The sequence below is a fragment of the Lepidochelys kempii genome, chromosome 9 (genome assembly GCF_965140285.1).
Source record: "Lepidochelys kempii isolate rLepKem1 chromosome 9, rLepKem1.hap1, whole genome shotgun sequence".
In the NCBI taxonomy this organism is placed as follows: domain Eukaryota; kingdom Metazoa; phylum Chordata; order Testudines; family Cheloniidae; genus Lepidochelys; species Lepidochelys kempii.
In genome coordinates, this window is record NC_136388.1 from 66,396,196 (window position 1) to 67,549,628 (window position 1,153,433).

The 1,153,433-nt window shown below is 40.2% G+C and overlaps 1 protein-coding gene, 1 non-coding gene and 1 pseudogene across 9 annotated transcripts; 1 reads left to right on the top strand and 2 right to left on the bottom strand.

The window, feature by feature from the left end:
- Positions 1 to 142,158: 142,158 nt before the first annotated feature.
- DIAPH2 (diaphanous related formin 2) lies at positions 142,159 to 949,662 on the bottom strand. 8 transcript variants are annotated; one of them, XM_073360856.2, is made up of 28 exons: positions 949,274 to 949,662; positions 925,581 to 925,613; positions 922,696 to 922,869; positions 903,089 to 903,193; positions 888,506 to 888,526; positions 843,681 to 843,820; positions 796,619 to 796,693; positions 796,464 to 796,533; positions 794,415 to 794,551; positions 792,243 to 792,351; positions 786,073 to 786,183; positions 768,817 to 768,935; positions 764,384 to 764,500; positions 759,603 to 759,721; positions 758,631 to 758,695; positions 755,543 to 755,647; positions 751,549 to 751,854; positions 743,363 to 743,477; positions 650,469 to 650,570; positions 640,523 to 640,617; positions 598,624 to 598,725; positions 583,960 to 584,199; positions 547,135 to 547,264; positions 430,323 to 430,448; positions 351,248 to 351,411; positions 322,124 to 322,259; positions 292,863 to 292,958; positions 142,159 to 147,302 (listed from the first exon to the last, which is right to left on the bottom strand). In XM_073360856.2, the coding sequence occupies exons 1-28, from the start codon at positions 949,631 to 949,633 to the stop codon at positions 147,238 to 147,240; spliced, it is 3,537 nt and encodes a 1,178-aa protein (XP_073216957.1). In that variant the 5' UTR covers positions 949,634 to 949,662; the 3' UTR covers positions 142,159 to 147,237. The 8 variants fall into 8 exon arrangements, 7 of the variants coding, with proteins under 7 accessions (XP_073216957.1, XP_073216954.1, XP_073216955.1 ...); XM_073360853.1 differs by lacking the exon at positions 142,159 to 147,302 and adding an exon at positions 226,226 to 226,394; XM_073360858.1 differs by lacking the exon at positions 142,159 to 147,302 and adding an exon at positions 279,048 to 279,278.
- An 85,947-nt stretch (positions 949,663 to 1,035,609) lies between these two features.
- LOC140917834 (U2 spliceosomal RNA) lies at positions 1,035,610 to 1,035,773 on the top strand (annotated as a pseudogene).
- A 60,905-nt stretch (positions 1,035,774 to 1,096,678) lies between these two features.
- LOC140917824 (U1 spliceosomal RNA) lies at positions 1,096,679 to 1,096,839 on the bottom strand. Its single transcript, XR_012161014.1, has one exon. It is a non-coding gene; the product is annotated as a U1 spliceosomal RNA (small nuclear RNA).
- Positions 1,096,840 to 1,153,433: the final 56,594 nt, after the last annotated feature.

Here is a 1,153,433-nt window from a genome sequence, read left to right on the forward strand (position 1 = left end):
GAGAAAGATCCACCATACCCCTGAGTAGCCAATAGCCCAGTGACAAGGACATTCCCTGAGGATGAGACACAGATTCAAGTCCCTGCTCCACCTGATTCAGACCAGGAATTTAAACCTGAATCTCCCACACCCCAGAGGAGTGCCCTAACCACCGGGCTATTGGCTGTTCTGGATGGGGGTCAGGATGTGTGTCTGGTTTTTTTTATTGGGGGTGGGGGAAGGATCTAAAAGGTCTGCTTCATCCCAATCAGGAATGGGACATTTTTCAAAATCTCAAAAGTTTTCACAGAATAGGAAAGCCATTTCCTGGCCAGCTCTATGCCTTTCCCAGACAGTCTGTATTTGGATATGTGGTGAGGTGTGGTGTCCATATGCTGTTCACCTTTTCAGGCCATTGAGGAAAAGATGGTCTCCGATTAGCTAGTGATGAGATGCTAACATAACTGACCTGTCACTTAAATTTCTATTTTTTCCTTTGTTATTGCAAACAGCTTGTATTAGAAATAGTGTAAGAGAAAAATCCGGTACTTTCCAACAGAGTAAGAGTTTTTGTTACCTCTAACTGAGGCAAATACAAATAGGCCTGGACAGCATGCTCCCTTACTCACATCTGGGAGACACCATGTGAATATTTGGCTTTATGCAAATAGGATAAAGCCATTGCAAGGACAGCCTGCACACCTCTGGATCAGATGTTGAAGAGGAGTGAATAGATGATCATAATGATCCTTCCTGCCAAGAGCTTCCTTAACCTTTAAGCCAGCTGTTAATCACAATATAATTTACATTATCTGTTCTCTGAATCTACAGATTCTTCACTACGTACAAATTTCTATTACAAAAGGCTTCCTTCCTGTTAGAAAATGTAATAAAGAGATTGATCTTTTTCTGCTTTGGGAAAGAAGAGACATTTGCATAACTACGTTATTGGATACAAAATTACCTCAGTCTTCAGATAGGCCTTGATAAACTCTCTTAGAGTATTGTGAAAGCTATTTCATTTTTATTTTAATTACAATGAAGTACCTGTTAAATGAAAAAAATCTCACACTAGGAGACTCGCAGACCAAGCTCTTTCCCTTCAGGAACCAGTTTATAGCCAATCCAATTTTATACAGCCCAAGCCCATTTTATTAGCATATTATCTGTGCAGGTTATTCAGTCAGTCAGCTGTGTATTTTTCAGAGATAAAGTGACATCATTTCTCCTGTTGTGGATGCTACACTGCTTCCATTTTTTGTATAGATAAAAGCAGGTCGGAGGGGAGGGATCATGAAGCTGTATTTTCATCTTTGACTATATTAATGTCACAAATTTAGATTCTTAAGATCTTTTATGGGATTTTCTGACAGTCTGGAATACGTTCTACATAAAGGCATAGAGCTGAGTTACCAAAAATGCATAAGTATTTGAAAAGATTTAGATACATGAATAAACTAACTGAACTAGAACTGCCGAGCATTTTATTACTACTTACAAAGAAAGCTTATGTTTATTATAAGGACTTCCTTTAATGTATGGCAGTTTAACTGTTTCATAAGATTTTCTAATTTAAAGCAAGCAAGACCAAAGTAACTTGTTGCCACAAATCTGAGTAAGCCACAGTATGCTGGAACCTATCAGACTTTGACAGGTGCACAAGAACATATTGCTGTGAAGCAGAGAATCCGAAAAAGTAAGTTGGCGTCACTGTTGTTCCCCTTCCTTTCACACACTGAAATAAAAAACTTAAATTTTAAGTTCTACCCTCTCACCCAAGGTCCTGAGGCATGAAACATGGTAAATATTGGATAGAATGATGCACAAACAAAAAATGCTTTTTAATCTTTTATATCCAAAATTACAGACTGTTGGAGACAATCTTGTTAAATGCTGGATGAGCGCGATTTCCCAATTTCAGCATTGCTTAGGACCACCTGTCACTGAACTGAAAACCAAGAACTAAAAATAGTAGCCAAACTAAAAGCTATTGGTCATACTCTTCTCCCTGCTGTGACCTCCCCTGAAAGTTGGTGTCCTAAATTGCTAGACATTTTTTTAAGACAAAATTACAACCCTTCCTTTGATAATGGCGTATGCTGCATCTAGCTCTGAAAACATCTTGCAATTGGCTATGTATTGTGTAACTTTTCTCCAACCATTCTTGTCAACGGGAAGTCAGTAATAAGGTGGATTGCTGTTGGAGATTGGCAAAGCCACTTGAATATCATCAGCATGGTCCAGACCTCTGGCTTAAACTCTAACTCTAAGCTAAAATTGTTATTCTATATGAAATTCACATTAGTTTTATTTTTGCACATCTTTCCACCCCCTTGTTTGGAAATAGAAATGCAAAATATACCATGAAAGGTTTCAGGAAGATTCAATACAATATTGTAGAGTTTGGAAGCTCAGATACTTCAATTTAGCGGTTTGCTGCTGCTTAATTGTGAAGCTCTGGAGGCTCACCCATCGATCAGTAGTGAGTAAACAAGTCTCAGCTACTCTGAGTTCTGAAGTTCTCTCTGTCCTTTGAGTTCTGAGGTTAGGTGGGATTTCTTGTACTGTGTTCAAACACACAGTTCTGATGTGTCCTCTCCAGCACCAGGTACTGGATATCTAACTAATCTGCTTCCCAACTCCTGCTAACTGCAGGTATTTGGTTCCCCTTTAATGACTGAGTTATTGGCAGCAATTATTTTACTACCTACTTAAAACATTTCTGATTCACCCAAAAAATACCACCGCTATTTTATCTATAAATACTATAAATGGCAGCCATGTTGAGATAGACTAGAGGTATTAATCCTTAGGCTGTCACGAATGTCTACAAAGTGCTTTCAATAATATTGATTTGGCTGTCAAAATGGGAAAAATGTCAACATCTCAAACTATCCAATTATAGTCTAGAAACCACACTACTTCTTGCAGGGGAAACAAAAGGTCTGTTTCTTACCAACTCTAACATAACTCACTGTTGTGTGCTGAAGTGAATACATTAGATAGAGATGCAGCTCAATCCAATGTCACCTGATTCAGGCAGGAAAAAAGTTCCTGGGGTAAGAAAATGCCAGTGTTGTTAAACACAACAGAAGGAATCCTCTCTGGCATCTTTGAAGTACATTCAAGCATTGCAACAGATTTTCCTTCAGAACAGTCTTTGAGAATATGTCTACACTGCATCTGGGAGGGAGCAGGAGCAGGGGTGAAAGTAATGGGGTACGGGCTGGTACGGTGTACCAGTAAAAAGTAGCGGCCAGGACCAGCCCATACCACTGAATTTAAAGCTGCCACTGATGGTGGGGGGGCAAAAGAAGTAGCTGCCCTGGGGCCACGATTTAAAAGGGCCCGGGGCTCTGGTCGCCTCTGCCGCTATCAAGGCTGTGCCGGCCAGAGCCCTGGGCCCTTTTAGTCACCGCTGGAGCCACGGGCGGCGTGGACCAGGGAGCACAGATAGACTGGCTGGGGGATGCTGACCCCCCCCCCCCCCCAGTCCCACCCCTTCTGTCTGAGGCCATGCCCCTTTGGGGGGGCCAGTGCGGCCCCATACTGGTAAAATCTGCGTTTTACTTTCACCCCTGAGCAGGAGGCTTGTGTTAGCAGGGCTCGCACTAGTGTGCTAAAAATAACTGTGTAGGTGCTATTTTGACATTGCATCTCCGGTTGGAGCTCAGGCTCCCAGGCATCCGGGAAGAGGAGGGGTGGGAAGTGAGCTAGCTCTACAACAATAGGCATTATGTTGCACTGCTAACAGTGACTGAAGTTTGAGTCTCAAGGTGAATCCTGAGCTTACAGTACTAAGAATGTAAATAGTATCTATGGTGGAGGACTGCTTAGCACTGATCTCTGATTGTCTGTCTGTTAAGGAAAGACAAAGCAGTATGACTAAGGTCCAGAGAAACTGCATACAGACCTCCATCATTAGGAAAGACCCTGTGATGGAAGAAAGGAGGATGGGGTGGTGGCAGTGGGGAAATGAGTTCTTTGCCTCTAATTTCCCCCACTACAAATGTGTTTTCATATATACATTTTTGTATTCCTTCTGACCTTCTCGGTCTATTGTATGGACAGGCAAACCTGAAGATATTTTGCTTCAGACTTTGCTGTTGACAAAAATGTTGTAAATGATGTCTACAATTTACAAAAAATTCAGCCAATGGAATATTAACATATCAAAGAAATGCATCCAAATCTCTCAAACCATGTTAGCCTCTGCCAAGCATGGCATAACCACTTAAATCACTTTAAATGAGGGCTATAAAAATTAGTCAATGCTTAATAAGTGTATTCAACCCATGTTAAGAAAAATAGCTACTTGAGTCTATTTACAAATATAATCCCATTTCAAGGTCTCTGTCATGGCCCTTGGATTTCTCCTTTAAAAGAGTCTACTCAAACCTATTTTGGTAACTAACTTGCCCCATATTTTCAGTCACTAACATTCTTTGGTCAGTTACTATGATGCATCTCCAGCAGTGTTCTAAATGACCACTTACTGTGATGGCTCTAGGGTGACCAGGCAGCAAATGTGAAAAATCGGGACAAGGGAGAGGGGCAATAGGAGCCTATATAAGAAAAAGATCCCAAAATTGGGACTGTCCCTATAAAATCAGGACATCTGGTCACCCTAGAGGGCTCAGGCAGGTGATAGTGCCTTTCATGTAAAGATCACTAGCTCACTTCTGCCCCTTCAGTAAAGGCTGAAAGTCATGGCTACCCAATAGCTGCTTCGTACTCTGTGAAATGAATTGATGGTTTCAATCCAGTTCCTAGTGGTTATATCCACATCACAAACCTTCAACAAAATTGGCATTGTTAAAGGCATTCTCAGAAGATGATTAAGGAATGAATTGGCACACCTAGAAATCAAGAGTGAGACTCGGTAGCAGGCTGATATGGAAAAACCTTGTCCTGATGTCCCTTTCCTGTATATGCTCTAAGAATACACTAGGAACAGTTTTCCAGGCCCATCAAACCAACACTTCTCAGCAGCACTACATTCTCTTCATTAATTTTAAAAATCCCATCTTTGTGAGATCTTCCTCCAGTAAGTAAAGATTCATCACTGGCACCTACAGGAGTTCCATAAAGAGGGGTGGGCGTGGGGGGGGATGCCTACCAGAATAGACAGCACTATTGATCATGCATCAGGAGTCTATCCGTGAACTGCCTGGCTTGCAATGAAAGTGTGTGACTGATTTGAATGGAGACTTATGCCAGAAAAACCTATAGTTGTGTCCCACAGGCTCGTCCACTGTGAGCTGCAGGGGGCCGGGCCGTGCCTGCGGACGGTCAACATAAACAAAATGTCTTGCAGCCCACAAGGATTACCCTGATGGGCCGCATGCTGAAGGTTGCTAACCCCTGCTCCAGCTGATGACACAATGCCTCTGCAGCAAAAAAAAATCTTTTTTCCTACTTCCACACCACACTAGAGAACTTTGTTCTCCATTGCCACTCCTCAGGTCTGAATCAGCATAACTCCTTTCTAAGAATCTGCCTCTCATTAACAGTCTGTGTTCTGAATTATTTTCTCCCTCAGTATCTGAGCTTATTTTCCCAAGCGGAATCTTTTATTACCTGACCATTTTTCTAAATCTTTTCTATTATTTCTGTGTATTCACTTGTATCTGCCACACTGTGAATTTAATTAATGTGCTGTTTACCTCTTCTTCCAGATCATTAATAAAGATGTTAAATAAGACTGGGGCTACTCTGATGTATCATGGAAGAAGGGGTGGACAACTTCCCCTTTTCAGCTTAATACATTGCCATTTATCATTACTTTGTTTATAGCTCTTCAGCCTGTTTTCTTTCCATGTGACAGTGTCTGCAAGAACTGCCCTCCTTGTCATGGTCACTAACAGATGATTCCTGAGTACTTGTTTCTTTGTCAGATTCTACAGCACTGTCACTGTGGCAAATGTAGCAGTCTCCCCTACAGGCAGCATTTACTGCAGCTCTTGCTTTTTTCTGCTACATGATGCTAGTTTGGAAGGCAGTTCCCTGACCAACTCCCTTCCCCCTCCTCCCCTCAATTATTTCTTTATTTCCTATGCTGAATATGGAATCTTCCACAAAGTCTTTTTATCTGGTCTCTCTCTGTCTAATACACAGAGCTTTGTGCATCTCCAGGAGATACTTCCACTTGGGAGGAAGCTAAACTGATTCTCCACACCACTTGCTAATGCCAAATTGAAACCCAAGTCAATTCCTTACAAAATTATAGCTGATTAAGAAAAAAAAGCCACAGAGTCCTCTATCCTCACTGAAGTGAGGGTAGTACCCTTTCACTACCACTTCTGGCATATCCTCTCATGAAGGCTACTTTCTATGTTGTTGTAGCTGTGTCAGATATTGGGAAGGGAAGTAATATCTTTTATTGGACAAACTTCTGTTGGTGAGAGAGACAAACTTTTAAGCTTTTCCTCAGATCTGGGAAAAGTACTTACTGTCACAACTAAATACTAAAGAAAACCCAAACAAAAAGTTTAGCATGACTACTTCCCAGGAAGCGTAAACCATTGAAAACCTAGGTTTCGTTGAGATGGGCTTGAATTTTCATCCAGCTCTCATCAGTTAAATTAAAAATGTAGTCCTATTAAAGTTGAGAAGACTATGTTGTAGGATGGAAAAGGGCCTGGTGACACCAACTCAGCGATCCATGATGGAATGTCTTTGGGAGCCTTTGCAGGTACCAGAGTCTTGTGTTGGCAGCTCCTCCAGGGTGGCAGATTTCAGAGTTAAGATATAGGGGATCGGTTCAAACCTCTTAAGATATTGTTTCAGGCTTGTGCACACAGGCAGTTGTACTCCGGTCACATTTTCAAACTTCCTTCTCAGCCATAAAGGATACAAACCATTTAAAAAAATAAAAGTTGAGATTGATTTAATAGAAGTTTGTCAATTTTGAGACGGTCTGAATTAATGATAGCCTTTGAGTGCTTTTAATATATCTTTATAAGTTTGTGCTAATGTATTTGTAGCAGACATAGTAGTCTTTTTATATTCAAATACTTACAGGCTCTGCAACAAGAACAGGATTAGTCTTCCATCTTTGCTCATAAAATGCCATCTACCTAGTGTAATATGTGAGTGAAGGTTTGAAGCCATTAGAAGGAAGTAATCTCAGAGGAGATCCCTAGTTTCTGCACTATACCCTTTTGGGAAAGATTGTCCATCTTTCTGCCTTGACAGTAGCACTAATTAAAGCATCATGGAAGTGAACTTTATGTTTAAGAAGGCATTTTTATTCTAACTTCCAGATTTACATGTTCAGTTTTTAAGAAGAATGAGCTCTTGGTTTGCAACATCTCTTACTGTGCTCTTTCAAAAATGTTGCAGCTGAAGTCCAGGGACTTAGAATACATAAGTCTCTCCAGCTGTTTTGTGTGAATAAAAAATAGTGTTTGCACGTTTAGAACCAAATGATGGTCCTATTTAAAAGCAGTGAACAGTTGATGACGGTGGGACTAGATATGTCCTGAGAAAGCTGTTCCTTTGCTTGTTTGTGCTCTAACTCAGATGTTCTTGTTCCGGAAGTTCTCACTGAGGACCATATGTTTTGCACATGTGTGAAAAGGATTGAGAAAGTTGATGGAAAGTGAATACAATTTAGGGATAAACTGGCTCTGCCACAATTCATGCATTTGAAGTGGCATAAAACTGTGCTTCCCCAGGAACAGCTCATATGTGGAATGTGTGCCTCTAAGCATATGTCTGTATAGCAGTCACAGGATGTGATTGCAGTTCAAGAAGAAGTATCTGAGCAAGCTATATCAAATCTAGCTGCAGTACCGGAGCAGTGAAGCCACAATAGTGCATGTTTCAAGGCAGGCAAGTCCACCTGGGACCCTCGGTACAGTCCATACTGAAGGCCGTGCTGCCACAGCTGCACTGCTCTTGTACCTGAGCTAGCAAGAGTAAAGCTAGCTCAGGTCTGTCTCCTCGAGCTGCAAATCACACCACATGACAGAAGTCTAGATATTCCCTTAGAGGTACTTAGAGGACCCTCTGATTCTCTCTTGCTCTTGGAGGGGATGCCTACACTCCCAGCAAATTATGCCCCCACCACCTCAGCTTCTTGCTCACCTGCTGTTTCCAGCATGATGATGGTGGCTAAGCCATGATCCTGTTCTCTGGGTAAAGGGTTAGCAATTCAATAGTGGGTGCACATGGCTCTCTTACTGCTATGGAACCAGCCACGAGTCCAAGTAGCCCATGCACAGGCACTGGTAGTTCTTACCCCACCTTATGCCCATTGTACAAACAATACAACAGTGATGCAGAATGCTGCCCACATCTCCATCAAGTTCAGGCCGTAACTGAGCTAGCTAGTACCTCAGCTGTGCAGCAAATCCTTCCAAACCTCTGGCTAATAAAAAATTAACCAAAATACAAACTACTTTATAAAAAAAAAAAACCAACCCACCCTCAAATGAGAGATTGTTTAAAGACACCCATATGACATTTAACACGTTCCCGCTATGAACTCGGAGTCCACCAAGAAAACACAATATCATCCAGAAAAGCCAACTCACCCCAACCCTACTCTTCCTCAGTCCTTGTGACGGTCTATGGGAATGAGGAGCTCTCCAGTCTTCCTAATTACCATCCGTCATGGGACAAATCAAGAGCAATCATGGACAGTGACTGGAGCCAGGCAGCAGGTCACAAGATGTCCACTAAAACCCTGTTTTCTCAGAGCCATTGTTAGCAGAGACCCTCCCCTCAGATGCTGGTCTCCAGCCCCCTTCCCCCCCACACACACACACACACACCAGTTTTCTCCAACTGCCATGGAATCTTGACTCCACACAACTGAGCATGCTTTCTGTATTGTGCAAGTTCATTCTGTCCCACTGTCTGTCCCTTTCCCTACAGCTCAGCAGGGGAAGGGGGTTTCGCAGATGTAAATCCAAGTTACAATCTAGTCATTACTCTGTGTATGTGTGGTATATTTTTCCTTCTCCAGTTAGGAGACATACTGTGATTTGTGGGAAGCAGGAGGAAACCAGGCACTGTCCCTTCCACCACTTTTTTTTTTTCCCTCCCCAGAGAGGCCTGCCACAGTTATCTCATACTAGTGCCCTCCAAGGTAGCTGAGGGAAAAAAGAAGTGCAGGATGTCCCTAGTCGCAGCAAAGTTAGACGGCAGAAGGAAGCTCATGCTGCATGTCTAATCTGCCACCAATTTAGGCCATAGATTGGGCCCCGAGTGATAGCTGTAAGTGTGCTGGGACTTGTGTAGCTTTAAGGCTATAGTGCTGTCGGGTTTATGCTGCATTCTACATTTTCTTACAGCAATCAGTCAACTTTGGTGCTGCCTTTACTGCTGCATAACTATCTAAAATGTATTAACATTTCAATCAGATTAATAAAAAATATTGTAGAGCTCTTCCCCACAGCTTACTGTAACCTATATGAAAGAGTTATTTAAATTGTTCATTGGTAATGGCAGAAATATTAAGATAAATGGACATACTAAAATGTCTAATCATGCTCTCTTTTATGGGCACTATGTTGATCTTGACAGTATCAATAAATGTCTCAATGGGTACAGTTGTTCCTAATGTTCAGCAGATACTTTTTTGGAAACAACTGGGAAAAAATCAAATCTACGAGCACAAAGAGGATGATTAAATGTAAGCGAAAACTAAGTTTTAGAAAATAGCATTGAATGTCTATAATTGAATGATTGATTGTAAACCACTAGTTTCTCAGTTCCTTCAGAGCCGGGATGGAATTGCACCTTTCAGAAATATTAGGAAGTTAACCAATCTGTTTGTTTGAAAAAAATACGGGATACATGAAAGCATTACTACATTATTTAAAATCTAATTTTAAAAGATAATTTATATGACAAGACCTGCTATTTGTTAATCAGATTCATTGTTGTGGAACTGCTTTAACACACTATATTTTTATATAATTTAGTTTTTTGTCTTAGAAGAATTCATTTCCTATCTCCAGATTACAAGTTTTTTTATTCGAGAGAGAAAGCTAGCTTTCTCCCTTTCAGAGGCTACCCAGAAATCTCTTGTAGAGGGAGGGTAGAAGGCAATTCTCCACATTGCCTTCTATTTGCATTTCCACTTCACGTATTCTTCTTCTCTGCATTATTCCAGTACCTGTTTTTGACACCTTTACAATGCAGTGAGATAAGTGCCAAAAGAAAAGAGGTGGAATGGAAAGTTTTTCCAGGCTGCTACCCATCCAATGTCTGTTTGTCAGAAAATTCTGCCAACCTACCCCAGTTTCCTACAAAGCAAATTCCCTTCTCATCACCAAGGAGAACTTAGGGCAGCACAAACAAGATATGCAACCGGGGCAGGGGGAGGGGATGATAGAGGGGAGACTGTGCAAACTAAACAATCATTTGTTGGTATCAATGCTTGACAGAATGAAATTGGGTGGATTAGCCAAGTCAAAGTTTATAGTTTTATGAATCAATTTAGGTGAAGATGAATGAGCCAGACCGCTTCATTGCAATCATTTCTTCTTAACGGGGATATTTTTCCTTCAGTCATCATAAAAATTCAGTCTTAATACTTATACCCAATCTTCTTCTTTGTGAAATTGTAGCAAGCAGGATTTTCAGTTGAGGAAAGGCTGAAAAAGTATGTAATTTAAATCCAGTAGCACTGTTCTCTTGCTATCACTGGCTATTTAGTCTCTAAATAAGAAAGACTGGGTATATTCCATTCTGCCAAACCAAATTATTTGACCCTGTATTTGTTTAGAATAGATTGTCTGTCTGTACAGATATTTACTGAACTGGGACAATTCAGTGTCATAATAAAATATTACTGCTAAGTGTCAGCCATTAGAGTGACAGAAAGGACACTGTTTAAATGAATTACTGCATTGTGTTTTTGTTTTATTTAAAAATACTATGTAAAGCTAGACGGGGGGCAAGCATTTTAAGAATAGGATTATGGATGCTACAGAATTGAAGCTATTTAATCATGTCATTCTAACATCTGGTAGCTGACATGGAGAGTGTTTGAAAAATCAGTGAGCTTGATATTAATTGATATGGATATTAGCAAAAACTTGGAGGATAACACTCTAGGCACTGACTTGATTTTATGTTCATGAATAGGTAAAGGGACTTACAGCTTTTGGTTCCATTCAGGTTTTCATTTAGATATTTTAACTGAAAAAGAATGCAAAAATCCAATAGCACATGTATATTGCAGATAGGGAAAAAATATCTTAGAGTTTAATACAGTTGCCCATCACTAATTATCTGAATGACTTCCACATAAAATCAGTGGTAGCAGGGAAGTCCCTCGTGGACTTATTGAAGTCTCTAGCACTTTTCCCCATTTTCAGAGTCAAGTCTCTGAGTGAAAGGATGAAACAGCCAGGAAAGGATTGAGAATTGCCCACCTATTCCAAGATTCACATGGGGACTTGAAAGGGGCTAGCCTTCTTAGCAGGATCTGAGAGAAGCAAGGGGCAAGGTGTCTGAGGATTGCAAACCAGTGTTGGTCAGGGAATTGCTTTGTTCTTGTGTAACTGAGTGTCTGAACAATAACGGATGCTGAGCATACACTTGATGTACACACTGGTGTGGTGCTGTCTCTTTCCTGGTCCGATGAGAGACGACACCACCACCCCCAGCTTACGCAGTCTGGTAGGTTTTTTAGGTGTTTTTTTAAATAAGAATCTTAAATTTCTGTTTCTGAGAGGGGCAGAAGGAGATGTTTGTGTGAAAAGTGTTGTTATGACAAGGCTTTGTTACAGTAGACAACCATCCTATACATTGGGAAACAAGGAACTTAAGCACTTCGTGAATGAAGAGTTCTATTAGAGGAGAGTTCCTGTGGAAAGTTTTGCCATTTTTCCTAAAGACAGTAAGACTCTGGATTCACCCAGTCTCTAGAAGTTTGTTTCATAGCCACATCTTCTCAACCGAGATGATATTAAAGCCCCTACTTCTGCCCCTCTGCATGTGCCCAGACTGCACAATTTGACCCAGAATGAATAGTATGAAAGTCATACCAAAATCAATATGCACAAGGTTCCAAAGACTAAAATCTGCTCAAATATTGTAAAATGACTAAGTTGAAGAAAGTAGCAATCTCTACAGAAAAGCCAAGATTGAATAGGCCATGATGACCCTTATGGAGACAGTCCTAAGGCAGTGGGAAGAAGTCTTCTTTGATAGCCAAAGCTTGGAACCAGAAGCAGCACTAATAATGTTTTGAGTGTATGATAGGAATGTCTGATAGCAGCAAGAGTCATTGGATAGGGGCAAAGGAAAGTGAAGGGCTGAAGAAACTGGCACCTTCCAAGGCAATTCTCACACTTGAAAATATTTTGAACACCAGCATTCCTCTCTCTCTCTCCACGTGAATGTGGCGTTCCTCCAGAGCTCCTCTAGATCAGTGTTCAAGTAAATCATGTTGTGGTTTTCCTCCGACACAAGGCATATCTTAATCACATAACTGATATCAATCCACATTAATAATTTCAGGATTCAGCAACATAAAGAAGGGAAGAAGCTCCATGAGAGAAAAGATAACCATTCAGGGACTCTCTCTAACATTCTGTATCTAAACTGGTTTCAGAGTAACAGCCGTGTTAGTCTGTATTCGCAAAAAGAAAAGGAGTACTTGTGGCACCTTAGAGACTAACCAATTTATTTGAGCATAAGCTTTCATGAGCAACAGCTCACTTCATCAGATGCATAAAGTAGAAAATAGTGAGGATGTTTTTATACACACAAACCATGAAAAAATGGGTGTTTATCACTACAAAAGGTTTTCTCTCCCTCCACCCCACTCTCCTGCTGGTACTAGCTTATCTAAAGTGATCACTCTCCTTACAATGCATAATGCATAATGATAATCAAGGTGATGGTGTCCCCGGAATAGATATCACAGTTGGCAACAGGCTTTGTTGCAAGGATAGGTTCCTGGGTTAGTGGTTCTGTTGTGTGGTATGTGGTTGCTGGTGAGTATTTGCTTCAGGTTGGGGGGCTGTCTGTAGGCAAGGACTGGCCTGTCTCCCAAGATTTGTGAGAGTGATGGGTCGTCCTTCAGGATAGGTTGTAGATCCTTGATGATGCGTTGGAGGGGTTTTAGTTGGGGGCTGAAGGTGACGGCTAGTGGCGTTCTGTTATTTTCTTTGTTAGGCCTGTCCTGTAGTAGGTGACTTCTGGGTACTCTTCTGGCACAGATTGACAGCATCACTTTTTGTAGTTACGCAGCAAAATACAGCACAACTGACAGGATGGTGTGGGACGTTTAAATTACCACAGCATAGACTACACCAATTTTTATGGATAACGAGAGGATTTCCACTCTCCAAAGCTGTCAGTCTTATACTTCAAGTGTTACATTCTCACACAATCTGCTATTGTCATTTAAATTTGTTGATCTGAAAATATAAAAAAGTAAAACATGTTAATGCAGATGTAGTAATGTAAACAGATGTAAACATTTTAATTGTTCCCATGTGTAAAAACAATCTACAGAAAATACAATTTTTAAGAAACTTTGGGATGCCTTACGCTATATAGTTTAAAGCCCGGACTGTGTTAGATGAGCAGGGATACCATCAAACCAGTATTATGTTCACAGCATATATACAGAAAAGGTAGAGCGTTTATCGTTTTTAAATCTTTCTGGAGGATTGTATATAACACTACTTTATTTCTTAGAATCTAGAACCCTTCCTAGTACACAAGAACCAAAACCAGAGAGACACAAAGCAGGCCACTTCCTAATGCAGACAGGCACTACTCATCCCAGCATACTCTACTCAGACATCTTGAAGACTGGCTCTTTGCAGACTGAGGACACAGATTGCACACTTTCCTCGGAGTCTACTAGCCTGCAACCAGGAAACCCCTAGGATTTTAAAGGGATAGCTGCTTGTTGTTTTAAACATGGGCTTCAGTAAACCACACAACTAGCAACAAATTCCAGATGAGGGGGAAATGGACTTTTCTGTTGATTAGCTAGTATAATACATGGAGAGGCAAAGTAGGCAATTTGAGATAACTAGGATCCAGTCTTTGTACAGCTTCAGATATCCAAGTCAAAGCCTTGCCTCGCATTCAGCAAGTCACCCTTTTGGCTAACCTTGCTCAACAGATGAGAAGCCACATTCTGCAACCTATACTGCATGTGATTATGCAGAATTAAAGAGATTTATTATCCATGATTCGGTTTTACACATTTATTTCCAGCACAGCCAATTCAATATGTCTATTGCTAGGTTACTGAGCTAGAACACAAATAATTGCATAGAGGTGAAAATATATATTTCTTGTCTCTATTTTCTGCTGCCCCACCTTCTCCCATGCAAATCAGGACTGATCGCTCTTGTTGGTTAGAGGATTTTAAGCATACGTGGCCTGTGACAACTGTGGAAGAGGCCCTGATCGGACTGCAGAGAACCAGTCATAATATTCCATCTCCCTTTCTGACAGCATCTCAGATCACCAGTGATTTTGATCTTGCCTCCCCTTGTTACCAGGTGCAAGTGTTTGCTGCTTCATGCAGAGCAACAGCAGCTAGGGCTGTAGTCTTACTAGCCGAGAGCCCAGAACTGGTTCCATGAAGTGAGGCAAGCTAGTACAGACATGTGTGATGCTCTCAGCTGAGAGGAGATGGGCCACAGAGGATGGATAGGGAACAGTTCTCATTCTGCACAACAGATTGTGTAGAGGAGGGAAGGACCTTTGATGGTTGGTAGGGGAGTGGGTGTTTGTACCAGGTACAGGAGGTACTGTTTCACATTGAGATGTATACAGAACAAGAGTTTATTCTTTTCACTCTTTAGAATTCCAAGAATTGATGTAACTGGAAAGTATATAACAGAACATGACATTACATGACCTTAGCACCCAGTATGCTATATTTGGATTGGAAATATGTGAAAGTACACATGATAGTTAGACTCTCTGGAGAAGAGTTTTTGGTAGATGCAGCAGTATTTGCCTATTTGTTATAAATATCCCCTGAGAATTGAATCTTATGCTTTCTAAGTTCATATCCTCATGGGCTATTGTCTCCAACAGATCTTGGATTTGGTGCTTAACGATGTAGGAAAAACATGATCCAGTTGTTCATACCTCATTATCTGCCACAAGGACCCCAGGAGGTCATCATACCAACAATGACAATATTTAAAATTTCACTGTTCTTGTCTTACACTGTCTCCATGTCATTTAGTTTCCTCCTAGAAGTTGAACAAAACAACAAATGCTTTTAAATACACATGTGTTAACATTTAGAAAGGAACTTGGGACCAAAAAAAAAAACCTTTAAAAACTAGAACTGTCCAAGCTACTTATGAAACTAGCCTGGGCAGAGGCTCAGAGCAGCACTGGGAACATAGCACCTATCCTTAACAGTTAAATGGGTTTTAATTGTACATTATTTAGGACACACTCATGATCGAGTTTCTGGTGATGTCATGATTTAGTATATTAAGCGTTCTCATCTATTTTTTTTTTTTTTGCATACTATCTCACACACTTTTTACTACTGCTATATTTTAGGATTCTATTCTGCGAGGAAGAAAGAGTCAGAGTTCAATAGTTTTTGGCTGTGGACTCTGGACAAGCTCCTATAGCTCACCTGACGTAAAGCCACACCCTAATTCAGGAGGAGTGGATAGCCCTTCCACACTATTCCTGTGGCACAGAGACTTTAGCTTTTGATAGAACCACGTAGACTAGTACAAAGTTGTACCTCTTCCACTCTATGCCTTTATACAGACAGCAGCCAACTTCTCAAATCAAGGGCACAACCTCAGTCTTGGGTGGTTTAGTTTCTCTGTTGCTGCAGTAGAAACAGTATTTTCCTACTGAATATATTGTAAGTTGTCCAAATTGCCAGCTGCACTACAACCAGCCTTTTTTGGCAGCCAAAAATTCTCTTGTTTTCCATGTCTTCCTTTTATCCACCATGAAGGGGCTCTTTTTGCTTTTTGGGCACACAAACAGGGGTACTCAATTGTTAAGAGGCATGAGTCACCAATGCTTCAAGTATGTCACTGAGAAGAGCATTCCAGCTGCAAATGATGCCACTTGCCTGATTATGCAGAGTGCCCATATAAAGCAGTTAGTGCTTGGCATCTTGACCAAAGTGAGATGATCCAACCAACTAATACACACAGTGCCAAACTAAGATGGACATGAGTGCAGGAAACCAGAGGGGCATGCATGAACATCAAGTATTTTTCTCATTTAAAGTCAGGTTTCCCAGCGAGAAGCAATCAACTTTTTGCCCTAAGCTGATGCACCTAGTAGTAAGGCATAGTGCTACTCTTGTATCTGTTTTCATAACTGGATGATGAAGCACAGTCACTTTCCAGAATGTCAAGATAAACAGTTGCAGAAAGCTTCACAGGATAAAGAGACATCATAAGAGCTTATTTCTATCTCCATTAACTTCCGTAAAACTAGGTAAAATAAGTTGGTCATGTTTCAGAATAACAGACTGTCAAGGTTCAGATCCAAAAGCCTAGTGGGCACTTTTAGTTGTGTGTGAGAAACATAAGGAGACTTGGGGGCGGGGTGGTGTAGTGAGATATGTTTGCCTTTTATTTCCTAGCTCAGGTCACAAATGGCAAGGTTTCAGTCACCTTCTCTAATACCCCATTTTGTGCTGTTAATAGTTTGCTTTTTAAGAACAGTAAATTTCATTCCAAATGTTTTAAAGGAAAATTCCATACAAATTGAATCTGCACAAAGATTTTTTTTTTCCAACCTCTTTTTTTTTTTGAGGGGAAAAGGGATCAGGAGAGCAAGTGGAGAAATCATTCCATTGCTACTAGTAAAACGGGCCAGACACACAGGAGGCCTATTTCTACTCTGTTACATTGATGTAAGAATAATTCCACTGAAGCCCAATACCTCTATCAGGATAAAGCCACTTCAGTGAGTTTTAACCCAGTAACCTAACTAGAGTTAATTAAAAATGCAAATTTGGAGGGGGGGGCAAAAATCCCTAGCTTTCTGCAAATGTTTTTGGTATGGTCAGTAAAGCTTTTTCACTGAAAAACAAAAACCAAAAAATGTACTTGCTTTTCTAGAACTGCCTTGGAAGAATTTTTAGTTTTTTGAAAACTAAAAAGGTAACCAAAGATGTCCAGTTTTCATTAGCAAAATAAAAAATTGATTTTTTCATTGTCAAAAAGCCAGTTTTAATTTAAGAGGCTTTCAATGAAAGATTCACCGGCTCAAACCATAGCACTCACTTGAAATGGTAAGTAGATACAGTAGCGTGCCCAAAACATGATAGGTGCTTGACACACAGGTATGAAGAGATGGTCCTGCTTCAAAGAACTTGCTCTCCAAGGGCTTCCTCACACAGACTTAATGCTCAGCAAGCTAGTATGTGAATGTACAGCACTCTAGCTTATTGCATGCTAAATTTGCCATGTGGACCATCCTCACTGCACATTAAGAGCTTCATATACACTGATATATTGCAGTTTGAAATAGCAATAAATCAAAGCATGCTACTGTAAGCAGAGTCCACATGATCAGTTAATGCATAGGAGGCAAGTGCCCTGTACATTCACACCACAGCTTGCTGAGCTAATCAGCAGTGTAGACAAGCTTAGTCCTGCTCCTGCAAAAACTTAAGGGACAATCCTTAGGTAGTGGAAATTGTCATTGGGCCATTTAATTCAGTGGGCCTATAACAATTTACACCAACTGAGGATCTTTCCCTTAAGCTTAAAGACATGCTTACAACCTGTAAGTAGCCCCATTGACTTCATTAGACCAGACTTTAGCATGTAGTTAAGTCCTTGCAGGATCTAGAACTAAATGCTGTAATATCTAGTTATAGCATGAAATAAACATGAAGATAAATATCAAATTCAAACACTCGTTAGCTACTGAAGGACACTTGCTTTTGAAAAGCAAACCTCAATAAACACAAAAAGAAAAGGAGGACTTGTGGCACCTTAGAGACTAACCAATTTATTTGAGCATAAGCTTTCGTGAGCTACAGCTCACTTCTTCTATACTTTCCACAGTATGCATCCGATGATCTTTTTATACACACAAAGCATGAAAAAATGGGTGTTTACCACTACAAAAGGTTTTCTCTCCCCCCACCCCACTCTGCTGCTGGTAATAGCTTATCTAAAGTGATCACTCTCCTTACAATGTGTATGATAATCAAGGTGGGCCATTTCCCGCACAAATCCAGGGTTTAAACACATTCTTTCTTCCTAACTCTGCTTGGTGGGTGGGTGGGTGTGTGTGTGAGAGAATTAAGAGAGTGAGAGAATTAAGATGACACTTTTCACTAGAAAAACAAGCAAACCATGTGTTGCTTCATGAAGTCTCCTGTGTTTTTGTACAGATGGGAGGCAGAATCTATTGTGTGTGAAGAGGCAACTGTTCAACTGGGGGGTGATAAAGTTCCCCAAAAAAAGGCTATATGCATGGAGTTGAGGCAAAATAACTTTTAATTCTGAAAGTGGTATCTAATTAAAGGTTATGGTGGCTGGGGGTGGTTGTTTGTTTTTTGTAATTACCTGTGAATACATCCAAGCAAGCTATTTAAATACTAATCTGTGGCAAGTACAAAGTTTATTCTATTCTACAGCACCATTAAAAAGCTGTCTTCCCAATCACAACACCTCTTGATGTGTGTTTCTTTTTAAAGGGGAAATTACATATGTTGTTTCAGTGAAGAAATTGGTTGCAGAGAGTCTGCTCTGGAAAACCAGATTATAGTCTAAACAAAAAAAAGTCAGGATTTATACCATTTTCTATCCTTGAAGATAGAGCGTTTTCAAATAGATTTTTCTCAGCATGTGAAAGATTGTTAGACACACGGTCTATGGGATACCAAATACAGACATGACAATACACTGAGTTACGAAAAAGTATTTTCATCTGTACTGTATTCTAGTATATACAAAGGTTTGTCAGTTATCAGTGGTATCACAAGTGGAAAACACCAATGCATTTTGCACTAATTGGCTGGCTGTCACAGCAGAAAAGCTAACAACTGAACAGGCATGGAAACTGACCTGCACTCTCCCACCTAGTAGTGACCCCTGTAAGACAAGACTAAGGCACATTTTCTTGTTCCTCACACTGTAGAGAGACTTCCAAACAACAGGTTTAGCACAGTCTTGTAAGTTTAATTGTACTCTGGTAGCATCTAGGGGCTGTAACCAAGGAACATGATGTCCTTTGTTCTATGCACTGTAAAAACATGTTGCAGGCAGACTGTCCGTGCCCCTAAAGAGCTCACAACTTCAGCTTAAGACAAGATCCAACTGTGGATGCCGTTGTGAGGAGTTAGGAGGAATTAGTGAGGAAAAATATAGCTTTGGTGCAATGTCACAGCTGATATTAAGCATGGCGAGCCCCTTCAACGCTCTTGTCCCATATTTGAACAGTGATAGTTCTTTACCTGCTTAAACATGTTTAAGGTCCATTCACCTGAAGCCACTGATGCAGGCAAACTGACAAAAATACACAATGCAATTGTGATATTAGGAAACACTCCAGAGAGTCCAAGTTCAAGTATTTCTTGAAGCAATTCCTTTGGCTTGCAATCCAATTTAAAGTTCATGGAATACATTTGTTTGAGGAAGATGACCTCATCATTGAGATCTTTTGAGATTTCTTTGTTGTACTGTTGCTGAAACTTTTCAGCTGCAGAAAGTAGATCTTCATTACTCAGTCTGTTGAACTGCCAAAGAAACCCAAAAAGGGTACAAATTAGTTGCAAGTGACTCAGATCAATGTGTAAGACCTGACTGAATAGAGTCAATGATGACAAGAAAAGGAGGACTTGTGGCACCTTAGAGACTAACCAATTTATTTGAGCATAAGCTTTCGTGAGCTACAGCTCACATCCGATGAAGTGAGCTGTAGCTCACGAAAGCTTATGCTCAAATAAATTGGTTAGTCTCTAAGGTGCTACAAGTCCTCCTTTTCTTTTTGTGGATACAGACTAACACGGCTGCTACTCTGAAACCTGTCATTATGCAATGATGACAAGGAAGACATTGACCCTATAATGCTGCTCGGCATTGGATTCAGTAGGTAAGTTGTGATTGGTGGAGAACTCAGATGAAATGCCAATATTCTGTGCTACTAATTTGGACTCAGTCAGGATCGCATCCCATTGTTCACAAATCTGTTGAATGTCATTGATAAAACTTTCAATGTTGTCCCTCTCTACATCAAGTGTAGAATTGTTGCTTCAATTACCAGATTAGTTTGGTGGATCATTGTAAGCAGCTTCATCCACAAAGATGACATCAGAATGCATTCAAATTTGGACATGTGCTTCTGAATAGACTGAACTCAGTTCGATCCTGTGCAGTGAGATTGAGAGATTAAAGCTCATTTAAAGCCTTTCTCACTGAATTCAAATGCTGAGCAACTGGTTGAACACCATCAATCCATGCAGACCATCTAGTTTTGGACATCCCATGCAGTGAAACAGGAAGATATTGCTTTAGAATTTCCCATCTTTGTGGACTGCTCCTGAAGAGATTGTACATTTGCTCAACAGCTCCAAAGTAAGTAGTTGCCTCCTTGCATGATTCAGCACAGTCAACACTTACAAGGTTTAGTGTGTGGTTTCCAAAGCTGGAGAAAATACAGTCTGAATTATGCTCAAGCAGAACTGCTTGTACACCTTTTGTACTTCCCAGCCATATTAGATCCATTGTCATAGGCTTGATCAATGCAGACTTGAAAATCTAACTTAAAACCTTCTAGAATTGCTAGTACTTGATCAGCAATTTCTTTTCCAGTTTTTCTCATGAAATTATCAAACAAAATAAACCTTTCTTCAATTGAAAATTTTGAGCTGCCTACAATCTTAACATATCAAATAACCATAGTAGTCTGTTCCTTGTGAGAACAATCTGGAATGGCATCAACAATTATTGAAAAATACTTGGCATTTCAAATCTCTTCAAGAATTGTTTGTACAAATGACCCACATAGCTCAATAAACTTGTTTTGTATGCGTGTGGAGAGATAATGGACTTGCATGCACTTTTGACTCTCTTGCAATTCTCAAACACATTTAACATGCTCCAATAAAAATGGGTCATATTTGCTGAGGAGCTCAGCTATGTCTAGAAAATTTCCATTTGCACGATCACCACTACATTGACTAGAACCAAAGAAAGCCAATCCTCACTCAGAAAGAAAAAGGATGACCGTAAGGCTGCGCTCAAGAAGTTTTTTCCAGTTAGTTCCTGTAGAGAGTTCAGTTAAGAGTAAATTCTCAGCTGAACTTTCAGCTGATGCTGCCCTACTGGCTGATTTTCCATGCAACATAGTTTTCTTTGTGTGATGCTGAGCTCTCGTGATGGCATTCAGTCTTTCAACTTCCTCCAACCTCTGTTGATACTCCATCCTGATTGATCAGAGAGAACTGATGCATTTTCAGCACTTTTTTGTTCAAAATGAAGCAGTGTGCACAGTACAGAGATTGTTTTTCCGTACTCCAGCTGTACGGGGAGACTTTGGCAAACCAGTAAAGTGCCTGAAACCACTATGGCTTATTGCAAAAAGCAGCCAAGTCAGCAGGCTTAACTTAACCAAGGCAGAAGGGGGTTCTGGGTGCCACAGAGAGGGCAGCTTAACCCCGCGTCCTTCCTGATAAGAATTGTGTTGAAGTTGCTGATATATGCATCTTAAAGAGCAGGATGTGCCCCAGGAATGTCTATTGGGGCCTCAAGGCTGCAAACTCTGGGAAAAACCCATACCTGGTTAATCAATCAGAAGGAACCTCTCACTTGACCATTGAAACTGCTTACTTAACAAGTTTGCTTTAAGGGACGTCATTCTGTTACTAATGTATAAATAAGGGGGAAAAGTTTGAGGTAGGGGGACTCTTCAGGACTGGACTCTCCCTCTGGATGCATCTTGGTTCCCCACTAGCAGACAGGCTGCCATTGTGCCACTCAAGAGCCACACTCAGCTTTGGTAATTCTCAAGGGTTGAGGGTGTCTTACTAACCTGTTGCAGACCTGTATATAAGTGCTTGAGACTAAGTAAAGTTTAGCTTTAAGTGAAAGCACTCTTGTGTTGTCCTGTTTGTGCCAGCCATCTATCTGTTGGATAGCCATGTCTACCCTGATTTATTTCCTGACACTGCCTTGCACAGAGTAAAAGTTACAAAGAGCTTTGGGTTGAAAGAACCACAGGTAACGCAGCATAACCAGTCTCTTGTGCAGGTCTCACGATTTGGAAGAGTTGTGTTTTTTTGTTTTTTGTCAGCAGACGAGTAGGGAAGGCATGATTATCAGCATCTCATGGAATGTTACTTGGAATTTCAAAACAACTAATTTGAAGAAAAGATTGCATTTGGGAAGCATTGCTCTTGTCAATAATTCCAATGTCCGTCACAGTCAAACCTGTAATATTCATGAATTGCTCTTGCTGTGTAAGATCTACATCTTCCTGTTGCTGTTGAGTTTCTTGATCATACACAGGATCTTCTGCTGCATCTAGAAAAGGAGGACTTGTGGCACCTTAGAGACTAACCAATTTATTAGAGCATAAGCTTTCGTGAGCTACAGCTCACTTCCTCAGATGCATATCGTGGAAACTGCAGCAGGCTTTATATATACACAGAGAATATGAAACAATACCTATTCCCACCCCACTGTCCTGCTGGTAATAGCTTATCTAAAGTGATTTCCAGCACAAATCCAGGTTTTCTCACCCTCCACCCCCCCACACAAATTCACTCTCCTGCTGGTGATAGCCCATCCAAAGTGACAACTCTTTACACAATGTGCATGACAATCAAGCTGGGCTATTTCCTGCACAAATCCAGGTTCTCACATCCCCCCCACCCCCATACACACACAAACTCACTCTCCTGCTGGTAATAGCTCATCCAAACTGACCACTCTTCAAGTTAAAATCCAAGTTAAACCAGAACATCTGGGGGGGGGGGTAGGAAAAAACAAGAGGAAACAGGCTACCTTGCATAATGACTTAGCCACTCCAAGTCTCTATTTAAGCCTAAATTAATAGTATCCAATTTGCAAATGAATTCCAATTCAGCAGTTTCTCGCTGGAGTCTGGATTTGAAGTTTTTTTGTTTTAAGATAGCGACCTTCATGTCTGTGATCGCGTGACCAGAGAGATTGAAGTGTTCTCCGACTGGTTTATGAATGTTATAATTCTTGACATCTGATTTGTGTCCATTTATTCTTTTACGTAGAGACTGTCCAGTTTGACCAATGTACATGGCAGAGGGGCATTGCTGGCACATGATGGCATATATCACATTGGTGGATGTGCAGGTGAACAAGCCTCTGATAGTGTGGCTGATGTTATTAGGCCCTGTGATGGTGTCCCCTGAATAGATATGTGGGCACAGTTGGCAACGGGCTTTGTTGCAAGGATAAGTTCCTGGGTTAGTGGTTCTGTTGTGTGGTATGTGGTTGTTGGTGAGTATTTGCTTCAGGTTGCGGGGCTGTCTGTAGGCAGATGTCTGCTGCATCTGTTACTGTTGGCACATCTCCTTCTTGACTACTATTCTCATGTTCAGGTATTGCCATTGAAATATCACCTGTTGTAGTTGCAGAGTTTTATCATTTATCTGTAGCATTGTTTGTTGGGTAAGGTATGTTTTCCAGTGTTTGAGAAATGAAGTTATTGGCTTTGAGCTCTTAGCTGCTGCTTCACTCAGTTTTTTTCGCTGTCTCTTGCTTGCACCACTTTCAAATCTCCCCTTCATAGTGATCTATCTGGTTAATATGTAGCCTACCCACACTTGAAATATTCTGCTGTAAATAAGTAGTTTATCTACACTTGAAATCTTCTACTGTAAACAGGTACACAAATGCTGAAAAGACTTAAAATGAAGGAATACTAAAGAACATAAAATGAAACAGTCAGACAGGTTATTTTCCTTATCACTGAATCAAAACTCAAGCCCACAAGGTATAATACAACTGGCTGAGCTGAAGACAAAGGAATTTGAGAGAGAGGGAAAGGGAGGGAAGATTAGAATGTATGAGTAAAAACACGGATACAGACCGAGGGATAATGTCCAAATATGCCAAATGTGTGTCCTCACAAAACTCACTGTACAAGATTATCCTCACAAATTTTCACCTTGAATCTGGGCCTATAGACTACTAAAGCCTGTGACAATGGCCAAGCTAGGGCCCAACCAACCAACGAACCAGTCACCTCTTTTAGCAACCATATGAAGATGATAATGAGGAATTCTCACACACAAATAATTCCTTAGTCAACTAGATGTAAAACGATAAAGACACTAAAATGTAACAATTCTCTATCTTTCAACACGCACTTGATCCAGCACCAGCCACTAGTAGTGGTTTGTTTATATAATCAGCCGATCTGAGAGGACATGTTCATCATGGTCTAAACTTGTGTCTTCAGAACAGATATATTTTTAGTAGTATGCATGAAAATTTTTAACTCTTTAATATGACAAAATCTATATCAGTTAACAAAAAAATTATCTTTTACCAAATCACATCTCTTATTTGCTGATAGGGATGTGCATAAAACCAAGTTGCAAAACTTATCAAATGCCAAAAAATTAACACGTGTCTAAATTTGAGGCCCCCTTTGAGCTTGATGCCCACACCAAATGGCTCTCCTGCCCTCCTCCTCCCCCAATTGGCCCTGCTAGGCAGTGGGGTTCAGGCTTGGGCTTCAGCCCTGGGCCCCAGAAAGTCTAACCCAGCCCAGGCGACCCCATTAAAATGGGGTTGTGACCAGTGGTGTAGCCAGGTGGAGAAAACGGGGAGCGGAGATTTAAAAAAAAAAAAAAAAAAAGGCGCCACTCACTAGTACTTACCTGGCAGTGCTCCAGGTCTTGGGCAGTAGGGCAGGCGGCGCTCTGGGTCTTCAGCAGTGCTTCGGCGTCGGGTCCTTCACTCGCTCCGGTCTTCGGCGGCACTGAAGGACCCGGCGCGCCACCGCCCCGGACCCAGCGTGCCACCAGGTGAGCAAAAATTTAAAAGGCACCAAAGAATTAAAAAGGTGCTACTTCTGCTCAGTGGAGGGGCGGCCGCTGCCCTGCTCACCCCTGTAGCTACGCTACTGGTTGTGATCCACTTTGGGGTCCCGACCCACAGTTTGAGAACTGCTGGATTAGAGCATTCACTCAGGATGTAAGAGACAAGGTTCAAATCCCTCCTCTCTATCCGATGCAAAGCAAGGAGTTGAAACCAGGTCTTCCACCTCCTAGGGGTGTGCCCTAACCACTGGGCTATGCAAGGGTATTTTAGGATGGCTCTCACACTCTCCTGCCAAAACTGTTTCACTTCATAGGAAATACTTCCATAATCACTGGCTCTGAGAGAGAATCACCCCATAATGCCGTGGCTAGGCTACTCACCTGGGAAGTCCCTGCTACAAAGTGGGCAGCAGAGGGATTTGGACCAAAAATGGGAGAAGCAGCACCTCCCTGCCCCCCCCTTTTTTTCTTGAGAAAGGGCTGACCTGGCTTCAGTGCCCAAGTTCAGGAGAAGATCCATAGCTGTGAATCTTGAGCAAGGATTGGGATCTGCCTCTAGTCCAGAGTTAGGCACCTAGCTTCCTTTTGAGGGGTAGTGCTAAGGTCACTTCCCTCTCAGCTGCAGTTCCAACTGACTAGCTTAAGTGATTCCCCTCTCACCATGCAGGCTCCTGTGAATCCCATCTTTAGGCATCTAACTCTCCCTATGCATTGTATAGGGACCTTGGATGCCTAGTGGAATTCACAATCCCAAGTTAGGCAGCATGCATCCAAAAGTTACACTTGGGTACCCTTTATGAATCTAGTATGGTGTGTCTGTGTATATTTACTCCTCCTCTGGGTCACTTGTATGCTGAAAATAACATTAAATATTAAACATTTCTAACAGAAATAAGTGGATTTTTTTTACTAGAATCAAATTCAAATGGCTTTGTGCCATATGATTTATTTTTTGATTAGTTTATTTAATGTTCTCTCTTCCTTGATGAATTATATAAAGAATTCCTCTTTTTGATTAGTTCTTGTCTCTTGTATTTGTGATGGTATCAAAGGAAAATTTGTGGGCTCGTACATAACAAAATGTTGTTAACAATAAAATAGCAGCAATTTACTGATCTTCTGTAAAACACTTTCAGAATGTTCTGATCATTTGATTGGCAGAAGATTTAAGTAACACTCAAATATGCTGGTCACACACACACATCCATGAATGAGCTAGCAATAGGGATTCTGTAGTCAGCCTGCTTCCAAACAAATAGGCATGAGCATCTAGTGCTTGTTAGGGATGACTACACAAGCAATTGTCTACAGCAGCAAAACATTTAGTGACTGTAGATTATCAGAAGGAGGACACTTTACTCTTTTGCTTAGGGCACGGGAAACCCGAGAGACAACTCTTGGTGGGCAACAGACTGCTTTCCCTTACAGGGACACTTACTAAATATGTGCAAATCTAGAGATCAACACACATGCAATCCCTACAGTCCACATCAGAAAGATTCACTTCCTGCTTATCAGTGCAGATCCTCTGTGTTTTAGGCCACAGGCCTCTTGCTATGGGAAGGTACTGCCATGCCATCCATTTCCCACCGCCTCCTCTCAGCTTGCTGATTAGGCAATACTCTTCTGAGCCCTCTAGCAGCACTTATGGAAAGCTCTACCAGCTCCTGGTAAACTCTCTTCTTCTACAGAGAGGAAAACATGACTCTTTCTTTCCACTGCCAATGATGTCCTCCAATAACACACTCTCTTCTTCTCCATCTTCTTCCCTTCAGATGTCCCCACCCCCCGCCTCTCTAACATACAGCTCCCGCCCCGCACCCAAAACCAGTTCACTCACGTTCTCACCTTTCTTCAGTGACTGCCACTGTAATTATTCTTCCCCAGTCCATGCATCATAGATGTGGTCAAGCTGCCCCCACTGAATTTTGTGTGGTTCTATACAGTCCGAACAGAATCCAGCCATCCTCTCTGGTCTCGCAGGCTCACTCCTGGGATACAGACTCCCTGTCTAGTACCTTTCGCAGAAGTGGGACCCCACTGTCTAGCTGCCTTGGTCCCTAAGATCAGGGATGAACTCCCCACCCTCCAGCTCTCTCCCCAGTAGCTTATCCAGAGCTCCACTCTCCTAGATACTGCAATTTACAGTGTTATGCTTTGGGGACACACAATACTTACTGTAAAGAACTCAAGAGACTTTTCAAAATAGCTTATTAATCACACAGTACACACTTCATTCACACACAAAGCCTAGACAATTGTGGATCCATGCAAAATAACAAAACCTGCATGCTACCTCCCTCCTACATCCCTGCTACTCCAAGAGCTCTTTGGATTGTTGGTCAGTCATTTCACGGTCCCAAGACTCTCTCCTCTTACTCAGCCTCAGGTTTTCTCTCCCTGCCCCTGCAATAAGATCCCTCTGGCTTGTTCAGGTCCAGTAGTGAAATGGTTCCTCTAGCTCAGAGACCATGGGTCTTTTTAATAGCAGCTTCTGATGCTGATTTCTCTGCTCTCCTTTTCTGATGAACTTCCATTTCTCCAAGCCCACATTCCTCCTCCCCTGCCACCTGCAAACAACCTTGGATAACCATCTTCCTTTAGCTTGGCCAATCTCTTTTTAGCATATTCATTTTCCCACTGAACAAAGTCATTCCATGTTAATGACTTCTTTGGTTGTCCTTTAGCTGCTTCCAGATGGGGCACAATTTGTGACATAGACCCTGAAACAATGCACAGAGTTAAACATAGAGTTAATAAAATTAATCAGAATTCATAAGTGGTACATGGACAGACTTCCCAAGCTATCAAGTTCTCCAACCCATCTCTGCCATTTGTCATCCTTCCTTCCACCAGTCACAGTCCCAGCATTGTTTCTCCCTGCCTTTTCATAATAAGGCACACATTCTTAACAGTGAGCTTTGGAGCAAACTACCAAGCGAAGTGGTGGATTCTCTACCTCTTGATGTCTGGATGCTTTTCTGGAAGATGCACTTTAGCCAAACACAAGGTACTGTGCTCAACTGGGTGAAATTATATGGCCTGTGATACCCAGGACATAAAAATAAATGACCTAATGGTTCCTTTTGCCCTTAAACACCCTGTATCTGTGTATTGGTTAATGCCCCAAATCCTGCCTGAAGCTCTTTCCTCCTACAAGGTGGTGTCTTCCACATGTGCCCAGAGACGATGAATATATAGAGAAAAATGAAGGGACCAGGCTATGAGAGAATGCATGATTTTGTGCGTGTGTGTGTGTGAGAGAGAGCTGCTATACGAGCTACTGGTTTGGGAGGATTGAGGCTGAGGGGCATAAAGAATTCACACAGTCATATTGGTCTTTGATAGTTGGTATTGGAGTACTGCACCAAGTGCACCTTGGCTAGAACTCAGAATAGGGCCTGTTATGTCTACATTGATGTAAAGTGCCAATTGTGCTATTTACCATATCCTTAGCTCAATGCAGGTATTCATTCGAATACAGTGAGACATTCCTATTCTTGAGCAAAGCAGGGGTCTGAATGTCCTCAAGTGCTGACCCTTCTTTGAAGGATGACTTCAACTATTGATATATTTGTTACACTAGGGGCACTGTGGCTCAACTGAATGTCTGGATATGAGAGGCCCTGTGTCAGATCCATTTCCCTAGAGGGTTGTCAAAGCAAAGACAACTGCTACCATCTCTTTGATTCATAGATTTTTAAGGCCAAGAGGGACTGTTGTGATTGTCTTGTCTGACCTTCTGCATAACACAGGCCATAAGAGTATGCTGTATTAATTCCTGCTTCAAGTCATAGCTGTACTTGAACTAGAGCCTATCTTTTATAAAAACACCCAATCTTGATTTTAAAATGTCCAGTGATAGAGAATCCACCACAACTCTTGGCAAATTGTTCCAATTGTTAGTTAACATTACTGTTAAAAATTTGCACCTTATTTCTAGTCTGAATTTGTTGAGTTTTAATTTCCAGACATTCCAGTTTTGACCAGATGGGAGAACAGATAACTTTCCCCAAACATGATGCACCACTTTTTACCAGTCATGCTTCCTGCCAGTCATAGAAAGTGAATTAGAAATACTCAAGGAAGGAGAGCTTTGAGAATGAAGAAGTATTGAAGCGCTCTCAAAGACTATCAAAATAGCCTTCTCCCAACCACTGGATTGCAGATGCAGCATCACAAAATGTCAAGGTGGACCTGGGCCTTAAAAGGAGAGACACATTTAGTATGTCATGCTAATTAATATTTACTTTTTGTAATCAGAGAATTTCCTATACATAGATTAGGAAATACAGCAGTACAGGAAGTGCTTTTAAAAACAAATTGATTAATGTAAATAGAACAGCACAAAGTGGGACTGACCTCTAGACCACAGGAATTTGGCTGCAAGACCGTCATTCTCCTTGCCAGTGTCATGTGACCCCTCTTCTATATTTTCTTTTGCTACATTTTTTTATGGAAAAACATTTTTACTGCATGAACTTTTGTCTCTTTATGGTGAAGGAGGGGGTGTTCAGAACTTTTCTAGCTTGTTCCAAAGTAGAAATGCTAATGTGCTGCTATGGTTTTGCATTACAATTTAAACTCTTTAGGTTAGGAAAAAATCTGCAATTTACTTTCTCTTTTAGTTTAAAAAAAAACAAACAAAAAAACCCCTGAAATTTAGGTCATAGCTTTCCAGACCTAAGTGGCTGCTATGTAGCTTTAGGAAGACCATTAAACTATTCAAGTATAAATAAAACACCAAACTTCAAGAGCTGGAAGGTGCAAAAACAGGTAGCGGTGGTCATAGTTTCTCCTAGTGGTGTTAGGTCTCCAGTAATTGCTGTTCTATTATGATCATTACACTTTGGAGAAACGCTACCGTCATATAGGCTATGTGCATTCCATGCTGTATCCCTAAACTTAATAAGCAGATTGACTCATTCGGGATACTGGCTTACAGAACTGAAGTGTGTTTGTTAGTTACTCTTCTCTCTGTGTTTATCAAGATGAGATTACTCTAGTTTCATCTTTAAGCTCTCACTATCCAGCAATTGCTTTATCGCATGTGGCATATTCTGCAGCATGGATCAGCAAACAATAAACAGCTGTACGTCACTGGCATGCAGCTGTTTTGATTTTCTATTGGCCAAGAGACACCAGATTTTGGGAGGAGGCCCAGGCTTGATGCTAGCAAATGGTCCATTATCACTAATCTCCAATCCCTGCTTTTGAGCAGAGCCAATATTCTCGATTTATATCTCACAGTCAAAGCTGTTGTCTGATTTTTCTATGGTTCTCTGCAACGATGTGCCTAGAATTAGATGAGTGCAGATGGTATCATAACATTTAGTCTCTACATGCACCTGCTGCAAGTTCTCTTCTTCTTATCAGATTCCTGGTCTCACCATTTTGTTCAGATGAGAAGGAAGTTGTAGCCCTTGTGTTTTTCTATCCAATTACTTGTTTCACACATTTGCAGCCTGCACTAGTGCTAATCCATACTTTAGAAGGTGTGTAGGTTTATTTTTTATGGTGTGAACTCTGACACTGGAAAGATTCCCAGCAGCTAATGCTGCTCTGATGTTTGACTGATAAGCCATAACCGCCTCTGAGAAATGGAATCATGAGTAGCTACAGCAACCGTCTTGAGACTTCCCCTCTTTCACTATGCAGTAGTTGTTGCTTTGTGTTTTTTTACACTTGAGCATTTTTTATGGAACTTAAGCCTATAGCACTGGGGTGGGGACATCAGATTCAAGTGAGATACACAATATATAAAACAAAATGTGTAGGAAACATTAAAATGACATAGTTGAGTAACTTGCCTATATAGTCAGGCCAGCTTGGTGGTTCAAGTATTGTAGCTCACTCTGTTTGTCCTATAGTCAAATGAAATCTGTAAGTATAACTAGACCGTACTCAAACAATAGAATAAATTGTATTTTCTTTAGTTTGAGTTATGGCTTCTTTGCTGGCAGTAAAGCTTGTCATGCTGTAGTAAAATGAACATGGATATATTCCCAGTGTTGCTAAAACATGAGGGTTAGGGTATTTCATTGGTAGGCATCAAACTTTGAACTACTTTAGTGTCTTTCATCAGGGACTATCAAAAGCATTTTTATGAACAAATCCAAGCTTCTCTATACCTCTTGGAGATAGTTAAGTATTATCTTCATATTCTAATCAGTAAAAAGACACAGAAGAAAAGGATCCTGACCAAAGCTAGTAAACAAGTCATTGGTTGATGTGGGGATAGAACATGAGCTCTGTTTTTCCAGGCCTGTAACTGTAGGACATAATCTTTTCTCCTAGGCAGACATGGTTAGTGGAAGCCCTTTGAGGTATCTAGTCAGAAACCTCAGTTACCCACTTGATAAGAGTATGTTTCAAATACTGGAAATGTGCATAGAATATGGGCTGATTGATACTTTTTGCATACGTTAAAATGAAATATGCTTAAAGGGCCAAGCCAAAACAAATTGCAATCTATATTCCTACATGAAGAAAACCCATAGCTTGTACAGATCTCTATCATATATTAAGGATATGATTTTTTCAAAGAGCAGTTGTGGCATGAGAACCAGCCTGCAGTCTTGTAGAACTCTCTGAAAAGTAAAAGGGTATTTGTGGCACCATGTCAAGGTTCTGTCCCCACTCTGAACTCTAGGGTACAGATGTGGGGACCTTCATGAAAGACCCCCTAAGCTTATTTTTACCAGCTTAGGTTAAAAACTTCCCTAAGGTACAAACTTTGCCTTGCCCTTGAACCATATGCTGCCACCACCAAGCGTGTTAAATAAAGAACAGGGAAAGAGCCCACTTGGAGAAGTCTTCCCCCAAGCCCTACACCCCCTTTTCTGGGGAAGGCTTTATAAAAGTCCTCACCAATTTGTACAGGTGAACACAGGCCCAAAGCCTTGGATCTTAACAACAGTGAAAAATCAATCAGGATCTTAGAAGAAGAATTTTAATTAAAGAAAAGGTAAAAGAATCACCTCTGTAAAATCAGGATGGTAAATACCTTACAGGGTAATCAGAGTCAAAACATAGAGAATCCCTCTAGGCAAAACCTAGAAAAGTGCTAGTCTGAAAAGTGTTAGTGCTTGCCAACAAGGAGAACTTCTGTAGGGGCCTACGGAGGGTGCTGTTTTCCTGAAGCCAGCAGAGCAATGCCAAGAGAGCCTCAGTCCCAGCTTAGTTGACAAAACTGGGAGGCAATAAAAAAGCTTGTGCTGGAAACCTGGAGGCGGCTCCCAGTTGTCCAAAGCATAGTAGTATAGATACAACAAATGATCCACATTCCTCTAATGGTTTAGAATTTCCCAATGTCTCCCTTAAATTAAGTATCCTAAAAGAAGAAAGGAAGCTTCTCATAAGGAAAAGACCTTTACAATTTAATAGTGATAAGCCCTCTAGATTTATATAGAAATTATTCTAGACACTTATAGAATTTGAAAAGGATCATCTTCTAATAAGGATTTTTTTTTTAAAATGTATCCTATATGGAAGATAAACTTTCAATAAGGAGAGCAATTACTTTATCTGTGCATTTAGCACTGGTACGACCATTCTGGAATACTGTGTCCAGTTCTAGTGTCAACAATTCCAGAAGGATGTTGAATGAATAAATCCCCTAATGAATCATGTGTCAGGCAGGTAGTCCTTTACCCTGTACTGGCAGTTTTATCTTCTCGCATTGGCCTTAGCAGGGGTTTCTCTTCTGCTTGTAAATTAAGTTTAATAAAGTTAGAAGAAAATAGGACAGTGGGAGAAGTTGTATAACTATTGAACCATAGACCCACACCAATCAAGTTTCTGAATGAAAGTGTTAAACTTTTTGGAGAAAGTTACTTTCATCTAACTAGTAGAAAGTCTGCTTTGCAGTGCTTTTTAGATCATTGTTTCAGAAAACTAACAAAAGATCTCACTAAGAGAAGAATATTAAATATTACTTCCACACATTGCTTGCAACACCACACACATATATTTTTGAAACTCAATAATAGCTCTGAGTGTTTATTACAATTTCAAATATAGCTGTTATGGCTAAGTCCATATTTCCTTATATGCCTTTTCCTGTAGAATGTTTCAGACTTCTTGTAACTAGGAGGTGAAAACAAAACCATTTAGTGTGAAACACAAATGAGTATTATGTTAAGTAAAGGGATATGGTGGGAGTAGCAAAAACATGTATAGCTTTAGATGTACCATACTGCTGTAAGAAAAGGAAAAGAAAATGTGCAAAAGAAATGTCAAAACAAACAAATGAAGGAAGCTGGGAAGGCCATAAGTGAGAGAGAAATCTGGGTTGCCTTGTTGTGCAATTCTAACACTTCATCACCCAACTAAATTATTGTTAGGGAAAAGATCCAAATCCCAACACATTCGTCTCACAGGAGGACAGGCCAGATTTCCAGGCAGGGACAAAGACTGTGTAAGTATGTCTGCATTTCGTGTCCCTTGTAGGAGCAGCAATAACCTCCAGGACAATTCAGGCACCCTACAATACGTATCCCAGCACAAGTCAACTTTGAATTTGGGGAACTGGAAAAGATGCTGGAGTAAAGCAGGAGAGTAACAACATACTGGACCCCACGAAGGGGAAGAGATTGAAAGTACAATAAAGGGATAGAGCGTTTTGGAACCCAAATTTATGATGTTTAACAAATGTTATAAAATATAGTATTTTGCATAGAGGATTACCAAAGAACTAATAAAGGTATCACAAGATCTTCTGTCTGGCTTTTAATAACCAGCAATGGATGAAAATTAGACTGAGTTAAGAAGTAGGAAATATGCTATACAGGACAATCTAACACTGGCAAAGAACTAAGGATTTCTATCATAGTCTGAATGTTATACTAGTTGAAGTGCATAGCGAAAGGTTTTCTTTAAAATAAATACCCATTTTGAAGTCAATGTATTGCTTCTGAAAGTTGCTGCACTGGCACCTTCTAGGTATGCACAGACCAGAGTAAGGGCAGTACACGTTTCCCAAAAGATTTCCTTAAGAAAACTGACAGGATTGAAGTATCTTCTCTCTGGCTTGCCTAATGTGCAGGCATTTTAGTCCTTCAATAAAGACTAGCACAAATCGCACGGGAAAGTACTCTAGACATGGACAGCCAAAAAAAGGAATAAGTGCCAACTAGTTTATGCTAAAATGGCTGTCAGACCAACAAAAACAGGACATGAGTGCACAAGGGCACTGACAATGGGCATGAGAACATGTTTTAACCTTCTGGGCAGTGGAGGTTTATGGAATACTCATGTCAGATCTTGAAACATCTAGGGGAAGTCACTCAGGGTGTAAGTAAAGAGTGAATAAATAGGTTCATATCTATCAAGTAACCGATTCACGAGACTCTTAAGAAATGTACTGTAAGTTGTAAACTGTAACTCATAAAAAATGCAGAGAATAAATCTAAGTCTGCTGTGGAGTGGAGGGGATTTTTAAAATGCACGGTAAGGCAATTTCAGTGCTTCTGAAAGTGAGGTACTAATAGCAAAAGTTTGGATTACCACTAGACGCCAGGACACTGAAGATCTTTAATCACTTCAAATCACTGTGTTGCCTTTCAAAAACAAGCCACCCTGTCACAGTTCCTCCCCCACTCTGAACTCTAGGGTACAGATGTGGGGACCTGCATGAAAACCCTCCTAAGCTTATCTTTACCAGCTTAGGTCAAAACTTCCCCAAGGTACAAAATATTACCCCCATTATCCTTGGACTGGCCGCTACCACCACCAAACTAATACTGGTTACTGGGGAAGAGCTGTTTGGACGCGTAGTTCCCCCCAAAATACTTCCCAAAACCTTGCACCCCACTTCCTGGACAAGGTTTGGTAAAAAGCCTCACCAATTTGCTTAGGTGACTACAGACCCAGACCCTTGGATCTTAAGAACAATGAACAATCCTCCCAACACTTGCACCCCCCCTTTCCTGGGAAATGTTGGATAAAAAGCCTCACCAATTTGCATAGGTGACCACAGACCCAAACCCTTGGATCTGAGAACAATGAAAAAGCATTCAGTGTTTTACAAGAAGACTTTTAATAAAAAATAGAAGTAAATAGAAATAAAGAAATCCCCCCTGTAAAATCAGGATGGTAGATATCTTACAGGGTAATTAGATTTAAAAACATAGAGAACCCCTCTAGGCAAAACCTTAAGTTACAAAAAAGATACACAGACAGAAATAGTTATTCTATTCAGCACAATTCTTTTCTCAGCCATTTAAAGAAATCATAATCTAACACATACCTAGCTAGATTACTTACTAAAAGTTCTAAGACTCCATTCCTGTTCTGTCCCCGGCCAAGACGACTACAGACAGACACAGACCCTTTGTTTCTCTCCCTCCTCCCAGCTTTTGAAAGTATCTTGTCTCCTCATTGGTCATTTTGGTCAGGTGCCAGCGAGGTTACCTTTAGCTTCTTAACCCTTTACAGGTGAGAGGAGCTTTCCCCTGGCCAGGAGGGATTTCAAAGGGGTTTACCCTTCCCTTTATATTTATGACACACCCCAATGTTGCTTTTGGATTTGTGACCCATAGGAATATAGAGATTTTACAATTTACAAAGTTCACCTGAAGCCCTTTGTCATTGCAAAGCTAAATGAATCCTTAGATAAATAAGTCTCTGACAGTTAATACCTACCAAGGTCAACCTTACCTTCTAGACGTGCAGCTACAGTGGATGTCAGACTCAAGGGGGCAGCAACATTTTGGAAAATAACTTTTCCAAAAACAAAAAAAAAAAATTTCTGGAGAGAAAGTGTAAATGCCAAAATGTTAAGTTAAATGCATAATAAAAATGTAAAGTGAATAAGGTAGAAGGGCAGGGGTACACAAACTGTAAGTCGCCTACGGCAAAAAAAATGCCAAGGCGTGGCCCTGAATGCCATGACACCAAAACACCACTTAGATCCCTGATTTCCTCCTTGTACAAAAGCCCAAGTCTGGCTTGTATTTTCTGACAAACTCTTATTTTTAATCCTTGACATATATCCCATCCCACAAATTGATGATGAGTGGCATTAAGCCCCTCTGGCTTCCCAGGGACTGGTTTTATTATGATTTCTTGTTGCCCTATATTTTTCTCACTTCTAAATTCTCCATTGACTTTAATTATTTTTTTCCTCAGGCACTCAAACCGGACAAGTGATTTTTATTTTAAAGTGACCTTGCTCATCTGGTGGGTTTTCTCAAGCTCTCGTGGCTTTCTTCTTTCTTAGTTTGCTTAAGAAAAGAATAGGGGTTAGAATGGACATTGAGTTTAGGTAGGAGAGCTGGCTGCTTGTCCTTTACTACTTTTTTAAATAGAGATTACAGAGAAATTAAAACAAGAATAAAAAACAGATACTACCCAGAGAGAGAGTGAGAGAGAGAGAGCATTCTTTCTTCTACTTTGACATGATATGTTCAAATACCTTAAGGATAAAGTATGTCAGTTTGCATTTCATAATGCAATGTGATGTGATGCAACATGACACACCAATTGTTTTATGACAGAAATACAAAGAAAAAAAATCCTTTTCTTTCTGCTGGTAAAGAAAGCATTTTAAGTAGCAAAACACCCAGACATAAGACCATAAGAATGGCCATACTGGGTCTGGCCAAAGGTCCATCTGTGCCAGTATCCTGTCTTCCAACAGTGGGCAATGTCAGGTGCCCAGAAGGAATGAACAGAACAGGTAATCATCAAGTGATCCATCCCCTGTCAGCCATTCTCAGCTTCTGGCAAACAGAGACTAGGGGCCCCATTCCTGCCCATCCTAGCTAATAGCCATTGATGGGCCTGTCCTCCATGAACTTATCTAGTTCTTTTTTGAACCCTGTTATAGTCCTGGCCTTCACAACATTTTCTGGCCAGGAGTTCCACAGGTTGACTGTGCACTGTGTGGGAAAAAAAATGCTTCCTTTTGTTTGTTTTAAACCTGCTGCCTATTAATTTCATTTGATGACCCCTAGTTCTTGTGTTATGAAAAGGAGTAAATAACACTTCCTTATTTACTTTCTCCACACCAGTCATGATTTTATAGACCTCTATGATATCCCTCTTTAGTTGTCTCTCTTCCGAGCTGAAAAGTCCCATTCTTATTAATCACTCCTCATACAGAAGCTGTTCCATACCCCTAATCATTTCTGTTGCCCTTTTCTGAACCTTTTCCAATTCCAATACATCTTCTTTGAGATGAGGCGACCACATCTGCACACAGTATTCAAGATGTGGGCGTACCATGGATTTATATAGAAGCAATATGATATTTTCTGTCATCTTATCTATCTTATCTATCTGTCATCTTATCTATCCCTTTCTTAATGATTCCCAACATTCTGGTCACTCTTTTGACTGCTGCTGCACAGTGAGTGGATGTTTTCAGAGAACTATCCACAATGACTCCAAGATCTCTTTCTTGAGTGGTAACAGCTAATTTAGACCCCACCATTTTATATGTATAGCTGGGATTAACTTTTCCAGTGTGCATTATTTCTAAATATTTGTGCGGCAAATTGAAAAGTATTCAATATTACAGGGAGTAATGCTATTTTGATTAACCTCTTCAGTACCACTGATTCTGTGCACTCAGGGAGTCATGCAGTTTTCCATGCTGTATTCTGTAGTATACAACATTTCTGAAGAATGTTGAACCATGTTTGTAGGGTCTTGGGGTGGGAGGATGGATTTTAATTCTAGGCATGCACTGTATGGGCAGACCAATTAAATAGCCATAAACATTCAAATTAGACTTCTAACAAATGGAAGCTTTCAATCTAATCATCTTGAATATTATAAAATAGTCTGCAAGGAACCTGATTTGATTGCAGTGGGGGGACAGGGGGAGGGAGAATGTAAGGTGGGGTTAATCCAATAGTTGAGTATTTTTAGGTAAGGGTTTATAAAAACTTACTATGAATAGGCATGTTTCAATAATTTATATATCTGTGTAAAGTGGGATTTTGCTATTGAACTGTGTGCAGAAACAAACCCCAAAACATTGTATAAGAAGAAGTGAATGAAGGAGACTAAACACAAACAAAACCAACCAGTCTACGTGGTCAAGATGAGTGAAAGGCAAAGAGTTAAAAAACAATTCTGCATCCCCAATTCAAAATTCACTTTACACTCTGGGCTACACTATTTGGTTGAGTGAAGTGAAGTCTTACACGCAACTTAATGGCATTTCTTTGTGGGCATGTGTAACCCACGTATCTTCTGGGTGTGGTGGTGTATCCCATCTAGGGGCACTGTCACGGTTCCTCCCCCACTCTGAACTCTAGGGTACAGATGTGGGGACCTGCATGAAAAACCTCCTAAGCTTATCTTTACCAGCTTAGGTCAAAACTTCCCCAAGGTACAAAATATTACCCCCGTTATCCTTGGACTGGCCGCTACCACCACCAAACTAATACTGGTTACTGGGGAAGAGTTGTTTGGACGCGTCCTTCCCCCCAAAATACTTCCCAAAACCTTGCACCCCACTTCCTGGACAAGGTTTGGTAAAAAGCCTCACCAATTTGCTTAGGTGACTACAGACCCAGACCCTTGGATCTTAAGAACAATGAACAATCCTCCCAACACTTGCACCCCCCCTTTCCTGGGAAATGTTGGATAAAAAGCCTCACCAATTTGCATAGGTGACCACAGACCCAAACCCTTGGATCTGAGAACAATGAAAAAGCATTCAGTGTTTTACAAGAAGACTTTTAATAAAAAATAGAAGTAAATAGAAATAAAGAAATCCCCCCTGTAAAATCAGGATGGTAGATATCTTACAGGGTAATTAGATTTAAAAACATAGAGAACCCCTCTAGGCAAAACCTTAAGTTACAAAAAAGATACACAGACAGAAATAGTTATTCTATTCAGCACAATTCTTTTCTCAGCCATTTAAAGAAATCATAATCTAACACATACCTAGCTAGATTACTTACTAAAAGTTCTAAGACTCCATTCCTGTTCTGTCCCCGGCCAAGACGACTACAGACAGACACAGACCTTTTGTTTCTCTCCCTCCTCCCAGCTTTTGAAAGTATCTTGTCTCCTCATTGGTCATTTTGGTCAGGTGCCAGCGAGGTTACCTTTAGCTTCTTAACCCTTTACAGGTGAGAGGAGCTTTCCCCTGGCCAGGAGGGATTTCAAAGGGGTTTACCCTTCCCTTTATATTTATGACAGGCACCAAGACCACTTAGAGAGAGATTAATGAGTCTGCTCTACAGCCTTCGCTAACAGCCATATGGCTTTTGGCTCATGCATTTAGCTCCAGAGGTCCTAGGTTCGATCCCGCCCACCAGGGTCTGTCAGTGTTACAAGAAGGGGCTTGTCCAGGATTTCAACTGGTAAGTCTTTGAAGCTCAGGACATGCTTCCTCAGCTAGGGGAGGTGTGTAACCTACACATTTTCTGGGTGTGGTGTTCTGTGCCATCTAGTGGCACGAGACCACTTAGAGATTAATGAGTTTGCTCTACAGCCTTAGCTAACAGCTGTATGGCATTTAGCTCATGCATTTATCTCCAGAGTTCCCAGGTTCGATCTCGCCAACCGGGGTCTGTCGGTGTTACACATGTCTTCACTGCAGAGTTAAACCAGGTTTTCCTACTATCCACACACACAAACCTTTTACCTGGGGTTTACATACGCTTTCAACCCAGACTTGCTTACCTGGCTGGATGAATAGGTTAGAGCCCAGGTTTTTCTTCAACACAAGCTCTAGCCCACCTACTTTGCAGTATGGATGTAGGCTCTGAGCCAGATTACAGAACATGAGTGCTGATAGTCCTCCAGTGATTTCCCACAGTCTCCTAAAGCCTGTATTTTTCTGCTTTTCTAACTACTCCCTTCTTCTGCACTGGAAATCACCTACCAGATTATCAAAAAGAAAAGGAGTACTTGTGGCACCTTAGAGACTAACCAATTTATTTGAGCATGAGCTTTCGTGAGCTACAGCTCACTTCATCGGATGCATACCGTGGAAACTGCAGAAGACATTATATACACAGACTAACACGGCTGGTACTCTGAAACCTACCAGATTATATAGATCTGGTCAATATTTAAACCCCACATTCCACATGATCTGCTCCATTTCTACATAGCACTCAGAGAGATGCCAACTAGAAGATCCTCATCTCAGTATGCTACTAGCTGATCAGAGGCTCACACCGGGGTCCTGGTGGATGTCTGGTGTGTGGTCAGTAAAGTCTACAATTTGGAAATCTATCACCGATAATCATCACTTGTATAAGGATCTATGATTCTAACTCTCCAAATGGCAGGCTGGCGGATAATTGGAATAAGTCGATGGTGATTCAGTATAGAAAAAGGAGGAAAAAAAAAAGAAGGCCATAAGCTGCAAGGCAGAAGACACCAAACAGCAAATTTTTAACTTACTGTGAACCTGATAAATTTGAGTAGGTGCTCAGCACTGTCCAAAGCACAGAGCCTAATGCCATGCATTCCCCACCCCATCACCTGCATTTGTTAAACTTTTGAATAACTTATTTGTAGCCCATTTCATGACTTTGCATGATTTACATACATGATATATCCCTGTCATATAATATGATAAATTTGCACGCTAGGATCTGTAAATCTGTGAGCCCAGCATGCCCCAAGCCTAGCAGCCCAGGTGGTTGCCTGGTCACCTACCCTTAAATTCAGCCCTAGATAAAGAGAGAGAATTAAGGCACACCCAGGAGATAAAAGTTACAACTTGTAGCCTTGCTGTGATGTAGAATATTAAAGGAGATACAATTTTCTTTTTCTCCCTAAACAACAAAGTAAGTATTTTTATTGCTTGTGCCAGGCTTTTCTACCTCATTTGGAGCAAGGCATCCACCCAGGCCTCTTGAGGAGAGGACTGTGAATCAGGGAAAAGGGACAGCAACAACTTGCTGTGGGACCTGTAAAAGGACTCTGGCCAGAAGTTGGACCAGCATGTAGAAATACAGAGGGAAATGCTGGAACAGGACAGAGAGAGGGAGGAGAGAATGGTGGTGGACTACACTGAGCACAGCAGGGCAACAAGGAACCAGGACTAAAAGCAGCAGAGTGAACTATTCGAGTGGCTACTTAGCCTGGTAACTAGGAGATAGCAGGCCCCTGCCCCTTCTCAGGCCACCCTGATGCAGCAATTTTCAATGAACATTGTTCCACGCTACCACATCCTGAAACAAGTGGACAGTTCTGGGTAGGAAATGGAAGTATGCATAGGAAGATGTACCTTGTTCACACTACCTCCATGGGGGCAGAACAGTACAGTGGCAATGTGCAATTCCATTACCAGTGCTATAACACTGATTAGCCTTGTTTTTTATTTCTGCAATGCACTTTTTCTTAACACTTGCACTGGGCTGCCTGTGGTGGTGATTTTGTTTAATTGTTGTTTTTTAAAAAAATTAAGTATTTGGTTGCACAATCCACTGGCATGTGAATGTTTGGGAAACAAAGGCAGGAAGTGTAAACAGAAGCTTTTAATAAAATCTCCCAATAACAGTAGATATCTATAGCACAGATAAATAACTACTCCACATCACACTTTCCTCTACAAACCAAGGATTTGGGCTCAACTGTTATTTAATAGTATGGACACTCATACCTGAGCTTGGCTAACCTGAGTTCCCATACCCAGGCAAACTCTGCAGTGAAAACATACCCTGTCAAGTTTCAGAGTAGCAGCCGTGCTAGTCTGTATTCACAAAAAGAAAAGGAGTACTTGTGGCACCTTAGAGACTAACAAATTTTTTTTAGCATAAGCTTTTGTGAGCTATGAAGTGAGCTGTAGCTCATGAAAGCTTATGCTCAGATAAATTTGTTAGTCTGTAAGGTGCCACAAATACCCTGTCAAGGTTCCTTCCCCACTCTGAACTCTAGGATACAGATGTGGGGACCTGCATGAAAAACCCCCTAAGCTTATTTTTACCAGCTTAGGTTAAAACTTCCCCACGGTACAAACTGTTATCTTTTGTCCCTGGACTTTATTGCTGCCACCACCAAGCTTCTAACAAATATAACAGGGAAAGAACACGCTTGGAAACGTCTTTCCCCCCAAAATCCCTTCAAGCCCTACACCCCCTTTCTTGGGGAAGGCTTTGCATATGAGCTATGTCATTTGCATATGAGCTATGTCATTCAGGGCTGTGAAAAATCCACACTCCTAAGCAACATAGTTAAGCTAACCTAACCCCCAGTTGACAGCGCTAGTTCAATGGAGGAGTTCTTCTGTCCACCTACCTACTGCCGCTTGGGGAAGTGGACTACCTACTCTGATGGGAGAACCTCCTGTCCGCATAGGTAGTATCTACACGGATGCACTACAGTTGCACAGCTGCCGTAGTATTTCAAATGAAGACAAGCTCTTCCCTTATGCAGCCATGCAGCGCAAGCCATGCTCTGGCCCTATGTTGACAACACAGGTAATGACTTTTTTCTTTAATTGACTATCTGGACAATGTCTCTTGACAGTCTCTCAGTGAGAAAACTGTAATGGTGCTATTCAAAAAAAAAATTGCATTGACTTGACACTTTTCTTTGGTGAGGCCATTAATCATTGTGGGTTAATACTGTGCTTATTATTCAAAATTCAGGGGAAAGGCTGATGCCACAATTATCAAGGGAAGAAACAACTCTTCTATGGATGCTGAATCTGGTTAAATGAAGCTTTAGGTGTGATCAAAGAGCATTACAAAATTGGTGCCCAGCTAGTGTCATTCTGCTGGTTAGTGTGTGTTTTTATTCTTTAAGATATTGTTTAAAATAATCAGAGGTCAAAATGGCATTCTTATAATCTGCCAACCTATTCAGCAAAGAGCTGCCTGGATACAAAATCTTGCCTATATTATGTTCTGTGGTCTCTTCCTCAAAGATGCATAAACATACACTGGGACGCCATGTTAGGTATGTGACTTACTCCATACCAACAACAAAAATAACTTCAGCTGACATGCTTTTATAGCAGTTTCACTGCACTGTTTGAAATAAACTGAGTGAGAGGTTACATTTTCTCTTATAATATACAGAAGTTTTAAGCCTTCAGTACCGACATTCATTATTATATTATCAGTGATTAACAAAATTTATATCCACAATTTTTGGTGACCCTGATTGTTCTCCCACCAGTGCTCCTTGCTATGTGGCTGTAAACAAAATTAATTAGGCATGCTGAAAAGCAGGAGGGGAGAACAGCATAACCTTACATGCGAGTGGAGGTTCAGGGTTAAATAAGGGATTTTTTTTGTGTACAATAATTGTAGGGGGAAAAAAATCACACACATTTTGCAACGTTGTGTCAACGACTTTGTTTTTGTCTCTTTCTCTGCCCTCCCTCCGTCCCTTTCAAGATTGCATAAAATTAGATTTAGATACACAGAATATGAAAGGTTTGCATGTTCCATTATGAACATTGATCTCTGTCCAAACATTAACTTGGAATATGGACATGTAAAGTATGAAAATTTATAAATCTACATTTATGCTTTAAAATAGAAAAACTAATTTTCACAGACCACACCATTTTCTCAAATAAGCAAAATGTGAGGTTTGAGGATTGGAATTGTATTGTAAGTATGTCAGAGTTTATGTGACACTTTTGCCTTGGACACACCCAGACTGTTGGAGGTATTATGCTCATTCTACCCTAACCCAATGCAGGAATTAAACTTTGGACTGAACAGAGTCATATAAACAAGGACACTAGAAAACAAAGGGGGAGGGAGACAAAAAGGGGGTGTTCATGGGGGTTAGGAGTGTTAGGTGAAAAGGAAAAATAGAACCAAAAAACATGCACTGTATTAAAATGCATCTTTTTCCCACCGAATAAGTGTGAATGACCACTGCATTGTCTTTTCTTATATGCTTAGTTTAAAAATAAATTAGTTCATCACACTTCTTTCAAGTTCAATGGTCTAAAAAGATACCAACTCAAAAGAGTAATACTCAGCTTTGTTGTCTCTGTAACAGACTGATGGCCTGACCTTGCCAAAATGAAATTGAATACGGATTAAACTCCAGTTGTTTGCAAACTAACTACTAAAACACAGGGTACATGCATTTGAAAGGGAATTTTGTTCCAGCACTATTGTTTTTCTTAATGTCATAAAAACACTTTACTAGAAATAGAGGAAAAAATAGGAGGTTATTACTGGAAAAAAACAGCAAGACCGGAGCAAAATATACAGCCTGTGTGCCTTTGGAGGTTTGTATGAAGCCTAACAGAGGTTTCCAAGTTCAAGTAATTAATTTGTCTTTGTTTATCCTTCTGCTACATTGTCATGCTTATGTATCAAGCTGATTTTATTAGACCACTCAGCAAATAATTTTAACGTATTTTTGCCAATTTGTCACGACATTTCATGTGAAGGTAAGATGTTTGATTTTAGACTCACTCCCAAATAGGTTTACTGTATTAAAAGGAACAGATTTTTTGTTCTATTAAGTGTAGTGCTAAACTCCAGTGAAACAACTTTAAGTTCATATAACGGGCTTGTCTAACGTCCTATGAACTATTAGCTTTTTAGTCCATATTTTAAAATATTACAGGACTAAGATGTTCAGATGAGGGTAAATACCTTTATCCCGGGATTTAGGAAAAGAAACAAAGTTTAGGGCTCTAGACTATACAGCTGCTGACTGTGGAAAGAGCCATAAGCATGAAAGTACATGTATAAGTCCTTTTTGAATATGGGCTGTAAGACAAAACACTGAGTTTGTTTTCAGTTTCAAAATGAGATGTACCAGAATCAAAATGGAACCACATTGGGCAGCTCAAGTCAATGAAGCAGTTTTACTCAGCTAATGAATGAGTTCATAGTTTCTTTGTACCTGTGGGCTGCATGCAGTAATCTTTTTGTAAAGATGTTACATAATAAACTAATAGAAGGGGTGATTAGTTGAGATATGCAAGGCTTTAGCGCTGGAAAACTAGAGGAGATTTTTTATTATTATTTCACTGTTACATTTCCTTCCCATAAACAAAAAATTCTAACTTACAGAGATTCATTCAAGTTTTCTTCCCATAGTAAATTTAATATACATCTCTTATAATTCAAAGCACAGAGATTTTAGTTTTGGCATAATAAAGATAATTTTAAAAAGTCAAATGATGAAAAGGAACAGGACAAGTGATCCATCTGCCGAGTTCAGAAATGAGCAAAGAACCAGGATGAGATGGATATTTTTCCTAAGGAGGATCCTGCCAGTTACTGAGACTAGTTAAATCCTCAGTTATAACACAATTTGCAGTAATGCTAATGAATAGAAACAGAATAGCAGCAGCATCTGCAATATATTGATAAAGATGGAAAATAAATTGGGGACAAGATATTTTTTTCCTCCAGTTCCATTTCGGTCAAAATAATGGCTAGACACAGGAATCTCCAGAATGAATATTGACCCCCATCTCCTTTAATGAAGACTGTGGAGACAATGTGAATACACTTCAATCTCATCAACTGATTCAGCTGTTCCTGTGAAATGAACTTTTAAACATATGGTCACACAAACCAATCTATATGCAGAACAATCCCTTGAACAGCATGAGAACAGTTTGGGATTACATGCTAGGGCTCACACAAGTGGATTTCTACAGATATAATACAAATGAATAAATTCTGTAGCCTGACACTTGCAGTAACAATAGTGAGGATGCCCAGCAAAAGTTTAAACTGTTCCACATAGTTCTGAATGTTATGATTATTCTTTTTCTAATGGAAGAGTAGGAACCTCTCTCTCAACTTCTTCGTGTCTTAAACAAACACAAACAAAGCCCAACATCATTGTTACCACATTGATTGTAAAACAACATTATAAAAAGCAAGCAACATTCAAAGTCCATCAATGCCTGCCCACATAACTACAGGCAATACCAGACAAACTTTAACCCATCATCCTTACCCTGAAATCTAGTTATTTTCTAGCCTTTTCCAAAATTGTACCCCAGTGATCCAATTTATGCTAGTGATTTCTGTTATTGGATTTGCCAGCTTGCGCCATAAGACAACCTGCTCTTAGATTGCCTAAATTTCTTAACGTCTTCCAAATACTGTAGTCAGTATGTCAAACAGCTTGTTGATAATCCCTTTTTAATAAAGGGGTGGGGGGGGAAGAGGAGTAATCGCTAATGCTCTACAACAGAGGAATTGCTTTTCAGAATCTTGTTCCCTTGCTCTGAAAAGTGATGGATGGATGCAGGTCCTTTCAACTATATAGAATGTTTGTACCTTAGTAGAATCTACTTTGACAAGAGGGTAGGCACTCTAGCCCTACTTCTTCTACCTGACAGCATTCTGAAGCTACTAAGTGTGTGTATGGAGGAAGGGTGGGTGGCTGTGTTCTGCTTACTTTTATAGTTAGTTTGAAACCATGGTCTCCTAGACCAGAAACCATATTAAAATGTCTGCTAAAGCAAAAGGTCAAGAAACTGTCTTGCCCTTATGGGAAGATATTAATAATGATTCTCTGTTTGCTTAGGCCCAGATCCTCAAAGGTAATTAGGCACCTAAATCCTCTTGAAATCAATTATCTGGGCCTTAGTTACTGATCCTGGAAGAAACTCTGGGCAGATGAACCCCACACCCACTCATAACCCCACTGAATTCAGTAGGGTTGTGTACACCACAGGGATATGCCCACATAGTCTCTTGCAGGATCAGGTGCTGCATGAGTAACATCCACCCGTTGGAAAGTTAGATGGTTGTTGGCAGGCTGAAGGTACAGGGTCATGGTAAGGAAATATGAATGGTTCAGTAACCCAAGTATCACAGAATTAGGAATACCACAAAATTCATTATTTGAGTTAAGAGGTCTTTTCTAAGAACATTAATATACATGTTAGAAACAAATGTAAATTGTTCCACCTTGGTTACTTCACTTCTTGCTCTCACCTTCGTGAGAAGCACTTGCATTTGTAGCCTGTGGTTTGAGGTTTTATTATTTTGCTGCAAAAGCATGAAGGACTATAAAAACCATGTTTCTTCAGCAACTCAAAGTCAAAAGAGTAGAAACCTGCTGAAATTAGACTAGGCTGTGAAGATAATTGTAGGTTAACAGTTGTGCCTATCTTTATTGCTTCCATTAGCATACACAATAAGGCCATCGTGGCACTTTCTGCTCACAGCACATAAATAAGCCATGTTGTATACTTGCTTTTAACAAATACTGTCTATGAAAAACATGGGTAGGAATGACCAGATGCTTCAACCATATGATACCAGTGTGGCAGGGTACAAAAAGAAACTGGGTATTTGTATAGTACACCTGGTGTTTAGGATGCCTTTGCAAATGTCATAGCTACAGCATCTGGTTTTGTGCTGGTATTTTTTCCTTTTTGGAAAACCACAATGCCAAGTCCTTTTTTTTTTTTTTTTTTTGACAGTGTAGACATACCCAAAGGAAGAAAAAGCAAAGATGTTGTCCCTGAGAGAATTTTCCTATAGGAACAAAGGGAAAAAAATAATGTAAAATATATTACAGAGAACAGAAAAGGAGAAAGGAGGACATTAAAGTTCACAAAGCCTTTGCCAGTAGGCAATCTCTGAAAAGGCATTTTCACAGTGGCATTCAGACAAAGAACATAAGGAGGATCTTATGACAATTTATTAAGAATCTTTTTTTTTACACAGCATTTCTTAGAGGCTCTGATTAAGATTTTGAATTCAGTGCTGTAGACCAATTAGTCAGCTATGCGCTGTGTTTGATCCAGCTTTTATTGCATTCAGTGATTTTAATCAACTTTTAAAGGGCAGACTCTGACTAACAGATTCTGTAGCAATTAGATCAGTCAATAGACATCTTTTCAAAGTTTTTATGGATTATCATCATTGGACACTGCAACACAGGCAAGTCAAGAGCAATTTACACATGGATCCTGCTCCCCTGCGCAAAATACTTACTTGGATCAGGCCACAGAAACAGGTTGTGATTTGGACTCAGAATTCTGATATGATTTGTTAGGGGAGTGGAGCTAGCATGGAGCAGTTTGTTTCAGTTAGCCAACTTTTATTCTGTAACACACACAGATTCATCTTATCGGATCAAGTCCCAGCAGATGGAGGAAAGAAAAATTGACCATTGGAGAAATTTGTGTTTTAGATTGGGCCGCATTTTAGTAATTAGTTTTTTTATTTTTTAGGAGTCCCTGACATAAGAATCTCAGATGAAAGGTGATATTTGTTGATTATATTTTTTTGTTTAGATAAAGCAAGGAAGTAGAGGAGCATACAGTTGATTAATGACAGCAAAAGGGATAACTGCTCTAGGACTGCCTCCCACAGAATAACTAAAAGTAGTGAAGATATCTGATCTCATGCTACTTGATTTCCCTACTTTGGTCTGTTTCTGAGGCTGGCCAGCTATTATGTACCTCTGCCATAAATATAAAGGGAAGGGTAACCACCTTTCTGTATACAGTGCTATAAAATCCCTCCTGGCCAGAGGCAAAATCCTTTCTCCTGTAAAGGGTTAAGAAGCTAAGGTAACCTCGCTGGCACCTGACCCAAAATGACCAATGAGGGGACAAGATACTTTCAAATCTGGATGAGGGGAAAAAAGCTTTTATCTGTCTGTGTGATACCTTTGCCAGGAACAGATCAAGGATGCAAGCCCTTCAACTCCTGTAAAGTTAGAAAGCAATCTAGCTAGAAAATGCATTGTGTTTTCTTTGTTTTGGCTTGTAAATTCGCTGTGCTGGAAGAAATTTGTATTCCTGTTTTTGTGTCTTTTTGTAACTTAAGGTTTTGCCTAGAGGGATTCTCTGTGTTTTGAATCTGACTGCCTGTAAGATTATCTTCCATTCTGATCTTACAGAGTTGTTCTCTTATCTTTTTTGTTTGTTTGTTTGTTTGTTTTTTTCTAATAAAGTTCTGATTTTTAAGAATCTGATTGGGTTTTTGGGGTCTTAATAATCCAAGGGGTTTGTGCTCATCTTGTTTATTCTCAAGCCTCCCCAGGAATGGGGGTGTAAGGGGTTGGGGAGATATTTTGGGAAAATAGGAACTCCAAGTGGTCCTTTCCCTGTTTTTTTGTCTAAAACACTTGGTGGTGGCAGTGTTTTACCTAATCCAAGGGCAAAGACTTTGTGCCTTGGGGAAGTTTTAACCTAAACTGGTAGAAATAAGCTTAGGGGGTCTTTCATGCGGGTCCCCACATCTGTACCCTAGAGTTCAGAGTGGGGAGGGAACCTTGACAACCTCTTTTTCTCTTTTGCCGATTTGTTTCCTCAGTTAAACTTAGGCTGGGTCTTCACAACCAACGTATGTTGGTATAACTACATGACTCAGTGGTGTGGACCTTTGAGCCAACTGGTCGGTCCTTTTAGTACTGGAAAGGGAGGATCTGAGTGTTGTGCCTGCTGTCACTCTGAAGTTCCAAGTGGCTCTGTTGTGCACCACAGCAACAACTATTCCAAAGATGGCTTCAGATTTGTTACACTATTGCTTTATTGACTTCCATGTATGTCTACACAGCAAAGAAAACCCCACAGCTGGCCCATGCCAGTCAACTTGGGCTCACGGGATTTGGGCTGTGGGGCTGTTTCATTCTGTGTAGGCTTCTGGGCTCAGGTGGAGCTCGGACTCTAGGACCCTGAGATCTACACAGCGATGAAACAGTCCCACAGCCCAAGCCCGACAAGCTCAAGTTGGCTGGCATGGGCCAGCTGCAGGTTTGTCTTTACTGTGTAGATACCCCCAGTTGCCCGTATAAGCTACAATGATGGCAGTGATATTCCATAATTTGCATCTGAATGAAAAACTGCTGAAATGTATCACTTATACCACACAGAAGCTGAGAACCAGGAGAGATGGTTCTTATATTTAGCACCGCAATTAGCAAGGCATCTTACACAATTTAAACTTACTGGGCTTAACACCCCCCACCCCCATATACTTGCCCTAAGTGAGAAACAGCTAATGATTTCAGTCATAGATACTCTGATTTATGATGAACCAAAGAAAAAGGATGCAAGATTTAAAAATGTAGGGGTAACTGTTACCTACAGAATGAGCTATTCACAGAATACAAAAGCAAACTGGTCATCTTTGCTTTTCTATAAAGGACATACAGGTATATAAATCTGGGCCTGTAGATATCCCCAAAGCACCAACTCTTCTAACTTGTCCAGAGACATCCATTTCCATAATATGGCTTGGATCCTGCAATAAGCTCTGCACAGGCAGACTCTGATATCCTCTTGGAGCCACATTGAAGCTAAAGGCATCCAGGGTCTGCCTGTGCAGAGCTCATTGCAAAATCAGGGGCCAAGGCAGTTTCCAGGAATTATGATGTGGAAAAGTAACACTGTAGTCCTGAGTATATAAAGAACTGGATAAAATGTGGGATCCAGAGTGCTGATCCTAGCTATGTGACAGTGTGTACTATACATTTGTAGAGATTGCACCTGAAATTTATAAAGGTATTAATGGCTTGTCATCTCAGACTCAGACTTTGTGGCCTTATAGGGTCTGTGAGGGCTTTATCTCCATTACAAAAGACCCAATTTGTTTTCTTGCTGTATATTTTGAAAGTTAATCCTTTTGAAATGTTTGACCTTCTTTGAAAGCATTAGCTGCTAAAGCTCTAAAAGTATGTATGCAGACTAATTGTTTAATTTAGTAGTTCATTATGTAAATAGTGCCAAAGGTTAAATAATGAATGTTTGTTTTGTCCATATATCATTATAAATAATGGTGTGCATTAAGGAAAACCTATAATTGTTTAGATCACCACTTTTTAAAAAAGAACAAAAATCCAAAGTGTATCTTTTTTCCCACAAGCAAACAGTTCAAAACTACTGTTGTATTTCCATCTTTCAGTAAAAGTCAGGTTTACGAAAGACCTGTTACTTCTATACTAGGATTTTCTTACATCAGCTTTGCTTTATATTTGATTTCTTTTCCCCAGCCAGTTGAGCAAAATTGATATTCAGAAAAGAGTTTTTAGCATGTGACAAGATACTTGGCTGCCTTTTTCTTTCCAAACACAGCAGACAGGAAACTGACATGACTAAGCAAGTTTTGTCTGTTCCTCCACAAATCTCTAATACTCAATATGTGAAGAATGTGAAAGGGATGAAAATCATTCCTGCAAAACTTTATAGAATTTGCTGAAAGCTTGAATGCATGAGTAAAATAAGCCCCTGGACAAGTATAGCTTTCTGACTCTCCCATTCTCTCTTTTCCTGGCTCAGGCCATGATCTTGCAAAGAGTTCTCTGTGCATTGTTTCCAGTAGGGATCTCTGTGGGCACAAGGGTCTGTCCATGTGCTGCTCCTTGCAAGATCCAAGGCCTTTTTGCATTTGGTGAATAAAATAACTTGAAATTTCCATCCCCCACCCTGCTTGTTTGATTTAGAAATTGAACTCTGTCTCCGTTTGTCTAACTGCATGGCTAGAGAAATGGCTTATGACATCAGAGAAGCCCTGTAAATTAATTCTGATGAACCATGTGAGAAGCAGTGGGCGGGGTTTATGCAGACAATTAACATTTCAATCGTTTTGTTGTTTTTTTTTATTCAAGCACTTGATAGAAAAGTTCTCTTTGTAAATGACTCAGCCTTCCCCCGCCCCCCTTCAAATAATGGCTAAGAAAACTCAAAATCTGCATCTCTAGGTCATCCAAAGAGCTCTCCAGCAAAAACATGAAAAATAAGAACAGTCATTACTCATACTTTTAAATGTATGTGAGATATATAATGAAATGAGGATTTTTAAAGAAGACGCCCTTTTGTGTTTACTTCTTCAGGTTCTGTAAACATATATAACTTTTATAGGGGTAAAAGAATTAAGAAGCAATAAAACAAAGTTATATTTCTTTCTACATGATCTCTACTTAGATAAGTGACAACCAAAATATTTTTTACAGGTGAATTTCTCTTAATCTCAGCAATACTTTAGACACACACTGGCTTTCCTCCAACATCACGCCTGATGTTTTTACCTCTCCCTTTCTTAGTGTACCTACAGCTTTTATTGTGTTTATAATATAACCGTTCTAATTTATAGTTAGTATTATAACATATAGTATTTAATGTGACTAATGTAAAAGGGCATTAGTATTTACTGCAGTTAAAGCAATGAATATTTTTCTCTTCCTTTAGAGTGTTTTGATTTTCTTAAAGTATTCCTAGCATTAGAATAGAGAATTTTGTTCCATACCTATGTCCTGTTTTGTTGAATCCCCATTAAGACTTCAGTGCCCTAGAGCACTTGGAAGTACGCACTGATCTTCTGCAACACTAGTTTCATCTCTTCAAGAGTGAAATTGATTTTCCTCATCTTGGCATGCAAAGGTACAGAGTGTACCCACTGATCCATAGCTCAAGTGTGTACAGTGGGTATCAGCAGCGGTGGATGAGGAGACAGTAACTTTGAAGGTTTTGCAAGCGACAATGCAAAAAGAAACAGACTATGGTGAGGAATTTATCTTGCAAAATGCCATGCAGTCAACTTATTCCGCTGCTACTGGAACCTATTGTCTATGTTGCTAAGTAAAGGGTAAAAATGGTTTTCTTTACTTGGAAAGAACATAGACACCATGGTAATAGATTCTTATAGTGCACTAACATAAATGGATAGATAAAACAGACTACTGAACTCAGTAGTGAGCACTGGCATAATTTGCTTCGTGCTACAGCCCACTACAAAAGCACTAAATCCTCCCTTTGCACACTAAAATCCTCCCTTTGAACAAGAGGGGAGAAAGGAACATATCTGTAGCTCCTTTCCACTATTGCATCATCACATCATCCCCTCTGTGGATCTGGGAGGGGAGAGTAGCTTAAGTCAAACTTTCAAACTCTCCCAACCTAACACCGTTTTACCACAGCTCTTGCTTCTGACTTCCTTTGCACATGCCCCATGCAATGTATATAAGCTGCAGAAGGACAACCCGGGGAATTACAGACCAGTCAGCTTAACTTCAGTACCCAGACAGATAATGGAGCAAATAATGAAGCAATCCATTCCCAAACACCTAGAAGATATGACGAGATAACTGGCTCTGTGGATGAGGGGAAAGCAGTGGATGTGTTATTCCTTGACTTTAACAAAGCTTTTGATACGGTCTCCCACAGTATTCTTGCCAGCAAGTTAAAGAAGTATGGGCTGGGTGAATGGACTATAAGGTGGATAGAAAGCTGGCTAGATCATCGGGCTCAACAGGTAGTGATCAATGGCTCCATGTCTAGTTGGCAGCGGTATCAAGCGGAGTACCCCAAGGGTCGGTCCTGGGGCCGGTTTTGTTCAATATCTTAATGATCTGGAGGATGGTGTGGATTGCACCCTCAGCAAGTTTGCAGATGACACTAAACTGGGAGGAGTGGTAGATAGGATACAGAGGGACCTAGACAAATTAGAGGATTGGGCCAAAAGAAATCTGATGAGATTCAACAAGGACAAGTGCGGAGTCCTGCACTTAGGACGGAAGAATCCCATGCACTGCTACAGACTAGGGACCAAGTGGCTAGGCAACAGTTCTGCAGAAAAGGATCTAGGGATTACAGTGGATGACAAGCTGGATATGAATCAAGAGTGTTTTGTTGCCAAGAAGGCTAACGGCATTTTGGGCTGTATAAGTAGGAGCATCGCCAGCAGATCCAGGGACGTGATCATTCCCCTCTATTTGGCATTGGTGAGGCCTCATCTGGAGTACTGTGTCCGGTTTTGGGCCCCACACTATAAGAAGGATGTGGAAAAATTGGAAAGCATCCAGCAGAGGGCAACAAAAAAATGATTAGGGGGCTGGAGCACATAACTTATGAGGAGAGGCAGAGGGAACTGGTCTGCAGAAGAGAAGAACGAGGGGGGATTTGATAGCTGCTTTCAACTACCTGAAAGGGGGTTCCAAAGAGGATGGATCTAGACTGTTCTCAGTGGTACCAGTTGACAGAATGAGGAGTAATGGTCTCAAACGGCAGTGGGGGAGGTTTAGGTTGGATATTAGGAAAAACTTTTTCACTAGGAGGGTGGTGAAGCCCTGGTATGGGTTATCTAGGGAGGTGGTGGAATCTCCTTCCTTAGAGGTTTTTAAGGTCAGGCTTGACAAGGCCCTGGCTGGGATGATTTAGTTGGGGATTGGTCCTGCTTTGAGCAGGGGGTTGGACTAGATGACCTCCTGAGGTCCCATCCAGCCCTGATATTCTATGATCCTAAGATAATAAGGTGATAAGTAACAGCATGGATTTGTCAAGAACAAATCATGTCAAACCAGCCTGATAGCTTTCTTTCACGGGGTAACAAGCCTTGTGGATAGAGGGCAGGTGGTAGATGTGGTATATCTTGTCTTTAGTAAGACTTTTGATACTCTCTTTCATGACTGTCTGTCTCATAAACAAACTAAGGTAATACAACTAGATGGAACTACTATAACATGGATGCATAACTGGTTGGAAACCTTTCCCAGAGAGTAGTTATCAGTAGTTCACAGCCAAGCTGGAAGGGTATAGTGAGTGGGGTCCCACAGGGATCAGGGTCTGGTACTGTTCAATATATTCAGCAATAATTTAGATAATGGCATAAAGAGTACACTTATAAATAGGGCCCTACCAAATTCATGGCCATGGAAAATGCATCATGGACCATGAAATATGATCTCCCTCCCTCCCCCCCGTGAAATATGACACCCTGACGGGGGCGCCTACCCTGCATACGGCTCCAGATGCTAGTCCCAGCTAGGGATTAAGACTTCCTCTTCCCCTGCAGGGCCCGCTCCCAGGGTGGGTCACACCCACCTCTAGGATATCCCCCAGCTACAGGAAGCTCGGCAGCTTGAGCTGTCACCACTACCACCTCGTGCAGAGAGGCTGCAGCTCAAGCTGTCACACACCCACCCCCACTGGGGCAGGAGACTGCTGAGCAAAACCAGACCTATGGGAACCCATCCCCACCCCATACCCTGTGACTCACATTGCTGAGCTGCTGCTAGTGGTGGTGCTGGCTTTAGAGCTGGATGCCCAGCAGCCTTCCTCTCTGGCTGGCCAGATCTGAAGGCAGTGCCCCTGACAGCAGCAGGACAGAAGCAAGGGTGGCAATCCCATGATCCCTGTACAATATCCTTGCAATCCCCCCAACCCTGACCGCATTTTGGATCAAGAACCCCATGGTTACAACACCCTGAAATTTCAGATGTAAACTTCTGAAAAGTGAAATTGATTGATTTTAAAATCCCCTGGCTGTGAAATTGACCAAAATGGACTGTGAATTTGGTAAAGCCCTACTTATAAAGTTTGTGGACGACACCAAGCTGGGAGAGGTTGCAAGTGCTTTGGAGGATAGGATTTAGATTAAAAATGATCTGGAGAAACTGGAGTAATGATCAGAAGCAAATAAAATGAAATTCAATGAAGACAAATGCATAATACTCTACTTAGGAAGGAACAATCAGTTGCACACCTACAAAATGGAAAATGATTGCCTAAGAAAGAGTACTGCAAAGAGGGATCTGAGGGTCATAATGGATTATAAACTAAATATGAGTCAACAGTGTAACACTGTTGCAAAAAAAGCAAACATTATTCTGAGATGTATTAGCAGGAGTGTTGTAAGCAAGACATGAAAAGTAATTCTTCTGCTCTACTCCACACTGATTAGACCTCAACTGGAATACTGTGTCCAGTTCTGGGTGCCATATTTCAGGAAAGATATGGACAAATTGGAGAAAGTCCAGAGAAGAGCAAGAAAAACTATTAAAGGTCAGAACATATGACCTATGAGGGAAGATTGAAAAAACTGGGTTTGTTTAGACTGGAGAAGAGAAGACTAAGACGGGAGATAACAGTTTTCAAGTACATAAAAGGTTATTACAAGTAGGAAGGAGAAAAAATGTTCTTGTTAACCTCTAAGGATAGGACAGGAAGCAATGGGCTTAAATTTCATTAAGGGCGGTTTAGGTTGAACATAATGAAAAACTTCCTGTCAAGGTAGTTAAGCACTGGAATAAATTGCCTAGGGAGGTTGTGGAATCTCTATCACTGGAGATTTTTAAGAGCGGGTTAGACAAATACCGGTCAGGGATGGTCTAGATAATTCTTAGTCTTGCTTTGAGTGCAGGGGCCTGGACTAGATGATCTCTCGAGGCCCCTTCCAGTCCTCTGATTCTATGATTCTATTCTGCTGAAATAAATACATATATTTATTCTCTCTATTTATTTATGTAACCCCTGAAATAAATATGTCTGTATTCTCTTTCTACTTGAAATCCACAATCGAGTATTATGGATGATTAAAACTGGTGCACATATTAGTATGTGAAGCATCCATGTGTTTAAGAGGTTCGCCTCTTATTTTGATAAGTGTGTCATGAACACACTTTTCTACACTGGCAAAGAACTTTCATAATAATACAGGTAAACAGATGAAATCTCGATGAATAATGCTTTTTGACTTTACAGTGGCTTGAATATGAAAGTATAGCCCCTGCAGCTGTGACTGAAAAGTCACCTCTCTACATTTTAAGTCACTACCTTGCTGAAGTGGATGTGAACTAACTTTCTAAAAGGTAAATGTGTGTTTTGTTGTTTTTTCCAATTGATGCATAAGAAATGTAAAATTTGTAAAGATGCTAACAAACACCTAGAACTCTAGTTGATGTCAACGGAACATTTGGGCGTTCAGCACCTCTGAAAATCAGGCTCATAAAGGTTAATATGTTTGAGATTTGTCTGTTACTGAATGAGTTCCCAGCATGCTTTGTATCAACAGGACACATATAAAATATTACTGTGGAGTTTATGCAGACACACTTATCTTATGAAAACCTAATGCTAGTTACGGATCATGTTTTCCAAAGTCATTAGCTACAAAGTTGTTGGCATCATGCTCTCTTGATTTTAATCAGTGTTCTTTCTAGCCCCAACTCTGTCATTTTAAAAACTTAGCTTCTTTCTTCATACTCAATAATGTACTGGTACTTAGCTATAGGATTTGACAAAACTGGTAAAGAACTTATTAGAGGAAATAGACGTCATGAAATGAGGAAGAATTGCCTATTCCAGCATGTATTCCCACTAGAATATAGGTGTAACCCTTATGCCGGGTATTGGGAGCAAAAAGAGTTGGTTCAGTTTTCTAGGGGTTTAAAGACTTAAACGAACACCTGCTTGAGCTTCACCTAGAAATCTAGGGAACTATATACACCACTCTGATGGGTAAGGAGAGCGGAAGGTGGGGTGGGAGCTAAGGGGAAGAAGCAGAATGAGGGCAGGGCCTTGGGGCAAAGTGTGAGCAGGGCCGTGGTGCCGATGCTGGTGCCCCCCCCCCACTTCTAGGGAGCTTCACTTCTAGCACTCGAAAGGCTGTGGGCTGGAATTGGCCCTCCTGCATGTCCAGCTCTTTTGGGGCAGGCTTAGCCTTCCCAAGCCTCTTATATGCACTGCCCATTCTCTAAGGCTTCAGACCAAAGGGCTTACATAAGAGTCAAGAACAAAGTTTGGATTAGTCAATTCCACAGCACAGTAGGTACCATTAAGCCAGTGAGGAGGAAGATGAGGGAGACAGTGAATAGATAATACAAGCTGTTAAATGGCATCTCTCAAGTGTTGACAGAGTTGCTCTAGACTGTACCCCTTGTTCCTAGATGAGCTGTTCTGAGGGTTAGCTCAGGAGACTTCATCCTTTAGGCATATCAAGGGCTCCAAAATCATGTGGCTAAGAATCCTTTAATGTGTTCAGAGGAGTTACACATGGAGTTCCAGATTGTTCCTACAGATCTGCTGATAGAGGAGACCTTCAATGCTCAAATATCCTCCACTCCTCACAGAGGGATGGTGGTCAGTAGGGCTGGACAGAAAACAAGAATTCTGTTTCACAGAAAAATCAAGGTTTTGACATGTGTTTCTGTTCTGCATCAAGATGAAACCAGGACCTTTGAGATTTTTCATGAAAAACACAGTGAGAACTAACAGGCTAGTGGTTAGGGAACTCACCTGGGATGTCGAGACACAAGTTCAAGTCCCTGCTAACAGATTCAGCTCTAGTCATTGGTCACTACCCCACCTTCACAAGATCTGCTAGATGCCTTTTGGGGATCTACTATCCACACGTGGAGGCGAGTACCCAGCAGGGACATACCTCCCTCCAGACCTCTGGTAGATTCTACAAAGTAGGTAATATTGTTGGCTGGTAGGCTGCTACAACTTTCTATGCAGAGATTCTATACTGGAGGACCCAGTCATTTTAAACTGGTGTGGAGCAGTGGCTGTCCTGAAGTCTCTAGCAATATGGGTATGTTGAGGATATGCTACCTGAAAGTCAATGGAAAAAGGGATCCTCAGAGATGGAACGGATGCAAATGGCCTCTGCAGAGAAGGTCCAGTACCTTCAAGATAATATTGAAGGGTTTGTGGTTTGTTTGCTCCTTTACTCAATAGGAAGGGCATTCAGATCCTGCCTTCTCAAAGAGAATAATTCTGAGGAAGGACAATGAGAGGAACCTTCAGAGTTTTCCTTCCCTGAGAGGGTGGGTGTGGCTTCAGTGAACTGGAACTGAACATTAGAAAAAAAGAGACGTCTCACCTGTGCTCAGTGAACCCAAGGAGTGTCCAAGCATGCATGGTGAAAGTTTTAAAAGTTAGTCTCCATTAGCAATTGTGAATTATACTGCCTGCTGTTAAAATACATAAGTCATTGGACTCTTATATTTATAAATAGTTAAGTGGGATTGATCTGAGCAAATCTTATGTCTGTTGTCCTCACATTTCCATTTCTATGAGGAATCTCTCACATCCAAGTGCACCAACTACTCCACACGCTGGTAATATGTTATAGTCATTAACCAAAGTTAACCAGATAGGCGTTTTGGTCATGTAATTATGTGGTTTGATACAGTGCAAATGTAAAATCACTGTGAACTGTGATGAAGTCAGTATGATTCCAAAGGGCATATGAAAACCATAAAAATCTAATACAACTTTGAAGATTGGGACTACTCAAGGAGCAATTATGTGCTGTCCTGGAAAAATAGTATAGAAAGGAAATGAATTTCAGTAAAACATGTGAGTGATTTTTCTCAGCATTTCTTCCTTTATAACCAAGATGCAGTTTTAACAAAACATAGCTTTTGGAGAAAAGACTGTGCCAATTATTTGTCTTGCTTGCAGTAACTTAGATACATTTTAAAATAATGTAGTTTTTGATAAACACAACTTCAACTTGACTCTTGGGGAAATAATCTTGATTGCTGATCCTGCTCTCCTAGTGCTTCAGGCTATAATGACCGGACAAAACAGTTTTTCCATTCCATGCATGAAGTGCGTGAGAGGACTAGATTTCAATGACTGGCAGATGCTTTGGCAGTAGTTAGTGTGTTAGAACAAATGCAACATGGAGTCAGACTAAGGTGTTAAGACAAAACAGTGATGAGGCTTGTTCAAGTACCTGGATAAACTTAAGAATGGGCTTTGTCACAGTTTCCTTGCAGAGGCAAACAGTTGTTTCATTGGGCCATCCTGACAGAATATGAGATGTCCCTTAAAGACAAAGGGCCTGTCACAACAGAAACATTTCTATGTGCTCTTTTGTAATGAAATTAATAGACTATTTCAGCTTTAATAAATACAGAGCTAGTAAAACAGACTTACTTTGAATTTATAACTTGTTAGACCTATTGCTTATAATGATTAATGACAAATCACTATCTAAGGCTTGGGTTATTCATCAGCAAAACAGTGTGCCCTTAAAACAGGTGCTGGGGGAATTTGAGAACTACATAATACAAACTTGTAAATTACCCATAATAGAGCTAACTGTGGGAATTCCCAAACCAACTGGAAATATTAAGACCTTGAAAATAGGAGTTAACTTTCCATACGCATATTTTTCCATACATATATTTCTCCATTCTTTCTTTTCTCCCAACCACCGTGGTGTTGTCTTTTATAAGATTCAAGTCTCAAATAAATGTAGACAACACAGAGAATCCCATCCTCAGGGAAAAAAAAAACGGGGATATTATCTGAAAAGCTAGAACATGAGAGTTCTTCTTCCAAAGTTTTGCCTTGGCTGTGGTTGAGAATGTCAGCTAGCAGAATAATGGAAGCCTGTCTTAAAGCCAGAAATTGGAAACTCTCTCTGGCAAAAAGACGTAAGACTAGAGGAGCAAAATGGTATATTAATCATAAAACTCATTAGCTGGTGGCCAACCAGGAGTCCACCAATGGCAGGTTTAGTACTGTAACAGTATAGCTAGCACGGCATCTATAATCTGACTAAGAGGTAGTCGTAATGCTCTCTCAGAAACAAAAAATAGCCTTAAAAGTGAAGATAGGAAGACGCCATAGAGACACTGTAAAGAGTATCTCTGGGGCGTCTCCAGTGCCGGGCTGGGACCCCTCACCACACCCAGCTTCCACCACAGGTTTGGCCTACTACAGGTCACAGAATCTTAGTCCTGGTAGCAGCCCCACTATCATGTACTGCTTATTTTGCTTCGGGGTGTGGGGGAGCAAAAGTTCAGGTCAGCACAAACCTAGTCCTTCCTGGGGTCAAGAGAAAGCTAAAAAAATCCAAGGCTCCACGTTACTTCAGGGATGCCTGTGTAACAGCTTTGTTGGAGTCCTTATGGCTGGGTAGCCAAGTCAGTCCCCCTATCAGGTCTTGCCCTGGGGTTCACGGACACCTTGCAGAGGTTTGTGGGGAGAGGATTCTGATGTGGCGGGCTACTCCTGCTATTTCAGGAGCCAATCTTCTCAGAGCTTCACCCCTTGCATACTCCAGCTTCCTCCTTTTAAAGTCCTCCTTCCTATAGCTATAGTGCATGATTAGCAAGGCCAGCGGGGCGGGCTACCTTACCACACACAACCCCCCAAACCCTTTCCTTGGCAGTGCAGGTTTTATAATACACCTCGTCACAGTTTTTCACTTTCTATAATGGTGGTAATAACATAAAGGGTGAAGGTAAAACTGTCACAAAGAGACAGTTACAGTTCAGCACCTGACAGGATTTGCCCTGCTCAACCCTCATTAAAGACAAATCAATTAATGTGTGCTCATCCCAGGTTACTAATGGTAGCACTCTCTGACCTGTGGTTGTCCACTAAATGAGATACAAATATTTCATTCCTTCCCCCCCTCCCATTAAAGCTTCCAGTCTTGTTTATAGATAAAACAAACACAATGTAACAAACCTGAAGTCAATGAAGGAGGTAAGCAGAATTTAGTCCAACAATAGCTTAAAATCATGCAAGAATACACAAGAATCTTTAGCATTTACAACTTCCATTAACATATTAGCCAAAGCACATTGCAGAGGTGACGCGTGGGAGTAGGGTTGCACAAAAGAGTGCAGGGGGGGAGGGATAGCTCAGTGGTTTGAGCATTGGCCTGCTAAACCCAGGGTTGTGAGTTCAATCCTTGAGGGGGCCATTTAGGGATCTGGGGCAAAAATTGGGGATTGGTCCTGCTTTGAGCAGGGGATTGGACTAGATGACCTCCTGAGGTCCCTTCCAACCCTGATAGTCTATGATTCTATGAAAATGGAACACCTTTGCCCCACCGCTCTCCAAGGCCCCACCCCCTGCTCACTCCATCTGCCCTCCCTCTGTTGCTCACTCTCCCCACCCTCACTCACTTGCTCATTTGCACCAGGCTGGAGTAGGGGGTTGGGTTCCAGTTGTTGGTGTGGAACTGGGACTGAGGGATTTGGGGTGCAGGATGGGGCTTCAGGCTGGGGCTGAGGGGTTCAGAGTGCGGGAGTGGGCTCTGGACTGTGGGTTGGGTTGTGTTGCAGGCTCTGGTTGGGGTACAGACCCTGGGGATCAGACTTTGGGGTGAAGGAAGGGTATCAGGGCTCAGGCAGGGGGTTGGGGTGTGGGAGGAGGTTGGGGTGCAGGCTCCAGGTGGCGCTTACCTCCAGCAGCTCCCGGATGCAGCAGGATGTCCCTGCTCTGGCCCCTGCACAGATGCCATCCCCGCAGCTCCCATTGGCTGTGGTTCCCAGCCAATGGGAGATGCAGAGCCAGCGCTTGAGCAGGGGCAGCATGCAGAGCCTACACATAAGCTGTTGTCCTCACACATAGGCTACCCCTACATGTAGGAGCCAGAGGAGGGACATGCCGATGCTTCCGGGAGCCACGCGGAGCCACGGCAGGCAGCGAACCTGCCTCAGCCCCACTGCGCGCCGACAGGACTTTTAACGGCCCAATCTGCAGTGCTGACTAGAGCCACCAGTGTTCCTTTTTGACTGGGCATTCCGGTTAAAAACCGGACACCTGACTAGTCTACATGGAAGGGGGCACACAGAGTCATATGCCCCCAAAGAGGTGCTGCTTGGCTTGGACTGAGCATGTTCACATGGACTGAGCATACTCAGTTACATCTGCTGAAGCTGCTGCTCTCACTCTGCCCCCTCCCCCCTTGCCCATCAGCTGGTACTGGTTTTCTCTGCTGCATTACTTTATTTGATAGCAGCAAATGATTAATGCCATCAGCCTATCATGTAAATGAATAAATTTCTATATAAATTGTGTTATGAGAGATGCAAAAAAGTGTCTCCTAAGGTTTCATAAATGAAGTGAGCTGGTGCAGGGAAATTCAACTTGTACTCCTTTCTGTACCCCCAGAGGGATTTCACCCTTGGGGAAAGCCAGGCAGTGCTTGTACTACTGCCACTTCCAGGGGATCTGTTAAAGAAAGGGGACTTTAAGACCCCTCAGTAGAACCTATCCTGGTCACACTCATACTCCTAAGAGAGAACCACCTATTTCTGGGCTGCACTGGGTGCAGCCCTGTGGCAAAGGCAGCATCGCGAACATCAACCTACAGGCAATAAGCCTATCAGTGCAAACCCTGCACGGAAGAAGTTGGGTACAAGGCACTCAATATTACTCTAGCTGGAATGAATTCTGATAATTGTATATTTCCATTTACAAGTTCTTAAACGTTTACTTTCTTAGATGTCATTAAAGACATGTAAAAACTGCCAATTCCTTCCCCTCCTCCCCCCACATTTTGAATTTTTTTGCCTTTTTGCAATTTTTTAGTTTTTTCACAATAAAACAATACCAAAATATTTTAGCTTTTAAGAACTGTTTTTAATAACAATTCAGCTTTTTGTTTAAAAAAAAAATTAAGACCATCCCCAGGCCTCCAACTCTTCCCAAGGAGCAGCCCTGGATCTTCCACCAGAATTCTGAATAATTTTCAAAAGATTCAGATATAGAACATAGCATTTCAGCTTTATGTGAAACAAAAAAAACCAACCCCTCTCTCTCATCAAATATGTAAGCAACCTGAATATTTAGAAGAAATTTCAAACCTCTTTCAATTGACACCATCTGTAGAGGAAAGGTCATGACCTTAAGTATATAATTTCAGACAATGAAAATAAATATTACTTTAAAATATTTTGTTTTCTTAAGTGGGCACATAATTTCTTTTGGATTTATGTTGATAATACTTAATGCCTCTCTTAAATGCCATATCTAATACATTGTCATTGCTTTAGGCAAATGAAGAGCTGCAACTTCTGCTTTTCTGCTTGATTCTATTCATTTTGTTACATCGCCCATCTCAAGCCACATGTTCTCTGTTGTCCTGCTCCTGCACCCTGACTCTCCTGTAGATTGTAAAGACTCTGGGGCAGAGACTGTTACATGTCTGTATAGTGCCTACAATGATGGGACCCTGATCCACAACTAGGGTTCCTAGGTGCTATGGGTTAGATAAATAATACTCCTACTTTGCAGTGATGGCTGATGACTTTTTTGACAGGTGAGGCACAAATCACAAAATAGTTATTTCCACGCCCATCCAACGTATGATGTAATAGCTATTAAAATCTTACCTTCTTTATAGTGAAGAAGCAGCAGGCAGACGTGGGAGCTGGAGCCACCACTGTTGGCTCCTCATGCGTACACACACAGCCCGCCCCATTAGGGAGGGGACCAGCGAGGCACAGGCCTTATCCTCTGCAAAACACCTGGAGCCAGGGCTTAACTGCTACAGTCCTGCTGTGGGCACACCAAGCTGTGGTTACCACAGAAAGGCCCTTGTAAAGTGACTCCTGGACGTGGTAAATTACCATGGTAACAAGGCAGCTTTGTGAGGCACTATTAACTATACCAAGATTTGAGCCTCACACTGCACTACATTCTTTGAACTTTCTGGTGTTGCAGTTCACTTCCTGAGAGAGTGGGTTGAGATATTTAAATCAAATCACAATTTATTCTTAAATCTATATATATTTATCAGTTTAAAAAGAATATGCACAATTTATTGTGTAGCTTTTGGGAATTCTTGGCTAGGCTGTGCCTTGCTTGCCTGGGCTGACAAGCCATCACTGCTACCTTGTTTATTTAAATGTATACTCCTTATCACCGAAGTGGAAGATAAATTGATAATTAAACACTATGTCAAGTTAGGGAAATGTCAGAGTGAAATTCTTGTTGGAAAAGTTATCTTCATTTCTTTTTTCTTAATTCTTTTCATTCAAAGCACTCTCTTCAGCTATCATCAGAGCAGCTTCCTGGCTTTTCCCTCAGAATCTGAGCATGTTTTTAAAAAACATCAGAAATGAGCTGGACTGGCTGTCGATGACAGGGCTGTGAATTATGCATTGCCTTGCAATCTAGGCCACAGTGGAAAAAAGGGCTGAATCTCGGGATTTAAAATCAGAGATATTACAAAATGTGGCCAAATGTGAATGATTTTCAGGGTGCCAGACCTGTCGGAACAGGGAATTACTGAGGAGTGTCTTCAGACCAGACAGCAATCTTCTCTCATATATACAAAAAGAAAAGGAGTACTTGTGGCACCTTAGAGACTAACCAATTTATTTGAGCATGAGCTTTCATGAGCTACAGCTCACTTCATCTGATGAAGTGAGCTGTAGCTCACGAAAGCTCATGCTCAAATAAATTGGTTAGTCTCTAAGGTGCCACAAGTACTCCTTTTCTTTTTGCGAATACAGACTAACACGGCTGTTACTCTGAAACCTCTCATATATGCAGGGACTGATGCAGTTGAACAAACTGTTCATGAGTCCTGTCTCACTATTGCATGAGAAACTGAAGAATATTATTAGGAGACGACTGTGCTGCAGATTCTTACCAGCGCAGTGGCTCCTAGTGATTATTACAAGCGATGCAAGTTAAAAGGGCTACTTTAACTTATGTCAAGACCCAATCTGGCCTCCAAACAGCTGCAGGATTGGAAGCAGGGGAAAGAAAGGTGACTTTGGACTTGCCCCACTCCTCACCCACACCAAGATATGCCCTGGTGCAGCTGAGGATCGAGCTCTAAGGGTTTAGCTCAGTCCAACCTGTAACATGAAGATATTTACCAGGAATATGTGTTTGAGTCTTAATTTATTAATACTTACAAAGTGCTTTGAGATCCTTGATGGAAGAACTTATAGCTGTAATAAGTGTAATCATGAATATTGTCTGCTATTTCTTCTCCTTCATTTCCATGCAAGGATATTTTGACTGCCAAGCTTTCTGACACAATAATCTCAGATAAGGAGAGTCCAAGGTCACAAATAATCAGATACTTAAATGACTAGAAATCACAGAATGAATAATATAGAAGTCTGGATCATGTGCTATATTTTACCAAATGAATTTCCTTAGATTTGGAGAGTTTCAAGATAGAGTCCCAAATGCTACAAAAGATTTGTGTTTAAAACATTTCACACAGAATTTTTTAAGTAATCTGGATGGATATGAAATTATTCATTGTATTTGGATCAGGGTTTCATTAGCCCACCAATAATCTTTAGTGCCACACATGGCTGGTCTAAGCTGTCATACTGAGCATAGTGGTTTAAAGTGGTATGAAGAAAGCATGTGACTACTAGAGAAGGGTGAAATTTTTCATGTAAAACCTTTTTTTAATAAAAGTTGTATATTTAAATCAGCTAGAACAATTTGCAAGTTCGGGTCTGAATGTTTTCATTTAAAAAAATGGGGGGAAATCCCTAAGAATCTAAACTTTTTTTTAAAAAATATTTTTACATAAAATGTTTGGGTTTTTTATTCAAAACTTTTTTCAAATTTTACTTTATTAACCTTCTAAAACATAAATTAAAGTTTTAAATTGTGTTGAACAAAATGTTTTGTTTAACCAGAAATACTAATTTTCAGCATTTTTGGTTCACAAAAAATGTTGCCAAAGTTTAGTTTTGGATAACCCTGAAACAATTTTTTAAAATTTTCTTATTTTAGCCACTGAACCAAAAAATTAGTTATTCAGACAACTGTGGTGACTATACCTGCACATAACCAAGATAACTCTCAAAATAGCAATCAGCTTTTTTTCCTCTTATTTTTCACATCTTTTTTTCCTTAAATTATTTCCAAACTATATTTCTCCCTAGATCTCTATCTTGCCCCATTTTTTCCTATGGAGCAGAAAATAACTCTTTTAAAAAAAATCTCTAGTTTAGAAATTTGCAACTTGTCCATTCTTTCTAATAGAAAATGCTGGCACATGCTTTCTGTATGTTGCTTTTACCCCTTTAAGAAATGCACCTATAGACATGAACATTTATCTTTGTATACACATTTGCCTTTGGATATTTTTCTCTTCTTTACAAGCCTACTGCAGTTTTCGAATAGATATTTTGCATAAGATGCAGAAAGTAGCCATGTATAACTGATGTCATACAACAATGGGACACTGATAATGTTCATGTTCCAGTCAGCTGAAGCAGTTGCTACTGGAATGGAAAGAGGATAGATTCTATTTTGAATGCCTCTTAGGTGAGCTCTAAGTACTAGGCTGTTTGGTTTGTTATACCCTTTTTTCAGTCAACTGAATCTTCCAATATTGACACTGCCAGTAATCTTCTAGGAATGAGAAGGGACTGGAGCTGTTTCAGAGGCAACTAGGATTCTAATGGAACCAAAGAGAAGTGGAATCAGAGTAAATAAACGTTAATTGAGTGGGCCAACTCCTTAGTTACACAATTCCTACCAATAAATGGTCACATGTGAAGCTGCATCATTCTTTCAGTGAAGTCCTGTTACTTGCTCAGTTTTGCAGGTTTATTGGCTGAGTGAACTCCAAGAAAACAGGAGCACAGAAGCTTCTTGCAGGTTCCCAGAGCCTTGTCATAATTTCTAGACCACAGAAACCAGAATCAGCACATTCTTGGTGCATATGATTGAAAAATAAATCACATCCAGTCAGTCCAAGTAACATTCGCACAATTCAGTATAAATAGCAAGAGTACCAAAAACAAACTCCAACAATAACATTGACAAACGGGTCACTGAGTTGCTAAAAATAAATAAATATAATAAAAGATCCTTTTCCCACTAGTAGTGGGTAGCATGTATTTTTCCACCTGCCTATTAGTAGCCATCCATCACTGTTTCTAGGTTATTGATATTATGTCCACCACAACATGGAACTGACTCAGACCCCTGTGATTGCTCATATGGAAGAACATACTTTAGAAATCAGTTTAATACAGAAGAAACTATTGTTAAACTGAACGTTCACAAAAATTTAGGACCTGACTTTCAAATACCTGGGCACACAGTCATGCATGCAAAACTTCAAGAGTAATTACCAAGAATGAGTTTGGGATTTTGCACATGAAAATGGCTACTTAGATTCATAACTGGGAATGGGCACTCCTAGCAGGAAAATGTGTTTTTCTCCCATTGTAGTTAAGGGCTGGCCGCTGTGTACTTTCCCTCACATTATTTGCACTGGTCCATTTATTATTACCATTTTAGATGTACTCAGGGATTTTGGATTTTTTCAAACCAAATACCTGTCCAGATTTTCATCCTATTTTATATTTCTGACTTATTGATTACAGTCTGCCTGTTCCTTTGACACTGCACAGGAAGTGTTGTGTAGAGAGCATTGCTTCTACATAATGTACATTGGTACTATGAAAGATATTCTTTGGGAAATAAAGTGGGCATGAATCATTTTTATGTCCCTATTTAAACCAAAAAAATAAGTAAATCAATTATTTTTAATGTACTTAATTATCTTTTAATGTGTCTCAAGTCACACAGCATATGTAATATAAAAAGGCACTTGGTATGGCCCTTTGAACATGTCATGTACATGCTAATGATGAGAGATGAGACCACTTGCTCTTGCCAAATTTAGAACCGGCTAGCAAAACACGTGCTAAATCGGAGTTTTACTGTCATTGTTAGAGGGTCGGGTTTTTTGGCTCTGGTAAAAAGTGAGTTTCTGAGCGGCCACATGGAGGCAGGAAACAAGAAGTGCACAGTATTTCCAGAATCAGGACAATTCCTTTCAAACAAGAATACTTATGTTTACAATTTGATTTTATTAATGGTTTATGGGGAAGATACATGTAAAAACCAAACTTTAAAAAAATTGTTAAACCCCAGAAGGTTTCTCATTGCTACCAATTATGCAAAAGAGTAAGACTATTTACTCCATGGTTTACTCCATGGATCCTACGGTTTGGTGGGTGTTGCATTCACTAAAGAAGATACAATTCCCTTTGGTAAGACGCTCACTAAATGAGTTTGAAAACCAACTGCACTATGATTAGCATTCTGTAAATCTGTTCATTTACACATACTAAAGGATTTGGGCCAGATTACCTCATGGCATAACTCTACTGACTTCAATGGATTTTCACCAGAAGGGAATTTGACCCCATATATTCATTAAAGCCTAGACTCTGTGCATGAGTAATTGTATATAGTTTTGCTTCTACATTAGTTGAGGTCTTTATTCTGAAAAGTTTGATGTAAGGATTTGTCAATTTTCTGTACTATGTACCTTTGACAGTGCATAAAAAAATCAAAGAAATGCTTAGAGCTACCAAATTGCTACAAAGGTATCAAAGAAATGAGCCCTTTAAAAGAGTGAATTCATCTACAGGTGGTGGTTGAAAGTGTTTGCACAGCTCAGCAAAGGAGCGTGTTAACGTTACTTGTCACATACATTCTGTCAGGCCCTCAAGAGTTCCAGAAAACAATGTTGGTAAAACTTCCTCAACCATCAGGGTGCACTTTTGCTACTGGTTCTGCAATAAAATTATAAGAATGCATTATACTCACAGGTTACTGTATTCAAATGATAATTTTTGCTTGCTTCTTGCTATTTACAAGGCAATAATCAGCTTCATGTGACTCATCACTTTGTGGGAGTTTAGTGCCAAGGCTGCTTGCACACAAAGGGAAATTACCTAATTATACTAAATTTTACAAATCAAAAAGTGTTCTTTTTAACTGTATACGTTTATTTTATATTCCATTAGCAGGGGATGTTTTCCTCTGTAGCCACTTAGCAGGAACATTTATGTAAAACCATTCATTTTAATTTCTGAAGGAATCAAAACTTAAACAGTTTGTTTCCAAATAAAATCTCTGTTTTTCCCCGCTCCCTACAATCTGATTAAGGAAACTGTCATTTACTTATCTAGTGTAAGCAGTGGTTCTGCGTTGCATCTTTTATTGAACAGCAGTGCTAATGGGCAAAAAAACCGTCAGGCACTGACTTATGTACTTAGACTTACACTGGACTACATTCAACTGAAGAAAAATATTTTAAAATTAATGAGAAGTAAAAGAACTTACTGAAACAAATTTAAATAGGATTAATTCCAACAGATTGATGGAAACAGACAGGGCTTTAAAATCAGCACTTCTTTGAGGAAAGGAGGGCCAGTGGCAAAACTTTGATAAAAATTAAAGTTTCTCTCTCTCCAACATTAATTTTTCAGGACCTTGTTGCAATCCAATGCAGACAATTCTGCACTAGGCAGATATTTCTGATGTAGTCCCTTCTAGCTGAACTGTAAACTGTCACCTTAATCTCTGGAGAATGTCATGCACAATAAAACTGAAGGACGGAAAGAAATCAAGAAAATCACTTCTAATTTCTGTGGTATCAATTCTGAACCTGATCAGAAGCACCACAAATTCACCCTTACTTCTGATAATGGCAGCAGACCCACAAGGTTGCCTGGCTTCTTGATCGACAGCACTGTCTGATTCTTGAAAATTCCATGGTTTCACTAAACAGGATTTCTAGATTGTGTGTAAGTGGGAGGAGATGATAAAGGTCTTTTCATAACTTAATAACCAGTCACAGAGTTCTGTTTAGTCAGCTTGAATGCTTCATAAAATTGGATTTTTATTAATTTTTTCATCTAAATTTCCTCTCTATGCATTTTTACAAAAGATTATGACATAAAACACTGGTTGAAAGCTAACACACACCTAGAGAAAGGCAGTCTGCATACTTTAAGATGATTTATGGGCTCTTGTGAACATTAGAGACAGTGTTTATACTAACCACCTACTAACAAAACAAGACAAAATAAATATATATTGTGAAACTCACTGATATTATTCACTCTGTATACCACTTTTCTCTGTATTTGTTTGAATATCCTGCAAAGCCACTGTGGTTTTTTTTAGGCCAAAAGCAGAATTTTTCTTTCCCTGTTTGCCTTGATACTGTGGGACCACGAGTAAGGAATTTAATTGTTGGCCTATCCAACATTGTGTCAGTGGAAAGACTGTCCTTTCCCCACTACTTTAGGGAAAACTATGAGGCAGGTTGTTTCATGACTGCTTGGCAGGTTCATAACTCCTTCGATGGTGTCCTGGCCAAATTCCAATCTCATAATTACATTCCACCTACCTAAAATTCCCCCAGCAGTTTAATTTGGACACTATATTATTCCCCTCCCCATTTCCTGAACTGTTGTGCAGCACTGCTGCTCTGTTCTGACTCAGACATGGGTGAAGTAACTTCTGTGAGTGTCTAAATTCTGTTCTATTTTCTTGCTTTTAAGCTCCCATTGACACTGCTTGTGTTAGAAAGGCAAGCAGGACTCAGCCCACTGGGCTAAGAGTGGTATACATCATTTGAAAGTTGTTCAGCAGAGCTGGTTGGAACTTTTGCTGAAACTGAATCAGTTTCTATTAAACTAGGGAGGGAAGGGGAGAAAGAGAGACTCTGTTGCTCGGTGGTTATGGAACTGACCTGGGATGTGGGAGAGACAGATTTGGAGTGATCTGAGATAAAAAACTCTGTTCTAGATCAGGCAGAGCAAGTACTTAAATTTGGATCTCTCCCATCTCTGGCCAGCACCCTGACACATACACACCACCCATGATATAAACACAAAGACACATACACACTTTCTTCTATTTTTGTGAAAATGTTTGACAGGTTTTGGTTTTGTTCCAATACTGATCAAAAACAAATTTGAAACCTCAAAAGTTGCCATGAAACAGCATTGTTATCCTCCGATCAGCTCGATTATTCAATTCTGTGTTCAGGAAGTTCACACTTGATGAGAGGTGACTTAAGTAGCTGCTCCAGTTTCTGTCTCCTTGAGTAGGACCTTCTATTCATTCAAATTTTAAAATGTACATGGAAATTGATACTAAGCAGTTGCAAAATAATAATTCTTGAGGGCTGAACCAGCGGGTAGACACAAAGAAAGAGTAATTTTTGTTTTGAGATTCTCATTTCAGACTGTGGAAGAGCTGTCATTTTCAAAGTTCCTTTTTGGAAGGTAAGAGTAGTTTACTACTAACTTCCACAAATATTGCAAACACCTATTTTCAAAAATCCCTTAGGGAATTAGGTGACCAATTCTCACCAAAATTCAATGGGAGTTGGTCACCAAACCACCTCAGGTGCTTAGAATGACCCTCCTAAAGCCATGGGGAAAAAGGCAATGAGGAAATGGACAAAACAAGACACCCTGGTATATTTAAGAGGAATGGATAACATCTACAAGCATGAGTTTGGAGAAATGGAGAATCAGAGAAGTGTGAAGGAGACAGAAAAATGATAAAAGGTAGAGAACAAAGCAGGAAAGGCAGGGAGAAGACAAGAAAAGAGGAAGAGAGGCTTAGGCACTGGAACTAGGGATTCTGGGCATGCTGCTGCACCCCCTGACTTGAAGTGGTTTTAATTATTTACAGTTTGGTTCAACAAAATCAGCACCCCCATAATAAAAATTGTTCCAGCACCCTGAAGAGGGGGTGAAAAATGGACTTTATGTCTTATTTAGAACTTCACTGACTCATTATTCTGGCCTTGTCTTGTGGTGACATCATTTATTCAGCAATTTCTATGTATTTCATTCCCTGAAGCAAAGCATGTGGTGGTGGTTGGATACATTGTAATAAGCTGAATGATAGATTTTGTGGATAAATAGTTTGGGTTGCTCAGTGATTGTCAGTCTGTTGTGATGTATATTCATAGAGAACATGTTTGTTTGCCTACTGAGGAGAGAGAATGGAAAGAATAGAGAAAATCAATTTGGGCTCAATGACCTGCATTGGTTATTTTAGTAAGTGACTTAATAGTTACTGTAAATTCTTGTGACACTCTCATGCCCCATTCAAAAGCATTTGATTGGCTTGATGGCAGTACACACCATACAGCCAAATTACACATTTTCCCTCTTCTGTTAGTGGCATCCTCCCAAGAAAGCAGTGTGACATGTGATGGGTGTTCATAGGGGCTAATAGCATGGGACTGGGAGACGAGAACTCCTGAGTCCTAATCCTGGTTCTACTCCATTGACTCATTTACCCTTGGAGATTGTCACCCAGCCTTTCTCAGGCTCTAATTCAACTCCAATATAAATCATTTGGAGTCTTTCCAAATCAGACACAATTACTTTATAGATCAAATAGGGACAATGTAGTGTGGATTAGTTAGTTTACCAATGCACTAAATGTGTAAACTGTCATATGTGCTAAATACTGTGTTGACTAATACATGCTAGCTAGCATGCATATATATATATATATATATATACACACACATATATATATATATAATGTGTATTATCCACACCATATATATTTATATAAATATTAGTGTACATTAAGCACCCCTAAAATTAAGAACAAATATTGTAACAGTAATAGAGCCTAAACTGGCCTATAGTGTACAATAATCCTGTTCATTTATGCTAAGTATCCCATAATTCCTTGCATTTGCTGAAGAAAGCATTTTGTATACACAGATAGGAAACTTGGCAAAATGAAGATATATTTCGTTCTATGTCTTCGTGTAACCTAGGGAAGTACTTTCATGGACCAATACCTAGAATACTAGTATCCAAAACTAAGATAAGGAAGAAAAGGAACAATGTGTTAGGGAACTGGGACAAACTAATGGGTTGGATTTTAGTGAAGTGTTGAGATCTGTAATTTGTAAAATCATCATATAAATACCAGCTGAAATGTAAAAAGAAAAGGAGTACTTGTGGCACCTTAGAGACTAACCAATTTATTTGAGCATGAGCTTTCGTGAGCTACAGCTCACTTCATCGGATGCATGCCCTGCTTCATCGATGAAGTGAGCTGTAGCTCACGAAAGCTCATGCTCAAATAAATTGGTTAGTCTCTAAGGTGCCACAAGTACTCCTTTTCTTTTTGCGAATACAGACTAACACAGCTGTTACAGCTGAAATGTGTAACTTTGGAGCACACCTGCATAAAGTGAATGTAACATCACTGCATAAGATGGTTTCCTGGAACCTGCTATTGCATAGAACTTTTTTTCCTGTACTATATTTTTATTGGCTTAGAGCAATAAACCTGACTGACACTGGTTATTTGGCTTCTTGAATATATTTCATAACAGCCCAATGTGTGCTCAAGCAATTGATTATACAATTTATCAATAAATTGGTGAGTTAGCCAGGAGCTATCTAGCCAAAAGATCAGTCCAAACAAGCAGTACAAGGTTGCTACCTTTGGTGGGGAATAATGGTCATTAAGTAGTGGGACACTAGTTTTTGTTAATTTAACTTACACTCGTGCAGATGGCCAGGCCAGGCTGTGGGGTCGGGGGTGAAGTTCTATAATAAGCAATACTATGGCAAAATGCCTTTTTTAAGTAACTCATTTTATAGATAGTGCATGATAAAGCACTTTAGGCAAAATGCCAATATGTTAGGAATTCCTAGGCAAAAAGCCACATTTTAAGTATACATAAGATTAAAGCACTTACTTTGGCTAAATGCCAGACATAAAATAAAAAGAGAGGAAAAGAATTCTATCTCGTGTAATCCATTTGGCATGCAGGCAAAAGGAAAAGGCACTGGGGGAACACATTCAGGTTTTGCAGGAGCGCTGCCCTCCCAGAGCCACACATCCTGATTTCCAGCTGCCTCCACCCCCAATGCTCTAACCCAAGGAACCCCACTCCCCTCTCAGAGCTAATAACATAACCTTCTTTCACAGATATTTTTCCATACATGTCAAGCATCTTATGCCCCTTTCACAAGCAGTATGATTGACTTGATGGCAGTTCATACCAGTTGGCAGTTTTTCAAAGAGACATTATTAAGGGCACAAGAGCAAACTATCCCACTGTGTAAGAAAGATAGGAAGTATGGCAAGAGACCACCCTGGCTTAACCAGGAGATCTTCAATGAGCTAAAACTCAAAAAAGAGTCCTACAAAAAGTGGAAACTCAGTCAATATAAAAAAATAACACCAGTATGTAGGGAGAAAATTAGAAAAGTCAAGGCACAAAACGAGATCAATCTAGCTAGGGACATAAAGGGAAACAAGAAAACATTCTACAAATACCTTAGAAGCAAGAGGAAGACCAAGGACAGAGTAGGCCCATTACTCAATGATGGGGGGGAAGACAATAACAGAAAATGTGGAAATGGCGGAGGTGCTTACTGACTTATTTGTTTTGGTTTTCACCAAGAAGGTTGGCCGCAATTGAACATCTAACAGTGAATGCCAGTGAAAATGAGGTAGGATCAGAGTCTAAAATACGGAAAGAACAAGTCAAAAATTACTTAGACAAGTTAGATGTCTTCAAATCACCAGGGCCTGATGAAATGCATGCTAGAATACTCCAGGAGCAGACTGAGCCGTTAGCAATTATCTTTGAAAAGTCATGGAAGACATTCCAGAAGACTGGAAAGGGGCAAATATAGTGCCCATCTATAAAACGGGAAATAAGGACAACCCAGGGCATTACAGACCAGTCAGCTTAACTTCTATACCCAGAAAGATAATGGAGCAAATAATTAGACAATCAATTTGCAAACACCTAGAAGATAATAAGGCGATAAATCACAGTCAGCATGAATTTGTCAAGAACAAATCATGTCAAACCAACCTGATAGCTTTCTTTGACAGGGTAACAAGCCTTGTGGATAGGGGAGACATGGTAGATGTGCTATATCTTGACTTTAGTAAGGCTTTTGATACAGTCTCGCATAACCTTCTCATAAACAAACTAGGGAAATACAACCTAGATGGAGATACTATAAGGTGGGTGCATAACTGGTTGGAAAATCCGTCCCAGAGAGTAGTTATCAGTGGTTCACAGTCATGTTGGAAAGGCATAACGTGTGGGGTCCCGCAGGGATCGGTTCTGGGTCTGGTTCTGTTCAATATCTTCATCAATGATTTAGATAATGGCATAGAGAGTACACTTATAAAGTTTGCGGATGATACCAAGCTGGGAGGGGTTGCAAGTGCTTTGGAGCATAGGATTAAAATTCAAAAGGATCTGGACAAACTGGAGAAATGGTCTGAAGTAAATAGGATGAAATTCAATGAGGACAAATGCAAAGTACTCCACTTAGAAAGGAACAATCAGTTGCACACATACAAACTGAGAAATGATTGCCTAGGAAGGAGTACTGCAGAAAGGGATCTGGGAGATCATAGTGGATCTCAAGCTAAATATGAGTATACAGTGTAACGCTGTTGCAAAAAAAGCAAACATCATTCTGGGATGTATTAGCAGGAGTATTGTAAGCAAGACAGGAGAAGTAATTCTTCTGCTCTACTCTGCACTGATTAGGCCTCAACTGGATTATTGTGTCCAGTTCTGGGTGCCACATTTCAGGAAATTGGAGAAAGTCCAGAAAAGAACTACAAAAATTATTAAAGGTCTAGAAAACATGACCTATGAGGGAAGATTGAAAAAATTGGGTTTGTTTAGTCTGGAGAAGAGAAGACTGAGAGGGGACATGATAATAGTTGTCAAGTACATAAAAGGTTGTTACATGGAGGAGGGAGAAAAATTGTTCTTCTTAACCTCTGAGGATAGGATAAGAAGCAATGGGCTTAAATTGCAGCCAGGGCGATTTAGGTTGGACATTAGGAAAAACTTGCTAACTGTCAGAGTGGTTAAGCACTAGAATAAATTGCCTAGGGAGGTTGTGGAATCTCCATCATTGGGGATTTTTAAGAGCAGGTTGGACAAACACCTGTCAGGGATGGCATAGATAATACTTAGTCCTGCCTTGAGTGCAAGGGACTGGACTAGATGACCTCTCGATATCTCTTCCAGTTCTATAATTCTATGATACAGACAAATTATATGTTTTCCCTCGTCTATTAGTGGTGTCCTCCCAAGTAAGGAGTGTGAAATGTGCTGAATGTTCATTAAATGAGACTTAGTGGCTAATAGCATAGGATTGGGAGCCAATAATTCCTGTGTCCTCATCCTGGTTCTTCTCCACTGATTCATGAGCCTTGGGGATAGTTAGCCTCTCTCAGGGTGTAATCCAACTCCAATGTAAGTCATTTGGAGTCCTTCCAAATCAGACACATTTAATTGATTGATCTCTATAAATATATCAGAGGGATAAATACCAAGGAGGGAGAGGAATTATTTAAGCTCAGTACCAATGTGGACACAAGAACAAATGGAAACAAACTGGCTATCAGGAAGTTTACACTTGAAATTAAATGAAGGTTTCTAACTATCGGAGGAGTGAAGTTCTGAACAGCCTTCCAAGGGAAGCAGTGGAGACAAAAGACCTATCTGGCTTCAAGACTAAGCTTGATAAGTTTATGGAGGGGATGGGATAGCCTAATTTTGGCAATTAATTGATCTTTGACTATTAGCGGTAAATATGCCCAATGGCCTGTGATGGGACGCTAGATAGGGTGGGATCTGAGTTACTTCAAAAAATTCATTCCTGGATTTCTGGCTGGTGAGTCTTTCCTACATGCTCAGGGTTTGGCTGATTGCCATATTTGGGGTTGAGAAGGAATTTTCCTCCAGGGCAGATTGGCAGAGGCCCTGGGGGGGTTTCGCTTTCCTCTGCAGCATGGGGCATGGGTCACTTGCTGGAGGATTCTTTGCACCTTGAAATCTTTAAACCACGATTTGAGGACTTCAGTAACTCAGACATAGGTCAGGGGTTTGTTACAGGAGTGGGTGGGTGAGATTCTGTGGCCTGCGTTGTGCAGGAGGTCAGATTAGATGATCATAATGGTCCCTTCTGACCTTAAAGTCTGTGATTCTACTTTATAGATCAAATAGGGATAATGTAGTGAGGATTAGTTAGTTTACCAATGTGCTAAAAGTGTAAACTGTCATATGTGCTAAATACTGTGTTGGCTAATATATGCTGGCTAGCATATTTATAGCTATATTAATAACTTTAACAAAGCCCTGGCTACCTAGGTTTTCACATACATCAGTACAATGAACATCCTGGCCATTTGACAGCCAGTGGGGAAACAGAAGTACTATTCTTCTCCAAAAGCGCAGGCCCCTCTAAAACCTGAGCTAAATCAATACAGGATTTGTGATACACTATTCAGATAATTACAGGAGTATTTAAATATTCAATTCTAGAACTCCCATCATTCATGGTATCTAGGCACAGTAGTTCACATGATTGAGTACTTAACATTAAATGTAAGAGGAACAAAACACAATGCTTCCCTGCTGCTTGCTGCATTTAGACACTGTGAATAAATTGAGTAACTGTCTTGTCAAGCTTGAACAAAATAGAAGTATTGCAAACGTTAGGCCTCAAACTTCCGTATGCTTTAAAATGCAAGCCTTGCAAAAGCAAAACTTAAGCTTGTGGCTTGTTGTCAGGACGCGCTGCAGCCAGACAATAATTTATGCTGACTCCTATGTATTTATCAACCCCAGATTACCCACATTCAAAATCTAATTGGCTACCGAAAATAAATAGGCCTCAATTATACGAACAACTAACAATTGGACATAAAAATTAAATATGCATCAATTATACAACTAGGGCAACCACATAAACAATGTGGCCCACCCTGATTGGTTGGTCTGTTCTAAAACACGGCCATCAGATCAGATAAAAAGAATGAAGGCACAGGTGTTTTCGGTACCCACACCCCCTGAACTGAAGGGACGTGCACTTCTCGACTGTCTGTACCTGGCCGGTGTGGAAAGCAGCTGATTGAAGGGTAACGTATTTTTGGACAAATGCAGGGTAAGTCTATGGAGTAAAGAAGTCTGGTCGCTCGAGCCAAATCGATCATAGCTTTATCGATACTGTAGTATAAAATCAATAGTAGCTGGCTGATGCATAATAGCTTTGCATGTATTAGTGCTTGTCTTTTAAGTAGTCCGAGCAAATGCATGTAGCGCTGTCGTTCATCAGCTTTATGTTGCCTTTGAAATAGTTTGTCACCAGGAATATAGAGCTGGTGAATAATAGCTTTACTTATGCTTGTCTTCAGGTCTTTTATTATGACCTGCCAGGACCAGCATATGTAGAGTCACTGTTCAGAAACTCGCAAATGGTCCACAATATTACATGTACTTGCACTTGTCTTCAATATAATCTGCCTTTTGTATTAATTCTTATTCAGTGCTCGTGTTTGGTTTTCCTTTTCTTGTTTTGTTTATGCTGTTACTATAGTCGAAAATCATTAAAAGCCTTTCTTGAGGAATAATTAGTAGTTCTTACTTATTTTATACGGACACCACTTAACCTCATTACATCTGTGTTGGGTGGTGGGAAGTAGCGAACACCCCGGGGTGAAATAGGACCCCGAGGCATGCCTCTTTCTTCCTTTATCTCCACAGATATATGACATATCTAGTCAGTTAGTGAAGGATAAAGGATTTCATAGCTTTAATCAGTTTGAAAAGCCAGGCAGAGAGATGGCCACGCTTTGAAAGATCCAAGTTTACCCAAGCATACTTAGAGTGGGAACAAGTTACTGAGATATGGAAATGCCCTGCCTTCAACTCCCACAAACTTCACACAAACAATGGAGTTGCAGTGTCCTGGATGAGCATAGATGGCACAGTGGGCTAGAGGTGGAGAGGACTTTTTTATCCTTGGTCTGTTCCATTTAGGATTTTCCATGTAGTTATCAGCACCAATAATTTCCCCTGGCAGCCAAGTAGCAGCCTGTGCAGAGAATAAAACACAGGTGTAATGTGTTTTCCTTGAAGAATAACCATTATCACCCACAACCAGGTTCTCAGCTGATGCTGTTAGTGAATGTCCTAAGACTCTGTTTGAGTTTCAAGTATGATATTCCAGTTGGCTTTGCTTGATCCTACTTTGAAATTCTCAGATGGAGAGCATTCTAGAAGTACAATGTATTCTTTACAAGCACCAGTGACTTAAGTCTGACATACCTCCTTTTGAGATAGGAATGTATTTTATGCTTACAGTTGAAAACTGAAGCACAGTGAGGTTAAGCACTTCCATAAAGTTACACAGGATGTCTGCAGGGAAAAGCAAGACTAGAACCCAGAACATTTAAGTCTCAGTTCTGTGTTCTTTAGATCACTCTTCCTGTCTAATATATCATCTCTAGCATTATCACACATAAGGATGGCTCTTCCAAAAAATAGCAACAATTCAAGGTAGATGGAATATATTGCCTAACAGTAGGCCTCAGGGTTTGTTCAGAGACATCTCTTCTTTACCAAACCAGTTTGGCCCATCACTTCTATTCATCCCTTCTGGCATACTGACAACCTGTTTATTGACCGTCCACTAAGTCTCCTGTTGTATATCTAGCACATATAAAATGAGCAAAGGCTTGTTGTTTGCAGTGTTGTTGTAGCCATGGTGGTCCCTGGATATTAGAGAGATGAGAAGGGTGACGTAATATCCTTTATTGGATCAACTTCTGTTGGTGAAAGAGACCAGCTTTAGAGCTTACACAGAGCTCTTCCTCAGGTCACATATTCTTCAGAGGCATATTATCTTTCTACATGTCCTTTATAAACCCTGTGCTAATCTGTCAAGATTCTTTTTCATTTACACAAGTAACTATAGAGATTAGGAGGTATTGGATTATTTTCTAGCAGTAGACAAACCTAAAAAAAAATATGGTTTTGACCAGATAGCTGCTCTCAAAACTCAGATGTATATCCAAACTATAGTGGTTACTTTGCAAGAATGGTTCTTTGGGGGAGATTTTCAGTACATCCAGCTTCTGGGTAGGCTGGAATGACTGCCAGTAGAACCTCCCTTGCTGTATTTTGGCACTTTCTCCACCAACCATTCCAGCAGGTGGAAAGGCAGAGACAAGTGAAAAATATTATTATTAGTTTAACTGAACTTTATTGAACTTCCTAAAATCTTTTGGTTCAGTTTCTCTTTGACTTACGCATTACATTTGGATCTGTTTTTATTTATCCAAATCTATTTGCCCAGCACTAACATTGCCTCTTTCCTTTTTGAATTATTGCAGATGCTTGCTAGTTACATCCACCCCACAGCTGCCTTTTATAACTAAGGATCTGTTTGAAAAGGCCTTGGGCATCACAAGGAAGTTTCACTAGCAGCAGATTTTCCTGGTCGTGATGAACACAAAACAGTAAGAAAACCTAATTTATTTTTTGTGAAAGTTGGGGAGTATGAGGAAGAAATATACCACTGAACCACTATTCCTATGCATTCAACTTTCCAAGTAAAACACACCACATGCAGTACTGTATAAAGAAAAACAACATAAATACTTAGTCCTGACTTGCATGAAAATTTAAAATGCATTGGTTCTAGTTAAAATTGATCTTTGAGAAAATAGATATTGGTTCCACCCAAAAGAAAATATTTAATAAATAAAATGCACTTCTCTGACCACTGTATATTAAGTGATAAATATACTGATGTAGGTGAGTGATCCAAGTGGTGGTTTCAATAAAATTGTTTATCATTGTTTCACTTAAAATGGGCACAGGCTGTAGAACAAATTGGCTGGCATTCATATGGATTGATTCTGAAAATATGTGATTCCTGCTTTTTCCAAGCTAACAACCTGTCTGGTCCCCAGAATTTTAGATTCACAGGTCCTATGGAGTGAGTACTAGGGAGAGAGGAGGGGGAAGATGTGGTCCCCCTATGGGGCCCCAGAAAAGGTTTAAGGTGGAACTGATCTTAATTTTTCCCTCTCAAAGTGAATTTTAGAGGGTTTGAAGAAAAGTGTTGGACTGATAACCTTGGAGACTGAAGTAAGTAATATATTCATGTAACAGGCATAGCACAGGCTATGGTGCTGCATATGTCCCCACCAACATGCACAAAGATCAAACAATCACCTACACTAAGATTCTCAAAAGTGAGTAGTGATTTTGAGTGCCCATTTTTAGACACCTCAGGGTGGCCTGATTTTCAAAAACTATATGGTGCCTGAATTTGGGAGACCAAAATCACTCGTCACTTTTGAAAATCTTATCCCTAGTCTAGATTCTTAACTGGTATTTTCATCAAGGGTTTCAGTGCCAGTGCATCCATTCCAATATTTGTAATGCTAGAAAGTCAAGCAACGTTAATAATTGTGGCTGGTTATCAGGGTATTTAAAGGGACCTCTCTGCAATATGTAGCAAGTAAATCCTGCATCTAATTATAATCTACGGCCAGTGTCTATGCCTATGTCTATTAAAGCATTTATTTATACTTAAAGAGGAGGAGCTGATTGTATTGATCTCTCTTACTTAAAATGGCTTGGGATGATCAATTTTGGGCTGTAAACCTTTGATGTTTTAAATGCATTAACTTAATACCCCCTTTAAGTATTACCAGTTGTCAACTTTGTTAACCTATGGTGTGAAGCTATTTCCACAAAATAAAATGGCAATGGATAGCACAAAGATGAGGAGGAGGATTTAATAATGTTAAGCAAAACAAATCTTCATCTTAGCCTGTAACCTCTTTCTCCAGGGCAATCTTGTGTATAAAGTAAAACTTCTGACTATGCATTTTTGTACATCATATAGCAGCAGAAGCCAAGTAAAAAACCTCTACCTTGACATAGCTCCCTCTGTTGTTTTATTTTCTAAAGCATCCATTGCCCAAAAAATGAGCTTCAGTACAAAATTAAAATAGTAGACTCAATAGACAAGAAATATAAGTCATTCAAGCAACATGGGCAGAGAAAATAATCTAAAACAACTAATGAACAGCAGAGGAGAAAAGGACAGAAATGAACTGATATGAACTGAAATGCCTTACTTGCAGAAAGCTTTGAATACAGCTGCAGACTTATTCATCAGACATGCATAGGAAGGGAGTTCCACAGAGATGGTTCCTGAACTGAAAAAACCCTGCCCTCAGGCAGCTTCAGATGGAGAAACAGAATCTCTGGTCAGAGGGCAAGGATATAGCCATACAATCACATCTGTCTTGGACCAGCATAAGGGGAGAGATGGGCACTCCAGTACCTTGGGTTTGGGTTATTTAACGTTAAAACAGTGACAGAACTGGTTGAAGGTTTGCTTTCAAAGTACTTTTAGTAGAAGATGTGAAGTATTGATGGTGCATCTGTGTGCTAAAATAGCAATGGTGAGGGATCAACACAAAAATGTGAGGCAATGGAAAGTGGAAAAAATTAAACTTACAGGGTTTGAATTAAAACAATGTCATGTGAAAGTTGGACACAATGTGGGGAAGGCGCATACTCTAGTCAAACATTAACCACTTGACTGCTGCAAACTTGCAGATAAGGTGCATCTGCTGTATTGCTGAACATACTGCACCATGTATGTCTGGAACCTGAACATTGCATTGATTGCAGCTGAATGCATCAACACAGCAGATGCAGTGCAGCAAAGGAGTTAAATATTGTAAGAGTCTTCACTCAAGAAAACCTATTGCTTATCCAGCTCCCATTTGAGTGTTTTTTTTCCTTCTTTGTATATCATGGAAGAGAGTGTATACTCTGGTGGTTAAGGCAGAGGGATGAAGGTCAGGATCCTTGTATTCTAATCCTGTCTCAGACACTAGCTCACTGTAGCTTTGGCCAAGTCACTCAAAATTCCTCTACCTTGATTTGTCTATCTTGGGTGTAGGAATAGTTAATGCTTTTAAAAAGCCTTATGAATTTTGGATGAAAATTATGTGCAAATTGTATTATGATCTGCTAGAAAACTGCATTTGCTTTAACCTAAAATCTTATATATTGCTTACTAATGTATGTATCTGCATATTGTTGAGTTATACCTTTTTTAGAATCTCTGTAGAGCTTCATTAACCAATCAAAATGACAGACATGACATATAATGAAATATTTATACATTCCATGTTTTGGGGGCCCTCTGGAGTCCAACTGTAAGATCCAGGATTCCCCATTTTCTTACCAAACTCTCCCACAAAGTCTCAGCAAGGGATCAAACATCCTTTGGCAGAGTTTGGATTTTTTCTTCCAACCTCCAAAACAGCTGCTTTTTTCACTGAAAAAATATCAAAACATTTCTGTAAGTTATTCACTTCATAATCATATGTATTCTTTAAACATGTAAAGGCACACATTGTCCAAAATGAAAATATGCTGTCCATAATAAGTCTGACTTGCACTTACACACATGCACAGGTACTCACCCTCCTAAATTTCTCAAAAGTGAATGAATTTGCCTACCATTCCACATTTCAGATCCTTGGTATACAAGGATAACATTTTCCTACAAAGTCTGGGGAAAATCGGACAAGAGGTATAGGAGGTATGGCCATCAAAGTTAAGTTAACAAGGAGTCCGGTGGCATGCATCTGAAGAAGTGGGTTTTTTATCCATGAAAGCTTATGCCCAAATAAACCTGTTAGTCTTTAAGCTGCCACCGGATTCCTTGTTGTTTTTGTGGATACAGACTAACACGGCTACCCCCTGAAAGTTAAGATAGGGTTTTATTTTGGGCAGAGTTTTCTGACTTCAAAATGACTTGGCCTAGATATGCCCAATTTACTTTACTCTAGCTGGAGTTGGTGAGTAGTGTCTCTTACTAATTTTAGAGAGGTATTGAGATAATTAGCTGTACTCCTATACATAAAGCACACCTGGCTAATGTGCACATAAAGCATGCATAGAATTCTGCATGTTCTGGTGTAGATTTCTTTTTTTAATTTCGGCCCCATGGTCTCATAAAGCAATATTGATCTGGAGATAGGAAGAGAGAAGCCACATGTGGAGGTGGGAGCCAAAATGAAAAAAAGAATGGGGTTCCTCTCTGCGCAGTTTGGGAGCTCTGCCTGAGTCCTTGTATGCATTTCACTTCTAAGGCCCGTCATTTCAACGTCCCAGGACCAGATCCTCAAAAGTATTTAGACGTCTAACTTCCATTGACTTCAGTGGCAATTAAGCACTTAAATACCTTTGAGTATCTGGATCCCAGTGCCTTGAAATTGCCGCTGGAGCATTTTTTAGAACCTATGTCTTTAAACCGCAGTTAAAGTTGAGTAGATGTAGCAGCAATATTTTGGGGAAAAGAAAAATGATCTTTTAAGAAATCACAGCTCAGGGTTTTGGGGACAGGTTTGTGATTTTTTTCTGTTTTAGAAATATGGAAATTCACTTTGGATCCACTAAATTAATTATATATATTTCCAAATACTCTATTTAGATATTACTTATTCATTTTCCTTTATATTGTAAAAGATAAGAGTCCTGATCAGTAGCTGTACACGTATTTGCAATATTTAAACATACAATGATTTATAACATCAATTACTACTACAGCTCCATCTTTGCCATGTGACATCCCTAATTAATGATGGCCAGGGAAAGAAAAAACATAAGAATTTGTCATCCCCAGTCCCCCAACCACTCACCAACGTCAAAATGCCACCCTCTCCTTCTAAAAGACAAAGAGAGAGGATGGATTTTGCCATGTGAAAATATACGATTAAGGTCATGCAAACAACCTTAGCATTGCCCCCATACAACTGCCAGTCTGCCATATTACACCTACCTTCCTTATTTTGTAAGATGTGGTCTTATGAGTACTTTCCTTGAATTAGTTCAGTTACATTTCCATAGGACTTTAAACTTCCATAGCTATGAAGGCGACATTTTACATTCAGAAAAAGCATGTATTTGTTCTATCGTGTATAGAAATAGTAAATCTGAACTACAAAACATTTTTGTACATCCCTTTGTCTCATATGGCATACGATCCTTAGTCACCACACTAACCTGTGCTTTTACCATATATATCCCTTAATTTAAGGATTTCAGACTTGGAGATTTGCATCTGTCGATGGACTAGCTATGGTGACATGTACTGTACCTTTTAGGGAGAGTGGGGACTGGCTTTCCTTAACATGCTTGATTTCATTGAGGAGATAAAATGCATTCATCTCTTTGGGGCTGTTGATAAATTATGTAACACATTGTGGGGGGTGGTCATTTTACATGACAGAGTGTTGGTTGGAGTATTATAAAGTGCTACAAGTGGGTGGGTGGGTCTTGAAAATCACCAAAAAGTGTGTTATGTAATTTATGGACAACCCTTTTCTGCGATCTGTGTATGCTCATAAAAAGGCAGGCAGAAGTCCTGGGAGTTGGTAATATATGCATGAATCAAATTTAGTTTAATAATATTATAGTGTGGAATTGTTATAAGATTCAGAGAGAGAGAGATGATAATTCTTGAGAATACTGATCATTTAATGCTGCATGACCTTGGTAATAAGGCTAATACAGAGAGGTTATTATTGGGGTAGGGGTACAGTTATAGGTATTTGGGTAAAAGTAATTGTGCATTTCCAACTTAAGGCTTCTGTGACCTTGGAATAATATATAGACATCTATTCATTTTGTAATTGGCCTATTACGATAGTACATAGGCACCATGAACACCCTAGCAGATGGAGCCCATAGGCCCATGCTTCCTCATTTGGGTGATGAGACAAAGACTGGGTCAGGTTTGTGTTCATTTTGGAAACATTTCACACTGCCTAAATCATTTCAGAGTCAAATGCTTGTGTTCTCTTAGGTTGCACTAATTGGTTCACCCTTGTTTGTAGCCAAAGCTCAAAGGTACACTCTTCAGGTCATCAATCTACTGGAGAACTGTGTCTGATCTACAGACATGAACAGAAATCTTTGTATTAAGCATTTTAATCTAGAGAGAGAACACAGGGTGTTGTAGCAAGCTTCGGATGTAGTACTGTGCATTATGGGACCAGTAGCGATGTACTGTGTTAAAACTGGAAACGAAAATACTGTAGTATGCCTTCAGCTGGAGTTCTCAACAATTTCTGGCTATAACAAGTGAGGAGAACTCCCCTCATCCCACCTCACTTTTGCTTTGCATCAATCTGATTTTAGATTGATATGTTCTCATGGCAAGAAAGTGTGTTGCTTTGATAAGGTGAGTAAACTGCCATCGTAAAAGTGCTATGCAAAATTACTTAGTGGCTCTTTAAAATACGAGCTTGAATTTAAGGGGGCCACTGCTTCTTACCTCACTTGGCATTAGAGACAATGGCATTGTTCTAGTTAATTACTTATGGCAGGGTTGGTTGGACTCATGTGATGGTGTTACGGGAAATATAAAATGGAAAATGACTTAGGGGACTTAAATAAGATGCTTTAAAGTACATAGCAGATCCCCTTATTCTGGGTGCCTTCTAAATTCGATCAGTGGTACATAATCTGCGATTGTGTAAAATTACATACAACCCTGTAACAAGTAAAGTAAAATTGTCTTTATGAAGTTTGCTTAGACTTCCTTGATTGTGATTATACAGCAGTATACTGTGATAGATTTTTGTTACCAATTTGCCTGAGGCATTAGTTGATCAGGCTGAGGCCACAGGATTGTTAAGGGAGGAGATGAAGTAACACACCAAGTGTTTAAATTTTAAAGCTTTATTGATAAAATAATAAAATAACAGCGAAGAGTGATGGGTGCTCCCCATGTCATTTAGAAGAAGGAAGAAAGCGTTAGTGTCCCCAGCCCTAACTCACTTTTATACTTACACACACTCTACCCGAGGCTGGCCAAGCCTGGGTGTAACATAAGAAGAAGAGGGGGAAGGGTGGATGGGAGTTCTGTTCTGGGCCCAGGTCGTCCGGGGTTTGCTGTGATTTCTGAATTGCTCCAGCTTTTAGAAGGGTTTTAAGTTCTGGTCTCCGTTGTGGGTATTTCATTCCATGACCTCTGTTCCTGGTGCTCTTTGTGCTAGTCTACACCAGTTTTCTGTGGTCTCCTTGACTTTTCCAAAACACACCAGTTAGACTTTGTTGTCCTCTTTGTTTTTCTCCATGTTGGCCTTCATTTTCCTCTCTTGTTATGGGCTGGCTCTGCGGGTTTGTTCAGTTGATCTCCCTTTCTCACAGCTTGCCGGTGGATTCTGGGGCCCCCTCTTTCTTGCAGGCAGCTGAGAATTAGATGTGTTGTGTGCCTTGAGCTGTCTGGAGTCAGCGTCTTATCTTTGGGCCTAGCAGAAGCGTGGAGTTAACCCATGTTTTGCTCTTTTCCGTCTCCCCCTCCAGCCCCCCCCCCCGCCCTCCCGCCTCTCGCGACCTGCAAAGGAATCCTCCATTTCACACTTACTTACACCTTTGACCCTTCCCAAAATATCCTGCAATGCTTGCAACAGTGTTAGCAATATACAATGCTAATCTGCCTTCCCCAGGGGATTCCTTGAGGGAGGGGGCCACTGGGGTGTGACAATATGCCTCAATGAATGGGGTGCTGGTGAATTAGAAAGATTGAACAGTTACTGATAAGATTCTTTCATCTTTGAAAGCACTAAACCCTTTCATGTTCATTACATTACCATACACATACAGACATGATATAGCAATGTTACAGATGTTCTTTTATTTTTTTTTAAAAATCCAACTTTTGAGCACCACAGAGCTCTTCTTTGGGACAGATCTGTGGAGCTCAAAAGCTTGTCTCTTTCATCAATGGAAGTTGGTCCAATTACTTCACTCACCTTGTCTCTCTCAGGGTTTCACTTTGTCAGGGGTAGATTTCACACATACCACACATAACAGCAAGAGGTGTCCTTTCTCTATAGAGGTTAGGGAAAGCTATGCCAGAAATTTTTTGCTGTATGGTTTCTTTTTCCTTTTGCCATTCCCTTTAATAGCCTCAGAAATAAGTTCCTGGCTGTACAGCAGGCCTGAGAAGCTAGATAGCTGAAAGGGGCTATTTCCCCCCCATTCTCATCTCTGCTCTGCTTTCACTCTTTGTCACTTGTTAATGCTTCTTACTGTTAAGGTACATTTTAGAAGTATGAGATTGCACTAGGGCAATAACAATGTAAAAGAAAGGCACTAAACAATGTTTTCCTTGAATGTTCACTATATTAGAATTAGGGTTTCTGTTTAGCTGTTGATGGATGCATGTCAGGAAGTCTTATAGTTCAGTTTTGATAAGAACCGAAAAGTGTGGATGCTTATTTGATCTGTAATAACTTGTAAAACTGATATAAGTTTCTTATGAGAGAATCTTGTGAGATTTCCAATACTCCTTTCTACTTGGGCCAGCAAACATGATTAACCCTCCTAGTGACGCATGGATCTCTCTGATTCTTGACCAAACTCAAGACAGCAGAGGAACAGAAGAAAAAAAGATATACATCTATATAGATATATTTAATTTTGTATCTCAAAGAAGACTTGCTGTGGTTCAGTTTGAGTTTTTAGTGAAGGTTTGGATCAATTTTTATTTTGTGCATACCTCCTATTCTTAGTTTATTTTGTCCTAAAAGTGATGAAGAAAAGAGGGGAAAGAAAACAAAAGGAAGATGGTGCATATTCAGATGAACTGGCTGCTACAATAGCTTGACACACAACTGCACAAGAACAGCTCATGTCGTTCTAATATGGGATTCATAACTAACTCTCAGATTTAAAAGAGGTCACATACCACATGGCAGATTTCTTGTAGAACAATCTTGATAATTTATTCATCAAGATGGTATCTATGAGGATCTGACAATGGGGAGGAGAAGTGGAGATGTACAGAGCAGAATGTGCAAAGGTGTAGTAGAATTATAATGTGTTGTACAGTACTTAGCGCAGAAAGTGTTAGAAAATGTAATTAGGAGACAGCTGAAGCTGAAAAAATGACACTCCAGAGAACATGTGAAATAGATTAACAGGGGAAAGCAATAGAATAATGTCATCTCTAGCGAAAGACAGTATTGTGGGTAAGTGTGGAGAGCAAAGAGGGGCCAAAAAGCATCAATCTATGGAGCCTGGAAAAGACAATTTTCAGAAAAGGAGCTAGAACATTATTATTGAGGGACCATACAGCAGTGTAACACAGGAAGGTGGGGAGAGGGTAATGTGCAGTTCAGGTGAAAAGTCAGGGGGCAAATATGTGTGGAGAAATTTGATAGTATAGATGCTGGAAGAGAAAGGACACTGTGACACACAAGTTTTATTGTAGAGTGAAAATACAGGAGGAGACAAACGGTGTGATCAAAAATAGAAATAAGATGGCAGGGGATGTTTGAAAATGGATTGAAGAATGCATAACCCTGTCGCACTGTCTGGACTGGCTCAGAACCAAGACTTCCAACCTCAGAGCAGCCACTCCAACTGGTGGTATGTTCTATAATTAGGTTTCACCAATCCACTAACAGATGTGGACTACCAAAGTACTACAATAGCCTTATAATGGAGTCACAGACAGTCCCCTTAGACACTCCAGTCTATCTTGCCACCCAGGCAAGCTGGACTATGTGATAAGTGGCCACTTACACCAAAAATCACAAAATATTCAGGTTACACCCAGTCCCAAGAGACCAGTCACACATCAGGTGGATTTGCAACCTACCTGTCTCACCAAAGACAATGCTGGTAGTGAATTCCATAGTAAACTAACTAAAGGTTTATTAGCTAAGAAAAAGAAATGAGAGCTATTGAGAGGTTAAAGCAGGTAAAAATATATGTACAGGTGAGTCACAGTCTATAATTTCAAAAGGTAGCAGAGGTGAAGTTATCTGGGAGTCTTCCAAAAAGTCTTTTAGGGCCATCCAGAGTAAATTTGGGGATCTCCATTTTCTTTTTTGGTTATTCTGCTCAGCTAGGCTCCACACAGTCCACAGATTAAGCATTTTTCCTTGTGTCTGTATTTATAGCTTCTTCTCACAGAAACTAAGCTGACCAGACAGTCCTCACGTCCTTTCTTTTATGGTGGGGAGAGAGGAATGCACTTGCAGACTTTGAACTTTGATCTCTTACACAACGACCATTAGCTTTCCATGTGCAGAAATCAGCACTTTCCTGTTAAAATTCTTCATTTGCATTACAAAAGGCTTCTTTCTTGTTTGATGGGTTACTTAGTTACAGGGGTATATACAATGCAAATGTTTGCTTTTACATTATAACAGGGTACAGATAAGTGAAAACAATGCCTCCAACATCCCACCAGTTTTTCATGGAGTTTAAACACTAAATACATTCTTATACATTTTAACATCTACTTTGAACTACACTAACACAAGTGAGCAGGTCTGGCTTCCACCTCTGTGTTTGTCAGCTCTTAGCTGATGCCTGTGGCCTTGACCAGAGCTGGCACTTGGCTTACCAGCATCACAAACCCGATTATTGCATTAGGGCCACAGGAAGATGGGCAATGAAATTCTGAGAGAAATGAGGATACAGATAGAAAGGAGGATGAGTTACAGGATATTGAAAAAAGCTGGTAAAATATTGGAGGAGACAATGTAGGAAGCACAACTGCTGAAAGAGGCACTGAAAATAACATGCTACTGCAGAAGCACTATAGGAAAATATCATAAGAGCCGGATAATGGTATTTTGGCTTTGTTGTACTTCTTTCAGTTTTAGAGGCGTAGCCGTGTTAGTCTGTATTCAGAAAAACAATGAGGAGTCCGGTGGCACCTTAAAGACTAACAGATTTATTTGGGCATAAGTTTTTGTGGGTAAAAAACCCACTTCTTCAGATGAGTGGAGTGAAAATTACAGATACAGGCATAAATAACTTAAATTTATTTTTTTATTTTTATTTTATTTTTATCTTTAACTTTCACTCCATGCATCTGAAGAAGTGGGTTTTTACCCATGAAAGCTTATGCCCAAATAAATCTATTCGTCTTTAAGGTGCCACCAGACTCTTCATTGTTTTTCTTCAGTTTGTATTTGTTTTTTACATTGTTCTAAAGACAAGGGGACTTCTTAAAAACAGGGCATGGGGGAAGAGGAAAAAGTGGCATGACAATAACAGCCAAGGGGTCAATCCTGCAACCCTTATGTGACAGGGGCTTGATCTCCTGTTGAAGTCTACAGGGATCTTTCATTGACTTTGATGAGAGCTGGATTAGATCATTCATCCTGACTCACCCAAGTAATTCCACTGCTGTTGGTGGGAGTATTGCATGCAGGATGAGGCATTCGTAGCTGGATTTTTCCCTCTGCAAAAACCAGGGACACTCAGTCTACAGGACCTTGAGGGGCAACTTATTTACTCACTCATTCTTTAGTCATTCATCAAACACAATACCCTCTGTTGGCAATTAGCTTGCAGGATGAGTGATTTTGGCAATACAGAACTGCACAGCTTACTCTCAAAGGAAACAGCAACAGATGTATTGTTAGAAAGTGCTCTCATGCCCACGTGTTGTGTGAGGTTTTTTAAATGAAACTGAAAACACTAGAAATGTATCCACTTTTCATTTTCAACTCAAAAATTGTTCTAGATTTTTCAAAAATGTACAAAATGCACAAAGTATTCCCTCAAAAGTGCGCTGTTTTCAATGAAGAACTATGCACTTTTAAGCCCAATAGTGGAAACTAGCCCCTTTCCATTAAACAGGATTTGTAACAAAAGTTGCAAAATTGTTTCCTATTTGATTTTCTTGGACCCAGGCTCAAGAGGGTGCAAACGGAAATAAGTCAGGGAAGTTCTTAGAGGAAATCCAAATGTCCAGTCAAGCAAGGATAATTTAAACATATCCTGGGTCCCTATGGCCCAAGTTGATTGTCCTCCTCCCACCTGTGAGGTAATGCTGGACTGGACTATGGAGTGCAGAAACTGACACAAGCATAGACATATTAATGAACAGCAGCATCCCCCATTTCTCGGGAGCACATTGCATCAAGGCTTCAGACTGCAGCGGCCAGGTATTGTTGGAGATACCAGCAGGGGGAGCAGTAGAATCCAGGCTACTGGTAAATCCAGATGAGGACAGTGATACTTCTGCAGGCTGATCCAAACATCATACCACACCAAGGAGGGAGATCCCTCAGCAGGCTATATGTCTAAATGCGAGCCGGTGGCCAGCTCCAGCTAATTCTTGCTGCCTAAAATAGTGGAAGTCAAGAGTCTCTTCAGTCCACAGCACAGTTATTTGCTTCCTACATGGTCCTTGATTATTTGCTCCTTACATGGTCTGGAGGAGGAGTGAGAAGCAAGCATGCTCATAATTATGCCTCCTGGTGGGGACCTCTCATCTCAAACTAGGAACCCTAACTCACAGTTTGTCAGGACCTACAGGGCTTTCCATCATTCAGCCTCTGCAGCAGCAGCAGTCTGCACAGATCCAGGTGACTTTTGTATAGGAACCGGGGAAAACACTATCAGGATTCCCAGTACTTCACACACCTGCATGGCTGCAGGCAGGCATAGAAATAGCCTCAGGTGTCAAACACAGAATGGGAAATCTTACAGCAGGAAGCTAAAAGAACTTTAGTGCCATGACAGCGGTGTCCAGGAATTGTGACACTTACCAGGGGCATCCAGAGTTACCACCTGCCCTTAGCATGGGGAAGCCTTATCTGTGCCTGCATAGGTCAGCTCCTGACTCCGCCAGCCACAGGCAACTGAAGCACTCTGCTCCTAGCCTATGCAGGGTCCACTCTCCCTCTGCAGGTTAGTGATAGGCATACTCCAACCCCAGAGCCCTATCATGTCCCCCTATAGTGTCCAGCCCCTCGTTTACTGGACAGTCACAGAATTCACAGATTTTAAGCTCCCAAAGCAACAGTACCCCACCCCAGCTTACCAATCACACCTTAGATCATAGCTACTCTTAACACATAGCACTTATATATGTTTATAGTGAAAACAAGAAAAGTTTATTTAGGAAAGCATAGAAATTCAAATGATAGCAAGTAGAAATATTGGAAACAAATGGTTATATATAAAATACAATCATAACTTGCATTCTAGATCCTAGACTTATTTAACTAGTTACTTTCATCTCTTGTATAGCAAAGCACACCCCGCAGTCCTTTCTGTGTTTTTCAGCCAGGCTTTGCTGTGATCTTCAATTCATGTGACAAGTCATGCTGTCATCTTGCCTCCTTGGTGAAAGATTCAGGGTGTCTCCCGGTACCCAAGTTATATCCCCAAAAATCATAGCTTTCACTCGTAAACAGGACACATACCCCACTTGTTACTTTTTCCTGGATGCCTCTTTCTTGTTGAGTTTACAATCTCTTGATTAGCATTTGGCTCAGACTGTAGGTAGGCCTCCACTGTGAAGGACTACAGTACACATAAGACCAGCCAAAGCAAGATAAGCATCTCTTCCCTACTGCCTGACAGGACCATGTTTATCAATTTCTGGTGACCTGCCTTAATTCACATACCTTAAGAACATAATGTTCAGTGAAGATACAAAATTCCTTCAGTATTATCCATCCATACATTCTGCAGTGATTTTGATGACCAGTGGGCTACTGGCTTTCTAGAGACCTCACGTACCACCTTTTGGTAAACTTAATATGCATACATCTGAATCAAAGGATCCCTCTAAAACTCTATGCACCCCTTGTGCCCTCTGCTGGTTCAGCTGGCAGCAAGAGTTTTCAGTGACATAGAGACAAACCAAGGTGAGCAAACACTCCCATTCCCCTAAATATTTTACTGCTTGGTGAGATAGATAGAGCAAGAGAGCAGGTTTGGGAGGAGCTCTCTGTAAATATCTGCAAAACTAACTTATTATCCGCCTTTACATCACTCAGTAAAGCTCTCCTTTGCTGTGATGCCTACAAACTTTGACAGGCTACTGGTGTGCTGAGATCACTGTCCATTATACTGACCAATATTGTCCTCTCCCATTGGTCTGTGTGAATCCCTCTGCTTTCTTTGTCTTATGCTTAGATTGTAAGCTCTTTGGGGCAAGGGCTGTCTTTTTGTTCTGTGTTTGTAAAGCGCCTAGCACAATTGGATCCTGATCCATGACTCTGTCTCCTAAGTGCTCCAGTAATAGTAGAAGAGTAATGAAACATGGTGGAGGCCACAAAAAAGCTTGGTCTATTCACTTGCTGAGCAAAGTTTATGAGCAATGTGCCCACTTGTGGACATGTACATCCAATTAGTATACAGAATATTCTGAAAGAACTATGGGCTAAATTCTGCTCAGTTATATTTGTATGCCAGAAGCAACTACAGTGTGATAGGTACTGTCCACACACACTCTCTCTCTCTCTGTCTGTCTGTCTGTCCTAGAAGAGATTATCTTGATGTAAAGACAAAGAAATTCCATTAACTTAACTTCAGTGGATTTCCCCAAGTTTTACACATAAATGTCCCATTGTTATGGGCAAGGCACTGAGCTTTAAAGCTTCTTGATCAAATGACAGGTACCTGTACAGTAGAACCTCAGAGTTACAAATAACTCTGGAATGGAGGTTGTTCATAACTCTGAAATGTTTGTAACTCTGAACAAAATGTTATGGTTGTTCTTTCAAAGGTTTACAACTGAATTGACATAATACAACTTTGAAACTTAACTATTGTGATAGACCCAGGCCAGTTGGGTACAACAGAGTAGTCCTATTGGGATCCAGGAAGTGGGCAGGTGAAGCCCGTCCACTGCTAAAGGATCCCCCCAGCCTAAGAGGGGGATCCACGGGACCTGGATACCAAATAAATCTGGGGGACAACTAATGATATAACAGGGACAGGAGTGCAGTCAAAGGGTCATACGAAGGGAACCGGAAGGGGAGACCAAGCAGAGAACCCCAGACAGTGCCCACTGCTCCTCAAAGGCGTCAAGGGAGTCAGTGGATACCACCCAGAGGAACTCTGCCCGGATACGTGAACGGACCGAGGATCGGAAATAGGCCCCACAGTCACAGGAGACTCCATCGGCCAACCTCCTCACTCTGATTTTATAGATGGCCATTTTAGCTAGGACCAGGAGGAGGTTTACCAGGAGATCCCGTGACTTTGTGGGGCTACAGATAGGAAGTGCATAAATAAGAAGGTGAGGGGAAAAGTGCAACCAAAAACATAATAAAATATTTGCGAGGAGCTGGAATAGGGGCTGCAGTCTGGCACACTCGAGATATATGTGTGCCAGGGTTTCCCTCACGCCGCAAAAGGGGCAGGTGTCTGGGATAGGGGTGAACCACGCCAAGAACATGCCCGTGCTCACGGCTCCGTGAAGGAGCCGCCAACTGATATCCCCGGCAGGCCTTGGGACCAAGGTGGAATATAGGCTGGCCCACCGGGGCTCCTCACCCTCCAAAGGTGGCAGGAGGTCCCACCATTTTGTATCGGGGTGGGACACAAGGGTGAGGGCGTGAAGGGTGTGGAGCACGAGCGTGTACAACAGAGTAGTCTTATTGGGATCCAGAAAGTGGGCAGGGGAAGCCCGTCCACTGCTAAAGGATCCCTCCCAGCCTAAGGGGGGGGTCCACAGGACCTGGAAAACCAAATAATTACGGGGGACAACTAATGAACAACAGGGACGGGAGTGCGGTCAGAGGGTCAAACGAAGGGAACCGGACGGGGACACCGAGCAGAGAACCCCGGACTACAACAGAGTAGTCCTATTGGGAATCCAGGACGTGGGCGGGCAGAGCTCGTCCACTACAAAAGGATCCCCCCACAGCCTAAGGGGGGGATCCACAGGGCCTGGAGAACCAACTAATTACGGGGGACAACTAATGAAAAACAGGGACGGGAGTGCGGTCAGAGGGTCAAACGAAGGGAACCGGACGGGGACACCGAGCAGAGAACCCCGGACTACAACAGAGTAGTAGAAGGCAGATATACTGGCCCCTGGATAAGCAGTTTTCTGTTCCCTGACTGACCAGAGCAGGCTTCCCTAGTCCAGGCTAGAGTGGACACATGACTCCAATTAGCCTGTAAAGAGTCAGTTGAAGCCATTAGGCTAATGAAAACACCTGGCTCCAATTAACTTGAAAAGAGTCAGGTGAGGCCATTAAGCTAATGTGAATACCTGACTCTAATTAAGGGCCCCTGATACTATAAAAGGTATATAGTCAGATCAAGGAGAGCCCGGGGAGAGAAAGTGTGGCTGAAGGGCTGAGTAATGAAGACATCCTCAAGCTACTGGAAAGGGAGCCCTAAGGTAAGGGGTGAGAGAAGAAGGTGTTGAGAGAGAGCTGTGGGGAAGTGGCACAGGGAAATGTAGCAACTCTGGCAGTGAAAGGTCGGTTGCCAACAGCTGATGGGCCAGAACCCAGAGTAGAGGGTGTGCCTGGGTTCCCCCCAACCTGCCACTACAGAAACACCTCCTGGGAGGGGAAGACAGGCCCCTGTCAGGACAGGAGGCTAAACTGTTCTGGAATAAGCCCATAGAGACTGAGGGAGTTCTCTCCCCAACCTCCTTGCTGGCTTATGATGAAAATGGCTCAATAGACTGTGACCCTTGACTCTAGAGGGAGAAGGGCTACATAGAGGGTCACAGTGAGCCTCTGAGGCTAGCGTAATCCGCCAGGAAGCGTGGGAGGCACTGAGACAAGGTCGAACCTCTGCCACACTATGCAGAAGAAAAATGCTGCTTTTAACCATCTTAATTTAAATTAAACAAGCACATAAAGTGTCCTTACCTTATCAAATCTTTTTTTTTGAAACTTTCCCTTTTTTTTTTTTCAGTAGTTTACATATGCATGCTTTTATTTATTTATGTATTTTTTGGTCTCCGCTTCTGCCTGATTGTGTACTTCCAGTTCCAAATGAGCTGTGTCGTTGACTGGTAAGTTCATAACTCTGGTATTTGTAACTCTGAGGTGCAAATGTACTTTGAAGTTGCAGCTCAGGCTGGAGCCCATCCCTGCCCTAGGCTTCTGGGCTAGTGCCCATTAACAACCGATAATACCCCATGGCTAATCCCATTAAAAACATTGTTTGGGGATGGGATAGATTCTGGATTTGAATCAATGTCAGATTCTTAAAGGAAATGTGAGAGTTACATTTTTTTATCATTCCGTCACCTCTTTCTAATGGAATCCACCAAAAACATGTAGTGAATTCCAGCAAGCTGTTCCTCTGCACACCCTGCTACTAAAACTCCACAAATCAGGTTTTTTATTATGAATAAACCCGGAGATGCTTGACTAATTTAAGTGCACCAGCCTTATAGAAACTCAGAGTTCATCAAATCCTGCTTTGTGTGTGTTGTTGCAGTATTGCCTGCAGTAAATATTTAGGAAAGTCAGTCAGGGTTCCCAGGCAAAACTGTAGGCGAAATCCAGTTCTGGGTCCACATGGTGTTCAATGTGCAGAGACACTTGATATAAAGCCATAGAGGCCCACAGCACAAAGGCTGCCAAGAGTAAATTCCAGGGGATCATCACAGCTCAAAAATTGATTGATGCCAAACCAGTAGGGGGCATGACTAAGACAGTTAAAGGGATGTGTTGATTCAACAAATCACTTTAGCAAGCTGCAACATCCATGATGATGGAAATTGAAAACTCTGAGAGAAGGGAGGCAACAACACTGATTGCCTCCCACAGAGTGAAATCCTCCCCTCTCCCACAACCCTGCCAACAATACAAGGGGAGACTGGCGCAAGGAAATGTAAAATAATCCTTTCTACACTAGTTTCAGTTAATCTGGGTGTGGAGCTGTAAGCAAGATGTGAAAATGAAGCTTGCAACATTCAAAATAACAGTCGACTTGGCCACTGTAAAATCATACTATCAGAAAAGTTTAAGGCAGACGCACTGTCAAGGTGTTTTCACAGTTCAAAAATTATTTTGGTTAATTTATTTTAAACTAAATATAACTACTCGGAATCTGGAATGAACTTCCTTTTCAAGGGAAATTTTAGGTTGCTGAATCATAATGAATCCACATCACTGCAAAATTTTCAGTGAAATAAAGCAATCCAATTTGATGCCCTCTGGCCAGACAGCCGGGCAGGCTGCCTGACCATCAGATAGCTGGACAACTGGGAAGCTGGTCAGCTGGTCAGCAGCAAGATAGCTAGGCAGCCAGGTGACCAGGCAGCAGGGTAACCTGCCTGCCAGCCAGCAAGCTGTTCAGGGAGCTGTCCAATGGCAAGCTAGCATCTTGCTATGTAGCCAGTGACCCAACAAGGAGGGCGGGAGGGAGCTGGAAAGCAGCAAACCAGTCAGGCAAGAGAGGAGAGGGCAGCAGGCCAGCTAGGTTACCTGCCTGTCCATCTGCAGGTGGGCAGCCTGGCAGATAAGCTGGCAGGAAACTAGGCAGACAGACCAGCCTTCTATGATTACACTGAAAGTGTTGACGGAATCCATATATTCCCTTTGCATCCATGCAATTCTGTCTACTCAGCATTTTCCAATGGAAAACTGTTCAACTGAAATTATTTACTAGCTCCAAATGTAAATGTCACTCCCTTGTTCCACCTACGTACCCTTGATCATGTCACCATTGTAAGCCTCCAAGTCTTGTATGAACACCACTGCATGTGAGATCATATCTTGACCAAAGATGCAAGTATATTTAGCATCCACACAGAGAACACAAAAATGGCTGGAGAGATTTTTCTGAAACACTGCAAAATTTCCCACCCCTGGACTAAGACCTAGCATACACAATTTCAACTAAAAAGGAATTTGTTACAAGCAATTAAAAAAAGGCATTTAAAATAGATACTGCATTTCAACTTAGCTGTAAATCAGTTGCTTCTGTTAAAATATTGGACTAGTTTTCAGTGGTATTTTTAACAGAAACTTGCCATTTTGTACGTACTTGTGTAGGATTCTTGACAGGAGTTCCATCTTTCCCTCGGAAAAGTTGGAAGATTTTTCTTGTATCTGATTTCTGAGGCCTCACAAATAGCCTTTAGAGTAGCAGCCGTGTTAGTCTGTATTCGCAAAAAGAAAAGGAGTACTTGTGGCACCTGAGAGACTAACCAATTTATTTGAGCATAAATTGGTTAGTCTCTAAGGTGCAACAAGTACTCCTTTTCTTTTTACAAATAGCCTTGTAAACTTTACTGGTGCCTTTTGATTCTCCATTAATTAGCCAGTATGTCTGTGGCAGATCCCTGAACTTACTTGCTATTTCCTCTAGTCATGAGGGGGTCTAATACACTGTTGAAGATGATGATGATGATGATGATTATAATAATATAATAAAGAAGTCAAAGCCAGTCATATGAATAATCAAGTGTCTAGCTTGTAACTTTGATGAGATGGTGATTTGTATTCTGTCTTTAAGCCCATCTTTTTACACATAGATCCAAAACAGCTTCTCCTTTTCTGTGCAGTAACTCTGTACTAATGGCCCCCTTTGGGGCTGTCTTAGTATAAAGAGGTTGATTTTACTCTATCAGTAATAATGTGGGATTCAGGAATGAAGCAGATGTAGTGATTAGAATTCACTACATGAGAATACACAAGTGATTGGAGGAGGGGGAAAGCATCTTAAGTGATTAAGCTCTGGACACCGGCATGTTTGCTACACATTTGGCTGCTCTCTCCTAAACCTGACCAATCAGATTATCTGGCTTCACTCTGTGTTCTGTGAGGTGTGTTCTTCACTGCAGCAAAGAGTCCAGCATCTTGCATTCCTTATCAGACTACTTATATTTCCAGGCATTCGTCTTTACAGTGTCTTCTCCATCATTAAATCTGAGGAACAAAGAAAATTGATCCAAAGATAATTCCTTTTCTATTCTACCAGATAGAATCTGTCACCCTACCCCCTGAATTGCTGATATTTAGCCACTGATATATTCTGCCTTTCTTTAGAAAAAAACAACAAACAACTGCAACCTGTGAGAAATCTGTCTTATATCTTTTAAAATTGTATACTCTTTATAGATAAACCAGTCCCTGACTTGACACAGCACCCAACAGCTTTCCGGTCTAAAGAACTCAAAATGCAGTGTGCTGTGAGATCAGTTGTCACTTCATGGTAACAACATTGATTATATGGAAAGGAATAAATCTACATCCTTCATTTGCTATAAAAATAAAAACCTCCCCTTGCTTTATAGAGAAATGTTTAGCTTTGCCTAGGAACTTCAGGTGTTTTGCGTTAGTGTCCAGTGACACATGAGAGGGCAATAGGTCATGGACCTATAAAACTCAAACAACTAAAGAGTTTATGTACTTTATGAGCTATCAGCTAGTTCCTATACTACCCACACACCCTTATTGTTGGTGTCAGGGTGCACAAGCACTAAGTGCACATTGTTAATAGCCTGCATGGAAAATGTTTCCATTTCTCATTAGGAGAAGTAAACTAGCTTATTTCAACTAAAATGAAGCTGAATGTTTAACTCTTCCACTAATACTTGTCAGCTCACAAGTATGATTTTTTTCCCCCCTAGCAAATACATAGCATTCAATAAATATTGATTCAGTTTTAACTTATTTGCCAGGCAGCATAAGCACCACCAGGGTCATAGAGTTCCCAAAGCTGTGTTTTCCACTTCAGATGTCAAATTATATGTTTTTCTTAAATCTTCACTTATTATTGATAGTGAATATTTTAAACTACAGAGGGTAGTAAAGGCTTAAATTCCAAACTCTGCTCCATATTTCTTCCTTCCAAAAATCTGTCAGTTTTAAAGCATGAGTGAGGGATCTGCTTGTCAATAGAAAAGCCAGACAAATTCTGGCCTGAGATATACAAATCTGCAAGCCTCGCTGTGAATGACACCCACTTAATGACACCTTATTAGCCCCTGTCAAGTGCACAAGAGGTTATGCCAAACTGACAGATCATACAGACTTATTCTAGAATGGGTGTAAATATAAATAGCCGTTGATCACACCTGTAATGTAATTAAACCACCAGATATTCTGGAAGCAAATAAAACAATATTGCCCAGTAAAACCATGTCACTCTTTTGAACTTGATAATGGCTATTCCTTCACAAAGCATTTATTGACGAGGATGCTATTAGGCTCAAATTATTATTATTTCAGCAATCTTCAATCTCCAGCAAAGGAAGAAAATGGAGAAAAGGATAAGTATCAGGGCTGACAAACTTGTGCCTTTTCAGTTGATTACTTTTCATCATAAACTGAAAGGATTACAGGGACCAACCATTTGAGAGTCTGTCCTGCTTCATTCCCCATGCCAGTTAAAATTAAACAAACCAGGTATTCAGCATTATTCTTTAGGGTTTCACTAGTTGGCAATGGGGAGAGGTAAAATGGGATTTTCAAAAGCACTCACCCTTAGCCTAACTCTGTTAACTGACTTCAGTCAGAGCAGAGCTAGGTTAATGGTGAAGGGTTTTGATCACCCCATCCATACTGTATATAATTCCTAGGGTTCTGCAGTGCAGACAAACATGGAATCAGTTATGATTATTGCCCACACCTAGGCTGATCGACAATTAACTAAGGAACCATAAAATGTAGAGCAGCCTGATCCAGACCAATGGAGTTTAATGCAAGTTTTGGGGGTTCAGCAGCTCTCAGGATCAGGTCCTTTGTGTACTACTTTTAATTTACATCATGAAAGTTGCAAATTTAAAAAAAAATGTAAATAGTGAATTTTCCCCCATTACTTTTTTCTCATTCCTGGGAACTGCTTCGGCAATACACTTCTCACCATGCCAGTTTCATATTGTGACTTGCTGTGCTACACATGAACATTTTGATTTGCAGTACTGCAGGTGAATCTGTTAGCAGCAGAAAGTAAAGTGTCTCTTGATACCATTACCTTTTACACCCAGACTATTCAATAACTGCGTGCTGCTTCTGCAAATCTAAGTAGTGTCCTTGCTACTCTAGTACAGCCAGATTCTTTTGTTCAGGTGCAAAGGGTGAAATAAACCCAAAATCTCATCTACTTCATGGCTTTAAACTACTGTAATTAAGTAAAAATATTCCTCCAGTCACTAGAACATGATGGGTCTCTGGCAACCTTCTAAAAATCTCAGTAAGAAACAAAGGTTTTTCTAGCAAGTGGGATTCTTGTGCCATTATTAACATTCTACAGCAGGTTCTATTTCTACTGCACCCATTGAAGCAAAAGAAAATGAACCATCTCTGTTTGCTTTTTTTCTCTTCCATGAAACAAAAACTAACTGAAAATATGTTGTCCATAATAAAGATCTAAGTAAAACACAATATTTTATTGATTATGTGAGTGACACCACAGTAACTAAATTGAAAAGTTTTGTTCATATTCTCTGACTTGTCAAAATACAAAAACTGATTAAAAAATCAATCACTCATATTTGTACCATCTAATAAAGCAAAATCTAATTTCAGTATTTCTCACATCTATACAAACTATTTTTATGGGCTACAATTTATATTGTAGTACAAACATTGATAAAGTAGGTAATAAATTTGCCTTACAAATATAAAATTACAAATCTCAAGTTAGTTTGTTTAAATCTGATTTTTTTTCTGTAATATTTTAATTTTGGACTTTTTTAAAGCAGCAAAATTACTAGCACTTCCCAGAAAACCACCGTAAAAGTCACACATCTTGTCAAATGACTTTGAGGTCTGTCATCCTTTCTCTTTTTTGCTGTGGATGAAAAGAGTGTCGAAAATCCACTCGGCCAAAGTTCTAGCAGCGGGAGCAACTGTGACTCCCCTCTAACTCCATACGATGTGTTTTCAGGCTTGTGGCTGGTCAAGGAGTGAGGAGAAGTTGGAGAAGAGCCATTCTCCACAGTAACAATCCAGGAGAATTTTCTCACTAGCCCTGCCACCCACTATGACTGTAAAAAAAATTCCCTCTCCATGCTGTAAAACCCCCACCTCTGGCAAAGGGGTTTTGGCCTAGAAGCCATTGGGAAGCTATGCCATTTTGGTATAGTCATGTCTCAAAAGAATGTTCAAAGATATATATTTTAAAATATTGTAGAATTTGGAACATCTGTGAAGTTCATAGATTCCAAGGTCAGAAGGGACCACTGTGATCATTTAGTCTGACTTTCTGTATATCACAGGCCATAGAATTTCCCCAAAATAATTCCTGTTTGAACTTGAGCATATCTTTTAGAAAAACAACCATTTTTTATTTTAAAATTTCCAGTCATGGAAAATCCTCCACCACCACCCTTGATAAATTGTTCCAGTTGTTGATTATCCTCATTGTTAGCAATCCGTGTCTTCAGTCTGAAAAGGGAAAGCCTGCCCTGACCAAGCTGGAATTGGAGGCTCATGCCCTGTGGCCAGTAGAAAGGAATGTCAACCTCCCTTCTGATGGGAGAATTCAGCAGAAAAGTTACTTTACTCAATCCCTCTTGCAGATTTTTTACAGGCAGATGTGATTTATTCCCTAGTCTCTGTGGCCACTTGATACTTTGTCAACAGGGAGAACTTTTTGGAATGCTACTTTTCCTTTTGCCAACAAAGTTAACTTTGGAAGTTGTCAGATAACTATACTTACTCTTTCAAAGTGATTTGATGATTTCTTCTTGAAGTAGTTTACTAATTATGCCTTTTAACTTTGCTCACTGAAGAGAAGATACTTAGCCAGTCAAAGAACTTACGTTGTGTCAAAAAGTACCTGCTTAGGTACCATTAGTAGGATTATATGGTAATTAGTTTCTATTGTTGATTGTCCAACAGTCTTGTCAGCTACCAATTCTTCAACCATCTGTTTGGAGATTTTTGTTTTTAGGAGAAGCTGAGTTAAGGATCTTACACATTTTCTGAACATCTTGGAGAAAGGTTCATCTTCTCTGTACTCTCCTCTCTTCCAAGGCTTGTGTGCTGCAGATCGTACTTTTTAAATTCCATCATGAATCAATAAGTAAAAGAGAACCAAGATTGGATTTGAGTGGTAGCAGGTACTATAATAAGCATAAAATGTGTTCAACATAGCAAAGGTTTAGGCAATTTTTTAAATTAACTGCTATGCTAAAACTTTCTCACAAGATTTACTCACTTCGGTGACTCACTGTCTCATGTTTTCTTCTCCTTTTATGTTTGCTTTCTGCATCAAACTGGTCATCCACTCTGTGCCATAATAAATCAGGCTGTGAAATAAGCTTGGTTGAGTAGCAAGAACATTATGATTTCTCATTTTGCAGCAGACAAATTGCCTTATGTTCAAATTCATGCCTCCCAGTAAGGCTCCCAAATACTTTCCAGACGGTGGTTTTTAATATCTGATCAGGAAAATGTGTCCTAGTGCTTAGTTCAGACTTGCCATCTCAAGCCATGAAAAGGATGTATTTACAATAGGCTGGATCCTGAAGATATATATTTTAGTGTTAAATCACTTTGTATTCTGGTAAAATTAATTGCAATCAACGGTAGTTTTATATGATTTGGCCCAATCATACCACTTGGCAGATCAATTTTCCAATCTCTATTTATACTTAGGCTATCTACAGTGACCAAATTCTCATCTCATTTACACTAACGAATCCTGAGTAACTCCACTGATTGCAGTGGGCTTGCTGGGAATGAATCTGATCATGTGTGAGATATAGAATGTCAGTGACATTGTCTGCTTACAATGGAATTTCCATACAAAACCAATGTCCTCACAAAGCTGCAACTTTAACAATATTCTATTCACCTTGACAAAATCCATGTCTTATCTTGATCTTAGAGTATTTTTTATCAAGTTGATTAAATGTATTTTAATTAGAAAGAGAAAGGGGAAAACCTGTTGGATTTAATGGCCTTTTTTGCTCCCATCAAAAGTCAGTTTCATTTTCAAGCTTGAAATCTGTCATGTTTTTATTCTGTGAGCAAGAGACATTTTGTCTAAAAAGAAAAACAAACTGCATACTGATAGATAAACCACCCTATCCACTAATAAAAAAAAAAATGAAACAACAAGCACAAGCAGGCTGATTGCAGAACAAAATTTCTGTTCCATGGGAAATTCTGACATTTTGAAATGATTCCATTCTGAATTGGAAAATAAAGTTGAAATGGCAAATTTTTTCGGTGAAATGGAAATTCTCAAATATTTTTATTCAGAAACTTTGTAATATTTTGTTTTGATAATGTCAAAATGGTTCATTTTGATAAGAGAAATGTTTTGTTTCAATAATGTAAAATATTGCTTAAAAATATTGTAAAATGAGAAACAATTTTTTACTTTAGTAAAATGAAATCTTACGACATTGAAAGAAAACAAGAAAGCTGAAACAATTCATTTTAACATTCTCCCATTGAAAATTTAGTAAAAATTGACATATTCCTGCAAAACATTTCAGTGAAATTATATATTCCAATAAAAAGCGGTTTCATCCAAAAATAAAAAAAGACCAGCTCTAGTCAACAGTTTTATAATAAATAATGCCTGATCATTATCCCATCGAAGTCAATGACAAAATTCCTATGGGAATAGGTTTGGGTCTCTAAAGTGTCTTTAAAATCTAGTTTCCATACCAATGTGCGCTTCCGTAACTAACATTCTCATAGTGGCTATTTTAATAACATTTAGACACTGTAGATCAAATCTGGTTCTTGCAAAGGGCATCAAACTACTTCTCTGGCACTGTATATGTATGTGAATGGAGGGAAACTGTGTACTCTGTACACATAAATGAATACTGAAAAGTGACTTTACACTTGATGAAAGGAGAAACCTTTAAACCATTCCAAAAGAATATACGCAATTCATAGTTTGGAAATCTTATTGGCAAACACTGTTCACCTTCATGCCCTGTTGCAATAATATCCTTAACTTTTCTGTCTCAAATTCTACTTCCACTGCCTTCACAGGGAGCAGGAATGGATTCTTCAACTGAGAACCCAAGCATAAAGTTAGTATTAAATAAACAGTGCATATATGCATTCTGGAAGTAACAAGTTTAAAAAACACCGCCATGATTGGCATGCATTTCATTCATAGCACTGAATAAGGAACATGAGCACTTAGAAATACCAAACTTCTGGAGACTTGAAAATAGCACATTGAGCATGTCTAAGACCTTAGTCTCTTTCCTCTAGAGACATATGGATGAGCATTTATTTTGACACCTTTGTGTGTTTGAACAACCAGTCATTCAAAAACAGAAGGGATGGAGGAGATGCAGAACTCTTAAGGCCATCAAAAAAGAAAATTTTGAACCACCTCAACAGTTCTGAACTTCCACTCAGGACTTCATGGGGCTTTGGATCAATCCCAGGGTGACAGTTTGGAGAACAAATAGTAAAATCAATTCAGCTAATGGTATAGCAGAGGAGTAAGGGTTCATTAGGATGAAGAAGCTACGGGAGCTGCATGCTATAATTTCAAGGACAATGACTGGATGCTTGGAGGAGGAAATCAGTAGTATTTAACTGGCAGTTAAAGCAAATTCTCCTTTAGCTCAGTAAGTTGCCTTAAATTTTTGGATGCAAGTGTCACTCATTAGGTTTCTTTATTAACAGGATTCTCATAAATAAGGATAATTTTTCAATCAATGTTTACTCACTCGGTTGCTTTCCTGTGTGTGCCCTGTTAACATTTGACATTACAATGTTGATGTATTCTTGCCAGAATGAGTTTGTGCATTAGTTTGTATTTATTTTTTAATTTAACCTTTATACATTAATAAACTCTTGTGTTGGTGTCAAGATGAACATTTAAGGCATTCCATTTAACTTTTAAAAAAAATGCTGCTTAACAACATGCCATGGGGAAAAATATACATATCAAGCCCCCTTTGTTTAGCTGTCATATTTTTCTATTTCCACAGAGTGAGGGGGGGTTCAATTACATCTGTCCTTTGTTTTTTACAATTTTTCTTTTAATACAATAAAATAACCTGACTGTTTGGTGCAAAAATTAACCTTAATGGAATGGGAAATGTGATACTGTAATTGCACTCCATTCTATCTATCCTACTTTATTCAGGTTCTTTATACAATGCCAATAACTATAGCATGTGAGCATCTTCCCGAGAGAGAGCATGCATGTGCGCATGAAGCAGTCAGGAGAATGACATTCAATAAATTATAGTTTTTAAAAACCACACATATGCACACAGACATCAGGACACTGTAGAGCAAGTTCCCACAGTATCTGTATCTCTACCTGCTATATGTATTGCAATTGGGTCTTGAATTAAAGAACACACACATCTATGCAGCAAAGAATAATGCTACATACATGTAGTTTCATCACTTATATAGTGCTGTATACTGCACATGCAACATGGGCAAGGGCTGAAGTTTATCACCTGGAACATAACATTGAAGGTCATGGCCATGGAGCAGCCCACATGCGCAAACTGCGGAAGAAAGAAAATAGCCAGTCCCTACAAGGAAGCAGTCAAGGGCAGAGCCACACATTACACTGCCATGTCTATTTGACTGTGAAGGAATAGGCTAAAATCAGGCGGCTAGTTGCATGAATAAAGCCACAACACATGGCATCAGTTAGATGGCCAGCTACCTGTAAGCAAGGAAGTGGCATCAGAGTCCAGGCATGTTTGGCAAATTCAAGAGAGTGCGCTCATCTGATGGTATTGCAGATATAGACTGTTTCTTTAAATTGTGTGGTACTGCATGCATTCTGCTGTCTCTATGAAACTCCTGTATTAACAGTCTTCCCTTTCAACCTTGCTAGCTAGCCACACACACCCCCAGTGGAAACTACTGTACTTCAAATATAAATTACACTTGTAGAACCACTGGATTCTACTTCTAATTTAAACACTCTAGAGTTCCTACTTTACAAGCTTCATCTTAAAACATTTGCTCACTCAGTTTTCAAGATTTTGCCCTAAAACTCAGTTTAGCTATCTGCAAAATGAAATCAGTTTTGAGTTAACTCGTAGCTCTTATAGCACAAGTTATTAATGCTTGTGAAGTGCTTTGAGATCCTCATATAAAAACGGCTGTAGAGTTACCAAAGTGTGTACAACCATGTTTCTATACAATCAGTAATTAACTATATTTGGTCGATGTAGCAAAATTTTATTAACTAGTACATAAAATACCTACTTAAATACTAATGTTATCTCCACACAGCCATAATGGAAAGGGGGAAAATATATCTGCTTTATTTTAAATATAAAATATTCACAATGTTTATAACAATATCTAACAAATAATTAAGATAAATACATTACCTTATCAGGATGAAAGAGATGAGAGAGTTTGTGAATTTTTAATCTGAAAAAAAAAATGACATAATGGCATATTAAATATTTAAATGTGTCCATTAAAATATTTCTATTTAATATTTATATACTTAAGTATCTTTATTCATAAAGCAGCAACAACAATTAGAATTTTGGTTTGTGTTAATTAACTTGCTCAAAATGAACTTTTCTGTGCTATCTTAAAGTTTGTATTTTCTCTGCAGGTAAATATTGCCACCACGGACACATTAGGGAAAAAATGACACAACTGTCCATTTCAGAGATGTACAATTAGACCCAGTTGGTGTTCATGGACTGTCACACAAAACAGGCATATGAAATTGTAACCAACCAGTTGTGTGCTAAGTAGCTAGCCTATATACTGATGAATTATTATTGATGTTACTCTTTTCCTTCTTTTTCTCTCCTACTTTTTGCTATTTTATTATACCTTAAATTAGATAGCAATCCCTTCAGGGTTTGGACATTGCCTCAACATATGGTTCTGATCCTGACTGGGGCTTCTTGGCCCTATTGTAATACAAATGTTTAACAAAAATAACTGCACACCCTGTTGCTTATTGGAGCACACACTGTTTTCGGCTAGTGAACCCTGGGGTGCTAGCCACCACAAATACAGTAGGCCAGTGGTTCTCAAACTTTTTTTTCCGCAGACCACTTAAATTGCTGAGGGGCTTGGCGGACCACTTAATGATCCTTCCAAATGTTGTTTGTACCATTAGCTAACTGTTGTAAAGCACTATATAAAAAAACCCTTAATTATTAACATTTTTTGTTCTACAAATAAAAGCACACAACTCATATTTTTAATATCAGTAGTCTTACCTTTCTAAAGCAATGGATGTGCCCTCTCTCCTTCGCCACAGCAGCCCCCCGAACTGAGGCTGGGAAGGAGGGGGGGTCTCACCGCAGCCCTGGAGCTGGGGAACGTTCTTTCTCTGGCCGTCGCAGCCCAGCATGTCCCAAATTCCCCCCCCATCCCCTCTTCTCACCCCACTACCCCCTCCCACCTACCCCCATTCCCCCCAAGGCCACCACCTCACCTTACATGTACATCTTCTCCAGGATTCAGGCACCTAATTAGTGAAGCCACACCTGTGCAGCTCCACTAATAAGGTGGGTGGCCCTTCATTCTTTTCGTGTGCAGCTGCCCAGGTGCACACCTTTAGAGGGAACTATCCATGGACCACCTGAAAGGAGCTTGCGGACCACTGGTAGGCCATGGACCACACTTTGAGAACCTCTGGGGTAGGCTGTATTGAAGAGGAGGTGGGACTATATTCTTGCCCACCTTCTGGATAGGCTAGGTGAACTGGCCAGCTACATAGGGGAGCATAACTTGTACCCCATTAAGAGTGAGAGGCATACACTTCCTAATAAGCTCTTGAGGTACAATGCTTTCTGTATGGGTAATGCACATAATCCAGGGCTATATATGGCCCACTGTATTCTTAAACTACATGTCTATCAAGTATTATGTCATGTTTCCAAATGTTATGCACTTATTTATATGAAAGATCATAAAACAGGATGCAATAAAAGGAGCTGAGGGTGCTCACTTCCTCATGGGATCAAGCCTATAACGCATAAGCACAAAGCAGTCCTATTAATTACCATGGGAACCTAAGATCTCTAACTCCTTGCTTTGTTTGGTATTTCAAGCCTGTAGTTACAGCAATGAGAAGACTTTTCCTACTTCTCTGAAATCATTGTCTTGATATCTAGCTCGATCTCTTAGATCAGCTAGCACTATGGGATCTCACAGGTGACTGTTGTGCTGGGTTTCTTCAGCTTCATTATAAAAAAGTCTGTTCACAAATATACATACTGACAAAAACATATGGAAACAGCAGCCCCCTTCTGTAAATTTGCATGTCTCTGATTCAGCAGGCTTTCATAAAATTCAGTACATTTGTTTCACTTAACTTGGTTAAGATAATTTTTAAGGAATCAGTTCTACCTGACCTTTAGCCTCAGCTTTTTAAGATTCAGCTGAAAATGGGAGCAGCTTGAACCCTTTTGTAGTCTCTGAACTGCTGACCAAACCTTAAAGCTCCTTGATCAGTTCAATACAGGGATGGATATCATACTCCTATTTCCTGAGAATGTGTTGGCAAAGGTCAATTTGCTGAAGTTCTTCATAAAAAAAAACCTTACAGTTGCAAGTGAAGACCTCTGCTCCTGTAGCAGTCCTCACTGATCATTGCAAAGAGAGGCACAGGATGAGCTTGGCAACTGCTGCTGAAAACCCCTAGATATGCTCAGTCTAACACAACCAGAAGATTTCTACTCTGTTTCACCAACTGTTCTCACTGGTACTTTATTCTTCAAGAAATCTATAGTGTCAGGAGCAGTCTTGGGCTGCAGGTTGTACACCACTAATCTAACAGCTCTCTTCCATCTCCAATTTCACTGATGCCCAGTCATGCTGGGTAAGCCCATTAGCTGGACATATCTGCCAAAATAACGCAGGTGGGCGATTTCATGTCTGATTTTGATGTCAATTCCTTGACTTTTGTAACTGAGTATAGAATCTTTCCCAATTATGTGTCGCTTGATGTCATTAGGCTTCAGAGGTAACATTCTGGTAAGATAATGGATCAGTTCACACCTTAGAAATATCATTTCAGACTGCCTTCTTCTATAAATTAAAGAAAATGCTGTACTGGGCCACATTCTGAAGAGTTTCTTCACATCAGGAGGGCTAGAAACATCACATGTTTAAAACGAAACCTTTTCTTCTGCAGAAACTTAAAGGGCCACTAGACAGCTGCAAGAGATACTGATGTTCTTATGTCTGGGGAGAGTGTTTTTTCATTTCCTGTTCTAAGATGTTGTGTATTTTCAAACAGCTGCTTTGTTCCCTCTCACAGGTAGCTGCATTTCAGTAGTGAGAAAGTAATTCCTATATATAATGGCCCATACGCTCCCTTTCCTTTAAAGTAACAGTGGAAATCAGACAAAAATCATGTGGAACTGTACTTCAAACTTCTACACATCTGCCATCAACCCTTTGGTATAATTCATGCAGCAAAGCCCCTATGCTGATAAAGAGGGTGGCATGGAGGAGGGAGGGGGAAAAGTTGAAAGACAGCTACTATATGTAATAAGTTCTACCCGGGGTAGCTAATTTTAATTTATTGCTGCTATTTGGTGTCAAACTCAATGGAGCTAGTCATGTGCTTCAAGTTAGGCACATAGTTAAATATCTTATTGAATCAGGGCCATAGTTAGGATGAGTGCATATGTCCAGATTTTCAATATGTTTTCAGATAAAGAGTGACAGAAAGCGAGAGCTTGGAATGAGAAATGGCTTTTTTCCTGTTTACATTTGGAATGCATTAAAAAACAGTAGCCCTAAGACTGAGAACAGCAAGCACGTCAGGAAATGGAGTCAGTAATCTTATCATTCTAAATTAAAAATCACCTTTTCAATCTGTTTTTCACTTGTGCTCTGCCACAAACACGGCAAGGCCATATTTATTTTTTCTGTGGACAAGTTAACCTAATAAGAAGTGAGAGCATTTTGTATCTGATCCCCCGGAGTTTCATCTCCTGCAGTGATTTGATCGGGTTTCTTGTATGACTCTTTTAACTCTTTGCCTGATTTGATTCCCTATTCAGAGGTCTGTCACTGTACAAAAAAGCAGGCTTTTCAGAGTGTGAGGATGCTGTATCAGACATGAGATCTGCTCAGTTTATGATGTGGGCAAAGGACATTTGTGCTTCAGAAATGATAGAGTTCAATCCTGTAGTAATAAATTAGGAGGTTTTATCTTAGTGCCCACTTGTACATGTCTCAAAACCAAATCACACTCTGGCATGAATGACAACCTCTGCTCAGCAAAGCTCCAGGACTGAAATCCTGGGAGCTGATACAGGTCAGGAGTGGGAGATGCTGACAGGGGGAAGTTTACATGCCCCTTGGCATTGGTGGAAACATTCACACATTAGGTATCACCTCTGGGATTATAACCGTCCCAAAGAGGGAGATTCTTATGGTCAGCTAAATGGCAACCTTTTTACTGCAGCCCATGCTCTGGAGATGAGGATCTCCACACTACTTCAAATCACTTCTCAGATGTATGATTTAATGCAGCAGACTCCCATTGTGGGCAGAAAGGTTGACAAGCCAGGGGCTGAGAATTCAGTGTAATTCCTAGTTTTACATGCAGTTGCTTTTCCAACAGACAGGTGGCTGCCTGTCCACAGAGCTCTTGTAAGGCCAGCAGTCTGCACGCACAGCATACCTGCCTGCTCCAATCTCCGCTCATACTATGGATAGTAGTCTCACAGATTCATGATCACAACATTCACTTATCTTTTCAAAACAAACCTCAGATTATAGGGAAAGGGAGAATGGAAGACCCAAAATTATAGACTGGTGGAAAGACGGTTCCAAAACTTAGTGAACTAACTCCTAACAGTGTGAGGGGCAGGAAGACATGAAGCACAGCTGACATTGCTTTCACTGAGAGATATACATTAATATTGAACATAAACCTGAATAATGCACACAAAGCAGCATGACTCTCCTACTTCCATAGTGTTTGTTGTCACTGGTAGCAGCAGACATCCGTACATATCTGCAGAGAACTCTATCCAACATATATGAAATCACACTTGAGGAATCTTTGTTTAGTTCTAACCATACTAAAATCTCACCATCAGACTCTCTATTCTCCTCTCCTCCATCATGTCAGATTTCTCCACCCCCCCTAAAAGCTCCTCCCATCTGCAAATACTGTTCTTCCCTCATAATATCCCTACCGTAATCCTCAGCAACTTCCAATTCCTTATTGATATGCAATCTGGCCCCTTCGCCTCCCAACTCCTTCAGTTCTTCATTTGACCACACCAGCTTCCCCACTCACAAAATTGGCCATCCACTCAACTTTGCTTTCACTAAACAATGCTCCTTCTTTGATCTCTCAATAGTGGAGTTCCATCTCTCAATCATCAACTCATCCCTTCAACCTCACTCGCCTGCTAGCCAATCCCTTCCTCTTTCTCCTCTGCTGACTTTCTCTTGTTGAAATCTTCTCCACTCTCTTCCTTCAGTTCCTATAGGCCAGGAATCCACCAAGGTCATTAAGAGAACCCTTGTTGATAGGTGAACTGAAGACTTTAGTTTCCACTTCTGTTAACCCCATACTTGCAATAACTTTTAAAAATACACGTTCCAGTAAATACAGGGAAGGAAATATTTGATCCAGTGTTTGTTTCAGCTCTGTCTTAACAACCTCACTTCAAAAGAAAGTGGAAAAAATAGGAAACTCAGGTTTACAGTGAAATGCCATTGTCACAGCCCCAATATTATGCTACTTTAACATGATCAGATAGGATGAGTAATTGGGCTATGTGCAGTTAAACCTTTTATCTAAACACATGTAGCTTTGGTAATTAGCAAATATGAAAATTAGTAATGGAAAACAAACAAAAAGTAAATGGATTTAATTTCTGAGTCTATGTTCTCCCAGGATAAAAATTTCTCCTTTAAAACTTGACAGCAGTTAAAGTCACGGTGGATCTTTAGATTTTTGTCTCTGAATTTACTAGGAGGTCTTCTCCTATTGTTAATGTTATAGTCACTTAAGTAGACTTTCACTATAGAAGAAGTTGCATTGGTCCTTTCTCCTGCTGGGTAGTTGTAAGAACAAGAGTTTTGTACTTCTCAGCTCTGATCAAGCCACAATTTAAAGGCAGAATTGCTGGAATAGAGGAAGTAGAAAATATAATACGATAGACCAGAATAAAACAGAATGTGATCATATAAAAACCCTTTCATACTCCAGATACTTCATCTGAAAGCCTTTGCACAAGTAATGAAGAGGTGTAGTATCATGAGTATAAAGAAAGCATGGACTTATGATTACTAGGCCAGATCCTGTACTCCACTGCTCAGTACTCAGATTCCCTTTTGTGTGAGTCCAGTTTAGCCAGTTCTGTGTCATCCCTGGTGAAAGGATGTAGTGGGAAGGAGGCATACAGAGAGCGCTATTGTACTCTGCTGATTTTGGCTGTTCTGATAGCCCTTTGGTGGCTGTTGCAGCCAGGTGTAAATTAGAATAGCCTTGAGGCTGCTCTAATTTGGGCTAGGGATGAAGTGGCTCAAGGTTCTGAGAAGAGATGCACAATGATATAGTCCACCCATCTCTGCTCCAGTCCTGCGCCAAGCACAGCTTGATCTGAACCAAAAATTGAGCTCAGTGTGTCTCTTGTTTGCCTCAGAGGTTGACCTTTCATATTGAAGCTATGAATTATATTTCTATCCATTTCCTTTGCAAAGACTGTAGCCAATGAAAACTAATGTGGTTTTCCCCTCTTTGCCTAACCTTGCAGAAAACTGTGTTCAGCAAAAGCAGGAGCATCAGGAAAAGTGTGAATTCTGTTCTTCACTATCTTAGCAACTGTTCTGTGAGATAAACAAGTAGAGCCAAGACACCTGACAAACAAGTAAGGCTCATCTCTACTGGCCAGGGACAAGGTATTAGCATCTTTCCATCAAGAACCATGATAAAGATCAGCTTGCTAGAAAGGTGCAAACACGTTTCCCTGGCCAGTGGAGGCAGAGCCTGACTTTATAGTCTCATTCTCCCTTCTCTCCTGTCAAATTGCCTGGCCTCTCTCTGAGCTGCATCTACCCTTTCCTGTTAGTACTCTGCTGTAGCAGAGCTTATGGTTCATCTTTAGTTGGAAATGTTCGTCATATAGGCCTTGTCCCCAGTACAGAATTTTGAACTGGTGGGATATTCTCAGTGTGAAGTATCAGCAATGCAGTGTCCACACTGGGCATACCATTTTTGCCGGAGGTTAGTTGTAGTTTACCCTGCATCCATGCTAGCACTGAACTACATTCTGTGACCATGTTACAGTCACTCTGGATATCTCTCCAACAGTTCCTGGGACAGATCCCTGAGGCAGTTTTTTTTTCTGGGATATTTTGGGAAGTTGTTGAAGTAGTTAAACAACCATGAGCCCCTGAGGCTTTTGACATTTCCTCATCCTTTCCTCAGAATGGAGACCAGGCTCTTGCTCCTTGCTTGGCCAAAAAGGTTTCTATTAGAGCTCTTGAAAAGTCACTGGGAGGCATAGCTATGTGGTATTCCAGCAGTATTTTCAGAGAGACATAGACCAAGAACAGCAACAAATGGGGGGTTTGCTGCAATGATTGTGCACCCCTATGCTCAGCTCAGAGTAGTCAGTTCCATGCAGTGCTTGAGGACGATGCTTATGAGGTACAGCATTGTCGGGAGGTCTAGATCATGACTTCACATTGGTAAGACCAAGTTGTTCTTCAGATCTTTGATAAGCAGCACATCAGCATATGGAAGGAGACCTTTCTCTACCTTCTTGATGAGCTAGCCCAAGCAATGTAATGCCAGGGTATTGAAATGAGAGCACCATTCCCCATGGAACAGAAGGTAATGACTGCCCTAAGGAAGCTGGCCACTTGGATAGTTCTTTGTCAGTTGGATACTTTAGCTGCCTTCAAAAGTTCTTCAGCACTTCTGGAGAACACAAGTGTCAACCAGTGCTTAATCCAGACAGTTTCTTTGTAATATGAAGTCATTGGGAGAAAAAAGAAAGTTTATTCAGGGCTTTAGCATCCTCTTTCACAAAGTAACCCATGAGGATCACTGAGTTTCCAGGAAACCACCCCTACCGAGTGGACGGCAGGGTGGGCAAGGAGTTCAAGAGGTTACAAAGTGGATAGGGTTTGGGGTTTTCCACCACTGCAGATCATGGGGATCCATGGGAAAGGCAATCCCCAGATAGGCAGGAGTAGGAGAGATGGCCACTTAGCGGGCCGATTGCTCCATGCTACTCGGCTAGTCTCCCTACTCATGGCAGCATGGCTTCTTACAGATGTACTGATACAACCTTTGGTTGAACTAATTGATTGTCAGATAATTCAAATTAGCTACCACAATTGTAAATTCTAGTGTAGACAATCACAGACATTTGTAAAAGCTAAGGGAGACACTTTAAAACCTCCTTGAACACATGTCTGTGGAGCATCAATGCTAGAATTTACAATTGTATTAGCGGTCTATTAGCTTGAGTTTCAACAGGACCAAAAGCTTGAGTGTATTTGTCTGAGAGTTGCTTGGAGTAGCATTAACGCCTGATTCCTTTGCGGATATCTGCAGGTTCAGCCAATGAGAGTTCAGCCATGAGAGCAGCAGCTCCTCTTCCTAACCATCCTGACCCTCAAACTTAGTAGAACCTGGTCCTTGCAAGGATGCAGCATGGGGCCTCTGTAGGTTCTCAGTGGGGGATGGGATGATTCCACAGAGATGACATATCTTATCAGTGCCCCCAGATCCATTCAACACACTCTCAATCCCCAATGCTCATAGAAGAGGAGGGTGATTTCTGAACTTGAGTCTTGTTGTTTTGTGCATAAATATTTGCATTTGTTCTTAAAACACAGTAGTTTGCAATAAATATTTTTAGATTTTAAATAAAATAGGAAACACGAGTAAATATGTTTTGATGGAGGTTCCTTAGCAATGCTTAATTACCAATAACAAGTAAAAATTAAGTAAGCAAATAATTTTTAATGATTGAAAAAATAGGCAATTTTTTCCTTATGAGTGATTAACTTTAAGAGGAGGAGTGGTACCCATCCGGTCTTGGTTTGACCCTGCATTAGCCAATGGGGGCAACATCTTTAACTCCCTTAGGCAGTAGTTACTTTACATGCCAGTGTATCAGATAGAGAGGACTCTGGTTTGTATTGCAGGTGATGAATGGTGATTATCAGCACTTTTTTATTCTGATATGAAACATTGTCTCAGAGTTGGGGACTAAATCTCTTTATACTTCAATGACAGCAGATTAGAGAGTGTAACCAAATCCCTCTCTGGTACACTAAACAGGGCAGAGACTTAGAGGTCATGCATTCAATTTTGGGCAATTACTGTCAGTTTAACTTTGAAGATGAAGGAAGATAGTGTATAATTAATCAAGCAGATAGGCATGCATAGCTTTAGCACAAAAGATTTAATGGAACAATAAACATGGAATTGGAAAACAGGAAGGGGGCAAAAGTTGTCATTTTGGAAGCGACAAATTATAAAGGGCTGTATCCTCTCCCTCACCCACCAACCCTCCCCATCCTTTTTCTAAATATGTCGTAATGAAAACCAGAAATGCAGAGGGGATAAGGAGCCAAAGAAAAGACTATGTCAGTTTCTACTATCCAGTTAGAAACTATAACTAGATTTCAGGTTTTATTCTCTCTAGTCAGCACTGAAAGGTGCCAGGTTGAAAGATCTAGAGCTAGAGCTTGATGTCATCCACAGAACCGGAGTAGCACTGGAATAAACAATGCAAGCTTCCTCCACACTAACCCTAACAAGGTATCACAACCATGATCGAAATCTATTTTAGGAACCCATATGCCCCCTGTCACCACTGTAACTGAATGGCTCAAAATCTCTAATGTATTTCTCCTTATAACATCCCCGTGGGCTAGAGCAGTTCTGTTGTCCCCATTTTACAGATGGGGAATTGAGGCCTACAGAGGCTGAGCCCTGGTCTACACTATGAGGTTAGGCTGAATTTAGCTGAGTTAGGTCAATTTTATAAGCAATGTGGCTACACAACCAACCCCGTTCCGTTGACCTAAAGGGCTCTTAACATCAACTGCTGTACTCCTCCTTGGTAAGGGGAGTAGCCCTAAAATCAACCTTGCTGGTTCAAATTTGGGGTAGTGCAGATTCAGCATTGTGCAATTCGACAGAATTGGCCTCCAGGAGCTATCCCAGAGCGCTCAATGTGACCGCTCTGGACAGATCATTCAACTCTGATGCACTAGCCAGGTACACAGGAAAAGCCCTGGGAACTTTTGAATTTCATTTCCTGTTTGGTCAGCATGGCGAGCTCAGCAGCACGGGTGACCATGCAGTCCCAGAATCGCAAACGAGCTCCAGCATGGATCGAATGGGAGACACTGGATCTGATTCCTGTATGGGGAGAAAAATCTGTGCAGGCAGAACTCTGATTAAAAAGAAGAAATGCTAAGATATATGCCAAAATCGCACAGGGCATGGTGGAGAGAGGCTACACCAGGGACACACAGCAGTGCCACCTGAAAGTTAAGGAGCTCAGGCAAGCCTACCAAAAGACAAAGGAGGCAAATGGTCAGAGCCCCAGTAATGCCACTTCTGTGATCAGCTGCATGCCATTTTTTTTGGGGGGGGGACCCTACCACTACCCCACCACTGTCTGTGGACACCTGCAAGGGGGGAGTCTCATACAACATGGAGGAGGATTTTGTGGATGAGGAAGAGGAGAAAGAGGAGGAGAATGCGCAGCAGGCAAGCAGAGAATCCGGCAGCCAGGAACTTTTCATCACCCTGGAGCAAATACCCTCCCAGGGCCTATTGTTCCCGGACCCTGAAGGCAGAGAAGGCACCTCTGGTGAGTGCACATTTGTAACTACACTACTGGGGTTAAAAGCAATTGTGTTTAATGTTTGATTTGCCCTGAAGAATTGGGATGCATTCACGGCCAGAGCAGCTACTGGAAAAGTCTCTTATTTGTCTGGGGGTGGAGCGGGAATCTCCATGAAGCTCTCCTAGAGGTACTCTGAAAGCCTTTGCCGAAGGTTTCTGGGGAGGGCTGCCTTATTTCGTCCACTATGGTAGGACACTACCATGCCAAGCCAATAGCAAGTAGTCTGGAATCATTGTAGCACAAAGCATGGCAGCAAATGGTCCTGGGTTGTGGTCATATTCATGCAACATTCAGTCTTTATCTTTCTGTGTTAGCCTCAGGAGAGTGATATCATTCATGGTCACCTGGTTGAAATAGGGGAATTTTTGTAAGGGAACAGCAAAAGGATCCCATTCATTCTGGGCTGTTTGCACTTGGCTAAAAGGTATCATCCCTGAGAATAGCCATGGAGTGTGGGGAGGGGTGAAGGGATCATCCCAGAGAATAGCCATGTGGTGGGGAGGGGTGTGCTGCAGGTCCACCCCAAAATTTTTAAATGGCAAACCCAACCGGCATTGTTTGCTATGGGGAAGGAGGGCGCTGAAGTTTGAAACCATTCCTACATATTATGAAGGCGGAAGAAGCCAACCCCATGTACCAAAAGGTTTACCATGGCTGCCTGGAAACCGAATTCTGTTGCCCAGACGTGTGTGTGATGTGTCACCATACCGGCAGGCACTCAATATAAAAGGCAAAATGAGACCTTGTACCTAAAGCACATGTGCTGTCTGCTGTGAATTGCTTGATTCACTGTGAAAGAGTCTCTCTCTTTTTTGTTCTCAGGAATGTATCTTCTTAAATTTTACTCTCCCTTTTTATCCCCCTTGCAGGTGCAAATGTTTCTATGCTCTCCCTAACATCTCTGTCCATGAGGTTATCACAGATTAGAAGGTGAAAAAAATGCACTCGCAATGCCATTTTTTTTTCAAGCTCATGCAATCCTCCCGCACTGATCGGGCACAGCTGAATGCATGGAGGCATTCAGTGGCAGAGGCCAGGAAAGCAGTCAGTGAACGTGATCAGAACACGCAGGAGGCTATGCTGAGGCTAATGGGGGAGCAAAAGGACAAGATCAGGTGTCTGGTGGAGCTGCAACAAGAGCACAGACCGCCGTTGTATCCACTGTATAACCGCCTGCCCTCCTCCCAGGTTCCATATCCTCCTCACCCAGACGCCCAAGAATGCAAAGGGGGAGGCTCCAGGAACCCAGCCACTCCACTCCAGAAGATGGCCCAAGCAACAGAAGACTGTCATTCAAACAGCTTTGATTTGTAGTGTGGCTATAATAAGCAATGTGGCCTTGTCCTTCCCACCTCCCCCACCCCACCTGAGCTACCTTGTCAGTGATCTCCCTTTATAAAAAAATAAATAAAGAATGCATGGATTCAAAACAATAGGGACTTTATTTCCTTTGCCAACTGTGGTCTAAGGGGAGGGGGAGACTGGCTTCCAGGGAAGTAAATTCAACAAAGGGAGCAACCGGTTCTTCATCAAGGAGAAACACACACAACTGTCACACCGTAGCCTGGCCAGTCATGAAACTGGGTTTCAAAGCCTCTCTGGTGTGCAGCACACCTACCTGTGTTCTTCTAATCGCCCTGGTGTCTGACTGCTCAAAATCGGCTGCCAGGCGATTTGCCTCAACCTCCCACCCTACCATAAACGTCTCCCGCTTACTCTCACAGATATTATGGAGCACACAGCAAGCAGCAATAACAATGGGAATGTTGGTTGAACTGAGGTCTAACCTAGTCAGCAAACACTGCCAGCGAGCTTTTAAATGACCAAAGGCCCATTATGCACTTGCTCAGCCTATAGTTGAACTGCTCCTTACTACTGTTCATGAAGCCGTACACAGGCAGCCTGGGCCATGGGAGCAACGGGTAGGCTGGGTCCCCAAGGATAACTATTGGCATTTCAACATTCCCAATGGTAATTTTCTGGTCTGGAAAGTAAGTCCTTTCTTGCAGCTGTTCGAACAGCCCAGAGTTCCTACAGATGCGAGCGTCATGTGCCTTTCTGGGCCATGCCACGCTGATGTTGGTGAAACGTCCCTTGTGATCCACCAGTTCTTGCAGCACCATTGAGAAATACCCCTTGCAGTTTATGTATTGGTGGCAAGGTGGTCTGGTGCCAAGATGGGGATATGGGTTCCATCTATCGCCCCACCACAGTCAGGGAACCCCATTGCAGCAAAGCCCTCTATTATGACCTGCACATTTCCCAGAGTCACTACCCTTGTTAGCAGAAAGTCAGTGATTGCACTGGCTACTTGGATCACAGCAGCCCTCACAGTAGATTTGCCCACTCCAAATTGATTCCCCACTGACCGGTAGCAGTCAGGTGTTGCAAGCTTCCACAGGGCTATCGCCACTCGCTTCTCAACTGTCAGGGCAGTGCTCATCTTGGTATTCCTGCACTTCAGGGCAGGGGAAAGCAACTCAAAAGTTCCAGGAAAGTGGCCTTAGGCATGCAAAATTTTTGCAGCCACTGGGAATCATCCCAGAGCCACAACAGTATGCAGTTGCACCAGTCTGTGCTTGTTTGCTGGGCCCAGAATCGGCGTTCCACTGTATCAACCAGCCCCACTGCCACCATGATGTCACAACTGACACTTCCTGTGCTTTCAGGAACGTCTGTGGCCATGTCCATCTCAAAATCGTCCTCATGCTGGTGTCTCCTAGCCAGGTTCTGCACATACTGTAGAATAATGCATGAGATGTTAACAATGCTCTCAGCAGCAGTGCTGAGCTGAGCAGTCTCCATGCTTGCCGTGCTATGGTGTCTGCATGGGTGACTCAGGAAAAAAGGCACAAAACGATCATTTACCATTGCTTTCATGGAGGGAGGGAGGCAGGCAGGGGAGACTGACGACATGTACAAAACCACCTGTGACAGTGTATTTGCCCCATCAGGCATTGGAAGCTTAACCCAGAATTCCAATGGGCTGCAGGGACTGTGGGATAGCTACCCACAGTGCACCACTCTGTGAGTTGATGCTAGCCACGGTATTGAGGACTTACTCCACCAACTTAATGCGCTTAGTGGGGACATACAATCGACTGTATAAAATCCCTTTCTAAAATTTGACTTCTATAAAATCGACCTAATTTCATAGTGTAAATATACCCTAAGTAACGTGCCCAAAGTCACAGGGGCAGAGGAGGTAAATGAACTCCTGAATGCCAGGCTGGTGCCCTAACTACTGGATCAGCCTTCCATCCAGCAACAGCCTGTGGGGAGCAGAAGCCAGTTAGGTACTCAGCTGAGCAACAGTAGTATTCAGGACAGAGTTGGGCTGCGACTACCCCTTCTATAGAATCTAGACCACTAACATGGCAATGACAAGTCTGAATTAGATTTGAATCCATGCCCTGGAAACATAAAGGACTCTGTCACTCTTTGCATAATCTCCTGAAATTTCAAGGGGATAGTCTTCTAATTACTTCTCACATCCAATTTGCCAAGGTAAGTAATAATTTCCCCTCTTCTATGAAATGTAGATGTAAGGAGCATGTCAAACAGCTTGCAGTAACTCAAGAGTATAGTGCTCCCCAGATGCTACACCTGTTTCTCATCTATCATTTTCTTTTTTAACATTTGTGTTTACTCTCCAGAAGCTTATGAATAACTAAGTTTTGCCATCAGGGAAAGTCAACGCTGAATGCTCCTTATTACTTTTTAAGATGTTTCTTTGTATTGTGTTAGTGCCCATAGGCTTCAGTGAGGATCCTACTGTGGTGGGTGCTGAAGAAATATGTATGTGGAACAGCCTTTGCCGTGCAATCTAAAAAAGGCAAACAGCTGAGGAGTGGGAGAAAGTGATACAAAACACAAGCACAGGGCCAGCTTAGTGGTGATGATGACAGCTGGCAACCATCACTCCGAGCTGAAGTGGGGAGAGGAATGTGGAAATAGGAGGCGAATGGGTGAAATAAGAGGGAGGAGGAAAAAAGGACGCCAAGTAAAAAGTTTGGGATGTGAGGGGTAGAAATTGTAGGAGAGGGGTGTGATGATGGGGGAACACAACCATTAGTAACACAGCAGATAAGATTCCAAACTGTCACTTTCACAGCTCTCTTGATGTCTGGGAGCCGTAAAGGCCTCTCCCAGATGCTGCAGTTTCTAATGAAGAAAAAGAGGAGGAGACTATTAGGCTCAGTGGCATTGGTTTGTATGAGGATGGAAGGTCATGGCTTACCCCGGGAACCCTCAGCTATAGTTCATGCTGGCTGTTTTGAAGAAGGAGCGCCCATCATTGTTTTAGCTGAAGTGCACTAATGGCTTTATATTTATGTATGTAGAAACAATGGGCTTGTTGTCAAAGTTAGTTTGCAAAAGTCTATATCAGAGATGGCTTGAGCCATGAATTATGGTTTTGGATTCAGACTTCCCCCCAAAAAAATTCAAAGGGCTTTAGATCTGGTGCTGACGTATGGAATCCCCTTCTACAGATGGAGTCAAGCCTCATGGTTCAGGAGCAGTATGGATTTGAAATCCCCCAAACTTCAAAGGTTTTTGGAGCCAATGTTCTAGTTCAAACCCGTTCAGAGCCTTATATACAAACACACCTATTGAAGTAGATATTTACTGTTGGATGCAGAATTCCAGGCATTTGGATCAATATTAGGCATCTGCTGCATCTGGACAGTACCTCCAAGAAGCACTGGGATTGAAATCCCATGTGAAACAGAGATAACTGAAGGCAAAAGATGAAGCGTTACAATGTAGTTTTTCTAAATGTCAAATAATTGTAAGATAAGTCTTAGCAAAATGTCTTACCATAGCCTTTCTATTTCTGAATGCAGTTCTTCACCTTCTGCCACAATGGCTCTGTTTACAAATGCAACACTAGTGGTTAAATATCTCTTGTCTGCAACATCTGTGTTAAGAACTGGTGGGGTTTCAAACTGTGAACTGTGAAACTCTGATAACAAGAGAGCATGCCTGGCCCAGTGACCCAAAACAAAGAAAGCAATGGAGGTAAAAGGGTAGAGCTGGGAGGAAGAGGGAAAGTTCAGAATTAACCTAGGATGATTATATGTTCTGACAGAATGAAGTAGCTGTTACACACTACACTGAAGATACATGGCGGGGGGTGGAGGGGGGTGAACCAAAAACAGATGTAGACTTTGTATGCAGTAGATAATATAATTTATGTTTTAATACTTGAATCAGTAGAGCTGCTGCAGTAGACTTTCTGTCAGCAGTGGCTAAACAATATGCAGACAGTTAGACATGTATGTTTAATTATGCCAAGATTTAAACAGCTCCTTATGGAGTCCCATGTGGTTTAACAGAAAATGATAAAGAATCATCTGTAAATTCTATAGAATGGGTATCTGCTATAGATTGCTCCAGAATGGTTGAAAGGGCCTCATTCTCTATTACATTTGATAGGTTTTCAGAATAATCTCTTTGGATCCCTGTTGGTGCCATAATTATTGAAATCCATGCAATGGCTCCATAAGAGATCCTTTGTCTTCTTGTGCCTCCATTTGCCCATCATGGTGAGACACCCTGACATACACAATTAAAGTACCATGTATTACCAAGTTTTGCTGGACCCAGAGCTCTGATTTTTCCCAGTTGGATGTCTGCTTTAAGACATTCTCTTCTGTTGCACTCCTCTGAGACCTGCTGACAGTAGAATAGGGTTATACAATATTAGTGACAGTAGTCGTAGCTCTACACTGTGCAAATAGCATGCAACTGTGCTCCAAGGTGTATGCAGCATGACTTGTGCAGTTAGGTGGATTGTGACCGACTTGACCGCTGTGCATTGGAGTACAAATGGAAACCCAATCAGGCCAGCTGAATAGTGCCCAGTGTGGGGTGGCAGTGCAAGAACAATCTGCACCCTTAGGGCTATTTCACCAGGCACTTATGTCCACATGAATACATCTCTGATGGAGAGTAGCATGTGGGAGGACCGTATTGTGGTCAGCCTTGCTTGATGCAAATCTAATACGGAAAGGATTGTAACACCTTAGCACTGTTAAGAGTACCCAGATGTGGAGTCAGATATGTGTTTCAGCATGCCAGGTGGACTGCATAGTGGTTGGTATGCCAAATATGCATCGTGTAGACAAGGTTCAGCTGGAGCCAACAAACTGTTTAAAATAGGTGTAATTTTAAACAACGCTTGGCTGACCCTATGTCCATTTAGTGGGACAACAGAGTTTAAGGCCAATTGAGACAAGTCTGGAGGAGCAGTATTATCAACAGGTGTCAAACACAACTAAGAAGTCTAGTAAAGACACAGCCAATAGGACTTGCAAATTCAAGCCTTGATCCTGCATTTTGTTCCACACAGGCAGACCTCTGCACCTGCACATGGCTTTGTGAGAACATAGTGTCTTGTCATGTGGAACAAATTGCAGCATCAGGGCCTTATTGCTAACACTAGGTGCTGAAAAATGGATACTATTGTAAACCTTGTGTATGCAGTGCTGAGACAAAACCTCTGTGCTCTCTCTACACTATCACTTACACCATTGCTAGCTCTCTGTAGCTTCATTTGTGCTGAAAAATAGGTACTAAATTTGCTGTTGTAGATTCATCGTGAGAGGGTGTGAATGTGTATGTATTTTCACACTAGTTTGCTGGTTAATGGCTCCAGCTTGCTGCTGCTGTCTGGTCTTTAAGGCTGGATTAACAGGCTAGCAGTTCATTTGGAGGGCCAAATGAAGACTAGAGCTTGATGTAGTTATTGTTTTCAAATGAAGGAATGGGAGGCTGTAGAAAATAGCAGACAAATTACAGGGAGAAACTAAACTTGTGGGATCTCTGCTTTTTTCCCTGACTAGATTTGCAATTTTCCACTGTCCATAGCAATTTGTTGTATATTGTGTTGTTTTTAAATAAAAGGACTTGTTCAAATCAGACAAGTAGGGTGGTGAGGAATGTTCATCATGCATAAAAGCACAGTGACCTGTACAAAGATTTATAAACATGATGCATGGTCTCTAAGGTTGTGCTCTCTCTTTCTCACAGGCAGACACTTTTGAAAACTAATATTGACCCATCAAAACCTATTCTGGGTTCTAATTTGAACTGAATCTTCTACAGAGTCAGTGTCCCTAGTCCTTATTGAAGCTCAGTCTAAATTGTAGATCAGCCTGTATATTTGAGAAAAGATTCATGATGCTCCTCTAGATGTAAATATTTGTAATGCTTTCTAGAATTATGTGGTTGCAATTTTGATCTCCAATATACATCCAGAAGAAAAGACAACTGAGGGTCTGATTCTGGTGGCTCAGAGCATGCCCACTAATGAGAACCTTGCAAGATCAGGCTCCAAGAGAGGATTTGGTAACTGTAGACAAACTACACTGGGAGAAAATAATGTAACAGGAAATATTTATTCAATGTGAACTACATCTATCATCTCAAAACTCCCTTATGTGCTGAAGTCTCCCTTCCAGCTAAAGGGGCATTCAATACGTTACTACCTTAAAAATATCCTCATTATTTTTCACAGTGATGCCCTAGAATGTTTCCTGCTGCCATGGAATTCCACAGAGCCTCTTGGCTTGTTGGAATTTGCCACCATGACTGTAGGGGGACCTGAAGGAAGTTGTAAAAAGGATTATCCTGATTCTGCTGTCATGTACACATATGTAAATCAGGAATAATTCCACTGTCAATAGAGTTATACAGCTTCAATACCTATGTGAGGAAAAGAACCAGCCTTTGGCTGGAGTGTGATTGACCCCCTCCAGCCCAAAAGGAACATCCCGCACATATTACTGATGTCAATGGAATCTTGAGGCTGACTTTGCAGCTCACCTTGCACCTTAAGCTAAATATGAAGAAATGTATCTTAGGGGAGTCTAGCGCTCATGGAAGGTGTCAGATTGACAGCTGCAGAAACAGAAGTCTGTTTTATATATAAAACAAGTTCAGAATGGGCTGCCCACCCCACCCCCACTGCAGCCCTGCTAATATGTCTGATCCTTAATCTGGAGGGACCACATCAGATGGTGATATGACAAATCAGACTTAAGGGCACACCTGATCCTTAAGCTCTCTACTGAAACTGACAACATCCTGAGGGTAATTTGGATTGCGGACATCTGTCTGCTAAGACCTGGAATCTGCCCACCCGTTCATGGCATATAAGCCACCAAAGGTATATTTGCTGTTGTTGAATTGCCCCAGTATCGAGCAGTATTTGCTGTTGTTGAATTGCCCCAGTCAGCTAAAGATAAAAGCTTGATAAGCCATTTGGGAGCGGATTAAGGTTAAATAAGACCTGAATCCATCAAATATTAGGATCCCCTTCTGTAGCTTCCCCCATAAGCAGAAAAAAGGCTCAGCAGCTGCAACATCATCTATGGGCTGAGCCTGCTGATCTAGTGTTCCATCCCCTAAGCCAGCTCTCTAATAGAGGTAGTGAGTTTAGCACTTAAGCAGACAGACTCATGTAATCAGATATTGCTCCCCCACTATGGATGAATGATCATTCAAACTATTTGCTTCATGTTGACAAATTTAGAAGCCATTTCCAAATTTGGGAGCTAGACCCTAGAACTCAAGGTATCCTGTCTTAATTTGCAAATAATGTTTTAACAATTTTCTAAGCAACCTATTTACCTTGGAAAACAATTTATAATTGTATGATAAGAATGGACAAACTTGCCTGGGGAGATTGAGAAGTCATCATCACTAGGGATCCTGAAGAGTGAAACAGTAAAGAGTTTCAAATCCCTGAGTCCTGTCTACCCTACAGCTTCCACTGTTGCTGTAACTGAACTTGAGAATTACAGCTCTGAATTCTTCCAGTGTAGATATATCTCATATAACTTAGGAGGTCCATTTAGATCAGTAGCTTTAGCAACATCTGCAATGGTTATGTGAAGCACAGCGTTCCTGTGTCTCTTGTAGTAATTGTGCAGCACGAGCTTTGTCTGAGCTTCACTATTTACACGTATTACACTGTTTAGAAAGGTAGTTCCTAGATTCATGAGTTTTGTGCACAAATGCTATTAGCATAATTAAAATAATTACAAAATGCCTTAAACCTTATATTTAAGAAGCTTATTAAAAGCAGGACCTAGGAGGAGAGAGATTCTTCCCTGATCCATTTATCGAGCTTGCTCCATTTCTCATTGTATCAGTGCTAAAGAAAAATAACACCCACACCTCAGTGTTTTCAGAATAAACTTCTATTTTTTCAGCTACTGCAATTTTGTCCTCATTGCCATCTTAAATTTGGCAATGCACATTTTCAGTCCAGAAGAGATGTTTTGCTTAACAAATTTAAAGGGAAAATCTGTTATGGTGTATTCCCGCTGGTGTAAATTTTGGACAAGTGGAAGGAGTCAGACAACATTGGATAGTCACGACTTCTGTTTATCCATAGAATTATTTCAACATAGGAAGTAGTAGTGCAAATTATCCCGCAACTGTAATTCACTCCTGAGCTAGAGATGTGATATGAAAGGACTGGTCAGTCTACCGCCTTAATATTTAGACTACTAATAAGAGGGTGAAGTAATGCCAATTCTGGTGGTAGTTTTTGCATTGTAGACAGATGTCCACTAAGAACTGGACCAACAACCCAAACCAATTGTACATACAATACATTGCCAAATTATCATCCAATAGAAATAACTTTTGGTCACTACCATCCTGGGCTAGATTAGAACCAGCAGCTTTGAGATGAAGGTCTCTGTGATTTCCAGGTATTTGTCCAGCTCTGGGAAAATTAGTCACAATAACTCTCAAATGTCAGAGAATGTAACCCCTTCACATGTTGCTGAATGGAAAGGAGTATTTCATAGACTTCTAGGCCAGAATGCATCACTGTGATCATCTAGTCTGACCTCTAGTATAGTACAGGTCCTCAAGTGGTTAGAGCACTTGATGTAGAGAACTCTGGGTTCAGTTTCTAACCCTAGTACTGTCTCTGTAAAACTTTGGGCAAGTAAGAAAGGCCGAAAATTTGAAAAAGTCCTCTAATTTATGTGCCTTCATGTTTGAGTGCCAAACGTGAAACACCTTGGACCTGATTTCCATAGGTGTGTGCTGCCTATGGCCCCCATGGACTTCAGTGGGAATTGTGTGTGCTGAGCTCCTCCAAAAATTGGGTCTTAAGTTCCTAAAATTGGGCACCAAAAATGTAGATGCCTAAAATTAAGTCACTTGGGAAAACTAAGGCAAAGAGGTGAAGGCCCACATTTTTCAATTTATGAAAGGGGAATAAATACTCACCTAAGCATTGTGAGGCTTTATTCATTAACATCCAGGAAATCCTATGTTGATATATTTCAGGTTTCAGAGTAGCAGCCGTGTTAGTCTGTATCCGCAAAAAGAAAAGGAGGACTTGTGGCAACTTAGAGACTAACAAATTTATTTGAGCATAAGCAACCGATGAAGTGAGCTGTAGCTCATGAAAGCTTATGGTCAGATAAATTTGTTAGTCTTTAAGGTGCCACACGTCCTCCTTTTCTTTATGTTGATGTAGAAGTAGAAAGCACTATTCATAGTAGCAATAATGCTTCCTCTGTACAGTTCGTTTGTGGTTAAATTGGTTTAGTTGCAACTAGAGAAATGCAAAAATTTTTCTTTGTTTTTCAGAATTTCATAGGGAAAGTTTTACAGTTTCATTGGATTTTCTCCTCCCTCCCCCCCTTTGTTTGGGCTTTATTTGCAGTTTTGATTAAATCAAATCAAAATACACATTTTTACATATTTTGGATGCAAAATCCTCTTTGCTTAAATGCTGTTGTTTGCTGTGATATGGGCCTGCTTTTGCTCAAGGAATTTGCCTATATTAGTGAAACTTCACAGTGTGTTACAAACTCAAAACACGTACGTTTGGAGATAAAAGCATAAGGCTTAAAAATACCAGTTTTAAAATAAAATACTGTTTTCAAATACAGCTCACATTGGTACGTTCAGGATGAGATTTGCTTCCTACTGTGAAGGCTTTCAGTGTAGGGAACTGAGCCAAAGAGGGACAGCCTTCTTCGAAGGGGAAAGAAAACCAGATTAATCACTGTTCTAATTCCACTGAAGTTGATGAAGTTATATCCGCTATTAATTCAGGCCAAAACATTTATTCATATAACACGCTATTGGATTGGTACATTTACATTGTGCCTGAGTAAGCAGCCCTTATGAGAAATATAAACACTTTGCTTCTTTAACCCTTTCATCATTCTCCACTGAGATACTACATACATATATACACTTACCCAATCCAGCTGTAGCTCTCTCCCTCCCGCAAAATGCAGTGAAAGTCCTCATTGTCTAGCACCCTGTCACCAAAACTCTCCACCAATGAACTGAGTACCTCACTTTCCCTGTTTTCACATGCTGATCCTCCTTACAGATGGTCATGGCCCCATGTTCATTCTTCCCAGCTATAGCTATGTCCCACCTCTGTCTTGCTGACTCCCAGCTTGACAATGTGGTTGAGAACCGGGGAAGGAAATACTCCAGGTCGGAGAAGCGTGGAGGCTCATGGTAAGGGAGGTACATGTAAGATGGGATTTCCATCACCCTAAACTCACCTACTCCCATGTTCCAGTGGCTGATCATAGAATCATATAATCATAGAATATCAGGGTTGGAAGGGACCCCAGAAGGTCATCTAGTCCAACCCCCTGCTCGAAGCAGGACCAATTCCCAGTTAAATCATCCCAGCCAGGGCTTTGTCAAGCCTGACCTTAAAAACCTCTAAGGAAGGAGATTCTACCACCTCCCTAGGTAACGCATTCCAGTGTTTCACCACCCTCTTAGTGAAAAAGTTTTTCCTAATATCCAATCTAAACCTCCCCCACTGGCCACCCAAATCTTGAAATCCGCCAGTAACCAGGTAACATCCACCTGAAAATCAGCTTGCTTCCAAAGCATCAGAGGGGCATGAAGTATGGTTGAAATGTTCATTTTCATCTAATTGGCTCTCTGGATGAGATCTTGTCTACATCTACTGTTAAAGACGGCACTTTTCTCTTAAGTTTTCTTCCGTAAATTCCTCCACAGTTACTGTTAGATATTGTGGTAGTCTTCGTTTCCTAGACTAAAATTTGTCTAGTGTTGCTGTGCACTGATAAACAGGGTCTATGTTCCACAGTTCTCAGGGCTGCGTGTTGGTTGAAATTATTCTGAGGTAGATACATTAGCACTTTTGTATAATATATTTCATGCAAGTTGACACCAATGTAAGTTGACACGAATGTAACATAAGATTCATTCTGAGTATGTTAAATTCATTTTGCATATCTTACAATTATCTGAGAATCAGAAAAATTGTCATAAATTCAACAAAATATTCCAGTGTTTGAATCAGGCAAAGCAGATCCTACCTGATCTTTTACTCCAGTATCTGTTTAGGCTTATTCACCTGTATCTGATTCTTGTTGATAGTAAATCAGTCAATGAAAACTCCCTCACAACAAATGAAAGAAGTTGTGACATGGCCTAACACAGTATCTCAGTTTCTGATAAAATCATGTAACTAGGTATAGTTCAATCAATTATACACCTCTAAACTGAAAATCATTAAATACTGAAAGAAGCTGACAAAAGGATAGGCCTGGTTTGGTGAAGTTTTACTTTTTTTTTTTTTTTTTTTTGGTTGTGTGGAACAATCCATTTTGTAATATCTGAGAAAAGTCTTGCTAGAAGACTTTTACCAGGTACTTTAATCATTTACATTAATGTGTCTTTACTTTGATGCAAAGAAAAAGCATCCCCTTAATACATGCTTTAACAGGTCAGCCTCACTCAACTCCATATTAAATTGTGTCAAAGCAGGATGCCTATGATTCCATATTTTACTTTTCTTTTTCTTTTTTAAGTCCTATATTATACTTTTTCCTCCACAGGAAATTAATTTTGGCCTATGAGTTAGATCCTATATAGTTCATAAATAAAGGACAACGAGTCTCAATCACTCGTTATCACCGGGATTGGTAAGGTTGAGAAAGATAGACTTGCTGGCAGTGTTATGTCCTTGCAAACAGAGCAGTTAAGGGCACTTGATATTTTGCAGGACAGAGATCTTTGGGTATGTCTAGGAGCAAGCCTCCCAGCCCAGATAGACAGACTAAAAATAGCAGTGTGGCGGTTGCGACTTGGGCTCTGAAGCCCACCCCACCTAGGCTTGAGTTGAGAGCCTGAGCACCAGCCAAAGCCACAACGTTCACATTTCTGTTTTTTGTGTACTAGCTAGAGTAACATTAGCACAAATCTGTCTACCTGGGCTGAGGGGCTTGTTTCCAGCTGCAGTGTTGACATACCCTTAGTGATGTCAGGCTAAATGAACAGGAAAAGAAGAAAACTGAAGAGGCTTTTGTCATAAATATAAAGGGAAGGGTAAACCCCTTTAAAATCCCTCCTGGCCAGAGGAAAAATCCTCTCACCTGTAAATGGTTAAGAAGCTAAAGGTAACCTGACCAAAATGACCAATGAGGAGACAAGATACTTTCAAAAGCTGGGAGGAGGGAGAGAAACAAAGGGTCTGTGTCTGTCGGTATGCTGCTTTTGCCGGGAATAGACCAGGAATGGAGTCTTAGAACTTTAGTAAGTAATCTAGCTAGGTATGTGTTAGATTATGATTTCTTTAAATGGATGAGAAAAGAACTGTGCTGAATAGAATGACTATTCCTGTCTGTGTGTCTTTTTTGTAATTTAAGGTTTTGCCTAGAGGGATTGTCTATGTTTTGAATCTAATTACCCTGTAAGGTATCTACCATCCTGATTTTACAGAGGTGATTTCTTTACTTCAATTAAAAGTCTTCTTGTAAGAAAACTGAATGCTTTTTCATTGTTCTCAGATCCAAGGGTTTGGGTCTGTGGTCACCTGTGGTCACAAGCAAATTGGTGAGGATTTTTACCAAACCTTCCCCAGGAAGTGAGGTGCAAGGGTTGGGAGGATTTTTGGGGGAAAGACGTGTCCAAACTACGTTTCCCAGTAAACCCAGTTAGAGTTTGGTGGTGGCAGTGGAGATCCAGGGACAAAGGATAAAATTAATTTGTACCTTGGGGAAGTTTTAACCTAAGCTGGTGAAAGTAAGTTTAGGAGGTTTTCATGCAGGTCCCCACATCTGTACCCTAGAGTTCAGGGTAGGGGAGGAACCTTGACAGCTTTCCTCACAAAGTTGGCTGAAAACCACTGAAATGGGGAATTTTATCCTTCTGAGTTCTTTTGTTATGTAACAGGGATTATACTTCCTATGATCTGGTATTCCTTTAGGTGGCGGCTGCTGTATAAATAATGCCTTAGAGGAGCGATGATGTGGGCAGGATGCGTGAGGGCAGACTCAAAGAGGTTGGAAAGCACCTGCATTTTTTTCAGATTCACTGAAGCACATCTCTTCTCTGACCCTTTCTGTAACTTGTGTCTACGCAAGTGTATGATTAATATTAGGGTTATGATATTTTGGAAGAATTCCAGTTTAAGAAAGGACTAAGTATTCCAATTAATTTTACCAGCTATCTCATTTCAACATGTCTAATACAACCATGATTTCAGATGCCTGACTTTAATCTATTCTAGGGTGGCAAAGTGGTTTCTTTTTTGCACCCTATTTTAAAAAAATGAGATCTTTATACACAATTAATATGTTAAAAAGATATTTCCTACTGAATGTATTTTAACATCGTTCTAATGGCATTGGCAAAAACCTTTTTCTAATCAGTCTTCGATGACAACATGCTCATGGCATTCTGATAGTATCTTCTGATGAATGTAACTCCCTCCTAGCAGGCATGGAGATAACTTTACATAGCTGGAGGCTTGCTCTCTCCATTGTTTGCATTTTCCCTCAGAAGTTTCTCTTTTTACTCCAAGACCAATTATTCTTTTCCAAACCCTTCATTCCCCTGGAGTCTGCCTTTCTTTTGGGCTTCTTCTCCCTTCACTAATTCCCCTCCTGCTCTCTTTCCGATATACTTTGTGCCAAATTTTGCTGTCACACCACTCTAAATCTGAAGTAACTCCTTAGGGGATTTATACTGGAATGACTGAAAGCAAAGATGGTCATATCACACTTCCACTTTTCTGTTTTATCTGTCCCTCATCATTAATATGGTTAGATAGAGATCTCCCAACTACTCCTCTTCTAAAATCTGCCTCTCTCTTCCCTCTACCACCTTCCCTCTCTGTCTTGCTCCTACATTGTCTTCTCTTTTCTCCCTCCTCCTCCTCTATATTTCTAATCCCTGCCCCTCCACTCTTCATTTTTCTTCAATAGCCTCCTTTTTCCTTCCTTGTCACTCAGCCAGCTATGGATATTACCTGCACTTCCAAATGACCTCCATTGTGGTGTGATGGACCTGGCACTCCAATCTGTGCTGTAGCTGGAAGTGATTCTGAACAGTACCGCTATACACAGATGTGGTCTAAATAGCAGCACTATACTTCTCCATATTGCCTTCAAAGTCCCTCCAACTTTCCCAAACCCATTAGCAGAGAGCATTGTTCCTGCCCATTTCTGTATACTGATGCCTTCTGTGATCCATAGAAAGGCCCATCAGCTACTGATGCCTTTGAAAGTGATAAATCAATGCTTTTTGTAGGAAAAATGGTTTAAATACTGTATGGAACTTTAACCAAACATTGAATTGCCTTAAAAGACCCATACAATTGCAATATTTGGGTTGTTGATTCTGCAGGGGAATATGTACATCTGAACAAAAACATTTTTATTGACATTTTAAAAAGAAAAAACACTTATTTCTATTATTATTAGGTATGCAAATTTTTAATTGATTTTTGTGCGAACCTAAATCAGACCTAAAGTATTGTCAGTGACTGTTCAATTTCTTGGTACTTGGTATTGATAAGAAAGATAATCAGGGTTCTTATACACGTATGAACCGCAAGAAAGATGCTGCTGGAATAGCTTCTGCATTCCAAATTGTTTAGAAAATACCCAGGTGGGGTAAGTATTCTGTAAGGCAGCACTTACAAAGTACAGTTAATAGCTGAGTACTACATAATGGGGCCATATGTTATCAAGAATAAGGTCAGCATTATTTTTTGCAAAGTGACTGTACTGAGCAAACTGTGTATGATTAAACTTCCGTCATCCCATGTGTTTGTACATTAGCTCATAGTACAAAAAAGGAAATTTGATAAGATGTATTAGATCATTGAATTCTTTTCCCTTTAAGGACTGGGTGAGTTCTGTGGTAGAGTATGAATCAAATATTACTAAACTGACAACATTTGAGTTTAGAAAAAAAATCCCAGAGCAGGGATATATAGATTTATCTGGACAGATTAATCACTAATGTGGTTTAATATTTCATTTAATAAAACCACTTAAATTCTAGGCTTTCACAGAAAAAAACCTCAGACAGTGATAAAAATGGCATTCTATAATTCAAATGTTTTAAAAAATAAAAAAATGCTCCAAGACTGAAAATCTAGTAAGAATTAGCATTTATATAAAACTTTTAATCTTCACAGACTGTCCAAACACAATGTAATTTATAGGGCTAGCAAAAAAAAAGATATTTTTTCTGCAGGAAAATTTTTAAAAAATCTTTCCCCCCCACATAATGTTCTGGGGTTTTTTTGTTTTTTTTTTTGTTAGCGGAAGGGGGTGGAGGGTGTCAGGGAATTTGATGAAAAAGCAAAACCTGAACTTTTTTGTTTGTTTTCTCAAGTTGACCCAAAACAAAAATTTTTATTTAAAATTAAACAAATAGTAATTTTGGTTTTGTTTCCTGGTGTTTAAAAACATATTTTTAAAAAAACAGAAACAAAAATTTGACAATTTTTTTTTTTAAAAAAACCTCTTTTGGTCAAAAATAATTTTCAGTGAAAAAACTGAACCAGCCCTGCTAATGAAATTTCATCACACTCCTGTGAAATAAGATGGAAAGTGCACAGAATGGCACAGTAGCCTTATTTATTCTAGCTTTTCTCTCCTAAGATTTTCCACTGTGGCAACTGCACTGGTGGGAGCACTGGTGTAGAGAAAACTCCGTAGATTTAGACACCTTTGTGGCTAAAACAATGATGGCACTGTCCCAGGAGTAGCAATGATAGACTACTTTAGGGTGGAAACAACTAGTTCAGACAGAGTCAGAGGTTAAATAACTTGATCAAGGCACTACAGTGGGTGGAACTGGCATCAGGACATAAGAATTCCTGATTCCCAGCCCCATAAGTTATTCCTTTAGCCCTTCAGCTGCTACACAAGTCTCTTATATCCACAAACATGACCACATAAATGCAGAGTAACCTGTTGAAAACAGCTACTCATAAGACCAATAAAAACCAGTTGCTTACCAGAGGTGACTTTCTAATAAAGCTGGAACAGAACTGCTCATCAGGATACTTTAGGGCAGTAAGTTGTCTAATAAAGTTGGGCACTAGTTAGGTTTTGTTGCTGTTGAAGAACTTGATTTATACTACAAGTGAGAGCTGTAACAAAGGTTATATAATATGCTGTTGTGGCATTATCCAAAGACCATTGAAGTCCATGGCATTGCTCCTGTTGACTTCAGTGAGCTTTGAATCAGGCACTGAGGAGATATTTAGTTTAAAAACATTAAAGTTGGGTTGTAATCTTGAAAATTTGAATATTTACCGGCTACACAGCAGCATCCAAGTGAACAATTGCAATAAGTATAGATCTTTCATTAGATAATTTGTCCAATAATTCTAAAATCAAGAGCCTTTTAGATGTCTGGCTTGGAATATTAACCAGACATTTAAGCCCCAGCTATAAACTAATTAAAGCTTTCCTATAAATTATATATCATCTACAGGATTTCCTTGCTTGTCAGTACCTAACAGAATTGGTGTGGTTTAGTGTCCACAAGTCTTTTAGCAGGCTATTGTTTCCCTTAACATCAGTTCTGTGTTTTGGCCTGAGGTATTGCTAAGACATAAGAGGCTATAAATTACCCTTATTACCTTAATCATTACAAGATTGCTGAATAAGCTTCATTCCATCATATAGGAATCACATTCCAGCAGCTGCTCCAGGCCTTTAAGATTTGCTGCTGCTTAGAAGGAATAAGGGTCTGAGTCAATCGATATACAAAGCATTATGATTGCACAGAGTATCATATGTGCAACAAAGACCCTTGCATATAATTAAGGCTGTGATTGTGTCTCTGAGGAATTTACACATCTAAAAAGTGAATTAATACAGTAATGGGATCCTTCAATGTATTTTTATTTCAAATAGCACATGGAAATCACAGCAATAAAGCATTTTTTTATATATTTCACCTGAATATATTTCTGTTTCCAGTATTTCACTCTCCATTTTACTTGAGCGTTTGGAATTGTGCTCAAATTGACAGTGTTGGAAAACTTGAAATAGTTTTGCAGACTGCCTAACTATGGAACTCTGCCAATATGTTACTTATGAGAGTGAGAACAAAAAGACCTTGGACTGCTACAACCAACCAGTCCAAAGAACAGTCTCTTTGCCAACCTCTTTGAACATGGAAACAAGCTGGTAATTATTGAGGTTGCAATTTTCAAGCTGATAGGCAGTTTTAACATGTTAGATTAATAGTTAATTTTGGTATGTTATACTCACCCCAGGACACTGCTGTCAATTAGTAATATAACTCAGTTAATCATAGCAGCATTCTGCGCACACACACATACAAAGCATGGATTTGGAAAGTGGAATCTGCTGGGATTGAGCAATTTCGGTGATAATGGTGATGCCATCTCTTCTTAGAAAGCAATCGGATACAATTTGAAATGACTCTCAGTTTGAGTTATGTTCTTTTAATTTTTTTAAAGATACAATTATTGAAGCAAGCATTTTGCCTTCAGGTCTGTCCTTGTGAGGCAGAAAATCCAATCAGCAATGCAGACATTCAACTACAATAGTTGATAAACACTAATTGTACAGTAACATTGGGTTGAGTGAAGGAGGACGTGTTACAGGGAGAACAGTGTATACATCACAGCACACTGGGACCAAATTCTTCAGCAATGATCCTTATATTGTACAGCAACATTAATCCATTCTGTCACAATTAAATATCCCTCGCCCCACACCAACCCAACTATGGTTCCTAGATGCAAATCACAGACAATTCATCATTGATTATTTTCAATATATATATATTTTTTTTGTTATGCTCTTCAGGCTGCCTAGTTCCAGCCCCCAGACCTTGATTCCCATAGTGTTGTTCAGGTGGCCCAGTTCAGAACCACCTTTCTCCAGTGTGTGGAAAAAAAGGGAGAGCTTGTAAGTGGCCACAGCCGCTAATATCCCAGGACCTCTGCTGCTACACTGTATGTCCCTGCAGCCCTACTCATCAGTCTATACTTCTGGGACCTGCGGCTGCCTGGCATGTGTTATAATCTGACCGATACCCTCTTGAAGGGAAAGTCAGAGAACAAGTGGCAGCTGTAGGCAGGTTCCCAGTAGGGCAGGGAGACAGGGGGTGGGAGAAAAGTAAATTCCCATGGCTTCCTGAAAAAATAAAGGCCAAACTCTGTGGCTGGGGAATCAGAGGGCCCTGACTGAGATGCATGGGGCTCTTCATCCCTCTGAGCTACTGTTTCAGGCTCTGCAGACTCAGACTCACTGCATCAGTTTACCCTCAGTTCAAATTTATGTTCTCTCTGCAACCATAAGAGCTACAACCAATTTTTAAAAAAACGTAAAAGAAAGAAAGCTAAGATTTTGGACTGAAGCTGTGCAGCAAGAGGCAAATTCTGATTGTAGGATATACATACACATAGTTACAGCACATGACTGGAACTGGTGATCTACAGGGTCTATTCCTAGTTCAGGCACTAACTTGGCTTGTGACCTCAGGCAAGTAATTTAAACTTTTTGCCTCAGTTTCCCCATTTGCAAAAAAAGGATTAATTATCCTAACTCATATGGGGCTGTTAGACTAATGTCATTAATGGTTGTAAAGTGCTTTCTGTTCTTTAGAGGAAGGGCACTATGCCTGTCTTTCTATTGCTAATGGACCCCTGATCACAGAATTATGTACAGAGCATCTGAGTTATGTAATGCAAATTATTTTGCTATTTTCACTACTTTCAAACCCGGCTGAGATTCATTCAGTCTTTCGCGCACAAGTGTCAAAGAGAAACATCCTAAATCTATAGACTTATTTCAGTTTCAAGTAATTTATAAAAATCTTTACATGCAAATGTCTGGATTTAAATTTCATTTTCTCTGGCATAATAGAATTTTGAAGCATTGCTGCAGGCAGGATTTTGCCCTGGCTATTCTACCTCATCAGCGATTTTCAAAATCCCAAACACAATCCTCACAGGTATATGGACAGCATTAAATTAATAAATTCAGATTCCAAGGACTATTGCTTAAGTGTATCACCAATATGTTGTTGGCAGATGTACCTCCCTGTAGGTTTGAATTAGTTTTAGGAATATTCCTTTACACATAATACAAGGTTTCTTTCCAGGTTCACAGTTCTTTTCCATCTTTCCGCCCACTCCCACTGAAGTCCGTGGTTAAATTCTCATTGACTTCCATGAGATCTGGATTGGGTCTGTCCATTTAGCTAAGAACGCTGCTACTCTTTGGGGAACTGATCGTGCACCATTTAGATCAAAGGCAGCTTTGCCATTCACTTCAATGGGTGCAGAATCAAGCCCTAGTACAGAATAATTGTATTTCTTCAATTTAAAACTTTCATTTTATCTTATTTACAATTATTTCTCCCCACACATCAGTTCTCCTGGGAAATTCTGCCTATTGCACTTAGTCGCATGTTGTTCTGGTCATCTTCTGGGTGCAGAGGGTGGAACACAGCTTACTTTAGACCACACCAACAGTGTCCCTGAGTTACTTGGAAATAGGATTGTGTTTCTTGCTGTGGTTGTAGGCATATCTGTTCAGTTTAATTTGTAGTATAACTATCTCCTCTTTTGTAATATGCTGAGCCAAATTCTTCCCTTATGTAACTGTTTTGAAGTCAAACAACTTAGAGCAGGACTAAGTTTGCCCATTTATTTTAAACACAGCCATAATACAAACCCACTAAACTCTGGATCTTTCAGCATGTTAAAGGATTTTCCACGTTCCTCGAAACTGCACCACATGATGAGAACTATGGCGCATATTAATTTCTTTAAGCTATTAGGAATATACTTACGATTCCTTATTACTATGAACTATGCATATAAATTATGTTTGAACTGCAGTAAGCATCTGGCTTAATGCTATGTATTGATCGAAACACTGATTTAGTGCACAGGCATGGAAATTGTTTCTGCCCATCATTGATTATGGGAATATTACATACCGTATCATATGGTGCCATCTTCTGTGCAGCAGAAACTATACTGTATATGTAAAATTATGTTGGAATTGTTTTATCTGGGTGGTTTTTCCATTCATTGCACAATCCAGCTAATTGGTTGACTGATCAGTTTCTTTCTTTTTTTTGCAATACAGTATATACTACACTAAGGGCAGTATTTGTTTAGCGTGTAGTACCAGATTACCCTCTGTTTTATATCAGTCCAAAGTAGCAATTCTCTTCCCATTTCAATATTACAACAGTTAAAGAATTTCTGAAATGTTTTGTCTGGTATTGTTTATTATAATCTTCTCCAGATAAAGTCTACTTTGCTTTATCAAGTACTTTTGAGGCCAATGAACTGAGCAAATTTTAAATTAAATTAGAGAGCCAACATAGTGACTCCATAGTTAAATTGTGCAAAGGGTACTTGAGGAGCAGTTTTGGGGAAGAGTGAAGGGAAAGAGGGCAAATTAAAGGCTACACAAAGGAAATGCACATGTAAGCTAATATCTGTAGGTGGAGGTAAAAAACCAAAACTGGTTGTGACACTACAGTTCTCACAGTGAGCTTCTTAACTGAGTACAGAGGAAAGTAACTGGAGTTGAGGAAGACAGTGTGGGGCTAGCGGTCTGAGACACAGATAGGCGCAGCCTCATTCTGAGACCAAGGCCAAAATATCTGCGAGTGACTGCAATTCGGACTTGTCTTGTGCTAGGAAGCGAAGAACCAATAGTGCAAAACTGAAACAACCCTAGACTTTAGACTTACAACAGGCATTGAGTTGTTTTCATTTAATGTGGTAAATCTCTAACCCAGTAAACTTGGGTAGTTTTTTCTCTTTTACAATAATTACAATTGCACTATAATAAAATAAAAGCCGGCAATTTATGCCATCAAATAAACCAGTGGCTTTAACCAGTGATAAGCTGCCAAAATCTTAACAACAGGTTCCCTCCTCACCCCATGAGGGGGTCACTGCCCACCCCTGCCCCCCAGGATTCCTGCCGCATCCAACCCCCACGCGTTTCTTGATCCCCCCACCCCCAAGGACCCCTGCCCCATCCACTCCCCTCTCCTGTCACCTGACTGCCCCCAGAACCGGGCAGGAGGGTCTTGTGGGCCACCGTAGTGGGTGCCCACCCCACCCTTAAGAGCCAGAGGCACCTGCCGGGGGGGCGAGGTGGGGAGTCCCGGCGGTGCTTACCTGGGGCAGCTCCCAGGAAGCATCCGGCAGGTCCCTCTGGCTCCTAGGAGTGGGGGAGCATAGCTGGGGGGGGAACAGGGGGAGCAGCCGCTCCCCCACTGATCATATCAAAAGTGGTGCCTTAGGCACCGACTCCCTGGGTGCTCCAGGGCTGGTACACCCACGGGGAAAATTGGTAGGTGCAGAGCACCCACCGGCAGCTCCCGTCCCACGCCCAGCTCCAGCTCGCGTCCACCTCCTCCCCTGAACACACCGCGCCCCTCCCGGCTTCCTGCGAATCAGCTGTTCGGCGGGAAGCCGGGGAGGGCTGAGAAGCAGGCGGCGGCTTCCCACTCAGGCCTAGGGTGGCGGAGATGAGCTGGGGTGAAGAACGGTTCCCCTGCGTGCGTCCCCCTGCCCCGGGTTACCTGCTGCGGCGTGGGCAGCCCTCCTGGCACCCCACCCTGCCCCAGCTCACCTCTGCCTCCCTGGACCTGAGCGGGAAGCCACCGCTTGCTTCTCAGCCTGCCCCGGCTTGCTGTGTAAACAGCTGATTTGCGGGAAGCCTGGGGGAAGGGGGAGGGCGGAGAAGCAGGGCAGGGTGGCGCATTCAGGGGAGGAGGCGGAGGTGAGCTGGGGCCGGGGATGGGGCGGGGAGCTGCCGGCGGGTGCTCTGCACCCACCTTGGGTGCTCCTCACAGAACAACCAGTTCTAAAACAGCTTCTACATTTAACAACCGGTTCTAGCAAACCAGTGCGAACCAGCTCCAGCTCACCACTGGCTTTAACTACCCCTCAGTATTTCTTTTCCCTACTATGGATGCAAAATTTACTAGGTTATTTTATGACTTATGTGAAATATCAGCAGGGCTGATCCTATTCATTCCTGCATATTTAGAAGCTGCAGCGAGATACTTGAGAAATTCAGGGCAATCTCCTCTCTTTAAGTCATTTCAGTCCACTATGGCAGTATAATTAAGTTGCATAATGCACAATAGACTATTTTTAATGTGAAAATCCTGTCAAGCTTCTATTCCAATATGGCCATTTTGTGATAGAGTGAAGTAAACGACTTGGAAAATACCAGCCATGGCTGGCTAGCTGATTTATAATATCTGTATCATGAAATGTCTCTGGTTGACTCAAGATATTTAATCTGTTTAATATGGACCCATTGTAATGTGTTCAATGATTGCATTTTATTGTTACTTTTTAACTAAAATGGCATCACCAATAAACAGTATACAATCTTTTTCAGCTGTATTTTTGAAGTCATCCATAAAAGAAGACATCATTCCCCATAATTCAAACAAACATACTTGACACCTCAGAGTAAAAAAAAACCCTTAAATAGGAAATAACTTTCATACCCCGTTATGTCACGTAATATAGATATGCTTCAGCTTGACATTGGTCAATTGGATTAAACAGGTAAACACTAGAGAATTTAACAAAATCATCTTAAACATATAAGTTTGCTACAGTGTTCAGAATGTATTCATTAAAAACCAGGCTCTGATTTCACCAAAAATATTTTAAAGATAATATACAAACACATAGTTGGGCATTATTCACTTAAAAAATACAAGTGCATGAGTTTTGGTTTATTTCTCATTTGTATTGTTTTGGCATCTGGAGAGACATTACCCTACATGTCTGACTCCAAACAGAAATCACACAGAGTGGTACATGGTAAGTGTGTGGAATTAAGGTAAATTGTAAAAGAATATGTTCATATTTTGTGCCCTATGTATAAAAGGGTACTAATGGAAGTTATGTGTATTGAGGGCCTGATCTCACTCCAATGAAGTCTTTCCATTGACTTCAGTGAGGACTGAGTTGCACCCAGAGAGACTCACTCTCTCAGTAGAATTTACCAGCAAGTATGTATAACACCGCTTTCTGTGCACAGAAGAATACAAGTTTTTGAGTATACAAACACAAAGCATTTTGGAGAAATTTGTTTTTTCATCTCACAGCAGAAGGAATGTGTGTGTAGTAGAAGAGATGTGGCTCAGAAACACTCATTTGAGTATGTAAGATGCACAAAAGCAATATGGCACACAAAAGGTGGGATTATATGTCTACTGCTTCCTTTCTTCAACAGTGATCCGATTTACTAACAGGTGATAGAATGCCTGAACTTTCAGAGGTTTAAACATGGAGAGAGCTAAGCACAATTCAAGCAAGTCCTTGTTTAATGTGCAAGATGCAGTGTCAAGTACGGTATTCCTTTCTCAAGAATAGAGTGAACAGCACAACATGTGCAAGTTCTGCCAGACTGTGGCCCTTAAAAGTTACACAGATCTGCATTTAGCAATTTAGGGTAAGGACAACTTTTGACCCTATTGTACCTACCACAGTTTTTTAAACGAGCAATTCTATTGGGGAAGTACCCAGTATAAGCTTGGTCCTTTGTGGCTGACAGCTGTACAAGTAGAGCTATACAAAACTTCCTTATGAAATTTGCAGCCAATCAAACCTTTGGATATCAACCTGAAATTTTGCAGCTTCTCTTCAAGTTTTGCAATCCTTCTTCAACTGTGGGATGAGTTTTAAGTAAGCCTGTGCTAAACAGTGGTCTGGATGGAAACCATGAAAAACTCAGTGGTTTCAGTGGATTTCACACATAGTACATATTAACATATACAGTGTGTGTATATCATATCAGGTGTGTGTCTGATAAAAGGGAACATATGGTAAAGTTTGCATTTTTAATTAAGAACAGGCAAATGTATGTAGATTGCTGCCATATGGGCCATTAATGTCCAAAACCAGACCAAACTTGTGCAACAGTATTTTTGGGAATGCTTCTTAATGACCTAGGAGCCATTATATTTGTTTTGGCTTGAGCACTAGTCAAAGGTGTGGTTAACATTCAAAACAAATGTCACTTATGTGCAGGAAAAGGACATTTGCAGAATCACAGACTTGATACATTACATGGTGTGTTGCACTTTTTTCTGACCTAACAGCGTAAACCTTGCGTAAATAATGCCGAGTGCTTTTATGAGTCTGACCCATACTGTCAGTAGTTTTAAGTAATAGATATGTGCATATATAAATTTTACTTTAATATTAAATTTCCATATCAACTTACAAATGTAGTTTCATTCATTTTAAAGTCACAAATAATTTCCTCTTTAAAAAAACCTCTAAGAAATGTAAACAGAATAATATCATAAAATGTTTTTTTCCTTTGTTACTTTTAAATTTTAAAATGTGAATGCAAACCAATGTGCTGTGATAGGTGTAATGTAATATCTTAAGGGACTTATAATAAAATATAATTAGTAGGAATTTTATGTCGTATTCCCTAAATGGTTTGTAATGTGTGCAAAAAGCTCTGGTGATTTATTTTCTGGGATTACTCTGAGTGCAAATATAATTTAACTGAAATATTTTTTTATTTTTATTTTTTAATATTAGAAAATAAGGCAAGTCCATTTCTGAAAAAGGTGCTGCACTTCTGGGCTAAACATACCTTCTAGGTCACTACATAAATGTGACAACTATGAAAATTATCAATAATAAAAACATTAAAAATAGCTGCAATTTCATATCGACTGAAAAGCTATCAAAAGACAAAGTGACCCAGCATTCATTTCAGAAAATATTTTTAGACTTCATAAATACAAGCACCCGGTATTTACATAAATTATCTTTTCAACTAGTTTTCCTTTGAAACACACTTTTGTTTCTAACAGATATGTCCGTTAAATTATAGAAATGTTTCAAACATGAAAAAAGGACTGTGTAGCAAAATAGAAATATCAGATCATGTTACTTTTTTGGATTTGCTTTTTGCTAGGATTTGGTTTTTAAATATCTGCAATCTGCTACTACAGAGCTTTTTCAAAAACACAATGCCAGGAAATGAAGAACTCTGTACTTGTAACAATTAGTGCTACAGTATAACGAATCCATTGTGGGTTTTAGGTTAAGTTCACATGTGTTCTAATGATTATTTTCAACATTTCTGCCTTTAAATCCTAGTAAATTGTTTATCTTACGTTTGAGCTTCAGTACATTGTTTCACGATGGTATAAATCAGAAATATAGCCATTACAGACCTAATTTCTTTACATTTTGACTATTTTACATTGAGCACCTTTTTACAACTGTGAATTTACTACTTTAAAATTTTAAAAAATTTAGACTCATCAATACAAAGCCAGTGTTTGCTTATGCAAAATGGAATGTAATTCTTACTGCCTCTTACTGAAACAGTGGAGACAATTATGTTTTATATTTTTTTCTAAAATACACACACAACTCTTTACTTTGTTACCAGAAGGAAACTAGACACAGTCGTATTATTTTTACAGCATACATTTCACTAGGTTTGCGTCATGTTTGTGTTGAGAAATGTAATGATGTGTAAAAATCCTGCTCCCTTTTAATTCTATGGGAATTTTCCCATTTGACTTCAATGAGAACCTAAAATAAAAGCCTGCAATTTATGCCATCAAATAAACCAGTGGCTTTAACTACCCCTCGGTATTTCTTTTCCCTACTATGGATGCAAAATTTACTAGGTTATTTTATGACTTATGTGAAATATCAGCAGGGCTGATCCTATTCATTCCTGCATATTTAGAAGCTCAATGCCTTTTCTTGTAATGAAATTCAATACTGTAAGAATTTAGCCCAGACCAGTCAGTAATCTTGAAAGTCTTTAAGCCAGCAAAGCATAAAGAAGCTACTGTATAAAGACTTTTGGTTCAAAAGAGTAGTGCAAAGTTATACTGCTTCCAAATATGACTGCTCCACTTTTTCTGTGATTAACAACTGGTGCACAGAAAATAGAGTGCCTACCCTACTTTTCAAACACTGTTTATAACATAGAAAAAAGGTGTCCAATATCCTCAGGGAATAATAATGTCCATAAAAATATAACCCACGTGGTGGCAAAACTGAATCAATTGCAGAGCATATCTCTACTTTTTTATACCATTTCCTGTTATGTGGAATGTCCACATTCCATGCTCACTTCCATTCATGATGACATAAAAACAATAACCCTTGAGTCCTTGGTAGAGGTTAAAGTCAACGCCCAGCAAGGCCGCATGTTCAGGTTCAGGCTGGGGAGGTAAGGGTAGTTGGACTGTAGTTTCCCATTAAATGGTAGAATGTAAGCAGTCTCAGCTACTAAGCTCACCTGAGGTGCTAAGTGTAGGGGCTTGTATTTAAATTAGAATGGGAGGCACCTCCTTGGAAGGTCAGGCTGCTACAATGATTGTGGTCACTGCTGCTTAGTGTTGAAGGGTAAAAAACAAAATTTTTTATCTGCTTACTCTCCAGCACGAAGATCCAACTGTAAAGGAGGGTATTTTACCTGAGAAACAAAGGGAAAACTTAGAAAGAGGCAGTCCTGAACAGCTGCATAATGTAGTTTGTCTCTAAAAGCTAAACAAAGGCATTTTAGAATAATTACAATATGATAATTATTTTTCCTTAAAAATATGTGCATAAAGTATATATTTTATAAGTGCATAATTAGAAAATACTTCTTTTAAATATAGTTAAAAACATATTATGCAATTGATACGGTTTAACATTGGTACAATCCCATGTTTTTATCAATAAGTAGTTTTATATCATCAAACCATGGAAACCTTAGATTTATGGTAAGTTTAACTGCAACCAAAGTAGCTAAATCCATCAAGCTTTAACTTGAGATAAGATTGTAAGTAACTTGATTGGGGCTATACACTGCTTTCTCATGCTTACAAAATAGGTCTCCTATGATGTGTGCAATATCAGCTCATATCTGAATTCATTAATATGCAAATTTTTGTTCATTTTTCCTTTAATGTCCAAATTGGAATCATGCCTCCCTTCTGTGACCTGATCTTGTTCGTTGCTGCATTTTTTCAGCAAGTTTCTATTTTCTAATTCTGCTCCTTATAGAATATTTTCCTAGAAGTCTCAACTCTCTTCAAGATAGTTGCTACCTTAAAAATGGCAAGTAACACATCAGATAACAAGATAACATAGATCCTTATAGTTTAACACTGTTTACAAATCCTGATAATTGTGTTACTAAAGTACAGTAAGTGGATTTTTTTTTTTTAGCTCTTAAAAGTACATAATGTGTATTTATCTTCTGGTCTGTTCTTCACTAGAATTCATTTAAATTTCATTTCTGATCATTGCCGGTGTCTGTATGTATAACTTTTTTCAATAGATCTGCATTTTAAAGTAAGTAAAACAATTCTCCAATTCTTTGGCTTCAGAGGAATCATATAGCTGTGATAGTTCCATTGTGGCGAGAACGTGACCTTTCCAAAGTTACTCGTCTGTTATCTGTAATAAAAAGAGAGAAAAAACAACACACCATAAGATTTGAAACATGGATATTGCAATGTCAAGAGGTTTTCAAACAGTCCTGAAAACTATTTCAAATAAATATGTAAATAAGTAACTAGAAAACTGGATCAGAGAGGTTTTACACTGCAGCTGCCAGGCTGAGTTCAAGAGTTCTGCAATCAGCAATAAATTACTTACTTGATCAGAGAAGCAGGGTGATAAAAGCATTGGAAGAATCCTGAAGCATACTCCCCTTGGAAATAGCAGATGACAACTAAAATGCTGGGTAAAAGTGTTATTCTACAAAGTGTCTATGTACAGTGACTTTGGAGGAAAGGCAATTCAAATTTCCACTGAGTGTTCAGTACAAATGTGGTGAAAATACACCTCTCGGACAGAACAAGATACACAAAAAATGTAAGGGTTGGAAGATGGTTCACTTGAATTGGGTACACATACTTATATAAATAGAACAGTTAAATCAGCCACTTCCTAAACATTTCCTGATTGTGTGGTGTTAACAACTTTCAGTATGAAATATTACAGAGTAATTATTGCAATGAATATATCCCCGTCACAGGAAGAAATAATCATGGGCTAAAGACAAATGCTTTCAAAGTTGTTTTAAAAGCCAGGAATGTGGCAGAAAACAGACTTTTCTTTTTCGAAACAAGAATGGATTTGTTTCTGTGGATTTCAGAGGCAGCTAGTCTGCTGCACAAAATGCAACTGATATGGATAAAATTCTTGTTTGACAAAGGTGTTCTATTGATTACTTAAGTCCTCAACCAACAAAGCCAGAAATTGGCTGACTGCCTAGATGAGGGAAAGTGTATGGTGTAGATCCCTTGTCCAATCCAATGGAAACTCCTCCACAGTATTTTTGTAGCTCTTGTTGGTGTTTTCGCAGCCTTCCCTTTCCCCGCTTCCATCCTTGCATGGTTAAGATAATGCATCTACACTACCCCTCTTGTGAGGGAATATACCTCACCTGCCAATGATAAGGTCAGCAGTTACTGGAAATTAAAGCTCAGTGCACTGCTGCCTAAGCAGGAAAAATCCAGGAAGGGGAGTATCGACTCAAACATGTGATGTGCTTCTAATACAACAGTAGCAGTAGGGAGAGGTGCCCAAGTACTGTCATCTGCTGAGCTATTTAGTTGATAGATTTTCCATATTACTAACTCTAAATGTGCAAAAAATCATGCGATTTACGAACGATAGTAAATGTTGGTTTCTTTTTATTTGCTTTATGGTTTTTGTCTCTTTAGAGTTCATGTTTTCTCAACAGTGAAGGTGGCAGGAAACTTTTTTTTCTCAAATGAAAGTTAAGATTCTCGTCTAATTATGTGAGTCCAGGAGCCGAGGCCTTAAGAAAAACATCAAACTTCCAGCAGTTGGCAACACTGGACTTTCCTTCCCAAGATGACCTCAAATCAAGCTAATTTAATTTCTAATCATTAGCAGTAACCTGAATTGGTTTTCTAAATTATTTGCAACTGTTAAGAAAGGATTTACATTTACTAAGGATGGCAAGCACACAGATCATAAGCTAGAGAGGTAGCTGGTGGCGGCGGCAGGGAGAAAGTTCTGGACAACTCCATCGGAGAGGGCAATGATCCAGTTATTCTCACTAAGACATGATATTAGCACTTAAAGAGATTTTTCTGCAGTAAATATGTAAATAAGTAACTAGAAAACTGGATCAGAGAGGTCGACAGTGCTCGACAAGAGAACTTTCTTGCAACTTTTACTGTTGGGAAGGGAAGCAGAATGCAAATTATATTCTGGTCTTACCTTTGTGCCACACTAAAAATAGCGATGGATTAGATTTAGCTGTTAGTAGCTATGTAAAACTGTTACTGTATTTTGAGATTGTATTAGTGTAGTCACCTGTTCCGCTGTGATCAAAATTTCCATTTGTGTTCGTAGGGTTTACAGAGGAAATGAAGTATTAGTGTATATATACACACCTTAATCTAAAACAAAGAGTTTCATATTAAGATCTTTATGGGGATAGACTTCATCTGAGAACCTCTTTTAGTGCAAATTAAAACTGGTTTATGCACTGTAATAATCAGACCTGCTGAAAATGTGATTAGGCCTTACCAATGATTCATAGTATGTCTATAGCTCTTTTTTATCCATAGATCTCACAGCCGTTGTAAAGGAAATGTTACATCCACTGAGCCAATTTTTAATCTCAATGATATTTATTTTGTAATTCTGTCTGTCAATTTGATTATCATTGTATGTTTTAGAACATATATGTTTCTGAAGAACATAAAATGTAGTGGTAGGAAAAGGCAAATAAGAGATACAAACACTGGATATAAGAATGAGGGTAACAAAAACAAGTTCACAGTTAATTGTTATGAAAACCTTGTATTACAAGAAGTTCCATAATATATACTAAGTTCAACCTCATCCTATTCTCGCACACAGCCAGATATATAGTCATCTGTGTGCAAATGTTTTATGGAAAAAAGGCTGCACAGTTCAGTACTAAAGTGGAGATTTGCACATGCAGTGTGAAAGTCTTTAGTTATCTAAGTAGGGTTGCCAATTTTGATTGGACATATTCCTGGAGCTTTCATCACATGACAATTATTAATTAAAGATTAATTTTTAATTCCTGGAGACTCCAGGAGAATCCTGGAGGGTTGGCAACCCTGTATCTAAGACACTATTTCTCAAATACAGTATCCTACAATTCCTTCTAAAACGTTTGTGAAACATGTTGTAGTACAGTGTATACCAGAATCAGTTACAGCCATTTATGACAGAATGTACACAGTAGATTTTACTGAGACAGTGAAGTACATAGTGTGGGACTTTTGCACCACAGGTGCTTTTGAAAACACAATCCATTTAGTTTTAAACAGGTTTCAGAGTAGCAGCCGTGTTAGTCTGTATTCGCAAAAAGAAAAGGAGAACTTGTGGCACCTTAGAGACTAACAAATTTATTTGAGCATAAGCTTTCGTGAGCTACAGCATCACTTCTCACTGTAGCTCACGAAAGCTTATGCTCAAATAAATTTGTTCGTCTCTAGGGTGCCACAAGTACTCCTTTTCTTTTTAGTTTTAAACAGTTTATGTTAAAATTTGCTGTCATATACAATACCATAGAAATGTAGGGCTGGAGGGGACTGCAAGAAGTAGGATTAAGTATACCTAAACCACCCCTGACAGGTGTCTGTCTAACCTGTTCTTAAAAACCTCCAGTCATGGAAAACAACTTCCCTCCAGTGCTTAACTATCCTTATAATTAGAAAGTTTTTCCTAATATTCAACCTAACTCTCCCTTGGCGCAAACTAAGCACATTACTTCTTGTCCTCCCCGTGGGTGATATAGAGAACAACTAATCACCATCTGTCAAGGTTCCTTCCCCACTGTCAGCTCTAGGGTACAGATGTGGGGACCTGCATGAAAACCTCCTAAGTTTACTTTTCCCAGCTTAGGTTAAAACTTCCCCAAGGTACAAACTATTTTACCTTTTGCCCTTGGACTTTCGCTGCCACCACCAAACATCTAACCGGTATTATTATTAGGAAAGAGTCTGTTTGGAAAAGTCTTTCCCCCACCCAAATCCTCCCAAACATTACCCCCCCCCCCCGCCTTTCTGGGGAAGGTTTAATAAAAATCCTCATCAATTTGCATAGGTGACCACAGACCCAAACCCTTGGATCTTAAGAACAATGAAAAAGCATTCAGTTTCTTAAAAGAAGAATTTTAATAGAAGAAAAAGTAAAAAGAATCACCTCTGTAAAATCAGGATGGTAAATACCTTACAGGGTAATTAGATTCAAAACATAGAGAATCCCTCTAGGCAAAACCTTAAGTTACAAAAAGACACAAAAACAGAATCTACACTCCATTCAGCACATCACACAGACTGAGAGAGCCTTTGTTTCTCCCCCCCTCCCACTTTTGAAAGTATCTTGTCTCCTCATTGGTCATTTTGGTCAGGTGCCAGCGAGATTATCCTAGCTTCTTAACCATTTCCAGGTGAAAGGGTTTTTCCTCTGGCCAGGAGGGATTTTAAAGGTGTTTACCCTTCCCTTTATATTTATGACACCATCCTTTTACATATCTGAAGACTTATGTCCCCCTTCAAGTTCTCTTCTCTGAACATGTCCAATCTTTCAACCTTTCCTCATAGGTCATGTTTCCGACATCTTATCAATTTTGTTGCTCTTTTCTGCACTTTGTTTGAAGCCTTCCCAGGGCTGAGTAACGTGAAACAGTTACACCTAACAAACTATTCTTTGACTACTATCTTTCAACCAGTTGTGCACCAACTTTATAGTAATTTAATCTAGACATTATTACCGTAATTTGCTTATGAGAATGTGAGACTGTGTCAAATGCCTTACTAAAGTCCAGTATGATCCACTTAATGACTGCCTCCCATCTTGATCAGCAGGGATAGGAAACAAGGGCATCATTGTCTCCTTGCTTCTGCAAACCTTAGAAAGGGGCAAATTGAAAGATAACCACACAGCCTTGCCTCAGTCCATGGACATAAGAAAATGTACCATATCCTCTCTACAATGCACACTGAATGACTTTAGTGAGAGCAGGCATTCAAAATTTAGTGTGAATTAACAGTATATGATTTTCAAAAGCCAATCAAAAGTTCTCTCTCACGCTTGGTACTCTCAAAGAAGTTAAGCATTTTTGCTCAATTTTTTAAGTGAATAAATAAGGGGCCGACACATCAAGAGAAGGAAGTTTTAGCTCTCTTCTCTCCAAAAAGTGACTGAAAATGGTAGTGGGGATGAGAATGGAACCATTCTGCAACCTTAAGTATTGTTGCTTCCATTCCCACAACAATGCTGGGAGATTAGGGGCAGAATGCATATAAAATTCTCCAGGGCAAAGAAATTCTCTTGATGGTTCTGCTAATTTGTACTGTCTTTAGGTCATATACCATGGGTACACAGCAGAACACTCACTGTCAGTAAACAAATATAGAACAAGCTCCTTAGAACAGACCTATCCAACAAATATAGTTTTATTTGTTTTAGCCAACAGCTGTTCAGAGTGGCTAAGCAGGGAAAAAGAGACAAGAAGCAAGCAGAAGGAGCAGAGTTTTTGTTTTTCTGTATATAGATTACAAGACCAGAAGGGAACACAGTGATCATCTAGTTTGACCTCCTATATAACAATGACCAGAGAACTTCCCCAAAATAATTCCTAATGCAGATCTTTTAGAAAAACATCTAATCTTGATTTAAAAATGGCCAGTGATGGAGAATTTACCACAATCCATGGTAAATTGTTCCAGTGGTTATTAACTCTGTTAAATATTTATGCCCTAGTTCCAGTCTGAATTTTTCTAGCTTCAACTTTCAGCCACTGGGTTGTGTTATAACTTTCTCTGCTAGATTGAAGAGCCAATTGTTCTCCAGTTAGGTACTATTAAACTGTAACACACCACAGATTGAGCTCATTGGAGTCTTTAACAATAAGGATTCTAAAGCATGTTTTCTAATCCTTTAATCATTGCTGTGGCTCTTCTCTGAAACCTCTCCAATTGCTTCTTGAACTGTTGACACTAGAACTGGACACAGTATTCCAGCAGCAGCTGCATCGGTACCAAATACAATAGTAAAATAACCTGACTCAAGATTCACCTGTTTATGCATCTAAGGATCACATTAACCTTTTTGGCCACAATGTCACACTGAGAACTCATGTAAAGGTGATTATCCACCAGGACCCCCAGATCTTTTTCAGGATCAGTGCTTCTCAGAGTCCCTCAGCCCGTATGCATGTCTTGCATTCTTTGTTCCTAGATGTACACATTTAAATGTAGCCATATTAAAATGCATATTTTTTGCTTGCACCCAGCTTATCAAATGATGTAAATCAGTGCTACTCAAAGTGGTGGTCCGCGGACCGGTGCCGGTCTGTGCACATATTGGAAAAAAAAATTGCTGGTCCCCCACATCAGATGGCTTGAGAAGCACTGATCTAGATCACTCTGAATCAGTGATCCGTCCTCTTCATTATTTTCCACTCCTCCAATTTTTGAGCCATCTGCAAACAGTGATGATTTTATTTTCTTCTATGTCATTGATAAAAATGTTAAACAGCATAGGGCCAAGAACCGATCTTTGAGGGACCACACTAGAAACGACCCCACTGGAAACATACCTGCTCAATGAGATTCCTCATTTACAATTATATACTAAGTTCTATCAGTTAGTCAGCTTCTAAATCCATTTAAGGTATGCCATGTTAATTTTATATAATTCGAGTTTTTTAATGAAAATGTGTGCGATATCAAGTCTAATGCCTTGCAGAAGTTTTACGTATATTACATCAACACTGTTACCTTTATCAATCAAAACTGTAATCTTGTCAAACCTATCAAGTTAGTTTGTCACAATGTATTTTCCATAAACCCATGCTGATTAACATTAATTATCTTACCTGCCTATAATTCTTTAGTAATCGAGTTCTGGACCAGCCACTCCATTATTTTGCCCAGTATTGATGACAGACTGACATGCCTGTGTAACCCAGGAAATCCCATGTATCCTTTTTGAATATTGGCACAACAACTGTTTTCTGGAACTTCCCCAGAGTTCCAAGACTTCTTGAAAATCAGCATTAGTGGTCCAGTAAGCTCCTCAGCCACCTCTTTTAAAACTCATAGACACAAATTATCTGGACCTGCTGATTTCAAAATGCCTCACTTTAATAGCTGCTGGTTAGCATCTTCCTGAGATACTAGTAGAGTAGAAATAGTGTTATATGATACAACTACCTCATCTGTTTTTTTCCCATATAAAGAAAAAAATACTTATTGAACACTTCTTTTTTGTGCATTATTATTGATAATTCTAGCACTTCCATCTACTAATGGACCAATACTATTGTTGGGGTTCTTTTTATTACTAATAGACTTAAACTCCTTATTGTCCTTAACATTGCTGACCAAAGATTTCCTTCTGTCCTTTCGATTCCCTTATCAATTTTCTGCAATTCCTAGATTTTGATTTATATTCATTACTATCAACTTCCTCTTTCTTTCATTTGTTATATATTTTTATGGCTATCTTCACTTTCCTTGTAAACCAGATCTGTGTTATGACCAATATGGTCTTATTCCTCAATTGTGGCTTTTGGTACATCTGGTATAGTTTTCTTAATGATTTGCAATTATCATTCACATTTTTCTGATTAAATTCTTCTTCCCCACTAATTTGGCTCATAATTGTTTTTAGTAATGTGACATTTTAAAGCACCAAATATATATATTACTGGTCTAGACGTTATCCTGTTTGCACATTATAAATGTGATCAAGTCATGACCACTTGTACCTAAGCTACCATTAATTTTTATTTCTGTGCTCCTCTTTATCTGTTAAGATGAGGTCTAAATAAATAATTCCACTGTATTGGCTTCAACACTTCTTGAGTTAGGAAATTGTCACTGTAATATTTAGAAATTCCAAGGATGTTTTATTATTAGCAGCACAAGATCTCCAGCAGATGTCACTGAAACTGAAGTCCCCCATGATCACCCAGCATTTTTCCTACACATTATATAGATAGGTGTGTAAGGAGCTGGTCATCCTGTTCCCTAGTGTGATTTGATGGTCTATAGCAGACAGCACCTCATCTTGTGCTTTATCTGTTAGTACATTGATCTATAAGCATTCAAGACCATTTCTTCCAAGTCATCAGTGACTTGAAAACAGGTAGTGCCATTTTTTGGCATAGAGTGCCACTCCCTCTCCCCTTTTGCCCATTCAATCCTTCCTAAATAGGTTGTAACATTCCAATCATGTGAATCATCCCACCAGATTTCAGGAACACCAACTAGATTGAGATTATGATCATAAGTAAGCAATTCTAATTCCTCTTGTTTGTTACCCAGGCTCCTAGCATTGGTGTATTAAGCAAATAAATATTTTCTTCTCTTCACATTTTTTGGTTCCTTGATTAATTTGGTTTTCAACACCTCAATTTTTGTGTTAACTGAATGCTCATATCTTTCCTCTTTTGTTATTAGTTTAATGCTCTCCTGACTACTCTGGTCTGCTAGTCCCTGAGAAGATTGGTTTCTTTTCTCCTGAGGTGCAGGCCCTCCAAACTATACAGTCTCCTCTCCCCATAGAAGGTGGATGAATGTTCCACAAAACCAGAATCATCCACTTATTGAGCCACTTCCAGAATCTACTGCATTCCATCTTCCTTCACCTGTGGGACAGGAAGGATCAGAAAAGATCACTTGGACATTCTGCTTCTTCCGCATGCTTCCGAGTTCCCTGAAGTGATCCATTATATGTGAGAGAGCCCACAAAACACTATCATTGGTGGCAATAAGAATCATCACCAATTGATCCTTTCACATTCACTTCAGAAACCTATCCAATTTTAGAGTGATGTCTTGTGTCTTGACTCTGGGATGGCAGCACATCATTCTGTTGTCTGCCTGCCACATGCAGAATGTCCTTTCAATTCTTCTGGTTATTTAATTCTCAACAAGGATCGTCTGTCTTCCTTGGATGGTTGAAGAACACTTTGTGGGCAATCCTGTCTTACAGGTTGGGCCAAGCTGCCATTGACAGGTGTGTCCTGTACAACTCTCTGTTCCTTTGGACTAGCTGGATCTTGACAATTATATTCCACAGTTCCCATGCTGAGGACGTGGTATCAACTGGAAACTTCTAGCTGTGTGGAATTTCTCCTGGTACTCTTCTCTCTGGTGGCCACAGCCTGCCCATTCTTGTCTATCTTGAGCTGTGTAGAACGTTGCCATGACTGCTTGTTTCTGGTGGTTACAAACTGCCATCCTTCTCTCTGGAGTCCTCTCTCTCTGTGTCTTCTTGGTGGCCAGCTCCTTTCTTTCTTGAATGTGGGGGACTGAAGTTTCCTGAACCTGGCTATCTAGGAACTCCACAGCTTCTCTAATTCTCAGTAACAGTTCTACTTGCCTTTCCAATCCAAGAATCTTTTCTTCCAGCAGTAATCAACTTGCACTTTATGCACAAGAAGCACCTTCTGGCTTCAGGCAGGAAAGCAAACATAGCACAGTTACTGTAGGTCATCACCACTGTTCTACTGCTGGCCATCTTGAAATCACATATAGAGCAGAACCAGGAATGAAAGCCATTCATGGTCCCTCTGAAACTTTCCTGTTAGCTGCCTCTGTTTGCAGTTCCTGAGTTTGTGTGGCAAGCAACTTTTTATTCCAAGTCTTGCTGCTTAGCTCAGGTCACCTCCACACCTCACCACCAGCCTCTAAGCAATTAACCACTCAGACTTCAAAAATGGGGCTGATCAATGCTCCTAGAATCAGAACCATGAGGCCCTTACTATGGCACTAACAAAGTCCTGTCTCAGGTGTTTACTCAGGGGCCCAGGGCCCAGCTACATAGTCCATACAAAAAGAACAAACAAAGTCCAACAATGAAACCATGGACCCCTCACCACTAGTCCCACTACCTCTGAGCTCTCCTATTAGCAGCCTCTGATCTCAGCTCACATAGAAATGGTAAGGCCAAAAACAAAGTTAATGCAATGATCTGCAGACAAAGAAACTTCCTCCAAAAGCCAGAAAACCAAATTATATATGAACCCCTAGTGGTATTTGGGCTGGAAGGGTGGATGGGCTTATAGATCAAGCAAGCAGTAAATAACCAAAACTCAATACAAACCCGCCATAGCCACAAATTCAAGTATTAAGAAATTTAAATGAAGGATACAGAATAGCTATTGCTATAGCGTAGAGTGATAAGCTTTATACAAAAGTATTCACTCCACATCCAGTCAGCAGACAAACGTGTCAAAGCTGGTTCAGCAGAGCATAAGCTTGAAGCTTTACAGCTCATCCAACATTGACTGACACAGCGCTAAAACAGGAGATTTCACAACGGAGGCTGCAATGTGGACCAAATCGATTAAATAAAGTGTGAGTAGCTCTAAAATGTCAAGTAAAATAATTACCTGAATGAAATAACTCCAGAGAAGTGTACCTTCAGCTATCCACAGTGGCTGTATTTTCTCTTTTGCTTTATCGGAGCCACATTGGGTAAAACAAGTTTTTTGTGTGTATGTAAAGCTATTATTGCAAAGAAATCCCACTCTCACCATTTAAATGAAGGGCAAATGTCCACAAAAAGCATGGGGAAAAAACAAAGATACAAGACTTTAGCTTTAACTTGATAGCATCCAACATTACAGTTGAAAGCAAATATCAAGAAGGCATAGATGTACACTGCAGGAGCAGGTAAAAATCATGGTGAATGATAAAATTTCTGTGGCCATTATTCATCCATCCCAGCATACATATCTAGCTGATGGACAAGATTTGTTTATATATGTGTAGTTTAGGTCTGCAGAAGGTGGTCAGTAATTACAACAAAATGTCTGTATTGTCAGGAGAACTACTGTAAAAATAAGCCACCCAGGAAGAGTGACAAGCTGTAATCACTTAGTGCAGAAGTGATGATCACTCTTGGACGTGTATATGTGAATTTTAAAATAGTCCCAAAGAACTTACTAGCTGCTTGTGGATTCCGTGTAGTAGTTCTTGATCCCACAACCAAGCTTGTCCTGTATCTGCTTAATTACTATAAGACTGACCATTAAATGCAGAACACAAGATGTTATTTGTTCGGTCTTTAGAAATAGCTAGACTTCACATACTTAATCAGTGCCTCAGTGTATCAGGCACAGTGTATCAGTGCCTCATGGCCAGATTTAGGAGCAGGTGACCCATGTGACGGTCTGGGGTGCCATTTTTGTTGTTAGTGACAAAAGGGAAAATAGAATGTTTGAAGTAAAATGTTTCCAGTATTTTGTATGTGGATTCATTTTCACTAACCTCCTAGAACGTTCTGGAGAATCTAGCGGAACCTTTCTGAGAACTACATTTTCCTTGAACCACCTAGAATCTTGTCAGCCATGCCCTCGCAGGTATATAAGGTGCGGGGCATCGACAGTGAGATATAAGAACCAAGTGAAGCGAGAGTCCAGCTGCGATATTGTGAACCTTGTTTTATTGTGTAATTTTGAAAGTGTACAATGCGCTTTAAGACTTGAAGTGTGTAAGTACCATGGAAACACAGCACTGGAGGAATGTGCTCAAGCATCTTATCTCAATTACCCTCTTTCTTGCAAAGAATAATTTGGCTTCCCGGGGCTTGTTGGATACGACGTTCACTGAACATAATGGTAATTTCCTGGGTTGGTAGAGCTCCTTGGGAAATATGGCAACGTCATGCATGAGCACCTACATGGAATAGTTTGTAAAGCAGCTATGAGCCATTACTGCAGCAAAACAATTCAAAATTAATTTATTGACCTTATGGAAAGGAAGGTGCTTCATAACACTGATGCGGTTCATCACAGCAAAGTAGTATGTTGTAATAATGGACTGCACTCCCTACATTAGTCACAGTGAAAAGATGTCATTTACAGTAAGACTTGTTGACAACGAGGATGGCTGTATCCAAGTAAAGGAACACTTTATCTGTTTCCAGTCTGTGGATGACTCTACTGGAAAAGGCTTAACACAACTGTTTATAAAAGATTTGAATGAGAATAAAATAAAGCTTCAGAACGGCCAAGGTTATAACAATGGCATGAACATGAAGGGAAGAAACGGTGACATCTAGGCAAGGATCCTTATGCTGAATCCAAGAGCTTCCTTCATGCCTTGTGGCTGCCATTCCCTCAACCTGATTGTGTCAGATGCAGCATCATCTTCTTTAGATTTAATATCTCTCTTTGGAGTACTGCAAATGATATATGTCCTGTTTTCAGCATCAACTATCAGGTGGAAGATCCTCATGGACAATGTTACAGATCTGACCGTGAAGGCAGTAAGTGATGTTCACTGGGAGAGCTGCATTGATAGCGAAAGGCCAGCAAGGTACCAAGTGACTGTGGTTTACAACTCCCTGATGGAACTGGCACAGTTGAGTAATGCCAAGGTCGGAATATGACATGAGGCAAAAAGCCTGGCAAACCAGATCACTGAATTCAAATTTCTGGTCTCAGTTGTGGTTTGGCACGATATCCTGTTCAAACTGAACTTTGTAAGCAAGGTATTGCAAACTCAATCGATGGACAGCATGACCACTACTACTTTGATGAGAAGCTGCCTTGATTTTGTTGTGGCCTGCAGACATAATGAATTTGAAGATGCCATCACTGCTGCCAAAGAAATGGAAAAATTTAGGAGTAAAGCCTGTATTAATCAGAAGAAGAGACAGTTTCTTTATGAGGGCAGAGATGAAGTGATGGGGAAGTTTGGAAGAAAAATTCAAGAGGGAGTTTTTTGCTCACTCATTAACTCTGCTTCAGTGTCTGTCGAAGAAAGGTTCAGACAAATGAAGCACCACGAAAAGACCTACCATACTGCTTCTTTATCATCTCAGTTTAGTTTTGTGATGGAAATAAATAATATTCAGTCAACTCTGCTGTGGATACATGCACCTATCTCTCGTTAACTGTAATGCAAAATTACCCACGTGTAAAGATGAAAAGAGATGCCCACCTGCCTGTCAGTTTTGTGCCATGAGATGAATGGGGGGAAAAGTTCTGAACAATTATTTCTTAGGCAAAATATTCTAATTATATCCTTTGACTTGATATGAAATTTCAAATGTATAATTTCGCCCTACATTCTTTATGTATGAGGAATTACAGATCCGGTAGGGGAAAAAACATCTGTGAAAGGTAGTCTCCTTTTCTTAGTGCTCAACAGTACTTATGTTATTAAAAAAAACCTCTCAATAGTTGCAATGGATTTATTAATTCAGTAGCTTGTTATCAGCATGAAACTCTGCTGTGTTAGAGGAAAAAACAAATGATATTTTACAGAACTGTAATCACTACTAAGATTAAATCACTTTTCTGTATTTCACTTTCTTACCCCCCCCCTTCCAGGTATTAAAAATCGGTGCTCTCTCTCTTATTACGAACCTCCCTTTTTGGAAACTATCATCTCTAGTAGCAATATAGAGGTTACATGATCAAATAAATTCAATTATAGCAACTTTGGTGAAACTGAAATACTTGATAGCAGAAAAATCCACAGTGTACTAACTATAGCTTCAAGGAACACAAAACTAAATCTGTATTATGCTATAATGGGTACAGAAGTGTTTACTTTGACATGTCTACCATTAAAACTACAAGTGTATAAAACCATTCTCTTAGGCTCTTAATGACTAATATTTACATACTTACTAAGCTGACTAATTCACTGGAGTAAAGTCAAATCTTATGAATCAGTCCAAGTATCAGTCAAAAAACAGTTATTCAGCTTAACATTGGAACTGCATAGAAACAGCACCAGTGATCTTCTGTGGGCAAAATGTCAAAGCTCATTAAAAAGACCTTTTTTGAAAAGGGTTACTGGGTGTGTGCATTTCAGTTTTTGTATAAGGCTTTCATTTGCTAATTGAGCTTCGATCTTAGTTATGTTCTATGACAAATATGGTATGCACTTACAAAGCTAAATTCAGATGCTGAGAGCCTATGTGAGACTAGACAATAAATTGAATGCACAAAAGCATCAATGAAAAAATGAATTCTATAAAGTGATAGCCCTTAAACAAACCAATTTAAGCTTACTGAAGATTATTCAATATCTACAGTATTCCTTTGTGCTTTCTTATACGTATCATAGGAAACAACCTCTATTTGCACATTCAAGGTATCCAATAAAAAAAATATAGTTAAGGCTATTGGCAAGTTAAGGTGCACATCTGTGATAGTATTTTTTATATTAAATTCTGTTAAATAACTCTACAGTTAAAAATATGGATAAGGCTCCAAAGTGTAAAGAACTCAAAAGTTAGGAAATGCTAAAATTATGGTTGTGCAGATAACCTTAGTTTGCATTGTAACTGGAACTGGGCAAAATGTTTAGACCAAATATATTTCAGCAAATATTGTAGACTCAAATCAACCAAACCATTTAGCAAATTCATATTGAATTTGCTGAATTGTCAAAGTTGAAAAAACAAAAATTGCCAAAATGTTCCATTTGAAAATCAAGGTTTTATTTTTAGGTTTCAAAACTACTTTTCATTTTGAAACTTTCTTTAATTTTCTGTAAAAATATTAAAACTAAACGCTTTGATCAATTTTTTTTTAAATTGGTTTGCCACATTTTTTTAAAAACAACACAAAACATTTTTTTTATTTCTCAAATCTGCCAGCAAATTGGAAAAAATCAATTTTTCGCATAGCTCTAACTGTGATACAGTCTTTAACATGACCATACATAGAATCATAGAATATCAGGGTTGGAAGGGACCCCAGAAGGTCATCTAGTCCAACCCCCTGCTCGAAGCAGGACCAATTCCCAGTTAAATCATCCCAGCCAGGGCTTTGTCAAGCCTGACCTTAAAAACCTCTAAGGAAGGAGATTCTACCACCTCCCTAGGTAACGCATTCCAGTGTTTCACCACCCTCTTAGTGAAAAAGTTTTTCCTAATATCCAATCTAAACCTCCCCCACTGCAACTTGAGACCATTACTCCTCGTTCTGTCATCTGCTACCATTGAGAACAGTCTAGAGCCATCCTCTTTGGAACCCCCTTTCAGGTAGTTGAAAGCAGCTATCAAATCCCCCCTCATTCTTCTCTTCTGCAGGCTAAACAATCCCAGCTCCCTCAGCCTCTCCTCATAACTCATGTGTTCCAGTCCCCTAATCATTTTTGTTGCCCTTCGCTGGACTCTCTCCAATTTATCCACATCCTTCTTGAAGTGTGGGGCCCAAAACTGGACACAGTACTCCAGATGAGGCCTCACCAATGTCGAATAGAGGGGAACGATCACGTCCCTCGATCTGCTCGCTATGCCCCTACTTATACATCCCAAAATGCCATTGGCCTTCTTGGCAACAAGGGCACACTGCTGACTCATATCCAGCTTCTCGTCCACTGTCACCCCTAGGTCCTTTTCCGCAGAACTGCTGCCTAGCCATTCGGTCCCTAGTTTGTAGCTGTGCATTGGGTTCTTCCGTCCTAAGTGCAGGACCCTGCACTTATCCTTATTGAACCTCATCAGATTTCTTTTGGCCCAATCCTCCAATTTGTCTAGGTCCTTCTGTATCCTATCCCTCCCCTCCAGCGTATCTACCACTCCTCCCAGTTTAGTATCATCCGCAAATTTGCTGAGAGTGCAATCCACACCATCCTCCAGATCATTTATGAAGATATTGAACAAAACCGGCCCCAGGACCGACCCTTGGGGTACTCCACTTGATACCGGCTGCCAACTAGACATGGAGCCATTGATCACTACCCGTTGAGCCCGACAATCTAGCCAGCTTTCTACCCACCTTATAGTGCATTTATCCAGCCCATACTTCCTTAACTTGCTGACAAGAATACTGTGGGAGACCGTGTCAAAAGCTTTGCTAAAGTCAAGAAACAATACATCCACTGCTTTCCCTTCATCCACAGAACCAGTAATCTCATCATAAAAGGCGATTAGATTAGTCAGGCATGACCTTCCCTTGGTGAATCAATGCTGGCTGTTCCTGATCACTTTCCTCTCATGCAAGTGCTTCAGGATTGATTCTTTGAGGACCTGCTCCATGATTTTTCCAGGGACTGAGGTGAGGCTGACTGGCCTGTAGTTCCCAGGATCCTCCTTCTTCCCTTTTTTAAAGATTGGCACTACATTAGCCTTTTTCCAGTCATCCGGGACTTCCCCGGTTCGCCACGAGTTTTCAAAGATAATGGCCAATGGCTCTGCAATCACAGCCGCCAATTCCTTCAGCACTCTCGGATGCAACTCTCGGATGCATACATATTTTTTTCCTCAGGACAGAGGCCACATTCCATGTACAGGATAGACAATGCTCAGTAAAATGAGACCCATTCAATATTTCTTAATCCTCCCCACAAACTGTGTGGCTCCAAGCCTTGTTTACTGTCCACCCTCCAGACACTTTACTAAGTGTGTGAAATCTTATTTCCTCATGAACTTTTCTACAGTGCTTATCAGCATAATAGCCAAATACCTCACAAACATGAATTAATTTATCTTCAAAACACCCCTGTGAGTCAGAAAAGCACTACTGCCTCCATTTTACAGATGAGGAACAGAGAAAAATTGAGTCTAAAGTGTCCACTAAATTGGATGCTTCAGTGATTGTCTATACTTACAAGTTTACAGCAGCACAGCTGCACTGATACAACTGTGTCACTGGAAGAACGCTGGTGTAGCCGCGTTATGCCGATGGGAGAGAGCTCTCCCGTTTTTGTTGAGCTGGTTTTATTACAAGCTGCGGTAGGTATGTCTGCGGGAGAGTGTCTCCTGCCAACACAGCGCTGGCAAAACTTATGTCACTCAGGGAGGTGTTTTTTCACAACCCTGAGTGACAAAAGTTTTGCTGACATAAGTGCTAGTGTAAAGTGCTAGCCTGAGTGCTCACCTTGAGATAATTAATTTTTCAGAGGTAGTGAGCACCTGCAGCTTCACTGAGTTCAGAGTTATGAATACTCAGTACTTCTGAAAATCAGGTCCACGTTATCTCATGCTGGTCACAGAGAAAGGGAAGAGCTCACATGCAGTCACCACTTGGAACGTTTTGATCTAACTTACATCACACAGAAAGTTTGTGGCTGAGACAAGGCTGGGTCCCAGTCCAGTACCTTAACTACAAGATCAAACTTTCTCTTCCTGCAACCCAATGCCTCATTCACTACACTCCTTCCACTATTTGTAATGAATGAGGAAGGAGTCATACAGATAAGCTCAGTGGTTTCACAACCTCTGTCATTTAACACCCACCCTTTGTACACAAATGCCTTTCTGCCCATCATTTTGCCAATAGCTTTGAATAAGATCCATGAGCACACGAGTATTTAATAGCATATGTATGGCTGACAGGAGCAGTAAAACCTTGTCTATAGCACGGGTGGGCAAACTATGGCCTGCGGGTCGGATCTGGCTCGTGAGCCATTTTAAGCTGGCAATATGAGCTCCAGCTGGGGAGCTGGGCTGGGGACTGCACCACATGGCTCGGCCCTGCTCCAGCACTCTGGCCGGGGCACTGGGTTGGGGGCCGTAGCAGCGGCTTGGCCCTGCTCTGGCCGGGGTGCTGGGTTGGGGGCTGCTCTAGCCAGGGCACAGGGTCGGGGGCTGCTCCACGCAGCTCCCAGAATCCGTAGCATGATCCCGCTCCAGCTCCTACACGCTCCAATGGGAGCTGCAAGGTTGGTGCCTGCAGATGGGGCAGTGTGCAGAGCCACCAGGCCTCACCTCCCCGTAGGAGCCGGAGAAGGGACCTGTCACTGCTTCCAGGAGCCGCTTGAGGTAAGCGCCGCTTGGAGCCTGCACCCCGAGCCTCTCCCCATGCCCCAGTACTGATCCCCCTTCCGCTCTCCAACCCCCTCAATCCCAGCCTGGAGCACCCTCCTGCACCCCAAACTCCTCATCCCTAGCCCCTCCCCAGAGCCTGCGCCCCCAGCCGGAACCTGCATCCCTTCCCCCACTCCTGCCCTAGCCGTGATCCTCCTCCTGCCCTCCGAACCCCTCGGTCCCAGCCCAGAGCACCCTGCTACACCCCAAACTCCTCATCCCCAACTCCACCCCAGAGCTCACACCCTCTCCCGCACCCCAACACCAATTTTGTGAGCATGTATGGCCTGCCATACAATTTCTATTCCCCGATGTGGCCCTTGGGCCAAAAAGTTTGCGCACCCCTGCTCTATAGTTACATGTGCATTCTAAAAACTTCTAGTTACTACAGTTATACCTTATGAATAAAAAATGATAACCTAACTTTACCTCTTTCACAGTAAAGAAACTTGTCTGATTTTAAATCCCAAGAGTTCAAAAGTGACAACTTTGTGTGACAAGGTAAAGAAATAATGAATGCTCAGAAAGAGGAAATTATTACCACTTGTACCTCGCAAAAAGAAAAGGAGTACTTGTGGCACCTTAGAGACTAACCAATTTATTTGAGCATGAGCTTTCGTGAGCTACAGCTCACTTCATCAGATGTTTACCGTGGAAACTGCAGCAGACTTTATATACACACAGAAGTCTGCTGCAGTTTCCACGGTAAACATCTGATGAAGTGAGCTGTAGCTCACGAAAGCTCATGCTCAAATAAATTGGTTAGTCTCTAAGGTGCCACAAGTACTCCTTTTCTTTTTGCGAATACAGACTAACACGGCTGTTCCTCTGACACTTGTACCTCGTTATTCAAACATAGAACAATTCCTCCAAGGAGAAATGGGGAAACAGTAGCTTCTAACATCTAGACAACAGGTTAAATATGACAATTGAAATTAAATCGTTGCAAATTTTGTTGTTCAACTAAACTAGTAACATGAGTTGCATATATCCCAGGTGTAGTTCTTGTGGTTTATAAACATTACTGTCTCCTTAATTTTCAGAACTGAATAGTTTAAAAAAATCCAATAATTCTCAAGTGGAAAATTATTCAGTTATTCAAATATGAAAATAGTGTCCTCGCTCTTCCCCCTGAAAAGAATTGTAGCTTAAACTTTCAGAAAAATGAGCAAACAACTGTGCAGTCAACTATGGCCACTGCATGTGTAATTACTTCAATTGTATTCATGCATAATTTGCAACATATTTCTGAAACCTGAGGTTTTTAAAGTCTCCAGAAAAGAGCACACAGCAGCAGATATGACAAATAGAATCTGGAATTTCATTTTAATTGTAAAATCAACTTAAAGCTCATTTCTATATTGTAATAAAATATAATGTAACTGCCTTCATTCATTTGCAAGATATGTCAGTGATGATTGTAGTTTTTCTTATAGTAGCCAACAGTCATCAAGACTAAAGGGTTCATCTCTATGTACTGGGTTTTATGCCTGTAAGGGAAAATTACTTACCTTGTAATTATACTTCTTTGAAGACATCATTCCCTCTCTTGGGTATCAAGCCTGCCACATGAATCTGGATTGAAATCCCAAAGCTACAGAGTTTTGGATGGCTACAGAATCCCTACATAGGAGTAGCTAGAAACATTCTGACCCAGTGCCCTGAACCTTCTGATCCTTTTTCAGGCAAAAGGATGAAATATTCACTTATAAGCAGCAGTAAAAGCAAAACCCTCAAATGCTATGGGGAAGTTGGTCGTGGGAGATGATATCTTCAGAGAAGCAACAGTACAAGGGGAATTATTTCCCCCTTGCCCCTGAAAAGTAATCCTGTGACCGTGCTTTCACAACTGAAGAGTAAAAGACCCATCTAATAAATGTTATGGCTGACAGGTCACAGTAGTATACTCGAGAACCAGTGTCAGCATGTTGCTGGTATGTAGGGCGAGGAGTGGTATTTGTGCTAAATGCTCTGGCTTGAGGAATTTGTAGCCAGGAAGTTTTGTGCAGGAGGCATGAGACCTAAGAGTGAGACGATGATGCTGGTATATTTAAAAAAATTAACATTATTAAGTTAAGTGTCCAAAGTCAATATGTCTTTTATTTTAAACTTCCCAAAAGTGAAAGAATGACCTTTTCCAGAGCAATCAAAATAAAACAGAGCAGTACTTCATGTTAAAAATATATCCTGGCTGAGTAAATTTGAAAATGACCACTCAAAAAAGGAACTAAGAGAACAATTTAGCAGTGGAAAGAACAAGAAAAGTTCCATTTTATCAGAGTAATTTTGGTTGAAGCATCACAGAAGATGGGGAAATGCACCCTCTATGGGCATTTGTAAGGCCTATGCCTTTGGAACGCAATGAAAGCATTTGCATCAAATATTCATTCATTCATTCATTCATTCATTTTCAATTTTTCTCCCTGGGAAAGCCATCTCATTTTCATAAGAGACCCAGGGGACAATATTCATATAATTCTAGTGTACTTTACTATAACATAAACAATAAACAATATAAAATGGCAGACTATAGTGAATTTCATTTGAAAATAATTCTTAAAACCAAAAATCTTGGATGTCTCTTTCTGTGGAAAACGTACAAATGCCTGCCAATAAAAAAAAGTCAACATTTGCCAGGTCTAAGTATAAAGGAAAACTTTTTAATGGCAACCATTGTAACGGTTTTCCACTGTTTGGGTCAGCAATTCCCAGTTAGTTTGGTCTCTGGGGACATTACAATCAATATTTGTTAAAACAAAACAAGCTCCTGTCCAGTAAACTACTACACAATCCTTCTAGCACTGTAAGGAATTAAACATTGAACTCTGCTTAGTATGACAGAGCTGATGAATTGTGAAGTGGTCTATCCTTTCAACCTCTTAATTACAATAAGTATTTAGAGTGATTGCACTAAAAATTAGTAAGCAGGCCACCACACTGTCTGCAGATGAAGAACCCTAAACCACTGCCACAATACTTAATTCCAATGAGCAAGTTGTGCAGCTGTGATGTTCATGTTAAGATTGAACATACCACCTGACCTCAATGAAAGAATGGAAGTTCCAGTAACTGCTTAGAACTGTTTTTTCTTTCACTGAAGCTGGATCATGGTGAATTTGGCTTGCTACATCCTGCACAGTCTCTGTCTGTAATGTTATCATGTCTTCAACAGACTGCATTGGGCCACCCATAGATAGGGAACATTAAAGCTAAGTTTCAATGCAGTTTGCTGTAACACAGCATATTGTCAGTAGCTGTAAACAGCAACTAAGGGTGACTATTAACCCACTTATTACTTTTCCCCATAGAACACTTGAACCTTCTTCCTTGGTAGGTTAAATTCCCTTGGTAATTGTTGGTGACATTGGAGAATGCAAAAGGCAGCCAGGAAGCCCATCATTGTCCAATCTTTTCTAAGTGCTAGTGGCTGGACACGATATTCTCTTTCAGGTATTGCCTACAGTTGTTCCTATGAGTGATTATGACAATTTATTCTAGTCAATAATGAGAACTAATTAAGAGCCTGACAACTCTTTCTAGTTTATAGAAACAAATCTTTCTAAGGAACAAAGTAAAATATATATTAAGGAAAGGGCAGTACTAGGAAAAATGGTGATATATTTGGGTTTGAATACATGGCCATCCTAACCCCACTGTTGTTACGACTCTGTGTTGAAACAAACAAATTAATCTTTCAAGGTGTGGGTGCATGTAAAAGCACAGCAAGGTGAGGATGTAGGTGTGTATGGTGGGATTGAATACTAACAGAATGGTGTATCCAACAGCTTACTTGGCACAGGGCTAGAATTGGCCTGAAATAAAGATCTTTCAGGAGATGGTACCACTACAGATAAATAAAGCAAGCTAACGAAACACAGACAGGGGTCTGCCATATCGTAATAGGTTGCACTAGTCCATCTACACGTTTGTGATAGCCACTGGTATTTAATTGTATTTTAGGTACTTAATAAATTAATCATGTCACACCCTTTGTTCTGTCAATGTTTTCTCTTGACTTCTTTTCACCCGCACTTCACAAACAAGGCAAGTCTGAAAAAAATTTCTGAACATCTTTTTGATTTTATCACCAAATATACTTTAAGATCTCACCTTCATATTCCAGCTTTTAAAATAACTACCCTTTGAGAAAGTCAGCAACAGATGCTTCTCTAAATTGGGGTCTAGTCAACTGGACTCATTGGCTAGTCTTAAAACAACCCATGTGTAAATTGAGCTCAGAAAGTACTCCACAACAGTGGTTTTCAACTTTTTTCATTTGCAAACCCCTAAAAAATTTCAAATGGAGGTGCAGACCCCTTTGGAAATCTTGGACAGGTTGAAAACCACTGCTCTAGGTCAAGTAATCCTTACTCCATCATTCGGATTAGCAACCACTTTTTTCTTTATCTCCTCTGATGTTGCAGATCAATACAACAGAACCCAGAGTTTAACCTGGCAGATTTATTAAATTTCTAACATCCTTTGATTCCGAAAACAGATTTTTGAATGCAGTTACCTTCTGTGTTATTGGAGGCTGAGTAGTTGGTATGTTTCATTTTGGTTAATTAATATTTTAAACTCAAACTTTTTAAAAGAGCGCTTCAATAGGCATCTTAAACATGCGTGGTGAAATAAATCTGAACTTGACCTTTCAGAACTAACTTAAGGTGACATTTTAAATGTATTGGGATTAGTCTTTTTTGTAACCTGAAACCAGAAAAGATAAAATGATACAGTGTCCCTGTATTCATTTGACTTCCAAGCCTCTGAGTCAAATCTTTGTCACTCAGCAAATCTAACTGACAATTAAAATGGCTATACTATGATCTATTTCAACTAGGGATGTCAATTAATTGCAGTTAACTCACAGAATTAACACAAAAAATTAATCATGATTAATCACACTGTTAAACAATAGAATACCAATTGAAATTTATTAAATATTTTGGATATTTTTCTACATTTTCAAATATATTGATTTCTATTACAACACAGAATACAAAGCGTACAGTGCTCACTTTATATTATTATTTTTATTACAAATATGTGCACTGTAAAAATTATAAACAAAAGAAATAGTATTTTTCAATTAATCTCATCCAAGCACTGTAGTGCAATTCCTTTATCATGACAGTGCAACTTACAAATGTGGATTTTTTTTTACATAACTGCTCTCAAAAACAAAACAATGTAAAACCATAGAGCCTACAAGTCCACTCAGTCCTACTTCTTGTTCAGTCAATCACTAAGACAAACAAGTTTGTTTACATTTACAGGAGATGCTGCTGCCTGCTTCTTATTTACAATGTCATCTGAAAGTGAGAACAGGCATTCACATAGCACTTTTTTAGCTGGTGTTGCAAGATATTTATGTGCCAGATACGTTGAACATTTGTATGCCCCTTCATGCTTTGGCCACCATTCCAGAGGACATGCTTCTATGCTGATGATGCTTGTTAAAAAATAATGTGTTAATTAAATTTGTGACTGAACTCCTTGGGGAGAACTGTATGTTTCCGGCTCTATTTTACCTGCATTCTTCCATATATTTCATGTTATAGCAGGCTCGGATGATGACCCAGCACATTTGTTTTAAGAACACTTTCACAGCAGATTTGACAAAACACAAAGAAGGTACCAATGACAGATTTCTAAAAATAGCTACAACACTCAACACAAGGTTTAAGAATCTGAAGTGTCTTCCAAAAACTGAGAGGGAGGAGGTGTGGAGCATGCTTTCAGAAGTCTTAAAAGAGCAACACTCAGATGCGGAAACTACAGAACCCAAACCACCAAAAAAGAAAATCAACCTTCTGCTGGTGGCATCTGACTCGAATGATGGAAAAGAACATGCATCGGTCCGCTCTGCTTTGGATCGTTATCGAGCAGAACCCATCACAAGCATGATTGCATATCCTCCGGAATGGTGGTTGAAGATGAAGGAACATAAGAGTTTTTAGTGCATCTGGCACGCACATATCTTGCGATGCCGGCTACAACAGTGCCATGCAAACACCTGTTCTCACTTTCAGGTGACACTGTAAACAAGAAGCGGGCAGCATTATCTCCTGCAAATTGTAACCAAGTTTGTTTGTCTGAGCAATTGGTTGAAGTAGGACAGAGTGGACTTGTAGGCTCCAAAGATTTACATTGTTTTATTTTTCAATGCAGTTATTTTTTGTACATAATTCTACATTTGTAAGTTCAACTTTCATGGTAAAGAGCTTGCACTAGGGCACTTATATTAAGTGAATTGAAAAATACTATTTCTTTTTTTACAGTGCAAATATTTGTAATAAAAATAAATATAAAGCGAGCACTGTACACTATGTATTCTGTGTTGTAATTGAAATTAATATATTTGAAAATGTAGAAAACATCCAAAATATTTAAATAAATGGCATCCCATTATTGTTTAACAATGCAATTCATCGTGATTAATTTTTTTAATCGCTTGACAGCCCTAATTTCAACCCTTTAGGAAAAGTGTGAGTTTTCAAGCAATTGACACAGCAGTAGATTCAAAAGTCATGTTTGGGGAAGTCACTTACTTATTTTACTGAAATCCTGAACCCCAGTGCACAAAATGCGTGAGGCCCAGCACTGTATAGAGGATATATGGGATATGGAGCAGAGGAGAAAAGAATCCTTTTCCCAGGCTGCAGAGCTCCTGCAGAGGAGAAAATGGCTAGTGCATGTCAATAGTTCTGGATTTCCCAGCTCAATCTTCTCCAGGGGACTGAAGCTCAGGGGTCACCTTTGGAACAGAGCCCTACTGAGCACCAGACAAAAACTGTCTGGGTGGGGTCCCCGCATTTTCCCCTCTTCTTTACTCTGCAACTAGGTTCTGAGTTGAGGGCCAAGCGTCCTACAGACTGAAGAGACAGGAGCACAATTTGGCCCACAGGAAGCACCGATAAATTATAGAAAACTTTGAAAAACCAAATAAGGATCAAACATAAGCTAAATAAATGAATCCTTTTGTAATTGTTGGATTGCAAAGTTTCTCTGAGTAAGTATGTATCTTTTAATGGGGCACACTTTTTAATTTTGACAGGTACAGGGACTGTCTCTTAGATCCTTGTGACAGTTTGCATTCCTATGTTCACCTTTTTTTTACAAGGCTGTGATGGATTTTGTATAAAGTATAGCTTGTGAGATATCATTTGTAAACTCAATTTGCTGATCATTACTGTCCTGGTAAAATATGTGTGGCAATATTGTACGGAAAGTCATAATATTCTACTCTATAATGCCACTGAGACATGCTCCAAGTTAGAAAAGCAGGCACAAACCAGTTCCTCACAGACAAAAGGCACACTGATGCCACAGCCAGGTGTCAACAAAATCAAAATCAAATAAACTATAATCTAGTTAAGCGGCCACTTTTTGGCAGGAAAAAAGGTGTGAGCGAGAAATCTACATTTTGGCAAGGAACCGCTGGAGTTTCCTGTCCCCATAGACCTTCTGTCTCCTGAACTCCAGCTGGAGATGGTTTTCAAAGAAAAAAGAGAACTATAGGAAAACAGGAACAGATGCCCCCAAATACTCCACTCTTTCTCTCTGCTCACCGCTTCAACAACACCTGAAAGACAAGGAAGTAACACTGAACTGGGGGAAGGGTCCTGGTTGAAAGGAATCCAGGCAGACTGCTCTAAGCATGTGGTGAAAGAAACCTTTGCTTTGAATTAATTTAGCTTCTTAAGCTAGATATTAGTGCGTTTTACTTTTTATTCTTTGTAACCAATTCTGACTTTTATGCCTCATTACTTGTAATCACTTAAAATCTTTCTGGAGTTAAAAAACTTGTTTTATTGTTTTATCTAAACTAGTATGCTTGGACTGAAGTGTTTGGGAAACTCCATTTGAGATAACAAGATTTGTGCATATCATTTTCTATTAATGAAATTATGGACTTTATATGCGCTTGTATTGTCCAGGAGAGTGCTGGGCAGTACAAGATGCACATTTCTAGGGGAAAATCTGGGACTGGGAATTTGCTGGTGTCACCCTACAATGTAATTCATGTGTGGCTGGCAATAGCACTCATACAATATAGCTGGGAGTGATTTACATGCTGAAGCAGACCAGGATTGGTGACTCTCAGTGATGCAGTGTAAGAGGTACTCCAGATTGGAGAATTGAGGGGACACAGCTGTCCATCTGTCCAGATTGTACGTTGGGCAATGTCACAATGCTGTTACACCATAACAGAGTTGGGTACATTACCCTGGGTCTCCTGAAAGTTATACAAAGACTGAACTGAGTAACTTGTGTGACTACTAATTGACCCACTGCATGTACTCCCTGTTCCCATCCCTTTTATAGGTTCATTATGTAATGGATTTGGATCTGTTCTGTAACATTGTACGATACTGTATGCTGACCTGGCTACTAGTAAGTTTACTGTATGACCATACTGGTTTAGTTTAATAGGGCCTGTCAGGAAGAACAAACTGGAAAGGAAAAAATGGCTCAACATAAGCTGCTTCTCAGCAACGACTTGAGAGTTGTTAAGAAAAAATGTCAGGACAGGGAAAGGCATGTGAACACAGGAGAGCAAAAGAACTGTGGCAGATTTCAAAACAAATACTCTCTCAAGAGACAGGGGTAGTTGATTGGTGGAACCAGACTGAGAGACAGGCACACACTGGGGTGTTTGAAGACATTAGGTTGCCATTAAGGCCTTTAGGTAAGACAGACATGTGAGTAGACTATTGGTTTTTAATCCCTTTTCTCTAAAAGCTTTGTTCCTACTGTTAGAATAAACAATTCATGGTTTTTAAGAAGGCTGACTTGACCACTATCTACCGTTGGTCACAGACTCCCTAAAGGAAGAACCCACTTGCATTTGATGGGTAAGAATGGTTGATATATAGGGTACTGCTGGGCCCGATCTAAGAATGTGGGAATTGTGGAATTCCACCCCCAAGATAAGTAAAGACAAAAGGCCTAAAACCTGACTGGAGAGGGGGGCATTCAGAGAGACCAGAAAGGGACAGAGGTGCAGCTAGCCCTGTAATTGTGACACATGATATTTTATGTTCTGTTAATTGCAGTCTTTGTCTGATTCATGAAAAAATGTGGCTCATAGTGACTGTTTATACTCTGTGTCTTATACACAAAAATGCTTTAAAAATGGATAATGTGCAAGTTAGAATGTTTAATGGTATGCGGGATGACATTTACTAGTGCACTGCAATCCAGCTGTGACCACATTCAATTCATGAGGAAAACATAAGTGTGTTTTTGTCACCAAAATCTGAGAGTCTATTTGTATCTTGATCCCATCCAGTAAAGAAATATTTTTCCTATCCTGAGCTCACAAAATCCAATCAATTTAAACAACATATAATATTAATTCAGGAAAAAGATAGGATTATTCTCAAGCCTTACATTCAATTTATTTAATTCAGACAGCTTTTTAGTAGTAAAAACAACAAGGAGTCCAGTGGCACCTTAAAGACTAACAGATTTATTTGGGCATGCTTTTTATTAGTAGTGACTCCAGTGATGTATACTGCCTCACATCTCTATGAAAGGAAAGTATCCATCAAGTTAAAATTCCTTTAACCTTTGAAATTTCTATTTAATATTTAAATTCCATTTTGCTTCCTTTGGTAACGCCAGCATCTGGGGAACACCTCAGTGAAAGAACTGAAAGCTCTTCCATGACTGGTGACTATAGAAAGCCTTATTTTGAAACAACACATGCCTGCCTCAAGGGTTACAAGACAAATCAATCTATTTTCTCCTTCCCTCCAAGGGTAACTGGCCTTTAAAAAACACACACGAAAATAGGCCTCTGTGCCAGTGCATGCAGAGCCATATACATCCATTCTGTCTCATTTGGAGATGGAATTCCCGGCTGAGGGGAGAGTGGAAAGAATAAAAGAAGGGTGAAGAAGAACTACTGCATCGGGTTGGAAAAAGAAGTACTCTGGGCATTATTTGGCTTTGGCGTTTAATAACAGCTACCTCCATTAGCTTTCATTTTCATACCCGTGGGAAGGAGGGAGCAGCGGGGGGAGGGAGAGTGTGTGTGTGCGTGTGAGAGAAAATAAAAAAAAAATCAATAATGTCATAACACTGCAGGGGTAAACTTTCACCCCATGAAGACCATGGAAGTTTTGCAACTGACTTCAGTGTTAGCAGGTTCAGGAACTACAAGTGGCCTTAGTAAAAGTTCACTAATCTATGCTGACTCCTTACTACCTCATCTATGTGCAGTTTCCTCTTCCAAACAGCGGTTGTGCCAGTGGGTAAGCTATCTCCCCCCTTCTACCATGTTGTATAAAATGGAGACAAACTGCTTTCAAATGCCCCACTTGAGTACAATAATCTCTGCTACTCACCACGCTAGTGCTTTGGGCCAAAACAACTGGTCTCCAGAAAGTGAAAACCTTGAAAACCACATGATATTCTTCACCTTTTTCTTAGCTCTTTATCTGGTCTGATATACAGATACTCCGAGCAACAAAGTCATCATGAAAATATTTTCCAAGCCGATAAATGAAGGCTGCATATTCAGCTAAAATACAACTGGCCATACAAAGGAAGTTGTTGAAAAATAACACTGTCTTTTAAAAACAGTATCAAGTCCCCTTGGAGCACAGTATTGAAACTGTTCTACTAAACCTTGAATGTGAATTTGCTCAATGGGACTGTGTATACAGGTGTAGAGCAATTATTAGATTTGATATCTGAATGAATTCAGGTTCCCATTAGAGCTTGAATGCTTCAATGACCCCATTATTTTCCTTCCACTGCTCCCAGACCTGATCAACTTAATTATTCTGACTAGTGAAACATTTAGGACATGAATTTCTGATTTGTTTTAAACCAAATGGGACAACTGAAAGTGCTTCATTAAAAAAAAATTACACAAAAGAAGGATGAATTCTATTATGTGTCAGAGCTTGGAAGCAGGTCAGATCCAAGATATATGCCTTATAGTATCATACAGATTCCATACTATACTGTATTTATATTCCTCTTCTGTTTACACTGGAACTTGCTCCAAAGCAAACCCCTAATGTGCAACCTTTCTGCTGGATCGTTGGGACTGAACTGCAGGGCTACCATTAGTGTTACTAGAAATCCCATGGCTGAATCCCATGCATAGTGCTAAACATTTATCCCTACATCTTCAGTTTCTTAACATGTCAAATATTCAAAAGTGCAAAAAGCATTTCAAAGAGCAAACAAATTACATGTCTGCTTTGGCAATGAAAAAAACAACAACACAGGGACAGAACTGTCTAGTAAACATCTTACCTTGTCCCTTCAGGGCTAACATGCAAAGCAAATACCCTTTTAGTGGCTGTACTAAAGTAAAATTATATTCACTAATAAAAAAGGTATCTTATGTCAGCTAGAACAAATGTGCTGATATAAAAATGTGTTTCACTAGTTTAACTGGCACCGAGACTTATTATTAAGGAAAACAGTACAGAATGTGGCGAAAAAAACAGAATGTGCACATTTTGAACAGACTTGATCTGATGCTAATAAATGACAATTCATAAACAATATAACTTAAAATGGCTTCCAATTTCTATTACTACTCCCAGCTCCCCATTCTCTCTCTCTTACTCTTTCAATTTGCATTAGCACTGAAAGTAAGTTTGACTTAAAGGCCAGAAAATAGGAAGAAAAAATAAAGGCAGTAATGGGTTCTGAACTTTAAGTAAACAAGTAGTCATAAAGTTAGTATCTTCCCATCTGAACGCATTTGTCCTTAAAAAGAATGAAGCTGACATCAAAGTGGTCCCCTTGCCCCTTGCCTCCTTTCACTAATGATATGTAACGGCTGCTGAGCCTGCAATAAACGTGTTTATGTCCAGTCAGATTGCCATCATTTTACAATCCAATCTGATTCTTTAAAAAAAGTAAGTCGCGGGAGACCAGCACCAGCTCACGCTTTGAGGCATTTCCTGACATCAGCCTTCACTTTGCACTTCAACTGAAAGCACTAGACTTGACAAAACACACAGAAAATCATGAGAGAAGGCTCTTCACCTCCTCTCCAAAACTGCCTGACAGGAGTCAATAGTGATTCCTTCACAAGGCTACAATCAAAAACTGCCAGATGAAAGTTCAAGGGGACGCTTTCTAGCTATTCCTTACAATATTTTATTAAAGAGGGGTGTAAGAATGCATTTGCCTCAGCGGGACATTTTTTCCCTCTTCTGGTTCAACTTAATCAGTTTTAGCAGTTGGCAGTTTAAATACCAGAAGTTACAGTCTTCCATGCACAGATGCTTTATTCTTTGCATACAATATGAAAGCAATGAATTCAAAGATGGGAAAGAAAGTGGAAAACTCTCTCTTTTCTGAAAAGAAATTCTTTTATAATGGGAGCTGGATAACATTCTTCTGAGCACTGAGACTTTCCTAGTGTTTCATATAAACTGGCTACCATAGTTTTCTTCCTAGCCCACAATTAGTGACAGTGCCTGTCAAAGGCAAACCACTTTCCCCCAAATCCTACAGTAGTCCTCCTCCTGTATTTTTAATGCAACAGCAACAAATTCGCTTTATAAAAAAAATAGTGACAACTCTGCAATAGCTTGTAGTCCACATGTAAAATGAGATATTTTAAATAATACAATAAAGGCAGCCTATCCAGAATTATTATTTTTAGATTAAATAAAATATCAACATTTTTAATTTATGCCTATGTTAACATTTGCAATTCACTAGTTTGCAATATTTAAATGGAATTGAATATGCTATGAAAAAAACTTAAAACTGCATCTTTCCTGTCTGAGTGGCTGGTGCAAGCAGTAATCATTAATGCTTGTCCACTGTCTTCATTATATAGCATTAAAGAAAAGCTCCTGTTCGAGCTTGGCAAGATGATCTCATTACTACCTGTTACTTCTCTAAGCCCACCCACTGTGAATTACTAAATATTTTATGTGTCTTTAACTATAAATTATTTGCAACAAAGGCATGTACGTGTTATGAAATGTGAAGCTACTCCTTATTAAAAGGATTTATACAAAAGGCAATTTAGAGCTCAAGAGAAACACATTTCAAATTGTGAGATGAAATATAAAAACAACCCTTATAGCCAAATTTCCCTCTTGGCTGAGCCCAAGCAGCTCCCATTGAATTCACAGGAGACCAAGTGTGTATTCAAGGGCAGAATTTAGCCCTTAATGCTGGTTCCTTTATGTATTATAGCTATATCTGATGGTGCACCCAGCAGCAGAATGACAGCTGTGTCAACGATATAGAATACCTTTGCCACTAAAATTCTCTACAGGTTTATAAAGCATCTGATCTTATTCCCACTGAAATCAATGAGAATTTTGCCAACAACTTCTGTGGGAGCAGGGTCAAACCGCTAAAGTGTAGCACAAATTGCACAGTTTTTGCTAGTAAAAATAAAAATTAAAAAAATCACTTTCGCCATTTAAAAATTATAAGAACAGTTAATGTTCTGAACATAGTCAATGTTCTGTTGTGTGTGTGTTTTGGAGTTCAGAACAGCTATAATTTAATGGTATTTGTGTGTAATGACAACATCCTTGAAGCCTAATGTGATACTAGGGTGACCAGATTTTTGGGTCTTTTTCTTATATAGGCTCCTACTACCTCCTACCTCCTGTCCCGATTTTTCACACTTGCTGTCTGGTCACCCTATGTGATACTCTTATGTGGATGATGCAGTACCAAAAATCAAATGTACTGGATTATTTGGAAACCAAATTTAGCAGATAATTAGTCCATAATTCACCTCTGCCATGTAAAAAATATAAATAAATGTAGGTCCAGATTCTCCACTCCAATAGAGGAATGGAGGGCAAAAGTGGCTTCTAAGCCAGCTTTGCACATTTCCTATTTTCTATCCTGGAAAGGGCCTGCCTGACTTCCAGAGTATAAATATCCAGCTGTAGCAACCCTTCCCACACCATCCTAAGCTAAAGCCCTGGGTGGGGGAAGAGAGGAGAGCAGCTCTATGCCATCTGAGGAACTCCTGTTTGGAGGGAGTATCAATTGCTGGCTGATTCCAGTGACTGTACAGCAGCATTGCACCACCAGAGTGGCAAAAAGAGCAGGGACAGAGGAGATAATAAGGATAACAATATTTAAACAAACCACAGGTTTATTTAAACTGAGCATTTTTGAGACATTTCACAAGTGATTTCCTCTTATATATACCAGCACATATACATTAGTTCCAAAAGAGCCAGTGTACGCTTTTGGGTGAATTATATGCATTTTGGACATTTTTAATATACCTATTTAGACAACTGTTCCAATTGTTCCAGAAACTTTTCTTTTTAGTCTTGTTTACATTATATATTACAATGAACTCTGTGCAGGGTCAGCCTTTTCTAAACTTCCCAAATGAATATTAGAACAATAAACCCTTATTGCTCTATGTAATGTATTGTGAATGCTGGGAGCCTATAGTCTGCATTATTAAAAGGCCTTATTTTTTAAATCTATCACCTGCACTAAATAAAAATCAAGAACAGATTTCAATAATAGACAGATGCCATAAAGACGTGCCATTTGGCAGAAAGACATACAGCCATAGAATCTGTCATGTCAATCTCACAGACTTTAATAAAGGACTTCTTTTTTCTCTTTGAAGCAAAAACAATCTACAGTTAAAATAAAAGAAAATAAATTACTTCCCAACTCCCTATATCTGAATACAACTATGACTGACAAAAAGTGACTGGAGCTAGGACATACTGTCCTTTGCTTGTCCCATGGTTCCTACCAAAGATATTGCTGGGGTTTCCAACTAATGCATGATACTGTATTACAAGCCATAAGTGTTGCAATGCCTAGGCAAAATGAGATGAACTGAGAACTCAGTGGCAGCCTTAAACCCCTTGATACCACAACTCCAGATTTCTGACACCGTAAACTCTTATAAAATGCATTACCTCTAATGGAAGGAGGGTCAGTGACAAGGTTAACTTTGACTGTCATAACCTGACAAAGGCAATGTCACAACTCTAACGTTATTTAAACATAGTTTTTGTTTTTTAATATTCTAGTGGATGCTTGCAATTTTTTTCACCCATCAACCTTGAATTTTAATTTAAGTTGATTTACAGTATAATACAATTCACAGCCAGGTGACAGATGAATGAGTTAAATGAGTTAAATTCACAATTTTTCATTTATTCTTTGACTCCGAATTAACTATGTATGCATGTCAACAGAGGCATTCAGAACATGAATAAAAAATACCTTCACCATATGCATGCTAATAAGGCTTAATATTGCTAACTATGCCATAAGATGTTAGCCATTCCTCCTTAACTTCAGTCCGTGATCTCTTTGCTTTTGAATTATGTACTCTCCCAAACAGTTTATTGGCATCTATGAGGTCCTTTCTCCTCAAAATCTCGTACGTCTCAGATCTCTCAGTTTTTTTTCCTCCATGCTAAACAGGCTAGTCTAGCTAGCTAATCTTGCTTTATGATTCATACCCTCAAAAACGTAACTTACCCTCCACTGCACCTTTTCAAACTCAACAATATTTTGCTATAGTACATTTGGGTGACCAGAGCTGTGCACTGTATTCCAAATGTGCTCTTAATAATGCTGAGTAAGTGCTAGAAACCATGTGCCAGTATTGACTACAGACCTTTCTATATGCTCTATACAATTATTGTCTTTTTTGTGTGTGTGGCTACTGCTGTTATATTGTTACCATTCTCACTCCCGTGCCTGTTTCCTTGTCTACATTTTACACTGTGCTATCTTGTAAACAATAGATTTCTTTGATAATTTTTGATCCTACGTTCATTATCATGCACATCTATCTCTACATTAAACAGCATGAAATAGTTATCAACTGAGAAGCTTAATTTTATCTAAATCAAATTAAAATGCAGACTAGATGGATTTTTCTTGAGCTTTGTATTGAATGAACAAACAAAAAAACACCATAAAACAAAACCCACACACAAATGCCCATACAAGCTACAGTAAAAATAGTGGAATCTAATCAGTCATAGTGGTGACACAAACTAATAGAAGCAAGAAGCTTCACAGTTAAAGCTGAAACCAAGGGATGAATCATTCTTCCAATATGGAGGCTCCTCAAAATCTAGTGGAGTGGGCATCCTTACCCCTCTGAGGTCAAGGATCTCTGGTGAAAACAAGCCCTACTCCCATGAATTCATGGCATCTTCATGGAGTGCCTCACCTTCTGTGTTTATCATCACACCATGTTAATTTGCCAGGACAGTTTGTCATGCAGTATGGCTGCTACACAACTTCACTCCCCTCCAGCCCATTGCAGGACCCAGGAACTTCCAACCATACTGTGCTCATAAAGGGCTCTTCACAAGGTTCATGTCACAGGGAAAACCTACTGCTCCCACCCTCCCAGGACTTCCACCACTTTTAATTCTCATGGGCTTGCTTTCACACTGCAGGGAGAAGAGCATTGCATAATTGTTTCCATGTATTGCAGTAGCTCACACCCTCTGTGCTCCTGGTCCCTATGTCAGTTTTTAATTTCTTTAATAACTTATCTTTCTACTCTTCTTCCCTGACACACTAACCCTATTTCATTTCAGGATAAAATTCTCCCCTCAGGTCACAACTGAGATATTGTGCTCCAGCTCCTCCAGTGACATCCATGGGTGAGCTGCATGTATACTGAAGAATAAGATCCACAATGTGGATTTGGGAAGAGAAAATTTTCTCAAATGTTGTTAATGCTTACATAAACAAGCCACTGAATACATCTGATGAAGTGAGCTGTAGCTCATGAAAGCTTATACTCAAATAAATTTGTTAGTCTCTAAGGTGCCACAAGTACTGCTTTTCTTTTTTCATAAACAAGAGACTACAGCACTGGGTAGTAGGGATAGCCAAAGAGAATCTTACATTTATAGATAGCACAGATATTTGTGCTAGTTGGCAAGATAACATTTGAGTAATATTCGTTGGCCTGATATTTGGGTCACCTGTCTCCACTGCCATTAGCAGTAGCCAGTGCAACGGAGATGGCAACAGCTAAACACATCCTTCCATCTGAGGACACATGGAGAGAAGAATCATCCTATGCTGGCCTCTTTAGAGATAAGGGAGGAGGGAGGCAGAGAGGAGATAGAGTACCTCAATCTCAGCCTGCTCCCCTGGGCTCCTCAATAGGGAATATTTAAAAAAAAAAAAAACCAATCTCATTTCCCCTCCTTCTAGTCACTACAGTGAGGCAGGGAAATAAAATACCTGAACCTCACCTCCCATTTCCTGGCCTTCTTACCACAGATGGGAAATGAAATACATCCACTATTCAGACTGCTCAGATTCTTTTGCAGGTCTCTTGGAAAGTCCTCTCCCACAAATGAGCCACCCCACTCCTGTCTTTAGCTTTTCTTTTTGCTGATGACCAATGACATTTTAACTCCATTCCTCTGTTGGTGTCTTCAGAGTGTGGCGAAATGGCTGGCCCCATGCATGCCACATCCTTCTGTGAAAAGCCAGGGCGAACTGTCCCCAAATCACCTGGGTATCTTGAGAGGAGTGGACAGTCGCTCTGCTCCTTTCATCTCCCCTGCAGCAGTGGGACCATCCAGCTCTCTCATCCAGCTTCACTGGTCCTTTAATTCAAAACTGAGAGATACTGCATAGTGCTTCAATGCCAATGTAGTAGAAACAGGTGTAGGCTGGGGAGCAGCAATGTCATCCCCAAACCCAAAGATACCTAGGAAGATTTTTGGGAAGATGAAGTCTTCTCTTCACAACTTCCCTCATGGCTGAAAATAAGGTAAGGGAGGGGAATGACAGGGCAAGAGCAAGCTGGCCACATGCTCCGAGCAGCAAGAAGGAAAAGGGTGTGGAACAGGCCACTGGTGAGAATACAAAAATAAGGAAACAATTCAGGGCTGGCAAGAGACCAGGGGTTGGGCTCTGCAGGTCGGGGAGAATCTAACTAGCAAAGAGGCTAGAGGAAGAGAACATGGAGAGTCTGAGACACCGTGTGATTTATAGTCACAGATCTAAAAATAAATGTAGAACATTCAGATTCAATTTCCCAGGCACAGCTGATATCCAAATATCAGCTGACGCACCCCAAAATAAAAGGGGATATATAAACTTTACCATGCGCTTTTGCTAGTGACATTACAGTCCTGATCCTCAGGTTCTCCTGAACACAGATATCTTGAGTTGGTAATGTGGTTCTCAGAGAACAGTCTGAGACCATTTCACTAAACAAAACTTCAGCCTAGAACTTCCAAGTCTAAGACTATGATGTTAACCACCTACCACTGACAACTCCTATAACATGCTTTCTACCCTTGTAAAATCAATTTGTTATATGCCACAGAACAACATACATTTTCCTGCAATTTAGATAAATGTCAGCTGTTCACTCACATTGCCCTTCTAATTCTCATTTTATGGATCTAGTTGTTTGAAAAATGTCTAAATTGACATTATAATCAAACCCTTCATCAGTTGTCTCCAGTGTCTTCCCAATTACCACAATGGAGATTAGGTTCTTGAATGTCTGAGTTTCCTGGAGTTCGTCTTTGATCCTGTTTTAAATCTGTGAACTACACTAGTCAGTCACCCTCTAAAACTGTCCTATTCCATCAGGATTCATATTTGCCCAAAGCTGCCTACTTCCTTTGGAATTTGAGGATGTGGTTAATCTCAGACTCCTGTTTTGTCAACTTTAAATATTTTTAACTGCATGATTCCTTAATCTTATTACGGAGAACGTTCTATATGAAAAAACGAATTCTGTCTTTTCAAGTATTAGGTCATAGCGACTAACAGTCTGTGCCTTTTTGAGACTGTCATAAGAGAGATTAGTTTCACGCTGATGACGTGTTGTTGCAATAGTAATCCTGCTCAGTATGAGATGAGCTACAGGTTCAGACTTTTGGGTGAGGAGCCAGTGGAATGAAGCTACCATCCATGGGATTATGACTGAATGCCTCTGTCAGGGTTCCTTTCCCACTCTGAACTCGAGGGTACAGATGTGGGGACCTGCATGAAAGACCCCCAAGCTTATTCTTACCAGCTTAGGTTAAAAACTTCCCCAAGTTACAAACTTTGCCTTGTCCTTGAACCCTATGCTGCCACCACCAAGTGTGTTAACAAAGAACAGAGAAAGAGCCCACTTGGAGATGTCTTCCCCCAAAATATCCCCCCAAGCCCTACACCCCCTTTCCTGGGGAAGGCTTGATAAAAATCCTCACCAATTTGTACAGGTGAACACAGACCTAAAGCCTTGGATCTTAAGAACAATGAAAAATCAATCAGGTTCTTAAAAGAAGAATTTTAATTAAAGAAAAGGTAAAAGAATCACCTCTGTAAAATCAGGATGGTAAATACCTTACAGGGTAATCAGATTCAAAACATAGAGTATTGCTCTAGGCAAAATCTTAAGTTACAAAAAGACACGAAAACAGGAATATACATTCCATTCAGCATAGCGTATTTTACCAGCCATTAAACAAAAGGAAATCTAACGCATTTCTAGCTAGATTACTTACTAACTTAACAGAGTTTCTGAGACTGTATTCCTGATCTGTTCCCGGCAAAAGCATCACAGAGACAGAGAGACCCTTTGTTCCCCCCCACCTCCAGCTTTGAAAATATCTTGTCTCCTCATTGGTCATTTTGGTCAGGTGTCAGCGAGGTTATCTTAACTTCTTAACCCTTTACAGGTGAAAGGGTTCTGCCTCTAGCAAGGAGGGATTTTATAGCATGGTATTCAGAAAGGTGGTTGCCCTTCCCTTTATTTTTATGACAGCCTCTAAATCAGAATCCCCCCTAAACATAACATTGTAGTGAGCTCTTGCTTGTCCTTGAGATGCTCTATGATCCTTAAACCACCATCCACGTGTGCATTTGGACATTCAGGCTAACTGCTAAATAAGGGCATCGTGCTTTGAACTCTTTTTTTGCTAAGACATCTGCCATAGAGTACTCTGTTGATGAACCTAAACCTCAGAAAATAGCTAATATCCTGCTTTCCCACTGTTCACCAGAATTACAATGTGTCAGGCTTAAGAGCACACAGTGCAAGGATTTTTTTATTCAGTCAGGCTTATGACTAAAAGAGATACTATTTTTGTTTCTATTCTGATTAATTGGATGTTTAAGGCCAGCAGTTTTCATGACAGGCAGGACTGTGAATTAGCGTTGATTGCTGAATGTTGTTAATAGTACTTGGTCAGTGTCTAGGTACTTCATTACATACACCAGGTCAGCCAGCAAATAGATAGATAGGTAATATACTCAAGAAAGCACATTTAATTTTCTTCTCTAGCACAGTGATAAAACATTTTCTACATCTCTTCCTCATTATTACAAAGAAAATGTAAACTGGGTTGCCACCTTTCATTTATTTGAAACACATATCCGTAAGGGACTAAGCAGCCCAGAGACCAGGGCCCAGAGTCAATTGTGATCACCACTAAGAATAATCACTTTAGATCATCTAACCCAGTGGTTCTCAAACTTTTTTTCCATGGACCACTTGAAAATTGCTGAGGGTCTCGGCAGACCACTTAATGATTTTTCCAAATGCTGTTTGTACTGTTAGCTAACTATTGTAAAGAGCTTTGGATAAAAGTACTATATATATAAAAATTAATATTTAACATTTTTTGTTCTACAAATAAAAGCACACAACTCATATTTTAATATCAGTAGTCTTACCTTACTAATGAGATGGATGTGCCCTCTCTCTCCCGTCACAGCAGCCACACAGCTGAGGCTGGGAAGGAGGGCTGTCTCTCCCCGGCAGCCGCAGCCCAGGAGCTGGGGAAAGTCACTTCTTTCTCTGGCCGCTGCAGCCCTGCGCAGCCCAAATTCCCCCATTCCCTCTTCTCACCCCACTGCCCCCCTCCCACCTACCCCCTATCCCCCCCAAGATCACTACCTCACCTTACATGTGCATCTTCTCCAGGGTCCAGGCACCTAATTAGTGGAGCTGTGGCTCCACTAATTAGGTGAGTGGCCCTTCATTTTTTCGTGTGTGGCAGCCCAGGCGTGCACCTTAGAGGGAACTATCCACGCACTATCTGAATGGAGCTCGCGGACCACAGTTTGAGAACCTCTGATCTAACCTAAATTTCCACTCCTGTCCCGCAGTGGCATATTTCTGCTATTTTGTTTGCTTCGTATTTCTTGCATGTTTAAATAATGTTAAAGTAAAAAACAGAAAGTGTTGGTAAATATTATCTGCTGCCTTATTAACTTTAATAATCTGTTATTTTTGTTTGTAAGGTAAATAAAATAGCTCTCTATTTCTTTCTAAGGCATTTCAATTATTTTGGGGGCTGCTTATTGGGGCTTATTTGGGGGCTTATTGGGGCTTATTTGGGGGCTGCTTACAAAAATCAATTAGCAGAATTATCATTTTCCCTCTGACCTAATATTTCAAAAGAAACCAACAACAAAAAACATCAACAAATAAAAATAATTAACTGTATTATCTGTAGAGAGGTTGAATTTTGGCACGATACACTTGACTTGCAACAGTAAACTATATTAACTTGACTTTGGTATGTTGCTTCTAAATGTAATACTTTTTTTGTCTGAAATTCAAGTCTATTACTTTAGCACGTCAGACTCAGTGAAAACAAAAAACAGTAAACTGCAGCTAAAGAATTTTCAAAAGTTGTCATACAGGATCTGTTACAGGACTTCTCTCATAAATTATGTAAATGACATCAGTTATATCCTATGTAGTCTACTGACTATGTAGCCTAAGAAATGATTTAAACTACAAGTTCGGAATATCAGTTATTTTCTTAGAAATGTAGAGTTGTAAAAGGATTGGAAATAGAATTTGCAGGACTATTAAAAAAGAGGAAAAAGCACACTCTAAAACCTCAAAAGCATTTCTCAACCTTTTATCATTTATTGCAATAAGAATATATTTAAACATTTCCCATATCTGCCTGCATACACACACAGTGCCAACAAAGAGTCAAAGTGCTAATTCTGACTTGATTCCTTTTGTTTGGTTTGAGTTATTCTATAAAAACAAGTCTCATGTACTTTAAATCTAACATATCAAATGACACTATCACGATTCAGAAGTGCCTGGAAAGTTCAATGGGGAGTCTTAGCAAATGTCATAGTACCTTCGAGGCACAGGAAATCCTTAAGACAGATAATGATTCAAGAGTTTAGTACCAAAGGTTCAGCAGGGTGCTTTGGAGAAAGCCTGCATGAGGGAGAAAGGTCAACTAACTTAAGTTTAATGATGAGAAACTAAAAGGTCACTTAGCATTGTATTCAGTTTACGTTCACTTGCAGCTGTTTGATGCAATGATACAATCATATAATAATCCAGCAAAGGAAATATGAAAATAGACTCTTTGAGCCATCCGTTGCTTCTCAAAAACAACTCTCTCTTTCTTTCTGTTTATACAAATATAAATATCTCTCTCATCTCCCTCCCTCTGTAGATTGTGTATTGACACAGGGCAACAGGAAGTAATTACTTTCACCAAGTGTGTTTATGGCTGGAATCCTCTAAACATCATCAAAGTTAAATAGAAAAAGTCATTCAGATTTAAAATACAAAGCGTATGTTGATATCCATGAAGGCTATTCCATCATGTAGTGGTGAAAATCAAAACAATGGGTTTAGATCCCTTTTGGTTCCAGTTATGTGGCAAAAGGAACATCTTGAAGGTGAAAGTATGAGACACAATAATTCACCATTTTCCCTGTCAGAAGTTGTATGAACATTATAGTGACTGCCAGAACAAAGGGGATAAAACTAACCGTATCTAACAGGGAAAGGCCTGCACAACTGAGGTTTCATGTTTTAAAAGTAATTGCTATATTATATAGCCACTGTCATCCCAAAGGTCTTTACAAGTACAAATCATACCATATGTAAAGACCACTCACCCACCACTGAAATGCAGCTACCGCTGGGGTGAAATATAAGTGGAGTACACAGTCAGCAGTTCAGGGGTCTAATTTTATAACACCAACTGCAGTCATAGAGAATCTTCCATTGAGTTCAGTGGGCTTCAGATCAGGCCCTAATGCAGAAAAGTGAAGAATACCAACTAAAACTACAGGGAGAATTTTAGGTAGATGTAATTTCCTGAGCTAGATGATGGCCAAGACTCAGGAGTTAAATCCCTTCTCTCACGCAAAGTACCATGGGAGGGAGTTTTCTAGTGATTAGTCCAAGACTCTGAGTCTCGGGTCTCCTAAATTTAATTTGCAATACTGATACCTACTATCTGTATAATCTCAGAAAATTCATTTAATTTTTCTATGCCTTAGGTTATCTGTCTATAAAATGGGTATTATTCTTATCACACCTAACAGATTTCACAGGTGGGTGCTGTTAGGATTAATTAATGTTTGTAAAGCACTGAGTTCCTCAGATGAAAGACTTAAGTGCAAATTATTATTGAACTGATATTGGTTTTATGCCTTCTCTGAAAGATGAAAACACTAGCAGTGCACTGTCCTCTTCAACAGCATGATGGGGCATGGTTCAATAGTAAAGCTGGGTGGGAAATGATTTTTCCATCCTATGAGAATTTGAGATTTTAAAAAATGATTGCTGTTCTGAATTGGGACAAAAAGTAGAAATCTCAAATTTTCACAAGCTGAAAATGAGAATTTTTTTTGTGTTGAGGTTAACTGAAATGTTTCATTTTGGTAATTTTGAAATATTTCATTTTTGTTGAAACTGACTCTTTCCTGCAAACAGTTTCAGTTTTTATTAATCAGAATTTTCTGACAAAAATGGTTAAAAAAAGCTTAGTTGAAAAATTCCCAACCAGTTCTATTCAGTATTAATGCTCCCACTTCAGATGTAAAAATGTTAATGAAACGCTGACGTCAGTGATTCACTAACACTTCTACCTCTGAAGTGAGAGAAATAACTTCTGAATAGTTATTATGTAATTTCTTGGATGTCCCTCACCCCAAGAACTGACTTTGCTCAAACACTAATTATGAGATCTGGCACAATCACAGTATAAGTTGCAATGGCAGAAGGGTTTTGAATGGATTTTTGTTTTCATTTGGCTTTGCTAGATCTCTCCTATACTTTTACAAGTGGTTACTAGCATTCTGAAATATTGTATAAATGCAACCAAAATTCTACCCAGACACTACTGATATTTTATTATGCTACTAGTTTCACTGTTAGGGTTGCCTCTGATCACATTATTATACTTTCATTTCCTGATTACAATACAATTGCCCACTTAGATAGTAAATTTCCAAAAGGTTAAATCTGTTCATAAGCTACAAATCCCCTTTCTTCTAAAGCAGAACAATGAGATGAGATTTGAAGCTTTAGAAATTTTACATAAGCAAAAATGTAATGACAGTTACCACCAGGGGGTTATCTGCTTATCAGGGGATACCTGATTGGATTTCAGTCTACAATTTTGCCAAGGGCCAATTGATAAAGCTAAATCTCAAATCTTGATAAAGCCAAACCTCAAAAAGACTTTTTCATAAGAAATTGTGTTATGCAAAAAACTTATTCCTGGGTAAGAATCCAATTCTCTGATGTCAGAGTACACTGCAAATTTTTGTTAGTTGGCAACATTTTCTGTTTGGTCACTCAAATTATATATTCAGTGGAATAACTTTACTTCATCAGAATGGAAGCCCTGTTACTACAAAGAAATGTATTATATTCAGCATTATGTGTCATATGAAACTATCTTCTCTAACAACAAAGTAAATTCCTCCAAAATGTAACATTTTGGATCACTGACAGATACATAAAAGTATTCTGCTTTTATAAATAAAGCTTTAGTTTATATGGGCATTAATTTAGAGAGGCGAAATAATATTTTGAAATCATCTGCACTCTACATTTCCAGCTATGCTATATATCAATACCATCTGTCCGTTCCAAACAAGGAAGGCAAACAGGTGTAAATTCATGTAAAAAAAATGGATGGGTGAAACATGCTGAGCTACAAGTGATCCCCAAAGCAGTGAGTATGAAGCACACTGATAATAAAGTAGAAAATTTCAGTTTATTTATCATGCCACCAAGACAAACAAAATAAGCAACACGACATAATGCACTATTTTGGGGGAAGAAAAGGGAGCTATATTGGTTTGTTTTCAGAAGTTGTTTTCAGAAGTTGGGGTGCATAGGGAAGCATCCTTTTGCCTCCTTGGTAAAGTACAGTGGTTGCCATTAAAAAGTCAATATTAACCAGCTGTTATAGTACCATAGTATCTGAGGAGCCACAGGTGAGAGTTTTCCTTATATAAGCACAGGAAAAAGTCTGTAGCATTTCTGATGCCACTGTGTGGTAAACTATTAGTACATGCTGATTTTTTTTAATGGTGACCGATGTACAATTGGGCAGCTGTGGTCTAGTGCCAGGAATTCAGGGCTGACAGTCAAGTGACCTGAGCTGTATTCCTGCTTTTTCCACTGGTTGGGATTCTGTCTATTGGGAGATCACTTTTGGTCTGATGTTTAGAAAGGCTAAGCACTAGAAACTCCCACTGGAATCAAGAGCAATTGCTGGTGCTCAGTGACGTTTCAAAATCAAACTATTATTTTCTCTGCACGTTAGTTTTCTCCTCAAATGAATAGAGCTCTCTAGCACTTGAAAAGTGCAAAATATTATAACAAACTTCTTTAATAACAAAACTGGTGCAGAATCTTTTTCAACAGCAGGAAGAGCCAACAACATCTAATTAAGCAAAAAGGCATGAGAGATGACATGCGTGATCAAAAGCCAGCAAAATACTTGTTTTTACTTCTTTTCTGTTTTGGTGGAAGGCGATGAATTAAAAAAAATAGTAGTATGGGGAGGAACATCAAGTGGTAAGGTAGTCCCTGAGCAGAAAGAGGAGGAGCAACAACAACATGGGGCCTAGTCAGCAGGAAAGTCAGGAATAACATGGGAGGGGAGTGATCTGCATCAAAATGGATCAAAAGCAAGAAGCTGGTAAGCATAATAGCAGTGTGGCAGAGGCAGGAGAAAATGCAGCCTGGAAAGCAAGGCAAAAAAGGAAGGAATAGGTGTGGCACACTTGACATGGGTTTGGAAGTCTATGCTCACTACTTTGGGGAAAGAATATTGTTTTATATCAGTCTGATTTTCCATAGCCAGCAATGCAACATCACGGAAAGAACGCAACACAGCAAACAGCAGCAGGTATATTAAGAACCTGATCTGGCACATACTTATGTGGGACTCCCAAATGGAGTTCTGTATATGCCGCCCCTGCAACCCTAAGTGCCAAGGGATTCAAAACATGCAGTGGGCAGAAAACCTGAACAAAGAGACCCTTGCTATAAAAATGCCTCTGATGTGTATCTGCCATGTCCATTTAGTGTGGTGCAATTTATGTACCATGCAGATATAGACAGTACTTGGTAAATTTGGAGCACTTTTCTGGTTTCTATATAATTACCATCCTGCACCTTTAAGTGGGGTGGGGGTGGGGGTGGGGTGGTGCTGGTGGTATTTGGCTGGCTGGCTGAATGAAGGGAACAGTGCTGGGGGTGGGGGAGGAAGAGAGGTGAAAACTGATGCAAAAGGGTCAGTGAGGTCGCTGACTCATCCCCTAGGAATGCAGGCTTTAAAGGGGGCAGCTCTGCGCCTGAAGCCTCAAGCAGGGCCCACCCTCCTTCCCCTTTAGTGGTAAAATACCAGGTTTGATCAAGGCCTGCTGTGGGCATTACGCTAGCCACCCCTTTTTGGGGGGGAGGTGCGGGGGTAGGAATTTTTCCCTTACCTCCATATAGGCTTGGGTGCAGTTGGGGTTTTTCCCGCCTTCCCCACAGCGGGTTCAGGAAGGGCTCTGTTCATGCATGGCATGAAGGGCGGTAGGTGAAATGTCGCAACTCATTATTTAAGTGTAGGGCGGATGTCCAGTGCAAGTACTCCACAGAAAAGGTATACAGTGACCCAGCAAATGGCTTGGAAAAGGACTTAAAAAGGTGTTTGTTAAAGGAATGAACTGGTTGGGCACTCCTATGATTGGTACGGCAGGGAGCCAACTCCCCATTCTTACAGCACACCTTAACCCTCCTACGGGGGTGTGTGGGGGGTGGATAGAAAGGTTCCAGCAATGGATTTGCTGCAGGGACCTGGATGGAAAAAGAGGGGGAGCTGGTAAAAGCACCCCAGGTAACCATGGAATAAACATGGGGTTACCTGCACTGTACACTTTTATCTGCCGGACAGTCCCAGACATCTGATAATAAGTTGCAGCCATCTCTCCTGTCCTTCTTTCGGTATAGCCAGGCATGCTGTGAACTCTTGTAGCATTGTAATATTTAACCTGTTTGAGAACGGCTTGAGATTGATGCTGCTGGCTGGTTGCTCAGGAGATATCTTGGCAGGATTATTTATGTCCTGAACCTCCAGCATGATTGGTCAAATTGGACTATGGTTTAATGGTTTATCTACAGGACAGCACCTTCTCCAGCTTTTTTCGTTCACCTGCACATCCACCAATGTGATATATGCCATCATGTGCCAGCAATGCCCCTCTGCCATTTACATTGGTCAGACTGGACAGTCTCTACGTAAAAGAATAAATGGACACAAATCAGATGTCAAGAATTATAACATTCATAAACCAGTCGGAGATCACTTCAGTCTCTCTGGTCACGCAATCACAGACATGAAGGTCGCAATATTACAACAAAAAAACTTCAAATCCAGACTCCAGCGAGAAACTGCTGAATTGGAATTCATTTGCAAATTGGATACTATTAATTTAGGCTTAAATAGAGACTGGGAGTGGCTAAGTCATTATGCAAGGTAGCCTATTTCCTCTTGTTTTTTTCTACCTCCCCACCCCACAGACGTTCTGGTTAAACTTGGATTTAAACTTGGAGAGTGGTCAGTTTGGATGAGCTATTGCCAGCAGGAGTGTGAGTTTGTGTCTGTGTGTGTGTGTCCCGGAAAAAAGGGGGGGGTGGGTGAGAAAGCCTGGATTTGTGCTGGACATGGCCCACCTTGATTACCATGCACATTGTAGGGAGAGTGGTCACTTTGGATGAGCTATTACCAGCAGGAGAGTGAGTTTGTATGTGTATGGGGGTTGGGGGGGGGTGAGAAAACCTGGATTTGTGCTGGAAATGGCCCACCTTGATTATCATGCACATTGTAGGGAGAGTGGTCGCTTTGGATAAGCTATTACCAGCAGGAGAGTGAGTTTTTGTGTGTGTGTTTTTTTGGGAAAAAAAAAAAGGGTGGGGGTGGGGGGGTGAGAAAACCTGGATTTGTGCTGGAAATGGCCCACCTTGATTATCATGCACATTGTAGGGAGAGTGGTCGCTTTGGATGAGCTATTACCAGCAGGATAGTGAGTTTGTGTGTGTGTGTGTGTTTTTGGAGGGGGATGAGGGGGTGAGAAAACCTGGATTTGTGGGAAATGGCTCACCTTGATTATCATGCACATTGTGTAGAGAGTTGTCACTTTGGATGGGCTATTACCAGCAGGAGAGTGAGTTTGTGTGTGAGGGGGTGAAGGGTGAGAAAACCTGGATTTGTGCTGGAAATGGCCCAACTTGATGATCACTTTAGATAAGCTATTACCAGCAGGACAGTGGGGTGGGAGGAGGTATTGTTTCATGATCTCTGTATGTATATAAAGTCTGCTGCAGTTTCCACGGTATGCATCCGATGAAGTGAGCTGTAGCTCACGAAAGCTCATGCTCAAATAAATTGGTTAGTCTCTAAGGTGCCACAAGTACTCCTTTTCTTTTTGCGCATACAGACTAACACGGCTGTTACTCTGAAATCTGTAAATACTGAAGTCTTTTATATAAATATGCACAAACACGGGTTCTATTGCTTAGAGTATTTCATTTTCTTGGGGATTTTTTGCTAATTCCTTCATTGTTTTTCCTAATCCTTATTGTTGTACCACAGATCTCTCCCCCACACTCTCCTGCTCTCAATTGTCTTAGTCTTTTTTCCACTTTCCTTATTTACCAGTGCATCCCATTAGACAACTGACTTGAGCAATGTCTTTCTTCTGAAATATCTCAACTCTCACCTTACCAGCTAACTGTATCTTTTTCTCTCTCCTCATCTCCATTTAAGAATTATAAAAACAAAAAACTTTTGAAAAAAGGAAGACTGGTTTTTCTAAAGGTTGCCATGACAGCTTCTTTTCTGATGAACGCAGCTCTCATTTGTAGCCAATGTGCATGTGACTATTTCTTTGTTGGTACTGAACTAATCCCCACAGAGAAGTAATAGCAGTCAGTGGCAACTGTTTGTCTTTCCCATAATGACAGGTTTGGGTCCAAAATGACACAGATGAGGGATGACAGGTTTAGATCCAAAGAGAGACAGAGATGAGATGAAGGCAAGAAATTGGGTGCATAGATTTGGCATAGGGAAAAGATTTGATTAATCATTTCTCTCTCTGGCCTGCTGCGTAGCTCATGTCATTTAACTTATATATATTATAAGAACAGAAAAGAGGAATAAGACTAAAACCACATATGTGTCTTGACTTGAATAGTATTTAAAGGATACACAATTTCAAAACATTTATTATTAGGCTTTGTATAAGTTTCAACATTTCTTACCTCATTTCTCAGAAATGTGCAGGTAGCTTTAGATTTTTGTGTGATCCTTATTTCATAATTAATATTAAAACTTTAAAATTCAAGAGGAGAAGAACAATGAAAGTTTGCTTAAATATCACAGTATGCTAACTTGTATCTAAACAATGGCAAATTCTATATATCAGGAGGCAGATTTCTGTCTTTAAACCAAAACATAAAAATTATATTATATATCTAATTGGCCAGATATGTAACATTATTGGAAGTCACCAGATGGTACTATTAGTGTTACAAATTTTGTTTACCTGAATGTATTGGAATTAGATTTTGGGAAAATGCTTATCGAGAGTTGTGATTCTTTTTTTCAGAGGATGACTATATCATCAGCATAAAACCCTCTATTCTGCCTTAGTTAGTCTCTGACTGAATTAGCTTTCCTTGGTGTACTGCTGCTGCCTACAAGTTATATACATACAAGCAAACAAAACATAAGTTCTGGTCTTAGTTACTACAATGCAAATATAACCAGGGTAACTTCATGCAAGCCTGACTAACATTTGGCTCAATATCCTCAGTTTAAAAAGGAAAGAATAACAATGGGGCCCTGGTTAATGACTAGAGTTCGTAGGTGTTATGGTAATACAAATAATAATGCCTGTTAGTAAAATTATTTTGTGCATAATTAATAATAAAAACTTCAAAGTTAACAGCAATAAATTGTACTTGCAGTGCATAAAAATCCTACTAGATTCATGTACTGTAAAAATCCTTGGCTTATTGGATGATGTGATATTTGAACAACATTAAGGATTCTTTGATACTTAACAATTAATAAAATTCGTATCTCTAAATTCTTATAACACTATGAAACTATTGTGAATACTTAATTATCTTAATTAAAATGTATTGTGAAGAAATACATTCCATATTCTTAATGCATTTTCATAAGCTCTTACATGCCTCTTCTAGGCAGGCATAAAACTTGGCTTTCTTTCAATCCACCCATTGTAATGTATGAAACCACCACAATACAGTAAGTAAAGATCTGTAAATACTACTTCTGATCATCTGACAGATGGATGCATAAAAGGCGTAACAAGAGGTTAATCCTCCATCCCCAAAACAAACATGCAGGAGCTGAGCAGAAGACTGGGTCTAGAATTTGAACCTGCCTGTATTTCTAGGCAAGTGTACTAGCTAAATGTATATATAAAATATTTGATTATAATATTATTTTACTTTTTGGCAAAACAGAAGTTTTTTTGTGATTTTATTTTCTTTGCTCCTTTATACACATATTATAAAAAGAGAATTAAAAAAAAAACAACCACCCTAACATCTTATGGACATGTGGAAGGTTTAATCAGCTGAACCATAATAGTCATGTGAGTATTACTTAGGACGACCTGTTGCACGACTGTATTTATAAAAATGAAACCTACAACCCACATATAGATATTGTTAGACATAATTTTTAAGAAAGTGGATCACACTGGTTCCTTGAAAGTCCCCAGACACTTTCTTCTGAAATAGTTTCATACTTCATATTACTCATTTTGTAGCACTTGTATAGTTTGAATGCAGAGATATGCGGCATGACTAGCCACCAACATTTTTCTTCTATTTCCTCCTTCCATCCCTGCCCAAAATACGCCCACATGCATACAACATCCACAAGCACCTGCAGAAGCTACTTAAATTAGTGGAATTTAGTGGAAGAAGGATCAAAGATTGCCGTGCTGTTTCAATCATAGGCCACTAAAGAAAAAAAAAAGAGCTATTGAATGGTTTTTTATTTTAAATATCAAAAGATCAAATCTATACCATGAACTAATAATTTATAGAACAACAGTGCTGATACTTAGGATACAAGAAATCCAAACAGAAGTATTTCATGTTAGCAAATAGCTGAAACAGGTCAATTGTAGATCTTAAAAATGGTGAAATATATTCTTGGTAAACATTTTAAGAAAATTTGCTACATAGTTTGTCTTGTGTGGGCCTCACTTTCTAATAGAGATTAGAAAAGATTAGACTCTTGCATGCTGGTACATAAGTGAACCTACTTTTGTGTGTGTACATGAAAATATCCATGCAAATCACCTCCTGATTTTTGCTTGTGCACGTGGTTGCATAGGTATCTTTCTAGGTAAGTGCAAAACTGGAGTTGTGATAGTGCACACACGTGAGTATGGACTGTGGTCCTCTAATATTTGAAATTGAGTCCTAGTTAAATTTTAGCCATGTTTTAGACAAGAGTATAACAACAACAACAACAGGAATGTAAATAATGGATAGAGTAGCAGAACTCAGACTATAGTACTAGGGACAATTTTAGGTTACTTTGCAACAGATTCAAATATGTGAATATATATCATGAGTGAAATCACACTTAACATTTTTATCTTGGATAATGAAGCATATGACTATACTGCATCACACCTCGTGCCCAGTCCTGTCACATATTTTTAATGCTTTATCTCCAAATTCTTACTGCATGCAGGGTGGACTTTTACAAGGCAGGTATAACAATACAAAGCTGCATCGCTACACTGAATCATGAAGTACAGAGAAAGTCTAAATTACATCTGACTGTCATAGATTTTTGGCTGGACAATAGAAACATTCATTTTTATATACACAAATGTATTTAAGAAAGTACACTAGTATGAAGAGGCCATTGCAGAATTGTAAGTATGTGCAAAGCAACCAGAAAGGAAGAATGAAAAAAATGTAAAAGCTCCTTTTTGTTCCAGGTTAAGTATCTGTTTTGATTCTGGAATTAGCAAAATAGTGACTAAGTCACTGTAACAACAATATAAAAAGACCATTTAAAACTAGGTCAAGTACATCAAATCTTTCTGTGTAATCTTCCTCTGTTTAAATATTGCTACTGAGGGGAAATACAACAATATGATTTTACAGTTGTCCATGTGCCTCTGTTGTATTTGGCTGTAAAAAAGTGTTGCTTTACAATGTAAATAAAAAATGTTGCAAAATTATTTTTATTCATCCTTTCTTTCTGAGTCAAAGGCCTCCAAATCATAAGTTCACCCTATCTTCAACATGCTCTGTCAGAAGACTTGCTAGATCGGGTCCTGAAGACTTCCAACCTCCTTTTTAGTAGTAACTACTTGTTTGGGTTTATTTCAGCTTCTAGCTCCCCCTTCTCTCCTTCCAACAGCTACAAACCTGGCACACATCAATATGAAGAACAACTTTGCCCCTTAAAATGAAAGCTATAACAATTTTGCACATCCAAATAATGTCAAATTAATACAAGTTATACTAAGGTATAAGGTAAATTGGTCATGAAACTGATGCCACTATTGGCATTGAAATCAATGGATTATAAGCAACGAGGTGCTTTTGAAAACCTCTGTCAGAAACTATCAGCTTCTTTAAGCACCTAAATATCTTCAAAAATTCGGTGCTATATGAACCTGGCCCAGGTTACAGAGGAAGTCTGCGGCAGCGCCAAAAATCAACCAGTAACTCCCAGTCCAGTACTTTAACCACAAGACCATCTTTTCTTGTTCTGTTCTGATACTGACTTCACAGTCAAGTCAGAGTCAAGTCAGTTTTGATCTATAAATATATCCATCTCTGCCTACTAGCTGACTGTGCAACTAAAATCAGGCTACATGCCCTATTCTGTTTATAGTAATAACCTATTTTGCTAGTATTGATCATACTCAAATTACAGCATATTCAAAATTGTTGAGACCCACAATTTATCTTCATTCAAATTCCTATGAAAATTAATTTCTTGCACAAATCCCACAAAATCTGATCCACGTTATATGCGCTCTACATCCTAACCGTACCTATTTCTGACAAAAAACAAAAAGAAATCTAACAAATGCCTCTGCTGTGTTCCCTAATGGGCCTGCCTGGTTTTTTCATTTAGACGTAAGCTATTTGGGGTAGGACCTGTCCTCAATTTCTGTCTCGTACAGTGGCAAATATATTGTCAATGCTTAACAACTACTTTTGGTTTGTCATTACTATCTGCATTCATACCATGTATGGTTCTAAATACTGGGATTTTTGGTCATGGTCTACTGTGGTGGGATTTTTTACTTTGCAAGATTTCTATTGTTGAGTCCTATATTCTATTCGCAGCTTAAAACTTAATTCTATAGTTACTGTTCTTAATTTACTTTGTTTCTGTAAGCCAGTGAAGATAAATTACCATTTATTTTTAACAAATAAGTTCTTTAGCTATTTATAATCGTGCGTCTTTACTCTGAAAGATTTATTAGAATAAAACAACAAAGGCAGTTTAGTTTCAGTGCTGCTACTGTGGATCTACATCATTATCGGAGAACTCAATGGCAGAAGAGATGTGTTAGAGCTAGGATTTCAGCAGTACTTTGGCAACTGGGCTCTTTACCCATAAAATAACAGTAAAAATAGGGAACAAAGTACCTGTAAAATGTTAATGTTCACATATTACAGACATAAATCTGCTTCAAGCTTTAGGACAGGCACTTAGGAGATGCTGCTATGGATATTGTGCAGGTATGATACATTAATGCAGTTTCCAACAGCCTTGTAGACGAAGAATAAACCCATTGGCTGATATTGAAGTAATGTTCAAAAGTTCTAGAGTAAATTGTCCTGCCATGTTTAGCTAAAAGGCGGATATGGAACCTCTGGGGAAGGGAGAGAGTAGGAAGTTGAGGGAAAGAGGAAGAACGCGGGAAACCGAGAAAGGTCAATTCTAACTGCTCTCTTATCTGACTATGCTAAGACTAGAACTAAGTTAAATTTTTCGGCCTAATTCCCCCCCCCCCCCCCCCCCGCCAAAATGCAGTTTCGGTAACACCAAATCAATTTACAAATTTGTGCCAGTTTTGCCAAATTGTTTTTGTAAAAAAGCAAAAAACCAAAAAGCTGCACTACCTTAAAAAAATTCTGAGAGTAACATTCAACATTTCAAAATGATATTTGGCTTAAAACAACTTTTTGTTTCAATGTTTCCTTCAATTTCATTTAAAAAATTAAAATAGTTTGTTGTAATTGAAACAAAAGCTTTTGATTTGTCAAAATGAAACAATTTGCTCAACCCAGATTGATTTTTTTTCAGCTTTTTGATGCATAAAAAATTTCAAACAATTTTAATTTGACCTGAAACAATTTTTATTTTTGATATATTAGGAATTGCTAGCAAACCGAAAAATCTGTTATTTGCACAGCTCTAGAAAACACACATGAAAAGACTACATCAAAAAGACACAGTAGTTGACTGACAGGTTTTGCTATATATGGTAAAGAATTAAACAAAATTAAGGAGGAAAACAAATACACAGTCATAGCATTGGCTGCCTAAAGGAACTAAGGAGAAAACGAGACTCTTGGCTTATTGTTGTGAATTTTGGAAGTACATCTTGGTATGGGCTTGGATAGTACAGTGATGGAGGGCATTATAAAGACCAGGATGGACAGAGAAACAGATACCCAAGGTGGCATGCTCAGAATTCAAGTATCATGTAGAAAACTTCAGGTTTATTTATGATCACTTTAGATAAGCTATTACCAGCAGGACAGTGGGGTGGGAGGAGGTATTGTTTCATGATCTCTGTGTGTATATAATGTCTGCTGCAGTTTCCCCGGTATGCATCCGATGAAGTGAGCTGTAGCTCACGAAAGCTCATGCTCAAATAAATTGGTTAGTCTCTAAGGTGCCACAAGTACTCCTTTTCTTTTTACTGGGGAATGTAATTGGTGACCATGTAAAAGACAACAGACCGTTGTAGCATTCATACAAGGTTCATACACTTGGCAACATTCAGGGCACACCCGGAGTGTTGTGTAGGAGCAGTGCACACACGGCTCCTCTCAAGGGCATGAGCCTTGGAATCTCGCCCAGATGACAGGAACCGTGGGAAGCCTCCCAGGACTGGGCTCAAGGCCCGAAAGCAAGGAATGTGGTAGATAGATATTGGTAAATAAGAATATTATACGAAGCCAGTGTATTCCTTTTATCTGTTGGAGTATGTAATGAGCGGGGGGAGAGAGAGAAATAAAAGAGAGGGTGAAAAGCTGACAGGCAGCAGCCCGTTGGCAGACCAGCCTGCTTGCTTGCTTAAAGCTTTGTGCTGTCTTTCATTTGGTCCGCAACAGACCGTGATTTTGAAGAGCTTTAGAGAAGGATCTACTTTAACCAAGCTACAATTGTCTTTGATATCTTTGGTGCCATTCATAATTGAGGTGTAACTGTTTGTGCTAGTTGCTGTATATATTTTTGCAAGGAAACAAATCTAAAGGAAATCCCTTTGATAAGGGAAGAGGACGTAATTAGATAGTGTTCATAGAAGGTGGGAGATTTCGCCAAATGAGAGAGCTGCAATTCAATTTCTAGTGCAGGATCCAGACATTTTTGCAAATTTCAAACCAGAGAAGGTGGCTATACAAGACTGAAAGAGGTGGGTGATGTTGTTTGTAAATCCTACAAACAATGGGCCAGTGCTGGTTACATCTGTTGAGTTTTTACACATCCAAACCTGGACTCTGGTAAAGAGAGACATTGCAGAGATGACAGAAGGAATATTATGGTGGCTTTAAATGTCAATCTGTGTATAATCATACAAATTAAACCTTAAATCATGGTGGCAAATAAAATTAATTGAAGCATGTGCAGAATGAAAGGAAAGGTTTTGATTAACAGCCCTGTGGGAGACCTGAGACAACCTGTTTAGTGGAGCAACCAATGGACAGGACATAAAGAGCGTCCGAGTGGACAGACTGGACCAAGAAAGAATTTTACTCAAGCTAACTAACAGGGCTTGAGAAAAGAGGTTTAGCTAAAATAAACTGTGCCAAAAGCAGTTCTTATGTCTCCTCGCACACATGCAAAATTTATGTAATCATATATGTACAGACACTTCTGAAGTTAAACAACAAAAACAGCTTGGTTTGCTGGTTTATTTGTCTGGCTCTATAGAGGTGATGTTATTATTAGTCACAATGCAATAGTGAATATCAGGTGGGGGCTATAGTTATTTGGAATTCATAGCCTCTTATTTAACACAAAGCCCATAAGACAGATGAGCTTTTGATGCCTCATCTGTTTTTGGTCTGATAAATGCTTTTTCTAGAATAGAAAATTAAACAATTCTCTTTAGTTTTTTTTCTAAATAAAGCAACTAATATGAATATGAAATTTATAAAAGAATAATCATGCAAACACAATGTGCAAAATGCTTTTTAAGGTACATTTAATGGTTTGGGATCAGTTGTATTTCAAGGGGCGTTTTTATGCCTCACAAAAACAATTCAAGAGGAAGCAAATATCAGACTGTGCCTTTGTGCAGAAAAAGATGGACGTTGCTCTTGCATGCACCATAAATCTTGTGAGATGAAGGAGCCATCCACATCTGGCTGGTTTTCCTAGTGGTAAATACTAAGTACTCAATCATAATTTTATCACTAAAAGATTATCCATGTGTTTTGCAAAAATTAAATAATGGAATTAATTTTGAATTAGTTTTACAATGCATGGTTAGGAATGTGGTGCAGTGCAATAATGCAATATATAAAGGGATAAAGTATGAGGCTCCATCTGAAGGGCAACAGCTTCCAGGACCTAAGAAAATCCTATGTCTTGTAAATAAACTTATACTATTACATGAATTATTTTAATTTGAATTTGGGATTTACTATCCTGGAATACAGTGTTCTTCATATAAAACATTTTAAAATAGGAAAAATCACTATAATACAGGAAAAATATCGCTTGATGAGCAACTTTTAGCAATAGAAATACTTCTACCTATATCATCCTTAAGATCTTTCCCCTACTACACAATACGTTCCCTGTTTGTTTTATATGCAGTCAAAATGAAGTGACTATGAACACACCTCAAATTTTAGGGCACTGGTAAAATCCTAAAAACATACTGCTTCCTTCACAAAAACTTTGCCATTTCTGTCTGCACTATGTCAACTTAGTATTCCCACTTCTGAAGCTGACACCACTTGGGATGCTTGCACCTTTCACAAATGCTGAAAATCTGGAAACATGGCATTTCCCCTCAACTGCATGCAGCTTTTAAAAAAAAAAAATTCCCCAAACTTGGCTAAGATGGAAAGCATTGCTATTCTGCAGCCCTGACATTGCTGAAAAGATCAGTGTTTCTTGGAGCATTTTCAAATTCCAGTGGTCTGCTGCTGAGACGGCACAGCTTATACTGAATTGCATGAAATCTTGTGAAAGTTTTATGTCCTTACAGAATTCTATTACCTGTAGAATATTATTATTCAAGTGAAGAAAAGTCAGAACTTGCCCTGCATCACTTTGAGTGGAGGAAGACAGCATTGCTAATGGATGCAAAGTAGCTGTGGAGCCTGGCTGCTACAGAGGTTAGGAGGGCTTCATGTTGAAGTAAAATGCCCAGATACATAGCTTATTGTACTCTCTGGTTTTACAAGCCACATATTTGCCCATTCTACTCCAATATGAAGCCTTCTTAACCTCCACCATGGCCAGATTTACTCATTTTGAAGATCCCTGTTGCAAAGGAAAGAGAACAGAAGGAGTATTGCTGCCTCCACATTATCATGCCTTGACCTTAAGTGGTCTGGAGTATGTGTTGAGGGAGGGGTGGAACAATGCTGGTGGGATTGTTCTCTTACCAATCTCAAGATTTGTGAAAAAAAATATTAATGCTGAGTTTATCATACTACCCATTTCCCCCCTCTGCCCTGTGGAACCCCGCCTTGCAGTAGGTTCTGGGTCCAACTGGAGCTGAGGAGGGCAGAGAGCCAACAAGGCTGCAAAGAGCCTATGTGTGTGGCTGGCCCTGTACCTTCATAAATCTTAGGTTTAGGGGGTAGAACCATCATTGGTTCCATTGGGAATGGGACAAACTCTGTTTCTCTGATGGAGGAATTCCAGGGAAGCTTCTCAAGTGGAAACTTGCTGAATTTTCCTGCCCTCACGGAGTAGCTGCCTGCCTACTGGGAAAATCTGTCACAGAAAATAGTACAAAATAAAGGAAAAGGACAAACCTCAAGGTTAAAAAATAGTTACCACAAAAAGCACTTCCCATAAGGGCAAAAAAGCCAGGCACTGTCAACGGGAAAGCAAACAAGCAATCAGATACATAAAGTAATTACTATAATAGGAAAAAATGTAACCGTTTAAGTCTTCTGACTGGATGCTATACAGTAACTCTGTACTGCTTCTTGAAAAAGATAATTCCCTACATCATCCATTGTCATTAGTTCTAGAATTTAAAGCATTTATTCTAACTGAACTGCAACAGTGTTTTGCCTGCAGCATATTGTTCTGCCTCAGAAATGAAAAAGTGATTTAGATTTCTTGAGCTGTGGGCCACTGAGAGCTGGATACTGTCCCCAAAGCTCAGCCTACCCATTGAAGGGCAAGATAAATGCCAACAAAATACAGGCAAGCAATTTTATTTATTTATTTATTTAAGGGACAGACGGGATGGCATATGGGTTCAAACTACTGTAGAGACTCCACGTCTAAAAATATCAAAAGAAGAAAATATGAACTTGGAGGAGGATTGGGAAACTGTGTCAATATACATGGGACTTGGGAAATCTGGTCAGAAATCTGTTACACAAGGAGGGGGAGAAATGAAGCTAAATAGTGAGGTCCTGAAAAGCACTGCAGCTCAGGATAGTGTAATATTTGCACAACTTCAGATTGGCCATGATATGGCAGCACATGTAAATAACATACACGAATTCATATAGCAAGGGAATAAAGCGAGGGGAAAATAAGCTCCATGACCCATATTTTGTTTCAGAAGTGCAGGCGAATGTAAACGTAATGCCACACTACATGGTGGATGAGCATACTGTGTCAACAAGAGCAGCCTGGCTTGTCACTGTTTGACAGCACAAGGTGTGGAGACATGATGGCTGTATCTTGGCTGATACAACACAGATTAGAAAAAGATAGATAGCATGTGAACCAGACTGTAAACATCTCCAAATCCTTAGCTGTTTTAATTGATTTTCTATCAAAGGACACTATAACTGAGATGAGCAAATGAAAATGAAGCAAACTAATAAAAACATAGCCGTTAAAAGTAAATATAATAAAGCAATAACAGGTAAAGACTTTAGAGCTTGTGTTCCTAGATATATAACTGGCAGTCTGCAGCGAAACAGTATTAGAAAATGAATAGTTTTTTAGCTTGATTTTGGAAGAAAGGTGATCAACTGTCCTACAAATCAATGTCTGTAGTATTCTGTTGAATTTACTTTGATTTCCTAAGGATCACATTATATACCATCTAGACATATAGTTCATCATTATTAGCTCTTATTCTTATTTGAGATGGTACTCTAAATGAATGAAAAGAGATTTTTTTGGTAAATTAAGAGAAGCTACTGTACATGTCCACTGTAACATAGTTATGGAAAAAGGCAAATATTAAAATGGAGATAAGGATATATGAACTTAATTTATTCCACACCCACCAGTTAAAACTAAGTTGAAAATTGAATAACCAATTTAACACTGAGATGGTATTCAAATATTTGAGCTCAATCCCTCATTGCTTCTAAATTCCCTCAAAAGCAAGATTATTAATTCCTCTTGATAGAAAATCAAGATTTAATGAACATCTGACAACCCTTAGGAATTACAAAGTAACTGTAGATGATAGTTCAGACAAAATAAAGTGCTTTTACATATATACGAAAAACATTATGAAGAATAATGAATGAATAGCAAATGTTAGTTTAGACATTTCCTTTGGCACGAGTGACAAATTTTTTTATCTGTAAATGCTGATGAAATGCAGGACAAAAAATGTGTTTCAAAATGTTCAGCAAAAAGAGGCTATAAACATGAAAGGGTTTATTCTGTTATTTGCTGAACCTTCTCCACTCCTTAGCAACCCCCCCAGAAAATAACAAAAAAACCCACCCCAAACAAACCACCTTTAAAGTGCTTCAGTAAGAAGAAAACATGAACATAATTTTTAACCCAATGAATCAGTCAAATGTATTAGAGCCCAGTTTAGGAGAACGTCACTGTTCAAGATCAGGCAGTCAGTCTGTACAGCAAGGTGCTCCTTGAACCAAAACAGTTAAAATAATGTCTTTTTGTAAATTTTACAGGAAAACTGACTTCTAGTCTGTAAAAGTGACATGGACTAAGTGATTTTTATATAAGTTTTTAGATAGGCTCCATAGGGAAATAACATAAAACTAAAATTGATGTGGAAAAATGAAGATGCAGAAACTCTACAAGTTGTGCACTGATTTATACCCCCCTTGCCTTCTCTCTGCTTGAAAAAATATTTTACAACGAACTAAGCAAGCCACTAGCAATGCATTTATATATTACATTGCTCATTTTGTTGCTTATAATACTATGTAATTTTAATACTGGCTATTTTATAAAACAGTTAAAAATAACAAGCATGTTCACAGCTGATTCTCTGGTTGTTGAAAATAGTATATATAACACAGTGATATTAGGGATGGAAACATTTCTCTGCTTCCCTCTCTGCTCCGCACCAGCACCTTGCACTTAGAATAGGAATTAACTTTGATATATCCGATACTGGGAAAAGCTGATTTTTGCAATGCAAACCACTGTATGGGATATTAATGTTGCTAGCTACGCTGCACAGTAAAGATAATAAGTGACAGAGACAGAGTGCAGCCTAGATATAACCCTAGCACTAGTAAGAGTATTTTTAAAGCCCCCATGTCAAAGACCCTCTACCCTTTCTTACAATCAGTTAAGTTGGACATTCCTTTAAGGAATCATGTTTCTGTCCCTTCCCAAAATCCCAAGGCCTGTTCTTGGTAGCATGAAGAAGACAGGAGTGAAACCTTTATACTTGCCTTAAAGTACCCTTTTCTTACTAGTGCTTTTGTGTCCTGTCACATATTTTATGTAAGTGGTAGTAATTTCCCATTTAAGTGAACGTTTGTTACTGACATTGACAAAGGGCCCATATATGTTACTATAATATTCTATGGTCACTTCTGTCAACTCCTATTTTCATTCATGCAGTTTATCGCTGCCTTTTCATTTTCTCTTGTAGTTCTCAGTTTGTGTGTTTCTCTGGTCTTAAGTGGATTGTGAAAGATGGATGGAAAGGGTTAAAGCTGGCTTTGTATCTCCTTCAGAGCTTCTTTGAGTTGTGCCCCTCCTCCCAGCTTTTTACAGTATTTCTCTGTGCGCCCTCATAACGATCCCACTAGCTTCTATAAAACCTATTTGATCACTATTTTAAATGTGTTAAATTTAAATGCCACAATGGAAAGTGCTGAGTATCCTAGGAAGTGTGTAAGCGGATTGGTACCCTCGTGGAAAGTAATTAACTCTCTTCCCTTTCTCTTGCCTTGATTCAGTATTTTTTCTTCTTTCTCCTGTTTCCAATGCAACATTACAAATTTGGCACTGAATACCTATCCTGAAGTGTCATGGACAATTAGGGAGTTATGTTAATAATAATTAAATATTAATCATATAATTTTACTTTTTGTATCAGTGACAAAAAAAAGGTGTTTTATTTTTCTCGTCTCAGCTGTTATAATTCCTGCAGCAACATTATGAGCTTGCTAGGTTTAGGGTATGTCTACACTATGAAATTAGGTCAAATTTATAGAAGTCGTTTTTTTAGAAATCGGTTTATATATTCGAGTGTGTGTGTCCCCACAGAAAATGCTCTAAGTGCATTAAGTGCATTAACTTGGCGGAGTGCTTCCACAGCGTCGACTTCCGGAGTGTTGCACTGTGGGTAGCTATCCCACAGTTCCCGCAGGCTCCGCTGCCCATTGGAATTCTGGGTTGAGATCCCAATGCCTGATGGGGCTAAAACATTGTCGCAGGTGGTTCTGGGTACATGTCGTCAGGCCACCCTCCCCTCCCTCCCTCCGTGAAAGCAAGGGCAGACAATCATTTTGCGCCTTTTTTCCTGGGTTACCTGTGCAGACGCCATACCACGGCAAGCATGAAGCCCGCTCAGCTCACCGTCACCGTATGTCTCCTGGGTGCTGGCAGACGTGGTACTGCATTGCTACACAGCAGCAGCAACCCATTGCCTTGTGGCAGCAGATGGTACAGTAGGACTGGTAGCCGTCATCGTCATGTCCGAGGTGCTCCTGGTTGCTTCTGTGAGGTCAATCAGGAGCGCCTGGGCAGACATGGGCGCAGGGACTAAATTTGGAGTGACTTGATCAGGTCATTCTCCTTAGTCCTGCAGCCAGTCCTATTGAACCTCTTATGGTGAGCAGGCAGGCGATACGGATTGCTAGCAGTCCTCTTGTAGCATTTTCTGCCGGGCAGGCAAGAGATGAGGATGGCTAGCAGTCCTATTGTACCATCTTCTGCCGAGCAGCCATGAGATGTGGATGGCATGCAGTCCTTCTGCACCGTCTGCTGCCATCCAAAGATGTAAAAGATAGATGGAGTGGATCAAAACAAGAAATAGACCAGATTTGTTTTGTACTTATTTGCAACCCACTGCCGCCGCCCCCCGTCTAAGGGACTCATTCCTCTAGGTCACACTGCAGTCACTCACAGAGAAGGTGCAGCGAGGTAAATCTAGCCATGTATCAATCAGAGTCCACACCAACCTACTTGTTCCAATAAGAACAATAACTTAGGTGCACCATTTCTTATTTCTTTCTCCGTGAAGTCCTGCCTGAAATACTCCTTGATGTAAAACCACCCCCTTTGTTGATTTTAACTCAGTGTAAGCCAACCCGGTAAGCCGTGTCGTCAGTCACCCCTCCCTGCGTCAGAGCAACGGCAGACAATCGTGCATCTGAGTTGAGAGTGCTGTCCAGAGCAGTCACAATGGAGCACTCTGGGATAGCTCCCGGAGGCCAATACTGTCGAATTGTGTCCACAGTACCCTAAATTCGACCTGGCAAGGCCGATTTAAGCACTAATCCACTTGTCGGGCTGGAGTAAGGAAATCGATTTTAAGAGCCCTTTAAGTCGAAATAAAGGGCTTCATCGTGTGGACGGGTGCAGGTTTACATCGATTTAACGCTGCTAAATTTGACCTAAAGTCCTAGTGTAGACCAGGTCTAAGAAAGAAACACTGACAGACATATTAACATAAGGTCAAAGTAATGATATGATCAGTTGGAAGAATTCATGAAAAAGGAAAAGAAAAGTTAAAACACCCCACGAAATTTAAAGGGTCTATAGCTGATGAATATCAAAGGCCCTATGAACAACACAACCTCTCCATTTCTGGAGGCAGTTCCCAATAAGGCTGTTAAAATCCATTGCATTGCTTATAGGCTGCCTTTATAGCTAACTATTATTAGTTAAGTACTTGCCTTTTGAGATGCTATTCTCAACTTTAAAGTTCTGTAATATGTGCAGTTTGAGACCCAGAGACATTGGTATTTTGTCCTTTCTTACACAGCTGTGTAATGGGGAATATTCCTATAGTTTTGTATTTCTTGCTGGTATTAAGTAGGTAAGAAGAATCTTTACTTTGTTTTTGACGTCCTTAAATGTAATGTGTTTATTCATTTGATTTTTATTCTAAAGAAAATACAGTTAAAAATTAGATAAACAAGCGGTCTAAAACTGTGATAAAGGCAACTGCTACCTCAGTTAACCTCAGCTGGGCATTAATTATCAGGGAATGTAACTGAAGATATTGTAAATCAACTAGAGCTATGGGTTAATCGCAGTTAACTCATGCGATTAACTCAAAAAAATTAATCACAGTTTTAATCACATTGTTAAACAATAGACCAATTGAAATGTATTAAATATTTTTGATGTTTTTCTACATTTTCAAATATATTGATTTCAATTACAACACAGAATACAAAGTATACACTACTTAATTTATATTATTTTTGATTAAATAATATAATCAATATCATTTTACACTGTAAAAATGATAAACAAAAGAAACAGTATTTTTCAATTCACCTTGTACAAGTACTATAGTGCAAGCTCTTTATCATAAAAGTGCAACTTACAAATGTAGACTTTTTTTTGTTATATAACTGCACTCAAAAACAAAACAATGCAAAACTTTAGAGCCTACAAGTCCACTCAGTTCTACTTCTTGTTCAGCCAATCGCTAAAACAAACAAATGTATTTACATTCATGGGAGATAATGCTGCCCACTTACTATTTACGTCACCAGAAAGTGAGAACAGGCGTTCACATGGGACATTTGTAGACAGCATTGCAAGGTATTTACGTGACAGATATGCTAAACATTCATATGCTCCTTCACACTTTGGCCACCATTCCAAAGGATATGCTTCCATGCTGATGATTCTTGTTAATTGAATTTGTTACTCAACTCCTTGGGGGGAGAATTGTATGTCTCCAGTTCTATTTTACTTGCATTCTACCATATATTTCATGTTATAATAGTCTCGATGATGACTCAGTACATGTTCATTTTAAGAGCACTTTTGCTGCAGATCTCACAAAATGCAAAGAAGGTACCAATGTGAGATTTCTAAAATAGCTTCAGCACTTGACCTAAGATTGAAGAATCTGAAGTGCCTTCCAAAATCTGAGAGGGACGAGGTGTGGAGCATGCTTTCAGAAGTCTTAAAAAAGCAACACTCCGATGTGGAAACTGTGGAACTCGAATCACCAAAAAAGAAAATCAACCTTCTGTTGATGGCATCTGACTCAGATGATGAAAATGAACATGCATCGGTCCTCTCTGCTTTGGACTTTTATCAAGCAGAACCTGTCATCTGTATGGATGCATGTCCTCTGGAATGGTGGCTGAAGCATAAAGGGACATATGAATCTTTAGCGCATCTGGCATGTAAATAACCTGCGATGCTGACGACAACTGTGCCATGAGAACACCTGTTCTCACTTTCAGGTGACATTGTAAAGAAGAAGTGGGCAGCAGTATCTCCTGCAAATGTAAACAAACTTGTTTGTCTGAGTGATTGGCTGACCAAGAAGTAGGACTGAGTGGACTTGTAGGCTCTCACGTTTTACATTGGTTTTTTTTTTAATGCAGTTATATTTTTGTACATAATTCTACATTTGTAAGTTCAACTTTCATGATAAAGAGATTATGCTACAGTACTTGTATTAGATTAATTGAAAAATACTATTTCTTTTGTTTTTTACAGTGCAAATATTTGTATACAAAAATAAATATAAAGTGAGCACTGTACACCTTGTATTCTGTGTTATAATTGAAATCAATGTATTTGAAAATGTAGAAAACATCCCAAAATATTAAATAAATGGTATTCTATTATTGTTTTACAATGTGATTAATTGCATGATTAATCACGATTAGTTTTTATAATTGCACAATTAATTTTTTTAATTGCTTGTCAGCCCTAAAATCAATACTAGGTAAAGGAAGAATATACAATTAAGAACCATTACAAATTTTCCAAGAATCGTGTAAAAGGATAAAGGATGTAGTTTTCTTGTCTCAGTGACTTGGTATTGGGAGGGGATTCTACTCCTGAACATTCCAACTTTGGTAGGACAGAAGGGAAAAAACTAAAACTGTCTTTAAAAAACAAAAAGCAAATAAATAACAAAGCAGCTACCTTACGAGATACTCTTAGCAATGTCTCAAAAGTGAATCATTATTGTAAAATCAGCCACACACTGGACAGATAACTCCTGGTTCTAGGAGTTAAGGAGTGACCTTGAAAATCCCAAACACATACCTGAAGTTCTAGAAAGCTCGTCAGATATGTAATTTCAACATGGTTGACCAAAATATCATTTATTTTAAGGTTCCAAAGAAACTGGTTAGAGTATCTCCCAGATACATATATCCAGTAGAAATCCCAGAATTTCTCAGTGATTGATTTAGTATTAACTTGTTAGACAAAAACACACTCTACATTAAAGCTGCAAAAGGTGACTATGTAATCCACAGTTACAGAGTGATTAATAACAAATGTATTGAAATTTCTTGCTTATTAAACAGGTAGAAATGGACGAACAGATGGCTCATCCTCTCTGGACCTTCACGAAGAATATGTGACCTGAAGTTCACTTGGCAAAATCCTAACCATGCAGCTCCACTGATGATAGTTTTGGAACAGGCTGCGAATTATACCACCCCAAGAGGAAGAAAAGTGCTGCTCTGGCAGCAATTTCCAGCAAGGGAAACTGAGGATAAAGGCAGTACAGGAGTAGAGTAACAGCCATAATCTACTAGAGAGGAGGTTGGGAGCTGTGATACTGTACACAAAGTATCAGTACAAAAGTTTACACTGAATATCAAATTAAACTCCTCCAAGAAAATATCTGAAACAGGATCTGCTATAAGATCAAACAGTAACCCAGTCTAGCTAAAGAAACGCATTATGTAAGAGTACAGATGTCCTAAACAGACATTCTTCTAAATTATGCTCTATCACTCTGAATTAAGGCCCCTGTGCAAGGGCATGTGCAGCTGGATTTATAAGAGCTGTAAAAGGGGTGTGTACCTCATTATGGTACCAAGCTCATCTTTATGGGGGCTCCCAGACTGTGGACAGGCTAAAGACAGGATCAGAAGAGCAAAAGGCGCACATGGCTTGAAAGCTTTTTGGGACAGAGATTTTGTCTCTTTGTTTGAAGACCAATTCATTTTTGGAATAACATACTACATATATTTAATAAGTCTAAACTGAAGCAACTCTACAGACCTAGGCATTGCGGGGGAGGGCATCTCCTCAGGATCCAGCCCAGCTTCTGTAGCTAGACAGTGGGATGAACATTTGGCCCTAAGAGAAATTAATGTTTCATTTAACAGGATGCCAAATTAAAGAATAAAAAAAAGAACAAAGAAAGAGAGCTCAATTACAAAGGGTTCCAAAAGGCAAAGTAGCCTACAGACTACACCTGAATAATGAACATTCTCCTAATGATCTCCTATAGAGTAGTTCTTCACTTAGGTTCATTTTGATTTGTGACTACTTCATGAATTTTTGCAGAGACCAAAATTGGTATATAATTTTTTATCTGAGTTGTCATTAATTGAGAACAGATCTTACATCATTTACACATCTCATATACTCAGATTAAACAACTAAATATTACTAAATTTAGTGGAATATAAATACTGTTCCTAAACAACCTGGACAGAGTATGGAACATTTGTTCCCTGTGAATTATGAACTTTAGCCTTATTAGTACAGATGAAGATGTCTCACTTGCCATCGATATGTAATGTCAGAATGAAACACCATAGCCCTCTGTGAAGTTAAAATTCTAATGAAATTTACAGGATTTTGGTTTTGTTCCTGTAGAAAATTGCAGAAAGTGTTCCTTTTTTTTTTATATTTGAAAGGCTTCTGATTTTTATATCATGCTAAAAAAAAAATATCTTTCAGAGAGTAGGCTTCTGTTAACACACCTATTGTATCAACTGTAGACCAAAATCCCACACCCCAAAGAAAAACACACAATGTATTAACACCATTCCTTTCTACAATTAAATCTGCACCAGGACGTGCATAAACAGTGGATTCTGAAACCTACGTAAATAGATTGAAAAGTGAGAAATCAAGCTGGACGATGCTTTAGGAAAAAAGTTGAAATATGAGCAACTTGTAATTTCATGTTTAGTTTTATGATTTTGCCTTGGAATGGTATAATCAGCGGTATAAGTTAGGGACTCTTTGGTTGCTTTGTATTTTTTGATATACACTCGAAGAAAAGTGTCTCAAAGGGGTGCTACTAAAAGGTAGTGCACATTAAGGGCAGGGTCAAAGCGTCCACCACTACATGGATCCTCCCAGCCACATGAGGCTGGGATGCTCATAGTTTACTTTGACCACAAGGCTGAAGTCGTCTCCACCAAGTGGCTCTGCTGCATCTCCATGAGCTTGTGGGGAGACAGCCCCAAACCCCATCACAGGCATTTACCTAGTTCTCACATTATCTATTCAGGCTGGGTGCTGGGTTGAGGATGTAAAGGAAGCTATGGCTGCATTGTTAGGAGGAGAAGACACTGAGAATGTTTGGAATTTATCCCACAGCCCTTTATCCACCACACCCTTATGTGCTGGGGAAACTGCACTTAAAGGATAACAACTGGAAAACCTTTGAGTTTCAGTCTGTCTCATATAAAGCAGCTGGGAGTGGACTTTATAACTGTCTGTTATAAATACTGCAGCTATTTAATTCTGTAATTGTTTTTTCTTTAACGCTATTACCCTTGTACAAAATACACCATGCAAAACTGTATGCAGTGTTGTTGGTCCCAAGATATTAAAGATAAAAGGTAGCGTTTTATTTGCATAGCGTGAGAAAGAGAAGCTTTCAAGCTTACACAGACCTGAAGAAGACTTGAAGAAGAGCTCTGTGTAAGCTTGAAAGCTTGTGTCTCTCACCAACGGAAGTTGGTCCAATAAATGATATTACATCATCCTCTTGTCATACTATGCAAAGTAAACTTGTATTGCATTACTGAGTATGTCTTGAATAAAATATGCCTCCCCATGGCACTCTGGGCACTGCTGAGTAAGATACAACTGTGTCTATAAACAGATTAAATGAAGGGAGGCTTTTATGACATGTTTTTATCTAACCAGGGGTTAACAACAGAACAAGAATGGAGGGAAGGAAGGAGAGGAGAAAAATACATAACTATGGCGCTAATATCTGAGAAAGATCATGTTTCACTTCTAATATAACTGGAATTCAGAAACCTTGCAACAGGGAGCACTTTTACTTCTTTTTCTCAGTGTACATTTGCTAAGTTACAGTGCAGTGATATGTGGGTTTCATTGAGAGAACAAAATTAAAGACTGGATGATTAAATGCAGCTTTTACAAGCAACAAGCAGATTTTAGGTGGTTATCAGGCAAATATCAAGGGAGGTTCAGGTCCAGCTTTCAAAACCAGCTCTGAATCAACTAATAGTGGGCAGCTTGCCTTGATAGATGGTTTATAGATGAATGCAGCGAGACAGAAATCAAACCACAAAGGGAAATTCAATTGTATTTATCTTTACTTTTGATTTTGAGAGAGGATTTCTGGCTATCACAGTGTCCTTCTCTATTTGTCTCTGTATAATGTACAGCAGATATACTTGATTAATGAACTGATTATCAAGTTCTTTAATTATTTTTCAGTAGTTTTGTTCATTATTGCAGCCACAAAGAATCCTTAAAGTAGTGATTCTCAACTCTGCGTCTTGGGAAGGAGACACACATTATGGAATTGATCTCTGCAATGAAGGGCTTAGATATTTAAAATAAAAATCTGACACAATGTAAGAGATATCCTAATCACCATATCTTCCAGCTCTACCTTTGGTAACTATATAAAGTTTCCTTACTATTAACAGTATTCATGAGTTATCAAAGGCAAAAAAACAAAAACAAACAAACAACACCCCCCCCAACAGTTTACGAGTAAACCACAGTAACCACAAAAAAGAGTCAATAACCAAAGTAATTAAGTTTTTTAGCTATAAATAACAATCCAAAATCACCAATAAGATTCCATCTTGGTATCCATTGATGCAAAAGTAGCAGTGAACTTGTTCTCCCTTTAGAAACCACCATTTGTCAAAGCTGTTTTTAATGTTGTAGAAGTATGGGGGTAACACTTGGGGGGAAAAAAGAGAAATACATTGTAACACATGTTCAGCAATTGCTGTTATGTCAAATGACACTAGGTTGGAGTGCAACGGGTGTAAGCAAAAGGAGAATCATGCCCTATGCGAATAGTGGAAAATATCATTAAATTCTAATATATATTTATTTACCTATTTGAGGTATAAGCACCAATCACTAGAGTTTTCCTTTAAGAAAAACTGAGCATCCTGAAATGGAGAATGGCATTTCAAGGGATACTGAAGAAAGAGGGAACCTCCCAAGGACACAGGTAAGATTTTTTCCATGGAATTCCTGCAAAAACTTTCATATCAAAGCACTAATCGCCAAACACAAAACATTTCAGTATGACAGTTTGACAAAGCCATTAAAAGAATATGCTGAAGGTAATCTTTTTAGAGGACTTTTGTGGGCATATGTATATGTACTCTAAAGATCAGTATCATCAATTGAGATAGCTGATTTCTTTCTTTTATCGTAACTTGGACACATCTGGGTCAGGGAAAATAAAGCTCACTTCTAAGTGAACTCTTGAAGAGAGTGCTTTTTCTTTCTCCACATAATACTAAAGTGTCAATGTTTGTGCCATATGATGGATTTTAGAAAAAGTAACTATAGTTTTTTTAGCCATGAAGTTGCTCGCTCAGATTGCCAAATATTTTAAGTTCTAGCTGCTCTTTCCTAAAATTTCTACAACTCTGGAATGTTTTGTTTGAACGTGATCTCCCATAGGTTGTTTGAGAGATTGGAATGCACATTCTACTAAGAGCTGTCTAGTACAGATCTCTTATCAGTTCCTGTTAAGGAAAATTTAACATTACATACAGAGGTTGAAATAACTGCTGGTTAAAGTTAACTTTTGTAATTCCACATTCAGGATGGGGAAAGGAAGAGGAAGGGGCATACAGATCCCCTGGCGAAATGTGGTTGCAGTCTCTTTGAAATTGAGGGAAATTGAGTTTGTGGGGCAGGAGTAAGGCAGAATGGAGGAACGCAGTGTGAAATGAGCTCAGCTTACAGAAGCAAGTAAGTGTGCAGCCTTTTTAAGTGTGGCTCATTGTTTTTTGTATCTTGAAACAGTGCTGTCAGATCTGGGTCACTGGAAAAACTACAGCAGATTTAAGATTCTGTTATTTTTTCATGTAATTTCTTACATTAACAGGACTGGCTTCTCTGATTTAAAAATATTTCTGCCTGATTTCAAATTCAATGCACACTTACGATACATTGTCCAACTCACCTAACTTCTCTTAAACTTGTCTGAAAGGTAATAGTAATAAGGTAGCTGGCACCTTAAATGTTCAGTCCAGGTGTGCCCTAGTTTAATGTAATTAGGACGGTGGGGCTGCCCCTGGGAATCATAAATGACAGACAGCCAAAGACAAGAGAAAGTTTAGAAATTAGAAGCCAGAGACAGAGAATCTAGAGGAAGCAGAGAGTTCACAACCCAGAGTTCAGGAGAAGAGCAAAGCTGGGCTGAAGGCTTCAGGAAGGGGATGCCCCTGAAGGAGGGAGCAGTGAGAGTTCCCTAGTTGAGCAACAAAGCCACATCAGGGTGGTGAAAGCAGAAGACAGTCAGAGGATCCTCTACAAACTTTTCCAGTCTAGAGAGGCGTAGCCAGACAGGTCTGAAGGCTGGCAGCAGCAGTGGGAGATGCCAACTGCTCTCTGAGCTGGAGAACTGAAGCCAGAGGGCTAGAAAAGACTGAGGAATGATAGAAGAGTAAGCCTGCTAATGTTTCTGGGTGATAGCTAGAACCAGACCTGAGGATGAAACGGGGCAGAGAAGTACTCCAGCTGGAGGGGCTGGAATGTGTGGAGAGAGATGCTGAAACTCCTCCAGAGAGCTGGGATGTGGTGACAGATGCTGGAGCCAAAAGGCGAAGCTGGGGTGTGGCAAGAGACCCTGGAGTGTACATGGTGAGCTGATGAACTGTTGGGACCTGAATGAGTGAAAGTATGGTTTGGACTGTGCTGGGAAACTCTAGATTTGGCACAAAAGGGAAAATTGAGGCAAATACACTGGTTGTTGCAGGCCTATCTCAGGAGGGCTCCCGATGCCCTGTCACAGTATAAAGAAACACATAGTGATGAATTTGCTCTGAGCCCTGCCTGCAACTCCATATCACTGAGCAGTAAGAGAAGATGATCGTTGTCAAGGCTTTTTTTCCTAAAAAATAAAACTTTTAATTTTTGATGGACGATACTGATGAGTAAGGATGCAGACAGCTGTTACTGTAAAAGGAGGTTTCCTTTTGTGAAATATTTTTCTAACAAAAAATAGATGTATTGAGCTTCTCTGCAAATAGTTTATAACAAAAAACTAAGTGTCTTGACATCTCTTACTGGGGAACATTAACTGGTCAAGTGGTACTTTTGAACACTCAAAATGAAGGACTAACTGTGACAAGGGAACAGGAAGTAAACAAGAGTTGAAAAATGAACAAGTAAAGAAAAAATAAGTATGCAGAGATGAAGAGAAGAAAGAAGCAAAGAAGAGAGTAGAAAAAGGGAGATAGCAAGTGAGAAATAGCGGGAAAGGATGAGAAAATATATAGGTCAGAAGGAGTAAAAGTGATGGGATAGAAAAATGTAAATATTTCCCTAAGAGGATGAAACATACTTTGTGATTCTATGGCAATGCTCAGGCATCACTTCTATGCACCAAGGACTCAAAATTTAGTATTCAGATATGGAAACAGAATTCTAATATTTCTTATTCAGTGATAGCAGGGCTTATTTTTCCTGTCGTGGATTAGACGGTAAAACACTAATTTAAATCTCTCTTGAAACACCAATCTTTCACTTTTAACTCTTTTAAAGTAAATATGACTGGACAGACTGTAAGGGGATGCACATTAAACTGAGTAAGCAGAGGAAAGAAAAATTCTTTTCAGCGTTTCTTTACAGTGGGAAGCAGTACTGGGTAAATAATATGTTAATCAACATAACGTTAAATGTGTTTTCTCTCTGCGCCGACAAAAACTATTGTATTTAAAGTTTTGTCATATAGTCATAGTCAGATGTTAAATGATTTCATAGATTCATAGACACTAAGGTCAGAAGGGACCATTATGATCATCTAGTCCGACCTCCTGCAAAACGCAGGCCACAGAAGCTCACCCACCCACTCCTGCGAAAAACCTCTCACCTATGTCTGAGCTATTGAAGTCCTCAAATCGTGGTTTAAAGAGACTCCTCCAGCAATTGATTTATTATAAAAAGCATTACATTTCAAGTTAGTATAGGTTAACCATGACCAATTGTCAGGATTTTAAACACAGCAGGTGATCTCTGGATCACCTGGTGGTCCCTTCTAGCTTCAAACTTTATGACAACAGTCCTTGTCTACAATGAGTGCTAATGTGTTTAATCTAATATTACTGAACACGTGACATTGTGTTAGAACACTTAGTGTAAAGAAGCCCTTATTGGTGAGTTCATATTAAAGGGTAAATTGGGAAAAGAAAGGGATTAATTAATTTTAGATTAAAAATATGTAGTTTTGGCTCAACAAGAAGCAACTTTGTCCTAACTGTTCTTGTGGAAATCCACACAATTTATGTGCATTGCTCCCACACTTTAATGATACCATTAAATTCTGATTGGCTGGGTAAGCATATAATTGGCTTGCTGGGTTTTTTTGGCTTTTTTTGTTTGACAACCATAGGACAGAAGATAAAATAAGGTTCTTTTAAGGATGAACCTTCAATAGGAAAAAGGTGTGTTCTTCTCTCAAAGCTAATTAACTCAAATTTACTAATGGAAGGTAAAATTCAAACACAGACACGGCAGTTCATAGTTTACATGTGAGTTAGTAGGTCAAGGTAAAATCTAGGGTCCCCCAAGTCTTTACCTTAACCTGCCAACTCATAAAACAAGGTCTAAACTAAGGGGTATGAGAACAGCCTATTCTATGTTGATTATCAATTCTAATCATAATCCCATTTTTGCACAAGTTATTCTCTATTTATTCATTTTACTATTCCAAATAGAAACCTGTGGTTTCACATAGTACATAGTGTGAGATGTCTAAACAATAAATTGTCAACCACCAAAAAGATATGCATTTACCAAATTCCTTTAAAAAAAAAAAGGAAAAATTAATACAAATTGAGAAAGAAAAAAAAAACTCAGACAAGTGGCTTTATGCATAAAGAAGTGCAATGTGCATATCTGGGACTTCAACTCAGTAGTTTTTCCAATGCTTAATGACATAGCTGTGCCATGCAGACATGCTATACTAAAACTGTTGGCTCTCATTAGCCTGTGTAATATGACTAAGTATATTTTTCTTTTAATTCTTAAAATGAATGTAGAAATAATCAAACCGACTAGGATGGAAAATAGTTAAGTCATAGAGATAACAGATCTCTCTCTACTTACTCATGAGAGCATATAACAGTTGTCAAATTCATGTACTTCCCACTCCCCCCCCCCAAAAAAAATACTTTGTTCACTGAAAGGTCAAGTTTCTGTAGTAAATTACCTAATCTTTATCTATCTGTCTTGTCCCCTATACCATAGTATTTGAATGCTTAACAATCTTTAATATATTTTTCCTCACAACACTTTTGTGGGGTAGGGAATTACTGCTATCCCCATTTTGGAGATGAGGGATTAAGGGATCAGACACATTATGGTAATTGCCCAGGGTTGCATAGGAAGTCTGTGGTAAGGCAAGGAATGGAACCCAGGACTCTAGAATCCCAGGATAGAACCCTAACCATTGAGCTATCCTTCCTCTCAAACAATAACAGTTACATAATTCAAATATTAAAACTATGAAAGTCACCATGTAAGGCAATTTACATAAGTATTCCTTTGTCTTATATCGCCTATGTTCAGTGATTTACAATATAAGCACACAAAACTTTGCTTGAAATGTATTCAGAAAAACTTATACTATGACCCAAAAAACATACTTTTGAACTACTTTAATATACAGAGAATTAATACGCATGTCTTCAACTATGGAAAATATGTTGTTAATATTTATGTTGAAAGACACATGGCTAAAATTTTGTTTCTTTAAACTGCTTGCATACGGTTTAATATTTACCATAACCATCTTAACTTTTAGCTAATGATTGTTTTTGCCCACAAATTGCCTATTTTAAAATGTGCAATATTATACAGTATTTGAAATGTAAAGAGACTTCATAAATATTGATGATATAAAATTTCATGTGGATAAAATGAACAATGTAAATACAGTTAATAAATATTGATATTATAAAACTTCATGTGAACTTCAGTGCATAAAGTATTCTGTGCACAGACCTATATGCTCTGGAAGGAAGCTAGATAGAAAACTTTATGTGAAAGGTGCCTAAAGTTTTCTATGGTTTTCCATCTTCTTAGGGTGTTTTCCATCTTCTTAGGCACAAGTCTTTATGCACTGTAACTTTTCTGTAGTGCCAAGCAGCTAGCATCTCATGTTCAGCCTATTAGAAGGTAAGCACACTCATTTTGTCTCTCAATTTTAATGCCAGAGTTATCACATGGAAAATTATAAACACTGGCATTTGATGAATTGTTTTATTTGCTGGCTTCGATGCGCCAGACAGAAGCATGAATAACAAATGATGCTAATAACTTTGTTCTTGTTTTTTTTAAAGACAGTGTATGCATGAGGTTTTCTTTAGCTCTACATCTACGTAAACTTTTTACACCAGAGTGGTCCAACCCCCCCCCCCGTCCCCGAATAACCCATGAGACACCAGTGCTAGGAATTTTTATTTAAAATGCTTAATTCCTTGCAACTCCAAAAGTATTTTAATGATTTACTTCTAACTTTCTAGAAATTAAATCTGTACCTCAAGGGTAGATGCTGTGATTCCGGTTAGCAAAACATATCTGTGTTCTTCTCTACCAAAAATCTTTATTTTTTTTGGGTTAACTAATCATGGGAAAGCATGGGTTGGCCCATGGATCTTTTGAAGAATTTCAGCTCTCATTGGGAGTCCATGGGTTTGATCCTTTATGTTACTCACAGCATTATCCCTGACCTCCTGCTCTCTATTAGCCTTCCATACTGCCTAGGGTTCAAATTGGTGCTCTCCGAGGCTTTCAGTTAAGTTTGTTCAGCTGTTTACTATTACAAAGCCAATCATACACCCACTCATGCACACACAAACATCCCAAAGTTTCAAATATCATAGCAAAAATCTCAATGTCAAAAGTCATTAATATTTAATAAAAATTAAAATTTTGGAATCTAATATTTCTCTGACAGCTATGACAAAACTTTAGCCTTAGGTACTGTTTATTCTTTCTATTTACAGCAGTGTAAGTATGCATGTATATGTAAAATTACATTTCACATTCTGCCAGACATGATCTAATTGGGTGGAAAGTTGATTTTATGTATATATCAATATTAAAGGTTGCTGAGCTGGCTTTTTCCCCTCAGAGTACAGTCATACACTTCATGTTTCCACTGACAAATTATATTTGACATTTAATTTAAAAACTAAGTTACCCTAATCTAAAGCTCTAGTACAACAACAGTGATAAAGCAATGAAGCTTTCTATGGGACAAAATGAATTTTTTTAGTTCAAGATAATTTTAGTAATTGAAAATGCAATTTAGAATTCATTACTTTGGATGGTTAATTACATCAGAACAGCCACAGTTTCAACGATGATGAACCAACAAAATATAATAATTTCCCCTCCAATAATTGTATTAGAATAAATAAAATGAAAAAAAAAAAAGTAAGGCAAGTGGAAATAAGTATTTGACCTACACTAAAAAGAACAAGTGTATATCAACATGTGATTCACTATCCACCCTAAGCTTTATATTTGCGTGTATGTTCTACCATTTCATAAATGATTGAACTCACCCAGGTACTGGAATTAAGATTTATGGAAGTTATAACAAGGCAACTCCTATATGACAAATATGTTTTCTTTCTTTATAATCTGTCATGATGGGGCAACAGGATTTCATTTAACCCTCACTGTACAGTGTGTCTATAACTCTTACTATAATACAGAGGGAAATTCAGTATTAAGAGCAAAATTCTTCTTTGAGAGCCTCATGATTAATTCCCCTGTTTCTTGCTTCCAATAGTATGAAATACATGGAAGCAGCACTGGGAGTTTCAGTGATGTAAGATTTCAAGCTCAATATCACCACTGTGCCCATCAGCTCAACCCATGTCTTCTCTTTGGGTCCTTAGACTTCTCCCATTTTGTATGCCAATTGTATCCTCATTGCCACAGAACTCACCAGGGGGAAAGAATCCTTGGTCTATGCCCTTGTGACCAAGACTAAGGGATTGCCTACAACAGGAAAGTTATACCAGCATAAGATAAGGTGGGGATAGAAACTGATATAGTTACACTGGCATTAAACCCCACGTGAACACACTCATTCTAATAAAATCCCCTCCCCTTTTTTATTTTCCTCAGTTTAACTTACGTTGCTTAGGAAAGGATTTAAGCCAAATTGGGGGGGAAAAACCCACTTTTACTGCAATAAGAATGTCCCCAGTGGGGTTTATATCAGTATAACTATATTAATTTACCTGTGCTCGTATATATGGTAAAAACAGAAACTGTGAGTGTTGTGTGCTAGGTTCATAACCTCTGATCACAAACAAGTAACCTTTTTAGCCTACAATGTCGCAAATAAGCAGAGATGGCCAACATTAGAAATACGAAAGATGTGCAAACCTGGGTTTATGAAAAATCCCTCACTCTCACAGATCTTGGGAGACAGACCAGTCCTTGCTTACAGACAGCCCCCCAACCTGGAGCAAATACTCACCAGCAACCACACAACAAAAACTCTAACCCAGGAACCTATCCTTGCAACAAAGCCCGATGCCAACTCTGTCCACATATTTATTCAAGTGACACCATCATAGGACTTAATCACATTAGCCACGCCATCAGGGGCTCGTTCACCTGCACATCTGCCAATGTGATATATGCCATCATGTACCAGTAATGCCCCTCTGCCATGTACATGGGCCAAACTGGACAGTCTCTATGCAAAAGAATAAATGGACACAAATCTGACATCAGGAATCATAACATTCAAAAACCGATAGGAGAACACTTCAACCTCTCTGGCCAATCAGTAAAAGACATAAAGGTGGCAATTCTGCAACAGAAAAGTTTCAAAAACAGACTCCAGTGAGAAACTGCTGAGCTTGAATTAATATGCAAACTAGATACTATTAACTTGGGTTTGAATAGAGACTGGGAGTGCCTGGGTCATTACACATATTGAATCTATTCACCCATGTTAAATATCCTCACACCTTCTTGTCAACTGTCTAAATGGGCCATCTTGATTATCACTACAAAAGTTTTTTAATAAATTAGCATTTTACAGTTTGTATGGCAACTTCCACCTTCTCTGTATGTATGTGTGTATATATATATCTTCTTACTATATGTTCCATTCTATGCATCCAATGAAGTGGGCTGTAGTATATGAAAGCTTATGCTCTAATAAATTTGTTAGACTCGAAGGTGCCACAAGTACTCCTGTTCTTTTTGTGGATTTATGCTGAAGACTCTTGAGAATAATTTGAATGCTTCAGCCAACAACAGAAGGAAATTTAAGGTACTTTTGGGAGATACACACATACGGATCATGTATTAGGAGCATACCTTTCTGAATCACAAATATTTTAAATTACTGGTTCCACAGCTAAAGATAAATTTCATCAGTTTTTGTTAATTCAAGGTGCCTCATTCCTATAATTTTCTTTCTTGATGGTACACTGATAATTCCTAACTAGGAATATCATTTTCTCAAGCACATTTATGTTTCTGCTAAAAGAGAAGAATCTCACCATATTTCTACTGTGGAGGAAAAATCCAGTAGGCCTAAACCTCCCAAGTAGGCCTAAAACTTTGGTCAAGCTAACTGTGTGTGTAAAAGCATAAGTAGAAGCTGACAAAAATTCCATTGTGGGGCAGTTGCAACAGAACAGCTTAAGAAATGTAACCCTAATAGTTAGAAATTAGGAAACACCTGTTAACCACAAAGAACAACCTGTCAACAGGAAAAGCTTGTTTTGCCATATCCAAAATAAGGAAAGCTACTGTTAGAACTTGCACTATATGCCAATTAAGGAAAAATGCTGTTAAAGGAAGTGTGCTGAACAAATTGTGGTTTTCAGCTATATAAACTCCTGTATTTTCTGCTTACACAGAACAGCTATGGCTGACTCTCCCTGCATACGTATGCTTGAATAAAGGCGGGTTCTGATTCAAACACAACACATGGTTAATTTTCCACCACACTACCTAGTCTGGATTGTAACATCACGCAGCAGGGGTTTCAGCAAGTGTTAGACACATATGTGGTTTTTGGCTATATGTGCTAAATTACCTACACCATATACCACCCTGATAGTTTATGGCAAGCAGCACTCACTATGTCACAATACCCTCCCCAAAAAATCTTGCATATAACATGTCTAATTTTCACTCACATGTGCTCCCCAAAATACTGTAATCCCTTACCAGATTCTGCATTCTGTAATCCCTTACCACATTCTGTAATTGGAATTTCCATTCCACTATGCTCACAACCATGGTACTTTAAAGCAACTAAAAGAAAAATGTAACGGTTTTGTTCATCCAATAAATCTGACAACAGTGATAAAATTAAATGAAATTAGATGTCAAGTGCGTCTTAATTTAGTCATACTTTGAGGTACTTCTTTCTTTAAGTTCTTAATAAATTCTAAGCAGCATTTTTCTTACTTTACCTGTCTGAACATTTCAGTTATTAGCAATGGAAATAGTTCGTCTGTTTTTGTGTGTACGGTGAAATCACATTTACCGTTTACCAATAAAAATCTAATTCTCCAAAGCATAATTATAACCAGACAACTCCCTTATCATACATTTGCAGATCTAGAAGTGCAAGGTAAGGCCAGTACTGCCTTAAAACAGAAATCCTCTTTTTCTCACAGTATAATCTAGTTTACTATTTTGGTTTGGATTTTAGGATTCTCCTATCACAAATGATGATGGGATTATCTGGAGATTCCTCACTTCTCTGCAGGCAGCCTCAGATCAGTCGTGCCTGAATTTTCACTACTGTTAAGCCTTTTAATGAAAGATTAATCACCAGTTATGGTAGTTCTTTGAGAGAATAGCCTCTGCATATTCACACTTGTGCAATGGGCACCCCGGCACAGCTGAGCTTTATGGAGTTTCTAGAAAGCAATATCCAATAGGCACTGTGTAAGCTCTTTCACAACACTGAGAATCAGGAGGTGAGGTTATAAAAAGGCTATGCTGTCCTCCTAAATGTGGCAGTTCCTTTCTGTAAACCCTAGAATTCTAAACGTAGAACCTGTAGTACGTAGAACTCTACATAGTTTCTGTTTGTGGAAATTGAGTAAGAAGCACAACCCTCATGTAAGGGAGCTGAGCAATTAGGATTACACATGGCTTGCAAGACAACCTTCACAGAGAGAGCATCAGATCTAGATGTTAAGGTCAAGAGACTAGTGTGTGAGAGTATAAACGAAGGACTTTAGATAGCCATCATAAAGATTTCTAGACTTATTTCCTGTAATAGTGATATTAGACAGCCAGTGGGTGGGAGTTGATATTCTCCTTACAAGAGCTACAAAAATTCTGCAGCCTGGACTACATTGAAAAGTTTTGCTAACATAGCTGTGTTGGTTAGGTGTATAAAAAACAAACAGTGATGCCACCACAACCTTCATGCCAGTGCAGCTTACTTTGTTCAAAGGTATAAATTATATTGTCAAAAGCACCCTTTTGCTGACATAAGGGGCAACTCCACTGGAAGAATTTGCTGCTATAGCTATACCATATACCTACTGAAGCTCTGGGAATGGGTGGGTGTAGGCCAACCCATTAATAAATGCCACCCACCCCTCAGCTTAAGTGGAGTCGTCACTGGACCCAGGCATCAACTGATCACGGGGGACAACAAATGAAAAAACAAGGATAGAAGTGACGGTCAGAGGGATGAAATCAGGGATCCAGTAGAGAACACCGAACAGAGGACCCCAGGGAGCCAGTGGATTCAGCCCAGGTGTGACTTCAGGAGGGATGGGAAATAGTCCCCTCAGTCGCAGAGCACCTGCCCCCTGTCCAGCTCCCTCCTCCTGGTATAGCTATACCATATAACTGAACTAGCAAACCCTTTTTAGTGTGGATAAAGCCTAAATAATTTTCTAAACATTTTCATCTTATGACATTATAAATTCTGGGCCTTTTGGCATCTAGGATATGGAATCTCTCTCCCTCTAGATTAAGGTTTCTGCTGTGCCAAAACAGGCAATGCTACATTCTGTCCAACAGCCGAGGTCTGGACATCAACTATTATATTAATACTATACTCCAGTAAAAGTTTGTTATCCACAATTTTGCTGTTTATCAGAAGTTAATATATTTGAATAACTAGTCAGCAAAATTTTGTGGAAATAAAATATTGAGGAAGGAGTATAAATCAGAAAAATATTAAAATATTGCAGGCTATTTTAATTGAATACACAGACCCTTCAGGTACTTAGAGAAAATAGGGTTTACCACCGTGAAAATCCATGCTATGCACAGATATGTGTTGCATGGTGACAACTCTTGTCTCTTTTATCTTGCCAATAATGGAATTGGAGCAGAAACTGAATTTTAAATGTTCTTCCATCCTTCAGTATGAAAGGTTCTATAGAAATATAAAATATTAGTATTAAACATCTTTATAAAGTTGTATGAAATTGAAACAAAATTATTTCCAAATGGTGATAAGAGCAATTTCTTTTAAAAGTGGTAAATTATTTTACAGGGGTAAAAATATACTTGTTCCCATGCATATTTACTGAATTCTTGTTAAGGATCCTGGTTGTGTGATAAAGATGTTTCCTATTGCTTGTAAAAAAAAAAAGGGGGGGGGAGGTGAACAATTGATATTAACTCACAGGGGGAAAGGCAAAGGTCTGATCACCTTGAAGGTGTTCCTTCAGCACATCCTCATCCAATCAGAGCAAATGTCTGATCCTCACTTATCACCTAGCACCTCACAAGAAAATTCAATCCTATCAACTAAAGTGCTGCTAACAGCAATCACTCAATATTATTGTTTTACCAGGCTGGCCTTAGAACATAGAGTAGAAGGGTCTGAGCCATTGCAGTTTCTACTTAACATCTGAATTGTTGTACACAGCAGTTCAGTTATGATTAGAACACAGTGGTTATGAACTGCAGGTAGACAGAGATACTTGGGGATGCGTTAGTCTTTGCTGTTGAAGGGCAGTGGGCAGTGAGACTAAGGCTATGTCTACACTACAAAGATAAGTTGACCTATGTTAGGTCGACTTACAGCTACTGCATTAATTACTGCGGTTGCTGATGTCCACACTACTCTCCTGTTGGTGGTGAGCATCCTCACCAGGAGCACTTCCACCAACTGAAGGTGGTCAGTATGGAGGACTGGGAGCCAGGGTTCACAGCTCCACACAGCTCCCTGGGGACTTCTCACCTCTGTGCTCCTAGCCAGGACGCAGGGGGAAGCCACCTGGGGCTTCTCACCTCCAGCTGGGTGATCCATGCCCGGAGTCTGGCTGGCTTCCATGTTCCTGGTGGGGAGCGGCAACCAGAACCCTGGGGGGGCAGCATCGTTCTCAGCGGGGCTCCTTGCTCGAGTGGAGCCGTGAAATTGACAAGAATGACAGTCAAAAGCAGACGTAAGGAACGCAGTGTCTACACCAACATAAGCTCTTTGCCTCTTCTTGAGGTGGTTTTATTATGTTGGCATAGCAGGGGAGTTACATCGGCAGGAGGAGCATTTCAGTATGTACACCCTCCACTGTTTTGTCGACAAAAGCTGACTTTTGTCAACAAAACTGCATAGTGTAGACAAGGCCTAAATAACAGTTCTTTTGTTCTGTGTACAATCCAATGATGTACAATGTTCAAAGGACAAAATGGGCTGAATCCAAATGCTTGCTGCCTAGAGATTCTGGGCATATTTCTTTTACTACAACCCTTGCAAAAGGCCTCTTAATCAACATATTGTGGCATCCAAGCTTCCTGTTCTCATGTATTTGATCATTTTTGACAATAAATAAAATTGCACATTTATTTTACCCTTTGTCAATCATTTTGAGTGCACACAGGGCTAGTGTATGTTGTACCTTTACAATGCTTCTCAATATGTGAACTTTCGAAACACTGCATTGGGTAAAAAGCGCACAGCTGTCTTAACCTCTTGCGTGCTAAGAATGTCCACTCAACCCAGAACCATTTGAATGAGGATGGGCATTTTATTTATTTATTTATTTTAAAGGAAAAGGAGAAGAAATAAGATGTGAAGTATGCATCCTCGGCCACTTTGCCGAGACTACACTGTAGGGGTCATTCAGAGAGTAAAAACATATTGCTGCTTTGACGGTGTTTAGAAGCAGGCTGCACAGCATTGAGAACTGAGTATTTACAAACACTTTGAAGTAATATCAAACTGTATTTTGATACCTTGGCGTGCTTAACTTAGGTAGAGTAACACATTTGATACCTATGTATTACAGGGGCTATTGAGCAAAAGAAGCTACTAAATACCAAAATAAACTTCAAAACAACATACATTCTATGTTTAAAACGACAAATGTGGATAAGGATTATGACACTGAACAATTTAAGTAAAAAAAAATCACAATTAAAGATGGAAAGAACCATGTGTATGACATCTAAAACAGGCCACTGAGAAACTTGTTAAGGGGAAAGAGAAGTAACTTTCGAGCTGCAGAAGGAAATCTACTGTAATTCACCATCTAACAAATCTGGCCCAAGGGACAAAATTTTACTGCAGTGATCCAACTATGGATTATAGTAACAGAGTTGCAAAATCCTGAAAACAAGGAGTTTATAGTGGAAATGTTGACAAAAACTACATTAGAGCACAGAAAACTCAAACCTGTAAATACCTCTGGGGGACTTCAGGCACAGCAGCTGAAATCTTGGAGCCATTTGAATTAATGGGAGTTTTGTGGTTCACTTTAAATGGGCCAGAATTTCACCCAGAATCATTAAGATACCACTAAGTTGGACAGAGCAACAAGGAAAGCAAGGAAAGACAGAAGCTTGGGAAAAGATACACATAAACAAAATGTCCTTGAAAATGCAACATCTGAGAAACACTTTGAAGCTGTAAAATTTTTACAGTTTCTGTTTTTTTAAGTCTCCAGATATATCAAAAATCCTTTTTATCTCAACAGCAAGGCTTTATATTTTTAATTCTTTTTTGAAAAGTCCAAGAATAGTAAAGATTAAAGTAATAAATTACATCACGCTGTCTTGACTGATTTCCACAGGCGGGGGGAGTTAAAGTTTCTGATTTAATGAATGAAATATGAACAGGCATAACATAGATTTTTTTAAAAATATTAAACAATTTGCAACAAAAAACTGTTTAAAATTAAAGCTGTAGGACAGAGACCAACAAAAAATGATATTGAACTATAAGCTGCCACTATTTCTTAAATCTTTCTACTGTGCTTAAGTATTGCAGATCATATAGGATGTAAGATCATGCTTCCTTCTATAGTACCTGCAATACCTATGCAGAATGGAATGAATTACAGATGAAACACCATTCTTAACAGTGAATTATCTTGCTCTTGTTGGTTTGCATCACAATCCTGACAGTACACACGTATTTTTGGTGTTCCTTTTCTAGTTTTCTTCATATGCAAAAATTCAACAGGACACGTTGATGGTGCTATGTCCATGGTGCCATAGAGGTACATACTGCTTTGCTAGATGTTCACTAAGCAACTATTGGGCAGTGAAGGGGTTAATTTTTTAAAAAGTTATAATACATTTTCTCTAACAAGTAAGAGTTGACATGAAAAACTGTCTAACTACCTCTAACATGCCATATTAATAAAAACTTTTAAAATGTAGATGACATAAATATGTATTTAGGGAGTTTTAAGAACCATTAGTCACTACTGTTTATTGGCACAATATTCATCTCCCCTCACAAAGGTGTTTTGGGGATAAATTATTTGTTAAAGTACTTCGAGATGCTCAGATGAAAACCATAATGGAACTGCAAGAGATAAGCCCTAACTAAATGTTCTTAACTTGGAAGTGGTTCAAATGTTCATCTCCCTCTCCAATTTTAAACATTAGTACTATTCTGCTCTATATTAGCCTGAGCTTTCTGGGCACTGCAGAGCTTAACTTCCTTCAAGGCTCTCAGTGAGGTTTGTTCAATGACTTATCCATCCACAATGACACATCCACCTACCTTTATAGCCATCTAAATTTCAAAAAGTCAGAAGTCTAAGGTAATTTTTAAAGTAATTAGAAATTAAGGAATCTGTGTGTGTTATGACAGAAGGCCAACTTTATCACAAGTGCATAAACTATAGGACTAGTTGTTATTATTGTTAAGTTATAAAATCCCTTGAAAAAAAAAATGTTGTTCACAACATCACTAGTGCAACCTTAACTATAGGGCCCAACATGTGTTTTCTACTTTAGTGTCCAAGCTTTGGTCTAGTAGAAGCAAAGAGCAGCAATGGACACCTGTTCCATTTACACTAATAATAACTTACATTTATATACAGTAAAAGCTGTTTTATCCAGCATGTTGGCAAAATGGGGGGTGCTGGTAAGTGAAAAATGCCGGTTAACTAAGAGGGAGGAAGTTTGGGTGTGGGAGGGGGTGAGGGCCACGGGCTCTGGGAGGGAGGTTGGATTGGGGCTGGATCCAGAGGGTACTCACCTTGGGTGGGTCCCTGCAAGTGGTGACATGTCCCGGCTTCTCCTAGGCAGAGGCGCGGTAAGTGGCTCTGCGCGCTGCCGCTGCCACTGCCCCTGCCCACCCTGAGGGCTGGCTCCTCAGCTCCCATTGGCCGGGAACAGCAGCTAATGGGACCTGTGAGGGCGGCTCCTGCGGGCGGAGGCAGTGTGTAGAGCCGCCTGTTACGTCTCTGCCTAGGACCAGCCGGGACAGGTTACGGCTTGCGGGGAACTGCCCAAGGTGAGAGCTGCCTGGATCCGGCACCCCACAACTCCTCTTGTGTCCCAAGCCCCGTCCCAAGCTCGTGCTCTTCACCCCCACCCCCCAATACCCTAACTCCCTGCCGGTCCTGCGTCAACTGGACTAGAAACTGGACTTAGATCCAGTTGTTCATGTGGGTAAATAATTAAATACAAGTCAAACCTGTGAACAATTTTATCCCTTCAAAAAATACTTACATATTAGGTTACACATTTTCATACATAAGTAAATTTAGCAGGGCACAAGAATCACAAGAGTTTAGAATGGAAAGTGAAGAATACATCATCTGACACCACAAGGGAATTCAGAAGGGCACCTAGGAGCAGTGACGGGATCTCCCACACATTTACCAAGACAGTCCTAACCGGCTAAACTTGTGAGATCTAACAACATGACAGCAAAAGTGCAGCAACTACAGTGAAGTGCATAGCAAAGTGGCAAACAAGATGCTCAACCCTGGAAGCTGCCTGCTTTTCACTCAATAAACTTTTTTTTTGTTATGAGTCTGAATATGCCCATTAAGACCAAAAGAAAGAGCATGTCTAAAGGATAAAGGAAATAGGGAGCTCAAAATTACAAAATCAAGCCAGCAGAAAATTGCTTCACAGCCAAATCTTAAAAAGTATCCCCCTGCCACCTGCATAACCAGCTATATTTAAGAATTTTTAGATATTAAAATGTGTCCAATAAGCAAACACAAATAAGAGAAACAGCCTTTCTTTGCATTTAAAAAGCTGACCAAAAGCACCGTTTCTTGAAGATTTATTTTGTTCTACTAAATATAAAATAGTCAGGGAAACAGCAGGGAAAAAAGGGTATCTGAACTGAAGTCAAATAATGATTGGTTGGGTGACTTTACTCAAAGAAATTTATCACTGATGTTGATTAGCTTGGAAAGTTCTAGAACACAAACCAGACTCTTTGCTAGGAAGAACCCATAAAAAAACCCCCAAAACCTTACTAAAAACTTCTTAAATAACAGACTAATAATAGCACAACTAAAAACCAACAACCAAACAAAAAAATCTATCATAAAGTGCTTGGTGCCTCTTCTCCCAGACAACATCTGATATGCAGATTTTTTCCCCATGTTGACACAGCTGCTGTATCCAAAGGTATTTGCTATCTTTGCAATATTAATAAGATTTGCAATATTTACACACACGCCCTCAGGTGTCGTCTAGAAACGGCATATCTGTAGTATATGCCCAGATCTGACTGACAATATGAGAAATTCAAGAGATACTACTAAATCATTATCCTTTCCCTTCTCCACTATATGAACAATTAAAAGACTCTTGCAGAACTACAAACTTCAGAACTTGTAGCCAAGTAGTAACTTCAGTGCCCACCTAAGTGTAGCCACAAATCTCTGCTCAATTCTCTGTTGTGGAAAAAGGCAAAAAACTTAAGAGTGAAGCCTGTCTTAAGCCAAAAGAATGACTATGGAAAATCAATTAGTAAATTAATTAAATTAGTTAAAAAAAAAAAAAGGAAAATTATTAAAGCCAGTGAACTACTTGCTCTTTCTAACCACCCTGAAAAATTTCTCATAAAAATCTATTGAGCAAGTAGACCGTCAAACACTAAAACATATGTATAGCAGGAGAATATATACAACTAGTCACTATTTTGTGAAAGCTCATAAAACTAAAAAAAATACCCTCTCCCCTTCAGAATAAAATAAACTGATAATTTTAATGAAGCCTATCTGGATGTAAAAACCTTAATTTGGAAAATTTCCCCTTTCCCACACGATCTTCTTCACCAGACTAGGCTCTCTCTAGTTTAATCTTTAAAGAAATAGATTGACAATGGAAGCAAACACACTTTAATCCTCAAGCACCTAACGAATGGAGTGAGTCTGGCAAGTAACTCAACACATTTGACCAGCCAGAAGTGCTGCAGGGACAGCATTGGGAAAAACGGAATTAGAATTAGCAATATAGGAAGGTGGGAAAGCAAAGTTCTGCATGCTGCCCCACTGAGACGGACAATAAATTAAAAGTAGACAGAAGATGGCTGTTATGCACAGCATTTGACTTTTGCTCACTCATTTATTTATACTCTCTAGCTTATTAAATATGGAATAGAGCACAGAGTTGCAACTCTGTTTTAGCATTAGCACTGAATACAGACACAAGTCAGTCTGAGCTGCTTTCTGTAACAGAGCAAGAGGTTGACTTCTTAAATGAAAAATACATTTTCTTTTTTGCTGTGTATAAATTTTATCTCCAATGTTCTGTGATACTGATGTGCAACACACAGTGATCCATAGATAAATGAGCCTCCCATCCCTAGCTGGAGTGAAATACACCCTGTTTGCTTTAGAGATAATTTACTGAAAAACAGAGGATAAAGAGTCATTTTAAAAACAGTATTGTGAAAAAAAAAAAGTCAACGTCTCCTGAGAAACCACCTTTTTTAGCAATGACAGGCTGGTGCTATAGAAGGTACTATAGACTGTACAGGAAAAAAGTTATAGTTTCACTTTTCTGTAGGCTGCTGCCTGACAAATGCACCATTACCAAAAGGAATGCAAGATGTCTGTACTAATGAATCAAACCTTAAAAGAAAAAACAATTTGCAGAATAAATTGATGTGTTTACTACATTTTATAACAAAAACAACAACAAGGCATTGTGTGTGCAGAAAATAAAGCAATCTGGGCAAGACAAATTGTATCAATGCTTGGAGTTAAGAAAATAATTATCCTGCAATTTAATTATTATTTTCTTCAAAACATCAGTAAATGGGAGATAAATGGGGACACAAACTCAAAATCATAACAAAAATGCGGATCATAACAGAAAAGAAAATGCACTGGCAAACCAGATCTATTGCAAGTCAAAATTGCATATCAGCATTTTCCCACAAATTATTTGACATTTGCAATATGTTGGTGTAGGTGTAAAGTCAGCTTTAAACTGCTGTTGGCTCAGGGTTCAGCAGATGTATCAAGTATAACATTTTGCAGCTTCTTGAATATATATGTTTGACTGTTCTGGGATAGAGCAGTTTAAAAAAATACCTCATTTACTGCATTATGCTTCAGTGATCACTATAGAAGAAATGACGTTTCTTTATTAAGTCCTGCATATGCTCATTCTTTGCATGACATCCAAATGTATTCAAAATGATACAGAGGTATTAGATTCTTTATTACAAAAACCCATGATGTTCTTTATAGAAAAGTGAAAAGAAAAGGAGGACTTGTGGCACCTTAGAGACTAACCAATTTATTAGAGCATAAGCTTTCGTGAGCTACAGCTCACTTCCTCAGATGCATATCGTGGAAACTGCAGCAGGCTTTATATATACACAGAGAATATGAAACAATACCTATTCCCACCCCACTGTCCTGCTGGTAATAGCTTATCTAAAGTGATTTCCAGCACAAATCCAGGTTTTCTCACCCTCCACCCCCCCACACAAATTCACTCTCCTGCTGGTGATAGCCCATCCAAAGTGACAACTCTTTACACAATGTGCATGACAATCAAGCTGGGCTATTTCCTGCACAAATCCAGGTTCTCACATCCCCCCCACCCCCATACACACACAAACTCACTCTCCTGCTGGTAATAGCTCATCCAAACTGACCACTCTTCAAGTTAAAATCCAAGTTAAACCAGAACATCTGGGGGGGGGGGTAGGAAAAAACAAGAGGAAACAGGCTACCTTGCATAATGACTTAGCCACTCCAAGTCTCTATTTAAGCCTAAATTAATAGTATCCAATTTGCAAATGAATTCCAATTCAGCAGTTTCTCGCTGGAGTCTGGATTTGAAGTTTTTTTGTTTTAAGATAGCGACCTTCATGTCTGTGATCGCGTGACCAGAGAGATTGAAGTGTTCTCCGACTGGTTTATGAATGTTATAATTCTGAGGAAGTGAGCTGTAGCTCACGAAAGCTTATGCTCTAATAAATTGGTTAGTCTCTAAGGTGCCACAAGTCCTCCTTTTCTTTTTGCGAATACAGACTAACACGGCTGTTACTCTGAAACCTATAGAAAAGTGGTTACTCAAGAGTTTTTAGACCCATTAGACTTTTATAATAGTTAGGCATACAGGCTGTATAAAATGTATGTTCCTAAATATCTGTGATTCTGCTCATAGAATATCCTACATGCAGGTTTCTCTGCTAAGTTGATTTATATGGTTTGAGATTCTTTTGTATATATTATATGAATTATGCCCATTTGCTGCTCCCTGTGGAAAGCCAGTGTTTTCAGCATCCTGGCACAATATGACTAGTGTCACCCCCCCAACCCCCATATCACCCCCAATAACGATTTTGAAGTAGATACAGCACAGAGAGAAAGCATAGCAGTAGCTCCTGAACAATGCAACTGGATTACAATACAGAAAAAACACCACATTCATTTCAGAGGCTTAGTAGTGAGGTTTTTTGCATTACTGTAGCATTTCACATTGTGTGAAACAAACAGTTGAACTGATTTGTTTACAGGTTTCCGGTTTATATTTGCCACTGTAGATTTCTCAGTTTGTATACAAAGTTCATTTCAATAAAATAATTTCCAAAAGACCTTCAGCACATCTATGGTTTTTGAGCTGAAATTCTGACTTATATTGATCACAGTGGTATGTTTTAACAGCTATAGTTTAAATAGTATTGGAGATCCAGTTGTCATGGTGGGTGAATATGCTTAGATTTTCATCTCTGAAGACATGTTCAAGTGTAGCTGAGATCACAAGAGAAAACGGATTTAATGATCACAACTATAATTCCTTGTATATGTTTGTAGTAATAAATCCACACATTCAGGCAACTGATTTGTAATACCAAAACAAAGCTTTTATCCCTTTTGACACTACTGTAAATGTGATTTATATGTACTTTATGAGACAGTTTTATAACACATTGCCAGGTTTACAGTTTCATGCTTCTGTTTAGTAAAGATTGCCAACTATCTGTTCTTTTTAGGAATAGAATATCTTACTTTTTAGCTAGTGCGTCATGTACAAAACTCCAGGGTTAATGGGACAGCATCTATTTTTAGAATGAGAAAGTATGTACTGATTCATAAGGGAATCAAGCATTATATTCTTAAATAATTCACTAGAGACCAATACTAAAACCTTATGTACCAACCTCCAATTACTGTCTGCCTATTGCCAGGGCTGCAATTCATGTTGGGAAATCCTGACTCTCAGTACCAAGAAGTGAAGTAGCATGGTAACTTTTTTGGAAACTTCAGATTTGGAAAATCAACGGCATAAGAAAATGATATTTATGCCATATTTCCAAATGTCTACTACTGAAATTCACCTAAAAAATAACTTGGAAAGAAGTTGAATGTGTCTATATCCCCATAAGAAATTTGGAATCTGCAAGGTTTTTGATCAGAACTTTTAACACCCACATTATGTACATCAAGAGTGAAATCCTCAAGGGTCATATATGGGCTATGTTGTTTGAGTGGAAGGCTTAAGTGGAAATGGAATACATATTTGTGGAACTTCAGCATCGCTTTCCTGAGGGTTCAGCAGTCTATGGGCTAATTAAGCAGCCACTGCTCCTTGACTACGACTAATTCAGGGATTTCCAAACACTGTCTGCAAAAGCAAAGCACCAGTACCCCCTTCATGCCCACATATTTGGAACTGCCATGGAGACTACCCCCCAGCACACATCAGGAAACCATCCAACTTTGCCTAGGACTTGTTTTGAAGTATAGGGATTTTGTGGCACAGAGGACCCGACCTGAGCATTTTGCAATAGGTGAATTTCATCCTGTAAGTAAATAATGAAGGTGCATTACAAGCTATGTATTTTAAATTAAATTAATGATGTTGGTTCATGTCACTGTTTAGAAAAAACATATATTGTGTGTATCTCAATTTGTATAATAATGCTAATATTTAATGGTGATGAATTGTAAGGGACATATGTAAAATGATAATGCAACTGATGCATTTGTAATTGATGTGAAACAACATAATTAATTGTCTCAGAGTTCATCAATATATTATTCTACTAAACAGAATACTTGAAGGTCCCACTTGAGTTTTAAATGTGATATGAAGTCTTTATTTAAAGCATGACTTCCTCTGTGTGATATTCTCAATTATTTTTCAGCAACAAGAAATATTATGTTTACTACTTTTATTCTTGTATTCCCAGGTGGCTCTCCATTAAAACAACTGAATTGATTCATTTATTTGTATACAAAGCTAAAGTCTGTTATGAGTTATTTTTAAAACAGGCATTTAAACAAACACAGTAAAGAGAAAACAAAAAATTTTTGAAGTGGCAAATTGAAATTATAAAAAAGCTTTAAAAAGTTGCTAGAGTTTTTAAAAGGTAGAAAAAGGAAATAAAACTCTCCAATGTATGCAAACAAAAAATGAAAACTGTGATATAGTACCCTAAGGTGCCACTCGAAGGTCCCATGTTTCAAACCCTTACTAAAACAACTGGTCTACTGCTATGAAGACAACAGGACAACTCATGTGACTGTCAGTGGACTGTGCTATAAGCATCAATTTATATATCTGGTATGAGTTTATATATATAAAATATACCAAATATAGTGTCAATTCTTGACTTTAGTAATTGCATTCACTTCCATGGAGTTTATCTGTAAAGAATTTGGTCCTCTGTTTTTATGTATAATAAGTTTAGACTTTACTCTCTAATTCAGATTAATTTACACTGCAAACTCTTTGGAGGAGGGGCCGTATTTTGTTCTATGTTTTTTAAAGCACTGAGCACATGCTTGACACTTAATAAACAGTAACTAAAAATGAAGAAGTTCTTTCTTCCCCACACTCCGAATTGCTTTCAATCAGAAAAAAAATGCACCATCTCCTAAACTTTTCCCATCTTCCAATACCCACTGAGAGAAAACTTATTCTTCAGCTATTTCGATACTCAATGTCAAAGTCAGAGCTCAAGAAGCATATAAAAGCTGGAGACAATGAACCCACCTGCTTCATGTCTTTTTCATTATTTAAGAGATGGGCTCCCAGTTTCAGTACAGTTAAAATTTAGTTTTATTTAAAGTTTTATTTCATAGCAAATGTACAAAAAATATCTAGATAAAACTTTAAGCAGACAGATTTATATACTTATTTTTCAGTATCAGTTGTACCAATGTATAAGGGTCTTTTTCTTGACAATCTCATCCAATGTTTTTTCAACAGTTCTAAACTATTTATAATCTATACAAGCATATTGTTTTCGAATAAACCTCCACCGTACTATAAAATATCAATAAATCTTTAGGAAGACAGAAATGATATAATCATTGAAAAAGAATGTTTGCTGATTTATACTTTTAGGTAGAAAGAAATAGAAGGGCTCAAAAGAACAATTCTGTCTGCATTAAAATGATCTATAAAAAGTTTTGGCTTAATTTATGCTGTGTGAAAGCCCTGAACTAGTTTTTAGTAACTTTATCCTTCAAAAGAGTTCCTAATGTTCAAAAAGACCTGCCTAACTAACTCCTAAAACTACCTCAAGTCCAACTTGCTTCTCCTAGTTCTTAGAAAAGTTTTAATGACTCAGATCAGGCATCTGAATACCATCTGTCACCTTCCAATATCTTTCTGGCTTTTTAAGCAAGGCGCTTTTGTGCTTCTCTCTTGTGCTTTGAGAAGGGCTTTATTTGTAACAATTTGGCATCTCCATATTACAGTGAGTTTTTCCTTGCCGTTTTTTAAAGAATGGAGTAGCAGTGTAAAATAAAATGTTACAACTTTAAATCCTGTTGCAAAATGTTTGGTTCTTTCCTAAAATATTATGGAGAATTTTATCATGTCTGAGCATCATAATGGCTCTTACTAACATAGGTAACAAAAAATAATTGAGTGTGTACTAGCTTGTGAATAAAAATTCTACATCCAATATTTCCAACACACTTAGGGTTACCAATTTGTGGTTAGATATATTCCTGAAGCTTTCATCACATGACATAATCTTTAATTAGAAATTTTTATTTTCTGGAGACTCCAGGACAATCCTGGAGGGTTGGCAACCCTAACACAGTGCACTCCTTTTTCTATTATCCATTGGAAGACAGCTCCGAGCCTTCTCAGATAAATTTTCAAAGGGTTGCCTGGGAATTTATCAGTGCAATTGCAATGAATATTAATGAGAGTATTGTGGATAAATTCCTGGGCAATGTAGTGGAAACATATTTCCACTTTTTGGGGGAAGCTACATTTTGGGGAGGTGACAGAGAACTTTAAAATCTGGTAATCAAATGGAAAACTTAGTACTAGGCCAAAATTAATTGTCTCATGCTCTCATTAAACAGTCTAGGCCAAAACTATGCAGGAAAACATGCATCCTATCTACTACATACTGACTGCAGAAACCACAGTATTAGAAAAAGAGTCACTTCAAATATGAAAATAGGCTAATCTCATTTTTAGCTTTTGTATGTCAACACTGTGTCTATAGTTATTTATCTAATCTTTTTAATTCTACATGGCACTCTTGCTACATCTTACATTAATTCCAGGTAAACGTCCTGGTCATTTCAAAGATAGTATAAGAAATGATAAAGATGAGATGCCCACAGATACTTGGCCTACACACCACAGTAAATAAGACTGCCCACAGAGAGCTTAGTTTCATAGATTCATCGATATTAAGGTCAGAAGGGACCATCACAATCATCTAGTCCGACCTCCTGCACAACGCAGGCCACAGAATCTCACCTACCGGAATGCAATAAACCTCTCACCTATCTCTGAGCTATTGAAGTCCTCAAATCATGGTTTAAAGACTTCAAGGTGAAGAGAATCCTCCAGCAAGTGACCCATGCCCCCTGCTACAGAGGAAGGTGAAAAACCCCCAGGGCCTCTTCCAATCTGCCCTGGAGGAAAATTCCTTCCCGACCCCAAATATGGCTGAACCCTGAGCATATGGGCAAGACTCACCAGCCAGATACCCAGGAAAGAATTCTCTGTAGTAACTCAGATACTACCACATCTAACATCCCATCACAGGCCACTGGGCCTATTTACCATGAATATTTAAAGATCAATTAATTGCCAAAATTATGTTATCCCATCATCCCATCTCCTCCATAAACTTATTGAGTTTAATCTTGAAACCAGATAGGTCTTTCCCCCACTGCTTCCCTTGGAAGGCTATTCCATAACTTCACTCCTCTGATGGTTAGAAACCTTTGTCTAATTTCAAGTCTAAACTTCCTGATGGCCAGTTTATATCCATTTGTTCTTGTGCCCACATTGGTACTGAGCTTAAATAATTCTTCTCCCTCTCCAGTATTTATCCCTCTGATATATTTATAGAGAGCAATCATATCTCCCCTCAACCTTCTTTTAGTTAGGCTAAACAAGCCAAGCTCCTTGAGTCTACCTTCATAAGACAGGCTTTCCATTTCTTGGACCATTCTAGTAGCCCTTCTCTGTACCTGTTCCAGTTTGAATTCATCCTTCTTAAACATGGGACACCAGAACTGCACACAGTAGTCCAGATGAGGTCTCACTAGTGCCTTGTATAACGGTACTAACACCTCCTTATCTCTACTAGAAATACCTCGCCTGATGCATCCCAAGACTGCATTAGCTTTTTTCACGGCCATATCACATAGCCGGCTCATAGTCGTCCTGGAACAACCAATACTCCAAGGTCCTTTTCCTCCTTCATTACTTCCAAGTAATCCGTCCCCAGTTTATAACAGAAATTCTTGTTATTAATCCCTAAATGTATGACCTTACACTTCTCACTATTAAATTTCATCCTATTACTCTTACTCCAGTTTACAAGGTCATCCAAATGGTTAAAACGAAATCCAGAGCTTTCGTTAGCTACAACATAACACAAGTAATGGGAGAATATCTGGGAAGCTCCTTCCCAGACTATTTACCCAATAGGATATGTTCAGTGTGGTTCATAAATAAGCTACTGTAAAGGCTGGACAATCCTTAAGAAGTTGTCACCATCAGTCCTTTTCCTATGAAATTCACCTTCATCAGAAAAGGCCTCAGATTTCCCCTTTCCTTCTTAGTATGGGGCACTGACCACAACCCAGAGCAGCAGAACAAAACAAAACAAAAATCTGAGGAAAGGGTGGGTGGGTTGGAAGAAAGTCCAAGAAGAGCAATGCAAGCTGACCCCTTCCCCTTAGGAGTGTGGGGATCCCATCAGACCAAAGAAGTGCCCATGCATGGACCAATCAAGACACAGAAACTGGAACTCAGTGCCCTACCCCAGCCTCATCTGGCCAATCCCTGCTCATGCACAAGGCTGTCAAGAAGGGGGCAATCCAACCAAGACCCTAGGGATGACTTTCCCCTGCCAGTCCATCCAAATCCAATCTTTATCAGCCCCTCAAGAAACTGGGGCAGCACTAATGATTTGACTTAATGTACAAATATGCTGAAGCCCACTGATTAAGGTGCAATGCTTAAGTGTTATGCTAAGGCTTTGATCAAGGGATTGCAGATCCAAAGCTGAAAGTTATTTGACAAGGGAGATAATACACTGGGCTGCATACAATCAGAGATATGAAAAGGTCCAGTAAGGGAGCACAGGTTTCAGAGTAACAGCCGTGTTAGTCTGTATTCGCAAAAAGAAAAGGAGGACTTGTGGCACCTTAGAGACTAACCAATTTATTAGAGCATAAGCTTTCGTGAGCTACAGGGAGCACAGTTATCTCAAACAGAAATACACCAGACATGCTTACTTCATGAATCCTCATCTCTAGCTTTCAATAGGGTTTCTCTGGAAACAACAGTAAAACTAAAAGTAATATTTTAAAATGAATTCAGTGAATACGTGCCAGAATACACAGAATGCAATTTCCATTTAATGACTACATATTGTACAGGATATGTGATGACTTAAATGTAAATATGTTATTTATCCTCATGAGTGCAACAGATAAGTCAGGTGTGATTATATGACTGTAAAGTTATCAATAGTTCTCAGCAGTGAATATAATGTAATTTTGAACTTAACTCATCACATATTATATACTATGTGTATAACATACTTTTTGTGTGTGTATGTGTGTATTTCTGTATTTTCTCACTTATTTTTTCTCTTAATCCAAAAATAATGAACTGCAAATACATTTTCTCCAAGGAATGTTGCAGAATAGCAACATAAAAATCCTAAACTGTCATATTTTCTTCACTCCTTGAACAAACCAACATGAAAACAGGGTGTGCTTATGTTACAATTGTTTGCATTTGGTAAAAAAAAATAATGCAGGAAAACAGCATTTATTTGTGCAAATATAATTCTCATTACTTTTTGTTTTCTTGAGGCCATGGAATCAGACTTCTGTGTATTATGCAGAACTCCTCCCAATTTTAAGCTGAAGAAATCAGATGTGAAAAAATACACCCTCTCCCTGGTCATCATTTAGGCAATATTCATGTCATAAATTAGACAAGCATGTGACAATTAAATGTATCACATCCCTATGGCTGTATCAGCTTCTCTCTACTCACAAATCTAGATCATCAGACTTACTCTAACATGTCAAAATCCTGAGCATCTTCAAAAAATATCATGGCTTTGAAATGCAATATTTTGCAACCCTTCAGACTAGAAATGGGAGTTTGTCCCACTGGGCAGAAGCATGTCACAGATTCTCGCACACTAACTAGTCCCCAGCATGTGCAGCTTCCCTGGGAAGTTCCTGAAATACTAGGCTTTGAATTAATGATTTTTAGGGTTCCAAATGCTATTTTAGATAATTTTACAAGACTATTACATTAATTATTTTGATTTTTTTTCTTTCCTTCACATTCCTGCACAGCTGGATTAATGGTAATAACTAAGTTGTGATGCTAGCAGACTAGGCGCCATCTCATGCCAAAGTCCCATGTCTCTCCTGAACACTGATAAATGCATAGCTAGAACCACTCTGGCTCACCTGTGTGTCAGCATTGTTGAAATAGATAATAGAATTATAAGAAGGTGTGTATGGAATGCTCATGAGTTGCTGCATGCATTAATTTCACTTTTAACATCCTATCCCATAATGTAAGGTAATACTTGAGCATTTATATTGTGAGCCTCTATGACTATGTAAATCACCACACGAGAGAGACATTAACTAGTGCTGCTCTCCAACAGAAGGTGTTACGTCCTGGCCAACAAGGAAGGTCCATCAATCCCAGACGGACTACTGTGGAACATTAAAGAGGACAAAAGATTCTGCTGCTCTGCTCTTCCTCACCCTTAAGATGAGTAATGCAAGTGGATTCCTCCCATCACCTGAGTTTGCAGCCATAGCACATGGGAGGAAGGGAAAAACTGTAACAAAAAGGAAAGGAATTTCTATGCTGCTTGGACTCTGGGGGTAAAGGTTTCTAGGCATAAGCAAGGGATCTTCAGCTATTTAGCCTGGGTTAACCCTGAAGAACATAAAAAGCTTACTTGCTATAGAAGCGTCTATTACCTTTTGCAACTTAAGCTTGTAATTTATATGTGTATATATGTTTACCTGCTTTTAACCTTGTAAATAACTCGTTTCCTTTTAATAAATCTTTAGATAGTTTATAATAGGATTGGCTACAAGCATTTTTTTAGGTGTGATCTAATGCAAATGACCTGGGGTAAGTGACTGGTTCTTTGGGACTGGGAGTAACCTGAATAATGCTGTGATTCTTGGTGTATCTATCTATTATAAAGGTAGGCTCACCTGCGTGGCAAGACAGATCAGAGTACCCAAGAGGACTGTCTTTGACTCCATGTTAATGCTGTTATAGTGCTTGAGGAGTTTAAACTTGATAATTGGTTGGTGAAGGCTAAGTATAGAACTCACAACCAGCTTGTGCCCTGGTTCTTAACAGTCTTCCCTGAGACTTGTACTCAGGCTCTTGAGGTACTGCAGGACAGTTTGCCTGAAGACAAGTACCTAAGGCACCTGGCTTTACAGAGGAAGAAATACTAGAAATAACCCAGAATTATTAAAGCCTCTCTAACATATTCCTAAAATAGTTTTTCTGTAACTTTCATGGTAGGTACAAAATGTGTGGCAGTGTGGGGTAGTATAAAGATGTTACTGGCATGAATTAATTGATATTTTGTGTAACTCACTCCTGGCTTTACCACTCATGAGTAATGTTTATAAAGCCTTTATGGCCACACCAAACCAACACATATTCTGTATGTGTGATTCTATATGTATGTATACACACAGTGTCTTGTGATGAGGATTCTTCTCCAAGATTGTGTCAAAGGGTAAGGCACTGGAATGTATCTATACTCTATTTAAATAAATACTTGCAGGGTGAAAACCACCAGGATATCTCAATAACAAATTTAATACATTAAAAAGACCCAGTAATTTAATATAAAAGAATACACAATGTCGTTAATAGAAAACTTGTTAAAATGCAGACATGTTGCAATTTGGAACCAGAACCGTCTCTTATTTAAATGAATGGGACTTGCAGGAAAACCTGAGACACACCATCATGTTGTAATATTACATAATGGGTATTGCCTTCAGTCTACAGTTAACCCAGGCTCTTATATGGCTTTTAGTCCAATTCGCTCACTATCCACACAGAAGCCTCTAATCTGGATTTGATTAGAACCCAGCATATAGATTAGAACCCAGATTCCACTTTAACTTTGCCGTGAGGATGTAGGTAAAAATCATTCGAGTGCTTATAGTTTTTCAATGTCTTTCCCACATCCCCTCCCCAAAGGGCAGACAAGTTCCCCATAATTAACAGGGAAAGAATTCTCAAGCATCTCTCAGCACAAAGAACTATGAAACATGCCCCTAGTCACATAGGGGCAAATGCAAAAACAGCGAGGACATTGTTACGTGGGTAGAGCTTTGTTGTGGGGGGACACACATGTCGGCTAGGCTAAAGTAGGTGCTCAGAATCAATTGCCAGTTGCCTGGGTTAACTGTGCAGTGAAGACATATCCAATGTCACAACATATACAACTGAGGGTTTCTGACCACTTATGGTCACTGAAAATCTATGACACATTTGAGCAGGGGTTAAATCCCAACGTCATAACCAGATTTGGTCTTTGCCTATCTAAATTACCTGGTAACTTCACTGCCCCCCTACCATCCCTATCTCAGTGGGGACACTATTTGAAATGACAAACAGAGGACGGACAATCCTGGGAATTCCGAGAGGAGTAGAGGAAAGCAAGGCCAGGCTTGGCTACTCTAGGGCCTCCTCTCCTCCCAAAATGAATGTGAAGATTATGCCTGTGTCTGTCTGTCTGTGGCCAGAGTGTGAGGGAAGGGAATGTAACTGAGGAATCTGAGAGTCAGGATTTAGCAGGAACTTGGATTGGATTACCTGGCTGTTGCTGGCACCGAATGTGGTTTGGTCTGAAATGCTTGATAGAGAAATGTCAACTGTGCTGATGTGGATCAGGCCTGAAGAAGTAGGAACTGAAAGGTCACTAGAGTCTTTTCTGGAGACACTGGTAGCCCGGTGATCAAACACAGGGAAATCAGATACAATGCTCTGGGACTTTACAGGGAAGGTGGGAATTATCAGACACAGTGACAGATATGTGGTTGGGAGGATTTAAGAGACTGGATTGATGGGAGGTAGATACCAGGCAGTGGGGAGGAGGCTGTAGCCAAGCTGTTGCTGGCACCCCCCATGGCCAATGTGCAGGAGACGCTCAAATGGGCCAGCTCACAGAAATAAAACATGAGCCCTGGGAGATAACAGGTGGACCCGATTACACTAGACGAAGAAGTCTTAAATCTTCATAGACTGAAGTATCCTTCGCAGGTATCCTCGTTCCTCTTCACACAGAGGGAGATGAGGGGAGAGGATTCAGAGAGATGTTGAATCCTAGGGGTTAGGCTTAAGAGACCCATCCCTGAATATTGTATGTTTGGCATGGAGGTGATTTAACAATGCACTGGAATAAAAAAAATGCATAGTCTTTTTTGGGGCAGGTTAGCCCTCTCCCCCAAATAAAGATAAAAGTGTAAAGCTAATAAAGTTGTAGTCTTCTGCCAGCCAACCCTGTATCTGTGTTGTGTTTTACTGAGTGTCTTGATAAGACAGTAAACATTTTTTTCACTTCCTCTCCTAAAAAACTTTTATTGTATTCACTGCATTCCACACCAGTGGTGATGAGTGAAAGGGTTTCTTGTTTATAATTCTGTCAAGTGCCTTGATCCTTGCAAAAAGGTATCATATACATTAGTGAAGATAATAAAGGAATATAATATGTGAGAGACTCTAGTTATCCCACTTTTGGATGTTTAACGTATTATCTTAAACTCTGAGTCTGTGCTTCCAACATACCAAAAGAAGCATTAAAAAATTATAATGGATAAAAAGAAAAATACCAAGTGTTTCCATAAGCAGTTAATACATGAGTCTTTTATAGAACTTCTTTTTTACAGTTGAGTTGTTTTTGTCTATTGTCAATGTATGTATTGAGTGGACAATAGGCTTACAATGCCTATTATCTTGTTGCAGCTGAGAAAATACTGATAAAAAATTGAAAATCAGAGGTGGCGAGATTTACTTTTGAACTAGGGCAGCATATTTATAAACTTGTTTCTGTCTAGTTCATCAGCTCTCCCCACCCCTTTTCTCTTTTTAAAACTCTCTGCTGTCAAACTTGAGCCATGCCTGCTTTCTTTACAGTTGCCAAAAACACACACACAAACCCACAATCCCAAACCCCAGACTATGAATACAAACAGTTCAGCAAAGTTAAAGTACTACACAGCTTCTGCAAGTAAGTAAGTACCTTTCTCTCAGAAGACAAACAGGTTCTGATTAAAATTTGTGTTTTGACAGCTCATGTTTTTTTTCTGGTTTTGTTTGGTTCTTTAAATTGATGACAGGGCACACAGTTGAGCTGGGAGTTGTGATTAAGAGGTCAGGTACTGAATTGAGTACCTTTTTTATCTATTTTTCTCAACCGGCACTTAGACTCCTAAGTTATTCATATCAGCAGGAGGCTATGGGTGAACACCACCCTCCAGACACAAATATAGAGACAAGCTTCATTATCACCTATTGGTTGAAGTAAATAAACTCAATAGGAGTTTGGATAATCCAGGCATATATATTGCCTTTGAAACTCAATTACTGTTTTCATTTTCTTCTTCTGAACCATCAATTCCACTTTGAACAGCTTAAAAAAATTAAAAGACTTTTTAGAAAGGGAACCACTTTTGTCCTTACACAAAAGAGCAGCGAAAAAGGTACTCCCATGGACAGAGTCCGTTAAAAATCAGATTATTTCCACAGTGCTCTCCTATTATTCACCTGCCAGTAAAATATGTATGCTCATTGTCTCTGTCTGAATGCCTATTTTTAATCTGACTGAGGCTATATGGTCATTTTTGTATTTATTACTGAGTTCTTAAGAGTTTTTTTTTTTCTAAAGCATGTTTTTCTGTTCTCAAAAACTGGGCCACATGCCTCTGAGGAGAAAGTAGTGCATTATTTCATTCCCACCTTTTCTTCTTTTTTGGCATCTCTGAGGCCTGCTATGCCCAGAAGTGCTTCCACTCAAGCTGGACCATCAAATCAATTATCACAGCAGTCTGCTTCCTAAATATGAATGGCAATGAATGACAACAGGCAAGGCGAACTTTCAGCTTTGATTTGTCATTGGTAATGTAAATTTTGTTTTGTTTTATAGATGTTCATTAGAGGCTGGCAATTTGGCCAAACTCTCCCCCTGCTGTTTGCAGCTGCATTGTGTCAGATCCTCTGACAAAAAGCTTTGCCTTTGCTGAGCCAAAGATACAAGAGAAAAACAGGGCAGGGAACCATTATTGCTATAAAATCTCTTCCTATTGACCTCTTATCCCAATCATTATTACATGTGCAGAAGCACTGCAGCACAGCAAACATTAATTTGCACTACTTAAAATTCTTAACTGCTTCAGTATTAGAAGCCTCAATTTTTTGGGCTTAATGTTGATCTTTTCACATCAAGTTCCTGGTTATGTGTAATAGTTTAATTTTAAAAATGTCCTAGGTGCTTGAATCAGATAGTGACTGACGTAATGAAACATGCCGCCTTGGGCAAACTGTATCTAGCTCTCATAATACTATTTATGTGCACTAATCAGTCTATTGTGTGTGGGAACTCCACAAGTATCAGTTTACATATGCTACCGTTAATGTTGCAATGGTGTCCTAATGGGGTTATTATTTGTAGGCACTTTATTGATAGAGATACAGTACTCTAATTGCTCAATAATCATTATCTGGGATAGGAGAGGGGAAACTCTGCAAAATCACAATCACAGTGTGCAAATAAAATCTTATTTCAATGTGCCTATCCATGGAGTTCTTTGAACATTTTTTTTTTCCTACAGGCAGATTACTTTAGTTCTTTACATTTGTTGTTTCTCATGTTCTAATAGTGCAAATTTAGTTGGAATAGGAAATGAGAACTGTCATGCTAGTTCCTACATTCTGTAAAAACTGAAGCAAGTGGCAGAGTTGCAGACTCTCATCATTCCTGTCTGCTGCCTATCGCACATAGGAATGCTTTTCTACTGCAGAGCTTGCTCAGTCAATATCTCAATCTAACTTCCTGTTTAAAAAAGTAATTTTACCATATAGGTATATAAAATAGAATATACGAATAAGCTGAATCTTACTTACATAAAATGTATCTTACATAGAAATGGATTTTTATATTTTATTTTCATTTGAATACCGGACCATATCCTGCAGTCTTTATCCAGGCAAAACTCACAAAAAAAGTAAAAAAGGTACTTTTGCTTAAGTAAGGAAAACAGGAGTTGGTCTATTGTGTTTAACAATATTTTAAAAAGCAAACTTCATTATTTGTACAAAGAGCGTTCACATTAATGAAAATAAGGACATACTGACGGCAGTTATAAATTCGCCATCTTAAATAAAGTGAAGCACAGTGTGGGGCTTTTTTTTTTTTTTTTTTTAAGAAGGATCTTAAACTTCTAGTCTCATGATTAGAGAGAAAGTCATGGGTAAATCTAATTATACGCATCCGATGAAGTGAGCTGTAGCTCACGAAAGCTTATGCTCCAATAAATTTGTTAGTCTCTAAGGTGCCACAAGTACTCCTTTTATTTTTTAGAGAATTAGTTTCTCATCAGAAATCTCACAGCAAGTTGTGAGAAATACTATCAAAATGAAAACAGTAGACTTCTTCACTCTGGCATACTTAAAATATGCATATTAATTTAAAGAGAATGAAATGGCTTAATGTTATGATGACAAACCACTACTTTGAAAGACTGTTACTTTTGGTTGCATTTGGAAATTAACTATGTTTCTACTCATTTATGCAATATTTTATTCAAAATACTCTTTACATAATTAGATTTCTTACTTCTTCAGTCTAAGAACTACAATTTCAAATTAGGTGATTTCAAGCATACCTATATTTCTGCTGTAAATTAACACAAGCTTTAGCGTCAGCTAGATAAAGGAAAGGGAGCTAATGCTAGGTAATGTATCGGAGATTAACATAAACAAATTTACATAATCACACATTCAAAGACATAGTGCAGTCTGTCATGTTTTATTTTCCTCTCTTTAAAAATGATACTGTTTGACAAACAGTGTTTGGACCTCATACAGTAAATGTACATGAACTGCTGGTTTAAAATATCAAATGTTGGCCAATACAAGCCACAGTGCAAACTGAATTTATTAAAATGAATGTGCTACATAATTTCAGTTGGAATTAGCATTGAGTTGTGACAATGCAAAAAGATTAATTCTGGTATAAAGTACGCATGTATTAGAACTCAAATGCAAGTCACTGCAAGCAAATCTGATAACTGAGCCAACTAAAATCAGTAAGAGATCTCGTCACTTTCCCATCTGCCATCAAATTATGTGCTGAAATCAAAATCGTGTCCACCAAAGATACATTGATTATTATAATCTTAGACAGAGTACCGTTTTGACTATATAGTGTAAGAGTAAAATTTGGAAAATTTCCTTCTAAAACATCTTTGGATGTTCTCCTTATTTTATACCATTATACAGCAATATGAATGGAGTGTTTCCAAATAATCAACAGGGAGACACATTCTGAAACTTTATGTTAATTGACTTAATCAAATTCTGTTTTATGATTGATGCCAAAATATGTAATCTGGTGACCATACAGGAAAGGTTGTGCTGCACTGAAATAATTCTAACTCTACAGTTAGTAATTTATTTCTGTGAGCATGGCTGAGAATACAAATTCTTTACGTATGTCATAGAACCATAGAATTTAAGGTCAGAAGGAACCATTATGATCATCTCTTCTGACCTCCTGCACAACGCAGGCCACAGAATCTCACCCACCCACTCCGGTAACAAACCCCAAACCTATGTCTGAGCTATTGAAGTCCTCAAATCGTGGTTTAAAGACTTCAAGGTGCAGAGAATCCTCCAGCAAGTGACCCGTGCTCCACGCTGTAGAGGAAGGTGAAAAAACTCCAGGGCCTCTGCCAATCTGCCCTGGAGGAAAATTCCTTCCCGACCCCAAATATGGTGATCAGCTAAACCCTGAGCACGTGGGCAAGACTCACCAGCCAGACACCCAGGAAAGAATTCTCTGTCTTAACTCAGATCCCACCCCATCTAACATCCCATCACAGGCCATTGGGCATATCTACTGCGAATAGATAAAGATCAATTAATTGCCAAAATTGGGCTATCCTATCACATCAGCCCTTCCATAAACTTATCAAGCTTAGTCTTGAAGCCAGATATGTCTTTTGCCCCCACTTCTTCCCTTGGAAGGCTGTTCTAGAACTTCACTCCTCTGATGGTTAGAAACCTTCGTCTAATTTCAAGTCTAAACTTCCTGATGGCCAGTTTATATCCATTTGTTCTTTTGTCCACACTGGTACTGAGCTTAAATAATTATTCTTTTTATCCCTTAAATAATTATTCTATTTATCCCTCTGATATATTTATAGAGAGCAATCACATCTCCTCTCAGCCTTCTTTTGGCTAGGCTAAACAAGCCAAGCTCCTTGAGTCTACCTTCATAAGACAGGCCTTCCATTCCTCGGACCATCCTAGTAGCCCTTCTCTGTACCTGTTCCAGTTTGAATTCATCCTTCTTAAACATGGGACACCAGAACTGCACACAGTAGTCCAGATGAGGTCTCACCGGTGCCTTGTATAACGGTACTAACACCTCCTTATCTCTACTGGAAATACCTCGCCTGATGCATCCCAAGACCTTATTAGCTTTTTTCATGGCCATATCACATTGGCACCTCATAATCATCCTGTGATCGACCAATACTCCGAGGTCCTTCTCCTCTGTTACTTCCAAGTGATGTGTCCTCAGTTTATTACAAAAATTCTTGTTATTAATCCCTAAATGCATGACTTTGCACTTTTCACTATTAAATTTCATCCTATTACTCTTACTCTAGTTTACAAGGTCATCCTGATCTTCCTGCATGATATCCCAGACCTTCTCTCTATTGGCAATACCTCTCAACTTTGTGTCATCCGCAAACTTGATTAGCACATTCCCACTTTTTGTGCCAAGGTCAGTAATAAAAAGATTAAATAAGATTGGTCCCAAAACTGATCCCTGAGGAACTCCACTTGCAACCTCCCTTCAGCCTGACAGTTCACCTTTCTGTGTGACCCGTTGTAGTCTCCCCTTTAACCATTCCTTATCCATCTTTCAATTTTCATATTGATCCCCATCTTTTCTAATTTAGCTAATGATTCCCCATATGGAACCATATCAAATGCCTCACTGAAATCAAAATAAATTAGACGCACTGCGTTTCCTTTGTCTAAAAAATCTTTTACCTTCTCAAAAAAGGAGATCAGGTTGGTTTGAGAGGATCTACCTTTTTTAAAACCATGTTGTATTTTGTCTCAATTACCACTGACATCAATGTCCTTAACTACTTTCTCCTTCAAATTTTTTTCCAAGACTTTGCATACTACAGATGTCAAATTACCAGGCCTGTAGTTACCCGGATCACTTTTTTTCCCCTTTCTTAAAAACAGGAACTATGTTAGCAGTTCTCCAGTCATACACTACAACCCCTGAATTTACAGATTCATTGAAGTTTTTTGCAAATGGGCTTGCAATTTCATGTGCCAGTTCCTTTAATATTCTTGGATGAAGATTATCTGGGCCCCCCGATTTAGTCCCATTAAGCTGTTCAAGTTTGGCTTCTACCTCGGATGTGGTAATATCTACCTCCATATCCTCATTTCCATTTGTCATCCTACCATTATCCCTGAGATCCTCATTAGCCTCATTAAAGATTGAGGCAAAGTATTTGTTTAGATATTGGGCCATACCTAGATTATCCTTAACCTCCACTCCATCCTCAGTGTTTAGTGGTCCCACTTCTTCTTTCTTTGTTTTCTTCTTATTTATATGGCTATAGAACCTTTTACTATTGGTTTTAATTCTCTTTGCAATGTCCAACTCTACGTGGCTTTTGGCCTTTCTCACTTTATCCCTACATGTTCTGATCTCAATAAGGTAGCCTTCCTTGCTAATCCCTCCCATCTTCTACTCCTTCTAGGCTTTCTGCTTTTTCTTAATCACCTCTCTGAGATGCTTGCTCATCCAGCTTGGTCTACAACTCCTGCCTATGAATTTTTTCCCCTTCTTGGGATGCAGGCTTCCAATAGCTTCTGCAGCTTTGACTTGAAGTAATCCCAGGCCTCCTCCGTCTTTAGATCCACAAGTTCTTCAGTCCAATCTACTTCCCTAACTAATTTCCTTAATTTTTTAAAGTTAGCGCTTTTCAAATCAAAAACCCTAGTCACAGATCTGTTTTTGTTTATCCTTCCGTTTAGTTTGAACTGAATTAGCTCATGATTGCGCGAACCAAGGTTGTCCCCTACAACCATTTCTTCTATGAGGTCCCCACTACTCACCAAAACCAAATCTTAAAATGGCATCCCCTCTTGTCAGTTCAGCAACTACTTGGTGAAGGAATCCATCAGCTATCGCATCCAGGAAAGTCTGAGCCCTATTATTATTACTAGCACTTGTCCTCCAGTCTGTATCTGGGAAGTTCAAGTCTCCCATGATCACACAACTCCCATTAGTATTTACTTCATTAAAAACATTAAAGAGATCTCTATCCATATCCAAATTGGATCCCGGCGGCCTACAGCACATCCCAAGCACTATCCCAGGGGAGGCTCTAGGAGCTTTCTTCTTCAATGTGATTTTTGCCCAGACAGACTCTGTCTTATCCATTCCATCACTTCTTATTTCTTCACAGTTTACCTCATCATTGATATACAATGCTACTCCACCACCTTTGCCTTTATTTCTGTCTTTCCTAAAGAGCACATACCCTTCAAGATCTGTAGTCCAGTCATGACTACTATTCCATCATGTTTCTGTTATTCCTATAAAATCTGGTTTCACTTCTTGCCCCAGTAGCTCTAGTTCCTCCATTTTGTTACCTAGGCTCCTGGCATTAGCGTACAAACATCTTAATTTTTGCTGTTTGGCCTCACTCACATTCTTTACCTGATTAGGCACAGACATTCTACCATCAGTATCACCTATTTGACTGGTATGTCACTACTGTTCCTACTGATGTCCATTCTCCTACCCACGGCTATATCCTCTCTTACTTCGTTTTCTTCCCTCTCAAAGAGAAAATTCGGCGTGGAGATTACCTGGACATCTCCCAACGATCTCCCCCAGATTCCTAGTTTAAAGCTCTCTTGATCGGTTGTGCCATCCTCCATCCTAGAAGTCTATTTCCTTCCTTACTAAGGTGAAGTCCATCCCGAGAGAGGTATGCAAATGCAGACTCCTCCATGCGGGAAAAAAATCCATGATGCAAGTAGAACTGGTAGCAAATAAAGTATCACAGTATTGTGGAATGGAGTACATTCTCCATGGCTAGCCAACGCAAGCATCAGGTGAAAAAAAAAATCCCTGAAGAGGGAAAGGTAATCTCCATTAATATAGTTCTCCAGTTGCTGTTTTGGTGTGTGTTTCTGTCCACTTGGTAGAGAGTAAGGTTATAACTCATGCACAAAACATAATGTGGCTTTATTCTCTAACTTTGACATTAATATCTACTGGACACTAGAATTGGACCAAGCTCATTTTCAATTCTGGTGCTTTTATTAAAGCACCATTTTACTTTACCATTATGTGTATGTATTAAAAATGGATCTCCTCATTTCTACACTGAATTTTAACATTAATCTTATGTCTATCCATAGAGCCCTGTAAATCCACAGATATCCGCTTTATATGCGGGGATCTTTTTTGTGGATCGGATGTGGATACAAATTTTGTGTCCAGGCAGGGCTCTATCTGTTCAAAGTGCTATTCAATGCAACCAATAATAATACTGATTATTTATGCTGTTCAGTTTCCCTCCATGAGTGATGAGTAATACCCCTCTCTGGCTGAGAATACCAGTATGGCTTGGGGGAAGAATGGCCTCAAACAGGGCACCTTGATACCCTCTTTCTTGGAGAAAGAGAGTTTCACCTGAGCAAGCGTGCTTCCCTTGTCAGCTCAGTGACCGAAGAGCACAAATCCTGGTTTCAACTCCTAACATCCATCAACTGGCACTGACACTAAGACAGTCTTTTTGTAAACAGCTGATTGATTGAAACTCATTCTTTCGCATGCCCGGAGCAACAACACACATTTAGAAACAACTCATCCCTTTCTTTTCAAATAAAAACAACATCCACAGATGCCTGGATTAAAACAGAACCAAAGAAACCATATTCAGTTAAAAAAGTGCAAATTCCTGTCTTATGAAGGCAGTTTCTAAGACTGTCCTTTGCATTATGCAGTATTATGAAAATGCAGTATGTTATATAGCAGGGTTTATTTGTCACAGAAGCTACTAGCAGTGAGTTACTTTTATGGAGCAAGGTTAAATTTACATATTCTTGAATATACAGCCAGAAGAGACATAATTTACATGAATTAAATTTGTTATGTTTGGGTGCTATTTTTTGCCATGGAAATAAAACCACACATGGAGATGCAGGTTGCAGCAGCATTTATAATTCACTGACAATTGCCTATTATATGAATGAAGGAAACAAATAAAAATAAAGGGAACCTTTTGGAATATTTTCTTCAGCCCTGCCCACTTTCGTTATGCCAGTTGTGAATTATGCTTCATAAAATAAATAACTAGTCATGAGTGAAAAGATGCGATGCTCCAGAGCACATCTTCAGGCCTGATGGAGTGACTACCGTCAGCTAATGTTGAAACTAGGATTATGCCTTGAAAAGCTGACAAACCACTGATTTGTATGTCTAAAATAAACCTACTATATTTAGCTCAACTCAGTCAACTATAATTAATTAGCCCACAATTAAAATAACTTCTTACTGAATGTTTTTAACAGATTAAATTACTGGAGAGTATATTATATATCCTAACTCTAAACTTTAAGGATTTACACAAAAAAAAAATAACAGCTTGCCTTTATTATTTCAAAGGTTTTCCCTCTTAGAAGCATGAAAACAGCCATTTATCACATGATATATTTTAGTGATTTAAAAACAAAAATAGAAAGACATATTTCATTTTTAAACATATCTTCAATTTAAAATAGTGGGTTTCTTCATTTAGATTGATATGTAGGGCCAGATGCTCCCACACACAGATCTCTTATTGATGCTAACAGGTAATGTGCGTGAGAAACAACTGGCATATAATGCCCCTTATTTCAGAGTGGTAGCCATGTTAGTCTGTATCAGCAAAAAGAACGAGGAGTACTTGTGGCACTTAGAGACTAACAAATGTTTTTGAGCATAAGCTTTCGTGGGGTAAAGCCCACTTCATCAGATGCATGCAGTGGAAAATACAGTAGGAAGATATATATGTATATCTACACACACACACACACACAGAGAGAACATGAAAAAATGGGGCTTGCCATTTTAGAGTTGGTATGGCAACCCCCATTTTTTCATGTTCTCTGTATATATATATATATCTTCCTACTGTATTTTCCATTGCATGCATCTGATGAAGTGGGCTTTAGCCCACGAAAGCTTATGCTCAAATGTATTTGTTAGTCTCTAAGTGCCACAAGTACTCCTCATTCTTTTTCCTTATTGACATAGTAAGACAAAAGGTGGGCACGTTTTCTCTCTCTCTCAAACACACAGAGTAAAGAGTTTTTAAGGGGAGCACAAATTCTCTTTCTTTGCTAAAACAGAGGGATAATTGTCCCTTTTTTCCCTATCATGAGCTTCCCCCAAAACACACCTCCTCTTTCCTGGCTTGTGAAAGAAGCACTCATCAGATAGAAGAATATGAAATAGAAGCAGCAAGAGGGGCTGGTTTCTGGCTGGGCAGATTAAGTTCCAAATCCCTTTCTGCCAATAGACTGAGCACAGAAGGAACCTGATAGATACGAGAAAAACAATTGTCTTATCTAGGTCCCCCCTCTGCCTCCTTTCCTCTATAGGAAGATTTTTTTCCCTTTCTCTCAAGGGCGCAAGGAGAAAATGAGAAAGAGCCTACTGCCTCCAGCTCCCCCTGCCCTTCAGAAGAAAAGGGAGTCTCTGCTAAAACCAAGGAGAAATAGAATGACTTTCAGTTCCTTCTCTCTTCTCCTGGCACTCCATAAGTGTGTGTGAGTGACATGGGATTGGGGGAGGTTGTTGGGAGCACAGGATTTACTCCACTATAGAGGACCACATTCTGCTTGCTTGCAGACATTTCCTCCTTTTAGACAGCTGTAGTCCCTTGTCCCCATTTTCCTCCTGTGCCATGTACCATCACTCAAGATGATGTCATGTCACTTTACCACACCATATTAGTGTATGCAGTGACATATATTCACTAAAGTTGATAAGCTCATTCTCTGATTTTGACTTAATTAAACCAGTGCTCTCAGTATTTCAGTTTCTGATGTCATCTTTGTGGAACACCATCTGTTAATTTTATTTGCAGCTAAGGAGACTGGAATTTTCTTAAAATAGAACCTCCATTGTTTAGCCTCATCTCAATGACAATTTGGGTTTGATAATTATTTCAAGTTTAATATCTTAGCTATTTCAAATCACTTCCACAAATTAAAAATCAAAATACTGACAACATATTTGTGATATACAAATAAAGTTTTTAATCTGCGTATTTTAAGCCGCGTATTCCAGGCACAGACTCTCCAGAGCACTACTAAATTGCCTTTCAGGCAAAGCCACAAGCAAGAGCAAAGGTCTTGTGTTTCAACAAGAAATTTCCAGAACTTTGTCATCATCTTATTTTATTGAATAGGATGATGGAACCCAGAAAACATTTCTGAAGCAGTAGCTGTATTTCTAAATAACAGCTAACTTCTGTCTTTCGATGCTGGCGTGGAGCTCTCAATGAAATTGATGACAGCTGTACACAGGCATCTGAAGACAGAATATGACCCAAGTCTATCGCTCTTTCATAGAAAGGTTTTGTAATTTCCTGATTAGGATCTATCATACCTGCTCTTCACACTGCTTAGTGAAGAACTATTTCTCTTAGTAAAAAAAAAATCTGTTTCTCTCAAACTTTGCTAGTACTCTCCCCCTGGCCACCACACCTTTTTTGAACTTCAGTTCTCCAAGTTCTGACAATCAGATTTTAGGAGTCAGTTGTGTTCTAATATGCAGTGAACTTTTCTGAGTCCCTTGTAGGCCATATATGCACCCTGTTTTCAGATGGTGGCATATAATTTATATTTTTTTTATACTGATATATTTAAAGCTTTACAAATAGTTGCAAATTTCTGCCAATAGCAAGAGAGTTCTTGTCACTGTGGCAATACCTTGGCTACCAGCATTCTGCAGAAACATACTTTTTCCCGAGAGAGTAACTTCTGCAGTGCATTGATAGTACTCTGATTGCACCCATATTATACTCCTCTTAACCAGTATTTGCAACTCTTTTGTGAACCTGCTGCATGGGATAATGTTTCTGGTTTATGTCAGTAGTACAGTGTATAATCAGTAATACAGTATTAAATAGGTGGTTATGGTTTGGGCATAGTCAGGTTTTGTATTGTATTTATTTACAGGAGTTTCTAGAGTGCTTTCTCCATAACATAGGTGCGCACTTCTGAAGGTTACTCTAATTTTTAGCACACAGACATAGAAAAACGGCTCATAGGTAGTTTAGTGCCTGCCTTCAAGTCAAAGGTACAGTGAAAGGCTATCTAATACACACATTTTCCTAAGGTAGGGCCACACTGAAAAAAAAAAATCTACATAAAAGATTCCTAAAAGATCTCATTAAAAAAGTGGGCACAGTCAGAAGTAACTTGGTGGGAGTCAGGACAAAGACAAAAATAACACATATGCTATCCTGAAGAACAAAGTAGGCTGCTACAGGAAATGAATTATAAAAGTAAAGTTGCTCAGAGTAGCTTTAACTTACTAGCAAAAAAATCTGCACACTCACATCATTCCACCCCCATATGGCAAAAGATAAATGTTTCAGTGTATATTTAAGTACACAGGTGCCATCTGAAAATGTGTGGCCTTAATATCAGATGACAAGGTTGGCTACACATTCCCATAGGCCTCTTACTACAGATTCAGCCATATGTGTGGTTGTACAGTGTACCACGTCTTCCCAGTATCAATGAGGTGTTTTTTTTTCTTCACTTTCCTTCAATAGATGTTTCAGTTCATGACCAGTGCTATTTGGTGTACCGCATTTTTTTTCTCATGACGGGACGCATTCTGCATTAGGCAGCTCAATATTGCAGCAATTTTTGCATATTTTTGTCTGTTGAGCATCTTTCTGTGAATTGGGGAACATAATTTCTGTGCAGGGCCTGCACTCCTTTACATTGCTCTGCCTTTGAATGTCCTATCCTTTCAGCTGCCTTTTCTAACAGCAGCAGTGTATAATATAGTTACAATAATATTACTGAAATTGCCTTTTAACAACAGTTTAAGATAAAATATTTCATCTAAAGGAGAAATTAGTACTAAAAACTGTTTCTCTTTATTGAAGGAAAATTTTCAACTAGACTGTAATGAATTTTTACTTTGAGAATAAGTTTAATACAAAATTTCTTTCTTAATTTATTTAGTCTCTGCCCGTTTGGCAGCTATATTACTTTTGCTGCTGTGATGCAAACATTGTTGCCCTCAATGAATAGGTGTTATTTCCTATGATATGGATGTCTGTTAGTATTAGGATCTATTTAATAAATATTCATAACATCCACTCTTCAAAAACAGGAATTTTAGATAATCTATTCCATTAAACATAAATTTATTTTATATCTACCCGTTAGGACAAGGAATGAAATTTCAGTCAGTGTCCTTTTCAAGATGTTTGTCCTAATGGATGACACTTAGAAATAAAATAGACTTATGTATAATGGAATAGGCTGTCCAAGTCACCCTTGCTTTGAAACATGTACATGCTCATAAGGAAAAGAATTTATGAAGTATCTTCAGAATATCTGACACAAACCAAAAGTTAGACACTAGTTATTTAACATCTTTAAAGGATAAAGCAGACACTGACTACTTTAATTTGTCTGTAAGAGAACAAAACTGAGAAACCGGTTTAATTTAAAATTGTTGTTTGTACATCATACTATTATAGTTTATATATCACTGGCATTAAAGAATAAGCATTTGGCTTCCTATTCAAACCTACATAAATCTCACCATACTTAATAAATAAAAATCTTCTAAATAATCTAGTTATGATTGAATCACATATCCAATTCTAGTTTACCTATTATCCTTTAATTCTTGCAGAATGTAAAGATGTACAACTTGATAGTATAGGAACTGTGATTGTAGGAAGTGAATGATGCAATTCCTAAAGTTGGATTATTTCCCCTCCTCCTTTTGTAGGAAGAAAAAAAAAATACATTCCTGTCTTCTTGGGCTAACTGACCGCTCATGTAGTCTGACCTAATGAACCTTTCAGCTCAAAAGCCTGCACACATCTCCTCGGAAGCAATGAACTGAAATTTTACCCTCGGCATTGTCTCTCAACCCCCCAGTGGTATGACTGTAGTGCCAAGGTACCAAAAACCACTGTAAACATTTGATGAAGGCCAATCCCCGCAGGAATGCTGTTGAGTTCATTTTGGGGGTTTTTTTGGATTTTTTTCCAAAGATTCATTTGGAAATCTGCTTGATCAATAGTTTCTTTACTTAAATATGCAACTAATTTAACAATCTGATATTTTACCCTATTTCAGTTGTGAAGTGTCTTTTCTTTACCTCCTCTATTATTACTTTGTAGGGAAAAAATCAAAAGCTTGGCAAACCATTCTCTTAATATCTTCACTGATTTACAAGCATACAGCCACTTCTGTACAATTTTATGTGAATAATTTGCAATTGCTTTAATCAAAAGGACAATTACGCACCTATAAGCAAATTTCTCTAAAAGCACTATTGACCTGTAGAATGGATTCACACTCCTGAATGTGAGGCATCTAGTGCATGGCATCCAAAGACATATTCAAAGACAGTTAATTTTTTTAAGTCATACAGTAAATTCTGACAAATTTCATATCTGATTTAAAGATAGCAATTTAAAATTATGATATAAAACTTCCCTGGGGGAGGTGGGAGAGGATGGGATAGTATGTATATTGATTATACTAGTCTCACAGAATCCTACCTACGGGTTAGTAATTCTTCTCTCACTAAAAGATACCGTCTATGAATATTGGAAATGCCAGGTAGAAAGAGCTCTTCATACAGATTAATTTAAATATAACAAAACATACCAGAGAACATCCTTCACAACATAATCTAAACAGCACTAAGCTTCATGTAAGCTCCTCAGAGGATAGACCATGTCCTCTTGTATATCTCTGTCAAATGCCATTTAAAACTCTGGCATTACAGAAATAATAAAAAACTATATTATGTTGCTATTAAGACTGCTACTATTATTAATAAATATATCAACATCCTACCTCTACCAATATCATAAAGAAAACTCATGTTATCTAAACCACCTGGGAAGACACAGGATTCTTTTAATTACATTTGTGTGTGTGTGTATGTGTGTGAGAGACAAAGAAAACAAAGTTGTTTTAAGTAGTTATACTAGATGTATACACAGAACACAAAAGGGACAAACGTACACAGCACAAACACCTTAACATCCAAGGTTGGTGGGAAGAAATGTGAACTCATTTTGGGAACAATTTCTGAACTGCATCTACTCCAAACTTTGAGCATCTCAGTGGCATTATGTTGAGACAATAACACATACAAATATGAGAATTCGGTGTTTCATCTTTGCAAATTTTCATGGAGATACTGATATGAAATTACACTATAGAAGCTCTGATGGCAGGGTCTTGACGTAGCCCTTTCAAGGGTTCAACAGTCCTAGTGCATAAAAGTGAGGGTCCAGGACACATTCAAACATAAAGATAACCATTCAAGTTCAGTCCAGTGGCCTTTCAAATCCAGTACCTGTGTCTGATGGTCAATAACAGATACTTAGAGGAAGGTGCAAACCTCCTCATGTTGGACAATTATGCAGTAATCTGCTAGTAGGCACAATTTCTGCCTAACCTGATCAATGTCTTATGCCCTGAAGCATGCAGATTTATGTCCCTTATACTTTTTATCCTGTGTAAGGCCCTAATTCAGGAGAGTACTTAAGCACGTTAATTCCAATTAACTTCAATGGGAGTGAAGTACATATGTAAGCAGCCCTCTGAAATAAGGATACTTTACTGAACTAGGACCTAATGTACTGTGAATGTGATTGGGATCTAATGTGACTGAGGATTTTAATAGTACATGTAAATGTCTAACCCTTTAAAAAAATCATCATACTAAACCCTTTGCTTCCATGATATTTTATGGCAGTGAGTTCCACAAGTTAATTATACATTGTGTAAAAATTATCTGTTTTACATTTATTGCCTTTCAATTTAATTAAATGTCAGCTTGTTTTTGTATCATGAGAAAGGGTAAAAACAAACATCCCTAGTCCTAGTCTATACAGAAAAGGTTTGCTGGTACAGCTATGTTGGCAAACCCTCCTTGCGTAGATGCAACTTATACAATAGGCAAAAGAGTTCTTTTGCTGGCATAGCTTATACCAGCTCTCCAAAACAAAATAAGTTATGCTGGGAAAAGCACTTTTTTGCCAGTATAACTGCATTTGCATTAGGGCCTTGCCTGTATAGAAATGTCCTAAAAAACCCCCATAAAATCACACACCTAACCAAGAATACTGCACTAAAGTTTGCACTGTAGACCTGGCCTTATTTACTTATACTATTTATAATTTTGTATCCCTTTAATGAAGGCCTCCGCTTATTTGTCCCCTCTCTAAACTAAACAGTGCTGATCTTTTCAACCTCTTCACATGAAAACTTTCCAGGCTTTTAATAATTTTGCTTGTTTAGTTCTGAACCTCTTCTATTGCGGCTATAAATATTTTTTGAAATACAACTAGTATTTTATTTGATTCTTTATACAACCCAGTTTATTTTTTGACTGCAGCTGCCCATCAAGAACAGATTCGCATTTAGTTCTCCACAATAATACTATTTGTCCTATGTAAAAAAAGTTAATTTCAAACCCAATAATACATATTATATATATACACACACACTTTTATCTACATATATGTAGATAAAAGAACATGTATATGTAGATAAAAGTATTCCTTTCAACATGCATTACTTTCCATTTGCCAGAGCTAATTTTATCTGCCACATATTGCCAATTTATCTAGCTTTATTAGTGTCCTCAGAAGTTAACCACAGTCTTCTCTACACTTACTTAAATTAAATAATTTTGAATTATCTGAACACTTATCACCTCCAGGTTTATCTCATTTTACAGATTATATATATTAAAATAGGTAAAGAACTGCAGAGAATCCCCTGTGACACATTTAGCCGTGATGAAAATTGACCATTTATTCCTACCCTTGCTTGCAGATTCATAGCCAGTTTTGAAGCTATTTCAATGCTTTACCTCTTGTTCATGACTATTTAGTGTGCATGCTTAAAAGTCTGTTTTGAAGGTAATAAATTACATCATTTGGTTCTCTTTTATGTACTGTTTTGCTGACACACTCAATAAATTCAACTACATTAGAGACGAATATCTTTTCTTTATAGAAGCCCTGCTTTGTTTGTCCCACCATGTTAATCTAGATGTTATATAATTAAGGCTAAAATGATCTTTAAGCTAATTTTCTTAGTGTGAAGTGTAAGGACAAGTTCCTTCCCTGACTGACCCCCATATAAGGCCCCAAAACAATATGGCCCAAAAAAGTGTGGGTTTTTTGTTTTGTTTTTTACATGAATAAATAAGCAAGATATTTCTGTTGTGTGGGTTGGTGCACACAACATTGGTGTTGGCATTGGTAAACATATTTTGAATTAGAACTCAGATAGAACTTCAGACAAAAGTGTCAGCAATTAACAGTTGAGATTTGTATCATCTATTTATTCTTTGACTAGTTATAGATAAGCATTATTCCTGTTCAATAAGCTGCTAACTCACCCCAGTAGGTTGACATCGTTAAAAATTGGAACATGAGCACAGAAAGCATAACGTATACATCCAACTTTCAAATTGTGAACGTCACATGATTTGCAGCCAAAAAATTCCACACATCACTCTTAGTGTATTGATATAAACAGTATCTTGCAAAATTTAAGTTAAATGATAATTACAAAGCTCATTGAACTGAATGAGAAGTTTGATAGTCAGACAAATGCTCTTAAAGGATCAATTAATTCATATGAACCACATAGCTCAGCTGAAAATTGATTCACTAGTCTAAACCACCAGCTTCATCTTCTTCCAGCCATTGGAACATGAGTATTGTCTCTCACAATAATTGTTTAGTGGGGATAGAAGTTGTGGGGGGAAGAAAGCTACTTCAGGAGGTGTGAGTAATCTCAGATACAATAATAACTCTGCGGGAACAGAAGCCCTAGAGTATATAATACAGTTCAAACATCACTTGTTTGCACTCTGTAGTTCATGATACCCCTACGGGTTTGATATTTCCATATATATCACCCTTGTAGAGGTTCAGTTATAATTATCATATTTATGTTCCTCATAACAGAATACCTTTAGTAAAAATATAATTTGAAATCCCTAGAAGCCAATAGCACAATTACAGTTAAAATATATCAACATTTATACAAACATTTTAAACAACAAGATGTTCAATGTGTACAATAAATAAAATATTATCAGGAAAAACTATAGGGAAAAGGCAATATCATAGACTGTAAAAAAAAAACAACCCAAAAACCCAAAAACCAAAACAACCCCAGCCCTTTAAGCTTATTAGATGGGTATAGGAGACTGTAATAGGATTATGAGTTTTGGTTTAGCCTGTCCATCATTCCAAAATCCCCATAACTAAAGGGAATATCTTCATAGGGGTCTGAGTTTAACACTGAAGCTGCTTTATTTAATTCTTCCTATTATATAATGCTGAGTGTTAATTAGTTCCATCCACTTTCTTCAGGCATGTCAATAAGGTAGCTTTGAAGCCAACCTTCTCTGAATTATGAATTAACCAGTTTTGTAACGGCATAATTCATGCCAGCCAGTTAGCCAATTTAGCACACTTGCCTGTAATACAGCTGCAGTGTTATTGTGGCATGGCTGCAAGGAATTTGCTTTCTGTAAATCTGTGTCTTCTGCTACTTAAAACTAGGAAAATACATAATCACTGCATTGTTATTATGTGCTTCTTGTTTTAATAGGACTAATGACAATTATTGAGATTAATGACGCTGTCACAGATCTTACAATTATTTTTATGATTTTATATACTTTAGAATGAGATGTCAAACACACACAGTCCCCTCAGGACAGTCTAAGAGAGGCCACAAAGCAAAAAATAAAAAAGTACCCTGGTCTACATTCATACCAAAGTTTTCCTGATGCCACCCAGTCCCAGATATTTTATCTCACTAATAAAAGCATTAAAATAAATATAATGGCATGACTTGTGTCTTTTGAAGGGAAGAGCAAAGCAACATTTGTAATTGATTCCTCCACACACTCGATGTACAGTAAGACATTTCTGCCTTAGAGCTTTTTAATTTTCAAAGACCATTATTATCCTTTTAGCTGCTATTGTAATAGCAAGTCATATCAGTTTTAACTGCTCTAGAGGAGCCAGTGTTTATGCATTTCTTGTCACAGCCTCTACCTCACCAGTCTCTTAACCCTCCCTAAAATATTGCCATGTCTTTTAACTACAGCAAAAGTGACGATATAGGGCATGATACTACAACCCTTACACACACAAGGAATATGAGTTCCATGAGAATACTTGTGTATATATAGACTGCAGGACCAGGTCCAAAAATGTTCATGAAACAACTGATACAGTATTTGCAGCACAGAATCATTAGTTCTCCCTCTGAGTTATTAAAAAGGTTAATAAGTTAGGAATAACAGCTATAATTGCCATAATCTCCCCCTTCCTGCCTCCCCCCAGCTCCCACCAAAAGAAAAATAAAATGTCTTTTTTTAAAATCCAGAATGTGTGAGTAATACTGAAAGCTACAAGCCTCAGAGTAAAAACCACCAAACAAACCAGACAACTTATAGGATCACACCTTTCCTGAGACAGATGCAAATGTACAGAAAAAATAATAATTACACATCATTACTTCCTTGCTGTCCACTGGATGGAAGGAGTATATATGCAATGTTCACTTTGCAGGATCTGGGACTAATGTAGGGAAGAACTGTCTGACTGTGGAATGAAGGGCAGGGTACTTTCATTGACACTGTTGTTGACATATGCTGGCAATAACAGAACTGCACATGCAATCTGGACAAGTCAAATATGAAAGTGAAGTACTACAGAGTGGTAAGAAGGAGAGAGAAAATTGAAGAACACTTGAGATTCATTTGTCTGTACACTGCCAAGATTGTTCACAAGTGTAATCACGAGCCTGGTCCTTTCCTGCAAGGGCCAAAAGGTATTCATATTTTGGGCACTGGGTGATCTGCTTGTTTAAAGCGTATATTTATATATATAACAAATGGCCAAATATCATATTCTGGTAAAACTCCTGCTGTCAGGAAGGGTTACAGAATTTGTGTTTACTGAACCAAAACTCCTACCAAGCAAGGGCTGTACGATTTGGCCTACTACATATTTTCACACAGGCGTAAGAGTGAATGCACACCTGTGTCAATGTTTCAAACTATAACAAAATCCAAAGGTTTAAAATAATAATGGGTGTTCCTGAACTGAACCCAGAGCCATTATTTCATACACAGGAAATATTTTTATAGAATCATAGAATATTAGGGTTGGAAGGGACCTCAGGAGGTCATCTAGTCCAACCCCCTGCTCAAAGCAGGGCCAATCCCAACTAAATCATCCCAGCCAGGGCTTTGTCAAGCCTGACCTTAGAAACCTCAAAGGAAGGAGATTCCACCACCTGCCTAGGTAACGCATTCCAGTGCTTCATCACCCTTCTAGTGAAAAAGTTTTTCCTAATATCCAACCTGAATCTCCCCCACTGCAACTTGAGACCATTACTCCTTGTTCTATCATCTGGTACCCCTGAGAACAGTCTAGATCCAACCTCTTTGGAACCCCCTTTCAGGCAGTTGAAAGCAGCTATCAAATCCCCCCTCATTCTTCTCTTCTGTAGACTAAACATCCCTAGTTCCCTCAGCCTCTCCTCATAACTCATGTGTTCCAGTCCCCTAATCATTTTTGTTGCTCTCCGCTGGATGCTTTCCAATTTTTCTACATCATTCTTATAGTGTGGGGCCAAAAACTGGACTCAGTGCTACAGATGAGGTCTCACCAATGTCGAATAGAGGGGAACGATCATGTCCCTCGATCTGCTGGCAATGCCTCTACTTATACAGCCCCAATTGCCGTTAGCCTTCTTGGCAACAAGGGCACACTGTTGACTCATATCCAGCTTCTTGTCCACTGTAACCCCTAGGTCCTTTTCTGCAGAACTGCTGCCTAGCCATTTGGTCCCTAGTCTGTAGCGGTGCATGGGATTCTTCCGTCCTAAGTGCAGGACTCTGCACTTATCCTTGTTGAACCTCATCAGATTTCTTTTGGCCCAATCCTCTAATTTGTCTAGGTCCTTCTGTATCCTATCCCTACCCTCCAGCATACCTACCACTCTTCCCAGTTTAGTGTCATCTAAAAACTTGCCCACGCCATCCTCCGGATCGTTAATGAAGATATTGAACAAAACCAACCCCATGACTGACCCTTGGGGCACTCAGCTTGATACCGGCTGCCAAATAGACATGGAGCCATTGATAACTACCCGTTGAGCCCAATGATCTAAGCAGCTTTCTATCCACTTTATAGTCCATTCATCCAGCCCATACTTTAACTTGCTGGCAAGAATACTGTGGGAGACCGTAACAAAAGCTTTGCTAAAGTCAAGGAATAACATGTCCACTGCTTTCCCCTCATCCACAGAGCGAGTTATCTAGTCATAGAAGGCAATTAGATTAGTCAGGCATGACTTGCCCTTGGTGAATCCATGCTGACTGTTCTTGATCACTTTCCTCTCCTCTAAGTGCTTCAGAATTGATTCCTTGCTGCATTTCTCCTAAATGTTCAAGGAAGTTTTCGTCCAGCTTCCAAACTGAATACAATTTTACAAGGCATTAGTAGGTGAGCGTGATAGATCACCTACCCCTACATCTGAGTAAGTGATAGCAAGTGATAGCAATGGGGTTTTTTTGCGTGTCCTTTTAAGTTTATTATACTCCATGACTGAACCTCCTTTTTTGGTGTGTCAGCCTCTAATGGCGCTACTAGCACCAATAACAAAGCCATAATGTAATCCTTAATACTTCTGTCACAGGGCAGGAATACCCTGTCACCTCTTTGGAGTGTTTTGACACTGTGACCAAGTCCAAACAACTGCACCTCTTCTCAGGAGGGTATGACCTAATGGTCTGAATCGGGGGGATGGAGGCTGCTCTTAAATTCAGGGCAGCCTGGCTGAGTGGCCTATGTCTGTTAGGGGAGCCCTATAGCTCAGGACAATATGGCACAATGGCCAGTGCCAGTGACCTGTCCTTAGAGTCTGGGCAGTATGGCGTAGAGGCCGGAGCCAATAGGACCACCCTTCAACGCAGGGAGGTACAGCTTAGAGGCCAGAGTGAATGGGGCTACCCTTCTACACAGGGCAGCATGGCCTAGTGTCCAGGGTCAATAGGGCTGCCCTTCTGTGCACTGTGCAGGGCAGCGTGACCTAGTTGCTGGAGTCAATAGGGCTGCCCTTCTGTGCCGTGCATCATGGACAAGTGTCCAGGGTCAACAGGGCTGCCCTTTTGCTCAGGGCAGCATGGCCTAAAGTCCAAAGTCAATAGGACTGTCCTTCTGTGCCAGGCAACATGGCTTAGTGGCCAAAAAGGGGGTAGGCCACCAACCAGGGTGGGTTGGCAGCCTGGGTAGGAAGACCCAGGACCTCCCTACTCCACTAGGTCCCAGCCCAGGGCCCTATCACTGACGAGTGTATCTGCCACTGAGTCAGCAGAGATCTCCCTGAAACACTAATTCCATTCCCAGTTCCACAACTGGATCAATGTCTGGTTCCCCTAGGCTACTTCCCACCTTATCTTCCTGCTCCATAATCCACAGGTCCTCTAGTTCTTCAGGGAGGTTGGCAGGTGAAGTTCCCTGCGACTCCTTTCCCTTGTGGGTGTCCACAGACAGCTGGGTATTGACCTGGGTCTTGGTGTGCCTGGCTTTTGCATTTTGGGGTTCTGATAGCTCCCAGGCAGGAGCCAGCAATGTATATCCTCTCTCCTCCGTGGTCAACCCTGACTATGCTGAGCTGCTCCCTTTTATACTGTGGTCTAGCTGGAGCATGCCGGGTGAGGGGGCGTGGGCTCCTTAGCCTACGGTATGGGGTTAACCTCTTCCTATCTATATCCTGTCACCACCTTTCTGAGTGGTACTTGACATAAGTATCAAGACACATTGAACTATTACCAACTGCAACAACGTACATCTCACTATATTTTAAAATTTCATTAAAGTTGGAAAGTAATGAAAGCCTCAAAGTCTTCATAATTAACTTTCTTCTGCAGTTTTTACACCAGACAAACGGAACATATATCAAATAGTCAACACTACTGTTCGCAGCTGAAGAAAAACTGAACTCTTATGTGAATGCGGTATTTATACAGAAAAAAATCCAGAGACATCCTCACTTAAAAATCAGCACATAGTTCTCATCTGAAATAATTTACATTTTTCCTGAAGAAAATGTATACAAATGTCAGTATTCAGTGTACATGCCAAAATTAACATAAATGTGTTTCCTTGTGAAATTAAATAACTATATGCAATGGTTGTGATGTTTCTTTCCATGCACTGCAAAACAGATGTTAGTGTTTGAAAAGCAGCAAACTTGGCTTCCATTCATTCTTACTAATAGTACTAATCTGGAGTCTGTGGTTTTCAGGAAGCAAGTGGCAAATTTCAAGGGATAATATTAAATTTACGTATCATATATACACTCAAACATTTCTATGACCATTTTCAACCAACAATGCGCTTTGCTAAGCTGCTAGAAGTTTTGACACCTCAAGAATGTAAAGACTTTCCATTCATTTTTCTGATTATTAGAATTTTCAAGATAAAGGTGCACAATCAAATGATAGCTTGTAGATAACTGGTTCAAAAATAACACTTCATAAAATCAACTGCAACAAAAGTTCTGGAACAGTCAGGGGTTCTCAGGACAAATTTTTGGTGGCTTCAGAGTGCGGCCACCAATTCTTGCTGGTGGCTGCTCTCACACTTTTTGCTACAATACTGCATTAGCTTTAGGAAAAACAAAGAAATATGCACATATACCTATCCAAATCATTGTAACTTATTTATTGCTAGCTACTAAGTCTGTTGTTAAAAGTGATATTAATAAACATACAAGTATCACTTTTCACAGCAGACTTATCCAGTCCTGCCTAGCCTGGGGACAAATTAAGCCCTGGATGGGGGGGTCAGAGGAGGCAGCAGGAAGCTGGAGCCCAAAGCCCTGGGGCCTGCCACAACACAGCTAGAGCCTGGGGCTGGAGTCCAAAGCCCCTCACCCTGCAATCTCATGGCTGAAGCCCAAAGCCTGAGCCCCACTGCCCCTGGGAAGGTGGGAATTCACTGGCCGCCTGTTATTCCAGGGTTGTGCCCCAGGTATCGTCAGAAGGTGGTAGGGCACAAACTTCTGCTGGCGGCGGCAGCAATCAACACCAAGGCAGTGCATTCAGGAGCAACAGGGAGGGGAGGGGCCAATATATTTCCCCCCATCCCAGCCCAGGAGGCTGTGGCCACAAGAAAAGCCCCCTGGTGGCCACATTTGAGAAACACTGGACCATAGTGACTTTAGCTTCCTCAGATGAGTTCATTCTGTGGCAACATGCTTGATACAAAGTCTCTTGTTTTGTGCTCCCATGTTTATAATTTAACAGTGCAAGATTACATGCAATGAATCTTCAATACTTTCACCCAGAGAAAAACAACTGCAAAATCTATCATATCTGAAAGATATTTTGCGCTAGACACCCAAAATAGAATGATGTTACTGCTTTCAGTCTATCAATCTCAATTTACTTAAGTTCTGGCATACTGCGTTTTACCCAAAAGGCTAGTATGCTGGAACAGATATGATCCTCTCTATGTACCAGTGTAGCATAAGAAGCCTTGAAGGGGGTTAAAAACTCGCATTGCTTCCAAGAACTTTTCAGTTGTCTGATCATAACAAACAATGTTCCATGTACTTAAATAACTTCTGAATGTAGCCAGATTTGATTATTTTTAAAGCTGTTTTGAAGTATTGTCACTATGTCTGCCTTTTACTTAAGCATTTGCACTAACGTAAGTCATGGTGTAAGAAACTGTCACAAGATGACTAGCCCTTACGTGTAACATAGGGCCCATCCATCTGTGCTTGATCAGCACACCCTTCAAGTTAATTAATTAATTAGGCCCTATAGATGGCATCTGGTTTGAGTGGGTTCCTAGCAAGGGAGTTTGTGGTGATTAATCTCAGGAGTGCAGGGGAAAATGCAGAAGAAAGAGAGAGAGCTAGGAGTTCACACCCAATTATTGTGAAGAACTCAAAAGTTGAGTGTAGGGTGTTTGCTTCCTTGCTTTGCTTCCTATTGGACGCAGTGGGTATATAAAATATTTTTCTCCTCAAAATGCACAGCTGATGCATTTGCAGTATCAAAGCACCTCTACCTTCACCACACCAGTCTTATGGAAGACTAATCCTCTGTCCTGTCATTCTGGAACTTTGCTTTGCACAAAATTTTATTGTACCAGCCTTTGACTCTTATGAGTTTGATTTAAGTACATGACAGTGGAATATCCACACAATTACTTGTTTCATTAAAAATACTGCCAGCCTCAACAAGAAAAGATAACAAATATGTTAAACAAATTTGGCCATCAACTAACAGTGATTTGCAACATGATTACATCTAGGTTCTCATCCCAGCCACCCACTGCCTGAGTCCTGCTCCCCTCTCCTCTGCTCTGGTCTAACCAACCTCAGCCACTCACCCATTCATTTCATTTAATTCACCTCCCCAGCCACTTATTCAAAGACCTACACTATGATGTAAGGTTCTGAGAGGGGAGGGGGGTTCAATAGGAGTGCTGGGATAGTGGGCTGTTGAGGCCCGTCATTCTGGTCTTAGATTGCCCAGCACCTTCACCATCTCAACCGTCTCAACCTCTTTGCAGGTCAACTTCCCTCTTACCAAGGAGAAAGGAATATCCCTCATAAAGATAGAGGTACATCAGAAAGATCAGTGTCCCTTATTTAGAAGGTTAGTTGATGTAAAGGGTCAGCAGCAGAGGTAATGAAATGTTTAGGATTAAAAGTTTTCTGCGGGAAACAAAAGTCAGATTTTTGGTATGTGTGTTGTAGTGCTCTCAAATTTCTCTACTTTACCATTATAGTTATAGTAGGTAATGTACACCAGATCAGATGTTATGTAGAGAAGTCCAAGGACATTACTCAGAGGGCTTATGAAATGTTTGTTGCAAGTTTAATTCTCAGAAATTCTATTCAGCCAAAGCTGTGGTTTTGAAACTAAAATGACTTAATAGTTCCAAGAACTCTACCCTTTAATAAGCAACACATGTCGTTTACAGTCAGTTGACTGGGGGAATAAGGGGGGTGAGTGGAGAAGGAGGTGGCACAGAAGAAAACATGATACCTTACATGTGATCTAGGCCATACCATCTGTTGTGGTGTCAAATATTTATACATAATTTGTGATTTCTAGACTGGCACATGCTACCAAATACTTCACCATTTAATTGACGGGAACTTTTGCCATACTCATGGAAAAGCAGTTGTCTGCCAGGCATCCAATGTTAATCACTATGGCAATGCATATTTGAGAAATTCTTATAATGGTTTCACTTTATTGTGCCATCAGATCTGGCATCAGGAAAAATGTCTTCCAGTTCCAATATAAGATAGTTTCTGTGGTTTTGGGGGGTAGGATTTGCACAGAAGAGTCTCTGCATTGGTAGATGAGTACTGAATATGAGGAGTAAAAAGAGAAAACTTTCACAGGAGAAAACTAACAACACTAACATCAAGAATAAAAATGAGTAGCTAATGTATGGCAAGTCATCATCATCACCTCAGCCATCATCAAAAGGTACTCACAGTTTTTAAAACCCCAGGACTAACAAACAATTATTATAACTGTCAAACAAAATGGACTACATGGTGAAAATAAATGTAGAAAAGAAAAATCTGTAATCTGACTTTCTATAGTTGCACCATCATAAATGGTAAATGTTTACTTTACTATCATACTATGTAGCAGCACTGCAGTTACCACAAAGAAGAAAAATTTTCAGGGAAACTGAGTCAGATTTCACAGAATCATTAGTCTCTTCATACTGAATACATCCTCTTCTGTATCTTCGCTTCTTTCAAATCGTGGTTTTATTAAAAAAAAACCTACAAATAACTACCAGTAGAAATAAGAATCCATCTAAAATCAGTTGTCATCATGAACAAAACTTCAGATCTCGGCATGAAAGCACAGAATCACACTTTTAAAGTATATTGAGAATTTGTCAATTCCAGACAGCTACAGGACACTGATACCTTGTGATTATGTTTTTCACGAACTCAAATGGAAACCTAAAATATTAATTTCATGTTGCTGCTCCTGACAGAGCTGAGATAGTTGTGGACACTCCAATTTTATGGCTCCCAAATACTATTTGTCAGCAGTAATGGGCACTTGCATTAGAATAACAGTATAAAAATCATTACGGAAATAGCATTAGTGCCACAATCAAGTCTCATTTCCTAGAAACACACTTGACTATTAGTTTATATTTTAACAAAAGAGATACTATTTTTTCAGTCCACTTATGACTTAGATATTTGAAGATTCAATCTATCAAAAAATGTAATGTTACCACTATGATTGTTTCCCAGGGTCTGCTTTCATATAGAAAAGTGACTGTTTGAAGCTCCTCAGCCAAAAGGAATTTCATCACTCCCATTATTTACTGTAGTAGTAAAGCTTAGCCACAAATCAAATACTAAGTCATTTTTTTTTATCTGATTTGTCTGGCTCAAGGTTGCACTGAAAAGCCAGAAAAGAACCCAAGGGAAAATTTCTATCCTGACCTACTCCTTGCGCAATCCAAACAAACTTATCCTGGAAGTGATATGTAATGTCATGATAAAACCATACAAAGAGGCCTCTTGACTTTTAGGGTATCGCAAGGGGTGAAAATCTTTGCAGAATTAGACCCACTGATTGTAATATTGGTTTGCATCCAGGCCTTAGTAGTAAATTGGGTAAACCTTTCGTAAACTGGTTTGATTGCAAAGGGTCATGAATGGAATGCAGTCCTCCCATGAAAAACTCAGAGAAGTATCTTAGTAACGTTTGATTGGTTTGTGGTTGTGTTGTTTTCATTTAAGCATATTATGGTGCAGATGCTGAGCATTATGTAAACATTTACATTGCCAATAATGGGCCTCTAACTGCAAAACACATTAACCAACAGCTGGGATGGGAGGGGGAGTGAACGATAACAAAAAAAGCAAGAAGATTGATAAACACTTCACAGTGTAAATCATGTTAGAAAAGGAAAATGTCATCTTGCCTATAAATCCCTGTCCTTTTGTTGGTTAAACTTAATGTTGCTATATTGCTCCTTCACCACATTCTTTTTACTTCAGGGGACAAAAAACGAGTTGACTTGAACTCACACGTGCACTACTTCCAACATCTGCCCGAATGCTCTCATCTTAAACTCTAAAATGGAGGCATGGGGTGAATGTTTACTTAACTACAGTAAAGTACCAGGCACACACAAAATAATTATAATTCGAAAAGCAGATTCGGTTATTTGTCAAGTACACTGCATATAGCTGCTTCAACAATTTTATTTAATATCTTAAAAAAAAAGAAAAGGAGTACTTGTGGCACCTTAGACACTAACCAATTTATTTGAGCATAAGCTTTCGTGAGCTACAGCTCACTTCATCGGATGCATACTGTGGAAAATACAGAAGATGCTCTTATATACACAAACCATGAAAAAATGGGTGTTTATCACTACAAAAGGTTTTCTCTCCCCCCACCCTGCTCTCCTGCTGGTAATAGCTTATCTAAAATGATCACTCTCCTTACAATGTGTATGATAATCAAGGTGGGCCATTTCCAGCACAAATCCAGGGTTTAACAAGAACATCTGAGGAAGGGGGGGGGGAGGAGGGATGATGATAATAAACAAGGGGAAATAGGTTACTTTTTATAATGAATCAACCATTCCCAGTCTCTATTCAAGCCTAAGTTAATTGTATCCAATTTGCAAATACAATTAACTTAGGCTTGAATAGAGACTGGGAATGGTTTGTTTGTTTGATTCGCTGACCAACTGTATGACCCTGGGTAGATTACAAAGCACTTGGATTTCCAGATAGGCTGGGAACATGCCGCTCCCTTTGATTTCAATGGGATCTGTAGGTACTAAGCTCTTCTGACGCCCAGGCCCTTAACTTCTCTGTACATTTGTTTCTTTATCTGTAAAACGGAGGCGGAATAAACAGTTCTGTAAAGCACTTTGAGATCTTTGGATAAAGAGACCTATGGTCTACACTTAAAATGCTGAACTGATGCAGTTGTGGCGCTACAGCTATGCTGATGTAGCACTTCAGTGTAGACACCCACTAGAGTGACAGATGGGGCTCTCCTATCACTATTGTAGTTAATCCACCCCCCTGAGAGATGGTAGCTAGGTCAATGGAATAATTCGTCCATTGACCAAGCACTGTCTACACCAGGTGGATAGGCTGACAAGCTACATCTCTCAAATGTGTGGATTTTTCACACCCCTAAGACACTTAGCTATGCTGATGTAAGTTTTCATTGTAGACTGGCCCATAAAAACAGACTAATAGCATCTTCACCCTTGCCCAATCTATCAGCTTCATCACTACTTGTCTTCACAAGATTATTCAGTGTTTTATTCTAAATTGCTGTCATCAACAATGTTACAGCATTCCCTCAGAAGTAAGAGGTTTAAAATGCATGAGACCTACTGTAATTTAAAAATAGGGGGTACTTGGGCAAAGGTTCTCCAGAAAAAAGGGTATAAAATATATGGAATAAGTTACTGTGGAAAGAGGTTGTAATAAAGACCATAAATGAGTTCAAGACATCTTGCTTTATTTTGAAAGAATTAGGGATTTTAAGAATAATGGTAAAAGAAAGAAAAAAGGCAGGAATGTTGGGGTGGATTGTTTAATCATATCCCTATAGTGGGTTTTTTCTGGTCCCTCTAGCCACAACTTTTGCATTTCTAACAGAGGCTTCACATCATCTTTTTCTCTTTCCAATGTGAAGTGCTCCAAAGTGTGTCTTTTATGTGCCTTCTTACTGTTGGATATCTTGAGTCAAATGCTCAACTTGCCTAAATTGTCATAGATCAACTGAATTCAATGGAGCTATGACAATTTCAATGCATGCAGCTAAGGATCTGTCCCCTCATGTGATGATATCACTTCAGACTTGACAATCACATATGCAGATGACACAATATACACTATACTCCTTTGTTTCACACTCTGAATTCTCTACCACCAGTTTCCTGATGCTCCTTGGTACAACCTAAATTTCTACCAAAATAATCTCTGTGCCAATGAAAAATCCTTCTTTTTTCATGTTCCTGACTCATTCTCTAACTCACTGTGCTTTAACACAATCATTCATCTGTAAATCCAACACCACAATTCATCCTTACCCTTAGACACCACTGGCTACAAAAGTACTTATTCACGCCTTAATTACTTCCCATCAGCTATTGCAAATCCCCTTTCTGATCTTCCTAAATCCCTTCTCTCTAAATCTCAGGTCCGTCAGACTTTGTGTCCACACTGTTCATTTGATCCAGGAAGCAGGACCAGAACACTCGTTTTCTATAACCTTTACTGACTTTCCATCAAGCTATGTATCTTGTGTTCCTGGTTTTTGAAACTTACATGGATTCTTGTTCTACTCTGACTCTCTTAAATTCACTGCCGTACCCAACTCACATACTCCTGGCTTTCGGACTCTTTTCATAGTGTGGATATTTGTGTTGTTTTCTCTCTTGAACTGCTTCCCATTTATTTATTTTTAATATTCCTTTCCTCAAATCAAATGAATAACTTTATCTTCTCCTCATGTTATTGCATCCTTACATTCTCCCTTCATTGTAGCTTCTGTAGTCTGTAATAATACTTGCATTTTTACCATTATTAAATTTCGTCTTTGGCTCTAGTCCACCTTCCTGCAGTTTTTCCTTTTCTACTTGTATGATAATCACTGCCCAGGATCTAATTTTGAAGACCCTCTCTGTCTGTTTCAGCCTCTTCTGTGAAGTGTTTTATGGACACTTCATAAGAAGAATTACATATAAAAATGTTATATCGTATCTATACTTCAGAAAATATTTTTCAAGTCATATGATCATTTGTGGAAGGAGTGAAACAGCCATTTATTCAGGTAATATAAAAGCAATAATAAATTTAACATTTCTACAAATTAACACCACTCAGGTTTATTATTGTAATCAAACTTAATAGACATGTGTCCAGCTGATTGCTAAACTTTTAGGATGACATTTATTGTCTTTATGCAATATGTTTAAATCTCACAAGATGACATTTGAACAGTGTGAATCAATCTATTTTATGGATGTTATTTTTTTCTATGACTTAAAAATATCTTTATCCTACCAATAATTTACTTGGAAGAAAATAAAAGGAGAATCATAACATATTGTTGCCCACTTAAACGTGAATGAAAGCGTTCTGAGACCTATTTTCTGAAACTGGCCATAAGGCCAAGCATCTTTTATTACAAACAAATCTAAAGCTGACCTGCTAATTTGGGAGACACCTGAGAAAATTATGTTTATATTGTGTTTATAATTCAGAGACAAGATCAGCTGCCCTTCCCTTAGCTCTACAAATAGATTCACAGGACAGTGGCATGGTAGCTAGCTGGTACTTTTTTGCCAGAGGTTTCTCTAGATGGATGCCAATGGATATTTCCCTCTCCTGACCAATCATAGCCTGGCTTTGCATTGGGCTGTGCCAATGGACATTCCCTTTGGCTCTAAGGAGCCTCTTCGGGAACTGCTCCCTGCCTAGGCTGAGCAGGGAAGGAACAATGGACCATTCACACTCTCTACCTGTAGCAAGGATTTTCCACACACCCATGCCGCTGGAGTGTGATTCAGGGCTATTATCTGTCCTTATCCTTAGGGTATCGTATTGGCATTCAGTTGCTAAATGTGTTGTTGTTGTTACATTGACTAAGCATTGCATTTTCTTTTCTGTTTGAGTCTAGGCAGAGTGTCATTCAGGTTTCCATGTCTCAGAATATTCTGTCAAAACTGTGCGGATAGACATTCTTTGCAGGGAATAAACACATTTGCCTGCTTAGGCTGACACGATAGGTAGGAAGAGGTTCGTATCTCCAAGAATTGTGAGATTCAGTGTGTGGCGGGGACAGACACACTTACTGGCAGAGACTGCCTGGAAGTCTCTCAGTGGTGCCCCTAACCCTCTCGAGAGGTGGTGGTGGTGGGGGATATAGTGTGGCTTGTAGTCTAATGTGCATGTCTAGGCCTGGATAGGCTGAACAGTATGATGGCTGTGTAGCAGTTTTAATCTTAGGATCTGCAAGTCAGGCTGCGCAGCTATGAGCACCACTTTGCTGGAAAGACTATGTTCATATTCCTCCTTCATTACTTTATGTTATGTTTATTAAAAAAGTCATGGCCATTGTGCCATAAACAGTTCCTTAGTTTATGCACAGGTTTTTTGGGATCCCCTGGGAAATGCATGCTGCCACTACAGAAATGCAAAAATATTGCAGAAACAGAATTTTTCAAGCAGCAAGTTGGTGGTGGGGGTTTAAACCCATTTCAAGATAACTCAGTTTTTATTAACAAAAACATGTCAGTTCCAAAATGTGATTTGATATCTATGCTAAACTTGTATATCCTTCATTTGTGCATATAAAAATCAGTATCTGAATGTATAAAAATAATTTCTGAATGGGTGTGTTTGCTGTTAACTCAATGGATGTGCATGCTAACTGTATATGCACAATTTAGACATCAAGCTTTCAAACTTTTGCCCTTAAAATCTAGTGAACATTCCTCATCAGAACAGCACAGCTTTAAGTTGAACTGAGATGCCAAAAATGTAAATGATGGTGTACTTGCCACTCATATAAAACCCAACCATACTAACTTGCAGCTAGTGTTTGGATTACTCTTTGTGAGAAACAGGTTGCCACATCCATTTCTGAGTCTCATAAAAGCTTATTTTTCAGTTCTCAAAGCTTACTTCCCCACACCTGACATTTAAATAGGCTTTTGGAATTGAAAACAAAGCTTTAGGAGCTTCATAATAGGCTGTGGCAACTCAGACCATGATAACAGCCGGATTGTGTAGCTTTCCTAGGACCTGCAAAATCATATGCTTAGTTCGAAAGGGCCTCTAAAAATAAGAGCAATAATAGTCAAATTTGATACCAGAAGTAATTAGCATGGTACCCTTGACTTACCCTATATGTATGAAGCATTGTAAGCAATTATGTTACATAAGATGTTTCGCAGATACCATGGTACCATACAGTTCTTTCATTACTCTTGTGTCATGTTTATCATTAATGGACATTATATATTTGCTTCAAAAGGACACATACTAATATATCTGTAGATTGTAACAGGAGAACTTATACCTTTGGTTCTTAAGGAAGTAAGAGAATAAATATAGTGCAGATATTTAAACTTTTTTTTATGCTTATAAATGTATTCAGATACTTTGCAGTATAACATTACAGATAATATTTGCAGGCTGTATTGTCTTATAATTTATACTAATAAAGGCAGGTAGCTCTTTTTCACTATTTATAAATCTGGTAATTAATACTTGAACTTTGGGTTACTTATGTAAACTCAGAAGTAATTTATAATAAACATTTATCCTTAGCACCATATTTTTGAATGACATTATTCAGAAAGGATATCAATCTCCATTGCATATTTTCATTTACACAGATTCAAGTATTACCCTTTAGCTTGAATTAAAAAAAATATGAAGGAAATTAACACAAATTTAATTTAAAGCAGTATACAAGTGTACAAGCAACACAACAATATATATAATGTTTGGAGTTAATAGTGCCATATATTGCTATGTCTGCCAATTACAACACACAAGCATTAGCATTTTTTATCAGAGAAAGATGATGATTTTACACACTTGGGAAAATACTTCTTGCACAGATATGGTCTATACGTATCTGGATTGTCTGGTATTTTGCGAATCAGTTGCAATAGGATCTGAGGTTAACATAAAAAACAACCCTTCACCAAGACATAGCATTCTTCAGTGGAAGATAATCAATACAGTTATGCCTAGATACAATGACACACAGGTAAGGACACTGTACTTATCCTAATTCACACACTTCTGCTTTTTGTATATTTGCCTGTATTCATATTCCTAAATACTCCAAGTTGTGAAATGTTTCATACCTATGTAACTCCCACAGTTTATAATGGAAGTTCTTGGCTAAAACCCAGGGCAGTCTGGTTTAGGAAGCTTAGGGGTTAACATTGCTTTAGTATTTTGCTTTTTTAATTCCCTTCTCTTTGCGAACGACATTCATCCCATATGCAAAGTAACACATGGACATGCTGTGACCGTAGTTTACATACTAGTCGACTAGGATATATTATTTAGTTGTATTACTTTAACTACCAAAATCATAAAATAAAATGCATACGTAGTAAAAACTGATTATACAACAAATACCTGTTTTTAAATTGCCTTGGGACTGTTTATGGAGCTCTCTGGACTAAAGCAATTACTAAAACTAGATCTGAATGCCATTATAGATGGTCTTTTCTTATATAACCCATATTTATATTTACCAATAAAAGCTGACTTAAAGCTTGCAATAATGTCTTGGTGGAGAAAGCCGGACAAATTTATTATTTGTGATCCCTTCTTTATCTTTTGCCATTACATTTGGGATAACTCTGAGGTACTTAAATGATATGAATAAGTCTCATTAGTCCACGACTCTTCTATTGTAAGCAAAAATCCTCCATCTAAAAATGAGATATGAAAAATGCTTCTACATATTGTGAAAAAATAAACAAATTACAGAGATATTGTCAGTGGAGTATAACAAAATCAAAGGATATTAGTGCCTCAGTACTATAGGATCTCTAAGATGAAGACCAGATATTTGGTGAAAGTAACATTGAGCCATTTATTTTCAAAGCATGGGAGACATTTAATTGTAGGTAGTCTGTTGCAATAATTTTTTTGTCTTGTATGCAAAGCACAGGTGATGCCATTCTGTTTGATTAACAAGGCAGCAAAATGACTCCACAACACTATTATGGATAGGTTTAGCTTCTGGTTTGTCAAAAAAGCATCTAGCACACTTTGCAAACTATATAAATAACGATAAACATTCTTACCAGCTCAGACAACAAACATGTATATCAGAAATCAATTTACTCATAAAAGTACCATTTGCAATACATTCTTTTAAATGGATTGGGTTCTAGCTGTGTGAAGTTTTATTTTAATGTGTTTTAACAAATAAGAGCAGCCATCAGGAAACCTAACTGTCTAACATGATTTTATTTGGTATAATAGAAGGATAAATGTGAAAGTCATGTGTTAATTCTAACCTTCAGGATGCTCATCATCAAAAGTTTCAAATTACAGTAAAATATAAGTTCTGTTCTTTTCTGGGTTGGAGAATTCTGATGGATTCAGACATAATACATAGATCTGGGTAATTTTTTAAAAGCGTGCACTGAATTTTTTTTTTAATTAAAAAGTGTCTTTATGTAATCTGAAAATTATCTAAAGCCATTAAAAAGCAGTAATGTTCTACTGTCTCAGTTTCATTTTATCCTATTGAAGTTTAACAAGTGGTGGCAGCTTTCCAGATAGCTCGCATAAAAGATTCAAATTAGGTGTCAAAGTTGAATAAGGCAGGTTTGTTTTAATTTTTTCTCTCTCATGCATACTGCTAAAATGGAAATGGTAATGACAATATAACAAGTTTCCTCAAATAAATCAAGTTCACAAGACAATTCTTAAATTATGCCCAGTGTGCATCTCATTGATGTGCTGCAAGCTGACATGATATTGATGTATGGTATTCAAAAATGATCCAAAAGTTGCATTTCAGCACAGACTGCAGTACATATTCTATTAATATATTCCACACTCAGATCTAAAGCACAAAGAGCATACATGTACCTTAAAGCTGTAACTCCCCTGCAGTGAGAAAGTGGAAAAGTGATGGCACATAATGCCATTGCAGCTGCAATATTTCTGAACTAGGACACTCAAAAAAGGGCATTAGCTATTAACATTTCTGGAAACTTTAAGTTTAATTCCACAGAAAACATTTAGCTGTTTAGTGGTAAGAAAAAAACCAGAAAGAACAGTTAGGTCTGCATAGAAATTTGCTTAAACAAATATTAGAAGGAAAATATTTCAGAATCAGATTTCTCTAATAATCTCGTACCCTGAGGCTATTTCCTTTTTCAGTTTTAGCATGTCAGGACATTGGCAAAGTTGTAAAAGAGCAAGAATATTTTTCTAAAAGGAAACAATACTACATTGAAAATATGCAATTTTTAATGTTTAGAGTATAGCCTCTAAAGACAAGAAACCTAGTGAAGGTACAAGATTTGCAGTTAAATCCTGTAGTCATGTACAATAATAAAACAAGCTTAAGAAGATAGAGCATGCAGTGTGTGTCTCATTAATTATCGTGCATTTGAAAAATCAATGTATCAATTAATATGTAGGACTGCAATGAAATGTAGTCTTTTTTATTTTCACAGCCTGATGAGGAAGAGATTTTATTGAAACAGTGTTTAATTAATTATAATGTATTATATTAAAATCTACCTGTTCATTTGCAAGATTTGCAAAACAGGAGACAGGAAAAAACAACAGTTTCATACACAAAACTAGATGTACTTTTCCAAACCCATAATTTATTTGCCTATGGATTTTACCCAGACACATTTATCTAGGTGTTTATAAATGCACAGAGAAAAAGAGATAAATATTTCTATATCAAATATATCTCCACTCAGGGTTGCTATCATAGAGAAAATAAACAGTGTTACTTTTCAAGTTTTAAAATAAATGCTTCTACAGTGAATTTCTTTCACAATAGAATAAAATTAATTATTTTAAGGCTGCATACACTAATGTTTAAAAGGATCATTAAGAAAATGATTCCCATACTGGGCTAAATCCTGAAGTCTTCCTTCAGGCAAAACTCCAACATGAGATTTTGCTGTTGTCAAAACTCCTGGTAACAACTTTGTTAAAAAACAATATTTCGTCCCAAAGCAAAAAAAAAAAAGCCTTGGAGTTTTTCACTATGGCTATCTGAATGGGCAAAAGTCTGAATGAATTATCTCAAAGGAAGGTGCTATTTCTTTTCAGTCACTTTTGAACTATTACTGCCCTGTTTGGTATATTCTTCCAGAAAAGTTACAATACTAAGTGGCACTGTGCACAAGATTTTACACCACCAACAAACCCAGTCAACTGTTCTGCTTTGCCATACTTGCCATTTGTTCAAAATACGACACACACACAGATTAAAAATACCATCAGGCAAGAAAAAAAACCATTTCTGTCTAGTAGAAAATATACGATATGTTACATCTGTACTTCACAGGCCTTATAGCTTTGGGTCCAAGAAAAAGTAAAATAAAAACTTCGTAGGCACCAAAGGCCTTTGCATCTTTCAAGGGCAAGATTTCTAGTCTGTTGAATCTTGCAGTGCTGAACATTTGTAATACGCCCTTAAGTCTTCTGACTTAGAAATGGATGACAACTAAGTCTGGAGCCACAAAAGCTACAGAGACCCCCTAACATATTTTCCATCTACCATAAGCAAAACATCAACATCAAAATCCATTCATCCTTCTTAGCATCCATATCTGGGGTGTCTGGGCTGTAGCAATTGCACAATTGTTAAAAAAATAAAAGATAAATCTTTCATTTTCATCAACACTGCCATTTCTTACCCAAATCTATACTCTAGGGTAGCCAGGAGGCCTTGGGAAGTCCCTGGGCGAAGATGCTAGATGGCATAAGGTGTGATTAGTTAGTGGAGTCTTGTTTGTGATTTGTAGCAGCAATGAAGAATCTTCTTTTTACCCATGACAGTCAAAACTCCTACTTCTCTACCATGAAGGACATTACATAAAGTCATTGTAGCCCACTCTTAAAATGCCCCACTTCCCTTACTAAAGCAGTTTATTCTATGCATCACAAACAGGTACACTGGGTCTTGTATTGTATCCCAAGCGCCCTCCCCCCCGGCCTGTCAATATAACCAAACTTCCTGATCCTTGAAAGCAAACACATTTATACTTATATTGTAACATTTTCATATCAAAACTATAAATTTATTTTAAAACATACATTTTTGGGTTACATTTTCGGGAACTTCCTAAATTGCACCACCATTAGTTGCATGTGTAAACCCCTTCCTTGACATGATCAAGAAGGATAACTTCTTTCTCTTTCCACTTTCTCTTCTTTGATGCCGCACTTGTGGTATGTATCAAATGTTTATAATGATAATTCCATCTGCGGCCCAAATACAGATGCAATACCCCTTTCTGCATTACCAGATATTAACATAGCACAAACAATAAGGGCCCTTTTCTATAAACCAGAAAAAAACACTTTCGCTTTCCTTTACCATTGTAAAGCTTACTTTTAAAACTCAGTCATGCACTCTTTCCTCTTTTATTAACAATTAAAACTTTCATCATCAGTATCTCCAATTCCAGATTGTACATCTCAGATTTAAGGTCAGATATTAGCCAGCCAAGATGTGGTTATGCAAGGTGGAAAGACGGAACAAAGAGCCTCTTTGCCCTTTTCCCACACTCCCCAAAGCACAAGGACCAGAATACCTTAAAGGGAAAGAGGAAGGGATATATCCTCTCCTTCAACCCCAGCTAAGTCCAGTGAGCTCCAACAAACCAAGAACTGTGGGAGTCATTGTATCCCCATGGAACATAATGCCGTTAGGAGTAACCCCTGAGATGGGGTGGGTCCACATTGGTCTGTGTGTCTTAACTTAAGTTTCTTTGGAATTTACAGTACACTTTAGTACTCAACTCTGCTACCAGGACAGCTCCTGTTATTTGTTAGCGGTACTTCCCCGTTCCTGTTATGAAAGTTATTTGCTCTTGTTAGGGAGCCCATCTTGGTCCTTTCAGAGTTCTTTCAAAGATCAAAAAGAAGGAAAACATTACAATTGGTGGTTTTAGTAGTAAAATTGTCTTTTACATATTAGCAGCCACCACTGACAATTTGCCTCTTTTGCTAAATGATATTTTTATCAGTCAAGCTGATCAGAATATCATACCATCACGTTCAGGTTTGTGCCTCTATCTTAGATCTTCTTGATAAAACCATAAGAAGCAAATACACCAAAAGAAAGATCTACTTTTTATGTTAAGACTAGCGGTTTCAGCTATTATCTCTCTTTCTCATGTTGTTGTTGTTTTCATTTTCATTATGCATTGGTTTTGGCAACAGGTTTATGATATGAAACTTCATTGAGATAGAGAACACATGCATGAAAAAGAAACTGTGTGAAATGACCATATTGCTGGGGTATTTTTATCATGTGGTTGAGTTTGCTTGTTATCATGTACTTAAGGGAAATATACCACAATTGCAACAGTAACAACCTACAAAATATCTCTCTTTCACTTGGTTTTTGTTAAGAATTATGTTATTTGCAGTCAGAATAGCTCAAGATGCAGCAGTGAAATGAAACCTATGTCCAACGTTGCCAGAGAACAGAAAGAAATATAACATTAATGTTTCTCTCTCTTATTTGCTTTTGATTAAGGATGGATGACTGCTACCAAGACCACTTGAAGATGAAATCTTTGCCCTAACTTTCAAAACAACAGCAAAAATATATTTCCCTCTTTCTTCTTTTGTGTGTGTGAAGGATAGATGCTGACTTTCTGGAAGCACTGCAGCAAGTTATGAATAATGTATGAAATGAAAAATTCTTGCTTACTGCACAGAGAAAGTACAGACAGCTAGCTATATGCTACATGCTAGCCAAACACAACCAAACAGCCCAGCAAGCTAAGAAATCCCAAGACCTACCCTACTTCTCCCACAGGAAATTAAAACAAAATAAAATATTTTTTTTGTTTCCTCCTGCTAAAACCCCAGAGGCACTCACTTAGCTCCTGTCTAAAGAAGATCCTCACTCATGAAAACTCCAAGCCCCCATCATCAGAATCCATCCAGAATACTAAAAAGGAAACTAAATAACATTCTCTTTAGAAGTTTATAGTGAGTTTTAAAAGTTGGTAAAATTTTCCCATCTAGCTCCCATTTAGATATTGGTTGTAAGTCTCAAAATCTCATCTACAAGCGTCTTCCAGCTGTTTGAATATTTTGGAGAGTTACATAACAGAGAGGGAGTGGCTTCCAAGGCAAATGAGAGAGTGTTTACTTTTAAATTGCTGTTTCAATTAGGTACTCAAATATTAGGTGGTGCTAGAGTTTGTCATCTACGATCTGAACTAATTTAAGGGGTAGTCCACATTTTGACATGTCAATCTTACTTGTTCAAACATATTTGTGGTTTGATGGTACTGTGATACAACATGATGATACAATGCAAAGATGTTGTGATGCAACATGTTTGTTTTTATATTCTTCCAGTAAAAGTGCTTATTATTAAACTATTTGTTGAGTTACTGCCCAAATACCCAAATAATGACAAGGGTCCCATTGTGCTAGGTGCTGGAAAACAAAGACGACGACATTATTCCTTGCCCCAACAAGCTTACAAACAAATGAAAACACAGACAAGTGATGGACAAAAAGGATACAATGTACTAGCCAAGGGTACAGAACAAAAGAGTCCTCCAATAATTTTATTATTATTTCATTTGTAAAATAGTTTCTCCTTATTTGGTGGCATTGTACTTACTCAAAGGCTCCCCATGAGAATGCTTACGCCCATCTTTAGTTTTAACTAAAATTGACACACAGATCAGTGTTACTGTAAAGACAGAAGCACAGCAGTTCCACATAACTCTCAAGGAACTAATCTGTACTGGAGCAATTAAAAAAACTAGTTTGTGAATCTCATAAGGTCCTTAGCAATATCCGATTATTGATACCTCCAAGCCTAATATAGTTCAGCTTTTTGTTGATTACACTTTAGAGACCCCTTTCTTCTCATACTACAAATGAACAACTAGATCTAAATGTTAAAAAGGGACTAATGATTTAGGGTGCCTTCATTTTTGGATGCCAATTTTACACACCTTCATACGTCCTGATTTTTAGAGGGTCTGTACTGCTCAACACTTCCTGAGAAACCACGTCCCTGTAAGGAATTTCAAATTGGGTGCTCCCTAAAAAATAGAGTCATGCAAAATCACTAATCATCTTCTAAAATTTAGGTCTTAAAGCCTATTATTGAAAGACTCATAAAGTCCAAGGCCAGAAAGAACCATTGTGATAATCTAGTCTGACCTCCGGTATACCACAGGCCATAGAATTTACCTAAAATAATACCCAGAGTACATTTTTTAATTTTTCAAGGCTGGCTCAGTTTAACACAGCATGAAATTAAAGGTGGCAATAGCTCAACAATAAATGGATTTAAAAGCAAGAGAATTTTAAAGACAGAGTTGATTTGAACAAATAGCTATTTGTGGATATGGGCTGTATCCATTCAGCCTACGTTACTCACACCCACAAGATGAAATGACATATTCCAGGATAGTTATATCCTGCTATATTCCTTATATATGCAAATGATGTATGTATAAAAATGAATGTAAAATGTCATAACTAATTATTTTCTAATGAAGCTGAAATTTTTTTTGACTCACAAGAGACTAAGATAAAAATGGATTATAAAATTCTGTTGAACCCTCTATTGATTCTGGGCAGAAGAACCATCAAATGTTCTAAGAATGTCAGTCACATGTGGTTATTCATCATATTTCTGGAATATATGCAAGGATTGGTACATCTACGCCATCACTGTTAAACTGTAGGTTTGTCAAAGGGGAATACTGGCTTGTGGCCAAATAGTAGTCTGAATTTCTGTCATGAAAATAGGCATCACAAGAGGAAGTTTCTTGCAGAATATTCTTTCTTTATGCTAACCTTTACACCATTTCCTATATCAAAAATCAGCCTGCTAAATTCATGCTTTCACAACAGTCAAATGGAATTGACCCTATATCTCGCTGTCCTGCAGAGATCATCGCTGACGAAATATGCATGAGAGCTGATTATATTCTGTTGGAAAAGGGACAAGAAGAAGTGATTGAAATTTCTATAGAGAACATCAGTTCTTGCTTAGAACAATTTTGCATATAAATAGGGCATAAAACAGTCTGTACTCAATTTGTTCTCCAGTTGTTGACAAAAAATGTCATCAACTCCACTGTATATTGCACTCCTAAACTTCTATCTTCTGGTAATGCAAACCTAGATCTGATTAATCAATCAGTGAATCACTATGCTTATGTAGAGTCACCCAAAATGAGAATCTCATTGCCCTTAATAAATGAAATAAGAAAGCAAATTAAAAATCAGTATCAAGCAAATAAGTTCTGAGATTAGTTTTGAAAAGATCCAGGAGCTAATATAGAAATAGGAAAGCAGTTCTTCAAGGAGCTGCAAAATGAGTCAGAGGCCAAGGACCATTGTCAATGGTCCTGACATGAGAAACTATTAATGTCTGGGAAGTAATCCATGCAGAAGCAGAACACAGAATTTATAATGAAAAACCTTCACTCGTAAGTGGGTAAAATCTCTAGTCTGATGTGCTGCATCTGAACAATACTTGAACATAGATTGAAATTATTTTTATGTAAGATCTATGGGATAATTTGAAGATCAGAAGGAAATGAATATAAAGAAGTGATCTGCTGCTATAAAGAAGTGATCTGGAGGTCAAAGAAATTGCTAGAATTGGTCTGGTGTGAGTTTAAGAACAGTGAAACAAATGCATTAGCTTTAAGAGGGTTACACTGGAATCTAAACATGCTATTTTGTCTTAGAAATATCTCAAAGTGAGTACTGAATGGCCAATGTAATTACTTTATGTATGAAAATAAATTGTGCTGTATCTTTCCCATCTGCTATTTATTCTTTTATATTAATTCAAGAACCTGATGATTTAGGTTAATTTAATCATTCCTTTCTGTCTCTCTCTTTTTCTAGAAGTGAATTTAGTGGCCATGAAAGGTCCTAGCTTAAAAACTTTGATAAATAAAGGACTTTCTTTATCAATACAGAAAGTACAGTATGGACAGTTCCAGTGCATACACCTTCACACTGCTGTGCTCTTGTGCCTGAAAACTGTTACGGAAAGACTTACTCTAGGGAAAAAGGATAATTCAGTTCTTGGCCTTTCTGCACAGAGTGACAAGGGTGCCAAACAGTGAGTTGATTTTGTGATATAATGTTTATTAGGGACTGAAATAAGACCAGCTCGTCCTTTTACATAGGCTATTGAACTGTTATTAGCTGGCAACCACTTCTGATGACTACCAACATATGCAGAAAGAAAAGGAGGACTTGTGGTACCTTAGAGACTAACCCATTTATTTGAGCATGAGCTTTCGTGAGCTGCAGCTCACTTCATCGGATGCATGCCGTGGAAACTGCAGCAGACTTTATATACACACAGAGAATATGAAACAATACCTCCTCCCACCCCACTGTCCTGCTGGTAATAGCTTATCTAAAGTGATCATCAGGTTGGGCCATTTCCAGCACAAATATGAGTAAATAGTTTGTTAAACTCCTAATATAACCATGGAAAGTAGATGCCAGAAAAGAAGACTTGATTCATTCAGTTTCATTCTTTGCATTTTGCTGGACTGCTTGAAACATCAATTCCACTAACATTTTATTCTGAATCTATTCTTGAATACTTGTTCCATTGACCAATTGCTCTTGCTGTTGAGAACTATTCCCCACTACCCTCACTTCCTTCCTTTCAGGTCATTGCTCAATGTCCTATCAACTCTGAGTCTATGAGTAATTCCCTTCCTTCATTTATACTCCTTGAAGATGTCCCCGTGTACCTATCTTCATATATTCTCCTTTTTAAACTATATACATTTAGCTCCCTTTGTCTCTTTTAACATTTCTTCCAGATTTGGTTCCCTTTTTTGTATTTTCCCTATTTTTTCTACATCCTTTCTGAACCCACAATATTCCATCCACAGTGGCACTACAGCTACTTAATGATAAACAGCCGATAGACTAAAGACAAGATTGGAGTTGGTGCTAAGCAGACTAAGCAATTGCTTCGGGCCCTGAGCAGCTCAATGGGGCCCCCTACTTGCTTTTTAGTGTGTGTGTGTAAAATACTCCTTCTTAGGGCCCCCAATTGGCTAGCAGCACCTCTAAGATTATGTTTACTCGTGGAGTGAGCCGTAACTACACAGAAGAGTCTCTGTTAAGGGAAGTGAGCTGGGTAAATTCTGCTCTCATCTCTCTGCACCAGTGCTACATCCTTCTCTCACACCTCTCCATAATTGGGAGTCTTTATATCTCCCTAGCTTTCACTTCTCTTCTCCACTCAAATAGGGCTCCCTATCTTTTTAAAATAAATGTGTGCTGCCATTGTGTCACAAGTTACAGTCCTAGTCACATATGTGTCTCCAGGATGAAGGGTCAAACCCTTGCTTACTTCCTCAAACAAGGCAGAGGAATTGGCCTAATAGTGGGAAAGTACAGGATAGGTTGTGAATAGCAGGAGCGGGATTGATTGAAAAACAGTGGCGGAAGCAATTTTGTACAAACTTCCCCAGTTATTGGGCTAACTGAATCTCTAATCCCCCTCCTGTTCTCTCCACATGCACCCCCCTTTAGGTCTCAAGCTGTCACCTGTCTCTCAGAGTGGAATCATGCAATTCTCACACTCTCAGACTGGGCCCTGAGTTGCAGTCCCCTCCCTGTGCATCAACCATGATTTACCTCAGTAGGTCTCACATATTCTAACCCTGCAATTCTGTTCTCTCTGGGGCAGTGACACAGTAATCAAACAGCCTCCTTAAAGCAAAGTATTATTTATTTGGAACAAAAGTGTTTCAGAGAAAACAACTTCAAAACGACAACAGACTGTATGCATATTTAGCTTTTCCTTCAGGCTTACCATTTCATGGCTCTGGGATAGCCCAAATCATTAGACATGCTCCACAGAGTATCTCTCTTTGTGTTAGCCTGTCTCCCTAAACAGTTTTTGGCAAGTGACACCCCTCCTCCCTTTTCCCTTGAGAAGGGCTCTAACACTTTAGCATTCTTTTCATTTCCAAGTGCCAAGCTTTGCCAAAATAAGTCCTGCAACTTATTAGAGTGAAGACAGCATTACTGAAACTAGTCATTTCTATGATTTTATAAGCGTACTCTTCAGTGTTCTTATCTGAGAAGCCAGTGTGTCACCTTCATATACACAAGCAGTTGAATTCAGCCATCATAAGTATACAATAAACATTCCACTACCCTCAATATACAATAACTTGACCTCACTGACCAGGTCACATACCATGTTCATAAAACTATTACGTAGCAGTACTCATAACATTATTACATGTCTACTTCATATCTGACACACAGACTTTCTAAGAAAGAAAAAGAATAATGAGGCATCATAAATTTCAGCCACAGGCGAATATTTTGGAGGAAGTTCTGAGCTATTGAACAGAGGAGTTTATGCAGACCCTTAACTAAAAGTACTGTTGCGTCACTGTGCCATTAGAAAATACAGTATGCACTTATGAAAATTCGGTGTTCATTTATGTAGCCGGGTTGTAAGACAAAAGGTTCAATAAAAGGTAAAATGAATGATCCCCTGATTGTTCAACAGACTTTACGGGGAGTGGGGGTAGGACTTAATATATTAATTTTCACCACTGATGACAGAATCAATCAAGATTTCTACATCTAGTCTTATGACTATCACAGACGAAAGCAAAGCCAATGTTAGCAAAAAAGAAAAAAATCTGACAGACTACATTAAGATTGCCTACTCTGACCAAGTTTACTGCAGACATGCACCACATTGTATTTATAAGCTTTCAGATCAAGGACAACAGAAAACATACTTTGTCCTGTTTCCATTTTAAAAATAACAAATTAATTACTCAGGCATGCTCATATTATTTCTTTTAATTGGGAGAACAGAAATATTGCTCAGATGGAAGGATGATTTTGAAAATGTAGCACAGTTTGCGAATAGTGTGTGCATCGAGTATTTCACTCTTGTTCTTTTTTTTAAGATCAGGTTTATGACAAATTATAAACAATAATAAATCACTATTATATTCCTTTACTTTTACTGCTACCAGATAGAAGGTAGCACATTGTGCCTTATTAACTCAGCTGCATGGAGACTATGCTGAGTCTAAAATGACAATGAATGGTTTTGCACTGATAGTTCAGAGCAAAATTGAACAGTAGTGGTAATTCGAAGTCCTAAGCCCTACGTGGCAGTCAGGGATAGGGTGTGAAGAAAACAGTGGTAATATTCCTGGCTACCTCTCCCTTTGAGATAAAATGTATTCTTGCAGTCAGATAGCTCCAAGACTTATATATTACATATGGATGTAAAGGTAAGTCGCAAGAAGTCTGTCTACATGGCTCTAACTGCAGGATCAGAACTAATGGGGTGAGCGGGGACTCACTTTACTCTTTTATGGAGTGGTAAGATGTACTTCCCAATTTGCCACCAATACCACTTTTCCAAACCCTCCGCATGGATCTGACTCATAAGGGCTTGATTTTGCCCTGCGTAAAGAAGTCATTTTAAACAATCTGATTTATTAAAATACTATTTTTGCTATAAGACAAGTTAAAACTAGAAAATTACAAAATACAACGTATGTTGCCATACACTTTAATAAGAGATAGATTCAAAGTAACAATAATTTATATATTTTATGTGTTTGAAAGTTATGTGTGTGTGAGTATTTGCTCCACTCTTCCTTGAGTCACTTCAAAACCAATACCTGTACAGAGGACAATAATTCAAGAACATCCCTACAGAATGTTAGTAAAACAACAGAATGAAGCTGCTTTAATAATGAATTGAGTTTTACTCCCCATAAAGGTTACAGCTTCTAGCCCAATGAGCATGAACCTGAGCATGGCCCTTGAGAAAAGCTAGCGGCCATATGCATCACTCCATTAGTGTAAGAAGTTACTATGACTTTCTTAGGGCCAATTACAACAAATAATTTAATTATACTGATGGGTTTAAATGATATAAAATACACACATGCTCTTTTAAAAAAACAATGATTTTTTAAAATGTGAAATTAAACACAGTGGGAACCCTTGTTCTAGTTTTCTGCAGAGTCTACAATTATCTGAAGATAATTAGTTACCAAGTTTAAAATTGTGATCACACAGCTATAACCTGCTGAGATTTCATACCAGAAGTGAAAGACCAACTTTCAGTGAAAGCTCTTAAAAGCCTGGGCAAGACTCTTCCCCTCATCCCCATATTTGGAACACTAGATTCCCCTCCCTCCATAACCACAAATCTAGTAGAAAATGTCTTACTCACCCTGAATTCTTGGTGTTCGTTTCCTGCGATCCCGGAAGGCTGCTCCTGACTGCAGGGCCTCGAGCAGATTATCCATCACTCCTGTCTCATCACCCTCTATGAATAGGGGAAAAAGTAAAATTAATCTCAGTGCAATTAAAGTGAGATTGCATGAAAAAAAGAAAGCAAAACTGACATCAGATTTACATAAAACCTCTAAATTAAATTCATATATAGTATAACATAATGAACGCTTCATACAGACTCCTGACTAGTTTGCTTATGATGGTCTATTAAGCAATACTGATGACAACCTCACTGTTCTTTCAATTTAAAGATCTTGTCCTGTGTATTATTGATGACATGTGCAGTATGCAAATAAATAACTGCTGATCTGTGACTGCTACTTGATGGTTAAGAACCTTATAAGATATTCCTGAGCAAGAATCTAGTGACCCTATTTAATGGAATAAATGCACGTGGAGTGATTTGATAAAACACAAAAAGAAAAGGAGTACTTGTGGCACCTTAGAGACTAACCAATTTATTTGAGCATGAGCTTTCGTGAGCTACAGCTCACTTCATCAGATGTTTACCGTGGAAACTGCAGCAGACTTTATATACACACAGAAATCATGAAACAATACCTCCTCCCACCCCACTGTCCTGCTGGTAATAGCTTATCTAAAGTGATCAACAGGTGGGCCATTTCCAGCACAAATCCAGGTTTTCTCACCCTCCACCCCCCCACACAAATTCACTCTCCTGCTGGTGCTAGCCCATCCAAAGTGACAACTCTTTACATAATCAAGTCGGGCTATTTCCTGCATAGATCAAGGTTTTCTCACATCCCCCCCACCCCCATACACACACAAACTCACTCTCCTGCTGGTAATAGCTCATCTAAACTGACCATTCTCCAGGTTTAAATCCAAGTTAAACCAGAACATCTGGGGGGGGGGGGGGTAGGAAAAAACAAGAGGAAACAGGCTACCTTGCATAATGACTTAGCCACTCCCAGTCTCTATTTAAGCCTAAATTAATAGTATCCAATTTGCAAATGAATTCCAATTCAGCAGTTTCTCGCTGGAGTCTGGATTTGAAGTTTTTTTGTTTTAAGATAGCGACCTTCATGTCTGTGATTGCGTGACCAGAGAGATTGAAGTGTTCTCCGACTGGTTTATGAATGTTATAATTCTTGACATCTGATTTGTGTCCATTTATTCTTTTACGTAGAGACTGTCCAGTTTGACCAATGTACATGGCAGAGGGGCATTGCTGGCACATGATGGCATAGATCACATTGGTGGATGTGCAGGTGAACGAGCCTCTGATAGTGTGGCTGATGTTATTAGGCCCTGTGATGGTGTCCCCTGAATAGATATGTGGGCACAATTGGCAACGGGCTTTGTTGCAAGGATAAGTTCCTGGGTTAGTGGTTCTGTTGTGTGGTATGTGGTTGTTGGTGAGTATTTGCTTCAGGTTGCGGGGCTGTCTGTAGGCAAGGACTGGCCTGTCTCCCAAGACTTGTGAGACAAGTGTTCAGACTCTCTCACAAGTCTTGGGAGACAGGCCAGTCCTTGCCTACAGACAGCCCCGCAACCTGAAGCAAATACTCACCAACAACCACATACCACACAACAGAACCACTAACCCAGGAACTTATCCTTGCAACAAAGCCCGTTGCCAATTGTGCCCACATATCTATTCAGGGGACACCATCACAGGGCCTAATAACATCAGCCACACTATCAGAGGCTCGTTCACCTGCACATCCACCAATGTGATCTATGCCATCATGTGCCAGCAATGCCCCTCTGCCATGTACATTGGTCAAACTGGACAGTCTCTACGTAAAAGAATAAATGGACACAAATCAGATGTCAAGAATTATAACATTCATAAACCAGTCGGAGAACACTTCAATCTCTCTGGTCACGCAATCACAGACATGAAGGTCGCTATCTTAAAACAAAAAAACTTCAAATCCAGACTCCAGCGAGAAACTGCTGAATTGGAATTCATTTGCAAATTGGATACTATTAATTTAGGCTTAAATAGAGACTGGGAGTGGCTAAGTCATTATGCAAGGTAGCCTGTTTCCTCTTGTTTTTTCCTACCCCCCCCCCCCCCAGATGTTCTGGTTTAACTTGGATTTAAACCTGGAGAATGGTCAGTTTAGATGAGCTATTACCAGCAGGAGAGTGAGTTTGTGTGTGTATGGGGGTGGGGGGGATGTGAGAAAACCTTGATCTATGCAGGAAATAGCCCGACTTGATTATGTAAAGAGTTGTCACTTTGGATGGGCTAGCACCAGCAGGAGAGTGAATTTGTGTGGGGGGGTGGAGGGTGAGAAAACCTGGATTTGTGCTGGAAATGGCCCACCTGTTGATCACTTTAGATAAGCTATTACCAGCAGGACAGTGGGGTGGGAGGAGGTATTGTTTCATGATTTCTGTGTGTATATAAAGTCTGCTGCAGTTTCCACGGTAAACATCTGATGAAGTGAGCTGTAGCTCACGAAAGCTCATGCTCAAATAAATTGGTTAGTCTCTAAGGTGCCACAAGTACTCCTTTTCTTTTTGCGAATACAGACTAACACGGCTGTTCCTCTGAAACTTGATAAAACACAGTGACTTGAGGTTAAGTACCAATTGTGTTAATATTGCAAACATTTAAAACAGTCTGCTTCTATCTCAGAGATCTATAAAATAAACACACTTCTTACCATTTATTTATTTATTCATTCTATTTATACTGTATCCCCACTAATTTCACAGGGGTTCTCCTTGGTCTTTCAAGCAGGTAGCTTTGAGAAGGAATAAAAAAAAACGCCTTCATTGCTAGACATATATCTGAACTCAGTACACAGAATGCCATTTCTTTCTTGCTCCCATTTGTTCGTATTCAGGGAGGCAAGCCATTAGGCCTTAAATTGCCTGGTTCCCTGGAGCATTATGGGAGATTGGCTAAAAATGATTAATTTTTTTTATGTTATTCATCTGAGTGTTTAACTTTCTTCATGTTTCAATTTGTTCTGTTATTAAGGGCTCATGGTGGCATGTAATAAATGCAAGAAATACAGGTCAAGGATTGCCATAAGTTGTAACTGCATCAATGAACCATGTCTCTTGTTCTGTTCATGTGAATATGTTAAGATCTAAATCTCAAAAGCTGACTAGACTGAGTGAACAGGTAGAGTAATGCGATGTTGAATTTTTATTAGCATCTCTGGGACTTTTTGTTGTCAACTGAATATTAAGTACCTCACTGGACTGTAGGAAGACAATTAGTTTACATGAAAGATTTGTGTCTTTGTAAATATTTCTAGTCTGTGAATCATGTAGAAACGATAGGATGCTGAAAGACACATTCAGAAGATACATTATCTCTGTCTCTCCCACCCCTCATTAGTTTTATAGCATTCTTCCGTTGCTTATGGTTCTTCAATTTGGTTCACTACTACATATAGATTAATTGGGCCACATTCAGACCCCATGTAAGAATATGCCAATCCCATAACAGTCCTTTGTTCATATTTGTAGACAACAAACATTAGTGCAAGTTAAATGGTATACTGAAATTGTAAATCAAAGTGAGAGAAAACATTTAGCATTCAGTAGGTGTGGAAAACTTGTAAGTTATGTGGGGCGGGAGGCAGAAGGCAACATAGCCAGAAAAGCAACAACAGAAGCCTCTAAAAGAGCAGGCCAGATTCTGATCTTGTTTTATCCTTGTGAATCTTTAACCCTTGATGTCAATGGAACTACTCCTTGTGCCACTTAGATCAGAAGTGTGTGTGTGGAGGGGAAGCGGTTGTTTTTGCTTACATGATTTTGTTAGTAGTTTTTCCTGCATTGAATTTATGTTCAAAAGATAAAGATTTAAGAGAAATTAAAATGAGAATGAACTATTACAGCAAACATTTAGCCTCACATGCTTATCAAAGCATGGAACCAAAAATATACAGTACAAGTTTCAAACACAGACTGAATATGGTCACTTCATATGTAAATTTAGCTGTTCTATTATAGACCTTATGTTGAAAAATTAATAAACACAGTGGTTACCAATATGCATTTTAGAAAAAAATCTACTGTGTTTCCAACTAAAAAAAAAAATAAATAAAGAAGTACAGAAACAATCTACTAACTCCTTTAACACCTCACATACCTTTATACAAACTTCCACTACTTTACAGTGGATGTCACTGTCCTACCTTTAGTTACCGTGGCAGCTAAAACAACAAATTTTTATGGAATATCAAAGTAAACAACTGTGTAACACTAGACATTGACTACAGAGGCTGTGTCTTTCAGAATTTTGTCAATCAGATTTTAGTTTTGGGTTGGGTTCAGATCTTAATTAAATTTTATCTGAACCAGAAGTTCTCAAGTGACTAACAGGGAATTGAATAGGAAGCTCCACTTCAGGTTGATCTTCATCTAAAAGTGATGAGTATGGTTAGAATGGAATTTCAGACTCCCTAGCAGCTTTTGCTTATGTACCAGGTAAAAAAAATAAAAAGATCTTTGGTAATACATTTAATTTGTTCTACACCACCTGCAAAGGCACAGAAACTTGTAAAACGAAAATCTCAAGTTTAATGAAGTTGAGAAACCACTATCTAGCGCAGGTATTTTATATGAAACAAAAATAATTATTTCATTTCTTTCTTCCCAAATGGCAAGAACATTAATGGGGTGAGAGTTGGACCTGGCCTCAAGGAATGAGGCAGCAGCTTCTCAGTTCACCCTTTCTTTCTTGGTGGAGTCCTGGAACCAGAAGGGAAGGGGGTATTAGAGAATGTGTGTGAAACTTCTCTCCCTGCAACATCATGCTGGGAAGAGCTAGAATCTGAGGGGTCCCTGTTTTCTGGCCCTCTTGACCCCTTGATTACTTGCTGTGAGGATCCTGATTGGCCCTGGGCAATGAAGATAGAAAGCAGGTCTATACTGCCCTGCAATTGCCTAATTGTTGCAGGGAGTGTAAGGAGTTGGTATAATTAGAGCAGGGAAATGGTTCACACCTGAAAGCCACATTTTGTCTGTTCCCCTAACAGCCGAATGATTGCTTTGTGGATCCAATACTGGAAAACTGAACTGGATAGGACTTGCACCTGCTGGGTAGCTTAGGAGTGATCTGTCCCATTCTGATGCTAATTGGTTATTTAAAGCTAATAAAGTTGCAGCCTTATTTAAACCACATGTCGCTGTCCTGTGTCTTATTCCACAAGTGTTAAGGACAAAATCACTTTGCAAATGTCATTGTTTACAGACATGCTGAACTAGCACAGAGGTTGGTCTGCTAAGTTTAGATATACACCACAAGTTCTAGAGTAGCAGCCGTGTTAGTCTGTATCCGCAAAAAGAACAGGAGTACTTGTGGCACCTTAGAGACTAAAGCTTGGGGCTGTTCAGAACAGGAGTTTTGATTCACGCCCACCTCTACTCTTAGCAGATTTTACATTCAGGTTTTTTTTTAAGCCACACTTTAATAAAAATGATGTATTTCAAAACTTGGCTGCAGTTATTTTTAAGTGTAACCCAACTTCAAGAATACAAATAAAAGGTTTACTGCAGAAGACCTATACGGCATTCGATTATTTTATCATTACAGCCCCATTACAAAAAAGGGCGTGCATGTAGTGTAACGTTAGCGCAAACATATGTAGTATTATGGTAAATAATACACAAAACTACAATAACTAGGTCATCTGTAGTCTGTGTAATCTCATTTGGGGTCAAAATGACTTTGTATAGTCAGACATGAGACTGAAGGGGAAATTAAAGACACAGATCTTCTTGCACAAGGAAGTACTTCAGTGTTGCTATGCCCAAACCAAGACAACTCAAAGCATGTCCACTTGGTCAGTAATAATTTCTAATATTTTAATCACATATTTGTTTTTAGCAAAAATAATCAATTTTGGTAATGAGCAGGTGTTGTATGTCTACGCTTACATGGAGTGCAGGTGAACTGAATAAATATTTTGTATTTTGAAGAAATTAATTATGTCTTATAATTCAAACAGCACATGCCCTCGAACAGAAGTGACACTGAATTTCAAAATCAATAAAACCCTCCAGCGGGCAGATGCTGTCCACCAACTGAAGCTGCCAGTAAATGTAATATACAGTATTAGTAACTAGCATTTAATTATACTCAAACAATACAAGAACTCCACATTATAATCCAATAGCTCCCTGCTTGTTACGTTATCAATAGGTCATAACTTTTTTAATGCCTTTGAACCACATAGATCCAGCACATCACCACTCACAAATCTGCTCCAATGGATACATTCAGTTAGTTTCTCTAGGCTGCTCAAATTTGTGTCATCTGACTGGCAGAGCAAGCTGAGTGGTCACATCAGTATTGCAGTAGGAGTTGATTATTCAGTAAATAATATGCAATTCAAAGTTCTCAAATGCACGGCTTTACATACTATTTTGACAAAGACAGGTTAAGTAGGCAGTATTATATAGGTACACAATTAAGTCATGATGACTCATCATTTAACCAATATATGAAACATGGTATCAATTATTACAATGAAATAAATTCTGAATTCTCAAAGTATTGCGTGGTATTGGCAGAGGGCAGAGTGGATTACCTGGAGCTTTCAGAAACTCAGCTCACATGGTCCAACAGCCAAGCCACCTGAGCTGTTGAATCACTACTTAATGATTTACTTGCCAAATGAAGAATATTGCAGCCTTAAAATCAGTGGAGTTAGAAATCGCACTACCAGACAAGTACAGTTTCTCTGAAAAAGAAGTCTGTGGAAAAGATTATGACAGCCATTCAGAGAGAGGTGAATAGAGCTCTCTGCTATCATGAAGGAAGAAAGTGTTTTGGAATGAATCTTTGCTGATTTGCTCCTATCCAGTAAAAGAAAAAAGAAAAGAAAAGAAAAGATATAGTTTTGAACCTGGAATAAATGATTAGATTCATCTGGACAGTGTAAATTATGGAATCGAGAGAGTAACCCTTAGAGCCCATATATCTTCATGAAAATTCAGTTTTACTTTTAACAAATACCTACAGGTCCTGATTCAGGAAGTCAAGTTACTTAAGTACATGACTAACTTTAAGCACAGGAGTTTTCCCATTGTTCTCAACATGTTGAAAGCAAGGCACATGTGTAAATAGCTTCCTATATCAGGTCCATTAAAACTTGTACAAAATTCCGCTGTGTATTACAGAAACAAATACATATACAGAAAGTAGAACTGCAAAGCAACTAAGCCACAATTTGAGAGGAACCAGACATTGGAGCGAAGATTTTGTGGGAGCAGACAACCTATGACCAGAATGAAAAAAAAAGAATGAGGTTGGACAGGAGTGTGAAGGAGCACAGAGACAGCAGGAATAAGAGAAATCCATCCAGTTGACTCAACCATTAGGACTGATACCAAAACCAGTTATTAAACAGTCCATCACAAAACTGGGAAAAATCTGTTGTGAATAGAGGCTATGCTCAAGAAACCTCAACCTGCAGTTTTCACCTGAGACGCTAGTTTTGCTTGATAAGAATTATTTCAGAGGTAAGAATTCACCAAAAATGTTCCAGGAAGTTTGTGATTGGTATGCACCAAAAGGATGAATTGGGCTGGGAGAAAAAACCCAATGAGTTACCAAACCAATTGTTTTCCTCAACTTACATTGTTGCATACATTATAGAGAGCAAACAGTCTATTTCTGTCATTCTTGAACACATAATGGAAAAGGAGGCTTAAGTTTTCCATTGAATAAACTTTTTAAATACGTTCTTCTACAAATGTGAACATATAACAGTTATATACTTTCTTACATAGGGAACATAGCTGCTTGTTCATTATACTTATCAAACCAAATATCCTTTAAGAAACTATCTGATGGTGCGTGTGAAGGGATGATCTTACATTTTCTTCATATAACAACTCGATCTGAAACATTACAATGAATCCATTAAACTGTTGTCCAACTAACTAGCAACCTACAGCTAATATAATATGGTATGTCAGAGAGTGAAGCAGATAAGATGGAAACTAAACTAAACGGAAGCATGTCTTTCTGGAAGCGTTTAAATATATAGAGAAATCATTACCATCCTAATGCCAGATTATCTGTCCTCAAACTTAGACTCTTGTTCCTTATATTTTGCTCCTCACCAATGGTAGCTGGAAATCAAAGGACAACATTTAATCCTGGTTTTATTTTTTTACTGTTTAAATTAAAAAAATAATGTTTATTTAATTTTGCTTTTATCGTGATTGTATCAACAGTGAAGAGATTGCTCTTGCATATCACTACTTAAATCTTTCTTTTTTAAATGTAAAAATCAAGAGAAATACAAATGAAAGGCTAACTGTTTAAAACACTTTTATATAAATGTTTTGTTACTGCTAAGGGATCTCTCTCTCGGTATGTATAACTACCAATCTACTGTTTCAATATTTTAAATATCTTCCTAATGTGGCATTTTCCAGTTCACAGCTATGCAACATAGCAGGTGTAAAGATGCAAAACATTCTGTTCCACCACATGTGTGATAGTCGTTTCTAGGTTATCATAATTTGGATAAGAACAGTGCAAGAAATTAATGTAGATCAGAAGTTGTGATCATCAAGCACACCAGGTTTCTAAACTTACATGAATAACCATATGAATCTGACATTTAAGCCAGCTCAGAGAGAGAGCAAAGGGATTAAAGTATCTTCTTTTTTTATAACAATTTATTGGAAGAGGTGGCACTTGCATTATATTGTGGATATATCTGAAGTATCTGTAGAAGCTAGGATTCTACAACTTAGAAAGCAATATATTTTAGCATAGTCCACATACTGCTAAATTAACCTAGATGAATGTGTTGTAAAGGTAGAAATCACAAGCCTGATGAAATTGAGGATGATAAAGAATATGTTTATTTAGCACTTTTTCCACAGAGCAACTACAATCCTTCACACATTTGTGAATCCACTCTCTCTCTTTTCAATGGAAAACTATCTTACCAAATATTGATTTCTAGTTCTCATCAAAAAGTGAGGAAACATGGAAATGAAGAATAAATGTTTTCTTGATTTTGTTCTCAATGTGGGACTAGGTGTTCCTTAGCTAAGATTTAGTGGCCACAGTGTTCTTTTATCTCTTCCCTGACAAATTTCATATGCTAAACCTTAGATAAGCCCACCGACATTTAACAGAAAGGTATTTGCTTTCCCATTTATAAATCATATCATCAGGATGCGGATTACAGTTGACAAATCAATACAAGAAAAACTTTTTCTTCATTTAGTATAGCCAGAGTAGCAGTGACCACTACAGTTGAGACGGAAAAACAGTTTTCATTACAACCCTTGTTTTCTGTTGTTCCTAAACTCATTTTTGAGTGTGAAATGTGCTTTTTGTTTGCCATGGAAGCAAATCTCTATTCCAGTCATTCACTGAAATCTAATTATGTCCTAAATCTTTCCTACGTTTTTCTCTTCACCAGTATGCCTTATACCCTTCCTTTCAAGAATTATTGTAGTATAATTTGTCTGTCTTTGACTAAGTTCCTTAGGGCAAGCAAGGAAAATGTCTCAACGTGTTTGCATAGCATCTAAAGATTTACAGCATTACACAAAATAAGAATAAAAAACAAAAGCAAGGCCTGAACAGCTTACAGTCATTTAAGATCCCAAGGAAGTTCTCCAGGAGCTAGAGGTCATACTTCCACATCCTGGGCAAATTCCACTTTGGATAATTACATTCTGTCCATCTTCATTGCTCATGGAGTTTTAAACTGCTATACTTTCCCTCTGCACTTCTTGTCCTATATTACACTGCTGTGGGCTGCTAATAGCTGCCACATTCCAAAACTGGCTGCATTTTAAAAGTGAAAGGGTTAAAGAGTTTCACAGCTTTTACTAGTTTGTGTAATCATAGTCATTGTATATACAGACCACTCACTAGTAGAAAGTGCTTAGTATAATAAACTAATATAAATAATTACTATATAATTAAATATTTGGTCACAACATAGTGTATGATGGTCAGTTTTTTTTCTTGGAAGTTTTATATTTTTGTTCTCTTGATAGCACTGGTTTTCAATTTTTGTTTCTAAATTCATTTTGTGTACAGAGTAAAAATGCCCTTGAGAACCAGTTTTCCTCAGCAATTTCTACCAGAGTAAAATTCTGTGAATATTATCAACTTCTAATTAAAAGAAGAACAGGTTAGGGAAGTGTGAACGATAAGAGAATCAATATCTCACGTCAGTCTACAAAACAACACAAGGCCTTCCATACATAACATTTCAACTCATTGTTTGTGATAACTTTACATAAGCCTGAGATCAGGTTAATAAAATGACAAAGCTATGCTTAGTTGTACTGGCAAGCTATAAAAAAGATTTCTAGAATTACATATTTTCCATTTTCAGAAAATATCACACTAGTCAAGGTCTATTTTAGCAGGAATGTATTCAACTAAAATGCATCAGCATTGTCCCAGGTGCCTTATTCTGAATGGATTTATGGCCTTTGCAAGGTTGATTTTCATGAAACTTAGAAAAATAAGCATGAATGTGGAATGCTCAGTAACAAATAGACACACACCTCTAACATGGGGGCCACAAAACTGCCAAACTGACAGAAAATGAGGCAATACGAGAGGTATTGTACCCAAAGTAATATACATTTTACAGTAATATACAAGTTCAATTACTTTCTTAATGTTATGATCGGAAGTCAAGTAACTGAAGCAACTTTAAAGTTTTGCGATTGGCACCTATGTATAAGCATCATATAATCCAAGGTCTTGAATCCTTCTAGCATTAATGGAGTCATCTTCCTTTAAAGGTTACTTTCTTCTTTAAGAACTTATCTTGTTTTTTTTTAGGAAAAGAAAGGTTTTTATCATTCACACTGGGATCTCATGTTTCTTTTTTGCACATGACTTCTTTAACATATTTTACGTGTTTACATGCGAGTTCCACGAGGTCCCTCTTACAATTTTTCAAGGTACTGACAGAGTACACTATCGTGTTCCATGCATGAGCCTTTTAATGTGGCATCCTTCTTTGAGACTACAGCACCACAGAACAAGACTGTTCAAGTGATCTTCACCAATTATTTTGTCTTCTGGGCTGTGGGATTGATTTTTTTCTAATATTGATTTCTGCCAATTCAGAGTGCTGGCTAGCTCTTTCCTTCTTCACTCAGGACGAGCACACAGAGGCAGCAGCAGTTTTAAAACAATCAAATGTGGCAGCCTGAATGAACAGACTATGTTATGCCAGTTTCCTCACTATAAAATTAAACCCTGATTTCCCAAACACAGACTGTCTGAAATTCAGGTTATTCTAAATTTAATTGTCCTCTATTGTCAAGACTCAAACAGAGCTTGAAATCTATTTATCTGAACAGTAGATTTTGCTAAAGTTGCTAATGCCACTGAGATCTCTGTAAAATGGGGGGTTGTTGGGGTGGGAGGATGTCTACCATCACTATGAAACCATCAACCATTTTGTCTCTTTACAGTGATTAACATTATGTAAAATTGTGACAGCTACCTAATCTTAACCACACAATAATGATTGTATCTGTACCTATGGTTTTTACTTGTATAGGTATTTTCTGAATTATGAATACTGGAGGATGTGCATAAATGGAGAACTTTCCAAGTTATGATTTCTCCTGGGGGAAAAACCTTTTGCAGGCCCAAAGCTGTCAAGGTCACAGAATTATCTGGATTCTAAAAACTCATAGCTTTTTTACCGACAGACCAGATACAGACTCCCTGTGAGAGATAGTAGGAAACAGTGACCCAGGTCAAAGCTTATCTGCTAGGAGACTAGCCACTGAAACTTTATAGCCTATCAGTGTCTTACATCCCCAAAGGTGTTAGCAACTGATGTGTGTAGCCTGGGGCAGCATTACATTGCACCAAAACTACTGTTCCACTTTTATGCTGCTGCTGCTAATACATCTTCATTGTAGTTATCCAGGCCAGTCTAAGGATTCATTTACAATGTATTGTGGGAAAAAACTTGTCTGTCCTTCCTGGGCTCTTGGGACTTACTGATATCACACTGCGACTTTACCAAAGACTGGTGTCAGTTTCTGGACAGCTGGCAGCACGGGAGAAGGATTTCTCTGTTCAAATGCTCTTGAAGTGCCACACAAACAGAGTAGGCTAATATGGGATGAAAGCACACTGCAGCATGTGTAATTATGGGATGAGACTGGAAGACTACCAGCGCCCAGGCTTGATTAATTTGCATTGTCACTTCAAAATCGGTAGGTTGCCAGCCCAGGCAGAAGCAAAATCCAAGCTCCTGAGTTAGATTCTTTCTGTTCGTCAGGAAGGGATGTTGAGGATGTTAACATCCATGTTAACACTGAAATGAAGAAATACTCAGAAATGCTAAAACTATGCTGTTCAAACAGACTATCTGTTGGCTTATCTATAGTTGGCTGTCTTCCATGTAGAACAAATGATGAGCAGATTTTCCAACAGTGTAGGAAAATACTTAAAACAGATGTCTGAGATCCCATTTTTAAGACTGGCCAGAGATTATGGGGAGACAGACACACATACGCTGCAGCTCAGGGTCGGCCTACTATGAGATCTAAACAGTCTAAGTCAGACAGGAGGCACACACTGCTAAATATAACTTGGCTTTCATCACACACTTGATTCCCAGTAAGAGAAACACTGAATCCAGAATTCATGGTTCAACTTTAATTTCCAGCATGGCGGCATGATACACTAATGTATCACTAGGATGGATATTATGAACAATTAATATTTACAAAAATTTCACTAGAAACATGTTGCTCATATTGTTCTCTGTAAAACCAAGCATAAGTTAATAAGGAATAGTATTTTTCCCAGTAATTTCCTCATTTCTCATATCATCATTTAGCTATCAATAGATAGGATACACAGTTCAACTTACAGCACATAGCTGAATTTTGATTATACAGTGTAGAAGGAAATAGGTGGGAAATAAGGTAAAAAGCATATTAGAGTATGGACTCATAGCATTAAAAATGAAATCTAACTCACTAATGTATTTCTTTCCTCTATATGTATATATCAAACTTATAACACATGCGTTTGTATTCTATAACCCAGTAACTGAGGAATGTCTGATTGAGCTATGTAGGATTGAATGAATATACAAGAAACTGAGAGAGTGAAGTGCAGAAACAGAAAGTGAAGAACAAAAGGCTTCCCACATTCAGACTACTTATTATAAAGGAATATCAAATTGAATTTTTCAATGAAAACTATGCATTCAAAACCCAAAGTTACATCTTCATATACTATTTTAATAAGAAGAAACTTGTTCACTTGCTCCAAGGCCTTTTCTCTTGTGGACTGAGCCCTAATACTACTCATAAAGGTTCTTACTTCTTCGCAAAAATGCAGATAGCTCACCAATCAAAAAGGTTCTCTTTTTATTGATATGAGGCCAAGGCAAACATCTAGTTTTGCAGCTAAAAATATACTAGCAGAATGTCCTTTTAACATTTATAGCACAAGATGAAATAGAATTCCTTCCCAAATATTTGATTTGTGACATTACCTCACTGAAAATATAAAACTAAAACTTTACACCTTGGGAAGTAAGCATCGAATGTGTCTGCAGTTTGCTTTATCCAGAATTATATACAAGGAGGATTTATTGCTAAAGCTTGCGACTTACTCAGTCTCATTTCTGATGTCACTTCCACTTAAATTCTATTCTCCAAGTGACGTATTTAAGCTTATAACTTGAAATGACCCTAAAGACAGAACGGCCTAATAATTAGAATTAGTGACTCCTAAGAATACTGGAAGCTTTCAGAAAGGATTTAAAGATGGTAGCTCCCTAAATTGAGCCCAACATTCTTTTGGAAGACCCACTAGAGTGAAAATACTCAAAAGACTAATGTATAAATTTTAATTCTCCTCCCACCCCCACCTTAATTAGGGTGCGTTCCTCGGACGAGAAAAAGAAACTAAAGAAAAAATGGCAAAGCTTCAGGTTATTTTCCATGGAAATGAGAGCTGGAAATCCTTTTCTTTACTGCAGTGAGTCTTTGATAAGTGCACTAGAAGGTGAAGTCTGTTTCCTTTTCCAACTTAAATTTACTATAGTGATAATTAGTTCAAAGAATCTGCTCTGACACAATTGCTTTTCCTTTTCAATTGTTTTTAAATAATCATAATAAACAGAAGCTGAGATAAAAAGAAAAGGAGGACTTGTGGCACCTTAGAGACTAACCAATTTATTAGAGCATAAGCTTTCGTGAGCTACAGCTGAGATATCCACCTTTCAAAATAGATTTAAACTAATGCACATGACCTCAGACTAGCAAGAATAAGCAAAATCTCTCTCCTTCTGCATTTCAAAAAGGACCAGTTGGTGAAAAAATAAATACATAAAAATAAAAAATAAAATGTTTGAAGGGTTTCTGACCAAAAAAGGGCTACAGGGAAAACACTAACATAAAGGCAGCATTTCCCCAACCCCAGATAAACAAATAACTTTATAAAAATACATACACTTTGGTGAAATGTAAAATTATAAACCCCACTGTAAAAAAGAAAAGGAGTACTTGTGGCACCTTAGAGACTAACAAATTTATTTGTGCATGAGCTTTTGTGAGCTACAGCTCACTTCATCTGATGCATTTTCTTTGTGCAAATACAGACCAACACGGCTGCTACTCTGAAACCCCACTGTGAGACTGCAGTGTGCAAACTGGTGAGCCTGCACTCTGATCACTCAGGTGTTAATTAGTTCCCCTTGAGAAAGCTGATCGGGGTAATTAGGCAGTCAGGCTGGCCCACTGTATGATTTACGGAGTCAAGTACCTCATCAGTGCAAGGTGGATAAAGAGGCAGGAAGGAAGTGCCAAGGATGAGGGCGGGGGGCACGGACGAGGGCTAGTTGAGCTCAGCTGGTCCCTCTATTTCCCTCATGTCCTGGGCAGAGGGTCAAAAGTGCTGTTGGCACTATCAATAGACAGTTGCACAGGGCTTGTTGGTGGACCTGGTGCAGGGAACTTAAAAGAATATAGTGAAGGCACCAACACTGGAGTCCGTACAGTTTCTGCGGGGAGAAGGTGGGAGAGGAGCCACCCTCTGTCACAAACACATTTTGCTCTAAACTTAAAAGTTTGGGAAACAAACTACACAGACACAAAGGGAAAAACAGCGAAGTCTTTTTGTCAAAAATAGCTGCATTCCAAAACAAATGTGTGTGTGTGTGTGTATACGTACATACTGTCACTGCACAACATGTATTAATCTCGCTAGTCCGATGAATTTGTATTATATGCTCTTATATAGGGCATGTTATTTATTCAGGCACACAAAATTGGATTGCAATGGCACCTGGGTTCCTAACTCCTTTACGCTCTATTGAAAATCACAGCTTCAATAGACTGAAAGAATCTGAATTTGCTATTATAGTCCCAGTGACAGAATTTGAGTAGGAGCTTTCTTCTTAAAGTTCTTCTTAAAGTTTCTGTTGGGCGCCTTTGATTTCCACTTGACAGCTTCATACAGGAGTTGGCATCTGGAGGATATTCCCCAACTATGTCCAGATCATCCTTCTGATTCTAGTGGAAACAAGCTGCTGGTTGGTAATATCTCAGATCTTGTCATTGGTGATAAAGTCTTTCCAACCAATGCTCAGAATCTTTTATAGGCACTTAGTTTTCCTACTTTTTGGTAGATCTCCAGCTCTCATTAACAGACATTATGTTTGCATTTAAAATGCTCAGTTTCATTCTGTATAGTGCTGTATATCTGATTTCCATACATTGCTGAGTTTGGTAAATGCTGTGGATGTCTTTCCTTATCCTTGATGCCACTTTCTTCTTGAGATCTCAGTTAGCCATTATGGTGCTGCCCAGCTAAGTGAAATGTGGTTTGTTCTTGATATTTTTATCTTGTCATATGAAGTTACTGTTTGATGTCTGGGTTGAAAGAATATTTGTTTTAGCATAACTAAATTGAGCCTTGTTTGGTCTACTATTATTGTCTGTTGTCTGGTTGTTCACCCTTACAGAGCATTTAGCATCTTCAGTATGTGACCTGAGAGATGCTGACAGATTTAGCTGGGATTCTGTAGGACTGAAGAACATTCCTCAATGTATGTCTGTACAAGCTGTCAAATACTTTTTGAAAAATCAATGAAATTGATGATGAGGGGACCTTGACAATCTATACATACACTTCTATGATGCTACCTAACGTGAATACTAGATCTACGGAGGATCTCTTGGGTCTGAATTCAACATATTCTTCTCTAAGCTTTGCATCCATTGCCTCTTTCATCGCAGGAGTTCTCAAACTGGGGGTTGGGACCCCTCAGGGGGTTGTGAGGTTATTACATGGGAAGTCGCAAGCTGTCAGTCTCCACCCCAAACCCTGCTTTGCCTTCAGCATTTATAATGGTGTTAAATATTTAAAAATGTGTTTTTAATTTATAACGGGGGGGGGTCTCACTCAGAGGCTTGCTACGAGAAAGGGGTCACCAGTACAAAAGTTTGAGAACCACTGCTATATAGTATCACACTGCAGAAGACTCCCTACAACAGAGAGTAGTGCAACTCCTCTCCGGTTTTCAGAGTAGAAGCTGTGTTAATCTGTATCCGCAAAAAAACCAAACCAAAACCCAGTGCCACAAGTACTTTTCTCCAGGTGTTAGTCAGTAAGATCACCCTTCTGGGGTATTCTGACAATGAATGCATGTTTCCACTGGCCAGGAAGGGTCTCGTTTCCCAAAACTTAATTGAACAGTTGTCAGTTTAATTGGTTTCAAGTGCGTTTAGCATTTCTGTTGCAGTTTGATCATTGCCTGCCATTCTGTTATGTTTCAGCTTCTTAACTTTAGCCTCTACTGGGTTAATGTTAATGTCAAGTTGATCAGGTTCGCTTTTCATCAAAATCTGGTGAAGTGGGTCTGGGATTGTTGAGTACTTTGAAATGCTCTGACCATTTTTCTGTTCTACCTCAATTGTGAGCATTTTTCCATCTTTGGTTTTTACTGGTCCATTTCCTGTCTTGATATTTCCACACAGGGTTTTAGTCACTTGATAAATGACTCTGTGGTTTCCCATTACAGCACAAGCTTCAGCAGCTAGGTCTTCAACATCTCTACTTTTATCTTTCCTTGCTTTGCTTTGCTTTCCGTGGCTTTGTTTGCTTTCTTGTACTCCTTTTTTTCCCCTTTTCTCCCCAATATTTCCTTGGTTTTAGCATTCAGGAGTTTTCCGTTCAGTATTTTTCTGTTCTCACTGAGACCTCATATCCTTTCCTTTTCCAGCTTATCCTTTTCTTGCTCTATGTTGATGTCCAACTGTGACTGCTATTGCCTGAATCACATTGTCTCTGAGCCCTGCCTGTTTTTCTTCAGCTCCAGTCTCTCTCTCTTCCTCTGCCCCTAGCGGTACCTCAAATCTTTTCCTCAAGGTGGAATTTCTTGGGGTACTCTTTTGATTTCAGTTGCGTACTGTTAATTTTCTTTACCACTTTCTGCTTAAAAGTGATCTCTCTCAATTCTTTTGCAATAGAAAGACACTTGTAGGAGAGTTAAACACCTAGAGTTATTGAATGGAAATAGAATGAGGTGTTAACACCCAGAATGTAATGTGTCACCACTGCACACTATAAAATGCTGACAAACAACTATCAAATGGGTGGTGCAATAATAATCTGCTGTTGAACACTGAGACTTCTCTGTACTCATTCAAATATAGGCCAGGAACCTATACATTCCATGTCGGCTTATGAAATCTATTAATTGGATATTCTTTGTTTGGGCTGAGTGCTCTCAGTTGATACTATGAATCTGTCAGCAACAACTATTGACTTGAATGTAAATACACTTGACTGAGAACACAACTAATTTAATTGCTATATTGATGAATAGCAGCTGTTCATTTGACACTTCGGTAAAAAAAATTACAATATTGAAATATTAAACTAAAACAAGTTTCTAATTAATGATTAGGCAGCACAAGGGTGCTATTACGGCACTTCCTTTAGTACAGAGCTATTTAGATTGTTTTCAGCCTTTATCTCATATCTTAGAATGGTCTTCTGCAAGATAAAGTTAAATAAAAATAATCAGCTGGCACTCTCTGCCTCAATTTCCCTTCCTGAGATTGGTCTCCATGGCTTTCCAAACACCAGACTGTGCTGGAGATGTGGCTTAGTTCTACAGCCAAATCACAAATAAAATTTAACTCCTTCCAGCATAGCAAAAGTCCAACGAAAAATTGCCCCCAGTACAAAAACGTTTTTCTCCCTTTTGGGGACTTCTCTTCAACCTGCTCTCTGGGTCCTATTCCAGCCCCTTTCTGGGTTACCTTTGAGTGTCTCTAAGGCTCAGAGATAGAACACTCAGCTCCTAGACCGATTCCTCTGAGATATTTACTGTTCTCTGTTCCTTACATCCTTCCCTGCTCTGCGCCCCCAAAATTGGTTCCTCTAGATTACCTTGTCCAGCATACCCTGACTCACTGCCTCCAGCCCAGACCAGCCTGTCACCCCGACGGATCTCCCTCAGCCCTTTTTTAAGGCCCGGATGTCCATTAAGCTATCACATGACCCACTTTAGTCCTGTCCCCTCAGCCTGGGAAGCAGCTAATTTATTATGGCACAAGCCTGACTGGTCTCATCTCTCCTTAAATGGACAAGTCACACTGTGACAGGCAGCAGGCATGTACTGTACACAGAACACAAATTTGTAGCTACCAGTGATATTAACTCATCCACCTTGTCTCTCTAGTTTTACTGCCTTAAACTTTAGGAATGATCACATGTTGCTTCTTCTTCAATTTAAAAAGATGAGGCATCACATACTCAATCTTAAACACAGTGTTAGTTTATAGATATTCTTTGGTTTTTTAATCACTTTCCTCGCACAACAGGTTACACATCTCACCAATGACTTGCAATTTGAAGCTGCATATTTAATTACTGGAATCTGATCCTGACAAAGCTCTACTTAAATCAATGAAAGAAAGGTTCAATTCATTTAATTAGATGTCTGCATATGAGGGGGAAAAAAAAGATAGGCAGACTTCTGATATTAAACAAGGGTTCTTTGTTATACCTAGTGGAGTTACTCTCCTGAAGAAAAGTGCTGTATGCATTGTCTAATCATCAGTTTGCTCTTAAATTGAATGTAATGTCTAAATGTTTTTAATAATAATGTGCAATGTATAGGAGTGCCGTATTAGGCTAATATCTAAAAGAACCTTCCAACCCTTAGTAACTCAGCATGTTTCAGTGGAAACAATATTAAAAACTAAGGTGTATTACGGTATTAGCTGATGGAGAATGAAAGTTAATTGATTCAAATCACTTCTAATTAAGCTATTTTTGAAAAGTTTCAGTAGTATATTTCTTCAGAGCTGTTTAACACCATGGTACAGTAGATAAAAAACTTATCAACATGATTAATTTGTCTCTGTCTCGACATACTGTGGTAGAAAGCCCCTTGGGAGAAAAAAATCTCAACAGACGTGTGAAACTATATGCTGCAGCTACAAAAACAACATTCCACTGATGCAAAATTCAACAAGCAACCCATTCTTCCTCCCACCCTTCAGTTGCATACAGATAAAGCTTCGGTTTTATGACAGTTCTATATTTAAAGTGCAAATCTCCTTCCTGTTCTTTGACTACTGGCTAAACCATCAGTAAAGAGGCTGCTAGCTGACCAACTAAATTATTTATTTCAGAAATTTTTATTACTATTTATCTAACACCCATCAAGTATGGTATGTATAAGCATCATTTTACTGAACAATTACACTGAAAAGTATGGCCACCTCTGGGATGCAGCACAGCTGTCATATTCAAGAACACCACTACTGCATAACAGTTTGGATAAGAATAGTTTGTCCAAATGACATGACAGGATGTGGGAATTATATAGGCAATTATCTTGGAACTTGGTCAGTTCAGCCAACAATTTGGTACGTTGTAAGTTGTAATTTGGTAAGTTCTTCTTTTTGAAGAAGTGCCATGGTTTTTTCATAGTAAGTGCTGATAACTCTTTTACAAAACATTTTTATACCCTACCATTTTATTTTCTCCAGGAAATATTTTTCTAAAATGTAAATACAATGAGTTTATTGATCCCAAGATGATCCTCATTGGCTGTCTTTATTGTCACCTTTTTATAACTTGAGCTTCTTACCCTTTGGCTCAGTTATAGCTGTTCTGTATCCCCCAAGTGCATTTACCACCCAATAATCTCATCACATATTTACTCCAGCCTTTATGATTTGGTATCTCCTCTTCCCCAGAACCCTCCAAGCACATTTTTCAAGCTCTTCAAGCTCTTGAGAAATTATAAATGATTAGTTGTATTAAAGTTTTGGGAAATGCTCAAATGATCCCAAGTTTTGATTGATAGATTATTGCTATCTGAACCTAACTTGCCAGTTAACAAATTCACACTCTTTTTTAAGGATTGCTACACGTTTTATGATGTGTGTGGTGGAACAAAACCACCAATCACAACATATGATGAAAAGAGGTAGGGTTAGATGAAGGTTTCTAACCATCGGAGGAGTGCTTTCTAATAGTAGTGGGGACAAACAAGCGAACTAATTTTAAAACGAAGCCTGATAAATTTAAGTACACGATTATATTATGGTTTCTGTGACTGTAGGGAACTAGACTTGATGTCACGGAGGTCTCTTCCAGTCCTTGACCCTAGGTTCCTAATACAAATAGGTGGCTGAGCGAAGCGAAATGTAATACCCAACTTGATATAACTTCTTTGTTTGTCAGTAATGTGGTAACTTTTGAACATCATCTTCAATAAACTCCAAAACTTCAAGGAATGTTCTAGGCATGAGTAGGCACAAGCCTACTGATTTTGGTGCAAGTCACAACACCAGAAAAGCCCAATTTACAAGAAAATCAGAGCTGCCAGAAGCAATAGCGTAACTTCCTGTATGGGAACTTTGACTGTAGCCTGGACTCTAACAGAAATATGAGAGCCTTACAAGGACAGTTTCTACAAAGGAAGCTGGGATCCAAGGGAAAGAAAGATGAGTAGAGTAGGGGACCTGGAGCAGAAGGGGGCAACACTAGGTGGCAAGCTCCAGGGACACCAAAGGATGTGCTCCCGAGTGGCAGTGGGGGAAGCAGAGACCCAGTGAAGACTAAGGGCTAATGATGGCAGTGTGGGTAAGCAGGGACCCAGAGGGGAAGTGGACTTGGAGATGGTAGGGAATGGAGACCCAGAAAGGGGTAAAGCAGGGATCCACAAGGAAATGACAGGGTGGGGAGTGGCTGTGGTAAGGAAAGCGGGGAACCAGAAGGGGGAACTGGTGGGTGGACATGGAAGCAGGAACCTAGAAAGAGAGGACTGGAGATGGAGAGGAGAAAGCAGACTCTGGCAGCAGAAGGGAAGGGAGAAGTGGGGATGGGGAGAAGCAGGGATTCAGAGATGTGGAGGTGGAGAATGGGTGGGGACAACAGGGATCCAGAAAGGGTGAATGCAGACAGGGAAAGGGAATGTGGGGCAACAAAGAGACCCTGCCACAGGTGGGAAAGGAGAGCAAATAGAGATCCTAGCATGGGAATGACAATGTGGGACCCAGATATGTGGGAGGAGAGAATGGGGGCCACACAGATCCCCTGACATGGCGAGAAGGTAACCATGTGTGGACACACAGAGCCCCTGGCATGAGGGAGGAGGGGTGTGTGGAGTTGCACGAGTCCCTGAAATAGAAGGGCATGGAAGGGTGGCACAATGGGAACTTGAGGGAGGAATAAATGCAAGGAACCCCCTGGCAGGTGCACAATCCACTTGACTTACAGAAGCTATGAAGCTGAATCCCCCAATAAACAAATATATGCAAATAAATACAAAATAAAAAAATCATGATATAATGAAGTATGCTCCAGTGGAAGGAGCAGGGGGTCTGGAAATCATGGCTCCTTGTTTCTACTATTGTTTCTTTCCCTGATTCCCTTTGAGCTAATTTAACCACACAGTACCTTAGTATGATTACTTCCTGGGGGTTTATGAAGCTTTGTAAAGTGTTGGATTATTATTATTGTCAATATCCTCAGATGAAAGATCCAGTATTACAACTTGCACTGATGTAGAACCTTTCATCCAATGATCTCATGGCACTTTACAAAAACAGATAAGTATTATTCATATTTTATAGATAGGGAACTGAGGCATAAGGATACTGAATTACTTAGAGTCACACAGCTAACCATTAATACAGTAGGCAACTGAATCCAGGTTTCATTACTCCAGGTATCCTGTTCTAACCACTAGCCAACACTATCAGTTAGCACAAAGCGGTGTTATATGAATGCTGATGCAGTAGTATGGGTCAAAAGCAATATCCTTCTAACACCAATTTTAGGGTCGTTTTTTTCCCCAGTCTGCATGCTTATCTTGAAGGACACAGAATAAGTACATAAAAATTAAGACACTGCTGTGACATTAGGGACTAGTTGTGAAAGTGACCTTCTGCACTGGACCCTTACATCATCAATGCCCGTGAAACAGTTCTGTGAAATTCAGCTATTATTACGAACGCAGGTCTGAACATTAATAGAATAGATACATTTTTAATAGGTGACTTATGATTCAATATTGGGATGTCCATATGTTTTTAGAATTAGAACACCTAGACATCCCAGATAGCCATCAACCACTACCAAAGAACTCCATTTACATTATCTTCATCTGTGTTAGGGGAAAACATTAATATACCTTCATAAAACAGACACACAAAGGAGTACTTGCATAAGTTTACTGGTGGAAATATAATTTTGATACTTGATTCTGGGAGGGACTAATTGATACATTATTCAAATCACCCTGCCTTTGTCCTCATGTGAAAAAATTTGAATTGTCTTAATATGGATATATTTTAATATTTTAGGGGTAACTACTACTCTGGCTGGAGCAGCAAGGGATTAGCACTGATGTTATCCAGTATATGCTTTGCTTGACTGTTGGAGTGGGGCGAAAAGGGCTCCCTATAATCTTTTGTCCTACCAGCTGCAGGAAGCAGGATTTATTATTGCTGTTTATATTTATATAATGTCTAAAATATGCTAGTCATTTTACAATATGTAAAAAAAAAAATTAAAAAATTCCTTGATTCAGCCCTTAAAATGCAGGTAGGCAGTAAGATTACTTTAGACATGTAAACTAAGAGGCTGGAAAACTGAAGGCACTTGTTTGTTCCACACTGAAAGGTTTCAGGAGAGCATTAGAATTTTATATTCAAAAATAGTTAGAGAATGAGTGAAAAAACAGTGTTAGGTTAAAATATCCCTGGGTGAAAAGAGTCACCTTGTCAAAATGACAGCTTGAGAGGACGTATGCACCTTTCCACTATGACTTCTGTGTCATATTGGCTTAGAAAAAATTGCAAGCCATTTTCATAAGCAGCAATGACCCTGCAAAGCTGAACGTAACAAGGAAAAAAACTCATTTGGTAAACTAAGACATACTTATTGAATGAGAATGTTCTGGATTCTAATTGTCTTTTTCACTAGAGGTATAACATGTGGAATGGTATAACATGTGGAATGGATATTATGGCATACAATGGTTTTATTATAGAAGAGAACACATACTTCAGCAATGAAGACAGGTAGATAGGGTTATTTTCATCATCAGGCCCTGGTTAAGATTTGAACACGGCCACTGAAGGTAGTTACTGGCAGTTCAGTATTATATATGGTGGTTTCAGCACATTTTACACTGGATAGCCAACCACACACTGGTATTTTCCACACAGACCAAGGACCAAATTTGAAACTTCAGTTAAAATCTACTTCCAGTAAAGTTCCTTCATATTTATGAGCAAGATTTATGATCAAGACAGTTTGAGGCATCATGCATTAACACTTCCCAGAATATCCCCTTCTTCGGCTACATATTAAAACAAATTTCCAGCAAAGTCATCTGACACTTAATAAGAAATAAAGGAAGCCCAGTGATTGGTCAAGTGTTGAACACATCTCATTAAACTTAATCTAATAAAATGGAAGTTTACTCTTTTAGGTAGAATTTGTATTTAAACTGAAACTAACTAGAGAAGAATTCACATCATACTGTGAATTGAAAGAGTTTGCCACCTACACAAGTCATCAAAGGCTTATCTGAACAAATCTATGGGTTATTCCTATTTTTTTTTAATTTGGTATCTTTTCCACTCTAGCCAGATACAAAATAATGTTAGAGTATGTGGTTTCATGGGGCTAAAAAAAGATTACATCATCAATATGTCATAAAAATAAAGTTCACCGCAAACTCTGAAGAAGTCACTTCAAACAAAACAAACTAGAAACCAAACAAAAAGCCCCCCAAACAAACATATAAACAAACATAATGAGATTTAGAGGCTCTGTGGCAAAATCATGTGTATAAGCTTCCAAAAATATTATGTCCAAGAATTTTTACAAGACTACCACAAAAACAATTTGTGTATGTATATCTCTGTGCATACGTTACAGTGGAAGTTTGTACAACTACTTTAAAAAATACAATACAAAACATGAAAGAAATAGGAAAACATAATTTATCACTGTCAACAAATATAGCAAGGTATCTAATAAATATGTTCTCTTAAAAATAATTAGTTGCACATCTAAGAAAGATCACAGACCAAGATGAAAGGAAAACTGTTCTAATTTGGCTCATTGCAAAGTTCTGAGTGTTTACAGGTGACTAGCCATTCTTGCCAAATATTAATTATACAAGGACTTATCTAATGCAAAAGTTGCACTGATTTAACTACATATCTATATAGTTAAAGTGGTACAACTCTTTTAGTGTGGATGCAACATACTGGCATAGCAATTCCCACATGAGAAGAGGAATAAGGTAGACTGTTATAAGGTACCTTTGCATCACTATAACTGCACCCACAGTAGGAGCTGAACCAGTACAAATAGCTGTACTGGTACAAAAACTGTGTGAAGACCAGGATTTAGGTTTGAAAGTGTAGTTGACATGTTCATCTCCCAGCGATGGTGGGAACTATCTTTCAGAAAATTCAGATTATTTGGGGCACTATGTCCCAAAGGAACCCTCTTCTGGATAGCACAAAATGTAATGTAAGCAGAACAAGGGGTGGAAATGCTTGTAAAACTTTGAAAGGCAAAACATAGTGGGCTGATGGCATGGGTTCCTACTTTCCAGGATCCCCTCTACAGGATATTGGGATGGAGCATGGAGGTCTGAGAGGATACAGCAGCAAGGAAAGAAATTGCATTCTATACCACACTACTCTCAAAACCCTAATATATTTCTAAACAGGTTCCACTCTGTACATACACTGTTCAAAGTGAGGATGTGCAGAGACATAGAACACAGCTCCTAAGGGAGCCTGGCTGCCAGTCGGAAGGTGAGGCTGGACAGCATCATTAAAGTGGCTAGCAATCTACACTAAAGCCGTAGGATCAACAAAATTGCTTGATGATGATCAAGTTCTGTGGGTTTTAAACGCCTTATCTCAACTAGCCCACAAGACTGACAGCCCTCCACAAGAAGAAACTGCACAAGTCAGGCCTGGCAGAGTTTCTGAGTTTGATCTAGCCCCTCTTGAAGTCAATGGGAGTATCTCACTGACTTCAGCAGTAGCTGGATGAGGCTCTTTGTGCTTTTTTCCCATTCCAATTTTTTTTAATTACAGGAGAGAACTGGGCATATGGGATCAAAATACAAATAATTGTAAACTAGAGTCAATCATGTTTCTGTACTAGTGTAACAATCTTAACAGGAAATATGAAAAAAATGTAGTCAAATTCTTCTTACAGTTTTTAAACCTTTACAACAAACTGATGTTATTTTTGTTTTTCAATCTCTTTCATAGACCTCCATAATGGTGGTGCAATACTGAAATCACATCTCAACTGGTTGACACAGCCAACTATCTGACTTGTATGCTGTTCTTTAGTCAAAATGACAATGCATGAATTTTCCCACCCAGGGTTTTATGGCTTTAGTTACATATACAAGAAAATTTCATGAAAACTCTCCAGCGAGATGACTTCACATATTCATGAAAAAGGTCACTGCAACAACATGTTCTGGATAACTAGCCAGGAATCTATTTATTCATGTTCAGAAAGTACGTTGTCCTAGTTTTTTCCTGATTTTTTTTACACCATTATTTAAGAATTTCCCTTTCCCCCTAAAAAGAAAACTTCTAACAACCTTTATGTACTTGAAAACAGTTATCATTTTTCTCTTCTCCAGACTAAACAAATCTAATTTTTTAAATCTTCCCTCATAGGTCATGTTTTCTAGACCTTTAATCATTTTTGTTGCACTTCTCTGGACTTTCTCCAATTTGTCCACATCTTTCCTGAAATGTGGCACCCAGAACTGGACAGAATACTCCAGTTGCGGCCTAATCAATGTAGAGTAGAGCGGAAGAAATACTTCTCGTGTCTTGTTTACAAAACTCTTGCTAATACATCCTAGAAGGATGCTTACTTTTTTTGCAACAGTGTTACACTGTTGACTCATATTTATCTTGTGACTCACTATGACCCCCAGATCCCTTTCTGCAGTACTCCTTCCTAGGCAGTCATTTCCCATTTTGTATGTGTGCAACTGATTGTTCTTTCCTAAGTGGAGTACTCTGCGTTTGTCCTTACTGAATATCATCCTATTTACTTCAGACCATTTCTCCAGATCATTTTGAATTTTAATCCTATCCTCCAAAGCAATCTCTTCCAATCTCTTCCAGCTTGGTATCGTCTGCAAACTTTATAAGTGTACTCTCTATACTAGTGGTGGGCATCCTGCGGCCCATCAGGGTAATGTGCTGGTAGGCCGCCAGACCATTTGTTTACATTTGCATGGCTGCCTGCAGCTCCCTGTGGCCGCGATTTGCCATTCCCGGCCAATGGGAGCTGTGGGAAGCGGCATGGGCTGGACACTGCTTCCCACAGCTCCCATTGGCCAGGAACAGCAAACTGCGGACATTGAGAGCTGTGGGCAGCTGTGCAAATGTAAACAAACAGTCTGGTGGCCCACCAGCGGATTACCTTGACAGGCCGCAAGTTGCCCGCCACTGCTCTATACTATCATTGAAATCATTGATGAAGATATTCAACAGTTCCATACCCAGAACTGATGCTTGGCACGACCCCATGCGATATCAAAAGCCTTACTAAAAGTCAAGATATACCACATCTACCACTTTTCCCCTCACATACACAAGGCGTGTCAAAGAAAGCTATTAGGTTGGTTTGACATGATTTGTTCTTTACAAACCCATGCTGACTGTTACTTATTATTTTTAAGGTAATTGTAAATAGATTGCTTAATTATTTGCTTCATTATCTTTCTGGGTACTGAAGTTAAGCTGACTGGTCCGTCCCTGGGGTTGTCCTTACTTCCCTTGCCCATTTATTTCCCATTTACATTGCAATTAAGCATGTGATTTCACAGACATACTGCTGGAATTATGATTTCACTGGAAAGGCAGCAAAAAGAATCTAGGCTGAGAGATAGACCGCTCTTTTCTACAAAGTGAGAAGATATGAAATAACTGCAAAAGGGAATACAGAATATTGCTAGACAAGTTAATTATATTAAAAGACTGACAGGGAATTACACAGTGTAGCAAACTTGAAAAAACAACAATATTATGTAGCTAACATTTTCAAAAGTCCCAGTAACCTGGAGATCCTCAATTTTTGAGTGCTCAGTTTGAGAACTTTAAAGTGGCCTCATTTTCACTAAATGCCAAGCACCCACCTTTTGATATGCTGGCCCTTTTAAAATGTCTCAAGTTGTGCCACCAAAAATTGAGGAACCCGAAGTCACTGGTCACATTTGAAAATCGTAGCCATATTTTTTCCCCAGGCTTGCTATAGTGTGAAAGTCCCCAATTAAACTCACTAGAAGACATTTTAATGAAACTGTGTTAAAAGTATATCGGCAAAGCAGTTTTCATAGAAAATGAAGGCCAGTTACTATGGGAACTCCATTTTTTAGGATATCTTGGGCCTGATTTCAAAACTGAGGAGCACTCAGAACTCCCTGTGGTTCAATGAGAGCTGTGGGTGCTCAACATATCTGGAAATAAGGCCAAAGGCCTCTCCAGCTGGACATCCAAAAATAAAGGCTCACAAAATCATTGATCACTTTTGAAAATTTTGTCCTAATATTTCTGAAGTGTAAAGCATCCCTGAATAAACTACCTTTCACTACAAATACTGTATATACACACTTAAAATATAATGTTTTTATTTCAAACCCTTCTCCGTAATTGATTGATCTCCAGTTTAGTGCTATCTCAATTCACTCTAATTATACGGTTTATTGTAACATCATTCTGGTAAAAAACTTATATATCTTGGCACCTTACATAAGATTTGTCAAAGAAAAAGAAATCTATTATTTTGCTTGAAGTGAACCTGTCAGATTTGTTCACTGGGTTGAAAAGAGAAGTTGTAGTCACATACTGAGCATTTTTATACGTTTTATGATTGAGAAGGATTAGTTCAGTCTCACAACAGCACAAAAATGATCATAGAAGGAGAACAGCAACTGAAGTCTAAAGTAATCTCTTGTTCAATCTAATTCATATTTGTGTCTTCTCCCCTCAGTTATGGGGTCCAAAGGGATGGAAAGTAAAGCCTGCATTTTGCAGGCTTCTGGAACTTTGCAAAAAATAGATATTAGGAGCCAATTGATTTCTCCTTCCTCTCCCTCTGGGGCTCTCTCATAGAATGCCCTCATGAACTACATAATGTCATTCTAGCTAACCAGTAAGCTCAACACATTACTTTTTATCATGCTGAAATGTCACTCTGTATTTAGGCTCACAGCTGAACCAGATTTTTCAGCTCATAACAGTACTGTTGGGAGAACATCCATTTATAACATGGAGCCTCCAAGCTCAAAAAGAAAGATGTTAATTGCCACAATATCTTGATTATGGAGATGTTTACAGAATAAAATTAACAACAAAACAAGAAAGAAACTTTTTCTTGGGAGGAAATCCATATAAAAAGAAATCAGTTGACTGCAACAAATGAAAACAAGTCAATAATTCACCACAAAATGCATTGGAAGAGACATTGCATATAGTGAATGACAGATGCAGAATAACATGAAAATCAGGTATGCCAAACCAAGGTAGAAAATTGACACTAGAAAAGTTAACTTGGTTCCTGCACTTTCAAAATAGCAATTAAGGACTTTTCATTCTAACCTGGAGGAGATTTAACTAGAATATCTTTTGTTCTGTTTACAAATTCCTCTACTGAAAATGTTGTCTTACCTTTGTTCATATCAATCAGCTGCTTCTTCTTCTGCTGCCGCTCTAGTCTCTCTCGTTCAGCTTTCTCTTTTGCCAGCTTGGCTCTCTTGCTCTTCTCCTCCATTTCTCTTCTCTTGTTGTTTTCCTTCAGTGCCTCCTGTATAAGAAATGTTGAAAATAGGATTTTTCCATGATTTATGCACTGTAAATTGGGGAACTGGTAATTTAATTTTAAAAAAAATTGGTTGTGTGTAGACTTTGCCCGTACTGGGGCTACACTATTGCTTCCTGAGGAGAGATTTATGTGCTTTTGATAGCATTAAGTAAATAACTTTATTTAGTCAAAGCCTCCTGTTTCTTTTTCTATAAGAAAAAAAAAATCAGGTACAAATCAAGCCAAAACATTACAGCTTGGGGAGGTGGGAAATTAAAGAACCATCTGTGTTAAAGAATTACTGAAGGATGATATTTTGCACAAGTGAAGCAGATTTTTACCTAGATTAGATACACTTAAAAGGGAGGTTTTGAAATACACAGTGCCTACTAGACCAGTAATAAAATGAGGTGTTAATCTACTATTTTATCATGTATCCAATAAGGGAAAAGGAAAAAGAGTTAGTACCTAATGATCCTGAACATGTAGCAATCTATACAACCCTTGGAGAGAGTGCAACATGAAATACTAATAGATTTGAGAGAGATAGAGAAGATGATTAGAAATACTGAAATAGTTCTTCACAACTAGAACAGCAGGTAACACCTATGGGGAGATGAAATGCATGAAATTTTTCTATAGCAATCCCCTGGGCTTACGTAGGCAAGATAATGGACCTACGTCAGACTGTCTCAGACAGAAACCTTGAGGATGGCAAGTGGCAAGCTGGAAGAAAGGCAAGTCCCCCATGTGAAGGCACTTTATATACAAGTTACTACAGTTCTGTTGGTTTCTACTGCAGTTTAATTTATGCTTTCTAAAATGTTCTGGTTGAGATTTTCAAAGCAGTCTAGGTCAGTGGTTCTCAAACTTTTGTACTGGTGACCCCTTTCACATAGCAAGTCTCTGAGTGCGACCCCCCTTATAAATTAAAAACACTTTAAAATATATTTAACACCATTATAAATGCTGGCGGCAAAGCAGGGTTTGGGGTGGAGGCTGAGAGCTCCTGGCCACCCAATGTAATAACCTTGCGACCCCTTGAGGGATCCGACCCCCAGTTTCAGAACCCCTCATGTAGGTGAATTTGATATAAATCCTGCATTTAAACTAAGGGAAGCGATCTGTCTGAATTTCTTAAATTCTAAAAATTTCAGCCTCTATGTCAGCCCAAATCATGCAAATGACATAACTCAAACCTACAAAGGAGGAGGAACATATTTGGTCAAAAGAGCCCATCATGATGCGTTGTTCCCTGCTGCCCTTTACACATGGAATAACAGGGCCATTTTAGGCTCAGCCGAAAACGCTTACTTTCTGTACATTTAAGGACCCCATGAAGACATCTTTTTTATGGTTAGAGCTAGGCTAAATACTTTTGGTGAATAGTTTATCTGGTGGAAATTGCAGTTTTGGTTAAAGCAAAATTATTTATGAATTTATGTCAAATTTGCTGAATAACCTCAACTGAACCAAAAAATCAAAATGTTCTGAAAATGTTAAATCAAAATAATTGTTTTTAACATTTTTATAACATTCTGGTATTTTGGGCTGGAGTCACAAAACCTCTTGATAAGGAGGAGAAGGTGGTGGTAGTGATGATGAGGCTCGTAGCCTCCTTAAAACTTTTAGCCCAGTGGTTAGGGCACTCACCTAGAATGTGGGAGTCCCAGGTTCAATTCCCCTTTCCGCCTGCTATGGTGAAGAAATTTGAATTTTGGTCTCTCACATTGTAGTAAAGTGCCCTAGCCACTGGGCTATTCTGGTGTGTTTACACAGGGATAAAAAGATAAAACAAAGCCATGGCAGGCCCGGGTCCATTGACTCAGGCTTGATGGGCTGAAAATAGTGTAGATGCTTGGGCTCGGGCTGGAGCCTGAGACCGTGAAGGGTCCCAGGATTCTGGCTCCATTCTGAGCGCAGATGTTTACATAGCAATTTTCAGCCCTGTAGTCAGAGCCAGGCCAGCCAGGGCTGTGTTGTGGGTCTTTTATCCCTGTGTATACGTACCCTGAAAGAACCCACCCCATATGGCATCCTATTTAGTAGCTAATGACCTGTTTTTCCCCCAGAGGTGCTAGGTACCTACAGCTCCCACTGATATCAAGGGAATTGAAGGTTCAGAGCACCTCTGAAAATTAGACTTTAAGATTGGTATTTACTGCACCAAGTACACTGTTAAAAAGCAACAATATTTTGAGAGAAAGAAAAAAAAAGAAGAAAACAATATTTTATCCCTTCTTTTTTTGGACAGTTCTGTTTCTGCACATTTGATCACAACTGGCAGACACTTCATTTCATTGCAACTTCACAAACTGCAATGAAAGTAAATCCCCATAACCTTAAGAAAAAAACAAATAAGAAATGTCACAGATTAACAAACTAGTAGCCCAGTAGCCATTGACACTGATTTGAATAAGCATGGATTTGCCTGCACTGTACACTTTATCTGCTGGGTAGTCCCAGACATCTATATAATAAAGTTGCGGACTGATTAAAATCCATAACAAGTGTCTCCTATCCTTCTTGTGGTGTACCCAGACAAATACAATCCAGAAAAAACACCTAGGACTAAGACTAGCCGTAACATGTGATATACTTCATCCAGTGCACTCAATGCCCCAACATCATCTATGTGGGTGAAACAAGAATAGCTATGCTCTCGAATGAACTCACACAGAAAAATAATACAAGATAAAACCACCACTATTATTTGTGGGCAAAAACTTTTCAAAAAACGATCACTCCATATCTGACCTTTCAGTTCTCATGCTCAGAGGAAACCTGCACAACACCATCGAAAGATGAGCCTGGGAAATTAAATTCTTTAACTATGGTAGACACCAAAAACCATAATTAAGACACTGGATTTACGGCTCATTACAATAATCTGTAACCCACTCAACCTCCTTGTTCTATGACTGTAGAGATGTTAATCACCCATTTCACCTTGAATGGTCTCTTGCAACATCTGTTTCTATTTCATCTTGCATTTCGCTGTGACACTGAGTATCATTCCCAGACCTGATGAAGAGTTCTGTGTAAGCTTGAAAGTCTCTCTCTTTCACCAATAGAAGTTGGTCCAACAAAAGATATTACCTCACCTTGTCTAGCTAATCTCCTTGGACCAACACTGTGCACGCACACACTTGTGTGTCTGTCCATCTTTCTGGCTAACTTTAAATGAATCTTTGCCAGCTATATATAAAACACATGCATTCTCCTTCTGATTCATCTACAGAAAACTCTGCATGCCAAGAGCTTAACCATAGATGGGTGAGAAAGGGAGCCCTATGAATTTTTTTCACGTTTTTTCTGTGTTCATTTTGAAAAATTTTGCCATTGTGAAAATGGCAAAATTGTTTGAGAGTGGCATCTTCCCATCTGGCAGAATAGCTATGCCAGGTGCTGGCTTGAGGAAAGTTAATAAAGGGAAAAATTCTTTCTGGGGACCTCAAACTTCCACTATGTCTAGTACCTGCTCTTTCCGTAGTTTACTGTTAGAGGGAGTCTTCTGTGCCCAAGACTGAGTTAGAATCTTATATACCTCAGCTCAGGAGAAAATGGTATCAGTTGTAGTATAAATAGACTTTGTTTAAAGGACAAATCTTTCCCATCTGGCCACCCCATATTTGGGCTTCTGCAAACATTCATAAGCTTTGGAAGAAGTTCATAAGCTTTGAAAACTGAAGAGTCAATTTTCACCTGCAAAATTTGCCTTTTAGAGTTCAGTGATAAAAATTGCATGGATATGGCAAAGATTTCTTCCTGGCTGAGGATGACAAGGAGATCAGCTAGGGAAAGAAACAATAAAAGGGCCAAAACAGATTTTAACACTTTTCAATCTTCACACTTTTTCATTTCTCCTTTCTTCTGCTGGCCTTTATTCTGTTTACATTCTCCTTCATACTACTGTGCTAAAGCTCTTTGCTTATGACACACCATGGTGCAATTTCAGGTTATCTTTTTTTTGGGTATTGAACACCAGCCATGCCCTTTTCTGGGATGCCCTGCTTCAATACTGGCAACGTTTTATACTTAGAAATTGCGTTTTAAAAAGAGGAGGTTTGTGTTACTACAATATAAGTCAATAAAAACTCAAACCATATACCACCAATTGCCAGTTGTACTACACAACTATGCATTGCTCTTACAACACAAAACACTACATATTAAGTTAATAGTTACACGTCACATTTAAGTGTTGCAAAACAAAAGAAAATTCAAAGTTACGAATAAAAATCTTGCTGTGGGCACCTGCAGCACATTTGTAAAGATACTCATATAATATTTCCCTCTCAAAATATACGTAAGTACATATAAAATCTTTCATCAATATGAATTGTACTTTTATTCAAAGAGATACATTTTTGGTGTTTAATGAAAAGGTTCAGAATTATTTTGTTCTACAAGGTGGTTTTGTCATCCACTTTTCTTTGGCAAAATGATCACTGTAATACAGAAGAAAAATAAGGATTACATTTTACAGTGGAAAGTGGTAGGTATAAGAGACGGGCTGAGTGATCATGTTTCATGTGGCAGTTGTCTTCTTTGGGATTATGTTAAAAGCGGATTTGATTAAAGTGCATAAAAATCTTTAAATGAAGTTTCCATTTTTTACCCAGGACAAAGGGATATAAGTGAAAATAACAGAAAGAACAACTTTCGAGCAGATGTTAGGAAATGTTTTTTCATGCAGAAAGAATCATGAATGCATACAAAGGTTTACTCTTCAGTGTTGTTGGGGCCAAAATATTTGTGTAATTTAGAAAACCGTGAGATGCTACCATAGTGGGGACTAAGGATTGAAAAAGGAAAAAAGCACTTAGAGGGAAAATATCACTTTTTTATATAAAGTGCTCATAAAGAATGCTGTACTTATTTCCCCAGGCATATTAATCCTATATCTTTGTTATATCAGATATTAAGAGAAAGAGTCTATTTAATGATCAGGATAAATGTGAGATTAAAAAAAACGATGGAAAACATTTAATTCTCTACGTATTTTTCATTCTCTGTAGTCTGGCATAATATTTGGGGAAGGAAAAGTGCAGATGGGAACACTAATTTCAGATTTCCAGTAAAGTATAAATATTATAAACAAATGGCCCTCTTGAATTTAGCTAAAACCTTAATTATGACCTATTTGGGGGACTAAATATCATGCACAAACACAATCCTAAGTATATTTGTTGGTGTAGAGTACCAGAGAGCTTTCAGGTTAATATTTTTTTTTCCTCACTTGCGCATTGAAGATCAGATGAAAAGTTTATTTGAGCTTAATTGTACAAATGACTCCTTCTGGGCAGAGAAATACATTCTTTGAGGAAATTATCTGTTGTTTAGGAAGCAAGTTGAAGCAAAATGTGTGTACATGTTCCCCCTTGTCTTTATTAGGATTCACTGAAGTAAGCCTCTTGTTTTCAGCACAGCCAGCTTACTGCTCAGCTTCCTTAAGAATCAAATAAAAAATTAATGCGTCTCTTACATGCTGTATATATCTTGAGGTTTGATGGACAAACAGATCTTTGCACACTAACACAGTTGTGAATAGCATCACAAAGATAAATTATTAAAAAGAAGAACAAAGAAACAGATTGTAGTGTGCAAAATCTCCTTGGATATTAAAGATGCAGTTAGTTACAAAGCGGTCATGCACTGATAATGAAGGCTGGCTCTGATCCCTAAGGCCTTCCTTTAAATTTGCCTTACAACTGCAAAAAACACAACCTGAAGTTGTAAGAAAAAAAACGTCTTTCTCGTCACAGCTCATTAGAATGGTGAACTTTGATTAACTGGAAATGAATCTATAAGCTACAGGAATGCAAGCTTAGTGTTGCCAAACTAAATATGTTTTTTTTTCTCATTATATATCTGAGTATTCCATTATCTCTTTGGGATGAATGACAAATTCAAATAAAATGCTAACCCAATAACAAAGGAAAGGAACCCTGAAACATGACGAACCAAGGTAGTATAAAATGTGGCAGGCAAAGCTTGTGATTCCCAGTGGGTGAATATGAAACAATAAGGGTAAAAATCATGATTGCACTCGTGATTTAATCTTGTGGTTCATGCATCAGAGGCCTCATGTCTGAAATGGAACTTCTAAGGGATGTCATTAGAGATTATGACTCCTGGCAAATACTGCTACTGTGGTATATTCAGTGGGGAGATGGGCTTTGCTAACCATCTTATCAACACCACAGCATAACTGCTGAAGATGACAATATAGTACATTAATGCAACAGTGGTTTTCCATGTGTAATGAGATGAGTGAATAAAGATCAGGGCTAGTAACAAAAAGCCAACCATGCTGTATGTCCTTTAACTTTGTATAATACATTTATGTGCTGTACATTTGAAAAATAGATTTTAGGAGAATAGATTTTGGACTACAGTCTTAATTGCTACTTCCACCCAAATATTTAAAATATTTGATAAAAATCAAAATCTTGACTTCATAATTGATATGGAAAGCCCTCATTCAGATAATTAATGGAAGATTTGAAATGAGTAGTTACACTTCAGCAAAATGTACACTTATCATTAAAAGCAAAATGACAGAAACTGGCTACACACAGATTTTTAGTTCTTTTCCACTTTAAGCTAAAGATATGTAACCTTCATGCAGTTTTCTAATTAGCCATTAGTTGTTATAATTTCATTTATTTAGTTTTTTGTCACAATACAATACTCAGCCACAATGATCAAGCCAGGTGAATATAAATAAAACAAAAATAAAAATTGGAGAAAAATAAAGGAATACAGAGGCACTCAGGTTGCTAAATCTGGCCTATGAATGTAGTGATCAGAAGTAGCTATTCTCTGATGTCAATTAAATGAATTGGTGAATGAATTGATCAATAGCATAAAATCTCAGCACAGCCTGAAAGGACCGTAGCAACTGAACTACTCTCTCATCCCAGAAAGTCGTCCTTCTGGGTCAGGGTGGAGGCTCATTGGTCGAGCAGTATGCAAAAGCTTTAATCGTTGCATGTCTGCTCTGCGTGTGCAGAGAGAACTTAACAGAGCTTGCCAGCACTGTATTCATTTAAAATCAAGGTAGAATAATAGTGTGAGATCACTGCCTAGAGTGAGCAGCTCAAGTGCAAAGACTCAGAAACTTTGGTACACCCTGACCTTGATATTGTGCATTAAAAATTACTCCCAGGAAGAAAATTCTCTGTTGAAAAACCTTCGGGAGAGTTAATGGAGAATGCGAGAACTGCCAAGAGTTGCAAAGAAGATTGTGCAGGATTGATGTAAGTTAATTAATGCCTGTGTAACGCTGCAGAGAGTAAAGGATGATACAGCAGCCTCCATTCAGAAGGGAATTGATAGAAGGTCTGAAGGAACTGGTGTGGAGCCTGCGCAATGTTCCTTTTTATAATTTCATTATGATGTTTTTAATGTAGTATAACATTGGTCAGATTAATTTTCCATAGTATTTCAGTTATGATCAGCTGTGTTACAATCTTTATCACTTTTTAGCTCCATATTCTTTTAGTACTTCATGTACTTAAGTGTAGAAAGGATCTAGGTACTCAGCACTATAAGTCTGAACATGGGACTGGTAGGGACAAGGAGCCAGGTGGGAGCTATTAGGTTAGATTAAATCCAGTGCCTATTTGGGCTTACTCTACCACTGCACATGTTTAGTCACTGGTGTGGAACCATGTAGTTAGGTGGTGTGCAGAATCATAAAATTGCTTTGTGTCTAAATATGAACCCAGCGGGAGCCACTTTGATTAATAAGTACCTTGAAAGACCTCATAATAGGATTCCATTCAGAAGATCTTTGGATCCAAATTTTATGTTGAATGAGTCCTTCTTAGCCTAAGGCTTTGCCAGCAAAAATTTGGAACTTCTACTGTTTATTTTTCCACACCTTTCTGCTACCCCATACAGGCATTTTTAAGACTATTCCATGGACCCGTTACTTTCTAAGCATTCTGAATACGGATATTTAACCATCCCATAGTAAGCTGGTGGGCAGATCTCTACATCTCAGTTTGGTCTCAATTTATTTATTCAATTGCCAGGCATTCAAGACATGTAATAAGGCTTCAGCTTGGTCAACTTTGTTTACTAAGGTAAAGGGATGACTTGAGAACATGTTATAAGTTCCTACATGGGGAACCAATATGGACTCTTCAATCTAGCAGACACAGGTACGACAAAATGTGGGGGCTCGGTGTTGAAGCACGATAAATCTGACTGGAAATGAGGTTAATTAATCATGGGAACAATTTACCAAGGGCTGTGGTAGCCTTTCCATCATTGACAAGTTTAAGATTAAGATTGAATGTTTTTCTAAAATAAATATGCTCCAAAATGTAAACAAGAATAAATTCATGGAAGTTCTATGGTCTGTACTGTGCAGGAGGTCAGACTAGATGATCACGTAGTCCCTTCAGGCTTTATAATCTATGAATCTATTAGTAGCCGTGGTATTACCATAGCACCTAGGATCCCCAGTCATGGATCAGGACTCCATTGTGCCAGACAGTGTACAAACACAGACCATCATTTATTATTAATTATTATTATGGACCCACTGAGAATTGCACCCATTCATAGAGGGTCTGGTAAATAACCCAGGAAGAAATGGTCTCTGTGCCGAACAGCTTGCCATTTCATTTAAGCAATGTATAGCAAGCAAATGCAAGAAACTGGAAGGAAGGATTACAAGGTTAACTGAAATGGCATTTGTGCTAAAACCCACTGAAAACTACCATGGTGAAAAACATTTTTCCTGTGAAGGAAGTAAAACAAATGCTCAGTTCCCTCCATTTTAAAGTGGACAAGAGACAACTTAGCTTTATGAAATCTAGGAACACTTGAGATACGTGTGGGCTAATGCTGGCTGTCAAACCATTAACAGTTAATCATGCTTTACATTTTGCTGGAGCACAAAGAACAGCTTTTGTACCACTGAGTAACCTCAAAGTGCATCCTCCATATGCTGACTGATTGACAATCAATGGTCATTGTTGATACAAAACTACAGCTGAGTTTGTTTTTTTCTTTTACAGGAACCCATTCATCTACACTGCCAACTGATAAACTGCTCATATATGCTTAAATGTTTACTCTCTTTGGACTATAAACTGTGCTTCATTTCTTCATAATCGAATTTAAAGACTTTATCTCTTACTCAAGCACAAGCGGGGATACTTGGGTTCAGGAAAGCAGAGTTATTGTTGAGACACAGACTACCAGACATAATTTGCTCATGTGGAAAAAGAATAAGAAAAAAGCTTATCTGTAACTTGTGACAGCCAGGCCATTAAATGCTTGTGATTACCTTTTCCAATTGAGTCCAACTTTTTTTCTGGCAGACATTCTGTTTTCAAATATTAGTTTTAGACCGGTCAATATGTGCTTGTGAATGTATCTGCATAAAAGGCAGAGCCTGCAGATCATAAGTCTTGTGAGTCACCCTCCTTATTTTGGGAGTCCTTCTCTAAATGCCAGGTAAATAAGATATAATACAGTTTTGTGGGGGTTGAAGACTTAATTTGACTGAAAACAGCCATCACATCCTTGTAAGAGAAGAGTTTTTCTTAAAGAATTTCAGTGAATTAGTTAAGGAAATGCCAAGAAAGACAAATTAAAACAAAATGAATGTTAGCTATTTAGAATGCAATCCACGTAACCTCAAAGGGGTGACTTTGTCTGAAATGATGAGAAAAAAGGGTTGTGGGTCTTTCCTCCCTTTCCTCAGGGGTTGAGAGGAGGTGGCAGGAAGGGGGGAAGGCATCAGCTGAGTGCTTGTTGAGCCACAGCAAGCCACTGGTTCCTGTGCCTCTGGGGTAGGTCACATAAGCTCTGTTCCTCCACCCTGAGCCCCCTCTCATGCCTGAATTTACAGCTCCCACCTTTCCACCCATGGGATTAGTACAGGCTGGGATTTTTGCTATTGGCATTGCACTAGTGACCTTTCTCAGAACTGGGAAGGAATTTTTCCCTCAGCACCAAAGTGGCCTCGGTGGCGTGGGTTTTTTTGCCTTTTCCACAGCAGCTCAGGGACCCAGAGATGTAGGTCAGGAGGTTAGGTTCAAACTGTCGTGACTGAGCAGGTGTCCAATGCAGGTACTTGTTCCACACATCAGCGTCCAGTTCCCTGATAAAGCAGAATTTAAAGTAGACTTAGGGAAAGGCATCCCCTAAAGATGCTGGGGAATGGGGTTGGGGCACTTAATATTTGGCACAGTGAGGAGACAACCCCTCTTCCTCAACCTCTTAACCTTAATAAGAAGGGAGGGTGGAAGAGTCCCAGCAATGCCTGGGACCAGGTTTGGAGGAGTGGGGATCTAATGGCAGCTCTCTACCAAGTGGAAACAATTAAGAAAGGAATCATGACCTGCGCTGTATGAATTATTGCTGGTAGTTCCCAGATAAGTCAAGTTAATCAAGTTGTGACCTAACTGAACCACGTCCTCCGTTTCTTCCTGCATGTCCAAGACAATGTCACAGAGCATTTGATAAGAATTTGGTTGGCTAAAGTAAGGATCCATAGTAAAATGGAGTAAAATGGTATCTTGCTTAACAACCTGAATTACTATTAATATTTATTAAGTGCCCCAAGCTGCACTAAACAGAACATAAAAGGCAGTGCACCTGCCCAATGGTACTTACCCTGATCTATGATTCTGTTATAAACCAAGAATAAAGGAGATTGAGTTTACCCTTATTAGAGAAAAGACTAAATCAATGATACTGGAAATTAATGTCTCTTCTGTAAAACATCTGTGTAAAAATGGCATCTTCTTACTCAACAGAACTGCTCTCTAATCATTTAGTCCTGTTTACGTAGAATTGCCAACACAGCCATTGTGAGGACAGGGAACCAATCTAATGCAAGAGAGCCTGCAAGTGAAGAAGAGACCAAAAGGGATGCAGGGATGGGAGGGTGGTCCTGAACATCCTGAGGAAAAGGCTGTTTTGCCTCCTTGATTTATTATTTTCTTCCTTCTTCCATGAGAAGAATCAGAAAAGGGAAGGCATGGTAAAGGTGACTGACCTGCCTGCTCTGTGCTTCCAGCAAGGAGAGGAAAAAAAAAAAAAAGATAAGGAGAAGGAGGTGTAGGCATAGCTTTTGTAAATCAGAATAATGGACGGTTCTCTTTCTAGTTCCCGCATCTCTAGATGGAACCATAATAGCTCAGAGTACCATCATGACCTATAGGGAACAGTTGACTAGATTACTAGGCAGGATTGCTGTCAATTGTATTTGCCTAGTTGCAGTCATATGGTTGACAGCCTTCCAGATTTAAAGCAGTCCCTTGACTGACGGCCCTTATAACTAACTCTACAGTGTATTTTCTGCTGTTATAATCATCACATAATAGTACCAAAATAACACTACCTTTAAAGCACAAAGCTAATCATGTAGTGGTAAAAACTATGTAAGAGAAACAATTAGACATTTTAATGGCAACTTGGTATGTGGAGGAGGAGAAGTGATTCAAAAATAAAGTTGGAAATCAGGGGAGAAGAGAAAAACAAAGGAACAAACAAGGCAGGCTTGTTGGGCTAAGTGCCCTTTTCCAAAGCACAGAAAACATTTTGATAGTAATCAATATCTGTATCTGCTCACAAAGCAACTGAGAAAGGTCAGCCACTGCACCATCCCATATTGCCTCCCTTATAACTTCCTTTCTTCCTGATGCTAAGGGATAATGCAACAACAACTTATTCATAGGGAACATTTTGCTGAAAAAATATATGTGAAGATGAACTGTAAGACTCAAGGGAATTTTCTCTTATTTTGCAGTCACTGATATGCTTTGATCACGACAATGAAAGTTAGTTTTTGGCCTAACATTGACTGCTTGGGATTTTAAAAAACTCTGTAATATCTTGTCATTTATTGTCATAACTTCTGAAAACCTAGAACAAATCCCACTAGGAAAAGAAGTCATTTTTGGACACATTTCATTTTTAGATGAGACAAAAAAAGCAACATCCCCACAATGTTGTTAAAGATTAATTTATCCATTTAGGCCCTTTTTAAATTTGCTCTGGAAGCTTATGTCTTATTAAAACTAATTGACACATGTATCTTGTTTAAACTAGTTTTATTCTAAGTTCCTATTATTAAATATTATTTTTCTGTTCTCTGCAATATATGTTTAACTTTTGATGAAGATAACAATTAGAGAAGAAAAAATATGTATATCTGCTTCTGACCCAAAGTAACCATAATCTGCTTAAAATAGCAAACAAGGGTTGGTGGCTATTTTTCACTCAGAAACTAATAATCTAATTATCCTTTTTTAAGTACTCATTGAAACCATTCATTCTACACTTCTCTGAAGAAAACAACATGAGTTTGCCAGTGAGATTAAATATCTTGGTAACATTAAAGTAACTTGACTTCAGTTGTGTTATTCTTGTGTAAATTATGTTGAAGTCAATCGCTGAATATTTATATGGAATGTTCACAGGAGACATTTAGAACATATTTTTAACTTCATTTAATTTTGACTTTTCTTTTCACTCCACCCTTAAGAACATCCTGATGGGCTATTTGTTTAGCCAGCTTGGAAATTTACTAAATGAGCCATGAAACCCTGGAATAGTGTAAAGTTGGAAGGGAGTTATCAGTGGCTGTGAACCAGAACACAGCAACATACAACTGGCTATACCAAAGATCACTAGTCTATTTACTTCAGTATCCTGTTTCTGACAGAGAAAGATATTGTAGCGGAAAGGGAGAAAAAAAAAACAGTAGGTGGACAATTATGTAATAATTTATACATCAGGCAGTTTCTTCCCAACGTTAACAGAGTGCTAGGTAGGAAACCCTGAGCCAGTTCTCTGTTCACAGCAGCTCCAATCAGGCATAGCAGATTGGAGCTTTCGAGGCAGACCTGTGCCTAATTTGTGGGTGGGGCAGGGCAGAAAGGCTAATTAAGCCATTAGCCAGAGCCCACAAATAGGCACAGGAAGGAAATGAAAAGGGGGAAAGCAGGCAGTAAGAGAGAGAGAGATTGCTCTTCCCCTGCTTGTAAAGGCGCTAGGTATTCTGTGAAGGTAGTGGGACTCAATAATAAACAAACTGCACAGGGTGTTGAACCAGCACAAAGGTCTCTGCATGGTTTGTAGACCGAGACAGATGTGGGATCGAGGAGGCCCTGTTACACCAACTGCATTGTTTATTGTTTGGCTTATGTCCTGGAACATGAGGGGTTTACCCTTTCCAGTAGATCTGTAAATAGTCTCATTTAGGGCTGTCAAACGATTAAAAATAATCACGATTAATAGCACTGTTAAAAATAATAGAGTACCATTTATTTAAATATTTTTGGTTGTTTCCTACATTTTCAAATATATTAATTTCAATTACAACACAGAATACAAAGTGTAGAGTGCTTTTATATTTACTTTTTATTACAAATATTTGCACGGTAAAAAACAAAAGAAATTGTATTTTCAATTCACCAATACAGGTACTGTAGTGCAATCTCTTTATCATGAAAGTTGAACTTACAAAGGTCGAATTATGAACAAAAAAAATAACTGCATTCAAAAATAAAACAATGTAAAACTCTAGAGCCTACAAGTCTACTCAGTCCTATTTCAGCAAATCGCTCAGACAAACAAGTTTGGTTACATTTGCAGGAGATAATGCTGCCTGCTTCTTGTTTACAATGTCACCTGAAAGTGAGCGCATTTAATGTTCGCATGGAACTGTTGTAACCAGCATCGTTGCATATTTACGTGCCAGATGCGCTAAAGATTCGTATGTCCCTTCATGCTTCAAGCACCATTCCCGAGGATATGCATCCATGCTGATGATGGGTTCTGCTCGATAATGATCCAAAGTAACGTGGACCGATGCATGTTCATTTTAATCTGAGTCAGATGCCACCAGCAAAAGTGGTGGTTTGGGTTCTGTAGTTTTCGCATCTGAGTGTTGCTCTTTTAAGACTTCTGAAAGCATGCTCCATACCTCATCCCTCTCAGATTTTGGATGGTACTTCAGATTCTTAAACCTTGGGTCAAGTGCTGTAACTATTTTTAGAAATCTCTCACTTTGCAAATCTTTGCATTTTGTCAAATCTGCAGTGACAGTGTTGGTAAATCAAACAACATGTGCTAGGTCATAATCCAAGACTGCTGTAACATGAAATATATGGCAGATTGCAGGTAAAACGGAGGAGACATACAATTCTCCCCCAAGGAGTTCAGTCACAAATTTAAATAATGCACTTTTTTTAACGATCGTCATCAGCATGGAAGCATGTCCTCTGAAATGGTGGCTGAAGCATGAAGGGGCATACAAATATTTAGCATATCTGGCACTTAAATGCTTTGCAATGCTGTCTACAAAAGTGCCATGAGAATGCCTGTTATCGCTTTTAGGCGACATAGTAAATATGAAGCAGGCAGCAGAATCTTCTGTAAATGTAAACAAACTTGTTTGTCTTAGCGATTGGCTGAACAAGAAGTAGTACTGAGTGGACTTGTAGGCTCTAAAGTTTTACATTGTTTTGTTTTTGAGTGCAGTTATGTAACAACCCCCCCCTACATTTGTAAGTTACACTTTCATGATAGAGATTGCACTACAGTACTTGTATGAGGTGAACTGAAAAATACTAGTTCTTTTATCATTTTTACAGTGCAAATATCTGTAATCAAAATTTAATATAAAGTGAGCACTGTATTTTGTATTTTGTGTTGTAATAGAGATCAGTATATTTGAAAATCAAAACATCAATTTTTTTTTATACATTTCAATTGGTATTCTATTGTTTAACAGTGCGATTATTCGTGATTAATTTTTTAAATCGCAGTTAATTTTTTGAGTTAATCGCATGAGTTAACTGTGATTCATCGACAACCAGTTTCATTATGTACATAAACGTAGAATTCTTTTTGAACACTACTGAATACAGGAGAAATTCTTAGGACATCTTCTGTTCTCCTCTATTTGCAATGTGGCTTTCATCTGGACTCCTTGCTATTATAGATAAGAGTGGTATAGCATTCTATAGAGCTTCAGCTCTAACCTGTTCAGGTTTCCACTGGTTTGCACAGGCTAACAGTGAACACCATATTTGGGATATGGAAAACATTACTATCTGTCATGACCTGGAACAGCTGGAATGAGAAAGTTACCCACCTTGTGCAATAACGTCGGTTCTTTGAGATGTGTGTCCCTGTGGGTGCTCCACTTTAGGTGTTTGTGCTCCCGTGCTCGTAATCAAAGATTTGTGGTGGCAATGCCCGGCTGGGTCGCACATGTGCAGTCCCCGTCTTGCACCGCTTCAGGCAGTCAGCTGGTGTTGTGCGACCAATCCCACCTCTGTTCCTTCTCTATTGGAGAGACTAAGTGATAAACTCCAAAGTAGAAGGGAGGAGGACCCACAGAGGGACACATCTCGAAGTGGAGCACCCACAGAGGGACACATCTCGAAGAACCTATGTTACTGCATAAGGTGAGTAACTTTCTATTCTTCGAGTGCTGTCCTTGTGGGTGCTCCCCTTTAGGTGACTTCAGAGCAGTGCCCTCCGGTAGGAGGAGGGGAATTCGGAGTTGAAGTCATGGCAGAAGACAGTGAGTCCAAAAGAAGCATCAGATGTTGCCTGTTGCTCTAATGCATAATGCTGTGTAAAGATATGGGCTGAGGTCCAGGTTGTAGCGCTACAGACGTCCATGATGGGTACGTTGTTAAGGAAAGCAATGGAGGTCGATAGGGCTCTGGAGGAAGTGTGCGGATCCCCATAGGAGGCTGTCAGTCACATTGATGACAGCATTGTTTTATGCAAGCAGATATCCATTTGGAGAGCCTCTGTTTGGATATGGCACTCCCTTTGGAGTGTTTAGTGATGGAAACAAACAGTTTGGGTGGTTTACAAAATGGTCTTGTTCTGTCTATGTAAAAGGCCATTGCCCACCATACATCGAGAATATGAAGTGTGGACTGCCTCCTATCCTTATGAGGCTTGGGATAGAATGTCGGTAGGTGAATGGCTTGGTTCAGATGGAAGGCTGAGATGACTTTTGGTAAAAACTTGGGGTGTGGTCTCAGGGATACTTTATCTTTTAAAATAGACAGTGTATGAGGGGATCTGCCATGAGAGCACACAACTCTCCTACACGTCTGACAGATGTAATTGCCACTAGAAATGCCACCTTCATATAATATTGAGCATGTAGCCATGGGTTTGAATGGGGAACTGGTGAGGGCCTGAAGGACTAGGTTGAGGTCCCATGGTGTAAGTAGAATCATGTAGTTCTGGGTAGATGTTGGAGAGGCCTTTGAGGAAATGTTTGGTGAGTGGGCAAGCAAAGACAGAGTTGATCCACTTTGTGGTGAAACGCTGTGATAGCGGAGAGGTGTACTCTTATTGAACTCATGGAAAGGCCTGCCATTTTATGATCTAAGAGGTAGTCTAATATTAAGGGTAAGGAGGCTGAAATGGATACCATCTGCTTTCGTTGGCACCAGGCACTGAATTGCTGGCACTTGTGTAGGTCCGTGTGGTGGGTAGTTGCTCTACTACTATTTAATAATATGTTTTGTACATCTTCTGAGCAGGTCAACTCAGATCCCTTGAGCCATGGAGGAGCCATGATCTCAGGTGGAATCTTTGAGGATACGGATGCAGGATGTGATCTGCATGCTGGGACAGCAGTTGAGGCAGAAGCGGGAGCATGTGTGGTGGATGCACTGCCAGCGGGAGAAGGTAAGGATACTAGATTTGTCAGGGCCATGTGGGGGCTATTAGGATTACTGTGGCTCTGCCCTGCCTGATCTTATGGATCACTTGAGCCAGGAGGAGGGTAGGCATATAAGAGGAGAGCATTCCACTCGATGAGAAAGGTGTCGCCGAGAGAATGTGTACTAAGACCTGCCCTGGAGCAAAACCTGGGGCATTTGGTATTTCACACGGTTGCAGAGAGGTCTATTGTTGGTAACCCCACTCTTGAAATATGTGTAGTTGTGTAGTTGTTGTTGAGCTCTCACTCATGGTCCTGATCGAGTATGGGTCTCCACCTGCCTGACTTTTTCTTTGTGAGAAAATAGTGGAAATAAAATACCCTCCATTTGTGTCTTGTTGGAATGGGTTCTACTGCTCGTAGATGTATGAGGTGGATAACCTCCTGACGCAGTAGATGTTTGTGAGAGGGATCCCTGAAGAGAGACAGGGAGGGAGGGTGGGTAGGGGGTTTGAAAAGAAAAGGGATGGTGTAACTAGTTTGTATGATTTCTAGCATGCATCTGGTGGATGTGATGGTTTTCCAGATTGGATAAAATGGAACTAGGCAATCTCTGAATGGTCAGGAGAGAGTAGACGTCTTCAGCACAAAAAGGCATGGGGTTCTTCGGCCCTCGACCAAGGCTTCAAATTTGTTGCCCCCCCCCCGTCGATGGCTGCAACGCAGCTGCTGAAGGAGTAGGCTGTCCTCTCCTTGATAGCCTCTATTTGCGATCCTGTGACTCGTACTGTCATTGTTGTTGTGAATATGCACTGCGGCATAGTAACTCCACTGTCTTTTCTTGGATCTAGAGATCGGAGTGTTGACTGTGAATCTTTCAGTGTACGGAGAGAATCGTCAGTCTTTGACTATGTATTGCATTTCCCTAAGGAAGTCGGAGAGATGGAGCCATGAGGCCCTTCTCATCACCACTGTGGTCGCCACTGAATCCACAGAGTCCAGTGCAGCTTGGAGAGTTGTTCTAGAGATGAGCTGTCCCTCTGATACAAGTGCTATCAATTCTTCTTTTATACCTTCATAAATAAAGTCAATAAATTTGGAAAACTTTGTGTAATTGTTGTAATCATACTTTGCCAGAAAGGCCTCAGAACTGGCTATCCAGAGATGTAAGCCTGGTGGCCAAAAAGGTCGAGACTTTTCCAGTCCTTATCATAAGGTGTTTTCTTGGGCTGCTGTTGTCTGCCACATTCATGGTCTGCATTGATTATCAGTGAATTTGGTGTTGGATGGGAGAAGAGGAACTCTGTGTCCTAGGCTGGCATACAATATTTTTTGTCAGACCTCTTGCGGGTTGGAGGAGCAGTTGCAGAGGTCTGCCAAATGCTTTTGACAGGTTCCATTATTGTATAGTTCATAGGTAAATAGATTTGGGAAGAAGAGGATGTATTCAAAATGTCCACTAGTTTGTGCTTTGTCCCATGGACAGAGGTGAAAGTAAGCTGGTCCAGTCCGATTGTACTGGCTTCCCCAGGCCGGCGATTTAAAGCCCCGGAGTGGCGATTTAAAGGGCCCGAGGCTTTAAATTGCAGCCTGAGCCCCAGCGCTCTGGCAGCAATTTAAAGGGCCGGGAACCCCAGGCACTTTAAATCGCTGGCCTGGGGAAGCCAGTACGCCGGAGTCCTGAGCAGATTTAAAGGGCCCGGGGATTTAAAGGCCCTGCCCCTTTTGGTTGAGGCCCCGGCCCCCCTTCCCCGCCGCTCAGGACTCCGGCATACCGGTAAGTCCTTTAAGTTACTTTGACCCCTGCACCTTTACCTCTTCCACAGAGATGTCCAGAAAACTCGCCATCCTTTTAAATAGGTCCTGGAATTGTTTGAAATCAGCCCTGATATTAGGGGGAGGATGATGACAGGTGAGTATGTAGTGCCCTGGTCTCAGGGTTTCTTCCTCCTCTTCATCTCCTTTCCCTGCTGGTTCCAAAGATCCAGGTACTGAAGGTGCAGGTGATTGGTGTGTGCTTAGTTTGGATGTGGTAGGCAATCCCTGTTGTGTGGGGTATGTCGCCCACAGATTCCAGTATGTTCACTGGGGTGAAAGGGACATAGGTGAGCCCCAGGGTTGGCTGTACCATTGTGGATGTCTGGGATCAGTATAATACACCCCCTGAGGGGGTCCCATTTTGGATGGCTCATGGGGGGCAGGAGATTTTCGAGGGGAGTCTATTTGCCCTTCTTTGTCGTCCTCCTCATCGCTCAAAAAAGGTGGAGCGGAGCGTGATGGAGTTGTAAGAAGACTCGGTGCAGAATGTGCTGGGCACACGTCGGTGCCGAAAATGGGACAGTCACGTGTAGAACTGGATTAAGAGTTCTTTGTGCCTTAGGAACTGCTGTGGTGTCTGCATCATCTATACTGGAGGCTGCATGACAGTCAGTGCTGGGAGCTATGGTGTATATGTTGGCACCACAGGCTGTGCTGGTGGGTGCACTGGGCATGCAGTGGAGGGTTGAAGAGTTAGTCACAGTCTGCACCAGTGCCATGCCACTGTGTGCAGATAGTGGCTTTGGATGCATTGGAGTTGAGGCATGGGGTTTTGATTTCCCCATGGTGCCTGTATCTGAGCTGGCTCTTTTAGAGCCCTTAGCTCTTGGGGTACTGGCAGTGCCAGATGGTCATGCTATCTTGGCTACTGGCACAGCCAGTGTGGTCAGCGCTGATGCTGTTTGACGTTTTCTTAATGGCACTTCTTGGCCGATTCCTGCATCAGGGATATGACTACCTGCTTTTTGGACACTTTTTTAATAGGGTAATCAGACGCCTGGGTGGTGGAGGAGGGACCCTTGGTTCGCGAAGCCATGGTTCGCGAGGCTTGTCCAGGTGGGGTCCGGGCTTCAGGCTCAGATACCGGTCTGAGAGACTTCTCCATGAGAAGGTGTTTTAGTTCTAAGTCTCTAGCCTTTCTTGTTCAAGCAGTTAACTTGTGGCAATGAGGACATTTGTGTGTTATGTGTGTTTCTCCTAGGCAGCGAACACACTGCGCGTATCCATCTGAAACTGGTATGGACAGACTGCAGGTGAGGCAATGTTTAAAGCCTGGAGAACCAGGCATTCCCATCAGGAAAGGCTTTTGCCCCCAGAGAGGCTAACTATTCTAAAGGGTCAACTGAAACTTAGCTTGTAACAAATAATAATAATAAAAATACATACTTTATTTTGCTTATGTTTTTTTTTTTAAATGAGGCAACAGGGACAAAGAGAAACTAATTCACTAACTATCCTAACTAAATGATGGTAGTAAATAGGCTAGAAGAACTAAGTAGCGAGGCACTGCTAAGTGCTCCAACTCAAAGCCAAAGACGGTAGAGAAGGAACTGCGGGGGGAGAGGGGTTTTGGTCGCACAGCGCCGGTTGACTGCTCAAAGCAGTACAAGACAGGGACCGCGCATGTGCGACCCAACCAGGCACTGCCACTACAAATCTCTGATTACGAGTGCTGGGGCACACAAACACCTAAAGTGGAGCACTCAAGGGACAGCACTTGAAGAAGAACAGCTTTTTGTCTCTCTCAGTACATCTCTGCAGACCTCTTGATAGGTGGCGAGGGTTTTGGGGAGTGCGGACAGTCGCCGAACGTTCACTGAATGTTGGTAATGTAAGGAGGCTGCTAATAAAAAAATCTGGGCTTGAACTGGATAACTGGATGAAACATATAGATAGTGATGTGAACACCTCCAGGGATATGCCTTAGTACTGGGCACAGAAATGGGGCACCATCTCCAGAGCACCCATTTCCTTCTCCAGCTGTGGCCCAAGGGGGATATCCCAACTGGTGTGTGTTTCTGCCTGCACGCATATCTGCGCACTGGGAAGAAAGAGGAGGATGACACAGCTGGCCCTGTAGGCACTAGGACCTACAACAGTACCCTGGATCATGAGGACTTATTTGCTGGGTAACAAGTTAAGTCTCAGGTTTTAAACTGTTTAACAAAAATTTCGGCCACATGTATTTAATCCTTATTCTTATTGAGATGTCTGAAGAAGGAAGAGCCGAGTGGCACAAGGCAAATAAATCATTTATTACTGTCTTCTAATCTCACCCATCAAGGTATTTCCATAGCCTTATCCTTTAGCCAAACGACTCTTCACTTAAAAGTGAAAGTTTAATGGTGCAGTCTGAAGTTTATAAATCTGAGAAGAGTCTGGGAAAAACTTTGATTTCAAGTAAATTCTCAGTTCACTACACTCCCGCCACACTGCAACAAAATCTACAAATAAATATATGTATTTTGAGTGTTTATGAAAAGATATAGATATCCAGATCTCTAAACAAACATAGAACACTAGCAGGACATGTCACACAATATATTTACAAATTGAAGTACCTTGCAGATCTAGAATTCTGGAGAACCCTTCTCCCTTTTCTGGGGGCAATAGTATCCATGAAGCAACTTACTTTAACTCCCCATATGTGGTCTTGAGGAAAGAAGGGAAGAAACTGAAGAGAGGAGGCAGCCAGAGACTTGAGCTGGCAGGAGCAGATGAAGAAGCAGTTTAAGCAGCAGTTGTCTGACACCGATGATGACATCAGAGTGCTGTATACAGTTTAAGCCAGGGTTGTCTGACACTGATATCATCAGACTGTTTTGTACAGTTTTGACCCTGACTGTTCTTATAACAACTTGAATAATAGAGAGGAGATGACACAAAGCTGGAAGAGGTTACAAGCACTTCGGAGGACAAGATTACAATTCAAAATGATCTTGATAAACTGGAGAATTGGTCAGAAATCAAGATGATGAAATTCAATAAAGGCCATTGCCAAACCACTGTGTTTAGGAAAGACAAATCAAATGCACAACTACAAAATGGGAAATAACTGCTTAGGCAGCACTCCAGCAGAAAAGGATCCGGGTATTATAATGGATCACAAATTGTCATAACCATATAGCTAAAGGTAGCCTAGAATCCTCCTTACCTGTAAGGGGTTAAGAAGCTCAAATAAACTGGTTAGCCCCTGACCAAAAGGACCAATGGGGAAAGAGGATACTTTCAAATCTGGGGGGAGGGGAGAAAGGCTTTGTTTGAGTTTTTTGTTGTGTGTGTTCTCTGGGGAAGCAGAGAAACATCAGGTCAGAAAACTCCTTCTCCTAAAATCATCCTAAAATGAGTCTCAATATTGCAAAAAGAGTAAGTAAATAAGGCAAGGTGCGTTAGATTATCTTTTGTTTTTAGCTTATGAATTTTCCCTATGCTTAGAAGGAGGTTTATCACTGTTTTTTGTAACTTTAAAGTTTTGCCTAGAGGGGACTCCTCTGTGTTTTGAATCTAATTACCCTGTAAAGTTACCTTCCATCCTGATTTTACAGAGGTGCTTCTTTTAATTTTTTTTCTTTATAATAAAGTTCCGTTTTTTTAAGAATCTGGTTTACCTATTTGGTTGGTATATTATTCTCAAGTCTCCCCAGGAAAGGAGGTGAAGAGGTTTGAAGAGGATATTTTAGGGATCAGGAACTCAGAGTGGTCTTTTTCCTGAATCTTTGTCTAACTCACTTGGTGGTGGCAGCATTACCCATCAAGGACAAGGAAGGATTTGTGCCTTGGGGAAGTTTTTAACCTAAGCGAGTAGAAATAAGCTTGGGGGTCTTTCATGCGGGACCCCACATCTGTATCCTAGAGTTCAGAGTGGGGAGGGACACAAATTGAATATAAGTCAACAACATTATGTTGTTGCAAAAAAGAACAAATGTCATTCTGGGATGTACTAACACGAGTGTTGCATGTAAGGGACAAGAACTAATTTTTTGCTCGACGTGGCACTATCGAAGCCTCAGATGTTGTACTGTGTCCAGTTTCAGACTCTTCACTTTAAGTAAGATGTGAATAACCTGGAAAGAACCTAGAGGAAACCAAGAACAACAAAAACAAAAGAGGTTTAGGAAGCATTACACATGAGGAAACGTTGAAAGAACTGGGCATGTTTAGTTGAGAGGAGAAAGCTGAGGGGGAATAGTAACAGACTTCAAATATGAAAAATATTGTTATAAAGAGAATGGTGATCACTTGTTGTCCATGCCCAATGCGGGTACAACAAGAAGAAATCAGCTAGGTTTGCAGCCAGGGAGATTTAGGGTAGATATCAGGGAAAAAAAATCTAACTATAAAAATAGTTAAGAATTAAAACAGGATATTAAAGGAGTGGTGAAATTGCTGTCATTACAGGTTTTTAAGAAAAGGTTACACAAATGCCTGTCAGAGATGGTTTAGGTATTCTTAATCCTGCCTCAGCACAGGGGATGTACTAGATGACCTTGAGGTCCCTTCCAGCCATGCATTTCTGTGATTCTCTCTCCTGCGCAGATTGGCTGTTTACTCCAACCCCCTTCCATTCAGTCTTCACCTCAGCCTTGCTCCACCTCTCCTCCATGCTCCCGTCCTTGCCTTCTCTCACTTGCCCTATCCTCCTTCCCTTTTATGGCCCCTCTCTTTTTCTTTCCATTTAGCTAATTCTCTTCCAATACAATCCCACCAAAGGATTTAAACAACAAGCTCTCCAAGCCCCAAATCCCAAAAAATCATGAAACTAACATGATGTTAGTTAACTATCAGTGTTAATTCTGCTTGTGTTACATCCTTTCCTCCCTAATCTTCATCTCTCTTCTCTCTTTAGATTTAGAGCTTGTCTACAGAGACATACACAGTTTGCAGCAAATTGGGGTGTAAATCTATCCTGTATTAGCATGCTGCACACTAAATGTCCATCTGGACTCTGCTGCCACACACAAACAGTTCATAGACTCGTAGACTTTAAGGTCAGAAGGGATCATCATGATCATCTAGTCCAGGTATCGGCAACCTTTGGCATGCGACCCACCAGGGAAATCAGCTGGCGGGCCGGGACAGTTTGTTTACCTGCCGCGTCTGCAGGTTCGGCCGATCGCAGCTCCCACTGGCCACAGTTTGCTCTCCCAGGCCAATGGGGGCTGCGGGAAGGTGGCCAGCACATCCCTCGGCCCATGCTGCTTCCTGCAGCCGCCATCGGCCTGGGACAGCAATCCATGGCCAGTTGGAGCTGTGATCGGCCGAACCTGCAGACACTGCAGATAAACAAACTGTCCCGGCCTGCCAGCAGCTTTCCCGAGTGTGGCGTGTGCCAAAGGTTGGCGATCCCTGATCTAGTCTGAACTCCTTCACATTGTAGGCCACAGAACCTCCCCTACTCACTCCTTTACTGGATCCCTAACCTCTCATTGTGTTAATGAAGTCTCAAATAATGATTTAAAGTCTTCAAGGTACGGAGAATCCACCATTTACACTAGTTTAAAGCTTCAAGTGACCCATGCCCCATGCTGCAGTTCAATCTACTTCCATTTCAAAGCAGGGTAGATCAAAGTACACTGAGGAACTGTTAGTGCAAAGCAAGAGCATCCAGATGGAAACTTTACCCCAATTTGCTACGGACTAAATGTCTTTCTAGACAATCCTTAAAGGACCAGATTTTTACATAGAATATGCACCTAACTCCCATTAGGTGCCAAATTCCCTTTAAAAATAGTGCCCTAAGCTCACTGGGGCAGGTATTGTCTATTACTTCATGTTCATACAGTGTCCAGCACAAAAGTGTCCTGTTCTTGGTTGGCCTAGAGGCATTGCTTTAGTTTTTATTTATTATTTATTTTATCTATTATTATATTTAAAGGAAAAATCCATAAAACCTGACTTTAGCATTCCAATATAATACTGTTGGTTTTTACACTGGACATCTAATACAATTATGAAACAGGTGAGGTTTATATTTATGGTAAATTGTTAAGGTCAAATATTGCCTTAGAAATACTCACAAAGATTTGTGTGCACAAATCTGAGGGCAGAATCATGTTTAAAGGGAACATAGTGCATATAGAGCAAGTATAAAATGTCTGCCAAAGTAAGTGATTAAAATAGTCTGCACAGTTTTTATTTTTTATATTCAAGGAGAAACATTTGCAAATGTGTGAATTATACACATGTATATAAAGTCAATCAAAGAATTATAGTGAAATTGGGATAAATAAATAAATAGGGCTGTCAAGAGATTAAAAAAAATTAACCACACTGTTAAACAATAATAGAATACCATTTACATATTTTTGGATGTTTTCTATAGTTTCAAATATATTGATTTAAATTATATCACAGAATAGAAAGTGTACAGTGCTCATTTTATATTTATTTTTGATTACAAGTATTTGCACTGTAAAAAAAAAGAAATCGTATTTTTCGATTCACCAAATACAAGTACTATAGTGCAATCTCTATCGAGAAAGTTGAACTTACAAATGCAAAATTATGTACAAAAAACTGCATTCAAAAATAAAGCAATGTACAATTTTAGAGCCTGCAAGTCCACTCAGTCCTAGTTCTTGTTCAGCAAAACGCTCATACAAACAAGTTTGTTTACATTTGCAGGAGATAATGCTGCCTGCTTCTTGTTTGCAATGTCACCTGAAAGCGAGAACAGGCGTTCCCATGGCACTTTGTAGCCAGTGTTGCAAGATATTTACATGCCACATGCACTAAAGATTCATATGTCCCTTCAGGTTCAACGACCATTCCAGGGGACATGCATCCATGCTGATGACGGGTTCTGCTCAATAACAATCCAAAGCACTGCAAAGCGATGCATGTTCATTTTCATTATCTGGGTAAGATGCCACAAGCAGAAGGCTGAGTTTCTTTTTTTAGGATTCTGTAGTTTCTGCAATGGAGTGTTGCTTTTTTAAGATTTCTGAAAGCATGCTGCATACCTCGTCCCTCTGAGATTTTGGAAGGCACTTCAAATTCTTAAACCTTGAATCAAGTGGTGTTGTAGTTATCTTTAGAAATTTCACATTGGTACCTTCTTTGCGTTTTGTGAAATCTGCAGGGAAAGTGTTCTTAAAATGACCAACATGTGCTGGATCATCATCAGACTGCTATAACATGGAATATATGGCAGAATATGGGTGAAACAGAGGAGACGACATACAATTCTCCCCCAAGGAGTTCAGTCACAAATTTAATTAAAACATTTTTTTTTTAATGAGCATCATCAGCATGGAAGCATGTCTTTTGGAATGGTGGCCGAAGCATGAAGGGGCATACGAATGTTCAGCAGATCTGGTATGTAAATACCTTGCAATACTGGCTACAAAAGTGCCATGTGAATGCCTGTTCTCACTTTCTGGTGACATTGTAAATAAGAAGAGAGCAGCATTATCTCCTATAAATGTACACAAACTGTTTGTCTTCGTGATTGGCTGAATGAGAAGTAGGACTGAGTGGATTTGTAGGTTCTGAAGTTTTACATTGTTTTGTTTTTGAGTGTTTTGAGTTATAAAACAAAATATATCTACATTTGTAAGTTGCACTTTCATGACAAAGATTGCACTACAGTACTTGAATGAAGTGAATTGACAAATACTATTTCTTTTATCATTTTTACAGTGTAAATATTTGTAATAAAAACAATATACTTTTTTATTTCAATTACAACACAGAATACATATTTTCTATGTGGTTAAGACTACAAAATATCTAAAATGCTGTTGTAAAGTAAGCTAAATCCTGCATTTAGAATCAATGGGAGTTTTGGGTGAGCAGAGAATGCAGGATGTGGCACTAGGGGTGAAATTCAGCCTGCAATCAAGTCAATAGTAGCTTTGTCATTAACCTGAATGAAACAAAGACTTATTTTCAGTTGGTATTTTTGTCTCTTCGCTCTTCATTATTCCCTTTTAAAGTGACTTCCACACAGAAATGATCACTCACTATGGCTTTTTAAAAAAATATGAGGTCTTTCTCTTCATTTTACACCTTTGTCATGAGTGACTATGCAGTCTCTCTCTTTCCATAGATATAAATGTAACTTTTTTTTTGCTTCCTCTCAAATTTGTTTACAGTAGTTATAATATAATACACATATACTGTATTTTAATTATTCATTAATAAATGCAACATTATTAGTAATGGTGTTAAGTTAATGCAGACTGGCAAAACAGGAAAAGAAAAAGTGTACTGGATAAAATTAACAACTGAATACACAAAGGTTTTGCAGTCATTTCTTTTTATAAAGTGCCATATTACTCTGAAAAATGGATGTGTACAAATGCACCTTTATACTATATAGATCTGCTTCCTGCACATGGGTACATTTACAGACAGATCTGCTGATTTCAGGAACAAAAGTGCCTTTTATTATTGCTTCTTACCATATTAGCATTTTACAGCCAGCGTTGCCAAGATGGAGTGAGCTGGACTCTACTCCATTTATTACCATCATCATCAAATCAAAACTACTGAAGAAAATGTGTTTCCCACAGGTGTTATGGGGGGAGACAGGAGGATTCATAATTTGAGAAGTGAGATAGAACGAGTGTAAATGCAGGCCAAGTCTGAGGCTTGCTGAGTCTTTATTACTAGAAATGACGACTGAGAAGGAAAGACCCCAGCTCAACTCTATGATCACGTGGGGAGTTTATAGGGGTTATATTTGAGATATCTTTTTCTTGCAAAATGAACACCTTTGATATCAGTGAGAAAAACATGGAACTCCAAAATAAGATTCTTACAGAATTACTCTTCAGAGAAGAACCACATTTTATACATGAATTAATGACATTTTCAGCTCCTCCTGGATTAGTGAAGCTATAGAATAGTTCTTTTTATATGTTCAGTTGGAAAGGTCACAATTTTTTACATTTTTATTCTTGGCAGAGTTTAGAACATCTTATTTTAGTTCTCTCTTCTCCCAACTGAAAACACAAATATCACAAATTTTTCTTCCCACTAGTGGTAGAGTCCCCTCAAAAGCCACATGCTTTTGTAAAACTAGCCACTTGGTTTAAAACATCTGAAGAATAAAAGTCCAAACCAGTTATAATGTATTTTCCAGAAATTCACCGTTAAGCACTGAAGAGTAAAAAGACATTCTATGTCTAAATATCCAGTAAGTCTGAAGGAAGATTAAGTAGTAAGGTTTAAACAAAATAAAAATGGGATTTCCCACTGTAATGTGACTTCTAGGAAATGCAAGGGCAAATATTCAGTGAAGTCCTATATACTTTCATGGGAGTTACATACATACATCTGAGGACAGATTTTGGCCATAATGCTTAATCTTGTTCATCTGAATACAATCTCCAGATCAGCTAATTTTTCCCTAGCTATTGTATTATTTGGGTAGAATTACTTATTTCAGCTGCCCAAATTTAAGCTGCCACATTTGAAAATTTTAGCATGGGATTTCAGGAAAAATAGATGCACGGATATATCTCATTACACTTGCTTTTGTCCATGACCAATCTTTATACTGATGTGCTAGTGGTAATGTCCTATTATAGCAGCATTGCATAAATGACTTAGGAAAATGAACAATTTTAACTGTATTACAAATAATTAAAATGTGCTGTAGTTAAAGTTTAAAAAAATTAAATTATGTACTAAAGTTATGCTTTAAGAGCAGTTTGCATCTACTATACTGAAAATCCTGATAGTTAAAGAATTAAAGCTTGTTTCTGGCAATACGGATCTATTTGCTTTAGCTGTGTGGTAAATGGCTAAGTAGTACTGATAAGTCAAGGCAATTTGACTATTCCCTGGAGGCACAGTGTGATGTTCTGTCCATCTCTTTTCCCTACCTGCTTCCCTACTTACATGTTATTTTGAAAAAACAAAATTTCTTAAAAAAAAAAAAAAAATATGAGTCAGACACATTGGCTGGCTGGGAATAATAGAATTTAGGACCCAAAGGAGCTCTGGGGGATTCCTTTAATCAGAGATAGAAAGCTTATTTTGAAGGTTTCTATCTTCTTGCCTGCTAAACTGCAATATTCTACTAAAAAGCTTAGTCTCTAGATTTCAGAATGATGCAAATGTCGGCGTCACCAGTGACAACCATACAGATTTTTTATTTTAATATTTTTCAAACATGGACCTGTCCAATTTCATGTAGTTTTTTTGCACATGTGTTAAATGTGGGTGGTTTTTTTCTTCCTCAGTTTGTTTTTTAAACAGGGAGAAGAACATTTTATATGCATACCTAAATAACCATCAAATCCAAATGTAATTTTTTAAGAATTGTGAACTAACAAGTTGGAACAGGGGACTGCAAATCAATAGCTCTCGAAGAGAAAATAATTCAATCTGTTTCTAAACTGTCGATTTACACCTGTCATTCTCTGTTATAGGATCAAAACACACAATCTATTTTATCAATGAGCACTTGGGGGAAAAACAACACTGAAAAGTTTGAAGCAAAACACAATAACGTTGTATCACTGTTTTGTTAGTCTTTACTTACCAAGAACATAGTTCGGAAGTTGCTCAGATCACCAAAAAATTCCTCTATACTTGTTGCTTTGGGATCAAAGGTAAAGTACTCTCCCAAATTCTCATATAACTTGGTCATGTTGTTATGCATGTTGGACAACTTTTCATACTGGTCTCGGGCACTCTTAGCAAAGCTGTAAGTTTGTGTTAAGGAAGATCATGCAAATATAACCATCTCAGTGTTAAAACAAACAACAAAATAGCACAAAAGTTAAATTATATTCTCATTTAATTGATATTGCTCTATAATCCAACCTGATATTTACTGATTTTATGGGGGTGAGGCAGAATTATATGTACTCAGGAACATTTCATCATTGGTTTGCAAACTTCCCCTTGTTATGGCCTCTCATTTAATGGTGAAAATCCTACTGCTTAGTTACCTGAAAAAAGTAATACCAGACAGTATTAGAGACAAGATGAAACAATCCTGCCATAATGCAATGACTGCTGAGCCCCATTTTGCCTCTGTAATGTCCATGTGCTCTCCATGGGTGTAGGATTTTATATCCATTTGCACTGAATTGCATCTAATTGCCCATATCCACCTACTGAACTAATCTCTCACTTTGCGGTTTGATTACATCCTTCTATGTGTTTATTATAGCTCCAATTTTGAACACTGTTGAATTTACACCAAATACTCCCAAAATAAAGACAAAGTAGCAATTTAGGGTGCAGAGAGGTGAAGATTTTTCACTTTTTTTTTCTTTTAAAGATTAGTTGATTTAAAAAAAACTTCTTGAACTCCAAAGAGTTCTGGACTAGCAGGAAGCATCAAGCATAACAAGAGAAGCATTACTGCCTAAAGAAAGACTAGATGCTTTACAACTGTGGCAGAAGTGGCTTGCTGGACTACATTTGAGAATCACTACTTGAAATGTGCAACATTTACAACAATGAACATAAAAATAGCTAGTGAAAATTGATACTTTAAATTAACCCTGAAGCTGTCAATAAGACACTCTCATTCATTTGAAGTTAGAGATTCAAAAAACAAACACACACTGTCCCTGGATGTGGTAGAAAACATGAGTGATATAAACAACAAAGAATTAGACATGAAATGTAAATTGTCAATCTCTCCTCAAAAGCAGATTGGGAATGAAATGGTAGGGATGTATATAGGACTCAAGAATGCACAGTATCTGCCCGTTGTTTAAAATGTCACAAGTCTGTTGCATGCTGAAGTATATTGCACATACTTATTAGTAACTGAAGAGGGGCTAGAAATCAAGTAGCGATCCACTTGACCTTCACAATAGGTTTCATTAGAAATTTGGTACAACTATCACTTCACATGAAAGGAAGTCATTTTATATGTAAACACAATATAATCTATCTTCAGAAAAACGTATCTGAGAATATTTAACTGTTAACACACGTTATTAAGGGAAGAATTAAGAGAGAGTTTCCCCATTGTTTTCCTCAAAGGTTATTAACAGCTTCAATACACTTCTCTCTTTTGTTGTTTGTTTTAAGATCAGGCACACACTACCTTTAAAACTGTTAGTCCATGGTTAAACAAGTTCCTCTGACCCAGAACTTCAGTTGATGAAATTGCTGTGCTGTACATAAAAAAAACCACCCAACCCACAAACCAAACAATCCGACAGAGAAGTAATCGAGTTGTGACACCCATGAATAAAAAGGTAAGAGAATCCAGGCTGAAATTCTATTCTTAACATTTCCATTTTACTTAGGTATGGGTGATATCTCAAAAGCCTATGCAATCTTAGAAGCCTCATGCAATGCAATACCAATGTGAAAAGATGCTCTATTGAAAACAGTTCTAATATTTTGCTTGAATTTTCCTTGTTTGTGACTAAGTGAGGGTATCAAACCCCTCACTTAAACACAGGTTTCAGAGTAACAGCCATGTTAGTCTGTATTCACAAAACGAAAAGGAGTACTTGTGGCACCTTAGAGACTAACCAATTTATTTGAGCATGAGCTTTCGTGAGCTACAGCTCACTTCATCGGATGCATACCGATGTTTCCACGGTATGCATCCGATGAAGTGAGCTGTAGCTCACGAAAGCTCATGCTCAAATAAATTGGTTAGTCTCTAAGGTGCCACAAGTACTCCTTTTCTTTTCACTTAAACACAGTATTCTAAGAACAACATGGAGAAGTCCATGCAAGAGAGACCACCTCTTTCTAGGCAACCTATTTTTCCAAATCATCTCAAACATATCAATTCTGTTTCATCTTTCTTTGAAGACTTTCAGTGGCTTTTAAGACAAATTTTACTGTAAATCATATGCAAATATTTTTTGGAAGGAGGGGAAATAACCAAGGAAGGTTTATTCCCTACAAAGCTTGCTGGTACATCAAAGATATATTTTCCTTCTGTATGTACATTACTGCTACAACTTAATGAGTGACATACTCACAGGTTTGAAATAAGAACTGGATTTACTGATAAACTGTGTCCAACTTGGAGCACCTACACTCTTTTGGTCTAATCCTGGCAATTTCTACATTTTTAAATGTCAAAATCCTTAGTGTTACGCAGTATATAAAGTGTTATAGAAGAAAATAATTCCACAAATGTACAATCAGAAACATAACAACCTCTTTTTCTATCACTGACAAGATATTTTAGAGGTATAAGCAGTATGTCAAAATGCTAGAATGCACGTTTCCTTACCAAAACAAACAAAAAAATAAAATCACTATTATCTACAAAACAAAGCAAAAAAGAGAGGAAAATTGGTTAGATTACAAGGTGGATGAGACACTCACAAAGTTTGTTTACAACAGAAATCTGGGCACAAAAAACCCTACATCAAAGAAGCAAATGGGATATCCATGGTGAGTTTTTTGCTTCTAGTGCTTATGTTCCACCGTGCCCTGCCTATACATTTATGTATAATTTTTATCAGCAAAAAATGACTAAGACAACTTAAACGACCCAAGATTTTCTTTATAAGGTCTTGAAATGTTCAGGTTGCTCTTTGTGTTTTGTGGAGTGCTACATAATGTTTTTTCCTGCTAGCTTCTAAAATCCATTGACATAAAAAAAATATAATCAATAAGATGGGGGAAAAGGTGCATCTTAATGTAGTGTGAACTAATCACATTTTAAAAATAGGAAAAACTTCCATGCTAACCCTAAACTAGAGGTTGTGAACCTTTTATTTAGGTACATATATGTCAGCAATGCCTACTGCTTTCCAATTCAGTTGTCCACAATCTACCCACAGTGGAGCTTGGATGGCTACAAACTCTCAGTTTACATAGGACCATGGTTTGGAGTACCTCTGTCTCCACTGAAAATTAGGATATACACAAACGAATACGAGGCTGGCATTTATGATGCATCGGGGCCTAGCACATTTGTGGGCAGCAATGGCACATTCCTGGATTGAGGGTTTCACACAGCCTAGAGAATTTCTTATTAAAGCCTGAATTACCTTTGCTGATACACACATTAGTGGCTGCGAGCCACTGTCCTGAACAACCTACTCAGCAAACTTGTCTTGGAAAAAAAATATATGTTAACCTACACAATTTTACAAGTTCCGTCTATCCTCCCCTTAAGAAAATAAGCTGTGTGAGGACTGTGGGAATGGAATTCTTCTTCCTCCAATGCAGTGGGCAGGAAAAGGGACACTTCTGCAGCCACAACAACAGCCCTTGTGATTCAGTAGCAGCCATGGTCCATGGAACCGCCTGCCATGAAGTTTGACTCTTTGCACAAGGCTCTGTTGAGTTCCCATTCATGGCCTTTTCTTTATCTGCCTACCCAAAAGTGTGCAGTGGAACTACAGCACTCACTCTATGTTTTGGCCATTGTGTTGCTGTAATGGAATTTCAAGGGTATATTTTTACCATGAGTTAACTTATCACCTTACAGAAAATAAAGCAACATATTAAAGATGTGAGGAACTACAAAGTTACATACATTGTTATATTCCCTCAAAAATTAGTGTTATATTAGCAACAAGCATAAATTACCCTAAAATACTTAAAACCAATAAAAAATGTTATCACCAAAAAAGTGAACTTGCATGCATCATTTGAAGAATAAGGAACTGAGATGCAAAATCTGAAAATACAAAGCTATAAAAACTATAGATAACAGTATTGTTATGATAACTCAACAAACTCCTGTTTCTAATACAGCCTTGAGGTTAAAACCTGACTCCACTGAAGTCAATGGAAGTTTTGCCATTGACTTCAATGTACTGCCTTTTGCCATTGACTTTCAAGTTTTACCTACTTGACTGTTAAGATTATATATTTTGAAGATGATTTGACAAGCAACAAGTGAAGGGAATTTTATTTGCAAGTGTCTCTGCTTGTCTATACCACAAATTCTTTTGGGTGGTGCCCTTTTCCACTCTATGCTACTTTCCCATGGTAGAACACTAACTGAGGTTAAGCATCTTCTTTCTAGAAGTATGCATGAGCTTTAAGCATAGTGTTCCTGTAGGAAGACAGCAATGGAAACTTGAGTTATTGGTCAGTTGTAGAGGACTGTTGTAGGGTTTATATGCCGTCTCCTTAAGCGCAAGGATGATAACGACAACCAGTCATCCATTTTGTCTGGTTCCAGTAAGATTTAAGGATGTTAAATACACCTACCTACAACTGCAACGTCATGTTTAGTATCATGTCAGACAAGTGGCATACCTAGCTACCTCTTTAAACATCTGGGCTAAGGACTTTTACAGCTCTAAGCAAACTGTAAAATGACTACTTCCATGAATGTTTTGGGTCCATGAAGTGGATTTTTTTTACACACATAAGCTTATGCCCAAATAAATCTGTTAGTCTTTAAGGTGCCACCAGACTCCTCATTGTTTTTGTGGATACAGACTAACACGGCTACCCCGCTGATGGATGCTTTGCCGTCTTTGCTGCGGTCTTTGCTAAATTTTCAGCCTTGATTTGGCTAGGTTTTTAGACAAATTCCACATGTTCCACAGGAACATGATTTCTATTTTGGGGCATGTTAGGAAAAGAGGGTATTTGTTTCATTAGCGGTTTCATTTCTTAGGCTAGAAAATACTCCACCAAGCTAATAACACAACAGTATCTGATTACCATCTATGTAACATTCCATACATTATCCACAGTAAAGCTTTGAAAATTTTATTTTATTAGGTCACAGAAAAAGAGCTTAGTATATGCATTTTATACACCCTTCACTCTACTTCCTTTTCTCATTTTCATCTTACTACAGATGGCAACCGCTTTTAAATCAGAGTTTGAGAATTTTTGAGCACCAAATTAGAAGGTTTGAAGTTGCATTATTTTAGTCTAGAATAATAACAAACAACAATAATAAACGAGATGATTTAAAAGCCAACTGTTTCCTTCTAATTTTCAACTACACTTAACCTTCAGACAGAAAATAAAATAAAAGGTTCAGTTATTGAAATGAAAAAAACCCAATGCATGTTATTAGATAATATAGTATTACTCATTGCATGACTTCTCCCCAAATAACTCTAAAGTAACCTCAAATATAAGCATTCAGTGAAACAAGAAGAATGTTCTCTCTCAAAGCTCTAAGAGGTAGGCAAGTGGAGCTTCCATTAACAGATTATTCAGCTGACTAGGACATTTTACTTTAAAATGTCATGTGTCTGCTACATTAGTGTTTTCCCTCTGGAGAAACTGCTCATTTTTAATCAGTTGAGCTGCCATATTAAAAGTACTGTCTGATTCGCTTGTTATTTTTTTATTTGAGCATAAGCTTTCGTGAGCTACAGCTCACTTCATCGGATGTAGCTCACGAAAGCTTATGCTCAAATAAATTGGTTAGTCTCTAAGGTGCCACAAGTACTCCTTTTCTTTTTGCGAATACAGACTAACACGGCTGCTACTCTGAAACCTCTTGTTACTTTGACATGGAAGACCAACACACAGGCAAACAAGTCAGTGTTTAGACACAGAAAGATATATAAGTAAGGCTACGTTTATGTCACGGAGGTCATTGAAGTCACGGAATCTGTGACTTCCAGAGACTGCCATGACATTCTCTGCTTCAGCTCCAGGGGCTGCAGGACTCTGGAAGGGTTCCAGAGACAGGTGACAGCAGCGACAGGGGGCTCCCTGCAAGGTTCCAGTGACAGCTGACAGACTCCTGAGGGGCCCTTCCAAGGGTTCCAGTGATGGGCAACAGTCTTGTGTGGAGGGAGGGGGACACCTCGGGCGAGTGGCTGGGGGGTGTCCCATTTTCTCTTTGGGAAATATGGTCACCCTGCAGTTCCCAGCCACCATGGGAAGAGGGATCCCCCCCAAAACTTCCAGCTTCCACAGGGGGAACCCCACAGCTCCCAGCCACCACGGAGGCAGGGGAAACCATGGACCTGCAGCAGTAAAAGTCACAGACAGGTCATGGCTTCTGTGAATTTTTATTTATTGCCCAGGACACGTCCATGATTTTTACTAAAAATATCCATGACAAAATCTTAGCCTTATATATAAGGAGTTGTGAGGAGCAAATTAAATTTAAGAAGAGTATGTGTTGGAAAGCGTGGTGAGGAATCCTCAGTATTAAGAATATGTCATTCTATAAAACTAGTAATATTTGGTGAAAAGAAATGTTCAGTCATTTGGTCAATGAGCTTCATACTTGGAAAGTTACAAAATGACTATCATTTGCTGGCATTTTACCAAAGGCCTGAAGAAGCTCACTAAATTAAGCAACTGATGGATATACATGCCACACTATTGCATACTGTCAAACATAAGAAAATAGTTATCACCCAAAAAGAAAAGGAGTACTTGTGGCTACTAGATCTGATGAAGTGAGCTGTAGCTCACGAAAGCTCATGCTCAAATAAATTGGTTAGTCTGTAAGGTGCCACAAGTACTCCTTTTCTTTTTGCGAATACAGACTAACACGGCTGTTACTCTGAAACCTGAAAGTTATCACCCAGTGAGCACAAAGTGTGATTCTGAATCGCTATATGCCTGTGGTAGTAAAAATTACCTCTGCTGCCTTGGGGTTTATTGGTTTCTATCATATAATACATAAATCAGACAGGGGGATAAGGAAGTCAAGTTCAAAGAACAAAAATTGAAGGTCCAGCTTTGAGGGGGGCCGACTTCAAGTTCAGGATCGTGTTCCTAGTTTTCTAAATCTCTCTGCAATTTGGGTCTGAGCTGCCACATCTTCAGTAACCCTGACACTGCATATTTGAAAGAATGACAGGGATAATCAAAGCAAGTAAAAGATTGGCAAGAGCTGGAGACAGAGCTTTCACAGTAGCCTGTCCATGTTCACAGAACTCCCTTCCTGAAGATATCAGGAATCTCACCAATTTCAAACCTAAACATACGACCTATTTGCAATGCCCTAAGTCTGTCTCAGCAATTAAACAAAACAAAAATCTGGTAATTTGCCTCTCACCACCACAGATTGGAGGTGGGATAGAAAGAACAACCAGAATTTTGGTCACATTGGCTGGGAATGTGAAGTGGTGCAATGAACAGAGATCAGAGTATGAGCATCTTTCCTTCCCCCTCTGACCAGCCAATGCAATAGGAGAAGGGGAATAAGAAGCCCAGCAGAGGCCCCAGAAGACCACATCCCTGCAATAACAATTAAAAACAAAGTTACTCTGATAGCTCTTCATACCTACTTGTTATAGGAGACTCTGAATTAAAAGAATGAAGTTAGAGATATATTCCATTGGGAGATTTTCCTTTTCACACTTGTTTTTTTGAAGTTTGTGGTTATAAGAAGATATGAATAAGTGCATCTTAACAGAGGTGGGCAGGAGGCATTATACTACAGATGACTATGCAATTCCCAGTAAAAAGCAAAGTACCACTGAGGAGGTAAACTGAGGTCTGTGAGGAAGTAAGGTGCAAGACTTCCTGCTCCTAAAATATCTGCTGTGGCAAAGTTCTCGCTCTACTGCCTGGAAAACAAAGAATCAAAGAGCTAACCGGAGTAAATAAACTGGCATTGAGATGAAAAGGTAAGCAACAGTCAGTGTGGGATTCCTAAGCAGCACTGGCAAAAATAAAGAAGTCTGATTTTTTATCCACTATTTGCCCATACATTATGTTCAGAATGTACTTGCTGTTTGAAGGCTTGTCACGGTACAGAAAATATATGCCTTAAACATATTTTGGAACGGTCATAGGAAAACATGGAACCATTATTAAATATGGAAAATACTACTTTTTGTAAGAAATCTTCAGAGGGTTTCTCGCGAATTTGTGCAAACCTGCCTTTATGGATCCACTAAAGACCTGTACATGTCCAAATGTCTGCTTTGTGGTGAGGGGAAATAAAGAAAACAACTCAGTACAGGGACTGGTTGGGCATCATTCCTCTTGCCCCTCCCCTGCCAAGTTAGGAAAGGAAGCATATACAATGTCAGTGCTGTTAGCAGGTGAAAAATATTAAGCACCCCACTCTGCATTTGGTGGTGTTTTGTCAATTTGTTTCATTATCACCGTTTGATGGCAAACAATGCTATACAACTGAAAAGTGATTACCCCCATGCTGGAAAATAAGTGTGTCATTACACTTCAGTTTCCCTAAGGAAACCTAATAATGAAACAGCTTTGAGAGTTGTTGCCGGGTTTGAATATCTGATGACCCGTTTGCTATTTCTAAAATATACTTTAAACTCGTATAGCTTAGGAACAGAGTTAGGAAACAGTTTTCTTTATACCTGTAGATTGCTAAATCATAATCAGGTGAAGGTCAAGCAAAATATGTCTATGAGCTATATAACAATGTAAAGATGAAGCACTCCACCATTTTCTCCCTTAATGCTAAAGGCTGCAAGAGAGAAAATATGCAGGTCAGTATTCATCTACCTGCTTCTGTCATTTTCATGCAATGATTTCATAGTTTGTAATAGCTAAAGTTATTATTCAATTAGGTATTCCATACTCTTAATTGAATGATATTCTCACTGTACCGACAATGGTACCCTCTCTCAGGACATTCAAAATCTCAGATAATGAAGTTTAATTATAGCACACTATCAACATTTCCAAGATAAAGTCTGTTTTTCAAAGCTTTCCAATTTGATTGTAGAAGTCTGTTCTCAGCTGAACTAGAGAATGTAGAATGTTTATTGGGGAGCAATTTTTGTAATATACATAAATGTAAGGCCTGATTTCCAGAAGATCTGAGCGCCCGCATCTCTCATTGACTTCAACAGGAGCTGTGAATGTTTGGCTCTTCTGAAAATCACAATCACAGAAACAAAAAGGCAAGCTAAAAATTCATTACTTTTGGATATATTTTGTAATGACATAGTATTACAAAAGTTTCAGAAGTGTGACAGTGCACAATGTTAGATTAGAGTTTCAGCCTGAACTCCTACTAGCTTTGCTCTGGAGTTTTTATATCACTCCTTTCCAGCTATTTAAATATTTTTGTGGTTTCACAGGTTCTCTTTTACTAATATGAGCTGCAACATACAAGCAGAATAATTAGTGACAATAAAACAAACAGAGAAAAAGCCAGAAAAAGAACATATAATGACCTATATAGATTTTAGAGAAGAATGAATATAATTGAAAACCAACTGCTATTCAAAGCCCCTTTTGTGATTCATAAAAAGAAAAGGAGGACTTGTGGCACCTTAGAGACTAACCAATTTATTAGAGCATAAGCTTTCGTGAGCTACAGCTCACTTCTTCAGATGCATATCGTGGAAACTGCAGCAGGCTTTATATATACACAGAGAATATGAAACAATATCTATTCCCACCCCACTGTCCTGCTGGTAAGCTATTACCAGCAGGACAGTGGGGTGGGAATAGATATTGTTTCATATTCTCTGTGTATATATAAAGCCTGCTGCAGTTTCCACGATATGCATCTGAAGAAGTGAGCTGTAGCTCACGAAAGCTTATGCTCTAATAAATTGGTTAGTCTCTAAGGTGCCACAAGTCCTCCTTTTCTTTTTGCGAATACAAGACTAACACGGCTGTTACTCTGAAACCTGTCATTTGTGATTCATGTAATTCATTTTAAACAGGACCAGCAACGCTTTTGCTATTCAAGTGTTAAGACTCTTTCCCCGCAAAATGTATGGGTCTAGTACGTCCACTAAAGGATTACCATGAACCCCTCAATACCACCTGTTGATCATCAAAATCTGAACTCAGCATGGAATTTTCATATTTGATCACATGACAAAGTTTATGCCTCCAAAACTGTAGTGGATTAACCAGTTGTGTTGTCTCTAGGTGAAGAAAAAAATCCGTTTTTCAGAAAGTTTTATTCTGCGTCATAACAAAGGGTCATTTCTAAATTGTGACATAACTGCAGTTTCCAATATAAATAGTTTTTTCTTGGTTTAAATAGATCTGCCACTTGCACATCTTGAAGTTAATATGCCATCTCTGTTTTGTGTTCTGGCTTAAAATGAGTTGTTGATAACAGTTTATCCATACAAGTAATGGAACTACTTTTGCACTGTATATACACGATAGAGTAAAATCACCTTTGGTGCACCACTACAGCTTAATGCACAAAGAAGACCTCACCACTTCAAAATATAAAAGAAGCTCAGCTTGAGCCCTGCTCTCAGAAAGTATGAGAAAAGTACTCTACACTCAAAGACCAACTGAGAAAACCAGCTCCTGTCCTCAAGGGAAACTCTCAACTATTCACTTTTAAAAAGAGGAGTTACACTCACCCTGTGCAGTAACTGTAGTTCTTCAAGATATGTCCCCCATGGGTGCTCACTCCACTTCAGGTGCACCCCACCTGCCTTCAATCAGAGATTTTCATGAGCAGTGTCCATCTGGCCCACACATGTGCTGCCAATATGCTGGTTTCCTGCTCCAAGGCTACATCAGGCAATGTGGGCAAACCACCCATAGTTTCTTCTCCACTCAGGAGGAAACTCCAAAGCAGAGGGGAAGGAGGGACGGTAGTGGAGTACCCATAGGGGGGTACACATCTCCAAGAACTTCAGGCATTGCACAGGGCGAGTGTGACAGAGTTCACTCCCCATGGTGGTGCCTCCTGCTGGCTGTCCTGGGGATTAGGCCTGCCAGCCAGTGCACCCTGTTTTGGTGGTGCCTCTCTTGTCGTCGTCTCTGCTTGCGGACCTGTGTCACTCCAAAAACACATCTTTTTCCTGACTTGGCTCTCTGGTCATGTCATCATCTGTGTTTCCTCCTTCCAGGGCGTGGGTTTCACTGTCCTCCACTCAAGACACTTCCCCAGTGGTGAATGGAAGGGACCCACACACACCCACTACTCTGGGTCCCAACCCAGGGACCCCGTAGATAGCAGCCTCTTGCTGCATCTCCTTAACTTCGTTCAATGCTGCTTCAATTCCCTGGGCCACTTCCCCATGGCCCAAGCACCTTCGTCTACCTGTTCTCAAGACATTCTGTCAGCAAGTCCCAGCAGCCAGCTAGGAGCTCCCTCTTGTTTCCCTAGCCCCAGCCAGCAACGTCTTTGTCCAAAGCGCTACCCTTGCTATAGCCTGCTAGGAACGCAGTCCTCACTCCTTGGGCTCTCTGCAGCAACTGACCCTGCTGTGCCCTGCAGCTCCTTTTGTAATAGTCTGCTGGGCCCTGATTGGCTGCTCTATGTGCCACCTCTCTAGGCCACTGCTCCTTTCTGGGGTGTGGCAGGCCCATGCGGCCCCCATTAACTTCTTCTACTCCTGTGTGGGGTGAACACCCTTCATAGTGAATAAATTCTCTTTCTTCTTTGAGTCGTGTCCCTAAGCTCCACTTCAAGCAATACCCATCCACTCCCACTCATTACACAAAGTAAAACTATTTCCCCATGTTTATTTCCCCCCCCCCCCCCCCCCGGCCTGTTCCTCAGACGTTCTTGTCAACTGCTGGAAATGGCCCACTTTGATTATCACTACAAAAGGTTTTCTCTCCTCCCCCCCCCCCCCCCCCCGCCGCTCTCCTGCTGGTATTAGCTCATCTTAAGTGATCGCTCTCCTTACAGTGTATATTGTAACACCCGTTGTTTCATGTTCTCTGTGTATATAAATCTCCCCACTGTATTTTCCACTGAATGCATCCGATGAGGTGAGCTGTAGCTCATGAAAGCTTATGCTCAAATAAATTTGTTAGTCTCTAAGGTGCCACAAGTCCTCCTTTTCTTTTAGCAGATCTAGAGGCATCGACTAGGTCATAATGCTTGGAAAAGCACTGTACTGAGAACCATGTACCAGTTCTGCAGATCTCAGAAACTGAGGACATTTTTAAGTAGAGCCATAGTCGTCAACTGTGACCTTTCAGAACGAGCTGACCCAGCAGAAGAAGGAGCAATGCTGACAGCACTGTAACAAGCAATAATACAACCAGAAATCCATTTCAACAGCCTTTGGGTAGAAATAGCAGAACCTTTAGATTGGTCTACAAATTAACCAAAGAGAGTACAGTAACTCCTCGCTTAAAGTTGTAGTTATGTTCATGAAAAATGCTACTATAAGCGAAACGATATTAAGTGAATCCAATTTCCCCGTAAGAATTAATGTAAATAGGGGAGGGGTTAGGTTCCAGGGAAATTTTTTTCGCCAGACAAGAGACTATATTTGATAGATAGATGAATACACACATATATATACACACTATACATTTTAAACAAAGAATTTAATACCGTACACAGCAAAGATGATTGTGAAGCTTGGTTGAGGTGGTGAAGTCAGACAGTGGGATATTTCCCAGAGAATGCCTAACTGCGAAATGATGGCTGAGCCCTCAATGGTTAACACATTGTTAATGTAGCCTCACACTCTACAAGGCAGCAGGAATGGAGGAAGGGGAGACAGCATGGCAGAGAGAGACAGAGACACAGAGTGAGTGTGTGTGTGTGTGTGTGTGTGAGAGAGAGATGCACATTGCCCCTTTAAGTATACTGACCCCACTCTAAGTACATTGCCTTTTTAAGTAGGTCAGCAAGTTGAGACAGCAGCTGCTGTCAGCAACCTCCTGAGCCCTGTCATGTCACCCCCCCCCCCCGCTCTGTGGAGAAGGGGTACAGAATTAGGAATGGGGTGGAGGAGGACACCCTGACATCAGCACCCCTCTTCTCCTTCCCCACTTGCTCAGCAAGCAGGAGGCTCCAAGGCAGAGGGCAGGAGCAGCACATCGCAGTGGGGGGAGGGACAGCTGAACTGCCCAGCAATTGGTAGCCTGCTGGGCGGCTGCTGCACAGGGAATTTAGGGGAGCGGGAAGCTGATAGGGGAGCTTCCGGTTCCAAGCCCCCATCAGCTAGCTCCAACGAGCTGCTGTTTCTGCAAGCAATGGGCAAAGCAGGCGGCTGACAAACAACATTATAAGGGAGAATTGTGCAACTTTAAACGAGCATGTTCCCTAATTGATCAGCAATGTAACAACATGAACCGGGATGACTTTAAGCGAGGAGTTACTGTGGGAGATTTTTGAAATAGTTTAGTCTTATCTAATTGGAATTAGGTGGTTTTGGAAAGAAAACTGGTAGGTAAATTATCTGATTGAGATGAAACTCAGATGACACTTTAGGAAGGAACTTGGGGTGTGGCCATAAGGAAACCTTGGTCTGGTAGAATATCGTGAAAGGAGGGTCTGCCATTAAGGAAGGACCCAATTTCTCAGACTTGATGGGCGGATATAACAGGCACTAAGAAGGCTTTATTCACAGACAAATTTAGTAAGGAGTAGGTCACCGTCAGTTCAAAAGAAGGTTTCATATGACTTAAGAACTGAATTAAGGTCCCAAACTGGGATCCAAATATTTCCCAATCCTTTCATGAACCTTACAGTTGTAGAGTGAGCAAACAGCAAGAACACCTCAATTGAGAAATGAAAATCTGTTAAAGCAGCCAAATGAACCTTGAGATAACTAACAATACCCCCTCCTTTTTTCTTTTTTGGCTCTAGAAGGTAATTCACAACAAGCAGAAGCAAGGCAGATTCAGGAACTACTTTCCAGAGTTTGCACCAGTGACCAAGTCTTCACTTTTGAAATAAAGTATTTCTGATAGACTCTTTCCTACTATGAAGTAATATCTGTTATACCTCTGTAGAACAGGCTAATTTTACGCAAGCGGACCATCGGGGAGCCATGAGGTGGAGAATTCTTGAATTAGGATGCAGCAGCTGACCAGCATCCTAGAAGAAAAGCTGAGGAGTGGTTGGAAGATTTATTGATGGACAAAGGAGCTGGGTGAAATGAGTAAGAATACCACACTCGCTTCAACCACATCAAGACGATTATGATAACTCTGCCCTTGTCCTGTCTGATTTTGTTCACCAGTCTGAGGATCAGAGGTGTTGGGGGAAATGGCCAATGGAGGAACCCCAATTGGTTGTGGTGGAGAGTGGTTTCTTGGGGTGATCATCTGCCCTGTACCATGACAGTATCAAGGTGCTCTCCACATATTAGCAGAGAAGCATCCGTGGTTACAGTTAACACTGGCATTGGTTGAAGGGAGGGAATTCCTGCAGCTATGTGCTTCTACTAGTTTAGTAAGGGTTTTATCTATTGAAGAACTGACACCTGTTTGTCTAGGCTATGTCTGTTTGGCAAGTAAATTGATCTGAGCCATCCCTGGAAACGGTGAAGGTGTAACCTCACATTTTCTGTGACAAAAGTGCAAGATGCCAAGTGACCTAGAAGTTGAAGACTATTTCTGACTGAAGGTCTTTCTTTGGCACAAGGAAACTGTAAACTGTAAAACTGTTTTTAAACTGTAAAAGGGTGCCCACATATTGTCCACAAGCTGGGTAGTGAAAATAAAATTCATCAACAACCTGGGGTTTAGTTTTATTGACAAAGAAATTAGCAACATAGAGCTATGCTCCAGTTTTCAGCCCAATTTGCCTAATGTTGGAATACCTCTCTCAGGACTGATCACCACCTCCTCTCTCTAGATACCCACTTCTCTCTCTCTTATATCTGGATAAGATCATGAGAAACCTGCCTCGGTGAGTCAGCCTAATCCATTTAGCCCTTTCCCCAAAAGGATTAAAACCTGCTAAGAGGGTGGGATACTTCAGGCAAACACACCCAGCCTGTTACAGTAACAACTGTCTAACAATTTTATTATTACATTTTTTCAGACAAAGATGAATGGCATAATTTATGTACTTCTGGCATTCTGCAGCCTGAAATTAGCATAAGTGCTTTCCAAAATGTCACTGAGGCAGTATTTTGATCAGAACAAGCTGGACAGTATAATTTCATGCAATCTGACATCAGATCTTTACAAGAGACATCAGACGTGGCAAGTAAGGAATCATCATGTGAGAATTCCACCTGGAGGCATGACAAACAACAAAAGCCCACACCCACAAACTGCAATATGATCATCAACGTAAACATTTTTTTTAAACCAGGAGGCTGGTCTCTGAATTTTAAATAACATTTCTAAGAAATAGAACATCCTTCATTCAATACTTTCCAAAAAGCAGCTCTCCCCACAGTGTTTTCTTGGCTAGTAACCTTTGTTGGTAATGTTGTTATGCCTCTTTGCAATGCTATTTAAAATTCTCTTGAAGACCAATTCTCCATCTCAAAGGTAACAGTCCATGAAGTGATGCTATGGCAAGCAGAAAGAAAGACACTACTTTAAAGTAATTGCAAATAAAGTCACTGGTTTTCTTAATAGTATTTTAAAGCTATGGAGGAAAATTATTCCTCCTTCATTATTTTACCTTCTGTCTCACGGGTTATCGTATGATTGGCCATCATCAACCAGAGAACTATGTTTACAATTGCAGCTTTATTTAGTGCAGAGGTGTCAGGATACTTTTAACACCTTTAACATTATCTTAAGATGAAGGGAAAATCACAATCGTGTGCAACTAAATTTCTTATCAAGACTTATTTATGTTGATTCATGTTTCTTTTATTATATTGTATTTAAGCCTGTTCCATGTGTCAAGTCTCTCACTTCATGTGACTGATCACATCCACCTAAATATCTGAAGTGGGATTGATTGGAATCTGCAGGTAAGTGAATGGAGATGGCTACATAACAATTCTTCTGGAAAAGTACAGGAGCATTATCTCAAAACTGGCCCTGTACTGTGGGGGATATCATTGGCATATAGGTTATTTCACTATTTTCTGCACTACATACTGTGACGAAGCTCTGTCCTTGTCTCCGTGAGTCCCGCACTTCCTGGTGGATTTCGCTAGCCTCAGAGGCTCACCGTGACCCTCCACCTAGCCCTTCTCTCTCCAGAGGCAACTACTGAGCCATTTTCATCATAAGCCAGCAATGGAGGTGAGGAGAGGCTACTCTCCCTTGCACAGTCTCTGTTGTCTCCCAGTCTCACTGATTACAGTAATTACGGGGGGTGGGGGGGAAGGAGAGAGAAGGGGGGGGACCCAGGCCCGCCCTCTACTCCAGGCTCCAGCCCAGGGACCCTAATAGTATCAGCTATGGTAGCTGACCTTTTGGAAACAGGATATGTACAATTCCCTGGCCACTTCCCCACAGCAGCCCCCCACTTCCTAAATATCTCCTTCACCCTTACCTCAGGGCCTCCTTCCTTCTGCCTGTTTTGGTTTGTACTGCTCAGTTTGTCCAACAGCACAGCTTCCTCCTACAGCTCCTGACACATGCACCCACCTGACTAACTGGAAGGCTTTTAACTAGTTTCAGCCAGCCCCTGATTGGCTTCAGGTGTCCCAATCAACCTAGCTGTCTTCCCTGCCTTCTGGAAAGATCTTAATTGGCCCCATGTGTCTTAATTGACCTGGAGCAGCTGCCACTTGCTTATCCTGGTAACAGGGATTTGTTTAGCCTGTGGCTGATATATCTGTCTCCCACTACTTTACTGTAGCCATCAGGCCTTGTCCCATCACAGTACATTTCATTGCAATTTTTGCATTACAGGACATTTAGCTAACTTACAAAGAAAATATTTCAAATCATCCAAGTTTTTGCACTTTCCACCATTATATCTGTGTGTGTACGCACATGCGTCCACGCATTACAGTAAACAGAAAAATCTTTCAAGTTTTTTATTGTTCTTTGTTGTTGAAAACATATTTTCTCTTAAAAAGTTGTGTTTGCCATTTGTTATTGGTACACTCTTTATTGCTGACATTGAGATGACTACATTTACTTTATTTATAAAAATGCCTTTCCTAACTATTTTGACCATGTTGTATGGTCAGTTATATTGTTTCTCATGCCCCACTTATGCTCAAATTTATTATGAACATGGTACTTTGCACTTGCCTGCTTTTTTTTCCCACATACCAGTTTGCATCTGTATACATTCTCAATTGATAAGATCCACGCCATAACTCAAGTGTGGAAAATCTAAAGAAAACCATACACTAACTGTAAATGCTTTCCAAACATGACTAGCAGTGCAACTCTGCATTTTCAAGTGTTTATGCATGCTTCCTCCATATACTAAGTTTCATCCAGGTATAGGGTCTCATTATGTCCAATCACGTAGATATGTAGCCTGCTCACTCTTTCTCTTGGTTTGCCCAGTCTTCATTGTGGGAAATACAGTGTGTCCTCCAGGAGGACAAGATAATAGTGATCTGACCAAGAAGATTGTACCCATGGAACATGCAGACTTTGACTAAGATTATCCACTCAAGATTCACTTTGCAGATCACTTGGAGAGATTTACATGCATGGTTTCCACCCCCTTCCACAAAAAAATGGGTTTCAAGAGGGAAGACTCAGCTGTCTCCATTTCACTATTGTCTTGTCCTCCTGGGGGACACACTGCAGCTCCCACAATGAAGACTGGGCAGACCAAGGGAAAGAGTAAGCAGGCTACATATCTTCCTTCTCCACTCTGGGCCAGAAAAGAATACTGAAAAAATATACAGCCTCCAGCTGATCCACATAGACCATAACAGCCTACTACTGCTACCAACTGAGTTGCAGAGATATTAGATTCTATCACCATCAATGAGCCATGGTGGAACTGTTCCAACTTGGTTGCAGATGCCTTATATACTGCCTATATTTGCTTAGAAACAATTGAGCCATTACACTTTTTTATGTTGTGTCTTTTTCTGCTCATGAAATTGAAAATACATGCATGCACACTTTTTATATATATGATGACTAGCTAGTGGCAAACACCGTGAAGGCAAAGACTGTAGCCTACTCAATACACCTTTGCCAATATAAATAATAAAATATACCCTAATGTGCCAACCCTCCCCCCTGCACCCACTACCTAGTATGACCTCCACTAAATCCCTGCTTTTTAAAGAGGGAGCAGCAGTTAGGAAAGAAACAAAAATTTGAAGTCAAGAAGCAGAAGAGCAGTATAGGGGCTAAAGACAGAAAAAAGAAATTAAAAGGGGAGAATAACAGAGAGGAAAGAATATGGAATGGGTCAAAGTGCAGAAGCAAAAGGTAATAAAGAATGATAGAGGGGGAAATAAGTAGATTTACAAAAAAGGGTGCAAGGAAGAAGGGTCCGATCTTGCTTCCAATTAATGGCAAACATGAGCAGAATTAGGCCCTATGAAAGCAAATAGAAAAAAGCAAGATTTTCAACAGCCATGAAAATAATAAAGCTCATACATTTAAACACAAGAGAAGCTGAAAACAGTAACTAATATCATTGCTAGGACAGTTCATTTGATATGACCAAATGTGCAACATGACTGGACTGTGTGGTCGGAGCTGGAAGCCCCAAAGTACTTTTTCCATAACACAAACTATACATTTAACATTACAAACACCATTAGAAAATGTCCTGACAGTTCAAACAACCCTAAGCAACAAGCACACTTCATAACACAGTAGTCATTGTTTTGAATGGTCAAAAGCAGCAACATGTGAGACTACATCATGTGCACAACTTACTTTGTAATACATTAAACAAAATGGAAAATCCAAATTCATCAAATTATTTCAAAGTTTAGTTTTAGTCGAGTAAACAAAATGAAGAAGGAATTTCATTTAATGTACAAATTAAAATCTGTTTTTATCTGAACAAAAATTAACCATAACTTCTTATTCATTACGCCTAAGTGTAATATAAATAAATAAATAAAATAAAGTCTATATAAATCTAGCCACAACTAAAAAACAAAACAAAAAAAAAACTCCACAACCTTAACACTGACCACATGAAAAAAGCCTGGAAGCAGTAAAGAATGTTAATAAGACATTTTGCAAATGCTAATGAACTTCTCTAAGTTTTGTTTTCTTCTTTACACAATGATGGAGTGGATCTGAAGCTTAGGTTGGAAGTTAAGACACATCTTTAACCAAAAGTAAGTCAAATTTCTTTTGAAGAAATAACTCTTTCACTCTTGCTTTACGGGCCTCCAGTACTCAAATCCAATGCCAAGCATATAAAATTACAATAAAGATAGTACGTCCCGAACATAGCAACATAGAAGTCTTAGTTCCACAGATAAACACTTCAACATTTGAACCAGGTGCAGAATTACAGCTGTCCCATATCGGAGAGCTCCCAGTTTGCTTTTCACTGTTGGGAACTTTCATTTCCTCCCCAATGCCAAGTAGGAAGAGAAAATATATTAAACTAACTAACCACTGTCAATTGTGCTAAACGCTACACAATTGATCAGGAAAAGAATTCAATCCAGTCTTCCGCATAACAATTTTGCTGCTGTTTCTATGAATCATGCCAATTTTAAAAACAATTTAAGAATTTCTCAAAAATAAAAACTCACTCTGGAGTAGTGAGATCTAAAAGACTGCAAATCTCAACCACTCGCAGTTTTCCAATAGCAACTTGACTTTCTGAAAGAAGATCTCTCTTCTAGTTGTAGATTACCTACGTCAACTTAATTATGTGTTTTAAAATACAACTGATTTACAGATGCATCTTAACTTGATGAAAAACAGGGTTTTTATGTTTTGCCCCAATTTATATGTAAATGACATTAAAAACAACATAATTACTTTTAGAACAAAATTACAATAGGCCAAATTCATCTCTGTAACTCCTTTTAAGGGCTTTTCCTTGCAGACAGTATAGCTGGCCCACAGAAGCCAACTTAAAATGCTGAGAAAGAAACAGATTTTCAAAATGAATCTCCCTCATTCTTTAGAGTATGTATATGTATCAACTTAATGATAGCCCAACAACACTGGGAATCAGTAAATTAAATAGAATTATATCAGGAGTTAAATATTTAAGTTCCATGTCCAGGTAGTTATGTATGCACACTCTTGTGTCCATAAAAAGAAACTTTCACACTAGGGCCTAAATTCACTCCACTCCACCCCAAAATTGAGTAGAAAGGAATCTAGAGAAAAATGTGTATTTTTTTAAACTGGTTATGTGAAACTCCCTTGAAACTTGCTAAGTCCAATTCATCCCCACTAAAGTCCACAAATAAATTATATCCATTGTATATGTAAAGTATGCATAAGAGAAAATTTTTCATACTGTGTCCAAAACGCTATGGTCAGAGAGCACAGACATTGGGCAGAATCTGACTAGCAAAAAAGGAAGTGAGAAATATTATAATTAAGTTAGACATACATGTCATTCAGTATTTCTCCTTCAAAAAGGTTAAAATAAAAATGTTATCTGCTGATCATTATGATTATTATTTATTACTATATCATCACACCACCTTGGACTTGATTTTCAAACCTTGTCTCCACTGTTGCAGTTGCAATTTTCCACCTGTCAAGACCTGTTCCCTTTGTTTTGTGCCAGCAATGCAGCACTTACCTTATGAACTGTGGGCACCATATTGTGGGACCAATTCACCCTAGGCCACAACTATGCCTTCGAGTTTATGGTGAAATAGATGGAGAAATAAAATATGTTCATGTTTTATATAAATACACAGTATCAGAAATTAAACTTTATAAAAACATGATTGCCTTTCATTGCATTTTGAACACACTAAACAAAGACACAAACTAATTCCTTTCCCTGCATTCAGAGCAAAGCACCATACATCAAGACTGAATTTTCCTAAATACAGTGGACATATGACAATTCATGATAACATTAGCAAGCAGATTAAATTTACTAATGTACATTAATTCTACTTTTTTGCTTTATACTGTACATTTCTATTTTACCAATATACAGAGAAAAAGACTGGTTAATCATTTAAAGTTGTGTTTAATCTAGGAAATTCCACTACATCTTTAGATATGACTTGCATCCACATTACTGTATGTGCAACTGTTATTATGTGTAAATTATAAAGAGGAAATACCAGGTACACATCAGATTGCCCAGATCCTCAGCTACAATCAAGTTGTTAGACTCAAGCTCTGATTCTGAACTGATCAGCAACACAAATTAGAGCAGCCACTTTCACTAGCTGCCAACAGCCCTGTGGAGTTGGGGATCATGAGGGCATTGGGGCACCTTGGCCACGCTCCCTGTGCCAGGCACTCCTTCTCACACAAGTGATACAGGGCCTGAGATTGGTCTCATTAACAATAGTTCAAAATTAGACTAATCCACATATTGTAATTTTTTTTCTCCCACTGTTGCTAGAAAAGCAGTCACTTTGTGCATCTATGGCAACACACAGAATGATACTTCTAAAAAGATAACATCAGTGTGTTACAACATTTTATATGAGAAAAGAAACAGCTACAATAAGCTGTTAATAATAGCAACAGTATGATTGCACTGTCGACACACACATCAAAAATCAAACCCAACTTTGTGAAACGAGCATCATTTTGGAGATGCATACAATAAGTATTCTCCCTTATGGGATTTTCTGATGCTGTGTTTTAAGTCCACAAATCTGGGATAACTGCTTTCTCTGGATATCTTTTTCAAAAGAGATACAGCATTCTAGGAAACTTGCATGGGAGTGTCTTTACACTCTGACAGGTTTCAGAGTAGCAGCCATGTTAGTCTGTATCCGCAAAAAGAAAAGGCGTACTTGTGGCACCTCAGAGACTAACAAATTTATTTGACCATAAGCTTTCGTGAGCTACAGTTCACTTCATCGGATGCATTCAGTGGCAAATACAGTGGGGAGATTTTATACACACAGAAACATGAAACAATGGGTGTTACCATAAACACTGTAACTAGAGTGATCAGATAAGGTGAGCTATTACCAGCAGGAGAGGAAAAAAACCTTCTCTTGTGATAATCAAGGTGGGCCATTTCCAGCAGCTGACAAGAACGTGTGAGGAACAGTGTGAGTGTGGGGGAAATAAAATGGGGAAACAGTTTTACTTTGTGTAATGACACATCCACTCCCAGTCTTTATTCAAGCCGAAGTTAATGGTGTCCAGTTTTCAAATTAATTCTAATTCAGGAGTCTCTCGTTGAAGTCTGTTTTTGAAGTTTTTTTGTTGAAGGATCGTGACTTTTAGGTCTGTAATCAAGTAACCAGGGAGGCTGAAGTGTTCTCCGACTGGTTTTTGAATGTTATAATTCTTGACGTCTCACCTTACCTGATCACTCTCGTTACAGAGTGTATGGTAACACTCATTGTTTCATGTTCTCTGTGTATATAAAATCTCCCTACTGTATTTTCCACTGCATGCATCCAATGAAGTGAGCTGTAGCTCACGAAAGCTTATGCTCAAATAAATCGGTTAGTCTCTAAGGTGCCACAAGTACTCCTTTTCTTTACATTCTGTTTCCAGGAATTCTCATACTTACAGTTGAGTTTTGCATCTTTCATTTATCTGTTTTTTTCCCCCCAAGCTAGATTGGCCAACTTAAATTGTGGTAAATGCCCACTGAAATCTTAGCATTTTTCAAAGCAATTCACTCCAATGGCTGGGATGCTTATGTATCCAGAATCTGCAAACTTTTAATAATACTTTGTGGTACCCAGTTTTCATGAGAATGATTCTACATCATCACTGTTGATCAACAACAATCAGTTCTCTACTCATACATACCCAGGAAAATTTCAGGAGTCATAGGTGTTATCTTACTGCAGCACCTGAGTACACTAGCTAGAAAGCTGTACTTTACTCCATGATTGCTACTGTTTATGCAAAGCTGCTTGGAAAAGAGGGTTCTAAAGAGAGCTGCTTAAAGTTTAATCTTTCTTTACATGACTAACCGATATTGTGTGTGTGTGTGTGTGTGGAAATCTTCAATTAAGCCACACAACAAACAGATGCAGTACAGGCAGCAACAGTATAAGCTTTCCCATAATGCCTCAAATGTACTTTAACCCTGGGCAAGAGGAGAGTGCAATCTCCATGCCCCATTGAAGATTAGTGCCTCTGACGCTGTTGTTAAAGGAGGTAATTAGTGCCTATTTAGGGGGGATGGTTACAGTGAACTGGACATATGCCCACTATGAACGAGAATAAAACCAAAGATTCATTTCACCCAAGCGAACAACTTATCAGTTGGTAAGGACTTTTGGCAGCCGTCACTTTGGGTCAAATATGAACCAGTGAGCAATCCTGTAGATAAAAAGGCCCATGAAGCTTAAACCATTCTGTCTTGCAGTAGATTAGATCAATACACATTGTAAATTATTGCCAATATTTTTTGAAAATTGACATTTGAGTGTATGGAAAAAATATTTAGCTAAGCTTCAAGGGACAATACTGACTTTTAAATGTAACAGTGAGGGGGAAACCAAGATACAATTAGGCAGAAAAAATCTAATTGTGCAGAAAAATTCTGCAAATAATCACAAGTACACACACTTTGGCAGGGAGGGGATTAAAACCCTCACCAAAGAGTAAACATTGCATTCTGTTAACAAGGATGGGTGGATTAGCAAATGCAGCTTGCAAATGAACCTCATTGGCAGTGGAGCTGGTATCTGACATCCTCAGGGCTAAGAAATGAAGAACAAAAGGGAATAATAAAGGGGAAAGTGGACAGGAGGCTAGAGAGAAACCAGGGAATGTTCTACTTGCATATTTTGGGCTTGATTCATCCCTAATATAATACCAAGGAAAACACCAGAGACATCTGGCCCTCTATGTCCATGAAGGCTGAAGTAAGCCCTGGTTTGTACCCTTTACTTTGAATTGTATTCCGTTTGACCCTAAAATGGACAAGACGTGTTTCTTATTATTCTCTTCTTCAATAAACTGCCCATCTTTTAAATGGATGACTTTTTAACCTTTTGAACTTAGCATATAGTCCAACTACATACCAAAAGCAGGCTGAAAGATAACCCATTAATAAACTTCAAACATTTGGAATTTTGAATGCATATATGCTGTATTTTGACGCAGTTGGAGTTTTTTCCTCCAAGTATGTATAAGGCAAAACCAGGGCATTAGAACAGTTGCAGAACAGAAGTACAGTACACTAGGAAAGAATGGGTGTGTTGCCGTAATTCCCACTGCAACGGACGATATATGTCCACATTTCAGGACAAAATAACATTGCTGAAAAGTTAATGGTTCCAATGCATGAAAAGTTTTTAATTATTAAAATAAGTTTCTTCACTAAAGAAAGCTAGGTCTTTGATTACTACACTTAGTTTCACAGACTATGCAACCATTTAACATTAACATTTAACAAGTTTATCAATGAGATAGAAGAAAACATGAAATGATCACTGAAAGTTTGCAGATGACAAAATTGTGGGACTGGTAAGTAATCAAGAGGACAGGTCACTGATGCACTTGATAAGCTGGGCGCAAGCAAACTAAATCTAGCTAAATGTAAATGTATACACCTAGGAACAAAGAATGTAGGCCATATTTACAGAATGGGGGACTCTATCCTAGGAAGCAGAGACTCTGAAAAAGATTTGGGGGTCATGGTAGGTAATCAACAGAACATAAGCTGTTAAGCATAACGTAAGTCAGTGTGACACTGGGCCAAAAGGGCCAAAAGAAGGATGCTGATTAACTGGAAAGGGTTCAGAGAACTCCCACGAGAAAGATTTAAGTATAGAAAACATGATAAGGCATGACAGACTCGAGGAACTCAATCTATTTAAGCTTTACAAAGAGCAGGTAAAGGGGTGACTTGATTATCGTCTATAAGTACCTACGTGTATCAAATATAGGCTCAGCACACACATGGTACACGGCACACATGGTCAGCATGAGGTCTCCCAAACAAACGGACTACACGGTATATTTCAGTCAAGCAACAAGCACACCACAAACACTACAGACAACAAACTTACTCCAAGGGTCCCTTAAGCGTCTGCTTCTTGGAGCAGCTGATCCTGAAACCCACAAGAGGAGAGGGAATTCTTGATTTAGCCCTAAGTGGAGCACAGGATCAGGTCCAAGAGGTGAATGTAACTGGACCACTTGGTAATAGTGACCATAATATAATTAAATTTAACATCCCTGTGGTGGGGAAAACTCCACAACAGCCCAACACTGTTACATTTAATTTCAGAAAGGGGAACCACACAAAAAATGAGGAGGTTAGTGAAACAGAAATTAAAAGGTACAGTACCAAAAGTAAAATCCCTGCAAGCTGCGTGGAAACTTTTTAAAGACACCATAATAGAGGCTCAACTTAAATGTATACCTCAATTTAAAAAACATCATAAGAGAACCACAAAATAGCCACTGTGGTTAAACAACAAAGTAAAAGAAGCAATGAGAGTCAAAAAGGCATCCTTTAAAAAGTGGAAGATAGAGGAAATGAGGAACATAGAAAAGAGCATAAACTCTGGCAAATGAAGTGTAAAAATATAATTAGAAAGACCAAAAAAGAATTTGAAGAACAGCTAGCCAAAGACGCCAAAAGTAACAGAAATTTTTTTTATACATACATCAGAAGCAGAAAGCCTGCTAAACCACCAGGGGGATCACTGGATGATTGAGATGCTAAAGGAGCACTCAAAGATGATAAGGCCATTGCGAAGAAACTAAATGAATTTTTTGCATAGGTCTTCCCTGGATGTGAGGGAGATTCCAAACCCGAGACATTCTTTTTGGGTGACAGATCTGAGGAACTGTCCCAAATGGAGGTGTCATTAGAGGAAGTTTTGGAACAAACTGATAAACTAAACAGTAATAAGTCTCTAGGACCTGATGGTATTCACCTAAGAGTTCTGAAGGAACTCAAATGTGAAATTGCAGGACTACTAACTGGCATTTGTAACCTATCATTTAAATCAACTTCTGTACCAAATGACTGGAGGATAGCTAATGTGATGCCAATTTTTAAAAAGGGCTCCAGAGGTGATCCTGGCAACTACAGGCCAGTAAGCCTCACTTCAGTACCGGGAAAATTGGTTGAAACGATAGTAAAGAACAAAACTGTCAGACACATAGATGAACATAATTTATTGGGGAAGAGTCAACATGGTTTTTGTAAAGGTAAATCATGCCTCACCAATCTACTAGAATTCTTCGAGGAGGTTAATGAGCATGTGCACAAGGGGGATCCAGTGGACATAGTGTACTTAGATTTTCAGAATGCCTTTGACAAGGTCCCTCACCAAAAGCAAAATAAGCAGTTATGGGACAAGAGGAAGGTGCTCTCATGGATTGGTAACTGGTTAAAAGATAGGAAACAAAGGGTAGGTATAAATGGTCAGTTTTTAGAATGGAGAGAGGTAAATAGTGGTGTTCCCCAGGGGTCTGTACTGGGACCAGTCCTATTCAACATATTCATAAATGATCTAGAAAAAGGGATAAACAGTGAGGTGGCAAAATATGCAGATGATACAAAACGACTCAAGATAGTTAAGACCCAGGCAGACTGCGAAGAGCTACAAAAGGATCTCTCAAAACTGGGTGACTGGGACAACAAAATGGCAGATGAAATTCAGTGTTGATAAATGCAAAGTAATGCAATTGGAAAACATAATCCCAATTATACATATCAAATGATGGGGTCTAAATTAGCTGTTACCAGTCAAGAAAGAGATCTTGGAGTCACTGTGGACAGTTCTCTGAAAACATCCACTCAGTGTGCAGCGGCAGTCAAAAAAGCTAACAGACTGTTGGGCATTATTAAGAAAGGGATAGATAATAGTACAGAAAATATCATGTTGCCTCTGTATAAATCCATGGTACGCCCACATGTTGAATACTATGTGCAGATGTGGTCACCCCCTCTCAAAAAAGATCTATTGGAATTAGAAAAGGATTAAAAAAAAAGGCAACAAAAATTATTAGGTGTACGGAACAGTTGCCCTGTGAGGAGAGATTAGTAAGACTGGGACTTTTCAGCTTGGAAAAGAGACGATTAATGGGGGATAGGATAGAGGTCTATAAAATCATGACTGGTGTGAAGAAAGTAAATAAGGAAGTGTTATTTACTCCTTCTCATAACACAAGAACTAGGGGTCACCAAATGAAATTAATAGGCAGCAGGTTTAAAACAAACAAAAGGAAGTATTTCTTCACACAACACAGTCTGTGGAACTCTTTGCCAGAGGATGTTGTGAAGGCCAAGACTGTAACAGGGTTAAAAAAAGAACGAGATAAATTCATAGAGGGTAGCTCCATCAATGGCTATTAGCCAGGATGGGCAGGAATGGTGTTCCTAGCCTCTGTTTGCCAGAAGCTGGGATTGGGTGATAGGGCAAGGATCACTTGATGATAACCTCTCTGTTCATTCCCTTTGGGGCACCTGCCATTGGCCACTGTCAGAGGACAGGATACTGGGCTTGATGGACCTTTGGTCTCACCCAGTATGGCCGTTCTTATGTTCTTAATCCATAGCTGGAAACTGAAGCTAGACAAATTTAGACCAGAAATATGATGTACACTTTCAACAGGGAGGGTAATTAACCATTGCAAGAATTCACCAAGGGTCATGGTGGATTCCCCATCACTATGGATTTTAAAATCAAGATTGGCTGTTTTTCGAAAAGATCTGCTCTAGGATTCATTTTGGGGAAGTTCTACGGCCTGTGTTATGTGGGATGTCAGACTAGATGATCATAATGGTACTTCTGGCCTGGGAATCTATACATCTACTTATTTAGTAAGAACAAATATAATGTATATTCTAAAATGACTGTTTTTCCAATTTTTTCACAATTTGCATTGTTTTTTGTTTAGTTTCTGATCCGTACTTACACGTACTCACTCTTTTATTGACTTCAAAAAAATGTACTTCGGAGTGATGCAAGGACCTCCAACACAAACCATGAGACAGAATGTAATCACTTCACATTCTTCAGCTGCAACAGCACACAGCAATGATCAGCACAGCAGACTATCCCTATTGCTGCATCATGTTTACAGAGTGAAGCACATTTTGTTCTTGGGGTACACAATTCCTACTAACTTTAAATGCAATATACATAGACATGTTGACAAGAGCATGGATGCCTATTATGCTAGTTTCCTAAATAAATATTAGCTGACACTTATGTGAGCCATAGTGCTGTATCAATAAAGGTGCTATAAAATTAAATAGAAACAAAATCAAATAGCACATTGCACCTTGAAGACTGCGTTTAGAACTTGCTAGAACAGATTTTTTACAAATTAAGTATTTTTAAATACATGCAGACCTCTAACTCACATACACACAACTTACTCTCAACTATTCTACCCAAATACCGAAGGAATGACCTTCAGAAATGTAGGTTTAATGTAGTTGCATTCTCATATCTAATTACCGTGTAACCTATTTACTGTATGTACCTCTACATCTTGATAGACTTATACTCATAGACTTTAAGGTCAGAAGGGATCACTGTGATCATCTAATCTGACCTCCTGCACGTTGCAGGCCACAGAAACTCATACATCCAGTCCTGAAATAGACCCCTATCCTGTGACTGAGTTACTGAAGTCCTCAAATTATGGTTTAAAGACTTCAAGTTACAGAGAATTCACATTTACACTACTTTAAACCTACAAGTGATCTACGCTGCAGTGGAAGGCATTTGGTATATCTATATAGCTATAGAGAGCATTTAGTACAAGGCTCATATAGCATACACTCATTAATCTGAGTTGTAATGAAGATATCTATGTAGTTATTTCTTCCTGCAGAAAGTCTGTCTGTTCTGCATAATAATGCTGAAATCGTCACTGGAATGTTTTGGCTCTGCCCAAAGGGCTGTGGGAAACACAGAAGAAATCCAACAGGTTCTCAGCTGTCTCAAGTACAGCAATTATTAACAGTTCATTCAGACAGTAAGATTTAAGAGAAAGCACAAATAGAACAAACTTCAGTGTCGACAGCCATCAACAATAATTTTATGTTCATTGTAATATTGTTTTAGATACATAATGAAGATGGATGTTACGGCTCTATAATAAATAATGTTAGTGACCAGCGGTAGAAACAGGAAATTATTACTAACATGCTGACCTTCTTAGAGACTGCAGAGCAGAGCAAAAAGCCACAGTCTGTAAATCTTCTCAATTCTACCATCACTCAATCCTTTGGCATTTTAAAAGTGGATAAAAAAGAAGAACTGTTATGATTAGTGAGGAATTTTAGATGCAGAAGCTGGTTTGGTCTGTATAAACTCTGCCAAATCTGGCCTAAAGATAGACAGACAGTTGGATAGATAGACAATTAGATGGACAATTAGTTATAATTTTCACTTAAAGAAGGGAATACCAGTTATTTTGATCAGTTAATTTAGATCGTATGCATGTCATTTATTGTCAAATTGACATAAAACCACTTTCAATACTTTTTGATTTGAAAAGTCATTTTTTCATACTGAACTCTTACTGTAATCCAGCTATGCTAATAAGGAAACCAAAATGATAACCCATCATTGAAAGATGACACAATAGCTAGATACTACAGTGATGGAAGCATTTGAAAGAGAATACACTACAGTATTTTGCTCTTACGTAACACTTTTCCTCTATAGGTCTTCGAATAACAAAATGTGGTGTCTTGTTCACACAAAATCTTGTCCTGGCAGAAAGCTTTGAGATCCATGGATGAAAAGTTCTTTGTGACTGCAAAAAATATTATTGGATGTTTGTCTATATAACAAAACTAGATAACTCTAGGGTACAGATGTGGGGACCCGCATGAAAGACCCCCTAAGCTTATTTCTACCAGCTTAGGTTAAAACTTCCCCAAGGCATAAAGTCTTTGCCCTTGGATTAGGTAAACGCTGCCACCACCAAGTGATTTGACAAACAATCAGGGAAAGGACCACTTGGAGTTCCTATTTCCCCAAAATATCCCCCCAAGCCCTGACACCCCCTTTCCTGGGGAGGCTTGAGAATAAACAAGATGAGCACAAACCAGCCTTGGATTTTTAAGACCGAAAAAACCCAATCAGATTCTTAAAAAACAGAACTTATTAGAAGAACAAAAAAAGATAAGAGAACAACTCAGTAAGATCAGAATGGAAGATAATCTTACAGGCAGTCAGATTAAAAACACTGAGAATCCCTCTAGGCAAAACCTTAAGTTACAAAAAAGATACAAAAACAGGAATGCACATTTCCTCCAGCACAGCAAATTTCACAAGCCAAAACAAAGAAAACCTAACACATTTTCTAGCTAGATTACTTACTAACTTTACAGGAGTTGGAGGGCTTTCATCCTTGATCTGTTCCCAGCAAAGGTGTCACACAGACAGACAAAAACCTTTCCCCCACGCTCCTCCAGATTTGAAAATATCTTGTCCCCTCATTGGTCATTTTGGGTCAGGAGCCAGCCAGGTTACCTGAACTTCTTAACCCTTTACAGGTAAAAGGACTTTGCCTCTGGCCAGCAGGGATTTTATAGCACTGTAAGCAGAAAGGTGGTTACCCTTCCCTTTATATTTATAACAGTCCCTATCTTCACAAACTGGAAAGCCACATTTAATACAAAATCTGAATGATGTATTCAAACAAAACCTAATTTTCTAATGAAGGCAAGTCCTGTCTGATTTGCAAGGGAAACAGGAAAAAAAGCAAAATTCTTTTAATCTCAGTATAAACTAGGAGAGCTGTTTGGGGAACCTTCAGTGTCTATCTACAATATTCCTGGCTCTAGGCAATTACATTAATCTATCACTTTCATGAGGTCAAATTTCAAAGGAAATTACAGAATAATTACTGAAGACAATCTGCTGGGCCCTTTCCCCCTACATAAATATAAACTAGTCTATTATCTAAGTGATAGAACTTTATATCAGCATAACTTTGGTGCTGTCTTTCTGACTTGTATCTCTGTTGATCAATAAATGCAGTTCAGTGCTTCATATCTTCATGGAATCTCTAGGCAGGGGCAAATAAATAAGGGCTTCTGAATTGCTCCATCTGAAGAATAAATTCCAACAGATCATTTCTGAAGATTTGTTTTCTATTGCAAATGCCCAGTTTACTTTTTAAAGTAACCATAAGCATTTGTGCTCCTCCGACAGTACAAATCAACAATAGGAGCTGTAAAGCTGGTCTGATGGGGTTTTCATGGTTCCCACAGGAATGAAAAGTGTGCCACACTTTTAAAGAGTAACAGACATACCGAGCTCACAAAGTTAAGAAGAGTAGTGTGATAGATGGTCATTTCCACCCACTTTGGCCACATATGTTTTGGAACAGAGCAATGGAGAAGAACAGGACTAGAGCAGTCTAACTGATAACTAAGTAAACATAGCCATGTAGGGTACAATATATTGGGAGTGCTTTTCACTCTTCCCCCAATGTTCTTCAATTTTCTCCAGACCTGCAGTACAATGCTCTCATGTATATGTTTTCAGGGACATGAAAAGAGGGGTGATTTAAACTAGTCTGAGAACTTTTAGCCTGATGATTAGGGGAAGCAGACCCCTCTGTATGCGATGAGGCAGCAAGAGGACCCGGGGCCTAAAAAGCAACCAAAATTCTGTTCTAAATCCAAGTTGTCTTTGTCTTCATTCTCAGTTCATGATAGGACACAATGAGGAATATTAAAAGATGACAAGACAAAATACCAGTCATACTTTATGTCACTCATAGGTAATGAAAAGAGATGGAAAAAGAGCCTTAAGAGTTTAAACATGTTCAGTTTAAACAATGAAATATAACTTCAGTATCTTGAGTAATGAATCTCTAGTGTACCTTCCCCGGATAGTAACTAGGTAAAATCTGTTTAGATGAATAAAGAAAAGTTAAAGAAAACGATTGAAATGCAGGTATTGCAAAGAAATCAAATATTTATGTTATGGTTTTGTAAAACTCATTTTGCATATTATTTTCGTATTAATTAAACATGATCATTTCAAATAACTAAGGCACTGTCACAGGATGTGCTATGAACAATAAAAAGTAGGAGTGTGGCACAAAACTGAATGACACTGTTATAAGGTTGCCACTACTGGACAAGTTATATTAGCTTGGAAATGTACAGTGATACAATGTAGCTTATAACATTAACAACTTTGTTTGCTCTAAATCTTTCATATAAATTGCAACCATTTTAGCTCTCCTTTTGCTCATGCAGTCTCCCTGCTTCGTTTGGATTTAATTAGCTGGGGTTTATCTGAGTTGCCAGGTGTACCCTACTTTAACAAGCTGAATCAGGAGACCTGATAGACACTTCCACGAGATAAATACACTTCTATGGGGGTTCACTTCCAATCCCTTTCCAAGGTTCTTTCAAAAGCAGAAACATTAGTAAGTCCCTTATTCTTCTCCGTTGTTAAAGTTCTAGAATTAGTTTTTGAAGTATATAAGATTTCAAGGTTTAGTATATCCGAAACGAAGTATGAAAAATGAATGCCTAGGTCAGGAGAGCACATGTATATAAAGAGAATTCATACAGAAAGTAACAAATATATTTAATGCAAACAACTACCATAATGTATTGATAATTTAGTGCCCACATATTCAAATGCACAAGAGTCAGAGTATGAAAATGTTAAGATTCCGATAGGCACAATGTGGCCAACCTGATGTGACTAAACAATATTCTGTCTACTAATTGTCCTGTTAAATGCATACCATACTACACAGTGTGTGCAGTGTGGCTGATAACTTTTTTCCATTCCTGACGTTTAGTATTTAAGACTGCAACCTTAAGATTTTATTACATAGAATAAATGTTTTCCCAGATTAGGAACCTATTGTTCTACACAATAGCTGAGAATTTACAATCTAAATAGACTGGACAGACAAAAGATGGGAGAAATGAAAACTTCTCACCAATTTAGGCCCCATCCTTCAACAACTTATGCATGTGCTTATGGCTAACCATGTGTATAAGGATCAGGGCCTTACACAGAAGCAGAGAAAGCCTGTAATAGAGTCAGGATCTGAATCCACGTCTCCTAGGTCCACGTCCAGTGCCTTAAACACAAGACCATCCTTCCTTTCTGCATTTAATGCATTTTTTAAACTATAAAAGAAAAGAAAACTGTCTTTGGTTAATTGACCAATGATTTGGTTAATAATTTAAATTGTACCTATTCATTTTTAGAGTTCTCACCTCACTTGGAATAAAAGGGGTGAAATTCCCACCTTTCTTCTCTTCTGGTTTGTCACCCTCCCACCTCTGTGCTTGAAAGAGTAATGAAACTAAAAACAAAAGATTCTGAGTTTCCTCTATTTGTAATGGACCATGCTAACAAAACAAGAGAGAAAACAACAACAACAAAAACCCAAAATACCACCACCAAAAACCAAGAGTGGAGTTGTGAAGAAAGAATTCAGAATATCTTTACACATCAGAGAAGCAGTAAAAGAACAAGTTTTTTTCTTTAAAGTTCACCTTTAATAGTACAGCAGTCAGTCAATTTACCTTATGACTATTCTACCTTCCCATAAGAAAACAAAACAAAACATTATTTTCTCCTATCCTGTTTGTTATTGGAGTTCAATTAAATAGGTTTACTACATGTTTCAGCTAGAAACTTATTACACTATCTTTAATACTTACATGCCCCCACCACCATAATATTGGAGCACCTAACAACCACCTTGTGAGATAGGGATACCACTTTAGAGATGGAAAACTGAAGCATGAAGAGAGTGACTTTCGCAGGTTCACATAGGAAACCTACAGTAGAGCTGGGAACATATCCAGTGTCTCCCAAATTTCATGTTAGCACCTTAACCACTCAACCAGAGTTTCCACAATCTCCTTTGTGCAAACTGTTCCATTAACAGCCCAGTGCCTAGTCAAACCAGATAAACAGCATATGTAGTTTTCATAAGACTCTACTAAAATCCTAGATGCCATGAATGAACATGCAATGAAACAGTTTGAGAGTCACTTACATTATCACTTGTTTTTTACCCTCCAAATTTAGCACATTTCCTCGTGTAGCCAAATGATCAGTTTGCAGATTAATTTCATTTTCATCCTTTTTTGATATACTGGGACTAAAAATAATTCTTTTTTTTTTTTTAAATTAAGCTGAAAATAATGTATCCCACTGTCTCAGAACTCAAAGCACTGCAGGTATTTTCCTAAAATTCTTAAAATAAATAAACACAAATAATAAAACAATTCCACCCTGACAGGAAAAACAAAGGAAGTTTCAACCCAAAAAAGGATTTTTTGACAAAGTTATGAGTACACGATTGCAGGGAGATACAATAGATATCTGAATGTAACATTACACTAATGTTCATTCTCATGAAAACTATATTTTAATACAAAAAAAGCTTTATCTGCATAGTAAGCCAGAACATAAAACTCAATAAAGCTATTAAATCAGAAAGGATAATCCAAGAGGGAAAATAGTTTTACCTAAAGATATTTAGTTTAAAGGTAAGCAGTAAATAGTAAAAAGAAGCAATACAGTATTATAAAATGAATATTATATCATTCATTAATTTTACTTGTTTGACTTCAAATCTAGATAAACCTGTAAAATGGCCAGTGCTCATTTTAAATAAGTAATAACTCCAAAGTTCTCGTGGTTTTAATTTTATTCAGCATCTCTCTTCTTTAGGGGCCAGGGGAAATAAAGAGAAGCACATTGCATATTTATGAAGCCCCTGGAACCCCAGCAGGCTTCCAATTGCCTTGTTTGTTGCAATCTCCTTGTCAAACTATTAAAAAAGTAAAATCCGCACTGTATCGTGCAGAATCCGCGAATTAAATCAAAAGCTGCTGATTGCAAGAATGAGAAATGTTGCAGTATGTCAGCTTTGTATTGTTTAGGCAATAAGAAGAGATAGAACAAGTGTAGGTTTCAGAGTAGCAGCCATGTTAGTCTGTATCCACAAAAAACCAGGAGTACTTGTGGCACCTTAGAGACTAACAAATTTATTTGAGCATAAGCTTTCGTGGGCTAAAACCCACTTCATTGGATCCATGCAGTGGAAAATACAGTAGGAAGATATATATATACACAGAGAACATGAAACAATGGGTGTTATCAGACACACTATAATGAGAGTGATCGGTTAAGGTGAGCTATTACCAGCAAGAGAGAAAAAAAAACCCTTTTGTAGTGATAATCAAGATGGGCCATTTCCAGCACTTGACAAGAACGTGTGAGGAACAGCAGGGGGGAAAAATAAACATGGGGAAGTAGTTTTACTTTGTGTAATGACACATCCACTCCCAGTCTTTATTCAAGCTTAATTTAATGGTGTCCAGTTTGCAAATTAATTCCTACTCAGCAGTCTCTCGTTGGAGTCTGTTTTTGAAGTTTTTTTGTTGAAGAATCGCAACTTTTAGGTCTGTAATCGAGTGACCAGAGAGATTGAAGTGTTCTCCAACTGCTTTTTGAATGTTATAATTCGTGACGTCTGATTTGTGTCCATTTATTCTTTTACGTAGAGACTGTCCGGTTTGGCCAATGTACATGGCAGAGGGGTATTGCTGACACATATCACACTGGTAGATATGCAAGTGAACGAGCTCCTGATGGCATGGCTAATGTGATTAGGTCCTATGATGGTGTCCCCTGAATAGATATGTGGCAACGGGCTTTGTTGTTGCCAACTGTGTCCACATATGGAACATTTTGCCAGGGATAATTTTGCAACTGCAGTGAGACCTGGGGTTGTTGCTTGTCTTTGCTGCAGTTTTTTCACCTGCTTCTAGTATTAACTCCCTGGCAATCGATTCAGTAACCTGTGAAACCCATTTCAGTTCCTGTTAAATGCACTAACTTTTAGCAGGACAGGACCATACTGTCAGCACCCTAGGAGGTTATTGGGCACCTTTTTTCTTCAATTTCATATACTGTATGTTTAAAAAAATTACAACAATTGGAAAAGAAAAACGTATTGCATCATCTTGTCTCTTCCTCAACCAGAGCAGGATCCCTCCTTACAATATAATCAAGTGATCTGGACAGCTTAACTTATGTGAGTCTAACTATGGAGCTTCCACTATTTCCCTTAGGAAACTATTCTACATTCCAACAGTACTCAGTGTTAGGAAGGCTTTCTTTCTATTTAGCCTGATATTTCTCCCCTGTTAAATTTAATGTATTCCTAGGTATACCTCTCCCTTTGGAAAACTCTAAACATTTTTTCCATCATTTCCCACAAACATATTATAGCCTGTTCATAAGTATTTAGCCAAAATATAAACAGTTAGCTTTTACTCTTCATTCATAAGTTACTTCATCTCTTTAATATTTTTTCCTTTTCTTATATGAATTTATTTAAATTTGCCTGTATCTTTCTTGTACAGAAATACCAGAAATGAAGCACTTTTCCAGATACAGTCTGCATTAACGAATAGAAAGGGGCTCCCTCATGTGGAGTATCTGCATAGTCTCATCAAAAAAACAAACAAAAAAGGTAAACCACCAACCCAAAACTATATCACTCACCCACCCTTCATTTTGACCTCTTATTTTGTTTGCTTATTGGGAAGGTATTGTTGGATGTACATTTCTGTGTAGTTTATTAAATGTGTAGTAATTAAATGCATAGAGAACAAATATAATTCCATTGAATGTTACATCAATGTGGGTCTTGGGGTAGACATATATTAACAGGATTAACACAAAAACTCTTATCCTCACTGAAAAGTAAGCCCTACAATATTGCATAAGTAGGAGATATTAAAATTCAACCTTGATAAATGACTGCCTTTCCCCCCTACCACTCATCCCTGCATGCCCCACTCCCATCTCCCCATCTTCCCTCATACCCTCCTTCCTTGATCCCCATACCTGCCTACTTGCTAACTGCAAGACCCCTCTACCTCCCTGCTAAACCCTGTACTCCCCTCCCTGCTAATTCCCACACTCCCCTTCTCCCTATAAGCCCCACATTCACCTCCATGCCTTTCCCTGTACCCTTCTCCCCCTGCATGCACCACCACCAACCCTTTCTGGCAATACCTACACTTCCTCTCCATGCCCTGCCAGTTTGTGATTGCTCTTCCTCTATACACCAACTCCTGCTTCCCCCCGATCCCTGTGTTCCAACATACACGCACCCAAATCCATATTCCATATCCCCAATGTACTTTCTGGTCTACTTTACATTCAACATGGCATATGTCCTTGCACATTCCCTTCCAACTCCACTTCTACCCATCCACAGTTGCCATTCCCACCAGCAACTGGGCCAGCACATGAAGATGCCACTTCACTGCCTATAGTGAATAACAGGTGAGCTTTAGTTTATGTTTTTAAACAATTGTAAACATTCTTCTGACTATCCATAAACAAATCTGTAAGAGTGTGACTTAAGGTAGTAGCCATTCTGTTCTGTACCTAGTTATGAAAACAACTCTGTAAGAGCACAACGTGGGTGACAGCCTGGCGATAACAGAAAAGGAACAAGCAGAAACTAAAAACAAACAAAATACCTCATCTGGCCATTTTAATGCACATGCATATCCATGCAGATGATTTCCCAACCACAGGTCAGCATACAGGCACCAGACTACTCCACCTCCATAATCTATCTTTATACCACCTTCACCCCAAAAACCAGGAAACAAATGATAGCTTGTTTCAGCCAAGAAAAATGCAAACACTTTCATCAATTTACAAAATCTCATGTAAAGTTTCCCTTTCCTTCTTGCTCTGTGTGGCTTCTTTCCATCTCGGCCCATCACAAAGTTTTCCTCCACTTCACTTTGTAGCCACACCAAATGAAGCCCTAGTTAACTTACCTGCTTACCTTAGGTAAGATCTACACTACAATGTTTTGTCAGGATAGTTATGTCATTCAGGGGTCTGAAAAAATGTCACCCCAGCTGACATAGCTAAGTTAGCAGAAACCCCAGTATAGATGCAGCTAAACCAAAAGAAGAGTGCTTCTGATGGCATAAGTAATCGTTTGGGGAGGCAAGTGTTACTACACTGACAAAAAAAGCTCCTTCTGTTAGTATAGAACTATGTCTACATTGTTTGGGCTCTGCAGGCATAGCTATACGACTATAGCTATATTGTCAAAGCATCTGTACTGTAGACAAGGCCTGAGTGTATTGTATGTGCATTTCACAAGTTGTTGTTATTGTATATCTTTAATTCCTTCATTTATCCCTACAAAGCAAACAAGCACTTCTCAAACAAGACCAATAAAACCAATTTTGAGTTAGTAAGTCAAGCCATTTTGAAGATATGATGATCTATAATGCAACACCAAGTTTTGTTCGCTTTTTCGTTTTGTTTTTTTGCCATATACCAGAATGAACTTGTATACAATTTGCTGTCTTCCATCAGCAACTTATCTTCCCAATAACCGCATGTGTTCTGTATTATTTTTCCCAGATGTATTAACATGCACTTTTGCAGGCTCAATCTCATTTTATTATTTCCTGCTCATATTTCCACTCTCCCTAGGTCCCTTTGTATTATGTCTCTGCTCTCACTGGTGTTTGCATTACCTACCAATTTATTATCTGTGAATTTAATTGATGTGCTGTTTATCTTATTCTCCAGATCATTCATAAAGCTGTTAAACAAAACTGGACCTTACACCAACCCCCAAAGCACCCCGCTAAACACATTACCCTGCTAAATGTATTCCTATTTATCACTATCCTTTGTTTATGCCCTTAAGGAAGTTTGTTGTCCATAAGGCAGTCATCGCATCACAAATTTAATTTTTTCATATACTTGGTGAAACAGAGCATCAGTGCCTTACTAATAACTCTCTCTGTTGGTGTACATCTATTGCATTTCGTTCATAAAGGATTCCCTTCCTTTAATCAAGGAACAGAAATGAGGAAAAAATATAGAGATAGTAACAAAGAGATGAATGAAAAGCAAAGTGGGATGTTAACAAGAAACGAAACAAGAATGCAGTGAATTAGTATTTAAAATTCAAATTAGGATAAAAACATAACATTTGAAATTTCAAATATGTCTGACTTGGTTTGTTTCCAAGTTACCTTCACTGCTTCACTGAAAACTATGTAGAATGTAACAAGTTAAACAGTTAACCCAACACTTCTGATAAGAAATTCTTGCTATTTGATGGTGTGCAGTCACAGCAGATTCCCAATCTTGGTTCTATGCTTTATGCATAGGTAAGGATTATATTTCCTTTTATGGGGGGGAAATGGACACAGAGGCCAGGAAACTCCATGAGCTTCAGCTTGCCAATCTGTTGGGGAGGAAAGACTGGAGAGTGCAGTTCACTCACACAACTCCACATATTAGACAGGGAGATAAGAGCCAAACACACATACAGGTATCTTGAGATTCACAGCATAGTATCACATATCTTCTGACACACACCAATGACTGGGACATTAATGCAGAGGCCCAGTGCATCTGCAGTACTCAACGGGCACCATGCTATACTCCTAAGGGCCCTGCTTCCCTAAACTACTAAACCAGGAGTGATGTTTAATGTACAGGAGAGACTGACCATCACTTCCAACTATGTTCCCAACACATCCTCTATGGAACACATATCCAAAAAAAACTGAGGCAGAGGATAAAGGAAAAATGAAGACCTTGATGTGATAATTTCCAATGGATTTTTCTCCTTTCTGATCATAGAGCAGAAGGGGGCAAACTACGGCCAGCAGGTCACATCTGGCCCCCAAGCTCCTGCCAGGGAGTGGGATCAGGACAGGCTCACAGAGGAGCAAGCCCAACTCCCTGGCAGCGCAGTGAGTGGGGCAGAGGCTAGCCCCTGGCCCCTCCCCTTCTGCTCCCCTCCCCCCCCCCACAGTCACAGTTCCCCCAGCACCTGGGCAGTGTGGCTGCAGCTCTGGCCAGGTGGCACGGCTATAGCGCTGCCAGGCCTAGTGCCCCGGGGGGAGGCGGTCAAGGGGCCTGGGCCCTCCTGCCGGGGACAGAGGCAGAGCAAGCCAGGGCTTCCCTCCACCTCCAGCATGCTTGGCTCCTATCCCCAGCAGCCAAACCCAGACAGGGAGCGAGCCCTGCCCGACGGCCAGGGAGAGCAGCCAAACGAGAAGGGGAAACGCACAGGAAAAGGACTGAGCCCCCTTTTCCCCCACCCCACAGGTAACATGGGGCGGGGAGAGCAGGAAGTGGGGAGCAGGGGAGATTGGATAGGGGCGGGGGGTCTCAGGGGTGGTCAGGGGGTGGGGAGCAGGGTGGATTGGATAGGGGATGGGCGTCCCGGGTGGATGGTCAGGGGGCAGAGAGCAGGGGTGTTTGGATAGGATGCAGGAGTCCCGGGGGCAGCCAGGGGTGGGGAGCAAGAGGGGTTGGATAAGGGTGGGAGTTCCGGGGGGGCTGGAATGGGGGCGGGGGCCGGAATGGGGGCAGTAAAGTGTTTGTATAACGTGTTCTTAAAAACCTCCAGTGACAGGGATTCCACAACCTCCCTACATAATATAGTCCCGTGCTTAACTACCCTTACAGTTTGGAAGTTTTAGAATCATAGAATATCAGGGTTGGAAGGGACACCAGAAGGTCATCTAGTCCAACCCCCTGCTTGAAGCAGGACCAATTCCCAGTTAAATCATCCCAGCCAGGGCTTTGTCAAGCCTGACCTTAAAAACCTCTAAGGAAGGAGATTCTACCACCTCCCTAGGTAACGCATTCCAGTGTTTCACCACCCTCTTAGTGAAAAAGTTTTTCCTAATATCCAATCTAAACCTCCCCCACTGCAACTTTACCTACTATCTAACCTAAATCTCCCTTCCTGTATTTTAAACCCATTACTTCTTGTCCTGTCCTTGGTGGTTAAGGAGAACAATTTATCACCCTCTTCTTTATAACAACCATTTACATACTTGAAGACTTAATGAGCTCCCTTTGTCTTCTCTTCTCCAGACTAAAACAACCCCATTTTTTTCAATGTATCCTTCTAGGTCATGCTTTCTAGACCTTTAATCACTTTTGTTGCTCTCCTTTCTCCCATTTGTCCATGTCTTTCCCCAAAGTGTGGGGCCCAGAACTGGACACAATCCTCCAGCTGAGGCCTTATCAGTGCTGAATAGAGTGGAAGAATCACTTCTTGTGTTTTGCTTACAATACTCCTGCTAATACATCCCAGAATGATGTTTGCTTTTTTTGCAACAATATTACATTGTTTACTCATACTTAGTTTGTGATACATTATAGAACCCTTTTCTTCAGTACTCCTTCCAAGGCAGTCATTTCCCATTTTGTATTTGTGCAATTGATTATTCCTTCCTAAGTGCAATACTTGGAATTTGTCCTCATTGAATTTCATCCTATTTATTTCAGACCATTTCTCCAGTTTGTGAAGATAATTTTGAATTCTAATCCTGTCCTCCGAAGTGCATGAAACCCCTCCAGCTTGGTATCATCTGTAATTATAAGTTTACTCTGTGAACTTTGCCATTTATCCAAATCATTTATGAAGATATTTAACAGAACCGAACGCAGGATGGATCCCTGCAAGACCACACTCAATGAGCTCTTCTAGCTTGACTATGAAACACTGATAACTACTCTCTGAGCGTGGTTTTCCAACTAGTTGTGCACCTGCCTTATAGGAGGTTTGTCTAGGATATATTTCTCTAATTTGTTTATGAGATGGTCATGTGACACGATATCAAAAGCCTTACTACAGTTGAGCGATATCACATCTACTGCTTCCCTGCTATCCACAAAGCTTGTTACCCTGTCAAAGAAGGATTGTAAATTGGTCTGACATGTTTTGTTCTTGACAAATCCACGCTGACTGTTACTTATCACCTTATGATCTTCTGGGTGCTTACAAACTGATTGTTTGATTATTTGCTCCATTATCTTTCCGGATACTGAAGTTAAGATGACTCGTCTATAATTCCTGGGTAGTCCTTATTCTCCTTTTCATAGATAGATACTGTATTTGCCCTTTTCCAGTCCTCGGGTATATCTCCCATCCTCCATGACTTCTCAAAGATAACTGCTAATGGCTCAGAGATATCTTTAGCCAGTTCCTTAAGTATTCTATAGTTATTTCATCAGGCCTTGCCAACCTGAAGACACCTAACTTGTCTAAGTAATTCTTAACTTTGTTCTTTTCCTATTTTAGTTAACAGATCCTCTCCCACCCATTTACACAATCACTGCTAACTTTTTTGGTGAAAATTGAAACAAAATTGGCAGTTAGCACTTCACCCATTGCTATGTTTTCTGCTGTCATCTCTTCCCCTCCGCCTCCCATTGAGTAATGGACCTACCCTATTCTTGGTCTTCCTCTTGCTTCTCATGTATTTTGAATCTTTTCCTGTTTCACTTTATTTCCCTAGCTAGTTTAATCTCATTTTTTGCCTTGGCCTTTCTAATTTTGTCCCTACAGGCTTGCATTGTTTTTTCATATCCACCCTTGTAATTTGACCCATCTCAACTTTTTGTATGACTCTTTAACATCTCCTTGTTAAGCCAGGTATTCTCTTAACAAACTTTTTATATTTGGAATGGCATTGGGATAGTTTGCTCTTGTGCCTTTAATAATGTTTCTTTTTAAAAAAACTGTCAACACTCTTGAATTCCATTTTCACTTACACTTGCTTCCCGAAGGCATCTTACTTTCCAATTCTCTGAGTATGCTAAATCTACCTTCTTGAAATCCATTGTCTTTATTCTACTTTAATGTTAGGCTCTGCATATTTCCGGGTGCAAAAGTTTGGACCCAATGGATTGTGGATGCAAAATTATACAGTTAAGAACAATGACCCTGAATCTATGGCCCAATGCATATATTTTAACCACTTTACTGCAATCAAACAATATGCCAATTCTATGCACATACTATGCTGTGGAATTTACTAAATTTATCCTAGTACCCCATTTAATGTATTTAAAAAAAAAAAGAAAAGAAAAAATCAAATTGTACAATGAAAAAAAGTTAAAAGTATATACACACACACACACACACATATATATATGTTCTTAAATACTTATTCTACTTTAAAAATATTATTATAGTTACATAGTTGCTGCCTGCGATAGAATATCTTTTCTTCAAACAATTTGAGGTGATTCCCAAAATGCTAAAAATCACTTCAATTTAGCCAACAATTTGTTCATACTTTAAGATAATTAAGGATGGTAATAAAAAAATAAAACTGAAGAGAAAGTGAGGAATTTGACCTTGATGTTCACTTTGCATCTACCGTTTATACGATGTGAAACACCTTAAATCCTGGTCTATGTGCAAAGTTGTATCAATATAACCCACAAAGCTTTTTATAGCGACTTGCTAAAAAACAGTGTCACTTTGTGTGTAGATGCTCATATCAGTTTAAATCTGGCTCATGTCTGTTTACTTGTCGCACTAGCTAAATTGATACTAGCCAGGTTAAAAACCTATTTGAGTGTCCACACATAAAGTTACATCAGTTTAACTAAACACTATAAATGAAACCAGTGCAATTTTGTGTGTAGACTTGCCCTTAGTTATAGTACCTTGCCAAAACTACATAAAGAGTGCACAAAGCACATTTACCTTTTACTGTTACTCCTTCACTTAGTTTTCAGAAACAATTCTTCAGAGTCCAAATTAACTGTTTGTATGAGTTAAAGAAACTTACTGTTCACTAACAGAGTGAAGAACATGCCCTATTTTCTTCGGCCTGTCATTATTCTTAATGAGAACACAGACATACAATGATAAAGGCTCTGGTTACTGCAGGGATCAGGTGTTCATGTGCAGATTTTAAATACTGCGTAAACAGGTTAATAAAAAGAAACACTTTACTGGATTAAAATGCTATGCAGAAGGCATACATGGCAGATGGCACAGCTGAGCAACATTTGCTGAAAGTTCTAGCTAGGACCCAGCTGATGAACCCATTAGAATCCCTGGACAGTACTTGTTTCTGACAACATTGAAATCTTTTCAGATTCTTAAGGCATACAAAGTCAAATGGAACAGTCAATAATTGACTAGTTAATTTATGTTACAACTCAACTCTAGTCCAAGTGTCAGTTTCCTGTGCAGCATAATCAATGATTTTAGATGCGCATTTTTCATAAGAACATAACTGCCAAACTGGGGCAGACCAGTGGTTCACCTAGCCCAGTGACCCACATCACTTGTTGGATTGATAAGTAACATTTTAAAAGCTTACTCTGGAAAATTAGCTGTACATTTCAACCTCCAAACAGCCAACTCTTTATTATGCCATAATTCACCATAATAAACACGTTTTGTACTTTAAATTTAATCTCTAATTTCCCCGTGTACATTGTTTTGGCCAAATGAATTCTTCCATAACTTCTGCCAAATGCACCGAAATCCAGATATTTTAATTTAGAGGCAAAACAAAAAATCAATTTCAGTTGTAACACCTATATTTGTTTAAAAATATATTATACTTTAAAAATGGCTCTAAAAGCTGGTTACACACCATCTTGTGGCACTTTGAATAAAATGTTGTACAAAAATGTAGAATTATGTTAAATAAGAAAATTTGGTAAATTTCCCCTTGTCTGCTCTCATTCATAAGTTATTCTCCTCCTTCTCAAATTTCCCCACTATTACTTCATTTATGTTCCAATAAATTGCAATTTACAATCCAGCAAGAACAAAACCTATAGTACTTGAAGCCGACTCAATGTCAAATGACCAATGGGGAACTCAATTATTTAAACACAATATTTTAAAATATTTTAATTTACTGTCAAACTTACACGCACAAAGGCAAGAAAAATCAGAATTAAACATAAAACTAGGGATCACACAGCACAAATAGTACTTATACTTAATACCTATTGCTTGATGAAAAACATTAAAAAATGACCTGCAGAGAAATTAAAAGGTGTTTATGTGTATGGGTGGATTAAAGACCAAAACATATTTTTCTTGATACCTCCACTCCCAAAACAAAACACACTAAATATATCAGTTCTTGAATTCTCTATTTCTGCTGGAGGACTACAGAACTGGGGGAATATGACATCACAAAAAACAAGGAAACTTGACAGAAGCAAAAACATATGAGCAAGAAATGTTTTTGTTGTTTTTATTTTTTGTTGTTGTTGTCAGTGTTTAAACTTTGTTTTTGCTGATTTATGATGACACTTATTTAATTCAAACTCAGGCAAACACTTGAGAGAAAAGTTTCAGAGTAACAGCCGTGTTAGTCTGTATTCGCAAAAAGAAAAGGAGTACTTGTGGCACCTTAGAGACTAACCAATTTATTAGAGCATAAGCTTTCGTGAGCTACAGCTCACTTCCTCAGAGCTGAGGAAGTGAGCTGTAGCTCACGAAAGCTTATGCTCTAATAAATTGGTTAGTCTCTAAGGTGCCACAAGTACTCCTTTTCTTTCTACTTGAGAGAAAAATGTCTCTGTTAAATATTCGAACACCCTTGGCCTTTCTACTGAAGTCAGAGAAACCTCCCACTCCAATTCTCAAAAGAGTTCTCCAGCAAAATGAGGGAAGATGTTCATAATATTTCTTGGGGAACGAGGAAATGATTACCAATCCCCTACCTCTCAACACTCTCAAACTTTCATGCCTCATTATGAATGATAAAGAAGTAAAAACAGAAGTCATATTTTCCCCCTTTACAGGTCACCTCTTTATTAATTAATCCTCTTTACAGCTCTAAACAGGAAATAATAATCATTATCCCTATTATACAGATGGAAAACTTCAGAGGAGAGATGAAGAGTCTTGGCCAATGTTAATATTAAACAAGTAGTAGAGCAAGGATTCAAAAAAACGTATTTGTTTACTCCATCTTTTATGCTCATTCTTGGAACAAAACTATCAGGGATAGCCTATCAGGGATTATCCAGCATTATAGAGAACACTTATATTGCATTATTTGAGAAATAGCATGTAGCTTTATAATTAAACAACGTATCACAACGTGTAAGTGTGTACAGTTAACATTGTGTATTCTGGGCATGATGCTGATCTTATATCAGTAAAATATGAAGAAAATTGAGGTTAGAAAATCCAAAATCAATCTCTCAGATGTTACTTTCTCATTTCATAACTTGGGTGCTTAACTATCGAAGTTTAAAAGTGACTTTAGTTGCAACACACACACATGCAGGCACACAGAGCAAAGCAGCACAAATCAGTGAAATTACCACAATTTTAGAAACTTGTAATTCAATGGTCTGAACATACAATAAAAAAATTACATTGTTTGCTAGGGGTTTTTTTTTGTTTGTTTGTTTTTTTAGAAGTTTAATATCTAAAATGCCTGCAGGCAACCGGGTTCCTTCCAAAACAGTAACCCATTGTGGCTTCATTTAATTTTGATTTGAAAAGCTTGATGCAGCTTTTTTACAACTTTTGATTAAAACTGTTTAAATAAGAAAGTAAATGTGTGACATGGCAGTGGAGATCTACATAAACAAGTGAGGGGTAGAAAACAAAGTGTTTGAAGATTTGGTTTGAATAAGAACCCAAAGTTTGTGAGAAACTCTTTGGCAGAGAAGTTTTGCTGGATAATTCACAAGACAAGACTCTCACCAGACAGTCAATAGTTACTAGTTTCAGTCAGTCATTACATGAGAATTATCAAAATGTAAGATAAATCTGCTAATGAACAGTGCAAATTTTAAATTAGGCAATTTTAAAAAGCAAAGTACAGCTAAACATGAATGGCCTGAAAATCAAAAAGGAATCCTTCAAAAAGTGGAAACGTGGAAAAATAGGTAAGGAGTGCAGAAGAATACTGTTAGGGTAGTTTTATTTTTGAAAATTGCAAGTTATGAGCAGATGACATTTAAGTTGCTTATATTTCTAAACTACAATTTTTATTTTTATATTTAACCTTTAAATAAGTTATTTAAAGGCAAGATGACTTTTTTGGCCAGGGCTCTAATATCTGATGTATTTTAGCAACATTTTGTTTTACTGCTGTTTTCACTCCCTTATGTTTTGCATCTTAGTTATCTGAGGCTTTAGTAAACAGATTGATACACCTTACTTTTTTTTTTTTTTGACAGGCAGTAGTTCTTTTTCAACTTACTAGGGGTCATCTCCTCCTCCTCTTCCCACACCACCTTTTAGCAATTTGTGTAGAAAAATAATTAAAACAACAACTGTACACAGAAAGAAAAGGAGTACTTGTGGCACCTTAGAGACTAACCAATTTATTTGAGCATGAGCTTTCGTGAGCTACAGTGAGCTGTAGCTCACGAAAGCTCATGCTCAAATAAATTGGTTAGTCTCTAAGGTGCCACAAGTACTCCTTTTCTTTTTGCGAATACAGACTAACACGGCTGTTCCTCTGAAAACTGTACACAGGTTACTTCTCCATTAGTATACCTGGAAACAGCTAAACCATACAAAATCCCTATTTTCTTTTTAGTGATTTTGACTAAATTATTCATAGTCCAGTGATTCAAATCAGATTATTACTCTGCCTGCAGCAGCCAGCACAACTGATCTTGTACAGACACATTCATTGGGAAGGGTCCATTTCCTTCAGAATGGCTGTAAAGAGGGGAGTGGGGGAAACATGTAGTGGTGGTAATTATCACCTGACCTCTCCTTTGTATAATTTGATTTTTTTTTTCTGAGGGTTTCACGGGTGTTACTGCACTGAGATATGCTGCCATAACTCAGTTTCATTATCAAAGCAAGCATTCTCTTCTTTAACACTTAAACATTCTTTTTAACACATTCACTGTTAAACATTTCCATAGCCCTCACCTGTTAATTCCCACTGAACTCTGCAGTGTTAATATGTGCAAAAGCCGCTTTTAAGGTCTTTCGCCCCCCACCCCCACCCCCAATTGCTTGCTTATATCCCAAAGTGACACATTTTTCAGCCGAATGCTTTTGGTAGGTTTAAGCTATTTTTTTTTTCACTTATTTCTTAACTTAGTATACTCTGTCTGCAAAGCTGAACTCTCCAAATACAGTCCTTGATGGATGACTGTTTTTTACTTTGAATTTTCACAAATAGGTAACAGACACTGGTTTCTCCCTGAACTTCCAGGAATTTTTTCCATTTAGTTTGTTTCCTCTCCTACAACTTTTATTTGCTTTTTATTGTTTTTATATTCACCTCTCAAGGTTGCACATTTTGTTGTGATGTTTTAGCCATCAAAAATAATCCTTGAGAAACTGCTCCCTTGATTTGGACTCTCTCTGCTGGGGAGAGTGCGAGGGAGGAGGGCACAACAACTAGATAGTATTTTTTCCATGGAGGCCAATGGGCTCTATTTTTTGAAAATTTCAGAGTCCTTCAACAGAGCTCTGCTGTGCCCTTGAAGCATTCTTTCCCTCCCCCCACTCTCTGGAGTTCCTTTTTCACCTGGGCCCAGTTTCCCCCTAATACTTCTTTGGGGAGTCCATCAGGTCCATCTTTAGATTTAACCGACTTCTGCAGCATGGTACTAATTTCTTCATTTAAATCCTTTAACATTTCCAATGCCATTTCCCTTAATGCTATATTGTGATCCTCACATTAAGGGATATATATGTTACCTGCTCCAGAGGAGTGCTTCCGAATCATGACACCAGTATGTTGGTGTACCTTTTGAAACCTTATCCGCTTATCCGTATACTGGGGCAGCTTCTGAGACCTTATTCACCTGGTTTCTAAGAAATCAGCTAGACTCCAAACTTGACACTGAGTTGTCTTTTTTGACATATAATCAAACTACACTTGAGTTGATTAAGTGCAAGGGGTGGATAAAATGTATACCAGAGGAGCTAGCTAACGGGAGTTTTGCAAGTCTTCAAGGCTTTAGGCTGTGAGGGAGATTCCCAAACCTGAGTCTTCTGTTTAGGTGACAAATCTGAAGAACTGTCCCAAACTGAGGTGTCATTAGAGGAGGTTGTGGAACAAATTGATAAACTAAACAGTAATAAGTCACCAGGACCAGATAGAATTCACCAAAGAGTTCTGAAGGAACTCAGATGTGCAATTGCAGAACTACTAACAGTAGTCTGTAAGGTATCATTTAAATCAGATTCTGTATCAAATGACTGGAGGATAGCTAATGTGACACCAATTTTTAAAAAGGGCTCCAGAGGTGATCCTGGCAATCACAGGCCGGTAAGCCTGATTTCATTGCTGGGCAAACTGGTTGAAACTATAGTAAAGAACAAAACTGTCAGACACATAGATGAACATAATTTATTGGGGAAGAGTCAACATGGTTTTTGTAAAGGTAAATCATGCCTCACCAATCTACTAGAATTCTTCGAGGAGGTTAATGAGCATGTGCACAAGGGGGATCCAGTGGATACAGTGTACTTAGATTTTCAGAAAGTCTTTGACAAGGTCCCTCACCAAAAGCAAAATAAGCAGTCATAGGATAAGAGGGAAGGTGCTCTCATGGATTGGTAACTGGTTAAAAGATAGGAAACAAAGAGTAGGTATAAATGGTCAGTTTTCAGAATGGAGAGAGGTAAATAGTGGTGTTCCCCAGGGGTCTGTACTGGGACCAGTCCTATTCAACATATTCATAAAAGATCTAGAAAAAGGGATAAACAGTGAGGTGGCAAAATTTGCAGATGATACAAAACGACTCAAGATAGTTAAGACCCAGGCAGACTGCGAAGAGCTACAAAAGGATCTCTCAAAACTGGGTGACTGGGACAACACAATGGCAGATGAAATTCAATGTTGATAAATGCAAAGTAATGCACATTGGAAAACATAATCCCAACTATACATATCAAACGATGAGGTCTAAATTTGCTGTTACCACTCAAGAAAGAGATCTTGGAGTCATTGTGGATAGTTCTCTGAAAACATCCACTCGATGTGCAGTGGCAGTCAAAAAAGCTAAAAGAATGTTGGGCATCATTAAGAAAGGGATAGATAATAGTACAGAAAATATCATGTTGCCTCTGTATAAATCCATGATACGCCCACATGTTGAATACTGTGTGCAGATGTGGTCACCCCGTCTCAAAAAAGATATATTGGAATTGGAAAAGGATTAAAAAAAAGGCAACAAAAATTATTAGGTGTATGGAACAGTTGCCTTATGAGGAAAGATTAGTAAGACTGGGACTTTTCAGCTTGGAAAAGAGACGATTAATGGGGGATATGATAGAGGTCTATAAAATCATGACTGGTGTGGAGAAAGTAAATAAGGAAGTGTTATTTACTCCTTCTCATAACACAAGAACTAGGGGTCACCAAATGAAATTAATAGGCAGCAGGTTTAAAACAAACAAAAGGAAGTATTTCTTCACACAACACAGTCTGTGGAACTCTTTGCCAGAGGATGTTGTGAAGGCCAAGACTATAACAGGGTTAAAAAAAGAACGAGATAAATTAATGGAGGATAGGTCCATCAATGGCTATTAGTCAGGATGGGCAGGAATGGTGTTCCTAGCCTCTGTTTGCCAGAAGCTCGGAATGAGTGACAGGGGATGGATCACCTGATGATTACCTGTTCAGTTCATTCCTTCTGGGGCACCTCGCACTGTCCACTGTCAGAAGACAGGATACTGGGCTAGATGGACCTTTAGTCTGACCCTGTATAAATGTTCTTATACCACACGTCAAAGTTACACAGTAATGTCTTCCTTCATATACATTTACACATTACCTTGCATTTACTATTCATTGCATCACATGTTTTGTAGAAACCAATATCTGTAGAGCATGCTCATTTCACGCACTGTTCATGTACACCTTTACGTCCACAACTTATCTTATGTATTATTCTCTTTTCCATTGGAAATGGTTCCTTAGTGGTTCCCCCTTATCTTAGCTAGTACAGACATTCTTTTCCAGCCTGCTGACCAATTTACCTTCCTAATTCTCTGTCCCAAGAAGTGAGGCCTCCCTCAAGTCTAATTACTCACATCAAGCGAGGACTACAAATAGCACAAGAATTTAGGGACAAAATTAGAAAGGCTAAGGCACAAAACGAGTTACACCTATCCAGGGACATAAAAGGCGATAAGAAGAGGTTCACATTAGGAGTAAGAGAAAGGTGAAGAAAAGTGTCGGTCCTCTATTTAGCAGGGAAGGAGAGCTAATAACTGATTATATCAAGAAAACTTAAGTGTTTAATGCTTATTTTGATTCACTCTTCACTGAAAAAGTTAATGGTTACCAGATACTCAACACAACTAATATTAAACAATAAGAGGGAAGGAGCAAGCCCAAACAGAGGAAGAACAGGTTAAAGAATATTTAGATAAGTTAGATGTATTCAAGCCAGCAGGGCCAGGTTACTTAAGGAACTAGCTAACACAATCTTGCAATCATTAGCAATTATCTTTGAGAACTCATGGAGGACGGCTAAGGTTCTAGAGGACTTGAGAAGGGCAAACATAGTACCTATCTTTAAAAGCAGGAACAAAGAAGACCTGAGGAATTATAGACAAGTCAGCCTAATTTACCTGGAAAGATGCTGGAACAATTACTAAACAATGAGTTTGTAAGCACCTAAAGCAGTGGTTTTCAAACTGCAGGTCATGACCTACTACTCGGTCACAGAATGTCAGGCACTGGGTCGTGGTGCCTGTGGTCAGCACTGCTGACCAGGCCGTTAAAAGTCCCGTCGGCGGTGCTGCCCAGCTAAGGCAGGCTAGCACCTACCTGTTCTGACACCGCACTGCGCCCTAGAAGCGGCCAGCAGCAGGTGCGGCTCCGAGGCGCGGGGCCAAGGGACTCCGTGTGCTGACCCCAGGGACTCCGTGCGCTGACCCCGCCCCGAGCACTGGCTCCCGGCCAATGGGAGTGGGGGTGTGTGTGTGTGTGTGTGTGTGCCTGTGCACCTCCGCCTAGGAGCTGCACCTGCTGCTGGCTGCTTCCAGGGTGCAGCACAGTACATGGTGCCAGGACAGGCAGGAAGCCTGCCTTAGCACCCCCACTGCGCCGCTGACTGGGAGCCACCGGAGGTAAGCCTGCAACGCCAATCCTCTGCCCCAGCCCTGAGTCCCCCCCAAAACTGGGAGCCCTTCCTGTACCCCAAACCTCTCATCCCTGGCCCCAGCTCAAAGCCTGCACTCCAGCCCAGAGCACTAACCCCCTCCCACACCCCAATCCCCTGCCCCAGACCTGAGCCCCCGCAAACTTGGAGCCTCCTCCTGCACCCCAAGCTGCTCATCCCTAGCCCCACCCCAGGGCCTACACCCCCAGCTTGGAGCCTTGACCTCCTCCTGCACCCCAACTCCCCACCCCAGCCCACAGCCCACCAAAAGCCAGCACCCCCAAACCCTCATCTCCAGCCTCACCCCCGCACCTCAACCCACTGCCCCAGCTCCACTGGGTCGCAACAATTTTCTTCAACTGGGTCACCAGAAAAAAAGTTTGAAAACCACTGACCTAAAGGATAAGGTGGTTATAAGGAATAGCCAACATGGATTTGTCAAGTACAAATCATACCAAACCAACCCAATTTTTTTCTTTGACAGGGTAACTGACCTATGGGATGGTGGTGGTGGTGGTGGGGGAAGTGGCAAGAAGTAGATGAAATATATCTTGCTTTTGACAGTACTACATGACATTCTAGCAAACTAGGAACAGGTGTTCTAGATGCAATTACTATAAGGTGAAGGCACAACTGGTTGGAAGAATAGTTATCAAGGGTTCACTGTCCAACTGGGAGGGTGTATTTATTGAGGTTCTACAGGAACCAGTCCTGGGTCTGGTACCATTCTATTTATTCATTATTGACTTGGGTTATGGAATGAAAAGTATGCGTACAAAATCTGCAGATGACAGTAACCCAGGAAGGGATGTCTCCCAGGTATCTTAGGAGAAGAGGATTCAAATTCAAAATACAAGTCAACAATGCAATGAAGTTGCTAAAAAGGCTAATATCATTCTGGGATGTATTAAAAGGAGCGTTGTACGTAACCAATGGGAGGTAAATGTCCTGTTCTACTCAGTATTGGTGAGGTTTCAGCAGGATACTGTCTCCAGTTCTGGGCACCACACACTTCAGGAAAGATATGGATAAACTGGAGAGAGGCCAGAGGAGAGCAACAAAAACGATAAAAGGTTTAGAAAACCTGACCTATAAGGAAAGGATAAAAAAAATGGTTTTGTTTAGTCTTGAGAAAAGACGACTGAGGAGGGACCTGATCAGTCTTCAATTATGTTAAGGACTGTTATAAAAAGGACACTGATCAATTGTTCTCCATGTTCACTGAAGATAGGACAAGAAGTAATGGGCTGAATCTGCAGCAAGGGAGGTTTAGGTTAGATAAATCTATCCTATACAGTTAGTCTCTGGAATGGACTTCCCAGGGAGGCTGCAAAATCCCTATCAATGGAAATTTTTAAGAGGAGATTGGATAAACACCTGTCAGGAATGGTCTAGATTTACTTGGTCTTGCCTCAATGTAAGGGGCTGGACTTAATGGCTTCTTGGGGTCCTTACCAGCCCTACATTTCTATGATTACTGCTTGTAGCAGGGTGCTGTTGCAAAAGCACCTAATTAGCCCCTGCTCAGCCATCTCCAATCAAGAGAAATAGACTGGGGCTGGTGTAACAGGCATGATGCCTGGCCTGGGGACTGGCTCCACCTGTGGGCCTGACAAGCCAGCAGTTATAAGGGCTAGGAGCCAGTATGAAGAGGGGCTGCCAGGAGAATGGACAGTCTCCCGGCTGCGGGCTGACTGCAAGCCAAAGAGGGAACTAACCCTGTAAGCATTGTAAATAGGTCAACACTGGTGGTGGGAGAACTGTTTGTGTAAATAAAGCCATGGGTGCTGCATAACAGGAAGCCTCTCTGAGCTTTATTGGGGCAGTCAGCGGTCCCCAGGAAGAGGGGTGGGCAGAGGATCCTGTTACACTGCTCTAGTATGTTCCTTTTGGACTATTTAAAAGTTTTAAGACAACAACAACTTAAAAATTACAGTTTATTCTGAAGTGCAATGGTTTACTCTATGCTTTCTGTATTGCCAGTTTCATTGTTTCCCTTGTATTTTCAGTCAGGTCCCCCTATTGAGGGTCTTCCTCAAGCAACAGTAAGGCAGAGGGCTGAGGAGGAATGTGTTTATAAAACTAAAAATTGGCAGCCGACTTGAGGAATGGGTAAGTGAAATACAGAACATGTCACTTTTTTTTTAAATTGACTAGATCTCAAGTTGAGAGTCTCTTTTTTTTCTTGTAAGAAATGTGAGAATTTACCTCACATCACCAAAACTTTCCATTGCTTTTCCTCTATCCCCAGCTTACTTCCACATGCCTCCTACTGGACAACAGAATCTCCTCTCAGACATGCTTCACCCAAAGAATGTGTGTTAGCAGTGTCGCTTACTCTTTCTACACTTGAATAATTTTAAATTCACTGAATCACTGTGGTTCTTCTCCCTGACAAACAGCTTTTCAAGCAGGTATTGCTGTGTCTCAGGAACAATTTAAAGCATACTGGTTTCCTGGATTGCAACCTCTTTCAGTTTCTGTTACTGTCTGGAATCTTTTATCTATCACTTATGTCCTCATCTACTCTGCTTCCCATGCTTCATCATGAGATGGGTATTTTATTTTATTTATTTGTGCATGGAGTTCTCAGGGAATCTCAATACTGCATTGTTACCAAAGACTTGGCCTTTTCTTTGTGGCGTTACATACCGTTCTCTCTCAAGCTCCAAATTCTAGATGAAAGCCGCATCTACACTGCAGTCACAACATATTTTTAAAACCTTTTTCCCTATCCTTGTCTGTAACCTGTGTGGTTACTGGGAGAGATGGATGAGATTCTGTCCTGTGCCACCAAGAGCTGCAGCACAGAACTTGCCACTCAAGGGAGCAGGGGGCTAAGGTGGCTTTATGCCACCCTGATACTGGGCTGTTCCAGGGGCTGGAGAGAGCCCCAGTGTAACTTAAGCAGTCAAGGTGGCTTAAGTTACAGCAACATGAAGAGGCTGGAGTAAAGATGAGGCTCTTATTCTGTGTTTTTACCCTTCCTGGAAGTCTAAACAAGTAGATGGTTTTGAATATGGTTGTAACAGGATTGAGGCCTGTCCACAAGCCTGTCCACAAAACACACTGTATCATGCTAGAACATGGTTATGGAAAATACCAGTGTTAACAAATGGTCTTAAACAACTACTGTTAAACACATGTTTATGTGGGGCTCAACTGGCAACGAGCTTATTGTCGTTTTTCACATACCTGTGTAAGACGGAACACTCAACTTCAATAGTATTGTTTTGGTACCTACAATTCATCATGTACATTCGTATACACATATAACATATCACACACACAAGCAGTTGTCTTTTTAGAGGGTTATCACACCACAGTTGTGTTTCAAAAGCAGATATACTGTGACTGAACTGACACTCAAATAAAATGCGCTGCTTTCATATGCACCTGAATGCTGTAGGGTCCCCCAGGTCCGAGCAACAGTGCTTTTTTACTTTTAAAAAAAGTCAGTGCTTTTTTACTTTTAAATGAGATAACACACACAAGTTAAAATAACATGGAAAAAAACCCTCTACCATGGGCTCACTGATTAGGGGAGCAAAATGGGGTTGATTAGTGAGGTCTGACATCTGTCGTCTCTTCCTGCAAGATGGAATCGTTCTCTGACATTCTGAATGAGGCAGTTCTTCTATCCCATTCTATAACCTATATAAAGAAAAAAATCCATAGGCAGTATAGAACTTTGAGGGATTTGGTTGGGTTGACTGAAAAATGAGAAGAGAAAGATGGAAAAAGATATCAGTATTTTCTTTCTTTCTCTTCTGTAACAAATGAGGTTTAAATCTTGGTGTTTAGGCACTGTCACATGACCTGTAACACTTCTAGCTGAAGTTTCACTTTCTTAAGGAATTCAATTTGCAACTACATTAGCATAAACAAAAAGCAAAATATACATGTAAATGTATAAAAATCAGGGCACCACAAGCTATTATAATTTTATAGATTCTTATATTTAATTGATCAACAAATAAATTAATTTGAATGATTTGTCTTCACCTTGATTTAAAATACCCAGTTACCCACTGTTCACAGTAGTTTACAGCATTTAAAAAAACTGGAATGCCATCCTTATTTATATATATAAAAATATGTTTTAAATGAACATATGGCTTTTTTGTAGACCTGGAACTACTTTGTGTTCCACTTCTGTATTAGCGCTATATTTTTTGTCAATTATGTTTTAAAGTACATCTTGTGTATAAATTATAAACGCCTCCTATTTAACCAAGCAGGAGACGAGAATTAAGAGGGTTTCAGAAAGGTTATTACTGAACTATTAAGAACCCCTACAGTAATTTCTTTGTGCGACAGTATTGCTTTAGAAAACAATGCTATTCTGAATGTTCTTGGATTGGCATATTTACAATATTTTAAAACAATAATCTGTAATTGATTTCTATACCAGCTGGAGTTCTGCATGGCCTTGGAAATGATCTCTCCGAGCCATAAAAGTAATATTTGCATTATTTGTTATTACGTAGTTATTTTTAACCATTTCTAAAGAAACTATCTCCATAGCATCTAGGCAAATATTGGACACGTTTCACAGCAGTAGTTCTTTTAGTGGCACTATCATGAATAGCAATGTACTACTTCAACAAAGACAAAACGCCCACAATCATAAAATAAAATCTAGAAATTATAATTTACAAAGTCAGAGGTTGATCAGCTATGTCATAAATATAAAGGGAAGGGTAAACCCCTTTAAAATCCTTCCTGGCCAGAGGAAAAATCCTCTCACCTGTAAAGGGTTAAGAAGCTAAAGGTAACCTCGCTGGCACCTGACCAAAATGACCAATGAGGAGACAAGATACTTTCAAAAGCTGGGAGGAGGGAGAGAAACAAAGGGTCTGTGTCTGTCTGTATGCTGGTTTTCTGCCGGGGATAGACCAGGAATGGAGCCTTAGAACTTTTAGTAAGTAATCTAGCTAGGTATGTGTTAGATTATGATATCTTTAAATGGCTGAGAAAAGAATTGTGCTGAATAGAATAACTATTTCTGTCTGTGTATCTTTTTCGTAACTTAAGGTTTTGCCTAGAGGGGTTCTCTATGTTTTTGAATCTAATTACCCTGCAAGATATCTACCATCCTGATTTTACAGGGGGGATTTCTTTATTTCTATTTACTTCTATTTTTTATTAAAAGTCTTCTTGTAAGAAAACTGAATGCTTTTTCATTGTTCTCAGATCCAAGGGTTTGGGTCTGTGGTCACCTATGCAAATTGGTGAGGATTTTTATCAAACCTTTCCCAGGAAGTGGGGTGCAAGGGTTGGGAGGATTTTGGGGGGTAAGATGTGTCCAAACTATGTTTCCCAGTAAACCCAGTTAGAGTTTGATGGTGGCAGTGGATATTCCAAGGGCAAAGGATAAAATTAATTTGTACCTTGGGGAAGTTTTAACCTAAGCTGGTAAAAGTAAGCTTAGGAGGTTTTCATGCGGGTCCCCACATCTGTACCCTAGAGTTCAGAGTGGGGGAGGAACCTTGACAAGCTATATTAAATAAAATATGGGATTGTATGTGGAGAATTGCTATGCTCTCCAATACATGATAAAAGGCAAAGCCCAAGCAGAATGATACTCCCACTCTATATTTGACAATGAAATCTCAATAATCCGTCTTTCATAATTTATCTGCATTTTAAATACATGCTATTTTAGCCAGTCACATGGGTGTGTGAAGGAACTTTAGCCCAGCCCTGGTAGTGTTCAATTACCCTGGTGTTTTGTCAGCTACTCCCACATATGATAGATATGGCACAATACATTGATAGGAAATTCTGTATCAAGTAATGCATAGAAAAAAGTGTATGTTAATGGAGGTTATTTATCCATAATTGGAGGTTCTTTGAGATGTGTGGTCCCTATCTATATTCCACGCATGGGATATGAATGTGCACCATGCACCTAAGTCTGGAATTTTTTTGCAAGCAGTACTGTTTGGCCCACACATGCTCTGTAGCTCTCTCCTTGTGCTCTCAACTGATGGCACAAAGAGAGGGGCAGCGGGGATGCCAGATTGTTGGTGATAATATAATCCAAGATCCGGTTCAGAAGTCTCTGCACCAACATAAGTTGAACTCTTGATCACTCTCATAGAAACAAATTTAGGAGTCTTTCTAAAAATCTTTATTCTTGGCAGATAAAAGGCCAAAGCCTTCCTCATGTCCAGAAAATGCAGTCTTCTTTCCTCTTCTGAGGCATGTAGTTTAGGAAAAAATACAGATAAGCGGATGACCTGACTCATGAAACTCAGAAGCTACCTTGGGTATGAATCTGGGGAGGAAGTGTAGTCAGACCTTTCCTGTATGGCGGGCCCGATTTAAGCACTGCCAGTTCACTGATTCTTCTGGCATTATAGCTTCATGGACAGATGAGTCATAGAGCATGTGGCCAGCAGCTCAAAGGGAGTCTTAGATACCACAGAACAAAACAAAGGTCCCACTGAGGTGCAATCACCACCACAGGCAAAAAGGATCTCAGAATCCCCTTCAAACATCTAGTTGGGACAGGATGCGTGAAGATGGTATGGTTATCCACTGGTCGATGCAAAGTGCTGATTGCTGCTAAATGTAGCTGCAGGGAACTGAATACAAGACCTAAAGACTTAAGGGTACATAGATAATGTAAGATATCCAGTGGAGTCCAGAGACAAATTGTGTTGATGAGCCCAAGTGGAGATATGCTTCCATTTAACTGAGAAACATCTTCTTGTAGAATCTTTTATACTTTGCATCCTGTTGGAACATGAGCACTCTGTCTCTGATTCTCTCTAAAAACTGGGCTCTTAGTTGCAGTGGTCCTGAATTGGTTTGTGAAACCATGCTCCTGTGTTGCTTCAGAAGGTCCGGCAAGTGGGGATGTTCATGGATGGTTGCACTGAGATCTTCCACAGATCTGTGAAGCAGAACAGCCTCTATCAGTTGGGTGCAATGAGGATGAGTCAAGCTCTGTCTTGGCAAATCTTCCATTGAACCTTTACTATCAAAGGAACTGGAGGGAAAGCATACCCCAGGCGACATCAGGAGGGTATCTCCCAATCTGCCCAGAGCTACTCTGGTGCAGTACAAAGGAAGCTTCCTGTTTGCTTGTGAGGAGAAAGGCTGGCAATTCCCACTAAATGAAGACGTCGATGAGAACTGAATCATTAATCTCCCTCTTGTGATTACTGCAAAAGTATCTGCTAGGCAATTTTGGTAAGTATGCTGCTGATAAGGTTATGTGATGCTTGATACACCAATTCCAGAGGGTGACTGCCTCTAAGCACAAAGAGAGAGAGCTCATTCCCCCTTGCTTGTTTATCTAAGGGCTTGTCTACTCTACCACTTTTGTCAGTACAACTTATGTCGCTCAGGGGTGGGAAAAAACATCCCCCAAGAGACATAAGTTACTTTAACATAAGGGCTGGTGTGGACAGCACTATGTCAGCAGGAGAGCTTTTCCCACCAACATAGCTGCCAAGGAGGGAAAGGCAAGTTCTCACTGACATCCTGGTTCTGACAGTGACCTGGCGTATGATTACGCTTATGGCCTGAAACCTTTTGGGAGGTAGAGATACTGCTGTTGCTGCAGTCAAGTCTAATATCACCCCATGACCTTGTGGGGGTCAACATGGATTTTTTTTTTGTTATTGACGCAGTAACCTAGGGAAGGTAAAAGGCCGTACAGAACCTGAGTTGCCCTATGAAACGCCTTGCAGGTGTTGCCTAGGAGAAGACAGTTGTTGAGGTACAGGAAGACTAAAACCTTCTCGTCATGCAATAGACACCACTGAAAAAAAAAAATTCTGTAAACGCCCTGGGCGCTGTGGCCAGACCAAAGGGAAGGCCTCTGAATTGGTAATGGTCTTGGTTGAAGAGGAACCTGAGGAAACTCCTGTGGGCTGGATGGATATCTATATGAAAATATGCATCTTTCATGTCAAGAGGCATAAACCATGTGCCCCACTCTAATGAGGAAATTATTGATGCCAAGGATATCATGCAGTTTTTAATTTGTGGATAAACTTGTTTAACTGACATAGCTTGAGAACTGGACTCCATCTGGGGATCAAGAAATAAGGAGAATAGAATCCCTATAGTGTTGAGCTGGAACCTTTTCTATGGCTCCTCTGGGGATCAGCAAGTTCACTACCTGTCATAAAATCTCCTCATGAGAGTGGTCCCTGAATACGAATTGGGAAGGGGATTGGCAGGAAGGAGTTGTCAGAAACTCGATTAGGTAGCTGTCAAAACCTCTAATACTCATTTGTCTGTAGTTAGGGCCCTCCTTTCTTTGACAAATTGGATAAGACAGCCTCCAAACATCTGATTAGGGGAATGAAAAGGCACCAATAAAGGGATGTGGGTCTCGACAGCCCCATGACAAGAAACTCTTCACTTGGGGGTTACAGGATGAATGGATGTTGCAGAGGCTGGGTTCCTGGGTCTGTATACCCTCTGTCTCTCGTGTGGTGGCTCCTCAGGATGTTGATGATAAAAGGACTGAGGTGGTGATCTTCCTCTATACCCCTGTCTACAATGCTGCTTCTTGGGGACAAGGGTATAAATGTCCAGTGAATGAAGAGTTGTTATTAAGTCTTTGAGGAGTGGAGAAACTCCTCCATTGTCTCATGGAATGTATTGATAGTATTAAAGGGTAGATCTTGGATGGTACTCTGCACCTCTCTAGGGAAACCTGAGGTTTGCAACCACAAGAGTCTCCTCATAAAAATGGCCACAGCCATCTCCCAATAGCCAGAGCTATGGCTTGGAGTGAAGTTTCGGCCACCAATTTGCCCTCATCCACAAGGCATGGAAGCAGGTTCTATCCTCTTTAGGGAGCTTGTCCTTAAACTCTAGAATGGATGGAATCTTATTTGGCCCAGAGAGCCTGATAATTAGAGATCCTGAATTACAGGGACGGGGAAGAGACAACCTTTCTTCTCAGATGAAGCCTCTTGTGTCCCTTATCAGATGGAGTAGCCTTTGGGTTCTGTTTCTTGGACTGCTCTGTAGTTGCCTGCACTACCAGGGAGTTTGGCAGAAGGTGAGATACAAGAATTTTCCTCCTCTTGGATGGGACAAAGTAGCACTTCTTGGCCATCTTAGGGGCAGAAGTACAACAAGCAGGCGTGTGCTAAATACCATCTTTGCTGGGTTGTTGATGGAGAGGGCAACTTTTCCCTAGCTCCATTTGTAGCTCTGCCACTTCCTTGTGCATGAGCTCTTGGTATTATTTAAAGTCATCTGACAGACATGAAAAAGATAGAGTGACCACCTTCTTCAGTGATGAGATTGCTCCCAAAACTGTGAGAACCATCACAACCAGTTCACCTTCTTCCTCTGAATACTCCAACAGGGCCAGTTGTATATGGGTGGGCAATGGCAAGCAGAACAGATGCATGGATCCGGGGGAGGAAGGGGTGTCCTGGCACAGAGCTCCCACAGTTTCCAATATTGCCAATATGTTCGATCCACCAGCAGAGGGAAGCCCATGGCATACGGTACCACCTGTCCATTGGCCAGTCATGTCTGGTTGGAATCCCTGACTTTCTAGGGCTTATGTCTGAGGTCGCAGAATCCTGCGGAGCCTCCAGATCATCAGAAGAGAAGACAGCTAGATCTCTGATCACCAGTAGTACTGATTGTACCAATGGTTGTGATTTAAGGCAAGTGGGTGGAATGGGGGAATGACTTAATCTCTGATAGACTCTTCCTCCGGTGTTACAACCTACTGGAATATAGACAGACCCAATAAGAGCAGTCAATGCGGATGGGGAGAGCAAAATGTCTTCTGGGAAGACATATGTCTCAGACATTCCTAAAGCACAAGTAGAGTCCACTGGTGTCACTATGGGTACTGCCCCGGTTCCCAAAGTGGATGGAAGTACCAGGAGCTGTCTTTCTCACATCTTCACCACTGGAACTGGTGTTGGAATCATCGGACCTGTGAAAATTTAGTCAGCCTTAGACTTTAGTACCCGTGTGTGCTGGCTCTTCCCTTCTTTTGGGGTGTGCCATGCACATAGATAATTTGTCCTTATGTCTATGAGAGTGCCTCTTACTGCCCTGCAAAGCCTTCTCTTTAGGCTTAACAGAATTAGCCTCTGTTCCCAAGATGGTGCTTTGAGGGGTGCTGTCCACTTTTCAAGGCTGATGTATGGGGGCCCAGATCTGATTGGGGCTTCCACTGTCTTCTTCATGAGCTGTTTTCTGAGTTTCAGTTCCTGATCCTGAGTTCAGAGGGGAGGTGAAGTGGAAGATGCTGCACTTGGCAGAAACGGGAGCCTCACCCAGACAGTGTTGATACTGGTCACCCACAGTATTGGTCATTCACAGTTTTTGAATGCAGGGACCCTGGACATTTCCCAGGCTTCTCAGGGAAAAAGTCCCCGGGTGGTGGAAAACAAAAAAGCTATCTAATAATTTATGCTACACTATACTATTTAAAACTACTAAAAACTTACTATGTACAATTCTTACAGGAATGATGCAGTAAAAAGGAGCTGAGGACATGAAAGATTCCAACGTAGACCATGTGGTGGTAAGAAGCAACTGGAGAGGCAATGGCCCTCAGCTGAAAGCACATGGACAGCTATGGCGCATGTGTGGGCCAATGTACATTGCTTGCAAAAAAGTCCAGGCTCAGGTGAATGGTGTGCATCCCACATGTGGAATACACAAAGGGACTTCACTCAAAAAAGAATTTTTATGGTTGGTATCTTTCAGTATAGTCTTTTAGTACTCACTTTGTCATTTATATCGAGTTACAAATGAATTCTGTAACTATTCCCTCCACCCCCTGCTGTCCTGGCAATATCAGATTACTGGAAAATATAGAAAGACAATACCAAAATACCCTATTTCATCTGTCTTGTTTGGTTTCTTCATTCTCATTCATTCATACTTTAACTTTTTGTTTGTTTTTCTTTCTTCAACCCCCTCCTGTTCCATGACTCACTACCTCTAACAGCATATCTTTGTCCCCACCATGTCTCCTAGTTGCTTCTCATTCTCACCCAACCACACTCCTAACTCCTGGCTGCTACACTTCCCAATCAGTGATTCCCTGCCTACGTCCTCTTTTGTTACTCCAGTCACCTACTCAGCTGAGCAGAACAACTAAATTAATCTAATCAGAGGTGAAGCATGAGAATAGCAAGAACTTCAGAGCTAATTAAATTCACATCCAATCTCCACCTGCTCTGCTCCTCTCTTATAGGATTAGGATAATGAAATTAAATAGCTATCCTGAGGAGATAGGGCCAAGAAACATATTGGCACAGTCCTAATAGTAATGCCATATTTTTCGTTGTTGCTATTAAATGTTTTCCCTTCCGGTTATCTGTTTTGGTGAGAAGATGTCAACAAAGAATTTTTAATTATATGTGATCAAGACTTGATGACTGTCTTTCTCTCAGGATGGGAGAAGAGGGACATATAGCAAATAGAATGACCAATTAGTAACTTTCTATTTCCCTCTTCTCCCATCCTGTGAGAAAGACAGTCATCAAGTCTTCACCTACCAGGAAGCAAAGAGGCTAAGGAGCTGTGAACAAGACTTCCTTTCTATAAACCTGGTCAACTTCCTTTCCCTGCCATTAGAAACCGCAAAAGCAGGATAAACAAGAGAAAAAATGAGAACATGAAAAGTCTACATTACAAAATTAATATCTGAGTTTTATTACAAGCTTTTCCATATTTCCATGAAATACTATGACATACTAAAGTTTCAGCAGCATATGAAGGCTGACTTTTCTGTATTTGCCCGTTGACCTTAGTTAAAGGGGGCAAACTTTCCTCGGCTACATACCACAGAAATTTGGAAAACAATATAATTACTTTCTATTTCTCAACTTTTATATAAGTTATTCTCAAGAGGCATCCAAACTAAATAGAACATTTTATTCAGTAGATAGAACTGAACTCACACTAAGCTATTATAAAAAAAGATACAAAATTAATGCTTAGCCCAGAAACACAGTATCAAAAAGAACATCCTCCTTAAATGCTACACTACCAACATTCCTAATAAATACTAATTACAGTGTGGTGACAGTGTTCATCATTTCTTCAGGATGGTTTCAACAACTTCGAAATTTTTTCAAAGGTGGCATTCCTTATTCTGGGCCAAATTCTACCATCATTTAAACCCTATAAAATCCACTGAAATCAAGAGATCACAGGAGTCATTGACTTCAATGCACTTGTATGGGGCTTCACAGAGGGCAGAATTTGGCTCACATTACTTTCCCCTGTTAGAAAAAATGGCAATTTTCAACCACAGTTGATGTTAAATTTCTTTAATTTCCATGCAATATCGACAATACGTGACATTAGTAGCATTATTTGTTTAGTTTTCCCTATACTGGCATGGCAAGAAAGTCCTACTTTTCATTGTGACTAATGGCAAGAGAACACTTAACAGCGTTGTTTGAGTATCAATTTCTTAAGTAACTCTTATGAAGGACAGCTCATATTCTGTGATCTCCTAGGCTAAATTTTAAAGGCATCAATCCTGTATCACTTTCCTTCCATGCACTGGCAAACCTCTCTGAACAAGACTTAATTCCCTGATGTAACAGATCCTAATACATACGCTTCTTGGAGGCTGTATCAATGCTTTCTAGATGTAAGCAGAATTTGTCAAGAGAAAGGTCTCAATACCCGCATTTTAAATCAAAGCCCAACACTAAAGGAATAACATATGAAAAATATTGAGTGGGTCTCTCTCCTCTCTCTCTTTAAAAAAACAAAACAAACAAAACCACAGGATTTATACCAGAATAACAAGACACCAGTGTTATGTCTACAAGCCACTCTTTTCTGTTGCAATGTTAATCGCCACAGAACTTTGAAGTGTACATGGTAACAGTGAGTAGCTACTTTTAAACTCCCATTAGAATTTTGCTCCCTACTTAAGGGAATTCTGAAAGCTATTTGTTTCATTTTTTTAAAATGAGAGAACTAGGTTTTAGAACAAATAGGTCTGAAAAAAATTCTATAATTATGAAGATTTTCATCCTTTCCACCGAAGATCTGTTGCAGGGTATTTTTCAGTATTGTTCACAGGCAATTAGACTCACACAACCCATATGAACGTCAATAAGAAATTCTCTTTTCATTGGGCACTATAAAGAGAATGCTTCTCTCTGGATAACTAGCAGTGATTTTCCCAAAGACAAATTGTAGGTCAGAACTTGCTTTTCAATCAACATATTTTAAAATGTCACCTTTGTAGACTGCTACTGGAAAGATCTTTGGATAAATACTATAAACTAAAAGCTCATGTATAATCCTTTTGTCATTAACTTATTAAAAAGACCTACAATTGGAGCTATTTCAATTACCCCAACCACCTCCAGGTACTAAGGGGTGCCTCCATATCAGAAATGCAAGTTTAAAATAAACTCAACTTCAGAAATGGGGGTCACAGAAGTACCTAACTGCCTCCTCTCGCTTATTTCTGAAAAGACCGTAGTTCAGAACAAGATCAGAATTTAATACAGACAATCACGAAGCACTGGACACCCCAGATTTCAATCTGCCTGCAAAAGAGAATGGGCTCCTCTGAAATGACATCTGACACTGCATCCCATATTTTTTCATAGTAATATAATGATATGATTGTGTCATAATCAAAGTATTTTATGCAATATAGGTCATGTGAGGTATCGCTGACAAGGTTATGGTTTACTGAATAGGATTATCCTATTTGTAAGAATGTATCATTTTTGTATCTAAAGTTAGGACTATAGACTATACATCTGTAATACAAAAGTGTTTGCATCTGGGGAACGCACACCAGACAGAATGCAATCAGTGTGGCAGGCTAACTGGGAACAAGTCAATGGACCATTTGGTCTTTGAAAATGCTAATCTCCCACCTCCCTCAGAAGCTTTCTTGGGATGCTACAAACAACCTCTGACTCACGGCTGCTTTGACACTGCAGGGTCATGTGATTATGTCCCTGGTACTGGACTCCATGATAGAATACCAGTATTTTTCCACTGGGGGAGGAGAGGAAATCACCCTGGAAAACAAAGGATTCCCACCATATATAAATCCTATTTCAGGCAGGGGAGTGACATAATCAGTGGTCATTCTTCACTGAACCCCCACCCAACATGACTGCTGTGACATCTAAGGGCTAGTCTACGCTGGCAGTGCTTTAACATGGCTTGTGTGGTTGCAGCAGAGTGCTGGGAGAGAGCTCTCCCACCGCTCTAAAAAAACCACCTCCACAAGAGGTGCGGCTCCCAGTGCTGGTGCACGGTCTACACTGGTGCTTTACAATGCTGAAACTTGCTGAGCTCAGGGGCGTGGTTTTTCACACCCCTAAGTGAGAAAGTTGCAGCGCTGTACATTGCCAGTGTAGACAAGCCCTAAGAAACAAAGGGTTGGAGGGGAGGGAGTGTAGAAGGAATGAGCCCAGGCTGGAAAGGTATCTAGCCTGTTAAAGAAATACCTGGAGTTTTCAGGTGCAAGCAAGAACAATTTGCCTTCAAGAACCTCTGCAATCTACCTAAAACAACATTTAGGGTGAGAAATTACTACTTGTAGCCAGTTTCTTTAGTATTTTAAGCTTATATTGCTTTTTGTTTTATTTGCTGGGTAATCTGCTTTGATCTGTTTGCTATCCTTTATAATCACTTAAAATCTATCTTTTGTAGCTAATAAACCGGTTTTTGTTTTCTCTACAACCAGTCTGTGGAATTCATAACTGCGGGGGGGACGACAAAAGCTGTGCATACTGTTCTCCACATTGAGGGAGGGGGCAAATTTCATGAGCTTCCACTGTATAGTTCTCTGTGCAGCACAAGACAATATAATTTTAGGTTTAGACTCCAGAGGGGGTATGCACTTGAGTGCTGGGCAATTCCCTAGCTGAAACCCTCCCATGCAGTGCTGATTTCAGTGTCTGTCTTTCTGCAACTGGTTGTGTCCCTAACTGTGTGTGTGCTGGAGGAGGCTTGAGGGCCTGGCTCAACAGGACAGTGTAAGGGAGCCCAGGCTGGTGAAACAGGCGGGCTCAGCGGTATCCCAGTATGTCAGGTGGTACCCCATCACACTTACGAAACAACGGACACCCCATATTTCAATCTGCCTGAAAAAGAGTATGTGCTTCTCTGAAATGACATTTCTTTAAGTCAATTATTTTTTCCATAATAAGCTATAAGGTGATTACAGGTTCTAACAGATGACAGTATGTTAATGCCATTAACATTCTGTCAGCATTCCTTGTCCGTGTCTTAACGATGCCTGGCTGCTCAGTCACTCTGAGCCCTCATGCTGGAGAAAACGTTTAGCTGGCAGACAATCAGTAGTTTTTGCCTCCCAGTACATGGTTTTCTCCAGTGCCAAGTTGGATGACTACATGAAATAACTCGCTGATAGGAGTCATCCTATCAGTTTAATGAAGAGTGGACATTTCACATATTGCCAAAAACGTTTAAAGAAGGTAACACGTCGTTTCTCAAATGGATCTCATTACACTCAAGACAGGTTATGCGAGGAACCAACAAAACTCATGTTGTGAATACAGCTGTTATTACCACACAACAAGACTTACCATCACTACCTTAAGTAATGGTGACCTGGACATACGGCTGAATGCCAGAAATTATGTCATTGGCGTCAAAAAATTGCAAAAACCCAAATGCTGGAAGTTTTAATTTTGTTTAAATAGTATTTTGTTTTGGCAAATGTCATCTCTTTTTGAAAATCAGAATAAAGAGAAATAACAAATCACTGCTCTGGTACATTACATGAAAGGAATTTTGCCTATATGTCCATTTCTTTGCAATGGGATAATTATTTTCCACTCTCTTTTGTGCATCTTCAAAGTTTCCTTGTTTCCCCAAAACATCTCTGATTCTGCAGACCCTGCCAGGGCTCTTAGATGCCTTGATCTTTTAATTTTATGGGTGGACAATTAATTAGTAAGCCCTCAGAGGACAATCTCATGCAGTGGAGAATGGACTTACAGAACCTTTGTGCAAAAGTGGTCTGGGGACAGCAGTAACAGCAAGGTTCCTGCACCACTTAAGTATACACAAAGATCAACTAGTGTACAACGGGTTACTGAGTGGGTGAAGGATTAAAAAGAGAAGGAGTTGTTTATCTCAAGGCATGAGGAATTCTGGGATATGGGTGGTTTGATTCAGACTTGCATAATGTAGTATAGCCACTGGAGCCCCAGGTTGGGAGGCAGGGTTCAGCAAATCCTAACCTGAGAGTACAGATGAGTGTAGACACTCAAGACCTAGATTAACAAAGTCAGGGTCTGCTAACTCAAATTCTACTAACCCTTTGCTTACATCGCAGTAAAGATATCTTCCCCCTCAAGAGGGAGAACTCAGAAAAAGCTATCTAGGCCATCCACTTCTTCTTGTTTCCTCAGTGCTACTTCCTATACTCTGCAACAGTCCCCAGATTCCCTTCTCAGGCTATGACAACGTTTAGTTAAGATTGTTTAGTTAAATTTCACCCCTTCCTTGGGCTACTTTACCCAGCTGTCCATGTAGGCCTCTTCCCAGACCCTTCAGCTTGAGAGACTTAACCACGGATCTTATTCCTTTCAAGTTTCCCACACTGGACAAAATAAAAGTTCTTATATACAGATTCTCTTCCAACATCCCTCGCTATCAGGCCTACAGCTCCCATAAATCTTAAGAGCTAATAGCACCAGAATTCTCCTGTTCTAGGCTGAAATTGTAACAGGGCAGTATGGGACCTGGATCTCTCTTAATGGGTCAGCTTTTCTTTTGATGCACCAAATCCAAATAAACTCTGGAAAGGAGGAAGTTAATGGTCATAGGGAAACACCTCAAAGACAGACAACCACCATTATACCAGCCTTCAACAGAGTGTATCTAATCCTTAAATCATTAAGATAGCAAACAGAGTTCTCAGATTCCTCACACTCTGCTAATATTACATACCAAACTAAAAACAGTAGCAGCACCCACTACAAAATCCTTTTTCCAGTCTGTGCCAGGGTAGGAGATTGTACACGTCATGCTATTGAACACAGACCTGCATTTGTGAACGCCAGGCCTGACTAGTTCAAGGCTCTGTATCTTGGAATCAATGTAGTGGCCTTAAAGCTTCATATGACACAACAAGTCACAGAATACCTGAAGAGCTACTCAGGCCAATTGCAAACACATTCCCCATGTGCTCTGCTTGCTACAATATCTCCATATGCAATAATGGATCAAATTCAAGGTCCTTCACAGATTAACTGGGCCCTCAATGAGATGGTCTAGGCTACTCTCATAGATTGACACTTCCCCTCCCTCTCATTTTACAACCATGACTGCTTTATTTATCATGAACCATTCAACTGCCCACAGTATAAATGAGACTAGTGGGATCCAGGCACACAGCATTTCTAGCATCGAGAACACAAATATAGAATTCCTCCTGAGAGACATTAGAGCTATTGATATCACCACCTTCAAGAATCCTTTCAAGACATCTCTTTGCAATATAATTCCCATAATTACAAGCTTCCTCTGACAATATTAATAAAAAATAGATCTGTAATCACTTGTAGGCAGGATGGAGAAAACTGAAAGGCAGCACCAAAACTTTGTGATTTGTGTATGTGACAATGTTTTTTGTCTAGTGTTCAGTTAATACTGTGACAGATGCAGTATCAGTGACTAGAAATATAGAAACCACCCACAGATAAAACAAGAAAGGCTTCATTGATTTAAAAATACGTAAATTAAAAGAGAGCTGCATTCTGGATACATCTCATTAGGTTCATTACTTACAACATAACTAGATTTTTTAAGAAATAAAATTCTCTTCTCATTATTGCATACCACATACACTATTATATGCTACATATCAATTCTTCAAAAGTATCAAAAATATGGCAGAATGACTTAAATGCACGAACCTTTCAACTCAAATCCTAGCAAGTAGGTTGTCAGTGCAAATGAGGTTGGTTATTTCAGCCTTGTCTTCATTTGTGTACATCACAAAACCACCACACAGTATCAAAATGTACAGTCTCCGCTCAAGATAGGTCCACAGCTGAAGCAACTACCTGTAAGTTAGTTGTACGTCAGGACACATGTGCAGTAACACAGCTGTGTGAGGAAGCTAACCCACAAAATCCAAACCATCAGTTTGTTCTAAAGTTGTCAAACTGCTTTTCGTAGCCTTCCTTCTCTACTCTCATTGATGTGACTCCTTTTCCTACACACCCAGTCCAGTCTCTCTCTCTCTCTCAAAAATAGAAAGCCTGGCACTGGGTTTCCCTGCCTGGAGTGGCAGTAATTATTTATTGAGGTTTTCTGAATGTCAGAGAGGCAATGATCTTAAAGACAACCAGAGAAAAAATTCCGCCCCACCCCATCAACATGCCCCTATTATGTAAGCATAACAACACCACTTTTTACTGAAAGGTTTTACTAGCAGGTAAAGAGGAAAACTGACATTAAGAAATTCTATGAAGAGTATAAATGTAGATTAGGATGAAGAAAATAACAGGTTTATTTTATAACTTTTTTTTTCAATACGGGCGGGGGGGAGAGGGGAAGATAAATGACAACGAGTGGAAAAAATAAGGCTGAGTTCCCAACTCAGTTCCCTGACTCCAAATAAAGATAGCAAGCCCAACTTCAACAGTCTATTTACTGCCTTGAGAGAGACAAGGTGTGTGAGGAAATATCTTTTATTGGACCAACTTCTGTTGGTGACAGAACTTATCTCTCTCACCAACAGAAGTTGGTCCAACAAAAGATAGCTACAATAATACTGCATATTTATTACATTATTTCTTATGACTACTACTTGCATTTAGTGAGAATACTTGCTGGACCTGGGATTAAAAATTTTGACCATCTTTTCTCTTTATAAAAGAGTAAAAAAATAACTTGTCAAAGGTGGATTTAATGCAATATAGTAAGGTGAGTAAACCAAGCATCACTATTAGAAATAGTTGTTCCGGCTCTTTTCTCACTAACTTGCACCTCGTGTCTGATTAGTCAAGATATAGTTAAAAAGTCAACGGTAATGGTGTGAAACCATTGGCCTTTTAACTATATCTTGCTTCTCTCTGTGGACAAATGAGCACATCTCCTTCCAAAAGGTAAACAGTGATTTGCCCACAAAGAATAGGAAATTCCTAGTACAAGCTACAAGCAATGTGAACTAGCAAACCTTTGGTCAAAAGTATTCCAAGATCTAGACATGGTATCAGATGGTTTCTTTATTACAGGACAAAGTCCTCCCTGGTATAATTATTATAACAGGAAGAAACTGGTCCTGCAAGTACTACCAGTCTTGTCTCTGCCAGCTGCAGATTTTACCACTAGGCCCTTGATGGCTGGATTAATCAACAATGTCCCTAGGCAGAAGAGACTTTGCCAATCATCTGGGACAACATACATGAATGTTATTGTGAATGTCTCACTGAAACAAATTCCAATCCCCGCAAACAAAACAACCCCCTCACTGATCGATGATAAGAAAAAGGCACTGAAAACAAGAGATTGTGCTTTTCAGGGGAAGGGGGGCAGCATGCATCTTTGAATTTTTCCTGAATACTACAATAATCTGCATTTGCTTTAATGGTTAATAAATAAATTTGCCTTACTTTTTCCAAGAACTGCCTTCACAATGTAATCAGATATAGTGCTATCTTTTTAACAAGCCTTGCGGAAAACTGCCTTTGCCCATACAGTGAGAGCAACTAAGGATTAAACTTCCCCTTCCACACTCCCCTCACAACAATGAATATGAACTTCAAAAGCCTAAGGTTGTCTCTACACCACAGAGACTACACCAGCATAACCCTGTAATGTAGATGCAGCCAGACAGAAGGACTTTTATGTTGGTGTACAATTGTTACCTGCCCTAGCCAGTGGCAGATTAATGATTTTGCCACTCCTAGGCCCAGAAGTAATTGCTGCCCCTCCCCCCCCTCAGCTCGCCTCCGCTCTGCCACCACCTCCTCCCCTGAGCGCGGTGCCGGGACCTGCTTCTCCCGGCTCCCTGACAGTACTTGTGCGTGAAACAGGTTTGCAAAGGAGGGGGGAAGGGGCGGAATGCAGTGCACTCAAGAGAGGAGGCGGCGGCAGAGCAGAGGCAAGGGATTTGGGGAAGGGGACCAAAAGGGGCAGGGAGGGGGCGGGGAAGGGGTGGAGTTGGGGCAGGGCCAGGGGGAGAGGGTGCAAACCAGCACCAGTGGAAGCAGCCTCTGGCTGCTATTATAAATTTGCCGCCCCTGCAAATTTGTCGGCCTAGGCGTTAATACTCCGCTGTCCCTAGCAAAGTTAGCTATGGCCATAGAAGCATTCTTCCACTGACATACCCGCATCTACACGGAGCGGTGGGGGGTTAGGTTGCCATAGCTATGGCATCAGGGCTGTGTTTCTCTCATACCCCTGCCTGACAGATGTATGTTGAGCTAAATTTTAAGTGCAGCTCGCATCTAGTTTGGACCATTCAAAAACTATTAGGCATGGGAAAATATGTTAATAAAAACAAAATGGTAGGTACTGGAATAACCTGGGTTTGGTTGGCTCTCAAAATGTTGGGATGATTAACCACCAAAAATGAAGAAGGCCAGAGGGACTGTGTAGTGGCTGCAGCCTTCTCCCTGCTTAAGGAGATGTAAGCTATATAGTAGCTGTACTATAGCAGGCTGCTAATAAATGGCACTGTATACAATGGCGCTATAAACATTATGTAAAGCAAAGGACTCTCTGGAAAAAAGAAAGGAAAAGAAGTTCTATAAATCTAGGACCAAAAAATCGAAGTCTCACTTATAAGATGGGACTATATCTTGGAAAGCAGTGACTCTGAAAAGGACTTACGGTCATGGTAGCTAACTGAATATGATGCTGTAACTAATAGGGCCAATGAGACACAGGAATATCAAGTACAAGTAGAGCTGTGGTATTAGGCCTAATGCATATGGCATTAGTGAGACTATTACTGGGATAATGTGTTCAGTTCTAAACTCCACACTTCAAAAAGAATGTAGATATATTAGAAAGGTTCAAAAAGGAGTTACAAAAATAATTCAAGACCTAGAAAATACAGTACAGACTACAGAAATTTAATCTATTTAGTTTATCCAAGAGAAGGTTAGGAGGAGTCTTGATCATGGTCTACAGGTATCAACATGGGGAAGTCATTTCTGACAGCACACAGATCTTTAATCTAGCAGAAAAAGGCATAATGAGATCCTATGGCTGGAAGATGAGGTTAGACAAATTCAGACTAGAAATAAGATTCAATTTTTAACAGTGAAGGTAATTAATCCTTGGAACAAATTACCCAGGGATATGGTGGATTCTCCATTACTTGACACCTTTTAATCAAGACCTTTCAAAAAGATATGCTACTGCTCAAACAGAAGTTATGGATTTGATGCTGAATTGATTGGTTGACATTCTTTGGCATGTACTATGCAGGAGAACAGACTAGATGTTCCTAATAGTCCCTTTCTGGCCTTAAAATCTAGAAAGTAAACTGCTCAAGGTGGAAGTAGTAATAGCCTAGAGTCTGTCTGCTTCTGCAAGGCGTCTACTCCTTATAACCCTAACAGTTCCAACTCAGACCTCATTATTTCTAGCGGTACTGTCTGCTATGCACATTAAGGCAAAAGAACAATGATTAACCACTTGAAAAAGGTAATAATCCCCTAAAATTATTGTCATAAAAATAAAGGGAAGGATAACCATCTTTCTGTATACAGTGCTATCAAATCCCTCTTGATTTTAAACCCCTCTATAAAAACCCTCACCTGTAAAGGGTTAAGAAGCTAAGATAACCTCGCTGGCACCTGACCCAAAATGACCAATGAGGAGACAAGATACTTTCAAAGCTGGAGGGGGGGGGGCAAAGGGTCTGTCTGTCTGTGTGATGCTTTTGCCAGGACCAGGTCAGGAATGCTCTTCAGAACTTCTGTTAAGTTAGTAAGTAACCTAGCTAGAAACACGTTAGATTTACTTTTGTAAGATGGCCGGTAAAATAAGCTGTGCTGAATGGAATGTATACTCCTGTTTTTGTGTCTTTTTGTAACTTAAGGTTTTGCCTACAGGGATTCTCTATGTTTTGAATCTGTTTACCCTGTAAGGTATTTACCATCTTGATTTTACAGAGGTGATTCTTTTACCTTTTCTTTAATTAAAATTCTTCTTTTAAGAACCTGATTGATTTTTCATTGTTCTTAAGATCCAAGGCTTTGAGTCTGTGTTCACCTGCACAAATTGGTGAGGATTTTTATCAAGCCTTCCCCAGGAAAAGGGGTGTAGGGCTTGAGGGGATATTTTGGGGGAAGACAACTCCAAGTGGGCTCTCTTCCTGTTCTTTGTTAACACGCTTGGTGGTGGCAGCATACGGTTCAAGGACAAGGCAAAGTTTGCACCTTGGGGAAGTTTTTAACCTAAGCTGGTAAGAATAAGCTTAGGGGGTCTTTCATGCAGGTCTCCACATCTGTACCCTAGAGTTCAGAGTGAGGAAGGAACCTTGACAATTATACTGCCTGGAGTGCTTTTATTACTATTTTAAACTGAAATTTCTGAACAATTATACAGGGAAAATATATATACTCCTGAACATGGAGCTGCATTGATATTTCTAGGACAACCAATCTAAAAACAAGTCTGTGCAGAGTTCTAAAGCAAATCTAAAATAAACCAAATCTAATTCTACTATCAAAGGCTCTCTTTTCATTTAGTTTCAGCAACTTCTCCACTAAATCTGCTATTCAGATAGATGTGACTCCATGATTCCTCACATTTTTAGTCCATAAAATGTGTTAAAATAACAGTTCAAATTTATATCAAGTTAAAGACTACAGACAAAATAACTACATAAATTAAAATTAAAAAGTTTTAATTTAACATTTTAATCAGCCTACCATGTTTATCTGAATAAAATTTCTCTGCAATGTTTTAGCTTTGAACAGTTTGTGGAATACTGTATCACTACTCTCTTCTTCCATGTCTTTGTGTAAATATGAATGCAGCTTCATGAGATAATCGCTCTGATAGTTACAGATTACAGTACATGAAATACTACTCACTGAAGTCATAACTTACAGAGAAAGAGAGAAAAAACAGGTGATATGAAATTACAAATTAAATTGTTTAAAGGGGGAACAAGAAAAGCAAGAATACATATTTCAATTTTGTAAGTAAGCTTTACATTCATTCTTCATCACTTAAAGCCTAATCAATACCTGGACCTGTTTCTTACTTCTCTTCTCTCTCTCTCTTTTTTTTAAGCACATGAAAACTGGGTCAATATTTTCTCATCATAAAATTTGCTTCACTGTTGGGAATAGGGTGCTCTATTAACTGACCTCTTCTCTTAGTACGGCATCATGCAATATTTATTTAATATTCACTGAAGACAGCTCCAGCTACAATTGATACTGAGTAGCCTCTTGTATTGGTGTACAGGGAAAGGGAAACAATACCTTTAATTACGATATATACATGGAAGTGCATCCCAGAGCTCCCTCTGCTGAGAATGATTAATGTTCTGACATTTTTGTCATCCTTTTTCTGAAAAGCACAAGCAGTTATAAAGCACATTGAGCTCACTCTCCCTGAAATTCCACAAGTTTCTAATTTCACTGTGTGCCATCAGCACCCAAACAATTCTACACTGGGCTGACAGAAACACACAAGGGAAGCAGAAAGACCTCCTTTTTGTCTCTTTTAAGCAGCAGTGTTGTTCCTGAGTCTAAAAAAAAAAGTATTTGAGTATAAAATAAAAGGGTGTATTTAATGGTGATAAGAAATATCAATTTTGATCATGTACTACAATTTAATTTACTGGAACTGCCTTTCTAAAAATAAAAATCAACCATTTATCAGGTCATCAATTAATTATGAAAACAAAAATCCTTAGACAGAAACAGTTGTTTTCTTACAGACTTATCTATTTTGTCAAGTCATCAAATTTGTTCAATGTTACAGTATGATAAAGCAGCCAGGCACCTACTACTGCCTAACATGCCTCTTTTAATTACCAAGAGCCATGGATGGCATCTCGCTGTCATATCAGAAGTGTGGTGATGTGCAATGAAGTGAAGCAGTTTCGTTAGTTCAGTTTCACAGCTCCAGCCTTAACTTCCATAGAAAACTCATCAGGCCCCAGAATTTTGGCAGCATGAAAAAGTTAGCAGCGATCTATTAAAATGAAATTGTTCTTACCTTTTAATTCCTCTGTGCAGTCTGGTTCTACCAATGCAGTCAGATGAAGGAGTCCCATTTCTTTAAAAAAATCAGGAAGGAAGCAACAGAATTTTAGCATTTTCATATGATCCAGCCACCATTGTCACTCATACTTACCCTATGTGAGCTATTTCAAAGATTTAAGTAACTGATCCGCACTATAAACATACATACAGAACAAGAGCATCAACATTTTTTCAGAGAACTGAAGGACATGGTCCTGCAATGGTTTAACTCATGTGTACCAATAGAATTACCAGGTAAGAAATTACACTCTTTCCAGCCTAAATATCACCATTGCAGATGGATTTGATCTGACTGGCTCTTCCCCACATATTGAACTTGAGGATGATGAAGGAAACTCCTTCAACCACCTTGAAAATAAAGAAAACCCTCGAAATCAAGAAAACCATCTCAAATGAAAGAGAGAAGCCCTAAATAATGGGTCATGGGGATATGACAGGTGGTCAAATACAAGAAGCTGCTAGGAAATGAGAAACTAAGATTAGAATTTACGTGAAAACTCTGACAGCCTAAGTGCAGCTACAACTGAAACCTGCACCCTGAGGAACCCAGGGGTGAGCCCTTTGTCCAAAGCCTTTAGAATAGGACTTAAAACACTGGAAGTGATTCCCTATAATAGGCAGAGAAGGTACTCTTTTTTTCTCAAGTGTGAACTAAACTAAATGTGGATCTAGCTCCTGAAGGATGCTCTGTTCACAAAACAAGCTGACTGAATGAGCAGACTGGATTGTGGTTAAGGAAGGGAGCCTGGGAAAGTAGATGAAGTAGGAGGTTGGAGCTTTAGAACTGTTATGCAAAATATTCTGGTAACACAGATTATTCTGGCCATATTCAGGACCGTTTTCTTATGAAACCCTGAAGCAAATGGGATGGAAGGCAATGCATAAAGCAAGAGGAAAGTTTTTGATATAAATTAGCCCTGAACTACTTTCCTGTGGTCCAGCCAGAAACTGTTAATGGTCCATGCAGGGAAGACAGCACTTGAGAGCTTATGACTCACTCTCTCACTGCACCTCATCGCAGTGTGGGCTGTAAACTGGCTTGTTGGAAAAAGTGTGTACCACTTGCTTTAAGGGCTATTGAGCTAGGGAGTGACTTTCTGGTGCAGCTTCAAACCAGGTCCCCCCGTAGGTGACCAGAAAAGGGGTGAGGGATTATATAGGTCCATGCCAGTGCAAGAAAAGTCTTTTACTTGGACCAAGTGGAGCAGCACCAATCCTTCAACCCATGAATGTAGTGAAATACTGGGTTCTGTAAGGATCAGCTGTGGGCAGCACTGTGCTAGCTGCTCCTTTCTTGGGGGACTGGGGAGGAATTTTTTCCTTACCACAAGATTGGCCAAGGTAAGCGGGGTTTCTGGGTTTTTTTTGCCTTCCCTTCAGCAGGTTTGGGGGTTTTGTTGGAGCAAAATTGAAATGGGAGTTAGGCTATAACGTTGAAACTCATTATGTAAATGTGAGGCAGATGTCCAGTGCAGGTACTCTGTAGGGAAGGGATGCAGCAGCAATCAGAGAAAACAGATTGGTAAAGGATTTAAAGGATGTATTCTTTAAAAGAGTGGAAACCAGGGGGTGGGAGGAGGGGGGCTTAGGGCTCATACGACTAGTATGGCAGGGAGCCAAACTCCCCTCCCTCCAAACCTTCATTCAAGAGGCTGGATGGTGAGGTCCCAGCAGCACGATGGGTAAGGGAGAGGGTTGACAGAAGCCCCTTGAGAATATATTGAAAAGATTATGCAGTTACTTGTACTGTATAGTTTTATCTGCTGGGTATTCCCAGATATGTAAGGATAAAGTTGTGGCCTAATTAAATCCCGTGTCTCCTGTCCTTCTTCCAGCATGGCCGAACAATGACTTTTCTCTAACTCCCTTACAAATTAGTATGCCAGTTGGCAGGATTGCTCCACTTTACATTAGTCCACTGATCATGCTCAACAGATTTCTCCAAATGCATTAAGGTGAGCCCACTGGCAAACATACCTACCTGTACGGCCTCTCCTATGGAGGAAGTTGAATACTCATACTACATTCTATCAGCCCCTCAAGCTGCTGTAAATAAATACATATACAAACCTCATGAGTCAGGAACAGGCAAACACACATTAAACATTTTCTCATTTAAAGAAATATGTGGATTTCTATATTAAATTACTGACTGAAAATTTCCTTTAACCACAATGGAAATGTAGTCAGTTCCACATAAATTTGATAGTCAGCTTCTTGCACATACATTTCTTTACTCTTGACCAAAAGTTGAACTACTTCATAAGTGAAAATTTTTGAAAGAGTGGAAGGGTGGAACAACCAGAAGTTAAATCTTGAGACAGTGACTGACATACAGCTGTCTATTTTAGTTACTTTTAGATAAAGAATTCACAGTATTTATTCCCTACAGAGATAAAATGATAAGTCAATCTTCAGTTCAGACTATTTAATCATACTTACCAGAGCTGGCACTTTTCTCCTAAAATTATAACTTTCAAAAAAATCAAAACAGACAATGACTATCAGCAACTTGTAATACTTTAAATTAAAGTTTAAAGTTTCTTGATGAGCCAAAATTTTGCAGCCAAAACTTCTCACTAAGTATTTTCCATTTTCTACCCTTCTTTCCATATTCTTTGAGCCTGAAGTGATGCAACCACTATCAAAAAGTTGTTCTTGGATCATATAAAGATATACTCTCTCCAGTTTACGACAGGATCCTGGGTATTCAGTTCCTTCAGTGGGAAGCCTTGAGAGTGGTGTCATCTTTTTTCTTAAAAGTCTGATTATAAATGCTACAAGCTACAGAGAAGAAACACTCAAAATTTTCTGATATGCTCTTCCCTGTGCAAAACAATAAACATGAAACAACACACACTTCTAACTGTTAATTTCAAATATTGTAAATATTTAATAAGACAGACAAAACAACTAAGATTATCAAACCAGAAGTGCAAAAAGGATATGGTCATCTTTTCCACAAATTTATCATGTGCATCTTCTGATTTAGGGAACATCTTTATGTCGTTTTCTAGACGCTGGATCTGAAGTTCCATTGAATCAAGGTTGCTCTTGAGATTTTGAGCTGAAACTTAGAAAAGGAATGAGACAATGAATTAGAAAAACTTCTGGAATTCTAATTTAAAGAAAAAATGTTAAAGAAAAGCAATATCAAGAAAAGCAATGTCGGTAGAAGTATTCTTGAGGTAAAGAGAATAATTCCACGAAGCAGGCTCTCATTTTTCTGAATTACTGCTCATAAAAATTCTACCCTTCATAAAATAAGTGAGAATGTGTAATATAATATACCAAATCATCATGTTAAATGTGGGAATGTCACCATTTTATTCAGCCATTAGTTCAAATGGATCTATTTCTATTTAAATTTATTGATGGAAATTCTAATATTTCATTCTTTTAAATCTAATTTGAAGATTAAAGAGAAACTAAGGTTCAAAGAGATTTTATCTTATTAATGCATGTACTTGGCTATATAAATGATTTAAGGGAAAATTATAGAAAAAGATCAAATATTTTTCTTTTTATTGAAATACACTGATTTCTATAAACCAACATCTGTGGAAGCCCTCAATACTTTTAACACCTACCGACAAAGATTTGGATACTAGGAGCTGTTGACACTTTACACAAATACAAATGAAGAACATATGGTGAAACAGCAATAATATTAATTTTAAAATAAAATATTCTGTAATATCTCAATGTACCCTCAAACACTGTATTAATTATGGCTTTATTATCCTTGAAATTCTTCACACCTTTTTTCCTGTCCTTCTCCTTGAAGACTTATCTCAAGGACCCTATTAAAAATGTGCTAGTATTGCATATTCATTTTACACCTTCTCCAGCCTGGTTCTTACAGGGTCCTTTTCTACCTTTCACTTGCTCCATGCTCCATGCTTTCCTACTCCTGCCAGCATCTTTGAAGAATATTATCTGACAATGATCTAAAGAATTAACTTTTTCCTAATTTGGATGGCTATGACACTAAGCATAGGGCTTCCAGACTGTGGGTTGTAATATGCTTCCATGTGAAATAAAGCACATTCTTCAATCAGGGTGGATAAAAATCAATTATTTTTTTAAAAAATGAAATAATAAAAAAATTTTTCTTAAATTTAAATCAGATTTTTTTTATAAAAGTTTTTTTCCTCAAAAAGCATATCTCAAGATAGTTTTAATTAAGATACATTATAGCTCAAAGATATCTCATCATGGATAGGGATTATAAATTCTAATTCTATGGTATAAGACAATAGATTCATGTAATGTTTAAGGACAGTTCTGAAAATGAGTTCCAATAGTTCATGGATTAGAGACCCAATCCTATGGGGCTCCAGGGGCTTCTGTTTAGATTATTTACGTTAATCTTTCTATCTACCAAATGGGACTCAGTGCTCAGTCTAGAAGATACCATCAGAGATGCTTAGTTTTGCAGTTCTCAAACAGTGGATTTGTGTCTCCAGAGATAATATGCTTGTTAACAGCAAAAATGTTTTTAATTAAATAAATAAATATATAATATATAGAGGTGAGAAATAACAGACCACAACCTATTGTCCCTCTGCAGATTTGTGTACACAGAGTCAATCCCTTACCTCTCTCTAAAAGTGCAAAGTTTCAAAAAAGTTCAATGAACAGAAGACTGTTGGGGGCGGAATAGATCTGGACAAGGAGAAGAAGTCTGGAGATAAATGTGAGAAGGGAGGGACAGGCAGTAGAAACAAAAGTGAAACTGTTTGAGCAGCATATTCCAGAAGTCTTGAGGTCTTTCTGAGTGTACTCCTCATTGAATTGAGATCTACCATACTAGAAGGGAAAACCTATAATGACAGCAGGCCGTAAAAGAGATCCAGTTTGGGAATAAGAACCATTCAAGAAATATATGTTTGTTGATGACGTTTTAAAGAAAGTCACAGCAGTGAACTAGTGGAAGTCACTTAAGCACTTGGATTTAGAGACTGTTGAAGTGATAATCTCACTTTTAACAGCAGGAGCTTCTTCTGCTGGTGTAGAAAGAATATTTTCTTCCTTTGGACTAATTTATTCCAAATTGAGAAATCATTTGGGACCTGAAAAAGCAGAAAAGCTTGTTTTTCTTTTTCAGATTATGAACAAACATGAAAATGAAGGTGAAGACGACTGAGTTAGCTGCAGAAGCCAATACTTTAAGTTTCTCATGTTGACCTGGCTGACACAGTCGATTTAATTTTTTTTTTTTTTTTTAATTTCATGTAATTATTTTAGTTAAATACAATGTTAACAAAAACAAACTTATTTTAAAAACTTGAATGTTTAACTAAATTTAAAAATTCCTATGCTTGTTTTGTTAAAATATTATATGTTTGCTGTTGAAGAAAAAAATCCAGAATACATAACTTTGTTGTTTTAGTTAAATAAAAATATTTAAATGCCTGTCTGGCGATGTTCTCCTTCTAATACAGCATGGCAAGAAAATCCTCCAAATACTAATGATTAATTCATATTTGAATTGGAGATTGTTTACCTCCCAAAGACTTCATAAATATCTGGTTCAATTACCTTTGGTAAATGAAATAACCAAACAATCATTCATTTTTTGATGTAGCTGTAAAACTAATCTGAAAAGTTTTCAAAACAAATCACTTTAAAAATGTATATAGTGTATACTTTCTAAAAATGAAACCTACATCTATCTCTGCGTTGTGAAGAATATATATTAAGGTTATAACAACCAACAAGAATGCACTTTTATGTAGAAATCCATGATTAAATCGAGTCTTCCAGACTAGTGATTTAAATCATGTTTTAAATCAATTTAAAACAAATCTACCCTGTCCCCAACAGAGAAAGAAAAGGAAAAAAAAAAGGATAGAACTACAGTATTAGCTGGCAATTTTAAATCTTTCACAGCTGTATTGGTTTTAGAATGGAATATGCAAAATCAAATTCTTGGCAGAATTTCAGCAGTAGAATGATACTACTGTGGTAGCAAAGTACTCTTGCTACAATGACATGAGTCCTTTCATAACTCAGAGTGGAGAAATTGCCAGAAAATATGCACAGAAAGTTCAGACATTGTAGGGGGAGAGAGAGAATAGGGGCTGGTGGAGGAATCAAACACCAAATATAGGAATATAAGAAATTAATTGATGTTCAACACGCACAGTTGAGTATTACTTTTTTTTTTTTTTTAATGGCAGGCCAGTAACTGATCTTCCACTGGAGGAGTTTAAAAAAGATTTGTCTTGTTTAAAAACCAAACCAAACCAAACCAACCAAACAAAAAAAAAAAACACACCAAAATATCTTGGCACTTGTTGCTTTTCTTAGGGACTAATCCTGTGAAATGAGCCTCAACTACTATGGTCTTCACTGGGAATTAAGGATATCCAGAAACTGGCAGGGACAACTGTGAAGAGAGACCTTCATAATGAGGAAGCTTAGATGTATTTTTTTAAAACCTTAACCAATTCAACCCCCCCCCCTTTTTTTTTTTTGTAATTTGTTTTAGAAGGTTTGTTAACTAAAGAGATCTGATTCCACAAGAGGTGTCTCCTTCACATTCTCCCTCACCCCCATTCTCCCTCACCCTCACCCCCATTTGATATGGTTAGAACATTCCACATCACAATTATTTCCATTGTACCAGTGGGAGGACAAACATGGAAGGTGAAGCAGGGTTATAAGGGAGAATGCTCTCAGCAAACCCAAATGTATTCAGTATAGGAAGAAAATACTGACAAAGCAGGTTGCTATTTGTATTTAAAAAATCTTGAAGTACTGACTTCCTCCTTTAATTTCCTCTCTGATCATACAAAACAGTTAGGTTCGGTTTAATACAAATATGTATGTGCTATCTCTACACGCAAAATACGCATTTTTGAACCATATTCTGCCATCTGCCTTCTGATGTGCACCACATATAGCTGTGGAGCTCACAAAAATCAGTCCCTAAGGTTGGACAAGAAATCACAATAGCATATTTTCCAAGATTAACCCTTTAATATTAGTATACTGTTTCACAGCCAGATCCTTCCTCAGCATTACTTTCTGAGAGTCTAGAATTTTGCCGCTTTCATTTTAAAGGAAATGTCTTTGACACAAACTAGCAAGCTTTTAATGACAGTGGAGACAGCTTTATAGACGACTAGTCTCACTCTAAGGCAGATATCTACTGATTGATTACAAGGTCTCTTTGTTGAATGTTTTATGTCTTATACCATATCACTGCATACAAGATGCAGTACCAAGCCATTTAAAACTACAGTTATGTAGTTCTTTCCTGCAGTTTATCTGATTGTGCTTCCAAAGTTCATTTTAATAAGGGGACTCAGTTGATCTATAGGTGTAATACACTAGACACCTTTTCACAGGTTTTCATTTTTTATTAAATTGGTAAGTTTTGCTGTTTCACAAGTGACTCACCCAGAACACTTACTATGAATATTTATCTTTTTCCTTTTCTTTTTGTACTTAAAATAAAACGGTGTGATTAAAAAATAATAAATCAAAAGGTTTTAAACTAAGAGATAGGAGAAGTCTCACACACACACACACAGTGGAAACACAGATAGCGAAAAAAATGATGCAGATGTAAATCCACTACACACAGCAAAAATCTATTAAACTGACCCTGTTCTCATCTGAACCCATTTCGTATTGGTGTAACTTCATGGAACTTAGTGTAGTTACTGCCAATTTAAAGCGGCAACAAGTCATAAGTATCAAATTCCAATATACTGCATCTATCTTCTTTTATTATTTTAATTGAGGGGGGAGGGTGAGATACTAGATGAGCAGAAGATGCAATAGCACAGCCAACGTAGTAAGGCCCAGGTCTTGCAAACATGACCCATGCAGGCTGACCTTTGCACCCAGTGCAAATAGTTTATTGGTTTATTCATTTTTGGTGAGCCTGAAGAGAAACAGTGATATTTATGTTGTAAGCGAAGAACTTGTTTGAATTACAACAGTAATAGGTTTTATCAGCAACATGATATATTTGAATACAGAGAAAACAGCACAGAAGTAAAATGTGCTAGAACATTTTCTATAAATTATAAATTATAAATTCTGAAAAATAAATTAGAAAGATGGAAATGGTTATTTTGTTGGTAAAGAGAAAAGGAGCTGGTAAATAAACTGGCACAATAACAGAAAACAAAGTTTAACTGCATTCAGCACTGTGAAAATATTTAAGTGCATAACTGCCTAGCATAAATAGTCCTTTATCTTTGCATTTGAAATTTAAAAGTATCAAGACAAAACCAATTAACAATGACAAAAAAGTATAACGAGTTTCTGTGCTTAATTAATCCTCATATTAGATGAAAAATCACCCAACTACTTCCCTACTGGGTCTTAGAAATCTTAGTATGTTGAAATTGGGGGGGAAAACCCACATGGGATGCATTTAAAAGTGACTTTATTATAATTAGTGAACTACGAACAAGTTAAAACTTCCCTGGATTCAGAAGCACACTACACAGTACTTGTGTTGGTGTCTTACTGAAACCATGATCAAATAAACTTTTAAAAAGCTATACACTCTACAGACACCAGGGTCTAACTCACCCCATGTTTAGATAATGAAAACAGATAGTAACAGCAACATTATAAAAGGTACATATGCAGCCAAGTGGGAGTAAACAACCTACTACTTTGAACAAATGAGGCACCTAGATGCCATGTTCTGAATATACCAAGTTTTTACATTTCACTTATTTTTATGTGTTTTTTGTCTCGTTCTCTGGAACAGATGTAACTCCTTCCCCATTTCCTAGGCCCTACACATCAGTACCCAGCATGCTAGATGCTCCTTCCCCAGAAGCCTGAGGAAAGGCTGCAAGTTTTTATTCCTGCACCAGTGTGACATGATGTTTAAATCCTGCATTAACAAGGTGGGGGTCACTATCAGGAATCAGAGACTGTGGCTTGTACCAGTCCAACACCATGATGGAAATTAGGCATGGAGAAAGACCACCCCTCAGCTACAGAGGCACTCCAGAAAGATTCTTTTTACAGGTTTCAGAGTGGTAGCCAAGTTAGTTTGTATCAGCAAAAACAACAAAGAGTACTTGTGGCAACTTAGAGACTAACAAATTTATCTGGGCACAAGCTTTCGTGGGCTAAAACCCACTTCCATCAAATGTATGGAGTGAAAAATACATTAGGCAGATATAAATACACAGTACATGAAAAGATGTGAGTTGCCTTAGCAAGTAGGAGGTCAGTGCTAACAAGACAATTCAGTTAAGGTGGAAGTGGGCTATTCTCAACAGTAGAATACTTTGTAGTGGTAATGAGGCCAATGTAATTTCAAACAGTTGACAAGAAGGTGTGAGTAACAGTAGGGGGAAATTAGTTTTTGTAGTCACCCATCCACTCCCAGTCTTTATTCAGGACTAATTTGACCGCGTCCAGTTTGCAAATTAATTCCAGTTCTGCAGTTTCTCGTTGAAGTCTGTTTTTGAAGGTTTTTGTTGTTGAAGAATTGCCACGTTTAAGTCTGTTATTGAGTGTCCAGGGAGATTGAAGTGTTCTCCGACTGGTTTTTCAATGTTATAATTCTTGAAGTCTGATTTGTGTCCATTTATTCTTTTGCATAGAGAATGTCCAGTTTGGCCAATGTACATGGCAGAGGGGCACATGATGGCATATATCAGATATGTGGATGGAGTTGGCAATGGATCCCTGCATCCAACCCCGTTGCCAACTCTGTCTGCATATCTATTCAAGGGACTCCATCATAGGACCTAACCACATCAGCGGGGCTCGTTCACCTGCACATCTACCAATGTGATATATGCCATCACGTGCCAGCAATGCACCTGTGCCATGTACATTGGCCAAACCAGACAGAATCATAGAATATCAGGGTTGGAAGGGACCTCAGGAGGTCATCTAGTCCAACCCCCTGCTCAAAGCAGGACCAATCCCCAATTAAATCAGTCTCTATGCAAGAGAATAAACGGACACAAATCAGGTGTCAAGAATTACAACATCCAAAAACCAGTCGGAGAACACTTCAATCTCCCTGGACGCTCAATAATAGACTTAAAAGTGGCAATTCTTCAACAAAAAAAACTTCAAAAAACTTCTCCAACGAGAAACTGAAGAACTGGAATTAATTTGCAAACTGGACAAATAAAGACTGGGAGTGGATGGGTCACTACAAAAACTAATCTTTTCACGTACTGTGTATCTTCATAAATGATCTGGAGGATGGTGTGGATTGCACTCTCAGCAAATTTGCGGATGATACTAAACTGGGAGGAGTGGTAGATACGCTGGAGGGGAGGGATAGGATACAGAAGGACCTAGACAAATTGGAGGATTGGGCCAAAAGAAATCTGATGAGGTTCAATAAGGATAAGTGCAGGGTCCTGCACTTAGGATGGAAGAACCCAATGCACAGCTACAGACTAGGGACCGAATGGCTAGGCAGCAGTTCTGCGGAAAAGGACCTAGGGGTGACAGTGGACGAGAAGCTGGATATGAGTCAGCAGTGTGCCCTTGTTGCCAAGAAGGCCAATGGCATTTTGGGATGTATAAGTAGGGGCATAGCGAGCAGATCGAGGGACGTGATCATTCCCCTCTATTCGACATTGGTGAGGCCTCATCTGGAGTACTGTGTCCAGTTTTGGGCCCCACACTTCAAGAAGGATGTGGATAAATTGGAGAGAGTCCAGCGAAGGGCAACAAAAATGATTAGGGGACTGGAACACATGAGTTATGAGGAGAGGCTGAGGGAGCTGGGATTGTTTAGCCTGCAGAAGAGAAGAATGAGGGGGGATTTGATAGCTGCTTTCAACTACCTGAAAGGGGGTTCCAAAGAGGATGGCTCTAGACTGTTCTCAATGGTAGCAGATGACAGAACGAGGAGTAATGGTCTCAAGTTGCAGTGGGGGAGGTTTAGATTGGATATTAGGAAAAACTTTTTCACTAAGAGGGTGGTGAAACACTGGAATGCGTTACCTAGGGAGGTGGTAGAATCTCCTTCCTTAGAGGTTTTTAAGGTCAGGCTTGACAAAGCCCTGGCTGGGATGATTTAACTGGGAATTGGTCCTGCTTTGAGCAGGGGGTTGGACTAGATGACCTTCTGGGGTCCCTTCCAACCCTGATATTCTATGATTCTATGATTTATACCTGCCCATTGTTTTTTCCCACTCTAAGCATCTGATGAAGTGCGTTTTAGCCCACAAAAGCTTGTGCCCAAATAAACTTGTAAGTCTAAGATGCCACAAGTACTCGTCATTCTTTTTACACAGTAGTTTCACCATTTCTGTATCTACGCCCCCGAGAAATATTCATCTCTTAGTCAGAGATTTTTGATGCCAGGTGCAATTCAACAAAATTCAAACAATATATTCATTCAGACATGTGCATGTGCAATGAAACAGTGAGTCTTTTTCCCAGCAAACAAGAGTCTTTTCTACACAACAATGAGTATTTGCCTCAGCGACTATGGGTTTGCCAGAAAGTGGATCTGACAACTGTGGCTTCCCTAAAAACTCTTCTTAGCAAGCGTAGGCTTCCCAGAAAATCAAGTTGAGAGTGTTATGTTAGAAGAAACTCAACTAGCTGGACAATTGTGATGATACATGTGGCAAATGCTATCTGGGGTCTCAAAAACTCCCAAGACTCTTTTGGTGCATTTCTTTTGAAAAACAAAAACCACTGAAATGATGAATATAATAACAATACTGAAATATTAATATAATCATATCATAACTGCTGCCTCAAAATTAAAACAATCTGATGCTAGAATACCTTCATAGTTAATGTGGGGGTCAAACTGACCCCAATAAAATTGGAATGACTTTTTTTACTACACTAAAGCCACAACTGGTATTCGGATTAAATAAATTATAACAGGTTGTTCCCATCATAGTTTGAGAATATGTAAAGAAAGAAGAGGCAGTGGTTTGCCTGTCATGTTTTATTTCAATTTTGGTACGCGTTTGGGGTCCAGGAGACCCCAAAGATCTTAGAAGTGTAATATTTCATTTTTACCACTGACATTGAAGGGTCTAACTGACTCCAGTACCTTTTTAATGACTTTTTTTACCAGTACACAGAAACCACAACAGGTAGGATGACAGAACCACTGAGGAAAGACTGAACTCCATCCTAGTTTGAGAATACTTAAGAAGCACAGATTTGGCATGACAATTTTCATTTACATTTTTGCACACATTGGGGTTAGATAGGCCCCAAAACATTAGGAGGTTATATAGAATAAGTCTGAGGGATGATTTACACATGAAAGAGTTGTACTCCTCCATTGACAAGTGCCCAACTTTCATTAACAGCACTACTAATTATGTGTGGAAATAGATTACAACGTATTTGAATTAGCATGTGTAGGTTCTGCACAAAATCCCAAAGGCAGTCTGATTTGCTTGGAAGTGTTTGTAAGTGAATCAATGACATCATCACAGCTTCCAAGCAGCTAGAATTTAAAGAAAAAGTCACAGTCAAATGTATGGATATTTCTAAAAAAACAGCAAAACAGTGGAAACACTGCCAGACGTTTGTAGAAACGTGTATCTTATGAGCACATAAGCATGGAAACTGCGTTCCATTGATAAAACCTTATATTTTGATTCCTAAGATCCTAACAAATTGAATTTTGTTTCTTCAACTGACAACATTTTAAGCCTTAGCTCATGGATAGAGGTAACAACGAAATTCAAAAGCACTTGCGTTATTCAACTAAATGTCTTAACTAAGATAAAAGTACAAAGGCAAAGACTTACTCTCTACATTTATTGAAGTATTTTAGTTTTTGACACACAGGACAAAAGACAATTTTGTAGATAATCTGTAAGATGTCCCTTAACTAGCCAAACCAGCGTCATTCAATGACATTTTTAAAAACAGAAAGAAATGTCAGAGGTGAGATCTTCTCCTTTTATGTGGGGGAGTATGTCTGCCTTTTGTTTATGAAGTAAACAACCTTTAGGTACTTATTGATTCCTTGGTGATTCTGAATACTCTGAAAGCATCAGTAGTCAAGCAGGTCATTCCCCAATCTTTGTGAGCATATCTTCAATGCAGTTAGTCTGGGCTAACATGGGTGGAGCACCCCACAGCAAAACCCTATCCATGCAAGACCAATGTAACTGCATCCACAATGGTGCTGTACTAGCTCGCGTGCTGGGCTGGATTTCTAGCAGGCTATCCCATGGCATGTAGTGTTGCATTAAACTGGACACTCTACAAATTCAGTCGCAGGATGCTCTCTCTCACCCCTAATAGGAGAAGCTGTCTGTGGCAGTGACATGAGAACAGTACTTTATGTAAATAACTTCCAAGTGAACTTATTCATTATTAATTCAGACAGTTCTGCTAATGAAAACAAAACAGCATTTCCCAGAAAGAACTTTTAATGAGAATGTCATTAAGGAATTCAGTAATCTGCCTCAGAGCTGGACCCTGAAACCTTGGGGTCCTCACAAGTCTGCCAAGTAACAGGGAGGGTGCCCTTGTCAAATCCAATACTTTTTCATGAAATATTTCAGATGCGATGAACTGGCATTTTCTGACAAAACACTGTCTCATCGGAGTTCAGCTCACGTGTGCATGCTCTCTCGTTATGTGTGTACATATGTGCTTGCACCCACCCACCCCTTGCTGTTTAGGAAAGGTATTCGAGTCTTTATTTTAAATAAATACATGTTAAATGTATATTTACATATATAATGCTGCATGTACGTTTTCCTTGTTTCCACTCATCAGTAAATCATTGTGAAGGATTTACTACTTAAGTATTATGAAGGATGACAAATAAGAAGATGTTTTCATTGGCTTTGTGATGGGTCATGGACATTTGATAAGAGTCTTTGGAGGTTTTGGGTCAGTAAGCTTGTTAATAATAAAGAGGCACGATACTGTGTACATGCAGCAAAATGGAACTTCTTTGAACAGGTGGCCCTTGCCATAAATATGTGAGTACTGAACCAGTATTCTGTCATGGCTCCCTCCCCAAAGTGGCCACTTTCAAAGAAAAAAAAAACAACTTTAGTTCTTTTAGTCTGCCAGTCAGATTTTGCGTACACCATATCCCTCCTTGATTTCACAAGCTCCAAGTTCTGTAGTACATTATCTACCCTGCATATTGAAGGAAAACTCAGTTTTACCAAGATAAATCTGTTTTGTTTCATATTTGTTTAATGTTTTTTTTAAAATTTATTAATCATTAGGATCATTTAAAGTGTCATCTGAACACTTTCTAATTTTAAGATTTTATTCATAAAATAAAAACAAATACTGTTCTCAAAATAACAAGGACTTCCTATGTACCTACCTGCAAACAGCAAATTTTATTTTCTCCACTAGTATACTATCGCTGCCTAATAAAAATATGAGTTTAAATAAGCAACAACATATTGACTAATATGGTCAAGGTAAATGCTGATTAAACTAAAAAAAGTTTTCAAAATGTTATTTTTATGCATATATTAAATTCTATTAGTGGATCTGAAAACTCACCATAAATCTATGTAATTTTTAAGGAGTGTGTTTAAAAATGTGATCACAAACAGCATCCAACAAATACAAAATCAAAATCCCAATTCCTATTGCAATATCTACATATTTGTCCCAATGCTTGGGCATTAGGTAGTGCATCATTTCCAGTTATGATCATATATTAACCTCCATATATTAACCTCCTGACACTGGAATTCTCAATATAGGATGTCAAAATTAGGGTTTCTAATCATCAAGGAACACAGCTTTAAGCGGGCTTTAAAAGGGCCAATATCACAAAGCAGAAAACAATTATGCTAAATCAGCTGGGAGGAAAAATTTAATCAGAACAAATTTAAATGATAATTAGGAATTATTAAAGAACACTTTACAAGATTCCCAAAAACCACAATCAAGGAAGAAGGTTGCATTGGTTAAAAACCCAACGTGTTTAGAGAGTATGTGAAGGCAGCACACCCTCTCTCTCTCTCTAATGTACAAGAAATGGAAGAAAGAGGAAGTTGACAGTAATGAATACAAACTAGAAGCTAGGAATTGTAGATAACTGATAAGGCAAGCAAAAAGACACAAGGAAAAAATCTATGACTGGTAGAGTTAAGGACAATAAAGAGAAAATTTTGAAGTATATTAGGAACAAAAAAGATAGATCTCCTAATTTCTACATCATGCATCTTAACAAACACCTACATCTTTGGTGACTATGTTTTACTACATTTACCTTCTATTTCTCTTTCAAATTATTATACTGTAATTCTGATTCGGTGGTGAATGTGATTTTTTAAATGTAAACCAACAATACAGTTGATCTGCATTAGTTTCTGACAATATTTATTTAAAATAACCCTAGTATTTGATAATATACCAACAAATAAGCTGAATAAACTATTAAGTCAAGATCAATGATAATTGCTAACACTGAAATCTATTAAAATAGAACAGCTTAAAAGCATTCCCAACTTCATCTAATAACCAAACCATGTCTATTTACGAGTGTTTTTTATATCAAGTATAATGGATATATACAAGAGATAGAAATCCCTAGGAGATTAACAGAGTATCCACAGAATTATTTTTCTGAAAACCAACTGTAACCTACTACCAAATCACTGTTTTAACAACCCTTCTCTCTACTAGAGCATTATTATTACTATTTACTTAAGCCATATCTAGACTACAGAGTCTAATGTCAGGGTAGCCCCCGAGTATAGATGCTGCATATGCAGACAGGAGACATCCTTTTGCTGGCAGAGCAATACCTCCTTCCCAAGAGACATCAGCTAAATGGACAGACTAACTCTTCAGGGTGGGTGTGTGGGTGTGTGTGTGAGAGAGAGAAACTGTTTTGTTGTTTTTTTGTTGTCATTTTAGCTGTGTCAACTGGGAGGGTGATTGTTTTTACACTCTTGGCTGACACAGCTGTACCTGAATAACTGTGTTGTGTACAGCAGGCCTCAGTGTCCTAAGTGTGTAAAAACAGGCATAGAAACAAATAAAAAACAAGTAAATTTGCCAATATTTTTCATTGATTGAATTCTCAATCCCAGTCCCATTTTTAATACCATAGCATAACCCAGAATGAGAAAAGGAAATTAAACAGATGTTACGTTAACGAGAAAAAAGATTATGGATCAACAACCCATTTCAACAGTATAGTCCATTTTAATGGTTAAGTGAAAGCGTATTCATTTATTTACAATAAATGTTTTATCCTAAGTAAGGACAAGTGCTAAAAATCCCCTCTCTGGGGTTGTTTCTAGAAGCAGGTGTTATGTTACCCTTAGCAAATATAAAATGAATGGGGGTCTTGTAACTGGTTATCCCCACCCTGCAAATCAGACATCAGCTCACTCTTACTGCAGAAATTGTTATAGCTGCAGGGAGAACTAAACTCTCCTGTGAAGCTTTGGTGGCTTCCCATGCAGTAGTCTGTATGGGTCTGCAGATTTTGGAATAATAGGACGCTTGGCATTTGAACACTGAAAAGGGGAAAGGTCAATGACAGCTCAGGGCAGCTGCTTCCTTCCCTACTTTCACAGCTGCCAGAACAGTGACAACTTGTCTTAAAGTTAAAGATCCAATAAAACTATTACTACTTGTCTGAAAGATTCCAATTTTGCCTGTGGTTCCTGCCATTCACATTTTTTTCCCCCTTATGTGGGCAAAAATATTAAAAATCATCAAAAAATTCACCCATAGTCACTTTGCAAAAACAAACAAACAAAGTCCGTGTTATGGTTGCTGACAAAGATTCTGTAACATAATTGCCCAAAGCTGAGATATATATACTCAAAAAGCAGTTTATCTGAAACTATTAACTGATATGCAATCCAAATATACAGTATGTGCTGGTATTGTGCAACACAACATTCTTCACAGGAGATACTGTAGATTGTAGTTAAATACAAACTGCTTAATTGTGATAATGGCAAACAAACATCTGTGAATGGAATGTGTAACTTCTTCTTACGATAGTGTAGACTGTTGTGATTTAAAGCTTAATTATGGGACATGACAGGGGTGGTGTGGACTGGGAGGGCACAAAATCACATTAGCAATTTCAACTTCGCTAAAGAAAAATGGAGGTAAAGTGCTTTACTTTGCTTGCACATAATTATAAAGTAACAGTAGAATCATTAGAACCAGACTGCATTTTACTGATATTCCTTCATTGTTCAGTCCAAACTATTTGAATCCTTTCTAATCCTATTCTAATCTGATCCTTTCCTTAATGGTGCTAAATTATAGTTAGATATGTACGAATGATCTCAATCTTTCCTTGGGGTTAATTCAAGTGTAAAGATATCATTTGAACTGCTAGTGAGTGACATGAATTTTTTTTAAAATAAATCTTATAATTTTACCTACATTAGTCATTAATAACTAGCAAGACTGACAAAAAAGGGATTCATATCACAATACTTTTCCCATATGTTGTGGACACCATCTTTCCAGCCAAGGAGAACTGGGTGGGACTACCTCCCAGAGCATAAGCTAGAGGGGCCACTGTATGTGGGGAATCCTCTACATTACTACACAAGCAGGTAGGCCACCTGTCTCCACACTACTCCTACAAGATGCCACACCACCACATGCATATCACTAGCAAGACAGTAACAAACCCATGCTAAATAGGGTGCTGGCTCTTTTTGCACTGAGTCCAACAGATCCTGCTGAAATACACACACAGAAAGACCAAATGAAACAGTGCAGTCCTATTCTAAAATGCATCTATCAAAAAATTCCCAGCTTCCATGATGTCACGAGTAATACAGTAGCCTGATGAATATGATCCACTACTAGGAAAAGTAATGTCCTCTTCCATATTGAGAAAATTTCCCATGGTCAAAGAATCTCTCTCTTCTCTGACAGTACTATGGTTTTGAGATTAAACATGATAGAAACATGGGGAGGGAAGAACAAGACAGGAGAAATGCTGGGATTTTTTTCTGATAACTATTAACTACCTCTCACCCAAATACACAAATAGCCATACAAAGTTTCTCTTCCTCCCAATATGGAATTTCCTCTCAAAATTACAGATATATTTTTTTTTTTTACAGATGAGTCTGGAACAATCTTATGTAAGTTCTGACATTTCACACCCCACCAAGGACAGAAACTGTAGTTTTACATCATGAGCAAAACCCAAAATCCCACATTCCAGGAGTCCTGTTGCTACCCTTGGTACATCAGATAGGAGATATAAAAGTAAATTTACAATATAAAAGAGAAAACTTTATTGTAGGTTATTTTTAGAGGTTCCTAATATTGATCAGTTATTTTTCTCTGTGTAGCCTGGACAGTTGGATTTACAGTAGCTTGATTTTGCCAGAAAGAGAATAAAAACATTTCAAATACAAATACGTAAAGATCATTTAAATATATAAAAAATGCCTTTTTTCTGCAAAACATGTTACCTCTACCAAATGAATGGTGGTCTGGTGTGGCACAAAAAAGTTTTGCTGCCACTCACTGGAGATGATGTACATTAATCACTTGTGGCTTCACTATTTGTGAGTTATGTGACTACCTCCAAAACCTGCCAATAAAACTTTCATAATACCCCATCATATATTTCCTCTTAATATCCTTAAGTAACAGAGCCAGATGGCTGGAAACATCGAATTAGCTGACTCTGTACATCCTCTGAAGATTCTTTGGATGCAGCAACTGAACAACACAATCTTTTTTGGGTGGGTGTGGGGGATTTTTTTTTTTTTTTTTTTTACAGGAACAGAACTTTGAAGACATACAGTAAAATTACAACAAAAAGTAGACTGTTTTCTTTCTTGAAAAATATTTATCAAAATGCTAGAACAAACAGAAACTGCTCATTTTTAATATTTTAACACTTACTTTTGAAAGAATCCCCCAAACACATAGAAACGTACACAGGTGAACAGGCCATGTTCAAATTTGCTGAATTACAATAGTACGTATATTTATGACAACAACTCGACTGTTAGCGAAAGACTGATTCTGGAGGACTTCATAAAATGCCCAGCTACTAGTATGTCTATTTCTTCTTCGAAGCAATTCTACTAAGAATGAGCTTTCTATAAAAATCCCTGCACCAAATGATTAAACAAACATGTTGCTTTATATTTACATTCAGGCAGTGACATATGTATTTGCAAGGAGATGGACAGGATGATCTGATAGGTCCTCTCCACCTCTAACTTCTGTCATTCCACAATCAGTCACATCAGTGGCCTGAGAGATAGGACAGTACTCTAGCACACTACCAACCAGTATTTGAGAATAGTTTGGGTCAGTAGAGGAGGAGAATATTAAGAGGAAGTGTGCTTTCATTCTTCACAGTATCATTATTATACTGCCACTAGCTGTAAGCCATGCAAGAACATTTCCAGAGGAATAATTTACTGCACTTTACAAACAAAACAACAAGGTCTCTACCTCAAAGATTACAATCAGGCAATAACAAAGGAAGGGGGGAAGAGATGCAGCAACATATGTGTGTTCTGAGTAATTTTATATTAACATACATACATAAGAATGGCCCTATTGGGTCAGACCAACGGTCCATCTAGCCCAGTATCCTGTCTTCCAACAGTGGCCAATGCCAGGTGCCCCAGAGGGAATAAATAAAACAGCTAATCATCAAGTGATCCATCCCCCGTCGCTCATTCCCAGCTTCTGGCAAACAGAGGCTAGGAACACCATTCCTGCCCATCCTGGCTAATAGCCATGAATGGACCTATCCTCCATGAATTTATCTAGTTCTTTTTTGAACCCTGTTATGGTCGTGGCCTTCATAACATCCTCTGGCAAGGAGTACCACAGGGTGACTGTGCGTTGTGTGAAGAAATACTTCCTTTTGTTTGCTCTAAACCTGCTGCCTATTAATTTCATTTGGTGACCAATAATTCTTGTGTTATGAGAAGGAGTAAATAACACTTCCTTATTTACTTTCTCTACACCGGTCACGATTTTATTGAGCTCCGTCATATCTCCCCTTAGCCGTCTCTTTTCCAAGCTGAAAAGTCCCAGTCTTAGTAATCTCTCCTCATACGGAAGCTGTTCCATACCCCTAATTAATTTTGTATTACACTGATTTTATGCAACACAAACATTTCTGCTGACATTGCATAATCACATGGGAAAGGGGAAAAAAGCTAGAAGTTTTGGCAATTGGTTTTTGGACCAATGGTGAGTGGTTTGTTTGTTTGTTTGTGTGTTTTTTAAACACCCAGGAAAGCTTGAGAGGCTGCTTAAGTATTTAACTCTTAGGAAGTAGTTGATGCTTTGGGAACGAGATACAGAGAGAAGTTCCTATTTTCTTCTATCTTATGGGGAGGAAAGAAAAGAAGTGATGAGGCATTTTGGGATTAGGTTTGAACTTAGATCCTATCTTCAGAAAGACTTAATAGTAACCAGCTGACCCTTGTGCCAGTATCCACCACTGCATCCATCAATAACTGTAGTTGCATTTTCAGAGAGTTTCTGCTCAAATGTTTGGAAGGGGAATAATTAACAATGTTGACATTTAAATCATCACTAAGCCTCCGTTAATATCCCATTAAAGTAAACAAGTCACACCTCTTAAAACTACTGGGTCACACACTGCTCTCATACTGAAGAGAATTCTAGAGTAACTTCCAGGACTTCATCTGAATTATTCCAGATTTACTTTTGTGTAAGTGACAGCAAAATTGTACCCATTCTTTTAGTCTCTCTGTTTTCAGACTTGGGAAGACAACACTCAATCTCTTCACATTTGGAAGGTTTGCTTAGCAACTCTAAGGCTTAGAACCTTCTTAAAAAATAATCTTTGGCCTATGTTTGCAAAAAGCAAGGGGCTAAATTCATTTGGAATAGCATAAATAAGGCACAATACCTTGAAGAGAGGGCATCAGAACTAACAGATTAGGCACAAAACAACCCAAGTCTAGCTAGTGAAGTAGAGTATCTATCTATATACACCCTGGGTGCACCAGGGGTCTTTCGTGTGTGTATGTGTCTGTGTGTGTGTGTGTGTGTAAGGCAGCTTTGGTCATACTAGACTCTGAAACCTTCACAATGTAGTTTTGTTATAGGTGTGCTAATAGAGCAAATGGAAACACAGAACTTACATGTACATAGACAACTTTCCCCAAAGATATTGCATTATTTATGACCTTCAAGACCTGGACTGAATACCAGGAAAAAAGGCAGCAATTGTATTTTTTTCTATTTGAAATTCACAGCCTCCTGATAATGAGTCACTTCAAAAATGAGAAACATGTTATCAGAGTGAACTTTTTCTGAATCCTGGATGATTGAAAGGTATAAATGCACCTTGACTTCCTGATCTGAGAGCAAGAGAGAGAAAAAAGCAGAAGTCAAAGAATAAGGCCTCAATGGTACTTCTCTGAACACCCACAGAAGAGGAAATAATTCCTTGAACAATGGTATACCAAGAATCAAGCTGGGTTTTGTCAGGGAGGAATAATTCCTCTGCATTAAAAATGTGCCTTGACAAAGAACATGTGTATCCTACATCCAGTGTTCATTCTGCAATGAAAGGATGCAAAAACTGTGTATGCTTTTTCCCATCTGTGCCTGATACCGCCCCCCACTACACACAATCACAACAGTGATTTTACTAAGCTACCAAGACCTCCGTTTTCAGTTTTATTGCATCCTTTGTAATTTTCTATGTGCTCTGTAATTTTAAATGATTTTTTTTCAGACTATTAATTTAATCATTGGTGAATTAAATGAAAAAAATCAATGCTGAAATATAAACATTCTGTCTTCTATGTTACAATAAGTCTTCAGCTCAGGGATGTATGATATTCTTTGTTACAGTTAACAATTACTTCTTCCCCTTTATATTTATTTATAATGCTTACATCTGCATTTAATAGTCTTAGAATTATGTGCCACATGCTGATATGAAAGAACACATGATTCAAAATTAGTGGTTAAAGCTACTAACTTATTCTCTACCCACAGAGAAGGAATGGACAGCAACCAAATATGTTTAGCCCCCCTGATAATGTGCCTCAACCCCGTTCTTGAGGGATAAATGCTAAGGCTTCACAAACATTCAGTCTAAATGTCCCTTCAATACCTGGTTTCTATACAAAGTCTGCAAAGAATGGTGCCAATTGTGAAGTGATTTTTGCAAAGTAGACACCTGTTTTCAAGGAACCAAACTCAGACCTCCAGGTTTTTAACATAACCATCCAACCACCAAGAAAAGGTAAGAGCTTTCCATTGCTATTAACCTCACATAGATTAGAACTGGTTACCTACAGGTCAAAGGCTTTATTTTTCCCCACTAAATATCTAGTGATCCATGCAGTTGCACAAAATCATATTTTAGCAGAGATGAGGAATGGCTATATTTCTGTTTTGTCTATTCAAAAGCCAAACTGAATTTTGTGATCATTGCAAAACAAAGCCAAACTGCTTCTCTCTCTCTCTCTCTCTCTCAAAACAATGCACATTTCTTTCAGCTTGCATTTTTATTTCCTCATATCCTATGTAGAGAGTGCCCCAAGGAAGTGATAATGTTAGAGAATGAAGGCTGGTAACAACTGATAGTGGGCTGGCACACCTAACAAACACACTTGACTGAGACTGGGAGTGGAGTTCCTTCCCCACAAAAAAATGTTGACTTTTAAAACCTGGTGCTTAATTTTTACTATATTTTATATATAAGATCGTATTATACACACGTGGGTACATAGTAGGCAGGCCTGATGGACAAACTAGCATGACATACACACACTGAAGGACCACATCTTGTTAATTTCCAGAAACCGAATGGGAGAGATGGAGAGGAAGATGATAAAGCAAAGTATTGAGAACTGACACAGAAAGAAGCAGCAATAAAAAGGAAGCTGCAGCAGAAGACAAAAATGAAAGGAGGAATAACATGGACTGTGCTAAATACTTTCCAACTGCCATGGTCAAAAATTTAAATGAAACAACACTAGCAAGAATCTTTCAGTTTCTTGCATTACAACCAAGAGCTGTAACAATTCGGCTCCATATCATGGAGAGTTGCTATCAGGAAATGATGGTGACAGCCACCCTAAATGAATTAAGTGTGTGGCTCTAGAAGATAGCTCAATGTGCTCAAAGGACAATTTCCTCATCTTTAATTTCTAATTCACCACCACTCGTACACGGAGTAAGCCAAACACATGGCAGAAGAAGCAGATATTCTGTCACACTCTTGTCTCTCTTAACATACACATTTTCATTTTCATATGTACATGTAGAAAATTTCTTCCCATGAACCCTCTTTTGTTTATAACATTGTGAAGACTGAAGTTCTGGGTCTTAGTTATGGTTCTGTTACAGCATATTCTGTCTTGTTTGTTGATTCCAATTTTTTTTCTGGTTTTTCATTGTTATTTTTATTTGGTTGTGTTGTCTGTTCATTTTGTGCACTTCCTCCATTTCTTCGGTTGTTTTACTCCGTGTAAACTGTGTTGTAGTTCTTCTACTGTTTACACATTTAACATGGTAAGAGGTACGTTCATAACAGAGGAAGAAGCCAGGAAAGCCCCTGCAGAATTCCTGCTGTCTGCAAGAATTCTCACATATTTTAGTGGAATTTTCAGTAGTTTTCTTTTGGCCTCACAGCAGCATTACAACCATTTAGTGAAAAGAGCATGTGAAATGTAAAGTCACACTTGCCACATACTACTAACCCACATTTGCTTAATGATCTCTATTTTCCTCAAGACTGATCATAGAACAAAGGAACTTTCCCAAGAGATCCCACAGCCATCAGCTACTTCATTAATGAATCAAATGCAATGATGAACTTGAGGAAAAACTGTGCTATAAATAGCTAAAAGCATTGGAAACAGAGTGGTCATATACTGATATTAATATTTTCTTACTGAAAAATAACTTCATGGAGACAACAGCAGAAATACCTATGCATTATTTTAGTACTTCACTTATTGGCATTGTTGATTACAATGATTAAGTATTATTGTCACACTATAATTTTCTCTTCATTATGTCATATATGCACAAATAATTCATAACTACTTTACTTTTTAAACAGATGATTGTTTAGTGACCTATTTATCCTTGTGAGTGCCTGGAATACGTGGAAGGTCATAAACCTAATTTCCTTGGCCAGAGAAGTAATTTACTAGAATTCATAAGTGTTCTTCCTGCATGAAGTAGTCCACAGAGAGTTAAAAAGGATGGTGTGGAAACAAATTCATCCCCCAGATTATCAGTTTCTGATTCATCATGCAAAAGATTGGTTCTTTTCAGCTCCAGAAGTATTGTTAAGTTTTAAATATTATTTTTAGCCCTAGGGCTGAGATTAGTCCTAAACTGAAAGTGGTTTGAAAGCAGCCACCTCTGGGGCAGAACATAGAAGCTGACCAACAACAACCACCCACCATAAATAGTTCACAACAGAAAGACACTTTACACTTGTTATGATAGACATTGTGCCATTCTATACCTTGGGGAGCACCCTGTAACCCTTATATTCCTCATTTATATATAATTGTGATATTTATATAATCCATGCCATGTAAGGAATTGGGGAAAGGGTACAATCTGCTGAAATTCACCATTCTATCTAAATATGTATATCATTAGTGTATATGAAATTATGAGACTGTGTTGTATGATTGTCACTAAAACATGCTGTAAGTTGGGGGAATCAGCCAGATATTAGCTCCCCACAGACAACAGCAAGGAAAGTAACCAAAGCCCGGGCAAGTGTCAAACGACAGTCAACAGCCATTGACCAGTAAGGGAGCTACAATTCAGTGACTCCTCTGAAGAAGGTCACATCAGGGACATAGCTCAACCTTGTCTAGGGACTCAGAAATGCCCCCAGACATGCCTGGCCTTGTGTTCTCCAAGCACATGGACTAAGGGTATAGAACGGAACACAGGAGCTCCATGCTTGGCCTTTTCTCCTGTCCCCACCTATGCTGCAAGCAGAAGACAGAAGACTAACAGAGGAGACTGGCCCAGGTTTCAAGGGTGAAACCTGTGTACTATGAACTGTAATATCCAGTGGGGTGAGAGAAACTGCTTAATCTAGATGTTGTCCAGTCTAATAGGGTTAGGAGTTTACATTGCATGCTTATATTTTCTTTTCTTTTGGTAACCACTCTGGAATTTTTGCCGATCATTCATAATCACTTAAAATCTATCTTTTGCAGTCAATAAACTTGTTTTACTGTTTATCTTTACTAGTGAGTTTGCCTGAAGTGTTTGGTAAATCTGGTCAGATTTACAAAGGTTGGTGTATATCCAGTTTCCATTGATGAAGTGGTGAACCAACTAATAAACTTGCACTGCTCATCTTCAGCAGTGCAAGACAGCATATTCCTGAGGTACAAGGCTGGCAGGATTCGGCTGGTGACTTTCTCCGTGTGATTCATGAGTGGCTCTGGGAGCATTCATGCAATCTAGCTGGGTGTGGGGCTCCACATGCGGTTGTGCTGAGTGATAACAGCGCCTGGAGGGGTTTGCTGATTGTCACTAGCAAAGCATTGTGAGAGACAGACCAGGCTAGAGAGTTAAGAGGGCACAGCAGTCCCTCAGTCCCAGGCTGCACCCTGGGGATCCCATCATAGACAGACTACTAAAGTGAGATTTTTATCATAGAATCATAGAATATCAGGGTTGGAAGGGACCTCAGGAGGTCATCTAGTCCATCCCCCTGCTCAAAGCAGGACCAATCCCCAACTAAATCATCCCAGACAGGGCTTTGTCAAGCCTGACCTTAAAAACTTCTAAGGAAGGTGATTCCACCACCTCCCTCGGTAACGCATTCCAGTGTTTCACCACCCTCCTAGTGAAAAAGTTTTTCCTAATATCCAACCTAAACCTCCCCCACTGCAACTTGAGACCATTACTCCTTGTTCTGTCATCAGCTACCACTAAGAACAGTCTAGATCCATCCTCTTTGGAACCCCCTTTCAGGTAGTTGAAAGCAGCTATCAAATCCCCCCTCATTCTTCTCTTCCGCAGACTAAACAATCCCAGTTCCCTCAGCCTCTCCTCATAAGTCATGTGTCCAGTCCCCTAATCATTTTTGTTGCCCTTCACTGGACTCTTTCCAATTTTCCACATCCTTCTTGTAGTGTGGGGCCCAAAACTGGACACAGTACTCCAGATGAGGCCTCACAATGTCGAATAGAGGGGAACGATCACGTCCCTCGATCTGCTCGCTATGCCCCTACTTATACATCCCAAAATGCCATTGGCCTTCTTGGCAACAAGGGCACACTGTTGACTCATATCCAGCTTCTAGTCCACTGTAACCCCTATGTCCTTTTCTGCAGAACTGCTGCCGAGCCATTCGGTCCCTAGTCTGTAGCGGTGCATGGGATTCTTCCGTCCTAAGTGCAGGACTGCGCACTTGTCCTTGTTGAACCTCATCAGATTTCTTTTGGCCCAATCCTCTAATTTGTCTAGCGCCCTCTGTATCCTATCCCTACCCTCCAGCGTATCTACCACTCCTCCCAGTTTAGTGTCATCTGCAAACTTGCTGAGGGTGCAATCCACATCATCCTCCAGATCATTTATGAAGATATTGAACAAAACCGGCCCCAGGACCGACCCTTGGGGCACTCCGCTTGATACCGGCCTGTTATACTGGTGCATGAGGTGGCACTTAGAACGGATCCAACAGATACCACTGAAGGGGAAAAAATCTTTAACAAGGGTGCACAGAGCATGCACACACACCTAATGTGGAATAGACATCAGCAAGCACTCAAAGAAGAACAGTATTATCATTCCCAAGTATTCACAGATCATGAGTTAGGCCCCCACAAAATCAAAACATTGGTTTAAAAACAGTGAGTTCTCAAAGTTTTCACAGTTCTTTGTCTTTTCTTTCTGGTATCTGAGCTTTTAATGTGTACTTGGGTCATGTTTGCAAGCTTTTCTCTGCAACCCATGATGTCTAGAAACTTACTTTTAAAAAAAAGGCTGATATTTTCATAAGTTCAACTTTATATTGTAACATACGGTGAAGCACTGGAATGGGTTATCTAGGGAGGTGGTGGAATCTCCATCCTTAGAGGTTTTTAAGGTCCGGCTTGACAAAGCCCTGACTGGGATGATTTAGTTGGGGATTGGTCCTGCTTTGAGCAGGGGGTTGGACTAGATGACCTCCTGAGGTCCCTTCGAACCCTGATATTCTATGATTCTACAATCACATAAATTAAGTTACCTGATAGCTGCTTGACCCTGTGTTTAATGAGTTGTCAGTCCAGTTGCTAGTGGATGTGCCCCTTCCATAAAACTACCAATTTAACTGGTACTAACTGATGGTCAAAACAGGAGAGCGAGTGGGCCAATCTCTCATCCCTAGATATGGGGAAGTTTACACTGGCACCACTTATACTGTACCTGTTCTGCAGGTAAACAAAATATATTAATACAGAGATGTATAAGTAGGGGCATTGCCAGCAGATCGAGGGATGTGATTGTTCCCCTCTATTTGACATTGGTGAGGCCTCATCTGGAGTACTGTGTCCAGTTTTGGGCCCCACACTACAAGAAGGATGTGGAAAAATTGGAGAGAGTCCAGCGAAGGGCAACAAAAATTATTAGGGGACTGGAACACATGAGTTATGAGAAAGGCTGAGGGAACTGGGATTGTTTAGTCTGCAGAAGAGAAGAATGAGGGGGGATTTGATAGCTGCTTTCAACTACCTGGGAGGTGGTTCCAGAGAGGATGGTTCTACACTATTCTCAATGGTAGAAGAGGACAGGACAAGGAGTAATGGTCTCAAGTTGCAGTGGGGGAGGTTTAGGTTGGATATTAGGAAAAACTTTTTCACTAGGACGGTGGTGAAACACTGGAATGCGTTACCTAGGGAGGTGGTGGAACCTCCTTCCTTAGAAGTTTTTAAGGTCAGGCTTGACAAAGCCCTGGCTGTGATGATTTAGTTGGGGATTGGTCCTGCTTTGAGCAGAGGGTTGGACTAGATGACCTCCTGAGGTCCCTTCCAACCCTGATATTCTATGGTTCTATGAATAGCACTAGTTATATTGCCTTCTCTATTGTAACATATTATAACCATAAAACTTAGTAAAAACATATCCAATATGAAATATTAGACTACATTATCAATAGCCAGTAACTGTGTTCAATTTAAAAAAAATACAGCCAACATTCAAGAATAAAAACCATATTGAAAAAGATGAAAAAAAGAAAAGAAAATCTGACCAGTGAAATCAGTTCAACCATGTAATAGACCCCCAAAACAGGTGAGAGAAGCCCCACTGCTTGAATTATTGAAATCTGTACCAGACAAATCACTAATGTACACACCAGAGAACAATCCAGCAATTACCTAAGTGGTCACAGAATCATAGAAGATTAGGGTTGGAAGAGACCTCAGGAGGTCATCTAGTCCAAACCCCTGCTCAAAGCAGGACCAACACCAGCTAAATCATCCCAGCCAAGGCCTTGTCAAGCCGGGCCTTAAAAACCTCTAAGGATGGAGATTCCACCACCTCCCTAGGTAACCCATTCCAGTGCTTCACCACCCTCCTAGTGAAAGAGTTTTTTCTAATATCCAACCTAGACCTCCCCCACTGCAACTTGAGACCATTGCTTCTTGTTCTGTCATCTGCCACCACTGAGAAAACCCCCCTTCAGGTATTTGAAGACTGCTATTGAATCCCCCCTCACTCTTCTCTTCTGCAGACTAAATAACCCCTGTTCCCTCAGCCTCTCCCCGTAAGTAGTCACGTGCCCCAGCCCCCTAATCATTTTCATTGCCCTCCGCTGGACTCTCTACAATTTGTCCACATCCCTTTTGTAGTGGGGGGACCAAAACTGGACACAATACTCCAGGTGTGGCTTCACCAGTGCTGAATAGAGGGGAATAATCACTTCCCTCGATCTGCTGGCAAGGCTCCTACTAATACAGCCCAACATGCCGTTGGCCTTCTTGGCAATGAGGGCACACTGCTGACTCATATCCAGCTTCTCATCCACTGTAATCCCCAGGTCCTTTTCTGCAGAACAGCTGCTTAGCTAGTCGGTTCCCAGCCTGTAGCAGTACATGGGATTCTTCCTTCCTAAGTGTAGGTCTCTTCACTTGTCCTTGTTGAACCTCATCAGATTTATTTTGGCCCAATCCTCCAGTTTGTCTAGGTCATTCTGGACCCTATCCCTACCCTCCAGCATATCTACCTCTCCCCGAAGGTTAGTGTAAATAGTGGTGTTTTCTATCTCTAACTTATATGATTACACAAAAACATATCTAACTCCACACAGCTTTATTAAATTGGTTCTCAACCTTCTTCCATATTGTGACCAAGCAAGGCTTCCTGTCCCAGAATCAGTGGGGATCACCCTCCCATTTAGCAATATGAGAAGGCTGGGTGGTTGAGATACATGAAACTTTTGTGCCCTCAGGTTGAGTAAACTACAGTGTCTTGCATGCGTGTGTCTGTGTTTGGAGTCCTATAACTAGGCTTGGCAGAATTCAGTTTTCCATTTTTATAACTAGAATTTTTTAAGATTATTATTGATTGATTTAAATTTCACAGATATGTAAAATTATGTGGCTTTAATTAACCATTTTTGGTTTTTTTATTTACATTTTCACAGTTGAACAAAATTATGAGGCCATCAACATAACGTGTCAAAATATACACAGTAAATAACCTTAAATCAAACTCTAGTAAGTGCTCAAGCAGAATTTTTCTTACTCTATCTATAAATGTTGATTATCGTTGAGGGAAATATTTTTCATCAGCTTCTGTATATATGGTGAAATCAACAATTACTGACATTTATCTATAAAAATCTAATCCTTCCAAGTCTACCTATAACTGATGGTATTTATGAGGCGGAGAGATTAAGTTCAGCTCCAAAAACAAAATCTCTCCCACGCCTAGGTCTTTTAATGAATATTAAATATCTGTAAGTAAGTTTTGTTATATGTGGGGGGGAAGGGGGGAGAGGAGTAATGGCACATGCTTTTCCATGATAAGGAGTAATGGTATAATCATCTCGTTTGATTAGTATTCCCTTTATTCAGAGACTATCACAAAACTATCATCAACGCTCTGGTCATCATACATAATTAAATTTGTAACTGATGAAATGATGATTTTGTTTATTATTTATGACGAATAGAGATCTGCAGTCATTTAACATGATGCATGGTGTCATTTTGACATGGAAGGTGATCTCTTTTTTCCCCTCTTTTGACTATTCTACCTATATTATTTCTTCCCTTGTCATTAGAAATCCTTATCACTTATTTAATTTGCAGAAAACAGTGGTTCAGAGTATGTGTGAACAAAGGTTCAATAAATGTTTAGCAGGCTACTTTAATCTTCATAAATGCTAGAAACAGTGAATTTCATGTTAATGTCAAGTGCCAGCCAGAGTGGGAAAGTGTTTGAAAGTAAGCCAGCCTGAGCATTCTATTACACACTATATCCACTGCAATACAGTCCCATTATTAGCAAGTTTGTCATTGAATCCAGGGAGATGCTAATAATTTTGTCTAAGAAAAACCACATCAGACTAAGAATTGTTTTCGAACAGAGGGTGAATGTAGACATTTTCTTTTACACAATAAAAATTCAAAAGCTCTGTAAACCTTCCTGTTTTTAATGAAAAGCAAAGTTTATCATGCCTGAGTGTCATATTAGTTGACGCAAAGCAAAGATTCTGAAGAATGAGAGCTAATAACAGTATTTAGATGAAAAAAGAAAAGGAGTACTTGTGGCACCTTAGAGACTAACCAATTTATTTGAGCATGAGCTTTCGTGAGCTACAGCTCACTTCATCGGATGAAGTGAGCTGTAGCTCACGAAAGCTCATGCTCAAATAAATTGGTTAGTCTCTAAGGTGCCACAAGTACTCCTTTTCTTTTTGCGAATACAGACTAACACAGCTGTTACTCTGAAACCAGTATTTAGATGGCTTTGATAAGTAAAGGCAAGTTGATGTAAAATGAGTGAATTAGCTTAGTTGTGAGTCTGGATAGTATTAAGACTAACTCCATGCACTGAGAATATTTTAATGATGAATTTACTTCTTAACCCTGAGGGAAAGTGAAAATAGAAGTCTTCTTAAAAGAGCTTGATGAACAGCTCAGGGGAAAAACAAAACAAAACAAAACAAAGCCACAAAACAAACAAACAAAAAAACACCTCAGTTTGTAGGAATGCAAATTCGATCTGCACTACTAAAGTTTGGATTCTGAAAAACTGCTGCTGTTTAACATATTTTCATTTAATATCCTGTAATTATTCTTGAATATCCCAGTGCCAAACTGAAGCAAACACAGGTGTGCCCTCAGCAGAAATAGTACATCATATTCCTTCCTGCCTTGAGGCAAACACCAGGGTTTTTGGAAAAGGTAAACTTTATAAAAACTGGGAACTTTTTAGATTTATTCATTCAACTCATGAAAAGGTCAGACTTGAGTGAGATTATAACTAATATCCACATACAAGGTCAGTAGTAAGCATGATATCTATGTAACTCCATAGAAAATATTACAGCTGGTTGACCTACAGACGTTTTCAAGCCTTAATCAAAGTAAAACCAGACAAACTCATCCACCTGAGATTCTGGTAAAGGTATTTGTTGCTTTAGCAGAATCACTAATAGCAGAGTCGAAGCGTACAAGCATAGGGCATGGCTTCAGGTTTCAGATTCCAGATGAGCTCTTCTGGACTTCTAATTGATCTACAACAGTTCCTAGGATTTTTATATTATATCCTCCTTGGAGGAAGATTAAGCTACAGTCAACTAAGGTCAATTTACTTCTGAATGAGAACATACACACAGAGTTTTAACACACGTAAGGCCACATCTACACTACGGGGACTATAAGGGCATAGGTATGATACTGTAGCTATGCTGGCATAACTGCAAGGTATAGACACAGCCTCTAGAGATGGAAGAGGCTCTTCTGTCACTCTCGGAACACCAACTCCCAGAGTGACGATAGCTACGTCAACACACGTTTCTTCTGTGGACTAGCTATGCCTATACTTGGGGTTAGGTCAGCACAGCTATGGTGTCAGGGGTGTGGGCTTCTCACACCTCAGCTAAATTAACCTAAATTTTAAGCATAGATCAGGCTTACTTCACAACTTGAGTTGATTTGTCTCAACTTTCCTAAGTATATCTGTGTAGAGACGCCATCAGCGACTGAACTAACGTCCCCACCTCATGTTATTACTCATCCTTTTTTGTCAACTTGTTGGCAAAAAGTGACTCAGTTTCAATCCCTGACCAAAGTTCATTTTTTCTTCCAGAAAAATCATCTCCTGTCAGTATTATACATCAGTCATTTCATTTGTGTAAATTCAAAGTAGTATTATAAAAGCCATCTTATTATTTTTGACAATGATAATATGCACCATTTTTACCTCTGCAAGTCACATCTGGAAAACAAAGGAGAAAGGCCATAACTAAGTGATTTTTAATTATTTTTCTTTAAGGCTTTTAGAATCTAGATTTCTTGTTGTCGAAATGCACCACTACAAAAACTGCTACTGAAAAATACGACAACTAGTGCTTTTAACTGTAATTTCAAAAAGGCAGAATCAAGTAATAGATTGTCTTTTGAACTCTCTTTACCACTGCATTTGCTTTTTAAGCCTTTCTAAAACCAAGATATTAAATATGTCAGACTTTGGTGTTTTTATAGGATTTCTTACCCAATACATTGTCTACAAAGAAAAAATGTAGCTTAAAAATAGGATGGCAAGTACTACTGATTATAAAGCTATTAAGTTAAGCAGTTACGGGTTATCCCCCAAAGCTAAAAAAACAATAATTACTTCTGTAGGTAGAAGGGAGAAATGGAAAACAAAACAAAAAGCAAACAAAAACACAAAGGGCTTTGTAAAACACTGCTAATCCACTGTGTGAGAGATTTTAAATCTCTCGACCCCATAGGACTATTGCAGCAAAACAATATTTCAGTTTGTCAAAGATAAAATGAACTATGCATTGATTTCACTGTTCTGTCCTATCACTTTGCCAGCAGGGACAGAGCACAATTTTAAGATAAGAGTGCTTTATAAGTCTAACTCTGAGCAGCTCCTAGCCTCATCAGAGTTTAATGAGACATTCCATCTAAGAAATAAATTAACTGACAATCTGGGATCATGTTTAATGAAGTGGGTATCTGTGGAAGCTCTTGATAGTGATAGCCTTTTCATAATCTATGCAGAATAAGGCAGGAGACTTTTATCAATCATCTGGGACAAAATGGCACTCTGTGGAATAGAAACTGTTGAACTTGGGAAACTCATGATCTCAATCATGATCCAGAACTAGCTTCTAGTCTTCTTGACACCACAAATGCTTACACATCTTACAAAGGCTAATGCTAATTTCATATATCATTGTCTTATTGCTATCTGAATAATACAGTATTTTTAATACAGATTTCAAAAATACGTACAGATTAAAACAAAAAAAAAACAAGCAAACAAAAACCTAAACTGGAAAACTGTAACAGGGCAAATACAAAACTTTCAAAATCTAGAAACAAGAAAAGCCTGAGTTAAAAGAAAAACAAAACAAAGAACAACCCATGACAAGAACTATGATTTCACTTAAATATCATGCACCAAAAACTTGTGACAAATTGCATTGGAAAGGGTGTACCATTAGCGTACGATGTAGTGAAATGAAACCACTGCACACTCGGCCTGAAAGACAAGACATTACAAACAGTGGCAAAATATGTACTATAAACATCAATCTTAGCCTTTCTTGAGCTCACGGAGACACATTAACACCTAAGCTCCTAAAACCAAGTCAACATGTTAATGTAAGTGAAACAGAAATATGTGAAGGTAATTGTACTTAAGACCATCATTTACAGTGATTTCACAGAATAGGTCTCCTTGCCTATTACATACTGGAAAATTACATCCTGGAAATGGTCCAAGAATTAAGGAACCATACACATGTTCTGGGCTGGGACTAGGTTACAGAGACAATTAACTTAGCTCACTATTTAGCTATAACCTTATGTCTTTCAAAGAGAGGCACAATATTTTGGCTCAGGGCTGATTTAGAAGTGTGACAGAGTCCTAATTTCTTGACTTGTATGGTTTTATTAAAGCTAAATATATTTTAATACAATTAAATAGCATTTCAGTTATGTTTATCTTTACATATTTTCCACACACTTTCACTGGATATTTGCTAACACCAGACTTGCATAGGTTTGTTTAATTTCAAATGAACACCAAGATGCCTTCATGTAAAATACCAACTGAAGAAACTGACATATTCTATGTTTAGTGATATGAACAGTGAAAGAAAAATCACAAACTACATGGGACCTAAGTCTTTATTCAAAACTTATATGAGGGAACCCATCCTCAACAACACACACTTTCACAGACCTTATGTTGAAAAGGAATTTATGCTTACTAGCAGCTTTCTTCCATCCCCAAATTCAGATATTTTGACAATTTAAAAACCTAGTTCCTTTTTCAAAAATATAAAATTGATTTAAATGTATATTAATGATTTATTGAAAGGAAATGTTGTATGTAGAACTGGTTAGCCAAATGGACCAATGAGACACAGAATTATTCACCAACAAGTCCAAAGTTCAAACTTGCCAAATAAGTATGGCAAAAAGACAGAATGTTGATAGTCTATACCTCAGTCTAGCCCCAGAAAACATACTCATACTGGGGGGAAAAAACCCACCAAAACCCACAAAATAAGATCACAACTGATCAAGGCAATAGTCACCTTTGTTAGCAGCATTAGTAGGGGGATGGGTAGAGTAAGAGGGCACAGAGACCTAACCATAATGTCCATGTTACACCTAGTGATCCCTCCAAAACAGTTGAGACACTTTAATAGGGAATATGCATCCGATGAAGTGAGCTGTAGCTCACGAAAGCTTATGCTCAAATAAATTGGTTAGTCTCTAAGGTGCCACAAGTACTCCTTTTCTTTTTAATAGGGAAATATGTTTACACTGTTCCATCATGCTTTACCTCTAATCTGTGGATTAATAGAAGACCATGTTTCACTCAAAAAACAATAAAAAATGAAGAGAATATAGAGTTGAATAGGTACATTTTTCTCAATGATCTCTGAATGAAAGTCCTTCACAAGACAGAAATTTTATCATTATATGTCCTGGGTAGCTCAGCTAAAAGTAAAAGCAACATCACTTCAGTAAATTTCATGAAAGATCAGTAAAGAGACAATAGTAACCACACTGTAGTTGAGGCAGATTTTTTAAGCACCCTGCTTTTTAATAGATTTACATCATACCATGATGAAATCTGGAATACTAGATGCCAGTTTAGATGCAAAAATATTTACAAAACATTAGAAAAAATTGTCATGAGTTTCAAATGAATCTTTTTCAAGTTCATTCTGTAATAAAACAGTGAACTAAAAAACAATTCCTCTAATTTGTTTTATGATTGAATACATGAGCTGGAATTGCTTATTAAGGAGACATGTCAGGTCTTCTATTTTGGAAATAGAATATCTATGATTATGTGTTGTTCATGCGTAAATCTACTCTACAAGTATGAATTCTGTTTCTTGTATTTTAAAATAAAATAATGCAATCTGGTGATAGCTCATTTCAGAATCACCTTGTGAGAAAAATGGAACTTAGTACTGCATAAGGCTATAGTCCGTCTTACAGACACTACCTCATTTTGCCTTTAAACATTACACACCCCCACCTCCAACCCCCACTTCGGCAGGAGTTTGAGACCTGTCTGCTGCAACTGTCCTGCACGCTGTATTTTCCACTGCATGCATCCGATGCGGTGAGCTGTACCTCATGAAAGCTTATGCTCAAATAAATTTGTTAGTCTCTAAGGTGCCACAAGTACTCCTTTTCTTTTTACACAGGATACTTTCACCTGTCATTGAAGTGCTCTTCTCTGCAACAAACCAGCTCCATTTTCTCTGCACCCCTTCTCTGCTGCTAAAAAACACTCCCTACAGAGTCATTCTGCTACTGTGATTTGTCTCAGTCCCTATGTAGGGAAACACATACAAATGTCCGCACATACTATGTGTATATATACTACATGCACATTACATTATATTCTATATATATACACACACACACGTTTCTGTGTATTTATACAACCACACACTATACATAGAGAAAGAAAAACACATATATATACGGGCAAGCTTCCAATGTGCTACTTCTCTCATGGTTTCAGAATTTCTATGCTTTTTGAAAGGTAACTGCTTTCTGGTCTTTTCAATTTGTTGAAGTGAGAACCGTACTCCCAGAGGTGTAAAGAATCGTAGACAACCTTTCAGAATCATTTAAAGCCAGCATTCAAGAGAAGGAGAAGGGGCTGTTATACATCGTTTTCACATTGGTGTTTCCTCCTAACTCTGTTTTTAAAGAACTCTATTAGCCCAAGGGATTAAAGGGAGTTGAAAACTGGTTTAGACTTCTATTGCTAAGTGAGTTGGTTTAGCTGCCTCAATCTTGTGTTTCCTAGCTGAATAGAAGCACATCAAGGCCACCTAGATTGTCCTCCAGCTCCATCCTATAATCCTTATACTGCAGTGAGATACTCAACATTCATGCCATACACAATAATCTCCATTGTCTTTTCAGAGAAAGAAATGTTCTTCAGATGATTCACATAAACCTGACACTCTCACCATAGCTCATTGCTATAAAGCCATTTAAGTGATGCAGACATAATTGGCTTGCTTCAAAATTCTGAATAGCCTTTAGATCACCTAACATTTCACACAAATTAGAAGACAGTCAGGACTGGAAAACAAAGAAAAAAAACCAAAGAATGGGAAACAAAACCAAAATAATTTACACGATTTGTACAACTGTCAGAATAGGTTGGTTTTTAGCTCATGCAGTAGAGGCTCATGCGCTAAGCTCCAGAGGACCCAGGTTTGATTCTGCCCGCCAGTGACTGGGGTCGATCGGTGTTACAGTAAGATCACATAATCCCTGAACATTATATTGTACGTTCCATACTTCCAATATGAACACAACTGTATCCAGTGACAGCAGCCTGATTTGTAACCTCATTCAGCATGTTGCACATAACACAGAGTACCACTGAAGCACAGACATCCCATCCATTATATATTTTACAGTGGAATATAGTACCTCTTTGTAACTACCTTAATGGAAACCAGAAACACATTGCAAAGCCCAGTAGAACTACTGCATTTTGCAGCTGACTCAGGATCTCAGGACTTGTTTAGGTGATAAAAATTCAATACTATATGAAATAGATCTATAATTTAGCAGGGATGATATCAAATGTATTTCTTTCATACCAAACTGTGCTTCTCAGCTGACTCACGAATTAGCTGCCCCATGACAGTTTTTAATGAGAGAGAGAGACACCAAAGTAAAGTGATAACTACCAAATATTGCAATGTTGATTATTAATTATTATTTGTATTGTCATAGTACCTAGAACCCCCATTCATGAATCTGTACCCCATTGTGCAACGTGGATTACAAACAGAGAAATTAGTAAAACAATGTGATTTGTATTAAGTTTAGCTCAAGATTCAAGGGTCTCTTAGCCATTTTTATCCTTTAATATTGCTTAAATATTTGGCATCTTTTTAAAGATCTCAGTATAAAGATTAGTTAATGATAACACTGCAAACAGTTGTGCCGAGTACGGTCTAGATTCCATAAAGTCATATATAATAAAATTTAATCCTCAGGAATATTAGACCAATCAAATTATATCAAAAGCTGTTTGTTTGCTGTATCTTAGCAATTCTATTTTGGAATTTGCCAACAACAAAATATGAATGAAAATTTGCTTTCATAGACTGAAATTGTCCCTAACTTTCTTCTCCACTGTCCCCTAATTAAGAGAGCAGAACAGTAAGACATTTTGATGGGGTGTGTGTGTGTGAGGGACAAGACACCATGAATTACTGATCTGAATGGGGCATGAGCGGCTGTCAATGTGGTTATACATGTACATTTATAAGCATTACTCAAAAAATGTAGTTATCTAATGCCAGGCCTGGAATAACCAATGTGGACTGCACTAGGTGCATTTGCACAGGGCCCCCAACTTGATGGTGGGGAGAAACTACTAGGCCCCTCCTCCAGCAAATAAAAAAAACCTCCAACCCAGGTCTAGGAAGGGGTGGAGTGGGAAATTGCACAGCCTGAATACTGTGGCCAGAGTCAATGGGCCGGAGCGAGGAGCTGGGGCAGCCCTGAAGGACAGGCGCTGCTGTGGGGTGAGTTGCAGGGTGGGCTCACTTTCCAATCCCAAGGACTTCCCACCTACCTCCCACCCCCAAGTTATGGAAGGTGGGGAGTGGGGCAATTGTTGGAGTGCACAGTGCCCCAAAATTCTTGAATCTGGCCCTGCCTAATGTTCTTGTGTTTAAGGCATTCACAAGGGCATTAAGGTAGTTTCAGAAATTTCAACATTACAAGTTGTGGAAACTGAAAGAATGATAAAAGCAATGAGGAGTACTTGTGGCACCTTAGAGACTAACAAATTTATTTGGGCACAAGCTTTCGTGGGCTAAAACCCACTCTTATAAACCAAATAAAATTGTTAGTCTCTAAGATGCCACAAGTACTCCTCGTTGTTTTTGCTGATACAGACTAACACGGCCACAACTCTGAAACCTGAAAGAATGATGGAAGTCACCATACAGTATGATGTTAGCTTTTGAATATGACAGAAAATGCCAATCTTCAGATGCTATTATGAAAAGAACACTCATAGATGCAGGCACTAAATTTAACATGCCAGAAAGCACAATCTATTTCATTTCCACCAACGTGCCAGGGCAGGGATAGGATTCAGAGGGACCTAGACAAATTGGAGGATTGGGCCAAAAGAAATCTGATGAGGTTCAATAAGGATAAGTGCAGAGTCCTGCACTTAGGACGGAAGAACCCAATGCACAGCTACAGACTAGGGACCGAATGGCTAGGCAGCAGTTCTGCGGAAAAGGACCTAGGGGTGACAGTGGACGAGAAGCTGGATATGAGCCAGCAGTGTGCCCTTGTTGCCAAGAAGGCCAATGGCATTTTGGGATGTATAAGTAGGGGCATAGCGAGCAAATCGAGGGACGTGATCGTCCCCCTCTATTCGACATTGGTGAGGCCTCATCTGGAATACTGTGTCCAGTTTTGGGCCCCACACTACAAGAAGGATGTGGATAAATTGGAGAGAGTCCAGCGACAAAAGGGCAACAAAAATGATTAGGGGTCTGGAACACATGACTTATGAGGAGAGGCTGAGGGAACTGGCATTGTTTAGTCTGCAGAAGAGAAGAATGAGGGGGGATTTGATAGCTGCTTTCAACTACCTGAGAGGTAGTTCCAGAGAGGATGGTTCTAGACTTTTCTCAGTGGTGGATGAAGACAGGACAAGGAGTAATGGTCTCAAGTTGCAGTGGGGGAGATTTAGGTTGGATATTAGGAGAAACTTTTTCACTAGGAGGGTGGTGAAACACTGGAATGCGTTGCCTAGGGAGGTGGTGGAACCTCCTTCCTTAGAAGTTTTTAAGGTCAGGCTTGACAAAGCCCTGGCTGGGATGATTTAATTGGGTATGGGTCCTGCTTTTGAGCAAGGGGTTGGACTAGATGACCTCCTGAGGTCTCTTCCAACCCTGATATTCTATGATTCTAGGTTTGGTAAAGTCTTCGTCAGCAATTTAAACTGTATGGGGAGGAAAACACTGCAGCTTTTCTTTGTACAAAGAACAGCTTCACCCACAGCAATATTTAGGGACTTTTTCATTTGGTTGGGAGTAGGATGATGGTGAGGAGAAAATCAGATTACACAAACTCCTCTCAAGAATGTTTTAAATCTTTACACTTGCAAATGAACAAATACCTAAGACAATGATTGACAATGCACCTGGAGTGTTTTATTATGATTTGCTGTGCTATAATATAAAATTATCATCTTACCCAAAGCACATTCAGATGCCTGTACACTTAAGTACTTAAAACACTTTTTGTTTTGTTTCTCACAATATTGTTATTATATATGGCAAAAGGAAATCTACTTATATAGTAATAATATACTATATTTGGGTGTGTATGTCTTCCCCGCTCAAGCGTGTGACTGCAGAATACAAAGAAATAAAAAAATCACTAATCTCTCTACAGCAGTATGAATCTTTTATCAGCTACCATTAGTAATAGAAAATAAAAAAAACCCACAAAAAACTCCCTATGAAGTGTATAAATATATTTTGTGATGGAAATGACAAAAGGATAAATCAATTACATTCTCAAGGTAGCAGATATTGTATACTGCTCATGATGATCCATTTTTGCCACAGCTTGTGCTAAAGTGGTGTGACAGGGCAAGGCCAGATGGCTATAGAAAAGTAGTGGGAGAAAAATATATTAGCTCCAGGCTAAACAAATCCCTCGTACCAGGTTAAGTGAAATGGAAGTAGCTCCAGGTCAATTAAGACACCTGGCCAATTAAGAACTTTCCAGAAGGCAGGGAGAATGCTAGGTTGATTGGGACACCTGAAGCCAATCAGGCGCTGGCTGAAACTAGTTAAAAGCCTCCCAGGCAGTCAGGTGGGTGTGCACATCAGGAGCTGTGGAAGGAAGTTGCGTTGTTGGCGAGGCTGAGTAGTACACACCATATCAGGCACAAGGAAGGATAACTTCTCCTCACCTCCCTTGCTGGCTTATGATGAAAATGGCTCAGTAGACTGTGACCCTTGTCTCTAGAGAAAGAAGGGTTACATGGAGGGTCACAGTGAGCCTCTGAGGCTAGTGAAATCCACCAGGAAATGCGGGGCCCACGGAGGCAAGGACAGAGCTTTGTCACAGTGGCTAAAAATCAGTGTTTCTCAAATAGAAAGTGTGTGGTTATGGTATGGGCCCTACCAAATTCACAGCCACAACCAACATGTCAGGGACCATGAAATCTGGTCTCCCCCATGAAATCTGGTCTTTTGTGTACTTTTACTCCTCTACTATACAGACCTCATGGGGAAGACCAGCATTTCTCAAACTGGGGGTCCCGACACAAAAAGGGGTTATGGGGGAGCTGCAAGATTATTGGGGGAGGGTAGGCGGGGGTGTCACGGTATTGCCAAACTTACTTCTGCACTGCCAGAGCTGTTGGCCAGGAACCCAACTCTGAAGGCAGCGCCCTGCCAATAGCAGCACAGAAGTAAAGGTGACAATACTATACCATGCCACCCTTACTTCTGCGTTGTTTCCTTCAGAGCTGGGCACACAGAGAGTGGCAGCTGCTAACCGAAGGTCCAGCTCTGAAGGCAGCAGCAGAAAAGTAAGGATGGCAATACCATACCATGCCATCCTTACTTCTGCGCTTCTGCTGGTAGCAGCACTGCCTGCAAAGCTGGGCTCCTGGCCAACCTCCACCGCTCTCCAGCCACTCAGCCCTGAAGGCAGCACTGCCACCAGCAGCAGCGCAGAAATAAGGGTGGCAATACCACGACCCCCCTACAATAACCCTGTGACCCCCCCCACCACCACCTCCTTTAGAGTCAGGACCCCTACAGTTACAATACCATGGAATTTCAGGTTAAATTTCTGATATCATGAAATTTACGATTTTTAAAATCCTATGACTGTGAAATTGACAAAAATGGACTGTGAAACTGGTAGGGCCTTAGTTATGCTTGTAGGGGCTCACACAGACAAACATCTCATTTGCGGATTCTTCAGAGGTCTCTGGCTATTACGGTTATGAAGAAAACCTTCAAAATACGAAGTGTAACCCAGTACAGAGATCTGCATATGTTCACAGAATGCCTAAAAGGATAGGTCTCTGGTGAGCCCTGCCCCATTCACTTCAATGGGTGCTCAGTCAGCTGTCAATGATATTTCAAATGTCAATATCATTCCCTATTTCACTGCTCATCCAAGCATGTAAGAACAGAAAGGAAATATTGTATGAAAATATAATTAATACATTAATAAATAATAATAATTATACCACATCGCTCTTATATAGCGCTTTTCATCATTAGATCTCATCAGAGATGTAAAAACTGAGAAACAGGGAGGTGAAGTGACTCCCCAGGTCACGCAGCAGACCAGTGATGGAGCTGGAAATAGAACCCAGGTCTCAGTCCAGTGCTCTGTCCACTAGGTGACAGTGTGTCCCTTGGATACCACCATCTTCCAAACTGGTGAGGAGGGTGCAAAAGACAAGTTGGGGGTCTGTGGAAGATGTATACATTAATACAGATTGACCTTAAACAACAGATTGTTGAGCAGCAGGGGCTAGGGGCAAAGGTCTTGTGCATTTAGTTTCTTTTTCTTGAAATGTGTGTGGCGGTGGGTGGAGGGCGGGGGGATTTTCAAGTCTGGGAAACATTGGTTTAAACTAACCTTGAAAAAAGATGGATATGAAGCAGGGCATCTAAATACAGGGGCATTATCATGGAGCAGGTCCTCAAAGAATCAATCCTGAAGCACTTGCATGAGAGGAAAGTGATCAGGAACAGCCAGCATGGATTCACCAAGGGAAGGTCATGCCTGACTAATCTAATCGCCTTTTATGATGAGATTACTGGTTCTGTGGATGAAGGGAAAGCAGTGGATGTATTGTTTCTTGACTTTAGCAAAGCTTTTGACACGGTCTCCCATAGTATTCTTGTCAGCAAGTTAAGGAAGTATGGGCTGGATGAATGCACTATAAGGTGGGTAGAAAGCTGGCTAAATTGTCGGGCTCAACGGGTAGTGATCAATGGCTCCATGTCTAGTTGGCAGCCGGTATCAAGTGGAGTGCCCCAAGGGTCGGTCCTGGGGCCGGTTTTATTCAATATCTTCATAAATGATCTGGAGGATGGTGTGGATTGCACTCTCAGCAAATTTGCGGATGATACTAAACTGGGAGGAGTGGTAGATACGCTGGAGGGGAGGGATAGGATACAGAAGGACCTAGACCAATTGGAAGATTGGGCCAAAAGGAATCTGATGAGGTTCAATAAGGATAAGTGCAGGGTCCTGCACTTAGGACGGAAGAACCCAATGCACAGCTACAGACTAGGGACCGAATGGCTAGGCAGCAGTTCTGCAGAAAAGGACCTAGGGGTGACAGTGGACGAGAAGCTGGATATGAGTCAGCAGTGTGCCCTTGTTGCCAAGAAGGCCAATGGCATTTTGGGATGTATAAGTAGGGGCATAGCGAGCAGATCGAGGGACGTGATCGTTCCCCTCTATTCGACATTGGTGAGGCCTCATCTGGAGTACTGTGTCCAGTTTTGGGCCCCACACTTCAAGAAGGATGTGGATAAATTGGAGAGAGTCCAGCGAAGGGCAACAAAAATGATTAGGGGACTGGAACACATGACTTATGAGGAGAGGCTGAGGGAGCTGGGATTGTTTAGCCTGCAGAAGAGAAGAATGAGGGGGGATTTGATAGCTGCTTTCAACTACCTGAAAGGGGGTTCCAAAGAGGATGGCTCTAGACTGTTCTCAATGGTAGCAGATGACAGAACGAGGAGTAATGGTCTCAAGTTGCAGTGGGGGAGGTTTAGATTGGATATTAGGAAAAACTTTTTCACTAAGAGGGTGGTGAAACACTGGAATGCGTTACCTAGGGAGGTGGTAGAATCTCCTTCCTTAGAGGTTTTTAAGGTCAGGCTTGACAAAGCCCTGGCTGGGATGATTTAACTGGGAATTGGTCCTGCTTTGAGCAGGGGGTTGGACTAGATGACCTTCTGGGGTCCCTTCCAACCCTGATATTCTATGATTCTATGATTAGTAAGAGCGAAAGAATCACAGCTGTGTCACTGTTTTGTTGGTCTCATAAAACAAAGAAATAACAAGGAATGGCTGGGAAAAAATAGGAATGTTGAACTTCAGTCACACTATTTATTTTGGCCAGTTCAGCTGCCAAAGCTTCGAAACTGGAATAAACCCTATGAGGAGGCTGAGAGTCATAGGAAGTTATGGGGCAGTAAAACTGCCAACAAAATGGGAGACAGCTAAAGACCTGCCCTGGGAACTGTGACTTCATTCAGAACTTTGGAACTGCACTCAATGTGGTCTCTAGCATAAATAGGTATGGAACAGCTAAAATTCACCTGTTGAGCTAGCTCTTCAGGTAGCCTGTTGCACAACAGATGTTGGTGCTTGCTTCCATATGGGATAAGGAAGAGTTTATGGCCATGTTTAGAGTAGGTTCTAGACATTCATGCAGGCACAAGTAACTCCTTCAGCTCAATCTTCCACCTGGATTTTGTCCAGAGACACACTTTTTTCTTACTTATATTTCTGGCCCAACAACTGAACCATAATAATATTTTTTACAAGATTTACTGTGTATTTGTGTGTTTGTACCTAATATAATAAAGCCTGCAAACTGCATATCAATAAAAGCTCACCCCTCTTCTGGGGTATCTTTTGTTCAGCATTCTCCTCAGGCTTAGCTGTTGCTAGGAGTCGTACCTTAGGACTGTTTAATCCAAACCTTAGGTCCTCTTTCATCCAAGAGCCACATTCCCTATATCTATATACCCCCAATAAGTCAACAGAATTTACATAATCCTTTTCCAAAAGGATCATCATTTGCTAATAGGATGAGATGTTTCAAGCAAACACTGCGCATTTTACAGCTATATAATGTCCCATAACAGACAGGCTCCAATCCCCTGTAAATATTTTAAATTTGTTATTCCTTTGGGTAGATCCTTATACTACTTCATAAGTCCTACAGTACTCCCTTAACTAGGTGGTGTTGTTTTTGAGAAGCTTTTTATGGTGTACAATTATATTTTGACATAGAAGTTAGAGGAATCATCAACAGCTACAACACGTAATTAAGATGATTAGAAGGGGTGATAAGGACAGCAGATCAATGCATTTTTAAAGGTCTTGTTGAATAACATGAAGCCAAAAAAACATATGCGCTATCACGTGGGATCAGGATTTATGTTACTGTGATGTTGATTTCTTAAGCTACACCAGTGAGCTAAGATTTTCTAAGATGTTGCACTTATAAAGTAGTAAGGGAAAGCACATACATTGTGGTTGAACAGAAAATAGGTAGCCATGATTAACATAATTTGATGTCTGAGTTGATAAGAGTAAAATAACTGCTTGTTGGTAGTCATTAAGCAATTGATCCCTAAAGACAACTGATAAGAAATTACATTCTCAAAAATATAGTTTTATTCTGGCTCTTTTAAAAGTGTTCACCGTGGTTTAAAAATGAACTGTAAACATGATTAATAAATCAAGATGACAGCCTGAACATACAGAAACAGTTACACAGTCTCACCAAAAAACCCATACTTACAATAGTTACGGTAATTTCAAAATCTTCTGCATGATATATGTAAAATAAGCCAAAACCAACATTTAGCAGTTATTTTATTGAGATATTTTGGTAGCTTCAAATACAAGGGAAAAAACTAAAGAATGTTATGATTGTTATTTAAACTCTGATTTGGAATTCTAGCCTTACATGTATGTGTAGGTGTATGTTTTTTTTCATGATATTGCTGTGCATGAAGAAAGCAAAGTAAAAAGGACTGCCCCATAGACCTATTGCTCCTTCATTCTGCTCCCTGCTGCGGTTTCCTCATTTGCTCGGATGCATGTGCAAGGTATGACAACAGGTCACCACTACACTGATACTATAACTGAAACTGTGTTAAAAGACCCAACAACATTCTATAGCGGCCATAAAGTGACAAAAGTAGATTTTCTTGTTCCATTGAAAAAAATAGATGAATGGAAAAGAAGGAGCAGAAAAAGAATATGCAAAGTATTTCCACTCATGACTTTCTATTAAAAATTAGGATCCATTTTGAAAGATACTTTAGACTTCCTCTCCTTACTTAAAACATTTAAAATTCAACTTCTAGAAAAAGCAAAATAAATACAATTTTAAACCTATTTAATAAACTCATCTCAATGAAGGGAGAATTCACTTGAAATTCAGCCAAATACCCATCCCCCTACACATGCACAAAACCCCGATCAGGCTCATGTTCTAAGAACCATTTAGTATAGTGCTCACATGCATCAGTTCTAAAAGATTATCTGTAGAAAATATGATGAGATGCACAAGCACTGGAGCATGGGAAAATAATTTGTAGCTGTCATAAATATAAAGGGAAGGGTAAACCCCTTTGAAATCCCTCCTGGCCAGGGGAAAGCTCCTCTCACCTGTAAAGGGTTAAGAAGCTAAAGGTAACCTCGCTGACACCTGACCAAAATGACCAATGAGGAGACAAGATACTTTCAAAAGCTGGGAGGAGGGAGAGAAACAAAGGGTCTGTGTCTGTCTGTAGTCGTCTTGGCCGGGGATAGACCAGGAATGGAGTCTTAGAACTTTTAGTAAGTAATCTAGCTAGGTATGTGTTAGATTATGATTTCTTTAAATGGCTGAGAAAAGAATTGTGCTGAATAGAATAACTATTTCTGTCTGTGTATCTTTTTTGTAACTTAAGGTTTTGCCTAGAGGGGTTCTCTATGTTTTTGAATCTAATTACCCTGTAAGATATCTACCATCCTGATTTTACAGGGGGGATTTCTTTATTTCTATTTACTTCTATTTTTTATTAAAAGTCTTCTTGTAAAGAACTGAATGCTTTTTCATTGTTCTCAGATCCAAGGGTTTGGGTCTGTGGTCACCTATGCAAATTGGTGAGGCTTTTTATCCAACATTTCCCAGGAAAGGGGGGGGTGCAAGTGTTGGGAGGATTGTTCATTGTTCTTAAGATCCAAGGGTCTGGGTCTGTAGTCACCTAGGCAAATTGGTGAGGCTTTTTACCAAACCTTGTCCAGGAAGTGGGGTGCAGGGTTTTCGGAAGTATTTTGGGGGAAAAGACGCGTCCAAACAGCTCTTCCCCAGTAACCATTATTAGTTTGGTGGTGGTAGCGGCCAGTCCAAGGACAACGGGGGGAATATTTTGTACCTTGGGGAAGTTTTGACCTAAGCTGGTAAAGATAAGCTTAGGAGGTTTTTTCATGCAGGTCCCCAAATCTGTACCCTAGAGTTCAGAGTGGGGGAGGAACCTTGACATGGTGGCACAGTGGTGGGATTAACCTGAAATCATTTTGAGATCCAGTTGAGATTTTTTGAACTAGAAATACAGATTTTAAAAAGGAATTTTTAGGAAGTCCAGAAAGCAGCTTTGAAACTGAAAGCAGCTTGGTTTCTCTCTGCTTTGTGGCCAAGCAGAGACAAAAGGGGATTATCTTGTGAATTGCAGGTTTTCTTTGCCTGGAGGCAGGGTACTTAACTCCTGCAGGGAAATTCACAGTCTTCCAACCCAGAGGTTTTTTTTTTCTTTTCTTCCTAAAAGTAAATAGGGGGTGTGTGTTCTACCCATTGGCTTTTTCTTTGGGCTGGGTAAGCAGGTTTCCAAGTAGTTGGAGGTTTTTTGCTTTAATTTGGGCCCAGAGCAGAGACAAGGGAATTGTCTTTTTCTGTAGGCTGACAATCACTATCAGAGAATAGGTATTCTATTCCAGCACAGCAAAATTTTACAGCCAAGTTTTGTTTGTTTATTTCTAAACCTCGGGTGTAAAGTTAGTTAAAAACAGAGAGGTTAGAATGACCAAATCCTCAGCTCGACTACAGCTGGAATTAGCCAAATTTCAGGCTGAGGAAAGACAAAGGGAACATGAAAGACAGATAGAACTCATGCGGCTGAAGAAGGAACAAGAAAGGGAGACAGCGAGAGAAGCAGAACAACACCAAGCGGCTGCTCACAGGAGAGCTATGGAAGCAAGGGACAAAGAACTGGAGGAAAAAGAGAGGAAGTATGTGGAGGAGATGGAGAAGATAAAGGCTCAGCAGAATATCCCAACAAACCCTAGTAATCCTTCTCCAGGTACCACTTCCCATCCCAGAAAGTTCCCTACCTACAAGGCAGGTGATGATACTGAGGCCTTCTTAGAAAACTTCGAAAGGGCCTGCCTTGGGTACAACATCTCTACTGACCAATACATGGTAGAGCTGAGGCCGCATCTCAGTGGACCCTTAGCTGAGGTGGCAGCTGAAATGCCTAAAGAACACATGAACAAGTATGAACTGTTTAAATCCAAGGCGAGAGTCAGAATGGGGATAACACCCGAGCAGTCTCGTTGGAGGTTCAGAGCCCTAAGGTGGAAACCAGACATGTCATTTACCTGACATGCCTACCACATTGTGAAACATTGGGATGCCTGGATATCAGGAGCAAGTGTTGAATCTCCAGTAAATTTGCCCTTCCTAATGCAAATGGAACAATTCTTAGAGGGTGTTCCTGAGGAAATAGAAAGATACATCCTAGACGGGAAGCCCAAAACTGTAATCGAGGCAGGAGAGATTGGAGCCAGATGGGTGGAGGTGGCAGAGAAGAAGAAAACTGGTCGCAGTTGGAGCGGAGACCAGAAGGGACCACCCCAGACCACACCCTATTACCGGGGGCCGCCCAAAGCCCCACCTACCTCCCAAAGAACCCTCCAGACCCCTTATCGTCCCACCACCCCGTTCTCCAGCAACCCACCTCGCCCCAGTGACCCGTCAGCTGGACGATGTTTTAAATGTAACGAGCTGGGGCATGTAAAGGCCAACTGCCCCAAGAACCCCAACAGATTACAGTTCATTGCACCGGAATCACACCAGAGGTCCTCAGGCCCAGATACCTCCCAGATACCCTTGGAGCGGAGGGAAACTGTGAGTGTGGGCGGGAAGAAGGTCACCGCGTGAAGGGACACCGGAGCACAAGTGTCAGCTATCCATGCTTCCTTAGTGGACCCCAATTTAATCAACCCAGAGATCCAAGTGACGATTCAACCCTTCAAGTCCAACTCTTTCAATTTGCCTACAGCCAAGTTGCCTGTCCAGTACAAGGGCTGGTCAGGAATGTGGACTTTTGCAGTCTATGATGATTATCCCATCCCCATGCTGTTGGGGGAAGACTTGGCCAATCACGTGAAGCAGGCCAAGAGGGTGGGAACGGTCACCCGCAGCCAGGCTAAACAAGCCGTGAGGCCTAGCTCTGTTCCGGAAACTTCTATCAGGGCCCGGTCAGAGGTGATGGACCCGGACCCCAGGCCAATGTCTGCAACAGCAGTAGTGGATCCAGTCCCAGAGACCCAGACGGAACCAGTCCCAGAACCGGAACCAGCCAAACAACCAACACCAGACCCCGTGCCAGTACTGAATCCAGTACTTGCAACCTCAACACCAGAGGGCCCCACCGAACCTGAACTGGCAGCAGCCGATAACCCTACACAAGAGGCTCAGCCGGAGCCTTATTCCCAACATAGTGCACCAGCGGAGAGCGGTTCACAGTCAACAGAAACAGCTCCATCCCCTATATCGCTTCCAGAGGGACCAAGCCTAGGTCCCCAATCCAATGAGGAACTGATGTCTCCAGCATCAAGGGAACAGTTCCAGACCGAACAGGAAGCAGATGAAAGCCTCCAGAGAGCTTGGACGGCAGCACGGAGCAACCCACCGCCTCTCAGCTCTTCTAATCGATCCAGGTTTGTTGTAGAAAGAGGACTTTTATACAAGGAAACTCTTTCTGGTGGACACCAGGAAGACTGGCATCCTCAGAGACAGTTGGTAGTTCCAACTAAATACCGGGCCAAGCTCTTGAGCTTAGCCCATGATCACCCTAGTGGCCATGCTGGGGTGAACAGGACCAAAGACCATTTGGGGGGGTCATTCCACTGGGAGGGAATGGGCAAGGATGTTTCTACCTATGTCCAGTCTTGTGAGGTGTGCCAAAGAGTGGGAAAACCCCAAGACCAGGTCAAAGCCCCTCTACAACCACTCCCCATCATTGAAGTTCCATTTCAGCGAGTAGCTGTGGATATTCTGGGTCCTTTTCCGAAAAAGACACCCAGAGGAAAGCAGTACATACTGGCTTTCATGGATTTTGCTACCCGATGGCCGGAAGCAGTAGCTCTAAGCAACACCAGGGCTAAAAGTGTGTGCCAGGCACTAGCAGACATTTTTGCCAGGGTAGGTTGGCCCTCCGACATCCTCACAGATGCAGGGACTAATTTCCTGGCAGGAACTATGAAAAACCTTTGGGAAGCTCATGGGGTAAATCACTTGGTTGCCACTCCTTACCATCATCAAACAAATGGCATGGTGGAGAAGTTTAATGGAACTTTGGGGGCCATGATACATAAATTCGTAAATGAGCACTCCAATGATTGGGACCTAGTGTTGCAGCAGTTGCTCTTTGCCTACAGAGCTGTACCACATCCCAGTTTAGGGTTTTCCCCATTTGAACTTGTATATGGCCGTGAGATTAAGGGGCCATTGCAGTTGGTGAAGCAGCAATGGGAGGGATTTACACCTTCTCCAGGAACTAATATTCTGGACTTTGTAACCAACCTACAAAACACCCTCCGAACCTCTTTAGCCCTTGCTAAAGAAAACTTACAGGATGCTCAAAAAGAGCAAAAAGCCTGGTATGATAAACATGCCAGAGAGCGTTCCTTCAAAGTAGGGGACCAGGTCATGGTCTTAAAGGCGCTCCAGGCCCATAAAATGGAAGCATCGTGGGAAGGGCCATTCATGGTGCAGGAGCGCCTGGGAGCTCTTAATTATCTCATAGCATTCCCCACCTCCAACCGAAAGCCTAAGGTGTACCATATTAATTCTCTAAAGCCCTTTTATTCCAGAGAATTAAAGGTTTGTCAGTTTACAGCCCAGGGAGGAGACGACGCTGAGTGGCCTGAAGGTGTTTACTACGAAGGGAAATGTGCTGGTGGTGTGGAAGAGGTGAACCTCTCCATGACCCTTGGGCGTATGCAGCGACAGCAGATCCAGGAGCTGTGCACTAGCTACGCGCCAACGTTCTCAGCCACCCCAGGACTGACTGAACGGGCATACCACTCCATTGACACAGGTAATGCTCACCCAATTAGGGTCCAACCTTACCGGGTGTCTCCTCAAGCTAAAACTGCTATAGAACGGGAGATCCAGGATATGTTACAGATGGGTGTAATCCGCCCCTCTGAAAGTGCATGGGCATCTCCAGTGGTTCTAGTTCCCAAACCAGATGGGGAAATACGTTTTTGCGTGGACTACCGTAAGCTAAATGCTGTAACTCGCCCAGACAACTATCCCATGCCACGCACAGATGAACTATTAGAGAAACTGGGACGGGCCCAGTTCATCTCTACCTTGGACTTAACCAAGGGGTACTGGCAGGTACCGCTAGATGAATCTGCCAAGGAAAGGTCAGCCTTCATCACACATCTCGGGCTGTATGAATTTAATGTACTCCCTTTCGGGCTGCGAAATGCACCCGCCACTTTCCAAAGACTTGTAGATGGTCTCCTAGCGGGATTAGGAGAATATGCAGTCGCCTACCTTGACGACGTGGCCATATTTTCGGATTCCTGGGCAGACCACCTGGAACATCTACAAAAAGTCCTTGAGCGCATAAGGGAGGCAGGACTAACTGTTAAGGCTAAGAAGTGTCAAATAGGCCTAAACAGAGTGACTTACCTTGGACACCAGGTGGGTCAAGGAACTATCAGCCCCCTACAGGCCAAAGTGGATGCTATCCAAAAGTGGCCTGTCCCAAAGTCAAAGAAACAGGTTCAATCCTTCTTAGGCTTGGCCGGTTATTACAGACGATTTGTACCGCACTACAGCCAAATCGCTGCCCCACTGACAGACCTAACCAAAAAGAAACAGCCAAATGCTGTTCAGTGGACCGGAAAGTGTCAGAAGGCCTTTAACAAGCTTAAAGCGACACTCATGTCTGACCCTGTACTAAGGGCCCCAGACTTTGACAACCCGTTCCTAGTAACCACAGATGCATCCGAGCGTGGTGTGGGAGCAGTTTTAATGCAGAAAGGACCTGATCAAGAATTCCACCCTGTAGTGTTTCTCAGCAAAAAACTGTCTGAGAGGGAAAGCAACTGGTCAGTCACTGAAAAAGAATGTTATGCCATTGTCTACGCTCTGGAAAAGCTACGCCCATATGTTTGGGGACGGCGTTTCCACCTGCAAACCGACCATGCTGCACTAAAGTGGCTTCACACCGTCAAAGAAACTAACAAAAAACTTCTTCGGTGGAGTTTAGCTCTCCAAGATTTTGATTTCGACATCCAACACATCTCAGGAGCTTCTAACAAAGTGGCTGATGCACTCTCCCGTGAAAGTTTCCCAGAATCAACTGGTTAAAATCGTCCTTGAGATGTGGAAAATATTGTTAGTCTTTATGTACTTGGTAGTATATTTAGAGATGCATGTGTCTTATTAACTCTGTTTTTCCTAGAGCTCCAGGAAGAAATCCCAGCCAGTGTTTCACCCTAGCTGAGATTTGGGGGGCGTGTCATAAATATAAAGGGAAGGGTAAACCCCTTTGAAATCCCTCCTGGCCAGGGGAAAGCTCCTCTCACCTGTAAAGGGTTAAGAAGCTAAAGGTAACCTCGCTGACACCTAACCAAAATGACCAATGAGGAGACAAGATACTTTCAAAAGCTGGGAGGAGGGAGAGAAACAAAGGGTCTGTGTCTGTCTATATGCTGGTTTTCTGCCGGGGATAGACCAGGAATGGAGTCTTAGAACTTTTAGTAAGTAATCTAGCTAGGTATGTGTTAGATTATGATTTCTTTAAATGGCTGAGAAAAGAATTGTGCTGAATAGAATAACTATTTCTGTCTGTGTATCTTTTTTGTAACTTAAGGTTTTGCCTAGAGGGGTTCTCTATGTTTTTGAATCTAATTACCCTGTAAGATATCTACCATCCTGATTTTACAGGGGGGATTTCTTTATTTCTATTTACTTCTATTTTTTATTAAAAGTCTTCTTGTAAAGAACTGAATGCTTTTTCATTGTTCTCAGATCCAAGGGTTTGGGTCTGTGGTCACCTATGCAAATTGGTGAGGCTTTTTATCCAACATTTCCCAGGAAAGGGGGTGGTGCAAGTGTTGGGAGGATTGTTCATTGTTCTTAAGATCCAAGGGTCTGGGTCTGTAGTCACCTAGGCAAATTGGTGAGGCTTTTTACCAAACCTTGTCCAAGAAGTGGGGTGCAGGGTTTTGGGAAGTATTTTGGGGGGAAAGACGCGTCCAAACAGCTCTTCCCCAGTAACCAGTATTAGTTTGGTGGTGGTAGCGGCCAGTCCAAGGACAACGGGGGGAATATTTTGTACCTTGGGGAAGTTTTGACCTAAGCTGGTAAAGATAAGCTTAGGAGGTTTTTTCATGCAGGTCCCCACATCTGTACCCTAGAGTTCAGAGTGGGGGAGGAACCTTGACAGTAGCTGATTGAAAGTAGTGGAAATAAGGAAGGAGTGGGAGATCCACTCTTTCTTTCCATCAGGTAGTAAGTCAAGGAGTTACTGTAGTTTGCTGCCAAGGCAGAAAGGGGTCAAATCACCAGGTCCCTTGCCTATGGGCTGAGAAGACACGTGCAGATACTTAGGATTGCTGAAGAAGTCACTGGTTTGTTTCTTATGTGCTGATATTTTATATTTGTATCTACAGCATCTAGAATCAAGGACAGAACAGCTGATATTTCTTTAAATGTTTAAAACATACATATATTAGGACTGTCTATCTCGTGCTCTGGATGTCCCTTCCAATATTTGAACACACAGTAATACTTATAAAGTAAATAATATCACTCCTAAATTTACTCAGAAAATTTGAAACAGTCCAAATATCCTTTTCCTGGGGAAACAACCACTTGGGGAGCTTGGAATGACTCATTAAAGAATTGCTGAGACACACACCCCCGGAGGGGAAATTTTGAGTCTGTGGCAGTGGCCAAGAGCATCATTTGGTCACATAGGCCTCACCAGAGCTCAAAAGAAATGTCATGGATTTTGTAGCACTCATTCAACAGGCTAGCCCCTCTTAACAGCTTCACAAGCCTCTTTCCATACTTGCAGGATGGTACAAGACAGCCATCAGCTGCTTGCTATTGCTTCTGGCATACCCAAGGACTCTAAAAGTAATTGTGACTTAATACTGAAAGGAGCAGCTTTAAATCCCTACAGAGATTTCACAAGCTTCATAGATCACAATGTCACATGAAGAAGCTGTTCACAGCTTCACCTTCATTAGCTAGTCACTCCTCCCCAAACCCACAGAGCCGCTACTACATGGTACTTGTCTGGAGAAACTTCCATTGGCTTAGTTGCAAAGATGGCAGTGGAAGTGCAGGGCAAGAAGTGGGGAATGATGTCTCCCTCAGATAGTTTTGGGAGAAGTAGAGTTGAATTGCTGCTGCTTTTTTCTCCTTTGTAGTTCATGGAGAAGTAGACAAAATGGCCCATTGTCTGTGACATAACATTATATAGGGTGGTTCTCAACCCTCTGGGGGATCTGCAGACTATGTTTAAGGGGTCCACAAAAGGTTGTCGTTACCATAGAACACTGGTTTTCAATCTGTGGTCCGCAGACCCCTTGGGGTCAGCCAACTATGTCTAAGATTTCCAAAGGGGACCACATCTCCATTCAAAATGTTTAGGGGTCTGTTACATAGTCATATGCCAGAAAACTCTCTTAAGTAGTAAACATATTACAACAGCTCAAAGAACGAGAAAAAAAGAAGGAACTAACTGCTCCTTTACCACAATAAATCCATAGAGCTAAATGTAAATTGAAAAAGCCCTTCCATCCAATGAGCCTGATGTTTGGAAAGGATGAGCACCTATATCTCTTATTTAAGACAAGAAGAGTTGTGGATGTCTACACCTGTGAAAATCATGACCCTTAAATTAAGAATGTTATGACTATATGGTCAAGCTTTAGAGGCAATTATTTCCTTCCATATCAGCATATTATTGTAGAACGAAGCAGAAGGAAACTTCCAAATGTTTCTTTGCCTAAGGGACAATTTCCTATATTTCCAGCATGCAATCATTTTATAATGGCATCTCTGTTTTTTAATCTGATGTCAGCATTAGACTCCAAACATCTTTTTGTTAATCAGCTCAGAAAACAAATTTGTAAACTGTTTCATGCAGCTGTAAATCTTTGCAACACACCGAGACTATTTCAACAAAAAGCATACTAAAGCAATTGAATGTCCTCCTATACTATGGCAAGCAATGTTGCGTAAACAATCAGACCTTTAAAATATGGTTGTTCCTCACTGTTATCAATTTATAGTTGATTTAAAAAATTCGTATTTGAGAGGCAGGATGTTTTACTGCCAATATATGATCGATTTTTATTTAAACTTGTATGCTATGGAAAAGCAAAATACAATTTTTACACACACACACACACACACTACAGTAATATAAATTAATCACAGGTGTTTAAATATAGCATACCAATGCTGGTGGATATCCAAGTTGGCATTATTGGGAACACTGTTACTAAAAATAAATAAATAAATAAAAATGAAGCAAGGTGATTGTCTTTCCAACAACACTAGTAAGTACCTTTAAAAAGCCAGTGTTTTAAATTGCTATATTTTATCTGGAACTTGATTGTAGAACCTGACGTCCCATGGACCAGGCACAATCAAAGGTGGAGTTATTAGAAGAGTTAGGTGAATTTTTTCAGGGAAATAGCTGATTTGTTTACAATGCAGCTTCAGGTTACCTGAAGTTTATTTGTGAATTCAAGCTGAATTCACCAAATAGCTGTTTGGCGTTTTTGTTTTTTGGGGGGAGGGGGAGGGAGGAGGAGAGGGGTGAAGTTGATAAATCCACAAGAGGACTCAGCCACCATTCTTGAGGAGCAGGTAGTGGCAGTATTGACTTTATACCCAGTAGTTAGGGCACTCATCCAGGACGTGCTTATTCAGAGCAAGAATTTGAACATGGGCCTCCCACAGTGTAGGTGATTGTCATAACCACTAGGCTAAAGGGTATTCTGTGATGGATATCTCTTAATCTCATCTGTTCCACTTCATATAAATAATAACATGTTCCCCCAACTAGAAAATTGGGGCATGTCTGTACTGCAGCTGGGACTGAGTTTCCCATCCTTAGTAGGCTGGTTTGTGGTATCAGGGCTCACACTAGCTAGTACGCTATTTCCCATCTGAATTGGTCTAGTTTCAACTTTCAGTCATTGGACTGTAACATGCCTTTCTGTGCTAGATTGAAGAGCCCATTCTTAAATATAATTATAGACTGTAATCAAGACACTCCCTCACCTTCTCTTTGTTAAGTGAAATAGATTGGACCTTTGAGTCTATTACCATAAGGAAGTGAGGGACCCACCCCAGAATACCCTATAGCTTGGTGGCTAGGACACTCTCCTCTGATGTGAGAGACCTGGGTTCAAGTCCTTGCTCCAGAACAGGGATTCAACCCTGGGTCTTTGTGACACAGATGGTACATCTACACAACAATACAAGCCTGGGCTCAAGCCCAACCCCGCTTCTGTCTGCACATCAGTTGTGTTGACCTAGAGCTTGAGCTTAGGGTCCCAGGACCCTGCAGGATTGGAGGATCTGAGCCAGGGTTAAGCTGGGATGTAGGGTCCGAGCCCTATGGCTTTCTTGTGTACACACAGCCCCAGCTTGGCTTGGGTCGAGAAGTCCTCCAGATGTATCCCAGAGTTCCTTGGGGCAACTTCCTTAGTCCTCGTCCTCTTTCTGCCAACAATCTGTAGTGCAGTCTAATGCAAATGGAAGTGACACCTCCCTTTGGAAACGGCAGCAGTTCAGATCAGTGTTAACTTATTGTCTGCTGAATACCAGTCTTCAAGCACACTATCACAAAGCCTGCAGGGTTCTCAATGGAGATGGATTAGAGGAAGCTTTTTTTGCAAAGAGAGCACATGCAAGCCCAGGGTGGGAAGGGGAGCCCGGGAGCAAAGGTCAAAGAGCACAGTGGGGACTACGCAGCTGCCCTGCAGGGAAGGTAAGTGGCAGAGCTCCCACCTCAGCATGGCGGGGGGAGAGATGATCCCCCAATATCCTGGCTGCTCCCCCTTCCTACAGGGCATCCGCTTGGTCCCTGCTCCACTCTCTGGTCCCCATTGCCCTCTCTGGGGTTGTGCGCGTGGAGGTGCCCGGGCAGCGTGCACTGTGAAGGCAGTGAGTGGGAGCCAGCCCCAAAACTTTCCCATAGCCTCCTGAGGATCCTTTATCCCTGCCTCCTGGGGTGTGGCAGGGGCAGGGACAAGGAATCCCTGGGAGGTGCTGAAGCACACTACACCCCCAAACCCTGGGGAGGCACTTCACTGCTCCACAGTCGGCAGCAGCCAGGGTGTGTGTGGGTGTGTTTTTCCTCTGAAAAAAACAGACAATTAAATAAATAAAATAAACAAACAAACAAAACCCCCTCATTGAACATCCCATTTAAAAGTTAAGAATTGCAAAGTTTCATTGTAATAGTTTGACAGCCCTGGAAACTGATGTGCTAATTATCCTCAGTACAGGTGCACATGGGCATTTTCCTGCCAATGTGACTCTGCCCAGAGGTGGAGAACCCAATTTGCAGATTAGATGGTACTTCAGTACAAAGCCTTCTCAAACTGCAGTCATTCTACTGAGACAGCCACCAAAGGAGTTAATCATGCAGTTTATGTACTCATGTGCTCCTTATGGGCACCTGAGTCCCATCAATAGCACAGTCACAGTTAGGAAACAGGGTGAGCAGTAGAGTTTTCCCACAGCGCAACACATTTCTAAGAATAGACTGTCAACACTGGGGGAGGGGGGGAAACTAGGCACTCCGGGATAGGGTTACTTTGACTCAGGTCTGTGCACTGCAGTGTGGACGCCAGAGCCCTAGGTTTGAGCACTGGACAGAAAATCCTTAACCTAGGGTAAAAATGCAGTGTAAACACTCAAGCCCAGGGTTCCCTGACATGAGTCCCATTAACCGCAGGCTTACAATGCTGTGTTGACATACTCAGAGGTTCCTTTTCAAAGGGTTCCCTGTTCCTTGCAAAGAACTCTCACTTCAGACCTGACAAACTCACTGCACCAAATACTTGTTTTACAGGATATTTTTTCATAGAGTTACATGCAAGGTATTTACAGAAAGGTCATAATTTGTAAAGAGTCCATCATTGCAAGACATATATACAGATATGTATTTATAGTGAAAATATGCTTTAGAGACTTTGAATAAAAAATAGTGACCAGGTATAATGTGTCCTGGTGATGACCCATTCAATCAAATGGGAGCTGTAACCCCTCCCTAGTCAGCTGGCGAGGTTATGCAAGGTTCTGTTGTCTACAATGACCACAATCCAGAACAGTCTACAGAAAATAATCAAAGACAACTGCAAATGATCAAAACCATTTGGAGGTGAAAACGAACAAAAGAGCCAGGAGGAGATTGCCCTGGCTATAAAGATGGACAAAACACTGTTTCAGTATAACAATGTGTATGTATATGCACTCTGTATTCATTCACTGAGGAAACCCCTTCAGGAGCATGGGGCTTTCATGAACATTTAGATCCTGGTTCTTGTGAAACCTGCCAGCTCTGCAGCAGACTGGACTTTGTGGGGAAAACCTACTTTATAGAGTAACTATTGAGAAGTGCAGACCCAAGTTCACATTTTATGATTCTGTTATAACCATTTACTGCCACTGCACTCTCATCTCTAGTTAAATCTTTATTCTTAAACAAACCTATTTTTGTTTTATAACTAGCACTCACAAGTGCTGTGTGGTATACAGGAGCAACGATTTAAAGTGGGGTACATGGCACCGCTGTGTGAAAAGGATCTGGAATTTCTGAGAGTACTCAGAGTCAGAGACTGGATATCACAGGAGAGCAATTCAAAGGGTCTGGGCTTAACCTTTTGTTAATTTACAAGGCAAAGTTAGGGCTGGCATAGCCCAAAGGAGAGTGCTTGAATGGCTGAAGGCTGGTGATATTAGGGAGATGACAAACAGTTACCACAAGCAAGACTCCTTTTGCTGGAGACAGGTTTGTAATTGCAACATACTGTACAACAAAGGACTATTAAATTCATCAAGTCAATGCCTATTCCATTCACTTTGTGCCAGTACAACACAAGTAGCTAAGTAAATGACCACTCCAGCAGTACAGTAAAGGCAGCCAAATGGAATGCAATCAATGACTTTATTAAATGATACTGCTTGTAAGTAGGACAACTTAGTGAAAACACAAGGAAAATATAAGGCCATAGCTTTCTGTCAAGACAAATGCACCTTTAATTTACTTTACTAAAGCAAGAGACAAACCAATAATTAAAAGCAGGTTGACAACCTAATTTAATTGTATAACGAAGGCGAGCATGTACTGCACAGGCACAGCATCGTTTGGAACACTCACACTGCAAAAATTAAAAAGAAAAAAAGCTGACACTTTTAATGTGAGTTATAAATTAGATGACTGTTCTTTAAGCTGTAAATGCAATACTTGTCCTGACAGTCTATTTCTGGAGCTGATGGATACACATATTAAGAAAAGGGGAACTATGATAGAGGAAGTTAACAGTTAGCATTTACTATAATAGTGGTAGGTTTCAGAGTAGCAGCTGTGTTAGTCTGTATTCGCAAAAAGAAAAGGAGTACTTGTGGCACCTTAGAGACTAACCAATTTATTTGAGCATGCATCCGATGAAGTGAGCTGTAGCTCACGAAAGCTCATGCTCAAATAAATATAATAGTGGTATTATGCTTCCTTGGCTCCCTGATTTCCCCCACCCCAGTGCAATTCCAGAAACATACTGATTAGCTTTTTCTGAACAGTCTCTCTCTCTTTCTTTAATAGTTTAGACTCCTACATTCAGTCACAGAAGCTCAATGAAAATATTAGGCTTCCACTTCATTAGTGGCTTTCATACTCTTTTTAGCTCTGATGCAAAAACACACAAGAGCTATCGTTCTCAAGAGGTTTATATGCTATGCCTAGCACCACAGTGTCTTTGGTATTTTTCCAGTGAAGAATCAAAATGTAGCAAATAACAAGTTCCTGTTTTCTCTTCTAATGTATCCAACACTCAGTTGTGAAGACAATTATATGAACAATAAACCACCATTAAGACACAGAAAATTCAGAACTAAGGTGGTAACCTGTCATGACCCATTCCCTTCTGACTACGTATTTTACTGGAGGACATGTACCAAAGAAGATTATACACTTTTTAGAGACCTTTACAATACCTATGGTGGGGCACAATGAAGAAGAATAGGCACGCAGTTTTAGAATCTGAATGTACATTTTCCTGGCTGTACGTCGTCCTTTACCCATTGTTCGTAAATAGATAGCTACCAATTTAACTCAAATTGCTTCTGTATAATCTTAATCAACCCACAAAATGTTTAATCAAAACAAAAATGTTTTTCTAGTTCTCCACCTCTCTGAAGTAGGTTTTCAACTGAACAGTGCAATAGATTTTTGATAGACTCAGTCTATAGGAGACTAGATACCACTAAATTCTAGATTTTCTAGAGACAAAATAGTAGTGCTGTAATTTGCATTGTATATTATGGAAATTTAATCATGTTTTGACATTACATATTAGTACAATCACTATTAACATTTTCTAACCATTACCACACCATGGAAACTTTAATACCATCATATTTTCCTATATTTGAAATAGGTGGATTAAGCTAGTTCAAAATAAAGCATAATTCCAGAATAAGAGTTTCCATACATGGAGTTAATCAGCTTTAACCTGCTTTAAATTCACACCCTAAATGTTGACTTTTTAATACCAACCATTGTAACGTCAATCGATTATTTCCATGTTACTGTGAAAACCACCAAACAGAATGGAGTCGAATTTTCAGCATACAATTTCTCTTCTGATTGTTGTAACAGAATGAAAACTAGTCTGCAGTTTCTTGTACTGGAGTTCTCATACTGCTAATGATGATCAATAATCAACAAGATGGCTGTTGAGAGCAATTATGCTCTAATTTTTGTAATATATATTTCAAATTATTTCAAAATCATTTTAGACAAACTGAGAGTAACTCCTTCAACTTTGAGAATAATCATGAACTTGTAGCCCTTCAGAAAGACAGTAAAACATTTGATTGCTTCATTGCTTCTCTGAATAGCAAACAGGTTTATGTAGTCAAGGACAGTTGCCTGTAGGAATTTCCTAACTTTTGAGTGATTGACTTAGCAAACTTCATAAATGTTCTTTTTATCCATTTTTTCAGTGTACTGGATAATTATTTATATTGATCAAAAGTAAATCGGAAAAAAAAAAGTAGTTTTATCCTCCCCTCCCCACCATCATATGTTGCCTGATTCCTAGATGGTAAGCTCTTGTGGAAAGGGACCATGCCTACCTACCTGCCCTCCTCTAGCTCTAAACTGCACTGCCATCATGCTAGTTGGGAACCAGGTGCCATAACCAAGTCCCTGATGGCTCCTTCATGATGCATCTGAGCCAAGTTTAGACACACCTGAGAACCTTACTGTCAAGGTTCCTCCCCCACTCTGAACTCTAGGGTACAGATGTGGGGACCTGCATGAAAACCTCCTAAGCTTACTTTTACCAGCTTAGGTTAAAACTTCCCCAAGGTACAAATTAATTTTATCCTTTGCCCTTGGAATATCCACTTCCACCACCAAACTCTAACTGGGTTTACTGGGAAACGTAGTTTGGACACGTCTTTCCCCCCCAAATCCTCCCAACCCTTGCACCCCACTTCCTGGGAAAGGTTTGGTAAAAATCCTCACCAATTTGCATAGGTGACCACAGACCCAAACCCTTGGATCTGAGAACAATGAAAAAGCATTCAGTTTTCTTACAAGAAGACTTTTAATAGAAATAGAAGTAAAGGAATCACCTCTGTAAAATCAGGAGGGTAGATACCTTACAGGGTAATTAGATTCAAAACATAGAGAATCCCTCTAGGCAAAACCTTAAGTTACAAAAAGGACACACAGACAGGAATAGTCATTCTATTCAGCACAGTTCTTTTCTCAGCCATTTAAAGAAATCATAATCTAACACATACCTAGCTAGATTACTTACTAAAAGTTCTAAGACTCCATTCCTGGTCTATCCCTGGAAAAGCAGCATACCGACAGACACAGACCCTTTGTTTCTCTCCCTCCTCCCAGCTTTTGAAAGTATCTTGTCTCCTCATTGGTCATTTTGGTCAGGTGCCAGCGAGGTTACCTTTAGCTTCTTAACCCTTTACAGGTCAGAGGATTTTTCCTTTGGCCAGGAGGGATTTTAAAGGGGTTTACCCTTCCCTTTATATTTATGACACTTACCCATTAGGTTTATCAGTTATTTTTGCATTTGACACATAAGCACGGATCCAGTTATGATTTCAGATCAGATTAGATTTCAGATGGAAAAGTCTAAACTGAAGCTCATTCTTTGGTCAAGATGGTATCAGGCCTCAACCTTGCAAAATGATAGCATATGGGCAGAATGCTTGCCTGAAGAGTATTCCATGGAAGACAGTGGGTATGCTTTAGAGGATAGTAGTCTGGCCACATACTATAAATTGGATAACAGTAACCTTATATGACACTATACTATATGCATTTTTACAGCATATTTTATTCTGAAAGATTTTGTAGCAGCATGATAATCTGCATAGTTAGTCATCAACTAATTGTGGGCTGAAACACACTGGCATAGAATTTAGCTCCCATTCTGCTCCAGCAACATGACAAGGGACAGAGGTAAAGGGTTATGTACCCAATTGAAATTATAATGTTTAGGAAGCAACATATACTATTTTTACCCGAAATGGAATTTGCCTATGACACTGGGGTTAATACCGAATCTCTTATTAAAAGTACTCCAGGAGTTTTAATGCCAACAAGGTTAGTACCGTGGTATTCATCTGAAATTATGATGAGCACCACAAAGCTATATGTGAAATCAGAAAAGGCTCAAAAGTCGGGAGCCAAAAAATCTTACTGCATCAGAGGTGAAACCGCATTAAATCGAACTTGCTTTGATCCACTGGAGTGGGCAGCCCCCACGGAGCGCTGCTTTACTGTGTTATATCCAAATTTGTGTTATATCAGGGTAGAGGTGTAATAGGAACATGGAAGAACTCTCCTTGCTCCATTAAAATCAATTTGCTCAAATTTGTATAGCTATATTGCCCACATGTGTTAAAAGAGAAAGGAAGCTTTCAGAAGAAAAAAAACCAAGTATAGGAAAAATAAATAAAATACAATTTGCATCTTTATACGTGTGCTTGAAAGTTATTAACGTGTTCATACAGCTGAAGACAAGTAAATTATACATCCTTGAAGACAAATACCTTACTAGACACTATATTATAATCAAATATATATTAAAATGGTGTTCTAATACATGAAACAGTAATAGTTTATTTGTAAATGCATCCAATATGGACCACTAAATTAAATTTTAAATCAAGGCATTTTAAAATTTTACACATGCAGAAAAATATCTGAAAACAGTAACTTTTTTTGCCCTGTTAGTGAAAAGATACATTCACTAATTTCTGCTGGGTTGAGCTTTTATTGTACACGTAATTTCCATTCTCTCTCTCAATTTTGTTGCCCATGCAGCACATATTTATCTTAATGAATACAAGACATTTTTTAATGATAGCTGTAAAGCAAAATAGCACCATTTGCACTTCACAGTAATCAGTAATATCCAGCTTGAAACTCTCCTGTCACAGAAACTGTGTTAAAAGAAATCTGTCTCCAGCACCTCAGTTCCATTTTCAAAATAACGTTTTCAAAATCTGATACAATATGATAAACAACTATCACATTATTTCGTACAATACTGATCTTTGTTAAGAAAATCTGTCATCAGAAATTCACATCCACAATCCACATTCAAGATGTTCTTATTTTAAATATATTATTACTGTTATTTATACTGAAGTAATGCCTAGAGACTCTGTTCATGGATCAGGACCCCACTGTGCTAGACACTGTACAAACCCATAAGACAGTCCCTGAATTGAGGAGAACCATCTAAACATTATTTGTGGCACTGCCCACTATGTCTGAAATTCAAGGACAGTTCCTGCACTGAGCTGCTCACATTTTCATGCATGGTGTCAAATATGCTGCTCGTGTGTCAAATTCACCCCACTGGATCTATTTATGCAGCCTACAAGACAGACAGATGCAGCAGAATCTAAGCTTTCATTTAAAAATGAAATTTCTAGCCTTCATGGCTGCAAAGTTTACTTTCCAAACACAAACAGAGTGTAAACAGATTAGCAGTTGTTTCAGGGAAAGAAAAGCAGAAGGGAAAACAAGATATGTGCAAGAAAAGAGAAGAGTGAGAGGAAGATAGGAAAGAAAGAGAAACAAAAGGCAGAATCAGCAGTTGACTAACAGGAACACATTTCCTTACTGAATAGGAAAATAAGGTATTTATTAAATAATTCACAAACATCTGGTTACTATATGTAGGCTGTGTTCTCCCCTTGATCTCTGTGCAAATCTCCCACTGATATCGGAGAGAGATCCACTGTGGATTGAGGGGAGAATGAAGTCCTGATGTTACATTTCAGACTGTGAACATAAAATATGGAATCTGCTCTCTCCCAGTTTGACCTGTGATGTCAGGATTGTACCATGCACAAGGATTGCATACGTATCCACATTTTTCCTAATTCTGCATCAGGATATTAGATACTGTAATATGATCAACTTAAGCATAGGGAAATAACAGTATTTTTTCCCAAAAGCAGTGAAATAAACATCACTGAATGTTTATCTCCAGGAAACTGAATAGCTGATTCTTACATGACATGTTAATTCCCCAGAAAAATGAACCTCTTTTCATAAGGAAAAAATGAATTTCTGGGGTAATGCCAATGTGGTCTTCAATAGACTAACATCTTCAAACTTGGCCACCAAAAATTATGCATCAAAATCCATAGTTAGGCCCTTAATAAATATGGCCTAATTTTCAAAGATGGTGAGAATCAACAGCTCTTACTAAGTGTGAGAGAGCTGTGGGTGCTCTGAGAATGAGGCCACTTGATTCTAATTCACTCTCTTTCTCCATACTCTTATCTCCTCCACACGGTAGTGGCCATAAAACATTTATATGCAATATAAACAGTAGCAACTATGATGTGCTTCATGTCATGAATTATATTAATGTATCCTAGACTTTATGTAGCGTCCAATCAGTTATTTACATATACTGGGCAAAATTTTGCTAATGTGGTGCAGATAAATGTTATTTACATCTCCCTCCACAACCAACACTCTTTGCAGTCATTCAGATGTTAATCAGAGATTCCATCTCTTTTTCTGCCCCTACATCCTCTCTAATGTCAACCTTCTAATTTCTCCTCCTCAATGTGCACCCTTTAATTAAGGAAGATGGAGACTGAGTACTGGAGTAGTGTTGTCATTGACTTTGGGCACATTTTGGTGTTGACCTCAAAAAGCATAGCGTAAAGCAACTTCTGGCTAGAATGTCATGACACATGCAATGTACGCACTAGCTATCAAGACAACCCCTCTAGACAGACCGTGCTACCTAGGGCACACAGAGCACCAGCCACCACAGTAGACAGCCTTGGTTTGTAACTCTTCATTGTGCATTGCAGTTTTGCACTCTCCATACCCTGAAGTACTCCTATGCAACAAACAGCAGGAATTCACAAAGAATGCTTCACTACAGTATGACAGAAGAATGTAATCACATGAGCTACTAACTTTTGTCCATTCATAGCTACAGGGATAAGGAAGCTATTTGTAAATCAGCTAAAGAATACACACAAACTTGCTGTTTGCAGTGCAGACTGTGACATTTTTGGAATAATTCGGTGATGGATGGTTGAACCAAGTCTTCTGTATATAGTAGAAGAATGATTCCCAAATAAGCCCCAACCAGAACATTTCGTCAGGTAATATACATCTGCGTTATGCACCCCCAAAAGTAGCTACCCTTTAAGCATACCTTAATTACAGTCTTTAAGATTATTTTTAGTTCATATGGAACTAATCTTCTCAATCCTGTCAAATGCTTAAAATGCACTTTCTAGAGAAGCCTCTAGCAACTGGCTGTCCTAATCATAAGCAGTTGTCTCCAATTCCTTGGCTGCATCACTTGGATACTGTGGAAATCACTGGTGGAAATATAAAAATAAACTGACAATTCTAATGCCAAAGGAGCAGCATTTTAATCCAAGGATGTTAATTAGTAACCACTTAGGCCAGTGCCTGATATCAGTGTTACAAATAATGTCATTTGTTAGTCAGCCATCAACACATGACTATTAGCTGGCATCATGTATGAAAAGAAAAGCCAGCATTTGTTGTTCTTGAGGAGAAAAATGAGGCTTCATTTCTTAGGCACAGTGTTTAAAGGTAGTTTGTAAATATTCAGAGAGTTGGAGATGTTTTCTTGGCTCTAACATTGACTTTCCACATGTCCTCGGCCAAGTCTCCTGACAAGGAGAAAAAAAGGGCTGTACCTTGTTTTATTTCTTTTTGATGTACAAGGAAGTCTTAAAGTCATGTTTTCCCCACTTCTTTCTACAAATTAGAATTCCGGGTCTAGCTGACATGTTTTTTTTTCTTACAAGGTAATATAAATAATAACGGTACAGAAAATAGAACAACATCAAGTGCAATACCAAGGAAGCTTAAAGGGGAAGGGGCTTCTATTCAAACTATTAAAAATATTTGTTTTCTTGCTTTTGTAAATATCTTTAACTCAATGCCTAACAAATGCACGAGAGAAAACGTCTGTTTGTGAAACATTCAGACTCAACTATTAAAGTCCAAGAAAAAATTCATTACATTTCTCCAGAAAAACAGAAAAGATAAAACTTGACATTCTTTACTCTTAATTTGCCAAGATTAAAAGTGAGGGGAAAGATTTTCAGGCCTCATTCATATACATTACAAAGGGGAGGGGAGAAGAACCGTGCCATTTTTATGTCCTTTAGCCTCTCTGTTTCAGTTACCCCTTCTGAAATAATAAACAACTAATTAATGGAGCAGTAGTGCAGCTCAATTTATTAGTACCAGTAAAATGCTTTGATGTACTCCAATGGAAGGTGCTGAAGAAGTGAAAATTATCTGGAATCAACCTTTTAGTATGTTTATCTTTATAGAGATCTCACTTATATGCTAGCACTAAATGATTACCTAAAAGTTCTGCAAAAATAATCTAATGTTTTGGAATTTACATTAGTATTTTACTTGATTATTCATAGCATGAGGAAGACATACCCGATGCAACATTTGACACTCTGCCTGCTTATAGCTTATCCATTTGTAGATGCGTTTAAAGGCACAACACCACAAGAGGAGCTCCAGAAGGAATTTGTACCTCACACATGTAAATCCCTCAATGAGTTCCCTGATACAAAAGGGTCAGTGCACAAGTTACATTGTACTCTAAGGTGGTGAAACATTCCACTCCTCACCAATGGGTACATATTAAGGAAGCAATCTTTATAACTGTCCTTTAAGTGGGGCATAAAATGGAGAAAATGCTCCCTACATTTCCCCCTTCCCATGTTGTATTAATGCAAGATATTATTGCAGTTGCTCTCAATCTTGTGAATTTATTTAATCTGCAACACCAGGGTTACTGATCACCATTTCCAAATCATATATTCAGTGTTGCTGTTGTAGCTGTGCTGGTCCCAGGATATTAGAGATACAAGATACAAATATCTTTTATTGGACCATCTTCTTTTGGCAAGAGAGACAAGCTTTCAAGAGTACACGGAGCTCTTCTTCAGAACCTATGTATGCACAAAAGCTTCTCTCTCTTACCAATAGAAGTTGGTCCAATACAAACATTACCTTACCCACCTTCTTCTTCTGATTTCCAGATCAGGTATGAAATCATTCTTTGTATTACTCTGTATCTGCATCTACGTATTACTTCAAGTTGAATACCCAAACACTCTGTATGTATGTTCTGAAACATTATTTACCTTAACATACATTTTAGAGATGATTATGGCTTCCCTTTTACAGGAATTTCACAAAAAAAAAATATTAGGTTGCTTGAAGCCACTTTCCTTGTTGATTAACTATTCTCAATCCTTTTGCTCATCTGAATACTACCATAATCGAACATTATATAATGAGTCAGTATAAATCACAGAATCACTCGATTGGTAGGCACTTCATTAATAAGCAATAGTGTGACGTACAGCTAGAAACATGCATATCTCATTATGTTCTTTTTTCAGTAGTGATATCCAATATCCAATGCCATTTGAACTATAGGGTATGTCTAAGATAAAGCACTTTAAACCAGAGCAAATCAATCACACATTACTAAAATGTACTACTTTTCACAGACATTTACATGATACTCCATTTCAAAGTTACTGATTTTGATTTATCTAACTACATAATAGTATATCATGACAATAATATTCACTCCCACAATTTTTCTCTTTGCCTGTTTTGTTTTTTTACCATACTCTCAGTCAAAATTAAGTTTGTAAACACATAGCTAACTAAACTAAAAAAGAGCCACTGTGGCTTCACAACCATGTAAAAGAAGTAGTGAGAGATAAAAAGGCATCTTTTAAAAAGTGGATGTCAAATACTAGTGAGGTAAATAGAAAGGAGCATAAACAAATTCAATGTAATAAGAAAAGCTAAAAAGGAGCTTGAAGAACAGCTAGCCAAAAACTCAAAAGGTAACAACAAAATGTTTTTTAAGTACATCAGAAGCAGGAAGCCTGTTAAACAACCAATGGGGCTTCTGGACAATCGAGATACAAAAGGAGAACTTAAAGACGATAAAGTCATCGCAGATAAACTAAATTAATTCTTTGCTTCAGTCTTCAAGGCTGAGGATGTTAGGGAGATTCCCAAACCTGAGCCGTATTTGTAGGTGACAAATCTGAGGAACTGTCACAGATTGAAGTGTCACAAGAGGAGGTTTTGGAATTAATCCAGAAACTTAAAAGTAACAAGTCACCAGGACCAGACGTCACTCACCCAAGAGTTCTGAAAGAACTCCAATGTGAAACTGCGGAACTATTAACTATGGTTTGTATCCTGCCCTTTAAATCAGCTACTGTACCCAATGACTGGAAGATAGCTAATATAACGCCAATATTTAAGAAGGGCTCTAGAGGTGATCCTGGCAATTACAGACCGGCAAATCTAACTTCAGTATTGGGCAAATTAGTTGAAACAATAGTAAAGAATAAAATTCTCAGACACACAGAAGAACATAAATTGTTGCACAAAAGTCAACATGGTTTCTGTAAAGGGATATAGTATCTTACTAATCTATTAGAGTTCTTTGAGGGGGTCAACAAACACTTGGACAAGGGGGAGCCAGTGGACATAGTGTATTTAGATTTCCAGAAAGCCTTTGACAAGGTCCCTCACCAAAGGCTTTTATGTAAATTAAGTTGTCATGGGATAAGAGGGATGATCTTTTCGTGGATTGAGAACTGTTTAAAAGACAGGGAACAAAGGGCAGGAATAAATGGTAAATTTTCAGAATGGAGAGGAGTAACTAGTGGTGTTCCCAAGGGTCGGTCCTGGGACCAATCCTATTCAACCTATTCATAAATGATCTGGAGAAAGGGGTAAACAGTGAGGTGGCAAAGTTTGCAGATGACACAAAACTGCTCAAGATAGTCAAGACCAAAGCAGACTGTGAAGAACTTCAAAAAGATCTCACAAAACGAAGTGATTGGTGACAAAATGGCAAATGAAATTTAATGTGGATAAATGTAAAGTAATGCACATTGGAAAAAATAACCCCAACTATACATACAATATGATGGGGGCTAATTGAGGTACAACTAATCAGGAGAAAGATGTTGGAGTCATTGTGGATAGTCCTCTGAAGACATCCACGCAGCGTGCAGTGGCAGTCAAAAAAGCAAGCGGGATGTTAGGAATCATTTAAAAAGGGATAGAGAATAAGACTGAGAATATCTTATTGCCCTTATATAAATCCATGGTACGCCCACATCTTGAGTACAGATGTGGTCCCCTCATCTCAACAAAGATATACTGGCATTAGAAAAGGTTCAGAAAAGGGCAACTAAAATGATTAGGGGTTTGGAAGGGGTCCCATATGAGGAGAGATTAAAGAGGTTAGGACTTTTCAGCTTTGAAAAGAGGGGACTAAGGGGGGATATGATAGAGGTATATAAAGTCATGAGTGGTATGGAGAAAGTGAATAAGGAAAAGTTATTTACTTGTTCCCCTAATACAAGAATAGGGGCCACCAAATGAAATTAATGGGCAGTAGGTTTAAAACAAATAAACCTGTGGAACTTCTTGCCTGAGGAGGTTGTGAAGGCTAGGACTATAACAGGGTTTAAAAGAGAACTGGATAAATTCATGGAGGTCAAGTCCATTAATGGCTATTAGCCAGGATGGGCAAAGAATGGCGTCTCTAGCCTCTGTCAGAGAGTGGAGATGGATGGCAGGAGAGAGATCACTTAATCATTACCTGTTAGGTTCACTCCCTCTGGGGCACCTGGCATTGGCCACTGTTGGTAGACAGGATACTGGGCTGGATGGACCTTTGGTCTGACCCAATATGGCCATTCTTATGCTACCATTTAAAAATAATGTTCTAGATAGTTTTAAAAAATCAAATGAATGTTAGCCAATTAAAACACTGTACTGGTTTGTTGTAAAAGATGTTTTCCCTTTAAAGATGTTTAGAGTACACCAGAAAGCTTGGAAATAGTTACTGCCCCATCACTGAGCTTAGCTCTGCCATCTTACCCATACTTATTCTCCATTCACTACTGGGGAAATCTTACCTGCTGAGCCACAAAATAAATTTAAAGGAAGTCTTCCCTATTGTGCTGCTCTGGGTTGGATTTAGAGAAAAGGGGGAAAAAATGCCATTGCCTATTTTAGAAAATGAACTGTCCTATTTAAAACAAACAACGACAACCTGGGGACAGGGTAAAATGGAAATGAAAAAAAATGCAGCAACAAATTGGATAGTGCTAGGTAAATGGTAAAGGAATTTGACTAGATTAAAGGAATAAATGCTAAAAACCAAAAGGAGGGGTCCAGGCTTTTAAAGGTTTACTAGTTTAACTATGGAGTCTCTACACAGCAGCATAATGACTCATTTTTGTGATAAGGGACTGTGTATTCCTATTGTATAAATAACACCCTATGTATACTACAAAATGTGCCAGGTTAACTATTTTCAAGAACAATGTTGAAAATGTGCAACAGATGTGCTGGCTAGAGTGGCTGGGGTATAACTGTTTGAAATGGCTGTCAACATTGTAACATTTGAAGAATGTTTTTCAACACCTTGTTTAAAAATATATTATCCAGCCATCGGAGCCAGCATAATTGTACTATCTAAACTAAAGCCATTTGCAGGACTGGTTCTTGCAAATAGTATCTTAACATCACCAATTGTATTTCTATATAGATAGGATCCAGAATTTGCTACGGATTATGGGTATAACAACAACGTTCTTCTGCACATAAGATTTCATTTAGAATGACAACATATGACTATGAAGAAAGACTTAAGAACATGAACCAGGTGTAACCAATTAAGTCTTGAATATCAACCAATGCAAGATTGAGCTGCTCATCCCAATGGAGTGCAATGTCAAACAAACAAAAACCGCACAACCCTAACAATAACAATTTAAATGTCAAATCATCTCCCATGGTTTGTCTAGTACCAAAAGAATCACCTGCCCCAAGCAGAAGCCAAACATGACAGATTTTCCTCCTGACAACTTCCACAGCACATTTGTAGGCTGTCCGTACAAACAGTGACAATTGAAAATTAAAGGGTGAAGTCAATTACATTTAATTTAGATGAATACACTCACTGAAAAAATATTCTGATTTGACAGTATTATGAATTTTCAAATTCAGTTTAGTAAAAATGTCAATTTCTGAGTTTACCTGAGCTGTGAGAATTTCTACTGTACTGCAAAATCTAGGAGGGCTTGCTACGTAGTTTAGCCAAGTTTCCAGTTTATCACAGAGTATACTGGGTCTTCAGTATTCTTCTGGTATGTCAGAGTCTCCATAAAACAGAAATAAACCCTATTTATAATGTATAATGTGAAAGGCAGAGATACTATTACAAGTATAAGAAAACCATTTTTTTTTCCAGACCTGAACATTCAAAACCATTAGCAGGGAGGAAAAGAGAGAACAGCCAAGTATAGATAAAGAGTATTTTTTCCCCTAGAATGAGAAGATAAGTAGCGAGCATTATCTGACAAGTAAAGTGAATTTGTCTAAAATCCTCAAGCAAACTAGTAGGAAAGGGAGTCACACTTATAAATTCAATTCACTGCTTTAGCTAGGAACTAACAATCTTAAATTTACCTAAGGCAACTTAAAGGAAATTCATTTTTTAGTTAGAAAGAAATAGCGTTTCTCACCCAGAAACCATAAAAAAGCCTTTGCCATTCCAGCTGAGATTCGTTAAAAAGGAATAAATATCTTCCTTGTTACATTTCATGTATTATTAATGCACAAACCTTCTTCATGTTTAGCTTCAGCCAAAAAAAAAAGTTACATAAAAAGGGATATCTATTAAAAGCAAAGAATTATGTTAATGCAACATAAAGGCTAAAATTTTCAAGTAATAAAGCTAGGGCTGTCAAGTGATTAAAAATAATCGTGATTACCGGTGCAATTAATCACGTGATTAAAAATAATCGTGATTAATTATGCAACCACATGATTAAAAATGATGATTAATTGTGCACTTAATTACACTATTAAACAATTACAGAATATCATTTATTTAAATATTTTGGATGTTTTCTACATTTTCAAATACAGTGTACAGTTGCTCACTTTATATTTATTTTTATTACAAATATTTGCACTGTAAAAAACAAAAAAAGTATTTTTCAATTTACTTAATACAGGTACTGTAGTGCAATCTATCATGAAAGTTGAAATAACAAATGTAAAATTATGTACAAAAATAACTGCATTAAAAAATAATACAATGGAAAACTTTAGAGCCTATGAGTCCACTCAGTCCTACTTCTTGGTCAGCCAATCACTCAAACAAGTTTGTTTACATTTGCATGAGATAATGCTGCCAGCTTCTTGTTTACAATGTCACCTGAAAGTGAGAACAGGCGTTCATGTGGCCCTGTTGTAGCCAGTGTCACAAGATATTTACGTGCCAGATATGCCAAAGATTCATGTCCCTTCATGCTTCAACAACCATGTGTCCATGCTGATGATGGGTTTTGCTCTATAAAAATCCAAAGCAGTGCAGACCGACGCATATTTATTTTCATTCTCCAAGTCAGATGCCCCCAGCAGAAGGCTGATATTTTTTTCTGGTTCGGGTTCTGTAGTTTCCACATCAGAGTGTTGCTCTTTTAAGACTTCTAAAAGCATGTTCCACACCTCATCCTTCTCAGATTTTGGAAGGCACTTCAGATTCTTAAACCTTGGGTCGATTGCTGTAGCTAACCTTAAAAATCTCACACTGGTACTTTCTTTGCATTTTGTCAAATCTGCAGGGAAAATGCTCTTAAAACGAACACCATGTGCTGGGTCACCATCCGAGACTGCTATAACATGAAATATATGGCAGAACACGGGTAAAACAGAGCAGTAGACATACAATTCTCCCCCAATGACTCCAGTCACATATTTAATTAACGCTTTATTTTTTTTTAATGAGCGTCATAAGCATGGAAGCATGTCCTCTGGAATGGTGGCTGAAGCATAAAGGGGCATATGAATGTTTAGCATAACTGGCATGTAAATATCTTTACAAAGCCGGCTACAAAAGCGTCATGAGAAAGCCTGTTCTCACTTTCAAGTCACATTGTAATTAAGAAGTGGAAGCATTATCTCCTGCAAACAAGTAAACAAACTTGTTTGTCTTAGCGATTGGCTGAATAAGAAGTAGGACTGCATGGACTTGCAGGTTCTCAAGTTTTACATTATTTTGTTTTGGAGTGCAGTTACGTAACCAAAAAAAAATCTATATTTGTAAATTGCACTTTCATAATAAAGAAATTGCACTATAGTACCTGTATGAGGGGAACTGAAAAATACTATTTCGTTTATCATTTTTACAGTGCAAATATTTGTAATGAAAATATAAAGTGAGCAATGTACACTTTGTATTCGATGTTGTAATTAAAATAAAGATATTTGAAAATGTAGAAAAGCATGCAAAAATATTTAATACATTTCAATATTCAATTGTTTAACAGTGCAATTAATGAACTGATTAATCACAACTGATTAGTCACAATTAATTTTTTTAATCGTGATTATTTTTTGAGTTAATCACATGAATTAACTGCAATTAATCGACAGCCCTAAATAAAACCAAAGAAATCCAGAGTTAAGGCTATATAGTTCATATATATTACATGATCATGTGATATACCCAGTTGTAAGTCCAAACATATATTATTTGTGACATACTGTGCATTGTACTCTCCTGGGATACTATTTTATTGAAATGGCATATACATAAACTAACTGAGATTATGATAAAATGTTCAGTTTGTTATGAAATATCACTGAATATTTACTATAAAACCATGTTTTCCTTTCAAAATTAACATTTATAAATTAGAAACAAATACGAGGATTTTTTAAATAAATAAAACAACAAGGAGTCCGGTGGCACCTTAAAGACTAACAGATTTATTGGGCATAAGCTTTCGTGGGTAAAAAAGCCACTTCTTCAGATGCATGGAGTGAAAATTACAGATGCAGGCATAAATATACTGACACATGAAGAGAAGGGAGTTACCTTTCAAGTGGAGAACCAATGCTGACAGGGCCAATTCAATCAGTGTGTATGTGGTCCACTCCCAATAATTGATGAAGAGGTGTCAATAGTAAGTGAGGGAAAATTGCTTTTGTAGTGAGCCAGCAACTCCCAGTCACTATTCAAGCCCAAATTAATGGTGTTAAATTTGCAAATGAATTGTATCTCTGCAGTTTCTCTTTGAAGTCTGTTTTTGAAGTTTTTTGGTTGAAGTATGGCTACTTTTAAATCTGTGATAGAATGTCCAAGGAGATTGAAGTGTTCTCCTACTGGCTTTTGTATGTTACCATTCCTGATGTCCGATTTGTGTCCATTTATTCTTTTACATAGAAACTGTCCGGTTTGGACAATGTACATGGCAGAGGGGCATTGCTGGCACATATCACAATAGTAGATGTACAGGTGAATGAGCACCTGATGGTGTGGCTGATGTGGTTGGGTCCTCTGATGGTGTCGCTAGAGTAGATATAGGGACAGAGTAGGCAACGAGGTTTGTTACAGGGATTGGTTCCTGGGTTAGTGTTTCTGTGGTGTGGTGTGTAGTTGCTGGTGAGTATTTGTTTCAGGTTGGGGGCTGTCTGTAAGAGAAGACTGGCCTGGTTCCCAAGGTCTGTGTGAGAGATCGTTTTCCGGGATAGGTTGTAGATTATGTATGATGTGCTGGAGAGGTTTTAGCTCGGGGCTGTACGTGAACTGTTAGTCTTTAAGGTTCCACCAGACTCCTCGTTGTTTTTATGGATACAGACTAACACAGCTACCCCTCTGATACTTTAAATAAGTAGTTTATGCTCCTACAGAGCTAAAATGTAAGGCAAACTACTGCTCAGTTTGTGATAAGTGACTCCCCAACCGCGATGGGGTGTTCAGTAGGAAAAACAAAAAAATCCCCTTTGTGCATTCCTGGCACATCCTACCTCACTAAAGATCTCCAGTTATAACTGATCAAAGGTTTAATCGAAAATCAGTGCATCACTAAGGTCATTAAAACTCCCAGGGCCAACTCTAAGCACACACACTATATTCCCTAGAGGAAACAGGGAGCAAAATCAATGGGACCAACACAAAATGTCTCAGTGTAAGTTTATGTTTAATCTGCACAATCTTTTTCTGTCTTGTTTTTCCCTGTTCACTACCCAAGGAACAGAACAGATCAAGTCTCCAGAAATAATTGCTCCGTGGTCTCCCTACATAGAATGTGAAACAATGTTGCTGAACATACTTCAGAACCCAGGGCAGTTATTAAAGGGCAATAGCCAAGTGTCCAAATAAAGATTATCAGGGTAAACAGGAAAAAAATAGTTAGAAACCATACACACACTACAATAATATCCAGAAATGCCCCCATCCAAACACATAAGCACAATGCGTTCCAAAACAATGCCACCATCCAAAATTCTTTCATGTGTATATTTAATTTAGCATTCATTTGATTGCAAAAAACATTGAAAACAAAATCCTAAATAGTCAAACAACTGATCCTCAGTGGGTTCCAGTACTTACCTAATAATATTTGCAATGCCTCTCCCTTACCCTCTAAACAAGTATACAATTTCTACAGGAGAAAAAATTAACGTAGCACAGAAGATTGGGCCTGAAGGTAATAATGCTATAATTTTCATTAAGTCTTTCCATCCCACAGTCAGGTCTAAAGCTATATGCCATCTACTTAGACAGTCACACTGAGGCCCATGCCCATCACAATCACCCAGATGTCATAAATCAATAAAAGCAAACAATCCACATCAAAATAATAAATCTGCCTGTTTACTAACAAAAATATCTATTCCCTGTCATCAATAATGTTGATCCAAAGCCTGACCAAATTTAAGATGGCCAAATTCAGGCTCAGCTGGACATCTAGCAGAAGTAGATATCAAAAACATGGACTCTCCACTAAAAATGCCCAGTTGCTGAAGATGGCAAGGTTAAAACTTGGAAACAGCAGCAGATTTTACATCTTGTAATGTGACATGGGGGGAAAAGGCAAACCGTCACATAACTGTAATATAGGAACATTTAGGGCTTTGCTGATTTTAAATCAACGACTTGAATTTTTTATGAAACCAGTTGTGTAGGGCAGTGCAGGATTGGACTCGGATGTGGTATGCTAACAGCTTCCAGGTAGTTTGGTGGACTGCTGGAATTTCATTGATGTAACTCTCTAGGTTGTCATCTGCCTGAGACAGAGTTCTGTAGCTCTAATACAAATTCACTGACTGAACTAAAACAAGAAGCTGTGTGTGTTTCCAAGGGAAGTGGCTGAATGCGGATCACATTCAACACTTAAACTAGACTAGCAAAGCACTACAGAGATTTGGGGGGGAAAGGGAGGGAATTGCACTGGCAGGGGGATGAACTAGGTACTTTATTAGCTCTTTTCTAATTTTAATTCCGCCTGCCCTCCCCCCCACCACGCACAAATTGCCTGGATTTCCAGAAACAGTACAAAATCATAACAGGCCACCGTGTACTTCGGTCAGCCAATGAAAACTAAGAAAAAACCCAGGAACTTTTAATATATTTTGGAAGGAACATGCAAGAAGAACATATTTCACAGATGTAAAGGGAATGAATGTTTGCCTCTCTGAGATGGATTCTTCCTTGTCAAACTGAAATACAAGCTCAACTTCTGTTCTTTCTTACAATCGTGAAGCCACACAGCAAATTTCAGTAATTTTTAAAAAACATATTAAAAGCCCTAAGACAAAGGGTATATTTTTGCTCCTTTGCCATTTACAATGATCTGTGTATGTAAATCTCCCCACTTGATTTTCCACTGAATGCATCCGATGAAGTGAGCTGTAACTCACGAAAGCTTATGCTCAAATAAATTTGTTAGTCTCTAAGGTGCCACAAGCCCTCCTTTTCTTTTTGCGGATACAGACTAACACGGCTGCTACTCTGAAACCTGTCATTACGCAAGGCACTGAATTTAGCCGTATGGAAATCTATCAATTTCATGAAAAAACTCAGATACAGACATCATCTTCCTTTCCAAATGCAAACAGATGGACATCATACCAAAAGGAGTGAAGTAAAAAATCCATTACAATCTACCTTAGAGATGCATCCGATGAAGTGAGCTGTAGCTCACGAAAGCTTATGATCAAATAAATTGGTTAGTCTCTAAGGTGCCACAAGTACTCCTTTTCTTTTTGTGAATACAGACTAACTTGGCTGTTACTCTGAAACATTACAATCTACATACCACACAGACGATGCTGACAGCTTGTGCCACACGCTCTCAAAGAAACTGCGGAACCACCTGACCAACATCCTCTACAGCCTCTACAGGGAAAGATTAAGAATGAGCTCTCAAAACTGGATACTCTCATAAAAAAACAACCTTCCACGCAAATTTCCTCGTGGCTGGACTTTACAAAAACTAGACAAGCCATTTACAACACACACTTTGCTTCTCTACGAAAGAAAAAGGACACTAAACTACTACATGCCACAAGGGGCCACAACAGTGGTTCCCTTAACCCACCCAACAATATTGTTAATCTATCCAACTATACTCTTAGCCCAGCAGAAGAATCTGTCCTATCTCGGGGCCTCTCCTTCTACCCCTCCACCCCCACAAACATGATACAGTTCTGTGGTGACCTAGAATCCTATTTTCGACGTCTCCGACTCAGGGAATATTTCCAACATACCTCTGAACAACATACTAACCCACAGAAACCTTCCTACCAAGACTACAAAAAGAAGGATTCTGGGTGGACTCCTCCTGAAGGTCGAAACAACAGACTGGACTTCTACATAGAGTGCTTCCGCCGACATGCACGGACTGAAATTGTGGAAAACCAGCATCACTTGCCCCACAACCTCAGCCGTACAGAACACAATGCCATCCACAGCCTCAGAAACAACTCTGACATCATAATCAAAAAGGCTGACAAAGGAGGTGCTATCGTCATCATGAATAGGTCGGAATATGAACAAGAGGCTACTAGGCAGCTCTCTAACACCACTTTCTACATGCCATTACCCTCTGATCCCACTGAGGGTTACCAAAAGAAACTACACCATTTGCTCAAGAAACTCCCTGAAAAAGCACAAGAACAAATCTGCACAGACACACCCCTGGAACCCCAACCTGGGGTATTCTGCTACCCAAGATCCATAAGCCCGGAAATCCTGGACACCCCATCATCTCAGGCATTGGCACCCTGACAGCAGGATTGTCTGGCTATGTAGACTCCCTCCTCAGGCCCTACGCTACCAGCACTCCCAGCTATCTTCAAGACACCACTGATTTCCTGAGGAAACTATAATCCATCGGTGCTCTTCCTCAAAACACCATCCTAGCCACTATGGATGTAGAAGCCCTCTGCACCAACATTCCACACAAAGATGGACTACAAGCCATCAGGAACAGCATCCCCGATAATGTCACGGCAAACCTGGTGGCTGAACTTTGTGACTTTGTCCTCACCCATAACTATTTCACATTTGGGGACAACATATACCTTCAAATCAGCAGCACTGCTATGGGTACCCACATGGCCACACAATATGCCAACGTTTTTATGGCTGACTTAGAACAACGCTTCCTCAGCTCTCGTCCCCTAATGCCCCTACTCTACTTGCGCTACACTGATGACATCTTCATCATCTGGACCCATGGAAAAGAAGCCCTTGAGGAATTCCACCATGATTTCAACAATTTCCATCCCACCATCAACCTCAGCCTGGACCAGTCCACACAAGAGATCCACTTCCTGGACACTACGGTGCTAATAAGCGATGGTCACATAAACACCACCCTATACCGGAAACCTACTGACTGCTACTCCTACCTACATGCTTCCAGCTTTCATCCAGACCACACCACATGATTCATTGTCTACAGCCAAGCTCTACGATACAACTGCATTTGCTCCAACCCCTCAGACAGAGACAAACACCTACAAGATCTCTATCAAGTGTTCTTACAACTACAATACCTACCTGCTGAAGTGAAGAAATAGATTGACAGAGCCAGAAGAGTACCCAGAAGTTACCTACTACAGGACAGGTCCAACAAAGAAAATAACAGAACGCCACTAGCCATCACCTTCAGCCCCCAACTCAAACCTCTCCAACGCATCATCAAGGATCTACAACCTATCCTGAAGGACGACCCATCACTCTCACACATCTTGGGAGACAGGCCAGTCCTTGCTTACAGACAGCCCCCCAACCTGAAGCAAATACTCACCAGCAACCACACACCAGAATCACCAACCCATGAACCTATCCTTGCAACAAAGCCCGTTGCCAACTGTGTCTACATATCTATTCAGGGGACACCATCATAGGGCCTAATCACATCAGCCACATGATCCAAGGCTCATTCACCTGCACATCTACCAATGTGATATATGCCATCATGTGCCAGCAATGCCCCTCTGCCATGTACATTGGCCAAACTGGGCAGTCTCTACGTGAAAGAATAAATGGACAAAAATCAGATGTCAAGAATTATAACATTCAAAAACCAGTCGGAGAACACTTCAGTCTCTTTGGTTACTCGATTACTGACCTAAAAGTGGCAATTCTTCAACCAAAAAAAACTTCAAAAACAGACTTCAACGAGAGACTGCTGAATTGGAATTAATTTGCAAACTGGATACAATTAACTTAGATTTGAATAGAGACTGGGAGTGGATGGGTCATTACACAAAGTAAAACTATTTCCCCATGTTTATTCCCCCCGCCCCCACTGTTCCTCAGACGTTCTGTCAACCGCTGGAAATGGCTCACCTTCATTATCACTACAAAAGGTGTTTCCTCCCCACCGCACCAGCTCACCTTACCTGATCACTCTCGTTACAGTGTGTATGGTAACACCCATTGTTTCGTGTTGTGTGTATATAAATCTCCCCACTGTATTTTCCACTGAACGCGTCCGATGAAGTGAGCTGTAGCTCACGAAAGCTTATGCTCAAATACATTTGTTAGTCTCTAAGGTGCCACAAGTCCTCCTTTTCTTTTTGACTCATTTAAGACTATTACTTAATTCTGTAGCACCAAAAACAAAACAAAACAATAAACAAACAAACCCAACTAAGTACTACAGTCATTTTAATTCAAGGGTTTTATTACATTTTTTTTTAAACATTCACTAGGTTCCTTATTCTCTCAACCTAAATTATGAAAACTCTCCCAGAATCAATAAACACTTTTGGATGAAAAAGGGCAGCAGTATGCAGATATAGATCAAAATGCAACTGTACCAAACATTTTTAAATCATCCATCATTACAGACTGCCTAGAATTTAAAAATCATATCTAAACTTCTTGCCATAAGGACTGAAATATTAGAATTATTTTGATCAGATTTATCAACTCTAGATTATGATACCACATAGTGAAGACAGCAGGGAAAACTTTAAAAATGCTATGTTTTACGAAACTTGCTCTATTTTGTAAGCTTTTCAATAAAATTAAGATCCACAGTGCATAATACTCTTTGCCATAATGTTCATAAGGGTCAAACAACATGATATAATAGAAACAAACCTAAGTAAAGCCTCAACGCAATTTTATTCAGCTGCTGTTTTTAACCTGAAACACACCTCCCCCCAGTAACTCTCATCATTCTATCCAGATCCAAGTTGGATTAAGGTAATTCAAGTCAAATGAACAATATGTAGACAGCTTTTTTTTTTTTTTTTTTTTTTTAACACTGGCAAGCTGAAAATTACTGCGTAGACTGTTGGTCCTTTATCAGTTGAGACTGAGCCGATCACCACACGTCTTCCAATCTTCTCTTGCTCTGGCCATCCTTCGCCATGCTTGTCCATATCTCCTTGTTAGGAAATCATCCCACATCTTGGGAGGCTGACCGCATGGTTGTTTCTGTTCTCACGGATACCACTCTGATAGAGCTGCGGTCCATCTGTTGTCACTTAGTCGGGCAACAAGTCCCGCCCACCGCATTTTGCTGAGCCTGCTTTCAACAACATCTCGCACTCCAGACTGCTGCCTAATTATTTCACTGGGGATGTGATCGAGGAGCGAAATGCCCAGAAATATTCGTTCGATTGCCCTCTGTGTGAGAGGCAGTTGATGTTCGTCAGCAACCATGTTTCACTGACATATAACATCGCCTTTCTGATGGTGGCGTATGTTGACTTCCTGGCCCAAATAATTACTGAAAATTACTAGAGGCTTTAAAAGGAAAGGTTTATCAAAACAATTAACCAAACTAACCGCTCCCACTATTAGCTGGGCAACAAGAAGTTTCTTCGTGAAAACACCAAAAAATAATTTTGTTTTTGGTCTTCCCAAGAACTTTGGCCATAGCTATTGTATTATATTTACTTTATCGGTAGTAATAGTATATAAAGTGCATTGTGCTATTAGCACAACAAATAGCACAGTAAGAACCTTGTTTACACCATTACATTATTCCTTTTGCCACTAATCATTTGTGCTTGAACAACAAAAGAATGAACATGGGGCCCAAAAATATAATCCATAGGTTATAGCAGCGCAAACTTTAATTTAGCAGTTATTTTCAAAGTCCTGGAGCTGAAAAGCTTAAAGAGACGCTGCTAAGTAACTTAGATGCAAACTGTTATCTTGTTTATATAGAATCTATACGAAGGGTGGGCAAACCTTTTGGCCCGAGGGCCACATGCGGGGTTGTGAAACTGTATGGAGGACCGGGTAGGGAAGGCTGTGCCTCCCCAAACAGCCTGGCCCCCCGCCCCCATCCGCCCCCCTCAGAACCCGACTCATCCAACCCTGCCCCGCCCAGCCACTCCCTGCTCCTTTTCCCCTGACCCCACCCTCCCCCCCACTACCTGTCCCCTGACTGCCCCCTCCAAGGACCTTCTGCCCCTAACCGCCTCCCCAGGACCCCACCCCCATCCAACCCCCCTGCTCCCTGTCCCCTGACTGCCCCAACGCCTATCCACATCCCTGCCCGGCCACCCCAGCACTCCCACACCTATCCATCCTGCCCTGCTCCGCATCCCCTGACTGCCCCCCCCAGACCCTCTGCCCCATCCAACCGCCCCCTACCGCCTGTCCTCTGACTGCCCCCCAGGACCCTCTGCCCCTTATCCAGCCTCCCCACCCCATTACCATGCCACTCAGAGAGGCAGGACTGGAAGCCACACTGCCTGGACAGAGCCAGCTGCGCCGCCGGCGTGGCTGCGGGGGAAGGAGTGACAGCGGGGGAAGGGGTGACAGCGGGGGAAGGGGCCAGAAGCTAGCCTCCCCGGCCAGGAGCTCAGGGAATGGGCAGGATGGTCCCATGGGCTGTAGTTTGCCCACCTCTGATCTATACTACTATATGCTCTTCTGCTTGCACAGACAGCCAGTCAAGCAGCCAACCAGCAAAAGGAGCGCAACTTAATTGGAAATTCTAGTCTAAGAACCCTCTTGACATTCAATTTCTCAGAACACAATCAGAAATAAAAAGAGATGAGCTATGTTTACTTATACTTCCACAAGGCACATACAGAGAAAACTGTCTGCTAAATGGTAAAAAAAAGTTCAAAATTGATAAAAAATAGATTTTCAAAATTTTAAGAATATTTACAACCAACTAGAGAGAAGGAGGAAAAAAATGAATTCTTATTTAAATAAAAAAAAATTGACTATGTCTTCCCCTCAAGCTCATGGCTTGTATTCCTGAAATCTTAGCACTCTTTTTAATTTAACTTTACCTTTCTTAATAATATATTTGTGCACATCCACATCCCTGAAGTTCATCAGAAAACTTACATACCAGAATTCTGGGTAAAAGACGAGAAGAGCCGATCATGAAGCTGAATATTGGAAAAGGGTAGTCTGTGTGTGCTGTATTCAACATACATTTTAAACGTTAAGGGCCTGGTTCCCCACTGCATTACACCAGTTTTGATGGTGTAATGCCACTGATTTCAGTGCTGTCATACCAACATAAAACTGGTGTAACAGATTGCAGAATCTCTCACCCTATATATATGCATATTAATGTGTAGGGCATAGATTTTTTTGAGTGGAAGTATTTGAATTAACTTGTATTTACATTTTTTTCCACACACAATTTTATGCCTGTAGAAATGTCTTGTCAATTCAAACTAATACATGATTACAATATATTCTGTGTTCAGCGGTTTATGTATTGATTTTATAACTAAAGAAAACTTGAACAGATTTTCCTATCTGTTTTACTATGGAAAACTTTTAGTTGTAAGTGTTAAACTTTAAAAGTCTACCAAAGCTGGAACACCCAGGGGGAAAAGAGCACCCACCAGCATCTCCCCACCCTGCCCCAGCTCACCTCTGCCTCCACCTCCTCCTCCTCCCCTGACCACGCCGCTCGATCCTGCTTCTCCCCCCTCCCTCCCTGCGCTTGCTCCGTGAAACAGCTGTTTAGCGCAGCACGCTTGGGGGAGAAGGCGGGGCCAAGGCAGGGATTTGCGGAGGCATCCAATAGGGGCAGGGAGGGGAGGAGGCATGAGTGGAGGCAGAGGTTAGGCTTTGGTTGTTGAAGAGAGGAGGACCAGGATCATGTATGGAGAAATTCAAATGGTAAAAAATGGCAATACATTTTTCAAGAAGCATGCAGGATTCAACTCCAAGTTGACTTTTGTATTGTAGCAGTATATTCAGTCAGTACCACTGGGAAGTTGGGAAATTCATGGTTATTTGTTTGAGGGTGGGGTGAAGGGTATTGGCTGTTGGGGTTATCAAATCTAATAGCAGTAATTTATACAGAAAACATCTGACTGAAAATTCTTATCTACACCTTTGACCTTGGTTTCTTGGTTTGTTTGGGTTTTTTTGCCCTACCCCCTATGTTTTCATTTCCCTTGCTTCTCCTACTTTTATCATAAAGCCCTAATCTTATAACCTCACTTTCAAAAGTAATGAACACCCAAACCTCAATTGATTTACATCAGAGACACATTTGTTGAGCTCTTGTGAAAATCAGGCCATACATCCTCTTATAAAGATCAGAGTTAGAACACACACACACACACCCATAAAATATCTATGTAAATCAGACTTTAAAAAGTTCTGTGATCATGGTAAGGAGAAAGTTATTGGATTTTTCAGCCTGAGCTATTAAACTTTGACAGGTTTGTGAAGCTGATATAAAACTTCTCCCACCTTCGAAATGCAGCAAATGATTTTAATGAAGCAAGCAGCGAATATACCAAGTCCTGTCTTTATCTGAAACTTTTTTTTCTTCTGGGTGATACTGAAGTATTTCTACAATATATATTACTAAAAAGCATTATTCCTCCCCTGAGGAGAGGAAAAGCTACAAAATAAACAGATAAATAGTTTTGGTCTTTCATTTCTCCCATCCCCTATTCATCTACCAATAAGTTCTTTATTTATATGCATACTTACATGATGTTGGTCCGTGTATCAGACTAAGAATGGGAAATATTAAAGGACAATACAAGTGTCCAATGTATCTATCAGCTTTCTCTTCAGAATATTTCATTTGTTTTGAAAACTGGAAATGGAAAGCCAACTGTCTCTTCCTTTCTCTATTTCCCCTTCTCCCTCCCTCCCATAGTGTTTATCACCGTGGATATTCTACAGGTTAGTTAGGTCTGTAAAGTGCTGTTCATGGTGAATTCCATAGTTGTTCCACACTTCTTCCAACCTAAGTATTTTTAATAACCTTAAATACAGAGAGAGAGAGAAAGAGAAACAGAAGTAAAGCAAAGAAAGGTAAAGAAAAGAACCGTAGAAATTATTTCCTTCAGAATTCCATTTTTCCAGGTAAAGCTACCAGTCTTAAACCTTAGTACTGTCACTGAATCCAGATATGTGGCTTAATCTCTCTTATTTTTAAACATTGAGCCTTGTAATGATGGCAATACTTTTTTCAAGAAGCATGGAGGATTCAACTTCAAGTTGACTTTTGTTTAATTAAATTGGTTTCAACCAATTCTCCTTCAGATACTGGGATTGCATATATACACACACACAACCTAAACTGGAGGGAAACATCTTGGTAGCCAAAGTAATTTCACTGTTTGTTGGCTTTATTCTTCACTGTCGTGCTCACTGCCAACCACCCGGATGCACTGCTGCGTGCCTCACTCACTGTGAGTGGCTGAGCGTTGTAACATCTTCATTAAAACAAAGAAAAATGTGGTGCTGTCACCGTTGCTTAATGCTGGGGCTTTTTGAATTCAAGTGTTCTTCTGTTCCCTCTGTTTCGTCGTGATTTTCAGTGAAGGGGAAAAAAAAACACTCAGACATTCAGAAAAACTGAAGTGCTAATTAAAACTGTTGTGGAACAATATTATCCTCTTTAGTTTTACACTGACAATTTTAATGCAGATTCAATTCTACAGGCTCTCTCATCAGAATTCACTGGGACTCTCATTATTTCTCCTAATTCATTGAACAAGTTCATTCCTAGGGATCTTGAAAATGCAAAACACGGTCATACAAAAATAACATTTATTTCATGGAAGTTTCATCAGCAGTTTCACAAGCTGAAGGTGGGGGGGGGGGGCGAAGGAATCCTGTTTTTTAAGGAGTCCTGTAGAGCTATTAATATATACTGTGTTTTTGTGTAAAATATAACTCTCTGAAAAGTTATCAGGCATTAGTTTGACAGGAATAAAAAAAAGTAAAAGATTTGGAATGTGGAGAAAACAGCTTAAATATACTGAGCTACTTATCGCCTTTGGCTCTCACTTTTTATGATTTAGACAACCACAACAACAAAGGATATTATTATAGTGATGCCATTCAAGCCTTCTAGTTAAACTTGCCAGAATTCTTGTTATTAAACCCTCTTTTCACGGGGTTCATTACTCAGCTGTTAAAATTGTTTCAGGGTGGTAACTAGGCATAGAATTCATAAACCAACGGACCCTGCAGCCCTTCTCCGTGAATCTAGAAAATAATTTATCTCTCTTTGAATTATAAAAAGGGTTTTAGAAAAATATTTTTAAAATGCATTTTTCTGCCCTTCTGTTTCTCTAAACCCTAGAGAGCCAAATGATGCCTTCACTTGCACACATGCACCTGAGGGCAGAAGTTGATTGTTTTAGCCTTTAATACTTTGCAATGCCATCTATACTTTAAAAAAAATGGAAATACTGCCATTTTGGGTCTAATCTATTGCATATTGACGTAAATGGCAAAACTTCCTGTCATAAATATAAAGGGAAGGGTAAACCCCTTTGAAATCCCTCCTGGCCAGGGGAAAGCTCCTCTCACCTGTAAAGGGTTAAGAAGCTAAAGGTAACCTCGCTGGCACCTGACCAAAATGACCAATGAGGAGACAAGATACTTTCAAAAGCTGGGAGGAGGGAGAGAAACAAAGGGTCTGTGTCTGTCTGTAGTCGTCTTGGCCGGGGATAGACCAGGAATGGAGTCTTAGAACTTTTAGTAAGTAATCTAGCTAGGTATGTGTTAGATTATGATTTCTTTAAATGGCTGAGAAAAGAATTGTGCTGAATAGAATAACTATTTCTGTCTGTGTATCTTTTTTGTAACTTAAGGTTTTGCCTAGAGGGGTTCTCTATGTTTTTGAATCTAATTACCCTGTAAGATATCTACCATCCTGATTTTACAGGGGGGATTTCTTTATTTCTATTTACTTCTATTTTTTATTAAAAGTCTTCTTGTAAAGAACTGAATGCTTTTTCATTGTTCTCAGATCCAAGGGTTTGGGTCTGTGGTCACCTATGCAAATTGGTGAGGCTTTTTATCCAACATTTCCCAGGAAAGGGGGGGTGCAAGTGTTGGGAGGATTGTTCATTGTTCTTAAGATCCAAGGGTCTGGGTCTGTAGTCACCTAGGCAAATTGGTGAGGCTTTTTACCAAACCTTGTCCAGGAAGTGGGGTGCAGGGTTTTCGGAAGTATTTTGGGGGAAAAGACGCGTCCAAACAGCTCTTCCCCAGTAACCAGTATTAGTTTGGTGGTGGTAGCGGCCAGTCCAAGGATAACGGGGAGAATATTTTGTACCTTGGGGAAGTTTTGACCTAAGCTGGTAAAGATAAGCTTAGGAGGTTTTTCATGCAGGTCCCCACATCTGTACCCTAGAGTTCAGAGTGGGGGAGGAACCGTGACACTTCCACTCATTTCATTTAGAGCAGGAATTGTGAATTGGTAGTGTGGATAACTCTCTTTTCAGGCATTGTGTGTAGAAAAAAATAAGGAATACTCTGGGTATTTTTTATTTTGTTTTGTCTTTTAGAAAACTCATTGCTGAGTAAATGTAAGTGTATTTATTTTTTTAAATCACATTCACTTAGTGTGTATGTGACAGTTATCTTGGTACATCTCAGCAATGGTGATGGGGTAAACTAAAAGGATTTCTCATGCTTAAGAGATGATCAAATTGGTGGTGTCACCATAAACAGAGCTATTTTTATTTATGGGCATACTAATGTGTGTTAAACAGCAACATTTATAATATGGATTTCCAGAGCTTTATTTACATTGATAAGGATAAGGCATTTTCTGTGTATGGCCCTTGGTTGTGGAGTTTGCTCTCTTCGGTGATCTCTAAAATCTAAATGAGTCCAAATTTTACCTCCTATATATAAGGAAGTATAAAGACTCCCCTCTTTATTTCGCTTTCCCCTTACTGTCTTCTGCCATGCTGCTTTTTTTTTTTTAAATCAGTGAGTATGGTTTTGGTTGAGGATGAGGAGAGTCTCCTTGCTCCTCCCATCACAAGCCCTTAAGTCAGGATTTCTTCAAAATTATCAGTGTTAGTGATACCGCGCTGAGAAGCTCCCTAGAAATGTGTGTGTCATTAAAATCCCTGGCATATAAGATATCTAGATCTTTGTAGAACTACATTTCTATCACATTTTCTTAAATGTATTTCTTCTTGTATTTTTGATTGATAGCTGAACTTATTTGTAGAAGTTCTTTATTTGACTGTTCTTTTTTCCTCTAACATTTCGTGGACTGTTGCAATATGAGTACAGAAGGACAGTAAACAGTCAATAAAACAGCTAGACTCAAACAGCAAAATTCATCAATGAAACTATAGATTCAAAACAAAGCTAAATCTTTCTACTAGAAGGGTTACTACTCTCTCTGGAAATAATAAATACGTTTTACACACACATGAACCAGCGAGAACAGGTCAATTAAGGTTACCTACTCCAATACATGCCTCAGAAATCCTGTACAGAGGGAGTGGAGGAAGAGCAGAACAATAAAAGATTGTCCCAACAACAGTACTGTTGTTAAAACATCCATGCTATAGCTCCCTAAAATCCCCATTCTCTATGGGTGAAGTTTGCCACTCCTGCACACATCTGTGGTACTCCCACAGAGGAGTATTGGAATATTGTGTCCTGTTCTAGTTACCTTATCTAAAACATGCAGCAGAAAAAGGTGACTTTCAGAGAGGGGAAACACAAAATTATTACAGTCATGGAGAGACTTCTGTATGAAGAAAGACTGAAGAGAGTTGGGACTGTTGAGAGGGAACACGTAACAAGCAATGGTATAGACAAGTTAAACGAGAATTTTTTGTTTAACCTCACAACTCAAGAACAGACTGAAGTTGTTTAAAAGGAAGCACGTTTAAAATTGATCAAAGGACATACAATACATAAGTAGCCCGTGGAATGTATTGCTGCTAGATGTTAAGATCAGGATTATTAAATGATTTACAGTAAGATTAGACTTTTATATAGCTAATGAGAGCATTAACAATTACTTTAGGTCTGATTTAGGGAAAGAGAGAGAGAGAGAGAGAGAGAGAGAGAGAGAGAGACGTGCACTTTTGTGTTTCCAGAATTAACCAATCTAGCAGAGTTAAAAAGAAAAATCCATTATGGGCAAGCTATTCCATAATTGTCAACTTTGCGATTTCTGGCACCTCTCACTGAAACATGAAGTACTGGTCACTCTGAGACAGTGTACTGGATTATGATAAGTGGAATACTCGTCTGATCCAAAGTAGATCTATGTTTGTATATGAAACATGAGTTGAGGGTGTTGGATGGAAATCAGCATCCTTCCTTGTGGTATGTAAGCCCTGGGCTATAACACATCTCCTTCACAGATGCTATGTTGGAGATTCCTACTCATGCAAAAGTGTATGCACTGCTTGAGCAGGTCAAAGATTCTGCTCCAGTTCTGACGATGGTCTCTTGAGGTTTTTTAACTTATAGTTGGAGGTGACACCACTGGTCTAAAGCAGGGATCTCAAACTCCATTTATCTTTGGGCCAGTGGCAGTCCTCAAATCCTCCCAGCGGGCCAATAAGGTCACTGAAGATGGTGTTCACACCACCTCCAAGACGGTTTCCCACCCTTTTCCCTCACTCCCTTGGCCTCATGCCGCCCTGGCTGACTTTGTCCGGCGACTAGTGATGCTGCCTCCATGGCTGACTCTGCCCAGCAACTAGTGATGGTATCTCTGTCCCTCTCCTTTCCAGCCAATGGGAGCTGCGGGGTTCAGCTCCTGTAGCAGACAACCAGCAGCGTGGCTGCATGGGTCACTCCACCGGTAACAGCAGGGATAGGGAATCGCTTGCAGGGAGTGGAGCGCCCGAGGCGAATGGCACATTGCCGAGTGCAACCCTTGGGAAGGTCCCATAAGCAGCAGGATGGAGCAACATTGTGGGAAGGGGCATGTGAATCTCTCCTGCCTGCTCCCCTCCCCTGCCAGCCAGCAGCCATGAGGGCCAGATGAAAGAACTTCTTTAAAAAGTTTCCATGGGCCGCAGTGGAGAGGTTCTCAGGCCACAGATGGCCCCCCGGGACTTTGAGACCCCTGGTCTAAAGAGTGACCATAACCCAATCCAAAACCAGAAATCCTAGTGGTTTAACAACAGTAGCTTGTTACTAGCAGCTTCTCAATGCAATGCTTCTCCTATCTGAACTCTTTCTCCTCATCTCAGTTGTTCCCTGACTGATCTCTTTTGGCAAAGCTCCTATGACTCCTTTCATACCCCTGTCTTTGTCAGGATGGACATCTGGGTCTTCCCAGTTAAATTCCATAAAGGAGTCAGCAAACACTTTTCCTGTTCCTAGGAATTTGCCTCAGCTATATAGGACAAAAACCTCCTTCAGAGAAAACCTATCTCAGAATAAGTCTCACTTCATCCAGAGGATTGTTAACCTTCATCCATATTCACAATTGGAGCTTACATTTTGGATATGTCTTTTGTTACTTAAACATAAACATTCAGATTTTAGCACAAACATGGTGGTGAAGTGTTTCTAGATTGCCACTGGCAACGTTTATTAGCCTCTCTACACCTGAATTCCTTAGTTACCACAAGCAAAATATGCCTCATTGGTATTAAGGGATCACAATTCCTCTTCCTCCTCACTGTCCCAGAATCAATACATTAGAGAGAATGTAAGTGTAGAACTGAGATTGTTTTCAGTCGCCATTCTTGATCTACAGGCAAAGTCAAAGGAGGAGTTTTGAAGTAAAAGGTGAGGGGGAGTTTTGTTTTGAAAGAATTCCTGTCCATTGCTAAAACTGGAATTACAGCTGCCAGCTATGGACTTAGAATTAATATTAGTATTTATAAGAATCAGTGTGTCCAAATGAGTGTTTATTTTCTACTATAACTGTACCTATCTGACTACATCTGAGTAGGCTTAAGTAGCATATTTTCTCCTCCAGTGGCTTTTTCTCCTCAGCCTGAATTCTAGAACTGGGATGTTGAATTCCCACCAGTATTAAAGCTAGAGTTAGCACTTCTCCTAAAGTTTCAGAATTCTTATCAAGAATCTCTTAGTCTTTAAAGATTTGTCACGGTTACATGAGGTGTGTTGTCTGTCCTAGGACTCTGATGTTTAATATGTGCTCTAGTGCTCACTTTGTGTGGCCTTGAGCTAGCGATTTAACCTCTCTCTGTCTCAGTTTTGCCAGCTGACAAAATGTGATAAGAATATGTAACCCACAAGGGTTATAATTATTATTTAATTTATATTTGCAAAGGATTGCATAGTTCTACCAGTACTAAACTCACAGCCACTGCTTTTCACCTGCATGGTGGGAATGAGATGCAGTGTAGCTGTCTACACAATTAACTACTGAATGCAGACGTAGCCATAGATTTAATTCTCATTACCTGTTTTGCAAGACTATCACTTCTGCAAAAGTGTTAATTCTAAATGGTTACAATTACTTTGACTTCACTATACACATACAATTAAAAAGAAAAATGAATGTATATGAGTTCAGAAATAATGAAGAGAATATAATTCATTGTACAATACTAAATGCAACAGACTCACGGCAATTGCACCAGTATTGCCGATCTATGATCCACCAAGGGCACCCACTTTAGGCTGCTGGTTCCCAGCCATCACCTTTCTTGGGCAGAGATTGGTGTCTCACTCCCTCCTGACCAGGGATTTTTAAGACTGCAGAGCTCCCTGCCTTACACGGTTATATCTCCAGCAAGCCAGACTATCTAATCAGGCCAGCGCCTGCGCTTTGCTTTCTCTCTGATGACCGTTACCAGCATGTTTCTCAGTTATTTACTACACTGTTCCTTCTAAGCAAGTAAATTTATTCTTGAAGCTCAAAGCACTGCACAGAAAACATTAACACAATAAAAAACTACACCATGTTAAAACGATTACCAGAAATTACCCCCTACTCCCAACTTAGAGCTCTGGTGGGTTTTAGACCTTCAAAACCCCAAACTGAGTTTTCCCAGTGGTTACAAGTTTACGCATCTTCGATCCAGAACCAGATCGAAGGCCCAACATAAAGGCTGGGCAATCAGCTGTTTCATCATATAGCATGGGCCTTTGATGTTGGCCTTCTGTAACAAGTAATCAGGAGACAATGACCCTCTCCTCAAGGTGTAGCTTCAAAAGGTTGGGGTTTTGCATAATCAGAGTTGGGAAATTTGCCCAGGATTTCACTTATCCCAAAACTCCATGGTTGTCTGGCACATCTTCATTATAGTCCTCTGAAGTCCCAGGTATCAGGCCTGTCACAGAATCCCAGAATAATGCATACATTTAATTCAAATAAGATCTTTGAAAGATATTGCAGGAAATTGCCCTATCACACAAAGTACCTGGAAAATTTTAGTCGAAGATAGTACACGTAATAAGCATGTAAAAACATCCCTCATTGGTTCCAATCATATTCAAAGTTTCATATAGAATATAGTGTATATCATTAGCATCCTTAATGGTGAAATGGGGCTTTTCAAGAACTTTAATATCTTTGTATTCTTAAGGTTGTTTTTTCCCCCCTTTGAGGGGACGATTTAAAACAAAACAAAACCCCTGATCTTCTCAGACTTTCACCATCCACACTGAAATATCACCAGACTCAATCAGATTTTGTATTATGTCACAAAGGGGGAACTTACACTGGTTAATATGGTCCAAATTTTCTGCCGGTATAAAAAGATTAGGTGATTATTAGGTTTTTTTTGTTTTTTATCAGAGTGCCAAGGAGCTCCATTCACAGACCAGGACCTTATTGTGTTAGGCACTGTACAAACACAGGTCAAAAAGATGGTCCCTATCCAAAAGGACTTTACAATCTAAGCATAAGACAAAAAACAACAGAGATACAGACAGATTTAGAGACAGAGTACAAGGAAACAATGAGACAATACTGATCAGCACAATAGGCAGTCGTTACAGCTTCAGTGACTTAAAACAGAGCTGCTACAATTTACAACAGTAGATGTCAGTGAAACAACCAGAATAAGTAAACAAAAATATGGAGCATTTTAAATCGTTGACTACCTGCTCTAATGAAAGGTGACATGACAACAACCAAGTAAAATGAAATCTTTTCTACTTATCCACAAATAAGTGCAGCATGAACAATAGCTTCCTTACACTGTCCCATCAATATGCCCCCTCACCCCCTTTGAATGGGGGGATTACTTCTGGGTGTAAGAGGAAAATTTGGTCTCAATGAAAATTAAATCCTTTGCCTTTTTTTTTTTTTGACTTTACGTCCGCTAGCAAGGGGATGTTTATTACAGATTTGAATTTTATTTTTAATGGGAATAGTTATCCACTAGGAACAGGCTGAGGCCTTCAAATTATTACCCGTGAGACAAACATCCCATACGTAACTGCTTTTAAATCAATAATGAACTGAAGTCTATCTCCCATGGCCAAACAAATACAAAAAAGTAAAAGTTTACTGTGTTATATGTGTAGATCTAAGTGTTTTGAAATAAGTATATTACATTCGTACATTTTCAGAAAGAGAGGTGGAAATACCTTTGTAACCCCTGTGTCTGTTTAGGCAATTTTAACTGACAGCTGTAAAAATCTCAGAAAACCGCACACTGAAAATTAAATGTCAGGTTTCAGAGTAGCAGCCGTGTTAGTTTGTATTCGCAAAAAGAAAAGGAGTACTTGTGGCACCTTAGAGACTAACAAATTTATCTGAGCATAAGCTTTCCTGAGCTACAGGTGTTAGTCTCTAAGGTGCCACAAGTACTCCTTTTCTTTTTTTGAAAATTAAATGTTATTCCTGTAACACAAGGACGCTTTTCCCAACAAAGATTTGAGGATTACAAATTAGTAACACCATTCCTTTTCGATGTAAAGATTTACTTGACTGGAAAAGTGAATAACTGCAAGCTGCGAAGGGGTAGGGTATTGGAGGGCAAATAATATAGCTGATTTCCCAACCTGCCACTGTACACAGATACCCACAACCTCTCAAAACAAGCATCTTAGCCTAATCCACCTTCTCTATCTTTCAGTAGCCCCTGACAAGATCTCTCTCATGCCTTCATCATTCTGTAAGAAAGTACCAAATCATTGAATAGACACACAGTCTGTCTAGATCAACTTAACGCTCAGCGAAACTGGTGTGGAACTTAAGGAATGGAATCCTCAAGATGTAACCTGCCTTAATAGGTGTGGGGACACTGTGCTACTACTCCAGAAGTTTGGGAACAAGGAGTGCATGCACCATGCTGCTGCTTCTTACATGTGGGTTTGGGCCATTGGAGCAGTGTATATTGTGTACAAGCCATGTTACTCCAGCTCCCCCTACCAAAATGTCCTGACAGTTAAGCAGCTCAGGTCCATACCACACAGAACATTTAGCATAGGTTTCAGATCACATTCTTCCATAGATTCTTGCTCTTCATTTTATGCAAGGATGCAATGAATGCTGAATGTCTTGCATGACAAGGAAGAGCTAGAATATTTGATTCTATATATTTACTTCAAAACAGTGTATCTTTACTACAGCTACGCAAACATGTTTAATCATTATAATTTTTAGACAAACCACAATCTCTACCCATTTTACATGTTAATATAGACATTTAGCTATTCCAAGTACTAGGTGTTAATTTTACATACAGAGCCCACACAAAATTAATGAAATAAATAAAGCTTGAAGCAGACCATATAACAGTGCTCCCTTAAGAAACACAGACTCTCCCTGCCTTTCAGTCCTTTCCAAAAGCCCAGGACTGTAAAGGAAGGTAGGAATTTGCAGTAATGCATGTTACAGTCAAGAAGAGTAGACCCCTGTCATAAATATAAAGGGAAGGGTAAACCCCTTTGCAATCCCTCCTGGCCAGGGGAAAGCTCCTCTCACCTGTAAAGGGTTAAGAAGCTAAAGGTAACCTCCCTGGCACCTGACCAAAATGACCAATGAGGAGACAAGATACTTTCAAAAGCTGGGAGGAGGGAGAGAAACAAAGGGTCTCTGTGTCTGTCTATATGCTGGTCTTTGCCAGGGATAGACCAGGAATGGAGCCTTAGAACTTTTAGTAAGTAATCTAGCTAGGTATGTGTTAGATTATGATTTATTTAAATGGCTGAGAAAAGAATTGTGCTGAATAGAATAACTATTTCTGTCTGTGTATCTTTTTTGTAACTTAAGGTTTTGCCTAGAGGGGTTCTCTATGTTTTTGAATCTAATTACCCTGTAAGATATCTACCATCCTGATTTTACAGGGGGGATTTCTTCATTTCTATTTACTTCTATTTTTATTAAAAGTCTTCTTGTAAAAAACTGAATGCTTTTTCATTGTTCTCAGATCCAAGGGTTTGGGTCTGTGGTCACCTATGCAAATTGGTGAGGCTTTTTATCCAACATTTCCCAGGAAAGGCGGGGTGCAAGTGTTGGGAGGATTGTTCATTGTTCTTAAGATCCAAGGGTCTGGGTCTGTAGTCACCTAGGCAAATTGGTGAGGCTTTTTACCAAACCTTGTCCAGGAAGTGGGGTGCAAGGTTTTGGGAAGTATTTTGGGGGGAAGGACGCGTCCAAACAGCTCTTCCCCAGTAACCAGTATTAGTTTGGTGGTGGTAGCGGCCAGTCCAAGGATAACGGGTGTAATATTTTGTACCTTGGGGAAGTTTTGACCTAAGCTGGTAAAGATAAGCTTAGGAGGTTTTTCATGCAGGTCCCCACATCTGTACCCTAGAGTTCAGAGTGGGGGAGGAACCTTGACAACCCCTTCTCAAGTGGGGGAAAAAAATCTGTGGCAAGATCTACTTTAAAGTGTTTCAAATCCCTAACACAGAAGGATCTCTGGTTTCAAAGAGCAACATGACAAAGTTTGCCTTAAGAATTATTTGTAAAAGTGCTTGGAGAACCACACACACCCTAACCTATGTAGCTATGACAATATAACTTTCAAGGACCAAGACTTTGATAATGTCAATTGAATTATGCCAAAATTAAATTTAGTCCAGTGGGTCTGTCTGACGTAAGGTTTTTCTAATAGTGTGCATATTTAAGTCTCTGCAAATTTTATAGCTGTTTTTGAGAGTAGGTTAAAAAATCTGTAGTTTAAAGATGCAGAAAATCACTGTGCCCTTGAACCACCATAGCCTCCTGATAGCTTATTAAACAAAACCAACTCACTAGAAACACAGTTAAGTGTATCTGTATTGCAAACCAGGATAATTATTTTGCATGTTGAGTGAGATGGCAAAAGATAAATCACAGAAAGTCATAGGAGCTGGAACTTGGGGTGCTGCTGCTCCCCCTGGCTTGAAGTGGTTTCCATCATATACAGGGTTTATAGTTCGGTTCAATAACTCTCAGCACCCCCGCTATAAAAATTGTTCCAGCACTCATGTACAAAATAATTGCATAACTTACTTATTCCTTCAGGCAGCATCTTTTTTGTGTTCTGCATACTGTTAAAATGGTAACAGAGCAAGGAAAAAACGTTTGCAAATTCAATAAACTTTTTTAGTGTTCTCACTAACAGTAATGAGCCAGGTATTTTCTGTAATAGTTAAGCAATTAGCATGAAAATTCCTCCTACTACATAACATTGTATTACATAATGCAGTACACTATCCAAACATGATGATCAAAGCAGTTTTTTTAAATTATTTAACAACTCAACCTTAGTACTATCCATATAGCCTTATTTTCATAGTATGCAAAAACAAACAAAACAGCATACTGCAGTCATAACATTTACACTTGAATAAATATCTTAAGAATTGCATGCTTTCCAAAAGTTTAAAATATCCTCCAATTTACAATGTCCTTAAAGGGCAGATCTTCAGCCAGTATAAATTGCCATAACTCCAATGATGGATACTAGTAACGACAGTTCCAAGTATTCATGTTTTGGGATAGAAAATAACTGCATGGGAAGCAGAAGAATTTGATACAGTCTTCTTTTTCCTTTGTTAAAATGTATTACATATACAATTCTGAAAAACATAACGTGCAATCCAGCTTAGAAATCCCTGAGAAAGAGATTCAGCTATTCTACAAAAGACTTATGAAGGTACTATGTATTTTAGATCATATAAAATTATAGGTAAGATAGATAATCATTTTCCAGAGATTGTGACAAAGAACAAGATGTGGACTTTCTTTGCTTGGTTGAGTAAAAATACTCTTTGTATATAAGTAGTTTGGGGCTGGATTATCAGAGTTAGAATAGTTAAAGGGTGAAATTAATGTCTGTGCAGAGTACCAGCATTAGGTGTGTGAACCACTTAAGTCACAATTAAGCACTGTTTTGAAGACTTAGGCCTTGTGCTGTAACTCAGCACAGAGTGAAATTCACTCTAATAGCCCAATTTGGAATTAACAGCTGCGGCGCTTACTATCATGAGTAGCCCCACATACGTCTTTGGAACATAATACAGTACTAAGCAGCATGTCTTTGCAGGATTGGCACAGAGAGCCTCTGTTAAAAACGTTTGTTGAGAGAGAAGCTTGGGCCGGGCTTACTTTTCAAAGAACAAATTTCAAAGGTTTACTGGACTAAAAAAGAAAGGGTAGAGAACCCCAGAGTTATCCATTACTTGTAGATTAAAGGGTTCAGAGATCAAGAAATCACAGAACGTTAGATCCTTCAACCAAGGGGATTGAAGTCTCTTGGAATTGAATTTAGATGAGAAATCTGCTGAGACAAAGATTGTAAATGGCAGAAATTAAATTTTAGTCTGAGAAATATAGTTTTACTTTTGTTTGCTTGTAACCCTTTTTATCTTTATTCCTTATACTTGGTATCACTTAATGCTATGTCCTTTTGTTAAATACACTTGCTTTACTTTTACTGTAAACCAATTTAAGGTTGTGATTAAAATAAGAGCAATTAAATTAATGAGCTACAGTGTATTGCCTCTTTAAAGGAGTAATAAAACTGAATAATTTCTGTGAGTGTTCCAGGAGAGGGCTGGACACTGCAGACAGATATCTCTTGAAGAGTTTGCTAACAAGGCTAATAAGCTCTTGTGTCAGGACCTTTGTCACACAGCTTAGCAATTGCAAAACTCTCACTTGCTGGGCCTGAGAGGGTAACACATTAAATCTCAATTCTGGAACCTCAGCCTATTGTCACATTCGTAGATAGTTTTGGCAAAATTTGGGACTGGGAGGGTTTTGGGATCATTCTGCAAAAAGTAACTGGCTGGTGAAAGCCAGACTGTGACCTGTATGCTTGTGTGGCTGGCTGCTGGTATGAACGCTGTGAGCCACAGCAGCATAGCATTTAAGGTACCCAAAGTTGCAGAGCAGGTGGTGACAACCTCTTACTGGTCTGGATTGAACCCTAAAGCATCACAACCAAACAGACACAAATTCAGATAATATTTACTAATTGAAAACACAGGGAGGGGAGAAGACGGAAGATACTTATGTGTGAAGAAATATACTCTAAATCCTCAAAAGGAAAAGATAAACTTCCCTCATTGTCTTAAGGCACCTCCCCAGGGACTCTGTTTAACAGAGTGGTGCAATTCAGACTTACTCTGATATATGACATAGCAAGGAATGTTGTGTGGCGAATATAGGATATTCAAATCAATCCTTGGGGTTTCCACCAGCCCCCCTTTGTTTCCATCCAGGTCTCCCAGCCAACCCATGGCTTGGACCTTACCATCCACCAGACTTGTAAGAGGGTTAAGGAGGGCTATGAGAAAGGGGGGTGGGGGGGAAGGTGTTGGTTTCCTGTCATACCAATCATAAGAGTCCCCGAACCCCCTCCCCTCACTGCTTAGATAGAGACTTGGCTCACTCAGGTTTTGTGCCTTTATGTATGTTCGTGGGGGTGGGGTTGAGTCACTGCTGCAATGCTGACCACCAAGCACCTTTTACAGCAGTTTCTGACCTCCTTCTTCTCCTCTCCGCCCCCACAACCACAAAGCAGAGCTGCCCTTCTTTGCATAAGCCCAGACAAATTCTGCCCCCATTTGGTTGTGGTGCAGTCATTTTCTACACAGTCTAAGTAATAACTTTGCAAGAACTGCATTTCTGAACAGTGTTTTTTCTTCACTGTTTTTATCATTTTTTTGGATTTCAATAACAATATAAAGAAAGACAATAGAGAAATCAAAATAGAAATATGAACATTATTTCTTTTGGTACTACAAACAAACAAAACAAAACCCATCAAACTTTGTATGCACGTGCTGTAGTTTTTATTGTAAGCTGTAAAAAAACAGATTTCACTGGAAACCAGTTAGCCTACAGAAAATGAGTTTTTCCTAAAGAAGGTTAAATTTAAAATCATAGATCTTGATTAGTTTATCTCAGGGATTCTCAAACTTCATTGCACCATGACCCGCTTTGGACAATAAAACTTACTGTGTGACCCCAGGATGGGGGACTGAAGCCTGAGCCCGCCCGCCCGAGCCCGGGGTGGCGGCGGGGAGGCAAAGCGGAAGCCCAAGGGCTTCAGCCCCAGGCAGCGGGCCTGTAACCTGAGTACAGACGCCAATGGCTGAAGCTCTCGGGCTTTGGTCCTGGGACCCAGCAAGTCTAGGCCAGCCTTGGTTACCCCACTGAAATGGGGTCGCAACCCACTTTGGGGTCCTGACCCACAGTTTGAGAACTGCTGGGGATCAGGTATCTGCACTTTGATTCCAATACCGTGAAAGCATAAATTTATGAATAACCATAGCACTGCTTTGCTCACATTTATAAACAAAGATGCAATGAAGACCACTAACATTTACTCCAGGAATTCATAGCATCAATACCTTGACAATGTGTCCTTGATTACTCTTCAGTTATTCAGAATGTTCCATTGAGACACATGTTGTGGTATGCAGTTTGTCTCACTTTTCTACTATTCAAAGACAATCAAAGAACTATGACTGTCAAATGCTTACCATTAAATCTTGACAAGAAAATCATCATAAACTTAAAATAATAAGATAAATAAATAAATAAATAAAATCACTTTGTCCTTTTGCGTTGCATCCGGGAGTGCTAAAGGAGTTGGCGGATGTGATTGCAGAGCCATTGCCCATTATCTTTGAAAACTCATGGCGATCCGGGGAAGTCCTGGATGACTGGAAAAAGGCGAAAGTCGTACCCATCTTTAAAAAAGGGAAGGAGGAGGATCCTGGGAACTACAGGCCAGTCAGCCTCACCTCAGTCCCCGGAAAAATCATGGAGCAGGTCCTCAAGGAATCAATTCTGAAGCACTTAGATGAGAGGAAAGTGATCAGGAACAGTCAGCATGGATTCACCAAGGGCAAGTCATGCCTGACTAATCTAATTGCCTTCTATGACGAGATAACTGGCTCTGTGGATGAAGGGAAAGCAGTGGACGTGGTGTTCCTTGACTTTAGCAAAGCTTTTGACACTGTCTCCACAGTATTCTTGTCAGCAAGTTAAAGTAGTATGGGCTGGATGAATGCACTATAAGGTGGGTAGAAAATTGGCTAGATTGTCGGGCTCAATGGGTAGTGATCAATGGCTCCATGTCTAGTTGGCAGCCAGTATCAAGTGGAGTGCCCCAAGGGTCAGTCCTGGGGCTGGTTTTGTTCTATATCTTCATTAATGATTTGGAGGATGGCGTGAATTGCACCCTCAGCAAGTTTGCAGGTGACACTAAACTGGGAGGAGTGGTAGATACGCTGGAGGGTAGGGATAGGATAAGGAGGGACAAATTGGAGGATTGGGCTGAAAGAAATCTGATGAGGTTCAACAAGGACAAGTGCAGAGTCCTGCACTTAGGACAGAAGAATCCCATGCACCGCTACAGACTAGGGACCGAATGGCTAGGCAGCAGTTCTGCAGAAAAGGACCTAAGGGTTACAGTGGACTAGAAGCTGGATATGAGTCAACAGTGTGCCCTTGTAGCCAAGAAGGCCAATGGCATTCTGGGGTGTATAAGTAGGGGCACTGCCAGCAGATCTAGAGACGTGATCGTTCCCCTCTATTCGACATTGTGAAGCCTCATTGGGAGTACTGTGTCCAGTTTTGGGCCCCACACTACAAGAAGCATGTGGAAAAATTGGAGAGAGTCCAGCGGAGGGGAAACAAAAATGATTAGGGGACTGGAACACATGACTTACGAGGAGAGGCTGAAGGAACTGGGATTGTTTAGTCTACAGAAGAGAAGAATGAGGGGAGATTTGATAGTTGCTTTCAACTACCTGAAAGGTGGTTCCAAAGAGGATGGATCTAGACTATTCTCAGTGGTAGCAGATGACAGGACAAGGAGTAATGGTCTCAAGTTGCAGTGGGGGAGATTTAGGTTGGACATTAGGAAAAACTTTTTCACTAGGAGGGTGGTGAAACACTGGAATGCGTTACCTAGGGAGGTGGTGGAATCTCCTTCCTTAGAAGTTTTTACCGTCAGGCTTGACAAAGATCTGGCTGGGATGATTTAATCGGGGATCGGTCCTGCTTTGAGCAGTGTGTTGGACTAGATGACCTCCTGAGGTCCCTTCCAGCCCTGATGTTCTACAATTCGATGAAACAAAAAGCTAAAGGGGAACAGATAACCTACCGTAAAGTTGTCACTGAGCTACAGAAAACATTATTATTGTTATTTGTATTGCAATAATGCCTAAGAATTCCAATTATTGGCCAGGACCCGTTGTGCTAGGTGCTGTCCATACACAGAACCAAGAGACTGTCCTTGCACCAAAAGAGTTACGTAGACTTCAGGTCAAGACTTAGTGACCAAACACCCGATTCATCACGATACTCACCAAACCAAGAAATCTTTTTATTACTTAATATGACCTTTATGTTGTCACTAGAAATGTTTAGAATTCTTCCATTATGACCATTTCAGAAAGGTAGAAGTTTTCCTGGAATCTAACATGCCAAAAGAGTAATACACTTGGAGATGCAGAAAACAAAACTATTCGCCTTCTCTTGGCGGAAGTAGTTAGCTCCCATTCATCCAAATTAACTCATCTGTATATTGTGACAGTTTAGAGAACCTGTCCATGTAAACTTGTGAAATTTTTTGTTTTGCATAATACTATTTAAGATTTTTAACAGTTCTTGTTAATTAGAACATCAATTTGTCAGCAAGGTCCTTGAATGTAGCAAAAGTACTATGTCTGAAAACGTGTAACCAGGCCATCAAGGTGTCTTCAGCAGCTCTATCCTTGTGGAACAATGATAGATACTGGCAGAGCCTCTAACTTGTAATGACTCTCCGCCAATCCCCAAGGGAAGGAGAGGTGTTACAAACTTTCTTAAAAAGAAAGAAGGTGAAAAAAAAGACAGACATGATTTCCGAGCAATGAGGCAGACCATGACCAGAAGCAGAAAGCTGAGCAGGAGGAGTGGAAGAACCTACTTGCCCCTCCAAACCCAGTGCCCACCTCCTGCCAAAGGACTCTGACCAAAAGACGCCAATCACTGGTGAGGACTCTCCCAGAGGAAACTGCATTCAGGCGTAGTTTTTCCATAGATCTGTAAGTCTCTTGCGTAATCAGGACTTGCCTTCACTGCTAGAAAGTGCATTTTTGACCTCATGAAAACTAAAACGCATGATACACCCCGAGGTAAAAAAAACATAGTGAAGACCAGGCACATTCGTTTTATTACGAAGTAAACCACAAGGTAAATAGCCCTCTATCCCCTCCGAAGAGGGTTTTAAAACTGAAATGTCTGATCTTCACTGTGTTTTTACCTTACGATAGCTCACAAACATTAAGATGGAGAAAATGTGAGTTTAGGAAGGGACATAGTAAGGCGATAATGGAATGAGTGTAGTGGAGTGGATGAGAATATGGGGTCTGATCTTGGAACGGGTTACAGCGGGGATATGGCACAGGGGCAAGAGAGAGAAAACTTGGAAGCAGCTAAAAGGAAAAAGGAATAGCAGACGTGGAAGAGGAGCATGAATCTATTTTTCCACATTAAGCTTTAAAACATTTAAAAATTTGAATCTACATTTTAAATGCTCAAAGTTTTATATGAATATAAAGCCCTCTGCACCATTCACTACTCTCATATCCCACCAGACATAACATTCACCCCTCTACGATTCCAATAGATTTGTTCATAGAGAAACCTCACTATGACAACCCCAAAGATCTAGGTTCATCTGGATCAAGGCTCCTCGCTGTAGTCCTCATACACCAACACAATTTAAATTTTTGATGTTCATTTTAAGAAATGGGAAGTTAAATAAAGAATTAAAGTTGAAAGTGTGTATGATGCAGACCATCTGGCTCTAAAATATTTTTTTAGTACAAAAAAACTATATCTTTTTGAAAACTTAATTGTTCATTTCTGGAACTGAACAGGAAAAGCATCCAGCTTGTCACTGGCCTATAATTTCTTACCACATGACATATCTTGTCTCCGAAAAATGCAAAATGATATGCAAATGTCAAAGTAAGTTTCTATGAAGTCCTATTTCCTGCTCAAACAACACAAATTCAATAATCTTTCAGTGATTAGTTATTTTGACTCCTATTTATATTTCCCAGAAAAGGTGTATAAAACTGCTTCTTAGTTTGTTTTTGTTTTTCAAAAATCTTGAGGTAGGTTTTCCAACTTTAAAAAGATCAAGAATTTTGCTACCAGCTAACAGCAGATTATTGGAGATTTTAGGAAATGCATGACTTGCTCTCCTAATCCTTTTTCATATTAAAATCTAATTTCTGTTCAATTCATGTTTTATTGTTAGTTTAGTCTTTAAATAAGTGAATTCTGTTTATTTTTTTTCCTAATCTTGATTTCTCTCTTCTGAAACAAAATTATTTCTGTGCTATTAGAGCAATTGAGCCTTATTTCTTTTATTTTGCTTAGGACAGAGAAAAATATACTACATCCACTTGTGATTAGCAAAGAAGAAAGCCAAATGTAGGAAATCCTGTACGTATTTTTATGTGGTTAGGTTTTATGTGTAGCTCAATCTGTGGCATGGTTACCCATCTAAAAACAGCAAGGACAAATCCAAAGTACTAGGCCATGACAACTACTGCTGTTTTACATCATCAAAAAGATGATCCCTTAGCTCTTATTTGAAATTCACACAAGTTCCACTCCTCCAATTAATATGTGCAGTTGAGTGATCTGAATGATTTTACATTTGAAGTCATTCTATTACTCAGAATCTCACTAAATGATAAAAAAACAAACAAAAAAAAGCACCCCATTAAATTACAAAAAGATCACACCATAGCCAGGATTTTTGGGGAGAGTGCAAAAGTATCCTTGTCAAGGTTCCTCCCCCACTCTGAACTCTAGGGTACAGATGTGGGGACCTGCATGAAAATCCTCCTAAGCTTATCTTTACCAGCTTAGGTCAAAACTTCCCCAAGGTACAAAATATTACACCCGTTGTCCTTGGACTGGCCGCTGCCACCACCAAACTAATACTGGTTACTGGGGAAGAGCTGTTTGGACGCGTCCTTCCCCCCAAAATACTTCCCAAAACCTTGCACCCCACTTCCTGGACAAGGTTTGGTAAAAAGCCTCACCAATTTGCCTAGGTGACTACAGACCCAGACCCTTGGATCTTAAGAACAATGAACAATCCTCCCAACACTTGCACCCCGCCTTTCCTGGGAAATGTTGGATAAAAAGCCTCACCAATTTGCATAGGTGACCACAGACCCAAACCCTTGGATCTGAGAACAATGAAAAAGCATTCAGTTTTCTTACAAGACGACTTTTAATAAAAATAGAAGTAAATAGAAATAAAGAAATCCCCCCTGTAAAATCAGGATGGTAGATATCTTGCAGGGTAATTAGATTCAAAAACATAGAGAACCCCTCTAGGCAAAACCTTAAGTTACAAAAAAGACACACAGACAGAAATAGTTATTCTATTCAGCACAATTCTTTTCTCAGCCATTTAAAGAAACCATAATCTAACACATACCTAGCTAGATTACTTACTAAAAGTTCTAAGACTCCATTCCTGGTCTATCCCCGGTAAAGACGAGCATATAGACAGACACACAGACCCTTTGTTTCTCTCCCTCCTCCCAGCTTTTGAAAGTATCTTGTCTCCTCATTGGTCATTTTGGTCAGGTGCCAGCGAGGTTACCTTTAGCTTCTTAACCCTTTACAGGTGAGAGGAGCTTTCCCCTGGCCAGGAGGGATTTCACCCTTCCCTTTATATTTATGACAATCCTCTTGCACACAAATCATGCTAACTAGTCTGGGACAATGAAAAGTCACACATGATGGAACAGATGACCAATTATGTTTAAACAAAAATTACAGCAGGCAATGGTTGAAGCAAGTTGTACAAATACCATTCATTCTGCCAAAAAAAAAAAAACTGCTTTGCAAGTCAAAGTATAGAACAGCTCAAATGTGGTTTTGGTCATTAAAATTTACAATAATTTATGCTGTTTATAAGAAGTTAATGCTGTTTATAGGGAACTTAACCAGCTTTTATCTTGTAGAATGGAACAAATCTAACTGAAGTGAAACCCATTTCAGATTTATGCAAAACCTTCAGATTAATAGTGACTTCACATCCATTAATATGCTTTTTTCTATCAGATGCAATGGTTTTAATTAAACTTTACTAACCCTTTTTGGTTTAATCCCTCAAGCCGACCTATAAAACACTAGAGATTTTAAATCAAACTGTAAAAATCCACAAAGCTGCAAGTAAAAGTGTTAGCCACAGGAGAAAACCAATACAGGATTTATCAAACATGTCTAGTAAACCAGTAAACCTTTATAAAGAGAATTTTTATAAAGAAAAGATAGATTAATCTTAAAAATTAATCTCTAGAAAATAAATTACACGGGTGTATCAAAAACATTTTCAACATAAAAGATAATAAACTACAGCGAAACACTTGTTTTAAGCTTCAAATTCAACCCTAAATATACTATATATGAATAGCAGTTGAGGTTTTGATAAGGAATTGCCAAATGGAAAAGATGACCAGAGGGCTAATACTTTTACTAGGTAGAGTGAAAGTGAGACTACTGTCTGTGCTTCTAGTTCCCAGGAAGTTTGTGGCTATTAATGGATCTACTTAGATATAAAAACACATATTACTACAGACAACGGTGTACCTCTACAAAAGGCCATCACAAATATCCTGATAATACAGGAATTAAAAAGGCAATCAATTATGGTGAATAGTGAAATCTCTTCCTACTACAAATGGCAACCTGGGGTATGCTCTTTATGCATCACAAACAACAGATCATGAATAAATGCCACCAGCCACACGTTATTTTAGCATTTACCTGTACACATACACACAAATATTTAAACCACACACACAATAGCCCTTAAAAACCAGAAAATCGCTCTAAGCCTTGATGCCACAGCAAATGATGTGGGGAGAAAATCCCTGTACCCACATGAAGCCCCACTAAGGTCGGGTTCAGAGGTCAATCACCAAGAGTTGATTGAAACATGGGGACTTAGATGACTAAGCATTTGTAGTTCGATAACACAGGCATTTGCAATGACCAAAGTATTTCCTTCATTACATGCAAGGAAGTACATGGGAAGATTGTAGATTCTGAACAACAATAATAATGAGATAAATTACTCATTATTTTAGAAGGTAACTTCCATGCTTTAAAGGCTAACTCTGAAAAGACATCCCTCAATGTACACTTCTTTTGGGATGATAATTTTAGGTATTAGTGCAAAAGAGAAAGATTAATTTAAGGTAGTTATCAATGGTTTAATTGTTCAATAATGTCATCATTTAACTGTTATTTTATTCTACAGTTAACTAATTAAAAAAGATTGTAAGAGATATTTTGGAGTTTTTCTCAAAAATGTTTATAATGCCAATGCATTATAGGTCATCATAATTGTAAAACACAGCAGTCAGAGGCTATCATCATGCAGCTAACATGAGGCTGCCACACACAACACACTGTTAGATTTTTTCATTATTAATTAAAGGTGAAATTAATCATCTCGTCCTATCTACATGAATCCCTAACAATCAATCTTTGTGCACAGAGCTGCATTTCAGCCCTGCTAGGTGATGGGGTTGCTATGCAGCCTTCTCCTAGATACTCCAGCCTACAGATTTACTGCCCCAATTCAGGGGTTTTGAGGCACTGTATCCATACAGTCATGAATCTCATGGCCCTATAGATCTGGTCAGAATTGGTCCTACAAAATTCTGTTTAATCAGAAAATGCAGAGTCACTGAACCTAACATGTTTTACAAAAACATCTTGTGTTTAATGAACTTGCATCAAATCACAGGCAGGGCCCTGAGGGAAATTCTGAAAACTTTGGTTATGGTCTAATTTGAAACAAAGCCAAGTTAAAAAAAAAATGCTCTAAACTGATACCCCAACTTTTTACATGGTCATTCTTCTAGCCCGGTCAGCCTCAAAACTACTACCATGATGGTGTATTTGGAGTGAGTCTAAATCCCTCCTATGGGGTAAAAAAGGATACACAGGGTTGTTTTGAACAACTCCCTCTATGGAAATTAAGTGACATGTAGTGTTAGCATAAGCTCTTCTGGGCAAGAGTTAATTTTACCCTTTCCATACTCATGCCAGAAACAAGAAAGGGGCCTGGAAGAGAGGAATCATTTCACCTTTACAGAAGCAATTTTGAGTATGCTGCTAGAATCATAATTGACATCCCTTGTTAATAGGACTCTCCACACCAATAGTTGGGTCAGAAAAATAAACATTAACTATTCATAGTAAGAAATGTTGTTCCTCAATTATACAACTGCGAGGGTGAGCAAAGTGAGGTTTTGTTTTGTTTTTTGTTGAGAGAGAGAGAGAGATAAGCATAGTCAACAGGGTAAAAAAATTCTGATAAGGTATCTTCTGGGTGACAAAGAACCACATCTCACCTTTTTAATTTTTAAAAGGGACTAAAAATATTTATTCTTCATTGCTGAAATAGGTCACAATAGAAAGATTCCGTTGACCTGAAGACAGTCTGGTCTCAGTTCTTATTAATCTCAGAATACCAGTGACAACTTCTGGAACAAATGACAGTACTAGAATTATAGAAGCAGTGGTGCTACATTTGAAAACCGGGGTACATTGAGGGTTTTTTTTTTAATACACTTTTTATATTTAGCACAGTGCCTGTCCCAAATACACACAGAAAATTCAATCAGTCCTTCACTTTTACAAGGTCTAAAATTCTCCAAAATTAATAATCTATTTTTTACACTTCAACACACATACGTAAGGTTACACAATCAGATCAAAGGAAATTGTTTTAAATGCCACCATTTTAGAGCAGCACACATATAGAAAACTCCTCTGCAAAGCAAGTGACCTACTGTTGGTTAGTAAATTGGTAATCCATTATCTAAGGTATATTTATATTTCTATAAACTATCAAGTACAAATATTAAATAGATCATCTTGCTTTTATGCAGAAATAGCACTCCATGTCAGGCTATGATCTCTTCAGATATAAGTAAACCAAAGCTCAGGCCTGGTTAGAAGCAGAATATGATTCCTCCAAGGATTCCCAGATGCTATCTCAGGTGAGTTTCTTTTATAGGTGGCATTCTTCCCTCACTCAGTAATTACAAAGTTAGGTAGTGCTATGCTGCTAAAGATACCACGTTAGATCAAGTCTGAAACATTTGTGGTTACTAGAACAGCCTAAGTCATTTCACAAGTATTTTATTTTTAACCAAATGTAACAGAAAAATTTGATTTCCAGTAATTAAATTCTTCATACTTAAAATTTCCCTGTGTAGTTTCCCCTCCTAAAAACAGTTGCATAATACTGGTAGAATAGAATGCCCGTGGTGTTCCATTCCAGTGGCAGCTCTATTTCAGCATTAGATTAATTATTAATTCTCTCTCTAAAACAATAAACATCTATATCGACTCTAATATCTATAACATATAATATCTATTACTGTAAATGTGGCAATTTTTATTCTTGTGATTGGACAATTAAACATAACGTTACAACAACATTCCAAATATTCTAGAAAGCTAGATTTGCATAGGGGTCCTCTAAGCTTTCTGCTGCACAAGCTTTGGGCTTCACATCCCTGATGCAAAATCTGAAAAAGCTTCCCAATCTCAAAATTCATAAAATGCAAATCATCAATCCCTCTTCCTGGCAGGTAATCAATATATGTTCTGATGTTTGACGACCCTCATTGTCTCACCTTGCATGGCTACATGTTTTAGTGGTCATGGAATTATCCGACCCTTCTGAAAATCCAGCTACAGTATGTATCTGAATTACCTACTGTGGCAGACAACTGCACAGGTTTACTATACACAGTGTAATTAGTAGTTCATTTTTTTGTCCTAAATGTACTGTCCTTTAATTTATTACATGTTCCTGTGTTCTTATGCTAGTCTTAATCTTCTTGTTCTTAATCTGTGTGTTTTTAATCTATTCACTATTTACTTGTCTCAACTGTGAAAACGGTTTATTCTTAACCTTTGTTTCCTATCTTTTAACTGGTCACTGATCCATGAGAGGACCGTCCCTCTAATCCCATGACTTTGCTTTACTTTGCTTAAAAGTCTTTGATGAGAGACACTGTCAAAAGCTTTCAGAAAGTCCAAGTAAACTATATCCACTCGATCGCCCTTGTCCACGTGTTTGCTGACCCCCCCCCCCAAAGAATTCTAACAGGTTGATGAGACATGGTTTTCCTTTACAAAAGCAGTTTTGACTCTTCCCAACATATCATGTTCATCTATGTCTCTGATAATTCTCTTCATTACTACAGAAATCAGAAATACTGTAGTATCAAATACTAACTATAGTATCAGAAAAGTGGTAATATCTACTAAGTGCCACCCATTCAAGGCATTGTTCTGAACTATCCTTCACAGTAAATTGTACATATCTTCAGAAGGTTATTTCTCTCCTTGCTTTTTCACATTATTTGATCAAAAGTGTAATAGTTAATGTTAACTTTTCAATTATTGCCACTGGGTGTTCTTGGTTCTTCATCAAGATTCCTAAAGCTATTGTTCAAAGCTCTATGCAAACTCAGTTAGACATCACTATATTGCATTAAATACCATGCAGACCTGAGTACTTATGAAGATAAAAGAACCCAAGGAAACTCTCTGAATAGGAGACACTATTCAGGGCTCAGCTGAAGTTAAAATCTAATGCTCTTATTATAAAATGAGACAAAAAAGTCTCAGACTGTCTATCAGAAGAAGAAAGGGGACAACGGTATCCATTGTGGAGGTGATGGTCTATCAGCACGAGCATCTCACAGAATGTTGTCTGGACTGGACATATGCTGTAAGGATTGACTTTTGGGTGAGCTCTGTACTGGACTGGGAAGGAATTTGTCAATAAGTCCAGGCTATAGATTGATTTTTATATTTTTTCTTTTATCTGTAACTTTGTTTTCCAATCCTTTCACCTTCATCTATTTTGGATCTTTATCTTAAGCTGTGTTAAATATACTAGTATTTGTTTTTTACTACAGACACAATCAAGTGCTTGTGTCAAAGAGTGTTGAATTGAGGGGACACTGGTAAACTAGGGTGTGGTGCTTCCAGGGAAACAGTGGATTGGCATACATTGCTGGTAACCAGAACAAAAAGGATTGGGCACTCAAGGGTAACAAAGCAGGGTGTGTAAATTGCTCGCCTGCAGAGGGTGAGAGAGGGGCTTACAGTAACCCAGAGTGGAATGCTTGTGTCCCCTGCAGCCAGTAGCTCCGGGAGAAGTATCCCCAGTGGGCACAGACAAGACTCCTTCATGCTATAAGTAGGTGATAGCGATTAACCCCACACACTCCAGTTAACCCCACAAAGTATCACAATGGATGTATCCAAACCCTAGTTAGAAGGAGAAAAGCCTGAGGAGCCCAGCAGAGCCCTGTATAACCATATTTTAAATAGAGTATGCCAGGAATGACCTCTCAAGATGTCCAAACTTGAGAAAATGTAGTTGTTATCAAGAACCGCCATTCCCAAGGTGTTTGTAACTCTGAGGTTCTACTGTACATCAAAAAAGCCTTTTCATGTCCTCTGCCAATACCTTAAGGAAGCCCCTCAAAATCACCACAGGCAATTGGTAAGAAGTTAACATTTTGTCCACAAAACTCAGAATGTACTGGGCAAAAAGCATTATAAACTACCTGTGCTTGTTGGCCCTCGAGCACACTGACATTGATCCTGTCCTAAGGAATGTAGGTACAGGATAAGATGCTGTATTTCAATAATGATCTGAAACACTGTCAGTGGGATATGAGAGAATGCAGATAAATCACCATAGGATGATAAGAACAATCAAGAAAAATCAGAAGGTTTCAGGAGCTACTGGAAGAAACACAAGAGAATTCCAGTGGATGTGGAATTTTTCAAGCACCATTTTTCAAAGAAGTCTTTTATAAACATGTATCTGTGACTTCCATACTTAAAATAAATAAATAAATAAATAAAAATCAGAATAACATTGTTTCACAAATTTGAGAGAACAGTTTTAATAATGTTGAAATACCATTAGTACCCATCACCTTCCAAAAACGTTGTCCCACCACCCTGACTACAGAAAGTCTTCTCTTTCACTTTTTCATATTATTGTGCCACACAGACTGTGCATGGTATGCAGACGAAGATGAATCACGGACCTGTTCTTGCTTCTATTTCATCTGCATTTGTGCACCTCAGGGGATCAGTGCTGTGCAAAGGTGTGATGTATACATGAAGATGAAAGTTGAACAGAAACTGATGCACAAACATATTGTTTGAACCTCGCAGAGTGGGTGCTCTTCCCAGCATGCCCCTAATTAGCTTTCTCAAACAGACAAAAGCTGTAGTTCTTCTACTTTTCCAACAACTAGCACTAAACACAATCAAATGTACTTAACTAAAATGCACTATACACTGTAACCATATTTTTTCTTCTACACCACACTTAGTACAGAACACATCAAAGAGGGATACACTGGGCCAAGAGTTTTAAGCAGAACTCCCCACAGAAAATTGTTGTCTCAATATAGGCACAGCACATGAAGAAGGAAGAAAACAAAATGATGATTTATGAATAAAACATGTTTTTTGCATCAAACACAATGAATTTTGAAAAAGGTGGCTATTCTTAGTCAATCTACTGTGTAATTGTTACATAACATGACTAATATTAGTAAGTAAAATGCATATGCAGCATGTTAAATGTGCTAGTGGTTATAGATAAGACTCCCTTAGCCCTTTCCTAAACCCTCATTTGCAGATTTAGAAACTCAGCCCAAATGGATTTTTGTTGTCAGACTCATCTTTTGTATGCAAAAAAAGTGCAAGACATTAGTCAAAAATTTAACTCTCCTTTGGTTTCCTTGTAACTACAGTACAAGTTCTGAATTCATAATACAAAATTGATAGCTTCCTATGGCAGCATTTTTCACATTTTATTAGAATCTGAAATTGATGCAAAAAAGTTGCAAACAATTAACAGCAGACTATAGTAAAATGAACACTGCTGAAAGAAAATGGTAAACTATTCCTTGACTTTAGCAAAGCTTTTGATACCGTCTCCCACAGTATTCTTGCCAGCAAGTTAAAGTAGTATGGGCTGGATGAACAGACTGCAAGGTGGATAGAAAGCTGGCTAGATCATTGGGCTCAATGGGTAATGATTAATGGCTCCATGTCTAGTTGGCAGCTGGTATCAAGCGGAGTGCCCCAAGGGTCAATCCTGGGGCCGGTTTTGTTCAATATCTTCATTAATGATCTGGAGGAGTGCTAGATATGCTGGAGGGTAGGGATAGGATACAGAGGGACCTAGACAAATTAGAGGATTGGGTCAAAAGAAATCTGATGAGGTTCAACAAGGACAAGTGTGGAGTCCTGCACTTAGGACGGAAGAATCCCATGCACCGCTACAGACTAGGGACCGAATGGCTAGGCACCAGTTCTGCAGAAAAGAATCTAGGGGTTAAAGTGGATGAGAAGCTGGATATGAGTCAACAGTGTGCCTTGTTGCCAAGAAGGCGAACAGCATTTTGGGCTGTATAAGTAGGGGCATTGCCAGCAGATTGAAGGATGCGATCATTCCCCTCTATTCCACATTGGTGAGGCCTCATCTGGAGTACTGTGTCCAGTTTTGGGCCCCACACTACAAGAAGCATGTGGAAAAATTGGAAAGCGCCCAGCAGAAGGCAACAAAAATGATTAGGGGGATGGGGCACATAACTTATGAGGAGAGGCTGAGGGAACTGGGATTGTTTAGTCTGTGGAAGAGAAGAATGAGGGGGGATATGATAGCTGCTTTCAACTACCTGAAAGGGGGTTCCAAAGAGGATGGATCTAGACTGTTCTCAGGGGTAGCAGATGACACAACAAGGAGTAATGGTCTCAAGTTGCAGTGGGGGAGGTCTAGGTTGGATATTAGGAAAAACTTTTTCACTAGGAGGGTGGTGAAACACTGGAATGCGTTACCTAGGGAGGTGGTGGAATCTCCTTCCTTGGAGGTTTTTAAGGTCAGGCTTGACAAAGCCCTGGCTGGGATGATTTAGTTGGAGACTGGTCCTGCTTTGACCAGGTGGTTGGACTAGATGACCTCCTGAGGTCCCTTCCAGCCCTGATATTCTATGATTCTATTGGCTAGGTTGCGTTAGTACATAGAACACTGCCTACTGTATTTGTTTAAAAATCACTTTGCCTATCCAGGATTATGGAAAGTGAGTGAGTGTGTGTGTTTCCTTTAATAGGAGAGTTAATATGGACAGTGACAAGTTTAGTTGGAAACTTTCTGGGCTATCAGCTTGCACACTACTGAAGTAAAGAAATGTATGCAATATTTCCCCTGAAGCAATATGAATACAACCCACGAGGCAGTTTTCATGATATTGCTAGGTTTCAGAGTAACAGCCGTGTTAGTCTGTATTCGCAAAAAGAAAAGGAGGACTTGTGGCACCTTAGAGACTAACCAATTTATTAGAGCATGAGCTTTCGTGAGCTACAGCTCACTTCCTCAGATGCATATCGTGGAAACTGCAGCAGGCTTTATATATACACAGAGAATATGAAACAATACCTATTCCCACCCCACTGTCCTGCTGGTAATAGCTTATCTAAAGTGATTTCCAGCACAAATCCAGGTTTTCTCACCCTCCACCCCCCCACACAAATTCACTCTCCTGCTGGTGATAGCCCATCCAAAGTGACAACTCTTTACACAATGTGCATGACAATCAAGCTGGGCTATTTCCTGCATAAATCCAGGTTCTCACATCCCACCCACCCCCATACACACACAAACTCACTCTCCTGCTGGTAATAGCTCATCCAGCTGTGTACTGTGACTAATTTTTACGACATAAATTCCTGATCTTCCAAGAGTATGGACCATATTTATTATGGATTCTAAAAGTTTAGTATACAGGAGACACTGCCTTCGGCAGATGTCAGTTTAAATATCTGAATGGCCAAGAAGTATTTAATTCAAAACCCACGACAGCAGCTTTTGATTCTGTAAGACTAAGGTAACTGTTTAAGAATACTTTACATATTGTATTGCAAAATTAAAGGGGTTTACGGAAGGGCAACCAGAATTATTAGGAGTATGAACTCTCATATGGAAAGAAAAACAGATAGTGATTGTTTAGGACTCAAATAACAGAGGATATGATAAAATAATGAATGAATTAATAATGAATAAAATATAGAATAAATAGAGAAGGTAGATCAAGAAATTCTGATCTCAGTGTCCCATATGCAAAAACAAGGGGACATTCAATGAATAGAAAAGGTGGCAATTTAAAAACTGATACGAGGAAATATGTTTTCACAAAACACAACTATGAAATTCATTACCACAGGAAGCAGGATGGTGTTGGGACCAAAAGTTTAGGAAAATTCAAAAAGTGATTGGATAACAAGAATATCCAGAGTTACTTTAGTTAATGCTAACAAATTCTGGAAGGAATATTGACCCTCATGCAAGGTATAAGCCAGTGGATCTCAAACTTTTGTACTGGTGACCCCTTTCACATATCTTTGTGTGCGACCCCACCTTATGAATTAAAAACACTTTTTTACATATTTAACACCATTATAAATGCTGGAGGCAAAGCGGAGTTTGGAGTGAAGGCTGACAGCTCACGACCGCTCCCATGTAATAACCTCATGACCCCCTAAGGGGTCCCGACCCCCATTTTGAGAACCCCTGGTTTTAGCCAGTCTTTAGCTATTAAAGATTAAGATGAGTTCTAAAGTGGGGGGGGGGGAGAGGAAGCGGCCTACTAAATGATTTCTTAATCCCCTCTCTAAAGCATCAAGTGCTGGCCATGCTCAGAGACAAGGTCATAGAACAAAGAGACCGCTTGGTTCTGATCCACTATGGTAATTCCTGTGTCCCTATGTACATTTATTAAGTAGTGAATTTTGGGTTCCAGTACATTTCCTAACATGTGCCCACAACCGACTTGTGAATAACTGGAATTCTTCCAGTATAGTCATTAGATGTCAAGGTTTATATGTAATATGGAGAATGAATTACTCTATAATGGTTAAAAGCCCTAAGGATGGTCCCTATGGGCCAGGGTTAATACATTTGAATACAGTGGTATTGGAAACCTCACACAATCAGTGCTCTCAAACCAGACATTGTATTAGCTCTAAATTAATTTTTGTGAAGTATATTACGTTTAACTATAATACTTATAATAAATAGTTAAAGAGACAGATAGACCAATCCATTATAAAGGCCACAGAGGCTGGCAATAAAACAAAAAGGGCTTTTAAAATACAGGGTTATCTAAGTTTTCAGCTTTTAATTTTTATTTCTTATTGAAAACAGTATTTCTTATGCAAATCAAGCCAACATTATTTCACAACTCCACATTGTTTGTCATGAGAACCACTAATGTTGTAAAGATTTAATTAACTTTTAACATTTTTGGTGGATGAACAGAATTATGGCCGACAGACTGTACAGCAGCACAGCCAAATTATATAGGGTCGTATAGATGATGTTGCTATTGACTCTATTGCGTGTATATATATAATTTCTCAAAAAGTAATTTTCATTATCAGAATATAATAATTTTAAAGTAAATCAAACTGGGAATTTATACTATTTGACCATGCCCATTTCATGTACTGTTTTTTTTGGTGGGGTTTTCTCAAATGCGTAAAATAGAGTGAAGGATCAAGTTCTCTCCTGATCTAACTCATGTTTAGTTAAATACTTACACCAGAAACTAATATTTAGGGCCATGGTACATTTTTTTTTTTATAGTAACCCTTCAATACTTTACAAAATGCTAAGACTTTTGTACGACACAATCACTCATGAAAATTCAACAATTTGGGGTTTCCACATGACATATTTGGAGAAACCTGTTGCCAAGTTCTTACATAAACAGCCACATATTTATAAACAAACAAAAATCAGCATAAATATGATATCTCCAGAAAGAACTTGGGAAGTTGTTTCCAAAACAAAAGGGGGGGAATAAAAAAAAAATGCATCTCTTTAACAAACTCTTGACACTCACTAACTACTTATTTCCTTTAAGTGCAGAACATATTCAGTGATTGCGTGGCAAGATCGGTACTGGAGATCTATGGATATCAATAACTACTTGGCAATTTCCAAGTGTAGTAGAGATTGTACTCAAAGTGAGACTGCAAATCTGGTCTCATGCAGGTTTTAAACAAGTTTTGTATGATAAATTGTACAGCCAAGAATTAAGGGCAAAAAATATTAAAAAGTGACAGAATGGCCAATAATAAAACTCTTAAGTTAACTAAGAGTTAACAGGCAGCACTAATAAGATATAAGAAAGAAAGTTCACACATCCATAACAATAAAGGAGACAAATTATTAATATGACAATGTGAACATACAGACAAAGGAAATATTTTTATCTTGAAATTTAACACATGCATACAAGAACAAACAATTTTACTGCAGGGGAAGAGAGGGAAATGTTGAGACTAACCAGTGCGAGACCCAATTTAAGTAAACAAAAGAACAGAATAAAGATGGAAGAAGCACTATTATTGTGAGTGTACCTGATCAGATCATTTACACTTCAGAGGGCTTTTGGCATGGCAAACTATGTTTTATGTTTAGCTTTATTTTGCTTATTGTGGCAAACGAGGGAATTATGTGTATTCTTTTTAATAAATATTTTAGGCACTTCACTTTATCAGTTTGATATTATTCTGCCTGACTGCAAGGAGTTCAGTCAAAAAAGGCTGTTAGGAAGGGAACAAAATATTGGCAAAGATAAGGTGGAGTCTAGAGGGCACCAAGGATCCTTAAGGAAACAATACGGAAGCTATAAATTGGGGAATGACCCTCCCTGACTCCAACCAGGCTGGCAATTTCTCTTTCCAGAAACCTTGGATCCAAGGGGTTACTAAAATCGTAATGATGCGGGTCTAGGTAAGAAGCGGGAGGGGATGGGATGAGGAACTTGAGTGGGTTGTCAGAGGCTGTCTTAGGGGCTGACAGAGACACACTGAGGAAGATACACAGGAACTGCAGCAAACAGGCTCTCTATCACCAGCCCTGAGATGGAGGTAGTTGCACTGAACAGAATGTACCAAAGCTAGCAAGGAAAGATTAAGGTTTAGGCAAAGAGAAATATGAGCATAAACCTTTATTGGTTTTGTACCTTTACTCTGCATACTGTGTATCTTTCCATAAATAAATCATACCTTGTTTGAAGATGCTGTTTTTGAGTCACTATAATCAGACCTCTAACCCTGCCCTAGAGCTATGGGGGAGATGTGTGTGTGTGTAGCACAGTGCTGCCAGAACACCACTGTGAAGAGAGTTGGGCCTGTTGGATTAACATAGCTGGTAAACAGAAAAGCTGCAGCCCAAAGATCCAGTCTACCACTGTAAGGCAGTAACGGGGGAGAGTAGCAAAACCTATGTACTTGACAGGAACTAAAAGAGGCCTAAAGCACAGCTGACCCTATGACTGTGACATTAGTATTTTAATTGGGATCTTTAATTTTGTGTAGAAGTACTTGTGCCTAGAAAGGTACATGCTCACCAACTGTCACCATTAATACATCACTGTTTACCCACATTTACCACACTGATATTTGAAATAAGAAAAAAAGCCCATTCATTCCCCACACTTTAAACAGATCAAACTTTTGATACCACTGTAAACAACCTTAAAATAATATTAATTGATGGCAGTATAATACCTACTGTGTGAAAAAGAATTAGAGGTGGCTTTTATTCTCTGCCAAATATTGGGATAAAGGGTAAAATTTCCAAAAGTAACTTAAAGTCCTAAATGACATTCATTGAGACTTAGCCTCATGAAGATTTCTCGAATATTTGTTTTTAGCTCAACGTTATGGTCCACTCTTACCAGCACTGACAGATATGAGTTACATTACATAAATGCAGAAAGGTTTGCAGAATTGGGCTCCACAGTGGCAGGCTACAGTTTTAAATGTTCTTTAGTTAACAGTTGGAATAGTTTTTATGTTAAATTATGATAATGTTGGGTATTAACATATAAGACAGATTCAGTAAGGGTCAAGCTCTGAGTTCCTGACTCAGTTTTTTCTCAAGCAAACTTCCATTGATTACAGCACCTCAGAATTTAACACAGTATTTAAAGTGTGCAAGAGATCTTTCAGGAAGATTTTGCCATTTTAAAACCAGGCAAGTGACCTAACATTTAGGTTTTGTAAAGATAAATTGTTTAAAGACGCTGGACTAAATATGAGCTTTTTAAATTTAGTTCCAGTAGAAATTGTTTTTTAATTAAATAAATTGTACAAACGACAAGTGACCTCTATTTTTATCTGTTTTACTGGGAAAATGATAGAGAGCATAACCTCAACCTTTTTTTATTCTGGTACCTTTTTGAAGCACAGTTTCTTATTCATTTGATAATACTGAACAATGCAAAATACAAGAAAAAAATTACTCTGTACTAAGTCTATTGTTTCCTTGATTATAGCATCAAAAATCACAGGCTTGTAATATGGAACAAAATATCTGTAAATGTGTAACACCACTTATAGTAGTTACCTCTGAGCAGAGACTGAAGTGTTTTGCTGTTACTTGTTGATCAATAACGTTAGCATTCAAAAACATAGGCAGTATTTGTCTGAATAAAAAACACAACGCTCTACAAACCTGACAATATGAATGAATACATGGGTAAAGACCTGACCAGTAAAACTGCGTTTTGGTTTCAAATCCCCAGTCATCATCTATCCAAACAGTCCTGGAAAAATCCTTCAAAATGTCCAATGACTACTAATGTAAGGAATTTTTATACTTCTGAGGACTTGACTAACTGTCCTGTAAAATTAAGATGTCTTGGTTTCCTTGCAATTTGAATTAGATAATAATGATTTAAGGAGATTTGACTATTTAATTGTGTATGTTGTGATTGCATATATGAACAATAAAGCAGGTCTTTAAAACCATTAATGGGGAGCTGAAAATTATTGGGATGCTGATGTTATAAAACTCCTTGTGTGAAGTTCAAAGTACTTCACTGTAATGTGCTGTGTTATCTCACTCCACTTAAAAGCAACCACTCCCTGTACCTTTTCCCAGGTCAATAAACAACCAGAAGAAGAAAAATCCATGAGGATTATTAATGCTTAGAGGTTACATAATCCTACAATCTAAAATTAAATGTTCTGAGAGCATTCCATACCAATACAGATAAAAACTACTCTAGATATATTATCTACATGCTTACCTTTGCTTGCACTCTCAACATGTTCCAGTTCGTCTGTGAATTTTAAGATGTCCCGATAATTCTCTTCACAGATTTCAGCCAGAAAATGCAAGAGTGTTGTTTTTTGATTTGATGATTTAGTATCTCTAATCTGCAAAGATAAGAGCAGAGTAAAGACATAAGGAAAGAATATATTATTTAGCTTTATGAAAATGTTTTCTTAAATCTACTTTAAGATTTATTTTAATTCACTTAATTAAAGATTTTAGTGAAAATTATCTACATTTCCAACTTGTGAATGAAATTAAAAATTGTTATGATCCTCAAAATCATTTCCTTTAAAATCAACCTTAGTGTGGTTTCTAAAACAATGTTAATCATATAAAAGATCTGAAATATTTGAAAAATCCAAACACCATAAATTTTTAATTTTTTTTTCAGAATACAGAGATGCGTGGTTCTGCACATCTGTTTCAATGTCAGTTATGCTCAGTATGAAGTGCAAAGATGGTCCACACAAAGGGGAGGACTGAATGTTGAAACATTGTTAGTCTAGAAGTTAAAATATTGTTAGAAATTGAATAGGTTATTCAATTCACCTTTCTAAATGAATTCCAACTTCTAAAGCAATCCCTCTGCTGCATGTATTCTGGGATACAGTGCCCCCTAATCTACGTTTGCTCTTTTAAGCTCTCAAGGGAGAGGTTAATGGAGCTTCTTCCCATCATAAATCCCAATTACTCATTTAAGCAAAATCCAATAAGTAATCAATCAATCAAGATGGAATTATATTAGTGTTTCATAACCTATTTGGTTGGTCCTTCACAGAACGTTTGAAATTAAGAACTAAACAGCCTCCTCCCAATCCCCCACCCTCTTCTGCAAAAAGAGAGGTGAAAAGCCCAAGAGATCCAGACTGGCTGGCTAGCAGGAGAATGAGAGAGGGAGTAGTTTCAATATCTCATCATGCTTTCTGCTCTCCCATGGAAATGTCTCTACAGGAGCTTGCTGGAGATTCTTCAGACTCAATGAGAACAAATGGAGACATGGCCTCTCTCCATTCCACTGTTCCACCACCAACCATATATGGGGGCTCCTTGCATGGTCTGAATCACTCCCCATTGAAAGAAACTTATGGACAGCAAGAATCATGGGAAAGTTGTGGCACTGCTAAGATACACGGGTTCTGACAAATTTGCAGATAACCACTGATTTTGGGGCCAACCCCCATGCTAATTCCCATCTGTATGTGTTTGGGTGTCTAATGAAGAACCCTATGGATCAAAGGGAATCATCAGATGATGCATTTAAGTCTCAGCTCAGAGTTTCTGTATCCCACCCAACAATGAAGGATTCCATTTCAGATGGCAAAATTTGGTTAACTCCACAATGTGAAGAAAGGGGAAGCAAAACATAACAGTGGCATCTACTTCTTCTAAAAATACAACTAAACAAAACATCATCCAGAGGTCTCACAATCTATAACCCTCTGACCACTACATACAACTACAAATACTTATGCTACACAGCCTGTTCCACCTTCTATTTAGCTGTGACACACTAAGTACACTTCTCAGACCTGAATAAGAGCTCTGTGTAAGCTTGAAAGTTTGTCTCTCTCACCACCAGAAGTTGATCCAATGAAAGATAGTGTCACCTACCTCGTCTCTTCGTCTCCCACCCATGCAGGTATAACTCAAAAGTGTTTGTGTGTATTCATTTTAGATTTGGCCGATATAGAGGATGTAATTATTACTTGCTTGCAAGGATACTAACAGCACAGAATAACGCAGATACAGACTGCACATAATTATTTTCAGAGACTTTTTCATCGATGAGCATTACTATCACAGATGAATTTGTAAATGCTTTTTAACCCACCTTGACATCTAGTGCTTTGTCTAATACAGACTAAGCTACAGCATATCCTGCAAATGAAATCAAGGATTTATTTTAAAAGAATACATTAATATGTGCACAAAATCTCCAGTTTTTTTGTCTCATTCTGCAAATTGTTAGAAGTTATAATTCTATAATCCTCAGATGACAGGTTTGCCCTGCTGATATTCATTTTAATGCAGGCCTTTCAGCTTTAAGGATTTACCCTGTTAAGAATGAGTACACTCCATAAACAGGTTTTTAAAAATATAGGATATTGAGGCAATTAGAAAGCAATTTAATTCATACTGATTTGGTTACTAAAGACCAAAAAATGTTTAGTAATGGTATGCAGTATAAATCAGGTCTTAATGTATTACCGCACCATCTCCACAAAAGTCCCCTCCCACCCATTTTTTTTAAAAAGAAAAAAGAAAAAAAACACCTAAATTCAGTTCCGTAGCCACTAAATTTAAAAAGTAAACTAAGTTTAATTATTTCTTCAAAGGGTTTAACAAGAAAAAAAAGATTTATTTTTCAGTGTTGCATCATCACAGAGTAGGTAAAATTGAGTTAATTCAAATGGCTAAAAATTTATCTTCCCTTCAGACTATCAGAGCTGGGTTCTGTGGCACGAATAAAAATACTATACTAAGTCTGTGTTGGTATTTTACTGGACTACTTAAACACCTTAGTATATTCTCATACTGTTAAAAATCTTGGACAGCACTGTGTCACAAAGCTGATCAACTGAATTCTGTTAAGTGTTATTGGGGTGACCAAATATAGTTTAAGGATTGCCAATGACAACAAAAGAGAAAGCATGCAGTGAAATCTACTTGTCTAGGCACTCCTGCTGCTCAGATGGAAACAGTGAGAAGACTGATTTAATGAAGTTAATCTTTGCCTTTTGCACTGTATACTGGGCTCACTAAATAATATCTTTATTTAATGCACCTTCTTCAAGGTATTTATAACAGTTAGGTAATAGAGCTAAGAACATATCAAACAAATATTATTTTCAGGTGGGTTTTCCTTTATAATTTTTACTATTTAACAAGTTAAGACCCACAAAATAAAACAACATGAAACTCAGTCCTGAAGTCCTACATAGGAAAAACATCTAACTTGGCTGAATTAATCCCCAGTGGAACTCGACTGACAGGCGTTCCACAATGGGTACATTTATGCCATTGTTGCCATTATCTTTAGTGTTATGTTTTATGCTTCAGAGGTATGGCTAAGATTTTGTCTTGAATATTTAGTAAAAGTCACGGACAGGTCACGGGCAAAAAAGAAAAAGTCATGGAAGCCGTGACCTGTCCGTGACTTTTACTAAAAATATCCCTAACAAAATAGGGATGTGCAGATCCTCACACTGCCTGAAGTGGGGCAGCTATGCAGGGGCTAGGAGCTGCCTGTAGCAGCTGGGGGCTGTGAGGTACCCACGACACCTGCAGCTCCAGGGGTTCCTTGCTGCTGCTGGGTACCCCCGCCACATGGAGGGCCAGGAGCCAGGAGCTCAGGGTTCCCCCACCACCCATGGCAGCTGGGAGCTATGGGGTACCCCACTACCAATGGCAGCCTGGAGCTCCGGGGGGCTGCCAGAGACACTGGGGGTACCCCACAGCTCCCTGTCCCCACAGGCTGTAGGGACCCTGTAGCTCCCAACCACCTCAGGCTGAAGTCCTGGGGTCACTGGAAGTCACTGATTCTGTGACTTCCACAAGCTCCATAACTAAATCATTGCCTTAACTACAGATAATCCAACTGATTACCAGCAACAGGCAAACAATAATAAACAGTCGTTTACATTCAGTGACAATTAATCAAGCATTGTCTAAACAAGTAATTATCAGTATGACTGGGACATTATAACATGAAGTTTCCTAATAGCTTCCATTCTAAGGCCTGTTTTCAGTCTTTCAGAACTTTTAATCTCTTAGGCTGAAAGTCTTGTCTTTGTCACAGACTTTGTCAGAGCATGATTTTTGACCCCTGATCAGAAACAAATAGTACAGCCATTTTTGAGTTGAGTTCAAATAAAATAAAATCTATGACCTTCCTATCCCACTGCTCTAGTGCAATATTAGTAATATATGGTTTTAAAGTCAAAGTAGGAATTTGGCTGAAAACTGATCATCATGGATGAGAGATACTTTTTGAATGTTCCAGTAAACACTGGTTTTGATTTGGCCATGTTATAATGCTTTGAGATTCATACTTTGTAAGTCTGTAGTACACTTACTTTTGATTCTCCTACCAAGATTCAGATTTAACGTAGGTTGTGAGAGTGACATGCACATGGCCGCACACACACACAAACACAGAATGAGCATACTTGATTCTTTGGACACACTACGAATGCTCTGAGGGTGAAATTAAATCATTGCACACAATAAAGACACAAGTCCTAATCACAAATTAAGTCCACTCACTGACATTCCACAATCTTGGGATGGCCTTTTGCACAGTGATGAACTGCACACTGAACAAGGTAGGGCTCGCCAGGTGCAAGTTTTAGATGAACAAATACATTTAAAAATGAGCCACAGATTTATGCTGCATTATGTTAAATAGCCAATGAATGCAGAAAAGACTGTGTAAGTCAAGAATCAATGTAAGTGTTTTTCTGAGCAGCTAGGTATTTGTTGAAAAAGCCTGGACAGCTGAGATTTAGTCACTGTCTTCTCAAACTGAGAAATGTCTTATTTGGGCTATAAGATAAAAGCTACATCTGAAATAGATCACTGATTTTTTTTAAAGATGACAGACAAGGAAAATAGTGGCAGATGAGAAGATTATTTTTTTTCTCATTCTCTTTACACTTCTCACTGTAGAGAAGTGCTTCGAGGCAGATTTACAGTACATTAACATTAGAACAAATACCTATTGAAATGTAGTCAGTAAAGCTGATCTTATTTCAAGGGAAGTAAAAAAATCCCCAAAACAAACATATGAAAATACACTTTAGTAACACATCATTAGGGCCAAATTGTTCCTAGGGCTTATGTGGCCATGCAGTGGAGTCGGTGGGAGTAAGAACTGTCCCTCCACTATCAGAGCCCTCATTAGTGTCCTCCAGGTTTTGACTCCAAGCATTTCTGGGAATGCAAGGGATGCAGCCAAAATGTTCCCGCATGGGAACACGGGAGAAAACAGATGAGTAGTAGGCAAAGCATTAGCTGGCAGAATTTGCTCATCAAACAGGATAGTGGTGGTAAGCTGCAGTTCATAAAGGGGAGCCCCTAATTACTCCTTTCCCTTTCTGAATGCATGTGCTAGGCTGTGCTATCTTTAAACATTAAAAAAACACTCCCTTCCATAGCCAGGAAGAGAAACCAGGATAGCCAATTCTCAAAATACTGATGCTGCATAAAAAAAGCTGAGCACAAAACTGGCAAAGTGTGTTGCATCCCATCTAATGGATGCTTCTGGGCTAGGGTTGCCAGGTGTCCAGTTTCTGACCAAAATGCCCAGTTGAAAAGGGACCCTGGTGGCTCCGGTCACCACTGCTGACCGGGCCATTAAAAGTCTGATGAGCAGCACAGTGAGGCTAAGGCAGGCTCCCTGCCTACCCTGGCTCCGCGCAGCCCCCGGAAACAGCAGCATGTCCCCCATTTGGCTCCTATGTGTAGGGGCAGCCAGGGGGTTCCACACTGCACACTGCACCTGCCCCAAGCGCCGGTTCTGCAGCTCCCACTGGCCAGGAACTGCGGCCCGTCCGCCTAGGAGCTGAAGAGGGGACATGCTGCTGCTTCCAGGAGCCGCCTGAGCTAATAGCTGCCCCGAGCCTGCACCCCTGACCTTTTCTGTGCCCCTAAGCCCTGCCCCAGCCCTGATCCCCATCCTGTCCTCCGTACCACTCGGTCTCAGCCCGGAACACCCTCCTGCACCCCAAACCCCTCATCCCCAGGCCCACCCCAAAGCCTGCACCCCCAGCCGGAGCCCTCATCCCCTCCTGCACCCCAAATCCCTCATCCCCAGCCCCACCCCAGAGCCCTCACCACCTCCCACACACCAATCCCGAGCCCGCCAGGTGAAAAGGAGAGAGTCAGTAAGGGTGGGGAGAGTGAGCAACAGAGGGAGGAGGCGATTGAGTAAACGGAGGGTGGGGCCTCAGAGGAGGGGTGGGGGAGGGCAAATGTGTTAGATTTTGTGTGAGTAGAAAGTTGGCAATCCTACTCCGGGCACTGGGACACCTCACTGTCTCCTGTTCTCTAAATAGCCTAGTCACCTGTGGGTTGTAATACTTTAGTCTAATTTTAGTTGTTGGGTTTAGATGTGTGTGGTGTTGGTGGCCTGTGATTTACAGGAGGTCCGACTAGATAATCTGGCGGTCCCTTCTGGCCTTAAACTTCATCATCTACAGAGAGTAACACCACAGTACCTGCTACCAATTACACCTTTAGCCTAAACATTCTGGGTTCCAACTCTGCTGATAGCCCACATAGGGGTAATTATGGTTTTGGGGTTTGTTTTTTAATTCCTTTTTAGAGAGATGTAGGAAATTGCATGCAAAAATGACTTAACAGAAAGTGAAGATTCCTAAGTCAAGCACTCAAAAGTAAGTAAAAGCCAGAACTAAGGTTGCCCTGGCAACCTTATTTTATCCTTGTTGCATAGGTGCATTGTAATGGTGTTGCCCACTATCTCATAGGTAGTCTGTGGCAAAGCCAAGAACAGAACATGCCTCTGTTGTGTCCCAGCCCAGTGTCTTTAACACAAGAAAACATCCTTTCTGTTCTTGCAACCTTTTACTTTAGTCATCATTAGACTATGCACTAAATAGAGCATGACTCTCGTAGAATAAATAATATATGATCGTGTAATTAAACCTCTAATAAAGTGTATTCTCAAGGAGATCAAATTAAGGTAACACATTTAGCTTTAATTCAGGCATTTTCTACCTTGCAGCCATAACATTATCTTTTAATGTACTGCTTTGTATGCAATTTCCTATGTAAGTCTTTCATTATTTCATGATAAAAATATGACACATACTGCCCCCCATGGGCAAAATCCAGGGATAAAAGGAAATCTTGGAAGTCGTCATTGCGTGCGCAGGAAAGGAGAGGATTCATTTACATAAGGTCCTTGTTTTCCAAACAGCTCCACACCTAGACCCCAGGCTGTAAGCAAGAATCCTATTCAAATCCACTCTGCTTCATGCTCAAACACCATCAGGATTGGTCATTCCAGTCTCCCTTTCTCCCACATTAGCATGTAATTTGGCAGAAATGCTTACAAGGTAAGTGTTGTTTTAAATGTAGTAAATTGAAAGAAATAAAAGTGAGACTAAGTTCAATATGCATTTAAATAAATAGTTTTACAGTTTGGAAATATTTTTTAAAGTTATGCAAATGTGTCAGTCTGAATCATTAAATTATTAAAGAATTGAAGAACGGAAATGATAATACTACACTATCAGAACTGCTAATATACCACCAATTAATATAACATATTGCAATTTTAATTGTAATTTTCATTTGGCCAGTAAGTAACTGATCTCAGAGTGTAATAAAATCAATGCTATCTCCCTCATCTTTAATAACTTTATGAAATGGTGCAAGAGTATTAAAATCTTAACACGGCACTTGTGTATACAGGGCTTGCAATGCACTTTACTAATTTAATGCAGTTCTAGTTTGGTTCAGTTTTTTCCCAGTTCATTTATAGCTAAAGAAGAAGTTGCTGGTTAAATGCTATCAAGTTTAAATATGGATAACTGATTTTTATGACAAAGTTATTTTTCATAATACATTGATTTTTTCTAAATTTGCTCAGATTTATGAAAGAGATCTTTGTGTGCATAGTATAATTGATAAATTTCAATAGAGCAACACAATGCTCAATAGGAATTTATTAAGAACAACTTTCAGTTGAACGGCAAAGCACAAAATTGGAAAATCAATAGTAACAGATACATTGTCAAAAACGTCAATGATTTAAATGATTTAAAATCTCATACATACAGAACATAAAACTTGTGGCATGGACATACCAATCATCTAGTTTCTGAACTCTCCAGTCTTCAGGTCTATGCCTCAGAAAGAGATAAATCTTCCTTTATGTGTAACATTCTGGTTGAGTTTTGAAGCCATACATCATGCCACAGCCATTTGTAAAAAGCTTTAGAGGATCTGCTTTTTGGTTTGGCTATTTAGGAGCATAGAGATTGAAGTAAATGTCAACTTGAAAAGCAAACTTCATTCTGAATTTTTTTTTACCTACCATTGTTACAAATGACACCTAAAAATACTGTAACTGAAAGACTGAAGATAAACTATCCAAAGCACAAGATATTTTTACTTTGTGTATTTGACAGCACTTATGAATAGTAAGTTTTATTGTTTCCCCACCATGGTCAGTCACTTTCCCATATATTTATGTGGGTCTTTTACATATCAGCAGGGGGGAGGTAAAAAAAACATTATGGAACTATGATTTCAAAAATACACAAAATGGCAAGTTCAGCACCAGAAAGAGTGTGTGTGTGTGAGATCTATATATTTAATTGACTAGATTTCTAGTTGGCTGTATCTCTTTAAATGAACTTAGTTTTTCAAATATTCTTTGCTACTAAATGTCTATTCTTCATCCAACTATATAAATATGGGAGACTGGGACATAAGTACATGGTTTGCATGCCACTTCTACTATCAGTGCTTATGTAAATGTTTATGTAAAATGAGCTTTCTGAAATGTCTTTAGTAAACCGAGAGCTGTCAAAGGATTTAATAGAAGAGAAAAATAACTTTCTAAAAGTCAAGTAACTTAAAACATCTCTATCCTAAATGCCTGATAGAGACAGGTGGGTGAGGGTGGAGGATGGCAAGAGAGACTATACAATTGAACAGGGATGAAAACAAATGTGTTATATAGAATTTTCTCTACACAACTTGTAGCAAAGTTGTCAACTCAGCATGCCCCCTCCTTCTGGTTGGATGTATCATTGAAGCACCTTTTATCTCAGTTTCCCCCACATTCATTTGGACTTTGCTGAACATAAGAGTGACTTTGCCCTCTAGCCAGACCACTATACAGTGTTCAGCCCTTTCTGTGGCCTCAGAGTCTTTTTCCAAAAATCCAACATAAATATAAGCACAGCCACACCTTCAACCCAAACGGTCTCACAGCTGGCAACCATCTTGTCAGAAGCATGCCTCTGGTGCTTTAGACTGTGCTTCTGTTCCTCAATCCACACAACAATCCAGGGACAGGCCCACTACTCCTCACACATTCAGCTTGTGTGACATTACTGACGTAACCTGTGACTGTATAGATCATTGGTGCAACCATAGTTATATATCTGCAGCAAATATTGTACAAAGGTTGTCATGTAAGGTGTCTATGGAAAAGGTTATGATTTGCTAATTATGATTATGCTATCTGTGTGTGCGTGTGTATCATTTTTTGTAGCTGAAGTTCTGAATATTGGCTATGTACTTGTATATCAATGTGTTTTAATTCTAAAGTAGCCTTACTAAAGCATTTGGTCAGCTTCTTGAAAAAGGAATTTACATGTTAAGTGCCCAATCAAGAAACACTTAACTGACAATAGACCTTGGAAGACTCCAATCCACATAAGAAGTCTTCCTGAAGACATTCAAGAGAGCATATGGGCAATGGCTACCACCTGTAGCCATGTGACTCCAAACTCCATTTTGTGGTAATTTTCCACAGTAAAAACAAAGAGGTGTTCTTACACCTGGAGGAGACTATAAAAGGCAGCTGCCTCATCTCCATCTTATCTCCAATTCGGCTTCATACCTCTGGAGGAACTTTGCTACACTGAAGCTTCGAACAAAGGACTGAATGACCCATCCCAGCTGTGGATGTACTCCAGAGACTTGATTTGAATATGCAGTTTATTCTATCACTGCCACAAGCCTGAACCAAGAACTTTGCTATTACTGGATGTAATTGATTCCATTTAACCAATTCTAGCTCTCATCTATATCTTTTTCCTTTTATGAATAAACCTTTAGATTTTAGATTCTGAAGAAGTGGAAACAGTGTGATTTGTGGGTAAGATCTTATTTGTATATTGACCTAGGTCTGGGGTTTGGTCCTTTGGGATCAAGAGAACCTTTTTTCTTTTACTGGGGTTTAGGTTTTCATAACCATTCATCCCCATAATGAGTGGCATTGGAGGTGATACTGGAAAACTGAAGTGTCTAAGGGAATTGCTTGTGTGACTTGTGGTTAGCCAGTGGGGTAAAACCAAAGTCCTCTCTGTTGTGGCTGGTTTGGTGTCCCTTAATAGCAAAGGAACCCCAGCCTTGGGCTGTAACTGCCCTGCTTTAAGCAATTTGTCCTGAATTGGCACTCTCAATTGGGACCCACCAGAACAGCACCGTTCCAGCTTGTCCTCCAGCTTGCCCTGGGAAAGGATTTCTGCTCTTATCTCCTTCCTCATTCTCAGCCTTACTTCAGGCTGCTTCTCAGAGACACAGGTAACTCCCCACATCCTCTCCTCCATTTTTTGTTTTTCCTCTACAGAGGCTTACCCAACTCTTTAGGGAAACAAGCCCTGCTCTCCGCCAGCTGGGCTTTATTTCCAATTAGGCCTGTAGCTCTCCTGATATAAGGAGGCAGGTTAACCCAGCTTTTCAGGCCCATATTAACCCTTTCACGGCCTGTGTGAGTAAAACACCTCACAAAATTTAATAACTTACACATCAAACATTCTTTCTATAGAATTTGTAAACCTACCTATACAATTTCATAGAGGAATTGGGGAAAACCAAGATGCAGGGCATCATTTGCAGGGGAAGAGGAGGAAATGTGACAGAGAGAAGGAAATGAAGAACAAACTCCTATGATATTCAAAACAAATTGAAAAATTTGCTCTTCATTTCCGTCCATCACATTTCCCACTCTTCCCCCCCAATGCTTCCCTGCATCTTGACTTCTTCCCTACCCGCTAGATACGCTGGCAACTTCTCTTCCTGCTCTCCGAGACACAAAGTACTACTACTCTGGTGATGACGTGCACCTCTTTGAAGAGGATTTTATTTTTTTTTCTTCCTACTATGTAGCAGTAGCCCCAGTAGAGGCTGTTAAGGCTTGGTTTTCCTAATTTTTAGCTGCATTTACAGAAATCTAAATTCTTTCAAATTTGCAATGAAGAGTCTATGCAACAGCTGAAGACAAAAGAGAAGACTTAACACCATATGAACAAATATAGACAACTGCTTGAGGATGAGTTACATACGAGTTACATAGAATTTTCCTGTAGAGGTAGGAAAGGATTAAAAAACACACCAAAAGCTATTTCTGAGTTTAGGAGAGATTTTGTTGAAGCTTTGTAGTTTACCTTTAAACTAACTCTTAAATAATGTAGACCTCAATTCTGCAACTACTTGTATGTATAAATTTATTTCCATGCCTAATCTAACGGACTCTATTAAACTACTTGCATTACTAAAGATATGCACATGCCTAAGTGTTTGTAGGATGAGGGCCCCAAGCCTTCTCAGTCAAATTTCCGGCAGTTTAAACTTGTACAAAACTAGTTATGATTGTGTGCACTGTTTTGGATTAGATGACAAATATAATAAAATCAGGGACCAAAATTATGGTTGCCAACCCTCCAGGATTGTCCTGGAGTCTGAAGCAAGAGCAGTAACTGACGTTCTTCGAGGTGAGTGTCCCTGTGGGTGCTCCACTCCTGGTGTTGGTGCGTCCCTGTACCTTCGCTCAGAGATTTTTACAGCTGTACTCTTACTGGTCACGCACACGCAGAGCCTGCCCCCACTCCTCTGAGTGTACCTTAATAGTACGCGTACGTGACTGGTCTCCTCAGTTCCTTCTCTACAATGAAGGCTACCCCAACTCCGAAGTAGAGGAGAGGAGGGTGGGTAGTGGAGCACCCACGGGGACACTTGTCTCCAAGAACATCAGTTACTACACAGGGTGAGTAACCTCCTCCTCTTCTTCGAGAGCTGTCCCTGTGGTGCTCCACTCCAGGTGACTTAAAAGGGGTATATCTCAAGGAGGCAGGGACTTGATATGGATAGGGAAAGGTATGGATAGAAGCTTGTTTAGAGCGTGTACATTCAGACTGTAAATCGTGGCCAACCAAATTTGCAAACACCTCATGTGTAATTGTGCATTTTTGACCACGAAAGTCCATGAGGCCATGAGACCCAATAGTCGTAGACAGTCTAGAGCAGTGACCTGAGGACTGTTGCGAAGTTTCGTGGCCAGTAGTTTTATGGTGTTGAAGCGGTCGGGCGGGAGAGATGCTAATCCCAACCAGGAATCAAGGTGTGCTGCTACGAACTCCAGGTGCTGGGTCAGAGATAACATGGATTTGTTTTTGTTTATTTGTAGGCCGAGGGATAGGAAGCAAGCGACGGTGAGCTGCATGAATCGAAGCACTTTGTCGAGTGTTGCGACTTTGAAAAGACAATCGTTGAGGTAAGGAAATATTATGACCCCTTGTCTCCTGAGGTAGGCAGTGACTTCAGCTAGGAGCTTGTAAAAAACATTTGGGGCGTTGGATAGGCCAAAGGGTAGCACCCTGTATTGAAAATGGGTTAATCATGGATAAAACGAAGGAAACATTTGTGGGTCGCATGTATAGTCACATGAAAATAGGCGTCCTGTAGGTTGAGGGCTGAAAACGAATTGCCCTGCTCCAGCACTGGGATTACGGTGGTGAGGGTAACCATTTTGAACTTTTGTTTTTTAATAAATTTGTTGCGCCGCCTGAGGTCAAGGATTGGTCACCATCCCCCCGTCTTCTTTTTGGTTACGAAATAATGGGAATAAAACCCTTTCCCTCTGTGTTCTTTGGGCACAAGTTCCACTGCTCCCAATAGAAGAAGGTGTTGTACTTCTTGGAGGAGCAGTTGCTCATGAGAGGGGTCCCTGAAGAGGGATGGGGAGGGTGGATGGGTAGGAGGCAAGGATATGAAAGGGATGGAATAGCCAATTGTGACGACCTCCATAACCCACTGGACGGTGGTAATGTTTTGCCATTGATGGGAGAATGGCCACAGGTGGTGTCCAAAAATAGGGACATAGGGTGTAAGCACTGAAGTGGGAACGTTGTTTTCTATACACCTGACTAAGGCTTCAAATCTGCTTATTAGTTGGAGGGGATTGAGATGCTGTCAAGGAATTGGGGCAGTGATCCTGGTATCTGGGTCTCTGCTATTGCTGTTTGTTGTTGCTCATGTGACCTATGGAATTGCTGGGTGTATGTGGGGTACTGTGGGCGCTGGTAAGGTTGATTTCTATATTGTCACCTTCTGGTTGTAGGGGTTTGAATCCCTAGGGACCGGAGAGTTACCCTTGAGTCCTTCATTGAATGGAGTATGTCATTCATCGTGGAGGCAATGAGTTTGTCGCCGTCGAAGGAAAGATCTTCGATAGTACTCTGGACCTCTCGAGGAAAGGAAGAGGAGGAGAACCACGAACCTCGGTGCATGACAACTTCTGTAGCAGTAGATCTTACTGCAGTATTGGCTGCATCAAGGGCCGCTTGAAGAGCAAAATGTGAGATGATTTGTCCCTCAGAACCTAGAGCTGTAAATTGTGTTTCTTTTCAACAAATTTGTTGAAATTTTTGTGGTCAAATTTTTCCAGAAAGGCAGTATGATTAGCAATGCGAAATTGTAACATAGAAGATGCGTATACTTTACATCCGAGCAGATCTAATCGCTTCCTGTCCTTGTCGGATGAGGTGGAGTGGGGAAACTGATGCTCGTTCTTTTCGTTGATTGTGTCTACTGCCACCGAGTTTGGCACTGGGTGAGTGAAAAGGAATTCAGACCCCCTGGAAGAAATGAAGTACTTGCGGTCCACTCGCTTACAGGTAGGTAGGCTTGTAGTGGGAGTCTTCCAGATGGTCTTAGCAGGTTTCAAAAGGGCTGGGTTGATTGGTAATGCAATCCTAGAAGGAGAGGGCTGCAGGATGTCCGTTAACTCATGCTGCTGTTCAGGAGCCTTCTCCAAGCTAATTCTAAACTCACTGGCAACTCTTTTGAGAAGTTGTCCAAAGATGATGGGGGAAGAGGAAGTAGGGCTTCATCAGGCGTAACAACTGGGTCTGCTGGGTTCGAGGCAGGTCGTGACAGCTCCTGCAGTTGTGACGGTGCTGCCTGGTCCCTTACATCAGTGGCAGGATCGTCAGCTGGTGGTGGCGGGCAGGTGTCACTCCTGGCTGTGGTGACAGAGAGTGTGGTCTCAAGGATAAGATGCCTATGGAGCCCAATATTGCCACTGTGGTGGGAAGGGCATGGGTGGTGCCATCCAGGGGTTTACACACCACAGGGCAGAATCCTGAAAGTAGGATGAGGTAATTTTTCTATGACCTCTATTGATTGGGGTCTGAGGATGGGAGATTTGATTTGGTGAAAACTCACCCTGAAGTCCAGCTTCCTCATCACTGGAAGAAGGCTGTCCGGACCCTGACTGAGCATTTGGAGAGAAGCAGGCATTAAACAGGGGTGACTGCAGGATCGGTGACACCAGCAGGTCCCTTGACTGTGTAAATTGGGGTGCTGGAGCTCCTCTGTGAGGTGAGGGCTGTGCGAGGGGAATCTGCTGTGAAGAAAGGTTCCTCTGCAACCATGTCCTGAACATTGTTTCACTGCCAGTCAGCTCAGCGGAAGATGGGCTGGGAGAGCAGGAATAGCCTGCGGGGGAAGGAGGGGGTTGTGTGTGTCAGGCACGTCAACATGTGTCGGCACCGCTTCCGTCATGGTGCCAAACGATGCCACGAGAGAGGAAGGCAACTGGAAGCCTGAAGCCTCGGCACCAGAGCTTTGTGCTACAGCCGCAGCTCAGGCAGGTTTCATGTGGCGCCGTAGGAGCCCGACACGTCAAAAGTGCTCAGCTGGGGCAGCACAGGGAGGGAGGCTGTAGACCTGCCCGGAGAAGTCTTGCCCCACAAAGAACTCTTTGCAGGTGAGAGAGGGTGCCAGGTTTTTTAAAAATCTTTTGGTCTTTCTTTGAGGCAGGGTGGCTACGGAGTCGGCGACTGGGTCTGAAGCTGACCCTAAAGATTTCTGAAGAAGGAGAAGTTTTAATCTCAGCTCCCTGTGCTTACATGCCCTGGATTTAAGCTTGCTGCAGTGGGCACATTTTGGGGGGACGTGGGAGTCCACCAAACATTTTATACATTGTGAATGGCCATCTGTAATAGGGATGGCATCACTGCAGTTAGACCAGCGCTTAAAGCCTGGGGAGCCAGGCATATCGGAAGCAGCTGCCACTGACAGGAACAAAGAATTTTTTTGTTGTTGTTGTTTTTTGGTTTAGAGAGAAAAAGACAGGAAAAGTGGTATCTAAGTACTACTGGTAACAAACAGACTAACAGGGAAGGTATGTGAATGAAGAGAGAGAAAGTCTCTTACAAGTCTGCTGAGCTCTGTCTTAGGCCGTGGATGTCAGAGAAGGAACCGAGGAGATCGGTCGCACATGCGTACTATTAAGGTATGCTCAGAGCAGGGGGGCAGGCTCTGCGCGTCCGCAACCGGTACGAGTACTGCTGTAAAAATCTCCAAGCGAAGACACAGGGATATACCAACACCTGGAGTGGAGCACCCACAGGGACACCTCTCAAAGAAGAATTAAAGATTAATCTTTAATTAAACATTACATCGTGTGATGAAACCTCCAGGAATACGTACAAACAAAATTGGCAACCCCACCCGAAAAGGATGATTGCAAAAACAAGAAAAAATAATTCCTGAACATGACAGAAGAACGTGACCGTTATGTACATATAGATACATAAAATAAAAATGGGCACCTAGCAAAGGAGGTTAGAGAAACAACTACTTAAGTGTAACCACAGGGCAATATTTAAGCACTAACAAATCAAAGCCTTTTTCTATTCAATAAAACAGACTAAGATTACTGCATTAATGTCCATAAATCAGGGTTCTATGTAATTTAAGATTTACAAAAGTACATATTAATATATGGGTCAACAATAAAGAAAAAGGTGCCATTTTCTGAGGCAATGTTACTCAAAAATATTTCTCACATTTGCCTTTTGTTTTAACCTTTAAATACTGCATGCTGAGAGCTCAAGAATCTACGTCCTCTCCCCTCTTCTCAAGATATGATTCACCTGGATATTGGAGCCATCAATCAAGTAGAGAAACTCACCATAACTGTCCCCAAAGCATCTATTGCCATCCAAACCCTCACTAAACAAACTCCATCACTACTACTATTGAACTTATGTGGTTAGCATTAAACATTTTTGAACAAAGTGACTGTCAGAACACAACACATCGTGTTTATAAACATTTCATTTTTTAATGATTTTCTCCATAAAGGCCCCAATCCTGATGCCTTTGCCCATCAACAACTCCCATTGTCTATAGGATTTGGAATGGAGAGCAAACTTAAGATTTGCTTTTGCAAGTATCCAATTTATTTTGCAATACCATATTTTTTCCAGTGTATTTAAGTAAACACGTAGTTATACCTTTTTTTTTTTTTTAAGGTAATGGCCAGCAGCCCCGAAAATATATAAGTACATGCATGTAGACCTATTGATTACACATAACTGAAGCACTTTGCTAATATTAAATACTACAATTAGTGCATGATTCTATAGTTCTTGCGTACTTCCACCTGCCATGTTAGCTACAGGATTGCTTCTGAAAGATACCTCCAAGTGTCTGATCAGTAATACAATATTTAAAGTTTTAACCAACATATACATACATGCTCTCTCCCTACAGTGTATGTGTGCACGTGTGTACATACACACACAGTGGCATTACAAAGTGAATGTAAGGAGAATGAGCATTTCATAACAAACTCACATAAAAGTAGAAAAGGCTGTAAACAGAATTCTCAGATTTTTTTTCCCCTTTGCAGATCCACTATAAAAGTCAAGAGCTTTGCCTCAAGAGCCAAACAATTTTCAGTTGTAGCCACGATGGTCAGGTGCATTTATCGTTAACTGGAGATGTTACCATAACCATTCCGATGTTCATCAATGCTCTGTCTCTAAGTGTCCTCTATAGGACTGTTATCCCAATACAGGAGAAAGGAATTGTGTCACACATTACAACTGCATGCAGCACCTTTGGGAACCATATTGTATTTTACGTTTAACACACAAAAAAACCCCAAAAAGCAATATATTGACACGGACCAAACAATATGAGCAATAGAATATTTATCCACCTTTGTATCAAAACAGGTATGTGTATTTGTGTGTTCCTGTCTCACTGGGGGAGGGAGGGTCCTAAGAAATCTAGAATCACCAGGGGCTGATAAATGCAGATTTCCCAACACTGGTTATGCAAAAACACAGCCTTTTGAAGCTTCAGCCAGAGAAGAGGGCCATTGATTTGTGATAATGTGTTATAGGAGACCCGACCAAAAAAAAAAAAAAAAAAGCCTGGATTATCCCAAATGGGTCTTATTCTTGATCTGAAATCTGACAAGAATTAGTATCCAAGGTAGCAAACACATTTGAAGGTTCTGAAAGACTGACACCTACCAGAGCCTGATGTTGGAGGTAGGGGTGACCAACTGTAAACTTTTACTGTGCGTTAGGGTCATTTATCACTTTTTAAATGTTTTCTCTGTAATGCTTTTGCTCTAAGAATAAATGTGCTTGCTTCAGAAAACTTGTGAGATTACTGGTAAAAACACTGACATTATCCTCAGAAAGCAAGCAAGCACAGGTGCTGGTTGTTAGGCATACTGTCTTGCAGTGGATATCACAACATATGGTGGGGGGACGGAGAACTGTACGCCTTTAAACCCATTCAGAAAGGAGTGAGTCAAGGATCCTTACAAAGAGACAAGCAACAGCTGAAGATCAGAGACCTGACTAGGCACTCCAGGGAAGGTTCACCGTCTGGTCTTCAACTATGTTCCTCTAACATCCTACCATAGCCTTTTTTTCTCCCCCTCTAAGCGAATGGCAGTGATAAACAGATGACAGGGGTATGCACTGAAGTACAGATACTTCATTTGTTCACTTTGTAGTTTGTGGGTATGGTTTAATTATATTGCCAGAGGATGAGTCCCATTTCCAATGCCTCATTCCCACTGAAGAATAATCACCTGACAATGGAGATGACAGCTAAACCTTCCACTTTTTAGATACGTGACTTTAACAGTTGCCTACAAGAGGTAAAACTGATTGTCAGTTGTATCAGATAATTACCAAAGGTTTTATAGGCTACTTATCTAGAGACGTGTGAAGTCTGCATTATCAATTACCACCAGACCAGGATAGCTAAACACCTTCCTTAGGCTTTATACAGTCTGCACTGACCAGTTGTGACACTTGGAAAATTGATTATGGGCTAATACTTTTTACCAAAAGAATTAACAATAAAGGCCTTTAGTTCCTTCATCCACTTTCTTGCCATCTGTTGATAAGGGTAAGCCTTAAAGTAATCTTCAGTGGAGGAGTGTTGATTTATACTTATTTTGCTTTGTGAAGTTCTGTGGAAGTTTCTCAGATAATAGGGAAGGGTTATCTGGCTAGAAGAATCAGAAATCAGTTGTTCAAAATAAAAGCTCAGAAGTACACCATCTCTGCTGGCTGCTTTGGCCTCTCCATTTGAATCCTCCATCTCATCTCTCTCCAAGTAGCCTATAAGAGCAGTCCACACAAGGCATCTCTGCTTTATCCTGTCTTTCCAACTGCTGGGCCTTTGTTCTGTCTCTCAGAACTCCACCCCCACTTTACACACTCACACAGCTTTTACACTGCCCACATCTACTCATGCACTGCAGACTGGGGATGACAGAAGAAATCTACTCCTAAAATATTGCACCTCTCAGGTGTACTGCAGTACTTCCAGTTGCAGAATTATTTGTCTCACTTCTGGTTTAAACCAATAGTAAACAGTTCACTCCTCCCCCTTCTCACTCTGTATGGAATTTGTCTGCCCTGCAACTCAAATGTGCTAACTACCTGCATGCCAGTTCCCAGATCTCTTCTTCTGTATATACTATTTTGTCTGACCCCAACCCCTCCTAGCTCCTTAATTCCTAGCATCTGTTCCTTCTTAGACAATCAAACTCCTTATCTGTTATTTCACAGTGTAATAGGTTTTGTCAATGTGTTTTATTTAATTATTTTTTTAACACTTTCATCTCTTAAAAGGGCAATGAAAGTTATAACAGGCAATGTTAATTCCTCCCTATTTGTTAAATCTAACTCAATCACAAAAAAATCCCTATAATGGAGCAGCTCAACGCTCAAGCCTAGCACAATACCGTGCAAATCCAGAAGATTATAATAGACCCCACTGTAAAGATCAACAACATTTACGATAAAGGATTACTGAGCTTTCATAATAGTATTGTACACAAATGGTCAGATTTTAAGATCAACCTTCTTTAAGACACAACAAACTACATATAGAAGTTTTAATAATATTCCATAAACTGAAATATGTCATTATCAGCTCCATGATTATACCAAGTAAGACTACGCAATAGTTGCCATCTGATTTGAAAAACAAAAAGAAAAGACAAACCATCTGTATTGTTCATCTAAGCATAGTATGCATATGTGTGCATATATATATACACACACACACACACACACACACAATTTTCCCCTTATTCTTTGTAGGTACCTATCTATAACTGATTTGAAACAGTAGGTACTCTTTACATTAAATGGTAAAAATGTTCTTGCAAGGACAGTGGTGGAAGTCCCATGGGTTCAGTCATCTAGAAGTGTGCTAGACAAGTTATTATGAAGAAACGTACTTTAGGAAACAATTCTGCACTGTGAAGGACTCTAGATGACCACATGGATTCTTTTTATCTCTAATTCCTAAGATACCACAGTGCAGTTATAAAATACATGTCTGTCCAGTGGCCTTAAGATATTTTGTCAGATGTTTTTTAAAACTAGAATAGATACTGTGCTTTGCACATTATATTTCTGCATTTGCAGTATGAATAAATATAGAATAAGTCAAGTTTCAGAATGGTTTTAAATACTGCATAATTGCTCTGGCAGAACTAACTTGTCACTCATGTGCTTTTCAGTTTGCATTCAACAAAAATACATAGTGCAGACAGGAAAAAAATACATTTGACATCTTTAGGTAACATATTAAGTACAAAACTGCCAATTAAGTACGTCTTTATATGCAGAAATGTGTAAATTGCACTGAAAAACTTAAAGTAGTAACAGAATGAGATTTCCCATTTAAAATATTTAAGTATTCAAAGAAAACAATTTTGCTTTCTTGTAAAGAGAGAGATAAGAAAATGCTAAACTTTCCTGCAGTTTTCTAGGGGGGAAAAAAAACAAACTAAGAGAAATCTAATTATAGTGTGAACAAAACCAATATGAGAGATTCAGAAACTTGGTATACAATACAAATTAATGCTTTATGTAGTGCACAAAGCAGGCTTATTACTTAAGGGGGGACCAAATTATGAACTCTTTACTCACATCAGTGATCAATGTCAACGGCATTAATTGAGAGTAACTGCTCACCAATTTGACTAAGGAGGACCACAGTCTTGCCCTAATTTAACAGTTTCCCTCTCACCCCCCACCCCATATACATATACACACACATATATGTTTTCATACCACCGCATACCACAAAGTTGTTTGGTACCAAAGCTGTAACGAGGCCCTCTAATACTTAGTTCTAAAGAGACTACACTACTCGAAGTCTATCTTTCCCCTACCCTTCAACAAAAAGAGGTCTTAATCACGTGCTGGGAAGTTTTATTCATGGTGTTCCAACATCACCAACGCTACCACTCCAACACTTGTCCCCAGCTCTGCCAGATGTGTTATATCAGGCATACCAAAAAGTGTAGCAATAATTAGAGGTATTGCAAGATGCAACAGTCTGGAAAGATATCCAGGAAGCTCTTACACACCTCATATTTTGCAGGGTGGGAAGCTGTAAGTTCACAAGGTAGATAAAAAAACAGAAGAGGGGAAGAGAAGAACAGAGGGGAAAGGAAAGGCAGAAGGGAACAGATAAGTGGAAGAGGGGAGAGAAGATAAAAAACAGAAAAGCATACAGACTAAAAGTGGAAGAAAATTGAGGAACAGATGTGAAATGATGAGAGCAGGGACATGGTATGGGAATGGGCAGGTAGTGGAGAGTATCGGCGGTTGTTTCCTTCACTTTGACCCTAGAAGTAGAGCTCTCAAATGTAGATGATGCAAGAGGTCAATAAACCCCCATTTTCTGAGGATTGGTTCAGAAAGCAGAGACATCGTTCCTTTGGAGGTGTGAGAATGTGTTTTTAATCTCACAAAATAGTCTTAAAAATATTAAAATTCAAGACCCCTCTATAAAGTACATGCACTATGTGTTTATTGATAAAAATTAGCATTTTCTCAGGGTGGGGGTTTCAATCCACTTATGAATTACAAACACAGGTCCCACTGATTTACAAGATTTATACTCCTAAATCATTTAGGCAATTTTGAAAATCCTACCTTAAATGTTTACTAGTATGTTTTATAGCTATTTATATGTACAGTATAGTTTTGGCCCAAACTTAAGAGGTGTTCTGGAGCTGGATACAAACACTGTGGCTTTGAATCATTTAGAATATACAAAAATGTAATAATTAACATCTGCCATATAAAGTGAACACAGTAAGCAGCTGAGGTGAAGGAAGCATTGACTAAGAAAGCTCTGTTACAGATGAAATTATTCCTGCTGTACCTCACTCCGCTGATTCAGAGCAGAACAAAAACAGAACCTGAACTTTCTGCAAGCCTAAAAATAACCCTCCTTCCCCCCTCTTCCCCCCCTTCAATGAAATAGATTTTTGCCATGGCAACGTCACACAACCCTAAGTATCTTCTCGGCATAGCAAAAAGTTAATATTTATTGCAACATGGTAAAGAGTAGTCCTTGGTTTATTGGTGCAAAATTGTCAAACCCACCAACATATTCAGAAGTTTCACCTTTAGTTATCCTAGTGCATTATCTTTTTTTCTCTAGTCGTTGCTTCTTTCTCTATCATATTTGTATATCCACAGAACAGTTAATACTTAAGCAATCATGAACACTCCAGTGCATAGATCAAAACAGCTACTATTGCTTGCCAGTCTTGCTACAGCACATGCATTCTAATGCTGGTCTCCTTTATTTAAACAAAATTAAGTTCTGTGCTCTCTGCCAAGGGTTGTTTACAAATCATTGCTTTCTTCAATAACACCACACATTGCAATATAACATCCAGAAAGATAATGTATTTTTAAGGATTTGTAATTACCATAAAGACATTAGCTTTGTAGCTACGACCAGACAGGTTTAATACATGCTTTTCTGGGTTTACTTCTAAATCTGTCATCAAAAACGCTTTTCCGGATTCTCCATGACTGGGACTGACTCTAATTCAACAAAATGTAATTTATAGTAGGAAGATGTCTTCCTCTTGGAGGCCTTTTTTTGCAGTTTTTCTAAATCTTCGTATTACTGTTGAACAAAAGTCCAACAACTGATAAGTACTACACTTGAATATTAATTTATGTTAAGAATGTATACTTAAGAATGCATAGGAGGAGGTTACTCAACCTCTGCAGTAACTGACGTTCTTCGTCCCTGTGGGTGCTCCACTCCTGGTGTTGGTGCGTCCTTGCGCCTTCGCTCGGATATTTTTACAGCAGTACTCGTACCAGTCATGCATGCACAGAGCTTGCCCCCCCCATTCTGAGCATACCTTAATAGTACGCATACGCGACTGGTCTCCTCAGTTCCTTCTCTACAATGAAGGCTACCCCAACTCCAAAGTAGAGGGGAGAGAGTGGGTAGTGGAGCACCCACAGGGATACTCGCCTCCAAGACTATCAGTTACTGCACAGGGTGAGTAACCTCCTCCTCTTCTTCGAGAGCTGTCCCTGTGGGTGCTCCACTCTAGGTGACTTAAAAGGGGTGTATCTCAAGGAGGTAGGGACTTCCGATTGGGTGGAAATGCAGTAGATAAAACAGCTCTGCCTAATCATGTATCCGAGAGGGGGCCCTGAGTAAGGGCATAGTGCTTAACAAAAGTGTGTTCAGAAGACCAAGTGGCTGCTTTACAGATGTCAGTCAGGGAAACTTTGCGTAGAAAAGCCACAGAGGTAGCCACTAATCTAGTGGAGTGAGTTCTGATGTCTGCTGGAGGCGTAACGGAATCGGATGCAGTCAGAAATCCATTTTGAAAGTCTCTGGGTCGAAACAGGTGTCCCTCTGGATCACTCCGTAATGGAGACAAAGAGTCTAGAAGAGTTCCTAAAGGGCTTGGTTCTATCCAAATACAAGGACAAAGTCCTGCGTACATCTAACGTATGCATTGTGGATTCAAAAGAGTTTGCATGTGGTTTAGGAAAAAAGTTGGTAGGTGTTTCAGCTCGTTGATACGGAGTGACGAATGCACCTTTGGAAGAAATTTGGGGTGTAATTGAAGGGTAACTTTGTCCTTAAAAAATAGGGTATACAGTGGGTCTGCCATGAGAGCTGCTATTTCTCCTGCCCGACTGGCAAAAGTGATTGCCACTAAGAATGCTGTTTTCATAGAAAGGTGTAAGAGGGAGCAAGTAGCTAGGGGTTCGAATGGTTGTTGAGTTAAGCAAGATAATACTAAGTGAAGGTCCCACAGAGGGGTCGGAGGTTTAATGTCCGGGTATAGGGATTGGAGCCCGCTGAGAAAACACTTGGTGATTGGATGAGCAAAAACAGAGGTATCTTCCATCTTGTCATGAAAAGTTGTAATAGCAGCTAGGTGGACTTTGATGGAGCTGAAAGAAAGGCCCGATTGCTTGAGGTCTAATAGGTAGTCAAGTATGAGCGAAAGAGGTGCAGAACTAGGACGATGTTGTTTAGTTGAGCACCATTGTGTGAATCGCTTTCACTTTCAGAGATAGGTGGTGCGAGTAGATTGTGTTCTGCTATAGAGGAGCACTCTTTGAACTTTGTCAGAGCATGCTAGTTTGTTTTGGGAGAACCATGTAGGAACCAAGCTTTGAGGTGAAGCATGGACAGATTGGGGTGGAGAAATCGGCCATGTTGCTGCGTTAGGAGGTTCGGATGAGATGCTGTGAGATTGGAGGTCGAGTTGACATCCTGGTGAGGAATGGGAACGCGGCTGTCTGGGCTACCCTGGGACAATCAAGGCACAATCTGTTTGTATTTTTGTCAGAACTCTGTGGAGAATCGGGACCGGGGGAAAAGCATAGAGTAAGTTCCAGAGCCACGGATCATAAATGCATCTCCCAGGGAGTGTTTACCCAGTCCTGCTCTGGATCAAAATTCAGGGCATTTCGTGTTTTTCGCAGCTGCAAAGAGGTCTATGGTTGGGTAGCCCCAAATGCGGAATACGTTGGTGATGATCGTTTCATTTATCTCCCATTCATGGTCCAAGGGAAAGCGTCTGCTTAATTCATCCTTTGTGGTATTCATAGCCCTGGGAAGGTAGGCGGCTGATATCCAGATATTGTTCATAAGGCACCAGTTCCAGAGTTTCATAGCTTCTGTGCAAAGCGAATGAGAGCGAGCTCCTCCCTGTCTGTTTACATAGAACTTGCAAGCGATGATGTCTGTCATTATCCGTACATGTTGGTTCCAGATTAATGAGAGGAAGGGGCAGGCATTGCTCACAGCTCAAAGCTACAGAATGTTTATGTGCAGGGAGGTTTCCATTGGAGTCCATAGCCCCTGGGTTGCGATATGTAACATGTGAGTACCCCACCCTGTGAGGGATGCGTCGGTAGTCATTATGATGGATGGAGCCTCCTGGAGAAAGGGGACTCCAGAGCAGAGGTTGGAGGGAACTGTCCACCATAGGAGACAGTCTTTGACTCAGAAAGGTATGGATAGGGGTTTGTTTAGTGCATGCACATTGGGTCTGTAAACTATGGCCAACCAAGCTTGGAAGCACCTCATGTAGAGTTGTGCGTTTTGGACTACGAAAATGCACAGGGCCATGTGACATAGTACTCGTAAACAGTCTCGAGCGGTGACTTTAGGACTGTTGAGAAGTTCTGTTGCCAGCTGCTTTATGGTGTTGAAGCGATTGGACAAGAGAGATGCTATTCCCATCCGGGAATCGAGGTGTGCTCCAATAAACTCCAGGTGCTGGGTAGGAATTCATGTGGATTTGTCATTGTTTATTTATAGGCCGAGGGATAGGAAACAATCAACGGTGAGTTGCATGAATCGAAGCACTTCGTCGAGCATTGAGGCTTTGAGGAAGCAGTCATCTAGGTAAGGAAATATTATGACTCCTTGCTTCCTGAGGTGGTCAGTAACTACATCCAGGAGCTTGGAAAAACACGAGGGGCAGTGGGTAGGCAGAAGGATAGTACCCTGTATTGAAAATGAGTCGAGCCGAGGGTGAAATGAAGGAAGCGTCTGTGGGCTGGATGTATTGTCACATGAAAATAGGTGCCCTGTAGGTCAAGGGCTAAAAACCAATTGCCCTGCTCCAGCACTGGGATTATGGTGGCGAGGGTAACCATTTTGTTGTAATTTTTGTGATCATATTTTGCCACAATGGCCGTATAATTAGCAATTCGAAATTGTAGGGTGGAAGATACGTATATTTTATGTCCAAGCAGATCTAAAAGCTTACTCTCTTTATCGGCTGGGGTGGAGAGGAGCTACCGGTGCTCGTACTTTTGGTTGACTGCATCAACTACCAGCGAATTAGGTGCTGGATGAGTGAAAAGAAATTCAGAGCCCTTGGAAGGGATGAAGTACTTGCGGTCCGCTCATTTGCAGGTAGGTAAAGCTTACAGCAGGAGTCTGCCAGATGGCTTTGGTAGGTTCCAGAAGGGCTGGGTTGATTGGCAATGCAATTCTAGAAGAAGGCGGCAGCCGCAGGATGTCCGTTAACTCATGCTGCTGTTCAGGAACCTCCTCCAGATTAATTCTTAATTCACTGGTTTCAGAGTAGCAGCCGTGTTAGTCTGTATTCGCAAAAAGAAAAGGAGTACTTGTGGCTCCTTAGAGACTAACCAATTTATTTGAGCATAAGCTTTCGTGAGCTACAGCTCACTTCAAAGTGAAAGCTTATGCTCAAATAAATTGGTTAGTCTCTAAGGTGCCACAAGTACTCCTTTTCTTAATTCACTGGCCACTCTTTTGAAAAGGTCTTGAAATTTTGAAGTCATCTAAAGATGATGGGGGGAGGAGGAAGCAGAGCTTCGTCAGGCATAACTGGGTCTGCTGGGTTCGAGACAGGTCGTGCCTGATTCTGCACTTGTGATGGTGCTGTCTGGTGACTGGCATCAGTGGCAGGTTTGTGAGCTTGTGGTGCCAGGCTGGTGTTGGGCTTGGTTGAGGTGGCATAGTGAGTGTGGTCTCGAGGACAGGATGCCCACGGGGCCCAGTATTGCCACTGTGGTGGGAAGGTCATAGGTGGTGCCATCCACAGGTTTACACACTATGGGGCAGGATCCTGAGAGTAGCAAGAGGTGCTGTTTCTAGGACCTCTATTAATTGGGGTCTGAGGATGAGAGACTTCATATGGTGAAAAATGCTCCTGGAAACCAGCTTCCTCCTCACTGGAGGAAGGCTGTTCAGACCCTGGCTGAGCATTTGGCGAAAAGCAGACATTCAGTAAGGGTGACTGCAAAATGGGTGACAAAAGCAGGTCATTTGACTAGTAAATTGGGGTGCTGAAGCCTCTCTGTGAGGTGAGGGCTGTGCGAGAGGAATCTGCTGCAACGAAAAGTTCCTCTGCACCGATGTCTTTAAAGTTGTTTCGCTGACGGCCAGCTCAGCGGGTGTCGGTGCAGCGGTGATAGCCTGCAGGGGGGAGAGGGGGAGGAGCCACATCTGCATGTGTCGGCACCACTTCCATCATGGTGCCGAAAGGTGCCAATTGAGAGGCAGGCAACTGGAAGCCTGAAGCCTTGGCACCGGAGCTTCGCACTACCCCCGCAGCCGCAGGCAGGTTTCGCACGGCGCCAGAGCCTGTGCGTCAAAAGTGCTCAGCCGGGGGATCGCTGGGAGGGAGGTGGTAGACCTGCCGGAAGAAGCCTTCTCCCGCGAAGTTTGCTTTGCGGGTGACAGAAGGTGATTTTTTTTTTTGAAGTTTTCTTCGTCTTCTTAGAGGCGGGGGGCTGTGGTGTGGAGCAGAGCCGGAATCAGCACCTGGGTCTGAAGCTGACCGTAAGGATTTTTGCAACAGTAGCAGCTTTAGCCTCAACTCCCTGTCCTTTCGTGCCCTAAACTTAAGTTTGCTGCAGTGGGCACATTTTGGGGGGAAGTGGGACTCCCCCAAACATTTTATGCATTTTGAATGGCCATCAGATAGAAGGATGGCATCCTTACAATTAGAGCAGCGCTTAAAGCCTGGGGAGCCAGGCATGTCCGAAGTGGGTGTACTGACAGGAACTAAGAGAATTTTTGAGAGAGAAACTAACACCCACTACTGGTAACACTAATAACTAACACTAGTGGTAACAAAGTAACTATCTAAAAGGGTAAGAGTAACAAGGGAGAAAAAGTTTTCTAACGAGTCTTCTGAGTTCCGTCTCAGGCCAGGGACGGTAGAGAAGGAACTGAGGAGACCGGTCATGCACGCGTACTATGAAGGTACACTCAGAGAGCGTGTGTGTGTGTGTGTTGGGGGGGGGGGGGGGGGGAAGAGGCGAGCTCTGCACATGTGCGACCTGTACGAGTACTACTGTAAAAATCTCTGAGCGAAGGCACAGGGACACACCAACACCTAGAGTGGAGCACCCACAGGGACAGCTCTCGAAGAAGAATGATGTTTTATTGGAAGATTTGTCTATTAAATACGATACCCAGTCATTATCCAGCATTAAGCTAAATGTTCTTTTATACATCTGTATGTTATGTCCTACTGAGAGTTATGCATTTGTCCATACAGTCACAGAAATTTTGGCCCATCACATATATGTACTTTACAAAAACACAAACTGCATTGTTCTATATTTACAGCTGTTTAACAGACTGACAGACAAATCTAAAGTTGTTTTTTTTTAGTCTTTATTCAATATAGAGACATGAAGTCCCACTTAACTAAGTTATCCAACTTCCTCAGCAGACTTACAGAGAAATCAGTTAACTTTCCCTAAATCCCATTTAGGTAATACATCACAGATTCTTATCCATGATTTAACCTGCTCCTATTTAATATTCTAACCTCTAAATGTATGGTTTCTTCATGCTGAATGTTTAAATTTAAGATCCGTACTATTACTTTGAATATTTACAGACACACACACACACACACACACACACCATCGATGATTTTTTTCCAATAAAATCAAGTGGTAAGACTAATGGAATATATGCAAAACATTTATGGAAGAAAGTTCTGAGAACCCATCCTTCAGAAACCTGCAGGTGGGATCTAGGGAACTTTGTACAGACATATACATTTCAATTATGTAACTACTTCATGAAATTCAACAAGTCACAGAGTTTTATACCTGCATAACTTCAATGACGATAAACCTGATTTTCACTTGTGTCAACTTAAAGAAACCAAGCTCTTAACGTTTGTTTAGCATTCTGTATAAACCTTCCATCTAACTCGGTTGAACACATACCACAATTTACTACACATAACACATGCCACAATTTTAAAAAAAAAGTGTAATGACTCCAACTCTCAATCCCTACAACATTGCCGCTGTTTGCAATGTCTCTTGTTCTACTGCACATCATCAAACCGTGGACCAAAAAGAAAAGCTCCATTGCTTGCCAATATCTGAAAAGAATATTTGTGCAATCAATAGACAATAAGACATGCCAGAGACATTCACTATCAAATTAAGTATCTGTAGGAACTCAGATAGAAAGAGGAAAACTTTGCTGGCAAAAATCATGTAGTCCATTAAAAACCTAACTGAAAATGGTGCTACAATTGAGCCCACATACACATAACCATTTTGGAACGCATCTTAAAATAATATTGTAGTTTGAATATAAAACCTACAGTTTGAAGGTCTAGAAACCTATGGCAAAGATTACACATACACAGTTGGAAATAGTGGAAATATACAGCTGAAGCAATCCAAACCACTATACTTCTATCTTCTACATCTCTTCTCTTCATGACTTAACACACTTGCCAGACTATTTTTCCAAACCACAAATGAGAGTTAGGTTCTCAAACAACAATGATTTTCAATAGAAATTGGACACCTAACTCCCCTTTGTAAGTCTGGTAAATTTTCCACATAGTTAAAGAAATATGCTGAATAAATTTTAAAACATTTTATTTTTTCTAAGGCTATTAACTTCAGACTCTCTTACCATGTGTGGAGGCTTATCTAGTAAGTGATGGCTTGAATTACTGTCCAACCATTAAGACATTCATAACTTTTAAACATAGTCTACATTTTCAACTTAATATGCTTGCCTGGTTCCTCCTGCTTTCCTATACTTCCCACTTGCTTTTGTATTTGTGCCCATTGCCTTTTGTCAGATCTGAAGACTGACCCACTGGCAACATCTCTATATTGGGGAAAAATATAGTATAAAAAACTAAGTGGAAAGGTCACACCATTAGATTCTTTCTAAATTCCATTCACAAAAGGCGAAAGTCTCTCCAGATGAGAGCTCTTAGAGAATAAAAAAACCCTGTTTTCTAAGTGACTAATTATATACACAAAATGTTCTTTATCTTGTCAGCTTTCCCATACTTTGAGAATCATAAAATCAGGCATAGATTAGACTGAGAAAATGAATACACGAGACCATAGAATACTAAACCAGCTGGGTTAATTTGATCTCAAATTCTCTATGGAAAGAGCCTTTGTGGTGAACCAAGTAAAGCTTACAGCTAGACCATAAACCATATTTTTCTTCTTTGTCTGTTCCAATGTTGAAATTATTTATTGCCACGTATGATATATGGGGACTCATCAACATTTGTTCTTTTCTTGCAAACCTGAGACTCGTCACTTCCCATAAGTGGTTTTACCAAAAAAGGAAGGTTTCTTTACATCTTTTTTCTTGTTTAGGACAATATATGTCTACATCTACTGTATATTTATGTAATGCAGACACAGTTCATGTAACTTTTTATTTTGGTATAATCCATAAACCAAAAAAGGAAATAAAATGCACCTAAAGCACAGTCGCTATATGGCCGCCTTTCAAATGATGGGAACTAACACAGAAGTCCAGTTAAACCAAGAGTCAAAATGTATCCCTTCATATGAAAATGGGTATATCTGCATTTGTACTAAAAATAAACTTTCCCCAGTGTAGCCTTCGTAGTGACTAATAAAACAATTAATCAGTATGATGCAAACAAACTTTGTGGCACCAGTACCCTATTCAGGAAGCTGGTAACAGCCAAAACTCTAATTCACTGCCCATCTCTCAGCAGGTGGATGCTTCCCCCTAGCTGGAACAAGGGGCTTTGTCCCCTCCCACCCTTCCCCTTCTCCATTCACTACATTGATAGCTCTTTATAGGAAGTAGCTCACCCATGTCAGTTTTTATATACACACACACATTGAATAGATTCGCTAGCAAATGGGCCTCTTTCTCAGTATTTTATAGCTTCCCCCCAAACCCAGAGTGAAAATTCCATTATTTTAAAGAGAAATTTTTCAAAGGGAAGAAATCAAACTTACTGTGAGTATTGCCTGGTTATCTTTCTTTCCTCAACATTTATTTTAATAACGTGTGTTTGTGCGTGTGTAAGTAAATCTAATAGCCAAAAGGCGATCAAATTAATAAAGCATTGTTCTATAGAAAATATATTACACTATAAACTGAAATTTATAATTAAATCTTGATGTGTGATGCTATCATACCTAAACAAAAGTAAATAGGCTCTGAGAAAACAAATGTAAAAAAAGCATATTCATTTCTGTATTTATTTATTTTAAAGCTGGTGAAAGTTGTCAGTTTTCCAGCTTGCAGTGCTTAAAAAATTAATAATGGAAGAAATGTGTTTCTTACATTGGCTGTAAATTATCACAGCCTACTTCTAATCTAACCCTGCAACAGAGCTCATGCAAATGCCACGTACAGATTGTGACTCATACCATTGATGATCATCCGCCATTTTTAAAAAAGGGTGTTTTTGAAAAACTAACTACATGGAACAGGTATAAAGTTTAAAACTTACTCATTATATAATATGTGCACTCTACCCAACTGAAAAAAAGACTAACAGTTTCCTCCAATGAAACTCGGAAAGTGAAAGATGGTCAAGTTCCTTGTAAAGAGAAAGATTCCCCTGGAGTTCTCAAAGGAGGAAAGTACCAGCACGCTCAAGGAATCCAAGCAAATCATAGTGACATAAGATATTTCACATATTTAAGTTGCTTTCTATGGAATTGCTGGCTTCTGTATTTCACATATTTAAGTTGCTTTCTATGGAATTGCTGGCTTCTGTATACCTCTGGATGGCATGAAACAAAACTGAAGGCAACATAATACTGGCCAATAGAATAACTTGTGATTACTGATATTAGTTGACCTGTGTTGTGCTTTTCCATAACAATAAAAACAAGAAATAGGGAGAAAAAACAAAGTCAGATGAAACTAATAAATTCAAATGTAAAATCAAAGGACAAGTGAAGTATTTCATTTGTGAAACATTCTTCTAATAGTACAGTGAATTATTGAATGTCTTAGGAATAAGAAGATTCTATTAACTGGAATAAAATAACATTTAAAATGAAGGTCAAGCATCACACACACTGAACAAATCAAATACTTCCAACATATACCCATTTTGCTTAGGAATTGTAGGGGTCTTGAGTTGTAATTAACTACATTTCAACATGAGACAAATATTGGCTGGTAACCTTAAAACACAAACTTGCCTGGACTGTTGTAATAAGGTTGATAAACTAAATTTTACATTTAAAGCCAGGTATCATATTTAATGTGTTTTTATAAAAGAAAAAGTCACCAGCTGACATTGTTCAATTTCTTAAATCGCTTCGGAGCCATTACAACAGAAATGCAAATGTATTATACACAATGAAGTGGTAAGAAACAACTGGCCCAAAGGTTGCCAAAATCAAAATGAAGATTAAGGACACAGTGGGCGTGAAGACTGAAGTATCCTGTAAACTCTCAGAGAAGCCGCCCCAGAAGAGGTCTTAGATGCACCATGAGGGCAAAGCAGAATAGTTTGTGTCATGAACCACTATGGATAAAGAGTACTTCTGTTACAAACGAGCACTGGGGGTGGGGGCGGGGTGGCCGAGAGGGAAGTAAAATCCACTAATATTGTATTGTGTTTATAATCCCTCCATATCAACCGATACAGTATCAGTGAAATTTAGGTACAAATTGAATAGGAGACTTTCATTGTTATCTACCAAAAACTGGATTCTTAGCAAACAACGTGTAGCCATTATTACTGTTAATAACTTGCAATAAAACAAAGTTACCTAGGGAACAAAACAAAATTATGAAGTTAAAGTACTGCAAAAAGTCATTTCTCAAACATAAATATCTCATTTTTAAAAGGAAGTAAATGAGACAGAGTTAATACTAAGAATCAAGTATCTGAGGATTACTAAAGTACAAGTAACAAAAGTTTCAGCCAAAAAATATCTTAAGGAATCAAAAAGTTACTAAAAACAACACAATTCAATGATATTTTACAAGGAAACATACTTTTTGTCTGACTACTGTATGATTTTCTTTTTATCCAATGTAAATTAGAATGGCCAAGATGTAAACTGCTAAAAAAAGGGGTCTACAATGGAAATGGCACAATGACCCTTATCTCTAGCATCACTATCTGTTGTTTCTATAATAACTAACAGACATCCATAGGGCACTCTATCAGAAAACTCATCTTCACCTCCATTAATTTTCTTTCAGTTAAGCACATGCTAGTTTGGTGTATCACATAGCGAAAATGTGCTGCTCTCAATTAATATTCTACGGTGAAAGTAATACTTCTAGCTATGCATTAATGACACCTTTGGTATAATTAACATTTTTGGTTTAGCCATCTCTTGGATTTTTATTCCAATGATTGTGTATGGTAACTAGTTTAATTTTTGACATCAACCGATAACAAAGGACATTTGATATATTCTGCAACCACCACCAAAGTAAACACCTTATTACAACCTAGATTATTACATAGAACAGTTTATTACTTTCTTTCCAAATCTACCAAAGAGAAAATTAGTTTTAAAATAATTTAAATGGAAATAGCAGTCCTAAAAAAAAAAAAGTTTAGTATGGAACAGTCCAACTGAAAAGAAGCAATTATACCTCAGATATAGTAACTGGAATTTAGCTGCAACCGTAATTAGCTATGCTTCAACAGTTATTTAATTCAGTAGAATACAATTTACAACATTAGTCAATTTACATGTACTATGTCAGCATCGGAGAGATTTATGCTGACAGCTATCCATAAACATATTACCTGAACTCTAAGAATTACCTTCCTGTATCTACATTGTGCAGGAATACTATGCATGCATAGTCTTCCTCACATATTAAGGACAAGTCGTTTCCTGCTTAAAGCATGAATTTCCGACTAGATGAAAATTCTACTGAAAAATGAAAGCAGTATTTGATTTAAAAACCTTCAGTCTTCTCTCTCTCTCTCTCTTTAAAACTGCTATTACTACATGATAGTATTTCCAAGGAGATTGTTTTTATTTTATCTGAAGTTGGCAAAAGCTTTGTGCTAAATCCTTTGAGTCTACCTCTAGTGAAAGATGTCAGATCAGTGTTGTGTGGCAAAACTTTTATTTGAGAGGTAGATGACAGAAAGGCTATCACCAAAACATATGAAGTTGCTATAAAAGTCTTCCGTGATATTAATGTTCACCCTTTTAATTTTTGTACAGGTTATTTATTCCCTTTATTCCAAAGGAGTCAATTTACATAAATAAGCAAGGTTCAGTACAGGAGAAAAGATTTTAACTAAAAAAATATATGGTTTCATATCTAGACACACTGGATGTCTAAATTAGCATAACACACAAAAGAAAAAAAACAAAATGTTTGCCAAGCTTTAAAAAAATAATCAAGTTTAAATTATTCCTGTTTTAATTTGGTGGGTTTTGGGGGGGGGGGGGGTGTGAGGGAGGGTTCAGAACTGAAAGCTTTTAATTTTAAAACAATCTGATAAAGTCATACTTTGGGATTATCCAGACTTTGGCAAATAAACTGTTCTCAAGACTTGAGGTTGCTTGTTTATATTTATATCCCCAGTTTGCACTGTTAGGTAGTACTGTAAGTCACTAGAACAAGAACGCCTACCGGAAGAATGCCCGTCATCCCTGTTAAATATTAACTAAGGACCCACTCGTTACCATAAAGCAGCCTCCATATCTGCATGCACACTGAATCCCTGCAGGCCTACTTGCCTGTGCAATTATGAAGGCTGCTCTCTGTTTCAAGGAAGTACTTCACCCTTGGTATCGACCCTGGTTTAAATAATATGAGTTTGCTTAAGAATGAGCTTGAACCTGTCATCCTAAAACAAGGACAAGATGGAAGAGGAAATCTTCCTTGATTGACACTCAATCAAGCAGGGAAATATTTTAAAGGAGCAGCATTGACCAAAGACATTACCGGGGGGGGGGGGGGGGGGAGGGGGTGTTGACAGTTCCATTACAGCTGTAGAATAAAAACACCTACATCAAAAGCTCAAGAGTCACCTATGATCTGGGGGAAATTTGACAACCATGATGGTGGCAAACAATAAGGTGGGAAAAAAAGCAATTTACTTTTACACACACACACACCACTTTGATTGTTGACGTCTAATCTGATGAATTTAGGCTGGTCAAAATTAGTTTCTCTTATCCTCTCATGAGAGTCGCCACAAGAGTAGGACACACCCTCAAAAACAACAGCTTCCTCACAAGCTCAGACCGGCAGCAGTTGACTTGGTTGATAGCAACCTCAGTTGCATGAGCACCACACCCCTTAAACCACTCTGCATCTCCCTGTCATGCAAAAGTTGTATCCTTTTCTTCTGCATCATGACACCCCTCCTTTTAATAAGAGCCACAATGTGTTGCCTGGCATGTCCTAGGGTATACACAGTTTCTGCTACATTGCTCCCCAAAATCAATTACAGTGTTAGTAAGCAAAATCAATTACAGTGTTTGTAAGCAAAATCAATTACAGTGTTTGTAAGCAAAATGCCACACATTCCAATGCATATTAAAGCATTCAACTGCTGCAGCCAAAGCATGCAACAGCTAGCATAGTTTCATGCACAAGCCAAATGTCAGCCAAGGACTGCAGAGAAGACCAAACAAACTTAATTGTTACAAGTATTACATCCTCTGCTTATGTGTGTGTGATGGTGAGGAGGAAGCAGAACTGCAAAAAAGTGGAAAAAAATCAGAACAGTGCTAAGGAAACTAGGCATGGAACACTTGGTAACAGTAACAGGAGTCCTGTGCCCAATTCCCCATGTTCCAAATTTACTGCAATGTACATTATGTACTTAGTTAAACCAGGTTAATCCGTACTTCATCCATCTGCATGACTGTGCATATACAAGATTTAAGTGCTAACCAGTTTTAAAACATGTATTTATCAGTGATTTAATAATCTGCCATTTTTGCACTGTTTTAAAATCCACATAAAACTGGATCTTGCAAACTGATTCAGATTAGCTATGTCTTGCATGTACTTACTATGGACATAACCAAATTCAATTATATTAAAACTATAGCTTTTGAAGGTTTCTTTGTGCCTGCAGTTTTGCAGTCACACAATCTTAGTTAAATATAGGATGGTTACAGATTGAAGCATAAGGAACCCATCTGTAATCATAAACATATTTTTCAGTACACTCAAAGGCGACTGATGTATGTTCCCTTTTTACACTGGAACTATTTAATATTTCTGCCTATTTTTCTCTAAAACAGAGTCAGAGTTTAAAGGCAGAAGGGACCACCCAGATCATCTAGCCCAGTGGTTCTCCACCTTTCCAGACTATTGTACCCCATTCAGGAGTCTGATTTGTCCTGTGTACCCCAAATTTCACCTCACTTAAAAATTACTTGCATACAAAAATCAGACATAAAAATGCAAAAGTGTCACAGCACACTAGGACTGAAAAATTGCTTACTTTCTCATTTTTACCATAGAATTATAAAATAAATCAATTGGAATATAAATAGTGCACTTACATTTCAGTGTGCTACTTGAGCCTGTTTGTCACTTGTGAGCTTTGTCTGAAGCCCGACCCCCAGGCGACATGTAACTTAGTTTTCCGAGGCCCCCGGTGGCATGGGACCTGGGCAATTGCCCTGCTTGCCACCCCCTAATGCTGGTCCTCCACTTGTGATCCCGGGGCTGCAACCACTAGGTTGAGAAACAATGATCTAGATGATTTGAGTATCCCCTTAAAGACCTCTGCGTACCCCCAGGTCTACACATATCCCTGGCCTGACCTCCAATGTATCACAGGTCAGCAGTATCACCCAGCACTGGCACAATAAACCTGACAACTGAAATTGAACCAAAATATTAGGAATTATTTCGGGAAAATTCTATGGCCTATACTACAGAGTCCTTTCTGGCCTTGAAATCTATGACTGGCAGGGAACTGGTTACATATGATATACCCAGATGATAACAACCATGCTTTTATTCCTCTCACCCCTATAGGCCTTTGTAGATAACATTCTGGAGTGATCTCTGAGCCCAATCAACTATTCAATACATTTGTTTTACCTAAATCTTTGGGGCACCTGTAGCTTGTGAGAAACCTCTAGTAAGTATCAGAGCAGGTTTAGCTCTGTTCTAATGTATATGATTTTGTAACTTCCTCCAAGGAGTGGTTACACTGATTAAGGATCAGCAGAAGACAGGAAATCTCCAGCAATATCCCTTCCTTCAGCCTTTGGGCACACAGACCCTTTATCATAAATGGGGTAATATTGAGTTGGCTACATTGGCTGAGTACCAGCTGGGGATTCTCACATGGTGGTGCACTCTCAGTTGTTTGTTTAGAGCAGCATTGCACAGAATCTGGCCCCAACTCTGCACTTATAAAATAATAAAAGTTGTTATAGTTTAACCTTACCTTGCAAAGAAAGCTGATGTTAAACCCCAGCGATTGGGCATTTCTTGAGCCTGAATTCATGTAGTTTCCAATCAACAACACTAGCTCTAACCACCTATTAAAGCTCTCACTCTTCTTCAACTCCTCACAGGCTAGCGTTACTGCCATCATGCCAGGTCTGATGTTGTTTACATGTTCCTCAAACATAAGCTTGAAAAGGATGCCATTGAGGCGAGGCCGTAACATTTTCACTGAGCTCATCTGCAAGATGAAGAATGCTAAGTGAGAATATAGACAAACAGAACAAAAAGCTTTTCATACCTCAATTTTATACACAATATTGTCTCTTTCCAACATAAAGTCATACAGTACAACTGCATTCTCATTGTTTCAAGTAATATGTATCTCCAAATATAAGAGCTTTTCCCAGAACAATGTCAATTTCAGTTTAACCAATTGCAACAACCTATTTAATATTAATAAAACATTTTCTAGAATTGGAGAGTTTTATTTAGGTAAATTGCAAAAATCACTGGCAACCAGCATTGTGCATTCTGCCAAAATACTTCCTCAAGGTGAAGTAGATGAAAACCAGATACATGGAATGCTAAAAACTACAGATTAAATAAGACTCTGTCACTAACATTCTGTCACTGACGTCACAGTTCCAAAGAAATTACCTATTATTATGGTGCTTAACATTCTAAAACTACCTCTTACTTTTGGACTTGTTACATTTTAAAGTAACACTAGAAAATTATCTTACATTTTATAACACAGATGAAATATTGTATATGAAAAATTTCAAATCCCTTTTAAAATGTTCATGTTAAGTAATTAAGTTATAATAAAGTCTTATGAGCTCACTTTTATGTACTGCATACATTTTGAAGCACTGCATACAGATTTCTCTTCAACAGTGCTTCTTGTGTTATCAAGTTTGGTTTTACACTGTATATTTCCAATAGCTATTTATATAGTGCTCATTAGTTCTATTTCCTGTGATAAAAATAACTCCAACACTGTACATAAAACCAACATTTAGCCACTTAAACACAATGTGCAGCAAACACTGAGAAAGAGTCTGCAACTAGTAAATTCCCATTAGATTCAGATAATTTTGCATGCCAATTGAACATAAATATTGCCATACTTTCATCAGACCAGTGGTTAGCTTAGTGAAGTATCCTGTCCTTGACCTCAATACCAAATGGTTCAGAAAAATATGCAAGAATCACCCAGCAAAGGGTGATTATGGAATCACGTGCAATAAGAAAAGTTCTTGCTAACCTCCCAACTTTCACATGTTGGCTTATTCCCAAAAGCATAACTCTTCTAAAAAACTATTTAAAAAAAAAATCCTCACTGTAACTACTCTGGATATTCTTGTTAGCCACATAAATGTCCAATACAGGATTAAAAAAAAGTAAGCTCTTGGCTTCAATCTTGGGGCAAAGAATTCCAAATGTGAATGTAAAATTCCCTTAATATTTTTTTTTAAATTAATACTTGGTTGGGTTACTCTTAAGCTGCGTTTTCAGATGAAAATTAATTTCTCCCTCTTTCTTCCTGCAGCAATAATGTGACTAATAACCAAACACAAAGTTCTGCAAAATGTTCATCAATCCCCATAAGACTCTACTGAAACTGTCTGCCCTGGTCAATCAGGCACAGTCATATAATCTTGTTTTACCTAGATTAAATCTCAAACGTCTAAAATGTATACCAACAGAGGTTAAAAAAGTAAATTAATCATGAAGGAAGACGAACGGTGATGGAACAGCAGCTCATTTGTAAATAATTTTTGTATTAGCTGAAGGACAGCTATATCCATCACATTCACAGGTTTGTGTGTGTGTTTTTTTTTTTTTTCCTGATCGCTTCTCTCAGTTGAGGTCTCAGTTGCACAAGCTGGCCTTCTCCCTGGAGCCAAGATCTGAGATCTTGTGAACATATGACGTGGGTTTTTTTGTTTGTTTGTTGTTTTGATTGGGATTTTTTGTTTGTTTTTAATAAACTGAGATCTAAAATGGATTACTTGTCATTTCTCCTAACAACTGTAGGCAATACTACCTTGAGTTGTGGTCTTAATAGTTGTTACTAACTATGCATGACAATTTGGGCCTCACTGATAGTATCGAAGAGTGACTATCAAGAATAATTTCGCCTCAGAGTCTAATAGGTGCTACTCTTCTTGCTGGGACCTTTCAAATTTACCCCCCACCACAGAATGCTCCAGAAAGAGCTATATAATCAATGTATCACAGCAAATGATGATGAAAACTGGCAGAGGAAGGGGCAGAGCTTTCTGCTTGAGTCTATGATGAACTATGTAACTCCCTCTGAACTGGCCTCAGATTATGTTGCCTACTCTCCTGAGGAGAGTTACACAAAATTCTGGTACTTTGAGACTCTTGAAGCAAGAGCTAAGATTTGTGCAAAAAGACTTCAGAGAAATATCCAGCCAGGACACAGACTAGCTCCATTCTTTCTATTCCCCTAACTACTTGGATACAAGTGGTACACAATTAAACATTTGGATTTCAGTCTGTTGTCCTTTTGATGCATTTCTTTAAAAAAACAGTTAACTAAGATACCATGATCTTTACACTTTGGATATTTCTCAATAGCTACAGTTGTTCATGTTGCAAAGCAATCATTCACAATACCTCCAAACACTGCAGCTAGTCAGGAAGGAATCAGTCATGCACTACACCTTCAGGAATATACTCATTAGTGATTCAATAACTTAGTCCCCCCGATCAATTTTGCTAGATTTATGGCTCACTGCCAAAAAATGTTCTTGCCTTTCTTATCCATCACAAATAATCTAACACTTCCTCTTACCTTCCAAATGGACTATTAAAACATTAGTGTAAATTGTGATTAAAATAGCAAAACACATAAAAAAGTTGTTTTAAATAACTTTATTGACTGATTGAGAGAGTTAATGAAAATCTTTTTAGAGATCTCTTAATACGTGAGACATATTACAGCAGCAGTGCCCAAACTTTTCAGGGTTGTGCCTGCCCCCCCCCCCCCCCGCCATGCCTGTCTGTGCCCTCCTTCCATCTCCTCCCCTGAGCCAGGGCCAGGAGCAGGACTGCGACTGAGGGTGGACAAGGCCGGGAGTGAGGGGGCAGAGGCTGGAAGCAGAGCAGCCAAGTGCGACTACACTCCCACCCCAGGCCAGGAACGGAGCTGCAGCCAGCAGCAAAGGCTGGGGGATGGTACAGGGCCAGCAGAAGAGATACACTGAGGCTGGGGACAGGGCCAAGTACAGGGCCAGATGCTGGGGATGCAGCTGGGGGAGGGACCGGAGCAGAGCTGGGGCATTGAGAGGCTGGGTGGCACTCCATCTCTGCCCACATGGGACTGGCCCAAGCCCCCCTGCCCTCCCCCGATGTATCTCCACACCCCCTAGAGGGGAGTGCTGTACAGCTTGGGGACCTCTGTATTAGAGACATTTACATGTGGAATTAATTGTCACAAAATTGAGGCCAAGAGCTTTTTTGACATTTATATGGCTAACAAGAATATCCAGAGTAGTAATAGTAAGGATTTAAAAAAAAAAAAAGTTATTGGAAGAGTTATGCTTCTGAGTGTAATCCAACAAGCATCTGCTGAAATACATAAGCAAAAGCATCCCTAACTCTGTGGGGAAATAACCCTTTTGTAACTGCTCTCACTAAAGTCATCATGGAGCTGTCATGTTTTTGGCAGACATCAAAGATGGCATTAGTAGGTGTCTGGGACCACTGCTAGATATTAGGAGGGAGAAGGGGGCGGGGAGCCAGCCCAGCTAATTACTGACAGCTCCTTGTGGTGAATGTCCAGGTATTCCATAGGGAAGGGATATGGTGACCATATAAAATGGATTGGTAAAGGTTTTAAAGGAGGTATTCCTTACAGGACCAGAAACGGGGAGGACGGGGAGCAGGAGTTTGTGGCACCTATAACTGGTATGGCAGAGAATCAACCCACCTCCTTTACAGTCCCCCTTAACACTCATTCTAGGGTGCGATGCTGGCAGACCAAATGCCAGCTCACACCAAAGCTCCAGGCCAATTCACCTGTGTATTAGAACAGATCAAAATGATTGTTATATGTATAAGAATGTATTTGGTGTTTAAACTTACACACATTGTTTTCACTTATCTGTATCCTGTTATAATGTAACAGCAAACACTTACATTGCATATACCCCTGTAACTAAATAACCCATCAACGAGAAAGAAGCTTTGTGTAATGGAAATGAAAAACTTCAGCAGGAAAGTGCTAATTTGTGCACATCTGAAGAAAAGTGATCATCACACACAAATACCAAAGACTCTAAATGTGCTCCTCTCTCTCCACCCATCAAAGAAAGAGCCAGCATAGGTGGTGACCCTGTCAGCCTGTTTTCTGTGAGAAGAAGCTATCAGTATGGATTCAGGGAAAAATCATCCGTGTCTGGACTGTTTAGATTCTAAGAGGGCAGAATGATGCAACAAGAAGAAAGAGATACCCAGAATTATTTTGGGTATCCCTGGGAGACTTTTGGGAAACTAATAGATTACTACAACTCCACTACCATTAGAAATTATAGACTGTGACTCACCTGTATGTGTATTTTACCTGCTTTAATTTCCCAATAACTCATTTCCTTTTCCGAGTTAATAAATTATATTTAGTTTACTATAGAATTGGCTACCAGCATTGTCTTTGGTATGAGAGCTAGAATGCAACTTGACCTGGGTGAGTGACTGGTCTCTTGGGAATGGGAGTAATCAGAAATTTGTGATTTTTGGTATAAATGGCCATTTATCACTAAATCCAGATTGTCTGGGTGGCAAGACAGACTGGAGAGTCTAAGCAAACTCTCTGTGACTCCAATATAAGGCTATTGCCGCATTTTGGGAATTTACATTTGGTTCTACATTGGTGAAATCTAATTACAGAACACAACACCAGTTTGGGGTGTCTGCTCTGTTTTTGACAATCTGCTCTGAGGCACTCATGTCATGAGTAACTCCAGACAGCGTGAAAGACAGTGGCGAATTAGTCACTTGGCCAATGAGGCCTGTGCCCAGGGGCCCCAGCCAATTGGGGGCCCCGGAAAAAAAGAGCGTCCGAGTACTCTGAACCACTCTGTCTGCCCAGCGTTCCAGCTGGGGCACAGGGTTGGGGTTCAGGGGCTTGCTCCATTCCATCCCCGCAGTGCTACAGCCAGGGAGTGGGAGTAGGTACTTGCTGGGTGGGCAGAGCACTGGGTGCGTGGGCAGAGCAGACAAAGCCCCACGACCTGACCCCACTCCCCGGAAGGAGCTCCAAGTGGAATGGGGCAAGTCCCCATGCCCCAACCCCATTTCCCCGGCAGGAGTGGGGGGATGGAGGGGACTGTAAGCGGAAGGTATGGGCAGGGCCTCCCACTTGCTCTGGTCCATGGATCCCACAAAACCTTAATCTGCCCCTGGTGACAAAGGGTCCCAGCAGCAGGTTGGCTGGGGACGAGGATGAGTAAAGGGGGAGGGCTCAGAGCAGCCCCTCTCCCAGTCATATGTAAATAATTAGGGAATCACCAGCACTGTACACTTTTATCTGCTGGATACTCCCAGATGTTTAGGAATGAAGTTGCAACTTAATTAAACCACACATGCAGTGTCTCCTGTCCTTCTGGCATAGCTGGACAATGTTTGCTGAGTGTGTGTGTGTATATATATATATAAAAACAGTAAGATGGTGGGAGACCCTGGGAACAATACACAGATTATGCCTGTACGAACAGCATGAAGAGGACAATGGGACTCTATAGGAGCACATGGGAGAGGAATGCAACTCTCCCAGGGGCTGGGAGAAAGGTGGATCTGTGGAATAAATGGGATGCATTAAAGCTCTGCAAGACAAGAGTGGGCCGCATACAGGGGATGAAACATATCATTGCTGGTAGCTCTCCATGTGCACATAACCTGATCTACACTGAAAATTTAGTTTGATAATAGCCACAGAGCTTAGGGATATAAAAATCCACACCTCTGAGCACCGTAGATATTCTGACCTAAGCCCCAGTGTAAATGTAGCCAAGTCACTGAAGAATACTTCCGTCAACCTAGCTACCTTCACTCATAGAGCTGTTATTTCTGCAGCCACAAAAAAACCCATCCATTGCTGTACACTACAGGGTTATGCCAGTGTAGCTATGGTGCTATAACTATATTCCTAAAATGTGGCCTAACTTTTAACACCAAGTGCTACTTTAACATTCTGATAAATCTCCCCGGCACCCTACCAAACAAAAACAAAATGAAACAGACAGTAACCTTGGTAGTACCAGTATCCTTAAACTGGTAATATATGAGACACCAGTGTCAGTCCTTTGGATGCAGCCACACCCGAATCAATTAAAATGTTAAAATATCTTAAATTTGCATATTGTACTTTGTATAAAACACTGCTTCCTCACCAGCCTGGAGAGATAGCAGCCACACCTTAGTCCCTCTTTAGTCCCTCTTTCTTGGCTTCATTCATTGTCCAAAATGACCACAAACTCACAAAAGGCAAACAAAGCTTCCAGCTGGTGCTTTCTACCCAGCCATGACAGGAAGGGCTGACCACCTGGAGTCTTCCTTCATCAGTGACTACTACAGGAGACTGTCCCTTCCTGCAGCTTCTTCCTGCAGTCACCCCTCAATTAAGGCAATTATTGTTTTTTTATGATCACTCATTACTTTCCCAGCTAGGTCTTTTTGGCAAATTGCTGGCACTACTATGATGGGTCCTGCGCTTTCTCTTCTTGTGGGTGGGGTTCAGGGCACCATTTCTTGCCCTGGTCTGGGTTATCAACTGTCCCACTAGTATCCCAAAGAACAGGAGTGGAGAGGGGGGGACCGGGGCCCAGGGCCGGCTCCAGGCACCAGCATTCCAAGCAGGTGCTTGGGGCGGCAGTTAGAAACGGGCGGCAGTGTTTTCGCGGTGGCGGCAAATCAGCAGCAGCCCCTCTGTCCTGCCGGCAATTTGGTGGCAGCTTCTCTGTTCCGCCGGCCACGGCAGCAAATCGGCGGCAGCTTCTCCCTTTTGCCGGCCGTGGCGGCAGTTTTTTTTCACTACTTGGGGCAGCAAAAACTGTACAGCCGGCCCTACCCGGGCCCACCCTCTACTCCAGGTCCCAGCCCAGGGGCCCTAGGGATAGCAACAAACCACTTGAACTAGTGATTCCTTCCCCTGGGCTACTTCCCTCTCCGGCCCTTCAGCTTGTGGGGCTTCATGCCCTCTCTGCGCAAGCTGCGTTTCCCTTTACCTAGGGTCTTGGTCTTCAAGCCCGCCACAACACTTCTCCAAACTCTCCTCCGCTCCAACACCAAACCAAACCACTCTGCCTCAACTCCTCCCCCTGTCTGATTTAAGCGGGGGGGTTTATCAGGTGACTGGCTTCAGGTGCTCTAATTAATCTCTCTGCAGAGGAATAAGGCTCTCATCATCCTGGGGCTTACATATCTCCCCTCTATCACTCTCCTGCTGCCCTCTGGCCATGCTGTATCACATATTCACTCTACGCCCCGACCCCTCCAGCTCAACACTATGGGGTTGGGCTACTTCGGACGACAGGCAGCGCTGTCGTGACAGGCCATCAGCGTTGCTGTGTTGGCTTCTGGCCCTATACTGTACCCGGCAATGAAAGGGTTGCAGGGATAGGAACCATCTAGTCACACTTGTGTTCTTCTCCTTGTTTCTGTGCATCCACTGGAGCGGGGCGTGGTCTGTCAAGAGGGTAAATCGCCGCCCCAGTAGGTAGTAGCGGAGAGTCTCCATGGCCCATTTTACCGCCAGACATTCCTTTTCAACAACAGCGTACTTTTGTTCCCTGGGGAGGAGTTTCCAGCTGAGGTATAGGATCGGGTGTTCCTCCTCCCCTACCATCTGTGAAAGGACGGCTCCTAGCCCTACCTCCCAGGCGTCTGTTTGTAGGATGAATTCCTTTTCAAAGTCTGGAGCTATGAGTACTGGACGACAGCAAAGGGCTGTCCTTAAATCTGCGAATGCTCCTTCCGCCGCATCAGTCCACTTTACTATCTCGGGGCCTTTATCAGGTCCATCAACGGCCTTGCTCTCATGGCGAAATGAGGGATGAATCTCTGATAGTATCCTACTATCCCTAGAAACCGGCTTTTTGAGGACCGATCAAGGCCAACTCTGTATTGCCTCCACTTTGTTCCACTGGGGTTTCACCAAGCCTCTCCCTACTACATACCCGAGATATCTGGCTTCAGCTAGCCCTATCATGCTCTTGAGGGGGTTGGCAGTGAGGCCGGCCTTCCGCACAGCGTCTAGCACCACTTCTATTTTTCCTAGGTGTGTTTTCCAGTCAGGGCTATGGATGACTATGTCGTCTAAATAGGAGGTGGCATACTTGGCATGGGGTCGCAACAATCTGTTCATAAGTCGTTGGAATGTTGCAGGGGCCCCATGGAGTCCGAAAAGGAGGACAGTGTACTGGAACAGGCCATCAGGTGTAGAGAAGGCAGTCTTCTCCTTGGCATTCTCGGCCAGGGAGATTTGCCAATATCCTTTGGTCAGGTCCACGGTGGTTAGGTATCAGGCCTTGCCTAACTAACCAACTAGCTCGTTGATGCATGGTATCGGATATGCATCAAATTGGGTTACTTCATTCAACTTCCGGAAGTCATTGCATAACCTCGGGGTGCCGTCAGGCTCGGGGACTAGGATGATAGGGCTGGACCACTGGCTGTGGGATTCTTCAATAACCCCGAGTTCCAGCATCTTCTTCACTTCCACCCGAATTTCTTCCCTTTTAGTTTCCTGTATTTGGTACGGTCTTATCATCACTCTTACTCCGGAACTGGTGACGATATGATGTTGGACCAGTGTCGTATGGCCTGGCTGTGTACAGAATACGTCTTGGTTCTGTTGGATCATATCAATGACCTCTGTTCATTTTTCTGGGGTTAATTCGGGAGATATCCTCACCTGCCCCTGTGGGAAAATAACTCTGGGGCAAATCCAGCAAAAACTGGGGTGAGGCCATCTGTAGGTGCCTCAGTCTCAGCCCGGGAGTTGCTACCCACCCCTGGCTCTACTGGGGGGAGTAAGCTCTCAAACCCAGGGAAGTCCCTACCAATTAAGACTGGGTAGGAGAGCCTGGAGACCACCCCTGCAGTTACCCTCATAGGGTTCCCCTGGATCTCAATCCGTACTGGGATTGTGGGGTGAAAATTTATGGTGCCATGAATGCACGTTACCCCTGTGTTTTTGGCCCAGGTTAGTTGGTCTTACCCCATCAACTTCCTTGAGACCAGCGTGACAGCACTCCTGGAATCCACTAATGCTATGGTCTCAATACCATTCATTTTTACCAACCTTGTATACCCACGTGGGGTCACTGCGACCCCTACCAGGCTGATTAGGCCACATTGCTCCCCATAATCTCCCAGACTGCACTGCATTGGCTCTTCCCTGTTGGGGCATTGGGTCACTATACGCCCCAATTCCCCACACTCGTAACACCGACCCCTTACCCCGGTTGATGCCCTCTGCCTGGGGCTATTTGGCCGGCCGCCCCAGCCCTCTGTTCCCAAACCCCCAGGTCTCTTCTTGGCCTCAGACCATTCCCTGGTGTCTTTCCTCCACTGACATGAAACCAGAATTGTAGTAGTATTTACACTACTAAAATGGATGGTGGACAACAGAACAAAGTTTGGACTTTTTTTTATTTTAATGAAAAACAAGATACTTGAAAGTTTAACTGTAATGTCCTGATATTAGAGGTCTGGAGACAAATGCAGAAACACAGCTACGTAAAGACAACCAGAATGAGATGGGTAGAGTTTTTTTCAATAGCACTTAGGGGTAAGTAGGATTTTATGCGAAAGAAATTACTAACAATTAAGAGTATTTGAATGAAAGGTTGATAGATTGAGTCAAAGGTAAATTGACCACACTGTTATACAAAAAAAACAAGGGGCATGAGAATGATTTTTGGAATAATAAATAAATAGTAATAAATAAAATAATAATAATAATAATAAGTGAAATTTCAGAAAGCATACAATTCATAAAAGCAGGAAGCTAAATTCTGCTTTCATAATGGTATAAATCCACAGCAACTGCCATCATCCCAGTTGAGTTACTCCAGATTTACCCGAGTATAACAGCAGAATTTGTATCAGTTTATATCAAATGGCATATTGTTTGGGAAATCCTCTCACCCAAAACTTCACTTTAAATGGTCAATAATCTTAGCAACACCCTTAACTTTTTTCTGATTACATCATGACAAAATAAGATAACTATTTCAAGTACATCTTTGCAGAAATGGCATACATCAAATGCACTACAACAGCAGCTAAACACCTCATGAATGCACAAATAGCAAATACTCGTAACTGACAACTGTGAATTAAAATGATGTTACTCTAGGATTCTCTTCTAACTTGGATGTTGCCATAAGAGTAAGTAAACTTTCCTCTCAGTACAAGAACATTAACCATTCACGGAGGACAGTTTAGCACTACAGCATTACAGTGGCTGTCATTGGGTTACTTAAATATCTGTTGACATTATCAAACCTAATAAAAAATGTAAGCCTGAGAACTAATCTAATTGCCGCTTTTTAGAACAAAAAATAATTTGAGTTACATTGTCATTTATGTTGGCAATCCAGTCCAATTTGTAAACAATAAATTTCATACCAGTCAAGATACACTGTATCAAGATACAGAATATAAAAGCTATGTTATCTTTATGCAATCTGTCAAGGTCATGACTATCATCCTCCAAGACAGGATGAATATATGGCATGTTATTAAGTAAAAATAACAAAAAATGAGCATGTAATTAAAAATAGGTTGCATCAACTAATACAACCTCTAAGCTGTTACAACCAGCTTTTCAGATCCATGATATGTCACTAATACACTAGCAATGCATTTAACTTCATTTTCAGTACCATGTTTTTACTTGCGTATGTCAATATTAATCTACCTATCTGGTTTTAAAAGGTAAAGCAACTACTGGATCTGAACAGTAATCTGTGTCTTCAAACACTTTGTGGCTTTGTGATCATATCAACATTATTTTTTTTCCATTTTCATTTTGACCAATGAAAGTTACTACACCGAATGTAAATTCTAAATATTATTAGTGAAATCACACAATTTTTTTTTCCTTTCATTTTGCTGAATGGCCAGGAAAGTGAAACATAGCTTTAACTAATGTTATTCCAATCAGATTTTTCCAGTTTATATCTTTACTATTAAATTTATTTAGCACAGATAACAGTTGTTGGCCATAACCACAAACCAATAACAGTTTGAAGAGAAAAGGGTAAATTATTTTTGATTTAATAAACCAAATTATTAAAATGCAGGCAGCTGTGAGAAAACTCATATCCATAGCTGACAGAGGACAAGGAACAAACAAGATTAAGAAAGAAAAAAAAAGCCTAGAGTTTAGGGGGAAAAGGATACAGTGATAAGGTCTGTTACCAAAGTCAGGTTGCAGGGGATTCCAGATAACTGAATACCAAGAATGATGAGCTTTCTTGAAATCACAAGAAGGGTAAGAAAAGATATCAGAAATTTGTCAGATGTAGTAGAAAGCACACTGCTAGCAAACTATGTTATATTATATTAAATCTATGTGTGTATATATAAATGTATATATGCACATACAGACACAAACACACACTTCCCTTATTGCAGCTAGATGAGTGAATATAAAGAACAGCCTAATTTATAATAAGGCTGTATTAATTCAAAACTTATTTACAGCTAAGACTGCGTGTCTGTCACAGAGGTTATAGATTCTGTGACTTTCCGTGACTCTGTGACTGTTGCAGCAGCCGGTGCAGCCAGCTCAGGGGCTGCTCAAATACTCGGCAGCAGTTTAGGTGTGGGAGGGGGATCAGGGCTGGGTTGGAGAGCACGGTGGCACTTACCTAGTTGGGGGGAGGCTCCCCCTGGAAGCGGCCAGCATGTCCATGCAGCTTCTAGGCAGAGGGGCCAGGGAGCTCTGTGCTCTGCCCCTGCAGCTCCCATCGGCCGGGAACCGCAGCTATGGAGCCAGAACTCATGGCGAGGGCAGCATGCGGAGCCCCCCAACCTTCCCTCCTCCTAGGAGCTGAAGGGACACGCGGAGCTGGATAGGGAGCCTGGGAGTCCGCCAACACTCCCCACCACGCCACCACCAGCAGGGGCGCCGGGCCACGCACCGCTGCCGGCTCCACGCCCCCAACCCCAACCAGCATGAATCACAGGCCGCCCACCACCACCCGCCTGCCCCAGAAGAGCACCCGCAGCCCCCAGGACCAAGTTTTAGTTAGGGGTAGACAGTACAAGTCATGGACAGGTCAGAGGCCATGAAACTTCGTTTACTGCCCATGACCTGTCCATAACTTTTACTAAATATACCCATGACTAAAACGTAGCCTTATTTATGGCTCATCCCAGGACCAGCAGGGCCTGGAATGAAGCAGACTCAAGGATACAGCTTCTGAGGGAAGAATGTTTCTGATTTTAAACAGAATCTACCTCTATGATAAACATGGGTTGATTAAAAAAACCAGTACACACACAAACACACACACAAATGACAGTGACTCCAAAGGGAGCCTACATCCTCCTGTGGTGAAAGTATGGGAGCTTTAACACATTAAACATATCAAGGTGGAATGTGTGGCTTACAAACTGAAAATAATTTAGGAGAGACAGAAGATCCTTAGGGAAGACTTCATGGGAACTGTTGGATGACTTTTTCTGTGTTGCCACTGGAACTTAAAGGTTTGGCATTAAATAGTTCCCTTTTATATACTTTTGCACAGAAAAGGAGTAACCAGGGCCTTTTTTTTTTTTAGCCTGTAAAAAAACCTAGCAAACTACTTAGCAATAGTAAGGTGTGTCTCAAAACAATTGACCTACTTTTTGAAAAGTATGCCTTCAGACACTGATAAATAGAATAAACTACCTCAACAACAGAATCAACCTGAACTAATTCTTTTCTTGAGGTTGTATGCTACTCTCTGTTACCTTTACCTCTCTTCTCCTCTCCTCCAACCACAGGGTCCTCCTGAACCCCCTCCCCAGATTACTTTTGAAGTTGCTCCTGTATAAATTGGTCTCTCCAAAAGGGATGACATTGTAGAACTAGGCCATTCATTAGAAAGCTAGAAAATATATGAAAAATCACTAAACCTTTCATTTTCCAGTTCCTATATTTAAAAAAGCCACATCTGATCAGGCCAAACGTTTTTCCTTTGCCTCAACATCTGAGAAGCGTTGTAAGGACTGACTTACTTATATTTTGTGCAGTCAAACTGGGTGCCCAAACTGAACTTCTAATGCAGCGGTTTCCAAACTGTGGGTCAGGACCCCAAAGAGGGTTGCGATCCCATTTGACTGGGTCACCAGGGCCAGCATTAGATTTGCTGGGACTCAGGTCTGAAGCTGAAGCCGGAGCTCCAGCCCCACCTGGGGCAATGGTGCTTAGGCTGCAGCCCCCTCTCACCCACAACCTGGGGTGGCAGGGCTTGGGCTCCAGGGGTCATGTAATAACTTTATTGTCAGAAGAGGGGTCGCAGTTTAATGAAATTTAAGAACTCCTGTTCTAATGGATATCTGCTTATAACATTTTTCCCAGGACAGACTACGATCTCTAGCCAAAATTGCAGTTATTTTTGTGACAATCTGATTTACTGCATATATAGCAATTGAACTACACACTTTTTACAAAACACTTCTGGATAGTACTTTTGGAACTTAGACTTTACTACGTAACTTATGCTATATTGGAACATTTGATTTAGAGATGAGTCCTAGTCACAAATGGACACATTTTGATTTTCTTATTTTGGTCATACTTTGTCTCCGAATAGGGACTACTTTTTGGAGACAAGTGCTGCAACTCAAGGTTGAGTATCATCAGAATCTAGCCCAGAACTTGGATCCAGATCTGAAATTTTCCCAAATGCAGAGGTTTTACTAGGTTTTGCAGTCAGGTCCACAATTTATCTGAATAAACAAAGTTTATTATAAACCCTAAAATTATTGATTCGTCTTAATAAGATATCTTGCATCTTTTCTCAAGTTCCACTCCTTTTAGTAGCAAAATGATATATGTTACAAATATATGAGCATGAATAGCCTAATTTTTTATTGCAAGGCGAGGGAGGAATATCTGAACTTAGGAATAATACATAGGCTAACTCTTTCAATTGCCAATGCAGTCTCTTAGATATTAAGTACAAACAACAAATGGGCGAAAAAAATCATCAGTCGATGACTCTGCATAAATGAATCCTTAAGAAGTTCTAAAATATACCTCTTCTGCTCTATTATTTATCAACAGCACTCCATTGTCAATCAGCAGAGAGATTTGATTTGTCATAGAAATGACTTTTATAGAAAGTGGCCGTTAATTATACATCACTGTTCCTTTCAGTGGTACAGTATAGAGTAGGCTCTGTTAAGTACCTGTAGGGATTCTATTCCATAAGAACCTTAATTTCCTGATTTTTGTCAATATTGTGCAAAATAAATGAGAGAGAGAGAAAGAGAGAGACAGTGGTCCACAATATGTGCAGTCTGAAAAACATGCATTAACAGTAATGAAAAAAAAAATACACTATTTAAATGTTTTTCCTTTTAATGTATCTTATAAATGACAAGCCCGGCTGAATATTAGTCGAACACATACCACAACTCCAAACTGTTCTGGCTCACAGAGATCATCATATTCATGCTTTAACTGGGCTAAGGCACTGAGTTCCTTCTGTTCAGGAAGATTCTTCACCAAATTCTGGAACCAAAGAAATAAAAAAGCATATTACTTTACCTTCATAGTCTGCTAATTGCTGTGATTTTAATGAGCATTTGTTAAACATTTTATATTATACGATGTTTGTAGTTTGTTAGATGACTTGGTAATTAAGGGAATATTGTGAGACCCTCTATTTTTTCCCCATTTGGATATTTCCAATGCATGCAAACATTGATCTCTTAACGTACAAGTAACACAACAAATCAGTAAGTTAGATGGGTTTATACAGATGTCAGCATCTCCACTAAACAGCCTCTGTGACAGGAATCATGATTTTCCAGTATTAAGGAGTTAGGGCTGTGATCTCTGAACCACTAGCACCAACACATTCAAGTATTAGTCATTGGCTCCCAACTTTTTTTTTTTTTGCCCCTGTGGTTTCATCTTCCTCATTAAATTATAAATAAGGAGTATTATCTTCCTTCCCACCCACATAGAAAGCAAAATTTTACTTCCCAAAATAACTCTGGGCCTTATCCACAAAAGCAGTCTGCAGTCATCACTTGAAAGACATTTACACAGAAATGGAAACCATTCCAAAATTGCATAAGTCTCTGGAGCTTTAGCTATTAAGCATAACTTTTCAACCTCTTCTCCTCTGATAATGCTAAGCAAGATGTAAAATTGGTTCATAAGCTCATCTCACTATACACAAAGAAAATGCTGCATATATCATATGACTAACTGAACTCTGGCAAAAGGACAGGCCTAATTTGCATGCCCCTCTTCATTGCTTTATTTTAAATAAATATACTTTGGGTAGTACAGGTGTACAGAAATCCCTAATTTTATAGTTAAATCAATATATGTAAAATTTATTCTTGCACAGTTTTTTCTTTGTCATGTGTAAGAAGAAAAGACTAGCTTTTTTTTAAAAAAAAAATTGAGCAGGATATACTTGTCTGCTCTAAGAGACTCAAGGATCTTAGGTTTCCTGTTAAACACAGGTGTCCAGCTGGATCAGAATGTTGCCAGGCTGATAGAACATGTGTACTACTATTGTACACACTCATCAATACACTAGTTCCTAGTGGCTGTCCTTCCCTCTGCCTTGCCGCCACAGATCGCCATTGCTCATCGATGACTTATGGTAGACAAACTGGGAAGACAGAAAACTGGAGCACTGATGGCAAAAGATAATATCTGAATCAGCTCTAGAGTAGCATAAGGATTTTATAGGATCCCTTGTGATGAATGCTTAAGGACCCATTTTTTTCCCCCTACACCTTTACAAAGCTGTTTCAGATAGCATACATACAGTCTAGTCCACCTGGACTGCCTTTGCTGAGTTCCAGAATCTGCTATCTAATAGTCTATGTTGCAGAAAAAGGCTGAATACATTTAAGGATGCTTTCCAGACCTACAGAAGGGAAGCCGGAGCAGAAAGGGATAAAAGTAATGCACACCCTAACTAAATGCAAGCCATTCTCACAAGCTAACATTACACTATCTTACTGATGTACAAACTCCTCTGGGAAGTGGACGCAGTTCAAATGTCCTTGCTAAAACTTATAGGACTTATTACAGTCTCCATTACAATTAAGCAACATCAGCTGCTTGCTGACCCAAACTGTGGTCGACATGTATTTCCATATATTTATGTTAAAAAATCACTTTCATCATTGAATATATGTTGGAATTCAAATTACAAAAATCGTATCTCTGACTCACTACTCATGTTTCAGCCTACTGTAGTTTTGTAAGGCTACTACAACTAAAGGTTTTTAAATGGAAAACTTCGGTATAGATGAGTCTGTGACACCACTGTAACAGTAGAATACAATCTTTCATGCATCATAGCTTTCACTTTATGGTATTTCAGAAGTGGGATGTAAAATTATTCCTGTTCATAGAACGGAGAACTTAACTACTTCCCACATTTTGGCAATTTTCCTACAGCATTCCCCAAACTTTATTTTCCTTAAATGTTAATTGTTAGTGAAGTGAAGGTATTGAACTATAATGCCCTTACTTTCTTACCAAAACCTAACTGTTCTTTCTCATCTCATTTCAACTCACTGAGCCATGCTACTTGTAGAAGAACAGAATTGGGCTCTCCATGATTAAGTCCATCATATTGTACATAAATTGTGTTTAAACTGCAAAAGACCCTAATTTATTTTGTCAAACTCATTTTAGAATGGCATAACTATCACTGTGCCTATGCCATCTAGAATTAAGTAGTGTTCTTATAGTTGTTTGGCTTTTTAACATTATGATTTCTTTTTCTCATGCTGGTTCTGTCCATAGACTTTGTTATGGAGAAACACGCTTGATTTCTTTTTTAGGGAAAGCCCTGGCAAAGACTGCACACAATACCACACCTGCTCTTTATTCTAGCTCCAAGACCTGCAACATATCTGTCAGTCACAGATTCTAAAAGCATACTGTACATAGTTTTCAAAAAACATTAGTTTGCAAAGACATTTGTTTTATACATGTGAACACAATGCCTAAAACTTTCAGATACAGGATCAACAGTTGGCAGTTGTGACTCAAATGACGCAAAACCTCACACTCACTGAGTTTGGATAGAATACTAAGAAAGTTTCGTATTGATTATATAGTACAACCCCTTCAATACCAGTTACAAGCTTACATGAATTAAAAGCAGAGCTGGTAAAGTGTCAGTCCTGTAAGAAAAAAATAGAAATAAATAGAATATTACATGACCAGTTCCAGTCTAGTTTTCACAGTTCTGAAGAACAAATCTTTGTCCTTTCCTTATTTCTTCATAGGAAAAAATGCACTTGAATTGAATGCACACATCGATCAAGATACACGTTCCCATGAAATAAAAGTGAAAATGGAAATTTGCCTCAACACATTGTCATGAAGCCTTTGCTCTATTTGATGCTTAAGTAATAATTACCTCTATTTGTTTTTTCTATATAATAAATTCTCACAAATTAAATATCCAAGGAAGCACATAAAGAAATTTAATTTTTGTGACCTTGGGGAAAAGTCATTTTGCCCATTATTACTTTCATTTTCCCTTTAAAAGAGGATACAACTTAAATTTAATTTACACATAGCATTTCAGGGAACTGACAGTGTCTCAGAATCTTTCAGTCAATGTCTTTTAATGGTTGCAACTGTCAAAATGCTCCTCCATAATTCATGTCCCTTTTCAAAAACAAAGCACTGACACAGTTAATGTAGTTTAGTAAGTGTGCATTTCAAGGTCTTCTATTTTACTTGCATAATCCAATGCAACATGGAAAATACTAATATTTAAAAAGAGCTGCAGGGAACAAAGTAAGCATACATAAATGCACTCAAATTGTTTCGTACACAGACACCCTGCACACATTATTTCTCCAAGTCTTGTAGTTGTTGCTTCAAAGCTGATTTTATCAGTCACAAATACATTAACAAGGTAACTAACTGTGCTTCAACTGCAGTAATGTTAAAATGTGTTGAAAGCAGAAAACAAGCAGGTTCACAACTTTTTTTTTTCTTTTTAAGTTTACCCAGCCAAGAATTTTGTTTTTGTTTTAAAACCAAAGGTTGTAGAAATCTGTGTTTTGCTACTTTTGTGTCTACTTATTTATGAAATATGGATAAAAAGTAATTTAGGAGTATTTTATTATAATATTTAATATTAAACTTTTTAATCATGTATGTTTCCAAATGGTCTGGAATGCCACTGCAGCTAATAAAATGTATTACAGTGTATTAATAATATGGCAGAGTTAAGTGCTATACAGACAAATCATGCACAGAGATCTCAATATTATAGAAAGCAAATGATGGGAGAAAGGAACACAACGTACAAACAGAGCGTCCAGGGTGACAGCAGGAACACAGAACTAACAAGACAGCTGCCCATTTCTTGATTATTTTAGAGTTGCAAAGTTAGTTATCTAAACTCAGGGATAGACATCGTAACAGAAGTGAGTCTTCACTTAAATCCTTCCGCGCAGAGTAGCTCAGGAATGGTGTTCCTTGAGTGAAGAGCAGAATGAAAGACACTTGTGGGACAAGTAGGTCACTTACTGAAGGAAGAGGACAGGGAACAACAAAACAAGAGAGAAGGTTGAGTAAGGAGGGGCAAGGATATATAGGGCTTCAAAGGTGAAGGTGAAAAGTTTAGTTGTGATGGAGATGGGGAGACCATGGGAAAAAAAGGGTTGAAATGGTCAGTTTTCCTTGTAAAGACTATTTTACAAGGACTAGTGAAAGATGATCTGATGCCCAATGAAGCTCAAAAGAAGGTGGTTTCATTTTTTCTTCCCTCCTTTACCTCAGATGAAGATCAAGTCTACAATCTTGCAACTAATATCACATACCCATGGAAGACACTACTACTTTTTTTTTTTTTTTAACATCTTTTCTAAAATATCCAGAACTGTTTTAATAAGACATACTATAACCAAATATAGTCTCATCTAATCATCAGGAAGCTGTTTGTGTTCATCCCTCCCCACTCCAAGTTAACTGTTTAAAGATATTCAAGGTATTAACTGAGGTACAAAGTTAAATTTGCTATTGTACTAATAAAAGAAAAAGTCTCTTCAAATACAATCGTTATACTTCTGTTTACCTTGTGTGATAATCATGTTTTTATTTCCCAATAAAGTGTATTCATTTCCAAATTATTTTTACTCAGCTTTATGATTAACTACATCTACTTATGAAAATGACAAACTTTGGTACTAATTATCTTCTTTTTTTTGTTACTGGTTCAATTTGCTTTAGAAGTAAAATGATAAACCATCTCCAGACAGCGAAAATGGTGTTAGAATCAAACAAACTGAACAAGCAAAAGAGTAATCCTGCTGGGATTCCATTTAGAACAAATAGCAGATGTGTGATGATAAAATTATTTCTGCTGTTTATTATACCTCTGTTTGCACACACTCAGACTGCAGCACAAATGCTCATTTATTATTAAGACCCATTTTCAATTTAAAATATCTGCATCATTTTGAGTCAGCAACTACTACAGAAAGCCAAGGCTCCTCTACAGGATAACTAAAACACACCCCAAATACAGGTATTTATGGAGCTATGCACGCGCACACACAAACACACACACAGTTGACAGTATTTATGGAGCTATGGAAGCTGGGAAGGTTCCACGCGCATGTGCACACACATCAGATACAGGTATTTATGGAGCTATGGGAGTTTGGATGGTCCAAGTTCATGGAAAAGTTGGTACTGTATTAACAGTTCTCATTTTATGGGACTATTCTTTGGGGCTGGAATAAACATCCTATACAAGTCTGGGTACACAGAGACCTCTTGGCTTGGAGTTTAATCTCCAATCAGACAATCTGCACCATCCTGATTGCCAGTTTTGCCTGCATACAAATTTTGAGAGCGGTAACAAGATAATTTTTGAGCTGCATCGTCTTCTTCTTCAAGTCTCTTATTGACATCTGAAATGTTAGCCATGGAGAAGTTTGAATGATGTCAGGCCCTGCCCCCTTTAAATCTTTCCAGTTAATTAACACTCCGGCAGCCTGGGGAACAAACTGAGTGGCAGTAATGGGGATTCATTGAGTATGTTTAATAGGTCATTCCAAAATATACTAATTAATCATATATGGTTACTGAGGGCTAAGTAAGACACTTTACCCCTGGAAAGGGGAGAGAGAACAAACATCTAATCCTACATTACATGGATAATTCCTTCTAGAAAAAGTTACATCTCTTGCAGCTCTGAAGCCCAGGAAGTTCATGGAAGTAGAGGTAATTTTCTGAGAGATATGGTCCAGAGTCTATCTTCATAATCAAACAACTAAAAATGCATTTTGATATGCAAAATCCTTTTTTCTTGAGAGGAAATTGATTAATGATCATTCTTATAAACTTGCAGAAATTAATACCAAGGTACTGGATTCCAAAAATCACTGATTTAATAAATAAATATGATTAATGATTTCAGTGAAGCTCTTACTCAAAATATTGTCATCATGGCAATGAGTACACAAATGGACTGGGATAGCATGAAGAGGATTTTCTCATGCTACAGAATTTGGAAATGCCTTAGGGATTCAATTCAAAACACATTAATGATTTTGTAAGATGTTTTGTTAATTTGCTTTTTGTTAAATGATATGGCTCTTGCTTATACAGACTAAAGCCAGGAATTTACAATGGAACAAAACAACATTATTTTGGATTGCAAGCAAGAATGCTGATTTGTTATAACTCTCATGACAGTTCCATTGGATTAAGGCTATTATTCTTGTGTACAGAAAAATACCAATGAGAAATTACAGTCTGCCTATCTAAAATTCACCAGTGATTTACACTGAGTAGAGGATTCACCAAATTCTTTCCAGAATGATTGTGTATTATTTGTTAAGGATGTGACCTTTCACTGCAGAATGACTTCTGCCTTTTTTGCACCGCTGCCCAGAGCCCCAAACAGATATAGTTATTCATGTACTTCCAGTTTTAAAAGTTATTATTATTTGAGATCTTTGGATGAAAGATGGTATACAAAATGCCAGCTATTACTGAAACTACTACTTTTGTCCATCCACTGTTTTAAAATAGACCAGGATTTTTCACCATATAGGTTTCCTGGAACACTTCTTTATGAAATTATTTTTTACTTAACTTATCCAGACATTATTAATAAGTGAGGGTAGTCAATAAAACATCAAATATGAAGCTTTAAAGTTATGCAAAGATACAATGTAGTGATTGTGGGAAGATAGGTATTAAGATATTAATTTGATGGATTTGCAGACTTCCTCCTTTAATTATTGATCTTATCTTGATTAAGAAAAATAAAACTAAATAAAAGGTTATATTATAAGTCACATCCTGGAACAGAACCATAATAAAACAGAAGATGAAAGTGTATTTCCAATTATATTATATACCTGAAGCTCATAACATATATAAACTTATTTAAAAATTTTTTTTCTTTTGACAATCTCTCCTATCAATATAATGTGTCTAACATATGTTCTGAAGATAGAACAACAGGGAAGTGTTGGCATATTCTGATATATACAAAAAAAGGTTTTCAAAAGTACTTGTTATAAAATGAAAGTCGGCAACAATTTAAGTCACACATCTCTAAAAACCTCAAATATAATCACACAGAATGAAAGACATTAATATGCGAAGCATCTTTACAAGTCAGTCTTTTTGTCTTTAATTCAGTCCTAAAAACAATCTTCAGATTCCTCACTGTGCTAACACAGAATACCATTCCACACCTGAGGCATAAATTTTAATACTGATCTAATGTCAATGATAATCCTGTTGTATTACTTAAACCTCTGAAGGTAGCAGTACACGAGGATATGTTTAAATCTGTTTATTTTGCAGCTACCCAGAAGAATTAACTAACCCAAATAAATAAATACGATCAAATACACTTTTCCTTGATAATTCTAATTAATCTCTGAGAGACAGAGAGAGAGAGAGAATCACTGGCAAACTATGATATTTTAAATTAAAAAAAAAAATACATCACAGAGTATGAGTCCAAAGCTGTGGCTGTTAAGATGACAAAGATTATTTACCAGAAACTGAAGTTATCTGAATGTATATTTCTGCCTAGCTATACTGTAGAAGTTGCACATATTGCTTTTCAGGAGGTCCCAAGAGAAGTTGCAAAGTAAAATCATTGCTAAAAGGAGGTACACTTAAGCCTACGCATTCATTAGAAAATCAGTTTATGTTAGAACATGACTTTGAATAGGGTTAATCACAACCGGATGTTATGATTAGAGGTTACGTTAGATGTTTGAATAGGGTTAATCACAACCGGATGTTATGTTAGAACATGACAAAGGGTTAATCACAACCGGACAATGTGATGTTAAATGTGATTGTTCTTGACTAAAACTGATCAAAAACAGGAAATGGAAAAGTAACAAAAACATTGTGCACAGTCACGCTCATTGAAATTCTCAGGGGTATTTCCATATCAAAATTTGAATGCAATGAAAAAAATGGCCAAAATTTAACATTTAAAAAATTTACCAACTCTATTGCTAACAAAATCCCACAAATATCATATTCACTTTCACATACACAGAGATAGCAAGTTCTTCATAATAGGTTATAGTTAAGGCTGTCCATTGCAATGTGATTTTCACTTCTTGTATGTGTATGATGAGAATAAGGACATTGTTGAATTGGAAATGTGATAGAGACATAGTTCATATGTTGGTGTGGCTGAGCGTGGCAATGAAGATTCACGCTCTATTATGTTCATGTTACTTTAACTTAAGATTTGTGTGTGTTTTTTTTAAACCATTTGAGTGGTGTGGAAATACAGCTGAGACACTACAACTCTAAGTTAAAGCTTTTCCATGGCAGTTTCCCAGTATTATTTAGCACCAAAACTTTAACTCTATTTGGCCTACGTCTATGGGAGGGAAATCTTGCTCCAAAAGACCTTACAAAGTGTACGTGAATGGGTCTCCCTTTCTGCAGACATTTTCAAGATCCTGGGTAATGCGGGACATATTGCAATTTCCTGCACCTGACAGGAGCAGTCTGTCCACTGTTCTTAGCCAAACAGCGGCCACACTGTCGGGTGCAGTGACTTTGGGTCTAGATGGAGTTTCTGGCTGTGACGTTATGAGATCACATCCAGAAAGTGTGGGGGCTGGATCAGAGGTTAAATGGACATCTAAAGCAGATCTGTCAGCCCAAACTGCCTCAGCCACTATAGAGATACCAGAATGATCATAGCTTTGTTACTTGAGTTCAGAAATCACCCTGGTAATCAGAATATGATTATGTATATGAAGATGTATATGAAGATATACAGAAGATGTATATGAATTCTTTGTTCCACTGTAAGAGAGTCATGCAGTAGCAACCATGGACCCTCTTGAGCAAAAGTTTTAACATTTTGCATTGTCCTTTCTGACAAAGTAGTCTTCCATGTACCCCACTGATAGAATATCATTTCCATGAAGGGTGTGTAGAGGGACCATGTGCTCAGGAAATCTGCTCACTTGTTGATTCCTGGAAAGTTAAGGGACATTCATGTCACACTATTTCCAGAAGTTGATGTCCTCCAGGCAGAAGGATGAGCATCCCATTGGAGGACAGGCAGTAATATTGTACAAGCTACCCCGGTGGCTCTGGACTCTAGAATGGTTGTGTGTAATCCCATGTTGTTTGGGTATCAGGTCTCTGTGGTAACATGACATGGTACTATGACCTTTGTTTCTTATCACATTTTCAGTGAAGAACAGACATTCCTTAGCCCAAGTTGGAGAGTTTGAAGGCAAAGTTTGACAAGCAGCTTCACGTAAATGAATGCCAGCACGTGGCCTACGACTGAGAGGTATGTTCATAAGGTAATAGTTGTGGCTGTGATGATCAGCTCTGATGTGGCTCCTGACATTCCCACCAAATTTGTTGTCTGGCCGACCGGGATGACAAGGGAAGCAGAGGATGATTGTCTCCTTTGGCACCATGACCATTTTGATTATGTCTGCCCTGAGGTTCAGCATGAGCCCATTGCCCCTGTCAAGACTAATACTTGTAGGGCTTTCAGTAGGGGATGGTGTGTCAATCCCTCAATGGATCTCAGGATGGCCCTCATGTTCTTCAAGAGGGTGAAGTGCTTTGTCAGCCTTCAAACTGAAAAGCTCCATCTCTTTGACGAGTTGCGCCTCTGGTAGAGCTCCGAAGGCTCATCTCAGGATTACATGGTCACAGCCACCAACCTTACAACCATGTCCTAGGCTGTCCTGGCAACCATCTGGCCATGAATATAATTTCCTTTATCTCCTCCCTACCATCATCAGGCAGCTTGGACAAAAGGTAAGTTGACCTCCTCCTTGTCAGGACATGTTACTTGGCAAATAATGCTTGATAATTTGCCACCTATAGTTGCAGTGAGGCCAATCAATAAGCTTTGCCCCCAAAGAGATTCAACTTTTGGGGTCCTTTGTCCCTGGGTGTACATGTACCTTTCACTGACTAGGGTTTCTCTTGTACCATTGTGACTACTAATGACCTGAGGCACTGGGTGGGAAGAGAAGTGTTCTGAATTTAGCTGGGGCACTTGGTAATGTTTCTCTGCCATGTTGGAGGTCAGCTGAACAGTGTATGGAGTTTGCTAAAGGGCTTTGGCCAATTCCTGTTTGCCTTTGCTAATGGGGGAATCAATGCTGGCAGGGGACTGATGCAGCCAGGATATCACAGTTTGTGTGACTATTCACAGACAACCACCATCTAAATATCCAGAGTCTCGGGAAATATGTATTAGAAGATCCTAGGTCAGGGATGGGCAAGCTTTTTGGCTGGAGGGCCACATCAGGGTTGCAAAACTATATGGAGGGCTGGGTAGGGAAGGCTGTGACTCCCCAAACAGTCTGGCCCCCAGCCCCTATCCTCCCCCTTCCATTTCCTGCCCACTGACTGCCCCGACCCATCCAATCCCCCCTGCTCCTTGTCCCTTGACCACCCCCTCCCAGGACCCCCACCCCTAACCACCCCCGGGGAACCCAACCCCTATCCAACCGCCCCTTCTCCCTGTTCCCTGACTGCCCCGACCCCATCCACACCCCCGCCCCCGACAGGCCCCCTGGGACTCCCACGCATATCCAACACCCCCTGCTCCCTGTCCCCTGACCTCTATCCACACCACCACCCCATAACAGGCCCCCCAGGACTCCCATGCCTATCCAGCCCCCCCATTCAATGGTCCCCTCCTCCCTGTCCCCTGACTGCCCTCTGGGGCCCCCTACTCCCTGCCCCCTTACCATGCCGCCACGCTGCCTGACAGGAGTGGTGGGCCAGAGCACTTGCAGCACAGCGTGCTGAGGCTGCAGGGGAGGGGAAACAGCAGGAAAGGGGCCGGGTACTAGCCTCCCCAGCCTAGAGCTCAGGGTCCGGGCAGGACGGTCCCGCAGGCCGGATGTGGCCCGTGGGCCACAGTTTGCCCACCTCTCTCCATGAAATCACCAGCCACTGGGGCTGGTTGGACAGCTCTGTCTCGAAACAATTAAGAGTCTGGCTGCTCTGTCCCCATTGTCAGTGTTCTAGGCAGTGATAACCACTGAAAAGACTGATCTCTTCCTCTTTCTGGATCTATACAAAGTGAACTATCTATGGGACACATGCAATGATGTCGAGCCACCATAACATACAAATTGGGTACCCTCCTACTTGTGTCCTGTTATGCCTGTGCTGGATCAGTGCTCTGTAGCAGGGTCTCCTACACTTGCTCCGAAGTCATCTGTGAAAACTAGTGTTGAGGACTCCCTGCTCTGAGCTGGAGAAAAATGCATAAAACTGCTGGAGCAGATGAAATTGGACTGCGTCTCCCTTGACTTGAAAGTCCTCTACGTGAATGATTTGCACACTGCACATTTATCAGAAATGTGTGTCTTCCTCGAACAGAAAAGAACTTATTTGAACAGAACATTTACATTGGCTATGCCTTTTGACAAGAGGAATGATTCTGCCACAGGCTGGGCAGAGCCCTAAACCCTGAAAGCTTACAGTTCACCATGATGGTTCTCCACTGTACGGGGCATAGAAAGGGGTATGTACAACTATCTCCTCTATCCTTTTTCCTTCTTCTTTTGTTAGTTCTTTTATTTCAGATATTATATGAGAGAGAGGGAGATCTTCACCAGAATAACAAGGATGACCAGCAGGTAAAACACTTGCCAGGTTCCCTCTCGCTGCCACACGCTCTAAGAAGAAACTGAGGGAAAAATGTGGTTGCCCTGCCTTTTATGCTTTTGCATGGGAACACAAGGTGGGCAATGGAGCATGCAGTCCTAGCATGGGAGCCAGGCTGAAACATCCTTGAAGGAGGATATTTAGTTGAAAGTTATACGTTTGATAAAAAGGTTAAAACTGGACATTTTTATATCTTAAAGGTATTACTTTTTTAAAATGGATAGAAGGGCATGGGGACAGCATTCTGACCACAGTGCAGAGAACCAGGATGAGGAGCTCACTGTGTTTTAGTGATTACCCAGTGCTAGGGAGGCCAAAAAAGTGACCTGGAAAAGCTAGTCGGACACAGAAATTGCCTCTCAAATTGAGACACAATTTTGCTTCTCAAACAAGTTTTGTTGCAAGTCCCCCCTTCCCTATCACCACATCCCAACACCAGAGAGAGAGCAGGGAGAGGAAGAGGCTTGCTGTAAAAGCAAACTAAGAATCCCTTCATATACCTGTACTAACAGGGAATACTGTCCAGCTGGCAGACCTACTGTGATATGCCAGAGAGCAGCCTGGATATGGCAATTCTTGCCAGGCCCCTAAGAAAAGGATTCCTTTTGTCGAACCACAATGGGATTGCAGAAGACTAAGGGGGTAAGGAAAGTGGTAATAGACTGGTGGTTTTATGAAGGCAGCAGCATTCCTTGGCATAAATAAATTATGACAAACAAAATTAATAACAGAAGCATTTAATAAAACACTGCCACAAGTCTTACATTTAGTTTAACTCCACCTACATAGTAAGCATAGGATGTTATTACCAAGGTATTTTTTAGCTAGAAGGATCTGAAGGAAACAGGCTGCACAGCTACATGTCAAAGAAGAGTTATTCTGTCTGTAACTTCTAAGCAGCTGAATAGATTTAAGTCAAATTTGCCTGCCGGGGAGAGGAGAGGTGTTGGAGAGCCTTTACCATAAGTATAAGTGTCACAAGATGGATGCTGGTGTACATTTGTATTACATAAAGATAATTAATCCCAATCACAACTGCAAGTCTCAGTAGAACCTTAAATATACAGTTGCTACGAATACCTCCATAATAAAATATAAAACTGAACGAAAAAAGGAAGGTAGTCTCATACAAACATGAAGAAAAGTGAAAATGAGGAAGACAGAGCGTTCAATGGACATATCAAATGAATCTTTACTATCCTAATTTATGATATTATAATTATATATGTAACAGTTCGGAAAGGAATTTGTTCACATAATATGATCCAATAGAGCAGCATAAACTAGCAAAATATGAATGTATTTTGAAAAAAAAACATGCAAATTCATGGCAGTTAACATAACTGGGGACTGATGCCTTACACGGTCATATATTAATCAGTCTCTGCAATAACTCCTGACTTCATCACCCTTGTTATATGGCAACACAAAGCTGAACCCTCTTACAGATTTTGAGCTCACAAAACTGAGAAAATAACTATTCCCTTGGCTCCAGGACGGACAATCATTCACTAAAGACTGACAACTTTTCAATATTTTTATAGCAAAACAACATTGACATTAAAAATAAAACCCACACACACACACTTCCTTGAGTCAAGAGAAACAGGTCAGCCTGAGCAATCATTTCACTCTTGGGAGCATACTGCTTGTTATGCGACAGTTCCACCTTAATAAACTCAGACAACCAAAAAAAACCAAACCAAACCAAAAAACCAAACCAGACTTTTGTAATATTTGAGTTAGGGTTGAGAGTATAGGTACTGAAGGGTACTGAACTTCAGAAGCATATACTAATTATACAAAAACAATCAGTAAGGCTTTCTCCTGGTTTTGGTCAGTAATGAGATTAAAGAATTTCATTGATGGATAAGACCCTCTAAGAGTTACAGCAGCTTCCTCTACTTTGTACCAAAACTGTGAAGGAAGTGCAGGAGACATGATGTGACCTCTATAGGTATGTCTACACTCAATTAAAAACCCACAGCTGACCCATGCTAGCTGTCTGGAACTAAGGGGCTCAGGCTAAAGAGCTGTTTAATTGCATATAGACGTTCGGACTCAGGATGCAGCCTGAGCTCTCGGATCCTCCCACACCAAAGGGTCCTAGAGCCTGGGCTCCAGACAAATCCTAAACCTCTACACTGCAATTGAACAACCCCTGACCCTAAGCACCGCCAGTAAGAGTCAGCTGGCACGGGCCAGACAGAGGTTTTTAATTGCAGTGTAGACATCCCTCGGCCCGCGCCGCTTCCCGCAGCCCAGATTGGCCTCGAGCAGCGAACCGCAGCCAGTGGGAGCCGCGATCGGCCAAGCCTGTAGACGCAGCAGGTAAACAAACCGGCCCGGCCTGCCACGAGGCTTACCCTGGCGGGCTGCATGCCAAAGATTGCCGATCCCTGCCCTATCTGTACACAAATGAAAGGGCTAAAAGACTTTTTTTTTCTTTCTTTTTTTTAAAAGGAAGAACACTTTTAGACTCCACTGGCAAGTTTTAAAGCCAGTGGAGCATATGTGCCATTCTGCTATGCATGTTCCATGAGAAAATAACTTTCACTGTCCCATGCACTAGATTTTGCCGAAGTATTTTAAAGTAAAATTAATTTGAAATTTGTAGAATTAATTGTTTTGAAGCTTTGATGTGGCAAAACACTGTTAGAAGAATTTTCGAAATATTACCAATATTTTTTTTAAACACATCTCTTGCAGGTATCCTGTCAAAATAACATTAAATTTGGGTAAAATTATTATTCTTGTTGACATTTTTGTGACTGGGCACACTTGCAAAATCTTATATAAAACACAACTTATCTACTCCTGCCCCCCATGAGGATTGTAAGGTGAGGGCAATATCATGTTAATAATTAGGTCTGTCAATTAATTGCAGTTAACTCAGGCAATTAACTCAAAAAAAAACTAATCATGATTTTAAAAATTAATCACGATTAAGCGCACTTAAACAATAGAATACTCACTGAAATACATTAAATATTTTGCATGTTTTTCTACATTTTCACATATATTGATTTCTATTACAACACAGAATAGAAAGTGTACAGTGCTCACTTTATATTATTTTTATTACAAATATGTGCACTGTAAAAGGATAAACAAAAGAAATAGTATTTTTCAATTCACCTCATACAAGTACTGTAGTGCAATCTCCATCATGAAAGTGCAACTTACAAATGTCAATTTTTTGGTTACATAACTGAACTCAACCAAAACAACGCAAAACTTTAGAGCCTACAAGTCCGTTCAGTCCTATGTTTTGTTCAATCACTAAGACAAACACGTTCGTTTAAATTTATGGGAGATAATGCTGCCCACATCTTATTTACAATATCACCAGAAAGAAGAGCAGGCATCTGCATGGGACTTTTGTAGCCAGCATTGCAAGGCATTTACGTGCCAGATGTGCTAAACGTTCATATGCCCCTTCATGCTTCAGCCACCATTCCAGAGGACATGCTTCCATGCTGATGCTCGTTAAAAAAATAATGCGTTAATTAAATTTGCGACTGAACTCTTGGTGGGAGAATTGTATGTCTCCAGCTCTGTTTTACACATATTATGCCATATATTTCATGTTATTGTAGTCTTGGATGATGACCCAGCACATGTTGTTCATTTTAAGAACACTTCCACTGCAGATTTGACAAAACATAAAGAAGGTATGAAAGTGAGATTTCTGAAGATAGCTACAGCACTCAACCCAAGGTTTAAGAATCCGAAGTGCCTTCCAAAAACTGAGAGCGACGAGGTGTGGAGCATGCATTCAGAAGTCTTAAAAGAGCAACATTCCGATGTGGAAACTACAGAACCTGAACCACCAAAAAAACAAAATCAACCTTCTGCTGGTGGCATCTGAGTCAGAGGATGAAAATGAACATGCATTGGTCCTCACTGCTTTGGATTCTTATCAAGCAGAATCTGTCATCGGCATGGACATATGTCCCCTGGAATGGTGGTTGAAGCATGAAGGGACATATGAATCTTTAGCACATCTGGCACGTAAATATCTTGTGACACCAGGCTGCAACAGTGCCATGAGAATGCCCATTCTCACTTTCAGGTGACACTGTGAACAAGAAGCCGGCAGCATTATCTTCTGCAAATGTAAACCAACTTGTTTGTCTAAGTGATTGGCTGAACAAGAAATAGGACTGAGTAGACTAGAAGGCTGTAAAGATTTACATTGTTTTATTTTTGAATTCAGTTATTTTTTGTACATAATTCTACAACTGTAAGTTCCAGTTTTATGATGAAGAGATTGCAGTACAGTACTTATATTAGCTGAATTGAAAAATACTATTTCCTTTGTTTTTTACAGTGCAAATATTTGTAATCAGAAATAAATATAAATTGAACACTATACACTTTGTATTCTGTGTTGTAATTGGAATCAATGTTTGAAAATGTAGAAAACATTAAAAATATTTAAATAAATGGGATTCTATTACTGTTTAACAGTGCAATTAATCACAATTTTTTTAATCGCATGATTCATGGCTATTAATTTTTTTAATCGCTTGACAGCCCTATTTATAATATAAATCAATAAGACTCAACCTTAACTATGGATTTCAAACATTTTCTCACTGTTTATTGGAAAGGGACTGGATTTTGTCCATTGTGAATATTTTAATAGTTCCCATTTGAAATGTCCATTGATGAAGATCATAGGACATGGTCCATATGTTTTGGAATAAATGCCACTGATGAAGAATTAGCAGTACAAGTGCTGATTAAAATCCAATAAAGCATTCAGGCTCCAGTAAGCAATGGTTATAAAGCACTTTGAAATTACTGGATGAAAGATCTATTATATGTGCAAAGTATTTCAACACACGACAACTAGGCTATAGGAACATGGAAACTGCCTCAGTTACTGACTCAGGGCTGGTTTACACTATGGATGTGTGTGTGTGGGGGGAGAATCGATCTAATGTACGCAACTTCAGCTACGTGAATAATGTAGCTAAAGTCAACGTACTTAGATCTACTTAAGGTGGAGTACCACAGTTGACACTAGAGCGACTGGCAGTCGATTTATCACGTCTATACTATACATAAGTAGACCCCCCGCTGCATCAATCACTGCCCATCGATCAGGCTGATAGTGTGGACAAGCCCTCAGAATCAAGAACCATTTACTCCAGTATCTGACAGAGGCCAACACAATACACTTCAGAGGAAGATTCAAGTACCCTGAAGTGGACAGATGTGGAATAATTTCCACCTGGCCCACATTGGATTTCATCTTCCTCTCTAGTAAACGATCTTAAAACCCGAACCACAGAGTTGCTCAAAATTTGCTAGCACCAACTACAGCAACTTTGGATATTCTTGCTAATTATATAAATGTCCAATCCTTTTCTGAATCATACTAAGTTTATGGTCCCAACAACATCCTATGGCAAGGAGTTCCACATTCTAATTATGTGCTGTATTTAAAAAACAATCCAAAAAACCCATCACTTTTGCAAGTGCCACCTAATTTCAATTCATGTCCCCTAGTCACTGTGTTATGAGACAGGGAGAATGAGGCTTCTGATCTACTTTCTCTAGACCTTTTGTTCTTGTATATACTTTTTATGTCTCCTCTTTTTCATCTCCTTTCTAAGATGAAGACACCAATTTTTTTCTTTACATGAGACATCTCCCTTTACATGAGAATGTTTGCTTGCTTCTAATCACTCTTCACTCTTCTCTAACTCCCCCACGCCCCAATTCTACAATACCCTTTTCAAGATGAGGTGACCAATAACGCTACACAGTACTTACTCCTGAGGGGATTCTATGCCAAAAAATTAAAAATTCTGCACAAAGTATTTTGAAATTCTGCAAATTTTATTTGTCAGATAAGTGTGGAAGCTCCGGCATGGCACTGGAGAGCAAAGGCCACTGGCATGCACCATGCAGTTCCGCCCTCCCAGGACACAGACTTAGTCGTGAGGCTGCACCCAACTCTGATGCAGCACAAGGACTGGGCCTGCCCCAGAAACACCCCAGGGCTCTGTCCCTCCATGCCAGGTGCACCGGGTGTGGGCAGGCAGGCTCAGCAAGGCAAGATCCAAGTGTGGAAGGGCTTAGTGTGGGGATATCTAGGTGTGGGTTGAAAGAGTCCTGTGTGGGGCAATCTGAGTGCAGGTGGCTGGCTGAGTGGGGGATCTGGTGCAGGGAGGATCTGGATGCACAGGCACTTGTTAGGAGTTCTGGGTGCAACAGTAATGGGACTCTGTGTGGGGTCCAGGTGAACGTGGTTGGGGCTCCAGGTGTGGGGAGGGAGATTGAGCTCAGCAGGGGGTCTGGGAGTGGGGAGCTCGTGGGGTCCAGATGCAGGGGGAGTGGGGCTCAGTGGGGGGTGTGGATCCAGGTGCAGCTGGTTGGGAATCATAAGGGTGGGGATCCAGATGAGGGTGGCTTGTTGGGGTGGTCCAGGTGCAGGGGCAGTGGGGCTTGCAGGAGGTTGGGGGATGAGACTCAGTGGAGGGTCTGGGTATGAGGGGGATGTGGACTTGCATGGGGATGGGCAGATGGGGGAGCAGCTCCCTGTACAGTAATCCCTCCCCATGCAGCTGAGGAGAAGTGGGTGCAGGAAGTGCAGGCAGGGGCGGGCAGGGGAGGAAAGCACTTTGCAAATCTTACTACAGCTGTAGGGGTGAGGGAGAATCTGGGGGTGGGTCTGACACAGCCCCATATGCCATTCAGGAGAAGAGGAAGTCTCGTCCTCCCCAGCCCAGCTGGGTCTTTCTCAGTCCTGCACCGTACCCTACATTGATTTACCTCTCTGCCTGCTGCCCTGGGAACCTGAAATGTACTGCTGGGGAGGGTCATAAGATTGCTCTTGTGGCTTCCCTTTGCTTCCCAGTTAGAAAGTCATTTTTCTGCAGGGAAGCAAAGAAATCTGCAGGGGACATGAATTCTGCACATGTGCAATGGCGCAGAATTATCCCAGGAGTAAGTACTACAGATGCTTTCTTAAGGTGATAGTTACATTAGAACTTCTTAAGGAAGTACGAGTAGCATTCTTCCCCCTCTATTGTACATTACTTTGCATTTATCAACATATCACGTACTACTGTACTGCCAAATCACCGACCTGGGTTAGGTTTCTACAGAATTCCTCAGTCCTTTATGGTCTTCACTAACCTAAATAAGTTTGTGTCATTGACAATTTTGGCTGTGTCACTGCTTACCACCACCACGCCTTTCACAGATCATTAGTGAATATGTTAAACAACACTCAACCAAGTACTGAATTTTGAGGCACTCTGCTGTTAACCTTTTGCCATAATAAAAACTGACCATTTTGTCCTACTTGTTCCCCCTTTGGTTTCCTAACCAGTTTTTGATCCATGACAATACTTTGCCTTCGCTCCATGACTACTTTGTTTCTTTACTAGTCTCTTCTGAGGGACCTGTCAAAGACCTTCTCCAACTCTAGATAATGTCTCCTGTTCTCCTTTTTCTGCTACTCAAATTAACATTTGCAAAGAACTGTAAGATTAGAGATACATAGTTTTCCTTTTTAGGCTTACCTACATTACCCACTGGATCAACTGGCACCGATCGACCCAGTGGGGGTCTATTTATTGCATCTAGTCTAAATCGATAAATTGACCACCGAGTGCTCTCCCGTCGACTCTGGTACTCCACCGGAGTGAGAAGCAGAAGCGGAGTCGATGGGGAAGCGTCAGCCATCAACTTACCACAGTGAAGACACAATGGTAAGTAGATCTAAGTATGTCGACTTCAGCTACGTTAGTCACGTGGCTGAAGCGGTGTAACTTAGATTGATCCCCCTCCCTGGCAGTATAGACCAGGCCTCAGTTCCTTCAGAACTCTTAGATGTACGCTATCTATGCGCTTTTAAAGCGATTTGTTCCAGCACCTCTTCTTCCGAGGGAATGTCATCTTTATTACTGGATGCCAGGATGGGCAGGCATCTTCTCCCCAAAATCCTCTTGTGAAGATATATGCAAGTAAATCATTTAGCTTCTCAGCAACATCCTTGCCTTCCTAGTTAAAGATGGCCCTAAGGGGAGTGTGCTGGAAATAGGATAGTCAAGACATGGAGAGAGGGAGGTAAGTTATAAAGTAAACAATACAGTGTGAGGGGAAATCAGATCAAGATCTTAGATATGAAGAAAACCCACGACGAAAAAATTTAGAGAGAACATTTATTAAAAGTATTAACACATTGGAGCCATACAGAATAATGCCAGTAAAGTAAGTGTCTGAAGGTTTCTTTCATCCTACACGATACCTCCCACTAACTAAAACTGTGTTCAACTTTCCTTCACAACAAATCCTCAACCTATGGCATCTTTTATGTGTTCCATAAGTCTGGAAGAGCCTTGCATTCACTGTTCAAGAAATTAACAAACTTAAGAAAATTGTTTCAGTAGATTTTTTTTTTAAATCTACATTAATATAGTGTTCACTTGTGACTTCAGTCTACTTTTCACAACAAAGAATCCAACTTTGTCAATTCATTTTAAACTGTTAAAAAGTGTTGTACACATTAACCTAAAAGTTGAAGTAATAATTCTTGGTATGCCACACAATTAAGTGTTACTGTTACTTTTTAATTCAGTACAATCTATACCAATAAAGATTTCTTTTGGAGGAAAAATCCTCGACAAGAAAAAATCCTGCACACTTAGTTCTAAATTTTCTATGATGGTAGCTGGTGAGCAGAAGTGAATTTGTTTTCAATTTACTTGAACACATTATTGAACAAATGGAGAAAAAATTAGTTAACAGTAGGTCTCTCCTACCAGAACAGTTAGAATTCCAATCACAGATAAGTGACAGTTTATTGACTAATTTAGGAACAAACTAACAGAGCCAGGATAAATATTGAGGCCAAATTCCACTTTCATTTACAGCTTTGTAATTCAACTGAAACTGATGTGGACTACAGGGCTATAAGTGAAGGAAGAGTTCCCCCCAAAAAATAAAAAAATTAAAAGGGGAGAAGCCATTAGAAGTAGCTGCAACTACATGAGCAGAAAATGAGAGTGAGTGATTGCACACAGGGAGAAAAACTTGAGATCTTGTGTACTTTTCATTAGAAGCAGCTTTTAACACTTCCAGTTGCATAGGTTTTCAAGAACTAAAATACAGACCAAAGCTTAAAATACCCATTTGTTCTATTTCTCTGCATTGTCAATAAAGCTGAATTTTATTTTATTACATGTTCAATGTCTTAACCCTTTCAATACAATACAATAAATTGCTAGCTTTTTAGACTTTGAACTACACATTCATTCTGTTAAAATGTTGCTTATTAAAGCTGAGTAAAGAGCTCTGCTCTCTACACTGTATTAAGAAAAATTAAATCATTCTTTGGCATGTAGTCTCGTACTGGTACAAAAATTGATGAATTTCAATGAATTTTAATAAAAGTTCAAGTTGCAGAGATTTTATGTATTTTCTAATTTCATTAGACTTCCAAAAACAGCCCTAGAGCTTTCAAGAACAAGAGGAAGTTACAAACAACAAAAAGAGTTGTGTGTGGGAGGAACCAGGTAAATGATAGGTAGTGATGTATGTCTGAAAAATTTAAAAAAATAATAATTTACTTTATAACATATATTTATGTGCATTTATTTATATACATTCACACAGATTTTAGTCACTGATACATGTACAGCCTTGAAAAAGTGTGTTTTTCAAGTGGAGTTTGAAAGTGAAAGTATAACATTTGTGGCTCAAGAGGTGGTTCAGGCATACAGGACCATACAGGAGGACATGTGGAGGCAAGCATAGGAGGTTGACATGAAGGGAACAGAGATTAACAGTCTAACCTGAGCAACAAACTGAGATAAGAGCAGAGAGGTCTGAGAGACTTGTTGAGGACTGACGTCTATGGACTGATGATAGCCATTTGTTGGAAATCCAACATGACTAAAGAATCCATGTGTGAAGAAGAGTAAACAATGACATTCAGCTTACAAGCCAATGGGACAGGGAAGATACTTGTGAGGTCAATGGTAATAAAGAAAAGAGCTGAAGGAAAACATCTTTGAGGAAAAATATTTTTCAGTTTTTGATGTGATGAGCTTGAGTTGTCAGTATACCTTCACAGAAAAAGTGACAGAGGCAGTCAAAGGAGGGGATGGGTCAAATCATGGAAGTTGGGTGGAGAGTTAGATCTTGGAGTCCGAAACATACAGATCATTCTCTTCCTGGGGGGAGACTTGCCAAGGTACACAGTTTAGAGGGAAGAGGAGAGAGGGCCAACAACAGGCTGCCAGAGTTATCAATCATCAGTATGGGAGAGGAAAAATCACCAGAGAAACAATGGAAAAAAGAGTGTCAAGAAGGGTGAGAGTGGCATAAGTATAAAATTAAACAATTCAAGTTAGCTTAAACTTGGTTAAGGAAATATGTGGATGTCAAGGTTCCTTCCCCACTCTGAACTCTAGAGTACAGATGTGGAGACCTGCATGAAAGATCCCCCTAAGCTTATTCTTACCAGTTTAGGTTAAAAACTTCCCCAAGGTACAAACATTGCCTTGTCCTTGAACTGTACGTTGCCACCACCAAACATCTTACACAACGACCAGAGAAAAAGCCCACTTGGAGACGTCTTCCCCCAAAATATCCCCCCAAGCCCTATACTCCCTTTCCTGGGGAAGGCTTGATAAAAATCCTCACCAATTTGTACAGGTGAACACAGACCCAAGACCTTGGATCTTAAGAACAATGAAAAATTAATCAGGTTCTTAAAAGAAGAATTTTAATTAAAGAAAAGGTAGAAGTATCACCTCTGTAAAATCAGGATGGTGAATACCTTACAGGGTAATCAGATTCAAAACAGAGAATCCCTGTAGGCAAAACCTTAAGTTACAAAAAGACAAAAAACAGGAATGTACATTCCATCCAGCACATCTTATTTTGCCAGCCATTAAACGAAAGGAAATCTAATGCATTTGTACCAAGATTACTTACTAACAAACAGTTGTAAGGCTGCATTCCTGATCTGTTCCCAGCAAAAGCATCCCACAGACAGACAGACCCTTTGTCCCTGCTCCACCCCAGCTTTGAAAGTAACTTGTCTCCTCATTGGTCATTTTGGTCAGGTGCCAGCGAGGTTATCTTAGCTTCTTAACCCTTTGCAGGTGAAAGGGTTTTGCCTCTGGCCAGGAGGGATTTTATTGCACTGTATACAGAAAGGTGGTTACCCTTCCCTTTATATTTATGACACGCCCCCCAAATCTCAGCTACGGTGAAACACTGGCTGTGATTTCTTCCTGGAGCTCTACCAAGTGTATGAAGACTAACAATATTTTCCACATCTCAAGGACAATTTTAACCAGTTGATTCTGGGAAACTTTCAGGGGAGAATGCATCATCCACTTTGTTGGAAGCTCCTGAGATGTGTTGGATGTCGAAATCAAAATCTTGGAGAGCTAAACTCCACTGAATAAGCTTTTTGTTATTTCCCGTGGTGGTATGAAGCCACCGTAGCACAGCATGGTCGGTTTGCAGGTGGAAACGCCATCCCCAAATATAGGATGGAGCTTTTCCAGAGCGTAGATAATGGTGTAACATTCTTTTTCACTGACTGACCAGTTGCTTTCCCTCTCAGACAGCTTCTTCTAAGCAACACTACAGGATGGAATTCTTGATCCGGTCCTTCCTGCATTAAGACTGCTCCCACAACACACTTGGATGCATCTGTGGTTACTAGGAACAGTTTGTCTAAGTATGGGGCCCTTAGCACAGGGTCAGACATGAGTGTCGCTTTAAGCTGGTTTAAGGCCTTCTGACACTTGAATGGCATTTGGCTGTTTCTTTTTGGTTAGGTGTGTCAGTGGGGTGGCTATTTGGCTGTATTGCGGTACAAATTGCCTGTAATATCCAGCCAAGCCTAAGAAGGATTGAACCTGTTTCTTTTACATTGGGACAGGCCACTTTTGGATGGCATCCACTTTGGCCTGTAAGGGGTTGGTAGTTCCTTGACTCACCTGGTGTCCAAGGTAAGTCACTCGTTTAGGCCTGTTTGACACTTCTTAGCCTTAACAGTTAGTCGTGCCTCCCTTATGCGCTCGAAGACTTTTTGTAGATGTTCCAGGTGGTCTGTCCAGGAATCTGAAAACATGGCCACATCGTCAAGGTAGGCGACTGCATATTCTCCTAATCCTGCTAGGAGAACATCTACAAGTATTTGGAAGGTGGCGGGTGCATTCCGCAGCCCGAAAAGGAGTACATTAAATTCATACAGCCCGACAAGTGTGGTGAAGGCTGACCTTTCCTCGGCGGATTCATCTAGCAGTACCTGCCAGTACTCCTTGGTTAAGTCCAAGGTAGAGATGAACTGGGCCTGTCCCAGTTGCTCCAATAGCTCATCTGTGAGCGGCATTGGATAGTTGTCTGGGTGAGTTTCAGCATTTAGCTTACGGTAGAAAACACAAAAACATATCTCCCCATCTGGTTTGGGAACTAGAACCACTGGAGATGCCCATGCACTGCCAGAGGGGCAGATTACACCCATCTGTAGCATATCTTGAATCTCCTGTTCTACAGCAGATTTAGCTTGAGGAGACATCAGGTAAGGTTGGACTTTAATTGGGTGAGCATTACCTGTGTCAATGGAGTGGTATGCCCGTTCAGTCAGTCCTGGGGCGGCTGAGAATGTCGGCACATAGCTAGTGCACAGCTCCTTGATCTGCTGTTGCTGCATATGCCCAAGAGTCATGGAGAAGTTCACCTCTTCCACACCACCACCACATTTCCCTTCGTAGTAGACACCTTTGGGCCACTCAGCGTCGTCTCCTTCCTGGGCTGAAAACTGACAAAACTTTAATTCTTGGGCTTTCGAGAATTAATATAGTACACCTTAGGCTTTCAGTTGGAGGTGGAAAATGCTATGAGATAATTAACAGCTCCCAGGTGCTCTTGGACCGTGAATGGCCCTTCCCACGACGCTTCCATTTTATGGACCTGGAGCACCTTTATGATCACGACCTGGTCCCCTACTTTGAAGGAACACTCTCTGGCATGTTTATAATACCAGGCTTTCTTGCTCTTTTTGAGCATCCTGTAGGTTTTCTTTAGCAAGGGCTAACGTGGTTTGGAGGGGGTTTTGTAGGTTGGTTACAAAGTCCAGAATGTTAGTTCCTGGAGAAGGTGTAAATCCCATCCATAGCTGCTTCAGGTGTAATGGCTTCTTAACCTCGCGGACATATACAAGTTCAAATGGTGAAAACCCTAAACTGGGATGTGGTACAGATCTGTAGGCAAAGAGCAACTGCTGCAACACTAGGTCCTAATCACTGAAGTGCTTATTTACAAATTTCATATCCTGGCCCCCAAAGTCCCATAAAACTTCTCCACCAGGCCATTTGTTTGATGATGGTAAGGGGTGGCAACCAAGTGATTCATCCCATGAGCTTCCCAAAGGCTTTCCATAGTTCCTGCCAGGAAATTAGTTCCTGCATCTGTGAGGATGTCGGAGGACCAGCCTACCCTGGCAAAAATATCTGTTAGTGCCTGGCACACACTTTTAGCCCTGGTGTTGCTTAGAGCTATGGCATCCGGCCATCGGGTGGCAAAATCCATGAAAGTCAGTATGTACTGCTTTCCTCTGGGTGTCTTTTTCGGAAAAGGACCCAGAATATCCACAGCTACTCACTGAAATGAAACCTCAATGATGGGGAGTGGCTGGAGAGGGGCTTTGACCTGGTCTTGGGGTTTTCCCACTCTTTGGCATACCTCACAAGACCGGACATAGGTAGAAACATCCTTGCCCATTCCCTCCCAGTGGAATGACCCCCCCAAAACGGTCTTTGGTCCTGTTCACCCCAGCATGGCCACTAGGGTGATCGTGGGCTAAGCTCAAGAGCTTGGCCCGGTATTTAGTTGGAACTACCAACTGTCTCTGAGGATGCCAGTCTTCCTGGTGTCCACCAGAAAGAGTTTCCTTGTATAAAAGTCCTCTTTCTACAACAAACCTGGATCAATTAGAAGAGCTGAGAGGTGGTGGGTTGCTCCGTGCCGCCGTCCATGCTCTCTGGAGGCTTTCATCTGCTTCCTGTTCGGTCTGGAACTGTTCCCTTGATGCTGGAGACATCAGTTCCCAATAAGACTGTGGACCTATGCTTGGTTCCCCCGGAAGCGATGCAAGTGATGGGGCTGTTTCCGCTGACTGTGAACCGTTCTCCGCTGATGCACTATGTTGGGGTTCAGGCTCCGACTGAGCCTCTTGTGTAGAGTTATCTGCTGTTGCTGGTGCAGGTTCGGTGGGCCCTCTGGTGTTGGGGTTGCCAGAACTGCATTCAGTGCTGGCACTGGTTCTGGTGCTGGTTGTTCTGCCGATTCCGATTCTGGGACTGGCTCTGTCTGGGTCTCTGGGACTGGATCCACTATTGCTGTTGCTGACGTTGGCATGGGGTCCTGTTCCATCACCTCTGACAGGGTCCTGGTAGAAGTTTCTGGAATAGAGCTAGGTGTGACAGCTTGCTTAGCCTGGCTGCGGGTGACCATTCCCACCCTCTTGGCTAGCTTCACATGATTGGCCAAGTCTTCCCTAACAGCATGGGGATGGGATAATCATCATAGACTGCAAAAGTCCATGTTCCTGACCAGCACTCGTACTGGACCGGCCACTTGGCTGGAGGCAAGTCAAAAGACTTTGACTTGAAGGGTTGAATAGTCACTTGGATCTCTGGGTTGATTAAATTGGGGTCCACTAAGGAAGCAAGGATAGCCTACATTTGTGCTCCGGTGTCCCTCCACGCTGTGACCTTCTTCCCGCCCACACTCACAGTTTCCCTCTGCTCCGAGGGTATCTGGGAGGCATCTGGGCCTGAGGACCTCTGGTGTGATTCCGGTGCAATGAACTGTAATCTGTTGGGGTGCTTGGGGCAGTTGGCCTTTACATGCCCTGGCTCATTACATTTAAAACATCGTCCAGCTGACGGGTCACTGGGGCGAGTTGGATTGCTGGAGAATGGTGTGGCAGGACAATAAGGTGTCTGGAGTGTTCCTTGGTGTGGGTCGGGGGCCTTGGGCTGTCCCCAGTTGTAGGGTGAGGTTGGAGGTTGTCCCTTCTGGTCTCCGCTCCAACTGCGACCAGGATTGTTCCTCTCTCCTCCCTCCACCCGTTTTGTTCCAGTTTGCCCCTTCTGATAATCGCCCCAAGTGCTACTAGTTTTTTTTCTTTTCTGCCACCTCCATCCATTTGGCTCCAATCTCCCCCACCTCGATTACAGTTGTGGACTTCCCATCTAGGATGTATCTTTCTTTTTCCTCAGGAACATCCTCTAAGAACTGCTCCATTTGCATTAGGAAGGGCAAATCTTCTGGAGATTCAACACTTGCCCCTGATATCCAGGCATCCCAATGTTTCACAATGTGGTAGGCATGTCGGGTAAATGTCTGGTTTCCAACTTAGGGCTCTGAACCGCCGACAGGAATACTCGGGTGCTCGGTCTGACTCTCGTCTTGGTTTTAAACAGTTCATACTTGTTCATGTGTTCCTTAGGCATTTCAGCCTCCACCTCGGCTAAGGGTCCACTGAGCTGCAGCCTCAGCCCTACTATGTATTGGTCTGCAGAGATGCTGTACCCAAGGCAGGCCCTTTCAAAGTTTTCTAGGAAGGCCTCGGTATCATCGCCTGCCTTGTAGGTGGGAAACTTTCTGGGATGACCAGTGGTACCTGGAGAAGGATTGCTAGGGTTTGTTGCTATATTCTGCTGAGCCTTTGCCTTCTCCATCTCCAGTGCATGCTTCCTCTCTTTTTCCTTTTCCTCCTCAGCATGCTTCCTCTCATTTTCCTTTGCCTCCATTTCTCTCCTGTGGGCAGCCTCTAGGGGTTTTTCTGCCTCTTTCACTGCCTCCAGTCTGGTTAACTCCAGTCTGTGTTGTGCCTTGGTTTCTGTCATGTTAACCTCTCTGTTTTTAACTAACTTTACACCCGAGAGTTAGAAAGAAAACAAAAAAAACCCCTGGCTTGTAAAATTTTGTTGTGCTGTAACCAGATACCTATGTTCTGTGATAGCTATTCTCAGCCTACAGTAAAATCCTCTACCTGCTCTTAGCTAAAAAAAAAAAAAAAAAAAAACCCTCTTCAGGTCCGTGAAAAACTTGTGAATTTCCCTGCAGGAGGTTAACTACCCTCCCTTTAGGTAGAGAAAACTCCAGCTCAAAAAGAACGATCCCTTTTGTTATGCCTGCTGCTCTGGCCCCAGGCAGAGACAGAAAAACTCTAATTGCTTTCAGCTTAAAACCTGCTTCCAAGCAGCCCAAAGGGGGGAAAAAAATGTCCTTTTAAAATCCTACTGTACTTCTGCTTCAAAATGATCTCAAAAAAAAAAAATCTCAAAATGATCCCACCGCTCTGCCACCACGTCAAGGTTCCTTCCCCACTCTGAACTCTAGAGTACAGATGTGGAGACCTGCATGAAAGACTCCCTAAGCTTATTCTTACTAGCTTAGGTTAAAAACTGCCCCAGGGTACAAACTTTGCCTTGTCCTTGAACCCTATGCTGCCACCACCAAGCGTGTTAAACAAAGATCAGGGAAAGAGCCCACTTGGAGACGTCTTCCCCCAAAATATCCCCCCAAGCACTACACCCCCTTTTCTGAGGAAGGCTTGATAAAAATCCTCACCAATTTGTACAGGTGAACACAGACCCAAAACCTTGGATCTTAAGAACAATAAAAGATCAATCAGGTTCTTAAAAGAAGAATTTTAATTAAAGAAAAGGTAAAAGAATCACCTCTGTAAAATCAGGATGGTAAATACCTTACAGGGTAATCAGATTCAAAACAGAAAATCCCTGTAGGCAAAACCTTAAGTTACAAAAAGACACAAAAACAGGAATATACATTCCATTCAGCACAACCTATTTTACCAGCCATTTAACAAAAGGAAATCTAACGCATTTCTAGCTAGATTACTTACTAACTTAACAGAAGTTCTGAAGAGTATTCCTGATCTGTTCTCAGCAAAAGCATCAGACAGACAGACAGACCCTTTGTCCCCCTCCCGCCCCTCCAGGTTTGAAAGTAACTTGTCTCCTCATTGGTCATTTTGGTCAGGTGCCAGCGAGGTTATCTTAGCTTCTTAACCCTTTACAAGTGAAAGGGTTTTGCCCCTGGTCAGGAGGGATTTTGTAGTTCTGTATACAGAAAGGTGGTACCCTTCCCTTTATATTTATGACAGTGTATTATAAAGAATGGCCCTGACTAGCAAGTAGAAGGAAGGCCTTGAAAATAATGGGTTAAAGGACAAAAGGAATGAAGGAGGGAGGATGTCTGATTCAAAGATTAACTAATGAAATAAGGGGAAGTTTCTAAAGGCCTCTCTCTTTCTCTCTCTCTGATAGGGGTGATTGAAGACGATTTTCAAAAAGACAAAAAGAATGCCTTTTTAAAAGAAACCAGCAGAGACCTTTCAACCCTACATGCCAGTGTTATCTTCTGTGTGAACTCACGTATAAGGAAACAGCTGTTGGTCAGCAGGAAGGAGGGGAAAAGATAAGGAGTTAAGGCCTAGGGAAGAAAGGTAGTTTTAATGCGACCCAATAGAACATGGGTTCGCATACAACGTGGTAAAGCAGCGCTCCACTGGATCAGCACATCAGCTTCCAGCCGCAGCGCTCCGCTTCCCGCCACCGGTGAGTGCGGGGAGATTGGGGAAAGGATGCCCCCCCGCTTCTTATCCCCTGACCATCCCCTCCAGAGACCCTGCGTCCCTAATCACCTCCAGGACCCCACCCCCTATCCAACCTCCCCACACTCACTGGCGGCGGGAAGCAGAGTGCCACGGCTGGGAGCTGGTGGAGTAGAGCGGGCTGCTCCGCTTCCCACCACTGAGTGCCTGTCAGGGGGCGGAGGATGTGGATAGGGGTCTGGGCAGTCAGGGGACAGGGGGGTTCGGTAGAGGGTGGGGTCCTGGGGGTGATTAGGGAACGGGGGTCTCTGAAGGGGGCGGTCAGGGGACAAGGAGCAGGGGGGCAAAGGAAATTCGAGAACGCGGTCTCACCTATAGCGCGGTAAGATTTTTTTACTTCCAAGGACCATGTTGTATCAGAGTAGAGATGTAAGTGAGTTTGGTGATGTGCTTGGGGTGGATACCTGATTATCGTCCATTATCCTAATATTTGAGGCAGGCAATGTTGCAGTCATTGTGAGAGATGTTGGTGTATACTGAGGTGATATCCATGGTGGCGAGAATGGTGTCCTGAGGGAGGTGAACAACACTGTGAAGTTTCTGAAGGAAATCATCCGCATCCAAGAGGAAGATGGCCTTTTGTGTGGTAAGTGGTTTGAAGATAGTTTCTATGTATCCTGATTATCCCTTCAGTAAGAATGGCGTGGCCAGATATAATGGGTCTGCACAGGTTCCCTTGTTTGTGTATGTTGGGAAGCCTGTAGAAGGTCCCTGGGATGAATTCATGAGGCATAAAGTTGCAGAGTTTCTTTTGGAGTTTGGGGAAGGATTTGATCTTTCTAAAATTCCTTGGTGAATTGTGAAATGCGGTCGTCTTTGTGTTCTTTACAGTAGGTGGTGCCAGAGAGTTGTCAGTTGTCCTCAAGGTAGTCAACCTGGCTGAGAATTATGATGGTATCCCCTTTGTCTGCTGGTTTGATCACTGTCTGGTGGTTGGATTTCAGGGACTGTGAAGGATGTCTTGTTTGTTAAGGATTCCACAACCAATTTTTTTTCCTGAAGAAATCCATGTAATGAAGAAGTGTGTGATTTCATCCACTGTTGGCTGACCAGTCAGATGATTCTTTTTACTTAAAACTGTCGGTGGACAGTTGTGGGTCGTGCCATCATTATTGTGAAATAATTCTTTAAGTTGGAGTTGGTTCTCCACACATTTTGTATGGCATCAGGCTCTGACATGGGGCAGAATTTCAGTCCCTTAGTCCCCTGATAATTCAGCTCCAGTAGGGGCAGTCTTGAAAAATTGATGATTTTGGGTTGTCGTGTACTGTCCACATCGAGGGTCCTGGTGTCATTTTTCCAGAGGTGGTGTTCTGTGACTTGTGGAGTTATTGTAGTTTTTTTTTTTTAATGTTTTTTTTTGGGGGGGGGGGGTTCGTTTTGTTTTGGTGTTTTTTTATTTATTTTTTTAAATATAGCAGTCTGGTGTTTCTTGCATGACCTCCAGGTAGGTTTCATGATTTTCTTCCTTCCTGTGTTCTTGTTTGAAGTGGCCCCTTCTGGAATATGTGAGGTGCAGAAGATGATTCCTCAGTTTTTTCTGAAGTCCTTCTGCAGAGCTGCTCAGCATATTTGGAGTTGTATGTAGGAGACAAAGTGTTTTAGATATGAGTCTTCCGGCAATGTTTTGGGGATCATGAAAAGAGTGATAATGTATTTGCAGGTAATAAACCACACTGTTTTAGTTAAAATAAATTGCATTAAAAGCATGAAGTCAGAATAGCAATAGGACTTGCCATTCTAGACCTAATTAACAGTTCGAGTCCATCCCACTGCCTCTGCGAAAGGTACGTGCCTGGGGCTTATTATCACTAATAAATATTCTAAAATTCCCCACCACAAAAATATTCCCATCTAAATTAGACAGATACAGAACACGAAGACATACAAAGGAGGAGAATGGGGAAAGGAAGGACAGGGCTTAAAAAAAAATAACGTGAACCATAGTATACAGCAGCCAAATAATACATGCACTAGAGGACAAGTAGAAATTATAAGATACTAGCAAATTAACAAAAGCACAGCTTGAACTGTCATCTGCATAAACCATAGTACTACTTTGAATAAACTGACTGGAGTTTCTAGCACCATCTTTAAGATTCCTTTCATATGAACTAAAAACATTCAATACAGAGTATTAGCTCTACTTTAATGGCTAAATGATATATTTTCTTACCACATAATGTAGAGAAAAAAAATCAGTATGCCTCAATAATGACAAGGAATAAGATGACGCTCCACATAAGAAAATATGATAAGCATAAGGGGGGAGGAGAGACAAATGAATTTTCTCAAAAAAATCCCAAAATTAGGCTGGGTTTCAATAAATTAAGCATTTGATTTTATCTATGAATATCCAACACAAATTAAGGATTGCTCTTTATGACACATTTTTATAAAATTTGATTTCCCCTCACCCTCCAAAAAATACTACAAAGTTGACCTGCTTAACTCCGTTAAAAAATACCTGGGAGATATAACTAAGTTTTGCAGGACCTATTCTGTATATAATAATCTCTCTCATATACGTAGTCAATTACATGTACATTCTCATACTGTTTAACGTAAGTAAATAAAACAAGATTTAAAAAATTGGAAACAGCTTGAATTCATACACGAAAGTTAAGTATTTGTCCAAAATTATATATTTTCATTACCTCTCAAATTTTGCCTACAACTGAATTTTTAAACCACTGCTTTGTTTTACTCAAATTTTTAATTTGAGGTTAAGTACTCTTCAGATACCTAACAAATCTATTACATATTCAGCTAAAATGACAATTCCAACATTTACATACCAGTTTTATTACTCATCAAAGGTGCAAAAAACAGAATGGTAGATAGCATCTGTTATATTAATTGTACACGTGACAGGTTGGGTCACAGAAACCCCCTTGGGATTGCCACATGATGTGCTGAAACTGTCTCTGAGCCCATTTTCCCTGCCAGCTTGGGACTTCAGAACCCTGTTTGATTGAGCCAGACACACTAGCCTGCTGCAAACACAGACCGAGGTCTGAACCATGCCCCACCAAAAGCTGCAGACTTAACAGAAAACAGCTTAAGAAGTGCTCCTGTCTCTAGCACCCAGATACCCAGTTCCCAATTGGATCCAAACCCCAAATAAATCCATTCCACTCCATTTTAAGCTTATACAGGGTAAACTCATAAATTGTCCGCCCTCTATAACACTGATAGAGAGATATGCACAGCTGTTTGCTCCCCAGGTATTCGTCACTAACTCTGGGTTCAGTAATAAGCAAAAAGTGATTTTATTAAATATAAAAAGTAGAATTTAAGTGGTTCCAAGTACTAACAGACAGAACAAAGTAAGTTACGAAGCAAAATTAAACAAAACATGTAAGTCTAAGCCTAATACATTAAGAAACTGATTGCAGATAAAAATCTCACCCTCAGAGATGTTCCAATAAGCTTCTTTCACAGCTTCGACCCCATTCTAGTCTGGGCCCAATCCTTTCCCCTGGTACAGTCCCGATTCCAGCTCCAGTGGTAGCTAGGGGATTTCTCATGACTGCAGCCCACTTTGTTCTGTTCCACCCCCTTATATAGCTTTGGCACAAGGCAGGAATCTTGTGTCCCTCTGGGTCCCCACCCCTCCTTCTAAATGGAAAAGCACCAGGTTTCAGATGGATTCCAGTACCAGGTGACAGTCACATGTCCTGAGACATCCAAGCCTTCATTCTTCCTCGCCTGACTCACAGGAAAGCTTGCAAGTAAACAGACTCATTACAACCAACTGTCCTAGTTGATGGGAGCAATCAAGATTCCAAGCCACCATTAATGGCTCACACTTTACATAGTTACAATAGGAGTTAAGAGTAACACTTCATATTTCTAGCTTCATATACAAGAATGATATATTTATACAAATAGGATGACCATACTCAGTAGATTATAAAATTTGTAATGATACCTTACAATAGACCTTGTTCATGAAGCATATTCCAGTTACATTATATTCACATTCATTAGCATACTTTATAACATTATATGGAATGCAATGCGTCAGCCCAAAATAACTAAAATTGAAACAAATAAATCATCATAGTGAAATAAAATATCCAATAGATAAATATTCCATTATTTTACATGTTACAGATGAACATTCAGTCTATTAAAAAAAATGTCCATTGTTTTCAGAATAAATTCACCACTACTTTATTTTAATAGATACTGAATGTGCCTAAGATACAACAATCAGTAAAGTTGATCCTTACCCTTAAGTGGCTAAGTCTTATTCAACTCTTTAAAAATGTTTTGTTTATCGTCAAGGTCCAAAACTCCTTGAATGATAGACTTTATTCATCATTCAAATTTTCTTTTTATGGGGGTCCTAAAGCAACACTTTAGATTTAATACATCTATCTGAAGGACTTTAGGGAGACATTTTTCAATCAAATAAATTGAATTTTGAGTTTCAATGTCATTTTGGTTAATGTACCACTCTGATTTTCTCTGATTCTTGACCAGCTACAGCTGGTACCATGAATAACTACATATAGACAATTATTTTACAATGCCTTCCTCCCCCTCCATTTCTTACGCCTCTATTAAATGGAGAAAAAGAAGTACGTTGCTTTATGGAGAAGGTCTCGAAAGGGGGAACGCGAGAAATTGATTCAGTATGTTCAGGGATATTTTGGAGCAGTTTATTAAGTGAGAATTTGGGTTTTAAGAATATTCTCTTTAAAAAGTTTCAGTATCTGTTCCACCTTTGCATGTTATCATCCCCAAAAAATAGGACCACAATAGTAATAAAAGAGAAAGTCTTTCAGACATACTCGTACAATATACTATACAACTAACACAGAGATGCAAGCTACATCAGATTTAAGTGACCATAACTATTCTGGCTTCACTTCCCAACCCTGCCTGGGGATTTGCACTTGTCAACTGATGAAGCGTGACACTAAATAAGAATTTTGGCCAGGATGAAAGAAGCAAGTTTAAGGTTGAAGAAGGGCATAACTGTTTTTTTATGTTAGTGCAATTGTTATGGTGCAGCAACATACCCCCAAACTGCTTCTCAGCACAGCATACCCCAAAAAAACCACCACTGACTCTAAAAATCTGCAAATTGACATAAAAAGTACATGTAAAAGCACACAGAGAAACCTTACTGAACTCAAACTACAGTGCCTATGAAAATACACTGTAAACCAGTCTCACTATGTCCAAACTGTAGATTAATGTAGGAGCCTCAATGCTTTGAGTTTAAATATTTTCCTTAAGTATTTGAATCTATGATGTACTACAGCAAGTCCACGCTATGCATTCAAAATCAGAGAAAGAACATTAACTGAAGTCCTATATCTAGTCAATTACTTGAAGTCTATTTCCTTTCTGGTGTTTTGAGGATATTGCTGGACATAGTCCCTGCCTCATTAGAATCTTAGATGGTATCTGAGGAAGGAGGTAATAAAAAGCCCCTCCATCCATGTACTTCAGTAGGGTGCAGTACAGATCAGCTACCTAATCCTGCTACTGGCACTTTTCCCCACAAAGAGCAGTGTCTACTATATCAGGATGGAGAAAAAAATAAACCAGCTTCAACAAAAGAAATGGGGTCCACAAATAGGAAAATTTCTATCTCTGGCTGTAAATTCCTCTATGACACTAGGATTTTACGTCTAATAAAAAAAAGTTGCAATGAGAGGACAGAAAACTGGAATGTCTTATTGTTGGTTTTATAAAATCAGTGTGCAGGAATTGAAACAATACTTGACAGTGACTTCTATAATTTAATAGATGATAGTTTTCTGTCAAGAGTTGGTTGCTCAATCTGAGTTCTTATTTTAAATTCTAGGGAAAACAACAACTCCATGTAAACAGATTTTGTAGTCTTATCAATGTCATGCTTCCCATACTGATCACATTTACAACCACCTAAGCTTTCATCACTTCAGACAGTTTATAACAAATACATAAGCACAACAAAGTATGTATTGAACTCTTACTAACTTCTGCAAATTTCTAATCGGAAATATAAAAGCAAAACAAAGGAAAATAAAAATTAATAATTAAAAAACAATGCTCTACTGGATTGTTTGCATAACTCCCTCCCTCTTCTCCCTTTTGTATAATGAAAGAGTGTAAAAAAGAAAACCCATCTTAGGGTTAGAGAGATTTCTGGTAAGTTTATTAGCATACAGATAGCTTAAAGTGACCACTCACACTTCTTCAGAATACCAGACCTGATAATTCTGGGAACAGAGGGGGCTCACCCCCACCAGCGAGACCTTGAATGCAGTGTGCATTGTCATGCTGCAAGAAGGCCGCCATTTTGAAGAGCGTGTCATCACATCAGTGGGGGCAGGGAATACTATTTAAAATGGCACCCACTATCCAATACTGGACCAAACATATCCAGTTTGGTCTCAGTTCTAGATGGGGGAAAAACATTAGAAATGCAAGACTGTCTGGTTTAAAACCACATGAACTGACTGCCCAGTGTAGATTTTTTAATTGTTTTAATATTGTTTGTTGTGTAATGCTTTTACTTACAAATAAAATAGGCTTGCATCGGAAGTGATGTGCAGTACCTTATAACTGTGGGAAATTACCCTGTTAGTCTCCATAAGGTCTACTTAAGCAGAGTCTTTTACTAGGAATAAGACAGGGAAGGCAAGGAACTGTTCATCCTGGAGATACACCGGGTCAGATGGGACACAGATGTATCTCTTCACCCAAGAGGTGATGGCCAGGGGAGCCAGACGACAGAGTGTAGGTGCGCCTACTGTTCTACAAAGAGGGAGTGCAGATGCAGTTGCCTTGAATTGCACCTGTATTCCAATACATATGGACTCAATACCCCAAATAAAAATGCACAAACAACGGTGTATTAAAGAAACATTGATTAGTGGGGGGAAAAAAGGAAAGCAGATAGTAAAACAATGTATCATGTATTCAGTTTTTCTATTTTTTTTCATTTATACGTTTCTACAATATGCTACAGAAATTACCACCCTACATCATTACCAGCTTCCAAACAATTAAGCTTAATAATCTACTAGAAACATACTACTAGGCTGCTTGTTGGGCTCATAGTTGAAGGATACAACGGCCTGGTTGTGCTAAAATTAAGCTCACTGGAATTTCAGTACAGGCCCTGATGGAAGGCTATAGCATGAAATTAAGCTAAGCACTAATATACAAAAGGGGGAATGTATTTTTCTCCTCAATAGGAGGACTTTACCATGCAGGGTTTATTCCAATGTGTGGTTGTTTTACTTTTTGGTGGTGGTTTTGCTTTATTTTGGTTTGGGTTTTTTGCACTAAGTATTTAGACTTTGATTTAAAAGGATGGGGTATAAATCCAAATCTACCCCCCTTCCACCCAAAATTAGTGATTTGCTATTTCTTTGTAAAGGGAATGAAACCCAGGATTTCTCGCTCTCATCATTCCTCTGCTCAGCAAATATCTGTGAAACATACTGGCTACAAGTCCCATCCCACTCTAGTGCTGGCACACAAAATACTGTCAGTTACTTTTTTAGCTCAATGAAAGAGATCTGGGATCGCTCTAAAACTTCCAGCCCTACTGTGGGCGTCAATATGCCGCCACGATGGATTTTTTTTCATTTTTTTTTTTTTTTTTTAAGTCTAGGAAGTTACATACAAAAGTATGTTAAAAGATCATTATTACGGATACAATGTCAAATCAAGCACTCAAAAATAAGAAAATGACAGAAGTTAAGTTAACCTCTGCATTAAGTTATGCATCTTAATTCAGCCCCCTTGTGTGAATGCATTATGATACAATCTACTTACATGGTCACATATTTTTGCTGTTGGATTCTTGCCTCGTTCAGTGCTCAGGATGGACCTGCTCCAGGGATCAACCAGGGTTGTACAGCAAAAGAGACTCTTGTCTGTAGGACCCCTCTCCCTTGTTAGCTGCTATTTTCATCTTAAACATTCCGAACACTGAGCCCAAGCTTCAACATCAGAGTTTTGCCATCAAGTTTAACACAGGCAGAATCAAGAGAATCATTTATATTTAATAGTTATCCAAGTGCTGGGTTGTTTTTTTTTTTTCCATTACATCTGGATGAGCTGGCTCTCACATTTCAGCACACATTTTGCTTTAACATGATCACTACTTGTAGCTTAACAGTTTGATGGTTCTTAGCACTGAAATGGCAAACTCTCTTAAGACCACTGTCATTTATACACTGTTGTAACCTGGGAAACCCAGCATTGACGGATAGCTCAGGAATTGTTAGAACACACAATCTGTTAACTGCAGCTCTGATAATTAAACAATATTAAATTTGTACCTTCACACACACCTGAGTTTCCCTCTACTAGACAAGAATAAGCAATGAAGGATTATGCTGAGTTGAAAGCAATAACGTACCAAATTTACAAGAGGAGAAACAGAATTGGCAAAAATTTTCACTCTTTTTTTGTTTAATGGTTAAAGGTTAATTTAGTTTTTTCCACTCGTCTCAGAAGCTAGCATAATTTAGCATTCATCAATGCCTTATGTAAATACTATAGCTGTTGATGAAAAGAACAGGCCTAAGGTTGTATGTACTCATTATTAGTAACGGAGGTCATATAAACAAGTAAATGAAAGACCTCTAATTTTACCACAGCTGAGAATCACAACTTGACAAAAATCCATTTACATAACACTTCACTGTGATTTTCATGGATACTGCTAGTTACACACAATTTTTTGTTGCATGACCACCATATACATGCCAGCATTTCTGAAAGATCAATATGATTTGAAGAAATCTGAAGCCAATTGAAAATATATATATATATTCTTTTTTCAACAGACAAGCGTTGTAATGCAGTATATTGTTTTTGTTTTGTCATAATAGAACACTTCTAAACTCTTCTAACACACAATAAATTACAACTTCATAATTTATTCATCTTCGGATCAAATAATTCTCACAACCCACCATACCCTCTGCACCCCACACAAGAGTCTTCTTTTTTTTTTTTAATTTTAATCTTACTCCACTTCTCAGCAATTCCTAAAAACAGACTCTGAGGTAAAGATTAATTACAAAATACGACCATATGGATTTGCTACTATATAAAAACTATTTTAATAAATAACTCAACATAACACTTGCAGTGGGTAAGGTAAAAACAACATACAATCACTGGAATTCAAAGGAATTCAAAAGGTGGTTGGATCAGCCATACATTTATTGATACATCTTATACCCAAGGAAAGGTAATCTTTGCAAAATGTATATTGGCTCTTTTGACTAGCTATATTAGGGACTCCTCCTGGATTTCAAAAAGTTCTCCAGTTTCAGCACAGCAGCTCAAGTATAATGTGAAGCCAAGATGATCCAGAGTCATATGGCTTTCTATGACTAATTCAATTCAACATGGAAATTACTCTTCTACTCTACTTCCTTCTGAACTAGCTTTGTGATTCACCTCTAAATCCCAGGCTGGGAAATTCTGCGAAAGAGTTTTCCCAGAGAACCTAACCAACTTCTAGGAAAAGAGGTCTGTGCCCTGACACATCTGACTTTCCTGCCACCTGGAAGAGAGAAGAGGAATGTGCTTTTCATTCTCTTCTCCCTTCTTGAATATGGGCTGAGGATTCCCACCACTATGCCCCCCTCCCCAGTCTTTTGCAACTCACAGCTGTTTTAAGGGGTAAATCACAATTTATCTTTCAACAGTTTCATATACACTGCCTATATTCTAAGTGAAGAAAGTAATCAAGTTGGTTGCTCTTAGGTCACAGAAAAGGCAAGAATTCATGTCTCCCAGCAAGAGAAGCAAAGATAGACTTTTCTTTCCCACACTTCGAGAACCACCCCCACACACACACCCCGCAGCTCAGCACTGACTACGCCTGTACTGTCCCTTTCAGACAGCAGTTCAATGAAGCCTTACTAGAGAAGCTGGTGAGTTTCTCTGCTGCTCAGAACATAGCACACTGAAAATGAACAGATCATTATAAAATGCACCGCTGCCCTTCCCACTCATTAGAGCAAGCTGCCTTCTTTGCAATGGCAATTTTTTATTTTATTTTTTTAAATCTTGGACACTATAACCGAACACCTGACTTTCAGCATGCACTGAAGTTTCCCAGATTTGACCTGTGACAGCATCTGGGGGAACAAGTTGCAGAAAAAAGGACTCTGACAACACGCTGCTCTTTCCCAGCGAGTTTTTTCTCTAGCAACTAGCACCATGGTATTAATTTTCCTCTGTACTCAATATAAGTAATAATCCAATTATTTCTGGTAATTACAAGATGGAAGTAATATCTTCTAAAACACAATAAATTAGAAAAGTAGCATTTTCAATATGTACAACTATATAATACCAATTTAGCTTTACCTCCTGTGATATGTAAGAGGCATAACTAAGTTTTTGTACACAATTTTTTAGAAGATCTAAAATGTATTAAATGATTAAATAAACAACCTCCACCAGTAAATACTTTGCAATTGGTATTACTGAAAATGTTATACTAGTAAATAAATGACAATCTCACATATCTGGAGGATTAGATTCGAATGGAAGATTTTTTTTCAGAAGTGTTTGAATAAGGTCAGACTTATATTATATAGCTTGTGTCACAAACACAAAGGGAAGGGTAACCACCTTTCTGTATACAGTGCAATAAAATCCCACCTGGCCAGAGGCAAAACCCTTTCATCTGTAAAGGGTTAAGAAGCTAAGATAACCTCGCTGGCACCTGACCAAAATGACCAACGAGGAGACAAGATACTTTCAAAGCTGGAAGGGGCGGGAACAAAGGGTCTGTCTGTCTGATGCTTTCGCTGGGAACAGATCAGGAATGCAGCCTTACAACTGTTTGTTAGTAAGTAATCTCGCTAGAAATGCGTTAGATTTTCTTTTGTTTAATGGCTGGCAAAATAAGATGTGCTGAATTGAATGTATACTTCTGTTTTTGTGTCTTTTTGTAACTTAAGGTTTTGCCTACAGGGATTCTCTGTTTTGAATCTGATTACCCTGTAAGGTATTTACCATCCTGATTTTACAGAGGTGATTCTTTTACCTTTTCTTTAATTAAAATTCTTCTTTTAAGAACCTGATTGATTTTTTATTGTTCTTAAGATCCAAAGGCTTTGGGTCTGTGTTCACCTGTACAAATTGGTGAGGATTTTTTATCAAGGCTTCCACAGGAAAGGGGGTGTAGGGTTTGGGGGGATATTTTGGGGGAGGACGTCTCCAAGTGGGCTCTTTCCCTGTTCTTTGTTTAACACGCTTGGTGGTTGCAGCATAGGGTTCAAGGACAAGGCAAAGTTTGTACCCTGGGGAAGTTTTTAACCTAAGATGGTAAGAATAAGCTTAGGGGGTCTTTCATGCAGGTCCCCACATCTGTACCCTGGAGTTCAGAGTGGGGAAGGAAACTTGACAGCTTGTTTTCCCGATAAGTATTTCACATGGTGTAACGGGTCTTGAGCAACACATTAGTATCATTTTTATGCTTTCTCTGCTGTACATCATATAAACCCACTAATAATAGCATCCAGGACTTTTTGTGACGGATTCTGCATAGATTTAAATAGATTTATTTGGTCATTGATAATTTACTGAGGCCTCACTCCTCATCAAATCAGTTCAAGTTAGGAGTAGGTTTGTCTCCATGCAGAATCAGACACTGTACTAACTTCCCCCTATGAAGAGGAAAGTATATGGAGGTGCACAGAGAAGAGAATAAATTCCATACTTCATGATTGCAGGCAATATTTATGTTCACAGTGACAAAAGGAAACATGACTGATTGTTAAGTACATGGTGCCTGACAATACAGTCACCACGCAGGCAAAACTCATTGACTTTAAGGGGTCATTGCATGAAGCAGCACGATACCCTGGCATATATTAAATAAAAGGTGTCAATAATATAATTGTACTATGTCCTCTGCCACAGACTGCAAAAAAAAAAATCTGTAAGTCATCATGATGAAGCACGAACTTGCAAAATATTGTAATTAACAAGCAGTAAATATTACCCCATATTAAATCAATGTATCTGATGTCCAACATGGCTCTTGTATTCTCTGACATGAATGGGGGTTGGGGCATCCCCACACGTCATCAGTAGAAGATAGCTTAATGACCATTTGAGTATTTGCTCATTATTATTTTAGTATTTTCTGTATGCATGAGAAAATTAACATGAAAGCAAAAAGAAGCCAGACTATGGCAAACAAATGTACCCTTTTGTCAACAGTTCCTTTATATAACAATTACTTTGTCTGTATTCTTCGCACCCAAAAATAAAACGGAAAGAGCAGTCACAATGCATAGGTATTAAAGAAGATAAAGTGAGGAGTTTATAGCATGCGTTTAGCATACAATTTTGAATAGTTCCTTATTCTTCTTCTTGAGTTAAAGCTCATTTCTTTGAAGAGATTGTTATGAGGAAAGCTGTTTTGCTGAAACAGATTACATTATGACTTACCTGAATCAAGGATTCACTCAGCTTCTTTTCATCCACCTCTAAAATAATATTTTTTATTTCTTCATAAGGCATTCGGAAAGATCCCAGAAAGATTGCTGAAATTAAATAGGAAGTTATTAAAAACAAATAAGTCAAAAGTATGAAGCAACATCATATTTTAAGTAATATTTTTACTGCAAAAACACATTCAGAAATAGGTTAACTATAGGTCAGATTATCTACAGGAAAAAACAAATTTATATAGAAGACTACATAAAGTTTTAGCAAAATAAGTCGGTTATCTCATGACAATTTCTAATGACAAATGTCCACATTCTTAAAAAATAAAAAGGCAATTATATTTTCCCTCCTTGATGATTTGAACTGACAGGCCAAAGACTGAAATAAGTGCAGGGAACTGGACTAGACGACCTAGAGTGACCAGATGTCCCGATTTATAGGGACAGTCCTGATATTTGGGGCTTTTTTTTTTTTTTTTTTTTTTTAAACCTAGGCACCTATTGCTCCCCACATCCTGTCCTGATTTTTCACATTTGTTATCTGGTCACCTTTTGACCCCTTGAGCTCTCTTCCTGTCCTATGATTCTACTCTCTCATACTGCAACACACACCCTCACAAACACTGAAGCAATTTTCTATGAAGGGTGAAATGTCTGCACTGCTACTGTACCTACTGGACGTATGCTGTGAATAGAATATTTCAATCTCTTACTTTCAATCCTGCCCCTTTCACAAAAAGCACTCACATGTATGTGTAAATTGTGCACTTGAGATTGTTAATAATCATTGGGAGCTGGTACTCTATGGCATTGTGTGAGATAAAGTGCTGAAAAAATGCAACATCAACAGCAGTACAACATTTCCCAAAGGGATAAACATGATGTGGGAAAAGACACGTGGCCCTCCTCCCCACCTCTACTGGGGTAGTAGCGGGGCCAGTACTGAGGTGAGCACATGCTGTATACTTTTAAAGCCTAACACAGCTCTGAGGCTCTCAAAGAAATTTAAGATGAGTTAGCTGAAATATCTCAGGGAAGCCCCATTGCTGTGTGGCCCCTGTGCTAATCTATACTCTTCCAAATGGATTTTGGACTTAAAAGTCATCAAGTAGTCCTGATAGGCTACCACAGTTGCAACCATCTGAGCTGCAATAACTTGAAGGGGTGTGTCAAGGTTCCTCCCCCACTCTGAACTCTAGGGTACAGATGTGGGGACCTGCATGAAAACCTCCTAAGCTTATTCTTACCAGTTTAGGTTAAAACTTCCCCAAGGTACAAATTAATTTTATCCTTCGTCCCTGGATCTCCACTGCCACCACCAAACTTTAACTGGGTTTACTGGGAAACGTAGTTTGGACACATCTTTCCCCCAAAAATCCTCCCAACCCTTGCACCCCACTTCCTGGGGAAGGTTTAGTAAAAATCCTCACCAATTTGCATAGGTGACCACAGACCCAAACCCTTGGATCTGAGAATGAAAAAGCATTCAGTTTTCTTACAAGAAGACTTTTAATAGAAGTAAAGGAATCACCTCTGTAAAATCAGGATGGTAGATACCTTACAGGGTAATTAGATTCAAAACATAGAGAATCCCTCTAGGCAAAACCTTAAGTTACAAAAAAGACACACAGACAGGAATAGTCATTCTATTCAGCACAATTCTTTTCTCAGCCATTTAAAGAAATCATAACACATACCTAGCTAGATTACTTACTAAAAGTTCTAAGACTCCATTCCTGTTCTATCCCTGGCAAAAGCAGCATAGACAGACAGACACAAACCCTTTGTTTCTCTCCCTCCTCCCAGCTTTTGAAAGTATCTTGTCTCCTCATTGGTCATTTTGGTCAGGTGCCAGCGAGGTTACCTTTAGCTTCTTAACCCTTTACAGGTGAGAGGATTTTTCCTCTGGCCAGGAGGGATTTTAAAGGGGTTTACCCTTCCCTTTATGACAGGGTGTCAAATCAGCTTGTCAGAGAAGAGTGTCTCAGATCAGTTTCTACCAGTGACCCAATGTGGCCAAAGTTTCTACCTGAGGTTGGCTTCTGTGCCATCATTTTCAATACTGGCTCCATGTAGACTTCAACATTAACCGTGCCTTGGCACAGTTGTGTCAAGGTGAGCCATGTCTGTGCTAACACGAACACCCTGGCCATGATATGGCTCTCCATCCCATCTGACAATGTCGTCACAGCATCATGTGGTGTTCTCATGTGGCTACACAGTCCAATCTGTGAGAAGCAAGATCCTGAACAGATGTCACAAGGGAACATGCAGTTTCCCACTGAATACTTGACAGGATGCTTGGCCTTTTTTTAAAAATCAGTTTTTCCACATCTATCTTCTTCAAAGTGTTTACAACCTTCATTGATAGTTGCTCTTCATTATGTGTCTGATATCAAAATTTATGTTGAATGAGCTAAGATTCTATTTAAACATGTCAAAAATATTTTCATTGACCACCCCTCCTGTGCTTTCTGAGAAACCTTTCTTTCGGAGTCTATCATCACTCATTCTAATAACATGACCAGGCCATAAGGTGAGCTTTGATAATTATTGCTTTGATACTCTTTCAACTATGTTAATATTTGAGCCTGTCTCTCAATAATGGACTTTCAAAATAGGAGAGAGACAGCACATGTGACCAACACAGAGGGACCGTCCTCTACACTGACCTAGCTGGGGATCAAGCTAGATGCATAGGCTGGTATACTGCAACTCCCTCAGGATAAGCTTTGGGAGATACTGGGCTTAATTAGAAGAGGTAGAGGGGCAAAGAAAGTTACACTCTGTGAACTGCAGTCTAGTCACAACTTTCCCTGCTCGGTGGTAGCCCTGGGGTTAGCAGTGACCACTGCAAGCATAGAAAGACCTCACCATTTTAAAAGAGTTATTAGAAAGATGGAGGAGGATTTCATCCCCAGGGTGTGGGGACAATTTCTGAGCAATTTTAATGGAGTGTCATTCTGAAGGGAATGTATGAATAATGGAGGTTGATTTTAAGATCTACTCAGATGCTTTGGAAGGGATGGGTTTTGGGATATTTTACCAAAGCAGATAGTTCACCCAAAAAATGGTTCTCCACCTGGATGGTAACAGGGATAGTGCAGAGTATAACATTCCTGGAATTTTTCTTGTTTAGGTTCCAGTGGTTATTTGGGGAATGGAGTTTGCAAATAAAAGGGCTTGTTTCTGGTGTGACAACATAGCTGGTATACGTTATCCATCACCAGTCCTCCAGATCACACAAGGTTATGTGATTGGTAAGGGCATTTGTACTACCATGTTTAAGCATTAGCATCTATTTCTCTTCCAAGCATGTGCCCAGGGTTGATAATAGCATAGCACATGCACTGTCTCATTTTCAGATGGACAGATTTTGGGATCTGGCACCAGGAGCCAACAAGGAACCCGAACAAATACCACTAACTATGGAATCTTGGCATATGATGGTTGTCAGTGTAGCACAGAGATCGGTATCTCCGCAAACATTGCAGAGTTAAATTCTGTGCAATTCCAGGATCTGGAAGGCCTGTCACCAATATGGCCCATTGCAGAGAAATATATGCTGCAGTGCATGGTTTTGTTAGCAATCCAACAGCTGGCATCTTCAACCATCTCTACTCACCTGTCAGCCCTTACATCTGTCAATGGCTAAGCTGTTACCCAGTGTTTTAGTTCAAAAGTTTAGAGTGGGGTGGTCTGGAAGCACCAGCCGGAGTGAGGATACATGTCATTCCATCACCGTTAACACACTTAGGGATCTGATGTAGATCCTGAAATCCATACGTGAGGCTGTGGACAGGAGATGGCCTTATTCAGGCTGGCATTTGTGGCAGCCTTTTTTGGAGCTTTTAAGATCAGTGAGCTAGTAGCTGGATCCTGTAAGGATTCTTCTGGCAGGTCTTTGGAACTGAGGGATATACACTGGAAGGGGTGATTGGTTATATTCACCTGGAAGTCGTCAAAAATGGATCAAGGGGGCGAGAGTGAATCCACTATTCTACAGGAAGGTGGCAAGCCTGGGATCTTCCCTGTGGAGGCTGCGAGGGCACACGTGGCAATAAGACCAGGGAGGATGGGCCTCTCTCATATGGTTCCCTCTCATTCAGGATTGGGGCAGCAACAGCAGTCGCCCAGCTGAGTATGGGAGCTAAAGCAATTCAGGTAATTGGGCATTGTCATTCTGAAGCTTACAGAATGTATGTGAGACCGCAGGTGGGGAATCATTGTTACTTTTCCATTGTGTTTTCATTCCATATGTGCGTAGATGGGCCAGGCAGATAGTGGTATGGTTCTGCAATTCCCCACCACCACCTCCACAACGACCACTTGGCCTGGGAATATGAAGGGGACTTGCTCCTTAAGGAATTTATCAAAGCTGCCTTTAAGAATCAATGCACAGCGACACGTCATCCTGCCACTAAGTATTGAGGCCACAGCTCTACCTTAAATCTCAAAACCGAATTAAAAGTAGCTTGGTTTTCACAGGTAATTACCACCTCGAGCTACCACTAAATTCAATGGGATGGCGGGGGGGGGGAAGAGGAGGAAGACAGGAGACAGAGATAAGACCAACTGTTTAGGTCAATTGGTTCTGTGTCATGCGGCTAACTTTAGGTGACCAAGTCATAAAGTTTTGGCCTGATTGAGCTCTTAGCCCATGACAGTTAGAAAATGAGAACCTACATGTTTCTCAGCAGTACTAATTAATAACGTATTTTTTCTGTAAGCCTGCACATATTTTGTTGCTACATTTTTAAAATACTTTCCAAAAATCCTCATTAAGTAGAATTATATAGGGTCAGATTGCAAGGCTATTCTTGACGTGGGCAATGAGGCAGGCATATACTAGCGTTATCATAGATGGCAGTAATAGATTCTTTACTCCAAAAATGAACAGAATTGTATTGGGCAGAAGTATCTGCCCTTGCTTTCAGGGTAAATTATGCTGGTTTAGTGAAAATAATGGTAAAGAACAGACATAATGATAATAACTAAATGTTTTTGTTAACCGATTTAAATATTAAAGATTCCCCAGTTTAGGATAGGACTTGCAGCCTGCACAGGTATTAACTGGGGACTTCCAAACACAAATGTGTGAAATACTTCAAAGCTTCTCCATGTGTTAAATTCAATGGGTAAAGCTTTTCATTTTAAAATGTTTGTTTTAACATTTCCTATTCCACACATTAAATGAATCACTGCATCAATGTACATACCTCTTGCTTTATATAAATTTTGCAAATTCACAATCCAAGTAATTCTCAACAATTATTCCACCCTTCATAGAAAGGTTTAATGGCAGTAAGACCTTGCATTACTAAGATTTCATTATATTTCTGAGACACGTAACATTACATTTAGAAGTACATATCTACTATGAAGTGTTACTTAAACAATTAGTACAAATTTACTTATCTAAATGAAATGCGTTTTGTGATTACTAGCTCTCCTATTCTCACTTGCTCTTGTGCTCTTTTAAACAACAGGTCACACAGTCATTAGTCTGAATTAGTTCTGTGGTACAATAACAATAAGTCAAAATGGGATGTGCTTTAGATGGCTAGAGGGGCACAGCTATTGAGAGACGAGTCCAAGTTTTTTCATGAGTCATGCTATCACAGAGTCCCAAACAGCAGCTCCTAAGAAATTTCCCCAGAGGGAGATGGAGTGCAACAGAAAATGAAGTTATTTACCTGTAACTGGAGATTCTTTGAGATGCATGGCCCCTACCTGTATTCTGCTGACGGTTATGCACATGTGCCGGGAGCTGGAGCTTTCAGTGTTCGACAGTCCGCACAAGCATCCTATGCAGCCTCATGGTTAAGCCTGAGGTGATAAAGGATGCAGCAGGCAACTGGCATCTCCAGTTCCTTCTCTACCACAGATCTATGGGATCCACAGCAGAGGGTAAGTACGGTGCATTTGGAATTCTGATAGAGACCACACATCTTGAAGAACCTCCAGTTACAGGTAAGTATGTTCATTTTCTTCTTTGAGGGATAGTCCCTATTGTATTCCACCAAGAGCAAGTAACCAGCACTACCTATGTGGGAAGATAGTGTAAGGAGACTGCGGAATGGAGAATTGCTGCTCCAAATGCATCACCCATGGCAGAATCATGCACTAGAGCAGTGTGTGTGGAATAAGATGTGTATCGAACACCACATGGCTACTTGCACATGTCTGCAAGGGGCACACTGTGGAGTGCGGCTGTAGTTGATGCTTGTGCTCTCGTAGAATGGGCCCAAATCTCTTTGGGAGGATTGTCCCAATAATTGATAGCAGTGCGTAATGCACTCTGAGTCCCACTTGGAGATTCTCTCCGTGGAAATGGCTTGCCTTTGAATCTCTCTGCTATGGCTACTAAAGCAGAGGAGATTTCCGGAAGGGCTTTGTCTAATCAAGATGAAAAGCCAAAGCTCTCCGAACATCTAACAAGTGAGACCTCCTTTTTCCATTAGAGGTGTGAGGCTTGGGGAAGAAGGTATGTAAATGTATGACTTGACTGAAGTGGAACTCGGAAACCACCTTGGGTAGGAACTTAGAGTGAAGACGTGAAGAGACCTTGTCTTTATAGAAAGTGCTGAAGGGGGAGAAGGGTTAGCTACCATGTCTCCCAACCCTCCTAGCTGATGTAATAGCTATAAGGAAAGCGACTTTCATGGAAAAGAGAAATAGCGAGCAGGAGGGAGTGGTTGTCAATGAGGTGAGATCCCATTGGGGGGTGTCAAGGCTGATTCCCCACTCTGGCACTTCGAGTACAGAAGGTGGGGGCCCGCAAGAATTCTAAAAATTAATACTGGCCACTCCAGGCTTGTATTAAACTCCCAAGGTTACAGCTTCTCTCTGACCTTGGATGGGTAGATGCTGCCACCACCCAAATGCAAAAAAACAAACAAACAAAAAAACCCTTTTGAGAACCCAGGAAGGCGCACTTGGGAATTCCTTCCTGTGGGGTAGCCTCAAGCTCTTTCACTCCCCCAGCTTTATGGCTCAGAGTGCTTAATGGCAGCTTTATGGAACTGAGTGCTAGTCCCGAGTCCTTCAGAAAGAGGAAATACCCCAAGGGTAGTGGGATGCCCATCGCTTCGGGGACAAGGCCCTGTCGTGTAGCCCAGGAAGTGAAATGCATCCATTTGGCTCAATATGAGCACCTTGCGGAGTCTTTCCTGATGCTTCAAAGGACACTTGCACTGGCAGAGAGTACTCCTGAGCTAGTGGACGTAGCCATCCAAAAACCAAGCCATCAATCGACGGGTGTGCAAGTTGGGGTGTCTGAGTCTGCTGTTGTGGTGAGTAGCTCTGGGAACAGCCAAAGCATGAGTGGAAGGTGCTTCAACATGCAGAGGAGAAGTGGGAGCCCGAATTGGTAAGGCCAGCAGGGGGCGATCAGGAGTTGCTGCTTTCTCTCATCTGACCTTGTGGACTACTTGTGGTAGGAGGAGCCAGGTGGGGGCGGGGGGAAGCATAGCATGTGCAGTCCCACCAATTCATGGTTAGGGCATCCCACAGAGACTGGGCTCTGATTTCTCTCCTTGAACAATATTGGGTGCATCTGTTGTTGTTGTGGAATGCGAGAAGATCCCTCACTGGAGTTCCTCATCAGTCAAAGATGTCCATGACTGCAGAGTCACGAGGGTGGAGCAGGGGTGTTGTAGCTTGGAATACTCTGAAGTCACCTGGATGACCAATGAGTTCGGTAGAGAATGAGAGAACAGGAACACTGACCCTTTGGTAGGGACACAGTATTACTTCTCAACCCCTTTCAGGATGTGTGGATGTGTGGCTGGGGTATGCCAGTGCATGCCAACTGGAGGATGTCACCACTGGTTGGTAGGACCACACTCATTGGTATCAAACTGTGTAAGATGTCAAGCAGCTGGTGCTGACTGTCTTGTACCTCCTCTAAGGGGATCTATAGGACATTGGCTATTCTCCACAGCAATTCTTGGAACTGGTGATAGTTGTCCAACAGAGAGGAGGGGATTGAAGGAGTGGCTGCATCTGGAGAAGATGAGGGATACCGGTGAAGTTGGGCTAACCAGCATGTCAACCAACACTGTCGGAGCACCTACCTGACAAGGGTTGTGGTGGCAACGTGGAGAAATTCTCCTGAACCTAGTGGGATCTTTCAGAGCATGAATATTGGGGCCACAACCCAGTTGACCTGCTGTTGCATAGCCTGGGACCACAGTGCCAGATAACAACTATGTGGATACGGTAAGGTGGAGAACTACCATGGTGCCACTGGAACATTCCAGTAGTCATGCTTCCAGAACGAGAGATATGGACACAGTGTCAGACATCCGTATCGTCTGAATCAAAGGAGTCAGAATTCTCACCAAATGGTGGTACTGTCGGAATTACTGGAATAGAAGGCAGCAGGGACATAGCAGTCGAAAGGTCCCTTCCAACTGGTGGTAAGATCGGGGCTCATGGAGACGGCAGTCCCTCAGGTGCAAACAACTCATGGACACTCAGGGCTCTTCCCAATCTCCCGGGGTATCCGTTCTGGAGGGAACTGCATCTATCTGGAGACTCACAGTTCCCGGGACACCAGTGGAGCTGGAGGAGATGGAGTGGCAGGATCTGTAATTGATACCGGCAGATCCAGCAATCAGTGCATCCATTTCTCGGTCTCGTGAGACATGGAGTATGGCCAGAACTCATGGACAGTGCCAAATCCTTCACAGACTTGGAGTAAAACTTACTGTCATGCTTAATATGTGCATGCTTCCTTAGTTCATGGCTATGCTCCGGTGTGAAGTCCTTAGCATTGGTCCTGGTGAAACACTATGGGGGTTCTGCAGTATGGGGAGCATTTTCACCTGTTCAGGCTGACGTACAGAGTGGGTTCCCTAGCCATGAGCCGAAGCCGGTCTCATGGCATCCTCCATAAAGTCTCTCCTGAGGTAGAGAGTCTGGTTCTCTTGAGTACGGTCAGGAAAGGAGAGGCAGACACTGCACGTGGCTATGATATGGGCTTCCCCCAAGCAGTACAGAAAGTGCTGGTGCTCATCACTGATGGAAAATGAGAAGGAGCAGGCAGTACAGGTTTTGAACCCCAGCAACTCTGGCATAATCCAGTACCCAATCCCGGGTACTAGGGGGAAGAGGGGAAGGGAGTAGTCTGGCAGAAAACACCATTTAAATGGCGCCCCAATTTCTAAATCTGCTACAAAAAAGGTGGAATCAAACAAAAAAATACAGAACAAACAATAAATCTGAACTATGAACAGTTTGGATATTTTTGTAAACTTTTGGAGTAGAAACTCCAACTCAGAACATGTGGCGGTGAGAAGGAACTGGAGACACCTGCAGCCTGCCGCACCTTTATCGCATTGGGCAAAATCATGAGGTGGCACAGGGTGCATATGCGGACTGCCAAACAACATTACTTTCAAAAGGTCAGGGTGCATTGTGTGCACGCATAACCCTCAGTGGAATACAATTACTCAAAGAACAAAGTCTACCAACTGTAAAGAGCAGTAAATCTTGAGTGAGTTTTGACTGGAAATGTGCCTAGACCTGAAGAGAAAGCCATTTGAAGTAGCTACTTCTTTGACTCTCTTTTTCCTCTTAAGAGCCTATGCCTCGACCCACAGAAGTGACTGCAGACTTGTTGAGAGAATGCAGTTGTGCTCCTATTTCCCCACTGCATGAGTCTGGAGAATTGTCAAAACCATTTTGCTACACTGCGTTTCACGCAATATAATGCATTATTTGTCCAGAGTTCAGCAACAAGCAGATGAATAAGGAACTGGGTTCTGCAGAACAGCTGCAGCATCATGAGGAAAATAAATGTTTATTTCCTTTTATTATTTTCCTTGTAGACTGAAAATGACAAGATAAGAGGGGGAAGGGGAATTAACACAACAACCAGTTAAAGCTCGTTTGCAAGCTCATTTTTCTGCTTATCGGATAAATGATTTAATACTACTTACACAGATTCTGTGCTGTTTTTCCATCCAAGATTCTTAATTCTTTAACTCGTTTCTTTGGCAGAACTACTTTCTTTTCTTCTGTATCATCTACTGCCTTTTTAGCTGTAAAATAAATGTGTACATATGAATTTCTAATTCACCAATAATAGTTTTAAATTTTTAACAGATACAACTTCATTTAAGACACTAATGCTACCTTAGAGGGGAAAAAATAACTTCTCAATTTTTCTTCAGTTCAAGGGAAAAGAAACACGTTAGCTCACAATAAGATCTTCTCAAACACAATGGCAAATAAAACAAAATTAAAAAGCAGTAGAAGGGCCATACAGAATTTACGAACTGAAATTTGATAGGACACTGGGATGTATACTTCCACTCTTGCAAAAATACTAAAATCACAGAAACTGGTTGTTTTCTCAGTTTTTCTTTTTTTTTTTAAATCCAACACATTCAACAATAAACTCTCCAGTGATTCAATACAGGTCAAAGAAGATGAGAGCTATCTGCTGAAGCACCGCCATTTCCTGTACCGTCCTGAACCCATCAGTCACAGACCAGTTTTGTTTATGAGATCTAATGACAATACTCTCAAAACTGTAGGCATCTACTACATTTTTAATAATTTAATTAAAATTATGAATACCGTTGCTGTAATGCATAAAATCAAATCACAACTATTATGAATATTCTAGGTTTTGGATTAATACATTTGCTTATCTGACTGGAAGTTTTATATTTGGAACTTATAAAATGATATATACTAACACACACATTTAAATTTTAAACACGTACATACGAACACTTTTTTGCATAACTGGACAAATATTTTTCATGCAAATTTCACAGGTACCAATTAAATTAATCTTAAATTCTATCAAGCAAATGCACACACATGGCTTTCTTTATATCTGACGGTCCTTAGAGGTAATACAAAAAGGAAAAAAAAGGTTTGTAGATTTGCTTTTTAAGATGCTTAAAGGTGGTCTCTAAAAGTTCGTTGTTTGTTTTTCAACTTTAAGAAATTCATAATTTTATTATTCTGGAAGACAATAATGAATGCCAAACTAATGAAATTATCTTATCACAAAACACACATGGTTGACAACTGAGCAACGGAAAAGAGAAGGCACATTTAGTCGTTCTGTGTACAACTTGCTCTTTGTTTGTTTACACTTTTTGAATTTCCAGTGACCAATGAATGTTTGGAAGAAAGCAGGTTTCTATCAAAAATGCAACACTTCACCTCCTTCAACTGTAACATGGGAGTGAACACCACACTTCTTCCAAGAGCCCTCTACCCGAAAAAAACCCAGCAAAACAAAACACTTTCAGGAAAACCAGGACACAACCGCAAAAAATCATTTAACCTAGCTTGCACCCTTTTCTAGGTCATCTTTAAAAATTATGATACAAATATTTGTCCATTTGAGATTAGAACGTCAATGCCTTCTGAGACATAACTGAAGGATACAAATCAAGAATGAGTAACTGTCACCTAGGATCTGATCCTACAAACACTTCTACACATAAGTAACGTTACACAACAGAGTAGGTCCATTGAGCACAATAGCAATGGCCTACTCCCATGCTTAAAGTTACTCAAGTGTTCATATCTGCAGAATCAACAATTCAATTAGTATATAATGATATCAAAAGCAGGATTTAATTTTACAACTATCAGTCACCAATAGACTTTTATTGGCTATCACCTCCCTCTCTATTCAATTGAAAGCCTTCCCCAGTGTCTGGGGGACAATCTTGTCCCAATAACTGCCCCACTTCCCACTGCTTCCGTTCCTGTAGTGAAGTTATATGGATCTGCATTTCCAAAACGTCATAGTTACTTGTTTTCAGGATCAGGAAGGAATTTTTTTCCAGTCGGGCCAAATTGGTGAAGATCTGGTGGGGTGTGTTATGATGCGTTTGATATATTTTGGGGGGGGGGGGGTAGGGGGGAGTGGAGGTTTGGTTGTGTGCGTGTGCGCGCGCGCATTCCTTGCAGCACTGTGGAGCAGTTAGATTAAAAGGAAAAAGAACGGGAATTTTAATATTAAGAGATAATGTACAAATGTTTTGTTCATCATAATTTGCAGCCAATGTCCAGTGAAAATAAAAAGGGCCAGATCCCAGAGTTAAATGAGACCCGGGATTTGGCTGGTAGATCTTTTGTCTGTAGGAAGAAGGGTAAATCTTAAAATTTCACAGACAGAGGCTCCCCTGGCTACCTCCCTCACAGATGGAGGGCTAGAGTATTCAGAAGTGAGCTGAGTCCTAGAGATAGGCTGAAAAGAGTCTACTCTGAATCACTGGTTATATGGTTGGAGCCCTGTAACTCCACACAAGATCCAATTAAATGATGGTGCAAGAGAAGGGGCTAGCATAAAAGCACCCCTCATCTATTGTTAAATTAAGAAAGTTACTGCCGGCAGTTTAAATCAATTTTGTCGGTCATTTACCTACATGTCTTGATCAATATTTGTAAATTGTCATCAGAGAGTCTACTCTGCCACTGCATTTGCTCCTGTTTATTATATGGTAATGCACATTATCCACAGGTTATGCTTGGAGAGCTCTCTTGGGAAAGTAATGACAAATATTTACTCCTCAGACAGTAATTTAATAGTTAATATCCATGCAAAATTTTAACATTCACATTGTAGCATAAATCTGTGGCTAGTAAAAGTACTGTGGTAAGGCAGTCATTCCAAATTTTCAATAATTATTAAAACTAACAACTCAGGTAAGTAGCAGTAATTACTCTACTAAGTAACATATTTCTACTACATTTTCTTATTTCTTTCAAGTCAAATATTTTATATAATATTGTGTTAAAAATTCATTAGTTTTGCACTGATGCGTGGGTATCAGCATAAATAAACTAAACTTGGTTATGATCCTTTCCCCAGTCTAGTTTAGTAAAACTGTCCTTTTGTAATGTTTGTGGTTACAGCACTCCCCTATTAACTTATATCCCAGTAGGTACATGCAACACGACAAGTTGTTTAGCTGCTATATGTAACCAAGATTAAAATGCAGTTTAACAAAGTAACATTGAATGATTAATACAGTAACAGCTAAACATTAATCAAAAACCTAGAGATTGCAACCCGGTAGCATTTCCATTCATCTCTATTATTTATACCATTATGCCTTATATTTGAAAGAAATCTGTAGGTTTAAAAAAAAAACACTTATTTGAATGTGTGTGTGGGTGTATATACACACACGCGCGCGCTACTGGAGATAAGGATATTGTTAAGTCCTCTGCTGCCATTGCTTTTTGCATTCTCTCCCCCTCCTCTCCCTTCACTGAGACAATATATTGTGCATTAATAGGATGTGTCACTCAGAGAATTAATTATATTTCATTATTAGTTACATTGATTAAGTGTTGCTCAAGTTACCATGGCAACCTTAACATATATGTTGAATTATACACCAGTAGGTGCGTGCTCAGTGAGTTTAAGTAGTATAAACATATTTGCATCTGCAGTAAAATACATAGGATAGATTTATGTCAGTGATCTTAAATGACAATGTAAATTAATGGGGAAAATATAAACAAATGATTCTCTATTCTAGCTGGACTGCAAAGGAAATAAGCATAATTTTAATTTTAAATCCTATTAAATACCCTTTACTATGGCATCTTGACATCTCCATTTAATTTAAAAATTAAAGAAATCTACAAATGGATGACAGTAAAATTCTGAGATTATCAAACTTTTTCAGAGTGTAGATTCTGCCCTAATAGAGACAGTTTCTCAGACATCTCTCCCATTCAGTTGTGTGGACCACTTTCCTCTTTCATTCTTCTTACAACATCCCCATGGAAACTACAGCATTTGCATAAATGGAAGATAATATTAGAGAAGTAGTGTATATCTAGCTTCCTTTTGATGGAAAAAAGGAGTGACCACATAATAAGCAAGCTCTTGAAATCCCATGCATATACTATGGTAAGTATGAATAAAATCATGTAGGAACCTTCACTTTGATCATGGATACATTACTTTTTTTTTTTGTTTTAACTTTGTGATTAAGAAATGTCTGTGTCAGATGTTATACTAACATGCATTGTTGACTTCAGCTTAATACAGTACTTGTTGTGGACCACATATGCAATGTGTCAACAAAATGTATCTGAAATAAACTGAATTCATGAAACAAGAGCAAGGTCAGACATTTCAACAAAGGCAATTTTATTTTTATCTTGTAATTTCCGTAGTTTTTGAGCATGGTGAATCTTTTGACAATGTTTTCTGCAACAGCCATTACTTTACTGCAATCTTTACATGTGTGCTTGTGTATGCACATACACACAATAGTTGAAATATATATAAAACATGTATACAAATGTTAAAATATAATACTTAGGAAGGAAGATGTCTTTAGACTCAATGAGTTGCAGTGCAGAGATATATTTATACACACACACAAAACACTAAAGTCTGAAATCAGATTTCTTGTGTCAGAGAAAAGGTTGCTATACAAATTTTGATTTTTTATTCGTACTCATGTAGAGTACTGATTAATATGTTAAAAGAGAAAGAGGAAGTGATTTATAAATTCTGTGTCAGACCCTTATCTCAGGGTTTCCAGTACATTAAATGTTTGTGTTATTTAGAATCCTAAATTCATTCTGAAACAGTGTTTGTGTTATAATTTTATACTAACTCTTGTTTTTGTAATTTACAAATATATCTGCCAAAAGGGATACTGCATTGAAGGAAGTGAATATAATTTTTACTTAACCTGAAACCTATTAATCAAAAACTGAACAAAAAGGGGGAAGAAGCATTTGTTCAGAAAACATATTTCAACAAAAACAAAATATTCATAGATATGTTGAAAATCAGGGTAATTAAGAAATTAGCCTCATTCTGAGTGTTATTAAAACAAAAGCAGGTTACAGTAAACAAGCATTCATTGTTTCACTTGGTTGAATGCTGATTTATACATTAATTATTCTTCACTGGCAAACTCCTTTATTCAAAATACTTGGTTCTCAAGAAAAAAAAAAACCATAATGAAATGGACAGCATGAGATTAATTTTAAATGGAAAACAATACTTTTTTTTTGTTTAGTCGCTTTAAAGATAGATTTCCCTAAATTGGGATGAGTGGAACCTTTCTTAATTAATTCACTAAATTAATTCACTTAATTATTCACTAAAAGACCAAAAGAAACGTATCTTTTAACTTCTGCACATCAGTGCCTCATAATGTCTACACATATACAGTGATTTCACTTTTTTATTCTTTGCTTCTCTTCACTCTCTGCCTCAACCAGAAAGGGAGAGAGAATGCGACTCAAATCAAGGAAAATTAAAAGGTTCAGGTGTTGGGAAAGGCCAGCAACAACTCTTTCCAGAACAACAAAGAGAGAGTCTAAATTAAACATGTTGGTAAGCAATCAAGATTTTGTTTTCATTTGGTGTTATGTTCTATTTTGTGAGTAATAATGTATTTGTTTATCAAAGCTGGAGGAAAAAGAGATGATGCAACCTGCTGTAAGAGATTGTTTTCCATTCCGTTCTTCTATGTTATGTACTGCATGTACATAAAGCATGTGTCTTCAGTGATACCTACATCTGTGAACTAACTAATATATCCCACAGAAAGAACTATTTCCATTTTACACCTGTTTAGCATATGAAGACGTAACAATGACATTAGTCAAAATGTTCTAGAAGTTCAAAATATATAAAACAAGATTAATGGTACTAATCACAAGGAACATACACAAACATGTTGTAATGGTTCAGAGACCTAATTAAGAGGAGGGAAGGAGGTTACTCTAGTAGTTGGTACAAAAATCTGTAAGCACACATGGCTTTTGGAAATTAGCAGTTGCATGTTAACTAATATACTTGTACACCTGTTCACTCACTCAATTACAGAACACCATTAAATGTTACCACTACAATATGTTTAGAGGCCCTAACAGCATTAAATAAGATTTTATATTTTACCCTCTGAGTTGACATTTTCTCTTTTTCTTTAAATTAGTTGGTTTTAGAGTTTATAAAAGGGATTCGGAGTGCAGCCTAAAACAACATTCAGCACAGTGAGCATCCCTTCAACTTCTCAGACAAACACTATGTTAAGATGGCATTAAAGTTGAGATCACATCAGCATAACAGTTTGATTGATTGACGCATAAGTGTTTGTACTCCCAATATAAAAGAAGATCGTGTTTTAGAAAGAACAGTTACTTACATTACAGTAATTGTGGTTCTTGGAGATGTACTGTCCACACAGATTTCACTCTTGATGTGCTTGTGCCCCAGGCACACAAAATCAGATTTTTGAATAGCAGTGTTCAGTGTGCTCTGGGAGCCTTCACAACCAATGAAGCTGAGGCGATAAGGGTCAGAGTGGTCTCAACCACTTCTTACTTTTTTTACCAATGAAGAAGTCCTTACAGAAGGATTAAAAATTAGCAGGTTGTGGGATCCATTTGGACAACACATTTTGAAGAACAACAATTTCTGTAAGGTAAGTAAGAGTTGTTTCTTTGAACAATTGAATACACAGATTCCACTTTTGTTGATTAGCAGGCAGTATACAATGCCTCGAGATGAGTAAAAAGGAATCCTATGTGAAGATCAACCGATGGACCACTGTACCGAAACTTGCATCTGGTCTAGAGGCCAGACCCAGAAGACTTGAGAGTTCCTCATAGGGATTCTTGCCTAAATTGTCTGACCCATTTCCAGGGTTATCCATGGTGAAGATGGGTCAGAGTCTAGCAGATATGCTCTGTTCCTCTGAAGACGCTGAAGAGAATTCTTCTTTCATAGGAGTGATTTGGACAAGTGTCCTCTGCCTATTAAGGGCTATAGTTACTTATTTCCTCTCTTCATCTGACCAAGGCTAAAGATGCCAGTACCAGTCCCCTAGCTGAATCAACCTGTGCTGAGAACAGTCTTGGTGCTATCTTCCATCCATACCCATGAGTCCAGTTGCTGGCACTGATGTGCTCAGTGTAGGCATTCTCAGTGCAGTCACCATAGGTACAAACTTATCTGGCACCAGGACACTCAATGCCAAAAAGAGGTATGCCGACTGAGTGCTACTGAGGGGGAAGGGAAGAAGGTGGCACAGTGTTTACTATGTGAAGTGATCATCGGTGCCAATTTCTGTAGCTCTGCCTTGAGACTTTGGAATGTTGGAGCATTGGGGGAGGATTTTTATTTCCTCACAGGGGAGGGAGATTTGTATCTACCCTGGTCCTTGAAGTGGTGATTTTTACAGCCACTTTTTGAGTCAACACCAAAGCAAAAGAATGGGACCTCTGAGTGTGCTATGAGCTCTGGGTGACATGAGAGAAGTGTGACTAACTAGGTGGAGATCTCTCCAACTGCTTATTGGGATCAAAAAATGTCTGATGTTTCTAGAAGATGCAGCTGCAGTCTACCTTTTCAGAACACAAAAATAGCCATACTGGGTCAGACCAATGGTCCATCAAGCCCAGTATCCTGTCTTCTGACAGTGCACAATGCCAGATGCTTCAAAGGGAATGAACAGAACAAGGCAATCATCAAGTGATCCATCTCTTGTCATCCAGTTCCAGCACCTGGCATTCAGACACCAAGGGACACCAGAGCGTGGGGTTGCATCCCTGATCATCTTGGCTAATAGCCATTGATGGAACTATTTTCTTTGAACTTATCTAATTCCTTTTTTTTTTTGATCCAGTTATAGTTTTACATCCCTTGTCAAAGAGTTCCACAGGTTGACTGTGTGTTGTGTGAAATAGTTTCTTGCCTTCAGAGTGTGCTTTGAAAAAGATTTGCATACTGAGCAATGCTCAGAAACATGTTCTTCTAGACATAAAAGACATCTCAAGTGCCCATTGCTTACAGACACTGATATGTCTCAGGTCTGATCAATCTCAAATCCTGCAGACATAACGTTGACAATTGTGGTTCTATGTGCACAGGCAAGGAACCCTATCTTGCCCATAACATGAAGTAATACTTTATATAAACCAACTGGTTGAATTAAACTTAGGCATACGCTTACCACCATATTGGCCAGATGCAGTGGGGGTTTCTTCACCATCCTCGCAGCAGGTTCAGGTGGGCTCTGTTCATGCATAGCATGATGGGTGGTAGGCTGTATGTCGCAACTCTTTATTTAGGTGTATAGCGGATGTTCAGTGCAGTACTCCATAAATTAAGGCACAAAAGAACAGATAAATGGCTTGGGAAAAGAACTGATCAAAGGTGCTTGGTAATTGAGCAAGCCAGGGCAGCTGGGGACTCCTGACTGGTACAGCAGGGAGCCAACCCCCCATCATTATAGTCCACCTTTACCCCTCCTACAAGTGTGGGGGGGCGGTAAGGTCCCGGCAACGGAATTGCTGGGGAGACCTGCATGAAAAAGGGTGGAAGCCCCCCTGCACTCCTGGAATTGGAGGTTCCTGCCAGTGGATCTGCTGGAGGGATATGAATGGAAAGGTGTGGGGTGGGGGTGGGCTGAAAAAAGCACCCCCCCACCCCCGCTGAATTGTGGGGGTTTTCGCCTGCACTACAGGTTAGTCCCAGACATCTAATAATAAAGTTGCGGCCTGATTAGAGCCATATCTAATGTCTCCTGTCATTCTTTTGAAATAGCCAGACAACGAGATCTTGCACACCAGTATGCATGTACACCAAGAGTGAAATCCATGTGGACAATCACTTGAAAAACGCCCTGGCCCCGTGTCCCGCCACAGCAAAATGATGGCTGAACATCTTGACTGTTAAGTTTTGCCAGTATTGTCATCTGCTTTTTGTTATAAAACTATCTATTAAAAAAACAGAAGAGTTGCACAGTGCAATTTAAACAGAACACTGCATGGCAAACATACAATGTGCAGCTATTTTACATAAAGAGATACTGAGTAAGAAGAGTAATGCAGATGTCTGTTCTTCTTACTTAAAAAGCATCACTCTATCAGCAGTTTTGACAGTAATGTTACAGTGCATTAGTTCCAAAATACACTATTATATTATAAAACCTTACTGAAAAGAATGACATTTCTATCCTGGATATCAATAGGACTTTTTATGCTTTAAATAATATGCAGGAAAATTATCTTGATATATTATGCATAGTAACCATGTAGCTGATGTATCTTATGTTTACGGAGGAATTAAAAAAAAAAAAAAAGACCTATACTGAAACATGAAATGGCTGTCCAGAACTAGAATGAGTTCAGATTCAGATTACAAGTTTCCACTCACTAACTGGACTGAGAAATATCTGTTTATTAAGAGCACCATACCCAGTGTATTAGAGGCTACAGTCTATTAAAGCTGCACTGCCTTGGTTTCATAACGTATTGTGACAAAGTTCCTCCCCTACCTTGGTGGGTCTTGCTCTTACTGGCGGATTTGCTTGCCTCCAAGATTCAGGCCAGCCCTCAGTTTGGCCGTTTTCATGAACCCACAGTCCCGGTCAACTCCTCCTGTGTCTGATCAGGATTTGGGAGGTTTGGGGGGAACCCAGGCCCACCCTCTACTCCGGGTTCCAGCTCAGGACCCTGTGGAATGCAGCTGTCTAGAGTGCCTCCTGGAACAGCTGTGCGACAGCTACAACTCCCTGGGCTACCTCCCCATGGCCTCCTCCCAATACCTTCTTTCTCCTCACCATAGGACCTTCCTCCTGGTGTTTGATAATGCTTGTACTCCTCAGTTCTCCAGCAGTATGCCTTCTTACTCTCAGCTCCTCGTGTCTCTTGCTCCCAGCTCCTCACATGCGCATCACAAACTGAAGTGAGCTACTTTTTAAACCCAGGTGCCCTGATTAGCCTGCCTTAATTGATTCCAGTAGCTTTTTGATTGGCTGCAGGTGTTCTAATCAGCCTGTCTGCCTTAATTGTTTCCAGAAAGTTTCTGATTGTTCTGGAACCTTCCCTGTTACCTGACCCAGGGAAAAGGGACCTACTTAACCTGGGGCTAATAAATCTGCCTTCTATCACTCTCCTGTAGCCATCTGGCCCGACCCTGTCACAGTATGCCGTGGCATATATGTGAGAGTTAACTCTAAATGTCCTTACTTTCAGGATTTTAAAAGCAACTCCACCAATGGTAAAATATTGTGTCACGAGGGCCAGAAACCAAACCTGGTTTCAAGTAAGCAAGGATTTAACTCTGTGTAGACTTCACATGTGTACAGATACAAACCTATGTTCAAAAAGGGAATGTTGGAATGGTCGTTACTTATCTCACAAATGTCAGAATGATCTAATTTGTGTTTCTGGTGAAGAGAGAGAACAACAACAGCTGACATTCAAGATCAAGGAACGACTATTTTCTCCTGTTTCCCTTGATGAGATTAAAGACATTTCTAAGAAGGAACACCTTACTCTAACTATCCAATACCTTCATGTAAAAGAAAGAGCTATTGATAATTATCAGATGTGAAAAATTTGTACTGATTCCTTAGCAAACTTTATCTATGTCAAAGTATGCAGTATGAGACTCCACTTGAAGTTTTGTGTGGGACAATGCTAAGACAGTGCAAACATCATGAATGAGTTGACTAACGGAGTTCAAGCAAGAATAAAAGAGAAGGCTCTCCATGTGGGTACATTCACTGCCACGCCCACAAGCAAAACTTTGCTTTAGTCAACACTATCTCAGATATGCCCAAAGTTACAGAATTCTTTATCATTGTACAAGTGTCATGTCACTTTGTAGTCAAAAGCAATACCAGACACAAGTTATTTGTTCAAGCTCAGAAACAGCTCCAGCAGAAAATTATTCAACTAGTGTAAATGACAGCTACCAGGTGGTTTTATTGGATAAAACTGCACTATGAAGCCATTCTCACTGTATCTGAGTCAGCACATATCATTCAAAAGTTTTAGCCGAGCCAACTGGATTCCAAGCTAAGATAAAGTCACCTTTCTTATTGTATATGCTTATCTTGAAAAGAATAACTGGTGTGACAAATGCATTATCAGAGCAACTTCAATAAAGTGGACTTGTTTTACTACGTACTACACACTTGATCAAAGGAAATCAAAAACAACAAAAATCAGCAAGATCTGATGCAGCGTGGGGGGAAATAGTGGAAAATGCAAACGAATTTGCTGTTGGTATTGGTACTTAACTGGATTTTAGGACAGCTGAATTGTCTAAAGTGCCCCAAAAGAACTCAAAGTTTCCAAGTTTCTTGTTGATTATCTGTCAATCAGTACTATTGGGAAAAGTAATATTGATGAGACAAGTCTCTATGATACATTTCAAGAGACTTACTGTGTGGTTTATGACTATTTAATTTCCTATATTTCAGATATGCTTTGAACAAGATCCTGTCTTGCGGAAGTGATGAGGACCTGTTTTACAAGTCATCTGAAAAGCTGTAACAGCAAGCACAGTAAGGGAAGATTGTCACCTACTGGATCACCAATTTAAACTTCTTAATCACTTGGATTTGCATAAAAAGTCTCCAACTCTAAAACCATCTTAATGTATGATACTTACACCATACTGAAATCTCACAAGGTATGACTGCAGTACAACATTAATTCAGACAAATCAGCAGAAAAATATTAGATTACATATGTACTCATATTGGGAAAACAGATCAGAAAAGGGAAGCTTTTGGTTACACAGAAAGTGGATGAATCAGTGTGGATATCAATTGAGACATTGGACCTTACAGATAATGTATGATGCAATTCAGCAACTATTTCCCAGGTGTATGTGTGATTATTGAATTGTGGTTGAAAAATCTCCAAAAAGCCCTTCCAAGGATACGGAAAGTACAACTTCTAAAACTGAAATATTGTGCATCATTTTACCTTCATGATTAACAAAGAATTCTAGTGTGACTGAGGGAAAGAATTCACAATTTCTCTTTCTCTACTGAATGTTATATATAGCATACTATATGTCATGCACAGAGAGCAACACAGTATAGCTTTAAAAATGAAAACTAATTTTCATAATAATCCTTCTGAATGAGACTGAACTTGGTAAAATAAAGCATACAAAGAGACAAAGTATGAAAATGTAACAATATAAAAGTCACTGATGTTCCACAGTTATTAAACAAAGGATTTAACAATGAAAAACTGGCCAGAATCAGAATTTATTAGCAATATTATTTTAAACGTTAAATGTCCATAAAAAGCAATTTAACTAAAAATCAGACAAACAAATAATGTATTCAAAGGTATCCACATTATAAAGAAAAATATGAATAGGAAATAGATTGCTATTCATTTTTACAATCCACCTTGGTAATAAAGAGAAGCAGTTAAATGCAGGCTTGGATAAAAGTTATTATGCCCTTTGCATTTTAAAGCAAACATGTACAACATTATTGAAGCACTTCTGCATCAGGTTACTAGAATACCAAGTCATTCATTTTCTCTCAAAACCTTGTTAATTTCAGTATTATGTGCATTACAAATTTGAAAGAATTATTCTACTTAAAGTTAAAATACTGTCTAAAACCATCAAGCCATATAAATCCTTTCCATTCCAGCAGTAGAGAAATATCAGTCTAAAACCTAGCAATTCAATAAGTTACCTTCCACTACAATTCACAAGTGGGATGAAAATTGTAAGACTAGTTCCTTATTAAATCTCTTTTCTCTCCCTACCCCCCCCCATCCTCTTTTTAAACAAGGAATTTAAGCAACTTGGCATCAGAGTCTCTTTTTTAGGAAAGCTACCAGCAGACGGGGTCTCAGAAGAATTCCCCAGTGTTACATTCAGCATTGGTGTGTAATAAACTGAATAGCAAAGACCCTCCCATAACCTAGTCAGTTCTGAACCTCTAAGGAAGTGGTATTAGCTATTTGGCATTTTTCACTTGGCACTGAAATTATATCCTATCTGTCCTTAAAGACCTATATGGTAGTAATAAAGGCAATAGATCCAGGTTCCTGGCCATATTCTAATTCAGATCATGACATTCTGCCTTAAATAACATTTATCCTACAGGTTTCAGAGGGGAAACCGTGTTAGTCTGTATCACAAAAATAATGATGAGTCCGATGCTTCTGATGAAGTGGATTATAGCCCACGAAAGCTTATGCCAAATACATTTGTTTGTCTCTCTAAGGTGCCACAAGGACTCCTCATTGTTTCTCCTACAGTTTCAAAAGAAATATTTCTCTCTCTCCCCTTAGGTCTCATCTCCCATCATGTATTTTTGGGGGTAACAGAATAGATTAGATTGTTTCAAATGGCTATCTAAATATTTGCTCTTCAGAGGTATTTTATGAGAGATAGAGAATTCTCTCGGCTCTGACATGTAAACGGCCCAACCTCATCAGAAGCAAGGAAGTTATTCCAACCTGTCTTCCAGTGTTGTAGTTCAGTTTTATACTCTGTATCATCACATTTACCTACTAACGTGCTAACTGGAAGATTCTGGATCACTTGCAGTAGACTTGTATTGCAGCAGCACTTCATAAATAAGCATAATACATAAAACTTTTTCCTATAAACACAGAAGAATTAAATTGCATGTCAAGGAAAAAGAATGTAAGTCAGAGAGAGGAAGACTACAGCCCCTGTAGTGCACTATATATGTACACACACACACAGACACACACAAAATTAGGCTTAGAAAGATTGATTCTTTTAAGTAAAAGTTGTTAAACGTCGATTTCACAGTACACACAAACAGAAGAAAAAGTATTTCATATATAAAAATCAAAGTGCACGCATAGGCAAAGTCAGAAAAATACTGCTTGAGAACTTGAGAATTTAAAATCCAGTGATTTAGACTTAATTTTTTTTATAGATTCAAATTTTCAGTGATAGAAAAATCATGAGTTTCAGCATTTTTTCCTATTTTTACTAATTTAAATGTTCATGGTTGTAGAAAATTAAGAAGCACAATCAGACAATTATTTTATAGTAGACTTTGAGATTCAAAAAGTAAGGCTTTGTAAATGGTTAAAACCACTTGTCAACATCACATAAAAATATAATAACTAAATATTCTTAACTCAACAAATCAGATCTGTTTTTACTATTCATTCGCTAGTCCATTTGCAACGAGCCTAATTTAAAAAAAATGCTTAAAATTAACACATCCATCAAATTTATAAAAATCTGAATTTTACCAAACCTATATACAATTCAGTATGACTCAGCACCAGGAAACAAACAAAAGTACAAAAGAATCTCAAGTCCTGGTTTTCTAGTCTCAGGATTGAGAATATAAACTATTTATCCATCCATCTAGAGGTGGACCTGAAAATCTTTTAAATCCAGATATGCCAACCATCTGCTAGCCACACCCACTTGCCAATTAATTCAGCAGCTGTGTGATCTAACCACATACTCCCAATGCCACCTGGTAGAAATGCAAATTGTACAGCTATCCACTCTTGGTATGAACATAAATAAAGTGCCTCTGCTACATTTCTATCCTCCCGGTATTCATAAAAGCTAACAACCTTGACAAGGTGTTATAAAAGTAAAGGAAAGAACAGAAATCAACAAAGACACTATGTTGATCACAGAAGTGTTATCAGTCTTTGATATCACTAAAATCAAAAGTTACTATATCAAAGCTTGCAGAAAACAAAAATCCCATTAAAAATAAAAAGAATAATTGATCTGAAGGTGCATTTTGTTTTAAGTTTAAAGTCTGTTAACACAATAACGAAACAAAAAACAAATGTGCAGTGCCACCTGATTTTGCTTAACCAATGTCATCGTGTTGAAGGAAATTACATTAATTTATAAATGTTTTATAAATATAGAAAGAAGGATCAGTGAGCTATCTCAGAATAAAGAGAAGGGGCAAAAAAAGTAAAATGCAATAAGTAATGGTAACAACTAAAAAAAACCATGCAGGTTCTAGGGTACGCAGGTAGTGTTCTAATTTACCATAACACTCAAAGAACAGACCAAAAGCCTTTTGCACCATTCATTATTTTTTTTGGGGGGGGGGGCAGGTCATTAAGAAAAAATACTAATGTTACTTAATCCAGTCAACATCAATTGTGGGACTCACAGTAGAAGTATGGAACATCATGGCACATTGTGGTCTTCAAATAATTGTTGTCAATCATTAAACACGTTTCATTAACTGCTCCATATCAGAGTTTATTTCCTGCTTAACTTAACAGTTCCAACCTGAAACCTAATGTTTTGGGTTCTTTATTTTTTGGGGGAAGGGGGGTTTGGGCTTTTTTATTATTATTATTCTTGTTGTGAGGTGTTGGGGGGGGTTGGGGTTTTTGTTTGTTTTCTTTTTTTGAGAGCGCGCGCAAAAGTGCTAGCTCATATAGTTTTCAATACTAAATTTGCTCCTCAATTCATCCAGCCATTTTTTAGTGCTTTTACAGAAACAAAATCCCTTTTTAAGTTTCTGCTTTGTTTTACTTTTGTTCATGTTGTTGTGTAAAGGATCAAAATAGCAGTGGATGCTGATTATAGTAAAACAGTCTAAACAGAAATTACTTGGAAATACACAAAGTACAATGCTGAGGGGAAAGGAAACCCAAATATTTCCTGTTGACCTTTAGAGCAATATGTAAAATCACAAACTAGTGAGCAAAAAAAATTCAGACAAATGCTTCAATTGACTGTATCCCTTTTATGAACAGCGTCCTCATAGACAAGAATAGCTTCTTTGTGAAATGTCACATAGGGGACTGGAACAAAGTAAATTTGTCACCTATTTCTCCCTTCCTTTCTCCTTACTATTCTTCTCCACATACTGAAGTAGGGGAACAAGTCTCACACTTTCTGCCTATCTTCCCCCAGGCTCTCCTCTCCCCCTGCCCAACCTACCTTAGCCTCAACTTTTGAGACACTTAACATGGAAGTTCCAATTGTGAGCTGCCCTCCAACATTACTATTCAATATGCAGTTGGAGTAGGGTTGCCAACCCTCCAGGATTGGCCTGGAGTCTCCAGGAATTAAAGATTGATCTTCAATTAAAGATTATGCCATGTGATGAAATCTCCAGGAATATATCCAACCAAAATTGGCAGCCCTAAGTGGGAGACAGTTGGTGGAAACTGGACAAGTTTGGTAGCTGCCTAAATATTATGGTGATGAGTGCTTTACAAATGTCATAAACATCTTAAACAACATTAGATATAAGATAACAAATGTATTTTGCCTGTACAAATCAAAACATCTATTTTGGTTGCAAGTCCACAAGAAAAGAAAGCTAAACCTTGAAATACATATGCAAATTTTTGACATATGCTGCTTCATGGTATGCATTTTAAAGTGGAAATTGTTGCAATTAACACACAGGCAGCCATTTATTTTACATATGTTCGTGTATATATAAAAATCTATACCCAAAGAAAAATTATCACTGATGTCATCATGATGAAAGTCCATCAATGTTGTACATAGGATTTTTGATTCTTGATGTGATTCACCAACATTAAAAAGGAAAGTGGACATTACGGAAAAGTTACATTCCAAATACTGCACTGGGGAAAATATTTTGGTTATCTAGCAGTACATGTAGGGGTAGCACCCCAGCAACCCTTGGAGTGGTGCCTCCATGGCGCGGTATAAGGAAAGCTGCGTGGTCCCCCACCCTCAGTTCCTTCTTGCCAGACAACTCCGAGAGAGGAGGAGGAGGGCGGGATGTGGAATAGACATGAGCAACACATCTCAAAGAACACCAGTTACGGAAAAAATAACTGTCTTTTCTTCTTCGAGTGATTGCTCACGTGTATTCCACAATAGGTAATTCCAAGCTATATCTGTTGGAGGTGGGAGGAGTTCACAGATCCCCAGGATGGAGTACGGCTCTGCCAAACCCGGTGTCATCCCTGGTTTGGGGGACAATCGCATAGTGCGAGGTAAACGTGTGAACCAAACACCAAGTGGCGGCCCTACAAATATCCTGGATAGGGACGTGGGCCACAAAGGCAGCCGACCAGGCCTGGACCTGAGTCAAGTGTGCTTTTACAATTGGTGGCAGGGGAACACCGGCCAGATAATAACAGGTGGGAATGCACGAGGTGATCTAGTGGGAGAGGCGCTGGGTGAAAATCGACTGACCCCGCATGAGTTCAGCTGAGGCAACAAACAGTTGAGAGGACTTCCTGAATGGGTTAGTCCATTCCAGATAGAAGGCTAGCGCCCTAAGCACGCTGAGCTTGTGGAGGCGGTGTTCCTCACTGGACGCATGCGGCTTGGGGCAGAGGACAGGCAGGAAAATGTCCTGGCCCGAGTGATAGTCGGAGACCAGCTTAGGGAGGAACGCGGGGTGTGGGTAGGCGGAGACAAGCTTAGGGAGGAAAGCAGGGTGTGGGCGGAGCTGAACCTTATCCTTATGAAAAAACGTGTACAGGGGTTCGGAGGTCAGGGCCCTGAGCTCCGAGACCCGCCTGGCCTACGTGATAGCAACCAGGAAGGCCACCTTCCACGAGAGGAGAGACCAGGAGCATGTGGCCAGAGGTTCAAACGGGGGCCCCATGAGATGGGATAACACCAAATTCGGGTCCCACGGCAGGACAGGGGGCCTAGCATATGGAAAAAGACGGTCCAACCCCTTAAGGAATCATCCAGTCATAGCATGGGAGAACACCGTGTGTCCCTACACTGGCAGATGGAAGGCTGATATGGCCGCCAGGTGCACCAGGCCCTGGGCTCTAAGGTGAAGGAGGTAGTCTAGGATAAACTGGATTGGGGTGGCCACCGGGGAAACACCCCGCTTGGCAGCCCATCTGGAGAACCGGGACCACTTCGCCAAGTAGGCGCGGCGTATGGCGGGCCGCCTACTTTCCAGGAGTACGTGCTGGACCCCCTCCAAACACGTCCACTCCTCCCCGCCTAGCCATTGAGCAGCTGCATCATGAGTTGGAGAGCCACGAGGTTGGAATGGAGGAGGCAGCCTCAGTCCTGGGAGAGCAGGTCCAGGTGGAGCGGCAATGGCTGCGGCGGAACCATTGGCAGGCCCATGGGGGTCCCGTACCAATGCTGGCAGGGCAATCAGGAGAACCCGTGCCTTGTCCATTTTTACTTTCTCCAGGACCCTGCTGATGAGAGGGAACAAGGGGAAGGCATAGCGAAACTGGTCTGAACATGACAGGAGGAAGGCACTGAGGATAATGCCCTTTCCCATACACCCCCCCCCCCGAGCAGAACCGGGGGCAGCGCCGGTTCCGTCTTGTTGCAAATAGGTCCACCTGCGGAGTTCCCCACACTCAGAAGAGCTGGTGAGCCACTTCTGGGTGGAGAGACTACTCGTGCTGGGAGGAGAAGTCCCTGCTCAAGTGATCCGCCCGCATGTTGCTGGCGCCTGGCATGTGAAAGGCCCTCAGAGAGATGTCGTGGGCTATGTAGAAGTCCCAAAGGCTAATGGCTTTGTGGCAGAGGGCAGAAGATAGGGTCCTGCCTTGCCTGTTGATACAGAACATCGTGGCCGTATTGTCCATGAGGACCCTGACTACCTTGCCCTGTAAGTGCGAGCAGAAGGCCACGCACGCCAGACGCACCGCCCTGAGTTTCTTGACATTTATAGCTATGGGGCTGACCACAGCTCTTGGGTCTGAACGGTCCCCATGGGTGGGTGGGGGGGCAAACTAGGTCCGATGCATCGGACACCAGCTTGAAGGACGGGACCCTGTCTCGGAAAGGGACCCCTTGGAGCATGTTGTTTGGGATGGAACACCATCAAAGAGAGGCAATCAGGCACAGTGAGGACCTTGTCCATCCTGTCCTGGGCCTGGGAGAACTCTGAGGCCAGCCAAAGCTGGAGGGGCCTCATTCGGAGCCTGGCGAGGCAGACCACATACGTGCACGCCGACATGTGACCCAGGAGCTGGAGGCACGCTCTGTCCGGTGGGAGGGAGGCCTTGGCCGACGAGGCATCCAAGAACATCCCGATAAACCCTATGCGCTAACTAACTAATGTGGACTTGGTGTCGTTTACTAACAGGCCCAAGACAGCACACATGGACAGTAGAAGTGTCTCGTGATCCCGCACCTGCGAATGGGAGCTGCCTTTGACCAGCCAATTGTCCAGATAGGGAAAGAACTGGACCCCTCGGCGCCTGAGGTAGGCTGCTGCCACCGACATACATTTTGTGAACACCCTTGGGGCAGTGGATAGACCAAACGGGAGGACCGTAAATTGGTAACGATTCTGTCCCACCAGGAAACGGAGGAAGCGTCTGTGCCCCTTGAATATGTGGATGTGGAAATACGCATCCTGCAGATCCTGGAAGGCGATGATGGAGGGAGACCATGCGGAACTTGAGTTTGACCTTAAACTGGTTCAGATCCCACAGGTCCAGGATGGGCCTGAGTCCCCCTTTGGCCTTCGGGATAAGGAAATAGCAGGAGTAGAACCCCTTGCCTCTGAACTCCCCGGGGACCATTTCCACCGCTCCCAGGTCTAGGAGCTGCCGCACCTCCTGCTCGTGCAAAGGATCCCCCAGAAGGAACAGGGGTGGGGAATGGCTGGGCGGGGGCAAAACAAATTGCAGGGTATAGCCCCCGGGAGACCAAACTGAGAACCCAGCAGTCCGAGATTAGTCGCAACCACTCCATGAGGAAAGCACACAACTGACTGCAGAAGAGAAGCTTCATTTAGTTCCCTTTGGGAACTGTCAGGGTGCCCCCCCAGCATCCCATCGAAACTGCCTTTTCCCCACCTGCTTCCCCTTGGAGGACCCAGGCTGCGGGGCAGGCCGTGACTGCCGCTGAGGGAGCCTTTTATCTCTTGACTTTTGTAGGCAGCCTCATACTTAGGCTGGGCAGCCGAAGCAGGGGCCTGCTGCAACTTAAACTTAGTTTTGGCTGGAGCCAGAACATAAAAGACCCAGGGTCTGCAGAGTCGTGTGGGAGTCCTTCATGCCATGCAGCTTTGTATCCATTTGTTCCGCAAATAGACCGTTGCCATCAAACGGGAGATCCTGCATGAACGACTGCGCCTCACTGGACAGCAGGAGCCACGACGCCCTTCTCATGGACACCGCCAAGGCCATAGATCGAGCTGCAGTGTCCACCGCACCTGACGCCACCTGCAGTGACGCCTTGGCAGCAGCTGCATCCTCCTCCACCAGCACTTAGAACTCTTTTTTATCGCGCTGCTGGAGGGAGTCCTCGAATTTAGGCAGCTAACCCAACAAGTTGAATTCGTATCTGCCCAGGAGAGTCTGGTGGTTTGCCACCCGCAACTGGAAACTCGAGGATGAATAAACCTTTCGGCCAAAAGAGTTGAGCCTCCTTGAGTCTATGTTTTTCAGAGTGGGGGCTGGTTGGCCCTGCAGCTCCCTGTGGTTGACCGACTGGACAACCAGGGAGTTGGGCGTCGGGTGGGTTTAGAGGTACTCGTGCCCCTTGGTAGGTACAAAGTACTTGCGTTCCGCCTTCTTCAAGATGGGAGCCAGGGAAGCCGGCATTTGCCACAGGGCATTTGAAATCCTTGCCACACCTTCATGGAGGGACAAAACCACCCTGACTGGTGCCGAAGATGACAGCATATTAAACAGGGAGTCTGAGTTCTCCTCCAGCTCCTCTGCCTGGAGGTGAAGGCTCGATGTCACCCGTTTTAAAAGTTCTTGATGGGCCCTAAAGTCCTCCTGCGGGACAGAGGCGGGCAGAGCCACTATCGCCTCATCCGGGGAGGGTGAGGAAGCTGGTACGGTGCTCTGGGTATCCGTCAGCACCGGAGGGTCCACCACCTGGTCGGTCTCCAGGCACAGTACCGAGGACGTACGTCCCACCAACCTCTCCTCGGGGGCCTGGAGAGAGAGGCTGACGGTGCCTCTGAGGCTCCAGCTACTGAGCGGGCCCCGACCAGGGGCTGCGTCGGAGGCCACGGTGCCTACTGGTACCACTGTGCCAGCCACTGGGCCAGGTGCCACTGCACCTGCTGTGGCACCGACGGCCCCGGCTGTTCGGCCTGGCTGGCCTGGCCCGGCCCGGCCCATGGAAGGGCAACTACGAGCAGAGCCCGGGCTGATGAACGACCACTGTCAAGGGACCGGGCGGAACGGCGGTGCTGGAAGCGACATCACCCATGGGACCGCAATCTTGATGCGGAGGACTGGTACCACTTGCAGCTGCTGCTTCGCGATCTGCTCCGACGGACAGACCTGCAACAGCGCGGTGCCGGCGATCTATGCCCCGGGCTGTGGAGATGGTGCCTTGGCGGAGACTTGGAGAGGGATTCTGAGCAGGAATGGCGATGACGTCCATGCCGCTGCTGGCTGCGGTAACCTCTGCAAGACAAGGACCTCTGGCGACATCTGCCTCAGTACTGTCGGTAATTGCTCCGTGGCGTGGAGCAGTGCCAGGAGTCCCAGTCAGATGGTACCCAGCCAGACAGTCTAACTAACTACAGGTACTAGCACTAAATGAACGAAAAGCTCTGGGGACGAGCTACAGCAAAGCTGGAGCAAAACAGTTCCAATGCACCTTCACTGGCGGCAAGAAGAAACTGAAGGTGGGGGGAGCACGCAGCTCCCCTTATACCACACCACGGAGGTGCCACTCCAGGGGTCGCTCGGGTGCTCCCCCTACGGGTACTGCTAGGGGAAAAACTTCCGGCACCGATGCATGTGGCGAGCACGCATACCTATTGTGGAATACACATGAGCAATCACTCGAAGAAGAAAATATTTTGGTTATCTAGATTTTTGTGGATTCCATTTATTTGTTGCACTATATTCATTCTCCAGTCCCTACTCCTTCCAACAATACATAGCTTTTTTTTTTTTTTTTAAACTCCCACATCAGGTATTATTTGGAATGGCTCATAAGGCACTAACTTTTTTTCACCTTGTTAAGTATGGAAGGATACCAACTGGTGATTGGGTTAGAAGGCTAGAAGCCTAGTATTGAGGGAAGCCAGCTGGTTATCCAGGGAGTGGAAAGGAGGGTTGCAAATGAAAAAAAAAATGTAATACAATTGGCTGTGATGTCATATGATCATCAGTTTGGGACACCAAAAACTGCTTACTAGAACATAGCAACAAAGCTAAACTATGTTTAATTAAACAACCTTATCTTGGCCAACTGCATTGTGTTTGTCTGTCTTAAATATTATGCAGTATTCACCTGTGCCTAAGAATGGTCTAATGTCAGTCAAACTTAAAAGTCTACAAATACAATTCCTCACTTCTGAATTGCTGCAATTAGTACATGGTTTATGAAAATGTGACATCTGAACAATACACTGGAATTAGCCATTGGGATTTTAAAAAGTTATCTTTGATTATATGGCATTTGCAGATGTCATCTGTATATGCATAGAACACTTTTTTTTTTTTGTCTTCTGCAGGTATGCAAATTGCAGGCAGCTTAGCAGAGGTCTCCGATTCCTTAAACAAAGATACATCCTTATCCTACCCTAATTGTTTGATTCCTTTAAAATAACATAACAAATGATACTGGTACTATTTATCAGATTCTGGTGTCATACAGAGATTATAATCCTTCTTCACAATCTACATCTTCATTTTATTTTTAATAGTATCATCCTTGGAAATGACCCCATTGAACAAAAACACGTCTCAAATCTTTGAGGAAAAAACAACAATGCAAAATGTGACGGAAATCATTGCCTTCATCCATCTGCTGTTTGTGTGTGGATAGAGAGAGTAGTATGAAGAAAGAAGAATGTAATTAACAAAAGCTTCCCAGAATGAATCCTTCTAAGAAAGGCTCCTCCCTTTAATAGTTACAAAATAAAATTGAGGAATTTAACTCTTCCATTTATCTAACTATAAATGTAAGTGGTCTTAATAGACTAAGGGTAAGTTTCTGTAAGAACTACCTTGGAACAGAGACACGTCATAACACTAGACACACACGCACCATTACATAACAATAAATTTTCTAAGCAACCCTCCATTTCGTAATATTCTGCCCATACTTAGGTCACCATAAACCTACTACTACATAAACATAAACGATCTCAGCTGTCACAATGTCACATAAATAGACAGGCACCTCTTAGGTCCCAGGACTCTAGTCCTTACTTATAAAACCTCTTCAGTACCTAGGAACCAAATAAAGATTGTTATAGATCAATGCCCATTTCTAGGGGAAAAACAGCTGTTCAGGTCACAGTAAAAGAAACCTTAAATTAAAGTGAATAAATGAAGACTCGGCACACCACTTCTAAAAGGTTGCCGACCCCTGCATTACAACATAACATTCTTTAAAATCCGTGAACATACTGTGGACAACATAGAAAATTTTCTGCATCTGAGAAGCTTAACCTTGATTAACAACTCTTTCCAGTGAAATACTGTTTCACTTCTTGGAACTCAGGTTTACCAGGGTAACTTGAACTGTTCTAGGCAAAGCTCGACTGGATCTTGAAGAACTTATGTATGTATGTAAACAGCATATTCCATGTTTCAAATCGAAATTCTTTCTAACAGCTCAAATGCTTAAAATAAAATCAAAAAGGAAGCTCAGACAAAAGAAAAAAGGATTCAGAAATTCTGAACAAATCTATTTTACACGACTATCTGTCTATGTAAAAAATTTCCAAAAATTGATCTTAACCAGCTACAATTTCAAAATTTCTACAATTTACTTATTCAGTATAAACTGGATGAGTCTTCCTTCAATTTGGATTGGGACAGTTAAAAAAGCCCATGAAAATCCACTATAAAAAGCAAGAGTTCCTTCATTTTACAGACAGTAATTGTTTCACTTCTATTATCTTTGCTGAACTGTCAAAGCTGAATGGATCTGGTAAAACAAGTCAATAAAAATGCACACAGATCTGATTTAAGCTGTTAAAAAAATCTAACAAAAGTTGGAATTAGATAGACTCAAAGATAGCAAAATAAATTAATGGCTAGAATGAAATGTAGTAGAAAAAACAGAATTTGATCAAGCTTTGCTCTGGGTCACAGCTTCTCAAACTGGGTGCTGGGCATGGAATGTACTCTGGGGAGCAGGGCTGAGAAGCTTTAGGAAAAAATACTTACTGTGCACATTTTACCCACAGCAATGAATAACTAGCAAAGCTGATTCCTCCAGACATATCAGGTCCTCAGATGGCGCTGTGCATTTGACTCTATATGGGATCTAGATGTGCATTCTGGTAGATTTCTGTTAATCTTGCATAGTATTATTCAAAGTCACCACCACCATCTGTACATTAATCTGTTTGCTATGACACAATGTGCACATTTAATTGAAGCATCAACCACAATTGCATTTTTGCTTTTGCTCTTATTACAATGAATCTGTTTTGCTCTGTTTGAATCAATGCCTTACTGTTTTTAATATTTAGTGAGAGTTCCATGTTTTGTTTTGTTTTTTTAATCCGTATATGTACTTGTGTGGCGGGAGGCAGGACGTAAAACACTACAGACACAAAGAAGGGGGGCGTGATCAAATACGTTTGAGAATCATTGCTCTGGGTAAATGACAAGGTGATTCTAGTCAGCTCTTCTCTTACTATATGGCGAGTCTGCTATGCAAAATATTTCAATTGCTACACCTCCTGGCTGAAGAGTCTGTGGAAAGTAAAGCTACATTTTCATACAAGTACCAACACAAGTGAATTCACTCCATTCTAGTTCTGTGTGTCTGATCCAAATCTTGTATTAAAACAAGGGCTAGTTATAAAAATGTGATTTCTATTTTAAAGATAGGAAAGGGTAAGTCATGTTAATGGTCAAGTTAAGCAGACACTGTTCTGGTATTTTAGGGGAAAATTTAGGTTTTATTAAAATGAAAAGTTTCATACTACCTAATACTAATGAAATAGTCATTTTAAAAAAACATTAAAATATTTAAAACTAAATAGTGTTAAGTTGTTTGCAAGCCAAGTGGTGCAAGCAAACTCCCATGCATGAAAATAGGTAAGATTCTTTTAAAAAAATACTTCCAGAAAAACAAGAAAGTCCTTTTAAATCAAGAACAGTTCAAGCAATTATATATAGTGTTATTTTATTTCAATTTTATTAATTTAAGGGGGAGGATTGCTTGTCAGTCTGCTAGTGGATGTTAGGATATAGATATTCAGGCCTGTCTGCAAAGGTCTGTACTCTAAGAATTTAGGTGTATTCTTATCACTTGGCTAGTGATAGAGGTATAAAAGAAAGAATCAAAATCACTGTCTGCTGGTGTAAGGGCCTTCTCTTACTGTGACAGTCTGAGGCCCTGTTCTTAGGCTAAGGCCTTTGGCTAAGCAGCAGAGGCAGCCATAAGCTGGGAAGCGAACGGTCACATCCTCACATTCCAAACTAGTCACATTGAAATAAGGTGCTATTGGGCTGTTAGGCACTATCAGGACAGGATTGTATTCCTATCACCTCCAGAGAAAGGGAAGTGCCTAGAAAATGTAAAAGGAAACTTAGTTTGATAGCATCCTGTCTGGCAAGAACTCACTTATCAATAGCTGGGATGTGAAATCCTCACTTCTGTATTGTTTTGTCATTATAGTTCCCACTTTGCTGTTGTTTGTCTGTATAATCTCTGTCTGGTTCTGTGATTGTTCCTGTCTGCTGTATAATTAATTTTGCTGGGTGTAAACTAATTGAGGTGGTGGGATATAATTGGTTACATAATCATGTTACAATATGTTAGGATTGGTTAGTTAAATTTCAGTAAAATGATTGGTTAAGGTATAGCTAAGCAGAACTCAAGTTTTACTATATAATCTGTAGTCAATGAGGAAGTGATGGGGTGTGGGTGGGGGTGGGCATGTGAGATGGGAACAGGGAATGGGGGTAAGAAAATTGGAATCATGTTTTGCTAAAGGGGGAAATGGGAACAGGGAATGGGAGTAAGGAAGTTGGAATCATGTTTGGCTAAGGGTAGGAATGGGAACAGGGACACAGGTGTAAGGCTCTGTGGTGTCAGAGCTGGGAAGGAGGATACTAAGGAAGGAAACTGGAATCATGCTTGCTGGAAGTTCACCCCAATAAACATCGAATTGTTTGCACCTTTGGACTTCGGGTATTGTTGCTCTCTGTTGATGCGAGAAGGACCAGGGAAGTAAGTGGGTGAAGGAATAAGCCCCCTAACAGTGGACACTATGGATTTGCGCAGCTTTTAAAAACCATGTGAAGATTAAGGTGATGATATTATTTGTAGAACTTGGAAAGAGAAATGCTAGTTTCCCACCATTGTTTTTGAAACTTCAAAAAACCCAACTAAATCTTCCTGGAAAAAAGGTGTTTTTTTTTTTCTATTTGTTTGGTTTTTTTAACATTCAAAACACTTACAACTTAATGTTCACTTGTCGAGGACTATGTACTCCTGGAAACGTGGAGGGAAAATTTGCTGTAAAATCAACCGAGAAGTAGGAATTTATAGTTACTATAGTTCACAACTATGTGCATAGGGCATGGTGAATAATATTTAGAATATTTAGAGAAAACATTCAAGTTTTACCTACTACTTCAGCTAAATGAGCTTTTTCATTAGCTCTCAACAGTAGCAGGTCTTACAATTGTCAAGCTAGACACTAGAAAGTGAGAAAACAGACATAGCTGTAAAGTTGACATATTTCCCTCTCTCACACACACACACCTTGATCTAGTAATGCAATATGCAGTAGGTCAGACTATTCAATTGCTTGGTATATGCAGATAACCAAAGCCAGTGGATTAAAACGTAATCCTCCTATACAACAGCTTTTTATTAAAACAAGAATGATTAATACAATTAAATCACACATTCCTTTTGTGCCGATTGCACCTACTCTTTATCCTCTGAACACCTCAAATCTTATTTCAGAAATTCAGACGGAGCTTCCCTTATCAGTGCACCAACCATTAGCTAGGCTTTTATTAATAGTACTTATTTGCACCCTTAGGGGAGGGACAGGGGATACTGCTCTTAAAATCTTTTCGTTTTTCTTTATGGTCAGTTAAACCCAATCAGACTATTCACTGTTTGAACAATTAACACCTACATGCCTATCAAGATAGGGAAGGGAGGAAAAAAGAAAACAAAACCACACACAACAGGGTAGTCTTCTTCATCAGATTGCAAAATGAAATGATAGCAAAGGAGAAACACTGACTGTTAAATACTATCAGAGCAAAGTGATAGAATTAAAATATCACTTATAAGCAGCTTGAGGTTGCTAAGTTATATTCATTTAAATCCTCTCTCTGAGACAGCCATGCCCATTTTAAGTGGAGTAGACTGCATCAGGTAACCTGCAAAAGATGACTGCTTTAAGTATGCACATTAGTGAGCAAATGACCAGTAGCAAAATTAGGACATAGCTGACTACACTTTATTAAGATATATTTTAGACTACATTTGTATCTGCGAACTGCACATTGGAACAATAAAAATGGTCTAAATGATGTGATCTTTTACTCCTAGTCACCTCTAACTAACTAACAAATATTTTAGCCTTCGAACAACCTTTAGCACAAAATAAAAATTGTGGATACCAGCAATTATCAACATCCTGTCAATATAGATAGATATTTATTCTTTCTTTTATAATGATTCATTTAAGAGGCCACTACTGCATTAATACAAACAGTATGGTCATGGTTTGTATACAACCTTTGCAGGGTTCGGGGGGGGGCGGGGAATTAAACGTCAAGTTGTATTGTTCTTCAGAAGATTCGTTCCTTCAATTGCTATTTATTTAATAAGGATCTAATAGGTACTATTGACAATTTTGTAGGGCAGTTAAGGCAGATCAGTTGTATGAATGACAGAACTGAAAAATTCTGCAAAGCTGTGTTTCACAAACCCATTGGATAGTGGCCCCAGAGAAATAATTTATTCACCTACGCAGGTGTAAAACTGACTACAGTTCTCTTCTGGAAAATGTAAGGGGCATGGGAAATTAACAGGAAAAACTGGAAATATTACTACACAAGCTAAATTATGACAATTTGTATCACAGAGAATTGGTGGGATAAATCTCATGACTGGGATACTGTTAGAGGAATAAGAGCTTATTCAGAAAGGACAGACAGGGAAAGAGGGAGGAGATGTTGCATTATACAGCAAAAATATATACACTTGTTTTGAGGTCCAGAAGGAGGTGAGAGACATACCAGTTCAAAGCCTCTAGGTGAGGATAAAGAGGCAAGGGGGAGGAGAATGGGTGATGTCTTAGTCGGGGTCTACTACAAACCACCAAATCAGGAAGAGGAGATGGATGAGGCATTTATAGAACAAACACTAGAACAAACAGAAATATCCAAACACAAGACCAGGTAGTAATGGGGGACTTTACTTTTCCAACAGATATCTTGGTAGTAATGTGCCAAAATAAAATCACCAATAAGTTCTTGGAATGTACTGGGGACAACCTTGTTTCAGAAGATTGAAGAAGACACCAAGGGGAGTGTAGTTTTACACTTGATTCAGAATAACAGGAAGGAATTGATTGTGAATCTGAAGGTGGGAGTGATCATGAAATACATTTCATGATACTAAAGAAAGGAAGGGGTGAGAACAGCAGAATGAGGAAATAGACTTTAAAAAAAGCAGACTAACAAACACAGAGAACTGATAGGTAAGGTCCCATGGGAAGAAAAATCGATGGGGAAAAGGAATTCCGGAAAGCTGGCAGTTTTTACAAGGAGACAGTATTAAAAGCACAACAGGAGACTATCCTGTTGTGAAGAAAAGACAGGAAAAATAGAGGGCAATATGACTCCATCAGGAGCTCTTTCATTACCTGAAAATGAAAAAGGAATCTGACAACAAGTGAAAACATGGACATATTTTCCAGGATGAATACAGAATAATAGCACAAGCATATAAAGACAAAGTCAGAAAGGCTAAGGCACAGAATTAGTTACACTTAGCCAAGGTCATAAGTCAATAAGAAGAGGTTCTATAAGTACATTGAGAGGAAAAAGACAAAGGAAAGTGTAGCTCCACTATTCAGCAGGGAAGGAGAGCTAATAATGGATGACACCAAGAAAGCCGAGGTATTTAATGCCTAGTTTGTGTCAGTCTTCAGAAACAAGTTTAATTGTGACCAGATGCTTAGCACAACTGATATTACCAAGAGGGAAGGAATGCAAGCCAAAGTAGAGAAGAACAGGTTAAGGAATATTTAGGTAAGTTAGATATAGTCAAGTTGGCAGGGCCTGACAAAATTCACCCTAGGGTACTTAAGGAACCAGCTGAATCAGTCTCGGAAATGTTCGTGATTATCTTTGAAAATTCATGAAAGACAGACAGGAGAGGTCCCTTACGACTGGATGAGACATCTTGATTTTAAGGAAAACTTTTGACACAGCCCACACAACAGTCTCATAAGCAAAGTAGGAAAATATTATTTACTCAGAGTAAATACCAATAGTTTCCTGTCAAACTGGGAGGGGATTGTGAGGTCTTGCAGGGATCTGTTCAGGGTCTGGAACTATTCAACAGTTCCATAAATGACTTGCATAATGGAATAAAAGATACCTTAGAAAATATGTGGATGACAGCAAGATGGGAGGTGTTGCAAGCACTTTGGGAGGACAGGATTAGAATTCAAAATGGCACTGATAAATTGGGGAACTGGTATGAAGTCAATGAGATGAAAGGTTTGTTTAGGAAGGAAAAAATGAAATGCACAAATACAAAAGGTGAATAAATAGCTACATGGTAGTACTGCAGTAAAGAATCAGCTCTGCAAAAGGTTAATATCTTGGGATGTACTAACAAGAGTGTTATATGTAAGACAGTAAATAACTGTCACATTTTGCTCAGTGCTGGTGAGGCACCAGCTCAAGTACTATGTCCAGTTTTGGGTGCCACATTTTAAAGAAGATGGGGACAAATCGGAGAGCAGTTCAGAGAAGAGCAACAAAAATTATAAAAAAAATAAGAAAAGCTGACCTATGGGGAAAGGTTTAAAGAACTGGATGTTTTGTCTTGAGAAAATAAGACTGAGGCGAAAGCTGATAACAGTCTTCAAATATGTTAAGGACTATCATGATGAGCATGGTGTTAAATTTTTTCTCCATGTCCACAGCAGGTAGCATAAGAAATAATTAGTCTGCAGAAAGGGTGAATTCGGTTAGGTATTAGGAAAAGTTTTCTAACTATAAGGATATTTAAGCATTGGAATGGGCTCCATGGGAAGTTGCAGAATCTCCATCACTGGAAATTTTTTAAGAACAAGTTTGACAAATGCCTGTCAAGGAGATCTGCATAAACTTGGTCCTGCCTCAGTGGGGTGGGAATAGTGGGACTATATGACAGCATATGTTTACACCCCTACCAAAAGTGTTCTAGAACATGCACAGGAGTGGGTGGGTGAGGTTCTGTGGCCTGCAACGTGCAGGAGGTCAAACTAGATGATCATGATGATCTCTTCTGACCTTAAACTCCAGGAGTCTGGAGTCTAGGAATACTGTATCTTTTTTTTTTATCAGGACCTGAAGTTCTTTACCATTCCCCCAGAAACTATCATTTTGTTGCGTGTTTCTCTGGCCAGTGTAATAGGCTTGCTACTTTCTCCAAGGTTTAAGAAGGCTATAGGAGGCAGTCACACACTTGGGTACAAGCAAGCCGCATCTACAGTCTATGGCTCCACTGGCCAAAATTCTGTCAATAACTCAGAGGGGTGGGAATTACTGTTTTAACTTTTTTATACAAATGCCGATTAAAAAGATGATTAGTGTACTTTTCATATTATACACACATACTTACTATCAAATTATGGCCACTGATTTTAAAACATGTAATATTAACTAATACATGCAAATAGGTCTAATCATATATTAGCTAAATATCTCTACCTCTTAATGTAGTTTCTAAGACTATATTTATAAAAATAGAGAGGTTAGAAGAAAAGGAAACCGAAAGTTGTTATTCTTTAAAAGAGTAAAAGTAGTGAGTTAAACCATGGAGAGTGTGCAGACTTCCTTTCCCTCTAACAAAGTAATGCCCATTCCAGGCACAAGTAGTCCAATCTATTCCCCAGCTCTGTCCAAAACTACTAACAAATTAACTCACGTCATCTTATGTATGGTTAATCAGTAACTCCCAATTACTAGAGATAAAATTTACTTCTCCCTGATCATTTCCCATAAAAGTACTTTCAGATTATTTTAAATCTGGTTTCAGTGATTCGTCCAATAAACCATCCAAACCTCTTATTTCAGACTCACTTAATTCAACGGGCATGACTTTGGCCATAGAGGTCTTTCACTAAAGCCATCATGTACTAAAGCCATCATGCTGACTGTTTGAATTCGTAGTTTGTCATTGACCACTGTCATAAATATAAAGGGAAGGGTAAACATCTTTAAAATCCCTCCTGGCCAGAGGAAAAACCCTTTCATCTGTAAAGGGTTAAGAAGCTAGGATAACCTCGCTGGCACCTGACCCAAAATGACCAATGAGGAGACAAGATACTTTCAAAGCTGGAGGGGTGGGGGGGGAGGGGAACAAACAAAGTTTCTCTGCTGTGTGTTGGCTTTTGCCAGGAACAGAACAGGAATGGAGTCTTAGAACTTCGTAAGTAATCTAGCTAGTTATGCATTAGATTCTGTTTTGTTTAAATGGCTGATAAAATAAGCTGTGCTGCATGGAATGTATATTCCTGTTTTTGTGTCTTTTTGTAATTTAAGGTTTTGCCTACAGGGATTCTCTATGCTTTGAATCGGATTACCCTGTAAGGTATTTACCATCCTGATTTTACAGAGGTGATTCTTTTACTTTTTCTTCAATTAAAATTCTTCTTTTAAGAACCTAATTGCTTTTTCATTGTTCCTAAGATCCAAGGGTTTGGATCTGTGTTCACCTATGCAAATTGGTGAGGACTTTTATCAAGCCACCCCCAGGAAAGGGGGTGTAGGGTTTAGGGAGGATTTTGGGGGGAAAGATGTTTCCAAGCGGGCTCTTTCCCTGTTATATATTTGTTAGACACTTGGTGGTGGCAGCAATAAAGTCCAAGGGCAAAAGGTAAAATAGTCTGTACTTTGGGGACGTTTCAACCTAAGCTGGTAAAAATAAGCTTAGGGGGTTTTCATGCAGGTCCCCACATCTGTACCCTAGAGTTCAGAGTGGGGAAGGAACCTTGACAACCACTGAGATGACAGTGTAATGAATCTGAACAGCTGCCAACATCTAGTATGTCAATATAGACAGAGTATATTATGTAAGAAACATATATGATAGCAATCTCCACACTGCTCTTAAGAGTAGTATAGATGTAAGAGTATAGTAAAGATGTAAGATGGCCACTTTTTTCTGAATATTCATCTGTCCTCTGTTTGCATTATGTATCAAAATTTTCAATACAAGCTAAACAAATATCTTTAAAAAGGAGTCTTTTTGAGCTGACGTGTACTCTCTTCCTCTGACCTAAAACCACCTGCCAAGTTTCAACCAAAAACAAATTATATGTCTGTGTTTTAATTCCTGGTGGGACAAAAGGTTCATACTGGAACTGAAGGCACAATCTTCCTATATTGGCACAGAAATCAACACAATAATAAAATACAGCACAACAGCTCATAAGATGCGTCTCTGTACCACTTTTTAGCCCTGTTCTACACTAGGGGGGGAATCGATCTAAGTTACGCAACTTCAGCTACGGGAATAACGTAGCTGAAGTCAACATACTTAGATTGACTTACCATGGTGTCTTCACCGCGGTGAGTCGACTGCTGCCGTTCCCCCGTCAACTCTGCCTGTGCCTCTCGTGGCGCTGGAGTACAGGAGTCAATGGGAGAGCACTTGGGGATCAATTTATCACATCTAGACTGGATGCAATAAATGGATCCCTGCTGGATCGATCGCTGCCCGTAAAGTCATATGAAGTGTAGAAGTCTGATTCTTTAAAAGAAATGTCTTTAAAAAGTTGTGTGGCATATTTCAGGTTCTATCATGTTGTAAATGAAACTGGGAAAGGGGCAGATGTTTAATTAATTTTACATTGAGTTAAGGATAATTATGTGCTGAAAACTGTTTAGCACAAAGTTTAACAATTTAGACTGCGATAACATGTATGCAGAAAAGGAAAAAGTTAAAGCTGAGCTTACAGCAATATAATGCTTATGAAAAGTTACATCTGCCAAGCAACTGATTTGAACTCTTACTAGTGATCTCAATTTACTACTCTGGCCACTAGTTTTGTTTCAAAATAATTAAGTGCATTTACCATGAGTCTCTAATTTAGTTTTCCGTATATACGAAAAGTTAAAGAAAGAAATTAGGTCTCTTATGATATATTTAGAAACTTACAAATTATACATTATTAATCAAAGCTGGCCTTTGGAGCTCCAAGCCACAAAAACACTCATAGCCCATGGGACATGATAAATACCAAGGCCAACACAATCTTTCATTAAAAAGTAAGTAATTTTCTACGCCTTTTCACCACTAAGATTGTAAATTTCGCAGTGACCTCCTTTTTCCCCCAATAATATTCCTGAATAAAATTAAGAAGCAGAACAATTTTGGACCTCAAAATGTATATCTAGAACCATGTGCAGAAAGTGCACCAGATATAATGGTTATTTAAAACAAAACAACACAATTGTCCTGTGTTTTTGGTTATTTATGTCTAAAATAATAAATTAGTAAATAATTTGTTTTAATTTCTATACAGGTACACAACACCAGGATTCACAATTCTTAAGTAAAACTACCAAGGAAAAACTAATTTAGTCTTATTTTAGATTGCACTTCTAACAATCAAATTACAGACTTACTCAGCCACTATGTTAATAATTCATACATTCATCTCAAGTAGTCAAGACTAATTCATCACCACAACCAGCACCTTTTTTTAGTTTGATATATAGAAGTGATTAGTTTGTACTTATACAATTTAGTTATGTACTGTTCAAAATATAAAAAGCAAAGAATTGTCCACAAAATATGGTCCCATTCTCTACAACTTTATATTTAACCTTGTGCTATTGCCTGACTTTAATGATACTTTGCCTTAAAATTCACTGCAACAGGTTATTTGATTTATCATTAAAAAACACAGCATTTTCATATGGCAAAATACCCAAATCCTAAAATGTATTGAGCCTTTCTTCCAGATTTGTTTCATGTAGCTTTCCTTATTTCCAGTTTCTTCCATGCAAAGGCCTCTCCTTGATTTACACTATTTTGTAATAAAATAAATAAAGGCAATAACAATTAATTAAACATTCCATTGCCAGTTGCAGTACAAAAGTACATAATGTAACTGTTACAGAAAACAGATCCATTTTTTAGTCCAAGAAAAGCAACAATGTAGGAGGTGAGATACAGTGGGACCTCAGAGTTACGAACACCATGGGAATGGAGATTGTTCGTAACTCTGAGCAAAACATTATGTAAACTTTTGAAAGTTTACAACTAAATGTTGCCTTAATACAGCTTTGAGACTTCACTATGCAGAAGAAAAATGCTGATTTTATCCATCTTAATTTTAATGAAACAAGCACAGAAATAATTTCCTTACCTAGCCTTTTTTTTTTTTTTTAAACTTGCAGGGTTGTTGGTTTTTTTTTTAGTAGTTTACATTTAACATAGTCCTGTATTATATTTGTCGGGTGTGCTTTCTGTTTGTTTGTTTGTTTTGGTCTCTGCTGCTTGATTGGGTACTTCCAAATGATATGTGTGGTTGACCAGTCAGTTTGTAATGCTGGTGTCCGTAACACTGAGTTTCTACTGTATCTGTGATTATTTTTCCTACCATATTTAATCTTTGTATTCTATGTGTGTTTTTGAAAGTGGGAAACTTTTATATGAAGAGAAACAAGAAACCATAAGATTTTTTTTATCCAAAAGCAAAGTCAGAAGAAATCTTTACATGCACATAAAAATCCAATCATCATTTATCATCTTGAATTTTTGCTACAAAAGAGGAAATGGACCTCAATTTCCTCATGCCCTAGTAGAAGCAGACTATCTATACATCATTAGCCCAAAAAGACATTGGACAACAAAAAATATTTATCCAAGCCTATACCCACAAATACTAATTTACCACATTAACAGGGAAGTTATCTTCTCTGATAGCATCTCATCTTTTAAAGAAAGAAAGGAATGGAAAGGAAGGCTTTGAAACACACACACCCTCCAACCATTCCCATTAGACAAACTAAGTAAGTAAGTAAAAAAAAATGTTCTAAAAAAAACTAATTTTAACACAGCATCCAAAGTCTAGTAGCAATTAGGTTTCCATTCCCTCTCAAACACATACTCAAATCTACCCCTAATTCAGCAAAAGAACAAAAATAAACAAAAAAACCCCACAGTGTTTACTTGATTCACTGAAATGGAGCTTTTGAGTGGTATTCAGGGCATCCAACTGTCATCAATTTGGAGGGCAACTCTCAGGTTTTGTTTTTTTTCCCACCGTCACCTGTTCATCCTTGAAAACTTTACCACCACCATTTCTTGGTTACACAGGAATCAAAATTTAGACCCCCCTTGTCTTAAGAGAATCAAACTATCTGCAGGAAGGACTGGAGAAATCAAAATATTAATAAAGGTAACAACAGAGGAAAGAAAAGGTCATATCAGAAAAATGTCAGAGAAAATAAAATGAAAGATACTTAAAGGATGAAAAAAAATACCCAGCAGAGAGAAAAAGAACAGAGAAAAATAAAATACAAGGCATATAAGTGGTGAATGAGGAGCAACAGAAGAAATTGTGAAGGAGACAGTAATTGTCTTTCATTAGACAGCTTTTTGAAAATTTCAGTTTAATGGTTTTTTTGGACATTTCTAATCAACTAAATAAATACAGCTGGATAGGTTCCCAGTTGTGGGTAAGAAATGGAAATATTCCCTCCCAAGGCTTGACATCCTTTGGCTGATAACTACCATCATTTTATTTTTGATATGTTGAAAGATATTGGCACCAGCTTGTGGTTCTGAAAACAGACCTGAATAAATGAAAATCCTATTATAAATTACCTGACCTGTTATCAGTTCTATCAAGTATTGAAGTCTATTTTTAGATCGAATTAGTTGCAGAGTATCAGGCAGAGGCCAAAGTTACAACACACACACTCAATGACACACAAAAAGCTAGCCATTGAATTCATACCAACACCAAATATAACTGGAATTAATCCTCAGGTTCTGTACAAATGCTGTTACAAGCTTTGAAGCATTATCTTCACACAACCTCTATTTCAATTCACAGTATAAGGATCCTTCTCTTATAAAGTTTTTCAGTACTGTTCTTGAACTAGTGCTAGGAGGAATGTATATAGCCTTTGCCTGTTCAGTATCTGCATACTCATATGGCGATTTCCTGCAGCATACTGGGCACACCTTACTGAATTAAGTTTAAGCATCTTAGGCATTCATTGTATTAACAATACAAATATTTATTATTGCTGAATGATACATAACTTCTTTAAGGAGGAGACATGGCTAAGATATACTCTAGTGTTACATGCTTCAAAGGACTCTTTGAAACAATGTGCTAGAGAAACAAAGTAGGGATTCTAGGAAATACTTGGGAATTACTTACCTCCGGAACCATTATCCTGAAGCTGAGCCTTGGAGAGAGACCAATTGTCTGCTTGATCACCAATTTGTGGTCTCTTCAAAGACCGCAAACTGGATAAAAGAGTGACTGTCAGATTCATGTGGGTGCTTCTTCTGAGCCCAGATGTTATGAACATGCAACATCAGAAAAAAATCTCATGTGGTCTGAAGGATTATTCAACTGCCAGAGTCCTTGCTGGAGTAGGGGTGATCTCTGGCAAGCTTATTGGTCTGCATGTAGGTTCTTTTATTAATATGTTCTCACTGTAATGATTTTACCTTCAAAATAAATTGGCTTGCTTAGAAAGAGCTGTGTGGTAACTTAACAGTGGCAAATACACTTTTTAGTCTCTTTAAGAAGAAAAGTAAGGCAGGGCTGCTTAAGCAGTATGACTTTGCTGGGGACTTCATAATGTAAGCCGGGGGCAGTGCAGTCTGGAAATACCTCTGTTCAGAAGAAAAAGAGATGCGTGCCTCTGCCCAAGTAGGTGAAGGCTGGGGAGCTGGAAGCCTAAGAATGGGTGCCCGTTGTGGACAATAGAGGAAGAATACAGATGCAGTTGCCCTGAACTCTGATAGATGGCAAACAGACTGCTGCGCGGAACACCTTATTAGACCTGAACGTAAGGCCGGCCTGTTCCAAGTGAAAGAAATAGTTAGGGTTCTGAGGTATTGAGGCCTGGGCTAGGTCAACCTGGGCTGGATCAAGTGTATCAAGACCTCTTCCACTTAGATGAGCAAGTCCTTCTGGTAGATATTTTCCTGTTCTGAAAAAGAAAATTTCCTGGACCTGCAAGGAGCAGTCTATATCCACAGTACACAACCAGCCAAGAGCTATACTGTATGCAGTGACTCCAAGATTGAATTGAGCCTCTGACCCTGGTGCTGTGAGATCAGTCCTGGGAGGTTGACTAGAGGCTTAATGGATATCTGAAAGAGATCTGTCAGCCACAACTATCCCAACCAATATGGAACGATGAGAAGGATCACTGTTTTGTCTCTTGATTCTGGTGAATCAAATACCCAAAACATACTTCATAGTTTTTGTGCGCTGAGCTTAGAGCATACACCAGGAGCTCCTGGCATTCCTCCATTCCACCTTACCAGCTCCTTGAGTGCCACCTTCTATCCATTTCCATTTCAAGGACTCCCTGCAACTCCCTTCCATCTCCCACTACCACAATTTCTGCATGCCTCCCCTTACCCGCTACCAGAGTCACCTAACTCCCCCCACAACCAAGGGTTCATTGTGCCTTCATTCCTGTCCATTTGTTCCAGAGTTCCCCTGCTCACTCTTTGACCCTCTATCTAGAGAGAGAACTTCCTTATTTGTTAATGTAGTGCACAGCTGGCGTGCAGTCCGAAGATTTGCACTACCAAGTTTCAAAGAACAGGTAGGAATGCAATACAGTCTAGTTGCTCTGAGCTCTAAGTTATAACCCCATGTGAATTTTTAATTGGGCCAAATGAGCTCTCCAACTTGTCCCTGATATATCTGTGATCAATGTCTTTGGCAGGGAGGAGACAGAGAAGGGTACCTTTTCTATGACTTTTCTGGATCTAGACACTAAGTTAGTTCTGCAATGATATGTTATGGCACTCAGACTTTCCTCCATAAGTGACCTGAGCCAGAGTTGGACAGGCTGCAAGTAAAGTCTGTATAAGTATAATGTGCATGCACAATGACATTTGACTTAACACTGTGAGATAACCCCATTCTTTCATACTATATTCTGATGCAAACTGCAAGTTGACTTCGGTCATATATGACTTTGGTTCTGATGTGGCGTTCATTACAGCTGCTGTGAACTCTTATCTTCTGAGACTGCATCAGTGATGATTATTCGTAGTCCACTAGGAGGCCCAGGTATGTGAAGAGCACACTTCAGGCTCACTACTATCTTCCACTGTCATCTACTTCTGATCAGCCAGTCATCCAAGTGCAGTACACATCAATGCCTTGCTTTCTCAGGTGGGCCATTACCAGTACTGGGCATTTCATAAATATCCTCAAAGCCATGTAGAGTCTGAATGACAGTATCTTGATCTGATCCCACCTTGAATCTCAAATACTTCCAATGGGCAAGGTGACCAGCTACATGGAGTACGTATCTTGGAAAACGAGTATCACAAAACTGTCTTGAGCCTGAAGCTATAGAATGATGGAGACAAGGGGTACTACCCTGAATCTGAGGCAGCACAGATAGTTGTTCAATCTCTTCTGGTCTAGCACAGAGACCTCTTCTTCAAGATAAGGTAATATTGAGAATAGAAGCTTCTTCCCCTGTGTTCCTGGGTAACCTCTTCTGTGGCTCCTAGATAAAGCAACTGGGCCACTTATTTTTGTAACAGGCTTTGGTGAGAATTGTTCCTGAAGAGAAATGGGGAAGAGGCTGGCAGTGAATGGTGGTAACCATGGGTAACTATGTCCAACACATTTTTTCTGAAGTGCATCTGACCCTTTATGGAAAGGGGCAAGGGAGTTCCAAAAGAGCACTAGTGATTCATGATCTACTCTGATATGGCTACAAATACCCCCATCAGATCTGCTGACTGGCTCATGGGGAGCGAGTGGGCAAAAGAAGAGGTGACGATGGGCAACGATAATTGATTTTCATAATTGTTTTGGCGGTGGGTACTGTTGGATGATCCCACAGTTTCTTTTGGAGCTGATATTTTCGGAATTGATTAGTATATTAAGTGAGATCCCCCAGTCCGCAGTGACCTCAGAGCAGACTTCAGGTCTTTAAAGGAATGAAGTATGTTGTCCAAACTCTTACTGGGAGAGCTCGATCCCTCGAACAGGAGACCGTGCATGGTACCATCATGAATCACTAGTCCTTTTGGAGCTGCCTTGCCCTTTTCCATAAAGGGTCAGATGCACTTCAGAAAAAATGTGTTGGACATAGTTACACCCATGGTTACCATAGTATTTGAGATGCTAACAGTCAAGAGGTCTGACTCTGGGTCAAAGCCATGCTTTTTAACTTTGACACCATGTTGGAGGAGTCCATGGCTGCCTGCTGCACTGTTCTGGCAACAATTTGTCCATCTTCTGTTCCTCCCTACAGTCCTGTGTTACTTTCACCAGCCCTCTCCCATGTAAGGAAATTATATTTGGGCAACACCACCCTGATAGTTTGTCACATCAAGCTTCAGCAAAAAAGGATAAGGCAGCCTTGGGCCCAAACAAGTCTAGCTTTTTGGGGTCCTTGTCTTGGGGCAGGCTTTATATTGATTGTGACTTTTCTTGGAATGCTCCAACTACCAATGATCCTGGATTTGAGTGGAAATAAAATCTCTAATCTCTTGGGATGGGGGTGCACATTTGATAGTTTTTCCTACTGGTTTAGACATGGGTTAAATAGTGGCTGGAGTTTGCCAGAGCTCCTTCGCAAGCTCTGGCATTCCCTCACTGAGTGAGAAAACAATCCTGTCTGGGACTGATGCAGTCAAGATTTCGAAGAATTTATGTGAATTTTCCTTTATGACCACTGTTTTGATATCTTGGATATCTCTGATGTGAAGTAGGATATCCTGAAAGACTATTTTGGGATTACAAAAAAATAGAGCTCCCTCTTTGTTTGATCTTCTTGCCTGTTCAGAATGAACACTTTTTGCTCCAGGAATTTAGATTTCCCGGAATCAAAAAGTTAAAGTACTATTTTAAAATTCTTTGTACATTCCAACTTCTAAATTTCTCTTCATTAAACTCATGCAAAAATCATTCTCTATAATATAAAAGAGTCCCATAGATCAAGACTACTTATATGAATGTATTCATATTTCATGCTAATTAGACCCTGTACACGTAATCTCTTTCCCTAGTGTGTCCAGTACATGTGTCTCTGTCCTCAAATCGCTCATTAAATCTGCTATAGTTCATTTGAGCACTGTATCACTGAGACTGAATTAGACATTTTAGAATCCAAAGCCTTTGCTTCCTTCCTCGTGTGTATTTCTTACAAAATCTTTACAAGGAAAGCTCTGGTACTGTTGTAGAAATAATGCTTACAGTAGTCAATGTGCTCTGTAAGTGTATAAACAAGGTTATCACAAAGCTAGAGTGGTGTCCTCAGTGCCTCAGTTGTACATGCACGTGATATGCCCTGTGTCTGACAAGTTCTGAGAAGTACAATCCTTATTCTTTTTAATGGGGACCTTTGAGACCCACCATATCTAGAAAAATACAATGCTTATGCTTACACTGAGACTTAGACGACTCTAGAGCCAACATTTACTCACCACCCTTCTTTTTCTCTATTTAATATTCTCACTTTTTAATTAACAGAGGATGTTCTGCAGTAACTACCCATACTTCTGTCTAAATGGTATCATTCAGAATCTAGTTCTTCAAAGCAACAGAAAGTGGTTATGTTCAAGTAACAGAGTGGTGCAGAGGTCTTAGGTACGGATTAATTTTTTAAATCAGGACATGCCTATGATTTCATTTTGGTCTTTTTCTCCCTATCCTATGGTATGAAATAACACTGCTGGAGGATAAAGATTTTGACTTTTGCTTCAGATCCAGGTTCCACATTCCCCAGGTAAGATCTTATGCAGGCTTGAGAATCCCACACTGATTTTGACTTTTCTATTTTTTGAACCTCAGATTATTTTTGAACCAATCATACATTGTTAAAATTCTTCTCTTGTACAGCAGAGTTCTTAAATCAGAAACTTTTAAGGAGGAGGGATCTTCGCACTAATTCACTGAAACCTTTGATATTAATAATTTTAAATAATTCTCTATGCATTTACCTGAATTTTCACTTGAGTACCAGGACAGTTCAATTAAGCATTAATACGTTTTCAAAACAATTACTACCGGCCCTAGTGCTAATTTTAAAAGTCTCTTTACTCTGGCCTGAACACTGTAACATCCACTTTTTGTTTTGTTCCAGCTATTTTATTCTGATGGACCATACTCTAAAAGATTCTGGATAAAGTCGTAACTACAAAGACATCTGTATAACTTCTAAGCAACAGTCATTTGATAAGCAATTGTCATTTACAAGAAAAGCACAGTAAAACCCTCAGACTAAACCTTTTAAATTCTCTTAAAAATCCTTAGGTTTAAGTTAAGGTCAAAAGTATGTATCAGTCATTTCAGGATATAGATCCTTACAAGAAGATAGAGGTTTCCAAGAAAAAGAAAAGCAAGGAAATTCCAAGTTACATTTACTATTTCCATACAAACTCAAACATTTCAATGTAAGAAATTTCACAGTTAATATACTCAAACTACCTTAACCCTGCCTCTATTCATCTTCTCCTTTTCCCCACCTTTAGGAATCTCAACTTCCAATATTCCCCTCTTTGTTCCCTCAGTTGCTACTTGGCAAGATTTTTATTTGTATTGTGTGGGTTTTTGTTTGTTTTTTTTTAAACCAAGGACACTTTTTAAGGACTTGAAGGCCAGATAGTAAGGTTTACATTATAAAAGCCATTGTATTTACATACCTTGCAGCTACAGTATTGAAAATGTGCACTGCAGAGCACTGGTTTACAGCTGGCTTCACAGGGGGCAAGAGGGTGTCTAATAGCACTTGAATTATTGGTTGGTACATGGGCTCACTCATGAAAAGTTTACAGCCTCGGATGACCCATAAAGCCAACAAGCCACCATACTCTTAACAGAGACTAACAAGCCCAATATGGCTCATGTTGGTTTGAGGCTGACCCCGATAAGCTTCGAAGGAAAGAGATGCAATTCAAAAGTAAGAGAGGTGAGAGAGAAGATGGTGAATCCTCCTCTGATCTCAACCCATCAAGCTTCCTGCAATCTCCCCTTTCAGGTTGTAGGTGGGTGCTGGAATGTGTATGAATGAGGATAGGCTGGATAGGAAACATTCTATAATCTAGATCACATCAGTATAGCATTTCCACACTTTCCATCTCAAAATAAACTCTATGCCTACTTATTTGACAGATGAAATAGTTTGATCCAAGGGTGTATATGTAGGTGTTGATGGCTACAGAACTAGGCCAAGATTTTCAGAAGTGTTTTTGGGTACCCTCCTTGATACACCAAAAAGGCTCCTGATTCCCAGAAGGTGACCGCTCAGCACTGAAAAAAATCAAACTCCTTTAGGTTGTTTCAAATCAAGAAACCAAAAAGATTACTATTTGTTGTTGTCATAGTTAATTTTGGTGTAACTGAGAAGAGCAAGGGCTTTGGGAGAAATGCAGTAGAGTAGAATAAGGAGCTGTTCTTCCCTCTCCTGCCAGGCTGTAAGAAGGCAATTCTGTAAGGGAACACTCTTCCCCACTGCTGCTGCCTTCTGCCTCCAAGCTCTGTCTCTGGAGCTCCCAAGGAACCAAAATTAGCCCATCACCTCATGATGCCCCTTCCTGAAGTTACCATTTGAAACGTGAACTTTTAAAATATGTAGGTATAAAAAGGTTTTGGTTCTGTGCACTAACCCTAGTTGGAAAAACTCTCAAATGTGGTTCAGCAGTGCCTCTTATGGTTAATACAAGGCTATTCAATACACAAATGACGTAGGAAAATAACTGTCTTAGTAATAATTCTTGTGCATCAACTTTTTTAGTCCAACTATATTTCAACATTATTGTGTGCATTTAACTCGTAGTTTACTGCTCACAATCACAATCAAGTCCTGCAAGTTTTGAGCAAATGGGTACAAAGTGCTCAGGGAACAGCTCAGTATCCCCATCATGCATCATTTCCTTTTACCTCAATTCTGACTCCAACACATCTCACTCACGTGCTCTTCTCTCCCTAAGGGGGAAAAAAGGCTACTTGTCAGTTGCTTCAGATCCTCAGTGTATTCCTTCTACAAATTCATACCTTATTTATTCACGTCCAGTCATAAGAAAACAGAGGCAATGAAAGCAATAACAGTGCTGTTGTAGTGTACAGACAAGTAGCTTGATACCACTATTCTAGACCTTACATCCTAACCATATCTCAGTTCCTCTTTACCTCAAGAGAACACATTGAACTCTGAAGGAAGGGGGAAGGGAGGGTGAGTGTGGATCTGCAGATGCAATACAAGCAGAGAACAGTTAGTAGTAAGCCAGTTTTCATCTTTTGCAACACTGTTTCTGAAAATTCCCAATGCAGAAGACTAACCTGCAATGACAATCCATAGCAAGACAGTGAAGGAGCACTAATTAAAATGAGACTGAAGCAGTGATCAGTGCAGTGGGGTATCTGTTCTGAATTCTGAATCAAAAGAAAGCTGTTTTGTAAGTGTGAACTGAACATAAGTTGAGTTCTGGTGAATTACCTTAAGACAGACAACAAAATCAGGATGCAAAAGCTAGCAGAACTCAAGTAGAATAGACCTTAAGCTCTTGTTCAAGTCACAACAAATCTGAACACAATGTTAAGCCACACAGACTGCCTTAAATGAAATAGCTAATCAAAGATAAGGGTTTCCAAAAGCTACATATCTTGCAGATTTCCTAATGTATCTTGTTCTACCAAGGTAGTAACTGATTGCTGTGACACTTCCCACAGGTACCCAAGGTAGTGATGACCCTCACTCTGATCGGCCCTTATTATTGAGGCAGTCTTGTCTCTGCCTGCTGTATATCAACTCCCTGACTCCACCACCCTCTGGTAATACAAGCACTGACTTACAGGTTTCCACAGGCCTCTCTCTCTCTTCACCAGCACCCATTAAACCCTGAGTCCTCAGAGAGTCCCTCTAGTGTGTTCAGCCCCTGATCCACTGAACACACAGAGCTCTCAGATCCACTGCTCCCAAAGCAACAGAACATACCAGCTGATTAGATTCAACTCAGGATCACCACTCCACTTACCACACAGCACTTACATATATTCATAGTGAAAACAAGAATAAAAGTTTAGCATAAAGGAACAGAGACTGAAGTGATAGAAATTATGAAATTATGAATACTGGAAATAAAACAAAATCATAATGTGCTTTCCAGAACCTAAGCTTAACTCACAAGACATTCCCCTATCTCCTACAGGATAGTTTACCCCAAATCCTTTTCCCAGCATTTTCAGCCAGGATGGCTCAGATTCCCCTTTCATAAGATCAAGCCCATTGTCAGCTTGTCTTCACAGATTGAAGGATACCAGTGTGCCTCTGCACCCTCCAATATACCATACCAGACCTTTGATCTTCAACTGAAAACAGGGTCCTTCCCACTATTTACTTCTTCCTGTTCATTTCCTTCCGAAGTCCCCACTAGTGCTTTATTAGCATTTGGCCTCCATATGCTAATAGATTTCTATTGTAAGACACACAACGGACATTTGTCCACCACGGAGGTTAAGCGTCACCCATGTCATGGCTGGGGAAGTTTGTCTCAAGACACGCTACCTTTGAGTGGCCTACCTTTAATTACAAGGCCCAGAGAACGTGACTTTCAGCACATATACACAACACCTCACTATGTTCTTTACACACATCTCACAATGGTTATGACAAGTGTGACACAGGCTTTCATTAGAGACCACACATGACATTCTTTTGGTGAACCCAGGGGATCCCTGTGTGCACTTGTGCCCTTTGCCAGTTGGCATCAAGAGGTCCTTGGGTCATAATCACCCTTTCACACCCCAAATGTGCAATCTGACCTCTCCTGCTATACCACAATGTTCTTGTTCTAAATGCAAGCTGTCATACAACAACTTCCTGATATCATTGCTATATGAATAGTAAGATGTTTTATGGACAAATATAGCAAGGTCATTTGATGCTAGACTAATTATTAATGTAAGAAGCCATTAAAGTAGAAAGTATTTATAATAATGGAGAATTAATAAATTAATTACTGGCAGTGTGGAAACAAACACACACCCTATGCAGGAAAAGAAGAAAATCATTGTTCCAAAAACTGTCATGTAAATTCAACAACTTAGGCTAACTGCTTTCTAAGAGTAATTGAAAAGACCATTCTGAGAACTAAACTCTTCTATAAAGAAGAAGAGTATCTGGACTTTCTGAAAACAAAATTTCGTATCCTGTCAAACACTAATAAAAGTAAAAAGTTACCTCAGAAAATGGACTGAATAAAAAGAAAGAATTAAAACCAACTTTAAAAGTTATCTGGTTCTTTCCTGCCAGAAGAAGAACAAAAGGCAATTAAAGAAATGTCCCAAGTTCTGTATATTCAAGAATTGAATCAACCCAAAAATGCATGGTGCCAAGGAAACAGCGATAGCAACCATTCCAAATCTAAACAAGCAAGGAAGAAGTGAGCATCCCGTGCTCCTCTGCTTAGACAGCAAGCACTCCATAACTTATCGTGCACATCTCTACAAATAACCTACCACAAAAAGGTAAGAAAAACAAAGACTGAATAAGAAACCAACCCAGGGAAACCTCGCAAAGACTTCAACCTAAGAAGAAAGTTAACTAGAACAGTGCCTAGAGATTAGATTTAAAACTCTTGTAATGATTTTTATGTCACATTGAAATACTGTTGTAACTTAAAAGACTAACAGTTTCTCCTGTTAATCACCAATTGGTTAAACCTGCATTCCTGGAGAGAAGATGTAGGTAAACAACAGTAAACAGAGAAACTCTGGGATTTAATTGGATTTAGACTCTTAGTATTGGTTAATTGGCCTATCTCAAGACAGATCCTTAAATGGCTTCTTCTAAGTAACTTATTTAAATATTCTCTTCAGCTTCATAGGATGTAGTTTAGATCGCTTATTTTGCCAACTATAAACAGGCTGGTTATTTATTAAAAACTTTGTATTTACTATTTATATAATTTATAAATTTGTATTATTACTACTTTGCCAACTATGAAGTGGCTGGTTATTTATTAATAACCATCAGGTCCAGTTGCCCTAAAAACCTTAGGGATGTGATCTCTGTTAAAATCTCTCCACAGTGAGAGACACAGAAGAGATCATGATGGAAGAAACCAGTTTGTCATTTGTGTTCAGTCATTTGTGTTGCTTAATGTTTTCCTTTCCTTAATAATAAAGTAGCCATGGCTAATAATTATGATTATTTTGGTTTGTCTTGATCATGGTTTCCCTGAAGTATGCCAAAGAACTCCCGTGACTAAACAGTGGGAGATGCACCCTGCATTGGCACTAAGAGAACCAATTAGTAAAAAATGTCCTACCTTTTCTTCTTTCTCAACATATGTTTAGTAATTTTTTTCAAACTAAATAGGCGTCCAACACTGTGAAGCTACTTGACCCCTTTCACACACCCCCACTCCAAGATATTTACACTAAGCACGATCTCTCTCTGTTTCTTAAAGCCATGCCTCATTAAACAACCTATGTGAACATTCACTAGCATCAATCCCTATCATCAGAGATGGAACTAGTAGGCAGAATACTAAACCCCCCACAGACACTTCTGAGGGCAAACCTTCAACTGAACAGAATTTCTGGCTCCCTGAAAAGGGGGAAAGTTAACACTGACTTTAGTGGGATTGCTCACTTGCTTAAAGTTAAGTGCATGCTTAAATGCTTTTGCTGAATAGGGGCCAATATGAGCATGTGCACAGGCAAAGGCAAACTATTCCCTGATTACATATGCATTAAGTTGTGATCACACCTTCCACTAACAAGAGAAGAGAGTTCACATTAAAACTGTGAATTTATGAACCTGAAGTGCAAACTGCACTTTGAACTGAAAAAAAATGTCCATTCTTCTAAGCATATGACTCATCATCATATGGAAGAGCAGACATATAGAAAAAGCAAATGCTCAGTTAAGCACACCAAGGATACTTAAATAAATCTGCACTGTAATCCTAATGCTAATCTTATTTCAAATTATGTAATCTAGCACAGGCTAAAAACAAGTTACAATGATGGTAACGGTATGGTAGTACTCATATTGGAATTCACAAACAGCAGCTTTTTGAACTTTTACCACTAAAACACTATGCTAGATACGTAAATAAACTAATACAATTCTTTGCTACTCTACCTAACAGACACAAAATAAACGCTCTCTTTAATCATCCGTACAGACAATCTTCTGATTTTATCCACCAGGATTGCTGAAAAATACTTACTCAATTTATCAGTCCATGACTAATTTTCCTTGGAATAAGTAAGTAGGTAAATATCAAAAAAGCAAGGTTCTGTATACTTGCTTTCTGGAAAGTTTCATTGATCTAATAAGTGAGTTGGTTGCAGTATTTTGTTTTTACTAATGAATTGCTAACAAAATTTTGTGAGAGAAAAAGGTAAATTTCCAAATGAAAAGTAAAACAAAATCTCTGCAGTATGAAGAATATACTGCTTACATACCTGTACATGCAACTTCCAGAAGGTTGCATGTGCTAGATATTCAGCAAGCATACATATTTTAAGGAGCAACACCGAAATGCCATAAAACAGCAATAGGCACAAACAAGGTCATTTCACTATGACAGTGGTTCTCTAGGCTCAGGGATAGCCAGAGACAAGTTCCCACTCCATACAGCAATCAGAGCTCCAGAGCTGGTTCAGGAGCAAAACACAAACTTTAGAAATCTATAGTAGATGTCCCTACGGCTGTTCTGCTGAGATAGGACTTCATCACCCCATCCTATTGTGGCAGCGGATCAAGGCACTAGGTTCCATACATATAGCGACAGGAAAAGTAGTTTACTTGTTAGACAACTAACTAGTAATCAACTTCTGTGTTCTATTCCTAGTTCTTACATAGCAGTTCATTTTACCCATTTTTAATACACAGACAAGACCTACCAGTGTGCCCCCTTTACGTTTATTAACGGCTCTCAACTCTTGCAGACTAATGTACCTCATTCAGAAGTCTGTTTTGTCTTGTGTACCCCACAAGACAAAACAGTTTCACCTCACTTTAAAACTACTTGCTTACAAAATCAGACATAAAAATACAAAAGTGTCACAGCACACTAGTGCTGCAAAATTGCTTACTCTCTCATTTTTACCATATAATTATAAAATAAATCAATTGAAATAAAAATAAATAAAAATAAAAATATACTTACATTTCAGTGTATAGTATATAGAATAGTATAAACAAGTTACTGTCTGTATGAAATTTTAGTTTGTATTGACGGCACTAGTGCCATTTAGCCTATTGTAAAACTTGGCAAATATCCAGATGAGTTCATGTTCCCCTCCTCGCCCCCCACCCCCAGAATCCCTCTGTCTTCCCACAGGGGTATACGTATCCCTTATTGAGAACCACTGCATTTATGTATAAAGCACTTTGAGATCCTCAGATAACAGAGCTGAAATACTGTAAATCAACAGTCCCTCTCCTCACTTCTGATCTAAGCAAGACACAGTTACCACAGCCAATGCTTTAAATAAAGTAATAATCACTAATGTCTAGGATTTATTTTCACACTCCTATTAAACTGATCTTACAAAAGGAGAACACATTTTCTGTTCATAAAATGAAATCAAAGCTTATTCAAGAAAATGCAAGAACTTTATGCACACTACATCAAGGCTAATTAAACTTGCATATAATTGGCATGCTGACAGTATTAAGGTACACATTCCTACCAACTTTGAAGACTAACATGCAAGTAGTTAGAAAACAAAATTAAAATGAAGCTTTGCCAATAGCAGAATTCAAGACTTTCTCCTCATGCTCTTTGCCCTTCTTGCTGTCCCATACATTTCATATTCTACGGGTTTAGGAATATACACAGTGATAAAATGTACTGCATATAGGCACAACCCAGGTCATATTAAATGAACCAACTGGAAGAGCAATTGCTTACTGGTTAGAAAAAAGAATAGTCATACATAAAGTAATGGTATGAACATGTGAGAGAAACATCCCCTGTAAGATGTCAGAAGATTTTATTTTATTCAGAAATAATACTATTAAAATTAGTGTAAGTATTAGTAAAGTCAATCTGAAATATGGCATTGCACCCTAAAAGCTATTCAATTTTAAAAAGCCCAATGCATTTTTCATTAGTCAATGTTGTACAATACATTTGTATTCTGGCTGTTTTATTTTCAAAAACTAAGTCCAGATGTAATTGTAGCACAAATGAAAAAAGAACATAGGAAGGCCTAATCATTTGTGAAGCAATTAATGAAATGGCTACTGATGCTCTCTAAATAAAAAGCTCACACGCTTCCTTCAATAGAAGCAGGTGCTATTGAATGGCTACCGTTTGCACTGTGGCTTCCCAGACAAAAACGTTGCACAAAAAATAACATACAAATAACTCCTGAGAGGCCTCGTGACTCTCCTAAACAATAGCCCAGCTGCAGCAGTACTACATATATCATTCTTAAGGTCGATCTTGAAGCCATGTTACTCTGTACAACTATTGCATGTGTATTAATAAACAACCTCTAGTGGGACTCAATATTTAGGGTTAAATCTCACTACTTTGTGAAAGTGTTAGCGTGTGTTCTTGATTACAGACATTGTTTTTGCTATTAGTACTTACGGTTTTAACACAATAAAAGATTGGAGAGAGCACCACTTCTATAAACAGCCTCCCTATTAGCCCTGATATTCTAGCCCAGTCTATTATTCAAGGAAAAAAGCATTTGCAGATAACTTACTATGAAAAAGGGGGAAAACAGATTTTCTTCTTATAAAATTATAAAGTGATATAAATAATTATAACAAAGACATCCGCTTGGAACACTAAACTACAAATGTATTTTTAACCAATTGCCAAGGTTATCATTTGAAGTTAGATAAATGCTTTAGAATACTTTTAAAGTGAATGCATGACATTTTGTTTTGAATTCAACTTCAAAACACACGTACATAATAGGTTATTACGTAATAGGTTAATAGCTATTCGTAACCATTCCACTTCTTTGAGTATCACTCTTTTTTTAAGAAAATATATGCTTTGCACTGCCACCTTGGCAACTGAAGTGGTTTGAATTTTCTGGGACCTAAGATCCTAAGATGGTAGCAATGCTAAGTAATAACAGAAGCAGAAGACAGAGTTTAAGCACACAATGCCCAACTTTCGCCATAACTGAGTCTGGCATCCCACAGCTGGACTCGCCTCATCAAGCAAGTGATAAGAAGAATGAAAACATGTTTTGTACAACCTGATCTTCCCCCATCTTGCTTCTCTGACTCATCTAGTTATGCAAAAAGAGCCATCTCCATCAGAATACCCTGAAGATGCAAGTAAGCTGATCTACTTCACTCCCTTCTCTCACCTCTGATAATCATAGAGATGCTAAGACTAACTAGGCCACTGTGAAGTTGATCAAGAAGGAGCTCATATGAAAAGCAGGGAGTTTATGTTGCAAAGCAATACCATCTTTTGGTTGGCATTCCTAGGTATCTCAGGGATGAGAAGAAAATACAGAGAACAATTCTCCATCTGAACCAACTGGAAGAGCAAGAGCGCCATCTACAGTTTGAAATTCAGAAGCAAGTAAAGTTAATGGTTGGGTTGTTCTATTTATCTCATCATCAGGGATTCTTTGTTCCCAAGACTATGTCTGGATCACAGCAAGCACAGCACACCTGTGATTAATATTCATTTAGACCTTAAGAGCCAGTGCTGTTCACAGACGTACACTCCTACAACTCTCATTTAAGTTACTGCATTTTAGAGAGCATAATTGGGTCCAGTGTTTCCATTGCTATGATACTTCAGAGTCATATATCCATTTGAACTGTCAACCAGCTGTCAATAAACGCTTTCTGTGGTGAGTGTTTGGGCCTAAGTCATCAATATCTGAAGAATCCATATCCATTGTAAAAGAAGGTTCTAACCCTTTTATTTGCAATGCTAACTTTCCAAATGTAAGTGAATGATGTTATCTGCAGGCTGACCCAGCTTCCATTCTTTTGGAGCGGTAGCAAAGTGAAATAAACAGGGTTCTCGTCAGATCCACCAATGCTCTTCAAAACCTTAAAGGCAGCAAGGAAGCTGGTCTACAATCATGCGTTTCGTACTATTAATCTACTTTGAAAAGTTAAGAGCAGCTGATGAGACAGGTTCTGTTATTCACAAAGGAGGATTATAAAAATAGATGCTGGAATTTCTGTCCTGCAAAGTGCTGAGCACCCTATGCTCAACCCAGCAAAAGCATTTAAGCATGTGTCACCCATTGACTTCACTAGGTCTGCACACATACTTAGTGTTAAGCATGTGTTTAAGTACTCTGCTGCTCAACATCCTGCAGCTAAGGGATAGAGTAATGGATAAAATAGGAGTCCAACATACAAACGAAGCATCAGGTATTTCCTGGCCTCAGTCATATGAATTTGGCAGGGCTCTGAAGGAAAATAGCCATGGTCACATGACAGGAGTTAGTCTCCTCTAAACCCATTACAACTGAAATCTCTTTATTTCCCAGTACCCCTTCTTCAAAAGCCGTGGCAAAGGGGTGGGGTAAGGAAAAGAAAAAACCACCATTCTTTGCAGAAACTGCGTCTCTGAGGTAGAGGAAGAATAATAGATAACATCTTTCCTTCCCTGTCACAGCAACCAGGAGGTTTTGGTGTGGAAAGAATAGACACAATGATGCTTTGTAGAAGCAGTTCAAAGTGGATCTGAGTGCCAAATTTAATCAGATATGAATCCAGAAGCCAGTACAAAAGATGGTGTTCTGAAGCTCTGTCCAGGGAAAGGCATGCTGGGAGAAATCTCCCTCTATAAAGGTGCTTAAGGACAAAGAAAATTAGCTATGGAGATGAGTTTGTAGTTTTCTTTTGCTATTTGCTGAGCTAGTAGATCTACTTAGCAGAGACCTTGGGCTCTAAACACACAATCCTGTAACTAAATACATCTACTAGCTCAGCCAGTAGCAAAAGGAAACTACAAACTAATCTCATTACAGCTTTGCCATTCTGGCTAGTAGATAGCAGGTGCATGTCATTAGTGTTCTTTACAACTAGAGCTATCTGAAGTTAATTGGTACAATAAGAACACAGTATGTTTATTTACAGGACAATGGATTGTTACAAGATTTGCAATGACGATATTGATAAGGCCTTAAGGGGACAAAGGGGACAAAACAAATGCAGTTTTAAAAGGCTCCCTCCCCCTCAAAGGCAAATAAGTACATAATAAAGAAATATTCTGTCTCTTGGCGAGACATACACTCCATATACAGAAGTTGTTTTCTTTGGGCTATGCTAAAACAGATGTCAATGTTTGTTATTTTTATATGAAATTATTTGAATTGAAATGTTCCCACCATAAAATGTTGTTGTGTTCAATGAAGCTATGGTGCCTAAGCTATTAGTTTATACAGATGAAGTGATAAACAAAATATAAAGATGTATACAATTTCTGTCACAGGTGCATAGTGTGACCTTTCCTTTATGACAGCTCCATTTCTAAGCACTGAAATACCTATCTAGTCCAAATATATTGATCTGGTATACCCCAGTAGACAGAACACAATACAAAAATTTATTCAAGCCAATGAAGTATCCTTCCAAATTCAGTTTTAGGTGAAAGGAACAAACAGTGGCAGGGGGGAAAAAGCACAGCTGCCCACCTACATATTGTCTATTGCAAGTCAAGGGCCATTACATTGAACAGATATCTAACACAGACTTACTATTTCTGTTAACAAAGATGAGGCACTAATCATAGATTATGGTGCCAAAAGAGGTGGTGTTGAAACTGATAAAATTAACAATCCACTTGGATCAGACTGCAGTCATGCAGGTTTATTAGGAAGGTGAGAACAAAGGAAATCACCATTTAATGTCATCACCATTAAAAGTGACTACTGGAAAGTAGCCAACATTGTATTTAACTGGGGATTTCAAGATTAGACTCCTGAAGTTAGGCCCCAAAGTCAATGTCCTCGTTTTCAGAAGTACTGAAGTCAACATGGATGTTCAACATCTCTGAAAATCAGGTCATTTGTTAGGAATCTAAAATTGGTCTGACAAGAATAAATTTCTGCACCGATTTCTAAAATCTTATTTCATATTTGTGTTTTAAGAATAGTTTATGGGGTGATTCTAATATTTTTAGATTAGCAAACCTTATTTCACACCCAGAAGATTTAACCAATCAAGATGGCTGCTTAACACAATGGCAAATGAAATTCTCTGTAGGAGTGGAAGGTTATGCACACTGGAATGCATAATTTGAACTATTCATACACAAAAAATAGGTTCTAAATTAATGGCATAGACTTAAAAATGTATACTTAGCTTTTTTTCTTTAAAACAACTTAATGAAGACTGCTGTTCAGAAGGGAATAGTGGTAAAAAGCACTGATGTAGCAGTGCAAAAGCAAGCTTCTGTACCTTAACACTTTAAATGCTATTTTCAATTCTGGTCATCCCCATACAAAAAAGACTGACTAAAACAGACAATGTCTACAGAAGAGCAAGAAAAATTGTTTGAGGAGTGGAAAGCTGCCATATGAGGACAGATTAAAAATATTGTGTCTAATTATCTTAGAGAAGAGAAAAATATGGAAGACCATAACAGAAGCTCATAGAATAATTAATGTTATAGAAGCCAGTTGGACACTTGTACTTACTGACTCTCATAATACAAGAACATGGGCTAAAGGATAAACTAACGTAATTAAAAAGAATACATATATAATGATAAAAGGTTGTTTAATACAAAACATAATTAACCTGTGAAACTCATTGAAGAACTCATCTGAAGAAGTGAGCTGTAGCTCACGAAAGCTTATGCTCTAATAAATTGGTTAGTCTCTAAGGTGCCACAAGTCCTCCTTTTCTTCATTGTCACATGTTATTGCTGAGGCAAAAAGTTTAGTATTTATCAGATGAACATATATGAATGAAAATATCCAGCTACTTTAGATAGAATAAATGTACATGAATCAAAATTCTTGTTTCATGGCATAAGGCACACACTGATTGCTTGGGATTAGGAAGAAATTTCCTCTCTGATTGTGGTGATGCATAACATCTGTGCATTTTGGGGGTGTTACATCTGCCTCTGAATTACCTGTTATGACCACTGTTGGGGAAGGATACCATGCTGGAGCAACTATTATGTAAAGATAAATGAATTAGCAATGTACTCACATATGAAGGAAAAAGTGAGAAAAATTATCTTATGCAAATTTATTTGCTAGTGCACCCCATAGCTAATTAGGTATGTACAAATAATTGCAAATGGATTATAGACAGATTGTGAAAACACATTCAATTCAATATAATTGGTCAAGAAGATTATAGTGGGGAAAAACGTGAGGACGGTTAGAAAATGTATCACAGAAATAATTCTGTTACTCACCAATTTGTAGCAATTAATGAAAAACTATAACCTGAAAATTGAAACTACATCAATGCTTCTGACTCACAGGAGTCATTTCAATCCTGATATAATGACTCATTCAAAATATACTAACTAAAAAGTCAGAAACAGAAAATGTTATGTGTATGTCTATATATTATACATATCTACAGACATGCGCACACACAACCAATCAACTGGCATAATATCCATACAATACCTACCAGAAAAGAAGTTCAAAAAAGAAGGTGAAAGAGGTAAAACCCTGAAGGGGGATTATAAAAATCTCCATTAAGAAATCTAAATTCCTGAGCCTGTCTACATCCCACTGCTCTACCTAGGGCCATTCAGATCGTTTTCAGTGACTTCTTTCCACTCACCAGCAGACACACCAAATGAAGCATCATTGTGAAGCAATTCAACGCTGTTCTTCTGAAGCTGACAGCATGAGCTTTCCTACTGTTGATCAAAGAGATGTAAGCCACCCAAGATAGACCCTGGGTGTGAAGGCCAACATTTTGTTCACCCAGACAATGATTAAAATCACAGGGGGCGGGGGAGTTACTATTTATTTTTATTGCATCCTACATAATTTAAGTCTGACAGGCCCCACTATCATATCATATATACAGCATCACATGGAATGTGAATTTCACAAATACTTGCCAATGACCTATTTTACATGAACATTCACAACAAAGCTGATGCCTTCAATTTTTATAGAACTTAATATTAAAGTTCCCAGCAAATTCTGCACTGATTTATACCCAGTGACTCAGTGTTGATTGTCAGCATAGAGCATGGCCCTATTTCTGTTAACCATTCCTAGAGGTTATCACAACCCATGCACATTAAGAAATCTCTTGCTTAGCCCTTTGCTGCCAAAGACAGCATGTTATGAAGGCATGTCTGTCAGCTTCCTAGGGTCCTTGTCAAAGGAGGTAAAAGGAAAAGTAATAAAGGACAGAAAAAGAAAATGCTTCCCTCCCCACACATTGTATTTCTGTTTAGTCACCTGAAATTAGCACCTATTCTGAGTGTTAATGTAATGCTCAGTGCCACTTCACTTAAGGTTGTGAATTATTCTAGATGGAGACAGAACCTGGCAGCAACATACATCATCCTTCAAGAGGTAATGAGCGAATTAGACATTTTGTTCCTGTATCAACATAAATAATCATTTATGTTACATTTCTGGTGGATTCTGCCTCCAGAAAAGTGCCATCTTCCTTTTTGTTTAAGGATTTGTAATAATGGAAGATATGGGTAAATTAAATTAAAGCCCGGAACTTACATGTGCACAGAACCCTAATCACTTTAGTGAGGGGGCTGCCTACATCTTTTGATGAAATTACAAGTTTGATTGATAAAGGTAACTGTATAGTTGTAATATACTTTTGTAAGGCATTCGACTTAAGACTACTCAATATTCCTTTTTTAAAAAAGGAATATACAAATGTTAGCAAAACATACACTAAATGGATTAAGAATGGGGCTAACAAACCTCAAAAATGGCTATCAATGGGGAATCATCATGGAATTGGGGTGTTTCTAGTGGGGTTCCAACAGGGATTGGTAATAAAGGCAGATTCTATTTAAGACTTTCATCAATGATCTGGAAATATATCTAACATCACCACTGACAAAGTTTGGCAGGGTAGTAAATTATAATGAAGGCAGAACAGTCATACAGAGCTATCTGAATCATTTGGTACGCTGAGCCCATTCCAACAAAATGTGTTTCAATACAGTCAAATGCACTACATCTAGGCACAAGGAATGTAGGCCTTACCTACATAAGAATGGCCATACTGGGTCAGACCAAAGGTCCATCTAGCCCAGTACCTTGTCTTCCAACAATGACCAATGACAGCTGCTTCAGAGGGCATGAACACAACAGGTAATCATCAAGATTATCAAAATGGGGTGGGGAGGTTGTATCCTGGAAAGCAGTGGCTCTGGAAAGAACTTACCTCTATTTGCCATAGCTAGGACGGATACTGGAATACTGTATACAGTTCTGGCATCCACATTTTAAAAAGTATGTTGAAAAATTGGAAGATGTGCAAAAGAGAGTCTCAAATTATTCAAGGGCTGGAGAAAACGCCTCACAATGAAAGACAAAGAACTCAACATGTTTGGTTTATCAAAAAGAAGATAGAGAGGCGACCTGATTATAGTGTATAAGTACCTTCACGGGCAGAAAATATCAAGTACTAAAGGGCTCATTAACAACAACAAACAACAACAACAACTGGAAGCTGAAGCCAAACAAATTAATTAGAAATCAGGCACAATTTAGAAACAAACAAACAAACATTGGGCTGATTAAAACTAGTAAACTACCAAGGACGTGTGGACTGTCCACTTCATAATCAGGACTGGATACCTTTCCTCAAAGATATGTTTTGGCAAAACACAAGTCATGGGGCTCAGTAAAGAGTTAACTGGCTGAAATGGAATGGCCTGTGATTACAGGAGGTCAGAATAGATGATCTAATAGTTTCTTCCAGCCTTCATCTCTATGAACCAATGAAAACCTTTAGCAGGATCAGTCCTATATTAATTCATTAAGTGCTGGTCCACAGAATCTTTGTGCATATGAAATTCACACTGTGAACTTTTTAGAATCTGTTCCACTTTCATTTAAATTCTAGGTTCAAATCACATTGTTCCATCACTTCAGGCTGCATCTCTGCCACTAGTAATCTGGCTTCCTTCCCCAAAGGTCTGCTTACATTAAAGGACAATCGTATTTTGATTTATATGCTCTTACTGTGCATGGCTCTGGGGAAAAAGGAGTCAGACAACAGAGATGGCCTCATATTACATAGCACCTGCCATCAAATCAGGAATAGTAATAACAATTAAACCAAGGGACCAAATCCTAAACGCAATGTGTAGCTCTCCCCAAGTCAACTGTACTAATGTTTGAGGTATCTGAAAGACATACCAAAGGGTATATATTGGTAGCACGTTGTCAAGCCAATAAAGTCAAACTGAAAAGATGTGTCACCTATACTACTTTCTAGGAAACCCAATCCTTTGTACTAATTTTTAGTAGAGACTATAACTAAGGAATCCCATCTCCTCCTTCCTCTTCACAGAGTATTGATTAAAAATGTATATCATATTCATAAAATTTTATTTACAGTATTTATATGACCCATGACTACAGTAGCTGAGCACCAAAATGCAAGTGGTATGTTTTTCAGAAGACTTAAAACATTAGAAACCTAATTGTATTCCTATCCTAATCCACAACTTCCTTACAAGAAAAAAAACAAACCACTGTGAAGGTAACAGGCTATTAATGCATTTTTAAACATGGACTTTTGAATGAGAAGAAAAAAAATACTTAAAGTAAACAAAAAACATCCTGTGCCTAAGTATCTACTTCACATTAGCCATCAGTAATTCGAAACAGAAACTTTACTAGCCTATTATCTATGTTTGTTTAACTCCGTGATCAAAGGATCTCATCAATATTCTCCCTACCATAACTGGTTGATGCTCAACAAGTTTCTGCTAAGACAAAAGAGCAATTTATAAAATTATACCCTGACATATCAGTTATAGACTAGCTAACTCTAGTACTTTCTTCTATTATAAAAAGTCAGTGATAAGCAATATTTCATTTTTTTCCTTCTGAATAAAGGATATACACTCAAATACAAATATAAAGTAATAATAGTCCTGAAGTAGTCTCTTTCATCTATAAAAATCAAAGAGGTTCTCAAAGATGCACTGTTATTCCATGATTTTTTTCAACTGTTTAAGTCTGCTGATCTGGAATAAATTCAAGACAAATGTTCATCATGAGTTTATTCTCTGTGTATTACTGAGTTCGGTTCTTTGGCATTTCTGGTTTAGCCAGATAGAATATCTCATCCTAATTTTTCCTATTTGCAAATTCTCTTCCAAAACTTGACTGTATGCAGAACAATGTAACAATGTTCCACTTATACGGCATATTAAGAGCATCTCATAGCAAGATATAACTGTTTTATTTTAAGATTACAGACACACAACTTTGTAGTGTAGGTTCTGTACACATAAAGCACTCAAATTTCAAAATGAGATATTCCTTTAAACCCTCTCCTGGTCTAGTGGATTCACATACATCCTACCTCATCAAAAAACAAAAAGAACAATGAGGAGAAAGATTTGAATCAGCCTAAACTCTTAATTAAAAACAGAAAGCTACTGAAGATAAAAATTGACTTATTTCACAACAATCAGAAAAGCATAAAGGACCAATAAGATTTTTGAGTGGAAAAGTCAAATTTACAGCTTAAATGTGTTGACATTTATTACCAAACCAATTCTATTCAATGTAGTTTTATTGGACAGAAAAATATCTACTTTCCCCTATCACATAACTCAAAGTTAGACGATGTGTCTGCTTAACTGCATTTATTTGATGCTTAGAACATATACATTTAAATAGTATAGGTTACAGCTATTCATCAAGAAGTTTTATTTTGAAACCCACAAAGAGCTACAAATCCAGCATCTCTCTAATATTTCATTTGCTTTATGCTGTCAAATATTTTTTTCTTCTGACAATTGTTTTAAATACACTTTCAAATACTTAGGCTGTGATTTTCTTCAAGACAAAAAGGAATAACTTAACCTTAAAGAGAGTACAGAATCTTTTCTTACTTTGAATTAGCCACCAGTGGGTTCGAAGTTCATCAAAAGACAGACAATGTCGATATCACACTTGGTCAGCTGACCCACCTACTGATCCGAGAGCAAACTGTGCTAAATTAATCAACATGTTGACAGGAAAGCTGCCTCAGCACAAACTTCCAGTAAAATACTAAGGAAGTTGTAAACAAAAACTAATAGCAACATCACTGCAAACTTAGAATGCCATCTCTCCTGTTCTGTTTTAAAGATTTTTTTTAACTGCTCCATGTGGAGTTACTGATTAGAGTGATTTAAAACAAACAACCCACCCTTGATTCCAGAGTTAACCCACCTGAACTGAGACTTCAACATGTATAATCAAGATTCAGCAACTTGACAAAAATGTTGATTTTGGCTAGTCTCAAATACAATCAATCCCCCTAAATACAACAGGATCTAAATGCCAATTCCAAGATCTGGCACATTAATTTTATACCATGAAATGTTGAATCCTCAGCAAGTGGATGGTGAGTCCATTCTAAAACGAAGAGGGAAGAACAGGTGCATAAGAGTAGGCCTATAAAAAAAAAGTGATTGACTAGTTTTGTTTGTATGTTCATTTGACAAATTTCTTTGTACAACATTGATGAAACCTTGCACTTATCCACCTCTCCCTTGAAGAAATACTATGGGACAAACCCAAAGAAAATTAGGATTTTCATGATATAATGCTTCATGCTATAATGGGCCAACTTCCTGACAGACTAAAGGCCTATTTCAGTCAGCATCTTTTTGACTGTGGTATGTCTGGGAATAAACTGTCCCAAGCAAACACTGGAATTCCCAGAAGTTTTTAACTTCCTGTAAATTTGTACATTAAGAGAAGGTATGATGGAGGGGATAAAAATAGCCTCTTTTGTCATCATATTTCAGTATGCTTCAAATGTACGACGTTGCAGTAAACTTCACTAGATTAAAGAGTTGGTTGCCTTCAAAACTTCAAGGTAAGATTCTGCTTTGTGGAAGATGTTTCTGAGGTGGTTTTCTTTTTACACGTTTCCTGCTTGCCCACCCCCACCCCAATTTTTTGTGAGCATGTTTGCTTTATTATATTCTTCGAGCAAATTGTCAATCAACAGCAATCTGATTTTTTTGGTGCACCTCTACTCAACTCTCCCCAGTTGATAACCTATGAAAACAAAGCTACAGTTTCTTTGTAAAATGTTCAAAACAAAACAAATGTTATCAGTTATATCCTAAAAACACAAAGAATAATCCCTTTGTTCTCTCTGCAGTCCATCCCAAAGCTATGAGCCAAGTCACTGTAACTCAAGAGAATTGTTATTTTTTTAGGTGAAAGTCTGCAACTTACCTAAACCCTATTTTCCCCACCCGCCAACAGCATTTATTATCTTGAACTCTTGATGAAGTAAAAATAAAAAGTAGCTTTATAACACAGGCCCACTTCCGCAAGTGTCATAGTTTGCTGGGCCTAAACATCTTAAATGTAACAGAGGTAGGAGGGCAGTGTCAGGGAGTGTCACACAAGCTGTCTGTGTCTCGGAATGATGGGTTGTAATGATTGACCTCTTCAGGTAGTTTGTTCAGGAAGTATATAAAGGAGAACTGGGGCAAGGAAGGTCATTTCCCTTCAGCAATCATGTTATTTTTCCCTCTACCCAACTCTTAGTTCACTCATCATGGGCTTGGTAAGCAAAATGCCTATTCACTACCATTTCATATTTTCATAACTGAATAAAATATATTGACTTAAATTTACATTTTCTATTTACTTTCTACATTTTTCCATGATGCCTTCATTTTGAGCCTCTTTGCAGTGTAAACAAGTATATCTTGTTCAATTTCTTCAAACTCTTTTATAATTCCCAATATTTCCATACTGTGATGCTACAGTTTTTACTATTTCACACTGATATGCAGCTCATCTTTAGCTGTATCTCAAATGTTATAGAAATAGGAACAATACAATTCTATTTTTTGTAAAGGTGACCAAAACAATTCTTTTCTGGTTGATGTTTATAGGTGATCTATACAGTAACATTATCATTTTGCTTTTCATTCCACTAGTCTATTTCTTTTTTTACTGCTGTCATAAATACATTAGTCTGCAATTACCGCCTAATTTCCTTTCTAGGCCAATACTCCGTGCATGATCATTTAGTTCCATCTAATGACTGTCTACTATGTATTTTATTTTCATTGCCTCTAGACTTTTTTTTTACACTTCTATTTACGTTCAACTGTATTGTCCATGTTCTAGCTGTAGTTACCAGAATTATTTCTATTTATTTATTTATTTATTTATTTAAGCTTTCTGGTTTTGAGGACTTATTTTGTATTTTAAATGGGAATTTAAAAAAAATAACATGGGTAATAGTTTTCGTAACATCTTCAGTGGGTTTTCTAACTAGCATGCCATTTTCCGTCTGACATAATGGCTTCTCAATATTCATTATTTAAAAGCTGGAATTTTCAAAGGAGCCAACAAGTGTTAAGTGTCAAACGCTGAATGGGAGTTAAGAGTCTACCTAAGCCGCCTTCAAAAATCCCTATTAATCTATTTAAATCTTTAGTTTTTCTAAAGGTACTCACTAACACTATTATATTTCGCTTGTCTGCCACAACACTGGTATCTTTAAAGAATCTGCCAAATATCCTCTTAAACACAGTTATCCACATGCTAACTCTGCTATCATGTAGGGAATATCATCAGTGGTTTGGGCAGATCTAATCAAAGAATCCAATAATCTATTTAATACATCTACCATTTCCTTATCTCAAGCTTAACACCTCCTGCTAATTGAGAACATGATTAAACTGAGTCAGAACACTGATCCAGCTTCTGTTACCACACGAGAAAGAAGCCTACACTGCCTGAAGCAGCTTGAAAAAAATCAAGCTTCTGTGCCTCTCTGAGGCTATGTCTACACTATGAGCTGAAGGTGTGATTGCACGGCTCACATACACAAACTCACACTATTTCTCATCAAGCCAGAGTGAGCATAAATAGCAGCAGCTGCGGTAGCATGGGAAGCAGCAGCAGCGGCAGGACTTAGCTATGCCAAGTGCATACGCATATGTACTTGGCCTGGCTAAGCCATGCCTCTGTTGCCACTACCTGTACTACCCCAGGTACATTACTATCTATACTCCTGCTAGTTTGATAAGAAATAGCCAAGTATGCATATGTGAGCAACAATTCAGTGTATTGGCAATTAAAAGCCACCACGGAGGCAGCACACACTGGTGTAGAACTGCAAGAGGATAGGGTTGTGGGACGCGTGCACACATATGTCAGGTCCAGAAGTCAATAATAAATCCTGTCAATACCACACAAGACAACTGGCATTTCCAGCTCCAACAGATTCCAAAAGCAATACGCACTCCAACTTCAAATGTTCACTTGAACACAAAACTAAGTGATCACATATGTTCATATCAATTTTATAAACAGTTTGGCACATCTGAGTGGGTCACACAATTCATGCATTTCAGAAGTTATTTTGCCTTAACACTGCTGAACTCACTTAATGTTTTGCATTAGAGTGCACATTTGGGGAAGTTGCGTGCAGAAGGTTTTTTTTCTTATCTGGTGGAGATGAAAGTGAAAACTCTACTGAGTGTGTTATAAAAATATTGTAGGAAATATGAATTAAAATGTGAAGGAATGTAGAAATCTTTTCTTTTAACCATGTTTTTAAAGTTTTGTATGAATGGGTTGTGTATGTAACTTTAAAAGATACTTGTCATAAATATAAAGGGAAGGGTAAACCCCTTTGAAATCCCTCCTGGCCAGGGGAAAGCTCCTCTCACCTGTAAAGGGTTAAGAAGCTAAAGGTAACCTCGCTGGCACCTGACCAAAATGACCAATGAGGAGACAAGATACTTTCAAAAGCTGGGAGGAGGGAGAGAAACAAAGGGTCTGTGTCTGTCTGTAGTCGTCTTGGCCGGGGACAGAACAGGAATGGAGTCTTAGAACTTTTAGTAAGTAATCTAGCTAGGTATGTGTTAGATTATGATTTCTTTAAATGGCTGAGAAAAGAATTGTGCTGAATAGAATAACTATTTCTGTCTGTGTATCTTTTTTGTAACTTAAGGTTTTGCCTAGAGGGGTTCTCTATGTTTTTGAATCTAATTACCCTGTAAGATATATACCATCCTGATTTTACAGGGGGGATTTCTTTATTTCTATTTACTTCTATTTTTTATTAAAAGTCTTCTTGTAAAACACTGAATGCTTTTTCATTGTTCTCAGATCCAAGGGTCTGGGTCTGTAGTCACCTAGGCAAATTGGTGAGGCTTTTTACCAAACCTTGTCCAGGAAGTGGGGTGCAAGGTTTTGGGAAGTATTTTGGGGGGAAGGACGCGTCCAAACAGCTCTTCCCCAGTAACCAGTATTAGTTTGGTGGTGGTAGCGGCCAGTCTAAGGATAACGGGGGTAATATTTTGTACCTTGGGGAAGTTTTGACCTAAGCTGGTAAAGATAAGCTTAGGAGGTTTTTCATGCAGGTCCCCACATCTGTACCCTAGAGTTCAGAGTGGGGGAGGAACCTTGACAATACTAAACAATTTTTGGATTCATCATTTGTTAACTGCTTTATGTTCTAAGAAAACAGAGTCTTAGCTAAGATTTTGATATGCTGTGGAGGCACAACTCTTCCATCATCCATACTGGGGGTGCACAACTGAGATCACTGGCAGGGGAAGCCAAAACCTTAGGAACACTCTGTAACAATATTAACTAAAGAAAATATTTTACATGAGGACCAATGCCCAGATTTTCATTGTAGAGAAACTGTAGAAGTTTTATAGCAACTAGTGTTTTGGAGATCTTCCCCCCCCCCCCTTCACCATCAACAAATGTGTTAAAACTTCAGCATCTCTCTGCTGCACTAAAAGTTTCCAGGTAAGTCACCTGGATTTAACTAAGTGTTGTCTGTCAGAAGTGTGCAAGTTTGGCTATCATTATTGTCCAGCTATTCCGAAAGAAGGACAGGAGACACCTGATATGGATTTAATCAGGTCACAACTTTATTATTAGATATCTGGGACTACCCAGCAGATAAAAGTGTACAGTACAGGTAACCCCCATTTATCCTGTAATTACCCAGGGAGGGAGCTTCCACCTGCTCCCCCTCTTTTTCCATCCAGGTCCCTCCAGCAAATCCATTGCCTGGACCTTACCATCCCACCATCCCCCTACCCCCGCCCCCTCTCGTAGGAGGAGTAAGGTGGGCTATAAGAAAGGAGGGTTGTCTCCCTGCTGTTCCAACCATAGGAGCTCCAAACTGCACGCCGTTCCATTCCTTTAACCAACACTTCCTTTTTAAGTCCTTTACCAGGCCATTTATCTGGTCACTGGATACCTGCACTGGACATCCGCACCACACTTACCAAATAAGTTGCAACATATAACCTACCACACCTTTTGTATTTACCATACTAGGTGTTCCCTAGCACCCGCTGTGGGGAAGGCGAAAAAACCCCACTCCAAAGTCAATACCGTAGTGAGAGAAAAAATTCCTTCCTAGCCCCCCTAAAAAGGATAGACTAGCACAATGCCCACAGCAGGTTCAAACCCAGCTGATAATCACACCTCAAGGGAAGGGAGGGTGGGTGCTGCCTTGCCTGCCACATGGAGAAAGGGGTTTCCAATGACAGGGCTCACATCTTTAAAGCCTTCCACCCTTACATTCCAAGGGGGTGAGTCAGTGCTGCAAAGCTGACCAATACCACCTTTTTGCAGCAGTTTCTGACCTTGTTCCCTCTCTGCCCTGTCATAAAACACTAGTGTCTTCCTCTGGCAAGCCTGGACAACAGCCCCCCTGCTTTCAGTACAGGGCGAAAGCATATTTTTATTTCAGTTTAGATTTAGCATATTTAGCATATGAAATTTAAAGCCTGGCATAATAAAGTCTTCACAATTCCGCAAACTTTAAATCATTCTAAGTAAAGTTATTCTAGAAGCAGATGATTTTTTTTTTCAATTCAACTGATAAGGGATGTGTTAACAGCCCAATGTTTCAAACAAATACATAATGCTTAAATAAACAGAGTTAAGCCAACCTGTACATTAGCAGCTAAAACATTTGATATGGATTATATCTGACACAGAGGGACAAGCGTAAAACAGACTAACCTGTGCCAAAAGATGGTGGTTGGTTAAGAGTATTATCAAAGCAGTCTATTGTATCAAAGTACTATCCATTTGTTAGTGTTTACAGTTTTTTTAAAGCTACTTTTTCAATATTAATCAACTGTTTCAGTATTTGACACTGAGCGATAAAACTTTTTTTCCCCATTACAATTCATTTCCATTTAGAATCTAAATAAAGTGCATTAGGGATTCATCTGAACCATCTGGAAACGGGTTACCACCCAAAATTTCTAGTCAGTTTCCCCATTTCCTTAGATAAAATGATCCAGATTTTCAGCAGGTATAAAAACTATACCTATTTACACCAGCTGAGAATCTGGCCCAATATATTTTGAATCCTGTTTGAAAGGAACAAAGCACAGAGACACACACAAAAAACTGTATCAGGCTATTAACTGACAAACCATGAAACTACACAGAATCAAAACTGCTAACCGATAATATTAATAATTTCCTGTACGTGTTCAAACAAAAAAAAATCAACAGCTACTTTGAAAAGTCAATAGTAAACCAAATATCCATGTTTTGTGGGGAGAAGTACATTTTTAGAAAACATGAAACTAAATTATTTAAGGTCTCAAATGCAGATTGTATAGAGTTTTTTTCTTTAAAATCAACATTTTTTCCCCCAGCAACTATTGATAAATCAAACTCTCCTTAACTCATGTGCCAAGACTCAACTTAAGGGTTATGTTTTATCTGAGAATTAGTTCATATTGTGCCACAAAAATGAAATAAACCAAAAAGTGCAATCCCTGAACTGTTTTAGAGTAGCAGGCATGTTAGTCTGTATCCATAAGAAGAATAGAAGTACTTGTGGCACCTTAGAGACTAACAAATTAGAGGTTGGAGATATCAGAAACAATAATATACAACCATATTTTATGAAGAGGCTTTGATTAAAAAAAATTTAAGACTGTTAAATACTCTAATTAAGCATTAATAGAAGAGGGAGAGAAAATAACAGGCACAGACAAGAGAACGCAAATGCTTTGCTGCTCCCCAACGATCATGGTGAAGTAGTAAGACTCGCATAGAAACTTTAACTCAGATCTTGACAGGTATGTGGAAAGGCTGATTTCATTTTATTTTAAAGATGGTGGTATTGAGCAGTAAAGCACTAAATGCCCTTGCACTTTTCACACCTTTGAGCTAGAGGCCTTTGGTTTTAAAATGGGAAGAGATGTTGGGAGAGCTTTTTGTGTGAGGAACTCTCAACAGTTTTGAATCCCCAGTTCAAAATAGCCCACACATTCCAAGGCCCATATATTATTTTCCCCCTGAAATTGTATGGTAGGACATCTAAGGTGCCTTTGGTTTTTAAAGAGGAAGAAGGCATTTCAGTGTCTTTTCAACTCTTTGGTTAATAATTTTAATATTGTGGGGCAGAAGTTTTTATCCTATTTTATCAAAAGCAAGATATCGGCTGCTATCATCCCCACCTGTGGAAAACAGTGCCAGACAGTTTTCAGAATAGCGTCCCTATTCTAGTGTTCCCTATTGTGGTGATACCCCTCTGAAAACGCCTAACCTTTGTCCCATGTTGCCCTTCCCTTTCCTCACCCCTGGCCGAACTCACCATTCACACTGTGTGTCTGCCAAGGGAAAGTGAAAAGAGGTGTATCTAACTTGTATGAATCAAGTTTGTGAGTGCACTGACAATAGTATCTCTGTATTTTCTTTCTTTAGCTTCTGCAGATGTGCCCACTGAGCAGTTCTGTCTGATGAGGAGATAGAATCATAGAATCTCTGAGTTAGAAGGGACCTCAGGTGGTCATCTAGTCCAACCCCCTGCTCAAAGCAGGACCAATCCCAAATTTTTGCCCCAGATCCCTAAATGGCCCCCTCAAGGATTGAACTCACAACCCTGGGTTTAGAAGGACAATGCTCAAACCACTGAGCTATCCCTCCCCGCAAATGATGAATCAGAGGAGTAAGGAAGACATGTTCCGGTAGATGCTGCAATTCTCTGCAGCTGGTAGTGCCCAGAGAGCATGCAAAGAGGCCATCGATGAGAAACTGCACATGGATAGCCAGAAGCCGATGATACAGCTGCTCGACGATCAAACAGACATGCTGTGGTCCCTGACTGAAATACAGTTGTGCTCACCTCTCCCTGCAGCCCATACAGAACTGCCTTCCAAACCCTCGCCACTCTCCACCCTCACATTCCTTGCATGTTCTCAGGCCCTCACAGTACCCTATCCACTGCAGTCCTTAAATGTATGCATATAGTGATGCTAAATTATGTTGTATTGCTCTTATGAACATATGTCATATTCAAGTAAAAATGTTAAGCTTTGACACTGGTGCCCATTAATCCAATGCAATGTTTGATTTATTAACCATTTACTTTATAATGCAATCCGCCAATAACAGCACTCCAAAGACTTAGTCACATTTCTTTGCTAAGAAAGCTATTCTAAGGAAAGGATTATATATTCACCTCATGATTCCAGTAAAGCAGGAACAATACTATTAGAGTGACTGTATTTATGAAGTGTTACAGTGCTGAAAGTTAAAGAAAAGTGAAGCTTCTAAATCAAAATGTTAAATTGGTCTTTATTTAAACACTACATGTTCATAGTTTTCATGCTATGAAGATGAGATGGTAGACTTGATATGTATCTTCTATATATCTTATTCTTATCTGCAGGCATGGTTCTGCCATAAAAACACTTTTGATAAGTCTGAAGTAAGTATTAGGTGAAACACTTACAATTTTATACTTTAATTTTGAATATATACTTTAAATTTAAACCAAGACTTGTAATTTCAACTAATGAATCCCTAATGAAAATAATAAAAAAAACACAACAACCAATCCTATTGAACACACTCCCACTGTACAAATATTAACCCCTCCTGCTTTTATCTAAAGATGTTGAAGTGCTTTAACATTATTTAAGCCTTAACAGCCATTTGAGGTCAATAATATTCCTGATTTACAAATATGAAAACTGAGTCACAGAAAGTTCAAGTGACTTGTCTATGATCCAGAGTGAGTCAATGTCAAAACTGGAGCTAAAACAAAATCTGTTATCTAAAATTGTACATTTTTAATAGTTAGATAAAACTCCTTATTTTGATTTAAAACGATCAGCAACATATAATTAACTCTTTGGTCACACTAAAAACCCGGGAAAAAGCTCGCGATAAAAAGAACTATTGCCTTAAGATCATATTCATTAGAAAATGTCTTCAGTTACCTCATGATTCTGAGCTTGCTCCTAAGAAATCATACAATCTTCTTCATAGTTTGCACACACACACACACACCCCAACACAGATTTCAGAATGGCAAAATATAACATTACTATTAAAAACCTGTTTCAATCATTAAAACAAACAAATCAAAATGACAGCTGCATTACAAATCTAATAAACAAAGGCAGATAGAAGTCAGACTGATGATACATAAATTATATTTCTTCTTGAGATAGGTTGAATGGGTAACGTATTCTGTACTAGAACAATCCCAGTAGTTAAATACTATTATGTACTAATTACTACCTTTACAGATCTACAGTACACACAATTAATTTCTTCAGCATATCACTACGATTCTTGACTGGCAAAATACACAACCTAAATTAAAAGACCCAGAAATTAACATGAACCTTTAGGGAGAAGACATTAACTTACTTTGTAAAGCTTTATAATTGGACTGTGAATCACAGTAAAAAGTCACTGAGTTTGATAACAAAAAGCCAACCTTATTTAATATTATGACATAGTAACACAAATGCTGTTTGGGAAGAACTATATACTGGAGCTGCTTATCCATGATGACACTCTTAGAATCTTGTCTGTTTTCTAAACATGAGGTTCTCTATTTTATTCCAATATAACATGACAAAAATACAGTATTCACAGTATTAAGGATTACTGAGAAATTTCCAATTTTAGGAAGCACATTACAGACATAATACTGCCCTTACATATACCACCTGTACAGAAATAGACATCCTGTCTTATTTGCTAATTAGGAATAATAAAAATAACTTATGAGCATTTTAAATGTTTGCACTAAATATTTTTTAAACCCAAGTTAAACTAAAGCAATAACAGTAAGTAAATCTCTTACTTGAATCCTCTTGATAGATGGGTATCTAATTAGGTTCTTAATGATGAACCTAATGTTAACCATTTTATGCTATATTTTTACTAAATTCTTCAGAGATTTAAACTGATTAAGAGGAACAGCTAGCAATAAATTTTAATTTCATGCAAGTAGAAGAGTTGTAATTTACCACTCTGCACAAAATTGTCCTGCCATGGTGCAGTAAGAACAAGCACCTATTACACTTAACAAATAAATCCGTTTCCACTAGTATGTTACTCTCTTTCAATGAAATACATAACCACAACATACACAAAGCTTAAGCAATTAGGTAGTGAATTGGGAATTCTGAGGGAGTTGCATGGGATAAAATCCATAATTACCAGTCTGAATGCAGGCCGTGGTGGCAACACAGCCCCTCCCCAGCTATTCATTCTAGTCTACAGGTTAGAAGAGAGCCTAGAAGGCCTACATGCATTTCTCCCCTTTGTTTAACTACACCAGAACCCCATTTATCCGACCTAATTGGGACCAGGGCCAGATCGGACAATCAAAAACCCGGTTAAACCGGAGACTGGGCAATTGCAATGCTGCATCGCCATCTAGCGGACACAGAAGAGATCACCCCCTTCTGGACCAGTGCACACTGCTTACCCAGTTAACAGGGAGAGCTGGATAACGGAGGGTCAGATAAACAGGGTCCTACTGTAGTCAAAGACAGCTCCAGCACACTTTCCCTTAGCATTCCCTGCATCACTTCAAAGGGGCTGGCTATTAGGGCCAGCACACAGATCCATTTCTAGATATACTATAGGTGCAGCTGATCAGAATTTGGCCACATCTCTCCCCCAACCCTCCAAGGGGTGTTCAAGGGCTTGCACTGCAGAGTGCTATACACTTGGGTATGTTTCACACTCTGTATATATTCAGAGGGCCAGATGGGGAGTTTTTCACAAGGACCCACAAAGTTACACTATGGCAAGGAGAGAGCATTATGACAGGACTCTGCCTCCTCCAGCATGTGGGGGAGTAAACCCACTGAATCCTGCTCCCTGTATGCTACAATAGTCAGCTTCAGTTGCTACTGCATAGATGCACAAGCAGAAAAACAGCTTTACTTACTCCTCTCTTTGGTGGTTTGAAAACCTGGGGATAGTAGAAAGGTATAGCCCATTTGCTCCATTCAGCACAGGAACTATGACTGTGATCTACCTTGCTCTGGGGTGGGGAGAGAGAAAGGGAGGAGAGGGTAGGTAGGAATGAAGAGAAAACATATACCCTTTTCCACTGAACAGGGACAACAACTAAGAATGAAGTATGAAATACAAATAATCAAATACAAATACAGTAATTATACAATAAAATGTTTTATGAGGTGAAACCATCGAGATAATCCATCCATGACAAAGAGACCTGGTTTTGTATTACTATTTAGCACAGATTTTAATTAAACAACATTTTTAATTCTTCACATAAATGAGATATTCATAATGTTAAAAAACCCACCAAGTACAATTTGGCCTTATCATTAGACAACTCCTCAAAGAAAAAAAGAAAAAGTGACATTGTCGGCTAAAATTTAACTACCTAGTTAATTTCTGTCAACATTTTACTTACAAAAAATGCCCTAATAGAATTATTGACCTTCACTGAAGAGCTTCAATACATCAAGCACAAATCATTAAGTATCAGTCCATTCTTTTTCAAACAGAACACTACTGAATCTGACATTTCACAAGGTCATTATTCAAAAGCACAAAAGGATAAAGGATGTTACAGCTTGTGAAGTCACTAATGTTGCTTTTATTAAGCCCTATACAACTAAAATTAATAAGGTCAAGACAGTTCAGAATTTTCTTACCAGCATCAACATTTTTCAGAATTATGAAAATGTAAAGAAAAGGAAAGTACTTCATAGATAACTACAGTCTACCACATATATTGCCTCTGCAAAGACACACATCAGAACATTCCTCTGCAAGGCCCAAAACCACTTAGAAGGCAGTAAGTGTTAGGGCCATGTGTTACAACCTGCTCATGTAACACGCTAGACTTTCCCCAATCAGTTGTGAGTGGATCCAATTCCTAGGTTCTATGTGCTTCTAAGCCAACTGGTTCTGGGTAGGGTAGAGATATTGTTTCTTATTCTGGGTCTATAGGGCACTTCCCTAGCCTCAGACCACTCATCTTATGCCATTCCTTGAGATGTGGGGTACTACAGTCCAGTCACCCTAATTCCTGAAACAAACCAATGCCTTAGAGATCCCTAACTCCCCCCCATTTACTCTAATGAAGCTGTGGGTGCTCTGGGCTTCCTGTTTAACTCCTTTAAACTAGCACAACTTGGCAGGAAAGCAAGGAACACTGACTTAGCAAAGGGAATTTCTTAACTACAGTCACGTTGCTCTTAAAAATACTCAAGAGTTACAGATCTTTGAAAAACAACAAAAGTCCTGAGTAGGGTGACAAGTTAGCAAGTGCAAAAACTCAGGACAAGGGTGGTGGGTAATAGGCGCCTATATAAGAAAAAGACCCAAGTATTGGGACTATCCCTATAAAATCGGGACGTCTGGTCATCCCAGTCCTGAGACACTAGTCTTATCTCACTCTTTCGTCAAGTCCAAGGTCTGCCAGCATTTCAGGCTGGGAAGAGCTACTCAGTCCCCTTCTCTCCTCTTTGCCCTGCTTACATGTGACAGTGTTCACCCACCTGCACAGAGCAGCACCCACTCTTGATTACATCTTCTCTTGTGCCAGGTGCAACACTTAGCATGCTTGTCGCTTCACCTTTACAGGCTCTACAATGTAGAAAACCTATTGTTGCATGGGGGTGGCACAGCAGCCGAGACACAATAAAAGTCATTGCTCCCAAACAGCTATACTGATTGCTTCTCAGTGATACTCCTCCAAATAGGTATCAAACACTTTTCCCGGGCACAGAATCTGTCTGGAATGCATTATAACCTGCTTCCCTCAGGCAGATTTTGAAGTGTTCAGCACAGCATAAAAAAATTAAGTAAATTATTTGATGCATAATATACCACTGTCGCACCGTTTACATGCCCTCCTGGAGACCTGAACAGTCTAGCTAAGAGCATTAAGGAATCAACAGAACCAATACTCCTTGGTTCCCTTACACAGATTCAAAATACTATCTAAGGACTATAAAGAGGTAGCAAAAAAGTATTTCTGAGAGTCACAAACTACTACAAAAACTCCAGTTACCGACGATTAATCTAGCTTTCTCCATTATGTATTTCTCCACTCTTGGGAGACTGGCCAATTTGTAACAATCCCAGAAAGATGAATAAACACTCTCCAGAAGAAGCTCCGTATTTGACTTCAAATGTTGAGTAATGTTGAATGAAGGCACAAATGGACCTCCATATGTCAGTTTAACAGATTTAAAAGAATATTACATTCATGAAGCATGTAAGGCTGCTGACTTACAAGAATGGGGTACTTGGTATATTTTAAACACACCTTGTCCCAACAGCACCAGCTGGTGTCAAATCCATTCAGACTTCTGAGAGAGAGAGAGAGAGAGAGAGAGAGAGAGAGAGAGAGAGAGAGGGGAAATGGTTTTCTCTTGCATTTGTCAAATTCTACAAACTCTTGGAAGTCCTGTATCCTTTACATTAATATTTATTTTACACACACAGACTAGCTTCTCACAGTAAATAGTGAGGTTTTATGGAGAAGACAGGGACTTTGGTAGACTGCAATATAAGGAATTTAGCTAACACTGTAGGGGGAAAAAATAGGGTGGAGATGAAATAGCACTCACTCCTTTCTCTGTTATCCAGAGAGTTAAATATCTATGCCTAAATCTCATTCATTACCGGTGTATTACAGGAATTGAAGGGAGGCTTCTGAAGCCCTGCCAGTACTAGATTCACCGTTTAGTTTAGAGTTCAGAACAGGAAAATTTACCAAAACTAGGCTTTTTAAACATACTTTTAATTTAAGTATCAACATTTTATACAGTGTAAGTACTGTATTATTTCCTTTTTGCTCAATTATTTTTCAGATCTAATATGCTCAATTTATCATTAAAAAGATCACCTGTAATAAAGTTACAAGAAGTCTAATCATGTTGTCAGTTATACGTGTACAACCTCATTGTCTTCAGATTATGGCTTCAGCAACACCTATGCAAACAAATTGCATTCAGTGTGTCTTGCTAGATGTGACTGGCTCTACAGTTGGAAATTAGTGAACAATTATGTTGAAGGAGCACAAAAGGAATAGAAACCAACTCATTCTGTGACCTGCATTAGTTTTGCTGGTCTAACAGGAAAAAAAAAGTAGCATAAAGTTGGTGTTCTCCGTGAAATCAGCAGATATGACTCAGAGCACATTTGATCAGCAGTAAGATTCCAAAAGCAGCACTTTTCAGAACAGAGGCACACTTTAAGAAACATATGATGAATAAACAAAGAGGAACATAGGCTGCCAGATTGACTTTAGTCTTAGTAAAAGTTAGTCCTGATTTTTTTTTTCTTTTCAAAAGAGAGAAAATATCAGACAAGGAATTGGACACTAAATCTATGTGGACAAGAATGTGTCTTTCTAGTAGCTAGCCCGCCAGCTTTCAAAAGCACTTCCTGTACCTCACTTTACAATGTCTGTATCAAACCAAATGCCAAGATTTATTGTGAGATGTGAATATAGGTCTTAATGACAATTCTGGCCCTTCTTCTGAAGCAGAAGGGTTCAGAGATATTCCCAAGAAAAATGTGCTATTGTGATATAATTATTAAACAACAATTCAGGGAGGCCCAGGGAGGAATACATGAGTCCGGGAGCTAGCTAAAAGCATCTCCATGTGCTATTAGTTAAATTAGCTTTCATTTTGAGACACAGGTTGTATGAAAGGTAGAAGTAAGTGAAATGGTACTAAATTGTATTGTAGCTTTAGTATCTTACGTAATGTACGCTCATTCGCATTTGTCTTCATGGATTCTGATCATGAAGTAGGCTTGACCACCATACGACACTGGAAATTGGAGTTGGCACTGTCCACTCCTTTTTCTTTGTTATACACTCCCCCTTTTAGAGAATATACTTTTACATCCAACCTCTATTTTGATTGACAGAGGGGGAAACAGATGCATTTATCCAAAAAGTCTGTTTTGGACCCACTGCAAGAGAAGACATCTTTGATTGAGGTGCATATGGAAATTTGCTTAAGAAACAAATTCTAAATTGGAGGACACTGCGGAATCTGTTGACTGAGTACACAATTACTGATTTAACACAGAGCCAAGGACTGAAGTAGCGTCAAAACCCTGAGCTCTTTAAATTGATAGAAATAATAAATAGGGCAGACTGTCTTCAGAGATGAATGAGAGTTACCAATAAATTTCTGCCAGAAGGGTAGAGAGGCCAACAGAACTAAGAGCACGCAGTCAGACGAAGAGAGACCTCAGAACTGAAAATGATGCGTTTCCATAGACAATTTTAGGTATTAAACCAGAGTGTGAGTTACTACAGCTATCTAAGTGGACCCCAAGGAATTTTCAGTTCCACTGTTCAGACATTTGAGATGTGACATGTTAAAGCACATGTACCTGAAAAAGGCATTCAAAAAGAACAGGAAGTTAAAAACTGATGTGGTTCTCTTTTTCTTTATTTTTAATTTTTATAATCCAAGTTATTATAACTATATAGGTAAGAAAATTAGGTTTGTAGAAAATGTGTCTTAAAAAACAAAGAGTTTCTTTAACTCTGACCTGTTGGACGTTATCACACGGAAAAGATTAATGACAATTTTCTCTCATGTATTTATCTGTGTTTGTTAATTTAAAGATTTCCTTTCGATAACAGGAAAAAACACAACAGCACCCCCTTACATTTACTCCACTATAATTTATAAATCCATTAAAAAGATCCTACTGTTTCACTACTCAAATGAATAATCTTATTGACACCAGTGAGACTATTCATGACGAAGCTTACAACACTAGGCCCAAATTGTTTACAATTTATTAACTCCAATTATTCTTGGGTCTGTTTCAAATAAATAAATTTAGAAAAAATGTCACAAACTTAAACAACCCCCTATCCCCTCCCAAGACAGGCAACTGTTGTGTGGGACTGAAAAGGAGGCCAAGCCTTTCAAATCTAGGTTTCTGATTCAAATCCAGACTAGGTCAATAGTAACAGTTTCCACCTGGCAACTTTTATGAATATTAAGACTTGCCCCGCTTCTTTAACAGCATTTGAAATATTTTCTCAATGGTCAGGAAGTTACAGAAATAGGTTACAATTTAATTGACTAACCTCTTCTGCAATTTGACTCTTTTTGTAGAAATTACTCATTCACACACTAGCCTCTTCAATATATGATATTTAGATCATGTATTACATGAAAAAAAAAAACAGAACATACTACATGTAGTACTGTGAACACACATGAAATTAACCAAAAGTAAGTGCTCATTTATTTTAAACTTGTTGGATTTAATTTAGGTTCATGTAAAATTAAAAAACATTTTTCAGATATGTGGCTTTTATTATATATCTTTAAACAGCTACTAAACAAGAAAATGTACTAAGTAGATTTTTCAGGTTGCATAACTATAGCTATAGAACAATTATAAAACCCATTTCTATTTTTGTTTCAACACATTTGTTCGCTGCATACTTCTTTACAACCCAGCAGACATCAGAATTATTTTTGCACATAATGTATGAATAAGCAGATCTTTTCAGAAACATAATCCTGCCATGCTCCAATGCTGAAAAAGTCAACTCGTCATAGCAATACCTTACACGTTTCACAATTTGTGTGGAGTCACTATCAGATCTCTTGATACATGATTTAGTCTCAGTTCTTATGAGTACAGTAACATACTCCTCAAGACAAATTAGTGACATAAAAAAAAGTTTAGCTCTATAGAAAGTGTACTGAGATCAGCATCCAGAAATAATGTAGGTGGCTTATGCTCAGACAAGGAAGGTTAAAAGAATTAAGGAAGGGACCAATATATAGTCATTAAGTAGAAAATAGTAAGCTACAGGATAAATGTGCATGTGTTGCTGGTTTTGCAGAATTAAGTCAGTTGCAGAGATATAAACTTGTTTTCTCTCCACATCAATGACAACCGCAGCAGTATCACATGAGGAGAAGAGAGGTCACTCAGAGATCCAAACCACATACGGCTAAATAGGTCAAATCGAGCTGTATTCTTCACCCAGAATAAAACAAGTTGCCAGAGCAGCTCCCACAGCACAAGTACCCCCAGTGGAAACCAACACTTAAGTGGCCTGCCGCATGCTGCACTCAGTGCAATGTCCAGTAGCATACTGCAGTAGTACAGTCTTTAAGTGGCAAATGCAAGGGTAGTCATGATAAAGTATTCATCCGAACAGAAAAACAAAACTTGCTGTGCCAAATGAACATTAGCAATTATTGCCAATAGAGTATTCTGAAAGAGGGCTTTCTAGATGGGGCCACACTACTTGAAACAATGGGAGAAGACTTTGGCATTTCTTTTCCATGTTCCCTTCAATCCCATGTAACAAGCAAATTTCACTTCCTCTCATTATACCTTTCTACTTCCTACCCAGAGCCATTCTTGCATTAGAGTTTACATACTATAGCTAGGGTGACCAGATGTCCCGATTTTGGGGTCTTTTTCTTATAAAGGCTCTTATTACACCCCACCCCCGTCCCAATTTTTCACATTTGCTGTCTGGTCACCCTAACTATAGCAAATGAATACATCTTTCCTCCTTCAAATCTCGCAGCATGACACACATGCAATCCAACTGTGTGACACAAGACCAAAGTGTGCAACACCTGTGTTTTGTCACATAATGTGGTATAATTGACAGATAATGGTCTTTTTAACTATAAAACCTGTGTTGAAGGAAGTTCTCTACCTGAATGAATTAAACAGTTTAAACAAATAGGACTAAACAAATTCTATTACATGCAATCAATGATCTGCTAGGTTATCGACAGGGTTTGTACTCTGAACCCTTAAATCCCAAGCACAGACCTCTACCATTTCGCCAAGAGGAGTAAGGTATCTTCTGTGGACCAGCTACTAGAAGGGGACTTAGCACACACCTTGCCAGTGGTTTATACAACTATTTCCTGGACAGCAATAGAAAGTTGAAGATCAAGACTTTAGGGACTATTCCGTCATCTGGAAGGAATGTTTGGCAGATAGTGGTTAGGACAGGATAACCACACCCATTTTTGAGCACCCATTTTAAGACAGCATGGCTCAGTGGATAAGACTTGGGTCCAGCACAGCAGCGTATTAACGCCTAGACCAACAAGGCCTAGGCCTAGGGTGGCAAATTTATAATAGCAGCCAGAGGTTGCTTCCCCCGGTGCTGGTTTAAACCCTCTGCCCCCGGCCCCGCCCCAACTCCACCCCTTCCCCGCCCCCTCCCTGTCCCTATTGGTCCCCTTTCCCAAATCCCCGCCCCAGCCCTACCTCTTCTCCTGAGTGCACCACGTTCCCTCCCTTCCCCCGTCCACGAACCTGTTTCACACACAAGCACTGTCAGGGAGCAGGGAGAAGCAGGACCCAGCGGCGTGCTAGGGGAGGAGGCGGAGCGGAGGCGAGCTGGGAGGGAGGCAATTATTTCTGGGCCTAGGGGTGGCAAAATCATTAATCCACCACTGGTACAGCATATTGGTGACTTGTGTTCTATTCGCAGGTCAGGTCTTCTAGTTTGATTCTGTGCAACTTTTCAGTTAACTTAACAGTAAGACAAAGGGCAACAATATGCCTGTCTTCTAGGATAGAATTTGAAGCTTTTTCAATATTGGCCCTGAAGCATCATAGAAATACGAACACTCAGAGGTCAAGAAAGTCTCAAATACAGGTTATCAGTTTGTTTGAAGATACCTACGCATTAACTGTGAACTATGAGCACAGTCCTTAAAATTTTACCTGTCCCCAGGACAGGAATGTCTTCACAGGGGCCCAATAAATTCACCTAATCAAGTAAATGAAATAAACATGCTTAGTTAGGTTTTCACATCTTTAAGCAGACAGAAAAAAGTCAATTCTGCGAAGCTCCAGAAGTCCTCAACATACTGTGGCAGAGACTTCTTTGTCTCACCAGACTTAGCACTTCCCCCTCTGGAAGAGTGTGTGTGTAGGGGGGGGGGAGGGTTGGCGGGGAATCAGCTCCACTCTAGGCAGTGTTTGTCTCCCCATCCTGACCCTGTGCTTATTTGGCCGTATTTTCAAGGATGGCCTCAGGGCCGGCCTAAGGGGTGATCCTCCAACAAAGAAAAAGGAAAGTCTCACAAACACAAAACAAAGGTGGATACCTTTTCCTACTCCCTCACTGGGGCAAGCTGTCATCCTATTGTTTTCCCTGGGGTGTCGGTCCTTCCCCTAGCAGACACTCAGTTTTGGCCATTTCCCCTATGGGAAGGAGTGCAGAAGAAGCAGCTTATTTCTCTGCTGCCACCAGGCTGGCAGCAGCTTGTCTCCTCCTCTTCCCCCCGCTCCGCCCCCAACCTGAAGAGGGGTTTTTAAAAGGTCTTAAGCAGCCATTAATTGGATTTAGGTGTCCCTAATTGACCTGAGGTAACCGCTTCTCAGATTATAGGGCCTTTAACATTCTAGGGCTAACAAATCTGCCTTCCAGGACCCGCTTGCATCCCTTCTGGATCCCTACTTTTGACCCTCTGATCTTCACACCTATCATTGTTTTTTCTGTTGTCCCCCGTAATTATTTGAGCCCCAGGGTCACTGGATCCTCCCCATCAACTGGGAGAGGGTCCTTTAGCCATGGGTGGGTGCTAACCCAATACTACCCACTTGCAGTCATTGTCACAATACAGATTCTCAACATACAGAGGGCTGAACTGTTAAGAGATTTGTTGATAAGTCAGAGTAGAACTAGGAATATTTATGTTCTTCGACATCTTATTCCCATACTCATGTAAAGATTCAAATACATGATGCAATAACGTTTTTCCAAGTAACTCAGGTTATTTACCCCACTTCTCCAGAGAGAAGTTGAATATGTTTCAATCTCACCATGTGTCACATGAACGAAACCCTATCAGCAGCATTTTGAGAAAGTTATGGCCTCAGACTTTTCACTAGAAAATCTTACAATAAAATGTATATATAATTTATCCTTTAGGAACAAAATGGCAAAAATTCCTAAAAGCAAACAAAGCATGACAGCAGAGTGGAACACTGTGAATTTGTGTCATTTTTGCCAAATCTTTCAGTAAAAAAAAAGTCAAAATTCTGAAAAAATAATTTTTGAAACAAAAAGCTGCGATTTTGTTTTATAATTTCTTTAAAACAATAAAAAATGCTTAAATTCTAACAGAAATGTTTTGCTTAGGGTCTAACAAAATGTTTCAGAAAACCCCCAAAAGAAGTTTCAGACTGGTTTGCTGAAAGTTTAAAAAGAATTAATTTTCAGTTGACCCAAAACAAAATTTTGTTTCAATCTTTCAGAATTGCCAGTGAACAGAAAAATCCATTATTCACACAATTCCAAATAGGTGTGCAATTCTTCATATCAAAAGTTCATCATAAAACTAATACAATTCACAAGCTAGTTTAACTTGAGAGATGCAGAATGAGGTAAACTAGATAAACAGTGTAATTACAGCCACTGGCCAGAAACACAGATGTTGCCAATGACATCTTCAGCACAGATTGATTACCTACATTTATTTAGGAGAAGATGACTACTCAGAAAAAGATATCCTATACACTGCTGCACACAAAATCAACCACGGCATTTGTACAATGGTTGAAATAAAACCCTGTCTACATGAAGCAGAAGGTGAAAACTGAATCAAAACATCCATGGCCAGCACATCCAGATACACTTACCGAAGTCTTGAACTGAACCTATTCTGTGAGCTCTTTTGTAGTTCTTTTGGGAGGAGCATCTACAACTGCAAACACCATCTAAGGGACAAGCTGCGTACTGCTACTTCTATGGTGTAAGACTACTCCACAGTGTTAGATGCCAAATCTCTTACATCTTGTGAAATATAACTTGCACTCCAAAAAACTGTTTATGCCACGACACTTTTCCTGAGTTATGCTCTACAAATCTATTTTATGCAGTTTCTGTAGAACTGGGTAATAAGTGTACGGTAACCATACTATACCGATTCAGAAGTGAAGTTTAAAATCAGCAGAATATCATCCAAAAAGAGCAAGCCAAAAGGCAAAATAATTTGTTTTCAAATTGTAAATTATATTTAGCTTTTACCGTAAGCCTAATACAAATTTAAACAAAACCATCTGCAGACATTACTAAAGCCTTTGTGGAATAGAGTTGGTTGAGAGTTTTCCAACTAAATGATTTTCTCCAGAAAATGCCAGATCACTGAAACTAAAACTGGTCATGAACTTCCCAGTTTCAACTAAGTTTACATTGGAAGAGACTCATGCCAGCATAGCAAATAGCCTGGTGGTTATGGCACTCACTTGGGATATGGGAAACTGAGATGCAAGTCCCTGGTCTGAATCAGACTGAGCAGGGATTTGAAACTTGGTCTTGAATATCCCAGGTGGGATTATTCTGCATTGAAGTGATTGTCTCCTCCCCCACCCCCGCACCCCGCCAATTTTTTTCCAACAAAATAATTCAGAAGGTCTCAGTTTTATTCTGATATGGAAAAGAAAATTATTTGAAATCTCAATTTTTGCTTGGTGGAAAAATGTTTCCCGCCCAGCTCTAGCGGGGAGAAAATATAAAGAGCAACTCACAAAAAATAATAAAAAACTGGCTGATTTTCTGAAGTCCAAACTACTCCATGTACTACCCTTTTATGATCAGGAGAGTATTATGAAGATTAGTTCACACTAATTCTTTAATACACCATTAATAAGTACAATAACTGTCTGTAAAACCAAAGCTGTTTGCACAAATTTTAGCACCCTATTATGAACAGCAAAGTATAACTGCACAACTATCCACCTTATTTTGAATTGAAAAAACAATTTCTGACTGTAGCATTTCCACTATTATTTTTAATTTACTTTAGCATTCATTTTTAATAATCTATTTTAAGCATTGCCAAACTGCCGCAGTTACATTATAATGTATTTCATACTCCCCAGTAATTTCTTACATTGTATTCTAGGGTTTGCCATAACTAGTTACTTATCACACACTCTTCAGAAAAAAAATTCACTAACAATTGCATAGGTAAAGTAATATGTAGCTGAAATTCAATTTTTATATAAAGGATGAATCCTCAAGTCTTCACTCATAACCTGACTCAAGCAAAGCTCTTAATGAAGTAAATGGGAGATGTGTCTGATCAAGGACCAAGTAACAAGTCAATAGAGACGTTAGTTAAAACTTTCAAAAGCACCTCAGTTCCATGTAAGCTGAAATCCTAATCGACTTTCAATGCGAGTTAGGGCCTAACTCACTTAGGCACTTTTGAAAATTTTACCCCTCATGATTTGGCCTATAATTAAGGTTGATTTACATTACACTCAAGTTGCTTAAAGTTTAATATTAAGACAAGCTGTTCCTCTATTAAAATGTTGATGTTTGTCAAACATTACCAGCACTGTTAAAGTATGCTTACCATTGACATCTTGTCCTATTATCTGTAAGATTAAAAAAGGTGCAGTCTTGTCTAACACCATGCAGCAACTACTAATGACTTGTTAAAATGGTGAGCTCTGTACATGTTACCTGATCTCATTGAGTTCCGCAGATTGAGTTTTGAATTTTCCATGCTTCTGGGCAAATCTGTCTTACTTAGATGGTCAGATATAGGAAAATATTAGCTCATCAGCCAAGCCTAAAGAGGACCAATTTCACATCTACAAAAGCAGTGGGAGGAACACTTGGAAAAAATCCAACAGTCATTACAGTAAAGCACATGAACGCTTAAAGTCCCGGTATTTTGATCCTGGAAATGGGTTTCTCAGGTGTAACTCCAAATAATTTTTCAGTACCTATTATCGAGACATTGAGGCACGCACTTTGAAGGTTAAAAATACAGGAACAATCCTAAAGTAAGGAAAGAATATGACGGTCAAGATCACCATGCAACTTCGCTAACCCTGAGGAGCCTGTTCAGCCATTGAAGATTAAATATGGAGCAAATACCTTAGCTCTTTGACTTCCACAGAAAAAAAGGATAACACGTAAAGCACGCTGGCTCTCTGAAAGAAAAAAGTGTGTTCAAGTCACTCCAACTGGAAGGTGGCAACTCATAAAAAACAATACTGGTAAAGGGATAGAGACACAGAATAAGGTTAAAAAGTACATTAAACCTCCAATGACTGTGCCAAAACAGCTTTCTGTTTGATTTTCCTTAAGCATGGTTGGTAAGGGCCCTCTATAATTTTCCAACTTTCACTACAGACACAGAAATTTCCAGTTTATTTTACCTTATGCTGATAAGCAATTTCTAATTCAAGAAGTAAACAGAGCTAAGAGCCCAGCTGCCAGTGCCATGGGCTGGAAAAATAAAGCCACCTCCCCAAGAAAACTTGGGAGTTCTCGCTATCATTCTCTTTCACCATAAGATTCACAAGTAGAACACAAAAAGAAAAGGAGTGCCACAAGTACTCCTTTTCTTTTTGCGGATACAGACTAACACGGCTGCTACTCTGAAACAAGTAGAACAGCCTATAGAGAAATACATTTCCCCAAGGCACATTAAGTACAAATCCCTTTATGATTTGTTAATGCCATCTTACGTTCACATGAAGAACTTATTTTAAAAGACAGACTTCTTCCCTTTTATCACCATCATATGATGAAAATGTCTCAGAAAATAAAAGTATACTTTTGCTAGCTCATAAAAACAAAATATTAAAATAAAAATAGCTTAATGAGACTTTCCTGTTAGAAATTTTAAAGGAAAAAATATGGAAAATATTTAGTCAGAAACAAATGATTCTGAGATCCAGTGACAAACAGAAAAAGAGCAGGGACATGGAAGACATGAGACTAAACACTTGTTTTAGTTTATGAAATCTGTCCTACCGACTTGAGAGCCTCCTTCTAGGGCTAACTGAGTTCTGAGGTTTGAGAACTGCAAGGTACATAGCACATGCTGCATTTATAAGAATCTGGATAAAGTTTTGTGAGAATAAAAAAATTTGCTCTGTAAAAAAGGTCCCATTCAGAAATTGTCCATGTTGTGCCAATTACGATGACAAAGACATTTTCTCCTCATTACTATCAGAACTTGACTCATGAACATGCTTTCCACTGCTACTGTCATCTCATCGTTTCCTATTATCAAGAGGGAAACTCTACATTACCAATAGAGCTGGAGTAACCAGTCTTTGCTTTTTCATCTTTCCACCTAGGATATTTTTCTTGTGTCTGGAATTATCCAACAAACAATGACTAACTCTCCTAGAAAAATAGTTGCCAGTCTAAAAAAAAATTAGAAAAACAGCCTTAACTTCAATTAACTTGTAATTTGAATTCTGTAATACGGTTTTGATTCTGCAATACTTAATTTCACCCGCACAATTATACTAATGTATTGACTATCTCACTTGACACCTTTTCATCTCTTCAATTACTGGAAAACATCATCTCTTGTCAGGGTTAAATCCGACCAATTTTCACAAACTATGTATCTTTTGCATCTCATCAAGCCCCTGGAGAACCCTAGAAGTTTGCATTAGTCATTACAGTTATATATTTGATGCTGTTACTTCAAGCAGTTAATATTGATGATTGTAACTATAATTATTTAACTACATTCCTATTATGGTTTCTAGTTGTCATAAATATAAAGGGATGACTAACCACCTTTAAATCCTTCCTGGCCAGAGGATAAACCCTTTCACCTGTAAAGGGTTAAGAAGCTAAGGTAACCTCACTGGCACCTGACCAAAATGACCAATGAGGAGACAAGATACTTTCAAAGCTTGTGGGGTGACGGGGGGACACTAAGGGTCCTCTCTGTCTTTGTGATGCTTTTGCTGGGACCAGAGCAGGAATGCAGGTCAGAACTCCTGTAAAGAGTTAGTAAGCAATCTAGTTAGATATGCATTAGATTCTGTTTTGTTTAAATGGCTGATAAAATAAGTTGTGCTGAATAGAATGGATATGCCTGTTTTTCTGTCTTTTTGTAACTTAAGGTTTAGCCTAGAGGGATTCTCTATGTTTTCATGGTTCTCATGGGCGACTTTAATCATCCTGATATCTGCTGCGAGAGCCCTACAGCGGTGCACAGACAATCCAGGAAGCTTTTGGAAAATGTAGGGGACAATTTCCTGGTGCAAGTGCTGGAGGAGCCAACTAGGGGGAGAGCTTTTCTTGACCAGCTGCTCACAAACCGGGAAGAATTAGTGGGGGAAGCAAAAGTGGATGGGAATCTGGGAGGCAGTGACCATGAGTTGGTCGAGTTCAGGATCCTGACACAGGGAAGAAAGGTAAGCAGCAGAATATAGACCCTGGACTTCAGGAAAGCAGACTTCGACTCCCTCAGGGAACTGATGGGTAGGATCCCCTGGGATAATAACATGAGGGGGAAAGGAGTCCAGGAGAGCTGGCTGTATTTCAAAGAATCCCTATTGAGGTTACAGGGACAAACCATCCCTATGTGTCGAAAGAATAGTAAATATGGCAAGCAACCAGCTCGGCTTAACAGTGAAATCCTTGCGGATCTTAAACATAAAAAAGAAGCTTACAAGAAGTGGAAGATTGGACAAATGACCAGGGAAGAGTATAAAAATGTTGCTCGGGCACATAGGAATGAAATCTGGAGGGCCAAATCGCACCTGGAGCTGCAGCTAGCAAGAGATGTTAAGAGTAACAAGAAGGGTTTCTTCAGGTATGTTGGCAACAAGAAGAAAGCCAAGGAAAGCGTGGGCCCCTTACTGAATGAGGGAGGCAACCTAGTGGCAGAGGATGTGGAAAAAGCTAATGTTCTCAATGCTTTCTTTGCCTCTGTCTTCACGAACAAGGTCAGCTCCCAGACTGCTGCGCTGGGCAACACAGCATGGGGAGTAGGTGACCAGCCCTATGTGGAGAAAGAAGTGGTTAGGGACTATTTAGAAAAGCTGGACGCGCACAAGTCCATGGGGCCGAATACGTTGCATCCGAGAGTGCTAAAGGAATTGGCGGATGTGATTGCAGAGCCATTGGCCATTATCTTTGAAAACTCATGGCGATCGGGGGAAGTCCCAGAAGACTGGAAAAAGGCTAATGTAGTGCCCATCTTTAAAAAGGGAAAGAAGGAGGATCCTGGGAACTACAGGCCAGTCAGCCTCACCTCAGTCCCCAGAAAAATCATGGAGCAGGTCCTCAAGGAATCAATCCTGAAGCACTTACATGAGAGGAAAGTGATCAGGAACAGTCAGCATGGATTCACCAAGGGAAGGTCATGCCTGACTAATCTAAACGCCTTCTATGATGAGATTACTGGTTCTGTGGATGAAAGGAAAGCAGTGGATGTATTGTTTCTTGATTTTAGCAAAGCTTTTGACACGGTCTCCCACAGTATTCTTGTCAGCAAGTTAAAGAAGTATGGGCTGGATGAATGCACTATAAGGTGGGCAGAAAGTTGGCTAGATTGTCGGGCTCAATGGGTAGTGATCAATGGCTCCATGTCTAGATGGCAGCCGGTATCAAGTGGAGTACCCCAAGGGTCGGTCCCGGGGCCGGTTTTGTTCAATATCTTCATAAATGATCTGGAGGATGGTGTGGATTGCACTCTCAGCAAATTTGCTGATGATACTAAACTAGGAGGAGTGGTAGATACGGTGGCAGGTAGGGATAAGATACAGAGGGACCTAGACAAATTGGAGGATTAGGGGTGACAGTGGACGAGTGCAATCCACACCATCCTCCAGATCATTTATGAAGATATTGAACAAAACCGGCCCCGGGACCGACCCTTGGGGCACTCCACTTGATACCGGCTGCCAACTAGACATGGAGCCATTGATCACTACCCGTTGAGCCCGACAATCTAGCCAGCTTTCTACCCACCTTATAGTGCATTCATCCAGCCCATACTTCCTTAACTTGCTGACAAGAATACTATGGGAGACCGTGTCAAAAGCTTTGCTAAAGTCAAGAAACAATACATCCACTGCTTTCCCTTCATCCACAGAACCAGTAATCTCATCATAAAAGGCGATTAGATTAGTCAGGCATGACCTTCCCTTGGTGAATCCATGCTGGCTGTTCCTGATCACTTTCCTCTCATGCAAGTGCTTCAGGATTGATTCTTTGAGGACCTGCTCCATGATTTTTCCAGGGACTGAGGTGAGGCTGACTGGCCTGTAGTTCCCAGGATCTTCCTTCTTCCCTTTTTTAAAGATTGGCACTACATTAGCCTTTTTCCAGTCATCCGGGACTTCCCCCGTTTGCCACGAGTTTTCAAAGATAATGGCCAGTGGCTCTGCAATCACAGCCGCCAATTCCTTCAGCACTCTCGGATGCAACTCGTCCGGCCCCATGGACTTGTGCACGTCCAGCTTTTCTAAATAGTCCCTAACCGCCTCTATCTCCACAGAGGGCTGGCCATCTCTTCCACATTTTGTGATGCCCAGCGCAGCAGTCTGGGAGCTGACCTTGTTAGTGAAAACAGAGGCAAAAAAAGCATTGAGTACATTAGCTTTTTCCACATCCTCTGTCACTAGGTTGCCTCCCTCATTCAGTAAGGGGCCCACACATTCCTTGGCTTTCTTCTTGTTGCCAACATACCTGAAGAAACCCTTCTTGTTACTCTTGACATCTCTGGCTAGCTGCAGCTCCAGGTGCGATTTGGCCCTCCTGATAACATTCCTACATGCCCGAGCAATATTTTTATACTCTTCCCTGGTCATATGTCCAACCTTCCACTTCTTGTAAGCTTCTTTTTTACGTTTAAGATCCGCTAGGATTTCACCATTAAGCCAAGCTGGTCGCCTGCCATATTTACTATTCTTTCGACTCATCGGGATGGTTTGTCCCTGTAACCTCAACAGGGATTCCTTGAAATACAGCCAGCTCTCCTGGACTCCTTTCCCCTTCAAGTTAGTCCCCCAGGGGATCCTGGCCATCCGTTCCCTGAGGGAGTCGAAGTCTGCTTTCCTGAAGTCCAGGGTCCGTATCCTGCTGCTTACCTTTCTTCCCTGCGTCAGGATCCTGAACTCAACCAACTCATGGTCACTGCCTCCCAGATTCCCATCCACTTTTGCTTCCCCCACTAATTCTACCCGGTTTGTGAGCAGCAGGTCAAGAAAAGCGCCCCCCCTAGTTGGCTCCTCTAGCACTTGCGCCAGGAAATTGTCCCCTACGCTTTCCAAAAACTTCCTGGATTGTCTATGCACCACTGTGTTGCTCTCCCAGCAGATATCAGGAAAATTAAAGTCACCCATGAGAATCAGGGCATGCGATCTAGTAGCTTCCGTGAGCTGCCGGAAGAAAGCCTCATCCACCTCATCCCCCTGGTCCGGTGGTCTATAGCAGACTCCCACCACTACATCACTCTTGTTGCACACACTTCTAAACTTAATCCAGAGACACTCAGGTTTTTCTGCAGTTTCGTACCGGAGCTCTGAGCAGTCATACTGCTCCCTTACATACAGTGCTACTCCCCCACCTTTTCTGCCCTGCCTGTCCTTCCTGAACAGTTTATAACCATCCATGACAGTACTCCAGTCATGTGAGTTATCCCACCAAGTAATCATCTGGAGTACTGTGTCCAGTTTTGGGCCCCACACTACAAAAAGCATGTGGAAAAATTGGAGAGTGTCCAGCGAAGGGCAACAAAAATGATTAGGGGTCTGGAACACATGACTTATTAGGAGAGGCTCAGGGAACTGGGATTGTTTAGTCTGCAGAAAAGAATGAGGGGGGATTTGATAGTTGCTTTCAACTACCTGAGAGGTGGTTCCAAAGAGGATGGTTCTAGACTATTCTCAGTGGTAGAAGATGACAGGACAAGGAGTAATGGTCTCAAGTTGCAGCGGGGGAGATTTAGGTTGGATATTAGGAAAAACTTTTTCACTAGGAGGGTGGTGAAACACTGGAATGCGTTACCTAGGGAGGTGGTAGAATCTCTTTCCTTAGAAGTTTTTAAGGTCAGGCTTGACAAAGCCCTGGCTGGGTTGATTTAATTGGGGATTAGTCCTGCTTTGAGCAGGGAGTTGGATTAGATGACCTCCTGAGGTCCCTTCCAACCCTGATATTCTATGATTCAATCTGATTACCCTGTAAGGTATTTACCATCCTGATTTTACAGAGGTGATTCTTTTACTTTTTCTTTAATTAAAATTCTTCTTTTAAGAACCTGATTGCTTTTTCATTGTTCTTAAGATCCAAGGGTTTGGGTCTGTGTTCACCTGTACAAATTGGTGAGGATTTTTATCAAGCCTTCCCCAGGAAAGGGGGTGTAGTGCTTGGGGGGATATTTTGGGGGCAGACGTTTCCAAGTGGGCACTTCTACAGGTATAATGCCGTGTTTCCTTTTTCCAGGTGTATCTACACATATGTAGTTGCAAGTTGCAGTGCAACTCAAGTTGCAGTGGGGGAGGTTTAGATTGGATATTAGGAAAAACTTTTTCACTAAGAGGGTGGTGAAACACTGGAATGCGTTACCTAGGGAGGTGGTAGAATCTCCTTCCTTAGAGGTTTTTAAGGTCAGGCTTGACAAAGCCCTGGCTGGGATGATTTAACTGGGAATTGGTCCTGCTTCGAGCAGGGGGTTGGACTAGATGACCTTCTGGGGTCCCTTCCAACCCTGATATTCTATGATTCTATGATATGTATCAATATATACACAGAGACACACCTACACACATTCTAGAACTGGAGATCTTACATGTAGGAGAAGTTTCAGGTAACATATAGGATTTGGGGTCAAGAGATCTAGATACTATATTAGGCTCTGCCACAGAGCTTCTGTGTCACGACAAAAAGCTAACAGAACTCTGCTTTCCTATCTGAAAAAAATGGGTATAATACCTACTTCAAAAGGGAACTGAGTTTAAGTATGGTAAGGCACTTTGAGAGCTACTCTGTTATTATACAGTTGTATTCTATTCTATTTAGGGATTGTCTACACATGGAATTATTCCAGAATAACTATTTAGCTTAATCCACTGTCAAAGTCAAACAAACACGAAGTACTTTATTCTGTAGTAAGTGTCCAAACATGGGGACAAGGTGGGTGAGATAGGAACTTTTATTGGACACACAGAGTTATTCAGGAATAGCTATTCTACTTCAAATTCTCCCACTACCTTAATCCAAATTAACTTTGTCTACACAAGCACTTAGATGTTTCAAAACACAATGGTTCTTGTTATTCTTGTTCAAAATGTGGTTAAGATATCAGAAGGCTCTCTTTTTACTCAAGTCAATTAAGAGTAGATTACACAATATTTTTAAAGCAACTCTCTCCATCCCCTAGTAATTTCTGAAACATGTGGCAGCACACCAGTCCCCTTTATCAGAGCCCAAGTTCCCTATTGTTAAAATACAATGCATAATTGTGAAAAAATCCAACTCTCAGCATTAAATAGAAAAGTAAGAGCAACTGCATGTCTGAAGAAAGAAAAAGAAAGAAGTGCACTCTTTCAGGAAACACATTCTGTTTTGCAAGCATAAATCTAGATTGCTGTTTTGATCTTTAAATCAACTTTGCACAGTTGACCTATGAACACTTGATTATCTGACTTCCATTAATCTTCCAGAATTGTATGCTCCTGCATTGCAATGTAGTGTAGCTACCTGACAAATAGGAAAAAGGGATTTGTAACTGCATGAATTTATTCTTTTAGTACTTAGTCCAAAATAGTGCTATCATTTGTTGAATTGCCTTATAAACTCATAAGTAAATTATTATTGAACCATACCTGAACAGTACTTGCACTTTATGAATGCCTGACATAGTAACTACTGACAAATGGCCCAAGCATTAAATAGTGATTGATTATTCATAATGAATAATAATGAACAATTGTCCGTCTTGAGAAATTTCTGTCCAGATTCAGATGAGAGCATACAAAAATTATGTTTAAAACTCACAAAAAGCTGAAGACATTATAAAGAATCACATCCACAGTAAGCCATTCAATTGTCAGTCAACTATATTTCAGATTTTTTTGAAATTGAAACACTGACATAAATTATTACAGATTGAGAAAGCAAATATATCCTTCAGAAATAAACTAATTAGTAGTCCAAAATGTTAGCAGAAATGAACTATTGAAAAGTCACTTGCATCGATCTTATTTTGACTATATGGAAATCTCTGGCACAAAATTGCTTTTCTAGTGCATTGTTCTCTTTGGCATGGTCAATCAATATATGCATTTCATTTTGTTTTCCAAAATGATCCAGAAGAATACTGAATATTATACAATGACATTATGCAAACAGTTTAAATAATATAGAACCAACCTCTGGGACGAATAGATACACAAAAGACAGAAAAATCACATATATGCACATCACACCTTCTGGGTGTGGTGTTCTGTCCCATCGGGGGGAGGGGGGGAAGGAGAGAGAAGAGAGAGAGATTATGAGTCTGCTCTACAGCCTTAGCTAACAGCCAGTTGGCTTTTAGTTCCAGAGGCCCAGGTTCAATCCCAGCAACCAGGGTCTGTCGGCATTACACGAAGACGCAAGTTTTCTAACTTTTGTGAATCTATATCTATATATAGTTTACAATAAGACAATTGTAGTTTCCCTCTAATTTTACAGTTCTTGCTAATGTTGGCAGATTATTCTAAAATTCTACGTCATGAAAATTTCAACAATAGAAAAAGCTGAATTCAGTATTTTCAGAATTTCAGGATAGTGAGTTCTCAGTTAAAAATACAAACAAACAACATCTTGTTTCAATTAGAACATTTTCTATATTGGTATGTATTAGAAAATGCAAATATATCACAATTTTGAAAACAATGAATGATGACGATTCATGTGGTAAGTAATGAACTTAACATAAGAATGACCATACTGGGTGAGACCAAAGGTCCATCCAGCCCAGTATCCTGTCTACCGACAGTGGCCAATGACAGGTGCCCCTGAGGGAGTGAACCTAACATGTAATGATCAAGTGATCTCTCTCTTGCCACCCATCTCCACCGTCTGACAAACAAAGGCTAGGGACACCATTCCTTACCCATCCTGGCTAATAGCCATTAATGGACTTGACCTCCATGAATTTATCCAGTTCTCTTTTAAACCCTGTTATAGTCCTAGCCTTCACAACCTCCTCAGGCAAGGAGTTTCACAGGTTGACTGTGCACTGAGTGAAGAAGAACTTCCTTTTATTTGTTTAAACCTGCTGCCCATTAATTTCATTTGGTGTCCCCTAGTTCTTATATTAGCGGAACAAGTAAATAACTTTTCCTTATTCACTTTCTCCACACCACTCATGATTTTATATACCTCTATCATATCCCCACCCTTAGTCTCCTCTTTTCCAAGCTGAAAAGTCCTAGCCTCTTTAATCTCTCCTTATATGGGACCCCTTCCAAACCCCTAATCATTTTAGTTGCTCTTTTCTGAACCTTTTCTAATGCCAGTATATCTTTGTTGAGATGAGGAGACCACATCTGTATGCAGTATTCAAGATGTGGGCGTACCGTGGATTTACTAAGGGCAATAAGATATTCTCAGTCTTATTCTCGATCCCTTTTTTAAATGATTCCTAACTTCCCGCTTGCTTTTTTGACTGCTGCTGCACACTGCGTGGACATCTTCAGAAAACTATCCACAATGACTCCAAGAACTTTCTCCTGATTAGTTGTAGCTAAATTAGCCCAATCATATTGTATGTATAGTTGGGGTTATTTTTTCCAATGTGCATTACTTTACATTTATCCACATTAAATTTCATTTGCTATTTTGTTGCCAATCACTTCGTTTTGTGAGATCTTTTTGAAGTTCTTCACAGTCTGCTTTGGTCTTGACTATCTTGAGCAGTTTAGTATCATCTGAAAACTTTGCCACCTAACTGTTTACCCCTTCCTCCAGATCACTTATGAATAAGTTGAATAGGATTGGTCCTAGGACTGACCAATTAATTACACCATTAATTACCCTCTTCATTCTGAAAATTTACCATTTATTCCTACCCTTTGTTCCCTGTCTTTTAACCAGTTCTCAATCCACAAAAGGCTCTTCCCTCTTACCCCATGACAACTTAATTTATGTAAGAGCCTTTGGTGAGGGTCAAAGGCTTTCTGGAAATCTAAGTACACAATGTCCACTGGATCCCGCTTATCCACATGTTTTTTGACCCCCTCAAAGAACATTGTGTACACTGTAATGTTTCTAAATGCAAAAAAAAAATTAACTCCAAGAATAATGCAGTAAAGCAATCCATGCTCTACATAACTAATAAAATGTACATTTTAAATATTTATTTTATGTTACTGTGGTAACAGCCTATAACCTGACTCTTTAACATTTCCTATCTATAAAATGAATTGCAGTACTATTTTTTTCCATTGAAAATATTTTCTTATACCACAGAGATTAATTAAAACCAAGTCACACATATGAGTGCTTCAAATTAAGGAACAAGTATATTTACCTTTCATCTGTGTACCAAAGGTAAGCGCCAGTTTTGCAAACAGATCTGGATTTTCAAATTTATCCTCTCTAACTTTTAACCAAAAGCAGTTTTCCAATATATCCTGGGGTTCAACCTGAAATAAAAAGCAAAATATTCATTCTTCAAGTTAATGACTACTCAGACTTCAAATATTCATTTTCAGTCAATGGGTGATCCTAATGGAGGATTTGGTTTAAACTTAGTAGATATTTAAAAAGCATTCCAGCAAGTGAAAAAATGGCCACAATTTTCAAAAGAATGCCGCACTCCTGACATTTAACGCCATTTATAGGAACCTGAACAAGGGGTCTACTTTTCAGAAGTGCTGGGCACCACCGAAATCAATGGGAAATAAAGGTTTTAAGCACCTTAGAATTGCAAACTCTAAGGCCTTGTCTTCACAGTGTGTCAGCAAACAGCAGTTGGGTGTCAAGTCCTGCAGGGTCACAAAGGCCAGTTAGCGTGAAACACACTGGTGCGGACTAGAATTTACACTCAACTGGTGTGCACTGACACAGTGAAGACAAGCCCTAGGACAGAAGGAGACAAGAATAAGGCCTTGCCTACACACAAACTTGCTTAATATTTTAAGGACTGATATCCTTTACCTTAAGAGACGCAATATATATTTACTTGAAATAATTTTTTTAAAGTCACCTTTAAATTCAATTTCTTTTTACCTAGTGTTTGAACTATTTTCCACATTATAAACAAGAAACATTTAATTTCTAACACTTTTTTTAAAAAATTATGGATAAGTCTTCCGATTTCATGAAGTGAAATCAGTGTGACACCACTCACGTAGTCACTATAAATTATCCAATGTTTTTTGTGTACTTGTTTTTAATTTCAGGAGTAGCTAAAAGGGTTAAGAAATGATAAATTATTTGTCTGGATAGTGGTATGTTCTTGACACTCTCCCCCCAAAAAATCATCTGCAGCACTTCCATTGTCTGTTCCTAACAGCAAAAGACATAATGATATTTAATTACAGCTTGTTTTTCAGCGTCCGCTATCTCAACAAACTTATTTTTAAAACACTCCTAACTGTCCACTTAAGCATACGTATATATTTTTTCCAAGTGAATTGTCTTTTCTTCAATGCTAAAACACCAAACACAACCTTCTCCCGAACCTGCCCACTTTCTCTCAAAAGGATTTGGGTACCTATCAGTGGTGGATGATTAATTACTTTGGAATTGCTAAAAAATAATCTCAAAACTAGAAATTGCCCAGAAAATAAAGATCCATAGAAATACAGAAAGCTTTCTCAAACCCTTTTTACAGTGTCACTCCTGCTTTGAAGGCATCATTATTAATTAAAAAAAAACAAAAGGATAGCCCGGCATTCATACTTTGCTATTAGGAACAGACAATGGAAGCTACACAAATAACGTGAGTGTGTGTGTGTGAGAGAGAGAGAGAGACTAGCATCAAGAATTTTCCACTATCCAGGCAAATAATTTATCAACTCTCAACCCTTGACCTATCCCTTAGATTAAAAACAAGCATGCAAAAAGAAGTTGGTGGTTTACAAGTCCTACATTCCACTCTATTTTGATTACTGAGTGCATACACGGACAAATGTAAGGAGACAGTGATAGGAATTTCATCGTTGACTTTATTGAGCACAACTCTGTTGCAGTATACAGAGCTGCACCTTTGTCCAGCCATGCCCAAAGAAAGACAGAAGACAATGGATGTGGTTTAATTAGGCTGCAACTTTATTCACCTAAAATATCTTGGAGTATCCACCAATTAATTGTACAGTGCAAGTTATTGTTTCCTTAATCGTTCACGCTACTGGGGAGCAGGGGAAGGCTGCCATCCTCCCCTCATGTAAGTGCAAAGGGGGCAGAAAAGAAAGGGGATTGGTTCCCCACTGTACCAGACATCAGCAGCCCTGAACCCTTGTTTCCTAGCTTCCATAAATGAGACTTTCCTCTAAATCCCATTCCTATTCATTTTATATGATCACCATCCCCGTTCCATAACAAGAACTTGCACTGGACATTGGCTATAAAATGGTGCTAGAAATTAGCTTGGCTTCCTCCATATAGACCCCACTGGGTTCCCACATATTTACCAATTCCTTCCCTAATACTGGACAAAAAATATGCACTCCCCGTAGCAAAAAAGTCTAACAGTCTGGGGTGTATTTACAGGAGTGGCATATGTAAGACAAGAGAGATAACTGTCCTGCTCTACTCGGTATTGGTGAAGACTCAGATGGAGTAAAGTTTTGGGTGGCACACTAAGAAATATATGGACAATCTGGACAGAGTCCAGAGAACAAAAACAATAAAAGGCTTAAAAAACATGATATATAAGGAATGGTTTAAAAATATGGGTATGTTTCGTCTTGAAGAAAGAAGAATGATGGGGTGTGGGAATCTGATTATCTTTACATGTTTGAAGACTAAGAGAACTGTGACCAACTTTGCTCAATGTCCACTGAAGGCAGGACCAAAAAAAAAACCAATCTGCTGTAAGCAAGATTTAGGTCAAATATTAGGAGAAGCTTTCTCACCATAAAGATAATTAAGCACTGGAACCAGCTTCCCAGGTAGACTGTGGAATCCCCATCATTGTAGGCTTTTAAGGAACAGATTACACAAATCTGTCAGGGTTGGTCTAGGAGCGGTCCTGCCTCAGCACAGGGGACTGGATAGCCCTGCATTCCTATGATTCTATATGTAATATTTGCAATGCTTAAAGACTTTCTAGAATTAGAGTGTTGCACTGCTACAGTATTAGTGTGAATAAGGGTCTAATTAATTTGTATGGGGTAGGTATCTGGAAAAAAATTCTAGGCTGCCTATAGGGGAAGCCTGGATAAACTGGACAAAATGATCAGCAAAATGCTCTCGCTGAGCCAGGCTAAGCAGTGAGATAAATGCACTATTAAGTCTTAATCTGTTTGCCCTCTACTCACACAGATCTCTTAAGAAGAAAATATTAGTCTTTCTTGGACATTTTCTGTTCTGGTTCAGGACTGAGCTGCGCCTTGAATGCATAGCTTTAAGATGAGCATCATATCAATCTGACACTAGTTTTCTTTCAGACTTCCCCCCACAGCTCTGCCCCGTGTCTTCATTAGTTGCTTGACTAGATTATGACAACAAGGAAACAGGAAAGCAAGAGCTGTCACACGAGAAAAGAAACTTCTTCAAAGAGAAACTGCAAAGCTACAATTATTTTGCCAATTTAACACCATCAATTTGGGCTTGAATGGCGATTGGGAGTGGCTGGCTCACTACAAAAGCCTTTTTCCCTCTCTTGGTATTGATACTTCCTCATCCATTATTGGGAGTGGACCACATCCACCCTGACTGAATTGGCCTTCAACACTGGTTCTCCACTTGTAAGGTAACTCCCTGCTCTTCATGTGCCAATATATATTTATGCCTGTATCTGTAATTTTCACTTCATACATCTGAAGAAGTGGGTTTTTTACCCACGAAAACTTATGCCCAAACAAATCTGTTAGTCTTTGAGGTGCCACCGGACACCTCATTGTTTTTGTGGATGCAGTTTAACATGACTACCCCTCTGATACTTGGTCCCAGAAAAGAAAACTATCTGGTACAGGTGCACAAAATAATTTAAAAGTATGAAGAATGGCAATACTGCACTATTTGTCCTTTGTAATAATATAAGAACAAGCGGGCAACTCAATGCTAAACTTAAAAACAGATAACATACAATGCATTTCTTAAACAGTATAAAGGCAACCCACAGGAATTCATGCTGTGAATAAGACAGAGCTCAGCCAAAATAAATTAGACATTTGTTTATTTATAAGAATAGCATTTAGCATCAACAATGGCTATTGAAGAGGGATGAGAGATGTTCTAAAAGATAATCTGTGTAACTGTTTAATGATAATTTCATGAAAAACCTCTGGTTTTGAAAACCATATACTTAGAATTTAATATGGACATAAAACGCCTGTAATTTTCTCTGGGTTTATAACAGCAGCAATCTAGCTCTCCAGTTCTCTACGACAAACTATCAAGCACTGACACGGTCACTACTTTGGCATCAGGAACAGGAATTATTGCTTTTATTTCATATCGCTGAGATGAAGCAGGAGAAAACTATATTGCTTGGCCCCAGTGACATCAGTTCTCAGCAATAATCTGAATTGCAGACACTTGTCTTTAAATATTACCAAAAAGTGGAGTTCATACTGCAATTGTCTGCCCAGTAAAACAAGCAGTGGTAATCACACAATACCACGTAAGTTTACAGTGCATTTTTTATTAGCAAAAGGAGTAATCATTTGGGGGAACACAGGCATCAGGATTTCTAAATTAAATGTAATTTAAGATTAAATGGATTTTAAATTACCAGATGCAGGCTTACAAAACTTTGATTCAACTCATTTTGTGTGTCTAGCACAAGTTTAATTAAAACAATCATGTGATGAGAGGGAAAGTCAAGAAGTCTAATGACAGCACAGCATGTAAGGGATAGGATTCAAGTACTAAACTTCATTCTGAATTTCCTGTAGTGAGAGCATTGCTAAATTAGTGAGCTCCTGGGAAGACTGAAAGTGTTGCATAACTCTATTTAGTAACCTCATATAGCCAGCCCAGGAATTATAAGGACTCACAAGTAAAATATAACAAGACACCTGGATGATTTGGCACTCTGTAAATCGAGAGAATAGATCTATCTGCAACAGTGATACGAGCTAACTCAATTAAGAAGCTTAAAGGGGAAAAATAAAGTGGTGAATAAGAGGAATCCAGAAAGCATCTTCTTGTAGTAAAGAAGGGAATGACCACATAACCATTTATGCTCTCACACAGATATTTAAACATAAAAGTATAGAAGGGGTAAAAAAAGGGAACACTGTAAGAAAAGTCCAAATGTATTTCAAGATGGTCAATGAGTAACAAAAACAAAATAGAAAAGAATGCTTAACTTTTTAGTTAGAGCTTGATTCTTTAATATTTTAGTTTAAAGGTCAGTTTTTTAACTCTACTTTTTTTAATTTTGTAAATGCTACATATATTTCAGAATTACTTTTAACATCTATGTCTTCTGGCAGAACACTGACGATGGTAAATAATATAAATTTATTCTCATGGTAAATTATATAAGTTCACAATATATACATTTCCACTCAGAGGTTTTTAAGTACTGCATAGCTATATCCGCCTACTGGGCCTTTTTGTTTTTTAAATCTTAACGGAACTTGCCACAGAACTGAAAGTATCACAATTATCTGCGAAGAAGAAGATAGTGCTACAATGGGCCCAATTTGGTCCTCCTTTCAGAAGGAGGACCACAACATCCCCGATTTCCAGTGGAGTGAAAGTTATCTTACTTTGGACTCAAACATTCTTGAAATCATGCATTCAACCAATTAACTCCATGTGTGGAGACAGGGGTAACAAACTAGTTTTGCTCCTCAGGGCCGCAGACAAATACCTCAGGAGGGTCCTGATTCAGGAAGGTATTGAATAAACATGGACTACTGCCATTTCACAGATTAAGAAACAAGATCACGGTCAGAGAGGAAATCTCTGGCAGAAATTAACCAAGATTGCTTTAGTCCCAGTCAAGTGCTGTAACTCCAAGACCACCTATATAGTATAGGCGTGTAACTGCAGATGTTTTCCCACTGTAGCTCACCACACAGAGGAAGCAACTTGAGAGCTGGGTTGGAGATGTGACTATTTGTCTCCCCATCACTTAAGTGTGACTGGGAATGTAGCCAGCAAAGGAACACACTTGGTTATCCACTGATGTGTTCTATTTTGGGGCTGCTTTTGTAGACTGATAGATTTGTGACAGTAGGCCACTGTTACATATCATACTTGCATACTACAATTGAACTCTTTAGTAAAGAACATTACTGTCCAGTTAAAATTGTCCTTGTAATCTTCATCCTCCAACAGTTGGTTCTGATGACCCATGCCCCACTGTGCACAGCTGGCTATACTCTCACAGCTTACAGTACCTTTCATGTGTCTGCTCTCACTCAAAAGCACAATAATGTTAAGTAGAAAAGGGACATGCACTGCCCACACCTAACCCATTTTGATGCCTGCAGAGTCTTCAGCACTTTCTTCTAGATGTGGGGTGATGGCCTGACTCCAGAGATCAGCACTGACAATGCAATTGCTTTTACTCCCAAAAAACAACCCAGAAATAATTTAAAGGGCATGCATATAGTCTACTGTTTGGTTAGATGAATTTTTATACCTCCAGCGGCAAACAAATGTTCAGTCTCAACTCTGCTTATTTTTCACAGCGTTCATCCTCCAGCTCAACACTTTTTCATAACTTCTTCTATTTGAATCTCAACAATAAGTATGATGTGGACTAATTATGATCATCCCACTATATACCGAGAAAGCTGTAATTTTGTGAGTATCATTATGGAGCATATGACACCATTCCCAGTAAACAAAACTACATGAGATTTTATGAACTTACTCTAAGCACTCTGTAGACCTAACAAGTATGCTAAAAGCATTCAAGCATTGTTTTCTGAAAAGTCCACAGAATGGATTACGTCTGCTCTAAAAGGTTTACACAACCTTTCACAGAAATCGCAGATCCTGCAAGAGTAGGCTTCCATTGCAATTTTGGTGGCTCCGCAAACAAAGAACAGATGTTTTCTAACATGCTGGCTTTTAAAACATATTTGATAGACTTTGCAACTGACAGAAGTAAGGTAAATGACTTTTTTAGAGAAATGGTTTATGTTTCACCATGACAGATATGGGATAAGTGTTGTTAAAGGGTGTTCTGTGCAACAAGCCACAGGTAACACAATAAAAAGTTATGAAAATCAATTTTTATCCAAGTATTCCACCACATTCACAACAGGTGGCACAAACACATAAGCAACCTAAAAATAGAATACAACTCTGTTAATTTGCTTTCACAACACATACCTTAACAGCGCATAATAAAAGCACAGAGCATTCATGAAGTTTCCACTTAAATGACTAGAAGTTGATTTTAAAATTATACTATCACAGGGTGACTCACCCCTTTAAGAGAGATGGGGCCAGTCACATCTGTATCTTAATTAGTTAGCTGCTTCCCAACCTGAAGTAGCAGGACTAAGGAGGGTAAGGTGATAGATTAATGGACATCTGGACCTCACAAAAGGACTGAATGAGATCCATCTGGATCAGGAATCCATAAGGACTGAACAGGCTCCTGTGGAAAGCCCAGAAATGGCTCTGTACCAAAACAGGGAAAGACAAAGCACAGATCCAGCAAGGGTCTGAGAATGATAAGCCAGCGGAACAAGCCTGAGGGCCAAGTGTGCTGTATCAGAGCAGGAGAGAGGACTCTCAAAGTAGCTCAGTAAGGGGCTCGGAATAGGGCCCAAAGGACAGGCTGAACAGAAGCCTTGAAGAGCAGAAGAACCTTTTTCTTTGTTTGGGACATTTTACTTGTAGTTTTGCTATCCCGAAAGAGGTTTAGAACCTGACCAGAGGACTAAGCCACAGTGCCAGGACAGGCTGGTGTCTGGAAAACTGAGGAGAGCAACCTCAGGAAGGGAAACTGATGTAGGGAAGGCCAGCCACACCACACTCAACCAACGGGGCGGATGGAAAGACAGCATGCCAGTACAGGGCAGCTACACCCCATGACATATTCCCTGAAGTGAGATTGTTTAAAAATCCTGTCCTTGAGAAAGAAAATAATGATAATATAAGCTTGTATACATCATTGACACAAAAAATATTAAAGGCTGTTTCTTCTAATATTAAATATTGAAGGTTGTTTCTTCTAAATTTCAAAAAAAGAAAAAAAATCCCAAGCAAACTTTTTAAAAAGATGAATAGATGAAGATTTAAAGCTACTTATACTGTCAGATTATTGAAAGACAAACCCTGGAAAACAGCACACAGCCAAAGCAACCAAGTATTTACACTATCATCTGGAGAAGGGGAGAATTAATCCGCAATGTGCTGGAGCTACACTCCACTTGCCCAAAACTGCATCATCCCCAAACCATGCCTCCCACAGACAGCCTTGTTCTAACCCCTGGTCACAGCATGAACAGATAGAATTCTCAGAGGGTTTGTTGTTGGTGGGGGGGGTTTTGTATTGTCTCCACAAATTTCACCCTCTTTTTTCTCACAGACCTTTTTTTCCCCCCAATAAGGAGAAAAATACTTAGGTACCTTTGACCAGTTGATTCTCTTCATAGAGACCTCAAGTTTATACTTTTTCTTCTCCTTCATTCCATAAGGCAGGGATGCTGGAGCTCCTGGAGGAGGAGGTATGCCCCCGAGAGGCGGTGGTAGTGGAGGGCCACCAAACAGAGGCGGTGGTGGAGGTACACTTCCTCCAGGCAAAGGAGGAGGAGGAGGAGGGGGAGGGGGAGGGGGAGGTGGGATTCCACCAGGTAAGGGAGGTGGCGGTGGTGGTGGCGGCGGCGGTAGAGGAGGAGCCCCTGATGTAGGCTGACCAGTTGGAAGTAATGGACTCTGAAATTTAAGCAGGATGAAGTTACTTTTTTTTTTTTATTTTGCAAAAAAGCTTTGATAACTAACTAACTGACCAGGCTATTTCTATGCCATCTCTCTCTCTACTTCAATAAACACAGCATTTCTCAGATATCTACAAGTACTCAGAAAAAAATGTTTTTAAAACCTACCGTATTTAGGACAAGTAATTTTTACAGTTTGTACTTTAAAGTATAAACATTTCCCAACCCTACTGGTGTCTAAGATCACCTTATTTTCTCCCTACACTTAGCAGGGTTTTACATGAATCACTGGCAAATAATGACATTAATTGGCTTCTGCTATATCAATAAAAATGCTAGGTTAGCTAACTAAATAAACAGTTGCTGCATATTACACCACTACAGCTTGCTTGTAGTGAAACAGTCCTTGTAGCTAACATTTAAATGAGTATTTTAGCATCTTCACGATCATCGTGATTACATAAATATTTCCCTTCTAAATCAGAGAAACCAGGCATTCTAGGATGCCAAATTAGTAAAAATCAACATTAATACTTACTAACACTAACCAGGTAAAGGGAGATTTTCAAAGACAAAGAAACTCAGGCACCACATTCCCATTTAAAATGTGCCTCTTAATCCAACACTTCTCTTAGGCATTTTTTTTCTCCAATTTTGCATTTGTCCAGGATCAGATAGCAAGTCAGTAGGAGTGTCAGACTTAGAATTCAGAAACACATGGTTACAAACAGACCACTATTCCCCAACTTTTTCATAGTGGGTATAAACTTTGGGATATTAAGAGAAATTGTTTAAAAGGAGGGGATCCCAACTGACAAACAGTGGCAAATAATGAAATGCAGTCCTTGAAATGAATCAAACTTCAATAACAAAACTATTGAAGAAACTTGTTATATGCCATCATCATCCACTGGATACCAATGGAAGTAGCAAGAAACAAAGATAAAAACTAAACACTCATTTGACCTGTGTCCAGTAGGAATAAAAGGGTGGCCCTCTCCTGCAAGCCCTGAAACTAGGGTATATAAACTGAATGCGGTCAGAAGAGTTCATAGAATCATAGAACTGGAAGGGATCTTGAGAGGTTATCTAGTCCATCCCCAGCACTCAAGGCAACAAGAAGCTGAAGAATCGTAAGTGTCACCAACGCTCAAACCAGTCGTGTGGAAAGCACTTGCCCCCATCCCAGGGTTAAGAAGATAACACAAAGTGGTGAGATTTCAATTCAGACATATTTCCCCTTCTTTAACGCAAGCAACCGTGGGTTATCTTGCTGAGTTTACACTCTCTAGTGAGATGTCAAGTATTTTAACAGTCTAAACATCTGCAAGTGATTAGAGTATCCACTCAGATATTTTTAAAATGCTAGTAATCCAGGAAGTGGTTCTATACTAAAACTCTGATCCGTAAGTTATCAGTAATGTAATGTTTTCATCTGATCTAGCATGTGTCAAGGTGCAAGCAAAGTTTTATCTTGTCCTCTGGTTTTTAAGCACTGCATAAAACATTTCTGATGATCATAGTTGATTCTCCTGAAACCTAAAGTCTAATATGTCAATATTCGGAAAGCCATGTATACATGCAATAAATTGAAATGATAGAAAAAATGTACTCTGGATTATCAGCACCTGAGTGAGACCCTTATCTGTATAGTAAATCATTTGCTTTAATCAAGATTTGATGTGGCAATTTGTGAGGAAGGTCTACGGCCGATGAATGAAATCTGTGTAATACTGTGCTTTAGCATGAAATCCTCTCTGTAACTTGACTTATCGCAAATATACTACTTTTATGGTTCCATGAACATAATAAATCAAGTTATGACACATACTGATACAAGAATAAAAGTATGTATACTTTAATTCTGACAAGAAGATATATGTGCTGTGTATGAATATATTGTAATAAGTATTTTCTTTCAGAAGAAACTTAGCACAGAGATTTTGACCACTTTCTGTGATTAAAGGTCCCATGACACTTGTGCAAAGGAAGAGATGTTCAAGCAATTATGTTGTCCAAATTCAATTTGGGTAATTACATTCTGCTTTCCAACATTCCACTCTAAACTTACAAATGGAAAAGCATGTTCCGATGTATAAAACATGCCTTTGGTGTACAGAAATGGATCCATAACATTTCTGCAGAACCAAGACTAGGTAAATTAAGTTTAAATGAATCAATCATCTGTTTAGTAAATAAAAGGAATTAATCCAAATAATAACTAAATATAAACTAACATCCAGCAAGCGGTAAAAATGTTATCTTTATGACATACAAAATATATTGACAGTGAAAACCTCAAGTTACTGTATAGCAGAATATTAGTACAGACTAACAGCATTAATTTTACCTAAAAAATGTTGTCCCAATTAGTCGGACCGCATCTAATCCCAGAGATGATATACAGTTAAATTAAAGTAAGAGTTATTCATATCTCAATGAGTCACTATGAATTTAGTTTTATACCACAGTGAGTTTACAATCTCAAACAAGAAGCACCTTCAAGTTGTCATTTAAGGCTGATTAAGTACAGGGAATCCACAAAGAATATACTTAATACTACACCTAGAAGGAACCAAACATGGAAATCCAAGTCAACATGCATTTGCAATCTGACAGAGCACAACCACCAAACAAAATGCATGTAGAATGTAAATTTAACTTTGTGTCATTAAATAAGTAAACAAACCAAAATCAAAGTTAAAAATAAATAAAATATATTGAAATATAAACCGATCAATCACCCACCATGATTAGTTTGCGTACATCTGTTTTTTGTTTTAATTTTGTGATCCAACAGGAAGGTCTGCTTGATATAATGTCCCATGGAAAAGTGCGCTTATTCACTCACGGGGGTGAGGAAATCTCAGCTAGAATCTACATTTTAGCATTCACAAAATAGTTTTATCATAGATTATTCATACATTTGACAACCATGAAATGTGAGATTTCAGAACCATGGTAGGAACTTCTGTAAAATACATATTAAAGTTTATATTAAAATTTAAATTAGTGAATTTTTTGGATATAATTGGAAGAAAAAAATTGTCATGAGTTCAAATTTCTCAAAACCTAATGACATTTTAGCCTCAATAAGCAAACCAGCTATGACAGGCTTGTCGTACACTTACATTTGAGAAAATACATTATTTCCATTAATCTTGCCAACATGCTCAGAGACCATCTGATTGCCATATTTGGGGTCAGGAAGAAATTTTCCCCTGGGTCAGATTGGCAGAAACCCTGGGGCTTTTTTTGCTTTCCTCTAGAGCATTGAGCACAGGGTCACCTGCAAGTGTAAATGGTGGATTCTCTGTAACTTGAAATCTTTAAATCTTGATTTGAGGACTTCAGTAACTCAGTCGGAGGTTGTGGGTCTATTACAGGAGTTGGTGGGTGAGGTTCCATGGTCTGCAATGTGCAGGGGGTCAGACTACATGAGCACAACAGTCCCTCCTGGCCTTAAAGTCTGACTCTATCCTGCATGCTCTTGTAGAACCAACTCATACACATTTGTCAAGTAACACACTGTGTACTCTACTTTTAAAATCAATCCGAATTATTTAAAAGAAATTTTCAAATTGTCACCAGACAATTCTCTTGGTGGTAATTTCTCTTTCATTCTAATTATAATTTTCTACTGTGGAACTCCCTGTGACATGACAGTCTATATCTCATTTCATTACCTGGGTTCGTAGCTGCTGGATTTCTGTTTCAAGCTCTTTGATTTTCTCCTCTCGTTTCTGAAGTTCAGCCTGTGCCTCCTGTCGAGCTGTGAATTCTTCATCAAACTGCAATGATTACCATCATAAACTCATTCATCCATCTATGCTCACACTAAATACTGTAATTTCAGAAAGGCTTTAAACAATAGTGTGAGTAGAGCAACAGAAGCATTTGTGGCTCATTATATTGCATAACCGATTGGAAAACTACAGAAAACACAATTCTTCTGGTCACTAAGAATTCACAACAATGTGTATAGATCCAGCTACACAACAAATTGCCATTGTAAACTTCAGAAAAGCTTTTTTTCCCCAGCACTTTCCAAGTTGTAACCTTTTTAACATCTTTTGAACACACTGATTTCCTCGGAAATGACATGAAGCTGAAATATTAAAAGTAGCTTGAGTATTCTGGAATGTCATTACAAATCATATTAAATATGGCCTATGGGTAACGAATCCTGCTTATGAACGGGTGTAACAATTCTAAGGGGGACTTTTACATTCCAAGAAGTTTTTGTTTTTCTTTTTTTTTAAAAAAGCAATCTGTGATTGGAATAAGCTTTTGTTCTCACATACACAACGTAATGCTCCTAGAATCTATGACCATATTTTGTGTGAATGCAAATATTAAGTTACTACAACGTGCACTTGGATGATCACTTTAATTTGCCCCACAGCAGAAACAAAACACGTTATAGGTTAGAATTAAAGGAATATATCTGAAGATAAGTATAGTCTCTCACTGTTGACGATTAACAATATTGCTTCGAACTGCAATCACTGCTGCAGATGACATAGTTTAAAAGGAGTGACTTGCAGTCCTATACTTTTATAGTTACGAAACTTAAAACTCACTGACAGAAGTAAATGGTGTAGAGCTGCATATATGTTAGAAGAGTTGGGTTCTCAAGATAAATAAAGACAGACCTACATCCCAGGAGATTTTGAGGACATCTGAATATAGAGAAAAAAGAAATGGAGATCTTCAATAAATTCTTCCGTGTCTAATCTGACAGATGAGGCCACTTTACAGATTTGCAACGATGTCCAAGCATTGGCACACTCTTGCTGAACATACAGTTAATATATAGTGAAGATACAGGTCTGCAGTTCATGATGTAATGTTTCCCCCAAAATTTAATACGGGTCATGTTCCAGGTAGACATGATTTTTGGCCCTGACATGCCAGGATGTATGTAAAGCCCAGTCTGAAATATTACCATTTTCTAAATTTGGTACTGAAACTATTTCTACTCTAATAGAAGTTTTTATTTTGGCTTCCTTTAGCAAACTTTTTTAAATGATTATCAAAATTCCTTAGGAGCAATTCTGTAAAGCTTTCTCCTTCAAGAAGATGGATGGAAAGACATAGCTGAGGAAAACATTCTACGACTCTCAAATAGTAGTAAAGAAATGCTGTGCACAGAAAAGCATCCAAATCATTTGTTACTTTGAGGATTCCAACACCAATAGTGCTGTGTTTAACTCAGTATTTAAGTAATATTAAGAGCACTGACAAGTGAATGGGAAGACACAAGACTCTGCTTCAGTTTTAAGTTCATGTGTCCAATACATTCCAGAATATGTTGCATTTCAAATTAGGAGGATTCTGAGGCCAGGTCCATCTATCAACGTTGCTTTGGTCTATTTTATGTCCAGCACTCAGTATTTTCTCACAGGACCCAGAAAGACATGATGGCTGGAAACTTTATCGAGCAATCATAATGCGTTTGTTATCAGTGTTTGATGTAAGTGAAGCAGCTTCTCAGTTACTCAAAGGATATTCTGAAAGTGGAATGTCATGTGGCAAAACAAAAAAAGACATTGGTACCAACTCTGAGAAAGCAAAATTACTAAAAGGACTACTAAATGTTCTAAAGACAACCAACCAACCCTAGTGAAATGCTTCACATGGAAATAATTTTATGGCCTGATAATCTACTCCTAATAATGAAAAGAAGGACAAAATCATTTATATTAGGGTTTTTTTTATAACTTAATTAACATCTTTAGAAATATATTAAATCACAAAGATTAACATTTAAGAAATACTTGTTCTGAGATAACAGTGTAAGATTACTTTTAGGACTGAACTGGAGTGCTCTCCTGGCTGTTTATTACTACTGAAGGAATGTAGGCATTTTGTTGCCATTATAAACATACGTACTGACCACCCACACAGTCAATAACAGTAAAGGATACTAAGTTGTAGTCGGTTTCCTCCTGAAACTGATTTAACTTTACCTTGCTAAAGTAGAAAGATATGTATCTAAACACAGCCTTAAGAGAGAGCAACGAATTAATCGCTAGACTCTTTTTGTATTCTAAAGAGAGTTAACTACAGGAAAACCTGAAAAAATTCTCTGAATTTAGCGCAACTCATGTTCATCTGAGAAGTTCATTCTCCAGAAAGAACATCATTGTATTTAATCCAGAAAGACTAAGGGAAGGGAAAAGAGAGAAAACAGCTTCAGCTAATCACAGTCTAACTTTCATGAGAAATAAGATTGAAAGTTCCATCATTTCCTTTATACCAAGGGAACTAACTGAAGACTAAAATTAGTATATCCACTTAAACACCTCTCAAAACTCCAAGGAACCTTCTAGTACATTAAACAAGTGAGAGCAGAAGAAAATAAAGCAAACTACTTATATCCAAGTATAGTATATATTACATATTTGAAATAAACAACACATGCTGAATAACTCAATTACCCATCTCTATTCTTTCTGTATACACAGATAATATACTTGACAACACTCCCAAGAAAAAACAAGTATAGGATAAGCTCTAGAATACAAGATTTTTTTTTCCTATCATTGTCTTAAGCTAATGTACACTAGCAGCTAAGAACAGTAGACTTGATATATCAAGTCACTTCTGCAATAAGGATACAAATTATGTAGTAATGCTGCCAAATATTGATCACAACAGCAAATCAGTTTCTCTACCTCAGCCGAAAGGTGGGAAAAGATTTTTGATGCATGTTTTAATCAGAGATTTCCAGTTGTCTATAACTTAAATGATAATGATTTATGATCTTACCTTTTTGGAAAATTCTGCTGCTTTTTGTTCACTTTCTTCTACTTTTGCTTTGTTCACACATGCATCTAAAAGGACAATTACCAAGACAAAATTGGTTAAGACAATAAGTGCTACTAAGTAATAAACAAATACACATATTTTCAAAGTGCAATGAATTGCTACAGAACCAAATTCCACAGTTTCACCTCAGCATTTTTAGTCTTCCAGAGGACTAAATCTTTCTTGAACCCTTCCTCCTTTCACTATGTCTCTTGAATAGATGCACAGCTATACAATTTCTTAGAAATATTATGTTAATTCTAAATGTTTTACCTATTGCTCAGAAAAGTGCATTTACTTTCCAAAAATTACTTAAGTTGTAACATTCTGATAAAATGTAAATCAATATGGAATCAATATGGAAATTCTCCCCTTTAATCAAGTTTTCAACATTAGTACAGCCATCCCCTTCTGGAGTTAGGCTTGAGGTGAGTGTCCTAATAACTGGTCTAGCAGCTATTCTGGAGTGGTCTCTATCCCCCTCATGCTTTGTTTGTTTTTTCTTTTTTTTTTTTTGTGAAAACTGTTGAAACATCTTGGTTTCTTACTGATGCAGAATGAAAACAAATGCCAAAACCTCAATAATTTTCACGAAACAGATTTTGTTTTCCAACCAGTCCTAATTATAATCTAGGTGGCGCTTTGACCATTGTTCTCAATAAAACATAGTCTAACTTTCCAGGCATATCTGCTTGAACAGTCTATGCAATATACTTTCATTGTAAAATATTTTGCTGTTCTAGAAGAATATGATTACAAGCTATACAGTGGAGCTCTCAACTTCTAGAAAATTTGAGTTCATTCCCAAAACCGCATATTAAAAGTTACAGAGTTCTGTTTTAGGAGTCTGAAGAGAACACTTACCTATAAAAATATTCATTTTTCTAAAATACAAAGAAACCGAAGGAGACAAGTTACTTCAGGTTTACATACCAATAAGGTGGGTAAAATCTACATCCAATCTTCCTCTACATTTAAAATCCGGGTCCATACCACAGCAGTGCAGTACTATCTGTGAAATGCATTCTTCAATTATCTTGTAATACTGAGTTCTGATGATAGAAGAATACACATCAATGTAGTTTTAATATAATGGAAACCATGCATATAATTTATGGAACAGAGAAAAAAAGGTTAATTATAACGTCTAATACCTGAATTATAAATTCAACAGAAGAAAAGACTGAAAATAAAAGGCCTTGTTTAAACATTGTCTATTCAATTGTTACGGTCATTCTCATAAAGAGATGTATGAAATAAAAAGCCAAAGTTTGGTCTCTGAAAATGAAGTATTATTTTAAACAGAGCATGGCAGTTCACATAGTCCATGTACTCGTTTCACTTCTGTCTCCTGGGTCTCTGTTCAGATTCTTGTTTTGCACTTGGTATCTCACTTTCTTCACACTTTGGAAAATAAAATGATACTTACCCTATTTTGTCCTCCCCACCTGCTTCATTACCACTTTTGGTCATTAATTGGCAACAAAGAGCACTACACCCACACACACAACTAATTCTTATTTTTAACGTTTCTAAATACAAATCTAAAAATGATGACAGCTACCAAATATGAAAAAGATTGGGTATTATGGAATTTTATGGGGTTAATTTTTAAACTACTTTAATTCCTTAAAGAAGCTTAAGATATGATGTCACGTTAAGGAGCTAAAAAACAAACAAATTATTTGAAATCCACACACTGTTTAAGTAACTCCAAATGAAGGATGGAACTATATACTGACTCAATCTGTTGCAGCTGTACAAGAACACATTTTTTCAGACAGACAAAAATATAAGTTCAAAAGAGAAGTTAAATTTGAAAAGATTTTCAAGGTTTATGTTTGGACATTACCTTTTTAGAACTTGTATTTCTGAATCCAAGAAAACTGATTATATGTGATTTCTGACCAAAGCGCTTTTATTTCTTAAAATTATTTTTTAATATAAGTTTAGACAAGATTTTAAAAAATGGAGTTTCGCTCCCAAGATCCATGTTTAGGCAACCAAAACAACTGACCAGACTACAGCTACTCTGAAGCACCTGGCATTGGCCACAGTCGGGAGACAGGATACTGGGCTAGAGGAACCTTTGGTCTGACCCTGTATGTACATTCTTATGTTCTCAACTCTCATTGTGTACATGTCTTATTTCCTTACGCGAATAAGTGTGAGTTGTTTCAATATGACACCAGCTGAATGTGGAGATTTGCAGTGTTTCACTTCTCTTCCCTCATCCATACACTATATGCAGGAGTGTACTACTACTTTACTGGTGGATTTTCTAAATTCTATTTGGAGGACAGACTTACTTCTTAACTCTCCCATTATGTTTCAATTATTAGCTTTTAATTTCTTTTTTTCTTGTAACCATGTATTTATGAGCCATATGTTTAAAAACACCATTTTAAATTAAACTTAATAGCCATACTAATGGACCTAATAGAACCAATGTAACACATGCCCATTACACTAACATTTCTAAGATGGTCAGCCCTTCACTACTTAAGTGTTGTTACAGTTCTTCCAGATACAGTACAACCTCAGTTACCTAATCTCGATTATCTGAAACATGGTCATGCCCCCCAATACTACTCACACAAATAAAAACTGATTTGAATTTCAAGTGTCCTATGACCTTAAGTTCATATTAGTTATACTCTGTACATTAAACTACTGCCATCAAACTACTGTCTAAAATTTAGGGCATTTTAGAGGCAAATTACTGTAATTATTTCAGACTGACAGTCCTTGAATAATTTGAATTTCATGTAAATTATTAGTAGGATTACAATGAAATAGAACTTTCTCAGCCCAGCTGAGGAAAAAAAACCACTTCATAATGTAATTCAAGACTAATGCATATGCACAAGAAGGTCAAATTAAGATTAAAGCAGCGATCTTAATTCTGTTATTTTCTAATTTGAGTGATGGACTTTAATGCTTTGGTTCTTTCAACAGGTTTTTTTCTGTATAATTTCCCAGTACTGAAAACACCTTGTGGAACCATATGTAACTCTTTGTAGGTCATGAGCAGATTCTGAACCCAGGTTCAGGTTCAGTAGTTAGACCTACGTAACTATACAACTTTAGCATAGCTACGCATACATGTTTGGTAAATTCCACCTGCAAGGCAGTGTGGCTAGAAGGATTAGACCTGGGACAGTCATATTGTAGACCAAGTTCTATTGCAGCTCCACCAGATGTGACTGTATGCAACCTTTAAGTCAACCTATCTTTAAATAGGGGGAATATATGTGTCTGCTGCCTAGTTAAGGGGATATGAGGTCTTGCTCAAAAATAGGGGCTTCTGAAGTGAACACAATCATTGACACCAGTCAGTGGAAGGTATCCTTCTGGATCCCAGCCAGGTACACCTTCCTCAAATCTAAAGGAAACAGCATTGCTGCTTTCACTCTATGTCCTCTGTCTTGAGGTCTTGCTCTGTGCCCTCCAAATAGGAAGCTGAGCAGGCTTGGGAGCATGATCACTCTAGCTGGCATGTAGAAACTCCCTAGGATTGGAGCACACTCAGCGAAGATGGAATGTTAGAGATTTTAACAGCAAGCCTCCAACCAAAATCGATGGAGCACGTGCAAGTGGCTACTTCCAGAGTCTGATAACTTGGCCTATTCTAAAAGGATTTTCATGGGGACAGCAAAAAGTCTGTTCCTGTCCCAAGGGCCACAACTCTCTTCCAAATCAAAAACACATTAGAGCTTCCAAAAGGAACAATGTTTCTTTGAGTTTGGTTGGTTTTAATACTGGTTGCCAAAACAACCGATTTTTTTCCCCTAACCTTGATTCCCAGAAGCAGCTAAATAGTTTTGCTGGAAAACTTACATGAAAAGTCAGTTAATGACAAAATGCCAGCAGGGAAAATTTCAGCTTGAACAGTGGAAGTTTTGCAAAATTTATGAGCAACTGGAAACGGGTTCATAATTTTGAAAATGCAGATTACTAACTGCCAGGGTTCCCTCCCCACTCTGAACTCTAGGGTACAGATGTGGAGACCCGCATGAAAGACCCTCTAAGCTTATTTTCACCAGCTTAGGTTAAAAACTTCCCCAAGGTACAAACTTTGTCTTGTCCGTGAACAGTATGCTGCCACTACCAAGTGATTTCGACAAAGGACAGGGAAAGGACCACTTGGAGTCCTATTCCCCAAAAATATTCCCCCAAGCCCTACACCCGCTCTCCTGGGGAAGGCTTGATAATATCCTCACCAATTGGTACAGGTGAACACAGACTCAAACCCTTGGATCTTAAGAACAATTAAAAATCCATCAGGTTCTTAGAAGAAGAATTTTATTTAAAGAAAAGGTAAAAGAATCACCTCTGTAAAATCAGGATGGTCAATACTTTTCAGGGTAATCAGATTCAAAATCTCTAGGCAAAACCTTAAATTACAAAAAAAGACACAAAAACAGGAACACACATTCCCTCCAGCACAGAGAATTTACAAGCCAAAACAAAGAAAACCTAACGCATTTTCTAGCTAGATTACTTACTATCTTTACAGGAGTTGAAGGGCTTGCATACTTGATCTGTTCCCGGCAAAGGTATATCACAGACACACAAAAGCCTCCCCCCCCACTCCCACTCCAGATTTGAAAGTATCTTGTCTCCTCATTGGTCATTTTGGGTCAGGTGCCAGCGGGTTACCTTAGCTTTTTAACCCTTTACAGGTGAAAGGATTTTGCCTCTGGCCAGGAGAGATTTTATAACACTGTCTACAGAAAGGTGGTTACCCTTCCCTTTATATTTATGACACTATCATCATATATGGTAAAACTAATAAGTTTTTAAGGATCACCATTTGGCTGTGATTGGTTATCAGGCTTTATTAGCAATAGTACAAGTATTTGATCAGTTACAACATGTTAATTTCTCAGGAACTGTACTGTGAGCACACACAGTTCTCTAGTCTAACTTCTGTAATCTGTCTATGCCGACGAACCCTGTATTTAAAAATTTAAACTTGTTTATCAGCAACAAATGTTACACCTCAAGTTCACACTCCATTTTGTTGAACCAGAAAAATCATCTCAAGTCTAACTGAAGGAAATATTGCAAAAAGAAAACAAAATGGAGCTGTCACACTAGTCAAAAGAAAAATAGTTGAGGGAAGTATTAAAAAAACCTCTTCCAATAACTTCTCTTTCTCATCCCTTCCAACTAATTCCCTGTATTTTCTCTACAAACTAGAAAAGCCCCCGTTACCTGGAATAACTGACATTTATTTGTAGTTGTATGATTTAACAATAAGAAAACACCAATTCTCCTGCCTGATTCAGTATTATGCTAGGCACTTGACATATAAGTAATAACACCTTACACTCTAAGGACACAATATGCAGTTGAAAGGGGATGGAGATGTTTTGAAATAAAAACATGAACAAAAAGGTATTGTAGATTTTCTGAAGACAAGAACCTTTCTGCCCTGCAGGTAGAAAAGTGAGGAATAATTCAATGAGTTAAGAGATACAGAAGAAAAACCACAAGGAACTCAAAAATAAAACCATCCTTTTGTCTACTATAATGAAACTCTTCCCTTTAAATAAGTGCACCAAGACAACTTGTGTTCAGCAGTTCACCCTAGATTATAAAATAACCATATGTTTGAGATCCACTGTGTTAATATTTCAGCTTGCATTACCCTACAACTTGGACACCTGATATTAAAAGCAAAAAGAACAGCTAGAGCTGACTCTTACCGGACGTAATAATCATTCCTGACCAGTAGTAAGTGCTGCAATATTGAGAGGAAATAGTTTTCAGAAGCTGTGTCCTTCAGCATGTTATACAGCAGATGGTATACTTCATTCATATCAGTGCAAAGATTGTTAAGGAAAATGCCAAATGAGTGAAATGAACATGTTCATATTGTAAGGAATACACTTGCATTGTTCTAATTAAATTCTATTGCCTTCTAAACAATCCCCCTCATTAAAACATTTCTATTTTTTCCAGCTACAACTAACCAAAATTATTTTACTGCGCTCATCAGAAGATCTGCCAAATAAGGCTCTAATCCTTCAACTCAGTGTTCATGGGGACTGATGGGCCCACATACAGCCCAAATGAACTCAATGAGCTTCATGTAGGCTCAGCAATATACCTGCACTATTTGTTACAGGACCAGGGCCTGAGGTATTTTCCATTTTCCGACCAATTAACACATTATACTTTTACATGAATCAAGATAAGTAATGGTGCAAACATTTTAAAATCATTAAGAGTTGAGGTTCTGTGATTAATTCATACAACAAATGAATTTGGCATTTTAATTTAAGAGTGGAACAAAATTAGATTATATATATTATAAATATTGATTACATGTTTCATGTCTGTTTGGAAATACTATACCTATTTTGTCTACTCATTATTATATCCAAGGAATCTAGAGATTTGTTTCTATCAACTTTTCATCTCATGGTGGGCCTGAAAGTTGACAAACAAAATACCAGTTAATGTACAGGTATGACAACGTGAAAGATTTAACTGATAAGAAACTGTTACTGAGTTAATATCCACTAAAATGAATGGGACAGTTCACATCTTGAAGGCATTCTTCTCAGCTTTCTGCAGACTCATGTAGTCCTCCTGGCATTGGTTACACTCATTATACATTTGTGAAGTTTTCTTTGCCATCTTAACAGCTTAAAAAAGGGCTGAGATTCTAAAGAACACCACAGTAATGCAAGGGGTGCCAGTTCACCATACCAATCCCGTGTGGCACATGTTGGAAAGGGTTAATTTCTATAGGCATGAATCGGGAAATAACTGGGAGCACTTCCCTTATTTAGGGCCGGACAGTGATATCCAGTGCACAGCTTTGTTAGCCTGAATATTGGAGTTATACAGATGCATGTGGCTGTCTCTGTAGCAGACAGCATCTCCAATGGTAAATAAGGTAAGTAAGCCAATATCCCATTTCCCATGCTTAGAGAAGGAATGGAGCAGGCGGGGGGGGGGGGGGGGGGGGACTTGCTCAGATATTTGTCACATTCGTTTTGGGGTTCAAGCTTCATTTTTAGAACTATGTATGAAGCAGCTTGGCATGGCAATAGTTAGGCCTAGGAATTGCTGGTAAAAAACGGTTACTTACTTTCTCGTAACTGTTGTTCTTCGAAAGAGTGGCTCCAAGCTGAGCGGGACCGGTACCAGGTACCATTCCTTGGACCGTCTGCGGGAGACCTCTAGCGAGGGCCGTCTCAACTCCTCCCGGTGCCGGTCTCTGGGCAGTGCTTGAGAGCGGTGTGCCCTTTCTAGTGCTTCCTCGCATCAACCTGCTGCCGATGCCACAAGCTCCTTCTGGGCCACTGGCAAGTGCGAGTCTGCAGAGTCGGAGCTCAACCGGGACCAACTCCCGGAGCCATGCCGGGACGGTGTCTTAGAGCAGCACACCATTGCCGGCTTACCCCCTCGACAGCAACTGAGACATGGGCACCGGACAGTTCTCCCCATATGGGAGGGGGCTCGCAGCCGACAGCTCAATGAGGTCCTCCGCAGCCTCAAAGGTGCCAGGCGTAGAGGGGTGATCTGTTATGCCCCCGAGCCCATTCTCCACACGGAGCTCACTTAGGTCTGGGCTCGGGGGAGCTTGTGCTGCCAGGATCGCCTGCGTCAGCGCCGGTACCGCAGCCTTCTCACTCTTGTCAGCACTCGGGGCCTTGGGAGGCACCAGCCTCCTGTGCGGGGAACGACCACGTCTTCCTTTAGGCTGCGCCGGGGGCCGCATCAGGGAACGCGATCAGTGCTGGGGCCTAGCCTGGTGCTCTGGGGCCAACAGTTTACAGTGCTTAGCCAGTGCTGGGTCTCTCGATGGCTCCGGGGCACTATGAACCGAGGAAACCTGAGCCAGCGTCGGGCGCTCCGGGCCCAGCAGCTGCAATGCAGCCTCCATCAACAGTTGCTTTAGACGAAAGTCTCTTTCTTTCCTTATCCTTGGCTTAAATGGCTTGCAAATCCTACACCTTTCAGTTTGATGTCCGTCCCCCTGGCAACGTAGACACGAGTCGTGGGGGTCGCTAACTGGCATAGGTTTGGGGCACATGGCACAAGCCTTGAAGCCGTGGGCCTGCGGCTTGCCCCGCGGCCCGGGACAGGTGCTGGAGGCCTCCAAGCACCTAATGACTTAAGTGTCCACAATCTGTATGGAAACTAACTGATAACAGCTACTCCAAAGGCTAAGGGACTGCTCTTCTACGAGAGAGAGGTTGTTACAAAGCCGCCACGGACGGTATGAAGAAACTGGAGGGGATCGGGCCAGCAGGGGTATATATGCACAGTACAGTGGTGCCACTCAGGAGGCCCACCGGCCTGATGGGAGCCGCTAAGAGGAAAGGTTACCAACACTCATGCACATAGCGCGCACACATCTACTGTGGAATGGATGTGAACAAGCACTCAAAGAAGAACTTCTGTATTTGAAAAAAGAAAAGGAGTACTTGTGGCACCTTAGAGACTAACCAATTTATTAGAGCATAAGCTTTCGTGAGCTACAGCTCACTTCATCAGATGCCTATTTGAGTTAACTTTTTTCATTCCAGATGAAACTGAAATTTTCCATAAAGCTGCAAACTAAATGCCTATTTCTGATTTCACACCAGTTTTATGTAGGTATACCGTCAATTGATTTACCCAAGGGCAGTTGAAAATCACACCCAGAGTCTTTACCCACATACACATGTGATGAGTTTACTGGCATCAACTAGAAAGGGGCAAGAATACGGCTGGCACTTTGGAACGTAAGGTTAAGAATGTCCCCACATATCACAAACTTTTATACCAGTGAAAGTTAGATAAGATCTGTGTGTAAATGTTAAAGGACATGCCTGACATTCAGGAGTGCATACCATGTTAAACACACTAAAGAATTTTGCATTTGTAAAAATGAGTTCATCATCTAATAAAAGAGCAGCCTATTGTCTACACAAAACACCCCCTGAATACCACAAAAAAATTAAGCGTTTGGCTTCATGAACTGAATTGCATAATTTTTTAACTAATTGTATATTTTCTTAATTTATAAGAATCATTACCTGACAGAGCAAAATTACTGGTTTAATGAAAGGTCCTTTTTCATGAAAGATTACTTTCCCTTCATGACTTGTAAACTACCATATATACTTGTTCATACGCCAAATTTTTTTTTAGTAAAAAAGGGAACCATCAGAGAAGGGGGTCAACTTATGAACGGGTATAGAGAGGGAGAGATGGGACACAGTCCCTCCCCACAAAAGAGGGAGCAAGGAGAAGCAGCACAGCCAGAAGGGAAGAGGTGGGGCCAGAGTCTCTCCACTTCTGGCCACGCTGCTCTCCCCCCAGCCTCCAAAGCAGCTGCAGCTCCAGCGTTGGCAGGCTGCAGCCGCGCCAACTGGCCTGCCGGAGCACGCTGCAGCCATGCCACCCAGCCCAGCCCACTGGAACATGCTGCGGCCATGCCACCCGGCCTGGCCCACTGGAGCAGGCTGAGGCCACGCTGCCAAGCCTGCTGGAGCAGCTCCAGCCAGAGACAGTCTCCCCTGACTGTCCTCAGATAAGGTGGGAAGGGATAGGATGGGATATGAGTGTGGGGGTCCCTGACTAGGGGTGGAGTCACGTGGGGGGTGGTCACAGGGGGTGGTTACTTTGACCCCCAGCTTCTCCCCACAAAAGAATTTCCCCATCAGTTGCTGTACTGGCCCGTAAGGGTAAGCAGCTGGCGCGCCGGGACACTTTGTTTACTTAGGTTTACTGCTGTGCCTGCGGACACTCAAGGTAAACAAACCCTCTCAGCCCACCAGCGGCTTATACTGATGGCCCAGGAGCCAAAGTTTGCTGACCCCTGAATTACAGGGTCGGCTTATGAATGGGTCATAAAAAGTTTCCATTTTTACTTATCCATCTTGCGAGTCTCGGCTTATAAATGAACCACCTTATAATCAAGTATATACGGTAACATGCATTTATGTGTATTGGTACCTTTATGTAACACTTTTTCATATTAAAGCTACCGGAACATAAAACTACCTGAAACATATAGACCCAAGAGACCATAATTTAACTGTGGCAACCAATCAATTTAATCTAGAATCTTTTATTACATATTTAATTTATTTTAATTTTTATGTATATTCTCTGTAGTGAGTTTTTAAAAGGATATTCCATTTCAGCTCTGATGTCATTGAGACGATGTGACAATTCAATTAAGTCTTCTTCTTTGTTTTCATCAAACACTTTCAACTGAATATCAAGTTCTTCATTTTCTTTCTCTTTTAGGTCCTAGTTTTCAAAAGGCACATTTCAAAACCACGTTTGTCATCCTTTTTAAGCAGAATTTTTTCCTTCAGTAAATACATTAGTACAAGATAGAACTGACCAGAAGACCGATTAAACTTAGGTTTTTGGTTCTTTTTAAAACAAACAGGTTACAGCACAGTGTGTTTTAGACAGGAGATTTTCTTTACCTACAGGTTTCAGGAGATCAATACAGTAAACTAATTGCTAATACTTTCATTTTTAACACACTAGTTCAAGCAAGAAAACAGTATTACATGACACCTGAAGAAAGCATGTGGTTAAGACAATTGTATATGTCCCTTTGACAAATAGTGATAAGAACAAACAACATTAATAGAGAAAAACATACTGATATATTCAAGTACAACAGTCCCAAGTATGGCAGGAACTTTTAATTTTATTTTTGTTTTTGTACACAACATTATTGCTGTAGGATTACCAAAAAAGTATAATAAAAAAAATAAGGGGTTTTTTTTGTGCGTGTGTTTTAAGCTTTACATTTCCCAAACTATGTAGCTTGATTTCCTGCACGGTACTTCTTGAAGCCCATACAATAGTTTTCCCCTCAAACTGATGTTTAATTACTACCTAAAACCTCAGTCATTGATTTTTTTTTATACATTACATTAATGCACATGCACCACAAATATTTAACATTTTTTCTCCCTAACTCAACATTTTCACAGCATGCCACGCTAGAGATTTTTGAGATTAATATATCACCTTGATTGTCTTTTACTATGTCTCCATTCAAGTTGCAGTTTTCAAAAGCCATTCAATAATCACAAGTGGGGAATATTCAAAGATGGTGAAGAGGACTAGGCATGGAGTCTAAAAGGAAAATGTCAGCAATGTGGAGTCTATAGTTAGATGAAACAGACCTGACCGAGATGAATAATGATACTTCTGTTGCTTCCACAGATATTATATAGGAAGTTCAAGGCTTTGATTAAGCTATTTCACTGTGGCCATGAGAACCAACCTCTCAAAACACTCTAATAACTTCTGTAATTAAGCCCTTATAGATTTGAGGTACAATTTTCAAAAGGATTTAATGACTTAGGAGTCTAACTCACTTTGGGAGTAATTTACACACTTCCTGACTTTCAATGAAACAGAAAAGTTGAAGTGCCTAAATCACTTTTTAAAACAGGACTTAGGAGCCTAAATCATTCAAATGCTTTAGAAAGTGTTATCCAGGCTTTTCTTTATTACTACCTAGCCAATCTCAGAATATACATATTTAATTCATTTGTTGAAGATATAACATTTGCAATTGTTAAACAATTTTATTTGTCTAACATCTCAACTAAATACTAGACAATTCTTCAAATCAATGAAGAATTTTTTATGATTATATACTGCTATGATAATGATTTATCAATTATCTCTGGAATTCTCAGAAATGCTATCAATGCTATCGGGAGATTCCCAAACCTGAGCTGTCTTTTGTAAGTGACAAATCTGAGAAATTGTCACAGACTGAAGTGTCACTAGAGGTGGTTTTGGAATTAATTGAGAAACTTAACAGTAACAAGCCACTGGGACCAGATGGCATTCACCCAAGAGTTCTAAAAGAACTCCAATGTGAAATTGCGGAACTATTAATGATGGTCTGTATCCTCAAAAAGAAAAGGAGGACTTGTGGCACCTTAGAGACTAACCAATTTATTAGAGCATGAGCTTTCGTGAGCTACAGCTCACTTCCTCAGATGCATATCGTGGAAACTGCAGCAGGCTTTATATATACACAGAGAATATGAAACAATACCTATTCCCACCCCACTGTCCTGCTGGTAATAGCTTATCTAAAGTGATTTCCAGCACAAATCCAGGTTTTCTCACCCTCCACCCCCCCACATAAATTCACTCTCCTGCTGTGTGGGGGGGTGGAGGGTGAGAAAACCTGGATTTGTGCTGGAAATCACTTTAGATAAGCTATTACCAGCAGGACAGTGGGGTGGGAATAGGTATTGTTTCATATTCTCTGTGTATATATAAAGCCTGCTGCAGTTTCCACGATATGCATCTGAGGAAGTGAGCTGTAGCTCACGAAAGCTCATGCTCTAATAAATTGGTTAGTCTCTAAGGTGCCACAAGTCCTCCTTTTCTTTTTGCGAATACAGACTAACACGGCTGTTACTCTGAAATCTGGTCTGTATCCTGTCCTTCAAATCAGCTACTGTACCCAATGACTGGAAGACAGCTAATGTAACATGAATATTTAAGAAGGGCTCTAGAGGTGATCCTGGCAATTACAGACCAGTAAATCTAACATCAGTACCGGGCAAATTGGGTTTAAACAATAGTCAAGAATAAAATTGTCAGACACATAGAAGAACATAAATTGTTGCACAAAAGTCAACATGGTTTCTGTAACGGGAGATCACGTCTTACTAATCTATTAGAGTTCTTTGAGGGGGTCAACAAACATGTGGACAAGGGGGAGCCAGTGGATAAAGTATATTCAGATTTCCAGAAAGCCTCTGACAAGGTCCCTCACTAAAGGTTCTTATGTAAATTAAGTTGTCATGGGGTAAGAGGGATGATCCTTTCATGGATTGAGAACTGGTTAAAAGACAGGGAACAAAGGGTAGGAATAAATGGTAAATTTTCAGAATGGAGTGGGGTAACTAGTGGTGTTCCCAAGGGTCAGTCCTAAGACCAATCCTATTCAACTTATTCATAAATCATCTGGAGAAAGGGGTAAACAGCGAGGTGGCAAAGTTTGCAGATGATACTAAACTGCTCAAGATAGTCAAGACCAAAGCAGACTGTGAAGAACTTCAAAAAGATCTCACAAAACGAAGTGATTGGCAACAAAATGGCAAATGAAATTTAATGTGGATAAATGTAAAGTAATGCACATTGGAAAAAATTACCCCAACTGTACATACAATATGATGGGGGCTAATTTAGCTACAACTAATCAGGAGAAAGTTCTTGGAGTCATCGTGGATAGTTCTCTGAAGATGTCTACTCAGTGTGCAGCGGCAGTCAAAAAAAGGAAGCGGGAAGTTAGGAATCATTTAAAAAGGGATCGAGAATAAGACTGAGAATATCTTATTGCCCTTAGTAAATCCACGGTACGCCCACATCTTGAATACTGCATACAGATGTGGTCTCCTCATCTCAACAAAGATATACTGGCATTAGAAAAGGTTCAGAAAAGAGCAACTAAAATGATTAGGGGTTTGGAAGGGGTCCCATATAAGGAGAGATTAAAGAGGCTAGGACTTTTCAGCTTGGAAAAGAGGAGACTAAGGGGGGGATATGATAGAGGTATATAAAATCATGAGTGGTGTGGAGAAAGTGAATAAGGAAAAGTTATTTACTTGTTCCGCTAATATAAGAACTAGGGGACACCAAATGAAATTAATGGGCAGCAGGTTTAAAACAAATAAAAGGAAGTTCTTCTTCACTCAGCGCACAGTCAACCTGTGGAACTCCTTGCCTGAAGAGGTTGTGAAGGGTAGGACTATAACAGGGTTTAAAAGAGAACTGGATAAATTCATGGAGGTCAAGTCCATCAATGGCTATTAGCCAGGATGGGTAAGGAATGGTGTCCCTAGCCTCTGTTTGTCAGACGGTGGAGAAGGATGGCAGGAGAAAGATCACTTGATCATTACCTGTTAGGTTCACTCCCTCTGGGGCACCTGGAATTAGCCACTGTCCATAGAAAGGATACTGGGCTGGATGGACCTTTGGTCTCACCCAGTATGGTCATACTTATGTCCCAGGCTAACCTGGCCTGCAGCAGAAAGTCATGTCCTGGCTCCCTCTCCCTTAAAGGAATGCACACTTTTTCCAAACAGCCTGATAACAGCTCCTACACCACTTAACGTGCAATGAGGTAATTTATGCATAATTTATGGCAACACTGATATTTATATAGCATTTCATGACCATACTGAACTACAATTAACATTAAAAATAGTTGTGGATTTCTCAAGACATCTAGATAGACTCGTGATTAATAATTAAATCACACCATGTTTTAATATCATGTGCTGCAAAGAGCCACAGGAGACATATTAAAAGCCACTTGCAGCTCCCGAGCCTCAATCTGAATATCACTGACCTATTGTGTTTTTAACTTTGCACACACTGCTTTATCTATTGCCTCCCAAACCTCTTAGAGAACAGTATCTGTCCCATGTTGCTTGGTGAGGCTAGCATGGTGTACTGAGGTATCAATACTTTTCCCCCTGAGTTTTACTTTCGGGGAATATATAGGGTTTATCGTATTTTCAAGAGCATTTATTTTCAACTAATTTTTTAGATTTCTGGCAGGTATTGAGCCTGGTAATTATAAATTTCCTTTAGTCTCAAAGTGAAGTTTTCACTTTTGGGTAATATAGTGTAGTATGAAGCAAATACTACAAGTCTGACCGGACATTGGTCCTCTTAAGGCCAGAAACAAATGCTCTATCATCATCTCTCACATAAGCATTCCTCATTTTATTAAATGCAGAGGCTAGTGCCTGTCTACACTAACAACTTTTCACACTACTATTGCTTGGGGAATTTGATTGCTCAGCTCAACACATTTTAAAATCAAAATTATGGCAAGCATAAACTACCCTGGTGATGTAGTATATCAGATTACCCCAGAAAAGCACTTTTCAGATGGTCATTGACTTGATATTAAGGTTCAACTTCTACTTAATGCAGAACATTCCCATATAACAAAAAAAAATTAAAATATTTAATTAAAAAATTAAAAATAAAAATAAAAATTGTCAGATCACCATTAATACAAAGGTTTCAGAGTAGCAGCTGTGTTAGTCTGTATTCGCAAAAAGAAAAGGAGTACTTGTGGCACAAAGTGAGCTGTAGCTCACGAAAGCTCATGCTCAAATAAACTTGTTAGTCTCTAAGGTGGCACAGGTACTCCTTTTCTTTTTTCATTAATACACAGTTTATCACACCCAAACCACTTAATGCACAACTACAAATTTATCCAGACTTCAATTTCTTTTGCATATGAAATGTAATATCACATTTCACTTCAGCTGTCAGTCAGCTGTCAAATCTCATAGGTAAAATAGATCCTCAGGGTTTTGTTGGGAGACATTTATATATTACATTAATTTCTTAATGCATATGTAAATAGTTTCTGCATACCTGTTGCAAAAATTAAACCCTGAGATGTTAACGTATTAAAAATCCACACAGAAATGAAATAAATACAGTAAGGTTTTCCTTAAAAGGAGGGGAATGTGTGTGGTTACAAAAACTATGGATCTTTATTACACTGTTGGTGCATTTTAACTGGATTTTGCAATTACATTAAGCTGTACACATTCAAAGTGCACTTGTGACACATACAGTATTCCTATTTTTCAGTATTAGCATTGTCATACGTTTTATGCCTTGGGACCATCATAAGGGGATTATTTAATATAAGCAGAACGCTGTAATTCCCCTCCTCCCCCCAGTTTTTGACCGACTGTAACTACAGTAACCTAAAGAAGGGTCGCACCAGGAGAGTAACTGATGGATAAGGACCTAGGTAGATTTTCTCCCAGTAAATTATACATGGCAGTTTTCATTTCTTTCAATACAAATACTGTATTCTCCAGATCTTCTTTCAAGAAACAAAGCTTCAGACATTTTTATACATCTGAGACATAACGAGTTAAGATAAAATCTACAAGAACAAGAATAAGAAACTAGTGAAAACATAAATTTTTAAAAATATGCAGGTGTTTCCTGTTTATAGGAGAAATCCAGAGTGCCAGATGTAAAAGAATGTGATATAAATAGGCACAAAGATACCCATAAGATTCTAATTTCAGAAACTGTCTATATATGATCCTGAACCTAATTTAAAATATTTTCTGAACACAGTTCAAAGGCAATAATCTTCCTGGCGAATGTGCAATGAACTCCAAGAAGCTTCCATGCAAATCTCAGCTGGTGAAATTTGCCCCGAGGCTGGCTACTGTCCCTGCCTCAGCTCTGGTTGAATGAGCTTTAATTTGTGCCTCAAGCATGAGTCCAAAGGAATAACACATAGAAATGCAGGAAACAATTTATTTCAATATTGTTCCTTTGGAAATAGAGTCATTTCATCAGGTGGTGTCAAAAGAAAAAAAATTATAGCTCTTCTAAATGGAAAGAAACTTCCAAGGGAACAGATCCAGTTTATGTCATGTTTCAACTGAGATGAAAGCAGAAGACAGACATTGGCAGGGGGACCAATTCATTACTATGGCTCTCCATCAATACCTTTGGAAGGACTTATGCAATATTAAACTGCCTTTGAAGGGCTGAGAAACCAGTAACGCTTGTCGTTAATTGTGTAAAATAAAATTATGATCATAATCTACCCACAAATCTGCTTTATATATAGTGGCCTTGGTACTATCAGAGACATTTACCATGGAGCAATACAAAGTCAAATCCCTAAAAACAAACAGAAGTCCAAGCAATGATAATAAATTAAAGCTTGATTTAAAAGCGTGCCCACTTCTCACACATCTGAATGGTGGAGTCAAGAAATTCCACAAGAGAGAAAATGCATGTGCAGGACTTGGCAGTAGAAGAGGTCATCTGATCCTGATATTTTCCACAAATATAATCACAACTGAGTGTAGAGGTCAACCTTAACTACTCTCAATTAGAAGTCATTCCACATTTGTATACCAACATAATTAATGATGCTTTAAAGTTAAAATATTATTTAATCTGGAGCCAAAGGGGCTCTTTCAGGTCTGGTGTAAAGTGATGGGAGGCTTTAGTCCGAATGACATCCCTTCTTATCGAATTCTACAGAAACTGGAGTTAATTTCAGAGGCTTAGTGGGAAAACAGTTAATAATGAACCCACACCAATCCAACTTGAACAAGGTATGAACGAGCACCTTCATATTCAACACTAGTTTTAGCCTAGAAATGCTCTTATGGTAATATCTTTCTTATGACATTGGCATACATTAAGCTATTTCAAGGTAACTGAATATCATAACTGTAGCTTACTATGCTAGGAACAAGTTTGATCCATCAAAAGATCAGTAAACAAGAAATGACATGAAAAATTGCATCAAAATCATCTGTCCTTTCTGCCTAGAACTCCAAGCTTTGATCTTAAGATAAAAAGTTACACTGTGTTGCGACAGCAAGATTTTTTACTAAAACAATGGTGTATTATCTACTCTCAGATGACATTGAATCAAGTTATAGCAAGGAAGTTTATTGTATGTTCGAGAAAGGTACTTATTTTTCTGTTCCCTCAGTTATCCATTGGATAATTTCTATGTAAAAATGGTTGATAAGAATTGTTATTACTTATCATGCAAGAAAATAGTTAATCAGCACAACAGTTTTCAAGTAATGATGCTGATTTGAGATATTCTTAAAATAATTAAACCTATTGTTTCTGGCAACTTTTTATCTAGCTTTGTAAAGGGAAGTCACTTACCCTTCATAACTGGAATTCTCTGAGATGTGTTCCACATCCAGGTGCATGTGCCCTGTGCACTTTAGCCAGCAAGTGTCCATTGGTCACACCAACTCCCTGATAACCTTAAGCACCTCCCACCTCAGGGGTATAAAGGAGGCAGGGCAACCAAGCAATCCTCAGTTCCTGCACCTCTACCAAATCAGAATATTAGACTTGATAGTAGTGAAGAAAAGAGGTCAGGTTGTGGAACACATCTGGAAGAACTCCAGTTACTAAATGGAAGCAACTTTCCTCTTTTCTTCAAGTACTTGTTCACATGTTCCACTTCTTGTGACTCCCAAGCACCATCTAATAGACAGAGGAGATTCCACGAGTCTAAACGAAGATTGCTAAGCAGCCCTCCAAAACTGGGCAGCTGAAAAAGATGCCTGAACTAAAGAGTAATGGCTAGTCGAACTACATGTATTATTCCAAGTAGAAGTCCTACATATATCAGCTACAGGCATTCCCCTAAGGGCTCGTCTATACTTACCAGGGGATCGCCGCATGACAATCGATACATCGGTGGTCAATTTAGCGTGTCTAGTGAAGATGTGCTAAATCGACCACAGATCGCTCTCCTATCAACTCCTGTACTGCACCGGATCAAGAAGAGTAAGGGGAGTCGACGGACGAGCATCTGCTGTTGACTTCACGTAGTCTGGACCCCTCTGTAAGTAGGTCTAAGCTACATTGACTTGAGTTACACTATTCATGTAACTCAAATTGCATAGCTTAGATAGACTTTTCCCTCTAATGTAGACAAGGCCTAAGAGAGGCTGAAAATGTGGCCTGTGCTCTGCAAGAATGTGACCTAACATGACCTGGGAGTTCTAAATTGGCCCCCTCATAATGTAGCTTCATGTAATGTGACACTCAATTAGAGATCCTCCAAGTTGAAACTGCCTAACTCAACAACAGAAATAAATAGCCTAGGGGACTGCTTGAATGGCTTTGTTCTAGACAAATGAAGCAACAGAGATCAGAGGACATGCAGAGTATGTGCAGCAGCCTTTCCCTTAGCTGAATCAGTCTCTGGAGGGAAACATGGATAAGTGAATGGACTGATTTAAATTAAAATCTGAGATTATTTTAGGAAGATGTTTAGGACGTGAGTGGAGTGTGAATTTATCCTTGTGAAAAATCATGTACAGGGGTTCCTTCATCAGAGCTTGCAATTCACAGACCCTGCTTACCGATGTAATTGCAATGATGAACGCCATCTTCATCCATAGAGCATAAATGAAAACAAATATAAAAGAAGCTAAGTGAGCTAACAAGCGGGCAGTGAAGGCCAAAGACAATGCCCTCAACAATTCATATGTCGAGCTTTTAAATGACCCACAGCTGGCTGGCAAAAAGATCTACAGCATTGCCGAAAGGTAATGCCATTTGTAAATGATGATGGGAGAGACTGCTCGTAACACCTGAACAAGTGAAGGAGAGGTGGAAACAATACTTTCAGAATGCCTAAAACGAGCTTTCCAGAGCTGTCAACAAGTGAGCTTAGTCCTGATGTAATGGAGGAGAAGAGAAATGCAGTTTAGGAAATAAAAAATGGTCAGGCAGTGGGACTGGATGAAGTGATGGCAGATCTGGTGAAAGTTTTGGATGAAAGAGGCATAAAATGGATAAGCCAATCGGTTAAAGCCATGTGGCAAGACAAGAAAATTCCTGAAAACTGGTGCAAGTCTCTCCTGGTTCCCATACATAAGAATAACTACTGAGGAATAAAACTGTTTTAACATGGTGTAAAGATACTGGAAGATATTCTGGACCCTAGGCTTAGGAGAATGGTGGAACCCCTCCGTGAACAAAAGCAGTTCAGCTTTAGGAAACAATGAGTAACTACAGATGCCATGTCTAATCCGGTAAAGATACCAACAAGATAGCTTCTGGGCTTTCATAGGCCTAAAAAAGAAATATGATCAAGTGGACAGAAGGATCGTCGCATCAGTGCCGAGGAAGTGTGGCATACCTGAGAATCTAAAAACTATGGTGACTGCCTCTATATATCACCCAAAACAGAGATCTGAACACACTTTGGAATGACAAGTCTCTGAACTGAAAGTCAGACCACACCAGAGGTGTGCTGTTTATTATATTGACAGACTATGTCAGCAGGCAGCTACCAGTGGGAAAAGGCAAGAAGATGCTATATGCAGACAAAATAGCAATAAGGGCATCCTCAAAAGGAAAAGGTTAACCAGTGGTATGACCAGCTAAACTGATCTGGGATGAAAATGAGCACGACTAAGACTGAGGTCACGTGGGCACAGAGATTAGTGGAGTAAGACTAAATCATTCTAAACAGTTCAAGTTCCTTGACTGCTGGGTCATGGCAAATGGCAAGACTGAACATGAAATACAATCCAGTTAGGGGAGCGCTGGAAAACCATGCAACATCATCTCAGGAGCAGTGTATGACAAGCATACGCCACTGAGACAAAAAGCCCAACCGTGTAAAACAACGGTGTACCCGACAATGCTGTATCATGCAGAAGCATGGGCAATAAAGCGACTGCAGGTTCAATACAGAGATGCTTGAAATGTCTTCACACCATGAGGAGTTACATGAAGAGACAGATTTCAAAATTAAAAATGGAAGTCAAAATCCATGAGGTGCCTAACAAAATCCAGGAAGCACCACATGCAGAGGATGAACAAGGCAACCTGGTGAAGCTAGCACAGCAGGAGAGGGTGGTAGGAAAGATGTCCAAGCAGAACAGAGGAAGAGATGGATAGACTGCATCAAAGAAAGAGGTAAGCAAGTGGATCTTAGGGCTGCCTCTGATAGATGGCAGATGCTTGAAAGATGACCCAACTGCAGTTGATGGGATAAGGGAAAGAAGAAGAAGGTGACCATCTTCATAACAATGGAGTAACAAGCATGAAGCTAATAATGCAAATGGAGGTCCAATCAGACTGGTAGGTATAACATTAAGATCCCAAGGTTTGGGGGGTGGAAAGAGGCTGTCTATCAGAGAAAAACTCTCAGAAGACCTTTAACAAACTTTCACTGAAGGGTGAGAAAAAACTCTATGGTATTGAATTGGTGGATGTGCAAAAATAGTCAAATGAACATGTAATAACCTTAAAAAGATGTGGTTTGTTGCTAAGCTTATCTATCAAGATACTAAAGGATATGAAAGATTCAAGTCTCTTATGGGGAAAGGTGATGTTGGTAAGCCAAGGATGACATGCTTCCATTTTTTCAAAATCACTTGTCCTCGCAGACTGCTTTCTGCTCTGTATCAACATTCTTGCTACAAAGGGGAGGTCCTTCCAGCATAGTTTGAACCTCTACTGGCAACCCACAAAACTGGAGTTATGTTGCACACTGCATAGTAATTGTGGCTGCCATCAAGCCTGAGCATTCAGCAGCATCAGTGGGGGCTTGTAGGGAGATTTAGCCATTAATTGACCCTGTACAAAGATTTAAATTCCTTTGAGTAACATTGCTCCACATAAGAATATTGTAACATATTAGAAGGGCCTGATAGTTCACTCTGTGAAGTTGAAGGATAGCTGATGAACAACCCTTCTAAAAAGTCCAATATTTTTAGCTCCGATTCCTTTTGAGTACTTCTGAAGGACTGATGTTTTGACTTCTCTTGTGCTGCATCACAACTAAACACCCTGGAACAGAATTCATACAGAAATATCTGAGTCTGTCAAAGGAACTTAAGTCTTCTCTAAATAAGTAATTTACAGAACCATAATAAAATATACAAATGGGAAAAAGTGGAGATTGCTAGCTTGGTCTGTTTCACAGACATAAGTGACTGAAAGGAACTAAGAGCCAGCTGGTCATCAGGCCCTCTTAATACTCATGAGGGAGGAGGGGCTCGAGGTCATCAAGGAAGCAGGTATGGTCAACTGACACTATTGGCTAAAGCATTCTGATCCCAAGTGCATATGGTGCATGCATACCAGAAGTGTTACATGTGTAAAAAAGCATTTAAAGTTTCAAATCTCTGAAAACAATAGAACTTTGGATTGAGGTTAACTGAGCAAAACACAGAAAGAGCAAAAGGTAGATGATGATCTATTGCCAGCTAAGTTAACAATTTAGACTCATTAACATAACCTGCAAACTAGCCTTAACTGATTACTCCTTTGAGATTTACTTGGAATATGGCTCATGAGTGAAGAGTGAGGCAATGGCAACCAACAAATCAAGGGGTTGAAAGAGATTGGAATATCTGACTAAAACAAGAATTCTCCTCTAAAGTTTGCGGACGATACCAAGCTGGGAGGGGTTGCAAGTGCTTTGGAGGATAGGATTAAAATTCAAAAGGATCTGAACCAACTGGAGAAATGGTCTGAAGTAAATAGGATGAAATTCAATAAGGACAAATGCAAAGTACTCCACTTAGGAAGGAACAATCAGTTGCGCGCACACACAAAATGGGAAATGACTGCCTAGGAAGGAGTACTGCGGAAAGGGATCTGGGAGATCGTAGTGGATCTCAAACTAAATATGAGTAAACGGTGTAATGCTGTTGCAAAAAAAGCAAACATCCTTCTGGGATGTATTAGCAGGAGTATTGTAATCAAGACACAAGAAGTAATTCTTCTGCTCTACTCCCCGCTGATTAGCCCTCAACTGGAGTATTGTGTCCAGCTCTGGGTGCCACATTTCAGGAAAGATGTGGAAAAATTGGAGAAAGTCCAGAGAAGAGCAACAAAAATTATTAAAGGTCTAGAAAACATGACCTATGAGGGAAGATTGAAAAAAATGGGTTTGTTTAGGCTGGAAAAGAGAAGACTGAGAGGGGACATGATAACAGTTTTCAAGTACATAAAACCTTGCTACAAGGAGAAGGGAGAAAAATTGTTGTTCTTAACCTCTGAGAATAGGACAAGAAGCACTGGGATTAAATTGCAGCAAGGGCGATTTCAGTTGGACATTAGGAAAAACTTCCTGTCAGGGTGGTTAAGCACTGGAATAAATTGCCTAGGGAGTTGTAGAATCTCCATCATTGGGGATTTTTAAGAGCAGGTTGGACAAACACCTGTCAGGGATGGTCTAGATAATACTTAGTCCTGCCTTGAGTGCAAGGGACTGAACTCAATCACCTCTTGAGGTCCCTTCCAGTTCTATTATTCTATGAAATTTTAGTGCCTGCAAGTCCACTTAGTCCTACTTCAGCCAATCGCTCAGAGAAACAAGTTTGGTTAAATTTGCAGGAGATAATGGTATCTGTTCCTTGTTCACAATATCACCTGAAAGTGAGAACAGGCATTCACATGGCACTTTTGTAACCGGCACCGCAAGATATTTACATGCCAGATGCGCGAAAGACTCGTATGTCGCTTCATGCTTTAACCACCGTTCCAGGGGACGTGTCCATGCTGATGATGGATTCTGCTGGATACCAATCCAAAGCAGAGCAGACTGACACATGCTCATTTTCATCATCTGAGTCAGATGCCACCAGCAAATTGATTTTCTTTTTTGGTGGTTCAGATTCTGTAGTTTCCATATCTGAGTGTTGCTCTTCTAAAGTCTTCTGAAACACCTCGTCCCTCTCAGATTTTCAGATTCTTAAACCATGGGTCAAGTGCTGAAGCTATTTTTAGAAATCTCACATTGGTACCTTCTTTGCATTTTGTCAAATCTGCTGTGAAAGTATTCTTAAAAAGAACGTGTGCTGGGTCCTCATCCAAGACTGCTATGACATGAAATATACAGCAGAACGCAGGTAAAACAGAACAGGAGACATGCAATTCTCCTCCAAGGAGGTCAGTCACAAATGTAATTAACATATTTTTTTTAAATGAGCATCAGCGGCATGGAAGCATATCCTCTGGAATGATGGCCAAAGAATGAAGGGGCATACGAATGTTTAGCTTATCTGACAGGTAAATACCTTGCAACGCAGGCTACAGAAGTGCCATGTTCTCACTTTTGGGTGACATTGTAAACAAGAAGCAGACAGCATTATCTCCTGAAAATTTTAGGAGCATTAGAGCCATAGAAAGGAAACAAGTCTATATTCCATTCCATTCAAAGTGGCAAGACCTGAAAGGGACAAGCTCAGTGCTTAAACTGATGTTTCTCAACAAGCCTATACACACACACAACTTTTTCTGTAGAATTTCAGAAACTGAGTAGCTATTTTGTGCCACTTCCAATACACATCTGTCCCAAGCAGTTTGATGCTACTCTTGACCCAATGGAAGAAATCTGCCTCCAGAGCGTTCTGAACTTTCGACTGGTTTCGTGATTAACATAGATGGAGCAGTCATAGATCTCTGGTCAAATTCTCCTTATGGTCACCAGAACTATTAAATCTTCTTGTAGGGCACTGGTCCTCACGGCTGCTATAATTGCTTGCCACAGAGGCCTGAAAAGACTGCTTCCTTCTATAAAGGTGTTTGTATAAAATAATACATGATTCTAAGGCCAGAAGGAATACATATTCTAGTCTGAACTCCTGTATACCACAGGCCACTAAATTTCTCTCAGGACAACAGGCCATTTAATTTCACCCAGTGTTATTCTCTCCAACTGCCTGCTTGAAGAGAGATTGCTAGCTTGCCAGATGAAGACTGACTCCACTCCAGCTACTTGTTCCCCAAATGAATCTTCACCCAACATTTTGGTAGTTGTCAATTGCTGCTTGTCCTGGAACTCAGCCACACATGGGATTTGGAAACAGTGTTGCAAGACACAGCTTCGACAGAACTCACACAGCATAAAGGAAACTGTCTGCGACAAAAGGCTTCTGACAGAAAAGTTTTGTGCAGTGTGGTTCCTACCTTGACCCATTTAAGCTTATGCTGGCCACTAAGGTCATGGTGTACAATCATCCACTCCATGATGGCTGTGGTGAAATATATAGAGATTACATTGCCCACAGTGCTTCGGAAGAGTAATTTCTTTTCAAGGTCAAACAGCCTTCCTCAAAGTCTTTTGGTTGATATTTCTCCTTGCTGTGAATAACAGTGTTTGAATAGAGCAGACACTTCTGAACCACTTTCAGCCAACAGACTAGATCTCACTTGGTGGCATGCAAGAACATCTGGGCTTGTTTACTTAGCTTCTTTGTTTCACATAAATCTTCCAATCTCATCTCACCACATCTGAGATTTTGGACTCCTGCCTTCAGCTGGAGGGGAATAACCATCAAACACACACAAAACCACTGAAAACTTGAATGGCTGGACCACGACCTGTTAAACTTATCACTATCCCTTCTCACTTTGTAGCAAGCTAGCGGAGGGAAACTAGACACATTATATACAAAACCTGGAATGTCACCATCAAAGGACTATTTACTAACTTCTCTAAAGAAAACAATATTCCAGCTGGTTCTCACAAAAAACAACACTTGATGTGGACAATCTCCTGTGCCACTTTGTGTCCCTCCTACACTTCCTACTCAAACTGTATCACCACATATGTAGAATCCAAGACTTGGCATTTACCAACTTTGGTAGTCAATGACATGGTGCAGCTGATGCACTTACAAGATGCTAGTGGATGTTACAACAAGGAATTCCATCATTTATCTTCAACAGGATCAGAGAACTGCAACACGCAGATACTACAGTACTCTTATGTTCTTCCCGACTCTACGAGAAATCTTGGAGAAGCAGAGATACCCCACAAGCTCCATGACTAGAAACATACCAATGACACCAAGCTATCTCTTTCAGCAAATGGCATCAAATCTGCATGAGATGAGCCACCAAAAAAGCATCTAGCCCTAATGAACTCAAAGAAGATTCAAGTAATGCTGGTAGGACAGGAGTTGGCCAAGGTTGGCCATCAAAGGCATTTACTCTTATTAAAAGTAGTATGAAGTCCCAGGGTCTCAAAGAACTCATCACTACCAACATAGTAACTAAGCTCAGGGACATAACCTTCATTTTGTCAGAAGCTATTCCCTTCCATCTCAAAGGCTCAGCCACCATGATTTGTGTATTTCTCACCTGCGGAGGAAACTATGCAAAATCGTTATATGGGGCTGATACAGTTTTAAAATTCGTTGGGAAACTGTCAAAACTCAAAAAAATAAAAACATGAATATTTAAGCCTCTTCACAGTATGGCTAGAAAAAGCAAAATGTCCCTCAAACTTCTTCAGTGGAGCAGCTTAAAGAACAAAAAAACAGAGTACATTTAATATTTAACTAGAAAAACTCCTTCAGTTATCCACCTGAACAAAAAAAGATTAAAAATTAGAAGTATAAAAATGAGATAATATCTTGAACTTGAGTGTGATAACAGAAGCTGCAGATCAAAATTCTCGATTAAACCGAGAGTGAAAAGTGAACAGTGGTCCCAAACCTCAAAACTTTTAAATCTACATGCTGTTACTGGTGCTCAGAGTAATGAAGGTACTTGATTAGCACTGTGGCAAGAGGATCAGTAATGTAGCTACATCGAGTCCTGCTGACAGTATTAGAAGCAGCAGGATACTGCACTTATACCCACTAACACTGCACAGGCTCCACTTCCGAAAGTAAAAGCAACAGAAATCCGATGCATGACAGACCTAACATCCACATTGCTGGGCTCATTCCTACCCCAAAGAGTAGAACTTTTGTTTGCCCCTCCTCTTTTTTTTTTTTTTTAAGGTAGCCATTATTTCTGGACTGGCAGCTGTAAGGGTCAAACCCTAATTCAGCATTCCAAGGCCACATGTATCCAAATGAAGGTACTTATGATTGTATTCAGCATTAACCAGATATATCCTGGCTGTCAGTTTCTGGAACACCATATAGAATGAAATTCTTCTTATGTGGTGGAGGGCACCTGATGCATTCTCTCCCATTTTCTGATACAGTAAAGTAGTACTGTGCGCCTTCGTAATGCAACACCTGAGCCAGCTGAAGCACACCAAGAGATTAAAGTTCATGAAGTACAATAATAAAAAAAGAGGATTTTAGATAAAGGTATCTCATCTTCACACTGTATTCCATTACTTATAGAAAACAGTGCAGCAAGAAAGCAGACATGTATGCTATGATGCCCTACTGTTAATAGTTAATAATAGCATCTTCATACTCGGATTATTTGCATTGTAATATCTGTCCTCTCCAAGAAAGAGTGTTTAAATGGCTCACTGATTTTGTTATCTGATTTTTTAAAAAATTAATAAAATTGGAGAGGGGTCAAGACAAGCAGGAGAGCTGGGATTTTACAGAATTGTAGAAATAATTTTAAATGGAAAGCAGATCTATTACTATCTGCTCTCAAAGTGATATATATTGAAGTTCATTTGACAAATGGTGCATAATGAAAACTAAGTCCGTTAGGACTGTCACAGTAACTGACCAATTCATTTCTGATTGTGTTATGCTGATATGCAAAAGCAAGAAAGATTCCTAAAGCAACTCTTAACTGCTTTTCTTTTTTTTGCATAATCTCTTGTGTTCAGAATAAAATTATTAAAAACTACTAAAATATTACCAGCTCCTAAATACAAGTAAAGAATACCTAAAATATTAGGCAGGAAGTAGAATGAAAATGGATTCGACAGGCGGGTCATTATTGGTGATGTGATTTCTCACTCACTTTTTCCTTTATCTGACATTTAAATGAAACATTAAAATTCAACCAGGCTGCCTCAGACAGGTTTACTTTTGTTTTATAACATTGTCTTGAGGTTAATAATAATTATTTTAATTTCTGTAGTGAACATGTGGAAACAACTTACTGGCAATATTTTCTTCAGTCCACAGCGTAGGAATTCATTTCTCAAGTGTATCCTAAAATCAAGATCTTCTGGAGAAGTGACAAGGGCATTTATAAACTGCATGCAGGCCACCTGTAATTAGAAATATTAACTTACTAAAAATCTCTCTCTCAGCACACACACAGTTTACATACAAGCAAATAAATCCTTTCTGCCTTTAAATATTTTAAAAACTTACTAATGCAATATAGTGGCATATAGCAAAGAACAAAGACGTTTCTCATCATATTGTTCAGCAACAGTCTGGAACCCATAACAGTTAAAATCCATTATCATCTAATAATTTTACAATGGCTGAAATAATTTTCTTTATAAGTGTAACAAATGTACAAGGACGGCCGTTTGAACAGCACTGAATCATTGAAAGGTTCATCTGATTTTAAGCTTAATGCTTTCACGAATCTTTGAGGAAAAGTTTACAGTTTTTGGTTTTTATTTTTTTGTTTGCACGTCTGTATGATTTTTAATTAATTCCTTGATAAATATAATGAGATTTTCCCCAGTGAATACCTATTGTTTTTGAAAGAAGTTCTCTCTGTGATGTATTTAGGGAACACTTCAACAAGATTTCAGTTTATACGAGAGGTTCATATATAATTACAGTGCATAATATGAATTATATTATCTGCTAAAATTTAGAACAAATTTGTCATTTACTATAATGACACTTTTATAAATAAGTTTAATGAAATTTTACACAAAGACAACATAGATTCATAGATATTTAGGTCAGAAGGGACCATTATGATCATCTAGTCTGACCTCCTGCACAATGCAGGCCACAGAATTTCACCCACCACTCCTAAAAAAGACCTCACACCTATATCTGTGCTATTGAAGTCCTCAAATTGTAGTTTGAAGACCTCAAGGAGCAGAGAATCCTCCAGCAAGTGACCCGTGCCCCATGCTACAGAGGAAGGCGAAAAACCTCCAGGGCCTTCCAATCTGCCCTGGAGGAAAATTCCTTCCCGACCCCAAATATGGCGATCAGCTAAACCCTGAGCATATGGGCAAGATTCATCAGCCAGATACTACAGAAAATTCTTTCCCGGGTAACTTGGATCTTACCCCATCTAAAAACCCATCACAGGCCATTGGGCCTATTTACCATGAATATTTAATTACCAAAACCATGTTATCCCATCATACCATCTCCTCCATAAACTTATCGAGTTTAATCTTAAAGCAAGATAGATCTTTTGCCCCCACTACTTCCCTCGGAAGGCTATTCCAAAACTTCACTCCTCTGATGGTTAATAACCCTCCACCTTTTCTCCTGATCTACATGCAGTATCCATAATGTAGCCAAATATACCAACATTTTGTTCACTGGGTATGGTGTTTTATTTCGTTTGCTTTTAACTAAATACGATAGCCATTTTTACGTCTATAAATGAAATTCAGAAAAGCAAAAAATTCATCCCATTAAAAACAAGTGTGATGGTCCTATTGCACCACTTTAGGCTACCCCTAAACATGTTCTTCATATATAGATAATTCACTGATGTTTATAAGCAGATTCATTATGTTTCATTCGTATTATAATGGTTAAACAACTACGCTCAACAGGTACATGCAACAGCAAATATTGGTCCATATGCTTACATTAAGACCTATGGGGACTATATAGAATTATATTGCTAATGAAGGGTCCAAGTTTTGTTTTTGATAATGTCGTCCATGCTGGAGGACCTGCTTCATCTTCCCAGTATTTTTGTGATAACTGGAGATTAGAAGATAATCAACAAAAAGATAATTGCCAGGTGTCTCTTGCATTACTCCTGCATAGCATTTTGGAAAATGCCTGAAGTCTCAGGCTACTTACTTATAGTTTAATTGAAGAGCTGTGCATTTTAATTGATTTATTTTTTAAAAAGGCAGACAATAATGTAATGCCAAAAGTACTAATACACATTAAGTCTGCAAGGGGACTCCTGGGAAATTCCAGGTTTGGTGAAAGATGTTAACTGCAAGTAAAAGCAGAACCAACATAAAAATCAACAGTAGCCAGGGAAAAAAATAAGCAACAGATTAAAAATACCCTTTTCAATTTTAATTACCATTTAGTTTTAATCAAACACCTTAAGGAATGTGCTAAATTTATGCTGAAAAGGACAAAAAAGGTTGGAGCAATGCAACCTTCTCTACAGCTGTAGAAAGTTGGTAGAGGCTCTGGATACTGTACAAGCTCATAACTACATCATCATTGTGTTTGCTTGAATGATCCTTGTTATGTTACAACTATGACATGACTGAACAAGCCAAAGTACATGTCCAATCGGAAATTAATAGAGAGAAAAGGTGCCATCTGCTATGATTGTTTCTGCCAGAAGAAATTCTGGCTTAATGGCTTGTGTTAGTACATTACAAGTAAAGAACATTTTTGTCAGAAACAAGTTAATGAGTCTTGCAGTTGTACCTTTGCTAAAGTGTATATATTTGGATCAAGGAGACAATAAAAATGGGAAAAAACCTATAAAATGAACTTCTTTGTAACATCTGTATGATTGACTGTAGTACAAAGAATAATAATATTCTATGATAGAAGATATTCATTTGATAGACAATGCATAAATGCATTACAGAATATTCAAGTAATGAAACTAGGTGAGTTTCTCCAGCTGGCAAAATAAAAATTATTATTAATAATAAAACACTTACCTGGGGATATTGTGAGAGGTTAACCATTGAAAGAATAAGCGTAGAGAAGAAGTATTGATTTAACAGTTTTCATTTAGGTGGTTTTATGTTCTCAGATATGGCCAATAAATGACAAACTGCTATCTAAACTGAATTATCTTACCTATAGTCTACCACGAAACAATCACAAAGGTAGAGATCATATACATACATATTTAGTTATCATGAAAGCGAAAGCAAAAGACAGCTGCAAGACTTTTCTGCCTGTTTTACAATTTAGCCTGCTTAATGGTAAAAGATGGATGTAAAAACACCAATCTGAATGCACCTGAGTCAAATGAAGATTTTTGTGTTTCCCAAACTTAAAAAAAAAAAAAAAAAAAAATCAATATGTAACTTCCTTCCCTCCCCACCCCACAGATTCTACTTTGGCACATGGGTTTTCAACCCATGGCCATTTTTCCCCCCAAGTAAGATTTAAGTTAAATTAACTACATTTGAGTTGAAGAAAGGAAAAACAAAACAAAACATTTAATTCATAGTACTTTGCATCCACTTTGTCTTTATAAAAATAGCTTTTTAGAGTCATACTTTTTTTAATTTTTTTTAATTCTGAGTTATAAAACACTGCCCCTGGGTGTCCAGGTGCATCAAGAGGGGAAAGACGCTACAAGGTGGCACACAAACAGTGGTGTATACAATGTGGACAGCAAGGTGGCATCTTGCCATGGCACAAAGTGCTTTTGGCACAGAAATCCACCTATCCCAATGGGGTGAAAACCAAAACCTAATGAGGCATGAGTAGCTGATGAGAATGGATGCTGACTAAGCAGCAAGTTCTAGCCAGAAACAGTTAGAGTGAGCATGTTGCTCTTGGTAACAGTAGTAAAAAGTGCAATGCAGCATGGACTGGACTGACGTGGGGCATCCTGCCTAATGGTGGCAGTATCTCCCAGACACCAGATAAACCTTGTAGCATATCTGGACACTTGCCACTGCATACACTATGTTCATGTTTGGCAGTAATGGCAGGAACATAGCCTTAAGTACTGTGACAAAGTTCCTGCTCTACCTTGGTGGGTCTTGCGCTTATTGGCGGATTTGCTCGCCTTGGAGCTTCACGGTAGCCCTCAGTTTGGCCGCTTTTCTGAACCCACAGTCCAAGTCGACTGCTCTTGTAAAGTTCTTGTTAAGTGAGCGATCCAGATACCCATTCCAAGGATTTTCTTTTAGTTAAGGCTAAAAAGTCACAACACACGCTAAATTCTTCAAACCAGTATGAGCACAACCCCGGCCTGTTCTCTGCAACAGTGGCTGCACTGAAATCACTTCATGTCTTTCATATATCTTATTTTCTTCTTAGGCATTTGCTCTGAAATCCCAATCCAGCACTTTAGACAAAATTGCTAAGCTATGAACCAGCTGTTTTTATATTTCCATGCCCTGTATTTCAAAGACTTAAAAAAATTCCCAAACCAGTATTGCATGTCTTGGGTCAAAGAGCAAGTCTGCATATAAAGTAGCAATTAGCTATATTAGCAATGGCTATCAACACTGAGCAGATGAACTCGACATGGAGTTGGATGGTGGAAGAATATGGTAGAAAATATCCTGTAGAAAACCATCCTGCAAGTCTATGGGATCAGGAGTTGATGAAATGCTTTCAGCTTCTACATATATTTAATCCTAAAACCCATCTTACGGTACTGTATAATACTTATCACAGTATCTAAAGCAGTAGTTGTGACAGACATGAATCTGCCATGTAATAATTTAGAAATACTGATCTATAGTTTTCTCAATACTGCATGTGACCTGGTCAGTGAGATAACCACCATACATTAGGATACTTGGGCTTCGCTGCACGAACTTATTTGTCTAGCTTAACACGGGTCTGTTGGGGAAATCAACAGGAAAGCAACACATGACTAAATAAGCAGCCTCCCAAAGAAACATTTTGGCAATAAAAGGAAAATGGGGTAAGCTATTAGTTTCAAGGATCCTACATCCTGTCTTCAATGAAGGTACAAGATTTGTTTTGCCAATGCTGAGAGCTAACTGTGCAAGGCCTGGTCTAAGAATTGGAGAATTATACCATTCCACCATAAGAGAGGAGTACTCAAGACCTAACTGGCAGTACAAATGTATACACAAGAAGAGGTCAGAAGTGCACTTTGCCTAGAAATTGTGACAGAGGGCTAAAAGGTTTCAGAGTAGCAGCCGTATTAGTCTTTATCGGCAAACAGAAAAGGAGTACTTGTGACACCTTAGAGACGAACAAAATTATTTGTATTTTCTATGGATAAAGAAAGCGAGAAGTGTGATTAATAGAATGTCAAACATGTAATGAAAAATGGAAATAGACTTTTCGCATACGGCAGGTATGTAATTCACTAACTTCTAAAATTTAGTTGTTACTTGAGGGTCGTTCAGGAAACCAGCTGGTCCTTGAAAAACAGAGTACACCATAATTTTTAATAGAAAGCTCTCTCCTAATGGATTTAAACTACTGTGTCCAGCAAGTAAGCATGAACACAACTAAAGCAGCAAAGGAATGGCCAGGGAATACATGGTCTATTATGGATCTACCACCGCCCCTCCAATTATGACTAAGACTACGCTTTAGTCATGGGTATTTTTAGTAAAAGTCATGGACAGATCACAGGCAGTAAACAAAAATTCACGGCCCATGACCTGTCTATGACTTGTACTATCTACCCCTAACTAAAACTTGGACCAGGGGGCCATGAGTGCTCTGGGGTTGTGGTCCAGGGTCACCACGGATGCTGCGGGGTAGGCAGACAGTGGCGGGTGCCCTGGGACCCTTGCTGGTACTTGGAGGAGGGGTCCGGGAAGCAGCCTGGGACCCCCACTGGTGCTGGGAAGGGGGCGGGGGGGGCTGGCAGGCTCACCTACCGAGCTCTGCATGTTCCTGCAGTTCCTAGGGGGAGGCAAGGCCAAAGGGGTTCCAAGCACTTGCTCCCGCCACGAGCTAATCATCTAACATTTCTTTTTAAGTTATTTTATTTTTAAACAACATGCAAACAAAAAATTGTTTTCAGCATATCTGTTGGTAGATAGGAAATACACCATGCCAAAATCCAAAACCAGCCAGTAATACTAGGGTCAACATTCCCCAGAATTTTCCAAGACTGCCTTTATTACTAAGAATGTTAATTAAGCAGTGTCGAACACAACCAATTAATTATTGTATGTCTGCAAAGCTCTTCAAATATTTCTACTGAATTTGAAGTCTTCTTGATTTTGTATTCATAGATTCTAACTGCTGGAAAATAATTTCCACTGAGTTTATCTACCTAATTACCCCGACAATAAATTTTTCTTTTTTTGAAATATATAAAGGCACAAATTTACATAGCAAAACAATTAAAAGATGCTAAAACAGTTGAGCTGATTTGATTTTGTTACCATTTTTTTATTATACTTAGACATCTGACAATTAGATCATGTTCAAGATACAGCAAACCCACCTGCAACTGCAAAGCTTCATGGTTTTCCAATCCTTCCACAACTGGAGAAAAACGTTCTCTGTTATTTCTCTCAGCTGCAGTCGTTATAGCTCCTAAAAGTTTGTCCAGACTGAGAGAGAGAGAGAGAGAGAGAGAGGAATTCATACGCAGTTTACCATAGAGCTTATCTACTTTCAGTCTTCCCCTTCCAATATCGATCTGATCACTTGCAAACCACACAAGAATGTAATAAACTGTACGTTAGATATTCCACATCGGGTGTTAAAATAAAAGCTTCAAATAACTTCAGAATGCCTAGGCTACTTCAAAATGAAAATTCAATCACAATATCTGGGAAATCTGTTAAGAGTTTTGTTTTGTTTTTTAATAGTCTTCTTGATTAAAAGTCAATCGTACAAGGTCAGAGAAAAACTTAATATTTTGCATCGTTTGCCACTTAAGTAGTAGTGTCACCTTTGACTGGACACCAGCAACAACACTGGATATGTACATATGTTGCTTGTTTTTTAGCTGTTCATGATGACTCATCTAAACCGAAATACGTTATTTATGAGACTCAGGCTCTTCCCATATAATTATTTGATAAGGGACCTTATCAAAGGCATTTTAAAAATTAAGAGCAAATTATTGGGTCCATTTGGTGACCTTTATCTACTCTCATTAATTTTTGCAAGTATTCTAACAGGTTAAAAACATATAATTTACTGCCATACAAACCATAATGGTTTGACCCATATGTACGCAGGAGCTCTTCTACTCTATTCATACATTGCCTGTCTATTTCTCTGGAACTGAGAACTGGCTCACTAGCCAATAACTCAGTGTCTCTATCATGGCAATTTTAAGTTTTGCAGCACATAGGGACTTTCCATGGTTTTCACTCACACATGAAATGCTGTATATTGCAATACAAGCAAACTATTCAACAGCTCAAACATGTCATGATCCGGATAAACTCAAGTGTCGATTATAAAGAACCATGGACTGAAAATCTCTTTTACCCAAAAGTCATTTTGACTCCCTTAGTAAATGGGGTCAGTGTCAATATTTCAGTATGAAGGATATAATTCCAGTATATAAACTATTCCAACATACTTCTCAAAATATTGATTCTGTCCATTTAAGTACGTAATGCATTTCTTTTCACCTCAACTAAAAACAGTATAACAGAAGAAGAAAAGTATCAGGGGGTAGCCGTGATAGTCTGTATCCACAAAAACAAGGAGTCCAATGGCACCTTAAAGACTAAGATTTATTTGGGCATAAGCTTTCGTGAGTAAAAAACCACTTCTTCAAATGCATGGAGTGAACATTACAGATGCAGGCATTATATACTGACACATGCAGAGAAGGGAGTTACCTCACAAGTGGAGAACCAGTGTTGACAGAGCCAATTCGATCAGGGTGGATGTAGTCCACCCCCAATAACAGATGAGGAGGTGTCAATTCGAGAAGCAAAGCTGCTTTTGTAATGAGCCAGCCACTCCCAGACCCTATTCAAGCCCAAATTAATGTTGTTAAATTTGCAAATGAATTTCAGTTCTGCAGTTTCTCTTTGAAGTCTGTTTCCAAAGTTTTTTTGTTCAAGTATAGCTACTTGTAAATCTGTTATAGAATGTCCAAGAAGATTGAAGTGTTCTCCTACTGGCTTTTTGTATGTTACCGTTCCTGATGTCCTATTTGTGTCCATTTATTCTTTTACATAGGGACTGTCCGGTTTGGACAATGAACATGGCAGAGGGGCATTGCTGGCACATGATGGCATATATAACATTAGAAGACATGAAGGTGAATGAGCCCCTGATGGTGTGGCTGATGTAGTTGGGTCCTCTGATGGAGGTAGAGTAGATATGGGGACAGAGTAGGCAATGAGGCTTGCTACAGGGATTGGTTCCTGGGTTAGTGTTTCTGTGGTGTTGTGTGTAGTTGCTGGTTACTGAAGACACTTTTCAGAGAAATTACTTAACACCGGCCATGAGTTTATCCCACTTTATACTACTCCAGAAGAAAGTAGAGAGTAACAAAATAACCTACAACATGTAAAACTAATCTGAACATTTGCTATCACCTTCTCATGCCAAAATAACGCAGGAATAGATGAAAGGGAATAACTCAAGTTAGTTATTTTCTCAAAGCCCTACATACAATAAGTATCTCAAACATATTACTTACATATTTTCCTCTCCAACAATACAAATAGCAGAAAGTATTTTTACTGTTTCCGTCATCATGTTTGGTTGCTTTGGATCAATTGCTCTTGCTAGTAAAAAAAGGCTTCTTTCATCTCCTAGAATCCTTTGCAACCCGTACTTTAAAAAGAAAGAGACAACAATGAGTTCTTCATGAAAAGATTATTCCTCCCCCTCAGACTCATAAAGCCTGGGTATCCAAGATGGGGCATAAAAACTATTTTTTTCAAGTATTTTCACTTAAATGGGAAACTTGCTTCAGCACACTATCAGCTTTATTGCTTGTGGACCAAAATCATCTTTTAAACTATAATCTTCTTCCTGAAAAAGACAAATCTTACTAATTCAGATATGCTGAAGTATAATAGGTATCTCAACAAAGAGGTTCCATCACTTTTTTCCCCCCCACCTACATCCAATGACTGAATCTTTCATCAATACATTCAGCTACGTAACATCAATAAAGCTAATTAACAACAATAAATTGCTACATTTAGCATGAAAGTATAAGGTGAACACCAGTAATGGAATACTTTGCAGTCTGTTATGAAAGATTAAAAGTCACAAATCATCTAATAATGCAACTTTCAAAAAACAGCTCACACAAGTAAAACTCTTCATGGACATGAATCTTTGAAACAAACTTTGGTTAGATTCCACTTTAACTGGTTAACATCTGGGAACATAATTCCAGTCTATTCCCTTAAAAGTAGTACCTATTTTTAAGTTTGGAAATAGCAACTACTAGAAACTTCAATTACACACATACATTAGCACATATTAAGAGAAAATAGGTATAATTTATGTCTGTGATTGAAGACAATATTTGAGTGTAGTCCAACTTCATCTGCATGTACAAACAAGCTGTATCGAAAATTAACAGCTTAAATCATTCTGTTTACCAGAACGTAAAATCTCAAAACAGGTTTAAAAAAAACATGTTCTTCCTCAAGATGCAGAGCATCCAGAACTTGTTTTGTGGTCAATGGGGTCTGCAAGTTCAGCTCCTCTGAAAACCTAAACCTGTGTTTATCTTGCTAATCACAGAACTAGGTGATTAAATGTGGACATCCATGTCTGAATATAATGGTTGAATGACTATATCATCTGTCTTATGAATATTAAATATTTCTCTACTCTCTCATATAGTTCTGGCCTTCTATTTCTACAGTTTAAAGAATATCACGAAGTTCACTACAATCTGCTCGCCAAATGTAGCATTGACATTTCTTACAGAAAAAAATATAATGTTCATTGTCACTCCCAAATTCATGGTGTATTTTTTAATATATTAAAATTAAACATTTTAGTCCAAGAAAAAAGCTGATCCCATAAATTACGTATTTTGATTTCTACTACTCCATACCAACAGAGCACCCATCCAAGACTCTAGGTAGCCTTCATAATATCTTAAAAACAAACCAACTCTGCCCATTACCCCAAGATCACAGTATCTTAGAAATAATGGAATCATTAATTTTAACTCCCTGTAAATAATCCCTACCATAGTTCTTCCTCCCCCTTCACCCACCTCTTAACAGGCAAGAGAAAAGAGAAGAGTCTTGAGGCACCATGTTCCTGTTAAACTCCACGTATTAGGAAGAAAAAATTGGGGGAGAACTTTTTTATTATTATTTCCATTCTACAGAAGCATTATGAATATTTCCCTAACAAGCAAATTAAATTTGGTCCATAGCACACCATGGTATTTGCAAATTTATGCTTCTACCTCCACTGGTGCATTCAATAGAATTCAACATAATTGTGACTGAAACATCATTTTAACTCACTGAAGATACATGAACTGGACACTCAAGTCTGTACTGCACCCTTATCCCCGATTCACTAATGCAGGACTTAAATATCTATCACTCTGAATTTCTCACTTTTGACAAAGAAGCATGACTAAAATAAAAAGTGAAAATATCACTAATAGATGCAATAATGTTAAACTTAATTATTCCGCTTAGCTCTTTATCAAACAGGCAGGCATGATCAAAAGCACCTAAAACTAAACAAAAATATTTCTTACCTTATTATTCATAAATGCTTTGAGGCACTGAATAAGCTTATGTTGATTCTTCTTGTCAATACTTTCTTGCCTTGAAAGAAAAACCAACAGATTTAACTAAGGTCAAAATCTTAATAGCAGTTTCCATCTCCCATCCCAATGTTTTGGGTTCTTACTGTTTCTTGTCCAGAAGCCTTTCCAGTACATCCAACAAAAGCCCAAGACCTTCATGTCCAAAATTGTTGACCCAGCTGTGGGAAGAGTAAAATGTACATGTTAATTTATTCATTTTTTATTTCATTTGACCAAATGTGTAACTATTCTCCGATATGATTTGTCCCGTGTTCCCAATATATTTTATAAATGACCAAGACATTAAAACAGATTTGAACTAATGTATTGATATCGAACCCCTGAATTTGGGTCACTGACTCTGGCTAGCTTTGAGCATGACTAATAAAATTTCTCCACTTATAGAATACAAATCTAGTGCTGACATTTGGGAAATTGCTTCACATATTTAACAGCACAACAAACTAGGGAAATGTGGTTTAGATTAAATTAGTATAAGGTGGGTGCAGCAACAGGTTGAGTTATCAGTGGTTCACTGTCAAACTTGGACAATGTATCTACTTGGGTCCCCAGGGATCTGTCTTGGGTCTCGTACTATATGATATTTTCATTATTCTCCATTCCATTATCCAACTCATTATGCTTATAAAATTTTCAGATGATGTCAAACTCGGAGGGGCTTCTAGCACTTTGGAAAACAGGATTAGAATTCAAAATGACCTTGACAAATTAGAGAATTGGTCAAAAATTAATAAAGTGAAATTCAAGAAAGATAAGAACAAAAATACTGCTGTTAGGAAGGAAAAGACATGCATAACTACAAAATGGAGAATAACTAGTACGGTGTAGTACTGTAATGCTGAAAATGGATCTGGGGATTATTGTAGTTCACAAGCTGAGTAAAAGCCAACAATGTAAATGCAAAAAAAAGTCTAATATTTTGGGGTGTAAAGAAATTTTGTATGTAAAGAAATGAGGTAATTGCCCCACTCTACTTGGCACCAGTGAGGCCTCAACTGGAGCACTGTGTCCCCCTGTGGGAGTTACACTTTAGGAAAGATGGGGACAAACTGAAGGGCAGTTCAGAGGAGAGCCACAAAAATGATACAACGTTTAAAAACCTGACTTAAAAGGAAAGATTAAAAATCCTGAGCATGTTTTATCTTGAGAGAAGACGACTGAGTGGGGACCTGTTAAGTGTTGTAATAAAAGATGCTGATCGATTGTTCTCCAGGCCCACCAATGGTAGGACCACAAGTGATCAGTTTAATGTGCAACAAAAGATACGTAGGATAGCTACTAGGGAAAAAAACTTTCTACCCATAAGGACAGTTAAGTACTGGAACAGGTTACCAAAGATGGTTGTAGACTCTCCTCATTGGAGGGGATTAAGGGAAGGTCCTGCTTCAGTGCAGGGGACTGGACTAGATGACCCCTCATGATCGCTTGTTCCAATCCTCTAAATCATTCTAAATCACCATGACAGCAACTGCACCGGTTTGTGCTTCCTATCTCAGGCTATTTCTACACTACGCAGCTTTTAGCAATAGGGATGTGTCACTACAGCTGTGTCGCTAAAAGGTGCACAGTGTAGCCACTGTTTGTCAGCTCTCCTGCCAACAAAACACTTCCACCCTCAATGAGCGACGTTAGTGTTGTTAGCAGGAGGGCGCTCCTGCGGACAAAGAGCTGCCCATTGGCAAAAATTGTGTCTTTGGGGGGTGGGAGGTGTTTTTAACGTGGCTGAAAGACAAAAGTTTTGTCGTTCAGTTGCCAGTGTAGACATAGCCTCCGTCTTGTCACTGAGGACAGAGTTTCCACAAGGGCTCGGCACCTACAATAGGCATCGGATTTTCCAAAGAGCTCAGCTCCCATTTAGACACCAAATTAAGTGACCAGATTTAAAAAATAGTACACATTGGGTGCTGAACTCTTACAAAAATTTGGCCATAAATCTTACAAAAGCAAACTACACCTCTACCCCGATATAATGCAACCCGATATAACGCAGGTTCGCATACAATGTGGTAAAGCTCTGACACGCTGCTCTAAGCAGCGTGTTAAGGGGGCCGGGCCGGGGGACTGGATAAGGGGCAGAGGGTCTCAGGGGCAGTCGGGGCTCCCAACTCACCAGGGTCTGGGAGGGAGGAGCTGTGGGGGGGCACTTTTGGGGGCCCCGCAGTCCCAGAGTGGCCAGGGGGATTAGCGGGGGACCGGGAGCAGCCTGCTCTGCTTCCCTCACCCCGGTCACAGCCATGTCACTTGGGGGAAGGGATTCCCACCACACTCACAGGCAGCAGCGGAAGCGGAGCAGCCCGGCCCCAGCCCACTCCACTCCGCCAGCTCCCAGCTGCAGCACTCCGCTTCCCACCGCAGGTGAATGCGGGACCTTTCCCCAACCTCCCACGCCCCACAGAGACACAGCTGGGGCCAGGGCAAGGAAACCAGGGGGGAGGGGCCGCATCGCTCTGCTTCCTGCCGCTGGTGAGTGCAGAGGACGTCCTTTCCTCAAGCCTCCCCGCACTCACCAGCAGCGGGAAGCGGAGCAGTCTGGCCCCAGCCCACTCCACTCCACCAGCTCCCAGCCGTAGCGCTCCGCTTCCCACCGCCGGTGAGTACAGGGAGACGTCCTTTCCCCAGCCTCCCCACACTCACCAGCAGCGGGAAGAGGAGCGCCACAGCTGGGAGGTGGCAGAGTGAAGCAGGCTGGGGCCACATTGCTCTGCTTCCCGCCGCTGCCAGTGAGTGCCTGTCAGGGGGCGGGAGGGTGGATAGGGTTCAGAGTGTTGGATCATATTAAAGAAGTTCTGTATTAAAATCACAAATGAGTTTGATTCCCCAGAGTTTAAATTCCAGGGTATTACTAATTAAGAGGTCTCTTGGTTTTTGGTACTGTTTCTCTCCCTCTGTGTGTGAAACTTGCAAGCTGCTAATTGTGTTAGTACATTCTAAGACAGAGTCTGTTCTCAAAGCAATTCTTTGTAACAACAACTACTCACACAGAGAGACACTCAAAGCAATACTCTAACAACAGAAACAGCACCCAGAGACTCCCCGCCCTTTTGTTGTATTCATTTCGCTTTGTTAACAATTGTGATTAAAATAGAGATAGAGGATGTATGTGGATGGATGTTTGGTGTGGATAATAACTGAATGATCAGGGAGGTGCCAACCTAAGAATCCAGTGTCCATCGGCTGAAGAAGGCGTCAAGTGGAAATAACCAGAGGACCCCCGGAGGGCAGACTGGAATCCACCCAACAGCCTCAAGAATGAGAGAACCAAAGAACAAGATAACATCTGGCAGCATGGAGGAATGTGATGTCAGTAATGTGACATAGCTGATTGATTCAGCAACAGCATGATGAAGCAATTCCCATAGACTGGCATAGGAAGAAATTCCTATAAAAATGGACTGTGGAAAGTGAGAACTTTGGGGTCTGGTTCTGCAAACCAACTTCCAGGAGCATCAGATGTGCATCTGACAAGGCCCTGCTCCCTCCTCATGTCCAGGCCACCTGGCCAGCCGCTTGGCATGACCAACTCTAAGGCTGATAACTATGGTAACAACCTTGCAGAACCTGGGTGTGTGTGTATGAATGAATGTATGAATTAATATAAGATTGAATGGAACGTTATAGCTATAACTAACTGCTTACCATGATTCTGTGTTCACAATAAATGTGGTATTTTACCTTTTCCCCTTTAATAAGATCCTGCTGGTTTTTATTTTGTTGGTATAACAGGAGCAGTCAGGGGACAGGGAGCAAGGGAGTGGCGTCCTGGGGGCGATTAGGGATGGGAGTCTCTGGTGGGGGGGTCAGGGAACAAGAAACGGGGGGGCCAATGCAAGTTCGATATAACGCCGTCTCACCTATAACATGGTGAGATTTTTTTTTTTTTTTTTTTGTCTCCCAAGGACCGCATTATATTGGGGGTAGAGGTGTATATGCTCAATACTTTTGAAAATCTATCCCTAAATGACACATCAGACATGGCCAAGAATGCAGCGTAGGCAAAGACCCTTCCTTTAAGAGCTTTTTCTCTCTCTCTTTTTTTTTTTTATATAAAACAAACACCACCAGGAAAAACCGAGTTCTCATTTTACCAGTTTAAACGCAAACTTTTCAAGTTCTGTAACTCCTTAGACCAAGCTTCCCTCCCACAGAGCCCTCTCTATGTGCTGCAGAACTACGCACCTGTTCCAAGGGGAAGCCAAGAGGGTAACTACCAGTTGGTGGCTGCTGCAGCTGGCACAGTAGGGCGAGACAGGCAGGGAGTCTCGTCCCAGCAACTGACACATGCCAAAGAGAGCGGAAGCCTGCACCCCGGTGAGTACTGGTTCCCATCTGCTTCCCCTCCCCTTCAGTGAGGCCACAGGACACAGAGCCATATCCACTCCTCCCACAAAAGTGCCAAGCACCCTCATCCTCATGGGTCACCCTCTGCCTACAACCCCCCCATAAGGTACCACTTCCGCATGAGAGAAACCCTCATCCTCATGGGGCACCCCCATGAGTACGGCACCATGTTCATGCAAAAGACCTGAACCCCTCCTCCCTGCCCTCCAGGAGTTCTGGAGCCAGGAAGGGGCACCCTTCCATTTCCCCAGCACACAGTGTTCACAGAGCAGGGAAGAAGGTGGTATCAGCCCCCTAAGTTCTTGTGGTTCTGTCATCCTCAGTGCCAGACACCACTCCTTACCATGGGGCACCCCCTTTTGCCCTCTGCTCTCTGAGAGTGCTGGGCACCCCATGACCACCTTGGTCCCAGAGTATCAGGAACCCCCAGTAGCCCCCCTTCTACAGAGCTGAGGAGCACATGGCATGGTGAGGAAAGTAGTGGCTCTGTCTCAGTGAATCAGTGGGAGCAGGGTTAGGTGCCAATGGAAGGATTACTCCCTGTTCATTCATCCTTGTCCCACTCTCCCCTCACTCCACCCCCACCCATAGTCCTTCAGCTATACTTGGAAGTGCAGGAGAACAAGCCTCAGAAAAGACTCTTCAAAAAACCTGCTGAGAGTTTGCGCTACTGTCAGGGTTCTCTCCCCATTCTGAACTCTGGGGTACAGATGTGGGGACTCGCATGTAAGACCCCCTAATCTTATTTTTACCAGCTTAGGTTAAAAACTTTCCCAAGACACAAATTCCACCTTGTCCTTGAACAGTATGCTGCTGCCACCAAATGATTTAGACAAAGCATCAGGGAAAAGGAACATTTGGACTTCCTCTTCCCCACAAAATCCCCCCAAGACCTTCCACCCCCTTTCCTGGGGAGGCTTGAGAATAATATCCTAACCAATTGGTTACAAAATGATCTAAGACCCAAACCCCTGTGTCTTGGAACAAGGAAAAATCAGTCAGGTTCTTAAAATTCAGATTTTATTTAAAAAAGAAAGGTAAAAATCATCTCTGTAAAATCAGGATGGAAAATATTTTACAGCGTACTCAGATTCAGGAACACAGAGGATTTCCCTCTGGGCAAAACTTTAAAGCTACTAAAAAGCAAACCAGGAATACGCCTTCTCTCTCAGCACAGAGAAAAACACAAGCCAAAACAAAGATAAGCTAACACATTCCCTTGCTAGTACTTACGAATTCTAATGGAGTTGGAGTGCCTGCTTCTTTTGACCTGTCTCCAGCAAGCACACAGGACAGACAGACACAGACCATAAAAACAAAGCCTTTCTCCCCCCACCCAAGATTTGAAAGTATCTTGTCCCCTTATTGGTCCTTTTGGTCAGGTGCCAGCCAGGTTAGCTGAGCTTCTTAACCCTTTACAGATAAAAGGATTTTGTGCCTCTGGCCAGGAGGGATTTTATAGTACTGTATACAGGAAGGTTGTTACCCTTCCCTCTATATTTATGATAGCTACCCAGGCCTTTTGGCATTTACACTGAAACCCCTTTAATCAAGCATAAAAACACTCCACTGTTTTTAAACTGTTTTCAAAAGAAAACAAAATCCATTACAACAACATTAAGCTTTTTACTTTTAATACTCTTCATTTCATCCTCCCATCCCCTAACATTAACCGGGTAATTACCCCAAAACTATTAAACTGTTTTTCCCACTGATGTATACCTTTTTCCCTTCAATTTTTGTAATAAACACCACCAAATTCCCAGAAAATTCTCAACAAATTAAAAACTAGGAATGACGGGCCTTAAGTATAAATACAGATGTCAAATATGCCCTGAAAATATATTCAGCAGCTACAGTTCCCTCTGAATCTTTTAATCAGTACACTATTGCTCTGTTACAAGTTAGATTACAACCCATTACCCCTATACATCCTTCCTAATCTTTAGTTTCTTCTTGGTGCTCGGGGGAGTGGGAACCAATATGCATATCCAACAGGTGTGACAACTGGTGGGAAAGCTGAAACTGAAGCACACATTCCCTAGGAAAGGAAAGCAGCACCACTTGATAAGGAGTCTTCCAGTCAGTGGCAGATTAATGATTTTGCCGCCCCTAGGCCCAGAAATAATTGCCGCCCCCACCTTCGCAGCTCACCTCTGTTCCGCTCCGCCTCCTCCCCTGAGCGCGCCACCAGGTCCTGCTTCTCCCCGCTCCCTGCCAGTGCTTGTGCACGAAACAGCTTCACAAAGGAGAGGGGAAGGGCGGGAACGAGGCGCGCTCAGGAGAGGAGGTGGGGCGGGGCGGGGATTTGGGGAAGGGGACCAATCGGGGCAAGGAGGGGACAGGGAAGGGGTGGAGTTGGGACATGGCCGGGGCTGGGGGAGGAGCGACAGGGGGCAGCACAAACTGGCAGCAGGGGAAGCAGCCGCCTCTGGCTGCTATTATAAATTTGCCGCCCCTGCAAATTTGCTCCCCGAGGCCTAGGCCTTGTTGGCCTAGGCGTTAATATGCCGCTGCTTTCCGTTATTGTTAGATGCTCATATAAAGGACTCCCATAGTTTACTTGTGTACGAAGCTTCCATCCCTCTTAATCTTGCTAAAAGCAACTCCTACTGGCTGACAAACAAGAAGAAGTGCCCTCTTCCCTGCGCAGAGTGCTCTATTGTCCCTTATGCGCTCACCAAGGACCAGAGAAAAGCATGGAAACTACAAGTCAAAATCCACTTTAAGAAATCACTTCCTACGAGACGCAGAAAACTGAAGGTCCAACTGAGCCAACTGCTTGGTACCCCCAAGCAATCCAAATCACTGAGCTTTCACCCCAAACTAGAAACCATACATTTGTGTGCCCTAAGAATCAGATATACTTCACTCTATACTGGAATCTGTCTTGTTCCTCCAGTGTAATTCTTTTATATTTTACTGTATACCTTAAAGGTGGAAAAATAAAAGGCAGAAGACATAAGAATGTACAAGTAGGTCCACTGAATTTAGCAGAACTATAAGAGATTTTTCTTTTCTTTCTAAATGACTGTTGTGTTATATAAGTGGTACCAAACATACAGCACAATAAGGATAAAATAATATTAGAAGGTATTAGCACTGATTGAGGGCATAGCTTTGAAATATTAAAATTGTTTAAAGAATGGGGAACACCAATTAATAGTCTGGGCTAATATTCAAATACAATCTTTGAAATGAACCCAAGTTTAAAAGCCTCTGATAAAAAAGGATCAAAGACATTTGTTATGTACCAATGCTATCTTTTGAATTTTGACAGAAGCAGCAGTGAAACAGCTGAAATCTGAGTGCTCAGTTGGCAAAAGTTCAATAGAAACACAGAAGCAGCCACCATTCCATGGACCCTAAATCAGGCTCTCTCAAACTGAGGTCACAGTGTTGGGCTCCAGACCTAACTGAACCCATTTCAACAGCCTCTCCACTTCTCCAGGGTTACAGAACTAAGAGCTGACTGAACCCATAAATATGCTGTAGAAACCAGAAGTGCTAACACACACACAGACCAGTCTCATGAACAGTTCTTTTCCTACGGGATTAACAAGACTAAGAAGAAGTGGTGAGAAGTCATTTCACATATATTGTTTTTCTGTGTTCTTTAATATAAGTAACTTCAAAGTTATCTGTTGAGTCTACACTCTTTACAGTGAGACCTCAAGTAACCATACTTTGGGATTTAAGTAACGAATGGTATATGCATGTTTCTCCTTTAAAATCCCCTGCAAAGAGGCCTGAGAGACTTAATGCAATTCCTCTCAATATTTTTTAAACTACAGTACTCCCTTTCATACCAAATGAATAAAATAGCACAGACCACATTGCTAACAGTGCCTTAAAACGTGAATTACTTGACATGTCATGTATTAGTGGTCCTGAAAGTAACTGAAAATTGATGACTAAGTCTATGCAACTAGAAATCTTGTTCTGTTCTTTGGCATAGCTATTGGGCCACTTTTCAGATCTATGTTAATTGCTTAGAAGACTGCATATGTTTTTTGCCCAAGAACATCTGTGATATCCACATTTAATGAATGAAATTTGATTGTATACTTCTCTGGCTCTGGGAGCATTAATAAACTTTTGGTTAATAACTAAGGTAAGTGTCCTTACCTGAGAAATACTGTCCAATGTAAAAGCAAACCTGCAAAATACCTAGTGCTAAAAATCACTAAGCTAGAGCTCCCTGGACTCAACAAAAAAGAGGGCTATCCTAATTAAGTGCCATCATAACACTGGCTACACCACTTACCAAATTAAAAAATCTGGTTGGTTAGATTTCAGTTTCAGAATTGAACTGGTATATCAGCTAATTAATAAAATTCTCTCTCTCTCTCACTCACACACCCCATTTACACTTACACTAGCACACCTGTAATCTCCTCCCATTTCTTACTTTAAATGGTTTATTTGTACTTTCTAAACTCCTCCCGAGAAAAACTTGTGGTGTGGCAGCAGGAAAGGACTTCTAGTAGACGACACTATCTTCAAATACTGAAGAGCTGACAAATCCATAAGAATCAATGATCTCAAGAAGGAAACTCCAACCTTTTTCCTAATCCACCATGCCACAATCTGTAGCTGCTGAAGTAGTATCTAAATGTGTTGGTTGTGATTTTCCATACTGTCCAATTATTTCATTTTCTGTTTTAGAAAGAAAACTTAGAAGTACACAGAAAACAAGCCTGGAAGGCCATTGTAAACCTTTGTTTAAACCACTTAAATAGGGATTGATTGTCAAGTTTCAAAGCCTCCCATCTAGATTTCCTATCTACAACTGATAACTTTTTTCACCATTCCTTTCCTATTTAAACAGCATAAGGAGGTTGCTTACCAGTTCTGAGACTAATATGAAGTCAAAAAAAATCCATATGCTATTCCTGGTATTTACAGTCAACCCAAAAGCAATTCCATTCATTGACAGAAGATGGAAAAATTATTCATCAGGTGTCTGAGTTACCACGTTTACTAACAGTCCCAAAACAACTTTAAAAGCAAAATACCAATGTCACAGAAAGTTGACTCAAAAAAGCTCATGATCTTTAAACACAAATTTGCAAGTTACAATTCTATAATTAAAGGAACAGAAATCAACCATGAATCGTTATGACAACTAGTTACAAACAATGATAAATCAGAAAGGAATATAATTATCACTCCAATGAAGTATTTTCTCTAAGGAATTCATAGTATTAGTTTGAAAAAATGAGCAGCTGAAAATATATTCACATTACTATGATCAGGACAATGGATTTAGAGGCAGTAAAGACCATTTCATTGCATAACACATTAACAATCATTTGTGCTGAGAGTTTAAATAGTACACTAGACTGAAAATTTACCTTAGAGAGAGCTTGTCAATACAAAACATCTGACATAGGCTTGTATTATAAATATATATGGAGTCCTGCAATACATATCTTAATTTGAAAACATAGTAGTATTTTACAATACTGAAATGTTTTACTGGCAATTACATTGACAATCAGTGCCAAACTATGCTTTGTTATTGCTTAAAATCCTGCATATCATGGAAAGAAAGATGAGAGGTATCAGCTCTCTAGTTACGGTAGATGTCATAAATAGAAAGGGAAGGGTAACCACCTTTCTGTACACAGTGCTATAAAATCCTCTTACCTGTAAAGGGTTAAGAAGCTCAAGTAAACTAGCTGGCACCTGACCAATAAGGGGACAAGATGCTTTCAAATCTGAGGTGGAAGAAAGGTTTTGTATGTCTGTCTGTGTGATGCCTCTGCCTGGAGACAGATCAAGAAAGCAAGCAATTCAACTCCTATAGAGTTAGTAAATCTAGCTAGAAAATGCGTTAGATTTTGCTTTTGGTTTGACTTGTGAAATTCGCTGTGCTGGAGGGAATGTGTATTGCTGTTTTTGTGTCTTTCTGAAATTTAAGGTTTTGCCTAGAGGGATTCTCTGTGTTTTGAAGCGGATTGCCTGTGAGATTATCTTCCATTCTAATTTCACAGAGGGGCTTCTTTTACCTTTTTTCTAATAAAGTTGTTTCTTTTAAGAGCCTGATGGATTTCTCTATGATCCTAAGATCCAGGGATTTGGGTCTCTGATTACTTTGTAACCAATTGGTTAGGATATTATTCTCAAGCCTCCCCAGGAAAAGGGGTGTAAGGCTTGGGGGAATATTTTGGGGGAATAGGAACTCCAAGTGGTCCTTTCCCTGATTCTTTGTTAAAACACTTTGTGGTGGCAGCGTACGAAGTTTGTGCCTTGGGGAATTTTTACCCTAAGATGGTAGAAATAAGCTAAGGGGGTCTTTCATGAGGGTCCCCACATCTGTACCCTAGAGTTCAGAGTGGGGAGGGAATCCTGATAGTAGACAGTCTATGATCCCAGTATGATGCTAAAAGGGGACTGGTACTAGTGCTGAACTGGTATTAGCTGACGGTACTCTGACTTTCAGAAACCATATTTGTGTCTGCTATTCACAAAGAGCTCAGGATTCAAAAGTCACAATAGCCACCACTGAATAGCCCAGCTTGTTTATGCCTCACCTGGTCACACTTTTGATCTGGCATTTGATTTATTTTGGCAGGAACTGAATTTTGGCCTTTTAACAACCTGCAAACCGAGAAAGCACAGCACCTCTCCAGTTCAACTGAAGAACCAGTGTTAACGGTCAGTATTAGAGAACACGGGAAACTTCCTGAAAGGAGAATATTTTTGTTCTGTCCTTATCTGTGGCTTGGCAGAACTGCTCAAAAATATCTTCAACTATCAATGAAGTGGCTCCTTGGCATCCTCTTTCCAGACTCTCTCTTCATAAAATCACCATGGTTTACTTAGCAAATGCACAAAATTAAAGGGAAGACATCTAGACTGAAATTGATTCAACAGTCTCATCCCAAATTGACCAATTCCACTGCAGACATTTCCCCCCCTCAAAGAAATCTGATCCTGGGTAGGGGAATGAGGCAGAGTTTCTTTGCCTTTCCCACACAGTGTTTGCGAAGTCTCAATCAGCAGCCTGTTAAATACATTTATACAGAAGCTAGTATTGAAATGTGTTGTTTATTATGTGTTTCCCCATTGAGATTACGTTGGCTTTGCTCAAGAAAGACCAATTTGGCGTGTTCTAAGAAAGCTTTCCCCCCCATGATATATTGTCACAAATGCCACAAGTAAAAGCTGAAGATGTGTCACTTTGAATGAGAAGGAATTGCTGACAAGGAGCCTGAGCTTCAGAATTCAGTCCCAATCTTGAATTGAAACAGCTTTAAGCTGTTGACCTTAAGAGCCCTTTGCAATATTCACCTCTACTTCTGAGCCTTTGGAAAGCAAGATTTATGTTTAATGCTACAATCTGTGCTGTGATTGTTTTGTTTTTCCACTTCTAAGCTATAGCAAAGTAACTACATTTATTTTCACTAGTAGTAGTATTCCTATACTTGCATGTTTATAATATACAGAAAAGTGCCCAGAACCATGGATAGGCCACTCCTATGTTTAAATCAAAATGAATTTATAACATTCAATAAGGTAGTTCCAAAAGTACTTTATATGTCAGTGGACATGTTGTAGGCTTTTATTGCCAGATCAACACAGCTCAAAAGGCTTCAAATTATTTTTAACTTCTCCCTTTCCACTTGTTCAACAGGTCTCAAGCTTCCAGGAACATAAACAAGTGACATCAAATTAAGACAAAGCAGCAGCTTTCTGATTATATCCCACCTAAAAATCCAAAGACTCAAAATTAAATCACTAAATTCAATCTTGTTTTAATTAAGGTAGAGCCTATTCTGGTAAGCACACACCCATGACAAAAACAAACAAAACAAAACAAAAAAAGTGTGTTGCCCCTAAAGGATTACAATCCAAATTACCCTGGATTAAATAAATCTATAGAATAATAGAATAAATCTAGCACATAAGGTTAACCAAAAATCTCCATCACTACTCTAGGTATAAATAGTTGAAAAGCTTGGAAATAGGAAGACAAAGATGACATTACTGTTATATATGGTCTCAGTTCTGCAATTCAGAAGCACAGCCATAAACCAGGCTATAAAAGAGGACAGAACCACTGAAGAAGTATAGCACTTGAGAAGCCTCTGTTCAAAGTTCAAATGTTAAGCTTGATTCAGAGGGAGTAAGAATAAAATCATGGTTCAGAAAGGCCACGTCTCCAGTTCTAACACTGCTCCTGACTATCACCTCACCTGCCCCCATGTCCACACAGAGAACCTAACTGGGGATGCCTCTACCCAGATCTAAGGGTGAATTTGCCAGGACTGTGGCTGGCATTTCCTTGTTATATAAGCCAAGCTTGGGAGACCATCCTTTGTGAGAGGGGTCTACTAGTAGCATCTCTCAGGAAGCAGGTGGGAGAGCTACAGGAAGAGGTAGCCTCGGTGACATGAGGAATTTGCTGAAAACATGCATTTGGAGACCTCCAAAGCTGAGAAAGCAATCCAGCTGGAGGGAAATGCAGCAGCACCATAAAGAGAAGAGAAAATGGCACCTTCAGAGGGAGGAAGCTGGCTGCTAGTTACTTCTGGCAGCAGACAATGTTCTACCCCCGCTTCCAACCCACTGTTCACAGAGATCAATACAGAATGCTGCCTTGGCAACCAGAGAAGAGCAATCTTCCCCAAAGGTGGAGAAGAAGCCATTATCCCCAAGGCTTGGAGGACTGTAGCCACTGCTTCAAAGAGAAAATGAAGCATGGCAGTGTTGTACCAATAAAATAAAAACCAGCAGGATCTTATTAAAGGGGAAAAGGCAAAATACCACATTTATTGTGAATACAGAAAGAATCATAGTAAGCAGTTAGTTATAGCTATAACATTCCATTCAATCTCATATTTATTCACACATTCATTCATACACACACACACCCACACACACCGATTCTGCAAGGTTGTTACCATAGTTACCAGCCTTAGAGTTGCTCATGCCAAGCCACTGGCCAGGTGGCCTGGACATGAGGAGGGAGCAGGGCCTGTCAGATGCTCATCTGATGCTCCTGGAAGTTGGTTTGCAGAATCAGACCCCAAAATTCTCACTTTTTAGAGTCTATTTTTATAGGAATTTCTTCCTATGCCAGTCTATGGGAATTGCTTCATCATGCTGTTGCTGAATCAATCAGCAGATAGCACATTCCTGACGGCTCCAAGATGTTATCTTGTTCTTTGGTTCTCCCATTCTTGAGGCTGTTGGGTGGATTCCAGTCTGCCCTCCAGGGGGTCCTCTGGTTATTTCCACTTGACGCCTTCTTCAGCCGATGGACACTGGATTCTTAGGCTGGCACCTCCCTGATCATTCAGTTATTATCCACACCAAGCATCCATCCACATACATCCTCTATCTCTATTTTAATCACAATTGTTAATACAACAAAAGGGTGGGGAGTCTCTGGGTGCTGTTTCTGTTAGAGTATTGCTTTGAGTCTCTCTCTCTTGTGAATTGCTTTGAGAATAGACTCTGTCTTAGAATGTACTAACACAATTAGCAGCTTGCAAGTTTCACACATAGAGGGAGAGAAACAGTACCAAAAACCAAGAGACCTCTTAATTACTAATACCCTGGAATTTAAACTCTGGGGAATCAAACTCATTTGTGATTTTAATACAGAACTTCTTTAATATGATCCAACAGCAGTGATCGGTGACTGCCTTCTAAGTGGGACAGAGGCATCCATCTGCTGCAGTGACCTGGGATCCCAGGAGATATGCTCCCTGCCAGGGGCCCATATACAAGACATTATCAAAGGTACGAGGAGAATCATCTGGCCCTCTGACTACAACCACTGCAGCTCATCCATGTGGGCATTAATGATACTGCAAGGCAGGCAGTTCAGAAGTGACTAAGGGATCTGGGAGCGAAGGTGAAGGAGTTGGGGGTGAATACCATCTGGTCCTGGTGACTTATTGCTGCTAAATTTATCAATTTGTTCCAAAACCTCCTCTAATGATACCGAAATCTGGGACAGTTCCTCAGATCTGTCACCTAAAAAGAATGGCTCAGGTTTGGGAATCTCCTTCACATCCTGAGCCATGAAGACCGATGCAAAGAATTCATTTAGTTTCTCTGCAATGGCCTTATTGTTCCCAAGTGCTCCTTTAGCACCTCAATCATCCAGTGGCCCCACTGGTTGTTTAGCACGTTTCCTGCTTCTGATGTACTTAAAAAAAATTATTACTACTTTTTGAGTCTTTGGATCACTGTTCCTCAAATTCTTTTTTGGCCTTCCTAATTGTATTTTAACATTTCATTTGTCAGTGTTCATGCTCCTTTCTATTTTTGTCACTATGATTTAACTTCCACTTTTTAAAGGATGTCTTTTTGCCTCTCACTGCTTCTTCTACTTTGTTGTTTAGCCACGGTGGCTCTTTTTTGGTTCTCTTACTATGTTTTTTAATTTGGGGTATACATTTAAGTTGAGCCTCTATTATGGTGTCTTTAAAATGTTCCCACGCAACTTTCAGAGATTTCACTTTTGCCACTAAGAAAAGGAGTACTTGTGGCACCTTAGAGACTAACCAATTTATTTGAGCATGAGCTTTCGTGAGCTAGAGCTGTAGCTCACGAAAGCTCATGCTCAAATAAATTGGTTAGTCTCTAAGGTGCCACAAGTACTCCTTTTCTTTTTGCGAATACAGACTAACACGGCTGTTACTCTGAAACTTTTGCCACTGTATCCTTTAATTCTTAAACATGCATTAAAGAAATTAATGTTATGTTCTGTGTGTCAAGATGTATTTGAACGTTAGCAGTTACACCATAAATGAAGTAGCACCATGGAACCTAAATCTGTGAAGAGCAAGTAGATAGGTGAATAGTACAGATTTCAAGGAAAAATCACTCATACCCAAGAACTCACTGCACACTACTTTTTCATTTCCTGCTTAAAGTGCATACCTTTTGAACATGTATTTTAGTAACATGTAGGGTTTTTAACCAGCCTAGATGGTTAAAATATTTAACATGGAGTTCCCCCACAAACACACTTGAGACATGCTGGAGTGCTCAATAATTCACACCTTTGGATAGTGATGTCATGTTCATATACGGTAAGAAAAATTGATAAAGTAACAAATACACATTTTATTTTCTGTGTGTATGTAAAAATGGTTCTCAAACATATGAGTTATCCGCTATGGTCAGCGGTAGGACCTCAATTGTTGGTGGCGCTTGGGGTGGTCATTGGCCAGGTTCTATCTTGGAGGTGGCAACTCTAGTAACTTGACTTGCTCAAGTCAAAGACTAACAAGTAAAATAGAAACTTAATTCCTATCCTGCTACCATTTTGTTTAAAAAAATTCCAACATTAAGAATTTGAAGGCTTTAGAGTTTAATTCTACATATGAACCACTGTCACTAGATGGCCTTGCAGAGCTACCTAGGTTCAACAAGGCCTTAGAGGACTGACATTGCAGAATACACATCCTAGAGACATACTGAACTGGTGGTAAGATTTCAAAGGCTCTTTAAGATCATGCAGGGGACAGAATTTGATGCAGTGACAGGAAGCTAATGAAAGGACTCATTTCTATTAAGCTTAATTCAATGTAACAGGAAAGAGAAATGATTTATGACTTGATCAAAAGCTTATGCTCAAATAAATTGGTTAGTCTCTAAGGTACCACAAGTACTCCTTTTCCTTTTTTGATCAATTGTGTTTTCTATAGATTGGAGGGTAGAAAAGGAGAGCTGACAAGAGGTCAGACAAAGGTTTCAGCAACAAAGATAGGAGATAACTGAGAAGAAGCCAAGATGCTTAGAAGTGAAGATACTAAGAGAAATGATTTAATTGAAGAGATCTTGAAAAGGAATAAGTCACAGGACAGACGGCATATGCAGGGAAGACGTGAGACAGAGTTCAGTGTGTTCTGCAAAGGGCTTCGTGAAGCACAAGAGGATTCCCAGGTAAACTATGAAGCTTTATTCCAAAGACCAACTCAATGACACCAGCACATCGAGGAGATTACAATGCACAGAAGGCAAGTTCTGGGACTCATTTCTATGAAGGTAGCAGCTGAAAGCAATGAGCAGATGAGCTGAGGGGAGATAACAGAAGAGGAGACGTCCAAGAATATAAATCAGAGATGACAAGAGATATGAGGAAAAGAGAGGATGAAGACCCAAAGGTGATACTGAAGGAGAACGGGAAGAGCCTACAGTTGTAGAACCCACAGGAGGACAGAAAGTGGCAGAAGTGGATTGTTTAATTGCCAAAAGGATGAGAACATGGTCAGGAGAAAAAAGGCAATCTTTTGAATTGGATGGGGAAAAGGCCACCTGTCAGATGATCTGAGTGGTGAGTATGGCAAGAAACAGTATTTAAATATTTAAAAAATCAGGAGAGGAAAACTGGGCTACAAAGTCTAGAGGAGGCAGAAAAGTGAATTAAGAAGTAGTGGACAGGCTGGTGTGATCAAAGACAAGCTTCTTCCCCTAAAAGAGGTGACAAAAATCTATCTATAGAAGGTTGTAACACTCATAGGAGTGAGATTGGACAGAAGTTGGGAGAAGATGGGATCAGGATGACAGGCTGATAAATTAGAAGCACACAGATGAAAAAAGGGGGGGAAATATTAGTTCTTGCTAATGCCTGTTCATCTTGTTTAGCGAATGAGTGAACAAAATATACAGAAAGAAGCAAAACCAGAAAGCAACTGTGAAACTGTTTTTAAACAGTATTCCAAAATCTTAACAGTGGTGGGCTTGGGCTGGCCTCTCCAATGCCATAAATAGCAGCCAGGCCTCCGTTGCCAACCTTGTCTTCTCCCAACTGGCATTACGCAGCACTTCCTCTTTCCTCATGCGACAGCAGCACTAGTGAGCAGTGTTTGATTTCTAACAACAACAAAAAGAGTCACAGCGTTGTGTTCTCATCTATGTACTAATTATATTTTCACAATGCTGTGTCATAGCAATTTATTTTCTTCCCTCATAATACAGTCAGTCTCAGCAGCTAGGATGGCTGTATTATTTTTTCTTGGGACTGAATTTTTTAGGACAAGCAGCTAGGCTCTCTCAGTGCACATTTGCCATTTGCTCCCCTTGGTTTACCAGAGGTTTACAAAGCACAATGCTAATTTGTTCTAATTTTGAGTGGATTATTTTCCATAACTTTTCAAATTTTTTTCTTGAAGTGGTTGCTGATATCTTTGGAGGCTGCAGCACTTCAGTAATCTTATGTAATTTGTGTTTTACTTTTGTACTTGATCTTCTTGGTGGAGAAAACGTCATAACATCTATTAGTAAAAAAGCATCCGAGGCCATTAAATAACCATCATGTTTCTGTTTTTAGTATGAACAGGTACTGTTTGGTACAACACATGAAATTGTTGCGCTAAAGTCTCCATTAAAAAAAAGGACACAAAGACCAACTTTTTGAGAATACAACACTAAGTCAACAAACTAAGAGACTGGCATGAATGTAAAAATATCAAGTTAGGCAGGCTCGAAAACCTATATGTTTACTTTGCATACAAAACATTATCAACGCCCATTCCAAATAACTAGGAACTATCATTTAAGGAGTAAATATTGCTCTCCTTACTCAATCAAACTTCCCTTTACATCAGTGGGAATAGTAACTACATGACGCAAACAGAAGTAGACCATAAAACATTTTACCGTGTCACACAGCAACAATATAAGGCTCTAAGTTACTTAAAGCAGAAAGATTGAGCAACTGTTTCACAGTGCAAGAGAATGACTAATATCTTGTCACATATCTCTCTCATGCACCCCCTTTTCTAGAACCAGCAACAATCTATTACACAGATATTTAAAAGCTACATACTTCCATTTGTATGTATCAATGGAGGATTTACAGTCATTCTTTATTATTTACTATAGTAGGTAGTATACAAGTTTTCATCTTGACAGGTTTCTACACTACAGAGTTAGGTCGACGTAAGGCAGCTTACGTCGACCTAATTATGTCAGTGTCTACACTACAGCCTTGTTCTGCCGATGGTAAGTGCCCTACTAGACCAACATAATGACGTAAGCATAGGGCTTATGTCGGTGCAGTTAGGACGATGCAGTGTCCATATAAACACTACTTATATCGGCTGTTGGCTGTCTTTCACAAGTCCCTGCTGGAGCTAAGAAATTGAGAAGAAAGGCTGGTAGGCTCCTTGTTATAAACCCTACAACTCTTTCAAAGCTCAGGCTGTCACCCTACACCAGGTGGAGAGCTCCCTGCTTCAAGCCAGTCTGCTGGCCACACTCCCCACCAGAAGCCCTCCTGTCTCTGGGCTCCAGGCTTCCTGCTATAATATTTTTTCACCTCTAAAATCTGAGCTGTCAACCTTTGCCATTTTGAGATATTCTATAATGTAGTTTTATGATGTTTGTGATAAAGAAATCAAGTGTTATATTTACTGGTGCACTCTCTCCTGTCTTCAATTTATAAGCTTTATTCCTTTCCATTTCATGTATTACAATATTTTTATAGACAGGAGAAACTAATAACAGAATTCCTTACATTCCAAATATATAGACCCCACCATGACCACACGGACAGACTACAAAACAACAAGGAGTCTGGTGGCACCTTGAAGACTAAGATTTATTTGCGCATAAGCTTTCGTGGGTAAAAACCCCACGTCTTCAGATGCATGGAGTGAAAATTACTAACATGACCACCCCGATACTGGTAGATTAAACACTGTAGCATTACCTGCCAATTAAATTTTCTGTTGTACTGAACAAGCTGTTAAAAATGTCTTACTCATGTGGGCTTATGTACCTCAAACATAAGGGGTTTGGGGGTTTTTTGGTTTTTTTTTTAAAGCAATTATGATCCCTCTAAAGCAGAGTGAATAAAAATCAATGAGTTTAAAAAAAATTTTAAAAAACTTATTTAAATCAGATTTTTTTTTTTATAAAATGCTGTTTGAGGAAAAAGCAATTTAAAGATAGTTTTAATTAAGGTACATTTTATCTCATCGTGGAATAGGGATTATAAATTCTAATTCTATGGTATGAGACAACAGAGTCATGTAACGTTCAAGGAAAGTTTTGTAAATGAGTTCTAATAGTTCATGGATTAGGGACCCAATTTTACAGGGTTCCGGGAGCTTCTGTATAGATTATTTAGGTTAATCTTTCTATCTACCCAATGGGGCTCTGTCTAGAAGATACCATCAGAGGGGCTTAGTTTTGCCATTCTCAAACTGTCAATTTGTGTCTCCAGAGATAAACATGCTTGTTAACAGCAAAAATGGTTTTAAAATAAAATAAATAATATACAGAGGTGAGAAATAATAGACCTCAACCCTATTGTCCCTCTGCAAATGTGTGTACACAGAGTTAATCCCTTACCTCTCTCTAAAAGGGCAAAGTTTCAAAAAGTTCAATGAATAGAAGATTGTTGGGAGCGGAATAGATCTGGACCAGGAGAAGAAATCTGGAGATAAATGTGAAAAGGGAGGGACAGGCAGGAGAAACAAAAGTGAAACTGTTTGAGCAGCATATTCCAGAAGTCTTGAGGTCTTTCTGAGTGTAGCCTTCATTGATTTGAGATCGACAATACCATTCTCTCACTGGAAGGGAAAACTTATAATGGCAGCAGGCCATAAGAGAGACCCAGTTTGGGAATACTTTAATGACGTTCCTCTACCTGTGGGTAAGACAGGCATGCGTGCAAAATGCAAAACAGTGCAACAAAGAAATGCAAGCCCTAGTTGCCTGAACGAAACAACATCATGAAAAGTGTTCCTTCTCAGAAGGAAGCTGCGTTGAAGATGAAGAAAGGAACATGTCTGAACATGCAAGATCTTCAAGTTGGTAAACTTTTATATTTCATACTTCTTTATTGAGGACTGCCTGTCTTCCTTCTGGACTATTCTTGAATTCTCATGTTTGAGCAAAAAAGTATAGCTGTTACTCTACGGGTACTATCATTTTAGATGCAGTTGTGATAAAAAAAACAAATAGCTTAAATAGGCAGATCTTCCTTTTACAATTTTACCCTTAAAGTAGTACTGAGTGTCAGTGAATGCAATGAGTAATACTGAATGAGTAGTATTGTAATAATAATTAAATAGCTGCATTGACTTATTTTGTTTAGGAGAATCCATCCTCAACATGCAGGATTCTGAAGACTATCCACCTTCAAGATCACCATCATTTTCTATAGTTTCAAAGTTATCTGTCAATGATAGTGTTTCAGTCACATAATGTATGTCACATAGCCACAGTATATCACCTGTGGCAAAAAGAAAAAATCTCCATCATTGTTATAAAGGGAAGGGTAAACACCTTTAAATTCCTCCTGGCCAGAGGAAAAACCCTTTCACCTGTAAAGGGTTAAGAAGCTAAGATAACCTCGCTGGCACCTGACCAAAATGACCAATGAGGAGACAAGATACTTTCAAAGTTGGAGGGGCGGGGGGGAGGTTGGGGGGAAGGTAGAGAAGACAAAAGGGTCCTCTCTGTCTGTGTGATGTTTTTGCCAGGACCAGAGCAGGAATGAAGGTCAGAACTCCTGTAAAGAGTTAGTAAGCAATCTAGTTAGATATGTGTTAGATTCTGTTTTGTTTAAATGGCTGATAAAGTAAGTTGTGCTGAATGGAATGGATATTCCTGTTTTTGTGTCTTTTTGTAACTTAAGGTTTTGCCTACAGGGATTCTCTATTGTTTTGAATCTGACTACTCTGTAAGGTATTTCCCTTCCTGATTTTACAGAGGTTTTTCTTTTACTTTTTCTTTTAATTAAAATTCTTCTTTTAAGAACCTGATTACTTTTTCATTGTTCTTAAGATCCAAGGGTTTGGGTCTGTGTTCACCTATGCAAATTGGTGAGGATTTTTATCAAGCCTTCCCCAGGAAAGGGGGTGTAGTGCTTGGGAGGATATTTGGGGGTGCAGACACTTCCAAGTGGGCACTTCCCATTATTTTTGTTAGACACTTTGGTGGTGGCAGCATAAGGTCCAAGGACAAAAAGGTAAAACAGTTTGTACCTTGGTGAAATTTTAACCTAAGCTGTTAAAAATAAGCTTAGGGGGTCTTTCATGCAGGTCCCCACATCTGTACCCTAGAGTTCAGAGTGGGGAAGGAACCTTGACAATCATCCAGAAACAACCATAGATAAATTTGTGATAAGAAACAGAAGATTACAAAAAGAGGTAATTGATGAAAAAAATTGCCCCGTTTGTTTATGCAACAAACTCTCCTTTCCGTATGATTGAGAACCCACACTTCATTAGCATGGTTCAGTCACTGAGACCAGGATACAGTCCACCCAAAAGAGCAGATGTTGCAGGCAAATTGCTGGATTAAATGTATGAAAGAGAAATTGAGCAGTGAGCAAAAGGTCAAGAGGGTGAAATTGTTAACCTGAGTCTTGATGGGTGAAGCAATGTCCACAATGATACTGTTGTATGTGCTTGTGTGACAACAGAAGAAGGGAATGTCTTCCATACAGAAACAATTGATACATCAGGAAATGTGCACACTGCAGAATACCTACAAGAAGTAGCAGTAAAAGCTATAACGAACTGTGGAAAAAAAAATTCAAATGCACCTCGCAGCCAAAGACTTCAGTGTTCCAGACATAAAGACTAATGTTGTTGAAATTGCAAAATACTTCCATAACAACCACTTTGCAGCAGCTACTCTGAAAAAAGTGGGAGGAACCAAGCTAACTCTCCCACAAGATGTGCAATGGAATTTAGGAATAGTGGACTGTTTTGAGCACTATCTCAAGAACTGGCCTAATCTGATGACAGTTTCTGAACAAAATCATGAAAGTTAAAGTTCTCAACATTGGGCTTAAGAGAAATGCTGAACATATGCTAAGCACCCTGAAGCCTCTTTCTGTAGCCTTGAACAAAATGCAGGGAAATAGCTGTTCTATTGCTGAGGCTGTTGAAATTTGGAAGGAACTGGGTGATTTTAAGAAGAGAAATATGCAATGACAGAGTTAAATTACAAGCATTAAAATAGCAAATGGGACAAGCACTATCTCCAGTTCATTTTCTTGAAACTATTCTCAATACTCGGTACCAAGGTCAAAGTACCTTAAAGCTGAAGAAGAGGAGTTGGCTATAACATGGACATCCAGCAATCATCCCTCCCTAATGCCAACTATAATAAACTTCAGACCTAAGGGTGAATCATTCAAGAAATATATGTTTGCTCATGTTTTAAAGAAAGTCACACCAGTGAACTGGTGGAAGTCAGTTAAGCACTTGGATTCAGACACTGTTGAAGTGATCATCTCATTTTTAACAGCAGTAGCTTCTTCTGCCGGTGTAGAAAGAATATTTTCTTCCTTTGGATTAATTCATTCCAAATTGAGAAATCGTTTGAAACCTGAAAAGGCAGGAAAGCTTGTTTTTCTTTTCCAGATTATGAACAAACAGGAAAATGAAGGTGAAGACAACTGAATTAGCTGCAGAAGCCAATATTTTAAGTTTCTCATGTTGACCTGGCTGGCATAGTTTATTTAATTTGGGTTTGTTTTTTGGGTTTTTTTTTTTAATTCATTTAACTATCTTAGTTTAAAACTATTTTAACAAAAACAAACCTGATTTTAAAAAACTTGTCTGTTTAACTAAATTCAAAAATTCATATGCTCGTTTTATTAAAATGTTATATGTTTGCTGTTGAAGAAAAAAATCCAGAATACATAACATTGTTCTTTTAGTTAAATAAAACTATTTAAATGTTTATCTGGTGATGCTCTCCTCCTAATACAGCATGGCAAGAAAATCCTCCAAATAATGATTAACGCGTTGAATTGGAGATAGTTCACTTCCCAATGACTTCATAAATACCTGCTTCAATTACCTTTGGTAAATGAAATAACCGAACAATCATTAATTTTCTGATATACCTGTAAATTTAATATGAAAAGTTTTCAAAATAAATCACTTTAAAAATCGATAGTGTCTACCTTCTAAAAATGAAACCTACATCTAACTGTGAGTTGTGAAGAGTATGTATTAAGGTTATAACAACCAACAAGAACGCACTTTTATGTAGAAGTCCAGGATTAAATCAAATCCCCTCTGCTCTGAAGAGAGCAGAAGGAAAGCCTACTTTAAAAAAAGAAAAAAAAAGACTAGAACAGTTCTAATTAAATCATAACCTATAAAAGGAAGTGGAAGATACTTAACTGGAGGTTCTTCAAAATGTGTGGTCCCAACCTGTATTCCACACGCGGGTATGCATGAGTGCCATGCTCCCAACTCTGAAAATTCGTCAAAACAAAGCACTGTCTGTTGGCCCACATGTGCAGTAGTTCTCTCCGTGCTTGCAAACAAAGGTGTAAGAGGCAGTGCAGGTGGATTCCTCTACAGCACCGCCTCTTCCTGTAAATCCAACTGGACCTGAAGCAGAGGGGATGGAGAACAGACAGTGGAATACAGATAGGGACCACACACCACAAAAAACTTCCAGTTACAGTAAGTAACCTTGATTTCTTCTTTGAGAGATGGTCCCTATGTGTATTCCATGGGTGATTGGCAAGCAGCGTTCAGACTGCAGACAGGTGCAAAGAAGCTGGTAGCAAAAATACTACCAGTCCCACTCTTGCAACAGCAGTTGAGGCATCAACTAGGGCATAGTGTGTCACGAACATGTAGATCTAACTCCAGATGGCCACTCTGCAGATGTTTTAGAGTGGAACGTCTGACAGGGATGCCATGAAGGCTGCTGTAACACCTCCAGGAGTAGGAATATTTGCTAACTTGTAGCTTTCTGTGATATATCCTAAGACCACTTAGAAATCCTCTGGGATGATATGGCTTGCCCATGTGACCTCACTGCTATGGCAATGAAGAGCCTCTGAATTTCCTAACAGGTTTGGTTCTTTGCAGGTGGAACACTAGGGGATGCTGGACATCGATAAAGTGATCTCTCTCGACTTCAAAGTAAGTGTGGAGTTTTGAGAAATATACAGGTAAGTGTATTTTGTAATATACGCCGAACACAAAAATTAGGAGAAAAACATGGGGTAAGGTCAAAGAGAAGCCTTTTCTTTGTGAAACAATACATAAGAGTGTGCCATGATGGCCCCGAGCTTGCTGACTCTCCTGGCTGAGGTGATAGCTACTAAGAATGCCACCTTTGTGAACAGGTGAGCCGCGGTACAAATCCCCATGCATTCAAAAGGCGATTAATGAGCTTGGAAACAACAAGGTTAAGGTCCCACTGAGGGGAAGGTCCTGATAAGGCCTTTCATGAATTGCACTGTAGCTGGGTGAGTAAAGATTAAGTGTCCTTCCACCGGTGGGAGGAAGACACGTAACTCTGCAAGGTGTATTCATAGTGAACAAAGAGAGACCCCAATAGAAGAGAGTCTAAAACCAACGGAATTATTACAGTATCTGAATAATGTTGGTACAGTTGTGCCCTGGCTAAAAAGTCTCCATTTAACTCAATAGGAGGGGCTACTAGACTCTCTTCTACTCTGGTAAGGATCACTTGAACCAGGGCCGAAATAGGGATGATACCAAGTTAGGATGGGTTGCAAGTGCTTTGGAGGATAGGATTAAAATTCAAAAGGATCTGAACCAACTGGAGAAATGGTCTGAAGTAAATAGGATGAAATTCAATAAGGACAAATGCAAAGAACTCCACGTAGGAAGGAACAATCAGTTGCACACATACAAACTGAGAAATGACTGCCTAGGAAGGAGTACTGCGGAAAGGGATCTGGGAGATCATAGTGGATCTCAAGCTAAATATGAGTAAACAGTGTAATGCTCTTGCAAAAAAAGCAAACATCATTCTGGGATGTATTAGCAGGAGTATTGTAAGCAAGACATGAGAAGTCACTCTTCTGCTCTACTCCGCACTGATTAGGCCTCAACTGGATTATTGTGTCGAGTTCTGGGTGCCACATTTCAGGAAACTGGAGAAAGTCCAGAGAAGAGCTACAAAAATGATTAAAGGTCTAGAAAACAGGACCTATGAGGGAAGATTGAAAAAAAATTGGGTTTGTTTAGTCTGGAGAACAGAAGACAGAGGGGACATAACAGTTTTCAAGCACTTAAAGGGTTGTTACAAGGAGGAGGGAGAAAAATTATTTTTCTTAACCTCTGAGGATAGGATAAGAAGCAATGGACTTAAATTGCAGCAAGGGCCGTTTAGGTTAGACTTTAGGAAAAACTTCCTGTCAGAGTGGTTAAGCACTGGAATAAATTGCCTAGGGAGGTTGTGGAATCTCCATCATTGGGAATTTTTAAGAGCAGGTTGGACAAACACCTGTCAGGGATGGTGTAGAAAATACTTCGTCCTGCCGTGAGTGGAGGGGACTGGACTAGATGTCCTCTCGAGGTCCTGTCCCCTTCCAGTTCTATGATTCTGTGACCATTCTATTAGATGCCCACTCAAAAGCCAGGCCATAAAATGAAGTTAACCGGGTTAAGATATCTGAGAATGGGTGATTCCTGTGGGTGGGCAAACATTGTTAGAAGTTCTGTGAACCTCAACTGTCTGGCCCAGTGGGGAGCTAGGAGAATGATGTTGGTTCTGTCACAATGTATCTTTTCTATGACCAGTAGCAGTAGGAGAAAAGGAGGAAAGACCTAACAGAGGCCATTGGTCCGAGACATCAGCAGATCAACCACCTTGGGAGTTGCAACCCATGGCTCCCCTGGATCTATATAAGGGAGCTTTCTGTTCATTTGGGACATCAAGGGGTCCCTACAGTGGAGTACCCCATCTGTAAATATCTCATTCAGGACTGTGTCGTTAATCTGCCACTTGTAGTCTATCAAGAAGCTTCTGCTTAATTTATCTGCCAGGGAATTCTGAATACTGGAAAGGTATCATGATGCGGTTCTTGACACACCAGTTCCAAAGTCTCACGGTTTCCTGGGACAGGGGACAAACTCTCACTCCTCCCTGTTTGTTTAGATAGTGGTGGTATTGTGAAACATTATCTGAATATGGAGCAAGCGTATAAGCAGAAGGAAGACTTCGCACACAAGGTGGACCATCCTCAGTTCCAATTAATTTATATGTAGTCTGGTGTCTGATGGGGTCCAAAAACCCTGGGCAGTATGACTGTCCAGATGATCATCTCATCCCAGAAGGTGTCACAATGGTGGCCATGAGGGTTGGAGGGCTGAAGGGAACGGTGTTCGACCACTAAGTTTGAGAGGTGACAACTCTGGCAGGAATGACCACCCTGGAGTTGATGTAGTCCTTGCTTGGTCAAAAGGTTGAGTGGAGCTAGTCTGCAGGCACCGTTAGTAGAGTCCCGCAAAAGGAGTCACGTAGGTGAATGCAGCTACGTGACGTAACTTATGCATCATGGTTCACTGTCTGCGAATGGTGTGGGAAACCAGGGTGCTCAGTGCATGAAACCTTTCTAAGTGGACTCTATTTCTATGAGAGCATTCCTCCAATCTTGCCTCTAAAAAGTTTATTGATCTTGTAGGTAACAAAAACAGACTTTGCTCCATTCATACCAACGCCTAGGGCCATTAAAAGTTGCACAAGAACCCTTGTTACCGACTTGACCTGCTGATGAGATCAGCCTACCAGGAGCCAATCATCCAAGTAGGGGAATACCGAATAGCTCTCATGTCTCATCTGGGCTGCTACCACAGAAAAAAAATCTTCATAAATATTGGGTGCTGTAACCAGCCCAAAGGGGAGAATTTAAAACTGTAAGAGTTCCTTGCCTACCATAAAAAGCAGGAACTTCCTTTGTGATGGGTGAATAATGCATCCACGTGAAAATATGTATCTTTCTTGTCAAGAGCCACAAACTTAAGTTTTCCAATTAAGATGCTGAATTGTAGAAGGTCCGGGATGGGTCTCCACCCTCTGCCTTTTGGGGGAAATCGGAAATATAGGGAATAGAATCCTCTCCCTTGGTGATGAGGTGGGACGCAATCTATTGCCCCTTGGTATAAGAGGGATTCGGTTTCCTGTTAAAGAATTTCCTTGAGAGAGTGCTGGGGAGGGAGTTCCTGAAGGGAGTTTGTGAGGTGGAAAGGAGGGAAACTCTACAGAATATTGCTGATGGATAATCTCCAGAATCCAACTGTCCATAGTGATCTTGATCCAGTTGCAGGTGAAGAATGCAAGTGAACCCCCAAAGGCAACAGGGGATGAGGTGGTTGGCAGTAAGGTGGTACTTAGATCTCAACCAAAAGTGGCTCTAGGCTGGTGGTTGAGAGTAAGTAGAGCAATGGGGAACAACCTGCAGCCCGCGGGCCACATGCGGCCCATCTGATCGTGGGCCATGAGACATTTTGCTGACATTGACCGTCAGCAGGCACAGCCACCTGCAGCTCCCAGTGGCCGAAGTTCACCATTCCCGGCCAATGGGAGCTGCAGGAAGCGACAGGCTGCAGGGACATGATGGCCATGCTTCCAAAAAACAAGTCTTCTATGGGAGTTTGCACACCTCTGTGCTTGAATTAAAACATGCATGCACCTATTTTCACGCACTGACAACTTTGTGCATAGATAAAAGGTTTTTGAAACTATACAGTACTGGAAAAGATTTACAGCAGTTTCATCACACACTAGGGAAGCACACGAATATTCATATCCTTTCCTACTGCAGAAAAAAATACTGTCATTGTTAGCACATTCAGGAATAATATAGGACAGTTAAAACTAGTTTGTCGCCATACTTACACACAGTATTCGATTTGCATTAAGTTAGAACTGTAATTGCCAATTCACAGTAGATTCATAATACAGTCAAGGTCATTGAAAGTTTACAGTATTAAATTTGTCATTCTAGATTGGTCATGGTAAATGCTGTATCTAATGGCCAACTCAATTCATAAACTCAAAGTTCAGTCTGCAGGACATAATTTAAACTCCATATCATTCTTTAGACCGTTATGACATTCAGCTGCTAAATATTTTTGGTAGTTTGGTGTAAAGAGCAAATTAGCCACACTTTGAAAGTAATGTAGTACTAATTGCTCTTTCCTACTACACTTATGCTAAACAGAGTGGTGCTACAGTTTAACAGTTTGCAGGACTACATATACAATAAATCTTTCATGACTAACTCGCAGTATTTTCTGAACAATCTGCTGAACAACTTTTAAAACACACCACACTTTAAACATTTTTTATCAATATACTTTATGTATTTACTCTCAAGAAACCAGCATCTCAATTGACACACTTGCTATGAGTCTCATTCAAGATGCAAAGGACTGAATAAACTTTTTGAAACTACTCTCCGCTGAAGGGCAGGGATGGGGACTTCAGCTTATGTTGAAATACACTACGTGCTATAGTAATGCAATCACTATCATGTTATAGGTAAGAAACTTCAAACTGCAGATCTGTGTCTATTTATCTATTGTGCATCAGTAATAAACTGGTAGTTCATCATACCCAGTTACTTCTGGGGAGTGGATGTACATTTCTGTACAGTGAATTAATTCTAATGCAGTCTCTAATTTAATATTTGTCAGCGTTACAAAGAACAAACAGATGTCTCTCTGTTCTAAATTGTGCTAATGGTACAGCACTTAAAACATAAAAATCAGAAAATGCAAAAGGTTTCTATTTTAAAAAAAGCATACACTAAGATGTTTCTTCTTTTAAAGAGCAAACACTTTTCTACACATTTATTTGAAAGATTATTTGAATTACACATTTTTATACTCGTCCTTTCTTGAAGTTGCGTTTTTTAATCAAAGCTCTCTTACTTCTGATATTAAGTTATTGCACTCCCAAATGTCTCCTCTACTGATGTCTAACGTGAACACTACTGAGCCTCAACATACATCAAAACCACACCGCCCACCCCTAAAGTTAGAGGCCTGAAATAGTCTTTTAGATAAGCATTACTTTCAAATTATTAGTATTACACCACATATTTTCAGTTTATAATTTGTTATTTCTCTGACACTACACAAATGGTCCAATACGTAATATGACAACTCACAACAAGAGCAAGACAATCTGATTCATAAAGGTGCAACGAATCAATATTGATAAATAGTAATATGGGAACATAAAGAGGTAGCTTCTGATATTTAAGTTTATTTAAAGGGGCATTAAGGAATTAATGTTTATAGATCATGTAAAAGATGAAAGTTTCACGATAAGGAATTTGAAAGTCATCATCTACAATCAGAGTAACAAACTCTTTCCTTTAACATGAGGTGGCATTGAGGGGAGAAGAGAATGCATGGATGTTATATAGTACTACTCAAGCTCAAACCATGTATAAACGTTACAAGGTCAAGTATTTTTTGTTTCAGAATAGAGTTTGATTTTCTGAAATTGAAAATATTTTGAAAGACAGTAAAATCATTTGTAGTTAATTTCAAGTCACATCACATTTGTCTCTCCCTGGTGTTTGTTTGCATATGGAGTAAAGTAGAGCTGATTGATATATGCTGTCCACTTTCAAAAAAGTTTTCATGAGGAAGGGAGCTTGTGTGAACTAGTTTTTCATCCCACATCACTCTTAATCAGGCGGAGCAGGGACTGGAACATGCTTCCTCCTACATCTCAGGCCAGACCTCACCCCTCAGGTTTGAGCATCAATCCTCCCCCACACCCTTTATTTCTTTCTAAATCAGAAAGCTCAGGTTTCAATCCAAAAACGGACAAGCCAATACAAATCTGTTTTTACAAGATCAAAAAATATTTTCATTCAAATCTTGATTGAAAAACTAATTTTATAATCTCAGAAGTCACCACAAAACAGAATGGTTGTCCTCTGGACAGCCATCGTAACCAGTACTGATACCATGTATATAAGAAAACTGAATATGAACACAAGGTTTATTACATCCTTACAATAATTATTTTACACTTTAAAATTCATGCTCTCAATTAATCGCAGTTAACGCCCATGACTAACTCAAAAAATTAATCACAATTAAATCGCATTTATAACAATAGAACACCAATTGAAATGTATTAACGTTTTCGGATGTTTTTCTACATTTTCAGTATTGATTTCAATTACAACACAGAATACAAAGTTCACAGTGCTCACTTTATACAATTTTTTATATATGCACTGTAAAAATGATAAACAGAAGAAATAGTATTTTTCAATTCACCTCATAAGTACTGTAGTGCAATCTCTATCATGAGTGTAATTTACAAAAGCAGATTTTTTTTGGTTACATAACTGCACTCAAAAAAAAAAACATGTAACACTTCGAAGCCTACAAGTCCATTCAGTCCTACTTCTTATTCTGCCAATTGCTAAGACAAACAACTATGTTTTTGGGAAATACTGCTGCCTGCTTCTTATTTACGTTACCTGAATGCGAGAACAGGCATTCGCATGGCACTTATGTACCCGGCGTTGCCAGGTATTTACATACCAGATATGCTGAACATTCATAGGCCCCTTCCATGCATCAGCAGAGGACATGCTTCCATGCTGATGACGCTTAGTAAAAAAATAATGCGTCAATTAAATTTTTGACTGTACTCTTCGGGGGGGGGGGGGAATTGCTCCGTTTTACCCGCATTCTGCATATATTTCGTGTTACAGCAGTCTCGGATGATGACCCAGCACATGTTCATTTTAAGAACGCTTTCACAGCAGATTTGATAAAATGCAAAGATGGTAATGATGTGAGATTACAGCACTCCACCCAAGGTTTAAGAATCTGAAGTGCCTTCCAAAATCCAAGAGGTACAAGGTGTGGCGCATACTTTTAGAAGTCTTAAAAGACCAACACTCTGATGCGGAAACTACAGAACCCAAACAACCAAAAAAAGAAAATCAACCTTCTGCTGGTGGCATCTGACTCAGATGATGAAAATGAACATACATCAGTCCACACTCCTTTGGATCATTATCAAGAGAACCCATCATCAGCATGGAAGCATGTCCTCTGGAATGGTGGTTGAAGCATAAAGGGACATAAGAATCTTCAGCACATCTGGCAGGTAAATATCTTGTAACGCCAGCTACAACAGTTCCATGAGAATGCCTGTTCTCACTTTAAGGTGACATTGTGAACAAGAAGCAGGCAGCATTATCTCCTGCAAATTGAAAGCAACCTTGTTTGTCTGAGTGATTTGCTGATCAAGTAAAAGAACTGAGTGGACTCGTAGGCTCTAAAGTTTTACATTGTTTTAATTTTTGAATGCAGGGTTTTTTTGTACATAATTCTACATTTGTAAATTCAAGTTTCATTATAAAAGATTGCACTACAGTACTTGTATGAGGTGAACTGAAAAATACTATTTCTTTGGTTTATCAATTTTACAGTGCAAATATGTGTAACAAAAAATTGAGCATTGTACACTTTGTATTCTGTATTGTAATTGAAATTAATATGTTTGAAAATGTAGTAAACATCCAAAAAAATTTAAAATGAATGGTATTCTATTGTTTAACAGCACGACTAATCGCAATTACATTTTTTTTTTTATCACTTGACAGACCTATTTAAAATATATAAAGGAAAATCAAAATATTCAGAAGAGGCAATGCTGACTGTAAAAGAAAATGCAAGAAAACACAAACCATACCTAGCATGTGGAAATCTACATGCACATACGCTTTAGGAAATTTATCCTTTGCATCTCCTTGGGGAATTAAATATCAAACCACCACCATGAAAGAGTGAGTACAGAAACTGTTCCATGTGCGACAACTAGAATACAATGAAGTATAGGGAAAATAATACTACAGTGGTAAGTCACCCCCAAAGGTGTAATACAATTTCAGCAGCAGCTTTCAAAAGAAACCAAGACAATTACAATTTTAGAAATATTTCTAAGTGGATTTAGGTCTATTTCTGCCACATGCATGTAACTCTGAGTGTTAGTGATTTATTGCCATCAATTCTTCTGAAAAGCACTGACCATACACCCACCTGCACTGAGATGACACTGCTGCAAATAACTTGTCCGGATTCATTAGTTTTCTCCCAGTAGATCATATTCTCTCTCATCCACTTCAGACAATAGACATGAATGAGCTAGGGTAGAGGGTATAATTCTTGCTCTAAGAAATGGGTGCTTCCCTGTGTGCTCAAAATAAAATGAAATTGGGATCCTTATAACTGAAATTTTTGTGTGACCAAGTACAGGAAAAAAGGAGGGAGCTACATCAATCTCCAGCCAACAATCTGGGCCTTAAGCATTGTACCAATTTTTTAAAAAGCCTGGCTATTTAGACTGAGCTGCATAACATATAACCAGACTACTATATTTGAAAACTGCTTATACAGAACATAAGAATGACCATAATTGGTCAGACCAAAGATTCATTCAGCCTAGTATCCTGTCTGCCAACACTGGCCAATGCCAGGTGTCCCAGAGGGAGTGAACCTAACAGGTAATGATCAAGTGATCTCTCTCCTGCCCATCCATCTCCACCCTCTGATAGAGGCATTCCTTACCCATCCTGGCTAATAGCTATTAATGGACTTAACCTCCATGAATTTATACAGTTCTCTTTTAAACCCTGTTATAGTCCTTGCCTTCACAACCTCCTCAGGCAAGGAGTTCCACAGGTTGACTGTGCGCTGAGTGAAGAACTTTCTTTTATTGGTTTTAAACCTGCTGCCCATTAATTTCATTTGGTGGCCCCTAGTTCTTATATTATGGGAACAGGTAAATACATTTTCCTTATTCTTTATCCCTTTTTTTAATGATTCCTAACATCCCGTTTGCTTTTTTGACTGCCGCTGCACACTGTGTGGACGACTTCAGAGAACTATCCACGATGACTCCAACATCTTTCTCCTGATTAGTTGTACCTCAGTTAGCCCCCATCATATTGTATGTATAGTTGGAGTAATTTTTTCCAATGTGCATTACTTTACATTTATCCACATTAAATTTCATTTGCCATTTTGTGGCCAATCACTTCGTTTTGTGAGATCTTTTTGAAGTTCGGCACAGTCTGCTTTGGTCTTGACTATCTTGAGCAGTTTAGTATCATCTGCAAACTTTGCCATCTCACTCTTTACCCCTTTCTCTAGATCATTTATGAGATAAGTTGAATAGGATTGGTCTTAGGACTGACCCTTGGGAACACCACTAGTTACCCCACTCCATTCTGAAAATTTACCATATATTCCTACCCTTTGTTCCCTGTCTTTTAACCAGTTCTCAATCCATGAAAGGATCATCCCTCTTACCCCATGACAACTTAATTTACATAAGAACCTTTGGTGAGAGACCTTGTCAAAGGCTTACACTATGTCCACTGGATCCCCCTTGTCCATATGTTTGTTGACCCCTTCATAGAACACTAATAGATTAGTAAGACATGATCTCCCGTTACAGAAACTATGCTGACTTTTGCGCAACAATTTATGTTCTTTTGTGTGTCTGATCATTGTATTCTTTACTAACGTTTCAACTAATTTGCCCGATGCTGACGTTAGACTTACCAGTCTAATTGCCAGGATCACCTCTAGAGCCCTTCTTAAATATTCATGTTACATTGGCTATCTTCCAGTCATTGGGTACAGTAGCTGATTTAAAGGACAGGATACAAACCATAGTTAATAGTTCCGCAATTTCACACAGGAGTTCTTTCAGAACTCTTGGGTGAATGCCATCTGGTCCCGCTGACTTGTTACTGTTAAGTTTCTCAATTAATTCCAAAACCTCCTCTAGTGACACTTCAATCTGTGACAATTCCGCAGATTTGTTACCTACAAAAGACAGCTCAGGTCTAACATCCTCAGCCATGAAGACTGAAGCAAAGAATTCATTTAGTTTTTCTGCGATGACTTTATCGTCTTTAAGTGCTCCTTTCATATCTCGATCGTCCAGGGGCCCCACTGGTTGTTTAGCAGGCTTCCGGAATGATTGTGTCCCATTGCTTGTCCTCACTCCACTAAGTACACATTGTGACATCCTTCCCAAGTCCAAGCAAAACTAACTTAACAGCAGGCTGATGTTTCCACAACTGAACTGGATCTTACACTCTGAAGCAGTTTTTAAAAGCATCACAGTTACAGTTGCTTTCCAAATCCTCTGATTATGTAATTGAAAGAGAAGGTCCTTTATGTCCTTTCATATGGAAAGTGAGTCTCTCTCAAGAAGGATGTACAGAAAAAATAATAGAACTGTTGAAGTAGTAACCTATCAAATGGTCAATGTCAGGACATTCAACTAAAGGAGAAACACGTCCACCAATGATTAAACAGTGCGAGCAAAGATGAGAATAATGTTTAAGATTTTCCCTGAAATCCACTATAGTGGATCAGTTTAACAGCACCCATGAAGTTTGGAGAAGTTTTATTGGGGAATACACATACAGATGATGGTGTAGTATCCCTGTAATACTCACGCAACCAGCTGGCTAGAAAGTGGTATAGAAGGTTCTTTACCAGCCGCATGCTTTAAAATGGATGGGTGGCATGCAGCAGGGATGTCCTCTACTACTTGCTAAGAATATGACTCCACTTGCTCTTCTTTATTCCTCTCCACCCCCTCCCCCACATAGAAGGTAACTGTTCAGTGGCAACAATACCAGCTTTAAAAGAACCTCTTCTATATTTTGCCTCCATTTATATTAGCATTTAAAAAAAAAAGCCTGTCTGTGCACTGCAACTATCAATTGTATCTGACTAAAATTACAAGGCTTCTTTCTATTTTAGTACTGATTTGAGGTCATGGAACTACTTTTCAATATGTTCTGGCAAAAACTACACATTTTTATAGTTTTTCATAAGAATTATTGCAAAATGTTTCACAGATTAAAAAAATCATAGTTAAGTAAAAATACATAGCTAAGAGTACACGAATTATTCACCATGAATGTTGGAGGCAGTTTCTGTATTTTTGTATGTTTTGTTTTAAAGATAAATGTAGTTTTCTCCCAATGTGTGTTCTCTGTCCCCTAAGGATAAAAATGATGTAAATCTTTTGGGGTTTCTTTTTTTTCCCCCTTTTCCAATTTTTTAATATTTTCTTGCTCTTAAATGTATTTGAAATTAACAGCGTACAGCTATTGAGAAAAAGCCAAATGTTTACACTAAACTTTAAACATGTTCACTAAAACTGACTAAAAACATCAGTAACAACCAATTAAGTCATCAACACAGTATCTACCAGCTCTAGATACTCCAAATTCACATTAGCATCTGAGCACCTGAACCACGCTACAGTAAACCAAACAAAATTTAAATCTGTTCTGCTTTTTTAAACAGGCCGTCTTTGCTTCAGATATCCGCTTATTCCTCCCCACGCTGGTTTGCCTTCTTCCACTTCTGATTTGTTGTTGGTATTCTAAACGAAGTTAAAATGTGGAACAATTCTTATGGTGACCTTTGTGAGTATTGAGCTGTTATGAGAATATGGCAAATTTAATACTACTTTTTTTTCATTAAGATAGCATAATTCATTTCAATAGAAGCCAAAGCACTTGACAAATGAAACCTCTGGGGACAAATGTGACAGCCAAATAGACATTGCACAACGGCTACTTTAAATGCAAAATCCAAGTAGGTTTGCAATGCCTTTGTAACCTTGATATTTTCATTATCTTATTTAATGGATAAAGCTTAAACCAATATAGGAAATGTGCAGTTGAGACAAACAAAACAATTAAGCAAACTAGAAATTTAAGTCAACTTCTATTTTTAAATATTCCATGGGAATACAATTTTCTTACTAACCCTAAAACCAAGGAGTTCTGCGTGTTCAGAGTTCTCATGAAAAGTTAAGTGAAAATAAACATCAGTCCAACAGGTCTCAGGTATATTTTGTTTCTTTATTTAACTTATTTGCCAAACCTATTGCAACCAACAAATACAAATTTTAGAACCCAAGGATATAAATAAAATTGACTAAAAAGAATACACATTTTTAACAGAACACTTTTTTTGCGTGGGGGGGAGAGGCGAATAACTCCCCTAGGAAACCAATCCTAAATGGAAAGGAGGCTTCAGACTTGGTGTGTTTCTGTCTTTGTATGCTTTTTGAACTATCCATGACATATGCATTTGACACTTTTCCTGTATAAACAGCGTATTGTTACTTTTTGTTTTAAGAAAAAATTACTGTTAATTATCATTACTTTCTCCTCCATTTGTTTCACCACTCCAACTAATTACTAGAGCATTTATACAAGCTGTAATAAGGTGTCTGCTTCCTAATCTGTCTGTCCTTGCTTGCTGGATTGTAACAGGGACGTCAAATGCAGTGTTTGTGCCTTCACAATTACCTCCGTATTGTTGAACTGTGATCAATTAAGCAATAGATACAATGTGATTAGAAAACGAACACGTTTTCTTTATAGAATGTTCTTTCCCTCCATTAGGAAAGATCTTGTGAAAAGTCCATAAAGGGAATTTTTTGTAAAAAAAAAAAAAAGTGTTTCAGAGAATGAGTGGTGGCTCAGGGGTGACTAAATCAAACATCTGAAAAAGTTATTGGTGCTTTTACTTTTTTGTCAGTTTAATGTGGTTCCCAATTTTGGAATCCACTGCTGAGATTTTACCTGAGCAGACACTCACATCAGAATCCTCTTCATAGCATCTCAGCACCTCCCGACATTTTAACACCTACTATGTCACTTACACTCCATTATCTTCACTAATAGTAACAACAAGTTGTATAGGGTTTCATAGCTTCCAACTGCTTCAGAACCATTATCTAATGCTCACAAAGTTCTTGTGATGTAGCGTATTATTCCCATTTTTCTGGGGAACAGACACAGAGGTTAAATAACTTGCCCAAAGTCACACAGCTGTCCTATCTTTGAATTTCTTGCTCCCAAATCCAAGTTAGAAGGTACCTATCTGGCCAAAGAAATGGCATTACAAATTAAATACACAGAAATTAATATAGACATTCTGAGGACAGAGGTGGATTTGGGTTTTGTGGGAGCTCCAGAGCAAGTGCCCCCCCCCACCACCTCTTCCACCTACAGTCCCCTCCCACCTGCGCTCCTGCCAGGGAAATGTAGTCAAGGCGCGGGGGCTTGCCCTACTTTGCCTGCCCAGTGCTCCACTCAGGGTAGGGACAGCAAGTCAAGCACCTGCACCTCAAACCTGCTCCACAGCAGGAGTGGCAGGCAGATAGAGTGGGTCAGGGCATTGGCCGAGGCCACTAGCTCAGTGGCTAATTCACCACTGACTGAGGAGAATTTTTGTCATTTTCCACAGAAATGAGACCACCTAGAGGAGTTTTGCTCCAATTCAAACTGGCCATTGTGGTAGCTGAAGTTCTGCAAACAGAATTATCAGGTGCCCTGTCACTGAAACAGACAAGAACTCCACTGATCTGTTAGGCATCCCTGCTCCTGACAGCAAGATAGTGGAGAGATTGAAAAGCAGTGCGAGGAAAAGCAGATTATGGGATGGAACAAAGGGAATAGTGAAAATCTGACTCCAAGCTCCCACAATTCCATGAGAGGAATGCTGGTATTCCACAACGCCTGCAAAAATGACCGACAAAGCAGCACACAAGATAGCACAGGAGATATTGGAATGCCTACCCACAGTGCCAGTTGTCTTTTGCTAATAAAGCCTCTCACTGAGAAGACATGATGCACCAGGAGAAAAAAAAAAAGCCAAATGTGCACATGCTACAGCAATGTCATTAGCTGTATGCTGGCACAAATGCTACAGTAAAATAGTCTCTTATAGGTGTGGCCTTAGATCTAGGAGGTTGCACAGGAACAAACAAGGCCCAAATTCTGTCCTACAGCCTAGTTAACCTATATCAATATTATTCAAGGTTACTTTCTTCTACAAGTTATTCCTCCTTTGTTGGAGTCAGGCAGCCAATGATGTAAATGACAGATTTTCACCTGTACATGAGCTTGGCAGAAGTTATGGATCTCCAAGTCATAGTGATGAGAATGAGTATTGATAGCAGTATGATTATATACTGATTCTATCAACAACTAGCAAAGATTAGAAGGTACAAAGTGTCAAGAATTGTCTTCTGAACTTGCTGTGAATTATCAGTCAAGGCTAACTTTAATAGCTACACTTCACCCAAAGCAGCTAAATAAAAATATATTTTAGTACATCTCCTGTGGTAATGTTTTAGGTCTATCCTTAATACAATACTTTCTCCACAGACACAAATCACAGTCATACATTTAAAAATGGCCAGAAGGTATTCTAAATGAATACATTTCTTTATATTTTTGTTCCATTATTAGTGTGTCAAATTATATCAAACTTGTACAATATACCAGCTTCACCACGATATTCAGTTTGTCATCACTGGGCTTTTTGTAAGAGTCAATTTCATTTCCTTATGATCAGGTTATGCAACGTGGTACGTAATGGCCTTAAATATAAAAATGCTGCATGTTTATTTGACGGTCATTTCATAACACATGAGCAACCAAGCAAATTATATTTATTTCCAACACTATTTCCATTTTATTAGTATAAAATGACGACAAGGAAGAGAAAATTACTAAATGCACAACAAAATCACAACTTTTATATTTTAAGTTTTCATCTTATTAAATGTTTTGGGTTTTTTGTCATCGCAAGGATGTCACATTTACAGAGAATATTTAGCATACAATAAACTAGATGTCGTTAACCTATTTTCTCAAGTGCTAGTCAACTATCATCTACTTATTTGGATAAAATTATTAATTATTTCCTCAATGAAAGAAATTATGAACGGAGCTCCAGGACAAGTATTGAAGTAGGCTGTATGCAAAAGATACGCAAACTTGGGAAACAATATTTTTATATGAGCTGTTTGGAAATGCTAGGCTACTATATATGCATGAAATTCACAGATAGCTTAATAAAGGCTTATATCATGAATAACTGATACTTCCATAAACAAAACATTGTGAATTAACTTAGGTTCTTGTTCATCCTTTTGTGCATGTAGTGGAGTCAGTAAATTGTTTACTTCCCCATTAATGCAGTCATCTACACTAACATGTTAAAAAGTATACTTGAAATTATATGTTTTGGCACCCAGAAGTTTGCCTTCAGCAGCTTCACACGAAAGCCAACAGAAAAGAAGTCCCTGCCCAAATTAGTTACAATGGTATTACTGCTTCCTCATTATTCTATGAGTTAATAAGCAGACAGAGGATAATTAACCATTTGAAAACCAATTCTGCTAGAGTTATTTCCCACAAAATCCATAAATTCTAAACTCTGCCAATAAAAGTGCTGAATATGAGTTATTGCCACCCACCCTTCACTGAACTAATGTTTTTAAATCACTACATTAGCATAATTCTCTGAATCTCCCCAGTATGTCTAGTATATACGCAACCTTGCAGAAGTGACCTTTTCTACTTCTGACTGCCATAAAGAGTAGAGGACACTGTAATCAGTAAACTATATGGCCATGTCTACACAAATAAGTTGTACTGATTGAATTATACCCAATATAGTTAAAACACTGCAACCCCCTAGTGTGGATGCAGTTATACTTATGTAAGAAGGCTTATGCTGGTGTAACTGCATTCAGACTAGGGGTAGTACTGCTTTTAACGATTTCAGTTTACCAAAAAAATTGTATTCCCACCCAAAACAGTTATACTAGTACAAAAACCAGATGTAGAGCAGGTCTGAGAATGGACCTCCTCCATGCTCAATTCCACTAGAAGAAGAAATCTGGGTAGCAAGCGGGAGCTGGGACATAGGTTGCAGTTATCCTAGCAGCCATGTAAGGCATGTGAAACAGAATGGGCTGCTAGAGCCCAGGTGTATGCAGGAGGGGTGTATTTCACCATAAGACAAATTCTATCATGACAGAGAATGCATTCCAATGGCAGAGAACGCATTCCAATTTAACAATACAACTCAAGAGATACCTGTTGAGACCGACATTGACTTCACTCAAGTAATGAGAAATGGTGCTAAAATTCTCCTAAATAATCCCTATAGCAAAACCTTTAGGTAAGTATTTGCCTCTTCATCCAGGCAATTGTTCTGTCCCTTCCCGAACCCCCCACTTCCGCGCGGACTCCGGGATTAGAGGATGAGCTTCAACATTTCATTAATTATCCTTTGAACACACACTACAGAGAAAATTAAAAGTGAAAAAGAAAGAGTATGAAGTGGGAATGTACAAGTAGAGCACGAACTGTACACAGACATGCCTCTGAATTTCTCCGAGTTTTGCTGACCAGTTTTCATGGAACATCTTTTATTACGTTCAAAGAAAGCTACTTTCAGACTCAAAATGTCCAATCTAATACAAAAGTTTTGTTTTTCATTTCTTTTTGTTTGATTTTACTTCCTCAGTAGCAGAACTGAATAGGTAAATCAGCCTCCCAGAATTAAAATATTATGGCAAGACAGTGCCCTCCAACACAGGAGTTGGGCAAGGAACTCCTTGAAGGCAATGTGATAAATTCAGCCTTGAAATCAAAATTCAACTATTCCAAGGCTAATGCTACCATCAGCACTAGCTTTTCAATAGTAACAGAGAAATTATGGCAAGGCACCCAGTTGCAGAAGGAAATGAATACTTCATCTTCTTCAAGGGTGGTTCAAAAGCAGCGGTCTGCTGTACATCCTGGCCTCCTTAGGGGAATGGACCCTTCTGAGACACAATGCTTCCTCGAGTTTGTGTGCCTCCACGCTAACCTTAACTGGGACACACCTTCAAGGTATGATATAGCCCTTAAATTGTGACATAACTCAAACATCAGATGGGGATTAACCACATATTTTCAACAACAGAGTACAGCTCCACCCTTATGCCAAATTATTTATTTACTGACAACAAGGCTGAGTATCAACCTACAGACACCACCAATGTAAGGCTGGGAAAGGGAAATCATACTTTATGCCAAACAAAAATCTTTTTTTTTTTTTTTAAATCATTTGAGAAGGTGGCTGCTCAGCACTGTCTCATGCTCAGGTGACTCTGTGTATTTAACAAAAACATTATGTGAAGTCACCTGTCACATTTCTTAGTTGCCCACCGTCACTGAAAGTCCATACTATGAACATTTATCCCACTCTCAACCTCCTCCCCAAACTGCAACACACAGAGAGACATCAGCAGAATTATACAAGAATAAAGATTTATCCTGCTCTCCCAGGCCCTTCAACATGCGCCCTGCAAGAGATGCTGGGTGATTTATGTTCTTGTGCCTATGATTACTGGCATGAGTGCTGGCACTGATCTGCCCAAATATATGCTATAAGGAGAAGCCCCTGAAGAAAACCCAGTTTTAATATAAGAATTACTTATTGACTTCAAGAAGTCTGCTTGGTTAGCCTCATTTCATGAACTAGATGTAATCACTACAGATATGTCCATCACTGCTGAATTCAATGAGTTCAACTCAATCAATAAAGGTTTTCCTGTTATTTCCAGTAGGATTTCATCTCCTCCTGATCTCCACAGTTTATCTGACTTTATTGCAAGACTTTGCAGTTTGCAACTTGATGCACACTTTTTCCTGGAACTCGGAAAGTTATATGTTTTCAGAGTTATGTAGAATATGCTACCACCACCATCACCTCTGGTAGAACTTAACTAGAAGAACAGGGAATTTTAAACCCCCAGGGACAAGATTTACAGACCAAAGGCAGAAAAAAAGTCAAGCAGAAGGAGCAATAGTATGACAAAAAAGTTTTACGCTATCAAAAAAACCCACGAAAAATCTTTTGGCTCTTCAGTGACATTTCAAAAATGAATGTCGCCATGACACTTTTAGATCTTGGTTCTGACCTCTAACGCAGTTAAAGGAAGTAAATCAAAGGTTTTTTCAGGTGAGAACTTACTGAAAGCCCCTTATTTAAAATGGCTTTTAAAGGTACTGATTCAAGTAACATAGGAACATGTGTATACAGTTTACATCTTATTCATATTTTTTCAGCCTATATATTATACTGTACCTGATCATAGGAAGTGAAGCATATTGTAGAGGCACTTTTCACAGTACCAGAAGAGACAGTTAACTTTTCCGTAACTGGTGTTCCTCAAGATGTGTTGCTCACGTCTATTCCACAATAGGTGTGCGTGCTCGCCACCTGCACTGGTGCAGGAAGTTTTTCCCCTAGCAGTACCCCTAGGGGGGATCGCTCCCCACGACCCCTGGAGTGGCGCGTGCCTGGCGCGGTATAAGGGGTGCTGCGTGCTCTGCACCGCCTCTATTGCTCCTAGACCTACAAGCCACTCCTTCGTGCGAGGGGTCCACCAAGGGGGACGGGGAGAAAATAAACTGGAGGGTGTAACCCCAGAAGATGGTGTTGAGGACTCATCGGTCCGAGGTTAGCCACAACCATTCCAGGAGGAAAGCACACAACCGGTTGGAGAAAGGAAGCTTTATTGGGGGTGGATCCCTGATGAGGACTGGTGGAGTGCCCCCGAGCGTCACATCAAAAACGCCTTTTCCCCACTTGCTTGCCCTTGGAGGACCCAGGCTGCGGGGCAGGCCAAGACTGCCTCTGAAAACATCTCTTATAGGCCCACTGCTTCTTATCAGTGGCCTCATACTTCGGGAGGGCGGCCTGGGTGGGAGTCTGCTGCGGCTTGAACTTAGGTTTTGCCAGAGCCGAGACATAGAGGCCCAGAGTCTGGATGGTCGTGCGGGAGTCTTTCATGCCATGCAAACTTGTATCTGTTTCCTCTGCAAACAGAGCTTTCCCATCAAATGGGAGATCCTGCATGGAAGACTGTGACTCGCTGGACAGTCCAGAGAGCAGGAGCCATGACGCCCGTCTCATGAACACCGGAGGCCATTGATCGTGCGGCCGTGTCCGCAACATCTGAGGCTGCCTGCAGGGACGCCCAAGTGGCCGCTGCCCCTTCCTCCACTAGCACTTTGAACTCCTTCCTATCGCATTCCTGGAGGGAGTCCTCAAACTTGGGTAGGTAGCCCCACAGATTGAATTTGTACCGGTCCAGGAGAGCCTGATGGTTTGCCACTCGCAACTGGAAGCTTGAAGATCAATAAACTTCCCTTCCGAAAGAGTCCAGTCTCCACGAGTTTTTGTTCTTTGGGGTCGGGGCTGGCTGACCCTGCCATTCCCTGTGGTTGACCGACTCGACCACCAGGGAGTTGTGCGCCGGGTGGGTATACAAGTACTCATGCCCCTTAGCGGGTACATAGTACTTGCGTTCTGCCTTTTTAGAGATGGGGGCCAACGAGGCCAGTGTTTGCCATGGGACATATGATATCTTAGCAACCCCTTAATGGAGAGGCAAGGCCACCCTACCCGGTGCCGATGGGGACAACACATTAAACAAGGATTCTGAGGGCTCCTCCATCTCGTCTGCCTGGAGGTGGGGGCTTGCTGCCACCCTCTTTAAAAGTTCTTGGTAGGCCCTGAAGTCTGCCTGTGGGACAGAGGGGGGTAGGACCACAAGTCACCTCCTCCAGGCAGGGCAAAGAGGCCGGTGCGGTGCTCTGGGTGTCGGCCAGCACTGGAGTGTCCACCACCTGGTCAGACTCTGGGCATGGTGCTGAGGACACACGTCCCACCACCTCCTTTCTTGGGAGTCTGGAGAGGGAGGCCGACTGTGCCTCCGAAGCTCAGGCCACTGAGCTAGCTCCCACCAGGGGCTGCAACAGAGGCCATGGTGCCCACTGGGTCAGCCACAAAACTTGGTGCCACTGCACCTGCTGTGGCACCGGCAGGGCCAGCTGTTCGGATTGGCTGGCCTGGCCCAACAAAGGATGGCTATGAATGGAGACCAGGCTGGCGTAAGATCTGCTGCTGTCTCTGGACTGGGAGGAGAGGCGGTGCCGGGATCTACAACAGCCACGGGACCACAATCTCAGCATGTAGAACCGGTAGTAACAGCTGTTCCAGAATGGCCTCAGCGGGTGGACCCGCGATAGCGAAACGCTGGCAATCGACGCCCAGAGCTGCTATGTCTTGGCGGAGACTTGGAGTGGGAGTCTGAGAGGGAACGGCATAGACGACCGTGCCATGATGGATTGCAGTACTCTCTCAGAGATGAGCACCAATGGCGAAGCCCGCCACAGTCCCACCAATATTCATTCCTTGAGGACGAGCGGTGCCGCGAATCCCGGCTAGACGGAACCCAGCCAGACACTCTGGTTGGCGTCGAGGGCGATCCACCTGGACTCTGCTCTGAGCAGTCGCTGGGCATTGATCGGCATCACGAACGTTCCCTTGACAGAGACCGGTACCAGGCCGAAGGCGACTGCGGAGATCCCAACGGCAGCTTGCCTCTGGAGTGCGGGGCCAACACTGGCAGCGCTACAGGCACCGGCATGGACATAATGTTCTGGGCCACCTGGAGGGCTTCAGATGTGGACGGCATCTGGACATCCAGAGAGGCCTGCTCCGAAAGGGCCAGACTACTCCGCTCAACCTGAATCGGAGGCCTGCGGCCCGGTGGGGATCAAGGACTGCCCGACACGGGCCTAGCCTCTGTCCCAGACCTCCCTCGGTGCCGCTGCAAAGAAGGAGGCTTCCTGGCCCTCTTGGCATGCCCTGTGGGTGGGGAGCGGTGCCGACTGGTTGATGACACCAGAGGGTTGCCACGTACTGACGTTGCGGTGCCCGGTACCGATTCGGAGCAGCATGTAGTAGTCGGCGTCAGTGCTGACTTCACCAGGATGGCCCAAAGTCTAATGTTCCTTTCTCTTTTGGTCCGAGGCTTAAACGACTTGCAAATCTTGCACCTTTCACTGATATGGGTTTCTCCCAAGCAGTGCAAACAGTCTGCATACAGGTCACTTCTTGGCATAAAATGCCTACAAGAGCCGCACGACTTAAACCCTGGGGCGGGGGGCATGCCCCAGCCTGGGCTCACTGACTAAACTAACTAAACAGCTAACTAACTAGACGTACTAATGGTGAATGAACTAACAGTTCTGGGGACGAGCTACAGCAAAGCTAGAGCAGAGCAATTCTGACGCACCTTCACTGGCGGCAAGAAGGAACTGAGGGTGGGGGAAGCGCACAGCTCCCCTTATATCGCGCCAGGCAGGCGCCACTCCGGAGGTCGCGGGGGGCGCTCCCCCCTACAGGTACTATTAGGGGAAAAACTTCCAGCACCAGTGCACACCTATTGTGGAATACACATGAGCAACAACTCGAAGAAGAAGAAGATTATAAATCTGTTTACAGAGGTGCACAGAGGACACAGTGGGCTCTTCTTCACCCAACACCTGGTCAGCACTCATGGGGAGGAGGGTATGGGGAAATATTGCCAAAACAGATTTCTATTGTACAGAAAGAGACCAGAAACCGCACACAGACTTTTTCCTTCTAACTCTGATCTGCAGTCTGTTTCTTTTGTGTATGGTGCAGCCTCCCCAACTCCTGTAGCCCCTGGCTGCACCAAACCTAAAATATAGTCATTATGCCTGGTTGCCTGTGAGCTCCAGTTTACTTCAAAGATTCTTATCCCTTGCGTTCTTGGCCCACAAACTCAGTAGCAGCTGGCACAGGAAACTGAAGATATTTTGGTCTAACTCTTTTTAGGTTGCTCCTACCCAAGTGTTTAAAGACTTGTACACTGTATCACACATACCTATATAATCTTATTCCAAAACTACAGGCTCTAAAACAGGGATTTACAGTTAAACAAAAAAGTTAAGAAAAGATAGATTTGGTCTGCCAGGAAAGTACCATAAAAAAAAAATTTCCAGTCTACACTTTGTTTTTTCATTGAAGATTACAAAATGATTCATTACCTAAAATACCACTCAAGACTTTTATACAACATATCTGAAAAGCTTAAAATAAATAAACAAATAAATAAACCGACAAACACCACTTGCCACACTTTGAAATATGAGCATTGTAGTTTATTTGTTTTGACTAGTAGAACGAATACGAAAATTGCTGTCGGCATAAAGCTTAAATATGTGAGGGAATACTCCTGCACTAGGAAGACACGTTTGAGCTTTCAGGCAAACTTTGATTACTTGATCAATTTATGATGCTTTGAAAACAAGCTGTTGTGGATGTACAGCATATTTCACGTGAGATTTTTTTTTTCCAAATATGGTAAGTAAAAGCTGTGTTGAGCCAGGGCTAATTAAGTTTTGTTGTGAAAGAATGGCTGTGATATTGAAGTGCATATGGGATGAAGCAAATGGCCCCTCACCTCCTTTCACTTCAGGACATTCCACCATCAGCACTAAAGGAGCTCCATTACTGTACATCTTAGAAAGTGTGCACTGGTCACATACCCCCCTTCCTTCAGGGATGTTTAGTGACGGTATAAAAAGATTATGAACAGCCAGGACAAATGTTACAGCTTCAGGGACTCAGCGGGTTATCAGCCTCACTAGGGGTATGGAAAGTCAGCCAATATTCCTCACATAAACATGGACACAAATTCAAAGTCAGCCCAGATGTCAATCCTTTGTGCATTCTCACTCTAAAGCTGTGCACAGAGGAGGAGACATACTGAAGCCACTGGGGCACATCTATTAGCAAATATGCCATATGGTAATATACATAAAACCATTCATAGCTTACTAGTCAGCAGGTTTCATTGCTTGCACCAGTGTCTCCTTTGGCACCAGAGGTAAACAACTTGATTTACCAGTCACCTCTGATGTCAAACGATTTCCCTTCCTTCAACCAAAACAATCGTTTCAGCAATTTGAAAAGCTATGTGCTTTTTAAACAGTAGCAGCAAATCTTCTGGTTTCTAAAGCTTCCATTAAGAAACATTGTTTAGCAGAGTCTGAAACTATAAAGATTACTGCTCTGCTTTTAGACACTTCCCTCTTAACAGTGCTTAACCTAAAGCCTATGCCTTTCAAAAGAAGGCTTACACACTTAACCATTATGATCATTTATCTTTTCACAGTACTTTTAGACTTCAATCTTGGTACTGAAATCCAAGAAATTAACTGATTTTATAACATGTTTCACACAGGGGTCCTACATATGGTAGAGCAATTTATTATATACAATTAACACCATTACATATCTCTGTTATTATAAAGTAAAACATATCTCCTACCTGACTGGATTGCTGGTTAGAGACACTCTGAGAGATTCTAGGCAGTTAAGAAGTTTTTCTTCTGTGATACCAGATCGTAATTCATGGACATATTCTTGTGAAGACAGTGTGCACTCATGCTTGCTATTTTTCAATCCTCCCTGTAAAAGAAAAAAAACAGATGAAATTTGAACATAGCCAGAATCCAAATTACATTAATTAGTCGAATATATTTAAGCAAATACAGATGTGAAATTTCACATCTAGAATGGTCATTCTTTCTATCTGGCAAGAGTACTGCATCCAAACTTCTGACTTACAAGTGGAAACAAGGCTGTATACAGTAACATTCCTTGTATGGCTAGCAAGAAGGCCAGTGCACATAAAAAATTTTCTTCCATCCTCCAGAGAAGAAATTTAAAAAACTTATCACCCAAGTAGCAGCTAATAGTGACGTATAGCACATGATATATTAAGGCTTAAATAAAATTCCCTAAGAGCTAAAATTAATCTGTGACATGATGTTTGAAGAAAATAGTGTACATTATTTTAAGATTTTATCCATGGATTTGAAAGTAACTCATTTTTTAAAAGTAAACAAAATTGAGAAAAAAGATTTACTCAAATTATACAAGGATTGACTATTTAAAAAAATATTTAACATTATGAAACATACAAATAAGAGGTAGATTTTAATGTACAGATTTCCACACATCATATGTAAATATGGGAAAATCCACCTGACATCCTATTTAAGGAAAGGAAACAACTCCCAGGCAGATTAACCTTCGTACATAGTTTGGTATCTGAGGGATATCCCATCAATATTTCATAACTCTACAGCTTTCTGCACCCATCCTGCACTTCATTATCTGTTATAGTAACACAATGAAGCTGGGCGAAGGAAGGAAGGAATGAACACAATTGTCTCAAGACATTATTTCTGGGAAAGAATTGTGGGGACTTTTTCTACAAATGTGGGGAGATGCACAGAGGCGGATTTAAAATGAAACACACAGTGCCCTGGCACAGGGCCCCCGGGCCAGGCAGCCAACACCCTGAGCGGCTCAGGGCAGTGAGCTGGCCACACACACCCGGCCCAGCCCCCTGCCCTCACTCCTGCTCCCTGCCACAACCCCAGCCCTGACTCCTGCACCTCCCCACACCCAGCCCCCCCCACACACACCCTTGCCCTACTCCTGCACCCCCCCATCCCCACCCCTGCCCTAAGCACCAAACGGAAGCTCCTGTGCTCCCCCATCCCCACCTGCACCCCTCGCATCAAACAGAAGCTTCCCCAGGTAAGCACTCCACACCCCAACGCTCTGCCCCAGCTCGGAACCCCCTCCCACACCCTAACTCCTGGCCAGACTCCGCACCCCAAACACCCAGCCCCCACACTCCAACCTTGAGCCCCCTCCCACACCCTAACTCCTGGCCAGACCCCACACCCAGCCCACTCCTGCACCCTAACCTCCTCCCAGACCCCACACCCCAACCCTGAGCCCCCTCCCACATCCTAAGTCCTGCCCAGACCCTGCACCCCAATGTTTTTTTATATAATAATTAAAAAAAAAAGTAAAGTGCTCTTATCCAAAGCACTTTACAATAGTTAGCTAACAGTACAAACAATATTTGGAAAGATCATATAAATGGTCTGCCTCCACCCTTAGCAACTTTCAAGAGGTCTGTGAAAAAAAAGTTAGACTACAAAAACAATTAAGGTACCTCACTTTATTTTCATTTACTTCCTATTAATTGTAATATAGGACGAGGATGAAGGAAAAAAGAATGAAAAACAGGGATGGGGGAGATAAGAGCGAATGTTCTCTTTCTTGGGGCCCCAAAAATGAAGCTGAGCACAGGTCCCCATTAACCCCAAATCCGCCACTGAAGATGCATATCAGTTTCCGTACATTCTTGATTTCATATGAAGTTCAGCAGAGTTGAAGCTTTACGATTGTCTAGTGATCAGATATCAAGAAGCTTGGGTTACAGGAGTTACTAATAGCTTTGGTATTATTACATAAGTAGTAGTAAGAACTGAAATTTGGTTGTCTCCATGCAAACTGCAACTGGAAGCTCTGATGAGTTTTAGCTCACGGGCTCTAGTCCCCATCCTCCATGGAAATTGAGGTAGTATTGGAAGAAATAAATTTGGGGAAGCGTGAAATTTATCAGTTTACTCCTTGGCTTATCTATCCAATTTTATGGGAACTGCATGCAGAAACACAGTTTTCACATTCATTTCAGCTGCTGGTCATTTGCTGAGATTTTCAAGCACAGGTTTCAAGTAACCGTTACAAAAAGCTCCTAAAGTGTTAAGTTAATCAATTAAGTAGATAAATATGTAATAAAGACAGGTTTCAGAGTAACAGCCGTGTTAGTCTATATTCGCAAAAAGAAAAGGAGTACTTGGGGCACCTTAGAGACGAACCAATTTATCTGAGCATAAGCTTTCGATGAAGTGAGCTGTAGCTCACGAAAGCTTATGCTCAAATAAACTGGTTCGTCTCTAAGGTGCCACAAGTACTCCTTTTCTTTTTATGTAATGAAGAGAAGATTTGTCTTTTTACCAGCATTACAGCTTCAAAAGTTGGCATATTAACTTATTTGTGACCTAGACACGCAAAAGTCGAACCATCTCCAACTACTCAAATCCCTGCCTTCATGCCTCTTCATAGTTCTTGGGCCTGCCTCTTCCTGTAGTTCCCTGCCTCATTCCCTAAATATATCTGCAACAAATGCAACTGATTTTACAGAAGAGAGTTGCCTTCACTATACAACTCTGATTTATTGCTTGAGCAAGTTCCATCCTGCTGATGGAACAGGGCAGATATGTCAGACTATCTTAATGCCAAAGAAAGGCAGCACATGCATTACCCAACACACGTGCTTGACTTTACTACATTAACAATTTTAATCTGTTTTAAAATATATATATATATATATATATATATACACACACACACACGAGTCAAAAGCAAGGTAACTAAATGAAAATTTAAGCCACTCAATAGCACATGCCTCTATTCCTCCACCCACAAATACACAAATTATCACCACATGCACCAAAGACCATATACCACAGCCCAATCTCCCCTGCAATCTAATCAGTTATGCATGCACCTATGATTATTTTCCCTTCCAACCCTATTACTTATGGACAATTGGTGTCATACTTGGCTACATTAGGAGATTTTTTTGGGTGGTAAAGAGATGGCTAAAAGCGGTTTTGGATGACTGAGATCTCTAGAGTTTAAGCTCTGGTCTGTGGGGTATGGTAGCTGCGGTTATGGTGAAGTTTGTGCTCATGCTAAAGAAGGTATGTGATGTCACATGACTTGATTTGAATGATTATTTCCCTGCTTTTTTGTCTGGTTTCTTACATGTGCCAAACCTAACTGCAACACCACAAACGTGACTTAGTTAGGGATTGGTCCTGCTTTGAGCAGGGGGTGGACTAGATGACCTCCTGAGGTCTTTCCAACCCTGATATTCTATGATTCTATGTGTTTTTTTGTTTTTGTTTTTTAATTACCATAAGTGAGGATGGGGTTTGAATGAAAGGGAGGATTACAAGTGAAACTGTTTATGACTTCTTCTGTAAGCAGCTATGTGCAACTCCAATTTAAGTTCTCAGTACCAGAACTAAAAAAGGAGAAAAAAAATGTAGCTCCTACTGGAGAAGGTTCTGTATTGCATAAGATTTCATGTACAAGCTCATCAATCAGCTTTGGGTGTGCGACAGAGACTTTCAGCTATAATATTAATAGTTGCAAAACAGGACCCTAAGTAAATATAAAACCCTATCGACTGCATGTTATCTTTCAGAATGCACCTCTGATTTTTATATAAATAGCCTTCAAAAACCATGTTTCAGTCACTGATGTGAAGCAGGGGTATCATGGCCAAATTTTCATCCAGAGCCCAATTTCAACAACTTCCTAATAATAAAATGTTCAGGGGAAGAAAAAACAACACACTAGTTAGAAAATTCAGAGTAAGAACAAATTCCACATTGAACACTTGTTTTTAGAGTAAACCAGCAACTTCTGCTCCATTGTAAATCCATTTTGAATAGAACACTAACATTGGAGATGCTAACAGGGATTATGGAGGCTCCCGGTATTGAAAAACTTTCAATGACTCAGCCAAGCAGTTTTCCATCTATCTGATAAGATACTTATCTGCAGCTATCAACAAGTTCTTTGGGGCTATGCATAGGGGAAAACTGGATTTAAAAATTTAAATGATTTAAGAAGTCTTCTCCCTTTCCCCCCAATTATTCCAGCTTCTCAACTTCAGTCACTTTAAGGATCAACATGTCAAATCAGTGAAAGCTCTTCTGAAAATTTGTATTGTACTGTAAAACCTATCTGTGAACAGTGATTTAAATGTAGCTCTAATTATTTAAGAATTTTATTGCAATATGTGGATTAATGAAATCCCGTTCTGATATAGAACATAGGAAAAAAGTAGAAAATGGATGGATAATACAAATTTTAATTAGCTGCTCTGTATGAGATTAATGAAAGTTACTAGTATACCCTTCTGATCTTTAAAACATAATGCAAAAGCTAGCAATTAGTGTGCGTCACACTGTACCAAAAGTAGAGGAACAAAAAGCTTTATTCCTTAATTTGAAATCGATTAGGAGGGAATTGTTGCATCTTGACTAATCCTCCTTCTCCCCACCCCACCCCACCAACATGTATGCAGTACCAAAATGGTGGGAATGGGGAGGAAAACTGCGGGTCAGCTGATATACTGAGCTCACAGTGCTTGTAGCAGAATTTAGCACAAGTAAAAAGCAGTCTTACACAAACTAACTTTTTAAATCTGAGATGGGGTATCTTCTACACATTTTAATTTAACACCATGGGCCAAACTCATCCTGACTGAAGTTGTCCCTAAGTATTTTTACTCTAGTTTAAGTGGAGACTTATTTACAATTAACTTGAGGATCACTTCACAACCTGCAATCAAAACAATCAATGAAAAATTTACTTCAATAATCAGGGGGTAGCCGTGTTAGTCTGTATCCACAAAAACAAGGAGTCTCATGGCACCTTAAAGACTAACAGCTTTATTTGAGCATAAGCTTTCATGGGTAAAAACCCCGCTTCTTCAGGGTTTTTACCCACAAAAGCTTGTGCTTAAATAAATCTGTTAGTCTTTAAGGTGCCATGAGACTCCTTGTTATTTTTACTTCAATAATGTTTCAGAGATATCCAAATGTGAATTTTAAGGACCACAAACAAGTACTTACATACTTTTTAAATTTTCAGGTGGACAGTTAAATTTCTTACAAGTTAAGAGTCCTTAGATAGCTTATTTCTCAGAATCTTCCTCTACTGGCTGAACACAATCATGTCTTTAAAATACATTTACTCCTGAGGGCGTTCTGCACCAAAAAATTAAATCTGCACTAAAAAATAAAAATTCTGCACACAATATTTTAAAATTCTGCACATTTTATTTGTCGAATCAATGTGAAGATTCCAGCATGGCATTGGGAAGCACAGACCACTGACTGCACAGAGATGGGAGATCACTGTGCAGCTTCTCCCCAGGACATGGACTCAGTGATGAGGTTGCAACCAACCCTGACAGAGCACAAGGACCAGGCCTGCCCCAGAAACACTCTAGGGCCATGCCCCTCCATGCCAAGTGGACCACGTGTGGGCAAGCAGGCTCATCAAGGCACGATCCAAGTGTGGAGGGGCTTAATGTGGGGGGATCCAAGTGTAGATTGAGAAGGTTCTGTGTAGGGTAATCTGGGTGCAAGTGGCTCAGTGTGGGATCCACATGTGGTGGGGATCTGCATGCACAAGGGCTTGTTGGGGGGTTCTGGATGTAACAGGAATAGGACTCTGCAGGGGGGTCCAGGTGAAGGTGGTTGGGGCTCAGCAGGGTGGAGGGTCTGGTGTGGGGGGGATAGAGCTAATCTCAGGGGTGCGGGGGGCTCAGTGGAGGGTCCAGATGCTGGGGGAGTGGGGCTCAGGACAGTGGGGATCCGGGTGTAGGAGGCTCACTGCGGTGGTCCAGGTGCAGGGCGAGTGGGGCTCGTCCGGGGGATTCTGGATACACAGGGGCAGGACAGCTGGAGGAGCAGCTCCCTGTACAGTGACCCCCTCCCCCTGCAGCTGAAGAGCAATGGGTGCAGGGAGCATGTGGGGGGGAAGGGGAGTTGCAGAGCTTCCTACAGCCAGGAGAGACATCTGGGGATAGGTCTGACACAGCCCCAAATGCCATGCAGGGGAAGAGGAAGTTCCATCCAGACCAGCCAGGACTAGCACCTGAGCCCAGCGCAGGGTAGGAGCTCCCTGCTCCACAGTGATTTACCTCTCTGTCAGCTGCCCTGGGCACCCAAAACATACTGCTGAGGAGAGTTGCATGACCACTCATGTAGCTTCCCTTCGCTTCCCCATCAGAAAGTCATTTTTCTGCGGTGAAGCAAAGAAATCTGTGGGAGACAAATTCTACGCATGCACAGTGGTGCAGAATTTCCCCAGGAGTGATACATTATAGCAGAGCAGCAGCTCTCCTATAATTATAGTTGAGAGTCACTCACTCACTCGGAGTCTAATTTCTCTAAAACCCGGAGACTGTCTCAAAATTTGCTCAGATGATCACAGACATGTGGGGTAGGGTTAGTGGTCCAAATTTTGAGTCAATTCAGCAAGCAGTTCAGAAAAATCCACACCCTCCTCCCCCACAAAAAAGTTTACAAAAATCATCTGGTTCTTTTAACTGTTTTTGAGCACACTTGGGCCTCAACCTGTCACTCCAACCCTGCTCCTTTGAGGAAGAATTATTTCAGAAGTTATCAATAGTTACGTTTGGAATTCCAACCTGGCTCAAGCTAAACTAACACTCCAACCAGAGTGAAATGCACATGTGCAGCAACAGTAGGGTTCTGTTGCAAGCAAGAGGGTGTGTAGGCAGTCTGTCACAGTAAATGGGTGACTTAAGTCTTCAGGTGCAATGCTGCAGTGCTCATTTGCTGTTTCTCCAGCCTCTCCCTTAGTCTCTATACATCAGTGCCATTCACACCTGCCCTTCATACTCTTCCCTCCTTCCTCCACTGCCCTTTCCCCCCTACCCTTCTCCCTTCAACATTCCCTTTCCCATCCCTTGTCTTATCCTGATGTTTCGCTTATCCCCTCCTCACTAACTCCAGCCCCCACCCCCAAAAAGATTGTGGAATTTAACATGACATACTACCATCATACTGTTCTTTCTGCTTATGTGTTATACCCCTCTGCCCCACCCTCAGTCGATCCAGTATACTTCGATTATAAAGCTCTGTGTGGATGGGAAGTGCCTAGCACAATGAATATTATTGTAATCACATACTTACAGTTAGCGCTTAAACATTCCTTCAAGCATGACAAGAACATTATTATTTCTGTTCAATAGTAAACTGTGTAATAAAGAAAACTGCTAATGTACACTGAAAATGAGAACAGGAACCAATATTATGCTCTCCACTCCATGCGCTATACACCAAGGATTTGAACAGTGCTCCACAGACATTATGCTACTGAGACATGGAACGATCTTTAATGCTTCCATCAGCGTAAGCCTTATTCAGTTAGACACTGCTTCACTGAGTAGCACCAGAGGTTAGGATTCTCTCAAGATGTGACAGTGCACTATTTGGTATATTTGCATCTGGTAGAGATGCAAAGTAATCAGTGTGTGGTGATGCATATATGAATGGCCAAATCGGACTGCAATTCATGGATAAAAACAGAAGTGGGTGCTGGTGCTGTTACTAGCATACCCGTGCGCGTGCGAGCACGCACACACACACCCCCCCCTATATTGTTAAGCTGGTGGACACCTCCTCCAAACACACTATTTAAATAAACTTCTGCCCTCAGGTAATGCTTTCCAGAAGCATCAACATATTATAGATTTTAATATTTTCGTTAGTTACTGTTGCTTTAAAAATTATATATGGTTTTCTTCAATAGGTGGAAATAAGGATCAAAGATAAATGAATACTAGCATTGGTGGAAATTAGGAAGGTCAATCGCAGTTAACTCACGTGATTTAAAAAATTAATCATGATTAATAACAGTTTTACTTGCCCTGTTAAACAACAGAATACCTATTGACATTTATTAAATATTCTGGATGTTTTTCTACATTTTCAAATGTATTGGTTTCAATTACAACACAGCATACAAAGTAGACCGTGCTCACTTCAGCTCATACAAGTACTGAAATGCAATCTCTTCATCGTGGAAGTGCAACTTACAGACGTACATGTTTTCGTTTTATAACTGCACTAAAAAACAAAACAATGTAAAACTTTAGAGCCTATAAGTCCACTCAGTCCTACTTCTTCTGTAGCCAATCGCTAAGGCAAACAAGTTTATTTACATTTACGGGAGATAATGCTGCCCGCTTCTTGTCACCTAAAAGTGAGAAAAGGTGTTCGCATGGCACTTTTGTAGCCGGCTTTACGTGCCAGATATGCTAAACATTCGTATACCCCTTCATGCTTTAGCCACCATTCCAGAATACTTTGCCATAATACTTTAATACATAAATTTTGCTCTTACCGCAAGTTATAAATGGAGCATGTTTGTGTCCATGTTAATGAGGTATAAATGAGAATAAAAGAAACTGAACAGTATATGAGAAGCATGGCACCCCAAAATTTATGGGATGTGGAAGTACAAATAAGGAAGAGGAGGGTGGAACCTTCCCACAGATAAAGGTGGTGCATGTGGTCATAACATAGGATAAAAAGGGATACCCCATTGGGAAGACCCCAGCAGGCATCACCGCTCTATCAATGACCACCTGTTGAAGATCCACGAGACTCTGATCTCTTTGGGTACATGAGTATGAATACAGCACTGTCTATTGCATGGAATTTCTCAGCATTTGTACTTATTAACCTTAATCATCTGCTTAGTAAAACTTATAATACAAACAAGACGTTTTCCTTGTAACTCTGTTAGTGGTCACTGTCTTTGTTCTCTGTGTGCTCCTAGAGTCTCCAAACCTAAAAGTGTTAATAGCATCTTTCACCCTGTTTATCCTTAAACTGTAGCAACATAGGAGCTGGACTCACTCACTAAGAACACTGTAGTTTAGCACAGAAGCGTCAATTCAACTCATTTAGAGGCTACGGGTGCTAGTGAAGTTAGGAAGACTGGATGGACCACCACTGGCATTTCACATACTGTTTATGTCTGCCTACTGACATTGATTCTAAACGATTCTTGTGTTTCACGAATTATCATCAACTCCTTCACAACTGATCTCTCAATATGAGAAACACTGATTACTTCAACCTTTCTTTTCAAGCTCAGTTTATCAGGTACTACCATCTTTGATGACAGTCTCCATCCCCCACACAATGATTACTTTATCTTACATATTGTCCTTCCTTTACTGAAGGAAAAGATTATGTGCAGTAATCCATAGGGAAAAAAATCCAATTAAACCATGCAATTCTTGACTAAACTGCTGTGATAAATGGGTGGGGGGTAGCTCCCTTTTGTGGACACCCAGCCAGCCGGTTAGCTATAGAATCCCTCTTGGTAGCTGTTCTCCACTTGCTTTACCTGTAAAGGGTTAAAAACTCTGACTACATGCATAGGTAAAGGGAAGTGAGTGGGCAGCTGACCAAAAGAGTCAATGGGAAGGCTAGAACTTTTTAAAATTGGGAAAAAACTTCCCTTTGTTGTTCTGTTGTTGTTCTCCAGAGAGAGAGGAGACGCAGAGCAGGAACAGGGCTGAACTATGCTCTAGGATGCTTTAAGCCAGATATGAAAGAACATCAGATCATACCTAAAGACTACTTATTTGAAACCCCCAAATATGTATGTAGATCAGGGAATGTCAAGGAAGATGTGATTAGGTTTATCTCTTCTTTTTTTCTTATTAGCTCCTCTATGCTAACCCCCAAATCATGGACTCCTCTATGCTAACCCCCAAATCATTTTGTTTTGCTTGTAACCTTTAAGCTGAACCTCAAGAGAGCTTTCTTCATGCTTAATTTTCTTAATTGTTTTTTTAAGATCTAGCAAAAAGCTTAAGTTCCAGATGTATTTTCTATCTTTTCGTTTTTAGCAAAATTTACCTACTTTAAGAACACAATTGGGTTTTTTTGTTCCCTAAGAGGTTTATGTATATGTTGTTTAATTAGCTGGTGGCAACAGCTGATTTCCTTTGTTTTCTTTCTCAACTCTTCCCCAGAGGGGGGCTGAAAGGGCTTGAGAGTACCCCACAGGAAGGAATTGCCAAATGCTCCTTCCTGGGTTCTTAAAAGGGGAAGTGGGGGTGTTTGCACTTGGGTGGTGGCAGCATCTACCCATCCCGAGGTCAGAGAAAAGCTATAACCCTAGAAGTTTAATACCAGCCTGCAGTGGCCAGTATTAACTTTTAGAATCCTTGCAGGCCCCCAACTTCTACACTCAAAGTGCCAGAGTGGGGAATCAGCCTTGACAACTGCAACTTAGAAAAAGTAAATTATATAACAGTAGTGAAAATTGAGTCATTTTAATTTTGTTTGCTTGTTACAAGACAATAAGCAGCTGGACATTTGACTGTAGTTCTATGACCTATTCAGGTAGCTTTGCAACACTAACTGCAGCTAGCAACCTGTAGGACATTTTAGCACGGAAGAATGTTACTGAGCTTAGTAGAATCTATTGAGGTAGAAATTTTAATATCGAGTACATTTGATGAACACTTCTACTTTGCACTCAGATAAAACATATATGTTGCTTCCCTTCAAGGACATTGTTAACTGTTCAGATAACACATTTTTGTTAGAGCAATCTCTCTAAACAACCTAGTTTTGTCTTTCACATGATTTCTTTTTTCATAAATATTAACAGGAGGACGTCAACCATGCTGTACAACATGTGTACATATGAAGAGATTTATATTGCATTAACAATTTTATGTGCTAGGCATTCTAAATTATATATGTCTATATACACAGTATTTTTATACACTTGGAAAGTAGTGAATTATATATACACACACTTTCTGATCGTTGTTTTTATATATATATGCTCATGTTGGTAAATATGGTCTGCACTGTCAGTGAAGTCATCTTACTTTGTTGCGGTTTAAGATTCCTTTTGTATATTTTGTTCACTGGTCTTATGGGACAGCTTCCCTCTGCTGTTCCAATTAGTGAGGCATACTAAAATAATTTTTTGTGATGTACAGTATGTATTTCATGATCAATATAGGTTGCTTCAAAGTAACATCTGAATGGTCTAATTTTTTTTTAACATACCAGAGTTTACCACATAAAACACGTTTTAAAAAGGAGTCACATTTAATACTTCCCACTAGAACAACTCCATATAAGTGAAAAAGAAATATCTGCTTTTCAAAAGAAACAGTTTTAAAAGGTTCAGAAGACAATACTGTAATTAGGAAAATATATGCAAACCTACTCAGAGAAACAAAGAATGGCAAATATGTATTTTCATGGAGGATGCATCTATTGAATACTCGTGGTCTTTGCCCTACAGTTTGATTACTTAGACGCTGAGCTGATGAATTATTTCTTTAGAAGAGAGGCTTTATTGTTCCTTTTAAGGAGCACCTCGTGTTCTTCAATTGGTATCAACCCATAGAACTGCCTGGTCATGTATGAGCCAAGCTCCAACAGGGGCTGAATGCCTCAAACTGCCCATGCACACTGTTTATATACATGGGAGTGGTCCTCAAGCATTTGTGAATATTGCATGGTTCATCAAACAAAGTAAATCCCCACCCCATCACCCAAAAGGAACCATATCACTAACCAAAACCATTTGGTTTTATAGTTGCTCCTTTCTCACTCCAAGAAAGAGTTTTGGTGCTTTTCATTTCAACAGATGAATTGATTATTTGGATAAACCTGTCATTAGGCTGTGGAGGCCTGCATCCAACCTTTCACACAAGATTTCTCAGTGGGTAGGTATGACAGACGTGGCTGGTACCTTTTGCTTATATTAAAGGATCTGCTCCTTGTGACTCGGTTCACCATTTCCAGTCCTATCTGTAGGGTGAGGGTGTCTTCTGCTAAGATAATGGAGGGTCCAGCTACATTTTGAATGACTTTGTAACAAAGCTGGGTACACTGGCTGGTCAAGCACATCTGTTTCAGAAGAAAAGTGGCAAGCTGCGTTATGGCAGCCAACAGCGAAATTTCCTAGTGACACCTTTGAAAGCCTATTAAGCTCTGCTTTAATGCCTTTTTTCTCTTGTTAGTACTAAGAGCACAGATGATTAATTCCTTGCAGGAAAGGTAGAATTTCATTTTTCTTTGTGTAATATTTCAGACAAAGAAACAGCCATACCTAATGACAATACAAGGCACATTTAGTTCTCCATTCCTTATTATTCATACTTTTAGGTGTTTTATCAAGTAAACAACTACAGTGAACTCTACTATTAGTGAAAACAGCAATGATACAGTCAAATTATATATCCTTCTATCTGTGGATCTTCAACTAATTTGACCTAACATGCCTGTGAGTTAGCCAAGCATTATGCCAGTTTTCAAATGGGTCAACTAAGGCACAATACCTTCTCTGTGTTCTTGGCCATCTATGGCCAAACCAAAAACACTAGACAGGTTTCCTTAGCATCAGCCCTGTGGCTTAGCAACAAGACTAAGGCTCCCTCTCTCCAATACATTTTAGTCATTTTCCTTTGCCATCCACATTTGACAAGACACTCCTAAATTGGCATTAAGTGAGTACTCCACTAAGATTACACCACAACGAGGCAGTACTGGGGTACCTGTTAAGAGATCACAAGTGATGTCTGCCTGACAGATATATGCAATATATTTGATGAAATTATTAGATATGAATATTCATTTCTCTCTGCTTATATTAAAAAAAGTTATTTTATAAATGACGAACATTCTAGCTACTTAGTGCTATATAAGTCATTATATTGTTATAATCTGACAAGAGATATAGCAGCATAACATTAGAAAAGGTAATTTGATCATTCTTCAAGATTACTGTCAAACTGTCAGTCAGCAACACTCCTTCCTCAAAGATGGAAACTGATTTGAGTACCACACAAGAAAACACACTGATATCTCATGTAAACAGTCCAGATCAGTAACTGAGTGCTATTATAATCAGGACATGTTATTCCTTAAAAATATAAAATGAAAGAGGGCAATTCATGGCACTTAGCAAGGGTTTAGGTTAGCGTATATTCTACTACCAAGGTAAAGCACCCATTGTGCACTTCATATAAAATCTCTACTTTATTTCTTATTCTGAAATTCATAAATGCTTATAGGGTACAAAATGAGCATCAGATTACTTCTGATATTCTGAAACAGAAGTATTTTAAGAGTCTACAAAGACATTGTTCCACACCTGTTTCCATTGTGCCTTAATGCCACTTCACCTCATTCTGATTTCTGTTTTTTTAGTTAGCACCTTGCAATTTGATTCAGACAACATAAGGTGTGTTTCATATATGTACCTAGGTTATTACTTCTCTGTAAATTTAAGATGAAATAAATCAAGTAACAGTCATTTGTACTAATACACAGGATTGACTATCTGGATGAAGATATTCACCAATTTAGTATTGAGTTTTATCCTCGTGCAGACTGCATATCAAGCACTTCTTAAACAGTCTGTGAAAAGTTTAAGTGGTACAGGGTACCCTGTGCTGGACCTCTGCACTGAAGTCTGTTTTGGCCCCTGGAAGGCTGATATTACTCATACGGTATGACAGGGAGAATCCAGAGCACAGTAGCAACTACAGTATTATTTTAATGCTGGGGTCACAACTACAGCTGAACCTCAGAGTAAGAAACTCCAGGAGTTACGAACTGACCAGTCAACTACACACCTCATTTGGAACCTGAAGTACACAATCAGGCAGCAGCAGAAACCCAAAAAAAAAAGCAAATACAGTACAGTACTCTGTTAAACATAGGCTACTAAAAAACATGAAGGGAAAGCAGCATTTTTCTTCTGCATAGTAAAATTTCAAAGCTTTATTAAGTCAATGTTCAGTTGCAAACTTTTGAAAGAACAGCCGTAACGTTTTGTTTAGAGTTATGAACATTTTAGAGTTACGAACGACCGCTGTTCCTGAGGTGTTTGTAACTCTGAAGTTCTATTGTACTTATCAAAAGAAATAAGCAGCTGTATTCTTTTATTTCTCTTCACAGCTTCCTCTTTTCAGAGCTTGACTTAATACAATGCCCAAATACATTTTAAGGAAACCTTACAAAATTATTTCCCCCCCTGAAAGCTACTTCATAAACAGAACTTAGTAATTATGTCAACAAAAAATTTTTTTCAAGTGGAACATAATGATTTCTCTGATCAGCATGGCATCAGAGAACCAAGCTAGCCCACCTAGATAGTACAATGCCCTTCTAGGTAATCTTTATCACCATTTTGCAACATGACAATCTATAAAAAACAGTCTATACTGATCAGAATAATCATGCTAGTAACAGTGCTAACAATATTGTTGAGACAATCCCCATAAATAATCAGTTTAATCTACAGCAAGGGAGATTTTGGTGATAAATAAAGGAAACTATCTTGTAGTAGATCAAGTACTGGAATAGGTTAGGTTTTGCTGTTGAATCCAGGTCACTAGAGGCTTTTAAGAACAGGTAAGATTAGACAAAAACCTATCAGAGATGGTATGGGTATACCTGGTCCTGCCTCATTGCGGGGGCAATGAGCTAATGACCTCCTGAGTTCCCTTCCAGCCCTGAATTTTTATTGCTCTTTCAAAATACAGTAAAAGCTGTGTTACCTGGCACTTTATCAGCCAGAAAGCTCTATTATCCAGCATTTCTGATATCTCGCAATACAAATCTTCAATCTAACAGAGACTAGTATACTGCCCAGGACGTTATGCCATTGCACATTCTGCACTCTACTTTTATGCAAAAGAGACAGAAGACAAGTAAACAAGCTGATATTAGGGATTTATTCAAAAAGCAATTTCCAGGGTGTGTCATAGGGCCATTACAGATTCATCCCAATCTACAATGATGATTGATGTTGATAACGATGACACCGAGGTACTACAAGATCCTGAAGTGCCTTTTGAACCATCAAAGAAAGATTAAATTATGTTCAGTATAGTTTTAGTGTTAAGTATATTTTTAGTGATCTGGGTGTATGCCATGCAGTGCCCATAGTGATATTAGTGTCATAAGATAACCTACTATATAGAAAACTACCTGTATTCACCTAAGTGCTTCAAGAAAGCAACCACTCTGCAGTGCAGTACTACTACCCGATTGCTGAGTACCTGTATACTATTTTACACTTTATTCATTTTATTGTATTCCAATTCTTTGAAAATTGGTATTCCATTGGTAAGTATAACCCTTAGTTAACCAAAATTTTTGACTACAAGACCCCGCCCCCCTCCGTTACCCTAACATGCCAAACAACAAAGCTTTTATTGTCTTTGTTTTATTTTGAAAAGGCTGTTCTGTTTTTGGGTGAGATTCTTGGTATGTTTGAGGGGGAAATAAGCAAGCCAGCAAAACCTACCCTCATTTCTAAACAAATGATAGCAACGCTACACAACATGATGTTTAGAAGAATATTTGCTGTTATGACACACACACACAATGCCTAATGTGCCATTAAACATGTGACTTCAGAATAATTAATGCTGAATAAGCACTTTATAAAAGGGGATAACAAGTACAAATGGTATATTCTATTCCATAGCATTATGGATGCCTAAATAGAGAGTTTGAAGTCTAGAGCATTACATGTGAATTAGTAAATGTATTCAGCAAATAGATGAGACCACATAGTATGTGTGCCTGTGTGTGTCATTTTGATTTGTGAACATTATTTTGGTTCTGAGAATGTACTGTCAATTTCCTGTTGCCTTTTTGCCTGTATCTGGCACTGAATTCCAAGAGGCGTTATTGCCAAAGGGTGGTCATGCCGCAAGAAAGTAGTTTTTTCTAGTCTGGACTTCAGATGGGTGATAACCAAGCAACGGATCACCTGATGGGCAACCTGGATCGGCAACCTGGATCACCTAAGCGAGACTGAAGCCGAGGGTCAGATGACAGCAGAACTGGAAGTTATTAAAGGACAAGGTCTGCTCTTAGTAAAGCGCACTCTCTCTCTCTCTGTTGGGACCCTGAAAAGGGCTCTTGGAGTGGTCAGTATCCCGGACGGAAGGTTTTGCATGCACAATGTTTATTTTGTTTGTAGGGATCTGTAAGACTCTTATGTTTTCTACACGAGTGAGGCGTGTGCATGTTTAGAAATTCCTGTGTAGAATCTGTGTGTAGTTTGTTTACACTGTTAGGTACTCCCCAAAGAGGGAAACTAAACTGAAGGAGTCACAGCTTCACGGAATCCTTAAGAGCATGCAACAGCTACTGGGGGGGGCTTGGGAGAGCAGACACTAATTTAAGGGCCTATGCAATTGGACTGCGGGGTTCCCACTGCCAAGAGAGGTGTCACATAGGGTCTGTACCTCGAGTGTGTATATAGAGGCCTGTAGTTATCAAGACCGTGCTTGAACTCTATTCAGACCCGAGAAGCAAAGAGCATGTGGGACTCCAAGTGTAGGTTGAGCACAGCAGCCTGTTGAGCATCCACAGGGAGAGTTCCACCATGCCGGATATATGTAATTTGTCTGATTTGCATGACACGTTCAAGTTCAAGCAATGGAAAGATAGTGAGACTTTATGCTTCAAAACACCTACGTGTCAACCATTCAATACTGCAAAAAAATCCACACACCATTTTGTAAGACCACTGATGCTGTATAATGTATTACTTTAAAAGCCAAAGTTCCAGATGCATACAGTACAAGGAAAGGACTATTGTCAAACACGATCATCAAAACATTCACTAGCACTTAAATTGTGGTCATCTTTGTTTGACAAGGTCGTGAAGAGGGTTCCTATTCAAAGTCATGAGTCAACAGCTACAGTAAGTTCTTATTGATTTCCCACTCTTCAGCAAAGAGGAATGATTTCTTGCATATACAGAAATGGCAGGTAGGATTAATTAACCAAGTTTGCTTTTAGGAAAAATAAAACATGAATATCCCATAATTACTGGTAATATGTATAGGAACCTGAAATCAAGGGGCTATACATTTGTAATGTGCGAAGGATAAATATATATGGTACAAGTATATTTTTACTGTAAATTATACCCATTTCACGTGACATGCAAAACTCTGCCAAACCTTCTCTGTATGAGACATGATTACAAACTCCTTTGTCAGGACTTCAGCAAGTCCTGCTTAGCTGTCCCTGTTTGCTATAATCATACTTTCTGGTAAGAAAAATCATAATTTTACGAATTGATTTTAGTGGGTTTTTGTCAACTACTTAAATTAGAATTGACTCTAGTCTAGAACTATATGATTTAAGTTTAAATACTTCAGTTTGAAACTGTTTTTGTAATTGGAAGTGTAATTGCTTCTTAAGCCCTAATGACCTCCTTATCTGCTAGATAAACTTGAACAAAACGTTTGCACAAACTGCATGAAAAATAATACGTCTCCACATAGAATTACTTCAGTGTGTAAGCAGTTTAGGTAACACTGATGTTAAACATTTAAGGTATGTGAACCAAAGTAAATTTATCAAAAGCATTACTTTAATATTCATGGTTTTGCTTTAACCAAAAGAAGACTTTACTAGCATTCTGGGAGCAGATAAACAGTCAGATACAAGATCTAAAAATGAAAATATTTAAGCTCAAAAATACACACACAACTATATTAAAATTAATCTCAAAAAACTAATACAAATAACCAAAATATTGTTTCATATGTAATACTTAGAAGGTATAAAACAAGTTGAAAAATAGAAATAATTTCAATTCCTCAAAGCTGAAATAGACTTAATAATGTTAATCTCAACCAGTAGTGCATATTGACAAATGCACATCTTACCCTTGGAATTGTTGACACTTCTCTGATACTAACACCAAACCCTGGTATTCCACAAGTACAGAATTTATAACAGAGGGAGCTCGAAGTTATTCTTAAAATTAAATTTCTTTCCAGCAAATTGTTTCAAGAGGACATATTTTAGTTATTGCAACAAAAATAACTATTTGACTAACAGCTTTGTTTTAATTATCTAAAAGGTTGTTTTCTAAAAGGCATGAAAACATACTCTTACTCTGCTGACTTTTGACGGAATGGATTTTTTTACTGAGATTTGTTACCTTTGAAATATATTAAATATGACTAGAGTAGCTAGATACAACTATTCTATCGCTCTCTTATCACATACCAAACACCATATACAAGAAAAAAAACAACTCTACTCAACACATTCGGCCACCAAATTGGACTGAAAATCAACCACAATAAGACAGATGATGTGACCTTTAAAATCACCTCAGCATCAGCAGTACTGATAGAGGATTATGTTCTCACCAATGTAGAAACATTCACATACTTGTGCAGCACCATAAGTGAGGACAGTGGAACAAGCCAGGGCATCCAGAACAAAATCAATAAAGCAAGGAACACTTTCAGGAGCTTAAATACAGTTTGAAAATCATCAAAATACAACACCAAAACCAGACTCGAGACTTATCAGAGCTCCGTACTTTCAACACTACTTTATAGTTCAGAATGCTGGAGAATGAGAAATTATGACATGTCTAAACTGTCTTCATTCCATACAACCTGCCTCAGAAAAACCCACCATATCTTTTGGCCCAGAACAATCTCAAACCAAGATCTATTGACACAGTGCAGCCAAGAGGATCCAAACACCATCATTGCCAGGAGCCGCTGGAGATGGATTGATCATGTGTTTCGGATGGAAACTGATTACAGCACCAGAGGAGCAATAAGATGCATAACTGAAGGCAAGCGAAAACGAGGATGCCTGAAAACAACATGGCGAAGAGCTGGGGAAGCCGAACTGAAAAACCTGGGGCACAGCTGGGGAACCATTGAAAGACTTGCCAGAAACATACAGGAGTGGAGGAGCTCCATCACTTCCATAAACACCAGAGGCATAATAGGAACACGATGATGATAATTAATCACCTGCTAATTTCTCATGTAACTTAACTACAACTGTAAAGTAATTATTAAAAACCATGTTACTCTCATTCTACATAATCTATCTTTCTAAAACCACTACCACATTAACTCTGATAGAGATGCAATTGTCTTCAGACCTGTCTTGCCCAATGCATCTCCAATGAATAGTTGTATACTGTGTTACATACAAAATAACGTTAGAAGTTTAAGCTGAAAGATCAAGCACTTGAATGTTTGGAAATACCAGATTTATGGTTGCCCATGCAATCTCAATTCCACTACCAATCCCACCTAGATCTATTCTCTGCAATCACTGAAGCATTGGTCCTATGGAAAACACAGTATGCGATCATGGAACTGAAGACTGTTATATAGTTAGGGCCCTACCAAACTCACAGCCATGAAAAACATGACATGGACCGTGAAATCTGGTCTTTTGTGTCCTTTTACCCCATAACTATACAGATTTCACAGAGGAGACCAGCGTTTCTCAAATTGGGGGTCCTGACCCAAAAGCGAGTTGCAGGGGAGTCACAAGGTTATTTTTTTGGGGGGGTGGGGGTGTCGCAGTATAGCCACCCTTCCTTCTACGCTGCCTTCAGAGCTGGGCGGCTAGAGAGTGGTGGCTGTAGGCGAGACGCTCAGCCCTGAAGGCAGCGTCCTGCCAGCAGCAGCGCAGAAGGAAGGGTGGCTATACTTACTTCTGCACTGCTGATGGTGGCATCTCTGTCTTCAGAGCTGGGCTCCCAGCCAGCAGCCACCACTCTCCAGTCCCCCAGCTCTGAAGGCAGTGCCACCGCCAGCAGCAGCACAGAAGTTAAGGGTAGCAGTACCACAACCTCCCCTATAATAACTTTGCGACCCCCCTACAACTCCTTTTTGGGTCAGGACCCCTACAATTACAACACTGTGATATTTCAAATTTAAATAGCTAAAATCATGAAATTTACCTTTTTTAAAAACCTGTGACCAAGAAATTGACCAAAATGGACCATGAATTTAATAGGGTCGTAGTCAAAACGGATGTGCACAGATGTGGGACAGAACAAAGTTACAGAAGCAATCAGAAAACTGGTATTTCTTCATTTCTGAATGACTGGCTTTGGACCCTAAAAAAATTAAGGTTTTTTTGTTGTTGTTTTCCTTTTTTAAGTAATGACCTATACATTAATTGAAGGGAAAAATGGTAGGAGGCATTGTAATAGTAGCCATTTGGAAGTATTACTGTACTGCAGTTATAGCCAAACAATCCACTCTGTTTAGAATATACTAATTTTAAAGACACTTATGCATACCAACATTGCCAGTTTAGACAATTTTATCCAGTCCAGGAGCAGTGACACTCACAGGTGTAATTTAAAAGAAAATCAGTGGAAACTGAACCCTAAAGCCTCAAAAACCAGAAAAAAATAAAAAGGACCCAATATGTGTGAGGTATGTTTTGTTTTTTAATGTCATGGTCTAAGATAATCGTGACTGTTTGGGGCCTGATATAATACAGGGCTAAATTGCATCAATTCAGGGCCTTAGGGAATCAGGGCTCAGAAAATAAGTGACTCAACTACTCTGAAACAAGCACTTTTATATCAATAGAACCAAATAATGTATATAGAAGTGCACACACAATGGATATATTAAAAGTAAAAAGACAATAAGAGATCAGCACTCCCAGATAGTCAAGTGGATGATATGGACTGACTTTACAACTATTTGGTGATTAAAAAAAAAATTTCCAACTGCTGCCCCAAATAAGAGACTGAAATCAAGACAGCCAAAGCTGTTCTTAAAATTCTACCAAAATCTGATACAAGTGAGACAGATTCTCTACTAGCTATACAGAGTGTAGTACATTCTCAGCAGGGAGCTATCTTCCACTCTCAGCAATGGACCTGTTAATGAGGGTCCACACATATTAATTCTATTGTCTTTTAGGTTCACCTGGCATTCTGAGTGACTTTTGTTTTAATCCATTTTACAAACATGTCTCTAACTTTTAATCTCATCTTAAAAACCCTCAGATAGTCCACAGTGTGAATTATTCATCTTCAGATCAAGAATGAACGCCCTTCTGGAAGATGCTTTTGTCAATCACATGTTAGTGGGCTCCGTACAGGGGTAACTCATCTCAGTGGCCTGACCACAAAAAGTGTGTGTGTGTAACCTTAATTCTGTACAGTGTTCAAGTTTGCATACCAAATTAAGACACACCCACAAAACAGACACCTGCCATTGTCACACTCCAGGAAAGATCAAATATGTACTTTCCTTTGGAAGAACATCTTTATGTTTGAGGAAGACTTGTAGACTGGAAATCATATGGGAATTCAACTTTGTAAAGAGAAAAAGCTTGTTAAGAGGTAAATAAAGGGCTCCAGAGAAGGGCTAGTCCTATTTATAGCACTCCACATCTTTTTTTTTTTCCAAATGCAAAACGTGATGTTTAAAGCACTGCTGTAGTTCAGTGACAACTGGATTACAAAAAAGGAGAAATCATTTTCTCAGACATCTCTCTTTTAACTCTTTTTGGCGCCATTGTCAGTAATATGTCCGTAGCAAAGGCCAAAATTTAGTTTACAACAGCTTTGTTTTGTTTTCATAAAACTAGAGTATATGTTGCTACCACAGATTTAAATTGCAGTATGCAAATACAGTGAGAAGTACTAAAGGAGGATATGAGAGAGGTGGACAGGCTGCTGATTTTTGTAGCAGAAGTTCAGTTCAAAGCATGAGGACAGCAGCGAAACATAAAACTCATTTTAGTACAATAAAAGCACAAGAGAGACTTTTCTCCAATTATTCAGTCATTTTCAAGGAAATAACTATTGCTGGAAATTCCAAAAAGGCTTACAGGTTTTTGAACTGTAAAGTAGTTTAAAATGTTAACATCTCTTCTTAAGCATACGCAGCAAAATTTTATTATCGTGCTACAAAAGCATTCTAGGCCATTTAGCCATCGGTGGTTGCTATGATACTTAAGATGAAAAAAAATTGAAGTATTCTGAGCCCTGATTTTCACAAAATAAAGATCTGCTGAAGTATTAATGAGAACCATTTGTTTTTGCCTCACCTACCTGGCAAACTATGTGAAACTAGGCAGGGACCAAATGTCAATTCAGATCTTAGGAATTAAAGTTCTTAAATGGTATTTTTCATTCACTGTGTGCTAAGCAGCATTTAACAGAGCAATGATTAATAACCATAACAGCTAAAGATTTTATTATTTTCAATAAAATATTCATTTTAGGACTTTTTTGTGATTTTTCTTGTTCTTCCCCTCATCTTTAGTACAATAAAATTTACACACCATATCTAGATTACAATCTCAAGTGCCTTCTTGGGATTTCTGTACTTCGTTTCAATGGTTAGGATAAAAGCAGACTTCCCTCCATATGGCTATCCGACATAGCTTCTGAGTTGTAAACCTGCATCTTAATTAGAATAATTGAATGCCATCTCACCTTGCTGACCATTGTAGTTTTACAGCACATCAATAAGGTAACCTACTTATCTCATAGGATGTTAACATTTAAATGTGGGATAAGACCCTCCTACAAGCAACTATGAACTGGACTATAATTAAACTAAGACACTGAATTCTTACATTATTGAAATAATTTAACACACCTTGAATAAGCTAATGCCACTCCAAATGAACAGATCTGTATTTCAGTTATTAATGGATTAGATATTTCTTAAATCACCTGTTGAATCAGTTGAGTGAATTGCTCATCTATCTCCTACTAAAATAGGAGATAAAGGATTATAAATGTATTCCTTGAGTGCAATCAACCAAAGTAGGCCCTCATAAACCACATATACAACCTCCATAACACAGTTGTGATGAGAATGTTGCCATAAAACCAAGCTTTTTCAATGCACTGGTCTTCTGAATACCTTTTAAAAGCACCTAGGTGACTTGGATGCCTATACCCCATTGAAAGTCAATGGGACTGTTTCCCATAGCCATAGACAAGTGTGAAATAAATTGCGATAGGACATACCACTTTAAAATGTTGCACCAAGTTAGCAATTCTTGTATGATATTAAAGATGTTTATCGATTCTGCTGGATCAGTACCATGTCAAAAATCTATATTTCTAAATAATTATGCGTAAGTATGTAGTAGAGAGAATGATCGCAGATAAAGGTGAAAGAGACTATTCTTTGGTAGGGAACAAAGACTGCAATTTGCCCTTATGAACGGTATACGCTGACCTGGATTACTTTTCAAAGGTTTTTTGTCTGATTTTTGGTGAAGCGAGAATGACAAATATTTTTACAAAATAACTTTTGGTCCTAAGGCATTTTTATTGCCAATGAAACCAGCACATATATATACCCACATTATTGAGACTGTACAATAGGAAAAAATGTGTTCTCTTTTCTAAAATACTTCTATAAATCTTAAAAAATCATTAAAAAGTTACAATTTGAATGTTAAAAGCAAGCAGTTCTATCAAATGCAATACTACATTCAATATTCCCACAACGAAAAAATTGATTTGAAGTGGATTAAATGACATATTGACATGATGATTGCTTCCCCTGCAATACGCTAAACACCGGTGAAAAATTAGGAACTGTCTATGTGTGTCATGGTAAATTTCCTAGAATTATTCCTCTTTTCCACACTTATGTGAAACTGACTGAGCAACAACATCATCACCTAGATTGCATTCGGAAGCTTGATTGATAGAAACATTAAAACTTCAAGTCCCTCCTGAATTTATACGCAGTCAATTAATGAAACCCTTAAAAGTTAGCTGAAGCATATAGAATAACGCCACATTACTTCAGAAACTTCCAGCTTCATCTGAACGTTCATTTCAATAACTGTTTTCCCTGTTAAAGGACCTTAAACTTAGATGATACTGATTCAAATATTTGAATAAGTATGCTCACAGAAACCCAATGAAAAGAAATACCCAAAGAAGATAGCGGGTAGCAACTTAATCTTTATTTAAACAAATAGTTTTTAAATTATTTTGATGATTTTTGTTATTATTAAGGCTATTTCCTCTAAAAATATTAGCCTCCATGTCTAAACTTGAGATTTTTACATGCTAATGCCCTTGCCTGCAGGCACTGCCCCCCGCATCTCCCATTGGCCATGGGGAACCAAGGGAGCTTCTGGGGAGGTACCCACAGGCGAGGGCAGTGCATGGAGCCCTCTGTCCCCCCTTCCCCAGGGCAACAGAGACACGGTGCCGGCCGCTTCTGGGAGCAGCATGGGGCCAGGGGAGGCAAGGAGCCTGTCCTGGCCCTGGCGCATGCCACTGCCACCTTGGAGCCACTCCAGGTAAGCAGCACCAGGCTGGAGCCCACACCCGGAACCCCTCCTGCACCCCACACCCCAACCCCCTGCCTGCACCCCAACCGCCTGCCCTGAGCCCCCTCCCGCACTCCTCTCTGTACCCCTGCCCTGAGCCCCCTCCTGCACTCCTCCCTGTACCCCTTCTGAGCCCCCTCCTGCATTCTGCATCCCAACCCCCTTCCCTGAGCCCCCTCGTACACACCACACCCGTTCTCTGCCCCCACCCCTTGTCCTGAGCCCCTTCCTGCACACCTCCAACCCCAGTGAACCCACCATATCCTAGAAGAACCCCTTACTCAAGGGGAAAAAAAAAGATTAGGGGAAACAATAGTCCCAACAACTATTAAACTAACACACACCAACAAGCCTAACTATACTAAAACTAAATTATGAAGAGAACAGGCTGGCCCTATGTTCCACCTCACTGAAGGCAGTTTGCCCATGCAGCCCTTTATATCCTCAGTATGGGGCACGAGGATTTGGAGAATGCATGTGCAAGCCAAAAACTGTCCACTGAAGGCACAGGGGCATATGCACACTTTACATAGAACACCAATAGGGCAACTACTTAAACAATTATCTATTTTACACATGTATATACATACTATCTGAAGATGACACTCAGTTTAACATAGAATTTTACCTTTAGTGTGTTTGACAAATTTACAATTACAGAACGAGAACACAACATTTGTATATGCAAGCTTAAACTAAATTCTGGACTGTATGCACATAGACAAAAAATTGTCATGTTTATTCAAAATTATTTTCACTACAGTCCTACATTACCATTACACAATACTGTAATACAATAATATACTGTATCAATGATGGACAACCTGTGGCCCACACGCAGCCCAACAGGGTAATCTGCTGGCAGGCTGCGAAACAGTGTTTACATTGACCGTCAACAGGCACAGCCGCTCGCAGCTCCCAGTTGCTGCCGTTTGCCGTTTCCGGCCAATGGGAGCTGCAGAAAGTGGTGAGGACTGCAGGGACGTGCTGGCTGCCATGTCCCATAGCTCCCATTGGCCGGAAAACCGTGGCCACTGGGAGCTGCGGGCAACCATGCCTGTGGACACTCAGTGTAAACACTGTCTCAAGGCCCGCAGGTTGCCCACCACTGACGGGCCGCAGGTTACCCACCACTATAGTATATTATAGCAAAACTTTTCTATAAATGCCTGTCTTCACCACCAAAAAACTTATTCAAGAATGTAGAAACTTTGATATAAAATATCTACTTTTAAACAGATAAGAAATTAATTCCAACTTCATGATCACAATCTTACTAATGCAGGCTTTAATTATTCACAGAGAATACCAATTACCTGGTTAGAATTCTTTTGAAAGAATACAACATCTTAGTAAAGCATATCACGGAACTATCCATTATTTATCACACAACGAAAGATGTCCAATTACCAATTTTTAGTACTATTTTTTTTTAAACTAGTGATGGACGACCTGAACGTCTCAACATCAAACCACAAATCTGTTTTTTCCATGCCAGTAAACAAACAATTTTTTTTTGTGTAATCAATATTTAAATAAAACACTACTGTTAATATGGATAAAATTAACAACGAGAGGGGCGCAGGAACAAAGACTTTTAGAAGTCATCTCATAGCAGAAACTTTTTATTAAAAGAACACTGTTCAGCTCACTTGAATTCTGTTTGCAAAGCTTAACTGTTTGAACAACGAACAGGTCATATATACTCACAACAGAGCCTCAGAAAAACTAAGTAGCAGATATTAAGTGTACTCTATTTGCTACCTCAAGTGTCAAGTATAGCCATCTTAAGTATGTTCCTGAATAAACCTATTAAGCTCAGTGAAGTGTGTTATTCTAAAATAAAGAAATGGTCACTGCTTTTCTTAGGATTGCTTATGGAGGTTTAGTGCTACAGAGTTTACTTTCAATACAACACAAAGTTTTAGTAGCAGACAAAAGCAATATCTACAAAAAAAAGTTACTCAAGACATTAAGGGAAACAAGAACCATTGCCAACTTGTCCACCTGTCTTAATGCTATGAAACAGGAGGAAGCCAAAGAAATTAGAGAGCACCACAATCAAGTTGCAGGCTAGCAAAGAATTTGGAAAAGGTCTAAAAGGGCATTAGACAAACAAGCATGTTGGCAGTTAAACTAGCAATAAGTTAATTAGATCATTGACCTTAATACTATGAGGCATAAATTGCTTACCAGCTGGCATCAGGAATAAGCATCTTCCCATTACATACCACTTTATGTTTTGCCAGATACACTATTTAGGGTGGGGCAATGATCACTTCTCTCTGAAATGTTCAATATTGTATACATCAGAAACAGGATACCTTACACCAGTGGTCCACTCCAACGTAAAACAAATCCTTTTTTATATATTAAAGGATATTGGTACAGCAATTACAGAAAGTAACTGTACGCATGTGTGTATAAAGCTTGCCTTGCTGCTGTGACAACCTATCTGGAGACAGAGGAAGACTCACATATTGTCCATCTGAACCACAGCTGTCTCTCCCAAGCTGGAGCAATCAACATTTTTGCCCTGTACTGACTAATCTTCACCACTTTCTGAATTAACTGAAATGGAATTTTGGAAAAGTAGGCATCAAGCAGGGACTGACAGTCCCTCCCTGCTCTTCAGTAGAATGGGAAACATTTCTTGCTGATTTTCTGTCTCAAAACATGTCTACCTTGGGCTGACCCCAATGGGAAAAGATATTCTGATACTTGAACCTTTAGGGACCACTTGTAAATCTGAGAACGGTCCCCGATGAGACGACCTGCTAGCATACTGCTTTCCCCTGCCAAATGCAGTGCCACCAAATAGATATTATGAAGAATGCACCTATCCCATAACCTGACCGCTTCGGCACAAGATTGGAATGAGCGAGCTCCCCCTTGTTTGTTCATTTAACACAGTTTTATTGTCCGCTGCGATGTGACCACCTTCCCTTGCACATGAGGGATGAATGACACGAGAGCCAAATGAATTGCCCTAAATTGTACCACACTGAATTGAAAGCTCTTTGCTTGCAAAACCCAGTGACCCTGGATTGTGAAGTAAGCTAAATGGACACCCCATCCTTTGTTGAAAGAATCTCACGTTATCATCACCAATGGCGAAGGGGGATTGAGCAGAACTCAGAACATTTTATCAGTTCATCCACCACCTCAGTGAAACCACAATACCCTGAAGCATGGTGACAAACACACGAAGACAGTCCCAGCTGCGTGTGAAAACTTGAGACACCTAATGGTACATTGGACACGTTCTGAGATGAGCAAGGGGGGATTACATAAGCTATAGCTGCCATCAGGCCCAGGAGAACCAGAAAGATGATCACCTCCTGGGTACTGACAGGCTTGAATTTGCAAAAAAAAAAAAAAAATCATTTCTTCTATTTTTTTATACCTGTCATCCAGAAGAAAAGCTCTTCCTGTTTGAGTCCAGTGTAGAACTTAAAAAAAGGGGAATTCTCTCAGATGGGCAGAGATTGACTTCTTGACATTGAGAAGCAGACCCAGAATCAAAGGAGACTAACCATGTTGTACTGCAACAGCACCTCAGGTGTAGCAGCTTTCAGCAGTCAGTCATCCAAATGTGGGTCAACAAAAAGACTGTTTTCTCAGATGTGCTGCTACCAAGGAAAGGAACTTCGAAAAAAGTGCTGTTGACATGCTAAATGGGAGAACCTTGGATTGGAAACGGCACCCCTCCACCATGAACTGCAGGTATTTTTGATGACTGTATTAGATTGCAACATGAATATAAGGGTCCTTTAAATCTATCCTGAAAACTATCCTAAACTAAAGCTATACGAAGAACAAAAGTATAAAATATAACTATAAAACCAACAAGACGCTAAAATGGAGAAAATCGGAGATCCAAACGACCAGAGCAATTCACTTCTGTCTGACAGCAACTCAAGCAATAGAGGGTACTGTGCCCTCTTATATACCTTTGCCCTCAAAATATTCAAAGACACCGAGGTGAGAGGGGGCCACACACACAGGACAGCAGGCATTGCTTGTAGGAGGTTTTACCATTAGGCACCACCAGGGGGTGCAGTACCCCATTATTGGGAATACGCAGAGCCACTTGAAGAACACGTAGCTTTACAAGTATTTAGCACATTTTATACTGGTCACTTAAACCTTATATTTTTTCCCACTTTGTAATGGATCACAGAATTCCTCACATCATTTACAGTGATACTTTTTATACTGCTGTGTCGTCGTACATTGCATATGCATATTTTACATTTCTCACCTCGAAATATTACTTGTGGGAAAATGTATGCAAATTCTTTAAGAGGCACCGGGTTGGGGGGTGGGGGGTAGATGTCCCATTTTCCAAGGGCCAAATCCTGAAGCCCAAACTCAGTACACCACTCCAAAATAAAAGTCAATTAGAATTTTCTGAGCAAGAGAGAGAGGATTTAGTGTACAATAAAGAGAAAGCACAAGGATATGACAGAACAGACTGTTTACTGCTAATAAATAAGGGACATCTAGTAAGTTTTCAGGCTAATTTATGGCAGGTGATATTTTTGGTCCAGAAAATAAATTTTTTCTTCATTACAAACTTTATATTTGACTTGGCAATATGACATATTTGAAACTTCAATCATAACATTTTATACCTTAAATCCTGAAGGTACTAAATGGAGTGTCATTATTTTAAGAATGTTTCACGGATTTAAACAATATTTAGTCATGTTTGAAATACTAAGTGAACGTATACATAGATACATACATGGCAATGCCATCCATGCAATGAACCACATATTATATAGAATTTACTGTCTTAAGGTCAACCAAGAATGGGGTGCCATTGTACTAGGCACAGTAGAAATAATAACCACCATAACCCTGTCCCAAACTGCTGCTCTCTAACTACATTAGACAAAGGGAAAAGGAAAGGAATACAACTTACAAGCAGAATGACCCAAACTATGGTTTACCAACATCATTAGTTGGATAATTCTTTTCAACCCTTTGGGTCAGTTTTTGTTAGAAGTGGATTAGCAGGGGAAGAGGAAGAAAGCAGAGAAGATGGGGCAAAAGGAGAAAAGAGCATGAAGGTCAAGTGACCAGAGAGACAGACCTTAATTTAAACTGAAGAAAGCAGCCTGACTTCAGGTGTCAAATGACTCCTCTGTGTAGGCTGCTTCTGCATTTGTTACTGACAGCTTCAGTTTCTCTGACCCCAACGCTGGTTCCTTCCTGGAATTTCTTCTATATCCAGGTCACATGGCTCAGGAAGATAGAGAGCATTGAATGAGTCAGAAAGAGGTGTTTTTACCCACACAGAGTTCTGGATATCACAAGCTTTGGGGAGAGAGGGGTGGACCACATCTCCTTTCCTCTGGCACTGGAGTACCTGATTAGGCTGCTTCTGATCCACGCTCACTAATCCATTGCCTCTAACTATTTTTAACATGGCATGCCCCTGAACAGCTAAGGAAGCTTTTTCCACAGACAAATGGTCACAAGAATTATCTTCCCTGATGTGAAATTTTATCTGAAAACTACTGTACAGAAGTGCAGAAAAAAAATCATCCTCAGCCAGCAATAAGTTTAAGGTCCTAAATACTGCAAACATGAAGCACTAAAAACAGGAGATTAGAAAGTCAAGATTCAGCCAGGTGACTCAATTAGCATGAACCCAAGTACACAAGATTAAATGAGAAAAAAAATTAAACCCCATTCTAAACAGCTTTTTCACACTAACATGCAATGATTTAAAATTCTCAGCTATCTCTGGGCAATAAGTAAATGTCCTATTTGAAAAATAGATCTCTCCTTTCTAAACAGTACAGTTTTATTTTCTTCTTGATAAACTAATGACAAGCAACCCATCTTCCATAAAGGTACAGAATCAGAAATAAAAAGGTTGGCACCATGCTCCGAAGTTGGACATGCTGAAAGAACTGAAAATTTGATGCTAATATCTGCTCTAAAACTTTTCAAGCATACTTCATGGACCAAGTATTGTTTCATTTATATACCTAGCTATTTGCAAATTATCAGCAGTGTACTATGCACTTCTTCTTAGATTTCTTATAGAAGGCACACTGTTCTCTCTTCACGCCTAACAATTAAATCAAAGAAGAGTGTCCAGTGAGACACTTGAGTATGGCTACACCTTGAGCTCGGGCTGAGGTTTCCATCTTGAAGAGAAACACTCATGCTAGCTGTGACTGAGCTAGTGCACTAAAAATAGAGTGTAGCAACAGCAGTGGGAGAAGTTAGCTACCCCAACTATGCACCCATCCAATACCACAGGCACATACTTGGGGCAACGCCCACTACAGAGGCTATATTCTATTTGTAGTACACAAGCTCAACCAGACCTAGCATTAGTATGTCTCCTCAAGCTGGAAATCACTTCCACCCCTAGCTCCAAGCATAGGCCTACCATTAGCAGTCCCATGGATTTCTCAAAGCTTTCCATACTGCACCACTAAAAACAAAAATACAGCAAAGCTAATGTTCACACAATCTCTTTTTTATGCAGAAGAGTCGTGTTCCCCAGCAGAAACGTTCCCCTTCCATTTTTATACATCTCATGGATCATTTTTTGACATAGTTTTGTTTCCAAGTCTAATTTAAGGTGTCAGTTATATAGCAGAGATCCTGTCCTTTTTATTTACTTTGAAAGCACCAGTGCTAAAGCATCAGAGTAATTAGTCAAGTATGAGGAGAAAGTGGGTAGTTGTTGCAAGTTACCTAACTAGTCAAACATCTGAGTGCAAGTTCATTCCTCCATTCTACCTTCTGTATGTTATTACACCATTCATGTCTTTGGAGCAGGCCCACATATTACAATTAGTGAGGACAGATCATACCAAATCATAGAGACAAATATATTTATTCATTTGTGTAGCTACACTGTTAACATTTGTGTTGGAAAAAAATAATTCAACACTAAAGATTTTACTTGGGGGAAAGAGACCGATAACTCAGGATCCCTTATTTATCCATGTTCTATTTCCAACCGCCAACACTCTACAATTCTTTACTTCGTAGTTATCTCCTCTTCATTAGAGGAGAGCTAGACACCATTAAGTAGTAATCACCACAAACCAAATGGCTGGTATCCCCAGGGGATTTAATGAAGTTGAAAGTAGAGCTGTCCTTCCCCATGCACCCAGGGCTATGCACCCAGCCCCCTTAAAGCCTTCCCAAAGTAACAAGTCAGGATTCAAAGCGAAAACTCAGGATCCAAATTCCAGAAGCACAAAATGGGGCAGCCCAGCACTTCTAATATTTCACCGCACTATGAATCCCATCACCATCAGCTGACAATAAGAAGCTTTTAACACCTATTTCATTGTACTTTATCAGAATTACCATAAACATGTACAAGTTCTTTAAGGCTAAAGCATCAGAATGAGCTGCCAGATTACTCCTATTATACATGTCTCACATCTTTAGTAATGATGAGCATTAACATGAGCTACTTATGCAGCCCCTTAAGCTAATTCTTTTTCCCCTCCGAGATAAAGGAGTTGAGCAATTGAAAATGACTTGAAACAGGAGCTGGAATCCACCAACTGTTGCTTAAAGTAAAGATTTAATAAAGAAATACTTCTGTATGATTCAATGATTGCTTGATACTGCAAGATTCTTTTGTCTGGCCTCGAGTAATGCTCTCTAGAATATCTTATTCTCTACACAACAAAATAACGATATAGAGGTTTTGGCAAAGAAGCCACCCCCCTGTTGAGATGGCATTACAGGAAAATAGCTGTCTAAGCTGTATAATTCAAGGAGACCTTTTAGAATTGAAGTATCTGTTAATCAGTTTTTAAAGCTATGGTTTTCAAATCCAGAATAATATGCAAAACGTTCCTCAACCAAAGGGAATGACTAATCTTCTGAACAGCTTTGATAAGTTACAAGAAATAAGTTTATCACAGAAGACTGGTTATGATTAATATGCAGCTCCTAAAGCTCCTTAGCTTTGTACAGTCTCTAACTGAGACTAATAAAGATAGGTTAGGCATTTTTCATATTCCCATTTCACCCATGACTTATATCTAATAGGATTTAGTATGCATTGGGTATTGTGTCAGGGACTGCACCCCCTGCTATAAATCCTTTTTTGTACTTTTAAGAGAAATTATGAAATTTCTACTTTTGTTTCATTTTAACTCTCGTTATCAGCCATACTTACTACTTCTAACAAGATACAACTCGTCAAAATGAAATTATTCTATTTTATTTAAATAAATAGCTTCACTTGACCTAGACATTTTGCAGTACTGATGCAAAATATAGTAGCGCAAAAACTGCATGTTCATGAGATAGTCTGGATCTCTTTCACACTCCCTCAGTCAGCAGAGCACAAGCATGGAGCATTAGCTTTCTGCTAATGAATTTCCAGGATAAAGTCAACATGGAGAAATAATATGCCATGCTTATATGCCCACACTTCCAGCCAGCCAATCAGTTATGCCTATAGCAACTGATGTAGGTATGAAAATGAAAGATAGGTGTCTAGAAACAAGGCATGTTGATTCTTCAGCATGCCAGCTGTGGAAAGTATGAAAATCAACCTGCTGACAAATAAGCAATGCTCTTACATTGGGGGAAAGGATGAATTCTCTTTCATGCACAATACCACATTTAAAAACAAGAATTGAAATGTTGGAACAGGACTCCTTTAACAAAACACTATGAATCTGTACATTATTACACATATATGCTACTTTTTATATGAAATGTGTACTTTTCTACCCACTTCTTTACACGTCCTTAAAGATAAGCAACTGAAGAATAAAATGGCATCAGAATTATCTTTTGTATTCCCAAAGTCAGAGTAATGATTTAAAAGAAAAAGCATCAGGCTTTAGCACCTCAAATTAGAAGGTCTATAGTAGAGAGGAACATAGAAGGGGCAAAACTAAAAAGCTCCTGCTAGCCTAAAGTAATCTGAAAACCAGTTTTGACCATTAGTTAGGAACATGATGCCTGTAGCAAGATGGCACTACTGTGCTTGGTATGCCAGTTAAGTTTGAGGCTAGCACCCTCTGTGGCAGCTGGTCCAGGCAACATATGACTGGGACATTACCCGTCTGATAAAACTAAAGGGGGGAGCTACTCCAGACATCAAAGACCAGCTGTGCTAATTAGCCAAGCTTCATCAAACAACACTTGGATTTCATGGAAATCTAAGCACTTGTATGTGACCTAGGAGTTGGCTCATGTGGTAGCTCTCAAGTTAAATTGCCATCCCTTCACAGCAGCCAGGACAGGATGCTTCGAGGAGGTATATAAAGTTGCAGCCATTTGGACCTTCAAAACAAAACAAAAAACCCCCTCCTGTCATTGTTCACCATTCACAGCAAAATGGCTGTTTCCTTATATCTAAAGCATCAGGAATACCTACTGTCTGATACTATGTAAAAGCAATTAGTTTACCTATACAAAACTATTACATATGTACATCAGTTTTAAGTTGTGGCTTTTGGTTTGCATCAAATGTTATAATAGGCTGTACAGCTACAATTTTTTGCTTCATTCATTTCCATAATGCCTTTCAGAATGGTTGTTTTCACTGCATATGTCACAGCGAGTGCAGACAACAAAAATACTCCATTACCTTAATTTAAAAACGTTTACCTCCATGAAAAATTCCCCTTTCCCCCATATAGTCATTAACTATTTGGTTGCACTGGGTTTGCTACCAAATGAAATTATCAAGTTCTACGCTTTCGTTATCTAATTGGAATATATATGGCATGATAAAAGGGAGGCAAAGGCAATCCTGGTGTGACTTATTTCTTATCTTGTTCCATTGTTTACTCAAATCCTCCACCTTGAAGATACAATGCTCACAAATAATCACTGAACATTTTAAAAAGAGAAGTGATTTTCTGAATAAAGAGTGGTTTCAGAGTAGCAGCCGTTAAATTTGCCAAATTAATTACATTCAAACCCCTTGTTCTGCAGTCAGTTTTACTTGTTTAGATTTGTGGAGTATGTCCCCAATTCAAGTACTCTACACTCTGGGTGACGTAACAGTTTAACTTAGTTTCATCATCATTCTGACAATTAAACTGCTCGCCCCACACTAAGCTGCACTATTACTAACCACTAAAATTTTTAAAACAAAATGAAAAACTTAAAATTCCTCAAATATCACCCAAATGCTTTAAGTAAAGCTAGACCTCTGCAGCATATCTGGAAGGTTAATCTAGGTGAAACAAGATCCAAAGCCAAAGAGCTTTCAAACTGAACACCCTGTCAACAGCCCCAAACATATTTTACAAGGAAGCTCTGCTTTAGGAGCTTCTGCTCATCTCATCTGAAGTACCATGACACAAACTAAGGTGGACTCTTGGGAAACCATGACCCAAACTATTTAGCATTTCCAGATCATCATCATCATCTTGGAAGCTCGAAAGCTAGCCAGGGCAGCTCAGGTTGTAATCAATACTGTAGCCCTGAATGTAATATTAGAACTTTAAAGAAGTCTCTGAAGTGTTAAGAAACTTCCTAAAAGCATAGTCATCTTAAAAATTAAGTACTTTCCCTGCTATAACAGTCCTACATTACCTATATTATCAGTCCTATATTGCCATTTGATCAGTGGTAATTATGGAAAGAATGGATTTTTATTTTTTATTTTTTTTAAGTGAAGCTAAACAGGGCCTGGGTCTATACATTTATCAGCAATCAAAGGAAGGTCCCGATTCAGCATGAAGTAGGGTTGCCAATCCTCCAGGGTTATCCTGGAGTCTCCATGAATTAAAGATTAATCTTTAACTAAAGATTATGTCCTGTGATGAAACCTCCAGACATACATCCAACCAAAATTGGCAACCCAAGCATGAAGTGATGGTACTCGTGGTTCAGTAGGTGTCTCTTTCCCCCAAGCACACAGTAAGAGTGCCCAAGTAAGATTTTAGAGAGCCAAACTGCTACAATCCCTCATTCATCTAATATATGAAAGCTGCAATCCAAAGCCCCACTTTTCATAATCCATGCAAACTAAGTGTCCTGGCAAGTTTTTAAATTTGTTTTCTGTGTTCTGCTTACCTAAACACATCCTTGCCTTCTCAGCTGGAGAAATGCTCTGATCTGCCACAAATCTGTTATACAAAAAACTGCTGATGCAGAATGGCACAGCTGACATTTCACCCAGTGGTGGGTGCACTACAGTAGTTATAACATGTTTTGATACCTTAAGATGGAATGCTTTAATACTTAGCTAAAAATTTGTTAAGATAATGAGACAGATGTTAGGACAAAAGTTACACTTCACCAGGTTGTGTTAAAATGCGACAGAAAATGTAATATTCAACTTGAAAAAGCTGGGGAGAAATCCATTTGTTAGCTCACCAAAATAAGAAATATATGAATTGTAGACATTCCTTTTTCAGAAGTGGACCTCAGGATTTGCAAAGTAAACGTTTACTGAAAAAAGTCTCTTTAAAGTTAATGAAGCAAGCCTTTAACAAATACGCATTGTTGTTTTAAAACAAATTAGTTCCTGGTTTTTTCCATCCTTAGGAGATGGAGAACTACTTAGTGCTCAGCAGAATTTCCAGTAGTAAAAGCTTGCTTTGTTAAATCAAGGATGGTCAAAAATCGGGCATTGCCCAGGCAGTCAACTAACTCATCAATACGGAGTATGCATCAAATTTGGATCTCTCGTTTAGCCGGCGAAAGTCATTACAAAACCTAGTGGTGCCATCGGGTTTGGGCACCAACACAAATTGGGCTCGACCATTGACTGTGGGACTCTTCTATGACTCCCAGTTCCAACCTCCTTTTTACCTCCACCTTGATGATCTCCCTTTTTGCCAAAGAGACCTGGTAGGACCTTAAAGTTACCTTTGCCCCGGGGTCTGTGACAATATGGGGATATGCTTCGGTGGTCCAACCTGATTTGGTTGAAAACACATCCTGGTATCGGCTGATCATCTCAGTTATCTCCTTATTCTGGTTCAGTGTCAGACCAGGGGATATCCTGAGCTGCTCATGAAGGTTATTTCCCTGGATCAGGGCCTCTTGGACCACTATACATGCCTCTTGCTGGTGCCAAGGTTTCAAGAGGTTAATGTGATAAATCCGTTCTTGTTTTCAGCATCCTGGCTGCCACACCTTGCAGGTTACTTCCCCCACAGGTTCAACCACCTCATAGGGCCCCTTTCATTGGACCAGAAGCTTGTTTTCTGCTGTAGGTACCAACACCATCACCCGATCCCCTGGTTGAAATGGTCGGACTTTTGCCTAGCGATTGTAATGGATTTGTTAGGCCTCCTGCGCCTTTTCCAAATGTTCCCGTACAATAAGGGTGACCCGGGCTATCCGGTCTCGCATCTGAAATACATGTTCTGTTACATTTCTCCCCCCATTGGGTTCCTCTTCCCAGATCTCTTTGGTGATATCTAGTATGCCACGGGGGTGGCACCCACATAATAACTCAAAGGGGGAAAACCCAGTTGAGGCCTGAGGTACCTCCCAGAAGGCGAACATAAGGTAAGGTAGTAGGGTGTCCCAATCCTTCCCATCCTGACTTACCACCTTCCTTATCATAGCCTTGAGGGTTTGGCTAAACCTTTCCACCAGCCCATCGGTCTGCGGAGGATAGACTGAAGTCCTCAGGGTATGTATGTGGAGCAGTGTACAGAGGTCCTTCATTAGCTTCAACATAAATGGGGTCTGTTAATATCTCCTCTGGTAGCCCCACTTGGGCAAAGATCCCCACCAGCTCTTTGGCTATCATTTTAGAGGCTGTGTTCCACAGGGGGACAGCTTCTGGGTAGCGAGTAGCATAGTCCAAAACAACAAGTTTGTATTGGTGGCCCCGCGCAGTCTTCTCCAGGGCTCCCACGAGGTCCATGGTTATTCGCTCGACCTCTATGATGGGAAGGGGTACTAAAGGTGCCCTCAAGTGGGAACGGGGATTGCGCAGCTGACACTCTGGGCAGGATGCACAGTACCTCCATACTTCATGTACTCCAGGCCAGAGGAACCGTTGTAGGACCCATGCCAGGGTCTTCTCTACCCGCAAATGCCCCCCAACAAGATGACTATGGGCAAGACTTAATACAGCGTTCTAGTGTTTTTGAGGTACTAGGATCTGCTGTACCTTCTGTCCCTGTACTGCTGCAACCTAATGTGAGGGATCCTTCTTCATTATGAAGTAGGGTCATTGTCCCTGGGTTTTCCCTTCTACGGGAACCCCATCTACTTCTATCACCTCCTTCCTAATGTTGTCGTACCTTGGGTCTTCAGCCTGGTCCCGTCCAAAATTTCCTCTCCGAGGCTAATCTGCCCAAGTTCTAGGGGGCCAGTCTCTGTTGCCTCTACTGGTTAAGAGGCATTAGGGTGGGGGGTCAGATAGAGTGCTTCTCTCTCCTGGGTGGCCTCCTGTTCAGCTGCTCGGATCCGCCTACCTACGAGAGCGACCCTCTGGCTTTGGGCCAGTATTCGGGTTCCCAAGGCCTTAGCTGTCCTCCTTTCCCTTTTCATCTTTCTACCCTGTCTGGGAGTGGAGAACAAATCTGGGGATATTTCAGAGAAGACTGGGGGTTGACAGTCTACTGTGGATGTCTCACTAATTTCAGGGTTCCCTTCTTTCTCCAATCTTCCTACTGGGAGTAAGTCTCCAAACCCTGGGAAGTCCCTTCCTATGAGCACCGGGTATGGGAGTTTAGGGACTACACCTGCTGCTACCTCAGTAGCTTTCCCCTGGATTTCAATTTTTACTGGGATGGTGGGGTAGTAAACTGTCCCATGGATGCATGTTTTCCCCGTACGTTTAGCCCACAGCAGCTGACTACGCTTCATGAGCTTCCCCGAGATAAGCGTGATAGCACTCCCCGAATCAACCAGTGCTATGGTCTCTACCCCATTTAGTTTCACTGGTCCAGTGTACATATGTGGGGTAGTGAGACCTCCCCAACAAGGTGGATTAGGGAGCATTGGTCTGCCCAGTTCCCCAGGTTACACTGCATAGGCTCCTTGGCATTGTAACACTGTGTAACACTAACCTCTTCCCCCGCAGTGCTCCGACTCTTTGTGGCTTCCGGGGGGCCTTCAGCCCCTCTCTTTTTCCACCTGGACTCTCCTGGTGACCCAGTCACCCGAGCCCTAGGGCTTGGCGCTGCTAGTTTAACCCGGGGTACCTCTTCCTTAACTGGTCGGGTCAGCTCCCTTGCTGTCCTTCGCCTCTCTACCAGTGCAACAACTTCATCATAGGTGGAGGGTTCGTTCTGGCTTAGCTATGCACCAAGATCTGGTGGTAGTCCCCTCATGTATCGATCCATGACCAGAACCTCTAGTATGTTCTCCGGACTCCGGGACTCAGTTCGCAACCACTTTCGTGTGAGATGGATGAGGTCATATAATTGGGACCACAGGGTTTTGTTTTCCTGGTGCCTCCACTCATGATATCACTGGGCCCGCACTGCAGTTGTTCCCCAGATCTGGCCAGGATCTCTGCTTTCAGCTGGAGGTAGTCTGCTGCAGCTTCTTAAGGCAAATCATAGTCAGCCTTCTGGGCCTCCCCACACAGGAATGGGGCAAGGATGCCAGACCACCGATCTTGAGGCCAGGCCTCCCATAGGACTGTCCTCTCAAAGGCCAGGAGATATGCCTCTATGTCATCCTCCCCCATCATTTTCTGCAGGCAGTTGCTGGCCCATACGATCCTCGTCCCATCATGGCCATGGTTCATCTCCGTAACAGCCTTCACTTGATTTACCAGTTCCCGCAACATAGTACAGCCTTGAGCAGCCTGGTCCATCAACAGGCGATTGGTCTCCTACTGCAGCCGCACTGTCTCCTGTTGGGCAGCTGCCTGGACATGGGTAGCCTCCTGCTGGGCAACCATGGCTTGTATCAGTGCCCGCATTACATCTTCCATTGTGGTGAAAAAAAATAAACCCGCTCCCCCACCCTCTTTTTTTTCCTTCCCCAAACACCCTCCTTCTTCCGCCAGGCTGTGCACACCAGATCCCACTGCTCACACCACTTGTGACAAAGTTCCTCCTTTGTACTGGTGGGTCCTACGCTTATTGGCGGATTTGCTTGCCTCAGAGATTCACGGCAGCCCTCAGTTTGGCCACTTTCGTGGCTCAATCTGCCTTTCACTCAGTTAGCCTCATTACTGGCCAGCATGGGAAAAAGGAAGAACAATAATCCCCGCTGTCTCTGCTGATTCACCTAGTGGATTGGGGAACAGGCCAGAGACCTTCCCCTCTGGTGGAACCCAGAGTCCAGTTCAACTCCTCCGGTATCAAGTAGGGAGTTGGAGGGATGGGGGAGAAACTCGGGCCCACCCTCTACTCCGGGTTCCAGCTCAGGGCCCTGTGGTTTGCAGCTGTCTACAGTGGCTCCTGTAAAAGCTGCGTGACAGCTACAACTCCCTGGGCTACTTCCCCATGGCCTCCTCCCAACACCTTCTTTATTCTCACCACAGGACCTTCCTCCTGATGTCTGATACTGCTTGTACTTTTCAGTCTTCCAGTAGTATGCCTTCTCACTCTCAGCTTCTTGAGCCTCTTGCTCCCAGCTCCTCACACGCACACCACAAACTGAAGTGAGCTCCTTTTTTAAACCCAGGTGCCCTGGTTAGCCTGCCTGTCTTAATTGATTCTGTCAGCTTCTTGATTGGCTGCAGGTGTTCTAATCAGCCTGTCTGCCTTAATTTTTTCCAGAAAGTTCCTGATTGTTCTGGAACCTTTCCTGTTACCTTACCCAGGGAAAAGGGACCTACTTAGCCTGGGGCTAATATATCTGCCTTCTATTATGCTCCTGTAGCCATCTGGCCTGACCCTGTCACACCATACAGAAGTCTTGTCAACTTTCAAGAATATTTTTCATCCAACCTTTCAACTCTTAGTGTGGTTACTTATAGCTTTACTATGCAACTTTAAAATTATTCTTAAGTCAGAAAATTGACCGGGGTCATCAAGATCTTTCCAAACTCACCCCCATTGAACTGCATGTGACTTCATCTCAAGGTTTAAAACTGTAAGTCTATGAAGTCTTATTTCCAACTATTTGATATCATCTGAGAACACCCTATCAAATCAATCTGCAGCTAATTACTCAGGTAACAAAAAGGTAAAGAATACCATCTCTTTCAGACATTACTTTTTTAGCAGGTGAACTTCAATTCAATTATGAAAAACAGCAGTTTCAATTAATTTTACTGTATTAATTCTTGATTAAATTTCTGTCTAAAATAATATTTGATCAAAGATCTCATCTGATCTTAACCCATTTAGATTCCTGATAGCAGGACAAGATTTTTGTTTTTTTATTTTTGTTTCTTCAGTTCTGTTTGTTCCAAAAATATTGTTCATTTTTACTGGACTCGCATAAACAATGAGGAAACAAATGAGTTATATATATGTATATAACTGAAAAATAATAAGATAAGTAAAACCTTTGAAAGTTGATTAGCATCCAAACAAAAGTTAAAATACATACTGAATTCTTTTAGGAGATTTTATTTATTCAAGTGATTATCATTTGAAAGCAAAGGGTTGGTTACAGGTATTTTCAAAGCTACTTTTAATCTTCTTAAATTCAAGAACAGTACAATTCAATGTGGCACCATGCTTGGAAGTTGTGTGTTCAGTTGACTGTCAAAATCTTCAGGCTCTGAGTTTTGCTTTTCCCCCCTTTCAATTTATAGCAGGAAATGGGTTTTCCTCCAAATCTGCTTTCCTCCACATCTGCTATGCTATTTTTCCCTTTTTTATTAGTCAAGTTTAACTTTTTGGTCAGGTAAAAGTTGTAGATAAATTTAAGTTTTTTTCATAAGTTTCAATAAATTATTCTTTACATTTTCATCTCCTCACCTGAAACATTAAACTTCTTTATACAGATCATTCCCATCAACTAAAAATCATACTAACTTGGAAGGTTTCAAGAAATATTAGTCCCAAAACCACTTCTTGGTAACTACTGAGATTTAAATTACCTGCAACTAATAATCTCTCTTCAAGAGTTCTACCTCATGGCTTGTACGACGAATTCACCAGCATGACATCTAAGTTTTATATCTGTAAATTCATGACATGAACAGCAATTCTTTAAGAAATTGGTACTCGTGCTTATACAAATACACAAAAAAAGGCAAGCAGCACCTATAGTTCCTCCTGCTTGGCTGTTTTATTGCGGTATTAATAGAAAAAAAAAGAAATATTCTAAAAGAAAGGCTACAATACTCTGCTTTCAGCAACTAAAGTATAAGAAAATACTGCCAAACAAATCAAGACAAGCAGTAAGGTTTACAATGTGCTACCTAATATAAAATTAGTTTATTACAGAACCACAACCTTGTATACTAGTTCCATTATTTTCTCTCGTATCTGACATTGCCTATATTAAAAGAAAATTTACTAACAAACATTTCCTAAAAGCTGAAATCATTCAGTACAGCAAAGCATGATTTCTCTGACAAACTGTGTCCCTTCAAATTTTAACATGACTGTATTGTAATCTTTTCAGAAAAGATTACATATGTATGGATAGGTTCCTATTTCATGAGAGAACAATGGGCTTTTTAACAGATCGAATATCACCCAGGCAGCTCCTGACATTATCACCTGTTGGAGTGTGACCAACATGGGGCAGAAAGAGGTTTTATAAAGTGTTGATAACCAAACTATTTTATACCAAAATTTTGTTTAAAAAGTTTATAGTTTGATATGATAATATGGGGAGCTGTTAGGGAAAAATTAATGGACCAATTATGTGCTCAGCAAAATAGTCAAGCACACAGATATTTAGAAATCTGATTACCATTTCATGAATATCAGAGTACACTCACCTGCTAAAGACTCAGCACACCTGCCCACTGTTTTGATTAATAATATTTGATAGACATGCTGGTTTGTTACATGTGTAATCACAGATGTCACTCAACTTAATAAAGTCACCAAAAAGATGTCATGAGCAGTGAAAAGATGCTCACTCCAACATGGTAACATCCTATTCAAGAGAGACCTGAGGATTGTATTATTTACCAATGTTACTCTAAACAAAAGTGCATTGTTGTAACCTTCAAGAAACAAACAAACAATCAAGAGAAGAGAAATGTGCAATGGTTTGGTTTGAGCGCTTCGGGGGGCGGCTGTCTTTTAGCAATTCTACTCCTCTTTCAAGGCTTGACGTATTTGTTGTACAATCTTCAAAGCTACTTCCTAGAATCCTCGGGATTTTCCTCATTTTATTAGGAATGCTACCAGTTTCCCTTCCTTAAATTATATTCTCTCAGGACTGCCTTTAGATTAATTCACACATAGAAAGAATTTGTTTGTGTTGTCCCCTTTCCCAGTTTCTACAGCAGGGATGGGCAAACTTTTTGAGCCGAGGGTGGAGAAATTGTATGCAAGGCCGGGGCAGGGGGTCAGGGTGCGGGAAGGACTGCGGGGTGTGGGAGGGGGTGTGGTGTGCAGGAACAGGCTCAGGGCAAGGGATTGGGGCAGAGGAAGGAGGCAGGGTGTATGAGGGGGCTCAGGGAAGGGGATTGGGGTGCAGCAGGGGTGCGAGGTGCAGGCAGGGGGCTTAGGGCAGGGGTGCAGCAGGGGTGCAAGGTGCAGGCAGGGGGCTTAGGGCAGGGAGTTGGGGAGCAAGGTCAGGACAGGTCTGGGCTCCAGCCTGGCACTGCTTTCCCAAAGCGGCTCCGGGGTGGCAGCGACACACACAGGGGCCAGGGCAGGCTCCCTGCCTGCCTGCCCTGGCCCCATGCCGCACTGCTCTGGGAAGCATCCCTGCGTGGCCCCTAGGGGAAGTGGGGGGCACATGGCTCCACATGCTCCCCTTGCCATGCCTCCAAGTACCTCCCCCGAAGCTCCCACTGGCCACTGTTCCGCGTTCCCAGCCAATGGGAGCTGCAGGGGGCAGTGCCTGGAGGCAAGGGCAAAGCACTGAGCCCTCTGCGCCTGCGCCCTCTCCCTCCCCCTGGGTCCCCGGGACATGGTGCTGGCCGCTTCTGAGAGTGGCACGGGGCCTGTGGCACCATGGGAGGGCAATCCCGCGGGCCGGAGCCAAAGCCCTGATGGTCCAGATCCGGGCTGCAGTTTGCCCATCCCTGTTCCACAGCATAAACAGAAAACTTAAGTAGGATTGGCCATTTCACTCATTTTCCCCAGAATGGAAATACCTTATAATACACAGACTGCTATATCACTACTCTGATATCACATCCGAAGAAGCATTTGAAATAACGCTATTTACAAGCCAAAGAGCACAGCAAGTAGACAAACTTTTTAGCTTCTATTCTGAATGAGGCCAAACCAGCAGCCGTGTCATTTATAACACTTGCATATCTCAAATGGCCTTTGAACATGTAAAATGCTGATGCACCAATTATTAGACCTTATAAAACAAAAAATTGAAATTTATGGTTCATAACGCAAGACTACACAGCAAAGGAATCACTGAAGTAATTCAAACAAACACTGCAGCAGACTTCTAAATAACTTTTCAGATGAGTGTTTGGTTTAATGTCTTCTTGAAACGACGCTACCATAGTTACATCAAGAGATATCCTGGCTCCAGGCTGTAATTTAAAATGTACGTTTTTAATTACACTGTACTTAAAAAAAATTTGAAAAAACACTCTTTTGCCAAACTATCCTCACTTCCGGAGTCTATTCCCACAACAAAATAATGTATTTGTTTAGTAAACCATATAGAGGTGCTGACTGTGCTTCTATGGTCAATGACACTGATTCAATCTCAGACTTTACTTTTTCCACAAAAATCCATATTATGTCATCGCTGCATCTCAATTTTACATGTGAGTTCGAGTTCAACATTAGATTTGCTTTCTTCTATTCCACAATACTTTTGACCTCACTAATGCTAATCCAGCCATGACAGACTTCATATATATAATGACTTTATTGGGAAAGCAATGAGGTGTTAACACACACTAAGTGACAAAAGTGAACTTCTTGTTTTGACAAAAGTCAAAACAGAAGATGCTCCCAATGAAACATTAAAACCATAGTTCCTGGAAGGCCTCATGTCATGCTTGAAATCTGCATGATTACTCTAAGTTTCTCATAGCTCCAAGTGATATCCTAAAGCAGATTTGTTTGTACTGGACTATGCGCCACTGGCGAATACCAAGGTCTACATGAGACACAATAAGCTCAAGACCAACTGAATTTCTTAACTATGAATCAAGTATTACTTTTGCTGTAAAAAGCAAAACCTGCCTCACCTGCATATAGAAGGCCTGGTTCAAAGTCTGTTGTCAACAGTAAGACTCCCAATGAATTAAACAGGCTTTGAATCAGATTGAGAGTTCACAGTAAATTAATAATTTCTTACAACTTTTTCCCCTAAACTATTAAGCTGATAATATGATAAAACAAGAACCATCTGGCATGTGTTAAGGGTGCATAAAATATGATGAAATAACTCAATTTTAAGCCTAAATTCTACAATATAAATATGTACTTAGGAAAAACACTACCATATTTGTACTCACCGCAACTTTACTTCCAACTATCTGCATGCAGTGGTCAGCGAAGAATGGTTATAGTGTGAAAAAAAACAAAAAACATAGCAAAGTTATTAGTAGGTTGTAGCATTTCACAGAAGTAGTCAAATGTTTATTAGTGAATTAAACTCTTTTAATACTTAATTTATCAAAAAGTCTAAGAATTAACACATCATAACTAGCATATTCTCATTCTGTGGTGGAAAAAAATAGTTGAGATGGTTACTCATGTTCAATTACCAATATTTTATATATTTCATTACCAGCTGAAGAGCAGTCTAGTTTGATATCTTCACATCAAGTATTAAAAGATTGAAAAAAGTGTTAAGGCATCAGGCACTAGACATTTTAACAGATGTAGAGAAGAACTACAAAGTGAATACTCCTTTAATAGCATATTAATATACATTTTACCTTTGTACTATAGCAAATGTTTTTTTACCTGAAAGGGGCTTTTACTGTATTTAAGAGGGAACATTTCTTTAATTCAATTTTCATAAGCTCACTAATGTAGCTTCTGGCTGAAAGTCTCATTTTAGTATTTTCATGAAGTCCTCACATCACATTTTTGTTCAAATATTCAGTATGGATGTTTTTCCAAAAGTGACAAAACCACATAATCCAGAATTTGTGTTTTTAGAAGCCATTCTTTTTCATTGTGCCATCACTGCATTTAACAGCAAGCGTGCACCTAGATTAACAGGTAGCTGGATTTGCACATAACACTTAATCCACAGAAAAACCATGTGTATCTGCTTGGTTCATTACCACCAGATGGTTTTGCCTTTAGAATCAACAGACCCCAACTTCTCTCCTCACCTGCTGCAGCATGATAAGCAATCCAACTTCCTGGGAAAGGACCCTTTGTCTATGCCCATTGACTGAGATCCAAGTGGTCAAGGGGTGTATGGTCCAGACACTCCTTACCATTTTGTTCTGCCTCTTATAGGTTACTGAGTTTTGTTGTCTTAGATCTCCCTGAAGTTACCTACACAACTATAGTGTTGAAAGACTACGGACAGACAGCAAATTGAATTAAAATGACAAACTGTTCACTCAACTTCTCTAGATTTAGTCTTATGTAAACTAAGCAAGGTAAAATCTTTTCAGCCTAACCAGGGAGCAACAGTAAATATTTGTAATCTCTTGAATGCAATTACCTCTGACCACTCAAATCTGGCCGTCTTCTCACTGCTGTGCATTGATCCTGGAAATTACAGGCCAGTAAGCCAAACTTCAATACTAGACAGATTGGCTGAAACTACAGTAAAGACCAGAATTATCAGACAAATGTGCACAATTACTCCTGTAGGAATTCTGTGCCACTGCACAACGCAGAACTGATGCAGAAATGAATGTTCTGAGAGCAGAATTTCCTTTCCTCCTGCCCACAGAAACGGGCTACGGAGCTTCTGGCCACCACTAAAGGCCACTGGTCCCAGCAGAGTCCAGCTCACAAACAGAAGATATTGTCCGGGGGGGGGGGGGGGGTCCAGGCACCTGCAATTCCCAGCATGCCCTAAAGGAAGGAGATGGCATGCCGAAAACTCCATACAAGCTCAGGACCCAGCACAAGGCTGTTTCTGTCTCTGGATCCCTGGGCTCTGGGAAGTAGCGGGTATGGGATGGGGGAGGAGGGCACAGCTGTGCTCTGGGGGCAGAGAAACAGGAATTGGGTTGTTGTAGGCGTTTCTTTTACTCTCTACTCCTGGGAGAATTTTTGTGTGCCTGTATTGTTACAGACATAAATGCTGACAGGTATTTGAAATAAATTACCAAAATAAATGAAACTGGCATGATTATTTTGTGTTATTCTGACAAATAAAATAGGCAGAATTTTAAAATATTGCGCAGATTTTTAATTTGGATGCAGAATTCCCTCAGAAGTAACACGATGTGCCAATATTGCTTTTGTGAAAATAAATCATGCCTCACTAATCTATTACAATTCTTTGAAGGTGGTCAAACACCCATGTGAACAAGGGTGATCCAGTGGATAGAATATACTTGGACAAAGCCTTCAAAAAGGTCCATCCCCAAAAGCTCCTCAGCAAAGTCAGCCCTCATGGGACCAGAGCGAAGGTCTTCTCAAGAATCACTAACTGATTACAAGACAGGAAATAAAGAGTATGAATAAATAGTTTTCACAGTGAAGATGTAATAGTAGGAGCCCCTGTCTCTGTACTGTCAACCGGTGCTGTTCAACATGTTCACAAATCATCTGAAAAAGGGGATAAACAATGAGGTGGCAAAGTTCGCAGACAAAACAAAGTTACTCAAGACAGTTAATTCCAAAGCTGACTGTGAAGAGTTACAAAGGTATCTGGCAAAACTGAGTGACTGGGCAACAAAATGAAATTCAATAGTGATAAGGGCAAAGTAATCCACATTTCAAAAATATAATCCTAACCATACATAAAAATGATGGGGTCTAAATATCTGTTATCACTCAAGAAAGATCTTAGAGTCTTTGTGGACAGTTATCTGAAAACATCCGCTCAACATGCAGCAGCAGTCAAAAAAGCTATCCAAATGTTAGAAACCATTAGAAAAGGGATAGAAAATAAGACAGAAAATATCACCATGCTGCTGTATAAATCAATAGTACTTCAAGACCTGGAATACTGAATGCAGTGCTGGTCGGCTCGTCTCAAAAAAGATGAACTGGAATAGGAAAAGGTACAGAGAAAGGCAATAAAAATGATGAGGGATATGGAAGAACTTGGAGGTGAGATTAGAGAAACTGACCATGTTCATCTTAGAAAAGATGACGAAGTGGGGGACCTGACAGAGATCTCTACACATCATAAATGATGTAGAAAAAGTGAATAAAGAAGTGTTATCTACCCCTTCACATAACACAAGAACCAGGGATCACCTAAGCAGTAGATTTAAAAGAAACATATGGAAGTACTTCATAGTAACATAAGAACAGCCATACTGGGTCAGACCAAAGGTTCATCTAGCCCAGTACCCTGTCTCCCGACCGTGGCCAATGCCACCTGCCCCACAAGGAACGAACATCAAGTGATCCATTCCCTGTCACTCATCTCCAGCTTCTGGCAAACAGAGGCTAGGAACACCATCCCTGCCCATCCTGGCTAATAGTCATTGATGTACCTATCCTCCATGAATTTATCTAGTTCTTTTTTGAACCCTGTTATAGTCTTGGACTTCACAACATCCTCTGGCAAAGACTTGCACAGGTTGACAGTGTGTTGCATGAAGAAATAGTTCATTTTCTTTGTTTTAAACCTGCTGCCTATCTTCACACAACATACAGTAAACCTGTGGAACTTGTTGCCAGGGGATGTTGTGAAGGCCAGAAGTATAACTGGGTTCAAAAATAATTAGATACATGTATGGAGGACAGGTCCATAAATAGTGATTAGCCAAGATGGTCAGGGATGCAACCCCATGCTCTCTCAGTGACCCTAAACCTCCAAACGCTAGAAGCTGGGAACTGGACAGATCACTCAGCCATTGCCCTGTTTCTGGTATCAGCCACCGTCTCAAGACCCGATACTGAGCTAGACTGATCATTGGTCTGACCCAGCACAGCCAGTGTTATGTATCTACTAGAAAGACTTTTTCAATTCCCATCCCAGTTTTCTAGGAATGAACGAATGCTATAGGGCAAGATAAGCAGATTTACTCTTTACTTGCCAGGGAAAAAACCCTTAATGATTAATGATAACTTATTAGGGTGTTAGGTCCTTGAAGGGGAGATGAGGCCCAGTCCCATCTGTGATTAATCAGCTGCCTGGCAAAGGGATCAAGGCAATAGCAGAAAGATCACCAAGTCCTCATAAAAGCTAACAAAATAAATCAGCTAAGCTAGACTGCTGCTGCCGGGTGAGGAGAAAGGACCCATATTATACAGCTCAGACAGATGGCCCGCAGAGTGCAATCCTTAAGTGTAAAAGCTACAAAGGACAAAGAAGAAAGAGAGAGAGAGAGAGAGAGAGAGAGAGAGAGAGACTCTCTCTTGTGTTCCAAGAATATGGCCTACAGAGAATAATCCCATAAACAACAGCTAGATCCCTAATCAGGAGGGAAAGGACATCATCAATATGGTGAACTTGTCTTATTTTGCTGAAGTTCTGAAGGAAAAACAGAAGAATCCCACACCTGAAGAGAGTGTTATTTGGTACATGGGGTAGTGAGAAAGCCCAGCAGCTTATACGGCCTCCCAAAAGGCTTAAATGACATAGCTCACATGCCTTTCAGGCAACTTCAGCTAGCTGCAATCAATTTCAGTGAGGCCTCCACTAGAACTCCAAAGCAATGTTTCCCATTTGACATGAGTTATAAATTAAGGACAAATGCCCAAATACTCTGACCTAGCCCTCTAACAGGACCTATTTTCCTAATATGACCTGCCTACATTTCTATTAAAACATCAGAAGATGAAAGTCACTAGGATTTCATCACAGAAATCCACATTAGAGAAAATATCCCTTTCCTGCTCATTGGAACCCTAATTTAGAATTAACAAGTAAAAGTAGAAAAAGATTTACATTTAACTCAAGATTTGCATTTAACATCTAAAAATGGCAAGTGTTAAAATTCCTAGAATATGATACAGACTGTGTAGAAAGTTAGTTTATTGCATTTCCACACTACCACCACCTCACAGACTTTCACGAAAGCAGGCATTAGCTGACTGAGCAAAGACACCATCTTCCTTGTAGTTATACTGAAGCAGAAAAATAGGAGCCATGTGATGCTGGAGCACAAATAGTTTTAAAAAAACAAGTAGTAACTCTTCTCCAACTAAACCTTAGAGTTTCCAAACAAACAACAACAAGTGTAGGAAGTAAGGAAAATAACAGTTAAAAAAGGTGCAGCACATCTTGGAAGAGATTAATTACGTTTAAGAAGCACAACCTTATTTGTATTATTATATGACCTAAGAGCTGCAGCCATAGGCCAGGACCCCATTGTGTTAGGTGCTGTACCAACACAACTTTGAGATACTAAATTCTTATTGGAGAAGGGCCAGAAAAGTTTTAAAAACTCGATCACTTTAGGAATCTTAATGAATAAAGAAATCTGCTTTATGAAACAAGACCATGACCTGGAACTGACCAAAGAAGAAAGGAGATTGCCATCAGTACATTTTGCCTTAGGGGGATTAGATAAGCATTGTGTTGCATAAAGTTCCAAGGAGAAATGAGCATTAAGATGGGACATTGCAAATCACAACTTAATTGCATTTGCCGAGTGTTGACCCAAGAGCACAGCTTGTATGAGTGACCCATTGTCACTGTCATACCAATGAGGAAAGTAGCCATGGCAGAGGAGCAGAGGCATGGCATTGGGTTGTAGCTACGGAACACAAAGTCCCTTAAAAGTCCCTAAGGCACCAAACAAACAGCCTTATTCTGGCCAAGTTACTACATGAGTCAACTAATGAGAAGCAAGTGTAAGACGATGTGCGGTGCTTTGAGTTTTTGGACAGCTCCAGTGACTATCACAGCTCTCAAACTGGGTAATAATACTGACTTGGGTCAATTTTCAGTGCTGCTGTAGGCAGCCCTACGACAAAGGTTGATTTCATTCTGCTGCAAGAAACGGTCACCTGAACCCCAGTTTTATGAATGTTAAGTCCCCTGAAAAATAATTTTGGCCAAAACTATTCTGATTAATTAAGGTCAGAGGCCCATGTGGGCTCTCTAACATGTAGAGTTTGGAAAAGTCCTTAATGAACCTGCAGGTTGTGGGATGTGCAAATAACGAACAAACAGGTAAGTGTAAGGCCGTAATAGCTGCTCACTGGACTTTAACAGAACTCAGTGACAAACTCAACATCTTCAAGTTTAACAGGTAGTCCAATATGTGAGTTAAGTGAGAATCTGAAGCAGACAAACCACAGTAGATTTACCAAAAGTGGATTTGCTTCCATTTTTGAAGTTTAGTCTTCCTCATGGACAGTTTTCTATTGTTCAATACTATGTTCTGCACTTCAAATGAAGAGTCTATTTCTATACCTACTTGTCATCCAGGAGCCAAGCCATGCGATGTGGCATGGGTAGACTGGGGTGAACAGTTTTCCCCAAGTCTTGAATCAATCAGCAAGCCTATTATCAGTGACAGTCAAAGAGGTGGCCAAAGCGACAGATCCAGGAACCGTATCTGCCTCAGGCAGGTTGACACCATCGCATGATGTTGACTTTGCTCTTTTTCATAAGTTTGAGATGCAATGGTGTTGGGGGACAAGCTTCCAGCAGCGTTCTTGGCCATGCAGCAAGGAAACCACTGCCTTGCAAATATGCAGTCAGAACCACCCCCCTGAATTGTAGCTTGCATCACTGCTTGTTGGATGCCAAAAAGGTCTAGCTCTCGGAAGCCCCAAATGAAAAACATTGCCTGTATAATCCGATTCCTCAGCTCCCATTTGTGGGCCTGGCAAAAAAGTCAGTTCAGTGTGTTGGCTAACATATTCTGCAGACCTGATAAGCATGCCTCTGATGGGCGATGCATCCATTCCTAAGTACTAATGCTTTTATTCCCAAGGATAGGATCTTGCTCCTACCTGGTGGCTTACAACAGTGATTCTCAACCAGACATATGTGTACCCTGGGAGTACACCAAGGTCTTCTGGGGGTGCATCAACTTATCTTGATATTGTCTAGTTTTACAACAGGCTACATAACAATCATTAGCAATGTCCGTAGAAACCAAAATTTCATACAGACAGTGACTTGTTTATACTGCTCTATATACTATACATTGAAATCTAAGTACAATATTATATTGCAATCAATTTATTTTACATGGTAAAAATGAGAAAGTAAGCAATTTTTCAACAACAATGTTGAAATACTTTTGTATTTTTATGTCTGATTTTGTAAGCAAGTAGTTTTTAAGTGAGGTGAAACTTGGGGTATGCAAGATTAATCAGACTCCTGAAAGCGATACAATAGTCTGGAAAGGTTGAGAACCACTGGCTTACATAATGCATGGTTATTCTGTTGTCCATCTTGATCCTGAATGTATGATCTTTCATTATGGGTGGAAAGTGGTTGCACACGTACCAAACTGCTCTGAACTCAATGAGACCGATGCAAACGACAGATTTCTGAGGTGCCCATTTGTCCTGTACTGTAAGGTTTTAAAGAGGGGGCACCTCAGCCCACCAGAGAGACATCAGCATACCTCTTTGTCATCGCTCAGTTCTTGTTCCTAAGGAGGGGACACATATGGGTCCTGATGGAGGTTGCTGATATTTGTAGGAGCTCTAGTGCATTTGCCTGCTGGAATCGTCATCCCCATACATACCCCAGGGATTTCAAAAGGGCCACTGAAGTGGGGCCCAAGGGAAGGGGGATGGACTCAAGGGTGGTTGTAGAGGGATTCGCATGTGCTTGGTTCCTGAAGACCCTCTTTCACAGCCAGGAAAAGGGGTCAGAGTGGGCAGGAGGTGGATTCCCTGAAGGGTTCATGTTTAGCTATTCCACCTGGAAGCAGGCAGGGCACACCCTGACTGTTCTGTAGAAGCAATGCACACATTGCTCTATCCAAGGACAAGGGCTAGATATGAACCATGAGAACTTGATTGTTGGGACAGCAACTGTGGGAGGCTCTCTTAGCCTGGGCTCAAGGCCTGAGAACCAGGATTGTAGTAGATAAAGGATGGCAAATAAGTATATTAATCAACGTCATACATTCCTTTGTGTATCTTTTTGCGGTAGCAGTGTGTAATGCTTAGGGGGGAGAAATATAATAAAAGGAGAAGGTGGAAGGCGGGGGGGCAGAACAGCCCATCTCAGCTGACCAGCCTGCTTGCTTGCATAAAGCTGTGTTCTGTCTCATCATTGAACCGCCACAGATCCCTCAATGGATATCTTCAGTTCTAAAGAGGCGTCATCCCTTATATCAAACGAGGATGCTGAACTCATCAATATTGAAGAAGGAGGGGGGGATTTCTTTCTGTACCATCAGCAGGGGAGAATCAGGTTCCTGTGAAACTAGAAGATCCTTCTGTAGCAGCTATCTACATGCTACTGGAGGAGGCACTGGTGAGTCAATTCAGATGGTGCTGTAGCTGGCAGAACTGACTATGGCAAGAGAGCCATCAGAATGTCCCTTGTGCCCTACCAATGGAGCAGGTACCAGAGGAGCTGGGGTCAATACTTACCTTTTTGAGGTGGCTTTGTCTGGCTGGTTCTGAGCCAAGTACCATGGTCAACAAGCCAGAGGAGAGTCTCCTACAACACTCCAGGAGCAGCAACTTAAGCTGGTCCTTCCTCAGTTCGTCGATCTGCTTCTGAATCGGATGCAGATCTTGCACCCTGATCAAATGTCTCCTCTAGACAGTGGAGACAATTAGACTGGCTATCGCTCAGGGGAAGAGACCCTCTGCATGTATGGTAGGATTTAAAAACTTAAGTTTCTGGAATAACAAATTTAAAAATAAAATTCACAAAGCCTCTGACAAAGGGAGAAGCCCTTATCGGGGTGGAAATGGGACAGGGTGCTGAACCACACCTATGAAAGACTGAACAAGGCAGGCCCACAAAACACACAAACAAATTTGTGCAGTAAGTAAATAGTCAGATGTTATAAAACACTAAGGAAACAAGGCAATTAAAGTAACAAGCCTAAGACTGGTAGCACTAACTAATGGACGCCACAAAGCTCAGTGTCATGCCAAAGGCAGTTGAGAAGGAAACAGAGCAGGAACACGCCCTCAAACAGGGCATGAGGGCGTACAGACCATGGAGCAGACAATGTGGACACTGCTCCCAAAGGTCTTCAAGCACAGGTGTACCTCCTCCCCACAAAGTGGTGAACCCACAGGGACAATTATGTGACCAAAAAAAAAAAAAAAATCAAATTAGCTCATAATTAAAATGTTTAAATGCTATGTCTTTTGATATTGTGATATCCCGGGGGGGGGGGGGGAGGAGTCTTGTACTCTTCAGGTTTTTAAATTTGTTTTGTATCTTAAGTAGTCTGTGGAAATATTATCTGACATAACAGGGTAGGAAAAACTTTCTGGCAAAAAACAAAATCATATAGTTCAGCTATTAATGGATGGATCCCAAGAGTAATAAGGACAATCTAAAGGAGTACAGACAAAACTAAGAAACCTATACAGCTAAAACAATAAAATAGTTAAGGCCATTTATGTTTTTGATTAATATACTTTTTAAACTAAGCTGCTAGACTTTGGCAGAAAAAAAAAAAAAAACCAACCACCAACAACCTGGAACAGCCCTACTACAACCATGCAAAAGACTTTACCGCTAATATGCTTTTTACTTCCAGAAAGGAGCTGCCAGCTTAAGTGTACAGACTACTTGGTGCAGACCATGTACCATGTGAACCTCAATTGTGTGATATGAACACACGAAATTGGTGGTCACATGGATCTGCCTGACCTTTGCTGCCAAATTCTTCTAACAGTCACCCATCAACTTGGACTTGCAGAAGGCTGGCCACTTGGCAAATCATCTGCAAACTCACAGTAAATCAGCCCAGGTGCCCTTCGTCTCCTACAAAGTACTTTTGCAACAAAGAGAAGAAGCCACTCAAGGCACTGAAACTGTAACTTATTCATGGGAATGTCCAGAAAGAGATAATATCCACAGAAGCAGTCAACTACGTGGGAAGGAAGCACATCCAGCGGAGGACGATGACCATCAAGCAAAAAAAGCAGACTGATGAAAATAGTACTTAAGAATAAAATGACATTGCATTTGAGTCAACTGTTTAATTTTTTTTCCTTTTAATCAACTGCTGTAGTTGCCACAGAAAGATTATCAAACACAGATGCAATTATCAAACATAGATGAATCTTAAGGACACTTAATAGGTGGGTCAAGTCATTAAAATCATTAACTCCTAAGTTTAGTTATTTTACCTACATAAATCTTTCATTAGATTTAAGACAAAAGAAAAGTTAGGACCATGAGAATAATAATGTTACTGAGAAAAAAGTTACGAACATACATCTACACTTCTGGTTTACTTATAAATTCAAGCTTTAGAATTCAATTGACATGCACCTAAATTACCTATTTTAAAGTCTACATTTGAGCTGGAGTACAATATTTTAAAAGGAAAACATTGTAGACATCGATGAAACATCCAAACGGAAGGCTGAACAACGTTTTAAAATGAAGATTTCTCTGAAGGTTGTTTTGGAAAAAAACAAAAACTATACTTAGTATTGTATTTAAAATCAACACCCAAGTTTATCCTACACTTCTCCACAATGTATTACATATTGTGATAAGGTTAAAGTTTCCTAAAATGCAAACAAAACCTGTTAGGCATGCAACCTTAGCCATGCTTTATTATAAAATTCCTAAATTATATCTTAACATCTTTAGGGGAAAAGCCACTTTCAGAAAATATTTTTGAAAAGAGTATTGCTTTAAATATTCCCAGTAGACACTTTTTCCATTCCTTCTGCAACAAGGAAGTTTTAGTAACATGTAATTGGTTTTCTTCTTGCTTGGACTGATCCTACATTTGATTTTTTTATCATCATCAAATGAAGAAAAAGAAGCTTTAAAGCACCCTAATCAAAAATACCTCAATAAACCCAAAGCTAGTTCACACAAAAATATTACCAAATCATTTTCATAACAGTGAAATGTTATTACAGCTGGTGTACTCGATGATTGTGGTATGTTTAGAAACATGTAATGCTTTACACTCTGGATTTTTCATTCTCTGAAGGACAAGCTTTAAGCTTTCATACCTATTGGTTTAATAAAGATAAGACAGATGCGACTTTCTTTCAATATCTCTATTTACACATTACACCAATCAACTCCCCTCATTCAGTGAAAAAGGATAATCATGTAACTTCTTCCAAAAATTAATTCAGTTATACGGAGTTCTAGTGTTGCGAAGAAATTTGAAGTCAAAACTTCATACAGTAACAGTGTACTGATGAAAATCTGTTAAAAAACTCAGAAGCTCAAGTCACTTACCTCACTTTCAGTTCTATGCTTATCATTAGCAAGAGAAACGATCTTATTTTGCAGTTCATTTTAAAAATAAAAACCCATGATTATCCATGTATAGTATCTGTATTTTGCACTCAGACAGTTGCATAAAATTACTAAAATTTCTGCCTTTAGGTATTACACTGAATATAAAGCTTGTATTTCCCAAAGCATCTTCCTACAAACAACAATGCAAAAATGGGGGGGAAAAAGTCCCAATTTCCAAGTAAAACTCTATGCATCACCCAATTCTATTGAAAATGATGCTAATGGCAAATTTCACTTATCACTTGAAACATATTTCTGCTCTTGGATACCAAAAGCTAAATTTTAAAAAATGCTGTTACTCTGCTCTGGCAGTGCTGCAATGCGTTGTTTAACATTCAGAAAACAGCTTGCTTAAAGTACAATATACAGCAAATACAAGAGGAATACAGGGCAAAACACATTAGTAATTTACAGTGGAATTACTACAGATGTCCAAGAATAGGTTACCATCTTTCACTGCAATCAACCTTAACTGAACATTAGCCAACTGGAGATGGATAAACCTGTGGCCATTTTACCTGAAAAAAAATCTCCCCCTCTAGGAACTTCCATAGAATCATAGAATATTAGGGTTGGAAGGGACCTCAGGAGGTCATTTAGTCCAACCCCCTGCTCAAAAGCAGGACTAATCCCCAATTAAATCATCCCAGCCAGGACTTTGTCAAGCCTGACCTTAAAAACTTCTAAGGAAGGAGATTCTACCACCTCCCTAGGTAACGCATTCCAGTGTTTCACCACCCTCCTAGTGAAAAAGTGTTTCCTAATATCCAACCTAAACCTCCCCCACTGCAACTTGAGACCATTAATCCTTGTCCTGTCATCTTCTACCACTGAGAGTAGTCTAGAACCATCCTCTTTGGAACCCGCTTTCAGGTAGTTGAAAGCAGCTATCAAATCCCCCCTCATTCTTCTCTTCTGCAGACTAAACAATCCCAGGTCCCTCGACCTCTCCTCATAAGTCATGTGTTCCAGACCCCTAATCATTTTTGTTGCCCTTCGCTGGACTCTCTCCAATTTATCCACATCCTTCTTGTAGTGTGGGGCCCAAAACTGACCACAGTACTCCAGATGAGGCCTCACCAATGTCGAATAAAGGGGGCGATCACGTCCCTCGATCTGCTCGCTATGCCCCTACTTATACAGCCCAAAATGCCATACGCCTTCTTGGCAACAAGGGCACACTGCTGACTCATATCCAGCTTCTCGTCCACTGTCACCCCTAGGTCCTTTTCCGCAGAACTGCTGCCTAGCCATTCGGTCCCCAGTCTGTAGCTGTGCATTGGGTTCTTCCGTCCTAAGTGCAGGACCCTGCACTTATCCTTATTGAACCTCATCAGATTTCTTTTGGCCCAATCCTCCAATTTGTCTAGGTCCCTCTGTATCCTATCCCTCCCCTCCAGCGTATCTACCACTCCTCCCAGTTTAGTATCATCCGCAAATTTGCTGAATGTGCAATCCACACCATCCTCCAGATCATTTATGAAGATATTGAACAAAACCAGCCCCAGGACCGACCCCTGGGGCACTCCACTTGACACCGGCTGCCAACTAGACATGGAGCCATTGATCACTACCCGTTGAGCCCGACAATCGAACCAACTTTCTGCCCACCTTATAGTGCATTCATCCAGCCCATACTTCTTTAACTTGCTGACAAGAATACTGTGGGAGACAGTGTCGAAAGCTTTGCTAAAGTCAAGAAACAATACATCCACTGCTTTCCCTTCATCCACAGAACCAGTAATCTCATCATAGAAGGCGATTAGTCAGGCATGACCTTCCCTTGGTGAATCCATGCTGACTGTTCCTGATCACTTTCCTCTCATGTAAGTGCTTCAGGATTGATTCTTTGAGGACCTGCTCCATGATTTTTCCAGGGACTGAGGTGAGGCTGACTGGCCTGTAGTTCCCGGGATCCTCCTCCTTCCCTTTTTTAAAGATTGGCACTACATTAGCCTTTTTCCAGTCATCTGGGACTTCCCCCGTTCGCCACGAGTTTTCAAAGATAATGGCCAATGGCTCTGCAATCACAGCCGCCAATTCCTTTAGCACTCTCGGATGCAACTCGTCCGGCCCCATGGACTTGTGCACGTCCAGCTTTTCTAAAAAGTCCCTAACCACCTCTTTCTCTACAGAGGGCTGGCCATCTATTCCCCATGTTGTGATGCCCAGCGCAGCTGTCTGGGACCTGACCTTATTAGTGAAGACAGAGGCAAAAAAAGCATTGAGTACATTAGCTTTTTCCACATCCTCTGTCACTAGGTTGCCTCCCTCATTCAGTAAGGGGCCCACACTTTCCTTGGCTTTCTTCTTGTTGCCAACATACCTGAAGAAACCCTTCTTGTTACTCTTGACATCTCTCGCTAGCTGCAGCTCCAGGTTCTATTTGGCCCTCCTGATTTCATTTCTACATGCCCGAGCAATATTTTTATATTCTTCCCTGATCATATGTCCAACCTTTCACTTCTTGTAAGCTTCTTTTTTATGTTTAAGATCTGCAAGGATTTCACCGTTAAGCCAAGCTGGTCGCCTGCCATATTTACTATTCTTTCGACTCATCGGGATGGTTTGTCCCTGTAACCTCAACAGGGATTCCTTGAAATACAGCCAGCTCTCCTGGACTCCTTTCCCCTTCATGTTAGTCCCCCAGGGGATCCTACCCATCCGTTCCCTGAGGGAGTCGAAGTCTGCTTTCCTGAAGTCCAAGGTCCGTATCCTGCTGCTTACCTTTCTTCCCTGTGTCAGGATCCTGAACTCAACCAACTCATGGTCACTGCCTCCCAGATTCCCATCCACTTTTGCTTCCCCTACTAAGTCTTCCCGGTTTGTGAGCAGCAGGTCAAGAAAAGCTCCCCCCCCAGTTGGCTCCTCTAGCACTTGCACCAGGAAATTGTCCCCTACGCTTTCCAAAAACTTCCTGGATTGTCTATGCACCGCTGTATTGCTCTCCCAGCAGGTATCAGGAAAATTAAATTTAAAATTTCTTTGCATGCAACCATATACTTTTAAGTAACTGAACACCTTTATGGCATAACAAAGTTGTGATTTGTGGATCTACTAACACAGGTATTTATGCGCACAGCGAGGAGCATGGAAATTCTTCAACACTGAAGACTGACAGCTCCATAAGGTTATCCCTAAGAATGGTGGTATTTCATCTTACTACAGAATGATTCTCACCAGCACCAGAGCACCTTGTGCCCTACCAAGCCAGCTACACTACTTAACTAATTTAACAAATTGAGACCTTGTCCAACATCAATTTTATTACTTTACAAATTTGACAATTCCATGTTTTCATCATCAAGTCCTACTGATTACCCTAGAGCTGTAGATTTTGAAGTCTGACAAGTTTGCAGTAAGTGAGGGTCATGTTTCAGATTAATTTAGTACACCTCAAACAATTTATCTACAATTGATGGCATTATAAGTGCATTATGCACAATGGATTTCTAAGGATAAACTGAGGCAGCAATCAGACTATTTCATCTCGAAAAGCATAAAGTACATGAAGCCAAGCTTATTATTCTGGTCTATCTTGGAAAAGTTAACTTACAGATTTAGCAGTTGCAGAAATGTACTGGCCAACCATCTCACGTTTCGTGGTCAAGTCCTTATTTCGTAAAGGAGCTTTACGTTCTTCATTTAAGTTCATGTCTTCCTGTAAATGAGCAGACAACATAAAATGACATGATAATACTTATTTCAGTTTTCTTTTATCTTGACTAGTACTGATGCCCCTTTACAAATAAAAACTGCTCCATATTTGAAAATTAACAGTGACTGAGTTACTGTGTACCTACTTGAAATATCTGTGGTAATCCAGTCAATTATTCCCTTACACTGTCCTCTGAATTATCTCAATATTTAATTTTTATTATATACCTTTAACTATACAATATGAATTTTAATTTTACAATTTTCCATAATACCCCACAACGAGCATTATGTTCAACACAACTGACAAGGAAGTATGCTTCCAGTAAAAAAAACAAGGAAAGCAAGATGCTAAAATTGATCCAATTCAGATGTTAAGTTGACCACATGCATTAATTTTGTATTATCAATGTCCAAAGCTATGTTTTTTATAAAAAAAAAACATTTTAATGGCATAAAAACTTGTCACTTTGAACAAAACTGCTCCAGTATTAATGAGATTTTTAGACATTGACACAATAACCAAATTTGTAAATTTTTTCTTACACAGGCCCGTTTCCCATACTAAGAACCAAAAGCTAGCTTCCCAAACCCATATTTAGCCACTAACAGGTGGGATTATCCCTAACTGATTTAGGAACACTACAATCCCACGATCAAGCCATGTTCCCTGATCAAGGAATAGAGTCTCATCAGAATACTCCTGTTTCCCTGACTTGTCGAAGTTCTGATTTTGGAAGGTGCTTATTTACACTAGCTATTTGCTTGCGATGAGTTGGTGCCATTCTCACAACCTGGATGTTAATGAAGTGCTGAACTTCTTTTCCAGTGCAGATGAGCATTTTAACTACGAAACTTTAGAAAAATATATGTAAAAATTTCAATTCTAGCATGCACATTAGCATTCAGATTATAAAATGGGAAGAATATAAAGGCCTTACAGAAGATAAAGTATTATTTATATAAATCTTTTGTTAAACTATATTTTCCATCCTGAAGCCCACTGGCTTAAATCCTCCTCAGAAAGCAATGACCGAAACCCCCAAACCCCACAATAATGCTAGCCTTAGCAGAAACCAATTTGACATTTCTGTCCAGATTATTTGAGCTTTTTTCTCTCTAAACACTGTCCACTATTTCGATTCTCTATTGGTGGTTCTCATTCTGCCGTCCTCAGAAGTTATCAGGTTTATCACCTGAGGGCCATTTTACTTACTTATTTTTTTACTCCACCTTCGCGGCAACAAACGGAATTTGGGTTCACCATTTTTGTTGATGTTTAGTATTTTGGTAGCTGCAAGGTGAGTATATATGGGTACAATAAAAGTAGTATGATTGTTAAACTTATTTTCTTGCTTTTGTAACTGTGCCCAGTAGATTGTGCGGAACCAACTCAACTTTAAACCACTAAGTTTTTCTTTACATGTACATCTAGGCATCACAAGAATGTAAGTAGTTTAGTGTGCATTAAGTACACAGACCCTGCAATAACAAGTTGCTTCATCTGAAGTTAACACTGCAATTGTACACGAGAATGGCAGAAATTGTCTATGTTTTATTAAACCAAAGAAAGTATTTTAATTCAGGTTTCAGAACAACAGCCGTGTTAGTCTGTATTCGCAAAAAGAAAAGGAGGACTTGTGGCACCTTAGAGACTAACCAATTTATTAGAGCATAAGCTTTCGTGAGCTACAGCTCACTTCCTCAGATGCATATCGTGGAAACTGCAGCAGGCTTTATATATACACAGAGAATATGAAACAATACCTATTCCCACCCCACTGTCCTGCTGGTAATAGCTTATCTAAAGTGATTTCCAGCACAAATCCAGGTTTTCTCACCCTCCACCCCCCCACACAAATTCACTCTCCTGCTGGTGATAGCCCATCCAAAGTGACAACTCTTTACACAATGTGCATGACAATCAAGCTGGGCTATTTCCTGCATAAATCCAGGTTCTCACATCCCCCCACCCCCACCCCCACACACAAACTCACTCTCCTGCTGGTAATAGCTCATCCAAACTGACCACTCTTCAAGTTAAAATCCAAGTTAAACCAGAACATCTGGGGGGGGGGGGGGTAGGAAAAAACAAGAGGAAACAGGCTACCTTGCATAATGACTTAGCCACTCCAAGTCTCTATTTAAGCCTAAATTAATAGTATCCAATTTGCAAATGAATTCCAATTCAGCAGTGAAAGAATAAATGGACACAAATCAGATTACGTAAAAGAATAAATGGACACAAATCAGATTACGTAAAAGAATAAATGGACACAAATCCGATACCCACCTGCAGAAGTAAAGAAACAGATTGATAGAGCCAGAAGAGTTCCCAGAAGTTACCTACTACAGGACAGGCCTAACAAAGAAAATAACAGAACGCCACTAGCCGTCACCTTCAGCCCCCAACTAAAACCCCTCCAACGCATTATTAAGGATCTACAACCTATCCTAAAGGATGACCCAACACTCTCACAAATCTTGGGAGACAGGCCAGTCCTTGCCTACAGAGAGCCCCGCAACCTGAAGCAAATACTCACCAACAACCACATACCACACAACAGAACCACTAACCCAGGAACTTATCCTTGCAACAAAGCCCGTTGCCAACTGTGCCCACATATCTATTCAGGGGACACCATCACAGGGCCTAATAACATCAGCCACACTATCAGAGGCTCGTTCACCTGCACATCCACCAATGTGATATATGCCATCATGTGCCAGCAATGCCCCTCTGCCATGTACATTGGTCAAACTGGACAGTCTCTACGTAAAAGAATAAATGGACACAAATCAGATGTCAAGAATTATAACACTCATAAACCAGTCGGAGAACACTTCAATCTCTCTGGTCACGCGATCACAGACATGAAGGTCGCTATCTTAAAACAAAAAAACTTCAAATCCAGACTCCAGCGAGAAACTGCTGAATTGGAATTCATTTGCAAATTGGATACTATTAATTTAGGCTTAAATAGAGACTTGGAGTGGCTAAGTCATTATGCAAGGTAGCCTGTTTCCTCTTGTTTTTTCCTACCCCCCCCCCCCCAGATGTTCTGGTTTAACTTGGATTTTAACTTGAAGAGTGGTCAGTTTGGATGAGCTATTACCAGCAGGAGAGTGAGTTTGTGTGTGTATGGGGGTGGGGGGGATGTGAGAACCTGGATTTATGCAGGAAATAGCCCAGCTTGATTGTCATGCACATTGTGTAAAGAGTTGTCACTTTGGATGGGCTATCACCAGCAGGAGAGTGAATTTGTGTGGGGGGGTGGAGGGTGAGAAAACCTGGATTTGTGCTGGAAATCACTTTAGATAAGCTATTACCAGCAGGACAGTGGGGTGGGAATAGGTATTGTTTCATATTCTCTGTGTATATATAAAGCCTGCTGCAGTTTCCACGATATGCATCTGAGGAAGTGAGCTGTAGCTCACGAAAGCTTATGCTCTAATAAATTGGTTAGTCTCTAAGGTGCCACAAGTCCTCCTTTTCTTATTTCAATTCAGTTACTTAAAAGAAACCATTCATGAAGCTGTCTTAAGACTGGCAAATTAGTTAATGAAGCATTAACATTTAAGTTAAATCCACAATTTTTCAAATTACTGAGGTTAGCTTATGTTTCCTGTTCAGGAACAGGTAGTCTCGCCCATTTTGTTGTTTAACAGAAGTTTTTACTGTCAAACTGAACTAGCATTTTAATATCCCATTATAATCATTACAAGAAAAAAAAAAAACAACTAATTCCTAATTCTATTCCTGCACTGACATTTGGATTCCAGAGAAAAAGTCTTAATACATATGTGTATTTGAGGACATCAATGTCAGTTTAATGAATGGGTCTCAAAATTAATTAATTAATTAATTAAAAAGGCTTACCACAAATGCTTGAGAAGTGAAAAAAAGAACAAGTTTCTACTTCTGACTACATACTAGGGTTTTTGTTTCAAAACAAAAAAGTTATAGAAAATACAGAAATTAAATCCAAGCCCTGGTCTACACTAGGACTTTAGGTCGAATTTAGCAGCGTTAAATCGATGTAAACCTGCACCCGTCCACACAATGAAGCCCTTTATTTCGACTTAAAGGGCTCTTAAAATCGATTTCCTTACTCCACCCCTGACAAGTGGATTAGCGCTTAAATCGGCCTTGCCGGCTCGAATTTGGGGTACTGTGGACACAATTCGACGGTACTGGCCTCCGGGAGCTATCCCAGAGTGCTCCATTGTGATCGCTCTGGCCAGCACTCTTAACTCAGATGCACTGGCCAGGTAGACAGGAAAAGAACCGCGAACTTTTGAATCTCATTTCCTGTTTGGCCAGCGTGGCAAGCTGCAGGTGACCATGCAGAGCTCATCAGCACAGGTGACCATGATGGAGTCCCAGAATCGCAAAAGAGCTCCAGCATGGACCGAACGGGAGGTACGGGATCTGATCGCTATTTGGGGAGAGGAATCCGTGCTATCCGAACTCCATTTCCGTTTTCAAAATGCCAAAACCTTTGTCAAAATCTCCCAGGGCATGAAGGACAGAGGTCATCACAGGGACCCGAAGCAGTGCCACGTGAAACTGAAGGAGCTGAGGCAAGCCTACCAGAAAACCAGAGAGGCGAACAGCCACTCTGGGTCAGAGCCCCAAACATGCCGCTTCTATGATGAGCTGCATGCCATTTTAGGGGGCTCAGCCACCACTACCTCAGCCGTGTTGTTTGACTCCTTCAATGGAAATGGAGGCAACATGGAAGCAGGTCTTGGGGATGAAGAAGATGATGAGGAGGTTGTAGGTAGCTCACAGCAAGCAAGCAGAGAAACCGCTTTTCCCGACAGCCAGGAGCCAGGAACTATTTCTCACCCTGAACCTGGAGTCAGTACCCCCTGAACCCACCCAAGGCTGCTTGCTGGACCTGGCAGGCGGAGAAGGGACCTCCGATGAGTTTACCTTTTAAAATACTATACATGGTTTAAAAGCAAGCATGTGAAAAGATTACTTTGCCCTGGCATTCGCGGCTCTCCTGGATGTAACTCCCAAAGCCTTTGCAAAAGGTTTCTGGGGAGGGCAGCTTTATTGCGTCCTTCCTGGTAGGACATTTTACCACTCCAGGCCAGTAACACGTACTCAGGAATCATTGTACAACAAAGCATTGCAGTGTATGTTTGCTGGCGTTCAAACAAAATCCGTTCTTTATCTCTCTGTGTTATCCTCAGGAGAGTGAGATATCATTCATGGTCACCTGGTTGAAATAGAGTGCTTTTCTTCAGGAGACACTCAAAGGAGCCCGTTCCTGCTAGGCTGTTTGCCTGTGGCTAAACAGAAATGTTCCCCGCTGTTAGCCACGGGGACAAGGGAGGGGGTAGCCACACAGTGGGGGGAGGCAAAATGCGACCTTGTAATGAAAGCACATGTGCTATGTATGTAATGTTAACAGCAAGCTTTACCGTGAAAGAGTGTAGCCACTGTTCTATAAAATGTGTCCTTTTAAATACCGCTGTCCCTTTTTTTTTCCTCCACCAGCTGCATGTGTTTCAATGATCACAGGATCTTCTCCTTCCCAGAGGCTAGTGAAGATTAGAAAGGAAAAAAAACGCACTCGAGATGAAATGTTCTCCGAGCTCATGCTGTCCTCCCGCACTGACGCAGCACGGACGAATGCGTGGAGGCAAATAATGTCAGAGTGCAGGAAAGCACAAAATGACCGGGAGGAGAGGTGGCGGGCTGAAGAGAGTAAGTGGCGGGCTGAAGACAGGGCTGAAGCTCAAATGTGGCGGCAGCGTGATGAGAGGAGGCAGGATTCAATGCTGAGGCTGCTGCAGGACCAAACCAGTATGCTCCAGTGTATGGTTGAGCTGCAGCAAAGGCAGCTGGAGCACAGACTGCTACTACAGCCCCTGTGTAACCAACCGCCCTCCTCCCCAGGTTCCATAGCCTCCACACCCAGACGCCCAAGAACACAGTGGGGGGTCCACCGGCCAACCAGCCACTCCACCACAGAGGATTGCCCAAAAAAAAGAAGGCTGGCATTCAATACATTTTAAAGTTGTAAACTTTTGAAGTGCTGTGTGGCATTTTCCTTCCCTCCTCCACCACCCCTCCTGGGCTACCTTGGTAGTCATCCCCCGATTTGTGTGATGAATGAATAAAGAATGATGAATGTGAAGCAACAATGACTTTATTGCCTCTGCAAGCGGTGATCTAAGGGAGGAGGGGCGGGTGGTTAGCTTACAGAGAAGTAGAGTGAACCAAGGGGCGGGGGGTTTCATCAAGGAGAAACAAAGAACTTTCACACTGTAGCCTGGCCAGTCATGAAACTGGTTTTCAAAGCTTCTCTGATGCGCACCGCACCCTCCTGTGCTCTTCTAACCGCCCTGGTGTCTGGCTGCGCGGAACCAGCAGCCAGGCGATTTGCCTCAATCTCCCACCCCGCCATAAACGTCTCCCTCTTACTCTCACAGATATTGTGGAGCACACAGCAAGCAGTAATAACAGTGGGAATATTGGTTTCGCTGAGGTCTAACCGAGTCAGTAAACTGCAACAGCGCGCCTTTAAACGTCCAAATGCACATTCTACCACCATTCTGCACTTGCTCAGCCTGTAGTTGAACAGCTCCCGACTACTGTCCAGGCTGCCTGTGTACGGCTTCATGAGCCATGGCATTAAGGGGTAGGTTGGGTCCCCAAGGGTAATTATAGGCATTTCAACATCCCCAACAGTTATTTTCTGGTCCGGGAATAAAGTCCCTTTCTGCAGCTTTTGAAACAGACCACAGTTACTGAAGATGCGAGCGTCATGTACCTTTCCTGGCCATCCCACGTTGATGCTGGTGAAATGTCCCTTGTGATCCACCAGAGCTTGCAGCACAATTGAAAAGTACCCCTTGAGGTTTATGTACTCGCCGGCTTGGTGCTCCGGTGCCAAGATAAGGATATGGGTTCCGTCTATGGCCCCACCACAGTTAGGGAATCCCAGTGCAGCAAAGCCATCCACTATGACCTGCACATTTCCCAGGGTCACTACCCTTGATATCAGCAGATCTTTGATTGCGTGGGCTACTTGCATCGCAGCAGCCCGCACAGTAGATTTGCCCACTCCAAATTCATTCCCAACTGACCGGTAACTGTCTGGCATTGCAAGCTTCCACAGGGCTATCGCCACTCGCTTCTCAACTGTGAGGGCTGCTCTCATCTTGGTATTCATGCACCTCAGGGCAGGGGAAAGCAAGTCACAAAGTTCCATGGAAGTGCTCTTACGCATGCGAAAGTTTCGCAGCCACTGGGAATCGTCCCAGACCTGCAACACTATGCGGTCCCACCAGTCTGTGCTTTTTTTCCGAGCCCAGAATCGGCATTCCACAGCATGAACCTGCCCCATTAGCACCATGATGCATGCATTGGCAGGGCCCATGCTTTCAGAGAAATCTGTGTCCATGTCCTGATCACTCACGTGACCGCGCTGACGTCGCCTCCTCGCCCGATATCGCTTTGCCAGGTTCTGGTGCTGCATATACTGCTGGATAATGCGTGTGGTGTTTAATGTGCTCCTAATTGCCAAAGTGAGCTGAGCGGCCTCCATGCTTGCCTTGGTATGGCGTCCGCACAGAAAAAAGGCGTGTAACGATTGTCTGCCGTAGCTCTGACGGAGGGAGGGGTGACTGAGGACATGGCTTACAGGGTTGGCTTCAGGGAGCTAAAATCAACAAAGGGGGTGCCTGTACATCAAGGAGTATTTCAGGCAGGACTTCACGGAGGGTTCCAATAAGAAATGGTGCACCTACATTCTTGTTCTTATTGGAACAAGGAGGTTAGTCTGGCCTCTGATTGATACATGGCTAGATTTACCTCACTGCACCTTCCCTGTGAGTGACTGCAGTGTGACCCAGAGGAATGAGTCCCCTAGACGGGGGGAGGAGGCAAATGACTACAAAACAAATCTGGTCTATTTCTTGTTTTGATCCACTCCATCTATCTTTTACATCTTTGTCTGGCAGCAGATGGTGCAGAAGGACTGCATGCCATCCTCATCTCTTGCCTTCCTGGCAGAAGATGCTAGCAATCCGTATCGCCTGCCTGCTCACCATAAGACGGTTCAATAGGACTGACTGCAGGACTAAAGAGAATGACCTGGTCAAGTCACTCCAAATTTAGTCCCTGCGCCCATGTCTGCCCAGGCGCTCCTGGCCGACATGGCCAGGAGCACCTCGGACACGACGATGACGGCTATCAGTCGTATTGCACCATCTGCTGCCAGAAGACAATGGGTTGCTGCTACTGTGTAGCAATGCCGTACCGTGTCTGCCAGCACCCAGGAGACACATGGTGACGGTTACCTTAGCGGGCTCCATGCTTGCCATGGTATGGCGTCTGCACAGGTAACTCAGGAAAAAAGACGCGAAATGATTGTCTGCCCTTGCTTTCACGGAGGGAGGGAGGGAATGGGGGCCTGACAATATGTACCCAGAACCACCCGCGACAATGTTTTAGCCCCATCAGGCATTGGGATCTCAACCCAGAATTCCAATGGGCAGCGGAGACTGCGGGAACTGTGGGATAGCTACCCACAGTGCAACGCTCCAGAAGTCTACTCTAGCCTCGGTACTGTGGAAGCACTCCGCCGAGTTAGTGCACTTAATGCACTTAGAGCATTTTCTGTGGGGACACACACACTCGAATATATAAAATCGATTTCTAAAAAACCGACTTCTGTAAATTCGACCTTATTCCGTAGTGTAGACATACCCCAAGATAGCTTTTGTCATTTAGTAGACTAGGACTGAAACCTAAGCGATCTGCACTTAATCCTAGTATTTACTCTCACTAGCTGGACAACAAACATGAAGTTTGATAGCGTCCATACTTGCCGTAATCAATCAGTGAATTATTCAAGAATTTCAGTTGGTAAGTCCAGGTAAATTATTCTGTATTTAGAGGTAATGGCCACATTGTGATCTCAGCCCACCAAAAACTCAGAATAATTGACTTCACAATGCAGTAACTTGAGAATTACAAGAAACTAAGAAATCACAATGTCCTTTTGAGTCACAACATTCATAAAAACAGAACTCTGAACCAAAGATAGTATTTGTATTACTGTAATATCTAGGAGCCCTACTCATACACCACATTGCTCTTGGTGCTGCACACACCAAAAACAAAGCGTTTTTTTTGTGCTGCCATCACAAAATATAAAGTGTTTCCATGTAGAATAGCTTGAGGATAAGGGGTATGGAAAAGCTACTGAAGTAAGGATCCAAGCTGAGAACCTGTACTAGATGGTCTGGCTGGCTGTAAGACAACTGGGAGGGAAACCAACTTACAAACCCAGCATCAAGCCCCTGCACATACTGCATTCCTGGCTTCCTCATCCTAGGTCATTCTTCCTCCAAGCCTTAGGAATCCCTTCATCCTAGCCTAGTCTATGCTTCCCCATCTATCCAGACTCCTCTTATCCTCCTGCATCTCCTATACTGAAGCACAGGAAGCCCTGGACTAACAGATCTAATATGTTCAGATAGGCGATTCCTCAAATTAATTTCTCCTTTGTCAGAGCTGCAAGCTCTGCTACAAAGGGAAGAAACAGTTACTTATTGTAACGGTCTCTCAAAATTCCACTGGTGTGGTGCATGCCCAGCACACTGGAGCCAGAAAATGTTGCCTAATAATATCCATGGGGTGGGGGCTGTGCTTGCACCTCATGGTCCTAGCCCTTCCCCAGCTATATGAGGCAGCACTTCCAGGACCACCCTCAGTTTCTTCGCACCCAATGCTTAGGGACTAGACTTCAAAATAGAGGGGATGGAGGGTGAATCGTGGAATACATGTCTGCATCACATCTCAAAGTAGCACAGTTACAGGAAGTAACCATATGTTCTTTGAGTAGATGCAGCCATGTATTCCACTTAGGTGACTCACAAGCAGAGTCTATTTGAACAAGGATTGCCTTCCCTAAGTTTGCATCTGCTCTTGATGCAGTGGTAATGGCATAATAGTTCAGAAACTTACGTATCACTGACCACATGCAGCCCCACAAATGTCCAATATTGACAATGTCACTCAAAAACGCCATTGACTTAGCTTGCGCTCTCGTAGAATGGCTTCACGCCCATTTAGGGGGCATAGCTGAAGCTGCTTTGGATATAGTCTTGATGCAACAAGTTATCCACTTAGAGATCATCTGTGCGGAGACTACCTGTTCCTTTATATAATCTGTATACGACACCACAGATGAAGTAAAGCTCAAAAGGGTTTAGTCCTGCCAAGGTAGAAGGACAGACGTCATCTGATATCTAACATATGAAGGCACTTCTCCTCCAGGTATGAATGTGGCTTAGGAAAAGACACAAGTCTGGTACAAACGAAACAGAGACCACTTTAGACACAAATTTCGGGTGCATCCACAAAGTCACCATCCTTGGAGAACTGTGTGTAAGGAAGTTCCTCTGTCAAAGCCTGCAACTCTCACACTCTGCTTGCGTGTGTTATTGTCATGAGGAATGTAGTTTTTGACATAAGAGGAAAGGGATAGGATGCAAGAGGCTTGAACAGAGGTCTCATCAGAGCTGCCAAGATTGAGTTAAGGTCTCACAAGGGAACATTTTTCCACACCAGCAGATGGAGATAAATTCCTTTTAAGAATCTCACTGCCGTAGCACTAGAAAAATACTGATCTTCTATGAATGGGAATATGAAAGGCTGAGATAGCCACTAGATACGCCCTCAATGAACTAAGCATAAGGCCCAATGACTGAATAAGCAGCAAACACTCCAAGCTGTTCTGGATACAAGTCACAGTTGGCTGAACTCCACAGGCCAAAAGCACTTCCATTTTGCTGAACAGGCCATTCCGGTGGAAGGTTTTCTACTACTGAATACAACCTGCTGAATAGCTGCTGAACAATGCTCTTCCTCCTCTTTAAAATACAGAGCAGCCACACCACAAAATGCAAGGAGCTGAGCACAGGATGCAACATGCAATCATGATTCCATCCTGAGCAAGTCAGGATGGATAGGAAGGTGTACGGGAGGCTGAATTGACAGCACAAGGAGGTTGGGAAACCAACACTGCCTCACCATGCATGGGCAAGGAGAATGAGTTTGGCCTGACACAGTTTCAACTGAAGCATAATCTGTGAATTTACCAGAATTGGAGGAAAAGCATGGAAGAGAGTCAACTGCCAGCTCAGGTGGAAGGTGTTCACCAGCGAGGCCAGACTGAGGCCCTCAGAGCATAACAGATATTACTTGTTGTCCTTTGTAGTGAATAGGTCTATCATTTGCCAACTTGCAAAACTAAGAACGGCCATAATTGATCAGACCAACGGTCCAATATCCCGTCTTCCAACAATGGCTAATGTTAGATGCTTCTGAGGCCATGAACTCAACAGGGCAATTATCCCTATTCTCAAATCCCAGGTTCTGGCAGCGAGAGGCCTAGGGACACCCAAAGCATAGAGTAACATCCCAGACTGTCCTGAGTAATAGCCATTAATGGACCTATTCTTTGCGAACTTATCTAATACTTTTTTGAATCCAGTTATAGTTTTAGCCTTCACAACAACCCCAGTCATCAAGTGCCAAAGATTGACTGTGCATCGTGTGAAGTAGTACTTCCTTTTCCTTATTTTAAACCTGCTGTGTACTAATTCCATTACACCCTCTAGTTCATGTGTTATGTGAAAGGGTAAGCACTTTCCTATTTACTTTCTTCACATCAATCATGATTTTATAGACTTCTATCATACCCCACCTTAGTTGTCTCTTTTCCAAGCTGACTAGTTGTGACTTTCTATACCTTGGGGGAGTGTACTGTAACCCCATAGTCCTCATTTCATATAACTGTGATCTCACCTTACAAGGAATGCTTTATATGTATCAGGGGAAAGGTTATGATCTGCTGAAAGTCATTTCTCCATCCATATACGTGCATCATTAATGAATATGAAGTTATGAGAATTTTGTTGTATGGTAGTCAATAAAACATACTGTAAGTTGAGGAATCAGGCAGATATTAGCTCCCCAAATGCAACAGCAGAGAAAGTAACCAATGCCCAGGTGAGGTGTCAAAGAATCCATCAGCAGCCACTGTCCAGCAAGAGAGCTACAATGCAATGAATGACACACTTGCATGAGGCCACACCAGGAGATTTGCTCAACATTGCTTGGAGAGACTCAGCAATGCCCCCCAGACATGCCTGGACTTGTGCTCCCCAAGCACATGAGGGTATAAAACAGAGAGTGAACACATACTGGGCTCTTCTCCTGCCCACACCTTCGCTAAGACACTGAGAAGAAGACAAGACTCCAACAGAGAAGACTGGCCCAGGTTTAAGGAACAAACCTGTATATTAATAACTGCAGTACCCAGTGGGGTGAGAAACCTGCTTAATCTAGATGTTGCCCAGTCTAATAGGGTTGAGAGTTTAGACTGCGTACTTTTCTGAACCTTTTCTAATGCCAATATATCTTTGTTGAGATGAGGGGACCACATCTGTATGCAGTATTCAAGGTATGGGCATACCATGGATTTATATAAGGGTATTAAGATATTCTCCATCTTTTTCTCTATCACTTTTTTAATGATTCCTCACATCCATACATCCTTTGTATGAAATATGGGGCAAATCCGCTCAGGTTTGCCAAGGCTGGTGTATGTCCACTTTCCATTGTTGAAGTGGTGAACCAATTAATAAATTTGCACTGCCCATCTTGAGCAGTGCAAGACCGTATATTTCTGGGGGTTGCTTCTGGTCACAAACAAGGCATTGTGAAAGACAGCCCAGGCTGGGGAGAGTTCAAGGAGCACAGTCCCAGGCTGCATTCCGGGGGGATCCCATCACACTAGTCCCAATCTTCCTAATCTCTCCTCAAATGGAAACTGTTCCATACCCTTAATCATTTGTTGCCCTTCCCTGTACCTTGTCCATTTCTAATGTATCTTTTTTGAGATAGAGTGACCAGAACTCCATATAGCATCCCAGGTGTGGGAGTACCATGGATTTAATATAGTGGCATTATAATATTTAAAGTCTTATCTCTCCCTTTTCTAAACGGTTATTAACATTCTCTTTGCCTTTTTGACTGATGATGCAGATTGAGCAGATGTTTTCAGAGAACTATCCATGATCTCTTTTTGAGGGATAGCAGCTAATTTAGACCCCAACATTTTGTACGTATAATTGGGATTATGTTTTCCATGTGCATTACTTTGCAATTACCAATATTGAATTTCATCTACCATTTTGTTGCTCAGACACCAAGTTTGGTGAGATTCCTTTGTAACTCCTTGTAGTCAGCTTTCGACTTAAGAATCTTGAGTAATTTTGTATCTGTAAATGTGCCACCTGACTATTTGCCCCTTTTTCCAGATCATTTATGAACATGTTGAACAGCATTAGTCCCAGTATAAATTCCTATTTCTCTCTCGCCATTCTGAAAACTGACCATTTATTCCTAACTTTTGTTTCCTGTCTTTTAACCAGTTATTGATCTATGAGAGGACCTTCCCTCTGATTCCATCACTGATGACTCTGCTTAAGAGCCTTTGGTGAGGGACCTTGTCAAAGGCTTTGTCAAAGTTCAAGTACACTATATCCTCTGGACCACCCCTGTCCACATGTGTTGACCCCCTCCAAGAATTCTAATAGATTGGTGAGGCATGATTTCCCTTTACAAGAGCCAAATTGACTCTTTCTCAAGATATTTTTATCTATGTGTCTGATAATTTTGTTCTTTACAATTTTCCTGGTACTGAAGTTTGGCTTACCAGTCTTAATTGCCAAGATTGAATCTGGAGCATTTTTTAAAAAATCTATGGCACATAAGCTTTCCTCCAGTCACCTGGTACAGAAACTGATTTAAGTCATCGGTAAAACTATTAGTTCAGCAATTACTTATCTGAGTTCCTTCAGAACCCTTGGGTGAATATCATCCAGTCCCAGTGACTTATTACGGTTTATTTTATCTGTCTGTTCCAAAACCTCCTCTATTGAATGGCTTGGTGTAGAAATCTCCCTCAAGTCCTTTGCAGTGAATACCGATGCAAAAAATTAATTATCTTCTCCACAATGACATTATCTACCTTGAGCACTCCTTTAGCACCTCGATCATCCAGTGGTGTCACCAATTGTTTGGCAGGCTTTTGGCTTCTGAGGTACTGAAATTTTTTGTTGTTAGTTTTTGAGTCTCTGGCTAGTTACTCTTCAAATTCTTTTTCGGCCCACCAATTAGACTTTTACATTTGACTTGCCAGAGTTTATGTTCCTTTTAATTTTCCTTGGGATCGGACTTCCAATTTTTAAAGGATGCCTTTATGCCTCCGATTCTCTCTCACTGCTGTTTAGCCCTGGTGGTATTTTTCAGTCTTCTATTCTTTTAGTTTGTTGTATACACCTAATTTGAGCTTCTATTATGCTGTTTATTAAAAGTTTCCCTGCAGTTTTTAGGCATTTCACTCTTGTGACTGTTCCTTTTAATTTCTATTTAACTAGCTTCCTTATTTTTGTGTAGTTCCCCTTTCTCAATTTAACGTTACTGTGGTGGTTTCTTTTAGGTATTTTCCCACCCCAACAAGGATGTAAAACTTAATTATATTGTGGTTACTATTATGAGCCGTTGAGCTACATTCACTTCTTGGACCACATCTTGTGCTCCTCTTGGAACTAAATCAAGAACTACCTCTCCCCTTGAGTTCCAGGACTACCTACTCCAAGAAGCGGTCATTAATGTTGCCAAGAAATTTTATCGCTGCATCCCTTCCTGAGGCTGTCCATAATGGAATAGAAATCCCTCATTATTATTGAGTTTTCTATTTTGATAGCCTCTCTAATCTCCCTGAGCATTTCACAATCACCATCACCACCACCACCGTGGTCAAGTAGTATACTCCTACAGACTTCGACTCCCTCAGGGAACGGATGGCCAGGATCCCCTGGGGGACTAACTTGAAGGGGAAAGGAGTCCAGGAGAGCTGGCTGTATTTCAAGGAATCCCTGTTGAGGTTACAGGGACAAACCATCCCGATGAGTCGAAAGAATAGTAAATATGGCAGGCGACCAGCTTGGCTTAATGGTGAAATCCTAGCAGATCTTAAACATAAAAAAGAAGCTTACAAGAAGTGGAAGGTTGGACATATGACCAGGGAAGAGTATAAAAATATTGCTCGGGCATGTAGGAATGATATCAGGAGGGCCAAATCGCACCTGGAGCTGCAGCTAGCCAGAGATGTTAAGAGTAACAAGAAGGGTTTATTCAGGTATGTTGGCAACAAGAAGAAAGCCAAGGAAAGTGTGGGCCCCATACTGAATGAGGGAGGCAACCTAGTGACAGAGGATGTGGAAAAAGCTAATGTACTCAATGCTTTTTTTGCCTCTGTTTTCAATAACAAGGTCAGCTCCCAGACTGCTGCGCTGGGCATCACAACATGGGGAAGAGATGGCCAGCCCTCTGTGGAGATAGAGGTGGTTAGGGACTATTTAGAAAAGCTGGATGTGCACAAGTCCATGGGGCCGGACGAGTTGCATCCGAGAGTGCTGAAGGAATTGGCGGCTGTGATTGCAGAGCCATTGGCCATTATCTTTGAAAACTCGTGGCGAACCGGGGAAGTCCCGGATGACTGGAAAAAGGCTAATGTACTGCCAATCTTTAAAAAAGGGAAGAAGGAGGATCCTGGGAACTACAGGCCAGTCAGTCTCACTTCAGTCCCTGGAAAAATCATGGAGCAGATCCTCAAAGAATCAATCCTGAAGCACTTGCATGAGAGGAAAGTGATCAGGAACAGCCAGCATGGATTTACCAAGGGAAGGTCATGCCTGACTAATCTAATCGCCTTCTATGATGAGATTACTGGTTCTGTGGATGAAGGGAAAGCAGTGGATGTATGGTTTCTTGACTTTAGCAAAGCTTTTGACACGGTCTCCCACAGTATTCTTGTCAGCAAGTTAAGGAAGTATGGGCTGGATGAATGCACTACAAGGTGGGTAGAAAGCTGGCTAGATTGTCGGGCTCAACGGGTAGTGATCAATGGCTCCATATCTAGTTGGCAGCCAGTATCAAGTGGAGTACCCCAAGGGTCGGTCCTGGGGCCAGTTTTGTTCAATATCTTCATAAATGATCTGGAGGATGGTGTGGATTGCACTCTCAGCAAATTTGCGGATGATACTAAACTGGGAGGAGTGGTAGATACGCTGGAGGGGAGGGATAGGATACAGGAAGACCTAGACAAATTGGAGGATTGGGCCAAAAGAAATCTGATGAGGTTCAATAAGGATAAGTGCAGGGTCCTGCACTTGGGACGGAAGAACCCAATGCACAGCTACAGACGAGGGACCGAATGGCTAGGCAGCAGTTCTGCGGAAAAGGACCTAGGGGTGACAGTGGACGAGAAGCTGGATATGAGTCAGCAGTGTGCCCTTGTTGCCAAGAAGGCCAATGGCATTTTGGGATGTATAAGTAGGGGCATAGCGAGCAGATCAAGGGACGTGATCATTCCCCTCTATTCGACATTGGTGAGGCCTCATCTGGAGTACTGTGTCCAGTTTTGGGCCCCACACTACAAGAAGGATGTGGATAAATTGGAGAGAGTCCAGCGAAGGGCAACAAAAATGATTAGGGGACTGGAACACATGGGTTATGAGGAGAGGCTGAGGGAGCTGGGATTGTTTAGCCTGCAGAAGAGAAGAATGAGGGGGGATTTGATAGCTGCTTTCAACTACCTGAAAGGGGTTCCAAAGAGGATGGCTCTAGACTGTTCTCAATGGTAGCAGATGACAGAATGAGGATTAATGGTCTCAAGTTGCAGTGGGGGAGGTTTAGATTGGATATTAGGAAAAACTTTTTCACTAAGAGGGTGGTGAAACACTGGAATGCGTTACCTAGGGAGGTGGTAGAATCTCCTTCCTTAGAGGTTTTTAAGGTCAGGCTTGACAAAGCCCTGGCTGGGATGATTTAACTGGGAATTGGTCCTGCTTTGAGCAGGGGGTTGGACTAGATGACCTTCTGGGGTCCCTTCCAACCCTGATATTCTATGGTTCTATGATTCTACTGCTATACTCTTATTCAAGCACGGAATTTCTATCCACAGAGATCCTATGGTACCGTTTGATTCATTTAAAATTTAACTATATTTGACTATGCTTTTCCCCTTCCTCCCCTCCCCCCAGATAGGTCACGCTGGTGGGGGAATGGTATTATTTTGTCATTCCTATATATTTTGTACCCTGGTATTACAGGGTACATCTACTCAGCAAAGAAAAACTTGTGGCTGGCCTGTGCCAGCCGACTTGGGCTTAGGCTACAGCAGGGCTGTTCCACTGCTGAGTAGACTTTCAGGCTGGGTTGGAGCCTGAGCTCTGGAACCCGCAGATGCATCAGAGCAAATGAAGCTAACAGGGCAATTATTGTGTGATCCATCTCCCGTCACCAAGTCAGAGGTCTAGGGACCCCCAAAATCATTGAGTTGCATCCCTGACTACCATGAGTAATAGCAATTAATGGCTAAAGTATTTCAAAACTGACCTGTTGCTTAAGTTATATTATTAGAGAGAAGCAGACACTGATGTTGGAAATCAGATGCAAATGTATGTACTTTGGTCACATTAGGCTCAGAGATGAAGATAACCTTGGAAAAATTATTGTGGAAGGAAAGGTGGAGAATATCACGCTAGGGGATGACCACCAAGGAGATGAAAGGATGATGTATGGCAGATCACTGGAAGGTCCGTTGCTCAATGCTCAAAGTTAGCAACTGATTCCAAAAATTCTGTTGTGTCATCAGTGATACTCAGACATGAACAAATGGATTTACTTTCTTATTCATGCTTTAAGTACTGATCTTACTTTAATCTATAGCTGATTGCATTAACAACTGCTCTGTAATAAAGCAAGCCTAATTTATGTTCACACCTGGATATGAATGTGTTTTGGATCACAGGAGAAGGCGCTCAAAGTCATGGCAGCTCCAGTTACATACATGTGATGCCATGAAGGTAAGCATAACCTTTTCTGAAAAGGGAATAACCTGAATAAAAATTCAGATGCAATCAAACATTCTATTTAGACTTTGGAATAATACACTCGAAGGTTAAAAAAAATATTTTCACCTTCTTAACATGAATACATGTTGCTCCTGTTTAATTTATACTGGCACACCACGGATTCAAGCTTCTATGTGCTAGCGTTGCTTAACATTCTCAAAACTATGCTAACTTTCTATTATACTCCCTCGAAACCTTATCATATTTCAGCATCTTGTTTGTGCTCAGTTGACAAATTAAGAGCCTCCAGTAGGTAATAATTATCCATTACTCGTGGTAGTAGCAAACTGTTAGATTTTTTTATGCTTTCAACTTCAACTGAGAGCTCTTAAAATACAACAGTTAATTGAATCTGCTCACCAAAATGAGCCATCACAAAGAACCTGTTCCTCTCAATGCCTCTTTAGAACAAAGTGCTTAGTCATTTAAAGCATTAAATCTGATTCTTTCATGCACATTTTCCTTTACTGGGGTCGATTGGATTGATCTGGAAAATCTGAAATCCTCCCACATAGATTCTCCTGGAGCCGATTTAGGTATCAAAGCAGTAGTGTATTAACAATTAAGACCCTTTGCTACTTATTTGTTCCAAAGGTGCTCTGCCACTTGCTAGCTTTCTGAAAGAATAGTCAGTCCTAAGGAAAGGAATTAGATTGCCTATTTCAACTTACATGCTCAGAAGCGTTAAAAATCCTCAGTCATCTAACACTCACAGAAACTATACATAGACAGTCATACAGTAGCTCCAAGAAAATATGAGTTAAATTGGAACTGAGAAAGCTATGAAACAAAGCAAACCATGGTCTTTTGCTGCAAGTTATATGTGAATACAATTACCTCTGATGTACATAAGCTATACACACTTACTTTTTTAAAAGCAGGTTTCCATGTTACTGAGGAAGAAGCATGATTGTAGTAATTTTGCCATAAATGTCACTGTTATCATAGGCCCTAACACATTAATGTTTATACATGAAACCTTAAGACCCTGAAGAAAATGTAGTGTTATTTGTATATAAAAGGTCTTTTTGTATTAGTAAGCCCTCCAGTCTTTTTCAGAGATCACTTAATCCTTTCACAACATTCACATAAGCAGTAAAACTTCTGGTATTGCTCTAACTGTGCTATTTGAAGATTGTTTAAAACAGTTATTTATCAAGGATAGCAATCTCAAATTTGTTCTACTTTTGTTAAGTCCTTTGTGGTTCTCTGTAGACCTGAATTAGGCAACTCTTGAACATGCCATACACTCAGGCAAGTTTTACTGATTATTCAGTCAATTGACAGATTATGTAGCTCAAATTAAATATCTGTCCTTTGTATGAAGTGCATAGGGTATGTCTTGGTGTTTCACAATAGTAGCTAGCTCCGCAGCCAAAGTGTCAAGTCTCAAAGTAAGGTGGAAGAACTATTCATTGACATCTCACATTTCAAAACTGTTGATACACATGAAAATATAAGAAAAAAACTGAGCAAATTGCTTACCATCATTTTTTCAAAGAGATCCATAACTTCTTTTTCTGATAAATTCATACAACGATCATCAAACAATGGTTGGGCAACTGGAAATTCACTTATAGAGGCTTGAGAATCAGGGTGCTGAATGAGAGGTTTCTCTTTTTTTACAGCTGATTTTCTAAAACTGGTTAATCTGTCACGCTGAAAACATAAAAGATATTTTAAAATAATTCCTATATATATATATATGCACAATATGAGAAAGCAGCATAAATCTTTATTGATCAAATTGCATGCTCATGATGCAACGAACATACCAAGTGTTATTTTAAGTAGCAAGGCCAAAAATCAGAGACTGTACTATTTATAAATTGGTAAAACTCCTCGTTCTCACAGAATTTTTCCCCCCCCCATTCAGAATTAAGTTTAATCCACAGTAGTGGCACTGAAGTATAGCCTACATCACCACATTTAATTCCCATTCTCATATTCAGCTACACACCAGTACATTAGGGTCTCAAAAATCTTGCAAGATAGTTGGAACGGGGAGAAGGGCATGCTGCACATCAACTGGTAACAGTCCTGTTAGCCAATTTCTGATGAACATGGATAAATTTGAGGACAATTGCCCAATCCTCTTTTACCTGAAGACTGGTGGTGGGTTTTTGGAGGATAGCTGAAATGGCAAAATTTTGGGGATAATCACGGCTTCACCAGGTGTACACAATATTGCCACATAAAGAAATTTTCCAGAGGAATACAAAGTATCTTAAAGTTTTGTCACCAACTTTTCTGTTGTTGAGTACAGTCTCTTGTAATTAGCACGTAGTGTCACAAATCAGTCAATCGTTTTACTGCATAGAAACAGCCATTCACAGTTTAATACACTTGCCGAACATTAGTAAAAGCATACCATGTGATCTGCAATGAAGGTTCTTAACTAAAACTGAATGGGTTGTATTCCTTTTCCCCCCTTTAGAAGTGCATGCATACTCAGTTAGTTTATTATTACAAGAGGAGAAAGAATCATTCCACCAGTTAGAGTGATCTTGTGATCCTTCATTCTAAGGCTGTTTGTTACCATATTAATTAATACACAATTCTATCCGGATAGCTGTTAGTCAGAAAACCTGTTATCTTATACCACCAACTGAAGAATGAAATACTTGTTATGTCTGCTTTAACATCAATGCAAACAAACCATTTAACAAATCTCATTATTGAGGTATATTTTATGGAATCGAACAGCCTTAAGAAGACGGATTCAGTAAAACAGTCCATTTGCAACCAGGGATGGCAGGTTTGCAGAAATTTTGGTGGTGCCCAGAACCCGCCCCTGCCCAAACTCCACCTCCTAAGCTCCAGCCCCCCACCTGCCCAAGCTCTGGGAGGGTGTTTGGGTGGGGGAGGACGTCTGAGGTGCAAGCCCTGGCCTGGGGCAGGGGATTGGAGTGCAGGAGGGGTGCAGGCTCTGGGAGGGAGTTTGGGGGAGTGCAGGGGTGGGTCTGGGGATGAGGGTTTGGCATGTAGGAGGGGGATCAGGGTTGGGGCAGAGGGTCAGGGTGTGGGGGGTGAGGGCTCTAGCTGGGGCTGGAGATGAGGGGATTGGGGTGTTGGAGAGGCAGGGCTAGGGCAGAGGGTTGGGGTGGGGCAGGGCTGGGGATGAGTTTGGGGTGCAGGCAAGCTGGGACTGGGGCCAGAGAGGAGGACTCCCCCCAGCCCTTTCCCCGCCAGCAACAACGAGCTCTGAGGGAGAGCACCCCCTCCCCTCCCCCAACAGCACACTCACCCCCAGCACTGTCACTGCATGTGCTCCTAGGGTCACACTCAGGTCCAGGAATCTCCCTCGCCTCCCCTGTGGTGGATGCCGGGGCGGGGGCTACATGCACCTTCTCCCCTCCTGTTGCCCCTCACTGTAGCCTCACTGGGGGTGGTGGATGGGGCAGGAGCAGTGAGTGCAGGAGCAGCGTGGGGCAGGAGCAGTGAGTGCAGGCGGGGGGTGGAGGGCAGCTGTACTGGTGGAGGGTCCTGCTGGAAAACAAAAGGGTGTGAGGGGGAAGGGGAAGGGCAGCCTACCCTGACACTGGTGGTTGGGGGGGGCACTAGCACCCTGCGGCAGCAGTTGATGCAGGGAGGCAGCATGAAGCTACAGGGGAGAAGCAGGGATGCTCTGCTCCAGGGCCCAGGGAGGTGCGCGGGGACAACAAGGAGGCCGGGGGACACTCAAGGGAGGCGCAGGGGCGCAGCAGGTGGGGTCGGGGGGAGACCCAGCCCCAAACATTGGTGGAGCCAGGCACCCGGGCCCTGAATATTGCCGGAGCCCGGGGCACCACGAGAGAATGTAACTCGCTGCCTGTTTGCAACAGGCTTAAGCAGCTTATTTAAGGTTACAGGTGTATTTTTTGTAGAATTTTTTTCATAAAAGTGATTAACTTAAACTGTTTTACATATTGTTAAGTAATAAATCAATAGGTTAAAAGTTTGGTTGTCTACAATTAACACTTACAACTTATTCAAGACTCAAATTTGGTTTTCAATTCCACTTGACTTTTCATGAAATGGGGAAGGGGGAGCAAGGAATAAGTTAGTACTGTAAGACTTACTTTACCAAAACTGAAAACAGGTAACCCTATATAAGCTGCATCCCTTTTGCTTAATGTATTTTTGACCTAAATCAAGCATTTGGGGATAGTGACAATCATTCAAAATACTGGATTTAAGAATAGCTGCGACAGATTGGTATTTTTACCTATAAATTAATTTACAGTTTTTTACCACCCCCAATTACTGCAAATATTTGTAGAACCCAACAAGTGAAACATTTAATATCCTTTAAATACAGGCTACATTGTCCACAACCTTTTGAGTAAGACAGCATGCACTGTAGACAAAAGTTGCCATGAAGACCTTACCACATCATCTGCCAAAGTTTTTATTTGAATGTTCTATTAAAAACCAAAGAAAAAAGAAAAAGCAAGTTACCTTTGTGTGAAACAAAGAAAAAATTAAGCTCTTGTACATTAATGTGGAAACAGTAACTAAAATCCTCCTTTAGCTGATTTAATAGAAACAAATTGAGATTTATTAATGGGTTTAAGCTAGCAAGACAGATAATTATAACCCCTTACAGCATTACTTTCCCTCCACCCAGAAAGATGAGTTGTAGGATGTTAAGTTATTAATTTCGACATACCATTCAGCATCAAACTTAAACACTTTTCATCAAACTCACTCTGGGATTCTAGTAACCAGTGCAAGAACTGTTATATCTAAGTCCGAGTTTACTTAGTTTTACAACTTGAAAATTTGATGATTTAAGATTTGTGTGGAGGAAGTTATTTCCAGCAGGAGCACCCTTCTCTCAATTTTGCCAGAAGACTCAATCTGGACAGATCTAGCAGTGTCAATGTTTCATTTCTTTAAAAGCTTTATTTTGTTCTCACCTGGCTCACATTAAAAAGTAATGTATATTTCAGGTAACTGTCACCACATACTACTTAAGAACCATTGAGTTAGTAATGGCTTTGGTAGTTTGAGCAGGAACCATTCCAGAGTTCTAGAGAAAAATGTCACTGATTTACATGAGCTATCCAAAACCATGAATTGATAGTTATTTGCCAGCATGGCAGAGAATTAGCTATAGTGTGGTCCCTCCATTAAAGATCCCATATCTCAGTGATGGAGTATCTAAACGGAGCCCTTCCCATTTATTCTAATTGCTTTCCCCATCCAGACAATCAAAGCCATATAATTTTATAGGGACTATGTTTTACTCACCCAGCTAGCTTTCTTTCATGTACCAGTCTCCCGCAGATACTCAGTAGTGTAGCTTTAGCTAGCTCAGATATGGCTAAGTAAAAAGTTGTGCATCAGCAGCATACTATAGCCACTGCAACCCACATAGTTATGTTGCACTGTTAACAGCCTCTCCTACATTAGGAACAAGAGCCTTGACAAGATGGAGCCCTGAAAAACTGATAATTTCCTCAGGGAGGAGAAATTGCACAACGCTTTTAGAGAATATTCACCAGGGTAGGGGAGCAACCCAAAACCTATCCAATCATCCACTTGCTATGGTTTGCAACTCAGTCACTACTCCTTCACTGTCTACGGTATCCAAAGGCTGCAGACATTGCTTTATTGTGAATATTTCATCTTTCTTTATTGCCAGATCATCCACTTACGCTGCCCTACATTCTATACCCAAGTCAATCATCAAATTGACAAGCACTAATGAACTCTGAAACCACCAAATATTGTGCCATCAGTAATGGATACTGTGTAAAATAAAGCATTAGGTTCTGGAAACTAAGGGGAGCTTCAAAGACAGCAGCACTTGTGATAGCTCAACCAGTGTAGTTAATGCTTCTACCACCCACAAAGTAGCCCTTTTGTTACCAGTGCTACCACTTGCTATTGTACTCCTTAACCTCCCAGCAAGGCTTACCGGTTTGACAGACAAGCTCCCCTACACTCTCCAGTTTTGCATATACTGTACTTTCAAAGTAGCAGCCAATGTTTTACTCAAGTATTTGGAGACTGCCCCGTTACTGGCTCATACAGCTCACCTTGAGTTACAGTGGATGTTGCTTAATTGCAACCCTAATATTAACAAACTTCATGTTAATAGCAACTTTTGCCAGGAACCAAACCATCCAACTGTCTTTAACATTAATGGTATTTGGATACTGGCAACAGGCCTGCCGCTTATTCATTTTGGGGGCTGGGGGTGTAGGGGAAAAGGAGACCGGACCACAGGCAGATTTGCAGCCAGGAAAGGAAGCACCAAGACAGGTCTTTCTGAGTTACAGGCATGTTTTGCAGGGCTGCAACCGGTGCTCAGCACATCCCAATGCTTCCTTACCTGGCAGCTGCACCACAATCTTGCCTACACCCACGGACCTGCTGCCCACACAGGAGGTAACAGGCTGAGGTGCCCATAACCCCACAAAATGGGGGAACCCCTGCTGGAGTCCCCAGTGCTTCAGGCTAGGGGGCCTGGCTTTCATTCTGCCAGTTCTCAAGTATGACCTACAGATTTAAATTGTACAATGCTTCTGAAAAAGCTCTGGAAAAACTCTCAAAACCTAAAATTATTTACTTGTTTTTAATCATAGAATTTAATTCTTATTTAATTCTAATTCAAAGACTTTAGAAAACTTAATTTTATTAACTAATGACAGTAAAAACAGTTTAAAATGGGAATTCATTTTATTCATGAAGTTTATAATGGTTTAACACTAAAGTGAGTTGCTTAGAGCAACTATAAGTAACTTTTCAATTCTCCCTCCTCTTGGCCCTGCAACTCAGAATGTACAAAGCTCACACTTAGATATTTAAATAATACCTCAGCAAAAGTAGTGAATACCACACTACACATTTAGTATTTTGAAAATTCAAATTACAGGCCCAAAATTTCCATTAACTCATACCTCAATGGGGATATTTTTACTTGGCAATTATTATTTTTGAAATATTTCAGAACAGCAAAGCTACAATCTAAAGGTTTTAATTTTAACTGATTTCGACAGGTGTTCCCACTAGGAAATGATTGTTCTGCACTTCTAAAAGAGGCCAGTTCCATTCAGGTATCTAGATGTGGACTTAATTTTAGCCATTAAGATTTGTCAACTTTGGCCTTAGGAAGGTTAACTACTTATGTGACAGTAATGGTTATGTCCTCAGTAGCTGAAGTCATAAAATATTGATCAATCTGCCTCCATGCATGTTTGTAGTCCAGAATACGTGCATGGTTAAACCAAAGTTATCAAATCGAAGTGTAATTCATAGTCTACGGCAGCTGGTAAGCCCGTTAGTAACCAGTTATTTATTCTTACTATTTGATATCTGTTTTAACACGAAAAGGCTCGATCATTTACCCTTTAGGTCCATTTCTACTGGGCCTGAAATGCGTGACTAACCATAATCTGAAGAGTCATGAGGTCACTCAATTTGTGCATGATTGATACACAGAACCTGCCTAGGTACGTGTCATTAACTGGTGTTTCCACACAGATACATTCCACCCTTTTTCAAAGACTTCTTTTTTAAAAAGTTAAATTTAAGCAAAATTGCTTCATTAACCCACTTTCATTCCAGCACCTGTGAGATCAACCCTGAACAACCCTAAACAGAAACTTGAAATATACAGTAACTCCTCGCTTAATGTTGTAGTTATGTTCCTGAAAAATGCGACTTTAAGCAAAATGATGTTAAGCGAATCCAATTTCCCTATAAGAATTAATGTAAATGGAGGGCGGGGTTAGGTTCCAGGGAAAAAAATTTCACCAGACAAAAGACTATATATATACACACACAGTATAAGTTTTAAACAATTTAATACTGTATACAGCAATGATGATTGTGAAGCTTGGTTGAGGTGATGAAGTTAGACGGTGGAAGAGGATGGGATATTTCCCAGGGAATGCCTTACTGCTAAATGATGAACTAGCAATCAGCTGAGCCCCCAAGGGTTAACACATAGTTGTTAATATAGCCTCACACTGTACAAGACAACACAAATGGACAGAGGGGAAACAGCATGGCAGACAGAGACAGAGACACACCCTATGTGTGGGAGAGAGGGAGGGGAGGGGAGAGGGAGAGAGACTCTAAGTACACTGCCTTTTTAGATCAGGAAGCTGAGACAGCAGCTCCTTCCTTCAAGCTCCCTCCGTCCTAAGCCCTGTCACATCACGTCCCACCCCCACCCCACTCCCCGCTCTATGGAGACAGGGTAAGCGGATGGCAAGGGGGAGGGGGAGACCCCAATATTAGCCTCCCTCTTCCCCCCCACCACCAGCCCCACAAAACAAGCAGGAGGCTCCCAGGAGCAGTTCCAAAGCAGAGAGCAGGAGCAGCACATGGCAGTTGGGAGAGGGACAGGGAACTGCCTGAACTGATAGCCTCCTCGGCTGCTGCTGCACAGGGACCTAGGGAGCCTATGGGGGGGCTACCAGTCTACCCTGGTTCCAAGCCCCCACCAGCTATCTGCAAAGGGCTGCTCTTTCTGCAAGCAGTGGACAAAGCAGGTGGCTGCCAAACAACATTATAAGGAAGCATTGCACAACTTTAAATGAGCATGTTCCCTAATTGATCAGTAACATAACAAAACAATGTTAACCGGGACGACTTTAAGTGAGGAGTTAGTGTATTTTTATTTAACAATCCCAATTTTTAGCCAAGATTCACACATACTGTTTATTACCTTCTCCTTGAACACCAATTCTTAAACTCTGTTTAATGTTAAATACTGAATTATTGTCTCCTGTTTAGTCATTAAAGTCTGCAAATAAAGTTCAACAGCACTGGCTTTTCTTTGCCTCCATAGCAGCTAGCTTGTGGGCTTCAATTTATGTACCTGAAGTCTTTCACAATTTTCTAACCTTGTTTATCACCTTTCTAAACAATAGTGATTAAAAGCGTCCTCCTCCCATGTCAAGGCTGAATCCCCACTCTGGTCCTTCGAGCACAGAAGGTGGGGGCCCGCAAGGATTCTAAAAATTAATACTAGCCACTCCAAGCTTGTGTTAAAATCCCAAGGTTACAGCTTTTCTCTGACCTTGGACGGGTAGATGCTGCCACCACCCAAGGGCAAAAACCCCTTTGAGAACCCAGGAAAGCGCATTTGGGAATTTCTTCCTGTGGTGTACTCACTCTCTCTCACAAACACAAACATCCCCACCCACCCCGGGGAAGAGCTGGGAGGGAAAACCAAGGGAATCAGCTGTTGCCACCAGCTAATCAAACAACATGTCCACAAACCTCTTAGGACGCAAAAATTCAATCCTATCCTTAAAAAAGGTACATTTTATTAAGAATAAAAAAAGAAAGAAGATACATCTGGAAATTTAGGCTAATGCTAGATTTAAAAAAAAAAAATACAAAATTTAAGAATCAAGAATAACTTTGAGGTCCAGCTTAAAGGTTACAAGCAAAACAAAAGTATTTGGGGTTAGCACAGAGGAGTCCACATACCATAAAGAAATAAAAAGAAATAAACCTAAGCACATCTTCCTAGACATTTCCTGGTCTATTTACATATCTGTGTGTTTCAAATGAGTATAGAATCATAGAATATCAGAGTTGGAAGGGACCCCTGAAGGTCATCTAGTCCAACCCCCTGCTTAAAGCAGGACCAATTCCCAGTTAAATCATCCCAGCCAGGGCTTTGTCAAGCCTGACCTTAAAAACCTCTAAGGAAAGAGATTCTACCACCTCCCTAGGTAACGCATTCCAGTGTTTCACCACCCTCTTAGTGAAAAAGTTTTTCCTAATATCCAATCTAAACCTCCCCCACTGCAACTTGAGACCATTACTCCTCGTTCTGTCATCTGCTACCATTGAGAACAGTCTAGAGCCATCCTCTTTGGAACCCCCTTTCAGGTAGTTGAAAGCAACTATCAAATCCCCCCTCATTCTTTTCTTCTGCAGGCTAAACAATCCCAGCTCCCACAGCCTCTCCTCATAAGTCATGTGTTCTAGACCCCTAATCATTTTTGTTGCCCTTCGCTGGACTCTCTCCAATTTATCCACATCCTTCTTGTAGTGTGGGGCCCAAAATTGGACACAGTACTCCAGATGAGGCCTCACCAATGTCAAATAGAGGGGAATGATCACGTCCCTCGATCTGCTCGCTATGCCCCTACTTATACATCCCAAAATGCCATAAGCCTTCTTGGCAACAAGGGCACACTGCTGACTCATATCCAGCTTCTCGTCCACTGTCACCCCTAGGTCCTTTTCCGCAGAACTGCTGCCTAGCCATTTGGTTCCTCGTCTGTAGCGGTGCATTGGATTCTTCCGTCCTAAGTGCAGGACCCTGTACTTATCCTTATTGAACCTCATCAGATTTCTTTTGGCCCAATCCTCCAATTTGTCTAGGTCCTTCTGTATCCTATCCCTCCCCTCCAGCGTATCTACCACTCCTCCCAGTTTAGTATCATCCGCAAATTTGCTGAGAGTGCAATCCACACCATCCTCCAGATCATTTATGAAGATATTGAACAAAACCGGCCCCAGGACCGACCCTTGGGGCACTCCACTGGATACTGGCTGCCAACGAGACATGGAGTAGTTTCTAGGTATGATCAGATGATGTTTCACACCTGGCCCAAGCTCTTAAAGCATAGCTGCTCTGCCCCTCCTCTCCAGGAAAGCACCACAGACAGACAAAGGGGAAGTTGTGTTCCCTCCAATTTTAAGTTCTAGCCTTCCCATTGGGTCTTTTGGTCAGGTGCCCACTCCCTCCCTTTCACCCATGGACTTAACCATTTACAGGTAAAGCAAGGAGAAAACAGCTACTAACAGGGATTTTATAGCTAACTGGGTGTCCATAAAAGAGACCTACCCAGCCCCCTTCATTTATCACATCCCATAACACAGTTTCCCATTTTTCGCCTCCTGAAGAATTAGCTTACTTTGCCATAATTCCTCATTTTCTTCAGTCCAATTTTTTCTTCTCATCTAGGTCCCCTGGAGGTCTCACTGGGTTCTGAATTTTTATCTAAATTAATACACTTTCTTCTTTTCCATATCAATAAAGACCATAATGAGACCAAAAGAACTATGCAGCACCCCTTTACCAGTCATAAAAAGTACAAGTAACATTACTCTGCTGACTCTCTGTGCTAAGTTTCAATCTAATTAATTTTGAAATAGAATTTAGTGTAGCACTCTATCACATCAATAACGTATCTAAGATTTAATAGCTTATAACTGACATTAGTTCTGCCTTATTAAGCCCACAATTGTATCCTACTTTTTACTACACTTGGGAGAGGCGGGGCGGGGGGGGAATTATTTGTTTGTTTTCAAGTAATACTGGTTCTGCTCACGGTTAAGCTTGTATTTTACTGAGAGCCATTTTTCATAGAAGGCAAATGACCAGTACTGGGAACACCACCAAATTTCCTTGATATTTTGATGGCTATTATCAACTAAACAATATTTTGAAGGTGCCAGAAATCCCAGCATATAATGAAGTTTTTAACTGCTTTCTAGATCTTCAGAGTTTCTTTATTCAACTGAAGTATCTCCAAGATATTTAAGAAAGTGGACAGCATGTTTTTTCCCCTCATATTCAAGGGTTTTCTCTCAATTTCTTCTCTTCTCTATTTTCTTCATGCTTGTCTACATGCCACTCAAGAGAGTGGATCACTCAAAGAGCAGGCCAACCGATTTCAGCTAAAGGTCACCCTCTACCAACCTTGTGCCCTGCATCCTATTTGGTTATGCTTCATCACCTCCACATCTCTGGCTTCTTCGTTCATGTGTAATGATGTAAATATTTAGCAAGAAATTGCTTTTCATTTTTACTTCCATGAAAAACTCTCAAGTCTCAGACAATAACCAAAGAGCTCAAGTGTCACTCAGGAGGCTGTCCACTTAGTATTTTTCCCCTATACAGCCCCCCCGACCTTTGTTTTAATTGCATCAGTACCATATTCTCCAAATATTTAGGGTCATTACTTGGGAAAACAATAAAAGGATTTAACTAAAGGGGAAAAAGATACCAGTGAAATTTTGTATATTCTGTTGTAAGCAATTCTAGTGATAGAAGATTCAGTAAAGCATAATGCATCCAGAAAGCTTGATTTCTGAGTAATCTCCAACAATGGGCGGGGGGGATGGGCTGAGAGCATCCTTTAGCGGTATGGGCATACTTATTTTTGGTTTATTTCCTTTAAATGTGTCATAAATCAGTAATGATTAAGTTTTATTTTTTCCTTTGCCATCACACAGTAAAATGGACTGAACCTTTCCAAAAAATCAATGTTTTAACAAAAGCTATAAAGGCATTGTCCAAAACATGTGGCTATTCCCTTCTTACAACCAAGTTATCTGAACACATTTTTAATGGATCCAACAATGAAGATTAAATACTTGAAGCTTAACATTACAAACCACATTTTGTTAAAAATTATACATAAAAAGTTATCACAAGAGTAGTGTCATAACAAACTAGGATTATTGTTGTACTCTTTACCCAACTGTAGCATTTAAAGTAAGTAATAATTCCTTCATAATTAAGGCAAAAAACTGTATTTCTAGTATAAAAAGTTTCAATAATGGTTCCAAAAATTAAATTAAAAAATGAAGCCTCACACTAAACATTAGACAGTCTACAAAATAGACTAGGGATCCTAATGAATTTAAATCAATTATGTGTTAAAGAATTATGAATGAAAACTAATGAACCTTTTAAAAATTCCTATGTCTATGTGGCGTTTTGTATAGACAGATCACCCAACTTACTACTTGTAGTATAACTAGAGGCATATTCCATTTTAAAAGCTAAAAAGAGGTTCTCTCCACCCTCCTGTGTTTGACATACTGATTGGGGAGAGCATTTTAGTTTAACAGTTGTCTCCCAGAGCATATTCTCACAGCAGTGGTTACCAGCACAGTTCAGGGGCAACCACTGGTAATACCATTTTTTGCCTCATTAACCCAATAAGATTTCACACTGTTCCACTCAGGGTCTCTATCTTCAAAGGAGTTTTTCCAGCATCTCATAGAATGGAGCCCTAATCCTGATGGGGGGGGGGGGGGGGGGGGAGTGTTCAGTGATACCATAAAACAAATAAAGATTGGTGGGAAATGGCCATCTGGTTCTTTTAAAATGACCACTATACTATCTATCAACAGATACAAACAAATATTTTTTTTTTCAATTTACTCGGTGAAAATAAGTTTCCATAGTACTGAATTTATATATGTCACAAACAGCATGCACGTCATTTTAAAAAGGATTGCTATCCACCAGCTCTGGCACATGTGAACCCATTACTTTGCTAGATTTAAGTTTGCTGATGGAAGCATATCAATGTGTTTTATATGTTTACTGCCAGAAATCCCAACAATCTGTACACAGCTTCAATCAACTGCACCAGACAGAAGTTTCCCTATCTGAAATAGCTTACAAGATTAACGGCACAAGGAGATACAGTATGAAGAGCATGAAAGAGAACCATGCAGAAGCTGATCAGTGCACAATGAGCTAAAGACAGCTTTGTGCTGCCAATCAGGAATATATATTTTTTCTAACTGATTTCTCATTTTCTTATAGTTTTGAATATTTGTTTTATTATAATAGATTTATGGGTTTATATTAAAGAATATTGGCTGTAATGCAAGGGACCTACAGGACACATCCTGTATGTTGAGCTAAGGCAAAATTAGCATACATATATGGCTGTGACCTTTAAAAATAGATAGATAAAGGATGCATGGAAGCAGGTTGGCAAAGGGAGCTTCCTAAGTTCTTATCTTTTAAACTCAACAGGTCCACCACAAGAAAAAAAAAACGGGTAGGACAAAAATAACTGATGTGACAATGATGTAATGCCATTAATATGTCATCAATACGTACAAATATGCCAGCCTATGAAGTACAACTAATAACATTTTGTGGGTGAGAAAATCAAGTTTGAACATAGGAGGAGGGCCTGAGTGTTCAAGCTCTAAAAGGGGTGACCCACCATGCCAAGGAAGCTTCTGAGTTTTAAATTCCAGTTGTGCTAAGCTTCTGAGTTCCAAAGCTTCTAAGTAAAACTGTAAGTTAGCTTCGATAGCTCTTAAGCTTCTTCTAAGCTCTGCACCTCCCACTCAAAAACTGAGGAACTAAAACCTGAATCTGAACTCTTTTGGCATGCCAGAGGCAAGGCTGGTTCTCTGTCTCTTACCACCAGGTTATCAAGAAAGGTGAGAGTATATCAATCAAAAGCTTTACACTATATAATAATATCACATGTATCTCTAAAACAATATTATTTCATTTGTAACTAATTATTTGAGCATTTAATTACTGTTTGACTACTATTCCATTTATCTCAAAAGTCTTTAAGGCTACATTTGTCTCAGTGTAAGTGTGCTGGTCATACCCCTGAGTCCTTGCAAACACTATGTAGCCTAATTCTGAAACAAAACGCTTTTCTTCTAATCAAATTAATTGGTAAGCCTATAACCCATATTACCCAAGTTAATATTATTAACTTCCTAAAACCAGGCAACATAAGTAAGATTGGCTTGGCAGGCCAATCAACTGACTGGACAAATATTTTCAAATATTCCAGCAAGAATGCCAGGATGTAGGCTGCAGCCTACCTTTTTGATTGCATCATAGTACCATCTGTTAGACGCCTACTTAAATGTCTTGATCATGCATTTTACTGTAAGTTAATGTCACCTATTGGGGAAAAGGTGAGCACCTTGATTGTTCTAAAAGACTCCAACCAAACATTTTATGTATGTTTATATTTCTTCCTTTGTGTACGAGGCCATCAATGTACATGGTGTTTAATAGGACTTGTAAACCAAGTTGAGATATGGATCCTTCCCCAAAGAGCTTACAAATCTAAACTGATTAGACAAACGTACAGAATAACTCCGAAGGGACTGGGGGGAAAGGAGGAGGGGAGAAGAAGGTTCACATTCATTAAACTTCCACCCCCAGAGAAAAGATGCACAGCCATTAAGCTGCTTGAAGAGTTGGCCTGCTGCCAACATAGTATAAATCCATTTAAAGTGACATTGTTAGTATGTTTTATTTTTTTTAATTTCTCTTGCTTTTGTAGTTGTTCAGTCTTCAGTAACTGTCACACTTCAATACTAGATTAACATGGTTAAAAAAAAAGTGGTTTTTTTTACGACTCAGCCCTTCATATTTGAATTAATATATCTCATTTAAGTAATTTCTTTTAAAATTAGACCTAAATACTGAAGGCTTGCCCTACAGAAGACCATAACATCTTACTCTGTTATCTTTCTAATAAATTAGTGCTTTAAAATGTCTGAACAATTATTCTGGGATTGGTCAAATGCTCAACCCTGAAGTTAGATGAGATTAAATGTATGTGTAGACGGTTTTCATGTGTTTTCTCAAATTGCATTTACCTGCTAAATAAAAATACTTAAAAGAGTGTTGGTGAAAAATCACTTTCTGAAGGGAGGCGAAGCAAGCAGCAAAAACATAGTCAGACCTGCATGGTCATATGCCACTGTAAGCATAGAATCATGTGCTTAAGTCCTAATGTAAACAGAAGAACAATGAAATTCCACCATAAGACAAGTATGGGAAAAGGCACAACTTCTTCGAGACAGGTACATGGACAGATGTGCAGTTAGCCCCATAACTAAGACATGACATTTGGCAACTGGATTGTTCAGTTATGTATGGGCTACATTTTCACCTGTATTTAAGTACTGGGAATTGATCCAAAGGCTATTTAGGGACCATTTTATAACAAGTTCTCAATCCATTTCCTGGACTGCAAAAGGAAATGGATTAAATTAGTCTTTCACCCCAGTTTTCATCACCATAGTTAAAGCAAACTTTCTTCCAATGCCAGTGCCAAACCAGTTATATGAACAGATGGCTTCCCCTCTCTCCAGTGTTGCCCATCTGGCACCTTTCACAAGCACTAAATTCACTTAAGGTAATCTAAGTAGGCATCTCAAATTGGTTTTCAGACTATCAGGATGCACTTCTAATTTACTGACATTTAACCAAAGAGACTTGGAAGACAGTTTTTAGATTAATGTTTTCTGATCAACCCATGTCTGCAGAGACTAACAAGTGTGTCACTGATTTCCTCAACTTACTTTGAAAAAGATAAATTTTCTACCAAAATGTAACCATGAAAGCATGCACTGATGGCAGCTGGTCGGTTTTCATCTTCAGTGTAAATCCAAGAAAAGTACTAAACTATTGTACATTCTGTAGATGTTACATCTGGAACCATTAATTTTTTGTATATTCTCATTTATCTACTTAACCTGGAAAACAAGTATAGAAGGAACAGTGATTTTATTACTCATGTACTTTGTGCACTTGCACTGCTGAATATTGCTGCAAAGTGAAATAGATTGTTGCTATAGTACCATATGCTATCTCAGGAAAGTCAACTATCATATGAAAGGAATGAGCAATAGAACACTGAAATATATTCAAATTGTCACATATACTTGTCTGAAGCATTCATAATTGTCATTTTCACAGCCAGTCAGACACCCAGTGCCTGCTGCAGCAATAAAAAAAAAACAAACGAACAAGCAACACAATATCATGTTTTCTCCTCCTTAGGGGCATCCCAATATTTGAGGGAGACAATTTCAGTTTATACTTCTGCCTCTTCTCCTCCTCCACTGTACAGCTCCTCAAGCCAGCTCTCTTGCCCAGAATACTTCTACAGTACTTATGAAGGAGTAGAGTTCAACAGAACAATTTATGATAATCTCAGTCTCCCACACATAAAATAAAATGTTCTTCCTCATCGGTTAAAGTTCACTGAATACCAAGACCCATCTTTAATGTTGCAAGATACTAACAACCACGAAGACATTTAAGACTAGAGCTCATCCAAAAAGTCAATTTACTCAAGTAATGTCTTTCTTATCCCTTTGTCTGGATTTTTGTTTAATTTTAAAAAATATTTAAGCAGTTTTAATTGAGAGCACTCTACTGAGAGACTGGAGAGGCAAAGTTTGTAAAACCATGTCCTTTACTCTAGGGTTTAAAATTATATTCCAGCAGGTGCTAGCTCCTGCAGGAGCCCTAGTGTAGACAGAACCACCATGGGTTAAAGCTAGAATCCAAAGAGTTGATTAAAACCTGGACTGAAGTTGAGGCATCATCTATGGCAACTGTTTCTAGAAACTCCTCTGGAGACATTTACTGTTAGACAGGCGAGTCATCACAACTTCATTTTAACAAAGAGAATTTTGAGCATAAAAGCCACTTGAAGAGACTGCAGCTACTTATCTTTATAAAATGGGCAGCCCTAATTTTACACATGTAATATAGTATTTCTATGTAAGTTCTCAGTCAGGACAGCAAGTTTAGTGTTAAAGAAGTGTGTCTACTTTAAGTTATGCATGAGTAAGCTTTTAGTCGCACTGTTAAACAATAGAATACCAATTAAAATTTGTTACATATTTTAGGATGTTTTTCTACATTTTCAAATATGTTGATTTCAGTTACAACACAGAATACAACCACCTCACTTTATATACACAGGCATATACACAGCTCACTTTATATTTTTTATTACAAATATTTGCAATGTAAAAATGATAAACAAAAGAAACAGTATTTTTCAATTCACCTCATACAAGTACTGTAGTACTTTATTGTGAAATCTCTTTCTTGTGAAAGTGCAACTTACAAATGTAGGCTTTTTTTGGTGGTACATAACTGCACTCAAAAACAAAACAATGCAAAATTTTAGCGCCTACAAGAACACTCAGTCCTACTTCTCGCACAGCTAATCAGTAAGACAAACAACTTCGTTTACATTTACAGGAGATAATGCTGCCCACTTCTTATTTACAATGTCACCAGAAAGTGGGAACAGGCATTTGCATGGAACTTTTGTCACCGGCATTGCAAGGTATCTACGTGCCAGATACGCTAAACATTCGTAGGCCACTTCATGCTTTGGCCACCATTCCAGAGGATGTGCTTCCATGCTGATGACGCTCATTAAAGCAATAATGCATTAATTAAATTTGTGACTGAACTCCTTGGGGAGAACTGTATGTCTCCAGCTCTATTTTACCCACATTCTGCCATATATTTCATATATTTTGTAGTCTCGGATGAAGACTCAGCACATGTTGTTCATTTTAAGAACACTTTCGCTGCAGATCTGACAAAATGCAAAGGAAGTACCAATGTCAGATTTCTAAAGATAGCTACAGCACTCGACCCAGGGTTTAAGAATCTGAAGTGCCTTCCAAAAATCTGAGCGGGATGAGGTGTGAAGCATGCTTTCAGAAGTCTTAAAAGAGCAACACTCCAATGCGGAAACTACAGGCCCAAACCACCAAAAAAGAAAATCAGCCTTCTGCTGGTGGCATTTGACTCAGACGATGAAAATGAACATATGCCAGCCTGCACTGCTTTGGATGTTATTGAGACGAACCCATCATCAGCATGGATGCATGTCCCCCTCTTCACTTTACAGTGCTGAAAGGTGCAGCACTCGGAGAGCAGGTGGGGTGTTATTTTACACCCCTGAGCAAGAAAGTTTCAGCACTGTAAAGTGGCAGTGTAGAGTGGCTGCATGAGAAGTAGGACTGAGTGGACTTGTAGGCTCTAAAGTTTTGCACTGTTTTGTTTTTCAGTGCAGTTATTTTTGCACATAATTCTACATTTTAGGATAAAGAGATTGCACTATAGTACTTGTATTAGGTGAACTGAAAAATACTATTTCTTTTGTTTTTTACAGTGCAAATATTTGTAATAAAAACAAAGTGAGCACTGTACACTTTGTATTCTGTGTTATAATTGAAATCAATATATTTGAAAATGTGGAAAACACCCAAAAATATTTAAATAAATGGTATTCTATTAACAGTGCGATTAATCGAGATTATTTTTTTTAATCGCTTGACAGCCCTACTTTTAAAATCTTCATATTTCTCAACAGCATTCAACATGTATGAAACTAATGTGGTTTTGTTAAAGTATTGGGGGTTGTGTTAAAGTATTGGGGGGGGGGGTTATAACTATTCCCAGTTGTCTCGCTACGTGTCCTAAAGTAAACACACAAGCTGGACAACTCATTTAACAAAACACACTTTTTAAGTAGTTACCAAAAAACAGAACACTATGAACTACGGTGTTATACTTTTTTCCACTTGGCTTCCCTTATACAACTTGAAGACCAACTCTCTTTCCCCCACCCCTTGAGGCCCCTAATTCAAAGTCACCACCTGATTTAAGTGGATTCACTTGGATGTTGTGATATTATAGTTGCCTACAGTTTCACAGTTCCCCAATACCTTCACGCTACAGTTGTGAGAGCACAATACTAATTCAATGCAACTTCAGACTTTTCCACCCTCAAAAACAAAATTTCTTATGCACAAATTGATAAAGAGGACAGAAGGAAAAAAAAAAAAAAAGTCAAGTCCATACATTTTCTGCACACACTGCAACTGTCTGTGCGTCTCAAAGCCTTCCTTGGCACTGAAGGTTATCATGGTTTTTAAAGTTGAAAATAAAAAACCCAGTGAAAGGTGCAGCAATGTAATTTAGCCCAAGTAAATTTATATATCAATATGTCCTATTAATCTTAGCCCAAGATTATCCAATTTGACTAGCAATTGTGGGTTGTCGACTCAAGATTTCTCTCTTGGAGGGACCTGATTTTTTAGAGGATGGAGGTTAACTTTCTGAAAGTGTCTGCAACCTCCTGAGAAGACAAGTTACATAAAAAGGTTAGCAACCAACCACTGCACTAAAGCGGCACAAAGTTTCTGAGCAGCAAAATAAGATTAAGGTTTATCTACTTATTAGAAGACTGCAAATGAAGAAAGTATCTGAAGAAATTTGCACATTCTGCTATTTTATTTCATACAGAAACAGGAACAGAAGATTTGATTCCAATGTAGTACACAAGTTTAAGTTGATCCAAAGTTTGATTACAAGTCTATCTGCAATGTTAGCAATTGTTATACAAACACTAAAAAAATTTCTTGATTGCCAACTTTCACATGAAAATAAGATTCTGAAGATAATCAAATTCTCCAGATTTCCCTAAAACATGCTCCAAATGATGAGTATCTGCTGAAAAGCCATCAAGAGGAAAATGCCTAGATGTACTCTCAACTTAAACAGAACTTGCATAGAATACATGCAAGACTGCAAGAAAGCACTCATTCATTTTACTCATCTCATAACTGTCAAGCAGCTTGTGGTAGGAAATCTGAAGAATAATGATGAATAATCAAGTGAAAACTTGTCAGTTGCACATGAGAAAAGCAGACCATTCAGTAACTTATTAAAAACTAGCATTCCCTTTTCAGAGTCACAGAGCACGTGCAGCTTTGTCTATTTTAACTGATTATATGTTTCAATGCTAGACAGTCTTACACATCTATACATTGTGAATGGGCATGTTAAAGCCATGAAGATGGATTGCCAAGTTTGACTGTAGTTTTGGTTCTAGATACATGATGCTTGAGTCAAAGTATAGCAACATGCTTTAAAATATTGAGTTTTAACAATTAACTATACTCCTTACTAGTTGTAAACACTGGTGTTTCAACTATTCGCACCATTTTTTATCATTGCCACTGCACCATCAGATCCCCCTAAGATTGCAAAGACTGACCAATTTCTCAATGGCTTTTCACATACCAAAACTAAAAACAAATATAACCACATGTCAAATTTTAGCAAACTGTTTGAAAACACACTCCTATCAACTACTTGTTTCAGCCATAAATAGGATTCAAAGCATTCTGAACAACTGTTTTAATGTGAAAAGAAAAGGAGTACTTGTGGCACCTTAGAGACTAACCAATTTATTTGAGCATGAGCTTTCGTGAGCTATAGCTCACTTCATCGGATGCATACCGTGGAAACACAGCTGTTACTCTGAAACCTGTTTTAATGTGCTGATCACTGGTTTTATTAGTATATTGTTTAAAAAAGTGCAGTTAGTTTAAACTATTCTTTTGAAAAATTAGTTACACTAGATAAATAGCAAGGCAAGTACAGTGAGTGTGTTAGCTTTCCTTCAAAAACGGTTAAATATTTCAAAGGATGTACACTAACAGCTTTTGCAGTCTGACTGAACATGACATTTTCCAAGCAAACTAGTCTGGTGTTTTATTTGAGTGCTGGAACCAGAAATAGGAGGAGTCTATTAGAAAGTCACTGTATACAAGGACCAGCAGACCCCACTGAGAAGATGGTAAGATTTGGCAATAGCTATGACACTTATTCCAGTATTTGAAACAAGTACTGTAAAAATTTTACACAGACAATGCCTTGTTTATACTGCTCTATATACACTAAAATTTAAGTACAATATTTATATCCCAATTGATTTATTTTATAATATGGGAAAAATGGGAAAGCAAGCACATTTTCAGTAATAATGTGCTGTGACACTTTGATTTTGTAAGCAAGTAGTTTTTAAGTGGGGGTGAAAACTGGGGGTACGCAAGACAAATCAGACTCCTGAAAGGGGTACAGTAGTGTGGAAAGGTTGAGAACCACTGCTTTAGAACTATAATTTTGATTTAAATGCAAGATGTTTTACAAAACCCAAGAACAAGTTCATGATTTCTCACTTTATTAAGAACTTCTGGGGGAGGATTTACACTTTGTCTATCAACAGTCTTATGATAGTCAAGACTGAAATTTTACTCTTCACTGAATTTTTACTCAATTAAAAATGGAGGACTTGTGGCACCTTAGAGACTAACAAATTTATTTGAGCATAAGCTCTCGTGAGCTACAGCTCACTTCATCGGATGTATATGCTTATGTTCAAATAAATTTGTTAGTCTCTAAGGCACCACAAGTCCTCCTTTTCTTTTTGCAAATACAGACTAACACGGCTGCTATTTACTGCATTTATTTAAACCATTTACTCAATTTAGTGTCACATACTATGTACACGTCATAAAGTTACCTTACAAACCAAGTATTTTCAGGCAAGGGCCATCTTTTTATCATCTGTAATACTGTGCTGAATATAAAGGAGTCTTTGTCCATGGGGAGGCTCCGAGGCACCACCAAAACACCAATATTTATGTCCTCAATATCTTATGTTGTAGCTACTAACAGGTAATATTCTACATTTATCTTTTAACCCAAGTCTCCTTTTCACTTCAGCCTATCCATTGTCTACATTTGCTACTCTTTCCTATCAACATACATAAATGCATTAAGTAATGGGATATTATACAACCTCTGTGAAAACATAAACAGTTATAACAAGATCTATGAGGTCTCTAAGCACTATACTAAAACTAAATACTGCCTACACGATCGTAGTGCTTAACTGGATCCTGTACACAGGGTTTCACCTTTAAGCGGCAACAAAATAGTTGTCAAATGATTTCTCTTTAGACAAGGAGAAAGAGTGTTATCCAACTGAATCTGCACAGCAAGCTAGGTAGGCAAAACACCAGCATAAACCAAACAGTGAAATTTCACTGTTTGCTCTTATGAAGAATGCTACAAAGAAGTTTAATTACTACAGGTGGCCAGGGCCATGGTTGTGCATCTGGTCTAACTCTAAATGCCAGCTTAGTTCTTGAACTAAAGTTGGGGCATTGTTGCTCGTCTACCACCACCACTGCTAGATGTAACATGTTAGGGACAAGGGGGAGTTACCTTAAAAGGTAAGGTTTTCTTTCATATATATCCAACCCTGCTCACCTTTTTCATCAAAAGAGAGCCAAGTTTGAAAGGGTATGGCTACAGGCCTTGTGAAACAGTATCAGAGACCATTTATTTTGTTTTATACCGCTCAATCTACTTAAAATGTCTTGAAAAAGGGCCCATCAGCAACCCACTACTTCCTCTTAAAAATCTTCAAGAGCAACTCGCTAACATCTCTGCTCCTCTCCCTCTGTCCAACACTGATACATTTCTGCTTTGATGACGTCTTATACTTGCTAACAACAGAACTACCACTAGTTAAGCAAGACCCAGGAGAGCATGCAGAAAGAGCACTCTCTCATCACAGGAACAGTGTGGAGTAAACAGGAAGGGAAACTAAAACATGACTAAAGAGATGAGAGTGAAATTACTCCAGTATGAACTTTTGGATTATGTAGTCCAGTACCTTGTCTGTCACTGGCTAGCATTAGATGCATTAAAAAATGTTAACAACCCACAGAGACAATAGTGTAGTAACATACTCCTATATAAATTATCTTCCTAACTTCAAGCAATTTGCTTCCTTCTCTAAGCATGAAGGATAAATCCTTTAGCTTTGTTTGTCCAACAGTAGGTTTTTATCCATAAAAATTAGAGAATAATCAGCATCCTATGGAATTCTTAGCATCAATAGCACTTCCTGATACCAAGTGCCTCAGATTAGTTAGGCTTTATGCAACAAGTTATTAGCAGTTTGATATTTTTAAAATTCCAGTTAAACAAGCCCCCAACAGATAAGCCACAAATCAAGTTGCTCTCCTCAATTAGAGGTGAGCCTTAAGTTCCAAGTCTTCTGTCCTTTACAATAAGAAGTTAAATATTTTGCTGAAGTGATTTTAACATTAGCATCACATCCAGCTGCCCTGGATAATCCTGTGTTCTATAAAACCACAATAAAAACCTGAGCCTCATCAGTAAAGTCATCCTCAGCAGTTACAACGTAACAGCAGTAAACTTCATGAACTCATGCAGAAAGATTTACAGTGAAGGTCATCTGTGCATCAGATGTTCTCCCATTTTAATGTTTCTCCTGGAATGATACATACTACAAAAGCCTACCTACATCAACACTTCAGGACATATTATATCTTTCTAGTTGATGCCCTTGCAGTTCATGCTGCTCTACATACCTAGCTCCAATCAACTTTGTCAGAAACTGGCCAATAATATAATCCATCCAGGTCTGCTTTAGTCTATACAGCAAAGAAAACTCCATATTTGGCCTGTGCTGGTCGACTCTGGCTAGTGGGACTGTTCTATTGCTGTGCAGACTTCCGGGCTCAGGCAGGAGCCCAAACCCTGGGACCCTACCACCTCACAGGGTCCCAGAGCTCAGGCTACACCCCGAGCCTGAAAGTCTATGCAGCAATGGAACAGCCCCATCGCCCCAAGCCCTATGAGCTCAAGTCGGCTCGCATGCGCCAGACATGCATGTCTAGCCGCTGTGTAGACACACCCTAAGAGGCCTCAGGTGCACCAGTGCTAAACTGCTCCTGCTGAGAAGGTCAAAACATTTGAGTAAGTTAACATTTACAGTGTTAAGACATACCTGAGCTATGTCAACCATAGTTGCTTATAATCCTGTTGCTGACATATGGTATTATGTTTGCTCTGTAGACAATATCTTTGTGCATCCACTACAAAGGCTTTAATTCTACTTGTTTAAGTGAAGTTAGTCAATTGTGATAGTGTTCTAGATTTCTTTTTCATTATATAATTTATTGTGTCAAGGAACAGCTCTCTCGAATATGCCTGTATGTCACATTCGAACAGTTAACATTTGGATAGCCGCAGTCACCCTTGGATATTTTAATCAATAGTTGCTTACCTCAGAAGAGTATACTTTACCATGATCCAGATGCCAGATGTAAAAAACCCTCCTTTTGTAGTTGCATCATAGCATTACTCAACTGAAGTCAACATTAGGAACGACAAATCTGTTTTACACCACTTATTTTTAAACAATAAGCTATACTATTTTAAATGTAGACAGGTCAGAAAGTGGAAAGTCTTTTTTTTAGTGCCAATGTATATATACTTGGGTGCTTCTATTGTTAATTTTCACAATATAACACGTGAAATTATGTTACACTCAAGTAGTCTACCTTTCTTCAATTAAGGTGCCAATTTGCATTTCACAGTCACATTTTCTTTCTGAGTTTCTCTGTTTCTGAGAGAACCAAATGAAGAGGAAAGTGACTATATACAACCAGGGAAACTATAGACAAAATACTTTCACACAGGGATTTTTGTTGTTGTTTTGGGGTTTGTTTTGGTTTGGGTTTTTTGGTTGTTTTAACTCACAAGCTTAGGTAAGAGTCAGACCTTCGATTTTATTTGACTGTGCCTCTTTAGAAAGATGAGCTGAATAGACTCCACAGACTTTATATGGCTAACTGTAGTGAACAGAAAGGTGTGAACACATATCTGAGCATCACTGGGATGCTCAAAGCAATGTGGTGTAACCAATCAACAAGCAACATCCACCACCCTTGCTTAGGCTCAGCTATGCCTCTAAATCAGCAGTTGCCAACTGAGGGGCACAGGTCAGCCTCCACAAAGAGCAGGAAGGGAGCGCCACCCAGCCCCACTCTGCCCCCAGTTCCACTCAGGCCATGGCCACTGGCTCCCGGCCATGGCCCCAGCTCCGCTCTTGGCATGGCTCTGCTCCCAGCTCCCGACCACGACCCCACCTGTAGCATTGGCTCCCAGCCCCCAGGGGGCATAGACAAGGTAAGGGAAGGCACAACCAAAAAAGCTTGGGGACCACTGCTCTAAATCTGAGTCACATTAACCAATTTACCTACATGCACAACAGTGAAATTCTAAGGGTGAATTTCATAGCAGTTTGATATGTCAGTCACGCAGATTAAACCACCTCAGATTTGTTGCTGGGTAGTCCACCTCATCTGGGACCATGTCTAACATCCATGCCCAATTAATTTTGGAAAGCTGCTCCCATAAAGCTTTTAATTCTTCCCTAAAGGTAGAACTCTCCACTAACCTTGGAGATGGTGGCACTGGGGGTCTGATACATATGATAAATTCTGATGAGAGCTAGGAAGAGGAGTTTTGTACAACTGCCAAGTGCAGACTCCAGCATTTGACATACAACACAGTTCTCTTCCATGCCTATGAAGTGCAGGGATGTTACTCTTTAATACAGTTGTTATATGAAAGGTTATTCAGATCACGTTTAGAGTTTCCCCTGCTGCCTTCAGTGCACATTTTCTCTCCCTCATAACAAAGTGCTGTTGAGCTCAGGGTCCTGTAATATGGAAGCCTAGACTTACAGATTTAAGTCAAATTTCAAGTTTTATAGAATGGCACTGTGGAGGTAAACAGTTTTTCTACAATGTATTGCCATATACAAAATACGTTGTAAGATCTGAGGCACATTGCATCTTTATTGGCATTAGTTTGCGATGACTTGCATAACTTAACTTGGCAGACCCTGAGTAACCCAATTATGCCAAGAAAACAATTATACCAAACTATCACGTAAACACACAATTTAATTTCAGACAACTCAACAATCATAAGTAGAAGTACAGTGGAATTCCCCTCCCGTCTTTGAAATATTCCCTTACCTTTATTACTTGTACAAAGACAAGGACGTTAAGATTAAGTGCATGAGAAACAACTCATTTGAAGCTCAGGGGGCTGAATCCACTGAGGCAAACAGCTCCTCTCAGCTACAGTTCAAACCAACAAAATTTAACAAGCTTACTCTTCTAAAGTATGGATCAACTCTCCAGCTGAGCGCAGCCTAATTTCCCCTTGGAAGTTCTGAGGCACCACAGGCAGCCACTTGTGGCAAGTTGTATTTTTACCCTACACCCCTTCCCCTTTACTCCTTCCCCAAACTTGGTGTATATCAAGCATTCTGTACCCCCACCACCACCCCTGCAACAGGATGCTAATTCCCAAACAAAGCTGCAAAAGTTGAAAGCTAATATGCATGTTTTATATTGCTAGTTTTATAAGAATGAGGTTTAGTACTTGATACTACAAAACTAAGTACCCGAGTAATTTTAGGCATTGAGTAGTTCCACTGAGTGCAAAGGGCCTAACACATGGTTCTCACGGGCAAAGGAGTGAAAGAGAATGGGAGAAGGGTGCCTCTGAAAAAGTATGTCTTGTTTCATGGAAGTAAGTGTACCTACCATAGGCAAATACCTGGGATTTTCTCCACACAAATCTGAGTCTGGGAATAGTCATGCAGATTAGACAACTACAGGAACCAAGCAATGCTGAAATACCCATCTGCATCATTAAGTAATGTTCCTAAAACTCATTTAAATCTCTCCCTCCTAGTGAAGCTAACCACTATTTCCTAGTTCTGGACTCCCATAACACCTGTTGGCATTGAATTTCAACATATATTGCCTTACAATTTTTTTTTTAGCATAAACATAAGGAGAATTGAGCAGGGTAGCCCCCTTATCACTAACAAGTGAGAAGACAGATTGGTAAATTCATCTAGCAGTCTCCTAGTTGACAGTGTAGGGATCTGGTAAAATTTAGCTTTTTATAAGTGCCAGTTCCATCTCTTCATTGGGAATTGAAACACAAAAGCATAGAGACCATGATTGAAATAAGTAAACGCAGCTACTTTAAGAAACCGGTTAAGTTCCACTGTGCAAAATTAACAAGACCTAAAAATGCTTAGTAGCTGAAAAGTTAGATTTTAATACATTATGAGTCTTCAGGTTAGCCGCTGAACCCCAATGGTGACTTTAAAATTATTATTTTCACATTTAGAAGGCACTTTATGAAGTGCATGGGCTACATATATCTATTTCTTGGTGTGTTGATTATCAAAGAATCAGCAGTGTGCCTCTTGATCCCAAAACAGGTGTCGCACTGTAAAGGTAGCCCCAGCGATTACTTAGTTTAGCCCTGGTGTGAGCACTTGAAATCACTTCAACTGCCACACCACGGCTGAATTCAGAGCCCCTTGCAAAGATGCAGCCCAAACGAGGTTTACAGGCGGATTCGGGGCAAAACCCGTACTTGTTGCTGTGAGTCACGGGTCCTGTCTCGCGGGAGGAACCGTTCCTGAAGGAGCCGTGTTTTAAAGGCAGCATCGTGAGCTCAACCCCACACGCCCGGGCCCTCCCTGTGCCCCCTCTCGGGTTGCGAGCGGGCGCGAGGGCTGGCGTGCAACAGCTGTCTCAGGGACCGGCAGGGCTTTTCCATGCACAATACCCACGGCTTGAGGGGCACGCAAACCGCTCCGCAGGACCCGCCCGGCTCCCAAACCCTAGGACCAACCGCCGGGGCGGCGGCAGCACGACACCTAGACCCGCACCCGCAGCGCGTGACTGCTGCCCCACGCCAGCCTCCCACCCCCGTCACACGCCCTCCAGCCTCTTCCCGCCGCGCCCGCTCCCGCGGTGCCCCCCGCTCCCTCACCAGCTTGGGCTTGTTCCTGCTCTCCTCCTCCGCGGCGCGCCCGCTGCGCTTGAGGTTCGCCCTGCCGGAGCCCGGGGTGTCCTCGCCCGCGCCGCCCCCGCCCCCCGCACCCGGGGCCGCCTGGTTCTCCATCCTCCTGCCCTGCGCCCCTGAGCGACGGCCTTCTGTGCTGCGAGCGGCTTCCTCAGGGCCCCATAGGCGCTTCACACGCCGCAGGGCAGACGGGCGGCTCCCTGCTGCTGCCGCCTCCTTCTCCCCCCACCCCCTCCGGCCAGTCGGAGAGAGCCCTCGGCACCCTTCTGCGCATGTGCCTACCCCTGAACGCCGGCCTAGTGAGCATGGGGCCAGCTCCCTGCGCATGCCCCTTACGAAAGTGAAGCCACGGCGAAGCTGCCGCCCTTACCTCGAGCTTCTCCGAGGCTCCCTTTCCCTGAAGTCCCGTAGCAGAACGGGAGGGGGAGGGGCGGCGAGCAACAGATGCGACAGCAGCGGGGGCGGGGCATCTAGTTGATCCGGAGCTTGCGGGTCACATCTGCTGACTGAGGGCGCGTAGGGAGCCAGCGTGTTTGCGGCTGGTGGCTGCTCCAGGGTCACCCGGAGACAGCGAAGTACCAGCCCCGCTTAGACAGCCCAGGAGCGTCAGCTCTGCTTCGCTGCAAACGACGGCTCTGCCAGGGCATGCTTCCCAAGTTGGGAAAGTGCTTTACAGCTTCCCCCAGTGTAACCAAACCACGGCTACAATCTCACCGTCCCTCTCCCCAAACACATGGACAAAATAAATCTAATTCTCTCAGCTCCAGACTCCAGCCTTAATCGAGGGGCTAAATACCCTCCCCATACAACTTCGGAGACTTCCTTGTCAAGGAGCAGTTCCTCTCACCGAGCCTGTGTTCTCAAGCCCCCTATTACTTTAATTTCAGTGAAACAACAAAGTTCTAAACAGAAACAAGCAATTGATGTTGCTCCCCAATATAAATATAAACAAATTCGGAATAAACTAACCCTACACTTCAATGCCCTTGTTCCATTTTGTTATGGAATTATACTGTAAACAATTATTTCCTCTCAAGGGTTTGCAGTCAAAACATTTACACTAAAACTGCAGGGGTACCTGACTCCACTGGACTTCAAATGGTAAAATATTTTCTTCGTTTTCGAACCTGAGAATCATGCTATAAGTGTTTAGTTAATAGTGGATTAGGGTTCCTAAACCCGAGTTGTAATTTCTGAGTACGATTCAAAGTACTTCTTCAGTTATTTTTAAAATTAGGGCATCCCTTTATCTGAGGTTTCTCTCCTAAATCTTTTGACTGAAGTTTTCTATCTAGCATGCAGTTATTCAGTGGTACAATTGGCAATACTGTTTCCTTCCCCTCCCCCAGTATGCTTACTTAGTAAAGACGCTGTATTTCCTATGAAATATGTTAACTTGACCTAGTTACTGGAAAGTGACTAACAGAAATATTTAGCTTTTAAGACTCCTGTATGTGTTCCAATCAATGCAGGTTCTAGCTTCATCCTCTACGGTAAACATTTTCTAGTACCATCTTAAACATTTTAAATTGTAAAAAGAAAAGGAGGACACGTGTGGCACCTCAGAGACCAGCAAGCTCAATGCATCCGATGAAGTGAGCTGTAGCTCACGAAAGCTTATGCTCAAATAAATTGGTTAGTCTCTAAGGTGCCACAAGTCCTCCTTTTCTTTTTGCGGATACGACTAACACGGCTGCTACTCTGAAATCTGCCATTTTAAATTGTGGGGATTTCACCTTTTCTCCTATAAGACTGTTGCACAGTCTGATAGGGGATTTTCAAACTCCTTCTGCATAGAGCCTAAGTGCTGGTTTTAATTATCCTCGGTGTAGCTGGGTATACATTTAGTACGACACACACTTCAGTCCTCTCACAGATATCAATGGGAGGCTTACACAGATTTTTAATGTGGCATTTATGTATTATATCAACATTTTAATTATGCAAATCCTGGATTTAGCGTCACTCAGTAGAAGAATATGTTCAACATTAGGACTACTGTTATTTCTGCCCTTAGTGTTTCTTTCGCCAGCCTCCTTTTTCTGTTCCTCTCCCTCTTTCCTGTTTATGTCCCATTCTCTCTCGCTCTCGCTCTCTCACACACACAGCACTCTTGTCATGCATCCCCAATTCTCACTCTTCCCCAGGCTTTTCAATTTTACTTCTTTCCCCTTTCTATCTGCTAACCATTTAACTAAACACTTTTAAAGTGTCATCATTCAGCTTTAGGGGTAACATTCCAATGAGATTAGAGGGCTGTGGGAAGTTTACTTGATTATTTTTTCAGGCTGTTTGCAGACTCAGGAAGATAAAATTGCATTGGTTTACACTGTGGTTGGCGAGATTTCCACAACCATGAAAGCTAGAATCCCATTCTTAAAACTGGAGTTTCAGATTCTGCACAATTTGGTAATATCATGCAAGCCCTGAAACAGGCCATTTCCAGCCTGTAGGCTGACACCCCATGTCTAACCTATTTTATATGGGACATTTCTCCTAATTTTTACCTTAAGTCTTCCTATTTATCCCATGTATTCTAGGCATAGCCCCTTTGTATTACTTCATGTAACTTTTTCTTCTGTTACTTCAAGGATATTGTTCCACTTTAAGTTATCAAGGCAAGTTCATGTACTTTAGAATTAGTAATTTTATAAAGAATTTTGAATTTTATTACCAGTTTGCAAACAGTGAAAAATAATTTCCAGCAATCATTTTTAACAATATGCAAACAGCAGCACTTTCCAAATTAGGCTGGACTGGAGCACGAAGACAGTTTAAACAAGTGTTGTCAGATATAATTAAAATCAACAACTCTTCTCTTTGGTCAGTCAATCACACTCCTCCCCACACACACCATTTTTGCTCAACAGTTTGTCTATTTAGGCATGTCTTAACCACAGGTGATCAGCACCTGGGTAGCTTAGGCCGAGTGCAAACATTTGCACAGCAAAACCCTACGCCCTTTATTGTACACTCAGTGTTTGTGCACTCATCTGGGTGTGTCTGTGGGCGTATCCCAGGAGATTCTTTGCTGAGATGGTCTAAAGATTCTTTCATAGAATCAGAGAAGATTAGGATTGGAAGAGACCTCAGGAGGTCATCTAGTCCAACCCCCTGCTCAAAGCCAGACCAACACCAACTTAAATCATCTCAGCCATGGCTTTGTGAAGCCGGGCCTTAAAAACCTCTCAGGATAGAGATTCCATCACCTTGCTAGGTAATCCATTCCAGTGCTTCACCACCCTCCCAGTGAAATAGTTTTTCCTAATTCTAACTTAGACCTTCCCCACTGCAACTTGAGACCACTGCTCCTTGTTCTGTCATCTGCCACCACTGAGAACAGCCAAGCTCCATCCTCTTTGAAACCCCCCCTTCAGTAGTTGAAAGCTGCTATCAAATCCCCCCTGACTCTTCTCTTCTGCAGACTAAACAAGCCCAGTTCCCTCAGCCTCCCTGGTAAGTCATGTGCCCCAGCCCCCTGATCATTTTCGTTGCCCTCCGCTGGACTCTCTCCAATTTGCCCACATCCTTTCGTGGGCGGGGGGGTGAGGAGGCGAGGGAGCGCAAAACTGGATGCAATACTCCAAATGTGGCCTCACCAGTGCCGAATAGAGAGAAATAATTACTTCCTTTGATTTGCTGGCAATGCTTCTACTTTCCAGTCATATTGTCAATTGTGAGAGATCTTGGTTGTCCTGGAGATGGAGGGGTGAAATTCTTAAAGGACTTTTCAGGACTATAAGTGCTAGAAAGATTTTTCCTGCATCCCCACTGCAAATTGGGTGGGTTTCATTCAGAGTTAAACCAGAGCTCAGACTCCAAGCTATACCCCCAGCCAACGATCTTCACCCCAGGCTTAAAGCACCTCCAACCCCAGATCAGAGGATTTTCTGTGTGGATGATAAGGCATTTGGGCTAAAATCCAGTAAAAGCCTTGGTTAACTCTGCAGTGAGGACATAACTTATATTTTTAGTAACAAGGTGCCCATAACTTAACATAAAACACCAAGTGCAGTCACCCCAGAGTCCAGTTTAGAGGGATTACTTCTTAGCTGTCCTAAATTCCTATGCACAGATCTTAAGTGCTCCTGAAGCATTCTGTGGAGTGGAGCATTTTATGTATCCAACACAATTTCAAGTGCTCTGGAACTTCATTTCACCATACACAGGCTTTACATTTGCCACAGAACTAGTCCTGTGGTATTACGGAAACCTTCTCTTGCCCAATTGAATGTTTATATTGGATTCATCTCCCTAAGAAATAGACCAGCAGGGAAGGTATAAATAAAGATCCAAGGAACGGATTGAATTAAATCACCATACATAGGGAGGCTCATAAAAGCTCTAGAGGAAGGTACGTTGGGGATTTCAGTTCAGCTAATTAACTTTTAAATGAAGTGAAACATCAATTTACTTTCAGTATAGTTTGTTTATATGGAGGGAAAAAAACCCTTAAATCAAGTTTAGAGACACTGAAAGTTTACTCCAGCACAGTTTTTAATTTCTTTTTAAAATATCTGGCACTATAGAATTCTATATAATAAGAGTGAAGCTAGTCTGTGAGAGACAGAACTTTCTTGGGGGCTGGTCTAAGACTTTGGAATGTACTCCCCCAGGAACAAAGCACCATCACAAACCTCAGCCTTCCACTCCGAGTGCAAGGTGCATTTCTTTGAAGTTGTCTTCTCAAACGTGTGTGTGTGTGAGTGAGTTTGTGTTTAAAAATCTCTACCAAAAACAAGACAATATATTCCACTGCACACATTTCTAATGCAGGGGAAGGATGAGTTTAAAAAAAAAACAAAAAACACACACCTGACAGATGTTAATCACATCATGTAATGTACGATGAGAAAATGCTCTTACTAGAGCTGAATTAATGATTGATTTTTTTTATTTAGAGGAGGAACTGACAAATTCTGCCACCACCTCCCCCCAGAAAAAGAAATTGGTTTGGTTTCATTCAACCCTCAACAAAAAATGTCAATGTTTTCTTTCAGTCCCAACGTTATTTTTGGATGTTATTTGCCCTCTCTTTTTAAAAAAAATAGCTACATTTCAAACCACAACATTTTGAAACAAAAGGTTGAGATATTTAGTTTCAAGATGGTCAAACCAAACCATTTTGACATATTTGGATTATTTTCCTTTTTTTGTCTGAAACTACTTGCCAAATTCAGCCTAAGGTTACAAATATTTTTAGGTTTCAGAGTAGCAGCCATGTTAGTCTGTATTCGCGAAAAGAAAAGGAGTACTTGTGGCACCTTAGAGACTAACAAATTTATTTGAGCATAAGCTTTCGTGAATGAGCTATAGCTCACAAAAGCTTATGCACAAATAAATTTGTTAGTCTCTAAGGTGCCACAAATACTCCTTTTCTTTTTGCAAATATTTTTAGTGCTCAAAAAAACCTCTAAATATAGAAGTGTATTTTTCAGTTAATTTACTATTCACGAAAAAAATTTCACCCAGTTCTAGCTCATACTATATCCAATATAAGAACCTACATATAATAGATTTTTTTTCTGTTTAAGTCAGAGAAAAGCATTTTGAATAGTCTTATTGCATGTACCAAGCGTCTTTTGTAGGACAGGTTTCAGAGTAACAGCCATGTTAGTCTGTATTCGCAAAAAGAAAAGGAGTACTTGTGGCACCTTAGAGACTAACCAATTTATTTGAGCATGAGCTTTCGTGAGCTACAGCTCACTTCATCGGATGCATACCGTGGAAACTGCAGCAGACTTTATATACACACAGAGAATATGAAACAATACCTCCTCCCACCCCACAGTCCTGCTGGTAATAGCTTATCTAAAGTGATCATCAGGTTGGGCCATTTCCAGCACAAATCCAGGTTTTCTCACCCTCCACCCCCCACACAAATTCACTCTCCTGCTGGTGAATTTGTGTGGGGGGGTGGAGGGTGAGAAAACCTGGATTTGTGCTGGAAATGGCCCAACCTGATGATCACTTTAGATAAGCTATTACCAGCAGGACTGTGGGGTGGGAGGAGGTATTGTTTCATATTCTCTGTGTGTATATAAAGTCTGCTGCAGTTTCCACGGTATGCATCCGATGAAGTGAGCTGTAGCTCACGAAAGCTCATGCTCAAATAAATTGGTTAGTCTCTAAGGTGCCACAAGTACTCCTTTTCTTTTTGTAGGACAGAACTTCTTAACATACCCAGAATGACATTTTCGTAACTGTATGGATGCATGCAAGCAGGCTGAATGTTAGGCTAAACAAAAACGTGCTCAAATTATATAAGCACATGCACAATCCCAAGACTTTGGGCAGAAATTTTCAGTTTCCAAGAGGCTTTGCTGCCTGCTAGCTATGCCCTTCTGAAAACAGAAGGGGCCATATGGTGTGTGGAGGAGGTTGGTGACAGTGGCTTTGGGCAAGGAGGTTTAAATGCCTCATTTGAAGGGTTTGACATGAAAGCAAGTTGGAGAAGGTCAGAGAACTATTGTTGTCTGAAATGTGTTTAAGATCTGTGTTAAAGGTCACACAACACCCTTTTTGATAATATTTTTAATTGTGCTCCAGAATATCCTCCTTCATCAAAAAATTCTTCAATCGGTATCATTGTGAGGCAAACATTTCAAAAACCAAGAAAAAACTTGTTAAATGTTGAAGTCTGCAGATAATCTTAAGAAAAAACTGAGCAAGCTTCATTCTGCAGCATTTTCCCACCTCCTTGGCACTCCCACGTATTTCTTCACAAGAAAACATTTTTCCTAATGCTCTCCTTAAATCAATAGACAATGCTCCCCACCATTCTGCTTTTAAAGTATCCTTTGTTTACAGTCACCTACTATGCGCATTATAATCTGTAAGAATGGTTGTGATTGTCACTAGTAGAAGTAAATTTATGAAAGTCATTCAGGTTTTTTAGAACTAAGTGAGAAGATGGAAAGTTTGACAGAAAGATACTGTAGTGTCCTGTAGTGTAGAGTAGCGTTGAAGCGCCCTTTTATTCACACGTTTCAGAGTAGCAGCCGTGTTAGTCAGTATTCGCAAAAAGAAAAGGAGCATCCAGTGAAGCATCTGATGAAGTGAGCTGTAGCTCACGAAAGCTTATGCTCAAATAAATTGGTTAGTCTCTAAGGTGCCACAAGTACTCCTTTTCTTTTATTCACAGTGATCTTCATGGCTGGTTGAATGTTTGTGATAAAATTAAGATCTATACACTTTTATCTAGTCCAGGTTTCTGTCTCTTTTTTTTCTAGCACAGCTTTAGTCCCCTTTCACAATGTTCCCAGGTATGTTATTGCCACCTACAACTCCCATCTTCCTTATGTTACTGTGGTGTTCCATGCTGGAGGGGTAGACTAATAATAAATAGGATCTTGTTCGGTAATCTGCAGACTGTTTCCTAACAGCAGGGCTCTGCTGGTGCTGGAATATTACACTTAATAGTACTGCTAAAGAGATATTTATATTGAAATTAAGCACCTTCATTGACCATTCTAGTTATTGCAATCTCTAATTTTCAAAAAATAATTTCATAGCATTGAAAACCACATTACTAAAACACCCCAGGGGATAACATTTCTACTGGCGGTTTCTAATGTAACCTCAGCCACAAAGTTATGTATCTCAAGTATTTTGACTATTAAGTAAAGATAAAATTGCCAACATTCGCTATCTGAACAACTTTTAGTGAGCCCATTATATGGTCCAGGACAGAGATCAGAGGGTTTACGACATAACAAGCACATAGCATTGAGAGACATGCCAACTATTATTCATTGGCTAGTGGCTATTTAATGAAAGACCTTGAGAGAAGAGGCCCTGTTTAAAATGGCTGCCTGAGGCAAGATCTCTGAAAGGGTATCCTTCTTTAACCCTCTAAACCTACTTAATGCATCCCTAGAAAACAGCACAAGATACCAGAAGATACATACCCTAAAAGAATCTGAAATTTGAAAAAGTTTGCAAAATAGAATGCTTCACAGCACGAGGAATCCCCTAACAGCTAGCGAAGGCATGGATCCCAAAGCCAGTAATGCTAACCTGTCTGAAGAAATTCAGTTGAGCACTAAAGCAGATGGCTACTCTGCATCTGAGGCTCGGGGGAATAATTTGTTCTATAAGTTTCTAATAGTAAAAGAAGAAGTTACCAAATTGAATGATGGAGTCATCAAATTGGAAGTTGGATTAGGAGAAACAGCAGAGAGAAAGTTGCTGTGTTGCAAACCACTGCTGGAGCAAAGAGAACACATTATATTTAACTTAACCACTAACAGGAAATGCAAATCAAGTCTGTCAACAACCTCTGCTTCTTCATCCACAAACTACTCAGCATTAGCACAAGAGCCCTCTACCACAGAGAGCATACCGCAACTATAACTGTGCCCCAGGAATGCCAGCTTCCAGTGCCCTCTTCCTCAAGCATTCTTGTTCTCCCCATCCCAATAGCATCACCACAAATAGACCATATTTTTGTCCTTTGCACCCCAGTTTTTCTGTACAGTTCTAGAAAAATCACATATTCAAGTTTGGGGAAAAGGGTGCTGAAAAGGCATGTACATTTGGTTGTCTGAACTTAACATATCCTTGCTTTATTTGAATAACGTAGCTGAAATCAACCTACCTAGATCTACTTACCGCGGTGTCTTCGCTGTGGTAGGTTGACTGCTGACACTTCCCCCTCGATTCCAACTATGCTTCTCACTCTGGTGGAGTACCGGAGTCGATGGGAGAGTGCTTCACTAGACATGATAAATCGACCCCCCGCTGGATTGATCACTCTGGAGGTAAGTGTAGATATGCCCTAAATATTAGCGAACCTGAAATGACACAAAGTAGCATTTGTGTATGAGCAGCTACTTAGCTATTTGGTTACCCTTTATTCAATATTTGACAAAATGACCTAAACTGCCAAAAATTGCATTTTGAAAAGTTTTTATTATTAAATTGTCTAGACTGGGTAAGTCATAATGAAAACAGAATTCACTCAATGTTAAGGTAGTTAAGGTAGACACCCAGAAACGTTCATGCCTCTGGATGGCATAAGCAGGTTTCTTCTACACCATAGTAATACCCTGCCCAATAGAAAAGTGTGATAATTATAAATTGCATAATCTCTCTCTAGTCCAAATTAAGTGTCAAGCTACTTTTCTTAGGGGTTTTATTTCTGATAACGGTGTGTTAATGATTTGTAAACTCCTGAAGACTTCTTAATAAACAGTTATAAAAATAAAGCTATTCTTACTATTAGAGCTATAAGAAATTCATTAAACACACAAGTAGTCCTGGTCATTTCTAAAAGGGAAGAAGGAAATGAATGCAGGCAGCTTCCTTACAGCTAACTCAGTGGGCTTTATTTTCTGTGGTCATAACTACTGTTTTGCTTCTAGCCAGCTAGGAGGTGGCTGGGGAGCAGTCATAACATAAAGTGATTAGGCACTCAGTTGGTCAGTTTTGAGCTAAAATGGCAAAACTGTTGAGTCACTGATTTAGTCAGTCCCCACTTGTTTGCCTCTCATACTTAATTGCAAGAGGAAGCTGACAAACGTAACCCATTGTATAAAAAAGGTTACATGCTACAGGTGGAGTGGGGATGGAGTAATAAGTCATGTGAAAAGTCACAGCACATTTGCAGTTGAATTTTATTTGCTATGGCGAGGCATAACAAACTGCCAAGGGATTGGAGTTGAGCAAAGAATAATACTCCTAAATAGTATCTTTAAAAGAAAATGGCAGCCTATGTTGGGTCACTTCCTCTATTAAGAAATGGATGTAAACCAAGGAATATACTCTATGCGGGTTCTAGTGGGAGTCTTTTAATTCCAGGATAGTGCAATTTAAGTGTGAAGTTATTTATCCAGTGTTTTGAAACCAGGACCTGATATAGCTATTTAGTATGTCTCTATTACTCCCTCCAATTAGTTGCTTTTCTTGCTACAAGCAATTTCTACCTCCTTGACACAATCAAGATTAATTGTGCTTACCCACTGAATGCAAAGTTAGAGGAAGATGCACCATTTTGCCAGCAACTACCATATTTTGGACCGTTTATCCTCCTATTTTAGATCATGACTGAATTTCCGCTCTCCTTCCCACACTCCCCCAATTTTTCCTTCACATATTTTCATAACAAGAGAAAATTCACATGAGGCTATCAGATTGTCAATAGTATAAGTCAATATTTGTGAGCCATTCAACTTTTCTAAAAAATGATAGTATTATGAGAAGTTTGTTGGCAAAAGGATAGCAAAGACCTGAAGGAAACATATTGATTTTTTGTTTGTTTCTAAAAACAAAAACTTCCAACTTGTTTTTCTTTTTACAAAGGATTTTTCATTGCAAATTTTGTTTACCCAACAGAAGGCTAAATATTTAGTTGACTGTCATCCGGTGGGGTCCTATGCCTCCCAATTCAACATACACATTGGCTCCAGTCCAGAGAACTACACTGTTTACATGCAGATTTTTCTTTCACACAATAATAAAACTCCCACAAACTACAAGCTAGCTTCTCTTTAACTACATGAGTGAGCAATAGCTGGAAGTCACAATACACAAAGTATACAGAACTGAAATCCAGCCACCTACTGAAACTTAGCTACATTAACAAAAATAAAAATAGAAAAACTGATTTAACTACAAGCCATTTTCCAAATAGATTTCTTCCTTCAATATTTCTAAGCTGCCTTCTTCCCTCAAATGCAAAAGCCCTTAAAGGCTTCATTTTTGCTCCAACTGAAAGGTCTTCCCTGCAGGTTTGATACTGTGGCAGGAGCTATGAATTCAAACCCAAATGGATGGACCATTAACTCTTCCTTGCCCTAGCCTGGTGTGGGTTTGTCCTCTCTAATTATGAGCTATTACACTTTCAGAAATTCAGATATTAAAATGGATATTTTCTACTCTGCCTGCAAATATGACTACTGGGTTATCATCTTTTTCCACTCTAGCTTAACTGAGGAACCATCAATGCAATACAATGACTGCGCATAGCTTTCATGGACTAGCTAAACTAGATGGTCCCAAGATACTTAAAAGGGATAGACAAAACAATGTACAAGTTTTCATGAACTTCAAGATTAATGGTGTCAAGATGTTTTATAGTTCATGTCCTGCATAAAGATGCACCTAAATGAATTATCTCCTTGTTTGTGCCACCTACTAATTTTGCAAAAGCCTTTATCTGTTGTTGTACTACTTGATACTGAATTTGGTTCTATTAATATTTATTATGCGATTACTTGTGCACAGTAGGGATTGCTCCAATGTCCTTGACAAGCAATTTTCCTGCTTTCCCCTTCAGCTTTCCACAGAATGTCCCTCCCTTCACTGATGGTATTATTGAGAGCCTAGGTTAATAATCTAATTTTGAGTAACACTATGTTATGACAAGGCATGACTGCCTTCTCTGAATATGGGACAGCAATGCCTCTTAGTTTGCAATACATAACTTTTGTTTTAACAAGATACATTTTTCTACAGGAGTTGATCTAATCTTTTCATTATATATATGGAGAGAGTATCACAACTAAACACTTTTTCTCTTGTGTTTTTTCTACATCATTAGATACATGCACAGATACTATGTTGTAATGCATATTCCATTTTTTAGGTTTTGTCATAATGGTCTCAACTACCTTTACTGACCTAGAGCCAAATCCCAAAAGCTGTTAAAATTTAATGGACACTGAAAAAGCTGAGCAACTTCCAGGATTTGGCTATTACATTTTCTGTTTTTACCCCTTTTAAATGTATGCTTTCTCTAAGGTTTGGATTTTTTCAGCACATATGTAGTAAAAGTAAAGATGAATATCTGTCTGCAAAACAGAAAAGATATCCTGAGTCTGAACATTAATTTTATATGTTGTTTTTTCCACAAGGAATACATTCTCCCACTCCTCTTCATTTCTGTGGAACATAGTAAGAGAGACAGTGGGATGTTTCTGCATTGTGCAGCGTTTTCTATTCCTCAATACTGGTGCTGCAGTTTGTTCCCATTTCCGCCAGACATCTCATGTGCCCATAACCAAATCTGGTAGCATCTGTGCTTCAGTTACTCCATCCGCAGAAGGAGAAATATCTCTTACAGGAGTGATGAGACCTCAGAAAGTAAGAGTCATACAGAGTTGAGAATTGGCACTCATTAAATGGACTAGCTTTGAAAATGGCAACCCAGCTTTCATCTGATGGCATTCTGGTGGGGATGAATGAAAGAAGAACCCTTTTATAGGAGCATGCACATTTCTTTAAAATCATATCACACTAGAAGGTGTTTACAGCTGCCATCAAGTGGGTCTTTGATCTATACACCTGTTTAAAGCTAATAGAAGTGCTAAGCACCCTTCTTTCTGAAGATACTTTTATCGGTGTAAGGGTCCACAGCTCTATGAACTCACATCTATGGGTTCTAAGATAACTGTCACATGCTAGTTGCCACAATTGGAGGCTGCTGCCCAAGCCAGTCAGCCACACAGCAAAACATGAACAACCCAAATAGGTCAACAGGTGTTTCCCTGATTGTAAAGGCAGGCTGAGTTTTGGGTTGGATTGTCTGTGTGTGGTAGAAGTGAAAGCCAATAAAAAGGTGGCAAACACTTAGAGAAGCAGTCATGAAAGTGACCTGGAGAGGGAACAGATAAACAAAGCTCCTTGGGGCACAGAACTGACTGGAGGAGCAGATGTAGGCAATGCGATCAAGGAAATTGCCTGCTGTTGCTTATTTCTGCAATGTGCAGGCAAACAGGATTTTTTAGTACATTTTTGTAAATAAACAGGATTTCATGCAGGAATATGCCCGACTCATATTCAACCACTTCTCCCAACAGAAAAAATCCTACATGTCCGCAAACACTGGTTAACAGTTCTGGTCAAATAGCCAGTAACAATTTGAAATGGGTTCTGAACAGTTTGAGAGATTTTTTAAAAGCCCAATTTCTTTGGAATGGAAAAAGTGTGTTTGTACTCCAAAAACTCAGAACCATTTTGCATAAACTCCCCCCTCCCCCCCCCCAAAAAAGCTACATTTGGAAATGTCACACAGAAAGGGGAAATTTTACATAAATTAGAATAATGAGTCTTCAATGGATATGTATGCAGCTTTTACAACACAGTAATGCATCACATCCAGACGCCCTTTCTTTGCTTCTTGATACTGTCAGACTAATTCAGCAAGATGAAAAACTTACAGTCAACAAGTCAGAAAAGATGGAGTCATTTAAAAATCACAGAAGCCACTTTTAGTCCTTTCCTAGCTCACTGTGTCCATAACTGGTCTTATTGCCTTCAGTCTTCTATTTTCCTGAGACTTTCATGGAGAATCTTTAAGATTCATGACAGGAAGTTAGATCTGGCAAGTGGCATGACAACGAAAGTTGGTTCACAAAGAGAGGAAATAAATTGATAGTTGCTTCAGATGAAAAAGTAAAAAACCCGCCAGAAATGTTAATGCTCTAGATTGAATTTTGGAGACAGATTGAAATTTATTATACATGATAATCTAGTGAACAAATCTCAAGCAAGGAGGTATGTGCCCTTAGCCAGCATCTTTTTGCCACATTAATTGCATGGAGCTGAAAGTAAGAATCCTTAACATTCAAAATGACTAAAACTAAGGCAATGTTGCAGTTGGTTACACAACATCTCTCTTGTGCGATATATTCATCTCCCAGGGACACGTAGAGAGTAGCTTTGACAAAACTAATGAAAGCTCTAAAATATTACAACACCTCTGCAGAACAATATTTCCTCCCAGGCACAATATATTCTCAAATTTACTTTTGGAAGAGAACCCAAGTTCCCAAGAGGATGAGTGATTCAATTCTCAAGTGTGATCTATTTCATAAGACACTTTTGAAGGCAAGATAGCAGAAATAGATTTTTGTCTTTATGTACCCAACAGATAGCAGCTTTAGCAGAAGTTCCCCCTTTTGAGGGGGTGGGGTGAAGGGGAAACATAGCTACAGATATTATTTTCAAAGATAGGCGTCACAAAGAAAGGTATAATTTCCCTTAGTTGCCGTGATAGCTGGAATGCTACCATGCATGCTGTCCCTTTAAGGACAGGCCTGGGTCCAGCTTCTCTTTGTTCCATGTTCTGGCCCTTTAAGGACATGACAGAGTCATATGACAGCAAGATTATAGAAGAATTGCTTGTAGGTCATGTGACTGAGGGTCAATGCAGCAGGATTATAAAGAAGTTGCTCCTGGTTCAGATAATGGATAGACAAAGAGGAGCAAATTATTTGGAGTACTATGTTTTTCTGCAGTGCTCCAGGGGAAAAGTCTGAGAGACAGTAAAAGGGTAGAGAAAATAATGTTCAGTAGGGGTTTACGTTTAGACTAATAAACCAGAGAAAGCGTGGTTGTCAAGCTCCCCTTGGACACTCACCAGGCTTCTGTTTCAGGATTCCAACACTGAACCAATATGCTCCTCAGCGTCCCTTGCTCTGAGTAGACTACAGCAGTATCTTTCTTCAGCCACTCTGGTACACTTCCTGAGCACAGACCATCCATTTGATACCTTCCATACAAGGGAGACCCCATGGCCAGTTACTCCAGCTCCCCAAAACTGTTGCTGACACCACCAGTACACTGCAATAGCTTAAATACACCCTTTTCCTGGGCATCACCCTGGTGGGCATTCTGGTTTACAGTTTACCCCTTCAAGGACATATCCTCTACCTAAGCGGCAAAGAGTCCGGCGGTATCCTATAGACTAACAGATGTATTGGAGCATAAGCTTTCGTGGGTGAATACCCACTTCATCAGATGCATGTAGTGGAAATGTCCAGAGGCAGGTATAAATATGCAAGCAAGAATCAGGCTAGGGATTCTAGGGTACCTCAACTGCTAGAAGAGGGCCTCATTCTCCCTGACTGAACTAACCTCATTATCCCTAGCCTGATTCTTGCTTGCATATTTATACCTCCTCTGGACATTTCCACAACATGCATCCGACAAAGTGGGTATTCACCCACGAAAGCTTATGCTCCAATACGTCTGTTAGTCTATAAGGTGCCACAGGACTCTTTGCCGCTTTTACAGATCCAGACTAACATGGCTACCCCTCTGATCCTCTACCTAAGTTTCCTCACCACTTGTGAGCATTCTTTGGGAGCTGGGTCAGTGTCCTTTCAGGGTTCCAGTCACTACTCCTGGACCTCCCTCCTGCACCTCATGGTTTCTCCTCTGGATCATGGAGTGTGCTGTCATTCCACCATTATGCTTTCTTCTATTTCTGGTCTCTTTTCTATCTCTAAAATGGCAGGTGAGAGAACCTTCCTTTTGTAACTTCCACTCCCTTTGTCAGATAACCTGCCTTGCCACCTCAAACACCATATCAGGTGATCAGTTGTTTGGTTACCAGCCCACCTGTGCAGATTGGTACTTCTGGATACCAGCCAACTCATTGTCCCAGAGTGCCTCCATTTGAATAGAAGACCATCAAGGTTTAATTACCCCATGCCTGTATTAAGAGACCATAGAATTTCAGTCCATGAGGGAGAGTTTTTTTAAAAACGAAACAAAACAAAACAGAACGTAACAAAAACAAACAAAAAACAGAGAAGACTCAGCATCCTTACAATGCAGTTTGTAGTTTGATATATACACACATTATTTCAGACAATTCATAAGTTGTTCATAGACAGATTCCCTTAATTATGTTATCAGTAGAGGCTCAGAATAAATGACTGAGTCCTTAAATCAAAGATGAGAGAGTCTTAAACCAAAGATGAGAGTGTTGTTATATTATATGAAAAGTTATAGTTAAAGAGAGTTAGAAAAAAAATCATTTTAGGATAGGTCTTGTGCAGAGGCTTGAGGTCTATTCTAGGCAAGTGTTCTTTTTCTTGGGACTTCCAGGAGTGGGTTTTTGAGGAAACAGAAAATCCATTACTCCCATTTACTCCCCTGCAATCAAGTGAAAAACATTCACTCTAGGAAGAGGTGAAGGACTGCTTACTTTGTTTTGGATTAGATTACTCTGAAAGAGATTGTTGGCATTCATTGGAGGATAAGAAGCACAAATATCACCAAGTTTCAGAGTAACAGCTGTGTTAGTCTGTATTCGCAAAAAGAAAAGGAGTACTTGTGGCACCTTAGAGACTAACCAACTTATTTGAGCATAAGCTTTCGTGAGCTACAGCTCACTTCATCGGATGCATACTGTGGAAAGCACAGAAGATCTTTTCATACACACAAACCACGAAAAAATGGGTGTTTACCACTACAAAAGGTTTTCTCTCCCCCACCCCACTCTCCTGCTGGTAATAGCTTATCTAAAGTGATCACTCTCCTTACAATGTGTATGATAATCAAGTTGGGCCATTTCCAGCACAAATCCAGGTTTTCTCCCTACACCCCCCCCCACACCCCTCCTCTCCCCCGGGAGAAAACCTGGATTTGTGCTGGAAATGGCCCAACTTGCTTATCATACACATTGTAAGGAGAGTGATCACTTTAGATAAGCTATTACCAGCAGGAGAGTGGGGTGGGGGAGAGAAAACCTTTTGTAGTGGTAAACACCCATTTTTTCATGGTTTGTGTGTATGAAAAGATCTTCTGTGCTTTCCACAGTATGCATCCGATGAAGTGAGCTGTAGCTCATGAAAGCTTATGCTCAAATAAATTGGTTAGTCCCTAAGGTGCCACAAGTACTCCTTTTCTTTTTGCAAATATCACCAACTCATTGAAGTACCCAAATATCTAAAAGGAAAGGAAACAGAAGGATGTGTGATCTGATGTTAGACTAGATAAACTAGTGAACAGTAGCTCATGAAAGCTTATGCTCAAATACATTTGTTAGTCTCTAAGGTGCCACAAGTACTCCTTTTCTTTTTACCATTACATAGTTCAAATCAGGAGATGAAAAGTGACAGAAATATCTGAGTTGAATAGGTTTCACTGATAGAAATCAGGATGAAAACTCTCAGTGTAGAAAGTAGACTGTATCTTTTACTGCTGAAAGGTACATGAAATAGGGCCAAATGCCATACTACAGAAAGGTACAAGAAAGTTTAACAAAAAAGTTAAAAGTAGATGGCTGCTGCAAGGCCTACATATTTCACCGGAGCTTTCCTTTGCCCTCACTCAACATGCAGAAATCAAGATGAGGTTTCTTTCAGCTAGAGAAAGCATTTACACTTTGTGCTTATAGATGTCTTCACTCCTATCTAGTCTGCCTGCTGTAATGAGCCCAGGTGATGGACTATTCCTGAATGGCAGGTTTACTCAGGGTAGGTCTTCTCCCTTATTCACAACTTTATTTACTTCCCTGTCCCAGTGTGAGGGATCTTTATTAGTATTCGAGAGATTCATAGGGGAGTTTGAGAGGACTTGACACATCTGATACACTCCAGAAACTTTTTTAAAAAGTGTTTTGGCTATTTGTTTTATGCTTAACTGTTCACTTTTTTAAAAGGGATTTTCAGTAAATATAGGTTCAGGTCAATAAAATGGTAAAGTCCAAAACTTTAAAGTTAAACTCCTCAGAACAATGGAATTAAATCAGGAATGATTTTAACCCACCTCCTCTTAAACGAAATAAGCTAATTACATAGATCAGTCATTTTGGTAGACTGCTTGATATAATGGCTTTGTGTTGAATTGGTAACTACATTGCGTTAGCAGGTTTTACTTAAGTTGTTATTAGTCACTACCATAGAAATAGGCAAGTCCAGCTTCCAGATGGGAAACTAAGTCTAATCTAGTGTTTTGCAACCTGCCAGCCGATTTTTATCAAGTCAATATTACATGAAATTCACAGAAGTAAAATATCTCTTCCCCTCTACCCTTCTATTTTGTTTTCTCTCATGATTGGAATGCTTTCTCTTTGCTATGTCAGACAACGATTCCTTAAGGATTGCTCACAGCAAAGTTATTTGAAGAATGTAAGCCTCAGGCATAAGTACTCAAAATTGTTTGCATGTGGGGTTGGCCATCTTTGTAAATGGGTAAGGGTGTATCTTGGTAAAATAAGAACATTTATTTGAACTATTGTTAAGTTGGTCCTCATCCTGATCCTGAAATCCAAAACATACTTAACTTTAAGCACACAAGCTTCAGGAGACAGAGCTTTCTCAGAGGCTGGCCCAAACCTGTGGAAAGAATTTGCCAGGCACAAGGTACCATTACTAAACCTAACCCCCTTCAGCTCCAAATGCAAGGCATAATTCTTTGATCTTGCCTTCTCAAACATTAATGTATACCTAGGTGTATACGTTAGAGCAAGAGAGAGTAAGGGCTGGTCTACACTACACAGTTAGGTAGACATAAGGCAGCTTATGTCAAGCAAATTATGTCAGCGTCTACACTACTGCCTTCCTCCCTAATGTAAGTGCCCTATTACATCGACATAATAACTCCACCTCCATGAGAGATGTAGTTGGTGTAGTTAAGGCGAAGCAGTGTCTGTGTCAACCCTGTGTCCCTTATATCACCTTTTTTTGTCAGTTTCAGAGCAGGAGGGTAGTGTGGACGTGTACCACCGCAGTAATTACTGCCGTAGCTGTAAATCAACCTAATATAGGTCGACTTAGGTTTGTAGTTTAGACATACCCTAAATTCCAAAACAAAACACTCTGTGGCACATACTTCTCCCTCTGAGGAGAAAATGAATAGAAATACATGACAAATGTTAGTTATGTTGCTTAATGCATTAGTGGAAAGCACTCAGCTGCTACTGTGATAAGCCTGGTATAAGAACCCAGGTAGAATGGAATGGAATTATGGAACTTCAGTTGGGCTACTCAGACCCATATGGTTATGCACGATCAGGGTTCGCTTTATTTCTAGAACTACCCATTAAAATACTTATTTCTTAGATGATCAAAGTTGCATGAAGAGAAATAAAAGATTATCAATTTTATAGTGACAAAGAATTACCAGATCAGAATTGAGTAATGATCCATTTAACAGGGTATCCCATCCTACAAAATGGCTCAATGAATATAGCTATTCTGTACTGAGAGGTGTGTATACCTGGATCCACCTCCCCTTTCCTGAGTGCATTTCCTGACAATTCTGCTATTGAATTAACTCAATATAGGCATACAGTAAACATCACAATAACCTGGTCAAGATACAGTATTTATAAATTATTTACAGGCAGCTGTAAATGAGTCACAATTTAACAGTCATATTTTGGTGATAGTTGCTCCGAGGGAAACCGCTTTGCTTACAATTATGGTGGGGTTCCCAAAACTTTCTCTATTCCTATTCCTTTTTTGATAGGTGACCCAAACTGAACACAGTATTTTAGGGTGAAATAATGTTCCCCTGCCATCCAGTGATGTTTTCTCTTCATGATAGAACCTAGAGTATGGTTATTTTGGTTACTAATGAACAATGAGCTCCCTTCCCCAAGCTAACCACAGAAAAGCTTAGAGCTCTTTCCTGGCAGCTTATTACTAATTGATAACATATCAGATCCATCATAACTGAACAATCCTTTCCTATTTGCATTCTAGTAGCTTACACTAGTCAGAATTTCACTGATCATTGTTAGTCAATTCTGTGGGTTCTTTTAGGAGTTCCTGACCTCCTGAGGTCCCTTCCAACCCTGATATTCTACGATTCTATGATTCCTTACTTCATAGCTTGATGAAGCTTAATGATGGTTAAAAGATTCAGCCATCTCAAAATTAACATCCCTTTCTAAGTCAATAGTAAAAAAAATACATGTCCCAAGACAAAGCCTATGTGTAGGGCACCTCACTATTAACCTCTTTAAGGATTGGAAATTAGCCATTAATTCTGTTTTTGCTTCCTATACTTAAGTTATAATTCACAGCTAAATTCAGTTCAAGCCCTTTTACCATGTTCAGATTATGTCCTGAAACAATCTGAATACACTATCAATGCACTGGGGCAGCATCTTCATTTTACAGATTACCCTGGCTTATTATGATAGAGAAGCACTCGTTAAAACAGAAAGGAAAACCACCAAAGCAGTTCTAACCTCTACTGATGGAAAATTCCATCATTGTGTCATGCCAGCTAGCCCTGGGTTCTAACCTAGGTAGGGGTGGCTCAGCTTCTCAGTCGGAAGTTGCATGTATTGATGCAATTGTGCAGCTGATTTGCTGGATGTGTTAGACGAGATCCTAAGAGCTGAAATTGTCTGCTCTTTATGAAAGTTTTACTCTATCTTATATTTAGACTACTATTACCACGTAACTTTCTCTTTACAATTTTGTGTAAAACAAAATGCTCCTTAGATTTTCAACTAATTAAAATGATTACTATTTAATATTCATGTTTAAAAAGCTCTTTGTAAAAATAATTAATTCTTTGCTTAGTTTAATTCATTCGCTCCCTAGGAGCTACTACTTCCTATTTGATGGAAGCACATGCTATGGTACGAAAAAAATTAGTAATAAAGAACATGAAAAGACAACTAACAGATGAGTTAAACCAAGTGCTGGTATTGTGCCAGCTGGTATTGTGGTCAGTTATTTTGGTGCATGACTTACCTCAGAACTTGGCAAGTTATCGAGCGTTGTCTTTATCGTCGCTGGAAACACTGTTTCTCAGCATAGCATTAGTGTCAATTACATTATATTGCTCAAACTCAGGGCTGCGTTGTGGATGTAATTTAGGATCATATAGTCATCTTCACTATTCAGGTATGCCCAGGCAGCGCAAACTCAGAATGTGGGGTTACCAGTAGGTATTCTGTAAATCTACATTCTGCTTCTATTGGAGTCTCACTTCATATCCTAGACAGTTGTCAGGAATTACATGAGAAATAGTTTAATTGCTGTAACCGCAATGGTCATTGTCATCCATGTTTATGCTTCATGAAAACTCATGTCCTCAAACACACTATCCCCACTTCTCTGCTGCAATATTTGAAGGCAAAAGATTAGCTAGTCATCTAAGGAAGATGACAGGTTTCAGAGTAACAGCCGTGTTAGTCTGTATTCGCAAAAAGAAAAGGAGTACTTGTGGCACCTTAGAGACTAACCAAAGATGAGTCACTGAGCCAATTAATATAATTATATAGCTACTTGTTTGTTCTTGGGTAGACTGAAGTAAAAATGTTTTAACCATAGATAGTTGACCATGACTTTAAAGATAAACAGTGCATAATTGATAACTGCTCTAAACTTTTGATAACTGAACCATTAGTTTTAATCTCTTAACAAGACTTCTTCTGTTGGTTGGGATTTTGGAGTCTTTCTTGGTCCACATGAATTATGCTATGTTCCCTGAAACACTAGACAGTAATTTGCTTAGATTGCAGTGATATGTTATTTATTGTTTGAGCAGAGCTAATCAACTGTAGGCTCCTCTGCTGTTAAATACAGCCAACAAGCAGCTTATGAGTCATGACTTTGGCAGATACTTCTGCTTTTTATACAAATGGGAATGTTATTGACTAGCTTCCACATTATTTGTATGGACAAACACCAATGTCTGTATCCTAATAATTTTTGTAATATTTGTATGAAGTCCATATTTTAGCAAACAATATTAAAGTGAACTCTGTAATAAACTTTTGTTTTAAAGGATTGGCAAAAACACTTTTTGGAGTATAACAATACAGAGTGAACTTGGAACTGTGCTGCTGTATCTATGCTTGATTAGTAATTAAGCTTTCAAGTGTTCATGAAACTAATTTCCATACAGAGCAGTAGTTAAGTGCAAATTACGAGATAAACTCCCTATCTGGAGCTAAAACTGTATCTACATCTGATTATTAATGATACTCTTTATAGCATTTATGAAAGTGATTTCCATTTTATAGCAGTAGTTTAGAATAAAGTACACTGTAAACTCATTTATATTGGTAAATAAAAGTATATCTACACATGAATATTAATTATGCTCTCTATAGAGGTTGTGAAAGTAATTTCCCTTTATGGCAGTAGTTTAGGGAAAATTAACATTTTGATCATTTGCATGTCAGTTATTACTTCATCTCATGCTACAGTATCTTGTGCTGCTGCCCAAATAATGGGCAAAACCGAAATTGTGAAGTGTTAGATGTGCTTAAATTAACTGTGTGTTTTGAAAAGCACAAGTAAACAGTTCAGTTTTGTTTAATTTCTAGTTTTTCATTGCTATAAAGGTCATGTTTAATATGAGCTACAAGCATAGGAATTGCCCTATCAGATCATTGGACCATCTAGTGCAGTGTCCAGTGTCTTATAGTGGCCAGTGGCGGTGTAACGATGCTGGTTCTGGCGGGACCCAACTGAGAGTGCCAATTCAGGACAAATTGCTTAAAACAGAGCAGTTACAGCCCAAGGCTGGCGTTTCTATGCACACCAAGGCAAATCAAACCAGCCAAACAGAGAAGACTTTGGTTTTACCCCACTGGCTAACCACAAATCACACAAGCAATTCCCTTAGACACTCCAGTTTCCCAATATCACCACCAGTGCCCCTCGTTATGGGGACAAATGGTTATGAGAACCAATACCCCAGTAAAAGAAAAAAGGTTCTATCGATCCCAAAGGACCAAGCCACAGACCCAGGTCAATATAAGAATCAAGTCTTACCCACAAATCATGCTGTTGCCAATCCTTTAGAATCTAAAATCTAAAGGTTTATTCATAAAAGGAATAAGATATAGATGAGAGCTAGAATTGGTTAAATGGAATCAATTACATACAGTAATGGCAAAAAGAAAAGGAGGACTTGTGTCACCTTAGGGACCAACCAATTTATTTGAGCATAAGCTTTCGTGAGCTACAGCTCACTTCATCGGATGCATTCAGTGGAAAATACAGTGAGGAGATTTATATACACACAGAACATGAAAAAATGGGTGTTATCATACACACTGTAAGGAGAGTGATCACTTAAGATGAGCTATTACCAGCAGGAGAGTTGAGCGGGGGGGAACCTTTTGTAGTGATAATCAAGGTGGGCCATTTCCAGCAGTTAACAAGAACATGTGAGAAACAGTGTGTGTGTGTGGGGGGGGGAGGGGGCGGGGAATAAACATGGGGAAATAGTTTTACTTTGTGTAATGACCCAACCACTCCCAGTCTCTATTCAAGCCTAAATTAATTGTATCCAGTTTGCAAATTAATTCCAATTCAGCAGTCTCTCGTTGGAGTCTGTTTTTGAAGTCTTTTTGTTGTAATATTGCGACTTTTAGGTCTGTAATTGAGTGACCAGAGAAATTGAAGTGTTCTCCGACTGGTTTATGAATATTATAATTCTTGACATCTGATTTGTGTCCATTTATTCTTTTACGTAGAGACTGTCCAGTTTGACCAATGTACATGGCAGAGGGGCATTGCTAGCACATGATGGCATATATCACATTGGTAGATGTGCAGGTGAACGAGCCGCTGATAGTGTGGCTGATGTGATTAGGCCCTATGATGGTGTCCCCTGAATAGATACGTGGACACAGTTGGCAACAGGCTTTGTTGCAAGGATAGGTTCCTGGGTTAGTGGTTCTGTTGTGTGGTGTGTGGTTGCTGGTGAGTATTTGCTTCAGGCTGGGGGGCTGTCTGTAGGCAAGGACTGGCCTGTCTCCCAAGATTTGAGAGAGTGATGGGTCGTCCTTCAGGATAGGTTGTAGATCCTTGATGATGCGTTGGAGAGGTTTTAGTTGGGGGCTGAAGGTGATGGCTAGTGGCGTTCTGTTATTTTCTTTGTTGGGCCTGTCCTGTAGTAGGTGACTTCTGGGTACTCTTCTGGATCTGTCAATTTGTTTCTTCACTTCAGCAGGTGGGTATTGTAGTTGTAAGAAAGCTTGATAGAGACCTTGTAGGCGTTTGTCTCTGTCTGAGGGGTTGGAGCAAATGCGGTTGTATCGTAGAGCTTGGCTGTAGACGATGGATCGTGTGGTGTGGTCTGGGTGAAAGCTGGAGGCATGTAGGTAGGAGTAGCAGTCAATAGGTTTCCAGTATAGGGTGGTGTTTATGTGACCATCGCTTATTAGCACCGTAGTGTCCAGGAAGTGGATCTCTTGTGTGGATTGGTCCAGGCTGAGGTTGATGGTGGGATGGAAATTGTTGAAATCATGGTGGAATTCCTCAAGGGCTTCTTTTCCATGGGTCCAGATGATGAAGATATCATCAATATAGTGCAAGTAGAATAGGGGCATTAGGGGACGAGAGCTGAGGAAGCGTTGTTCTAAGTCAGCCATAAAAATGTTGGCATACTGTGGGGCCATGCGGGTACCCATAGCAGTGCCACTGATTTAAAGGTATACATTGTCCCCAAATGTGAAATAGTTATGGCTGAGGACAAAGTCACAAAGTTCAGCCACCAAGTTTGCCGTGACATGATCAGGGATAGTGTTCCTGACGGCTTGTAGTCCATCTTTGTGTGGAATGTTGGTGTAGAGGGCTTCTACATCCATAGTGGCCAGGATGGTGTTTTAGGAAGATCACCAATGGATTGTAGTTTCCTCAGAAAGTCAGTGGTGTCTCGGAGATAGCTGGGAGTGCTGGTAGCGTAGGGCCTGAGGAGGGAGCCAGACAATCCTGCTGTCAGGGTGCCAATGCCTGAGATGATGGGGCGTCCAGGATTTCCATGTTTATGGATCTTGGGTAGCAGATAGAATACCCCAGGTTGGGGTTCCAGGGGTGTGTCTGTGCGGATTTGTTGTTGTGCTTTTTCAGGGAGTTTCTTGAGCAAATGTTGTCGTTTCTTTTGGTAACCCTCAGTGGGATCAGAGGATAATGGCTTGTAGAAAGTGGTGTTGGAGAGCTGCCGAGCAGCCTCTTGTTCATATTCTGACCTATTCATGATGATGACCGCACCTCCTTTGTCAGCCTTTTTGATTATGATGTCAGAGTTGTTTCTGAGGCTGTGGATGGCATTGTGTTCTGCACGGCTGAGGTTATGGAGCAAGTGATGCTGCTTTTCCACAATTTCAGCCCGTGCATGTTGGCGGAAGCACTCTATGTAGAAGTTCAGTCTGTTGTTTTGACCTTCAGGAGGAGTCCACCTAGAATCCTTCTTTTTGTAGTCTTGGTAGGAAGGTCTCTATGGGTTAGTATGTTGTTCAGAGGTGTGTTGGAAATATTCCTTGAGTCGGAGACGTCGAAAATAGGATTTTAGGTCACCACAGAACTGTATCATGTTCGTGGGGGTGGAGGGGTAGAAGGAGAGGCCCCGAGATAGGACAGATTCTTCTGCTGGGCTAAGAGTATAGTTGGATAGGTTAACAATATTGCTGGGTGGGTTAAGGGAAGCATTGCTGTGGCCTCTTGTGGCATGTAGTAGTTCAGATAGTTTAGTGTCCTTTTTCTTTTGTAGAGAAGCAAAGTGTGTGTTGTAAATGGCTTGTCTCATTTTTGTAAAGTCTAGCCACAAGGAAGTTTGTGTGGAAGGCTGGTTTTTTATGAGAGTATCCAGTTTTGAGAGCTCATTCTTAATCTTTCCCTGTTTGCTGTAGAGGATGTTGATCAGGCGGTTCTGCAGTTTCTTTGAGAGCGTGTGGCACAAGCTGTCAGCATAGTCTGTGTGGTATGTAGATTGTAATGGATTTTTTACCTCAGTCCTTTTGGTATGATGTCCATCTGTTTGCATTTGGAAAGGAAGATGATGTCTGTCTGTATCTGTATGAGTTTTTTCATGAAGTTGATAGATTTCCACTCCATACGGCTAAATGCAGTGCCTTGCATAATGACAGGTTTCAGGTAACACAGCCGTGTTAGTCTGTATTCACAAAAAGAAAAGGAGTACTTGTGGCACCTTAGAGACTAACCAAAGATGAGCATAAGCTTTCGTGAGCTACAGTTCACTTCATCGGATGCGTTTAGTGGAAAGTACAGTGAGGAGATTTATATACACACAGAATATGAAAAAACGGGTGTTATCATACACGCTGTAAGGAGAGTGATCACTTAAGATGAGCTATTACCAGCAGGAGAGGGCGAGGGGGGGGAGGAGAAAACCTTTTGTAGTGATAATCAAGGTGGGCCATTTCCAGCAGTTAACAACAACATCTGAGGAACGGCGGGGGAGTGAGGGGGAGCGGGAGAGAGGGAATAGTTTTACTTTCAAAGTTCTTGGTTCAGGCTTGCAGCAGTGATAGAATAAACCTCAGGTTCAAATCAAGTCTCTGGAGTACATCCACAGCTGGGATGGGTCTTTCAGTCCTTGGTTCAAAGCTTCAATGTTGCAAAGTGCCTCCAGAGGTAAGAAGCAGGATTGAAGACAAGATGGAGGAGCTGCAGCAGCTTTTTATATTCTCTTGCCATCTGGTCTTTCTTTCTTTGTTCCAAAGACAAGCTGTCCATCACGTGGCCTGGAAACACCTCAGAGTTCTGCCCATAGGCATGTCCCTGCATACCTTGCTGAGTCCCAAGGCGTGTCTGCCTTCTCTCAGTGGGTCAATTGTGTAGCTGATGGTCCTTAATGAGCCATCAAGCAGGCTAGGCAGAGCTGACACCAACTTATCTGGGGTGTCATCCAGAAGCATAGCACAAGTTTGAACCAGAGACAGTACAGAGCCAACATTCATAACTTCAACTACAAAAATGATACACACATATAGACAGCACAATCATAATCAGCAAACCATAATCTTGTCTTAGACACCTCATTTGACCCCCTTTATATAAGATTTGGTGCCACTACAGGACTTTGGTTGCAACAATGACCTATACGGTCCCAGATTATGTCAATAACGTCACAGGCAGATAACTAAAAGAAAGATGCAAGAAACTACATAGTGACCAGTTATAGACTACCTGCTACCAAAGGAAATTTCTTCCTAACATCATTAATGGATTGCTTTATGAAGGGAAATAAACTCTATGGACTTTTTATACCTAATGTAACAGTATGTTGTCATTATCCAATTTAAATCTTACTATACTCTTGGCCTCCGTGATGCGTTGCAGCAACGTGCTCCACAGATTAACTACTCAATTTTTGTGTACATGTATTTTGGTAGGGGTGGGGATATTTCAGTTGTAATCTTGCTGCCTTTTCAATTCTATTCCACATCCTCCTGAGCGGCTATATAGAGAAGATAAGTTAGCTACTCCTATCACTCATCAAAAACTGTCCCTAAACCACTAGATGGAGAGATGTTGAGCAAGAATCTGAGTCAGACTATTAAAAACCCTAGATTTGACAAAGATTTTCACTCAAGTTTGGACACAACCTCTCCATCACTTTTTTTTTCATTAAAATGAGTATAAAACAATTTCACAATAAATGTTTTTACAAAGCCTTTAAGGTGAAACATACTAAGTGTTAAGTAACTTTATAAGAATAATTGTGACTAAAATGCACTAGCACCAATGAATTTCTTCCAGTGTATTTAATTTATATTTCTGGATACTTGTAAATTTCTTTTTTAAAGGATTAATATCCTTATCACAGCCCTGAGACAACCCATATTTCCCCTACCATTCCATCCTTGTATCACTTTGTCTTGTAAACTATTCTTCCAGCCTCAGACTATTGATGGTAACTTGCTTCATAGACTGTCAGCAGTGCTGATAAATTAGCTAGCATTTAAAGAGGTTATTGCTGAGTAGAGCACTTTCTGTTCTTTGCCTTTCTGCTAGCTGGGGAGTGTGTTGTGTATGTTCTACTTCCCCTACCAGCCTTAAGCAAGAGATCAGGACTTATGTAACCTTGTTATTTATGACACTGCAAAATTCTACCATTCGTTACCTTAATGGCTGCATGACTTATGTAATTATAATGGCCTTTGCCATCATTTTCATATACTATATTTTGTAATTAAGTGTTAGAAGGATCGTGGAATTAACAAAGGAGTCAGTAGGATATTGCATTCCCATAATCCCATTAATACATGGGATTAAATACTTTTATCTTGTTTGAAAATTAATGAGGAATTCACTTAAAATGATGCACAGCAGGCAGGATGTGCGCTCATCTGGTTTTAGTGGCATGAGTAGGAGAATATTGGAGCTACTTTTTTGGATGTTAAATAGCCTTCCAGTTGAAAAGGGAATAAATGAGCTTGATTACTAAAATCTAGTCACAGTTAGATAGAAACTGAGTCTAATTCTTACATAAAGCGAATTAACACCTGCATGGAACACATTCTCCCTCCACTTTGCACAGCACATGCAGTTTTTATTCATACAGTGACTTAAATAACACCATGTAAATACTCATGTTCCAAGCAAACCTAATATCAACATCTGAGAGACAGCACTTAAATAACTCATATTTTACTACAGAATAGAGTTAGGTGAAATTTTGTGAATAGTTTATTTGCTGAAAAATGCAGTTGCAGGTCAACAAAACTATTGGCGAAGTTGACACATTTTGCTGCATAGTTTCAGCCAAAAGAAGCGCTTTTCAGCCTAGATTTACAAGGGGATATAGGTGCCATTCACAAAACCACATGAGAAGAAGCTCAGGGTGCTACTGCTGCCTGCTGTGCACAGGCCAAACCAATAACCTGCATAATAGGTAGTCTGGGTTCAAGTCCCCACTCTGCTGACGTGGATCCAAGCATGTCAATTCAGGTTTCCCAAGTTGCAGGTGAGTGTCCCACCCACAAGGCAATAGGGTACTCTTGATTCAGGTCTTTCTCGTTGAAGCTGTTACACTTTTCATAAGTGCTTAACTATTCATTCGGCTAGAGAGAGAGCATGAATGGAAATGACTCTATACCCAGATGGTTAGGGGACTTACTTAGGATGGAGAACACCTAGTTCCTCTCCATGGTGTTATATCATAAAAATAAGACCAACAGGATCTTGTAAAGGGGATAAGGCAAAATGCCACATTTATTGTAAATATAATAAAAAGATCAGAATATACAATTCTATCTTGCTACTATTCTTTATTTATCCACATATTTATCCACATTTATCACATTTATCCACATTTTAATCACAATTTTTATTTTGCTGTCTCTCCCGACTTTAACAACTCTCGGGGTGTCACAAACACAACAAAGTGAGATAAAAACTACAGAGGGTGGGAGTCTCTGTGTACTGTTTCAAAGGGCAGTTACAAAGTATCACTTTGAGGACAGGCACAATTAGCATCTTGCAAGTCTCACACAGAGCGGGAGAGAAACAGTAAAAACAAAAGACCCAAAAGAAAAACAAGAGACCTCTTAATTAGTAATACCCTGCAATTTAAACTATGCGGAATCAAACTCCCTTGTGACCATCCCGATGTGTCGAAAGAACAGTAAATATGGTAGGAGACCAGCTTGGCTTAACGGTGAAATCCTTGCGGATCTTAAACATAAAAAAGAAGCTTACAAGAAGTGAAAGATTGGACAGATGACCAGGGAAGAGTATAAAAATATTGCTCAGGCATGTAGGAATGAAATCAGGAGGGCCAAATCACACCTGGAGCTGCACCTAGCAAGAGATGTTAAGAGTGACAAGAAGGGTTTCTTCAGCTATGTTGGCAACAAGAAGAAAGCGAAGGAAAGTGTGGGCCCCTTTCCGAATGAGGGAGGCAACCTAGTAACAGAGGATGTGGAAAAAGCTAATGTACTCAATGCTTTCTTTGCCTCTGTCTTCACGAACAAGGTCAGATCCCAGACTGCTGCGCTGGGCAACACAGCATGCGGAGTAGGTGACCAGCCCTATGTGGAGAAAGAAGTGGTTAGGGACTATTTAGAAAAGCTGGATGTGCACAAGTCCATGGGGCCGGATGCGTTGCATCCGAGAGTGCTAAAGGAATTGGCGGATGTGATTGCAGAGTCATTGGCCATTATCTTTGAAAACTCGTGGCGAACGGGGAAAGTTCCGGATGACTGGAAAAAGGCTAATGTAGTGCCAATCTTTAAAAAAGGGAAGAAGGAGGATCCTGGGAACTACAGGCCAGTCAGCCTCACCTCAGTCCCTGGAAAAATCATGGAGCAGGTCCTCAAGGAATCTATCCTGAAGCACTTACACGAGAGAAAAGTGATCAGGAACAGTCAGCATGGATTCACCAAGGAAAGATCATGCCTGACTAATCTAATCACCTTCTATGATGAGATTACTGGTTCTGTGGATGAAGGGAAAGCAGTGGATGTATTGTTTCTTGACTTTAGCAAAGCTTTCGACACTGTCTCCCACAGTATTCTTGTCAGCAAGTTAAAGAAGTATGGGCTGGATGAATGCCCTATAAGGTGGGTAGAAAGTTGACTAGATTGTCGGGCTCAACGGGTAGTGATCAATGGCTCCATGTCTAGTTGGCAGCCGGTATCAAGTGGAGTGCCCCAAGGGTCGGTCCTGGGGTCGGTTTTGTTCAATATCTTCATAAATGATCTGGAGGATGGTGTGGATTGCACTCTCAGCAAATTTGCGGATGATACTAAACTAGGAGGAGTGGTAGATACGGTGGCAGGTAGGGATAGGATACAGAGGGACCTAGACAAATTGGAGGATTGGGCCAAAAGAAATCTGATGAGGTTCAACAAGGATAAGTGCAGGGTCCTGCACTTAGGACGGAAGAATCCAATGCACCGCTACAGACGAGGGACCGAATGGCTAGGCAGCAGTTCTGCGGAAAAGGACCTAGGGGTGACAGTGGACGAGAAGCTGGATATGAGTCAAGAGTGTGCCCTTGTTGCCAAGAAGGCCTATGGCATTTTGGGATGTATAAGTAGGGGCATAGCGAGCAGATCGAGGGACGTGATCGTTCCCCTCTATTCGACATTGGTGAGGTCTCATCTGGAGTACTGTGTCCAGTTTTGGGCCCCACACTACAGGAAGGATGTGGATAAATTGGAGAGAGTCCAGCGAAGGGCAACAAAAATGATTAGGGGTCTGGAACACATGACTTATGAGGAGAGGCTGAGGGAACTGGGATTGTTTAGTCTGCAGAAGTGAAGAATGAGGGGGGATTTGATAGCTGCTTTCAACTACCTGAGAGGTGGTTCCAAAGAGGATGGTTCTAGACTATTCTCAGTGTAGAGGATGACAGGACAAGGAGTAATGGTCTCAAGTTGCATTGGGGGTGGTTTAGGTTGGATATTAGGAAAAACTTTTTCACTAGGAGGGTGGTGAAACACTGGAATGAGTTACCTAGGGAGGTGGTAGAATCTCCTTCCTTAGAAGTTTTTAAGGTCAGGCTTGACAAAGCTCTGACTGGGATGATTTAATTGGGGACTGGTCCTGCTTTGAGCAGGGGGTTGGACTAGATGACCTCCTGAGGTCCCTTCCAATCCTGATATTCTATGATTCTATTATTTTAATACAGACCTTCTTTAATATGCCAACAATGGACCAATGAATTATGTGTATAAAGGGGAACAACTTCAACAGGAGAGACTGAAAAACTTGCTCCAAAATATGCTATAGTCCAGTGATTAGGACACTTAATCTGCAATGTGGAAAATCAAGGTTTAACTCACTGCTCCACATAAGGCAGAGTAGGGACTTGATCTCAGGTCTCCCCAAGAAGTGCTCTAACCATGGGCCTATAGGGTATAAGGCAGGGATCTCAAACTGAAATTACCATGAGGGCCACAGGAGGACTAGTACATTGGGCCAAGGGCCGCAGTACTGACACCCCCCCCACCGCTGCCCCCGGCCCCGCCCCCACTCCACCCCTTCCATGAGGCCCTGCCCCTGCCCTCCTCTTCCCACCCCTTCCCTACCCCCATTCCAACCCCTTCCCCAAATTCCCACCCCTGCCCTGCCTCTTCTTTGCCTCCTCCCCTGGGAGCACTTCTCCCCGCTCCTCCCCCTAGAAAGCACTAAGTGCTGCCAAACAGCTGTTTGGCGGCAGGAAGTGCCTTGAGATAGGCAGAGGAGTGGGGACGCGGCAGGCTGCAGGGGAGGGTGGGGAAGGGGAGCTTGGCAGCCGCAGGAAATAACTCGGGGTAGGCGGAGGGAGCTTGGCAGGCTGCAGCAAATAGCTCCATGGCTGCATGCGGCCCACGGGCTGCGTGTTTGAGACCCCTGGTATAAGGGCATAACCACCACCCATTTTGTTAATGGTATTTCCAAATAGCCTCTGCTTTTAATAAAAATGCAGTTAGACTGTTCAAATCAAAATTAAACATTTTTTCTGGGTCAAATGAAATGTTTCATTGGACCCAAAGCACATGCATTCATTTATTGTTTTTCTGAGAAATCCGAAAACTTCTCATTTAGTGTTAATAAAGGAAATTTTTCTTCAGTGTTTTTTCCCCCAATTCAAGCAGTAAATCATAAAATTAATTGTTCACAGAGCTTTATCACAGAAATAATTCAGAAGAATAATTGGTCAATGCAATTCATTATCGTACTGTTTGTGTTTATGATGTAATTTTTTTCTGTGCCAAAGGTCTGTTGCAATGGTAACCAAAAGTAACTACATCAAACTTTTGCATTGCCAAGTTTCAAGGGTTCACTAATGTGTTATAATAGGACAGTGGTTCTCAAACTTTTGTACTGGTGACCCCTTTCACACAGCAAGCCCCCTTATACATTAAAAACACTTTTTAATATATTTAACATCATTATAAATGCTGGAGGCAAAGCGGGGCTTGGGGTGGAGGTTGACGGCTCATGACCCCTCATGTAATAACCTTGTGACCCCCTGTAAGGTCCCGACCCCCAGTCTGAGAACCCCTGTAATAGGTTTCAGAGTAGCAGCCATGTTAGTCTGTATCCACAAAAAGAAAAAGAGTACTTGTGGCACGTTAGAGACTAACAAATTTATTTGAGCATAAGCTCCTGTAAAGTTAGTAAGTAATCTAGCTAGAAAATGCGTTAGGTTTTCATTGTTTTGGCTTTTGAAATTTGCAAATTTCAAAAGCCAAAACAATGAAATGTGTATTCCTGTGTATTCCTGTTTTTGTGTCTTTTTGTTACTTAAGGTTTTGCCTAGAGGGATTCTCTATGCTTTGAATCTGACTGCCTGTAAGATTATCTTCCATTCTGATTTTACAGAGTTGTTCTCTTATCCTTTTTTTTTGTTCTTCTAATAAAGTTCTGTTTTTTAAGACTCTGATTGGGTTTTTTGGGTCTTAAAAATCCAAGGCTGGTTTGTGCTCATCTTGTTGATTCTCACGCCTCCCCAGGAAAGGGGGTGCAAGGGCTTGGGGGGATATTTTGGGGAAAGAGGAACTTCAAGTGGTCCTTTCCCTGTTCTTTGTTCCCTGTAATAGGATGACTGTTGTTTAAGGTGACTATACATCCAGTTTTGGCTGGGACAGTCCCTTTTTAAGACTTGTCCTGGATGAGCAAACAGCACAAATGCCCAGTTTTCAAACTGTGGGGTGCAGAGGGAAGTTTGGGGGGGGTAAGTGGCGATGTTTGGCGGGGGACATCTCCACATCCTGGCAGTAACCCCCCCACTGGGAGGCTGCACAGGTGCCTGGCTGATGTGTTCCGGCTATGCAATGCAGTGTCACATGCTCACTATGCAACCCAATCAGAGGGCAGTGCTGTGGGCCCTAATTCAAACTCTTCTCTGGTTTCCATGTAAGTAAGAACTGTACTAAAGTTTTATCAGTTGTGTAATAGAAAGTGTAATTATTTAGCTAAAGCTTCCCCTCCCCCCAGTGACAAAACATGTGCTGCCTTTACAGATGTCAAGGAAAAAAGAGAAAGAGAGACTGTTGAATAAATTATTTTCCTTATAATACTAGTACACACAATAGATATGAAGCAATAGTATTTGCCACCAGATGTGGATGTCTTTAACTAATACTGCTCTGTCACGGTTGTAAAAATGGTGGGGCCAGCCGGACCATGGAGCTGTGCCCCAGGCCCTACCAGAGAGCCTGGCTGGTAAGTGCCCAGCTGGGTCTCATAGCATCTGCGTCTGCCAGGGCATAGGGCACAGCCCATCCTCCCTATACCCCACTCCAGCCTCGTGTCTCCTCCCCACTGAGTGGTTCCCACCCCAGCCTTATTCCCCCACCCCAGCCTTATTCCTCCTGCCCCCGAGTCATCCCCAGAGTTTCCCAGCCCAGCCTCATGCCCTCCTGCCCCAGAGTGGTTCCTGGAGCCCCTACTCTGGCCTCATATCCTCCACACCCCTTGTCCTTCGGGGTCAGTCCCTGAAGCCTTCACCAGTCCCTCCCAGCCAGCCTCTTTCCCTACGCTGACCGCTTCTAGTCGCCCACTTCTGTCACATCACGGCCTCCCCCTACCCTCCTAGGGCTGCTATCTGGACTCTCCTTGGTCCCTCCTGCTACCAGGAGTCTCTTTCCTGTCCCTCTGCTGTCCCAGTTCCCAAAGGGGTATCGCATCACTAGCCAGATCATAATCCAATAGCTTCACCTTCTGGCTCTGAGCCCAAAAGTACACACTCTTGCACACTCACATCTTGCTTTGCTGCCCAGATCCCAGCCCATACCCATTCCCATTTGTGGGGGAGGGGTGAGCGACAACACCAGGTGGCTTGGACCAGCCCCACCTATCCTGTTTTCAGTTTAGGGAAATATTGTCACCTTACTGTTGTTCCATAGCTAAGGTTACAAATATATTTGCATGTAAGCCCTCTAAAAACACACACAGACACACTGTCAAATGGTAGGTAAGGTCTGTGACAGAAGTAGAAGCTTAGTAGAGAATTGTTGTGTCAATTGCACAACATAATCTTAAATTTAATTTAGGTGTCTGTAATCCAAAAACCCCACAACTTTCTTGCAGATAAGAAATTCTGCAATTCTCATTGCAGACAAGAAAGTGCAGAAAGAAGAGGAAAAAAGTTAGCTTGCTGAGCCACTCTAGAAATCTAGTGCCCAGGACAAAAATCTCTTTAAATTGCAATTTCAAAAGAGTGTGTAATGTTGCGACAGCACATTGGCTCCAGTGATCTCACTATATAGCCTCAAGTGGCTGCTGGAGACCTTAGATGACAAAAAAGCAAGTCTGCAAGCAACAGGGATAGAGAGATTAAAATGTAACCTGCTTTCAAGGGAACTTGTCAGTGGAAGGAGATATTACAACCTCCCGTTCCCACATCTCTAGCCACTCTCTTCAAGTGTGTGTAAAGCCTTGATCCCACCTCCCGTTAAAATACTCAAAGGAAAATCCATGAGTTAAAACTCATGCATTAGGTATGTCTCTGAAGGTTACCCCATAAAAGGAAAGAGGATCCCAATTTTAAAGCAAGCAGCATATATAAAAGCTACTAATATTTAAGAAGGTTGACAGTTTGTATTAAATTGGAACTCCAAGATACTGCCTGTTTTCCTTATGTATTGCAAGTTTTAGTTTGACTTAAAAGTTGACCCACCAGTACAGAAATTGTTTTCAGAAAATATATCCAAGAATAACTACTTTGTGAACTACTCAAACTGCACCATTAAAATCCATTATTAAAGAAACTACTCAGGGCAACTATATCTTCTGTGTGTTAAGGCAAGTCTACACTACAATATTAAGTTGACTTAAAGTATGTTGACATACAGCCACTGCAGTAATTAAATCACTTTTGCATGTCCACACTGTGCTCTTTGTGTTGGCGGTGCACATTCTCACCAAGAGCGCTTGCACCGATTTAACTGTCAGTGTGGGACGTTGTGGGACAGCTTCTGAAAGGCAGCAACAGTCAATGCAATCAATGCAGTGTCCACACTGACACTATTAGCCTCTTTTGCAACTGCATCACATTGTTGCCTCATATTCAATTTGCTATCCTTTTCTGAAATACTAATGCGAAACCAGTTATTTCCCGTTTCATAGTTGTGCATTTAATTTTTCCTTCCTCAGTGTAGTACTTTGCACTTGTCTTTATTGAATTTCATCTTGATTTCAGACCAATTCTCCAATTTGTCAAGGTCGTTTTGAATTCTAATCCAGTTCTCCAACATGTTAGCAACCCTCTCAGCTTGGTGTCATCTGCAAATTTTATAAGCAATGCACTCCACTATCCAAGTTACATTCATTCATGAAAATATTGACTACTACCCGACTCAGAACAGATCTCCCACCCCACTAGAGGCGTTCCCCAGATTGAAGGTGAACTGTTGATAGCTACCCGTTGTATATGGTGTTTCAACCAGTTTTGTCCCACTTTATAGTAATTTAATTTCCTGATCACTTCAACCCAAATTGCTTTCCACCTTCAAATTTGCAACCAATTCCTCCCTGTTGGACAGAATCAAGTATAACATGTCTGTCCCCCAGGTTCCTACATCTTCTGAAACAAGACATTTGTCCCCAGTACATTCAAATACTTTATTAGAGATTTTGTGTTTTGCCATGTTACTTTTCCAGCAGATGGCTGGGGAGTTAGTCACCCACTATTACCGGGTTTTGTGTTTTGGATATTTCTGTTATTTGTTCTAGAAATGCCTCATAATAACGTAAGAATGGCCATACTGGGTAAGACCAACGATCCATGTAGCTTAGTATTCTGTCTTCTGACAGTGGCTAATGCCAGACGATTCAAAGGGAATGAACAGAATAGAGCAATTATGCAGTGATTCATCCCCTATCATCCAGACTCAGCATCTCGCAGTCAGAGGCCTAGGGACACCCAGAGCTTGAGGTAGCATCCTTGACCATCTTGACCAATGTACATGGCAGAGGGGCATTGCCTGCACATGATGGCATATATAACAGAAACACTAACCCAGGAACCAATCCCTGTAGCAAACCTCGTTGCCTACTCTGCCCCCATATCTACTCTAGCGACACCATCAGAGGACCCAACCACATCAGCCACACCATCAGAGGCTCATTTACCTGCACATCTACTAATGTTATATTTGCCATCATGTTCCAGCAATGCCCCTCTGCTATGTGCATTGGCCAAACCGGACAGTCCCTACGTAAAAGAATAAATGGACACAAATTGGACATCAGGAACGGTAACATACAAAAGCCAGTAGGAGAACACTTCAATCTTCTTGGACATTCTATAACCGATTTAAAAAAACTTCAGAAACAGACTTCAAAGAGAAATTGCAGAACTAAAATTCATTTGCAAATTTAACACCATTAATTTGGGCCTGAAGGAGTGGCTGGCTCATTACAAAAGCAGCTTTGCCTCTCCTGGAATTGACACCTCCTCATCTATTATTGGGAGTGGACTACATCCACCCTGATCAAATTGGCCCTGTCAACACTGGTTCTCCACTTGTGAGGTAACTCCCTTCTCTTCATGTGTCAGTATAATAATGCCTGCATATATAATTTTCACTCCATGCATCTGAAGAAGTGGTTTTTACCCACGAAAGCTTATGCCCAAATAAATCTGTTCATCTTTAAGGTGCCACCGGACTCCTTGTTGTTTTTGTGGATACAGACTAACACGGCTACCCCCGATACTTGACATCTGTGGCTGTTGTTAATAAAACTAAGCAACTTATGCAATGGCAGCTTAACATCTGGCATGTATTTGTTCCACTCAACAGACATAATTTACAAAAAAAGCAATGACTTGTAGACATGCAAGCATATATATCTCTTGTGTATCTCTATTGTCTTAAAGTGTCCAGAACAACTGATAAGCTAATAGACAGAGGGGCTGCCCAGTTATGCATGAGTAGGCTTTAAATTGTTTTTAAAAGTAGTTAGTATTCAGAGCTGTTTTTTGACCCCATCTCTTGACACCCTTTACTGATCTTAGAGCAGCTGATGCAAATAGAAAAAGATTTTATTCGTAGGCAAATATTAATCAGTGCTTTAGCCATCCTCAATTAAAAATGAACAAAGGGACAGAAGTATAAAGAGCATACATTTGAAATCAATACTGTCCCTATCATTTTGAGAATACAACAAGTTTGAAAAGGGGAGAATTCTGACTTCCTTCTGAAGTGAGAAGGAAAAATGTTCCATAAATGTAGGGTCACAGAGCAATACCCCTTCATCTGCAAAGCTCAGGTTCCAAAAGCCTCACAATCTCTCAACTACTGTACAAGGGCACAAAAGTCTATAGTAAACCAGAAATTCTAAGGTATTAAAAATAGTGTGAATATTTCAGAGAATGAATAACTCTTTGAGGTACGACCTCTTAAACTCAGAAGTTTGACATTGCTGCTTTCGTTAACACAGTGTAGCAGACAGTACGAAGAAGTGTTGGAGGCTGTTAGTCTTTGGGGCTTGTTGGCTGCACAGTTTATCGGTTGATGTCTGTTAAGTAGATGGACATAAAGGGGAAGAGGATGATGTCCCTGTCATAAATTTAATCTCTTTGCAGGATTGTTCATGCTATTTTGTATGTCGTGGGTTTCTATAATTCAGTAGTATCTAAAGCCCCAGTTCCAGTGTGATGGAGTGTAGATAACCTACTCCTGGGCAGGCTGAATAATATTTACAGACAGCTATATTTACCTTTTTCTCAGCCTATGTATCAAATTATACCACTGGACGAGAAGTGAGCATCAGCACCACCACCTCCGCTGGTGGCAAGATTTTGAATGGGACCTGATCTGGTCGGCAGCCTTTGAGAAAGTCTACCAGATTGGGCCCCTCAAGTGATTTAGGCAGATGAACATTATCTTCCCTTGGTTCATGAATCACTCTGGAGCTTAAGCGGGAGATAACATCTGCATGCCTAGAGGGAGGTACCTAGGGAACTTGTAATTTAAAAACTTAGGCACTGAGTGAGCTTAGACAACTCCAGTGTTGGGAAGGAGTTTTGTGGATCACAGTGGGGCCTAAGTCTGGGGTTGGGCACCTAAGTCTGGGGTTAGATGCCTAAGTTCCTTTGTGGATCTGGACATTCCAGAAGCCCCCTTATATTAAATTAGCCCAGAGAAAATGGCTATTGGATTCCTCTCAATAACTGAAGTTTGAAGTAAGGACAAAGTCCCTTGATTGTTCTTCAGAAGATCTGCCTTTCAACCTTAATGTATTCTGCACACATAAAAAAATTACAACTACTTCACAATAGTGCAAAAACCAAACCAAAACAAAATCCCCTGGCTAAGACTTTGCATATCAGTGGCTTAATGAAGTTATAAATAAGTTACTGTGGAGTTATATAAATAGCTTAGCAAGGAAATGAGAACAGGCCATATACATGGCCATAAAAGAAGGCATTCCTCTTCCAACTAACACTCTTAGTAGCTGCAATCTTTAATGAACCTAAACAGGCAGAAATCCCATTCAAACCAATGGGGGTTAGGACTTATTAAGGGATGCAGGAAACATCAAAATCAATTTACTAGAAGCAAAGACAACTGAAGGAAAAAGCATAATGCTAACCCATATAAGAAGATTGTACATTATCAAATGCAGTTACACTCCAGGTTACAGGTGTCTGAAAATGATAAATGTCTATCCTGTACCAAAGATGTAACATTGATTAAATTGCTTACAGCTGACAGGAAGCTCAATAATTGGGGCTCTTTGTTCTTTGTGGAAATGGCGGGCCCATCAGATAGCTTATTTCCTGTGGTAAGAGGGAGTGGGCTATCTTGCATCTGATCCCTGGCATTAACTCTCCTCACCAGAATATCTTTTGCAGGATCCTTTCCTGCTAGCTGGAGAACTTTGTAGCGTGTCACAGATTGTGGTTAATCCTACCCAGGTTCACCCAGGACCAGATTTACACTGTATGTGTCTCAAGGCACAGCATCATCAGTGCCCCCCCTGCCTACAGCTGACCATGTTTTCCATTAAAAATGAAAATTTTAACCCACTTTTAATTTTTAGGCACCCCTAGAATGCTGGCACCCCTAGGCACATACCTACTGTGCCTAATTGGAAATCCATCGTGGGTTCACCATGCTAGTGTCATAGTTTCAGACATTTTGTGCATAGAAACTGCATTTTTGGAAGAACTCAGTGGACACAGGAGATCAAAGGTCTATTCTTGACTCTGCCACTAACTTGCTGTGTGATGTGTTGTAAACCATATCACCTCTGCTTGCTTCTTCTCCAGCCCTTAGTCTTCTCTCTTTAAAGAGTACGTTTTTGTAAGCACACACCTTACTATGGGTATGCACATTCTTAGTTCAATCCTGGTTAAGGCATTTGAATGAAACTGTAATATAAATAATGTTGGGAAAAGAGCTGGTGCAGCGTTTTGGTAGGTATTGCGATATTAGCTCAGAGTTAGATCACTAGCTAACCACAGGAGAACTCAGAGCTTCTAAATCTGTTAGAATTACTCAGTTTTCAAACTTTATCAGGACCTTTTGGAGGGAGATGGTATTGCTAGTGAAGCAGGATAGAATGGATTTGATGTACAAAACTATATGAAACCTCAAGAAATGCAGTGTTGAAACCCTGATATGCATGCATGCTATATTTAGTCTTTCTTTAGCTCTTGTATCTAAGTATAACTAATAATGAATGTTTTGGACATAATGTTATTAGGAATACTGAAGTCATGGCATCAGTACTATTGATAGTAATGCATAAACACAGACCTTTAAAGAAGCATGATATAAATATTCCTACATACATACAAGGATACTCTTTAGCAAATGAGTTAAGAATCTTTTCTTTACCTAGTACTAAAAACATTCAAGTTATCTTCCTGTGAATTTACACTTCCCACTACATTAAACACTGGTTTTAGAACTACACCAGAGAAAAATAGTTTCACTGTCCTTATTTTTGGCTCCTACACAAAAATTTAAGTAAGAACCATTTAAATATTTTTATATACATTGGCTAATGTGTAACATGACCACATTATTGTCATTGTTATCTAGGGGAATAGCACTGTAACATTTCTAAGTGGCTTTTGCAAAAAGGTGAAGCCTTTACTTGTGACTCCTCGACTGGCATTAGATCCCTTTATGATGCAACTAGTCTTGAAAGAAAGGCAAAATAATTCACTTATTTTCCCTTTCCTCCTATATCTAGAAATTAACTACAAGCTCAAGTTTTTTTCTGATCTGCTTATTTCCCTATTCCTCTAACATTGTTTGCCTGAAAAACCCTATCTCATTAGCAGGTGTCAATCCTGCTGGGAAAATATTAGACACATTGGATCAGGCATCTCATAACCCATCTGGATTTTAGATGGAAGTGGCTTTGAAGGAGAAAGGGTAGTCTGAGCAGTCATAAATGAGGAACCCTAGGAGAAACCAAGGCTGTGAAGAAGGCTGCTGTTTCAATTCTTTAATAGTAAAATTTTGAGTCTGAATTTAAATGTTGTGGACTATATGCAGAGTAGGTCGGGAGAACTGCTTACTCACACCTTCCCTCTCTATGTTTAGGGCTTCCCTCTGTCTCTAAAAAAACCTTCTCCCTCAAATACTTCCATTCCCACTCCCTCACTTCTCACTGCTGTTTAGAATGCTGCTCTTCTGCGGAATGAAGCATTTGTCAGAACAAACTTCTTTTAATGATGGAGCAGTGCAGCAACAGTGATCAATCAGCCTGTGTCTCGAGGTTTTATAAGATGAAGTTTCTGTGCTGTGAAGGAGAGGTCTATCTAAATAGCTTCTGCAAGGCAAATGGTCCCATGTATCTCAGACAATTGTAATCCCTGAAATCAAACCATCTCTGAAGCAGGGCAATGACATTGTTATAAAATGCCTTAACTTATTTCTTGAGCATTAGAGCTGAAGATAGTGACAGGTTCTATTAAGGATTTTACTTGCTGAAAATTTATAACATTTCTTATTCAGTCTGTGAGTCGTCAGCTTGTTCCTATCAATTGGCCCAGTCTTGTACAGATGGCAAGAACTTAAATGCCTTCTTTTCAGCGTGAGGATGGCATGTTGGAACCAATAGGCCAATAAGTTAAATATGATGATACCTTGTCCTAGTAAATCACAATTGTTTCTTGGGTGGTACAAAGGAAGAATCTGTTGAATTATCCCTAAATACAAAGATGCTTCAGATTTGTTAAGTCACTATGAAATCTGTCACTATGAAATCTGTTATGAAATCTATGAAACCTGTTAATCTGAATTAATTGACTGATCATATACTATAGTTTCAGGTTGCACCAATCTATTAGTGTGAAGCATGCTTCTTGTTTTTGGGTGTTCTTTTAATGTGAGGAGTTGCTAACAGAGTTGATCCTTCTTAGTCAGGTTTTGGGATTGGGGGTGAAAGTAAGAGCATAATATGAGGTATAATATCTAAAAGAGGTATCTTTGGGATAAGCAGGAAATGAGCAGGCAGTGAGAGCATGGAGACTTTACATGATGAGCATAGCAAATAAATGTGACTATTGCCCTACTACTAAGAACATCTCTGTAAGGAGAGACAAATGGGGAGTCTGATAATTTGATCAGTTTCTTTTTGTCTTCAGAATGTCAAAAGTCAATCAGTCAGGAATAGACTCTTAACATTTTAGTAACACCCTATCTAAAAATCATTTTATTTTAAATCTGTACCTTCTAAAAAGTCTGAACATCTGAAAACAGAAGGTACTTTGTCAGTGGGAAGACCTAAACTGTTCATTGTGGTGTTTGGCCATATTGTGAACAATGTGGCCACACAGTTGCTGAAACTAGGAAACCGCCTTTTTTGCTGCACTTCCCTTTTCAGGGAATGATACATAGTGATATTTTCCAAAATTACTCATTGGCCTTGTCTGCTCTAGAAGGTGCCATCTGTTGCATATTGGCTTGTTATCCATTTGTTTTTCTCCAGTCTGAGTAGCTGGGGTTGCACAAGTTTCCCCCCAACCCCTAGGCACTTGACTGTGTTGTATGTATTTGTACAGTGACTACTAGAAATGATTTAATATCTCAAAAAGCATGTCTACAAACATCAGAATTTCAGCATGCAGTGGGCTTTTGGGGATGCTTTTGATGGGCACAGATGGATGCACTGAGTTGCATTTTATCTGAGTCACATGATTTGTTTCAGGACCAGGGAATATGATGCTAAAAAGGCATGAATGATTATGATGCAGTTCTCTGAGTTTTGCAGACTAAAATGGGTATATAGCAGCACTATGGCACCTTAATAACTTCTGTAAGCCTTCATGTAATTTAAATGGACTCAATCATTTTGAACAAGGCTGTTTAATAATTTACAAGCAAGATGATAGAACTTTGAGCAAAAGTCCTCTGAAAACCCATGTTTGAAAAAGATAGAAATGTTGACATTAAAGGTCAGAAGAGAGACAAGGTGGGTGAGGTAATATCTTTTAGTGGACTAACTTCTGTTGATGAGGGAGCCAGTTTTCGAGCTTACACAGAGCTCTTCTTCAGGTCTCAGGTACTCAGAGCATCACAGCTAAATGTGAGGTGGAACAAATTGTTAAACAAAAGAGCTAATGTATGTTGCAGGAGACCATTCAAGGTGCAGTGGGCAGTTAACATCTCAAGGAGGGTTTGTGGGTTACAGTTTGTGGTAATGAGGCATAAATTCAGTGTTTTTATTGAGTTCTTGATTGTTAGTGACTAGTAAAGTTATGAATTTAAGCTTCCAGGCACATCTTTTGAAGGTATTGTGAAGGTTTTCTCTGAGGATGAGTACTAAGAGGTCAGATATGGGGAAATCATTTTGTGAAAAGTGTTCCTAACACTCTGTTAGCTTTTTTGACTTCCACTGCACATTGAACAGATGTTTTCTGCACACTATCCACAATGACTTCTAGATCTCTTTCTTGAGTTGGTAACAGCTAATTTAGACTCCATGATTTTGTATTTATAGTTGGGATTATTTTTCCAATATGCATTACTTTGAATTTATCAGCATTGAATTTCATCTGCCATTTTATTGCCCAGTCACCCAGTTTAGTGAGATTCCTTTGTAACTCTTTATAGTTGGCTTCAGACTTAAGTATCTTGAGGAATTTTGTATCATCTGCAAATTTTACTACCTCACTGACTTCTTTTTCCACTGATAAACTGATACTTCAGTGTGAAGATGCTTATTTCACCAAAATTTGGTCCCCTATAATCTCAGAAGAGAATACAATAGAACTCCGTTTATCTGACTTTCCATTATCCAGCTCTCCATATTAACCGAACAGCGCACAGAGGTCCAGAAGTGGGTGATCTCTCCTCTGGCTGCTAGATGGTGCTGCAACCTTGCACTTTCACATTCTCCAGATTATCTGAATTTTTGATTATCCGATCTGCCCCCATTTCCAATTAGATCGGATAAACAGGGTTCTGCTGTAATTGTTCAATATGTTCTACATACTTGTGATTGAGTAACTTAAAATGTTTCCACAGTAAGCCAACTCTCATTGCTGTTCTGAAGATAAGCTTAGAAAGGGAAGACAAAAAAGGATATAAAAATATGTGAAATTTTCAACAAACTCAAAAAATAACGAAACAGGAAGGTGTAATATAGTCTCTGGGAAATGTACTGTATGTGTGATATAAATATGTTAAAATGCTAATACTTTAGTGATATTTTTGCATCTTTACTACAAAGGAAACCTTACTCCTTTTTTAAAAAGTATTTTCAGGATGAAGGGTATAGAAGTAAGGACTTGATGTAAATAAATGATAAACTATGAACATTATGTAATGTGGAATAATTACATATTTTGTACTAATCATTGTCTTTCTGAATTTTCAAAGAATTAATTCTGAATAATTAATACATATGAAAAGGCTTGGCAAGAACTCCAGCATGCTAATCACTTGTTTCGATGTCAATTATAAAGAAAAGCTTTTTATGCCTGATAACTAGATAGAATTTGTTTCATTAACCTCAACGTTCAAACTTGATCAAATGATGAAGCGGGCATATGAAACTATGTGACCAAATAAGTTAAACTTGCAATGGAAATACTAATTGTAGTTAACTAGGCAAAATCTCTTACCCAAACTTCCTAGAAATGCTATATAGTATTTAACTTCTAAAAACTGGAGGCCTTAACAATATGCAGTGTATAAATATGGGAAACAATTACAACTCTGATCTGTATTTAACTTAGATTTGCTGAAACATTTCAGCTGACACAAAATACTGGAAATAAAAAAAAATAAAAAAAAATTGAAATCCAGTGAATGGTTTGGGGACAAATACACAGGTGAACACAAATGAAAAGATGTTAGTTCCTACTTTGTCTTTTCTACAAAGACAAGTTGGCTTATGTTATTAGAGAAAGCATGCAACTTGTTTTGCCATGTTTTTAATGACTTCACAAAGCTCTGTATACAAGTAAGGGTAACATAATTGAAATGTTTTAAATGTGTTGGCTGTTCAATGTGGAATTATAACTCTCCACAATACCTTCTGTTCAATATCAAAACTTTATTTATTCTTAAGAACACTTTAATAAGGTAATGGATAATAGACCATAACTTACATGGCTGAAAAAATGAATGTTAACACTTGAGTACAAAAGGATATTAGTGGGTGTTCTTCTGGGCATTTCAAGGTAACTTATTGTCAGTTACCAGAAATTGAACCATACTATGATGTATGCAAAGGATCAGTACATCAAATATAAAGCTATTATTTGTATAGAGATTGGAGATCCTGGAAAGACAAGTCATCTATTGATTCCTGGGCTGTGGTGAAGCCACAGAGGTACCCAGCTCCCTAGGTATGAGACTGTGATGAGTAATAAAGATCAGACAAAGGTAAAAGGTTCCCAGCTGGAAGCTTTCTTTTGGAAAACAGAGCTGAAGAACCCAAAAAGGAATGGGTACCAAACTCGAGTGAGATTGACTCTTTTGTGCTCATAGAAAAAAGTAAAAACCAACGTTAAGCTTGATTTGCAGCTCTTAAAAATAAGGTAACAAAAATGCTTTCCCTACATATTACATAACTCTGAGGTAAATGAGGATTACTTGAAAGGATTAATTGCTTTAAATAGAGTGAGGCAGAGAGCCTGCTGTGCTTTACAATTACAGACAGTTTCCACCTGGACTGAGGAAGGCAGGTACTTAAGCCTGCTCTGATCCATTTGCTCAATTAAGCCAGTTAGGTAGAATTGTAGATCAAGATAGTTGCTTTTCTCTGCGTGCTTACTGTAACTTTGGTATTCTCCACAAAAACTGTCAAAAAAGGCACCAGGAAGGTTCCATATTCTTTCAGTGAATTCTCTATCAAACTTGTTCAGCTTACAAGTAAAGACTGGTTTCTTTGGCCAGTAATTAAGATGGGATCTGAAAGTCTGAAAGTGTCATTGCTGCGTAGTGCATAACTGCCAGTACCCGAGAATTCTTTTTTAAAGAAGCTAACAATTCTTATGTGTGTGTAGGAGACCTACACAATAAATATTACCATATTTGACTTTGATCTAAAGAATTGGAGAAAAGCAAGGGGCAGAAGACAAGAATTTTAGCTGGAACACTCTATCTCTGCACAAAAGAAGGGGGCAGGGCAAATCAGCTAGAAGAGCCCCCAAAGTGTATGGATCAGACCAGTTACTGTACATGCTCAGTTGTGGCTTTCTGAAGCTATATAGGAAGTTTTAATTGCGAGCAAACCACCTCACTGGCCAAACCTGGTTACCCTCTGAGAGCTGACCCAACCGGACCTTTGCATGGGGAAGATTTTAAATAGGAGTTAAAAACAGCTGTATGGATTTAGTGACTGTTAAACATAGGAGTGTATGAGAGTGTTGCTGTAAGGGCTGGGTCTCAATATTGGTACTGCTTTGTTACAGGTGAATAATTGCTGAATTATTTGCTTGGGAAGCTCTCTATGAGGATTTCTGGTCCAGCATGGTCTGATAGACATAGAGGAAGAGCTTGAAGGGGAGGAATGGTTATCTCTAGGGCTATATCTGCACCGTAACTGGGAGTGATCATCCTAGCCTGGATAGACAGACATATACTGACTCTGCTCAAATTAACTCACTCAAGATAGCAGTGTGGATGCTGTGCTGTGCATTTTGGCTTGGGCTACTCACCTGAGTCCAATCCTGTCTGACCATCTTGATCTGAGCTTGGGTGCTTAGCCCAAGCTTTCGCCTGTGCTGCAACATCCACACTGCTATTTTTAGTGCACTAAGGTGAGTCTTTCTACGCAGGTTCTCTACCAGCTAAAGTGTAGACACACTCTAGAGGGCTGTATATCCTGTGGAACTCAGATTTAGCTGCTAGTTAACTGCTCCAAGCTGTCTTTTTAAAATCTCTGTTAAAGAGAGAATGGGCAGAGCCTGAAAGGTTTGTAAATTCTTACCTGACCGCAGTTGCTTTTATGGGGAAAAGAGTGACAGCCTTATCAAGACCTAAGGAATGCTGATCCCAATAACTGCACCACTTTGGATACAAGGCGACAGATTTCTGTTTCACCAGCAACTGAGGACCAGTCCGGTAACCCAGGGACTGGAATGCTGCTAGCTGTGGAGCGCCTCAGGCTGTTTGTTTGCTGAGACAAGGTGAGTGAAACAATATCTTTTACTGGACTAACTTCTGTTATATGCGCAAAAGGTTTTTGAAGTTTTTGAAAGGACTGAGATGTTCTCAGGCTCTGAAAAGTCCAGATGATGCACACTATATAAAGACTGAGAAATCATTTCTGAAACTTAAGAGGGGAATGTATGTACAGTAACGGTCTAAATGTTATGTTGGAATGTTATATTTGAATATATGTAACAACAATTAAGCGAGGAAGTCTGTTTAAGTAATACCAGTGGACTTACTGCCTAACAGTTTTCCTTTGAAAGTTATTCATAGTATTTCTAAGACTATTTACAATATTTCCTGATTACGTACATGGTCTGTTGTTTCAGGATTGAGCAGGAAGGCCCCATCTATGGAGATCTGGATATATGGGAATAGTATTATTCACTGGACACAGAAAAGGGCATCGAGCAAACCTAGGGGACCTGGGTGAAACTTCCACAATTGGGCCAACCCACTTGTCATGGCAGAAGTGGGGACCCGGTGTGGGACTAGCTGACTTTTCTTATCCATTCTATGGCGGACTGTTCCTGTTATCTGCAGCTGATCATTATTTCCCTGGGGGAGAATGATTTAGGCATAGGAAAAGAGGCTGATTTAACCATTAGAATAAAGAGGAATGGCAGCCAGATTTCTGCTCTTTCCCTGGTATTATCTTGGTCTGGTTGGAGGTGCTTCAAAGATATTATGACCAATCACCAGACTTGCAAGATCAACTGAATAAGGAAGGAAGTAAACCAGGAAACTTAAGTATATTACTGCAATAGGGAAATAGACAGTGACTTACCATTTATAAATGGAGGAAACCTCCTCAGCGCTATTTAGAGAGCATAGAATACATCATCTGTCATGGGATCAGGTATTTTCTTGGAGGACTTCAGACAATAGGTAGATGATTTTCTAGATGTCCAGTAGGAAGGGTGTGTCTGTCTAAGCCGATTGCTGTTGTCCCCTATTAAAGGTTTGAGTGCAATAGGTGGGTTAAGAAATCGTGTGATGTGAGGGCCATGTAACATGATGGGCTGCTTGGGCACAGGCCTTAAGCATAACATTGCACAGTGATGGAGTAGGCCCTCTTAACTTGCACAGCATGGGGCTCCCCTCCTCTCATCTCTCCTGCCTGTGGCATAGATGAGGGGAATGGATTGGGGCTCTGGTTACACATGATATTGCCTCAACATCCCTTACCCTATCTTGCGTTAATGAGAATAAAAGCTAGCTCTTCCACTGTCCTTGCTGTGGGTTCTATGAGGTAACTAGGTGTAAAAATGTAGGCAAACTATAACCTGATGACTGGAACAAGCAGATGGAATCCAAAATATTCAGGACTCTTCTATTGAAAGAAGTAGCATCCTCACTTCCGAATCATGCTAGAGTTATGATGCAACTGAAAGTTTTGAGTGTTAACATATGGATGGTGAAGTAGATCCCAGGAAGTGTGAAGATTTGGTTTCAGATGAGTCAAATTTGAGTGCAGAAAATAGTCAATATATAGCAACCAAACCTAGTTTCAATTGTTATCTGAATGCTTAACTGTCATATTCAGCATTATGGAGTAAGGAAAACATGCCTACCCCTAAAAGCACTGCTGTGCATGCTCTTCAGTATTCCTTGTTGTTTTCTCGCTTTTCTGTTAGTCTCCTTTCTTACCTCTGCATTTCCTTTCCTGCAGCAACTCCCAATTACAATCTTATTTTGCACTTGCACCTCATTGTCCTCCCACTCCCATCCAAACTTCTAAAATAAGCAGTGAAGTGGTTAATGAAGACTTAGAATAGATCATCATTAGGTCTTGGTCCCTACTGCAGGGAAATAAATGACCCAGGAGTGTTCATATGTTTATCTTGTCTACAGACAAGGTAAGATGACAGTACTTCATTTACAGTAGCTTCATATTGGTGAACTTGGCAACTGTGATTAGTGTTTAAAATTAGAACCTCTATCTAGCAGAATCTGAATGTGCCACCAGGGTCATGTAAATGCATTAAGTGGGATGGGTCACCATTATTTCAGATTTCAAAGTATAGTTTGGACCCGTACTCATATATTGATTGAAAAGTTACTAACGTCTGAATATGAGAACTATTACAGTGGGTAGAAGCAATTCCTTTAAGTAACACTTGGCCAGACCTTTAACATCTTTCCAAGATTTTCTTTTCATAGGCATCAGAATATTGCCTGAATCATGCTTCATAAGAATATGAAGTTGTTAATGATTTTCCGTTCCATGACTGACATTACATATTTTTTGGACTTGAACTATCTAGGTTTTTAGGATTGATGTGCCACCAGAGTCTTTTACAAGTTCTCTCATGTCCAAGTTTAACTTGTGTTAAAAAGTTTCATTTAAACCTTAAAATACTTCAAATATATATCTAAATTTGGTAAGTATAATCTCAATATTATTTTTCATGGATAATTTTTCTTTAATTCCTGGAGTCAAAACTGTTGAATTGCTTTTCCTAAGTATTTATTTGAAGGATGGGTTTTCACACTACAATGTGCGTACACTGTTTTATCGAAAAATTCCCTAATGTATTGGGAGAGTTAATTTGAAAGTAGTTTTGAAATAGAAAATGAAGAAGAGATGCTTGTTTGCTGCTTGTAAATGTCAGAATATAAAGCTCTCAGGGACTATGCCAGTGGGGGGTGTGGGAGTACCAAATTCAGTAATCTAATCTGTTTATTCCTTGGGGAAAAAACACTTGATAGTAGACAAGTGTTCTGGAAATAAAGTCAGCTTTACTCATTAGGTCATATTATGCTGAATAGAATACAAATGTGCATATTTGACTGCAAGAAATATAATATACTGATGGAAATTTGACAAATAAATAAATCCTTTACCATACCCCAAAATAAGGTCTTCCTTTTAAAAAAACTAAACCAGTGGGGTGGTGATAGAGAACCACAGTTTATTCATAACAGCAAAAATTCTGAAGACTGCATAAAATTCTAACAGCATTGATAGATTGCAGTATTGTGATGATGTATACCTGGGCAATTAATTCAATCAAAAATATGGGGAGGCACAGATGCTGTGCATGGATGCTTCATTTTAACTACTTTCCATCTTGAACAGCAAATACCTTGCAATAACTTGATAGTTCGGTTATTTCATGTGCCTAGCAGAGTAGTGATTAATATCAGTTTGTAGGCAGCAGTTTCAGAGGAGTTTTAAAAGGGAGACATCTGATAAAATTACCTTTTCAATTGACTATTCTAAACATGAGTCATTACCATTGACAGAAACCAGATAAAATATGACATCAGTGTAAATGGTTTGTTGCACTTGCTGCCTCAGTGTGTTTTAAAATTGAAGTTGTTTCCACCCAAAGTGCTGAAATACATACAAATGCTAACTTGAATTTCTATGTCTATAGTTGGGAGAAAATGATTGAATGAAATGAAAAGGGGAAAACTGCAAGCATTAACACTTATGTTTGTACTCATCAGATCTCCAACATAGATTATATGTGAGTTGGTCTACATTTATGTAATAGTGCATTTTAGATTCAGATTAGGAAATTTTTGTTTCAGGTTCTGTGATTTGTTGGAGGTGTGTGTGTGTGTGGAGAGGAAATCTCTCAACTACAAATTCAGTGTGCAAGAAGTAGGGATCCCCAGACACAGTATGTGATGCCATATGATTTCCTTGATGTACATTCTTGATTTCACCACTGTTCTACAATTGCAACATATCTGGTACAAAGTATATCATGTAAGATGTCAATGGAAAAGTTATGATTTTCTCAATATGATTATGCTGTTTATATGCATGTATCATCTTTGTATCTGAAGTTATTAATATGGCTATGTACTGGTATCTTGCACATGTATTGTATTCCTGGGTAACATCCCCCAGATAGAATTTACACTAGAGCCAGACAGCTTTATATTGATAACCCATTAAGTTCACTCAGCTCACAATTAAAGAAATTCATCCTGCCCAATAAGCATTAGAAGGACATATTAGACACGTTAGAAAGAATATGGGCAATGGCTCCTCTGTGAGTCATCAAAGCATGTAAGGGTGTGTAATATGCTCATGTGACTCTATCTTGGGTCAGTAATTTTCCATGCACCTGCGATGTGGCCTTTGTTTGGGACAGTAAAATTGTATACGTGGCAGAGAATGTAAAGAAGCGTCTGAGACATCTCCATTTTGTCTTCATTTCCTGCTTAATTTCTCTGGACTGGATTTCTAACAAGGAAGCTTTGAATAAGCTTTGAATACCCAATCTCTTTGGGTAATTCCAGATAAACTGCTAGCTTGCAAAAGTCTATCCCATCACTGCTTCACACCTGGTATAAGGACTTTGCATTTGTATGTATATGATCTATTAACCATTTATAACTCTCTTCTTTTCTTTTATTATTAAACCTTTAATTCTTAGTCACTAAAGGATTGTTATCTGCATGATTATTGGGTAAGATCTGAGTTATATATTGACCTTGCTAAGTGGCTGGTCCCTTGGGATTGGAAGACCCTAGAATTGATTAAATTGGTTTTCAGTTACCACTCATCGTCAAAGTCTAGGGTCTGAGTGGAGAGCCAAGGGCTGGAATGCCTAAGGAGACTGCATTTTTGACTTCTTGTTAACTAGTGGGGTGACATTGAAGTTCACTTTTGTTACGAGCTTGGTATAATCTAATGATAGAATAACCACCAGTTTGGGGTGAATCTGTCCTATTTCTCAGCAGTCTGTCCTGAATTTGGCATTCTCGGGTGTGATCCACTAAGGCACGATGACATAGTGTAATCAATTAAATGTAAGCAGACATAATTAAATGCTCTCAAATCTCTCCTGTAAAACAACTTTAAGTCCTACTCCTATTAGTAGTAAAATTGATTCCTATGCAGTTCTGCAGTGTTGATTACTTAACTTTGCCAGTATTTAAGTGCCTGGAATTTTCTTAAGCACAGAGGGGACAGGGAATAACACCTATGATCTTTCTAGCCACTAGGGTAGAGTCTAACCACAACACAGTTACAAAGCCTGGAATCTAAATCATTGAGTTGCATCTGAAACAATCTGATATTCTAAAATTTAAGTAAATGTGAATGTAAGCACTGAGAATCAAAGATATCCTTGCAGAACAGAATAAATATGAAATTTGAAATCCCACTGTATCTGCAACAACTTGAAACTGCATATGATGGTATAAGTTCACATCTGAGAATCCAAATCTCTTAACAAACATAGGATAACATTGAACCTAACCTATGTTAACATTTAACTAAAATAACTCTTAAACAGACATACTTGTTAACAGATTGAAAGCAGAAAAATCTAACAAGTTTGCTTTGTAATGTATAATGTAAAGGGGAATAACTTTTAGACTAAATTTGTTTTCCTTTTGTGTACATGTTCAAATCACTGTGTGGCTCAGGATGCTAGCTAGTTTAGATGAACATGGAGACGTGTGCTTCAAATCCAAATTATTACTTGGTTTTAGTATTAAAACGAGCAGCTATCACCTGCTTTTGGAGACATCTGCTATTCACACCTTTCTATAACCTTTACAAAAGAGACTAACTTGTTGATTAATTCAAAACATTGCAGCTTTATACAATGGCCAGGCTAAAGCTAACGGAAGTGTTGTGTGGTTTGATAACTGGTCAGATATGTGAAATCAACAACAGATGAGAATTGACTTGCAAGATACAATTCCGCTAAATCTCAAATGCTGTACTTGTATGGTTGGCACAAAGTTAACCAGGGAGCACCAGGGAGACAAAGTTAACATTCCCTCCATATCATCTAAATGTATCCTACCAAGGTGAAATGATTCCAATAAGTAACTTGAGATTGACTTTCAGTAATTTTTTATACGTTTCTGAGATATGATCTTGGAGAAATCTCTTGCACAACATCCAGAATGAACCATCACTCATGAACCTCGTCTTCTGAAACTCAAGTGGACATGCTCTACTATGAAAGTCATAACACTCGTAAAAATAGAAAATGCCAATTGTAAGGCAGACACAACTTTGAATAATGGGATACATGTTTTCTAATATTACAGCAGTAAGAGAAACGTATTCTGTAACCCTTGCTTAAAATGAAGAATGAAGTAGTAGTATTCTAGCTTATTTGACTGAAGCACATCTTCCTTCTGTCTTGTAGATGCTCTGTGTCAGGATAAGTTTATTATCTACTTACAATCAAAAGAATGAAAATGTTAATTTGTATAGTGGCATCTAATTGTTGCCACTACACAGGGGAAGAACACGGTTCAGTTCAACTTCTGAAAGTGAAATAACTAGCTGAAACATGAATTAAAATCTGTCCATAACTTTCCCTTACCTTTCCCCTCTTCTTCCTCACCATCTTATACCTATGTTCCTTCCTTGCCTTCTGTCATCTGTTCAGGACTTCATACTTTCTTCCATACTACTCAGTGCTGTGCTTGGAACAATATCCTGGTTTATCCTACACAATATTACCGCCCTCAAAAAACCTATTCTGTGTAACAATTTGGTTATGAAATTACACTATGCTTGGAACTGTAAAGAGTTTATATTGCTGATTTGTAGGTTACTGTGCCTTTATGCCACAGGGGCCTGTTAGCTGTTAAACACTTCACTATTGTACAGAACTCTGGTTTGACAGCACTAAATAATTGGGCTCATAAAGAGAAATATTAGTGGCATCAATGCCCTGAGGCATAAATTAACATAAAATCTGGATCTTAAAATTACTCTTTTATTGCTCTAATAATGCTATAGCTTTTCTCATCAGTGATCATTCATGCGGCTCTTTCACTTTAATAAAAGCTTCTAATGCAAACCTAGAAGGCCATACAGAAATATTTTAATTCTTAGAAGACAAATGATTTTTTAGTCTCATTGCTGCATTTAAAGGTGGCAATCTAAGACAGCTCTTTAAGGGTGTAACAAAAACTTGATCTGTGCTTTGGAAAACTAATATTGTCGCTTATGGGAGGTGACCTTATCGAGTGAACAAGATAGCAAAAGTATCTGAAGCCTGGTGCTGTTAATGACCTTAGTGAAAACTTAACTTTTCCCTATAGTATGCTGTACTATCAAAGGCCAGTTCTGATGGGTGTCAAGGGTATATTTCGGATCCTCTCAGACAAAGATGGGGATAACCAATTGCATTTCTTTCCCATACATTCCAATAATTGCTGGAAAAGAATAATCAGGGTATGATGTATACCCCATCAGACTTCGGAAGGGAGCTGGAGAGCATAATTAAGTCACCTGGTAGCAAAAACATGTGTCACTAGGTTAAGGGTGAGATCCACCTGGGAGGAGCTCTGTGGGTAATATAAAATAATTTCATGCCGGAAGAAGACAGGAGGCTGCGGGGAGAGTAAGCCTTGGTGGTGGTCTCCCCTGAGAAGGGTACTCTGGCAAAAGGCCAGGAGAGAGACTGAGACGCCACAGGGATGGAGCTAACTCCTTCAGTGACCCTTGATAGCAGGGCAAGAACTAGACCTGTGAAGCGTTGCTCTCTACCAGAGCCAGGAAGAAATTGCAGAGTCCTGAAAGATGCTGGGGAAAAGGGCCTAGAGAAGAGACCAAGGTAAAAAGTCCAAGGAAGCAACAAAAAGTCTGAGGAAGCAGATCCTAGCTGCTCGCTACTCTGGGGTCCCTAGACTGGAACCCAGAGTAGAGGGAGGGCCTAGGTTCTTCTACTAGCCACCAAGGAAGGTGGTGTGAAACGCCCTGACACAAGTGAAACGCCCTGACACAAGCCTGCACTATAAGGTGGGTAGAAAGCTGGCTAGATTGTCGGGCTCAACAGGTAGTGATCAATGGCTCCATGTCTAGTTGGCAGCCGGTATCAAGTGGAGTGCCCCAAGGGTCGGTCCTGGGGCTGGTTTTGTTCAATATCTTCATAAATGATCTGGAGGATGGTGTGGATTGCACTCTCAGCAAATTTGCGGATGATACTAAACTAGGAGGAGTGGTAGATACGCTGGAGGGGAGGGATAGGATACAGAAGGACCTAGACAAATTGGAGGATTGGGCCAAAAGAAATCTGATGAGGTTCAATAAGGATAAGTGCAGGGTCCTGCACTTAGGACGGAAGAACCCAATGCACAGCTACAGACTAGGGACCGAATGGCTAGGCAGCAGTTCTGCAGAAAAGGACCTAGGGGTGACAGTGGACGAGAAGCTGGATATGAGTCAGCAGTGTGCCCTTGTTGCCAAGAAGGCCAATGGCATTTTGGGATGTATAAGTAGGGGCATAGCGAGCAGATCGAGGGACATGATCGTTCCCCTCTATTCGACATTGGTGAGGCCTCATCTGGAGTACTGCGTCCAGTTTTGGGCCCCACACTTCAAGAAGGATGTGGATAAATTGGAGAGAGTCCAGCGAAGGGCAACAAAAATGATTAGGGGTCTGGAACACATGAGTTATGAGGAGAGGCTGAGGGAGCTGGGATTGTTTAGCCTGCAGAAGAGAAGAATGAGGGAGGATTTGATAGCTGCTTTCAACTACCTGAAAGGGGGTTCCAAAGAGGATGGCTCTAGACTGTTCTCAATGGTAGCAGATGACAGAACGAGGAGTAATGGTCTCAAGTTGCAGTGGGGGAGGTTTAGATTGGATATTAGGAAAAACTTTTTCACTAAGAGGGTGGTGAAACACTGGAATGCGTTACCTAGGGAGGTGATAGAATCTCCTTCCTTAGAGGTTTTTAAGGTCAGGCTTGACAAAGCCCTGGCTGGGATGATTTAACTGGGAATTGGTCCTGCTTCGAGCAGGGGGTTGGACTAGATGACCTTCTGGGGTCCCTTCCAACCCTGATATTCTATGATTCTATGATTCTAAGTGTGTGATACCTATGAAAACCTGGAGTTCAGAGGTATAAGGAGCACTTGTCCCAGAGTCAAGGACCAAAGACCTGGTGTGAGGTCACTGTTTGTGGTGGGGTGGAACTGAATGTGACTTGGCCAAGGGATGATAAAGAGCCTGTTATGCGATGCCTAGCCACGAGGGTGTGTACTGACTGGTGACTCACTCTTCTACACAGGGCTGGAAGTTGCTGTATGACACTGAAAATTCACTTGGAGGTCTGGGCAGAAAACATGTGAAGCAATACGATGTTGTAAAAGATCCAATTCTAGTCTGGACTGCATATAGTCTTGCTTTCAGGAGTTTTAGGCTTTGTAAGGGTTATGTCAGGACTTGGGTGTTCATGGAGAGTGAGTTTTCCATACTAGGGTCAAGATAAATTTGTTCAGTTAAAGTACAAATAAGGAGGAAAGGACAAACTTGGTTCAGATTATTTGACTTCAAAATAACTTGACAAGCTGAAGTTCAGCTTGAGGGGGAAATGCTAGTAGAAGAAGATGAATAACATATTCATGTGCTTCAGCACCTGTACACTTGGCCATCATTCTTTCTGCTTTAGGACACTTGCTTCCCTTATTTCAACTAACCTGGAACCTGAAGGTTAAAAGCTCCATTTTTGTTAAAACTTTAAAAAATCTAAAGCTCAGAGCATTAAGAAGCAATAGTCATAAGAAGGGGGGATGGCAGGTGGGATGGCAGCTATCTTGCTGTTTTTGCAATTAATGTTAAAGAAGTTTAAAATTTCAAAATCACTCCAGGAGGTCTCTAATTTAAAATATTGTATTACTGTGTGAAAAGTAAAGGATTTGGGCAAAAAGGTGGTGTGAAGTACACATGAGTTATGTTTTCTCTTAGTCCCCCATCAGTCCATCTAGCTTGCCCTTCAGCTCATCAGAGGTGATGGATGGCTTTTAGAGGTGAGTAAACACTTCTTACCTATGTTTCAGTGAAACAATAAGCGCTAGAAAATTCTCCTCGGATTCCTTGGAGGATAAGAGTACTTCATTCAACTGTGTTCCTGCTGGATTCCTTTCGTGATTTACTTCATGGCATATAGATCAACATGATACTTTACAGACTCTAACATTATCCGTAGTGCTGTAGCGGCATCTCCAAAATATTCAGCATCCCACACTCTAAAATAGCAGGAAGTGGGGAGCCAGCTGGTATGTGTCATTGGCTTTTGAGAGCATTTCATGTCAGGCAGGCCTGGGCTCTTGGACAGTTGGCAGCTAGAGGTGGGAAAACAATTAAACATTTTCTTGTTGGAAAATGTTGATTAATTCACATCAAAACTTTTTTGTTGAAGCATGTTTTCACTAACATTTAATTGGGCAGTGGGCAACTTCATTGTAAATAGCCGTGTTAGAGAGCTTATTCCTTCACTCTCCCACTTCCCTGGTCCTTCTCGCATGAACAGAGAGCAACAATACCCGAAGTCCGAAGGTGCAAACAATTCGATGTTTATTGGGGTGAACTTCCAGCAAGCTTAAATACAAGTTCCTTTTTCCTTATTTTCGAATCCCAACTTACTTCCTGTTTGCCCCTAAGTTATATAGTATTATTCTTAGCTATACCTTAACCAATCATTCTACTGAAATTTAACTAACCAATCCTAACATATTGGAACATGATTAGCTAACCAATTATATCCCACCACCTTAATTAGTTTACACCTAGCACAATTAATTATACAGCAGACAGAAACAATCACAGAACCAGACAGAGATTATACAGACAAACAATAGCAAAGTGGGAACTATAATGACAAAACAATACAGAAGTGAGGATTTAACATCCCAGCTATTGATAAGTGAGTTCTTGCCAGACAGGATGCTATCAAACTAAGTTTCCTTTTACATTTTCTAGGCACTTCCCTTTCTCTGGAGGTGATAGGAATACAATCCTGTCCTGATAGTGCCTGACAGCCCAGTAGCACCTTATTTCAATGTGACTAGTTTGGAATGTGAGGATGTGACTGTTCGCTTCCTAGCTTATGGCTGCCTCTGCTGCTTAGCCAAAGGCCTTAGCCTAAGAACAGGGCCTCAAACTGTCACAGTAAGAGAAGGCCCTTACACCAGCAGACAGTGATTTTGATTCTTTCTTTTATACCTCTAGAACTAGCCAAGTGATAAGAATACCCCTAAATTCTTAAAGTACAGGCCTTTGCAGACAGGCCTGAATATCTATATTCTAACAAGCTGGCAGGCCAGTGGTTTGGGCACTTATTAGGGTAAGGAAAATGTAGGTTCAAGTCCCCACTCCTCCTGATTTAATCAGGAACTAAACCTGAGTGCCCGAACTATTGTGGTATCAGTTATTCTGAAGGCACACACTCCAGTTTTTCATGAAAATTTCAAAAAATCAGTTTTGTCCCAATGTAGAACAAAATAAAATGATGAAACTGCAGATCTTTGTGAGAAATGAATTTCTTGTTGTCTGGCCAGCTCTATTATCAGCTTCATTTTAGTAAATAGAGCCAAAGAAATATATAAACTAAATTTCAGTCTAAATGTTGACACATCAGCCAGTCATTCAGGCAGTGGGGGAAGCGGTGAGGGGGAGGATTGGAAGTTACCACTTACACAAGGTGGCCAATCAAGGTTGGTGTAAAACTATTAAACATTTGCAGCATGCAACAAAAATGGGGGTATGGCAATTGCCAAACTGGGTCCATCTGAAACTATATCATGAATCAAGGTCTTGCTGGGATTCTGTTTAGCTTTGGAAACACTTCAAGCAAACATAGTTTAAGTATAGCGTCTTGGCTATTCCAACCCTGGGTTTGTTTCTGGCAGCTCTGTCACTGTTTCTTAAGCCTTCTTCCTGCCTCTTTCCTCTTGTTAGCAGAGCAGACCAGAAGCTCTTGGAAGGGTTTTTAAAGTTACCCCTGAACCCTAGTGTGTTCTTTTCTTCGCATATGCCCAGCTCTATTATTGACAAACCTAATTTTATAGAATTTCATAAGATCATTCTGTTGGCAAGTTTGACTTCTGCCCCTGCGTGCTTGCTGCCAAACACAAATATCGGGCTGAAACAAAAGAAGAAGTTTATTGTGAAACTTACCCTTTAAATCCTGTAGCAAGTAGTAATCAATTTTTAAAACCAATATTTGTTCATTGCATATTGGATTTCTTTATAGTTCCTAGCACTTGATTTAGTAAGTGAACACTTGCTTTACAAATTAGTGTATACAAGGTAACTCTTAAGTCCAGAAAGAATAGGACTAATATATCTTCAGAAACACATTTAAATAAACTAAAGTTTATCTTAGTAACAATTACACTGTCAATCAGACACAATTTTAGTTGCAGTGGATCTATTTTAAAACTTGACATTTGTTTCCTCTCTTTTTGGCTTTATTGTGATGTCTTGTGTATTTAGTACTCAGCAGAAGAAAGTTAGGTATCTGAGTTTTCAGTGATACTTGGTGTTTTCAAAGGATAGTGACTAACTTTAGAGTTAGAACAAGTACCATAGAGTTGTGGTAATGCCTCTCTTTTTTCCAAAATCTGGGTATTTTTGCTTTTTTCTTACAGTTGAATAGCTATGAACTTGTGACATTCATACGTCCATGAGCAAAATGGTTTCTAGGACGAAATGTATACACCACCTGTGAGCATGGCGGCCCCTAGGGGGGTGAGGGGCCCGGAACAGCCCCCACCTCTGGCCCAGGCCCTGCCCCCACTCCACCCCTTCCCCCAGGCTCCCACCCCACCTTGCCTCTTCCCGCCCCTGCACCCCATGTCCCGAAGTGAGGGGCCTCCGGTGGTTGCCCCGGTCCGTGGGATGGTTCTGCCTGTGAGTGGGGAGAGATGGGTAGCTCACTACTTGGTGGCTGTAGCTTGTTGAAAGCCATCTTTCTACATAGCTGGATTAATATGGAGGCACAATATTTTTACTTGAAGATGATATTCTAACCAAATTGGTAACTTAATGTAAGCAGTCAGGATGAGCTCCACCCTGACATCTGGTGGTGAGGTGTGTCAAGTTGTGGAAAAGAACTTCAGGGGCCGATCTCATTTGCATAGGCACACCCACCCCACCTAGAATGAGGCCATAGCTGCCCAAATGGTCACTTTGGCTGCTGTGGGATCCCCAGTGTCTCTGTTATTGGGGCAGGAAGAACAAATTGTTGTTACCCTGGTTATGGGAATCAAGGACAGTGGAACTGGAGGGACTCGCCATCAACTAAGTAGCACTCGCTAGGCAAGGGACATGGGTTCCAAAACTCTGTGAATGGAGAGAGGCTGGGGACAGGTATTAATACTTGGTGACATGGGCCCCCTGGTGAGGGCCTTACATGCTAATTGCACTTCCTCCTCTCTCCACGGTGGAATATCAGAGCTAATTTTGATTCCATTAGGAGTCTAGTTACAGGCTGCTGAGCTGAATTCACTTTGGGCTAATGGTGCACCAGCGCTGAGGCTCCCCTACTACAAGCTGAAATCACAAAAGAGATAAACTTACTAAGAGCTGAAATCACTGAGTGTTGTGTTAAGTAGTGGGGGAGCCTGAAGATATATGGTGGAGCAGTTTGCGGGACGGCGAGCAGAGCAGAGCGGAGTGGCTGGTGGAGCAAAGCAGTTTGCGGGACGCAGAGCAGAGCAGCTGGTGGAGCAGAGCAGTTTGTTGGATGCCTAGAGCAGCCCATGGGGTGGCTGGCAGAATGGAGCCCCATGGAAAGGTGGGGCCACCAGCTTTGGACCATGTAAGGTGCCCCTTAACCCCCCCCCCCCATCTCCACCCAGGTTGGGAGGTAAAACTCTGCAGGTGAACTTTTGAACTCTGGGGCTGCCCTGACCAGGGACACAGACTTTTGGGTCATTGGACTTTTGGGACTTTGGGTGACTTTTGGGTTGCTGGACTCAAGAACTAAAGGGAAAGGACATGCCCCAATTTGCTTGGGATGGGTTTTTTGGTCATGGGTTGTGTTATGAATCCTATTGATGGTGTTTCCCCAACATAATGCCACATTGTTTCTCTGTTATTAAAAGGCTTTTTCTTACACTCAGACTCTGTGCTTGTGAGAGGGGAAGTATTGCCTCTTGGAGGCGCCCAGCGGGGGTGGTATATATTTGTCCCAGGTCACTGGGTGGGGGCTCGAGCTGGTTTTGCATTGTATTATTGGAATGGAACCCCTAGATACTGAACCCGGCCCTTGTTGCTGCCAAGTCTAACAGGCAGAAGGGTTACATTATTATGCATGGTTGGAATCATTTCTGTAACTTAAATAGATGAAGAGGTTTTCTTACAATTGAAAATAATTGCTTCATGGCTGAGATTATGAAGGGAATGCTTCAGTCCTAACACTTTTCCCCTTCTCCCCCCGCAAGTGAAAACAGAGCTGTGGGAATTGGATCATAATCTTAAATACAGCATTGGATATCACAGTTACTAAATCTTCTAGAAAAAGGATATAGTATTGTGGCTCACACTCCAAATGGAAATCTGGCCCAAATTTGAGAACAGGATCAAGATGTGTGGCTTTATTTGGGAAGTTGAAGGCATCAACCTTGTTACCTTTGGAAAGATATGTAGAAATCTTTTCTCAATCTAGTCTTTCCTCAATTACTTTTCCTCCCCTCCCTAAAACAATCCAATTAGAAAACTAAAGAAGGAGAGATGCTTGTGAGTCCACTTTAGTAAATATATATATGTTGAGATACCATTCCGTCAGGTGCCATTACAGACTTTGGATGAGTGTGTTACTACTTAGGAACACATGGTAGAATAGTCTAAAGATTTTATCTGCTTGACTTTGATAGTCATGTTACTCATGAGTGGTTATAAACTGGAAAACCACTTGACACATTTCATTTATTTTGCACTTCATCTGCCTCCCTCCCAACCTCCCATTTAGCTGTTCCTATGTTTTGGCTAGGGACTTCTTTCATAAATTCATCACTTGACTGGCCTTCTCCAAGTGCTGGTTACTAATCTGGAAAGTCTACCTGGCCCTCTTTGCAGCTGACCCAAATTTGACTCCAGTGCTGAGTGTGCTGTCCAAGGCGGCTGTCAGTACAAGGTGACAGGTTGAGGGTTTCCCTGTTTACAAGAAAGTGATAAGAAATTGAGGAATTACAACAGAATACTTTTTTCTGGTACATAACAGCCTTTTCTCTTAAAAGGTAATGGCCAGAATCTTGACCTTACTTACACCCAGGCAATCGTACTGAAATCAGTGGAGTAGCACAGGTTTAAATGACAGCAGAAGAGTTTTTTTTCTCTTAGACACACATTGGTTGTGCAAATAACCTAGGATCATTTTGCATACTTAGAAGCTGGTAATTAATATTGTAATGTTTTTCTCCCCATTTTTGATGACACAATTAGATAATGAGAAATGATTCTTCAGTCTCTAATTGCAGCAATACTTAGTGTGAGTCTCCCGATGCCAGTAGTAATAACAGCAACATCTAACCACAGCACAGTTTCCTGAGAAAGGAAAAGAGACATTATAGCTAATAACGATTCATAAATAATATCACGATTTATGTTCTTGGGGCCTTTGAAAGCGGAAGAGGCAGTGAAAAGAGGAAGCCAGGCTTACATAAATGCATACACAAGTAATTAAATACAGAAGAGAGAGAACCTACTAAGGACATTGCAGTATACTTCTGTCTGTGAAACACATTAATGCTATTATTGTGAATAGCTGGATGGCTGATAATGAGGCAAGTCACTTTAATTTGATATAAATTTTACTATTACTCTGAACTTATGAGAACTAGGGAGAGGGGAAAATGAACTCACAGGTGCTGACAAGGAAACAATATTTTGGCTTAAACAGGGAGTTTACCCTAGCATTAGAGTCCGAGTCTTCAATCCAGCAAATCTTCAAAGGCAAAGATGACAGAGCTAGGTCTAAATGTAGAGATAGTTGCAATAACGTCAGCTGTTCACAGGGATCCACTGAATGTTAGTAAGAGGGCAATAATGTAGTCACATACTATAAAAGCATTTGTATCCTGCTAACATTTACACATGCAAGTTCAAAACTACTACTGGCATGAGAGCATTTCCAGGATCAGGCTGTTAGAATAGTGGTTTTCAACCGTCTTTTCATTTATGGACCCCTAAAAAATTTCAAATGGGGGTGCAGATCTCTTTGGAAATGTTATATATAATCTGTGGACCTCCCGGGGTCTGTGGACCACAGGTTGAAAACCACTGTTAGAGTGTTTAATACAGGACTGAATAGGATGGTACAAAAGCAAGTATATAATCATGCTCAGAGTACTCCTTCATGTCCAGACTCTAAGGGATTTCAAGCTTACTCAAAAGATGTTGCATACATCTTTTTAAATGGCTACCAAAAGTACACACTTGATGGTTTTATTTATCTGATCATTTCAAAAAAGCTTACAAAGGTATATAAGCATCATGTCTATAGAGGGGCTAAGTGAGTTGCCCAAGGTTACATAGAGTCAAGTCTCAGCCTTTGGGCTCAATTCACAAGACAGCAGCCACCCTTTAATATGATAAAGCTGACTACTGGATAAGATAAAGTTGCTGATGACTGTAAGAAATAAACATCAATATTCAGTTCCCCTGCAAAAGTACTCCATGCACTCATATATGCATCACAGTAACCTCAATACATAATGTAACCCATCTCAGTTTGCATCCTCAGATGAAAAGCTTTACTTTTTCGCTCCATTATTCAATTGAACAATGTGTGACAGGACAGCCTATCCCATGGTGGCAGGATATGAATCACATTGAAGTATACAGGTAAAGCTGAAGACTGAGCATTGTCTATTTTGATGTCACACTGGTGACAGACATTATTGTTGAAAGATAAATGTGAATATATTCTGTCCCCCCTTACTCTTCCCTTTTTAGTGGATAACTGAGCTCTCTCCAACCACAAGGTGGAGTGGATAACTGAGCTCTCTCCAACCACAAGGACTGAAACCTCACTTGAAGTAAAAATATTGGAAAACAAAGCCACAGTATTCATGAAATCTCCAGAGAGAAGGCAAATATAGTACGAACTTGGCAATAGCTCTACCATTCTACCTCAATTCTGGTTGAGTAGAGTTCTCTAAGTCCCATTTGTTCTCTAAGCAGAGTTATGAGGAGGTTTGAGATGTATGTAGATAGGTAATAAATCTCCGACATAAGCTGAGATTAAAACCTAGGTTTCCAGAAACTAAAAGCTGGTGCATTAACTCCTTATTCTAATGTGCCTTCCAGATCATGTCACATAACAGTATTCAGGTTGGACGGTTGTTGGATTCATCATGACCTTCGTAAAACACATACGGAGACATACAAACTGGGTAACAGTCAGATGGCTATGATCCAGTGTTGAATGAAGAATCTTTATAATTTGTGAGTGTTGCCATCAGCTTTAGGGCTACTATTTCTGAAACTTAACGAATAGACATTTTTGTTTCAGAATAAGGTACTCTTATTTTGGAATTCCCCATATACACAAGCCCTTCAGAACTTGTGTTAACACCTAAGTCTAACTGCATGACTACCGAGTAGTAACTCCAGTAAAGGTATTGCATTACTCTTAATAGAGATATTGAGTAGAGCTCCGCAGACTTCTAATACCAAGCTACTTGTCAAATTTCAGCCTTTCTTTGACTTATTAAATTATTTATGAAAAATCATTTCCAGTGAATTTAGTCCACTCTGGCCAAATTCCGATGTCTAAACTATGGATTGTTGGTGTACTTTTAATCTAATACTGCTAGTGTACTGATTGGTCACCTAAGTCTCATTGTCGTCTTTGGCTGTCTGATGGTTTCCATGAAAATTAAAAAAGATTGCATAAGTCACTGGATATATCAATTGCTAAGAGTGTTGGAGTAGTTAAGGGACAGGCAGGAGGAGATCAGCAGGCCTGGGGACATTGTAGGAAACATAATGTGTGTTTGTTTTTTTCCAACTACATCAGACGATGATTCTGCTTGCTGTGTTAGTGGTTTCTAGATAAAAAATGTCAAATGGTTCCTGCTAAGGCAGGGATGAAGACACAACAGTATTTATAATTTATATTTATATTGAGAAGACCAATGACAAGGTGTTTCTTCTGAGAAGGCTACCACAGTGTCAGGTATTTCCAAAGTCATGATTTTGCGGTTTGCTTTCTGCCTCCTGCTGCTGGCTGGGTGGAGCAGTCTGGAAAGAACTGTGGCAGTCCCTGGCAGCTGTTCTGTGCCTGCAAAAATTTGTTCTCCAAGCAGTAGCCATCTCTCTTTCATCCTTATCTGGCAACTGTCTGTCAATAACTGGTTAAACATGGAAATGGCTGCAGAATTCTGAGAACCTCATCTCTGGGAAGCCACCCATTGAGGACTTTAACAAGCTGGCTGCTGCCACTGCACAGTATCAGCTAGGAACCAGAAATGATGTGACAAGCTTAGCTGAATATTAAAGGCTGAAGAACAGCACATGCTGGAACAGTGTGGGTCAGAGTACACCTGACTATGAAACTAAGACCTGTGATCAAAATACTGTTGAATTAATAGATAAACACCTGAGATGGCCCTGACAAGCTATTGACCAGACATGCCAAACCCACGGAAAAAACACAGAAATTGGGCTTGTTTTTGGCTTAATTGGCTTTTGAGCTTGTTGGCAAGTTTTTGGCTTGTTGCTTGTTTGGCTTCTAGCTTGTTGCTTTTTTTTTTTTTTTTTTTTGATCAAAAAGTAGGGGCAAGGGGAGGAGAGAGTCAGGGGTGCACAGCGGGCCCACCACAGACCCAGACTGCATGCCGGGAGGATCTAGTCACATAGAATGTTGGCGTTCTTAGGGATTAGCTTGTTTTTTCCTAGTGTTGAAATGGGATTAGCTTGATTTTTGGCTAATTGTGAAAGTCAGGGTGCTTATTTACTGCGTGAAAGTTGGCAACTGTGCTATTGACCCAGCCTGTTCTATCCCACCTCAAAACTGTTAATTAAAAGACCACCCCAAACTCCCCACATGGTTTTTTGTCATTAACTGTCCTTCTTTACAGGCATCTGGGCTTTAACCGATGCTAAAGAAAACTTTGTGGGAGTCCCTAGTTAAAATATCATACAGATGGCGAGACACTATTAACAGCAGAAGTTCTATCGAAGGGAGGTGGGACAAACTTGAGGACTTAGGCCTTGTAGGCACTTCAGCTGAGCTCCAGGAGGGTTAAAGGTTGGAGTGATCTAATATCTGTCAGATCACCACAGGATGCTGCTGTCTATTACCAATGGTTAACTATTATGGCAGTTATCTTCTGGACAGCTACAGAAGATATCCCGAAGTAGAGTCCCCAGAAGTGCTGTTTGAGAAACTTTTGCAGTATGGCAGGTACTACTGACAGTACTACACCCCTTTCTTGGCTGCATAAAAACTATGGGGAAAGGAGTGCTTTTAATATAGCTAGTATAGTGCCTACCCAACAGAGCCCTTGCCTTGAATCTAGTCTCTTCATGCAACTGTAATACCAAAAATGACAGACATAACACAGCCTTAATTATGGAGTAGCTACATGGAATGGAATAAAGGATTAGCATGACAGCCTGTTACCGAAAATATACAAAATTCAGTACAACTCTGATTTGAGTGTAATATATGTACTCTGGAAGGACCACCTTGGTCTGTTAGCAAAATAAGTTTCCTTCTGTCTACACAGCAGCATATGTTGGAATTGGGTTGAAATGGCTAGCTTCATGTAGGCAGTCACAAGCATTAAGTTCCTACAGAATGTTTAAGCCTCTGGCCAGAAAAATAAGTTTGTCTGCTTTCCTCTTCAATGTGCGTAAGGAAGGGTAAGAAAGGTAGATTGCTTTGAACCATGTGGCTGTAGAGGACTAGCTGTACACACTGAAGTCCTCTTTAGTCAAATAGTTTTCTTTCTCAGTACCAATTGTCTAGATCATTGTCATTAGTGGTTTGACTTACTAATTTCACACCATTCCAACCTTGGAAGATTGCTCCATTTCTTTTTCCTACTAGTGCTACATAATCATCATGAAGGAAAAAGTTGAGTACAGATGTTCAAGGCAAAAGGTATTAGATGATTGCCTTCAAAGTAGTGTGGTACATATTGAAAATTTGTTTCAAATTGTTGAATGTGTGTTCAGATCTCAGAAGAATATGCGAGAAAGAGATGGTTCATATATATCAATCATCATTGCTAACATAGTAACTACATAAGCTAGAATGTCATACACAGAAGGTACTGAAGATTTTTAACTAGCAATCATCACAACAATCTATTTAAACATTCACCTGAAAGACAAAATTTCACAGAAGTGCATTAAAAGAGAATTTTCATAAATTAGGAATAATGAGGGAAGCATCACACTTCCTATGGCTTCCCATTTATAACACGTTCTGGACCACAGAGGGGTCAGATCATGTACTGGAGGCTGTCATGCAGCCTCTTGAATCAACTACTGTGGATACAATCACAACTAATTATGTAAATATGGGGTTAAGTCACTTATGGAACAAGAGTTACTGGTAGCAGGTTAGAGGGTTTTATTGAAAATATTCTCACTCCTAGATGTGAGAAATTCAAGTGTCTGGGTTTGTTCCTACTTTAGATCTATATTTGACACAGGAAAACAATCTGTTTTTTCTGATGAATACAAACTCATTTTTTTTAAAACTGTGGGTTTCTGTTCCTTTTAACCAGGCAAAAAGCAGAATCCCTGAGAAGAATTTTGAGTCTGTTGACCATAGCTGGGAAATAAAGACACTCTTATAATACTTAAGCATTGTTTTTGTACGTTTAATAATTTAGAAAACTAATAAATGCATTATTGTTCCTAACTACATCACTAGAGAAAAGAATACCCTTAAAGATGTATGCCCACTTGTGTTGTGGAATGTAGCTTTTTTTCCTTCAGGTGGAACTTGGATACAAAGCATATCCCATGAAAACACTTGGAAAATTGGTACAACAAAAAATGACAAGCAGTTTAAATGCAAAGTTAACCACACTTTGCATCAAATCACTTAGGATAAATTTAATAAAAATTGAGCCACAGTTCTGTATTTGTAGATGAAAAATTACATTTGTAAATTGAAGCCAAAATTACGGCTGAACAGCTTAAAATAGACCTTTTTGGCCTAAAAGTATTGTTAGTTGGATATTAGAGCTTCTTGGGTACTAAAGCGCACTAGCAATCACCAGACGAACTTGGTGTGTCAGAAGAAATTGATGATGTGCTCACAGAAAGAGCAGGGTACAGTTTCTAAAATCAAATTGCTGGGGAGAGAAAGCAGTAGGAGAACTTTCCAGGTGATAAATCTGGCTTGTAGGAATTTATTGAGCTCAAGGCTATAACAAGTAATAATGTCTGTCTCTCATGTAACTCATTATCAGATATCAGTGCTTCCTAATGGTGGTAAGTATTGTACTCGTTCTACAGGTGGGGAAGCTTAAGGCCTAGCGTTATTGGCCTGACCAGTTTCAGAGGCTGGGCACTGCAGCCAGTTTCAGTGAAGAGACTGTGGAAAAATTCCTGTTTCTCTGACTTGACAATGTCATTTATAGGCCAAGATAATGGGAGTTACTCATAGTAAATGCAAATGATTTTTTATGAAGCAGATATAGCTGCTTTACAGGAAAGTCTGCAAGCTGGCAAACCTGATGTTGGCTTTCTTTTAAAGTAGACTAAAATAGACCTAAGGTCCTCAGCTGGTAAGCTAGGTTGGGGTCCTGCACTTTGTCAAGAAAATAAATGACTACAACAAGGAGATTCTACATAACCCCCCCTCCCCCCCCGAAGAAAAAAGAAGGATTTGCTAGACTTATATGGTCGATATTTGTTCCTAGATGGGAAAAAATGGATTTAAGTTCTTTGGACTCATCTAACAGATCTAATGCCCATGATCATCAAAGTTGAGTTTAAAGCCAACTAGATTATCAACTTTGAATTTGCCACATGGCTATAGGCTGACCTGGAAAGCTTAGTATAGGGCAACAAATGTCTGTTTAGAGACCCAAGCTCTAGTCAACAACTTTCTAGTTGTTTTGCCTTGCAAAGATTGCAAAATACATGCAAATCCCCAGGAGTGACTACAGGCCATCAGGATGAAGATTCACAAAGGAGGAGCCACCACACAGGGTACAGATTAGTGGGGTGGGTGGTGGTTGTAGTTTCCTGACCCTTTTAAATGTTTGAGCACTCTTCTCCTCCCTCAGTTTTATGTTTGTTTCCATTTTTGTTGCCTGAGAAATGTAAGCTGCCACCACAGCAGACAACTGTTTTTCTGCCTCCAACTATCTGGAGTATTAGGCCTTAGGAGGGGGAGGGTATGACTTTGTTGTGTGCCAGGAAAGTGTTCTTATCTCTGGTTAGGTACCTTAGGTAAAAATTGAAGGGAAGATGTGGGAAGTCTGCTTTTAATTCTGATTCTCTGCTCATTTTAAAACCTTGGTGGGAGCCTGGGGTTGAACTCTGGCTGTTAACCTGAGCTAAAAGCCAAGTTGCTACATCTTCCCTGCTATTGTAATTTGGCTTAGCTAATCCAAGTAAACTCACTTTTTTTCTGCACTGAATACATAGCTGTTGCTAGGTGAGGTCTCACTTAGTCCCTCCAACTTTCAGGGCACCTACTGGAAGCTAGGAGAGCCACCTGGATGATCTGCTTCCTGAATCCCACTGTTCTTAGCAAGTCCTTTCTCTTTGAGCACTTCAGTAGGTGCATAGGAAAGGAACCTTACTTCTGCACACCTGCAAAGGTCTGGGGCCAGGGGGATTTTAAAGGAATTTAAAAGAATGGGGGTGCATTACTACTTTTTTTGGGGATCTTCTGAGCCCTGCAAGAGGAGAAAACCCCCAGTGAACAATAAGAGGGTTGGCTCCCCTTGTGAGTAGTGGGCTTGTTGATCCTTAAAAGCACACACCCCTCCTTTGAGCTCTTGGAGGCCCATTCCCTGGAGCTTCTGCTGGCTCACCAAGTGCTAACCAACTTTCTGTGAGCTAAGTAGCCTTGTTAGTCTTGGACAAGCTCTTAAGGATTGGCAGAAAGGAGAAAAGGGTGAGATTTTGGAACTCCCTGAGAATCCCTTTGGAGGACTGAAGGCACCCACAGGGAACTGGACAGGAGTTGGTTTGTTCCTGTGCCCTCTGTATGGGATCAAGGCACCAGGGAAGGCGCTCTTAGTAATAGCATCAATGGTGGAGGGGGAGAAGTGGCAAACTGTATGCTTATAGGGTCAGTATTAAGGGGTCAAAGTCCCACTTACTTTAAGAGGGTCTGTGCTGCAGAGAAGCTATTCTGAACTATCCATTCTAGAGCATGATTTCCAAGTGCTAAGAGAGGCACAGTGTGAAGCAATATGATGCTTTGTTTCCTGCTCTTCCCCCCAGCCTAATCCTGGTATTGGAAGGGCTGATGTAACTCAAGACTATGAAGATGCTTGAAAGATTTCCTTGATCTAACTGAAGGGAAGAGAAAATGAAATTACTGGGGGGTTAGGGGAGGGGAAGAAGAATGATGATTCTAAAAGATATGCAAAGCCTCTGCTTCAGTGATCATAAATGACCAAGCAGACACTGACTGACACATGGTGCTGTGTTTGACCCTGAAACCCAAACACTGATAATAAGCAGAACCATGCCAGATTCAGAGGCTTTTATGACAACATCATTCTTTTTCTTTTTCCAGCAGGATTGTGTAGCTGGCTCTAGATTTATCTAAAGCTTCCATGTTTAAAAAGTAGGGCTTTATTGCATCCTATTTTTGATTTTTATTACTCTTATTAAATCTCTCAGAAGAATCATGGCTTAATGGTACAAACAAGGTTTTATGTCTTTGTATTTGAATGTTGGAAAGACTTCTCTGTGTTCCATGCAGCCAAGCAAGCATGCTAGGTCATATAAAGTCATATTCTCATGCCCTCAAGATAAAACACTCAAGGCACTGACACTTGTTCCATCTACTAATTTTGCTTTCCCTTCAGTTCACTAGCTTCCCAGGGAAACTGGTGATATGCATGCGGTTGGGCGAATTCTTCTTAAAGCTGAATGTTAAAGCAATAGTTAAGTCTCTAGTAACAGCCTATTTGTGCAAGAGCGGTTTTATGACTAGTTTCCCCAGGTTGGAAGAGCAAATTAACTTTGGTGGAAGATTTTATAGGATGGAAAACTGAAACGATGTCAAGTCTCTTCAAGACATTTGTCTTAGTTCATTCGTCCAGTCTGAAGCACATTAAGGCAAATGACCCCAGCATTATGCAGTGTACAACAGGGAATGACCATACTTCAAATTACATAGAAACTTGTGGTGGTAAATTATGATATGCATAAGAAGTTAGGACCTGTGTTGTATCTACCCCTGTAAAGGTGTCTGCCAGTTGTAACTAGAATTAGCAGTTGAGGGGTATATTAAGTCTCTGCCTGTTGCTGTATAGTCGTGCAGCATCAGAATCCTCTTTTCTATGTCTGACCTGGATAGTGACCATTTCTCTTACAGGTAAAACTTGCTACAGTAGTCAGGCCTCAGTCAGCTAGAAATGACTGCAATGTGCTTTATATGGGCCACGCCTTAAATCAAGCTAGAAATGGAGGCCAATGTGGAATACAGCTGGTATGCTGTGTGCTTAGTCAGAAACGTTTTTCTAGGATCTGCACTGGTTACCCAGTTGGGTTTCAGGTTTATTGGGAGTTTATTTCCCTCCCTTCCCCTTCCAAAAAAGCCTGAATGTATTTATCTTTTTGACATGCTGCAAGATCCATCCTTTACCATTAACTATGGGAGAGGGTCATAAGGTCATATGAAGGTATGCTAGGGTAGTGTTGAACGTTTATCTCTCAGGAAGCATTTCTAATATGTCAAAGGTGCCTAGCAGCCAGGATAGGTGTTTATTTCTAGCGAGCAATATAAACAAAGTGAGCACTGTTATTAGACAAAAACACAGATCAAGGTCAGGACAGAGGTAATAAAAGGACATATTCAGGGAGTATGGACCAATTCTCTGATTTGCATGGAAATCTTGTGAATTTCAAAGTGTCTCCTGCTTTCATTGCCCAGTTTTGGTATAATTTAGCTACTTTGTTTTATCTTGCTTTGAATCTGAAATTATAAGTGAACATCTCTGGCTATGAATCCAGGTATGGAAAAACCAAAGAATATTTGCATGAAACCCAGCAAAGCAACACTGTGAAGTGTCATGTGATGTTAGTAGCTAATACTGTCCCAGCAAATTTTACCAACTCATGCAGCCAATTTGTCAACTCTTTATTTATTTATTTATTTATTTATTTATTTATTTAAAATCCTCTATGCATCCCTATAGTGCAGGAGTTTTAACTAGGGGTACACAGAGGTCTTCCAGGGGGTACTTCTCTAGTTTTACAATAGACTACATAAAAAGCACTAGTGAAGTTGGTACAAATTAAAATTTCATACAATGACTTGTTTATACTGCTCTCTATACTGTACACCAAAATGTAAATTCAATATTTATGTTCCAATGGATTTATTTTATAAATTTATAAATTTTAAAAATGAGAAAGTAAGCAATTTTTCAGTAATTGTGTGCTGTGACACTTTGGTATTTTTATGTCTGCTTTTGTAACAACGTAGTTTTTAAGTGAGATAAAACTTGGGGTATGCAAGACAAATCAGACTCCTGAAAAGGGTACAGTAGTTTGGAAAAGTCGAGAGCCACTGGTATAGTGCACCAGGAACATATTCTAAGAATGAAGAGAGAAAATAAAAACCATTTAAATACTGGCATACACATATCTCAGCATACACCCTCATCAACACTCATAATAAAGAGAAGAAGGAAATGGGTCTTGCAGAGTTCTTGGAAGATTAGCATTTCTGGGCTTGGGCAGACCAAGGGTGGGGTGAGTTCCAAGGGCTTTTGAAGAGAATGCCTGCCAGCATCTGCCTGTCATCCCTCCTTCTGTCTGATTTTAATGGATGACTGATTTTTAATGTGTGCCCAGTGTGCACCTTTACTTAATGAGTAGCTGGCATCATTCTTTGCTAGATTTGGCTTGCAAATGGTTCCAAGTAATTTAGCTCATGACTTCACTTTAAAAAAGCTGCTTGAGAAGCTGTTTATTTCTTGAGTTGCTTGTGTAAGATTCAAACACATGATGGGAAATGCAGAAAGCTTGTACCACACTGGATTTGGGCATGTGATGTTGCCCTCTGGTGACTGGCCCACAGAGAACAAGGCCTGTTCCCAGATAAAGGAGCTTTCCTGTAATGTGGATGTTTGAGACCTATGTACAGAGCTGAAGGGCCAGGGTTCTCTAATTATGGCTTTGTATCTATGAAATACTTAATAACTGGGTCTTTTATTTGCAGCACAGACTAGTTACAAGTTCTCACTAATTTCTCTTGATTTTTGTTTTGTAGAGTGGTTGATGAAATAACGTGATTAGTTTTAGGGAAAAGAAGTGTGTGTGTATCTATTAAGCCACTCTATTTCTACTATTAACAAAACTAATATATTTATCGAAGTATCAAGGAAATGAAATATGTAGCAAAGTATCCCGGACTTTGTAAGGAGGGTTATACCCAGAATAGAATCGAGAAAAGATAGATCACTGGGTGATAGTTAAAGCTGATTTTCCTCTTAATTCTTGAGATCAAGAGTAACTTGAATTGTCCAGTTACTTTCAAAGCAGAGCTTCCTGTAAACACAACTTTGACCATTAAAAGTGTTAATGTAAAAACTTGGCCCAAGTTTTTTGACATCATTTAACAAAAAATACTGATGGCAGCACCAATTGGAGCTCTAGGGTAAATTAAGTGCTGGCATTTTTACCACCACACCATGTAACCCTGCTCAGAGATAGTGTAAGGATGGTGATAAAATGGTACAGCTGCCAGTGACTGACCACAGAGCACCAGCCAGAGGTGGTGGCAGTATGAAATTTGGGTGACTTTCAGAGAAGTTCGGTGTAGTCAAAGCCCCGGTGTGTGCATGTGTAAGCTGCAAGTGCAGCCTGTTCAAAGTTGCAAAGAACCCATTTACTCCAGGCTTTCTTTGAAGTAGTGAAAAAGCTTAACTTGTATTTAACTCACAGGCTATTCCCTTAATCTTAAATGGTGCTATTTTGTGTTTTGTCTTTGATCCATCATGTAAGTGTACTGGACAAATGTAAAAAGTTTGAGCTCTTTTCCTCTCTACTTGCTGAGTTATATCCACAGCAGCAAGAGGAAGATTCATTTCTTCTGATAGAGCCAGCCATGTGTGTGCATCTAAAACTCTTGCTTTATGGGAAATTGCCAGGAGCATCAGTGTCTCTGTGGCTAGTTTCCATTTATTTATTAGGTGCACAGAATTGTCAACATGAAATGTGGACAGCTAAGGACAGAAAATCATCTTTTAGAGTGTCTCACTGCCTTCATGTAATAGCAATAAACATAGTAAAGCATGTGTCTTAGTTAAATTCTTCAGAGAAAACACGTTTCAGTAATGGAAGATCAGACTTGATGAGGGATGTTTAAATGATGATCTGCACCTGTTATATTAACCATTTCTTAATGATAAATAACTCAACTCATCCTTGATTCATTGCTGAAGGTTCCAAGTTTTGCAGGCCTATATGGTGAACATCTGCTTGGGTGCTGGGTAAACACTTGATTAGTTTTAGTTGAACCTGCTTTCATGGGCAATGTAAATTCTAGAGTCCCAAGGGAGTAATGCAACTCTTGGTCTAGTTCAAACCTCTTCCCAGCCAAGTCTCTAGCCAATATTTACTTGAAAGAGAGAGAGAGAGAGAGAGAGAGAAATCCTCAAAGGTCAATGTACAGAGTTAAGCTGAAACTGAGCAGCCACTGCAGCATAAACCCCCAGTCAATCCTACTTTAGTGACTGACAGCTGTGGGGCAAGAGACCATTTGGAAACATCTTTGGATGCCTTCAGTTTAAAGGTTTTTTTTTTTTTTTTTTACCCCCTTTGTAAAGTCTGACACTATCCACTTCAATGTTTTGCTAGTTATTTAAAATCCTATCTGGTGGAACAAACAACCTTTAAATTCTCCAGTTGAGTTAAATGTTCACAAATAAATATTTTTCAAGGCATTCACTCCCACATACTAAAAATAAATTCCCTTCCTCCTTAAATCAGGAATGAAAGCTATTGGACAAACACATCATCTAGCTGGCTTAGACTTCTGCCAACTCTGATCATATTTCCCATGCAGTTATATTGTGTGATAGTTTGTATACTCTTGCTGTCATTTTGCATGCTGGCCTTGGCTGGCTCTATTTTTTACCATAATAAGTGCATGCTTAAATACAGTGATTTATTATTTATACTACCATAGAGCCCTGGTCATGGATCAGGACCCCATTGTGTTAGGCATGTATAAACACAGAACAAAAAGTTGGCCGCTGACCCAAAGAGCTTATAATCTTAATATAAAACAAGAGACAGATGGATACAGACATATGGGGAGTACGAGGAAAAAATAAGACAGTATTGGTCAACATGAAAGACGGTCATCTCGGCACATCAGCGGCCTAATCAGTCAGATGATTTGTAGGGGTTGCAGCAGAGTGTTTTGAGGAGGCATATGAAGTAGGATAATGAGGTGGCTTTGCAGATCTTTACGGGAGCATGTGGGGCAGCATGGAGAAAGCAATAAGATATTTGAAAATGCAACAAGTGGGTGATAGAGGCTGGTCTATGGGAGGCAGCAGTCAACCTCCCTATAATAAATGCAAGATTATGGGTAGGATTGGGGTAGGCTATGCAGGCTCCTATAAGGAAATACAAGAAGTTTATGTCTGATGTGATAGAGAAGGGGGAACCAGCAGATAGTTAACATGGGCAAGTTGGTGGGTCAGGAAGCTGATCTTTGCATCAGCATTCTGAACAGTCTGCATAAGAGTTAGCTGTGTGAATAGTTAGGAAAGGCCATCCCTTAGACATGTTATGAAGAAGCAATCTGCAAGATTTAGGCATAGCTTAGATGTGAGTACCTAGAGAGCCGGTTGAGTCAAAGGTGATGCCCAAGTTATGGGTCTGAGTGACAGACAAGAAGACGGTGTTGTCCACAGTGATCAAGAATCATAGAATCATAGAATATCAGGGTTGGAAGGGACCCCAGAAGGTCATCTAGTCCAACCCCCTGCTCGAAGCAGGACCAATTCCCAGTTAAATCATCCCAGCCAGGGCTTTGTCAAACCTGACCTTAAAAACCTCTAAGGAAGGAGATTCTACCACCTCCCTAGGTAACGCATTCCAGTGTTTCACCACTCTCGTAGTGAAAAAGTTTTTCCTAATATCCAATCTAAACCTCCCCCACTGCAACTTGAAAGGAGAAACCAAGATGTATGAAGTAAGCCTATGTGTTGTTGCAACTATTTTTACTGTAATGTGAAAGTGGGTGCCTTCTCAGCAAGAAGCTGATCAAGAAGTGATTCTGATATGTTTTATTATTCTATGGTAAAGTACATAATTTACAGGCCAAGCTGAGTGTGTTAACATAAATATGCAAAGGAAAATTAGTGCCAGTTAGGTACATATGTCAGTGATGTACCCAAGCTTTTGAAAGTGGAGAGGCTCTACCTTACTCAGTCAACAAGCTTGAGAGCTAGTTAAGTGGCTGAGTTAAAGGTTTGTAGAAACATTTGGGTAGTACTTGTGCTGAGAATGCTGCATTATAACAGTCTTTAGATAACTTGAGCCTTTCTCTCCTTTGGAATCCACTTTCTTTTGTAGCTAGGCAGTAAAGCTTCAATATTCAGCATTAATATTCAATATTACACAAACCAAAAAAGCAGTTACAATACACTTTCTTAAACTCTTTTTTTTTTAAACCAGAAATCATGACTGGGAATTAATATTTAAATACATAGCTAAGATATTTTACTATAAAATGATAGAGTACATTCTGAGTACAGGGAAAGAATGTGGTTTTTATCATGGTTATTTTTAGTAGTGATAAATTTACTTGTAAACCTCCCCCTCAACAGCATGCTGTTCAGGATGAGGCAAGTAATTCAACTTGCACTACATGCATGGTAAACTGTACATCAGTTTTATGTTGTAAAGCAAGCCCTGGTCTACATTATGGGATTAGGTCAAATTTAGCTGTGTTAGGTCGATTTTAAAATGAATAGGAGTACTTGTGGCACCTTAGAGACTAACAAATTTATTTGAGCATAAGCTTTCATGTTAGTCTCTAAGGTGCCACAAGTACTCCTATTCTTTTTGAGAATACAGACCAACACGGCTGCTACTCTGAAACCTTTAAAATGAATGTGTCTACGCAACCAACCCCGTTCCGTTGACCTAAAGGGCTCTTAAAATGGACTTCTGTACTTCTCCCTGGAGAGGGGAGTTGCGCTAAGATCGACCTTGCTGGGTCAAATTTGGGGTAGTGCAGACGCAATTTGATGGTATTGGTCTCTGGGAGCTATCCCAGAGTGCCCCCAATATGACCACTGGACAGCACTTTCAACTCCGATGCACTAGCCAGGTACACAGGAAAAACCCTGGGAAATTTTGAATATCATTTCCTGTTTGGTCAGCATGGCGAGCTCAGCAGTACAGGTGACCATGCAGTCCCCCCAGAATCGCAAGTGAGCTCCAGCATGGACCGAAAGGGAGACACTGGATCTGATTCCTGTATGGGGAGAAGAATCTGTGCAGGCCGAACTCTGATCAAAAAGAAGAAATGCTAATATATATGCCAAAATTGCACAGGGCATGGTGGAGAGAGGCTACAACACAGCAGTGCCATGTGAAAGTTAAGGAATTCAGGCAAGCCTACCAAAAGACAAAGGAAGCAAATGTTTGCTCTAGGTCAGAGCCCCATACATACTGCTTCTATGATCAGCTGCATGGCATTCTAGGGGGGGACCCTACCGCTACCCCATCACTGTCCGTGGACACCTGCAAGGGGGAGTCTCATGCAACAGGGAGGAGGATTTTGAGGATGATGAAGAGGAGGAGGAGAATGCGCAGCAGGGAAGTGGAGAATCCATTTTCCCTGTCAGCTAGGACCTTTTCATCATCCTGGAGCCAATACCTTCCCAAGGCAGGATCCCCGACCCTGAAGCCGGAGAAGGTAGCTCTGGTGAGTGCACATTTGTAACTACATTACAGGGTTTAAAAGCAATAGTGATAAATGTTTGATTTGTCCTGAAGAATTGGGATGCATTCGTGGCCAGTACAGTTACTAAAAAAGTCTGTTAACGTGTAAGGGAATGGAGCGGGAATCCTCCAGGGACATCTCCATGAAGCTCTCCTGGAGGTAGTTTGAACGCCTTTGCAGAAGATTTCTGGGGAGGGCTGCCTTATTTCATCCTCCACGGTAGGATGCTTTACCACGCCAAGCCAGTAGCAAGTAGTCTGGAATCATTGCAGCACAAAGCATGGCAGAGAATGCTCCTGGGTTTTGATCGCATTCAAGCAACATTTGGTCTTTATCTTTCTGTGTCAGCCTCAGGAGAGTGATATCATTCATAGTCACCTGGTTGAAATAGGGGAATTTTTGTAAGGGAACAGTAAAAGGACCCTGTTCATGCTGGGTTGTTTGCACTTGGCTAAAAGGGATCATCCCAGAGAATAGCCATGTGGCAGGGTGAGGGGAGGTATGTGCTGCACATCCACCCGAAAACCGCAGCCCCTCCTTTTAAATGTGAAACCCAACTTGCATTGCTTGCTATGGGAAAGGATGGCACTGTAGTTTGAAACCATGCCCACATGTTACAAAGGCGGAAGAAACCAACCCTGTGTACCAAAAGGTTTACCATGACTGCCTGGAGACCGAATTCTGTTGCTCAGTCACTTGTGATGTGTCACCATACCAGCAGGTGCTCAATATAAAAGGCAAACTGCGACCTTGTACCTAAAGTACACATGCTGTCTGCTGTGAATTGCTCGATTCACTGTGAAAGAGTCTCCCTTTTGTTATCAGAAATGTATCATCTTAAATTTTACTCTCCCTTTTTATCTTCCCCCAGGTGCAAAAGTTTCTATGCTCCCCCTATCATCCTCGTCCCTGAGGTTATTGCAGATTAGAAGGCGAAGAAAACGCACTCGCGACGAGATGTTTTCTGAGCTCACACAGTCCTCCAGCCCTGATAGGGCACAGGTTAATGCATGGAGGCATTCAGTGGCAGAGTCCAGGAAAGCATTAAGTGAGCGCGAAGAGCAAAGGCAGAAGGTGATGCTGAGGCTAATGGCAGAGCAAACGGACATGATGAAGGGTCTGTTGGAGCTGCAGGAAAGCCAACAAGAGCACAGACCCCTGCTGCATCCATTGTATAACGACCTGCCCTCCTCCCCAAGTTCCATATCCTCCCCACCCAGATCCCCAAGGATGTGGAGTGGGGAGGCTCCGGGCACCCAAGCACTCCACTACAGAGGATGGCCAAGCAACAGAAGGCTGTCATTCAAACAGTTTTGATTTGTAGTGTGGCTACAAGAAGCAGTGTGGCCTTGTCCTTCTCTCCTCCTTCAACCCACCCCACCTGGGCTACCTTGTCAGTTATCTCACTTTTTTTTAATTAATAAAGAAAGAATGCATGGTTTCAAAACGATAGTGACTTTATTTCCTTTGCCAGCTGTGATCGAAGGGGGGAGGGTGGTTGGCTTACAGGGAATTAAAATCAACAAAGGGGGTGGGTTTGCAGCAAGGAGAAACACGCACAACTGTCACATCGTAGCCTGGCCAGTCATGAAATTGGGTTTCAAAGCCTCTCTCTGATGCGCAGCGCACCTAGCTGTGCTCTTCTAATCGCCCTGGTGTCTGGCTGCTCAAAATCGGTCACCAGGCAATTTGCCTCAACCTCCCTCCCTGCCATAAACGTCTCCCTCTTACTCTCACAGATATTATGGAGCAAGCAGCAATAACAATGGGAATACTGGTTGTGCTGAGGTCTAACCTAGTCAGCAAAGAGTGCCAGCGAGCTTTTAAACATCCAAAGGTACATTCTACCACCATTCTGCACTTGCTCAGCCTATAATTGAACTGCTCCTTACTACTGTCCAGGCTGCATGTGTACAGCTTCATGAGCCATGGGAGCAAGGGGTAGGCTGGGTCCCCAAGGATAGCTATTGGCATTTCAACATCCCCAACTGCAATTTTCCAGTCTGGGACGTAAGTCCCTTCTTGCAACTGCTCGAATAGCCTGGAGTTCCTAAAGATGAGAGCCTCATGCACCTTTCCCGGCCATCCCACGCTGATGTCGGTGAAACATCCCTTGTGATCCACCAGTGCTTGCAGCACCATTGAGAAGTACCGCTTCCAGTTTACATACTGGTTGGGAAGGTGGTCTGGTGCCAAGATAGAGATATGCATTCTGTCTAAAGCCCCACCACAGTTAGGGAACCCCATTACAGCAAAGCCCTCTACTATGACCTGCACATTTCCCAGAGTCACTACCCTTGATAGCAGAATGTCAGTAATTGCATTGGCTACTTGGATCACAGCAGTCCCCACAGTAGACTTGCCCACTCCAAATTGCAGTCAGGCATTGCAAGCTTGCACAGGGCTATCGCCACTTGCTTCTCAACTGTCAGGGCAGCTTTCATCTTGGTATTCCCGCACTTCAGGGCAGGGGAAAGCAACTCGCAAAGTTCCAGGCAAGTGGCCTTACGCATGCGAAAGTTTTGCAGCTACTGTGAGTAATCCCATACTCGCAACACTATGCGGTCCCACCGGTCTGTGCTTGTTTGCTGGGCCCAGAATCGGCATTCCACTGTATCAACCAGCCCCACTGCCACCATGATGTCCCAATTGCCACATCCCATGCTTTCAGGAACAACTGTGTCCATGTTCTCCTCACAATCATCCTCATGCTGGCATCTCTTAGCCCCATTCTGCATATACTGCAGGATAATGCATGAGGTGTTTACAATTCTCACAACAGCAGTGGTGATCTGAGCTGGCTCCATGCTTGCCGTGGTATGGTGTCTGCATGGGTAACCCAGGAAAAAAGGCACCAAATGTTTGTCTGCCATTGCTTTCATGGAGGAAGGGAGGGAGAGGTGACTGACGACACTCTTGACAATGTTTTTGGCCCATTAGGCATTGGAAGCTTAACCCAGAATTCCAGTGGGCAGTGGAGACTGCGGGAACTGTGGGATAGCTATCCACAGTGCACCTCTCTATAAGTCGATGCTAGCCACAGTATTGAGGACACACTCCGCCAACTTAATATGCTTAGTGGGGACTTACACAATCGACTGTATAAAATAGATTTCTAAAAATTGACCTAATTTCGTAGTGTAAACATACCCCAAGTTAATGAATGGAGAAATGTAAAAATATTTTCAACTCAAGACAGAATAGCAGTTTGAAGGCCAAGGTAATGACATCGTAATGGAGGAACAGCTTAGCCTCTGATCATGTGCGCAAATCATTCTGGTTGCATACAGAAAAATGCTATATTAGGGTGAAAAATTCAGGTCCGATTCCATTGCTGGTTGAATGACAAGTGAAGCTAACTACTTGTCTTTTAAACTATAAGCAATGTAGAAAAGGGATTCTTGCATTCCGTGTGTATGGAGCTGAGGATAATGGGGCCCTGGCCCTGGCTGGGCCCTTGAAGGTGTTAGTGGAATATAAACAAAACCAAGGATAGGTCTCAAACAAGTGTAGTGAGTGTTTGGCAGGTAACACACAGGTGTTGATGCAGAGGTTAGCAGAAAGGTAGAGTTACTGTCAAATGACAGGCAAGCATGCTGCAAGGAGAAACCAGGGACTGGATTTTCATGAGTGCAGCACCCCATGGCTCTCATTTAGGTACCTAAAGTAGTCATGTCTTCACAAGTGCTTTGTATTCAGCAACTTCTATTATACTCAGAGGACTCAAAATTTGGCCCCAGATATTTTTCATGTGTCCAAAATGTAATATATCCAGAGATGAGGGCTGAAGGCACATTAGAAGACTGTTAAGAGGTATTAGTAGCAAGTGGTAGGTAGAAGCTGCTAAACTTTAGATCATGTATTGTGCACTGTAAACTCTGTTTTCAAATCGCTACAGAAAGCGACTATAATCACGGTGTATATCACATGGAACTTCAATGGCTCTTGCAGTCTCGAGTTTTTTCAGAGATATTAAACTTATATGTAGAGTAGGTTGAAGGGGTGAGATGCTATGGTGTGAACTAGTCCATTTTATTAATGCCACTCTTTTAACAGCACTGGAACTTAACTTGAAAATTATCAAGTTCTGGTTATCTCATTCATCAGTCAGGAACTGAGTACTATCGCAATAACTAAATTGAAACCAACAGTAAATTATGGTAAAACATGGGGCAGGGCGGGGGCGCGGAGAATGGATGAGAGAGCTGAATTTTGTTCGTCTTTCTGACACTATACTGCAGAGTTCAAATGTTTAAGATCTTATATAGCAACACAGATTGACTTTTCTTCCCCCCAAAATTTCTGTGTTTGAGAACAGCTGAATGGTGTGTGTGGACACACAAAGCCAACTAAATCATCTAAAGCAACTTTGAGAACAGTCAGATGTGCAGTGGTTGCCATCAAGAAATCAATATTGGTTAACATTGGGATGGGGCTGAAGTAATTAATATCTCATTTAGAATTCAAAACATAACTGCAGAATCTCAGCATCATATGGTAATGATTGGTAAATGCTGACACTTCAGTGACAACCACTGTAATTACCCTGCTGTCAAATACTCTGTGAAACTACTCTTCAGTAAACCAAATCCTCGCTCCTCTAGGACAGTGGCTCTCAAACTAGGGCCGCTGCTTGTTCAGGGAAAGCCCCTGGCTGTCCGGGCCAGTTTGTTTACCTACCGTGTCACAGGTTTGGCTGATTGCGTCTCCCACCTGCCATGGTTCGCCGCTCCAGGCCAATGGGGGCTGCAGGAAGGGCGGCCAGCACATCCCTTGGCCCACGCCGCTTCCCGCAGCCCCCATTGGCCTGGAGCAGTGAACTGTGGTCAGTGGGAACCGCAATCAGGTAAACAAACTGGCCCAGCCCACAAGGGGCTTTCCCTGAAGAAGCGGCGGCCCTAGTTTGAGAACCACTGCTCTAGGATACACAGAATTCAGATAACTGCCTAAGGTGAAACTTAGAACTGAGGTCTTGGAGTATATGTTTTAATGATGTTTATGACATCCCCTATTAAAGCTTCCATCTAGTGCTTCTTGTGTAAATCAGGCTTTTGCAGTTATTCTGTCCTATAAACTGATCCAGCTTACAAGCTGATCTGATGTCGCAGCAGTTCTATCAAAGCCTACTGTGTACACTGAGAAACTCCTAAACTACAGGCTGTATTCTTTGTTTTCTTTTCTTTTTTATTGCTTGATGGTGTGCTTGTCAGAAGCAGATAAACTCTTCAAAGAGAAAAAGGGACTAGTTATTTCTTTTGAGGCAGATTTCTCATTACAGTGCTCCTGAAATGCTGTAGCACAATCACTTCCTTAGTGTGAGTCCACATTGCCACTAATATGTCTCCTGTAAAAAAAACACTGTGTGCGGCTAGTATTGTAATATCCTCCTGTGCTCCTTGTGAACTTCAAAAAAGGGCTGACATTTTTTATTTTGAATGAGAGTTCAGTCTCAACATCAATATAGAGAAGGCATATCTGTAAGACGATGTATCAAAAGTTGCCATTCAGCACCATTATTTAAGGGGCCTTGTCTTAAATTTCCAGGGGATGGAATGGGAGGTGGGAGAGAATGAGGAATTTGGTCCCTGATATGCTTATCACCCTGAAAATGTGAGTCACAAATGGTATACCCTGGATAACAAGTAAGGCAAGCAACTTGACAACAGCCTAATTGCAAGATGGTTAAATTCAGTGGTCTCATGAGAGCAATTACTAGAAACAGCCGTGAAAGCAGCTAGCAACACACAGCTGGAAGAATATATTCCAGAGCTTAATGTTTTTGTCCTGTAAGTTCAGTCAGATCCCTTGTGTAACCATTGATGTTGGATATGCTGATTGGCAGGAAGGATGAGAGCTGAAAACATGTTAACATGAAAAAGAAAGGGCAGTGCTGAAATGGGAAATAAGCCCGGTGGCTTGTTTCATAATGCCATGTGAGGGACTCGAGCATAACTTTTCTAGTTCCCGTCCCTATATTGTTCTGACGGCCAGGGACCCTAAGAGTGTGTATTGAAGATAGGCAATGTTGTGGGGCTCTGAAAGTGGTTCTGCCATTCTCTCCCACTGGCAGGAACAGAAGGTCAGGGAAGCATAAGTGTATGGGGAGATAGGGTGGTAGTCAATTCTATGAGATGCATGCAAGGAGTCCTCAGAAGAAATGCTAACGTCAGTATAAAAATTTAAAACTGTACAGTAAATCATCCTGCAATTTCACAGTAATTAGCTAAACATACTTAAATTGTAGACTGACAGCTGCTACATACATATAAACTGGGCTTAACTTGGAAGTGCCAGGTCTCATAGATAAGACACTTTCATGCTAGAAAATTTCTCGTCACCTCACTCTTTATATGCCAAACAAATTGCTTTACCACACTCAGTTTATTAACTTTCTTTTTTTCTGTTGTTGGGTTCAAAGATGGCATCCAGTGATCATCAGCGAGACAACTACTCTTGGTGGCAAGTCCGAACTGTGACATAAGGCTAGCCCTTGCTGCCATCAGTTATATTATCCTTGAATGAAGGGCCTTCAGCCTTTGGCAGTTTTACATCTGGAGGAGGGATGTGTACATAGGAATGTGAGCTGGCCTGTGTGTGTAATATTTTAGCACCATGTAATTCTTTATTTTCTGAAATGTACATTAAATAAAATTGAATGGAAATAGGGCTAATCTCTAAAAGGGAATCACAACTGGCAATAAGCTCTTGTTGAACTTCTATATATTCAGATACATAAACAAATTACTTTTTAATAGTGTGATCTGCTGATTTCCGGTTAGATTAGTGCAGTAGGTGCCAAATTATCCTTTCAGGAAGGGGAGATGGTGTAACTGGATGAAGTTCTGCTTCTGTTATGAAAATTCAGGTACTTGTCTCTTTGATATGATGATTCAGAGTTCTGGGCAAACGAAATCTTTTTGAGCTCTTAAGTTAACCCCGTGGATGTGGGATGTTGACAGTAAGTTTCTCTACTTTGACTGCTATTCCCTAATAACTGAGTAACCCTGACTACAGTTCAGCTTACTTCTCAGTCCATTGAAAGGCAAGAGTTGCTAATACTTGAGAAAAGCATTACAATACAACCACCATAAACTAGTCATATGAGACGGAAAAGTGACTTCATTTGTACCTAATAAAACATAGGCTGAAGAATATACTCAAACCAAAATAATCACAGTAGTCCAAACATAAACTCTCCCATCACCAAATAGAATTCTGTTTCATAAATCTTGTTTATTTCAGGAGTACTGATGAGAGAGTTCTGGGAAATAGCTTTGTACAGATTTGCTCATATTTTTCCTTTTATTTTGTGTTCAAAGATGAGTGAATTGTTAGAATTCAGTTTTTTATTTCAAAGTATAAAATGGAAAACCATAACAATGACAAAAAGAAAAGGAGTACTTGTGGCACCTTAGAGACTAACCAATTTATTTGAGCATAAGCTTTCGTGAGCTTCAGACTTCGAGTGAGCTGAAGCTCACGAAAGCTTATGCTCAAATAAATTGGTTAGTCTCTAAGGTGCCACAAGTCCTCCTTTTCTTTTTGCGAATACAGACTAACACGGCTGTTACTCTGAAACATAACAATGACAGTGGTTTAGTGCATGTACATGTTTAAGCTGAATAGAAGAAAATGGGCAAAGTACACTTGCAAGGTTGGACCTAGCATGTAGACATGAGGCTTTTTTGTAGTGGTGCATTGCATATGGAGGCAGTAAAAAATGGAAGCCATCTGTAATTATTGACTATCACAAGTACCATGGAACAGGTAAGAAATGTTAATTTTGATAATATGGGGAACATGAATTAGTTTAAACTTTTTTAGACAAAGCTCATGGAGCTCTAGTAATGTTCTGTAGTAGAATTAAATTGCTATTGTAACAAAATCAGATCTAACAGTCCTAAAAGAGTGATTGAATGCAGGTACATCAGTCTTAGAATGGTTAAAGTCCTTTTTCCTGTGAACTGAAAGTGGTTACCTCAGGTTAATTATGGACACCTGAGTCCAATTAAGGGCAACCTGTGCTCTGTTTTTTTCCTTAAATTCTCTTCAAGTGAGAAAGAGGAGGGAAGAGAAACAGGTTGCAGAAGAGGAAAAGGCTTCTAGGTAAAGGGCTTTTTTCCTTTGTAAGGGAAATATTGTGTTTATTTCTGATTTGGGTCAGGGCCTTTGTTTCCAGCATAGTTGGGTCCAGAGGGGGTTATAAAAGGTGGCTGGTAACTGTTAGCCAGCATAACAAGAGTCAGTACTTCAGTGGGAATCAGGGTATGTATTTCTGTTGTTTAAAGAAACCTCTCTGGCCAATCCTATCCTGTAATTAAACCAGTGTTAAGAATTAAACCTGCAGAACAGGACTGATTTCCTCCAGGCCCCCCTAATGCCAGAGGAAGAAAAGCTGAATTTTGATGAGATGAAAGAGGTTGCTGCCTTATATGATCTTATCAGTTTAATATCTGATATGTCCTTTATTCGAGGACTGTATATTAAATTGATTTTTGGAACAGGGGGATGGAATAGGAGCTTGCTCTGTTCACCCCATGCATCGACCTGGTATTGCAGTGCTTCCAGGAACGGGAAAAAAATGATACTGAGTTCCAGGAAGTGCAGCCCAGGGCAAATGTATGGGGGAGGGGATGCTCAAAGCAGGAGCAGCAGAAGTGCTGTAAAAGTGGGGAGGGGGCACTGAACGGTGGCTCCGCCCCTATGCCATGGTGCCCTGAGGCTCCACCCCACACCACCCTTTCCCCTGAACGCCCACCCTCATGCTACCCCTTTCTATGAGGACCTGTTCCTGTGCCGCCTCTCCCTCCCCGTACTCTTCCCCCGCTTGCTCCTCTCCACCCCCTCCTTCCATTGCTCGCCCTTATCCCTGCCCCCCGCTCCAGCGCCCATGGTTCAAAGCTAGCTTTGATACCTTTGCATCTTCAAGATTCTGGATTCAGGGGCTGAACTGGCCTCCACTGTAAAAAAAAAAAAAAAAAAAAAAAAGGGGGGGGGGTGGGGGGGAAGAAAAAGAAGAGAAAAAAAAAGTAACCCTGGGTCTGCTTTCAAATTTATGGCAGCCTGCCAAGACTATGCCATAGTCTGGAGTGGCTCCAAAAACTCAGTAGCAGTGTGTCTGAGGGAAGCTGGCCATACTGAAAAAGGGCAGTTGGCCCCTGCCACTTGGAGCCATGAAAATAGCCTTATAAAAGCAGCTGGAGCAATGGGCAGAGGTCTCTGCCAGAATCTGTTTCTAATGCCTCCTCGCTTACTCTAGTTAACTAGAGTTGTCTGCATGGGCCAAAAGCAACATATATGGCCTGGTCTACACTAGGAGTTGAGGTTGAATTTAGCAGTGTTAAATCGATTTAACCCTGCACCTGTCCACACGACAAAGCCGTTTTTTTGACTATGCCCTGGTCTACACTAGGACTTTAGGTCGAATTTAGCAGCGTTAAATCGATGTAAACCTGCACCCGTTCACACAATGAAGCCCTTTATTTCGACTTAAAGGGCTCTTAAAATCGATTTCCTTACTCCACCCCTGACAAGTGGATTAGCGCTTAAATCGACGTTGCCGGCTCGAATTTGGGGTACTGTGGACACAATTCGATGGTATTGGCCTCCGGGAGCTATCCCAGAGTGCTCCATTATGACCGCTCTGGACAGCACTCTCAACTCAGATGCACTGGCCAGGTAGACAGGAAAAGAACCGCGAACTTTTGAATCTCATTTCCTGTTTGGCCAGCGTGGCAAGCTGCAGGTGACCATGCAGAGCTCATCAGCACAGGTGACCATGATGGAGTCCCAGAATCGCAAAAGAGCTCCAGCATGGACCGAACGGGAGGTACGGGATCTGATCGCTCTTTGGGGAGAGGAATCCGTGCTATCAGAACTCCGTTCCAGTTTTTGAAATGCCAAAACCTTTGTCAAAATCTCCCAGGGCATGAAGGACAGAGGCCATAACAGGGACCCGAAGCAGTGCCGTGTGAAACTGAAGGAGCTGAGGCAAGCCTACCAGAAAACCAGAGAGGCGAACAGCCACTCTGGGTCAGAGCCCCAAACATGCCGCTTCTATGATGAGCTGCATGCCATTTTAGGGGGTTCAGCCACCACTACCCCAGCCGTGTTGTTTGACTCCTTCAATGGAGATGGAGGCAATACGGAAGCAGGTTTTGGGGACGAAGAAGACGATGATGATGAGGAGGTTGTAGATAGCTCACAGCAAGCAAGCGGAGAAACCGGTTTTCCCGACAGCCAGGAACTGTTTCTCACCCTAGATCTGGAGCCAGTACCCCCTGAACCCACCCAAGGCTGCCTCCTGGACCCAGCAGGCGGAGAAGGGACCTCTGGTGAGTGTACCTTTTAAAATACTATACATGGTTTAAAAGCAAGCATGTGAAAGGATTACTTTGCCCTGGCATTTGCGATTCTCCTAGATGTAGTCCTAAAGCCTTTGCAAAAGGTTTCTGGGGAGGGCAGCCTTATTGTGTCCTTCATGGTAGGACACTTTACCACTCCAGGCCAGTAACACGTACTCGGGAATCATTGTAGAACAAAGCATTGCAGTGTATGTTTGCTGGCATTCAAACAACATCCGTTCTTTATCTCTCTGTGTTATCCTCAGGAGAGTGAGATATAATTCATGGTCACCTGGTTGAAATAGAGTGCTTTTCTTCAGGGGACACTCAGAGGAGCCCATTCCTGCTGGGCTGTTTGCCTGTGGCTAAACAGAAATGTTCCCCGCTGTTAGCCACAGGGAGGGGGGAAGGTTGAGGGGGTAGTCACGCGGTGGGAGGAGGCAAAATGCGACCTTGTAACGAAAGCACATGTGCTATGTATGTAATGTTAACAGCAAGGTTTACCCTGAAAGAGGGTAGCCACTGTTTTATAAAATGTGTCTTTTTAAATACCGCTGTCCCTTTTTTTTTCTCCACCAGCTGCATGTGTTTCAATGATCACAGGATCTTCTCCTTCCCAGAGGCTAGTGAAGCTTAGAAAGAAAAAAAAAAACGCACTCGCGATGAAATGTTCTCCGAGCTCATGCTGTCCTCCCACACTGACAGAGCACAGATGAATGCGTGGAGGCAAATAATGTCAGAGTGCAGGAAAGCACAAAATGACTGGGAGGAGAGGTGGCGGGCTGAAGAGAGTAAGTGGCGGGCTGAAGACAGGGCTGAAGCTCAAATGTGGCGGCAGCGTGATGAGAGGAGGCAGGATTCAATGCTGAGGCTGCTGCAGGACCAAACCAGTATGCTCCAGTGTATGGTTGAGCTGCAGCAAAGGCAGCTGGAGCACAGACTGCCACTGCAGCCCCTCTGTAACCAACCACCCTCCTCCCCAAGTTCCATAGCCTCCACACCCAGACGCCCAAGAACGTGGTGGGGGGGCCTCCGGCCAACCAGCCACTCCGCCACAGAGGATTGCCCAAAAAAAAAGAAGGCTGTCATTCAATAAATTTTAAAGTTGTAAACTTTTAAAGTGCTGTGCTTAAAGTGCTGTGTGGCATTTTCCTTCCCTCCTCCACCACCCCTCCTGGGCTACCTTGGTAGTCATCCCCCTATTTGTGTGATGAATGAATAAAGAATGCATGAATGTGAAGCAACAATGACTTTATTGCCTCTGCAAGCGGTGATTGAAGGGAGGAGAGGCGGGTGGTTAGCTTACAGGGAAGTAGAGTGAACCAAGGGGCGGGGGGTTTCATCAAGGAGAAACAAACAGAACTTTCACACCGTAGCCTGGCCAGTCATGAAACTGGTTTTCAAAGCTTCTCTGATGCGTACCGCGCCCTCCTGTGCTCTTCTAACCGCCCTGGTGTCTGGCTGCGCATAACCAGCAGCCAGGTGATTTGCCTCAGCCTCCCACCCCGCCATAAACGTCTCCCCCTTACTCTCACAGATATTGTGGAGCACACAGCAAGCAGTAATAACAGTGGGAATATTGGTTTTGCTGAGGTCTAAGCGAGTCAGTAAACTGCGCCAGCGCGCCTTTAAACGTCCAAATGCACATTCTACCACCATTCTGCACTTGCTCAGCCTGTAGTTGAACAGCTCCTGACTACTGTCCAGGCTGCCTGTGTACGGCTTCATGAGCCATGGCATTAAGGGGTAGGCTGGGTCCCCAAGGATAACTATAGGCATTTCAACATCCCCAACAGTTATTTTCTGGTCTGGGAATAAAGTCCCTTCCTGCAGCTTTTGAAACAGACCAGAGTTCCTGAAGATGCGAGCATCATGCACCTTTCCCGGCCATCCCACGTTGATGTTGGTGAAACGTCCCTTGTGATCCACCAGAGCTTGCAGCACTATCAAAAAGTACCCCTTGCGGTTTATGTACTCGGCGGCTTGGTGCTCCGGTGCCAAGAGAGGGATATGGGTTCCGTCTATAGCCCCACCACAGTTAGGGAATCCCATTGCAGCAAAGCCGTCCACTATGACCTGCACATTTCCCAGGGTCACTACCCTTGATATCAGCAGATCTTTGATTGCGTGGGCTACTTGCATCACAGCAGCCCCCACAGTAGATTTGCCCACTCCAAATTGATTCTCAACTGACCGGTAGCTGTCTGGCGTTGCAAGCTTCCACAGGGCTATCGCCACTCGCTTCTCAACTGTGAGGGCTGCTCTCATCTTGGTATTCATGCACCTCAGGGCAGGGGAAAGCAAGTCACAAAGTTCCATGAAAGTGCCCTTACGCATGCGAAAGTTTCGCAGCCACTGGGAATCGTCCCAGACCTGCAACACTATGCGGTCCCACCAGTCTGTGCTTGTTTCCCGAGCCCAGAATCGGCGTTCCACAGCATGAACCTGCCCCATTAGCACCATGATGCATGCATTGGCAGGGCCCATGCTTTCAGAGAAATCTGTGTCCATGTCCTGATCACTCACGTGACCGCGCTGACGTCGCCTCCTCGCCCGGTATCGCTTTGCCAGGTTCTGGTGCTGCATATACTGCTGGATAATGCGTGTGGTGTTTAATGTGCTCCTAATTGCCAAAGTGAGCTGAGCGGCCTCCATGCTTGCCTTGGTATGGCGTCCGCACAGAAAAAAGGCGCGGAACGATTGTCTGCCGTTGCTCTGACGGAGGGAGGGGCGACTGACGACACGGCTTACAGGGTTGGCTTCAGGGAGCTAAAATCAACAAAGGGGGTGCCTGTACATCAAGGAGTATTTCAGGCAGGACTTCACGGAGGGTTCCAATAAGAAATGGTGCACCTAAGTTACCGTTCTTATTGGAACAAGGAGATTAGCCTGGCCTCTGATTGATACATGGCTAGATTTCCCTCGCTGCACCTTCTCTGTGAGTGACTGCAGTGTGACCTAGAGGAATGAGTCCCCTAGACAGGGGAGGAGGCAAATGAGTACAAAACAAATCTGGTCTATTTCTTGTTTTGACCCACTCCATCTATCTTTTACATCTTTGGCTGGCAGCAGACGGTGCAGAAGGACTGCATGCCATCCACATCTCATGGCTGCTCGGCAGAAGATGGTACAGTACGACTGCTAGCCATCCTCATCTCTTGCCTGCCTGGCAGAAGATGGTACAATACGACTACTAGCAATCCTCATCTCTTGCCTGCCTGGCAGAAGATGGTACAGTACGACTGCTAGCAGTCCGTATCGCCTGCCCGCTCACCATAAGACGGTTCAATAGGACTGACTGCAGGACTAAAGAGAATGACCTGGTCAAGTCACTCCAAATTTAGTCCCTGCGCCCATGTCTGCTCAGGCGCTCCCAGCCGACGTGGCCAGGAGCACCTCGGACACGACGAGGACGACTACCAGTCGTATTGCACCGTCTGCTGCCAGAAGGCAATGGGTTGCTGCTACTGTGCAGCAAAGCCGTACCGCGTCTGCCAGCACCCAGGAGACATAGGGTGATGGTTACCTGAGCTGGCTCCATGCTTGCCGTGGTATGGTGTCTGCACAGGTAACTGAGGAAAAAAGGCGCGAAATGATTGTCTGCCCTTGCTTTCACGGAGGGAGGGAGGGAACGGGGGCCTGACGATATGTACCCAGAACCACCCGCGACAATGTTTTAGCCCCATCAGGCATTGGGATCTCAACCCAGAATTCCAATGGGCAGCGGAGACTGCGGGAACTGTGGGATAGCTACCCACAGTGCAACGCTCCGGAAGTCGACTCTAGCCTCGGTACTGAGGAAGCGCTCCGCCGAGTTAATGCACTTAATGCACTTAGAGCATTTTCTGTGGGGACACACACACTCGAATATATAAAACCGATTTCTAAAAAAAACGACTTCTATAAATTCGACCTTATTCCATAGTATAGACATACCCTTAAAGGGCTCTTAAAATCGATTTCCTGTCTACCTCTCAGCTCATGCTGTCCTCCCACACTGACAGAACATAGACGAATGTGTGGAGGCAGACCATGTCAGAGTGCAGGAAAGCAGAAAATGACCGGGAGGAGAGGTGGCGGGCTGAAGAGAGGGCTGAAGCTGAAAGGTGGTGGCAGCGTGATGAAAGGAAGCAGGATTTAATACTGAGGCTGCTGGAGGATGAAACCAATATGCTCCAGTGTATGGTTGAGCTGCAGGAAAAGCAGCAGGAGCACAGACCACCGCTACAGCCCCTGTGTAACCAATCACCCTCCTCCCCAAGTTCCATAGCCTCCTTACCCAGACGCCCAAGAACGCAGTGGGGGGGCCTCTGGCCACCCAGCCACTCCACCCCAGAGGATTGCACAAGCAACAGAAGGCTGGGATTCAATACGTTTTAAAGTTTTAAACTTCTAAAGTACTGTGTGGTCTTGTCCTTCCCTCCTCCACCCCCCCTCGTGGTGCTTCTCTCCTCCACTACCCCTCCTGGGCTACCTTGGTAGTTATCCCCCTATTTGTGTGATGAATGAATAAAGAATGCATGAATGTGAAGCAACAATGACTTTATTGCCTCTGCAAGTGGTGACTGAAGGGAGGTAGAGAGGTGCTTAGCTTACAGGGAAGTAGAGTGAACCAAGGGGCGGGAGGTTTCATCAAGGAGAAACAAACAGAACTTTCACACCGTAACCTGGCCAGTCCTGAAACTGGTTTTCAAAGCTTCTCTGATGCGGACCATGCCCTCCTGTGCTCTTCTAACCACCCTGGTGTCCGGCTGTGCATAACCAGCAGCCAGGCAATTTGCCTCAACCTCCCACCCCGCCATAAACGTCTCCCTCTTACTCTCACAGATATTGTGGAGCACACAGCAAGCAGTAATAACAGTGGGAATATTGGTTTCGCTGAGGTCTAACCGAGTCAGTAAACTGCAACAGCGCGCTTTTAAACGTCCAAAGGCACATTCTACCACCACTCAGCACTTGCTCAGCCTGTAGTTGAACAGCTCCTGACTACTGTCCAGGCTGCCTGTGTACGGCTTCATGTGGCCATGGCATTAAGGGGTAGGCTGGGTCCCCAAGGATAACTATAGGCATTTCAACATCCCCAATAGTTATTATCTGGTCTGGGAATAAAGTCCCTTCCTGCAGCTTTTGAAACAGACCAGAGTTCCTGAAGATGCGAGTGTCATGTACCTTTCCCGGCCATCCCATGTTGATGTTGGTGAAACGTCCCTTGTGATCCACCAGAGCTTGCAGCACTGTTGAAAAGTACCCCTTGCGGTTTATGTACTCGGCGGCTTGGTGCTCCGGTGCCAAGATAGGGATATGCATTCCGTATATCGCCTCACCACAGTTAGGGAATCCCAGTGCACCAAAGCCATCCATTATGACCTGCACATTTCCCAGGGTCACTACCCTTGATATCAGCAGATCTTTGACTGAGTTGGCCACTTGCATCACAGCAGCCCCCACAGTAGATTTGCCCACTCCAAATTGATTCCCGACTGACCGGTAGCTGTCTGGCATTGCAAACTTCCACAAGGTTATTGCCACTTGCTTCTCAGCTGTGAGGGCTGCTCTCATCTTGGTATTCTTGCGCCTCAGGGCAGGGGAAAGCAAGTCACAAAGTTCCATGAAAGTGCCCTTACGCATGAGAAAATTTCACAGCCACTGGGAATCGTCTCAGACCTGCAACACTATGCGGTCCCACCAGTCTGCACTTGTTTCCCAAGCCCAGAATCGGTGTTCCACCACATGAACCTGCCCCATGATGCCTGCATTGCCAGGGCCTGTGCTTTGAGAGAAGTCTGTGTCCATGTCCTCATCACTCACATCACCGCGCTAACGTTGCCTCCTCGCCCGGTATCACTTTGCCAGGTTCTGGTGCTGCATATACTGCTGGATAATGCGTGTGGTATTTAATGTGCTCCTAATTGCCAAAGTGATCTGAGCGGCCTCCATGCTTGCCATGGTATGGCGTCTGCACAGAAAAAAGGCGCGGAACGATTGTGTGTCGTTGCCCTGATGGAGGGAGGGGCGACTGACGACATGGCTTACAGGGTTGGCTTACAGGGAATTAAAATCAACGAAGGGGGTGGCTTTATGAGAAACTGAATGGTCCCCTCAAGGATAGAACTCAAAACTGGGTTTAGCAGGCCATTGATTTCACAGAGGGAGGGAGGGAGGGAGGAGAAAATCAATACAAAACAAATCTGATCTATTTCTTGTTTTGAGCGACTTCATGTATCTTTATACAGCTTGCTGGCAGCAGACTATGCAGTATGACTGCTAGCCATCGTCAACACCTGGGTGCTCTGCAGAAGACGGTGCAATATGACTACCGGCCATCATCATCTTCTAGCTGCAGATTAAAAGACAGTGCACTGCCGGTAGGACTGAATCGCCATGAGACGAAACAAGGGAAATGACCTTGCTGAGTCACTCCCATGTTTGCCCAGGTGCCCGATTAAAAGAGCACCCAGGACTACGTCAATGATGGCTGCCAGTCATACTTCACTGTCTGCTGCCAAAAGGCAATAAACTGCTGCTGTGTAGCAATGCAGTACCACGTCTGCCAACACCCAGGAGACATACAGTGACAGTTAGCTGAGTGGGCTCCATGCTTGCCGAGGTATGGTGTCTGCACAGGTAAATCAAGAAAAAAGGCGCAAAACGATTGTCTGCCCTTGCTTTCACGGAGGGAGGGAGGGAACGGGGCTCTGACGATATGTACCCAGAACCACCTGCGACAATGTTTTAGCTCCATCAGGCACTGGGATTTCTACCCAGAATTCAAATGGGCGGCGGAGACTGTGGGAAGTGTGGGATAGCTACCCACAGTGCAGTGCTCCGGAAGTCGATGGTTGCCTCAGTACTGTGGACACACTCCGTTGACTACATGCACTTAGAGCATTTGTGTGGGGACACACACAATCAACTGTATAAAAACGCTTTCTACAAAACCGACTTTTATAAATTCGACCTAATTTCGTAGTGTAGACATACCCTTAGTGTGGCCTGCATAAACTGCTCTTATGGACCTGTAGACTAACTTGTTGTTTTTGGAACTGGAAAACGCGCACTTCTTGCCAAGATTTGTACATTAACTAATTGGTTGTGATAAGAGCTGATTAAAATTCTTTAATCTATTTTTCATTAATTTTTTTTCTTTGCACCTGGATACTCTTGCAAAAAGTCTCTGTTTGCATATGAAAAGGAATAACCTGGGAATTTTGCTTTTTGTTTTTTTTCCCCTTGCCTTTTTTCCCCAGGGTGTTTTCACTTTAAGCTTTTTCTTTCCCATTTTTCTTTCTGTCATTGTTGCATTTGAAAAACTAAGGGGGAGAGATGAAAACCCCTGGATATCATTGATTCTCTTGCACTTGGTGGTGTGATAAAGGGTGCGCTCAGGGGAGGACAAAAGTGAACCTTCCATCTGTTTTAGATATTTCATGAACATTTTAAACAAATGTTACTCTTTTGAAACAATGACTTTGAAATTGATGTATTTGCAAAACTGCTTGTTTTTTTTTTGCCTGCTTGCATTAGCAGAAAGTCAGCATTACAGGTAACTAAGAAAATCACAAAATAAATAAAGGCACTTGTGTTAATATTGACTAACTAGACATCCAGACATCAGCCCTTTTCCTTTTGGTAAATAAGGAGTATATTGAAAAATGTTAAATATGTGCTATATTTAATGGCCCCACTCTGCAGAATTAATCTTATCACTTAATATTATTGCTATTTTGTGAGCAGGCATTCCTATAGCTTTTATGAATACTACTGATTTTGTAATGCCAGGATTGTAGGAAGAGAGGAAAATTAACAGAAACTGCTTCATGGTATCCCCCAGGCTCGCCTGAAGTCAGACTAAACTTCGTTTAGATACTTATTTTTAAATGGAACAGGTCCAATGAGATCACCCAATGAAATGACCCTAAAAATACGAAAGGTTTCTTTCAATGTTCTAACAGAATACAGACACTCAGCAGATACAGCAATTTGCTTCTCAGTATTCTGTTGTATTTTGCGTTCAAGTTGTGTGCCTTTTGGAGTGTTACCTAAGCTAATTAAATCACAGTTCCTCCTGAGGGCTGACAGTTTCTGTGAGTGAGATAACAACTGCACCATACTGATAGGGAATGACAAAACATGTGTATGAGGATGCTGTTTCTGCCTTGTCAGATACAGTATGCAGTTGACAGCGTCAAGGAGTTTTCACAACTGTATAGTTCAGCTCACACAAAATAAGAATGTATAACTGGAGAATTTCATTGGCTCTCCTGTTCTGTGTTGTCACTATTTTAGTGGTAACAGCCGAAAGTGGGCATGGTGATACAGGGGCTTTATTTCCTACTGCAGCACTGACCTTGGGCAAATGATTCAAACTTGCAGCTTTCCTGTCCATGTAATAGGGATAATATTTGATTCTCAGGGGAGTTGATGCATTGTTATTTGTTAGGCTCTTTGTGATAGCTGTATGGATGGAACAGTTTAGGTGTAACTAATAGTAGATGAGTCTGAATAACTGCATTTCCTCTCTCAAATACTTTGCCTTGAATTGGAATCTGCAATGACATCAGAATTGTTTGCCTGGTGTCCTTGGCAATAAACTGTGGTCATATAAGGAAATAATACAATTAAATATTAATTGCTTCACAGTGGCGTCAAAATGGGACAGAAAGATGTGTTGGGGGCAGAGACGTTCCCTTAAACAATATTCAGCTTGTAAATAAGAGATAACAGAAAGATTTAAGACTTTGTTCTGAGTTATAAATCCAAATGTGTTCCCAACTAAAAAGTAACCATTAAACTTCAACAGGGAAAGGTTTAAAGAAGTTTGCATATTCTTTGTGAATTTAATCTGTTAAGTATAGTACGGATGAGGAGTGACTTGGGTATTCATGAGAGAATATTGGTGTGCTTGCCGTTGGAGCCACTTGTGCATTTCTACCCAAGGGGATATGTATTAAAGTTGAGTTTCAGTGGGGGATGAGAAGGAGATTTTTACCCAGGCAGCTTAGCTCTTGGATTGAAAGTGGATTGAAAGTGACTTGGGTTTTTACCACATCCAATTCTATAGGAAATATTTTCAGGTATTTCAATTATGAGCTTGGAACTATAGTTGCAAAAAAGATCCTTTCAAATCACTATTCTGCAGCTTTCAGTGACAAGGGATGTTCATCCCCTCAGCTGAGCTTAGTGCCAAATGTAGGACCCTCCTAGAAAGGCTGTCCGTTTTTCCTTTCACCTAAAAATGCAAAACCATTGTTAGACATGAGCAGCACGCTTGCAAAGATTAAAAGCACAGAAATGTGCTGTGGATCCGCTTTGCTCTCAGCAGTGGGCAACAAAATAATCAATAGGAATTACCCGTATGGGGTTTAAAAGACCTTGTAATAATTAAGTGTGCCAAAAGACATCAAAAGCTGTGGAGGCTTAATGTGAGCTATTGCTTACTGAATTTGCTGTAGAGCTCATTGACTGCCACATCTAAACTGGAAGCTTTAGAAGGCTTGTGACACGCCCATGTGACAGTGTAAATATCAGGCTCTGTCTTGTACTGCAATTCTAATGGAGGCACTCGTCTAAACGTTGCTCTGGTTTGAGTTTTAGAGCAATACATCTGTGCCATCATTGCTTCATGAACAATTACTTTGCACTTAGTGCTATTCACAGGATTTCAGAGAGGGAAACAATCAATCCTGAAGTATTGCTATCCTGACTTAATAGCAGGAAAAAATATGGGTACAGATATTAGTGCAAAGGTTCTGAGTAACTACACAAGATGAGCTGTGGGTACTCAGATCCTTTAAAATGATCAAGGGCACTGAAGTCAGTGGCACAGATGGGAGTAGAACCCAGCATTCATGATGACTTCTGCTCTAACTGTGCTTCCCCTTTATGATGTAAGCTTTTAATAGAGGCCATCAAAACAAAACTTGAATATTGACATGTAATGTTGAGAATCTAAAAACCTTCAGGTTAGTGTTTAAAATTCTTTTGAAAAATATTTCAGAGGGTTGTGCTATGCTATACACTTGTTTGCTGAACTATAAATGGATTTTCAACTGCTTATTATTGAAATTTTTAGTCTCATGTATTATAAGGACGTACTGCATATTTTACAAAGCATTCTTGTATGAAGACTATCCCAGATTGTATACCTGTTGTAGGCTTTGGCCCAGAAGATATTTGCTTTGCTTTTCTTGTTTTGTTTCCTGAGCATCATGAAAATGGCTAGGAATATTTCAGTACCTATCTAGCCCATCAGATCTAATGCAGCCTATTTGAAAACCATTTTGCTATGCAAGAATTTTCTGCAGCAATGGTTGTCAGTTTGTACAACTGAAAGTTCTCATTATGAAGAGAAAGGTATTGGTGGTAAACAAAGCAGTCTATGTAGTGTGACAGCAAATGCATCTTCAAGAAGGGGTTTGGAACATGCACTGTGTATTCTGTTGCAAGTTATGCACTGTAGAGAAATATTACATTTTATTGTGCACCTGAACCTCAACTGCACCAGAGCAAACTTAGTACAAATGAATGTTTTGGTCTATCCCTGGTTTGCAAAACGCAGTGGCTGTGGTGGGATGCAGTGGAGAGGTTATTTTGAACATAGTCTCTTCTTTCCCCCTTCCCTGCCCCCCCAAACCATAGCAACCCTGGAAGAATGGGATCAAAGGTGAAGTAAAAGAAGTGAGAAACCAGTCTCTTCTTTCCACTGAGGAAGTGTGAAATAAGTTATTTTAAAAAGTGAGCTAATTTTTCTACCATTATAAAATGTCTAAAACTCTCCCCATCTTTCCAATAGAAAGAGGGGAAAATAAATAAGTACATAACCTCTTTAAAACAAAACTAAAATAACTAATTTTTCATCAAAAATTGGGGGGGCGAGGAGTGGAAAGAAATTTCCAATTAACATGTTTCCATTTAAGATTTTTTGTGAAGCCCCTGAAATTAGACCAGCTGTAACCGAACACTGGTTGCCTGACGGATTGCTTTTTCAGGGTCTGTGTCCTGATACTCAAAAGCCTGGCCCTAGACTTTGGCTCTTGTTATTGGACAGATTTTCCTCCATGACCTCGCACAACTGATACTTTCTACTGGACGAATGAAGCTATCAATAACTATGAGAGAAGGTTTATGAATGCAGGACACAGCTTATAAAATATGGATGCAAGACACAGCTTCTTAAATTCTAGAACTCAGTGAACGGCCGCACCACAACTGCAGTGAAATGACTCCCTTATTTGACTCAAGTTTCTCAGTTTCTTCACACAAAATCCCACATCTCACTATGCCGCTCTCTATAAACTAAGAAACCTATATTATCTATGCGTTGGGAAGCAGTTTTTTAGGAACATGTGCGAGGTTCATACCACAGTTCTAAGGACCATTTTCAGGGTGTGCACATGTGGGGGATTGGTTATTCTACCCTTCTATTTTTCAATGCTGTTGTTAGGGGGCTTATTCCTTCACCCACTTACTTCCCTGGTCCTTTCGCATGAACAGAGAGCAACAATACCCGAAGTCCAAAGGTGCAAACAATTCAATGTTTATTGGGGTGAACTTCCAGCAAGGATGATTCCAGTTTCCTTCCTTAGTTGTCCCCGTTCCCAGCTCTGACATCACAGAACCTTACCTGTGTCCCTGTTCCCATTCCTGCTCTTAGCTAAACATGATTCCAATTTCCCCACCTCCATTCCTTGTTTCCATTTCCCCCCCCACACCCACTCACTTCCTCATTGACTGCAGACTATATAGTCAAACTTGAGTTCTGCTTAGCTATACCTTAACCAATCATTTTACTGAAATTTAACTAACCAATCCTAACATATTGTAACATGATTAGCTAACCAATTATATCCCACCACCTTAATTAGTTTACACCCAGCAAAATTAATTATACAGCAGACAGAAACAATCACAGAACCAGACAGAGACCATGCAAATAAACAATAGCAAAGTGGGAACTATAATGACAAAACAATACAGAAGTGAGGATTTCACATCCCAGGTATTGGTAAGTGAGTTCTTGTCAGACAGGATGCTATCAAACTAAGTTTCCTTTTACATCTTCTAGGCACTTCCCTTTCTCTGGAGGCGATAGGCATTATCTGGACAGGACTGTATTCCAACAGCCCAATAGCACCTTCATTCAATGTGACTAGTTTGGAATGTGAGGATGTGACCTTTCGCTTCCCAGCTTAGGCCTTAGCCTAAGAACAGGGCCTCAGACTGTCACAGTAAGAGAAGGCCCTTACGCTGGCAGACAGTGATTTTGATTCTTTCTTTTATACCTCAATAACTAGCCAAGTGACAAGAATACAGCTAAATTCTTAGAGTATAGGCCTTTACAGAGGCCTGAATATCTATATCCTAACAGCTGTCAGTTACAATTTTTCATTTTTAGATGGTGTGCTTTTTAATATAGGGACTGTGGTGTTCTGTTTTTTATGGATAGTGCTTCGAGACACCAACTTCACTGAAATCTGGGTTTGCTACCTAGGTGAAATCAAAAGTTAGAGCATAGGTTTTTTTTAATGAGAAGATAAATATAAACCCTCATATAGAATGTCTGTTAAGTGTAGGCTTAAAGAAAACAGTGGAAATAATTAGTGTCCCAATTATCGAGCATCAAAGATTCCAACACATTCCACTAATTCTTACTCTTTATAAATCATTCTGTCTGTGAATGGAAAGGACCCAATGATTTCCACCCCCCTTCCCTTCTATTCCTTGCTCACTAACCAGTTGTATATTATTCTATATAATGCATTAAATACACCATGTAGTGTCAAGCTAAAGTGAAACTAGATTCCATATTACAACATTATGGGGCATCAGCTGCAGATTTGTAGCTGAAACCAAGGTGAGTTAGGCACTTACTCAAGGATTCAATCTCTTGCATATGGAAAAATATAACACATACTTTTCAAAATCAAAGCATGTAATCTTCTTTGTGTAGGATAGAATGAGTGTCATTGAAGTAATTTAGGAATTTCAATTATTTAAAAATGGGTCTGTTAAGAATTTTAGCTGTCAGAACTCCTTTCTTAAAAACTTTAATGGAGTACGTCTTAGAAAGCCGACACATATTCTGCATAGGCTATACATGGGTTTCCTGTTAATCATAACCAAAAGTTTCTTCTTCAGCAGATACTGAAGAATGATCTTACTGAGAGAACTGCTTGAAGAACTCTTCTTTCAAAATGGCCATCTCCTATGGTTCCATGGGCCTGATGCTACAGTGAAAAACACTGTATCCACTCACCTGCTACTCTGCACTTCCTGACAGTATGTAGGGGGCCACCAACTTGCCTTTAATTGTGTTTCCACTTCAGCTGAGAACCAAGGAAGGTAGTGACCATTTTGAAAGAGGGGAATTCTACTTCTTATTCTTTGCCAGAGAATGATGCATGAATTTCTTCTTCGGGAAACGTCAGTTGTGGAAAATGATGGCAAAAACCCTGATTACACCAGTTATTCAACAAGGAAGGGAGAAATGAGTGGTGTCTTTGCTGGGGAATAACATTTGTGAAGGTAGAAGAGTGTTTTTTGGGAAGGGGGCATGTCTTCAGAGGAGCATGGAAGACAGGAGAAACAGGGAAATTATGGAGTAGGCTCTGGGTGTTTTCTGCTGATCTGAAGATGCACATTAGCTGTAAACACAGTTTAAGTGACTGCTGTGCTCTGGTTGCTTTGGGTTGCTGCAGGGTGGAATAAAATAGCCAGTGGACTGGGCCTTGAAAATAAAAGAAAGATTTCAATAGATACTACAAAGATACAAACTATGAAAAATAATTTTTTTTCTGGAATTACTTGTTGAGTATTAAAGTACTCATATTTTAATATCAGCAGTCTTAACCTTTCTAAAGCGATGGATGTGCCTTCTCCCCCACCACAGCAGCCCCCAAGCTGGGGCTGGGAAGAAGGGGGGTTCTCTCCCTTTCTCCCCCACCGCAGCAGCCCCTGAGCTCAGGCTGGAAAGAAGGGGGGGTCTCTCCCCTGTCACAACAGCCACAAAGCTGAAGCTGGGAAGGAAGTGGGTCTCTTCCCAGCAGCCGCAACACTGGAGCCTCTTTCTCTGGCCGCCATAGCCCTGCACGTCCCAAATTCCCCCCACCCCCTCTTCTCACACCACTGCCCCCTCCCACCTATCCCCTATTCCCCCCAAGGCCACCATCTCACCTTACATATACGTCTTCTCCAGGGTCCAGGCTCCTAATTAGTGGAGCCACGCCTGCGCAGCTCCACTAATTAGATGGGTGCCCCTTCATTCTCTCATGTGCGGCTGCCCAGGCATGCATCTTAGACGGAACTATCTGCGGACCACCTGAATGGAGCTCATGGACCACTGGTGGTCTGTGGACCACAGTTTGAGAACCCCTGAATTAGAGAACATGCTCATTTAAAGTTGCGCTATGCTCCCTTATAGTGTTGTTTGGCAGCCGCCTACTTTGTCCACTGCTTGCAGAAAGAACAGCCCGTTGGAGCGCTCGTGGCGGGGGCTTGGAACCAGGGTGGGCCAACAGCCCCCCCATCAGCTCCCCTAAGTTCCCTGTGCGGCTGCCGCCTAGCAGACTATCAATTGCTGGGCAGTTCAGGTGTCCCTCCCCACCACTGCCTTGGAGCTGCTCTCGTGAACCTCCTACTTGCTGTACAGGGGAGAGGGGGAAGAAGGGTCCTGATGTCAGGGTGTCCCCCTCCCCCCGTTCCTGCCCCCCCATCTCTACACAGCACATGGGGACAAGACAGGGCTCAGAATAGAGGGAGCTTGCTGGCAGCAGCTGCTGTCTCAAAATCTCTCTCTCACACACCTGGTGTGTGTCTCTGTCTCTCTCTGCCATGCTGTCTTCTCCCTCCTCCCCCCATTCGTGCTGCCTTATAGAGCGTGAGGCTGCATTAACAACAATGCATTAACCCTTGGGGGCTCAGCTGAGTGCTAGTTCATCATTTAGCAGTAAGGCATTCCCTGGGAAATATCCCACCCTCTGACGCCACCGCCTCAACCAAGCTTCACAATCATCATTGCTGTGTACAGTATTAAATTGTTTGTTTAAAACTTATACTGTGTATACATATATAAAATATAGTCTTTTGTCTGGCAAAAAAAAAAATTCCCTGGAACCTAACCCCCCTATTTACATTAATTCTTATGGGGAAATTGGATTCACTTAACATTGTTTCACTTAAAATAGCATTTTTCAGGAACAGAACTACAATGTTAAGCAAGGAGTTACTGTATATTTTTTAAAATAATGTAAAAATGTGAGGGCTCTGGGGTGGGGCTGGTGATGAGGAGTTTGGGGGTGTGAGGGGCTCAGGCAGAGGGCTGGGGTGCAGGGGTGAGGGCTGTGGGGTATGGGGGGGCTCAGGTCTAGGGAAGAGGGTTGGGGTGTGGGGATGAGGGCAGTGGGGTGGGGCTGGGGATGAGGAGTTCGGGGTGTGGGAGGGTCTCGGGCTGGGGCAGAGGGTTGGGGTGCAGGGGGTGCAGGCTCTGGGGTGGACAGGGCTGGAAATGAGGAGTTTGGGGTGCAGACAGGCTGCCCTGGGGCAAGGGCCAGAGAGGAGGATTCCCCACAGGCAGCAGCGAGCTCTGCAGGGGGCCCCCCACTTCCCCCCTGCACCACACTCACCTTGCACCACTGTCACTGCATGTGCTCCTAGGGCTCCTCTCAGGTACAGGAAATCCCCTCGCCTCTCCTGTGGTGAGTGCCGTGGGGGGGAGGGGAGGCTGCCATCACACGTGCGCTTCCTCCCCTGCTGCTGCCCCTCACTGTAGGTTCACTGGGGATGGGGCTGCCCCTTGCCCAGCGTGGGGCAGGAGCGGTGACTGTGAGCCGGGGCCCCCCTGTGCTGGTGGAGGGTCCCGCTGGAAAATGAAAGGGTCTGAGGGGAAGGGCAGGGTCAGGGTCAGCCTGTCCTGGCAGTAGTGGTTGGGGGGCACTAGGACCCTGCGGTGGCAGTTGATGCAGGAGGCAGCATGGAGCTGCAGGGGGGAGACAGGGATGCTCTGCTCCCAGGCCCCGGGGAGGCACACCGGGGCAGCAAGTGGGGGCTGGGGGACACTCGGGGGAGGTGTGCAGGGGCGACAAGTGTGGGCTGGGGGACACTCGGGGGAGGCGTGCAGGGGCAGCAAGTGGGGGGCCGGGGAGAGACCCAACTCCTAACATTGGTGGAGCTGGGCCCCCGGGCCCTGAATATTGCTGGAGCCTGGGCACCACGGGCCCATACAACTTGCTGCCCCTGCTGAAGTGTCTTAATTATAATTGTGGTCAATGCATGATGTCACTATGTGGCAGAACCATTTGAATGCTCGAACTGTGTGTTTCCATATTTGAATATGTTCAGTCACTTAACTTTAACCTTGCTTCTAAAATTGCTGTGCCTATGTTGCTTGGTACTAAGATCAAAATAATTTACAGGAACATAGTAAAAGGAATTCTAAAATACTGGTATGTACTTAACCTTAGCTTCATTTTAATGTAGTTCTGTTTTGGGAATCTGAGCAAAGCTTCTTTACTTGTCTCACCTTAAAAAGCCGTCACTTTAAACCCTAAACCTGTATAAGAGGAAAGACATCTACACAAATCACACTTGTCTGGATGCGTTATATTTAACGGCCTTGCACTTTGCACCTAGGATGTTTACAACTGCACTGTGGGGGGAAAAGTCTATTTTCAGTTTTTGCATAAAATGGAATATAGAGTATGTTGCCATTTCACTATGTCTTCATGTGGCTTTCCGTATTTGTAGAGCAACAGATTTTTAAAAAGGTATATCAAAATGAAAGTGTGGTGATAAAACTGGCCAAACTTGATGTCCTGTTTTTAAATTCGTTCTGTAGATTAAGTTGGGTCCTACCAATAAGTTAAACTGAAGTTTATGGGCTGCAGCTCCCTTCCTCAAAACTGTGAAAAAACTACAGTAGTGAGGTCCTCCAGCAGTTTGCCTAGGTCACATAGTCTGGAAATCATGACATATAGCTGTATGAAGGGTTTAATGCAGTAATCTTCTTCCAGCATATCATGATGCTGCACTAAACTGCTTTACTGCTATAGGCAAGAATGAAACTAGGTCTGGACTATCAAAGGATACTTATCAGTCAGTATAATCCATTATTTGTATTCCCTTATGACCACAGAGGAAAAGTCTGGAAGGGATTTAGGTTGCAACTCGCAGATTTGAAATAACCATATTGGAGGCAGAGGGAAAATAAACTGTTAAAGATGAGTAGCTAATGAATATCATACTCCAAGGCTCTGATTCTTAAGTGATCATACCAGTTTCCACTTAGTGTCAAATTGTTTAATTCACAACACAAACACTTTGAGAATAGATAAGATATTTCAACAGGTACAAAGTTGCAGCTGCCTGACATTTAAAAAATAAAAACAGAATATTTCAGCTATTATATTATGACACGTTAGTAATCATAATGCATATTAGGAGCTTCTCCTTAAATAAAATTAAAAATAAAGTTTTGTAATTCCCAAACAAGCTTCACAATTCTTCAAAATGAAACTTTTTTATTTTGAAATATTTTATGGGCAATTTTTACAAAAATTCCATCTTAAAAAGTTTTGGTTTTGAGGAAAATGTCATTTTGTTGAAGGCAAGGGACCATTTTATCTGAAAAATATCCAAGCAGCTCTAGTAGTGCCCTGTGATAACACGGTACACAATGCACGTGTCCCTGTAGTTTCCTTGTGGTCAACATAGGAGCAGATGACTAGGTCTTCTTCAGATTTTTCTGTTACCTAGCCTATATGGCATGATTGTAGATTAAAATAAGCTCAGTGATTTATCTAAATCTTCAAGAACAGTTGCCTCGTGCTGTGCAATGATTAGTTGTTCTGAGAGTCCATCCTACAAAATTCAGGACTTCTCCTACATGGCTGTTTTAACAATGTGAGAATGTGCTATCTGCTACCACGAGGACAATAGTTGTCCTCATGACAGGGGAGTCAAACTGAGAATGGGTAAATGTAGGTTGCAAACTGTAGTAGTGCAGCATTTTTTTTCCAGTGCTTGAGGACTAATAGTGGAGAAGATAGTGGTGCTACTGCCTGCCTTCTGACTTTTAGCCAGAGTTAGGGCATTCACTGGAATTTGGGAGAACAAGTTCAAATCCTGCTCTGGAGGAACCCAGGTATTCCCCTTGTTATGGAAATAACCTCACAATCAGGTTTGCATGGAGCCTGAGAGAGAGGGAACATCTTCAATGGTAGATCTTGTGATATCCACACTGTAATAGCCTCAACTGGAAGGAGAGAGACCCTGGTTCAAGTCCCTGCTCTGGACTTGAACCTGGGTTTCCCACATCCCATGTGAGAGCCCTAACCCCTGGACTAAAAGTTATGAGATGGCACCACCATCTACGTTGTGAATGGTGCCTAAATCCTCTTCTGATTCTATTCTAAAAAACTGAAATGTTTGATTTTGGTAACATTTGAACAGTTTGGCATTTCTGAAACTTCTCTTTTGTTTCAACTGAAATGAAAATTTGAAGAAATCTTACATGAATTTGCAAAATGCTTTGGTTGATCACTCTAGATATTTTACTATAAAAATAAGTTTTTGTTTGAAAAATTTTGCTCAGTTCTACTTGCCATTAACATCTCAGCTACATTACCTGGAATTTGACTGAGGACAATGTAGAAATACTTCCGCCATACACATGGAAATATGGCAGATCTTGATAAACCTTTATACACTTGTTACATAACAGATATTTCTAAAAGGGGAAAAGCTATTCTGCTTGCACAAACAATTGTAAATCACACAGACAATACTTGCCCACTGCTTTTGTTGTCCTCTGCTAATACGTGTTATGATTACTTAAGCACACACACAGTTGGTGAAGTTTTGTGTGTACCCGTAGACCTAAAATGTGGTATACTCTTTTATAACGGTTCTTAAAATGTTTCTTCTTAAATCTTTGTTCTGTTACTTAAATATTGCAGCATGCAATTTAAACATATAATCTTCTGTAAAGAAACTGATTTCACTCAAGAAAACTGCAATATTAAGAACCTATTTGTTTATCTACTCCAATAAACTGTGTTTAAATTGAAACTCGGCTATCACTTAAACCTGACTGTTAAACACTTCATCTCCTATAGGTGCTCAACCTATAGCTTCCAGCAGGCGAAACTAACATAAGTAGGAATTGTGGCTGCTAAAGGAGTGCAGGGTTGGGTCTACAGTAGATAAAACTAGGAATGTAGAGACAGTCAAAATACCTAGGCACAGCAGACTGATACAAGGATGGCCTTCTGACACGATATGGGAACTGAAACTTAACAAACGGCCCAGTAGCCAATATTCAGTAGACGCTGCCTGTACTAGAACTCCTATTCAAATTCTGTTCACAAGGAAGGGTCAGGAAGGTGGGAAGTTACAGGTTGTGCTTGGCATTTGATATCAGAACTCAACCAAAAGGGTGCGAGTTTCTCCTTAAGCAGTCTGCTCAGGGCATGACACTTTCGTTACATGATTTTATTTGGTAGTATGAGGTAATTTAATAGCCTCATTGTGCTGAACAAATTAAGGTAAAGTGATTTGACTATATCACTGTGAAATATGTTATTTTCCTAGTTTACATTTGTAACACTGTCAGCATCAAGCAGATCCTAGGGCACAATATTACTAATGATGGAGTGAGTACCTCCACATAAATAATATATGGTAATTGCAAACTTTTATAGTATAACAAAACTTGTATATATTTTGCTCACAGATAAAAAAAGTCAGTGAGTCTGAGCTTATAAATGCTAGGACAACCAAAGAACTGAAATACTTACATCCATTCATCTAGCTAAGTATCCAAGCTTGTGGCTACAATCTCACTTTAAATAAGAAGTCATGATTCTTTCTAACATTTGACTTTCAGAATATGATCAAAACCTCCTGATTTCCTCAAGAAAGGACGGTAGTAAGAAAAATAAGAATAGCTTGTCTCTAGTTGTATTACACTGAGCGCGAATTGCTTGTTTAACACATTAACATTGAATATTGCCCAAGGGAAGAAGTGTAGAAAGGAACGTGAAATTGTGTTCCTTTGGGCTCTGTAGAGCCTCAATAGGTAGGTATGGATAGGCTGTAAGATTAAAGAGCTGTCTTAGCATGTTGTGGTTGATAGGATACCTGAAGCTGAACCAGACTTGCTATCCTCAGGAGTATTTCTTAGAAATATGGATTAGTTCATTATATTTTGCTATTTCAGTTTTCTCATTGTTACTTTTTACTTGCTCTACATCTTCGTCAGACTCCCGTAGTTTGAGTTGGCACAGAGTTCCTAGCAGTGGTTGTGTGAATGTTTCTCAGCAAGCCAAATGAATGGTGATGAGTGGATTAACTGGTAGGGAGCTCTGGTGTGCCTGTTATTTGTACTGTGGCAGATCCCAGGATTCAGGACTGCTGAGTCCAGCTCGTTGGGAGGTGTCTGACAAAGGTATGGTTAGTATTGCAACTGATGATGAAATGACAGAAAGCTCAAGCTGAAGCTTCAAACACACACACACTTTGTATTCTGGGCACTGGAGTCTGGACAGCAGGTTTTCTTGCAAGCTTAGTCTTGGGGGGATATGATTGAGATCTATACAATCATGACTGGTGTGGAGAAAGTAAATAAGAAAGTGTTATTTACTGCTTCTCATAACACAAGAACTAAGGGTCACCAAATGCAATTAATAGGCAGCAGGTTTAAAACAAACAAAGGAAGTATTTCTTCACACAAAGCACAGTCAACCTGTGGAACTCTTTGCCAGAGGATGTTGTGAAGGCCAAGACTATAACAGCCTTCAAAAAAGAATGAGATAAATTCATGGAGGATAAGTCCATCAATGGCTATTAGCCAAGATGGGCAGGGATGGTGTCCTCGCCTCTGTTTGCCAGAAGCTGGGAATGGGCAACAGGGGATGGATCATTTGATGATTATCTTATCTATTCATTGCCTCTGAAATATCTGGCACTGGCCACTAGATAGACCATTTATCTGACTCATTATGGCCATTTTTAAGTTCTTATGTCTTCCCTGTCTTCAGTCAAGGAGGAAATTAAATGCCAGTAGTAACTGGGTACTTAGACTTTTATAGTGCTGTCTGAAATCCAGTAGCAGAGAAACAAACTTTTTTCAGTGCTCAAAGTGCTAACTTTGGATTAGTTTAGGTCAACTTGTTTATAGACATCTACATTTGCAATTTGCAGTACGGGAGGTCTAGGTTGGATATTAAGAAACACTATTTCACTAGGAGGGTGGTGAAGCACTGGAATGGGTTACCTAGGGAGGCGGTGGAATCTCCATCCTTAGAGGTTTTTAAGGCCCGGCTTGATACAGCACTGGCTGGGATGATTTAGTTAGTGTTGGTCCTGCTTTGAGCAGGGGATTGGACTAGATGGCCTCCTGAGGTCTCTTCCAATTCTAATATTCTATGATTCTAGGATAATTGTCTGTATTAAACACATTGTGTTTGAAAAGGCCTAGCTTACCAGACCATCCAGATGGCTCTGTGTGATTTTCCCCTTCCTTGTTGTTGTTTACTATTTCACCAATCTTTGTGTCCTCTGCAAATTTATCAGCACTTGTTTTTTGCACTGGACACCTCGATCCTTGATAGAAATGTTGAATAGCCTCAGTCCTCATACAGCTCCCTACAGAACCCCACTAGAAACACCCCCATTCTCCATGGACAGCTACTTTGTGTCCTGACACCATCACCTGCAATATACTTTTTGCTTCAGGGCACTATCAAAAATGATATAACCAAGATGTAGGGTTCAGAGGTGGAAGCATGGAACAATTTGCATATGAAGAGGGTGAAAAGTTTCAAACTACTGAGTAAAGAGTTGAGTAGGATGGACCGTGAACTTAAAGTAACAAATGGTAACAGTGAAAGTAATTCAGGTTCTCTTTGTTTCCTTTAATCTGAAATAAGACTTTTCTTACACTGAGAATACAAGTTTTGCTGTCTATATTTAAACCCAATGTGTTTCAAGTTTAAAATGTTGGCACTTTGAACTCCCATACCAGCTGAGACACACATTGCATGTAACAGGCTCTTGTTCACATTTTTAAAGGATGTTGGAAAAACTGGAAAGGATGCATAGAAGAGCCATAAAAATATGATTTGTGAGCTGGAGAGAGTGCCTTCCAGGAAGAGACTGAAGGAGCACAATCTGTTCAGACGATCACAAGGAAGATCAAGAGGTGTCCTCATTACAGTATGTAAGTACATTGTTGGGGAGGGAAAAAATATACTAAAAAGCTCTTTAACCTAGCATAGAAAGCATAGTAAGAACCAATGTCTGGAAGCTGAAGCCTTACAAAATCGTAATTAGAAATAAGGCACAAATTCAACAGTGAGGGTGGTTGACCATTGGAACAAACTACCAAGGGAGGTGGTGGAGTTTCCATCTCTTGATGTCTTCAAATCAAGACTGGATGCCTTTCTAGAAGGTATGCTTTTTAGAACAATACTAGATATTTGGCTCAATACAGGGTTAACTGGGTGAAATGTAGTGACTTCTGTCAGACTAGGTGGCCTAATGGTCCTTTTTAGTCTTACCATCTATTTACTAATAGATATTAAGGTCAGAAGGGACCATTATGATCATCTAATCTGACCTCCTGCACAATGCAGGCCACAGAATCTTGCCCACCCACTCCTGCAATAAACCTCTCACCTATGTCTGAACTGTTGAAGTCCTCAAATCATGGTTTAAAGACTTCAAGGTGCAGAGAATCCTCCAGGAAGTGACCCGTGCCCCATGCTTCAGAGGAAGGCATGCCATTTAAAATGTCTTCCAGTTAATTTCTTCTACCTCATAACATTTTGTTGGCTTTTGTCACCACCACTGCATGTTGGACAGAGGTTGTCATTGAGCTGTGTGTAAAACTGTCATTTTCCTTCTTGCTCAGTTTGTATGTTATGCACAGACATGTTCCCCTGGATTTAACTGAGTGTGCTCATGGGTCTGCATTATGTATCTGGACTGTAAAGAAGTTATGAGGCTTCACATTGCATGGATAAATAGGTAGTCTACTTGCTGAATCAGTTTAGATTACATACTTGATTTATGGATTGTAACTTTGAGCAATTGCTCTTGGTATCCGGAGCTTGACTGATTATCACCCCCCACTGAGATAATCTAGCCTAGAGGTTGGGAGTTGGGGTATGTTAAACATCAGCCTACCTTCAGTAACAAAAGGAAATGGATGAACAAGGAATTGTAATCTCTCATGTGAGGTTTGGAGATTTCCCCATACAGTCTACACAGGGCTGCAGGACTTGGCATGATGCGGCTCATTAGCCTTGACTTTAAGTAAACTGGTTAAGAGAACAACAAATGAAGTCACTTGGAACTTCAACATCAACAGAGGGAAGTCCAGTGGCAACTTGTGATGGATATTGCTCTCGGTCTCACTGTTGCTGGGCGAGGTTGCTGTAGGGGAATTACAGTTTAAAATTAAACAGTATATCCCTGATTGTTATGAATATCGATCTTAAAAGTAGCAGGTTAGATGAAGCATTTTTCTGCTGCCAAAGTCATCTTTCTGCTGCTAAATGTGACTTCAAATCTTCAGCTAAAATTTGACAAGGCTGAGAGAGATGTCAGCAAACGTGATATGCAGTTTTCTGTAACAGAAAAGAAATCAGGCACACTGTATGCATTTGTTACTACTTGTTAGATACATGATCACAGAATAGTTAATAAACTTGTGCACTGTACCTGCTGTCATTTTTTAGGTGTTCAGTTTTATTAACTCTGGTATTTCTTATCTTCTCAATCCAATTACTTCATAAAGTAGCGGTTCCTACTGTCATAAAGCTACAGCCACTTGGCTAAAGACTAAGTTCTAATTGCCTCTATTCTCATTTGGCCCCGTCATCCACAAGAGACGCTTGCTACATAGCTTTGTATGTACAGCTAATCGAAGATGTAGTGGTGGTGGGTGTATGTAAATAAAACCTTAATAGATTGACCAATTCTCAGCAAAAGGAATTGCTTTTCCTGCCATTCAATCAACTGGTCTTAGCTACAATTACAAACCTCAAATTTTTTTTTACTTCAAAGAGAAGAGGTTAAATATAATTACTTTCAAAGAGACCAGTTTTCAATAACTTGTTATAGCAGCTGCAGTCCTATCTGCCAGTGTCTAAAGCATATGAAATGACAAATCTTAAATTTAATTTGAAAATTATCTAATTTACTAATAAAAATGTATGTGGAAAGTATTATAAATAAATAAATGCAAGCCACACAGTGTTGTATTTTCTATATGAAGTTGGTACAAAGTGAAAACAATAACAGGCCTCTAATTTGACAGTGTCTAGTGGCTTTCTAATGCCTTTGGCTGAGTAAAGCCTTGTTTTCTTTTCTAAAGTATAAAGAAAAAAATAATTTACTCTTCTCCATTTTCCTGAGAGCCGGAAAGATGCTGTGTGGGCAAAAGTGATTCAATAATTCTACTCTGTTTTTTATTTAACTTTATTTTACGGTAAATTTAATGCTTCCCCAGCTCAGCATCCACTCTTCAATTCATGACAGGAGTTCAGCAAACACTCTTGATTAGGTTTCAGAGTAACAGCCGTGTTAGTCTTTATTCGCAAAAAGAAAAGGAGTATTTGTGGCACCTTAGAGACTAACCAATTTATTTGAGCATGAGCTTTCGTGAGCTACAGCTCACTTCATCGGATGTAGTGAGCTGTAGCTCACGAAAGCTCATGCTCAAATAAATTGGTTAGTCTCTAAGGTGCCACAAATACTCCTTTTCTTTTTACTCTTGATTAGCCGATTCCCTTAAGAGTTTTTTGTGAGTGTCTTAATCAAAACCTTTTAAGACAGAATTCTGAAAGAGCCTAAGGACCTTGTATGTGCAGCAGTCATCCAGTGGGATTTGGGCACTGCACTCCCTTGGGCTCATTTGAAAATCCTAGTTGAAAAATCTAAATGCATATGTATTGCTTCTTCTTTGTCTGCTGTTTTGCTAAATTTTCCCAGGTATTCTGCGGAAATTTACAATTACAAAATTAAAAAGGAAAACCAAATTTATAACTTTCAAGGTGTTTCTGATGCAATATATTTAAATACCTACTTGTTTTACTTGCTAGGTTGATCATTCTGTAATTTCTCATATGAACTTAGGTCCCTTTTAAAAAGAAGTTGCACACACAGTTGGTTACTCTCCAGTCTTTCAGCACAAGTAGCTGGATTCAATGATGTATCATATTCTTTGAGTAGCTCAACTAATTGGTCTATTCAGTGCTCTATTATGCATGTCATCCGGTCCTGAAGTCACACCGAAGGTTAGTTTTTTTGACTTCCATCTTTTGTTTCACTGTAAAGGATACAGTTGTCTTGCTTTTGTTTCCTCTAAACAGTAAGTTCAAGATAGTTATTTTACAGCTTTCACCTCTGTGCCGACCACCAAATGTATAACCTCTAAAATCACACTTCATTAACCCTACTTAACGTTAAACTCTGGAAGAAGTCATGCACACTGCCTGCTAACCTCACTTCAGACTGCAGAGATGTCAGTATGTCTACTAGCTAGTCAGCCTCACTGACTGTATTCTCTTATAGCTGCCTGAATAAGAGTAGAGCTGGGTGAAAATTTTTGGCCAAAACTTTTTTAGCAAAAAATTCAGATTTGCTGATGACAAAACATGTTGTTAACTTGTTTGGTTTTGCCAAGTTGTGTTTAAAAAAAAAAATCTCTGTCTCAGCAAAACTTCCTTGTTTGGACATTTTTACAGTGCAGCAGTTTGATTTTGCAGTTCAAAATTATTCTGATTTGAAATACCCTTCAATTTTTTTTTAAAGTGCAAAATCCATTAAAAGTGCTGGAAATATACAGACAACATTTTATTCATGTTGAATGGGATGTTTTGATACAAAAGGGTTTTTTTTTACTTTTTGATTTGCTAAAAACTCTGAAAATTTTCATTTTCAGTTCAGCCTGAAACAGAGTTTTCCAATTTTTTGGAATTGCCAGCAAACAGACACCAGTTATTTGCACAGATCTAAATGAGGGTGCCAGCAGTGGTGGAAAGAAGGCCAGGAGATGTGGGTTTTTTTCATTTTGGTAAAGATTCTAGTTTATTAGATATTATTCTCCCTTCTGCTACAGCGACAACCAGGCCAGCCAATATTTAACTATCTAGTCCTTGAAGTAATCTGTGGATTTGGCCGGTGTCTTAAGTACTGAATTTGTTAGACTTATTTGTATTTGTCTATTTCTTGTACATATCTTTAGCTCTCTTAATCTCCTTTTTGCTTCTTGGGTGTTTTGAAGAGTAGATTTTCCATTTCACTGGTAGATTCTATATATGGTCCTCTGGGACCTTACCTGCAGTCATAATCACGATACACTGAAGACTAAATTCAAAGTTTCCCTTCAAAATAGAAATAGTAACCTAACATATTAGGTTTCAAAGTCTGATGATTACAGGTATGACTTCTAAATACAGCATACTACTTATCTGTTTACTTCCATAGTCTCAAAAGTTTCAGAAAAGGAGTCATTCATATCTCACAATCTCTGGAAAAATTGTTTCCAAAAAAAGCCAATATGCTGAAGAGTGCAGTTGTAAATTCTTTAACTGGTGTTGGCAGACAGATGGCTAGGATAATCATTTCTCATGTAAAGCAGGCATAGTTAAGGTATAATAAGAACTAGATAAAGCTACAGGAAACTCTCTTAGCTTTGTCTCCAGAGAATCAGTGTTAACAAGTCAAATTAGTCATTTTTATTTAGGAGATATAAAAAAAGCATATGCTTTCTTGCTATACCAGCTGTCATAAAATTTTGGAGAAAAGCGTTGCTTCTAAGGCTTCCAGGGGGAATATTTCACAGAAATATTTTAACCTTTATAGCTTACAAAACCAATTGGCTTCCTTTCCCCATAAACTATTTTTTGGCTGAAATTCTTTAACAACAAAGCTTTAGCTTGTAGAAAAATCTCTCTCTGAAGAAAATAACTGGACTGCCTTCTAGTGGCCTTACTGATCATTGATCACTTTTATAGAGAGCCTAGCTTTTCGTACAATTGTGGTGTGATAGTCAGATAAAGCCAAGTTTGAATACCTGAGCAAAAACATTATTTAGTATTCAGAATTTTAAATGTTTAAATAATATGTGCATTTTGATATACACAAAGGCAAATCCTTCTAGATCTGCCTGTGTGCAATGGTCTTAAAATCCATAGCAAAGAAGGACCTCTTGCCCTCTGGCCTTTTTCCGTATGATTGAATTGTGCATGTGCATTACTGCTAGCTCAGATTTTCCTTTTATTATAAATTCTTAACCTGAGTGCCTGCACCTTTTGAGCCTGTACCTTTTGTACCTTCATTCCACTGAGTTTTTTAAAGCTCTTGGACTTTTCTTCCAAGAAACGTCACCTCTTAGTAAACATATTCAAGAAACTTGATGAAAAACAGACTTGTTGAATGAATATTGCTGTATGCAATTCTCAGTTACCATATGCCAGGAAGGTAATTTGAATGAGTTTTTGAATGTAACCAGAAAAAATAGCAACTTCCTGCAAAATTAGTACCAGAAAATGGAGTGACTATCTATGGGAGAAGGTTATAAGAATAAAACAATATTTGGATGGTGTTAATTAGTAAATACAGTGACACGGTTTGCATAAATTGCAATCTAAATGTCCAGGTTGTCATAGCAACTTGAGTACATTTGTCCTTTGTTACTATTTTGATTACCTCATTGCAGAGGGCTTTCTCAGATATGAAATATTTTTAACATAGTTGAGAACAGTCACATTTTGTGTTATCACTATAGTTATCTAATTAAAAATATTTAACCATTGTATGCAGGTATCCTTTTCACTGTACTCTGAACAGAGGATACACATAGTACATATACTCCACTTCCTTCCTTCCTGAGGCTCATCTTCAGTTAAAGCTAAATAACAAAAAATTAAACACAACCTTAGTTCCCCCTCCCCCATGTTTATCTACCCAGTTTTTTCTTCCGTCTAGCACATCCCATGTTCCAGCTTTTAGTGCCCTTTGCCTTAGACATTGAAATCAATCCTACATCCTGGTTGGGGTAAATCAAATCCTTCTGCTAAAATCAGCATTGAGAAATGATTTTGCAGGGTTGGATCCTGAAATCAACTGTTGCAACCACTTGCTGAGTAGAAATAAAATGTAATATGTGTTTTCCATACAAACTATATCCCAAAAGCTACACAATTAAATAGCTATAGAGCATAATATTTCTTCTTTTGCTATTGTTTGAGATGTTGCTGTGATGAAAGACTTCAGATAGAAGAGGACTTGGTGTCAGTTACAGCATGGAGCATATGAACACTTTTATTTTCAAGTGTTGTATGGAAGGCCATTGCATAAACAGAAGCAATTCCCTGCAAAGGAACAGAGAAGGCTAGGGAGTTGGAGGAAAGCAACTGGTGGAGAAGTTGATTAAAACCACATCTTACAACAAGATGAGTAATTGTGAAACAAACCCTGAAATGATAAGTGAGAGAGTGGAGGGGTAGTAAGATCATGTTTCCATCTGTGATGGGTTCAGTCACAGAGACCCCCTTGGGACTGTCACCTGATGTGCTGAGATTACCTCTGAGCCCGTTTTCCCTGCCAGCTTGGGACTCCAGAACCCTGCCTTGTTGAGCCAGACATGCTAGCTTGCTGCAGCACAGACCCAGATCTGGTCCACGCCCTCAAAGTTGCAGACTTAAACCAAAAACTGCTCAGCAGGTCACCTATCTCCAGCACCCAGACACCAAGTTCCCAATCGGATCCAAACCCCAAATAAATCCATTTTACTTTGTATAAAGCTTATACAGGGTAAACTCATGAATTGTCTGTCCTCTATAACACTGATAGAGAGATATGCACAGCTGTTTGCTCCCCCAGGTATTAATCACTCCTTCCTAGTCTGGGCCCAATCCTTCCCCCTGGTATAGTCCTTGTTAGTTTCAGCTCAGATGGTAACTAGGTGATTTCTCATGACTGGCAGCCCCTTTTATTCTGTTCCACCCCCTTGTATAGCTTTGGCACAAGGCGGGAATCTTTTGTCTCTTTTTGGATCCCCACCCCTCCTTCTAAATGGAAAAGCACCAGGTTTAAGATGGATTTCAGTTCAGGTGGCATGATCACATCATTGTAAGATATCCTTCTTCATTACCTAGTAGCTGGAAGATAACTACACAGGAAGGCCTGCATGTAAACAAACCCATTCACAGTTCATTGATTCTGAAGCACCCTTAATGGCTTCCACTTAACATGTTTACATTAGTAATACAAGTTTATCTTATTCTCCTAACTCCAGACACAGAAATAATATATGCAAACAAATAGGATGAACAGACTTAGTAGATCATAAGCTTTGTAATGATACCTTACAAAAAGAAAAGGAGTACTTGTGGCACCTTAGAGACTAACCAATTTATTTGAGCATGAGCTTTCGTGAGCTACAGCTCACTTCATCAGATGTTTACCGTGGAAACTGCAGCAGACTTTATATACACACAGAAATCATGAAACAATACCTCCTCCCACCCCACTGTCCTGCTGGTAATAGCTTATCTAAAGTGATCAACAAGTGGGCCATTTCCAGCACAAATCCAGGTTTTCTCACCCTCCACCCCCCCACACAAATTCACTCTCCTGCTGGTGCTAGCCCATCCAAAGTGACAACTCTTTACATAATCAAGTCGGGCTATTTCCTGCATAGATCAAGGTTTTCTCACATCCCCCCCACCCCCATACACACACAAACTCACTCTCCTGCTGAGTTTGTGTGTGTATGGGGGTGGGGGGGATGTGAGAAAACCTTGATCTATGCAGGAAATAGCCCGACTTGATTATGTAAAGAGTTGTCACTTTGGATGGGCTAGCACCAGCAGGAGAGTGAATTTGTGTGGGGGGGTGGAGGGTGAGAAAACCTGGATTTGTGCTGGAAATGGCCCACTTGTTGATCACTTTAGATAAGCTATTACCAGCAGGACAGTGGGGTGGGAGGAGGTATTGTTTCATGATTTCTGTGTGTATATAAAGTCTGCTGCAGTTTCCACGGTAAACATCTGATGAAGTGAGCTGTAGCTCACGAAAGCTCATGCTCAAATAAATTGGTTAGTCTCTAAGGTGCCACAAGTACTCCTTTTCTTTTTGCGAATACAGACTAACACGGCTGTTCCTCTGATACCTTACAAGAGACCATTTGCATGAAGCATATTCCAGTTACATTATATTCACACTCATTAGCATACTTCCATAAAACATATGGAGTTCAATGTCACACTGTCTATGGTGAGAAGATGAACATCAGCTTTGTATAGATGCTGAAGAAAGGAAAGCTGCTATTTTGATGGAGCATGACCTAAATTGAGATGTAATAGTCATGGATGAAAGGTTAAATATAAACAGAGATGGCAATGGTGCTCAAGGCCAGCGTTGCATTGATGGTGGCAGCAAGCTGTAGAAAGAGATCTATAGCAAATTAACACTAAGGGTCTGAGGAGGCTAAGCCCTTGGGAAGTAGAGGATATATAGATTTCAGCTTAAATCTTCTTGTGCCCAGAGGTTCTTCAGCCTTGGAAATTTAAGGCAATTGGTCAAGATAAGTGGGATGAGGACAAGGAGGAGTCATTAAATGTATAAAAATAGTATAATTGGATATCAATCTGATTAAAAATGGTAGCGAGAATTGAAGGAAGAGAGAAATGAACCTTCTGGAACTGCAGATGAGGGGTTTGGTGTTGTACAGGGGCAGCCACCCATGATGGGGTAGAGGGGAGAGAAACCTGTTGATTAATCAGGTGTTGCTGTTGGATTTATTACTGCTTTGGATCAAAACTACCATACTGGTCCCTACATAATTAACAAATAGTATAGTCCAAAAGTTAGTTTGAAACCCTTTCTTGCCATTATGGTATTTTGCTTGGCTCCCTGCCATTATTCTCTCAGATGTTACTGCAATATTTCAAACCAATTGCAATAGAGTAAAACAAACTTTGCCTGTACATGAAATAGGAGAGGCAGAGGAAGTGATAAGTAAATCCTTAGTGTTTTTTTTTGTGGGGGGGAAGAGAGGCAACCATTTTTATCTGATCACTATGTAAACATGTCCATAGTTTCCCAGTGGGGTAATGCAAGCAGAGTAGCTAGTTTGGCTTTTCCTGAAATTAAAACTTTCTGCCATTTCAGGAGTCCTCAGACACACAATCTTAAGAGAGTTATGTCACGGAGTCCCCTGGCGATGCTCTGGAACTGCTCCTCATGAAGCCAGTCAGGACTCTGGGGAAGTCTCCTTTCTGTGAGCAGACTGTCTGCAGGACACACAGCTCACACAGCTTCCACCTTCCTGGGTCTGACCTCGGAGCATTCAGCATCCGCTGCCCCTCCGTGCGCTTCCCCCAGCGAGTCCGCCCAGGCAGGGTCTTGGGGAAGCCAGAGGGTCCTGCCCTCCAACTCTGCAGTCAGATGTGACTCTCAGCCAGCCAGTAAAACAGAAGGTTTATTAGACAACAGGAACATGGTCTAACACAGAGCTTGTAGGTGCAGAGAACAGGACCCCTCAGCTGGGTCCATTTTGGGGGGCAGTGAGCCAGTCAACCACGTCTGCACTTCACTCCTCGTTCCCAGCCAGTCCCAAACTGACTCTCTCCAGCCCCTCCTCCTCTGGGCTTTGTCCCTTTCCCGGGCCAGGAGGTCACCTGATTCCTTTGTTCTCCAACCCTTTAGCTCTCACCTTGCAGGGGGGAAGGGCCCAGGCCATCAGTTGCCAGGAAACAGGGTGTCGGCCATTCTCTGTGTCCAGACCCCTGCACACACCTGCCCTCTAGAACTCTGCAACGATCATACACCTTATCCCACCACCTAGAGACTTAAGAATTGCATAGGGGAAACTGAGGCACCCCACAATATTCAGAGGAAACATTAAGAACAGTCCTGATTCGTCACAAGTTATAATTGCAATTAAGCGGTAACTTAAATTGTAACTTAATGAGACTGGGGATGGGTTAGGTTTTTTTCTTCAACGTCCTTATCCTACCAACATTTAAAAAAAGTCACAAAAATATTAAGTCCATTCACAACAGGAGGTGAATGCTGTCATGCCACATTGGTAACTGTACCTCATATATCTTGCATATCATTCACATTTTTCATACCATTTTTGCAGTACTTTGACTGCAGCATAGTTTTCAGAACCTTGAATGCTGCACAGTTCTATACATTTCCTGTGCTGTTTGTGTCATGGTGATAGGGCAGCTTAAGAGAGAACTCAGAATGGAAAACCACCTTTTCTGCTGTGATGGACATGTAATTAACCATCTGACCACTGGTCCCCAACACAGAATGTGATGCCTGTGCTTTCCAGAGGCTATGCATAACTTTTGTCTGCACAGCGTCATAAAGCTCTGTAATAGGTTTTTCTATTAAAGGAAATCTGTGAGTGAACATGGTAACATGAATCTGCCCCAGCTACAAGCTTGATGTAGTGTTTGCTGAAATCAACAGCAAAAAGTATAATTTATCCCTATTCTAGCACACTAGTAGTTTCATTTCAGCCCTTTGCACCTATGTGACTTGAAATACATTTGTCTGTTTTCTTTCAGCTGCCTTCACCAGACCGTTCTGGTGCTGTGTCTGGGTTGCCTGTTTTGGACCCTCTGGGCAACTCTCTGTGGGTAGGTCATTGTCTCTGAGGGCTGAGGTAGTAGTGCTTTGGCTCTTTGGCAATGCACGCTTAATTTCTAACCTTTCTAGGATGGTAAGGTCCCTAAGGACTTCGGAAACAATAAAAGCCACAACTCAAAAGAGGGTCATCTGACAAACCTTCAGTAGAACCCTAGACTTCTATCAGAGCTTGTCTCCAAGCAGTCAGTTCTTCTGCTGATCAGCCAGGGTTTGGTTATCTTTTCTAGCGGGTATTTGTAAAGTTGGTAGCCTAGCTCAGTCTCTGGGCTGCAATCAGGCTTCTCTCCTTGCTGGTCAGCCCTGAATTGTGCTTGGTATCCTCCCCTTAACTCCCCTCTCCATTTTTGACATTTGCTGCAGGTCTAGTGGGATGGGGGCTACCAGTAACCTTCTTGTTGCCAGTGTGGGGCCTCTGTGCCACATCATAAGCATTTTAAGAGGAATGTGCAGTTTGTGTTAACTTGAAATTTAATCCTGTTGCCTGACTTCAAATGATGTTCATGTTCCTGTTCATGTCAATTATTAAAATTAACCTCTTGGGTTTCTAACTGTGGCCCTTCTTTATGATTTACATATCAGATTAAGCTTTGTTTATCAGTCTAAAGATTTGAAAACAACATTGTAACTTCTCTGGCTCTTAAAACTTCATTAGGAATACATTCTGCCACTGAAATTTAGTTGAGAGTTGAGCTGATAAAGAAGTCAGAGAAACCAACTTCCTCTTGTAATGCTACAGGGTGTTCATCAGTGGAAACTTATTGCTATTAAAAGGTGCTATTGACATGCAGAAGGAGTGGGCATGTTGGATGTTAGTAAAATTTGTCTTTATTTTTGTTCTTTCACAACTGTGCTTAAAGTATAAACCCAACACAAAAATTGGAAGTAGGCTTAGTTTTGGAAGCCAGCTATGGTCTGTGGTGGCAAAAAGATTGCATACTTACTGGATTCCTGTGCCTTAATCTACTATTTAAAAAAATTGCTGTTGTCCAGTACCCTCCCTCCCTCTCATCCATTTCTTATGAAATATATGTTTTGGGTAAAGTTCTAAAAAGCAGCTAAGTTCCATTTTCAAGAGTGACTTAGGCACTTAAAAGTCTAAATCCCATTGTCTTACACTGAGGCTTAAGCTCTTCAGTGCCTAAATTGCTATTGAAAACAGGTTGTAGCTACTTTTTAAAACTTTACCCCTTGTACCAGCTGACAGAGACAGTATCCTCAAACCTTTCCATGATTTGCAATATTTCTGATAACAACAACAAACAAACAAACAAACAAACAAACAAACAAAAACGCGCAAACCCTCTCAGATGCAGACCCCAGATGATGAAAGGTACTCAGGAGGAACTGGATAAGATATTACAACTGCTGACTGTCCCTTTGTGCCCTAACAAATTTAGCAATCCTTTTATCAGTTTGGGCTAGCTTGTTAATCCAGGGGCTGGGCTGCATGGGTTGGGTGGGATGCAGAGATAACACAACTTTTGGATCTGAACTGGCAGCCAGAGGACTTGGCTGTTGGTCTTTGTAATGGAAAGTGAAGCCCAGTTGTGTAGCTGGATTGTTTTTAAAGGTGAGGTAAGTTTCCCTCAGGCAAGTTGTGAGTGTTTTTGCTGAACTAGTATTGTTTTATACTTGACTATCTTGATCACTTGAACTTCTATCTAATTTAACTCTTTCATTAGCATTTCCAATACATCCAGGACTAAAGCATAGTACTTCAATGACATGGTATTACAAATAGGGAACTGGGTGGCTAACAAGTGATGAGCTAAGAGATGCTATCTTTCTGGGATTATGGTCGTTTGATGCCTGTAACATAAGCACCTCCTGTGGCTAGTGGATAACAGTGCCATGAAAAGGCAAGGAGGATGGACAAAACAGAAAAACGGAACTAATCAAGGGGTAGAGATGTTAAAAGCTGGGATAGTCATCTGCACATTTCATATGAATAATGAAAATAAATTTTTGCTTCACTGTCTTTTCCTTCAAATCTCTAACACAACACTTTGGAAGCTGGCATTTAATTAAAATTAAAAACAAATAATTGTAGCTATATTAGTTTTGTCCTCTGCCCTTCATGGTTCTCTCCACCATCCTTCAACTGTTAGCTGTCCAGAGCAGGGACCCTGCTTTCACAGTGTTTAATACAGTGTTTAACTTAGGGGACACAGACAGGATTGAAGCTTCTGCATGCTACTGTAATGAGTATAATGGGTCAAAGTCTCAAAATGTTAAGTGACTTGACAGTTTAAGCCTTATTAACTTTCAGTGGGACTTAAAAACCTAAGTGACATATAAATGCTTGTGATTTTTACCCAATACTCTTCAGTGCTCTTAGGAATTACTTGGATTTCAAGTTTCATGATCAGTTTAATATGTGAATTCATGCTTTGCAACTATGTAAAATAAAGCAGCACAGTGTACAGTTTAATTCAGTTTGATTTCCAGGCATCTGTCATACAATTTTGGGTAGGCAACTTGTGAGCTGTTTCTTCTCTTTAGGACATGCTTAAGTCTCTTCAGGTTTGCTGTTCTAAACCTGTAAAGGAAAAATTAGCTATAGATTAAAACCCTTTCTTCATAAAAATGTTCAGCCACATCCCATTAATCAATTAAACATACAATTTGGAAATAGGATGAAACTAAACAAAAAGTTAGTTTAAAAATAGGCTTTAAATTACTTGAGTCATTATTGACTAAAACTTCCTGGGGGACATTAACAATGCATTTGACAGTTGCCAAGGAAACAATACCTTTCCAGTGATCGTATACACTGTGCATTGCCAGAATTACTCCATCTACTGAGCCACTTCCAGCATAGCTTTTCTTCATCAATTCTTTGCCAAATTACAAATGTGTGCACCGCTAGATTAATAAATATATTGTAACATGTTGCACTGTTAGCTACTCCGTACTTAATATTGCAACTGAGTTCACGGTAGAAGCCAGACTTCAGTGTTTCTTGCTTGAAAAAAAAAAGGGTCATATTTTCCATCAGAAAGGGTACTGGGGCTGAGCTCGACATTTTGGATTAAATTGGAAGTGATTTGTAGAAGGTTGCTGAAGACTTGGAAGTTCCTGCTAAGTGGCGCAAAAAAAAAAAAAAGGTGTGGGGGGGCAGGCAATTAAAACTGGGGTGACAAACCCTAGCTTACTGAACTCCTGTAGTTCAGATGTAGTGCTTGGTAATGAATTTACTCAGATTAGATTGTAATGAATATTTGAAGGCTGCTAGGGATTATTGGGTCCACTGAGGTTAGTACAGGCTGTCAAATATCAAATTTGAGAATAGAACTTTTGTTGAGAAGTCATTTCCAGTACACTCACTTAGGATGGAGGAAAGGAGTGATCTATGCTGTAAATGGGTACAAATATGATGATAGCAAAGACAGAGTTAAAAGCTGAGCATTCAAATCCTATAAAGGGGAAGGTGGAATAGTATTAACAAGTATTGGGTTTTCTGGATCGAGAAAGATGTTTTGAGAAACTTCTGAGTACAGCTGGTTGGCAAAATTTTTGTTGCAACAGGTTTCCATTGGAAAATATTTCTTTAAAACTCTTTTTTTTTTCTTGAAATCATGTCAGTTTGGAAGAAAATGTCCCACAAAAAACAATTTTCCTGAAATTAAAAGAAAAACGTTTTGGAAATATTGCAATATTTTTTATTTTATTTGTACATTATTTCATATGTAGAAGTTGTATATAATATGACATGCCATTATGACATAATAGTTGACATTCTATTTTTTATTTATAAAAAATTTAAGGGCATAAAATGTCAAACTATTTCATTCTAAGACAAACAGAAGGAAGTTTGATCAAGAAAATAGGATGTTTCAATTTGTACTAAGTAGCAGCTGCCCTTAATATTTTAACCATTGCATTATGTCATAATGACATGTTTCAGTGTTGTAAAAGACATTACCTCACTCACCTACTGTCTATAACATGAAATGTGACATTATGCATTATTACTACTATGTATGAAATAATGTATAAACAATAAGTATAAACATAAAATATATTTTGAAAAGGAAGTGTGAATTTTTTCCAAAATGAATTTTTTTTAAATGGAATTTTTGGGGGAATTTCCATTTCATAGGAAACTTTGAAAATATTGTTCCATTCCAACTCCGAATGACAACAAATCTTTAAATTTCTCATGACTCAAATTCTGAGTTTGACAAGCTCTACTTTTGAGCCTTCGCTTAAAAAAAAGTGTTAGAGTTTTAAGTATGCTCCTCTCCCGTTACTTTTAATTAGATTTTACTTGTAAGCTATGGGCTTGCATTTTGAATGTCATAATAAAGCCTTTCTTGTAATTATAGATGCTTCCTATTTTGTTGCATATTACCAGAGACAAAGTAATTACTTAATATTCAAGAACATTAATTACTGAGAATTGGACACTAAATTTTCTTGAGTATGAGGAGAGATAAGATTCCGGTTACCACCTTCATTTTTGTGAAAATGTATGGAAGACTTTGCAAGTTATGACTATGTACGGAAACAAGTTATGATTTATGACCACTTTTAATTGTCTGACCAGGCCTTCTATGAACTGCCCGTGGCACTGTTCTTTACAATATCTGTAGCTTAGTACAATCGCTAGAACAGTTGTGCTGGATTCCCTCTAAAAGCATGCTTGCCCAATGCAACAAAATGTAATATAGGTGTGGTTAGACAACATAGAGGCTATAGGACGAACTTTCAAGGCAATATAATTGGGATGAAGTTCAGAAATTGCCTGTGCAGTCTACATAAACAAAATTGTTCAAAATCATCTGGGGTTATTCATATTTTTTACTGATCTGTGCACTGGGAGTGTATCCTCATCCATCAACCACATACAACCTAAAAATCGAGCATAATTCCTACTTGTCCATGTAAATGAGAATCAAGACATTCAGCAGTCAGGATGTCAGTCTAAGGGAATGGGAAATAAAGCTTCTGATAAAACTCTGAATTAAATATGAGTCTCATCTTTATGTAGGAGGAGCCAGGAAGAGGTCTATATCATTTAAAGCTTTTCTGAGGCATAAAATCGAGATAGTATTAAATTATTCAGAATGCTATAACAGAGTCTCGAAATGTGGAATTCAAGTGGCATGACCTCATCATAGTGAAACTACCAATGCTTGCCCTGCACCCCTTCATAGAAACACAATAAAACATCATTTGGGTCCTTTAGATTAGGGATTTTAATCATCAATGAATAGGATAGATGTTGTTTGTCCACATTCCAGGAATTTATTCACTGCTGATAATCTGGGAAGCAAAGCCTACTCATCTAAAAGTGTAACAAAAGGCTTGATATGGAGGCCATGTAAATAATTTCATAGGATTCTGAGGCTTTAAAACCAAATACTGATTAATTTTCAGTATGTATCTACCTCACAGCAGTGATCTTAGTTTATAGTTGTGTGTGGTGTTAAATAAAAATATAATTTGGGAAATGAGTGAATTTTCTCAGAAGATGAGATCTGTTTCTTCCAGACACAGCTGCAGATGCTAGAAGCTTCTTTAAAAGAGATGTATAAAGTATGGTAGGAGTAGGGAAATTGGACTTTATGGAAAATTAACACAGTAGTATAGAGGTTTCAGGAATGTTTAAAAAAAGCTACAAGCCTTTGGAGAAGAGACAATGTGTGAATATTGAGAAATCTGTCAATGGTTTATTACAGACATGAATGTTTTAGATCCTTACTGAGGATTTTTCATGTTTTTTCCTTTTATTAGTTGTTTGTAGCCTTTTGACTCAATAGTTCGAAAAGTAAATTGAAACTCGAGTATATTTTTTTAAAGTGATATAAATGATCTTTAGTTCTAGGTGTGTTGCCTTTGGCAGCTTGTGTTTTTCCCAAGATGTTGAACTGTGCAAAGGCTAAAGTAGAGAGGTTCTGAGTCACACCTTAATGGGTTTTGTGGCCCACCTCTCTGTTAATTCAGGATTGAGCCACATCCTGTATTACTCATGATCAAATGAGCTGACAACTACAGCAAATATGAACATGGTTAACTAATATAGGACATGTATCTTCAGTGGTGGCCTTTTGAAGTGCTGTGTAGGAGTGGGAAACAAGGAAACCCAGCTTTCTGAAAACCTTCAAGGGATTCACAGAACATAGCTGGAGAAAGTTTTGGTATGTTAAGAAACACTTTATCTTATTCATCCTTTTCAAAAATCATACATGCCTTTTCTAGAGTTGAAGAAATAGAAAGCTTCTATAGTGTCTAAGCAATAAACTTAAATACTTTAAGGGTGAATATTTCTCATTCCCCATCTCATTATGCTTAAGGGTTGTGGAATTTTAATGTCTAAACAAATCACATATTTTATTTAGAGATGTACAAGCAGAAAAACATATCCAATCCAACTTCCAACAGCTATCAACTACTGTTTTAGACATTTGAAACAGATGACCGTCACTATGGTTGAAGCAGTCTCATGCTCAAGCTTGTAGTATCACTTCCATTAGCATTTGAAACATGAATTCAGTGTCCTTCAGTCTCTGAAAAGTCAGAAATTGTATAAGTACTTTGGAGAAATGAAAAACATTGGCAGTCCTCTCGAAGTCCACAGCCAGCATCCCCTCTTAATGTCCAAACAGGAGCTGAACTAAAATGAGCAAGTTTCAGAGGAACAGCCGTGTTAGTCTGTATTCGCAAAAAGAAAAGGAGTACTTGTGGCACCTTAGAGACTAACCAATTTATTTGAGCATGAGCTTTCGTGAGCTACAGCTCACTTCATCAGATGTTTACCGTGGAAACTGCAGCAGACTTTATATACACACAGAAATCATGAAACAATACCTCCTCCCACCCCACTGTCCTGCTGGTAATAGCTTATCTAAAGTGATCAACAGGTGGGCCATTTCCAGCACAAATCCAGGTTTTCTCACCCTCCACCCCCCCACACAAATTCACTCTCCTGCTGGTGCTAGCCCATCCAAAGTGACAACTCTTTACATAATCAAGTCGGGCTATTTCCTGCATAGATCAAGGTTTTCTCACATCCCCCCCACCCCCATACACACACAAACTCACTCTCCTGCTGGTAATAGCTCATCTAAACTGACCATTCTCCAGGTTTAAATCCAAGTTAAACCAGAACATCTGGGGGGGGGGTAGGAAAAAACAAGAGGAAACAGGCTACCTTGCATAATGACTTAGCCACTCCCAGTCTCTATTTAAGCCTAAATTAATAGTATCCAATTTGCAAATGAATTCCAATTCAGCAGTTTCTCGCTGGAGTCTGGATTTGAAGTTTTTTTGTTTTAAGATAGCGACCTTCATGTCTGTGATTGCGTGACCAGAGAGATTGAAGTGTTCTCCGACTGGTTTATGAATGTTATAATTCTTGACATCTGATTTGTGTCCATTTATTCTTTTACGTAGAGACTGTCCAGTTTGACCAATGTACATGGCAGAGGGGCATTGCTGGCACATGATGGCATAGATCACATTGGTGGATGTGCAGGTGAACGAGCCTCTGATAGTGTGGCAAAATGAGCAAGACTCTCTTCTAAGCAAATGGGAGTTGTGGTACGTTTCGTGTTCTACTGGGAGCAAACAATGCCCACCCTTCATTCATGCGCACATATATATAAATATAGGTCTGCTGACTACAAGTTAAAACTAAATGCACTGGTCAAACTTCTGCCCTTAGTTACATTGCTGCAACACATTCCATTTAGTTTATGCATGTAGTATTTTTGAGAGATGCTGGTATCTTCTAATGCTTCTCCAAAAATAATTAAATTGCGGCAAACTGGGATTATTTAGTCTAAAGGCAGTATCACTTTGCCTTTTCAGCTATCACTAGGAGTATAGCATCTAGTTTCACTGCCCCTTTATGGATTTCATTGTATTCACATTTCCTTTCTCCTGATTCAGTTTTCTATTTCTGGTTGAGTGGTTCTGCCTACATTATTATTATTTTTTATTGTACTCTTATCCTTCACTATTGACTCTACCTTGCAAGCTAAATTTCATTGTGCTAGACGTTTCCACACAGCTAAGGCCTTCCACAGAAATTCACCTGGCCTAACCATTCCTGCAACTTCATGCATACCCCCAGCACATTGACAGCTGTTCTCTGTAGGGTGGAGTTTCTGGAAGTTTAAATAAACCAATTTTAGTACTTTACTACAGACAAAAACATCATTTTAGTATACAAGATAAGGTTTTCATCTTGATCTTTTTTAATGACAGGTTTCAGAGGAACAGCCGTGTTAGTCTGTATTCGCAAAAAGAAAAGGAGTACTTGTGGCACCTTAGAGACTAACCAATTTATTTGAGCATGAGCTTTCGTGAGCTACAGCTCACTTGTGAGCTGTAGCTCACGAAAGCTCATGCTCAAATAAATTGGTTAGTCTCTAAGGTGCCACAAGTACTCCTTTTCATCTTGATCTTGACACTTTTCTTAGAAAAACATTTCCTTTCCCTATTATGATTTTGTTAGGCTCCCTAGAACTTTGTGTTGTTGAACTGAAACTGGTTAGCTATATTGGTATGTGCCATCACGTGCCAAAGGTTGGTTGAGGTGTTTCCACTGCATTCAAAGTGGCCTGAAACTAAAGATGTTAAAGCGAGAATGTTGTGATTATCAAAGGAGCCCCAGAGAGTTCTGTGCTTAATTCCCAAGAACCATACTCCACCAACCTTATTTGAAAATTCCAGTCAGAATCTAAAACTCTTAGAACCTCTACTTCTTAAGAAAGAAATTAAAATGTAATTGGTAGCTTACTGTGTAATATCAGTTCCTCCCTTGACTGGTGATCTGCATCTATTTTTGCAGACCATTGCCTCTGCCTTTTTTTTTCCAACTTGAACATCAAGAGTGGATGGCATAAGTGAATATTTTGTATTACCCCTTGTTGTGCTTTAATGAGTTGTGCCTTTAGAAATACACAGGAATCAGGTGAGACTTTTATAATTTCAGAGTTGATTTCAAAAGAGCTTGTCTTGTCCCAAAGCACATTTGTTGCCTTAAATATAGAGAAGACTACTTACTAGTACAGTGCCAATGAAATCTTATTTTTCTAATGAATATTCCCAAATTAATTATGGCCCATCCACATATAAGATTCAAGCTACAAGTGTCTCTAGTATTTACACTAGTAGGCAGTCAGGCGAGGTCGATAAAAACATGCTGCATCTTGATCATGGAATTGCTTTTTTGAACATGTCAAATGAGCTGTCAGACTGCAAGACCATATAAGGAAAAGCAGAGATTTTTGATTCAACTTTGCAGCCAGACGTGGCGGATACCATTAGTGCCATGAGGATGAAAAAGGCTATCTGTCATCAAGGCAGTGCAGATGAAGGGAAGGTTCTAAGTCCTTCATGGATATATTTTATCTGCCTTCTCAGAGGATGGAGCTTGAGGTGTAAGATTTATATTGCTACATACACAGTTTGGAGTGAAAGCTTTGGAAACTTAAAGGAAACTCAAGGAAGAAGCTTGAATTTGGACAACATTAATTGGTGATATAGCTGCTGCAGCTACCTGTGTAAGCCATTTTAGTGCTTTCACTTTATGACAAGTATGTTAATTATGTTACGTATGTTAATCTGATTCCTGGTGTAACTCAGTGGAATACAGTCATGAAGGAGAAGAATGGCTCAAGATAGCCCCTTTCAGCAAACGCTTCAGAGTTGTTAAGGGATAAAGATAGAATGATTAGCTCTGATTTTGTGTGCAAGGCCTGTGAAACACAGGACAAAGAACCAGGCAGTGTTTAAAAAGACACTCTTGTATGTCTGTACTGCAGTCAGGAGGTGCATTTACAGCATGTGTAGAAATAGCTGAGCTAGCTTTGATCTCGCTCGCCTTTCCCTTCCAGATCTCTGGGTGCATATTCCATCAGCTACTGACCATGTTGCTGTGGCTTCACTGCTATTACTACTCAAACTAGCATTTGATCTAATTAGATCACAGCTAATCTTGGTTATGTCTACACATGCTGAAATCACATTTCCAAATGGCAGTGTAAGCATACCCTCAGAGAACGCGAGGTGGAGGTGGAGGAACAAGACTGAAACGAGACCAAGATACAGGAACTCACTGCGGGTGTCTAGAGCAGGCAGGCCAGGAGAGGTCACCATGACAGGATGGTAGAACTTCAGATAAGATAGTGTGTAGTGTGTATGGGCTGTACTTAAAAAAAATTCTGTTCCCGACTAATGGTGCAATCTTGGCTTACTTGAAAACTTCGTTTGAAGTAAATAAATTACAACTGATCATCCAGACTCTGCTGAGTTACCACAAAATGCTGTGTATGTCAGTGCTGGTTGGTACACTATACTATCTTCATGGGAAATGACACTAACTAATAAATGTATAGTACTTGCATACAACTACCATATTCCATATACACAAGATGGGTGAGATGATATCTTCAGGATCTGAAGAAGAGCTTGGTGCAGCTCTAAAGCTTGTCTCTTTCACCAACAGAAGTTGATCTATTAAAAGATCTTACCTCAGCCACTTGGTCTCTTTAATATTCTGGGACCAATATGGCTACAACAGCACTGCAAACATATTACTTTCAGGCACACTGGTCAACTAGTGTCCAAATACATTTGTAGTCAAAGTATTTTAAGCATCATCCTTGGAAAAACCTTGTAGCCTTCAGTTCAGGGAAACTAGATGGCAGAGAACAACAATGGGACCGTTACTGACTGGGGGAAGGCAACCTAGTGACAGTTGATGTGGAAAAAGCTGAAGTACTCAATGCTTTTTTTGCCTTGGTCTTCACAGACAAGGTCAGCTCCCAGACTGCTGCACTGGGCAGCACAGTATGAGAAGCAGGTGAGTACTCGGTGAAAGAACAGGTTAAGGACTATTTAGAAAAGCTGGACATGCACAAATCCATGGGTCCGGATCTAATGCAGCCAAGGGTGCTGAGGGAGTTAGCTGATGTGATTGCGGAGCCATTGGCCATTATATTTGAAAATTCATGGTGATTGGGGGAGGTCCCAGATGACTGGAAAAAGGCAAATATAGTGCCCATCTTTAAAAAAGGGAAGAAGGAGAAGGGGAACTACAGACTAGTCAGCTTCGCCTCAGTCCCTGGAAAAATCATGGAGCAGGTCTCAAGGAATCCATTTTGAAGCACTTGGAGGAGAGGAAGGTGATCAGGAACAGTCAACATGGATTCACCAAGGGCAAGTCATACCTCACCAACCTGATTGCCTTCTAGGATGAGATAACTGGCTCTGTGGATATGGGGAAAGGGGTGGATGTGATATATTTTGACTTTAGCAAAGCTTTTGATACGGTCTCCCACAATATTCTTGCCAGCAAGTAAAAAAAAGTATGGATTGGATGAATGGACTATAAAGTGGATAGAAAGTTGGCTAGATCATCGGGCTCAACAGGTAGTGATCAATGGCTTGATGTCTCGTTGGCCGCCGGTATCAAGTGGAGTGCCCCAGGAGTCGGTCTGGGGGCCAGTTTTTTTCAACATCTTTATCAATCATCTGGATGATGGGATGGATTGCACCCTCAGCAAGTTCGTGGATGACACTAAGATGGAGGGAGAGGTAGATATGCTGGAGGGTAGGTATAGGGTCCAGAGTGACCTAGACAAATTGGAGGATTGGGCCAAAAGAACTCTGATGAGGTTCAACAAGGACAAGTGCAGAGTCCTGCACTTAGGATGGAATAATCCCATGCACCGCTATAGGCTGGGGACTGACTGGCTAAGCAGCAGTTCTGCATAAAATAACCTGGGGATTACAGTGGACGAGAAGCTGGATGAGTCAGCAGTGTGCCCTTGTTGCCAAGAAGGCTAATGGTATATTGGGTTGCATTAGTAGAAGCATTGCCAGCAGATCGAGGGAAGTGATTATTCTAGGGGTGACCAGACAGCAAGTGTGAAAAAAAATCAGGACAGGGGGTGGGGGAGCCTATATAAGAAAAAGCTCCAAATATCGGGACTGTCCCTATAAAATCGGGACATCTGGTCACCCTAGATTATTCCCCTCTATTCAGCACTGGTGAGACCACATTTGGAGTATTGTGTCCAGTTTTGAGCCCCCCTCACTATAGAAAGGATGTGGATAAACTGGAGAGAGTCCAGTGGAGGGCAATGGAAATGATTAGGGGGTTGGGGCACATGATTTATGAGGAGAGGCTGAGGGAACTGGGTTTATTTAGTCTGCAGAAGAGAAGAGTAAGGGGGGATTTGATAGCAGCCTTCAATTACCTGAATGGGGGTTCCAAAGAGGATTGAGCTAGGCTATTCTCAGTGGTGGCAGATGACAGAACAAGAAACAATGGTCTCAAGTTGCAGTGGGGGAGATCTAGGTTGGGTATTAGGAAAAACTATTTCACTGGGAGGGTGGTGAAGCACTGGAATGGATTACCTAGGAGCTGGTGGAATCTCCATCATTAGAGGTTTTTAAGGCCCAGCTTGACAAAGCCTTGGCTGGGATGATTTAGTTGGTGTTGGTCCTGCTTTGAGCAGGGGATTGGACTTGATGACCTCCTGAGGACTCTTCCAACCCTAATCTTCTATGAGTCTATGAATGGCTTACCCTTTTGAAAATGGTTCTTCTGTTTAGGTTTAGGATTATTGTACTGTATGTGCGTGCTCCTGAAGCATTAGGAGCATTCTTAGTTTGTCCGGATTAGGAATATTGTTCAGCAGGTTCAGAAGATAAGGATTGTGAAACTTTCTATTTACAGAGAGAAGAATCATCTCTGCTTTTGACATCTCTTAACCAGTACGTGACAAGCTCGGTGAGAGCCACAAAAAATACAGCAACAAAAAATGGTTTTCGTGAAATGTTCAGATTAAGCAACTTTCAGAAAGGGAGACTAAATTAACAACCAATGTGCTTAATCCTTTCCCTCTTAATGATAAATCTGGTTATGTAGTTTACGATTGATATGGCATCCCTTCCCACCCAAAAATAATAAAAAGATGACTGCACAAGAGCAGGAAGAAAAACAAATAACTAAATTTCCTGTAATGCTTTGGAGTTACGTCTTTGTATGAGACAAAACTCTTGAACTACTAGATTATGTAACCACTACTTAATTGAGTTCTGAGAAAGATTCCTCATAGTTTGGACAGCGAAATTTAATGAAGTATTGCAAAACAAGCCCAATGTCTGTCCTGGTTTCTTGTGCCTTACTATTGCCATAGGAATGATTAATGTCCAAAAAGGAAATGTCACCATTTGAACAGGAACTGTTTCTCAAAGGTCTCTTGGAATAAAGCTGTTTTAAACTGCTAACATACTGTACAAAGCACTATAAGATACTAATGGCCTGATGAAATTTTTACAGCAGACTTAAGGAAAATTTAGTTAAATGGAAAATATCGACCTCCCACATGCAAACCCACACCTTTGTGGCCCCATCAGGAATTCAAGAACCCAGCTACCTCTTAACCTATAGAAAGGAACACACATTGCAGTGCGTTCTAAAAGGGTAAAAGTGAGCTAATTAGAGATATATTAGTATTGTTTGCAATATCAGAATACAAACTCATTGAATCTCTGCTTTAATTTCCTAGCTGCAACTGGAAGTAGCTCAAAACATTAACTTAATCAACTCAGTTTCTCTAAAAGATGCATGTTAAAGGTAACCTGAAAAAAGGTATTTGAAAATTTGGCGTCTGTCTGTCTCTCTGTGTGTATATATATGTAATTTTAAGTTTTCACTTTTTAAAATTTTTGTATCAGGAATTCAAGTCCGGTTTCCCTAACTCTTAAAGGAAGGGTCATTGGGAGATATTGGAGCTTACAAAACAAATGTTCTAATGCCTTACTGAGAAAAGTGTGTGTGAAATCCTTAAAGTTTCTTTCATTCAAAATCTAGATCACTAAACTAATAGACTTATTAGAAACCTAACCGAAGTAGTGGTTTGAAACAACATGATTAAACTGCGTCATATGCTGGCATTTCACTATTCACTCTTTTGAAGTCACCGTTGTGCTACTTTTCCAGTCCTCAGCTTTTAGAAAGCTAAAAACAAGCAAAAATTATTTTAAAGGATTTTAGGGTTTCAAATCTATATGCCATGAAGTAATTTAGCTAAATCTAAAATAATGGGTAGAATGCATCAGGAGCAGAAAAAACAAACAAAAGGATAACTCAAGTGGATTTGTTTAGGCTTGCTACTCTGCTCATGAATGCTATATTACCCCTCAGCAAGCATACTTTTTGACTGTCTACACTGGCATGCATACCCCATTACTGGACTGTTTATATGCCTTTGCATGGTTCTCATATCCATGCTGAGAGTCCTCATGTACTGTGCTAGACATGAGTGCAATTCTGCTTTATGTGAGGTAAGCGTAACCATTTCAGGGCAGTATCCCAGAGTTCTGAGAGTCACAGTGAGACACTCTAGGAAGTACTGTACTTTGCTGTGTGTGGTGTTGATACTGTCAACTGCCTACACACATTTGCTTATGGCAGTTCCTGATCACATCACGCCTTACTGTTATTCCCTACCACATTGGGTGAAAGACATGGCACTTTGGGATGATGATCTGCTTTTGCTCCTTATTGTGGAGGAAAATGGTTATGCAGTGGAGTCGGTGATTGGGGAGATCCTGGATGGAATTTGGGCAGAACTGTGACATTTCAAAAGCAGCTGACCCTGAGGGTCAAGACCATTCATTCAGCTCACATGGAACAGATCTTGGTTGACTGTTGCTTCTGGTGCAAGAAAACCCAGCAGAGTGTGGTAGCTAGATTTGAGAGGATGAGGTTTCCCAGGGCCGTTGATGGATCTCGTACCTCAATATTTTCCCCTCAATAGAGGGCAAGTTTGTGTGTGAACCAAAAAATAAATAAATCACTATTCACTTGTTCACAAGGCTTGGTGGATCACAGAAGCAGATTCATGAATACAAATATGAGAAACACTGGAAAGATTCCTGATGCCAGCATGCTGAGCAGATCAGGATTGTACCTGAAAAGGAAAGAACAGGTTTTATTTCCCAGAAACACTATTGTTCTGTATGGTGTGTCTCTGCCAACGGTTGCTTTCCAGGACCCCGTGGACCTGCTCCTAACTTGGCTTGTGAAACCAGACTCTGACATAAATGGAAAAATGCAATTCAGTTACAGTAGCTGTAGAATGGTCATGGTGTGCACTTAGTAAGCTGAAATCTTGTTGATATTGCCTATGCACCCATCTGGATGCCAATGTGGCAAATGCCATTTGTACAGTTGTCATTTGGTGGGATTCCAGGACTCCTGCAAGCTCGTCATTCCTCTCCTGGATGCTCAGGGGGTACCTTGGCAAGGAGTTTTGGAAGCTCATGGAGAGTGTTGTCCCAGGAGTCATGAAGGCTCAGGTTCTCCCCCTGGTCACTTGGTGTGGTTCTTGAAAGAGGGTCATCCATCTCTGCAGCATGCTGGACAGCATCCAGAGGAGCAGCTGATGGTGGTTGTTCATTGACAGGTGCAGGGACCCCAGGAGAAGGCAGACTCCAAACTTGTTTGGCCACCAGTTCTAGGAGCTTCTCCATCAGGGAATATTCCCTTTCCCTACGCCATGTGTCCTGTTCCACGAATCACTTCATCAAAATCTCTTCCTGCTGAAGAACCCATTCCTGCCATGTCCTGGGGAATTCAAACATGCTCCTGGTTTCTTCTGACAATCCCTATGAGCATCTCTTCCAAGGTCCTTCTCTGTCTGCCTTTGCTATCTCTGAGGGTACTGCTCCTTCACTCCTGGAGATTCATTCCTGCTGGAATGGTTTTCCTCTCTGAAGCTGAAGGTCCTGGCAATGCAAAGACGAGGGTAGCATTTCTTTTTTTCCTTTGGAAGAAGCTGAAAAATCCCCCCACATAACATAACTTTGCTGTGGAAGGGTCACAATTTTGAAAAGTTTAAGTGTTCCAGCAATGGAACTGTTAGAATCCTTGATTCTCGGACAACTTTTGCAGCCCCTGATGAAGGAGCAGAGGCTACTAATCGGAAAAATGCACTAATTTTTTTAAAAAACATAAATATTCATACTGTCACAAGGAAGGGGGTGGCAGTTGCTTCTTGGGGATATGTTACAAATTTGCAATTTCTTCTTTAAAGACTGGCCAGCATTTGGAGAACATAGGAGTTTCAAGGTAACGGTATGGAAAAGAGATGTGATTTTCCAGTCCCATGGAGGAGATCCAGCAGTCTATGCCATAGAGTTGTTTCTCCTAATGGTTACCCCTCTACAAATTGCTTAATTGGAGGGGTTTGGTTGGCTGTGAAGGTGGACAAAACAGACTGGCACTGTTGTTGAACCTCAAGAAACAGCTGGAGTTTCTGCTACATCAGATATTTGCTGAAATATGCTTTCAAGGCTTAGAAGGCAATTTGACTGGAAATTGCTAGTTGGGAATATAGTAATACAAAGTTTCCATGTAAAGGGAGATGCAAGTCACAAACACGGTCCCACACCACAGCCTGGGCATCACCAGAAAATCCTGCCCCTGTGCCTGCCTAACAGTGGAGAAATGGACAAGGAAAGAGAGAGACTGCAACATCATTTGGTACCCCAAGGCCCATGCCTGTCTGCTGCACATGGACACTTCACTGTGTTTATCAAGCCACCAGGCCGGATGCTTCTCCCACCTTCATTTCCACTGGCTTGTGCAGAATGGCTTGATGTGGGGAGAGGCCAGACACTGGGTAGGTAAAAATTTTGTAATCATCCAAGGGAGAAAGGACTGCTGTGACTTTCTCCTCAGTCAACCAATGTGTTCTACAACTGTTCCCCTTCCTCCATCCTGGACCTATCCCACCCCCTTCCCCCACACAACCTCTCTCCCTCCTGTTCTCTGAGATTCCTGTTTTTAAGGGGATGATAAGATGTGGGGTGGAGGTGAGAGAAGCAGTGATGTGGGGTGGAGGTGAGAGAAGCAGTGAAACTATGTTCTCTTCCAAGGGACAAAAGACAGCTGTTATTAACTTGAGAGAAAAAAACCCTACCAGTTTCTACACTGCTGCAAATCCTACCTCGATGCCTCAATGTGGCGCAGCGGTGACCCGGCTGTTCGACAGCGATGGTAGCGGAGTGTATTCTCCAGCAGGTCTAACCATGATATCAAGGTGTCGGACTGTCAGCTCAGCGTGGGGGTTGCTTCCTCTGTGGAGGGGAGTATAATCTCTCTTTCTAAGGCTGTAAGCTAGCTAAGTTGAGGAGGCACATGTGCCACTAACAGCCCAGCCAGCGGGTGGCTGAAAACAATGGCTAAAACAACATGGAAAACCAAGTCTCAGTTCTTTGCACGTTCCTCGATCACCACTCCGGAGGCAGTGAGGCATTCAAACGACTAGAGGCTGCAGAGAATCTCAGGTGCCAGGTCGCCAAAAGGAAACTGGACAACTCTCTCAGTGTGCACCTATAACTGCAGAACACTGAGAAGGGAGGAATCGATAAACCATCTCATGGAGGAAAAGGCAAAAACAGCCTGCAATGTGCTGGGTGTTTGCGAAACACGACGAAAGAAGGAGATGGAGGTCAGCTGGAAGGGTGGAAGCACGGTCATGCTAGGAAAAGAAGAAGGCACAAGGACAGTTGGAGGAGTTGGATTCATCATAAACAAGAAAAGGTTTTTGAAAATTGTCTCATGCCATTTGAAGTCATTGCGTATCGGGGTGCTTTACCTCTGATTGAACCAAAATAGTACCCTCAAAATCATCCAGCTCTATGCTCCCACAAGTGCATGCGAAGATGATGATGTGGAAGGATTCTATCAAGAACTGGAGGAAACCCTTGCTCAGAGTTCCACATATATGATTGTGATGGGAGATTTTAATGCCAAGGTTGGAAGAGGGATAGAGGGCAAAAAGTCCATAGGAAGGTACAGTATCGGAGAACGACGAGCTATATTGGCAGAAATAAGGAGAATGTTCATTGGTAACATGTGATTCCAAAAGAAGGCCAACAGAAGATGGACCTGGATCATACCAAATGCAAAGACAAAAAATGAAATCAATTACTTTCTGTTCGATAGAAGATGCATCATGCAGCATATTTCAGTAGTGCCATCATTCAATATCTGTAGCGATCATTGCCTACTGAGAGCCAGACTCACATTCACTGTGAAGGTGGAGAAAAAAGCACTGTGTATGGCGAACAGAAGGCACCAACCATTAGCTTTCGATGAGGCAATCCTGAAGGAAAACATTTCTAGGGAAGATTGGAGCCTCCTGGACGACTGCGAAGACGATTATGAGAACTTCAGTAAGAGACTGAAACAGTGTGTTAAATCAGCTGAGTGTGAAAGACCAAGAAGAGCTAGCAGAAGAATCTCTGAGAATACAAAGACTTTATTGGAGAAGAGGAGGAAAATGAAAATAAATGGCAGCAACAGGCTTGAGTACTCCCTTCTCTGCAAGCTCATACAAATGAAGTTGAAGAAAGACTTCGAGAAATTTCTAACTGAAAAGCTCCTAAAGGCTGCTGAAGATTGTAAAAGTCTCAAAAAATGCAAATGGGAATGGCGTTGTACAGGTCATCATTATTGGCTTTGAAGAACGGGGATGGAGAATCAGTAACTGATCAAACAGAGATGGAGGCAATCTGCAGGGATTTCTATACCCAGCTGTTTGCATCCCCAATAGACGACCCAATGCCATCACTTCAACAAACCAATGAACACATACTCCCGGTTCTCATCAGCGAAGTCTGTCATGCAGTCCATCAAATGAAAGAGGGGAAGGCTCCAGGCAAGGACAGTCTGACAGCAGAAGTGCTTAAGGTGGGAGGTCAGGAACTTTGGAAGGCTCTCTCCCAAAGGGTCAGCTGCTACCTGGAAATCCAGAAGATATCGTCCAGTTGGAAATACCATCTGGCCGCATAAGAAAGGCGATGGAGAAAATCTAAAGAATTATTGCCCAATCTGCCTGCTTTTGCATATCTACAAGTTGTTCACTAAAATAATAACAAATTGACTGTCACGAAACCTGGATGAACAGCAACCTAGAGAGCAAGCCAGCTTTCGAAGGAATTACAGCATGATAGACCACATCTTCACTCTAAACCAACTACTAGAGCATTCAAGGGAATACAAGTTCTCTTTGTGCATTGCCTTTGTGGACTACCAGAGGGCGTTCGACAGCGTAGAGACTCACGCTGTTCTTGAAGCTCTTTCAGAACAGGGCATCAGTGCGAAATATATCACACTACTAAAGGAAGCGAACTCTGACTGCAGCACAGACATATCGCTGTTTGATACTCCCCTCCAAATCCCAGTCGAGAAAGGTGTGAAACAAGGAGATAGTTTCACCAAAATTATTCAGAGTCTGTCTTGAATTGGTTTTTCAATGAGCAGACTTGAAAGGCGGGATTATATCAATGGAGAGCTGCTAAACCATCTCAGGTTTGCAGATGATATAGTGCTGAAAGCCGAAAATACAGCCCAGCTTGAGAGAATGCTTAAAGAACTGAATGCGAAAAGTAGTCAAGAAGGATTAAAAATGAACTGGTTGAAAACAAAATATATGAGATCAGATGTTCTGCCAAGAACCCAAATAACTCTTGGAGGAGAGCAGATCCAAAGAGGTTGATAAATACATTTTATTGGGCCAGGAAATCCACATGTGCCACGATCAGAAAGGTGAACTGTCACGCAGAAAAAAAGCTGGATGGTGCACATTCAGTGACATTAAGGACATCCTCCAAGGAAAGATCAGCAAAACAACTTGTGCAAATCTTTTTAACTTGACTGTGCTTCCAGCAATGTTATATGGCAGTGAAAACATGGTCGCTGACAAAGATTGAAGAACATCAACTGTCTGTCACACAGAGGGCGATGGAATGAACGTTTTTGGGCATTTCGCTCTGCGATCACATCCCCAACGAAATAATTAGGCAGCAGTCTGGAGTATGAGATGTTGTTGAAAGCAGGCTCATCAAAATGTGGTGGGCGGGACATCTGGCCCGACTCAGCGACAACAGATGGACTGCAGCTATATCCGAGTGGTATCTGCGAGAACAGAAACAGCCACATGTTTGCCCTCCAAAGAGGTGGGATGATTTCCTTACAAGGAGATATGGCGAAGGATGGCCAGAGTGAGAGAAGATTGGAAGATGTGTTGTGATCAGCTCAGTCTCAACTGATGAAGGACCGACAGTCTACGCAGTCTATGTAGTTTCTACAACTGTTTCATCCCCAGCCAGGTCCTTTCTAACCTGCCTCTTGCTTTTCCCCAGTTCATGTGGCCCTGAGATCATTGCTACCTGATGGCTGGGTGATAAATACACAGACACCGGGGCACAATGATTTTTCATTAATAATCTGTTTTTAAGGTCTAGGGGTTTAGCCAATAAATAATAGTGATTCTACAGAAATCAATAACATCATTGATTTATAGCTGTGTCTTGCTTGATGACTGTTGCAGGGTGGAGCAGAATGGATGCTGGATGGAGGAGGGGAGAGAAGTTGGAGGAGTCTGGTAAGGGGATGGGACATGACAATGCCATAGCTTCAGCACTGCAGTTCAAACTCACAATGCATGGTCTATTATCCAGGGAGAAAACGTCAGTGCACAATTTTTAAAATACTCTGGATCTTAAAAATCAGGCATATAGCACCAGAGCAAGAGGGATATTCGTGGGGAAGGTGTGGGGGGGTCCACTGTAACTTATCAGCCTAGAGTTCTGGTTCCTGCTGTGGATTGGGTCCATCTCAGGTTGGTCTGTGGGGAGGGGAGCTTCCTCCCCGGGGTCTTCAAGGTAGAGGTGAAAAATCACATGCGTCTAGCTGAAATAACAAGCCAATTTGGGTTTCTACTTGAGGATAATATAGCAACAAGGCCATCTAGTATTCAAACTTATTTCAGCATCCAAAAATGACAACTTGTGACAGCACTCTTTTTGTGCATTCTGCTCCACTTCTGATTAATACAGAAACAAAAAGAAAGGAACATTGAAAAGAACTTTATTTCCTATTGACTTATAACAAAAACAAAATAACATACTCCCTCCCACCCCCAGAAAAAAAACAACCAACCAACCCCCCACACCACTGGAAGCGACAAAAGTGTAGATGATGGTAATGTTCTACAGCCCAAAGATAAGCTGTGTCCTCCTGGCCAGGTATAGGTGCTAAAATAGCTTTCTTGACCACTGTTGTTACTTGATCTTTTGCACACACAGATGTTGATCCGGCAAGGCCCTGAAATTATAAACTATAAACGATGAACTCTAAGATGTTGCTTATAAGTGATGTGATGTAGAAATCTGCTTAATGAAATCCAGTTTATACCTACTCTAGGTAAATCAGCTGCCATGAATAGTGCATTGGCGGTGTATTAGCAGGAACAAATGATACAGTTGTGTGTATCTATCCTGTGAATCTGCTAACTTGCATTTGCTTCCTAGCCGGTGTCCATACTGTAGCACTGAGTTTGTGGAAAGTCGTGGCTGTAGTTACGTTTTTAATACAAAGAGCTTATGGTAAAATTTTAAAAGGCTCCTACATTCCATTTCCAACAGTAGATGAATCATTTGGGGCCAGATTTTTAAAGTATTTGGGAACCTAAAGATGTGCATAGTGGGATTTTGCATTCTAGGTGCCGAATACCCACTAGGATCTATTGTGCTGAATGTGCTTAAGTATGGAACTTGTACACATTGGGAGTTAGGGATCAAGGTGCTTTTGAAATTCCCATTAGGTGCCTATCTGCATCTTAAGGTGCCTAAAACCTTAAAAATCTGGCCCTTGGCTTAAATCCCATGGAGATTTTGAATATTTTACCACTTGTCTAGTAGTCTTGAGAGACCATGGGTATGCACCCCTGAGAAGTAAAGAATTTACTCAATTGGTTTTATGGTAGCTGTGGCTGAAGAGACCCACACAAAAAAGACCATCTCTGCTGCGTCTGTCATGTTTAAAGGTGATGTTTCGACCCTTTGGGCTCTGCTTTCTGCGAGCTCTTTTCTTCTCTGCTAAACTGGACTGCTTCCTCTCATAACTCCGGAGACCTTTGTTAAGCTCTTGTTTCCAAAGGTAGCAGTCCTAAGTGTGATCTTCCCAGTTATCCACATCCATGTGCATTTCTTTGAGGTCTCACTTGCACACATCCTTGAAACGCAATTTTGGGCATCCTTTGGGTCTTTTTCCAGATGCTAATTCACCGTTGAGGACATTCTTTGGGATGTGCCCATCGTTCATTTGGCACACATGCTGAAGCCAGAGGAGACGTCTCTGTTTGAGGAGTGTTTTCATGCTGGGTATACTGGCCTACTTGAGCACGTCAGTATTGGTGACTCTGTCTGCACAGGAGGTTCCAGTTTCAATGAAGGCAACACATATGAAAGCTATTGAGCCTCTTTTCCTGATGAGAGTATAAGGTCTATGTCTCACCTCCATACAAAAGTATGTTGATAACACATACACGATCCATACATCTTTGTTCTGTCAGTTTGTTGTTTTGCCATACCCTCTCACTCAGTTTAGATACTATTTTGGCGGTTTTTCTGATGCAGAAGGTGAATTCCATTTCAAGTGAGACATTGACTGCAATAGTGGACACTAGGTATGTGAAGTCATTCACCACTTGGCTATTGGCTTATAATTATAATAATGGTCTTACATGTCAAGTGCTGTGCAAGAGTGACAAATGGTAATGTCACTTCTTGCTTGCGATTATTATTGAATTCTTTACCTTGATTTAGGCCCAGATTTTTGAAGGTGTTTAGCCTTTACTGTGCTCAGCATTGCAAAGCCTTCCTGATTTAGATGCTGAAATCTCATTTTCAAAAGGGATTTAGAAGTCTATATCCCACTGACTGTCAAGTGGCATTTTGGCTCTTCAGCGCCTAAATCCATTTTGAAAATGGAATTTAGGCTTCTAAATCAGAAAGGCCTTGCAACATTTGGTGCACCAAAGTCTAAATACATTTAAAAATCTGGCTGTTAGTTACTTAAGATCTAAATTGAAATGATGGCGTGGGCACCAAAGAATGGTAATGATCCATTCAAAAGTTCCTAAGGGGAGAAGGAAGAAACAGGCATTCTGAGTGTTGCTCTAGAGGATCACTTGTTGGTTTCTTTGCTAAGTTAATTTTGTGTGGTTTTGAAGCATGTTTCCTTTGTTTGGAAAAGGACCCTGTCACAGGATGTTAACAAGATCCTCTTACTCAGGTTTGGCTTAGCTAAAAGCAATTTTGAAACCAGAACCTATTGAAGTGGCTGTGATTATCTTTCTGACTGTTGGCTATGTCTTAAGGTGAGATTTTGCTGTAGCTTGCTACCTTGAGTAGTGGGGTTAAAAAACACATCAAGATAGAGAGATGAAAGAGAGTGCAGAGCTGCAGTTGTCATTAATACTTGTGGTGATGGCTTTAGAACTCCTCCAACTTTGGTGGTTGTGTGCCTGTTCTAGAAACTACAGTAACAATTTTCTAGGTAACACTAACGTTATTAAAGGATAAGACTTTTCTGTTAATGCTATATAATGAAAATGGAGAAATGTTGGATCACTATAAAACATGGGGCTAACAGAATATTCTTTTTCAGGAAGAAAAGGGTTTAGTGCATTTGGGAACGGAGCTGGAGCAGTGGAGGATTTAGAGTTAGTGGGGCCCTGTGCTCAGCTTCATTTTTGGCTCCCCACCCCGCCCCGCTCAGGGAGAGCATACTCTCTTATCTCGTCCCTCCCCCGTTTTTCATTTTTTTTCCCTGCATTCTCCTCCTGGGGCTCAGGGCTGGGAGTGCAGGGTCTGGGAGGGAGTTAGGGTGCAGGAGTGGGGGTGCAGGGTCTGGGAGGGAGTTAGGGTGCAGGAATGGGGGTGCAGGGTCTGGGAGGGAGTTAGGGTGCAGCTGGGGTGGCGGTGTAGGGTCTGGGAGGGAGTTAGGGTGCAGGAGGGGGCTCAGGGCTGGGACGGGGGTTGGGGTGTGGAGCACTTACCTGGGACAGCTCCTGTTTTGTGCTGGGGGTGCAGGTGCAGAGAGTTCAGGTGGCTCCGCGCAGCCCTGTGCTTGCCCCGCAGGCACTGCCCCCCACAGCTCCCGTTGGCTGCGATTCTCAGAGCCGCCTCCCACGCCCCTCCAGGCAGGGCTAGAATGCAAGGGCTTTAGGGGGCTGCAGCCCAGGGCTAAGTGGGCCTGGGAGCCCTGGGCTTCAGCCCCTAAAGCCCCACCCCCTCTCTGAATCCGGCCCTGGGAGCATGGGCTGGAGGAATCAGGAGGAGCAGAGTGTGCTCCGGAGCAGCCGGACAGAAGCGGCAGTTTCCCCTTCAAAGTGCTGCTTCTCTCTGGCCGCCTGCGCGGCTGCCCTGTGCTCGCAGCGCTCCCAACACCCGCACCTCCCACCTGCTCCCCTGAGGCTGCAGGTGAGCCTCCCTCACAACTTCTACCCCCCCCCCAACCCCCTTCCTGTGGAGCAGCCCCCCCTGCAGTGGATGCATCCGTGCTGAGCTGCCCAAGTGCCCAGCCCTGGGGCCTCCTGTTGTTGTGGAGCCCCATGCCAGGGCACTGTGTGTTTCATGGTAAATCCGCCCCTGGGCTGGAGGACTATTCAACTCAAGGCCTGGTACCATGCCCCTTAAGCCCATACCCATGGAAACTGGCATGGCATCTGGATTTTTCTCTTTAAAAATTGCCACTTGAAAATGAAGCTGATAGTGTTGAATGTGCTGAAGTATAGAACTTGCATGCTTTTTCATTCATTAATGTCCCCGTGAGCTGTTGTATTTTGAGTGCAGTGCAATAGGAGGGAGGAGTGGAAAAGAAGGGAATTAGTGGTAAAAGTGGTCTATGTTCTGCTGCCCAGTGTACCCAAACAATAGAATGTTTTCAATTAGCCAAGCTTTTTCTCATCAGCTGCTTGAAGCCTACTGGCTTTGTGGAATTGCCACAGCAAGCAAAATGTTAAGGATGTATGAAATGAGAAATTCTTGCCAATTCAGCACATGTAGAATCTACATGCCACTTTTGTTACAGGACAGTAACTAATGAGCTACCCTATTAGTAGTCAAATTAACCCCAGACAAAGCCCCCCAAACCCCTAGCATGCAGACAATGTTGAGAGGAAAAACAAAACTGTGAAAGTAATTGCAAACCTATTTTTAAGGCTTGTTTTGGTCTTCACAATACCTTCCTCTGTTCATCCTTCAACCTACTTCATACTATAGCATGTTTGCAATAAAAATTCTCTCCATTACCCAAATTTTCAGAGTGATTGTTCTGAGGGCAATGAAAGGAGCTATACAGAATCTTAACTTCAATCTTGAATTTCATGAAGACTCCTCTTCTGAGGATCTTGAAGCTTAAAACACTGGATTCTTGCAAGTGGGATCTCCAGGTACAGAGCATGTAGAGGATCAACCTGGCAAAACAAATCTTAATTTACTAGCGTTCAGAAATGGCACATTAACAGTGAACAGTGGTTCTTTAGATAATTAAAGGCTCTGACATGACCAAGATGCACGGTCAGAAAAAATGTAACGAATAAGGAGGAGTCCAGAAGTACTGATCTTGTTCTAAACACAGGAGTGAATGTACTTGTGTTCTTTCTGAACAAATACACTACTCATACTTTGATTAAGGCTTTACTTGTCAACCCCATCCTCACAGGGAACCTGTGTCAGAAACTGTGTTAAAATTACAGCCTCTTAATTTATAAGGGGTTTCCTGGTCCTGTTTGTAGGCTACAGGGCTTTGTAGGGAAGTGTGAAATAAGAGTCAGGGAGCAGAGCGCCAGCCTAGAATAAGGCAGGGTGAGTTCTGCCTCTGTTTTAGGGAGCAGTCTGCTTTGTGGCTCTCTTTCTTTTTGAGTTATTGTGTAATTATTTTGAATCCTAAAAAAATATAGTTGTGTTATGTTGCAACCTTCCAGGAACAGAATTTATGTTTTTATATAACGTCTCTGTGTGCATGCCGTGAACATAACGAAGGGTAGTTAGTTACATGCATCAGAGGAAACATCTGACCAGTAGATGCTTGATAGATAGTTTCCTCCAGAATACTTTGGCCTCATGTTGGGGAAGAAAACAAGCTTTGTACTTCAGTGTTTAGGAGGAAAGGTTTGTTTTATTTTCCATGCAGCGCCAAGGAGTTTTGGATCTCTAACTTGACCTGTTAACCATAGAGCAATATTCTAATGGGAGTAGACATCTAGGGGTAAAAAAACCAACACACTACTCATGAGTGAATAACTGATTTTTAAATTTTTTTTGGTTCACAGGCAGTTCTTAAAAAAACCAAACAAACTGGGGTCAAAATATTTTGTTTTGTTTTTTGAGCTTTTAAAATGCTATTTAAACAAAACTAAAAAGAAATTTTGAAAGAAGTCAAATAAAAAAATGAAATATTTTGACTTCATGGGATTTTCCCCCATCAAAACCATTCTGTGCAATTGACATGAAGTTGTAAAATGTTTCAGTTGACCCAAATGTGTATTTTTCTGGGAGGGGGGAATGGAATTTCAGCCCAGTTTACAAGGTTTACATGCATTTAGAAGGGCAAACAACCTAATTAGGTTCTTAACTTAAATTGGCTTCGTTTGGCACTGACGCCCATGAGAGTTAACAAATTATGCAGTCGAGTTTCCTGCATTTGGGGAAATCGCAGGGGTCAGCACACCCACAGTGCAATGGATGAACCTCACCCTGGGAAAACCACCTCCGTGATCATGGTATCTCCCCTGCCAGGTTAACACTAGGCAATCCCAATGGCATTAAAGTGAAGTAGTTGGACAAGAGAGGCCACTAAATGGGAAAGTGCATCTTAATGCTTAGCTTTTCTCAGAGCAAATGCTGAGGAAGCTTGCTGTGTAGATGTGTGGTGTTCTACAAAAAGAAAAGGAGTACTTGTGGCATCCAGTGAAGTGAGCTGCAGCTCACGAAAGCTTATGCTCAAATAAATTTGTTAGTCTCTAAGGTGCCACAAGTCCTCCTTTTCTTTTTGCGGATACAGACTAACACGGCTGCTACTCTGAAACCTGGTGTTCTACAGTTGTACTGTCAGGTTGCAACAGTGGTGATACCTCCAGAATGCTTAGGCAGACAAACCTAAGGTAGGAAGGGAAATTAGTGGAGAAACTTGCAAAGCATGATATTAGCTCTGAAATCTGCAGCAAATTTCAGAGCAAGCTGAACCAGTAAAATCGGAATTGATTATAAAAAGATTAAATGTAACCCTTATTTTTCCTTTGCTTCTCCCATCCCCCTTTATTCGCCTCTTCTGTTCTATCTGTTATGCATTGTCTTAGTTGACAGTCTTAAAATCAGAGAGAAAAGGTGGGAAGGTAATATCTTTTATTGGATCAAATTCAGCTGGTGAAAGAGACAAGCTTTTTGAGCTTACATGGAGTCATTCTTCAGGACCAGCAAAGGTACTCAGAATGTTAAAGCTAAATAAAAGATGGAACAAGATGAGGAATTAACATGTTGTAAGAGACCATTCAAAGTGAAGTGGGCTGTTACAACTTCTGCAGTTGAGGACAAAAGAGGGCTAATAGTTATAGATTATTGCAATGCACCATAAATCCAGCATCTTTACTCTTTGGCTATTCCTCCGTGAGAGGATGATGTTTTCCAAGGGGGTTCATTGGTGAATTTTTAAGTGGCTGAGGAGCCCAATTCTTGCCCTGCAAATTTTCCCACAGAAGTGACAGGTGTAATCTTGGAGGAGGCATATTTGTTGGCTGGAGTGTTGTGCCCTTTCTTTCCTCCTTTGTCTCTTCTCTGTCTCATGAGCACATCTGTTCTCAAAATGAGCTGTGGCTTGGTGTATGGTGTGGCACCACTGTGTTCTGTTCTGTGCCAAGTCCTCCCAGTTTGTTGGGTTGATGCCTCCCTTTTTAAGTTGTACTTTCAGTACATTTTTGAAACACTTCTGCAAGCCCTTCTTCCCTGATTTAGCTGAGAGAAGATAGGTTGACCAGATGTCCTGATATGATAGGGACCTGATATTTGGGGCTTTTTTTTAATATGGGCTCCTACTACCACCCACCCCCTGTCCTGATTTTTTACACTTGCTATCTGGTCACCCTAAGAGAAGAATACTCGCTTCTGGAGGTGAGTGTCAGGCATACGTACACAGGGGACAGCCCAGTGGAGTTGGTATTTCATGATTTCTGCTTCTATATTGCTGATGTTAGGGCACTGGTCTTCCCAGCTGATCCTGAGAATCCTTCTGAGGCAGTGCTGCTGAAACCACTCCAGCCACTTGAGATGTCGTCTGTAGGTTACACAGGTCTCACACTCATAGAAAAGGGTGAGGATGATAACTGCCTTGTAAACCAAAATCTTGGTACCTGTTTGTAGATCCCTATCACTGAAGACTTGTTTGAGTAGTCTTCCAAAAGATGCACTGGCACAGCGGATCCTGTATTCAATTTCTGTGTCAAAGCTGGCTGTTTGGGGGAGATGGCTGCCAAGGTACAGAAAATGGTTCACATTTTCCAGGGGTTCTCCTCTGATGGTGATTGGTGGAGTACGAAGAGTAGTTTGTGCAGGTGAGGACTGATAGGGTACCTTGGTTTTCTCTATATTGAGAGAGAGACCCAGGCTGTGATAGGCATCTGCGAAAAGATTTAGGGTGCTTTGTAGGTTGGTCAGTTTGGATGAGCTATTACCAGCAGGAGAGTGAGTTTGTGTGTGTATGGGGGTGGGGGGGATGTGAGAAAACCTGGATTTGTGCAGGAAATAGCCCAACTTGATTGTCATGCATATTGTGTAAAGAGTTGTCACTTTGGATGGGCTATCACCAGCAGGAGAGTGAATTTGTGTGGGGGGGTGGAGGGTGAGAAAACCTGGATTTGTGCTGGAAATGGCCCACCTGATGATCACTTTAGATAAGCTATTACCAGCAGGACAGTGGGGTGGGAGTAGGTATTGTTTCATATTCTCTGTGTATATATAAAGCCTGCTGCAGGTTCCACGATATGCATCTGAGGAAGTGAGCTGTAGCTCACGAAAGCTTATGCTCTAATAAATTGGTTAGTCTCTAAGGTGCCACAAGTACTCCTTTTCTTTTTGCGAATACAGACTAACACGGCTGTTACTCTGAAACCTGTCAAGAATGATACAGTCATCTGCATACTGAAGGTCTGTGATGCCAATTCTCATGATCTTAGATTTTGTTTGGAGACGTCGAAGATTGAGGAGTTTGCCATGCATACGATACTCAATCCCGATTCCGTCAGGAAGGTGGTTGCGAATGAGAATCAGAATCATGGCAATGTAAATGGAGAAGAGTGTTGGAACAATGACACAGCCCTGCTTGACACCAGTGCGAATGGTGAATGGTTCCGTCTCTGAGCCGTTGCACAAAATGGTGGCAGTCATCCCATCATGGAGTAGTCTGATGATGGAAATGAATTTCTGTGGACAGCCAAACCTACACAGTACCTTCCATAGGGCATCACGATTGATAGAGTCAAAGGCCTTGGTTAGGTTGATGAATGCCACGAACAGTTCCTGGTGTTGCTCTCTGCACTTCTCCTGAATCCGTCATGCCACGAAGATCATCTCGGTTGTGCCTCGGGATGGCCTGAAGCCAACTGTGATTTGGGGAGGAGTTCTTTGGCAAGGGGGAAAGGGCGGTTTAGTAGGATCCAGGCAAGAACCTTCCCTGCGATGGAGAGGAGAGCAATACGTCTGTAATTCCCGCACAAAGATTTGTCCCCTTTCTTGAATAATGTAACAATGTTCCAGAGTAACAGCCGTGTTAGTCTGTATTCGCAAAAAGAAAAGGAGTACTTGTGGCACCTTAGAGACTAACCAATTTATTAGAGCATAAGCTTTCGTGAGCTACAGCTCACTTCCTCAGATGCATATCGTGGAAACTGCAGCAGGCTTTATATATACACAGAGAATATGAAACAATACCTACTCCCACCCCACTGTCCTGCTGGTAATAGCTTATCTAAAGTGATCATCAGGTGGGCCATTTCCAGCACAAATCCAGGTTTTCTCACCCTCCACCCCCCCACACAAATTCACTCTCCTGCTGGTGATAGCCCATCCAAAGTGACAACTCTTTACACAATGTGCATGACAATCAAGTTGGGCTATTTCCTGCACAAATCCAGGTTTTCTCACATCCCCCCCACCCCCATACACACACAAACTCACTCTCCTGCTGGTAATAGCTCATCCAAACTGACCACTCTTCAGGTTTAAATCCAAGTTAAACCAGAACATCGGGGGGGGGGGGGTAGGAAGGCATTCTTAAAGTCCGGTGGAATTTCTGTGGAGGTTCAGGTTTTGTCAAGGAGTTGGCAAAGTTTGTGCTGGAGCATTGTTCCACCAGCTTTAAAAACCTCAGCTGGGATGTCATCTGGGCCTGGTGCCTTGTGATTTTTTTGTCTGAGTGATGGCATGCTGGACTTTCTCAGAAGGTGGGGGATCAGCAAGGTGTTCCGTTGCTGAGCATTGTAGAATAAACTTGATGGATTCGCGGTTTAGTAGGCTCTCAAAGTGCTCCTTCCAGTGTTGTTAATGGATGCATTGTCCTTGAGGAGGGTGGAGCTATCCTGAGAACGTAAGGGGGTTGGGCCTTTGAAGCTTGGCCCATATATAGCATTTATTGCTTGAAAGAAGCCTCTCATGTCATCCTGGTCTATGAAACCCTGGATCTCAGAGGCCTTCTTTTGCCACCACTTGTTTATGATGTCACGTAGCTGCCTTTGGACTTTGGCTTTCAGCAGGTGATAGGCCTTATGTTTTTGTTTGTTAAAGGAATCATTTTTCCAGTTACAAAATGCATTTCTTTTATGTTGAATGAATGCTAGGATTTCCTTGTTGTTTTTGTCAAACCAGTCTTGGTGCCTGTCAAGTTTCCTTCCCCACTCTGAACTCTACGTTACAGATGTGGGGACCTGCATGAAAGACCCCCTAAGCTTATTCTTACCAGCTTAGGTTAAAACTTCCCCAAGGCACAGATTTCTTTCTTGCCTTGGGAACCAGCTTAGGTTAAAAACCTGATACGCTGCCACCATCAAGCGATTTAAACAAAGAACAGGGAAAGAGACCACTTGGAGACGTCTTCCCTCAAAATATCCCCCCCAAGTCCTACACCCTTTTTCCTGAGGAAGGCTTGATAATGATATCCTCATCAATTGGTAGAGGTGAACATAAACCCAAACCTTTGGATCTTAAGAACAATGAAAAATCAATCAGGTTCTTAAAAGAAGAATTTTATTTAAAGAAAAGGTAAAAGAATCACCTCTGTAAAATCAGGATGGTAAATACTTAACAGGGTAATCAGATTCAGAACATAGAGAATCCCTCTAGGCAAAACCTTAAGTTACAAAAAGACACAAAAACAGGAATACACATTCCCTCCAGCACAATGAAGTTCACAAGCCAAAAAAACCAAAAGCAAATCTAACGCATTTTCTAGCTAGATTACTTACTAACTTTACAGGAGTTGGAAGGCTTGCATCTTTGATCTGTTTCTGGCAAAGGTATTACACCGACAGACAGACAAAAGCCTTTTCCCCCCCTCCAGATTTGAAAGAATCTTGTCCCCTAATTGGCCATTTTGGGTCAGGTGCCAGCGAGGTTACCTTAGCTTCTGAACCCTTTACAGGTGAAAGAATTTTGCCTCTGGCCAGGAGGGATTTTATAGCACTGTATACAGAGAGGTGGTCACCCGTCCATTTATATTTATGACAGTGCTAATTAGTGGAATATTCTATGATTTCAGCACATGCATTGGGAATGGTGTTTTAAGTTGATCCCAGTGCTCTTGAATGTCAATGATGATGTCAGGCAGGCTAGAGAGTTTCTCCAACAGATGTTGCTGGAACGTCTCGCAGCTGGCTTGGTCCTGAAGTGCTTTGATGTTGTTCTGCTTTTGCTTAATCTTTGGGTGTTTGTGGTGTGGTGGAGTGAGCTGCAGGTACAGGAATGATCTTACTAATCGATGATCTGTCCAACAATGCTAAGTACCTCTCACAGCTCATGTTATATGGATGTCAGTATAGTCTTGGGCTCTGACTATAACAAAGTCAAGGAGATGCCAGTGTTTGGACTGAGGATGTTTCTAGGTGGTCTTAAATTTGTTACTCTGCCTAAAAATGGTATTGAGCATTGAAGTGATCTACAGAGATTTAAACCCTTTATGTCTGCAGCTGGGATTTCTTGACACAAATTGCTAATTAATTTTCGCCAAGGAATCTTGAGTCCTAGCCCCAGGGAAAGGGGATCAGAATGTTTCAAGGTCATTTGTTTCTGTACAAGCTATAGCCCTTGCTCTAATGAAACTGCAAAGATCAGACTTCCTAGCTATTGTATATGCTGTCTGACTACAGCCAAGATAAAACTAATATCCAAGTTTAGGGTATTTTGAGTCTGGATTTTCAAATGGGAAAATCTTATTTCCAAACATGTTAAATTAATGTATTTGGTACTGATGTGTTGTGGTGTCAATCAGAATGAAGATGAAACACTTCCTTGCAATGTTTACAGTGCCAGTTTGACTCAAAGTGGTAATTTTGAGGGGGTAAGGATAGGCTGCCCATGTAACTGCTTGCTACTGTCTAATGGTAAGAGCTACAAAAAATGTAACTACTTGAAAACTGGTGTCAACTTAGTCGTGGCCTCAAGATTTTATGTTTTAAAGACAAATTTCCATGAAGGAAGAAATTAGACGCTCTTGACATTTCAGCAGCAGCAATAACATGTGGTTCCCTGCACACACATGGTGCTGGAGGCACTCTTTGGGATCTGAAGTGTAAGTTCAGGGAAATGATTTACAGTATATGTTGTTATATAGTGTCGACAGAGTAAGCACCACTTATACATGTAGCGTATAGAATAAATTGCAGTTACAGCTGGACATTGTTTTCTTCTGTTGAAGTACTAAATAAGATGGAGAACTTCATCACCGTGATGTAAAATGGAAACACTTCAAGAACAGCACTTAATTCTCCACTCAGAAAACATTCCAACAAGTTTTCCATACTGGGGGTGGGATGGTTGGGTCAATGCGCCTCTGACAAGAGGGGAGGAAGCACTTCAATTGCTACTCCAGAGGTGCCATTCTCAAAAAGATGGTAAAAGATAGTTACGTACCAGCTTCAATAATTATCTCCCTTCTCCAAACACTGTTAAGTTAATTCATGATTTGATTGTGGTAGCTCCTGATACTTGGTAGGCAAACACCGAAGGAAATAAGTTTAGGAATGAAATACATAAAATGTAAACTTTTCTCCTCAACTGGTAACAGTGAATTCTTTGGGGGTTGGGGTTCATTGTTACGTTTCCGGCATACACAAAGAGTAGCTAGATAAAAACATAAATACTCGGGCTGGAAGGTGCAACATAACACTTATTTTTTTAGAATTCAGAATGACAACACACAAGAACGCAAAAGCAGAGAGCGACAAAGTGGGCTGCTTCCTAAAACAGCGGGGCACACCGCCACTTTATGGTGGACTGTCTCTCTGCAGACTGACTGAGCTTGCATACTTCACTACAAAGCTTTCTAGCCTGCATGGAGGGCCTAGGAAGCTCCCCTCCTCCCCCGCTCTTAACACAATTACTTGCAATTCCAACACAGATTCACCAGTCATGGCAACAAATCATTCCGTTTTACACTCAGATAGCTTGGGCCAGTCTAATGGAGATCTTTGAATGTGTTTGGCAGTCTTGGAACCAGACTAAATATTCAATGGGTAGTCAGTGCTGCAAGCACAACTTTGAGTGACCTGTGTTATGTTTTTATACCAATTGAAGCTTTTTAGGGGTGTGGCTTTATTCCTAGGTCTGAATTGAAATAATCAAACCTAGATGTCACAAATATGTCTCTAGTTGTAATTAGACTAGCCACCTGGCAATTTCTAGCCAACTAGCAATTTCCCTACTCTCAGCCTCTTGGTCGGGTAGATTTTTCTATACAATTTAGAATATGACAGAGTCCAAACACTAATAGGGCAGGCTCATGGTGGTGGCTGCTTAACTTACTCAGCTTGGAGGTGCAAATGGTCAGACAAGAAACCAAGCTTTTTCAGGTGTCTTATCCAGATCTAGCACTGAGGCCTGTTTCATCCTCCCCTCCCCCCTCATTAAAAAAACAAAACAAAACAAAAAAAACCCCACCCAACCCAAATCAGCAAGGGATCATGTCTCAGAGTAAAAAGAAAAGGAGTACTTGTGGCACCTTAGAGTCTAACCAATTTATTTGAGCATAAACTTTCGTGAGCTACAGCTCACCTAATAGTACATTTTTGAAGTTGACTAACTTGGTTTCACGACTGTGATGGTATAAATTCTGAATAACTTTCACACAAACATCTTCATCTGGTTTTCAAAGTGGATGTTGGGAACATCAAGGGGACTACTACACAAAAGATAATCAAATTGTGCATCAGGGGCTGTTTTCACCAGATTAATTTCCCTGAGCAATGCAAAATGCAATTTCTCCCAGTGTTCAATCTGATGTGAATAATTAAGAGATCAAAGTTTCTCTGAACTAAATATTTCAACCCTGGGGTTAACCATATTTCTGGATACTTAATCTTATCCAAAGCAATCTTAAAGACAAAACAAGATAGAAATGCCAGTCACCCTGTGAAATGGGAAATAATGCAGTCTTGGACCAATTAATTTTATATCCAGGGATGCTGCCAAAATGATCTGTTAAAGACTGAACAGATAAATTGAAGGAAGAAATTTGTATAGTGAACAAAATGCCATCAACGTACAAAAATAATTCAGATTCCCTTGACCTAAGCTTTATTTCTTGATTCTTCACAGCCTGATGTACAGCAAATGCTAATATCTCTAATACTAGAATAAAAGCAGCTGTTCTGGTGCTTCTGTAACACCAACAAGAAATGAAAATGCTGTTTGTTTAAATTGTGTTGTTAGAGTGATTCTGAATGGTTAAGTGTCTTTTATGATACAAGATCATGGGAAATTTTTCCTTGAGAAATCAAGCATTGTGTATTAAAGTTTATTGGTAGCTCTCTTTTCCCCACTGTCCTGTCTATCTAAAATTTCTAGCAGAAACTACTCCCTACAACTGCACTTTGAAGAGGTTTTAGGAAAGGCAAAGTTAGTTCTTCCCCTCATTTCTCCCACCCAGTCTTTGTGACAAACAGTGGGACAGAGGGGACTTAAAAATGCATTAAGCAGGTAGATGGGGATTCTCTCAAATTAATGCATGTTCAGAATGGGAAGTTAGGGCCAGGGTCAGAGCACAATGCAAAGTTCTGGTGATCCTGGGCCAGTCGAATCAGCAAGGGAGCTACTTCCACTGTCTGAAACTAGAGCAACCCCAGAACAGTTATACTTCATGTCAGGGATAAAATGGGCTCTAGGATTTGGGGGGAGGTATACAGAATGGGGAGAAAGTGTTTATAATATCAAATCTCTGCTTTCCACCCCCACCCAAAATGCACTGAATTCAGCTCAGAAGAATTGAACTACTATTTGGTAATGGTATTTTTGTTTGTTTGTTTTTTCTGGGGAGGAAGAAACAAAGCAAAATGAGTTATTTTACATTTGAAAAGGTCAGCTGTAATCTGAGTAGGCCAAAAGAGCATCCTGCTCTCAGCGGTGGTAGGTTTGTATAATTTTTGGTGGTGCCCAGAACCCGCCCCTGCCCAAACTCTGCCCCCCGCAAGCTCCGCCCCCACCTGCCCAAGGCTCTGGGAGGGAGTTTGGGTGGGGGAGGGGATTGGAATGCAGGGTGCAGGCTCTGGGAGGGAGTTTGGGGATGGGAGGGGTGCAGGGGTGAGGGCTGTGGGGTGTGGCTGCAGATGAGGGGTTTGGGGGTGTGGGAGGGGCTCAGGGTGAAAGTAGGGGTGTAGGGGGTGAGGGCTCTGTCTGGGGCTGGGAATGAGGAGTTTGGGGTGTGGGAGGGGCTCAGGGTGAGAGTAGAAGTGTGGGGGTGAGGGCTCTGTCTGGGGCTGGGGGGTTTGGGGTGTTAGAGGGGCTCAGGCCTGGGGCAGAGGGTTGGAGTGCAGAGGGATGAGGGCTCTGACTGGGACTGGGGATAAGGTGTTTGGGGTGCTGGAGGGGCTCAGGACTCAAGCAGAGGGTTAGGGTGCAGGGGATGAGGGCTCTGGCTGGGACTGGGGATAAAGTGTTTGGGGTGTTGGAAGACTTAGGGTTAGGGTTGAGGGTGTGTGTGTGTGGAGGGGTGAAAGCTCTGGCTGGGGGTGTGGGTTCTGGGGTGGGGCAGGGCTGGGGATGAGTTTGGGGTGCAAGCAGGCTCCTCCAGGTCAGGGGCCAGAGAGGAGGACTCCCCCAGCCCTTTCCCAGCCGGCAGCAGTGAGCCCCCCTTTTCCGCCCTCCCGAGCAGCATACTCACCCCCACCACTGTCACTGCATGTGGTCCTAGGGCCCCGCTCAGGTCCAGGAATCTCCCTCGCCTCCCCCATGGTGGGTGCCGGGGGGTGCTGCGTGCTCCTCCTCCCCTCCTGCTGCACCTCACTGTAGCCTCACTGGGGGGTGCGGGATGGGGTTGCCCCTTGTGCAGCATGGGGCAGGAGTGGTGACTGCGGGCGGGGGGGGCCTCCTGTGCTGGTGGAGGATCCTGCCAGAAAAGGGAAGAGTCTGAGGTGGAAGGGCAAGCTCAGTCAGTCTGCCCTGGCAGTTGAGATGTGGGGTGGTAGGATCCTGTGGCAGGAGTTGCTGCAGGGAGGCAGCATGGAGCTGCTCAGAAGAGGTAGCCAGGGATGCTCTGCTCCTGGGTCCGGGGAGGTCGTGGGGGCAGCAAGTGGGGGCCGGGGGACACTCGGGGGAAGCACAGGGGGGTGAGGTGGGCTGGGGGGGACACCCGGCCCCAAGTATTGGTGGAGCTGGGCCCCTGGGCTCTGAATATTGCTGGTGCCAAGGCACCACATGGAGATATAACTCGCCGCCCCGGCCGTTCTGGCGGTAGGGGCCTAGAGTAATCAGCGCCCACTCTGGACAATGTTTATTCTCCCACTTGGGCGTTTACTTCCCAGTATTCTCCAGACAAGCCTGGAGCAGGATAGAGAGAGTACCCCTCTGCCAAACAACAGGGGGAAAAAGGGGAAACCAAGACTGAAAACAAAGGGGAATATCTTTCCTTATCCTCACTGTAAGGGTGGGTAGCCTTTTTATTGGCACCCTGGGGTGCCAATCCTTCCCCTAAACAGGCAGTCTGTTTTGTAGCTTTTTCTGTAGAGAGGAAAGCAGCTCTCCACCCTGGAACAGCCCTTCTCCCTACTGCCAGTAACTCTGCAACAGCTTGTTTCTCCACGTCTGCCCCCAAGGAGGAGTTTTTAAAGGTCTCAGGCAGCCCTTAATTGGATTCAGGTGTCCCTAACTGACCTGAGGTAACTCCTTTTCAGCTTACGGGGGAAAGGGCCTTTACCATTCTAGACCTGATATCCCTGTCTTCCACCATTCTTTTGTGGATGTGTAGTTACTGCTGCTGGGCCCAGAGCACTTGCCTCAGCTTTTTGCCTGGTCTAGAGCCCTCTCTGCTACCTCGCCGGCTGGTGGTCTCCCTGGTTTTTGCTGCTCCTTAGGGAACCCTGCTGGCCTGCTCCCCAGTGGGGAAGTGAGGGACTCCCCCACTGACTTTGTTACCAACTGCGGGGTCTCTCCTCGCTGGCTGCTGTTGTGGAGGAGCTAGCTGTTTGTGAGGAGAAGGGAGAGGAGCTGCACAGCTTGGACCATCTGGAGCTACTGCAGACCATTGTGGAGGGGGTTTGTTGCCAGACTAAGTGACTATAACATCCTTCTCCTGTGGTGGTAATTACTGTTGTTGTGGAAAAGGGGGGAGTCTGTCTACCCCCCGGCCATCCCAATGTCTTCCTTCCCACTACCACCACTCACTGTCTGGGACTACTCTCCAATCCTGGACCTGGCTGCTTGTCTCACCTTATCGCTTCTTGGTGACCTCCTCCCCAGCCTACAGCCTAGCAGGGTGGAATGTTTGGCCTTTTCCCTTCCCTTTTCCCCTTCCCTTTCCTCCACCTGCCTCCAGTGCTCGCCCCTGTCCTCTCTGCGAATGGTGGGAGAAATGGTGGGTGGGACCCCCCCGGGTTGTCCTGGCTGCCCTCTCCATCACTTCTGCCGGACTGCTTGCCATCGCCCTCGCTGGGGCACTGGCAGTAGTGGGCACGGGTATGGACTCCATTGCTGCCATGCCTCCTGTCTCCTCTGCCCTAGGGAGAGACCCCACAGCTGGCAGAAAGGGCCAGGGGAAGAAAAAGAGCAAAAACCCTGCCCAGAAGGCCAAGCCCCCTGTGGTTGGGACTGCCCCCTCTTCTGCAGCCTTGCCGTTGGCCATAGCCCCTGCTGCCCATCCCTTGCCATTCCTTCCCCCAGCTCTGGAGGCATCTTCCCTGGCCCCCAGAGAGTATGCCCAGGTGGCTGTGGCCTGTCTGCCCACCACTTTGTCATCTACCCTGGTCACTGCCTCCAGTTCCACCTCTGGTGGCCAGGGCCCCTTTTCCACCTTGACCAGGAAGCAGTGTCCAGTGCCTCCTGGTGCCCACCTCTCCCCACGTTGAGACCATGTGGGCATTGACAAGGATGGTGGGGCCCATGGCCGTGCTGGCAGCCTCAAAAATGTACAGGAAGATGGTTTTCTTCCTGGAATCAGAGGTCACCACCCAGGAGACAGTGGAGAAGCCCCTGGCTGTGTGTGTGTGTGTGTGTGTGTGTGTGTGTGTGTGTGTGTGGGAGTGTACACCCCCCTTGAGCCCTTGGAGGACCTGGGCGTACAGGTGGTTTTCACCTCTGTCCCAATGTCTTCCTTCCCAATGCCACCCTTTCCCCTTTTCTTTCTACCCTGGGAAGCCCCTGTCAGTGATCAGCCCTCTCCTGCCTTCCATCATGTCCTATTGTTCCGACAACAGCTGCAGATTCAACTGCAGCCAGTGGCATGTGACAGAGAGGCGCTCGAGGGGTCCTTTTTGGGCCTGGTAATGGGTGTACTACTTTTGGGAGGAGGCTCAGTGTTACCTCTGCTGGGTGATGGGGCACATCCAGAGGGACTGCCCCCTGGCCCTGCACAGAGGGATGCCTGGGATGGTGCCGGCTCTGTCACCGCTGGCAACCCTGGTTGCCTGGCACAGGTAGTCGTCCCTTCTCCTCCCCTGCCTGCCACCACCTCTGCTTGGGCCCAGAGATAGCCCCCCAGTTGCACTCAGACAAGTGGGTGGGCCCTATCTTCGTTGTGTGTATTACCGTGCAGCCCGCAGAGGAGAGGATGGCAGAGCTACTGCCAGGCATGGCAGAGGGCCTGCCCCAGGGTGAGATTTCCATTCCTCACACTGCTCCCCATTACCTCCCTGACCTTTGGTATCATCGCATTTGCTCCCAGCCTTGCTCTGCTGGCTGGGCCTCCACTAACAACTTGGAGGGGCTGGATCCTTGTTGAGGGAAAGCGGGGCAAGTGGAAGGCATGGGCTCAGCACCTTTGAAGATACTAATCTCCCTCCTTCCTGGGAAGTTGCCTGGGATGCTGCTTGGATACTGCAGGGTCAGGTGATCATGTCACCTGGTACTAGACCCCATCTTGGACATCTAGTGTTTTTCCATTAAGATGGGGCAGAGGTCAACTGGTATGTCTACGCTACGGGTATAGTGTCTACACTACAAAATTAGGTCGATTTTATAGAAGTCAATCTTTAGAAAGCGATTTTATACAGTCAGTTGTGTATGTCCCCACTAAGCGCATTAAGTCAGTGGAGTACGTCTTCAGTACCATGGCTAGCATTGATTCACAGAGTGGTGCACTGTGGGTAGCTATCCCATGGTCCCCGCAGTGTCTGCTGTCCATTGGAATTCTGGGTTAAGCTCCCAATGCCTGATGGGGCAAAAACGTTGTCGTGGGTGGTTTTGGATACATGTCGTCAGTCTCCCCTCCCTCTCTCCCTCCTTCCGTGAAAGCAACGGCAGACAATCATTTGGTGCCTTTTTTCCCAGGTTACCCGTGCAGACACCATAGCACGGCAAGCATGGAGCCTGCTCAGCTCAGCGCTGCTGTTGAGAGCATTGTAAACACCTCGCGCATTATCCTGCAGTATGTGCAGAACCTGGCTAGGAGATGCCAGCACGAGGATGATTGTGAGGTGGACATGGACACAGATGTTCCTGAAAGCATGGGATGTGGCAATTGGAACATCATGGCGGCAGTGGGGCAGGTTGATACAGTGGAATGCCGATCCCGGGCCCGGCAAACAAGCACAGACTGGTGAGACAGCATAGTGTTGCAGGTATGGGATGATTCCCAGCCTTCAAGGCTGCAAAACTTTTGCATGCGTAAGGCCACTTTCCTGGAACTTTGTGAGTTGCTTTCCTCCACCCTGAAGCACAGGAATACCAAGATGAGAGCTGCCCTGACAGTTGAGAAGAAAGTGGCAGTAGCCCTGTGGAAGCTTGCAATGCCTGACTGCTACCGGTCAGTCGGGAATCAATTTGGTGTGGGCAAATCTACTGTGGGAGTTGCTGTGATCGAAGTAACCAATGCAATCACTGACCTTCTGCTAACAAGGGTAGTGACTCTGGGAAATGTGCAGGTCATAGTAGAGGGCTTTGCTGCAATGGGATTCCCTAACTGTGGTGGGGCAATAGACGGAATGCATATCCCTATCTTGGCACCGGACCACCTTGCCAACCAGTACGTAAACCACCAGGGGTACTTCTCAATGGTGCTACAAGGACTGGTGGATCAGAAGGGACGTTTCACTGACATCAACATGGGATGGCCTGGAAAGGGGCATGATGCTCGCATCTTTAGGAACTCTGGGCTGTTCGAGCAACTGCAAGAAGGGACTTACTTCCCAGAGCAGAAAATTACCATTGGGGATGTTGAAATGCCAATAGCTATCCTTGGGGACCCAGCCTACCCTTTGCTCCCATGGCTCATGAAGTCGTACACACGCAGCCTGGACAGTAGTAAGAAGCAGTTCAATTATAGGCTGAGCAAGTGCAGAATGGTGGTAGAATGTGCCTTTGGATGTTTAAAAGCTCGCTGGTGCTGTTTGCTGACTAGGTTAGACTTCAGTGCAACCAGTATTCCCATTGTTATTGCTGCTTTCTGTGTGCTCCATAATATCTGTGAGAGTAAGAGGGAGACGTTTATGGCAGGGTGGGAGGTTGAGGCAAATCTCCTGGTGGCCGATTTTGAGCAGTCAGACACCAGAACGATTAGAAGAGCACGGCTAGGTGCGCTGCGCATCAGAGAGGCTTTGAATGTTTGCTTCCTTTGTCTTTTGGTAGGCTTGCCTGAGTTCTTTAACTTTCACACGGCACTTCTGTGTGTCCCTGTTGTAGCCTCTCTTCACCATGCCCTGTGCGATCTTGGCATATATATTAGCATTTCTTCTTTTTGATCGGAGTTCAGTCTGCACAGATTCTTCTCCCCATACAGGAATCTGATCCAGTGTCTCCAATGCTGGAGCTCGTTTGCAATTCTGGGACTGCATGGTCACCTGTGCTGTTGATCTCACCATGCTGACCAGACAGGAAATGAAATTCAAAATTTCCCAGGGCTTTTCCTGTGTACTTGGCTTGTGCATCGGAGTTGAAAGCGCTGTCCAGAGCGGTCACATTGGAGCACTCTGGGATAGCTCCCGGATGCCAGTTCTGTCAAATTGTGTCTGCACTACTCCAAATTCGACCCAGCAAGGTTGATTTTAGCGCTACGCCCCTTGCCGGGGAGGAGTACAGCAGTTGATTTTAAGAGCCCTTTAGGTCAATGGAATGCTGTTGGTTGTGTAGATGCATTGCTTATAAAATCGACTTAACATGGCTAAATTTGACCTAACCTTGAAGTGTAGACTAGGGCTGAGAAACAAAGAGTTACCAACATATGCAAATTCTATTTAAGGCTGGGAAGTGAGTTAATCTTGGCTCTTCTCCACTGCCTGCCCACCCAAGAAGGAAGATTGCTGAAACACCTGAAGAAACAAAGGAACTAAGCTGAAGGGGGGAGGGGGGCTGGGTCTGAGCCCAGGGGAGAAAGGTCAGTCTGTGAAGGGTATACCTGGAGATTTAAGCTGCAAGCAGTGCAGTTTACCTTTAAGAAACTCTGCAACCTATGTATAACAACATTTAGAGTGAGAAATTACTATTCGTAGCCAATTTCTTTAATGTATTAAGCCTAGTTTGCGTGTTTGTTCTTCTTTGCTCAGTAATCTGCTTTGTTCTGTTTGCTAACCCTTATAACCATTTAAAATCTACCTTTTGTAGTTAATTAACTTGTTTTTTTGTTTATTCTAAAACCTAGTTAGTGCAATTCGTAATGGGGGGTAGAGGGGTAGGAAGCTTTGCATATCTTTCTCCACATTGAGGGAGGGAGGGAGTGAATTTGATGAACTTATGCTGTACAGATCTCTATACGGTGCAAGAGATACAATTTTGGGTTTACACTCCGGCAGGTGTGTGCACCTGAGTGCTGGGCAATTCCCTAAACTGAGTCTTCCCACACACAGCTGATTGCAGACTCTGTGATTCTACAGCTGGGTGTGTCCCTACCTGTGTGTCTGCATCAGGACAGGGTGACGGACCCCAGGCTGGTGGAACATGCGGGCTCAGTGGGACCCCACTACGTCAGGTGGTACCTCGAAAAGGGGGTCCAACCCATCACACCCGGTGCTCTTCTTGCTTCAGGACGGGGGGTAATCTGTGATCTTCCTGCAGGAGACCCATATGGATCGAGCTGCCAAGGCTAGCTGGCAGCTGGAATGAGGAGACAAGGTGTATTTTAGGCATTTCACAGTTAATGTAGCTGGAATAGTCACCCTCTTCTCCCCAACCTATGGCCCAAGGTTCTGGGGGTTGCTGAGGTTGTGCTGGGCTGCCTGCTGCACCTCCGGGCTTGTGTGGAGGGGCTGGCATTGACCCTTGTCAATGTCTATTCCCTGACATTGGGCCCAGAGTAGGTGCATTTTTTTTGGCAGGTGTCCACCTTCCTCGGCTCTTTGGATTCTTGCGAATACCTGGTTCTGGGAGGGGACTTCAACACCACCCTTGAAAAGCGAGACCGCTCAGGGAACAAGCAGTGCCTGGCCACCGCAGATGTTATCCGGGAGATGGTAGACCATCTCTCCCTGGTGGACATCTGGTGTGACCACCACCTGGATGATGAGTCTACTTTTACTTATGGAGGCAGACTGGTTGTGCCACTTCTGGTTCAGTCACATTTAGTTATCTTGTCATCATCTTTCATGGGCCCACTCCTCCAGCATCTGGCCAGCCCTATTTTCGATCACCATCTGGTGGCCTTGACAGCCCCTCTGACTGCAGAGAGGCCAGGGCTGGCATATTGGCACTTTGACAACAGTCTGTTGGAGGATGTGGGCTTTGTGGCATCCTTCCGGGAGTTCTGGCTGGCCTGGTGAGGGCAGAGGTGCACTTTTCCCTGGGCGCAGAAGTGGTGAGATGTGGGGAAGGTGCACACCTGGGTCTTCTGTCGTGACTACACCCGGGGCACCAGCCAGAGGAGGGATGTGGTGATAGAGCAGCTGGAGTGGGAGGTCTTGGAGCTCGAGAGGCATCTGGCCACAAGCCCTGAGGATCCATCCCACTGTGGAGTGTGCCAGGAGAAGAGGGAGGAGCTCTGAGCCCTTGAGAACCATCGGGCTCGGAGCACGTTTGTTTGATATTGCATCCGTCTCCTTTGGGAGATGGAGTGCAACTCCTGCTTCTTCTACGTCCTGTAGAAAAGGAGGGGGATAAGAAGCATGTCACCTGTCTTTTGGAAGAGGACATCACCCCCCTCGCGGATCTGGAGGAGATGCATGGAAGAGCCAGGGCCTTCTATGCCATTCTTTTCTCTCAGGATCCAACTGATGCCGATGCCTGCAGAGTGCTCTGGGATGGTTAGCACAGGCAACCAGGACCGGCTGGATCTACCTCTCACTCTCAAAAACCCTCCATCTCATGCCCACTAATAAATCTCCAGGCATGGACGGGCTGACCATGTAGTTCTACAACACGTTCTGGCACATTCTCGGACAAGACCTTGTCTCTGTCTGGGCCGAGTTCTTCGGGAGCAGGGTCTTCTCTCTGTCATGCAGGCAGGCTGTGCTCACCTTGCTTCTGAAGAAGGGGGCATCCATGTCCTTCAGAACTGGCGTCCCGTCTCACTCCTCAGCATGGACTACAAGGATGTAGCAAAGGCCATCTCGCTGCGGCTGAGGTCCGTGCTGGTGGATGTGGTCCACCCCAACCAGACCTACACCGTCCCGGGCTGTAGCATCTTCGACAACTTGTATTTGGTCCGGGATCTCTTAGAGTGCGGGTGTAGGGATGGTCTATCATTTGCCTTCCTGTCCCTAGACCAGGAGAAGGCGTTCAACAGGGTGAACCACGGGTATCTCCTGGGCACTCTGTGGGTGTTCAGCTTTGGGACCCAGTTTGTGGGTTTTCTCCAGGTGTTGTACACCTCCACAGAGTATTTGGTCAAGCTCAACTGGACCTTGGCCGATCTGGCTTCGGGTGAGGGGTGCATCAAGGCTGTCTGCTGTCAGGCCAGCTGTACACTCTAGCCATCGAGCCCTTCCTCTGTCTCAGGTTAATGGGGCGAGTGCTCCGTGAGCTGGAGTTGTGGCTGGTCCCATGCGTGTATGCTAATGATGTGCTCCTTGTGGTCCAGGACCCGGGCAACCTGGTATGGGTGGAGGCTTTCCAGGCCATTTACTCCGGCAGCCTGCTCTGCCTGAGTCAACTGGGTGAAGCGCTCTGGCCTGGTGATCGGGGACGGGTGGCAGACGAGTTCCCTCTCACCTGTACTTCAGGCCATTTGATGGAGCATGGGTCCGCTGCTCTATCTCAGCATTTACCTTTCCGCCACGCATCCTTCTCCGCCGGAAAACTGGAAAGGCTTGGAAGGCAGGGTGGCCGAGATGGAGAGGACTGCTCCCATGTTTTCCCTGTGGGGGAGGGCACTGGTGCTCAATCAGCTAGTCCTGTCTATGGTCTGGCACCAGCTCAATACCCTGATCTCTGCCCTGGGTTTCCTGGCCCATCCCCAGTAATTAGTTCTAGAGTTCTTTTCACTAGGACTGCACTGGGTCTCTGCAGGGGTCTCGAGTCTCCCCCTGGAGGAGGGAGAACAGGGTCTGATTTGCCTGTGCACCCAGGTCCATGTCTTTTGCATACAGGCCCTGCAGAGACTTTTTTATAGTGCAAGGAGTCCGGTGTGGAGTACACTGGTGCACACCATCCTGTGTCGCTTCTGAGCGCTCCGATATGACCAGCAACTCCTTTAGCTCTAACTGAGAGGTCTTCAGAGAGACCTCTATGTGTTGCCGGTGTTCTACCAGGACCTCCTCCGGGCCAGGAAGCTAGTTTTGGCAACCAGGTCGGTGGCGGCTATGAGGAGGCACATCTCCTCGCGGAGCTCCTGCTACACAATCCCCTAATGAGTGTGCAGGTTGTGGAGTCCCCCTTGGTGCACCAGAGGTTGGTCCTGGCAGGAGTCACCAGATTGGCGGCCTCCTGGACTATGACTGGAGAGACTGGATGGATCTCCTGGTGCTTGCTCGGTGCATGGGGTGCCTTCAAACTCCCTGGCACGTACTTCAGGAGGTGAGGGCAGCCTTATTGTCCATCTCTCAGGTTTACCTCGAGTGGATCCTGAGGGAGGGTGCTTCCTGCCCACCCTATGCCCTGGGCCCTCCGGACCATTACATCAGACCTCTGCCCTGGGAGCCACTCCTACTGTCCTCCCCGAACAACCCAAGCTGGCTGTGTGACGTGCAGCCAGTTTGCTTCTGAACCGCACTAAGGGCACATCTCCACACGCTTGTGCTCCATACTATCTATTTCTTCACACTAAATGAGGGTGAGGAACCCTGGTGGGCCAGTCTATATTGCACCTTGGTCTCACGGCTCAGTGGAGATATTAATTGTTGGCTCCATCATGGAGCTGTGAACACGGGCGTGTACCTGGCATGGTTCACCCCTGTTCCTGATGCCTGTCCCTTTTGCGGCGTGAGGGAGACCCGGGCGCATACCTACCTAGAGTGTGCCAGGTTGCAGCCCCTATCCCAGCTCCTTCTGGAACACCTCCTGCATTTTTGGCGGCACTTCTCCCCCCACCTTCTTATATATGCACACCCTGTCCATGGCACCACAAAGTTGTGGGACCTCCTCATCAACTTCCTCTTAGCGATGGCCAAAGTGGCCATCTATAACACCAGGAAGAGGATGTTGGCTGAGAGGGTTCTTTGTGGCTGTGGGGCCTATTTCTGTTCCACTCTCCTCTCACGTATCCGAGCAAAGTTCTTCTGGGGGATGTCCAACTGGCTCCCTTGACACTTTCAAGGAGCAGTGGGCACTGTGTGGGGTTCTCTGCTCGGTGTCCCCTTCAGGTTCTCTATTTTTTGACACTTTGTCCCTCACACCTGATAATTTTTTCTGTTGTCTCCCCCATACTTACTTGTGTCCCATAGGTTGGGGAAGGGTTCTTTAGCTGTGGGCAGGTTTGTGCCCACCCACTTCCCGTAATCCAACAGGACCACCCTCTTACAGCTCCCCAGCCTGACTGTGTCACAATATCTACTGATAAAAACTTAGCCAGTAGGCTAGTTTTAAAATTGGTAGTAAGTTATATAGTAAGCAGATATAGAGAGATATGAAATGGTGTATTTTAGTTGCCAATCATATAATCTTTATCATTTATTCTTTTGGGAGCTGTCACGGTTCCTCCCCCACTCTGAACTCTAGGGTACAGATGTGGGGACCTGCATGAAAAACCTCCTAAGCTTATCTTTACCAGCTTAGGTCAAAACTTCCCCAAGGTACAAAATATTACTCCCGTTATCCTTGGACTGGCCGCTACCACCACCAAACTAATACTGGTTACTGGGGAAGAGCTGTTTGGACGCGTCCTTCCCCCCAAAATACTTCCCAAAACCTTGCACCCCACTTCCTGGACAAGGTTTGGTAAAAAGCCTCACCAATTTGCCTAGGTGACTACAGACCCAGACCCTTGGATCTTAAGAACAATGAACAATCCTCCCAACACTTGCACCCCCCCTTTCCTGGGAAATGTTGGATAAAAAGCCTCACCAATTTGCATAGGTGACCACAGACCCAAACCCTTGGATCTGAGAACAATGAAAAAGCATTCAGTGTTTTACAAGAAGACTTTTAATAAAAAATAGAAGTAAATAGAAATAAAGGAATCCCCCCTGTAAAATCAGGATGGTAGATATCTTACAGGGTAATTAGATTCAAAAACATAGAGAACCCCTCTAGGCAAAACCTTAAGTTACAAAAAAGATACACAGACAGAAATAGTTATTCTATTCAGCACAATTCTTTTCTCAGCCATTTAAAGAAATCATAATCTAACACATACCTAGCTAGATTACTTACTAAAAGTTCTAAGACTCCATTCCTGTTCTGTCCCCGGCCAAGACGACTACAGACAGACACAGACCCTTTGTTTCTCTCCCTCCTCCCAGCTTTTGAAAGTATCTTGTCTCCTCATTGGTCATTTTGGTCAGGTGCCAGCGAGGTTACCTTTAGCTTCTTAACCCTTTACAGGTGAGAGGAGCTTTCCCCTGGCCAGGAGGGATTTCAAAGGGGTTTACCCTTCCCTTTATATTTATGACAGGAGCTCTAAAGCCAAATTAGAGGGAAATGAATGAGCAGTATGAGTTGTGTTCAGTAATTTAACACAAAAAAGTTTTATTTTTTCTTAGTACTACATTAGGATAAAGGTTTTATAGATTATATCTATTTAATGATTTACTGAGTCTACTGCATGGGATCTTAACATATATCTTTTCTATATTTGTTAAGAGTCGACACAGATGAAACTGTATTATCTATATAGAAGTTAATACACATCTATTTCATGGATTTTTTCTGTAATTAACAGTAAAAAAGTTAAAGGCACAACTGCTGCCTTCTGATCCCTGGGTTTTATTTAGTAGCACAACTACATATAAATTTCCAAAGATGAAATTATAATTCTGCAGTCTCACACAGTGTGCATATTAGCATCAACCTTCACCAGGTGCAATTTCTGTAAGTTTAGGATGCATAAAGATTTTAGTTAACTGAGATATTAGATTACAAATTAAGTTAACAGCATTTCACATCTCTAAATTGTAAACCCTTTACATATTGTGTCATTATTTTATACCTGTTTGACTCAGTTGGGTAAGAATTGGCATGTTGTTCACTATACCTATGTTTAGTAGAAAATAGGAGGGACTCAGATTTTGGGGTATATAAGATACCACTTAACTGTCTATAATGTCATCTATTCTTTCATAGATATGTAGATTTTAACGCCATAAGAAACGATTGTGCTAGTCTAGTTTGACCTCCCGTATAACACAGGGCATAAGATTTCACTGTATTTAATCTTGTTCAGGCAGAGCGATTGGACTTGAAGCTACAGCATATCTTCTAGAAATGCATCCAATTTTGCTTAAAAGTTTCCAGTGATGCAGAATTCTTATGATATTGCAAATTGTTATATGAAGAAATACATGAAATATTGGCATGATTAAATATAACATGATTTGTTAGATAAAAGCAACAGCAATAATGTATTCAAATGCTACTTAACTATAACCTGCGACAGTACAAAATTTTTAAATGGAACAGCAAATGCAGATTTTACAGTTTTTTCTATAAGCCTCTTCAAAAAAAAAAAAAGTGCCATTGGATATTTAAATTCCACCATCAATTGAGAATTTACTATGTTAGCAGCAAATTGTGGTCAGCCCTTTAAGTATGAACCTCAGGATCTTTCACAGTGAAATAGTCAACTTTATGGAATTTGGGGTCATAATCTGAATTGGCTATGCTCTCAATATTTTTACCACATGAATCCCAAGCCAAAAGATGTGTAGCTAACTAGCCTCTGGTTATTGGCAAGCTACATCAAAAGTGCTAAACTATGTTAGTGGTTCCCAACTGCTAAATGAAGTTTCACCTGTTTCAATACATAATCTATTTTTGGAATTTGAATCTCATAACTTCCTGGGGTTTTTTTTTTTACAAAGTGAATCAACTCACTGAAGTCACTGGGTTAAATTAAACTCTGATTTAAATGGGGATGGATGGGTGTAAATCAAAGCAGAATTTGACCTAGGTATATATTTGTAGAGCTAATGGGCCAGATCCTCAGGTTTGTCCTTGGTTTGCTTTGTGTAGATTGGAGGAGAAGGGAAGGGAGGAAATAAGGCTTAAAGCCATCTTTCATCCTCCACTCCTGGGGCTATGCAGCTGTTCCTGAGTCTTAAAGTAGATTGAAAGTTCATTCCTGTACATTTGATTGAGATACACACTTCAAACTTCTTCTTTCGTATGTGTCTACCCTGCTAGTTTGAGCAATCAGTTCTTCAGATTTTCTCTGGGGAAAACCAAAACTTTTAGGTTCACCATTCACTGACTGATGACCTTTATTATCTTTTTGGCTAGAACTGAATCAAACAGACTCAGTAACATACATAAGATACCCAATGCAGTTATGTGAGCCTGAGTAGTGCCTGCAAGCCTGGACGATCTTACATCTGATGTGGCTGGTGCCCCAGTTCAGAAACAGCTGTGTGCAGGGGTACTTCTACTCCATGTTGTTCATGATCATTATGGCTTTTATAGGGGCTTACCCAAAGTGTACAGAATTATAGGCCTGGAAGGGACCTCAAGAGGTCTTCTAGTCCAGTCGTCTGCACTCAAGGTAGGACTAACCTACTCTTAAACATCTCCAATGATGAAAATTCCATACCTCCCTAGACAATTTATTCTAGTGTTTAACCACCCTGACAGTTGTTGGGACAGCACCAAATTATTTTGAATTACTGTGACTGATATGAATGAATGTGGTAAGCATGAGGTTTGGTATGGCTTGGGATGCGTGAATTGGCTAAAGGATTCTGGGAGCAGGAATCTCTTAGATTAGACAGTTGGTGTGGAAATTTACTGAAAGTGCTGAAATTGCACTTGAATTGTTTATGAAAGCTCTATTTGCATGTATGTTTTGACATCGAACTTTGGAATATATCAGCTGGGGGGCCAGTTCACAAAATAAAAAAAATGTAAAAACACATGATCTGTGAGCTGATACAGGCTGACCCTGGTCAGAATGACCCCTTTGGATGGCATCACGCTAAGAGCTGAAGTGAATGATTGATGAGAGGGTAAATGTTGATTGAGCTTTGGTCTGTGTCTGTTTTGCACGGCCTTCCAAAATATTAATTAGAAAAACCAGTAATGAAATGCCCACAGGGCATATTTCTGGGACAGAGAACAAAAGGTATAAATGCTAAACAAAGTTAGTTAGTTAGTTCCCCAATGAACATCTGAAGAGATGCTGTGAGACAGAAGGCCTCGGGGTAACCAAGACACTGCTGCGAGGGACATTTGACAGACCAAGTACCTGAGTGGGGAAAAGAAGTCTCCAAAAGAACTAGTAGCTATACCTGCTTTGTTTGCCAGTCAGGATACTATGTCAGGCCAACGTAGTTACTGAGAGTTTATGCTTGGGGAATTGAGGCTTAGTAGGGAGATGTGTATTACATAACCTTTACTGCTTGTGTGATTCTTTCTCAAATAGATTACTATGCATTAAGCATATTGTTTCTGAATTTTCACTGGTACCGGTAACAATCTGCCCAGCTGTGGGCCATTAAAGGTCCATTTCAACAACAGTTAGGAAGCTTTTCCTAATGACCAACCTAAACCACCCTTGCTGCAATTTAAGATTGCTTCTTGTCCTATCCTCAGAAATTAAGGAGAACAATTTTTCTCCCTCCTCCTTGTAACAACCTTTTATGTACTTGAAAACTGATATCATGTCCCCCTTCAGTCTTCCCTTCTCCAGATTAAACAAACCCAATTTTTTCAACCTTCCCTCATAGGTCATGTTTTCTAGGCCTTTAATCATGTTTGTTGCTTTTCTCTTGATTTTCTCCAGTTTATCCAGAGCATTTTGAATTTTAATCCTATCTTCTAAAGCACTTGCAACCCCTTCCAGCTTGGTGTCGTCCGCAAACTTTATAAATATATCTCTATGTCTTTATCTAAATAATTGACGGTGATATTGAACAGAATCAGACCCAGAAATGATCCCTTCGGAACCCCACTTGATATACCCTTCCAGCTTGACTGTGAACCACTGGTGATTACTCTCTGGGAATGGTTTTTCAACCAGTTATGCATACACCTTATAGTAGCTCCATCTAGGTTGTATTTCCCTAGTTTGTTTATGAGAAGGTCATGGGAGACAGTATCAAAAGCCTTATGAAAGTCAAGATATACCACATCTACTGCTTCTCACCTATCCACAAGTCTTGTTACCCTGTCAAAGAAAGCTATTAGGTTGGTCTGACATGATTTGTTCTTGACAAATCCATGCTGATCGTTACTTCTCACATTATTATCTTCTAGGTGTTTGCAAATTGCTTAATTATTTGCTCTATTATTTTTCTGGATTCTGAAGTTAAGATAACTGGTCAGTAATTTCCTGGGTTGTCCTTATTCCCCTTTTTATATATTGGCACTATATTTGCCTTTTTTCTAGTTCTCTGGAATCTCTGCCGATTCCTGTTCCCTGCTGGGGACAAGACAGCCAACAGCTGATGTAAGTGGGATCTGAGCTACTACAGAGAATTCTTTCCTGGGTATCTGGCTGGTGACTCTTGCTCACATGCTCAGGGTTCAGCTGATCACCATATTTGGGGTCGGGAAGGAATTTTCCTCCAGGGCAGATTGGAAGAGGCCCTGGGGATTTTTCGCCTTCCTCTGTAGCATGGGGCACAGGTCACTTGCTAGAGGATTCTCTGCACCTTGAAGTCTTTAAACCATGATTTGAGGACTTCAATAGCTCAGACGTAAGTGAGAGGTTTATTGCAGGAGTGGGTGGGTGAGATTCTGTGGCCTGCATTGTGCAGGAGGTCAGACTAGATGATCATAATGGTCCCTTCTTACCTTTAATATCTATGAGTGTATGAGTCTAAGTAATGCAGTGTCTACACAGACACTGCATCATCCTAACTACATGGACATAAGCCTTACACCTCTTGTAGAAATGGAGTTATTACGTTGGTGTAGTTGGGTACTTACATTGGTGGGAGGAAGGCTGTAGTGTAGACACTGACATAATTAGGTTGTCGTAAGCTGCCTTACTTTGATCTAGCTGTACAGTGCAGACCAGCCCTAAGTTAAGGGACCTATGCTTTCCTTCATTTTTCTCTTGCTCCTAATGTATTTATAGAATACATGTTCTTGTGATGCGATGTCCACATCAGAGAGGACTGGAAAGGGTTAAGGTGGCCAGGTAGATTTTTTAACTCTATGGGATGCAGCTGGAGGGAGAGTCAGGGAGCAGGGAACTGATTGCAAGCAGGTTTAGCTGGGCAGGAACAGGTGGGGCCCATAAAGCCAGGAAGCTGGGAACAGATGGGGGCTGCTGCCGGAAAAGGGCACTCACTCCCTGGGAAGAGGGTTTGGAGGCTACAGGACTGTCTAGTACACAGACACTCAGGGTGCAGTCTGCATGCTTTTAGGCTGGCTGTGAGCATCCCAGGCTGTGAGCTCCAGCAGCGAAGCATTGTGGGAAAGTGGAGGCGGGAGAGAAGAGAGAGATCCTTATCTCCCTCCCTTCCTGTGCTGGTGAACTCAGCTGGCTAAAGCCCATAGTCTCCCAGCTGCCTTTCTCTCATTATTGTCAAGAAGTACCTGCATAAAGGCTGGTAACTTTCTGATATAGTATTTACAGTAGAGGTGGTTAGGAATTTTAGACTCATTTTTGTTAAAATGCTGATTAATCACAACTGAACCTGTTCTCAAAACAGGGTCAGGTATGACAAATTTCCTAATTTGAAAAAATGTGGAAAAGAAAAGTTTCAAAATTGTCAAAACATTTCAGCATTTTAAAAATGACAAATTGTTTTTCATTTCAGAATGGTTTTTGCTTAGATATTTAAGCTATTTAGAAAAAGTTTCTTAAAAATGGGGCAAAATAGAAACTGAACATTTCAAAATTATTGAAACATAACAGTTTGCTCCAAAATGAAAAAGTTTTTCTTAGTATTTTTTAAGATTTTCAATTTTCATCCTGATTCAATGTTGAAAAAAAATTAAACTCCAAAATATTTGTGGGGTCAACAAAAAGGTTCCCATCCCGTTCTAATTTACAGCTTGAGAAACCAGCACCTTCACTTCCTTAATGGGTGTCTTTATTCCTTTGACATTATAAAATAGTTTGATAGCACTTGTGATAGAGGAAAGCTAATCAATAGAAATAGTCTTAAATTTTCATTGCTTTTATTCAGTTGGGCTAACCTATTATATAGAGGAAAAAGTTTTTTTAAAAAAAAAAAGCATGCAACTCTTCCTACAATGGGAACAGATCAAATGTTTAAACAGTACTTTTCTTCTCCTTAAAAAACTTGTTGACAAATGATATATCAATTTAGTACCCTTTGCAGAGAAGGAAAACTTATTCCCAGATTGATTTATTCTGTTTTCTATCCCAAAGCAACAATTAATAGTCTCGCCCTCATGCCACATAACCAGACAGATGGCCTGGGTAGGTCTTCTAAATATTACTTTTACTTTTCAATTGGCCCTCAAAACCCTTTTCAGCCCCAGGTCCCTCATTTGCAACAAGTATTACAAGTTTCTTGCCTTTTTGTTCCTCCTCCCTCTCTTTCAGACATGGTAGTGCTGGGAATCTAAATCAGTCAGAATTTCATTAGTGATCATACTAAAGAATCCTTCCTATTCTGAAAAATTCACAGTTACTGTTCATATAGCTCTCCTGTAAGGGACATATTTTGTACCCTCAAACTGTAAATTAACTGGGATAGGGAACCTGTCTTGAATGCTGAGTATAGTGATAGTGCCCTCTATACAGCTATGTTGCCATGGGATTGATCAGAGTATCAAGTAAACTTGGAAAAAATCATATATGGCTGGGATTTACTAATGATATGTCTTTAGCATGGGAAGAATCCAGGGCAAGATTCTTTAACAAGGAAATTCAGTTGTGGAATAAATCTACCATATGTTTTCCAACACAGAGATAAAATGGGCCACGAGTTGAATGAATTCCTTAATATACTTCATTGTGCTTAGTGGGGTAGGACATATGGTACATCTCAATATAACGGATTTTTTTGTTGCTTTTATTTTGTTACAGTCCTTAACATTCTTCTAATGTCATATCTGATGTGTGAATATATTTTGAACATCAGTTACAGTGCCTCGTCAATGGATCTGAGTTTCTAATGTCCAATTTGCATATCCACGCACATTATGATTCAACTGTCAATCTCATTACTTGCTAGTTGTAATGAAACATGATGCAGATCAGTAAAAGCATTTGGTCCTGCACCTTTACAGTTTCTCCAATTATAGATGTGTTTAGATACGTCAATTATTATGCTAAGTTGCTCTTGTTATCTTTGGTTTCCTGAGACAATCAAACAAGAGTGCTTAAATCTGTAAGTATGAAGTGCTTCTCAGCATTCTGATTACTGAAATACTCCCAACTGTGAAATTCATAGTGATCTCCTTGAATACTTCTGTGTTTGTCCATAGCTATATTTTCTAAAAGTAGGTTTGTGGACTTCAAAAAGCAAAAATGGAGTGGCAATCCAATGGTCAAGAAGAATGCCTCTTTATAGTAAGTACTATACTATATTTAGTGACATCTAGTGGCTCATTACCAATATTGTGGCAATTAGGTTGAACAAATGCGGAAATCAACTGAGTCTAAGTCTGATGTGGCTATTGTGCTTGGTGGCATAGAGTGGAAACAATAAGTGTATTCGTTCATCAACTGTAATAAACTACTTGGATCTACTATGTTGCAAGTCCCAGGACACTTAGGATACTTAATTCAAGTAGTATGATGACTCATTTTGCTAGCCCATCATTCGTGATGACAAATAATCATTGGAATAAATCTGTCTTGCTTGACCGTGGAAAGAACAAGTTCTGTTATGTTCCCTTGAACAATGAAGGTACCATAAGGTTAGAACATTACTTGTAGTGGAGAAAAGAAATCAAATTAAAGGAAGTAATGTGTAACCTTGGATTGTTTAAACCAAAAGCTCAATTAAATATTTGTCTTAAGCATGATGAGACTCTAGCGAACATTTCTCCTAAAATGCATAATAGGTGACAGGGATGTGGGAGCAAGCAATCCTGAAGGGAGGGAGGAGTTAAATTAAAACCTGACTGGTAGATTTCACTGGAAAATTTCAGTCCCATTTCAGACACTGGCATAAAGAAAGAGAAGTCTTTAAACTGCCATTTGTGTGTTGGTGCATTAGACTGTTATAGTTAATATTTTTTTAAGAAGTCAAAAAGTGTCTTGGGTAAAACACAAAGCTGCTCTTTCTTGAAGCAATCTCATTCCCCACAGGCCAATACAGAATGGACTTCTCTATCTTAATCTCTCACCCTTCCCCACAAAATAAACAGTCATAGGCTTTGCCATACTGGATCATATCGGGTCTATTTAGTTTGGTATCCTGTGTCTGACAAATGGCAATGCAGTTCAACTGCCAATATTTCATAGGAAGGTGCAAGAAACTCTAACAATTACTGAACAAATTTCCCAAAAGTTTCTTCCTTCCTAATGTAACGGCATAACATGACCTTTATCCTTGTCCCTTTTTACACTAAATAGGTTAACTTTATTTAATTGCCAGTTGTAATAAGTTGATGTGACTCTATTAAGCTCTTGCCTTAAATGATAGCTTGTGGAGTCAGTTACATGGACTAATTATGGTAAGGTTAGGTGTAAATGACGTATTTACTTCCACCATTTAAAAATTTTGCTTCAGATTTCACACTGCTTCAGATTTCCCCATATGAGTCCTTATTTGATACACATCTCATGTCCTCTTTTGCACATCATTTGTCCATGGAAACGTATGCTGTGGTGGTATTAACTGAGACCTTTGCTTGACAGATTATCCAAATCCTCTGTCAAATAAAGGATTCATCTGCTTCCCGTAAGAAGTAAATTTGAAAGTGAAAGAGGCAGCCAGCTCTAGGTCATGCATATTGCCTTGCTTTAGGAGCACCTTAAAGTCCCAGTCGGTGGAGTCTATTTTAATCATATTCTAATGGCTGAAGATTAAAAAACAGATTAAAAGCAAATGGATCATTTGGCTACTAGAATTCTCAATGCATAGTAGATAATATTTTCTACTTTAGGAGTGTCCATGAACACACAGGTGAAATGTCAGATCGTAAGTAATGAATGTTTTTTCTAGTCCCTGAGGCTGTGGACAAATTGATAGTATGCTTATTGGATCATGTGGATTGATGTTCTTCTGTCCTGAAACTTCCACATACACGCCAGCAAACTCTCTCTGCAGCTTGGGATTGAAAACAAACCACTGAGACAATATATTCATGACAATTTTTAGAGGGAGTGATGGGATGATCATGGAGAACAGGGCACAAATATGAAAGTTATATAAAAGACACATCATACTTCTTCTGTAAGCAACATGAATTGAATGTCTGCATGATGCACAAATCATAAACCACACCCCACACAAACATTAAAGACTGTGCACCTCCTTCTGAGAAGCTGGAGGGAAGGGGATGGAAAGTTTCCTGCAAAGATGGCAGACAGCTGAGTTAGGGGCAATGGCTCATTGCTCACTGAACTGATGAGGATGAACCTGGACCAGAGTACTGAGCTCCTCTCAGAGGCTCCAAAGAATGTGTGCTCATCTGGGCTCCTCCCCAGTGGCTGTTTTGTATTTTAACAGGATGGATTAAGGCATTTGCTCTTTTCTCTCTCTTGGCCCTCTGTGTTTGGTGTATGAGAGGGGTAGGGATAGGACTGACCTCTCCTCTGCTCCCTGCCTTTCCAACAAACTTGGTAACTTTCCCCTGGACCCTATCTTGTTAAAGTCCTAACAATATATAGACTTGAACTTGGAAAGGTAAAATGAAAGTGAATTACTCTGTTCATGATTAATATCAGTATTTATGGAGGCTGATGCTAGTAATTTTTACTGTGTGGCAAAACTGGAAGTTTTAATTGAATATTTAACAGTTCAGATAAAGTGACTAAAATGTCAGCGTTGGCTGGTACTTGGATGAATGAAAAGCCTTTTGGAGAAATAATGACCTTTGTGAGATGATGGGGCTATCTTCAAATGATACAGACATGAAGGTGAGTAATTCTGCTATCAGATACCTTACAAATGGAATGCGTACAGCCCTTTTCTGTGATGTCATTAGACAAGTCACGTAAGGCATTTCCTAATAAATTATAACTGTGTAAAGTGAACAGTGTGGAACTCGGGTGACATTCCAGGATTTCAAACACTACAGACAATGTACAGGAGTTCACCAGCCAGCTAGTGTTAACTTTTGTTAGTTCATTAAGGAAAACTGCAGAATGAAGGGGATCCATTGCATATCAACTGATGTTTTATGAAAATGGAGAGAGAAGAGACTTGATTCAAGCTACCATTGACTGAGTGTAGGGTCCACAGGTGTATTAAAAAGCACTTCAAATATCATATGAAGTTAGCAGTCCCACAAAAGACAGACTCCTTTTTTCTTGCCAGCGTGATCGCAATTTTTAGTTAGAGTACGATTTAGTGGGGGAGACACTGTACTCCGCCAGCTTTATTTTTAACTTGCTTAAGCATTTTACCATTCACTGTAATCATAAGCGAGAAGTTGCAGAGGAAGAGAGGTCAAGTACCAACTCTGATGCTGAAGAGTGATTATCTATGCTAACCTGCCTTTTTATTGAAACAAGCTGACAACTTGTTTGGAGATTGCCTAATGAGTCAAAGCAAAGGTTTCTCTCTCTTGGGCATTAAGTTTTATGTTTTTTCTTCTGCCACATATTGGATAGAAAAGAAGGAAATTTTCTTCGCATGGAATGCATAGGTACAAATAGCACTAAAGTAGACTGGCAACCATCTCATTCAAATGTTTACAGGGCCATCACAAGGTGGTGTGGTGATGAACACTTCATGATAAACTCATTACCTCCCTCAATTGCATTGTTACTGATTAAAATATGTCAGAAAATGTACTTGTTGCCCTGGGTACTGGGTACTTCCTTACATTCCAGTGGAATCTTTAATCAAGAATGTTAAAGTAATGCAGTAATGAAGGTTGGAAGTCAAATGCGTAAGTGCAAGTAATAGCATTAACTTCCCACCTAGCCTCCTCAGGTCATAAGGATCTGACACTGCCATATGCTCACAAGGTGACATTATAAATTATCATACCAATTTCAGGTACACTATTTGACATGTAAAAAGAAAAGGAGTACTTGTGGCACCTCCAGCTGATGCTCTGCTTGGAGGAAACACCAAAAATGTCAGGTTTCAGAGTAGCAGCCGTGTTACTCTGTATCCGCAAAAAGAACAGGAGAACTTGTGGCACCTTAGAGACAGACACATTTATTTGAGCATAAGCTTTCGTGAGCTACAGCTCACTTCATCGGATGCATGCAGTGGAAAATACAGTGGGGAGATTTTATATACACAGAGAACATGAAACCATGGGTGTTACCATACACACTGTAACGAGAGTGATTCGGTAAGGTGAGCTATTACCAGCAGGAGAGAAAAAAACCTTTTGTAGTGATAATCAAGGTGGGTCATTTCCAGCAGTTGACAAGAATGTGTGAGGAACAGTGGTGTGTGTGTGTGGGGGGTAAATAAACACGGGGAAATAGTTTTACTTTGTGTAATGACCCATCCACTCCCAGTCTTTATTCAAGCCTAATTTAATGGTGTCCAGTTTGCAAATTAATTCCAATTCAGCAGTCTCTCGTTGGAGTCTGTTTTTGAAGTTTTTTTTGTTGAAGAATTGCGACTTTTAGGTCTGAAATCGAGTGACCAGAGAGATTGAAGTGTTCTCCGACTGGTTTTTGAATGTTATAATTCTTGACATCTGATTTGTGTTCATTTATTCTTTTATGTAGAGACTGTCCGGTTTGGGCAATGTACATGGCAGAGGGGCATTGCTGGCACATGATGGCATATATCACATTGGTAGATGTGCAGGTGAACAAGCCTCTGATAGTGTGGCTGATGTGATTAGGCCCTATGATGGTGTCCCCTGAATAGATATGTGGGCACAGTTGGCAACGGGCTTTGTTGCAAGGATAGGTTCCTGGGTTAGTGTTTTTGTTGTGTGGTGTGTGGTTGCTGGTGAGTATGTCAAAGGCAACAAAGTCCACTAGTAAGAGCATCCAGACTGGGACTCAGACTTGGATGCTCATCCTAACTGCCACTCACTTTCTATGTGACATTCTTCAGTTCTCTGTGCCTCCGTTTCTCCATCTACGTACTAGAGATTTATATGTACCCACCTTGGTCAGTTCTTTCAGATAATGTGAAGAGTTATGCAAAGTACAAATAGAGCTTCTGTGTAAATCGTGCTTTATAAGTTATTTAAATGTTTTAAAGCACAAAATAGTACTGTAACCCCTACCATCTCTTCTCCACCTTAAAATCTTACATAGCCCCACTTTCCCCCTGTTTGTTCAAGTCCAGAATCTTGCCAAGGTGCTTGAAGAGAACACTGAGGAGGTAGTGTCAGTTGTCCCCAAAGCAATCCTTTCCTCTGTTAGCCCAGTCTTCACCACAGATATCTCCCTTATTAAATTCACTGACACTTGCTCTTTCTTACTGCAGCCCTCTTCCACATCCTCAACTACAGTCTCTCAGCAAGCACTTTTCTCTCCTTCTTCAAACAAATAAGCACCTTCCCATCGCCGGACATCTTGGTTCTTCCCATCTACTCTACCATTTCTTCTCCATCTCATCATTTCCTCTGCCTTCAGAGTGAACATGTTGTCAAATCCCATTACCTTGTCTTCCTCCCCTCATAACTATTTCTGCAATTGCTTAAAATGTGGTTTCTTTCTCCTCCAGTCCAATGAATTTCCTCATAATAAAGGTACCAATCTTAACCTGAACATTTGCTTGGATCATGTCCATCCCCTTCACTGGCTTACATTAGCCAACTGCTTCAAATGTTGTCTGCTTGTCTTGGGTTAGATGGAAGTGTGTAAGACTTAAGGATATTCTTGATTATGCTGGAGCTAACTCCATTTTTCTATTTTAAACAAAATATAAACAAAAAATCTACCTTATAAAAATGTTAAGGTTGAAAAGTCAAGCACTTGAAAGCAAGGAAGTATCAGAAATAAGTGTCCCCATGAAACCTTCTTTCTGCCCTTTTGTGTGTATGCATTAGATAGTTGTTAATTACAGAAAAATGTTTTGTCAACATGCCTCATGCATTACTTAGTGGACAGGAAGCACTAGAGCTAGTCTGCAAAACAGATAGCAATTATTTAATATCCAGAACAAAGTTTTCAAATGGCTAAAAGATTTTTGCTGAAAATTCACAAAATTGGCTTAGGAAAATTGCAGCTTGCAAGGTTAAAGTTGGCCAATTTACAAGCAATTGAAAACAGGGTCTTGCATTAGTAAGTATTGAGCAGTCTTAACTATAAGTGACATTGACAACTTTGTCTGGAATATATTTTTAAAAATTGCAGGCCATAAGGATCTTTAGAAAGCACTAGGAAGAAGGCAGGTTTCCCCCTATCATTTAAATTCTCATTTTCACTGTCACCTTCTTGACAGCATTAGGATAATTTGCTTTTGGTTAGCCAGCTGGAGTAAGGAATAAATCTTGTCTGATTGTTGCTCCAAGTTCCAGAACTGTTTTCCCCATGCCTCCTTGAACAGCTTCGTATGTGTGTGTGGTCACGTACCGGCATATTGCTGCTAAATTATGCTCCTGCTGTTTTGCACTCTGTGGTCAGCACTGGATCATTGTGAAGATGTTCAGCTCTAATGCAGGGAAGTGCAATGCTTCACACTATATTAAAGCTGTCATGCTTGACCCCTTCACTTCTATTTGAATTGTTAAATGAAAATGATTGTGGAGCTGTTGCATTCATTCATAAAATTCAGTCTCCCATCCATCAGCCAGTGGCACTGAAGTAAGCTGCAGAGTGCAGCCAAAAAGTTACACTGGAGCACTCGCTCTCTTTCACATCACTGAATGCATTTGTCCCCATTGTTTCGTAGTACTTTGGCAGCCATTTTTGAATTCCTCAGCTCTCTTTTCTTCTCAGGTGTTGGAATATCAAAGGTGATTAATATCTATATCTTCCTTGATCTTGTAACCCTTTAGCATTGCAATTATAACCAAACTGGCAGGTTTTATTGACAAATAGAAGAAGTTCATTGTTTGTATGAGTTAATCTTCTTTTCTGTGATGCCTTAATCTCTATCAACAAAGATGATCCAACGTGGGTGCAGCTCTTCATGATAGCAGTTTTAAAATGTGTTTCTGAGTTTAGTGCTTGTGTTTAATGAATCTGAAACCCACTACCATAAACAACAGTGCAGAAAGGAATAAAGAGGAAGTGCTTAATCCAAAGTAAGACACAAGTATCAGTTTGTGTTTACCTAGAATACATTTCACTTGCAAATGGGAAGAAGTGGGAGGAGGAGCTGTTGCTGTCCTCTCTTTTGGAATTGCTCCTTGCCAATGTGAACCTGCTCACCAGCGCAACATTTAAACAAGTCAAAGTATTTTGCCTGTCCACATAGGTGGCTGTGGTTAGAAAATCAGCAGCTGGGTATGATACAGATGGATTTCTCCCAGTGATAGGTAACTTTCATTACCTATTTACAGGTGAATGATTCTTCCCTTTGTGATCCTCAGTCACAATGTGCCTCTCGCCTATTGTCACCCTCTCATTGTAGAGAGGCCACCAAAAATCCTCTTCCTCTAATGCAGCAAATCCTAAATGTGGTATTACTTGGGAGCAGGATGGAGCCCCACTTTCAATGCAATGACCAGTTTTTAATGGTAGCTTGTGGGAGGGGAACATGCTGCAGCCTGTAAAAGGATGTTGTGATCCTACTCTGGTATATCTTCTTCAGGTGCATTGCTTCCAGCAGGTCATGCCGAGATAGCATTCCTATGTATCTCCATGTAAAAGACAATATCCACCCTTTAATATGGTTCCTACAGAAGGACTGTATGTTGCAGGCCAACCTCACTGTTCTTCCCTAAATGGAATTGTCCTCCTTGTGACCATAATAACAAAGCTCCTTTTTGTTGCCTCTTTACTGAGAAGAGATTTGGCCATGTGGACTCTGGGAATTGCTGCTGCTTTTAGAGGGCTTAGAGGATGTACAGTGATAAAATGCTCTTTGATTGTGTTTAATCATTTTTATTTAATATTATAATAAAATAGAATTGAGTTTAAATGAAATAAAAGAATATTATATTACATTGATCTTAGTTTAGAAATCCTCATTAATTTGTGTTTGCATTTAATTAAACTAAACTCTGATGACCGAGATTTTAAACAAGTCTCACCTCTGTGAAACGAAAAGAATGAGAGCAAGTTTCTAAACCTTTACACTGGTATGCTGTACCTACACAGTAAGTCCCAGGATAATGTGGAAATGAGACTCATAGGGGATAGCAGGACTTGTCTTAAAAATCATTGTTGCTTTCGTTTTGCAAAGCTAGAAGCCCCCAATACTGTGTGATAGCTTATATTAAAGTTACTGAAAAAATGTAACTAAGCAATCTTCCCATGGGACCCTAATGGAATTAAGACTCCTGTTCAACAAGTAAGCAAACTATTTCAAAAACGCATTGTATACAATACTGTCAAGATCAGGGGCGTGCACAGGATTTTCAATTTGACCACTTTTGCAGGGACTCATTAAACACACACATTCATCATATGCATAGAAATAAACAGCAGGACGCTCACCATTTCAATGAAAATCCATGCACCAAGGAGCAATCTGAATAAATGTATCCACAGCCTCTTCTATGTTAATGTAAGTGGGGGAATGGTCCCACTATTGTGAGGAACTTTCCTGGCTTATACATTACCCCGGTGAAGTGGGTTAGTGAAAGGATCTGAGTCCTCACTCCCACTTCCTTTACCCAGAGGCCTGCCTGACCTCCAGGGCACCCCTTCCACTCTCCTGGGTGGCAGAGTCCTTGTAACCCCAACAAGGTTTGGCCCAGGATTTCTGGGGGGCTGGACCCCCAACATTGGTCACTTAGGGCAGGGGCTAGGGTGTCCCCACTCCGGGGTGGTCTCTCTGCACTGGACACTTCCCTGACCCACTGATCATTCAAAGCAAATACTATTTATTAAACAGCAATCAATTTTAAAAAATAAGGAAAAAATGGGAAAGGTTAAAGGAAAACATGTCAACCCGCTCTGTGGCATGCGGACATCACAACCAGCATCTCTGGAATGTAAGGGAAGTTCAGTCTGTTCCTCACAAGTCCCAGGCCCCTTCTCAGGCCCTGGCTGTGCTGCAGGAATGCTGTGGGTCGGACACTTGCTCTGGTGGTGGCCACATGCCCTCAGGCTCAAGGTGGCAGGACCCTTCTTTCCAGCATCGCCCCCGCCCCCATCAGGGTTACAATCCCCCTCCAAGTCTGGCCAGCATGGCGTCTTGGCTGGGGGTGTCTCCCTGCGCTGGGCTCACTGCCCAGGGTCCCCCTCGTTTTCCCCAGCTGCTCACTGCACCTGGCTCCAGACTGCTCCAGCCCCAGCTCCACCACTCAAGTCTCCCAGCTCCACTCTGCCTCAGCATGGCTGCTTCTCTGGCTGCCCTGTCCCTGGTTGCTGCAGCTCCCCTCCCAGGACAGGTCTGCTCTGTGGGCTGCTTCTGTGACTCTACTCCCAGCACTGACCTGCTTCCTGGGCTGCTGTTCTGGCCCCTCTGGATCTGGCACAGCTCTTCTCACAAGCTCAGCTTGGGCCCCAGCTCTCTCCTTACCTCGGCCCCACTCTGTCTGAACCAGGCAATTCTGGTTCACATGGAGGACAGGACCTCCCTGGCCTCCTGACTCCCTGATTATCCTGCCCACCTTGTCAATCAGGCTGACCTGGAGCATTGGCCTCTCTCCATTATTCCTGGGGACTGTCAGTTTCTGGGTCCTGATTTCCCATTGGCCCTTCCCCTTTCTTTTGGTACTGGGCTTTAGCCAACTAAAACACCCCCACGGAGTTTTAGTAACAGTCCCCTTACATTACAACAGTCCCCTTACATTAACACTGTTAGTTAAGTCTCTACAGCAAGAATTAACAGTTGCTGAAGACTAGCTTCTGTCAGGCTGCTGCAAAGTCTACTAAGGATGTGCTTTTTAGCACTAAAACATCTTTCTGCAGTTTAAACTGCAACAGGTAGAGTTGTCAAAAGCACCAATAGGTCAAATACATCAGGATTTGGGAGTTCCAGGTCATGTTCTTTACAGACCTTCATGAGTTCTGGAAAAGATATTGCACTGTCTGATCCCTGAACATTTAAAATAGGCCCAGTGTGGCGTAGAAATAATTTGTACTGCATTTCAGGAGCTCTGAAATTCTTCATTCAGGGCTGGTCTGCCTGACCGCTTAAGTTGATGTAACTTGCATCACTCAAGGGTGTGAAATCAACACCCCCCTGAGTGACATAAGTTTCATTGACTTAAAATGCTGTCCACACCGTGCTCTGAGGAGGGAGATGCTCTGCCGTCTACATAGCTTCCACTTCTCGTGGAGGTGGAGTAATTACACTGACGGGAGAGCGAAGAGGTGCAATTGTCACTCTAGTGCAGAGACATGCTCTCAGTTTCACAAGTGCTTCTTTTTCTTTTAGTATATTAAGTTTTCAGGTTTTTTGCTGCAAGATAGGACATGGCATGGAGTATTACTGTAATTTTCTGATTAAATCAGCTGTCATTGAGTACAGGGAAAAAGAAATGGACTTTATATTTCTCTTCTGAAGATTCAAAAAGGTAGGATTCTCTGTAACTCCCAATAAAATGATCCAGAGTTTTTGCCGGTTGCCTTTCTGTAAGTTGGCATTTGCAGATTCAGTTCAGTAGCCTGATGTTCAGCTTTTATGAAGCATTCAGTCTCAGGTTGCGCAAAACTTTTAAACAAGTCTATTGCTTTTACTGCACTGGCAAAATCTATCTTTTCCAGCTGCAAGAAAGTGATAGAATAATGTGCACAGTTTAACACATCCAAAAATACCAAATGGAAGACTGTGAATTTGAAATCCACCTGTATCATAAGCCCCCTTGCTTCTACTGATACACATGGTTTAGTGGCATTCTGCTGAATATTGACTCTCTAATAACAGAATATTGATTCTCTAATAACAGAAAACTGTTCATCTGTGACCTGCAAAGCTCGGCAGCGTAAATACCAGCACACTTCGTGAAGAGCCTGAAGATGTTTCTCTCGATCACTATATTCATTGCCACTGACACTTGACATTCCTTCTGTCTGTGTCCTGTATTTTTTACAGATGGTGTTGTGGTGACTGCTAGCATGGATGAATGTATCCAGGTTCTTGAATAAGTCCAAAAAACATCTTTGAAATGGTATTGGTGCTCACAGTATCAACCATGACTAAATTTAGACAATTTGCATAGCAATATGTGTGTAAACAGCAGTTGGTTATTTTTTCTGCACAAGAGTTTGTGACCCTGATCCATGACCGCTTACGTTTTTTGCCCCATCATAGCACTATCCTCTTACCTTGTCAAAAGGGACAGGTTCATTTTAATAACCATATTCTCTAAAATATGAAAAAGTTCTTCAGATGTTGTATGTGCTGTATCCTGCAGATTTACGATCCTCTCAATAATTTCATATTCACTATCCCTTACATACTGAAATGCAACTGCTACCGGCTCCCTACTAGCAAAATTGGGAGTTTTGTCTAGTATCACACTGAAATATCTGGCAGTGGCTAATTCATTTCTGATCTTATTCTGTATAATGGTGGTTAAAGCAGATATCATGTCATTTTGAGAATGGTTTGATAAGTAGGTGACATTTTTCTGTACATGAGTCATTCTTTCTTGCATAAAGGGATCCCAGCAATTAAGATAATCAACTATCTTCAAGAAAAGGCCCCTATTCTCCAAAGTTGCATGTTCATCATGTCCCTGAACTGGTAAGCCAAGCTTGCTCAATGTATGACACAGATCTGACGGATGTGTAATATACTCCCTTTCCCCCTCATTTTCCGTCCCCCCCCCTTTTTGGTGGCATGCTTGCATTGCTTCGCTTAACATGAAATCCACATGTAACTTTTCACGTTTAAAATGGCTGATACGTTCAGCTGCCATTCTGTGCTGGCTAGTTTTTGCCTGCCCTTGCATTTTTTCAGGTCCCCTTTTCCAGTTGCAACAGCCAGGTGATATCCTATCTGGGTCATGTTTGCTTGTTTTTCATGAAAACAATCTATATGTGAAACAAAACATTGTCATTTTTTTCCGGAATATTCAAGTCAAGAAGCTGCTTCTGGTATTTTATGCCATGCTGCATTAAGCAAGCATAATCTATTTCCAAACATTTGTTGGGGGTACCTGTTCAGCACTGATTGATTTGGCCCTTGCTTTACAACGTGTACAAGTTCTATTTCATTATATGAAAAGGGCAGCCCATGATGAGAATTACTAGAGTACTCACCTTAAGAGAAGCTTTCAGCTCCTTTAATTAATGTCGTTTCAATCATTCAGTTCTTTCATTGAAGCTGCTAGTTGAAGCACTACCTTCCCCTGAAATGTGTGTAGGTCTTGATTTTCTTCAGAAGTTGAGAAAGGTTCAGATTCTTGATAATCAGATGGCTGAACGTCAGGTGTTGGTAACATGTTTTTAAAGAGTTTTCTTACATCCATCATGTAAAAATGGCTATTTTTTCTTCCTATTCTAGTACTACAGCTGAACTCTACTGTTATTCTACTTCAAATACGCATGCATCCTTAACATTATGGTGGGGAACATGCACAAAATAAGTATACGCACACCCATAACCTCATGTTTTGGAAGTACGTGTTCGACCTAACTGAGTTTGCACGTCCTCATAACTGCATGTTATGAGGAAATATGTTTACTTCAGTTTGTGAGTGCCAGTGATAGAAAGCACAAAAGGCAATGAATTGATCAGCAGAAATATATATATTTAGGGATGAATATTGGCGTGGCGGGGGGCGGGGGCTTGTCTGTGCTTGCCTCCTCTTGTGCACACCCCTGGTCAAGCTGCTTTCACACCACAGGCCGCAAGCTACATCTAGTGCACTGCACAGAATCTCAAAACTGAAGAAAAGTAAGAGCAGTGTTTCAACTGGATTCCTCCCTGCCAACCATCTGACCCAGGAAGCCCAACCATGCATCTCAGGTTCCAGAATGGGAGGAGATTGAGAGGGAAGGATGTGGCCTTGCAGATCAAGTGCCATCCAGATCAGTCTTTGCCTAGGTTCATAAGATGGGCCGGCTGGATATTCAGTTTATATTCCTCACTGGCAATCTTATTGTGCCTTGAAGTTTTTGGTGCCCACATGATCGCTGGCCATGTGGTGGCATTCTTTGGTATGCACACTTTGAAATTCATTGGCCTTCCAAGTGGGCGGAGAGGGAAGCAGCTATTCCCCAGAGCATGATCCTCCTGAGTCTGGGTGCAATTCAAGGCAGAAAGTCCAGCAACTACTGCTGGTCAGACAAGCAGTAACCCCCTGAAGAGGATTAACTCAGATCCCTGTTACTGATTGTTACAGAATCAGCAGTGGGAGAGGGGACACAGTGGTGGTGGGAAGTAGAGGAAGCAAACTATAGTGGGGAGGTCCTGAGGGGTCCCTATTGCCACAGGCAAAATAACAGCCCAGGAAGCTGAGAGGGAGAACTTAACTTCAGCATGACTTTCCTGAGAATATTCACGGGGACATCCATCATGGGGTTCTGTACCCCACACATACTTTCAAGGGCATTGAGAGGAGGAGAAATGGGGAAGAGCTGGAATTCCGTTCCCCTCTTGGGAAGATACGGAGGAAACAGAGTTAGGGGTTCCTTCAGTTGCAAGCCACGATACAGTGAAGATGTGCATAGCGTTGTATATGGTCATCTCATTTTCTTGTAGAATCTTGTTCACAGAGTACTTGTGTAAATTTCCTTTGGTATTACGGCTAAGAGAATGAAGCTTAAGGAAGATGGCAGCGGTAAAGCATGCCTGGGTCTAACACAGTTACCAATACTACCACTAGTTGGTCTTGAAAAGGAGAGAAAACTGCAATCATCTTAATGAAAACCTGTTTTAATACTTTCTATTGCCAGAATCACATCTCCTGAAATCCAAATGCCTTTTCAATTCATGAGTGACTTCAACTATATTTGAACAGCAAGGAAATTAGTAAAATCAAAAATAACTTAAGCTAACGCAATGAGTAGGTCCTTACCTATAAGCTGGATCCAGGCCCACTTGGTTCTTGGGGTCATTCCCTGACTCCAGCTGCAACTGTTTGCAAATTATCATATTCCAGGATTTAACGGTGGCTAGTCACCTTTACACAGATACAATAAGGTGGACAGGACTAAATTTAACAGAAATATATTGTGAAAATATATTATTTTAAAGCAACCAATCAATGGCATTGTAGTTACATAGTTGGGGTCCTGATGCATGCCCACTGGAGAGATAGAGAAAGGGTCAACTTCCAGCTCTTTCCACCAGCTTTGTGAAGGTGAATCCCCTCTGACAAGATTGCATTCCATGAGGAAGCAGACAGAATAGGATATACTGGTATCTTAACTATTAATTCATGTGGTTTTGAAATGTGTGCTAAATGATTGTGGCCAAACTATTGCATATGTGTTTGGAGACAGGTCCATCCCTGGGGGGCGGTGGGATCTGGTACATAGGTACCGATTTTCTAATTTGCCGGGGGTCCTCCCCCCTGGCTCCTCCCAGACCCCGCCCCCACTCCACCCTGTCCCCCAAGGCCCCACCCCTGTCCCACTTCTTCCCGCCCATGCACAGGCTCTGCCTCGCCTCTTCCCCACCTAGTTCTGCCCCCTCCCCTGAATGCCCTGTGCCCTTCCCCTACCCCTCCAGCGCCTCCTGACACCGCGGGTGAAACATCTGATCCACGGCAGGTGGGAGGTGCTGAGAGGAAGGAGGAGGTGCTGATTGGTGGACAGGAGGCACTAGGGGGAGGGGAAGGTTTTGGTAAGGGGGCTGCCAGTGGCTACCGCTCGCCTCCTCACCGCTGCTCTCCTCCTCACTGTCTGCTCTCCCACCTGCCTCCTCACCTCCCCAGCCTACCCAACGGCTGCTCTCCTCCTCACTGTCCACCCACCTGCCTGCCTCCTCACCCCCATCACACCTGCCGCTCACCTCCCCATTCGTCTGCTCACCTACACACCTCATCTCCCTAGCCACCTCCTCACGATTTTATCCAAGCATGGAGCCCCCCAAAGCTCAGGGCCCAGGGCGGTTGCCCCGATTCGCCATGGCTCTGTTTGGAGATATAAACTGCACTTACTGATGCACATGCAAATGCAATTTAATTAGTTCTAATGGCAATACTTAATTCTATTTAATTGATCATATTGAAGTGCCTATGGGGCAGGGTGCAGTAAAAAGTCTCTATTCTCCCTGCCAGGTTTCTTTGTTTGCAGAGGAAGAAAGCTGACTAGGTATGTCAATTACTGATCCTTGCATAGAATTTTTTTTGGTGACAACTCAGCTCTTTTAGTGAGCCCTGAAAGATGAATTCCAGTTCTACATAAAGAAAGTTTAAGTGCATGGATCTTGGACCTTTCCTGCTTATAAACTGAGTATCATTTTAAAAAATGCTATGATTTATTATTTTAGCAACCAAAAATAAGGCAGACCTCCCTGCAAAGCTCTCCTAGTCTGCATTTTGGAGTTCCCCGAGGTATCTGATTACATTACTCTAAAGAAATTATTCAGTGATAGACTAATCAGGGTTATTTTTTATAATTTTAATGTGGTTGCACATGGAATAAGTGAGGGTGTTTTGGGCAGGATATCTTGCAAAAATCCACCTTGCTATGAAGCCTGGAATATCTTTATTTTTAATGGCAATGAATCACAAAACTCACTGTAGACCTCACTTGTCCATGGCTGTGAGCATCACTTATGAATTTTTTCCAGAGCAGTTGACACGCAGAACTGCTCTTCCATCAGTTGTGATGAAAGCCAGAGACAACATATGTATTACTCAGCATTTACCATAGTATCTTGCAAACCTTCTGTGATGAATCGATCCCAAGCTTTAGATGGAACTGCTTTGTGTAATTGTACTGTTTCTTTCTGTGGTTTAATGACAGACTGACGATATAATCAACAGCTGTGTGATCCACAAGGGGAACAAGAAATAAAACTTGGAAACCTGAGCTTCAGAAATACTAGAAGTAAAGCAGAATTTTGCCATTAGTTTTTATGGTTTATAACCAGCTCAAAAGGCAAAGCCAGCACTGATGTCCTTTGCTGGTCACACAAGGGGAGAGATACCTTACCTTAAAGGAAGTTCTGCTACTGTCCTTTTGTCTTTTGTGCACCATATTGCTGCATGGCAGTCCTTAAGGAAGAAATGGGAGTGCTGCTGCTGGAGGCCTACACTTACGCAGTCATGGCTATGCCCATGAGTATTAGTTCAGGATGGTAAAAAGATAGCCTTTCATGAAAACTTGAAACAAAAACCTTGCACCACCTGCTGTTTTGGCATCAAAATCCATGATGTGGGTCATGTTTTCATCCATCCATCAGGACCTCAGTGTGACTGTTTGGCAAGTCATAGAGATGTCAGACAAAGTTATATTAGGTTATGGAGATGATGGAAACAAGCTTTTTGCCACCAAAGACAATGGAATGCTATACACATTGCAGCAAACATGGTTATGGTAGTGTGACAAAGTCAGACTGGACAGCTTCCAGAGAGTGGTGGAAGGCAGGTGTATCAGGTGTAAAGGCTCTTTTCCCCCATAAGCAGGAAAGAGGTTACCTCAGATTAACTAGGGACACCTAAGTCCAATTAAGGGTTGCCTGTGATCTTTAAAACCCCCTTCTTCTGGTGAGAGAGGAGGAGGAGGAGAAATGAGAGACAAGCTGCAGCAGGGAGAAAAGGCTGCTCCTGTCCTGGGTGGAAGGCTGCTCTCCTCCCTGTAGAGGAAGCAACCAAGCTCACTGACTGGGGAAGGAGGCCAGCATAACAAGGCAACCCCAAAAAGGGGGTTGGGAGAGGTATTCCTCTTTGTGTTTGTGTTTTTTTTTGGCTGAAGCGTGCTCCTTGGGCCTATTCTGAGGCCCATCTTGTAAATACTGAAGAATAAAACCTGAGTGAGGAATAAAAACTCTTTGGACCTATTTACTCAGGTTGCCAACCAGAGGGGTGAGGCCAACAAGGTTGCCAACAAGCCTGGTGAGGCAAAGGAGATACCTTGCCACAGTAGCTAATTTGCTTTAGGTCAAAAACATATGCAAATTTAAGAAATTGCATAATTTAATAGTTACTTAATAACTAATACTAATAACTAATTGTCATTACTAATAATTTCTTAGAGTTTTAATGAGACCCAACTACAGAAGTAAAATGAGAGTCTAAGGTACTTGATGGAATTTCATATGGAGAAAAGGTACAAACTGAAAAAACTACTTTGGAGATCAGAGATGGAGATGTGCACAAATGATATCCCCTGAGAACACTTTAAGAATCTGTTTCCTCACAGTAAAAAGGAAGCATATTCCTTGTGTTGAGCACCTAAAACCTATTTAAAGTATCTACCAATTCAAAGGATCAATCTAAATCCTCCAGATCCTGTTCCTGGTGAATCTACAGAACAAAACATATTGAGGTATGAAAATCTCTTCTTTTTGTACGTTTCAGTACAAACATGATCTTCTATTGGGTCCATATGCTATCAGTGCATAAGGATATATTACATAACATTTATAAAAGCTTAAATCTTCAAACATGTATTATATGAGTATCGGTTGTGGTTCCACAGTTAATGCTCCATTGAATTTTGCACTTAAAGCAGGGATTCAACAACTTTGTCATTAATTAATCCATTTTACATATGAAAAACAGAGCATCTTTTCCCTCAAATCTTCCAGCACTTATTCTGAGTACAGAATGAACTGTCTGATAAAAGTAAAAGCGGGTAAGCTTAAACTTTTTTTAAAAGTTTCCTTTAGAAACTTCTGCACCCTGTGTTGGACACTTGTTTTTCTCCTGAATGGTTTTAACATCATAATACAGACTCATTAAAACTCCCCAAAGCTCCCTGGAAGATCCTACATGGACAACATTTAAATAAATGTTTTTAGAAATAATGGTAGAAAGTTCCTTTTCCAGCAGGATCTTAAAACATTGATAGAATTCCAAAAAGAACTGCCCTATTTTGAAAAGAGTGCTCTTCTTCTATTCTTCCCAATGGGAGTGAAACAATGCTGCCTTGAAGAATATGATCAACAATAGGGGGCCATCATCATCGCCTAAGGCACCTTGGCTTCATTCTCTTGTGAACCAAGGGTGGTGGCAGATGGTTAGAAAGAACTGCCTGGTAGCTTCATTTCTGTTGGGGATTATGACCTATATGACAAGATCCTGCACTATCCTAGACAAAGTGTATGGAATTAAGATAAATCTTATGGAATTAAGTTCAATGCCTTTTTTTGGGGGGGTCCATTGCATTAAAACTGCAGTAGTTTGTGTTATTTCTGGGAATTATATGTGATTTATCAAGGATATGTGACTAAAGTAAACCTTAGGAAATGTTAGCAACTTCAGAGGACTTTTTGAAATTATGTAAACTTTTGAAATTAAGTGAGTTTCCCAGGATATCCCTAAGAGGAGGGGGTATGCTAATAAAGTTCCTCCCATTATCAGCCATTTGAATGCTTTGTCCTGGAGAGGGGACCCATTGTCTGGCTGATTATGTATTCATGGTCTCCTCAGAGAGCCAAACTGGATAAATGAGTGACTCACAGCACCATGAGGAAGCTTATTTTGAGCTGAAGCTGTGATGAACTGAGACTACAGGAAAAACTCTTTTGTGGGGTTTGAAAGACTAATCACCAACTAGATCTCTTGTAGGAGTGAGGGGGTGATTCTGGTAAACTTATTAGCATGCATGTAGGTTCTTCCTTGCTTTTAATGTTTTCTTTGTATTCCTTTTACCTTAAGAATAAACAGTGCTTATTAAGAAAGAGCCATGTAGCAATTTCTACCTGTGGCAATTACACTGTGTACTGTTTCTGAGGAGAGGAGAGAAGTGAAGCAGGTTTGCTTAGACAGACTGTATTTTGCTGGGATTAACACAGTGAAAGCAGGGAGCCTTTCAGCCTGGAGATTGGAAGGAGAGAGACATGGGTCTCCACCCAAGAGAGGCAACAGCTAGGAAGCCGGAAGCCTGAATATGGGTGCCCTTGTTGAACCATAGAGGGGAAATACAAGTGCCCTGAACTGTGCAAGGAACAATAGGAGATAGCAGACATTTTGGCAGGGGGAAATTCTTTTGAATTTTTCTGTAGGAAATTATTTTCAGACCCTGCTGTAGAAGAAACTTGCAGTTAGAATGAAGAATAGTAAAATGACATTTAACCCTAAAAACCACTCTGAATACATCCTGCTGTACCAAATCTACTTAGCAGGTGTGGGAGGAGGGATAAATGCATGGTGATGAGCTGTGAAGGGGAATGTGAAGAGCAGAAGCAAGGGGATAACTGGCCACCAATGTCTAACTGCTTTGTGCTGCTCTAGGCAGGGATAAAGCAGCCAGCACCTACTAGAGAATTTAGTCCTAACAGCTACAAATGAAAAGTTGATACTTTATCTTTAGAAATATCACATTACAACATTGTCTTTGGGTTTCTTGTTCTCCAATCTCTACAAGACACCTACAAGATCTCTATCAAGCATTCCTAAAACTACAATACCCACCTGCTAAAGTGAAGAAACTGATTGACAGAGCCAGAAGAATACCTAGAAGTCACCTGCTCCAGGACAGGCCCAACAAAGAAAGTAACAGAATGCCACTAGCCGTCACCTTTAGCTCCCAACTAAAACCTCTCCACTGCATCATCAAGGATCTGCAACCTATCCTGAAGGACGATCCCTCACTCTTACAGATCTTGGGAGACAGGCTAGTCCTCGCTTACAGACAGCCCCCCAACCTGAAGCAAATACTCACCAGCCACCATGCACCACACAACAAAAACACTAACCCAGGAACCTATCCTGAGGGATAGGAATTGTGGAGGAGTGGACTGAGAGGAATGTAGATAAAATGGCATACAGCTGTGACATGTGTCTTGAAATGGGGAGATTTGGAGGAGGCATATGGGGGACAAATAAGACAGGCAGGTGATGGAGGGAGAAATAGTGCTGGGAGAATCGGGGTATATAAGGGAATGCCAAAAATTGAGGAGTCAAGGAAGATGAGTGCAAAATCCTGGGGGGAAATTAACAGAACAAGTTTGTCCTTCAGATTGAATGTAAACTTCCTAATGTTTCAAAAGTGGACAAATCTTCATCTGTGGGCTTGTTTATACTTAAAACACTACAGTGGCACAGTGGTGCTGCTGTAGCACTTAAATGTAGACGCTGCCTACACCAATGGGAGGGATTCTCCTGTCAGCATAGGTAATCTACCTCCCAGAGAGGTGGTAGCTAGGTCAATGAAAGAATTCTTCTGTCAACCTAGTGTGATCTACACAGTGACTTAAACTGGCTTACCTACACTGCTCAGGGGTATGTATTTTTAACACCCCTGATCAGTGTAGTCAAACTGACCTAATTTTCTAGTGTAGACCAGGCCTAATTCTCTCTGTTGTCCTACAGTGTCTGCTGCTCTCTTAACCCCTATGCTTCACAATCTCTCACGTGGACTATCTAAGGGCTTGTCTATACTGTGACGTTGTTGGCAAAACTTAAAAAAGCCCCCCTGCGAAAGACAAAAGTTTTGCCCACTCAAGTGGCAGTGTGAACATGGCTTTGGCGGTAGGAGCACTCTCCTGCTGACAAAGCTAATGCTCGCGGGGCTGGAAGTATTTTGTCAGCAAAAGTGCTGACAAAATACCGACAGAGAGCGTTCACACACGCTGACTTTTAGCGACAAAGCTGTGTTGACAAAGCCTTGTCGCTAAAAGCGGAAGAGTGTCGACAAACCTACAGTCTACAGGGTGCCCACTGAGCCTTGATGAGTGTCGTAAGATCTGAAAGCAATGTTTCCTGCCTATGGGCCTCATATGCCAAACTGATCATTCTTGCTTTCCATTCAGAAGGCTGTATAAGAATGAGTTTTTGTCTATTATGGAAATGTATGGGAGTTAATACAAAAAAGAATCAAGAAGAAAACTGCCTTTAAGGTTGTTTTTTTAAATAAATATTGCTGCTGTTTGCATTTAAGGTCCTGAGCACTGAGAATACTGGCAGATTCAGAACTTGAATTTATAGCAGAAAATGTCTCAATATTAGGTTTTTGGGGTAAATATCTCAAAGAAACAGCATGAGAACTATTGGAATCAACAGCAGGGAGTTCTACAGATGTAACCACATTCAAACAGAGCAATTTACACATTAGTGCCCTCTATGTAAGCAAAGGTGCTACTTGTTTCCACAGTACGTGACAAAAGAGCTGTAGACAACTAGGAGTGTTTCTGATTAGAACTTGCATATGACAAAATGTCTTTTTTGGTGTACTGCTGTCCATTCAGGTATGGTATTAAATACATCAATGGATGTTTGGAGCAGTGTTGTAAGGCAGTCTGGTGGGTGTGCATCCAGAATGAGAAGAAGAGAAAGATGATTGTTGCTGGGAGGAGAGAGTTGTGAAGATGGCAATGATTGTAAGATAGATGGTCTGTTGGACTGTGCTGCAGTGTTACGTGAAATGGATAAAATGGGAGGAAGTAATTCTCTAAACTTATGGCAAAGTTGTCCGTGGGACATCATAATAATTAAAGTTAGACTACAGATAAGTTGATTCGTCCAGAAGGAGGGGAACAACCCAAGGTTCTCAAGTCTTACGTTTTTAATTTTGAAAGGAACATGACTCAAGCTTATCTGATTGAGGGGGAGTGCGGGTGGTGAGGGGAGAGAAATCATTTACCAAGAAATTTCAAGCATAGTGAACAGGAGGCATTAGGATTTGAGCTTCTACAAGATCGTGGATAATCTGTATTTGTTTTTTTTTCCGTGGCCCATCTCTGCTTTTAGGGCTTGTCTACATAGAATTAGGGAATGTCTACACTGCAATTAGACATCTGTGTCTGGCCTGTACCAGCTGACTTGGGTTTACAAGGCTCAGGCTAAGCAGCTGTTTAATTGTGATATAGATGGGTTTGGGCTTGAGCTTGGCTTCTAGGACCCTACCACGTCACAGGACCCTAAAACCCAGGCTTCAGTCTGAGCCCAAACACCTACATCACAACTAAACAGCCCCTTAGCTTGAGTCCTGTGAGCTTGAGTCAGCTGGCATGGGCCAGCCGCAGATTTTTTATTGCAGCGTAGACATTCCTTTAGAGTGCAGCAAGTTGGCCTGTGAATGCACTGTCTGTCTGCATGCACCCTGCTGTCACAGACTGGAAGATCCATAGCACTCTTTGGCATACTGCTGTTTCAAAATTACCGAGCTTTTAGTGTGTGGTTGCAGGATCTATATGGCAAATCAGTATGTGACAGGCTACTGTATTGTACTTTCATACCCTTGCTTGTTGCACACTATCTCTGCATAGAGAAGCCCTTATTAACTGAACAGTTAAAATTAAGACTTAGTGGATGATTTAAGCTGAAGCAAGAATCCAAGTTCTGTGTGCCCAGAACATACTGAATATATATGGAGTGATATGTTGCCTTTTGTGATAATTGACCAGAATACAAGTTTATCAGATTTTAGACATATGGAAGTTTAGAAATAATTGTATTGAGGAGGCCATAAATAGTTAGAGCAGTTGTTTTCTGATATACAGTAAGTAGGACATAAAGACTTCAGCAGCCAGTTTAGACTTCAATAGTGAGGGATAACAGATGTTTGTTAAATGGTGAGAGGTTTACACAACCGAACTGAAGTAATCATTAAGGCAATGCTCATAAAATCATAGAATCATAGAACTGGGAGGGACCTCGAGAGGTCATCTAGTCAGTCCCCTGCACTCAAGGCAGGACTAAGTATTATCTAGAGACCATCCCTGACAGGTGTTTGTCCAACCTGCTCTTAAAAATCCCAAATGACGGAGATTCCACAACCTCCATAGGTAATTTGTTCTAGTGCTTAACCACTCTGACAGTTAGGAAGTTTTTCCTAATGTCCAACCTAAAGTGCCCTTACTTCAGTTTAAGCCCATTGCTTCTTGTCCTATCCAGAGAGGTTAAGAAGAAATCGCCCTCTCCCCCCGCACCCTCGGTAACAACCTTTTATGTACTTGAAAACTGTTATGTCCCCTCTCAGTCTTCTCTTCTCCAGACTAAACAAACACAATTTTTTCAATCTTCCCTCATAGGTCATGTTTTCTAGACCTTTAATCATTTTTGTTGCTGTTCTCTGGACTTTCTCCAATTTGTCCACATCTTTCCTGAAATGTGGCACCCAGAACTGGACACAATACTTCAGTTGAGGCCTAATCAGCGCGGAGTAGAGTGGAAGAATTACTTCTCGTGTCTTGCTTACTCCTCTAATACATCCCAGAATGATGTTTGCTTTTTTTTTTAACAGCTTTACACTGTTTACTCATACTTAGCTTGTGGCTCACTAGAACCCTGAGATCCCTTTCCGAAGTACTCCTTCTTAGGCAGTCATTTCCTATTTTGTATGTGTGCAACTGATTGTTCCTTCCTAAGTGGAGTACTTTGCATTTGTCCTTATTGAATTTCATCCTATTTACTTCAGACCATTTCTCCAGTTTGACCAGATCATTTTGAATTTTAATCCTATTGTCCAAAGCACTTGCAACCCCTCCCAGCTTGGTATCATCTGCAAACTTTATAAGTGTACTCTCTATACATTATCTAAATCACTGGTGAGGATATTAACCAGAACTGGACCCAGAACCGATCCCTGCAGGAGCCCACTCATTATGCCCTTCCAGCATGACTGTGAACCACTGGTAACTGCTCTCTGGGAACAATTTTCCAGTTATGCACCCACATTATAGTAGTTCCATCTAGGTTGTATTTCCCTAGTTTGTTTATGGGAAAGTCATGCGAGACCATATCAAAAGCTTTACTAAAGTCAAGATATACCACATCTACCACTTTTCCCCCTATCCACAGGGCTTGTTACCCTGTCAAAGAAAGCTATCAGGTTGGTTTGACATGATTTGTCAAATTTGATTTGTTCTTGACAAATCCACGCTGACTGTTATTTATCACCTTATCTTCTAGGTGTTTGCAAATTGATTGCTTAATTCAGTGGTTCCCAAACTTGTTCCGCCGCTTGTGCAGGGAAAGCCCCTGGCGGGCTGGGCTGATTTGTTTACCTGCCGTGTCTACAAGTTAGGCCGATCGCGGCTCCCAGTGGCCGCGGTTCGCTGCTCCAGGCCAATGGGAGCTCCTGGAAGCGGTGCGGGCCGAGGGACATACTGGCCACCACTTCCAGCAGCTCCCATTGGCCTGGAGCAGCGAACCACAGCCACTGGGAACCACGATCGGCCGAACCTGTGGACGCAGCAGGTAAACAAACTGGTCCGGCCCACCAGGGGCTTTCCCTGCACAAGTGGCGGAACAAGTTTGGGAACCACTGCCTTAATTATTTGCTCCATTATCTTTCCGGGTACAGAAGTTAAGCTGACTGGTCTGTAATTTCCTGGGTTGTCCTTAATTCCCTTTTTATCGATGGGCACTGTATTTGCCCTTTTCCAGTCTTCTATAATGTCTCCTGTCTTCCATGACTTCAAAGGTAATTGCTAATGGCTCAGATATCTCCTCAGTCAGCTCGTTGAGTATTCTAGGATGCATTTCATCAGGCCCTGGTGATTTGAAGACATCTAACTTGTCTAAGTAATTTTTTACTTGTTCTTTCCCTATTTTAGACTCTGATCCTACCTCATTTTCACTGGCATTCACTGTTAGACATCCAATTGCCACCAACCTTCTTGGTGAAAACTGAAAGAAAGAAGTCATTAAGCACTTCTGCCATTTCCACATTTTCTGTTATTGTTTTTCCCCCCGTCATCGAGTAACAGGCCTACTCTGTCCTTGGTTTTCCTCTTGCTTCTAATGTATTTGTAGAATGTTTTCTTGTTACCTTTTATGTCCCCAGCTACTTTGATCTTGTTTTATGCGTTGGCTTTTCTAATTTTGTCCCTACATAATTGTGTTATTTGTTTATATTCATCCTTTGTAATTTGACTGAGTTTCCACTTTTTGTAGGACTCTTTTTTGAGTTTTAGGTCATTGACGATCTCCTGGTTAAGCCAGTGTGGTCTCTTGCCATACTTCCTATCTTTCTTACGCAGTGCGATAGTTTGCTCTTGTGCCTTTAATAATGTCTCTCTGAAAAACTGCCAACTGTCTTCAATTGTTTTTCCCCTTAGACTTGCTTCCCATGGGATTTTGTCAACCAACTTCCCAAGTTTGCTCAATTATGCCTTCTTGAAATCCATTGTCTTTATTGTTCTGTTCTTCCTCCTACCATTCCTTAGAATCATGAACTCTACCGTTTCATGATCACTTTCACCCAAGTTGCCTTCCACTTTCAAATTCTCAACCATTTCCTCCCTATTTGTCAAAATCAAATCTAGAAACAGCCTCCCCTGTAGTAGCTTTCTCCACCTTCTGAAATAAAAAATTGCCTCCAATACATTCCAAGAACGTGTTGGATAATCGGTGCCCTGCTGTGTTATTTTCCCAACAGATGTCTGGGTAGTTGAAGTCCCCCATCACCACCAAGTCTTGTGCTTTGGATAATTTTGTTAGTTGTTTAGAAAAAGCCTCATTCACCTCTTCTTTCTGGTTTAGTAGTCTGTAGAAGACCCCTATCATGACATCACCCTTGTTTCTTACCACTTTTATCCTTACCCAGAGACTTTCAACAAGTCTGTCTCTTATTTCTATCTCAACCTCAGTCCAAGTGTATACATTTTTAATAAATAAGGCAACACCTCCTCCCTTTTTTCCCTGCCTGTCCTTCCTAAGCAAGCTATTACCTAGTGGTCACTCTACCAGGAGTTGGGAGAACTGAATTCTATTTCTGGTTCTGCTACTGACGTGGTGCATGACCTTGGGCAAGTCACTTCACCTCTCGGTGCCTCTGCTGTTCTTCCCACTGTCTGTCTATTTAGATTTTAAGCTTTTGGGGGGAGAGACTGTCCCTACTATTATAATACAAACAATAGTTGTAATGGAAACGTATTAAAAATCTGAGTACATGTGGGTAAGTGGATGGAAAGAGCCATTGCTGCTGCTGTACTACAAGGTAGGCAGGACTTCTGATGTGACATTAAGATAAAATGCACATTTTCAAGGCTATGTTAAAATTTAACAGGTCTGAGTCAGATGTTCTCAGTGCCCCCCTGCCCTAGCCTCCAAGATTGTTGATATGGTCTTAGCCATTCTTGTCAATTACCCGTTCCACTGACCAAGACAAAGAGCTAACTTGATTTTTCTTCAACAAATAGCAATAGCAAGGCTCAGCAACATTTAAAGACGAAAGGACCCCAAAACTTGGGTCACTAAACTGTTTACATGTAGAGTGAGGTTTCTGCTCTTAGATTAACAGAATTTTGTTTTAACTTAACAATTAAATTTCCATTTAATATTGTAAGTTTGCCATCACAGAAACATCTGGGTGCCATTTTGAGGTACAGACATTTTCTCAATAAGCAAGCAAGAGGTCCACTTCATCTCCTTGCAATTAGTAATACTTATTTATGACAAGTCTAATTTGGGTGGCTTGCCTCTGGGAACAGATTGCACAGGCTATTCCACAACTCAGTTCTTGAAAGGCTGCTGGAAAAGATGAAACTTATAGTGTGACCTGGAGGTGGCAAGACTCCATCTCAGCCTACTCTGCAGTGGAAGTGATATTCACCCCCCGCCCACCCTCCACACCTTGAAGAGAATGAAATATATCTTCTAGGCCATACACTGAAAAATACTTAAAAAAAGAAAAGGAGAACTTGTGGCACTTTAGAGACTAACAAATTTATTTGAGCATAAGCTTTCATGAGCTACAGCTCACTTCATCGAATGCATGCAGTGGGAAATACAGTGGGGAGATTTACTCCTCTGAAACCTGAAAAATACTTGTGATAGAACTTGCTTGATGGCAGATAAAGCTGTAAAACTTTTGGAGGAGTGCATAGCAGCAGCTTTAAGAAAAGAAAATAATCAGTCTTCAGATGTATGAATAGAGTATTGAATATCAGTCAAAGGGAATTATTCTAGTCCTATATAAGGGAATAGTGAGGCCATGTTCTGAATAATGTACTCAGTTTAGGTCAACTTATTATTAAAGGATATTATAGAAATGGAGAAGGTAAAGCAAAGGGCAGCTGGAATGATACATGGACTAAAGGGTCTTACTTATTCAAAAAGATAAGAGACACTATGTCTGTGTTCTTCAGAAAAGAAGATTAAGAGGGAACTTTATTTGAAGTATGCTAAACTCTGAAGGGAATAGAGGACAGAGGCTGCAAGCCTATGAGCCTGTGTCAAATACAAGAACTAAGGGCACCAGGTGAAGGTAAGAAGAGGGTCAGGTGACGAGGGAATTGAAAATGAATTTCTTCATACACACATGGCTAATACAACGTGGTATAAACTATCAAACACAATGTCAGGGATAAGTAGGATAAATTATCTTTATAAAACATACAAGCTTGGAAAAATATACATTGTACAAATGCTTGTTCAAAGTTGGAGATGACTTAGATACGTTTTCTAGCTCCCTTCTGTTCTGAAATTTCCTGTCTTGATATAAGAAACCAGCACATTAATAGGATAAACATGAATACTGTTATAGTGGAAACTAGAAAGATCGCTAAGGGAGAGTTCTTTTTGTAATCAGACTGATGTAAAACTACAAAGAGTAGAAAAAAAAATGGAAATCATCTTCCAGAATAAGAGTGACTGGAAAGGAAAAGCAATATAAAAAATGATAGAGGAGGAGGAGGGAGTTAGAAGAATACCAGTGAAAATCAAGGTGATAAAAACAAAGGAAAGCTGACTTTGGAATAAGATTTACTAAGAAAAACTACAATCCAAAAGAACAGTTAGGTATTATAGAAGAATGTGCATGCCAATGTAATTCCAAAGATGTCTCATTTCCACTATAGGACCCTCTGTTAACTTGACTCTGTCCTGGGCAGTAACATACACCAAGCCTTGCTTGTAGGCAAGGAGATTTTTAAATGATATTTAGGTGGAAATTAATTGTTGCCTTAATGATTGATTGTTGAAATGAAAAAAGAAAAGGAGTACTTGTGGCACCTTAGAGACTAACCAATTTATTTGAGCATGAGCTTTCGTGAGCTCATGCTCAAATAAATTGGTTAGTCTCTAAGGTGCCACAAGTACTCCTTTTCTTTTTGCGAATACAGACTAACACGGCTGTTACTCTGAAACCTGTCATTGTTGAAATGGTTTCAGATTCTTTCATATTTTTTTCCTTTCTTCTAAATATTTAGTTAGAAATTAAAAATGGAAACTTTAATTACTAGTATAAAATCTAATCACGTTGGGTATAGAGTCTCATAATAGTTAAACCAATTACAAGGAAGAGGAAGGCTAGACTCCATTGCTGTCAGTGCACTCTTTGGTACACAAGTTAGTATAAAATTATCCATATGGATTACACAGCGAACTTGTGTGCTTTAATGGCTTCCTTGAGTGTTACATGTTGTTTTCCTCCATTCCAAGAGGTGAGCTATGGAGTACAGTTTCCAACAGTTTATTTGGAAAAAATCAGAACTGAATCTCTGGAAGGCCTTCTGTAAATTCCTTTGCATGTTCCCTATACTAAATGCCACAACCATCCTTTGAAGTTAAATTGACACAAGATTAGAAAAAGACAGATTACTTTATTGGTAAGGAAGGATATCAGTGTTTTCCCATTGAAGCTCTTCAATTTTATCTTAGACCTAAAACTGCTTTGGTTGCCAATTTCCCATTTTTGTGACTATCTTCACACTGCATTTTTTTTGTTTTTTTTGCAAGTGTCTTTTACAATTTAGATAAAGAAACCAAGCAAAGCCTTGTGGAATAGGCAAAAGTTTCTCTTGAGTGGTAAGTTCATGGTTTTATTATTGTGTTTTGTGTGTGTGTATTTTTTTAGATTCTGAAGCAACAGAGTGCAATAAGCAAGTTAGGCATCAGTTACACTTTTTGTACATAACATACATATTGAGTATACCACAACAATGAGTATGGTGTACGTGTAATATGAGTTACACATAAACCTCTCTTTAGAGAAATAAAATGAGTCGGTTAGAGCAGGAGATTAGGAGCCATAATACTTGGTTTCTATTCTCAGCTCTACCATTGAGTAGAACCTGTTTATTTTTTGCTGTGACCCATCTGAATA

What these genes read in the sequence shown, in the direction of transcription:
- DIAPH2 (XM_073360853.1), bottom strand. Translation starts at nt 949,633, where the DNA reads ATGCGCAGGGAGCTGGCCCCATGCTCACTAGGCCGGCGTTCAGGGGTA. An exon ending in TCCAGCAGCTACGAACCCAG is followed by an intron (nt 751,855 to 755,542) that starts GTAATGAAATGA and finishes CTTAAATTTCAG; the next exon opens with AGTCCATTACTTCCAACTGG. An exon ending in ACGAACACCAAGAATTCAGG is followed by an intron (nt 226,395 to 292,862) that starts GTGAGTAAGACA and finishes ATATTTCTATAG; the next exon opens with AACCTTTCATACTGAAGGAT.